This window comes from Panthera pardus, unplaced genomic scaffold, assembly GCF_024362965.1.
Source record: "Panthera pardus isolate Hobbes unplaced genomic scaffold, ASM2436296v1 HiC_scaffold_24, whole genome shotgun sequence".
NCBI lineage: Eukaryota > Metazoa > Chordata > Mammalia > Carnivora > Felidae > Panthera > Panthera pardus.
Window position 1 is genome coordinate 18,886,245 of NW_026526810.1, and position 1,153,433 is coordinate 20,039,677.

Consider the following 1,153,433-nt stretch of genomic DNA (forward strand, 5'->3'; position numbering starts at 1 on the left):
GAGGGAGAAGCACTGATTGACAGGAGCCACATATCTTGATGTGATTGCCCCTTCCAGAGGACTGACATAAGTGATTATGGTTACTGCATTGGGAGAAGTCTGCCTCAAGGAGAAAGCAAAACTATGATGTGACATCAAGTCTTCAATCAACATTAGCTTCCATTGTAAGAACTAGCTTCAAATCAAAAAAGTATTTTTGAAAATTGGAAATGCCATAGTTCTCTAGTGAAAACAGTGTTTTAAATATTTAAAAATTAGTCTTAATGTCTTTTTTACAACACTACACATCTGGGGCAATCAATGCCATGAGTAGACATGGCTATGAATTTGAATATGAATAACTCTGATCATTCCAATTTACTTGCCAGATTTTCAGGTAATGCCTTTAAAGTGTGCAAAAGGTTCATTTCATCAAAGATTTGCATGATTATCTGTTTGGCACTGTCATTTTCAATACTCTCTCAATCCTAAACTTGGATTCCCTGTATCTTATCTTGAAATGAGCATGGGTTCTTTATGGAAAACTGTGATTCAAAAATATTTACTGCTTAAAATGTTCCTAGTATAAAAGTCTGAAGAAATAAATTTCCTTAGCTTTTCTGAGTTCAAACTGAAAGACAAAATCAAAGATCAGATACTATATTTTATACTGTATAATTTTAGAAAGCAAATTTTGAAATGGGCTGTAATTGACACAACACTAATTTAAGTCCAATTTATTCTACAGTCTTCATGTTGCCACCACTGTCTCTCTAGCACCTTGCACTATTCCAGGGCAGCAACTGCTCAGTGAATGTTGGAGGGAATGAATATTGGATAGTGGATGGACTGGATGTCATGAAACCTCTTTTTGGGTAGGGGTGGTTATATCCCAACCAAACAAAATATGTTAAGAATGCATAAGATAAAAATTTCAAGATTTTTACGAACTTATCAGTATTTCACATAACAATACTGGGAACAGATTCCCACATTGTGACCACAGGCTTGGTCTGACAGGTTGACCCTTGCAGTAAAGCGATCAAAAAATGTATTAGCCAGAGGTGAGACTTCCAGATGGTGGAGTTAGTACCTCAGAAAATTCTCTCCCCTCAGAAAATGACAGCACTGGCAAAATTATCAAAATCAACCATTTCAGAACTCTGGAAATTTAACCAAAGACATACCACACATTAAAAGTACTTATTAAAGAAAAACTCCTAAGCCTAAGTTAGAACAGTGAAGTCTATGACACTTGAAAAATTTTTTTTAATGTTTCTATTTATTTTTGAGAGAGAGAGAAATGGGGGGAGGGGAGAGACTGAGCATGAGCAGGGGAGGGGCAGAGAGAGAGGGAGACACAGAATCTGAAGCAGGCTCCAGGCTCTGAGCTGTCAGCACAGAACCTGATGCAGGGCTTGAACTCATAAACCACAAGATCATGACCTGAGCCAAAGTTGGATGCTTAACCGACTGAGCCACCCAGGTGCCCCAAGTCTATGATATTTTAATTTAGGAATACTCCCATCTCCCTACCGACTCTTTAGAATGATAACCTGAAGACCAGCAGTCTTGCTGCTACCAGAGGGGGCTGAGGTGACTTGGAACTCTGCAAAAAACCCTGCCCCTAGAGCTTTGCTACTATTTAACTTGACTTAGAGCTTCATAGAAAAGCTTTATTCCCAGGGCATAGCTGATAACAGTAGAGACCAATAGCAGTCAAGGAAGGTAAATATCATGACTTCCTAAGGCTATGATATCAGCTGGGCAAGAAGGAGCCCAGCCAAAAATTTAAAAGGAAGATCTAGGCAATTACACGTCCACAGTGGGCCAGGAACACCTCTGACATATTCCTGAGGATCTGGAATGCTGTTCACATGGTCAGAGTTATGTGAACAACAAATAAAGAGCATAAAGAGCCATGCAGATGCAGGAGTGATACCTAGGAGGCCAGGACTAAAAATTAAACAAGAATTAAAACAAAGATACTTCACACTACACAGGATACAGACACTACAGAACTGGTCCTAGGAAGTCACTAAACAAAACTAATCCCCAACAACAAAAATAGTGCAACAACAAACAGTGGAAAGGTGGGAAGGATGATCTGATTTCAACATTACTAAAATATACATCTAGTATTTCCAGTTGTCAACAACTATTAGGAGATATGCAAAGAAACACTGAAGTACCGTCTGTATACAGGAAACAAAACAATCCAAATAAACTAACCCTGAGGGTGCCTAGATGTTTTACTTAGTAGGTAGACTTTAAATAAGCTTTTATAAATATGTTCAGAGAACTAAAGGAAACCATGTTTAAAGAATTAAATTTGCTTTACCAAATAGATAATAGTTATACAGAGATAAATCATTTTTATAAAGAAGCAAATAGAAATTTTGTAGTTAAAGAGTACAATAAATGAAATGAAAAAAGTCACTAGAGGGTGTCAATATCAGATTTGAGCAGACAGAAGAAAATAACTAGCAAACTTGAAGGTATGTTAATAGACATTTTTGTCCAAAAAGAAAGAAAAAAGAATGAAGAAAATAAACAGAGCCTACGGAACATACCTATGGAACACCATCAAATGACTGACGTGTGCATAACGGGAATTTCAGAAGAGTAGAAAGATAAAGAAAAAGAAATATTTGAAGAAATAATGGTCAAAACTTCCTAGAATTGATTACAAACATTAACCTACACATCAAAGAAACTCAGCCAACTCCAAGTATACTAACCGTAAAGAGATCTACTCCTGGACACATTATATTCAAGCTGTTGAAAGCCAAAGACATAGAAATAATCTTGAAAGCAACAAGAAAAGATATTTCTCATGTACAAGGGATCCTCCATAAACTTAGCTGACAACTCATCAGAAACCATGGAGGCCATAACAGTGTTGAAAGGAAAGAGGGGGAAAAAAAAACACACTCTGTCAACCAAAAGTTTTACATCAAGGAAACTTATCTTTCAAAAAGGCAACTGAAATAAACAGAATCACAGGTAAATAAAAATAGAGAAAATTAATTTATAGCAGACCTACCCTAAAAGAAATATCAGATGAAGTATTTCAGGTTGAAAACACATGACGTTACATGGTAACTGGAATCCACACAAAGGAAGAAGATCAGTAGAGGAAATTACATACGTAAATATAATAGAAAATATAAATGTATTTTTTACTCTTTTTTTCTCCTGATTTTAAAAGGTAATTATAAAAAATCATTATAAAACTATATTGTTGAGTTTACAAGCAGTAATTTGTTGGATAATAATATCACAATGCGGGGAGGACAGAGCACTATACTAGAAAAAAATTTCTATATACTGTTGAAACTAAATTAGTAGTAATACAGTAAAACGTTGGATTGCGAGTAACTTTTTCTGTGAGTCTTCCACAAGACAAGCAAACATTTCTAATAAAATTTAACTTGATAAACGAACAATGTTTTGCAATATGAAGAGTACATGTTGCCAAATGTCACATGATCACAACTGAGCCAATGGTTCTTGAAATTCACTTTGATATACAAGTGCTTTGGATTACAAGCATGTTTCTGGAATAAATTATGCTTGCAAACCAAGGTTTTACTGTAATTTCAACTATATTGTTTCAAGTTGAAACACATATTTAATCCCCAGAACAACCAGGAAGAAAATAAATAAAAGGAAAAATAGTAAATGATCCAACAAAGGAATTAAAATGGTGCACTAGAAAATAAGGCAAAAACAAATAACACAGGGACAAAGGATATATGAAAACAAATAGCAAAATAGAATATGTAAATCTAATCATATCAATATTACATTAAATGAAATGTATTTAGGGCTTCAATCAAAAGGCAGAGATTATTCAGACTGGATTTTTTTTTTTAAGATCCAGCTATATGCTGTCAATAAGAGACAGGTTTTAGGAGCTCCTGGGTGGTGACTCTTGATTTCCACTCAGGTCATAATCTCACAGTTTGTGGTATCAAGCCCCAGTGGAGCCTTCTTGGAATTCTCTCTCCCTTTCTCTGTCCTTCCTCCCTCAGTAAATAAATTTTAAAAAAAGAGGGGCAAATTTTAGATTAAAAAACACAAACACATTGAAAGTAAAGGGATGAAAAATATATACCACACTTGCATACAGTACCCAAAAGACCACTGGAATGGTTAAACCAATAGCAGAAAAATAACTTTAATGAAAAAAATATTAGTACAGTCAAGGTGGGAAATTTATAATGATAAAACAGCTAATTCCTCAGGAATATGTAACAATTAAAAACAGATACATACCTAACGCCAGAGGTCCCAAATATATGAAGCAAAAACTGTCAGAATTTAAAGGAGAAATAGTTCGGTGATAATAGTTGAAAATGTCAATACTCTACTCTCAGTAACTTATAGAACAACAGACAGAACATCAACAAGGATGCCAAAGAAAAAGTAGCACTATCAACCAACTTGACTTGACTGACGTCTATAGAACACTTCACCCAACAAGAGAAGATACACATATTCTTCAAATGCACATGCACCATTCTCCAAGAGAGTGCATTTTCTGTGCCATGAAAGAAGTTTAACAATTTTAAAGAGACTGAAACTGTATAAAGTACGTTTTCAAAACACACTGGAATTAAATTAAATATTTATTGCTCAAATCAGCAATAAATATTTTTTTAATTTTTTTAAGTTTATTTGTTTATTTTTGAGAGAGAGACAGAGAGAGTGAGCCGGGGAGGGTCAGAGAGAGAGGGAGAGAGAGAATCCCAAGCAGGCTCTGCACTATCATCATAGAGCCCCCCCCCCCACAACTTGAACTCACAAATTGTGAGATTTGAACTCACAAATTGTTTGTGGGGCTTGAACTCACAAATTGTGAGATCATGACCTGACCCCAAACCAAGGGTCTTTGAGCCAACCAGGTGCCCCCAAACCAGGATACTTTTAAGAGGGGTTCAATACTGATAATTTCACCAGGCCAACAGACATAAATGAAAACTAACTTGAGAAAATCAAGGTATGTGTTCATCCTGCCTTTAGTAGTGAACCCACTATACACTTTCCCATAGTCCCTCTACTCTGCTTCAGTTATGTCCATGGTGAAGCCTACCTCACCCTGTAGACTTTCAAGTTTGCAACACATCTTCTAGAACAATTTGAGTTGGGTTATTTCACTTTATTTTCAAATGAATTAATCTTAAATTCATTATGCCCTGTCCTTATTTAAAACAATATTTAAACACACAGTTAGAATTTTTTTTTGACTTTTGTATTAAATCCATATGACAAAAGGTGGGCTATGCAACCCTTAAAGAAAAGTTTGACTTTTTCCCTTTGTTACATTTGGCTACTGACTTTGTCTTGGCCTTGGGGATGCTTGGCATTTTAAAATGGTTAATTTCTAGTTATAGTGTCTACCTGGAAATTCTAGAAATATATACCATTCCAAATTTCAAACATCCTAAAACCTTGATATGGTAAATAAGAGATGGAATGAGATATATTCCACTTTTCTCACCTAACAAAGCCTGATTGTATGGAGGGGATATTTTTTAAGTTTATTTATTTATTTTGAGAGGGAGAACATATTCATGCACAGGGAAGAGGCAGAGAGAGAGGGAGAGAGAGAATCCTGAGAAGGTTCCACGCTGAGAGTGGCAGAGCCTAATGTGGGTCTCTATCCTACGAACTATGAGATCCTGACCCGAAATCAAGAGTCAGAAGTTTAACCGAATTAGCCACCCAGGCACCCCTGGAGGGGATTTTGTTAGCAAAAGTATTCCTGAGCATAAGAGGGACAGAGGAAATGTAAATGTGTGACCATATCCACTCTTCTTCTGAACTCCTGACCATTGTTTGTGAAAGGAAGTGGTCTGAATATTTTTGTGATCCATTTAATGTGCTACTAGAACTAACAGTATACCTCCAAATGATTTTAATGATTTTGTATTCGTCAGCAGTAAACCAGAGAACTAAATCAGCAGGATATATAGATAGATAAGATAGATAAGATAGATAGATAGATATAATTACTTGCGCAGTGTGGGAGCTGGCTAAGAAAATTCAAAGTCTATAGGGCAGGCCACCAGGAAGGGACAGTCAGAAGCAGGCTGAAACTCCATGGGCACAGGCCAAAACTGTTGGGAATCCTCTCTCTTTCTCTTTTTCTCTTTCTGTGTCTCTAAAAAGTCTCAATCTTTTTTTCAAGGCTTTCCATCTGATTAGGTCAAGTCCAGTGAGGATAATCTCTCTAACTTAAACTCAACTGATTGTGGATTTTACATCTTCATAACAGCACCTAGATTAGTGCTTGATTAAATAATCAAGCAAGTTCACACATCAAAATGCCACCAGTCTACCCTTTGTCAACTTAGCACCCATACATATCTCCTTTAACTATATTTAATCTCCAAATAATAGCAAAGTCATATTTCTGTATAACATGATACAACTAACCTACCTACAACCAAAACACATCAACACTTTCCCCAGATGACTACACGAAGTCCTTGGGTGCTATTCATTCATCTTGATATCTTATAACTTAATTAGATATAAAATTAAGTACTATCAACATATTTTTTATTAAATGAGGGGATAATAAGGAGAAAAAACCAAAAATATTTGTATACACATACAAAAATATTCACACTAAAATAAAGAAGAAATATTCTTAACTATTAGTCCTCAATTCTGAAATTGGCCTCATGGTTGGCGCTGGTATTTACAAGTATCTTCTTCCATGAATCTATCATATTTGCTTTACTATCTGTAAGCATTTCAGTTGATGAAGTGAACCAGATGCTTTCCTGATAGGTATCTGTAATTAGCACTCCTGCTGAATTGGGTTGTTGAAGTTTTCTGTTGGCTTTAATCATGGAACGTGAGAGTACTAAAAGATGCCTTAAGAGATCTCCAGTATTCCAGATATACTTTTTCTTATCTCCATTGTGAAATAATAGTCCCATTTCCTTGGTAATCAGGATTAGTCAACCCAGCCAGCACAGTGACTCTTTCTTGGCCTATTGATTCAGAAGCATGAGGTGCCCAAAATGACTGGCTGCCAGTCTCATCTTTTAGTTTTCAATGAAATCATTGTCCCTTGGTGGAAGCATTCCTTTCTTTGGAACTTGTACCTCTAGACCAACAGAGTCTAAGGTCAAAGGATGGAAACCAAAATTTTGCTAGGTATTATCAATTAACTGGTGTCATAGTTGAGTCTTTACAGAGTATTTGTCTTAGCTGGTTCTGGTTGCTATAAAAAATTATCAGAGACTAGGGGGCGGAAACAAAAACACCAATTTCTCGTAGTTCTGGTTGATGGGGAACTCCAAAGTCAAGGTTCTGGCAGTGTCTGCTAAGAGCTCACTTACTGGTTTTCTTTTTTTTTTTTTTTTCCTTTTTTTTTATTTTTTTATTTTTTAATATATGAAATTTACTGTCAAATTGGTTTCCATACAACACCCAGTGCTCATCCCAAAAGGTGCCCTCCTCAATACCCATCACCCACCTGCCCTCCCTCCCACCCCCCATCAACCCTCAGTTTGTTCTCAGTTTTTAACAGTCTCTTATGCTTTGGCTCTCTCCCACTCTAACCTCTTTTTTTTTTTTTTTTTTTTCCCTTCCCCTCCCCCATGGGTTTCTGTTATGTTTCTCAGGATCCACATAAGAGTGAAACCATATGGTATCTGTCTTTCTCTGTATGGCTTATTTCACTTACTGGTTTTCAAATGGATGTCTTCTCATTGTATCCTCATTATAGAGGATAGAGGAAAGAAAGAAAGAAAGAAAGAAAGAAAGAAAGAAAGAAAGAAAGAAAGAAAGAAAGAAAGAAAGAAGAAAGAAAGAAGAAAGAAAGAAGAAAGAAAGAAGAAAGGAAAGAATGAACAAAAGAAGGAAAGAAAGAAAGAAAGAAAGAAAGAAAGAAAGAAAAGAAGAAAGAAAGAAATTATCTTCTCTTCTAAGGACACTAATTCCATCATGAAGGCTCCACTCTTATGACCTAATAACTTCCTGAAGTCCCTCCTAATACTATCACAGTGGGGGTAGTATTTCAACATATGAATTTTAGGTGAATACAAACATTGTCTATACTAGTACTACTACTCTACCATTCTATTAAGAAAGCTGCTATAGGATAGCAAGGAACATAGTAAGACCAATTAATTCCATGAGTGTGGGCCCATTGTCATACTTTGTTGTGAAGTGAAATTCTTGATCAGAAGCAATGCTGTCTGGAATACCATGGTAGTGGATAAAGAATTCTGTAAGTCTACAGAAAGTAGTTTTGGCAGAAGTATTATTGGCAGGGAGGGCAGCTTTATATCCAGAGTGTCTATTCTAATAATTCTGTCCTTTTATAAAGGAAGCAGTCCAATGTAATCAACACTTCACCAGGTAGCTGGCTGATCACCATGAGAACCGGTGCCATATTGAGGACTCAGTGTAGCTCTCTGCCACTGGAATATTGGGTTCTCACAGTTGTGTAGCCAAATTGGCCTATTTGAGTGAAATTCCATGTTGCTGAGTCTGTGTACAACCTCTTTTCTTCCCATCATGGCCTATTGGTCAATGGCAAAAAGTGCGTGAAGAAAGAGGCTGTCTAGTATCCCAAGCATGGGTCTTATTATGTACTTACTAAAATTCATCTGTGCTGAGGTCATTTGCTGGTGAGCATTCACACGGGACATATATGTCTTCCTTATGTACACATATGGAAAATTATTTCCACATACACCTTCTTTAGATCACCTTGTTGCCAATATTCCAACTGTATTTTTCCTCCAAGTCTCAGATCATCCAGCCATACCACTAGCCACAGTCCATGAAGTAGAACAGACTTAAATGTCTGGACATCTTTCTTTCCATGTAAAATGGCCATGGGCATTCAAATATCTTCCCTTTTTTGGATGGAAAAGGTGATCAATACTTCTGTGGGAATAAATATGACATAAGGCTAATGACTTGATATACAAGGCTGGAAGTGGGAGTGAGTGGGTGTAGCTATAAAAAGACAACATGAGATATCCTAGTGGTAAGGAAGCTATTCTATATCTTGATTGTATTACTATCAATACCTTAGCTATATATTGTTCCATTGTTTTGTAAGTTGTTACCTGTGAAAGAAATTTTTTAAATGATCCATGAAATTTATTTCTCTGTATTATTTTTTACAAGTTCATATGAATCTACAATTATACAAAAATAAAAATGCTTAATTAAAATACCATACTTTTCCAATTTAAAAAAAATACATAGAAAAAAAGCCTAAATGAATGTTAAATTGATTTCAAATTAAATTCCATACCCAGGACAACTATATATTTAAAGAAGAAAATATAGTGAAGACATATTTATGTTAATAAAATCTGAGATCTAATGTCAAATGCTTTTCACTAAAGGAAATTCTAGGACATGGAAAAATATCCTAGAAGGAAGTTCTGATATGAAGAAAGAAATGTGAGCAAAAAGGCATATAGAAAACAATTTAAACATTGCTTACGTGTGGGAAGAACATAAAAGATAAAAATAAAGTCCTGGACAACTATAGCATACGATGTAGCAGGAAGAGTGTGCCTAATTTGAGTTAGAAAATCCTATGTACTCATGTTATCTTTGATAGAGTAAAGATTTTATTACTTTTAAACCTGACAAGACTCAGGAAACTTCATTAAAATAACTGATGGTGAGTATTCAATACATTTAAATTTGGATCTAAAATTAAAAGGGTGGGAATGAAGGTAGGAGAATAGTGTACAAATCATAAATACTGTGACAAAGGAGAAAGAATAAAATGAGAAAATGAGAAGAGGAAAGAGAGAGAAAGGAAAAAATAGAACTACTTCACTGACTGTTATAGAGGTAATAGGCAAAAGAGAAGGGAATTCAAAACATCCAAACCAGACAGAAAAATGTTTTCTAAAATCAAATCCAAAAATAACAAAGAAGACATACCAGACAGAGAAAGTTGGGACCTGGTACCAAAATGAGTCTTGTCATAAAGGTAAAGGAAAATATTTTTAAATAGGTTCATAAAGCAGAACCCAACTTTATGTTCTATTGAAGAAACTCCCATAAAACCCAGTGATCCAAAAAGGCCAAATATAAAAGTAACAACAAAGATATAGAAGGTAAATGAAAATTGGAAGAAAGCAGGGTTTGAAATTCTGGCATTGGACAAGGTAGCAATCAGGCATCAAGTAAACTAACATGACAAGCCACAACCACAAAAAAGATATAACAGTTAGAATATCTAGAAATACTCTAAAGAGTACAACCATCAGCTACACAAAGCAGAAACTGCAGGAGATGAAGGAAGACAGAGATATAAATACATACATATGAGAAACTTTAACAAACCAATATTAGGGCAAAATAATCAAGAGAACAAAAAATAAGTAAAGGTAAAAAAAAAAACACTAAACAGTAGAATGAGGTAGGACTTATGGATCTACATTGCATATTAGTTTCTCATAATTAAGAATATACTTTCTAGGGGTGCCTGGGTGGCTCAGTCAGTTAAGCGTCTGACTCTTAGTTTCAACTCAGGTCATGATCTCAGGATTAGTGGGTTTGGACGGCGCATCAGGCAATGCACTGAGAGTATGGAATCTGCTTGGGATTCTCTCCCTCTCCCTGTCTCTCTTCTGCTCCCCCACTTGTGCTCATGCTCTCTCTCAATAAATAAATAAATAAATAAATAAATAAATAAATAAATAAACAAACTTTCTTCTCAAATAGACATGGAATGGCAAAATTAACTATTTATTAGTTTACCCATTTATATTAAAAATATCGGCAAATTTTTAGAGTAGAAATTTCATGGATAGTATTTTACTCATAAGTAATAAAACCAGAAATTAAAACAAAATTCAAAGGGCGCCTGGGTGGCTTAGTTGGTTAAGCATCCAACTTGGGCTCAGGTCATGATCTCACTGTTTGTGAATTCAAGTCCTGCATCAGGCTCTGTGCTGACAGCTCAGAGCCCGGAGCCTCTTCGGATTCTGTGTCTCCCTCTCTGTTTGCCCCTCTCCTGCTCGAGCTCAGTCTCTCTGTCCTCTGTCTCTCTGTCTCTTTCTCTCAAATAAATAAAAGAAAAGAATTTCAAAAACATTTCAAAAAAGTCTCTTCCAACTGGAAATTTAAAAATTCTTCTATTAACTGATACTGGAATGAAAAGGAGACATAACAATTGCCAAAATTAAAAAAAATCAAATGTAATTAAAAATTACATTTAAGGGTGTACAGGATACACTTAAAGCATATCAGAGAAAAATTCATATTCTTAAACACTTATATTAATAAAAATTTAAAAATGTGGAAGAATTAAATTCTCACTCAAAAAGCTAGAAGTAGAACAATGAAATAGACCAAAAGAAAGCACAAGGTAAGTATAATAAAGATAAAAGCAGAAATTAATTATGTAGAGCATTTAGAAACTGTAGATCTAACTAATGAACCCAAACTCTGGTGATAAATAAACTGAAATATACAATCCATTTAAGGGAAAAAAAAGGGAACACACACAAAATAAGAAATGATACTATATATACAGAGGCAAAAAAAAAAAAAAGAAGTCAAAACAAAAAGAGAGTACTTTAGTACACCTTTATTCAAAAACATGGAAACAAGGGTGCTGGAGTGACTCAGTCAGTTGAGCGTCTGACTCTTGATTTCAGCTCAGGTCATGATCCCACGGTCCTGGGATTAAGCCCCACATCAGGCTCTGCATTTAGTATAGAGCCTACTTAGGATTCTCTCTTCCTCTTCTCTCCACCCCTTCCCAACTTGTGGATGCTCTCTCTCTCTCTCTCTCTCTCTCCCTCTCTTTCTCTCAAAATAAATGAACAAACATTTAAAAAACACACAGATATAATAGACGATTTCTTGGAGGAAATACAGTTTACTGCAATTAACCTCATTAAAGATAGCTTTAACTTAAAGATGCCATTTTCCATAGGGGGAAAAAAAATAACTTTATCAAAATACTTCTACACACACACACACACACACACACACAGAGAGAGAGAGAGAGAGAGAGAGAGAGAGAGAGAGAGAGAGAGGAGCCAGGTGTCTTCACAGGAGAATTCTACTAAACTTTCAAAGACATATAATTCCAATGCAAAAAAAACTTGTTCCAAAACATAGAAAATAAAGAAAAACTTCAAACTTTATTTTCAAGTGTGTAAGAATGGTTTAGTAATAGGAAATTCAGTATTATTATTCACTGTATCAATAATCTATGAAGAATAATTTGATTGTCTCCACTCATGCTACAAAAGCCTGAAAAATTTCAACATCCTTTCCTGATTTAAAGCAAAAACAACAGTTCAAAAAATAGTTAGCTGTGGGTCTTTCCTTATTCTCCTTCTATCTGTCTCCCATGAAGATATCCTACAGGCTTTCCATTATTATTTGGGATAAGAAATTTCCTCCACTATTTCCTTTACTCTTTATCATTATACAGAAGATATTAGCCACTGCAAATAGACAAACAAAAGCTATTGGAGGTATAAAAACTGGGAATGGGAATATATATATATATATGTATGTGTATATATATATATATATATATATATATATATATATATATATATATATATATTTTAGCTCAGTCCTCTAGAAAGCCTCAAAGCAATGGCACTTCAGAACAATTAGATCTTGTTTTCTAAATATCATACCCAATTAAAAGGAACCAGGAATAAATTGTGGCTTCAAGGGTTGGAAAATAAAATTATGGAAAGATCTGGAAAATCTTGTACTACAAAGTAAGAAGGTGCTCAAAACTATATTGGGGATATAGAGGACATAGTAAAAGGAGTCAGGAGTCAGCTTAAAGAGACTCTACTCTAAATCTTGGATAATATGAGAATAACAAATAATTACAGTAATGAATTAAATGCATTGAATAAGACAAGAAACCATGAGTCTATGCTATAAATAATAAGAGGAAGAGGGAAAGTGCTTTCTTATAGCATACCAACTCATAAATGTAGAAAGAACAACAAAATTACCTTTTACAACTAGCAGGCAAGAACCATCAATATAAGCTAAACTAAAATAGTTAAATGTTTTCAAAGAATTTGTCCCAAAGAATAGTCAACCATTCAAAAAGAAAAGCAAAAAAACAACAACAACAACAACAAAGTAACTTCAATGGAGAAACAGACAGATAACAATTTAACTACATGATCAGCATGATCCATAATAGGACAAACCAACAGTATGTGCTTCTTATGTGATGCACTGAGAAAAGTAACATTATTTATGTCAGATTTCTGCCAAAAAATGCATCACTTGATTCTGAACATGAGAAAACAGAACAGAGATCCAAATCAAGGTGCATTCTACAAAATCACTTTCTCTACTGAAACTATCAATGTTACGAAAGACTAAGAAAGGACAAGAAATGTTCTAGATTAAAAATAGACTAAAGGGACACAATAAGTGATAAACACTGTCACCCTGAATGCGATCTTAGGGTATACAAGGGTAAATGCTATTGAAGATGTAATTGGAACATTAGTAAATTTCAACTATGGACTGTAAATTCTATCATATTGAATTTTTGTATTATTTTTATCAGTTTCTTTTTTAAGCTTGTGAAAAATTTGGAGTAGTTTAAAATTTTTGGGTAAGCTTAGTTCTATGGAAATGCAAACAGCCTAGAGCAACCAAAGAAATAAATTCAAAGTACTAAAAATAATACTAATATTAAGAACCATTTTAAAGCTTTAGTAATTTTAAAAAGTGTGGTAATGGTGCAAGGATAGACAAAGAGATTGAGAATAGAGCCCAGAAAAAAAAGATGCATTCATATATGTTCATCTGATTTATGCAAATTTAGTGGGAAAAAGATGGTGTTTTAAATAAATCATTCTAGGTCAGTTAGTTGTCAGCACAAAAGTAAACAATTATTCATAAATAAAATCATCCACTAACATTAGAAATGAAATCTAGACCTAAAACACGAGTTTTTTTCTAACACTTTTAGAAGAAAACATGGTAGACTATATTTACAATGTCTGAGTAGGCAATGGTTTATTGTATAGTACACAAAGCATTAATGTCCATAAAACACTATTCAGAGAAAACTGAGGGTTGATGGGGGATGGGAGGGAGAGGAAAGTGGGTGATGGGCATTGAGGAGGTCACCTGTTGGGATGAGCACTGGGTGTTGTATGGAAACCAATTTGACAATAAATTTCATATAAAAAATAAAATAAATAAAATAAATTGTTGAACATAAAAAAAAAACTATTCAGAGAATAGTAAAGGCAAACTACTGACTGAGAGAAGATATTCATCAAATGCACTTTAAAGGACTCATATAAAAATACATAATGAGCTTCTATAAACAAAAAAGAAGATGAACAGGCTAGTTTTAAAATGGCCAAAAGACCTGAATGACAGTTCATAAAATATGATGGCTAGTAAGAATTTGAAGGAGCGCAGTGAAATTAAAATTGGAATAAAATATCAGGATGGTTATAATTAAAAAGAGTGATACGGCTACATTTCACTGAAGTTATGTATGGACCTCACTCATAGCTAATGGTGGTAAAATGATACAACTACATTGAAAATCTATTAGTAATATTTATTATCACTAAACATATACCTTCTAAAATTCCATTTTTAGTCAGATAACTAAGAGAAATAAGCACATATGTCCACCAAAAAACATGTACCAATATATTCATGTCAGCTAAATAATATGTAGTATATTGAACACCACAGTGGAAAACCCTGTGCAGCAATAAAACATAAGGAGTGACTGCTACATGCAGCAACATGGATACATCTTGCAGACACTATACTGGGTGAGATAAACCACATGTTAAATAGAACATACTACATGATTCTATGTGAGCTTCAAGAGCAGGCACAGTCTACTGTGACAGAAGACAGAATAATGTTTACCTAGGGGTAGTATTGACTGGGAAGATGACCCAGCCACTGGGAGGGAGCATCTGGAAAATATTCTATATCTTTATCTGGATGATATACACATGCTAGTCTTATACATATGGAATATACATGTGTAAAAAATTCATTGAGCCCCAATTTTAAGATGTGTGCGTTTTGTTGCATGTGTTCCTTTGATAATATTTTAAGTGTGGTGGAAAAGTTTTTTTTAACAGCTATGAAACATCATAATACAATTCAGAAGTATAATTTTGAGAGCAGGAGAGTTTTTATTTAAACGCAACGTCCAGAAGCAATAAAGAATAAGATGTAGAACTGATGCAGTGGACCAGTTATATTCAGCACAGTGACTCGCTCTGCTCCTTTGCGCCTGTAGGAGGTGAAGCGAGGCCATGAAAAAAATCCTTAGACGTATTTCTGAGAAGCCGCAAGAGGATTCCTAACCAAGGCAGCCAATCTGGCCACCTCCTCGGGTTCCTTCCCGCCTCCTGCAGAGATGCTGCTCAACCCACACTCCGCACGGGGCAGCCCGGGTCTTTCCCCGGAAACCTTGAGTCTGGATCTGATGCAAACGCTGGAAACAAACAGCATGCATTGCTAGATGTTCGATATTTACAGAAGTGTACGTGCTATGGGTCTCCAACCCTTACTCCTTTTGTTACGTTTTATTTTCCTTTCTTTTCCTGTGATTTGGGATTGAATGCAAGTCCCGCGCGCCTAAGTGGAACTGTCAGTTTCTCTGGTGCTGAAGATGGAGAGAGCTGAGGCAAAACAGTGAATACCGCGCATGCTCTGTAAAGAATCTCTCTCTCTCTCTCTCTCTCTCTCTCTCTCTCTCTCTCTCTCTCTCTCTCTCCCTCCCTCCCGCCCTCACCTCCTCCCTCCCCCTCCTCCCCACCCTTCATATCAAACTGGATAAAGGAAAATCAAAGCCTGAAAGTTTGTTCTTTGAAGATTCTAGATTTTGGAACTTGCATTTGGCTTTTACACTTATGCCCAGAAGGCTTGCCTCGGATTTTCTTTCTTCTCAATTCAGGTTATTTATGAGAAAAAAGGAAAATAAAAGGAGAAAAGAAAGAGAGAGGGGGGAGAGAGAGAGAGAGAGAGAGAGAGAGAGAGAGAAAGAAAGAAAGGAAGAAAGAAAGAAAGAGATTGTTTTGTTTCAGACCACAACATGAGAAGGGGGGTTTTGAAGGTAAAATGTTCATGTCTACCAAGCTGACCCACTAAGTCTAATAAGTGGAACAAAGCATTCCAAATATCAGAAGATCTCAAATTGCATTCATTCATAATAATAATACATTGAATATATTCAAGAAAGAAATAGGATAAACAACACAGGGATGTAAAATGATGTTATTTTTTTTTGAGACAGAGAGAGACAGAGCGTGAACAGGGGAGGGGTAGAGAGAGAGGGAGACACAGAATCTGAAACAGGCTCCAGGCCCTGAGCTGTCAGCACAGAGCCCGACACGGGGCTCGAACTCACAGACCATGAGATCATGACCTGAGCCGAAGTTGGACGCTTAACTGACTGAGCCACCCAGGCGCCCCTGGTCTGTTTTTATTATAAACAATTTGTAAGCATTTTACTTAATCTCAAGTAATAAAGAATAGAGGGGCGCCTGGGTGGCTCAGTCGGCTGAGCGTCCGACTTAGGCTCAGGTCATGATCTCACAGCTTGTGGGTTTGAGCCCCGCGTCGGGCTCTGTGCTGACTGCTCAGAGCCTGGAGCCTGTTTCAGATTCTGTGTCTCCCTCTCTCTCTGACCCTCCCCCGTTCATGCTCTGTCTCTCTCTGTCTCAAAAATAAATAAACGTTAAAAAAAAATTTTTTTTAAAAATAAAGAATAGAGCAAGGACTCTAAAACTTAGTTCAAAGAAGCAAACAACAATTGTGTGCTGAGCTCCTACTCGTCTGAGAGGCAGCATGACATAGTGATTAAGACTGGGACATTGGAGGGGCACCTGGGTGGCTCAGTTGATTGAGCATCTGACTTTTGATTTTGGCCCAGGCCATTATCCCAGGGTCATGGGATCAAGGCCTGTGTCAGTCTGTGTGCTGAGCATGCAGCCTGCTTGAGAGTCTCTCTCTCTCTCTCTCTCTCTCTCTCTCTCTCTCTCTCTCTGCCCCTCTCCCCTGCTCACGCTCTTCCTCTTTCTAAACACACACACACACACACACACACACACAAAACAAACCTTAAAACAGATTCTCTTTCTCTCTCCCTCTGCCCCTCTCCCTATCTTGCATTCTCTTTTTAATCAGTCAATCAATTGATCAGTCAATCAATAAATGACTGAGACATTGGAGCTGACTCTCTGGGATTTAACCTCCAGTTCTCAATCTGTGTGATCTTAAGGAAGTGACTTAACTTCTCTGTACTTTTCCCTCCATCTTTGAAATAGGAATAATGCAGTGAGAGTTAAAAATGAGTTCATCTACATAAAGTCTTCACATCAGCCCTGGGCCCCTATTATGTTATTAAGGTCTGTTGATTACTTTGACTTGTGTTTCTTATTGCTGTGTTAAAAATTGAGGGCCAGAATTGTTTCTTTACTTGCAGTTTTTCTCACAGCACACAAACTATGTGAACATTTGACATATTTCTATAAGCAATTAACAAATGGTAAGTGGTTATCTAACTGATTTTTAAAGTGTTCAGATGTGTGATAGAGAAAATTAGAGATTAGGGCAGGGTATGATAAAGGCTCACAATCCCCCGAAGCTGAAAGATGTTCTGGAGGTGGAGGGATACAGGAATATTGGGTGTCTTCTTAGAAAATAAGACCTGAATAGGGTCTGTGCATTTAAGTAGGAGAGATGTGGCAGGCAGAGGAAGATGTCAGAAGGAGCCCTGAGAAGGAGTGAGCTGGAGTGAGCTCAAGGCCACACAGAGACAGGGAGATGGCAATGCCAAGGCAGCTACAGCTCCATTGTTAAAATCACCAATGCTGCCATCACCAACAACTGCACTCCATGCCATTGTATGACCACGTTCATATTGATGAACTGAAAATAGCAGAGAAAACACCAACGTTCAATTATTCTTCTATATATTTTATGAACAAAAGTATTTGACAATATTAATGAAACAGTTATCATACTCTTTCATAATTCTATAAGTAGTAATTCAAATATGAAATACTTTGTAAGAGCTATTTTTGGCAGTACAAAAGCAAACTTCTTAGTGGATTTATTCTAGGCTACGGTAACATTGTAAAGATTGTAATACATGGTGAAAGACTAGCTTTTGGCGTGATTATTACAAATGAGAACATAAATGCAATTTTCTGTCTTTGGGTGGTGAAAATACACTGAATGAAGTGCTCTTCATGGTTCAATAAAACAGGACGACTTTTACTTTTTGACTTAGGGTGAGTCTTTCTCCTACATTTAATTGTGTGTGTGTGTGTGTGTGTGTGTGTGTGTGTGTTCCCCCACCTGTTTATTGTATGTGTTAGGATGGTCCGTATTGGGAATGCTTTTTTCTAAATATCCCTAAGAAGCCACTTTTTTCACACAGATCTTAGTAGTGCATAGGAGCTCAGTAGACCTAGCAGGGCATGTGCATGGAAAGGGCGCCTTCAGCAAACCGTTTGCTATGGCTACCTAGCTGAAGACACGCGGGGAAGAACAGACAACAGTCGGTCAGGGAGCGCGGGAGAACCACCGCGTTTGCTGAGAAGACAGAAGGAACGTACTGCGTCGGACTCGGGGGCAAACTCTTAACCTTGAGATGCCAATCCCTGGGATTCTTCTAAAGGCTTCCTATGGGATCCCCAAGCCTCCCCTCCCCCGCTGAGCCCCGCCCCCTCCCCGGCCTCAAACTCTGAGTCCATTCAAACCTTGCTTTCTTCGCCGCACGCGTTGCCAGGCGTGTAATAGGGGAAACTCCTCCCCGCCGGGGCCGCCTCGCAGGCGCTGCCAGAGGAGCGGCCGCCTTGCTGCCCCCACCTCCGAACGTGCGGCGGCCGCACACCGAGCACAGAGCCCACCGCCTGTGCACCCGCGCGCAGCTCGTGGCAGAGGGGGCAGCGCCGCGCGGGGCTGCGGGGAGGCGGGATTAGGGACTGCTCGAGCCCACCCGCTCCCGCCACCAGGCTGTGCTGACCCGGCGCCCAGGCGGCTGGAGGCGGCAGGCGCGCGGCGGGCAGCGGGCGGGGGCGGCGCGCCGCGGTGGCAGGGTGCCCCGCGTGCACCCCGCATAGCTGGGCGCAGACCCGCGGGCCGTCGGGGGCGCGGCGGCCCGCCCGAGCCCACACCTGTCCGGCCGTGGTGGCCGAGAGCCCGAGTGGCGCCGCAGTCAGTGGCATCAGAGGCAGCGAGGGAGGGAAGAGCCCGCGGAGGCGAGGCCCGCGCTCCGGAGGAAGCCGCGCCTGGCTGGAGGCCCCAGACCCTGCTCCCCGAGCTCCACCGCACCATGGCCCCGAAGCTGCTCCTCCTCCTCTGCCTGTTCTCGGGTTTGCACGCCCGGTAAGTGGCGCCCGGGCCCTGCAGCCCTGGAGGCTCCGAGCGGGACGGGGAAGGCGGCGGGGGGCGCTGTCTGCCGGCCAGGAGTCCCGGTGCGTCCCGCCGTCGGCTGGGCTGCGGCATAGCCCCGCTGGGGCCGGCCCGGGGGAGACGGAGTCCGCCTGCATCTCACCTGTCCCAGTCTCCCCTTTGACAGGGCTATCTGCCTCTCCAGGCTGGGCGGCTGCAGCCTTCTCTGCAACCAGGAATGTGGGGACTCTGAGATTAATGGGGCTCTTCTCTTGAAGCTTTTCGCATATGGTGGTTTTAAGGGGTTTTGAAAATCACTATCATAAATGACCGGCGGTGTGTACCTCCCATTTACCCCTCTGTACAAGTGTTCCAGGGGTTCATACAAACACATTGACTGACGTTCTGTATAATTTCCATCACTCTGAAATTTCCCAGGACTAAGAAGTCATGATTTCCTAGCTGCCTAGTTTAGATCACACTGGCAAAGAGCATCCAGGCTGGAGGCAGGCAGAAGAGGATTGGAGCAAGGGAAAGAACCCTTCTCAGAAATTATTCTCCTCTCCAGGTTCTGCAAACACACACTATACACATGCACCCCTTCTAGATGAGCCAGTTTTCACATACACAGACATACACACTTACTCCCATAAAGCATGTTGATAATTGATAATAAGGCTTTTCCTGGCAACTGTAAGACATTATCTTACCATAAATACCCATAACCTGCATCCTAGAATAGCAACCAAATAATGGGAGCTTAGAGACCTCCAGGAAAGGATGAAGATGGCTCATGAGGGTGGAAGGATGATGGGACCAGAGGGGTTAAACCCTGTTGCTGTAAATATAACAGGATATTCTGGGTTTGGTTTCTTTAGTTCTGTCTCCTAGACTAGATCTCTGGCCCAGACTTTGGAAATCAGAGCAGCTCCATGCCTCTCCCCCTATCCCCATCCCAAGAATCTTGGGACACCCACTTCCCCTAAACACTCTTGTTTTGACACCTCTTTATTTTCTGTATCTGGAAGCTAGAGAACTAGAGAGCCTTCCTATGGGCAGTAAGCGCTGCAAGTGTCAGTAGACAATGACAGGCTTACATTTTCATTCATGTGAGGAAGGAAGGAAGGAGGTACATTAACAAATCTTAAAAGACGTAGTAGGAGCCCCAGTCTCACTCCCCACCTTTGGCAGGGGTGTTTGGCTCTGAAGAAGAAAGCCCTGGCCATCCCCTCCATACCATTATCCCCACTAAGAGGTGAAAGTGTGAAAGGCAGATAGTGTGCCAGAGACTGTCAACTGGTGGCTCACAGGCAGCTCTCTCCACCAGACATAGTACTCATTGGGCCTTTCAACTCCAGTTTCTTCCCGTCTAAGGAGAGAACTGGGGAAGGAAATGGAAGCCCACTTTCTGAAATTGATTCTGCCTGGATGTATCTCTGTCTAGAGCCAGAGAGACCAGCAGCAGATAGCACCAGGCATAATGTAGAATTCCGAAGTATATAATCCAGATTTGAAGTCATATCCACATGATCTTTTCTGTTGCCACAAACTGGATGAAGTGACCTATATTTCAGAGTTATATCATTAATTACAGATACTTTAGATTTATAGATACTTAATATGCTAAAAGGAAAACTGCTCATTGTCCTCATTAGTTTATGTGCTTAGGAAGTAGGAAGATGTCTTAGTATCTAACATGAAGCAGTCAGGTTTCTAGGGAATTCCCAAATACGTGTCCAATTTCTTGGGATTCTTCATACTTAAATTTCACCAAGGCACATGTAATGATTTTAATATGTTCTCTATCTTGGTTCATTCCCTGGACTTCAAAATAGAAGTTGTATATCAGTTGCAAGAAAATCCAAATTTTAAACTAATTATATTGCTATACGCCTCTCCTTTGAAAGTGTCTTCATTCTTTGAATGGGTTTTACAGACATGTAAAATAATCTGATGACCAGTGTCATCTTTCATAACTGTTATTAATGCTGAGAGGGTTCTTGTTTGCAGTCTGGAATGCCCTTCTGGTGTTCAAAATCCCTGGAAAATGTTCTAACAGTGTGCTCTGTGGTGATGGCTTGGCAACTCCATGGATAGAAAAGCACCCTGTTCAGACCCCCCATGGATGTGCTTATTATGCATTAGAACGCACTAAGTCATGCCTGGAGCTTGGTGATACCTTGCAGACACTTAACTGATTTCTGAGGTTTAGGAGCTCCTTTTAATATTTAAAAACACTTCAGACTTTGTCCTTCTAGTCAAAGAGAAGGTGTAAGATGTGAAAATAACATCTAAAAATGACGATACATTGCTGGTTTGTTTTTAAGAAAAAGCTAATTGCAGTTATAGTATTTAGGATCCAAAATCCTGATAACAGAACACTCGTAAAGATTATATATAACCCACTTAGAAAAGCAGATCATTCGTGTTTTATTTACATTCTAGTGGGTCCTCTGAGATGAGATTTGGTTTTCATCAAAGGGAAGATTTTCCTGTGGGGCTGGTGGTCTGACATCAGCACTGTGAGGCTTTTATTTCATTCTCTGAAGTCCTGCAGCAAACTGACGGAAGATCAGAATTGGGAAAAGCTCAGTGTCAGTCTCTAAGGAGACAAGGGGATCTCTGCCCACTCTTTGCAACTGTGTACCCCAGCCCAGCCATCAAGCTGTAGGTCCTGGTTGACCTCCTAAAGGGGTGGGAGAGGATGCTGCTGCTTTTCCTTCCTCCTCTCTCCCACTCTCACCTGCCTTGGCCTCTAAGGAAGACGCTTATGCAATTTCAGGAAAACCCTCTCCTCACCACTAGAGGGAGAATTAGGCTCATTATAATACCTGCATTTGAAGTAGTTAAAAGAATTTTTCCGAAACGAAGGCTGTGTATATATAGAGAACTGATGAAGAGTTAATGTTCTCAATCTATGTACATATGACCATTGGGGCAATAAAAAGTAGCAGAGCACAAAAAGCATAGTCTGGTCTGTGGAGTGAGCTGTCTTTGGGGGTGGGGGAGGGGACTTAGGGAGATGGGTAAGAGAGAAAGGGATGGGAGGCAAAGAGAAGAGAGAAGAGAGAGAAAGAGGCAGAGAGACAACAGAGGGATAGAGGAAAGGACTGTGGCTGAGTTGGAACATGTCTTGAGAATGTTATATGTGATTCTGCCAAGGTGATCTGTCCCTCTGTCCCCAGTCTCCCAAATGGTTTTGCTGTGGAATGAATTGCCAGGTCCTGTGGGCAATGATTGCTTCTAGCTAACCAAGTCCTACAGAGCCTGCTTCAGCCTCTCTTTTTTTTTCCCAACATGATATTCCTGACAATATTTCTGATAAAATATTCTACAGTGACATTTTAAATTCTATATTGTTATTTGTAAAAGTTCAGTTTTACAAATAATGAAATGCAACATGTCACTTCTTGAATGTGTCCCAAATTTTTTAAGTTCTTATTGATGGTGAATGTTAAGTGCAAATAAAAACTCACAGCAATTTATAGTTTCTATGGATGATTTATTTTAACCTTCTAGCCGATACATATTCAAGAAATATAATTACAGTTTAAGATAAGCCTAGGAAAAACTTCAGTGAAATCAATCTGCCAGACATATACCATGTACTCATTTTCAAAATCTTATATAAATGTGTATAGTCATCTGAGACTAGACTATGTGACACTGCCCTAATCTAGGTTAAGGCTAGTTAACACTCATAAAAAGACTATAATGTATATAATATATGACATATATGTATGATTACATATTGCATAAAATTATATAAACTATTATACTATAGATATAATTATGTGGTTATAATATAACATTATATATATGATTATGAGGATTTAAACAAAGTAGAGATCATAAATTTTTGAAAATTTACTCTCTTCATTTCTTTCATGTTCATTGTAGATAATTTAGACAATTCCAAAATTTAACTTAAACTTGTGTCCCAGAGCACAGTTGCCCTGGGATAATGATAACATTTTGACTTCTCTCTGGGAAGCTAAACAGAAATGAGCTGATACCAAGTCAGGACAAATAAACCTCAATACAATTTTCTATTCCATATTTTGTTCTCTTTGGTGAAAAGTCACTAAGGCATTTATGTTGACAGAGTATAAGCAAAATTGTTTGTTGTTTTACAGGCTTTTTTTTGCCCTAGTAAGTGCAGTCCACCTGGAAATGCTGCTTTGATGCAGAAGGAGACTCTCCTCTTTTCAAGCCCAAAAGGCTGTGCTGTTGAGGTGGCCTCACTCAGCTAAGAAAACTAACTTGTCATTTTGATGCCTCTCCATTCAAGTACTCCTGTCAGTGTGTATCACCCAGGAGAGGTAGCTGTCATGTTGCACAAGACAAGCTCAAAGGTGCTCAAACATTCATTTTGATCCATTTATTGAGGGGCCAAATGATTAAGACATATTAGAAATATTTTAATTTTTAATGTCTGTATTAGCCTGCTCTGTAAGAAATGAATCAGTTTGTGTTGGAGGAGGCATGTCAAATTGCCAGAAGTTATTCACCAAACACCATCTCTGTTCCCTGTCACCACACATTAGTGCTGGCCAAACAGACCACCTGATAATGTGCCCATGTCTACTTTGACTGAAGGTTCCAGTCTCCTTAAGAAGAACAGAATTCAGACTCAACTATTTTTCAGTGAGTGTGATTCTGCAAAACCTATTCTCACCTTCAACTAAAATGAGGTCTTGGCAGTAGGGGGTGGAAACAGCATGATAAAGTCACCATCTGACAAACATCTGGAAGGTTTGTGTTTTGACCTTCAGAGGTTTTCAAGGTGGATCCAAGCAAGGGTGATTGCTGCTTGGCTGACCTTCTGGCATTGATTTACTTATCAGTCTATAGTTTAATGTACACAAGGAATAATTTTGTGACATTTAATGAAAACATCATGACATGTTAAGAGCAGTGGCATTCCTCCAATTGGATTCTTTCTAAAATGCGTTTTGTTTTGTTTTCATTTTAGATGTAACCCATTGATTGGGCTGTGAGTATTGGGGACTTTCTACTTATATCAATGGTGCTTGAGTGGGCCAAGCTTAAGACACTTCCTGGAGCTATTGCTACAACTTATACTTCACACTTTGTGCCATAATTACAGGTCCAGGAAGGTGGAAGAGGATGAATATGAAGATTCATCATCAAACCAAAAGTGGGTCTTGGCTCCAAAGTCCCAAGACACTGATGTGACTCTTATCCTCAACAAGTTGCTAAGAGAATATGATAAAAAGCTGAGGCCAGATATTGGAAGTGAGTGTTGATGTTTGTTATTCCAATAGAAAATATACCGTGATGATATATTCTTTAAGTTTTTACTTTAAATAATGATAAATTCAAAGGAAATTGCAAAGATAGTGCAGAGTCGCATAATTTATGACTGTAGTATCATGTCAATATGAAGAGATTGACACTGTTACAATGTGTGTGCATGGTTTCATGTTGTCTTATCATATGTAGATTTGTGGAAGGACCACTGCAATCAACATACTGAACTGTTTTGTCATCATAAAGATCCCACTCCTGCTGCTCCTGTAGTCATACCTACCTCTCTCCTCCAAAATTCCTAACCCCCGTCAGCCACTATTTGTTATTTCTGTATTTTTGTCATTTTTAGAATGTCACATTCATGCAGTCATTCAGTATGTGACCTTCTGAGATTGGCTTTTTTTCCCTCAGCAAAGTGATTTGGAGATCCATTCAAGTTGTTGTGTGTATTCATAGTAGTGTGTTCTTTCTTATTACTACATAAGTATCCATGGCAGCAATGTACCACAGTTTGTTTATCCACTCACCTCTTGAGGAACATTTTTGTTGTTTCCAGTTTTTGTCCATTACAAATAAAATGACTGTGTGTATTTGTTTACAGGTTTCTGTGTAGAAATAAGATTTTATTCTATGGGGTGAATGCCCAGGAGTATGATTGCTAAGCCATACGATAAATGTCTGTTTAGTTTTTTTTTTTAAGAAACTGTCAAACTTTTTTTCCAAAGTGTCTGTACCATTTTCTGTTCCCACCAGCAATGTATGAGAGATTTAGTTTCTCTGTCTTCACCAACAATGTCACTATTTTTATTTTAGCTGCTCTAATAGGTATAAATCTACTAGATTGATGCCTAATTGTGTTTTGATTAGTATTTTCCTGATAGTTAGTGATATTGAGTTCCCTTTATGTGTATATTTGCCAGCATTATGTCCTCTTCATTGAAATGTCTCTTCATATTGGTTGCCCTTTAAAAATTATTTTATTTTATTTTATTTTATTTTATTTTATTTTATTTTATTTTATTTATCTTATTTTATCTTATTTTATTTTTTCTGTTCCATTATTGAGTTCTTCATATAATCTAGGTGTGATTCCTTTGCGAGATATAGTTTGCAGATGTTTTTCTCAATATGTAGCTTGTCTTTTCATCTTCTTAATAAGATCTCTCACAGAGGAAAATTTTTTAATATTGATGAAGTTCAGTTTATTGATTTTTAATCTTTTATGGAACATGCTTTTGAAGTAATGTCTAAGAACTCTTCATGAAGCCCCTGTTACTCAAGATTTTCTCCTTTGTTTTTTTCTAAAAGTTTTATAAATTTATGTTTTACATTTAATTCATTATCTGTCTTTATATAAAATCAGGGTGTGAGGTTTAGAGCTAAGTTCCCTTCACCATTTTTTTTTTTTTTTTTGGTATGGATATCTAGTTCCTCTATCACCATTTGTTAAAAAGACTGTCTTTTCTCTGTTGAATTGCATTTACACATTTGCCAAAATCAACTAGTGTAGGCTATTTCTGGGTTCTCTATTTTGTTATTTTCATCTTTGTGTCTATCACTGTGTCAATACCCACAGTCCTGATTACTATAGTTATATAGTAAGTCTTAAAATTGGGCAGATTAGTTCAGCCTCTTTATTCCTCTTTTTAAAAATTATGTTGACTCTTATAAGCCATTTGTTTCCCATATGAATTTTAGAATTATCTTGTCTATATCTAGAAAAACCTTTAAGTCTCTGTATTAGTTTTGGAAAAATGCTGTCATTACTATGTTGAGTATTCAGACCCACAAATGTGATATGTTTTTCCATTTTAGATCTTCCTAACTTTTTTACATCTAGTGTTTTACAGTTTTTAGTATACAAGTCCTGAATATATTTTGTTATATTTTCCCCTTAAATATTTCATGTTTTTGGAGTGATTACAAATGGTACTGTTTTTACAATTTTCTTTTTCCCTGTGTCATTGCTAGATATACAGAAATATAGTTATTATTTATATGTTGATTTTGTGTTCTCTGACTTGCTGAAACTCACTTACTAGTTTTAGGAAGTTTTGTGTGTTCATTTTTTGATAGGTTCCTTGGGATTTTCTCTGTACACCATCATGTCATCTGAAAGCTTTATGTCTTGCTTTCCAATCTGTATGTCTTTTATTTTATTTTATAGCCTTATTTCACTGGCTAGAACTTCCAACACTCTGTTGAAGAGCAATAGTGTGAGGGGACACCTTGCTTTGTTCCAGATCTTAGAGGAAAGGCATTCAGTCTTTTATTATTAAATGTAATGTTACCTAGAGTTATTTCGTATATGTTCTTTATCAAACTGAGAGAGTTCCCTCTATTTCTAGTTTTCTGAAAGTTTTTTTTTTCTTTTTATCATGAATAATGTTGAATTTTGCCAAATTATATTTATATATATGAGACAGTTAATATGGTGGATTAGGTTGAGTGATTTTCAAATATTGAATCAGTCTTGCAACCCTAGAATAAGCCCCACATGGTAATGTGTTTGATAACACTCTTTTTAAAAACATCTGTTTATATATTGCTAAATTCTATTTGCCAATATTTTGTTAAGAATGTTTGCATCTCTATTCATGAGGAACATTGGTCTGTAGTTCTTTTTCCTTTTTTTTTTTCTTGACAGTCTTTGGTTTTGGTGTCAGGTAGCACTAGCTTCATCTGTTTTCTGGAAAAGATTGTGTAAAAATTTGTGGTAACTACTCATTTAAATATTTGGTAGAATTCTCCAGTGATACTCTCTGGGTCAGGAGATTACTTTTCTGGGATTTTTGTCATTACAAATTAATTTCCTTAATAGTTATAAGTCTCTTCAACTTATATTAGGTAAGTTATGATGGTTTGTGCTTTTCAAGGAATTGGTCCATTTCCTTTAAGATGCTAATTTATGTGTGTAGAATAGTTTCTGATATTCCTTTATAAACCTTTTAATATCTTTAGGGACTATAATATATCCTTTGCTTCATTTCTGATAACAGTAATTTGTGTCATCTTTATTTCTTCTTTGTCATCTTGCTAGAGATATGATTGACCTTTTCTTATTTATTTATTTATTTATTTATTTATTTATTTTAAATGTAATTTATTAGAATCTCCTTTTTGTTTCATTGTTTTTCTCTATTGTTTTTCTGTTTTCAATTTCATTAAGCTTTGCTTTTATTTTTATTATTTGTTTTTTCTGCTTTCTTTGAGTTTAGTTTGCTCTTCTTCTGTTTTGATGTAGCACTTAGTTTCTTGACATGAGACTCTTCTTTTCTAATCTAAGCAAGGGTACTTTAAATTACCCTCACTGCACTAGTTTAGCTATATCTCACAGATTTTGGTATGTTAGACTTTCATTGTTTATTAAGTTCAATGTGTTTCTTTCTCTTGAGTTTATTTCCCCCCTTAACTCATAGACTATTTGGAAGTGTGTTTTTAGTTTCCAAGTGTTTGGAAGTTTTCCTGTTACCTCTTACTTATTTCTAGTTTGATTCCATTGTGACCAGAGAATATACTCTATATGAGTTAAATTATTTTGATTTTGTTAATGTTTGATGTATGGACCAGAATATGGTCTATTTTGGTGAATGTTCCATAGGCACTTGAAAAGAATGTGCATTTTGCTGTTGCTGAATGGATTGGATCCTGTTGTTTGGTGGTATTGTTGAGTTCTGCTATATCTTTGCTGATTTTCTGTCCAGGTTTTCTATCAATTGTTTTGATAGATTAATGATAGGTTGATTTTAAAAGTGGATTCTGATCCAAGACCAAGACAAAAGTGGTGTGTTTGGCCAGGAGAAGAATGCATACAGTTGTTGGTACAGGCCTGTACCATATTCTTGGTGATGATCAGAGAACATGGGGATTGTGGCAGGCACATTTTTCATAGGATGAACCAAAACTGTAGCTTATTTATTCTTCTCTGTGGGGCTGAGTTTCATTTAGAGTCCAGCAGCTTGCTAGCTTCCATACTACCCCAGCTGCTTTGTTCCTCTGGTTTTCCAAGTTTGAGGCTCAGGTGTCCAATTTATCAGTAGCAGGACATAGAATTACACTGGTTTCAGTAGGCATAGAACATCAAAACCTTTGTGATGTAGTGTGCAGAGAGTTTGGAGATACATACCCAGTGCATTATTGGAGCATTCATGTCACCCTGCGTGTTTCTGTTGCCTCTTCTATACAATGAAAGAAGGGCACCAAATTACTCATAAACTTCCTTGCAGCTTTAAGACATTTATTCAGTGAGCAGTACATCTAAATTACCATTGCACAAGGTTCATAAATTCAATTGTCACCACATTTTCCCCTTAAATGAAGGGTCTATGCAATGTGAAGAGTGCAGTAATTCTGCATTAATATGGAAAGAGAAGATTGAGATAATGGTGCTAATTTCCTCATTAGTTGTCAGACACTGTGGTTGGCCCTAGAGCAAAGATAAATAAGACTTGTTCCTTGCTGTTCTGGGTAAGTATAATCCTTTGCTTATCTTGTGTTACAGTATAGCACTACACCTTCAATCTATGGTATTATTCAACACCACATTTGTCTTCTGAAGTGGAAAATTGGACATGGGTAGAAAGTGGGTGAGTTCAGCTTCCAACCCAGATCTCTGACTATAGCTAGATCACCTAGCCACATTACTAGTTGTAGAAAATGCCAGGCAATCCTATTAAAAAACAGAGAATCCCTTCTATACACACACACACACAAACACACACACACACACACACACACACACACACACACACCCCAAAACACTCAGAAGGGGATATATTAAGGCAAAAGGCAAGCACTATTCACAATTCTGGAGATTTTATTTTTCCATTATGTACATAAGGAATTTTGAATTTTCCAAGTGAAACAGCATAATGCACATAAAGGAAGAATACTTTTTAGATGGCAACTCTTCTAAAGCCTCATGTCATCAGAAGGGCTCTGTGGTTTTTGAGTGAAAGATTTTGAACTGTAAGCCAGGATACACATATTTTGGTCTATGACTTTAAAGTTCCACCATGCACATTGTCATGATCCTTGGGGCAGCAGAATGACCTAATGAAAGTCTGAAGGATCACTGGTGCATTATAGGATCTTCTTCCTGCTGCATTTAAACAATATCTGAATGGCTAATTCCTGTAACTCACTGATGCTCAATCAGAATAACTGCCCAAGATCAGCTCTCCTGGTCAAAGATACTGAATTATACATGATTTTCTTTCAGGATTTAGAAGGGCTTTGTTTTAAAGGACAATTTCCCATGAAAATCTGAATTTATTTTCTTTTCTCACTACTTTTTTCACATGTAGCCCATTTTATGTGCTATAACCCTGATGCCTCTTCATCAGGATACAGTCAACTTGTATTTCATAACATAGTGCTATACATGGATTTATTATTAGTTTACTGTAATTACCAATTTATCTGCTCACCTCTCTATCACTCTCCCTCCCTCTCCCAGTCAGTCCCTATTTACTGTGCTTTCACTCTGCACCAAGCCCTGGACCATGGACAGGTGGGGAGCAACATAGATGCTTGTTTTTTTCTAAAGAGGATGGAAGGGGGTAGGGTCCCCAAAGAAAAGCACTTTAGGAGTTGATATTGCGAATCCCACTTTGGAGTAAGGCAAGCCTGTTTAAGGCACTCTTTAGCTTAAATTCATTCAAACTCCACTTGATTCTAGGATAAAATCAAGCCCCTAGAATGAAATTAAGAGGTAAGCCACTATCTGGCCCTTACCTACTTCCATTTTCACTTCCTCAAACTCCACATCTCACATGTTATACCTTTTGGGGACATCAACCCTCCTGCTTTCCTTATCTGGATACTTGATTTTTCTATTCTTTCATTCCAGGTGTGATTATATTAACACCCTTCTCCCACTTACACACTAAGCTTTTTGCTAACTTTCTTCAAGCCTAGATATTACCTCCTACAAGAACCCCTTTTCATGGTCTGCCCCCTCTTACCTCCCAGCCAGAGTGGAACAAGTGTCTTCCTTGAATTTAAGTATCAGTTCCTCATCTGTACAATAGAAATAGCACATATTGAAGGACTGTCTTGAGGATGATGTCATGTGTTGCAGCCATGAAACTGCTTCTGCAACACTTTTGTGTACTTTCCATAGTTCTGCAGCTGAGAATTGATCTTCTTTCCCCCCACCCCAGGACACAGTTCGCAGTTCCTAACTATAGATGCAGTAGTTTATGTTGGCATCTCCCAATATACATAGTCTAACTGCGTCCTCAGGAAATAAATAAAATGGCTCATCACTGTTATTGTCAACAATAAATAGATGGAATCGAACAGACTCATTTATGTTGCATAGAAGTAACATATCCACATGGAATCTTCTACTTAGTTTTCATAATACAAATTGTGATCATTATGTTTTAAAAATACTCACTATTTTTCCAGCTATTCTCTCTCCTCAACTAACTTCTAAATTATGAATGTATCTGTTTTAGTTCTCCATCTTTAACTATCCATCATTCTAAGTAATACTTCTGCTGTGTCCTTTACTAGTTCAGGGTTATTTAGGGTATCATTTATCTCAGGAACAGATCTTGTCATGTGAGCTCGAAAAGGCTGGAGGAGGATAAACCTTCTAATAAGAGAATGGTGAAAAGGAAAGGAAATGAACCTGAGTGAATTTCTCTCCCTTCAGGATTTCAAGAAATTTGAACCACTCTCCTGAAAATAGAGTATTACAGAATACAAATTCCCTGTCCATATTCTGGACTGTCTATACCAAGTAAAATCAGTATTGGGAAAAATAAAAGGTTATTTGTTGGCTTTTAAAGGTGAATGAACACCGAATACATGCACAATGCATAGAAATGACTCATGGACTCATTTAATCTAAGCAGAACATCTGAATAATCTTTTCTTGGCTATGTCCATGATAAGAAGGATTAATTTTCTATCCCTCTTCTTCAGGTATTTACATATCTGGACTTCTTGTCCAGGCTTTTCCAAAGTTCATTTTCCCAGTTTAGTTCAAACTGCTTCTAAATGAGGAATGATGAGCATCCGGTATGAGAAGAAGCTGGTTGCATGAGTGAGAAGGTGATCTCTGCCACTGCTGTAACTTGGTGGCAGAAGACAAAGGAATCCTAACCTCCTCCTCAGTGGGGAATGCTCCACTGGCTAAAATGTCCTGAGCTTCTTTTCTTCACACCTCCCAGAACTGGACATGGTAGCTCCACACTGATTCAGGATTACTGAAGTGACCTAGAGAATACCCTGCTGAGTGCTATAGGAGGAGCTCCTACCCATTCCAGGGTCATGTTGCTGGATGACGAAAGGGAAAGAGACAATACTAACAAAAGGGAAAGAGACAATACTAAGTATGGGAATATGACCCCAGATAAGTTAGGAGTTAGTTTTGTTGTGGATAATGCATGTTAAGCAACTAAGAGACATAATAAGTGGGCTTTGAAGTATAATTTTTAAAGCATGTCTTATTGTGTTGCTCTTTGATAGCTTTCAGTGAAAAATTATGGGCATGATTGAGTAACCAAAGAACTATAAAAAGAATGCTTAAAGACTTTTGGTCACAGATGTGATGTATCGGAGAGAAGCCTGGAATAGCCACTGGAAAGGCAGAGAAAACCCTCATGTCTTTCTGAGCTGTTTCCTGATGTGTGTAAATGTGACAACTCCTACCATGTCCTTCCATAGGGTTTTGAGAGTTCAAGTTAGATCACAGAATTTGAGAGAATTTTGAAATGTGTGAAGGGCTGTACAAAGAATCAAATGTATTATTAAAATATGATTTATAATGGATATATACAATTGTCCCTCATCCTGATGGTTTTTATATTTTAAGAAAGAATAAGAGACAGAAGGTTTTAATCCAAAGAAATGAAGTTCAAGTGTTGAAGTGTCGATGCTTGTATGTTAGAGGAAAAGAGTTGAAGGTAAGGTGTGCTATATTTGGGGTCTCTAATGCATAGCTGACTAACTGCCTCAGCTGGGCACTGATTTTCAGATGACCTTTCTAACAATCTTTTCCTTTCTTAATGAACATCGGAGGGCTGTTTCAAGTGTATATTTAGGTCAGCTTAGTTAGTCTTCACCTAAAAACCACAGCCTACTACACAGATGGGTAAGTTGTCATTTTTCAACAATTACTGTATATCCAGAAAACAATTCAAGTGTATTCACTCCATTCTCAGAACAGATGTAGGAGGAGAGGAAACAGACATTCTTAATTGCTGTCCTTGAAGTAAAAGCTATTACTGTAGACTTAGTTAACTGATTCTCTCATAAAGCTAATTCAAATGCATAGGGGGGTGGAGAACAAATTTTGTGGAGAAATTATACCTGTCATCTCTTTGGGAGACTAAGTAGGCATCCAGCAGACACTGGGTTAAGACCCATCACCTCAGCTCAACACATGGTGGTAGGTGACCCTTCCTCACATAATCCCCACATAATGCCCACATTTTGGGCAGTGATCCTTTGCACACACATACCTTAGACTTAGGATTTTATCATGGCATTGTTTTACCTAAGGCAGAATTCTTTGTAAGGCAAGCCTGTATTAGAGCATATGCATGCAGTTCAGTTCATTAAAAAGACTTTTTTTTTTCCACCAGGCTCTATTTTTGCTTGTAGGAAACATATAATGAGATTTCAGTGTATAAGTATTTTTTTATATGTAATTTGGTAAATAACTGAGATCACATGTCCCTAGGAATAATCTAATGACTGGACTTGATTTGAATATGCAATTCCATTTATAGAATAACAAATGATCTGTTTCTTATGTTTATTCATTACTACTGCAGGAATTGAGCAAAATAGCTTCATGTGGCTTAGAGAGGGTTTGAGTAAGAAAAGAGCTGGACTCAAATAATGGGTTCTTCCACCAGTTGCCAGCAGATTCACTGAGAGAAAGAAACAACTTCACCACTTATAGATTTCCATCTCTAAATGGGATAATTAAAACTAAATCTAAGTCCTGTTGTAAGAATTATAGATTATAACACCTGGCTCATAGAGAGAGAATGGAAAGTGTCACATGCCTTCTGTCTGCTGTGTTCCCAGACCCACACACCATCTTGGCTGCTATTCAGCCTGGTTTATGAGTAGTGGAATAGAACTCTCAGCTCCAGTGGCATAAAAGCTCTGTCTTAGACTGAGATTTTTTTTTAGCTGTCAGCATTTCATCAGTATGTAATTAACATCCTGATCCAAAATATCTTACAGATCCTTTTATAAAGTATTACTGTGCCCATACTGATTAGGTTGTTATCCTACTAATTCACATTTGAGGGACAAATGCAGATGTCAAAATTATAGTTTCATAGAATATCATGGCTTGAAGGGATTCTAGAAGAAATCTGTATAACAGTTCACAAGTCTGGCTTTATATCAGAATTATCTGAGAATTATCAGAATTATCAGAATTTATATTCAGAATTATCAGAATAATTCTGATATAAAGCTCTTTAAATCAGAAGAGCTGGGAAGCTCTTTAAAATACAGAGATCAGGGCCCAACCCCAAGACCTACTAAATTGGAATATTATTTTTCTGTTTTTTAGTTCACTGATTTCCACTCGGATCTGTATTGTTATCATTCTTCTACTTGCTTTAAATTTAATTTGCTTTTTTTTTTAGTTTCTTAAAGTGGAAGATGAAGTCACTGATTTGACATCTCATCTAATTTTAGTGTTTAGTGCTATAAATTTCCTCCCAAGTAATACTATAGTGGCATCCCACAAATTTCAATGTTTTGATTTCATTTACATTCAGTAAATTTATATATACGCATATATAAATGTAAATGGCCTAAAGAATCCCATTAGAATGTAGAGATCATTAGATTGAATTTTAGAAAAGCAAAACACACCTATATGGTGCCTACTGACAAATATAGGTTACATGTAAAAGAATGGATAGACCTATTCCATACTAACACTATGCAAAAGAATGCTGCAGTATCTATTTTAACATCAAAGTAGATTCCACAAAAAGAATGCTGCCAGGAACAATTTTTTTTTTCTAGTGATGATCTGGTCAATTAATCAAAAGGACATAAAAATCCTAAATGGTTTTACCCCTAATATCACTGTTCCAACATCCATAATTTAAACACTGATAGAACTGTAAAGAGAAATGGGCAGATATACAGTTATTATCAGAGATTTCAATACCCCATGCTCAATATTTAGTAAAACTAGGCTTAAAAAATCAGTAAGTAATAAATAAGTTATGAGGCTGAAAAGTACAACACAGGGAATATAGTCAATAACATAGTCAATATATATATATAATTTCCTTTTTGATTTCTTCTTTCACCCATGCATGGTGTTCATTTCAATGTGTGGTATTCATTTTCCAAATATTTAAGATTTTTCCAGTTACCTTTCTGTTACTGATTTCTAATTAAAATCCACTGTGGTCAATGAACATACTTGTATGACCTGAATCCTTTTAAATTTACTGAGACTTGTTTCATGACCCAGAATGTGATCTATGTTGGTGTGCACTTGGAAAAGAATGTGTATTCTGCTATTATGAGGTGGAGTCTTCTGTAAATTCATTTAGGTGAAGTTGGTGCTTATTTTTATAAAGATCTACTTGCTGATGTACTTATTTTTTGTTATTGATGCATAGTTTTTTTTAAGTTTATTTATTTATTGTGAGAGAGAGAGAGAGAGCAAGAGAGAGAGAGAGAGCATGGGCGTGCATGAGTGGGGCAGGGGCAGAGAAGAATCCCAAGCAGGCTCCATTCTGTCAGTGTGGAGCCCAATGTAGGGCTTGAACCCAGGAACGTGAGATCATGACCTGAGCTGAAACCAAGAGTCGGATGCTTAACCAACTGAGCCACCCAGGCACCCCTGATATTGAAGTATAGTTAACATACAATGTTATATTAGTTTCATGTGTGATTCAACTATTCTATACATTATGCAGTGCTCACCACAATAAGTGTAGTTACCATCTGTCACCATACAACATTACAGTATTATTGACTATATTCCCTGTGCTATGCTTTTCATCCTCACTACTTATTTATTGCTTACTGATTTTTAAACCTATTTTATTAAATATTGAGGGTGGGGTATTGAAATTTTTGGTAATAACTGTGTATCTGCCCATTTATCTTTATAGTTCTATCAATGCTTAAATTATGGATGTTGGAACAGTGATATTAGGGGTAAAACCATTTAGGATTTTTATGTCCTTTTGATTAATTGACCACATCATCACTAGAAAAAGAATATTTTTGTACCTGGAAGTAGTCTTTTTGTGAAATCTACTTTGTCTGATGTTAAAATAGATACTGCAGCTTTCTTTTGCGTAGTATTAGTATGGTATAGGTCTATCCATTCTTTTACTTGTAACCTATATTTGTCATTAGGTTTGAAGTATACTTCTTGTAGGCACCATATAGGTTTGTTTTGCTTTTCTAAAATTCAATATAATAATTTCTACATCCTAATTAGAGTCTTTAAACCATTTACATTTAATGCAATTATTGTGTTTAGATTTAAATCTGTCATATTTTTATTGATTTTCTTTAGATTCTCTTTGCTGTTTCTTTTCCCCTCTTTTTATGATTCTATTTTATTTCCTTTGTTTTCTTATTATCTATAACCCTTTATTTTGCTATTTTAGTGGTTTTATGAAAGGTTTGTAGTATAATCTTTAACTTATCACAGTGTACCGCCAGGCGATTTTATACCAGTTTACACATAGTATAAAAACATTGCAATAGTATATTTCTATCCATTTCCTCCCAGACTTTATGGTTGTGTGGTTATTCATTTACTTAAACACATACATGTTTATAAACCTTATAGTGCATTGTTATTGTTTGTTCAAATAGATGATTATCTCTAAAAGACATTAAATTATAAGATTTTTTAAATATATATATTCACTCATGTCATTCCCATTCTGGTGCTTTTTCTTCCTCTGTATAGGTAAATATTTCTGTCTTTTATAATTTTCCTTCTACTTAATGGACTTCCCCTAACTTTTCTCTGAGTATGAGTCTGTTTATTATGAGTTCTTTCAGCATTTGTAAGCCTGAAGAAGTTTTAGTTTACTTTGTTTTAAAATATCTTTATTTAGGGGCACCTGGGTGGCTCAGTCGGTTAAGCGTCCGACTTCGGCTCAGGTCATGATCTCGCGGTCCGTGAGTTCGAGCCCCGCGTGGGGCTCTGTGCTGACAGCTCAGAGCCTGGAGCCTGTTTCAGATTCTGTATCTCCCTCTCTCTCTGACCCTCCCCCGTTCATTCTCTGTCTCTCTCTGTCTCAAAAATAAACGTTAAAAAAATGTTTAAAAAATCCTTATTAAGATATAATTCATATACTATACAATTTATCCAAAGTATACAATTCCATGCTTTTTAGATGTTCACAAAGCTTTGCAGCCATAAGTTAGTTTGAGAACATATTCATTATCCCTCCCAAAAGACACGTATCCACTAGCAGTCACTGTTCATTATTACCTTCCCACTTTAAACTGTAGGCAACTACTAATCTCATTGACAACTCTTTAGATTTGCCAATTCTAGAGGTTGCATATAAATGGAATCATAGAAATATGTGCACCTTTGTGATTGGCTTCTATTACTTAGCCCAATTTTTAAAGTTCATTTATATGATAGCAGGGATCAATATTTAATTTTTTTGATGAATAAGATTCTATTGTATGGCTATAATGTGTTCATCCCTTCATCCATTAATAATAACAAAATTCAATAAAGCATTAAGATTGTTTTCACTTTGGGTTAGTTTGAATAATGTTGCTATGCATATGTGTGTATTTTGTGCAGATAGGTATTTTCATTTCTTTTCTTTATATTTTTTAAAGTTTATTAATTTTGAGAGAGAGAGAGAGAGAGCACAAACCGGTAGGGTCAGAGAGAAGGAAAACAGAATCCCAAGCAGGCTCTGCATCATCAGTGCATAACCCAATGTGGGGTTTGAATTCACAAACCACAAAATCATGACCTGAGATCAAGAGTCGGTCACCCAGGCACCTCTATTTTCAACCGACTGTGCCACCCAGGCACCCCTATTTTCATTTCTTATAGGTATACATGTAGAAGTGGAATTTCTGGGTGATTTCTTTTTTTACCCATTGTTTGTTTAGAAATGTATTACTTATTTTCCACATATTTGTGAATTTTCCAAATTTGTTATTTATTTCTAATATAATTCCATTACAGTTGAAGAGCACATTTTTTATGATTTCAATCCTTTTACATCTGTCAAGGCTTGTTTTACAGCCTACCATATGCTTTGTCCTATATAATGTTCTATCTGCAATAGAAAAATACAAATTCTGCTGTTGTTTAATAGAGTGTTCTATGTAGAAGTCTATTAAGTCTTGTGATTTTGTAGTGTTGGTCAAATTCTTTATTTCCCTGTCAACTGCTTTCTACTTGTTCTATCCATTATTGTAAGTAGAAAATAGAAGTAAAGTGTGATATGTGGAATTAACTGTTACTTCTTTTAATTATGTTATTTTTGTTCTTTATGTAATTGGGCTGCATTAATACTTCCAGTATTTACCAAAATAATGACTCTTTATAACTATGAAATATTTCTCTTTATTTCTAGTAGGATTTTTTTGAGACAGAGAGAGACAGAGAGAGGTGGGGCAGGAGGGAGAGGGAGAGGCAGGGCAGAAGGGAGAGGGAGAGGGAGAATCTTAAGCAGTGTCCATGCCTGGTTCAGAGCCTGATGCAGGGCTCGATCCTATGACCCTGAGATCATGGCCTAAGCTGAAATCAAGAGGAAGATACTTAACTGACTGAGCTACCCAGAGGCCCCTGTTGTAGCCTTTTTAAATTTAAAGTGTATTTTATCTAATATTACTATAGCTATTTCATTTTCTTACAGTTGTTGTTTGCATCATACATCCTTTTCCATCATGTTGATTTCAAACTATTTGTATCTTTGACTCTAGAATATGTCTCCTGAACAGAACCCAGTATTACATCTTGTTTTTATATTCTTTTGGACTGTATTGTTTACTCATTTTACTTTTTTAAAAATTTTTTTTAACGTTTATTTATTTTTGAGACAGAGAGAGACAGAGCATGAATGGGGGAGGGTCAGAGAGAGAGGGAGACACAGAATCTGAAACAGGCTCCAGGCTCTGAGTGGTCAGCACAGAGCCCGACACGGGGCTCTAACTCATGGACCGCAAGATCATGACCTGAGCCGAAGTCAGCTGCTTAACTGACTGAGCCACCCAGGCGCCCTGTACTCATTTTACTTTTAAGGATATTATTGATATGATTAGATTTATATCTGACATTTTGCTTTTTGTTTTCTATGTCTCAAGTTTGTTTGTTGTTTATTTTCTCTGGCTTTCTTTACTAATTTCTTTTATATTAAATGGATATTTCCTGGTATAACAGTTTAGTTTCTTTAATGACTTAAACAGTTTTTAAGAGCACTTTCAGGTTTACAACAAAGTTGAGAGGAAAGTACAGAGATTTTCCTTATACCCCTTATTCCCATACTTGCATAACTTCACTCATTATCAGCATCACCACAAGAATTATATACTTTTCGAACTATAAGCCTAGATACATCATGGTCACACAGAGTCATAGTTTATCTTAGGGTTCACTCAGTGTTATACACATTCTGTCAGTTTGGACAAATGTATATTGACATGAATCCATTAGTATAATGTCATACAGCCTATTTTCATGGCCTTAAAAAATCCTCTGTGCTCTATCTATTCCTCTTCCTCACCAACCCTGACAACCACTGATCTTTTTACTATGTCCATAGTTTTACCTTTCCAGAATGTCATATACTTGGAATTATACAGTATGTAACTTTTTCAAATTGGTTTCTTTTACTGGTAATAAGGATTTAAGGTTTCTTCATGTCTGTTTATAGCTTGATAGCTTATTTCTATTTTTATAATGAATAATATTTATCTGGATGTACCACAGTTTATCCATTAACCTACTGGTGGACATCTTAGTTGCTTTGAAGATTTGGAAATTATTAATAAACCTGCTATAAATCTCCCTGTGCAGGTTTTTATATGGACTAATGATTTTTAATTATATATATGTAGCTATTTTATTAGTATTTGCAAGCCTATTACAACATACATCTTATCAAAATCTTTTCTACTCCAAACAATATCTACCTTAGATCATACTAATTAACACAAATTAACTATAGAAATTTACTCTAATATCTTCATTCACTCACTCATTGTTGTGTTATTATATATATTAGTGTTATATGTATTATAAACCCAATAATTTATTCTTAAAATTGTTATTTTATATAATCTTATGTCTTTTAAATTATATTACTATTTATTTTTTTATTTTTAATTATTTTTTTTATTTTTTAATATTTATTTGAGAGAGAGAGAGAGAGAGAGAGAGCAGTATGAATGGGGACAGTCAGAGAGATGGGGAGATACAGTATCTGAAGCAGGCTCCAGGCTCTGAGCTGTCAGCACAGAGCCCAATGGTGGGCTCAAACCCTTGAACAGTAGATCATGACCTGAGCCAAAGTCTGACACTTAACCTACTGAGCCACCCAGGTGCCCCTATTTACTATTTAAATGCTACTTATCATTTCTGATTCTTGTCATTTTTTCCTGTTAGGTTAGAGTTATCATCTGGGATTATTGCCTATTCTGAAACAGCTATATTCCCACCATCCTCCTTGTACTCTTATTATTAAAATGTCACTTGTCTTTTTGTTATTGTTAAATGTATTTCATCAAATATATTTGTTACATATTTTTGTTAATTTAAAATGTATTTCTTGTTATAGGCCTAACAATATAATTATTATATGTACTGTATATGTACTTTTTTTGCAATTACTTTCTAAATTAGCTAAGAAGAAAACAGAGAAGATATATGCAATTATATGGTTTTTCATAATTGCCTACATAATTATCTTTATTAGTTTTTTTGTTTGAATTATTGTTGGGGTCATTTGCTTTCCATCTGAAGGACTTTCTTAGTGTTTCTGATAAGGCAGTTCTGCTAGCAAGAAGTTCTTTTAGTTTTCATCTTGGAATATATTTGCTTTGCCTTTATTTTGAAAGTTTTTTTTTTTATATTTAGGAATATGAATATGTCATCCCGCTGCTTTCTGCCTTTCATTATTTCTGATGAGAATTCAGCTTTTAGTTTAATTGAACTTACCTTGTATATGATGTTTATTTTTCTCTTTCTGCTTTCAGCATTTTCTCTTTATCTTTGAGTTTCAACATTTTGACTATTACTTTTGTGGATGTGAATTTCTTTGTGTTTATCGTACTTAGAGTTAAGTTTCTTGAATGTGTAGATTAATGTTTCTCATCTAATTTAGGAAGATTTTAAATCTTATTTCTTTGAATATATTTCTTGCCACTTTATCTTCTTCCTTCTGATATTCCCATTAGGCATATATTAGTGTGTTCAGTGGTATCCTGCATTTCTCTGGATCTCTGATAATTTTTTTTTCTTTATGTCCTTCTACTGACTTAACCTGAAATTTGGTGATTCTTTTATCCGCTCAGATCTATTGTTGAGTCCAGTGACTTTTTTAATTTTGGTTATTGTACTTTTCCATTTTGGAATTTCCATTTGGTTCTTTGTTACCTTTTCTCCCTTTATTGATATTCTCTATTCCATGAGACTTTGTTATCATATTCCTTTAATTCTTCAGATATGGTTTTCTTGAATTCTTTGAACATATTTAGTTTATAATAGCTCTTTTTTAAATTTATTTTTATTTAATTTTTTTAATTTTTAAATTTGTGTGTGTGTGTGTGTGTGTGTGTGTGTGTGTGTGATAGAGAGCGCACACACGCAAGCTGGGGAGGGGAAGAGGGAGAGGGAAAGAGAGAATTCCTAAGCAGGCTCTGCACTGACAGTGCAGGCTCTATCCCCTGATCAACCATGAGATCAGGATTCGAACTGAAATCAGGAATTGGACGCTTAACCAACTGAGCCACACAGGAACCCCTATAACAACTCAAATAGCTGTTTTGAGCTATTATAGGGGTCTGTGTCTGTTAAGTCCAGTATCTGGAACTCTTGAAGCGTGTCTACTTTTTTTTTTCTCCTTGCTTGGGTCACACTTTTTTGTTTGTCCATATTTTTTTTTTTGAAAACTTGACACTTTAGATAATATATTGTAAAACTTGACAATTGACACTTTAACTTGACACTTTATATAATATATTGTAGCAACTCTGGATACTAATCCTCCATCATTTAGGCATTGATATTGTTTTTATTTGCTTGGTCCTCCTTTATTTATTGGTTTCGTGACTTACCTGTATTAGCTCTGAGAAATTTCGCCCCCACTCTCCAGAACAGTCAACCTCTGATGTCTCTGCTCAGATTTTTTTCCTCATTATTTTCACCTTTTAGCCTTGTTACCTAGTGGTTGTGTCTTGCCTGTGGCAGCAGATCTACTTATTGGACAATGGTTCTCCTTAAGTTCCTTTATCCAATTAGATGTTTTTTTGTTTTTTGTTTTTTTTTTTTTTATGAGGGTATGTCTTTGTAATTTGGAGACTACTTTCACAGTTTTGAAATTTTACATTTTACCCCATGTTCAACTAGAGGCTCCTAGTTTGGATATCCCTGTCTCCCCCACCCTCCCACACACACTCAAGTCCTGAGATGTTGGGTCTTTGTCATGCGCAGTCTTCCAGACTTCCAAGTATGCAAATGATTTTATTTAAAGTCTGATTTCCTTAGGAATTGCTTCTGGGTCAGAGTAGTTTATTCTTCAGCCAGTGTTTGGTCAGTGGTTGTGTTTAAGCTAATAAGGTTTCCAACCTTTATTGATGTATCTGTTTTTATGGGTTGGGGAATGTTGTCAGTGTACTCATATTTTGCTCTGATTGCTCCTTAGTAAATATAGTTTAACACATATGCACAGAATTTCTGATGCCCAAGGTTGACCGTGATTCCAGGAGCATTCTTTGTAGGTATTTCTTTCTCTGATTCTCTTTGGTAAATTTTGGTTGCTCTGTTGTTTTGTTTTGTTTTGTTTTGTTTTGTTTTGTTATCAGTATCATAAAGCTAAGATCTTAATTGCTGTTTTCTAAGATCTCCATTGTTTGCAGCAACATGCTTAGACATGATATTATCCACACTCTGTGCCAAATAATATCATCCTTCTTATGCAGATAGCACTTCATACTTATGGCCTTCCTCTTCTGCAAAGAATCTCTATAGCACTGGATAGTCCTGGGGATTGGGACTGCAGCCCGCTACTCTCAGAGTGACATCTCTGGTGCAGGCACTGTGGGGGAGGGGGGTTGGTGACATTGGCCTATTTGGCTTGCTCTATCCAATGTGCAACCTTCGCCGTACAAGTGTACAAAGTACCTGGAATAAGCTTCTCCCCTAAGCAGAAGGCCTCAGTGGATCAGTCCTACCTGCCTACCTGAAACAGAACTACTGAAAAATAAAGCTAGGGAGAGTGAGAAATACTGGTGACCTGCCCCTCCCAGAGTGAAACCATAACCCTAATCTCACAGCCTGGAGGAGTGGAAACCTCTGCTGTCTTGGGAAACCCACCCAACATAGATTGCCAGAATAGAGTTTTTAAAATGAATCTGGGGGTGAAGTGCAGGGAGCATTTTGTGGCTAAAATGCCATAGATTCTTATCTTATCACTGATATTTAGTAGATTTTTTTAAATGAATGTATCTCTATTTGCTTAGGATACAGGGACTTTAAATTATTCTCCCCTCCCCAGCTTTGTTGAGGCATGATTAACAAATAAAATTTTAAGATATTTAAACTATACATGATGATAATTTGATGTGCATATATATTATGAAAGGATTCCTCTCTTCTAGTTACTTAATGCATCCATTATCTCATATACATATATATATATATATATATATATATATATATATGATATGTAAATTCCTGTCTTAAACAATTTCAGTTAAAAAAATACAGTGCCATCCAAAAAAAATGGAAAAAGATTCCATGCTCCTGGATAGGAAGAACAAATATTGTTAAAATATCGATACTACCCAAAGCAATCTACATATTCAATGCAATCCTTATCAAAATAACACCAGCATTCTTCACAGAGCTAGAAGAAACAATCCTAAAATTTGTATGGAACCAGAAAAGACTTCGAATTAACCAAAGCCATCTTGAAAAAAAACCAAAGCAAGAGGCATCACAACCCCAGACTTCAAACTATACTACAAAGCTGTAATCATTAAGACAGTATGGTACTGGCACAAGAACAGACACTAAAATCAGTGGAACACAATAGAAAACCGAGAAATGGACCCACAAACATATGGGCAACTAATCTTTGACAAAGCAGGAAAGAATATCCAATGGAATCAAACAGTCTCTTCAGCAAGTGGTGCTGGGAAAACTGGACAGTGACATGCAGAAGAATGAACGTGGGCCACTTTCTTACACCATACACAAAAATAAATTCAAAATGGATGAAAGCCCTAAATGTGACACAGAAGCAATCAAAATCCTTGAGAAGAAAGCAGGCAAAAACCTCTTTGATCTTGGCCACAGCAGCTTCTTACTCAACAAGTCTCTGGAGGCAAAGGAAACAAAAGTAAAAATGAACTACTGGGACTCATCAAAATAAAAAACTTCTGCACAGCAAAGGAAACAATCAGCAAAACTAAAGGCAACCGACAGAATGGGAGAAGATATTTGCAAAAGACATATCAGATAAAGGGTTAGTATCCAAAATCTACAAAGAACTTATAAAACTCAACACCCCCCCAAAAAAACAAATAAACCAGTGAAGAAATGGGCAAAAGACATGAATAGACACTTTTCCAAAGAAGACATCCAGATGGCCAACCGACACATGAAAAAATGCTCAACATCATTCATCATCAGGGAAATGCAAATCAAAACCACAATGAGATACCAGCTCACACCTGTCAGAATGGCTAACATTAACAACTCAGGCAACAACAGATGTTGGTGAGGACTCAGAGAAAGAGGATCTCTTTTGCATTGCTGGTGGGAATGCAAGCTGGTGCAGTCACTCTGGAAAACAGTATGAAGTTTCCTCAAAAAATTAAAAATAGAACTACCCTACAACCCAGCAATTGCACTACTAGGTATTTATCCAAGGGACACAGGTATGCTGTTTGGAAGGGACATATGCACCCCAGTGTTTAGAGGAGCACTATCAACAATAGCCAAAGTATGGAAAGAGCCCAAATGTCCATCGATGGATGAATGGATAAAGAAAATGTGTGTGTGTGTATATATATATGTGTGTGTGTGTGTGTGTGTGTGTGTGTGTGTGTGTATACACATACAATGGAGTATTACTTGGAAATTAAAAAGAATGAAATCTTGCCATTTGCTACTACATGAATGGAACTGGAGGGTATTATGCTAAGTGAAATTAGTCAGAAAAAGACAAATATCATATGACTTCACTCATATGAGGACTTTAAGACACAGAACAGATGAACAAGGGAAGCAAAAATAATATAAAAACAGGGAGGGGGACAAAACAGAAGAGACTCTTAAATGTGGAGAACAAGCAGAGGGTTACTGGAGGGGTTGTGGGAGGGGGGATGGGCTAAATGGGTAGGGAGAATTAAGGAATCTACTCCTGAAATCATGGTTACACTATATGCTAATTTGGATGTAAATTACAAAAATAAAATTAAAAATAAAAAAAAAAACAGTGCCATCAACCATAGTCACAATGTTATACATTAAGTCCTAATAATTTTTGCCAGTTAAATGGCTATTTTATTTTGTAGTGGGTCTACTGAACTCCTCATCCTGCCACTCTGGAAATCCCATCACTTGCCTTCATTTTTGATATAGGATTCAGGGTTAGTAACCATATTTTGTTTTGTTTTGTTTTGTTTTTGTTTGTTTGTTTATTCCTTTTCAGTACTTAAAAGACATTGTTCCACTGTATTCTAACTTGCCTTTTTGTGATAAGGAATATGCTGTTGTACTTGTCTTTGTTCCTTTGTGATACCTATGGTTTTCCCCCTGAAAATTCTTTTAAGATTTTCTTTTTATTACTAGATCTGAAGAATTTGATTATGATTTACCTGGTGGCATTTTCCTTATAATTGAGTCTCCTCGGGCTTCTTGGATTTGTAGGTATATACTTTTCATTCAGTTTTGAAGATTTCAGCTATTATTTCTTCAAGGATGTATTTACTCTGATTCCCACATCACTTTCCTCGTCAGGGACTCTAAATGCACATATTTTAGGCTGTTTGCTGTTGTTATATGGGTTACTCATGCTCTTTCTACCAAAAAATATTTGTTTTTCTAAGTTTCATTTTAGATAGTTTCTTTACTGTATCTTCAAGTTCACCATTCCTTTCTACTTCAGTGTCTGATCTTCTGTTACTCTTTTTTGTGTAGCTTTCATTGCAAATATCATAGTCTTTGTGTCTAGAAGTTTGATTTAAGCCTCATTTATCTCTTCCTTTTCTATATTTAAATTTTTGAACATCCCTGTTTTTTTATGTATGAAACATAGTTAATAACTGTTTTATTTTTATATATTTTTAAATTTTTTAATGTTTATTTCTGAGAGAGACAGACGGAGTGTGAGTGGGGTAGGGGCATAGAAAGAGGGAGACACAGAATCTGAAGCAGGTTCCAGGCTCTGAGCTGTCAGCACAGAGCCGACGCGGGGCTCGAACTCACGGACCGCAAGATCATGACGTGAGCCGAAGTCGGCCGCTTAACCAACTGAGCCACCCAGGCGCCCCTTGACGTTTTTGGTTTTTTTTTTTTTTTTTTTTTGAGTACCAAAAACCCCATGGATTTTTATTTTTTCCACTCTGGCTTTTGAGGACAGGCACTGTTCCCAGTGACATGGGAACACAGGAAACCATTCTCTAATCTTTATGGATGGTTCTTACACTGGTTTCAGGTAGTTTTTCTTACTCATATGCACTGAAAAGTGCTCTGCCAGATACCAGAGAGGGGCTTCTGCAGATCTCCAAAATTCTCTTGCACGGCTCTTCCCTCTTCTGAATTGTGTTCTGTGAACTCTAATTGCCTTGGTCTCGTAAACTCTCAGCTTCATATCTTTAACTCAGGAAATCCACTGAGCTCTGACTGAGTGCTGTATCATGAGTCACAGCCTGAAAACTCTTTTAAGGAAGTGAGATGAAGCAGTTGTTAGGCTAATCTTACACATTTCTGGTCTCAAAGACCGCTGTTTTTCATTGCCACATATCCAGTGTCTTGAAAACCATTGTTTTATCCATTTTTTTCTGATTCTTTGCTGTTTCAAGTGACAGAGTAAGTCCAGTTCCTATTATACCATCTTGGATAGAAACAGGAGTGTTCATTGTCCCAGCTGAGTTTAATATTGCAGCCTGTTACTTTTCTATAACATTTTTAGACCTTGAATTTCTTCTAGCTATTTGATTTGAGGAGCTATTGTTTAAATTGGGGGGCTACTGATTCTTTTTAACCATTTTCTTAGCAGGATACTCCTTAAGTTACATTTGTCACAAGGTAGGGGTGTGCAGTAGTTAGTATGTACAGTGGTTTTATATCCACAACATTCTATTACTTGTTTCTAGTAGATTGCAAGAAGAATGGAAAAGATGAGTTGATATGTCCATACTCTAGTGGTCTGTTTTCTCTGAGGCAGTCTCTGAATCTGGTTGAATCAATTGACCACTTTCTGCCTTAGGAACAAATGGAAGAAGAGGATATCTCTTTTAGAGCTGCCCATATCTAGCTTTAAAGACTCTGGTCAAGGCAAACTGGACTCTTTAGGGATAGTTTGGGTATTATCACCTATGGCAAATATTGTATGATAACTATCATGTGTGTGAAGTGATTATATATGTTTTTACAGTTGTTACATAGGAAACTACTTATTTTCAAACCACTTGTTTTAAAATATTCCTACCAGTAAACCAAATCCTCCTACAACAAAGTTTTTAAAATAGTATTTTACTCAAACATTGAAAACCTTCCCGTCATTACATGTACCTTGAGCCATAACTATAATGCAAAGTTGTTGAAAGCTACTGCCTGAATTCATACCCTGATGACATGCTACCATATTTTCTGTTAGGTCTCATTGGCCCACAGGGAGATTTTCCAGTGTCATCCCAGGGCAGAATCTGTTCAGTGTCTAAATCCATCTACTAATTCTCTCTGGCAGCAGGCCAGTCTTCAATGATAACACTTTTTCTCTAAACAGATCATTCTGATTTTATAAACTTCTTTAGAAATTTTCACAAGGTTTGGAAGTTTTGTTTAAACTGTATAACATTTTTCCCTCCACATTTAATTGTTAGTTATCTTAGTGAAGTAATCTGCTTTGGATGCAACATTTCATTTTTCCCTTTGGTTATTTTTATTTTTAATGTATATACAATACATTGTATTGTAGAAATGTGGGAAGTGTGAAATAGTATGAAAAATTAAAAATAAAAACAACACCTACCCAGAAGTTACCATATAGGAATATTTTGGCATATGTCTTTCAAGCTTCTATTAAAAATTAAAAATAGTGAAATTACAGGATTTAGTAGCCTCACTTTTTCCCAAAAAACATAATAAATTTGATATTCAAGTGTCATGAAATATTTTAAAACTGTAATTTGATTATTTTACATCTCTCCATTATTGGACATTTATTCATTTTGTACTTTCTCATTACTATAAACACCACCAGTGAATCAATTTTTACCCACATTTGACATTGCTGTAAAATAACCAACTCCAAGTTTTAGTGGCTTAAAGCTAATTATTGTGTGATTTCACATTATGAGTAAGAATCAACAGAGGTGGGCTCAGCTGGAGGATTGGCTAGGGGCTGGCTGGTGCCTATTGGCCTCATTAACCTGCCGAGGCTTTAGGTGCCATGATTAGAATGACCAGAATACCTGAGCCTCTCTCTCCATGCTGTCAGCCTCTCCACATTGTCTCTCTTCCTCACAATGTCTAGTCTGGGCTTATTTACAAAATAGCATTTGAAATTCATAAGGGTCCAGAATCTGGTCATGTGCAGAAGTCACACAACTTTTCTTTTTTTAATGTTTAGTTATGTATTTTTGAGAGTGGAGATGGAAGCATGAGTCGGGGAGGGGCAGTGAGAGGGGACAGAAGATCTGAAGTGAACTCTATGCTGACAATAGAGAGTCTAATATGGAGCTCGAACTCATCAACTGAAACATCTTGACCTGAGCAGAAGTTGGTCACTTAACTGACTGAACCACCCAGATTCTCCCTCACAACATTACTTCTGTGATGTTCTATTGGTCAAAATCAGTCACAAGTCTTACTTAGATCAAGTAGACTATATACCCTTGTTAGTAGTTTTGACCATTTTCAACCTACCCTGACAGCTTTTCCCTAACATGAATGTATAGAAGCAGAACTATTTGGCAAAAGGATACAAACTTTCTGGAAAAGTTGCACTGATATTTACTTCTACCAGAAGGGCACAAGAGTAATATCTTTAAAAACTTACCAGTATTTTTCCAGTTCTAGATCAAAACTTTGAACATCATTAGCACAAGAAATGGTGAAAAGGGATAACTTTATTTGGTCTCCTAAATGGTTTTTGACCTTTATCTGGACCAGTGCTTTGGGCTTTATCTAGACATATATTTTCTAAAAACAAAATCTTGGAAAAAGTTATCTCAATAAATCTTATCCATTGTCCATCTTTCTAGAGAGTAATACAAACATATCAGAAACACTGTTACATATGACACTGGTAGTGAATTTAAATTAGCTTAAGTGTTTCCATTGTGTGGGTCATTTTAAAGTAATTCAGCTAAATAATTATTTTAGATTCACTGCTTTTATTTATTTTTTTAATGTTTATTTATTTATTTTGAAAGAGAGAGAGAGACTGAATCCCAAGCGGGCTCTGTCAGCACAGAGCCTGGTATGGGGCTGGAACCCACAAATCTAAGGTCTAAGCTGAAATCAAGAGTGGGACATTTAACCAACTGAGCCACCCAGGTGCCCCTAGATGCAGAGCTTTTACATGTTACAAAAAAATTCATATCCGGGATCTGTTGAAAATACATATGTTGGGGTGCCTGGGTGGCTCAGTCAGTTAAGCACCGGACTTTAGCTCAGGTCATGATCTCACTGTTAGGTTTGAGCCCTTCATCGGGTTCTGTTCTGACAGCTCAGGGCCTGGAGCCTGCTTTGGATTCTATGTTACCCTCTCCCTCTGCCTGTCTCTCCCTCCCCCCTTTTCAAAAATAAGTAAACATAAAAAAATTAAGAAAATACATATGTATTCACCTACTTAAATATGTTAGAGTACAGTCACTGAATACTTAGCGTTAGTGTATACTGTTATAGAATCATAGGATCACAGCTGGCTTTTGACTATTAGTGGAATTATGGAGCATTTGTCCTTTTGTGACTGCCTTATTTCACTTAATATAATGTTATCAAGATTTATCCATGCTATATATAGCATATGATAGAATTTCCTTCTTTTCTAAGGATGAGTGATACTTCATTGTATGTATATACCACATTTTCTTTACGTATTCATATATTAATTGACATTTAGGTTATGTCCACCTCCTGGCTGTTGCGTTTTGCACATTTGATGTAGCCCCGCTTATCTGTCTTTGCCTTTGTTGCCTGGGCTTTTGATGTCATATCCAAGAAATAATTGCCAAATGCAGTGTCATGAATATTTTCCCATGTAGTTTTAGGAGTTTTCTAGGAGTCTCATAGTTTTAGGTATTATATTAAGTTCTTTGATACATTTTGAGTTAATTTCTCTATATGGGGTAGGATAAAAATATACCCTCTTTCTTTTTCATGTAGATATACAGTTTTTCCAACATCATTTATTGAAGAGACTGTCCTTTCCCCATAATGTAGTTTTGACACTCTTGTCAAAAATCATTTAGCCAGGTACACAAGGGTTTATTTCTGTGTTTTTTTTAAATTCTGTTTCATTAGGTTGTATTTCTGTCTTTATGCCATCACCACACTGACTTGTTTACTATTGCTTTGTAGTTTGTCTAAAAATTGGGAAATGTGAAACTGCTGTTTGTCTTTTTCTTTTTAAGATTATCGTGCTCCTTAAGGTAACTTGAGATTCCATACGGACTTTACAATAGGATTTTATATTTCTGCCAAAAATGTCATTGGTATTTTGGGTAGTATTGATATCTTAAAAATATTAAATCTTCCAGTCCATGAGCACAAAATGTCTTTCCATTTACTAGTGTCTTCTTTAATATCTATCACCAATGTTGTGTAGTTTGCCATGTACAAGTCCTTTGCTTCTTTGGTTTAATTTATTCCTAAATATTTCATTCTTTTTTAATTTTTTTAATGTTTATTTATTTCTGAGACAGAGAGAGACAGAACATGAGTGGGGGAGGGGCAGAGAGAGAGGGAGACACAGAATCAGAAGCAGGCTCCAGGCTCTGAGCTGTCAGCACAGAGCCCGACAAGGGGCTCGAACTCACAAACCATGATATTATGACCTGAGCTGAAATTGGTTGCTCAACTGACTGAGCCACCCAGGTGCCCTTTATATTTTATTATTTTTGATGCTATTATAACTGGAACTGTTTTCTTAATTTCTTTTTCATGTTGTGCATTGTTAGTGTATAGAAATCCAGATGATTTTTGTTGATTTTATATTCTGCAACTTTATGAATTTGTGTGTGTGTGTGTGTGTGTGTAGAATGTTTAGAGTTTTCAATTTATAAGATAACGTTTCTGTATAGACATAATTTTCCTTCTTCCTTTACGTTTTGGATGCCTTTTATTTCTTTGCCTTATAAGCTATGGGCTTTTCATGTATATCCTTTATTATGTTGAGGTAATTCCTCTGCTCCTAGTGTGTTGATTTTTTTTTAATCATGAAAGGTTATTAAATTTTGTTAAATGTTTTTGTGAATCAATTGAGATTATCATGGGTTTTTTTCTTAAATTGTTAATGGTATATATGTTATATTAATTGATTTTCATATGTTGAACCACCTTGCAATCCACAAGTAAATCCCACTTGTTCATGGTGTATATTCCTTTTAATTTGCTGTTGATTTTGGATTGCTAGTTTTTTGTTGAGAATTTTTTATCAGACTTCATCAGAGATATTGGTCTGTACTTTTCTTGTAGTGTATTTATCTAGCTTTAGTATTAGAATAATGATACCAGCCTCACAGAATGAGCTTGGAAACATTTCCTCCTGTTTAATTTCTTGGAAGAGTTTGGGGAGGATTGTTAATTCTTTAAATGTTTGTTAGAAATAACCAGTGAAACCATCTGGTTCTGGGCTTTTCTGTGCTAAGAGGTTTTGAATACATTTTCAATCTCCTTTCAAGTTACTGGTTTGTTAAGATTTTTTAATTTTTTTATGATTCAGTCTTGTTAGGTTGTATGTTTCTATTAATTTATCCATTTATTCCATGTTATCCAATTTGTTGGTGTATAATTGTTATTGTTAGATTATTATAAACCCTTTATTTCTATGACATCAGATGTAGTGTCTCCTCTCTCATTTATGATTTTAGTTGAGCCTTCTTTCTTTTACTCCTAGTGTAGTTAAAAGTTTGTGAACTCTCTTGATTATTTTGAAGAATCAACACCTGGTTTTGTTAATTTTAGTTTTGTGTTTTTCTATTCTTTATTATGTTTATCTCTGCTACAGTAATTATTATGTCCTCCCATCTGCTAACTTTTGGCTTAGTTTTTCTTTTTTAAATTTTATTTATTTATGTACTTATGTATTTATGTATTTATTTATTTAAATTAAGTTATTTAAATTCAAGTTAGTTAACATATAATGTAGTATTGGTTTCAGGACTAGAACCCAGTGATTTATCACTTACATATAACAGTCCTCATTTCAGCAAGTGTCCTCCTTAATGCCCACATCCCTTTTGCCCATCCCCCCACCCACCTCCCATCCAGCAACCCTTAGTTTGTTCTCTGTATTTAAGAGTCTCATATGGTTAGCCTGCCTCTCTGTTTTTGTCTTATTTTTCATTCTCTTCCCCTATGTTCATCTGTTTTGTTTCTTAAATTCCACATATGAGTGAAATCATATATTTGTCTTTCTCTGACAGACTTATTTTGCTTAGCACAATACGCTCTAGTTCCATCCACTGCAAATGGCGAAATTTCATTCTTTTTGATTGCCGAGTAATATTCCATTGTGTGTATGTGTGTGTGTGTGTGTGTGTGTGTGTGTGTATACATATAACACATCTTCTTTATCCACATCTTCTTATCTTCTTTGTACTAGTCGGTGGACATTGGGCCCTTTCCGTAACTTAGCTATTGGTGATTGTGCTGCTATAAACATTGGATTGCATGTGACCCTTCGAATCAGTATTTTGTATCCTTTGGATAAATACCTAGTGGTGCAATTGCTGGGTCATAAGGTAGTTCTATTTTTAATTTTTTGAGGAACCTCCATTCTGTTTTCCAGAGGGCCTGCACCAGTTTGTATTCCAGCCAATAGTGAAAAAGCGTTCCCCTTTCTCCAGATCCTCACCAACATTTGTTGTTTCCTCAGTGGTTAATTTTAATCATTTTGACAGGTGTGAAGTTTTTGGTTTTGATTTGTATTTCTCTGATGATGTATGAGGTTGAGCATCTTTTCATATGTCTGTTAGCCACCTTGATTGCTTCTTTGGAAAAGTGTTTATTCATTTCTTCTGCCCAGTTCTTCACTGGATTTATTTTTTGGGTATTGAGTTTGACAAGTTCATTATAGATTTTGGATACTAACCTTTTATCTGATAAGCTATTTGCAAATATCTTCTCCTATTCCGTCGGATGCTTATTGGTTTTCTTGATTGTTTCCTTCACTGTACATAAGATTTCTATCTTGATGAGGTCCCAATAATTCATTTTTGCTTTTGTTTCCCTTGCCTCCAGAGAAATTTCTAGTAAGAATTTGCTGCAGCCAAGGTCAAAGAATTTGCTGCCTGTTTTCTCCTCTAGGATTTTTATGGTTTCCTATCTCACATTTATGTCTTTCATCCATTACAGCTTTGTAATACAGCTAGAAGTCCAGAATTGTAATGCCTCCAGCCTTGGTTTTCTTTTTCAGGATTGCTTTGGTTATACAGGGTCTTTTCTGGTTCCATAAAAATTTTAGGATTGTTTGTTCCAGCTCTGAAGAAGTCTGGTGTTAATTTGACAGAGATTACATTGAATATGTAGATTTTATTTGGGAAGTATCAACATTTTAACAACATTTGTTCTTCCAATCCATGAGCATGGAATGTTTTTTCATTTCTGTTTTCCTTCTTCAATTTCTTTCATAGCTTTCTATAATTTTCAGTGTATAGATATTTTACCTCTTTGGTTAGATTTATTCCTAGGTATCTTATGGTTTTTGGTGCAGTTGTAAATGAGATTTAGTCCTTGATTTCTCTTTCTGCCCCTTCCTTATTGGTGTCCAGAAATGCAACCAATATCTGTATGTTTATTTTATACCCTGCAACTTTGCTGAATTCATGTGTCAGTTCTAGTTTTCTATTTAGAGTATCACGTCATCTATGAAGAGTGAAGATTTGACTTCTTCCTTGCCAACTTGGATGCCTTTTCTTTCTTTTTGTTGTCTGATGTGCTGAGGTTAGGACTTCCAGTACTATGTTGAACAACAATGTTGAAACTGGACATCCTTGTCGAGTTCTTGACCTCAGCGAGAAAGCTCTCAGTTTTTCCCGGTTGAGGATGATATTAGTTGTGGGTCTTTTATATATGGCCTTTATGATGTTGAGGTATGTTCCTTTTATCCCTACTTTCTAAAGGATTTTTATGAAGAAAGGATGTTGTATTTTGTCAAATGCTTTTTCTGCATCTATTGACAGGATCATATGTTTCTTATAATTTCTTTTATGAATGTGGTGTATCACATTGATTGATTTGTGAATATTGATCCAGCCCTGCAGCCCAGGAATAAACCCCAGTTGACTGTGGTAATTGTTTTAAAGTATTGTTGAATTTGATTTGGTAGTATCTTATTGAGAATTTTTGCATCCAGGTTCATCAGGAATACTGGTCTGTAATTCTCTTTTACAGTGAGGTCTTTGGTTTTAGAATCAAGGCAATGTTGGCTTCATAAAATGAGTTTGGAAACTTTCCTTCCACTTCTTTCTTTCTTTTTTTTTTCTTTAAGTTTATTTATTTATTTTAAGAGACAGTGGGAAAGCATGTGAGTGAGAATGGGGGAGGGACAGAAAGTGAGGGAGAGAGAAAATCCTAAACAGGCTCTGTGATGTCAACACAGAGCCTGATGCAGAGCTGGATCCCACAAACCATATCACCCTGACCTGCGCCGAAAACAAGAGTCAGATGTTTAACCAACTGAGCTACCCCAGTGCCTCTCCCTCCATTTCCATTTTTTTGAACAGTTTAAGAATAGGTATTAAGTTTTCTTTAAATGTCTGGTAGAATTCCCTTAGGAAGCCATCTGGCCCAGGACTCTCTTGTTGGGAGATTTTTGATGGTTGATTCAATTTCTTTGCTAGTTATGGGTCTGTTCAAATTTTCTGTGAGTTTCTAAGACTTCGTCTATTTCTTCCAGAATCCCCAGTTTGTTGGCATATAATCTTTCATAGTGTTCTCTTATAATTGTTTGTGTCTTTGTGATGTTGGTTTTGATCTCATTCATTCATTATTTTATCTATTTGGGTCCTCTCTCTGTTCTTTTTGGTAAGTCTGACTAGGGGTTTATCAATTTTGGTTACTCTTTCAAAGAACCAGGATTTAGTTTTATTGGTCTATTTTACTGTTGTTTTTTGTTTGTTTTTATGTCATTTATTTCTGCCCTAATCTTTATGATTTCCCTTCTACCGGGCTTAATCTTTATTTGCTACTCCTTTTCTAACTCCTTTAGGTGTAAGGTTAGGTTGTGTATTTGGGACCATTCTTGCTTCTTGGGACAGGCCTTAATTTCTTTTTTTTTCCAATATATGAAATTTATTGTCAAATTGGTTTCCATACAACACCCAGTGCTCATCCCAAAAGGTGCCCTCCTCAATACCCATCACCCACCCTCCCCTCCCTCCCACCTCCCATCAACCCTCAGTTTGTTCTCAGTTTTTAAGAGTCTCTTATGTTTTGGCTCTCTCCCACTCTAACCTCTTTTTTTTTTTTTCTTCCCCTCCCCCATGGGTTTCTGTTAAGTTTCTCAGGATCCACATAAGAGTGAAAACATATGGTATCTGTCTTTCTCTGTATGGCTTATTTCACTTAGCATTACATCTCCAGTTCCACGTTGCTACAAAGGACCATATTTCGTTCTTTCTCATTGCCATGTAGTACTATAATTGTGTATATAAACCACAATTTCATTATCCATTCATCAGTTGAAGGACATTTGGGCTCTTTCCATAATTTGGCTATTGTTGAGAGTGCTGCTATAAACATCAGGGTACAAGTGATCCTATGCATCAGTACTCCTGTATCGCTTGGGTAAATTCCTAGCAGTGCTATTGCTGGGTCATAGGGTAGGTCTATTTTTAATTTTCTGAGGAACCTCCACACTGTTTTCCAGAGTGGCTGCACCAATTTGCATTCCCACCAACAGTGCAAGAGGGTTCCCGTTTCTCCACATCATCTCCAGCATCTATAGTCTCCTGATTTGTTCATTTTGGCCACTCTGACTGGCGTGAGGTGATATCTGAGTGTGGTTTTGATTTGTATTTCCCTGATGAGGAGCGACGTTGAGCATCTTTTCATGTGCCTGTTGGCCATCCAGATGTCTTCTTTAGAGAAGTGTTTATTCATGTTTTCTGCCCATTTTTTCACTGTGTTATTTGTTTTTCTGGGGTGGAGTTTGGTGAGCTCTTTATAGATTTTGGATACTAGCCCTTTGTCCGATATGTCATTTGCAAATATCTTTTCGCATTCCGTTGGTTGCCTTTTAGTTTTGTTGGTTGTTTCCTTTGCTGTGCAGAAGCTTTTTATCTTCATAAGGTCCAGATAATTCATTTTTGCATTTAATTCCCTTGCCTTTGGGGATGTTTCAAGTAAGAGATTGCTACGGCTGAGGTCAGAGGGGTCTTTTCCTGCTTTCTCCTCTAAGGTTTTGATGGTTTCCTGTCTCACATTCAGGTCCTTTATCCATTTTGAGTTTGTTTTTGTGAATGGTGCAAGAAAGTGGTCTAGTTTCAACCTTCTGCATGTTGCTGTCCAGTTCTCCCAGCACCATTTGTTAAAGAGACTGTCTTTTTTCCATTGGATGTTCTTTCCTGCTTTGTCAAAGATGAGTTGGCCATACTTTTGTGGGTCTAGTTCTGGGGTTTCTATTCTATTCCATTGGTCTATGTGTCTGTTTTTGTGCCAATACCATGCTGTCTTGATGATTACAGCTTTGTAGTAGAGGCTAAAGTCTGGGATTGTGATGCCTCCTGCTTTGGTCTTCTTCTTCTTCTTCAAAATTTCTTTGGCTATTCGGGGACTTTTGTGGTTCCATATGAATTTTAGGATTGCTTGTTCTAGTTTCGAGAAGAATGCTGGTGCAATTTTGATTGGGATTGCATTGAATGTGTAGATAGCTTTGGGTAGTATTGACATTTTGACAATATTTATTCTTCCAATCCATGAGCAGGGAATGTCTTTCCATTTCTTTATATCTTCTTCAATTACCTTCATAAGCTTTATATAGTTTTCAGCATACAGATCTTTTACATCTTTGGTTAGATTTATCCCTAGGTATTTTATGCTTCTTGGTGCAATTGTGAATGGGATCAGTTTCTTTATTTGTCTTTCTGTTGCTTTATTGTTAGTGTATAAGAATGCAACTGATCTGTACATTGATTTTGTATCCTGCAACTTTGCTGAATTCATGTATCAGTTCTAGTAGACTTTTGGTGGAGTCTATCGGATTTTCCATGTATAATATCATGTCATCTGCAGAAAACGAAAGCTTGACTTCATCTTTGCCAATTTGGATGCCTTTGATTTCCTTTTGTTGTCTGATTGCTGATGCTAGAACTTCCAACACTATGTTAAACAACAGCGGTGAGAGTGGGCATCCCTGTCGTGTTCCTGATCTCAGAGAGAAAGCTCTCAGTTTTTCCCCATTGAGGATGATGTTAGCTGTGGGCTTTTCATAAATGGCTTTTATGATGTTTAAGTATGTTCCTTTTATCCAGACTTTCTCAAGGGTTTTTATTAAGAAAGGGTACTGAATTTTGTCAAAGGCCTTTTCTGCATCGATTGACAGGATCATATGGTTCTTATCTTTTCTTTTATTAATGTGATGTATCACGTTAATTGATTTGCGAATGTTGAGCCAGCCCTGCATCCCAGGAATGAATCCCACTTGATCATGGTGAATAATTCTTTTTATATGCTGTTGAATTCGATTTGCTAGTATCTTATTGAGAATTTTTGCATCCATACTCATCAGGGATATTGGCCTGTAGTTCTCTTTTTTTACTGGGTCTCTGGTTTACGAATCAAAGTAATACTGGCTTCTTAGAATGAGTCTGGAAGTTTTCCTTCCCTTTCTATTTCTTGGAAAAACTTGAGAAGGATAGGTATTATCTCTGCTTTAAACGTCTGGTACAACTCCCCTGGGAAGCCATCTGGTCCTGGTCTCTTATTTGTTGGGAGATTTTTGATAACCGATTCAATTTCTTCGCTGGTTATGGATCTGTTCAAGCTTTCTATTTCCTCCTGATTGAGTTTTGGAAGAGTGTGGGTGTTTAGGAATTTGTCCATTTCTTCCAGGTTGTCCAGTTTGTTGGCATATAATTTTTCATAGTATTTCCTGATAATTGCTTGTATCTCTGAAGGACTGGTTGTAATAATTCCATTTTCATTCATGATTGTATCTATTTGCGTCATCTCCCTTTTCTTTTTGAGATGCCTGGCTAGAGGTTTGTCAATTTTGTTTATTTTTTCAAAAAAACAACTCTTGGTTTCGTTGATCTGCCCTACAGTTTTTTTAGATTCTATATTGTTTATTTCTGCTCTGATCTTTATTATTTCTCTTCTTCTGCTGGGTTTAGGCTGCCTTTGCTGTTCTGCTTCTATTTCCTTTAGGTGTGCTGTTAAATTTTGTATGTGGAATTTTTCTTGTTTCTTGAGATAGGCCTGGATTGCAATGTATTTTCCTCTCAGGACTGCCTTCGCTGCATCCCAAAGTGTTTGGAGTGTTGTATTTTCATTTTCGTTTTTTTCCATATATTTTTTATTTTCTTCTCTAATTGTCTGGTTGAGCCATTCATTCTTTAGTAGGGTGTTCTTTAACCTCCATGCTTTTGGAGGTTTTCCAGACTTTTTCCTGTGGTTGATTTCAAGCTTCATAGCATTGTGGTCTGAAAGTGTGCATGGTATGATCTCAATTCTCGTATACTTATGAAGGGCTGTTTTGTAACCCAGTATGTGACCTATTTTGGAAAGTGTTCCATGTGCACTCGAGAAGAAAGTATATTCTTTTGCTTTGGGGTGTAGAATTCTAAATATATCTGTCAAGTCCATCTGATCCAATGTATCATTCAGGGCCCTTGTTTCTTTATTGACCGTGTGTCTAGATGATCTATCCATTTCTGTAAGTGGACTGTTAAAGTCCCCTGCAATTACCACATTCTTATCAATAAGGTTGCTTATGTTTGTCAGTAATTGTTTTATATATTTGTGGGATCCTGTATTCAGCGCATAGACATTTATAATTGTTAGCTCTTCCTGATGGATAGACCCTGTAATTATTATATAATGCCCTTCTTCATTTCTTGTTACAGCCTTTAATTTAAAGACTAGTTTGTCTGATATAAGTATGGCTACTCAAGCTTTCTTTTGGCTTCCAGTAGCATGATAAATAGTTCTCCGTCCCCTCACTTTCAATATGAAGGTGTCCTCAGGTCTAAAATGAGTCTCTTGTAGACAGCAAATAGGTGTGTCTTGGTTTTTTTATCCATTCTGATAACCTATGTCTTTTGGTTGGTGCATTTAGTCCATTTACGTTCAGTGTTATTATGGAAAGATATCGGTTTAGAGTCATTGTGATGTCTGTAGGTTTCATGCTTGTAGCGATGTCTCTGGTACTTTGTCTCACAGGATCCCCCTTAGGACCTCTTGTAGGGCTGGTTTAGTGGTGATGAATTCCTTCAGTTTTTGTTTGGGAAGATCTTTATCTCTCCTTCTAGTCTAAAGAGAGACTTGCAGGATAAAGGATTCTTGGCTGCATATTTTTTTCTGTTCATCACATGGAAGATTTCCTGCCATTCCTTTCTGGCCTGCCAAGTTTCAGTAGAGAGATCGGTCACGAGTCTTATAGGTCTCCCTTTATATGTTAGAGCTTGTTTATCCCTTGCTGCTTTCAGAATTTTCTCTTTATCCTTGTATTTTGCCAGTTTCACTATGATATGTCGTGCAGAAGATCGATTCAAGTTATAACTAAAGGGAGTTCTCTGTGCCTCTTGGATTTCAATGCCTTTTTCCTTCCCCAGATCAGGAAAGTTCTCAGCTATGATTTCTTCAAGTACCCCTTCAGCACCTTTCCCTCCCTCTTCCTCCTCTGGGATACCAATTATGCGTATATTATTTATTTTTAGTGTATCACTTAGTTCTCTAATTTTCCCCTCATACTCCTGGATTTTTTTATCTCTCTTTTTCTCAGCTTTCTCTTTTTCCTTAATTTTATCTTCTATTTCACCTATTCTCTCCTCTGCCTCTTCAATCTGAGCCATGGTCGTTTCCATTTTATTTTGCAGCTCGTTTACAGCATTTTTTAACTCCTCCTGACTGTTCCTAAGTCCCTTGATCTCTGTAGCAATAGATTCTCTGCTGTCCTCTATACTGTTTTCAAGCCCAGCGATTAATTTTATGACTATTATTCTACATTCACTTTCTGTTATATTGTTTAAATCCTTTTTGATCCGTTTGTTAGCTGTTGTTATTTCCTGGAGATTCTTTTGAGGGGAATTCTTCCTTTTCATCATTTAGGATAGTCCCTGGAGTGGTGGGGAACTGCAGGTCACTTCCCCTGTGCTGTCTTGAATAACTTGCGTTGGTGGGCGAGGCCGCAGTCAGACCTGATGTCTGCCCCCAGCCCACCGCTGGGGCCACAGTCAGACTCGTGTGTACCTTCTCTTACCCTCTCCAAGGGGCGGGATTCACTGTGGGGTGGCGTGGCCTGTCTGGGCTACTTGCACACTGCCAGGCTTGTGGTGCTGGGGATCTGGCTATTAGCTGGGGTGGATCGGCAAGGGGAACTGGGGCGGGAAGAGCAAGCCAGCTCACTCACCTTTCTGTGATCTGCTTTGGGAGGGGCCCTGCGGCAGCGGGAGGGAGTCAGACCTGCTGCCGGAGGGATGGATCCGCAGAAGCACAACGCTGGGTGTTTGCGAGTTGCAAGCAAGTTCCCTGGCAGGAACTGGTTCCCTTTGGTGTTTTGTCTGGGGCATGGGCAAGGGAGATGGCGCTGGTGAGCGCCTTTGTTCCCTGCCAAACTGATCTCTGTCATCCAGGGCTCAACAACTCTCCCTCCGTTGTCCTCCAGCCTTCCTGCTCTCTGAGCAGAGCTGTTAACTTATAACCTTCCAGATATTAAGTCCTGCTTGCTGTCAGAACTCACTCAGTCTGGCCCCTCCGCTTTTGCAAGCCAGACTCTGGGTCTCTGCTTGGCCGGCAGGCTGCCCCTCCACCCCGTCTTCCTCCCGCCAGTCTGTGTAGCGCCCACCGCCTCTCCGCCTTTCCTACCCTCTTCCATGGGCCTCTCGTCTGCACTTGGCTCCAGAGAATCCTTTCTGCTAGTCTTCTGGTGGTTTTCTGGGTTATTAAGGCAGGTGTAGGTGGAATCTAAGTGATCAGCAGGACACGGTGAGCCCAGCGTCCTCCTACGCCGCCATCTTCCTTTATCGACCTGTCTTTGCATGTTTTGTGTAGCTTATTATGTTTCCTGCACTTGAGAGTACTGCTATATTAAAAAGGTGTCTGGGGCGCCTGGGTGGCTCAGTCAGTTGAGCCTCTGACTTCGGCTCAGGTCATGATCTTGCACTCTGTGAGTTTTAGCCCCACGTCAAGGTCTGTGCTGACAGCTCAGAGCCTGGAGCCTGCTTCGGATTCTGTGTCTCCTTCTCTCTCTGCCCCTCCGCGTCTCATGCTCTCTCTCGCTCGCTCTCTCTCTCTCTCTCTCTCAAAAATAAATAAATATTAAAACATTAAAAGAAAAAAAAAAGGAGTCTTACACTGTTCAGGGCCTGACACTTCAGGAAGTGTTTTTGGTGTATGCTGTGTGCAATCAGCTGTTGTGTTTTGGCTGCTGTCAGTCCTCTGCAGAGCTCCTCCTTGTCTAAGTGGGGTCCTTGAAATAGGTGTGCTTTGATTTGCTTGTTGAAGTAAGTCTGGGAAAAAAAAAGGGGAAAAGCCAGATCCCTCCCCGTGCCCAAAAAAAAAAAAAAAAAAAAAGAATAAAGGAAAGGGAAAAAAAAACCCAGAGAAACAAAAACTATCAGGTTGATTCCTAAGGAAAAAAAAAAAGGAAAAAGAAAATGAAGAAAAGGAAAAAATACGTAAAAACAAAGAATAAAACAGCCAGATCTAAAGAAAAGATAAAACGAAATAAATAAAACAAACAACAAACTATGAGTCTGGTTCCATAAGAAACACAGAAAGAAAAAAAAAAAAAAACAAATAAAGTAAGCCTGGTCCTATTTCCACCAGAACTACAAGTGACTCTTTAAAGCGCTGGAGTTTCAGAACACTTGGTGCAAGCACAGGGCTGCCTATGCTGGTCTTCCTGAGGAGCAGCCTGCTTCCCTTGCTCAGTTAGTCTTGCTTCAGTAAATAAATAGTTTGGGGGAAGGGGGCAGGGGGAAGGTTTGGTGCAAGCACCTCCACTGGTGGCTGCTGTGCTGCTCTCTGAAGTCCATGGCATTTGTGTCAAGGCATAAATAGCATCATCCCAATCTCTTGTCCCCAGAGGGGGATCTCACACTCCCCACTGTTCAAGCAGCCTTCACAGAATAGCAAGGGCAGTTAGCTTACTCTGTGCCACAACTTTCCTGTGTTTTTTCTTTGGTGCATGGCTGGAATTAAAAATAAGATGTCTTAAAGGACCAGGCACTATGTGTATCTTTACCCCTCCTCCTCTAGGTTAAAGCCTCTCCATGCCATGTCTGAAGTCCTTTGTTCCTGAAAAACAGTAGCCATGCCTGCAAAGTGCACAGAATCTATGGTGTAGCACTGCTAAAAGCAGCAAATGTTATATTTGCTCTGGGTGCCCCTCCGCCCCCTTCTAATGAAAGGCCTTTTGCTGACCCCTTCAGGGTCTTTTGCCTTTGGGGAGGCAATATGCCCTCTTTCAAAAGTAGTACAGGAAGGGCAATGTTCTTTCTGAGTGTGCCCCAGAGATCCCTACACCATGCTATGTACTCCAGGTCCAGCTCTTTCCTCCCTAGGAGTGCATGCCACAGCTCTGCTCTAGAGAAAATTGCATACTTCCAAAACCTCAGAGTTTGAGCTCCAACTGCTGTTTGAAAAAAAAAAATCTGCTGCACTCAGAACTTCTAGGTCCCCAATGTGTGGTCCAGAGAAGTTTTCCTCTTATGTGAACCTATGATGTACTTTCTCAACCCTTCTCTTTTTCTCTCCCTCCTGTCTCTGCACAAAAAGGGCTCCTTCCCCTCTGGGGCACCACCATTTTGCTCTCCCCCAGTTCACTTCCACACACCTCACACCTGCCACCCCTCCCTAGTTTTTCTTTTTCTAGTTCCTTGAGATGCATAATTAGGTTATTCATTTAAAATCTTCCTTTTTTTTTAAACATAAGTATTTACCAGTATAAAGTCTCTCCTCAGTACTACTTCCACTGTATCCCATAAGCTTTGGTATGTTGTATTCTTGTTTCCATTTGTTTCCAGATATTTTTAAATTCCCTGTGATTTCTTCTTTGACCCATTGATTGTTTAAGAGTGAGATGTTTAATTTCCACATATGTGCGTATTCTTCTATTTTCCTTCTTATAGTGAATCCTAGTTTCATTCCATTGTAGTCAGAGAAGATAGTGTGTATGTATGATTTCAATCTTCTTAAAATTAAGACTTGTTTTGTGGCCTGCCATGTAGTCTGTCTTGAAGAATATTCTGTAACATCTGAGAGTAATGTGTATTCTGCTGTTGTCGTATGGAGGGTTTTGTATGTAACTGTTAGGTGCAAGTGGTCTATAGTTTTTTCAAATCTGGTTCCTTACTGATCTTCTGCCTGGTTGTTTCTCTATAAATGAAAGTAGGGTGCTGAATCTTCTACTCATGTGTGGCTATTTTTTCCTTCAGTTCTGCCAATATTTGTTTTATGTACTTGGGAGTTCTAATAATTAGGTGCATATATTTTTATATCTTCCTGGTGAATTGGCCCTTTTGTCATTATGTACTGATGTTCTTTGTTTCTTGTGACACGTTTGGTCTTAAAGTTTCTTTCATCTGATATAAACATGGAATACATTTTTTCATCCTTCACTTTTAGCCTATGTGTGTTCTTAGATCTAGTGTGAGTCTCTTGTAGACAGCAAGTTGGGTATTGTTTTTTTAATCATTGAGCCAATCTGTGTTGGTGTCTTTTAATTGAGGCATTTAATCCATTTACTCTTAAAGTAATTGTCAGTATGGAGGGACTTCTATTGCCATTTTAGTGTTTTCTGTATGTCTTGCACCTTTTTGTCCCTCTTTTCCTCCTGCTATATTCTTTCATTATCATTTATTTAGTTTTTGTAGTGACATATTTTGATTCCCTTCTCACTTTCTTTTGTTTATATTCTATAAGATATTTTCTTTGTGGGTACTATTATATTAAACATCGTAAAGTTATAATAATCTATGTTAAATTGATAACAGCTTCAATTGCATATAAAAATTCAACTTCTTTACATCTCTATACCCCCTGAAAACTTTATGCTTTTTTAAAAAATGTTTATTCATTTATTTTTGAGAGAGAGAGAGAGACAGAGCACGAGCAGGGGAGGAGCAGAGAGAGAGAAGGAGACATAGAACCTGAAACAGGCTCCAGGCTCTGAGCTGTCAGCACAGAGCCCGATGGAGAGCCCCAAGTGACAAACAGTGAGATCATGACCTAAGCCGAACCCAGACGCTCAACCGACTGAGCCACCCAGGAGCCCCAAACTTTGTGCTTTTGATGACATAAATTACTTCTTTTTATATTGTGTATTCATTAACATAGATTTATAGTGAATTTTTACTTTTTTAAAAAATTCTCTATCATATTTAAAACCGATTTTTATACCTATATTAGAGTACCACAGGTTTCTGTGGCATATCTATATCTATATCCTATCTATCTATATCTATATATATCTATATATACATATATACATATGTGTGTATATATATATGTATATATATATATATATATATATATATATATATATATATATATATCTGTATGGTTTTGTGTTGCTATTTATTACCTTTTTGCTTTAACCTGAAGGACTGCCTTCAGCATTTTTCTAGGGCAGATCTAGTGATAACAAACTTCTTTAGCTTTTGTTTACCTGGGAGTCTTAATTTCTCCTTCATTTTCGAAGGACAGTTTTGCCAGACATAGTATTCTTTTTTTTTATTATATGAAATTTATTGTCAAATTGGCTTCCATACAACACCCAGTGCTCATCCCAAAAGATGCCCTCTTCAATACCCATCACCCACCCTCCCCTCCATCCCACCCCCTATCAACCCTCAGTTTGTTCTCAGTTTTTAAGAGTCTCTTATGCTTTGGCTCTCTCCCACTCTGACCTCGTTTTTTTTTTTTTTTTTTTTCTTCCCCTCCCCATGGGTTTTGTTAAGTTTCTCAGGTTCCACATAAGAATGAAAACATGGTATCTGTCTTTCTCTGTATGGTTTATTTCGCTTAGCATCACACTCTCCAGTTCCATCCACGTTGCTACAAAGGGCCATATTTCATTCTTTCTCATTGCCACGTAGTACTCCATTGTATATATAAACCACAATTAAGACATAATATTCTTGACTGACAGTTTTATCTTTCAGCTCTTTGAATATATCATCCTTTACCACCTAGCCATCAAAGTTCCTGCTGAGAAGTCCAATAATGAGCTAATGGGGGCTTCCTTATATGTGATGAGTCACTTTTCTCTTTCTGTTTACAGGATTCTCTCTCTGTGATTTTTGAGTTTGGTAATGATGTGTATCTGTGTAGATCTCTTAAGATTATCCTACTTGGAGTTCCTTAAGCTTCTTGAATTTGTATGTCCATATATCTCCTCCAAATTGGGACATTTTTGGCCATAATTTCTTCAAATAGGCTCTGCACTTTTCTTTGTTTCTTCTCCTTCTGGAACTTCCATATGCATATGTTGTTCTGCTTGATGCTTTCTCATAAAGTCCTTAGGCTATCTTCATTTATTTTCTTTCTTATTTTTTTTCTTTTTGTCTTCCAGCTTGGTAATTTTACATGTCCTATCTTTGAGAATACTGAGTCTTTCTTCTGGTTGGTCAGGTCTGCTCCTGCATCCCTCAAGTGAAGTTTTTCAATTCAGTTACTATAATTTTCATCCCCAGAATTTTGGTTTGGTTTTTCTTCATAACTTCTGTATCTTTTTGATATTCTTATTTTGCTCACATACCATTTTTTAAATTTTATTTAGTTGTCTATCCGTGCTCTCTTCTTTCATTGAACATCCTTATGATGTTTTTTTGAATCCTTTGTTTGATTCCTGTTTGTTCCTTTGTTTATATTCCTGTTTCATTTCCTGGAGATTTAATATTTTTCTTTGAACGCTGTTTCTCTTGTTATCAATCACTTCTCTCAGTCTTTGTGGTCGGTTTCATACAAGGAAGACTTTCATCAGTCTTTCTGCCTAGAGATTCTGGAAACTTCTCAAGCCTAGTCTGGAGATACACCCTCCCTGAGCTTTTTCTTGTAATATAATTGAAGAGGTTTGCCAGTACCACCCATGAGCCCCCCACCCTCATGCCTCTGTGTCAGACTGTGGTACTAAAGCCTCTCCAGTACTGTAGCAAGCTAAGATACTGGAGCTCTACCTTAATGTCTTTGTGCGGTACTACAGATTTTGCTGATGGACCAAACCATATTGATGGCTCTTGTTCTTAGTAGTCCCCAGCCTGGTGTCCACTTCTTGTCAGTGCTTAAATTCAGGCAAGACATAAAACGGGCCCTGGGAAGTTCCCCCAAAAGTCAAAATGTTGAATGTATGTTCCACCCTTCTTTTTCTCTCCCCAGTGAGAAATTGGGACCTGGGAGGTTTGTCTTATTATTTACTCTCAATGTTAGGGGGAGAGTCTCTAGTGATTGTGTGCCATGAATTTTCCTACTGGACTTCCATGTGGCTGATTTCAAGTTCACCTGTGGTGCAAGGACCTCTTAACTGGCTTCTGGATTTCTCACAAACATAGTTGTTAAGTTGGGTTCTTTGTGGGGGTAGGAGGATCTGGGGCTTCCTTATTGTCAGTCTTGCTGTTATCACTTTGTTATGCATTTTTAGGTACAATAAGATCTGTCACATACCATGCCTCCCAATCATTCTCAATCTTCTGACTGTTTAAAGATGCAATACATTGATTTTTCATATCTGTTATGGGCTAAAATTTCTGTTGGTTAATACAGTTTGATATTCCCAGTCAGGTAATAGAAAGGACAAGGTGCTATCATGAAGAAAGTTGTTAAAATGTATCTTTCCTGTTATAACCAATTGAGTTCATGCTTGGAAGGAAAACTTGCTTCAAGTACTCAGTTACAGATGTAGAAAATGAGCCCCAGAAAATTTAAATTATTTTTACAAGGTCATGTGGCTACTTCTGAGTCAAATTTATAAATTATTAGACTTTGCAGGTGACTTCCTAAGTTCCGTTATTTTTTATTTTAGTTTTGCAAAAGAGAGAGAGAGAGAGAGAGAGCAGAGCAAAAGGGGGACAGAGAATCCCAAGCGGGATCCATTATATCAGTGCAGAGCCTGACACAGGGTTCGATCTCATGAACCTTTGGGATCATGATCTGAACCAAGATCAAGAGTCAGATGCTTAACCAACTGAGCCACCCAGGCACCTCCCTAAATTCCTTTATATTCTTACCACCAGACTCTTTCAAGACATGAAAATGTAGATGCCAGTTTTGATTATCTACCCATTGTTGCTCTGAAGTTGTGGTTCTGAATTTTAATACCAGTACTCTTCATTCTTTTAAGAATATGAATTCCCTGTCTACTTTAGTAATGCATTTTTATATGAGTGTATACAAAAGCAGAATCTCACTGTTTGCCTTCTTCCATATTACTTCTCAGGTATGACCCAGGTCTGAGGTGATAACTATTTGGTCTTGATCATTTAACTCTTATTGGCCCACTTGAGATCATATACTTAAAGAGTGATAAAGAGGGGCGCCTGGGTGGCTCAGTCGGTTAAGCCGCTGACTTCGGCTCAGGTCATGATCTCGCAGTCCGTGAGTTCAAGCCCCACGTCGGGCTCTGTGCTGACTGCTCAGAGCCTGGAGCCTGTTTTGGATTCTGTGTCTCCCTCTCTCTCTGACCCTCCCCCGTTCATGCTCTGTCTCTCTCTGTCTCAAAAATAAATAAACATTAAAAAAAATTATTTAAATAAAAAAAAAAGAGTGATAAAGAAGTAAACCTTTGGGATTGGCATCCAAAGTTCTGGGATTAGTGGAGATGGTATTAGCTCTAAACCTTATAATGAAAAGTCAGAACCAAGTTAACTGGCCAAGTAGGAACGCTGACAGAGCTGAAATGGGACCCACAATAGTGCTCTCAATTCTCCAATACTAACCTATGCCAAACATTTTTGAGTAGTCTTGACAAAACTGTAACAGTAATTAAATTTGCCCATTCTTTGCATCTGCTCTCCAAATCTCTTCACCATCTCTTCATAACCTAGTATTCTCCCAGCTAGAGAAAAGCATTTGAAAACACATCCCTACTGAGATGGTATAAATCGACATAATATATGCCTCAGAGGCGGTATTTGCATTTTAGGAAGAGCCTGGAAAGGTTATTTGTGATGATGATGATGATGATGATGATGATGATAAATGACTGAAGTCATTGTTACCCAGAATTCCTTTAAGCCTCATTACTAAAGTTAAGCCTCTGGGAAGTTGAGGGTGGAACCCTGAGATTTTGTTCCAGTGAGGCTGCAGAATCCTGGATGTCACCTCCTCAGTCATGTTTTAGCTGCCCATCTGTCAGATGGGAATAAGAATATTACATACTGATTAAATGCAAATGCTTATAACAATGTCACTTAATAAACATTAATGCTTTTGTCTGTGGGCATCAGCAGGAAGGGAGGCAGTACTTAAAGGGAAGTCAATGATGGTAGTGGGGGGTTCAGTCGACCTAATACATTGTTTTGCCTAGTGGTACTCTTGGTTCAGGTAAAAGAAGGAGGCAATAAATTAGAGGGGCTGACAGCAGATGAGTCCCCACTTTTTCCCCAAAGGCAGTGAAGATTGTAAGGAAGGTTCTCAGCTACTGGAAGAACTCTTCTATTTAAACATGAGCATGAGTTGGTATTACTTACTTCTCTCTCTTTTTTAACTTATTTGCTGATATTTAAATATTTCTGTCAGCATATTTAAGCTTTTCATGAAAAAGTAGAATTTAAGTGAAAAGTGTGACTTTTAGACATAAATATTAGTTGAAAGGCAACAAATGCCAGATTTTAGCATTCTTTTCTGTGTCTAACTCCAAGCACCCCAGAAGCAATAGCAAACATATACTGAGCTCCTACTTTTACTTCACAACAGACTAACCACCTCCACCACGAATTAGGTTCTATCATCAGTTCATCTTGACACATAGTGGGACTGAGGCAGAGAGATGTTAAGATACTTTTCAACATTAAAGAACTGGTAAATGGCAGAGCCACTTTGTACAGCCAGGAAGCATGCTCTACTGGCTGTGTTGCTTTACATAGCACGTTTGCTCAGTGTCCTTTGGGGTCTCCATTCCTCCTCCCTCTTGCTGCCAGTCTGGGGCCAGCTCATGAAGGATTGCCTTCTGTGGAGAGCTATAATCACCTGGAGCCTCCCCCCACTCTGCAGTTTCTGTCCCTGTCAACACTTATTGGCCCTATATCCTGTCTCTTCTAATCTGTGTTTCTGTCATTGTCTATTTTCTTTCTTGTTTATGAATGAATGTAAATGGTTTCATTTGTTTTCCCAGTGCCATTCTCAGCTTTTTCCTCTACCGGGGAGCTAATATAATTTCTGTTGTGACAGATGCCTATTTCCAGGATATCCTTGTCTTGGACAATCTTTTATAAGCTCTTGACTACTTGGTCTGGACTGTTGACTAATTGCATCAACCTGTGGTTGTCATCAGGTTCATAATTTAAAAATTACTCTTCCTGTTTCAGTTTTCAATCTGATGTGAACATTTAACACATAAAATCCATTTAAAATAATAACTTAAAACCACAGTTTCAGGTACCATAGTTATCCAGTATTCAATGAGTACCTACTGTGTGCCAGGAACTACAGCAGAAGCTGTGGGAAGGGGTGAAGCTGAGTCATGTGTAAATCCTTCTCTCCAAAGGCCAGTCCCCAGTGGGCATATTAAGGATGCTTATGACCTAAAAGTAGCAAGTGATCTAACAATATGGAGATTCAGAGAAAGGCTATACATCTTTTCCTCTCAGTTACTACATGAAAAAAATAATTTTTCCTAAAAGACCCCATGCACTGATTCATAATTTGTATGGAACTATCTTTTATAAGAGATATTAATCAAATGACTCAAGCAAAACCAAATTATTATTATTACTGGTCCTTAGCTTCATTCCTTCTGGGGCTGATTCTCTGTCTTTAACCTTCCCCAGAAGAATTGACAACTGACTCACTGAAGGCCCATGAATTCACATTGCACCAAGCATACCTCCTTTGTTTTCACTATAATTTTTTTTTTTACTTTCTTCCCTATTTTTTTCTAAAGTAAAATAAGCTATCATAATTCTATAGTTTTATAGAGAAACTTTTGGGGGGTTTGAGGAGCCAGCTTGATACACCTTTCCATTTCCTCTTAGGAAAGTTAGGAGAAGAGGTGGAATCAGATCAGCCAGTCTGCCCTTACTTTGTAAGAGAAGCTCAGAGCTGACCTTATTTTGAGGGATGTTGCATACCTGATTTATTGAATGACATCAGTGCTCACCTCTGGGGGCCCAGGGCCAGAACAGTAACCACCAAATATGGCAAGCAGAAAGATGAAAGATATTTGTTAAGATTTATACATAACTGGGGAGCAGTAAACTGGTGGCAGATTACACAGAAATGTTTTTGTTACCTGTTTTTCAGGTTTGACATTTTAAACACCTGCTAGGAAGTACCCATTTATGATATAAATGAGGCCCCTTAACGGATAATTTTTTTTGGAATTTTGGAAGTAAAATTTGATATATTTCTCTTTTCACAAGAGGGCTGATTTTGTTTAATAGGAATCTTGTACTATATTAGATGTGGTTTTGGATATCAAGGGTCAAAAAAATGGACTGTCTTGCACTGAAGCATAATGTATTTATGCTTCAGAGTTCCGTTTCTGTCCGCAATAAACAAGACAAAGAATCTGTTAACCTCCAGGCTGTAAGTAGCATTCTGAAGAGCAGAAGTCAGCCATGTGCCTCTAAGTCCATCAATGGACAGACCCACCCTGGCCCTACACTCTTCTTTTCACGAGGTCACTTTGACATGTGCCATTTATTGCCTGTGCATCTGGGTCATTTCTTCAGCTCCTAAGTGATAATTCTAGGATGCTTGTTTTAGCATGCAGAAGCCCCTGGTAGAGTGGAGAAAAATAAATGAACAAGTACGTTCATTGGTTTTGTGACAGAGGCATGTAAAAGTACAGTCTACATTATTGCCCTTTGGGCCATGTAAATCTTTCAAGGTAATAAATGTGGCCGATGCTTGTCAAGGCTTACTCAGTACATCTTTGCCATGTTCATTTATGCTGCACAATTTATGAGTTTGTGATTTGTCTCAAACATACTAATTCCAAATTTTTAGGAAATAATAATATCCAAATTCGTAAGGTGGAATTCAGATGAAGAATTGGAAAGTGAATCCATTTTTGGACAAACTGTATGAGACCCAGTAGCATCAGCCCTATTTTATACTCTTTTTCAATAGAATCTGCCCCTTTTCACTCAGAGAATCACCATCGCCTCTCCCCTTTCTCCCCATTTCTGGCTTCTTTACCTCTGTGTAACTGTTCATCCTTCTACCAACTTAGAATTGTTACCAACCATACCAGAGCTTAATCTTTTATTTTTTTTTTAATTGTGGTAAAATGAAGATAACATAAAATTTACTATTTTGACCACTTTTAAGTGTATGTTTAGTGGTCTTGTATACATTCACATTGTTTTGCAGCCATCACCAACGTCTATCTCCAGAATACTTTTCATCTTGCAGGACTGAAACTCTGCTCCCATTAAACACTAACTCCCCATTCCTCCTTCCCCCAGCCCTTAGCAACCACCATTCTGCTTTCTGTCTCTCTGAATTTTATTACTCCAAGTGCCTCATATAATTTGACTTATAAAGTGTCTGTATTTTTTTAAAAAATTAATGTTTATTTATTTTTGAGAAAGAGAGAGAGAGAGAGCAAGCGAATGGGGGAGGGGCAGACAAAGGGAGACACAGAATCCAAAGCAGGGTCCAGGCTCCGAGCTGCCATCACAGAGCCCAATGAGGGGCTCGAACCCATGAACTGTGAGATCATGACCTGAGTGAAGTTGGGCGCTTAAACAACTGAGCCACCCAGGTGCCCCTAGTCTGTCTTTTTCGACTGGCATATTTCACTTAGCAAAACATCCTCAATGTTCATCCACATGTCATTGTATTGTATATACATATACACATATATATATACATATTTTAACTTTCTGAATATTATGATATTTTGATATCTTAAAAAACCTTTTTTGATTGAAGAGAGACTGCTCTTTTGGGACTAGCCAATTCTTAGAGATAACAAAGGGCCTAGCCAGGAGCATATCTTTGATATGCAAGCTAACCAATCCAGAGCCATATTTCCTCTCTCTGATCCTTACACTGCAGGAAACACTGTTCTTCTGCCTTAATCATCCCAGGACCATTACAGACCACAGGAAGTATTCAAACTAGTCAGTCCTACCTGTTTATCCTGCTCTCTGTGTCTTTCCCTTGAAAACCCTGTTTATGATCATGGCATAAGTGTCTTCTCCCTCTTCCTTGCCCTATCTTCTGTATCCTGACCACCGTGGTGTCTTTCCCATGTGGTCCTGAAAGGCATATCTCCTGTCTCTAAGACTTGTGAGTATAATAAACTTTGTTATTTGGAACCTCTTCTTTTGTGGCCACACATGGCTGACCATCACATAAAATAATACAAAACAGTCAGAATTTCCTTCCTTTTTAAGGCTGAATAATTTTCCATATGAATATACTACATTTGGTTTATCTATTTATCCCTTCCCAGGTACTTGGGTTGCTTTCACCTGTTGGCTTTTTGTGAATAATGGTGCTATGAACATGGGTGTACAAATATATATTTGATGTTAAATCTTTGGAGAAGTAGAATTGCTGGGTAATGTAATTCTATGTTTATTTATTTATTTTTTAAGAACTGCCATGCTGTTTTCTACAGTGGCCGTTATCATTTTACATCCCCTCAATGCACAAGAGTATCTTTTTCTGCATGTGCTTGCCACCACTTATTATATTCTTTTTTCAATGTTATCATCATAACGGATGTGAAGTGGTATCTCGTGGTTTTGATTTGCATTTCCCTAAGAACTAATGATGTTGAGCATCTTTCATGTGGTTAATGGCCATTTGTATATCTTTAGAGAAATGTCTAAGTCCTTTGACCATTTTTAAATTAGGTTTTTTGCTTATTTGTTGTTGAGTCATAGGATTTCTTTCTATGTTGTGGACATTAACCAATTATCAGGTATATGATTTGTAAATGTTCTCTCTAATTCTCTGGATTGCTTTTACACTTTGTTGACTGTGTCTGATACACAGAAGTTTAATTTTGATGTAGTTTTATTTATTTATTTATTTATTTATTTATTTATTTATTTATTGTTGCCTGTGCTTTTGGTGTCATACCCAAGAAATCATTGTCTATGAGTAATTGTTTTATATATCTGGGGGCTCGGGTATTTGGCGCATAGACATTTATAATAGTTAGCTCTTCCTGGTGGATAGACCCTGTGATTATTATATAATGCCCTTCTTCATCTCTTGTTACAGCCCTTAATTTAAAGTCTAGTTTGTCTGATATAAGTATGGCTACTCCAGCTTTCTTTTGGCTTCCAGGAGCATGATAAATAGTTCTCCATCCCCTCACTCTCAATCTAAAGGTGTCCTCAGATCTAAAATGAGTCTCTTGTAGACAGCAAATAGATGGGTCTTGCTTTTTTATCCATTCTGATACCCTATGTCTTTTAGTTGGCGCATTTAATCCATTTACATTCAGTGTTATTATAGAAAGATATGGGTTTAGAGTCATTGTGATGTCTGTATGTTTTATGCTTGTAGTGATGTCTCTGGTACTTTGTCTTACAGGATCCCCCTTAGGATCTCTTGTAGGGCTGGTTTCGTGGTGACAAATTCCTTCAGTTTTTGTTTGTTTGGGAAGACCTTTATCTCTCCTTCTATTCTAAATGACAGACTTGCTGGATAAAGGATTCTCGGCTGCATATTTTTTCTGTTTAGCACACTGTAGATATCGTGCCAAGCCTTTCTGGCCTGCCAAGTTTCAAAGGAGAGATCAGTCACGAGTCTTATAGGTCTCCCTTTATATGTGAGGGCACGTTTATCCCTTGCTGCTTTCAGAATTTTCTCTTTATCCTTGTATTTTGCCAGTTTCACTATGATATGTCGTGCAGAAGATCGATTCAAGTTACGTCTGAAGGGAGTTCTCTGTGCCTCTTGGATTTCAATGCCTTTTTCCTTCCCCAGTTCAGGGAAGTTCTCAGCTATAATTTGTTCAAGTACCCCTTCAGCACCTTTCCCTCTCTCTTCCTCCTCTGGGATACCAATTATGCGTATATTTTTTTTTTTTTTTAGTGTATCACTTAGTTCTCTAATTTTCCCCTCATACTCCTGGATTTTTTTATCTCTCTTTCTTTCAGCTTCCTCTTTCTCCATAACTTTATCTTCTAGTTCACCTATTCTCTCCTCTGCCTCTTCAAGCCGAGCCATCGTGGATTCCATTTTGTTTTGCATTTCGTTTAAAGCGTTTTTCAACTCCTCGTGACTGTTCCTTAGTCCCTCGATCTTTGTGGCAAGAGATTCTCTGCTGTCCTGTATACTGTTTTCAAGCCCAGCGATTAATTTTATGACTATTATTCTAAATTCACTTTCTGTTATATTATTTAAATCCTTTTTGATCAGTTCATTAGCTGTTGTTATTTCCTGGAGATTCTTCTGAGGGGAATTCTTCCGTTTGGTCATTTTGGAGAGTCCCTTGCGTGGTGAGGACCTGCAGTGCACTTCCCCTGTGCTGTGGTGTATAACTGGAGTTAGTGGGCGGGGCCGCAGTCCGACCGGATGTCTGCCCCCAGCCCACCGCTGGGGCCACAGTCAGACTGGTGTGTGCCTTCTCTTCCCCTCTCCTAGGGGCGGGATTCACTGTGGGGTGGCGTGTCCCGTCTGGGCTACTTGCACACTGCCAGGCTTGTGTTGCTGGGGATCTGGCGTATTAGCTGGGGTGGGTAGGCAAGGTGCACGGGGGGTGGAGGGGCAGGCTTAGCTCGCTTCTCCTTAGGTGATCCACTTCAGGAGGAGCCCTGTGGCAGCGGGAGGGAGTCAGATCCGCTGAGGGAGATTTGGCTCCGCAGAAGCACAGAGTTGGGTGTTTGCGCGGAGCGAGCAAGTTCCCTGGCAGGAACTGGTTCCCTTTGGGATTTTGGCTGGGGGATGGGCGGGGGAGATGGCGCTGGCGCCTTTGTTCCCCGCCAAGCTGAGCTCTGCCGTCCGGGGGCTCAGCAGCTCTCCCTCCCTTTGTCCTCCAGCCTTCCTGCTTTCCGAGCAGAGCTGTTACCTTATGACCTCCCAGACGCTAAGTCGCGCTTGCTGTCGGAACACAGTCTGTCCGCCCCCTCCGCTTTTGCCAGCCAGACTCGGGGGCTCTGCTTGGCCGGCGAGCCGCCCCTCCGCCCCGGCTCCCTCCCGCCAGTCCGTGGAGCGCGCACCGCCTCGCCGCCGTTCCTACCCTCTTCCGTGGGCCTCTAGTCTGCGCTTGACTCCGGAGACTCCCTTCTGCTAATCCTCTGGCGGTTTTCTGGGTTCTTTAGGCAGGTGTAGGTGGAATCTAAGTGATCGGCAGGACGCGCTGTGAGCCCCGCGTCCTCCTAAGCTGCCATCTTCCGGAACCTCTCCCAAGAAATCATTGTCAACTGCAATGTCATGATCCTTTACCCTTATGTTTTCTTCTAAGAGTTTCATAGTTTTCAGTTTTCCCTTTAGGTTTTCGATCCATTTTAAGTTAATTTTTGTACATAGTGTAAGGTCTAACATCATTCTCTTTCATGCGGATATCCATTCTACCCAATAACATTTGTTGAAGAGACTGTCTTTTTCCCATTTAAATGATCTTGGTGCCCTTGTCAAAGTTAATTTGTCAGGGCCTAATCTTGAGCCTTTGAATTATAAACCTTGAGCCCACCTGTGATCTTTCCCAAGTGCCACTGTCAGAGCCATTTTCTTAAAAAGCTCCTTTTACTTTAGCATGGTGCTGCTTTATAAGATCATTTGCTTCAAACAATTTCCCTGTTTTGTGTGCACATGTATGCGACCGTCCGTCCGTGTGTGTGTGTGTGTGTGTGTGTGTGTGTTTATTCCAAACTGTTATTCCTTGAAACCTTCATTGCACACTTAATACTCATTTGGCACTTCCCACTTCAAGTTGTTAAGGCTTTATGTCTGTAGGTCCTTTTTCATTTAATGAGATTAAGAGCTCTGGAAGCCTAAGCTCTAATACCATAAAACAACCAGAAAACTCTCTTGCAAAAAAGTAGGTTCTCAATGGACTGACTTAACACAGGCTTTTGTATGACATCACCAAAGGTTATGCAGTGTCTGGTGGAGACAGAAAACTTGCTGAATCCAATGAAGTTGAAAAAAGATGCTACTATTTGTAGTAGTTAACAAATCTCAGTCTAAAATGAAGAACAGTCATTTTATGAAATATAAACACTACATACATAATATATAGAATGGTGTTGGGTATTTTCCAAAATGCCAACAGCTTTTTGAAGCTAATATGACTTGCTTGTCCTGACAGATGTTAAGAGTGGTTGATGCAAACTCATAATCATTGTTTTCATTTTCATGGAGGCCCAGAAAACATGGCTTGGACTACAGACTGCTGGATATGCAATTTAATGAGACTATGAGCTCAGAAGTGCCACTTACAGTTTGAAAAGTAGAGTGAAGAAGTTCATTTGTGAATTATTAGTTATTTAGCAAAACTAAAGGAAGTTTATTGAAATGATTGCAGATACAAACAATCTTGTTTCCATTGAAGCAATTTGCTTCCTGTGCAAAGGTTTAGAGTCTTGTTCATGTTCCTCTGGGGCAGAAATATTCTGAAATCGGGGCTGTCATTCCTTTTATCAGTTGCTAAATACTGAGGAAAGAGAACCTCCTTATTTTCAGAAGTCATGAGCTCCTGACTCTTGCAATATCATTACTGGTCCCTACCAAGGAAAGAGAAATTGTTTTCTTTCAGGAGAAATGAAGCATTTTTACCTCTGATGCACAATGTTGGGTTACAGTCTCTCATCATATCCATTTTATGCCCTCGTAGTTGAAACTGTAATTCCTTGACTTACTAAAGTGTTGTTTTTAAGTTATAAGATTATAAATCTGTGATATGTGTACATGTCTTTAAGTTCTAACAATAACAATTATCAGTATTCATTATTCTTCCCTGATGCATGTACTCTCCAGATCTTTGCTTTGAGTCACTTTGTTTTAGATCATTAGCTAGGCAGTCAGGTGATGGATAAGGAACTGGAGCCATCCCAGATATTACTCATCACTGAGGTTTTGCTTTATAGGAAACTGACATTAAATTACGTAGGTAGTGTCTTTTGTTTTTATCATTTTATAGTTTTTTTTTTCCGTATAATCAGCTTAACAAATATTGCAGAATATCTTTATAATCATCTATTCCTGGCAAATTTCAGTGTATTAAATGTCCTTTTTTCCCAAGAATTTATTAAATACAAGTAAGAATCTCTCATCCTTTGAGAATTTTAAAAAGGAAGACAGGGTTTGAATTGCAACTATAAGACAAATCCAAAAGAAAATCCATCCTTTTCCAACATACCCATGAGGTGTTAGCGCATGAGTCAAAGGAAGTTGAATACTGCTTTCCTCAGTCTCTCTGGCTCAAGGTGTTAACACACATGTATTTTTCTCCACAGTAAAACCGACCGTAATTGACGTTGACATCTATGTTAACAGCATCGGTCCTGTGTCATCAATAAACATGGTAAGAAGCTCTTTTCTGATCTGAGCACCTCCTCATCAGTTCTTGTTTACATTCTCATTGTGAGTTTCTGCTCGAGATTTATCATGCAGGTTTAAGCTCACAATTGAATTCTTAAGTCTATAGCACTAATTGATAGTTTAAAAACTGAAAATAATTTTAAAAAGTCAGAGTGGAGTTTATGACCCTAGTAGTGAGACATGGTGTTTAAAAGTACCTCATTTCCTACCTTGTCCACACATGTATTTATTGCACATAGATTTTCAGATGAGATTATTTGCAGTTATGCAGTCATTGATTATATCTTATTTCATTTATATTAGGGATGAATATAAATGGCAGCTTTTGACTTTTGGTCAGTTTTTCAGGACTTTTAGTGTTTTAGTGTTTTAGAACTTTAGTGTTTTGCTTTAGGAAAGCATCTGAGATTATCCAGTGCATACTTTTCTCTTCAGTTTGAACTATGTGGGTAAATAAATTATCTTTTTTTTTTTTTTTGAACAGGAGAAAGTATGAGATCAAGTATGTGATTTCCTTGAGAGGGTATTTTCACAGACTTAGAGGCAAAATGAGCTCCAGAAGTAACTACAATGTGAAAGAAGGCTTTCCCTGTAAAAAAGTGCTTAGCTATGACAAAGTGTTGGGATGCTGAAATACATTAGTGTAAAAGTGTCCTGCAAGATGCTACAGGCCGTGGTGTGGCTCCCTAAGTGGTGTGCAGGGTTCTAAGACCACACATTTGCATTTGCGGACCCAGTGATTGCAGGAAATCTTGTATACTGGGGACCTTCTTTGTACTTCAGTGCTGCACACTGGCTCCTGGATTTGGGGGGTGAGGCTTCAGGGTGGGGGGATTGCCAAAATGCTGACTTAGATGCTGTCTTTTCATTGCAATGTTCTGTGGATGGAAATAATCCCTCCAGAATTAGTAGCAAAATCAGTTCTTTTCATTGCCAGATATTAAAAGTGTTCATTTTTTCTCTGATGATATAAAGTTTTCCATGTAGGGGTAAAATTATATTTATGGGTGACTCATTTACAAAATGTGTCATCCATAAATTGGAGATGGGACACTGGCAAAGAGGTGAAGTGAATAAAAGATAATTCATTTTACACAGTCTATAGGCTACAGATTGTAAAATGTAAATCGTAAATGTAATATTTCCTTTCTTTGATAAATAATTATTTAGTTGACTGCATAAAAAGTATAATAACTTCTTAGTTCATTTGTTTCTTATTCTGGAGTTTTATTTTCTTACATTAGTTCCACATTATTTATCACCCTTATGTCCAACCCTAATTTATGTCTAATACTAAGAAAGAAGTGCCTCCATAGAGATAGAGTTACAAAATTATTTTAGAAGCAACTGCTTGCATTTGTATATCTTATGGATTTTCATGAACTCCTATAACTTTGAGATCTACTTTGTGCTCAGGATTAAGCTTTACTTTTGGAATTGATAGAAATTTCTGCCTGGAAGTCATAGGCTTCACAGGAGGAGGCTAAGTGACAATCACCTGCAGAATGCTATAAGGACTCTGCTAACTATAGGCAACCTCTTGGGAAAGCTGGCAGCCTTTGGAATAGATTTCTCTGATGAGGTCTCAATCTGAAACTTGATCGATAGACAGAGATTTGCCAAGTGGAATAGCATGGGGAGGTCCTCAGTAAAAGTCAGGAAGACGGGTGTGTGACCCGATTGGGGAATGAGGGGCTGGCATGTTATTTGAATGCCAAGGGAGCAGGGTGTGGGTAGGCAGCACCTTGGACCTACCTGGGACTGAGGCCCTGAAGCCTTTCTGAAGAGCTGGGCTTCATCCTTAGGTTTTCCTCAAATGGACCTTGGCATTTGGGAAGTGTGCAGACCCGCTTTCATCTAAGTTATGTATGGGTCATAATTCATGAGATTAGTTCATATCCAGCAATATGTCTAGTCAGACCCCTTTCTCCCTTTTAAAGAGAGACAGAGAGGAGTGCTTGGGTGGCTCAGTCAGTTAAGTGTCTGACTCTTGATTTCAGCTCAGGTCATGACCTTATGGTTGTGAGATTCTCTCTTCTTTCTCTCTCTCCCTCTGCCCCTTTCTCTCTCTCTCTCTCTGTCTTTGTCAAATAAATTAATTAATTAAATTAAAAATAAAAAAATTATCTTTAAAAATGAGAGAGAGAGAGAGAGAGAAAGTACATGGCATAGAAATGACAATGATTTAAAATCATTATTTAAAATAATTTACTCTGACCCCTTCATCAAGGTGGGGGGAATGATATTAAAATGGTATGAGGTGTTGTAAGACCTCCATCATCTGAGAAAAATAATGAGCATTAAAATAATATACATCCTGTGGCAGACAAACCAAAATACTGGTGTTAGATTTTTTTAACATTTACTTTTGAGAGACAGAGAGAGGCAGGGCATGAAGAGGGGAGGGAGAGAGAGAGAGGGAGACACAGAATCTGAAGCAGGCTCCAGGCTTTGAGCTGTTTGTTAGCACAGAGCCCGATGTGGGGCTCAAACCCACAAACTGCGAAACCATGACCTCAGCTGAAGGTGGACACTCAACTGACTGAGCCACACAGGCACCCCACCAGTGAGGAGATTGAGTAAAAAACTTTTCCAGTTAACACCCCCCCACCTTAAAAGATGCCCTGAATATCTTGAAAATTCATTGGTCCATTTGTTTTTTCTTTCCAGGAGGTGTGTCTACTGCAGTGAAAGGCTAGACCAATAAATGTCGGTTGCCTTTTATTTGTGAAAGTGAAGCAAGTGTCTAGGCAACAGTGGGCAAGATGAATGACAGGAAATGCATTGCTCTGGAAATAGGGACATGTTTATTATGGTCAGTTCTCAGAAGAGCTAGAGTTGTCTAGACTGACCCCCTGTCTGCTACCAAGAGGAATATTATTGTACTACTAACTTATGTCAGCTAAGCAAAGTGTAAGGCGTAGGCAAAGGTTTGTTACATAGATAGATAGATAGATAGATAGATAGATAGATATAGATAGATGATAGATTGATCTAGATACACAAAGGTACATTTAAATATTCAAGTCCTATATTCTCTGGGGTGAACTTCTCTATCTCCATCTTTGTTCATTCAGTAAATGTTTGCCATATGACTGTTGTGTGTCATGCATGGTGCTGGGTGCAGGTTAAGACAAAGATGAATGGAAGGAGTAAGGTCCAGATTCATGAACAAAGCATTATGGTACACAGGGGGACAAAACAAAGATAAATTCAACACTAAGTGTCCCAGAGGGGAGAGTATCCAGTAGCGCTGAGGAATGTTTCAAGAGGCTCATTAGTCAGGAGCTTCAGAATGTTTTTTTCACCACTGAGTAGTATTCCACCGTATGTATATACCACATCTTCTTTATCCATTCATCAGTTGATGGACGTTTGGGCTCTTTAACGTGGATGGAACTGGAGGGTATTATGCTAAGTGAAACAAGTCAGTCAGAGAAAGACAGATATCATATGTCTTCACTCATATGTGAAATTTGAGAAACTTAACAGAAGACCATGGGGGAAGGGAAAGAAGAAAAATAGTTACAAGCAACGAGGGAAGCAAACCGTAAGACACTCTTAAATATAGAGAACAAACTGAGGGTTGATAGGGGGTGGGGGGTCAGGGGAGGCAGGGAAAATGAGAGAAGGGCATTGAGGAGGGCACTTGAGATGAGAACTGGGTGTTGTATATAAGTGGTGAATCACAGGAATCTCCCCCCCAAAACCAAGAGCACACTATGTATACTGTATGTTAGCTAACTTGACAATAATCATATTTAAAAATTAATAAAATAAAATAAGCAGGTGGCAGAAAAAAGAATTGCTTTTATAAACGTAAATGTTTATTTTTTAAAAGACTTTTTTTTAGAGCAGTTTTAGATTCACAGCAAAATTGAGAGGAAAGTAAGAGATTTTCCACATACTCTTGCCTTCACATATTCACAGCCTTCCCCTTGTGACCACCTAGTGACTTATCATCACTCAAACATTTGCTTTAGGGTTCACTTCTTGGTGATGTACATCTGTGGATTTGGACAAATGTGTGAAGACATATCCACCATTATAGGATCATACAGAATAGTTTCACTACCCTAAAAATCCTCTTTATGCATTTGCTTCTTGAAGGATGACTATTTCTAACCTTTATGGTCCAAACTTGGAAACCACCAAACTTCCAAACTTTGCTTGGAAGTCACATGATAAAGGATTTCTTCTCGCATCACTGAATATATCACATACGTCCACTCTATCTATGACACCAAACAATGCAGTTTCAAAAGAATGTAAGGTTCTTCATAGTGGACCTCATGAAAAATAAAAGCAATTTAAGAGTAGGGGACTGATGGTGTAAGTGGGTATTGGGAATTGAGTCAGGAATAATAAAAAAGAAGAATATGGGGGAGAACAAGAATATCAAATTAAAGAATATATTATGGGGGGAAAAGGACAATTTAGAGATGTGTATGGGACTTAAGGATGTAAATTTCTATTGGGGTTTTGACTGTAATGCTTTAGGATTACAGGCTTTAGCCTGATAAATTTATTCCTTTCCTCCTACCAAACATTCATTTGAGTAGAGAGAGAGAAAACAATAATTTCTAGTTCTTTTTCCTGTCTTCCCTCCCACTTTTCTCCTTCTTAAATTGATATTATTAATACTTAAGATTCAGTTTCATACATTCTTCTTGCTAAATAAAAATGAAGCTGCATTTCAGTCTATTGTTTAACAGACTGATTTCATTGTCTTGTTTATCTGAGAATTGCTTATGGTTTTTCTAGTTATTGAATAAATCAGAAATGCTTACATGGGTTGAAGAGAATCTTATTTTTTGTCATCTTTAGTCACATTCTCTTTGTCACTACAATATATCTAAATGTGCACAGTTCTTTTTTAAAAATGTTTATTTATTTATTTTGAGAGAGGAAGAGCAAGCAGGAGAGGCAGAGAGAGAGAGAGAAAGAGATTCCCAAGAAGGCTTCATACTATCAGCACAGAGCCTGATATGCGGTTCAATCTCACGAACTGTGAGATCATGAACTAAGCTGAAATCAAGACTAAAACGCTTAACCCACTTAGACACCCAGGCGCCCCTAAATGTGCACAGATCTTAACAGACATTGTGCATGGTTTGTTTCAAGACTGGGAGTCTGCAGATCAGGAGATCTGGCACATTTATTTTTGAGACTGTTCACCATAAGCAACCTTTTAGGAAAGTAACAAAGAAAAGTAATTCTTTGATATCTACTCAGTGTTATCGACCTCATATCCTTTGATCTTCACAAGGTCATGTTAGAGAAGACACTGCTCTTTCCCACTTACTGTGTTTGTAGTGAGTATGTGCAGCTCACAAAGATGGAGATCCCAGAGCAGTGCTTCCAACAAGGACCTACTGAACTTCTGCAGTCAATATCAAAATAAGGCAACAGCACGTACTGAGCCTCAGTTTTAACTTGGAAGTTGAGATGATACTGGCTCAGAGTGATTATAATGTTAGAATCATTTTTCTTTTTTTAAAAAAAAGAATAGACTTTATTTTTTTATTATTTTTGAGAGAGAGAGAGAGAGAGAGAGAGAGAGAGTGAATGAGTGGGGCAGAGAGAGAGGGAGACACAGAATCTGAAGCAGGATCCAGGCATGAGGCTAAACTCATGAGCCATGAGATCATGACCTGAGCTGAAGTCAGACACTTAACTGACTGAACCATCTAGGTGCCTTTTAATAGACTTTATTTTTTAGAGCAGCTTTAAAATGTTTTCCCAGCTTTGTTGAGATAGAATTGATATATAACACTGTATAAATGTACAGTTTACAATTTGACGATTGGATATACATATATTGCAAAATCATTACTACAATAAGGTTAGTTAACACCTCCATTACCCCCCTTTTTTTGTGACAAGAACTCTTAAGATCTACTCTCTTAATAACTTTTAACTGTATATTACAATATTATTCACTATAATCACCATGCTTTATATTAGATTTCTCGGAACTTATTCATCTTGATGCTGCAGGTTTCTGATGTTTGACCAACATCTCTCCATTTTCTGCACTCCCAGCCCCTGACAGCCACCATTGTGAGATTTCAGTTTCTTTAGATTCCATGTATAAATAATATCATACAGGGGTACCTGCGTGGCTCAGTTCGTTGAGCATCTGACTTCAGTTCAGCTCATGATCTCACAGTCCGTGAGTTTGAGCCCCATGTTGGGCTCTGTGCTCACAGCTCAAAGCCTGGAGCTTGCTTCAGATTCTTTGTCTCCCACTGTCTCTGCCCCTCCCCTGCTTGTTCTCTCTCTCCTCTCTCTATCTCTGTCTCTCAAAAGTAAACATTAAAAAATTAAAATAAGATCATACAGCATTTGTTATTCTCTATCTGACTCACATCATGTAGCATTTTTAAATGTACATAAAAATTGGCCAAAAATCACAGAGTTCCCGTATGCTTCTACACACACACACACACACACACACACACACACACACACCCTTGCTCCCATCATTAAAGTATGGCATTAGTATGGAACATTTATTACAATTGATAAAAGAATATACATTATTATTAACCAAAATCTATAGGAAAGTTCACTTTTGGTGTTGTCCATTCTTTGGGTTTTCACAAATGTATACTGACATGTATCCACCATTGTGGTATTGTATAAAATATTTTCACTTCCTTAAAAATCCTCTGTGCTGTACCTGCTCATCCCTGTGTTCTAACCTCAGCAACCAGTGATCTTTTTACTGTCTCCATAGTTTGCCTTTTCAGAGAGTCGTATAGTTGGAATCCCACAGTATGTAGCCCTCTCAAACTGGCTTCTTTGCCTTTGTTTTTAAGAGAACTGGCGCTAAGTCATCTGAGGAAATCCAAGATGTGTACTGATTAAATCAACATGATGTGACTGTAATAGCTGGTTGTGATTGTGTGTTACCCAGAGATTAAGGGGGCAGCTGTACATGTCATGAGGGCAGGTTAAACATCACCAGAATATGCTCCATGGCCTAAGATACAAAACTTGTAGGAGGACATGCAGCCACGAGGGGAAGGGAAGAATTGTGGGCCCTTGAAGCTTGCTCTGACGTCTGTGAACCTCATCCCATCTCCTGTCACTTTTGGCTGCAGTTTTAAGAGGGGAAGTCAGTGAACCATGTGGAATCATAGAAGCCCAGGAGGGAGGAAGTTACATTCCATTACAGAAAGATCTATTATTACTACAGGATGCCAAATGCTTCAAAAATTTTTCTGAAAGCATCTAAGTCCAGAAAATCTAAAAGAAGGAAGGTTGCAGTGCCACGGTGCCACCCTTGTTTTGGTATTCTTTGCATTTATTCTGCTTAAGGTTCATAGCAGGTTTGCATCTGTACTTTGATACCTTCCATCAGTTTTTAAAAATATTTGGCCATTATTTTGTAAAATCTTGCTTCTACGCCATTCTTTGCCCCTTTTCACTCTCTAATACTCCAGTCACATAAATGTTAAACAATTCCCTCACATTCCATTTGTCCCGTAGGCTTGTGGACTTTTTGACATTCCTTTACTTCATGCTTCAGCCAGTGGAAAAACTTCCAAGCTACCTTTCAACATGACCATTGCCCGTCATCTGTGTCCAGTTATCTGTGAAAGCCAACTGTTGAATTTTTAATTTCAGCTACTGTATTTTTCATTTCTAAAATATCAACTTGATTGTTTATAAGTTAGTTCTCTGGTAAAATTCTCCATTTTGCAATGTATTTCCTTGAATATATTAATCATTAAATGTGGCTGATAGCTGAAGTATCTGGCCATCTGTGGCACCATTTTTATTGTCTGTTTCTTTTGTTTTGTTTTGTTTTGTTTTGTTTTGTTTTTCTTTTCTTTTCTTTTGTTTTCTTTTGTTTGACCCTATTTTCTGGTAAGTTAAAACCTGATAAGTTTGATTATATACAGAAACTTGCAGAGACTTCAGGTGATGTTTCCTCTCATGTCTGGAGGTCAGAGCTGGTTTGGGTTGGTCTTCAGTTTTCAGGAGGCTCAGTTGTGCTCTGTTTTCCTCCTACTAGAGGGCATAGCTCCCCAGGGGTCCCAAATGAAGTCCTTGGATGCTTCCCAGTGCCACTCCAAAAAGATCCTAAACTCTAATTTTTATGCTTCTGGCACTAGAAATTGACTGAAAATTCTGCTCTTCTTTTTAAGCCATTTTTTTTACGACTGATGTTTAACCAATTTTTTATGCAGCTTGATCAGTAAATGTGTTGAGGGAAAACTAGTATGGCTCACTTCCTTATCATTTGTTTTCTCTGAAATCTCAGCCTCTCCAATTAGGACTCCTTGGCTGCCCCAAACTCCAGTTTTGCCTCAAGCTCTATTGAGGTCTATATTCTTAGCAGCCGTTCTCCACTCAGCTCCTCCACATCATGCACCAGACTACCAAGAAATACACTCTGGGGAGAAGGCAGTGTGTGGGAAATGTGGTCTACTATGGCCAGCCTGCCTTCCCATCTGCTCAATTTGATTTTTTAAATGTGTATTTTATCTAGCTTTCCTGTATGTTCTTAGTGAGAGTGTTGGTCAATGACAAGTTATCCCATCATAGCCATACACCTTTAGTTTGAACTTTTAAATTTAGATGGAATAAATTTTGATTTATAATAATCAGCAAAGAAGTGATTTGGGGCTCAGAGTAAAGCCCTAGTGAAACATTACTGTTGGATTTTTTTTCTTGCTTTAGTAATCTCCCTGAATGCCTTCAGATTAGTGAAGAAAATGGAATTTTCTAGAGACCAGGGTGTCCAGGTTTTCCCTATATAATGACTCTCCAAGAGAAACTAGAGAAAGTTAATGTTGTATTTCTTCTGGCGATATTAGTTTTAGAGGATCAGAGCACTTATCTGTTATAGATTGTTTAAGAGGATGGTCTTATATATGTAGTTTTAATATTCTTCTAAGAAATGAATAATAATACTTTCGCACATAAAGCTTATGTGTTTGAAATTTGGTTCTTCACAGGACAGAGAGCCATCTCCAACCAAGCTAACCACAGTCGAAATAATAATATGTAGAATAAACACATTGCTAAATAAATAGAACACACTGGAAGGGGTGGGCATCTGGCTGGCTCAGTCAGAAGAGCATGTGACTCCTGATCTCAGGGTTGTGAGTTTGATCCTGTGGGCTTTGGAGATCATTTAAATAAATAAAACTTAAAAAGAATAGGATACATTGGAGGAGCCACACAGTATAAATGACAATGACTTCTGTAATTTAGGAGGAATCCCCAAAATTGAGAAAGAAGATGATATTTAAAGGCTTTTTTCAAGTCTCATTCTGTAGCAAATGCCCACCTGACTGTGAGCCCTTGAGCCAACACCCATATATCTTTTTTTTTAATTTTTTTAAATGTTTATTTATTTTTGAGAAGGAGAGACAGTGTATGAGTGGGAAAGGGGCAGAGAAAGAGACTGGGATACACAGAATCAGAATCAGGATCCAGGCTCTGAGCTGTCAGCACAGAGCCCAATGCAGGACTCAAACCCACGAACCATGAGATCATGACCTGAGCTGAAGTCAGACACTTATCTAACTGAGCCACCCAGGAGCCCCCATATCTCTTTTTGATTCCCCTAGAATTCAGTCCAGATGCCCTGATAAGTATGTGTTACATGTGTCTGCTTCTCCACCTACATACCCATTAGTGTATCTTTATGTGTGAAGATACACACATCCTGCACACCATACACTTTGCCATGTCATTAGGTTACAATTTTATTAGTTAATAAATTAACTTCTCTTTCTCTATTAATATTAGCTAACACTTTTCCAGTGCTTTCACTGTTGCAAGAAATCAATCTTGACAAACCTATAGAGGCCATTGATATCATCACCCAAGCTTCTGGCTAATAAAGCTAAAGTTTACAATCCTCATGTCATATCTCAAAAGCTGTCTGGAAGATAGTAGAGCCACCACTCACACTTTAAAGTAAAAAGGAAATCAGTGGGAGTTATTCTAACAAGCATATCTTAAATGTAAAATCAATGCATTTTAAACTTGCACTATATGTCCTGTTTTCTTTGTCCTCTTGTGTGTTGGAATTTTTCACGATTTTATGCAAAATATCACTAGAGATACTACCTGGTAGGATGGAACATTAATGTCCATTGTGTGAATGGATGCGAACTTTTCAGTGATTTAAGAACAGAGAGATAGCTGTAATGATAATAAAGCATCTGTCTGTTTTTTGTTAGTGAGATATTGCACACAAACTCCTTCAAATGTATGAATAGATTTTTTTTCATCTTGAGGTTTTCCATTTCTGTTGTGTATTTCACAATTGATATCCTTCATTATTCACAAATGGGCTATGTGATGTACCTCTGAGAAGAGCACCTTATTTGTGTTGTATATAAAAACTATTTTCTGAAAAGGTGGGCCATTGAATTGGGACTCAATATTAAGGGATCTGAGAAAGCTGTCACATCTCAACTTGACAGGGTGCCCACAAGCTTTCACACAGGTCCAGATTGCCTAGAAGCAGGAAACAACACTCAGTTTACTGTGGCCTTAGTATGCACCTGTGGTGGGTTTGGAAGGACCGGAGTGCCATGCCAAGGTGTTGCTGCAGGTGGCAAGGTACAATTACAGGCTCCTAAGGGTGGTTGGTCACATGTATCTTTCAGAGAAGTCCCTCCTGTACCATTGTGGGGGATGAAAGTAGGGGCTGGCAATACTGAGCGGGAGATGTGTAAGGATTGCCATGCAAATCCAGTATAAGAAATGTGAGTCCTGAACCTAAATAGTGGTGGTGGCATATAGAGGTGAGTATGGACTTGAGAAATGTAAATTTCCTAGACATGACAATTAACTGCACTTAGGCATTAGAGAATTGGAGAAGTCAAGGATGACTCACAGGTTAGCAGAGTTTGTTAATCCAGTAAGTGTTACTGAACACCTGCTATGTGCCAGATGCAGAGGCAGATCATGGGATTTGTGTAATAAACCACAAAAGGCCACAATGTTTATCCAACTTCAATTCTTATGGCATGAAACAATGAACAAACACAAACACTATTACTTCAATTTATGAGCAGATCCACAAAGAAATTAAACACTTGGATGTGACCACACACTCAAGGTTTCCTTGTATGAAAGTGGAGACAGCTAGATATGATTGCTTATTAATGCCAGATAACATAGTAAGGTGTTTGGATTTTATTCTAGGTTCAGGAGGAAACCTATGGAAATTACTAAATAGGTAGATTATGTAGTTTATCTTTCAAAAATAATGCTGTACCCTGACTATGCAAATGTTGGAAGGTCAGCTTTACCCCTGTCCTCCAGTTCCCTGGAGGCAGCAGATATTATCTACAAATCTTATTAATGAGGCCTATGATGGGACTAATCGCATCCCCCCATCAGGACCCCCTGAACTGAAATTTGTTTATTGAAGTCTTTTTTCCCAGCTTCATTAGAATTTGACCTTATTTGGAAATAGAGTCATTGTCAGTGTAATTAGTTAAGATGTGGCCATAGTGGAGAAATGTGGGCCCTATTACAACAAGATTAGTGTTCTTATAAAAAGAAAATTTGGGGGTGCCCAGGTGACTCAGTCAGTTAAGTGTCCGACCTTTGATTTTGGATCAGATTGGGTCCTGATCTCACAGTTCCTGAGTTGGAGCATTGCATCGGGCTCTGCACTAACAGTGTGGAGCCTGCTTGGGATTCTTTTTCTCTCCCTTTCTCTCTGCCCCTCTCCAACTCTTTCTCTCTCTCTCTCTCTCTCTGTCTCTCTCTCTCCCTCTCTCTCTTAAAATAAATGAATAAGCCTTAAGCCTTAATAAGAATATTTGGACACAAGCATGCACATAAGGAGGATACCATGTGAAGATGAGGGCAGAGGTCTACAAACCAAGGAATGCCAAAGATGGCCAGCAAACCACCAGCATCTAGGAAAGAGACCAAGACTATGTTCTCCCTCACAGGCCTCAGAAGGAATCAGCCCTGCCACCACCTTGATCTTGGGCTTTCAGCCTCCAGAACTGTGACACAACACATTTCTATTGTTTGAGCTACCCAGTTTGTGGTTGTTCATTATGGCAGTCCTAGCAAACTAAGACAGGGCCCGTCCCATATTATGCAGGTTCTGGTCATTTATAAGAGGTTGTCACTTTTCATGTGACATTGGCTTGTGGCTTCAAGGAAGCTGTAGTTCACCCACTGCCCTTACCCCTTTCACAGGACTCAGCATCACAGAAGGGATGATTGACAGGTCAGTGGAAGCAAGTGTGGCTTCCCTCTTTGTGTAGCTGCTTCCCTACTTGGATTGTGTTTCATACTACATTAGTAGTCTAGGACAGTCCTGTGAGTTAGGGATTATCATTCCACTTACTAATGAAGAACATGAGAGACATCTGGGTGTCTCAATTGGTTAGGCGTCTGACTCCTGATTTTGGCTCAGGTCATGATCTTATGGTTTGTGGGATCGATCCCCAAGTCAGGCTTTGTTATGACAGCGTGGAGCCTGCTTGGGACTCTCTCTCTCTCTCTCTCTCTCTCTCTCTCTCTCTTTCTCTCAAAATAAACTTAAAAAAAGAGAGAATATTGAACAACATGAGACCCAGCATAGAGAGTAAGTGGAAATAGGACTTGAATCCAAAGCTGGTTCTAGAGGTATGACTGTGCTTCATGAACTTCCCACTGTGAGAAACCAAGCTATTCACTGGTTCAGCAAGAGCCATAGCTGGGGCTTGTGATCAGGCTGGCAGCTGTTCTCAGCTCACGGGCAATGAGGCTCCCTAGGTGGGCAAGGAAGGTGTCCATATACAGGTGTCCACTGTATATGACCCTTGGCTGAGATGGGCTTATGCAGAAGGGGGAATGGCAGTCCCCCCTCCTCCTGCCTGGGTGGCAGCCACTGGTGTCAGCTCATCCTGGCCACTATGCCCCATTTCATGCTTGGAGTGAGATCTGCAGGGGTTGTAAATGCAAAGCTCAAGGTGAACATCCTGTGTTTGGCACCCTTATAATTGCTCTGGCCAGAACACCTCCGTAAAAGGGATAACCACTTGTTTTCACATCCAATGAGACTCAGAAGTCCTCCAGGGCATGGATTTGTGTGTCTGTCATCCCCTGATTAGGACAGATGTATGATTCAGAGTAGACTTGAAGTTGGTGGGTGGGGTGATGTGGATGAAAGATAGAATGGATGAAGCACTCTGCGAACAGAATAGCAGGGATAATATTTAAGGATGTAAGTTCTGGAAGGCAGGATCCTTAGCATCGTTTTCACTAACAAACCCTAGTGCCTACACAATACCAGGCATGGGTCACTAAATACTGGTGTTGACTGGAAGTGCACACCTTTTTCCATTGAATCTAGGTTTTAGAGGCCCAGAGTTATAGGCTGCTTTCTCATTCTTGTGCCTCTTACAGTACCTGCTATGATGCTGGGCATGTGTCTATGTTAGATTATCTTAACCAGATAAGTATGTGTGTGCCTAGCCTCACTGAATCAGTTGGAAGGGGAGAATCAACAACACCCATAATAGAGAAGAAAATGAGGAGAAATGTGTTCACCTGTGGTTCTTTCCAGGTACAGTTCAGTCATTTTAATTACTAGAATGATTTAGATTCTTGAAAGAGATGCTGCAGTTCAAAATCATGTTTACAGTTAAACATCATTTTCCTGAAAACCACAATGCTATGACTAGGGATTATTTCCCTACTAAAGAATCTGACATTCTGATACTTTTTCTTTCCTAGAAATAACCACAAACATCATTTCAAATCGGCTATAATGGAAGCAACTTACATTGTGCGGTCAGGAATTTCCTGAAGTATACAGAAACCACCTGGAATAATATGAATAAAATATGAACACTGTGTTCAGGGCTCCACTTAGTCATGACATTCTATACCAAGGTCTTACCACTCCCCAGACCCAGACATTTCCTTTGCAGTGAAAGAGTACCATGAATACTGGTTATTGTCACTGAAGAAAGTGTCCTCCTTCTCAATGGCCTTGTTCCATTGCAGATGTGCCTGCTACCATTGGGTCATGGTGCTTTGTCACTGTTCTCCCCCTTTTCTTGAAAAAGCAGTCTGCTTTTGACACTACCAACCTCACCTGGTGGCCAGGGTTGGACCAGAAGAATGGCTTTGACAGTAGAAGCCTCAGGAAACCAGTTGATAACTTTCCCACTTTGGAGTGACCACCACATTCGCCCTAGTATCAGGATGTGGGGGATGTGAACAATGCAGTGTGGACATTCAGGAGTGCTTGGAGTTTGGTGCTTGCAAGGGCAGAACACAGGTGCAGAAGTGGCAGGAAATGTCCAGAGAAAGAGAGAAAGGTGTGCATATTTTATCTTCCTCATTTGTGAGGAATATGGAGATGACTGAGTGAGGCCAACCTTTAGAGAAAGATGGCACACTTTCCCCCTGTGCTTCCAGGACTGCAGGTGGCAACAAAGAACACCTTGTTTTATTGGAGGCTGTCAGTCGTTCCTACTCCTTGATGCATCCTAGGCTCCAGCAACTGTTGTCTGGCCTCTCTTCTCCCTGCCCATCATCTTCTCATCCAGGCGAGCCCTGGGAGGGGCTCTTCATGGGCTCCCTCAGTCACATCCTGCCCTTCTCCTTCCTACATTCACAGCTCTCCTTCTGCTCCCTGGAACTTTGCTGCAGGAACTATTTTCATTTGTATCTTTAATTTTTTTCTGCTCTGTCTTCAGGCTCTCAACCTGTTTTACTGGGCTACTTCAGCTTCCTGATTGGCTTTCCTGTATACAGTATTCTTTCTTTCCCACATTGCCTTCACACAGATGCCTCACTTGTCTACCTAGACATGGGTCTCAGTTCACTGCTCTTCTGTTGGAATGCCTTGTGTGGATCCCAGATGCCTGTGGAATAAAGGCTTGTCAGCCAGCACTGTGGCTCTTGTACAGTTTGCCTCCAGCCTGTTTCAGACTCACTACCCACTGCACTCCCAGAAACATGATGCTCCAGGCATGCTGAACTAACACCCCCAATTTCCCTTTCCTAGCTCATGTCTCTGCTCATCCTGTTCTTCTCCTGGAATGACTATCCAATTTTTCTTTCTGTAAAGATTGCATTCACTCATCAAGGCTCCCACAATCCAGAAGACACTTCACCACTACCATTTAGTTGATTCTTTCTGCAGCTACTGTTGCAGTAAAACAAACAAACAAAAAACAAACAAAACAAATAAACAAAAACAAACACAAATGAGAACTCTCAAATGTGTCACTCAGGTCATGCTTCTTCATATACCTATTGGCTGAATGTATGTATGACCCCTAACATTTTTAACTGCTTCTTCAGCTCAATCGTTGGGAACTGTTCTTTTTTTGTCTCAAGCTTTGATTTTCCAGGGTTCTGTGCACATAGAAGAGGATTAATAAATGTGTACAGGCTTGTGAAAGTCAGTTGTAAGAAAATAATCTTCAAAGTGGAAATGATGTTATGAATATTAAGAATTAATTCAACTCTGAAATTAAAGAGAAGTTATTTTTAAATATAGGTGTCTTAACGCTAGACCAGTCTTGAAAAATTCCCATCATGGAGTTCCCTTAGACTTTTTTAGCCGCTTACTTAAGAGAGTCTGCTTCTTGTTTTATCTTTCCAGAAAGTTCTTCCTTATTTAGACACTTTCCTCCTCCTTTGTGCTTCTGCCATCCTTTCTTTGTTCATCTTAGTTCTTCTTTCCTTGCTGTCTCTGCCAAGTTTTTGCTTTGGTGGTACAGCTGTTCCACTACCCATGTCCCTGCACTTGGTGCTGCCCCTGCAGCTCATGGCAGTAGAGCAGAACTGGGCCAGTTAGAATGAAGTGCGTATCCAGGCAGAATGGACATCCAGCTTATCCAGCACCATTTGCTGAGTTCACTGCCTTCAGGCTGCCAGGCAGCCACCCAGGACTGGGAGGATCCTGAAACACATTCTAATCTACAAGAACCACACTGTCCACTCTTTCTTTGTCCACCCAAGAGCACCTGAAGTTCTGTGATAGTACAGAACTGGAATGGAAAGAATGGCTGGGCCTTGGAGGCAGGCCTGTTGCACCTTCTCTCCCAAAGGGCAGAGGTGACTGCTCCCAGGTCACTGAAGTGCCCCATGAAAGCCATGGTTCTGGGGGTATTGTTGGGGAGAATAAACATACATGTGGGGTCCTCTCTGGTCTCTTCTAAAGTAAATGTCATATGATTTCATGAGCCAATGACACAAAGGGGAAATTACAAGAGATTTCGAGAAAGACATTTGAATGAGGAAAGCAATTAAGGTTTAAGCTTTTAAAAGGAATATACATGAGATAAAAAAGTGACCCTGTGAATTCAATTTCCCTTTCTCCTTCTGGAATTGTCTAGTCTTCTCTGAATAACTACGTTTTGATGAAATTGACCAGCAAGACCCCTTATCTGTAAGGAGCTGACCTCTCTGTCAGGTGCACTGGTGGGTGAAACTCTTCCAGTATCCAGTATTTAAGGAACATCTGTAGACTATATTTGTTGAAAATCCCTCTCTGTCAAGCAGTGCTGGGCAGACTAACAACTACTGGAGAGAACGTTAGATGCTATATGCGCTAATACACTATATACACACAGTGGTCCTTAATTTAACAATTCTGATTTGAGCATTTTATGAGGTTTTTATAGCCTAAGCTGTAGGAATGATTTCTGACTTATTCCTAGATCTTGGTGGCTCTCTAGTAACTACTTTTCATTCAGAGATTCTTAACTAAACATCCTAACTTGTCAACCCAAACTTCTGCTTCTTGGTTTCCATATTGTTAGCAGCATATTCATTCACAAAATCAGCCAGTCAAAACAAATAGGCAGAGTCAGAATCATCTTTGATCTTGTGTCTTTTACTTTTCAAATATGTATTATCATTAGGATTGCTAGACAGGTGATACTATTAGCATGGAGTCAGAGCTCTAAACTTATCTCTGCATCCACAGGAAGACATAGTGAGAGGAAAAGTGCTCAGTCCAAGGACTTAGGTCACTGCAGTTCCTGTTTGGTAGAGCTGATCTGGCCTTTAATGTGGTACAGGAAGTCCTCTGATAGGTCTTCATATCCATGAAGGAAGAATAACATCATTTAAAACAGGCCTCTACTACATGCAAAGCAGGTCTCCTGTTTTGGGTCTTATTTTGTGGTGTTTGATTTCTTTAGAGGAAACTGAGGCAGAAAGCCAAAGCTGACCTCAGTGAATGAGGTTCTCAGAGAACACATCTGTCTGTGAGGATGCAGCACCCAGGTGGCCTAGGTTGATGCAAAGGACTACCCTGGTGGGTACCCTCTGCATCCCCACTCTCACTGCTATTAGAAGAAATAATTCTTCATTGATTTTCCCTTGAACTAGAGAATTTCAATAGAATAGCTGCACAACCTCCCCACCACTACTTCTTAAATTCTTACACAGAATCGAAATATATAAAATGGTTGGATGTTGGAGCTTCTCTGAGTCAAGTAGGAGGATGAAACTGGAGCCGTGCCACTTGGACCCTCCCACAACTTCAGGGAGCCACCTGCCTCCTGGGCTCCATAGAACCCAGTCTGAAAATCCTTTACCTAGAATTCTGCAGCTCCCTCCTTCTGCTCCTGACTTTAGCTGCTTCCTCTTCTATATTTCCTGTACATGGCTGCCAAGGAACCCTCCAAAATGCACAAAGTGAGCTGGCCAGGCCTCTACTGAAAAATGTTTTAGGAAGCCCCATTGCCCTTTCATGTGGCTGTGTGATTTTAGCTGGCTAACCTTCCCAGGCTACCATCACCAGGCGCCTGCTTTCCCTTTCACCTGCTGGCACATTACCAGCCAGCTCTGGCATGACACTGCAGAAGGCTCCCTGGCCTGGGGCATCCCAGCTACTCCTCATGACTACCTACTCACATTCTTTCAATGTGAGCAATGCTTCCAGGCTCAGCTCCAAACTCCTTGCCACGGATGTCAGATTCTTTACAAGGTTTGTGGGACTTTGTACCTTTGCTGGTGTCATTGTTTCCACAGAGAATGCTCTCAGCCCCTCTATTTGCCTATATAACTCTTACTGTTCTCCTCCCGAGCAGTCTTCTGCCATCACTCAAGGCTGGGCAGGAGACTCTCTGGTGTGATCATAAAGCCTGGTCCACATGTCTGTTAGATACTTACCAAATATCACTGTTGACTTTCTCTCTGTAGGTTTGTGTGTTGTACTCAGCCATAAGCCTGCAAATGCAGGACCTAGTAACTGACCCCAAACTATCTTTTGCTTCACCTGAATCTGACTAGCTTATATATGTTTCTTCCACAGTCTGAGTGCTTCTCACTGCCCAGAAAAATGATTTCCATGTTTTCAGCTCAACTCCAACATCTATTACTTCTTTAATAATGCTTTCTTCAACAAATCTCAGGAAGAATTGTTGATTGCATTGAATTTGGTGGCCTATTGCACTTTTCTACAGTTCAGAAAAACACCACATTTTTCCCCTTGCTGTTTGGATGTAAATATGTATTTCTCCATCAGGTCAGGAGTATACAGTTGAGTATGGTGGCTCCCTATTGCTTTGTAATATGTTATCTTAACAGTGAATTAAATTGGCACATTCCTTGTCTCATAATTTTTATGGTCAGAAATCTGGACACGATTGGCTGGCATCTCAGCTCTAAGAGCTCTCACAGACTGCAAATGAGGCCAGACTTGCAGTCATCTCAAAGTTTGACTTGGGGGAAATCCATTTCCAGCATCACTAATGTGGCTGTTGGCAGGGCTTGGTTCTTCACTGGTTGTTGGACTTGGGCCTTTGCCAGAGCCTCCAGCATTTCTTGCCACACAAGCCTCTCCACAGGGCAGCTGGTTTTATTAGAGAGAAGCCATAGACAGAGTGAGGAAGGAAGGAGAGAAGGAAGGAAGGAAAGAAGGAAGGAAGGAAAAAAACAAGGGAGGGAGGAAGGAAGAAAAGAAGGAAGAAAGGGAGGTAGGAAGGAAGGGAGGAAGGAAAGAAGGAAGGAAGGAAAGAAGGAAGGAAGGAAGGAAGGAAGGAAGGAAGGAATGAAGGAAAAGAGGAAGGAAAGGAGGAAGAGAGAAGGAAGATTGGGGAAGAGAGATTAGGTATGTAAGAGGCAAGTTTTTATAATCTAATCTGGAAGTCATACCCCATCACTTCTGATATATTCTGTTCAGCAGGAGCATACCATTAGGTCCAACCCACAGGAAAGGTGAGGATATCTTCAAGGGCTATAATGGCAGGAAGAGGAGATTTTGGGAGCTCTTTTAGAAGCTAATGACCACACACCTGCTTTGAGTCAGTCACTGTGCTAGGAGCAAAACTAGATGCAGCCTCTGAAATCAAGGTGACAAGTCCTGTAAAGTATAGCAGTCATGAATTCACATAACCACTGAAACAGATTATTGCACAAGTTGAGGTGAGCAACTTTGAAGTGATGTTTTAACAGAGCTGACCTGGATCAGAGACATCAGAGGATTTCTTGAGGAACTTGTGAAAATTTAAGAGATAAGTTGAGAAACGCCAGGGGAGCAGGTAGTGGGAGGCTTAGGGTTGGCATCAGGCATCCTGAACAGGAAGAACAGCAGGCATAAAGGGCTCGTGCTTAGTGCTGCTTGGAAAATTCAAGAAGGGCAAAACATCTCACCAACTCTGATCAACATAACGGACTTGAGAAAGTTACTACCCTATGCACCATCCTTATTGGTTTGCACTCAGCCTAATAGTTCCTTTATCCATTTCCTCTTTCTGGAGTGCACCTAGTGTCTACTGCAAGATAAACTATTTGGAATGAATGAGGTGATATATGCTTTGGCAACAATCAATTTAAACAGCTTTTGGCTAGAACACAAAACCATAAATCTGCTGAAATTGCTGGGTATCAGGGCATGTCAGCTGTCACACTACTTTGCTTTATCAAAAGCAGATGTACGTTCAATGAAAGAAAAAAGAGAGGGGAACTAGCATCTACTGAGTTCCCAACATCCACCAAATGATTTACCCAAATTATCTCATTTAATCCTCACAGAGCCCTATGAGGTCAATATTACCAGCATGTTTTCAGAGACAGGGAACCAAGTGCAGTTAGACACTGGCCTGAGACCCATGGCCAGGTCTGTCCACTCCAGATGCAGTGTGCACTCTGCAAAGTGGCTTTCCCTTCACTTTACAGCAAACCTCCATCTTCACCAATGGGCCAATTAATTCTAATTTCTTGAGAAACCTTGGCTAACTTTGGAGCAGAGTTTTGATGCCTTTGTAAACAAATGGTGATGCTAATTATGTTTGCTGTGTCAATGCAGTGAAGAGGGGCTGTGAATGTTAGCTTGACTCAAGAACTATAGAAAGTTCAGAGTGTAGAATGATGACAGGGAGCTGGGAGGCATGCCCTGAGTCCTTTTATTTTTAATAAATTATTTCTTCTTCCTCAGTGTCTCTGTGGCCTCTTCCTGTATTCTCCAGCAGTGGGAAGACAGCCGCAAAACTTCCTTTGCTGTGTTTCTAACTGCTATGCACTCTGAACTGCAAACCAAAGACCGACAAGGAAACAGGGTGTATATAAAGGTGAGGGAGATAGGTCACATGTCTTTATAATACATGCTGTTTCCTCATGAGTCTTTGGTTTGCAGTTCTGTGTTATAGGAGAAAACTGATACTTCATACTTAATTTTGCTCTCTAACATATTGACAGGATATTCTTTGAACTCCAAAATCAAAGCCATCTCATGTTCATGTTTTATTGTTCTTTGGTATGGGAGGAATGTTTTTTGGAGGTTAGAAAGTAGGCACATGGTTTTATAATATTGTTCTGATCCAGGAATGGAAGAGAACATTCATTATACCTTTGTCTTGCAGCCTTCTTGTGGTGGTAGAATATCATCAGGCACATCTGCAGCTCACAAATACTTAGAATAATATGATGTCTTCATGAAGAATTATACACAAACTCAACTGTTAATCATGGCTATACTTATATGTCTTTCTTGTCTTGTATATTTTGTTTGAAATCTTTCTTCAGTGACTTCTCTTTAAAACCCTGAGACAGTGAAAGACAACATAGGGTAATGTCTTCAGTGGGACCATATGGTATCAGTTGCTTACTCAGCTAGTTGCATAACTGTTCATGCTCGCTTGCTTTCCAGAGACAAACCACCACACGTTCATTTAAAATCCATGATTGGGCATTGTTAGGTGGTTTTTCTCTGAAGGAATATTGTGGTCAAGTGTCTATGTACTCAGTGAGACTTTCCAGTCTTGTGTTTCTTACATCACCAAACTTATTGATGAATAAAAAGTCCAGAGGTACACACTTATGTAAAGGATACATAGCATCCTCACAGGTCATCATGATTATCTGCAGACTCACTGAAGAAGAATGAGGCCCAGCACTTCCATTACTGTAGTTCTCAGGCACTGACTATCATTTGGATGACCAAAGATGTGTCAACATCCTGGCTTAGAGGGAGCCCCAAGGTCATAGCATAATTAATTATACAAATCAGATATGTGTTAATGATTCTTGGTTCTCATATGTCTGTTGCACTTGAAAACATTCAGCTGAAGGACAAAGGTGGTTCCATATATACTGACATTCCAATTATTGAATATGGAAAAGGGAATTTTCAATACTTGAAATACATTTGGCAATACAGAGTTTTAAGTTTTTCAAATTTATACTTCACAAACATAAAACACATTTTTAGATTTTTAGGGTCATGATCAGGCTCTGTTTTAAAAGAAACAAGCTAGAAATATTATTGAATATGCTGTTGGGCTGCTACTGACTTTGCTGATCTGAGAGAAGCACTATAAATCTATTTATGGGCTAAAAGTGGAGTCAAGATGGATCACCTCAGCCTAGGAGACAACACTTAATTGTACTTTATCTTTATTTGGATCTATTAGGTTTTAATTAGAGGTCATTTTGCTAAATGCTTTGAACCTGAATAAGAATTTAATTTGTGAAACAACTGAATTACAGAAAATTAGAGAAACCAGTGAATGGGGGGGTCCAAGCAAATGAATCAAGCACAGCTCATTTATATTTAGTAAAGTGATAACACAAACAGAGTTATTACTTTGTATGGGAGGGCTGAGTTGATACCCCAGCAGGGGCAAAGTGGGGCCCCACCTGGGGGATGCGTATTCTGCTTTAGCCTAGGAGGAGGCTGTGGCAAAAGGCCTGCAGATGACTGCCCAAGGGCTGCATACTCACTGCCCCTGGGAGTAAAGTTTATGCCTCTCAGGTTCTCATTACTCAGCTGAGGGCCTAGAAACCAAGCCTCTCTCTCTTCCTGAGAGTGGGCACTGGCATGGTTTCAGAGCCATCCCACCCTCTGATGCAGAGCCTTTGGACTTGGTGATCCAAGTGGACCAATCACGGACATCAGAATCTCTGGGAAAACCTCATAAACTCCAAGTGCTATGCCCTTGTGCCAGACCTTGTGAGCAGAAGCCTAAACAGACATATGTTTAGAAAGGCCACAAGGAGTTAATCTAGCCCTGGCAGTGGAGTATTCTGGGAATGTGCCCTGGAGAGCAGAGGAGACTGCAAGCTCAAGAGAGTCCGAGTGTGGCCCTTCCATGAGGACTGCAGGTACAGCCACCAGAATCCCAGTTCTTTCTGTTCCCCCACCCAGTCCCATGGTAGTAAACATGAGGATTTTAGCTTTCTGAGAAAAAGATGCAGGTTTCAGTCTCCTGAGACTGCCATTCATGTTAATATAAAATAATGAAATCATAACATCAGTTGGCTCCCTGAGAGCTGGCATTGCGATTCTCCTTTAAAAAGAAAGATATCTTCCTCTTAAATTATCACCTGTCACCTTGAATTTAAATATACCCCCAGAGACGTGGGGTGTTAATCACTGTCACCATGATATAACTTGTGTGCTTGCTAGGTAGTGGCACCCCTGGGCTCAGAATCCTCCAACCAGGTGAAGCTCAAGCCCTGGGATTAGCCAAGAGCATTGGGCTCTGTCTCTCCAACACCTGCCTCCTCTGGTTGTATCTCCCCTGCCCCTCTGCTGTCCCCAGCCTCAAGACTTGGTCCTTCTAACTCTCTGTCCTAAATCTGTACAAAGTGTATATCTCACCTCCTGAACATCTTGATGAGATGGTCCATTTCCCCCATCTGTCTCCTCTACTTTATTTTATGACCCTTGGGATTCTTCTAGTATAGTCAGTTCCCTGACTTTCCTCCATGAGCCTCAAGGCCCCTGCACCCAGTGGTCATCATAGCCCAGGTTCTGTATATCTTTGTGGGGCATATAACCTGTTGGAGGAAGTCTGCACTCAGACACTAGAGAAAGAACACAGAAGTCAGAGACTGGGAAGTCAGAGACTGATGAGAAGCATCAAGCTGCCTTTGCAGGGCAGCTACATGGGTGAGCACCTATGCAGGCACATGGTGCCCTGCATGGGTTTAACACTCTTGTGTCACGATCTTCACATTCTTATTAATTTTTGACCAGGAGGCCCTGCATTTTCATTGTGCACTGGGGCCCACAAATTGTGGAAGCAGCCCATCTTCCAGTGAATCTGTACCTTCAAGTAGTGGGTTTGTTTCACTTGACATGGTTACACAGCCTGTAATCCCACAAATTAGAGCATCACCTGTGCAAAATATCATGCAGTTATACAATTTCAAAATCTTCTAGAAAGACCTACCAGCTTTCTAGAATAGCTAGTGGCTATTCACACTGTTTGTATCAGTGTCTTCCAATTTCTTTTTTTTTGTTTGTTTAATGTTTATTTTTGAGAGACAGAGAAAGCACGAGCAGGGGAGGGGCAGAGAGGGAGAGAGACACAGAATCTAAAGCAGGCTCCAGGCTCTGAGGTTTAAGCATAGAGCCCTACGCAGGGCTTGAAACCATGAACAGTGAGATCATGACCTGAGCCAAAGTCAGATGCTTAACCAACTGAGCCACCCAGGTGCCCCTCCAATTTCTAATCTTATAGTTTCTAATTTGCAGCTCATTTCCTTCCCAGGAAGCTTGCCAATCACTCACCTGAATTGGGACCAACTATAATAGTTTAAAGCCACACATGTGGTTGGTTGAGATACCTGCACAGTGCACTACAAAGACACTGAGATGACAACAATTGTCAGCCATGGAGTAAGACAAATCAGGGCTCACATTCTAACTCTCAGTGATTGAATATCATGCTTCTTATTTCCATATTTGAAAAATGGACACCAAAACATCTATCATATACATTTATAAGTATACCAGATATTGCATGTAAATTAACTAGTAGTTACTCCTTCAAAGAAAAGTGAAAAGGGTGAGTGAAATGTGCAAATTGCTAGCACTCAGGAGAGCTGGGTGTGTAGGAGTTTTAGTTGGGAGGATGAGGGGAAAGGGGTCTGGAAGGCAAGGAGTCCAGGAGTGACTGTATCCAGGACTCTTGTGTGCCCTCCCTAAGTCTCTGTTTTGTATTTTTTAAATGCTGTTATGGACGGGTTGATTGTGAGTTAATGAGATAATCACTCCAAGTACTTGTAATGCTCTCTGTATGTTGAATAAGACCTGTAATAAGTGAGTTCTTCTCTCTTGTTCTGAGATGGGTCTTTTTAAAAGCAGAGATGAATCAAGAGTATTTTGGAAGAGTAAGATGGTTCAAATGTAATTGGTGGTGCACTTGTTAATTCTAATACCTGTGTATATTCCAGATTAAGTGAAATTTAGTCTCTGTAAGGGGCATGAACTCAATTAGCATCCATTTGTGCTTGGATAACACAGAAAGAGATTAGCTTTAAAAAAAAAAAAACTTCACTGTTTTATTTCTGTATGAAAGAATGAATTTGCATTTTCCTTCTCCTTATGTTCTTATATGGGACGTATAAGAAACATACTGTTGCCTTCTCCTTATGTTCTTATATGGGAAGCTCTATCTCTTAGGCACTTAGATCAGCAGTGTTGACTTCACATGACACTCCATTCCATCCCCTGGAGCAGGGGCAGGCTCAGCCATAACATAAGACTTAAGAGCTCCAGCCAGCCTGAGCAGGCTTCTCCATCTGGACTATGATGGCACACTGTTTTCCTCCACCCATCTCCTTAGAGGGGATGCATCATTCCATCCTCCTTCTGCTGTATTTAAGATAAAGCACTGTCTTACAATGGATCTTAAGAGAATGTATGAATTTTACTAACAGTAAAACTGTTCTTGGATAAGGAAAGCAAGATTTCCTCAGATAAGTAAACAAAGTAATGTAGATCTGCTGAGTTAAAACTCTAAGATTCAGACTTCCTAGTGTTGGTTATTTTCATACTTAATGTGTTTTTATTTCCAAATTGATGACAATACATCATTTTTACAAGGTGTTTCTATTTAATTGTAATATTTTATCAATTAGGTGTTTATTTTAAAAACTGTAAAATAATAATTTATAATTATAATGAAATTGTAGTGTGCCATAGTAATAAAATATTACTACTGGTTGATAAGTTATGTATGATAATATCACTGATAGTGTACGTAATTTTCTTACAACATAATGTTTAATACAGTGATTCTACTCTTCCAAATTTGATAGTTTTTTAATTCATATGAGGAAGTTAAGACATCCATCCACTATGTAGGATGAAAGAAAAATTATTCAAATATTGTTAAATGTCTATTTTTAGCTGTTGATAATTTCTAGCAAATAAATGCTGCACGAAGTCTAGGTGCAACCAGATGCGTTTAGGTAGCAGGATGCAAGTCACAAATTATATACACTTATTATGTGCATTTTTCTTCCTACTTGTCCCCTAAACTCGAAGGGCTTCGAAAGCTATGAAATCTAGACAACTACAATTCTTGAGTCTACTGTCTTTAATCATTCTAGGTAAGGATTAGACCTGCATCCTCCATTCTTAGTTTTACTTGTGGTTTTGGAACTTCAGAAGAAATCTGTTCCTTTTAGTCAGGGTTCTTCAGAGAAACAACCAATAGGAGAAAGAGAAAGAGAGAGAAAGAGACTGAGAGAGAGACAAGTGTGTACCAATCCTTCATATTGGTTCACATGATTATGGAGGCTGAGAAGTCCCATACAGTCCCATCTGTAAAATATAGATCCAGGAAAGCTGGTGATATAGTTCCAGTCTAAATTTGAGAACCCAGAGCACCAATGTCATAGGGCAGAAGACAGATGTCCCAGTTTAAAAAGAGAGTAAATTCACTCTTCTAATTCATTTTTGTTCTGTTGAGATCCTCGATGAATTGGATTGTGCTCACCTGCATTGATGAGGGTGGATCTTCTTTACTCAGCCTACAATTCATAAGATAATCTTTTCTGGAAACACCCTCACAGACATACCCAGAAATAGTGTTTTAACAGGTATCTGGCATCCCTTAGCCCAGGCAAGTTGATACGTGAAATTAAGCAACAAAAAGTTTTATTGAATTTTTTATTGAGTTCATATCCTCCAAAAGTACATCCAAAGTACAAACCATAGTGAATTGGCACTATTTTTTTTATATATAATGAATTAAAAAATGCTGTTCTCTTGAATAATATCTGTCACTTAGTCTTATTTCCTTTGCTGACAGAAGGGAAGGGCACGAAAATGTCATGTCTGGTAGGAACAAAGGTTTATTGCCTTGTTTCACCCTAAGGAGATTCCTGAAATGGACTAACCTTGCTCTTCGTCTCCTGGGGCAGTGGGTTACTTTGATCATGACACTTCTGGCTGTCTTGAGAGGAAATTTCTCACTTCCTTGCCTAGCATGGAGACCAGGTCATGAGGAAGGACTCGGCCCTCAGGCTTTGAGGCCTTAGAATGTGGAACTTGAGGGAGGGAGGAAAAACTCAGCATTCTGTGGTCCACCTGTGGAGGATAAAAGCCTGGTTAATCATAGAAAATACCAAGTGTGTGACACATAATTTCTCTTGTAACTTCTTTTTTAAACAATTTTTAATATTTATTTATTTTTGAGAGAGTGGGAGAGACAGAGAGAGAGAGAGAGATAAAGACAGAGACAGAGTATGAGCAGGGGAGGAGCAGAGAGAGAGAGAGAGAGGGAGACAAAGAATCCAAAGCAGGCTCCAGGCTCCTAGCTGTCAGCACAGAACCCAAAGTGGGGCTCGAATTCACAAACCACGAGAACATGACCTGAGCTGAACTTGGATGCCTAACCAACTGAGCCACCCAGGTGCTCCTCTCTTGTACCTTCTTAATAAATCATACCAGTGCTGCTAAAATCTCCATATAGCAGACCACTTTGTTCTTACTCTTTCCACCACACAAGAAATCTAATATCAATAAAATAATGGTTGAAAAGATTTAGCAAACAGATTAACCAATAATTAAAAAAATGTAATATATTTTTTGTTAATATTTTTAAAAATCTAAATAAAATGGACAATTTGTGGGAAAAATAAATTGTAAAGCTTAGATGCAAGGTAAACAAGTAACATTAAGAGAAATTATAAAAATTGTCAAAGAATTTCCTCCAAATAAGATGTCAGGGTCAAATTCATGTTTTTCAGATTTTCTCAGCAAAATTATACTCTCAAAATTATAAAACTTGGCTGGTGTGTGGAAACACACCCTCCTTGTAATACTATTTTATTTTGTGGTGACTCTACTGTGACTACTGTAATCTTAGTTCAGAAAGCTAGTGAGGACAAGAAAGTACTGCACATCAGTAGTATATAACAAATATAGATCAATCTCAACACAAAAGGCAATGGTTGCAAAGAAAACTCTGTATACATTGAGAGGACCATCTGCAGATTCCAGGACTTCTTGGCAGGTTGAAAGGTGGTTCTGGATCAAAGGAGATGCAGCAGTGCAAACGTCTCAGCTGACAAAGAAGGAAACACTTGTAATCATTGAGATTGACTACAAAAAACAGAATGATAAATATTGTTCCCTTTCTATGGTGACCTTGAGCTTTCTCATCCTGCCCCCTGTGGGATGATTGTCAGCCTTAAAGCTAGGGTGTCAGACCTATGCATGAAGCTGGGCAAGGTTTGTTAAATTATAGACCATGGGCCAGATGGAGCCAAGATATAACGTGTGTGTGTGTGTGTGTGTGTGTGTGTGTGTGTGTTTCTCTCTCCTCTTTCTTCTCCTCTTTCTCCTCCTCCTTCTCCCTTCTTCCTTATTTCTTCTTTCTCTTCTAAGCTAAGTCTTTACATTTTTTTTTAATTTTTTTTTAACGTTTATTTATTTTTGAGACAGAGAGAGACAGAGCATGAACAGGGGAGGGGCAGAGAGAGAGGGAGACACAGAATCAGAAGCAGGCTCCAGGCTCTGAGCCATCAGCCCAGAGCCCGACGCGGGGCTCGAACTCACGGACCGTGAGATCGTGACCTGAGCTGAAGTCGGACGCTCAACCGACTGAGCCACCCAGGCACCCCAGTCTTTACATTTTTAAAGGATTGTAAAAAAGAAAAAGAAGAGCAGTAGCAACAACACCAACAAAGCTTCTCAAACAAAAGAGGAATGTGTGATAGATTCTGTGTCCTGCAAGCCTGAAATTTTTGATCTCTACACCTTTACAGATCAGAGTTTTATGACACCTGCTCTATAGGCATCCTTAACTTTCTGCCTTTATTTTTTTTTTTTAGTATATATTTATTTTGAGAGAGAGAGGGAGAGAGAGAATCCCAAGTAGGCTTCATGCTATCATCAAAGAACCCTATGCAGGGCTCGATCTCATGAACCTTGAGATCATGACCTGAGCCAAAATCAAGAGTTGGATACTTAAGCAACTCAGCTACCCAGGTTCCCCTTGGCTTTATAATATAACATTTTTTAGATATTACGATCGATCAATAAAAAAAGTCACATGAACTATTAAAAGAAAAATTTGGGGCAATTAATTCTAAAATTATTACTTGCTAATGAAATGATTATATATTTAGGAAACCAAAAGGAGACAATGGAAAAGTTAGATGGTAGAGATTATTAAAGGTTTGAGAATGAAGACAAAAGCATTCTCAAAAGTCAGTAAGGAAAAATAAACCTTCATCACACCAGAAATACTGGCAAAATATTTCTTTAAGTTTATTTATTTTGAGAGAAAGACAGAAAGCATGAACAGGGGAGGGGCAGAGAGAGAAAGTGAGAGAGAGAGAATCCCAAGCAGGCTTCACACTGTTAGCTCAGAGCCCAATGCTGGGCTTGAACTCACTATGAGATAATGACCTGAGCGGAAGTTGGACGCTTAACTAACTAGCCACCCAGGCACCCTTGGGAAACATATTTGTAAAATGTATACAAGAAAAGAATCACAAATAGATAATACAGATACAAAACAAGTATTAAGTCAGTAAACAAAGGAAGTGACTCATTTAACAAATACATACTGACTGCCTTCTCTGGGTCAGGCATTGTTTTAGGTGCTGAAATAAAAATTCACCAAAATTCACCCTGGGAATTAGCAAAGATGTTCTCAAAGGTGATAATACAGTGCGTGGAAAGAGGTGAGATGTGTCATCCAGTGTTGGTGGTAGAATAATGCTCGGGTTTATGGGGTGCAATTCTGAGATGCCCTCACTTGGAAGTACATGTCACATCTGCTGGCACATTATGCATGGACTGAATGGGAACCCCAAAGCCCCACCACAGAGGCATCCACTGCAAACAGGAAAAAAATAGATATGCAGGTGGGAGAGATGAGTGAATGAGTTGTTTTTATTATGTTATATTTATTCTGCAATAATTGAAATTATGTGGATTTTCAAGAATGGTTCTAGCATGTTATTCTGGATTCCTTTACTGACTCCTCCTAAGTCCCAAAACTTTGATCAGGAAAAAGCAACAGTGGATCATTCAGTTCCTGTGTATACAACAAGTGCTTGAACCTTCCTCAAAGAAACATGCCATAAGAATGTAGGCCATTTTTCCCACTTTCCAGACTCTGTACTTTTCCTTGCTTATTTTAAAGTATTGAGGATCTAAATAAAGAGTCTAGAGTAGACAGTGCTCTTCTGTATTCATTGTCCAAATGGAAAAATAAAACCATCCAGCAAGAAAAACCCTGGATGTCTTGAAGTATTCAGTACTTGGTTCCTTTTCATTTTTTCTTATTTTTTTAAATTTTATTTTTATTTTTATTTTTTGCTAGTGTTCTTTGCAAGGGCAGTCCTTCCCTCAGACCTGGTAGCAAATGGACGTGAGCTGATCTGTGAGAAACCCTTCAGCTTTCTGTAATCTGCAGTCACTGAAAACTTCAATGAAGATGTTTTCTACTGGGTCTTTTGTCTTTTACGTAAATCCAGTTAGGATGAGTAATTGGACAAATATTTTATGGGATTAAACAACTATTCTTATAGTTCCAGTAAAGAATGCTTTTTGAATCTAATTAACAAGAAGGCTTCAACACCTATGGTCATTTATGCTTTTGGTTTTTAGGAGAAAATGGCAAATAAATAACTAGAATGTCACAGATTTATTAAAACAAAAGGATTTCAGAGGGTGTGTCATGGAATCATGTGAGGCTTGCTCATCTGTCTGTGCCTTGTGCATCTACCGGGCTGCACAATCCTAAAGGATGTTTCAAAAGATCAGGCAGCAGAGAACACTGATGCTGGAGAAAGTGAATCTTGCTCTCCAGATTATCTTTAATGCTCCCTTTGGGCATGCCCTTCATGCCATCCTTATGTAAAAATGTGGCATTGTTTTAAAGGAATTTTACCACATACTAATTCTTTGGAAATTTATAATACTGGTTGGCAAAAATAAGAAAATAGACTTGAAGATATTTTCCGTTTAATCCAAACACAGAAAATCCAAGTTTACTTGCCTAAAAGAAGTCCTAGAGACAAAAAATAAATAAGAAGTTTCCACATATGTCCAGAATGAAAATCATTACATCCAGCTTCCATTGCAGTGCCAGGAGGCCTTTGCTCTAGGCTCCCTGTGCAGTCAGATATGTTGCATGGCATGAGAGCTCATGACATCAACTGGGAACCTTTTTACTCACATTCATGGTGAATTTTAGGGATATTTCCCAAAGCCAAAGAGGCATGCAGATTCTTACAAACAGTTGGACAGGAAGGCCATGGACTTTTATTGAAGAGTGTGTTAATCTGCTCCATCTCCAAAGACAGCATTTGAACTTAGTTTTATCTTATTCAACTTCCATGATGACGCAAAATGATAAGACATCAGATCACATAGATCTTCAGTATGCCATAATAGAACAACAGAGATGTTGATTTCTGCTAGGAAGTCTGGTATCCAGGTTTACCCTGCATCTGAGAATAAAACAGAGGGTGGTAAAAGTTTATACCCAGATAGAGCTGTCCTCAGTTCAGTGGAATTACAGATGCAGAATCTGACTGAATAACTATGGGTAAGGTGAAGAAGACTTTTGTGTATGCTTTTTCTTTTAAGCTTTAGATGCACGCTTTAGGGTGGAAAAACTCAGCATAAGTCTGAATCATTTGATTCCTCAATTTGACTAAGTTCTGAGAAATCTATTGAACAGGAAATGAGCTATACTATGCTCTCCCAGAAGTTACAGTGTGTCTGCATTTGGGAAATTTATTTATGAATCCCAAAGTTTCTGGCTACAAGTCCATTTATGGTCAATTGTTTTGATCTGTTGCTGTCAAAGTATTTAAAAAAATTAAATTATTGTCGTGGAAACTGAGAGCCACTATCTCATATCTAATCAGAATAACTGGAGGGGTGTGCTGTCTGATTGTATCCTTGTAGGTATGAAGGCTAATTTAGTCTGATTCCAGTATGTTCATTGACCTGTTCTCAAGTGATAAGTAATTAGCACTGTCTGTAACTATCCATTTTGTAGAAAATAAAATTGCTTTTAAACTGCTTTTGTATTGCTACTGTATTTATTCCCCACCGCCCCCCCCCCGCTTTATTGAGATATAATTGACACATAACACCTGTAAGTTTAAGGTGTACAATGGTTTTATTTGATACATTTATAAATTGCAAAATGATTACCACCACCATGGTATTAGCTACCAACTCCATCCTATCACATGGTTACCATTTCATGTATTTTCGAAAAGCTCTTAGGCTAAATGCAACCATTGTCACCAATAAAACTATTTGTGAAGCCTACACATAAATTTGTGATCCCATGGCAACTATAAAAATAAATTTAGACTTTGGTTTGTTGGTTAGGGAGCACTAAGCTGCTGTAACAGGAAACTCCAAGTAATTCAGTCATCTGAGGAGAATAGAATAGAAGTTTCTCATGTGGGAATTCTGAAGTGAACATTTCAGGCTAGTTGGCTGCTCTGGTCCTTCAGTCATACCAGGAAGCAGACTGATAGTGCATGCTCCTTGTCATTTCCAGCGTGTGACTGCAGAGCTTGGGGGGACACTCTCCACTTCTGTTTGTCCAAATTTCTTTCAGGGAGAGAAAAGTCTCAGGGCTACAACCAGCTGGAAAGGAGTCTATGAAACAAGTTCCTATTTATCAGACACCTCCCACCTGCAACACTACTATATAGAACATTGAGAGAATGGATTTTGGTGGGCAAATAGTCTCCACCACTACATTAGTCTCCACAAGTTACATTAATAGTATATTGGACTATAATTTCTAAATTGCTATTGATAACTGGGATAACTTCAACCTTTATTCCAATTTGAAAATATAGTTCAATAAATATGGAATGAGGATGTATTCACAAATCAAGTCTTTATCACTATTTTATAAAATTTCTAAAGCCAGATTCCCAGTAGTGTTTCTTTTGCTGTCCTCACTCATGGTGGCTTTGTCCCCAATGTGTAGTGACATGCACAGGGGTGACTCACCTGGTAGGACTGAGTCCCTTTCATTTCCTCCTTGGCAACGTGCACCACAGTTGTCAGAGATACAAAGCTGTGTTGATACAAATATGTCTGGTTATTTTCAGACCATCTGGATCTAGTCTAAAAACTGATATTAACAGGGCATATGGCAAATAAACTCCACATCCTCTTTGGCTCTGCTGAAGAGGTAGCTATGTGTTTATTCTCATGACCAGTCCCAAAAAGAAGGCTAAAATTCTGTCTAGAATCAACCAATACCAAGTACATGTTTCTCACCATGTCAAGAAGTCTGAAGAAGTTAGCAAATATCCTTTTTCATTTCTAACTTAGATAGTCAAGAGAGAAGACATGTGTTCCAAGACTGTAGTCTTGAAACAGTGTTAAGTAATTATGCAAAGTAAAAGGATTTGCAACCATATGCAAAGCTTTTGCCTACCTGGCGATAAAATGCCCTTAGTCTCTGTAAAGAGACACAGTTAGGTTATCAAACCACCAGATGGCACCACAGAGAGTGTAGGTTTCTGCATCAACCACCAGGGTGTGCAAGGTTTGCTCTTTGCTTAAGTATCATTTCTTTCTTCTTCTTTCTTTTTAATGTTTATTTATTTATTTTGAGAGAGATAGAGAGTGAGCAAAGGAGGGTCAGAGAGAGAGGGAGACAGAATCCCAAGCAGGCTCTGCACTGGCACTGCAGAGCCCGACAAACTCACAGACCTTGAGATGGTGAACTGAGGGGAAACCAAAAGTTGGACACTTAACCAACTGAGCCACTCAGGCACCCCAAGTATCTGTTATTTCTAGCATCAAAAACTTTGTATTGCTCTGTGCAGTCAAAGCTTATTGGAGAAAGAACAATCTTCCCCCTTCCAATTCATTCCCCTAAAGTATGTATGAACAGACAGTGTCATATTAATGACAATATTTTATCAATGTTCTAAATTTAAATGGTACAATATAGATAATACATTCACAATTCATTGCAGTTATAAACCAAGAGATGAAGAACCGAGGAAACTACATAGTTTTTAAATGTGTACATTAGGGATGCCTGGGTAGCTTAATCGGTTAAGCATCCAACTTTGGCTCAGGTCATGATCTGCAGTCCTTAAGTTTGAACCCCATGTCAGGCTCTGTACTGACAGCTCAGAGCTGGAGCCTGCTTCAGATTCTGTGTGTGTGTGTGTGGGTGTCTCTCTCTCTGCCCTTCCTCCATCCCCCCTTCTCTCTTTCAAAAATAAATAAAACATTAAAAGTTTTTAAAAATTATATATAAAAAGATAAATGTGTACTTTAATTTGCATGCATGAAGGAGAATTTAAAATCCAGTTGGTTTTTTATTAATTTCCAGTATTGAATCACTTCTGGTCAGGAACTATCAGGAGAGGAGAACTTATGACTATTTGAATCTTTCAAACATAAATCCTTTACTGTTTGTCTCCAGAAGGGGCAGGCAGGGTGGTTACCTATTTTAACGTATCCCATGGCCTGTCAGCGTACCTCCTCACTGGCTGACCAGGCCCCTGGGCAGGGCTAAAATTCCACATTGCAGGTTCTACAAGTCATGGCATATTGCTCTGGGAACTGTCTCTTTGGCAAACAGCTGGTAGCCCCACGGGCACTTAGAACTAACACGCTGTGTCATTGCCACATGTTGTAAAGTGGTCCCTGCCCAGAAGGACCCAATTCGGCTTCAGAAGGTCCCTGAGATTTCTAGAATGTCAATAGTTCCATGTGTTAACATGCAAAACAATTCAATGATCCCTGTGGAATTACTGTGTTAAGTGATAGGTGGAGGGAGGATGACACAGAGATCATTCCTGATGAGTGCCTGCCCAAAAGGAGCAACAAGTGATAGGAAACAGGAGCCCATGCTAAGTAGAATCCATGTACCAGCTGTGGGGTTGTAAGGAAGTAGTAACTTTTTTCTTCTGCCACCCCACTCTGCCAGTCTCATTGATTACTATGTGTGCTTGAAAATAGATGAATCTCATAGCCCCAAAGCTCTCTCCTCTCAGTAAAGGGACAAATACCTTAGGTCTGTTTTTTATATTTCTCTCTTCTGCTCTTCTGCTTTCTGGCAGTCCTAGCTATAGTCCCATTGTTCTTCGTGTGGGGTACTAATAGGGCTTTGAATTTCTAGGGAAGCCACCAAAAGACATTAAATATTCTGGAGTTTACCTGATGAGGCAAAGGACAATGCCTCAATACAATTCAGATGAGTGAAGCCATAAATAAAACATTTCAAGTTTAATAGATGAGAAGGTTATGATACAAAATTGGAATCTATTAGGGATGAGGGTACTTGCTATTGCTCTCTTGTGTTTAATATTTTCTTCTCTCAATAAAGGCAAATAATACATGGGCAAGTGTGTCTTCACTGACAGAAAATGGAAGACTACTTTATGGGGATGTTATTTTGTACTTTTAATGATGATGGGAGTTTTCACCAAACATACGTTCTTATATTGCTAGTGCAGTGAACTCCGTAGTTTCATAGGTCCCTCAGGGAAGTACTGAGTGGATCATCACACAAAACACCACATGGTTTGGTCTCATACGGTGTACTGGGCTGGCTGGATTCTTAATTCTGACCATTTAACCAATTGGGGTTTTTTTATAAGTCTATGATAACAAAACAATGTTCCATTGAAATAAGTTTTTTTGTTATTAAAATTAAACATCAGATTATATCATTTAATTCAAAAACAAACCATTAAGCTGCATAAAACCTGTTTAGATTACAATCACAACTCTCCTAGATTTAGTCATGTGCTTATGAGTCATGTTTTTACACACCTGTCAGATGCAGCCAGGAATTTATGATAAATATCAGTTTCAAAAAAATGCTCAGGTTGATTTATGGAACCAGTCTCCCTATCTTTTATCTTCCTGCCTCTTCCCTCTCAACAACAACAAAAAAGAAAAAAAGAAAGACTGAAAGAAAAGAAAAAGAAGAGAAAAAAGAAAAAAAAAAGGAAAGGAAGAAAGGAAAAAGAAAAAAACAGTGTTTCCCTTGATGCTGAAACTTCAGCTCTGACCCCATCTTAGTCCATAACTTGGAGTAAATTGCTTCCCAGCAGCAAGCCTATTTTTAAAAGGTAGCTTGGACCTGGTGGAAGCCTTGGCATCAGTGCCCCTTCCCTGGGTAGAAAATATCCCTGACAGGATCACCTGCCTTCTGCTTTAGCATTTTCTGTAGGAGAAACTTATTTTTTTGAACAATTTGAATTAATAAAGAATTTTCATGATGCTAAAATCTGCTTCTGTTTTACTTCTATCTATTGGTCCTATATTTTGCTGCCTGGAGTCTTACAGAATAATCCTTACCCATAATCCACAAACTTCCTTTTAAACATTTGAAGGCAATTTCCACATTTTCAGCGTTTCTGTGCCATATGCATATCCTCAGCTTCCCCAGATACTGGTATAACGCTGGTATGGTGGAATTTCTGACGTGACCACCCAACTGTCTTGTCTGGATGTGCATGAGTTTGCCTCAGAGCTCATACTCTTAGGTTAAGCTTTATTCTGTGGATAGATCTGACTAACACACACTTACTAGAGAAGAAAAGCAGTTCTGGGCACTGACGATTTTGTGTGCATATTTATGTGGGTGCCTATGATAGAACGTGGCCACTTTTGAAAGACAGGGAATATTTCAGTCTGTTGTTTGAGAGGAAGAATAGATATTTTGACTAAACTTGGTAAACATTTCAGTCAGATATTTTGTACTCTTTGTAGTCCCTGTGAAGACCAGATGTGTTCAATTAATATTTACTGGCTAATGCTCAATTAATGATTATTGAACTGAGAAGGATTTTTTAATTAAAAGTAAACCCTAAAAGAGAAATTAAAAAAATTAATTTCTTCGGAGATTATTTTCTTTGCAAAATAAGTGGATTTAGCTGAAATACATCTGACACCCTTTCACTTCTTGTATTTGCTGGTGATTCGCAAATAAAAGGAATTCATATATTTTAGTTCGGTCTCCTGAGAAGTCATATTTTGCACTGCAAAAATTTAAATGGCGGGTGACTCATTACTCTTTTTTCCCTCAATGAGGGATAAGCTCAAAGGATGAAATATATATATTTTACTTACTTGTCTAAGCCTGGCTAAATTACTGCAAGGCAAAGGCAAATTTGGAACCATGGCAAAGTGGAAACTTAAAATAAATTGTATTTAAATGTTGTCAATGTTATGTCACAGCAATGACAACATATTAATGTCAAAGTATATTTTTTTCAGATGGGAAATACAGATATTCAGGTGGCGTTGGGAGGCCTTGTTCAGTGCCCTAGAAATCAATCAGTGGGGTTGCCTTGCAGCACAGCAGGATAGCTTTCTTTTTAAAGAGCATGGAATAGATCAATGGACCATCTCCCATGCCTGACCTCATGAAATTCAGACTCATTTGGAAGGTGAGGAAATGTGCTGGCCTGGACAGGCTGCCCTGCCTGTTCACCTACTCTGCATCCTTTCTCATTTGCATCCTTTTCCTCCTAAGGACATAATTTCAGGGTTGATGTGGAAACAACAAATTCTAGCCCTCACTGCTGTCTAAGGACAAAAAGCCATTTTGACAGATAAGAGCACCTGTTTATCCCTAATCAGAGAAATGACCAACCAAGTTACTGTCTCTGGAAAAGCACTAAATCATTTTAGTATATTTACTTCAAGATGCAAGTGTTGATTTTGGATCCAGGAGAGAAAAATAGAAAGGATCAGGCCCATGGAGTGTGGTGGAGAGTGGTGGTATAGAGGAGCCAAATGGTTTCTTATTTATGTATGTATGTATGTATGTATGTATGTATGTATGTATTAATGCAAATGGCTTCTAAACAGGTGGGCAAATGTGATCAAAACACCTAGTGTTCACTAGGGTGAGTTGCAGGAAGAAGGTGGCCATTATAACTATAATTATTAAAGTGAAAGTTTTTTAAATATTTATTTTTGAGAGAGAGAGAGAGAGAGACAGAGCGTGAGACTTGGAGAGGCAGAGAGAGAGGGAGACACAGAATCCGAAGCAAGCTTCAGGCTCTGAGCATCAGCACAGAGCCCAACTCAGGGCTGGAATCCACAAACTCCAAGATTATGACCTGAGCCAAAGTCGGATGCTTAACCGACTGAGCCACCCACGCACCACTAAAGTGAAAGTTTTTACAGATGAAGTAGTTCTTGACCATTAAGTTTAAGGGGCACAGCGAGGCAAGGCACAGTGGTTACACATACTAGATTCTCTGGACTCTTTATCTAAAGCTGGTAAATTGACACAGCTTTTCTTATCCTTCTTCTTAATCCATGAATCCTACTGTTCACAGGAACCCCAGTCCCACTGCTTCTTGAAGGAAAGGAACATTTCATCTTCTAGCTTTTGCCTGCCTTGGTGGGACAGTCAAGGTGACTAGCTTGCCCCAGTGTCCTTTGACCCACACATTTCAGAAAGCATGCTGAATAATAAAGAACATTGCTTCCTAGTTCTTTTGATTATCCTCATTTACTCCTCTTCACCTTGCTAGGTTTTCAACGTACGTAAAGATGAGTGGAGCATGTGGCTAACAGGGGGGGGCTTCATTTTGGCCCTTCTCATGATGGCAGAATGTTCAAGGGCAATTCCAGACATCATCACCTCTGCATACCATTTTGGTACATGTGCAATATTGTACAATTTTCTGGTTAGACTGGTGACCTAGTTATTCATGATACATCAATAGTCCTCATCCCACCTTCTCTTTATTTTGTTCATAAAAGTTTATCAAATAATATTCCTTTTCTAAAGCCAATGTAACTCTGTTTACCCATTAGATTTGATTCCTCAAAGGGTCACTAATAACTGAGGCTGACATTGTCATCTGTCCCCAGAAGGCTTACATGCCACATCATATAAGGTAGGTTTCCCCATGGTTTCTTTTGGCACCCTGTTGTTTTCTTTGTAGTTCACAACAACTGGTAACTGTGTTTTATAGCACCTACCCACTCTACTGGTAATGCTCTCAAGGAAAAGTTCATTTAGCTATTTACCTTGCACGTAGCAAAATGGTAATGAAAGGATTAATGAACGAATCATTGCAATTCATTGAACAAATGAATGCATGGATTTGATTCTTCTTTATTATTTGTACAACAAAATTCTTAAGTAGGTCTTTGCTATTGTCTCTGGACTGGGGCTTTCAGCTAACATAAAGTAGGAATTGGATTCATCAAAAATCTCCTAGACATATATCTGTATTTCTGAAAATTTGAAATGATAGGAAGTTGTTTCACTATGATAGCAAGAGTTGGAGGCAAAGTTTCAGGAATGTGTGAGTTTTCCTCTGGTTGGTTAGTGGTGTTTATTAGTGGTAAGGGCACAGGGAGTCAATTTCTCTCTTTTCTGTACATCCCCTGAAAGCTGTTCAGTAGAATAGATGAGTCTCTGTTCCACCCATTTGTGACATCACATAGGTTTAGGCCAGCAGTTTGACAAGGAATTTGAGGGTCAACCCAAATTACCTTTATGTGCTTTTTGTTGTTTTGGTAAAAGAAGTGTGGTTATAGGACTTTTGTTTCTGGACAACTAACAAGAAAAGAGAAGAGGACAAAACAGAAATTTGCTGTCTGCTGAGCAGCAACCAGGTAGTCGTGGAGGCCAAAATACAGCCTGATAGATGATAGCACTTTACATGCTTCTTTTTGAGAAACAACAGAAAAACAACCCAAGCATACTTTCAGCTTTTATCTCCACTGGAATTCTCTGTAGGGAATTGAACTAGACAGCTACAACATTATGTGGACTTCTTTTTTCATATAGACAAAATGCTGGCCAATTTAGACATGTCAACTTGGATTTATACTTTTAAAGGGAAGAGCATTCTCTGTGGGAAGGTGGCATTTACCTCCTATGTACCATTCCCAGAAAATGACTAATTTTGCATGATCATACTTCTATAATACTGCTAAGTGATCGTCGAAATAAGTGAACTAAAGTGACATTGGCTGTTTGCAAGGATTAAAAACTAGGTTTCTGGAAAAATCCTTTGGTCATTATATTTATCATAGTTCGGACTTCCTTGAAATCCCTCCCTCATATTTTTCCTAAGCCTTGCTAGAACTAGCAATTCTTACTGTGATATACAGATGTTCACACAAATCTTGCTTATTACTAACTATATCTTTTGATCGTTAAAGATATCATCATTTTAATTTATTCTGTCTTTTTCTATATATCCTTGAACTCATGGTGGTCTTTATTCTGTATCTATGGATTTTAAAGATACAGTGTTGTTTAAACATTGCAGCTAAGTGGGCTCAAACCTTAGACAAGAAAAAGCACCTCACTAACATTTGGAACAATTGGGACTGCTTTTGATGAGACGTTAATACTTTCCTTTTCTTTTTTTATGCTACAATTCAAATATTCCTGTAAGAAAAAGAAAGAAAGACACCGTCAAAATGGAAGCACTTAAAAGTAGATACCAGTCCACTTGAGGGACTTTCAGAAAAGACTAGTGTTGTCCATACTTGGATGGAACCACTTCAAGCTTTTGGCAAATGTTAAAATAGCTTTTAATGTGAACCCCACTCAACATCAAGCACTTAAATAACCTTTTTCTTTCTTTCTTTTTTTTTTTTTTTTGAGAGAGAGGGCACAAGTGAGCAAGGGGCAGAAAGAAAGAAGGAGTGAGAAAGAGAGAATCCCATGAGAGGCAGAGAGAGAGAGAGAGAGAGAGAGAGAGAAATAGGCCTCACCTGAAGTGGGGCTTGTGTTCACCTGAAACAGGCCTCATGCTCACCTGATAAGGAGCTAGTGCCCACCTGAAGCAGGGCTTGTGCTTACCCAATGCAGGACTAGAACTCATGAATTAAGTCAGATGCTTAACTGACTGAGCCACCCAGGCTCCCCTAAATAACTTATAAATAACTTTTCTTAAATAACTGTATTATTTCCCCAATGCACTATAAAAAAAACAACAACACTATAATTTGCTATCGGTTGAAAAGATGTCTTTTTTTCTTTCTGCTAGTCTGTTTTTATCAATACAGAGTTTTTTTTTTAAGTTTATTATTTTGAGAGAGAGAGGCAGAGCACAAGTGGGGGAAGGACAGAGAGAGAGGGAAAGAGAGAGAATCCCAAGTAGGCTCTGCACTGTCAGTGCAGAGTCCAGTGCCCGCTCTAATTCATGAACCACGAAATCATGACCTGAACCAAAGTTGATGCTTAAGTGACTGAGCCATCCAGTCACCCCACTCTTAGTCTTTTTTTAAGACCAAAATTCACTAATCATGAATATTTGCAAAATTGATTTTAAATGCAAAATACATAACTCATTTTAAGTTTGTTACTGATTCACTTATAAATTGTCTTTGCAATGAATTTTTTCATCAAAATAATAAACCTTATTATCTGTGGAAAATTCAATGGAACAAATTCTTAACAAAAATTGGAAAGACCTTTTAACCTCAAAGCAGTTTTACAGAAGAGGCAGGGTAGTTATCACAGACAGGAGAAAGAGGCTGCAATGGTGGGGAGATGCCTGGACCTTATCAGGATTCAGGAAGCTCTTCCTGGATCATGTTTCCTGGATTTCCACTCCAGTTCATCTTGGAAAGCAACATCATTTTCATTTGCATACTTCCAGAACAATCTGTCTTGATTTTATCCTGTTGAATTCTTCATTCCAAGTCCTAGGGATTAAGAAATTCATAGTATTTATTTAAAATATTACATACCTAAACTTATGCTATGTGCCAAAATGTTGCAGAATAGCTTGTCAAGAGTGAAGGGGACAAAGTAAAAAATAAACAATGAATAAACACGCAAACAACCTCTGTGTGAACATGAATTTGAAGAATGTGGAGCACTAATTCAACTACAAGCTTCTCTCAAGAAAAATGAAAGCATTGATGTATACATAAAAGAAATATTCCTAGTTTTTTTTTAATTCCATGAACACATCAAAACATGTTACAAACTGAACTATCTTCCTCCCTACCGCTCCCCTTTCCAACCAAAGAAGCATTTTGTAGTGTGTTATGCTGGGATCTGGCCAGTTGAGAGGATCTAAGGCTTAGTGAAGACATGACATTTTTGGAACTGGATGGACCTGGATTCATCTAGATAAAAGCAACAACAAAGTCTTATGAGGCATTTTAGCTATTTGCATGTTCCTGACATCTCCTTCCTGTGTTTCACTTTAAAGCTGGCTGATACAGGGCTGTAAATTGTATGAGGTTTGCCTGTGTCTTGATTCTCATGTTCCAGTCTATGTTCATTTGAGGTTCTTTCTCTCCTTTCTTCTTTTATGATAGATACGTTATGGAGAAAGCTACTGTTGTGTTGCTGGCTGAGGGCTCATGGCTACGCCTTTCCAGGGAACACCCCTTACTGAATGGAACCACCCTACTTATGAATTTTTATATCACTCTCCCAGTACATCCAGTGACTGACAACTGGTACAAAATGCTGGCCCCTCTGCCACAGGTGGAACATTCTGTAATGTGGCCCATGCTCCAGAACACCCACATGGGGCCAGTCTGCTTCCAGCTAAAACCTCTTCCTTGCTTAGCTTTTTCCCCCTGCCCTATTCTGCTTCCCTTACTCTCCTGCTCCTGAGAGCACTGCCCCAATATATCACCTGCTCAAGTCCCCCATTTCAGGCTACAATTTTAGGGATCCTGACCCAAGTCAGGGCTTCCCAACAACTTTGGCACGTAGAACCCTAGATCTGTTGAAGTTGCTCTCCTTTCCAAGTCTAGCCTCCAGTCTTCCCCTTCATTCTGTGAACTGCTCAATAGCCTTCACTAATCTTTTTCTGTTTTTAGTTAAATAGATCCTGTTTGCAACCACAGAGCTCTAACAGCTTGATACCTGTATCTATCAGGGTCAGGTGAGGACACACAGGCTGTATAGTACTTTGAACAAGGATAGTTTAATATAAAGAATTACTAACTCTAACAGGATTGGAGTAAAGAGGGATTGGCTAGTAATAAGTAGAGAATACTGAAAAGTACAAGAATAGTAGATAAAAGATAGGTAGCCAAGGAAGTGGTCCCAGGGATAAGATGCATAATTGTTGAAGAGGCTGTGACTATGGATCCCTGGGTGACAGAGAAGTCCGTGTGGTCCTGCACCAGTAGAACTGGTCAGAAATCCCCTCCAAGTTGCTGGGGAAATCTATTTACTGGGAGGTGTCCAACTAGGGAGTCACTGCACTATAAAATCACCCAAGGTGGGTGCTGAAGAAGCTGCTGGCTCTGGGTGGTATTGATTGCTGTGCAGTGAGGAGCCAGGTTGGGGAGGAGCTGCCCACACTGCAGGAGCTGGACACTGGGGAAATTGTGTATTGCAGGAGCCTGCAACTGGAAGAGCTGCGCATGTTTGAGAACCAGGCCTTGGAGACGCTGCCATGCTGAAAGAGGTGGATGGATGCTGGAGAAGCAGCATACGCTGCAGAAACTTGCTCAGACAGAAAGTTCCAGAACCAAGAAACAAACCCTTTGCAGTGTCTCTACAGCATCCATTGCTGACAAAACTTACTACCAGTTGGCTGAGAAACATTTATATAGGGTCCAAATCCATTTCCATGAATTGGCTATGAAGGACAAACTCAGCGCTGAGAGGCAATTAGTTGATAACTGGCACAGTGTCCTATTTCCTAATGTGATGAACTGGCAGGAACTCTTTCCTAGTTGGGTATGATAAGGAGTGCGTGATAAATACGAGGTGGAACTGACAAAGGCCGTGGCATTGAAGGGGATGAATTGTAATACTTCCAAAAAGAAAAGGGAAAAACATTTACCTTGGAACTGTAGTAAGAGTATTTTATTTAATCAGAGCTCCCTAATCTCTCACTCTCTAGGCTCTCTGTCTTCTGAGACAAATGACACCCATGGCTCTGAATGCCACATTCCATTGTTTTCCAGCAAGCACACAGCTAAAGCATTGTTGTCAAAACTCCTCACTTGCCCACCCCCCACCCCACTGCTCCAATCCTCTAAGCAAATGAGACTGCAAATCCTAAGGCAAATAAATGACTGAAAGAAGGCATGCACACTGTTGATCAAATAATTTTGCTTCTGTTCCTGTTCTTGCAAACTTGCAGTCCTGTCCCTTAGATGTCGCAAAAATAGCTAAATGGATGCAGTATACCCTTGAGCCATGGATCTTCTCTTAGAACTCTTAAGCAAGTTGATGCTTTTTTCACAATGTATAATACTTTTGAACTTTTGTATTTGTGATTTTTCCAAGGTCTAGTGTCAATTTGGGATGAAACACTTGTCCTAGACATTCATGGCATAATGGAAAGATCACTGTACTGAGAGGCAGGCTACCTCCCTCCAAACCTAGTTGGTTCACTGTGAAAAGCTGCTGTAGGTCTCGTGTCTCAGTTTCTCCATCCATAAAATGAATGCATTGCATTTAAAGACTGTAAAATATTGTGTACTTTTATAGTGCTGCTGGGTATCAAAGAATTGAATTCTGTTAGAAAGCCTAATGTAGACATCCCAACTGTATGCACACAGCCACCTCTTCCCTTTCTCTCCTCTCCATGCAAATGTGTGTGCCTGAGTGGGTTTATATGTATGAATATGAGGAGAAGACCAGCAGGGTCTAGACTAAAATGTTAAGTATAGTTATTCCAGGAGGTAGGATTATGGATGACTTAAATTTCCTTCTTTATACTTTGCTAAGTCTTCCAAATGTTACACAATCTGAATGCATCCCAGTTGTAATCAGGAAAAGTAGATCTTATTTAGCAGTAATATTCGCTTCAACATCTTATAGAAGATATGCACCAATGTTACACACGTGCAAAAGTGAAATGCCCCAGTAATCCACTCACTGAAGGAATGAGGTCGGAATGTTTACAAACCATGCCTGAAGATTTGTGCTTTCTTCAAATGCTTGTGGGTCTGCTGAACAGAAGCCTGTTTTCAAACATCCTCAACAGTTTCTGATCATACTAGTAGTTCCGTCTTTTGAAGATGATCCAACCTGTGCTTCCCAGAAGAAGCAGAAAGAAAAGCAAGTTAGAGAGAGGAGTAAGAGTTTTGCAAACATTGGGGAAACAAGGAAACAAAGAGGTAGAAGTTAGGTATGCAGACTCCCTGGAGGGAAATCATCCTCCACTTGAGGAGAAGAGGAAGTGTCCAGTTTCCAGTTATACCACCTTCTCTGCAAAACAAAACATTTTCTTGGCATCTTGAATGTAGTTCAAATTTTGTGCCTTCAGTGTCGATATAAAAGAGACAAAAAATCATTTGGGTGTTTTGCTTCTTGTTGGTGAGATATCACTGCATTTGATGTATCACAGGGGCTGTTCTGGAACAGTTTCAAGTAGTTATGGCTGTGTTTAAAATTGTATCTGTCTTTCATCACTGCGAGTGACTGCGGTGAAGGGGAGGAAAAATTCCTCTGTACCCTCAAGGTCTTCCAGCTGGACTAAGATTGAATTTACGTGAGATGGATTAACAGGAAATAAAAACCAAAAATTTATTACATGCACACAGTGGTTCAATAATGAAATAAAGACCTAAAGAAATGACCAAGGCAGGCAGTTTTTATACTTTTTAGATAAAGAGCCAATGAATTCATGAGCAATTGACAGGACAAAACAAAAAACTTAACTTTGAGAGCTTCAATTAGCAAGGAATTCTAAACAGAATTTGGGCAATGGTAGTAAATTGAGTAAAAAGTAACAAGAGTTGTTTATGTAGCCGTCATGGCACTTAATTTCCTATCTTTGGCGATAAGGATGTCTCTTTTTCCTGGAACAGGGAGGGTAATTTCACATGGGAGATTTGTTTCCTTCTTTCAGGGGGACAGAAGGTCTGAGTGTCCTTGCATGGGTTCTCTGTTAAGTAACTTTATTTAAAATAATTAGTATGTCAAAATGGTACATTTTGGGGTTACCTTCCTTGGCCCCTAGAGTGGCCACACATGACCTCTATACTTCCCTCTTCTGTTCAATCAGACTGCATCCTTTGGCATGAGTGAAACACATTTTTTTTAAAGTCTTATAAATATGTAAGTTTCACATCAGCAAAATTTCTTCTCCTGTATCTTTGGAAATGGAATTATGCTTGTTACCAACAGTTACCAATTCATATCCTTGTCCTGTTTGTCTTAGTATTTGCCAAAGTATTGAATTTGGCGAGAATTTTAAGGCTCACAATAATTGGTATAAGTGAAGAAGCTAGAACCTGTTTCTAGTCAGCCCTGAGCAAGCTTTGACCCTAGATACATCCCAGGAAGCCAGAAATGGAATGAACTGGTAGGATGTGTTTATTTACTAAACTAGGGCCTTTGAAATAAGGGACTGAAGTAAATGTCTCAATGATAAATGGCCACATTTTATTCTGAGTTTAGAAAAGAGAAGTATCCAATTAATGCTCTTGGTGTTCAAACATAGTAGCTTAGAGTCTCCCACTGCCTGCTAAAACTGGTTTCACTTTGCAAATGAAGATGAAACTGCAAGGCCCTCTCCCACCTAAGGACCTCCCTAAGCACTGGGAAAATGGGCTTGACTGCTGCATTCTAATTTCTCTTCCATCTGACTAACTTGAAAAATGTCTGATCTTGCATTCACTGTCTGTGTTGTTTTTCAAAATCTGGGCTCCCTTGTATCCTAGGCAACCATTTGAAGCAGAGATAATCCAAAATGGGAGGCTTCCTGTGTGTTTGTCACAACCCCTAGTCCCAACTAATAGCAACATTCTTGGTACTGTCATTTTGACCCTTTAGGGTCAAAGCCGACAGTAGCCAGAGGCATTTGGTGGCACTGCATCAGGCTTGGCAGCCAAGGAGGGAATACTTCTATCCTTTTACCACTTCTACCCGCTCTCCCTCTTTTCTTAGTCCAGTCTACTTAGAACTGTAGAGAGGTGAGGAAGGAGATACTATGCTAATTACACAGTTACTAACATACTACCCAGTCTCTGATTTCTTTATCTTTGCTGGAAAATGCACCAGTGGTGTTGCAAACTTGAGTGCGCTTAATTAAGGAAGTCTGTTTATCAGTCTTGATTTGGTGCTATAGCTTGATAAATCCCTGACTTTTGTGCCTGGTCAAAAATTTTGATTGTTCCTCACTAACTAGGCAGTCTGCAAAGCATTGCTAGCACCTCTCTCTTCTGGATTCAGTACGGGAGAGTGGGTTTTTCCTCTCTCAGTAATAAAGCAATAACCACTCTAAATATGCTGAAGACCTTTTTCTAGAGATGCCAAAATTGTCTTGTTTGCAGTCAGTTATGGATATTTACTCTGAACTTTGGTTGTTAAGATGTTACCTTCTTAAAGTGGATCTTAGAGCTTGAACATTTTATTCAGGAGTTCTAGGACAAATTTTCTGGTGAATAGCAATTACTTTCCTCTTTCACAGTTGTGGGAATCGAAAAATAATTTTGACACCTCCTCTCAGGCTGTACCAATTCATGCAAATGAAACCTCACAGAGTTTTTTCTGCCCATTAGTCAGCCTCAGGGCGTGGACAAGAAATCTGGGTCATGTGTAATAAATCAGGACAATATTGAAGCCATATGAAAAAGTGGACCTCAGTTCATGCAGCCTTGCTTTTCTCATTCTACCTTTAGAAATGAGAACGTATTACCACACTCATCCCCAGTCATACTTTTTGTGATGACAGTTCCCTCCCTCTCTTGTCTGGGGCCTGAAAGGCTGGATGATATTCTTGTGAGCTGCCTCATGATCTGAAGACTTTTACTTGCAAAAAAAGACATTATTTGTCTTTCAATAAAAGGCCTTTCCATGACCCCAGTCCATTTTCTAATATTGTGAAATAAATAAACTTTGTCTTTGGCATATCATCACCTTTTCTTTGAAGCATTCTTCTGATTCTTAGAAATTCATTCATAAACACTCAGGTATGCATCTTATTCGAGGATTCTATGAGGTTACTCAAAGCAGCTCATAATACCACTTCTCTCATGGGACATGCTCATCAATTCCCAGCAATAGTTTTATACTACAAAGTGGAAAATGTAGGCTTCTGGTGGGCACTTAGCCATCTGTACAAAAGTGCAACCCCATGGCTACCAAATATTCAGGCTCACTTTATTTTTGAAATATAGACCAAATGCATTTACCACTGTCCTCATCAAACAGCCACATTCTTTTCCAGGGCTGTGTCCAGCTCAATGTGCAAAATGCTTAGGTCAGTCTTTCCAGTCTGGTGTGACTCATGTATCTAGGGATTTATAAACCATGAGATATCTGGTTTCTTGAACCCCTATCCACTTTTTTGATAGGGAAGTAGAGACAGAATTTTATCATAAAAAATCTCTTCTGGAGAAGAGAAGACAAGGTTGTACACAACCTTCAGGAATCCAACCTCATGAAGTACCACATGGCAGACATTGAGCAGTGTTTCTGCCATGGCAGAGGAGGAAGCTCCTGGGAATGGCACTGCCTTCTGGAAGTTCTTTCTTGTCTATGATGCTTTATGTCCTCCAGTGTGGTAGGCATTGGCAGGGTACCTTCTTTGAGGGTGGCATAGTGTGTGCAGGTTGCTTCTGCTTAGTCGTGGCCACATTGAAGCCATATGAAACAAAAGGCTTTGTTTAAAGACAACGATATCACCTGATGGTTTATTATGTGTGGAGTCACCAGGTTTGAGTGAGAATTCTCAATGGGGTTTTGTTGCTCAACATCTTTTATGATTCTACTTCTATCATTGACTTTAGAAGCAGTTTCACTATCCCTAAAGGCCCCACATTTCTAGATTCTTTTTCTACTTTTACACAAACCAGTATTTCACTGAGCTTACCTCCTTCTTGTAATACCTTGTCAACTAGTTAGCTATTGTTATGTAATCATATTACCACAACCTCATTGACTTAGAACAGTACTTATTTATTATTTCACATAATCTGAGGAATATAAGTCCAGGCACAGCTTGGTTAGGCCTCCTACAGAGCTGAGATCAAGGTATCAGCCAAGATTGGGTTCTCATCTGATGGCTTGACTAAGGACAGCTCCACTTCTGAACTCATGGGGTTATTGTTCACATACAATTTATTTCAGACTGTTGAATGGAGGGCCTCAATTTCTTACTAACTATGACAACAGGGTGCCTTTTGCCCCTGGCACATGGGCCCATCTAGCATGGCTGCTTGCTTCATCAGAGGCAGCCACAGAGAATGTCCTGGTGAAGTTGACATTATTATCATAGTAATGGGAGTGATATCTGGTCACTGTATGCAATTGGTTAAAAGCAAATTATAGATTATATCCACACTCAGGAACAAGGGATTGCACAAGGGCTTGAGGACTAAGAAGTGGGTATTATTTCAGGTTATTCTAGAGCCTTTATTGAAAATCTGTTTGTAAATATATACTACAGCATTTACTTTTTACAACAAAATTTGAGGTAGTTATTGTTGGTATCACACATATAAGAACATTGAATCTCAAATGAATTACTAACCTGACAGTAAGTGGTGTTGCAAAGGTTCAAATTTAGTATTTAGGGTGGCACATTTAGGAGTGTATGTTTGTGTGTTAGTGCACACATGTGCAAGTATGTGTGTAATGAATAAATGAAAGGTAAGGCTAGAAACTGAGAAGGAAGTGAAGCTGAAAAGATAGATAAGGGTTGGTTTGTAAAGTGCTTTAATGTCACGCGGAGGTTATAATCTGAAGTTCCAGGAAGAGCCACTGTGTTTGAAGGTCTGAGAATATGTGCACCTTCAACTATTTTTAAGTAATAATCAGTCTTACCTAACAGTACATGTTCAAAGTTGATGGTAGAAGAATGTAATTCTTACTGATACCAATGTATGGATCAAGTTAAATATGATCATGATTCCTAAAGACATCAAGTTAAATATGATCATGATTCCTAAAACAATTTTTTAAAACTAATTGGCTATTTTGGCTACTATTTATTCTCATTTGTTTGGAGTAATATCATTGACTATTAGTAGTACTTGGGGTTATATAAAAGGAAGACTTCCCTTTCTTATTGAGCAAAGCATCACAAAGTATTTAGTGGGGTAGGTTTATGTTGATTTTTAAGGCATATTAAAAAATTGAAAACAAATACAGTTTTCATGCAAATGTTTAAGTATGCAGGCTCTACCTTGATTGAACTACACTGTAGATTCTTCAGGAAACAAACTAAACTTTGTTTATTTTGACAACACAGCAACAATGACAGTGCCCACCACATAGCAGGAGTTTAATGCTGGTATGTATAAAAAATGAGTTATATAATTCATCCTTAACCTAGTGCAATAGTGAAGGTATCCCAGGAGATGACAGGTCTGGGCAGCCAGCAGAAAACTTTTTCTATGGTATTTGTATAAGAAATCTGTTCTGTCCTCTGAGTAATTCATTGAACCTGAAAGAGTCAACAATTCAAAACACAGTAGGCAGGCTAGAAGTGATGTTCAAAGAGATATAATTTAGAATATTTTAAGAGTCAAACAATTTAAAACACAGAAGGCAAGCCTAGAAATGCTGTTCTAAGTGATATAATTAGAATAACTTTTAAATTCACATGATAGGGAAATGTGATCTTTGCTATTAAAAGGATTTACATGTCACTTTGTTAAGAAAGAACTTAATTTTCTATGAGAACCAGGTTGGCTTGTTGGTTGAGGTGATATTTGTACTGGACAGATAAGTCCCTTGTCTGTCAGACAACAAGAGGTTTAAGGGACTCCAGTCTAGGGAAACCACAGTGTGAAGGTTCTGATGCAGAGAACTGCAACCAAGATGTGTGTGTGTCTGGTCTACCATCTACTGGTCCCTGCCAAGAATGCAATGCAACTCATAGAATGAAAATGTTCTTCGCATTTATTTAGCATGTGGCGTTTCTATACTGAATGTCATAATTATTTTTATTTTGAAGGGCTTCTTCAGAGTCATAAGTTTATGAGTGTTTAACTCATGGATGCCCTTCTTATAGACCTAGCATGCATTTCCATATGTCTTGGTTTCAAAGGAATGCTGACTCAATAACATGTTGCTTTCATTGATTTAGAATGTCAGGATTGGATGGGTCTTATAGACTACCTTATACAACCTTTCTGTGGGAAGCTGAAAAACAGCTCCATAAAAGATATCACATCAAGTCCTTGGGACCTGTGAATGTTGTCTTATTTGGTAAAAGGGCCTTTGCTGTTGGGATTAAGTTTACAACTGTGAGATAAGATCATCCCGGGTGATGGGTGTGTGTGTGTGTGTGTGTGTGTGTCTTAAATACAATGAAAACTGTCCTTATAAAAGGGAGGCAAAGAGAAATTTGAGTCAGACAAAAGGGAGAAGACACAAGCAGAAGAGGGAATATGGTGTGAAGATGGAGGCAGAGATTGGAGCGATGTGGCCACAGGCTGCAGAATGCAGCAGCCACTAGAAGCTGGAGGAAGCAAGGAAAGATTCTCCCATGGAGACTTGGAGAGAGTGGGACCCTGTCAACACCTGGATTTCAGACTTCTGACCTCCTGAACTATGAAAGAAAAAATCCTGTTGCTTTAAATCACCAAGTTTGTGGTATTCTGTTATAGTAGCACAGGAAGCTTTCTTATTGGCAAATGGAAAAATTGATTTCAGAGTTCGATGACCTGCCCTGACCCAAGGCCTCCCTCTTATTAACCCATGCATAACCCTTGAGTTTAGATTCTGCAGTTCTGCTAGGTAACATCTGTTATATTTGGCTTCCTCTTCCATTTTACAGAACAGACCATCCAATCCAGCTGAACAGAGTGCAATCTCAGAAAGGCAGTGACTGGATGTTAGTTTCTCAAAAACACTCTGCATTTCAAGCCATGCTGGGCAGTCACCATGTTGCAGCCGTGTTTGTGGTATACATTTCATGAGCTGTATAGTTCCCACCATTCTAGCATCTCTATTTTATAAAAGCTTTATTCTAATGAAAATTAAGACTACAAGCCCCACATGCACCCCAGGGCCCATGTAACCACACATTGGTTTGTTAGATTCATTCCAGTTCAGCTACATTTTCCAGAGCAGCTGGACTCTCATTCTCTCATTATTATTTTTTTTTCTATTCTGTTCTATTCTGGGGTGCATTAATTTTAGAAATGCCAAGACAAATGGAGACTAATTTTCAAATGCCCCTTATGGCTTAATTGATTGTTTCCTGTGCTGACCTTTGTGGGAAAGTGGCAGCCAGCAGGAAGATGAACATCCTCCTTGTGTTCTCAACAAGGATTCTTCCCTGTTGCCCTGTCAGTTTTCAGAATACTTTGAGGAAATTGAGTGAAGATGAAAGAAACCATTTCCTGAAATGGCCAGTGGCTTTTTGGGCTTTGTAATGATCAGCCAAACTCTCCTCTTAGTTAGCTGAAGATTGCTCTGGAAATCAAAGGAAGGGCTTTTCTTCTTTTGCCCTAACCATTGTTTAAGGCTATGATCTGTGAGAATCAGAGAGAAAGAGAAGGCTAAGAGTGGATCATTCTGGAAGGCAATTTTGAGTATTAAAATAGCCCAACAAACACTTGTGCAGTGACTGTGGTGGCACAGGCTATGTCTCAGCCCCCATGGGCTGGCCAAAGCTTCTTTGGTTAAGTTTTCAGGTCAGGTCACATGAGATACTTAAACATTTGCTATTTTAATATTTCTGCAGTGTCTCAAGTATGATAAACATGCAGAATGTGGGTTTTTCTTGTTTGAAGGTTAATTTTGCATGTCAACTTAAGTGAGCCACGTGGTGCCCAGATATTTGGTCAAATATATATAATTTTTCATTAATTAATTAATTTATTTTGAGAGAGAGAGAGAGAGAGAGAGAGAGAGAGAGAATTCCAAGCAGGCTCCACCCTGTCATCACAGAGCCTGACACAGGCCTCAAACTCACAAACCCTGAGATCATGACCTGAGCCAAAACCAAGAGTCAGATGCTTAACCAAACAAGCCTCCCAGGCACCCCTGTTTGGTCAGACATTATTCTAGATGTGTGTGAGGTTTTTTTTTTCTGGATGAAGTTAACATTTGAATCACTGGATTGAGTAAAGCAGATTGCCATCCCTAATGTGGGTTTGGCCTCATCCAATCAGTTGAAGACCTGAAGAGAGCACAAGGCTGGCCTTCCTGTGACTGAGTAAGAGAGAATTTGTCCTGCCTGCAGGACTTCAAATTGAAAAATCAACTTTATTCATAATGAAATATTGAGTCTTGATGCCTTGAGTCTGACAGTTTCAGATGATAACTACACAGTTGTTTCTCCTGATTCTCAAGTCTTTGGACTAAGACTGGAACTATACCATGGACTGTCTTGGGTTTCTACCTTGCTGACCACCTGCAGACTTTGGGACCTTCCAGCCTCCATAATCCCATGGACCAATCTCTTGTAATAAACCTCACTGTTAATACATTCTATTGGTTCTGTTCTCCTGGAGAACGCTGACTAATGCACCTTGTTTTTTCTTATCATTTTGGGCTCTGATCATTTTCTCACACTTCTCACAATATTCCTAACTTTGGAAAACCAAGTTATTAGCTCTTCTCCAATGAAAGAAACCCCATATTTATGGAAGGGAAAATATGCCTTAAACATAAACACATTATAGAAATCATAACACATTAAGAAATTTGTAGAAGTAAAATAAAACTATAGTAGAGAAACTGGAACATAATCCATGCACAGAATACTGAAGTTACAAAAGGAAAAGCACCTATTCTAGAGGATGTAATGTTAGATATACCTGAGCCATTGCCCAGGATCTCCTCATCTGTAAAATGGAAACAATCATAGACTGTCTCTGAGACCATTGTTGTCATGATGAAAGGAGACATTGAAATGTCTTTTGCATGATGACCTTATTAGAACTTTGATAAAAATCACTTTGTCAAATAAAGAGGCCTATAATGGGTTGCATAGTGTCTTCCCAAAGTTCTTGTCTTTCTTGTAACCTCAGGATGTGGCCTTATTTGGAAATACAGCTTTTTCAGATGTAGTTAGTTAAGGTGAGGTCATACTAGAGTAGAAGGGTAAGCCCTTAATTAAATATGAGAAGAGGAGAGACACAGAGACAGAGACACACAGATTGAATGCCATGTGATGGTAGTGATAGAGATTGTAGTGATGTGTCTATAAACCAAGGAATGCCAAGGATTGCTGCAATAGCAGAAGCTGAAAAGACATGGACCACTTCTCTGCTAGAACCTTCAAAGAGAGCATGGCCTAGCCAACTCCTTGATTTCAGACTATCAACAAGATCAAGTGTGAGCACAGCCATAGCACTTTGCGAGATAAGCATGGTGAACAATGAGGGTTTTCACTAATAACCTTAACCAAAAACAGGTATCTGCTAGAAGCAAAGGCAAAAACAAATAGTAGAGAGGCAATAAGAAGTCACTGAGAAAAGACACCAAAAACCCTGTTCTTCTACAAAATTTAACAACTGTTGAAAGTTAGAATCATAGTTTTAAAAATTAAGGGCTATTTAAAATAAAAAATGGAAGCAGGAAAGCATTGGTGTTTGGAGAAGCAATGGGTCTTCCTTATAATTTGAGGACAAAAGCTGTAAATGGAGAAAATTTAGAAGATGTTTCATAGGATGTGTGTGTGTTGTAAGTGTGTGAGATTTCACTGGAATATGGATATAAATCTTGGCAAGTGCTAACAGCAATCAATCAAGTGTCTGGGATAAAAGGGGACAAAATGGCAGTACAGCAGTTTCATCAAGAGGCCCACTAGGAGTCTGGCAGTAAAGTCAGCTTGCTTAGCAAGTGGCGTCAGACCCAGGTCTTGCTATTAATTAACATTATTAAAAACAACTAACATGTTCATCACCTTTCTGGAAAGCAAGGTAAATTGAACATACAGCCTCTAACACAGTCCCAAAGCAGCCCTGAGAACTGGTTCATGCCAGCCTCAGACATAGCACCAGCAGGACTTTTAATGGCAAAAGATGGGTTGGTGGAAAATGAAATAATAATTAGGTCTCACCTTCTAAGTTTGCTCTTCTGTTGATCATATCCCTGGAAGAAAAGTATTTTCCCAAAATAATTCCCAGTTCACTCTCTGCACGCAGAGGTTGATTTTTTGAGGGGCTGGCTTTTAGCTAAAGATAATCTCTAGGATCAGGTGAAATATGAGGCAATACATCAACATTTCAAAGGAGTCAAGTCTATTTAAAAGAAACTAATCTCACAGGGCACCTGGGTGGCTCAGTAGGTTGAGCATCTGACTTTGGCTCAAGTCATTATCTCATGGTCCATGAGTTTGAGCCCCTCATTGGGCTGTGTGCTGACAGCTCAGATCCTAGAGCCTGTTTAAGATTCTGGGTCTCCCTCTCTCTCTACACCTCCCCAACTAGCACTTTGTCTGTCTCTCTCAAAAATTAATAAATATTTAAAAAAATTTAAAGAATGTAATCTCTGTAAGAAAGATGCATCCTCTGGAGTCATCCCAAGGCCTAAAAGCCACAGGAAAGTCCTTTGGGGAACACATGATAAATGACAGGATTTTAAAATTTGGAAGATAGCTTGAATGATTATAAGAAATGGGTATATTTATGTTCCTCTCTGTGTCCACATCACACTGCAGTATGACTTTTCAATTCCTACAATCAGAGTTAAAATCTCTCTCTAAATTCTTTGCCTTTCACCTGGCCTTGGGACTTGCTTTTTTCTTGGGATTTAAGTGGAAGTTACCTTTCAGTTCCAAGTCTGGGAGGCAAGAGGCCTTGTGGTTTCCCCTAGCTTGCTTGGGACTTTTCCCAGCCACCATAGAAACCAGGCATGCTAGCCCACTGAAGGAGGAGAGACCACAGAGCAGAGATGGGCCATCCCAGCTGAAGTCATCGTAGGTGAGGCAGCCCCTAATTTGGGGCTGATAGCACCCATATGAGTGTGCTTAACCAAAGTTAGCTAAGGCTGGCCCACCTCAGCAAGACCACTCCATTGACCTATAGACTCATAAGCAATAATAAATGGTTGTTGGTTTAAGCCCCTAAGTAAGTTTTGGTTATAAGAGATATAAGTGCCACCACTAACAGATCGCAAATTAGACAACTGAGGCCCAGAAAAATGCTAGGTGCATGGTAATAGAACCAGGGTCTGTTTATTCTGATGTTTGGTTAAAGATTTTTCCTGCTTAATTTGTTGGGAAACTGATGACAAGCATTCTGGAAAAGTTGGTGGTTTCTTTAAGCATTGCACTTTTATTAAAAAAAAATTAATTCATTGAATATTCATTTATTGATTCTAAATATATATATATATATATATATATATATATATATATATATTCACTGATCAAGAAATGCATTTACTAGCATTCTTTGTCTTCAAGCTATGCAAACCTTCAGAGCATGTGTGGACCAGAGGGGGCTGGTACCCAAATGGATATCAGAATACATTATGTGAAATGTTCTTGGGGCTTTGTGAACTGGAATGGAAGGAAAGGGTTGTAAATGAACAATGGGCAGGACTGAGGTCCCTCCCATCCAATTATGCTACGAACAGCACGTGCTTCTCAGACTCAGTGTCTAATAGCCTGTATCTGAACACATCTGCTTATGGCTGACCCTGCTAACTGGGAGAGACATACTTTGAATGTTTGTGGTTTGATCACATGAGTATCAAATATATTTTTAATGTATTTAAAAATATATGGAGCTATCTATGCTAATGTAGCACATCCCTCTAGTGGCTATTAACTGGGCACAGTTCATTGAATTGAGTTTTAATCCTCAGTGAGAGTTCTCTCGGGAACCCAAAATGTGCTTAAATTATAGCCTTTGTCTGAACACATCCTGGTAAATCTTTAGTTGTGAGGCAGGGCACACAGTCACAACATTACAAATAACAGATCTAGCTGTCATCGTGAGCTCTGTTTTTCTCTCTGATTATGAAGATTACCTGTGTCCAACTATGGCTGAGGTGTGTCCAGATATACCCTTATACCTGTTGCCATGTTCTCCCTGTGATGACAGGAGCAGCCCTGTCTGCTCCATCGCAATGGCAGATAGTATCAGACATGAAATGACTTCTGAATAATAAGCCACAGGGCATTTGGCTTATGATCCATCAATCTGTACAATCCTCAAGTGAAGTGGAAGCCACTACTCTGCTTTTAGTCAAAGGAAATGAAAATGCAGGTATAATAATAGGCAAGAAAGAATCCAGGAACCTTGAATAGAAAATGTTTCATTTATCTGGGAGAACACATGACTTTGTGTGTCATTCATTAGTATTCTTAAACAAATTTTCAAAATAATAAAATAACTACTGTAAACAAGGTTTCAGATCAGAAATGTTGTTTTAAGAGGATTCAAGATAAATGGGTGCACTGAGATAAATGGAACCTGATTCAAAATCACTAATTCAAGGGCTTGGCCTAATTCTGATCCATACAACTGAAGAAAGATGTCACAGACGATTTAAGATCAAGGGAAGACCACAATGTCAGTAAGTAGTTGGCAGAAAATGTGACTTATGTGAAAAGGATAAAGTGACCTTATTTAGCTTACCAACAGATGAGAAATAATTCTCAGAAACCACCAGATGGCTTTTAAAATACCCTGCAATAAAAGCCCCTTGGCTTGGTGAATAAAGACCAGCTAGAACAGCAGTAGGAATTTGGGTGAGCTTGGTAGAGCTCCAGTGCCCTGCAGCATCTGCTCCAACTACTCTGTTCCTTGAACCTCATCTACCAGAGTCCTGCTGAGCTCACTGGATCTCTGTGCCCCCCCCCACAGTTTTCAGTGCTACAAGTTTTCTCCATTTGCCATTTTCTATGCTCAAAGAAGCATATATGTATATGTGTAGTGTATTTTTAGTTTTATCATTATTCTCTATAAGGAAACAATCAAACCAATCTAAACTATTAAAATGTAAATTTTCATGTTTTTAATGGTAACTTACAAGCTGGGCTTGTTAGCACAACATGAATGAGGCAAGGAAAAATAAGACAGTTTTTGTTATTAAAATAGCACTTGCCAGCAAGCAAGCTAACTCTCATTAACAAAGGCTAAGATCATTTTTCCTGACTTTTATTCACAAAGGAAGCTACGTAAGTGCATAAAATTTTTAGTCATGTGAAATGACTGATGGCAAAATTTGAATTACTGGAAGAAAAAGAGCCATTGACTATTTTTTTCCAGAAAGTGTCATCACTTCTAAATACATATAGTTAAATGCAAAAGCCAAATAAAGATCATTTCACTCTAGGTGAGTCTTTCTCCCAGCACATCAGAGTCTACATATGGATTTTTTGCCAATGGTGTCACAAAGCCCCAGACCCTGTGTTCAGTGTCATTTTGCCATATATGTGGAGCATGGGTGCTTTAACAGTCCATGGATAGAGTTTAAGTAAATGTATTCTTTCTAGACTTCTTTTTTTATTATTTTAATGCAACAAGGTTCATTTGTTTTACACGGTGTGAGGATGAACTGCTCACCTTTCTCTGTCTATCCCATCACAAATCCATTTACTAATAATTTGTGTGTTAAACCATTCACAGTAAAGAGGGTGTGGAGGGCAGCCTCATTGGCTGGTGAGACAGTGTAGACAGTTTCTTTCCCACCTCCACCTCAGGACCAGTAAGAACACATGTTTTTGTTTGTTTGTTTGTTTGTTTGCCTGTCTGTTTGTGAGTGTGTGTGTGTGTGTGTGTGTGTGTTGTGTGTGTAACCCAGCCTCTGTCTTACCTCAGCCATTGTTCTTATGCTTCCCCCTCCAACTGAAAACTTGTCTGGATAAACCAGTCTCACTGAAAATGCTCATTCTTTCAGTTCAAATTCAAATACCGCCTTGTCTTTGAGCCTTTCTGGATTATCCCAGCTGTTTCTGAATTCCTGAAGTCCTTTGTATTTGTCTTAGATCTTCTGTTGCAACTTTTTCCTCCTTGTTTTTTCCATATATGTATCTCATTCTCTGGATAGGATGAAATTAAAGGAAGTACCCTAAATGTCTGTGTTTCCACTGCATCTAGCAGGATGCCTTTCACAGTCCTTCCAGAATGGGAAAGCATATGTTCTGCCCTGGCCCTGGGCTAGGACACTGGCATATAATAGAGATTCAGTCTTTAACCAAAGGAGATTTTGTAGTGAGAAAAATAAGGAGGCCCTTAGAAGACAAGGCCATTATACCACTACACTTTAGGTTACCTTTGGGCTGGTGGTGCCATAGTTATTTAGGTAGGCTTCCAGAAAGTTCAAAGTATAGGCAATAAGTACTCATCAGTCAATCAATTAATTGTGTCTATCTTAGATTATGGAAACTAAAAGAATTAGTTAACAAATTTGGATACAACATGGGCAAAAAATCCTGTTTTATGAAGCAGACACCAAGCTAGTTTCAACTAGATTCTGCCAACAGCCATATCTATCACCACTAGAACTCCAAGGAGAGTGCCACGATCTCTGAAGAGCTTTTTCCTTTGCTTCTTGAGCAAATAGGATTAACATAAAAAGTGATTCTTGTTTTGATGCCAGTGTTTTCTAATTGTTTGACTACTCAGCACTTGGAACATCTTTCATAGGATCTGGGACTTTTACAATAATTGAAGTGTCTCTAATCTCAGCAATTCATAGAAGTGGTTTTGTCAAAATGTGTTGAGAGCTACTTTAAACTTATTGTTATACTCAATGGGTTCATTTCTGAGTGAGCCCAGGCCATGCCTCACAAGAGGGCATATAAAGACTGATTTGAGTGATGAGTATCACATGATCCTGAGGACCCTGAAGGAAGAGCTAGAGATGAGCAGAGTTCATTCCCATGGGATGCCACATCTCTAAGCTGTAACTTTATTTTGTGTAACAACCTTTTATATAGCTTTTATATAACATTGATAGATTTGCCCCATTCTATTTAATTGATTCAAAGAATCCTATAGTATAGATGCATGGTCTGGTTTTTAACTAGTATGCTCTTGATGGCATCCCCAATTTTCCCTTTAAACAGATCAGTTGGAAATAATGAAGTTGCTGTTTTCAAGGTCTACGCACTTAAATTTGCATAGTTATTGCCAAATTTTATTGGAAATAAATTAATATATTGTTTCAAATCACTACCAGCAATAGTGTAAAGGTTGCTTTTCTTTTTTATTTTCTTTTCTTTCACAAGCAATGGATATTACCCATTTTAACTTAGAAATTACAAATCTAATGATTAGTAACAATTTGTTTTTAATGATTTATGATAGACACTGAATGAGGTATATTTATGTGTGTATTAAGGGGGGTAGCAGCAAGTTCCAGTTAATTTTAAAATATTATAATGGTCTCTTAAAATATAATAAAAATTATTTGGCTTATTTTATGCCTGGTATATTATTTTAATATGTAGAAAGAACTTCTTATGATGTTTAAACTTTACAGTTTACTTTCCACTACTAATTTCAAAATTAAAATTGATATTATTTGAATATATCATGCTTTTTAGATGGAAGATAGTGATTCATGTACTTTAATTTTTTTTAATTTGTATTTATTTTTGAGAGAGAGAGAGAGAGAGAGAGAGACAGACATTGCATGAGCGGGGGAGGGGCAGAGAGAGAGCGAGAGAGAGAAAGAGAGAGAGAGATTGAGAGAGAGGGGAAGGGAGTCACAGAATCTGAAGCAGACTCCAGGCTCCGAGCCATTAGCACAGAACCCAACGTGGGGCTCATCTCACAAACCGCGAGATGATGACCTGAGCTGAAGTCAGACACTTAACTGACTGAACCACCCAGGCACCCCCTCATGTACTTTACATTAGCCATCAATGTAAACATTTCATTGAAGAACTTAAAACTAACTCCAAATACACATCAAAAGTGGTCAAATGCTAGCTACCAACTTGTTCTTCTTCTAATTTATTCATCCTACTTTTATTTTTAATTTAATTTTGTTTAGTAATAATACTTAGGATGAGATCTACCCTCTTTTTTATTTGCTTTTTGTTATTTATTTATTTATTTATTTATTTATTTAAATTATTTTTATTGAAGTATAATTACCATATGCTGTATTAGTTTCAAGTGTATGACATATTGATTCAACAATTTTATATATTATTCAGTGTTTACCATGATAAGTATAGTCACCATCTTTCACCATATAATATTATAGACTATATTCCCTATGCTGTACTTTTCATCTCTGTGACTCATTTATTTTATAACTAGAAATTTATGCCTCTTAATTCCCTTTATCAATTTCATCCATCTCACCACCTCTGTCCCCTCAAGCAACCAGCAGTTTGTTCTCTGTATTTAATAGTCTGTTTTTCTGTTGGTTGTATTTTTTTTTCTTTGTCTTTTAGATTCCACATATAAGTTAAATCATATGGTATTTGTCTTTGTTGGGCTTATTTCACTTAGCATAATGCCTTCTAGGTCTATCCATGTCGTCAAGAGTGGCAAGATCTCATTCTTTTATGTGGCTGAGTAATATTCTATAATGTGTGTGTATGGATGCATATATATAGACACATGTATATACATATGCACAAACACATGTATACACATATATACCTGCACACACATACAACTCAACACCAAAAAAACCTAAATAATCCAATTAAAAAATTGGCAGAGGACCTGAAGAGGCATTTCTCCAAAGAAGACATACAGGTGGCCAACAAACACATGAAAAGTGCTCAACATCACTCAGCATCAGGGAAATGCAAACCAGAACTATTAATGAGATATCACCTCATACCCGATAGATTGGCTAATATCAAAAATACAAGAAATAACAAGTGCTGGTGAGGATGTGGAGAAAAAGTCCCTTGTGCACTATTGGTAGGAATGCAAATTGGGGTAACCGTTGTGAAAAACAGTATGGAGTTTCTTCAAAACATTAGAAATAGAAATATCATGTGAGCTAGTAATTCTTCCTTGGGGAATTTACCAAAAGAAAATGAAAGCACTAATCAGAAAATATATGTGCACCCTATGTTTATTGCAGCATTATTTACAATAGCCAAGCTATGGAAGCAGCCCAAGTGTCTATTGAGAGATCTACCCATTAAACAAAATTTTAAATATTCAATACAGTATTGGTGAGATTAAACATTACATGTAATTTTGAAAAACTGAACATTTTGGAATTTTGACAATTGCTTTTCTTCCATAAAGAACATGGGGGTCACCTGGGTGGCTCAGTCAGCTAAGCATCAAACTCAGATCATGAGCTGATGGTGGTAAGATTAAGCCCTGTGTTGAACTCCAGGCTGAGTGTGGAGTCTGCTTGGGATTCTCTCTCTTTTTCTCTGCCTCTTCCCCACTCTCCCTCTCTAAAACTAAATAAATAAACATCAAAAAAAAAAAAAAAAGAAAGAAACATGGGGGTGGAGAATGAGATAAATGAATGATTGTGGACCTGTACATATCTGTCACCACTCCAAGAGACACTTTATGAAATTTTCCCTTGGGTAAGGAGGCAGAGAAGGCAGCCACCTGTAGGAAGTAGAAGGACTCACCTCCCGAAAGTAACCTGCTCCTATTAGAGGAGGCATGTAGGCTGAATTGACACTGAGGCAGTGTAGGTGATGGAGTGGCGGACTAAGGACTAGAAGTCATACATCACTGAAACTTACTAAGTTTAAGGCCCAGCTTGTTCCTCTGAAAATGAAGGCGGTAATTACTACCCTGCCTACCTTACCAGGATTTACTGAAAATTCAAAGAATAATATTCATGAAAGCATGTGGCAAATTGGAAAGTCTTATACAATGGAAGGGTGTTAAAACTGTAATGAAGTTTAACTTTGAAACATAATTTAACAAAAACTATTGTAGTTTAAGTGCCTAAAATTAAGCTTTTGATTGCCAAAGCATCAATTTCAATGACATCCATCTCAAATAAACATCTTGCCAGCTGTGTGACACAGTTACCAGCTATACAAATACATAAGGAGCCAAGTTGGTCCACACATGAAGTTCCCCTTTTAGAAAATGCTGGGTAACCTAGACAACTGACTAAGTGACCCTGCTTTTCCCTTCCTACAACCAAATTCTCTTTAAATTCACCAATAAAGAATGAACCCAGGAAACCTTGAGCACCACACCCTCAACTCTAATAAAAGCAGAAGCCCAGGTGTTATCTCCTCTCTCTCCCTTCCTCTCTCCCTCCTTCCTTTCCTCTCCTCTCCTCTTTATCTCCCTGAGACCATACTACATGGCTCCAGGTGTGCCGCGGAGTCCCCAGAACTTGTGAGCATTAAACACTGTTTTTCAAAGTTCCCTCATGGTTTTTGCTGAGTTGCATCTTGCAATCATAATGAAAAACACAAGGGCTGGTCCAGCCACAACATTGACTCCACTCTGAGAAATGTCTGTGGGGCTGCCTCCAATATATGCTCCCAGGTAGGTGTCCCAGGTATTTGTAGATGATAGCGTCACTATCAGAGGCTGACACCCACATAAAATAACTATGCTACTTTATTAACAACTTTATAATACATATGTTTAGGTTTATTAGAAAAATTTTTTCAAATGTTTATTTATCTTAGAGAGAGAGTGGGAGAGAGGGAGAGAGAGAGAGAGAGAGAGAGAGAGAGAGAGAGAACCCCAAGCAGGCTACACACTGTCAGTGCAGAGCCAGAGACAAGGCTCTATCCCATGAACCCACAAACCATGGGATCATGACCTGAACCAAAATCAAGAGTCAGACGCTTAACTGACTGAGCTTAACTTAACTGACTGAACTATAGGACCTTAATGCATCACCCATGCACCCCCAAATATTTTTTCCAATGGACAGTTTATTTAAATTGCTAATTCCTAAGTAAAGCATGGAAAAAAATATTCAGATTTGTCTAAATTTGCTTATTTTTGACATATTTGAAATGTAATCTTGGTACCAATCTCCAGTTTGCAGTGTTGGAATGCTTGACCTGCTCTGGGATGTCTGTGCTGGTTCCTCAAAACCCTGCTAGGTAATGGTCTTGTCTCCATATACCGTCTGTATGATATCCAGGTATTCAGGACAAGTGGAGGCAGGAACATTCCACCCCTATAGAAAGCCACGATATCTGTACCCAGAAAGGTCCCACCAGCAAAAGAAAACTAGCTGGTACTTAAAATATGCTCATGAGCACTTGAAAAACAGCAGTACATCCTCTGGTCCACTAGTAGCACATCATGCTGCAGCCAAGACTTGTTCTTTGAGGGTTGTTTTGACTACAGTCAGACAACATTTTGATGACCTCAGAATCCTCTCCTGCCCTGAGTCTTCATGGTGATACAGTCTGAGCTGGTCACACATATCCTTGACCTCACTGCAGTTCTGTGGTGCAGAACAGACACTTCTGTGTAAGTCTGGGTACGGAAATCTTGCTGAGATGAGAGGTGGGTGGGTTTAGTGAGGTCCAAGAGGGCTGCTGACAGATACCTGAGTGAAATTCAAGTCCGTATACTTCCTGACCTGTCAGTCCAGAATTCTTGAATTTGAGGATCACATTTTCCATTTTGGCAAAAAAGACCCTTGGGATTTTGTCAGGAATCGCATTGGATCTGTAGATTGGGGCTAGTATTGCTGTCCTTATTTCTTGCCTTTTCAATATTAGCCATTCTGACAGGTGTGAGGTGAAATCTCATTTGTAGTTTTGATTTGCATTTCCCTGATGCTGAGTGATGCTGAGCACTTTTCATGTGCCTGTTGGCCACGTGTATGTCTTCTTTGGAGAAATGCCTCTTCAGGGCCTCTGCTCATTTCTTAATTGGATTATTTGTTTGGTGTTGAGTTGCAAAAGTTCTTATATATTTTGTATATTAACCTCTTGTCAGGTATATTATTTGGAAATATCTTCTTCCACTAGGTAGGTTGCCTGTTCACTTTGTTGATAGTTTTCTTCACTGTCTAAAAACTTTTTAATTTGATGTATCCCCAGTTGTTTATTTTTTGTTGTTGTTGTTGACCTTGCCTGATGATACAGATCCAAAAAAATATTACTAAGACCTATATTACTGAATCCAAGGATTTACTGCCTGTTTTGGGGGAGAGCGATTTTTTTGTACAGATTAAGGAATAGAGTTCACAAAAGCCCTGCAGGTATAACATTCCAGCACAACTGCTGCATCACACAGTTGCTAGTGTCTTCATCTAGATCGTACTTCTTAGTGAGTTTTCACCAAGCCTTATCTGGTAGCTGAATTTTTCAGATTCCTATGTGGTGTAGTTTAAAGGGAACTGCGAAGGTACCTCTTTCCTCATATGTTTTTCCTTGCATCTTTCCCCAGTCTTTGAAATCCTACCACTATTTATTTCTCTAGACCTGTACTGGTTGATATGAATGAAGATATCTCCTCAGGAGGGATGGCTAACCCAGAACATCAGTTTCTGAGGTGAAGGCTCTGGCACCTGGAGCATGAAGCAGGAGAAGAAAGGACTATAAAAGTGAAAAGGAACAAACCAAAGGCCTGTGTGACTAGGTTGTTAATTCAGAAGTAGAAGAGCAGTGATAAGGTGGGATGGGCTGAACCAGGCTGACTCGGGCCAAATGGGGGGCTCTGCCATTTACTACTGAGTGACTTAGAGCAGACCAGTTACATGCTCTGCATCTCAGTTTCTCCATCTGTACAAGGGGAATAATAATAATAATTAATAATAATAATAGAAAGAATAATGAAAAAATGTATGAAGTATTAAGAACGTACATAAAGTACTCTATGAGCATTAGCAGTTATTACTTCATTGTAATCGTTTGTAAACACATGTTAAGCACAGTGGACTCAGGCATTCTTCTTTTCCAGTATGCAAAAGGTACAGTTCTGTATGTTTTCTCTTCATCTTTACTGTTGGCTCTTCTATTGGATGTACAAAATAATTAAATGTACTGATACCCAGGATATTTTTTGTGAAAAGAAAGGCTTTTAGAATTTTATTATTATTTTTTAAATTTCATAAAGATACCAGACTAGACAATTTTGGCAACAATGCTTGAGTGCTCAAAATAAAAACCTAATTTTCCATATTACAGTCAGAGAATGACCTGAGGAGCCCTTAAGAAGCTCCATATGTTATTGACACTATAGCACATTTTAAATGTTGAGGTCACTTCCGTGTGTTAGTTCATGCATTAATAATGTCTTAATGTCTTCATATAGAGGGTAGTAGAACAAAGTGGCTCCAAGTTTGGTCAGATAACCTAGTTCCCAGGCCAATTCCATGGGGTCATGAGCAAGTGTATAACTTTGTCAACTCCATGCCTCCGCATTTAAAAAAATGAATATGATAATAATACATTTCTCCTACAGTGTTCTACAAGTAAAATTGGTTTTATGCATGTAGATCACATAACAAAGTGCTTGGCACATAGTACACATTCATAATTAGCATTAGTTGTGGCAAATATTTACTCAATATGAGAAACTCAATATAAGAAACCCAATTTACTGAACTGGATGCTTCCATATGCTCAGCCCTGCGCTCTGAGCCAATAACTTAGGCACTTCCCATTTCATAGTTAGGACTCTAATATTGATTCTTCAGAGGCTGCAAAGGTTACCATATTTCCTTGCTATTTGGATACCAGGGCTCCGAGAGCCTGAGAGCATTGTCCTAGGAATTTAGGGGGAGACATAGGATTCCAAATAACGACTGTCAGACTCTAAAGCTTTTCACAGTACTAGACTACCTTTTTGAAAAATTGCCTGCCCTGATATTTATAACTTGCTTGGTCCAGAAAGTAGTGTCTTCCAATCTCAACCAAGGAAAACAGATGAATAAATTGTGGCCGTAAGAACTTGCCCTTCCTGGGTTCTAGGAAAAACTTCTGGCCCTAGGGATAGGATGCCTAGATTCTAGGGATTCAGAACATAAAAGTAGATGACAATACTGCAGTGAACAGAGTCAGGTACCTTCTTATCTGGATAGAATAAAGCCCAACAACATTTCTGTTCCCTGAGTCTACACTCAAAAGGTGACTTTTAAAAATCTATCATGAAGATTTTTTTTCCTGGTCACAAAATTAATAGATGTTTACTGTTGTAATTTGAAAATATATTTAAAAAAACAGAGAAGGAAAAAATCTTAAATATTACCATTTACATTTTAGTATATAGTTTTCCAAATACATACATTATGACAACACACACACGCCCATATGCTTTTTAGACAGAATACAATATATGTACCTGGATAACTAACTTCTTCTATACCATAGTTTTTTTATGGTCATGAGTCAAAGCCTTTGTCTCTGTATAGGACCTTAATGCATTCTCCACTCTGAGAGGCAGGGATTTCTACAAAAAAACAATACAATACTGGGTTGTCTGCTACACTGATGTCTCTCATTGTCACACACACACACACACACACACACACACCCAAAACAACCTGAAATGTCAGTTAAAAAATTCCACAAGGAGCAGGACTTAGCCTGTTATGTCACCTTCATATCAACAGTGTCTAACTCAGGCCTCTGTAGCTGGCTGTCAGCAACTGTGTCTAATGAAGGCATTAATAGGTTTGTTTTAGCTAATGTGGATGGATTTTATAGAACTTAACAAGGCTATAAGAATTGGTGTTTTATATGTGTGTGTGTGTGAGATGTATATAATATATATAAGGTACATATATGTATATACATGTATGTTTATGTATGTATAACCTTATGTGTGACAAAGGAGAGTTCTAGGGATCAAGATCCACCCCCAAATCACATCTGGAAGCTCAGCCTCAGTAGTCATTCAGCTACTCTCCCATCTGCACACCTTTCTGCAACAGATGTGAGAAAGATAAGTTATCTCATTTAAAATGATTTCCTCTGGTCAGGTCTCTCTTACATTAGATATTTAGTAATGTGCTAGAGTGTGGTGGTGTTTGACAGTGAAATACTTCCAGAATCACCTGTAGTTGTCTTTCATTACATTTTGTGAAACCTCCCCAGACTTTTCATAACGAATTTGTTTATTTATTTATTTTTAAATGTTTACTTATTTATTTTTAAGGGGGGGAAGGTCAGAGAGCGAGGGAAAGAGAGACTCCCAAGCAGGCTCCTGGGCTGTCAGCACAGAGCTTGAAGTGGGGAGTGACACTGACACTCAGACACTTAACTGACTTAGCTACCCAGGCATCCTTTCATAAGCAAGTTTATACTAATCACTTGCTCACAGAGAATGATGCTATATCATGGGGAGGAGAGGCAAGTGTCATCTGTTCCCCATTCTCTCATTGAGTTTAGGTTTTTCCCTCTGGATGCTGTGTTCTATGGAGCAAGTGTTTGAGATTTAAGCCTCCTAGAGAAATACCTCCAGGACTAGCCCTGAGGACAGATCCTGCTGGATACCTTCATCTGCTCACATCTCTGCTTTTTAGCACAAAAACTGCACTCCCTTAACCATAGCAAGAAAGGACATGTTTTCCCTGGCTCTGTCTGCTCTTCTGCCTTCCTCTTCACACCAACCTGGTGTTCAGACATGGATGCCCATGTCTTTTTTGCATTCTGAGACTGAGTTCCCCTGGCTGCAGAATTTACTGAGGCCCATCTTCCCTTCCTATGTGCAATGACAGCTCTTCAATTTCCAGCAGTTCAGCTTGACCTGGATTATCACATTTGATAAACAGCCACCATATGGTCAGCCTGGCAGGCTGTGTATTCTTGCATTCAGGAATGCTCCAATTCATCACATACAGTTCCCAGCAAAATGTATTCAATCAGCTCATACTAAATCATGACAAATTGTTCTTTCACAGATTCACACTGGATGCCATCACACAAAGCAGATTTCTAGTTTCCATGTTTTGTTTTGTTTTTATAATCTCATGTCTGTCATTCAATTTAACAAATATTTACTGAGCACAATTGTATAGAGGCCCTGGGCTTTGTGTTGCCACAGATCCTAAAGTTGGTAAGAGAAAGTCTCTGCCCTTCTGGAATACCTAATCTGGCACTAACTAAATTAGTGGCTAAAAGGTGCACACAAACATCTGGCAAACCAGATGTGCCTCTGTTATGTTTTGGGCAACAGGAAAAATTGGATCTTTCAGCAGAGATGATGGATTGATTACTCACCTTTTTTCATGCTCATGGTTCTTGTATCTTTGGACTTTTAAGGTAGAGCTGCAGGACTGAAAGTTTAACTGTGTTAAGACAACAGTGTTTAGTCAAGAATAGACAACTCTAGACAAAGCATAAAATTAGAACCAGAATTTACCTTCAAATTTTCAAGAGCTCTGTTCATACATTTTCTTTGTATGTTTTCTGAGAAGGACAAAATAACTGTGAGATACTAATTTCTCCTTCTAAGTTTATTTTTCAAATCTAGAACCACTTTCCAAATAAACAATAAATTTGAACTGGGTCAGATAAAGGTCAAGGACTAGGTCCTGTCCACCTCCATTTTGGGCTTGTTTTTGTTTTTTTATCATTGTACTAAGTCCATCACTATATTAAAACATTTGTGAATTACATACTGATATGTGTTACTTACATCAGTTCCTTCTACTAAGTTGTGAGTCTGGTGGGAAGGTATTTGGAAACTCTGGACCCCTCTCTGGCACATAAACTGTGAATGATGGGAGAAGCTGCATAAGGAGGCTTGGGGTGAGTGAGATAAAATGGTTTGAGACAAGGGGTGTGGGCTAGTGGGAGCCTTGGGTACATGAGGGTTTGGAAGAGGGACCTTTTTACCTAAGGCGTAGTCCCAAGTGTAGGAATGGCTAGGAAGCAAAGACATCTTACCCACAGACACAGCTTACCTTATTCATAAGCTTTCTTGAGGCATAGGAAAGTTTATCTAGGTATTTTTACCTTCCTTTCCCTCTGTGTCTCTTTCTCTCCCTTCCTCCATTCTTCCCCACCCAAACCTTTCTTTCCTTCGGTGCTCTAGCTTTAATTATGATATTCTTTAAGTTGTCTGATCACTCTAGGGCAGTGATACATGACCAGGGAAAGTTTGCTACCCCCTCCACCACACCACACACACCAGAGCACGGTTGACAAGGTCTGAAACCATTTTTTGTTGGTGCGTTGTGTACAGGTTGTGCTACTGACACTGAGTGGGTGGAGGCTGACATGCTGTTAAATATTCCACAATGCACAGGAAGGTGTTCCCCCACTCCCAACATATAGAATTATCTGGCCCAAATGTCAATAATGTCAAGATTTTGAGAAACTTTGCCCTAGAAAATAAGAATATCCAGGATAAAAGACACAATGATTATATTCCAAGCCTGTTATTATTATTAGCTAAAAATTCATTACTTATCAACTGTATTTTTCTTTTTATGAAAGATGTTACAAAAGAAGATAGTGGGTAGAATTAAAACAAAACCTAAACTATATGATCCCATTTATGTGGAGAGTCGAAAAGAATACAAGGGGCCCATGGTGGCTCAGTCGGCTAAGTATCCGACTTCAGCTCAGGCCATCATCTCACAGTTCATGGGTTTGAGCCCCGCATTGGGCTCTGTACTGACAGCTCAGAGCCTGGAGCCTGCTTCAGATTCTGTGTCTCTCTTTCTCCCTCTGCCCCTTCCCTGCTCGCACTCTGTGTCTCTATCAAAAATAAATAAACATTAAAAAAATTAAAACAAAACAAAACAAAATAAAACCAACTTATAGATTCAGAGAACAGATTGGTAGTTGTCAGACGTGGGACAGGGTGGGGGCTGGGGGGTGGTGGGTGATGAAATGGATGAAGGGGATCAAAAGGTACAAACTTATGATTATAAGATGAATAAGTCTTGGGGTTGTAATGTACAGCATAGTGACTACAGTAAACAACACTACATTATATGTTTGAAAATTGCTAAGAAAATAGATCTTAAAATTTTTATGGCAAGAAAAAAGATGTTTGTAACTATGTGAACTGATGGATGTTGACTAATCATGTTGTGGTAATCTTTTCACAATACATACATATATCAGACCATTAAATCTCAATTAATTTTTTAATAAAAAAAAAAAGAGGGGCGCCTGGGTGGCTCAGTCGGTTAAGCGTCTGACTTCGGTTCAGGTCATGATCTTGCGGTCCGTGAGTTCAAGCCCCGCATGGAGCTCTGCACTGACAGCTCAGAGCCTGGAGCCTGTTTCAGATTCTGTGTCTCCCTCTCTCTCTGTCCCTCCCCCATTCATGCTCTGTCTCTTTCTGTCTCAAAAATAAACATTAAAAAAATTAAAAAAAAAGAGAGAGAGAGAGAGAGAGAGCAACAGAGGGGGAAGTCCCTCTTCTAGAGCACAATCCCCAAGCTGCACCGTGGCCCAGGTATGCATCTCTATAGTATATCAGGAGATTGTGAGGATCCTGTTTGAGGTCTTTCTCCCCACAAAGCCCAGCCTCTACCAGCAATGCTCACTGGCATTCACCTATACCATTTGCGCTATACCCACTAACATAATAGGCCTTCCAGAACTTTTCTATGATTATTTTTTCAGTGAATACATTATGAGTATTTTGCCATGTATGTACACATAGGTAAACATTGTCTTTTTTAAAGATGGCATGGTATTTTACTGCATAGGTACACCAGCATGTCATTGGCCAATCTATCTCTGTTGTTTCCAATTTAAGTTCTTCCAATCACAATTAAATGTAATACAGCAATGGACAACTGTGCAAACACCTTTGTGTAGTTGTCTAATCATTTCTTTAGGATAAATTCTTAGAAGTGCAGTAGCTATAACAATAAGTTATCTTAAAAAAGAGGTAAACAAAACAATCCCACTTACCATTGCATCAAAAGAAACAGTAACAATGAAGTCCTGGGTAACACACAGATAGAGTTAAGCCTGAATATTTGGAGTGTTTTGAATTTTATTATTTTGAATTTTTGTAAATATGCTATGAGAACACAAGAAGGGAAAATTCCATTTTTTAAAAAAATACTGAATGTTAATATCACAAGGACTAACTCAAAAATATGCTCATCTGTCCCCCCGCCCCTTTTTGTTAACCAACCTGACTTGGACATCAGGAAAAGGAAGTACCTTATTAGCTTTTAAATGAGAAATTTTACATAGTTATAATTAAAATTGTTTTTTAAGTGATTTGAGCCTTTCCCAAGCATGTTTTCAAGATTTAGGCCTGAAAGCTTTCCAAGTCTGATAGGAAAAGCAGAGTCTCAACTCATTAAAGAAAAAAGAAATTTTTTTTTATTTTATTTTTTTAACATTTACTTATTTTTGAGACAGAGAGCATGAACGGGGGAGGGTCAGAGAGAGAGGGAGACACAGAATCTGAAACAGGCTCCAGGCTCTGAGCTGTCAGCACAGAGCCCGATGCGGGGCTCGAACTCACGGACTGTGAGATCATGACCTGAGCCGAAGTCGGACGCTCAACCGACTGAGCCACCCAGGCGCCCCGAAAAAAGAAATTTTTATAAAGATCACATATGGCAAATTTCCACAAGGAAAATGACAAAAAGATAGGACCAAAAAATACAGAAACACTCAGTGTACCAGACAAAAGGTTTAAAAATATCAGAGAGATTTCTAGTTCCACTCAAGATGGAGTGGCCCCATTGCTCTCAGGACCTTCGTTTTAGGACAGAAAATCCCTGGGTTAATATAATTAAGTGTAGAAAGACTGAAACATGGAAATAAAGAAACAAATCATTTGGGGACTTTTGGACTTAAGGAATGACACAGTGGTGAGTTATCCCCAGTGCCATAATATGATATCTGGGATGACATGTACACAATCAAAAATCACTCGTTATACAGTGACACAGGAAAATTACAACCTCAATGAGAAGAGAAAATGAACTGTTGCCAATATCAAGATAAATAAGATGTTGTAATTGTTTAACAAAATGTGTAGTATGCAGAGAAAATACTGAGACAATTAAATTTTAGAAAGTGGGGAAGATAAAGGGACCAAAATGAAATAAGTTTCCTCTACTTCACTCAAAGGGATAACATGTCAACACCAGTAGACTATAGACTGTGATACATTACTGCATTGATTGACTAGGGCTGCCATAAATAAGAAAGTAACACAGACTAGGAGGCTTAAATAACAGAAATTTATTTTCTAAAAGTGTAAAAGCAAAGTGTATACAGGGTTGGTTTCCCTCAAAGACTCTCCTTGGCTTGTAGATGGCTGTCTTCTTGTATCTTCGTACTGTCTTCTCTCTATGTATGTTTTTTTCCCCCTGATATCCTCCTTTTTAAAAATTTACTGTCAAGTTAGTTAACATACAGTGTATAAAGTGTGCTCTTGGCTTTGGAGGTAGTTTCCCATGATTCATTGCTTACATACAACAACATACATTGCTCATCCGAACAAGTGCCCTCCTCAATGCCCATCATCCATTTTCCCCTCTCCCCTGCACACCCATCAACCTTCAGTTTGTCCTCTGTATTTAAAAGTCTCTCATGGTTTGCCTCCCTTTCTGTTTGAAACTATTTTTCCCCTTCCCTTCTCACATTGTCTTCTGTTAAGTTTCTCAAGTTCCACATATGAGTGAAAACATATGAAATCTGTCTTTCCCTGACTGAATTATTTCACTTAGCATAATACCCTCCAGTTCCATCCATGTTGTTGCAAATGGCAGGATTTCATTCTTTCTCATTGCCAATAGTATTCTATTGTATATATAAACCACATCTTCTCTATCCATTGATGGACCCTTGGGCTCATTCAATGATTTGGCTATTGTTGAAAGCACTGCTATAAACATTGGGTTACAAGTGCCCTATGAATCAGCACCCCTATATCCTTTGGATAAACTAGTAGGGCTGTTGCTGGGTCATAGGGTAGTTCTATTTATAACTTTTTGAGGAACCTCCACAGTGTTTTCCAGAGCAGCGCCACCAGTTTGCATTCCCACCAACAGTGCAAGAGGGTCTCCCTTTCTTCATATCCTCACCAGCATCTATTGTTTCCTGAGTCGTTAATTTCACCCACTCTGAAAGTTGTGAGGTGGTATCTCACGTGGTTTTGATTTGTATTTCCCTGATGATGAGTGATGTTGAACATCTTTTCATGTGTCTGTTGGCCATCTAGATGTCTTCTTTGGGAAAGTGTCTATTCATGTCTTCTGCCCATTTCTTCACTGGATTATTTGTTTTTCAAGTCTTGAGTTTGGTAAATTCTATAGATTTTGCATACTAACCCTTTATTTGATAGGTCATTTGCAAATATCTTCTCCCATTCTGTCAGTTGCCTTTTAGTTTTGCTGATTGTTTCCTTTGGAGTGCAGAAACTTTTTATCTTGATGAGGTCCCAATAGTGCATTTTTTTATTTTATTTCCCTTGCATTTGGAGACGTGTTGAGCAGGAAATTGCTACAGCTGAGGTCAAAGAGGCTGTTGCCTGTTTTTTTCCTCTAGGGCTTTGATGGTTTCATGTCTCACATTTAAATATCTCATCCAGAGGCGCCTGGGTGGCTCAGTCGGTTAAGCGGCCGACTTCGGCTCAGGTCATGATCTCGCGGTCCGTGAGTTCAAGCCCCACGTCGGGCTCTGTGCTCACAGCTCAGAGCCTGGAGCCTGTTTCAGATTCTGTGTCTCTCTCTCTCTGACCCTCCCCCGTTCATGCTCTGTCTCTCTGTCTCAAAAATAAATAAACATTAAAAAAAATTAAATATCTCATCCATTTTGAGTTTCTTTTTTTGTATGCTGTAAGAAAGTGGTCCAGTTACATTCTTCCACATGTTGCTGTCCATTTCTCCCAGCGTCATTAGCTAAAGTAAAGAGACTGTTTTTTTTTTTTTTCCATTTGATACTTTTCTGCTTTGTCAAAGATTAGTTGGCCATACATTTGTGTGTATAATTTGGGTTCTTTTTTCTATTCCATTGGTTTATGTGTCTGTTTTTGTGCCAATACCATATTGTTTTGATTTGTGGTACAGGCTAAAGTCTGGATTTGTAATGCCTCCCACTTTGGTTTTCTTTTTCAAATTTACTTTGGCTAATTGAGGTCTTTTGTGGTTCCATACAAATTTTAGGATTGTTCTAACTTTGGGAAGAATGCTCATGCAATTTTGATAGGGATTGCATTGAATTTGTAGAGTGCTTTGGGTAGTACTAACATTTTAACAATATTTGTTCTTCCATTCGCATGGGGTATTTTTCCATTTCTTTGTGTCTTCTTCAATTTCTTTCAGAAGTTTTCTAGAGCATGCAGTATTTTACATCTCTGGTTAATTTTATTCTTAGGTATTTTATAGTTCTTGGTGAAATTGTAAATGGGATCAATTTTTTAATTATTTTCTGTTACTTCATTATTGGTGTACAGAAATGCAACCAATTTCTGTACATTCATTTTGTTTGTACCCTGTGACTTTGCTGAATTGATTTATCTGTTCTAGCATCTTTTTGGTGAAGTCTTTTGAGTTTTCCCTGTAGAGTATTATGTCATCTGTGAAAAGTGACTTCTTCACCAATGTAGATGAATTTTAATTCATTTTGTTGTCTGCTTACGCTAGGGGTTCAACATTATGTTAAACAACAGTGATGAAAGTGGACATCCCTGTCATATTCCTGATCTCAGGGAGAAAGCTCTCAGTTTGCCCCCATTGAGGATGATATTAGCTGTGGGCTTTTCATATATGGCTCTTATGAGGTTAAGGTATGTTCCTTCTATCCCGACTTTCTTGAGGGTTTTTATTAAGAAAGGATGCTGGCTGTATTTTGTTAAATGCTTTTCCTGTATCTATTGACAGGATCATATGGTTCTTTTCCCTTCTTCTATTAATCTGATGTATCACACTGATTTATTTGTGAATATTGAACCAGCCCTGCAGCCCAGGAATGAATCACACTTGGTCATGGTGAATAATTCTTTTAATATACTGTTGAATTTGATTTACTAATATCTTGTTGAGAATTTTTGCATCCATATTTATCAGGGATATGACCTGTAATTCTCCTTTTTAGTGGGGTCTGTGTCTGGTTTGGGAATCAAGGTAATGCTGGCTATAGAAAGAGTTTGGAAGTTTTCCTTCCATTTCTATTTCTTTGGAACAGCTTGAGAAGGATAGGTATTAACTCTGCTTTAAATGTCTGGTAGAATTCCCCTGGGAAGCCATCTGGCCTAGGGATCTTATTTGTAGAGAGATTTTTGATAACTGATTCAATTTCTTTGCTGGTTATAGGTTTAACTTTTCTATTTCTTCTCGTTTGAGTTTTGGTAGTGAGTGGGTGTCTAGGAATTTGTCCATCTCTTCCAGGTTGTCCAGTTTGTTGGACATATACTTTTTCATAGTATCCTCTAATAATTTGTATTTCTGTGGTGTTGGTTGTGATCTGTCCTTTTCCATTTGGGATTTTATCTATTTGGGTCCTCTTGTCTTTTTGAGAAGCCTGGCTAGGGTTGTATTAACTTTGTGTATGCTTTCAAAAAACCAGCTCTTAGATTCTTGATCTGTTCTACTGTGTTTTTGTTGTTGTTTGTTTGTTTGTTTGTTTTTTGGATTCAATATTGTTTATTTCTGGTCTAATCTTTATTATTTATCTTCTTCTGCTGGCTTTGGGGTTTCTTTGCTGTTCTTCTTCTAGTTCCTTTAGTTGTGCATTTGGGATTTGTATTTGGGATTTTTCTTGTTTCTTGAGATATGCCTTGATTTCAGTGTATTTTCCTCTTAGGACTGCCTTTGCTTCATCCCAAAGTGTTTGGACTGTCATGTTTTCATTTTCATTTGCTTATTTTTTTAATTTCTTCTTTATTTGCATGGTTAACCTATTCATTCTTTAGTAGGATGTTCTTTAACCTCCATGCATTTGGAGGTTTCCCAAACTTTTTCTTGTAGTTGATTTCAAGTTTCATAGCATTATGATCTGAAAATATGCATGGTATGATCTAAATTTTTTTATATTTATTGAGGGCTGTTTTGTGACCCAGTATGTGATCTATCTTGGAGAATGTTCCACGTGTACTCAAGAATAATGTGTATTTTGCTGCTTTGGGATGAAAAGTTCTGAATACATCTGTCAGGTCCATCTGGTCCAGTGTATCATTCAGAGCCGTTGTTTCTTTATGGATTTTCTGCCTAAATGATCTGTCCATTGTTGTAAGTGGAGTATTAAAGCCCCCTGCAATTACCGTATTCTTAGGAATAAGATTGCTTATGTTTGTGAATAATTGTTTTATATATTTAGGGGTCTCACGTTAGGGGCATAAACATTTACAACTGTCAGCCCTTCTTGATGGATAGACCCCATAATTATGATATAATGCCCTTCTTCATCTCTTGTTACAGACTTTAGACTAAAATCTAGTTTGTCTGATATGAGTATGGCTACTTCAGGTTTCTTTTGACTTCTAGTAGCATGATAGATGGTTTCCATCCCCTCACTTTCAGCCTGAAGGTGTCCTCAGGTCTAAAATGAGTGTTTTGTAGACATAATATAGGTGGATTTTTTTAATCCATTCTGAAACCCTGTGTCTTTTGTTTGGAGCATTTAGTCCATTTACATTCAGAGTTATTGTTGAAATATACGGATTCAGTGTCATTATGTTCTCTGTAGATTTCATGCTTGTGGTGGTGTCTCTGGTTCTTTGTAGTCTTTGCATCATTCCACTCACAGAGTCTCCCTTAGGATCTCTAGCAGGGCTTGTTTAGAGATCATGAACTCTTTCAGTTTTTGTTTGTCTGGGAAAGCCTTTATCTCTCCTATTCTGAATGACAGACGACTTTGCTGGATAAAGGATTCTTCACTGCATAATTTTTCTATTCAGCACATTCAATATTTTCTGCCACTCCCTTCTGTCCTGCCAAGTTTCAGTGGACCAGCCTGCTACTACCATTATGTGTCTACTCTTGTAGATTAAGGCCCGTTTGTCTTTAGCTGCTTTCAGAATTCTCTTTATCTTTGTATTTATGCTGTGGAGAAGACCTATTCTTTTTAAATCTGAAGGGCTTTCTCTGTACTTGCTGGATTTGGATGTCTGCTTCCTTTCTCAATTAGGGAAGATCTCAGCTATAATTTGTTCAAGTAAGCCTTCTGCCTCTTTCTGTCTCTCTTCTTCTTCTGGAAATCCTATGATACAGATATTACATTTCATTGAATCACTTAGTTCTCTAGTTCTCCCCTTGTGGTCTAGTACTGTCTTTTCTGTCTTTTTCTTGGTTTCATCATTCATAAATTTTCCATAATTCATCTTCTATTTCACTTATTCTCCTCTCTGCTTCTCCAACCTTGCTGTCACTGCACTAGTTTGTTTTACACCTCATTTACAACATTTCTTAGTTCATTGTGACTATTTTTTAGTTCCTTGATCTCTGTAGCAATAGATTTTCTGCTGTCTTCTATGTTTATTTCAAGTCCAGCAATTATTAACCTTACGACTATTATTCTAAAATCTTATTAACTATATTGTTTCTATCTGTTTTGAGAACTTTTTTTAGCTGTCATTTCTTCTTGGAATTTCTCTTGAGGAGGATTCTTCTGTTATATCATTTTGGCTAGTTTTCTGTCCCTTATGTGTTTTAATAGTTTATTATGTGTCCTGCATCTGTGAGAACTACTATATAAAAAGGGGTCACACACTGTCCAGGGCCTGGCCCTTCAGGAGGTGTTTTTGGAGTGTGTTGCATTGTTGTGACTCTGGTTGCTTTATCTCCCTACTCATAGTGGTGGTTTGGGCATTCCACCAGGTGTGCATTGATTTGTTCATTGAAGTAACCCTGGAAAAAATTTAAAAAGGGGGTGGTTGTGGAAGAAGCCTTATCACATACAAAGAGAGAAATGACAGGGATGTCACCAGGCAGATAATCAGAGAAACTATACAGCTCAATTGAGAGAGAGAGAGAGAAGAATAAGAAGGAGATACAGGGGCACCTGGGTGGCTGAGTCGGTTGAGCATCTGACTTCGGCTTAGGTCATGACCTTGCAGTTCATGAGTTTGAGACCTGTGTCAGGCTCTGGGCTGACAGCTCAGAGCCTTGAGCCTGCTTTGGATTCTGTGTCTCCCTCTCTCTACCCCTTCTCCACTCATACTCTGTCTCTCTCTCTGTCTCTCAAAGACGAATAAACGTTAAAAAATTTAAAACAAGAAGGAGATACAGAAGAGGAGTAAAAAACATAGATTAAAAATGTCTGTTTAAACAAACCAACAGTCAGAAGAGTGAGGGGAGAGAAGATGGCTGTGTAGGAGGATGCGGGGCTCCCCTTGTCGGCTGATCACTTATATTCCACCCATATCTCCCTAAATAACCCAGAAAACTTCCAGAAGATTAACAGAACAGACTCTCCAAAGCCAAGCATAGACAAGAGGCACACGGAAGAGGGTAGGAAGGGCGGAGAGGCGGTGTGCACTACACGGACTGGCAGAACGGAACTGGTGCAGTGGAGAGGCACACCACCCAGCAAGGAAGAGCCCCGGAGTCTGGCTTTCAAAAGTGGAGGGGCAAGATTCCATGAGTTCTGACAGACAGTGGGACTTAACATCTGGAACATTAAAAGTCAACATCTCTGCTCTTGCAGAGTGGAGAGAGCAAAAGGACACCAGTAGGGAGAGTTGTTGAGCTGTGGAAGACAGAGCTCAGCTTGGTGGAGAACAAAGGCTCTGGCCAGCTCCATCTCTCTCTCCCATCTCCCAGCCAAAATCTGAAAGGGAACCAGTTCCTGTCACCGAACTTGCTTGCACCATGCAAACACCCAAAGCTGTGCTTCTGTGGATCCATCCCTCCGACAGATCTGCCTCCTACCTGGTGCTGCAGTGCCCTTCCTGCAGGGGACCACCTACAGCAAAGTGAACTAAGCCTGCACCTCCTGCCTCTGTGACCTTGAGGATCCACCCTAGCAATTACACCAGACCCAATCAAACCAGCACCACAAGCCTGACAGTGTGCAAGTACCCAGACAGTGGCCACACCACTCCACAGTGAGTCCTGTCCCTGGGAGAGGGGAAGATAAGGTACACACCAGTCTGACTGTGGCCCCAACGGTGGGCTGGGGACAGACACCAGGTCTGACTGCAGCCCTGCACACCAACACAAGTTACTCCAGACAGCACAGGGGAAGTGCCCTGCAGTTTGGAGCTACTGCAACAACTAGCCAAAATGATGAAACAGAAGAATTCTCCTCAAAGGAAACTCCAGGAATTAGCAACAGCTAACGAATTGATCAAAAACTACTTAAGCAATAAAACAGAAGAATTTAGAATAATAGTAATAAAATTAATCACTGGGCTTGAAAAAGTATAGAGGGCAGCAGAGAATCTATTGCTACAGGGATCAAGAGACTAAGAAATAGTCAGGAGGAGCTAAAAATGATATAGATGAGGTGCAAAATAAATAGGAGGTGACCACAGCTCGGACTGAAGAGTCAGAGGAGAGAATAGGTGAATCAGAAGGTCAAATTATAGAAAAAGAGGAAGCTGAGAAAAAGAGAGATAAAAAAAATCCAGGAGTATCAGGGGAGAATTAGACAACTAAGTGATGCAAACACAGCAATATCCGAATAGGAATTCCAGAAGAGGAAGAGAGAGAGAAAGGGGCTGCAGGTGTACTTCAACAAATCATAGCTGAGAACTTCCCTGATCTGGGGAATGAAAAAGGCATTGAAATCCAAGAGGCACAGAAAACTCACTTCAGATGTAACTTGAGTCGATCTTCTGCACAACATATCATAGTGAAACTGGCAAAATACAAGGATAAGAAGAAAATGCTGAAAGCAGCTAGGGATAAACATGCTCTAACTTATAAAGGGAGACTGATAAGACTAGTGACGGATCTATCTGCTAAAACTTGGCAGGCCAGAAAGGAATGGCAGGAAATCCTCAACGTGATGAACAGAAAAAAAATATGCAGCCGAGAATCCTTTATCCAGCAAGTCTGTCATTCAGAATAGAAGGAGAAATAAAGGTCTTCCCAAACAAACAAAATCTGAAGGAATTCATCACCAATAAACCAGCCCTACAAGAGATCCTAAGGGGGATTCTGTCAGTGAAATGTTGTATAGACTACAAAGTACCAGAGACATCACTACAAGCATGAAACCTACAGACATCACAATGACTGTAAACCCATATCTTTCTACAATAACACTGAATGTAAATGGACTAAATGCACCAACCAAAAGACATAGGGTATCAGAATGATAAAAAAACAAGACCCTTTGATTTTCTGTCTACAAGAGACTCATTGTAGACCTGAGGACACCTTCAGATTGAGAATGAGGGGATGGAGAACTATCTATCATGCTAGTGGAACTCAAAAGTAAGCTGGAGTAGCCATACTTATATCAGACAAACTAGACTTTAAATTAAAGGCTGTAATAAGAGATTAAACAGGGCATTGCATAATAATTACAGGGTCTATCCATCAGGAAGAGTTAACAATTATAAATGTCTATGCGCCAAATACAGGAACCCCCAAATATATAAAACAATTACAAACATAAGTAACCTTATTGATAAGAATGTGGTAGTTGCAGGGGACTTTAATACTCCACTTACAACAATGGATAGATTATCTAGACACAGGATCAATAAGGAAACAAGGGCCCTGAATGATACATTGGATCAGATGGACTTGACAGGTATATTTAGAACTCTGCATCCCAAAGCAACAGAATATACTTTCTTCTCGAGTGCACATGGAATATTCTCCAAGATCACATACTGGGTCATGAAACAGCCTTTAATAACTATAACAGAATTGAGATCATACCAATCACACTTTCAGACCACAATGCTATGAAGCTTGAAATCAACCACAGGAAAAAAATCTGGAAAACCTCCAAAAGCATGGAGGTTAAAGAACACCCTACTAAAGAATGAATGGCTCAACCAGGCAATTAGAGAAGAAATTTAAAAATATATGGAAACAAATGAAAATGAAAATACCACAATCCAAATGCTTTGGGATGCAGCGAAGGCAGTCCTGAGAGGAAAATACCTTGCAATCCAGGCCTATCTCAAGAAACAAGAAAAATCCCACATACAAAAGGTAACAGCACACCTAAGGAAATAGAAGCAGAAGAGCAAAGACTTCCCAACCCCAGAAGAAGAAAAGAAATAATAAAGATCACAGCAGAAATAAACAATATAGAATCTAAAAACACTGTAGAGCAGATCAATGAAACCAACAGTTGGTTTTAAAAAAAAATAAACAAAATTGATAAACCTCTAGCCAGGCTTCTCAAAAAGAAAAGGGAGAAGACCCAAATACATAAAATCATGAATGAAAATGGAATTATTATAACCAATACCTCAGAGATACAAGCAATTATCAGGGAATACTATAAAATTATATGCCAACAAACTGGACAACCTGGAAGAAATGGACAAATTCCTAAACATCCACACACTTCCAAAACTCCAACAGGAAGAAGGAGAAAACTTGAACAGACTCATAACCAGCAAAGGAATTGAATCAGTTATCAAAAATTTCCCAAGAAATAAAAGTCCAGGACCAGATGGCTTCCCAGGGGAATTCTACTAGAGATTTAAAGCCGATATAATACCTATCCTTCTCAAGCTTTTCCAAAAAATAGAAAAGAAAGGAAAACTTCTAGACTCAGTCTATGAAGCCAGTATTACTTTGATTCCTAAACTAGACAGAAACCCAGGAAAAAAAGAGAACCACAGGCTAATATCCCTGATGAAAATGGTTGCAAAAATTCTCAATAATACTAGCAAGTCGAATTCAACAGCATATAAACAGAATTATTCACCATGATCAAGTGAATAATTCCTGGGCTGAATAAAACCAAGGACTGGTTCAACATTCGCAAATCAATCAATGTGATACATCACATTAATAGAAGAAAAGATAAGAACCATACGACCTTGTCAATCGATGCAGAAAAAGCATTTGACAAAATTCAGCATCCTTTCTTTTTTTTTTTTTTTTTTTTTTTCAACGTTTTTTTATTTATTTTTGGGACAGAGAGAGACAGAGCATGAACCGGGGAGGGGCAGAGAGAGAGGGAGACACAGAATCGGAAACAGGCTCCAGACTCCGAGCCATCAGCCCAGAGCCTGACGCGGGGCTCGAACTCACGGACCGCGAGATCGTGACCTGGCTGAAGTCGGACGCTTAACCGACTGCGCCACCCAGGCGCCCCCAGCATCCTTTCTTAATAAAAACCCTCAAGAAAGTCGGGATAGAAGGAATACACTTAAACATCATAAAAGTCATTTATGAAAAGCCCACAGCTAATATCATCCTCAATGGAGAAAAACTGAGAGCTTTCCCCCTGAGATCAGGAACACGACAGGGATGCCCACTCCCACCACTGTTGTTTAACATACACACAGTTGGAAGTTCTAGCATCAGCAATCAGACAACAAAAGGAAATCAAAGGCATCCAAATTGGCAAAGATGAAGTCAAGCTTTCGGTTTTTGCAGATGACATGATATTATACATGGAAAATCCGATAGACTCCACCAAAAGTCTGCTAGAACTGATACATGAATTCAGCAAAGTTGCAGGATACAAAATCAATGTACAGAAATCAGTTGCATTCTTATACACTAGCAATGAAGCAACAGAAAGACAAATAAAGAAACTGATCCCATTCACAATTGCACCAAGAAGCATAAAATACCTAGGAATAAATCTAACCAAAGATGTAAAAGATCTGTATGGTGAAAACTATAGAAAGCTTATGGAGGACACTGAAGAAGATACAAACAAATGGGAAAATATTCCATGCTCATGGATTGGAAGAATGAATATTGTTAAAATGTCAATACTACCCAAAGCTATCTACATATTCAATGCAATCCCAATCAAAATTACACCAGCATTCTTCTCGAAGCTAGAACAAGCAATCCTAAAATTTGTATGGAACCACAAAAGACCCCGAATAGCCAAAGTAATTTTGAAGAAGACCAAAGCAGGAGGCGTCACAATCCCAGACTTTAGCCTCTACTACAAAGTTGTAATCATCAAGACAGCATGGTATTGGCACAAAAACCAACACATAGACCAATGGAATAGAATAGAAACCCCAGAATTAGACCCACAAAAGCATGTCCAACTAATCTTTGACAAAGCAGGAAAGAATATCCAATGGAAAAAAGGCTGTTTCTTTAACAAATGGTGCTGGGATAACTGGACAGCAACATGCAGAAGAATGAAACTAGACCACTTTCTTATACCATTCACAAAAACAAACTCAAAATGGATAAAGGACCTGAATATGAGACAGGAAACCATCAAAACCCTAGAGGATAAAGCAGGAAAAAACCTCTTTGACCTCAGCTGCAGCAATTTCTTACTTGAAACATACCCAAAAGCAAGGGAATGCAAAGAAAAATGAACTATTGGGACCTCATGAAGATGAAAAGCTTCTGCACAGCAAAGGAAACAATCAACAAAACTAAAAAGCAACCAACGGAATGGGAAAAGATATTTGCAAATGACATATCATACAAAGGGCTAGTATCCAAAATCTATAAAGAACTCACCAAACTCCAAACCTGAAAACCAAATAATCCAGTGAAGAAATGGGCAGAAAACATGAATAGACACTTCTCTAAAGAAGACATCTGGATGGCCAACAGGCACATGAAAAGATGTTCCACGTCGCTCCTTATCAGGGAAATACAAATCAAAACCACACTCAGATATCACCTCACGCCAGTCCGAGTGGCCAAAATGAACAAATCAGGAGACTATAGATGCTGGAGAGGATGTGGAGAAACGGGAACCCTCTTGCACTGTTGGTGGGAATGCCAATGGGTGTAGCCACTCTGGAAAACAGTGTGGATGTTCCTCAAAAAATTAAAAATATATCTACCCTATGACCCAGCAATAGCCCTGCTAGGAATTTAACCAAGGGATACAGGAGTACTGATGCATAGGGACACTTGTACCCCAATGTTTATAGCAGCACTTTCAACAATAGCCAAATTATGGAAACAGCCTAAATGTCCATCAACTGATGACTGGATAAAGAAGTTGTAGTTTATATACACAATGGAATACTACTTGGCAATGAGAAAGAATGAAATCTGGCCTTTTATAGCAATGTGGAATGAACTGGCGGGTATTATGTTAAGTGAAATAAGTCAGTCAGAGAAAACAAATACCATATATTTTCACTCTTATGTGGATCCTGAGAAACTGAACAGAAGACCATGGGGGAGGGGAAGGGGAAACAAAAAGTTACAGACAGCAAAGGAGCCAAACCAGAAGAGACTCTTAAAAACTGAGAATAAACTGAGGGTTGATGGAGGGGGGTGGTGTGAGGGAGGGGAAAGTGGGTGATGGGCACCTGTTGGGATGAACACTGAGTGTTGTATGGAGATCAATTTGACAATAAATTTCATATTAAAAAAACAATAACAATGCTAAGAAGTAACACTTTTTAAGGGCCCGTTCTCCTCAAAAAATTAGTTTTGATTTAAAAAATACAGCATGAAAGTAGCTGAGTAAATGTGAATCAACATTCTGCCACTAGTTTCCAGGATAATTTTAGTTGATGAACGAAGATAGTGTTTTAAAAGTGAAAGTAGGAGATAAAGTTTATTGACTAGATAATATAAGGTACAGATTTGTTGAGGAAATAAGGGATTATTTACCCAAAAGGATTATTCTCTTTGCCCATGGAAATGTATCAGTACAGTGAACTCATAGGTATAATTATCATCTGCAGCCTTTATTGCAAAGAAATTTATTATAATCATAACATGGAGAAGTCTCTAACTAGATGTCATTTGTCTTTTAAATTCTGAAAATATTTTTAGGTAAATATTCACAACTTTTTAATGTTAAAATTTTCCTTTAGTTTGCTTTCATAATATCATATACAGGACATGAAATAACATGAAATAAATAGAAATAGTGAGCTACTTCTCTATGTTTTTTTTTTTTTTTGTAAGTTGGCTATACTTTTTTAATAATGGTAGAGGTTATATAGGGCTTAATTTTTAAGAAGCTTCAGATGTCCCAAAATGAACATGCCTACAAAACTATAGTTGACTGCAGAAAATGGATTCAGTATAACATTAAAAAATGGATATATTATTGATATCAGGATATATACCTAATAGTCAAAGACACCCTGACAGGTCCAGAAAGGACAGGTGCCACATGTGAACACTCATTCTTTCAGATTAGGAAGCACTGACATATGCACAGAACATCTTGGATTCAGATGCCCAAAACTGAGACTTGACCAGGATATTTTATATTCTGCTGGTCCTGTGGCATACCTGCCACACAACCAACCCCGACAGCAGATACTTCTGGATTGTCACCTTTACCCTGTGCAATTTATCAGTCTCACTGTTATTGTCACTAAATGGAAAGGGCTTGTGTCTTGAAGTATGTCAGTCAATAGAAGAGCTCAAGTCCTTTCTGTTTGAGCAAATAGTTTTTATTACTTGCAGCAAGTAAGGAGACAGGGAGATAGCTCTCAAAGCACTGTCTCCCCATGGCATTAGTACAAGAAGCTTTTATTCAGCGAATTAGGGGGCAAGGGAGGGAGTTTGCATATACATTAAGGAATTTATGCATATTCTACTACTTAGGCACTTTGGTTCAAATGCACATTCCTAGCATGACAACATGATAGTGCATACATCACACATTCAAAAAATGGTGAAAACCCCATCCATAGAAGGAAATATTAGTATTATAATGAGGTAAAGGTAACTTTACAACATCTCAGGGTGGCTTCTTCACAGGTCTTCAACTTCAATCTGGCTCAAAGTGGCTCCTGGAAGGAGCTATCAGATGAAACACCTCGCAAGGGGCTATCAGGTGAAACACCTAGTTGGGTGTCCCCTTGGAAGGAACTGCTGGTTCTTCAAAACAAAACACATTTATAAGCAATATTGTCAGTTATTATGTGTCATGCCTTGACTAGGTCTCAGTCCCATGCAAGTACATTTCTTATTTCAATATAACAGTTCTGGTTAGTTCCAGGCCTGGACCTGGAACTTTGAATTTAATATCATCCCAATACTTATGTTAATAAATATTTGTTTTTTAATTGGTATTTACAAAATTCTTTCATGAATTTATTTTATTATATTTTATTTAAAAAATTTTATTTTTGAGATAGGAAGAGAATATGCATGTGAGGGAGAGGGGCAAAAGGGAGAGAGAGAGAGAGAGAGAGAGAGAATATCTTAACAAAGCTTCATGCTCAGCCCGGAGCCCAATGTGGGGCTTGATCCCCTGACCCTGGGATTACAACTTGAACTGAAACAAGAATCAGACACTCAACCTACTAAGCCACCCAGGCACCCCCTTTTATGAATTTATAAGCAGTAAAATTTTCAAAGTTCCCAATTTCCAAATCTATGCAGTTACATACAAATCTTGAAAATAGGATTTGATATTGATTTGTCCTTCACTTTCTTTTATAGAAAACAATAATAGCTTTGACAAATGATAAACTAAAATGATTTAATAAGAAATTTGATGTCCTTTTCTTAAGGGAAGACAACCCATGGGCTGGGGTAGTACAGTGGTATAAGCAGAATAGAGGTACGAGTCCCTGGAAAAAAGAAAGATGAGACAGCTTTTTGACATAAGAAAAGTCATTTTAGGCCCACGGCCATATTGTGATCCATGCATAACCAGCAACTTGCCCAAAGCACATTTCTTGCAAAATTTCCTGCAATATGTTGACATTGCCGAAGAATACACCCAAATAGATAATGACTTTCTTTAATTTTTTTTTAAATGATTATTTATTTTTAGAAAGAGAGAGAGCATGAGCAGGGAAGGGGCAGAGACAGAGAAGGAGACACAGAATCTGAAACATACTCCAGGCTCTGAGCTGTCAGCACAGAGCCCGATGCAGACTCAGGAATGGTGAGATCATGACCTGAGTCAAAGTCAGATGCTTAACCGACTGAGCCACCCAGGCATCTCCCAAAAGATAATGATTTTAAGGGAACCAAAGAATGTAAAAACAAACAGCTACTATCAGGCTAGGGCATAGCACAATCATATGAGGGACAATAAATCAATTGTAAAGCTCCCAGGTCTGCTTCAAAAGTAAAGACTGATTTGATATACATTCTTGAGTTATTTTTATAGGATCTAACCCTCTTTGAGCACTCAGATACTTTACCAACTAAAGCCAGAGAATTGATGATATTGACCCTTGTGGCACTTGTGATTTAGACGTGGACTCTGCCATCTTAAGATGACTTTTGTTCCAATTCCATGCTAAATTTCCTATTGCACAAGCACCTTCATGAATATATATGCACCCTTAGCTTTAAACTTCTCCAGTTTTGTTGTTCAAGGAGACATCGCTTTGGGAAATATCCCTGGTGTTCTCCTTTACTTGTTGCAAGCAAAACCCTTCCTTTTCCTATTTGGTTTAGTTGTGTCTTTTGGCTTGACATCCACCAAGAGGTGACTCAGTTTGGCTCAAAGTGCCTTACAAGCAAAGGAGCACTCTTCCCGAAGAACTTTGAGCAAGAGTGAGTTTTATAGATTGTTAGGATAGTCAATGCAAAAATGGCATTGCTAGTTAGGCAGCTGGGGATTTCCTTTTAAGGCTAGCAGGTCCTTTTGTGTAGGGTAAGATAAGCCAGCTAAAGCTAAGTTGGTGTTAGGTTTCCTTGACACTGAGGCAATTCTTGTAAGTGTAGAGTGACAGGCTTAGATCCATTTTGTGGTCCTAATATAGAAATTAACTTTATCAGCCTTTACAATTTGTCTGTTCATGACTATTTGTTTTCCACATATATGCCTGGAATATGTAATACTCTTGTTACTCTATCTTGAGTTCCTTATTAGGAAAAAAAAAAACCTAGAAATATTTGTTGTCTAATTACTTTATTCAAGACACAATACTGTAATTAAAGAAATATTCTAGTAAAATAATATTAGTACTACCATTTTTACTACTTCTACTTCTACTACTACTGCTAGGAAAAAAATGAAGAGGAGGAAGAGGAGAATTATAACTATCATTTATATGTAAAGCTTTTCTAAATACTTTACACATAGTAACACATTTAATGTTTGCATAAACTCTGAGATAGGTAGTGCTACTCTCTTAATTTTTTAGATATAAGCAATCCAAAGTGATAGCTCAAGGTTACAAAGCTAATGAAGAATGGAGACAGAATTCAAACCAAGAGTTTGACTTTAGAGTACAATCTTTGTTTCATACCTTAAACTCCCTTGTTTTGTTTTGTTTTGTTTTTAAATCTCATTTCACTGAAGTATTTCTGAAACTTTATTCTCCCTAAAAGTCTTACATATGTAAATTTCTTCCTCATTCTTCTAAAATCAGGCCTGGATTTCAGTTTAGAGTCTTCTCTGAATCAAATAAATACTCAAGATTTCTTAGATGCAGACAATAACAGACCACAGAGAAGTGCTTTCTCTGTCCTTATTCTGCATGACATGCCTTTACCTTCTCCCAAGTGCTCACAAAATGGTCCTTCTGTACCATTTTGGAGTGCGGTTGGGTCAAGGGATCCAATAAGATAAATATTTGAATTGTTGAGTGATTAAAACAAATTAAAGATATTTTCACATGAACTCTCCTAAAAACATCATAGATAACTATTTGCAAATTTCCAGGGGTGAGGGATCCTTTGCCTCAACAATGTTATTTCCATTTCAGGGCCACTCAGATAATTAGAAAGTTTTTCTTTATATAGAACAGGTCTCTATCTCCATGACTTCTATCCATCAGCCTATGTCTGACCTCAAAATAAGCCCATTTCGAACTAGATTTTTAGTTAATAGAAAAATGATAATGATATTAATACTAATCACTCATGCTTACTAAGTACTACCATATGCCATACTTCTTTCTAAACTGTGTAAATGTGTTAACACATTATCTCTTCATGACACTTTCTTGATATGGGTGTTGATATTCTGATCTTCATTTTTCAAATAAGAACACTTAAATATAAAGGGAGTAAATATAAAATGCAAGTATAGGAGCTGATTTGAATCCAAATAGTCTAGCTACATTGTCTGTGTACTTTACAAGTGTAGAGCAGGAGAAAAAAGTTTTCCTTGACTCTGTTAGGGTCTGTGTCTGATATGGAAATTAAACTGTCAAAGACAGATTAACAGGAAAAAGGCACATAAATTTATTTAATATTAATTTTTCATGACACAGAGCCTTCATAAGGAAATGAAGACCTGAAGAAATTGTTAAAATGGAATGCTTTTATGATAAGATTGATGAATAATGGAAAGCTGTGGAAAGACATGGTAGGACAAAAGGGTGTGACCAAAGGGTACTAAATTGAGGAAAACTTATCAAGGCCCATTCCTTCACATCCACTGCATCCCTTTGTCTTTCGATTTACAAAGAAAGGACATGCAGCCCAAGATATAAGCTCTTTTTTATTTTTGCTACCATATATACCCCATTTCATCTGTGTGTAGTTTGTACTTTTCAACCTAAACTGATAGTTTTCACTTTAACCCTAAAAAAATTGTATATCATTAGAGTTGGTGCATCATTCTGACCCTTTGAATTTATTTTGTTCTATTTTTCAATTCATTTTCTTTTCCCCCCAAAAAAATGCCATTTATAAATTTTGCATCCTGATACCCTGCTTTGTTTTGAGTTACTAATTCTAATATAGTAGAAGAATAGCACAAGGGCAGGCACCTGAGGTATGCCAAGGTGGCACCTGTCCATTAAATGTGATTCATGCATTAATTTAGCATATAATTACTGTACATCTAGCTCTGTTTTAAATGTTGTTTGGTGAGTCACCCAATCTCTAAAAATTCTACCTTTGAAGAACTGGGTTATTAGCTAGACCACACTCATCTAGTTTTTTTGCAAAAATGAGCACATAAATCTTTACCAAATATGATAGTAAAATCAAGGGGTTATGTCTCAATCATATTCCTGATTCACTAATGAGGAAATGAATTAAAAAAAAAAACTTATCCTGCATGTACTCTAATGACTCCCAGGGCTTATCTGTTTCCTATAAATGCTTTGAACTCTAAGCCTACAGAGCATTATAATTTTGGCAAATACTGATGTCAAGTTTAACAGAATACAGCAGATATTATAAGTTAGTTATCCATGGCAAAATATGTCTTTTAGATGTGATTTGTTTATTTTGCATAGTGTGTTAGTTGCATACTACTGTGCAACAAATGAGCACAAAACTCGTGGCTTAAAACAGCACACATTTTTAATCTCACAGTTTCTCTAGGTCAGCAGTCAGGACGTGGCTTAACTGGGTCTTCTGCTTAAGGTCTAAGGAGGCTCCAATCAGAGTACCATTTGGCTGTGTTCTCTTCTGGAGTCTCAACTGTGAAAGAATCTGCTTCTAAGATCACTCTGTTTATAGAATTCATGTCCTGGTGTTGGACAGAAGATTTTGGGTCTTGCTAATTTCAACTGTAGACTGATGATAGCTCCTAGGTCCCAGAGCACATCCTCAGTCCCTGGAGAACACCCTGGACCTATTTACTCTGATTCCTAGAGACCACCTGCAGCTCCTTGGCATATGGGATTTCCCTTCTTGGTATCTCATTTCATCCATCAGAGTGAGTCTACCAGCAAAGCACAGTCTTAGAAAATGTCTTGGGATCATGGCAGTGACACTCCATCACTTTGCAATATTCCCTTGGTTAGAAGTAAGTTGCAAGACCTGTTTATACATAAGAAGAGGAGATTGACAAAGATGTGAACATGGAGAGGTGGAGCATCATGGAGGGCTATGTGTCTGCCTGTGACACGTTTAAATGATTAAATTCATTGCTACTACTTAAATGTTAGGAAATCATATATTAAAAACCAAGTGTTTCCAGATTTAAGAAGGCTGATACTAGGTATGCTTTTATATGGCAAGAATTGGTGTGGGCTGAAAAATAGTTCCTTTGAACAGGTCAGTTGTTCCTCTTTGGCTCAAAGTCCCTTTTCTTACTTTATGTTGTTATTTTATCATGCTTGCATAGTTGTTTTTCTCACATCTATGCAAATGAAATTATTTTTTATTACTTGTCTGGCTCTGTTAACATTTGAGATTTTATAACTCCTTATCTAAATGTGTGATGTTACTTCATTCCTTCCTTCAGGGATACATGCTGTCTTGGACTGCTCTCACCCCTTGTGAAATTCTGACCATTGTTTTGTGTCAGAGGTTGTAAAGAATCATGATAGTCTATCTTTGGCCACTGAAAAGCAATTTGCAATCATCCATGGGTTTTGTGCTTATCAATTGGTGTTCCTTGACCAGGATCCCAGTGTCAAAGCTTCTGGTTGTCCCTGCCAAATAAAACTCCTTTGACAGAGGCCAAGTTCTGAAGCCACATATTACTGTTATCAGAATGTTGACTTGTAGTGAATCTCTTTAAATCTCTAGCTTCCTTGAATGCGTTTCACATAGTTTATAGATACTCACCTTAGTCAAAGGTAGCCTGAGGTTATAGATTCACTGATATAAAAATTGTTAGTTATCCTCTCTCGTTATCAATATCTCAATACTTTCATGAGGATGTGCTATTCCTGACTGATCACTCAGTTGGCCTAAAAAAGGTAAATAATCTGAGGTAAAAAAAAATGTAAATAATAGCTTCTAATTCAGAGAATGCGCTGCCTTAGTGAAGGATGGTTATTCATTTTTGGACTACATTTCACTTTATTTATTATCTCTATGTGACACAATTCTTATAGGTAACAAGAAGGTAGCATTCCTACAGATTATTTTACGGTTCTGGTATACTGCAAACATTAGCCCCATCATGGCAGCTATGTAAGAAATTAATTACCTGCCTATTCTGGAATCTGGTTACCTTTCTCTCCAGCAAAGGGGAGCTTGCATTTTGGCTCATTCTTTGAAACTAACTGAGATATTCTTGATTGCTTTAAAGCAGATGTTCATAGACTACAGATGCATTTGCCCTTGGAGAGTACTCAGATTTGTACCTCACAGCTTCAAGGAGTCAGAATCTTAAAGAGTAGCTCAGCTTTCCTTTGGTGATACCCATCCTGGTTTCATCATCTCTAATTTCTCTTTGAGCAGTTGGTAACTGTTATTCAATCAACAGCTATATGCATAACTACTGAGTGATTCTAGGGTCATGTAGCTAATGTGACTAAAAGAGACTATTGTAGAAGCTCCCACATGGGGATGAACAGCCAGCCACCCCCACAATAATACTGGGAACTGTGGTAAATACTGTGCCATCTACTCTTCTAAGCACTTCACATGCTTAGAAACATTATATAATTTGCCCAAGGTCATAAAGCTAACACATAACTGAACTGGGGTATGAACTCAGGCAGTTTGTTCCATTACAGTGTTATATAATCCTAAAATGCATAGTATATAAGACATGCTTTGGCTAAATAATAGTAATACAAATATTTATGTGCCACACACTGTACTATATGCTTCGTATATAATATTTCATATAATTATCAGAACAAATAAGTGAGATATTATAATCTTATTTCAGAGATTAAGAAACACACTGAAAGGTGATGTAACTTGCTATAGGTCTCACAGCTAGAAGGGGGTTTATATCCAACATTTGCAATGTTAACCAATATACTAGAAATTATGAATTATGTAGAATTTATTTACTCACATGATCCTGCTCTGCATTTAGTTAAAAAGAAAGGCAAAAAAAGAGAGAAATCCAGAGTAGCATCATTTCAGACAAAGCCCTCTCTTACAGTATAAAGGCACAGTCTTTGCTCTTCACATAAAGACTGGTCTGGCTCTGTGCCCCCATACCAATTGTGTCACTATGCCTTGGTAGTAAAAGTTGGCTGTTTAGCAACTGATCACAGTCAAAGTAGATAATAGGCTTATGATTATGCTTGAAGTTCAGAAAGCAGTATACCTTCTGCACCTAACTAGTTTTCTTGACGACTCCTTTTAGTTCACTTTGATATTTGGAAAATAGGACATGTTTACCATTGAAAGCAAGCTGGGTAATTGTTTCAAGAATGTCAAAGTGGGGGTGCCTGGGTGGTTCAGTCAGTTAAACGGCCAACTTCGGCTCAGGTCATGACCTCACAGTTTGTGAGTTCTAGATCAGGCTCTGTGCTGACAGGTCAGAGCCTAGAGCCTGCTTTGGATTCTGTGTCTCCCCCTCTCTCTGCCCCTTCCCTGCTCATGCTCAGTGTCTCTCTGTCTCTCAATAATAAATAAATGTTAGAAAAAAAAAAGAAAAAAAGAATGTCAAAGTGATCCCAAATGCTAATCTAGCCCACTTTTAGTAAGATGTTGGGCATGAGTAGGCCTGTGTCATAAGGATGACTTGGAGCATGGAGTGGTTCCCTTTTTGTTTCACTTTCAACCTTCTTCTAACTATCTTAACGTTACAGTTGATCTTGCCTAATAGTGTGTCTGAAATCTCCCCTTATCTTTATTTGTCAGTGAAGCCTTGTTGAGGATTGGAATATGCTAATGGATAAAATAGGTGTGCTAATGACTACATGAAAAAATGTAGATGAATTCTCATACTCTTAGGTATGAGATATCTTTGTGATGGTTGGAAATCTTGTCACATTTTCTTTGTCATTTCCTACACTGAGACAACAGACATTTATTAAGCATCATCCTTGTAGAGTCTTGAATGATTAATATGCTGGGAGAAATAAAGGTAATTTAAATCCAATCTCTATAGCTTAGTGTGTAGTTGGGGAGAAATACAACCATGAAAATTAAAATTTAGAGTTTGAAGCTGCATAGAACAGGACCCAAAAGAGTGAGCATAGGCTAAGCAGAAGCTGAGGTCAATGGGGGTTAACTGATTTTATTGAGTTAGTGAAGGTGGCCTCTGACCCACTTCTGGAAGGAGCCATCCATCCATCCATCCATAGATCCATCTGTCCATCTATCCATTAATCCATTCACCAGGAATTTGCTGAACATCCACTTGGCTGATTCCTTTCTTGCTAACATAGACCTACCTGTGAAGCTTTCAGTTTAGGAGAGGAATTAAAATCCATATTGAAAAAGGTGGAGTGCCTGAGGTATTGAAATGCCTCTAAAGGGCAACAGTGAGGGGACAAACCCTAGAGCAGTTTTACTCACATAATATCTAGTAGAACGGCCCATATTTATATTTTTATAGGACCTTGGAATAAATTGTCAAATTGATGATTTGTACTGAGGTATTATAGATACTTTCAGATATTGTAAAACCCTGGTTTCCCTATTAAACACAGCTTGTAGAATGAAATATATGAAGCATCTGTGGTCATAAATCGTATTTAACTCCTTGTGTCTAGTTTGCCAGTGTTTTATCTCCTGGGATCCTCATAGTAACCCTGTGAGGTCTTATTACTCCCAGTTTACAGGTGAGAAAATTGAGGTCGGAGGGTCAATTAAAGTGAACCAAAAAGCCCAGTGTAACTGTTTTCTGATTCTGGCTATTGTTGAAAGCACTTCTATAAACACTGGGGTGCATGTGCCCCTATGAATCAACACTCCTGTATCTTTTGGATAAATTCCTAGTAGGGCTGTTGCTGGGTTGTATGGTAGTTCTATTTTTAATTTTTTGAGGAACCTCCACACTGTTTTCCAGAGTGATGCCCCCTGTTTGCATTCCCACCAATAGTGCAAGAGGGTTCCCATTTCTCCACATCCTTGCTAGCATCTGTTGTTTCCTGAGTTGTTAATTTCACCCATTCTGAAAGTTGTGAGGTGTTATCTCAGTGTAGTTTTGATTTGTATTTCTATGATGATGAGTGATGTTGAGCATCTTTTCATGTGTCTGTTGGCCATCTGGATGTCTTCTTTGGAAAAGTGCCTATTCATGTTTTCTGCCTTTATTCATTGGATTATTTGTTTTTCAGGTGTTGAGTTTGGTATGTTCTTTATAGATATTGGATACTAATCCTTTATCCAATACATCACTTACAAACATCTTCTCCCATTCTGTCAGTTGCCTTTTAATTTTGTTGTTTCCTTTGAAGTGCAAAAAGCTTTTTATCTTGATGAGGTCCCAATAGTGCATTTTTGCTTTTATTTCCCTTGCCTTCAGACACGTGTTGAGCAAGAAATTGCCATAGCTGACGTCAAAGAGGTAGTTCCTATTTTCTCTTCTAGGATTTTGATGGTTTCCTTTCTCACCTTTAAGTTTTTCATCCATTTTGAGTTTATTTTTGTGTATGGTGCTGGAAAGTGGTCCATTTTCATTTTTCTGCATATTGCTGTCATGTTGTTCCAGCACCATTTGCTAAAGAGACTTTTTTTCCCCATTGGATACTCTTTCCTACTTTGTCAAAGATTAGTTGGCCATACATTTGTGGGTTCAATTATGAGTTCTCTATTCTATTCCATTTGTCTATGTGTCTGTTTTTTGTGCCAATACCATACTGTATTGATGATTACAGCTTTGTAGTAGAGGCTAAAGTCTGGGATTGTGATGCCTCCCTCCCACTTTGGTTTTTTCCTTCAATATTACTTTGGCTATTTGGAGTCTTTTGTAGTTCCATAAAAATTTTAGGATTATTTGTTCTAGCTTTGAGAATAATGCTTATGAAATTTCATTGGGATTGCATTGGATGTGTAGATTGTAGTATTGACATTTTAACAGTATTTGTTCTTCTAATCCATGAGCATGAGATGTTTTTCCATTTCTTTGTGTCTTCTTCAATTTCTGTCAGAATTTTCTATAGTTTTCAGCATACAGATATTTTACATCTTAGGTTAGGTTTATTCTTAGGTATTTTATGGTTCTTCGTGCAACTGTAAATGGGATCTATTTCTTGATTCTATTCTTGTTGCTTCATTATTGATATATGGAAATGCAACCAATGTCTGTACATTGATTTTGCATCCTGCTACTTTGTTGAATTCTTGTATCAGTTAGAGCAGCTTTTTTGGTGGAATCTTTCAGGTTTCCCATGTAGAGTATCATGCCATCTGTGAAAAGTGAAAGTTTGACTTCTTCGTTGCCAATTTGGATGCCGTCTATTTCATTTTGTTGTGTGATTCGTGAAGCTAGGACTTCCAACACTATGTTAAAAATAGTGGTGAGAGTGGACATCCTTGAGAGTGGATGTCAGGGGGAAAGCTCTCAGTTTTTCCCCATTGAGGATGATATTACATCCATGTTCATGAGGGATATCGGTCTGTAATTCTCTTTTTAGTGGGGTCTGTGTCTGGTTTGGGAATCAAGGTAATGCTGGCTTCATGGAATGATTCTGGAAGCTTTCCTTCCATTTCTACTTTTTGGAACAACTTGAGAATATAGGTATTATCTCTGCTTTAAATGTCTGGTAGAATTCCCCTGAGAAGCCATCTGGCCCAAAGGTCTTATTTGTAGAGATATTTTTGATAACTGATCCAATTTCTTTGCTGGTTATGGGTCTGTTCAACTTTTCTATTTCTTCTCATTTGAGTTTTGGTAGTGAGTGGGTGTCTAGGAATTTGTCCATTTCCTCAAGGTTGTCCAGTTTTATGGCATATAATTTTTTATACTATTCTCTAATAATTTGTATCTCTGTGGTGTTGGTTGTGAACTGTCCTTTTCCATTTGTGATTTTATCTATTTGGGCCCTCTTGTCTTTTTGAGCAGTCTGGATAAGGGTTTATCAATTTTGTTCATGATTTCAAAAAACTAGCTCTTAGATTAATGTATCTGTTCTCCTGTTTTTTTTTTCCATTCTATATTATTTATTTCTGGTCTAATATTTATTATTTCTCTTTTTCTGCTCGCCGTAGGGTTTCTTTGCTGTTCTGTTTCTAGTTCCTTTAGGTGTGTGTCTAGGATTTGTATTTGGGATTTTTCTTGTTTCTTGAGATAGGCTTGGATTTCAATGTATTTTCCTCTTAGGACTGCCTTTTCTGCATCCAAAAAGGTTTGTACCATCATGTTTTCATTTTCACTTCCTCCCGTATATTTTTTAAATTTCTTCTTTATTTTCCTGGTTAACCCATCCATCCATTTTTTTTAACATTTATTTATTTTCAAGACAGAGAAAGAGACAGAGTATGATTGGGGAAGAGGCAGAGAGAGAGGGAGACACAGAATCTGAAGCAGGCTCCAGGCTCTGAGCTGTCAGTGCAGAGCCTGATGCGGGGCTCAGACCCACTAACCATGAGATCATGGCCTAAGCTGAAGTCTGATGCTTAACTGACTGAACCACCCAGATGCCCCAACCCATCCTTTCTTTAGTAAGATGTTCTTTAACCTCCATGCATTTGGAGGTTTCTGAAACATTTCTTGTGGTTTATTTCAAGTTTCATGGCATTGTGATCTCAAAATATGCTTGGTGTGATATCAATTTTTTTATATTTACTGAGGGCTGTTTTGTGACCCAGTATGTGACCTATCTTGGAGAATGTTCCCTGTGCACTCAAGAATAATGTGTATTCTGCTGCTTTTGGATTAAAAGTTCTGAATACATATGACAGGCCCATCTGGTCCAGTGTATCATTCAGGGCCATTGTTTCTTTATTGATTTTTTCTGCCTAGATGATCTGCCCATTGCTGTAAGTAGAGTATTAAAGTCCCCTGAAATTACCATATTCTTCTCAACAAGATTGCTTATGTTTGTGATTATTTTTTAATATATTTGGGTGCTTACCAAATTGGGAACATAATCCTGTATATCATTAGCTCTTCCTAATGGATAGACCCCATAATTATGATATGATGCCCTTCTTCATCTCTTGTTATAGGCTTTAGTTTAAAATCTAGTTTGTCTGATGTAAGTATGACTACTCCAGCTTTCTTTTGACTTCCAGTAGCCTGATAGATGATTCTCCATCCTCTCAGTTTCAATCTGAAGGTGTCCTCAGGTCTAACATGAGTCTCTTATAGACAGCATATAGATGGGTCTTGTTTTGGGTTTTTTTTGTTGTTGTTGTTTTTAATACATTCTGATAGCCTATGTGTTTTGATTTGAGCATTTAGTCCATTTACATTTAGAGTTATTGTTGAAATATATGGATTTAGTGTCATTGTGTTATCAGTAGGTTTCATGCTTGTGGTGGTGTCTCTGGTTCTTTGTAGCCTTTGCAGCATTCCACTCACAGAATCTCCCTTAGTATCTGTTGCAGGGCTTGGTTTAGTGGTCATGAACTATTTCAGTTTTTGTTTGTCTGGTAAAGCCTTTATCTATCCTTCTATTCTGAATGACAGGCAACTTTGCTGGATAAAGGATTCAAATCCTGATTTCTTAAAGGATCCTGCTCCGCACACCCTTTCCCAGGGAAGTGCTACTCTACACAGCCAACAAAGAACCTCTGGCTCCTCACAGTGACACACAGGTGTGAGTAAGTTGGTTTGTCTCACTCCACAATATCCTGCACCTCTCAGGATGGGTGCAAGCAAGGTCTTTTGTCCTTGGAATGGCTCTTTGCCTTCCCACAGCACTCAAGGGACGCAATTGCTTTCTCAAACTGTGGATTGCACCTCTGAGCTAGTTACTGAGACTATGGCTGGCTCTCTTCCTCCCCAGGCCCATGAACAGGGCAGCCAGCCCCAATCCCAGGAAAGACCCACAGTTAGAAATTTAATCTTTCTCTGTTTTTATTCCAATCCCTGGTCCATGGTTTTTCTATTGTCCAAATACAATCCTACACTTCCACAGCCTCTTTTTCTCTTCCTTTTGTCTCTCTGCAGAAGGGAATCCCTCTCCTCTATGCCTATGCTGCATGTTTTATCTCTCCCAGTCCGCAATCATGCACCTATGGCCTGCTAAGTTGTCCCATGGGCCCCTGGAGACGTCTCTGTCATTCTTCAGCCCAGATTGTTGAAATCCTGAATCTTCAACACTGCTGTGTTTGATGTACTAGGGAATTTTGGGTCCCCCTAATTGTCCATCATGTTGATCTGATCTACCTTACTTTGAATAGCGGGTCTAGTAAGGGAGCAGAAGAGTGAAGAGAGGCACAGAAAACTCTCTTGTGGGAAAAACTGTGGGTGCACTTAGTGAACGTCTTGCCTCATACCTGTCCTGCTGGAGGCTCTCTCCACACTTAGAAAATCCTGGAGAACTTGAAAGAATATATTTTGAAATCTTGCCCTATCTTTTCTTTTTTCTCTTTCAACAGTGTTTATGAGATTACCTGTTGGTGCTTTATAATTACATTTTCACTTTAATTATAGCTGCTTCTTTATAAAAAAAACTCAGTTTCTTCCAATATGATTCTAAATGCTTGCTTTCTAGTCAATATGGGCTTGTTTTTCCCCAAATGTTCATCAGGCATTGGGTTTTAATGATAGAAGCCAGTTGCATTTCCAAAACATCATTATTTAATTATATTACCTTTTTTGATCTTAAAGAGATTCAGTCTGAAGCTATGCCAAAAGGCTTTTGAAAAGAAATTGAGGGAAAAAAAAAGAGCTCTAATCTATCACTGATAGCTTCAGCAGCCACTGTTGTACAGTGAAAGGTAATTCAAACATAGGTAAAGAAATAGCCTTGTTAGCTGGAGTACTGTATTCCTGAGAGGAAGATTGTCTCTCAACATAAAACATTGTGACAGGCAGCTGTCCACCACGTTGCTGGACCATGTGGGTTATGTGAAGGTGTTCTGGAGCCTGCTCAGGACCATTGTAAACACCAAATGCAAGACTGGATTTAACTTTGTAGTTCAATGTCCCTTAACAAAATTGAAGGGAGATAATAAGATGTTCCAGTAACCAGGCTGTTCCAGTAACCTTGGGTAGCCAGAAAACACCAGCAGGAGACACCTGGAATGTTCAAGGCCACTGAGGTGTGGACCTTAGCCAGCCCCTGGAAAGTGATCCTGAACCAAGGCTAGTCCCTGAATAGAGATTCTTACTGGAGGTTGTGTCTCCTTTTTTTGCAGAAATCACAGCTTCTTCTATGAAATCTAATCCCTATATTTTAAGGTGGAGTGAGAATTCAAAGACACTGATAAACAGAGTGCCACATCCCCAGTGCTTTTTCATTGTGTGGTGAACATGAACCTAGTTTTCAAAGAAACAATATTTCTTTCTTTTTTTGTGTGTACTTTATATAAAAGTACATGTGATCACAATAAAAATTGCTTTTGGCCTTAGCAGATTTGGATAGCACATAACTCTCAGTAAGAATAGAAACCCTCACCTGGTTTCTAGGTGTGTGAAGGATGATGGTGAAGATGGAGGGGGCATACTCTGTCCTGTGAGCAGGTCAGGGAGAGGCCAGTTCAAAATCACGTTTGTGGATACGAGATTATGAAATGAGGAGCAACAGATGTGACTTGGACATCACAGTCAATACCACTAACACACATCTAATGATGTATGGAGGGAAAGTCCTCTTTCCTTCTTTAAAATCTGATTTGTTGTGATTAATGGCAGGTATTATCCATGTCCAATGGAGGAAAGTAAAGCAGTTATAATTAACTGTCTACAAAACACTACCATGTGTCTAGTTATTTTAACAAGGTCTATTTGATATTTTAATTAATTTTGAGTTATGTACTTTGCTTATAAAATTGTATTTACAGTTGTGTGAGAATGAGAAGATATGGAATTTATATCTACTTTTAAGTTCTGACATGTTTAAGTAAAATTAAACTTTTTAAAAAAATTTTATTTGTTTTGAGGGGCACCTGGGTGGTTCAGTCGGTTAAGCATCCAAATTCAGCTCAGGTCATGATCTTGCAGTTTGTGGGTTTAAGCCCCATGTTGAGCTCTGTGCTGACAGCTCGGAGACTGGAGCCTGCTTTGGATTCTGTGTCTCCCTCTCTCCCTGGTCACACTCTGTCTCTCTCTCCTTCAAAAATTAACATTAATTTTTTTAAAGTATTTGTTTTGAGAGAGACAGAGAGAGATAAAGAGAGAGAGAGAGAGAGAGAGAGAGATCAGGAGAGGGGCAGAGAGAGAGGGAGAGAGAGAGAATCCCAAGCAGGTTTCATGCTGTCAGAGCAGAGCCTGATATTTTTGTAGGGACTATTTTACTTGTGTTAAAACATGTATAACAAAATTTATCACATAAACTATTTTAAGAGTACCATTCAGTGTGGTTAAGTAAATTCAGCTTGTGCTACCATCACTACCATCTATCCAAAGAATTTTCTTCATCTTCCAGAACTGAAAGTCTGCCCTCATTAAACAATGACTCTGATTCCCCATGCCTTCCAAATGCTGGCAACCATAGTTCTATTTTCTTGTCTCTATGAATTTGACTATTCTAGGTGTCTCATGCAAGTGGAATCATACAATCTGTATCATTTTGTCACTGGCTTAATTCACTTATCATAATGTCTTCTCTTTAGGTAGTGTTGACATCTTAATGTTGCCCTTCAATCCATGGACACAGAATTCCATTTATTAGTGCCTTCTTTAATTTCTTTTAACAACTTTTTGTAGTTTTTATTTTTTTTAATTTTTTAGTGTTTATTTATTTTTAAGAGAGAGAGAGAAGAGAGAGAGAGAGAGAGAGAGAGAGAGAATGAGTGGGGGAGGGCAGAGAGAGAGGGAGACACAGAATCTGAAGTAGGCTCCAGGCTCTGAACTATCCACATAGAGCCTCATGTGGGTCTCAAACTCATGAATCATGAGATCATAACCTGAGCCAAAGTTGGACACTTAACCAAATGAGCCACCGAGGCATCTCTTGTAGCTTTTAGTGTACATTTTTATTGTTGTTGTTGCCTGTTTGATTAAAATAAGTCCTAAGTATTTTATTATTTTTATGCTATTATAAATGGAATTATTTCTTAATTTCCTTTTGGGATCATTCAATGCTAGTATATAGAAACACAACTGATTTTCTGGTGTGGATTTTACATCCTGTAGCTTTGCTGAATTCATTTATAGTTCTAATCGTGTATGTGTTGTGTGTAATCTTAGGGTTTCTGCATGTAAGATCATGTGTTTTTTTCCTTTCCTGAAGAGATAATTTTACTTCTTCCTTTCAAACTTGGTTATCTTTTAATTTCTTTTTCTTTCATAATTGCTGTGGCTAGGACTTCCAGTAGTACAATAAATGGAAGTGGTAAGATATGCATCCTTGGCTTGTTCATGATCTTAAAGGATAAGTTTTTAGTCATTTATTAATGAGTATGATTTTAGCTGTAGACTTTTTATATGTCTTCTATATTATGTTGAGCTTGTTTCCTTCTGTTCCTTGTCTGTTTAGTGTTTTTGTCAATAAAGGGTAATGGATTTCGTCAGATGCTTTTCCTGCATCTGTTGAGAAGATTGTGTGTGTGTGTGTGTGTGTGTGTGTGTGTGTGTGTTTTCTCCTTCATTCTGTTAATGAAGCACATTACATTGATTTTTATATGTTGAACCATCTTTGTTGTCCAGGAATATATCCCACTAGGTCATGATCTGTAATCCTTTTAATGTGCTATGGAATAATATTTAGTAATACTAATTAATATTAAATTATTAATAATTCATAATTCATAATATTTAAATAATATTATTTAATAATATTTCATTGAGGATTTTTGTATAAATATTTGTAAGGGATATTAGTCTGTAGTTTTCTTTTCTTAGAGTGTTTTTGTCTGGTTTTGGTGTCAAACCTCCTAGAATGTGTTTGGAAGTGTTCCCGTCTATTCACTTTTTTTTGGAAAAGAATGAAGAGGATTGGTGTTAATTCTTCATTAAATGTTTTGTAGAATTCACCAATTCAGCCATGTAGTTTCTCAGATTTTCTTTATTAGGAGGTTTTAGACTATTGATTCAATCCCTTTGGTAGTTATAGATTTGTTCAGATTTTCTATTTCTTCATTACTCAGTCTTGATAAGTTGTATTACCAGGAAATTTTCGTTCATTTAGATTATACAATCTTTTGGTATTTGGTTTTTCATAGTACTTTTTTATAATCCTTTTTTTTATTTCAGTAAAATAGGTGATAATGTCCCCTTTCATTTATTATTTTACTTATTTGAGTTTTCTTTATTTTTTTCTTAGGTTGTCAATTTTGTTGATATTTTCAAAGAACCAATTCCTGGCTTTGTTGATTTTCTTTATTGTTTTTCTATTGTCTGCTCAATTTATCTTTGCTTTAATTTTCATTTCCTTCTCTCAGCTAGCTTTGGGTTTAGTTTGTTCTTATTTTACCTTACTTTAAATCTATTTGCAATATTTCTTCTTTTTTACTGTAAGCATTTACAGCTCTAAATGTCCAGCTTGTGCTATATTCTGCAAGTTTTTACATGTGATATTTTTATTTTCATTAGTCTCAAAATACTTTCAAATTTTCCTTGTGATTTCTTCTTTGACCCACTGGTTGTTTAAGAATGTGTTGTTTAATTTCTACATGTTTGTGAATTTCCCAGTTTTCCTTCTGCTTCTGACTTCTAGTTTCACTCCAGTTTTTGAGGTTTCTTCTGCCCGAGAAGAGAGAACAGAAAAGTGAATATGGTCATGCTTTAATTGCCCTTTTTGCATGCCTGTTGAGAAATTAAGATGTTTTTAAATAGGTTCATTACTTCTTTAGAAAGTGTTTTGAATTAAATGCCTACAAATTTCCAGGTTCTCCATGGCCAAACTTCTCTCCTCATTGACTGTTTATTACTTATAGAAATTCCCACCTTTGGGAGGGTGTTGTACCCCCCGTTGCAGAGTCATGGGGTGACTTCCTGTAGCTACCACACAAGGGGCTCATGAGACAGCCTGTGGATTGCCTGTGTTTCAATCCAGAGCTGTGAATTGTCCTCCCCTTCTCTAAACTTTCCCACCTTGGAATGGACCCCTAATAAAATGCTTTCATAGCAACAAAGGATAGTTGCTCTGCTTCCAAGTATATAATTTGCTTTCTAATATCCATATATAAACTTCTATGGGAGAGCATTTTATTAATTCTTATGACAATGGAATTTTTCTCCATTAGGTAATTTGTGTGAGTTATCTGAACTTGTCACTTGCAAAGTTGGATAGCAAATTGTTATAAGCAGCAAATGCAATCGGATTGTTAGCGAGAATGATAAATGATTTTTATTAATGTAAATACCTAGGTTCATCTTATGGTATGAATTTATCATATTTCATGTTTCAGCAAGATCCATATACCTGCACAGCTTAAAAATTTCTCACAGAATACCAAACATTTGGACCTCTTTGAACTACTTGCTTTTTAAACATTTAATTCCAGAAAATCAACATTTGGTTACTCATGAACCAAAGAAAATTATTATTTGGTACTTAAGGCCTTCCTGTAATTAAATAGTTTGTCTTTTACCTCCTGATACTTAAATAAAAGATAATTTTGCATCTCTGAGCTTGTCCATAGGCATCGGAAAAACATTTCTTATACCTCATTTATTTCATCCCTTAGGGAATTCTGAATGTAAGAAATAACCTTGGCTATAACCATGATGATTGGCCAGAGACCAGAAATAAAAATGTATGTTATCAAATTAAACATGCACAAATTAGAGAGCAAGTACCAGGTGCAAAGCAGAGATTTGTCCAAGATACAGCAACAGCCTATTCTTGAAGTGTATCAGTTTGCTGCTACTCCCTCTTCTCATAGTATTGAAAAGACATCTCCCTTTTCAGTTCTTTGTCAGGGGAACCACTAAAGCAACCATTGTGAGCACTATCTGTCTGCTCAATTCTACCACCACCTCCATTCAAGGTTAGCTTCCTCTGCTTGGCTTCTGAGGGCTTTACAGTGTGATATGCCACTTTTCTATCTAGATGCCTTCTCTTCATCCTATCTGCTGAAGCCTGTATAGTCACCACACTAATTTGTGGCTTATTCCCACCCATGTTTGGCGTGTCCTTTCACCTCAGCCCAACTGTGCACTGTCTTCCTCAGAATGACCACGGCACAAATTGTCCTGGTTTCAGATCCCTCTCAAACCCCTTCTTCAAGAAGCCTTCCTGAAATTCTGTAGCTCATGTTGGTCTCACTCTCCACAGAGATCATCTTGCACTCATAGTTGGAATTTTGCCATTTAACATTTCTTCCAAAGCATATGACAAAAATAAAGCTATTTCCTCTTTAAGATCATCAAAGCTTCCTTGGAAACAGTGATCATTGCTGAAGCTTTTGTGTTTCACTTCCAAATCTCAAAGAGCTGGTCCTTTATTGATTAAAAGAAAAGAAAAAAAAAAGATACAAATGTCTAAGGATTCATTAATGGTGTTTCCCACATTAGAGTCAATTTTCCAAAGTGTGGTGAGACTAATTATGACCAACCATGATAATATGGGAGTTTCAGACTTCGTAGAAAACAAGGTCAGTAATTTCCTCTAAAAATTTGTACTCAAAATATACTTGTATTGATAAGTAAACGTGTGCCTTCAGCTATGGTGAAGAGAAATAGTCAGTGGCAATGTAGGCAGAGATGCTTCTTTTTTATCATGCTAAATTTCACAAGTTTAGGTAACCATGATTAAGATATGGTGTGTTTATGCGTGGGTGTGTATTTCTATGTAAATAAACACTGAATCATCAACCAATCTTAATTAGGGAACGCATTAAATAACTTTGAGAGTAACCAAATATGTGGCTAGGTAGAGCTTCTTTAAATGGATGGATAATGGCAATTTTCCTAAGTAGATGTTCTTATGTACTTGAACACAGTCTGTTCTCATAAGCAGCAAGGGGAATTCTGCATACGATCTTAATTTGTTTTCCATTTCCTTCTCTGTAGCTTCTGCTGTCCAAGACTTGGTCTAGACATTTAAGGATGATGATTTTGATGTATCAGGTAAACCATGTCTCAAGCACGCTAATTGTGTGAGTCAGAGCAAATAATGTCAAATTTTCCAGCATTGACTTTAGGTTTCCTATTAGAGCTAAGGGAGATGGAAAGTCCAGTGTTGTGCCTTGAGGAGAGGCCCTCAGTTATTTTCTTCACTCTAAATGGGAATCATGAAGATCTGGAAGCACATGGTACAGTATGAGAGTGGCATCCACAGCCACATGATATCTTGAAGCAAAAGAAATGCCAGGTTCCATCTTTTTAGTCCAGCCATGCCATGAAGGTGAGAAGGATGCTTTGATCATTAATGAACTATCATGAGATAATTGTGATGAAGGAAAGAAATTGATGAAAATGTCTCCAGAAAATGCCAAGATCAAAATGTTTAAATGAATTCAGGAGAAAGAAGCATATGGAGTAAAATAGTATGAAAAGAAAAGGAGACATCACTGCAGTGAAGGAAAGAGGAAAGCCAAGGGCTCTGTTCTGAAAAGATTTCCCTTCCTAGGGTGAAATATCCCAGTGAGCACATATTTTGGAATATTAAAGCTAAGTGTCACTCAAGGACCTCCCAACCAAATTCCCAATGGTCTAAGGGGAAATAAAGACCAAAGTAGAAAATGATAATCCACTACTACATTGTTGCTTTATTGTTTTTTATTGTGGCTCCTCTGTCCCAAAAAAGATCTTGCTGAAGAATCATATTATGCTGTTGTAATTGTTGAAACTTTCACTTTATATAAGCAAAATCATGTAATTTTTTATGTAATAACTATATCAATGTCCATTTAATATTAGGTATTCTAAACACCCTTGTGCATCCTTTCTGGACAATCAAGACTAATGCATAATATACTGGGGCAAAGACAGTTGGGATGTCCTGTGACTAACAATTTGTAATACAGACTACCTACTTTTTCTCTTTTTTTCAAACAGTTTACAGGAGTTGCTCATATATATTTGGAGGACTTTGTGACTGCTACTTGAGTACATTTGTTTTTCTCTTTTATAAAGTCAGTATTCTGTGACAATTCAGCCTGTGCTCAGGTTACTTTTCATGTTTTCGTAGTCTTCCTTTGGTGGTGGTGGGTCAAGAAAGTTACTTTGTTTCTGTTTAAGGTTTTTGTTTTTGTTTTTGTTTTTATTTTTGTTTTCTTTCTGCTTGTTGATCTGCAATATTAAGGTATGTGACAAAGTCCTTTATTAAGGATTCGACATAGCAGCTTATGCCCCTGTAAAAGGAGTTATACAATAGCACTTTTGAAATGTCTTTACTTTTCTAAATTTTATTTTGGGTTCATTTAACTTGTTATTCCTAGTCTTACTTATGTTATTTGTAAATACTTTAAAATGTAACAAAAAATTATTCTTCCCTTCCTAATCCTATTTTCTACAGGCAACCTCTTTCAACATTTCTAGCTGTTTTTTTTTCTTATTTTTTTTTTTTCAACGTTTTTTTTTTATTTTATGTTTGGGACAGAGAGAGACAGAGCATGAACGGGGGAGGGGCAGAGAGAGAGGGAGACACAGAATCGGAAACAGGCTCCAGGCTCCGAGCCATCAGCCCAGAGCCTGACGCGGGGCTCGAACTCACGGACCGCGAGATCGTGACCTGGCTGAAGTCGGACGCTTAACCGACTGCGCCACCCAGGCGCCCCTAGCTGTTTTTTTTTCTAATATTTATCTCTGCAGTTCAGGCTAATGTGCATATTCTATCTCTTTAACTCAATTTTAGACACAGACTATTGACTTCCTATAATGGTTGCTGAGAATTGTGGGTAACTCACAGCTTGTCTCCATAATCTCTACCCTCCCTGTGTAACTGCATCTTAATTGGATAAACGCATAATAGGAGTTTTCATTCTTTTGACCATGTAAATTCTGTTTGCTCATGGATTAGTGTACTGTAATTATATGTCCATTCTCATCAAACTCTTTGTTTTTCCTTGGAATAAAAAATTGACCTTTTTTTTCCTACTATAGGCTCAATTTTCTTGGAAAGCATCACAAAATCTTCCCATATCCTCAAACAGTTTGTAAAATACCTCTCAGAACAGTCTTCCAGACACTCAGTTCTGTCTGATGATTTGTCCATCCCCCACCTCTTAGAGTCCTGGTCTTGCAGTGCTTCATGTAGATTTGGTATGGGTGGGAGTGCGGTAACCCTGATGGATACTTGTTCCACTAGGATCTTCCTTGAGCATCACTTCCCTCTGGTCTTGGACATCTTTATCTATGATTTCAGGCCTTCCTCATCTTTGGTTAAGCTCCAATGAGGAGTTGAAAATCATTATTCCTCAGGATTCTGAAGACATTGTTCCATTGTCTTTCAGTTTGGTTGGTTAGGGAGTTCTAGATCATTCTAATTAATTATGCTTTTGTGATTTTTTTTCTTCTCTCTGGCAGCTTTGGGAAATACCTTTTATTCTTGGTGTTCTGAAATTCTACCATGAGATGACTGAAATTGATCTTTTTACGTTCACTATCTTATGAATTTCGGGGACCTTTTCAATCTTGGATATTTCTGTTTCTGTTCTGAAATTTCTTCTTGCAGTATTTAGTTGATAATTTTATTACCACTTTTTTTTTTTTTTTTGCTTCCCTTTCTGGAATTGATATTAACTGGGCATTAGACTAATCATCTAATATTCTTTTCATTACTCCTTTATCTTTGTAAATTTTTTCCCTTCTTGGAAATTACCCCAATTTCAGTTTTCTGTTGAATTTTCAGAAATTATCACAATATTTTTTTAAGATTTTACTTTGTTGTTTTCTTATTGTTCCTTTATAATAGCACCATGATTTTTTTTAAGTTTATTTATTTATTTTGAGAAAGAGCATGAGTGGGAGAGAGGCAGAGAAATAGAGAGAGAGAAAAAATCCCAAACAGGCTCCACACTGTCAGTGAGGGGCTCAAACCCACGAACCATGAGATCATGATCTAAACTGAAATCAGGAGTCAGATGCTTAACTGACTGAGCCATCCAGGTGCCCCAATAGCATCTTGTTTTTATTTTATGGATACATTGACTTTTTTTAAAAGTACCTGAGGGTGTTATAGTTACTTTGATATTTTCTTCTACATTTCATAGTATTTATTTGTCTTTTTATCTTATTGTCTGCTTCATGGTTCTGGTTCCCTGGCATTTTACTACCATTTATATTTGAGAATGAGTTACTAAAAAGTTGATGAGAATTTCTAAGTGGGTGGAGGTGGAAAAGAGTGCTTCACTACAGGGTTATTAGGTCTCTCATATTTTTCCTTTGGGATTCACATTCATCAGCCTTTGCTGCATTTTCCCCCCTTTTTGTTATTGTTTCTTTGTAATTGCCTATCCATAAAAGTGGGCTCATGTGTCCTGTTTTGGAGGTGGTGTTGTAAGGTAGAACAGTAGTAGATAAAAGCTTATTTTCTGACATCTGACATAGTTAACCTTTGGGATTATGGAAAAATAAGATGTTCCTGTAATTCTTATTGTTTCTATAAAAAGCCCTAGTCCTCTAAATGCCAGATCTCACACACCTTTACAATTAGATCATTAGCCATTTGTTTAGTTAATTGGCTCTTATCTGAAATGACAATAACACATCTTTTATCTCCACAAAGAAGGCCAAATAGTTATAGCTCAGACCAGATCCTAGGTTAAACTCTAGGGTTCTGGGAAGACTAAGATGGCTATCTCCCTAGGTATTTACATTTTAAAAATGAATAAACCTTGGAGACATCTCTAAGGTGATCAAGTTACCAAATGGCTGGAATTAGGTCTCAGACCTATTACATTCCCAAGGAAATCCTGTCAGGAGGGTCACGGGACAGCTGCTTCTTCCTCTTTAATAATAAGCAAAGAGAAATCAGGTTTCCTTATCCTTCACCTATGAGGTGCCCATCTACCCACATAGGACGATTGACTTCGGTGTTATGTCATTCTAGGGATAAAGACTAGGGCAAAATGAAGGGAGGAGGCACAGCCTTATTTACTGTCAAATATTTAATAAGAAATATACCTCTGATCCTGAGAATAACACATGTGCACATTAAGGGTACAATTATAAAGATAAGCTTAGGAGTGCCTGGGTGGCTCAGTCAGTTAAGTGTCCCGCTTCTGCTCAAGTCATGATCTCACAGTTTGTGAATTCGAGTCCCACATCAGGCTCTGTGCTGACAGAGAGGAGCCTGCTTGGAACCTCTTGTCTCCCTCTCTTTGCCTATCCCCTGCTCATGCATGAGCTCTCTCTATCTCTCGTTCTTTCTCTCAAAAATAAATAAACATTTAAAAAAGTTTATAGGAGTCTCCTATGTTTTGGCTCCCTCCCTCTCTAACCATTTTTTTTTCTTCCCCTCCTCCATGGTCTTCTGTTAAGTTTCTTGGGATCCACATAGGAGTGAAAACATATGGAATCTGTCCTTCTCTGTATGACTTATTTCACTTAGCATCACACTCTCCAGTTCCATCCACATTGTTACAAAAGGCCAGATTTCATTCTTACTCATTGCCAAGTAGTATTCCATTGTGTATATAAACTACAACTTTTTTATCCATTCATCAGTTGATGAACATTTAGGCTCTTTCCATAATTTGGCTATTGTTGAAAGTACTGCTATAAACATTGGGGTACAAGTGATCCTATCCATCAGCACTCCTGTATCCCTTGGGTAAATTTCTAGCAGTGCTATTTCTGGATCATAGGGTAGATCTATTTTTTTTTTATTTTTTTGAGGAACCTCCACACTGTTTTCCAGAGTGGCTGCACCAATTTGCATTCCCACCAACAGTGCAAGAGGGTTCCCATTTCTCCACATCTTCGCCAGCATCTATAGTCTCCTGATTTGTTCACTTTAGCCACTCTGGCTGGCGTGAGGTGATATCTCAATGTGGTTTTGGTTTGTATTTCCCTGATGAGGAGCGACGTTGAGCATCTTTTCATGTGCCTGTTGGCCATCTAGATGTCTTCTTTAGAGAAGTGTTTACTCATGTTTTCTGCCCATTTCTTCATTGGATTATTTGCTTTTCAGGTGTGGAGTTTGGTGAGTTCTTTATAGATTTTGGATACTAGCCCTTTGTCTGATATGTCATTTACAAATATCTTTTCCCATTCCATTGGTTGCCTTTTAGTTTTGTTGATTGTTTCCTTTGCAATGCAGAAGCTTTTTATCTTCATGAGGTCCCAATAGTTCATTGTTGCTTTTAATTCCTTTGCCTTTGGAGATATGACAAGTAAGAAATTGCTGCAGCTGAGGTCATGGAGGTTTTTTCCTGCTTTTTTCTCTAGGGTTTTGATGGTTTCCTGTCTCACATTCAGGTCCTTTATCCATTTTGAGTTTGTTTTTGTAAATGGTGTAAGAAAGTGGTCTAGTTTCATTCTTCTGTATGTTGTATTTTCTCTCTCCCTCTGTCTCTGCCCCTCCCCAGTGTGCACACTCTCCCTCTCCTTCTCTATCCTTAAAAAAAAAAAGACAAACTTAAGAAGGTTGATCTCATGCTAAGTGTTCTTACCACACACTCATACACATACAGGTGACACAAGAGATATTTTGGAGTGATAGATATGTTTATTAATTTGTTTGTGGTAATGGTATCACAGATATATGCACATGTCTAAATACATCATTATGTATAAATATGTGAAAATTTTTTGTATATTAAGTATATCTCAGTAACATTTTTCTAAAAGGAAGTAAATATGAATAGTCCTATCACATACAGAAGTTTAGTTAGTAATTAAAAGCCTTCTCATAAAAAAAAAAACAAACTGTAGACCTGCATAGCTTCAGTAGTGAATTCTACCTAAACTTTGAAGAGGAATTAACACAATTCTTTCACAAAGTCTTTTAAAAAATTGAAGAGAAGGGAATATTTTCAAACTCATTCTATGAGGACAATATTATTTTGATATAAAAACCAGATAGACATCACAAGATGATGAAAACTACAGATCAATATACCTTATGAACATATATGCCAAGATCCCCAACAAAATAGTAAAAAACTGAATCCCATAACATATAAATTTGATTATACACCAATGACCAAGTAGGATTTATCTTAGGAATACAAGAATAGTTCAATATACAAAAGTTAGTATAAAATTTAATGTTCAGAGAATAGGCCAAAAGTCACATGTTCATCTCAGTAGATGCAGAAAAGAAATTTGACAAAATCAAGCATAATATATTATGGAGACATCCAACAAACTAGGAAAAGAAGGTATCTTCTTCAACCTGATAAAGGGAAATTTATAAAAAACCCTCAGCTAACATTGTAGTTAATGATTAAAATAATGAAAACATCCACCCTAAGAGCAAGAGTAAGATGTCCACCATCACCATTTCTATTCAACATTGTATTAGAGGTTCTACCCAGGACAATTAGGCATCTATCAATAACAAAAGTAATAAAACACATCTTATTGAAAAAAAAGAAGCAAAAAGATCTCTATTTTCAGATGATATGTCCTTACATTTAGAAAATAAAAGGAATCAAAAAAAAAAACTAAGCTATTACAACTAATAAACAAGTTCAGCGAAGTCATAGAATACAAAATCAAAAGAAAGAAAGAAGAAAGAGAGAAAGAAAGAAAGAAAGAAAGAAGAAAGAAAGAAAGAAAAAGAATGAACCTACTACATTGATCCTAGCCAAAATTCAAAATAAATGATATCACTAATGAACCCTGCTGTTTTTACATATAACTCCTATTTACTCAATAGGAATAAATTTTGTGAATCATCTGCTCACAACTTGTTACTGCAGACTGCAGACAAGGGACCTAGATTCCCTCAAGCTGACTGCTTAATTTTTTTCCAATACAGACCACTCCTCTGATTCCCTAAATGAAATTTTTAGTAGCACCTTGATGAAGTGGATGCCTGGAAAGGAACAAGCACTTTAGAATAGACAGTATATTTCTAAGTTGCTGAATAGACCATGAGCTCTCAGAAAGAGCAATTCAGGGGTGGTTTTTCTGGGTGCTTAGGTAATGATTAAGATGGACTGTGGAGCATCTCATTTCCTAATTTATTGATTTTCATAACATGTCTGAGATAAACATTTTTATGTTAAACTTATTATTTTGTAACAATTATAGATTCATATGCAATAATAAGAAATAATTTTAAAGAGGTCCCCTGTATCCCTACTCATTTTCTCCAAATGAAAACATTGTGTAAAACTGTAGTATGATATTACATTCAGAATGTTGACAGTGGTACCGTCAAAATATACAACATTCCCACCACCACAATGGTGTTTCATCCTGCCATTTTATAGCTACACACATTTTCTTCTCATTCCCTATTCAATCCCTGACAACCACTAATGGGTCACCCATTTTTATAATTTTGTTAATTCAAGATCATTGTAGAAAAATAATCGTATAGAATACTATCTTTGGGATTGGCTTTTTCTACTCAGCATACTTCTCTGAGGATTGATCCAGGTTATTGTATTGATGGTTCCTTTTACTACTGAATCATTTCATAATATGTTGGGCAGAATAATAGCCTACTTAACATGTTTTAAATGCCAGATCCTCTGACTATCTTATCTCAACTGGAAAAATGACTTTGAAGGTATGATTAAGGTAAGAATCTTGATATGAGGAGATTATCCTGGATTATCTAGGTTGACCCGTTTAAACACAGGATTATTATAAGAGAGAGTGACAGGAAAGTCAGAGAAAGAGATGTGAAGAATGAAGAAGATGTAAGTGATTTGCGGTGAGAATGACTGAACCCACCATTGCTGTCTTTGAAGATGGAAGAAAGATAATACTCAAGGAATACAAGAGCCCTCTAGAAGCTAGAAAAGGCAAAGAAACATATTTTCACCTGGGGCATCCAAAATAAACACTCCTACCAGCATATAATTTTAGCCTAATGAAACTCACTTTGGCTTTTTGTTGAGTTCTAAAAGTTCTTTATATATTCTCTATACTAGTTTTTAGTAAATTATGTTCTTGCAAATATTTTATCCCAGCTTATCTTTACAGCCTCTTAAAAAGGTTTTTCACCAAACATGGTTTTTAGTTTTGATGAAGTCAAGTTATCAATTTATATTTTTATGGCTCATGCTTTTGAAAACAGTACAAGACCTTTTCCATAGGCCTAGATCTTGAAGATTTTCTCCTATGGTTTTTCTTTAAGCTGCTGCTTCATTTTGTATTACATTTTTGTATATGGTATGAAGTTATTTTTTTTATTTTTTAATGTTTTATTTTATTTTTTGAGAGAAGGAGAGAGAGCATGCGCAGGGGAGGGGCAGAGAGAGAGAGACACAGAATCCAAAGCAGGCTCAGGCTCTGAGATGTCAGCACAGAGCCTGATGTGGGACTCAAACCCATGAACGTGAGATCATGACCTGAGACGAATTTGGACGCTCAACCCAGCCACCAGACATCCCAATATGAGGTTTGATTTTTTTTTTTTAAATCGATGTCTAATTTTTACAACACCATTTAATGGAACAGGAATCTTCCTCCCTCCACTGAATTCTCTTCAAACTTTCTTCAAATACGAGTGGAGCATATTTGCGTTTGTGTGGGTCTGTTTCAGGGTTCTATCTGCTATTGTATTTATCCATGTATGTTATGCCACAAATAGCACACAGTATTGTTTAACATAGTTACAAAATCAATTATTTCCTCCAAATTCTACTTTTTCAAAACTTATTTATTTAATTTATTTTTAATGTTTATTTTTGAGAGAGAGAGAGAGACAGAAAGACATACAGACAGAGTGCAAGTGGGGGAGGGGCAGAGACAGAGGGAGACACAGAATCCAAAGCAGGCTCCAGGCTCCAAGCTGTCAGCATAGAGCCTGACATGGGGTTTGAACTCATGAACCGACAGATCATGACCTGAGCTGAAGACTTAGCTAACTGAGCCACCCAGTCACCCCTTCAAAACTGGTTTAGCTATTCTAGTTCCTTTCTATCTCAATATAAACTTTATAATAATCTCTACCTCAACAATAACAACAAAAGAAACCTGACTTTTTTTTTAAATTTTAATTCCACTGTAGTTAACATAATCTTATGTTAGTTTCAGGTGTACAGTATAGAGTCCACAATTCCATACATCACCTAGGGCTCATCACAAGTGCACTTCTTAATCCACATCACCTATTTCACCCATCCTCTTACCCACCTCCTTTCTGGTAACTATCAGTTTGTTCTGTATAGTTAAGGGTCTGTTTCATGATTTGTTTCCCTTCTCTTTTCTTTGTTCATTTGTTTTGTTTCTTAAATTCCCCATATAAGTGAAATCATGTATTTGTCTTTTTCTGACTCATTTCACTTACCATTATACTGTCTATCTCCATCCATGTCATTGCAAATGACAAGATTTCATTCTTTTTAGTGGCCAAATAATATTCCCTTATACATGAATACAATATTTTTTTTCAATTTTTTGAAAACATTTATTTATTTTTGAGACAGAGAGAGACAGAGCATGAATGGGGGAGGGTCAGAGAGAGAAGGAGACACAGAATCTGAAACAGGCTCCAGGCTCTGAGCTATCAGCACAGAGCCCATTGCGGGGCTCGAACCCACAAATCGCGAGATCATGACCTGAGCCAGTCAGATGCTTAACAGACTGAGCCACCCAGGCGCTCCAGACACCCATCTTCTTTATCCATTCATCTATTGATGGACCCTTGCGCTGCTTTCATAATTTGCTTATTGTAAATAATGTTGATATGAAAATAGGGGTGCATGTATACATCTTATTTAGTGTCTTTGTATTTTTTTTTTTTGGTAAATATCCAGTAGTGCAATTACTGGATCATAGGGCAGTTATATTTTTAATGCTTTGAAGAACATCCATACCATTTTCCACAGTGTCTACACCAGTTTGCCTTCCCACCAACATTAGAAGAGGGTTCTTTCTTCTCTAAATCTTTGCTGACACTTGTTTATTCCTGTGTTTTTCATTTTAGTCATTCTGACAGGCGTGAAGTAATACCTAATTGTAGTTGTGATTTTCATTTCCCTGATGATGAGTACTGTTGAGAATCTTTTCATGTGCCTGTTGGCCATCTGGATGTCTTCCTGGAGAAATGTCTATTCATGTCTTCTGCTAATATTTTAATTGGATTGTTTGTTTTTTAAGTGTTGAGTTTTATAATTTCTTTATATGTTTTGAATACTAACCCTTTATTAGTTATGTCATTTGCAAATGTCTTCTCCCATTCCATAGGTCGCCATTCAGTTTTGTTGATTGTTTCCTTCGTTGTGCAAAAGCTTATTTCAATGTAGTCCCAATAATTTATTTTTTGTTTTTATTCCTTTCCCTCAGGAGACATATCTAAAAAGATGTTCATTATGGTTGACGTCAGAGAAATCACTGCCTTTGTGGTCTTCTAGGATCTTTTATTATTTCAAGTCTCACATTTAGGTCTTTAATCATAATTTTTAGTTTATTTTGAGTTTATTTTTTTCTATATGGTGTAAGAAAGTGGTCCAATGTCATTCTTTGGTGTGTAGCAGTGCAGTTTTCCCAACACCATTTATTAAAAAGACTGTCTTTTTCCCATTGGATATTCTTTCCTGCTTTGTCAAAGATTAATTGACCATATCATTGTGGATTCATTTTAGGGTTTTCTATTCTGTCCCACTGATTTATATGTCTATTTGTGTGTGTGCTCCACAAAGTGCACATGGTTGGCAAGGACATGATCCCATAATTTGTGCAAAGCAGGCCCTCTTCCATAAGGATGTACAGCCACTGCAGAGACCAGGGCCAGCTAGGGCATTCCATACTACATGTCTTGGCCAGAGGGATTCAGTTTTGACAAAGTGTGCATCCTCCATGTGGGTCAGGCGGGTCTTCTGTAGGAGAGGATCTTTGGTGCTAGGACTGAGGTAGGTCTGCCTGGAGGGTTGGGGTGTGGTGTAAGCAAGTTAGACAGTGAGTGCCAGCACTGCACTGGTTTCTTCAGGTGGCTGTGTGTTTATGATGAAGGGTGGGGAGGTAAATGGTGCCTGCCAGCTCATTTGTTCCTGGAGAAGTCCCACAGGGACCTCTGAGATTAGTAACTAACACTTCCTCCCATAAGCCCTAGGTACCTTTCAAACTGTTGCTTCCAAGCTGTCTGTCTTTAGGCTGTTTGCCGTGCCATCTCTTCAAGGACAGAGGCTCAGCTTTCTATGACCCTCGTGGGTTTCTCAGAGCTGAGCCTGCTGATTTTAAAGTCCCCATGTTTTAAGTCCTATTGGTTGTAAGCACTCACACAATTTTGCCTCTCTGATTTTCAAAACCAAATGGATGTTATGGGAGGATTTCTATTCCCTTTGTAGTCTCCAAGGTGTATTAGTCTGTTTCTTGCCCCTCTCTGCAACCAAAGCTCCCTCCTTCCAGTGACCCATAGGGTTTAGGTTCCCACCAACTCCTTGCCCTCCCTGCCCTCTTCAATGTAGCCTCTTCTCTGCATTACTTGTGGAATTTGTTCAGCCAGTCTTTGGTTCCTTTTCTGTGCTGTTTGCCATGATTTGTGAAGCTTCTTGCATACCTTCTGATAGGAATTATATTAAACTGTACATCAATTTGAGGAGAATCACTTCTATATTATGTTGAGTCATTCAATTAATGAAAACGGTCTGACTTTTCATTTTTTAGATCTCTGATTTTTTTCATCAGTGTTAAATATCTCTTCATGCCTTTTGCCCATTTTTTAATTTAATTTTTTAAAACTTTGAGTTATAAAAGTTCTTTGTATATTCAACATATAATTTTGTTGTCAATGCTTTCTAATGACAATTCTCTGATGCAGACTAAGTGTCCTACAATTTATTTTTCCTTTTATAATTCAACATTAAATATATGATATTTTTTACTTAATTTTGTATAAGGTTTGGGGTTTAAATCAAGGTTTACATTTTTTCTATGAGATCCAGTTATTTCTATACTTTTTTCATGGAGTTGCATTTGTATCATCGTCAAAAATAAGTTGGCTATACCTGGGTGGGCTAGTTCTAAGTTCCCTATTCTGTTCCTTTGTTCTGTCTATCCTTTTGCCAATATCACGCAGTCTTGGTCAAAGTAACTACAAAGTGGACCATAATACCAGGTAGAGTGATTCCTTTCACTTTATTTTTTTAAGAATTGTTTTAAATAAAGCAAATAATATTTTACATAAAAAAGTTTTAGAATACTTATATCTATGTATACAAAATATGGAGAATTTTATAAAAACTGGTTAAATCTATATACCAATTTGGAAAGAAGACATTTTTAGTATATTGAATCTTCTAATCTATGAACACAGAATACCTTTCTACTTATTTATATATTTGATTTCTTTCATCAACACTTCATTGTTTTCAACATAAAATTTCTATATATGTTTGATTGGATTTACACCTAAATATTTATTTATTTAATTATTTATTTATTTATTTATTATTTTACTGTCTGATTTTGGAATCAAGGTAATATTGGCCCTTCACAAAATGAATTTAAAAATATTCCCTCTTTGGGACATCTTGGGGGCTCAGTCATTTAAGCATCTGATGCCAGCTCAGTTCATGATCCCACAGTTCATGGGTTCAAGCCCCATATCAGGCTCTGTGCTGACAGCTCAGAGCTTGGAGCCTTCTTTGGATTCTGTGTCTCCCTGTCTCTCTTCCCCTCCCCTGTTTATGCTCTATCTCTCTCTGTCTCAAAAACAAATAAAAAATTTAAAAATTAAAAAAATTTCCCTTTTCTATTTTCTGGAAAACACTGAGTATAACTGGTATTATTTTTTAAATATTTCATAGAATACTCCTGAAGAACCGTCTGGCCCTAGAGTTTTCTTTCTCGGAAAATTTATAATTATGTATCAAATATGCCTAGAAATTATAGAGGTATTCAATTTTTCAATTTCATATTGGGTGAGTTGTAGTAGTTTGTGTGTTTTGGACAAGTCATCCATTTATCTAAATTGTTATTTATGTGAAGAGTTGTTCATGATACTGCCTTAATAAATTTTTGATGTCTTCAGAGTCTGTAGTGATTGTCTCTACCTTTGTAATTTATATTTTATCTTAATTTCTTTATCAGTCTTACCAGAGGTTGTCAAATTTGTTATCGTTTCAAAGATTTTATTTTATCTGTAGTTGTGTGTGTGTGTGTGTGTGTATGTTCTATTTCATTGATTTCTACTCTTCTAATTTCTTTTTTCTGTTTGTTTTGTGTTTACTTTTTCCCCTTTTTTCAAGGTTCTTACTATGAGAGAGTAGATATTGACTTTATCACCCTTTCCTCTTTTCTAATGTGTGCACTTAATTCTACAAATTTCCACTCATACCTACTTTAACTTCCTTCCACAAATTGTGATATGTTGCATTTTTAATTTTATTTAATTCTTTGTATATTTTTATTTCACTTTAGACTTCTTTGACACCTGGATTACTTAGATGTACATTGTTTAGTTTCCAAGTGTTTGGAAATTCTCCTGTCATCTTTCTGTTATTGCTTTCTAGTCTGATTCTATTGTGGTTAGAGAACATACTCTGTATGATTCCAGTTATTTTACCTTTGGTGAGTGTTTGTTTTTGTTTTTGTTTTTGTTTTGTTTTGTTTTGTTTTATCACATAGGATATGGTCTGTCTTGCTGTATATTCTGTGAGCACTTAAAAGGAATGAATATTTTTACCTTCCTTATTTTCTGCCTGATTGTTCTATCAATTGTTGACAGAGGGATGCTGAAGCCATGCACTATAATATTGGATTTATTTATGTCTCCTTTCAGTTTCATCAGCTTTTACTTGATATATGTTTTATAACTCTGTAGTTTGGTGCATTCACATTTAAAATTTCTGTAGATTGAAGCTCATTTATCATTATATATTGTCCCACCCTGTCTCTGATAATTTTCTTTGCACTGAAGTTCACTCTAGCTAATGTTAATGTAGCCATTCTTCCTTTCTTTTGATTACCTTTTGCATGATTTATCTTCCCCATCCTTTTTCTACTTATCTGTGTGGTTGAATTAAGTAACATATAATTGGTTAATGTTTTTTTAATTCACTTTGCCCATCTTTATCTTTTAATTGATTTCTTTAAAGCATGTACATTTCATGTACTTATTAACATGCTAAGGCTTAAGTCCTTTTATGCTTTGTTTTCCATTTTTGGTTTGTTTATTTCATTTGTTTATTTTCTGTTTTATGCCTTTCCATAGATTAGTTTAACATTTTTAGAATTCGATTTTGACTTATCCATAGTGTTCATGTGTATTGCTTTTATTATGTATTCAGTGGTTGCTCTAGGACATACATTATATATATGCATAAGTTATCACACGTAACTATTGTCGTAATTTTACCAGTGTAAGTGAAGTAATAGACACCATACCTCCTTTACATCCCTTTACCCTCCCCAGTTTGTAATAAAATTGTCTTAGTATTTCCTCTATATACATTTGGAATCACATAATATAGTATTTTTTTGCACCCACCATCAAATATAATTTCAAAAGAATAAAGAAGAGAGGGAAAATATATATCGTATTTTCTCATATTTTTGTTAACTGTGTACTTCCTTTCTCCTGTGGTCCTGTAATTTCTGTTTTTATTCTCTTTGTTTAGAGGTGTTCCTTTACCCATTGTTTTAGAGTAGATCTACTGGTAAAAATTTTTCTTAGCTTTCTTTCATCTGAAAATGTCTTGGATACCTCTGAATTTTTGAAGGTTATTTTTGCCAAATACAGGGCTATATAGTTCTTTCTTTAAGCACTTGAAATATGTGTGCCACTTATGTCTGGCCTTCATGGTTTCTGATAAATAATCCACTATCACTCAAGTTTTCTTTTTTTAAATAGAGTATCATTTTTTTCACTAATTTCAAGATATTTTTAATCTTCAGTTTTCAGAAATTTTACTATGATGTGTCTGTTTCAATTTCTTTGCATGCATTCTGCTTTTGGTTTTCTAAGCTTCTTAATGTGTAGATATATGTCGTTAGCCTAATTGAGAAGTTTTTAACAAATTTATTTTGAGTATTTTTCATACCACTTTTCTTCTCTTTTGCTTCCTGGTCTCCAGTGATATGAATATTAGATATTTTGTAATAGCCCCACAAGGTCTCTGAAAATCTGATTTATCTTCCAGTCTTTTTTCTTTCTGTTTTTTCATATTGTATAATTTTTATTGTTCTATGTTAAATTCCATGATTCTTTCCTCTGTCCCTTCATTCTGTTGTTGAACCCATCAGTAAGATTTTTGTTTAAATTTTAGTCATTCTATTTTTCATTTTAATTGCTTATTGCTGTCCAATGGAAATAAAGTCCCATCTCAACATTCTCTAACACCATTCTGGCTAAAGGTGGGAGAATCTTATTATAACCTGGTAGGGGTGAAAGTCAAGGCTCCCCACTCATCTTCGTTGGCATGACTGGGGCTGGGTCCACAACTTAATCTGTCATGTTTAGTGAAAATAGGAGTGATTATTGTTAAAAAGTATTCTGTTTTTCTAGGCTGACCTCTTATTGGTCTTTTAGCAAGCTTTGTGGAATTTTCAATATTTTTGAGTTGCTGGCTTCTTCAGCTGCATGTCTGGGCTGTATGAGGTGAAAAGACACCACTAGGAACTCACCCCCAAACCACTCCTTGGTTCCTGATGCCCTAAGAGTTTCCCTTCTTCTCTCTTCTTTTCATGGTCTTCTTATGTTGTTTTATTTTAATATCCAAGGATTTTCATTTACCTAACAATAGAAATATGGGTGTGTCTCTTGCATCTTCCCAGAAATTGTATCTCTGAGATATATTTTTTTTTCTCATCCCAGTCTGTTCTCATGCAGAGAGGTTTGGATTTTAGAATAAAATGGGTTTGTTTTCCTTCTTGCATTCTAGTGACCAGAGTCTGATTTTTGTGTAAGGGTAGGACTATATACATTTGTAACTATGGGTCACAGATAAAATTAAAAGGTGTGGCATGATTCCCTTTCTATGGCAGGTTTAAGTAGTTTGTCCATTAAAGAAGGCCACAATTAAGAAGTAATTTTATCCCACCATGTTCCTACCTGCCTCTTATCCATGTGTAGAATGGCATTCTTTTCCAAATACAGAACCTATAGATGACAAAGTCTATCTTCCTGGACAAGTAGAGAAAAAATCATATTTCTGAAGTGGAAGAGAAGCATATATTATTGGAAAACTTATTTGCATTCATGGTTAGGGAACACTGCACTATAAAAAATAAAAATAATTTTGCCAGTACTTCTGTTCCACTTCAGAAATATGATAACTGTAATTCAATTGCTGCATGCATGAAGTAGAAGATGGAAATTTTTATATTTTGGAGAAGAAAAACATTGAAAATACTTTTTGAGAATTATGATAGCAAAACTATGTGATTTATCCAAGGTTAAGAAAAACTCACCCAAATGGCACTATTTTTTTTTTATTCTAGTGTGATAGTTTACCCCATAAGAATCATGAACATATAAAATGCATAAAATGCAACTTTTTTGGAATTCGAACACAGGGGCAATAAAATGAAGAAAAGCTAATAATAGTTTTTCATTTGATAACACATTGGGTTAAAAATAATGTATTAAAATTCCTTTAGACTCATCCTGAATTTTCTGGTGCATCACAGCTCCTGTGCAACACCACCCCCTCCCCCCCCCCCCCCCGCCACTGTCAATTCCTCTGGGTTTCACATATTTTTATTATCAACTTAAACTCTGAAAGTACTTGACATATTAACTCCCATGTTCAGATAAATCCTGAGCTTGGAAGGTAGGCAGACAGACCTGGGCTAAAATGCTAGGTTGGCCATTACTGCCTTTATGACACTTGGGTAAGTTATTAGTGTTACATTTCTATTTCCTTACCTATAAACTAGAGATAATAATATTATCTGCTTATAATAGAAATAATTCTTATAGAAGCATATTCTAATATCAGGTGCATATGTGCTCATTATTATAATTTTTACTATAATTTTTACTATCTAAATTTTACTATCTAACTATAGTTAGATATATACTATATATAGTATATATATATATACTATCTAAATTTTACTATCTAACTATAGTTAGATATCACAAAGTACAAGTCAGAATATATTAGACTATGTGTGCAGTGTCAGAATTTTTCATGTTTTATCATATTTCTTTTGATCATAGCTCCTAAAATTTCTTGTGCATAGAGCTCTGTTATTGAATACAAGTTACTACCTGCATCCTCCATCTACATTCACCCAAATGCACAGAAGCCCTACTACGTACCTGAATGAAGTATGTAGAGTTCTTAAGTTGTCAGTTCATTAGTACTTACTGAGCATCTCCTTTGTTCAAACATGTGCTGGCCCTAGTTATACAGCGGTAAACCAGACCCATGAGCAGGCTCCCCAGGTCTTTCTCCTGCTCTGTTGGGTCAGATGAAGTTTCCAAGTGGGCAGGAGCTTCTGCAATGTAGGTTGGGTGGGAAATATAGTTATTAGGAAAAAGAACTGAGTTATAGAAGCCCATATGTAAAATGGTGCGGTTAGTTTTGGGGTTAATTACACAAGAACAGAGAAATAGGAAGAAGAGAAAATACATTTAAAACCATGGGTTAAACACTGAAGGCAACTGCATAGCACGGGAAAACAGCTCTTACCATAACAGAGATTTTGCATGATTTGGTGCTGAGCACATATTAATCTGAACCTAATAGATTCTATGTCCGGGAGTCCATGAAGAATTAATTTTATTAAAGGCTTTTTATTTCCCCATATTCCATGCCCTGTTTAATATGATTTTTTTAAAATTTACTTTCAAATTATACCTACAAATACTGTTTAAATTTGCTTTATATTAAACATTTTGTTTAATTATGGCAGTAATAAAAAGGAATTACACTATTCATACCTATTTCCACAAGGATTCTCAGTGTAATATATTATTTTATCCTAACCATGGACCTGTATTGTGTTTCCTTTTAAATAATGTTCCAGAGGTTAGAATAAATCACTATTTATCTATTAAAAATTTAATAACAAGTAAATGGCATTATTGTCAGGTATGGGGGGGGAAGGAAAATAAAATCTCTATTATTCTCTGTAAGACATGTCACTTGGAGAATGCCTCCTTCCTTAGATGAAAATACTTTACTACTAATTTTATATGTAGAAATCCCATGTGAATATTACTGTATTTTGATATTGGTATTTTATTTCTCTATGGTTTAAAGACATTGTTCTTATAATTTGTACCTCCCTTCTCTATACACACTACCCACCTTTCCCACCAAAATTACTTCATTATACATGTCAATTTACTATTGAAGTCACATGAAGTTTTCTCTTTAACCTTCTCAAATTGCTTATACATCTACCAAGGATTAATTTTTTTTTTCTCTTCTGCTCTCTATCCCTACCTTCTCTTTTCTCCTACCCCATCTTTCCCCCAGCTTCCCTCTTCTTCTGCTTCTCTCTAAAATTAATGTTCATTAATGGATTTTAATTTTTATTACTTGGGGCCAACATGGCAGAGAAGTAGGGGTATCTGTACTTCCCATGTCTCCCAAAGAAGGTCTGAAGCCAAAAGACTTTGAACCCCAAGAGTCTGGGAGAAAAGAGACTGAGTCTACCAGGGAGAAACTAGAACAACCTGAGAGACCATAGGCGGGTGAATGTGAAACTGGGGGAGATAAAACAGGTTACACAGGCATGGAGTAGAGAGATCCCCTTCTGCCGAGAGACTAAAAGAAGAGAAAAAATGGCTGGGGAGGCTTAGGACTGTATCTGGACAAGAGAAAAAACCTCGAACCTGGACGGAGAGGGATCCCATCCTAACTGCAGGTTAGAGGATCTCTAACTGCAGATCCCATCTTGCACACCTGGGGAGGAGGGAGGCCACCTGTGGATTCAGTGGTAGATCAAGGGTGCAGTCCACAGCAGGAGAAACTGGTCCCCTCCCCTGAAGGGCTGCTGCACAGGAAAAAAAAACAAAAAAACAAAAAAACATCTGGGACCTCATATCGGGAGGTGCTTCCCAGTACCAGGGCACATGGAGCAGGAGTTTAATTCCCAGCCAAGTGCTGGGGCAAAGGAGTCTGTGGAGCAAGACAGACAGCCTGGTCTGCACCCGTGGCGCAGTGAGGAAGGCTCCAAAGGAGTGATTTGGAACACCAGGTTGTGGGGAAGAGACTGGGGTTTCACCATTTTTCTCCCCACCACCACCAAGGCAGGGCCTCAGGGATCAGTCCATGGGGACCACAGTGGAGGTGGGACCAGCTACACCAAGCCATGCCCCTCGGTGCCAGGTAACTGTATATCTACTAGAACAGGATAACACTGTGGAACCAGACAGACCTCCTCCTCCTGACCAGCATTGTTGCATTTTCTGGATTAATTCTAGGACAATAGGACAATTCTTGATATATAGATATATCCCTCCCAATTTCTCCTTCTTATCTCTTCCATCCTCAAGGCTGGTTACTCTGGTTTTTGATTTGTTTAAACAGACATATTTAGTCCATTCTCTTGATACATGTTCTACACCTCCTTCTTTACACTGCTTTCTCTCTCTCTGGAATAATCAAGCCTGATAGTTTCTCTGGCTAACTTTATCTTTCTTTCTGTGTCCTTGCCTCCTTCCTTATTTTCCTTTCTCTTTCTCTGGATTAAGCCTTTTAGTCTCTCTGGCTGGTCAATGTTTTGTTTTTTTTTTCTTTTTCCCCACCTCTGTCATTTCTCTCTTTGTATGTCCTCTTCAGTTAGCACCACCTCCATGCTGTTCTTTACATGTAGCTGGTGTTTCTAGTTTTTTACTTTTGGATTGTTTTTAGTTTTTTTTTTTTTTTTTTTTTTTAATTTTGTGTTTATGTTTGTTTGTTTTATTTGTGTTCCTTGTTTGTCTGTTTCTTTACCGTTCCAGGACAACTTCAAGGAACAAATCAAAGCACACCTGGTGGAGGGTCTAAAACATCACTATGAGTAGGGAAATAAAATAACCAAAGTCACAACAAAAGAGAGAAAGTAACACTCCAAAAAACACCACCTGAAGGGCCAGGCATTGGACAGTGTATAACCCCACTTTAATATAGCAGTGCTAACAGGTGCAGAGCACATAACAAGCTTTTAAAACTCATAAGGGACAGAAAACTAGCCAAAATGATAAAATGGAAGAATTCTCCTCAAAAGAAACTCCAGGAAGAAGTGACAGCTAAAGAATTGATCAAAACAGATTTAAGCAACATAACTGAACAAGAATTTAGAATAATAGTCAGGAAATTAATCTCTGGGCTTGAAAGAAGCATAGAAGACAGCAGAGAATCTATTGCTACAGAGATCAAGGGACTAAAAAATAGTCATGATGAATTTAAAAATGCTATCAATTAGGTGCAAAAAAATGGAGGTGGCCACAGCACAGGTTGAAGAGGCAGAGGAGAGAATAGGTGAATTAGAAGATAAAATAATGAAAAAGAGGAAGCTGAGAAACAGAGAGATAAAAATTCCAGGATCACAGAGGTAAAATTAGAGAACTAAGTGATTCAATGAAATGGAACAGTATGTGTATCATAGGTATTCCAGAAGAAGAAGAAGAGAGAGAAAGGGGCTGAAGGTATACTTGAACATATCATAGCTGAGAACTTCCCCGATCTGGGGAAGGAAACAGGCATTGAAATCCAAGTGGCACAGAGAACCCCCTTCAGATGTAACTTGAATCAATCTTCTGCACAACATATCATAGTGAAACTGGCAAAATACAAGGATAAAGAGAGAATTCTGAAGACAGCTAGGGATAAACGGGTCTTAACATAGAAAGGTAGACACATATGTGTAGTAGCAGACCTATCTACTGAAACTTAGCAGAACGTAAAGGAATTGCCAGAAATCTTCAATGTGATGGACAGGAAAAATATGCAGCCAAGAATTCTTTATCCAGCAAGCTTGTCATTCAGAATAGAAGGAGAGATAAAGGTTTTCCCAAACAAACAAAAACTGAAGGAATTCATCACCACTAAACCAGCCCTACAAGAGATCCTAAGGGGGACTCTGTGAGTGAAATGTTGCAAAGACCACAAAGTACCACAGGCATCACTACAAGCATGAAACCTATAGATAACATAGTGACTCTAACCCATAGCTTTCAATAATAACACTGAATGTAAATGGACTAAAGGATCCAATCAAAAGACATAGGGTATCAGAATGGATAAAAAAGATCCATCTATCTGCTGTCTACAAGAGACTCATTTTAGACCTGAGAACACCTTCAGATCGAAAGTGAGGGGATGGAGAACTATCTATCATGCTACTGGAAGTCAAAAGAAAGCTGGAGTAGCCATAGTTACATCAGACAAACTAGACTTTAAATTAAAGGCTGTAACAAGAGATGAAGAAGGATATTATATAATAATTACAGGGTCTATCCATCAGGAAGAGCTAACAATTATAAATGTCTATGCACAGAATTTGGAAGCACCCAAATATATGAAACAGGGGCGCCTGGGTGGCTCAGGTCATGATCTCGCGGTCTGTGAGTTCAAGCCCCGCTTGGGCATTGTGCTGACAGCTCAGAGCCTGGAGCCTGTTTCAGATTCTGTGTCTCCCTCTTGCTGACCCTCCCCTGTTAATGCTCTGTCTCTCTCTGTCTCAAAAATAAATAATAAAAAAAAAAAGTTAAAAAAATTAAAAAAAAAACAAATATATGAAACAATTAATCACAAACATAAGCAACCTTATTGATAATGTGATAACTGCAAGGGACTTTAATACTCCAATTACAACAATGGACAGATCATCTAGACAGAGAATCAATAATGAAACAATGGCCTTGAAGGATACATTGGATCAAATGGGCTTGACAGATATATTTAGAACGCTATATCCCAAAGTAGCAGAATACACTTTCTCAAGTGTACATGAAATATTCTCCAAATAGGTCACAAAACAGCCCACAATAAACATAAAAGAATTGAGATTATACCATGTACACATTTAGAACACAATGTTATGAAACGTGAAATCAACCACAGGAAAAAATTAGGAAAACCTACAAAAGCATGGAGGTTAAAGAACATCCTACTAGGGGCGCCTGGGTGGCTCAGTCAGTTAAGCATCCAACTTCGGCTCAGGTCATGATCTCGCGGTCCGTGAGTTCAAGCCCCGCATCAGGCTCTGTGCTGACAGTTCAGAGCCTGGAGCCTGTTTCAGATTCTGTGTCTCCCTCTCTCTCTGACCCTCCCCCATTCATGCTGTCTCTCTCTGTCTCAAAAATAAATAAACGTTAAAAAAAATTTAAAAAAGAACATCCTACTAAAGAACGAATGGGTCAACCAGACAATTAGAGAAGAAATTAAAAAAATATATATGGAAACAAATGAAAATGAAAATACAACAGTCCAAATGCTTTGGGATGCAGCAAAGGCAGTCCTGAAAAGAAGATACATTGCAATCCAGACCTATCGCAAGAAACAAGAAAAATCCCAAATACAAAATCTAACAGCACACCTAAAGGAAATAGAAGCAGAACAAAGACACCACAAAGCCAGCAGAAGAAGAGAAATAATAAAGATTAGAGCAGAAATGAATAATATAGAATTAAAAAAAAAAACAGTAGAACAGATCAATGAACCAAGAGTTGGTTTTTTTTTTTTGAAAAAATAAATAAAATTGATAAACCTCTAGCCAGGCTTCTCACAAAGAAAAGAGGACCCAAATAGATAAAATCACAAATTAGTTTATTACAACCAATCCCTTAGAAATAAAAGCAATTATCAAGGAATACTATGAAAAGTTATATGCCAACGAACTGGACAACCTGGAAGAAATGGACAAATTCCTAAACACCTACACACTACCAAAACTCAAACAGGAAAAAATAGAAAATTTGAACAGACCCACAATTAGTGAAGAAATGATTCCATTATCAAAAATCTCCCAACAAATAAGAGTCCTGGGCCAGATGGATTCCCTGGGGAATTTTAACAGACATTTAAGGAAGAGTTACTACCTACACTTCTCAAGCCGTTCCAAAAAATAGAAAGGGAAATAAAACCTCCTGATTTATTCTATGAAGCCAGCATTACTTTGATTCCCAAACCAGATGGAAACCCCACAACAAAAGAGAACTACAGGCCAATATCCCTGATGAATATGGATGCAAAAATTCTTAACAGGACATTAGCAAATCGAATTCAACAGCATATAAAAAAATATATATTCACCATGATCAAGTGGATTCACAAATCAATCAATGTGATACATCATATTAATAAAAGAAAAGACAAGAACCATATAATCCTGTCAATAGATGGAGAAAAATGCATTTGGCAAAATATAGCATCCTTTCTTTATAAAAACCCTTGAGAAAGTCAGGACAGAAGGAATATACTTAAACATCATAAAAGCCATTTTTGAAAGTCCCACAGCTAATATCATTCTCAATGGGGAAACCTGAGAGTTTTCCCCCTGAGATCAGGAACATGACAAGGATGTCCACTCTCACTGCTGTTGTTTAACATAGTGTTGGAAGTTCTAGCATCAGCTCTCAGACAACAAAATAAAATAAAAGACATCAAAATTGGTAAAGATGAAGTCAAATTTTCACTTTTCCCAGACGACATAAAATCTAGATATTCTACATGGAAAACCCAACAGACTCCATCAAAAGTCTGCTAGAACTGATACATGAATTCAGCAAAGTTTCAGGGTACAAAATCAATGTACAGAAGTTCCTTGCATTTTTATACACCAATAATGAAGTAACAGAAAGAGAAATAAAGAAACTGATCCCATTCACAAATGTACCAAGAGCCATAAAAGATCTAGGAATAAACTAACCAAAGATGTAAAAGTTCTGTATGCTGAAAACTATATAAAGTTTATGAAGGAAATTGAAGAAGATACAAAGAAATGGGAAAACATTCCATGCTCATGGATTGGAAGAATAAATATTGTTAAAATGTCAATACTACCCAAAGCAATCTAGACATTCAATGCAGTTCCAATCAAAATTTCATAGGCATTCTTCTCAAAGGTAGAACAAACAATCCTAAAATTTGAGAGGGACCACAAAAGAACCCCACTAGCCAAAGTAATATTGAAGAAGAAAACACCAAAGCGGGAGGCATCACGATCCCAGACTTTAGCCTCTACTAAAAAGCTGTAATCATCAAGACAGTATGGTATTGGCACAAAAACAGACACATAGATCAATGGAATGAAATAGAGACTGCAGAATTGGGCCCATAAATGTACTGCCAACTAATCTTTGACAAAGCAGGAAAGAATATCCAATGGAAAAAAAGACAGTCTCTTTAACAAATGGTGCTGGGAGAACTGGACAGCAACATGCATAAGAATGAAACTAGACCACTTTCTTACACCATACACAAAAATAAACTCAAAGTGGATGAAGGACTTGAATGTGAGACAGGAAACCATCAAAACAATAGAGAATAAATCAGGAAAAAAACCTCTTTGACCTCAGACTCTGCAATTTCTTACTTGACACATCTCCAAAGGCAAGGGAATTAAAAGCAAAAATGAGCTGCTGGGACCTCATCAAGATAAAAAGCTTCTGCACTGCAAAGGAAACAATCAACAAAAGTATCAGGCAACCGATGGAATGGGAAAAGATATTTTCAAATGACATATTGGATAAAGGGCTAGTATCCAAAACCTATAAAGAACTCACCAAACTCCACACCTGAAAAGCAAATGATTCAGTGAAGAAATGGGCAGAAGACATGAACAGACATTTTTCCAAAGAAGATATACTGATGGCCAAAAGACACATGAAAAGATGGTCAATGTCACTCCTCATCAGGGAAATACAAGTCAAAACCACACGGAGATACCACGTCATGCCAGTCAGAGTGGCTGAAATGAACAAATCAGGAGACTATAGATGCTGGAGAGGATGTAGAGAAATGGGAACCCTCTTGCACTGTAGGTGGGTTTGCAAATTGGTGCAACTACTCTGGAAAACAGTGTGGCAGTTCCTAAAAAAATTAAAAATGGAACTACCCTATGACCCAGCAATAGCACTGCTAGGAATCTACCCAAAGGATACAGGACTGCTGATGTATAGGGGCACTTGTACCCCAATGTTTATAGCAGCACTTTTTTTTTTTCAACGTTTTTTATTTATTTTTGGGACAGAGAGAGACAGAGCACGAACGGGGGAGGGACAGAGAGAGAGGGAGACACAGAATCGGAAACAGGCTCCAGGCTCCGAGCCATCAGCCCAGATCCTGACGCGGGGCTCGAACTCACGGACCGCGAGATCGTGACCTGGCTGAAGTCGGAAGGTTAACCGACTGCGCCACCCAGGCGCCCCTATAGCAGCACTTTTAACAACAGCCAAATTATGGAAAGAGCCCAAATGTTCATGAACCGACGAATGGATAAAAAAGATGTGGTTTATGTATACAATGGAATACTACTTGGCAATGAGAAAGAATGGAATCCTGCCATTTGCAGCAATGTGGATGGAACTGGAGAATATTATGTTAAGTGAAATAAGTCAGTCAGAGAAAGACAGATACCATATATTTTCACTCATATGTGGATCTTGAGAAACTTAACAGAAGACCATGGGGGAGGGGAATGGGAAAAAAAAAAGTTGCAGAGAGGGAGGGAGGCAAACCATAAGAGACTCTTGGATACTGAGAACAAACTGAGGGTTGATGGGAAGTGGGGGAGAGGGAAAAGTGGATGATGGGTATTGAGGAGGACACCTGTTGGGATGAGTACTGGGTGTTGCATAGAAGCCAATTTGACAGTAAATTATATTATGAAAATAAACAATATATAAAAATAAAAATAAAAATAAAAAAATGTTTAAACGAAAACAAAATTTTCATAACTTAAAGAAAAAATAATACTAAAAGATAAATAAATTAAACCTGCATTACGCTTCACCCTGCCTGACTTGAGTTCCACTTTCCATTCTCCACCTTCTATTATTTATCTTCACATGTCTAACAATATGCTTATATTAGTCATTGTAAGACAATACATATTAGTGCCTATGGAAGATGACCTGATTTTAGTTTACTGCTACCTGTCCTCCCCTATGTTTTCTCCACCCCCCATTCTCCCAAAGCAATTATAAAACAAAACATAATTAAATATACATTATTTGCTTTCAGTGTTATAATCATGTGATTACTGAACTTTGCAGAATGTCCTAGTGTGATTTGCTTAATTTGGAGGGAGGGGAATAGAAATTTGTTGAGGAGTCAACTGCTTCCTTTAAAAAAATAGTGTCATATCCTAGCACTGTAGTGTTTTATCGGTAATTCTTGTTGAATCATAAAATCCTCTCTAGGTAGAATGCTTCAACAGTCCCCTTTAGCCATCTTCCCCAGATTGCTCTCCTATCTTCTCATGGGACTGCCCACTGGCTGTGGACCTGGAGTTTCCTTGCACTATTCTAGGAAGCTCTTTCCTTTCTTGTGTTAACTTCCTCATCTTTAGATCAGGTCTTCCCAGTCTTAGTCATTCTCTTCCCTTATTTTGGTGGAACACATTCTCCAAGGACTGCCTGAGGAATGTTTCATGGAAGGTAACTTTTTGGGAAACCTTGAATATTTGAAACTGTCTTTACCTTCACCTTCTTAGGTTGGAAATAATTTCCCCTCAAAGTTGTGAGAGCATTGATCCATTGTTGGCTAGATTCTGTTATTGCATGCAAATGGGTTCTATCTCATCTTTACATATGCTCATTTGATTGTGACTTCGTGCTTCAACCCCTTTACTACTAACCACAACCAGAAATTTTACTTTCTCCTTCAAATTTTGGAATTTTATGATGATGTGTTTTAGATACAGATAATGTCTTCTTTCTTGTCTTTCATTATGCCAGTAATTAGGCAAATTTTAGCAACCTGGAAAGTCAAGACTTTAATGATAAAAATGTCTTGTATTATTCCTTTTCCTTATATACACTGTAGTTTTAATGTGTTAAGCATAATACTGGTCTAACATGCTACTAAACATACATTAACAAACTCTTGTATCATAATGAAAGAAGATATTATTTGAAAGACAGTTTATACACAGTTTAGTGTCAATGAATTAAGCATACGGCTGTTCTTACATGCTTCTGCACATATGTTTGTAAAGACTTTTATCTTAATGAAAGAATATGTTACTTGAAAAACATATTATATACCAGTATGGTTTCATTGAGTCGATAACAAGTCTATTCCAATGTGCTTCTACACATACCTTTACAAATACCTATACAATAATGAATAAAGATTTTACAAGAAGGATGCTACATATACAGTCCATTACAATGAGTTGAGTCTCTGGTTATTCCTGTATACTACTACATATATGTTTAAATTTTAATGAAAGAAGATGTTACTTGAAAGAAGGTTTATATACAGTTTCAATGAGTTAAGCATGTGATTATTTCCATATGGTTTTACATATGTATTTGCAAACATTTATAATAAAGAATAAAGATATTATTTAAACAATGCATTATACACATAGTATCAATGAGTTAAGCATAATGCTAGTCCTACATGCTTTACAAATCCTTATATCTTAATGATTGAAAATATCACCTAAAAGACGTATTATACAAAGTGTAGTTTCAATGAAGTAAGTATACAACGATTCCTATATGCTTCTACACAGAAGTTTATGTACACTTATATCTTAATGAAGAAGATGTTATTTGAGGAATGCGATGTACACATTGTAGTTCTAATGAATTAAGTCTATGTCTATATTCATTTGCTTCTACACAGAACTTTACAAACACTTATATCTTTTGTTTGTTTTTTTTTTAGTTTTTGTTTAAATTCCGGGTAGTTAACATACAGTGTACTATTAGTTTCAGGTGTACAATATAGTAATTCAACACTTACATACAACACCCAGTGCTCATCATAAATGCACTCCTTAATCCCGGTCACATATGTAGCCCATCCCCCTACCCAACTCCCCTCTGATAACCATCAGTTTGTTCTTTATACTTAAAAGCCTGTTTCTTGGTTTTCTTGTCTCTTTCTTTCCCCTATGATTCTTTGTTTCTTGAATTCTATATATGAGTGAAATCATATGGTATTTATCTTTGACTGACTTATTTCACTTAGCATAATGCTCTCTAGCTCCATTCATGTCATTACAAATGGCAAGACTTTGTCCTTTTTTATGGTAAAAATATTCAATTCTAATGGAATATTACCTAATGTATAATGTGTATATATATACACCATTTTTTTTATCCTTTCATCAGTCTATGTACACTTGGGCTGTTTCCATAATTTGGCTATTGTTGATCATGCTGCTATAGACATCAGGGTGCATGTATCACTTTGAATTTGTATGTACTCAAATACCTAGTAGTGAAATTTTTGGGTCATAGGGCAGTTCTACATGTAACTTTTTGTGGAACCTCCATACTGTTCTCCAGAGTGGCTGACCACGTTTAATTCCCACCAATATAGCAAGATAATTTCCCTTTTTCCACATCATCACCCATACCTGTTTTTTCTTATGTTGCTGATTTCAGTCATTCTGACAGGTGTGAGGTAATATCTCAGGTAGTTTTGATTTGCACTTCCCAGATGATCAGTGACATTGAACATCTTTTGTGTGTCGGTGATTTGCAAATCTTCTTTGGAGAAATGACCGTTCATATCTTCTCCCTGTTTTTTAATTGAATTATTTGTTTCGGGGGTATTGTGTTGTATCAGTTTATATATTCTGGATAGTAACCCTTTATCACATATGTCATTTCCAAATATCTTCCCCCATTCAATATTTTGTCTTTTAATTTGTTAATTGCTACTTTCACTGTGCAGAAGCTTTTTATTTTGATGAAGTCCCAGTAGTTTGTTTTTGTTTTTTTTTTTTTTTTTTTGCTTTTGTTCCCCTTACCTCGGGAGACATATTTACTGACAAGTTGCTATGGCCAATGTGAAAGAAATGATTGCCTGTGTTATCTTCTAGGATTTTCATGGTTTCAAGTTTCACATTTAGGTCTTTCATCCATTTGGAATTTATTTTTGTGTATGTTGTAAGAAAATTGTCCAGGTTAATTCTTTTGCATGTTGCTGTCCAGTTTTCTCAAAGCCATTTATTTTATGGGACTATATTTTTCCCATTGGATATTCTTTCCTGCTTTTTCAAAGATTAATTGACACTATAATTGTGGATTCATTTCTGGGTTTTCTATTCTGTTCAGTTAATCTTCCTGTCTCTGTTCTGGTGCCAGTACCATACTATATACTACATGCCACAGCTTTGTAACATAACTTGAAGTCTGAAATTGTGATGCCTCCAACTTTGCTTTTCCTTTTCAAGGCTGTTTTGGCTATCAGGGGTCTTTTGTGGTTCCATACACATTTTTGGATTGCTTGTTCTAGCTCTGTGAAAACCGCTGTTGATATTTTGATAGGGATTGCATTAAATGTGTAGGTTGCTTTGGGTAGTATAGACATTTTAACAATATTTATTCTTTCAATCCATGAGCATGTAATGTTCTTCCATTTCTTTGTGTCCTCTTCAATTACTTTCATCTATGTTTTTTTTTAATATTCGGAGTACAGGTCTTTCATCTCCTTATTAGATTTATTCCTAGTTATATTATTGGTTTTGGTATAATTGTAAATGTGATTGATTCCTCAATTTTTCTTTCTACCATTTTATTATTGGTATATGGAAACTCAACAGATTTATGTACATTGCTTTTGTATTCTTTGATTTTATTGAATATGTTTATTAGTCCCTAACAGTTTTTTAGTGAGGTCTTTTGGATTTTCTATACATAGTATCATATTATCTGCAAAATTTAGAATTTTTTGTTCTAGCTCTGTGAGGAATGTTGGTGTTATTTTGATAGGGATAGCATTGAATGTGTAGATTTCTTTGGGTAGTTTAGACATTTTAATATTTGTTCTTCCAATCCATGAGCATGGAATGTTTTTCCATTTCTTTGTGTCCTCTTCAGTTTCTTTCATAAGTGTTCTATAGTTTCAGCATACAGATCTTTTAAGTCTTTGGTTAGGTTTATTCCTAGGTGTATTATGATTTTTGGTGCAATTGTAAACGAGATTAACACCCTTTTTCTTTCTGCTGCTTTATTTTATGTATATAGAAGTGCAACAGATTTCTTTTCATTGATTTCATATCTTACAACTTGCTAAATTCATATATCAGTTCTAGAAATTTTTTGGTGGAGTCTTTCAGGTTTTCCACATAGAGTATCATGTCATCTGTGAAGAGTGAAAGTTTGACTTGTTCCTTGCCAATTTGTATGCTTTTTTATTTATTTTTGTTGTCTGATTGCTGAAGCTAGGACTTCCAGTACTATGTTGTACAACAATGGAGAGAGTGGGCAACCCTATTGTGTTCCTGACCTTAGGGGGAAAGCTCTCAGTTTTTCCCCATTGAGGATGATATTTGTTGTGGGTCTTTCATTTATGGCCTTTATGATGTTGAAGTATGTTCCTTCTATCCCCACTTTCTTGAATATTTTGATCAATAAAGGATGCTATATTTTGTCAAATGCTTTTTATGCATCTATGTGGTTCTTATCCTTTCTTTTATTAATGTGGTGTATTAAGTTGATTGAATTGTGGATATTGAACCATCCCTGCAGTGCAGAAGTAAATCCCACTTGATTGTGGTGAATAATTCTTTTAATGTATTATTGGATTCAATTTGTAGTGTCTTTTGAGAATTGGTATGAATTCTTTCTAAATGTTAAGTAAAATTTGTCTGTGAAGGTAACTGGCCCTGTACTTTTATTTGTTGTGAGCTTTTCAATTATTGATTCTATTTCTTTGCTAGTTATCCATCTGTTAAAGTTTTCTATTTTACCTGTTTAAGTTTTGCCAATTTATATATTTCCAGGAATTTATCCATTTCATCCAGGTTGCCCAATGTGTTGGCATACAGTTTTTCATAATACTTTCTTAGAACTGTTTTTATTTCTGTGGAGTTGGTTATTGTTTCTCCTCTCTCATTTGTGATTTTATTTATTTTGACTTTTTCTCTTTTCTGTTTGGTAACTCAGGCTAGAAGTTTGTCAACTTTATTAAGTTTTTCAAAGAGTAGCTTCTGGTTTCATTGATGTGTTCTATTGTGTTTTTGTTTTTTGATGGTTTTTGTTTGTTTTTTGTTTCTATATTTTTTTAATTTCTGCTCTAATCATTATAATTTCTTTCCTTCTGTCAGCTTTACCCTTCATTTGTTGTTCTTCTTCCAACTTCTTTAGGTGTAAAGTTGTTTATTTGAGATTTTTCTTGCTTCTTGAGGTAGACCTGTATTTCTATAAACTTCCCTCTTTGGACCATTTTTGCTGCATCCCAAAGGTCTTGGACCATTGTGTTTTCATTTTCATTTATTTCCATGTACTTTAAAATAAATTCTTCTTTGATTTCCTGTTTGGCCCATTCATTGTTTAATAGTGTGTTGTTTAACCTTGATGTGTTTGTGCTCTCTTCAGATTTTTTCCTGTAGCTGACTTCTAGCTTCAATATCATGGTTAGAAAGGTTCATAGTATGACACTGATCATTTTTTTGGTCTGTGGATGTATGTTTGTGACATAATATATGTTCTATTCTGGAGAATGTTCCATGTGCACTTGAAAATAATGTGTATTATGCTTTTTAGAGTGTAATGTTTTAAGTGTATTTTTTTAAGTTTATTTATTTATTTGGAGAGAGAGAGGGGGAGGGAGAGGGATAATGGGAGTGTGTACCTGAGACAAGGAGGGGCAGAAAGAGAAGACAGAGTATCCTGAGTAGGCTCTTCACTGCCAGCACAGAACCTGATATGGGCTCAAACTCATGAACCATGAGATCATGACATGAGCCAAGATCAAGAGTCAGATGCTTAACCGACTGAGCCACACAGGCGCCCCTAGAATAGAATGTTTTGAATATATTTAGTAAGTCCATCTGTTCTGGTGTGTCACTCAAAGCCATTGTTGCCTTGTTGATTATCTGTTTAGATGATCTGTCCATTGATGTAAATGGGGTGTTAAAGTCCCATGATATTATTGTATTATTATCAGTGATTTTCCTTTATGTTTGTTATTAACTGGTTTATATATTTGGGTGCTTTCCATCCTGGGTGCATACTTATTTACAATTGTTACATCTTCTTGTTGGATTGTCTCCTTTGTGATTATGTAGTGCCCTTCTTTTTCTCTTATTACAGTCTTTTTTTTAAGTCTATTTTTTCTGATATAAATACCACTATTCCACCTTTCTTTTGATTCCCATTTGGATGAAAAATGTTTCCCCATGCCCTCACTTGCAATCTCCATGTGTCTTTAGGTCTCAAATGAGTTTCTCATAGGCAGCATATAAATGGATCTTATTTTCTAAACCCATTCTGATACCCTATATCTTTTGATTGAAGCATTTAGTCCATTTACATTGAAATTAATTATTGGTATATATGTGTTATTGCCATTTTATTACTTGTTTTGTCATACTCAGAGATTTTCTCTGATGCTTTCTTATTGTTTTTTTTTTTTTCCTCTTTTGGTCTCTCCTTTGCACTCAAAGTTACCTATAATAATTCTTGAAGAGCTGGTTAAGTAGTCATATACTCCTTTAGTTTTTGTTTCTCTGGGAAACTTTTTATCTATCCTATTCTGAATAATAGACTTGCTGGGCAAGTACTCTTAGGTGCACATTTTCCCCATTCAGCATTTTGAATATGTCATGCCAATCCCTCCTACATTGCCAAGTTTCCATTGAGAAGTGTCCAGCTATCCTTATGGGTTTTCCCTTATAAGTTAAGGACTCCTCATGTCTTGCTGTTTTTAAGATTTTTTTCTTTATCCCTATATTTTGCAAATTTAATGGCAATATATCTTGGTGTTGGCCTGCTTTGTTGATTTTGATGGGGGTTCTCTGTGCCTCCTGGATTTTGATGTCTATTTCCTTCCCCAGATTAGGGGAAATTATGTGCTATTATTTCTTCAAATAAATTTTCTGCCCCCTTTCCTGTCTCCTCTTCTGGGACTACTATAATACGAGTGTTATTACATTTGATGGAGTCACCGAGTTTACCAAGTATATTCTTGTGTTGCATAATTTTTTCTCTTTTTTTTCAGATTCATTACTTTCTATTAGTCTTCTAGATCACTATTTCATTACTCTGCTTCTCCTATCTTGCTGTTCTTTGCATCAAGTGCATTTCTTTTTTTAAAAATTTTTTTTTCAACGTTTTTAATTTATTTTTGGGACAGAGAGAGACAGAGCATGAACGGGGGAGGGGCAGAGAGAGAGGGAGACACAGAATCAGAAATAGGCTCCAGGCTCCGAGCCATCAGCCCAGAGCCTGACGCGGGGCTCGAACTCACGGACCGCGAGATCGTGACCTGGTTGAAGTCAGACGCTTAACTGACTGCGCCACCCAGGCGCCCCACATCAAGTGCATTTCTAATCTCGTTTATTGCACACTTCATCTCTTATTGATTCTTTTTAAAGTCTTTTATCTCTGTGTAAGGGTCTCACTGATATCTTCTGTTCTTTTCTCAAGCCCAGTATACTTATAACTGTTATTTTAAAATTGCCATCAGGCATGTTGCTTATATCCATTTTGCTTAGATCTCTGGCCATACCCTTATTTTGTTCTTCATTTGGGATAAATTCCTCCATATCAGCATTTTGGCTAAGTCTCTGCCTTCTTATGTGTGTCAGTTATGTCTCTTATTCTTGAAAGTAATGACCTTATGGAAAAGAGGTCCTGTAGTGCCCTGGGCCTGGTGCTTCAAGCAGTGTCTCTGACATGCATTACATGTACTCTGCCACTGTGTTTTATCTGCTCTATCCTTCAGATCAGTTGTCTGCTGAGGCTCTCCTTGCATGCTATAGGCAGTGTTTGGTCCCCGGACTGAATGTGGCAAGTTTTACTTAGGTGCGCTGTGGTCTGCTTGTGAAATGAGACCTGTTACCACCTCCACCATAACGGATGTCCTGCAGAACTCTGGTTGGGAGAAGTGGTGCCTACAGAGGTTTGATCTGGTCTTCTGTGGGAGGGGACTGCCTCATACTGAGGCAAGTGTGACTGAGAAGGGCAATTCCACCAGAGCACAGGGGATGGGGCTTAGTGTGTGCAAGTTAATCAGCTAGTGTCTGGGCTGTGCTGCTTCCCACAGGTGGTTCTGTGTTTATGCTGAGGGGCAGGGGAGGGAAATGGTGCTGGCCAGCATATTTGTTCCCTGAGAAGTGTATCCATGAAAGCTGCTTCTCAGAGATGCACTCTGAGAAGAGCAAATAATCTCCACACTGTGTGCCCCAGGTTCTCTTCAGATTGATGCTTCCAGGCTATGTGCCTGTGGTTTGTTTGCCTGCCTTCTTTCCCAGAGTAAGGCAATGCCCTCCAAGCTCTATCCCAGCTAAGTCTCTGACCTTTAAAACTCCAGACTTTAAGCTTTGCTGATTGCATGAACTCACAAAACTCAACCCCTTTCATTTTCCAAGCCAAAGGCTTTGGGGAAATATTCTCTTTGTGAATTTCCCTGTGTGCCTCACTGTTTCTCTCCCTTCATGACCATGGTTCCTCCACCTCTACAGCACCAGCAATATGTTTCTCCCTGGAACCACATATCTGCACTTCCTCCTGCCTTCTTTGAGGTGGCCTTTTATCTCTCCCTTTAGTTGTGGAGTTTGTTCTGTCAGTCTTCAGGTCTATTTCTGGGGTATTTAAGATGATTTTATAGTTATCTAGTTGTGTTTGTGGAAAGAGGTGAGCCTATGGTCCTCCTATTCACCACTATCTTCCTCTGAAGCTTCTGTTATATTATTTCATTAATAAATTCTTTTTCCCATGGTATTATTTTTCTCTCTTATAATTATATTATGATTATTTTATATCATTTTATATTGTGTATCTTTTTCTGTTTGCATTAGTTTTCAGGAAATTTCTCCCAATTTACTTTCCAACTACCTACTAATTGAGGGAAAAAAAAAACAAAACTCCAAAGGGTCTTTCTGATCCTTGTATTATTCTTCTTTTACAGCATCTTGTTATTTTGTTGGCTCAATAACCTCCTCTCTCTGAAGACATTATAATTACTTTGAAATTTTCTTCTGGTCCCACATTGCTTCTGTTACTTCTAATATAATTTCTCTAAGGTGCAGAGTATTCTTTTTACAATAAAACATTTACTCACTGACATTTTAATATTTAGAAATGAAGTATTCATGGATAATTGGAAGCTCTCTGCAGGCCTCACATTGGGACAAAGACTGGGAATTTAGGGGAATTGCTGTTTGTTACTATTTCCAGGTCTTTTTATTTTGGCTTAGTAATTTCACAAGGATTTTTTTTTATCCATTGTTTGGGGAGTTCAAAACCTGTGGACAAAATTCTGGGAGCTAATTAGGGAAATGATTTGGTGTGCTCACCTTTTATTTCTGTGTCACTGAATCTTGGGTCTTTGATTTAACTTCTAAAAATCAGGAACTGCATGTTCTGTTGGAATGAGGAAAGCCAATCACTAATTCTGTTTGGTTTGTGAATTTTTAACTCTCTCTTGTATTTTGGACCCAATGCAAGTTCCTATCCTGAGAAACACAGAACGTGTAACTCTTGAGATGCTTCAGGTTATCCCTATAGAGAACTGTGACAGTCTGAGATATTACATTACTTGTGAATTAACAAGTTGGCCCACTACAGTTTCATAGATTATGGCAGAAGAGGGGAGGTATTTGGTTCAGAAACAAATGACTTTATTATTCAAAGCATAGGAGGAATCATGAGCTCCATGTTTGCATATATTCCCTTTCCTCCCCCTCACCAAGTTCCATGGGGTAAATGTGAAGCAGTTTGTGTCACAGCTGAGGATCCCTGAAGTTAGAAAACTCCTACCTTTTTAATGTACTCACACCTCTTAATGGTGTTTTTAATGAAGAAGCTTCTTGATTTTAAAGAAATTCAATTTATCAATTAATTCCTTTATGCTTAGTGTTTTCATGTCCTATTTAAGAGATATTTGCTTACCTTAAAGTCATGAACATAATTTAAAAATTTATCTTCTTCTGGGGCTCCTGGGTGGCTCAGTTGGTTAAGCATGCAACTCTTGATTTCAGCCCAGGCCTTGATCTCACAGCACATGAGTTGGAGCCCTGCATCAGGTTCTCTGCTGTCAGCTCAGAGCACACTTTGGACCTTCTGTCTCTCTCTCTCTGCCCGTCCCCCACTCAAACTCTCTTCCTCTCTCAAAAGTGAACAATTAAAAATTTTGTTTTCTTTTTAACATTTGAATATTCTAGCATTCACATTTATGTCTATAATCCACCTCAACTTAAATTTTGTTTATAATGTGAGGCAGAAATCAAGGTTAATTTCCCCCCTATAATGGTATCCAGTTGCTGTGAGACCACATATTGGAAAAAAACTATTTTAAATAATGCATAGAATCCTAAAGACTGGGAACATGTTTTGGTATTTAATATGTTGCTACTTTTATAAACTATAGAATGTGAAACCAAATACAGCTGTCATTATTGTGTATTTACCCAATGGTGATTAGGCTATTCAGAGGCAACAAAGAAATAAAAGAACTGTCTTTAAGGAGGTTATAAACAAATGGATATAAATAAGCTTTATACATATACTGTAATTTATTAAAATGAAGGGAAAATTTATGCAATAAAATGGATAAAATGTTTCTGTAAGGCCTCTTACAGCTCTCTGACTGTATAATTGTTACTGCAATTCTACAGTTGTCACATTTGTTCCAAAATATCTGCCCATGCCCAAGGAAAACTAGGGAGCCTGGAAAAATTGTATTTTATGGTATATTAAGAAATTTCCTGGAAGAGAACTCAATCCAAGAAAAGGAGCACCAGGAAAGGAAAATTGGATTTATTAACAAATCATTCTGAGTATGGTATCTGGCACTCCCTTTCTTCCAGGGTACCTGAGGAGATGTGGGAAGTTAAAGCTGTTTCACTGAAACTGTAATAGGATATTGAGGCCCTTGCAACCCTAATTTAAGATTTCTTAGACCAAGGTCTACATAAAAGCATGAAGTTAATTCTTCTTCACTTTGCTACTGAACACTGTGCACCTTTGGTCCTCTGAGCACTACAGGGCCAGTGAGCTAAGTGGAAATTGTAATGGCATCTTTTGGACATGTCAGGTGCCAAGTCAGATGGCAGTACCCAGCAACAATGGAAATTATATACAATAGATAAAGTACACCAAATGTAAAAGAGTGTACCTAGCATTTTCTAGAATAGGATTAGAGGAGAGAAAATGGGCATTGCATTTTGATTGTTCAGAGAGCAGACTGGGCTTGTTCTTTAGATGTATAAAGCATCTTTTTGAAGCTCCTACATATAGATTATAAGCAAGAGAATCGTTGGCAGAAAGAAGCATAAAGGTCCATTTAACACTGTGGTAGAGGACAGGCAGAAAACTACTTTGAAAATGTTAACATAAGGCAATGTTTTTTGTTGGATTTTAAAACATTTAAGTTATCTTACCTGTTCGGTTCTCTTAACAACCCAAGAGATTGCAGCCAGTTTGTCTAAGATGAAAAGGAAGGAATCACATGGAGAGTAAAAGATTTACCTACTATTTTAATAGCCAATCCAGGTCTACTAGTGACTGGGTCTATGGACATCTTTCTCTAATTCTTGCCTTTTGTCCTCTGTAGCCTCACTGTCCCCACAGGGCTTCTCACACCTTCCAACGTTCTCTACAATCCTGACCCATCTGCCCACCAAGACTACTCTCAGGCAAATTCTTCTGAAACACCACACTTAATATGTTTCTACTCTATTCAGTTGCCCCAAAGACTCCCCACTGGCTCCTAGATTACACATGAATACCGCAGCCTGGCAGCCACATGCCCTTCTTCTCTTTCACTTCTCTTTTATTCTCTAGTTAAACCAATTTTCTAAACATCTTGAGTTTTCCTAAAGTTTTTGTAAATTCCCATTACTATCTCTCCTACTGTAAGCATTGCTTTCTACAATATACTATATAGGTTTGCGTGTCTTAGTCCCTCCATGAAGTGAACATTCTGTGATAGGAGGGGTTTACAGAGCCTCTTGGTGACTCCCCTGCAGGGGCTATGGGAGTTCTCTGTGTAGAGAACCAACTCCACCATTGATGGGCCCAGCCTCACTGTCACTCAAAAGCGTCTTCTTAGTAATGGACTCTGATTCAATTTAGTTAGTGGAGAAACTGGAAAAAGAAAATGTCAGAGGGAACTATATCCATGTCCCCAAGTAAGTTTTATTGCCACTGCACATAGAAGAAATTAGAATGTTTGACATAAGTATTCCAAAAATAATTTTCCAATTTTATTTTGAAAATTTTCAAATGTAAAGAAAAGCTGAGGGAATAGTACAGTAGATGCTCATTTACCCTTGACTTAGATTAATTTCTTGAAAGTTAAAATTTTTTTATTTATAATGAAAATGATTCCATGCTAATTTGAACAGCTACATTGTACAAAAAATGACTTGAAAATTCCCTTTTGATATCCTTAAAGAGCTGGATGCCAGTATATATGCTTTTCTCTCTCTTCGGACCTCGTAATGTCAAACTGGAGTTGAGCAGAAATATAACCTAGGTTCCCTCAAATCGTTCTTGGGCTCCAGACAAGGAACTGGACCTCTAAACAAATAAAAGGGTTACTAATAACTATAACCAGAGAAAGACAAAGCTATGAGTGATGAAATTCCCTTCCACATGGCAGCCATCCACTCCTGTAATCTTCAGTTTCACATGCTTTCATTTTGTAAGTCATAGTGAGCTAGTTTTATTTATCATAGAATGACCTAGATCAACTGTTAACTTTCTCATATTTACTTTCTCTCTCTAAACACACACGTGCACGCATGCACACACACACACACACACACACACACTTTTCACTAATATGTTGAAAACAAGTTGCAGACATCACAGCATGTCACCCCTAAATGTTTCAGATGTACTAAGAAAGAAAGCATTCTACTCCTCATGCACAATACTGCTAAATCATTTAATAAACTTGAATAAATCAAAGTTATCATTTAGTGTCTAATCCAGAATCAAAAGTTTTCCAGTTGCATTTGCAATGTCTTCCATAGCTGTATTACTTTGATCCCAGAATCAAGGTACACCCTTGACATTTACTAATTATGTCTCTTCAGTAACCTTTGATCTAGATTGGCACCCTCCTTTTTGATTTGTGTCTTTCTCATGGCATTTACTTTTGTGAGGATTCCAGACCAGTTATCTGCTAAAATGGCATAATGTCCCACATTGTGGAACACCTGATTGTTGCATCATGATTAAATGTATGTTGAGCATTATTTTGGCAGCAATGTCTCATTATCAAAATGATTTTAATTAAACATTAAAAATTATTGTGTTTTCTGCTGTTGTGAAAAGGATTCAGCTTCATAATGCGCATGAATTCCTTAGATCCCAACAAAGTTAACAAATGATATTAACACATGTGAGTCTCCTATTCCAAATGGAAAGTGATGTCTCTCACATCAGATACATCTTGCTTTTGAAGTGTTTAGAAATTCAGCTCCACAAGCACATTAGTAATCAGTCGTGGATCTGAATTTTCTTCAAATGGTTCTTATAAATCTTCTCTAAAAGATACAAGATGGCAAATGTGCCTCTAAATATTTTTACTGGCAATATTTGAAAAAAATAGAATCAAAGCTTTGACATACCAGAAATAAATGGTAGTTGAGATAGGTTGTTAGGAGCTATTTAATTTCTTGTCCTAGATCATTTTATTTCCTTTTTGTCTGTTATGGGACAGATGGAGTGGGGTTTCTTATTAGAATACCATATGAGTGATTATGCATTTATCTGCAACGAGACTCAATGTTTGGAGGCACCCTGAAGATAATGTAATACAGTGTTCTGACTCACTGCATCAACTCCCTGTAGAGAACTGGTCCCCACCAACCATATTGATATCCATTACCAGAGACATCCATTGAAATACTGGAAAATTTTTGAATTAAATATTCCCTCTATTTTGATATATCAGTACAGGTTATAGTTCTTGTAAGCCTTTATCCACCTTAAATCTCTTCAAATATTTATAGATAGCTCTATGGTCTCAGAAGGATTTTCTTCTGCTTTAAAAATCCTACGCTGTCCTCTGCCCCTTGGGTATTTCCTGTAAGTGTGTACTTCCTGCCTGCTTTATTTTTAAAAAGTGTGTTCCAGTCCTCCCTCCCTCCTTCCATCTCTCATTTCCTTCCTCAGACAATAATTTGGGTCCACTGAGTACAAACCAGGCATGGGAACACCAAGGTGAATACTTGTCATCAGGGAGCTCACAAATCACAAAAGTGCAAGGAGAGGGTCAGAGAAGCAGACAGTGCTCATAACAGTGAGTTAGCACCACCACTGGGATTAGGGCTCCTGTCACACCCATCACAAAGGAGGCGGTGGTCACTGGCAAAAGAGGAAAGTGAAGATCAGTTTTGTATGAGTGGTAGTTTTCTAGAGAGGTGTGGGTATGGTCAAACTTCTAGATGGGGAAGTGCAAAAGGAAGACATGCAAAGCTACAAAGTAGGGAAGTATAAGATGGCAGGAGTGGGGAATGGAGAAGAATGCAGAGAGCCAGGCATAGAGAGTCTTCAGAACCTTTCTTACTGGCTTGAATTTTGTCTTTGGGCAGGGGAAAGCTTCCAGAATGAGTTTCACATTACAGAGTAGTAACAGGACAGACACATCTTTCAGAAGGGTGTCTGATGAAAAGTGCATTCACATATCTATACATGACATAGAATACTTTCTCAACTAATAGATATATCATGAAGGAAAGAGATGCAGAAAGAACTACATTTTCCTTTCCTCTTAACACCTTAGTTTTTTGTATAACACTTCAGCTGATTGTAAACAATATCACCATTGATTTTATTTTATTATTGTTTTTGCTTTTAAAAAAATGTTTAAGTAGTGCCCTAACATGAACAACACCTTCTTTTTTGGGTAGAGCCATTTTTAAAAAAATGTTTTGAGTGGAAAGTAAAGGCATTTATGTTTCTTCCTTCACAGCATTAGGACTCTTTGGAGAACTGTCTGGCGTAGAACAGATATTGCAAGGAGACCTGCGCCTGTTCTCTTGGCTTGGCCTTCATGTAGAAAAAACTGTGTAGACATGGTAGCCCTCGGCTTTCATGTACTTCAGCCAACACACACATCATTATGGTCACATCCATTAGGTTACAGCACCCAGTGAGGCACTGACATTGAACTGGCAAAGCAAACAACTTCTACTATTTCCTGGAAAATAAACATATTCAATATATCATTACAACTAATATTACATATCATTTTATTTAAATAAAATGACAAGAAAGGAGAAGTCCATCATCCTGCAGGATGAATATCTCAAACTGTATGCAGACCATGCTGGTTCAGCAAAGACAATGCCCCATCTTTCTTAGCATATTTCTTCACAGAGAAATAGGATGACTCTTGCAACCTGAAACCTTCTCCTGTGTTACCTCAGGGGACTTTAAGCTGAAGCCAGACTCTTTTTACCAAAAATCCAAGTGATACAGAGTCTTATTCTCCCTAAGTTAACTCTCCAGCCAGTGTAATTTTGACTAATTTTGTTCTGTTCCTCTGAATATATACTTCTCTAAAATATGACTCCTTCTCTGTGGGTTTCTGGACTATGACCTCATGAAGGGAAGAGGATTCTCTTCATCTTTGTGTCTCCTGCTCCTGCATAGTGCAAGGCCCAGGTTTTGTGCTTTAGGGTTGTTGGTTTTGAGTGAGTGGTGAAGGGATAACTGCAGGGATCACATCCTCAAAGCCACTGTCCTCCCACCATCATGGTACTGCATGCTGCTTTTCCTCCTTATTCTTCCTTTTGTTCTATTTGGGCCCTTGAATGGATTGGATGGTACCTACCTATACTGGTGAGGTTATCTTAATTCAGTTCACCAATTCAGATGTTAATGTCTTCCAGACACATCCTCACAGATACAACCTGAAATAACATTTTACCGACCAGTTCTCTGGACTTCTCTTAGCCTAGTCTAGTTGATGCATAAAATTAACCATCACAACTCCCCCACAGGTGGCCACACCACTTATGTCTGAAAACATACAATAATTAAGCAGTTCCCCCTGTGAAAGGCAGAACATGTAGTTGTTTGGTTAAGAAGTCCCTCCTTCTGTTTTTCTGCACGATTCCTGTAGTCAAGGTTCATGCAAAGTAATTAAACCTAGGGCTGAAAGGAGAACCATGCAGGTATGACCTTATGTATATGGAGGGTCCAAGTCCTTTTTTTTCTTATTAACATGTTTATTGGGATAGATAATTTGTGCAGTAATAGATATGTGTCAAGTCCTGTGCTGAGGGGTGGGGATGCAATGGTAAGCAAAATAGGCATGGGGAACCTTGTCCTCGTGGAGCAAAGGAAGAAGAGTTAGGGAGAAACCATTAATTTCATACTCTTAGAAAACATATTTACAAATGTTGGTAAGGGCTGTATACAGGTGTTGTGAAATGTATAATGGGAGAATTTATCTGATTAGAAAAGTCAGAGAAGACTTTACTGGACAACTGCTGGATGTGAAAAGAAATGAAAAAGCATGTCATGCAGAGGGAATTGTATGACAAAATCATGAAGGCTGTAGGGAGTGTTGGCCATTGGAGCAGCTGATCAAAAGCCAGTGAGTCTAAGGAGGAGAAGAAAGAGGAGCATGTTGGTGGAAGGTACTGGAGAAGTGGGCTCGGGATAGCTTATCTAAGGCTTCTAAGTGCTAATAGCTATGGAAAGCCATTGGAAATGGAGGATGTAGTGATAGGAATGTGATAAAGATTGTGTGCCAAATCCCTTCCCTTTGAGGGTTACTGCACAAGAGGTGCTAATACTGATGGTCAACAAGAGTATGTGTTCCTTCCCCAGTGAGAAAGTTCAGTGTCCTTTGATAACACCTCCTTCTTTCTGCCTGGCTTCGCTTGGGCTGTCATGACAAAATACAGCAAACTGGATTATTTAAACAGCAGATATTTATTTTATCACTATTCTGGAGGCTGGGAAGTCTATGATCAAGGTCCTGGCCAATGCAGTTGCCAGATGAGGACTCCCTTCCTGGATTGCAGATGGCTGCCTTCTTGCTGTGTCATCACATGGTGCTGAGATGAAATTCTGTTCTCTCATCCTCTTTTTGTAAGAACACTAATCCCATCATGGGGCTACACTCTCATGATCTCTTCTAACCCTAATTTCCTCCCAGAATCCCCATATCCAAATTCCATCACATTGGTAGTTTAGGGCTTCATCATGTGAATTTTGGGAAAACACTGACATTTAGTTCCTAACACAACCCTTACAAGACCATCAAGAAAAAGGCCAACAATAATGGCAATAGCAATAATAGACACCCCTTATGTACCACTATTGTAAGTGCTTGGGATGTTTCTATGTGTTTTATGTATATTTATTTATCCTCCCAGCAACACCTTAAAAAAAAAAAAAGTAAAAGTCCAACCACTTTCTGTTAAAAGGACTTAACAGCAAAATTATTTTGCTTCAATTTACCTAAGTGGGATACTGGTTAACCAAACTCCCAGCCTCTCTGCCTCTGCCCCTACCTGGCTTTTTCTCTTCCTTGGTTATGAGCTAAGACTTGACTCAGCAGTTCAGACTCTTAGCTAACACTTTCTTCCCAGAGCTCACCCCCATGGGAAAGTCTTAGGTCCCCACTACGATTAACTCCATACTTATGGGTCTGTGGCAGTCTTTCTTCTTTAACAGTGCATCTGTAACCCCAAACCCAGTGTGTGGGTCATGGTAAAGCTTAAAAAAATATTTGTGGAATAAATACATGTTATTTTGGCCTTGACATTGCCAGTAAGTCCAAGACTGAGTATATTTTTGCCAAAAGAGTCTTGAAGTCATACTTGTTAAACATCTCCCACATAAGCATATTCCTAGTTACTCCTTAACATCTGTCAAACCAGCATTCCTCATTCTACTCCCGGAATTATCCTTCACTTATTAAAGTCCTTTAGATATTTGAAAATATATCCCATTACCAATATGTCTTCCATTTTTAAGGTTAAAAATCTTTTGTTGTCTTTTCCCAGTGGGATTCCCTTTATTAGCCTGGTTGGGCCTAAGTGCTTTTATCTGTCTCATTTCTCAGATTATTTAACCTTGCTAATAATTACTGGAAATCTTCATGTTCAGTGATGCAGTTATAAAAATAAGTTTCCCTGGGGTGCCTGGGTGGCTCAGTTAGTTAAACAACCTGGAGCCTATTTTGGGTTCTGTCTTCCTCTCTCTCTGCTCCCTCCCTGCTCATGCTCTGTCTCTATCTTTCAAAAATAAAAACACATTAAATTTTTTTAAATAAAAATAAGTTTCCCAGGTTGCCTGGGTGGCTCAGTCAGTTGAGTATACAATTCTTGATATTGGCCCAGGTCGTGATCTCAAAGTTCATGAGATCAAGCCCCACGTCAAGCTCCACACTAAGTGTAGAACCTGCTTGGGATTCTCTCTCTCTCCCCCCTTCCCTGCCGTTCCCCTGCTCACATTCTCTCTCTCTAAAAATAAACTTAAAAAGTAAAAATAAAAATAAGTTTTTCAACCATGAAGTGACTGCAGATGTAGTCTGTTCAGTGTCCAATGTTGGGCCACATTTGCTGCCCTTAATAGGAATAAAAGACTTCCATAAGACTTCTATAAGGTAGCAGTAGCAATTTTTTTAATTTAATTTTATTTATTTATTTATTTATTTATTTATTTATTTATTTATTTATTGTTGGTTTAAAACTCTGAGCCCTTTTTCTCAAATGATTTCCTGCTATATGATCTCTTCTTACTCAGTTCTTATGTACCTAATTTTACATTTTATCCCTTTAAAAGTTCTTCTTAGTTTAAATTTATCATAATAATCTGGGAAGAACATTTTGGACATTAACATCATCCAAGATATTCCCCTCATTCCACAGAATTCTCAACCCAGTAGCTCATAATGTTATGATGTTTCCTATATCTTCACTATATCCTCACATATGAAAAATCCTTATGATGCTGGGAAGTATGTTCTTGGCTGATATTAACTTCTATTCTCTGATCATGACTCTGCAATCCTCCTTAAACCTCTGAACTGCTCAGCATGTAGTCACCACATTTCTGTGTTGACCCTAGAATTCAGTGTGCTGAAAATCAAGGCATATGGGGTCCCTTTGGCATTCCTCTGACCTGCAATTCTGGTAGCTCTGTCTTGAAAATATGTGGTATTGTCTGCCATAACTTGTTTTGTTGTTGTTGTTTCCACTGATTCCATCTTGTTCCTAGTGATTACAGTATCCTTTTCTAAAGACTTAACAACTACCCAATAATTATTTATTCTCACCTTTGAGGAGAGATTGTTAGATTTACCAGTCTATCCCAAACCTACAATTTCCTTGTTATGAAAACCATAACAGCATGTGCCTGTTTCTGCTATTCTATAACCACTACCTTCTCTGCACTTTCAGAGGTTTGCAGTTAACATCTTTATGGGGAGGTAATTATCTTGAACCTGAAACTTTAAACCTAATTGTAACAACTAAATGTCACCTTCTACAACTGAAACCTCCTGAAGTCCATTTTATCCTTAAATTTGCCTAATATTAGTATCCCCTGGATGTCTCATTATTTCTAAAGCTCACTAGAGAGTACCATCTCTGGTTCTAAAATTCTTCAGCCTCCCATTGACCATTTCTGGGCTTTGCTTAGCATTAACATTTGTTGCTATCTTTAACTTCTATTTTTATATTCAACCGAGCTCTAAGACTTGGTAATCCTACCTATCTGGCAGCTGTACCTTCATTTTAAATCCCAAGGTCTAATTCATGTTCTTATATCCTCTTGCCTGTGTCATTCCCAATGTCTCCAGACCCTAACGCTTACTTTTCTTCCCATATGTTGCTGCAGATCCAGTTTTATGAAGCACAAATTTTATCTGCTATTTTCCTTTTCAAAAGCTTTCAAATATTCTTCATTTCCTGTTGAATCAAGCCTTACTTTTTTGTCCCTTCTTGGCCAAAGTGTGTTAAATCCACATGGAAATCTTCATTCTTTCATCCACTTTGCATTCCTTCAGTGTCAGACTGAAGTTTATGACTTGATTCATTCTACCGGTCAACTTTGTTTGTTGCCTCCATGCCTCCATGCCTCCATGCCTCCATGCCTCCATGCCTCCATCCAGAAGGCCAAACTGTGCTGGAAAAGCCTAACAGGGAGGCAGCAGAGCTTGGGTTCAGACTCTCAGGCCAGACATCTCCTTGAAATTAATTTTCCTTATTAACAGAATGGAAATATTTATTATAAAATAACAGTAGGATTGTAAAGTGTGGTTGTGAGTCCCAACAACAGAGCCCAAAATACGATAAATGCTTGCTATATAAATGCATGTGGTTGCCTGTTTTAGGAGATTGATGTGTTCATTAATTCACATACTATAACTTAACTCCAGTGAGCCTCAGTTATCTCATTAAGAAGAAGAGATGATTGGTTGTGAGGATAAAGAACAAGGTTTAGAAGTCAGACAGACCTGTGTTTGGGACTCAGCTCAGCCATCTACTGGCTCTATGACCCAAGGAAAGTTACTTACAGTTAGCTACAGGAGACCAATTACCACATCCTGTTAACACAGTGTCTTATAAACAGTTAAAAAGGAATGATTGAATAAATGGAATCCTGACAATGGTCTACAAAAGTTGAATTGGAACACAGCACTATCACTTTCTATTACATGAATGAGCAAGGCACTTGACTCCTCTCCATATTTCTCATATGAAAGTGTAAAGATCAATGAAATAATACACATAACTAAAGCAGCATGCTCAAACTCATTTGGCTCTCAATAAACGTTAATTGTTAATATTTTACAATAAATAATAATCAAACAAGACATGATTCATAATGTCCCTGGCAGAGTTGGAGTGCAATAAATACTCAATAAATTATATTCTTACTGTCATCGTTATCGTCATCATTGTGTTTCTTATCATTTTCCCCTTTCCAATTCCAAAATTATTTATTTTGATAGAAAAGGTATAGATAGTATTTGAAATAGCATTGAACTCAGGAAAGTGGAAATCCAATGACTGGTTAGAGGCAGGTAATTCTTTCAGCTATTTCCATGGCTTGAACTTAATCAGGGATGCTGATATTCTGGATTTTGACTTTATTTCCTTTTGTGTGTGCAAGATTGCTTGGTTTACTATTGGAGATTAGAGAACATGTTTTTACCTCGTGATCACTCTCCTACTAGATGGATCCTCTGTTATCTCTCAGAGAATACGTAAAAAGCATGTGAAATGGTGAGACAGCTTAGTGGGAATTTCAGAGAGCAATAAGGCAAGTTGAAAACTTTGTCCTGAGGAAGACCCATGTGAAAATGGCACTTCAAGATTTTAGAATTTTCTCAGGGTCTAATAATTCCTCTTTATTTCTACTATTTTACTGTGAGGATATACCTCATCTCTCCCATTCTCTTTCTTTTCTTACACAGATGTTTCCAGTGTAATTTTTAAATTTTCTTTTGGAAACTCTTTTCATTTCTGAGGGCATCTTTAGCTCTTCTTTCCCTACCTATTTTTTTTACCTCCCCTCCACTCGTGTTCTTAATTCTGAATATATAAATTTGAATATAATTTAAATGTTTTATACATTAAAGAGGATTTTCATGTCTCTTTAAAAAAATTAATTCATAATCTTTTCTTACTCTTCTCTGTGATCCTTGAGTTGTTTTATTACTCTCTCTGATTAGTAATTTTCATTTTTGGAAGAATAGAAAAAAATATATATTTTACCCTGAAAACAATGTTTTTGGTTAAACAGGTGACTTCATGTAAATCTGTGTATGATTAAAAAATAAGTATTACACATCCATACCTATGGTAGATCTACTTTATGAATATATAGTTACAACATGTGTGCCCTACTGGATGTCAGAAACTCTCATACATTCTGTATTTATCATCTCCAAGTCTGACAATGACCCTTTAAATACAATTTTTGCCCATATTTTTCAGATGAGGAAACGGAGGTTTAGGAAGATTATTTGGGAATGCAAGCTGGTGCAGCCACTCTGGAAAACAGTATGGAGGTTCATCAAAAACTAAATATAGAACTACCCTACAACCCAGCAATTGTACTACTAGGCATTTAATCACGGGATACAGGTCTGCTGTTTCAAAGGGACACATGTACCCCCCTGTTTATAGCAGCACCATCAACAATAGCCAAAGTATGGAAAGAGCCCAAATGTCCATCGATGGATGAATGGATAAAGAAAATGTGGATACACACACACACACACACACACACACACACACACACAATGGAGTATTACTTGGCAATCAAAAAGGATGAAATCTTGCCATTTGCAACTACGTGGATGGAACTGGAGGGTGTTATACTAAGTGAAATTAGTCGGAGAAAGACAAAAATCACACGACTTCACTCATATGAGGACTTTAAGAGACAAAACAAATGAACATAAGGGAAGGGAAAAATAATATAAAAACAGGGAGGGGGACAAAACAGAAGAGTCTCATAAATATGGAGAACAAAGTGAGGGTTACTGGAGGGGTTGTGGGAGGAGGGATGGGCTAAATGTGTAAGGGTACTAAGGAATCTACTCCTGAAATCATGGTTGCACTATATGCTAACTAATTTGGATGTAAATTTTAAAAAATTAAAAATAAAATTAAAAGAAAAGAGAAAGATTATTATTTGGGGAGCACAAGACTGAGAGGTGGCAGAGACCAGACTCAGGTGGCTGAGGCTAAACCTCCTCAGACTGCAGGATACTGAAGTGTGGCTGGAAGGGCATAAAACCCCAGGGTTGGCATAGGGCTTCCATGTACTTCTAATGTAAGTTCTCTAAATCATCAGTTTATATTAAAGCAAACATTATGTGTTATACAATAGACTGCTGATTTTTCATGAATTTTAAAACTATAATAGGTAACTTCAAAATCATTGGTGCAGCAACAATTTTGTGGGGTTTTTCATGAATTTTTAAACTTTTCGTTTTGAAATAATTTTAAAATATATTCAAGTAAATGGTTATTTAAAATAAATCTAAATTTTTTATATATATTTTGGCTCAGTTGAGCATCCTACTGTTGGTTTTGGCTTTTAAGTTATGATCTCATCGCCATGAAATAGAGCTCAGCATGGAGTCTTCTTAACATTCTCTCTCTCTGCCTCTCTCCTCTGCTCATGCTCTCTCTCTCTAAAGAAAAAAAAAAGATGCATCGGAAACAAATAAAAACAAAATACAAAGAGATATGTCTTAAAAACAGATAAAGAAGATACAGTGGAGTAATAAAAAATACCTAGTTGATCCAAAAGAAGACAGAAAAGAATTATGGGGGACAAAGGACAGATGGAACACATAAAGAACAGATAATAGGATGGAACACAAACAGAAACATACCAATAATCATATAAAATGTATATGGATCAAATACTCCAATTAATAACCCAATATATCCATTTTTTTCAATGGTAGTATTAGTTCTCTTGATTATTTTGAAATCATGACAGTAGAATCATGTAAAGAATATGACAAATAAGATGTGTGCAAGAAATAAGGTCTCATTTTATTTTGTTAGCATTTTTTTTGCCAGTTGTTTTAAATGAGTGTTTAAAATGGAAAAGCTGATGTAAAATATGTGCCAATTATCAGTATATTATTTATGCATTCCTCAAATAGATTTTGAATCTCTCATCTCAAGCAGTTTTCAAATTGAAAATATATAATTACTACTTTCAAGTCTGTCCCTTCCAGATTGGGCTTTTTAGCTCTTGCTCTGTAGCTGACTCAGACTTCACCAGGGCAGGTGACAGAAAAGCAAGAGCTGGGCATGGTCTGGTGCTGGAGTGACAAAGGAGGGATAGGAAGAGAGACCCAGTGTCTCAGAGCATAGAATAATGGATTACACTGCTAAACAGTGGGCTGAGTGGGTTCTATGTTAGATCCATCTCATTAAACATTTCTCCTAAAATTATAGTCCATACTTTGGTAGGACAGATAAAACACCAGTATTTTAGAATCCATGCTCCCAAATTGAGATTCTACATCAATCTTAAATCATGAAACCCCTTCACTTTAATTAATAATGTATTTTAATATTAAATAAACACTTTTTTTCCTTTCACTTGGCCTCCCAATATAACAGCTAGAAATACAGGAATAGTGTTGCGTATAAATGTTCCTATTGAATCATAATTCCTGGTAAAAGTGCCTCCAAAGTACCTGCCATGCCATTGCTTTTCTCCCCAAATTATGTGTGTGTGTGTGTGTGTGTGTGTGTGTGTGTGTGTGTGTAGCATATGGAGAGCAAGAGAAAGGGAGAGAGAGGACAAAGAGAGGAAGAGGGAGAGGACAAAGGAGGGAGAATGTTTCCCTCTCTTGCCACCTGGCATATTTCTTGTCTGTTTCTGTCTAGTGTTGGTGCTGACAAGTGAAGCTTCCCCCCAGTTCATGAAGTTGTCCCTGTGAAATCCTAGAAGATCTTTCATTCTTAGGATGATGGCTTTCCTGGCTGTGGAGTTTCTCTGGGGATTGTCGGTGCTTGGTTCCACACTGACCTTCACCCCCCTTTCTTTCTTGGAAACCCATTGGCTCAGAGCCACGACATGTATGACTTAGACAAGTCACTATCCTGAACTTTTGCATTTGACCTTCTCTCTAACACTTTTATTACCGCTTCCACGGGATCTTCCATGTCTTCTCTAGCTCTGCGGTTTGGCAAGACAGACATACCTGGATCGAACTTCTGCAATGCCACCTCATTTAGTTAATGCATGCAGCAAGTGTACACCTGCAGCTCCAAGCTTCTGTGAGCCAGAAATGTCCCTTGAACTCTTTTTAGTCAAATTGAATGTGACTGCAAGCCCCATAACCCAGTTTAACCCCAGTCATTACTGGGCATGCACATTTCTCTCCAGGGAACCAGGGATTTCCATTGTATTCAGACCTTCAGAGAAGGGCCTCTAGTCCACAGACAGCCTCATAGTCCAGATCTTTGTACCTGGAAATTATGGTCTCATTGCTCTTGGGCAAACTGTGGTCTCAAAATCACCTGGTGGTCTGGGAATACTGGACAAGATTTCCAGCTACTCTGTTGGAAGGGGGCTGTCAGATTGCCAGCAATAATTTGCACACCATCATCATCTAGGTGGCCTGAATTTCACTCAGCCATGTGTGAATGCACCTAGAGATATACTCTTTGTGCTTGTAAGCCTCACTCTTGTATTAGGAGAGCAACACCCCATCAAACAGTTAGATTCATCTCTTGTGACAGAGGCATACAATGTGCCATTCTAAAAGTCTACAATCATTTACTAGTTCTAAAGTCGATATGTCAGGGCTTTCTTCTTGTTACATTTTAACTACCTACTTCATTTCTAAATGTTCTGGATGTGATTCTCTTTATTGATGTAGGGAAATGTTGTATGCAGTTAGAGTCCCATTAGCAATCCAGCAGGGAATTGTCTGAGTTCTAACAGTGCTGAGAAGATAACCCAAACACAAATGCCCATTATGTCTGCTCCTTTGACTAGCAATTCCAAGCCATCTAGATACGGTTGGTGTGGTTTTATGAGAAGGGGGATGGTAGGGGAGCAGGGGGTGGTGTGAAGAGCCTAGTGTGGAAATTCTGAATAGCTTGCTCCAAAGACTATAAGACTTTATATTTTATTTGTAGTTATAAAAATGTCTATTTGAGGGCATTTTCCCTTGCAATAATATTTGTAAGTAAATTTTATTTTGAAATGTTTAAATGCATGCAAAACCAGAGAAAATAGTATAACAAAACTCTGTCTATCACTCGATTCAATAATTGTGAATATTTCCCCACATTTTTTGGTATTTTTACAGTGAAATGTTTTAATTTCAAACCTAGGCTTCTCATCATTTTGTTCTTACATACTTGAGAATCCATTGCTTAAAAAATATAAACTTTTAAAACCTAATAACAATGCTATTATACTACCAACAAAATTCCCAGTACTTCTCTGGCATCCTGTAAGTAATGCCCAGTCCACGTTCAAACGTATTTGTATGGCTGTTTTGTTTAAAGCAGTATCAGGGGGCGCCTGGGTGGCTCAGTCGGTTAAGCATCCGACTTCAGCTCAGGTCACGATCTCGCGGTCCGTGAGTTCAAGCCCCGCGTCAGGCTCTGGGCTGATGGCTCAGAGCCTGGAGTCTGCTTCTGATTCTGTCTCCCTCTCTCTCTGCCCCTCCCCGTTCATGTTCTGTCTCTCTCTGTCCCCAAAATAAATAAACGTTAAAAAAAATTAAAAAAAAAAGATATATTAAAGCAGTATCAGTCTGTCCCCTGACAACACTTGAAAGTATCATGTCTGTTGAGTGTCCTTGATTCTCCAGCAGAACCTCTCGCTGCTTGTTTTCTATAGCATTTGATGCCAGCAGGCCAGGTCAGATGGCCCAGAGTGGGGGGTTCCACAGGACCAGCCAAGAGGTTCCTGGTTGTGCACAGAATAAAAATCAAACTCGAACCAGCAGGAGGTGAAAGCAGAGTTTATTGAAGGTATAGAGGGAGTGCAGATACAGAAGGAATGTCCAGGGGACTCAGAAAAGAAAGGAGGGCGTTTTGTCTTTATTTGGGGTCTGTTTTTTTTTTTTTTTTTACTTAGGACAGTGGTCTGGTGTCCATGTCCTCTTAGGCATCCAGGAACTGGTTAGAACAAAGATGAGAGCTATTTGCATTACAAGGCATGTGTCAAGTGGGGTGGAGGTGCAGGTCCTAGAAAGAATAGAAGCAGGAAAAGGAGCAAAAAGCAGATTTTTATTGAGTCCTTCACTTTTCCTAGCTCACATTGATTTGCTGAAGAGATTTGGCTGTTTTCTTTCTCATGGCACTATTTAATTTACCTTATTACCCATCTTCTCTGCATCACATATATTGTATCACATCAGGTGCCCTCTCTTTCATTTTTAATAGCTAGAGTTTCTTAGTACAAAACTACTTTCCCTCATCTATTAGAGCTATTTGGTTATTCAGAAAGACTACTGTACAGGAAAAGGAAGATAAATGTGGAGATCTTTCCCTTCAATTGTCAGTTTGCAGAGTGGGTGGCACTCCAGTTATCTCCAGTGTTACCCACTGTCTGTTCTCTGTCGCCCTCTCCAGCTCCTCCTGCTCCCTCTCTCTCCCTCCTTTCCTTTTCAGTCTTTCTTTCTCTTTTTTTCTTTCTTCTCTCCAACCCCCCCCCTTACTCCTCTCTCCCTTCTCTCCCCAACCTTGCACCCTGTTAAAAATCATTATGAACTCACACATCCTTATATACTCAGCACATTTCAATCAATTACAATGATTACTTTTTGATCCTCACATATACCTATCTTTGGTGAATGGAAGGCTCTACAAGTTGGCTTCTGTGGCTTTTGACTTGACTTTCCTCAGGATGTCCCAGAATCTCTTTTTACATTTTTCCCCCAAACCTGGAATCAGTTATCCCTCTCTGGAGCTCTGCCCCCATTCAGTGGGAAATGGCATTTAGAAAACACCATCAGGCACCTATAGGTTGTCACAGTTTCTGGAAACTTGTATTACTCAGAGCTAAGAAGTACCTAGCGTTCGGGGCTCCTGGGTGGCGCAGTCGGTTGGGCATCCAACTTCAGCCAGGTCACGATCTCGCGGTCCGTGAGTTCGAGCCCCGCGTCAGGCTCTGGGCTGATGGCTCAGAGCCTGGAGCCTGTTTCCGATTCTGTGTCTCCCTCTCTCTCTGCCCCTCCCCCGTTCATGCTCTGTCTCTCTCTGTCCCAAAAATAAATAAATAAATGTTGAAAAAAAAAAAAAAAAAGTACCTAGCGTTTAAATAAAGTGATCAAGACCAAGGGTTAGTCTCACATTCGCTGGACTTCCACCAGGCCTTTCCCTGGGGATGGTGGATTTTGCTGTTCATCCATCTTTCTGGGTTCTACTTCTCCTGTACCTCTCCCACTCCAGGGGAACTGTGCTTCCTGGCTCAGGGCTTGTGCCCTCAAGGCACATCCTGCTTTTGTAGCTTTCCCAGTGTTTGTGCCCATGACAGAGCTTCCTGATGCTGTGTGATCCATCAGTCCTTCTGCTAGCTACACTTTCTGCACTTACCTCAGCTTGGGGCCTACAATGACTTCTGGTTTTACCATCATTTGCTGACTCATTAACCTGGTTTCTACCAGGGGCCAAATCCTTCTTTTGGAGGGATGGGAGCTTCCAGGCAGCCTGTGGGACTTCAGGTACCCTCTTGCATCATCCATGACCTCAACACCCTCATGCTAACCCTACTTAGCAGTGTGGCCTCCACCAGTATTTTAGGGCTCAAGAAATTCCCTGACACTTGTTTGGTTTTTGTTTCAAAGATATTATCCATGTGTTTTTCATATGCTAATTCCATTGATCTGTTTGGCTTGCATTGGGAATTGGGGAAATCCAGAAACCATGTAGACAATCTGATTCCATGGCCCAGTAAAATTTAAATTAAGATCAGTATATAATTAGACATAACCTAGATATATGCCTCTCATGGAGACATTGCAGACATGTTCCCAGTGGAGAACATAAAACAAAGCAAATGCCAGAACTCAGGGCAAATGGGCCCTTGGTGAGTCAGACATCCCTCAGGATTGTCCTGAAGAAGGGATGTCTTTATTCTCTTTCCCTCACAATGCATCCTGACCTTTGTGCTAAGAATAGTTCAGTTGTTGCTTTAAACATTTCTAGTTCACCTGTGACTCTGGTTACAATGAAAGAAAAGAACAATTGTCCTTTCTTCTTAAGCATACCTGCTGAGCTGTCCATAAGAATCGCCTGGAGCATTGGGCCTGGGGCAAATCATACACCACAAAAAAAAAAAAAAAAAAAAAAAAAAAAAAAAAAAGGCTTAGAGAGTAGCTCTTAGCAACCCTGCATTAAAAGGGCTTAGAGCTTTACCAAAATAGTCCTGGAGCACAAAACTCATATTAGGGAAACTTATTTTGGCCTGTGTAAATAGAAATGCTGAAAAATAATAATAAACAAGCAAAAAATACATTCTGTAGCTTGAATTTATCTCCTAGGTAAAATTAAGCCTATTTCTTTAAAAACAATTTTTATTGAAGTACATTGACACACAATGAATGGTATGTTAGTTTCAGGTGTACAAGATAGTGAAAATTTGTTCTTTTTTTTAGGAGATCAAAGCAGTGTTCAGTATGCTAATGTAATACACATACACATAATAGCAATGCATATAATAATGAATTTGTTGAAGAAAGGCTAGCAGTCTGCATTCCTTAAGTTAACTTGACCACCCAGCCTTTTTATATCTATATTTTAACCGTTCAAATCCCAAGGAACACAGCTAATGAGTGCAATTATTAGCACCCAAAAGCTACTGTGAACGTAAGAAAGTTTGGGGTGCCTGGGTGGCTCAGTCGGTTGAGCATCCGACTTCGGCTCAGGTCATGATCTCACGGTTTGTGAGTTCGAGCCCCGAGTGGAGCTCTGTGCTGACAGCTCAGAGCCTGGAGCCTGCTTCGGATTCTGTGTCTCCCTCTCTCTTTGCCCCTCCCCAGCTCATGCTCTGTCTCTCTCTCTGTCAAAAATAAACATTAAAAAATAGAAAGTTAATAATATTCATTCTTTAACCACTTAGTTATGAACCACTGTTTACTGAATAGCCTGGTGTTGTCCAAGGTCATGCTAGTTATGCCAAAGACCTTACACATAACGTTTCTGCTTTCAAGGAGACATCAGTGTTAGTAAATCATCTTAACAGAACATAATGAGTAGTAATAAAGTTATGAGGAACTATGGCTAAAAGAGCAAGTGATCTTTATACTAAGAACAGTTTCATTGTTACTTTAAATACCTGTAGTTCATTTCTAGCATTAAAAGTTAAAATGAGGCATGTTAAAATTTTCAAGTTTATTTGAGCAAACATCAATTTGAGTGAGGCAACCACTCAAACCCAGAAGTGGTTAGGAGTGCCCCACTGACAGGAGCTGGGGGCAAAGGTTTTAAGGAACAGACATGGAAGCAAAGAAATTATTTTATTAGCTACAGCTTAAGCAGTTTCCTTACTTGGGAAAGCTTAGTTGGCTGTTTATGGTTGCTTGTTCTTAAATTTCATTTTCTGGAATACCAATGCATTTATAAGAATTGACTCTGGCTTAGGTTTCATTTGCTTACGAAGGCTACCAAGGCATTAGAGCCACCAGTCTAATGGCCCCTTTGTTAAATTGTCTTAACACTAGTGATTACTTCTGCCTTAGAAAGTCAGAAAGGTTTCCCATAAGTGGTGCCTAGAGAATCCAAGTTTGAGAACTTGCATGGCAGAGAGCTGAAGGAATTTAGAATGTCCATCCCTGGTTATGTGGAGTTACATTGTGTACTTTTCCACTGGAGGGAGAACTTGGAAAATTCTGGAAATGAGATGCTGAACTCAATGTCTGATTTTAAGTAAAGCGACAAAGAGCATCAGTGGCAATGATGAAATTATGACTCTTGGATTAATGGAGCATTGTATGGAAGAGTTGTTGGTTTGGCTTGTGTGTGTCACACCTACCTGCGTGTGTCTCATTTCTGTGGTTCATTAGCAGTTGGACATTCCTTAACTGCTTCAATATGCATTTCAATCTCTTTTTAAAAGTTTTACAGGGCTGCCAAGTGGACTAGCTTAAATAAACCATGGAAAATTACATGGGGCATCTCATAGATTCTCAAACAGTGATGATGAATATTATTGACTCAGTTAATATCTGCTCTTGGCTAAAAACCACAATTCATACAAGCCTAAAAGTCAGAAATTGTGAAATTCCTCTTTAGAAATTCAAATCAATGCCAGAATCAGAAATACTACTTATGTTTTAGATGAAAATAATATCATCAATAAAGTTCTACAATTTGCCATTTTGAAACATGTCCAATTTAGCAATCAAGGAAAACAATATTGTCAATCTTCCCTCCAAGAGCAGGTTGCAACAGTTTCCCATGCATTGTCCCATGCCCCGTGCAATGCAGTGTCACTATGCATTCATTATATGTGTCCGAGATAAAAATCATTAGCCACATTCAAAATAAGGTGCATTGTGCTTATCTTGATTTTTGTTGATAATGGTGCCTCCAGTTTTGTAATCACTTATTTTTGGTCTACTAACTTCTTTGCATAACAAGTTCCTCTGATTTTTGTGATGAAATCCTGATGGCTTTATGCTTAGTCTGACTCCAAGAAATTTATCATTTTCTCCTCTGCTATAGTATGAAAACTTTAATCAAGAACTACCCAAGTGAGCAGTTTCTAGTTTGAAAATGTTTAGAATTCACTTCTTCCCGGAATACAAAGAAATGCAATACCCTAGGGTTCTATTGCCTGGTCAGGAACCCATTTATCTCCTGTCTTCAAAAGTTGAGTTTGATTCCCTGTTTGTTTGTTCCTTATTTTTTCATGGGATGAATTTCAAAGACCACAGTATGTGGGGGCCAGAAGAAGCACAAAGTGCTTGGAAAAAGAAACAATCTAATGATGTAAGGTGAGAGAACGGAGTAGCTTGATATGCCTCAAAACAGCTCCTCTTTTTTTTAATTTCTGTTGCCAAATTGTTCTCTGAGGTCACAGTAAGTTCATCGCCATTTAGATATAACTGGAGGTAGCGCTGAGGTGTCAGTATGATTCTGTCTCACAATGCATTTTTCACACAGGTAGACTGCCTGCTGGAAAATTCCTGGGTTCTTCACTCTCCCCAGGAAACATTGGGCTCAGTGTAGTTCATCTACATGTCATAGAGTTCATGAAGATGTTAGTTGGCACCTAGGGGCTATAGAGACAAATTGAAAATAACCACCATGCTCTTTCTTTCAACTTAGTACTATCTAAGTAAAGGTGTGGAAACTGTTAGTTTAGAAGACTGAGAACATTTACACTTTTCAACAACAATTGTTCTAATTGGCCTGAGTGGACAAACAAAAAAACAAAAAAATTAAAAAGGCACTGAATGAAACAGCAACTGTAAAATTCTTCCAGATCACTTAGTGACAGTTATTCAGGTGGCCCATTGCTCCCCTGGTAATGTACTAAACTCTTCTGTACAGTAACTTGCATTCACCTTCTCCTGATCCACTGATCACCCCACTTCCCTTAGCCAACTGCGACTTCTTTCATACCTTCAAATCAATGCAGGACTCCAACCACATCATCATTTACCCCATTACCTTCACTCCAACTTGGATCCCATTTCTAAGGTGAACCTATACTGTGTGTGTGTGTGTGTGTGTGTGTGTGTGTGTGTGTGTGCATACTTGCATGTGTGTGTTCAAGCAGGGTCAGTTCTAAAGATGATTGAAAAAAACTACCACCACCAGCTCTATTTTCTTTCATTGTTCTTTTATTTCCTCCTTCATCCTCCCTGGCCCCAAGCCGACCTACTAATACTCTTATCACCCACATTTTGTCACTGTTACCATATATACTTCTTATGGCCTCCAGAAATTCTCTAATATCTAGTTAGGGCTTGAGATTTGGACTGACCAATCTAATACACAAAATTGTTTTGGTTTAGTATTTTAGGGTTTGTTTCAGTCTTCTCAGGCTACACTAACAAAATACCATACACTGGGTTAAACAACATAAATTTATTTTCTCACAGTTCTGGAGGCTGGAAAGCTCAAGATCAAGGTGCCAGCTCATTTGATCTCTGGTAGGACCTCCCTTCCTGCCCTGCAGATGGCAGCTTTCTCTATGTGTCCTCACATGGCACTAATCCTATCTCATTGGGGTCCCACACTTATGACCTCACTTTAGATTTAATTACTTCCATAAAGACCTTACTTCTAAATAGTCACTTGGGACATTAGAGCTTCAACGTATGAATTTGGGGGAACACATGCTGTCCATAGCAGGGTTGGAAATTCCTCTCTCATATCAGGTGTTACTTTTAGCTACTAGATTGCAATGACTCTGCTTACAAGAGCCCCATTTTCAACCTTCATGACATGGAACAGGGAAGTAAGGGCCTAAAGAGTTGAAGGGCCAGAATTCAATAAATTCCTACATATCTCATCATCAAATCTATTTATCTCCTACATTTCAGTATGGAGACATTGCAAGCAGGCACCTGGAAGGAGGAATCGTTTGTTAAAAGCTGTTTTTTAAGCTCTAGTCATGTGCCGTTGACAGCCACTGAGAGCTGCTCATATCATGCAGGCAATTTAGGGAAAGTTGTTGGTGGGAGTCTAAGATCAACATACTCATGCTGCCCCATGCCAAATCCTCAGAGTCCTTCATTCTAGACTTTATTCATCAGGGAAGGAAAAACTGATAACAATCTTCTTGCCAGTATACACCCTGTTTGTTAAGAAGTCTTATCTAGACTCACACTTGGGACTGAATTTGTGTGACAGATATATCCTAATACAAATAGCTGGGCATACAACAAATAAGGAAGGCTATATTACAGATGTGTGTTAGGGCCAGAAACACAGACTCCATAATTTCCATCTGAATGAATTGCTAATTCTATTTGTCCTGTGATAATGCACTTTCATATGTACACAAAGCCATCTCAGCACACATATGCATCCTAGCCACATCTTTCTGGAGGCGATTGTTCCTTTCTCTGTTATGTAATATATCAATGATAAATGATTATTCATTCACTTACGTGTATTTATTGAGTTGTTGTTATGTGTAAGCACTCCCCAAAATGCTGGCTAAGCAACAACAAACCAAAGACTCCAGCACTCAAAATGACAAATTTTGGTCATACTCAGATTATAAGGTCCTACTTAAATATTTCTGGACTTTTTATGCCATATATGCCATATAAATAACAATCTTTTCCATCTATTTCTGCACACAAGAAAATACAATGAATTCCTGAAATGACCAAATGCATAGGATTTCCACTATAGTATACAGCTTAACATCACTGAAAAATATATGTAATTCCTAATGAGAGTTAGTAGTAAACAGAAAGCAACACAATTGAATGTTGACACAGATATTAGAATACCATGGAGAAGCTAGTAAAAACTGCAGACTCTGAGGCATCCTTGCAAATCAACCCTGGGGATGGTCCCTGGCTACAAGTACTTTCTATAGTTTCTCTGGCTGATTTTTACACTGCAAGCTTTGTATTGGAATGCAGACTGGTATCTGGACCTAAGTAATTTGCTCCTACAAACTAGTCTTGTCAGATTTATTATTAAAATGTATATTTATTCAAAATTACAGATAGTAAAATGTCATGGACTTGAGAAATTATTCTCAAATACTCAAGACTTTGGGTAGTCAAATCCATAAATCATACAGTTTTACTGGCTTTTATTGTTTTTCATAAATGGTGTTTAAGAGGATGAACTCAGGAAACACAGACCATGCTCTGAATCTGTGTGTCCTGATGCCTGGACACCTCTGGGCTTCCACTACTGCTTTATACAGTGTAGGTAAGTAACGATTCCTGCTTCCCACTATGGTGCTCAGATTTGAATGAGATGGCCTAAGGAGGATGCTTAGCTGAGAGGCCAGTATAGAGAGGAAAGAGCTATCCACACAGCCATCAATGAAAGAGATTTGTGCTGAAGTCCAGTGACCCCACTGGACACCCAGCTGTGCACAGCTAGATTTGCAACTGCTGCAAATCAAGAGTGGTCCTGCTGTGGGGCAGGCATTGTGTGGGCTCAGTGGTCCAACTAGCAGGGTTTCCACTTGACAGAAATGAGCTGCTGCTGGTTCAGGCCCCTAATGGGCAGCTAATGTTTACAGGAAACCCACAAAAAAATCCTTTGGTACATGAGAACATAGTCTTAGGGTGGCACCAAGCTAAATAGAGCAAAAAACAACAAGAAAATAAAACTTCAGCTTTTATGATTTATTTTTAGTTTTTAATGAAGAATGATCAGTTCACATTAGAGAGAAGAGCCTTAGGTGGTAGATTTCTTTAAATCCTTGATTTCTACTTATGAAATATTATATTACAGATGAGAAGTTTGTTTGCTTTCAATTTTTTCCTCCTGACAAGCAGTGAAAAGATCAGCTGGATTTTAAATGGATTACAAACATGCTTCATTTCTTTCTAATAGGTATGTTATCATGTTGCTGAATTTCTCAATGAATAAGAATATAAAAAAGTTGTCTTTACCACCCACCCCCCACCACCACATAGCCACAGAAAGACTGGAAAGATAAAACAAAGCAAAACAATTGGGTTTAGCTTTCAGCTGGCATTTCATTCCTCATCAAGATGAAGAGAGTGAGAACTGACTGATGGAATAATAGTGTGCTCGAGGTTGCACAACTAAGCAGAGGGAGCTGCACTGAGAGCAGGTAGTTTTGATCCCCACTCCCTGATTTTATCCAGTACTGTGCATTTAATTAACAAAAGGACTGTTTTGAAGGTGGATTGAAATGGTTTTGGGCCTTCAAAACTTTCAGAGTATATTTTCCCCCTGTTTTATTGATATGTAATTGATATATAACATTGTATTAGTTTGAGGTGTACACAACATGATGATTTATGTATGTATATATTGCAAAATGGTCACCTCGTATGGTTACAATTCTTTTCTTGTGATGAGAACTTGTAAGATCTATTCTCTTAGCCACTTTCAAACACACAATATACTATTAACAATAGTTAATGTTACGGTTATTCTTGACTATAGTCACCATGTTTATACATTACATCTTCAGAACTTATTAATGTTATAACTGGAAGTTTGTACCTTTTAGTACAAACTTCACTCATTTCCCAACCCCTTCTCCCCATGGCAACCTGCCCCTGGCAGCCATCAACCTGTTCTCTGTATCTATGAGTTCAGTGTTTTGTTTTTTCTGATTCCATGTATAAATGAGATCATATGGTATTTTTCTTTCTCTGGCTGACTTCTTTCACTTGGCCCTGGAGGAGTAGTCCCCAGGTGAAGATTCCATCTCAGCCCTACTCCCAGGGTCTTTGACCATGTGGATCATAGTTCTGCATCCAGGAAATATGGGCAGTACTCTCAGGTTGTGAAGTTTAAAGGAGGCAGTGCATGACAGCTTCAAGTTTGAGGTATTGAGCCTACTAAGCACTCAATGACTTCTGCAGCTCTGGTTGTTGCTGGACTTAATATTACTGTTGTGTCATAAAGTGAGGCTTGGTGAGGTGAAATGAGCCCAAGAACACACAGCTAATAAGTGGTAAAAGACAGATGTCTCTCCAACACTGGAAACACGGAGTGGGAGGAGGAGTAGATGGAATGACCCTTTTGGTTTCTTCCAAGTTTCTTCTATAGGAAACTCTAGAAAGAACAAAAATTCCATTCCATTTAAAAGTTTACATATTAGTAACTGTTTCTATCCTGAACAGCTCTCAGAATGGGATTTGCCTCTTCATTTTGTGAACAGGAAGTTGGTGTTAATAGGAGGGCTGGTTGAGGAGGTACCAGTGGAACTCTCCACAGTAAAATAAGAATTCACCTATTTCTTTAATTACTGACTTCTTTAAGTGAGTCTTTACTTGATCTTCAAAGTAATGTGGATGAAGTGGCGGCTGCTTATGCCCTAGTGAGAGAGACCCTCACAGGTGATGCCCTTAGGAAACACAGCAGTGGAGCTCACACTTGCATTTGGGGTTGGTGTCCAATGGAGCACATACAAGCAAACATCAAAAATGCATTTTATGGACACTGTATCACAAAAAAGGATTAAGGATAGATGGAGCCAAAGCTTATTGGAACTGCATGCTGACTGAGCGCTTTTTTATTTTGATATTGTGGTTAGAATGACAACAATTGTATTAATCTGGTTCTGGAGGTAATGAACTTTTGTTTTGAAGGAAATTTGTTTCTTATTGCAACAAAGCAAGATTTCCCAGAATATATCTCAATGCTAGTATTAACTGGGTTCCCATTTGATGGTACCTGGATGAAAGAAAATGTGTCCCCTACTGGGAGGGTAAGCACTGCAGCCTCAAGTGAAATACCCACTGCATAAACTTCTGTGATTCTTTTGTCTTATTTTTGTCCTTTATTCTTCCTTCCCCTTTCCCTCCCTCCTTCCTCTCTCCCTACCCTTCCTTTCCCTTTCCTTCCCTTCCCTTCCCTTTCTCCCTCCCTCCCTCCCTCCCTTCTTTCCTTCCTTCCCTCTCTCTTTTTCTTCTTTTCTTGTTTTTTACTTTCTTTCTTTCTTCTCTCTTTCTTCTTTCTTTCTTTCTTCCTTTTTTCCTTGTCCTATGATATTGCCTCCATCTCCTCCAAACAAACAAACAAACAAAAAAAAAAAAAAGAAGAAAAAGTAGGATGAATATTTACCAGCTTCTCTGAGACCCTACAACAAAGAAGTTGCAGCAAATACAGTTCAGGAAGTTTTATTTCCTGGCACTGTATGTGTGCAGCTATGGCATGTTACATTTAAACTTAATTTATATGGGTAGGTGTGGCTTTCCCTCTCAGTATAAATCATCTAGCTATACTATGAGGTTGAATTCTATGATCCATACTAGAAAAACGGTCTCATCCCTCTTCATTCCTAAAATATATTCTCCATTTTGGGAATTTTACATGAAATAAAATGAGGAAATCACACATTTTTTTCCAGAGAGTGGCATGTTAATTGTTTAGGATTTCTCCAAATGTCAGGTACTTCATAAATGGCTTGAGAAATATCCCTAAAACACAGCAGAAACAGACCCTTCCTTCAAGGAACTTACATTCTGGCATGAGAAAGAAGAGTAGCCCCTTTGACCTTTTAGAGGAGGGGCTCAGAAGAGTTTTTCTCTAAGAGTCCAGATGGTAAATGCTTTAGACTTTGTGGACCATTAGGTCTCTGTCACCACGGCTCATCTGTGCCCTTGCTGTTGGGAGTATGGCCAGAGTCACAAAAGATGAGTCTGCAAGCAAAGTGCACTTAAGTGAAGGTCATCATATTTGAGTCAGAATGAGGTCCCAATTCCAGAATGAAGCTTCTTGTTATTAGGATAATTGCTAAAGACTTTGTGAATAAAGTCAGCTAAGCAAGTGTGTTAATTTAATGGTTTAGCTTTTAAAGGTTGAATTTCGAGTTAATCGTTTCTATATCATTAGGAAAGGTCAGGTGTGAAGGAGAATCCAGCCCTGGACAATGTTAATGGCTCTAGGTGTTCCTTAGGAGCCACAGCCGCATTCAGCTGTGTAAACATGTCTTAAGGCCTTGCACCTTCTCCAGCCCTTCCCTTTTGAAGTCTTTTCCTTTGATGCTTCTCTCCTGCATCTCCCACATCTCCCCCTTTTTCTTTCATTTGGCAAAGCTGGAGGGCAAAGACAGAGACTCAGGCATATTCTCGGCTTCCTTGCTGTCCTCTTCTCCAGACTAGGTATATGCAAAGTAATAAACAAAGATTAATATAAAAATACCAATTGCAGAAAAGCTTAAGCATTTTATATAATTCATTGGATTCAATTCCGGGATTCGATTATTTATCTCAGATAGAGAAGGAGCACCAGAAATCATCTCAATTTTATTTTGAATGTTTCATAGATGTCCTTTTGCAATTGAGCTGTATCAGCAGAGATGTTACCTTGATTAAGAAGGTGTCCAAGCACCAGGTCCCATGATATCTTAGATTGATTATATACCTGGTGGGTGACACAAAAGGTGGTTATGTTCCAATCACATTGAAGCTTTATCTGTTGTAAACTAATCAATTGATCTCCTAGAAAAAGAACAGCTTGTTGCAAGTCAGATAATTGGCTCTCTATTCGGCTATCAATCGACCATTGGCTGTTCCACAGCCTTTCTGAATCTTGATGCCAGTTTTGTACAAAGTGAGTGGTTTGTGCAGTCTGATGCAGTGCTAAACTGGCAGATGTTATAGCTGTAACAGTTATAATCCCAAGTACAGCAGTTACCAGTAAAACTACAGACTGTTGGGTGTGGTGTAAGACACTGTTTCAATATTTCATCTATGAGAAACATTTCAGGGGAGTGTTGCCAAGACCAGTCCATGATTACAGTCATCCAAACCCCATTACGTGCCTTAAGGATATATAAGGGTTTTTTTTTTCCTGGTTAAAAGAAATAGTAGAATTAAGACAAGTACAAAAAGGACAATTATGGCAAGTAAGAAGACCGTTATCAGGGTTCCAATGAGGCATGCCTAACATAAACAGAAAAGGAAGTTTGACACATGCTTGAATTTTATGAACCTCATTTAATCTAAAAGAGATGGAGAATTTATTTGAAACATTCATTAAATAGCTTTTCCAAGCAGCCATACCTAATAATCCAGTACCAATTTTCCAAAGTTCTGAATGAACTGACCCATCAGGTAAACGTGGGCTGTGGGGAGTCATCCTTCCTTCACGACGTACAATGGGTTCAGATGTTATATCCAAAATGATGTAGTCTTGATATTGATGCCATCGGAGCTCTTTTTTGGAGTATTTGTTTCAAGCAGATCCTACAGAGGCCCAATTAATGATGTTTCCTTTGGAAGTATCAAGAAGAACTCTACCAACCTCTCCTCTACAGAGCTCCCAATTAACCCATTCCTCAGGATTTATAATCTTTCTTAATTGATATTGAGGCAATTTATGAAGGTGATCATATGTAATTATGTGACTTCTCATGGAGACTCCCTGTAGTAAGTACAATATACAGACATTAGTCCCATTGGGTATTTTTGCTCTCCATGCCTGTGAATGAAATGTAACACAGTGTTTGCCTATTCCAAAGCATATAGGTGGCTCATCTGCACCTACAGAATATTTAGGGATTACTTTTCCTTCTTCTGGTTTAAATGGGCTCTATTATCATAAGGTCCAGGCCACCAGATTGAATCATTTACATAAACTGGGAAAGAGGGATCATCCCATGTAATCAATCTATTAAGAGGTGGATTTGGAATATAAGCCCAATATGTGTGATTCTCCTTAGTGCTCACAGTTAAAGTAAGAACTGGCATCATGGCAATAAATAGAGTAGTAGAAGTCTTGGGTGTTCCTGTTTTTTGGAGGATCTGTTCTGCTTCTAGAGTCTTCATCTATCCCCATGTCGGAGGTTTGGCTTTTGTTGTTTTTTTTTTTTTTTTTTTTTTTTGTTCTTTTTATCTCTTGCTTCAGGTCAGGCTTAATTTTTCCATATCTTTCTCCAGTGGTCGAAAATTGCCAATCCTTTTTCTTTTCACCCATCTGTTCATATTGTGGTCTTAATTGCGGGGCTGGGAGCCAGATATCCGTGTTATCTGTGGATACAAGAGCAAATTCTTGACCCCACAATTTAACATACCCAGGGCACCATTGGTTATTATCATTTTTCCAAAATATTGGTTGTGAAAAGGGTCTGGTATTAGATACTGTGTGATGTTTTTCTGCTACGGTGAGCTCTTGTTCACCTCTTAAATCCAAAAATTAAGTGTAAATAATGCTTTCATTAATTGATTCTTTGGATTCAGGCCACATCCCCTTGTTTTTGTTTTTGTAACATGGTTTTTAATGTACGATTAGCACAATCAATAATAGCTTGACTTTGTAGATTATAAGGAATGCCTGTAGTATGATGAATGCCCCATTTTGGTGAAATATAAGAAAAGTGTGAGAAGTATAACCCAGGCCATTGTCAGTTTTAAGATTCTGGGGGAGTCCCATTGTGGCAAATGCTTCTAAAAGGTGATGAATAACATGGGCTGGACTTTCTCCTGACAAAGGTGTAGCCCATATAAAACCAGAATATGTATCTACAGATATAGGTACATATGCAAAGCAACTGAATTGTGGAACATGAGTGACATCCATTTGCCATAAATCATTAGGTTGTTGACCTCTGGGATTCCCCTTGAGAGTATGGAGGAATGACAATAGGCCCATAAGTGGGGCGTGTGTGATAATTTCTCTAGCTTCTTTAAGGGAAATAGAAAAGTATTTACTTGAGCCTTTACCATTAAGATGAATCAGACTATGAAAATCTTGTGCTGTAATAACAGGAGCTTCCAATAAGGAATCCACTGTTTCCTTCCTTCTAAGATCATATGTGAGTGATGTATATAGGATGGGATCAGTGTTGGAGACAATGTTGGACATGAAAAAATAAGTCAGACAATTCTGAGCCATCTGAATAAATATTAATGGTTTCCAAATTCTCAATCACTTGTTTAGAATAGGCTGAATCCATTAAGATATTGATGGATTGCTATTAGGCAAAAGAAATATGGCAGAGTCCAGATTTTTGTACTGAGGCATATGGGGATTTTATATATTTAGAAGTAGGACCATAATATGCATAATAACTGGATTTGTTGGCATCTGTGAAATAATTAGGTCCACTTACAGGTACTGATTGTACAATTTGAGGCATGATAAAGGAGATGGTTTTGATAAATTCAATTAATTTGGATTTAGGATAATGGTTATCTATGTGACGTATATAATCCACAGCTCCATATTGCTGTGAAATGCATTGCTGATATGCCGTGGATATTTGTGCATGAGACAGAGGTACTATAATTGTCTCAGGGTCTTGGGTTGTTATTTCCTTAAGTTTCTCCTGACCCTTAAAAATTAACATTCTTATTTTGTCTAAATATGTAGATAATTTTGTAAAGGCTTTGTTGGATAGAAATATCCATTCTATGATTCTATTAGCCTGACAAAGTACTCCTGTGGGAGAATGAGGTGATGGTAAAATTAACAAGGAAACAGGTAGTGAGGGGTTAATTCGAGTAAGCTGACTGGAAACAATTTTTTGTTCAATTCATTGTAATTCTTGGGATGCTTCCGGAGTCAATTTTCTAGGGCTATTTAAATTGGAATCCCCTTTAAGTATATAAAAAAAAATGAGTCTTGGGGCGCCTGGGTGGCTCAGTCGGTTAAGCGTCCGACTTCGGCTCAGGTCACCATCTCACGTTCCGTGAGTTCGAGCCCCGCGTCAGGCTCTGGGCTGATGGCTCAGAGCCTGGAGCCTGCTTCTGATTCTGTGTTTCCCTCTCTCTCTGCCCCTCCCCCGTTCATGCTGTGTCTCTCTCTGTCTCAAGAATAAATAAACGTTAAAAAAAATTTTTAAAAAAATAAAAAAGATGAGTCAGTTGATAAGTAGGTATACCTACAGCAGGACGTTTTCAGGTAATGTCTCCTAATAACTTCTAGAAATCATTTAAAGGATGCAAGGTATCTCTACGAATTTGAACATTTTGAGGCATTATTGAATTTTGTACTAATTTTTGACCTAAATAGAATAAGGGACCTTCAAATTGAATTTTGTCTTCTGCAATAATGAGGCCATATTCTGAGAGGGTTGCCTGAGCTGTTAAAAAGAGTGCACGTAAATCATGTCAATCGGGTAAAGCTAATAGGATGTCATGCATGCAATGGATGATCTTAGCATAAGGAAACTGAGATTGTAAATATCAGAGAGGTTCTGCAACAAAAAGCTGACAAAGAGTGGGACTATTTAACATTCCTTGAGGTAAAACTTTCCATTGAAATCTTCTTATGGGCTCCTCATGATTAATTACAGGAACAGAGAATGCAAATTTCTCCAAATCTTTAGGGTTTAAGGGAATGGAGAAAAAACAATCATTAAGATCAATTATAATTTTCCAATCTCGGGGGATAGCAGCATACATTGGAAGTCCAGGCTGTAGAGCCCCCATAGGTTGTATGATTTTATTTATGGCTCGGAGATCAGTCAGAATTCTCCATTTTCCAGATTTCTTTTTTATGACAAAAATCGGAGAATTCCAGGGGCTAGTTGAAGGTTCAATATGTCCTGCTTCTAACTGTTCAGAAACTAAAGATTTTAAAGCTGCCAGTTTTTCTTGAGAAAGCCACCACTGCTCTATTGACATGGGCTCATCAATAAGCCATTTTAAAGGCAGCGTATATTTTTGTTCTCTGGCAGTGGCTGCTAGGATAAATTTGGATATCCTAGTCTTGTGGTTTTATGTTTGGGGAAAATATTGAGGGGTGTTTAATGCCTTGTTGATTTTTATCTAATCCATTCAGTGGGTCATATCCCATGGCACACATTATATTTTTACTTGGAGTAGATATAGATGGGATATTAATATATGCACCCCATTGTTGAAGTAAGTCTCTACCCCACAGATTAATGGCAATGTTAGCCACATAAGGTTTAAGAGTTGCTATCTGGGGGTGCCTGGGTGACTGAGTCGATTGAGCATCTGACTTTGGCTCAGGTCATGATCTCAAGGTTTGTGAGCCCAAGCCCAGTGTCAGGCTCTGTGCTGACAGCTCAGAGCCAGGAGCCTGCTTCAGATTCTGTGCCCCACCCCTCTGTCCACCCCACCCCTGATTGTGCTGTCTCTCTCTGTCTTTCAAAACTGAATAAACATAAAAAAAATTAAAAAAAAGAGTTGATATCTGATCCTTGCGTCCTTCACATCTCATAATCTGTTGACTTCTTTTTATTCCCCTTAAGGAGCCAAGTCCTATAAAAATTACAGGTACGTTTTCAACAGGCCAAGATGAAGGCCAAAACTTTTCAGATATGATGGTAATGTCAACTTCAGTGTCTAAAAATCCTATAAAAGATTTATTATTAATTTTAAGATGTATTTGGGGGCGAGGATCTTTCAAAAAAATTTGCCAATATAATTGTTTTCCAGTACTGCCAAAACCTCCAGTTCTGATAACAGGTTTGCTTTGGCCCTCTATTTAAGGAAGAATAAGTAATTGAGCAATTTTATCTCCTGGTTGAATAGTATAAGGGTTATTGGCCAATATCATAACTTGAATTTCATTTTCACAATCTCCGTCAATAACACCAGGATGCCCATAAATACCTTTAAGTGTAAGACTAGTCTGTCCAAAAATAAGGCCTATTGTGCCTTTTTCAAAAGACCCATAAATTCCTGTTCTAACTTTAATGACACCTAAAGAAGGCTGTAAAACAACTGGGTCTATAGCAGGGAGATCTAAGGCTGCATTCCCAGTTGTTGCATGACGGAGGTCTGTGACCCGTCGATGTTGTGGTGTTGAGACCCATTGCTGACTGGATAAAGGTTCATTTTGTTTGTTGGGCCCTGAGCTAGGCCCCATGAGAAGTTTCTCTGATTTTGATCAATATTAGAAGATGGAAGAGGATGCCCATCTTTGTGATATTTGGAATGGCACTGATTGGCCCAATGGTATCCTTTTTTACAACGAGGGCATAAAGCAGTTGGATATACTAATTTAGATAGATTATTAGTATTGGTATTATTATCATTATGCCTGTATTTTTTTAATTTGTCCTTTATTTTTCCAGTCTTTTTTCATATGGCCAATTTTTCCATAACCAAAGCATTTGGTGTTAGATTTAAAAGGGCCTGTCCCTCTTATAGAGGCCGCAAGGAGGTTCATATGGTAACGTGGGGTACCAATATCAGCACATGCTTTCACATAGTAAGCCATGGACCCAGCAGCCACTCTTACAGAACAAAGAGCTCCCTGGCATTCTGAATTAGCATTATCATAAGCCACAATAGGAAGCAACAAATCCCTTAGGCCTGCTTGAGGAATTGTTTTAGCCAAAACATCTCTTAATCTTGCTACAAAGTCAACATAAGGTTCAGTATTTCCCTGTTTAACATTTACAAATGAGGGGGTAACCTCCCCTGGAGTAGCTGTGCCTTACCAAGCCATCTTATAGCAATTTTGTACTTGTCGAATTGCTTGATCATTCATACCACATTGATCTCTTAGTTGAGAATATTCTCCTTGTCCAAAAAATTGTTCTTTGTCAATAGGAATATTGTCGTGAATATTTCTTTCCCCTTGAATCTTTGTCTGATCTTCCCACCAAGTTATAAATTGTAAATATTAAGCATAGAATAAAACAGTTCTAGCCAACATTTCCCAATCTTTGGGAATCAAGAATTCAGTGTCAGCAAACGCTGAAAGTAAGCCTTGCTTAGAAGAAGAGTTAGTGCCGTACTGGGCACTAGCCATTTTAAGATCTTTCAAACATTTTACAGGGATCTAAGAGTATTCAGCATTACAGCCTCCATTAGAATATTGTGCATTTGGTGGAAAAGCATTCAGAGTAACTGGAAATATTTCTGATACCGTTTGTATCAATTCTAAATCTCCTTCCTCTTTACCCCTTATCAACCCTCACTTCAGAGGTGTAATGATAGGGCCCTCATGTTCCTTGGAAGGAACTATTATGTGAGGATGGTCATTAGAAAAAGGATTGGAAGTGACTGGATAGGGAGTCTTTCATTTAACACGAGTAGGAATTTGTGTATTTTCAGGTAAAGGAACGGGGTGGGGGGGAGGAGTATACTTTATTATAAGAGGGGGCAGTAGTATCCAACTTATCATTTGTGGGTGGTGGTAGAGGCCATTCTGGTAAAGTATCCTCAGGTGCTATAGCCTTGATTTCTTCAGAGGAAGATTCATCCTCAAAACTATCAAATGTAAAATCCAAATCATCTCCTTCTTGATGAGTTTTTAATTTAGGTGAACTTATATTTTGCTCTGAATCAGACTGTAAAGGCTGTAAAGCCATCTCAATTAAAGAGCATAAAGACCAAACTTTTAAAGAAATGATATCTCCATTTTGATGAGTGTGTCTAAGTGTTTTCATAATTAGTCTCCATTGTTTAAGGTTTAAAAGATTTTTTCCAGAAGGGTTAAACTAATAGCAATGTTTTTTAACCAAGTACCAGAGCTCATCAAAATTCACCTTTTCACTTTTACTCCTGAACTTTGCAATAAAGTACGAAGTAATTTAGAGTAAGCTGCATGATCATGAGACTGGTTTCCCATACTTCACTATCCCAAAACTGGGACTTACCTGTCCTATGGTTTTGCTTTGGTCCTCTGAGACTGTAAACCGAAGTAGTCTCAAAGACTGTTTGCCATGCCGTATCCTGCCAACTCATGCCAAATTTTGCAGGGAGTATGGCCGGAGTTGCAAAAGATAAGTCCACAAAATGCAGTTAAGTGAAGGTCGTCATACTCAAGGCAGAATGAGGCCTCAACTCCAGAATGAAACTTCTTTTTATTAGGATAATTGCTATAGACTACGTGCATAAAGTCAGCTAAGCAAGTGTGCTAATCTAATGGTTTAGCTTCTCAAGGTTGAATTTTGAGTTAATTGGTTTCTTTATCACTAGGAAGGGTCAGGTGTGAAGCAGGATCTGGCCCTGGACATTTTTAATGGCTCTAGGCGTTCCTTAGGAGCCACAGCCACATTCAGCTGTGTAAACATGTCCTAAGGCCTTGCACCTTCTCCAGCCCTTCCCTTTTGAAGTCTTTTCCTTTGATGCCTCTCTCCTGCATCTCCCACATGTCCTCATAGTGAAAACAGCCATGAACCATATATGAATGGTGGGCATGGCTGTGTCCAAGGAAACTTTATTTACAAAATATCCTTCAGGTGGACTTGACCTGAGAGCCCTAGTGTGCTACCCCTAGGTTATATTCATCATTCCCCACAAAAATCTTTACTTAGGGATTTGAGATTTACTTCATTTTAAATTTTTTATTGATGTTGTCTATATTCGCTACTCCTTTTAGCTATTTCTAGCTTTTTAGCTCATCCATACTTTATGAAACACAGAGAACAGCATCTCCCGCATACTGTATAGATACCCAGCCATCTCTACACATCTCCTTGAGAATAATCCCCACTAATCTAAACAAATATAAAGCAGAGAGAAGAAATAGAGCAGAATGTTTGCCTTTAGCTTCTGTCAGCTGCTTGACTAACTACATCTGCTTTGATTTCTAAAGAAGAGATTTAAAAAATTGTTCTGTGTTGAATATTTGTTAGGTCTCTGGCAGTACGCTGTTTTTTGGACATGCAGCTTCAGAGCATGGCTACTATTGCTTAAATGTGGACAGGTCAGGAAGAGAGTTAGAAAAGCAAATACTCCGGGGTGCCTGGGTGGCTCAGTCGGTTGAGTGTCTGATCTCTGTTCAGGTCATGATCTCACAGTTTTTGAGTTCAAGACCAGCGTCAGGCTCTGTGTTGACAGCTCAGAACCTGGAGCCTGCTTCAGATTCTGTGTCTCCCTTTCTCTCTACCTGTCCCCTGCTGGTTTTCTCTCTCTCTCTCTCTCTCTCTGTCACAAAATAAATAAACCCTTTTTAAAAAATTAAAAACAGCAAATACCCAGCAGGATAAAGCATCATAAAGTCAGCCAACAGAACTTAACATAGGATGTCACTGGAGTACATGGAATGAGCATCTAATCAGCTGGGGTGTGCGTGTGTGTGTGTGTGCACGTGTGAAGTAAGGAAGAAGGAATACAGAAGGAAATAAAAAGAATAATCAAGCTGAGCAACAGATGGTCATCTGCCCAAGGACAGTGGACCATAGTCCATAGTATTTATGAACACTGAGAACTTCTTCTTCTTAAGAGTTTTGGTCTATATAAATAACTTAGAATCTTTGAGGCTTGGAAACTTGGTTTAGGGCTAATTCTTAGGATGGCAAAAAGATCCTACAAACATCCATGGGCTTCACCATATGCCAGGTTCTTTTCTAGGGGCTGGACAACATGCCCACATTACCAGGGACTGTCCACCTCTGTACAAGACCTCTGAGGACCACAGAAGTAAGGCCACAGGAGCCTTAGGAAGGGGTTAGAGTTGAGGTGAATGTTGACTGGTAGCTAAAGCAGAACAAAGGCTCCCTTTTTCTCCTCAACCTCCAGAAACACCTATAACTCTTTTGAATTTTCCTCTCCTTGATTGCAGACCACAGAGCTCGTGTCTATTTTTCCAATGCTAAAAAAATGAGTTTAGTAACAAGAGTACTCATGAACACATTTCCCCGACATGGGAGGCTTTTAACTTTCTGGTTCCCATAGTGTTCGATGATGCATTGCCCTTTCTGTCTTCTCCCAGCCAAGGATTCCTCCCAGCTTTGGGTTGTTTGTAGTTATTTGAATTAATTCTCTATCACATTCACACACCTGTACACACAAATGCAGACACTAGTGCATGCTCAGTTTCAAACTCACAATCTAAACTGATGTGGAATTGTGCTAGCAGTGAATTGCCAACTATGAGGAATGCCACTCTTATATTTCTCTTTATAACAGTAAGTACAATAGAGAATATTACTGACAGTGCTCTTTCTTAGAACATACAATGACAGTAGATCATGATCAGTTTGAACATTTAAATATTGAGATTTTAGAAGTCAAGTGCCAGCAGAGTAGGAGGAGTAGCATTCTCACAGTTCAGAAAGAAATATTCCCTATAGACTATGCAGATGCCCCCCAGGACAAAGGGAGGAGGTATGGGGACAGTCCTGGGGTAAGTATCTTGCTTGACAATGTGGTTTGTCAAAGCACATCAGAAGGCCAGGTTCCTAGGAATGTATTCCTTGTTTTCTCTCACCCCAGTCTCTCCAGAGTCCTTAGAAGATCTACTATTGAAGTGTCTCCTTAAGGACCATGTTCCTGTCAATCAGAAAGTAGACATAAAAGAAAGGTTGATGAAATACCACAGGCCAGCTCTGAGCCTGTTGGGAATATATTTTTGGTATTGTGGAAGCCCGAGATAGAAAGAGACCTGGAAGAAAGTGAGCCAGTGAGGGAACTCCAGGCCCAAACTTGCCTGTATCTGGACTCTAGTCATGTGGGTCTCCTTGTGTCCACTGAGAGGGCCAGATGTCATCTCTACTAACAGAAGCTGGCCATGTGAGATAGTGTTTTGTACATGCCATCATGCCTTGTCTTCCTTCAGTCATCTCTTCACCAGGTCTGTGCCACAAAGAGCCTACTGCAGAACCCAAGAAAACACTCCATATGCCCAGAATCACAGAGAGCCCTGAGCGAACATAAATATGTATTATCCTCAAACCACAGAGATAGATTTAACTGTACCCTTTTGGAAGCCCTCTTTCTAAAATGTAATTTGCCATTTGGTGTTCTTAAAGACAGTTCATCAAATATAAGTTGCTGTGTGGTCCTTAAACAGAGGGCTGGTTGGGATACCCAAGAGGTCCTCTGGCATGGCTGCAGTGCTGGCTACAATGCCAAGGGCTCCTGAAGGTGGACCTCTCTGATGTCTGATATCTTATGTCTGCTTGTTATCATTTCATTCTCTCTCCTCCCTGATCTTATGCTCTCCTAACATTTTGATGCCATCAGTGGTATTGTCTATTGTAGTTCCCTCTGTTTCTAATTAACGTTTCTAAGCTTCCAGCAGCTTGGAACGCAGAAAACAAATCTTACAGTAAATCAGAACTTGAGGAGCTTGGGAAGATGAAAGAGCTCTTTTTCCTGTCCTTCATTTATCAACTAGATGTCATACACACCCAAGTCAATAAACTGGAGAGTGATTCAAATACTGGAAGAAAAATTCCATAAGATGTATATAGAAGAAGCTACATCTGAAAGGTTAGGAAGGTCAGAAAGGCAGAGGAAAGCTGCCCACAGGAGGAAGGGAGCAGAGAAGCAGAGGAGAAGGAAGAGAAATGGACCCTCACACCAGGGAGCTCACATGGGGAAAACTAATCCCCATAATGTTTGGCTTTAAAAACCAGAGGGGCTGAATTTCATGTGTTTGTAAAACAAGTGGGACTTGGAACTTGAAACATTGGAGGTCAGTTGACTCAGCACTAAAGGAGCCAGGATGGTGAGAAGTAGCTGGTTGCCACCTTTAAAGAGACAGCAGCCTGCATGGGAGAGGCAACAGGCAAACAGAACACAGATCTGCTCATATTGATTTCTGAGCATGTTGGGGGATTTCTCTGTGAACAAGGGAGCTGCAGGCACCATTTTTCTCCCCCAGCCTGCAGGATAAGCACAGAGACACCTGTTGGAGGTAGGGATGCACAGACACTTACTACCTAATTTGCTAGCGGTATGCCAAGCCTATAAGTTCTCCTCAGGACTTGCCTACTCCAAGCCCTATGGTCTCAGTCCTGGGCTCAGGGAAAATTTTGTTAAAACTCCATGGGCACCCTCACCTCAGTTGCCAGGTGCACAGCTGCCACCAAGAGCCATGTAACTCTGCCACACTTAGCTGTGCTCCCCTAGCCACTCTTAGCTTGCACCCCCAGCTACAAATGCATGCCTTGTGGAGCCATGTTATCATGCCCCTGCACAGCTTGGTGACCACAGGCACCATCTCTCACCCTGTCTAACCATTCAACCCTGGCTGCTATCATGGACCATGCCCACCTGTCATGTGCACAGCCTAGGCTGAGCAGGTACCCTGCCACTGCAATGGACTAAAAAACCACACTGTACCCAGCTGCATGCACCAACCACCATCTGACTCTGTGCTCAGCCTTGTGCTCCTGGCTGCCCTGGCACACAGCCCCTAGCCACCATAGCATTAAAGATGATCCAGCATAGAAATAGTGGCCCAGTGCACATTTTGCTAACACTACTGCCCTGCTCCCAAGTTCTCTGATGTTCACGCACCCCCAGATCTGACCTACTAGTTCTCACTAACACCACAGAGAGTGAGCACTGCCCACAATAGGCAGAGTCAGTGCAGACGATGGCACGGAGGGGAAAAGTGACTCAGACACAATAGCAGGATGCAAGAATACACATAGGATACTCTTCTGAAATGCCAGGTTCTGGTGCCCAGGGAACATTGCACTGTAGGCCACTCCAGAACCTCTTCTTCATAAAATCATTATTTTTAAGAGGAGAAGACACAGCTGAAATTCTTAACACAGAGAAATAGACACAGAGAGGCAGACAAAATGAGGAAACAGAGAAATTTATCCCAAATGAAAAAAAAAAAAAAACAACAAGTCCATAACCAGAGATCTAAGCAAAATGCATATTAGTAACATCCCTGATAAAAAATTTAAAGCAACGGAAATAACAAGACTCAGTAGACTTTGGAAAAGAGTGGAAAGCATGAGTGATATCCTTCCACAGAGATAAGAAAAAACATTTTAGAAATAAAGGGTACAATTAATTTAAAAAGAAACAGGTTTGATGGAATGAACAGCAGGCTTGAAAAAAACAGAGGAATGAATTCATGACCTAGAAGACAAAGTAATAGAAAGTAATCAAGCTGAACAAAAGAGAGAGAAAAGAATTATGCAAAAGGACAATATATTTAGGGAACTAAGTGACTCCAGTGAACATACTAACGTTTGTATTGTACAAGTCTCAGAAGAAGAAGAGAGAGAAAAGGGGTCAGAAAAGTTATTTGAAGAAATAATAGGTGAAAACTTCCCAAATCTGGGGAAGGAAACAGATATCTAGATCCAGGAGGCACAGAAAAACCTCAACAAAATCAACAAAAGCAGATCAACACCAAAATATATTGTAAATAAATTTGCAAAATATAGTGATAAAGAAAAATAAATCTTAAAAAAGCAGGGCAAAGAAAGACATTAACTTGCTTGCAATGAAAAACCCATAAGGCTAGCATGAGATTTCTCAACGGAAAGTTGACAATCCAGAAAGAGGTAGCATGATATATTCAAAGTGCTGAATGGGAAAAATCTGCATCCAAAAATTCTCTATCCAGCAAGGCTATCATTCAGAATAGAAGGACAGATAAAGAGTTTTGTAGACAAAAACTAAAGGAGTTCATGACTACTAAACAAGCACTGCAAAAAATAGTAAAAGAGAGTCTGAGTGGAAAGGAGAACCAAAAGTGACAATACAGAGATAGGAAACACAAAAGTAGTAAAAATGAATATTTCTTCAAAAAATCAGTCAAGGAAATCACAAAAAAGGATATAAAATATAGTAACATAGACCTAAAATGTGGGGAGGAAAGGATAAAAGAATGGGTTCAAATTTAAATGATCATCAACTTAATATAGACTGCTATATGCAGAAGATGTTATGTACAAACCTAATGGTAACCATATATCAAAAACTACTAATAAACATGTAAAAAATAAGGAGAAAGAAATCCAAGTATACCACTAAAGAAAATCAGCAAAGCATGAAAGAGAGAGGGATCAAAGAAAAGATCAGAGAAAGTCTTAAGAAACAAACACAAAACAAGTAAAAAAAAAGTTGCAGTAAATACATATCTATCAATAATTACCTTGAATGTAAATAGAATAAATGCCCCAACAAATGACACAGGGTGGCAGAATGGATTTTAAAAAATGAGATCCATCTATATGCTGCCTATAAGAGACATATTTTAGACCTAACGACACCTGCAGATTGAAAGTGAGAGGATAGAGCAATATGTATCATCCTAATGATATCAAAAGAAAGCCAAAGCAGCAATACTTATAGTGGACAAAATAGAGTTTAAAATAAAGACTACAACAAGAGACAGAGAGGCACACTATAAAATAAAGGGGATAACCCAGCAAGATGACATAACAATTGTAAATATTTATGCACTCAACATGAAGCACCTAAATGCATAAAAGAGTTAATAATAAACATGAAGGAACTAATTGATAATAATGCAATAATAGTATGGGACTTTAACACCCCAATTATATCAATGGACAGATCATTTAAAGAGAACATCAATAAGGAAACAATGGCTTTGAATGACACATTAACAGATATATTAAGAACACCCCATCCTAAAACAACAGAATATGCATTCTTTTCAAGTGAACATGGAACATTCTTCAGAATAGATCACATCATAGCCCATAAAACAAACTTCAACAATGTCAAGAAGACTGAATGATACCATGCATATTCTCTGAACACAATGCTATGAAACTAGAAATGAACCATAAGAAAAAATCTGGAAAGACCACAAATACTTGGAGGTTAAATAGCATGCTACTAAACAATGAATGTGTTAACCAGGAAATCAAAGAAGATATTAAAAAGTACATGGAAACAAATGAAAATGAAAGCATCATGGTCCAAAACTTCTGGGTTGCAGAAAAAGTGGGTCTAAAAAGGAACTTTATACCATTACATATTTAGCTCAAGAAAAATCTCAAATAAATAACTAACCTTGCACCTAAAGGAGCTAGAAAAAGAACACCAAAAAAAAAACCCCTAAAAACCAGAAGAAGGAAAGAAATGATAAAGATTAGAGCAGAGTTTTGAAGGGACACATGCACCCCAATATTTACAGCAGCACTATCGACAATATCCAAAGAACCCAAATGTCCGCTGATAGATGAATGGATAAACAAGATAGAGTTTTACTCAACAATCAAAAGGAATGAAATCTTGCCATTTGCAACTATGTGGATGGAAGTAGAGGATATTGTGCTAAGTGAAATTAGTCAGAGAAAGACAAATATCGTATGACTTCACTCATATGAGGAATTTAAGACACAAAACAGATGAACATAAGGGAAGGGAAGTAAAAATAATATAAAATCAAGGAGGGGGACAAAACTTGAGACTCTTAAATTCAGAGAACAAACTGAAGGTTGCTGGAGGAGTTGTGGGTAAGGGAATGGGCTAAATGGGTAAGAGATTGGGATGAGCACTGGGTGTTATACATAGGAGATGGATGAATCAGTGGAATCTACTCAAACCATTATTGCACTATATGCTAACTAACTTGGATGTAAATTTAAAAATAAATTAAATAAACAAATAAATAAGTAAATAAATAAATAGATAAATAAATAAATGAAAAAAAAAAGGTTAGAGCAGAAATAAATTACATAGAAACTAAAAAGACAATAGAAGAGATCAATGGAACTGGAAACTGGTTTCTTGAAAAAATCAATAAAGTTGTGAAACCTCTAGCCAGACTTATGAAGAAAAAAAAGAGAGAGAAAGGACTCAAATACTAAAATCATAAATGAGAGAGGGGAATTAACAACCAATACCACAGAAATATAATTGTAAGATAATATTATGAAAAACTATATGCCAACAAAGTTGGCACCTACAAGAAATGGATAAATTCCTTAAAAAATATATAAATACACAAAACTGAAGCAGAAAGAAGTAGAAGATTTGACCAGACTGATAACTAGCAAAGAAATTGAATCAGTAATAAAAAAAAAAACTCCCAGGAAACAAAAGTCCAGGACCAGGTGGCTTCACAGGCAAATTCTACCAAACATTTAAATGAAAGTTAATACCTATCCTTCTTAAAATATTCCAAAAAAATAGAAAAGGAAAGAAAACTTCTAAATTCTTTCTATCTATGAGGCCAGAATTACCCTCATACCAAAATCAAATAAACACACACACACACACACACACACACACACACAGAAAACTAACTACAGGCCAATATCCCTCATAAACATAGATGCAGAAATTCTCAGTAAAACCCTAGGAAACCAAATTCAATAATATGTTTAAAAAATCATTCACTGTGATTAAGTGGGGTTTATTCCAGGTTTCAAACTTGGTTTAATACTCACAAATCAATCAATATGATACATCACATCAATAGGAGAAAGAATAATAACCATATGATTATTTCAATACATGTAGAAAAAGCATTTGATGCAGTACAACATCCACTTAGGATAAAAACCCAATGGAGCACCTGAGTGGCTCAGTCCGTTAAGCATCCAACTTTGGCTCAGGTCATGATCTCATGGTTTGTGAGTTTGAGTCCCATGTCAGGCTCTGTGCTGTGCTGTGCTGACAGCTCAGAGACTGGAGACTGCTTCAGATTCTGTGTCTCCCTCTCTGTCTCCCCCTCCCTCATTTGTGCTTTCTCTCTCTTTCTCTCTCTCTCAAAAGTAAATAAAATTTTTAAAAAATCACAACAAAATAGGTTTAGAAGGAACATACCTCAATAGAATAAAGATACTCTATGAAAAACCCATAGCTAACATCATCCTTAATGAGAAAAAACTGACAACTTTTCCCCTAAGGTTGGGAAGAAGACAAGGATGTCCACTCTCACCATTGTTATTGAACACAGTCTGGAAGTCCTAGCCACAGCAATCAGACACCAAAAAGAAATAAAAGGCATCTAGATGGATAAGAGAAAAGTAACACTTTCACTATTTGCAGATGACATGATACTACATATAGAAAATCCAAAAGACTACACCAAAAAAAAAAAAACTGCTAGAACTTATAAATTCAATAAGTTACAGGATACAAAATCAATGTACAGAAATTGATCGTATTTTTATACACTAATAATGAAGCAATGGAAAGAAATTAAGAAAACAATCCCATTTACAATTGTACCTAAAATAATAAGATACCTAGGAATGAACTGTCCAAAAATGTGAAAGACCTGTACTCTGAAAACTATAAAAAAACTGATGAAAGATATTCAAGACAACACAAAGAAATGGAAAGATATTCCATTCTCATGGATTGGAAAAACATTGTTAAAGTATCTACATTACCCAGAACAATCTACACATTTAATGTAATCCCTACCAAAATACCAAAAGCATTTTTCACAGAGATAGAGCAATAATCCTAAAATTTGTATTGAACTACAAAACCCAAAATAGCCAAAGCAATCTTGAAAAAGAAAAGCAAAGTTGGAGATATCACAATTCCAGTCTTCAAGTTATATTACAAAGTTGTAGTAATCAACACAGTATGGTACTGGCACAAAAATAGGCACATAGATTAATGGAACAGAATAGAAATACCAGAAATAAACCCACAATTATATAGTCAATTAGCCTTTGACAAAGCAGGAAAGAATAGGAAAAAAAGTCTCTCCAAGAAATGTTGTTCCTAACAGTGTTGGGAAAACTGGATAGCAACATGCAAAAGAAAAATATCAAACCAATTTCTTACATAATACCCAAAAATAAACTCAAAATGGATTAAAGACCTAAATGTGAGACCTGAAACCATAAAAATCCTAGAAGAGAAAACAGGCAGTAACATCTTGGATATTGGCATAGCAATATGCCAATTTTTCTACATATGTCTCTCAGGCTTGGTATACGAAAGCAAATATAAACTATTGGGGCTATATCAAAATAAAAAGTTTCTAAACAGTGAAGGAAACAATTAACAAAACTAAAAGGCAACCTGCAGAATGGGAAAATATATTTTCTAATGATATGCCCATTAAAGGGCTAGTATTAAAAATATATAAAGAACCGATATAACTTAACACCCCAAAAAAACCAATAATCCAATTAAAAAATCAACAGAAGACATGAACAGGCATGTCTTCAAAGAAGACATCCAGATGGCCAATAGACCCATGAAAAGATGGTCATTATCACTTATAATTAGGGAAATGTAAATCAAAACTACAATAAAATATCACCTCACACCTGTCAGAATGGCTAAAATCAGTAACACAGGAAACAACAGGTGTTGGTGAGGATGTGAAGAAAACTAAACACTCATACACCGTTAGTGGGAATGTAAACTGCTGCAGCCACTGTGGAAAACAGTGTGGAAGTTCCTCAAAATTTAAAAAGAGAACTACTTATGATCCAGCAATTGCACTTCTGGATATTTACCCAAAGAATACAAAAACACTAATTTAAAGGGATACATGCATCCTTGTTTTTAGCGGCACTATCTACAATAGCCAAACTATGGAAGCAGCCCAAATGTTTACTGATTGAAGAATGAAATCTTGTCATTTGCGACGACATGGATGGAGCTAGAGAGTACTATGCTAAACCAAATAAGTCAGACAGAGAAAGATAAATACCATATGATTTAATTGATATGTGAATTTAAGAAACAAAACAAATAAGCAAAGAAAAAATGAAAGAGAGAGAGAGAGAGAGAGAGAGGAACCAAGATAACAGACTAAACTATAGGGAACAAACAAACTGAGGGTTACAGAGAGGAGGTGATTGGTGAAATGGGTGAAATAGGTGACACGGATTAAAGACTTCACTTGTCATGATGAGCACAGAGTGATGTATGGAAGTGTTGAATTATCATATCATACACCTGAAACTAACATAACTAACTGAAATTAAATTATGTTAACTAACTTTAATTAAATTATAAACTTAACTGTAAATCATAACCTGAGAAATTTAAGTTCATGGAAGGTCCAGCTTATATCTTGTTCCTGGTGTGGAGTCTGCTTGGGATTCTCTCTCTTTCCTTCTCTCTCTGCCTCTCTCTTAACAAATTAACAAAAATAATTCCTGGAACAAATAAGTGATTATAGCAAGGTTGTGGGATACAAGGTTAATGTAAAAAAAAAAATTAGTCCCTTCCCTATACACCAACAATGAACGAGTGGAATTTACAATACAATTTACATGAACACTCAAAAATAATGAAAAACAGGTATACATCTTTGTTTTAAATGTTTATTTATTTACTTAGAAAGAGAGAGAGAGCAGGAGAGGGGCAGAGAAAGAGGGAGAGAGAGAATCCCAAGCAGGCTTCGTCCTCTCAGTGCACAGCCCAATGCAGGGCTTGAGCCCATGAACCATGAGGTTACAACCTGAGCTGAAATCAAGAGTTGGACACTTAACTGACGGAGCCACCCAGGTGCCCCAAGACTTAGGTATTAACTTAACAAAAAATGTAAAAGACTTATATAAGGAAAACTATAAAACTGTGGTAAACAAAATAAATAGATATGCCTTGTTCATACAAAAAAAGGACTCAATGCTATCAAGATGTCAGTTCTTCCCAACTTAATCTATTGATTTAATGCAATCCCATTCAGAATTCCAGAAAGTTATTCTGTAGTTATTGACAAAATTATTCTGAAGTTTATATGGAGAAGCAAAATACTCCAAACAGCCAACAAAATATTGAAGGAGAACAAAGTTGGAGGACTGATGCTACTCAAATTCAAGACTTTTCTTTAAAGCTACAGTAATCAAGACAGTGTGGTATTGGTGAAAAATAATCAAGTAGATCAATGGAGACTAGCTCCATTTTCTCAGAAATACATACATCCGAGGAATACACATGTATATTCAATTGATCTTTGACAAAGTTAACGAAAGCAATACCATGGAACAAAGATAGTCTTCAACAAATGTGTGGGAACAACTAGATTTCCACAGACATAAAATGAGTCTAGACACAGACTTCACACCCCTCACAAAAATTAACTAAAAATAGATCATAGCCCTAAATGTAAAATGTAAAGCTATAAAACTCCTGAGATAACATAGGAGAAAATGTAGATGACCTTGGATATAGTAATGCCTTTTTAGATACAATGCCAAAGGCATGATCTGTAATATAGATAATTGATAAGCTGAACTTCTGCCTTATGAAAGACAACGCCAAGAGAATGAAAAGAACAACAGACTGGAAGAAATATTTGCAAAAAAAAAAAAAAATCTGATAAATGAATGGTATCCAAAATACACAAAAACTCCTAAAACTCAACAGTAAGAAAACAAACAGCTTGGTGGAAAAATGGACAAAAACTTTAACAGACACTTCACCATAGAAAATATACAGATAAATGTATGAAAAGATGTTTCATATCATATGCCATTAGGGAAGTGCAAATTAAAATAATTATGAGATACTACTATATATCTATTCTGGCCAAAATCCAGACCACAGGCAACACCAAATGCTGACAAAGATGTGGAGCAACAGGAACTCTCATTCACTGATTGTAGGAATGCAAAATGGTATAGACACTTTGGAAGATAGTTGGGTGCTTTCTTATAAAAAGAAACATATTCTTCCCATACTGTCCAGCAATTGTGCTCCTTGGTATTTATCCAAAGGATTTGAAACCTGGTGTTCAGACAAAAACCTGTTCATAGACATTTATAACCATTTTATCCATAATTGCCAAAGTCTGTAAGCAACAGATGTTCTTCAGTAGGTGAATGGATAAACAGACTGTGGTGCATCCACATGGATGGAATGGTATATGATTCAGTGCTAAAAAGAAATGATCTCTCAAGCCATTAAAAAAAATAGAAAATGTTTAAATGTATATTACTACGTGAAACAAGCCATTCTGAAAAGTCTATATACATTGTATGATACCAGTCACAAGCCAAGACCAGGGTATTCTGAGTCACATGTATCACATTCTGCGAAGGACAAAACTATAGAGACAGTTAAAGATATCAGTGGTTTTCAGGGGTTAGGTGAGAGGGAAGTATAAATAGCCAGAGCACAAAGGATTTTTAGGGTACTGAAACTATTCTGTATGATACTATAATGATAGATACATGTCATTATGCATTTAGACAAACCCACAGAATATATAGCATCAAGAGTGAATCCTCATATAAACTACATACTTTGCGTTATTATGATGCATTAATGTAGGTTCATCATTTGTGACAAATATGCCACAGTGGTACAGGATGTTAATAATAAGGGAGGCTATGCATTTGTAGGATAAAGGGTATATGGGAAATCTCTATACTTTCCTCTCAATTTTGCTACAAAACTTTAACAAGTCTTAAAAAATAAAATCTTGGGGCACCTGGGTGGCTCAGTCAGTTGAGCGTCTGATTTTGGCTCATGTCATGATCTTGAGGTTTGTGAGTTCAAGTCCCACATAAGGCCTGCTGCTGTCAGCTGTCAGCACAGAGCCTACTTCAGATCCTCTGTCCCCCTCTCTATGCCCTCTTCTGTTTGTGCTCTCCCTCAAAATAAATAAATATTTTTTAAAAATCTTTAAAAAAATCCAGTCTGTATACTTTCCAAGAAAATTAATTAGAAGATTAAACATATGTTGTTTAGCCATTAAACCAGCTTAATTTCAAATTTCCCCAAATATATTTAACCTTGAATCCAATTGAAACACTCATATTTCTTGATGGGACATGCCTCCCTTGTTTTACCAAATAGCCTTTGAAACCCCCAGTCACTGATATTGAGACCCTATCAGGGGTGCATGAAGGGCTTTGCAGACCCTGATAGCAAAGCAAGATCTTCTCACCTTCCTTCTGAGGAAGGGAGGGTTGGTCAGCAAGAGAGCTTCAAAGGGAGTGGAGTATCCTCTCTGCCTGCCACCTTTTCTAAAAAAAAACAAAACAAAACAAAACAAAGCGATCAAATGTTGTGTTCAGATATTAGAATCAGTTGTATGTAAAGGTAGCTATATTAATTATAGCATTGATAACACTTGGAAATAAATGTATATTGGTGGGATGGCAGGTCTCAGATTTGTGTTTTGCATTTTTCCCATTTACTTCATTTTTTTATTGTTGCAGATAAGTCTGTAAGTCTTCTAGCTAATGTTTACTCTATGTCAAATTTACCTTAGGCCAATATTTCTCTAAAGAGAAGCAGCCAGCATTTTTGGATATCTCCTTGCAGGAAAAGATTGGGAATCTTGAAAGAGGAAGAGCGGTCAGCAAGCCTGCATGTTCCCAGTGACTTCTGAGGTCTCTGGCTTCTCTTTCTTTCTCTAGCTCATTATTGGACATACTCCCTGACTTTTCTGTTCTTGCAAACATGCTGCAGTTCCCTAGGCAACCTTGACAAGGCCGGACACAGCTCAACACTCCACATGTTAAGTATGTGAGATGCACCCTACCTGGTGTACACTCCAGAAAGCACTTGTAGGGAGGGGTTGCACATGGACTGAGGGCAGAAGAGTGAAGGATTTGCTTTGTCCCACTCTTGCCCTAGCCTCATAAAAGTGAGACCCTCTCATGTACTTCTGTACTGTTTCCTAATGGCTAGGGTTAAAAGGGGGCAAGGAGCTCTCTCTCCCAGAGGTACCTCCTTCTTGCCTCTTTTTCTGTGCATTCTGCAACCATTGACCCCATCAAGATCCTAAGTATAATCTTAATAGATGCTTCTAAACTTCTCCCACACATTGCAAGGATTTTAGAACCATTTCTTATGATTAACTGGCAAAGGCTCAGTTTGACTCTACTTATCTGATGCTGTGTTATTAAACACATTTGCAAAACTTGTGTGGGAGAATTGGTGTCCACTCCTTGGGCATGAATCACAAGCCAAGACCAGGATATTTTGAGTCACTTGGGTCTGAAAAGTGGACCTGCAATGACTGGCCTGTGACAGATGAATGTTGGCAGTGACTCTCTGTGAGGACATGTGGGTTATGTTTTTTCTAGTCCTAGGGAAGGATTCTGCTAGGTCATGCCCTCTCTCTCCTGGGAGCTGGTGAATATCTGCATATTGTTACCTGGGACTAGTGGATCAAATTAAAAATAATTTATATGCATATGCTATATTTTAGCTGAGTTTACTGGCTGTAGCAGAGATGGAAATGTGTTCTCAGTTGCATTTACACACAGCTTAATGAACTGAGGGAATTGGCTAGGATTAACATACACTGTATCAAGATTATCCAAAGTCCTCTGCTTTACTGATGTTCTCGGGTGGTGTTTGCTCATTTGTGGCACTTTACAAGTAAGACTGGCACCGGCTGGCCATCCTGTAGGTGGCAAAAACTAGGGGAAGTGGATACTGGGCCAAACATGAGTGAAAAACAAAAACGTAAACAAAAAATCATGAGTGCAGACCTCTGCATGCTTGAGTAAGAGACACATTAGACCATAGAACTGGTGATAATTAGATGCACAAAGGTGAAATTTACAGAGATTTGAAAGGAAAAAAGGGAGGGTCTGCAACAAGCAGAGGCCTTTGGAGACAGTGAAAACTAGACAGGCTTTCAGCTCAGTGTTGCTACCTGGGAACACAGGGGTCCCTCTCCAAAGCCTAAGGAGGTGGGTGTTCAACATTCACATCAATAGCCATTTCTCTGGGTGCAGTCCCAGAGGCAGAAGCTACTTTATTACTGAGGATCACCTATTCTGACACTTACCTCCATCAGTGGGTTTTCAAGAAGAATCCACCACACATTTCCCAAACTAACTCTTGGGGATTAATTGTCAGACACCAATGCTCAGCGAACTTGGAGCTGAGCTCATGCTGTGACTGATAAATTTCCTGTTTTAGCAGGTGTGATCTCCCAAGATTTAACTTGCCATTATATGTGACCAGTTCATTTCAGTGTAAGGATGGCTGAACATCTGCTATGGTTATTACTAATAGCAGTGGACAAAAATTATAGCCTTAGCTGCCACAGCTGTATACATGTGATATTTGGGGAAAGGGATCTTAGCTTCTTTTTCTCTTCCACCAGCATATCATGGTTCTGAGATGCTACTGTACAGCTGCAAAATACCCACCGCCTTGTGGAATTGTGGAGTCCCATGCCCTGGCATCACAGCCTTACCCAGAACCCCCTGTAATGCCCTGCCTGGCTCTACCTGAGGCTTCAGAAATGAAAGACTCCATGCAGGCCACCAGGAGCCTCTAGGACCCTGATGAAGTATGTGGCCACATTGTTGTTAAAAATGTTGCATTCACTCCTGAATACCTCACATGGTAGCTGTGTATATAGAAGTGTTCTATAAATAGTAATGATTGGTGATCACACTCTCACTCCAATTTGACAACCACTGTGTCATGCGACACATGACATTCCAAAGTCCACATCCTCCACTAATTCACCTTAGAAAATTAGAAATCAGCTTTTGGATTTTTTGCCAAAAGTTCCAGCATTAAATCCTAGTGAAGAGGTGGTTCTGACAGAGATCATATCACTGATAATTATGACTAACAATTATTTGGGATGAATTATCTCTCACATGATGTTTGATCAAACATCCCTGCAGGTAGAGTCTTCTATTGATCCCATTTACATGTAGGGGCACTCTGCCTGAGATGACATTGTTGGTAAACAACAGAATCAAAATCAAGCCTATGCATCTGGCTCAGACATACTGACTCTCAGTAGGGGATTGGCTCCACCCAGGGTAGTGTTCAAAAAGTATAAAGCAGTTCAGGAAAGTCTTTTGTTGGAAAGTGTGCTGGAATCTTAGGAATGGTTTCTCCAGAAAAGTTTCCCAGGAAAAGAATAAGAGGAAAGAGAGAGAAGGGTTGAGACCAGAATGATAGAGAAATTTGCATTTGAAAGGCAGAAGAATATATTAAAAAGAGTTTAAAAAAAGAATATATAGCCAGCGAAGGAAAACCAAAAGCACCTGCTATCCTCAAACTAAATGGATTTCAATCATGTAACCCATTTGGGGGCAATCATAAAAATGCCTAGTGCATGGCTTTACTTGAAAAAGAAGATATAAAACAGAATCTTCATCATCTTTATTTGCCATCTGGACAGGCAAGGTCAGTTTTCTGACCTCAGATTTTGAGTACTTGAGAAGTAGAGGGAAGCAACATTTTATGAAGCTAAAACAGGATACATTTATCCAGGCACACTCAGGAGAAATTATGAAGAGCCATTTTAGACAGTCTAGAAAATGGGTATTTGGTTGTAATAAGGCAAAATATTACAAGATCAAAGGTGTGAAGGATGAGCTAGTGGGAGCCACAAAAATCTGGGAACCTATGGGTGAGACTCTCTATGTCCCTCAAGGCCTTCTGAGAATCAAAAAAAAACAGAATCTCTTACCAGACTCTTCTTCTGAATACTTTAAAACTAAAATTTAGTATCCACTCAGTCACTCTGACTTCATCTTGCCAAAACAAACAGACAAAAAGATTATTGCTTTTTGTTTTTTTTTCTTTGTTTTATAACTTTCTCTACTATTTTTCCAATCATGTAGTCATTGATTTTATGATTTAAAGATATAAAATTCAGTAACATAAACCAATATTGCACCAGGAATTAACTGGTTTTCAACCTCTTCTCAAAGCAAATAGGAAGAGAAGGAGGCTTCCCTCTACAGAGTATATTGGGAGCATAGCAAGTGTCTAAAAATAAAAGTCATGAAAAAAGGAAAATAATTACATTTCTGCATCTTTTAGGACACAAATATTCCTCAAATATTTTATATGATATTAATCATCTATTTAATAAAAAAAAACTTCATCTATTCAGAACATATTCTGATTCCCCTTAATTAATCCTGAAAGCCTGAGCAACTTTCTTCCCTTAATGTAGCCTAGTATGTGTACCTCAATATTTGTTGAGTAAAGGATAGAGGAAAAAAAAAAGAAAGAAAAGAAGAAATAAACAATTCCAGGTTCAATCAACTGAAAGGTTAAATAATGTCCTGCATATAAAGTACTGTCAATTTAAAAGTTTGAACAAAATTCCTGATCTGTGCATTTTAATTGTGGATGAACGATGACAACAAGCATCCCCTCTCCCTACTACATAGTAAATGACCACAATTTCTCAACTGTTGATAAACATATAGCTGGGAATAGTTCTTAGGAGAAGCTTGTACAAGTCATGGCAAACAGACTTGGATCCAGTGATTTATTTCTGAAAATCTGTTTTAAGTAAATCATATTAATTGTAGGGAGATGTTTTTAAACAATGCAAGGAGGAAACAGGCATTAAATTTCTATGATGGTGTATCCTCAGTGTTCTAGTCTGTGGTAGCACTGTTAGTTGTTAGCCAAAGCCAGCGCTGGCCAGCCTGGGAGATACAGTCTACAGGGTGATCACAGAGTTGGCTGCTGGGCAGAGGCCAGGGAGATGGAGACTGGGAGTGGACAACTGTGAGATTCCACATTAGGTCTCCAGGGTCCTGGGATCCACAGCCATGATCTCATCTGTCATCCTGCTCCCTCCTTGCTCTTTCCCAGCTGTGGAAGCTAGATGTGGGGTGAAAACGGGTGGAGCCACTGGAGACCATTTCATCTCCACAATTCAGAGGGCAGAAATGGGACAGAGCTTCTCTAGCCCAAACCTCGTATGACTAACACTGGGGAAGAGGTTTTGCCCAAATTGGACTCTTTTTCTGGCAAAAAATCCAAAAGCTGATTCCTAATTTTTTAAGGTGAATTAGTGGAGGATGTGGACTTTGGAATGCAGGGGGTACTTGAGTACAATGTGGGTGCATATTGCAAGAACATAGAGTCAGTGCAAATAAAAATCTAAGAATTGGAAGGGTCAAATGACCTAATTTATTATTTCCAAAGATAGGAGGTCCCCAATCCTGAATGTGTTCAAGATATTAAGGATCTTGAGAGAGGTATTTGGAGTGAATTCTTACCTTCAATTAGATGACCTCTCTTACAAATCGGAGACTGATTCCAGCCATTGCTGCAGTGATGCTCCTGGGGAGCCATGGGCTGAAGCCAGGCTCCTGTTAGTGGCTACACGGTCTGTGAATACTTCTAGCCCAAAAGCACACAGAGAGAGCCTCACATAAATTCTCCATAGTCTCACTTTAGATTCCTTGCCATGCTTGGCTGCCCAGAGCCAAGAGCCCAGAGCAGAATTTAAAAAAAATCTGCTGCTGAGCTTAAGAGATCCTTCCACTTTTCTTCATTTGTTTGCCACTTTTGCTTGATTCTTATTTACTTTCTTGAGGGTAGATTTGAAGTAATTTAAATTCATGATTCATTCTTTTTGAAAGCACAAAAAGAAGTGCTCTGAATAATTTCAAGTTGTAACATCCATTTGTATCTTTGCAGCATTTCTTTTCAATCCAACACCAATATGGGGGGCCCTAAGGAAATTTTCTTATAAACAATATATATATATATATATATATATATATATATATATATATATATACAGAAATTTGAGAGCAGTTTATAATTAAATGATTTTCTTACTAAAGTAATAGAAATCCATTCCAAAACATTGGAAAAAAGAAGAAAATAATTTTTTAAAGATTCACAATGCTACTTCCCTAACACGGCTACTTTTAGCATTTTTGTAGGGCTATTTTTCTGATATTTAAAATACTAGAAGGATTACATAAATAAAAATAGATTACATATATTTATTCATATTCTATACATGCATACATATCCTATATTGCTAGATAGCTACACAGGTATAAAAGTATATTTAGATAAATATCCACAGCCTGACACTGCACACAGAGGAAGTGTGAGTCTCCTCCAGCGTAATGTTCAACTAAGTCTAGTGAGTGGCTGCCCCCAAATTCATTTGGTCCATTTCCTCAATAGATTACATGTTGTTTTTTTCACGTTGCAGAACACTCCTATACACAAATTTTCCTATATTTAGAACCATTATCTTTAGGTAAATTCCCAAAATCTATTTAGACGTAAGATTAGATAGTTCTTAAAACTTTTAATCTGCTTTAAACCCCACTGTCCCACTTCTGGTCCCCAATTTCCCAGGGAATGATTAACAGTTAATATGCTTTTCAGTGAGAGAAGAGATTCAGTAGTATCTCATGTTTGTGTCTCCACTTTGCCAGCATATAAAGATGTAAAACACAGAAAAATCATGTTTCAGCCAAGCTGTTAAAGTCAAAGCTGGATTTTAGTTTCTCTATGTGCAGAATCATTTTCTTAGAAACCCTGAAATACTGAATCATGTTACCCAGCTTTCATGGCTATGTAGGAAGTAGCTCTTAGAGAACCTAAATAGTGCACAGTTTCACCTGATCCAAGGTAGTGGAAACTCACCTGGGCCTGACTTTTCTCCAATCCAGACTTGTGACATTGGCTGATGGGACAACATGGAGTTAGTTGTTGGTCTAAGGCCCAGGGTGACACCATGCAAGGATGCTGGTTCCCCTCTATGTTTCAGTTTCCTCACCTGAATGGGAGATGACTAGACATCAATGGTCGTTACTGTAGTGCCTTTTTCTGCCCTTGCAAAAAATACCATAAAATGATTTGATGATAATGTATTTTTTTTGTTTTATAGTTTTATTGAGATATAACTGACATATGACATTGTGTAGGTTTAAGGCATACAATGTGTTAATTTGATACATTTATATATTGCAAAACGATTGCCTCTGTAGCATTAACTAACTCTTCCACCACATCACATATTACCACTGCTATCTTTGTGTAGAGAATATTTAAGATCTACTCTCTTAGCAACATTCAAGTATATAATACAGTATAATTAACTGTACCCACCACGCTATATATCAGATCCCCAGAACTTGTTAATCTTATAACTGGAAGTTTGGACCCTTGACCAACATTTCCACCACCCCAAACCCCTGCCTACCAGCACTCTACTCTCTATTATGGCAGTGTATACTATCTCCAAGGCATTTCATATGGAAAGAAAAGCTTAAGTAGTAATAGTCTAGATTATTTCTAATACCCTACAAGTGCAAGACTCACTCATGCTATGCATTTAGGAATGACTTTTGTGGATTCTGTACATCATTTAGCAGTGCTATTTGTGAACTTAATGAAGTTCCTTTTCTTTCACAAAGGAAACCACTCCACAGCCATGGCTGTAGGAAGCATTATTCAACACGACATAAATTTCCTTCCTATGGAAGAGTTAAACATTATCTTTTAGTAACGGGGAAAGCCAGCAGCTCATGGTGTGAACTCTCTGCATGGGAACAAGGGGGGAGGTTTCCCCACTCCTTAGTCCCCACCCCACTCCTCTGTTTTGACAAAGACTAAAAATTTTCCTTTCATCTTCCAAGATGTGGTCACAACACATTTATCTAATCATTCATAACCAAATATTTTATTCTTCTTAATTCTATCATTTTAATTTTATTGTCTTAAAATAATCACAGGCTTTTATACTTTTAATTAGAAACAAAAACAATATCTGAAAGCTCCTCCTGTTGTCCTTCCCATGACAGTCCCCAAAACTTGAAACAAGGGAGCTTTGGCTCCCATAACACTGCCCTGCAAGTCATAGAATCACAACTGCCACTTGGAAAGGATGCACAGAGAGTGTTGAAAGTGGACTTCAAGCAGGGGCCTGTGGGGGTACAACCTTTCCCACCACCAAATTCTTTAGTCTAAGACTTTGCTTCTAGACTCTGAATATGTTTACTTGTAGATGAAGATTTGTTGTAAAATTTGTTTTTCTTTCCTGTTAGAGGAAGAATAATCTAAATCAAAATGTTAGGCTTGCAGGTGGTTAAGATTACTTTCACCCTTGCAAACTGTGTTCCATCCAAAAGGATGAACACTGAAGTATAGAAATACTCCTTTATTCAACTAATGCCACTTTATCAAGGACTGCCATGTTCCAGTCCTACTAACCTAAAACAGTATGATGGATTTTGCAGCCTGTCTGGTAAAATGCATCTGGAATTACCAACTGCACTCTAACAGGTAAGCTTTCCCTACCCTGGGGATCAGAGAAGTCCTCTGTCACAACGCAGTGTTGAAAGCAACCTGGGACTTGCAGGATATGGGTATGGGGTGCTGAGGATGGAAAGGGAGGTCCAGAAGAGAGAGGACTCCTTGTGGCCAGAGCTTCAAGAGCCAAGGAAGAGCCCAGAGGAGAGGGACAGAAGTCCAGAGTTTATAACTAAGGTGACTGGCCTATTTAGTGCTCCATTTGGAAATATGACCACTTTGGTGAGTTAATTTTCTTTAGAAGTGGCCAGCAGGTAGGCACAGGCACAGAAAGGGCAATGTGGATGAATTTGGTGCTGAGAATGTGCTGATGGATGTGAGTCTGGGAAAATCAAGTAGGGAAGTTGAAAGCCTGAGCACAGAGGGATAAAATTAACTGTGGGGGGGCCTCAGCTGGAAGAGGGTGAAGACTGAGTACTCAGGGAGAAGTGCAGAGTGCACTCCAAGGTATGGAAAATCATGTCATGGGAATGTCACCAAAAGGTTGGGAGTAGCTCTTTTGGACATCTAGAGATTAGAGGAACAAGGTCTCAGGAACCATGGGCCTAGGTAGATGCACTGTCAGCCCAGGGAGCATGGGGTAAACCTTGTTCTCATAGTAAGCTTCGTCATGGCTGCAGCAAGCCCCAGCTGCACTGGGTGGCACAGGAGGGGCAGTACTACACCTCATTGGTCAGTGCCCACCTTCTGGCTGACAGGTCCCACACAGACAGAGATGTTGGGTAGGGGAATTTGCTTCCGTTTTTAGTTAATGTAATCAACCAGTGAAAAGTCCCAAGTTTATGGAACAACAACACCACCATATCTTTCCTAACTAGTTATCTTTCTTTCCACTCCTGGAGACATGAGGACAAATGAATGCTCACCTGATTCATGGAGTGGCACCTTGACCATTTGGTCATAGACAGCATCTCCTCCTTATAATATTGTTTTATGAATGAAGCCCTAAGTCTTCCCCTTATAGTTTTGTTTTATGAATGGAACCCTAAAGGAGTTAGCCTGGGGTATGTCATCCCTCACTGTTGCAAAAGAAATTAAACCCCAGGTCTCTGCCTCCCCAAGGAACATTTTATCCCCCTTTAATAAAGCATCCACTCCCCTAAAACAAAGAAAAACAAAACAAAAAGGAAAAAAGAAAAGGAAAAAGGGAAGGGAAAGGAAGGGAAGGGAAGGGAAGGGAAGGGAAGGGAAGGGAAGGGAAGGGAAGGGAAGGGAAGGGAAGGGAAGCAACAACATTCTTCATAAGTTGCAAAAATGCCAAAGGCTCTAGGGCAAAGACTATAAAGCTCTCTAGGTGTTAACTTATATAAAAGTTGTTGGCTTAACATTAAGGTGTCAAGTTTATTAACAGAAACTAGAAAATATGGTAATCTCATAATTAATGAAAAGACAAAAGCAGCCATGTAAGTAATCTGTTTTATAGAAAAAATCAGTTACTAGATTTCAGTCATGAAATAAAGAAATGTTATCAAGTATTTGGTAGAGAAGCCTTGTACTCTGTCTGATCTTGACAAATAATATAAAGGCTGATACAATTATTTAATAATTCCATCCTACCATGCATGTTTTTCCTCACAGTCTTAAATCATATAAAGCTGCAGGTTTTCTTTTTGCTTTTAACAAGAAATAAAAACTTTTAACAGTATATATTTTAACAATTTTAAATGTTCACATAGATTAACTGAAGGATAAGGTTTACTATGTTTTCACAGTTAAGTACCCATGTTAACAACAGTAAACAACCATTGTAATACAGAGCTCTGAACTTGTATACTAAATTGACTCTATAGCATGGAGCTGAGATGCATTTACTATGGAAACTACATGAAATTGAATTATAGATCAAACCTAACTAGTTTTCATACTATTCAGTATAAAACACTTGATTCCCAACACTTGATCAGCTTCTACCTGTCAGAATCATGCCATACCCTAGAAAAGGGTACATGCTCAGCATCTGGAATGAGTGGTCATTCACATTCATTCTCCTTATCTTCTACCTTGGATGTTACTCTCAGTGTTACTTTTTAATTGTAGTTTTTTTTTTCCTAGAAATACTTGTTCTACAAGTGTAGACTTTTATAATTTGCATATGATTTCTTCTAAATTATTTGCTATTGATTATTGGTGAATAGGTTTCCTCTGCCTCGGTTTACCATTTAATAGTGAAGCAAAAAATTACTCCAGTACTCTTTGCAGTTGCTGCCATTTGAAATTGGGAAGCACTGCTATTGTGGTTTTCTTATTCATTTATTTATTTATTTATTTATTTATTTATTTATTTATTTATTTTAACTTTTGATATTAAGCCATTAAACGACTTAACACTGGAAATTGTTTAAAGTGGCCTAAAAATAATTTTTACAAATTATAGACCTGAACCTACCATGCTTTTGTAGCCTGTCATTAACAGCTGAATGTAAAGTGCTTTGCAGAAGGCAGTAGAGCAGCTGAAATGTGGGTCTTTGTTTTGGTCCTTTGAACAGTGAGTATACTTTTAAAACTGTATTTTAAGTGATTGGACCAAATTTAAAACATTAAAACTTTGCGTTTGTGTGTGCACATGCACATACGTGGGCTTTCTTCTTAATATTAAATGGAACTCAAGAAAATAAAGAAACCTTCAATGTACTACACTTTCTACATAAAATGTCAAATACGTAGGTCTCAAACTCATGTTTCTATGTACATACACAGTAGTGCTACATGTATTTGTATGAATGAACTAAGAACTTTTTTTATTTAAAAATTAATGTTTATTTATTTTTGAGGAGGGAGAGCATGAACAGGAGAGGGACAGACAAGAGGGAGACAGAGAATCTGAAGTGGGCTCCAGGCTTTGGGGTGTCAGTACAGAGCCTGACATGGGGCTTGAACTCACAAACCGTGAGATCATGACCTGAGCTGAAGTTGGATGCTTAACCGACTGAGCCACCCAGTCACCCTAGAACTTTTAATGTTACCTTTATTTTTAAATATTTTCCCAAACATCTATTTTTTTTAAAAATCCTATATGAAAAAAAATCTATATTTTTAATACTAGATGCCCAACACAGTAATATAATTATACTTAAACTAATAACACGAAAGAAAGAAAGAAAGAAAGAAAGAAAGAAAGAAAGAAAGAAAAAGAGAAGAAAGAAAGAAAGAAGAAAGAAAGAAAGAAAGAAAGAAAGAAAGAAAGAAAGAGAAAGAAAGAAAGATGAAAGAGTCACATCATCAAGCCTGAAGGCAGAACCTTCTCTTGAGAAGTTTGGATACCTTTTTAGCAGCAATTTGTGTTTGATTTCAGAACAATCCTTGACGTTCACTTGCTACAGATGTTGTGAAATGGGAAGGGAGAAGGAGTTCAGCAGCAGAAGAGCAGGGCTTGGTCTTCTTCCAAGGAGACTTTAATTTGGAATGAAATAAGCTGTCAATTTCTAAATGTCGCTGTATTATCTGCTATCATTCACTGAATGTGGAGTTGAAATGAATGTGGCGTTGCAAACTTGAATTCAATGACTTTCTTTTTTTGAAAATATCTTTTGGAAAAGAAAAGCAGAGGGTGCCAGTCAAGGTTGGCATCCTAGAACCCCCGCTAGTAACCTAGCTGTGGAAGTGAAAATAGAGACTTCAGCTTACTGTCATTAATTCATTTTCTCATTATGGTAAATTTTATATTTTGCTTGGTAGACAGAGGATATCTCGAAATGTGTTGACTCTTCCATAGTTATATGAGGGAAAGAATGATCCAATTATCAAAACATATTAAAATATATGTTTTTAACATAACAAAGATCCTTTCTACTTTATCAAATGGTCTAAATAATAGATGGGAAACTGTAATGCCACTCTTGTTTACCGTGGTGCATAAGGGTTTCTCATATAAAAGTAATTTTTATGCCGGTAAATAATAAAGCTGACTGCACAACAAATTGTATTAGGCCTCTCATAATTCAGGTAAAAAATAAAATTTTAATATGTGAAAATGATATAAAAAGTAAGACAATTTTAGATTAATTTTATTAAGGAAAATGGAAACATCAGACGCTTTATGATTCTGGTGTTGTGTTAAATGGAGTAAAATCCAATTTCATTGCTGGAACTTCTATAATGTCATAATTCAGTCTAACTTTGAGGTCTTGAAAATAGTGTTTAACCACCCTTGAATATGAATTGAGGGCAGATTCTTCAAACTTAAAATAACTCACTAAAATAACAGAGAGCAAATCTGGTTTCTATTAAATTCAGTAGGTACTTAAAATGATCCATTTTATTCATGCCTCAGGCAAGAAATTCAGTGGAAGTAAGTGTGGTCCAAACGGCTGTCATTTCATCTGGGTGCACCTGGAGCTTCCTTCCTGCCTCATTCAAGATCCAAGGTTTTCTTGTACAGAGTTAGCATATGGTCACTTGGCAGATGAGATCATGGATCTTAACGGCCTGTGGTGGGGAAAGGACAGCTTGGCAGTGTGCTGGACAGAGGAGGAAATCCAGAGTACACCAGTGGTGACTCCCTACCTTAGGTGTAAATTGAGGCAGCTTTTCTTCCACCAGGTCACATTCTAAGTGCAGAGACTCTAGAGGATATTCCTGAAAATTCTGTTAATGATCAGTCAACCTTGACTTATGGGCAGGAGGCAAGGTAACATAGATGAAAAAGGAAAGGCCATTATTCTCTTTTGTTGGATGATGTGAAGAGTCAAAATTATTTTCTACTAACAAACATTTTTAGTGGAAAAATGATACAATGTATTAAATGTTTCTTCCCAAATAAGATAGAATGCTTAGGTCCACTGTGGTTGAAATAACTCTCTTGTACCTATATCTCTAAATGAGTTGATGAGAAACTTGCTTCCTTACTTCTGACGCAGCAGCCTCAAGGGATCCTATGTCAATCAAGAGGGGCCATGCTCTCCTGGGCATGGGTGCAGAGAAAGCACAGGTGGAAGCAGACATTCCTCTGTCAGCATCTGTCCATTTGAATGATGCCCTCACTCTGCAGCAGCTCCTCTTGTCCCTGGAATGGGAGAGGTGGGGGCCTAGGTTGAGGAGAAGCAATCAGATATGTGGTTGTGTGGCAAGTTGTACGTATCCCACTGGGTGGCATACCTGGAAATGTGACAGCCTTTTATCTCAGGCTGGGGAGAAGAGATGGGACTGCTGGGTGATGAGTTGTGTTTATCTTTTGTCTTATACACACATCTGTCTGTTAGGCTTCCCTTTTCTTCAAATTCCTGACTGTTCTATTTAGCATGATTTAGCTAAACCTTAAAATCATGCATAGAGAAGTGGAAGAAGGTATATGCCTCAGTCAGCTTGGGTTGCTAGATATCAACATTCATTTCATAACATTCATATAGTTCTGGAGGCTGGAAGTCTGAGATCAGGGTGCAAAAATGGTTGGGTTCAGATGAGAACTCTCTTCTTGGTTTACAGACCACCTCCTTCTTACTCGGTTCCCCATAGCAGAGAGACCTCTTGTCTCTTGTTCTTTTTATAAGGGCACTAATCCCATCCTGGAGGCTCCACACACATGACCTCACCTAACCCTAATTTTATCTCAAAGACCCACTTACAAACACCATCACATTGGGGATTACAATTTCAACACATGAATTTTAGGGGGAAACAATCATTCAGTCCATAGTAGTTTATATAAATAAGTAAACCCATTTCATTAACATTTTTCTACAAAATACACTAGACACCTATATAAACCACTAGGGAGCTTGACTGTGATGGAAAAATGACATTAAATTTTGCCCCCATTCATGGTTTTTATGTTTCCTATAAGTTGTAAAACTTTTAGATATCATATGAAATTAATATTCTATGTAAATTATTTCATATCTAATTAAGTTAGGTTAAGTTATTTTAAGTTTCTATATGGCATTTTCTCCTTCTTTACATATTATGAACAAACATTTGTACTTCAGAGAAACTCCTCAAGACCACAGAATTTTTGAGAAAAATATTACTGTTTCTTTTTTTTTTTTCTAAAGTTTTTCATTAGTCTGAGAAGATTTAAAAAATAAGGAATAAAATTCTACAAATATATTACCAAAATTATTTAGAATCATTTAGTTCAATTCTATTCCTTTCTATTCTGTTTGGTTTTGTGACATTTGGCTGGTAGAATAATGAACTAAGAAAGCTTATTATTGTGTAAAAAACAAAAACAAATACAAAACCTCCTGAAGCTCACATTCTCTTCAAAGAAGCTCCCTGTCCTCCCAACCATAGCAAATGGGCAAGGGTGGGCTTTGTGCCATATATCCCTGGGCTGCAATGCCAGTCCTGTTATATTCTTGCTGTGTGACCTTTTCACATGTATTTAGCTTCTCTGGGCCTCAGTCTTCTCATTTATAAAATAGAAATACCTTCTTTCTAAGGTTGCTGTGAGATTAGCTGTATTAGTACCCTTAAGGCTTAGCTCCCTACCTGCTCCATAATAAGCAGGTTACTGTGAGATTGTGTCTTTATTCTCTACTTCCTCCAGCAATAATGCTGGGAAGAAGGGGATACATCCTTTGTTCTGGAGCCCACTGCTTTCTGAGTCATAGAGCCACTGGGCTGTGGTCCTGTGATAATATGCTTTGGAGTAGTCATCTTCTAGTTACTAAGTTGGTGTCTCATTTAGAGGGTATTTGGTCAATTGTGAAGTCTTTATTTTGAAGTTTTCCACTTATTGATGAATAAGTATTCTGATCCATGTACAGAGGACCCCCTTTGTGACTGATATAACAAGTAAGAAGCAAAGTGACCCAGTCCAAAGAATGCTTGCATCGTTAATGCCTGCATCTAAGACCTTGAGATAGGTTACCTGAACTCCAGCCACTGGAATGTGTAGGTCCTCTTTGAGAACAGCTATAAACTCAGCCTTCAGCCATAATCCCAACAAGAATCTCACCAATAGGCGACCAGATTGGTCAGCATGAGAGAAAAAGGGACATTGTTGGGTCATCAGGCAGATGATAAAAAAAAGTCCTGTGGTGATCTGACAAACACCCACATTTTTAGGTTATATGCTTGGTGGGGTACATGTTCTGGTACCTTCTTTCTTCATACAGTGGCAGAACAAGTGGCCTTCATACTCCTGGGGAGTGTGGTGGTTACTCTAAGAGGCCTCCACTGGAAGCTCCAGATGTTCTTGATGTTTTTTTTGTTTGTTTGTTTGTTTTATCTTAGACACTTAAACAGATTTCACATTATAATTTAAATTATATTCACATATGTTCAAAGAAATAAAATATAATGTCCCCAGATCTTTCCAAAATGATGCTATAAAAACAGGTATAGTTATTGTTCGTGCTCATGCACAGGAGATGGAGCTTGGCTTTGAGAGACATGAATTAAGAACCTTTCATGCCCCACCCCCTCCACCCATGGCCCATCAAATCTATAGGTTCTCTTAACTGTCTAGGGCTGATTACTGCCTTATCTGACACTCTGAGATTTAACTCCATATATTTGTGAAATTATGTACTTATCCTCATAAATCATGGTTCAGTTTAGATTTACTTCTTCAAACTGGCATGTGGAAAGCTGAGGTGTGTGTAGAAATTTTGTCTTCCTGGGGTTTGCTTTAGAAAAAACCACCAATTTGTCTTTCTTATATGAACATAGTAAATGAATTGTATGTGGCAAAAGCATATGATAGAGAGGAGATGTTTATCAGTTCTATGTTAATTCAGATTAAGATATTAAAGTCAAGATGAGACAGGAAGCTACTATGGGGATAGTACTTAATATTTTGATACTTGATTTCTTTGTAAAGCAATTTCTGCAAGTAATTTCCTCACTTCACATCCTCTAACGTCACTGTATTTCCACTGAGGTAAGACGTCTCACTGAGATTATACAGAAAATGTTCTGGCAGTTGTAGCCACCCTGATGACCCTGCTGTGCATCATTCTGTGACTTTTTCCATGTGTCTCCCATTCCAGGTTCACATTTGTTGTGAATCAGTTTTCTGCTTTGATTGGCCCATAAAGACATATCCTAGATTTGAGGTAGGATCCAGGTTATGCCAGGCATGCAACTTACAAAATTTTCCCCCATCTAAAGAAAACTGACAACTTGCATAAAACATGTGCCTGTGTGGACACACTGCTGCAGTCATACAGGCTGTCAGAAGTGGTTGGTAGGAGTGAAGGATGGAAGGTTACACCTCACTGGTCTTGTGGAAAATCCTGACCTGCTCCACAGTATGTGACCCTAGGCTTCCTGTCCTCTGCTCTCTAGCATGGTGGAATGTCCCTTGCCTGGGGAAGTGAGGTGAAAAAACCATGCATGACACAGTCATATTTAACCATCAGGTGCTGCTGCGGGGGCATTTTTCTCTGTGAAAACTCTATAAATATGAGTCTTGAAGGTATTTGTAATTATATTTTCCTTAGCTTCTCTTCTCTATCAACCACAATTCATGTTGGCATGGCACTCTATATACCATCTTTAAATTCTCACTTTTCTCCAAGGTTGATTCTGTAGATTCTAAGTCAAACATTCTAATTCTAACTCTAACTCTGACTCTAACTCTAACTCTAACTAACTCTAACTCTAACTCTAACTCTAACTCTAATTCTAATAATTCTAATTCTAATTCTAAAATTCTAATTCTAATTCTAATAATTCTAATTCTAATTCTAATTCTAATTCTAATTCTAATTCTAATTCTAATTCTAATTCTAATTCTAATTCTAATTCTTAAAGAGAAGCTCTAAAACAGAACGTTCCTTGATCAAATCACTCTGGAAGTCCGCAGCAATCTGTTGCAAATCCAGAACATCTGTTTACCAGTGCAGGTGACTCTGATTTTATTTCTGCAGGAATGCCAGAACTCTGTTGTTAGTTTCAAATGAAAATGGTTTAAAATATCCACTCTGTCATACAGAGTGCACACTGGGTGTGCTTGATTGTTATGTTAATAACTGTCAAGAGTCCAGCTGTATATATCCAAGGTCTTGTATAGTTTCTTCTACACTGATTCTGGACTGGATCCTATGGTCACTGGCCACTGGGTCCTAAGTAACCCTGACAAGACAGGGCCTTTATATGTGCTGTATGTGGGAGCCTGCCTTCTTAGAATGCTGCTACCATGCCAAGAATCTGGTCTAAGCTTCTTGAAAACTAAGACCACACAGAGAGAAATGTCCAGCTCCTTCAGGTACATCAGCCTGAAACAAAATTCAGGTGTTATATTGAGTTCATTAGCAGACCTTCAAAGCCAATCCACAGAGTCAGGAGAAATAGTACTTGGTTCTTGCTTTAAGCTTACACTTTTAACTGTTTGGTTATACAGTATATTTTTGGCATACATTTAGATGATCCATTCCATTTTCCATTCAATAATGTGACAACATTAATACTTAACAGAAAATATTTTATATCCATCAGTGATTCTGCTATTTAATGAAATTATTTACTACATTCATTAGTGTTACTCTAATGAAAAGAAAATATTTTCTTTTTTATAAACTATGAATTACATTTAATATATTTTAATAACCACAATGAAGGTTACATGCAAATAATCTATAGACTATTTTGAGTTTTTAATATACAAAATTTCATCATCTGAAAATGGTTAGTGTCTTCTACTCCAATTTTCTTTCTTGCATAAATGCTCTGACTTGGGTGTCTAATAACAATACTGAGGATTACTGTTAGCAGACATCCTTGTCTTGTCTCATTTCAAGGATAAAGCTTTTAGAGTTTTTTACCATACATTATGATTTTTTGCTATAGTTTTTTTCAATTACTTTAGTTTAAAAAGATTACTTTCTTTTAACCTGCTAATTAATGTACCATAGATTGAACCATATAGATCAAGCTTCATAGATATGAACAATGGTAATGGAAATCTAATTTATTTTTATTTACCAGTAAGAAACATCAAATGAAATTTTATACAGGACACATTTTAAGTTGGATCAAGAATAGATTTATTTTAAATTTATTTGGGAATAAATCTAAAGAAGATGTGACAGATTCTAACAGAGAATAATACAACTAATTTGAGACTTAAATAAGGCTTATACCTAAGTAAGTGAGGAAATGAGGCATTTCACGGATAGTTAGACTTAATATTGTATGGATGACAACGACCAACATAAATACATTGCAGTCATGAGGAAATATCAACAGGCAAGTTTTAAAAATGTTTTAAATGTTTATTCTAATTTTGAGAGAGAGAGAGAGAGAGAAATAACACAAGCAGAGAAGGGCAGAGAGAGATGGAGACAGGATCTGAAGCAGGCTCCAAGCTCCAAGCTGTCAGCACAGAGCCCAAGGTGGGGCTCCAGCTGACAAACCATGAGATCATGACCTGAGCCAAAGCAAAGTCAGATGCTTAACTGACTGAGGCACTCAAGCACTCCTCAGCAGGCTTTTAAATAGACATTGACACTAAACCTTGCATGTAATTTCACAGAGCCTAGAAAATAGTCAAAACTCTGCTGGATAGGGAAAAATCATTGAGTGGCTTTTGCCCTGACATTTATTAAGACTTGTTACCAAAATTTAGTAATTATGGTGTATAGAATTGGTGTAGAAATACATAAGTAGACCAAAGAGGCAGAGATAGACTCATGTATAGATCTCTGAATAGGTGGGTCCTAGAAACACACCAAAGGTGGAATTTCATATTATGGAGAATGAATGGACTTATAACAAATATTACTGGATAACTGGTTTGTGTATATATAAATATATGTAGATAAATATATAAAACAAGTAAAAGTAATTGGTATATATATTTCAAGTCCATCTATGCATATGTACATATACATTTTACCATATATCTATATATCTATATCTATCTACTTACCAATTATTTACTAAAATTTATATGTGAATATACATACATATATGTACACTAATTTATATAAATTGAATTGAATCCCTACTTTACACCATATAAAAAAGACCTTATGCTAAAAGATGTAAACATGAAAGACAAAATGGAAACCTTTCAGAATAAAATAAAAGAGAGTATCTCAATGACTTATGGAATTCTTGGGCAGATTTCTCAGATAAGACACAGAAAGCACTAGCCATAAAATACTTGATTGTCAAAATTAGATGTATTAGAATGAAGGATTTCTATTTTATTAAACAGTAATCCAAAAGTACTAATATCAAGATATATAAAAACTCACCAATGACAAAAAAATTTAGGACCAGATGGCTTCAATGGTGAATTCCACCAAACATTTAATGAAGAGTTAATACCAATCCTCATCAAACTCTTTCAAAAATTAGAAGAATAGGGAAAACTTCCAAACTTATTTTATAAGGCCAGCATTGCCCTAATACCAAAACCAGGTAAGGACACCACAAGAAAATTACAGGCCAATAGTCTTAATGAACATAGATGAAAAAAAAAATCCTCACTGAAATATTAGCAAACCAAATTCAATAATACATTAAAAAGATCACATCCATGGTTAAGTGGGATGTATTCCAGTGATGCAAGTATTTTTCATATCCACAAGTCAATCAATGTGATGAACCACATTAATAAAATGACAGATAAAAATCATAGGATCATCGTAATGTATGCCCCCCCCCCCAAATTGACAACATTTGACATCCACTAATGGTAAAAACTCTCATATAGGTATGAGAGTATAGGAGTATAGGAGGAATATATGTCAACCTAATACAGTCCATATATGAAAAACCCACAGTTAATGCCATACTCAATGGTGAAAAGCTAAAATGGTGAAACGTTTCCTCTAAGATCAGGAATAAGACAAGGTTGTCCACTCTCGACATTTTCATTCAGCATAATATTGGAAGTCCTAGCCAGAGGAATGAGCCAGAAAAAATGAAATAAGAGGCATTAAGTCAGAAAGGAAGAAGTAAAACAGTCATGCATCTGGCATGATATTATATATAGAAAACCCTAAAGACTTCACTGAAAAACTATCAGAACTAATAAAAAAATTTAGTACATTTTCAGGATACAAAGTCAATATACAAAAATCTGTTGCTTTTTTATACACTAATAACAAATTATCAGAAAAAAAAATTAAGAAAACAATCCCATTTACAATTACATCAAAAAGAATAAAATACCTAGGAATAAATATAACCAAAGGTGTACTCCTGTACACTAAAAACTGTAAGATATTGATGAAAGAAAATTTAGAGGACACAAATAAATTGAAAGATATTTTGTGCTCATAGATTAGAAGTAGTTAATTCCTTTTTAAACTGAATAATAGGGGCGCCTGGGTGGCTCAGTCGGTTAAGCGGCCGACTTCGGCTCAGGTCATGATCTCGCGGTCCGTGAGTTCGAGCCCCGCGTCGGGCTCTGTGCTGACCGCTCAGAGCCTGGAGCCTGTTTCAGATTCTGTGTCTCCCTCTCTCTGACCCTCCCCCGTTCATGCTCTGTCTCTCTCTGTCTCAAAAATAAATAAACGTTAAAAAAAAAATTAAAAAAAAAATAATAAAAAAATTAAAAAAAAAATAAACTGAATAATATTCCAATGTATGAAAATGCCACATGTGTATCCATTCATCCATTGCTGGGCATTAGGATTGTTTTTACTTCTTGACAATCATAAAGTGTACTACTCTGAATATTTGTGAACAAATACTTTGTTGAGTATCTGTTTTCAGTTCTTTTGGGTGTATATCTTGAAGAGGAATTGCTTTGCAATATGGCAACTCTGTTTAACCTATTAAGGAACTGCCAAACTGTTTTCTACAAGGCTCCACTGTTTTACATTCCTCTTAGCCAATGTGTAAAGATTCCAACTTCTCTACATCATGATCAACACTTATCATTTTCCACTTTATAAAAAAAAAAAATTATAGCCATTCCAGTGGGTGTGAATTGGTATCTCATTGTGGTTTTGATTGTGGAATGGATAAAGAAAATTTATATAGATAGGTGGTAGATGGATGGATAGATAGATGTATAGAGATATAGATAGATATAGACAATAAAATTTGTCATATATATATATGTATATATATATATAATGAAATGTTATTCATTATAACAAAAGAAGAAAATCTCATCATTTGTGAAAACATGTATGGGACTTGAGGGCATTATGCAGTGAAATAGGTCATACAGAAAAAAATACTATATGATCTCACTTATATGTTTAAGCTACAAAAACTCACAAAAATTCAAAGATGAAAAGTACAGACTGGTAGTTGCTAGAAGTAGGGGTTGGTAGATGAAATGGCCAAATTGTACCAACTTAAACAAACAAACAAAATAATAATGTATATTGGATTCCTGTAGAACAGAAAAAGGGGAAAGAACCCATGAGAAATGTGGTCAAAGCACTTTCACAGGTATTTCACAGAAAAGAAAATGTAAATAGTCAATAAAAATCTGAAAGATGTTCAACCTCACAAGTGGCTGATTGCTAAGTAAAACATACAACACTAAATTTTGTTATTTAGAACTGCATAGACAGGCAGTAAGCCCACAGTGAAATGTAACAGAACTATTTGCACAAATTTAAAGTAAAGAATGCCTTCAGAGGAGAAGGCTGGACACACAAGGGCTTGGTGTCCCTACAATATTCTTTTTTTTTCTTAAGTTTATTTATTTTGAGACAGAGAATGCATGGAAGGGGCAGAGAGAGAAGGAGAGAATCCCAAGTAGGCTCTGCACTGTTAGTGAGAGCCAGATGCAGGACTCAAATTCACAAACTGTGAGATAATGACCTAAGCCAAAAATGAAAAGTCAGACACTTAACCAACTGAGCCACCCAGACACCCTGGCCCTATAGCATTTTACTTTTTAACTTGGGAAGTAGTTACGAGGGTTTGCATGAAAGGTAATGCTTTTGAGGGCATAGTGTATTCATAATTTAAAATTGAAAAAAAATTGAATTCTAGAGTCATGAATATAATATGAGGCCATTCAAAACCCTGGCAAAATTTACTTGATAACATAGGAGGCAGATTAAGAAACCCATGACAAAGGACACCACAGGCTAGTACACTTGAGAGACTTGAAGAGTTGGGTATGGAGATCCAGGGAGAAGAATGAATGTTTTGCTTTGTATTTGCACTATTTTATTTCTATCATATACATATATTACCCTTAATTAATTTTAACAATGGAAAAAATTAACGGCATAAATTTATACTCCAGAAGTTTCTCATAATTCGCCAGTAGGTATAGAAATCACTTAACTCATGCAGCAATTTTCAGTATTTTTTTCTTAAATAACATCTACAGCAGAAAATCATAATATAAGATAAAAGAGAGCAGCGATGAAGGGACCCAGAGCCTTCTTCAAATACTCTCATTCTACCCTATCCCCAGTTGGCCCAAGTCCCCAAACCCTGAGAAGTGGGTAACCTAAGTTGGAAACCATTACAGTGCAACAATTTCATGGTGTAAAAGACCAATTTGTGATGTGTTAAAGGAGAAATTATTCACCAGGCACTTGTTAAAAATAGCAAGACTATTGCAATGGGAGAGAGAGACTGATCTCAAATCCAAATCAGGGACAAGTGGAGATTTATAGTCAATGTGCAGAATGAGGAGTTCAGTGGAGAAAAAATTACTAAGAGGAACTTGGTGAGTATCAAGGATAGAGGGATTCTCAAGAGACTGACCTAACAGGATTCTTGCTGATGGCAAGTGAGGATTTCTACATTACGGGTAGGGATAAGGAACTTGATCAGGTATCAAAGGTGATCAGATAGGAAAAATGGGGGGACTCCAGCTAAAATGACTTGGTAGAGTTATTGCTAAAACTATGTTTGGCAGGCCCAGCAAGGATAGGACAGGTACAGAAGGCCAAGGTTCAGTGGAGAAGAGAGCTCAGAGGAATGTGGATAAAATTTGGTCAAGGAGAGAGTCTTTGTCACTTGTACTAACCTAAGGTGTCTTATGTTTGTATTAGTCCTACAAGAGAGTCCATAAACTCCTTGAAGTATACTAGAGGTTTAGAAAGGAGGAAGGTGGAGGAGAATCATGTAAGAAATGGAGTTGATGTTCTCTCAATGTGAATTACATGCAAATAGGAACACGGGATTTGAGGAGACTGGAGGTATAGTAAGAAAGTGCAGAGTAGAGTCCTGCTTATCCAATTTTGAGAATTATTCTTGTCATGGATACACTTGGAACACAGATTTCCATGCTCTAGGGGAAATTCAGGTATGAGTTGGTGATCCTTACCACCCTGCAGAGCAATAAGAGAGTGCAAGTAAGGAAGAGGACCCATGTGAATGGATTTCACTTTATTTTATTTTAAAATTCTATTTTACTTCTTATTTTTTTTAAAGGATTAGTTACCTTGGGCAGAAGTTTGATTAATCGTATTTAAGATTCTTACTGAAAAAAAAATCAATATCCAGTGCTAACAAACTCATATTCAAAGAAAACCTTTCATATAACGGAAGGTTAATCCCTTCCTCAGCCCTCCTTCCCCAACTACTGTGTATTTGACTTCTGAAATTATCTCCACCTCACCGGAAATTTGGAAGGTGGTCCTATTTTGGATGTATTTCAGGGTGCTCATTTAGACATGCAGGGAGAGTTCCTATTTTGGACATGTCCTCTCCCAATCTCTCTTTTGATAGCATTGGGAATTCTCATGTTTGACAATAACACAGTTAGCCACCTCTTCTCTTGATGTGAAAAGATAAACAGAATGTTTAGCAGCAAACAATTAGGATTAGTTGAAAAGCAATTAATCTGCCTTCTTCTCTTTTTGTGCTCTTCCTTAATGCTTTGAAGCTGTACTTTCTTTTCAAAGGGGAATACAGAGGTCATGAATTAGGGCTCTATCTTTTGGCAAATTACTTCTATTAACAGGAAAATGGTTGATAAGAGACAAGGGATGTAAAAGGTCATTGTGAGGAGGGGAAATTTAAGAGAAGACTGAGCTCAGAGGCTGATATTTTGCATTACAAAAGGTGGGAAATCCCCCTGGTCCTAGCTCAATCTTAACACAGAATTGCAAGGATTTAATGTTTTAGATTGTTGGAATTTCCAAAGTTTTTATTTTATTTTATTTTTTTACTAAAACAACTCAAGAAACTGATATCCTTTATAGCCTGTTACCACATCACACTAGTGTCCAGGCAGTCCTCTAGGATTTACCATTGTTCTATTGCTCATACATGCTGTGCATTTGGCACAGTAATTACCTACCTTCCTGTCTCCCTGGGAGCTGGTCAGTGATTTGCTAGTCACACCAAGTTGAATGTAAACTACCTTAAACTTTTATAAAATCATTGAATGAATCCCAGTGACTGTGCCCACTTATTTCTTTGGTGAAAACCAACCAATTCACTTGATGTATTCAAACTGAAATATTCATTGAGAGATGTATACAATACTATCACCCATTTCATCAAATAATTATCATATTCAAGGGTGCCTCAATGGCTCAGTTGGTTAAATATCCAACTCTTGATTTCAGCTCAGGTCGTGATTTCACAGTTCATGAGTTTGAGCCATGCATTGGGCTCTGTGCTGTCAGCATGAAGACTGCTTGGGATACTCTCTCTCACTCTCTCTCAAAAGAAACAAACTTTAAAAAATACCACATTCATAAAATAAGGTAGACAAATGGTTTTAAATCAAATGATTATTTCAGAACTTCCTAAGACATTAATGGCTACAGTCCATGATTCCCTAACTCATGGTTTCTGGGATCTGCTGGGACCCGCAGGGGCTGGCAATTAATTCCTACCCTCTTTTGCCCCCAAAGGGGTGCACTGTGTCTCTCCTACTCCTCTCCCCTTATTAGTAATCGCTACCAATGGGAGAATGAAAGAACCTTCCCTTTGCAAAGGGTATTTTTTCTTTCTGGGTTTTCTATCACGTCTTCCCACTAAAATTATAAATCCAGTAAAAGCTGACAGTGGATCAAGTACCTTTGTTATTTATCTAACAGGTTTAACACAACTAACATGTCAAAGCTACTCAGCAAATATTAGATTGGATGATTGCTGAATTGAATGATCTTTCTAGGTTATTAGAAAGATATATAAACTGACATAATTCCTGAATATTAATGATACAGTCAGATGAAATTGAATCTGTAAAAATAAATGGGAAGTAAATGGTGGCAATGCTGATAGTAACAATGACAACTTCTTAATTGCAGGACTGAACATAAAGCAGCTACACTCAGACGAACAAACACAACCTCTTCTCAGCTCTTAGCCATTGTTATTTGGTCACTTGAAGAATGGCATTGCAGCACATTTTTAAAGAACCATGGCAGAGACTCAGGAAACCCTGCTGGGAGTCTTGTATGTAGGACATATCCAGAATGCATGCAAACATCTCAGAAAAAAAAAAAAAAAAATTCCAGTGAGGTCTCCAATGTAATCAGAGCTCCATGAATGAGGTCAGTCCATCTGAGGACTATTTGATGTCTAGGTGATGTTTTCATGTTACCAGAGGAGGTGTGCTGTGGACTAAATTGTGTCCCTTCCAAATTCCTGTGTTGAAGCTCTAACCTACCATTGACTATATTTGGAGATAGGGCCATTAAGAGTAGTTAGGTTAAATAAGGTGATAAAATGGGATGTTGTAATCTGATAGGACTGGTGACCTTACAGGAGATAGGTAACTCCCTCTTTCCACATACACATGCTGATAGAAAGCTATGTGAGGATACAATGAGAAGGCGGCTGTCTGCAAACCAGGGAGAGGGCTGTCACCAGAACCCAACCAGGCTGGTGCTCTGATCTGAGACTTACAGGCTCCAGAACTGAAAGAAATAAATTTCTGTTGTTCATAGGCCATTCTGTCCATGGTATTTTATTACAACAGCCTGAACAGACTAAGACAGATGTCATTGTCCAGTCAACTGATTTTTCAGTACAACAGGTAGACTCTTCCTCTGTAAAGGGAGACTAACAATGCATCTAATAAAAAGGACCTCTGTGAGGAGTAGGTGAATTATGTGGGTCTGTGTATATTTAGTTTTTATTTATACCTGTTGTTCATAGACTGTTCATGGTCCTAGTGAACAGTGGAACATTATTATTATATCTGAGGGAAGGAAGAAAGGGTGGAAATGATAGGAGAAGAGTTAACTCAGATCCTGTATCATCAATTCTGCACTTAGGAGGTGAAGCACCTCGTCCTCTGTCTTACACATAATATGATAGATCATCCTAGGGTTCCATGCCTAATAGACAGCATGCATGGTGGATTTGCCACTTTTTTTCTTTGTTTTTGTTCCTTATTATATATGTGATAAATGAGACCTTAGAAATGGAAAAATTTATGCTTCATGAATAAGCAGTGACAAAAATTACATTTGTTTAATGTGTTTAAATTAATAAAGCTGGAAAAGACAGTGTTCTTTAACATGGATCCTCAAAACACCCATTGGCAAAAGGAGCAAAGCAGCTTCCACCCACTCCTTCCTGCTCAGAATTGTCTGAGAAAGATGTTAGAGAATAGTATCCATCTACATTTATTTCACATTAGAGCAACAACATGGAAAGACATGAAATGATATCTGTAAAGTAACAGAGATCTGGATGAGAATTATTTTACCATTTCTTTACTTCCTCCCTAATCTGCAATATGAGGAGAAAAAGGGGAAAATAAACATAGATTAAAGCCCCAACCTTTGTGTATGACACATAATAGAACTAAATAATATTTCTTTGTGCTATGTATGTTTCCCTTCTCTTCCTCATTTGTAAAAGAGTTGGGAATTTTTGAATTTTTTCATCACTTCAAGAGTTGTTCCCTATAAGAGAACCAAGTAAAATTCTCTATATTTAGAAAGTGATCAACAAATATGGGTTAATTCATCTGAAGTTTCAAAGAATAGTCAGCATCACTACTGTGCTAAACTAACTTGGATGGGTTAAGATTGTTTCAAATGCTTCTGAATTTATCATGATTGTTAATATCCTAATAGTCAAATTAACAAACTAATAAAAATTAAAATTCAGAATTTAGGAGGATATTTGTAAAATATTGTTTCTTTCAAAAAGAGTGCAAGCTTTTTAGAAATAAAACTAGTATACAGTTTAAGATGACCTTTATTTTTTCTAGCCTTGTACAGCTAAATATTTTCACCTTTTAAATAAAAAGATGTACATGAATTTGATAGGCTAATTTTACATATTTCTTTTTCTAATACAGAATTCATGGGATTTGTTTAAGTAATAAATACCTATAAAATTTCATGAAGTGAAATTTTTCAGAAATCTTTTCTTATTTATTTTATTTTTTAAGTATTTTTAATATATATTTATTTTTGAGAAAGAAAGAGAGACAGAGTATGAGTGAGGGAGGGGCAGAGAGAGGGGGTGACACAGAATCCGAAGCAGGCTCCAGGCTCTGAGCTGTCTGCACAGAGCCCGACGTGGGGCTTGAACTCACGAACCGGAGATCATGACTTGAGCTGAGGTCAGTCGCTTAACTGACTGAGCCACCCAGAGGCCCCAAATCATATCTTTTATTAATAAATTTTTTGCCTAAGTTTAACATTTTCCCCATCTGTGTAAATATATTTGTTTCTACAGATTATCTAAAAACATTTCCTCATATATCTTTGTAACAAAATGGTAATCTTTAGTTATTCATAAATTGCTCTTATATTAAGTTAAATCTCCCCAAGCTTTGACAGCAATTATTTAAGATCTCTTAACATTACAAAGTAATATTAATTTATATGCTTAGACTTTCAGCTAATTGTATTATCATAAATTACTATATCCTTATTATAATACTAACAATGATTAGTTACACCCTTGATGTTAAATTCAATCATTTTGTATTGATGTTTTGAAACTTCTATGAGAACGCCTAATGAATTAGTGCTATCAATTACTTAATATTTTTTTCTGGAATTTAAAACTTAGAATGGAAACCTCATACAAATTCACTGAGGTTTCCCACTTGCTCTACCATTTTTGTCATCCTTGACTTTCTTTCTGAGCCCCCTACATTTTGTTATGTGTAAAATCATTTTATACTTTTAGAAAACGAAATAGACACAACTAATTATCTTGCTAGCAAGGTGGTAAAAGCAGCCAGCAAGGCTATTAGAGCAAAGAACAAGGCAGCACACACACAGATGCGGAGAAATCCTTGGTCAGAGACCTGGGAAGTTATAGATGTTAGGAACTTGTTTCCTGATGAGGTAGGACATTGAGTTCTGCAGGTGATGATTTCCATACATGACGATTTGCATGACTTGTGGAAATTACTTCATAATTAGTTAATACATTAAAAATCTTACACCCTCCCAGGGGCACCTGGGAGGCTCAGTCGGCAGAATGGCCAACTCTTGATTTTGGCTTAGGTCATGATCTCACTGTTGTGGGATCAAGCCCCGCAGTGGGCTCCACACTGACAGAGTGGAAACTGCTTGGAATTATCTCTCCCTCTCTTCCTGCCCCTTTCTCACTCTCCCACTCTCTCTCTCTCTCAAAGTAAATAAATAAACTTAAAAACTAAAAAAATAAATAAGAATATACCATTTGAAAAACTGTACACAAGAATAATTAAATATTTTTGCTTCCTTCTGGATTATCTAAATAGACAATTTCTTTAAAATTTGTTTAAATTTTTATTCATTTTTGAGAGAGAGAAAGACAGAACATCAGTGGGGGAGGGGTAGAGGGAGAGGGAGACACAGAATCTGAAGCAGGCTTCAGGCTCTGAGCTGTCAGTACAAAGCCCAATGTAGGGCTCAAACCCACAAGCTGCGAGATCATGACCTAAGCCAAAGTCGGATGCTCACCTGACTGAGCCTCCCAGGCACTCCTAAATAAAAAAAAAATTTAACATACCTGACAATGTTCTTAATATTTTAAAAAGTAGGTGGGAATTATGACTAAGTTGTACTAAAAAAGAACAACAAAATGCCTATTTAAAGGCATTAAGGTAACAGATAATTTCAAGTTGAATCTTGAGTTAATTATTCTTTTATTATTCTTTTATTCTTTTATTATTCTGAACATGGTTAGGTGACTTTTTATATCACTTTAAATGTTCAGGTTAGTGGTGTTTGTTTCTTTTTTTTTTTTCACTTATTTTAGGTGTTGAAGCTTTTCATCAAATACAATTTTATATGGAATCCTGATAAAAGGAAGAGATGCTCTTACTAAAGTTGGGGCAAAAGTAAATCCTTCCACGTCCATCAACCTCTGCCTCCCTTCCCGCAACCCCAGGTAACTCCCGATATCCCCAGTATCAATAGGGAACAGCGTGAGGATAACAGTTTTAATACACACAAAAATATTGGTTTCATCTTCCTAGAGAAGCAAATATGAATTGTGCTTTTTAATGTCTTTTCAAGATCAAAGACTTTGTGTGTATTTTAAGATACCTGAAGTCACAACAAGCCATTTCTTTTTTTTAAATTTTTTTCTAATGTTTATTTATTTATTTATTTATTTTTTTGAGAAAGAGACAGAGAATTAGCAGAGGAGGGGCAAAGAGAGAGGAAGACACAGAATCTGAAGCAGGCTCTAAGCTCTGAGCTGTCAGCACAGAGCCTGATGCGGAGATTGAACTCACGAGCTGTGAGATCATGACCTGAGCCGAAGTCCGACGCTCAACTGACTGAGCCACCCAGGCACTCCTACAAGTTATTTCTTCAGAGGCTTTTGTGTCAGCAAATAGAATGTCGTGAATGGAAAATCCTATTCTACTGCATAGAATGAAAGTTTGTGACAGCATTATGTCCTTTGTTTCTTCTTATATACTTACCACCTTCCTTGGTCAAATTAAGACATTTAGCAACAGTTGGGTAAAAGAATGGGCTGACTTGTTTAGGAAGTATACTATTTCTGTGTCTGAATGCCATACCTCCTAGAGTAGCATGTGGGACTTTATGGTTTCCAGCACACTCTCCCATTTAACATGCATACTGGGTATTTGGTGGCAGTTAGGACTGTGTTGTAATTGAGAATGTTTGGATGCCGCATCTAAAATCTCACTTTTAAAATTTCCATTTGAATGTTCTTGTTCATGCACTATTTGATTCTAGTCACATTGACTACTGTCCCGGTACACAGCTAGCAGTCCATGAGCATTCTAAATTCAGTTGAACATCTGTCTTTCCAAGGTGACCAGTCAAGGCACACCACATTTTGTCTATTGATATGTCCCTTCTCTAAAGTGAATGGCATAACAGATTTTGAATTGTTTTGTTTTAGTTTTTCCTCATAAAAGGTCCACTTTCCACAAGAACTAAAAGTAGATTTAATATTACATCTGCAGCCTCGTATATCACTTAGAAATTGAGCTTGACAAATAGCAATGCAAACTCCGCAGAAATGGCTCAGCCATATAAGATATTATTCTCCCAGAAGGTGCCTGCAGGTAGACAGTTAAGAACTAATACAGTGGCTTCATAAAGTCATCAGAAACTCAGGCTCCTCCTTCTTGGCTTTGCTCTGTCCTGGATTGGTTTCCTCTTTTAGGCACATGATGGATGGCTTGCCTGGACAAACTGCTACTCTAGCATTTCAGCCAGCAAAAATGAATAAACGTGTGAGAAGCACTTACAGAAGTTATACACAACACACGGTCGTTTTAGCTAAATCTAAAATTTGTGGCTGTACCAACCTGTAAGAGAGGCTGGGTAATTCTGCTCTTTAAGCTGGTCTAGGGTTTTCTTGTAAGGACAGGAGGGGACAGGGGTCAACAGGAGACAATTACATATCTCTATGAAGCTGCAACATTCATTTAATTTTGGGGCTTAGAATAGTCATTTTTTAAGTTTTTGAGTATTTGTGACTAAGACAGGTTGTTAATTAACTAGGTAAAATTCAGTTAGGTATTTCCTGAGTAGACCCTAATTTACACAGAAACTAAAATTTACTCACATTAATTTGGTTAAAAAAATGAGCTCTACATTTCATTCCCTTTGAAAATCCTTGTGATTAATAATTCTCAATCAGGACAATAATTCTTCAAGAAGTCAATGTATTTATCAAACCAATGCCCAAATTACTTTCTATTCAGTTGAAACTGAAAGTTAGTATGTCAGGTCTTCATTAGAACAGGATTGGGGCACCTGGGTAGCACAGTCAGTCAAGTGTCCAACTCTCGGTTTTGGCTCAGGTCATGACCTCATGGCTTTGTGGGTTTGAGCCCTGCGTCTGACTCTATGCTGATGGTGTGGAGCCTATTTGGGATTCTTGCTCCCCCTCACTCTCAGCCTCTCCCCCACTTGGGTTGTCTCTGTCTCTCTCAAAATAAATAAATAAACTTACAAAAAAGAATATGGTGTGCCTGGGTGGCTGAGTCAGTTAAGCATCCAACTTTGGCTCAGGTCATAATCTTGATGTCTGTGACTTTGTTCCCATGTCGGGCTCTGTGCTGACAGCTCAGAGTCTGGAGCCTGCTTCAGATTCTCTGTCTCCCTCTCTGTCTGCCCTTCCCCACTGGCACTCTGTCTCTCTCTCTCTCTCTCAAAAGTAAATAAACATTTTTTTTAATTAAAAAAGAAAAATAACAGGAAAAATAGCAACTGCACTTTGAGCCAGTATTTGCTAAGGACTATAGAAAAAGCCATAACAGCATGAATGCTGAGAATTTAATTTGGGGTAATTTGATATTTGATAACTATCATATTATTCTCAATAATTAAAAATAAGCAATTTTATTTTACATGTTTCTCATGTAGCTTGCCACATAAGTACTAGATTATAAATATTAATTGAGAAAATAAATGAATTAATTCGGGCACTTGATTGATTTTAATTTATTTATAGCTATATTACTATTTCTTCTCAACATCCATGAAGATACCAAAGACATTGAAGCTGCATGAATGATGAGACAGATGAGAGGGATAGTGGGAACCAACATAAATTATTGTGGGCCATAGTATTTTGAATTCTGCTAGGATTACAGACTTCAGTATCCAAGTATCCAGTTGTGTCAATTTCAAAGAAGTTTAGGATCCTTACCAGATAAGCTTCCACTCATGTTAGGGAATACTCCTAACACAATTATTTTCTTATAATCACTAGATGAATAAACATTTGATAAGAAGAATAAATACTTAAAAAGGGTACATGCTTTTCATTTATACTGTGGAAATAAATGAGACTACCCAAAATATAATAAGTGAAGGCTATTTTTTAGTTGGAACTTCCTATAGCAAAAGGGAGTCAGCCACCCTCACTATCATGTAGCAGAGACTCAAAAGCCAGTAGTAAAGTGGGAGAGCTTTATGTGAAAACAAGGAATTGTTTCACGGGTGCCCTGAAGGCTGTTGGCATGTGGAGGCTGGAGGTGGGCTAACTACAATCTGGGTATCCTGGGTGATTGGTTAGGGGTTCATATATGGATTCCTTTAGTTGTTCTTAAGTTGCAAGTGGGGCAAAAATTAGGGAAGTTGGCAGTTATTGACCAAGTTGAGAACATTTTGAGCAAACTGCTGCAGAGCTATGGTTTGGCTTCCTGGGCTGATTGCTGCAAAGGTCATGGCTTCTGTTTTATATATGGTCTGGCCATTGTCTGTTTGCATATTTAGTCTATCAGACCACTTCAACATCAGTTAATACTAATAAGGCTTAATGGTAATCCTTTTAAATGTTATGACAGAATATTTTCAGGAAAAGAAGACTCCAAATCATGATTTTACCAGTAAATGGAAGTTTTCAGAATCTTGTATGCATATCCCTAGGGTCTGTATTCTAGAAGCTGTCAAGTAGATCTCAGTAAATACACACTAGAGCTTATTAGTACATTGACGTTTAGGGCTGTAGGAACGCATGAATAAAGACAACCCTATTATACTGGGATTTCCTGGGAAAAAAGGTTACAATACTCAGTGTTTATTTGTTGTTTCTTTTTGTCTGTTTATTTTGGCTTTGTTGAATTCTGAAAATAATAGACAGGATGCTAAGGAAATTGAAAAGAAAAGCATTTAAAATATTGAGTATGGAATGTGTAAGTGCTGGTTTCTGGCCACTGTAGATAAATACAGAGGAAATAGAAGACATCATCTCTATATCTGCTTGGAGATTAATAGCATGTGGATGTAGATATGTTGAAAAAATAACATCCCTTATCTTTAACGAGATTTTTGTGTAGGAAGAAGCTAGTCTGTGTCCCAGGGTTTGGGAAAATGAAAATGAAAGAGAGATGGTCTCTAAGCTATGGGAGCTCATGATTTTTATGTGGTACAAATATGTTAACATATTTATTACAAACTAAAGTTTGCACCTTAACAAGGTGTGGGCACAGGTGATGGGAGGATGACTATAAAAAAGACATTCAGAAGACCACAGGAGCCTTCTTGGGTTAGCGACTTAGAAGCAATTCTTGCAGAAGCTCCTGAGATCCAAGGAATTTACAGCTGAGCCCCCAACAGAACATCTTAACTACTGATATGTATTAGACTCTATCTTGCCACATACCTTCAGCCTAGATGGATCTGTCATTTTTACTTCATTTTATGCTTAATGTAAAACATATATATTAAATATCTGTGATACTTTTTAAAATATACTATCATTTGAATAGAATTTTTATCAGTCTTCAAATATTTAAATTTTTTAAATGTCTTATTTATTATTTTTGAGAGAGAGAGACAGAGTGCAAGTGGGGGAGATGCAGAGAGAGAGGGAGACACAGAATCTGAAGCAGGCTCCAGGCTCTGAGCTGTCAGCAGAAAGCCCAACACAGGGCTTGAACTCACTAACTGTAAGATCATGACGTGAGCCAAAGTCAGACACTTAACTGACTGAGCCACCCAGGAGCCCCTCAGTCATGAAATATGTAAAGAAAATAATTTTTCTTTCCAAAGAAGTTTACATTTCAACAGTGTGTGTGTGTGTGTGTGTGTGTGTGTGTGTGTGTGCTCTTAAAACCTCCATGGTATTCTTCCTCCTAGGGAGAAGTAATTTAAAGTTATGAATGCAGTTCCCTTCCTTCCATATGCATCCCACTCGTCATGTGTGTGGGATGAGATATATGTAAAGCAGGCCCTCTTCAGCCCTGTGAAGGTGCATAGAGAGAGACACCTGAACACTCTGACGGAGCAGAGCTCCACAAAGGAGGGCTGTCATTCTGTGTTGTGATGTGGGAGCTGAGGAAAAGCTACAAGGGGGAGATGAGGCCTTACCTGAACCTTTAAATATGATTTGGACCAGGTAGTAGGTGTGAGGCAGAAAAAGCACATGAAATAGCCCTACCATTTGGAAATGACATCTTTTTTAGGGCATCTGTTTTCTCACTTGTGGAAGACTTCATGAAACAGTATGGATTCAATGAAGTAACACTGACAATATTGAAACCAATTGTCCAGCACTTAACTCTTGAGGAATGATATTGTTTATATGTGAACAAATGTATAAATGAGTTGTTGAAATTATTGAGAATCATTTAGTAAACATTGGATTCTCTTTAACACTATCTTCAGAAGGTTACCAAAATATGCTTTGGGTATCTTTAAACCTGATCCAGCAAGGATGAAATCTCTATTTTTTGTCTCTGTTTTTCTCTGTTTTTATTTAAAATAAAGTAATTTCAACATATTTAGGAAAGTTTAGTTCCAAGATGATATGGCATATTCCTTACATGGGGAAAATGAATGTGAAAATGGATGAAGGTAGCCAAGTCATGTAATCATTTTATGAACAATTACTTTCAACAAATATACATGTTCCATCTATAGATAGAGATTGATGTGCAAAGATAAACAGATACATCTAAGATAAGGCAGTTGTTATTCTCTGAAGGTTGGGTATCAGTTGGTTACAAATGTGTAGTCCATTAATATAAAATATTATCTATCTAAATTCTCTTTTTTTAATTTTTTTTAACGTTTATTTATTTTTGAGACAGAGAGAGACAGAGCATGAACGGGGGAGGGTCAGAGAGAGGGAGACACAGAATCTGAAACAGGCTCCAGGCTCTGAGCTGTCAGCACAGAGCCCGACGCGGGGCTCGAACCCATGGACAGTGAGATCGTGACCTGAGCCGAAGTCGGACGCTTAGCCGACTGAGCCACCCAGGTGCCCCTCTAAATTCTCTTTTAAGGAAACTACCTATCAGATCTTTCTTAGCTTTTTTAATTTTAAAATTGGCTTTAAATAATATTAAATTTGGACAACTGTTCTAATTAAGACATAACTCTGGCTCAAAGCACTAGGATTCCAATTCTAGCATCATTAGTTGCCTTGAATTAAAATCATAACAGACCTAATTAGATAAATATTGTGGTAATCACGATCTGATCATAAGCAGTAATTTGGAAAGAACAGCCAGGAAAGAATATTTTTTTCTGGTTTTATAAATATTGAAAGGCAGCACTGTAACAAAAGCAGTGTGACCTGAATATAAGGTGGTGTTAAGTAGCATCGTAATTTACAAATGCTTATTTTGCTTGTGATTGCATTTTGTGCATGTGTACTCATATGCACACAAATGATCACTAACAGATGATTACTAACAGAGTCTGAAACACAGAGAGAAGACAAAGGCAGAAGTGATCCCACCACCATCTATATGCATTTCCACTTATTCTTTTCTCCCATGAACCATGCAGAAAAGTTTTTCATATATTTGGAAAAGTTTCTGCCTCATTTTCTAATTCTTGGTCATTGCCATTCAAGTTTTCCAGGTGGTGTCCTGTCTCACCTATAGTTTCCTTCATCAGGCAAGACTGCTTCTCCAAATTCTCTTTGAATCTCACTTTTTTATAAAAAACATCCTATTATCCTAGGATAGGTGCCACAACCTGTTTTAGTAGGTTCCTGTTGTTATTCTGTATTGGGTCACCACCAAATCTAATGCAGTCTTCAGGTAGATGCACCAGTCTGCCTTCTATTTCCCACCCAGCACTGTCTGTCACATGGTCAGAGCTAAACCAGCATTGTGCAAAGGCTGGGTTATTGTTCATCTCACTAATATCAGATGGCAAGGCAAAGAACTGAAGTATAATTCCAGAAAATAGCACATATATCCAAGGAAGAAAACATGAGTATTTTCCAACTGTCAATATTGGTACAAGTTAAATCCTGTCTTAATTTCTGTACCCGAGCTGTTTGGCCACATAAAGCTCTGGCATATGGTTCCAGTCACATCATTGACACTAAGAAAGAGTTAAATATTCAAATGAGTGACCTGTAGAGTATTTGATTATCCCAGTAATGACACCTAAAAGTGGAAACATTTTAAGTGAGAAGGAAGTAAAAAAGAATAATACCTTCTTTAGATCTTGGAGAAAGGAAGAACCATCAGAGGGCCTCAGGGGCCTGTGTTTCAGTCATTACGGAAAACACCAGTGAAACAATGAACCATTGAAACTTTGAGAACAGATCAACAAGTCTATTTTCTGAGTGGTAGGGTGGTATGTAGAGTGAGGGACACATAGCTGGAATAACCAGAGACAATACTTAAGGAAGAGTATTTGGGACATAGACAGATGTGAGGTGGGTTGTAAAAGTGACATTGACTTTCAATTTTTCAAGTAGACATATTTGGGGAGAAGGTCAGGAGAAATGCTTGAACCTGAATGCCCTGGACTGCAGATGACACCCATCATCATCAGAGTTTCTCAGAGTCATGTGCCATATTCCTGAGAGATTTCTTTCTGACATGGTCAAAAACAGTCCCAAGGACCAGAACCAAAGAGCCTACATCCATAAGGAGGGCCAAGGAACTTGAGGTCAGTCAGTTGTTATTCATCAGGAAAGAAGCTCCAAGATTTCTATTTCTAAGCTTGCCATGTGTATCTGCTGAGGACTTTACTGAACCTATTCCAAGACCATCCTGTGGAGCATACCCTACTCCAAGGCCACAGCATTACAAGGTGTTCAGATGTCTGCACCCATGCATCTCACACTAACTCAGCCTAGCTGTGCAATCTCTATTACTGTCAGAAGTTTCCTACCAGGAAGCAAAGCATATCCTTTGAGTGCCTATTAGTGTCAATTAGATATAGAGCCAGGCTTGACATGCTGAGGAAATGTTCTCAGCAAGTCATGATGAAGCTGCAATATCTGACTGTGGTGCACATATTTTTCTCCAGGTGGTACAATAACCAGTTTTTGTCTCATTCTATGTGGTCAGAGGAAAGTAAAATTTGGTATGTTGTTACACCACAGAATCTCAAATAAGAGCATCTCTGCCACATTGATGAAAGATAAAGCACCTTCTGAGACTTTTGAAGAGCACAAATGTCCCATTAAATGGATAGCTATGCCCTTCTGGCAGGTGTGTTCCATAGTGTTCAACATACATACACACTGGTAAATATGATGATGGGACATCTGTGTCTCAGGGGCACTTAGCAATGAATAGAATAGCACAAGGAAGGCAGTGGGGTAGAAAATGCCTAGGGCCTTATGTATGGATACAATGGTACGGCACTTATGTGAGCTTTATTGAAACCTTAAGGACTAGTCAAGTTTCACTACCAAATACACAGAGCATGAGGGTCAACTTTGGCTTTGATACCAAAGTTTGCATTAGGGGTACCTAACCCCACATTTGGGAGCATCAGACTGTCTGGGAACAGGGTACATATCTGGACAATTGTAGACTAGTGGGGTTGTTGCAAGATATCTCCTTGCTAAAAGGTGTTCACTGATACTGAAACCCACTTTATTAATGGGTCCTGCATGTCACCATGATTATATAATTTGAATGCATGGATTTGCACATGCATGTCTGATCTATTCCACCTCAGCCCCATTGGCTTAAGCCTGCCTCAGGGCTATATCTTCACTGTTTATCCTGCCTGGAACCATTTTCTGCCAGATCTTCTTGGATCCTTTCTCCCTTCCTCAGAGACCCCTTCCCTGATCATCCCTCCTCCCTGAGGCTTGATTCCCTGCTTGCCTTCACCATGGTCATAGTGTCACCACTGGACACACTACAGGGTTCCTTGTTTTCTTTCTCCAAGTAGGATTAACTGCTAACTGCTGCATCCCAATCACCTTCAACTGTGTGACAGTGTGAGCTCAATGACACATGTTGAATGAACAAATACACATATTAATTTAATAACGTGGCTTTAAAGGAGATTACCTGATTGATCACTCAAACCCTTTCAACTCAAGCTGCAAAGCTTTTTACCAGACACCAAGGTGGGAGGGTAGGGGGAGACAGCACAAAGAAAGAAGTGATGCTTCATTTGGCAAGCCATCCAGAAAGAAGTTTCTGCATAATTCTATTTGGTGCATAAGGATAATGACATTTTTGTGATTTGTGAAGCTGAGCAGGTTACCTGTCAAGGGATAGAGAGGAGCTGGGAGTCTAGATATGACCCTCATTTCAGGGCAGCAAAGATGCTGAAATCCATGGTGTAGAGGCAGGTGATAGCCTGGCACAAGCTGCCCTGAACAGGAGGGCATCACCGTGTGCACACTCAATTTCCTCACATTTCTGCCCTTCTCTCCTTCTTCTCCTCGGCTTCTTCCCCTCCTTTCTATATTCCTTTCCACACTCATTCACCTCCCTACCCCCATCACCATACTTACCTCACCTCCATTGGCCTGGTTGGCCACATCTGACTTTAAAAACAGGGATGCCTTTTTGTTGGACACAAGGGGTCTTTGTACACCCAGCCACACTCCCCCATCTTTACCATACAGGAGAGCATCTGTATGCTTTTTCCCTGAAAGCTGATCTCTGTTCCTCACCTTGCAGTGTAAGCTTTGCTTTCCTTCAGACCTATGCTGCTTTCCTTCAGACCATAACCACTGGTTACAACAGGCTATTGACAGTTACATTAGTGAAAAGTAAATAAAGTTAAAATTTTGCTTCCTCTGTGGCACCAGCCACATTTGAAGGGCTAAAATGTCACACATTTTATATGAACACTTTCTAGAATTACAGAAAGTTCTGCTCTAGATAGTACCTGTGAGCAGAGCTAAATATTTCATCACATTTTCCTAGACTGTCAAGTTATACAGTAGGAAGAGTGCAAATGCAGAGGCAGCTCAGAGTGCAGAGGAAGTGAAGGGCCAGTGCAGATCTCAGCCAGCCTCAGGCACTGCTCTTGTTAGCCACCCCCAGTGCCAAGCCCACTGCTTTCACAGATTCTTTTTGCATCCAGTCCTTGCTTCCCTGTCTTGCCTTCAGAAGGCCCCAGGGGGGTACTGAGCCTTCAGATACATTTCACAAACCAGAGACCACCTGCTAGATGCTCTGGCTGTTCTCTCCTCTCCAGTTCCACTGTGTGGTTTTCTCTTGCAGGGGGAGAGAATTCTAAAATGAATTGACAAGCCATGTCTGTTTTCTGGCAATTCTAACACTTGTGTGGTAGTTAATGGAAAGGTAAACTCTCTCATGATTCTTCTTTTGCTGTTCTCAAGTGCTAAATCCTTTTGCATTTTATATGAACATTTCTAGCATTACAGAAGATTCTTCTCCAGACAGTTTTGCATTCCTGACTTCCAAGGTGATGACCAGTAAGGGTTTCTTTAGATTACGAGAAGGAGAGTGTGCCTTTGGAGACACTGACATACCCTTATGTTTCATTCTTCTCAGAGCAAAAGGATAAGGGACACATAAAACATAGAATACCTGGAGAGTGAAATCTTTTTATGTGTTTGTTTGCATTTTTGTTTCTTTCACTGGTTGTTTGATTTTAAAAGTGCTATTCTTAATGAATATAAATAGTAACTTTCTGACTTGAACCAAAATGTTGCAGATAAACTAAGGTGCTTTTAAGGAAATCCTAATAAAATATTCAGTATGCTATGGTAAGTTGTAACATCATTTGAATAGGCTTTTCTTTTTTCAAATTCAAGCATTTGTGTGAGGTTTTGATTTATTTTAAGTGTATATTCTTTTCTCTAGTTCACAGAGGTGATTCTATAGATGGGAGTCTAGTCCAGGATAACCTGAGAAGACAGGGTTCAGATGAAAAGCAAAATGGGAACAGAATTGACTGCAGGCTTTTTTTTCCCTGTGTCCTAGCCAGGCATCCCCTTCCTATGCCATTGCTGCCCCTGTCTGCCTAGGCCAGATCCTTGGGATCTTTGCTGCTGACAGATGTGGCTTTCCCAGCAGGGCTGCTCAGCATAACTCTGTGAGAGCTTGGGTGGATATATCCTGCCAAGGCTTTGAGGGCTGATGCCTGCAAATCTGGAATAGATGAACCTTCTTGAAAAAGATGCATACTGAGGAAATTAATAACTGCTAAAGTGAGACTTGCAGTCCCCTTCTCCTTCTCTAGTGCCCTGTCACAGATGATAACACTGACTGTTCAGTCAGTGGGTATGAGAGATGATTAGTAAGAGAACAGAGTGGCTGCTGTGACAGAGCTAATCTCTGCTCTCTCCTTCATCAGGCCAGGTTCCCACTGACCTGGCCTGATGGCTTCTGGGTCCCTTGGAATCGGGTGCCACAATCCATCATCAAGGACCAGCCTAGGCCTGGCCCCTCTGGTCCTCCTCACCAAGCCTCAAACCTTGGGCTGGTTGGTTACTCTGACAACACTACTTCCCTATCTCCCAAGGGACCATCCTCTCCTATGCACAGACCCTGGATGACAAGCATGCATCCTATAGGTATTGCATGCTCAACATAGATGAGATTGCCCCAGGTCAGGGAGAACTTGACTGCCTCTATACCTCCCTTTGCCAGGGAAAACTCATGCCATCTGCTTTGTGGGCAAACCCACTGGACCTCTGAGGATTTGTACAACTTTCTTAAATCCCCAGGAACTCTGAAACAGTGGCAATTAAATGCAGTTACAGGATCAAATGGGGCATATTCTTTTGGATGTGACCCTTCCCATCTACAGGCCTGACTCTAGACAGGACAAAAAGAATACTAAATCTGGAAGAGATTTCTGAGATAATCCAACCCATCATCTTATGGTCAAAGAAATTCAGGATCTGAAAAGTTTATGTCCAAAGGATTTTATTATAAATAATAGTACAGCACATTGACTAAGAGTTTATGATTTTAATGCATAATCATTTGTATGTCTCCAACACATGTTTTGTGCTAATCTGGCTGTGTGTCTTCAAGGACTGTGGCATTTGCTTTTGCATTGAGGTCATTTGCTTTCACTGATCAGAGCTTGAGCCCCAACACTGGTTTTGTTGCTCAGATAGCTTTGAGGTCATGTTGCTGAGCTACTTCCCATGTAGACACACCCACACCGAATGCTGGTTACGCCCCTTTCACTGAACTAACATGAAACAGTTTTGGGGTATCGTTGATCTAATTGTAGGGCACTTGGGCCCACTGATGGAGTAAATCTGTTAGTCAAGGAAGGACCCCCTGGGAAGGAAGCGTTGCAAAGACAGCAAATATAAAAATGTAGACTACTGTATTTTCTAAATGGATGGGTTTGGGTATTTAGGGAAATGACTGATTTTTATCAAGAATGCCCAGAGCATTCTGGTTGCTACATGAAGCACAGCAAGGTGAATTGCACTATAGCCCTCTGCCACTTTCTTGGACTGACCTCTCCTGCCACTTTAGGGATGGCTCATGCCTCTCTTTCCCTAGGTGCTATCCACCCAGATGGCTGATTTGCCACAAACCAAGCTTTGAGAAATCCCCATGGAGTAAAACTCACCCAAGGGTTTCCTGGTCCTATGTGCACTGATTTCTTTTGCTGTTGGTTAGAAAATGAGGGTTTTTGTTTGTTTGTTTGTTTGTTTTTGTTTTTGTTTTGTTTTTAAGCAAGGGCCTCAATCTGGAGTAGACTTCTTCTGGAAAGACCCTGAAGGACCTGGTTCCTGGCATTAGTGGTATTAGCCACAAGTTCTGGGCACAATGTGGGAGAGTGACCCATGCATCCCAGGCACTGTTCAATACTGTAGGTGCTCACCCCTGGTGGGAAAAGCAGAAACTCTCTTCTGATCTCACTGATAAACTTGGGCTTATGACCCAATCTTCTGCTGTGCTTTAGGTGTTGTCTTTTATGATATAATAGAATGTGAAGGAATAATTCACATTCTGCCATTAGTGAAGTTTTAATTTTAATTCCAGCTTCTTGGAATAGCTCAATTTCATTTTGGGGAGAGGAATAAATTACTGGTTGGTGATCTTTTAAATTTCTTGCTTTAAAGAGTCATCCTCAAAGGTTGTGTCATTCTCCAATTGATGTTTTTGCCTTATAATTTGAAATATAACCTAATATAGTGCTTGAAATTAATTTTCCAAATTACTGACTATAATCACCTTGCTTTGAAGAATCTTAGGGCATCCATGAAGAATCTTATCTTGCTCCAATTCTAGAATTTTTCTTATAATTGCAGAAATGTTGCTTCAGAACTCAGAGGTGCTTCAGATAGTCAGAACTTCAGACAATGCAATTCCCTGGCCCTCACCTGCCTAACACACTAACAGATACCCATGGACATAGTGTCAGGTAGAGATAAAAGCTGGGAAAAGAAGGACCTGGACAAGAGGACTCAAGAGCGAGGGAGGCAGGGTAGCGTCAGGAAGAGTCTCTGCAAGAGGCCACATTCAAGTAGAGACCAGATGAAGGAAGAAGTTTGCATGGAGAGCTCACAGGAGCAATAAAGGCAAGAGGCCTGAAGCAGGAAGGAGCTCAATGTGTCACAGACCTGAGTGAAGGCAAGGTGACCTGAGCACAGTGGAGGCACACTGTAAGATGGAGCACATCACATGGGAGGATTCTTGAATGTTTCTCTAAGTTTCCATGTCATTTTAATCAAGGAAATTGCACTGTCTGGTTTTGATTTAAGGACCTTTTCCATAGTGCTCCACTCCATGGGATTCAGTTGCAGTAGCACAGGAGCAGAACCCAGATTACAGGGAGAAGTAACCCAGCACCCTTGGAGAGAGAGGGATGGAAAACAGAGAGGTGGAATGAGAAGTGAGCTGACTGGCTGCTCTGACACAGGCAGGGAGGCACAGACAGAGCTACCCTGGTCCCACCTGGGCCAGACACCACCCACTACCACCTGAGTTTCTTTTGGGAGCTCCTCTGGGTTCCCAGCTGCATGGGGACCATCTCTGTGTGGGCTCCCCAGGGCTCCACTTCAGGGCCTGTGTCCTTCCTGGTTTGGCCTCTGATGTTGAGTGAAGAATAAGTTGCATTCCACCCCCACAGGCTAGTCCCCAAGGCAAACCTTTGATCAACAGAAGCAGGATCCTGCGATCCATCCCTCCACCTCTTCCCCATGGGCAGAGCTTCCTCCTGGGAAAAAGCTTTAAAAATAATGAGCCAGGAGCTCCAGACACCAGCATGTATGTGGCTGACAGTCTGTGTTGGCATCCTTTGTCTGTCTCCTCCCTTTCCCCCACTCTAATAGACCAGTAGCTCCTGGAACCTTTTGCTGTTTGAAGCTTTGGGGAAGCCAGACCACAGCAGTGATCAACTCAGAGATGCGAAGCTACTTATACCTTGCTTGGCTTATCAAAAATCCAGGTAGCAAAATTAAAATCACCATGTAAATAAAAGAGTAACTACTAAGAGTATATTGTGCACATAAGAACTGTTCATGAATGGGAGCTTTCAAATCCTAAACTGGTGAGCATCTCAGGGGCATGACTTTCTAGGATGGCTTATGAAGTAAAAAGGAAGAAGTTGTTTAACCTTTACAATGACTAGATATTGTAGCGGGATACTAGATGCCAAACGATTGGTTAAAAGTGATTATCGTATACCATTTTTAGGAAGATGAGTTAAGTTTCTGTTATGATCATCAGAGGCATTTACAAGAAATAGCCTAAGTTAAGTTTTGCCAACATTCATAAAATATTAAATTTAGTTTTACTTGCCTGGTGTAAATGTTTTTGTCTGCTCAGAGAATTTTTAGTTTTGGTCTTTATTTTGCAATTTCCTTTAAAAAGCTGTCAGCTCATTTAGGTATAAAACTGAATGAAATGAGTGCTGACATGCCTCCTGCTCTCACACATTTCATTTCAGACTATATCTTTTAGTGATAGGGAGGACATAAGATCTTTTCAAATTGAACCTTCTATTCTGTTTTCATATTTTTTGGATATATTTAGTGATCTATTATACCTCATTCATTAGAATTCTGCTGTAAGTAGTATTATTATGATAAATTAGGCTCCCCCAAGAACCTCACATGGTCATTGTCAAATCCTTCCAGACCTTGAGAGGCATTTAGTAACTGAGCCAGTAAGCACTAAGAAGCAGAGCCATGCTGGGATTAAGGTCTGGCACCTTCAAGGCAGCAGGTTCTGGGGCTACACAGCACCTCTTTTAGATTGGCTTTAAAGATGCCAAACTTCACCTGAAACTGAAATGTACTTTGGTTACTTTTTGTGGGTTATTAGTAAGTGTGGAAGGTAGAATAATGCCCCCCTACCTCCTGCCATCAAATATGTTCATATCCTGGAAACTGTGAATATGTTATATTAAGAAGCAAAAAGGACTTTGCAGATATGATAAAGTTAATGGCCTTGAGATAGGAAGATGATCTTGTATTATCTGGGTGGGTCTTATGTAATCATAAAGGTCCTTATAAGAGGGAGGCAGGATGGTGTGGAACAAAGGAGGTGTGAGGGCCCTGGGCCAAGGAATGTAGATGGCCTCTAGAGGCTAGAAAAGGCAAGGAATAGATTCTTTCCTGAAGCCTCCATAAAAAATGCAACTCTGCAGACCCATTTTAAACTTCTGATCTTCAGAACAAGATAATAAATTTGTTATTTTAAGCTAAATCTGTGGTAATTTGTTGAAGCAGTGATAAAAATTAATACAATAATATAATACATTGTAACTAATGCAATACAGTGTTTTTATTAGAGTGATTCTTTTTACAAAAATCATAATTTCAATTTGTCACATTGTGTTGTGTTCAAGGATTCCTCATCCCTGCCAAAGAGTATTGAGAATAGTATGTGAAACACTATGGTATCTATTTACATATATCTCTAAAATTTTTTAATGATTATTTATTTTTGAGAGAGACAGAGCATGAGCAGGGGAGGGGCAGAGAGGGGGAGACACAGAATCTGAAGCAGGTTCCAGGCTCTGACCTGTCAGCACAGAGTCTGATGTGGCACTCAAACTCATGGGCTGTGAGATTATGACCTGTGCTGAAGTTGGACACTTAACCGACTGAGCCACCCAGGCGTCCCTTACCTGTATCTCTACATGCAGTTTTGCTGAAAACATTAATCAGTTTTCTTCGGAGGGATTTCTTAATTAATAAAGTATTAAACTTTTATAATTCAAAAAGAAAATGTTATTTATATATTTTTTAAAAAAAATTCTTATTGTCAACCTTTTAAATAACAGATTTACACTGTGTATCCCATACAGGCTGTTTTCAAATGTGTTAGTTGTCTTTGCTTCAGTAGTAACATGGGGCTGGCGTGGCCAGTCCCTTAGGAGTATGAAGGGAAATAATTGATTTTTGAGGGCATCCTGAGTGTGGGAGGAAAATCTGAAGGACACATTTTGAGACTAGGTATAAATATATAAAGATAAGCCTTACTTCAATGATATGATAATTGTAAGACCCAATATAAATCTCTTTTTAAAAATGTTTATTTATTTCTGAGACATAGAGAGACAGAGCATGAATGAGGGAGGGGCAGTGAGAGAGAGGGACACACAGAATCTGAAGCAGGCTCCAGGCTCTGAGCTGTCAGCACAGAGCCCAACACAGGTCTGGAACTCACAAACCATGAGATCATGACCTGAGCCAAAGTCGGTCGTTCAACCAACTGAGTCACTCAGGCACCCCTAGGCCCAGCATAAATCTTAGTAAGGAAAGTATAAGCTTTTTTAAATTGAGACGTAATTGACATACAGCATTGTATGAGTTTAAGGTGAAGCCTATGTTGATTTGATACACTTATATATTGCAATATGATTATCCCCAATAACATTAGTTAAAACCTATTATGTCATATAATTAACATTTTTTTTGTGGTGAGGACAGTTAAGATCTAGTCTCTTAGCAACTTTGAAGTTTATAATACAGTATTCACTATGCTGTGCATTAGGTGTCCAAGACTTATTTGTATACTAGTTGTAAGTTTGCACCCTTAAACAATATCTCCTAATTCTCCAATCCCCCAGCCCCTGATAACCATCCTTCTACTCTCTGTTTCTATGAGTTTGGCTTTTTTAGATTTCACATGTAAGTGAGATAATAAAATATTGGTCTTTCTCTGTCTGACTTACTTAGCATAATGCCCTCAAGGTCCACCCAAGTTGTTGTGAATGGCAGGATTTCCTTCTTTATCATGGCTGAATAACATTCCATTGTATATAAACACCACATCTATTTTAACCATTGATCCACTGACCCAAAGGAAATGAAAACAGGATATTAGAAAGGTATCTGCTCTCCTGTGTTTATCGCAGCATTATTGAGAATAGCCAATATATGGAACAACTAAAGTGTCTGTCAAAGTATGACCTTTTAAAAAGTGGTTGCAAAATCCACCACTCTCTACAATCTTCAGAATCACTATCTCCACAGCCTGAGAAAGATTCCTTTTTAACTTCAAGCTTTGAATGACCCCTAGCCTCAGCACTAGAGACAATTTCCTAGAGACTCTTCACCCTGGGAAAGGCCATGTGCCCCCTGCTGGCCATCGCAGTGACGCCATCCCTGGGTCGAGCACCTCTCCCAGAGGATACCCATATCTTTTCTTACTTTTTTTTTTCTTTTAATTGCAGTATAGTTGACCTACTATATTATATTAGTTTCAGGTATACAACATAGTGATTCGATAATAATATACGTTACAAAATACTCACCATGATGTGTAGTTACCATCTGTCATCATACAATGTTATCACAGCATTATCGACTATATTCCTTATGCCTGTTTCTTTTCCTTGGTATTCCTGGACATTTCAGGCCCTTAGGTTCTGACTTTCTGCAGCTCCCATTTCCCTACCAACATTGTGTTGCAGCTGTGATGCTCCTTCATTCTCTTCTCTATTTTTATTTTTCTCTCTCTCTTTCTCTGTCTCTTTCTTGGCTCTTTCCTTTTATTTATTTATTTTTTGAAGGTTTAATAGGATTTTATTTTTTTTTAACCATGAAGTTCATTGTCAAGTTGGTTTCCATACCGCACCCAGTGCTCATCCCAAAAGGTGCCATCCTCAATACCCATCATCCACCATTCCCTCCCTCCCACCTCCCATCAACCTTCAGTTTGTTCTCAGTTTTTAAGAATCTCTGATGCTTTGGCTCCCTCCCTCTCTAACATCTTTTATTTTTCTTCCCCTCCCCCATGGACTTCTGTTAAGTTTCTCAGGATCCACATAAGAGTGAAAACATATGGTATCTGTCTTTCTCTGTATGACTGATTTCACTCAGCATAACACTCTCCAGTTCCATCCACGTTGCTACAAAAGGCCCTATTTCATTCTTTCTCATTACCAAGTAGTATTCCATTGTGCATATAAACCACAATTTCTTTTTTTTTTTAACGTTTATTTATTTTTGAGACAGAGAGAGACAGAGCATAAACCGGGGAGAGGCAGAGAGAGAGAGAGACACACAGAATCGGAAGCAGTCTCCAGGCTCTGAGCCATCAGCCCAGACCCGACGCGGGGCTCGAACTCACGGACCGCGAGATCGTGACCTGAGCTGAAGTCGGATGCTTAACCAACTGAGCCACCCAGGCACCCCATAAACCACAATTTCTTTATCCATTCATCAGTTGATGCACATTGAGGCTATTTCCATAATTTGGCTACTGTTGAAAGTGCTGCTATAAACATTGGGGTACAAGTGCCCCTATGTCTCAGCACTTCTGTATCCCTTGGATAAATTCCTAGCAGTGCTATTGCTGACTCATAGGGTAGATCTATTTTTAATTTTTTGAGGAACCTCCACACTTTTCCAGAGCGGCTGCACAAGTTTGCATTCCCACCTACAGTGCAAGAGGGTTCCCATTTCTCCACACCCTTGCCAGCATCTATAGTCTCCTGATTTGTTCATTTTAGCTACTCTGACTGGCATGAGGTGATAGCTGAGTGTCGTTTTGATTTGTATTTCCCTGATGAGGAGCGATATTGAGCATCTTTTCATGTGCTTGTTGGCCATCTGGATGTCTTCTTTAGAGAAATGTCTATTCATGTTTTCTGCCCATTTCCTCACTGGATTATTGTTTTTCAGGTGTGGAGTTTGGTGAACTCTACATAGAGTTTGGATACTAGCCCTTTGTCTGATATGTCATTTGCAAATATCTTTTCCCATTCCATTGGTTGTCTTTTAATTTTGTTGATTGTTTCCTTTGTAGTGCAGAAGGTTTTTATCTTCATGAGGTCCAAATAGTTCATTTTTGCTTTTAATTCCCTTACCATTGGGGATGTGTCAAGTAAGAAATTGCTGCAGCTGAGGTCAGAGAGGTCTTTTCCTGCTTTCTCCTCTAGGGTTTTGATGGTTTCCTGTCTCACATTCAGGTCCTTTACCCATTTCGAGTTTGTTTTTGTGAATCATGTAAGAAAGTGGTCTAGTTTCATCTTTCTGCATGTTGCTGTCCAGTTCTCCCACCACCATTTGTTGAAGAGACTGTCTTTTTTTCTATTGGATGTTCTTTCCTGCTTTGTCAAAGATTAGCTAGCCATTCTTTTGTGAGTCTAGTTCTGGGGTTTCCATTCTACTCCTTTGGTCTATGTGTCTGTTTTTGTACCAAAACCATGCTGTATTGGTGGTTACAGCTTTGCAGTAGAGGCTAAAGTCTGCGAATGTGATGCCTCCTGCTTTGGTCTTCTTCTTCAAAATTACTTTGGCTATTCAGAGTCTTTTGTGGTTCCATACAAATTTTACGATTGCTTGTTTTAGCTTCGAGAAGAATGCTGGTGCAATTTTGATTGGGATTGCATTGGATGTGTAGATAGTTTGGGTAGTATTGACATTTTAAAAATATTTATTCTTCCCACCCAGAGCACGGAATATTTTTCCCTTTCTTTATGTCTTCTTCAATTTCCTCTATAAGCTTTCTGTAGTTTTCACCATACAGATCTTTTACATCTTTGGTTAGGTTTATTCCCAGCTATTTTATGTTTCTTGGTGAAATTGTGAATGGGATCGGTTTAGTTGTCTTTCTGTTGCTTCATTATTAGTGTATAAGAATGCAACTGATTTCTATACATTGACTTTGTATCCTGCGACTTTGCTGAATTCATGCATCAGTTCTAGCAGACTTTTGGTGGAGTCTATCGGATTTTCCATGTATAATATCATGTCATCTGCAAAAAGTGAAAGCTTAACTTCATCTTTGCCAATTTTGATGCCTTTGATTTCCTTTTGTTGTCTGATTGCTGATGCTAGAACTTCCAACACTATGTTAAACAACAGCGGTGAGAGTGGAAATCCTTGTCGTGGTCCTGATCTCAGGGAGAAAATCTCAGTTCTTCCCCATTAAGGATGGTATTAGCTGTGGGCTTTTCATAAATGGCTTTTATGATGTTGAAGTATGTTCTTTCTATCCCGACTTTCTTGAGGGTTTTTATTAAGAAAGATGCTAAATTTTGTCAAATGCTTTTTCTGCATTGAATGACAGGATTATATGGTTCTTTTCTTTTATTAAAGTGATGTATCACATTGATTGATTTGCGAATGTTGAACCAGCCCTGCAGCCGAAGAATGACTCCCACTTGATCATGGTGTATAATTCTTTTTATATGCTCTTGAGTTCAATTTGCTAGTATCTTCTTGAGAATTTTTGCATCCATATTCATCAGGGATATTGGCTTGTAGTTCTTTTTTTTTTTTTTTCTGGGGTCTCTGTCTGGTTTAGGAATCAAAGTAATGCTGGATTCATAGAATGAGTCTGCAAGTTTTCCTTCCCTTTCTATTTTTTGGAAAAGCTGGAGAAAGCTAGGTATTATCTCAGCTTTAAATGTCTGGTAGAATTCCCCTGGGAAGCCATCTGGTCCTGGATTCCTATTTGTTGGGAGATTTTTGATAAATGATTCAATTTCCTCACTGGTTATGGGTCTGTTCAAGTTTTCTCTTTCTTCCTGTTGGAGTTTTGGAAGTGTGTGGGTGTTTAGGAATTTGTCCATTTCTTCCAGGTTGTCCAGTTTGTTGGCATATAATTTTTCATAGTATTCCCTGATAATTGCTTGTATCTCTGAGGGATTGGTTGTAATAATTCCATTTTCATTCATGATTTTATCTATTTGGGTCATCTCCCATTTCTTTTTGAGAAACCTGGCTAGAGGGTTATCAATTTTGTTTATTTTTTCAAAAAACCAACTCTTGGTTTCATTGATGTGCTCTACAGATTTTTTAGATTGTATATTGTTTATTTATGCTCTGGTCTTTATTATTTCTCTTCTTCTGATGGGTTTGGGGTGTCTTTGCTGTTCTGCTTCTATTTCCTTTAGGTGTGCTGTTAGATTTGTATTTGGGATTTTTCATGTTTCTTGAGATAGGCCTGGATTGCAATGTATTTCCTCTCAGGACTGCCTTCTCTGCATCCCAAAGCATTTGGATTGTTTTATTTTCATTTTAATTTGTTTCCATATATTTTTTAATTTCTTCTCTAATTGCCTGGTTGAGCCATTCATTCTTTACTAGGGTGTCCTTTAACCTCCATGCTTTTGGAGGTTTTCCAGACTTTTTCCTGTGGCTGATTTCAAGCTTCATAGCATTGTGGTCTGAAAGTGTGCATGGTATAATCTCAATTTTGTATACTTATGAAGGGTGTTTTGTGCCCAGTATGTGATCTATCTTGGAAAATGTTCCATGTGCACTCGAGAAGAAAGTACATTCTGTTGCTTTGGAATGCAGAGTTCTAAATATATCTGTCAAGTCCATCTGATCCAATGTATCATTCAGGGCTCTTGTTTCTTTATTGATCCTGTGTCTAGATGATCTATCCATTTCTGTAAATGGAGTGTTAAAATCCCCTGCAATTACCACATTCTTGTCAATAAGGTTGCTTATGTTTGTGAGTAATTGTTTTATATATTTTGGGGCTTCTGTATTTGGCACATAGACATTTATAATTGTTAGCTCTTCTTGATGGATGGACCCTGTAATTATTATATAATTCCCTTCTTCATCTCTTGTTACAGCCTTTAATTTAAAGTCTAGTTTGTCTGATATAAGTATGGCTACTCCAGCTTTCTTTTGGCTTCCAGTAGCATGATAGATAGTTCTCCATCCCCTCACTTTCAATCTGAAGGTGTCCTCAGGTCTAAAATGAACTCTTGTAGACAGCAAATGTATGGGTCTTGTCTTTTTTATCCATTCTGATACCCTATGTCTTTTGGTTGGCGCATTTAGTCCATTTAAATTCAGTGTTGTTATAGAAAGATATGGGTTTAGAGTCATTGTGATGTCTGTAGGTTTCATGCTTGTAGTGATGTCTCTGGTGCTTTGTGGTCTTTGCAATATTTCACTCAAAGTATCCCCTTTAGGATCTCTTGTAGGGCTGGCTTAGTGGTGATGAATTCCTTCAGTTTTGTTTGTTTGGGAAGACCTTTATCTCTCCTTCTATTCTAAATGACAGACTTGCTGGATAAAGGATTCTCAGCTGCATATTTTTTTTTCTGTTCATCACATTGAAGATTTCCTGCCATTCCTTTCTGGCTTGCCAAGTTTCAGTAGATGGATCCATCAGTAGTGTTATCGGTCTCCCTGTATCTGTTAGAGCGTGTTTATCCCTAGCTGCTTTCAGAATTTTCTCTTTATACTTGTATTTTGCCAGTTTCACTATGATATGTTGTGCAGAAGATCAATTCAAGTTACGTCTGAAGGGAGTTCTCTGTGTCTCTTGGATTGGATTTCAATGCCTTTTTCCTTCCCCAGATCAGGGAAATTCTCAGCTATGATTTGTTCAAGTACACCTTCAGCCCCTTTCTGTCTCTTTTCCTCCTCTGGAATCCCTATTATACATAAGTTATTGCATTTCATCGCATCACTTAATTCTCTAATTCTCCCCTCATACTCCTGGATTTTTTTTATCTCTCTTTTTCTCAGCTTCCTCTTTTTCCTTAATTTTATCTTCTAATTCACCTATTCTTTCCTCTTCCTCTTCAATCCAAGCTGTGGTCACCTCCATTTTATTTTGCACCTCATTTATAGCATTTTTTAGCTTTTCCTGACTGTTTCTTTGTCCCTTGATCTCTGTAGCAATAGATTCTCTACTGTCCTCTATACTGTTTTCAAGCCCAGCGATTAATTTTATAACTATTACTTTAAATTTTTTTCCGTTATATTGTTTAAATAGTTTTTGATCAGTTCGTTAGCTGTCGCTACTTCCTGGAGTTTCTTTTGAGAGGGATTCCGTTTCGTCATTTTGGATAGTCCCTGGAGTGGTGTGGAACTGCAGGGCTGTTCCATTGTTCTGTCTGGAGTTACTTGTGCTGGTCGGTGGGGCAGCAGTCAGACCTGATGTCAGCCCTTAGCCCACCACTGGGACCACAGTCAGACTGGTGTGTACCTTATCTTCCCCTCTCCCTGGGGCAGGACTCACTGTGGAGTGGTGTGGCCCCTGTCTAGGCTACTTGCACACTGCCAGGCTTGTGGTGCTGCTTCTATGAGATCTGGTATATTTCCTGGGATGGATCCACAAGGTGCACAGGGGTGGGAGGGGCAAGCTCATTTCACTTTGCCTTTGGTGGCCTGCTGTGTGAGGGGGCCTGCAACAATGGGAGGAAGGCAGATCCGTCAGAGGGATGGATCCACAGAAGCACAGCGTTGGGTGTTTGGGCGGTGCAAGCAAGTTCCCTGTCATGAACTGGTTCCCTTTGGGATTTTGGCTGGGGGATGGGCGAGGGAAATGGTGCTCACCAGCACTTTTGTTCCCCCCTGAGCTGAGCTCTGTCTTCCAGGGCTCAACAACTCTCACTCCCATTGTTCTCTAGCCTTCCCTCTCTCTGAACAGAGCTATTGACTTATACCATTCCAGATGTTAAGTCCCGCTGGCTGTCAGAACTCACTCCATCTGGCCCCTCTCTTTTGCAAGCCATACTCAGGGACTCTGCCTTGCTGGGTGGGCTGCTGCTCCACCGCCCTGGGTCCCTCCTGCCAGTCCGGTAGCGTGCACCACCTCTCTGACCTTCCTACCCTCTTCTGTGGGCCTCTTGTCTATGCTTGGCTCTGGAGAGTCTGTTCTGCTAGTCTTCTGGCTATTTTCTGGGTTATTTAGGCAGATGTGAGTGGAATCTAAGTGATCAGCAGGACACGGTGAGCCTAGCGTCCTCCTACTTTCCTTTTCTTTTAAAGATGACCTTAGATAGTGCAAATACAGCAGAGGGATTTCTGCAGAACGTTGTTTTTCTTTTTCTTTTGTTATAGGCAATCATTAACTTCCAGACTCTTCTATTGCCCAACACCTTGGGAATACACCTGCCTATGATATGATTCTTTTCTTTACTTTCCCAAATTCTAAGACAGTATGGTCCCACCACTTCAAGTTCCAGCCCTTCAAATCTTACCATTGAAAGTAAGAGGTAAGCTCAAAGACTCTCCTCTACCTTTTGGGGGTTAAATTGCCAGCAAGTATTTCCCTGGGACTGATTGGGAACTACCCCATCATCTGCCTTATTCCCATTTTCATGAGACTGACGAACAAAATGGCACATTTTACAATGAAGACATGAGAGGAGGGTCTTCATTATGAGTGATGGGAAATACCTTGGAACCTTGGAACAGGTGGACGAGTGGGAATCTGTATGGAGAAACTGCAGCTCAAAGTCCACTGAGAGGCTGTAGAAGAGAGCCATGCTGGTCCTACAGGACTGGAAGATACCCAGCCCTTAGATATATGAGGCAGGAAGCAGCCACCACTGAGCTGCACAGAGAATCACATTCCCTGTCCCTAGGAGCACCCCAATGGAAGTCAGGTGTGTGCTACAAGAGAACACCCAAAAGCTCTTCTTCAAGAAAGTTGAACAGGGAGGCAATGAGAGGCAGGGTCCCTGAGTACAGCCCTGCGCATTTTTCTATTTGGACATCTGTCTGCTTACACTAATGTTTATCCCTCCTTCTTCTAAGTCTTGCTAGCCGTAAGGCAAAGGATCTTCTATTGCCTTCCATGTAAATTTAAATGGATAACCATGTCTGCTAGATTTACCATAACAAAATAGCACAGACTGCATGGCTTAAACAACAGAAATGTATTTACTCAAAGTTCTGGAGGCCGGGATTTCAAGAATGATTTTTCCTGAGACTTCTCTCATTAAATTGAAGATGGCCACCTTCTTGCTATGGTCTCACATGCCCTTTTCTCTGAGTGTACATTCCTAACATCTCTTCCTCCTTTTCTTTTTCTTTTTTTTCAATATATGAAATTTATTGTCAGATTGGTTTCCATACAACACCCAGTGCTCATCCCAAAAGGTGCCCTCCTCAATATGGGTATCACCCACCCTCCCCTCCCTCCCACCCCCAATCAACCCTCAGTTTGTTCTCAGTTTTTAAGAGTCTCTTATGCTTTGGCTCTCTCCCACTCTAACCTCTTTTTTTTTCCTTCCCCTCCCCCATGGGTTTCTGTTAAGTTTCTCAGGATCCACATAAGAGTGAAACCATATGGTATCTGTCTTTCTCTGTATGGCTTATTTCACTTAGCATCACACTTTCCAGTTCCATCCACATTGCTACAAAGGGCCATGTTGCGTTCTTTCTTATTGCCATGTGTATATATCTTTCTTATTGATATTGTGTATATAAACCACAATTTCTTTATCCATTCATCAGTTGATGGACATTTAGGCTCTTTCCATAATTTGGCTATTGTTGAGAGTGCTGCTATAAACATTGGGGTACAAGTGATCCTATGCATCAGTACTCCTGTATCCCTTGGGTAAATTCCTAGCAGTGCTACTGCTGGGTCATAGAGTAGGTATATTTTTAATTTTCTGAGGAACCTCCACACTGCTTTCCAGAGCGGCTGCACCAATTTGCATTCCCACCAACAGTGCAAGAGGGTTCCCGTTTCTCCACATCCTCTCCAGCATCTATAGTCTCCTGATTTGTTCATTTTGGCCACTCTGACTGGCGTGAGGTGATATCTGAGTGTGGTTTTGATTTGTATTTCCCTGATAAGGAGCGACGTTGAGCATCTTTTCATGTGCCTGTTGGCCATCCGGATGTCTTCTTTAGAGAAGTGTCTATTCATGTTTTCTGCTCATTTCTTCACTGGGTTATTTGTTTTTCGGGTGTGGAGTTTGGTGATCTCTTTATAGATTTTGGATACTAGCCCTTTGTCTGATATGTCATTTGCAAATATCTTTTCCCATTCCGTTGGTTGCCTTTTAGTTTTGTTGGTTGTTTCCTTTGCTGTGCAGAAGCTTTTTATCTTCATAAGGTGTAGGTAATTCGTTTTTGCATTTAATTCCCTTGCCTTTGGGGATGTGTCGAGTAAGAGATTGCTACGGCTGAGGTCAGGGGTCTTTTCCTGCTTTCTCCTCTAAGGTTTTGATGGTTTCCTGTCTCACATTCAGGTCCTTTATCCATTTTGAGTTTATTTTTGTGAATGGTGTGAGACAGTGGTCTAGTTTCAACCTTCTGCATGTTGCTGTCCAGTTCTCCCAGCACCATTTGTTAAACAGAATGTCTTTTTTCCATTGGATGTTCTTTCCTGTTTTGTCAAAGATGAGTTGGCCATACGTTTGTGGGTCTAGTTCTGGGGTTTCTATTCTATTCCATTGGTCTATGTGTCTGTTTTTGTGCCAGTACCATGCTGTCCTGATGATGACAGCTTTGTAGTAGAGGCTAAAGTCTGGGATTGTGATGCCTCCTGCTTTGGTCTTCTTTTTCAAAATTACTTTGGCTATCCGGGGCCTTTTGTGGTTCCATATGAATTTTAGGATTGCTTGTTCTAGTTTCGAGAAGAATGCTGGTGCAATTTTGATTGGGATTGCATTGAATGTGTAGATAGCTTTGGGTAGTATTGACATTTTGACAATATTTATTCTTCCAATCCATGAGCAGGGAATGTCTTTCCATTTCTTTATATCTTCTTCAATTACCTTCATAAGCTTTCTATAGTTTTCAGCATACAGATCTTTTACATCTTTGGTTAGGTTTATTCCTAGGTATTTTATGCTTCTTGGTGCAATTGTGAATGGGATCAGTTTCTTTATTTGTCTTTCTGTTGCTTCATTATTAGTGTATAAGAATGCAACTGATTTCTGTACATTGATTTTGTATCCTACCACTTTGCTGAATTCATGTATCAGTTCTAGCAGACTTTTGGTGGAGTCTATCGGATTTTCCATGTATAGTATCATGTCATCTGCAAAAAGGGAAAGATTGACTTCATCTTTGCTAATTTTGATGCCTTTCATTTCCTTTTGTTGTTTGATTGCTGATGCTAGAACTTCCAACACTATATTAAACAACAGCGGTGAGAGTGGGCATCCCTGTCGTGTTCCTGATCTCAGGGAAAAAGCTCTCAGTTTTTCCCCATTGAGGATGATGTTAGCTGTGGTCTTTTCATAAATGGCTTTTATGATCTTTAATAATGTTCCTTCTATCCCGACTTTCTCAAGGGTTTTTATTAAGAAAGGGTGCTGAATTTTGTCAAAGGCCTTTTCTGCATCGATTGACAGGATCATATGGTTCTTATCTTTTCTTTTATTAATGTGATGTATCACGTTGATTGATTTGCAAATGTTGAACCAGCCCTGCATCCCAGGAATGAATCCCACTTAATCATGGTGAATAATTCTTTTTATATGCTGTTGAATTCTATTTGCTAGTATCTTATTGAGAATTTTTGCATCCATATTCGTCAGGGATATTGGCTTGTAGTTCTCTTTTTTTTACTGGGTCTCTGTCTGGTTTAGGAATCAAAGTAAAACTGGCTTCATAGAATGAGTCTGGAAGTTTTCCTTCCCTTTCTATTTCTTGGAATAGCTTGAGAAAGATAGGTTTTATCTCTGCTTTAAACGTCTGGTAGAACTCCCCTGGGAAGCCATCTGGTCCTGGACTCTTATTTGTTGGGAGATTTTTGATAACTGATTCAATTTCCTTGCTGGTTATGGGTCTGTTCAAGCTTTCTATTTCCTCCTGATTGAGTCTTGGAAGAGTGTGGGTGTTTAGGAATTTTTCCATTTCTTCCATGTTGTCCAATTTGTTGGCATATAATTTTTCATAGTATTCCCTGATAATTGTTTGTATCTCTGAGGGATTGGTTGTAATAATTCCATGTTCATTCATGATTTTATCTATTTGGGTCATCTCCCTTTTCTTTTTGAGAAGCCTGGCTAGAGGGTTATCAATTTTGTTTATTTTTTTCAAAAAACCAACTCTTGGTTTCGTTGATCTGCTCTACAGTCTTTCAGATTCTATATTGTTTATTTCTGTTCTGATATTTATTACTTCTCTTCTTCTGCTGGGTTTAGGCTGCCTTTGCTGTTCTGCTTCTATTTCCTTTAGTTGTGCTGTTAGATTTTTATTTGGGATTTTTCTTGTTTCTTGAGACAGGCCTGGATAGCAATGTGTTTTCCTCTCAGGACTGCCTTCGCTGCATCCCAAAGCGTTTGGATTGTTGTATTTTCATTTTCGTTTGTTTCCATATATTTTTTAATTTCTTCTCTAATTGCCTGGTTGACCCATTCATTCTTTAGTAGGGTGTTCTTTAACCTCCATGCTTTTGGAGGTTTTCCAGACTTTTTCCTGTGGTTGATTTCAAGCTTCCTAGCATTGTGGTCTGAAAGTGTGCATGGTATGATCTCAATTCTTGTATACTTATGAAGGGCTGTTTTGTGACACAGTATGTGATCTATCTTGGAAAATGTTCCATGTGCAATCGAGAAGAAAGTACATTCTGTTGCTTTGGGATGCAGAGTTCTAAATATATCTGTCAAGTCCATCTGATCCAATGTATCATCAGGGCCCTTGTTTCTTTATTGACCGTGTGTCTAGATGATCTATCCATTTCTGTAAATGGAGTGTTAAAATCCCCTGCAATTACCACATTCTTATCAATAAGGTTGCTTATGTTTATGAGTAATTGTTTTATATATTTGGGGGCTCTGGTATTCGGCGCATACACATTTATAATTGTTAGGTCTTCCTGATGGAGAGACCCTGTAATTATTATATAATGCCCTTCTTCATCTCTTGTTACAGCCTTTAATTGAAAGTCTAGTTTGTCTGATATAAGTATGGCTACTCCAGCTTTCTTTTGGCTTCTAGTAGCATTATAAATAGTTCTCCATCCCTTCACTCTCAATCTAAAGGTGTCCTCAGGTCTCAAATGAGTCTCTTGGGGCGCCTGGGTGGCTCAGTCGGTGAAGCGTCCAACTTCGGCTCAGGTCATGATCTCGAGGTCCGTGAGTTCAAGCCCCGCGTCGGGCTCTGTGCTGACAGTTCAGAGCCTGGAGCCTGTTTCAGATTCTGTGTCTCCCTCTCTCTGACCCGCCCCTGTTCATGCTCTGTCTCTCCCTGTCTCAAAAATAAAATAAAAACGTTAAAAAATTATAAAAAAATAAAATAAAATAAAATGAGTCTCTTGTAGACAGCAAATAGATGGGTCTTGTTTTTTTATCCATTCTGATACCCTATGTCTTTTGGTTGGTGCATTTAATCCATTTACATTCAATGTTATTATAGAAAGATATGGGTTTTGAGTCATTGTGATGTCTGTATGTTTTATGCTTGTAGCGATGTCTCTGGTACTTTGTCTCACAGGATTCCCCTTAGGATCTCTTGTAGGGCTGGTTTAGTGGTGACAAATTCCTTCAGTTTTTGTTTGTTTTGGGAAGACCTTTATCTCTCCTTCTATTCTAAATGACAGACTTGCTGGATAAAGGATTCTCAGCTGCATATTTTTTCTGTTCAACACATTGAAGATCTCCTGCCAATCCTTTCTGGCCTCCTAAGTTTCAAAAGAGAGATCAGTCATGAGTCTTATAGGTCTCCCTTTATATGTGAGGGCACGTTTATCCCTTGCTGTTTTCAGAATTTTCTCTTTATCCTTGTATTTTGCCAGTTTCACTATAATATGTCGTGCATAAGATCGATTCAAGTTACATCTGAAGGGAGTTCTCTGTGACTCTTGGATTTCAATGCCTTTTTCCTTCCCCAGTTCAGGGAAGTTCTCAGCTATTATTTCCTCCAGTACCCCTTTAGCAGCTTTCCCTCTCTCTTCCTCCTCTGGGATACAAATTATGCGTAGAAGATTTCTTTTTAGTGTATCACTTAGTTCTCTAATTTTCCCCTCATACTCCTGGATTTTTTTATCTCTCTTTTTCTCAGCTTCCTCTTTTTCCATAATTTTATCTTCTAGTCCACCTATTCTTTCCTCTGCTTCTTCAATCTGAGCCGTCGTCATTTCCATTTTATTTTGCATCTCGTTTAAAGCGTTTTTCAGCTCTCGTGACTGTTCCTTAGTCCCTTGATCTCTGTAGCAATAGATTTTCTGCTGTCCTCTATACTGTTTTCAAGCCCAGCGATTAATTTTATGACTATTATTCTAAATTCACTTTCTGTTTTATTATTTAAATCCTTTTGATCAGTTCATTAGCTGTTGTTATTTCCTGGAGATTCTTTTGAGGGGTATTCTTCCGTTTGGTCATTTTGGATAGTTTCTGGAGTGGTGCGGACCTGCAGGGCACTTCCCCTGTGCTGTGGTGTATAACTGGAGTTGGTGGGTGCGGCTGCAGTCAGACCTGACTTCTTCCCCCAGCCCACCACTGGGGCCACAGTCAGACTGGTGTGTGCCTTCTCTTCCCCTCTCCTAGGGGTGGGATTCACTGTGGGATGGCGTGGCCTGTCTGGGCTACTTGCACACTGTCAGGCTTGTAGTGCTGGGCATCTGGCATATTAGCTGGAGTGGTTAGGCAAGGTGCACGGGGGTAGGAGGGGCAGGCTTAGCTCGCTTCTCCTTAGGTGATCCACTTCAGGAGAGGCCCTGTGGCAGTGGGAAGGAGTCATACCTGCTGCCAGAGGGGTGGCTCCACAGAAGCACAGCATTGGGTGTTTGCGTGGCGCAAGCAAATTCCCTGGCAGGAACCGGTTCCCTTTGGGATTTTGGCTGGGGGATGGCGAGGGAGATGGCTCTGGCTAGCGCCTTTGTTCCTCACCAAACTGAGCTCTGTCTTCCTGGGGCTCAGCAACTCTCCCTCCCTTTGTCCTCCAGCCTTCCTGCTTTCTGAGCAGAGCTGTTCACTTATGACCTCCCAGATGCTAAGTCACGCTTGCTGTCGGAACACACTCCGTCCGGCCCCTCCGCTTTTGCCAGCCAGACTCAGGGGCTCTGCTTGGCTGGCGGGCCACCCCTCCACCCCGGCTCCCTCCCACCAGTCCGTGGAGCACGCACCGCCTCTCCGCCCTTCCTACCCTCTTCTGTGGGCCTCTCGTCTGGGCTTGGCTCAGGAGACTCCATTCTGCTAGCCTTCTGGTGGTTTTCTGGGTTATTTAGGCAGGTGTAGGTTGAATCTAAGTGATCAGCAGGACGCACGGTGAGCCCAGCGTCCTCCTATGCTGCCATCTTCTCTCGCAATCTCTTCCTCCTTTTGTTATAAGGTCACTATCCTATTGGATTAGGGCCCCATCCTATGATCTCATTTAACCTTAATAATCTCTTCACTACCTGTCTCCAAATATTGTCACTTTGGAGGTTAAAGCTTCAACATATGAGTTTTTGAGGAACACAATTTAATCCATACATGTGTGATGGTAAAATAAAGATATTTGTACATGTGAAGGAGTCAGAGAGTTTTCCTCCTTCCAGAAAACAGGTAAACCCAATTTCAATAAAGATACTGTATCCAGGAAATAAGGACCCCAAAGTGGGAGATGGGGGAAGAGGGTTCAAAGACAATGCTGTGGTGATACTCTGTAGAAAGCATCAGTTCAAATGGACTGAGGTGGTGGGAGATCAGGAACAAGGGCACTGGACAAAGCATAATATGGGCCAAGAGAACAAGGTAGAAGAAAACTAATTATGAAAAAAGCCACAAGATGTGCATAAATCAGAGGACATAATAATACCCAACCTATCTCTGTGGTAAAAATACTAGTGCAAATTATGTACTGATTTTCAACTATTGATTTTTAACTTTTAAAATTGGCATGCATACTTTGTGTTTATAGATGACAGAAATTAGGAGCTGAGAGATGAGAGGGAAGGATGGGAGAATAAGTTATTTAATAACGTTGTGAATCAAGATCTCCTATCTGTAGAAGGAAACATATAGGAGTAGATCATTTAAAGTTACAAATGTAACCATTGTAGGAAGTAGTAACAATCTTAGAGGCATATTAGGAGAGTTACTTTTCATATACTGGAGTCTAGAATTGGTAAATCAATACGTGTTTCAGTGGTAAAGCATTATCTAGAGATCTGGAATTAACCACTTGGATAAGAAAAAGTCGAAAAAATTAACACTCCTTCACTTACCTCCCCACTTGCTTCTGCTCAAGGTAGAGGGTATTTGGGTTGGGGAGATGGGCAGGGAACTATTGGTCCCCATCAAATACCCTTCTGATATTTTTCTGTTTATTCATATATGTGAGTTTAATTAAATAAGTATACAGGGCACCTAGGTGGCACAGTCAGTTAAGTATTTGACTCTTGATTTCAGCTCAGGTCATGGTCTCACAGTTGTGAGATCCAGCCACGTGTTGGGCTCTGCACTAAGCATGGAGCCTGCTTGAGATTATCTCTCTCCCAACCTCTCTGCCTCTTCCCTGGTTGTGCTGTCTCTCTCTTTAAGTAGGTAAGTAAGTAAATAAATAAATAAATAAATAGAAAAATAGATAATAACTAAATAAGTGTATCAAATGCATATAACTGAATATATTTTACACTTATAACATTGACATTTTAGTTTATAGAGACTTACTTATAAGTAAAAACTACCTCTCTCTTTCATTTACTCTTTATATAAAACTATTCCTGGTGTATTTAATCTGCTGGAACACCTTCTTAACTTGCAAAATTATTGAAAAAATTATTTGACTTCACAAAAAAGCATGCTATGAGATTGTCACATTTCCATTTAAGTAAAAACCCTCCATTATATGAGTGACTACATTTAGGGTCTATATTTTTTAATTCTCTAAATTTATGTATTGTGAATTGAAACCAATAATACAATTTTCCCTATATTTCCCATGGATCACTTGGGTTTGCAAACCTGTGTCTTATATTCAAATTCGCTTTAGAAAATGTCTGGGTTTTTTTTAATTATTGCTTCTCTCTTTTTCCCAAGAGATCCATGAGAATCTTGCCTTTTTCATGATTATATAGCAAACCAGAACTCATTTTTGAGACCACCTTACAGACATTAATTCTTCCCTTTCCAAACTTCCTATGTTAGAGAAGAATGAAATGATAAAAACCCCATATTTGTGCATCCTATGAACACAGTGACCAGAGACCAGTGTGTCTTTCAAGGGAGGGAAAATATAATGTCTGTCAGGCAAGAGGAAGGAGCATCTCAGAATTTAAAGGGACTCTTCCATTAGTTATCTGTTTTCTCTTTTGTGATCAAAGCTGCAGGTAGTCAGTAGAATCTTCTACCCCATGATGCTGGGTGCCTTTACCCAGAACTATTTCCATAATACTAAATTGTAAGAATGCTATTTTCAAAGTAAGGTTTCAGTAGGCTCTGTTGATCCATAATGGGTCTTAATGACTCTCCACAGTCTCTATAACATGAGCGATTTCCTTTTGGGATCTAGTTCTCTCTGGTTAGGGAGGTGACAACTAGTTAACTCCTTTTCCTCCCTGCCCCATTATCTATAGTAGACTCCCACTGGAGTCTTGAGGATATTTACAAATTGTACTCACATGTTTGACATTCTTAATTTGAGATGGGACAAATGTCCTTTCCTGATTTAAGTATTACCTTCAACAATTTGGGAACTTTCTAGGGATTCACATGAAGAACAAAAAGAACCAAAAGAACTAAAAGTGACTTACTAAGAAATCAATTTAATAAACATTCTTTTTAAAATATGCCAATAATTTTGAGAAAATAGAGTCCACTAAATTATATGTCTTCTCTCTATCCCTTCATTCTGCCTTGTGCCATTTTCTACACAAAAGAAACATGTATTTCCTCTTTTTAAAATTAGAAAATAATTTTGAGAAAATATAGAGTCCACTAAATTATATGTCTTTTCTCTCCTCATTATGCCCAGTGCTATTTTCTACACAAAGAAACACACATTTCCTCAATTGATTATTACATCAATTTGGCACAGGTGAGAGCTACTAATTTTGAATCAACTGGGCTCTCATTCTCATTATAGTCAAGGATATATATTAAGTGAATTCTTCTTTGAAAATGAAATTGTCAGAGCCCACTTACATCAAAGCCAGGAGATGTCATAGAGAGCACAGTGTGCCAGGGTTGTGTCAATAGTAATGACAGATGGACAGTGACCATAAACTTCCCCAAAGGAACACTGATGAGAAATGGAGGTGATTTGAATTCAGCACTGAAATGGGGGTGTCATAGCTAGATTCTTGTTTTCCTGAGTTTAGTGACATATTGATCTCAACCCAAATGGTCAGTCATCTTTAAGCTGTAGTGAGTCCCAAGAAATTAATCTGATATGTATGATGTTGTTTTGCTCAAGTCACCAAGTCTTAATTTCTAGGAACTATTGAGTCTGTGACAGAAATTATGCCAGGACTGATACTTGGATATTTCCCCACATTAAGAGATTTGAACTTGTTAAACACTTTCAAACAAGCAAATGAAGCCTGTTGTTAGCCATTTTAGGAGCAGATGAGAACATCAAACGCACAGATGGAAACCAAAATATTTAGAACATCCATTTTCTTTCTATCTCTCTGTGAGAATCATTTTTTTTGCTTTAAACTTATAAACCCAAAATTCTATGCCTAACATTCATTTCTACCAAGTCAGTGGTGTTCAGTTATGATTCCTTAAACAAATATTTATGAATTATATATATATATATGTATATATATATTTAATTTTTAATGCATGTTTATATGAGAGAGAGACAGAGAGACAAACAGAAATAAGGAGACACAGAATCTGAAGCAGATTCTAAGCCCTGAGCTGTCAGAACAGAGCCTGATGTGGGGTCACACTTACAAGCTGTGGGATAATGACCTGAGCTGAAACCAGAAGCTTAACTGACTGAGCCACCCAAGTGTCCTGAATTATTTTTATATATTGATTGATGCTACTTGCTGAGATAGTAAGCATAGTCCCCATGTTGAGTAGACAAACACTGATCAGATTCCTGTTTAATAAGTTACAGTGGTAACGAGTGCTGGGAAAGAGATGCACAGGATTCTGTGAGAACCCATGTCCCAGTCAAGTGGAGGGTCAAAAAGTGTCTCTTGGGGGAACAAGGTTTGAGCTGACAGCTGAGAAGTAAACAAAACTTTTTTGGGGTCAAGAAGAGGTGGCAGTATTCTATTTGGAGGTAACAGCAGAGGAAGGATATAGAGGTGTGGAGAAATGTAGACACAGGGGCTTCTGAAAACACCAAGAAAGGCCAGCAAGCCTCATGGTTAGAGAGTAAAGAATGAGCATGTGAGACAGGTTGATGATCATCAAAGTATCCAGGGTTCCAGAACCATTCAAGAGTTTGGGCTTCATGTCCAGAGCAAAAGGAAGCAGTGGAGGCTTTGGGCATGGGTGTTACATGAATGTATATGTATTTTAAGGGACCTTTCTGGCCCTGATTAGGAGTAGGTATTTCAAGGAGCAAAAGTGAATACTTTTGTTTTGCCACACGTTCTTTCTCAGATATGTCTGTTGCAGATGTTTTCTCCCAGTCTGTGCCTGTCCTTCCTTTTCTTAACACTGTCTTTGAAAAGCAGATGTTTTTAGTTTTGCTGAAACCCAGTTTATCCACTTGTTTTTTTCTTTCATGGACCATGCTTTTGGAGCTTTACCTAAAAACTCTTCAGCAAATCCAAGGTCTATGTTTTTTTCTTGAAGGTTAGAGTTTTAGGTTTTACATTTATGTGAACGATCCATTTTGAGATAATATTTATATGTGGTGCGAAGTATGGCTCAGAATTCTTTTCTTTTTTTTTCTTTTTGCATTTGGATATCCAATCTTTCTACACTATTTATTGAAAAGATTATGGTCTTGTATTGTCTTCTTATCTTCTTATCTGTCAAAAGTCAGTTATTCATGTGTGTGGGTCTATATATAGACTCTGTCTTCTTCCGTTGATCAATTTATTTGTCTTTATTGCACTATCTGGATTACTACAGCTTTAAATAAACTTTGAAATCAGATCTATAGCCCTGTACTTTGGTTCTTCTATTTTTCTCTCTCAAAGTTATATTGGCTATTATAGGCGCTTTGCATTTCCATATGAATTTTAGAAAATAGTTTGCCAATTTCTAAAATATATATTGTACTGGATTTTTATTAGGAATGCATCAAACAATTTGCATCAAAAAGATCAATTGGAAGAACTGACGTCTTAATATTGACATATTTTTATGGTGTACTCTCCTGAAGTATAAATGTGGTATATTTTTTTATTCAAGATTTCTTGAATTTCTCCCAACAATGCCTTGTAGTTTTCAGTTTACATGTGTTTCACATCTACTGTCAGATTTATACCCATTTATTTCCTATTTTTGGTAGTGTAAATAGCATTGTTTTTAATTTGAATTTCCAATTGTTAGTATATAAAAATATAATTTATTTTTTTATATTGGTCTTGTATCCTGCAGCCTTGATCATATGCTTTTTAGATAACTCCCATATATAATTATGTCATCTACAAATTACACTTTTACTCTTTCCAGCTCAATCTATGTCTCCTATTTCTTTACTTCATGCATGTTATTGCACTGGCTAGAATCCCCAGTACAAAGTTCAGTAAAAATGGTGATAGCAGATATCCTTAAACTGTTCATGATCTTAGGGGGAAAGTTTCCAATCTTTGATAATTCTGATGTTACCTTAAAGATTTTTCAAAATGCCATTTATCAGATTAAGGAAGTTGTCTTTCATTTCTAGTTTACTGAGATTTTTTTTTGTTTTTTTCTTTTTAATCAGGAGTAGGTGTACTTTGATACATTCTTTATTTGTATCTATTGATATGATTACATTCCTTTTTTATGTTGTTAAATGTTTTGGTTAATATTAACTAAATGTCAATATGGTGAATCACACTAATTACATTCCAGGTGTTAACCTTACATTCTTGGATTAAACACCAATTGGTAATGCTGCCTTTTGCTTTTAATGTATTGTTGGATTTTATATACTAAACATGTGTTTGAAGTTTGTGCATGTATTTCCATGAGGAATATTGCTGTGTAATTTTCTTGCAACATCTTTTTCTGGTTTTGATATTAGAGTAATCCTGGTCTCATATAATGAATTAGGAAGTATTCCCTTCTTTGCAACTTTCTAGGAGATGTTTATATAATTGGTGTAAAACTAATTCTATAGATTTGGTTTTATTTTTTCACTTATGTATTGATTAAATTCACCAGCAAAGATATCTAGGCATGGGGTATTTTTTTTATGTAAAGGATTTTATCGAAAATCAATTTCAAAATAGATACAGATATATTCAGATTAACTATATCTTGGCTTAAATTTGGTCATTTGTGTCTTTTAAGGAATTTCCCCACTTCAACTTAGATGTCAATTTATTGGCATAAAGTTGTTAGTTATCTTACCTTATTTTCCTCTTAACAAAATTTGTGGTGATGTCACCTCTCTCATTTTTGATACAACTAATTGTGTCTTCTCTCTTTTCTGATTAATCTGGCTACAGGTTTGTCACTTTTATTAATCTCCAAGATCCACCTTTTGGTTTAATCGATTTTTTTCTGTTGTTTCCCTGTTTTTTATTTATTTTATTAATTTTCATTGTTTTCCATCTTAATTTGCTCTTTTTTTACAAATTTCTTAAGGTGGAAGCTAAGGTTATTGATTTGAGATCTCCTAATATCATCTACAGTGCAATAAACAGTGCAATAACAAATTCATTGAGCACAATAATAATAAAAGCAATTCTGCTTTAGAAACATCCTGCATGTTTGCTATGTCATGTTTTCATTTTTATTCATTTCAAATATTTTCTCCCAGTATAGTTCTCTCTTCTAGTGCTCTATTTTGCAAAGTCTATCCAATTAGTTTTTCTAGGTTCTCAGTTTCATCTCTTCAATGCAGTTTAAAAAAATAATGAAAATTAAAAAAACACTTTTAGAAAAATGAGTCAGTTTCTCTCTGCTAATATTATGAATGATCTGTATTTGGGCTTAAGATCTAGAAACATCTCTTTAACAAGAGGGAAATACCACAAAAAAAGATGTATTCATATGCCTACTAATTGAATTTTTCTTTGACCTTTAGATCAAATGATGGTGTGGACATGGGGCTTAGCCATCCCAATTTTTTTCACATTGCATGTTGACACCTGGTCATGTTGCCTTGTTCATTCAACACAGAAATTTTAGCCAGGAAAAATGCCATTTATAGATGATGTACCTTGAATCCACTACCCAATACCAAAACATATAAGGAGAATAGACTAACACAGCTATTCTTCTGGGAGGCAGGTCACTATGGGTCATCCCAAGAGAAAGTGGCAGAGGAAATTCAAGGTCATGGTGGTGACTGTTTTTATTTGTTCTTTTATTGTCATTTTATGTATTATGATTACTGAAGTAGAGCCTGAGCAGAGAGGGGAAACAGTAATCTTAGGGAGTTGAGCTCCCAGACCCTCCCTTCCTGTTTGGTGAGGTCCTCTAGTCACCAGGGGCTGAATGAGAGGACAGGGAGGAAGGCTCTTCCACACAGTCAGCAGTCTCCTGGATGGTCCTGCCCACTGAAATTTCTGGTCCTGACATCTGGACTCAGTTCTGCAGCCCTGCAGGGCCAGAATTTGAGTTGTGTTTGGCTCTCCTGCCTGAAATATTTCTCTGTGTGTACCTCTCAGGCAGTCACTTGGGCTCCCACTTGCTTGCTACTTGTGTGTGTCATTTGTTAGGAACTGTGTTGTGATATGTGCCAGGTGCTGGAGGTGGAGGTAAATCAGGCCCAGGTCTCACCCTTGGGGAGGCAGCAACCAAGAAGGTTGGGTGGAAGGTAAGATGGCAACATCTCAGCCACCAACACAGTGATAATTGAGCCTGGAAAGGTTTATGTTTCAGTCTCATACAGGAGAAAGGACACTTCATAAGAAGACTGCATTTCTCCCTTAGGAAAGTAACAGTAGGTATGCAACCAAGCATCAGTCACAAACATGGCATGAAAATAAGAAACCCTCTGTAATCCTCTGCTAGTAACTGCGTATCAGAGCAGGCATGTGTAGGTGGCAGAGGGACCTTCCTGGGTGATGCACTTTTCAGGGTGTGATGCAGCCACCTGCTGCATCTTAGGAGATCAAGTGCAAAGAGAAAGAGGACAGGGAACATATACAGGCTCTAGAGAAGTCTAAAGGAATAATACCCATGTAAGGTTTGCCAGTAAAGCCTCCCTTTTTAATCACATTAACTAGCTTTGAAATTTCCACCTACCTTTAATGGGTATGGTTCAATTTACATAAGATCCCTGGTGTATATTATTAAAGACCTCTGCAAAGAGATATTTCTATGATTGTACCTACTCTAAGCTCTTCAAAAGCCTTTTTTTATGAATGTCTGGTTGCTGAATAAGGGCTGAATCATTCTCCTTAAGACAGGGAAGGATACCAGTTAGAGCATCTGGGACCCATGGAGCAACATCTCGGCCACCATTGTGATGACAGCTGAGCACGGAATGGGGGTGCATGCTTCAGTGTCAATCAGGAGAAAGGGTGCTTCATAAGAAGACTACATGTTTTCTTTTTCTCCTTTAGGAAAGTAACAGAAGAAACTGACTGGCTATCCAAAATAGAATCAGGGCAAGTAATTTTTAGACATTGCAGTTTTTAATAATGAGTCAATAAAGGGTTTTAACAATGTATGTATGTATGTATTTTTGAGTTTATTTATTTTGAGAGAGACAGAGACAGCATGAGCAGAGAAGGCAGGGAGAGAGAGTGAGAAAAAGAGTCCCAAGCAGGCTGTGTGCTGCCAGCACACAGCAAGATGTGGGGCTCGAATTCATGAAAACTGTGAGATCATGACCTGAACCGAAACCAAAAGTTGGACACATGAACCGACTGAGCAATGTAGGTGGCCTTTGACAAAGTATTTAAATGAAACATATACTCTACAACAAGGGTTGAGACTTTTTGTGTAAAGCAGCAGATAGTAAACATTTTAGGTCAATTCTTGCAATTACTCACCTCTACAGTTGTGCAAAAGCAGCCAGCCACAGACCACATGTCACTAATGCATCATGGCAGTGTTCTGATACAACTTGATTTACAAAAATAGATGGTGGGCTAAATTTTAGCCCACAGGCTGTTGTTTAGTGACTCTTGACTGTTGTTCTATGATGATAAAAAATAGACAAAGGGCAAGCTAGAGAGAGTGACAGAAAGAAGTGTGTCCCCTAAATCAAAAATAATATTATCTTTGGATGCTGTTTGATTTTTGGAAGATATTCTTTGGAGTAACTGTATACAGCTTAGTTCAACTATGTGTTTAATATACTATAGTTTGTGATGATAAATTGTATCAATAAGGTCCAGGCTATCTTGCTGCAATAAAGAAACCAAATAACAGAGAGCTTAAAACACATAAAGGCTTATTTTATTTATCTTTCAGGTCTGTGGGGTGACTCTGCTCCATGCAATTACTCAAGGGCCAAGGTTTCTTGCATGTTTTGATTCATCATATGCAAGGACATTATGATATTCTGCATAGGTAAAGCTAGGTAGGTCACTGTCTGTCTGTGTTTCCACTGGCATCAAGAAAAAGGGAAACATAGAGGAAGGAGCTTATGGTCCAAGACACAGAAGCTGCATGAGCTGCTTCCATTCCATTGGTGATAAATTGGTAGCCCCTCCACACCATGCTGCACAAGAGATAGGAAGTGGGGTCAGCCTGGGACCAGATACAAATGGAATCACTGTAGATATGAGAGATTCTGGAGGATAACTGGAGTTATCTACCAAGTAAATGGACACTTGAATGCAAGGTAGAGAGAGGGATTGACTGCTTAGTTCACTGCTATATCTCAGTACATGGCTCATGGTATCAACGTAATCTACACTTGATTGCATGAATGAGCATGTCCTCCTGGTACAAACCTACATATCATATTCCTCAGCCTTTCTTAATTATCTAGTGTATTAGTTACCTATTGCAGCATAACAAATTTCCCCAAAACTTAATAGCTTCTTAAAACAACATTTGGTATCTCACAGTTTCTGAGGATCAGGAAACCATGAGGGACTTAGCTTGGTGAGTCTGGCTCTAACTCCATTAAAGTTTGCAGCCAAGCAGTTCACTGAAAGTTCAACCAAGGGAGGATCATCTTCCAAGTTCACACACATGGCTGTTGGCATGAGGCCTCCATTCCTCACCAAGTGGATATCTCCATAGGCTACCTGAGCTTCCTCACTACATGGCAGCCAGCTTACCCCAGAGCAAGAGACCCAAGAAGGGACAAGTCCAAGATGACAACCACAGTCACTTATAAATACAACACTTCAGCATATTCTCTTGGTCACAGAGACCAGCCCTGGTAGAATGTGGGAGGGGGGTACACGAGGCAGTGAACAATAAAAGACAAGGATCTTTAGGGTCCATTTTGGTGCCTGCTTTCTGCTTCTAGTCCTATGTAAAAAAGCACCACATGTCACATATTGGCATCAGTCTAGAACACCTTCTGAGACATGCTAGGGCTGTGCAATAAGTTAAACCGGTAGTCAATGAAAAAAAATTCACATGTGGAAATATCTGTGAAACACTGAGTTTAGCAAAGTAAAACTCTGTTAGTTTTGTAATTTCAGGATTTCTTGAAGACTTTAATATATTAAAATCTCTTATTAATCTTGGCAGGGTTGGAACATATGGTGGGCATTGTACCCCAAAGTTATTAGATGATGGACAACTTTTTCATGGAATATCTATTAACATTTCATAGTAATTATTTGACAGTGAAAGATTCAGAGAAATGTTGCTTGGAAAAAGAGACATAAACACGCCAAGAGGACACAGCCTCAGCCTTGTGTCAAAGATAGAGTAATTACCTGAAGTGACAATTCATGTGCATTACATGGTTCATTTATTTGTCCTGCTTATCAGCTACTGAAAGAATGGCACTGGCCCCCAAAGACTCATCTGCTCCTCCAGGCATCCTCACTTATTTACCATTCTTCCACCTTCATCTTTCTTCTCATCTTCCTTCTTTCTTCTTGCCATCCTTCCTTCTATAACACAAATCTTACATACATAATACTTTGCTTACAAAGGATCCTTCTTAAAACAACACTGCAGTTAATCACAAGTACTATGTTCATTAAAGAATAAATTAGTCATTAAGGCCCTTGTCCTTTTATCAAAGTATTGTACATTTCTTGAATTACTAAAATGTTTATGGTGGATGTGAAGGCAAAAACCATAGAAATGCCAAGTGTTATGAACTGAAGTCTAACAAAACAAGTGAGCTACAATAAGCTCACTGTTTCCTGTACTTGGGTCACAGTGTGCTGCACCAGCACAGTGACTCTGTTTATCTGTGACCTCTGGGATATGGCAGTGGAAAAACAAGGATTCCACCTTCAGGGCAAGTATTGGTAAACCCAACCATGAATGTTACAATCACAGATGTTAGGTAGATTTGCAATCTATGCATTTTTAGAACCCCTGGGTTATCTGCAAATAATCCTGAGTTTTTTATTTATACTTCGGTGTTTTTGTTCAAAATCTCCTTTTTCTTCCTGAATCTACCTATTATCCTTTTAAGCTATACATTCAGTTTCCCCTGTCTAGGTGTAGGACTAGCTTTGCATATAACAAATATTTTTAAAATATTGTTTAAAAATTGTTTAAAATATTTTTAAAATATTACAATAAAGAGAGTTTAGTATTAAGCAATTTGCTTTATAACTGGTCTTATTGAGTCAGTGAATTTTTATGAACTGCATAGAGAAAATGGTATTCTATGAGCAAAGTCCAGGAAATTCCATCCCTACATTGGAATTCCTGCCTCAAACTATACCAACCAGTCCTTCCAGGTCTGTTCCCACAAGTACTGGGTTGAGTTTCTGACAGTTCTTAATGATCTTCATTGAGATCCTGTCTGTTGAGACATAAGAGAAAATGTATCTTACAAATGCCACCAGGTAAATGATCAATTGTCCTCAGAGTGTGTTCAGGTTTTAGTATCTCTTGAGAAGATCTGGACTAAGCTATCCCCAACCCCATCCCTATTTGTAACTGCTGGAAACCACTAATCTATTTTTCAAGACTGTTTTATAAATGGATTTCAAGAATGTAACCTTTTGGGATTGTTTTTTTCTTTTTTTAACTCAGCATAATTCTCTTAAGACTAGTGTTTCTTGGTATGAATGCACCATAAATTGTTTAATCATTCATTCATTGAAGGACTTTTGGATTATTTACAACTTTTAACTATTAGAGAGAATGCCACTATGAACATTCTTTATTTTATTTTTTTATTTTTAACGTCTATTTATTTTTGAGACAGAGAGAGACAGAGCATGAACAGGGGAGGGTCAGAGAGAGAGGGAGACACAAAATCCGAAACAGGCTCCAGGCTCTGAGCTGTCAGCACAGAGCCCCACACGGGGCTTGAACTCACAGACCATGAGATCATGACCTGAGCCGAAGTCAGATGCTTAACCGACTGAGCCACCCAGGCCCCCCTTAACATTCTTATACAGGTTTTTATGTGAGCCTAAGTTTTTGTTCCTCTGAAATAAAAAAATCTCATGAGTTTGATTTCTGGATATTATGGTAATGATATGTTTATTCTATTTACATCATTTTATTTTTATTTTATAAAACTTTTATATTTTAGAAGCTATCAAACTATTTCCCAGAGTGACTATACCATTTTACATTCCCACCAGAAATATATGAGAGATCTAGTTTCTCTACATCCTGTCATTTACTACTGTTATTATGTTTCTATTAATATTTTAGCTATTTTAATAGGTGAGTTGATATCTCATCATGCCTGTAATTCTTCTTTCCCTAGTGGTTAATGATGTTGAACATTTTTTTCAAATGCTTATTTGCCATCTATTTCTCCCTTTAGTGAAATGTCTATTAGTGGTTTTTAAAAAAAAAAAATTTAATGTTTATTTTTTTTTGAAAGAGACAGAGTGCAAGTGGGGGAGGGGCAGAGAGAGAGGGAGACACAGAGTCAAAGCAGGCTCCAGGTTCCACACTCTCAGCAAAGAGCCCAACCCACGGCTTGAACCCATTAACTGCAAGATCATGACCTAATCTGAAGTCGGACACTTAACTGACAGCCACACAGGCACCCCTGTCTGTTAGAGTTTGCCAATTTTCTAACTGGATCATTTTTGTACTATTATGTTTTGAGAGTCATATATTCTGGATAAGTGTCCTTTGTCAAATATATGGATTGCAGATATTTTCTCTAAGTCTGTAGATAGTCTTTCTATTCTCTTAATAGTGTTGTGCAACAAAAGATTTTAATTTTGGTGAAGTCCAATATTGATTGGTGTTGTTTTTGTCCTATTACAGATCAAACTACAGATCAAATTTTTGGTATCATGTATAAGAGCCTTCACCTTGATAAAGGTCTTGAAGATTTTTTTCTTATGTTTTATTTTAATAGATTTGTAGTCTTACATTTTGCTTTTAAATCTATCATCATTTTTAAATTAATTTTTGTATAAAGTGTGAAACTTTGCTTTAAGTTAATTTTTATTTTTCCTGTGCATATCCAACTGCTCCAGCATCATACATTAAAAAGAATAATCTGTCCTTGAATGAATTGCGTTTGCACTTCTATACAACACATTGGTTGTTAATACATTTTGGGATTTATTTGTGAGTTCTCTCTTCTGTTCCCTTGATCTGTGTTTCTATTTTTCTGCCAGAACTACACTCTCTTGAGTACTGTAGGTAGTAAGTCTTAACATTAGATAAAATGATTCCTCCCACCAGTCTTCATTTAAAAAAAAAATGTTTTAACTATTCTCTCTTATTTGCCTTTCCACATCAACTTAGAATAAACTTTTCTATATTTATAGTATTTTGATAGAAATTATATTAAACTTCAGATCAATTTTGGAGACAGTTGGCATCTGAAAATTGTTATGCCCAGAATTCGTGATCCCCAAATACCGCCAGGGAGCCGAGTCCGATGTAAAACAAGAGCCTTTATTCGAGCTAGCTCGAGCTCAATCCCCTACCTGCACCGACGCAGCGGTGAGATACCAGAGAGAGAGCGAGTTTCAAAAGGACAAAGGTTTTATTGGGGCCTAGGGGCAGTTGGTGAGGTAATGGCTATGGCCTCAGCTGATTGGCTGGGGAAGGGTCCTGGGGAAGGGTCCGAGTCCTGTTAGGCAGGTGAGGGGGGGTTACTCAAGGGGAGGAGGTATGGTCAAGGTGAAGGACACAGAACAAGATGGAGTCGGCCGGCGTAGGCCTTCCCTTTCAAAAATATCAAAGCTTCTAATCCATGGATCCAGTATGTCTCCCATTTACTCAATACTTTGATTTCTTTCATCAGTGTTTTGTAGTTTTCATCATACAAGTGCTGTATAGTTATTATTAGATTTATACCTAGTATTTCATTTCTACTTATTGTAAATTTTAATGTGTTTTTAATTTATACTACATTCCTGAAATAAAATTATCTTGGTCAAAGTGTATAATTCTTTTCATATATTGCTGGATTTGATTTGCTAATATTTTGTTCAAGATTATTGCATTTATAATCATGAAGGATATTGGTATTCTTCCTTTTTGAATTCTTTGTCTGGTTTTGGTATTGGATGATACATGATTTGGGAAATGTTCCATACTCTTCCATTATCTAGAAGAGATTGGGTAGAATTGATCTTAATTCTTTGAATGTTTGGTATACAATTTCCCACTGAAATCATTTAGACCTAAAGATATTTTCTTATAAAAAATAGTAAATGTAATTTATTTAATAATTACAAGGCTATTTACATGATCTATTTACTGTTAGTTGATTTTTCTTATTTTGTGTATTTTGAGGAAATGATTTATTTTATCTAGGTTGTTGAATTTATGTGTGTTGATTTGCTTATAATAGCCCCTTATTATCCCCTTAATATCTGCAGGGTGTTATGATATTCATTTTTTCATTCCTGATACCTGTAATTTGTGACTTCCTTCTTATCTTTGTCATTCTTACTAAACTTTGGGAACTTTGCTGATGTCAAAGAACTAGTTTCTGGCCCCTGCCCCATCAGTTTTCTCTTTTAATTTCATTGATTTCTTCCATTATCTTTGTTTTTCTTTCCTTCTGCTATCTTGGGATTATTTTGCCATCATTTTTTAAATTTCTAATGATCAGAACTTTGATTATTATTTGAGAATTTTCTCTTTTTAATGTAAAAATTTTGTGCTGTGAATTTCCTTCTCAGTAGTGCTTTAGTTGCATCTTACAAATTTAACATGTTTTATTTTTATTTTCATTCAGCTGAATGTATATTTGATTTCTTTTGTGGCTTAATCTGTGACCTATGGGTTTTTTTAAAGTGTGTTGTATAATTTCCAAATGTTTGGAAATTTTCCCATTATCTTTCTGTTACTGCATTTTAGTTTGAATTCATTGTAGTCAGAAAACAAACTCTATATGCCTTCAATTCTTTTACAGTGCTGAGGTTTGTTTTTGTGGTTCATGTGATGTATGAAGATGAATGTTTAATAGCTGCTTTAAAATTGTATTTTGTTAATGGTGGTGGAGATTTCTGCAGATGCCAATTCAATCTTGTTGGCTGATTGTGTTGTTTAGTCCTTTTATATCCATGCTCATTTTTGACTAGTTGTTCTATCAATGTTGAAAAGGGGTGTTGATGTTTCCAATCATAGCAATGGATATATCTATTTCTTTTTCCTGTTTTATAAATTTTGTTTCATGTACTTTGAATCTATGTTGTTTGTGCATACACATTTGGATTTCTGTCTCTTAGTAGGTCGACCATTTCATCATTAGGTAATGTCTCTCTCTATCCCTGGTAATTTTCTTTGTTCTGAAGTCTACTTTATCTTATTCTTTCTTTTGATTAATGTTTTCATAATATATTTTTTCAATATATGTGCATTTTCCTTATTCATGTTTCTGGTGAGAAATCTGTTGTCATTCAGATAATTGTTCTCCATATATATTGCTTGTTTCCCTCTAGCTTCTTTCAATGTTCTTTGTCCTTGATTTTCAGAAGTCTGGTCATAATGTGTTTTGGCATGGATTACTTTGGATTTACCTTGTTTAGAGTTTACTCATCTTCTTTAATATGTAGGTAATGACTTTTGCCCAATATAGGAAGTTTTGTTTAGTATTTAAGTACTTTTCCTGCCCTGTTCTCTTCTCTTTTCCTGACTCTAGTGACATGAATGTCACATCTTTTTTATATATAGTATCAGTGTTTGTTTGTTGGTTGGTTCTTTGGTTGGCTTTTTCAGTGCATTCTCTCTGTTGCTCAGATTGGGTTATTTCTGTTTATGTATTTTTAAGTCTATTGATACTTTACTCTGCCATCTCCCTTCTTCTATTAAGCCCATCCAACGAGAATTTTATGTTATTTATTGTATTTTAACTTAAAATTTCCATTTAGTTCTACTTTATCATCTATTTCCTGTTTTGTTATTTTCAATCTTTTCACTTGTATCAACTATGTTGTCAATTGCTCATTAAAGCATTTTTATGATAGCTACATCAAAATTATTTTCAGATAATTCCAATATCTTGTCATCTGATGGTTGATGTCCGTTGATTTTCTTATCCTCTTCAAGTTGAAATTTTCCTAGTTCTTGTTATTATGAGTGATTTTCAATTTTATTCTGTTATTAATTATGTTAAAAACTGCTGGATATTTTCTTTCATCAATTGTCCTCTGAAACCATGCTGTCAGGCAAAGAGGGGAACCAAGTCCTTACTGCTGGGTAGAGATGGAGGTCCAAGCTGTACAGTCATCTTCAGACACCCTGATGGGAGGGGTACTTGGTTACCAGTGAGTGAGTGTGAAATTCCAGGCTGCCTGTTTGGCTCCTTCCTATACCCCACTCAGGGAGATGGAGTGGTACTTTTATGGCTGAACTTCAGTGGAAGCCCAGGCTGCCCTTTCAGTCCTAACCAACATCATCCTGTTGGGGAGACAAGAAGCTCTTCCTCCCGCTGGGTGGAATGGATAACCAAGATTCCCACTTAGCCTCTGCAGGTACTTTGGAAGGGTTGGTGCACTTTGTTGTTACCAGACATTTGTTCATAAGGTTACAGACAAGGCATACATTTTCCCCTGGTGTTCTGATTGGGTAGAATGTGTGTTATCAAAAAGATATCTATTAGACTTTCCCTTTCCTGTTTTTTGGCAAACAGAAATAAGCTTTCTTTGAGGGTATTTTTGTCTGTGCCTATTGGCATTTTCAGGTCACAGGCTTTTCCAGATCTTGTTTGGGATTTTTAAAAAAAGAAAAAAAAAAGGAAACTCAGAGAATTCACCACCCTATTGGTTTTTGAGTCCTGGGATCTCAAGCTGATCTGACATCTTCTCCTTACCTTTCAGTGTCATGTATGATTATTAGAGTTTTTAGCTGTACTCAGTAATAGAGATTTAAAAAAAAAAATTCACGTAAATGTATAAGTCCATTTCATCTTGTCCAGAACTAGAACTACGCAGTCAAGTCATTTTTGTGTCAAAGTCAGAAGACAAACTAAGCAGTATACAAGAATAGACACACAAGTATTCTCTTCCTTCCTATTAAAAATTGCAGTTTATAATAAAGGGTCAGTCATCTTACTCAAGGTCATAAACTGCAAAAACATAGATTTAGAAGCAAATTTAACACCTGCTTCTATGGGAATTAAACTTATTCACAAAAAATCTAAGACTTCATAAAAATACTTCACCAATATTTGCCAACTGACTCTTGAGATCCAAGTCATGATAAAATAGAATTGTGGTCAATTTTGCTTATATACAGAACGTGATAGATAAGAAAAATAAATAAAGGTACTATCTATGTATTTAAGAACAGAGCAGGAGGGGCAACTGGGTGGCTCAGTCGATTAAGTGCCAGACTTCAGCTCTGGTCATGATCTCCCGGTTTGCGAGTTTGAGCCCCACTCTGGGCTCTGTGCTGGCAGCTGGAGCCTGGATCCTGCTTCAGATTCTGTGTCTCCCTTTCTTTCTTCCCCTCCTGTGCTCATGCTCTGTCTCTCTCCATCTCTCAATAATAAATAAATGTTAAAAAAAATAAAATAAAAAGAACAGACCAGGACACTCGCTGTGACATCTTTCTTTTCCTTTGTCTGTTTCTCTCCCTGTCTCTGTCTCTCCCTCTCTCACATGCAGGCACACACACACACACACACACAGTCCAGGGAAAGTGGCATGTGAACCTTTTTTTTGTTTTTGTTTTTTTTTCCTCATTGGGAGAGCCTGGTTGGAACCCAGCAGTGCAGCAAGAGGAAACACTGTGAACACTTAGAAAAGTCTGAAAAATCCTCTCACACTTCGGATAATCAAGATTTGACTGGAGTTTCCATGGAGATAGAAAGAATATAAATCATTATTGGCCTACAAACTCCAGATAATTTAACTAGTGATCTACAGAAGTGACTCCTGCTTCCTTCCTCTTCTTTGCTACAGTCCATAATGATGGAAACAAAATACAAGAAAAAAACCTTGTATTTTCACTTCTAATAGCTTTTGAGAAGAAAGACTGTTCAGGAAGGAAATCATTTTATTACAGAAATCATATATGCATGTTTTTCCTTTTTATTTGGTGACTTTTCAAACTGTTGAAAGCCGATATTGCATTTGGCTAATGAAGAATCACAGGCCTTTGTTCTAACTTCTGCCTTAAATTCTTAAATTTTCCCTGATGACTTATTTTTCCTTGTGTAAAATAAAGAATATTTCCATTAATCCATAAAGAACTATGAATTATAGTTGCCTGGGAGATTTTGTTATGGGTAAACTTCAGATCAGAGCAAACTGTTCCTCCCTACTTGGCTCTATACATGTATATTCAAGAATTTTAGAGACTAAAGTTTTCCTATAGAGTGTGTTTTCTGTGATGTGGTAGCTACAGATTGCTGAGCTTTCAGGTGTGTGTTTGTGTCTGTGTGTGTGTGTGTGTGTGTGTGTGTATTACCTGTAATATAGTGTGCAAGGGAAAGCAGAAGACAGGCTCTGTAACCAATGACTGAGGCAGAGGAAAACTAATTTAACTTCCCTGAACCTCACTGTTTCTTCAGAAAAAAAAATGTGCTAATTTTTCTTGACAAAAATTTTGTCAAGTTTATTGAATTTTTTTGAAGTATATGAAATTCTACATCATGATTTGAATTTTAAGTCATTCAATAAAAATTTAGAATAGAAAAATAAGTGTATTTGCTTTTCTAAGTGAGAAGTAAGACATTTAGTGACAGCTAGTATAGCTATGTAGTTTATTAATTTGTGTAAGCTCTTAATATTATGATGACAGAGTATTATAGAGCCAGAGAATGAGCAGATATTTAAGCTGCTTTTTCTTTCTCCTCCTATTTGTAGCTACAGAATCTTTATCTCCTTCATAGACTGAAGGAGTTTGAGAGGAAAATTGATTTCATCCTGTCTGCCATCAAGGCAGATTGGCTTATATTGGACAAGAGGTCACTTGTTACATCTATTGACATCCTGCCTTATTTCTTCTCAAGTGACAGTTTCTATTTCTCTTTATTTCTGCATTTATATATAATCTTAATTATGCTTGATGGTCTGCTTCTGGCCTAGACTGAAGTTCCCAGACATCTGAGAGGGCATCTTACTCACCTTGTGTCAATTACACATTGCTTGGCACATGGTAGGATCTTGAAAAATATCTTATAAATTAAGAAATTCACTTGGGAACTTTCTTTGCTTAAAAATAACCCATTTTAAGTATAGGCAATTATAGGAGATCACAGAACACAAAACTAATCTTATATTTTACATACCAGATAAATGTGCCAGCAAAATGAGCTTTACATTCAACTTTTATTCACTCATCAGGCATTTCCTAAAATCTTCATTTGAATTGACCTGATATGTATGTATATACCTCTTAAATACAAGGCACTGTTATACTTACTTTAGGATATACAGAGTTCAGTAACTAGTCACTCCTCCCAAGCCCGAAACTGGTGATGGTTCAACCTGACTGAATCTCCTGACATATGGACCATTTTCTTTCTTTGGGGTTGACTGGTTTGTCTGTTCTCATCTTATCTGGAAAGCTTCAAATAACTTCATATTCTTCCCACAAGGGTTGATATAGGTACACGACCTTTAAAGCTGTGTTCTGAGGGAGGGATGAACACAAAAGGAACTCTGCCACATATGAAGAGAAAGCAGTGATAGGAAAGAAGCCAACTGTGTGGCCATGGAAAGGAGAGTAGCATTAGAATCAAATTTTCCAAATTACCAGAAGAATCTGGTAGAAATGACTTTATATAGAAATGGTGCATTTGGTGCTTTTGGTGTTTGGAAAAAAATGGAGAAGTATTAATAATTCACAAAGTGCACAGAGCTTGAGTGCTTTCTGGAAAAAAGTTCCCAAATTCAGAAATATAAAATCTCACATCAAACAATAGAAATATTATAAGGAGTTCCTTGGTAAAGAACAGAAATGCCAGGATGTATTTTAATCAGTGGATCAAGTATTCATATAAGGGAGAGTGCTTCCGTTTGAGGCTCACCCTCACTGCCACTGTCTTAATTCCATCTTTCCTCATCTTTTTCCTACATTGGTAGTTCCTAGCCTAAGAGCTACTATGCTCTTTGCCATCAGATCATTCCTCAATGTAGTCCTAGAACTCAGCATGTAATATGCAGCTAAAATGGCCATTGGATCCATGATCTAGAACTCTGTAGCGTTATATTCTGTTCTTGTTGGGTTGAGTGTCCTATAGATAGCACTGAAATCTTGTTAGTTGATGGTATTGTTCAGTTATTCTATATCTTCCTCATTTTGTGCCTGGTAGTTCTGTCAGTTTTTGAGAGTGTGGTGTTGAAGCCCCCAACTGTATTTGTGGATTTGTCTTTTTTTTTTTAATTTTTTGATGTTTTATTTGTTTTTGAGAGAGACAGAGAGACCAGGGGAGGGACAGAGAGAGAGGGGGAATCCAAAGACAGGCTTCAGGCTCTGAGTTAGCTATCAGCACAGAGCCCAAAGCGGGGCTCGAACCCACAAAGCGTGAGATCATGACCTGAGCCAAAGTCAGACGCTTAATCCACTGAACCACCCAGGCACCCCTGTGGATTTGTCTTTTTATATTTTTAGTCTTTTTGTTGCAAATATCTTACAGTTCTGTTGGTTTTTGCATGCTTATTTAGTTAGAATCACTGTCTTCTTGGTGAATTGATCTTTTGATCTGATAATTATCTTTCTTCTGGAACCTATTTATCCTTCGTTAAGGAATGATTCTTTATAAATTTCCCTGATTCACTGGGATAAGTAGTTCTATTTCTTACCCCTTTAGGAAGGTGTTATGGCTCTGTCCTGCTCTTGGTGACCTCCTGGGCCACATCATGTTGAAGTTTCGGTTGCCACAATTGGTGTGATGACCTGATGCCAAGAGAGACAAGGAAGAGAAAAACTGTTATCACTAGATAACTGAACAGTACCTATAAGTATTCTCACCCAAGAAAGAGATGGTACAGAAGTGATCTTGCAGAGTGATAAAAATTTTGCGAGAGTGGACAAAAAAGAAATTTAAGTGACATTTTTCTTAGTGACTACTGTTTAAATCTTGGTCTGGTGTGGCCTGAGGAAATATGGGCTGAGTGAGCAAATAAAGTAATTCACAGGTTGGCTTTTTCTTTTTTAGCTTCATACACAGTCATTCTCCTTCGGGACTCCATGACATCTCTGATGGTTATGTTTTCCAAATATCTAAAAGCTTTGAGGTAAAACTATGAATAAAATTGATGAATACACAAACAAACATATCTCTCATAATACAAATCGGGAACTTAAGCTTGACCTTTAGATATGAATGTTTAATTTAATAAAATTCATATTTTTTCAATTTAGTAATTGTATGGTTTTTTTTGCATCAGTGGTTAAAGAAAAATTAATACACTATTTAATGGATTAAAGGTTAATGAACTTTGTGTTCCTTTGTGTTTATGATGATAATCTCATCATAAGCTATATTCTATATTGCATATTATCAATAGTCACACTGAAAGTAATGAGTGACTGTCACATCATAGCTAATTATCTTAGGGCTAATCAATTAGAGAATTAGAGAATTGTTGGCCTGGAAGGAATCTTTGAGACTGTTTTTTTCAGCTTCTAATTGTGTAAAAGTGGAGCTGATACCCAGTGAGGGGAACTGGCTGAGAATGCTACCTAAGGGTGGATGGTTCAAGGTACCTTACCCTGCAAGATGTCTCCTATAAAAAAATACAAAGAAAAACTTAAATTATCTTGTATTTTATTTATTTTTATTTTATTGATGTTATCTCTTAAAGTAATGTAATTAATAAGGTGATGGAGTTTACCATTTTATGGATTGAGGAGTTGTGATAAATGTATTAATAAGAAAGACTAGAAAAACTTGAAATACGAAAGAATATTTTATAAAGTTATTAGAAGGATAAAGCGTTAAGATTTTTTCCATGCAAAATTAAAAAGAAATAATAATAAAATGTGAACCAGTAAAGTCAATTTTTTATAGCACTTAGAAGTATATTGTGATGAGTTTAAATTTTATTCCTGAAGTTTCAAAAAAAATGTTTTGAGGATAATGGATTAGATTGCATACAATCTATCAATAAACAGCTTTGAGTTGCTCTATCTTAATGGAACACAGAGGCAGTTCCTGCAAGGACATTTATACTATTCAATGAGCAGATCTCTTGAACTTGAAAATTCAAGTACTTCTTTCTGCAAGTAACAGGAAATATTTTAATTCTGCCTCTGGGATATACTGATCATTACAAGTCACCTTTGTTGGGAGATGTATATTAAGAATGAAATGAAAATCTTTTGTTAGGTAATATGTATGAGAAATGTTTTCAAAAATGTATTTAATATTTTTTGAGTAAAAATAGAATTATTGAGTCAACACAGTTAGGCAAAATGTCATAGTTAGCAAGATCATGTCTCAGTTAAAGATACGTTTGAATATGTAAGCATTTAAGTATAGTTTTGGGGTTATGTTAATCACAAAAGAAGGGAGAAAGATAATGAATCTGGTACAGGTGACAATTACCAAGATTGTAAGACTGAGAGTAAGAAGTTTACCTTATCTTATAATAGTTTGAGTCTAGAATACATATTGTGCAAGTCTGGATCACATGAGATACCAAGATAAGTATCTCAGTTTTCAGCCCTGAGGATTTACATTAGCAGATGAGCTGCTGATTGAAATTTTTAGATATCTTATCCCATATTGAATGTGAAGTTCCAATTAAATGTGAACAAATATGAGCTTTCAGGTGCATTTGAGTAATATTAATTATTATTTACTTTCTTCTATGAAATTATTTTTCTAACTTTTGGAACAATCTACCATCTTAAGTATTTGGGTTTGATAAACAGACTTCACAACTTTTTTATTTACTTCCTTCTGAAATTCAACATCAGTGACCTTAGTAAAATTCCCAAATCAGATCATTGTGTTATTAGGTTTTTATTATTGTGAGGAACAGCTGTTCAATGTTAACACCTTCTCTGTCATTTAACAAGTGTTACATTGCAGGTGCCTGGGTGTCTCAGTTGGTTGAGCATCCAACTTTGACTTTGGCTGAGGTCATGATCCCACCCCTCGTGGGTTCAAACCCTGCATCGGGCTCTGTACTGACAGCTCAGAGCCTGGAGCCTGCTTTTGGATTCTGTGTCTCCCTCTCTCTCTACCCCTCCCTGCTCGTGCTTTGTCTCTGTCTCTCAAAAATAAACATTAATTTTTTTTAAAGTGTTACATTTCACCAACAGACTTTGGCCATCACCCCATATTTATTCATTGTCTTTTGCAAGTGAATTAATACAAAAAGATTATTTTTAAAAAATTGCCAACCCTCTCTCAGCCATATTAAGAACATTTTTAAAAGCTTAAAGTTAAACAATATTTGTTTTTGATAAAGAATAGCGTTTTATAATATAAAGAAGGAAAGGTGAGTTGACTTTGGTATGAGTCTCACTTCTTTATATGTTTTCATTTTCTTGTACCCTTTCCATAGAAATTCAACCTCTTTCTAGTTTTTCAGAAATAAAAGAAAGGTTAATCTATGACAGTAGAAAAATAAAATATTAATGCAGTAGGCTACTGAAAGAATACCCTTTTCTCTTACATCTTTGTGGGCTTTGTCATGACTGATGACTGTTTGCACGTGCGTGTGATCGTTATAACATTTTCTGTTATATGGAGCTGAAATGTTGCTAATAAGAAATAGATATCTTAGACATCCTTGAAAATAGCTATTTTATATGTTTATTTTCACAAATACCCTGGGTTAAAGGTGATATTTAGATTTTCCATATGGTTAATTATGAAAATTTTATTCTCTTTTTGGAAAGATCTTTATAAACTTTAAGTTGATCATTTCAAGCAATTTTAAGTTGTTGATAGTGCTGTTAATGAAGTGAGAGGGTATTTATTTTTAATGCTTAATTAATTAATTAATTAATTAAAATTTTAATTTTTAAAATAATTATTTAATTAAAATTAAATTAATTTTCTTTGAACATCAAGAAATAGAATACTTGAGATAAAATTAAAATAGCTATTGTTTGTGTCATAATACCTATCTACACTACTGTATCCAGAATCAACCACACCAATGAATTTGGTGTGTATTCATCCAATCACCGTTTTTACTTCCAATAAGTAGCTCTATGATCTATAAAATATGTAGTATGGTTTGGTGTGTCTTGAATTCCACACAAATAATATGATAGCCCATGAGGTCTTTTAACTTGCAACTTTATGTTTCTATGGTTTGGAAACTAGCTATGTTTCTATGTATAGGTATCCCGTATTCATATTCATTTAATGCTATGTAGTATTCTGTTGTTTGCCTGAATCACAGTTGAGTTAGATAATTTTGAACTTTCCATTTTCAGAATTAAAATAATGGAGCAGAAAGCAACTCCATCTATGTTTACCATTCTCATATATAACTGCATTTCTAAAATTCACATACAACTCACATAATGAAGGTTACTATTCAGAAAACATAAAGAACTCCTGTACATCAACTAGAGAAATAAAACGACAACACAATAGAAAAATAGGCCAAGGTTATGGACAGAGGATTTGGAAGAGAGATAACTTGAATAAGCAATTAACTATTTATTGAAGAAAGAAAGTGAAGAAAAAGGAAGAGGAGGAGGAGAAGGAGAGGGAGAAGAATCTGTCAGTAAACAGTAATATTTAAAGGTAAACAGTGAAATTATATTTACATTCATTATATTGCAAATTTTTAAAAAGTCTGATAATACCAAATATTGGTGAGGATGTGGAAAAGTAGGAACTTCTGCCTGTATCTTCCTGAATGAACTTAAATTTGGTAAATTATGCTGGAGAATAATTTGGTTGTCATTAATCATTTTGAAATAGACTAAGTATACTTTCACACATTTACACATACCTCTAAATTGTTAAAATATTTTATTATGAATAAATATTTATTATGATTGAAGGAAGATTTTTGTCAACTTTTGAGGTAATCATACAGTGTTTTCTACTTTATGTATGTATGTATGTATGTATTTACTTATTTACTTATTTACGATGCAAAAAAGTGATTTTATTAAAGAGCGGGACAGGACCCGTGGGCAGAAAGAGCTGCCCCAGGACCATGAGGACAAACTGGTTATATACTATGAGGTTGGGGAGGTGAAAACCAGGGGAAGTTTCTAGGAGATCTTCATATGCTAAATACTCACAGGATACTGGAAGCCAGCAACTGTCAAGCTAAGGTTGTTTTTTCCTCTAGGAAATCATTAGCATTAAGATAGTAGGGAGCTCCTGGAGAAAGGTTTTACTCTGTCAGTGTGCTGCAAGTTATAAGAAAATTTAATTTTATCTACCATTTCCTTCTGTCTGTTTCCCACATCATTATGGAGGGGTGATGTTTGGGCTTCAGGAAACTGAATCCATAGGTTTCTGGAAATTAGGCTATTGACAAGATTGTATTTTTATTATAATTTACTAAGATATTTGTAAATAGATGGCGACTCGGGTCCTGCAGGACTGTGATCTCTATCAGCTAACCATTTGTTTTTCTCCTTTCCTTTGTTCTTGGGCAGCCAGGAGTGCCAAAGAATACATACATCCCACCTGGGGTGGCGGGCAGTGTGTGCTAGCTTATATTTTTTCCTCACCCTGCCTCAAGCTCCCTCATCATATCTCCCCTGAACAATTTTGACCCTTAAATCTTTAAGGTTGCTGAAGGTGGAAGGTCTTATCTTCTGTAGCTTCTTCCTGCTGAATAAGGGTGTACAGATGTCCCTACCTATGGGTCAATATTGGTCAGTTGGGGAACATATAGGGGAGTTACAAAAGGTGGAGGCAGCTGAATCCAATGCGGACAATAAGGTGGTATCTCTGTGGATAAGGATCATCTTTCAACAAGTCATTGTAATGATGGAGTCTTGGCACCAGGCAGAGATATATGGGAGAAAACAGCAAAACATAATTAAAATAACAAGAAAGAAATACAAATAAAACTCCTTTTGGGAGTTGACAAAAATCCTCTAGTCCAGGAATTTAGCCAATCATTAAAGGAAAGAGAGGGATTGTTTAAAGTGCCAATTTGAGTATTCATGTTCATTAGAAATTCAGAAATATTTGTGGTAATCTGGAATATACACAAAGTATTGTTTTTATGAGAGCACAAGTTTTACCTTGTACAGCAGTTTAAAACATCTAATGACATTCTATTTTGTAGAACTGTTTTGCATTTATTTCAGTATTTAATATAATGTTACTTTGAGAGTCATTTAAGGCCTTAACTTTGTAACAGGTGGCGTTTAGCCATCATATAGACTCTGTTTTGTTTACTAAACAATCAGGTACTTAATAAAAAACATCTTTATAGAAACAAGAAAAAATATAGGTTAATGGTTATAGCAAATTACAAACATCGGGTCTACCAGTGCTGTCAGTGGGAATTTTTAGATGTCAGGCTTGAAGCATCCTCAGATGGAGTGGGAATAGGCAGGAAGAATCAGAAGGGTTTTTCTGGTTTGTAATCCAAATGTCTGTAATGATTCTTTTGAAAGACCCATTTTAAGAAGGAATTATTAGTATAAATTGGGGAAAGGAGAATGTAAAAGAAAGGTAGAACCATCATAAGAGAAGTTTGGGGTCTTTCACAGGTTCGCAAGAATAAGAAGGCACATTAGTTTGCTCATTGATTTTCTTTCTAAAGGGAGTACAGGTTTTATTTTAGTTATAGGAGTCCATGAAGAATGCCCCTATAATGTTACTGCACTGGGTGTATATAATATGACCCAGTACGGAGCCCTTTCATTTTGGAGCTAAATCCGCTGTTGTATTCGACTTTCAATCCTTTAAATAAACCAGGTCTTCTGGGTTTATACAGGCTGGGTTTCTCCTGTCAGATCATATTTAGGGAGGATATGGTATGCATATTCACTTAGATTTACAAAGTAACCCGGCCTCAAGTGGATCATTTAATAAGGCACAATATTTAATAAGGCAAAATATTGTCTTTATTTATTGATAGGTCTATAGTGAAAAAAACTTTTCATGCACAATTGTTGGGGGGATTCCATCTCATTTTCTAGTTGTTTAAATAATATGTCATGAGGTTATTATTCCCACAGAATACCAAAAAGTATGTCCATACCTGTGCTATTGTGACAGTATCATTTAAGTTTACCTCAAGTTGTCTAGTTTAGGCAAACAAACATTTAAAGACAATCGGAAGTATAACTTAATATCCATAAATGTGCATTATTGAAACACAGTTTTTCTCTCTAAAACCCTCATTTCTAGAGACATTCAAATGAAAACTAATTTGCTTGTAAAACAAGTCCAGTTTTAACACACTTGGCCTAATTATTTACGTAAGTTCAGCAAGAACAGTGATTGGTCATATAGATCTTTTAAAATTTGCTTGCTGGAACTTCTTAGAAGGACTCTAGATTGAACTTTTAGTAACCTTTCCAGGCAGAAGCCAAACCAAGTACTTGCCATCAAACATGCCTGCAATACCTGTAGAATTGGACAAATTCCTCTTCAGGAAGTCCTCAAGATATCCTGAGTTTCCTGCATCTACCAGTAAGTGACATTCTTTACTCACCTGGTAAGGCTGCTGGGAACTCTGTAAGCAAGGTATCTGGCCAACATTTCCAAGAGGCTTAGTTCCTTAAAGCTATATGGCCATATCTGAAACTATGCATGTCACTCTCAAATATGACATTCCTGTCAAAGCCTTGGTAATATAACCAGTATTTCCAATGGTATCCAAAGGAGAAGAGATTCTTACTGAACTTATGCAAATAACTGTAATTGCCATGAAAAAGAACACTCACTGATAATCTTTGAATTTCAGAGAGTTTAGGAAGAGAGAAAAGTTAAATGCCTCAGTTTGTTTACAAAGGAATACTTTATCATATTTCTGTATATCATGGATCTTAAGGGAAAGTTTCCTCAACCTGGAAGAACATTAGAGAACCAGTAATACTATAAAACAAGAGTTGCAAAACTATAACTATCTTCTTTATTTCATTTAGTCCCATGTTAGTAATTGTTGTTGAGTTCAAGTGCAGTTTTTTTAGTTCTGGAAATTCTTACACATTTTAATATTAACCTTAATGATGTCAGATACCTGTATTTGTCCTAAAAGTCCTTTTTATGGATCTCCTTGAAGATGAAATACATTTTATAAGAGAATAAGTACAATAACTATAAATGACAAAAGACTAAATAATGGACAAGATTAACAATATAATGAGAGTGCATTATGATGCAACTGACAAGGAAATTCAGTTATTTTTGTGGCACTCCACACTTTATTTTTTTATTTAAACTATTTATTTTTTTGAGAGACAGAATGTGAACAGGGGAGGGGCAGAGAGAGAGGAAGACACAGAATCTGAAGCAGGCTCCAGGCTCTGAGCTGTCAGCACAGAGCCCGACGCGGGGCTCAAAATCACCAACCACTATATCATGACCTGAGAAGAGGTCAGATACTCACCCAACTGAGCCACCCAGGCACTCCATCGAGAATTAACACACACACACACACACACACACACACACACACACACACAGGCAAGTAGGTGGCTCAGTCAATTGGTCCTCTGACTCTTGACTTCAGCTCAGGTCATGATCCCAAGGGTCATGAGATGAAGCTTCACATTGGGCTCTGCGCTGTACATGGAGCCTGCTTGGAAAAGTCTCTCTCCTTCTGGCCCTCTCCCGCACCTGTGTGTTCTCTCTCTCTCTCTTTGCTTTTATTTTTTTTTTTAATTTACATCTAAATTAGTTAGCATATATTGCAACAATGATTTCAGGAGTAGATTCCTTAATGCTTTTTACCCATTTAGTCCATCCCCCCTCTCACAACTCCTCCAGTAACCTTCTGTTTGTTCTCCATATTTAAGAGTCTCTTATGTTTTGACTCCTCCCAGTTTTTATATTATTTTTGTTTCCCTTCCCTTATGTTCATCTGTTTTATCTCTCAAAGTCCTCACATGAGTGAAGTCATATGATTTTTGTCTTTCTGTGACTAATTTCTCTTAGCATAATACCCTCCAGTTCCATCCATGTAGTTGCAAATGGCAAGATTTCATTCCTTTTGATTCCCAAGTAATACTCAATGGTATGTATATATACACCACATCTTCTTTATCTATTCATCATTCGATGAACATTTGGGCTTTTTCCATAATTTGGCTATTGTTGATAGTGCTGCTATAAACATTGGGGTGCTTATGTCCCTTCAAAACAGCACACCTGTATCCCTTGGATAAATACCTAGTGGTGCAATTGCTGTGTCATAGGGTAGTTCTATTTTTAATTTTTTGAGAAACCTCCATACTGTTTTCCAGAGTGGCTGCACCAACTTGCATTCCCACTAACAATGCAAAAGAGATCCTCTTTCTCTGCATCCTCGCCAACATCTGTTGTTGCCTGAGTTGTTAAAATTAGCCATTCTGACAGGTGTAAGGTCGTATCTCATTGTGGTTTTGATTTGTATTTCCCTGACGAGGAGTGATGTTTTTCATGTGTTGGCCATCTGCATGTCTCCTTTGGAGAAGTGTCTATTCATGTCTTTTGCCCATTTCTTCACTGGATTATTTGTTTTTTGGGTGTTGAATTTGGTAAGTTCTTTATAGATTTTGGATACTAACCCTTTATCTGATATGTCATTTGCCAATATCTTCTCCCATTCTGTTGGTTGCCTTTTAGTTTTGTTGATTGTTTCCTTCTATTTTGATGAGGTCCCAGTAGTTCATTTTTGCTTTTGTTTCCCTTGCCTCCAGAGACGTGTTGAGTAAGAAGTTGCTGCGGCCAAGATTAAAGAGGTTTTTGGCTCCTTTCTCCTCAAGGATTTTTTGATGGTTCCCTCTCTTACATTTCAGTCTTTCATTCATCTTGAGTTTATTTTTGTGTCTGGTGTAAGAAAGTGGTCCAGGTTCATTCTTCTGCATGTCACTGTCCAGTTTTCCCAGCACCACATGCTGAAGAGACTGTCTTCATACCATTGCATATTCTTTCCTTCTTTGCCAAATATTAGTTGGCCATACGTTAATGTGTCCATTTCTGGGTTCTCTATTCTGTTCCATTGATCTAAGTGTCTGTTCTTGTGCCAGTACCATACTGTCTTGATGATTACAGCTTTGTAGTATAGCTTGAAGTCCAGGATTGTATTGCCTCCTGCTTTGGTTTTCTTTTTTCAAGATTGCTTTTGCTATTTGGGGTCTTTCTGGTTCCATACAAATTTTAGGATTATTTGTTCTAGCTCTGTGAGGAATGCTGGTGTTATGTTGATAGGAATTGCTTTGAATATATACATTGCTTTGGATAGTATCGACATTTTAACAATATTTGTTCTTCCTATCCAGGAGCATGGAATCTTTTTCCATTTCTTTTTGTCTTCTTCAATTTCTTTCATAAGCTTTGTATAGTTTTCAGTGTATAGATCTTTCACCTCTTTGGTTAGATTTATTCCTAGATATTTTATGCTTTTTGGTGCAATTGTAAATGGGATCTATTCCTTGATTTCTCTTTCTGTTGCTTCATCATTAGTGTATAGGAATGCAAGCAGTTTCTGTGCAACGATTTTATATCCTGCAGCTTTGCTGAAATCATGAATCAGTTCTAGCAGTGTTTTGGTGGAATATCTTGGGTTTTCCATATAGAATACCATGTCATCTGCATAGAGTGGAAGTTTGACCTCCTCCTGGCTGATTTGGATATCTTTTATTTCTATTTCTATGTGTTGTCTGATTGCAGAGTCTAGGACTTCCAATACTATGTTGAATAACAGTGGCGAGAGTGGACATTCCTGTCTTGTTCCTGGCCTTAAGGGGAAAGTTCTCAGTTTTTCCCCATTGAGGATGATATTAGCATTGGGTCATTCCTATATGGCTTTTATGATCCTGAAGTATGATCCTTCCATCCCTACTTTCTTGAGAGTTTTGATAAAGAAAGGATGCTGTATTTTGTCAAATGCTTTCTCTGTATCTATTGTGAGGATCATATGGTTCCTGTCCTTTCTTTTATTGATGTGATGAATGACGTTAACTGTTTTGTGGATATTGAACCAGCCCTGCATCCCAGGTATAAATCCCACTTGGTCGTGGTGATTAATTTTTTTAATGTATTGTTGGAGTCGGTTGACTAATGTCTTGAAGATTTTTGCATCCATGTTCATCAGGGAAATTGGTCTATAGTTATCCTTTGTAGTGGGGTCTTTGTCTGGTTTTGAGATAAAGGTAACGCTGACCTCATAAAATGAGTTTGAAAGTTTTCCTTCCATTTCTATTTTTTGGAATAGCTTCAAGAGAATAGGTGTTATCTCTTCCTTAAATGTTTGGTAGAATTCCCCTGGAAAGCCATCTGGCCCTGGACTCGTTTCTTGGGAGAGTTTTGATTACTAATTTGAGTTCTTTACTGGTTACGAGTCTGCTCAAATTTTCTATTTCTTCCTGTTTCAGTTTTGGTAGTGTATATGATTCTAGGAATTTGTCCATTTCTCCCAGATTGCCCATTTTATTGGTGTATAATTGCTCATAATATTCTCTTATTATTGTTTTTATTTCTGCTGTGCTGCTTGTGATCTCTCCCTTTCATTATTGATTTTATACATTTGGGTCCTTTTCTTTTTCCTTTTGATAAAGTTGGCTAGTGGTTTATCAATTTTGTTAATTCTTTCAAAGAACCAGCTACTGGTTTTATTGCTCTTGGTTCTACTGTTTTTTGTTTGTTTGTTTTTGGTTTTTATAGCATCAATTTCTGCTCTGATCTTTACTATTTCCTGTCTTCTGCTGCTTTGGGGTTTTATTTGCTGTTTAAGGCATAAGGTTAGGTTGTGTACCTGAGATTTTTTTTCTTTCTTTAGGAAGGCCTCGATTGCTATATACTTTCCTCTTATGACCACCTTTGCTGCATCCCAGAGGTTTTGGGTTTTGCTGTTATCATTTTCTTTGGCTCCCATATACTTTTTAATTTCCTCTTTAACTTCTTGGTTGTCCCATTCATTCTTTAGTAGGATGTTCTTCAGTCTCCAAATATTTGATACTTCTCCAAATTTTTTCTTATGGTTGATTTTGAGTTTCATAGTATTGTGGTCTGAAAATATGCACGGTATGATCTTGATCTTTTTTGTACTTGCTGAGGGCTGATTTGTGGCCCAGAATGTGGTCTATTCTGGAGAACTTTCCATGTGCATTGGAGAAGAATATATATTCCACTGAAGAATATATATATATACACACACACACACACACACACACACACACATATATATACACACACACACATATATATACACATATATATACATATATATATATATATATATATATATATATATATGTTCTGAATATATCTGTTATGTCCATCTAGTCCAGTGTGTCATTCAAAGCTATTGTTTCCTTGTTGATTCTCTCATTAGATGATCTGTCCATTGTAAGTGGGGTGTTGAAGTCCTCCACGATTTTGGAATTATTATCAATGAGTTTCTTTATGTTTGTGATTAATTGATTTATATATTTGGGTGCTTTCACATTTGGTGCATAAATGTTTACAATTGTGAGGTCTTCTTGGTGGATAGACCACTTAATTATGATAAAATGCCCTTCTTCACCTCTTGATACAGTCTTTATTTTAAAGTCTAGATAGTCTGATATAAATATGGCTACTCCAGCTTTCTTTTGTTGGCCATTAGCATGATAGATGGTTCTCCAACCCCTTACTTTCAATCTGAAGGTGTCTGTAGGTCTAAAGTGTGTCTCTTGTAAACAGTATATAGATGGATCTTGTTTTCTTATCCATTCTGTTACCCTATGTCTTTTTGACTGGAGCATTTAGTCCATTGATGCTTAGAGTGAGTACTGAAAGATATGAATTTATTGCCATTATGTTGCTTGTAGAGTTGGAGTTTCTGGTGGTGCTCTCTGGTCATTTCTAATCTTTGTTGATTTTGGTATTTATTTATTTATTTATTTATTATTTATTCATGTTTTCTCCCCTCAGAGAATCCCCCTTAAAATGTATTGCAGGGTTAGTTTAGTGGTCACAAACTCCTTTAATTTTTGTTTGTCTGGGAAATTTTTTTATGTCTCCTATTTTGAATGAGAGCCTTGCTGGATAAAGAATTCTTTCCTGCATATTTTTCTGATTCATCACATTGAATATATCCTGCCACTCCTTTCTGGCCTGCAAAGTTTCTGTGGATAGGTCTGCTGCAAACCTGATCTATCTTTCCTTGTCAGTTAAGGACTATTTTTCCCTTGCTGCTTTCATAATTCTCTCCTGCCTGAGGATTTTGTGAATTTGACTATGATATGCCTTGTTGATGGTCAGTTTTTGTTGAATCTAATGGGGGTCCTCTGTGCTTCCTGAATTTTGATGTCTGTGTCTTTCCCCAGGTTAGGAAAGTTTTCTGCTATGATTTGCTCACATAATCCATCTACCCCTATTTCTCTCTCTTCCTCTTCTGGGACCCTCTGATTCTGATGTTGCTCGTTTTTAGTGAGTCACTGATTTCTCTAATTCTTAAATCGTGCTCTTTGCCTTAATCTCTTTTTTTCTGCTTCATTATTCTTCATATATTTGTCCTCTATATGGCTGATTCTCTGTTCTACCTCATCCATCCTTGCTGCCTCACATCCATTTGAGATTGCAGCTCAGTTATAGCATTTTTTGTTTCATCCTGACTAGATTTTACTTCTAGTATCTCCGCATAAAAGGATTCTAATCTATTTTCGACTCCAACTAGTATTCTTATTATTGTGATTCTAAATTCTGGTTCAGACATATTGCTTGTGTCTGTGTTGATAAAGTCCCTGGCTGTCATTTCTTCCTGCTCTTTCTTTTGTTGAAAATTCCTTCATTTCATGTTTTGAAGGGAGAAAAGGAATTAATGAGGTTGAAAAATTAAAATAAAAAATTAAAATAAAAAATATTAAAATTAAAAAATTAAAAATAAACACAACACACAAAACCAAATAAATTATGCTAGACCCTAAATGTGTTTTGGTCTAAGTTTTGAAAGTGGCTTGATAGATTAGAGAAAAAAGGAGGAAAAAAAGTAAAAAAAAAAAAGGAAATTGTTTGAAAATTTGAAAACATGAATACACTGAAGTAGACTAAAATGAAATGATGGAAGTAAGATAGAATTTGAAAAAAATTACACAAAAGTAAGAAATATAGTAGAAAAAATTAAAGAAAATATTTTTAATAAAATTTGAAAAATGAAATGAATTTTTTGTCTTTCTGTATTCAAGAAAAAGAAAAGAAACAAAAAAGAGAAGAAAGAAAGAAAGAAAGAAAGAAAAAATTGAATAGATGGAAAAGCTAAAGACTGAAATACGACTGAAATTACTTCGTTTTCCCCTAGAAGTCAAACTAGGAAGCACTTTATAGTCCATAAACTAAGCAGGTGGTGAGACTTCTGTTCTTGAAGAGTGAGGTTGGCCCAGTTGTTAAGGGCTTATTGTAAAGTCTCCATTCTCTACTAGATAGCGCTGCTAGTCTACTGGGCTGGATTGTTGTGGCACTTGTAAGTGCATATGGGCATGCACAAGAGTGGTGAAAATGGCATCACCCAGCTACCTAGTCTCTAGTATTGAAACTCTGTTCTCCCCGCTCAGCAATTGCACACCCATCCTTTGTCTTCGGCTTCTGTCCACTACCTGTTTCCACACTGTCCGTGACCAAGCCCCAGGCAGCACCTGCCTCCTGAGTTTTGTCTTAGATGTGGCTGCCTTCCCCAGCGCCCCACTTCTGAGGGACTGCAGCTTTGACTTGTTCTCCCCCTTTGCAGAGGGTCTCATCTAGCAATGGACAGGTGCCAGCTGCACCCAGGAACACTTGTGGGACTATGCGGCTGCCAATGCCCAGAGACTGTGGCCAGGTGTCAACCTGCCCCAGAAAAAGTTCGAGAGACAGTGTAGCAGCAGCACCTCAGGGATTATGGAAAATCACAACACACATGTAGCACCAGTCTTCACCCCCAAGGACCTTGTGCCAACACCAGCAAATGTGGCCATTCTCTGGGGTCTGCTAGGCCTAGGTGGCCTCACAGCCTCTACCAAATGTCCTTCTTGCAGTGGAACTGCCTCTCCCTGTGTGGGCCAAGAACCTCCTGAACCCCACTCTGCTCCTGGGGATTCGCCTTTCCCACCAGAGCACCGCCAGATATTGAGCTGCGGGGTTTCAGACTCTGTGTTCTCCCTGTTTACAGTCTTAATGGAATTTAAACCCTCTCCTTTCTTTCTCCCTTATTAGTTCAGTCCCTGTGGCTGTTTCCAATTTTCCACTTTCTCTCCAGCTGCTTTCAAGGAGGGGTGCTTTTCCAATATTCTCCTTCCCACCCCTTCTCCATCCTCCCTCCACATGCAAAAGCAGCTCCCTGCCTTCCGTAGCTTCTCTCTCCCCAAGTTCACCTCTCCACGCTGCATACCTGCTGAATTCTGTACTTCAGGTTGTGCAGATTGTTGTGTTAATCCTCAGATCAGTTTTCTAGGTGTGCAGGGTGGTTTAGTGTTGGTCTGGCTGTATTTCATGGATTCAAGACACACACAAAACCTCCATGCTCTTCCGCCATCTTGGCTCCTCCCCCATGCAACACTATAATTAGAATGTTAAATGAGGGCCTTATACCAGAACATATTAAAACTTTAGGAATTGCATATAATCTCTAGAATAGTTATAGTATTCACTCAAGCAATACAACCTAAGGTTTACCATTATTTGCTTGATAGTGCTTCCAGAGTAACTGAACACATGAAATAAACGTAATTGGTCAAAAATATTTCAATTACAATTTAAATCTTGGAAAAGTTTGTTAAAACCTTAGTTATAAAGCACATCCTAAATAGGATTACAGATTATTTCAAATTTTAAAACTTTATTGATTTAACCAAGGTGGCAGTAAGACATTGCAAAGGCAAATATGTAGCATTATATAGTTGTTATAAAAACCTAGCTCCTTTAACATTGAGAAGTTTTAACTTAAGTAATCAAAGACCTGATAAAGACATAAACAAGCTTTGGTTTTCCCTGCAGACAAGGGAAAAAACCTTTGCATATTATTTTTTTTTATTAACAGCAGATCAACAATTCAAAGAAACCCTTTTTTTTTTGACATAGAGAAAAGCAGAATTTTAATCTTATGCCAGTGTACTTTTAAAATCCATTTATTTCAGCTTTAGTCCATTCTGACCACACATAAAATTCTTTTCCAAAGATTTCCCTTCAAAAACATTCTACAACTTTTCTTTCCTTCAAATTTTGTCCCAAGACATGTCTCTCCAAAGAAAGAATCTCATTTAGGACAAAATTACTTTCTTTTACCTTCAACAAAAATGTATTTCATTTCCTTTTGTTTTTCTTACACATCTCCTACTTTTTACATACAGAGTTCTTTCCTTTATTTTCATCAGTCTTAATTACACTTAGCAGAATTTTTAACTCTTAGACACCTTGGTCTCCAGTGAAAAGTAGTAACCAATTATGAACTGTCACCATAATTCTTTAGATAGCAAACTCATGAATCACTTAAGCACAAAGCATGTTTACCAACTGACCCAAATATCCTTAGTGTCTCTGCAATAAGAAGTCAGAAGCACAAACCTAGGTACAGTAATTAATGTTTTAGCCTTCCATTCTATTTGGAAAAGACCTAGATATCCAATGAATTCAATCCCATTTATCCATGCAAATGAAACTTTAAAGTTTTAGGTTCCAAATACTATGAAAGCTATCTTAACAACTATCCATGAAAACTTTGAGACAGACAAAATTAACCATCATTTTAAGTCATCTTTTTGCTAAAAAATTGCAGCAGAGATAAAATGAAGTTATTTGACCTTCAGGAAACCTAGATAGACTAAAACTCTTCATTTTTAATGGTCATGGACTGGTCTGTGTCAAACCACCAAATTTAAATTAGCTTAAATACAAATATTTTTTATTTGGGTCTACTTAAGACAAATTTTTCCCTGTTGTCAATTTTTTTTTAACCTGGAACACTGGTGGGGAATTTGAAGTGGATGGTCCAAGGGGGTGCTCTTTGCTCCTTGACTTTGAGGGAGAGAAGAGGAGACAATGGTTCCTGAGGCTGGGAGGATGTTATAGGAACCAGTTATGCAGGCCACACCACATGTGATGCAGAAACAGGAAGAGAGAGAGAGGAAGACAGAAGAGGTGAGGTGCTAGCAGATGGCAGAGAAAGAAGATTCCCAATTTTAAATTTTGTCAGCCCGAATAGAAGAGCAGACACCAGGTTTTTGTTTTGTTTTGTTTTCCACCAACTAGTGGAATTAGGCAGTCCATATCAGCTAGAGAAGACAGGGGATTTTCCTGAAACAAAGGGAGTTTTGGAAGCTGCTTGGGAATATTCCTTAATGTCCCCATCCTGGGGTAGACTAACCAGCTAGCTCCAATTAGAGCCATTATCTGGGAAATGAATGAGGGAGAAGCCCCCATATCTATTAGGAGGAGGAAGAGAGAGAGAAAGAGAGAGAGTCATTGTCCCCTTCATTAAAGATGGCTTGTTTTTCCTCCAGCAACTGAGTTTTATCAGGAGGAGGCCTGTTTAGATATCCAATATGTCAGGAGGGAGTTTAGTAACCAAACATATTTCAGCACATTCTGTAAGAGGTCTTTTGGTCTGGGTCCTGCTTCAGATCCTTGAGGGCCTTGACCTAGGTTACCTCCATCCATTTGCCCTGTTTCCTTCAGAAAAGATCTAACTGCTAGATTCTACTAAGGCCATGCAGTGTTACAACAGGTCATTTTTTCCCTAAATTTTGCAATTAGAATGGTTTGCAGTGGGTTAAAAAGGCATCCCAAGGGAGAGTCCTTGGGGACAGAAGAGGAGCTCTCATGTTCCTCCTAGAGAGAAGATCCATTACCATGAAAATCGTCCCCCACCCAACTTCTGGGTGGCATCCCATGCCCAAGATATGTCAGAGGTTCCTGAGGTGTCAAACTGACCTGAGGTGTCCATGGAACAAAATTGCTATGATCACAACCAGTAGCTAAGGGCTTCTGAATGAGGAAGGTCGACCCTCCCTCAGCTTTCCCATTGCATTCTATACTACAGATGTGTGCTGGCATATGGACTGAGGGTCTGACTTGCTGAGAAGGACATGTGCCATTCCTGGGGCAGTTGGGGGGGGGGGCTTGGTGCAATGCACTGTGGCTTGCCTCATGGAAAAGGCCATGCTGTGCCTTGGTGGTCATGTTGTGCTGCACTGTGCTTGCCTTAAAGAGAAGGCCATGAAAAACACGCCATTTTTAAACCATAGGAGACACTGGAAAAGTTTTCCAAATAACCCAATTTTGTAGTTTCAGTTAGTAGAGGACATTGACTGGAAACTGTAAAGACAGAAATCCATCATGATCTAAGCAACATTCCAACACATGTAGTCCTTATAAACGACTTCCTAGGAAATGGCCCCTTGTTGGGTTTTAGTTCAATCAAGTACTGGTTTCAGCTGGCTCCCAGTGGAGGTCTCAAGGCCAGAAGTGAGTAGACCAGAGATGTGAAGGGGATCACATTAGACTAATGAAGAAGAAATCTCACATAGGAGTATTAAGATTGGCAGCCATGCTAGTCACTTAGGTGGATGTCCCATGCCCAAGATAGATGATTTTGCATTAGGACAGAAATAAAGTGAAGGCATCAAGTTTCTTGGTCCTATTACCATTCAGGCTAGGGTACTAACTTCCACCCAAAAGGCAGGCTTTCTCCTCCCTGTAGAGTAGCCACAGGTGAGTGGATTGTAGCCTGAGAAATTGATATGAAAGTGCTTCAATAAGACCATACTCCTTGAAAATTCCATGAGAGTAAAGGAGGAAAAGAGTACTCACCAAGTGTGCACTGGTTCAGGGTCCAGATGAAGAGACTCGTAAACCCACATTATGGTGCCAAATGATGAGGTTTTGGGGTGATGGGGGTTCATGGAGTCCAGAACCAATGACCAAAAAAGAATTTTTGAAGATGTCTTTGGTGCAAAAATATGATTTTATTAAAGCAAGGGGGCAGGACCCGTGGGCAGAAAGAGCTTCCCCTACATTTTTTTTTTTAATTTAAAATGAAATTTCTAATATTGAATCAACCTTGTGTTCCTGGCATAACTTTTATTTGTTCAGGATGATTTATTGTTTTTATACACATTTAGTTTTGATATATTTTTTTAATTTAGGATTTTTGTATCTTTTAAAAATTGTTTATTTATTTATTTTTGGGAGAGTGGGCAAAGAGAGAATGAGGCAGTGAATCCCAAGCAGGCTCTGCACTGCCATCTCAGAACCCAACACAGGACTTGAAATCACAAACTGTGAGATTAAGATTATGACCTGATTGGAAATCAAGAGTTGGATGCTTACCCGACTGAACCACCCACCCAGGTCCCCCTAGCATTTTTGTATCTTTGAGGTTGGCAGAATAATGCCCCCCCAGAGATGTCTACCAGAATCCCCAGAATCTGTGAGTTTTACCTTATATAACAAAAAGGACTTTGCAGATGCGATTATTTTAAGGATTTTGAGATGGGGATTTTGATAAGATTTTGAGTTTATCCTAGTATCTGGTATGCTAATCTAATCAGACGGGTTCTTATAAGAGAAAGGCATAACACCAGAGTCACAGAAGCAGACTTGTCAAGGAAACACCAAAGTGATGTCAGACAAGAGCCAAGAAATGCCACAGCCTCTGGTAACTGGAAAACCAAAGAAATGATTCTACCCTTGAGCTTCTACACAGGAAAGCAGCCCTGCTAACCTAATTTAAACTTCTAACCACCAGAACTGCAAGAGCTGCAGTTTGTGCTACTACATTTGTGGCAATTTGCTGCAACAACAGTAAAAAAGGAATACAATATCTTTAATTGAATTTGGTATTTTTGCTTTGTTTTGTTTGTTGTCAAGGTTATTTTCACTTCATAATACAAGTTAAGTAGCTTCCTGATTTTCTTTTTAATTCTCTGAATCAGTTTTACAAAAGATAGAAATCATCCACTCATTCCCTCATTCAAGATTTGATAAAGAAACTACCCAGAATATGTATGTTTTTTTTGTTTGGTTGAGGATTAGGGGAAGATATTGGTAAAATGTTTTACAATTTCAGTTCTCTTAATTGCGCATGATAGCTTCATGTTTGCAATTTATTCTTAGGTTCATTTTGATAAATAAAAATTTAGTAGAGAATTTTCTATTGTTTTTAAATATTTAAATTTATTCATACTACATTTGTTATTCTTAAAACTTATACTACATTTGTTGCTGTACTCTTTAATTCCTAATATTTTGTATTCATGCTTTCTTTTTCTTTTTCTTTTTCTTTTTAAATCAGACCTCTCGAAGTTATTTTAGTTTTGTTCTGGCTCTATTTACTATTTTTCTATATTTTTCCTTCAGCTTTATTCATGTATAATTTACACATAATAAAACTTGCTAATTCTAAGTATTCAGTTGTATAGAGTAATGTAACTTCCACTACAAGCAAAATATCGAACATTTCCATCACCCCATTATTTTTGTGCCCCTCTGAAATCAATCTCCTCCATTGATCCCTAGCCCCAAGAAGCCACTAATGTGCTTCTTGCTACTATGGTTTTGCTTGACTCAAAATTTTATATAAATGGGAAGATGTAATATGTAGTCATTTGTATTTCAAACCTTTTACATCATGTCATGTTTTTATTAAGATTCATCTATGTTGTGTATACCAATAGTTCATTTCCTTTATCCAATTAATATTTTATAGCATAGACATACTACAGTTTGCTTATTCATTAACCACTTGGAGTAGATTTGAATTGTTCCCAGTGTTTGCTATTGTAAATAATACCACTCTGGACATTTGCATATAAATCTTTAGGTGGACATATGTTATTTCTTCTGGGTAAATTCCTAGGAATTGGCCTGCTGGGTTTGGATGATATGTGTGTGACTAAATTTATAAGATACTGACAAATTATTTTCTGAAGTGGCTATAACATTTTGTATTCCTACTAGCAATATGGAAGATTTCAGGATTCTCCACATCTTCAATAACACTGAATAATGACTTCGAACATCTTTGATAGGATTGGGTTTTGGTCTGCAATTTTATGAATTTTTCCCCATTATGCCTAATTTTTGTTCCTCTATTCCTCCTTCCCTACCTTTTTGGGTTTTGGGGAAAATTATTTTAATATTATTAGAATACAAGTGTATTTTTAGGTTGTTTCACATATAATATTTTTCACTATATTTGAGTGCTTGCTTTAGGAATTATAATAGACTTCCCTAAAATTGACAATCTATTTAGAATTGATGTTGTACTACTGCACATAAAATGCAGAAATTCCAAAACTGCATAAATCCATTTACCTCTTTCCCCTGTATTTTATGCTGTAGTTGTTAAATGTATTGTGTCTGCACATATTATACATGAGAAAGTATAATTTTTGCTCAAAACTGTCGTATATATTATAAAGAGGAAAATTGTAAAAAGTTAGTGATTTTTATTTATAAAGATATGTAACATTCATGAAGCTCTTCCAAGTTTTCATATAACTTTTTTCTTGAGCCTGAAAAACTTTCATTGCCATCTACACACACACACACACACACACACACACACACACACACACTTTTTCCCAGTGTGGCTCTTTAAATGTTATTTCTTCATTTTTTCTGTCCATTTTATCTCTTATTTCTTTTTGAGTGAGACTAATTCCTCAAATGTTGGTATCTAAGAAGTCACTAAGATTTTGCACATTTTATTTTATGTTATTTTATTTATTCTTCAATCTGGACAATCTGTTTTTGAATCCATTGGCACTATCCTTTGTCATCTATATTTTTCTGTTCATCGTGGATGAACTTAACTCCTTGTATTTAATGTAGAATATGAAAAAAACATTCTAATCATATCACACACTTATGAAACAAAAAGGGCGGGATAAAACCTACTGACCTAACATTGTAAATGAGTAGAGTCTATAAGACTAAAGACCAAAAAACTGTACAAAAGCACTGTACTCTAGGAAGATGGCAACATAGGAGGACACTGGGCTCACCACGTCCTGCTAATCACTTAGATTCCACCCACATCTGCCTAAACAACCCAGAAAACTGCCAGAATACTAGCAGAACAGACTATCCAGAGCCAAGCATAGAAAAGAGGTCCACAGAAGAGGGTAGGAAGGGCGGAGAGGTTGTGTGCACTACACAGACTGGCGGGAGGGAGTCGGGGTAGTGGGGAGGTAGCCCTCCCGCAAGGCAGATCCCCTTGAAAAAGTGGAGGGACCGGACTCCCTGAATTCTGACAGCCAGTGGGACTTAACATCTGGAATGTATAACATCGACAGCTCTGCTCTCAGAGAGTGGGGAGGGCAAGAGGACACCGGGAGGGAGAGGTGTTGAGCCTCAGAAGACAGAGCTCAGCTCAGAGGGGAACAAAAGCGCTAGCCAGCAGCATCTCCCTCGCCCATCCCCCAGCCAAAATCCCAAAGTAAACCAGTTCCCCGCATGGAACTTGCTTACACCGTGCATACACCCAATGCTGTGCTTCAGTGGATCCATCCCTCCTATGGGTCTGCATCCCTCCCAGTGCTGCAGGGCCCCTCGTGCAGCAGACCACTGAAGGTAAAGTGAGCTGAGCCTGCCCCTCCCGCCACTGTGCACCTTGCGGATCCACACCGCAAATACACCAGATCCCATAGAAGCAGCACCACAAGCATGGCAGTGTGCAAGTAGCCCAGACAGGGGCCATACCACTCCACAGTGAGTCCTGCCCCTGGGAGAGGGGAAGATAAGGTCACACCAGCCTGACTGTGGCCCCAACAGTGGTCTGGGGACAGACATCAGTTCTGACTACAGCCCCACCCACCAACACAAGTTACTCCAGACAGCACAGAAGTGCCCTGCAGTTTGGAGCCACCACAGGGACTACCCAAAATGATGAAAAGGAAAAATTCTCCTGAAAAGAAACTCCAGGAAGTAGCCACAGCTAACGAATTGATCAGAAACGATTTAAGCAATATAATGGAACATGAATTTAAAATAATAGCCATTAAATTAATCGCTGGGCTTGAAAAAAAGCATAGAGGACAGCAGAGAATCTATTGCTACAGAGATGAAGGGACTAAGAAACAGTCAGGAGGAGCTAAAAAATGCTATAAATGAGGTGCAAAATAAAATGGAGGCGACCACAGCTCGGATTGAAGAGGCAGAGGAGAGAATAGGTGAATTAGAAAACAAAATTATTGAAAAAGAGGAAGCAGAGAAAAAGAGAGATACAAAAATACAGGAGTATTAGGGGAGAATTAGAGAATTAAGTGATGCGATGAAACACAATAACATACGTATAACTGGGATTCCAGAGGAGGAAGAGAGAGAGAAAGGGGCTGAAGGTATACTTGAACAAATCATAGCTGAGAACTTCCCTGATCTGGGGAACGGAAAAGGCGTTGAAATCCAAGAGGCACAGAGAACTCCCTTTAGACGTAACTTAGGCGTAACTTCTGCACAACATATCATAGTGAAACTGGCAAAATACAAGGATAAAAAGAAAATTCTGAAAGCAGCCAGGGATAAACAAGCTCTAACATATAAAGGGAGACCTATAAGACTCATGACCGATCTCTCTACTGAAACTTGGCAGGCCAGAAAGGAATGATAGGAAATCTTCAATGTGATGAACAGAAAAAAAAAAAATATGCAGTCGAGAATCCTTTATCCACCAAGTCTGTCATTTAGAATAGGAGAGAAAAGATCTTCCCAAACAAACAAAAACTGAAGGAATTCATTACCAATAAACCAGCCCTACTAGAGATCCTAAGGGGGATCCTGTGAGACAAAGTACCAGAGACATCACTACAAGCATGAAACCTACAGACATCATGACTCTAAACCCCTATCTTTCCATAATAACACTGAATGTAAATGGACTAAATGCGCCAACCAAAAGACATAGGGTATCAGAATGGATAAAAAAGACAAGACCCATACATTTGCTGTCTACAACAGACTCATTTTAGACCTGAGGACACCTTCAGACTGAAAGTGAGGGGATGGAGAACTATCTATCATGCTCCTGGAAGTCAAAAGAAAGCTGGAGTAGCCATACTTATATCAGACAAACTAGACTTTAAATTAAAGACTGTAACAAGAGATGAAGAAGGGCATTATATAGTAATTACAGGGTCTATCCATCAGGAAGAGCTAACAATTATAAATGTCTAAGCGCCAAATACAGCAGCCCCAAATATATAAAATAATTACTCACAAACACAAGTAACCTTATTGATAAGAATGTGGTAATTGCAGGGGACTTTAATACTCCAATTACAACAATGGATAGATCATCTAGACACAGAACCATAAAGAAACAAGGGCCCTGAATGACACATCGAATCAGATGGGCTTGACAGATATATTTAGAACTCTGCATCACAAAGCAACAGAATATACTTTCTTCTCGAGTGCACATGGAACATTCTCCAAGATAGATCACATACCGGGTCACAAAACAGCCCGTCATAAGTATACAAGAATTGAGATCATACCATGCATACTTTCAGACCACAATGCTAGGAAGCTTGAAATCAACCACAGGAAAAAGTCTGGAAAACCTCCAAAAGCATGGAGGTTAAAGAACACCCTACTAAAGACTGAATGGGTCAACCAGGCAATCAGAGAAGAAATTAAAAGATATATGGAAACAAATGAAAATGAAAATATGACAATCCAAATACTTTGGGATGCAGCGAAGGCAGTCCTGAGAGGAAAATACATTGCAATCCAGGCCTATCTAAAGAAACATGAAAAATTCCAAATACAAAATCTAACAGCACACCTAAAGGAAATAGAAGCAGAACAGCAAACACACCCCAAACCCATCAGAAGAAGAGAAATAATAAAGACCAGAGCATAAATAAACAATATAGAATCTGAAAAACTGTAGAGCAGATCAACAAAACCAAGAGTTGTTTTTTTGAAAAAATAAACAAAATTGATAACCCTCTAGCCAGGCTTCTCAAAAAGAAAAGGGAGATGACCCAAATAGATAAAATCATGAATGAAAATGGAATTATTACAACCAATCCCTCAGAGATACAAGCAATTATCAGGGAATACTATGAAAAATTATATGCCAACAAACTGGACAACCTGGAAGAAATGGACAAATTCCTAAACACCCACACGCTTCCAAAACTACAACAGGAAGAAAGAGAAAACTTGAACAGACCCATAACCAGTGAGGAAATTGAATCATTTATCAAAAATCTCCCAACAAATAGGAATCCAGGACCAGATGGCTTCCCAGGGGAATTCTACCAGACATTTAAAGCTGAGATAATACCTAGCTTTCTCCAGCTTTTCCAAAAAATAGAAAGGGAAGGAAAACTTGCAGACTCATTCTATGAATCCAGCATTACTTTGATTCCTAAACCAGACAGAGACCCAGAAAAAAAAAAAAAAAGAACTACAAGCCAATATCCCTGATGAATATGGATGCAAAAATTCTCAAGAAGATACTAGCAAATTGAACTCAAGAGCATATAAAAAGAATTATACACCATGATCAAGTGGGAATCATTCTTCGGCTGCAGGGCTGGTTCAACATTCACAAATCAATCAATGTGATACATCACTTTAGTAAAAGAAAAGAACCATATAATCCTGTCAATCAATGCAGAAAAAGCATTTGACAAAATGTAGCATCTTTCTTAATAAAAACCCTCAAGAAAGACGGGATAGAAGGAACATACTTCAATATCATAAAAGCCATTTATGAAAAGCCCACAGCTAATATCATCCTTAATGGGGAAGAACTGAGATTTTCTCCCTGAGATCAGGACCACGACAGGGATGTCCACTCTCACCGCTGTTGTTTAACATGGTGTTGGAAGTGTTAGCATCAGCAATCAGACAACAAAAGTAAATCCCAGGCATCAAAATTGGCAAAGATGAAGTTAAGCTTTCACTTTTTGCAGATGACATGATATTATACATGGAAAATCCGATAGACTCCACCAAAAGTCAGCTAGAACTGATGCATGAATTCAGCAAAGTCGCAGGATACAAAGTCAATGTACAGAAATCCGTTGCATTCTTATACACTAATAATGAAGCAACAGAAGGACAAATAAAGAAACTGATTCCATTCACAATTGCACCAAGAAGCATAAAATACCTAGGAATAAATCTAACCAAAGATGTAAAAGATCTGTATGCTGAAAACCATAGAAAGCTTATGAAGGTAATTGAAGAAGATATAAAGAAATGGAAAGACATTCCCTGCTCATGGATTGGAAGAATAAATATTGTCAAAATGTCAATACTACGCAAAGCTATCTACACATTCAATGCAATCCCAATCAAAATTGCACCAACATTCTTCTCGAAACTAGAACAAGCCATCCTAAAATTCATATGGAACCACAAAAGGCCCCGAATAGCCAAAGTAATTTTGAAGAAAAAAACCAAAGCAGGAGGCATCACAATCCCAGACTTTAGCCTCTACTGCAAAGCTGTAACCACCAATACAGCATGGTATTGGCACAAAAACAGACACATAGACCAAAGGAGTAGAATGGAAACCCCAGAACCAGACTCACAAAAGAATGGCCAGCTAATCTTTGACAAAGTAGGAAAGAATATCCAATAGAAAAAAGACAGTCTCTTTAACAAATGGTGGTGGGAGAACTGGACAGCAACATGCAGAAGGTTGAAACTAGACCACTTTCTCACACCATTCACAAAAACAAACTCAAAATGGATAAAGGACCTGAATGTGAGACAGGAAACCATCAAAACCCTAGAGGAGAAAGCAGGAAAAGACCTCTTTGACCTCAGCTGCAGCAATTTCTTACTTGACACATCCCCAATGGTAAGGGAATTAAAAGCAAAAATGAACTATTTGGACCTCATAAAGATAAAAACCTTCTGCACTACAAAAGAAACAATCAACAAAATTAAAAGACAACCAATGGAATGGGAAAAGATATTTGCAAATGACATATCAGACAAAGGGCTAGTATCCAAACTCTATGAAGAGCTCACCAAACTCCACACCCAAAAAACAAATAATCCAGTGAAGAAATGGGCAGAAAACATGAATAGACATTTCTCTAAAGAAGACATCCAGATGGCCAACAGACACATGAAAAGATGTTCAACGTCGCTCCTCATCAGGGAAATACAAATCAAAACCACACTGAGATATCACCTCATGCCAGTCAGAGTAGCTAAAATGAACAAATCAGGAGACTATAGATGCTGGCGAGGGTGTGGAGAAATGGGAACCCTCTTGCACTGTCGGTGGGAATGCAAACTTGTGCAGCCACTCTGGAAAAGTGTGGAGGTTCCTCAAAAAATTAAAAATAGATCTACCCTATGAGTCAGCAATAGCACTGCTAGGAATTTACCCACGGGATACAGGAGTACTGATGCATAGGGGCACTTGTACCCCAATGCTTATAGCAGCACTTTCAACAATAGCCAAATTATGGAAAGAGCCTAAATGTGCATCAACTGATGAATAGATAAAGAAATTGTGGTTTATATACACAATGGAATACTGCGTGGCAATGAGAAGGAATGAAATACGGCCTTTTGTAGCAACGTGGATGGAACTGGAGAGTGTGATGCTAAGTGAAATAAGCCATACAGAGAAAGACATATACCATATATTTTCACTCTTATGTGGATCTCGACAAACTTAACAGAAGTCCATGGGGGAAGGGAAGAAAAAAAAAAGACGTTAGAGAGGGAGGGAGCCAAAGTATAAGAGGCTCTTAAAAACTGAGAATAATCTGAGGGTTGATGGGGGGTTGGAGGGAGGGGAGGGTGGATGATGGGTATTGATGAGGGCACATTTTGGGACGAGCACTGGGTGTTATATGGAAACCTATTTCACAATAAATTTCATATGTAAAAAAAAAGCCACAGAAAAAAAAAAAAACCAAAAGCACTGTACGCTAGATTATAAATTTTTGTCCTAGGGGCTATGGTTTAATATTCTGATACTGCTATATAGTATATTAAAATTGCACAATTAAATAAATGGATGTCCAATGTTAGAGTCAGGTTTCTCATGGTTACAGTGAGAATTTTTACATAAGCAGTTGAGGAAGCTGGAATGATCTATGTGGTAATGATTTAGAGCTGACAATGATTTAGCATAATGTGAATTCATATTTAGTTTAATATATTACAGTTAGTTACATATAGAAATATTTAGAAATAACTGTATACATACACTAGTATACACATATATATTTCCTTGCTCTTTAACCTAAGAGTGTCAAAAATAATGACATTCCACCGGCAACAATCCTAACTAGTACCCAGATAGTGGTTTCTAATCCCAGTCTCTAATAAAATATATCTAAACCAGGGATTCTTGGAAAATGGCTGATTTTAAGACTGGGTAAGGACATGTATGAGTCTAAAGTATCTTATAGTGCCTGAAAAGAAGACAGTTCTAACACACACACACACACACACACACACACACACACACACTCCTTGGTGGAGGTATGTCAAAAATGCACATAAACCAACTAAAAGATCTCCCAATGGCCACAGCTGAAAGAATCTGAGCCAAAAATACACGAAGTAGAATTGGATTATAAATGAAAGTATAAAATAAATATTCATGAGACCATACTGATAAAGATGAAAGATAAATAAATAAAAAAATAAATAGGGAGAAGAGGCAAATCTTCCCTAAAAGAAGTCCAAATAATTTATGTAGGTACTCCCTTCTAGGAGGTGGAACTCAATCCTCCTTCCCCAACTTGAACATAAAATGGACTTCATAGTTTTTGTCTAAAAAATAAAACATGGAAAGAGGGCAAAAAAGTAACTTTACAGAGGAGAAATTTGACAAACATTGCGTCATCCAGGTGATCAAGGTCAACATCAGAAGTGGTAAGCCAGTATGTGCCCTTGATAAAATGTATTGAGCATGTCACTATACTATACCTCTGTGGTCTCCCTCCCAAAAACCATAACCCAAATCTAATCATGAGAAAAACATCAGACAAATCATAAGTGAAACTACACAATTCCTAACTAGTACTCCTCAAAATTGCCAAGGTAATCAAAAACAAAGGAAGTCTGAAAACTGTCAAATCACGAAGAATATAAGGAGAAACAGCAACTAAAAGTGATGTGGTAACCTGGATGTGATTATTATAGAAACACCCAAGTTTGGCTGCTCATTTTTCAAAAAGCCAACACTCAAGAGACACATTTTGATTGGAAAGGAATATGAGCTTTATTCAGGAGGCCAGCCACCTTGGAGAAGGCAGACTTTTGTCCCAAAGTCAACTTCAATGTTTCTACCTGGCCCAAATATTTTTAAAGGAATTTTAGGGTAGTTTATCAGTAAATGGAGAACACAGTGTTTATAACATTTCTTGATTGTGTGCAGACTCAATGGTGTCAGATACAGACCTTTTTGAATGCTTGGAGGCTGTGTATTGGTGTCTGGGGTGGGGAGGTTATGCAAAAGGGTTGGGTTCCAAGTCTTTCTAGGAAGCAACGTGTGATCTATAGATATACAAAGAAAAGTTTAATCAATCACATGGGCTAAAGGTGCTTGCTAAAATTTAAGACTACTAAGTTGGCCAGAGGGGCAGAGGCAGAGACTTTAGGATTGTGGAATAAAAAAAAAAAATAGGTAAAAACTAAGGAAATATGAATAAAATATGGACCTTAGTTAACAATGGTGCATCAATATCGGTCCATTAATTGTTATGTATATGCCATACTAATCTAATGTTAATAAGAAGAAAAACTGGGTAAAGAGTATATGAGAATTTTGTAATACATTAGCAGTTTTTCTGTAAATTCAGAACTGTCCTTAATTTAAAAATTATTAAGAAAATAAATGACAAAACATGAAAAAACACATTTACAGTTTTTTGAAAAATACAATGAATTTTAAGTGCCCCAACAACAACAAAGATCTCCTATTTTCTTATAAAACTTTTCTCAGTAATTATAGAAAGAATAATATTCACATACAATTTTACTCAGAAACACACACACACTGTATTCACTGCCAAACTGTTTACAATAAAATTTCCAAGGTAATTTGGATATTTGGCTGAAGTGATGGGGTCAGAACCAAATGGCCAAGAAAAAATTCTTGAGACATTTTTTGTGCAAAAAGGTATTTTTATTAAAGCACAAGGACAGGATCCATGGATTTGTGAGGAATGACTATGCACTATTTATTTATTTATTTATTATTTACTTAATATTTAAGTACAAATTAGTTAACATATAGTGTAGTATTGGTTTCATGAGTAGAATTTAGTGATTCATCACTTACATGTAACACCCAGTGCTCATCCCAGCAAATACCCTCCTTAATGCTCAGCATCCATTTAGCCCATTACCCCACCCACCTTCCCCTCCAGCAACCTTCAGTTTGTTCTCTGTGTTTAAGAGTCTCTTACGGTTTGCCTCCCTCTCTGTTTTTATTTTATTTTTCCTTCCCTTCTCCTATGTTCATGTTTTGTTTCTTAAATTATACATATGAGTGAAATCATATGCTATTTGTCTTTCTCTGACTGACTCATTTCACTTGGCATAATACACTCTAATTCCATCAATGTTGTCGCAAATGGCAAGATTTCATTCTTTTTCATTGCCAAGTAGTATTCCATTGTGTTTTCCAGATATGATATATATATCACATCTTCGTTATCCATTCTTCAGTCACTGGACATTTGGGCTCTTTCCATAATTTGGCTGTTGTTGATAGTGCTGCTATAAACTGGGATGGATGTACCCCTTTGAATCAGCATTTCTGTATCCTTTTGGTAAATACCTAGTAGTTCAATTTCCGGGTCATAGGGTAGTACTATTTTTAATTTTTTGCAGAGTCTCCATACTGTTTCCCGGGGTGGCTGCACCAGTTTGCACATCCACCAACAGTGGAAAAGGGTTTCTCTTCTCCTCATCCTCGCCAACACCTGTTGTTTCCTAAGTTGTTAATTTTGGACACTCTGACCAGTGTGAGGTGGTATCTCATTGTTGCTTTGTCTTGTATTTCCCTGATTATGAACTATGCTGAGCATCTTTTCATTTGTCTATTAGCCATTTGTATGCTTTTAATTTGGGGGAAGGGGGATAGAGATAAAGGAATTTTTTAAAGGGATTCTCATATATTAAAGAAGACTTATAGGATCCTGGAGGTCTGGCTATTGTCAAAGTAAGGTTGCTTTTTGCCTCTAGCCAAACATCAACACTAAGACAGTTGTGAGTTCCTTGAGTAATGTCATATTCTGCCTGTCTTTGTATTTGTCAATGGTCTCAAATTGTAATGAAAATTAATTTTATCTACATTTATTTTGCCTTTGTTCTCATCATGGTAACACTCCATAACTGACTGTTCTTATTATTATAAAGTTAGACATAACCCATGCTTATCAAAGTAGATCCATGATTAATGGCTTTGGATCTTAGGATAAATATGGTTTTCCATGTAATTTTGGATATACTTGTATTTTTAAGATATCTTAACCTTACTGTAGGTTGTTATGAATGATAGTGCTTTGTATGTTAATATCTGTGCTATTCCTGGATGACATATTAGCTTAATCTTGGTTTTAGGTCTCAACATTGATGATTAAAATCATTCTCTTCTATGATCTGTAACCCTATATTTGATTTCCACTGAAATCCATCAACATGGCAGCAGATAGGCTTATTTTAAAATGCCAATTTCCATTTAACTACAAAAAGTAAAATTGAATTATGCAGTCCATTCCAGAAGTTTCTTATTTAATGAAGGCATTCTACAGAAAATGAGTATCTTGTCCTTATAGTATTCCAAATCTTTTCAAAATCAATGAATTCCTTTAAGGTGAATGGAATAATAAACAAATGTGTTTAGAGCAGGGATGAAATTGTGACATCGGTTCATTCTGCTATAGGCTTATGGATTTGAGCACTGCTGGGGCAGCTTTCAGATGTGAAAAGTTTTGGGTTTCAAAGCTGATGGCCAAGGAAGAATTCTTGAGACACCTTCAGTGCAAAAAGGTGGTTTTATTAAAGTATGGGGACACAGTCTAGACGATTCTAGCCTGAGCAATGAACATGAAAGTGTTCCAATAAGTCCATGCTCCTTGAAAAGCCCCTGGAATGAAAGTTAAAAGAAGAGAAGAGAAAGTACTCACCAAGTTTGCACTGAGGCAACCCCACTTTAGGGTGACAAATGATGTGGGAACTGTTGGGGTTTGGAGCCGATGACCAAGAAAGAACTATTGAGATGTGTTTGGTGCAGAAAGGTAGTTTATTAAAGCATGGAGACAGGATGGATGGGCAGAAAGAGCTGTGCTGGGGTCGTGAGAGGTAACTAATTATGTACTCTCAAGCTGGGAGGGGGTTAGGGACAGCACAAGTTTCCAAACAGAGTTTCCGGAATCCTGAGTGGGCTGGCTATTACTAAGAAAAGTTGTTTAATTACTATTTAGTAAAAACTCAGTCATGAGACCCTTCAGATGTATGTCCGTGGGCCATAAGCTTGGAGTATGATTGCCAACATATATATTGGAGTGGTAAAAATAAAGGAAGCTTCCAAAGTAATTTTTAATGTTAAACTGGATTTACAGGATCCTGGGGGTGGGAGTAAGTTTGCCTTTTGCCCTTAGCAAAGTTTCATCATCAAGGCAACTTTGTTCCTAATGTCACTCTGCCTGTCTCAAGGACTTGTCAGTGGCTGTAAGTTGTAAGAAAATTTAACTTTCATTTGCCTTTGCTTCTCACATCAACTTGATTAAAAAGAAGAATCTATGCTCTTCCTTTTGTGCTGTCCTCCTTGTATGCCTAATAAATTTGGCTATTGATTAGATGTATGTGAGAAAGAGAAAGGGGGGTGGCATTTGAGTGTCTCCCCATGTAACTGACACTTCAAATGTCTTTGAGGCATTTGAACATTAATGTCAGAATAGGTTATCTGACCCTGTTCCCTAGATAATAATCCATATCACTAGCTGAAGTAAGGATTGTGTTCTGGTGTGCAGAGATGGGAGAGAAGCAGTGATGTGAAAAGCAACTTTTTATAAGCTGTTACTATTGCTACCAGGATGCACACTATTTCTATAATAGCAGTAAACATAAGTGCTTTCAGACAAGGGACAAAAGGAATAGAAATCAGGGCTATTTCCATAGCAACATAGACCTACTGATGTTGGTAGATTATACTTTTCTTTACCTAATAATATTGATATTAGTCATTAATAATTTTAAAGGAGTACAAATATAGAAAACACTGAGCCTGAACTAATGGCTTAAAATGTAAGACACAGAAACATGCCTGGGTGGTTCAGTCGCTTAAGCACCCAACTCTTGATTTCAGCTGAGGTCATGATCTCACAGTTCATGAATTCAAGCCCCACAAAGGGCTTTGTGCTGATGGTGCAGAGCCTGCTTGTGATTCTCTCTCTTCCTCTGTCTCTTCCCCTCCTCTGCTTACTTTCTGTCTCTAAATAAATAAACAAACTAACTAACTAACTAACTAACTAAAAAAAAAAACCCATAAAACATACATATTGCATTCATTGAAAATGTTAGTAAGGTCCAGAGGTGATGCTGTGAATTTGGATTACTGACACTTATGGAAATGAAGGGATCATTGACTGCTACTAATGTTGCCTTTTTTTCTTTGCAAAATTCAGAGAAAATTTTCATTAATCTATTTGTACCAAAGACTGTGTCATGGGGACAAGTGCAAGACATAGAAGAAGTAGACAATAGAGAAGTGATATAGATGGAATTAAGTTTAGAATGTGTGGAGAGATGGGGAGCCTGGATGGCTCAGTTGGTTGAGCATTGACCTCAGCTCAGGTCATGATCTCGCGGTCTGTGAGTTCGAGCCCGGCGTTGGGCTCTGTGCTGACAGCTCAGAGCCTGGAGCCTGCTTCAGATTCTGTGTCTCCCTCTCTCTCTGCCCCTCCCCCACTCATGCAGTGTGTGCGTGTGTGTGTGTGTGTGTCTGCCAAAAATAAATAAACATTTAAAAAATTAGAATGTGTGAAGAGAACCTGAGTAGATTGCAGCATTACATAACAAAGATCTGATAAAAAAGAGAAAAATGAATTGATGTAGTCATGTGAGTGTGTTCATTGCAAGTAAATTCTTAAAGAAAAGGAGAAAGAAAAGCAGAAGGTAAAATTGGAGAGCTGGAAATGCATTTTAGAGCTATGCATGCTCAATTTGCACATGAAGTATTAAAAGGCATTCATTCATGCACATATTTATTGAGCTTCTATTATATGCCAGATACTATTCTGAGTATCTGGAGTAAATAAGTGATTTAAACAGATGAGAATCTCTGTCTTTGTGGAACTACATTCTCGAGGGTAAACACAGACAGTAAAAAGTAAATGTAATAAATAAGAAAATTGTGCATGTGTGAATGTGTGTATGACAGTGCTATAAAAGAAAGCAAAATCATCAGGATATCAGGTGTGAGGGTGGAGCTGTAATTTATTTTTTTAATGTTTACTTTTGAGACAGAGACAGACAGAACATGAACAGGGGAGGGGCAGAGAGGGAGACACAGAATCCAAAATCTAAAGCAAGGTCTAAGCTGTCAGCACAGAGCCTGATGCAGGCCTGAACCCACAAACCACGAGATCAAGACATGAGCCAAAGTTGGATGCTTAACCAACTGAGCCACCCAGGCACTCCTGGAGCTGAAATTTAAGATGGAGTATCAGGGTTCACCTCACTGAGTAAGCAACATTTGATGGAATTAGCCATGATAAATAGTTTAAGGAAGAGCATCCCAGTAAGAAAGAAGCAGATTGTCTTGACAATATCACATGCCCAGATAATGACAGACCAGTGCCTGTTTTCTGTATCCCATTGTCTTCTCTATCCCTCCATTTTAAACAATTTACCACCAATACAATTTCCTGTTCAGTTGGTCTAGTTCAGAGGTTTGCAAGGGCTGTCTTTCTTTTTAAATTTATTTATTTTGAGAGAAATAAAGGAGGGCAGAGACAGGGAGAGAGAGAGAGAGAGAGAGAGAGAGAGAGAGAGAGAGAGAAAGAGAGAGGGAATCCCAAGCAGAGAATCCCAACCCCAAGGTGGGGTTCTAACTCACCAATGGTGAGATCATGACCTGATCCAAAACCAAGAGTTGGAGGTATAACTGACTGAGCCACCCAGGCATCCCTCAAGGACTATCTTTGGACCAGCAGCCTCAAGCAGCCTCAACATTACCTGGGAGCTGGTTAGAAATATAAATTATTAGGTCCCACTCACAGACTTACTGAATTTAACAGTCTGTATGTGAGGATCTGTATTTTAACAAGCTCCTCAGGTAATTCTGATAGTTACTTCTTTAAATACACTATACATACTCTTCAGTGACCTCCCTCACTTTTGATTCTGGAATCTATAAAACCTTTCATAAATGAGTCCTAATTTATTAACCACTATATTAGTCCCCCAGTCCCTCAGTTTTTTTTAAAGAATATAGCCAACAGTAGTTGTTTCATAATGAAAAAAAAAAAAAACATACCTTCAAAGTACTGTAATCAGATCCAAATGAGGGTGAATGAATGCCCAAAGATGAATGTCTGGCCTGGTGCTATCCTAACAAAGAACACATGTAGGAACCGCCAAGTTCTGGGACACCAATTCACTCAACTTGAGGAAATTCTGGAATAAAGGAATCTAATCCATGGAGAAAGAAAAAGGATTTTTTAGAACCAATCTGAACGCAAAAGGTCTGGAGAGACCCATCACAATTTACTACTGAGTCAATTTTCACCTAAATGTGGGCAGTGTTGGTTTTGAATTAAATTTTGTTGTGTTTTCTTCTTTTTCATTACTTAATATTAAAATGACACTCCAACTGGAGGTAGAGAAGTACAAAGATTTCTTATATCTCTCTACTCCTTTCACTTTGGTCTAAAATCTTAACTAGTAGTCATTAGGTTTTGAACTATGTTGCACTTCTACTTCTGATAATAGTGAATAAGGGAGATCAGAACAACTAACTTACTAAAGATAACCATGAAAGCTGAACAAAATACAAAACTTCAGCTTGAAAATATGGGAAATCAAGCATCATGGCTGTGAAAAGTTTTGGAAGAAAGAGTCAAGTGATAAAGAAAATTCACAGTGGGTAGCCAGGCAGTTAGGACTGTTACCTTAAGGAGCATCTGCATTTTGGAAGAGGCTGTTGACAGGCTGAGACTCTGAGCAGAAATTCTAGCCAACCCTACAGGGATTGGAGACAAAAATTAGAGTACAGAGCCCTCCAAGAGGATGTCTGGTAAAACCTACAAACTTTGGATTTCAACTCCTAAAGTCTACAGACTAGGAGTAAAAGTAGATGGAAATAGATCCACACTGAATCCAGTTCTTAAAATGTAGGTGTTGTAATGGAGCAAATATAGCTGTCATTATTTGCAGATAATTAGGAATGCAGATGGGTGTTTTGGAGTGGTATAATGAAGAGCTCAGCAGATCCTTTTCTTGGCAAAACAACCATTTAACTGGAGGAAATTATAACACACACACACACACACACACACACACACACACACACAAGCATTTAAAGTCTCTGGAACTCATCCTGAGTGCATAAAGGAAAAATAAGCATTCGTTCAAGAAATCTACTAAATCTCAGTAAGAACAGCAAGATCCTGTCGGCATTCAAGCCACATCTGGTCCCCACCCATTCCACCTTTATCTTATGGATGTTTAAATGCAGGCACTTACTCTGGACAGGTGCATCCAATAAGACTGGAACTCTCTTTCCCCCAAGATCCCAATCTAGGGCTATAGTTTCATTGGAATGGGCAAGCCGCTGCCATTTGAAATAAAATCAGTCCCTTCAGGCAGAGCTGTGGAGATATTTAATCCTGTGACCTACCTCTACCCTGGACAGAAACAGAAACTGGGGTGGGGACAGTGGAATTCTACTTATTCCAGGGTGAATCTGCTCTATGAACTGACAATGGGATAGTAGTTCCTGGTACTATAGGCTTGCCCTTCCTAGTATGGGAAAGACAAAGACAAACTGGACAGTGCTCCCAGTGTTTATGGCCTGCTGTGCTTAGAGTAGAGATCTTACATATGAGTAGGGACTGCATGAAGAAGGAGCCTCTGTCCTCTTAGCTGCACCTACCTTGAATAAAGCTTATGCAACATGGGAGTGAGAGTGTCAGTGATGAGGCCTGTTTGTAAGAAATGCTAAAAGACACTTTTCTGGTTGTAAGCAAGTGATCCTAGACAATAATTCCACATGAAAAAACAAAGGCACCAGTAAAGGTAATTATGTAATTCTAAAATACAGTATAACTGTATATTTTTCTCTTAATTGATTTTTAAAAATTGCATAAAATTATATATATATATATATATATATATAATTACATAATAAAAGCACAGAGGAATCGAGAATAAAACTATATTGGATGAAAATTATTGATATCAGATGCTAACTTGAATCCGTTGGAAAAATGAAAAGAATCAGAAGTGATAAATAAGATGGTTAATATAACAAACTCTGTAAATATAAATATACACTTGCTCTCTTTTCTTTCTGCTTTCTTAAAAGCAGATTATATAAAATAATAATTAATCAATGTTTTGGATTTTTAACATGTATAAATGTCATACATATAACAATAACACAAAAATCGGGAAATGGATCTGTGTAGTAGTAAAGTTTCCTGTATTTTCCAGGAATAAGATTATGCAACTCTGAAATATATTTTAATAAGCTAAGATATATATTGTAAGCTTGAGATTAACAACTAAAAATATAACTTTTAAAAATAAAATTTAAAAATTACTGTAGAAACTCACATTTTATATTAGAAAACATCCACTTAATGTAAAATAAATAAGTAAACAATGAACAAAAGAATGAAAAAGTATGAATGGCATAAAAAAAAGAAAATGGTGGATGTAAATCCAATCATATCAATGACATTAAATGTAAATGAATTAAATAATTTAATTAAAGGCAGGGATTATCAGATTAGAAAAAAAAGAAAAGACCCTATCTACTATATGCTGTCCACAAAGGTACACTTTAAATTCAGGGATGCAAATAGGTTGAAAGTAAAAGTATTGAAAGAGATTATCATGAAAACAGTCAACATTAGTGTGTTAATGTGACTATACTGCCATCAGGCAAGATTGACTTTAAGAAAAACAAATGTTCCCAGAGATAAATAGTATTACACAATGATAAAGGATCAATGTATCAGGAAGAAGTTAACATACATGAACCTAAAAACAGACCTCCAAGTAAAGTACAGCATATAGAATATAGTTAATGGTATTATAATAATGTTGTATGCTGACAGATTATAGATATACTTGCAGTGAGCATAGCATAATGTATAGAATTGTCAAATCACTATGTTGTACCCTTGAAACTATTGTAACATTATGGGTCAACTATACTTCAATTTTTAAAAAAAGGAGCTCCAAAATATATAAAGCAAAAACAAACTTGAAGAAGAAACACACAATTCAACAGTAATATTTGGAGTCTCCAATACCTGCTTTCAATAATAGATAGAACAAATAGAAATCAACAAAGAAATAGAAAACTTGAACAAAATTATAAAGCAATTAAACCTAAAAATTCTCTCTAGAAAACTCATCTAAAAACAGCAAAATGCACATTCTTTTCATGTGCACTGGAACATTCTCCAGGAAAAACCACAACTTAGTCCATAGTACAAGACTCAATACATTTAAAAGGATTGAAATTATGCAATGTATAATTTTCAACAACAATAGGATTAAATTAGAAATGAATAAGTATATACATAGAAAATCCAATAAAATTTATTTTTTAAATGCAATGTGCGATTTCTGCATGGTTCCTGGCCATAAGGTCAATATTTCATAATTAACTGTTTTATATACCAACAGAAAATCAAAACTAAAATTGTATCTTTAAAGATACAATTTATAGAGGCACCTGGGTGCTCAGTTTTTTAAGCACTGGCTTCAGCTCAGGTCATGATATTGTGGTTCGTGAGTTCAAGCCCCACATTGGGCTCCATGTTGACAGTGTGGAACCTGCTTGGGATCTCTCTACCTCTCTCTCTCTGCTCCTCCCCCACTGTGCTCTCTTTCTCTCTCTCTCTCTCAAAAATAAATAAACTTTAAAAAAATATACAATTTATAATTTCCTGTTCTAGGTTAGATAGGATAAACATTCTTTACTCTTTCTTTCCCATTTCATTACAACAATAAAAAAAAAAAAGATGGATATAGTGCTTGCAACAGCTGTCTGAAACACTGAAAATTAAATAGTAGCAAATGGTTTGGGAAAGAACACCAAAATTCAAAGTACCACAAATGATCAAGGAATTTACCATTGTTTTTCTTCCAGGATCTCCTGACCTGAATTCAACACAAGTTGAAATCTGGAAGTCAGGAGTGTTTTGCAGACAATGAAAATTTCTAAAATACTCTAGTATGGCTTGAGGAGTTGGAAAAGAATTCTTAATTCATAGAGAGGACAAAAATCTCCCATTTGCTCCCCCATTTCTTTCATTCTCTCACATCTGAGTCCCTATATGAATCAGGTGTATTTTGTATAGTATAGTATACATTGGAAAAGAGAAAGGTTTGAAAACATCATTAAAAATAAGTCCAAAATTGAGGAGTTCCTGGGTGGCTCAGTTGGTTAAGCATCTGACTTTTGACTTCAGGTCAAGTCACCATATGATTTGTGGGTTTGAGTCCCACATCAGGCTGTGCACTGACAGCATGGGATTCTCTCTCTCCCTAACTCTCTGGTCCTTCTCTGCTCATACCCTCACCCTCTCTCTGAAGATAAATAAACATTTGAAAAAATAAATAAATAAAAATAAGTTCAAAATTGAAATATTCAGATATAAAAGTAACAAAATATGTAAAGTGCCAGTTTATAGAAAGCTAAAAATCCGAGGGGTGCCTGGGTGGCTCAGACGGTTGAGCGTCCGACTTTGGCTCAGATCATGATCTCATGGTCTGTGAGTTCGAGCCCCGCATTGGCTCTGTGCTGACAGCTTGGAGCCTGGAGACTGTTTCAGATTCTGTGTCTCCTTCTCTCTCTGACCCTCCCCCATTCATGCTCTGTCTCTCTCTATCTCAAAAAAATAAATAAACATTAAAAAAAAATTACAAAATCAGAATAAAAGAAATCAAAGAGGATATAAAGAAATGAAGAGTCACATTGTGTTTATTCATATATTAAACATATAAATTATCCACAAATTGATACACAGTTTTAATGCAAAGCCAATCCAAATCCCAGAAGGAGTTTTGTAGATATGGACAAGTGATTCTACAATTTGGAAAGGCAGAGGACTTATACTATCCAAAACAACTCTGAAAAAGTGTGATAAAGCTTTAGCAGAAGATAATTTTGGAGAATGATAGAACTGTTCTGTACCCTTATTATGTTGATAGTTACACAAATATCTACATCTATTTAAAATTTATGGAACTGTATAGCCACTGAAAGAGTTGCTGTATGATAATATAGAAATAAAGCATAATAACAAGTACCTAAGGAAATCCTAACAAAAGACACATATTACCCTGTAGCTAACTATAAACCATTATTGAGAGGTTAACAGACCTAAGTAATGGTTAGTGATTTCCATGTCCATGTATTTGGAAGACTCTATATTGGAAATAGGGAAATTATCCATTAATCCATAGAGCCAATGTAATCCCTATTAAAATTCCTGTGGTTTTTGCTTTTGTGAATATTTACAAGCTGATTAGGGTCAGTGGAAGTGGAACAGATTCAAGAGTCTGGAAAAAAGGTCTGGGCATATACAGACACTAGGTTTATGACAAGATTGGTATTGCCAAGCAGTGAGAAAAACACAGCCCTTTCAATCAGTAGTGTTGGGATAATTGTATGGCCATATGAGAAGAAAAGAAAACTTAACATTTATCTCACACAAAAGCCAATTCTGATGGATGACAGATTAAAATACAAGAGACAAGACAATAAAATTTGTGGACATAAATAAATGAAGATATTCCTCTTTGTGTTAGAGTCCCAGGTAATTGGCAAATTGGAACCTGAATGCTAAACATTCTCACCAAAAGCATTCTTTCTCTTCTTATAGTGACAGATATGAGTCATATTACATATATGCACAGAAATCCTTTTATCTTATGAAATTATGTGTTTTAAAATATTTTTGACCATTTTTATAAAACACATTTATTATAAAAATGTTGACACATTTCATATAATGAAAACGGTCTTAGATCTACACAATGATTTTTTGATGAATCTATATGTAGACTATATAAGTGTATATTTCATTTGATTTCTGGAGTTTTTCAATATCCACTTCTTTTTTAGTTCAAACTTCTTCACTTATCTTTTTTTTTAATATGAAATTTATTGTCAAATTGGTTCCATACAACACCCAGTGCTCATCCCAACAGGTGCCCTCCTCAATACCCATCACCCCTCCCTCCCACCCCTCCCTCCCACCCCCATCAACCCTCAGTTTATTCTCAGTTTTTAAGAGTCTCTTATGTTTTGGCTCCCTCCCTCTCTAACCTTTAAAAATCATCCAAATTCTGATTTCTTTTAGTTGTAGCATTCTACATTTTCAAACATTACCCATAAATGAGTTCTTTTTGCAAATGTTTCTTTAATGCACTTTGATAACTTTGAACGATAGTTTCCTTATAGTTTATTTTGTAAATTACATTCATTTACTACTTTCTAATTCATTAGATTTTTTAGAAAAAATGTGAAAATTGTTCAGTTGCCTTCTAGTTGAAAACAAAGTATATCTTTGGATAGAAAATTGAGAAAGTAATGAAATCTACCTCACAAGTAGTTGGGCATTCTTAAAAAAAATCTATATTTGTCACATAATTACAATGCTTGGCATATAGTGAATGCACAAAAAATATGAAGTACTCATTGGTGTTTTAAAATGTTTAAGATTATAATCCAGTATTTTATTCTATGTCCTTAATGTGTGTATATTTTTCATGTGAGAAATTCCTCCAATTGATGATGAATTTAGTTTGTTTTAGGGAGCAGAGTTTTCAGCATGACCTCTGATTTCCATCTGGGCTATAGCTGTTAAACAAGACATGCTATTTTATGAACCAATGCTTTTCATCTACTAGTTTATATGAGAAAATGGTGATCTTCAACATACTCTTTTTTATATCTTAATTTCTAAATTAAAATCACTTCTTAAATATTTGTGAGGAATCTAAAATTTTTAACCAGAGGAAGATTAACAATATCTCAATCGTTTCACCACCTTTTGACTAAGATCAAGTATAGTAACAATATCTCAGAAATTTCTTCTTGTGATGTCACAAAGTACTATCCAGCTAGACACAAACCTCTCTTCTGCAAACCCTAATCCCTGAGCTGATAAAGTTTTTGCTCTGTTTACTTATTTTAATTTTTCTAAGTCAGAGGTTCTAAATTCTGATGTGTTTTGGAGCTCCTTTCCATTTTTATAATTGTTTCTTAGGTCTTTCCTCGTATGCTGCATCACCTCTTCCTTTTACTACGTGCCAGCTCTTGTTCTTGGCATGCATCTGTCCTCTCAGCCTTGCACTGATACCTTGACCTTTTCTCCCTCTTCACTGTGGCATCCATCCTAAGTGTGTGGTGTCTTCTAGAATGATTGCAAAGTTTCTATATGGCCTTCCAATCCCACTGTGGGGACTACTTTCCAATCTGAAAAAGAGGTCAACAGTTTCTCTACTGGATGACTAGTTCAGGCTAACATTTTGTATTTGCCAATTTGAATCGTGGCCTCATAGGAACGAAGCCTGGGAGTCAGCTGTTGTCATTTCCTGTGTCAGCAGCCATTTATCTCAGATTCTCATCCAGACATTCTTCAAAGGTGCTCTGTGTTCATTGAGAATCTCCACTAGTGCAAAGTTATTTAGAGGTATGGTATGACTAAAGGACTGCTATCTCCTGTGTAAATATTAAAAAAAATACTTCAGTCTGAAGATAAATGTGTTTTGGAAGGGACACCTGGGTGGCTCAGTCAGATAAGTGTCCAACTTCAGCTCAGGTCATGATATCATGGTTCATTGGTTTGAACCCTGCTTCAGGCTCTGTGCTGACAGCTCAGACCCTGGAGCCTTCTTCAGATTCTCTCTCTCTCTCTCTCTCTCTCTCTCTTTCTCTCTCTCTCCCTCTCTTACCCTTCCCTATTTGTGCTTTGCCTCTCTCTGTCTCTCAAAAATAAATAAATGTTAATTTTTTTTAAATGTGATTTGGCAGTAAACTTTAACCAGGAATGGTTACCAACTGTGCCCAACTTCCTACTGGGATCAGCTGTACAGCAAAGCATTTTCTCATGGAATGATCAAACATTTTGAGTTAAAAAAAAGAGGTTGAGAAGTCCTCTTGTTAAATTACAGATAGAGAATCTTTTATCCTGATTTAGAGACTGTGGACAAGAAAGGAATTTAATGGTCTTACCATACACACACAAAAAAGTAATTATGTGGTGGAATGGAGGTGCTGGCTAAAGCTATGGTGATGATCACTTGCAATATAAAAGTGTATTAATACATTGTACTTCTCAAAACTTACACAATGAATATGTCAATTGTATCTCAATAAAGTTGAAAGAAAAGTCTTCCCCACATCCTTCGCTCAAGCAGTTTAAATACAGCCTTGTTAACATATCTTGTAATACATTTTAACACCCACTGTGTTAAAAAAAAAAAAGCACTATTAAATCTGGAATACTGATTTTTATGGTTGTTAAGAGAAAGAGCCCAAGTCAATTCTCCAAGGGTAAAAGCAAATAACACAAAGTAAAAAACCTTGCTTATGTAAGCACCTGATACAGATTCCTTTACAAAGTTTTACAAATCATTTTACCTCCTAAAATTCTCATAATTTTGGGTGGTGGTACTTCTGAGCAGTGCTTAAAGGCAAAGTACTTCATCATTTTGAGAAAACTCAAAGCAGGGATCTACTAGAGATCTGTCTCTGTAATATTAAAAATGTAACCAGTACAGAATTACAGCAGTTTTCTTTATGCACAGAAAAGCCACATTTTTTTTTCACCTTCCACTGTTACCTTCATAGGGCCTCATATAAAGCAATGTGACAAAGGGGAGATTTATATATTTAAAATCATCTTTAATGCTAAAGGTCCCCTGAGATAATACTGGCACTCTGCTGGGAAGGAGAAGAATACTGAGTTCTACTTCCTTCATCCTTCCTCTACCTTGGGACATTATGTTCACTAAATCACTCATGAGGTCTCAGGAGGTAAAAAGACTTAATTTCATATAGATTAAAAATTGTTTGTTATTTATACTAGTGATGCTCCAGGAATAATGCAGATGGTCAAGACAGATTGTGACTAAATTTGTTTCATTACTTTACCTGGAGGGAGTTTAAATCTCTGTAGTGCATCCTCTTTATAATGTATTTGGCTTTATACATATGGATGCAACTTCCTGGAATGGGGGCTAGCACCAAAAGGCACACTTTCCATCTCTTGGGTCCTGTCTGTCGGTCTGGTGGTCTGAGGTAAGCCTCTCACTATTGCTGAACACAGTCAAGAGATAACACTTGAAACCAACTTGGCTCCAGCAAAGCTGGGTCATTGATTAGGTGGTTGAGTTACCCACTCCTTAATTCCTGTCTGCAAAACAAGGATGTTCACACTATTGTGAACACTCAGCAAAGCGAGGGCATGTGGATGGATTATTTAGAACATGGGCTGAGTCTACCAACTTGTACAAGTATCAGTGCATTAGTAAGATGGACCCTACATTCTTCAAACAAGGTGAGTTGGTTACGACACTTGTGATCACTTATATCATATAAGGGGTCTGGAGGTTACTTTATCAGTAAGAATAGCAGACACATATGGGGTGGTGGTGTGACCACATGGCTCCAAGAAGTCAGGCCTCTCTCATCTCTTGTTCACAATTTTATATTATGCTGAGGCTACTGATGGGGCCCCACTGTGCATTTAAAAATCAATTTACAAGAGACCCACTTTAGACCCAAAGACACCTTCATTGAAAATAAGGAGATGGAGAACCATCTATCATGCTAATGGTCAACAAAAGAAAGCTGGAGTAGCCATACTTATATCAGACAATCTAGACTTTAAAATAAAGAGTGTATCAAGAGATGCAGAAGGGCATTATATCATAATCAAGGGGTCTATCCACCAAGAAGACCTAACAATTATAAACATTTATGCACCAAATGTGAAAGCGCCCAAATATATAAATCAATTAATCACAAACATAAAGAAACTCATCAATAGTAATACCATAATAGTAGGAGATTTCAACACCCCACTCACAGCAATGGACAGATCATCTAATCAAAAAATCAACAAGGAAACAATGGCTTTGAATGGCACACCGGACCAGATGAACTTAACAGATATATTCAGAACATTTCATCCTAAAGCAGCAGAATATACATTCTTCTCAGGTGCACATGGAACATTCTCCAGAATAGACCATATACTGGGACACAAATCATTCTAAGTAAGTACAAAAAGATCGAGATCATGCCGTGCATATTTTCAGACCACAATGCTATGAAACTCAAAATCAACCATAAGAAAATATTCAGAAAGGTAACAAATACTTGGAGACTGAAAAACATCCTTCTAAAGAATGAATGGGTCAACCAAGAAGTTAAAGAGGAAATTAAAAACTATATGGAAGCCAATGCAAATGATAACATCACAACCCAAAACCTCTGGGATGCAGCAAAGGCAGTCAGTAATAAGAGGAAAGTATATAGCAATCCAGGCCTTCCTAAAGAAGGAAGAAAGATCACACAGATACACAACCTAACATTAAGCATAAGAGGCTGAAAAAAGAACAGCAAATAAAACCCAGAACCAGCAGAAGACAGGAAATAATAAAGATTAGAGCAGAAATTAATGTTATAGAAAAAAAATTTAAAAAAATTAAAAAAAGAAAAAACAACAGTAGAACAAACCAATGAAACCAGAACCTGGTTCTTTGAAAGAATTAACAAAATTGATAAACCACTAGCCAGTTTGATCAAAAAGAAAAAGCAAAGGACTCAAATAAATAAAATCCAGAATGAAAGAGGAAAGATCACAACCAACATAGCAGAAATAAAAACAATAATAAGAGAATATTATATGCCAATAAAATGGGCAATCTGGAAGAAAAAGACAAATTCCTAGAATCATATACGTTACTAAAACTGAAACAGGAAGAAATAGAAAATTTGAACAGACCCAAAATCAGGAAGGAAATCAAATTGGTAATCAAAAATCTCCCAAAAAACAGGAGTCCAGGGCCAGATGGCTTTCCAGGGGAATTCTACCAAACATTTAAGGAACAGTTAACACCTATTCTCCTGAAGCTGTTCCAAAAAATAGAAATGGAAGGAAAACTTCCAAAATCTTTCTGTGAGGCCAGCATTACCTTGATTCCAAAATGAGAGAGAGATCCCACTGAAAAGGAGAACTGTAGACAAATTTCCCTGATGAATATGGATGCAAAAATCCATGGGGCGCCTGGGTGGCGCAGTCGGTTAAGCGTCCGACTTCAGCCAGGTCACGATCTCGCGGTCCGTGAGTTCGAGCCCCGAGTCAGGCTCTGGGATGATGGCTCGGAGCCTGGAGCCTGTTTCCGATTCTGTGTCTCCCTCTCTCTCTGACCCTCCCCCGTTCATGCTCTGTCTCTCTCTGTCCCAAAAATAAAAAAAAAAAAAAAAAAATCCTCTACGAGATATTAGCCAACTGGATCCAACAATACATTAAAAAAATTATTCACCACGACCAAGAAGGATTTATACCAGGGATGCAGGGCTGGTTCAATATCTGCAAAACAGTTAACGTGATTCATCACATCAATAAAAGAAAGGACAGGAACCATATGATCCTCTCAATAGATGCAGAGAAAGCATTAGACAAAATACAGAATCCTTTCTTGATAAAAACACTCAAGAAAGTGAGGGATAGAAGGAGCATACCTCAAGGTCATAAAAAGCCATATATGAATGATCCAAAGTTGATATCATCCTCAATGGGGCAAAAATGGCAACTTTATCCATAAGGTCAGGAACAAGACAGGGATGTCCACTCTTGCCACTGTTATTCAACATAGTATTGGAAGTCTTAGCCTCTGCAATCAGACAACACAAACAAATAAAAGGCATCCAAATCAGCCAGGAGGAGGTGAAACTTTCACTCTTTTCAGATGACATGATACTCTATATGGAAAACCCAAAATATCCCACCAAAGAACTGCTAGAATTGATTCATGAATTCAGCAAAGTTTCAGGATATAAAATGAATGCACAGAAATTGGTTGCATTCCTATACACTAACGATGAAGCAACAGAAAGAGAAATCAAGGAATATATCCCATTTACAATTGCACCAAAAAGCATAAAATATCTAGGAATAAATCTAACCAAAGAGGTGAAAGATCTATACACTGAAAACTATACAAAGCTTATGAAAGAAATTGAAGAAGACAAAAAGAAATGGAAAAAAGATTCCATGCTCCTGGATAGGAAGAACAAATATTGTTAAAATGTCGATACTATCCAAAGCAATGTATATATTCAAAGCAATTCCTATCAACATAACACCAGCATTCCTCACAGAGCTAGAACAAATAATCCTAAAATTTGTATGGAACCAGAAAGACCCCGAATAGCAAAAGCAATTTTGAAAAAAGAAAACCAAAGCAGGAGGCAGTACAATCCTGGACTTCAAGCTATACTACAAAGCTGTAATCATCAAGACAGTATGGTACTGGCACAAGAACAGACACTCAGATCAATGGAACAGAATAGAGAACCCAGAAATAGACCCACAAACATATGTCTAACTAATCTTTGACAAAGCAGACAAGAATATCCAATGGAATAAAGTCTCTTCAGCAAGTGGTGCTGGGAAAACTGACAGCGACCTGCAGAAGAATGAACCTGGACCACTTTCTTACAAAATTTTCTTACAAAAATAAACTTACAAAAATAAACTCAAAATGAATTAAAGACTGAAATGTAAGATAGGTATCCATCAAAATCCTTGAGGAGAAATCAGGCAAAAACCTCTTTAATCTTGGCTGCAGCAACTTCTTACTCAACACGTCTCCGGAGGGAAGGGAAACAAAAGCAAAAATGAACTACTGGGACCTCATCAAAATAGAAGGAAACAATCAGCAAAACTAAAAGGCAACCAACAGAATGGGAGAAGATATTGGTAAATACATATCAGATAAAGGGTTAGTATCCAAAATCTATAAAGAACTTACCAAACTCAACACCCAAAAAACAAATAATCCAGTGAAGAAATGGGCAAAAGACATGAATAGACACTTCTCCAAAGAAGACATCCAGATGGGCAACCGACACATGAAAAAATGCTCAACATCACTCTTCATCAGGGAAATACAAACCAAAATCGCAATGAGATACCACCTCACACCTGTCAGAATGGCTAACATTAACAACTCAGGCAACAACAGATGTTGGCGAGGATACGGAGAAAGAGGATCTGTTTTGCATTGTTGGTGGCAATGCAAGCCACTCTGGAAAACAGTATGGAGTTCCTCAAAAAACTAAATATAGAACTACCCTATCACCCAGCAATTGCACTACTAGGCATTTATCCACAGGATACAGGTGTGCTGTTTCAAAGGGACACGTGCACCCCCATGTGTATAGCAGCACTGTCAATAATAGCCAAAGTATGGAAAGAGCCCAAATGTGCATCGATGGATGAATGGATAAAGAAGATGTGGTATATGCATACAATGGAATATTACTTGGCAATCAAAAAAATGAAATCATGCCATTTGCAACTACGTGGATGAAACTGGAGGGTATTATACTAAGTGAAATTAGTCAGAGAAAGACAAAAATCATATGACTTCACTCATATGAGGACTTTGAGAGACAAAACAGATGAACATAAGGGAAGGGAAACAAAAATAATGGGAAAACAGGGAGGGGGACAAAACAGAAGAGACTCATAAATATGGAGTACAAACTGAGGGTTACTGGAGGGATTGTGGGAGGGGTGAGGTGCTAAATGGCTAAGGGACACTAAGGAATCTACTCCTGAAATCCTGGTTGCACTATATGCTAACTAATTTGGATGTAAATTAAAAAATAAATAAATAAATAAAACAAGCTAATTAAAAAAAAGAAATAGAAAAAAATCAATTACAGGTCTAATTATTTTTGGAATGTGGTGGTCCTGTGTCCCTATCTTGGTTATAGAGCACCCTCTCTCACTCCCTTGCATGTGTTAGCACTATCCTAATGTCAGTGGATGTTAACTTCACTTCCTACTCTTAGAAGTTATCCTTTCTGGAAGAGAGAGCACTTGCAAGATTCACTTCCAGAGGAGTGTTCATGAATATTTGGGCAATGAGTGGTGTCCAGTACTTTGGAAAGAAGAAAGTGCATTTATCATTTGGTACTGATATTTAACTTCCTAAAACTCGTATTTCATACAAATAATAACACAGGAAAGGATTTTATCTAGAAAGAAAATATACTAGCAAAGTGGAAGACAATTTTTATAGAAAAAAATCATGTACTCTTAAAAAAGTTATCTTTTTAATTTAATTTAATTTTTAATTTAATTTTTAATTCCAGTATAATTAACATACAATGTTATACAAGTTTCAGGTGTATGATATAATGACTCAACAATTCTATACATTAGTCAGTGCTCATAATGACAGGTGTACAATGACAATTTCTTTCACCTATTTCACCCTATCCTTCACTCCTATCCTTCACCCACCTATTTCACCCCTATCCTTCACCCACCACCCCTCTGGTAAACCATTAATTTGTTCCCTATAGTTAAGAGTCAGCTTTTTGGTTTATCTCTCTCTTTCTTTTGTTACTTAAATTTCACATATGAGTGAAATATATATATATATATATATATATATATATATATATGTGAAAATGTGAGATATATATATTCATCAGTTGACGGAAACTTGTCCTTGCAATCTTGGCTATTGTAAATAATGTTACTATAAACATAGGGGTACATATATCTTTTTGAATTAGTATTTTTATTTTTATTTGAGTAAATACTCAGTAGTGGAATTACTAAATCATATGGTAGTTCACTCTTAAATTTTTTGAGGAGCCTCCATACTGTTTTCTACAGTGGCTGCACCAGTTTGCATTCCTACCAACAGTGCACAAGGGATATTTTTCTCCACATCCTAACCAACAGTTTTTATCTATTATCTTTTTGATAATATAAATATTCTGACAGATGTGAGGTGACATCTCATTGTGTGTTTGATTTGCATTTCTCTGATAAGGAAATTGAGCATCTTTTTGTGTGTCTGTTGACTATCTGTATGTCTTCTTTGGATGAATGTCTGTCCAGTTCTTCTGCCCATTTTTAATTGGATGATTTTTTTTGGTGTTGAGTTGTATAAGTTCTTTATATACGTTAGATATTAATCTCTTATCAGATATATAATTTGTAAATATCTTCTCCCATTCTGTAGGTTGCATTTTTATTTTGTTGATTGTTTCCTTTTGCTGTACAGAAACGTTTCATCTTGATGTAGTTCCAATAGTATTTACTTTTGCTTTTGTTTCCCTTGTCTCAGGGGACATATCTAGAAAGATGTTGCTATGGTCAATGTCAGAAAAATTACTGGCTATGCTATCCTCTAGGATTTTTATGGTTTCAGGTCTCACATTTAGATCCTTAATGAATTTTGACTTTAGTTTTGTGTATGGTGTAAGAAAGTGGCACAGTTTAATTCTTTGAATTTAGCCGTCCAGGTTTCCCAAAACTATTTATTGAAGAGACTATTTTTTTTTCATTGAATATTCTTTCATCCTTCATCATAGATTAATTGACCACATAATGGTGGGTTTATTTCTGGGTTCTCTATTATGTTCCATTGTTCTATATGTCTATTTTGTTCCAGTACCATACTATTTTCATTACTACAGCTTTGTAGTATCTCTTGAAATCTGGGATTGTGATACCTCTAGTTTTGTTATTTTTTAAGATTGTGTTGGTCATTCAGGGTCTTTTGTGGTTCCACACAAATATCAAATTTCTAAAAGATTCACATCTTCAATTTCGGGGTTTCATACATTCTATGTGAAGGTTCTACATATAACATCCTTTTTTCTTAACATAAGATGACGTCCTAGAAAATTGAAGGTGCAAATCTTTCCAAAATTTAATGTTTAAAAAATAGGGAAAAAAACAATTTTGGGTCTTGCCTGACTCTTTTGTAATGGTTAAGGTCCAAGGGGCTGCAAATTTGTCTCTGAAAAGGTCCTACCTCCAGTGCCAGGGGCACTAATGGGGAGAGGCAAACACCACTTTTGGCTGCGTGTGTTTGTAGCCAGAAAAATTAGGGGCTTAGGGGGCTGCCTTAGAATTTAGGCAAGCATCTAGGCACCTACACCCACCCTGGTTTTCTTTACATATCTCCATGCAAAGGTGTACCTTATAGTGGGAAAGCACATCATTTGCATTACTTTTCAAAATTGATTTTAAAGTTTGCTTTGCTTAATTGCAAAGCACTAATCAACTAGAAATTAACTTGTAAGTATTGTAACTACCTTCCTTCAAACTTTTCTATATATGCAAGAATTTTGAAGTCTCTGCCAATGTGCAGTGATATGAAAAGAGAGCAACACTACCATGACTATTTGTAAAAGATGATATGCTTCATATTCTCACTTCTACCATGGCCTGGCATACTTTTTTCATGAATGAGTGTATCTATTGAATTATTTTATATATTTATTAGTTACTTATATTTAATATACATTTGCATAATATAGATATATATACACATACTTAGAATAAACTTCCAAATAGTTTTTAAAATTAGGACTACATGAAGATGACTAAAAAAATTTCTTGAAAACAAATGACCTTAATGTGTTAAGTTCAAGCTATTTATTTCCATTATGGAATTAAAAATTATATTTGGATGGTTATTTTTCCAATTTCCATGGAGAACCTTTGTCATGAAGAGGTTTTGAAGCATGGCCAAGTTTTCACTGCCCTAAGTAGTGAGGTGGGATTTGTTCCAAGGCAGCCTGGCTCCAGGCTGTGCTTTCATCAGGACACACTGAAGAGGAATAAGAAGGTGTAACAGGACCAGTTAGTGCTGCAGTTTTTCCCTTAGGAACAACATGAGAAGATGAGGCTAATAAATCTGAGTGGACACGCAGACCTGGGTGTTCCCAGTCCCTTGTGTTCACACTCATGAAGTTACCTGTGATGTCACCAGTTTTTTAGAAACCTGGGAAGAAGAAAGCAGCTTTGAAAGGTACTTCCTGAATAGAGAAAGGTGGGGCCAAGATGGTGGAGCAGCATGGAAGTTCTCAGCTTCTCTTGTCCATGAAATGCAGCTAGATCAACACCAAACAATTTCGTACACCTAGGAAATTGATCTAAGGATTAACACAACAATCTGCATAACTTGAGCTACAGAACTTGTCAGGTATGTGGTGCAGAGAGGTAAAGTTGGGGAAAGGGAAGCCACGGAGGGTAAGGACATGCTCTTGTGGAGAGAGGACACAGAAAGTGGGGAAGAGTGTGGCAGATCAGGAGAGTACAGGAAAAGCATTCCCCCCAAAAGTAGCTGGAGAGAAAGAGAAAGAGTGAAAACACCCACAAGTTACTGAACAACAAATCTGTTCCACAAAACCACTGATGGGGAGAAAGGAGAGGGTTTCAATACCATTAGGACTCTATAAATGGGAGCACAGAGTCAGAAATTCTGGAGCTTAATACCTGGAGGTGCTCTGGTGGGGAAGAAGGTGAATCCCTAGCATCAAGCAGCGAGGTCTGAGGGGTCCATGGGCCACACAAGGAGAAATGGTTCCCCTGCTTTGAAGCGTTTGATAGAGGCCATATGGCCTTCCCACAGACAAAGGTCCCAGCGGACTCCAGAGAACAGCCATGTTTTCTGGTATTGGAACAAAGATGCTGGTATTGGAACAAAGATGCTAAAGTGCAGTGAAACCTGGCCCTGGCTATGTGTTTTGATTTGCCAAAATCTCTGAACCTTAGCTGCTTAACATGCATATTATCTGGGGCAAGCCAGCACTCAGTCATTGCTCAGTGACACTCTCCCAAAGTGTCTGAGCAGGTGAAAGTCACAGGGCCCTCAGAAGTGAGGGGTTTGGAAATACAGCTCCATCTGAGATAAAATTCAGAAGGCAGGTGCTGCCTGACAGGCTGATGGCTTGAACATGGACAGTGTAGAAGCAAGGAGTGGACAGAAGCCTGAGACAAAGGATGGGTGTTTGATTGCAGGTCAGTGAGAGGTAGAATTCCTGTTCTAGAAACTAGGAAGCTGGGTGACATTATTTTCACCTCCCCCGCACATGTGCATACATGCACATGTGCATACACACACCAATCCACCCAACTAAGCTCAGCAGCGCCACCTGGAGGAGAACAGAGCTGTTAAACCAAGTCCCGTCCAACTGCACTCTCCAAGTGCATGCTCTAGAGGACTACTACAAGTCCCTACACCTGCTTAGTGTAGGGACTATAAGTGCTTCATAGTTTGAGTTCCAGAGGAAACGAGATGTAACATCATTTGGGTTTCATTCTGTTTGCTGTTTCATCAAAGGGCCATTTTTTCCCCTCCTTTTCTCCTTTCTTTAATTTTTTTTTCGATACAGAAAGAGAAAATTTTATTTTTATTTTACTTTAATATTTTTAAAATTCCTCTTACTATTTTTTTTTTCATTTTTTATATTTTTTAATTCTATTTCACTTTCATTTTATTCTATTTTATTGTATACATTTTTTAAAATTTAACTTTTTATCACTTTTTTTCTTTCTTTCTTTTCTTTCCCCTATTTCTCTATTCTATCAAACTTCTTTAAACAACCAGGCCAAAATGCACCTAGGATCTAGCTTCCGTTGTTTGATTTTTGGTGCTGTTTTTCATTTTTAAAATTAAAAATTTTATTTTATTAATTCTTTTTTTCCTCCACAATGACAAAACAAAGGAATTCATCCTCCCACCAAAAAAAAAAAAAAAAAAAAAAAAAAAAAAAAGGACAGGAAGAAGTAACAGCCAGGGGCTTAATCAACATAGACATAAGCAAGATATCTGAACTACAATTCAGAATCATGATAATAAGAATACTAGCTGGAGTTGAAAAAAGCATAGAATCCCTTTCTGTGGAGATAAAAGAAATAAAATTTAATCAGGGTGAAATTAAAAATGTTAAAACCGAGGGACACCTGGTGGCTCAGTCAGTTGAACATTCAACTTTAGGTCAGGTTATGATCTCATGGCTCGTGAGTTCAAGCCCCACGTTGGGCTCTGTGCTGACAGCCCAGAGCCTGGAGTATGTTTCAGATTCTGTGTCTCCCTCTGTCTCTGCCCCTCCCCTGCTCTCTCTCTCTCCCTCTCTCTCTCAAAATAAATAAACATTAAAAATATGCTATAACTAAGATGCAATCTCAAGTGGTTGCAATAGTGACAAGGATGGACGAAGCAGAGCAACGTATCAGTGACATAGAAGATGAAGTTATGGAGAATAATTAAGCAGAAAAACAGAGGGAAACAAAGGCAAAAGAGCACAATACAAGAATTAGAGAACTCAGTGACTTATTAAAAAGGAATAGCATCCAAATAATGGAAGTCCCAGAAGATGAAGAAAGAGAAAAAGAGGTAGAAGGTTTAGGAGAATAAATTATAGTAGAAAACATTCCTAACCTGGGTAAAGACGCAGACTTCAAAATTCAAGAAGCACAGAGAACTCTCATTAGATTTAAAAAATTCGGCCATCAACAAGGCATATCACAGTCAAATTCACAAAATACACAGACAAAGAAAGAATTATGAAAGCAGCCAGAGGAAAAAAGCCCTTAACCTATAAGGGAAGACAGATCAGGTTAGGCAGCAGATCTATCCACAGAAACATGGCAAGCCAGAAAGGAGTGGCAGGATATATTCAATGTGCTGAATTGGAAAAATATGTAGCCAAGAATTCTTTACCCAGCAACATTGTCATTCAAAATACAAAGAGAGATAAAGAGTTTCCCAGAAAAACAAAAAATTAAAGGAGTTCATAACCACTAAACCAGCTGTACAAGAAATTTTAAGGGGGACTCTCTGAGGGGAGAAAAGATGAAATGGAACAAAAAAAGGCCAGAAGCAACAAAAACTAGAAAGGACCAAAGAACACCACCAGAAACTCCAGCTCTACAGACAACACAATGGCAATAAATTCATGCCTTTCAGTACTCACTTTAAATGTCAATGGACTCGGGGCACCTGGGTGATTCAGTTGGTTAAGCACCTGACTTTGGCTCAGTTTATGATCCCACAGTTCATGAGTTTGAGCCCTGTGTTGGGCTTTGTGCTGACAGCTCAGAGCCTGGAACCTGCTTCAGATTCTGTGTCTCCCTCTGTTTGCCCCTCCCCCGCTCATGCTTTCTCTCTCAAAAATTAATAAACATTAAACATAAATAAATAAATAAATAAATAAATAAATAGATAAATATCGGTGGACTAAATGCTCCAATCAAAAGACATAGGGTAACAGAATGGATGAGAGAACAATATCAATCTATATACTGTTTACAAGAGATCCTTTTTATTTTATTTTATTTTATTTTATTTTATTTTATTTTATTTCAGATTAAATATAATTTATTGTCAAATTAGTTTCCATACAACACCCAGTGCTCGTCCCAACAGGTGGCCTCCTCAATGCCCATCACCCACTTTCCCCTCTCCCCCAACCCCCTTAAACCCTCAGTGTGTTTTCAGTATCCAGGAGTCTCTTATGGTTTGCCTCCTTCCGCTCTGTAACTTTTTTCCCCTTCCCCTCACCCATGGTCTTCTGTTGTTTCTCAGGATCCACATATGAGTGAAAACATATGGTATCTGTCTTTATCTTCCTGACTTATTTCACTTAACATAATACCCTCTAGTTCCATCCATGTTGCTACAAATGGCCAGATTTCATTTTTTCTCATTGCCAAGTAGTATCCCATTGTATATAGAAACCACATCTTCTTTATCCATTCATCAGTTGATAGACATTTAGGCTCTTTCCATAATTTGGCTATTGTTGAAAGAGTTGCTATAAAAATTGGGGTGCAAGTGCCCCTATGCATCAGCACTCCTGTATCCCTTGGGTAAATTCCTAGCAGTGCTATTGTTGGGTCATAGGATAGACTTATTTTAATTTTTTGAGGAACCTCCACACTCTTTTCCAGAGCTGCTGCACCAATTTGCATTCCCACCAACAGTGCAAGAGGGTTCCTGTTTCTCCACATACTTTCTAGCATCTATAATACAAGAGACCCATTTTAGACAGAAAGACACCTTCAGATTGAAAGTAAGGGCATAGAGAAACATGTATCATGCTAATGGTCACCAAAAAGAAAGCTGGAGTAGCCATACTTATATCAGACAAACTAGATTTAAAATAAAGATGATAACAAGAGATGAATAAGGGCATTATATCATAATTAAGGGGTCTATCCACCAATAAGGTATAACAATTGTAAACATTTATGCCCCCAACGTTGAAGGAAGCATATGTATAAGTCAGTTAATCACAAACATACAGAAACTCATTGATAATAATACCATAATTGTAGGGGACTTCAACACCCCACTCACAACAATGGACAGATCATCTAAACAGAAAATCAACAAAGTAACAATGGCTTTGAATGGCACACTGAACCAGATGGACTTAACAGATATATTCAGAACAGTTCTTCTTAAAGCAGCAAAATACACATTCTTCTCGAGTGCACATGGAAGATTCTCCACAATAGATCACATGCTGAGACACAAATCAGAATTCAACAAATACAAAAAGATTGAAATCATACTGTGTATATTTACAGATCACAATGCTATGAAACTTGAAATCAATCACAAGAAAAATTTTGGAAAGATTATGAATACATGGATATTAAAGTACATCCTATGAAAGAATAAATGGGTTAACCAAGAAACTAAAGAGGAAATTAAAACGAATATTGAAGCCAATGAAAATGAAAACACAACAGCCCAAAACCTTTGGGATGTAGCAAAGGTGGTCATAAGAGGGAATTATATAGCAATCCAGGCCTTCCTAAGGAAGAAAGAAAGGCCTCAGATACACAACCTAATCTTTCACCTTAAAGAGCTGGAAAAAGAACAGCAAATAAAACCCAAAACCAGCAGAAGACAGGAAATAATGATATTGAAATAAAAAAAAAAAGACAACAGTAAAACAGATCAATTAAACCAGTAGCTGATTCTTTGACAGAATTAACAAAAATGACAAACTCCAAGCATGCTTCTTAAAAAGAAAAAGGAAAGGACCCAAAAAAATAAAATCACGAATAAAAGAATAAAGATCACAACCAACACTGCAGAAATACAAACAATAAGAGATTAATGGCAATTATATGCCAATACATTGGGCAATCCTGAAGAAATGCACAAATTCCTAGAAACATATAAACTACTAAAACTAAAAGAAGAAGAAATAGAAAATTTGAACAGACCCATAACCAGTAAAGGAATGAATTAGTAATCAAAAATCTCCCCCCAAAATAAGAGTCCAAAGCAAGATGGCTTTCCAGGGGAATTATACCAAACATTTAAAGAAGTGTTAACAGCTATCTTTGAAAGCTGTTCCAAAAAATAGAAACTGAAGGAAAACTTCCAAACTCATTTTATGAGGTCAGTGTTACCCTTATTTCAAAGCCAGACAAAGACCCCACTGCAAAGGAGAACTACAGACCAATTTCCCTGATGAACGTGGATGCAAAAATTCTTAACAAGATACTACTTAACTGGATCCAACAATATTTATCCAATAATAAAGTATTATTGATCATGATCAAGTGGAGTTTATTCCTGGGATGCAGGGCTGCTTCAATATCCACAAATCAATTAATGTGATGCATCATATTGAGAGAAAGAACCACATGATGTTCTCAGTAGATGCAGAGAAAGCATTTGACAATATATAGCCTTTTTTCTTGACAAAAACCTTCAAGGAAGTAAGGGTAGAAGGATCATACCTCAATATCATAAAAGCCATCTATGAAAGACCCACTGCTAATATCATCCTCAATGGGGAAAAACTGAGAGCTTTCCCCCTAAGGTTAGGAACATGACAAGGATGTTCATTCTCACCACTGTTATTCAACATAGTGTTGGAAGTCCTAGCCTCAGGAATCAGACAACACAAAGAAATAAAAGGAATCCAAATCATCAAGGAGGAAGCCAAACTTTCACTCTTCGCAAATGACATGATGCTTTATGTGGAAAACCCAAAAGATTCCACCAAAAAACTGCTAGAACTTATCCATGAATTCAGCAAAGTCACAGGATATAAAATCAATACACAGAAATCAGTTGCATTTCTATACACAAAATAGAAGCAGCAGAAAGAGAAACCAAGGGATTGATCTCATTTACAATTGCACCAAAAAAAAAAAAAAACATAAAATACCTAGGAATAAACCTAAACAAAAAGGTGAAAAATCTATACATTTAAAACTATAGAAAGCTTATGAAATAAATTGAAGAAGGCACAGAAAATGGAAAATTATTCCATGCTCATGGATTGGAAGAAGAAATATTGTTAAAATATCAATACTACTGAAAGAAATCCAAATATTCAGTGCAATCCACTATCAAAATAACACCATCATTCTTCATAGAGCTAGAACAAACAATCCTAAAATTTGTATGGAACCAGAAAAGACCCTGAATAGCTTAAATCCTAAAAAAGTAATCCTAAAAAAGAAAAACAAAGCTGGGGGAGTCACAAGTCCAGACTACAAGATGTATTACAAAGTTGTAATCATCAAGCCAATATTGTGCTGGCACCAAAATAGACACATAGATCAATGGAACAGAATAGAGAACACAGAAATGGACCCACAAACATACGGCCCACTAATCTTCAACAAAGCAGGAAATAATATCGAATGGAATAAAGATAGTCTCTTCAGCAAATGGTGTTCCTAGAGGAGAAATCAGGAAAAAAAAAAAAAAAAAAACTCTTTGACCACTGCCACAACAACTTCTTACTCAACATGTCTACAGAGGCAAGGGAAACAAAAGCAAAAATGAACTATTGGAACTTCATCAAAATAAAAACCTTTGACACTATGAAGGAAACAGTCAGCAAAACTGAAAGGTAACCAACAGAATGGGAGAAGATATTAGCAGATGACATATCAGATAAAGGGTTAGTATCCAAAATCTATAAAGAACTTATCAAACTCAACTCCCAAAAAATGAATAATCCAGTGAAGAAATAGGCAAAAGACATGAATAGACAGTTCTCCAAAGAAGACATCTAGATGGCTAACAGACACATGAAAAAGTGCTCAACATCACTCATCATCAGGGAAATACAAATCAAAACCACAATGAGATCCCACCTTACACCTGTCAGAATGGCTAACATTAACAACTCAGGCAACAACAGATAGATATTGTCAAGGATGCAGAGAAAGAGGAACACTTTTGCACTGATGGTGGGAATGCAAACTGATGGGGGTGCAGTCAGTATGGAAAACTGTATGGAGTTTCCTCCAAAAATTAAAAAATGGAACTACTATATGACCCAGCAATTGCACTACTTGGTATTTATCCAAGGGATACAAGTGTGCTGTTTCGAAAGGACACATCCACCCCAAAGTTTATAGTAGTGCTATCAACAGTAGCCAAAGTATGGAAAGAGTCCAGATGCCCATTGACTGATGAATGGATAAAGAAAATGGGGTATGTATATACAATGAAATATTACTTGGCAATCAGAAAGAAAGAAATCTTGCCATTTGCAACAATATGGCTGGAACTAGAGTGTATCATACTAAGAGAAATTAGTCAGTCAGAGAAAGACAAAAATCATAGGACTTCACTCATATGAGGAATTTAAGATACAAAACAGATGAACATAAGGGAAGGGAAGCAAAAATAGAATAAAAACAGGGAGGGGGACAAAACAAAAGAGTCTTAAATACAGAGAACAAACAGGGTTGCTGGAGGGGATTGGGGTGGGGGGATGGGGTAAATTGGCAAGGGGATTTAGGGAGGATACTTGTTGGGATGAGTACTATGTGTTATATAGAGACAATGAATCACTGGGTTCTACTCCTGAAATCATTATTGCACTATATGCTAACTAACTTGGATGTAAATATATAAATAAATAAATAATAAATAAATGAATAAATAATAATAAATAAATAAATAAATAATAAAATTGGAAAGAGAGAAAGAAAGAAAGAAAGAAAGAAAGAAAGAAAGAAAGAATCAAAGATTACCTCCTGTGCCTTCACCTTGTGCTGTATCTCCAGTCCTGCGGGTTCCCAGAAACATTCCCAGTTATGGCATCTAGAACGTATTTAATACCCCTTTTGAGGACTAGAGTCACACAACTATGAGAATATTAATGTACATTTCCTGTATTATTTGTAAAGGAACAAAATAATATTTTTAAATCATTTTTGAATTTTCAGAGACAAGAAAACATTCCTGATAAGTATCTATCTTATCTTGATGATAAGTATCATCAAGGAGTGAGAAATGGAAACTATTTCTATGACATTCTTTATGTTGGATGTGCAAATGCAATTTATATCCTCTGTAGTGAAATATCCTCTCTAGTGGTTTTCTCTGATCTGCTTTCCCTGTAATACCAACTTCTTCAACCATGGATTTTACTACAGTAATTACAAATCATCATGTGATTCCAATCCCTTTGTGAAAACATAATAAATAATGATTTTTATTTTATTTTATTTATTTATTTTTTTTTAGACTATGAGGGCACATAGTTTTTTTTTAATTTTTTTTATTTTTTAATATATGAAATTTACTGTCAAATTGGTTTCCATACAACACTCAGTGCTCATCCCAAAAGGTGCCCTCCTCAATACCCATCACCCACCCTCCCCTCCCTCCCACCCCCCATCAACCCTCAGTTTGTTCTCAGTTTTTAACAGTCTCTTATGCTTTGGCTCTCTCCCACTCTAACCTCTTTTTTTTTTTTTCCTTCCCCTCCCCCATGGGTTTCTGTTATGTTTCTCAGGATCCACATAAGAGTGAAACCATACGGTATCTGTCTTTCTCTGTATGGCTTATTTCACTTAGCATCACACTCTCTGGTTCCATCCACGTTGCTACAAAAGGCCATATTTCATTCTTTCTCATTGCCACGTAGTATTCCATTGTGTATATAAACCACAATTTCTTTATCCATTCATCAGTTGATGGACATTTAGGCTCTTTCCATAATTTGGCTATTGTTGAGAGTGCTGCTGTAAACATTGGGGTACAAGTGCCCCTATGCATCAGTACTCCTGTATCCCTTGGATAAATTCCTAGCAGTGCTATTGCTGGGTCATAGGGTAGGTCTATTTTCAATTTTCTGAGGAACCTCCACACTGCTTTCCAGAGCGGCTGCACCAATTTGCATTCCCACCAACAGTGCAAGAGGGTTCCCGTTTCTCCACATCCTCTCCAGCATCTATAGTCTCCTGATTTGTTCATTTTGGCCACTCTGACTGGCGTGAGGTGATATCTGAGTGTGGTTTTGATTTGTATTTCCCTGATAAGGAGCGACGTTGAACATCTTTTCATGTGCCTGTTGGCCATCCGGATGTCTTCTTTAGAGAAGTGTCTATTCATGTTTTCTGCCCATTTCTTCACTGGGTTCTTTGTTTTTCGGGTGTGGAGTTTGATGAGCTCTTTATAGATTTTGGATACTAGCCCTTTGTCCGATATGTCATTTGCAAATATCTTTTCCCATTCCGTTGGTTGCCTTTTAGTTTTGTTGGTTGTTTCCTTTGCTGTGCAGAAGCTTTTTATCTTCATAAGGTGTAGGTAATTCGTTTTTGCTTTTAATTCCCTTGCCTTTGGGGATGTGTCGAGTAAGAGATTGCTACGGCTGAGGTCAGAGAGGTCTTTTCCTGCTTTCTCCTCTAAGGTTTTGATGGTTTCCTGTCTCACATTCAGGTCCTTTACCATTTTGAGTTTATTTTTGTGAATGGTGTGAGACAGTGGTCTAGTTTCAACCTTCTGCATGTTGCTGTCCAGTTCTCCCAGCACCATTTGTTAAAGAGACTGTCTTTTTTCCATTGGATGTTCTTTCCTGCTTTGTCAAAGATGAGTTGGCCATACGTTTGTGGGTCTAGTTCTGGGGTTTCTATTCTATTCCATTGGTCTATGTGTCTGTTTTTGTGCCAGTACCATGCTGTCCTGATGATTACAGCTTTGTAGTAGAGGCTAAAGTCTGGGATTGTGATGCCTCCTGCTTTGGTCTTCTTCTTCAAAATTACTTTGGCTATCCGGGGCCTTTTGTGGTTCCATATGAATTTTAGGATGGCTTGTTCTAGTTTTGAGAAGAATGCTGGTGCAATTTTGATTGGGATTGCATTGAATGTGTAGATAGCTTTGCGTAGTATTGACATTTTGACAATATTTATTCTTCCAATCCATGAGCAGGGAATGTGTTTCCATTTCTTTATATCTTCTTCAATTACCTGCATAAGCTTTCTATAGTTTTCAGCATACAGATCTTTTACATCTTTGGTTAGATTTATTCCTAGGTATTTTATGCTTCTTGGTGCAATTGTGAATGGGATCAGTTTCTTTATTTGTCTTTCTGTTGCTTCATTGTTAGTATATAAGAATGCAACTGATCTGTACATTGATTTTGTATCCTACCACTTTGCTGAATTCATGTATCAGTTCTAGCAGACTTTTGGAGGAGTCTATCGGATTTTCCATATATAATATCATGTCATCTGCAAAAAGCGAAAGCTTGACTTCATCTTTGCCAATTTGGATGCCTTTGATTTCCTTTTGTTGTCTGATTGCTGATGCTAGAACTTCCAGTACTATGTTAAACAACAGCGGTGAGAGTGGGCATCCCTGTTGTGTTCATGATCTCAGGGAAAAAGCTGTCAGTTTTTCCCCGTTGAGGATGATGTTAGCTGTGGGCTTTTCATAAATGGCTTTTATGATCTTTAAGTATGTTCCTTCTATCCCAACTTTCTCAAGGGTTTTTATTAAGAAAGGGTGCTGGATTTTGTCAAAGGCCTTTTCTGCATCGATTGACAGGATCATATGGTTCTTCTCTTTTTTTTTTTGTTAATGTGATGTAGCACGTTGATCGATTTGCGAATGTTGAACCAGCCCTGCATCCCAGGAATGAATCCCACTTGATCATGGTGAATAATTCTTTTTATATGCTGTTGAATTCGATTTGCTAGTATCTTATTGAGAATTTTTGCATCCATATTCATCAGGGATATTGGTCTGTAGTTCTCTTTTTTTACTGGGTCTCTGTCGGGTTTAGGAATCAAAGTAATACTGGCTTCATAGAATGAGTCTGGAAGTTTTCCTTCCCTTCCTATTTCTTGGAATAGCTTGAGAAAGATAGGTATTATCTCTGCTTTAAACGTCTGGTAGAACTCCCCTGGGAAGCCATCTGGTCCTGGACTCTTATTTGTTGGGAGATTTTTGATAACCGATTCAATTTCTTCGCTGGTTATGGGTCTGTTCAAGCTTTCTATTTCCTCCTGATTGAGTTTTGGAAGAGTGTGGGTGTTTAGGAATTTGTCCATTTCTTCCAGGTGGTCCAATTTGTTGGCATATAATTTTTCATAGTATTCCCTGATAATTGTTTGTATCTCTGAGGGATTGGTTGTAATAATTCCATTTTCATTCATGATTTTATCTATTTGGGTCATCTCCCTTTTCTTTGTGAGAAGCCTGGCTAGAGGTTTGTCAGTTTTGTTTATTTTTTCAAAAAACCAACTCTTGGTTTCGTTGATCTGCCCTACAGTTTTTTTAGATTCTATATTGTTTATTTCTGCTCTGATCTTTATTATTTCTCTTCTTCTGCTGGGTTTAGGCTGCCTTTGCTGTTCTGCTTCTATTTCCTTTAGGTGTGCTGTTAGATTTTGTATTTGGGATTTTTCTTGTTTCTTGAGATAGGCCTGGATTGCAATGTATTTTCGTCTCAGGATTGCCATCGCTGCGTCCCAAAGCGTTTGGATTGTTGTATTTTCATTTTCGTTTGTTTCCATATATTTTTTAATTTCTTCTCTAATTGCCTGGTTGACCCACTCATTCGTTAGTAGGGCGTTCTTTAACCTCCATGCTTTTAGAGGTTTTCCAGACTTTTTCCTGTGGTTGATTTCAAGCTTCATAGCATTGTGGTCTGAAAGTATGCATGGTATAATTTCAATTCTTGTAAACTTATGAAGGGCTCTTTTGTGACCCAGTATATGATCTATCTTGGAGAATGTTCCATGTGCACTCGAGAAGAAAGTATATTCTGTTGCTTTGGGATGCAGAGTTCTAAATATATCTGTCAAGTCCATCTGATCCATTGTAGCATTCAGGGCCCTTGTTTCTTTATTGACTGTGTGTCTAGATGATCTATCCATTTCTGTAAGTGGGGTGTTAAAGTCCCCTGCAATTACCACATTCTTATCAATAAGGTTGCTTATGTTTATGAGTAATTGTTTTATATATCTGGGGGTTCCGGTATTTGGCGCATAGACATTTATAATTGTTAGCTCTTCCTGATGGATAGACCCTGTAATTATTATATAATGCCCTTCTTCATCTCTTGTTACAGCCTTTAATTGAAAGTCTAGTTTGTCTGATATAAGTATGGCTACTCCAGCTTTCTTTTGGCTTCCAGTAGCATGATAAATAGTTCTCCATCCCCTCCCTCTCAATCTAAAGGTGTCCTCAGATCTAAAATGAGTCTCTTGTAGACAGCAAATAGATGGGTCTTGTTTTTTTTATCCATTCTGATACCCTATGTCTTTTGGTTGGCGCATTTAATCCATTTACATTCAGTGTTATTATAGAAAGATATGGGTTTAGAGTCATTGTGATGTCTGTATGTTTTATGCTTGTAGTGATGTCTCTGGTACTTTGTCTCACAGGATCCCCCTTAGGATCTCTTGTAGGGCTGGTTTAGTGGTGACAAATTCCTTCAGTTTTTGTTTGTTTGGGAAGACCTTTATCTCTCCTTCTATTTAAATGACAGACTTGCTGGATAAAGGATTCTCGGCTGCATATTTTTTCTGTTTAGCACACTGAAGATATCGTGCCAGTCCTTTCTGGCCAGGCAACTTTCAAAAGAGAGATCAGACACTCAAAAGAGAGTCTTATAGGTCTCCCTTTATATTTGAGGGCACGTTTATCCCTTGCTGCTTTCAGAATTTTCTCTTTATCCTTGTATTTTGCCAGTTTCACTATGATATGTCGTGCAGAAGATCGATCCAAGTTACGTCTGAAGGGAGTTCTCTGTGCCTCTTGGATTTCAATGCCTTTTTCCTTCCCCAGTTCAGGGAAGTTCTCAGCTATAATTTCTTCAAGTACCCCTTCAGCACCTTTCCCTCTCTCTTCCTCCCCTGGGATACCAATTATGCGTCGATTATTTCTTTTTAGTGTATCACTTAGTTCTCTAATTTTCCCCTCATACTCCTGGATTTTTTTTATCTCTCTTTCTCTCAGCTTCCTCTTTCTCCATAACTTTATCTTCTAGTTCACCTATTCTCTCCTCTGCCTCTTCAATCCGAGCCGTCGTGGTTTCCATTTTGTTTTGCATTTCGTTTAAAGCGTTTTTCAGCTCCTCGTGACTGTTCCTTAGTCCCTTGATCTCTGTGGCAAGAGATTCTCTGCTGTCCTCTATACTGTTTTCAAGCCCAGCGATTAATTTTATGACTATTATTCTAAATTCAGTTTCTGTTATATTATTTAAATCCTTTTTGATCAGTTCATTGGCTGTTGTTCTTTCCTGGAGATTCTTCTGAGGGGAATTCTTCCGTTTGGTCATTTTGGATAGTCCCTGGAGTGGTGAGGACCTGCAGGGCACTTCCCCTGTGCTGTGATGTATAACTGGAGTTGGTGGGCGGGGCCGCAGTCCGACCTGATGTCTGCCCCCAGCCCACTGCTGGGGCCACAGTCAGACTGGTGTGTGCCTTCTCTTCCCCTCTCCTAGGGGTGGTATTCACTGTGGGGTGGCATGGCCCGTCTGGGCTACTTGCACACTGCCAGGCTTGTGGTGCTGGGGATCTGGCATATTAGCTGGGTTGGGTAGGCAAGGTGCACGGGGGCAGGAGGGGCAGGCTTAGCTCGCTTCTCCTTAGGTGATCCACTTCAAGAGGGGCCCTGTGGCAGCGGGAGGGAGTCAGATCCGCTGCCGGAGGTTTGGATCCGCAGAAGCACAGAGTTGGGTGTTTGCGCGGAGCAAGCAAGTTCTCTGGCAGGAACATGTTCTCTTTGGGATTTTGGCTGGGGGATGGGCGGGGGAGATGGCGCTGGCGAGCGCCTTTGTTCCCCGCCAAGCTGAGCTCTGCCGTCCGGGGGCTCAGCAGCTCTCACTCCCTTTGTCCTCCAGCCTTCCCGCTTTCTGAGCAGAGCTGTTAACTTATGACCTCCTAGATGCTAAGTCGCGCTTGCTGTCGGAACACAGTCCCTCAGGCCCCTCCGCTTTTGCCAGCCAGACTCGGGGGCTCTGCTTGGCCGGCAAGCCGCCCCTCCGCCCCGGCTCCCTCCCGCCAGTCCGTGGAGCGTGCACCGCCTAGCCGCCCTTCCTACCCTCTTCCGTGGTCCTCTCGTCTGCGCTTGGCTCTGGAGACTCCGTTCTGCTAATCCTCTGGCGGTTTTCTGGGTTCTTTAGGCAGGTGTAGGTGGAATCTAAGTGATCAGCAGGATGCGCGGTGAGCCCAGAGTCCTCCTACGCCGCCATCTTCCCTCCAAATAATGATTTTTAGATAGTGGAACACTATATTCCATTCTCAAATGAAAATAATAATGAGGTATTTGCAGTTCATACAGAAATTCCAAAAAAATACCCTAAATACAAATGAACTCTTAAACACCTGTATAACAACTCCAAAATTATATCTGAGAATTGTACTGGTTATAAATTATAATGTTATTCCACACTGCAAACAACACACGCTATGATGATAGAGAGATAATAGTTAAAGGATAAGAAAGATACTACTTAAATTGGGCCCAGCTTTGCTATAGGTTTAGTAGGTTTGACTATGTGAAGGTCACATACCATGAAGGGCTAAACTTTCCAGGAAAGGGAGTGGAATTGAAAATCATAATGCTAAAATTGCAACAACTGATGATTGAGCCTATCAGTTAGCTTTCTGTGTAACAAACTATCCTAAAATCTAGTTTTTTATTATTTTGCATTATTCTTGGATTGGATTGGCAAGTCGTCTGATCTTGGATGGCTAGTCAAGGATGGCTTTACTCACCTCTCTGGGTGTTGGCTTGACTTGAGCTGATACCATGGAAACATATGGGCATTTCTCATTTCTGGCAGATTGGCCTATCTCATTCATTTGGTGGTGGTTTCAGGGTTCCCAAGAGCAGCAAGATAGGCTACCCCAGCACTCAAGACTTTCCAAGTTTCTTCTGCTGTTACATTTTCTATTAAGCCACATGGCCAAGACCATGAACAAAGTAAAAGGAATTCTTATGGCTGTTTTTGCAAATAACTTACCATAGTACAGTACACACTTTCATCCAGAACCACCTACCTCTTAAAATTTTTGCTGATGTGCACATAAAGATTCAATATAACAGATTTTCCACTTGATTGTAAATTAGGATAAAAATGTGAACTTTTATAGAGAATATTGAGACAATGAGAGTTTGGATAGAAAGGGTAGGTGCATTTTCAAATGGAAAACCTGAAAGTGGAAGAAACTGTGTTTAAGCACAAATGTTATGAACAGCTTTGGATAACATTGTGTTTTATTTCTGACACTTTCAACTAACATTTTGCCCATAATTGAGATATTTGAGCAGCCTTTAATTGGCATGCGTCTGTATTACAATTTTATAAAGAAAACTTCCCATGACTTCCTTTACTAATATATTTACCCATCAGTACCAGGTGATGTGCTGATGTGCTGGGGATCTAAGGAAGATAGCCTCTGTCCCTGGGATGTATGTCTCTTGCAAACCCAGTATCCGAGTCCCTGTTGTTTATTAATCAATCAATTTCACCCTCTTCTATAACAAAGGAAAGTAAAGGAGTGTTGGGAAGTAATTTTCTAATTTTTAGAAGTCACAGATTGATATCATTAAGAAGCATAAATTTTCTTCCGTTTTGTCAAAATGCTCCACATGCTGCAACAATTCATGGCCTATTTAGGAATCTTTAAGTTCTCCAATTATTAAAACAAATTATGAACATAAGGTCTCCACAAGCATGATGATTTAAATTGGGGGATTCTGCACATTTATCACATGTTACATTTACTACTATTTTAAACACATTAATTTCACAGCTATTTATGAATTATATAAAATGTTTATTTGTAAGAATGATTTTTTTTTCTTCTTCAGAAAGGAAAATTGATTAGTGACATTGTAAATAAGTTTATTAAAAACATAAAAATATTTCTCTGTGGGTGGGAAGTGTTTTTTCAACATTTAGTAAAATGTAGACACAATAAAACATCCATCCCATGCACTACACACACTATCCACATTATACCCTCTTGAGTTGGAGTTTGTGGCAAGGCTTTAGAATAAAGGAAGTATCCTCCCAAATCCCTCTGCCTCCAACCCCAGAGCATCATGGTGTGTTCCTTTCCCTTACAAGAAAGTAATATTGGAAGTGGAGACAGGAGTCCATGACTCACTCTGTAAGCTGAAGCCTCACAGATGGTTTCTGAAAACAATGGTTCCCTCTTTATCTCTGGTTTTGCTTTCTGTGGTTTCACTAGCCCTCAGTCAACCTCAGTTCTGAAACTGATGCCCCTCCTTCTGATCTATTGTTAGGACAGTAGTCGCCTAACATTATATCACAATGCCTATGTCATTCATCTCACCTCATCTCATCACGTAAGCATTTTATCATCTCACATCATCACAAGAAGGATGACTACAGTACAATAAGATACAGAGAGAGAGAGAGAGAGAGAGAGAGAGAGAAAGCACATTTGCATAACTTTTTTTGCAATATATTTGTTATAATTGTTCTGTTTTGTATCAGTTATAATTAACCTCTTACTATGCCTAATTTGTAAATTAAACTTTATCATATGTATGTACATATAGGGAAAAAAAGAGTGTATTATATGGTCCAGTACTATCTGTGGTGTCAGGCATTCAGTGGGGTTCTTGGAACATATTCCCCAAGGATGAGGGGGATAACTGTACTTCATGTAGAATTCAAACATACAAAATTTCCTTTTAGTGGCAGGGCGTAGAACTTGTGTAGAAGCCATTCTATCTCATCTTTTTTGCAAAAGTTAAGACAGAAATGAGTGAAATGGAAAATTACTTTCAACAGTAGAAGGCTAATGTAGGCATGAATATGGAAATATAATATGTTGCAATTGGAAGGGCCCTACGTTTAATCTACACCAACCACCCCATTGTGTAGATGAGGAAACTGAAGCTGAGGAAGGTAAACAATCTCATGTGGTTTGTAAACAGGGTAAATACGGAGGGAACTTCTGCACTGGGCTTCTTCCTTTTACATGTCCTGGTGGTTTCTTCATCTAACCAGATTTCAGCCACCTCTAGGCAAACAGATTTTAACTGTGTAGTTCAGAGCAATTAGTGCTTAGCAGTTGTGGGACTTGATGAAAATTACTTAATCTCTTAAACCTCAGTTTAACCACTGGGAGGAAGGGTTATTATAGTCTCTGTATCAATAATCAGAGACTGGAAGGTAAAGAAATATTTGCACCTCATATCTTGCTGTATGATTTACTGATTTCAAGTCAGCATTTTTAAAATGTTTTATTGTGAAGGTGTATAACCTGTGCATTAGTGGGAATAGAAAGTAAAGGTGATAGACGAGAGGAAGAACCTTTGTAGGACACTCTTTGTTTTGCCATTTTTACACAATAAAAACAAGCACTTAGAATTTTGGAGCCCAAAATTCAAACAAATTTTGACATATTGAGTAACCTTGGTAAAATTCCTCAAGTTTTCTGAGTTTTAATATCCTTGATATAATATAGATTTTAAAAAATCTGTATGATTTTAGGTTTTTTGTAAAATATAGTTGGGACTTTTATAGAGAGTATTCTTTTTTTAATTTAAATTTTAGTTAATATACAATGCAATATTGGTTTCAGAAGTAAAATTCAATGATTCATCACTTACATACAACACCCAGTGCTCATCACAAGTGCCCTCCTTAATACCTATCACACATCTATCCCACCTCCCTTCCACATCTCTCCCATAAACCTTAAGTTTGTTCTCTATCATTGAGTCTCTTGTGGTTTGTTTCACTTTCTTCTCTTTCCCGCCTTCCCCTGCGTCCATCTGTTTTTTGTTTCTTTGTTTGTTTCTTAAATTCCAAAAATGAGTGAACTTATCTGATCTTTATCTTTCTCTGACTGACTTATTTCACTTAGCATAATGCATTCTAGCTCCATCCATGGCATTGTAAATGGCAAGATTTTCATTCTTTTTGATTGTCAAGTAATATTCAGTTGTATACATATACCACATCTTTTTTTTAGTTTATTTATTTTGAGAGAGAGAGAAAGAGCACTAGTGGAGGAGAGGCAGAGAGAGAGGGGGAGACAGAATCCTAAGTAGGCTCCGTGCTGTCAGTACAGAGCCCTACATGGGGCTTGATCCCATGAACTGTGAGATCATCAGCTGAGCCAAAATCAAGAGCTGGACAAGAGTCCATTAGGACTGAGCTAGACAGGCACCTCAGTATACCACATCTTCTTTATCCATTCATCAGTTAATGAATATTTGGGCTCTTTCCATAGTTTGGCTATTGTTATTAATGCTGTTATAAACATTGGGGTATATGTACCCCTTCATATCTGTATTTTTTATCATTTTGGTAAATAACTATTAGTGCGATTGCTGGGTTGTAGGATAGTTCTATTTTTAACATTTTGAGGAACCTCCATATTGTTTTCCGGAGTGGCTGCACCAGTTTGTGGTCCCACCAAGAGTGCAGGAGGGTTCTCTTTCTCCACATTCTCACTGACACCTGTTGTTTCTTGTGATGTTAATTTTAGCCATTCTGACAGGCGTGAGGTGATATCTCATCATGGTTTTGATTTGAATTTCTCTGATGAGGTGTGATGTTGAGCATCTTTTCACGTGTCTGTTGGTCATCTGTATGTCTTCTTTGGAAAAGTGTCTGTCTATTCATGTCTTCTGACTATTTGTTTGTTTTTTGGATGTTGAGTTTGATAAGGTCTTTATAGATTTTAGATATTGCCCTAACCCTTTGTCAGATATGTCATTTGCAAACACTTTCTCCAATTATTTGTTATCATTGATCACATAGGTAGGCCTTGGCCCTGCTTGGAAGAACATTTTTCATCCTTTTCTACTCATTCTCTTATCTGATAAACCAGTATTAAAGAAAAGAAGGAAGTAACATGGATGAATATCTGTATGAGTCACACTTTCATTGTCATATGCTGAATTTTATTTAAAGTACTGACTGTGTTCCCTGTGCAAATATAGCCTGTTACATAGTCAGCAATCATCATTGTTAGGCTAAAATCCTGCCATCAAGTAGTTGAGGTGCCTACTCACCTCATCCAGTCTATTCTGTCTGGCAGAATTGTTACTGTCTCATCAGGTATGCTTTTGAACTTGCTCCAGGTCTTTTGTTCCATCTATTGTGCGGCTCACTCCTGCACCTCTCTGAGGTTTTGGTTCTAAGTCAACTTCTCAATAAGGAAAGCAGTACTTTCTCCCTCATTCCACTCCCCATTCCACATTTTCCAAGGTACCAGTTGGTATAGGCTGTGGATTGCTCCTCTTACAAACTGCTCTGGGGAATTTTGCACCCATGATATGTGTCCAGCATGAATCAGCAGGAGCTGTGCTCCACAGTCTCTCACACACTGAAAAGGAGGTGTGCTCTTCAAACATCATCTCAGAAATGACACACTTCACTCTGCTCACATTACACTTTATCATAAATAAGGTGGCAGACACAGCCCCAACAGGGGGAGGGGGAAGTGCAATTCTACTCTGTGCCCATAAGGAGGGCTGCTGCAGTACTTGGTGAAGAGCACCAGTGACCACGATGATCTGTATCTAGCTGCCAAATATTGTCTATCTCTCCCACGTCAGGGAAGATACATCCCACCCTTCTTCAAATGAGGTAACCAAAAAGGTCCACCCAGGCCCAGTTTCAACGTCAAGGTTATGTGTATTTGTGCTGACATCCACATCAATTCTGTACATGGTTTTTCTTGGTCTATCAACTTCTAAACTAAAGAGAAAAGCTATTTGACCTACTCCAGCATACCTGGTATGTCTACAACAATGGAGAAGAGCCAGGATCATCACAATCAACCCACTGGTTTCACAGCAATTTTGAGACTCTAATTGGCAGATCCTGAGTGGGCTCTGCTCCCTGGAAGGAAGGCATCTTCTTTGATTAAGCTTTAATTCTTCTCCTAACGTAGGGTTCCAAAGGACTCTTCTCCCTGGCTCTTGACTCAATTGTCTGAGAGTTTATTCTTTTTCCACTAGCTACTTTAGCCATGAGAAAAAAATGAACATTGGAAAATAAGCTCTGATCAGTTTTCCAAGCCATAATCAGCCCATTATAGATAGTAATGCAAAAATACATCTCAGTTTCAAAGAGTCACAGACGTCTCTTCCTGACTTGATGGTCCTTTGGCAGTAGAACTCTCTTAAAACCGAGTCAGCTTCTTACCTACTAGGAGAGTTTCACATGTGCATAGCCACATTCACAGACCTTTTGTGAACACTATTCTAGGATTCACCATGTGCCTTTGCTTTTGCATACCACTGCCTCTCCCATCCTTTTGCTTTCAAATGGACTCTTACTCTTTCTCTTAAATTAAGTATAGTTACCTTGGCCATATCAGCCTTCAATGGAAGAGTCTCATATCCTGAAGCCATGTTTGTATGATTAAAGATCTTACAGGGTGACAACTTAATCCATTTAGGGATTTTTATCAGTGAATCTGATTATTTTGCAAAGCTGAGTTTCAATGAACTTTTATTCTCAAAGCATTTCTTGATATTCTGATTTACTGATGGGAATGAGAAGTATTTGCTTCTTCTAACCCTGCAAGAAATTGTGTTTGCTTTATCTTTCTTTTCTCTTTCATAACTGCTTTCAGACTGGCCAATTATCTTCTGAGATAATTTCTTTCTTATGTTAACTTACCAAAAACAGTCAATAGCAGCCAACACATTCTTATTAATGTTCCTTTTCCAACCTCTGCCCAAAGAGCTACGCATTCATTAGATGTGCTCTGCCTTATTACAGGTGTCAACTTTGCCAAGCATTTCACCCATGCATGACATGAGCCACTTTATCTCCAGTCCTAAGCCTGTTATAGTTTTGTTTCAGCATTCTTCTTTGTTAATAAACTGATTTTCTTTCTTTTATTTTTTATTGAGATATAATTGACATTTAATGTAATATTAGTTTCAGGTATACAAATGTTTTGACATATGTATATGCTACAAAATGATTACCATAATAAGTCTAGTTAACATCCATCATCCACATAATTAGAAATATTTTTTTCTATGATGAGAACTTTTAAGATCTACACTTAGTGACTTCTATTATGCAGTACAGTATTGTTAACTATAGTCACCATGCTGTACATTACACCCCCAGAACTTATTCATCCTATGATGGGAAATTTGTACCTTTTGATTCCTTTCATCTCTTCCCCCACCTCCAACTCCCCACACCTGGAATTCACCAATCTGTTCTCTGCATCCATGACTTCAGTTGTTTGTTTTGTTTTGTTTTAGTTTCCACATAGAAGTGAGATCATATGGTATTTATCTGGTTTGGTCTGACTTATTTTACTTATGGCAGCACTGGTTGAAACCCATTTTTAAAATAGTATATGACAGGAAATAACACACATGCATGTGTGTAGACACACACACACACACACACACACAAACTTCCTCTTAGTCTCTCTCTGTCTCTGTCTCTCTCTGTCTCTGTCTCTCTCAGTCTCTGTGCAGTTCTGGGTTTAGAGTCTGTCAATGAGAAACATGTGCAAAATTCTGGACGGTGATGAAGAGGCAGAGGCCATTATTCTCCAGAGGCTTGTTTAAGCAGACACATGAAAAGAGGGAAGGACTTGAATGGGACCCTCTGGATGCTGAGATTTCACTCAGCTCTGGACGCTTCCACAGCAACCTGCCTTCAGCTGCTCCTTCCCTGGAGTTTTCTCTCTCAGCTCGTCAAACACTTAAGCAAGATGCAGATTCTCTGTACATAATTCTTTCCATATTGAACCCTTGGATAAATTTTGTATTTTCTAGCTGAAATATTAACTAATACACTGACCTCATTTTTTATGATTGATATATTTGACCATCAAGTATGCTGGGTTTTTTCACCTTAACTGTATGTTTAATTTCCTGACTAGAATACAATCTCCATGAGGACAAGGAGTTTTCTTGGCACAGGGCTGGGTCTTCAGTGGTTTGCAGGGCTTGGCATACTCAGTGCAGCAAACATATGATAAATGAACATATTAATTAATAAAAACTAGGATTGGTCAGTTCAACTACCTATCTCAGAAAGATTCTTTAACTGGAAACTCGGTGTAAGGAATAAATGTGGGATTTGTTGAGGATTACTGAACCCACACTCTGTAAGAGCAATTCATTTATAATATCTAATATGTAAAGGAAACTAAAAGATATAAAAATCTCCAATAGTCTGCATCTAGATCCTCCTTACTATGGGCTTGATTGCTAATAATACTTTAAACTGTGATTAGGGGAAATGCCTCTGAGGTAGTCTCGTCTCTGGACATTTCTTTAGGTCTCATGGTAAAATTAGTACCATCCCACACCTGATGGTCACAGCAAAGTCTTATTCTGTACGGAGAATATCAAATGGTTTCCAATTACAGAGGTCACCTGAGCCTCACCAGCATTCTCTTGAATCAGAGTTTGGCTTGAGTTCTATCACCTTTATAGTTCTTTGTTGTTACTTGTTTCTTACTTTTCTTTCTGATTTGAGTTGTGTTGTTTCAGAAGGCCTTTAAGTGAAGATAATAATTATTATATAAGCTAATACTTATGGATCAATGCCAGACACTAAGGTTTTTCCTTTATTTTTATACCTCATTTAGGAAGTAGGCATTCCACCTATTTTACAGATTATAATGAGGCTTAAATAGGTTGTGTTACCTGTCAAAGCTTGGACTTGAGAATGCAGGGGGATCTGCATCTATGCTCTGATTTATAGTCTACTACCTCTTGGCCCCTTATCACAGTTTATGTGTTTATTATAATTTAAGATTTACAGAATCTTTTTTACATATGTTATCACATTATTGACTAATAATACTGGTTATCATTTGTGAAAATGTGTGCTATGTTGATCCAGGCACTATACCAAGCACTGAAAGAAAGGTACATGGGGGATAAGGGTGTATACATGAAGGAAAACCAAACCCTTGACAAAGGAAATGAAGCATACAGAAAATTTACTAATAGAACGATGTTGCCTCTCATTTTTCTCTGTTTCAGGAATACCAAATTGATATATTTTTTGCTCAGACCTGGACAGACAGTCGCCTTCGATTCAACAGTACAATGAAAATACTCACTCTGAACAGCAACATGGTGGGATTAATATGGATTCCAGATACAATCTTCCGCAATTCTAAAACTGCAGAGGCTCACTGGATCACCACCCCCAATCAGCTCCTCAGAATTTGGAATGATGGGAAAATCCTTTACACTTTAAGGTGAGATGTTGGTGGATTTTTTAAAAAAAATTTTATGATAAAATTTATTATCAAAGTGGTTTCCATACAACACCCAGTGCTCATCCCAACAAGTGTCCTCCTCAATGCCCATCACCCACTTTCCCCTTTCCCCCACCCCTCATCAATCCTCAGTTTGTTTTCAGTATCCAAGAGTCTCTTATGATTTGCCTCCCTCCCTCTCTGTAACTTTTATTTCCCTTATCTTCCCCCATGTTCTTCTGTTAAGTTTCTCAAGATCCACATATGAGTGAAAACATATGGTATCTGTCTTTCTCTGACTTGCTTATTTCACTTAGCATAATACCCTCCAGTTCCATCCATGTTGTTGCAAATGGCTAGATTTCATTCTTTCTCTTTGCCAAGTAGTATCCCATTGTATATATAAATCACATCTTCTTTATCCATTCATCAGTTGATGGACATAGAGGCTCTTTCCATAATTTGGCTATTGTTGAAAGTGCTGTTATAAACATTGGGGTACAAGTGTCCCTATGCATCAGCACTCCTGTATCCCTTGGGTAAATTCCCAGCAGTGTTATTGCTGGGTCATAGGATAGATCTATTTTTAATTTTTCGAGGAACCTATACACTGTTTTCCAGAGCTGCTGCACCAGTTTGCATTCCCACCAACAGTGCAAGAGGGTTTCCATTTCTCCACATCCTCTCCAGCATCTATAGTTTCTTGGTTTGTTCATTTTAGCCACTCTGACCAGCATGAGGTGGTATCTCAGTGTGGCTTAGATTTGTATTTCCCTGATGAGGAGTGACATTGAGCATCTTTTCATGTGTCTGTTGGCCATCTTAAAGTCTTCTTTGGAAAAGTGTCTATTCCTGTCTTCTGCCCATTTCTTCACTGGATTATTTGTTTTTCAAATATTGAGTTTGGTAAGTTCTTTATAGATTTTGGATGCTAACCCTCTATCTGACAGGTCATTTGCAAATATCTTCTCCCATTATGTCATTTGCCTTTTAGTTTTGTTGATTATTTCCTTTGGAGTGCAGAAATTCCTTACCTTGATGAGGTCCAATAGTTCATTTTTGCTTTTATTTCCCTTGCATTTGGAGACATGTTGAGGAAGAAATTACTACAGCTGAGGTAAAAGAGGTTGTTGCCTGTTTTCTCCTCTAGGGCTTTTATGGTTTCATGTCTCACGTTTAAGTCTTTCATCTATTTTGAGTTTATTTTTGTGTAGGGTGTAAGAAAATGGTTTAGTTTCATTCTTCTGCATGTTGTTGCCCAGTTCTTCCAGCACCATTTGTTAAAGAGACTTTTTTCCATTGGATACTCTTTTCTCCTTTATCAAAGATTAGTTAGCCATACATTTATGGGTCCAATTCTGGAGTCTCTATTCTATTCCATTGGTCTATGTGTCTGGTTTTTTTTTGTTTTGTTTTGTATTTTATTTATTTATTTATTTATTTATTTATTTATTTACTTATTTTTGCCAATACCATACTTTCTTCATGATTACAGCCTTGTAGTAGAGGCTAGAGTATGGGATTGTGATACCTCCCACCTTGGTTTTCTTCTTCAATATCACTTTGGCTATTCAAAGTCTTTTGTGGTTCCATACAAATTTTAGAATTGTTTGTTCTGGCTTTGAGAAGAATGCTGGTGCAGTTTTGATTGGGATTGCCTTGAATGTGTAGATTACTTTGGATAGTACTGACATTTTAACAATATTTATTCTTCCAATCCATGAGCATGTAATGTTTTTCCATTTCTTTGTGCCTTCTTCAATTTCCTTCATAAACTTTCTATAGTTGTCAGCATAGAGATCTTTTATATCTTTGGTTAAGTTTATTCCTAGGTATTTTATGTTTCTTGGTGCAATTGTGAATGGGATCAGTTTCTTTATTTGTCTTTCTGTTGCTTCATTATTGGTTTATAAAAATGCAACCAATTTCTGTACATGGATTCTGTACACTGTGACTTTGCTGAATTCATGTATCAGTTCTAGCCAACTTTTGGTGGAGTCTTTCGGGTCTTCCATGTACAGTATCATGTCATTTGCAAAAAGTGAAAGCTTGGCTTCATCTTTACCAATTTTGATGCATTTTATTTCAATTTGATGTCTGATCGTTGAGGCTAGGACTTCCAACTCTATGTTAAACAACAGTGGTGAGAATGGACATCCCTGTCGTGTTCCTGATCTCAGGGGGAAAGCTCTCAGTTTTTCCCCATTGAGGATGGTAATAGCTGTGGACTTTTCATAAATGGCTTTTATGATGTTGAAGTATATTCATTCTATCCCGGCTTTCTTGAAGGTTTTTGTTAAGAAACGATGCTGAATTTTGCCAAATGCTTTTTTTGCATTGATTGACAGGATCATATAGTTCTTATCTTTTATTTTATTAATGTGATGCATCACATTAATTGATTTGCAAGTATTGAACCAGCCCTGCAGCCCATGAATGAATCCCACTTGAACATGGTGAATAATTCTTTTTATATGCTGTTGAATTTGATTTGCTAATGTCTTGTTGAGAATTTTTGCATCCATATTCATCAGGGATATTGACCTGTAGTTCTCTTTTTTCACTCGGTCTCAGTCTGGTTTGCGAATCAAAGTAATGCTGGCTTCATAGAATGAGTCTGGAAGTTTTCCTTCCCTTTCTAATTTTTGGAACTTGAGAAGGATAGATATTAACTCTGCTTTAAATGTCCGGTAGAGGGGCGCCTGGGTGGCTTGGTCGGTTAAGCGTCCGACTTCGGCTCAGGTCATGATCTCACGGTCTGTGAGTTCGAGCCCCGCGTCGGGCTCTGTGCTGACAGCTCAGAGCCTGGAGCCTGCTTCCGATTCTGTGTCTCCCTCTCTCTCTGACCCTCCCCCGATCATGCTCTGTCTCTCTCTGTCTCAAAAATAAATAAACGTTAAAAAATTTTTTTTTAAATGTCTGGTAGAATTCCCCAGGGAAGCCATCTGCTCCTGGACTGCTATTTGTTGGGAGATTTTTGATAACTGATTCAATTTATTCACTAGTTATGGGTCTGTTCAAATTTTCTATTTTTTCCTGTTTGAGTTTTGGTAGTGTGTGGGAGTTTAGGAATTTGTCCATTTCCTCCAGGTTGTCCAGTTTGCTGGCATATAATTTTTCATAGTATTCCCTGATAATTGTATTTCTAAGGAATTGGTTGTAATAAATTTTCCTTCGTGATTTTATATATTTGGGTCCTCTCCCTTTTCTTATTGAGAAGCCTGGCTAGAGGGTTATCAATTTTGTTTATTTTTTCAAAAAACCAACTCTTGGTTTCATTGATGTGCTCTACATATTTTTTTAGATTCTATATTGTTTATTTCTGCTCTGATCTTTATATTTCTCTTCTGCTGGGTTTGAGATGTCTGCTGTTCTGCTTCTATTTCCTTTAGGTATGCTGTTACATTTTGTTTTTGAGATTTTTCTTGTTTCTTGAGACAGGCCTGGATTGCAATGTATTTTCCTCTCAGGACTGCCTTCGCAGCATCCCAAAGCATTTGGATTGTCGTATTTTCATTTTCATTTGTTTCCATATATATATATATTTTTTTTTTAATTTTTTCTCTAATTGCCTGGTTGACCCATTCATTCTTAGGTAACATGTTTTTTAATCTCCATGTTTTTGGAGGTTTTCCAGACTTTTTCCTGTGGTTGATTTCAAGTTTCAAAGCATTGTGGTCTGAAAGTGTGCATGGTATGATCTCAATTCTGTTATACTTATTAAGGGCTGTTTTGTGACCCAGTATGTGATCTAATTTGGAGACTATTCCATGTACACTCAAGAAGAAAGTATATTCTACTGCTTTGGGATATAACGTCTAAATATATATGTCAAGTCTACCTGGTCCAATGTATCCTTCAGGGCCCTTGTTTCTTTATTGATTCTCTGTCTAGATGATCTGTCCATTGTTGTAAGTGGAGTTTAAAGTCCTCTGCAATTACCACATTCTTACCAAAAAGATTGCTTATGTTTGCGATTAATTGCTTTATATATCTGGGGGCTTCCAAATTCTGTGCATAAACATTTATAATTGTTAGCTCTTCCTGTTGTATAGACCCTGTAATTATTATATAATGCCCTTCTTCTAGTTTGTCTGATGTAAGTATGGCTACTCCAGGTTTCTTTTGAATTCCAGTAGGATGATAGATAGTTTTCCATCCACTCACTTTCAATCTGAAGGTGTCCTCAGGTCTAAAATGAGTCTCTTGTAGACAGTAAATAGATGAGTGTTGTTTTTTTATCCATTCTGATACCCTATGTCTTTTGGTTGGAGCATTTAGTCCATTTACATTCAGTGTTATTATTGAAAGATATGGGTTTAGAGTCACTGTGTTATTTGTAGGTTTTTATGCTTGTAGTGATATCTCTGGTACTTTGTGGCCCTTGCAGCATTTCACTCAGAGTCCCCCTTAAGATCTCTTGTAGGGCTGGGTTAGTGGTGATGAATTTCTTCAGTTTTTCTTTGTTTGGGAAAACTTTTATCTCTCCTTCTATTCTGAATGACAAGCCTGCTGGATAAAGGATTCTTCACTGCGTATTTTTCCCGTTCGAAACATTGAAGATTTCCTGCAATTCCTTTCTGGCCTGCAAAGTTTCAGTAGATAGGTCTGCTACTACCCCTATGTGTCTACCTTTGTATGTTAAGGCCTGTTTATCCCTAGCTGCTTTCAGAATTCTCTCTTAATCCTTGTATTTTTCCAGTTTCACTATGATATGTTGTGCAGAAGATCGATTCAAGTTACATTTGAAGGGAGTTATCTGTGCCTTTTGGATTTCAATGCCTGTTTCTGTCCCCAGATTGGATAAGTTCTCAACTATGATTTGTTCAAGTACACCTTCAGCCCCTTTCTCTCCTTCTGGAATTCCTATGATATGGATATTGAGTCACTTAGTTCTCTAATTCTCCCCTTGTGATCCTGGATTTTCTTTTAATCTCTGTTTTTCTCAGCTTCCTCTTTTTCCATAATTTTATCTTCTAATTCACCTATTCTCCCCTCTGCCTCTTCAATCCGTGTTGTGGCTACCTCCATTTTATTTTGCACCTTATTGATAGCATTTTTAATTTATCATGACTATTTTTGAGTCCCTCGGTCTCTGTAGCAATAGATTCTCTGATGTCTTCTATTCTTTTTTCAAGCCCAGTGATTAATTTTATGACTATTATTCTAAATTCTTGTTCAGTTATGCTGCTTAAATCTGTTTTGATCAATTCTTTAGCTGTCACTTCTTCCTGTAATTTCTTTTGAGGAGAATTCTTCTGTTTCATCATGTTGGCTAGTTTTTTGCCCTTTATGAGTTTAAAAGCTTGTTATGTGCTCTACACCTGCAAGCACTGTTATATTAATGGTTGGTTATACACTGTCCTTGCCTGGCACTTCAGGAGGTGTTTTTTGGAGAGTGTTACTTTCTCTCTGTTGTTGTGACTTTGGTTATTTTATTTCCCTACTTGTAGTGATGTTTGGATCTGCCACCAAAGCACCATCTGTGCTTTGATATGTTCCTTGAAGTAGCCCTGTGTTCTCTCACATTGTCCTGTTTCTCCCTGGTAGACTCAGTCTCTTTTTCTCCCAGACTCTTGGACTTTAAAGTCCTTTGGCTTCAACCCTTCTTTGGGAGACATAGGAAGTATGGATCCCCCTACTTCTCTGCCATGTTGGCCCTTCTCTCAGATGTTGGTGGATTTTGGATCACCGATGGGCTGATACTGGAGTCTCTAATTTAGATTACTATACACATGGGACCCTCTTTTCATATTGGTGAGTTCTATCAATTCTCATGTTTGACATGTTATCTCATTCTAAAAAAGTTCATCCTAATGATACTATATGTGAAAATAAAGACCTACAAATTAGCTGCAATGAATATAAAGTCATTCCTTCATCAGAATCCATTTCTGTTGAAAATAGGCTGTGGAAATTATGTTTAATGTATTTAACCCAATGGGTCAACTCAGCTAGGAAAATAAAGATGTCTTAGAGTGCTAATTAACAAATGTAATCATAACCAAATTCAGGACCAGAGGGAAAAAAGAGCACAGAGGTCATTCCCCAGTGCATCCCTAATGGAACTGGCAGCTAGTGTAATGAGTCTTCCTAAGGGGTAGGCAGTCCTCACAAACCTGTAAATGTAAGAAAAACTGCACTTCAGAGAAGTGAACTGACTTACCTGTCAAAATTCACCACTGGCAACTAGTGTTATCAGAGTCTCTGTCTCTCAGGAGTCTTTCCATTAGCATAGTCCAAGTCTAACTGATCATCTAGCTGTAACATACCACAGAAATGCCATAAACCTGGGCTAACCTTTCTGTTCGTCTAGTATTAGGATCAGGACAGCAACTTCCAGAAACTGTTGTCCCCACTGCCTGTCACCTTTCAGGTGACACTGGGCATGGTCATGCTTTTCTAACAGACTTTCTCTCACTGCCTTGCAGCACCATGACTCCTCCCTGTGTCTCCTGCTCCTGCTCTTATGCTGTCCCTCCTAACACTGCTTCTTCTGTCTCAGGACTTCCTCATCACTTCAATCATTTTCCTCTCTCCTGTTGGCTTAGCTCATTCCTTCCCATATCTATGCTGAGGTTTCCTGCATGCCTACTTCCAACCCAGAACTTCCTTTATGGACTCCAGATGCTTGAAACTACCTGTCCATGTAGTGTCTCCTCCTGAAGGTCTAAAAAAAAGCATTTCAAACTCAGCATGCCTCACGATAATGTGAATTCTCTAATTCTTCTCACCCATGTGTCTTCTTGGCTCAGTGAAGTCCACCACCAGCTGCTGGGTACTTCTCCTTTCTCACCCCCACATTCAGTGTATGAGCTCCTAATTGCAGGTAAGTTGTGGCCATGAGGTGTTACAGGTACTTCCTCATCAATCTTAAAGAAATGTGATTAAGAATCTGAAATGAAGGTGAGCCTCAGCAAACCAGAATAGGGACATGGCCCTTCCAGGGATTCTTTATAGAAACTCTGATCTCAGGGCTGTCTTCTCTGGAAGGATGCAGTGCTACCACCTGTTTGGTCAAATGAGGGAGTTGTCCAAATCTGAAATTGCTTCTGCAAGTGGATTAATTTGTCATTATACCTATTTAGACAAATATGTCAGTCTCAAAATGGAAGAAGTGTTTAATTCAGTCAAACAGATTGAAGGCAAAAATATATAAAATAACAGTTGTTTTTATTTCTCTCCTCTCTGACTTAGTTTGTGTTTCTAGGTGCAGTTTCGAATTTTAGTAACTGAAATTCTCTCTGTTACCAATAGTTAAAAATAAAACAAAATAACACAAAAGCCACTAAATGGTATCCCTGAATGGATGGCACCACTGCCAAGAATTAAATGCACTGCTCCCACTCCCCACTTGTGATAAAATGGCAGCTCCCTAGTCTTAACCTGGGACTTTTCTGGGCTGCTTCTGGCTGACTTCAAGAGTGATTCTTGGCTCTCCCACAGGCTCACCATAAATGCAGAGTGCCAGCTACAGCTGCACAACTTTCCCATGGATGAACATTCCTGTCCACTGATTTTTTCCAGCTGTGAGTACTAACTTGGGGTATAAATGCTTTGTAAAGGAACGTGTAGCTTCTATTGATTTTAGGCAGATAGACATGTGATTAGCATCATAGCATCACTGTGCAACCAGAAAGAGTTGATAATGGTTTTGATATTAGACACATGGGCATTTTGTCTCCAGACATTATTACATAGGATGCATGTTACTGAATAGGTATCTTTAAAAAAAACTGTGATCAGCTTGACCATTCCTTGTAATATTGGAAGAGTCAGAAATCGGTGAACAGTCGACTTACCAAAGACCCTTATGCTAATGGATTGTGCATGTTATTTGGAAGTATGTAAAATTCATTTGCAATATTTTGGGGTTTAGTATCATCCTCAAGCAAGCTGTTTTATATTCTGAATAGAAAGATTAACAAATTCATTTAAATATATTTATATTTGTCTCATTGCACTCTTGTAGGATGTAATTTTTTTGGTACTGTATCTTCTAATAATTACTAACAAGTAATCTTTCACAGATTCTTAAAGACAAAATCTAATACATACAAAGATACATATAAAAGGAAATATCAAATTTATGTGTTTATATATAAAAATAACTTTTTAAGTAATAGCCAATATAGATCTGTAGAATTTAGTATACTTCAATTTAAATGTGTTAATCACAAGTAGTTAAGTATTACTCATAAGAATTTAGTTAAATTTATTGACCTTTTATAAAATTGCATACAGTGCTTGACAAACAAATGTGATGAAATCTCAAGAAGAAGGTTTTGTGGGTTTCTTCACTGGAAGTGAAAGATGAAAATGAAATAAGAGATGAACACACTTTATAGTTCATTTTGGATCCAGAAAAAGACAAATAGAAAGCAAAATTTCACTAATCTCCTAGGTTGGGCATATATATATATATATGTATGTATTTTAATGTTTATTTATTTTTGAGAGAGAGAGAAACAGAATGCAAGAAGGGGGAGGCAGAGAGAGAGGGAGATACAGAATTTGAAGCAGGCTCCAGGCTCTGAGCTGTCAGCACAGAACCTCATTTGGGGGCCTGAATTCATGAACCGTGAGATCATGAACTGAGCTGAAGTCAGAGTTTAACCGACTGAGCCACCCAGGAACCCAAAAAAAATTTTTGTAGAGATTAATTTAATTGGTTGATTCCCAATTTAAAGCAATACATTCCCTGAACCATTATACTGTTGGTAACACAAATTGTCAATGCTTATTAAGTAAATGTCTAAAGTATATGAATGTCTGATAAAGTTGTCTGTAGATTACTTTAGGCCTGCTATTCTCTATTTAATTACTTTACCAGTTATGGAACCATTCAGAGGCACTTAGGTGACTCAGTTGAGCGTCCAACCCTTGATTTTGGCTCAGGTCATGCATGATCTCACTGTTCGTGAGATCAAGTCCTGCATTAGGCTCTGTGCTGACAGTGGGAAGCCTGCTTGGGATTTTTTTTCTCTCATCTCTCTCTGCCTCTCCCCTGCCCGTGCTCCCTCTCTCTCTCAAAATAAATAAATAAACTTAAAAAAAAATGGAACCATTCAAATAGTTTAGTTCTTTGTGAGTCACTTTCGTATATATGCATATAATTTTCTTAGTGACTTGTCCACTTCATTGTTTATTAGTGTCTTCAATCAATTCAATTTAGCTATGTAGATCCTTCCAACGCCCTGGTATGCTATTAATTCATCTATTGACTTTATAATTTCAATAATTGTTTCTCATTATTAGACATTCTAATTTTTTTCTTTTTTCTAATTTTTTATGCAATTTGACAGCACCTTATTTCTTCACTAAATGTTTAATGTCACCTTCCATTTATTCAAATTTTCAAAATGTTCTGGTGTCTTTGTTGGAGCAATTTGCAGAATTTGTTGTTTTGTTTTACTCCATTACATGGAATTAATTTGCTTTTCTGATGAATTAGTAATTATTTCATTTGAACTCATGTTTCTTGGAATTTTTTCTGTGGTATTTCTTTGAGGCTTACATTTAAAACAGTTTGTTTTTTTTTTTTCTAACGATGTTTTGCTCTGGCTTTGCCTGGTTGTCTCTATTACTTTAAAGATTAAGCTTGGATTCCTGGGCCACATAGAATATGTGAATTCTAGCTACGTGTCTGATTTCAGGCTGTGTTTTTACATTCTTGGGAAGGACTTTTTTGCTTTTTTGTTGTTCTCAAAGCCAAATATGGACAAGGAATCTCCTTTTAGGGAAAATTTCTCCTGAGTCTACAAGCTGAGGTTTTTCCCTTCCCTGTGGAAGCAGCTCAAATGTCCATTGACAGATGCATAGATAAGTAAAAAAAAAAAATGGTCCATACATACAATGGGATATTATTCATACTTAAAAAAGATGGGATTTCTGTCACATGCTACAGCAAGGATGAAATTTGAGAGCATGATGCCAAATGAAATAACACAATCACAAAAAGACAAATACTGTATTGTTTCACTTATTTGAGGTATCAGAGCACAGTCACAATCAAAGGACAGAATGTCAAAAGTTGGTCACCAGGACCTGGAGGTAGAGGGAATGAGGAGTTACAGTTGAATGGTATATAGTTTTATTTTTGTAAAATAAAAAGAACTCTGGAAATGGATAGTGGTGATAGCTACACAACGTTAATATACTTAATATCGCTGAAGTGTACACTTACCATTTGACATTATGTACATTTTACCACAACAAAAACATTGAACGAAAAGTGTAATAACTAGAATAAAACATTCATTCGAGGGTTCAGCAGCAGATTTGAGCATAAAGAAGGAAGAATCAGCATACTTAAATATAGATTTATTATCTTTTTTAATGTTTATTTATTTATTTTGAGAGACTGAGTGTGTGTGTGTGTGTGTGTGTGTGTGCAAATAAGGGAGAGGCAGAGAGAGGAAGGGAGATTTTCCCAAGCAGGCTTCATGCTGTCAATGCAAAGCCCAACATAGGCCTCAATCTCAGGAACCATGAGATCATGACCTGAGCCAAAACCAAGAGCCAGATACTCGACTAACTGAGTCAAGTTAGTATCTAACTAACTAACTGAGCCACCCAGAAGTTCTAAATTCATTTTCATCATAGGGTCCAAAGAACATAAATACAAAAGAATTAAGAAAAATGAACAGAGACTCAGAGATTTATGGAATAAAATTAAGCTTAGCAATACGTGCATAAGGAGAATCCAAGAAAAAGAGGAGAGAAGAAGAAATCAGAAAGAATATTTGAAGAAATAATAACCAATAACTTCCCAAATTTGATGAAATATGTGGATTTACACATCCAAGAGCTCAATGAATTTCAAATAGCATAAACGTAAAAATATCTATACTTAGGCATATTATAATCAAACTGTCAAAAGGCAAAGACAAAGAGAAAGCAATAAGAGAGAAGCAACTCATAACCAATAATTAGTCCTTAATAAGATTAGCAGCTGATTTTTTATCAGAAACCATGGAGGCCAGAAGGCAGGAGATGACATTATTTAAAGGCTGGAAGAAAGACTATCATCCAAAATTTCTATATACAGTAAACCTACCCTTTAAAACTGAAGAAAGACATTTCCAAATGAATTAGAATGGAGAATTTATTGCTAGCAGACAAACCTATCCTACAAGAAGTACTAAAGGCAGTCCTTCAAGCTGAAATGAAAGAACATAAGGGGGTAGAAATGAAGCTATATGAGCAAAAAAAAAATTACATTCTATTAAAATTAATTTGATACTAATCCATAGTAGATTGTTTTAAGAAATTAATTGTAATAGGATAATCACAAAAAAATAGCTAAAAGTAAAATTAAATGAAATGGCACAGAACTTAAATTTTTGCACTAAAAGATATCTATTTAACACACAAAAAAGACAGTAGTGAAGAAATAGGAACAAAAATGACATGACATAGATAACAAATAGTAAAATGACAGACATAAATTCTATCGTATCAGTAACTACACTGACCGTAAAAGGATTAAACACTGCAAACAAGAGTCTGCGGTTGGAAGAAAGGGTTAAAGATTATGATCCTACTATGTACTGTCCATATGATACACAAGTTAGATTCAAACACAAATCATTTGAAAGTGGAAAGGTGAAATAAGATATATTATGTAAATAATGACCAGAAGAAAATTGGATTGGTTGTATTAACATAAGAAAAAAAAACATTAAGGAAAATTGCTATTAGAGACAAAGGACATTTTATAATGATAAAATGTGTCAGCACATCAAGAAATTCAAAACAATAATAAATATACATACATCTACTAACAAAACATTAAAATACGTAAAGAAAAAGTTGACAGATTTGAAGGGAAAAACAGACAAAGAGCAATAATAGTTAGATACTTTAATACTACACTTTCAAAAATGGATAGAAAAACTATAAAGAAAAGTTCTAACAGGAAAACAGAAGACTTGAAAAACAGTTCAAAGTAGCTAGATCCAGTAGATATCTATAGAACACTCCACTGAACAAGAACAGAATATACATTCTTCTTAAGTGCACATGACACATTATGCAAGACAAGCCATATGTTAAGTAATGAAACAAGTCAATAAATTTAAAAGGATTGAATTATGATTGTGGGATACAAGATCAGTATATAAACAACATTTGTATTTCTATAAACTAGAAATGAAAAACCTGACAATCAAAGTAAGAAAACAATTACATTTACAAAAGTATTGAAAAGAATACAATACTTAAGAATGAATTTAACAAAATAAGTGCATGATTGTACATTAAAAAGTGCAAAAATATTGTTGAAATGAACAAAAATCTAAACAAATGGAAAGGCATTCTATGTTTATGAACTGAGACTTAATATTGGTAAGGTGGTAATGCTTTCCAAAATAATCTATAGATTCAGTGCAATACTTATCACAACCTCAGCCGCTCTTTTTCCCTGACATTGACAAACTGATTCTAAAGTTTATAGGGAAATGCAAGAAATACAGAATAGCCAAAACAATCTTCAAATAAGAACAGATTTAGAGAGCTCACATATCTAATTTTAAAGCTTACTACTAAGTTACAATACCAAGACAGTGTGGTGTGGTGCTGCTATAAAGATTGATATACAGATATATTCAAATGTCCATCAACTGATGAACAGATAAACAAAATTTGATATACTCATACCACAGAGTATCATTGCACCTTAAGTAGATTGGGACAAGAGGCAAATCTCACATGCAGAAGAATTCCAAATAATTTATGTAGACATTCCACTCTCATGAAGATGAAAGGATGTAAAGGATGAGCATAGTGACTTCCTTCCAAAGAGTTTATTATGGAAAGGGATAAAAAGAATTATTTTATAGTGGGGAAAACTGACAACAACTACTTCAGCCAGATGATTAAGGTCAACATCAACAGTTATAAGTCATATCGATAATATTTATCCTTGATATGTGATGATAATGGCATTTGACCCATGTGGTCTCCCTCCTAAAAACTCATAACCCACCTATAATCATAATAAAAATATCAGACAAAATCATAATTGAGGTACATTCTACAAAAACCTGACCAGTACTCCTCTGTCAATGTCATTGAAAGCAAGGAATATCTGTGAAACCATCATAGCTAATGCGGTGTCTTGGATGGCATCCCAGAATAGAACAAAAGCATGAGAGTAAAACTGATGAAATCTGAAAAAAAGAAGTGTGGACATCAGTTAACAATAATGTATCAATATTGGCTCATTAATTGTGACAAATGTACATGTTAATGTAAGATAATAATAATAGGAGAAACTGGGTGTAGTGTATTGGGAACTCCCTGTAGTATCTTTGTAATTTTTCTATAAAATTAAATCTATTGTAAATTAAAAACGCTATCTTAAAGAATAGAGATATGAATAATAATATTGAGCTGCATTATATATATATATACATATATAATATATGTACGTATATATATATATATATATATACGTATATATATATATATAATATATATACATATATAATATATGTACGTATATATATATATACGTATATATATATATATAATATATATATACATATATAATGCAGCTCAATATTATTATTGAGCATATATATATATAGCATATATATATAGCATATAGCATATATATATATGTTATATATATATATCAATCCTGTACTTCAAAAGTTCTTTCCCCTGGTGATTATCATCAAGCTTGAAATCTTTACCATACATAGCCTAAAAGACCCCTTCCTCCCTCTCCAACTTCATTTCTTTCCACTCTTTCTTGAAATTCCATGCTTCACTATTTTTTATGGATGTTTTCCTCTTTTTCACTCAACATATAGCTCTAAACAACAGTAAACTATATCTTCTATATTTTCATTTTACCAAATTAGAAACTAAAGTCATCCTAAATAGCTGTGTATAGATCAATACAAAGATCTAGTATCTATAGATTTTACTCATAGATTTTTAAAAAAATTATTTATTTAAATTCAAATTAGTTAACAGTGTAGTATTGGTTTCAGGAGTAGAATCCAGTGATTCATCACTTACACATAACACCCAGTGTTCATCCCAACAAGTGCCCTCCTTAATGCCCATCACCCATTTAGTCTATTCCCCCACTCACCTTCCCTCTGGGAACCCTCAGTTTGTTCTCTGTATTTAAGAGTCCTATGGTTTGCCTCCCTCTCTGTTTTTATCTTATTTTTCCTTCCCTTCCTCTATGTTCATCTGTTTTCTTTCTTAAATTCTTAATGCGTGAAATCATAAAGTGTTTGTTTTTCTCTGACGGACTTATTTTGCTTAGCATAATACATTCTACTTATATCCACATTGTTGCAAATGGCAATATTTCATTCTTTTTGATTACTGAATAATATTCCATTGTGTGTATATATGTGTGTGTATATATACACCACATCTTCTGTATTCAACAAAACCAAAAGGTAACTGATGGGGTAGAAGCAGATATTTGCAAATGGCATGTTGGATAAAGGGTTAGTATCCAAAATCTGTAAAGAACTTATCAAACTCAATACCCCCAAAACAAGTAATCCAGTGAAGAAATGGGCAGAAGACATGAATAAACAATTTTCCAAAGCAGACATCAAGATGGCTAACAGACACATGAAAAGATGCTCAGCATCACTCATCATCAGAGAAATACAAATCAAAACCACAATGAGATACCACCTCACACCTGTCAGGATGGCTAAAGTGAAAAATTCAGGAAACAATAGATATTGGTGATGATGCAGATAAAGGGGAACTCTTTTGCACTATTGGTGTGAATGCAAACTGGTGCAGCCATTCTGGAAAGCAGTATGGAAGTTCCTCAAAGAATTAAAAATAGAACTTCCCCATGACTAAGCAATTACACTACTAGGTATTTATCCAAAGGATACAAAAATGTTGACTGATAGAGTTTTAATTGCATGTTCCAAACCAAAAATTGTTTACACTATAGTTTTTAGTTATATGGTTTAATGATAGTTCACCAGAAGAGCAACACGTATGAAAAGAGTAAAATATAGTCAATGTGAGTAGACTAGAGGCCTCTAAAGAGGATCATAATCATCATGACAATGGGATAATCCTCCATATTCCTCTAAGGTTACTTGATGAGAAGAGATGTTTGCAGAACTCTCTGAGAATCTGATTCAGGAGAGTAGCTATGTGCTTGGTGAGAAATGACATCTGCCAATTTTGCTTCACTTTATTCAATTTCATGAGAAGTTTCTGTGAAGGAAGGAAAATACACTAAACTGTTGTTTCACCAGGAATTTGATTGTCTACTCAATAACAGTAACTCACATGTACCAAATGAACTTCAAGCCCACCCCTCCATTTTTCATGAGCTTCTGATTACAGATATGCTCTACTTCCTTCTGATACCTCTTCCCATATATCTCTTAACATCTAAAATGATTATTCTATCATATTAAGAGGGATATTACTTTCTATTCTTGATCTGTGAATTATCTGTAAATTGTTCTTATGAAGATAAATTGAAAATATGTATTAGGAGCCACAGAAATAGTTATCTTTGATCATCCTTCAAAATTATTTTCCCCATTGTAGTCTGTCAGAAATATGTTTCTATTTTTCTTTATCTAGTGCTCTCACTAACTCCAAGAAACTTGTATTCTGTACAAATGCTAAGGTTTACCCTTAGCCCTTATTAGCTCTGCACTACCCTTTCCTATGCCATGTGTAGGGGTTGCAAATGCAGTGAAAAAAAGCCACATTGAGAATTTCAATGAATGACTCTGGCTACCATATGTATTTTTTCCCTTCATAAGTATACAACAAGAAGCATGACTTCATGTTTGACTAGCTAACATTTAATTTTAGTCTCTAGCATACAAGTCCTAGTAGAGATTGTGGCAAACTACATAAAATATTTGTGAGACACCCACTTTTCAATGTTGACCAGATCTTAGATGGAACACAGAAAAGATTTTGCCAGATACTTTTTTTTTCAAGCAGGAGATCTGAATTTTTATATGAAAGTTTCCAGTATTGTTTAAAACTCGACAACAAATTCATTTAAAATTAAATGTATAATTAAAACATTTTGAAGGTTAAAACTCTACTGGCCAAAATATCCATGAGCTGGATTCAATCCATAGGCAACAGCACAATATCTGTATTAGTTTTTCCTCTGTTTGACATTCATTTTAAATTGTGTAAATATTTGTCTGAGTAGCATTGTGGTCTCTCCATTTCCAAAGTCTTTATTTTCGATTAACACCCCTTGATCTTTTTTCATCATACAGTGATCAGTGCTGTCTACTGGAAATGCAATGCAAACCAAGGGTATAATTTAAAATTTTCTAGGAGCCATGTTTTAAAACGTTAAAAGAAACATGAAATTAACTTTAATATTATTTTTATTTAATACAATTTATCCAAAATATCATTTGAACATGTAATCAATATGAAAAAATAATAATGAGATATTTTTATAAATTAGTTTGGGATAGTTTCATACTGAGTCTTCAATATCCAATGTGTATTTTATGCTAACTTCACATTTTAGTTTGGAGTAGTCACATTTCAAGTGCTCAGTAGTTTACTTATATCTCATGGCTAACTTTTATTGGAAAGCACAGTCTTAGACAATCCCTCAGGTTTCCAAACCAGCTACTCATTTCCTTTAAACTGTGTGTTTTCTTTAATATCAATAATGTTCTTGATTCTTCTTTCCTCAAATTTTGCTCCCTGTTTAGATAGCTTACGGAAATACCTAGGTATAAAGTTAACCAAAAAAGTGAAAGGACTGTATTTTGAAAACTATCAGACATTAATGAAATAATTTGAATAAGACAAATAAATGGAAACATATTTCATGCTCATGGATTGAAAGAATCACTATTGTTCACATGTCTGTACCACCCAAAGCAATCTAAAGATCCAATGCAATCTCTATCAATATTCCAATGTCTTTTGCAAAAAACAGACATAGATCAATGGAACAGAATAGAGAGTCCATAAAGCCCATGCATATATGCTCAATTAATTAATGCCAAAGAGCCAAGAATATGCAGTGGGGGAAAGGATAGACTGTTCAAGAAATGGTGTTGGGAAACTGGACATCCATATGCAAAAAGAAAGAAGAAAGAAAGAAAGAGAGAGAGAGAGAGAGAGAGAGAGAGAAAGTTGACCAGTAACTTACACCATACACAAAAATTAACTCAAATGTATGAAATACTTAAATGAAAGACCTGAAACCATAAAACTCCTAAAGGAAACACAGGCTGTAAGTTCCTTACCATAGGCCTTGGTGATGATATTTTGAATCTGACACCAAAACCAAAACCAGCAAAAACCAAAAATAAACAACTGGGAATGCAGCATACTAAAGGCATTTGCACAGCAAAGGAAACAACTGAATGAAAAGGCAACATATTGAGGAGGATAAAATTTTGCAAATCGTTTATATGATGAAGGACTGATATCCAATATATAAAAAGCACTCATACTATTCAATAGGAAAAAAAAAGACTATTTGATCAAAATTTTCTTTTAGTAATGTCCCCAGGCATCCCTTTTTATCTTCCTTTTAAAGCACATCTGCCATGATGAGATAGAAAAAAAAAGCAATGGAGACCAGTTTCAGTTGATCAAATTCCCCAGTTCTGTGGCTCTGAAATTAAATTCATTTCTACTTAGTTTGATTCAGACACTGGTTCACTGTCTTCACATCCCTTTATGGCCGCAGGATCTCTGAGGAATGTTGACTTGGAAAAAGATTCTAAAGGCATGCCAGGAGACTCATGCTCCAAGTTAAATCTCAAAGCCTAGAGGGAGGGCATCAGCTGCATCTCATGGTCAGTTGAGTTGTATCCCTTCAGGGCAGAAGGGCAGGCTGAGCAAGACTGGAAGGCTTCACTTAACTTCATCATCAGGCTTCGGCAACATTTGTTTGGCTGTGGAGAGATACAAACCAGAAAGATTTATTTTTAAGGGTCACTAATACTTCCTTTATTCCTATGTGTGCAGCAGATAGAGTAGAGCCAAATGTATTTTATTCTAAACCCAGTTTATTCAACCCTGTTGAATAAAATATCAACCCTGTTGATGTGACCTGGAGAGGGAACTAAGTACTCTTGGCTCATCAAAATGCTTTTATAACTGGTGTGTATCTTAAAATAAGATGAAACAAAATTGCTTGTTTCCTGAATGCTGCCCAAGTGCCTTAATGAGGTGGGCCTTCTGCCAGGTAGAGCATCCTGGCAGGTGGGACTCTCTCCCATCCCTTTTGCTTTGGCAAGAAAGGAACCACACAGCTCCTTGCAAGTTCTTTCTCTCTGTTGGAAGAGTTAATCACCAAATAGCAGATGGTGTTAAATGCCAGCAGTTGTCCTGTGTCCTCTGAAGCAAATGCTCAGGTGTGAGACTTCCAAAAAAATAAGAAGAAATAAAGAAAAAAACCCCACATCATCCAAGGGGACAGCGGTGGTTAATTTTATGTGTCAATTTGACTACTCTATGGGATGTTTGGGTAACTGGTAAAACATTTCTGGGTTTGTCTGTGAGGGTGTCTCCAGAAGAGAGTTTAATATTTAACTGGTAGACTAAAGCAGATCACCCTCACCAACACTGGTGGACATTATCCAATCCATTGAAGACCCAAATAGAATACAAAGGCAGAGGAATATGGAATTTGCTCTCTTTACTTGGGCTGGAACATCCATCTTCTTCTGCCCTTAGGTGTTGCTGCTCCTGGTTCTCAGGCCTTCAGACTCAGACTGGGACTTACAGACTTACATGATTAGCTCCCAATTGTTGGGCCCATGGACTCAGACTTACACAGGCATACCCCATTTTATTGCACTTCACTTTATTGTGCTCCACAGATACGGTGTTTTTCTAGAAATTGCAGGTCTGTGGCAACTCTGCATTGAGCAAGTCTACTCATGCCATTTTTTTTTTTCTTTTCAAAAGAATTTGGTCTCTTCATATCTCTGTGTCACATTTTGGAAATTCTCACAATATTTCAAACTTTTTCATTATATTATATTTCTTATGGTGCTCTGTGTCAGTGATTATGACTCATTGAAAGGTCAGATGATGGTAGCATTTTTTTAGCAATAAAGTGTTTTATTTTTTAATGCTTATTTATTTATTTATTTATTTTGGGGGAAAGACTGTGAGGGGGGAGGAGCAGAGAGAGAGGGAGGGAGAACTGCAAACAGACTTTGCACCTGACACAAGGCTTGATTTCACTAACCATGAGATCATGACCTGAGCCAAAATCAAGAGTCAGACGCTTAACCGACTGAGCCACCCAGTACCCCTAAAAAGTATTTTAAATTAAAGTACATGCATTGTTTGTTTGTTTGTTTTTTGGATATAACACTACTGCACACTTCATAGAGTGCAGCATATTGTAAATACTAGGAAACCAACAAACTCATTTGTCTAGCTTTATTGTGATATTCCCTTCATTGTGGTGATCTGGAACTGAACCTGCATTTTCTCTAAGGTATCCCTACACCACAAAATTTTCTGGGTTTTCAGCTTACAGATGACAGATAATGGGACTTCTTAGCCTCCATAACTTCATGAACCTATTCCTGTAATAGGTCTTCTCTTATGCCTGTGCCGATGCCTATCTATATCTGTCTATCCTATTGGTTCTCTCTCTCTAGAGAACCCTGACTGATACCAAGAGGAAGTTCCCACCCTTCCAGCCTACCAAATATGTGGGTTTCAAGGTCTCAAATGCTCCAGTATCTGCTTGAATCTACCTAATTTGGTTGTAGCTAGAGGGAGCTCTGTGGCATGTTTGGGAGACACAATTGAGTCCAGTAGCCTACCCCTTTCAGTGAGAATCAAGACAACACCCTGAAAACCATGTTTCCCATGAAGAACCACACCAGGCAGACTTGTGCACCAGGTGAGGTGGACTTTTCCACCTTCTCTTTTCTTGCCCATACTCCTTAAGGTGTTTACTCTACACTTGACAGACAGCTCAATTACCCATATGTTCCTGGATCTCTGGCCTCTCCAGTTTTGCCTGCCCCTGCCTTCCCATTGCTGTAGACTTGCACACCTTGGAGGATGGGAGGGTGTCCACTAGCTGGTAATAACTGTGCATGCCTTGTACAATGAAAGTGATGGCATCTGCAACAGAAATTACAGGGCTTTGGGATTCCCTCCATGTTACTGTGACCCTCAATATGGTGAAAACTCATTAAAGTGGCAAACCACTGCTACACATGATTGCTATGGCTCCACTGTCCAGTGTTGAAGGTGGGTTATTTTTATTCTGGCTTTAGGTGAAGTAAGTGGTTCATAGAGGCTAAGGACCTGATCATGACAGAACAAAGAATGCCCCACTGCAAGAGAGGAGTTGTGACTCTGAAGACTGTGCTCTTCTCTTTTTTTCTTTTTTCCTTTGATAATGATATTCAGCCACTTTTATTTTATTTTTCAAAGTCACTTTATTGAGGTATTATTGACATATAAAAAGCTGTACACATTTAATGTGTACAACTCAGTAAATTTGGGGGTAAGTATTCACCCATGAAACCATCACCACCATCAAGCCTATATATATATATATATATATATATATATATACATATATATATATATATATCACATCCCATATTTTCCTGAAGATCCCTTTATTATTTTTTTCATTTTGTGATAACCACACTTAACATAATATCTAATCTCTATTAAATTTTATGTTAATAGTACAGTATTGTTAGCTATAGTCACCATGCTGTAGAGAGGATCTCCAGAATTTATCTTGTGTAACTGCAACTTTGTGCCCTTCAAACCTTATTTCCCCCTATCCTTCTAGTCCCTACCAGCCATTTTTCAACTCTCAGCTACATGTTTAACTGTTTTAGACTCCACATATGAGATCGTGTACTATTTATCTTTCTGTGTCTGGCTTATTTCATTTAGCATAGTGCCCTCAAAGTTTATCCATATTATTGGGAATGGCAAGATTTCCTTCTTTCTCAAGGATGAATGATATTCTATTGTATGTGTGTATATGTGTGTGTGTGTATATATATATATATATATATATATATATATATATATATAATGTATATATTAGAAACTTCTTCATCCATCAATGGTCACTTAAGTTGTTTCCATGTCTTAGCTGTTATAAATAATGTTGCAATGAACGTGGGTGTGCAGACCTCTTTGATTTCATTTTCTTTGAGTACATTCACAAAAGTGGAATTACTAGATTGTATGGCAGTTTTATTTTTAATTTTTTGAGAAACCTCCATACTGTTTTCCATAATAGGAGAACCAATTTACATTCCCACCAATAGGGCACAAGGGTTCCCTTTTCTCTATATCATAGCCAACAGTGTTATCTATTGTCTTTTTTATAATAACCATTCTGACAGGTGTAAGGTAACATCTCATTGCCATTTTGATTTGCACTTCCTGATGATTAGTGATATTGAGCCCTTTTTTGTGTACCTGTTGGCCATCTGTATGTCTTATTTCAAAAAAATGTCTATTCAGGTCCTTTCACCATTTTTTAGTCAGATTATTTTTCCCTACTGAGTTGTGTGAACTCTTTATATATTTTGGATATTAACCTCTTATCGAATTTATGGTTTGCAAATATTTCCTCCCATTTTGTATATTGCTTTCCATTTTGTTGTTTCATTTGCTTTGCAGAAGCTTTTTGTTTGATGTACTCCCACTGTAGCCAGCTGGCCCTAAATGCCCTGTATCAGTGGGTCCCTGGAGACTTCCTGCCTCTTTCTCAAATGAGGGAGGGTGGATGGTACAGTGGCAGGAATGTCAGGGAGGTCCCAGAGAAGGTGATCTTTCAGCATCCTGCAGATCCTATTATATAGCAGCAAGACCACTCCTTTTGCCATCTAAAGGTTATGCAGCAAATGGTCTTGTACATGTGCCTATAGTCAAGGCTGGATCACATGGAGAAGAGTGTGATTTGTGACTCATGCACTGGAATGTACACAGGTGCTGTCTGCACATTCCAAACACTGAATGCCTGAAAACAAAGTGGAAGTCAGAAGGTCTTAGAGTGAAATCTTCCCACTGCCACCACTTCTCACCGTATAGGTATTTGCATATTGTTTAACCTCTCTGAACATTATTTTCTCATCTATGAAATAAGAATCATAACACCTACCTCATCTGTCACTGTGAAGATTAAGTGACAGAGTGTACATATTATGGGAGCCACCCACCCAGGAGTCCCCAAGAGATCAGGAGGGAGTCATTTGATTGTCATTACTGTGTATAAACCTGTAACTGAAGAGAGTATTGGGAGTGAGAAGTCTGCAAGGGAGAGGCCAAGGACATGGAACAAGGTTTTCTGGGCTGGAATCCAGCTGCCTCCTCACTCACTATAGAACATCAGGGAACTTCCTTTACCTCTCTAAACCTATTTATTTATTTATTTATTTATTTATTTATTAAGCTTTTGTTTTAATATAGTGTTATATTAGTTTCAGGTATGCAATATACTGATTCAATAATTCCATACAATACCCAATGTTCATCACAAATGCATTCCTTAATTTCCATCACCTATTTCACCCATACTCTCACCCAGCTCCCCTCTGGTAACCATTAATTTGTTCTCTATAGTTAAGAGTCCATTTCTTGGTTTCTCTTTCTCACTCTCTTTCATTTTTTCCCTTTTCTTTTTTGTTTTGTTTCTTAAATTCCATGTATGAGAGAAATCATACGGTGTTTGTCTTTCTCTGACTGGCTTATTTCACTTAATAGCTCCATCAGTTCCATTGCAAATGGCAAGATTTTATATACTAGCCAAAGCAATCTACAGATTTAATGAAATGCCTATCAAAATTCCAACAGCATTTTTCACAGAACTTCGACAAACAATCCTAAAATTTGTATGGAACCACAAAAGACCATGAATAGCCAAAGCAATCTTGAAAAAGAAAAAGAAAATAGGAGGTATCATAAACCCAGATATCAAGATACACTACAAAGCTATGATAATCAAAACAGTGTGGTAATGGCACAAAAATAGACACATATATTAATAGAACAGAATTGAAAAACCCAGAAATAAACCCACAATTTTATAGTCAATTAATCTTCAACAGAGGAGGAAGCAATATACAATGGGAAAAAGACAGTCTCTTCAACAAAAATGTTGGGAAAATTGGGCAGCTACATGCAAAAGAATGAAACTGGATAACTTTCTTACGCCATAAACAAAAATAAATTAAAAATGGATTAAAGACCTAAATTTGAGACCTGAAACCATAAAAAATCCTAGAAGGGAACTCAAGCAATAATTTCTCTGATCAGCAGTAGTAACATTTCTCTAAATGTTTTGAAACCTCCCTCCTCCCATCTGCAAGATGAGAATAGCAGCAAGTTACAAAATGATGGAAAAGGACTAGAGTCACTCCCTTTAGAGATTCCTAGTTGGATTAGCCAACCATGTCAACATCGATGAGATTGGGATGACAGGAACTAGTGTTAGAGATGTTTGCACATTTTCTTTCAGCCTGTAGGTTTCCCAAGGATGAACAACTATAGTAAACACACACTGCACAGGGAAGCCTTTATAAGGAAAATAAAAAAGCCAAATTCTCACTAACCATTAGCCTTTTATACTGTGCTTACCTTTGCCTATTCAGAAGAATCCAGCCAATAAGGCACACATTTTTGTATAGGGATGCCTACAGACACCAGGCTCTGTGACTGTGTTAAAAATAAGGCCAGGGGTATGATGGCCAATTTCTTTCCCTAGACCATATCAATGGCATGCTCACTGAACTGGGTCTTGTGAGTGAGGTGTAATTTAAGGCTTAATAAAATTAAGATTTCATCCTGAGAATACGAAATAGTATATTTTTGACAGCTGATGAGAAATCTTGTTGGTGTCAATATTAGTCCAGCTCTCCATGTTCTGGTAAGGGTCAAAAGTACCCACAGTACTTTTGAGGAAAACATCAGTAGGCTGATTGTGCTGCCAATGAAGACCTCCACCTCTGCCTCACTCTTGGCTATTTCCCCCCCATAGACAGCTGATGTGAGCACCATGGCACCAAAAGCATGCAGCTGATCCTCCACAAGTCCACAGCCATAGCAGACTGATTTGAAGGAACTACTGAAAGTTCTTAGTGTTGCCAAGATGCTTGATCCATCAAAATCAAATTTTGCAAAAATTACAAGGTCAGAAAATCTTCATGTTTCTTACATCTTGCAAAAAGCAAAACTTGAAGTCAACAAAGATGGAATCAAAACTTCAGCAGCAACAACTGGAAATCTAATCACAAGGTCATCACTTTATTGTAGACAGATATTTTCTACCTTTCATCAGACATAATCCCACAAATGCTGTCTTACTCATGAGGCAGACAAACTCTGAAGAGTACACAAAAGAAACCAGGCAAAGCAAAGGCTGCTTGGCTGTGGAGAAAAGACTCCTTACCCACATTTTTCATAGTTCTGTTACATATTTTTGTATAGTATTTTCTTTTTGAAAATTAGTTCTTAGGAACATAAACATAAAGATACAAACATTTCTGCTTAGAATGTGTTCTGGAGGGAAAACAGGACAGAATCGTTGGAACACTGTAACAGAGACATGAAGAGGAAGACTTAAAAATGCCTAAGTGATTCCTTAATCTACTGAATGTTTACCTAGGTCAAAAATACATTTGAGTATTTACTGTCCAGTTCAGGATTCATTTAACAGCTGTTTCCAGTTTTTATGGAAAAAAATTGTTTGGCTTTAAACATTTTCCATCATCAAAATTTAATTTTCTTAATGTTTATTTTTATTTTTGAGAGAGAGAGAACACAAGTGGGGTAGGGACAGAGGGAGAGAGAGGGAAGCACAGAATTTGAAACAGACCCCAGGCTCTGAGCTGTCAGCACAGAGCCCTACATGGGGTTCAAATCAACAAACTGCAAGATTATGACCTGAGTGGAAGTTGGATGCTTAACCCACTGAGCTACCCAGGTGCCCCCAAAAGTCATAATACTAAGCATTATGTAAGCGACTAGAAATGATGAAATCTCTACCCTTTTTGTGTGGTTTGTGCTATTTTATATATTGCATGTATTCTTTAAAATATAATTTTAAAAACGTTTTTTAAACTTTAAAAATAAAGTTTTGGGGCACCCAGGTGGCACAGTCATTTAAGTGTCCAACTCTTGATCTTGGCTCAGGTCATGATCTCATGGTTCATGGGTTTGAGCCCTTCATTAGGCTCTGCACTGATGGTACAGAGCCTGCTTGGGATTTTGTTTCTCCTTCTCTCTGCCCCTCCCCCATTTGTGTGTGTGCGCATACTCTCTCTCTTTTTCTCTCTCTCTCTCTCAAAATAAATAAATAAGCAAACTTTAAAAAACTTATAAATAAAGTTTTTATTTTTAAATTCTGAGTATCTGGGATGCTTTGGCCTCTTCTCTGCTAAGACATAGTCACAGGTTTGAGTGGAAGTGTTGGGGCTTAATGTTAAGCACAGAGTTCAGTGCTGTAACTTGGAAATCCTCAGTTTACCACTAACATTTATGTAGGGGCCAGGCATTGTTCTGAGTGCCAAACATTGTTCTGAGTACTTATGATCATCATTTCATTTGATCTGTACAATGGTCCTGGGAGGCCCTGTGTTTTCCAATGCCTTTCACAGCTGAGGAAATCCAGCAAGAGCGGTAAGGTCATCTGCCATATCACTGGGGGTTTGAACCAAGCCCAATGTCTATTGAGTCTTTGCTCTTAATTATTATTATTATTACTGTTATTTTTATTCTTATTGGTAGAGGACAGGTAGAGCAAAACAGATACCCAGATCACACTATATGAGATGTATTTTGCTACAGTATGGCTTTATCCCAGTAAACAATTTAAGGCAATTTTTTTTTCAAAAAAAACATGGTACTTTTTATCTTTGACACTTGTGTCAACTTATAACTGTATCAGAGCTAGAAAAATTATTAGGGAAATGTCACTGATGCTACAGTGATGTATAAAATATCTGAGAATTTTGGCTGATTTTCAGTTTTAAGAGGAAATACTCCATTCTCCCAAGCTAATTAATTTGGAAGAGGAGTAAATGCCAGTTAGTAAATCTTAATGTCAGTGCGTCTGGGTCCTGCCACTGCTGAGTTACAGTGAAGGGTACATCCAGTTCTCCCTCTGGGCTGACACCACACCCAGTACTATGCAGTGGCCAGAGAGCAGCGACAAATCATCTTCTTTGCATGTGCTTCTTGTCAGTTTGCAGGGAAGCATATTCTGAACCCCATTCTCATCTGCCAACCCTCTTTTACAGATGAGAAATCTGAGTCTTACAGAAATAATAAAAATGCAGATTCAGTGTCACACAGCTAGTGCATCATAGACAGGTAAACTCAACTCTTGCTTCCCCAAATCCAAGGTTTTCTCTACCAGACCAGTCCTTAATTGGGAAGTTATTAACTAAGTAGAGCCAATGTCAAGGCAAATGACCCCTTGTGGGGCATTCTAGAAATGTATTCTCTATCACTTCCATCCATAATCTGACCACTGCCTCCTGAATGGATGATTACAAGGCATGAACTGGCATGAAGGACATGACACAGCTACTGCTTCCATTTCTGCAAACATTCCAGACAGAAAAGAAACTTGGAAATGTGAATCTCAGGTATATACCTGTTTAATCAGTATAAGAGGTCATGGAATGCATAAGGCCCTGTGGTCTTCAGTGATGAACTGAAAGAATGTCTGGGAAAGTGCCTTGTTGTCACTTTAACAGCATGAAAAGATGAAAATTAGAAATCTGTAAACCAAGCAATTTCCCCTGCTGGGCCAATGAAGCCAGAATGTAATTGAGAGGAAAATCTATCAATGCATTTTGGTTATAAACTGCTCTTTCTGTGCACTTAGTCAATATTTAATAAAAATGGCCTTGCCGAGTTTTAGAGACTAGGGATCATGTTTTCTGTGGGCTGCTAAATACCTGTTTCCAGTAGGTGCTTGATAGATATTTATTCTGTGTAGGTCAGGTTATTCTGCCGAAGGTCAACTATCTGTATTAACAACTCAAGATGATACAACCCATGTAATGCCTCATTTTGAGGAATACCATTTGACTAAGTAGGTGGTGAGCTCATTAATGAGAACACATGCTATTCCTATTAAAGAACATTGTCAATCAGAAAATTCTAAAATCACATATGAAAGAAGAGGAGACATGGGAAATCTCTGTAATTTCAGCTCAGTTTTACTGTAAAGCTAAAACTGTTCCAAAAAATAAAACATATTAAAACAAACAAACAGGGATGTCTGAGTGGCTCACTTGGTTAAGCATCTGAATTCAGCTCAGGTTATGATCTCATGGTTTGTGGGTTCGAGCCCCGCGTTGGGCTCTGTGCTGACAGTGCAGAGCCTGGGCCCTCCTTTGGATTCTGTATCTCCCCCTCTCTCTGCCCCTCTCCCACTTGTGCTGTCTCTATCTCTCATAAATAAATACACTTAAAAATATTTAAAACAAACAAACAAACAAACAAACAAACAAACAACCTTGGGTTGAGGGAGAGTATCCAGAGAAACAAATTGGAAGCAGAACTTCTTCCCAGGATTTACACTGGGACTTTTTTGGACCAGGTGTGGTGGCAGCTACCCAGATGGTGGGAAAATTCTCTGAGTTGTCCAGGGCCAGAGCTGGTTTATAGTTGGCATGCAAGCAGGGAGCACCTAGCCAGAATCCAAATGGGAAAAACAAAAACAAAAACAAAAACAAAAACAAAACAAACAAAAACTTGGCTGGGATTTTCAGGCAGGAAACAGCCCTCTGGGTATAGGTGACCAAGCCTTATTGGTAGGCCCAAAGAGAGAGGGCTGCAGGAGCTGCTAAATGTCTGTGTGCTATCAGGCCTGAGGTATGTGGTGTCTGTGTCTGATGTTTCTTAACACACTCATGTGGTGCAGGTAGACGAAGGCACATTAATGGATGCATGGAGGGAGACAAGGCATCAGGAGCTCATCACTGAATGGTTATCATGAGAGCTGGAATATACAGTGTCTTTCCTGGTAGGATTGCATTGTGGTGGTAAGTAGGCCAGAACTGGGGCTGCAAACTCACAAAAGACCGTATGCTCTGAGTGCATACTGTATGGCAAAACGAAGAAAAAGCTAACAGAAACACATTCATACTAGGAAATGAAATCCCATCCTTAGTTTCCTTCCTATGCCTCCTACTGACATTTAACACTGTGGCAGCTGTAAATAATTGTTGACAGGGTCTGTGTCTATTCTCACAGAGTAGGTTAGTAAAGGGTGAATGTACAGCTGAAAGTCAATACACTTATAAGTGCAAATAACTATCAAATAATATTATTTTAATTATGTCTTGAATTTGTGTATTAATTTCCTTTCCTCTATATTGTTATTCTTTAAAATTTCACTAATACCCAGATTTAAAATCTGTTCTCTACTGATTCAACTAAATGATCTACCTAAACAGGGATTCTGAATCATTCTTCTCCTTAATTTTTTTTTTAAATTACCTGTTCATAAGTAAACTTTGAATTTAGTTATCTAGAAAAGAGAAAGAAAGGAAGCAAGGTGGGGAAGGGGGAGAGAGAGAGAGAGTTGAAAGTCAAAGAGTAATTTTGATCAATTTTCATTATTTGGGGATAGAGTCAAAAAATCCCGTTATTCCTTATGTGAACATGAACAGAGGACTTGGGTAATGTTTAAGTACCGGGTGAACTACATTTCATACTTTTAGACAACTTTCCTTTCCTTGGATGACCAAGAACTGAAGAACATCAGATAATTCTATACATTTTCAAGTTTTATTGAAGCCATTGCAGCCATTGCGACCATTGCAGCCAGGCAGAGGTTGTAGAATTGAAAATGATGCACATATTTTTAGCTTGAATAAAAGGTAAATAGTTACAGTGGAAAAGAATACATAGTTTCAGGATTCTATAAATGTGTTTGACAAATAGCTTATATTGAGTGGTGTATTTCCTGAGAACTTAGAAGATACTAGGATCTTAGGCCATCATCTTATGAATTATGCAATCTGTTCTGAGAAGACCAGGAGTGAGGAGCATCATGTCTGTTCTCAACTTGTTAGGCTTGTTCTTTTTTTAAAGATTTTATTTAAATTACCATTAGTTAACATACAGTGTAGTATTAGTTTCAGGTGTACAATATTGTGATTCAATACTACCATACATCACCTGGTGCTCATCACAGCAAGTGCACTACTTAATCCTCACTGCTAATTTAACCCAACCTCCACCCTCCTCCCCTCTTGTAACCTTCAGTTTGTTCTCTCTTGTTGAGTCTGTTTCTTGGTTTGTCTCTTTCTTTTCTTTCACAATTTTCCATTTTTTTCACTTGCCATAATGCTCTCTAGCTCCATCCATGGTTTTGCAAATGGCAAGATTTGATTCTGTTTTATGGTTGAGTAACATTCCATTGTTTACACACACACACACACACACACCACATTCTTTATCTATTCATCAGTTGCTGGACACTTGGGCTGTTTTCATAGTTTGGCTATTGTAGTTAATGCTGTTATAAACATTAAGGTACATGTATCCCTTTGATTGCATTTTTGTATTCTTTGGGTAAATACCTAGCAGCTCAATTGCTGTGTCATAGGATAGTTCTATTTTTAACTTTTTGAGGAATCTCCAAACTGTTTTCCAGAGTGGCTGCATCAGTTTGCATTCCAATCAATAGTGCAAGAGAGTTCTTTCTCCACCACATTCTCCTCAACACCTGTTATTTTCTCTGCTGTTGATTATAGCCATCCTGACAGGTGTGAAGTGATATCTCATTGTACTTTTGATTTGCATTTCCCTAATGATGAGTGATATTGAGCATCTTTTCATGTGTCTATTGGCAATCTGTGTGTCTTTTTTTTTTTTTTTGAAAACTGTCTATTCATGTCTTCTGCCCATTTTTTAATCAGATTATTTGTTTTTTTGGATGGTGAGTTGTATAAGTTCTTAATATATTTTGGATACTCACCATTTATTGAATATGTCATTTGCAAACATCTTCTCCCGTTCTGTAGTTGCCTTTTAGTTTTGTTGGTTGTTTCCTCTTCTGTGCAAACCCTTTTTATTTTGATGAAGTCTCAATAGTGCCTTTTTGCTTTTGGTTCCCTTTCCTCAGGACAAACATCTAGAAATTGGTAAGGCTCATGTCAAATAGGTTACTTCCAATGTTCTCCTCTAGGATTTTTATGGTTTTAGGCCTCACATTTGGGTTTCTAATCCATTTTGAATTTATTTTTGTGTATGGTGAAAGAAAGTGGTCCAGTTTCATTCTTTTACATGTATCTGTCCAGTTTTCCCAACACTATTTGTTACAGACAAAATAAGACAAAGAGTCTTTTTCTCATTCGCTATTCTTGCCTGTTTTGTGGAAGATTACTTGCCCATATAATTGTGGGTTCATTTCTGGATTTTCTATTCTGTTCTATTGATCTATATGTATTTTTGTGCTGCTACCATACTGTTTTGATCACTACAATTTCATAATGTAACTTGAAGTCCCTCCCACTTTGCTTTTCTATTTCAAGATTGCTTTGATTATTAGAGGTTTTTCATGGTTCCATAGAAATTTTAGGATTCTTTGTTCTAGCTCTGTGAAAAGTGTTGTCAGTATTTTGCATTATATTCATTGGATTGCATTATATCCATAGAGTGCTTTGCATAATATAGACATTTTGACAACATTTGTTCTTTAAATCCATGAGTATGGAATGTCTTTCTATTTCTTTTTGTCATCTTCAGTTTCTTTCACAGTGTTTATAGTTCCCAGAGTACAGATCTTTCACCTCTTTGGTTAAGTTTATTCCTAGGTACCTTATTGTTTTTGGTGCAATTGAGGGATTTGGTGCAATTGGATTGAGGGATTGAGGGATTAAGGGATTGATTCCTTAATTTCTCTTTCTGCTGCTTCATTACTGGTGTATAGAAATGCAACAGATTTCTGTACATTGATTTTGTATCCTGTGACTTTACTGAATTCATGTATCAGTTCTAGCAGTTTTTTGGTTGAGTCTTTTGGGTTTTCTGTACATAGTGTATGCCATTTGCAAATAGTGAAAGTTTTACTTCTTCCTTACCTATTCGTAGGCATTTTGATGCCTGATTGCTGTGGCTAGGACTTCCATTATTATGTTAAATAACAGTGGTGAAACTGGATATTCAAGTCTTTTTTCTGACCATAGAGGAAAAGCTCTCAGTTTTGTTTTTTTTTTTTCCATTGGGGATGATATTAGCTGTGGGATTTTCTTTTTTTTTTTAATATGAAATTTATTGTCAAATCAGTTTCCATACAACCCCCAATGCTCATCCCAACTGGTGCCCTCCTCAATGCCCATCACCCACTTTCCCCTCCCTCTCACCCCCATCAACCCTCAGTTTATTCTCAGTTTTTAAGAGTCTCTTATGGTTTGGCTCCCTCCCTCTCTAACTTTTTTTTCCTTCCCCTCCCCCATGGTCTTCTGTTAAGTTTCTCAGGATCCATAAAAGAGTGAAAACATACGGTATTTTCATATATAGCCTTTATTATGTCAAGGTATGTTTCCTCTAAACCAACTTTGTTGACGATTTTGATCATGAATGAATACTATACTTTGTCAAAAGTTTTCTTTTTCCTGTATCCTGTATCATTTTCCTGAAATGGTCATATGGTCCTTATCATTTATTTTATTGATGTGATGTATCACATTGATTAATTTGCAGATATCGAACCACACTTGCAACCCAGGAATAAATCCCATTTAATCATGGTGAATGATTTTTATAATGTATTGTTGGATTTGGTTTGCTAGCATTTTGTTGAGGATTTTTGCATCTATGTTAATAGAGATATTGGCCGTAATTCTCTTTTTTATGATGTCTTTATCTGGTTTTGGTATTAGGGTAATGATAGTCTCATAGAATGAATTTGGAAGTTTTCTTTCATTTTCTATTACTTGTAGTACTTTGAGAAGAATAGGTATTAACTCTTCTTTCAATGTTTGGTAGAATTTGCCTGTGAAGCCATCTGGTCCTGGACTTCTGTTTTTGGGGAATTTTTGATTATTGATACGATTTCTTTGCTAGTTATTGATCTGTTCAAGTTTTCCTTTTCTTCCTCTTTTAGTTTTGGTAATTTATGTGTTTCTATGAATTTATCCATTTCTTCCAGGTTGCCTAATTTATTGCCATATAGTTTTTTATAATATTCTCTTATGACTGTATTTCTGTGGTGTTGTTCTCCTCTGTCATTTTTAAATTTTAATTATTCGGGTCCTTTATTTATTTTTTTTTATTTTTTATAATCTGGCTACAATTTTATCAATTTTATTAATTTTTTTCCAAAAAATCAACTTCTAGTTGATTTTCCAAAAAATCAACTTTTTGAATTGGGTTTTTGTTTGTTTCTATAGTATTTATTTCTTCTCTCATCTTTATGATTTCCTTCCTTCTGGTAGCTTTAAGCTTCATTTATTATTTTTCTTTTAGTTCTTTTAGGTATAAAGTTGGGTTGTTGATTTAAGATTTTCTTTCTTCCTGAGGTAGGCCTGTGTTGCTATATATGTCCTTCTTAGGACCACTTTTGCTGCATCCCAAATGTTTTGGAAATTTTTCATTTTTATTTATTTGCATGTATTTTTTTTTAATTTCTTCTTTGACTTCCTGGTTGACCCTCATTGTTTAGTAGCATGCTATTTAACCTTCATGTATGTGTTGTCTTTCCAGATGTTTCTTATGGTTGACTTCAAGTTTCATAGCACTGTGATCAGAAACTATGCATGGATGGTATAACTTCAATCTTCTTGTATTTGTTAAGACCGATTTTGTGGCCTAATATATGCTCTATTCTGGAGAATGTTCCATGTGCTCTTGAAAAGAATGTGTTTTTCTGCTGTTTTAGGATGGAATGTTCTGAATATATCTGTTAAGTCTATCTGAAGCAGTGTGCCATTCAAAGCCATTGTGTCATTGTTGATTTTCTGTTTAGATTATCTGTCCATTGGTGTAAGAAGGGTGTTGAAGTCTCCTACTATTATTGTATTATTATTGATTATTTTCTGTTTGGTTGTTATTAGTTGTTTTATATATTTGGGTGCTCTCATGTTGAGTGCATGTTTACATTTTTTATATATTTTTGTTGGATTGTCCTTTTATTATTATATAGTGCCCTCTTTTGCTATTGTTACAGTCTTTGCTTTAAAGTCTAGTTTGTCTGATATATGTTTTGCTACTCCAGCTTTCTTTTGATGTCCATTTGCATGATAGTATTCTTCCATCTCCTCACCTTCAATCTGCAGGTATCTTTAGTTCTAAAATGAGTCTCTTGTAGTCAGTATATAGATGGGTCTTTTTTTATATCAATTCTGATACCCTCTATATTTTGATTGGAGGGTTTAGTCCATTAACAGTCATAGTAATAATTATTAGTTATGTATTTATTGCCATTTTATTACTTGTTTTGTGATTGTTCTTGGAGATTTTCTCTGATATTTTTTTGTCTTCCTCTAACTCATATTGTGCTGATTTTCTTTAGTGATATATTTGGATTTCTTTCTCTTTATTTTTTACATGTTTATTAGTGGTTTTTGACATATGTTTATCATTAGGTTTGTATACCCTCTTCTGCAAATACCAGTCTATATTAAGCTGATGGTTGTTTAAGTATGAACCTATTCTTTTCTCTTCTCCTTCCGATGTTTTGGATATATGTTATTATATTTTATTTCCTTTTTTATGAGTTCCTTGGCTGATTTTTACAGAAATATTTATTTACTGCTTTTGTGTTTTGCCTTTATATGGTTACCTTTTTAAAGTTTATTTATTTATTTTGAGAGAGAGAGAGAGAGAGAGAGAGAGCACAAGTGGAGAAGAGAGAAAGAGAAAGAGAGAGAACTCCCACACAGGCTCTGCAGTGCCAGTGTGGAACTTGATGGACCAAGATCATGACTTGAGCTGAAGTTGGACACTTAACTAACAGAGCCACCCAGGCACCCCTACTGTCCTTTTTGAACTTTCCTTCGACTCAGAGTCCCCTTTAATATTTCTTGCAGGGCTAGTTTAGTGGTCACAAATTCCTTTAGTTTTTGTTTGTCTGGAAAACTCTTTATGTCTCCATTTATTCTGAATACTATCCTTGATTAATAGAGTATTCTTGGCTGCAGATATTCTTTCAGCACTTTGAATATATCATGTCACTCCTTTCTGGCTTGCCAAGTTTCTGTTGAAAAATATCCTGGTAGCATTACAGGTTTTCCCTTGTAAGTTACTGACATCTTTTGTTGCTTTTAATATTTTTTCTTTATCATTATATTTTTTTTAATTTAATTACATTATGTCTTGGTGTGGGCCTACTTTTGTTAATTTTGATGGTGTTCTCCGTGCTTCCTGGATCTGGATATCTGTTTCTTTCTCCTGATTTGGGATGTTTTCAGCTAGTATTTCTTCAATAAATTTTGTGCCCTCTTTTCTCTATCTTCTTTTTCTGAGATTCCTGTAATACAAATGTTATTACTTTTGATGGAGTCACTGAGTGTCCTAAGTCTATTTTTGTGTTGCATAATTCTTCTTTCTCTCTTTTGTTCAGTTTCATTACTTTCCATTACTTTGTCTTCTAGATCATTCATTTGTTATTTTGCTTCTTCAAGCCTACTTTTATTGCATTAAGAATGTTTCAATTTCATTTATTGCACTCTTCTTTTTTGACTGATTCTTTTTTTTTAACTTTTTATCTCTATAGTAAGGGTCTCACTGAATTCTTCCATTCTTTTCTCAAGTCTGGTGCATATCCATATGATCATTGTTTTAAGTTCTTTAGAAGGCATGTTACTTATATCTGTTCGGCTTAGCTATCCGGTCATGGTCTTATCTTGTTCTTTCGTTTGGGATAAATTCCTCTGTCTTCTCATTTTGTCTAAATCTCAGCCTTCTTCTCCGTGTTAGAAAAGTCAGTTATATTTCCTGCTCCTGAAAGTAATGATCTTCTGAAGAAGAGATCTTGTACTGCCCAGGGCCTGGTGCTTCAGGGAGTATCTCCAGTGTGTATTGCATGCACTCTGCTGTTGTGTTCTGGCTAGTCTGTCCTCATTCCAGTCATCTGCAGAGACTCCCCTTGCCTCCTGTGGGGAGTGACTGGTCCCTGGCCTGAATGTGGTGAGTTTTAACTAGGTGTGCTCTGGTTTGCTTGTTAAATAAGCCCTGTCCCCACGTCCACTGATATTGATCCCTGTAAAGTCTGTGGTCTGGAGACATGATGTGGGCAGGGGTTTATGCTGGTCTTTTGGGTGAGGATGCATACCAGACTGGGACTGAGGCAAGTGTGACTGAGAAGGGCAGTGCCACCAGACTGCAGAGGGATAGGACTTCGTGTAAACAAGTTAGGCAGCCAGTGTCCAGGCCATGCCGTTTCCCACAGGTGGCTCTGCATTTATTCTGAGGAACAGGGAGGGAAATGGCACCAGCCAGCTCATTTGTTCCCTGAGAGATGTTTCCAGGAACGCTGCCTTTCAGGGACATTTGAGAAAAGCAAATAATTTTCCCACTGTGCCCCCTGGATGCTCTTCATATCAGTGTATGTCCCACTCTGTATGTCCCTGGGTTGTTTGCCTGCCTTCTTTCCAAGAGCAGTGCAGTGTCCTCCAGGCTGTATCTCAGCCAAGCCAGCTGACCTTTAAAACTCAGGTTTAAAGTTGCAAAAACTCATAAAATTCAGCCCTTTTCATTTCCAAAGCCAATGGCTAAGGGAAAATATTCTCCTTGTGTGTTTCTCTGTGTGCTCCTCTATTTCTGGCCCTTGTCTGCAACCATGGCTCCCTGCCCTCCAAGGAACCAGGATCCTTTCTCCCTGAAACCAAGTCTCTGGACTTGCTACCTTCTTCAATGTGGCCTCTTCTTTCCCTCTAGTTATGGAGTTTTTTCCATCAGTCTCCAGGTCATTTCTGGGATATTTATGATGATTTGATAGTTATCTAATTTTACTCATGGGATAAGACAAGCCTAGGGTTCTCCTACTCTGCCTTCATTTTCCTCTCAACTTGTTAGGCTTATTCTGACATAACATACGTTCTTGTGCTTACATGCTTGAAATAACAGAAACATTGGGTCAGACTCTGTTTTAGATGAGGGGTTTCCTTATTAGTCTTAATAACTTAGCAATGTGAAGTGTTGAATGCTATTTTTTTTATTATAGATCTGATTCAGACTATGAATGCCAATGAAATTATGCTTCGCTATTTAATACGTATCTTTCTTCTTGTTCCATTACGAGTCTTTGTAAAGAATTTTTATTAAACAAATCCCATAGTGAAGTTAATATTGTACAGAAGTGAATATTGGAAACGTTCTGAAATAAATACTCTTAACTTTTGAAAGTCAACGTAATTTTATCATGAAATTATTATGATCATTATATCAAATACTACAAACATTTAAGACATTTTAAGCCATAGACTAATGCTTTCTTTGATCATAAGTTTTTGAAATAATTGGAAAATTACCAATTGATAAAACATTATTTTGATTTAGATTTGAGTCTTTTCTGCCATCCAATTTCTGCATAAGTTTCTGCTATTTATTTAGACAAGAATGCTAAAGTGTCTCAACAGATATATGTATTTCTCCTTTCAGTTCTTTCAGTTTTACCTCATGTATTTTGATGCTGTCTTAAGTACAGACGCATTTAGGATTGTTTTGTCTTCTTGTAGAATTAACACCTCTATTATATAATGCCACTTTTTATCTCTGATTAACTCTCTTATTCTGAAGTCAACTTTGCCTGAAATTAAAATAGTTATTCTTTCTTTTGATTAATGTCAGTGTATCTTTCTCCATCCTTTTTATATTAAGCTGAGTCTTTATGCTTAAAATGGGTTTCTTACAGAGAACATGTAGGTCTCTCTTTTTTTTTAATCCACTCTGAAAATATCTGTCTTTTACTTGAGGTATTTAGAGCATTTTGATTTAAAGTGGTCATTGATATAGCTGAGTTAATGTCCATATTTATACCTGTTTCCTTTTCATTAAATTTGTTCTTTGATTCTCCTCTCCCTTTTTATGCCTTCTCTAGTTTTAACTGAGCATTTCATGTGATTTTATGTGATTCCATTTACTTTTTAGCATATCAATTATATTATTTTTAAAAAATGATAGTTTCCTTAAAGTTTGCAATTTACATTCTGAACAAATATAAACCTAATTTCAAATAATGAGGTATTGCTTCATGTGTGGTGCAGATTCCTGAATAGAGAATTTGCTTTTTTTTTTTTTTGCCCCTGTCCTTTATAACATTGTTATCTTTTATTTCACTTGTCCATAAGCTATAATTATATTATTACTATTTTAAACAGTTACATTTTGTATCAATCAGTACAGGATTTATTTTTCTCTAAAACTCCCTTATTTATATAGACCTGAATTTCTGACGTCATTTTTCTTCTGTTTGATTAACAGATTTTAACATTTCTTGAAGAGCAAGTTGACAAATTTCCTTAGTTTGTGTTTGTATGAGAAAACATTTTTCTTTCACTTTGGAAGGATAATTTATGTGAATATTGGATTCTAGGTTAGTGTTTTATTCTTTCTTTCAACATTATAACCATTTCACCCCAGTATCTTGCCAGCATTTTTTTAAAAAGACTATTTATTGTTAGATTTCCAACAAAATTAATAGGAAGTTACAAAGATGTTCCTTATACCCTTGTCCCTACACAAGCATAGCATTCCCATTATCAATGTCCCCCGACCAGAGTGGTATGTTTATTGTAATTGATGTGTTCCCATTTGACATATCATTTGCACCCAAAGTCCATAGTTTATATTTGGGTTCACTCTTGGTGTTGAACATTCTATGAGTTTAGAAAAATATATAATCATATTTACTCACATTATAATCTCACACAAAACACTTTCACTGCCCTAAAAATCCCATGTGCTCTGCCAATTTATCCCCGCACCCTGCCTCCATCCCATGGCAACTGCTGCTTTTTTTATTGTCTTCCTTCTTTTCCAGAAGGTCATATAGTTGGAATCATACAGTATATGGCCTTTTCAGATTGGGTATTTCACTTAATAATGTGTATATAATGCTCTTCTGTGTCTATTTATGGCTTGATAACTCATTACTTTTTAGTCCTGATTAATATTTCATTGTTTGAGTGTACCATAGCTTATCCATTAACCCACTGAAAAACATTTTGGTTACTTCCCAACATCAGTGTGCAGGTTTTACTGTAAACATAACTTTTTTTCCTTATTTCTCTAATGTTAGGACTTACAATCCCTCTTACCATCTGCTATAATACTCCTCATTTTTTTCCAAAGTTTACTGTTTGGTTTTCTGCAGTTTGAATATGATATGTGTAGGTGATGGAGTTTTTTGTCTGTTTATTTTTTTATTTTTTTATTTTTATTTTTTTTCAATTCTGCCTCATGTTCTCTGAGCTTCTTGGATGTGTGATTTGCTGTCTGTCAATATGGGAAAGACCTTAGCTCTTATTGTATTAGTTCATATAGTTCTTTTCATTTCTTTCTCCTTCTTGTGGTATTTCAATTTTGTATATATTAAATATTTTTTAATTGCCCTACAGTTCTTGGTTGTTATGGTCTCTTTTGCTTTCCTTTCTTTTAATTTGTTGTGGAAGTTTTCATTGACCTGTCTTCATTATTTCCTTCATTGTGTTCAGTCTATTGATGAACCCATGAAGATAGTCTTTATTTCTGTTACATTTTTTGTTGTTTTATAACATTTCCTTTTAAATTTTTCTTAGTGTTTTGTTTTCAGCTTTCTGCAGGACTCAACTGTTCTGCATTTTTTTCCATTAGAATCCTTAAAATATTAATCATTAATCATTAATTTAAATTTCTTATCTGATTATTCCAACATCTGTGGCATCTGTGAGTATAGTTCTGTTGATGGCTTTGTCTCTCCACATTGTTTTTGTTTTTCTGTTGCCTTTTGGTCTGACTTTATTTATTTATTTATTTATTTGAAAGCCAGGCAAGTTGTGTTGGTAAGTAAATACAAATAAATAGGCCTTTAATGTGAGGAATTGGGCTGTGTGTCATGTTTGCCGGAGCTGTAGGTGCCTCCTCCAGAGTCCTTGTTGAGTGATTAGGCTAGCCAGGTTCACCTACTCAGAGAGAGTTTGCATCTTACAGCTCTCTCATCTCTAATCTATTGTTCTTAGACTGGAGACCTGTTAGTTCATGGTGAGGTATTAGGTAGGGGGAACTTTCTCTAATTTTACAATTGCTTCTCTGTCTTTAAGTAAGCCTGGGTTTATGGCTAAGACTTTCACAAATGTTCCTCCAGTGGTATAAGATGTTTTCTTCCTTACCCATACTCCCCTCCCTGGCTACAATGTCCTTATCTGACTTCCTTGAAGCCCTAGTCCCTGTTGACTGTTTCTCACCCCTTTCGGTGACACAGGAATGCCAGAGAGTCCTGAAGTGCCAAGAATGCCCTTGTCTCTCTCTCTTTTTCTTTTTATGTATAATTTATTGTCAACTTGGTTTCCATACAACACCTAGTGCTCATCCGAACAGGTGCCCTCCTCAATGCCCATCACACACTTTCCCCTCTCTCCCACGTGCCCCACCAATCCTCAGTTTGTTCTCAGTATTTAAGAGTCTCTTATGATTTCTCTCATTAAGATAAGGTTCTGGTAAAGACATTTCCCTTCTAGAGTAGGTCTTTGTTATATAGCGAATGCTGAATGTATATTTTATAATGCTTAATCTTCTCCTGCCAGAGGAAAGATCTTTCTTGGATCTTCACTTTGAGAACCTTATAGGGTTCCTTGAGGTTAAACCTGTAAATGAGGTCTCTGCCTCAAGATGTCTTTTAGTCTCATTCTTGTTCACACTGAGCCTCCAACAATAATTAAAATTATTATGTGAGTGTCCCTACCAGTTTATGGCTTCAGTGACTTCTCCTCAAGATGAATAGACCTCTGCTTTGACTCTCTGTGTTCATGTGTCTTTCCATATTTCTGAGTGGTGATTTGCTTTGTGACCTCAGTTCTTGGATAAGCCTAAAAAAAAGTCATTGACTTTCAGTTATTCCAGGCTTTTCTCATTGTAAGGACAGTTGTGACAACTTGCAAGCTCTTTTCAGCGTGGAGCTGAATCCAGAAGTATCTTCATATGCTATTTCAGTTACAGCTAATGGTTAAGAGTTAGGCATTTTCAAAGAAAATGTCCTTGAAAATGGAAACAAAAGATTGCAGAGTTAAATAAATATCAGACACTCCCTTCTTCAGTGGAACCAGTAAGAATTTATTGAGCAGTTACTACTATGTATGAGATACTGTTTTGACTGCTGTATTTATGTAATGATTAATTAATTAACAAACCCTTAAAAAAACCAGTGTGATACATACCTTTCTTGTTTTCACTTTTTGGATGAGGACACTGAGGCCCAAGGTCATTAAGTAACTTGCTCAGGTCCCAAGTGTCAAGATTCTAAAACAAGCTCACAGATACTATACTCTTTAACCACTGTAGTTTGCCTCTCTGCAACTATTGTGTGTGGATAATATACTAATGCTAACACTAACACATAATAATGAAAATAGTAGTAAAGAAAGTAAAATTTCCTCTGACATTTTAGGAGGCAGGAAATTACTCCTGTCATAGGAAATCAGGGAAGAGTTGGCATTTTCAGTTATTAAAGTTAGGATTTAACAAGCAGTTATGGTGACAGGAGTTTTGAGAGGAAAGAAAATGGTGAACAGACCCAGAAATTCATAAATAATGTGCAGTGAAAAAGAGAGAGAGAAGCTTAGAACAGAACGTCAGCCTGGGAGATCTCAACTGTTTTCTGACAACAACAAGAAGGAAAGCTTTTGAATTAAGAAATGACAGGATCACTTACAAGTTTGGAAAAGAGCAATGTGTAGCAGAATTCATGGAGAGCTGGATATAAATAAGGAACAGAGACAGTCCAGTTAGACAGACGTTAGATAGTTTTGTAGTGAGAATAGTAAGGGGGAGAGAGGACAAGAGGGGTCAAGGACTCACTAGTGAGTCAAGGATGAAAAGGGAATCAGAAATGACTTCAGTGTTTGAAGTTTCTGTGATGGAGAATGATGAAATATTTTGCTAAAGAGCAAATAATATATATACAAAATAACATTTAAAATAAAATTGGAGCTCTTTCTTAGAGGAGAACTCCTCAAATACTCCTCTAGCCTTCTGGGTTGTTATAATTAGTTGAGCTGGAACCTAAAATGAAGGATGATCTTCTCAATAGCTAGAGACCAAAGTGAAATGAGGTTTGCAGTAACTTTCTCTCAGGAGAAGGATTATGTTGTTTTTTCAGAGGAAACACACTTCTACTTAGTTTTATTTTTATTTAACTCATGTATAGGGTACAATAGAAATGACAATGGATGGTGTTCTCAGATTCCACTCTCACCAGGACATCACCAACGCTGTTGAAGGCAAATGCCTCTTTGCAATTTTCCAGCATTAAGAACATGCTGACCAGACATTGAGTCTGCCTTTCTGTCGTTGCAAACCCACCTAAGGGTATTTCTTTATTGTTTGGCTGGAATAACAGAAACTTGCCTGCTTCATGAACTTTGTGAAAAGTTTTCCACAATTCACAGTTTATCAGAAAATTGAGGGATCTTTTAGAACTTTCCCTTTGGGGGAAACATGCATTTTAGAGGAATGCTTGAGTTGCAATCTTTCTCCCAGAAACATGTGTTTTTTGGATTCCCCATTGAGTTGCAAACCATGTTTGTCCTTTTGCTCATACCTGACTGCATCCTTTGCTGCCCTTATTTTTTTTCCCTTTAGTGACAAAAACACTTCTTATCAGTACTTATTTTTGGCAACTTAAACAATAGTCAAAATGTTACTGTGTTGGGTTGTGATTTTCCCCTTTGTACACACAATAAACTTTAGTTAGAGAAAACACCACTCCTGTCACACGTTTCTTCCTTCCTAATTGCTTTCCCAGTTATCCTTTTAACGTGCATATCCATCAACTTCTGTGTACCTCAGAGACATTTAAACGTTTCAAGCTTGAAGCTGGCAATCTCATCTAAGACTTTCATTCCATTCATGAGGAACCAGGGCCAGAGAGGTTACTTGTGCTTCTCACAGGCACACAGCTAGTCCTGGTAGATCTATGATGGGAAACCACATCTCCTGATTTCTGGTTCAGTGCTATTTTTTTTATTATTATTAATGTCTATTTTTGAGAGAGAGAGAGCACGAGCAGGGGTGAGGCAGAAAGAGAGGGAGACACAAATCTGAAGCAGGCTCCAGGCTCTGAGCTGTCAGCACAGAGCCTGACACAGGGCTCAAATCCATGAAACGTGAGATGCTTAACTGACTGAGCTACCCAGGCACCCCCTCCAGTGCTCTTTTTACTACTAAATTTTGGGAGGAATTAGTGCAGGAAAAATCCAATATCAATTCAATAAACTGCAGTTGTCTTTTTCTGAAAATGGATAAGCTATCAATACATAAAAATAGAAATATTGAATACAGATTGATTTTCCTGATATGCAAGGGATGATTGAAGGGCTTGCAATGTAGTTGTAGGTAGCACAGACATGATCAACATAAGAGAAGTTGCTAATTGTTTGCCAAATGAATTGTAGAAATCCAATTGCTTCATATGTTTGGGGAGTCAGGATGGAGCTGGATGAGAAATGGGGGACCAACTGGAATGACAGGTCTGCATAAGGAGGTGAGCCCAGCAAGGCAGGTTCTGGAAACCTTTGTGGAAGAAGAAAGGCTCCCCAGACCTGGCAGACAAATGAGATTGGCCTGAGTGTTGAGACAGAAGACATGGGCTGTGTGGCTTTTGGAGGTCACAAGTTTTCCACAAGAAACTGTCCACTGGACATTCCTTTGCAGGTAAAATACACAGGTCTAGACAGGCCAGGTATTCTTCTTTGTGAGTTTTTTTTTTCTTTTTTGTCATCTTACATTCTTTTAAGATTTCATGTCACATAGGGACTCTGACAAACTGTTCAGCCATTTAATCTCTATCTCCCTGTCACTCTTCACCTCATAAATCAGGGAAGATAGAAAAAGAGGACCAAGGGAGACTGTGTGTTCAGCCCTCTATACTTCAAAGGGTTGTGAGTGGGTAAAAGATTTGTCAGCTTCTCTTTTTCATTTCCTGAAGCTAGAAAAAGTGACCCAGGAAATCCCACAAGACATAAATCCAAGGTGAACTGAGCAAGTTGACAGCCTTCAAATTAAAAGTATTAAAGTATGCAATTATAAGAATGAAAAAAGTGAGAGACAGTGAGCACATTTTGGGTCAGGGACTGTCTGAGGTTATTCTTCATTGGCTTATAAGTCAGGCTCTCACATCATCCCATGCTGGTGATGGGGAAGGAAGCTGCAGGAGCAACTTCCTTGAAGCCACTGGCCATATATCAGGGTCAGACTCAGCCCTTAATCACTATAGTTGAACTTGAGAGTCAATGATGAGCAATGTTCTTACTGTCTTCCCCATGTCCCACACTTAACACAGAAGCAGGGATGACATAGTGAAAGTCATAAGTCCTGATAGTGAGTATGGGGATAGTAACAGTTAACTCACAATATCGGAAGGATAAAATAAAGGAAACTACGTCTGTGACCTGTCCAAGATGGGCAGATGCTCACTTGATAAAAAACTGATACCTCATTTTATCTATATTATCCATATTATCTCATTTAATTTTGCTATTGTTGACAAAGAGGCATTGAAAAGAGATGGGTATTCTGGTAGTTGGGTGTCCATCAAATATTTCAAGTGTAACAGCTACAAACCACCCCAAACATGTCCTTTTCTGTTCTTTTCTCTGCTCATTAAATGAAACTTCTGTTTTTGCAGACTTCAGAGTTGTTCTGGACATCTCTTTCTCCCTCACATGTAGTCACTGAATTTTCTGAGGGCCTATGTCCACTCTCAGTGCCTGCACAACTTCTATGTGGCCCAGTGGCAGTCTCTTCATGTGGAGGCTAGCAGATACCTCTTGCCACCACATGGGCATTTACGCTCCATCTTATTAGAGCAGCCATACTGCTCAGATGTATTCTTGCAGTTGCTTTCTACTTCACTTAGAATAAAGACCAACTCCTTACTATGTTCTCAAAGCTTCTCCACACTGACACACTGCTAGCTCCGCCAAGGGCTCAGCCACACTGGACACCTGTGTCCTGCACATGCTAGGTATGTCTGCGTGAGAATACTGCATCAACTTTTCTCTCAGACCAGAAGCTTCTTTTCATACACTTATGCATGGTTTTCTTGACACTTTCTCCAGGTCTTGGTGTAAAGTTCATCATGTTCAAGAAGCATTCCCAGATTTGTTTGTGTTTAACAGTACCACACCTCCACCTTTGGATTCTGCTTTATTTTCTTTCAGACATCATGCATGCTCTTGTTCCTGTGTTCACTGCTTCTCCCACCTCAGTGAGCACCAGGAGCAATAGCAGTTTTCTCTGTTCTCTCTGGCATCCTAAACCCTGAAGGCATTTTCTGGCACTGCAAGGGCTCATGGGACTTCTGAAAGAAAGGAGGAAGAAAGGGATAATTCCAAAGTCAGATTGCTTTGGCTCAAATCCAAGTTTGCTCTAATAAACTGGATGATCTTGGATAATTACTGTATCTTTCTAAGACTTAGTTTCATTGTCTGAAAAATTACAGTAATAATAGGAGGATGAAGTTAGATAATGCTTGTAGAGTGGCAAACCTCACTCTTGGTGACAAGAAAACTGACAGCAGGTGCAAGTTATCATTTATGCATTTATTCACCATGGGAATCATGCATGTCCCTGTCCACTCCTTCTCAGGAGAATAAGATGGAATTCAGTGCAGTGTCATCATCACCATAACCTCAAATATTCTCAAATTAACAAAAATATATCCTTCTCCAGTTATTTTAACTACAATGAATGAATATGTCTTGGGCCATACCTCACTTTGGAGTGGAAGCACAATGACACTTCCCAACCCAACAGGAGCTGTCTAAGGATGGGTGGTCCTGAGTGTGTGTGAATGAAAGCCTTGAAGTCTCAGCATTCATCAGGGGCCTGAGAAAGGACAGGAGCATGTAGCTGCACAGAGAATCATCAACAGGAGACTTTAAGAAATGCTAATATACTTTATTATATTTTGTGGGTTACAGTAGCTGTATGCCCCAACCAGAGAAGCTACTGTAAGAATTTAGTGTTTGTTAAAGTTCACTGCAGGGTTCTGTTACATGGGTTACTATATCACATGCATTTAAAGCATGATTCAATTCCCACAATCTTAATTTCTACCACAATTTTATGGAAGACTCATTAACTAGATGAAAACTCCCAGAGGTCAGTGGCTACACCTGCTATATGCAGCATCACATGTCTTGCACACAGCCTAGTTGATGCACAACTTACATTATTGAGGTTTTGAATAGACTTTAGCTGTTCATCAGTGTTCATACATAGGACTTGTATATCATGTGATTTCTTGTTCCAATTGAAACACTTTTAAGACGAAAAGAGTACTGTCGATAATTCTAAGATAACAACAGGACCAAATTTTGTTGTTCCAGAAAAGCCCAAGGTGTGCAGGGTTTCATCTTCAACAGGAAAACTTTTGTCTCCACTGGCTTCCATAATTAGCTATGGCATGTTTATCTCCTACTCTTTTTGTGTGTCAAAATCTTCCACTGGATGGGAGCTGCTTAGTGATACCAAACCTTTAATCTGGTGGGGAGTCTGTCTCCTGTGTGTAAACAAACAGACCATGAGAATAGAGAAAATAAGAGCATGTGCTTATACAACTCAACAATACAAAGACAAATAGGCCAATTAAAGATAGGAAAGGGATTTGAATAGGCATTTCTCCAAAGAAGATATACAAATGGCCAATCAGTACATGAAAAGATGCTCAATATCCTGAATCATGAAGAAAATGCAATTCAAAACCACAATGAAGTGCCACCTCACAACCACTAAGATGGTTGTAACACAAAGATATCATAACAAGTCTTTGTGATGATATGGAGAAATTAGAACCCTTGCACATTGCTGGTGGAAATGTAAAATGATGCATCTGCTTTGGAAAACAGTTTGGCAATTCCTCAAACAGTTAAACATAAATTTACCATATTATTCATAGTTTCCATTCCTAGGTATATAGCCAAAAGAAATGACAATATATATTCACACTAAAACTTTCACATGAATGTTCGTAGCAACACTATCCAGGATAAATAAACAATGGAAAAATACAAATGTCCACCAACTGATGAATGGATAAAAAAGATGTTATATATCCACACAATGGAATATTATCAGCAATTAGAAGAAATGAAGTCTTGAGGTATGCTATATAATGGATGAACATTGAAAACATTTTATTAAATGAAAAAAAAACAGACATAAAAGAACCAATATTTGTGTGATACCACTTATATAAAATATCTAGAATAGACAAATTTATAAAGACAGAAAGTATATCAGTGGATGCCAGCAGCTGAGAGTAGGAGGAATGAGGAATAGGAGCTAAAAGTCATAGGTAGGTTTTCTTTTTGGAGTGATGATATGTTCTGAAATCAGGTAGTGGTAATCAATTGATTGGAAACCAACTTCTGAATATACTAAAAACAACTGAATTGTCCACTTTTAAAGGGTGAACATTATGATGTGTAATTTATAGCTAGATAAAGCTGTTATTAAAAAGAATATAGTTGATTTATGAAGTGTATTTACCATAATGAAATTTATAGTTATATAATAAATTGTATCTTACCTCTGTGACAATTAATTTGAGTAAAATTTTCCTATCTAGGGAGTGGGGAAGATTTGGTGGAAGATGGGATGGAGGCAGGAGGTCTGACCTCACACAACTTTGTCATTCTCACTCTTACAATGAGAGACTCCAGACATAAATCTTCTAGCACTATGATTCATGATTAAGTCATTTATTCCTTTGATATTTATTGAGGACCCACTATAAGGCAGGATGTCTGAAAGGAGCTACAATGTCCCCTCAATTCCTCTTGTCTTCAAACTAAACTTTATCTTTTCTTTGATGTCTACATGTGGACTCATTTTGCACAGGAAAATCATGTTGACAAAACTTGCCAAAATACCCACAAGAAACCTTGGAAAAGTTCATTCACTGAAGGATCCAAATTCTTAGAGTTGAAATTAGGGAAATAATGGATCGTTGTTGGGGAAAAAAAATGTGTCCATCTCAGTATTTCTCAAATCAGTAAAGAGTTTAAACAATCTGAGATAAGTTGGCCTGAGATAAGAATGGCCTGCACACTTTGAAGGTGGTGATAAGGATTGGTATTCATAAAATGAAAGGAACTTCCTAAGATAATGCTGACTGGTAAATGCAGTTAGATCACAGCAGGAATCCTATAACCCCATGGGTTAATTTGATCTATACAGATAAATGTAAAAACAAGTATTGTACATTGTTAACTGAAGAATCTGCATGGATGTATGTGTGTTCGTTACAAAAACCTTTCAGTGTTTTTGTACATTTGACATTTATATGACATTATAAAGATAAATTATCCTCAAGAGTGGGGCATTTATCAGGTTTGTTTGTTTGTTTGTTTGTTGTTACTTCAGAGGGATTCCAAAGAGAGGTACTCCAATGTAGAAATTACCCTTTCAGTCAAGAGGTCCTTTATTGTATTTAACTCCTATAATGTCATTCTATTTGCCTTAATGCTGAGTAGAGTCTAGCCCTTTATGTTCACTTTCCATTCTGCCTTTGAAACCATTTCTAGCAACTTGAATCTCTTAAGATACATCAAGTCTCAGTGAAATTTACATTAGCAGCCATGAAATTCAAATGTGTGAATTGACTTAGCATAAGATACAAAACCCCCAGTCCATGTGCCCACTAGTACAACAAAAGTTCTCTCAGTATTATGTAAAACCCTTAAAAATTATAGAAGACTCCAAAAACTTTTATTGATGTGCATTACCTCCAGCAATATTTACTATATTAAAATTAAGCTGAATCATTTTAATATATGCATTTATTAATTCATCTGAAAATAACAAAAAAAGCCTGAATAAGTAATGTACTTCTATAAAAAACAATTATATTATCCAAAAAAAATAATAAATTAGCAAGAGTTTAGTGATCTATTTTACATTTTTCCAAATCTCTGTAATATCTGGCTTAATGAAAGCCAGATGATTTTCATATCTGCTCCTGTACTGAATAATTTGTGATATATAATTTTGATTGAAGAAAATCCAGCCTGAGACAGATTTGTAGTTAAAAAATGGATGAGTATTTTATTAGACATTTCAGGTAATCATGGATATTCTTTTTTTCATATCATAAAATTCAACAAGGAGTAATTTCTTAGAATTTAATTGCAATATGAAACCATACAAATTTTCCAAAATTTTAATATCCATTTGAAATCCCAAATTTTAGTATTGGTAACAAATACTTTCAATTGTTTTCCTAGAAGTGACAGACTCCCTTCTTTCATTTTCAAGAAAATATCTACCAAACACCCAAATCTGAAAGTAACTATGTGCCTGCTTATTGTTCTTACAGATAAATTTCTACTCCATGAGAAAAACTTTGTCCTTTATCACCTTGGATGTAAGGTTGGTTGTAAGTGAATGTTGTAGATTCATTCTAAATCCTCTCTGGGAGCTGCTCTATTGAAGAAGGTATCTTCCCCAGCTTTAAGAAATTTTATTCCGATGCAAGTCATACTACGTAGAGATGGTAAAGAAGTGTAGAGAGAAGGGATGGTGGTTGGTAGCAAAGCAATGGTAAATCCAGAGGTGAGATAAGAAGTGACACACCCTCAATGTACCTCTCCAGTGGGAAGCTATGCCCTGAGCTAACAGATCTGCCTGAGGACCTTTATTCTGTTATCCCTGCAGGGTTCCACTGAGATCCACAAGGAAAAACTGTCAGAACACAGGACATGTAATAAATGAGACACTGGATGAACCTTTAAAAAATGCCAAAAGAAATCACCACATAAAAAAATGTATTCCCTATTCAAATACATATATGAAAAGCCTGCTATGGGAGAAATCTTGTAGTAAAGAAACAAGGGTTTTTTTTGGTTTTTATTTTTCTCTTGAAGCATACAGAAACATAGGAAACTCTGGCTGCTGTGTGAGCTGGAAATTAATTGGTTTACATGTCTCAAAGTTCCATGAAGGGTCAGCTCTCAGCTGCAGTTCACAGAGTTAAGTTAAGCAGTGCAGAGTGCCACTTTTTGGGGTGTCTCGTCCAGGGGGTCTGACTCTTGCACAGGGCTGTGCTCTGGAAGGGCAGACAGGTTCTGAGATCAAGAGCCGCGGTGACACCCTCTGGTGGCTGTGAGGCACTACAAGCTTCTCTGATAGACACAAGTTTGGAGGGAAAGCCGTGAGAAGCATCACTGGGCAGGTGTCTTTGGCCTCCGTCCTCCCATCCGGGATGTCCCAGAGGCCTTTTTGCCCCAGGCCGATCCCATTTCAAGATGGTGCCTCAAACAGCATGAGCTGGACTCATTTGCTCAGCGGAAACAACCATCAGTTGTCTCCGTGGTCCTTCAGCTCCCTCATAGTCAGAAGCTATTTAAAATGTTATACAGTTAAAATAAAATATATTGGTTTTTATGTTATACCTCCTTCTTGACCTTTTTTTTTTTTCAGTATATTCAGTTTTAATCAGGTCTTAATATTTTCCACAGTGGCCTATAATTAAAACTTAATTTAATGAGAGGAGATATGTTCCTTTAGTTCTTTTGTTTTTGCAAATAATCAAATTCAATACAAAACAAAAGCTAGAATAAACAATGCAATTATAGATCGGCTGAGATATTATAAACTCTGGTTTGAAGCTGAGGAAACAAACTGTGATCTATCTCCATGGTTAAACATATAATAAAATATGGGGCGCCTGGGTGGCTCAGTCAGTTGAGTGTCTGACTTCCTCTCAGGTCATAATCTCATGGCTCGGTGAGTTCGAGTTCTGCGTGGGGTTTTGTGCTGACAGCTCAGAGCCTGGAACCTACTTCAGTTGCTGTGTCTCCCTCTCTCTCTGCCCTTCCCCGCTTGTGTTCTGTCTCTGTCTCTCTCTCACTCTCTCTCAGAAATAAACATTATTTTTTTTTAAATAATAAAATATAAAATGAAAGGGAAAGCATTTATATGACTGGTTATATACTCTGTATCAGCATTTCTATGTAATTGTTTTGTGTGACCCTTTCTATGAAGTCATCATAAACAAATGACATGTTACATTTTTTGAGTATTTAAAAGATAATTTCTGGAGGTGCCTGGATGGCTCAGTTGGCTAAGCATATGACTCTTGATTTTGGCTCAGGTCATGATCTTTCAGCTTCATGGGTTCGAGCCTCACATCAGGCTCTGTACTGGCAACCTGGAGCCTGCTTGGGATACTCTCTCTCTCCCTCTCTCTCTGCCCCTCCCCCCACTCATGCTGTCTCTCTTTCAAAATAAATAAACTTAAAAAAAAGAGATCATTTCTGTTATTTCTATGCATGTTTATCTTAAACTGCTATCCATATTTTCCCTTTCTTTAAGATAGATTTGAAGCAGAGGCTTATGTAAGCCAGGGAAGCCATGCCAAGATTATCTGAACATCTTTATAAAACCTTCAAGTTCTTTGATGTAGGTCTTATATAAATATTTTTATATGTCTTCCTCCTCTTCCTCCTCCTCCTCTTCTTCCTCCTCTTCATCCTCCCACTCCTCTTCCTCTTCCTTCTTCATAAGCTTATCTACTTTTTTCTTCAATTGTCTATGCATTTTTTTTCAGTATGGACCACACATACAATTCTCTACTAGGGTCTGGGGACAGGGAAAACATGCCTTACTCCCTGTAGGAGTCAGGATCCAGAGCATTTCCAGACCACAGTGCAGTGTCAAAAGTGCTATGCAAGAGGAGCAAATACTTATGGGCTCACCAGAAGCCCCCTTTCTTAGAGAGAGAGAAAGAGAGAGAGCATGCAAGTGAGACAGAAGGGCAGAGGGAGAAAGAGAAAATCTTAAGCAGGCTTCATGCTTAAAGCCCAGAGCCCAATGCGGGTCCCAATCTCACGACCAGGAGATCATGACTTGATCCCAAATCAAAAGTCCAAAACCATAAGAGACTCTTAAAAACTGAGAACAAACTGAGAGTTGATGGGGGGTGGGAGGGAGAGGAGGGTAGGTGATGGGCATTGAGGAGGGCACCTGTTTGGATGAGCACTGGGTGTTGTATGGAAACCAATTTGACAATAAATTTCATATTAAAAAAAAAAGTCCAATGCTTAACTGCTTCACTGAGCCACCCAGATGCCCCTCACCAGACATTTTTAACCTACCAAGATGAGGTGATGTCTGGTGTGAAGGCAGAGGCTGCTGTGGCAGGACAGACACAATTCTTCCATGACTAGGAAGGTGGGGGGATGTGCATGAAAAAGACTTAGATCCAAATCTGCTCTTCCTCCTGCCTGCTCTTCCTCAGGCAGACTCACTGGTAATCCTGTCCTGCCTGGAGGGTGTGGTTCAAAGAATGAACAGAAGGAAGGGCTTGAGGAACAGTTAATGGGACATGACCCTGGCTTGTATCAGAAAGCACAAGGGAAAAAGAATTAACAGTCTCTTGTATTGATGTTTAACTGCTCCAGACCCAGAGCCCTGTAATTCATTTGCAAGATATTTTACCTAGAAAATATTTTCCTCAGAATGTGTGCTTGTTTTGATGAGAATGTACCAAAAGGAGATTTTATTAACATGAAACACCAGTGGTGAATAATTCCTAATAAACAAGCCATCACAGTCTAGACATATGACCTGGATAAGGACCTTCAGTCTGCTTGTGGGTGTGTCTGGTGGTTGGATATACTCCTCTTCCATGTCCACTGCTCCCCTACAGTTACTACATAAGCCCTGCAAGTCCCTTTCTGTCAAACCAGATTCCTCTGCTGCAAAGATGACCCCTGAGACATTCAAAGGTTGCTAAACTCCCATCTGCTTCTGCGATGAGGAGCCCAAGTTTCTTTGGCTCCCAGAGGAATGTGTGGGATGCTCCCTCATCTGTGTGAAATGGCACACTTGATGGCTCCAGATGGTGCTGTGTGGCCATGAGTCAGGCAACTCTGGAGTTGAGCTCATGCATTTAAGGCTGAGGCCCACCTCTCCTCAGTAGTATGACCTTGGGCAATTCATTCTGAGACTGACTTGAGGTCTCTGTCTCCCCAGCTGGGAAAGGGAGACCATCAATAGCTTATGTCAACAGTACCTTGCCAGGGTGAAATCATCACCCATTTAAATGCCTAAGCATCGTGCCTGGCAACCAGCAAGCCTTCAGTACCTGCGGTCCATTGTGACTGCAGTCTCTCTCAGGCTGGATGGGAACACAGGAGAGCAGATCCAGCAGGCCCAGGGCTCTGAAGGAGTATGTTTATGTGACATGTTTAGCTGGTAGGTTCAGCAAAACACCTGGACTTGTGGTGTGATCTAGCATGGCACTTGAGGATACTTTCCACAGTACGCGTCACTTTCTCCTGGGTCAACCCATTTCTGGATCCTGAGTGCTGAAGTCTGTTTATCTAAATGGTACCCCAAACACGGGAAAAGGTTAATGCTATGTCTTAAGTAAGATTATGAATTAGTTTGTTCCCAGAATGATGTGAATGCACCAAGACTAGGGACTGGATCAGTGCTTTCCCTGAACATCATTCTGTTCTGGAGGTAAGGGTGGAGGGGATATTATTTTCCTGGGTATTTATTATTTTCCCGGGTAAACTTACACGAAATTAAATGGAAGCTGGTTTCACCCTCATAAACATCCCTAACAGTAAAAGACAGGAGATCTTTCATCTCACTGGAGTCCCCAGAGGGAATTCTTCCAAGATAGGGCCTAAGCACACCAGCCTTTAATGAGGGTGAACGGTCAACAGACTGTGAAGACAAGAGGGCATGTGGTTCTTCTGGGCTTTTGTGTTCTTATATAAATGTCACTCACTTTCTGTTATAGTCTTGAATCTATCCTTCAGTTGGAGACAGGATACCAGAAAAGTACGTATCAAGGAAGCCAAATTTTAATATTTCCCATTCAATCTGTAATTTCAACATTTCTGAAATGATTATTATCCCGTTTCTTTAAATATTAGGACTTATTTAACTGATTGATATTCACTATCTCCCTTGAGGATAATTCAATAACCCCCATTTTATTTGCTTTGAGAAAAGTCCATGTTAAAAAATTAATATGCACATTTGTATTTTATACACACACATAGACACTGACACATCATTTTTCTGTCTCTGGTCTCATTGTTTTTAATTATGATGACTACAAGGGTTAATTACACAAAATGATTTTCTATTTGCTCACATGTACTTAGCATTAGTTTGGATGTTTCCCAAACTATTGAATGTCTTTCAAGAGCTCAAATAGGCTTAATTACATATACACACAGAATATTATAAGCACACATGCAAGGGTAACAAAATGACATCTTCTACTATTATATTTATGCTTTTTTTTTTTTTTAATCAGGAGGAACTTGTTTTCACTTCAATGACAGAGATTAGGTTAAAGCGTATAATCTAGATTAGTAGATTCTACCAAAAGGAAATTTTTGCACATGGCAAATGCCCCAGCAGGATTCATCTGTGAGGTTCAGACATGGAATTAAAGATGGTGTTGAAGTTTGAGTCATTGTGTGAAGACGTTCTTTGGAAGAAGTCAAGAATGAAAATTAAAATATTGTGACCATATAATGCAAAAGTAGAGGTTTTCAAGGGACTGGTTTTTGGTGAAAAAAGTAGTAAGAATTGGTTAATGCCTACTTAAATTGTTAACATTTTTCATGTTTTTAATTTTTTTTCAGTATACATTAAAACGTTTTGAGGTAGCATTTATATTCAGTAAAAATGAAAAATAGACACATAGTGAAATTGTCTCCCATTTTTGTGATTTTTGCCATGTATCAGGAAATGGAAGTTTCACTAAAAGGACATTGCTCTGTATATCTTGACATTCAGTTGGATACCTTTTACTTAATGCCAAAATCTAACTCTAGTTAGAGTCACTGCTTCCAACTGGTTAGGGCTTACCAATCCATCTCAGATGTTAGAGCCAGGCATCAGGTTTCAAATGATCATCTCTCCACACAGTGGTTCATTTGAAGCTGTTAAACTGCCCAAAGTAACACTTTGTTCTTCAGTATTTCAAGGGACTAGAAAGTACATAATAGTAAAACCAGAAATTCTATTGATAAGCAAGAATGTATGAAAGTAATGATATTTTTATATTGCTACAATATATAGAAAGATTTATACTAAATCCAGTGTTAAGAGCTTATAAACTGGTACATAGTTCATTAGCAATTTTCATTCTCCTAAGTTTTTTTTAATCTTTCTTGCCACCACCAAAACTTGTCTTCGAGGAAAGAAGAACCTACATCTCCATATTTCAAGCTTCCTCCCAGACATTGCCCAGGCACATTTCTGTCTAGCAAAAAGGAACATCCCTTCCTTCTTCCAAGAAGAAACCAGCAGGAATGCCCTGAATTTCTCATGATATAACTTTGTTATGATTTCTATATATTAAGGAGTGAAAATATGGAGGAAGGTTGGTCCCATTCACCAGTAAGTTCTACTCAATAAGATTCCAGGTCCAGCTGAGCACAAGACTTCACTCAAATCTTTAAACTAGAGGACATAGAAAACAAATTCCTAGTGTTTGCCCCTGGGAGTTCTGGAACTATGAAAGCCCTTCAGAAGGGTCCTTACTTGAAGAGGGGATCTGGAATAGAGGGACAGGTTATCTACTATGGAAGCTGAGTGAGAGGATGTGAAAGACATGAGTGGATTTTCTCAATCAGCACATATTTATTAAGTGCTGATCACACACCCATGAAGGTTCTTCGCATGGAGGAAACAGGTAAGCATGGCTGACTCAGTGTCTTACCTCAGGATCATAGCATTCCAGGGAAGAGAAGCAGACCACCAGAAATCAGGCAAGCACATAAAAAAAATAGTTTTTATTAAGATTTAAGAAAGAGATAAGTGCTATGAAGTAAATTAAGTAATGACTGGTGTGGGAGTATGTGAGGCTTGGTGACCATGGGAATCTTCTTTGAAGTGGCAACAAATTAGTTGACCTGAAAGTATAAAAGAAGTTCCTCTGTGAGTATGAGTATGTGAGTATGAACAGTCCAGATATAGGACTAGACAAGATAGAGCAAATCATCAGGTCATTGAATCCATACTCTATGGCAAGATGGTTGGATAACTTTAAAGGAGCTAGTTATGTCCAAGGCAGGAAAAAAACCTACCAACCAAGTTAAACTGATGAATTTAGATTCTTACTAAGTGTTAGTAAGTCTCTGAATGCCACCACATAGTTTCTTTTACTTTAGACAAGTCTGTGAGAGAAGGATGGCCACTCTTAGGTCTTGTTCATCCTCTGTTTCCAAGGCCTGTGCTTGCTAGTCCACAAGGCAATGGCTGGTATGAGAGGGCCATGCTTCCTTATGGGTGCTGATGATGAAGCATATGGTATGACCAAGGAGCCAGCCAGGACAGACAAAGATGGCCCAAGACAGACAGCATTGTTACAGAGAGTCCCCACAGGAGGAGCCTTCTTCTGGATGCTTTAGGAAGTCTTTAAGAAAGATTGAACTTAGGATGCCCGTGATGATGGTACTTTGAAGAAGCTTTAGGATAAAAGCAAAGACACCCAAATGAGGAGGGAAGTAGGTTAAAGGACTTACTCCAGAGATGTAGGGACACAAAAGCATACTGAGTTTGCAAACCTTAGGTCGGTCATCACTAAAGCAATTATATAACAAGATGGGCCATATTCTCTTTCTGGAGTTTGTTTACGGCTGAGAGTAATGGAGAAGGATTGGAAATTTGGCATAGTGCTATTGGGCATTTGGTTGTCTGATGATAGCTTCTGCACTGATGCTATGAGCAAGATGGAGTGTTGAGTGAGAAAAGAGGGAGGTGGTAGGTGAGCCAAAATGACATGTCATGAAAAGGGAGAGGAGGAGGGTCCTAGAGGCATGAATGCACATTAGAAGCTTAGTAAGATATATTTTCACTTAAATATTCATTTACCCTCCAGGACTTAGTCCTGATTCCAAGTAGGTATGAAGACTTGAGTCAGTTCTGGCAAAGGTCTTCAACCAGTGGTCATTCATTCATTGGGATACAATTGCCTCCTCTAGGCCAGACACTGCTGAGGGTGCTGTGAATGCAAACATTGAAAAGGCACACACCTGCCTCAGCACTGAAGCGAGAATGCCTCTCATTCCTTGGCCACACTGAGTGGATACACAGTAGGGACTGTGTCTTTCAAAGACAAACACATTGTCAGTGTCAACCACCCTCTCTGTCTGACTTAACCCCAGGACAGATAATTGAGCAATTGCACTTTCTTTTTCTCCACCAACTTCCCACCTTGCAGGCATTTCCTCTTCCCCTGTCTGTCATTTATGCACCTACCCAGCTCTCAGTTCTCAGCTCAGCACAACATGTGAGTTGTTAATTCTTCTAAGCAAATCAGCTTTTAAGACCTGGACTTACATGGAAGTTGAACTGAAATTTCAGAAATGAGCAAAGGGATAAGAGAATGGAGAGGACCAGCAAGTCTGCTATGATGCTTGAACATTTCACTGGAACGATGATCACAAGGCCCATCCTGATGCACAGCTTGACTTCTGGAGCCCTTCCTTTTGGACACAGTCATGTGGCATCTGATGGGTACATGTATTGGGTCTAAATGACCAGAATGGGTGTTCTTTTAGAATATCAGAGAACTAATGTTTGTACCAGAAGAGGAGAAGGATAGTGACAGAGACTAGCCACCAGTTTAGTACAAGATACCATGGTTTCAACACATAATTGTGCATGAAAATCATGTTAACAGTGACCTCAGTAAACATTTTAAGAACTGGATTTCTGTTGTTATAACTTTGTAGTATAAAAAGCTCTTTCTGGTTTTATATATTTCAAGGGAAACACTCAATAGAATAATTGCTTCCAATTAAAGGGATCTGTTTTTGTGTTTAGAATTTAATTTGCATGGCAACCACATGGCTAAATTACACTTTGGGATGAGATAGATGTGTCCCTTTGGGCATTAGTATGATCTCACGGGCAAGTTGTGCTTCTGCATGTCCTGAGGTGGCCACAGTGAGTCTGGGAAATGATGGAACTGTGTTCTTGCCTAGACAACAAGCACTTCAATTACATGAATGAAAGGTATTCTTGGAGGACCCAGAGCATGTGGCACATTTTAATATGACTGTAAAATATCAAGTTTAGGTAAAGAACCCAAAGACACTCATAGAGAGACTAGAATTAGGCAAAAATTATTTTTACAGCTTAAACAGAAGACATACAATCCTTTAAAATTGGAAAATTTCAGAGGAGGAAGAGCCATGGACCTTATGGAGTAGAGAAGAGAAAATGAGTGTGGGCCTTGGGTATGTTATAGGCCACAGTTGTGCAGCCAGCCAGGCTGAAATTGTACCTAGAGTCTGTGATTTCAAGAGTCCAACTCCATGATTTTTCCCCCCTACATCATATGTGGAAAAATTTTTGGAGCAGGATAAAAATGTATTCCATATATTTCCTAAAATTCTAGAGAAAGAACAAAAAAGGGGAAAAATCCCACTATCCTTGTTTTGCATGACACTGATCTAAAATTCATCATATAGATCTACTCTATGACCCAGCAATAGCACTGCTAGGAATTTACCCAAGGGATACAGGAGTGCTGATGCATAGGGGCACTTGTACCCACATGTTTATAGCAGCACTTTCAACAATAACCAAATTATGGAAAGAGCCTAAACGTCCATCAACTGATGAATGGATAAAGAAATTGTAGTTTATATACACAATGGAATACTACTTGACAATGAGAAAGAATGAAATCTGGCCTTTTGTAGCAACGTGGATGGAACTGAAGAGTGTTATGCTAAGTAAAGTAAGTCATACAGAGAAAGACAGATACCATATGTTTTCTCTCTTATGTGGATCCTGAGAAACTTACCAGAAGACCATGGGGGAGGGGAAGGAAAAAAAAAGGTTAAAGAGGGAAGGAGCCAAAACATAAGAGACTGTTAAAAACTGAGAACAAACTGAGGGTTGATGGGGGGTGGGAGGTAGGAGAGGGTGGGTGATGGGCATTGAGGAGGGCACCTGTTGGGATGAGCAATTGTTGCTCATGGAAACCAACTGACAATATGGATGGAAACCATGTGTTGTATGGAAACCAATTTGACAATAAATTTCATATTAAAATAAATAAATAAAAATAAAAAATAAAATAAAATTCATCATATAGCATCATTCTCATTGATTCTTGTGTTTTGGGGACAGGCCATGGACTTGCCAACTAAAAGTATGCCATCTGTAGTATAAAGGTGTCTTGTTCTGTCTTAGCTCTCTGCCTTGGGCTAAATTCCCAGTTATTTAAGATTCTTCTCCCGACCCTGCTCTCCTGGCTAAGATGTATCTGTGCACATGCCAAGTCAAGGAATCAGTCCTCTGGAGGACTGTGTTCTCCCAGTGATGAAGGAATCCCTGGTCCTCACATACATCCTGGTATACAACATCTTTGCTCACCTCTGCAGCAATGGTCCTTTCCCACCTCATAAGGCTCCTCCTGCATTCACTCCAGAAGGCTCCTCCTGCATCTGCTCCAGATGTGCACAATTTGTAGAACCTGTATTCTCCTCTGTCAGAATAGAACCTGGCACCCTTACCCCCACTAACTTGACCCTCACTGTTTCTGTGTCTCTGCAAACCCACACTTGCAACAGAGGCAGACACTCCTCAGATTGAACCATGTGATTTATCTATCTCCTGTTGCAAGAACATCATGAGAGGCCCTCTGGTTGGCCACTGGCCACTAACTTCTGTGTGCCTCCACTAACCTCTGGTGACTTAGGTAGCAGGACTCCTAAGGGAACTGAGGGACACCCCAGTGTATTTCTCCAGTCTACATGAGTTAAGCCTCCTCATGCCCATGGATTTGCTCCTGCTTCCCTCACATGCTGGAGCCTGCTGCTTCAGATTCCTCTACCTTTGTGAGGTCTTTTCCCTCACCTGGGGTTTCATGCCAGCTCCCTCCTCCACAAGACTTCATATCTTCTTCCAGTTTAGTAGGAATATCTGTGACATCTTTTTCATTCCTCACCCTTAAAACCTATGATGTCCTAGATATTTGTTAAGTCATCTAGGAGGAAGACACTGGTCTTCTTCCCCTTTGTCTGAAACACTATGACTCTTAGCCCATCTTCATGGACAAAAGGGATATAAAAAGAAGCCAGCTGCCAATAAAAGTATGTGGTGTCTAAAGGTCCAAGAGTAGCTTCATTATTCTAAAAAATTTTATAAATCTTGGTAAGGGTGGGAGCAAGGATACTATTGTTTTGTCGCTAAAAGGTGTTTTATATTGTTTTGAGGAGTCAATAAATTTGCAGTCCTCTTTTTACACAGTGCCTTTTCCAATGCATGGTGAGAGAGAGAAGGAAGGAGAGGGAAAGGAAGGGACGGAGAGAGAATGAGAGAGACATGCAGAGAGAGGAAGGAGATAAAGTGAGAGAGAGAGGAAGGGAAAGAATTGGGAAGAAAATAAACTTTCAAACAACATTTGAAATGCTTCAAATATAGTGGGAGTATCTGTAAATATTAGGGCAAAACTGAATCACTTTGTACACAACATATGTGGCAACTTCTCTAAATTATATGTGGCTTGTTGATTATTTAAATTTTAGTCAACTAATCATACATTAATTGTAAACCTACTTGATATCCTGTGGCCTTCACTGGCTAGCCATCATGGGTTGCACAGTTTTCCTTCTGTTTACCAGGCAAAGAAGTCTAAATGTGAGACAAGGAAAGTCAGACTACTGTAATGAGGAATGCTTTTATAGGGAGAAAAGTAGAAAGAGATCAGGGTAAATATCCTAGCTTTCCCTGTCTCTCTCTTTCTTCTGAGCTCACTGTCCTTTCTCACTGCTGTCCATCTCACTGGGGTATTTCCAGGTTCAGGACCCTCACCACCTCCTGAGGACCCAGTATGGCCAGGAATGGGATAGAAAAATGACTGATGTGATGGGCCACTCAGCTTAGGTCTTGGAAAGAAGGACTCATTCTTTTATTTGTTTAATTTCTTCCACAGTGAAGTAAAGTCAGAGCTTAATGACTCAGATTACAGTGTGAATTTCAGGGAATGGAGATAAGACGGATACTTTGGCCACTTCTTATCCAGGTTTTAAACTCATTCCTAAAGCTTACCATCAGGAAACCTGATAGAGGTGTGTGGGCCAAAGTACATGGACACACACACACACACACAGTATGCTAGGGTTGTTGGTCAAAAATGTTGCCATATAGTAGATCTAAGTATGAGGAATTATGAAAAGGACATGGAGCTGTCCTCACAGTACCTACTGTCCCTCTCAGAAAAAAATAATATTTCAATCAATTTACTGCATAATACAAATAATCATAATGATACTAGCAGAAATGGTAATACTATTTACATTATCCTAGTGCTGTCTTATTTAACCCTCACAACACAATTGTTGTCAGAATGCTCCAATTTTACAAGATGTTGAAGCACAGGGATGTAGGATGTGATTCATTCTAGGTCACAGAGTGTTTAACCCATTTTCTCTGAAAATGAGAAGTAAAAAACTGTAGAAGGAACAAATGCATTTGCTTAGGAGTCTGGGAAGTTTCACGGTAGAGACAATGAATCAAGGATTTTACAGATATGTAGGAATTTTCTGGATGGAAAGGCAATCAGGGAAGCGAAGGGAAGGAAGGGGAGCTGATGGGATAGGAAGGGGATGAGAGACATTGACAAAGGCCAGCATGACTGAAAGGGTTCATATTTGGTGCACTAAGCCCTCTGCTGATGAAGTTCAAAGTTGAAGGAACCCAACAACTTGAAATGATCTTGGATATGTAGGCAAGGGTCAGATAACAAATCATCTACATTTTCCAAGACTTGATTTTAATTCACCTTTTTTCTTTATTTTTTTTTTTAAGTTTTTTTTTTTTTTTTTTTTTGAGAGAAGGACAGAGACAGAGAGAGCACACAGAGGAGGGGTAGAGGGCAAGGGAGAGAGAATCTCAAGTAAGCTTCACACTCAGGATGGAGCCCAACTTGGGGTCCAATCTCTCAGCCATGAGATCTTGACTTGTGCTGAAATCAAGAGTCAGACACCCAACTGACTGAGCCACCCAGGTGTCCCATTTTAAAAGATTTTTATGTTTTGCATCCTACCTAGTATTTTTGTTTTTTAATTGTATTTTACCTTTCTTATGCATAACATTAAAAATGTACTGAAAAATTTAATCATATGTCTATGATTCAAAGGATCCTTAAATTTTTAAAGCCTCAGAGGTCATTTTATCTTACATCAGGTAGCATTACACTATAGATGTGTAGAGCACCAGTTAGCAGAAAGTTCTAGGTAACCAAGTGTGTTCAGCAAGATTACTTAATGGTGAGTGAACACAAACACAAGGAGATACCTCAGACTAGATGTCATTTATAATACCTTTCAATTAATGTGCATAAGAGGCATAACTAGGAAAACTGCCCAACCCAAAGCTCTGTTGGGAATGTAGGCAATGCTAGTATAGATAGTGCTCCCTTAACATGAAATGATGCAATTATTCTGTCTAAAATTTGAATGAGATTCTAGAAATTCTTTTGTTGTATGAAGATAAGGTATACCAGAGAAAACTTTCACATGTGGGTATTGACAAAATCTCCTTCTTTTTTCATCGTGTGGAGACCAAGAGTGGGATGTTCCCTTTGCCCCCTTAGTTTTCAGATAGGCATGCGAGGCCCTCAGTTCCAACATGGAAGTGTAATAGCTTGGATGCTAATTGCATAATCCTTCAGTACATCCTAATCAAGTGAACTTTCAGTTCTTGAAGAACAAAGTCATTCTTTAAAATATTCCCTTGGAGGGGCGCCTGAGTGGCTCAGTCGGTTAAGCCTCCAACTTCAGCTCAGGTCATGAACTGAGTTCATGCCCCGGTCTGTGAGTTCAAGCCCCTCATCGGACTCTGTGCTGACAGCTCAGAGCCTGGACCCTGCTTTGGATTCTGTGTCTCCTTCTCTCTCTCTTCCCCTCCCTTTCTCATGCTCTGTCTCTGTATCTCAAAAATAAATAAATGCTAAACAATTTTTTAAGTATGCCCTTAAGAAAATTCACCAGGGAATGCATTGCAAAAACAACATGCATAAGTGGAATGAAATATTGCAGTAGTCACTTTTCAACTGACGTCCTTAGTTTTCATATCTGTTAAATGAACTAATTTTCCTGGGTGAATTTTAATATCTTTCAACTTTGACAATGTGAAAGAATTTCAATCTAAAATGAAACGAATGGGGGAGGGTCAGAGAGAGAGGGAGACACAGAATCGGAAACAGGCTCCAGGCTGTGAGCGGTCAGCACAGAACCCGACGCGGGGCTCGAACTCACGGACCGCGAGATCATGACCTGAGCTGAAGTCAGACACTTAACCGACTGAGCCACCCAGGCGCCCCTAAGAAACCAATTTTCTATAAATGACTGATATACAGAAAACTGATAATATTGGAATGTTCTTAAATTATAAGGAGTTGGTCACGGATTGCCTCATCCCAACCTTGGAAAGTATTGATTATGTTCCAGAGGAATGAACAAAAAGTAAACCAGGTCAGGTTTGTCTCACAAAATAAGATGAGGTGAACTTTTTTTGGTATGACTGGACTGAGTCTGCCTGCTAACAAAATTTTTGAAGCTAGTTTGTTTGTTTTTTTTTTATATTAATAGACTCTAACTGACCTCTCCTCTCTTTACATTCCCTCCCCATAAATACAGTCTTCCCCCAAACCCTCAACGGACTGCTACAGTTTGCATGTCCCAAATTGCAATTCATTTGTTATTTCCTCATCTTCTAGACAATTTTGGCTTTGCCTCAGTTTACCTCTTTATTTAGTTTGACAGCAACCATGAAGATTGCATTAGCAGAGCCTTGAGGGAATCTAAGGAGAACAATGCAATGTACAAATCGCTAGTAAAGAATTGCCAACAAGATGGCCACTTAGCAACTTACCTGCTCAAACAATAGCCTGGAGTAAATATTTTGTAGTTTTGCTGTCAACATCAGACAATCTAAAGTTGCCAGTCTCCTACCTGTTTGGATAATCTCCAGGTTGCTTAGCAAAGTGTTTCTGTCACTCCACTTGGGATCTGAGCAGCAGAATCTGGGGCCACCTGTTTTGTTTGGTCCAGCAGACTCAGTCACTGTGACATGGACCTGTTTTTGCCCAAGAATCTCAGGAGTCCACTTCAGAAGAGGAGCCAGGAGGTGCCTCCCACTTCATTAGCTGCTTGTTTAAAATAACTGCACTACTTTTTCCTCATCAGTTATATTTCAGTGAGGCAAGCCCACAGTAAATTTTAGTTATGTGAAAAATAACTAGGAATGGTAAAATGAAATTGACAGTCTGGCACATTATTTCCCTGCTATATCTAACGTAGTAAACATCTGTGTTTCTCATGCATGGAGATGCTACCAGTAGCTACTAGAAAGATATTAGTTGTTATTCTAGCAGTGGCCAAAAATGGGTGCAGATCCATGTGCCCATTATTAACACTGACAAACGTGTTGGTTCTGTGCTGCACAGCTGTGATGTTCACTGCTCTCCTGCATTCTTTCTCAATCACAAGGTCAAGATAATGGGGGAAAAAACAAACATACAAGCAGTTGTGTCTGATGTTGAGGTTTGAAGTAACACAGGTGCCTTCATTTATCTAGGCAATTATATGGTCACCCCATATTAACCAGTTTTTATGCCCAGTGTACTAAGTTCCATGATCTGAATCTCGTAATAGAATTAGAAACAGAATATTTTGTGAGAAAAGATAATATATTAGACCATAAACTCTGAATGTGTTTGCCTAAAGGCTAGATTAATTATTAAATGTTGATAGAATACATCAACATTTTTCTGACCCTCTTTCCCTTCAATAACATTTTTGGAATGTTTTACAAATATATCTGCAATTCCCAGTTGTGAATTAAACATTCATCTCTTTGGGGCACTTGGGTGGCTCAGTTGGTTAAGCAGCAAACTCTTGACTTTGGGCTCAGGTCATGATCTCAAGGTTTGTCAGCTCAAACTCCACGTTGGGCTCCAGATTAATAGCACGGAGCCTGCTTGGGATTTTCTCTCTCCCTCTCTCTCTGCCCCTCTTTTGCTCATGCATGCAAAGCATGCATGCACTCTCTCTCTCTCAAAATAAATAAATAAACCTTAAAAAATAATCTCTTTTAGCCTAGCTAGAAAGATGCAAATAAATTTATTGAAGAAATTGTGTAGTTTTCTACAAAATAAAGATAATTTAGAAAAAGCAATCTACTCTGTTAGAAGGAAAATCTGATCCTTTTATTAATATATAATATAACATAATATAGCTTAATATAACATAATATATTTTCTTATAGTTTGTGGTAATTATGTTGGTGATAGTTAATAATACAAATCACAATACAAGAGCACCATGTATAGTTAATGTTAAATGTTTTCCAAAGCATTTAATGCCAAAGGAAAGTGGAAATGCAATTTGTTTCTATTGATTTTGACTCTTCTGTTTATATCCAACAAACCTGTACATGTGTGAGGAAAAATAAAAAGAATTACAAAAAGATGCCCTGTTTCCCTAAATCTCAATTGTAATAAAGCTCATTGCAATGAATTTGTCATCAGCAAATATAAATATTTTACTTCAGTATATTTTGTAAAAAGCAAATAATGCTGAACGTACCAAAGTTTTATATCAATATCTTAAAATAAGAAAGCATAAAAGTTATGGGAACATTCAGTTTAATATTGTTAATTCATTTTGGTTGTTTAAGAGCAAAGAACACTGTGAATCTTTTTTTTTTAACAGCAAAAAAGAGTAAATAGTATTGCAATGGATTTTAAGCACACACTGTTCAGTTTTAATTGACTTAGGATATAGTTATATTTTGTTGCTAATAAAAACCTAAAATATTGCACAAAATTATAATCAAATATTAAATCATCTTCAAGATTTTACCTTCCCATCTTCTATAGAATATATGGCATTGTTGTTAGTCTTGATTCTCATTTCAGGATTCTCTTTAGGTAAAACAATATCAGAATCCTAAGGTCTGATTTTCTGATGATATTTTATGTGTTTATATCATCAGTTTTATTATGAAAATCTAATTTTATTGACAACCACAATTTATTATTCTTAATAACAAGTTCCTTACAGCACTAGTCTACTTCTTAGAACTTAAGTCTACCACTAAATATAAAAGGTTACAATTTCTGGGCCTGTTTAAATGGTCCAGCTCAACAGCAACATCTCCTCTGAGTCCTTCACTGTGTCTCCATACCTGAATGCCCCCCTTCCAGCCCCAGCAGCATTTACTGTACCCAGATGTCTCTCCAGGTTCCAGGCCATTGTACCTTGAATAGTCCTTAACTGTACCTGACAGTTCCTTGTGGGTATCGCCATACTGTGGTAATCTGATAACTAGGTTTGTGGCTTCAAGCAAGACATTATCCATCTATGTTCAATTTTCTCCATCTACAAAATGCTAGTATATAGCCATGCCTAACAGTACCTGTAAATGTGAAAGGACATACAGATATCAGGTAAAATACAATAGGAGAAAGGTGAGCCATTCTAGTAAGGGCCCAATCTGGTATTTAGAATACTTGGGTCCAAATTCCAAATTCTTGATCAGAAAAATAATCTTTCTAAGTATCTTTGCCTATGAAATTAAGAATGCAAACTATATGCTGCTGAAGTATAATTTCAAAGAGTTAGTAAGATGACTCAAAAATATACACTAAACACGTGTCAAACATTTTAATAAACTCATTAATAAATGAGGAAATCAATAAGATGCCAAACCAGTTAAAGGAACATTTGAATAACTAAGCATTTATGGGAGATTTTATTTTAAAAAATGGTAGAAAAGATTTTTGTGTTAGATATAAAACCAGTAAATTCCTTCAGGGAAATAACCCATAATGTTTAGAGTTATCTTTTCTACCAAACATAATTTGCATCTCCACTGGGCAGAAGTCTACAAGTTAACAGGTGGCTTCATTATGACTGGTGCTTTTAATCAGTAGTCTTAACAGTGTTCGTTAAAAGGGCTCTCACAACTCTAAAATGCTATGAATCCACATTAATAATATTTAACTATATCAACAGCAATTCATAGTAAAATTTATTTGAGAAATATGAACTTTTTCAGCTGCTGACATTTACTTTGGTGTTTATTTTTGTTAACCCTCAGTGTTACAGAAAAATAATTTTCCTGTCCTACAAATTTATGATTAAAACTTGGATAATTTTATTTATAAATACTCAAAAGATAATTAATACATCAGTAATAGAAAATCTTCATTAGCTCCCTCTTCTGGTCATTAACTGATTTATTTTAGTTTTCTCTGAAACACTATCATGTACTGGCCACAATCCCATTGTAATATTAATGTGCTACTAATATTTTCATATTTTCTTATTTTGTTATTTATTTTCTCATCTCAGAGGGGATGTTTAAGGCTTCTTTAGATTTCATAGATGGCATTTAAATTATTTTTGTTAAAAAGAGTTCCAACTGATGTATCCTAGAATGTTTTATTAATATGATTGCGTTTTTAAATTTAAAAATCAATCTAATATTTTGTCTGTTTTCAAGTTTGTTCTTGTTATTCACAAATACTTTATCCTACAACCCAGTTGTATTGTTTATGTATTTCTATTGTCTCAGGGTGGGTTTTCCCAGAGACAGAACCTATAGCAAGCACTGAGTGCAAGCAGTATATTTGGGAAGAAACCCCATGAAACACAGGTAGCTAATCAAAGGTATGCATAGAGTGGGCTGTGGGCTCTTGGGATAGAGCACACCTCAGAGTTTTCTCAACTAGGGGTGAGGAAGTAGGGAGCTTATCCTCCAACTGCATTTATCATTGGCTAAGTTCTGGACATTTGCAGTGGAAGGAAGCCTTCAAACTGAGTTGCAGGTGCTGCTATAGGCCACTCATTGGAGCTATGATTGCCAAAGGGGCCAGCACCATCCATGTGGGTATATCATTAAAAGTACTTTAGGTAAACATGGCTCTTTGTAAAGTTTATCTGTGAAGTCTTTGAAATAGTACCCGGTATTGATTTTTCATGTAATTGTCCCATGGTTCTTTGATATTCTCTTCTACCTTTTTAATTTTTTTTTCTTTTTTCTTTGGATTTCTGTTTTGGAAGTTTGTATTGATATGTCTTAAAGAGCACTAATTGTTTTCTGGGTTGTGTCCAGTCTATTTATGTGCCTATTAAAGACATTCTTCATTTCTATTAGGTTTTTGTTGTTGTTGTTGTTGTTGTTAATGTTTCCTTTTGATCTTAGGATTTTCAGCTTTCTGTTTACATGGCCCATCTATTCTTGCATGTTGTCCACTTTTTCCATTTAATCCTTCAGCATATTAATCACAATTGTTTCAAATCCCTTATCTGATAGTTTCTAAATTTCTGCCATACTTGAGTCTGGTTTGGAAACCTGTTCTTTGTCTTTAAACTGTATTTCTGTGTATAGTGTAATAAAGTGGTCCAGTTTCATTCTTTTACATGTTGCTGTCCAGTTTTCCCAATACCATTTGTTAAAGAGACTGTCTTTATTCCATTGTATATTCTTTCTTGTTTTGTTGAATATTAGCTGACCATATAATTGTGAATCTATTTCTGGGTTTTCTATTCTGTGTCATTGATCTATGTGTCAGATTTTGTGCCAGTACCATACTGTCTTGATGACTATAGCTTTGTAATATAGCTTAAAGTCCAGAATCATGATGTCTCCAGCTTTGTTTTTATTTTTCAGGATTGCTTTGACTATACAGGGTCTTTTGTGGTTCCACGCAAATTTTAGGATTGTTTTCTCTAGCTCTGTGAGAAATGCTGGTGGTATTTTGATAGAGAAAGACCTAAAAGTGAGACAGGAAACCATCAGAATCCTAGAGAAGAACACAGGCAGGCAGTGTTGACCTTGACCTTGGCCATAGCATCTTCTTACTAGACATATTGCCGGAAGTAAGAGAAACGAAAGCAAAAATGAAATATTGGGACTTCAAGACAAAAATCTTCTGCACAGTTAAAAAAAACAATCAATAAAATTAAAAGGCAGACTACAGAATGGGAGAAGATATTTGCAAATGACAAATGTCTTAAAGGGTTAATATCAAAAATCTATAAAGAACTTGTCAAACTCAACACCCAAAAAACAAATAATCCAATTAAGAAATGGGCAGAATACATGAATAGACACTTTTCCAAAGAAGACATCCAGGTGGCTGGCTGACACAAAAAGATGCTCAACATCACTCATCATCAGGGAAATACAAATCAAAACTATGATGAGATATCACTTCACACCTGTCAGAGTGGCTAAAATTAACAACACGAGAAACAACAGGTCTTGGTGAGTATGTGGAGAGAGAGGAGCCTTCTTGCACTCTTGGTGGTCATGCAAACTGGTGCAGCAAGTCTGGCAAACACTATGAAGATTCCTCAAAAAGTTAAAAATAGAACTACCCTATGGTCCAGCAATTGCACTACTAGATATTTACCCAAAGAATACAAAAATACAAATTTGAAGGGGTACAAGTACCCCATTGTTTATAGCAGCATTATCAACAGTAGCCAAACTATGGAAAGAGCCCAAATGTCCACGACTGATGAATGGATAAAGAATATAAATGGGTATATATTGATGTAAAGCAAATTGTGTTCACTAATGGTTAATGTGTCTTTAACGTTCTTTCTTAACCATGGCATAGTTATCTTCATCTGAGTACTGTTACTTTAATTGAGGATTTTCACTCTTACTTACCCATCATGAAGATACAAAATATGTTTTGTCCATGAATAGACACTTCTCTAAAGAAGACATCCGGATGGCCAACAGGCACATGAAAAGATGTTCAACGTCGCTCCTTATCAGGGAAATACAAATCAAAACCACACTCAGATACCACCTCACGCCAGTCAGAGTGGCCAAAATGAAGAAATCAGGAGACTATAGATGCTGGAGAGGATGTGGAGAAACGGGAACCCTCTTGCACTGTTGGTGGGAATGCAAATTGGTGCAGCCGCTCTGGAAAGCAGTGTGGAGGTTCCTCAGAAAATTAAAAATAGACCTACCCTATGACCCAGCAATAGCACTGCTAGGAATTTATCCAAGGGATACAGGAGTACTGATGCATAGGGGCACCTGTACCCCAATGTTTATAGCGGCACTCTCAACAATAGCCAAATTATGGAAAGAGCCTAAATGTCCATCAACTGATGAATGGATAAAGAAATTGTGGTTTATATACACAATGGAATACTACGTGGCAATGAGAAAAAATGAAATATGGCCTTTTGTAGCAACATGGATGGAACTGGAGAGCGTGATGCTAAGTGAAATAAGCCATACAGAGAAAGACAGATACCATATGGTTTCACTCTTATGTGGATCCTGAGAAACATAACAGAAACCCATGGGGGAGGGGAAGGAAAAAAAAAAAAAAAAAAAAAAAGAGGTTAGAGTGGGAGAGAGCCAAAGCATTAGAGACTGTTAAAAACTGAGAACAAACTGAGGGTTGATGGCGGGTGGGAGGGAGGGCAGGGTGGGAGGGAGGGCAGGGTGGGTGATGGGTATTGAGGAGGGCACCTTTTGGGATGAGCACTGGGTGTTGTATGGAAACCAATTTGACAGTAAATTTCATATATTAAAAAAAAAAATTAAAAAAAAATTAAAAAATAAATAAATAAATAAATAAAATGGTAAACAAGGAAAAAAAAAACAAAAAAACAAAATATGTTTTGTCTTTCTATGCCATTATCCAAGACCACACTTCCACTTTTTTAATCAAGTTTATCAATTAGGCTATGTGTGCTTAGATCCCTGTCTTACGCTCCTGTGATATCTCCCATTGAAACTGGGAGACTACAATTCTAGGCTGTACCTGTAGGCAAGTCATTTATCCCTCAGTTACCCTATCTTAAGTGATCATTCATTTAGCTGCTCAAAGCAACTTTGGTTTCTTATTTCCAAGATTTCTGTCCAGTTTAGCATTTGTCCTGCTTGTTTCATTTGTTTAATGAAATATAACGTTATACAAAATATTTTCAGCCACTCTGCCAACTATATTAAGCAAAACAGGACATAGGGTTATCCAAGTACCTGTAAGAGGAAGACACAGCATCTAAGGAAAAATGATTCTCACCTTATAAGTCTCAATGAATTTGGAACATTGGTCAAATGCATATATAATTATCTTCAATATTTATTTTGCTTAAAAACCTGATTAATTGTAATGCACCTGGGTTGCTCAGTTGTTTAAGTGTCCTACTCTTTTTTTTTTAATTATTTTTCTTTATTTTTTAAGTTTATTTATTTATTTTGAAAGAGACAGACACAGTGCAAGTGAGGGAGGGGCAGAGAGAGGGAGAGAGAGAGAATCCCAAGCTGACTTTGTGCTGCCAGCACAGAGACTGATGTGGGATTTGAAATCACCAAACTATGAGATCATGACCTGAGCCAAAACCAAGAGTCAGATGCTTAACCAACTGAGTCACCCAGGTGCCCTTATTTTTTTTAATGTTTATTTATTTTGGGGAGAGAGAGAGACAGACCACAAACAGGGGATGGGCAGAGAGAGAGGGAGATATAAAATCTGAAGCAGGTCCCAGGCTCTGAGCTGTCAGCATAGAGCCAGACGCTGGGCTCAAACCCATAAACCACGAGATCATAACTTGAGCCAAAGTCAGACGCTTAACTGGCTGAGCCACTCAGGCTCCCGTAAATGTCCAACTATTGATTTTGTCTCAGGTCATGATCTCATATTTCATGAGATCAAGCCCTACATGAAGCTCTGTGCTAACAGAACGGAGACTACTAGGGATTCTCTCCCTCCCCCTCTCTCTGCCCCTCCCCTGCTCACTCTTTCTCTTTCTCTTTCTCAAAATAAATAAATAAATAAACATTAAATTAAACCCAGATTCGTTGAAATTTAAAAAGTGTTATTTTTTTCATGAGTGATTACAGGCTTGAAAGTAATTTTGTAAAATAGAGTATATGATAATTACAGTTTTCCACTTTTTTTTTTTGTACAATGTCACCAAGCACAGAGGTAAATTCATGATTAGAAAATTGACTGAGGCCAAATGATTGATTTTTTAACTGATTATTCTGCAAATCTCCTTTAAGAATGAGCAATATTTAAGGGTCACATAATAGACTATATAGTAGATTTTTCTGCTATTTTTTTATCTTAATTAATTCAACAAATCTGTTTGACAAATGAACCAGGTTTAGGTTTGCTCAGCAGAAATGCAAACATATAAATTCAATGCTGTATTTATATTATATTTAATGGTTATTGTATGTCTAAAGTGAAAAACCTGAGGTCAAGTAATTTCAGCAACAGAAAACATCCAGGACATAGTGAATCATTGCAAACAGCCCAGAAGATGGCTCAGGCTTCCAGAATCTGTAGCTTCTCTTGATTAAATGTAAACCAACTGTCACTGAGAATGATTCGCAGAAGAACCTTGAAATTTAGCATAAGCCTAGGAAATGAGAATTGAGTATTGCATTAAATAAGATGATTCCAGTCATGATATCACAAAACTCACCTGCTGGCTGAAAAAGTAAGAGGACATTTTAATAAAAGGATTTTTGGAAATAACTAAGAACAAACACAAGGGAAAAGTGAAATATACACACAAATGTGGAAAGGAGGTGTGTGAATAAATTTAACTGACAGAATAATTTAATTCTTGTTTTAGATTAATTATGAATGCTAGAGAATAGAGACTCATAAAAAATGCCCTGATGTTTAGTCCTGATTTAGTAATGATTTAATAATGTTCTGTGCCTTAGATTATCAACATAATCCCTTTTTTAAGTTTTAATTTAAATTCCAATTAGTTAACATACAGTGTAATTTTAGTTTCAGTTGTAGAATTTAGTGATTCAACACTTACATACAACACCCAATGCTCATCACAACAAGTGCAACTCCTAAATCCAATCACACATTTAACCCATCTCTCCTTCCACCTCCCCTCTGGTAACCATCAGTTTGTTCTCAAAAGTTAGGAAAGACAAATGCCAAATGATTTCACTCATATGTGGAATTTAAGAAACAAAACAAATGAGCATAGGAGAAAAAAAGAGAAGAAAACCAATTAACAGATACTTATCAACAGCACAATTCTGAGTTACACATTAATGTTAAATGTGCAAAAGTGGTGGACAATAGAGAAGTCTTGTATTCCAAATAATTCCAAGTAGTACTTGTATTACCATACAATAATAAAAATGCCTTTATTTTTTAAAAACCCTAGTACATACCAAATTCCTCTCTAGAAACTTTCTGCACATGGTATCTCACCTTCATATTAACTTTCCAGTATAGACTTTATTTTGTTAATTTTAATATTACTATATCAGACTGATTTTCTTAATTTTCAAATTTTTATTTGTGTTTACATTTTGCTTGAAGTATAGTTGGCATACAATAAAATGCACAGATCTTAGATGTTAAGTTTAATGTATTTTGACACTTGTCTGCATCTGTGTAAACACTATCCAAAAAGATACGGAAAATTGCTGTTATCCCCAGAATATTCATCCTGCCTCTTTATGTATTAAGCATATCTTTTTTTATTCTGATGTTTGACATTTTGGGACCTTGCTGACATTATAAGGGGTTGCTTCTTCCAGGGTTAACTAATTCTTAGGGATAGCAAACAACTTTCCCAGGGGAAAACAAACAAACAAACAAACAAACAACCAATTTAAAGCCCATACTCCCAAAAACCTCCTGCAGGGTCTCTTATGCTTGGGATCCCTCTCTGCATGCCCCAATCACCCCAGAGTCAAGTATAACTAAGGACAGTTTCTATGCTCTAGAGACTGATGAAATTATTCAAATTAGCCATTCCTAAACTGCTTACTCTGCCTTGTCTACTCCCTCTTGTAAAAACTGCAATAAAGATTCTTTCTCACAGATTCCCCCTTTTCCTTCCATTCCCTCAACAACCCTGGTGCTTCCCTGTGTCCCCACCCCCCCCACTCACCCATGACATAGCATACAGTTTCCTATTGGGAACAATCTTTTCAACGACAAATGTGTCCTGGTCTGTTGGCCTCACCATATTTGAATAATAAAAATTGCATTTAAAACACTACACGTTCTTTAAGCCCTAAAGCAACAGCATTATGATTTCTGTCACTATAAATTACTTTTGTTTTTGACGTTTAACAATTTGACTACCATGTATCTGAGTGTGCATCTCTTTGTGTTTATCCTACTTGAAGCTTGTTGAGCTTACTAGACATGCATATTCATGTTTTCACCAAAGTTAAAAGTTTTCAACCATTTTTTTTTTTCAAACATATTTCCTATTCCTTTATCTCTCTCCTCTCTTGACATTACCATTACATACGTTTGGAGTGCTGAATGATGCCCCACAGGTCCCTGAGTCTTTTATTTTTCTTCATACTTTTTCTTTTTCTTTCAGGTGTTTTTAGGGCAATCTTTATAGAACTATCTTTAAGGTCATTATTTCTTCTACCAGTTCAAATCTGATGTTGAGTCTTTCTAGTGAGTTTTTTTTTTTTTTTTAAGTTCAGATGTACCTTGCACAAACACATATTTGATTTCTAATTTTTTTATGTCTTTATTTGATTTTCAGAGAGATATAGAGTGTGAGTGGGGCAAGGGGCAGAGGAGGGTGGGGACACAGAATCCAAAGCAGGCTCCAGTCTCTGAGCTGTCAGCACAGAGCCTGACACGGGGCTTGAACTCACAGACTGTGAGATCATGACCTGAGCTGAAGTTGGTCGCTTAACCCACTGAGCTGCCCAGGCGCCCTGATTTTTTTTTTTTTTTTTTAATTTATTGCCTTTTCAAATCCAGAATTTCCTTTGGTTTATTTCTATAATTTCATTACATATTGATGATCTGTATTTTGTGAATAATCATCATCATACTTTCCTTTAATTCTGGAAAATTAGTTTCCTTTAGTTTTTTGAACATATTAATATATTTTTTATAGCTCTCATCAGCTTGTCCAACATCTGGACCCTCTGAAGGAGTTTCTATTGAGTTTTTCCTATACATGAGTCACACTCTCCTGTTTCTTTTTATATCGCATATTTACTTATTAAAAAATGGACATTTTAGATAATACATTGTAGAAACTCTGTATTCTGATATTCCCAAGCTTTGTTATTGTTGCAGTTTTTGTTTGTTTACTAAATTGCCTAGATTAATTCTGTGGCATCTGTTACCCTCACAGGAAGCACTTCTGATATTTTTTTTCTTTTTCTGAGTTTTTTCTTTATTTTTCTTTTTAAATTTGATTTTGTAATTGGAGCAGCACAACTTAACAGTGACAGCTGATTAGTCAGAGGTTATGTTTAAGCCCCTTGAGTGAATTAGGTTGCCATTGAATTTTTTAAGTTAAAGGGCCTACCAAGTCTCTTCTGCGTTCCTCTAGGGGTTTGCAGTTCCAAAGGCCCCCTCCAGTCTTCTGAATGGGTTCAAGATAAGAGAAATATTAGCAGTGTCCTCTTTGGCTATGTCTTTCCCTGGATCTATGTGTCAAATCTCTGGCTGGTCTGCATTTTTTTTTCTTCAACTAATATCACAACCAGGCTAACAGCCTTCATAATGGTATACCACTGAAATGTCTATTGTTTTGACATGCTGCTCAGATTTTTCCAACATGATTTGGGGATTTTTAAATAGGATTTTGCCATGTTCTGCTCCAAATAAAATCAGCCCCATCTGGCAGTGCAGTGGAGTTGACAATACTGATGGAATGCCCCAAACTTTAGGAATGAACTTACATATCATAAAGCTGGGAGTGGATGAAAGCAATCCATGGCTAAAGTGACATATATTTTCACAGTTTATATCCAGTTCAATAGCTTTCTTTAATGAATTATTTTTGACATAGTGTGTTTCCTTCACCAATACCTAGAAACATTAAATCATAATTTTTGAAAACCTTGCCAACTTTATCATTGTTTTTTTGGAAAAGGATTAACCAAGCTCCTTTCACAGACATTCTTCTACCATGGATTACTTTTGTTTTTTTTCTTGGATTTCAGAAAAATGGGATTGTATAGTGTGTACTTGTCTGTGCACATTTGTGTGTATGATTTACTTTGACAGTTTTAAAAATTCCCCCATATTATTGTTTATATCAATAGTTTCTCTACTTTTTAATTTTTTCTAATTTGTAAATAATTTTGCTTTCACATAGAAACCTCAGAAATAGTATAGAGAATACCAGTGTATCCCTTACTCAGCATCTTTCAATATTGCACATATGATAAGAGCAAGAAAATTGACACTGATAAAATATATTAATAAAACAACAAACTTATTTGGATTTTACCAGTTTGTAAATTCACTTTCTGTGTGTGTCAATGAAATTTTATCATGTGAATAAATTCATTTAGCCTCTACTATAATCAGATCATAGAACTATTTTATTGCTTAAACGAAATACTCTTTCTTTTATATTCATATCCTCTACCCAAATCTAACTAGTTATAAACATCAATCTGTTCTCCATAATTGATTTTATAATTCCAGAGATCTTATAGAAGTAGAACAATAGAGGATGCAAACTTTTTGAGGATGTACTTTTTTCACTCAGTATGCTATCCAAATTGCTGCATGTATCAATAGTTTCTTCCTTTTATTGCTGTATAGCAGTCTATTGTATGAATTTAGTATAGTTTGCATATTCATTCAGCCATTGATATTTGCATTGTTTTCAGTTTTCAGTAATTACAAAGAAAGCCACTATGAAATCTTGTACAGAAATTTTATATGAACATAAGTTTTCATTTTTGTATGATAAGTAACCAGTTGTAAGAAGGCTAAGTCATATGGAAAGTGAATGTTTAATTTTATAAGAAATTGTCAAAATGTATTTTAGAGTCACTATATTATTCCACATTCTCACCAGCAATGTAAGAGGTATCTAGATGTTCTGTGCACATCCCATTATTAGTTTTGCCAGCAATTTTTCATTTCAGTCACTCTTCTTTAACTTGAATTTACCTAATGGCTAATAATGTCAAATATATATGCAATGCTTATGTGCCATCTACACGTTTTTTTTTATTTATGTGTTTGCCCATTTTCTAATTACACTGTTTGTTTTCTTACAATTAAGTTTAGAAAGTTCTTTATATATTTTTGATCAAAACCATTATTTACATATGTGTTTTGCAAATATTTTCTCCCAATCTTAGCATACATTTTTCTTCTATTAACAGTGTCTTTCACAGAGATGAAAATTTTGATGTTAATTAAATTTAATCTACAAATTTTTAATGAATTTTTATTTTGTTTTGCATCTGAGAACACTTCAGTTAATTTTAGATCATGAAATTGTTTTCATATTTTTTAGTAAAAATATACTTTTGTTTTACATTTACATCTATAACCCATTTAGTGTTAATATTTGAATTCTATAAGCTATAAGGTTTAAATTAAGTTTCACTTTGGCATACTGTTGTTTTAACACCGTGTGCTGAAAAGACTGTCAAATATCTATTAAATTAATTTTGCATCTTTGTACAAAAAACTTTTAGCTACACTTGTGTGAGTCTGTGTCTGGGCTGTCTTTTGTTTCATTGATCTATGAGCTTCTTCTTATGCTAATTCCATGCTATATTTATATAGTTAAGTCTTTAAATCAGGTAATGTTATTTCTACAACTTTATCCTTTTACAAAATTGTTTTACCTACTCTAGTTCCTTTTCCTGTACATATAAGATTTTGAAATAGCTTTTCTGTAGCTACAAAATATATCCTCAGGATTTTGATAGGAATTGTATGGCAGTAGGGGCTGCTCAAAGAATTACAATATACATACTTAATTTATCATGGTCTACCAATGTCAACATTTTATCACTTCAGGTGGACTGTAGAATCTCACAAGCACTTACATTTCTTTACCTACTGCTCTGCCCTTTATGATATAAGTGTTATATATAGTGCTACTATAAACCTTGAAAACTCCATTAGGCAGTGTTCTTATTTTTATTCAACCATCAGGCATATTAAAAAAAAGCTCTAGAGAAGAATAATGTATTATAATAACTCAGATATTTACCATTTCTATCACCTTCTCTTAATTTTTATGTTCCATGTTTCCTTCTGCGATCATTCTTTCTGTCTGAATAACCTCCTTTGCCAATTTTTTAGAGTGGGTCTAATAGCAACAAGTTCTCTTACATTTTTTTCCCTAAGAATATTTTTTTCACCTTTATTCTTAAAGGCTATTTCCCTAGAGACAAAATTCTAGATTGACAGTTTTCTTTCAGCATCTGGCAAATTTTATGCCATTTCCTTTTGACCTTCATGATTTCTGATGAAATATTATCATCTGAATAGTTGTTCCCCTATAAGTATATAAGTAAATGTTTTATGTCTTTCTGAATACTTTCAAGGTTTTTTTTTTTTTTCTTTAAAAAATTCAAGAAATTTGATTACGATGTGTCTGGCTGTGGATTTATTTAAGTTTATACTTTTTGGAGTTCCTCAGATTCTTGAATCTGTAGGTTTATGTATTTCATGTATTTTATGTATTTCATGTATGTATTGGGAAATATTCTCCCATTATTTTTTAAAACACTTTCTTTTCCTCACTACATCTTCCTTCTCTCCTTCTGGGACTTCCATAATGCAAATATCAGTTTTCTTGTATGTCTCACAGATCCCCGAGGCTCTGTTCCAATTTATGCAGTTGATTTTCTATTTGTCCTTTAGATTGGAAAGTTTCTAATCTTATTCTTCTATTTTCAAATCTATTGAGTCTTTCCTCTGTCATCTCCATTCTGCTTTTTTCTTTTAATTTATTTTAAAATATTTTTAATACTTATTTATTTTTGAGAGAGAGACAGGCTGAAAGCAAGGGAAGGGGCAGAGAAAGACAAAATTGGAAGCAGACTCCAGGCTCTGAGCTTCCAGCACAGAGTCCAACATGGGGCTAGAACTCATGAGCTACGAAATCATGAGCTTAGTCAAAGTCAGTCACTCAACCTACTGAGCCACCAGGCACCCCTAAAATAGTTTTAATGTTTATTTATTTTTGAGAGAGAGAGAGAGAGAGAGAGAGAGAGACATCCTGAGTGGGGAAGGGCAGAGAGAGAGGGAGACAAAATCTAAAGCAGACTCCAGACTCTGAGCTGTCAGCACAGAGGCCAAAGTGGGGCTGGAACCCATGAACCATGAGATCATGACCTGAGCTGAAGTGGAGCACGTAACTGACTGAACTACACAGACACCTCTCCATTTTGCTTTTGAGCCCATCCACTGAATGTTCTTTTTTAGTTACTTCATTTTTCAGTTCTAACATTTTCATTTAGTTCTTTTGTATATCATCTGTTTATTTGCTGAGATTTTCTATTTCCACATATGCTTAAAGAGTGTTTTGAATTATTTGTTTGAGAACTTATCCTTGTCAGATAAGTACACTACATGTGTTTTCTTGGTGTTGATGATCTTTTGTCATTTCAAATGGGATTTCACCTTTTTTTGATATGATGAATAATTCTGGATTGTATCCTAGACATTTTGAGGATGAAACTATGAGACTTCTGTACCTATTTAAGTCTATTATTTTAGACAAATAAATCAGTTGGTTTCCAAATACAAATTTTAGCTCACATTTGTGAGCTGTCATTTGCATGTTAATTTTAGTTTCAAAGTCTGTGCAGCACTATTCTGGCCCACCCTTCTTAGTACTACCCAGAGGCCATTTGCAATCACATATTCCATATTCTAGTTCATTTATTACAGCTTTTCTCTGTCAATTCTGGTTAATTTTATTCATGCACCATTTGGTTGTGTGCCCAGGACTTAATGCACAGCTATAAAATATGTTTTTTTTTTTTCTAGCTTTATCCTCTTTAAGTAGAAGAGGTGAGAAGCCAACTCAACTGTTGTTTGTTTAGTACACAGTGGAGATGGCTGGCAGGTCTCTTTCCCCCAGTATCCAGAGACCCAGTGGAGAGTGGGATGAGCAATACCTCTGCTCATAATACTGCAGAATTGCTGGACTTTAAAGTGGTCAATCCCACAATCTCTAGAACACATGCTGAACAAGGCAATAAACATTGCTGCTTTTGTGGTGTTCACATGGAGTAGGGCAGATATAGCTCAAAAATTTTGATCTTGCAGATACACCCTCTTCCTTATTTCTTGAGTAGGAACAATGGATTGTGTGTGTGTGTGTGTGTGTGTGTGTGTGTGTGTGTGTGAGTGCGTATGTGCACACATGCATGGAGACATGTGTGAGTGCACATGTGTGTATCTGTGTCACTGGCATGTTCAAGTTGCAGGCTCCTCAATCTCCCAGGCCAGTATATAAAGGAGATATAAATACAAAATCCCAGGAAACTCACCACTCTTCTGTTGAGTCTCAAAGTCCCTAGCTATTCTAGATTCTTTCTCCCCTTTCAAATTATCCTGATAGTTGCTTGACACATACCGTCCAGGGTTTTGAGTAGTGGTCAGCAGAAGAGAAAGAGTGAAGCATATTGGTTTCATCTTGTCTGGACTTGTTTTTAATGAGTTTTATTCTGTTGTATGATTACAACAAACATTTGTTTTCGCTTCGTTTGTAAATAGATATTTGGGTTGATTTCAGTATTTTTTTCAGCTATTAAAAGGCTGTTATAAAAATTCTTGTTTAACTTTCAATCATATATTTTCATTTCCCTAAGATAAATGGAAGTAATAGGTCATAAGACATATTTTTACTTGGGTGAGAACAAAGAATGTTGGATAATAAAGTTTTTTTTGTCTTTGAGATTTTTTATTTTCATGCCTAAGTTAGAGAAAGTAACAGTACTTTTAATAAAATAATGCAGGACCACCTGTTTCAGTTGGTGGAGTGTGCAAATCTTGATCTCAGGGTTGTGAGTTAGAGGCCCACAGTGGGTGTAGAGATTATTTAAAAATAAACTCTTAAAAAAAACAGTGCTACTTTTAGCACACAATGGCTGGCTGAACATAATATTAACTTCTGTTCATCCATAATCCTGCTAAAATTACAGAAAACATATAAAAATAAAATAATTTAATAGCATCACAAAAAGTCCAAGGATTTCATTATTGGAACAGACTATTAAAAAACATATTAAAAATAAAAGTCAGTGAAATAGTACACAGTAGTAAAGATAAATAAACTATGATGAGATCCAATAAGGATAACTAGAGAAATATTAAATTTAATGGAAAAAATAAGTCTCAGAAGGTTATTTACATCATAAATTGTTTACTTAATGGTGAACTTTATAGAAAGGGAAAAAAACAAATACACATAACATAAACATGCATCTCTTTGCATAAACATACATAGAGATGGACTACAACTATATAAAAGGAAATCTAAAGAACAATAAACACCAAGATAATTATTCCACTGTGGGTATGCAAGTGGGTGGATTTGAGGGAGATTGCCTAGTTAGATGCAGGTTGTTATCGAAGTCCTCATTTGTACTTTAGGTCATAGTTTTTTTCAAGAGCTTGTTATTCCGTTAGAATTATCCAGTTGAATAAATTAATAAAAGGAGATTTTGAAAGTACCAATGACAAGTGTATTTCATGAAACAAGAATTATGACTGATCCAATTATGTGCACCCAAGAGAAAGAAAGAAAGAAAGAAAGAAAGAAAGAAAGAAGAAAGAAAGGATAGAGGAAAGAAGGGGATGGAGGGAAGGAAGGGAGAAAGGTAGGGAAGGAAGGAGTAAGCATAGATGGGATTGTGTTAACTGTAATTCAAACATTGTTGACATGTATAGCACAGACAAGGAGAAGAATATTAATTTCCAATAAAGTGTCAAAAAAGCCTCAGCATTTTTGAAGTGTATTTATTTATTTTGAGAGAGTGAGGAGAAAGGGGAGTGGCAGAGAGAGAAGGAGAGAGAGAATCCCAAGCAGGCCCCATTCTGGCAGTGAAGAGCCTGACATGGAACTCCATCCCACAAACCAGAAGAGATCATGACCTGAGCCAAAATCAAGAGTCAGACACTTGAGGCACCCAGGTGCCCCAAGCCTCAACATTCTTCATAGCTCTGTGAAAGAACGGACTAGTCTTTGGTGATATTTAGGAGAAATGACTCAAAGGGATTTTAACTGCTACAATAATACTGAACTCTGAGATGATTGGCTGTCATGTCATATTCCACTTAACACTATTATTTTCAAGTAAAATATGTGCAGTGGAAATGTGCCTAGTATGTGTGGAGTCCTGACAGAATCCATGAAGAGCAAACCAACTGGATATCATAAACTTTAAGGAAACAGAATTAAGGCACAAAACAGAAAACCTTAGAATAATTAATAATTATAATTATTAATTATCCAAGTGATGAGAATCTGTTACATCCCTAAGGCAATACTATGTACAATACACAAAAGAAGAAAACCAATTTCTAGAAAATTAAATATATGAATTCTAAACTTTCAAGAATTAAGATTCATTAAAAGGACATAATAGTAATTAGAGAACACATTCTGGCAAATGAAGTGACAGAATTATTATGGAATATGGAGGAAAAATCAATGAAAGAGAGAATTAGTTGCAGAAAATAAGAACTAAATTACAGAGAGGGACTGATAGAGAAGGGGAGAGTATAGGAGAGGGAGGGATACAGGAGAAGGAAAGAAACATAGAATTTAGTAGAAAAATAATAATTTAAAATCTAATACTAGAACTTGTCATTAAGGGATGACCTTCATAAATGTCTAAAGAGTGCCTTTAGGGATATTCACTTGTCCCCCACCCCTGCTGCCCCCACCCTATAGACAGTAGGCAATAATGACATTTGTAAAATCCAAAATGAAACAAATTTTTACACATTTCACAGGGAAATAAATTAACAAGGATTGTTCATACTGGCATAAATCCTAGTCATCTAAATAATAAAAATACTACTTCCATAAGTTTACTGCAGAGAAATCCACCAATAGTCTTATTAGGGAGCCTTTGTATGTGATGAGTTGCTTTTCTTTTGTTGCTTTCAAGGTTTTCTCTTTATATTTGGCTTTTAATAGTTTTATTATGTATCTCTGTGTAAGTTTTCATGATTTATTCTACTTGGGATTTCACTGATTGTCTTGTATTTGTATATTCATGTCTTTCCTCAAAATTGTGTAGTTTTTAGTTATTATTTCTTCAAATAACCACTCTGAACCTTTTATTTCTCCCTCTTCTCCTTCTGAGACTCCTAATCTATATATTATCCAACTTATTGATGTCTGATAAGTCCCTTTAATTCTTTCCATTTTCATCTTCTTTTAAAATATCTATATATCTATTATCTATCTATCTCTATCTATTTTCTATTTATTTAATTTACCTCAAACCCAATAATTTCAAATGATATGTATGTATATTCCCTGATTCTGTCTTCTTCCTGTTAGAGTCTGTTGATAACCTCTCTCAGTGAATTTTTCAATCCAGTTATCATAATTTTCAGCTTTAGAATTTCTATTTGGTTCTATTTTATAATTTCTATTTGTTTATATTTTTATTTTATTCATATAGTATTTTCATGATTTCTTTTAGGGTTTTTTTAGCACATATAAAACAGTTGCTTTAGTCTTTAAATAGTAAGCCCAATGTGTGTATTCCCTCAGAGACTATTTTTGGAGATTCATTTTGTTTCTTTAAATGTGCTGTGTTTTTTGTTTTATTTGTATGTCTTGTGATCTTTTGTTGAAAGTTGGAAATTTGTGGAAAAAAGCAATATCCCCCATCTTTGCAGACTTGTGTGGAAGACCTTTACTAATTAGCAAGCTTCTAAACTTTGAAATCCATCCAGGTTGAATGTTATTTGGGCCTCGTGTGTGTGTGTGTGTGTGTGTGTGTGTGTGTTTTCCCAGTTTTCTGTGACTGTTTTAAAATGCCTTAATTAAAAAAAATCTGATCCCAGTTTCTTCTATGGAATTTAGGTATTCTATTGGATTCTTCTTCATATAATCTCTTACACCATCCACAAGTCTACAGTCCCCCTGAAGTTTTCACATACTGCTATGCTTGCCACTTCTGACTTTAGCATACGATTCAAAATATGATACCATAATTTGTTTCTGTCTGAGCTTGAATCCAGGTAAAATAGATACCAGTTACTTGGGTAGTCCACAGACAGGTTAAAACACTGCAAACCATTTCCACTCTTCTGTTTCTGGTCCAAGTGATGGAAATAGGAATTTGACTTCTTCTTCTCAACCACACCACATCAAACCACACCAGTGAAAAGTAGGACAAGGCTGAGAAAAGTGTCATTAAATTGATTCCTGATGTCTATACACTTTTTGAGTTACCGAGTTCATCCTTTTCTTAAGTCATACCTGACTTTAATTTTGTCAGTTACACAAGCCAGTTAATTATGTTTTAAGTTACTCTGAATTTGATTTTATGACTTACAACTGAAAGAATCTTGAGTTACATAATTCCTCTTTTAAACAAAGCAATACTAAAAATCAATATCAGAAATATAAATAAAGCTCACATTGCAGTAGGAAAGTCTGCATATAATACGAAAAGGAGATTCATAGAGAAAAAAAAACACAAATAGTAATTTAACAAATGTGTTTCACATTAATAAAATAGAAAATATAAATAAAAACAACAGTAAGTTTTCATTCTTAACTATGAAAGAAGCAAAAATTTAACTGCCTAAAAGTGTCCAGTGTTGAGTATATGTGAAATGGAAAAGTTTTTAAATAACATAAATCAATATAATCACCTTGGAAGTAATTTGGTATTAGATGCAAGTTTTATTTAAACCTACAGTCTTATTTCTACGTGGTAAAATACTACCTGTACCACAGAACACAATGTAAGTTAAAAATTTATCCAGCCAAATTTTGTACCAGTGCAACCAGTGTTCTCTGAGGTCAAATGAATTCAAGATACATGGATTATTTTGATAAATAATATGTAACATTTGTGTATACCTTCAGAAAAATGCTGTTTACATTTAATTAGTCAAAATATATTCCTAAACTTCTAAAGTGATGTCTTCTTGCTTCTAGTCCATCCCACAATCTAATTCTGATTGGTAAAATATATACATATGATAGCACTAGACAGTCACACCTATTGATAGCAAGCTATTTAAATGATCCCTCAAGTTAAAAAAAAATAAAATTTAATTTTGTAAAATTCTCAAAAACAACTAAATATTTGTTTTCCATCTTTTCCTTTAACAAAAATAGAATAAGTAAAATAATTGAAAAGAGCATGTTGTGGTATATCCTCCTTTATAGTTAAATTTAAAAGTGATACAAAATATGCAAGCATAAAACTGCCTTCAGGGTATAAAAAATGTCAGGAAGCTAGGAAAATATGGAAATAATTATTCAAGAACAAAGAATGTAATCTATCTCACCTCTTGTGCTAACTTTTTGTGTGCTAGGAATCTATTAAAGAATGTATAAAAATATAAATGTCAATGCTAAAAGTATAAATGTCTCATGATGCTCCAAGTGAGGTGTTTGCTGTTCTTATTGCCTTAACTTTTTAAAAATCAAATATCCATAGTGGTAAAGTCAGATAGGAGAAATATTGAACAGTAAATACTTTAATGAGTAATGTTTCACAAATAATAATACCTCAGGTCAATTTGCTACATTGATATGTGATCTCATTAGACAACGGAGAAACAAATAACTATTGTTAACATTAGTTACTCTGTAGAAATTATATTTGACTTCACCAGGAATAGATTATAAACTGTGAAAAGCTTGTAATTTCTAAAATATAAGTTAAGAATGAACAAACCAAAAAATAAAGTTTAATATTTTTTCTTCTTTGAAGCACTCGACTTCAAACTGCTGACCTGATTTTATTTGTTTTACCATGATAAACATGAATTTATTGGATTAGTATTTAGCAGCATAGTACACCAGTATCAGTAAATCCACAGTGCTCAAAATACAAATACAGTTCATGAACTGAATGAAGGGGAGCTGTCTCCCTCCTCATGGCCCCCATACTGTCATCTCATCTGGTGACGCTGGGGCACAAGTTGTCTTCACTTTTATCCCTGTTCATTTCTATTGGTATTCCACAGTGAGTCAGATAAAAACTAGTGTTCCATTATTTCTTGTGCCATATAGCTAAATCAAGAAGGAAGGCTAAAGAAATCCTTTGTTAAACCTTTAGGGTCTGTCTGGGGAGTTTGTCACCACTTCTAGAAAGTCTTATATTCTGATTAAAGGATGCAATCAGACATCCCTCAGCTAGCAAACAGCCTCTAATACAGGGTGGGGACCAAATGTTCACATAACGTCTTGGAAAGCTTTCTAAAAAAATTAAAAAATAGCAATTGAGGCGTGGGATATGGTGGAGCCCTATGGAGCACAGACTCGAATTGCAGCTCTGGCAACCACCATTCTACAATTTGTCACTAAGCATTGACTACTCTAGATATCTATGATTCTACCAACATCCCCCATTGCATTGCATTTGTTTTCACTTCCCCTTAGTCTCCTCCAATCTGTGACAATTCTTCAGTGTGTCCTTGTCTATCAAGACTTTAGCTCTTGAGCTCCTGTACAATAATAAAAAACATAAATAAAAGAGTCTACAAGTAAGGCATATGTCTTTAAAAATGCCAAGGAAAATTAAAACATTCCAGATAGGACAACTGTCACATTGGTCTTGAAGAGTAGGCTTCACATCCAACACAGAGCCCAATGCAGGGCTTGAACTTAAGACCCTGAGATCAAGACCTGAGCTGAAATTAAGAGTCAGACACATAATTTTGGAAGTTCCACCAAGATGCCCAGGGGATTCACCTTACAGAGCCAACCCAACGTGGGGCTTGAACTCACGACCCTGAGATCGAGACCTAAGCTGAGATCAAGACCTAAGCTGAGATTAAGACCTGATTTGAGATCAAGAGTCAGATGCTTAACCAACTGAACCACCCAGGTACACATTGAGAAGTTTTTAAAAGTTAAATTTGAGATTTTGGGGGAAAACTTTCAACAAAGCAAGTTTAGGAAGGCCTAAGTGGTGATAGCCAGAAAGATGGCAGTATAAGAGGATGCTGGGCTCACCTCGTCCTGCTGTTCGCTTAGATTCCACCTATATCAGTATAAATAACTGAGAAAAACAACATAAGACAAGCAGAAAGGACTGTCCAGAGACAAACATAGACAAGAGGCCACGGAAGAGGGTAGGAAGGGCAGAGAGGTGGGGCACGCTACACAGACTGGCCAGAGGGAGCCAGGGTGGTGTAGGGGAAGCCTGCAGGGCAAGGCAGAGCTCCTGAAGTCTGGCTTTCAAAAGTGGAGGGGACAGACTCCATGAGTTCTAACAGCCAGTGGACTTAAAATCTGGAATGTTAAAAGTCAACAGCTCTGCTCTCAGAAAATGGAGAGGGTGAGAGGACGCCAGGAGGGAGAGTTGGTGAGCCCCAGAAGACAGAACTCAGCCCATTGGGGAACAAAGGCACTGGCAAGCACCATTTCCCTTTCCCATCTTCCAGCCGTAATTCCAAAGGGAACCAGCTCCCTTCACCAAACTTGCTTGCACCATGCAAACGCCCAATGCTGTGCTTCTGTGGATCCATCCCTCCAAAGGGCCTGCCTCCCTCCTGGTGCTGCAGGGTCCCTACTTCAGGGGACCACCTACAGCAAAGCTAACCAAGCCAGCCTCTCCCATCTCTGTGCACCTTGTGGATCCACCCCATCTAATACACCCTTGGCCAGATCCAATCAAAGCAGCACCACAAGCCTGGCAGTGTGCAAGCAGCTCAGACAGGGGCCACACCACTCCACAGTGAGTCCTGCTCCTGGGAGAGGGGAAGATAAGGTACACCAGTCTGACTGTGGACCCAGTGGTGGGCTGGGGGAAGACATCGGGTCTAACTGCAGCACCACCCACCAACACAAGTTTCTTTGGACAGCACAAGGGAAGTGCCCTACAGTTTGGAGCTACCACAGGGATCAAGGGACTAAAAAATAGTCATGAGGAATTAAAAAATGTTATAAATGAGGTGCAAAATAAAATGGGGGTAGCCATAGCACGGATTGAAAGGCAGAGGAGAGAATAGGTGCATTAGAAGATAAAATTATGGAAACAGAGGAAGCTGAGAAAAAGAGAGATAAAAAAATCCAAGAGTATGAGGGGAGAATTAGAGAACTAATTGATACAATCAAATGGAATAATATCCGTATCATAGGAATTCCAGAAGAAGAAGAGAGAGAAAGGGGCTAAAGGTGTAGTTGAACAAATCATAGCTGAGAACTTCCTGATCTGGGGAAGGAAACAATCATTGAAATCCAAAAGGTATAGAGAACTCCTTTAGATGTAACTTGAATCAATCTGTATGACATATCATAGTGAAACTGGCAAAATACAAGGATAAAGAATTCTGGAGCAGCTAGGGATAAACAAGCCCTAAAATACAAAGGTAGACACATAAGGGTTGTAGCAGACCTATCTATTGAAACTTGGCAGGCCAGAAAAGAATGGCAGGAAATCTTCAACGTAATGAACAGAAAAAAATATGCAGCCAAGAATCCTTTATTCAGCAAATCTGCTGTTCAGAATGGAAGGAAAGATAAAGGTTTCCCCAAACAAACAAAAACTGAAGGAATTCATCACCACTAAACCAGCCCTACCAGTGGCCCTAAGGGGCACTCTGTGAGTGAAATGTTGCAAGGACCACAATGTACCAGAGACACCACTACAAGCATGAAACCTACAGATATCACAATGACTCTAAACCCATATCTCTCAGTAATAACACTGAATGTAAATGAACTAAATGCTCCAACCAAAAGACATAGGGTAACAGAATGGATAAAAAACAAGACCCATCTATTTCTTGTCTACATGAGACTCATTTTAGACCCGAGGACACCTTCAGATTGAAAGGGAGGGGGTGGAGAACTATCATCCTACCAGAAGTCAAAAGAAAGCTGGAGTAGCCATACTTATAACAGACAAAATAGATTTTAAATTAAAGGCTGTAACAAGAGATTATGAAGAGCATTATATAATAATTACGGGGTCTATTCCTCAGGAAGCCCTAACAATTATAAATGTCTATATGCCAAATACAGGAGACCCTAAATATATAAACCAATTGATCACAAACATAAGCAACCTTATTGATAAGAATGTGGTAATGGCAAGGAACTTTAATACTCCACTTACAACAATGGATAGATCACCTAGAAACAGGATCAATAAAGAAACAAGGGCCCTGAATGATACATTGGATCAGATGGACTTGACAGATATATTTAGAACTCTGCATCCCAAAGCAACAGAATATGCTCTCTTCTCGAGCGAACATGGAACATTCTCCATGATAGATCACATACTGACTGGGTGACAAAACAGCCCTTAATAAGTATAACAGAATTGAAATCATACCATGCATACTTTCAGTGCTATGAAACTTGAAATCAACCACAGGAAAAAGTCTGGAAAACCTCCAAAAGCATGGAGGTTAAAGAACACCCTACTAAAGAATGAATGGGTCAACCAGGCAATTAGAGAAAAAATTACAAAATATAAGGAAACAAAGGAAAATGAAAATACAAAAATCCAAACGCTTTGGATGCAGCAAAGGCAGTGCTAAGAGGAAGATACATTGCAATCCAGGCCTATCTCAAGAAACAAGAAAAATCCCAAATACAAAATCTAACAGCACACCTAAAGGAAATAGAAGCAGAACAACAAAGACACCCCAAACCCAGCAGAAGAGAAATAATAAATATCATAGAAGAAATAAACAATATAGAATCTAAAAAAGAATAAAATAAATAAAATAAAATAAAAACAGTATAGCAAATCAATGAAATCAACAGTTGGTTTTTTTGAAAAAATAAACAAAATTGATAAACCTCTAGCCAAGCTTCTCAAAAAGAAAGGGGAGATGACCCAAATAGATAAAATCATGAATGAAAATGGAATTATTACAACCAATCTCTCAGAAATACAAGCAATTATCAGGGAATACTATGGAAAATTATATGCCAACAAACTGGACAGCTTGGAAGAAATAGACAAATTCCTAAGCACCCACACACTTCAAAAACTCAAACGGGAAGAAATGGAAAATTTGAACAGACCCATAACCAGGAAAGAAATTGAATCAGTTATCAAAAATCTCCCAATAAATAAGAGTCCAGGAGCAGATGGCTTCCCTGCGGAATTCTAGCAGACATTTAAAGCAGAGATAATACCTATATTTCTCAAGCTGTTCCAAAAAATAGAAAGGGAAGGAAAACTTCCAGACTCATTCTATGAAGCCAGCATTACATTGATTCCAAAACCAGACAGAGACCCAGCGAAAAAAGAGAATTTCAGGCCAATATCCCTGATGAATATTGATGTAAAAATTCTCAAGAAGATACTAACAAATCAAATCAACAGCATATAAAAACAATTATTCACCATGATCAAGTGGGATTCATTCCTGGGCTGCAGGGCTGGTTCAATATTCGCAAATCAATCAATGTGATACATCACATTAATAAAATAAAAGATAAGAACTATATGATCCTGTCAATAGATGCAAAAAAAGCATTTGGCAAAACCCAGCATCCTTTCTTAATAAAAACCTTCAAGAAAGCCAGGATAGAAGGAACATACTTCAACATCATAAAAGTCATTTATGAAAAGCCCACAGCTAATACATCCTCAATGGGGAAAAACTGAGAGCTTTTTCCCTGAGATCAGGAGCACAACAGGGATGTCCACTCTTACCTCTGTTGTTTAACATAGTGTTGGACATTCTAGCATCAGCAATCAGACAACAAAATGACATAAAAGGTATCAAAATTTGCAAAGATGAAGTTAAGCTTTCACTTTTTGCAGATGACATCATACTATACATGGAAAACCTGACAGACTCCACCAAAAGTCTCCTAGAACTGACACGTGAATTCAGTTAAGTGGCATTATACAAAATTAATGTACAGAAATCAGTTGCATTCTTATACACTAATAATGAAGCAACAGAAGGACAAATAAAGAAACTGATCCCATTCACAATTTCAACAAGAATCAGAAAATACCTAGAGTAAACCTAAAAGAGTAAAAGATCTGTATATTGAAAACTATAGAAACCTTATGAAGGAAACTGAAGAAGATACAAAGAAATGGAAAAACGTTCCATGCTCATGGATTGGAAGAAGAAATATTGTTATAATGTCAATACTAACCAAAGCTATCTACACATTCAATGCAATCCCAATCAAAATTGCACCAGCATTCTTCTTGAAGCTAGAACAAGTAATCCTAAAATGTGTATGGAACCACAAAAGACTCTGAATAGCCAAAGTAATGTTGAAGAAGAAGACCAAAGTGGGAGGCATCACATCCCAGACTTTAGCCTCTACTACAAAACTGCAATCAAGACAGCATGATGTTGGCACAAAAACCAACACATAGACCAATGGAATAGAATAGAGACTCCAGAATTGGACCCACAAAAGTAGGGCCAACTAATCTTTGACAATGCAGGAAAGAATATCCAATGGAACAAAGACAATCTCATTAACAAATGGTGCTGGGAGAACTGGACAGTAACATGCAGAAGAATGAAACTAGACCACTTGCTTACAGCATTCACAAAAATAGACTCAAAATGGATGAAGGGCCTGAATATGAGACAGAAAACAATTAAACCCTAGAGGAGAAAGCAGGAAAAAACTTCTCTGACGTCAGCCGCAGCAATTTCTTACTTGACACATCTCCAAAGGCAAGTGAATTCAAAGCAAAAATGAACTATTCGGGACTTCATGAAGAGAAAAACTTCTGCACTGCAAAGGAAACAATCAACAAACTAAAAGGCAACTGACAGAATGGGAAAAGATATTTGCAAATGACTTATTGCACAAAGGGCTAGTATCCAAAATCTATAAAGAACTCACCAAACTCCACACCCAAAAAACAAATAATCCTGTGGAGAAATGGGCAGAAGACATGAATAGACACTTCTCTAAAGAAGACATCCAGATGGCCAACAGGCACATGAAAAGATGCTCAACATCACTCCTCATCAGGGAAACACAAATCAAAATCACACTAAAATATTACCTCACACCAGTCAGAATGGCTGAAATGAACAAATCAGGAGACTATAGATGCTGGCAAGGATGTGGAGAAATGGGAACCCTCTTGCACTCTTGGTGGGAATGAAAACTGGTGCAGTTGCTCTGGAAAACAGAGTGGAGGTTCCTCAAAAAATTAAAAATAGACCTACCCTATGACCCAGCAATAGCACTGCTAGGAATTTTCCCAAGAGATACAGGCGTGCTGATGCATAGGGGCACTTGTTCCCCAATGTTTATAGCGGCACTTTCAACAATAACCAAATTATGGAAAGAGCCTAAATGTCCATCAACTGGTGAGTGGATAAAGAAATTGTGGTTTATATATATGATGGAATACTACTTGGCAGTGAGAAAGAATGAAATCTGGCCTTTTGTAGCACCATGGATGGAACTGGGGAGTGTTATGCTAAGTGAAATAACTCATCCAGAGAAAGACAGATACCGTATGCTTTCACTCTTATGTGGATCCTGAGAAACTTACCAGAGGACCATGGGGTAGGGGAAGGGAAAAAAAAGTTACAGACAGCGAAGGAGCCAAATCATAAGAGACTCTTAAAAACTGAGAATAAACTGAAGGTTGATGGAGGGGGCATGGGTGGGAGGGAGGGGAAATTGGGTGATGGGCATTGAGGAGGGCAACCGTTGGGATGAGCACTGGGGGTTGTATGGAAACCAATTTGACAATAAATTTTGTATAAAAAAATAAAATAAAACAAAATAGTCACTATTTTCATGACCACAGGAATTGTTTTAAAATATTTGTTTAAAAACATGCTCACACAAATCAGCCCATACATTTGGCAATATTGTTCATTAACCATGTTACACCAGAATGACTCCAGAGAAGTAACAAAAAGGGCAAGACATAATCCAGTGTTTTTTGTTTTTTTTTTGTTTTTTTTTTGCTTCACATAACAGCATAAGCTTGGATGAAAATAACTTGCTGAAATCTTCTTTAACAGTTAATTACCAGTCCTAATACATACACTGTGACATACACCATTATTTTTTTTATTTCTTTAAAATAAAATTTTTTAGTGTAGGATAGTTTTAGATTTACAGATGAATTATGAAGATAGAATAGAAAATCTCTGCACACTCAATCCCTAGTATCCATATTATTACCATCATATATTTATGAAAGTTAGCAAACTACTATTGATATCTTATAGTTAACTATTGTCCACACTTAAGATTTTCCTTTTACCTACCTACTGTCCTTTCTTTGTTCTAGGTACCAATCTAGAATAACATATTACATTTAGCTGTTATGTCTCCTTAGGCTCCTTTTGGCTGCAACAATTTTCTCAGACTTTCATTATTGTTAATAACCTTGAAATGTTGGAGGAGTATTGGTCAAGTATTTTTTAGACTGTCCTTCAATTGGGAAGAATTGTATAATATTTTTCTCGTGACTAGTTGGGTACATACTTTTGAAAGGAACACAACAGAGGTAAAGTGCAATTCTTATCACATCGTACTGTCAACATAACTTTTCACTGTTGCCATTAACCTTGATCACTTGTAGTGTCTTCCACTGTAAGTATGTTTCTCCACTATAAAGTTACTTCCCTTATTTTTCATGAGTACTCTGTCTTCTTTGGAAGGAAGTCAGCATGTGCAGCTAATACATGAGGAGTGTGGAATTAGGCTATACCTACTTGAGGGGAGAGCATCTACATAAACTGTTTGGAATTCTTCTACAAAAACATTTTGTCTATTATCCTTCATTTATTTATTGATTTAATTATTCATTTATATTAATTTGTAATTTGGGTTATAAGTCAATAACCCAGCTATTCTAGCCTTAGCCACTGGGAGCTCTTTCAGTTGGCATGTTTATCTCTTTGACATACCTAACATAATAGTTTTGAAAGCACTTTCTTACTCTCTGCTACCACAAGATGCTCCAGACTCATATTGTGTGTTTTTTTGTCCCAAAGAACTATCTGTTTCTTAAAAATCCCTGGTTCCTTTTATTACAGAGTAATATCCAGTGTGAGGTGTGCTCATTTCTACTGGGATGTTGTTGCTTTTCAGTTCTCTCACCTGAAAAAAAAAAAAAAAAAAAACACATATATAATATATATACATCCAAATATATATAGAGAGTAAATATATAGTATATATATTCAAATATACTATATTCAAATATATATATGTATATATATTTGTATATAGAGAGAATATATAGTAACCAGATTTGAATAGTCTTAAATGCATATTGCTAAGCAGCTCATCTAAAAAGGACTATTGTGTGTCTCCATTTACATGACATTCTGGAAATATACATATACACTTATTTATAAATATTTCTCTATATAACCATATATTAATTAAACTCGTGTTTAGCTAAAAATGAGTTTATATTAAAGTCTCCAGTTGTAATCAATTACAACATGGAGCATTCTACACTTCTCCATTTGCTTTATCTGTAAACTCTCATTTTAACAATTAGAATACTGACTTCCCATTCATCATCCCATTTGCTTAACTGTTCAATTCTAGTATATGTGTAGTGGTTTCAAAGTTGATAACCCATATCCACATGGAAACAACTTTATTAACTAGTGTATAGTACTTAAGTACAGTCCCTTTTTTCTTTAGACTTATAGAGACTCTACACATATTCAGTTACTTAAGTCAATACATTTCTCTACCATTCTCTCTGCAGTGAGATTGTTTCATACATTTGTAAGACAGAGTTTTTTTTGGTAACTAAACTCCTCAATGTTTTTCTTTTTTAAACGTGCAAGCATTAAAGTTCTATACTATACTATAAAGGTCAATGGATTTTCACAAACACCTAATGTCATGTATCTATAATATTGTATCATACAGAATAGTATCATCATGCTAAAGAATCACCCATGAGTCTCTTATGCTTTGGCTCTCTCCCACTCTAACCTCTTTTTTTTTTTCCTTCCTCTCCCCCATGGGTTCCTGTTAAGTTTCTCAGGATCCACATAAGAGTGAATAAACTGAGGGTTGATGGGGTGAGAGGGAGGGGAGGGAAAGTGATGGGCATTGAAGAGGGCATTTTTTGGGATGAGCACTGGGTGTTGTATGGAAACCAATTTGACAATAAATTTCATATATTAAAAAAATAAATAAATAAAGCACACAAAAAAAGAATCACCCATGATTCACTAATTCATTTCCATTCATCCCTGCACACCCAGCAATCACTGACCTTTTTACATCTCTATAGTTGAGTCTTTTCCCAGAATGTCATATAAATGAAATCATGAAGCATGCAACCTTTTAAGATGAACTTTTTAAAAATTTCTTTGAATTAGCATTATAAGATTCATATAAAATTCATCTGTGCCTTTGTGAAGCTTGATAACTCATTCTTTCTTATCACCAAAAAAAACAGTCTGCTGTATGGAGATGTCCTTGTTTTTTGATTTATTTGTTGAAGCATATCTTTGCTGCTTCCAATTTTGAACAATTATCATCAAGCTGCTATTAACGTTGGAGTGCTGATTGCCTGCCTGATTTATCAATTACTAACAAAGGGGTATTAAAGTTTCCAATTATAGTAAAAGATTTTCCTATTTCTTCTTTCAGTTCTATCAGTTTTGCCTCCTGTGTTTTGATGTTCTCCTTTAAGTTGCATGTATGTTTATGATTCTTGTATCTTCTCAGAGAATTCATCTCTATCATTATGAAATGTTCCTTTTTATCTCTGATGAACTTTCATCTTCTGACATCTGATTCTTCTAAAATTAATAAAGGAATCCAGCTCTTCTTTTTGGTTACTGTTAATATGTTATATATATTTTTTCATTCTTTGCTTTTAACCTGCATCTTTATAGTTAAAGTGAGTTTCTTATTCTTTGACAGTATCTATTTTATATTTGATGCATTTAGATCATTTATTATTTAAGTGATTAGCAATATAGTTGGATTAGTTGCTAGCATGATGTAACATCTCTTTTCAATGCATTTATTTTTTTGTTCGTCTCCTATCCTGATTTTCTATCTCTTCTGGTTTTAATTTAGTGATGTATATGATTCCATAATATCTGCTGTCTTTGTGTGCCATTATATGTCTTTGAAATTTTTATGTGATAGTTTTAATGTAGTTTTTAAGTAAGCTAAGTACAACTTCAAATAAAAATACACCATTTCAGGTGAGTTTTATGCTTTTATCCCTTTGGAACTCTCATACTTTCACTTATGTATATGTTATAATCACTCAGTGAATAATTACTATTATTACTTTATTTCTTAAATTTTTAATGTTTATTTATCTTTGAGAGAGAGACAGAGACAGAGAGACAGAGAGACAGAGAGAGACAGAGCATGATTGGGCGAGGGACAGAGAGAGACCGAAACACAGAATCCAAAGCAGGCTCCAAACTGTGAGCACAGAACCTGAAGCGGGACCAAACCCAGGAACCCTGAGATTATGACCTGAGCCGAACCCCAAATGACTGAGCCACCCAGGCGCCCCTACTATTATTACTTTAAACAAAAATTTATTTTATGTTGTTAAGAATTAGAAAAATGAAAGATTGCATTTTACTTTCACTTATCCCTACTCAGATGCTCTTTTCATTTTCATTTTGTAGATCCAAATTTTTGACATCTATCATTTTTCTTCTCCTTGAAGAACTTTTTAACACTTCTTGCAAAGCAGTTGTCTTGGTGTCAAAATCCCATAGTTTTTTTTTCATCTCAGGAAATCTTTATTTACTCTTTACTTTTGAAGGAGAGTTTCTCTGTACATAGAATTCTAGGTCAGTAGATTTTCTTTTTTTTCTTCAAATACTTTAACTATTTCACTCTTTCAAGATTTTCTCTTACTTTGACTATCTGCAGTTTGTATATGATATGCTTAGGTGAGGCATTCTTTTTGTTTTATTTTTTATTTTGTTTGTATCTTTCCCGCACAGTATTCTCTAAGTTTCCTGGATCTATTGTTTGGTGTCTGTCAATAATTAAAAGTTCTTAGCCATTATCATTTCAAATATTTCTTCTGGTTTGTTCTTTATCTCATTTGCTTCTTGTAGTTCTGTTACATTCATGTTACACTTTTTGAAAATTTTTCATAATTCTCTCAAGTTTTCTGTCATTTTCATTTTTAAATTATCTTTTATCATTGCATTTGAGTTTGGGAAGTGTCTATTGATTTATTTTCATGTGCACTGATTCTTTCCTTGGCCATTTCCAGTCTACCATTAAGCAACTGAAGAAATTCTTCATTTATATTACAATGGCTTTGATTTCTATAATTTTTTCTTGATATTTTTGAATTTTCATCTTTTTGCTTACATTATCCATTTGACATGTTTTCTACCTTTCGAAAAATGTTTTAGGTTTCTACATGTTTTCCCATGTTTTCTATTTTTAATAGATCCTTAAGTACATTAATTATAGTTACTTTAATTTTCATTCTGATAATTCCAACATCTGTCCATATCTGAGTCTGTTTCTTGTGATTGCTTTCTTTCTTCAGATTGTGGGCCTTTTTTCTTACCTTTTGACATGACTTATAACATTTTTGGGCAAGTTTAATGTGTTGTGTTGCATGAGATCATTGAAACTGAATTAACTAAGCTTTTGTATAAACATTTACGTTAATCTGGCTAGAGTCCAGCTATGTTTCATATCCCTTGTACCTACTGGGGCCAGAGGCTTCAAATTCCTGAAATGACATTTGTTTGTCTCCCGTCTTGACTCTGAGCTTCCCTAATTACTATTCCTGGAAGACCATCTGTTTGTTACAGAAAATTCAGTGGAATCTCCTGTTATTATACTAGAGTCATATTTTTGAGGTGATAAAATGTGGGTGAAGAAGGTCTTTCTATAATCTTCTGATTACATCTCAACATTTCAGTAGGACTGGTCTTTAGACTGTGACATTCATAAGCATTGGTGCAGCTTTTTTGTCCCATACCTCTACTCCCTGCCTAGCTTCAGTGTTCTATCCTATGTAATTTCTTAAAGCCCTGACTCTATTGGCTATCTTCCCATGCCCTCTTAGGTGAGAAAATAAGGGTAGAAGTAAGCTGTAGCAGGAGGAATTCCTTCTCCCTACTTGGATAATGTTCTTGCAATCCCTTTGTCTCTGTAGAACTGGTATTTTTTATTAAGAAGGACCTGTGCATATTTCATAGTGATTACTACACCCTACTTCATCCCACCTCCCCTTCTCCTACTCTTTGCCCCAAAGCTGAAAGGGTAGCTTTCTTAGTCTTCATTGTTAGAACTGTATGGGGTCCTTGACGTAAATTCCCAATGTGTTGGAGCTTCTGCCCTCCCATCACTTGGCTCCATGTATTTCTCTTATTCTAGCCCAAACTCTGCCTCAAGTATTTCATCAACATCACCATTTAATTGTTTCTACCATCTTATGGTTCAGCAGTTTCTGTTCCAGGTAAACTAATCTCAGGTGTTTCTCCTTGGATGCAGCTATCTTTCTAAATTTCAAGGTGGCAGTTTGCCCATCAACTTTAAGTCTCTGATGGGTCCAAAAAGATCATTGATTTTCATTTTGCCCTGCTTTTTCCTATGAAATGGACTGGAGTGACAAATTCCAAGTTCTTTACATATTGTAATTCAACACTTAATATTTTAAAGTTAAGTAATTTCATTACATTATAGCCCTTTTTTTGAAATGAAAATTTTATTTATATGGCTCTAGAGTCTTTACTCTTAATCCCTGTGCAAACTGTCTGTAACCTACATACAGTCCTCTATTGCTGAATGAGAATAAGCCATGATAGCAATTGTCACCAATAAATAGAGAAGAGATAGTACTGCTATATTTATTTTCTGATTAAATCATGTACACAAATCAAAGGCTACATATAAAAGAGGATATGCATGAGTGAACATGTTCTTTCCACTAGCCTGGACAATGAGGAAGGCCCTAACTTGTATCATTTTAGATGTCTGAGAATAAGCAAAGAGGTAGTGTTTAGAAAAGTTATGTATTTTAAAAAATAATTTGGTGCATTTCTTCTGAGTTGTTTGTTTAAAACCAGAGGCATCATGTTTAAAGCAAAGATGACTATAATAAATTTTCATGTTAGTATATTAGTACATTTGCCAGAATGTATTCATAGCCTCAGAATACATTTCAAGTCTCCACAAGAATCTAAGAAGGCAGGCAATGTGAAAACCAATAATCATGAGTATTTCCTGTGCTAACCCTGGGTAAGAACATAGACACCAGATATTATCAGAAGATCACTGTGGTGGGTAATGGTAGAGGCAGTGCCTTTCTTTAGAAGGGACATTAAGAAGTTGAGTATGCCAACTGATCCACTAGAAAAATGGGAGTCTGGCAGGGAATGAGATTTTAGTGGCCATATGCTGCTTTCCAAGCATGCAAACCTTTTATCCATATCATAATTACCCCTTTGCAAACACTTCACCAAATACTTTTATACAAGAAAAAACTTACTCAGAGCAAGAGCAAAGGAAAAGACTCAATTGTGATGAAATCTTCTTACAGAAAGACATCCTTAATTTTTATTTCTCATGTTTCTACATTTTGGGAAAAAAGAATGAAAAGCATTTTAAAAATATTTAGTCTGAAAAATGATTTCACATGACAATACATGTCCTGAATAATGTTTCAAATGTGGTGAAAATGTGGATTCCTTCTATTTTTTTATGTTTTTATAACTGTATTTAGGAGTACTTGTTTTATTGCCTTTATTTTTTAAGTTTATTTATTTATTTTTGGAGAGTGTGTGTATGTGAGCAGGGGCAGAGAGTGGGAGAGAAAAAGAATCCCAGGCAGGATTTGCACTGGCAGTGCAGAGCCTGATGTGGGGCTCCAACTCATAAACCATAAGATCATGACCTGAGCTAAAACCAAGAGTTGGATGCTTAACTGACTGAGTCATCCAGGTGTCCCTATTTCTTTTTATTTTTAAGGACAAAACTATTTGATAAATTCATGGATAGTTTTGTCTATGCAGAATACATCATAGTGTCAAGTAAAGTAATGGGTGTTCTGAATTTTTTTACTTTCTTCAGGTAGGATGTTATCCACATCCTTAGATTTGATCATTATAAGAATGACCCAGTGAAATGGATGTAGTCAGGGAATAAAATAAAGTTATGTTACTTGAGTTTCATGTTCAGTACATTTGGGAAATGCTTTTCTTGGTTTTGTTTCTTTGGCTTTATCTCCATTAAAAAACAGAACCATGGATAATGTAGTCACAAATCTTTTAGACAAGGAAGATTCCAACAGAGAAACACCATGGCTTCTTGCAATGTAAATCAATTATGAACATGAACAATTTGGAGCCACCAAACATTACCTGTTCATGTTGCCTTTTGTCAATGACCTGATTTATGTCTTTCACATACAAATTAATGAGAAGTTGAGAAAAAATTTCATTTAATCAGAGAAAGATAACTATATTAATATAATATTAAACAATTTCAATGTTTTTCCCAAAAATTTTCTTTGAAACTTGAGTTTTTCTTGAAAGCTTCTATAGTTCTTTTAGATATATGAAACACTTTCTATCAGGAATAATATTGTAATAATATTGTTTACTTTCTTTTAGTGTACTTAGTAGAATATATTCAGTCTATGGAACATAGAAATCCTGTGTGAAGCCTCACATTTTTATTTAGAGAGTAATATATAAAATAGAGAAAGAGAAAGTCAGGAAATCAAGAACTACAAAGAAAATGAAAGGATGGTGAATGTTTTTCCTCTGCCTCTGTTCCCAATCATAGTGGATGTAATAACAAACTCAGAGAAAACCAACAACATCAGCAAAATGATGATTGATTAAGCTATTTTTTATGTAGTGAGGGTTATATGTGCTTATCCTCCACATTCAAAATTAAAACTATCTCTTTTAATTTCGAATTAAAAATATATTCTAATTTAACTTATTCCTTTATATTTATTTCATACATTTAGTAAACATGAGTATTCCAGAGGAAGTGGATAAAAGGGTTATCTTAGTGATACTACTGATTAAGGAAATCTTGAGTAATATCTCCAATTTGAATGGAGTATGAACATAGATCAAGTATGTATGTGTAATTCATATATCTCCATCCATATATCTTTATTTTTGGTGGCTGGGCTTCAAAAGTCACAATATAATTCACATTTTCCATCAAATATTTGCCACATGCTTGGTACTAAAAACAGAATACATTGTCCTCCAGAAATTTACATTTTAGTCAGACAGTACAAAGATCATGAGGAAAAAAAAAAAAAATAACAAGAGTATCCATGCCCTCAACCTCCATTAGATTTTTACGTGGATATGTCAGCACAACTGCATTCTAAGTTTGGTTAAAAGAAACTGGCCAAAATTTTCTTCTGGTGGTCCAAAAGTCTTTTATTAATGTATCCCCAGTTGTCATCAGTTTTCTCAATGTGTATGGTTACCAAGAAAGCATCTCTGATATCCTACCAAAGACCCAAAGTAATTTTTATTTTTCCTCCAGCAAGTTTTCTGATTTTTTTAAAAATATAAGATGATCACCTTTAATTTCCTAGTTTGATTGCAGATTTTATTTTCTTCTAGTGAATTCTTTGCTTTGTAGGCTGTGAGTTTTATGTACTCTAGACTCAGAAGCTCTCCACTGTTTCAATCAGTCCTGAGCAACAAGTATATAATTGACCCATTAACTGTTTTTGACTCTAAGGACCATGTTTAATACAACAGAGGGAGTATGCACATGAATTGTTCCTCTGTAGTTTAAAATAGTTGATAATTTTTTCCCCTTAATTCAACAACAGAACTTTCCCAAGTTTCTAGGAAATGGAGCCAAATACAGGTATTCTTGAGAATATCACCCAAATTCAGGTGCTAAGCATATACACAGTGTTCATGAGAAATACTAAAAGGCAAGGATGCTGGCTTCTATCTTAGAAATATCAGTGGTTTGAGAAATGGGCAGGTTTTTAAAGGAATGATGTCTGGGAAACTGAACTGGCATGGAGAGTCTTGTCCACAGTAACCATATCATGTGAGGGGGACATAAGCAAAAGCTGTGAAGCCAGGAAGCAGCCTCTCCTGGGCAGATGACACTACTGAGAATCTTTTCTCCTGAATTTCTGGGATCTGTGGAATTTGGGGAGGGACTGAGAAGGACTAAAGAACTATTCACCCAAGAGATTAAACACTTATTTTAATGTTTAAATACATATTTTGAAGTTTAAATACAGTGTAGGTTTGCAACTATCTGTGGGTAAGTTTTGCCAATGAAAAAAAAGGTAGTGGGATTCCACACATAAAATGTCCAAAATCAAAATTGTAAGATGACTTGTCTGCTGAAAGCACAATAGTTGCTTTGCAGGACTGTTGGACAATGCCTATTTGGCCCTGGAGAAATTGCATTACTGTGTAGTAAACAACGACAATAAAACAAAGACTAATATATCATCAAACTGAAGAATTAATGTAAATTGATGTGTGAAAGCATTATTTTCTGAACATATGATTATCATTCTAAAAATTTAGAGATACAAATATAGATTTATTGAGATATAAAATAAACAAAGAGACAGAGAAGCTCATAACTGGGCTTTAGAATATAATATCGTGCTAGACTGAAATTTTACTGACTCATGTTCATTAACCGTATTTCCTGAGCTTACCAAATCAGGACCTTTATTGAAAGCATTTAAGTTTCCTTTGTTTGAACTAACATTCATTTGAACAATCCAAATTTCAGGTTCCTCTCATTGGCTCTAATTTTATCAAATGAAGCAGAAAAGCAGGGATCAAAAGGGGATAACTAGTTCGTCAGTATTGATATTTAATTATGCAATACTTTGTGGGGCACCTGGGCGGCTCGGTTGGTTAAGTATCTGACTTTAGCTCAAGTCATGATCTCACAGTTCATGAGTTCAAGCCCCGCATCAGGTGCTGCACTGACAGCTCAGAACCTGGAGCCTGCTTCAGAGTCTGTGTCTCCCTCCATCTCTGCCCCTCCCCCACATATGCTCTGTCTCTCTCTGTCTCTCAAAAATAAATAAATGTAAAATAAATTTTAAAATTAATTTAAATTAAAAAAATTATGCATGTTTCCAATACAAAAGAAATAAAAACAATAATAAGAGAATATTATGAGAAATTATATGCCACTAAAATGGGTAATCTGGAAGAAATGGAGAAATTCTTAGAAACATATACACTTATCAAAACTCAAACAGGAAGAAATAGAAAATTTGAACAGACCCATAACCAGGAAAGAAATCGAATTAGTAATCAAAAATCTCCAAAAAGTCAAGAGTCCAGGGCCAGATGGCTTTCCAGGGGAATTCTACCAAACATTTAAGGAAGAGTTAACACCTATTCTCCTGAAACTGTTTCAAAAAATAGAAATGGAAGGAAAACTTCCAAACTCCTTCTATGAAGCCAGTATTACCTTGATTCCAAAACCAGACAGAGACCCCGCTAAAAAGGAGAGCTGTAGACCAATTTCCCTGATGAACATGGATGCAAAAATCCTCCACAAGATATTAATTAGACAACCTGATTCAACAATATATTAAAAAATACATCCCAAGTGGGATTTATACCTGGGATGCAGGGCTGATTTAATTTTAATAGTTTGTAGAAATTTTGCTTTAAAGTTTTTTTGTAATATATGTCTTCTTCCCCTTCTCCTCATTATTATCATTATCTTGTAAATTACATTTTTATACATCATAAGCCCATGAACTCATTTAATAACTCTTGATTTATGTGGTTGTATTTCAAATCACATGGGAGTAGAAAACTTTTATAAAAATACATTGATGCTTTTTATACATTATGCTATGCTCACCACAAGTATAGCTACCATCTGTCACCACATAATGCTATTATAATATCATTGATTATATTCCTTGGGCTGTGCCTTTTATTCCCATGACTTATTCATTCCATAACTGGAAACCTATATATTTAAAGTAAATAATTTAATAAATAAATAAAATTACAATGAAAATTTGAAAAAACAAGTACTATTTTTTACATTTACCTACATGGTTACATTCACCTTGACTCTTTGTCCCTGTGGCTTATCTCTCTTGTCTCCTCATTTCAACCTGAAGGACCTTTAGAATATCTTGTAGGGGTGGTGCTAAAAACTGATTCTGTCAATTTTTAAAATCTTGGAATGTCTTAGTTTCTTCTTAATTTTTAAAGGATAGTTTTGCTGAATGCTGAATTATTGGTTGACAACCTATTTCATGCGGCAATGTTGAATATGTTATTTCACTGCTTTCTGACCTCCATTAATTTTCCTGAAAAGCCATCTTTTAATCTTCTTCATGATCCCTTGTACATGATGAGATGCTTTTTGCATGTTGTTTTCAAGATTATCTTTTTTTACTGTCTTTTTTCAGTTTGACTATGATGTTGCTTAAGTGTGGAAATGTTGGAGTTTTTTCCACTTGGAATTTATTGACATTCTTGGAAATGTAGATTAAAGTTTGACATTGTATTGGGGAAGTATGAGGAAATTATTTTTTTTAATTAGCTTTTTGTTTCTTTCTTTCTGTCCCTTTCTCTCTGGAGATTTCATTATGCATATGTTGTTATACTTGATAGCATGTGATGTACAGCTCTGTTCATTTTCCTTCATTCTCTCTCTGTCTTTTTTTTTCTTCTTTAGTTTCTCAGACTGGGTAATCTATTTTTAAGTTTCATTTTCTGGTTCTTTGTTTTGCCAATTCATATCTGATATTGAGCCCCTTTTGTGTATTTTTTTTGTTTCACTTATTACACTTTTCAATCCTATGATGTCTATTTGTATACAATTTCTGCCTCTTTACTGTTATTATATATATGGTGAAACCTAAGGACTTATAGATATTAATAAGCTAATTCTAAAATTTAGATGGAAAAGGAAAAGAACAATAATATTTAAAGAATTTTGGAAAGAAAGAATGAAGCTTGAAGACGTGATTAATTTATTTCATATACTACTATAAAACTAAATCAATCAACACAGTGTTATTGTGAAAAGTATAGACACATTGATCTATGGAACATCATTGAGAGTCTATATATAAGTCCACGCTACCATAGTCACCTGAATTTTGACAAAATTGAAAGAGAAAAGATTGTATTTTCAACAAATAATGCTGGAAAATTTGGACATCCTTAATCAAATAATAAACCCAGACACATACCTAACACCTTACATAAAAAGTAACAAAAATGAATCATTGACATAAATGTGAAATTTAAACTTGACTATTTCTATACAAAAACATGAAATTTTGCCTCATTTGGGGTTAGCTAAAAGTATTTCTTAGATACGAATTCAAAAGCATAACTTACAAAAGAAGAAAAAAATGGACAAATTAAACTTATTAAATTAAAAATATTTTGCTATGCAATTAGATACAATTAAAAGAATGAAAACATGAGTTGCAAACTGGGAGAAAATATTTGCAAATCATATTTGAACAAAGGGCTGTACCCAGAATATGTAAATAATACTCAACAATAAGAACACAATTTTTACCTATAAAAATAGGTAAAAAATTTAAACAAGCACTTCGCCAAAACAATGTGTATAAGGTTAAATATGCATATGAAAAGATGGTCAATATCATTAATCATTAAAGAATTATAAATTAAAACTACACTGAGAGATAAATACATACTTGTTAGAATGACATTTGGTGACTACACTTACTGTGGTGAGTGTTGAATAATGTATGGAATTGTCAAATCAGTATGATGTACACCTGAAAGTCATAGACACTGTATGTTAATTATATTTTAATAAAAGAAGAATAATAAAAAAACAACACATTAAAAAATGGAATACCGAGTGCTGGTGAGGGTATGGAACAACCAAATATCTTATACATTTCCATATGTATATCATACATATAGCAAGTAAAATGGTACAGCTACTCTAGAATACAGTTTATTGGTTTACAAAAAGTTCAGCATACACTTGCTATATAATTATCAGCATTCCCACTTATAAGAAATGGAAAAAATATGTACACACACAAGCACACATACAATCTGTATGTGAAAATTTATAAACTTATAAAATTCATAATTGTCATAATTGGGACATAACTCAAATTTCCTTGAACTGATTAATTTATAAACAAGCTATTATACATTCATATAATGATATACTATTCACAATTTTTTAAAAAAGATAATTATACATGCAACAAGATGAACAAATCTCAAAGTGAAAGAAGTCAGAATAAATGATTACATATTGTATTATATCATTTATATTACTTTTGGAAAGGCAAAATTATAGGAGGGAAAAGAGTATTTGGTTTTTGTCTTGGATTAGGAAATGGAGGAAGGCACTGGGAAATTGGGGGAGTGCTAGAATAATGGGGGTAGGCACATGGCCATGTGTTTGTAAAATTCAAAAGAATTGCACTCCAACAAAAGTAAATCTGCTCTATGAAAGTTTATACAAATCATCAGGATATGAAAGGAAAGATGACATTTATTCTCTGACAAATGAATCTGATTACATTACAAAGACAACATATGACCACAGTGAGAAGGGTGGAGGAGAAAAAGAATTATCCCAAGTAACAATGTTCGATGTGATTCTCTAAGGCTAAATATAAAAATAAATGCAATTTTAATTTTGACTCTCATGTTTATTTTTAATGTTTATAATTCCAATCCTGTTACATAAGGAAATTATCACCATCAATAAATGCTATAACAATTTGTTATTATCTGTTATTATTATGTACTTTCCATATTTTCTGATTTGTCATGCCCAAAGTTTTCCACTTGGCTTCTGGGCAATATTCATCCTCATGAGAACCCATCCTATGTAGTTCATCTTAGACTCTCTTGTAACCTGCCTCTCTCATTCCATTCATAGTGGCCCCTTCACAGACCACAACCCATTTCCCCTGCCACATAGGGGACATACCTCTGATTTTTCATTGCTTCTTGCTTTTAGTTTTTTTTTCCTCTGTCTCTGCTTATGTATGTTCTTTCCCAACCCATTCCTTTATTTTCCTCCAAGCTCCTGATTAAGTTGACAGTGATTCACATATAACCTATACAAATAGAGGATATTTTATATACAGGTGTTTGTTTTTGGCATTCACAGTAGTACACTATTCTTCATCTCAGCATGAGTTACTTTTTTTCTGAAATTTTACTTACTCTCTATGTCATTTATAAATGCAAATCAGCATCTTATATCCATATCATATATAAATCTAAGTCAAAATCATTTATAGAAAAGCCTGAGACTGACATTTGCTCAATAAAAAAGTTTCTGGATGGCAAGATCTTACATAGTATATGTTATTTAAAATTACATATATGTGTGTAAATACAATACAATATTATTGTATAATATAAAAATAATTTAATAAATATATATACTTAATTTAAGGTGATATGTTTATGGGTTTATGGACTTCTACTACTGTAAGTTTTTGGAAGGTGGAGATAAAGAAATACACAAAAATTATTACCATTCTCAAAACCATAGTCATTAAATTGAGTCATTTTCTCTCTCATATGATGTATCACGTCTTTAGGTTTATAAATATATAAATATTATTATTAATATTAATAATCTGCTTGTGTGTACATGTGTGCAAATTATGGTTAATATTTGCAAAAGAAATATTTATTTACACTTATCTTATTTCCAGAATTTTATCTGGAAATCACAAATACTAATTTCCTACTGGTATGGTGTAGTAGAAATGTATAAGACAGGAAACAATAATTCAAAAAGTTTTGCCATCCATTTGGGAAGATCACACACACACACAAACACACACACACCAATCACAGCACAATGGAAGGCACTGTAAATTAAATAATATTTGAATTCAGTGAAGGGCTTGATAAGAGGCCAATGTGGTCCGAATTATTTGCTGAATTTTTCAGAAGATAGAACATAGTAGTCCCTGAAATACAGATAAAATCTTCATCATCAGAAGTGCACAAGAAAGGCAGTTTGAGCAGAAAGAGAATAAGTAAAGCATGGAGGTGGGGTTAGAACACAAACGTGGGGCACATTGGGACACCTGGCAACCGAACAGAAGTTTGTTTTCTGCATACAAACAGAACCTTCCCATCATCAGAGCAGTAGTTTGTGAGTTGTCATCTTAATGTTAAATAGGTAGCATGGTAGGCTTTTCTTCTCATTTAAAAATCTATATTATAATAGAAGAATTGGTTTAAAAACTCAAAGAATTGTATAGTTTCTGGGTAGCTAAAATTTGTTAATACCTAAAATTTCAGAAAGTTAGTTTAGTAATGATAAGCTTTTTACCTGAAGACTTCCTCAGAGTCCATTTATAAATTGTTTGAGGGGGTGCCTGGATGGCTCAAGTGGTTAAACATTGGACTCTTGAATTTGTCTCGGGCCATGATCTCAGAATTTGTAGGATCAAGCCCTGGTAGGGCTTTGCACTGACGGTGCAGAGCATGCTTGGGATTCTCTCACTATCTCTCTCTCTGCTCCTCCCTGGCTCATGCTCTCTCTTTCTCTTTCTCTCTCTCTCAAAATAAATAAACATTAAAAAAAAAAACTGTTTCAAAAGACCCTACAAAAAAGATGGAGTGATTAAACCAAAAAATGGACAATAAAACAGATGTCAATTCTGTCCATTGAAAAGGAGAGATGCTACATAAATGGACAAATACTCTCTCTGCCAGACTCAAACCTGTGCTTAAGATGCTTAATAATCATTTCCAATCCTGCACTTAATCAATATTCAAGTCCCTTTATTACATAGCAATGGCTTCTTTGTAATCCCTTTGCTTTCCCTAGAAATAGCTAGTAACCTTTGTTCAAACCATAGTGCATTTTCAACTAGTACATCAAAAGGCACTAGCTTAAGCTTTGACATGTTTAGAAACCTTTGACTTGGAAGTATGTTTTCTAAGGAGACAGTTCTGTGGTTGACCTCGGGACCCTTAGTGGAAGAAGGAGAGTATTTTATTTTAGATTTATATTAAAGCATTATCTGTACTTGTTGTTTGAATGACCAACTCTAAGTGCTTGGTCTATTTTATTAAAATGTCTTCAATTTTCTGCCTCAAGACTATTAAAGTTATTTCCTCTGAGTGATGACAGTAGACCCAGATCTTCCCAAGAAGACAGAAAAGATCAAAGCTGAGTCAGAAGTTAAATATCCCCATTTTACTAACACAGTGTTTGGGGTACTCAGACAAAGCACAGAGGCATTTGGACTTGCTTCCAGGTGAAATATAAGCAGTTATATATTTATATACAATAATCTATATGGATAATTAAAGTTTGTATCTATTGTATGCTGTTTTTATTTTTTCCCACATTTTCAAGGTTACAAATAAAATTTAAATATTTTACCACTTTGTTTCGAAATAAGTTTTGGAAGTAAATATATATTTCTCAGATGATGTTTCCCCTTCTCTACTAAAGCCATATAGTAGCTAGCTTAACATATAATACTTAACATATAGTAGCCTTTATTTAGAACACTAAAATGAATAGTCATCATCACATTTTAAAAATATCTTTTCAAGTCCTTCTTCCTTAAACTATATTATGAAAATAAATAAGCTTATTTTGGATTTTTCTGATCTAAGAATTTAACATATCTCACATTTGTATTTATTATTCTACGATTTTGCAAAGTAGTTTGCAATTATTTAGAAATTTTCAAATCAGTTTCTCTACTTTAAAATACTATCTTAAAGTAACTAAAATTCTGCCTGTACCCATTGCTGAGATAATTATTTTTTTTATTTTTGCATAATAATAATTGATTAGTTCTTTTCACTTTATTCCCCTTCCATTCACGTTTGTTTACTTGTCTTATGTGGTAACTAGGAAAGCACTTGATTTTCCTAGAACTAACCATGTTGGGCAAGCAAACCCAGAATTTTTAAAAAAATGTATAAGTTTATAAATCCATAATTCCTCATCATTATATAAGAATGTGCTTTTTCAAAATAATTATATGTGAAGTGTTCTAAGTTTAAGATGAGCTTATCAGACAAGAAGATGTCAACTGCCTCAAAAAAAAAAAACTTATTTTCCTAAATTTCTTTGATATTGTCATTTTGCTTCAGTCTATGGTTGGTTTGATGTGCATTTGGTGCAGAAAAGTGTGTCTTGTAAACAATAAGCAGAGAAGGTGAATTTAATCTCAGTCCTGGTTAACTCAACTGCAGAATTGATAATTGAAGGTAATATGGTCCTTTTACCTTCCATCTTTCTCATTAGAGGTACATCCCTGAGAAAAGTACAATGTCCAAAGGGAAATTAAAGATTTTTTTTTTAATTCTCCAGGTTTCCAAACCTTTCCAAACATAGAGGTGTGATCATTACAGAAAATATTTGGTGATTTTGTTATTGTGATGAAACCTGGAAGTCCAAACCTATCAGATTTACATATTTCCTATCAACCCTGAAACTCAAATGCTGTGTTCCTTTCTCAAAAGCTACACTCTGCTATGCCCATGTGAGATACCCAGCAAGGGGCTGTTGAAAGAAAGTTACATAAAGGGAATTGTTGACTGCAGAAGCTGACACATTGTTGGGTGGGAAAAAAAAATTAAATGAATGATGTGAAGACTGGTCAGCTACCTAATAACACCCAAAATTTTGGTCCATGTGGCTATTTGAACTAAACCATTTACCTCTCCCTGTTCAGGAAAGCAGGAGCATGGAAGATACCATCTTTTCCCTGGGAAGCAATTGTACAAGAGATACTAGATAGAGCCTTTGACCATCAGAAACTCTGAGTTGTGACTGTGAGGAAAGTTTCCATAATCATCAGTTGCTACCTGTTGTCCATTAGCATGCACTAACCATTTCTTCTTGTGAAGACATATCTATTTATCTTCTGCAGATTAAAACTGTCAAAATAAAATGTTGAAAAACTAAAGGTTAGATAATACATAAGCAAAAGTAGATACTAGGTGAAGCAGGAAAAAAAAAAAAGCCAGATATATGTATAAGTGGAATCCTAACAAAAGAAGAGATAAAAAATGAGACAGCAGCAATATTTGAAGTAATAAGAGCTAAGAGATTTTCAAAGCTGATGAAAGGTATCAAATAAAAAATAAAAAAAAATATGAATTCCAATCAGGATGAATAAGAAAGTAATTAAAAAATACTTAAGTACACTGAGGTAATCAGCTGAAAATCAGACCAAATAAAAAACTCTTAAAAATACCTAAAGCAAAAGCAATCATTTCCTTCAAAGCTGCAATCATTACATTGAGAGTTATGTTCTCAACTGAGAAGATGGAATTCAGAAGACAATGAAGTGAACTGTTCAAAATACTTTAAAAAAATAACTGACTTCAGGCAGGGTCTTATGCTTCAGGGGACCCCATACTTTGGAGTGCATTCCTTTTTTAATTCTTCTCTGTTTCTTGGGATGACTGGTGCATCTAGGCAGGGCACCTTCAGCACAGACTAGGTCTTCTATGGATCCCAGTTGCCAAAGATGTCTACTTTAAAATTATCCAAGTCCCTTTCTGGTGTCTGTGACAAGTGGGGTTGACCAGGTGATTTGACAACCTGAGCCCAGGTTGCACACATCTGGCTTTTATCTCTGTTTATTTCCTTTGGAGTGCTTTCTGACCCTCTTTCCTATACATGAGGTCAACCAAATGCCCCACATACTCTGCAGCTTATGCCTATGGGTCATCTTGGGGTCCAGTAGCAAGGCCTGGTGATGGGAAGGAAACCTGGTCAATGTACTGCTTCTGCTCACTTATCTGAGCTTTGGGCCACAAGAATGGTCATGATGTACTTGTGTTTGATCACTCTTACTCATACTGGACACAAGAAGAATTCAGAGATCTGCCTTATTGACAGATATGGACTTGAGCACTACCTGCGTTCTGACCACAGTTTTGCCACTAGTCTATACAACCAAGGCATTCTCCACTTTGTGCACCGATGCCATTGGCCATCTGAGTGATCACTTCAGGCTATACCACATGACAGTCACAAGGCCACAACTACTTTTACTAAGGGCTTTCAAGATCATTGATCAACAAAGGCAACCAATTCTCCCCATCAATGTCCTCCCTTGATTGTGATTGATAAGGTGTCACTGTGCTCTTGGTTCTGTCTCAGCCATGTTGGATGAGGGATGCTCATGTTGTTAGTATAAATGCCATGGCTTTTATTTCTAAACTTGCCCATTCTACCTGCTGGAAGTGTTGTTGGAAGTCAGGGATGTGGCCCACATCAAAACAGATCACATTCTAGGAATGCAGTTATTATGAACTAAAAAGTTCAAGAGAAGATATGGTTGGAGAATGTATTATTTTATGCTTGTGCTATAAAACTCCAAATAGTAAAATTTAATATGATCTGAATATGAATTATCATTTTCCTGCATATTCTTATTTAGATTTGTACTTGTGATTATCATATATGAAACAAAATAAACACTTCTGAAAGAGTTATTAAAAACTAGTATGCACAAGTAGCCCAATGGATGAAGCAGAATGATAATGATGTAACCAACAACTAATCAATAGTATTAGGGAACTACAAGAGGCATGTACTGTTTTTATACAAACAGGTTTCAAAGAGCCATGGTATTGTGAGTAATTACAGTGTTCCTTCATTTTTTTTTCCTGAGAGGAGATATTAAATTAGTTAGGAGTGGCAAATTTTAACAAGAACACCAACTGAGTTTGATATTACTAAAATATATGAGTAAGAATATAGTTGAAAACAACCCTACCAAAAAATTAATGAATAGGCAGTGGTCACACAGCTATTTGATTACTGAGCTACTATTAGAAATCAAATCTCCAAATCTCTTAGAACTACAAATGGTTGCTTCACAATTCTGAAATGATTTATAAGTTTTAAAGGCTTATCAGTGTTCAACTTAAGATTGGTAGAAAACAATCTGGTGCCAAGGTGAATGGGAAGGTGAAAAATGAAGCAGTAACAGCTGGGAGAGCTGCAGTGCTTGCCACATTTTGAATAGTACCAGAGAATTCTAGTGTGGTGTCATTCTACTTCAGGATGACTTCAGAAGACATTCCTCGTCATCATGGCACCTGCTGGGCCCTAATTGCTTTCTGACTTCCAGATGTCATGAAGTCTATTACCTCTATTACCTATTGAATATAAGGTAAATATTCAAATCAGACAGAAAGCAGGAATCATTGCTTTCTTTTCAGTTTCTCTTGGTAACACACTTTGAGATCTTGAGTCACACAGTAATTTTTTCTCCATGGTCAAGCATTAAGTTATTTTAAGGTACAATAAGTCATCTTGCCCAGTGTATGTTATATGTCTGTCCAGAAATGACTCTTCAAATATTAAGACAGTTAAATGACTTTCTGTACAACAGAAACGTTTCTGGATGTGCCTCCCAGTAGATTCTTTCTGTCTGCAACGTCAGACACAGTTTACTCTCCCCTTCTTCCAATTTCTTTCTTTCTTGGATTTTAGATCAACTCTCTGATTTGTCTGCCACCTTTGTATCTATAGCTTTAGTGTCTCATTCTCAGTGCTTTCTGCAGCCCCTTTCCTATTTCTCTTCCGGAGTGGTTGGTGTCCCAGGTCAGGGATTTTCTCTTCTTAGTGTGAACATGATTGCAGAGCCACCATCATTTCAGTAACTGTCTTTATTTTAATGAGTTACATACACTTACCTCCTACCCAGGTTTCTACCTCAACTACAGATCCATTCATCCCAGTACCACTGGATGCCCCATCATTGCTTCAAAATCAACATGCAGTAAACCTCATGAATTATTACCCATCAGCCCCTCATCTCCCATTCCCACACTGTTATTTCTATTTCTCATCTAAGTGAGGAAACTATCTGGACCTTTGTTCAGATGATTATCAAAGCCTGTGGATTTTACCTGGCAGTCTCTTTTTTCTGCTACAACATTGGAAAAGTTTGAACCAAGAGTATTTGTGTACAGAAATCTTCTAAACTTAAAGTGACAGCAAAGACATGGAAAACCTCAGAAGATGAAACCTTTTGTCTTACAGACTTTATCTGGGGACAGTTTAACATAAAACATTTGGGATTAATTTGTTTGCTATTTAATTTCATATGACACTGCTAAATGACATTTATTCACCTAATTATTCACTTATTTTACAAGAAAATCATTTAGTAAAAATATTAAAAGTTTCAGGCACCATATTAGGCAATGAAGTTAAAAATGCTTGTTCCCTTCTCTCAAAGAGACAATCTAACCATCAGAAAGTGAAACATGGAGGTGCTCCCTGCCCCAGGGCTTGTGGATGGTAAAAGGAGTATATACCTTACATTTCTGGCTATACTGCACTTGATCATTGACTCATATCACTGCTTAAACTAGAAAATAACCTTGGGCAATGTTTTATAATTTTTAAAAGATTCTTTTAATGGTGGGACACTCAGATTACACTCAGATAGATGAAAGGTAGAACGTTTTTATAACTTGCAGTTCCAGTCAAGAAAAGGCTGCCAGGTAGAGTCAAATGGGAGGTTGACCCCTGGGACAGAGTAACAGTAAGCTGCATCTTTCAAGCAGGCAACTTGTACATAGCATGTGGGGTGGAGGTGGCCAGGTTTTATGGAATCCCTGTGGATTGGCTAATTTGAGTAATTTCTTAGACTCAGGGGCATAGAGGTTGTCCTTTTGGTGTCTGTCATCTGGCCTTGCATGATTAGGGCTGGTGCATAGTAGCTTTGTATATGAGATCCTGATAAGGGAAGTGGTTGAGTATGGATTTATTCAGCTGGTCTAGAAAGGGAATTGATCAGCTTCTATACCAAAATTGAGTCAAGATGGCATTAAAACAACCAAAAAATCCCTATCACAAAACAAGTGAAAAAATCACAAGTATGCAATTTGTTAACCTAATTTTTTCCTTCCTTATTTTAGATTATGATATTTACAAACTTTACAATTCTGTAATGTTTTTTTCCAACTCTTCCAACTGTGCCCTTTGCTTTAGCTACCTTGATAATGTGACAAGTACATTCCCTTTTATGGGAAATTGTCATGGATGGATTGAAGGCTGTCAACCATTGTCTTTTGGTGTCATGACCCTTTCTCTCCAGATTTTGTCAGTGTAGTTTTATCTTCTTTCTTAATGTTGAAATACAATGACTTCAGGGATGGCAGCCATGACTGCTTGTTGATGGTACGATCTTTGCTAAGCAGTGATGTTCAATGTTCTGTCAACAAGTCTGTTAACACAACATCTGTATGTCAAGGTTCTAGTCTGTTTGGTGTCTTCCAATTTCCATTCTAAGTGTGAACATGCCACCCTGATTGCTATGCAGCCTTCAGCCAGCTTCTGTAAATAGTGAACAAAGATAAGAGCTGGAGAAAAATTTACTATTAGTCTCTATCCAGAAATAGCCCAATTAAACAAAGTGAAATTTGGTTATTTCTGGATATAGCCACTGCTCTTAATCAAGTTCTGCCTTAAAATGCAGTATCTTTGTCTGTAATAAATTAATAATTTAGAGAAGACTGTGTCCTGGACCCTACACCAGGTGAAGCAAGAAACTCTCTGTATAAAGACTTGAGAATATCAGTAGTTGTCCCTGTCTGACCGCAAATCCCTCTTATTAGCTTTTATGTTATTGTACTACATTTTCAACCAGTAGAGAATAGGTTGTTTAATTTTGAACTTAATAAAAAAGGAGTCACTGCTTTCAACAAATCCTAAAAGACAGTATGTATTTTACTAATGGGAAAAAGCACTGAGTTTGTTCTCTATCATTGTCATATTAGCAGAGTGCCCGCCTTTTTCTTCAGATGAGTCAGATAATTTTAGTCACATCAGATACGTCTTAGGCTCAAAGAAGCCATGAAACCAAATCAGAGGGTGTGCAATAGAAGTATTAGAAGCACTTAACACCCAGTTGAGTGATCTCCAGAGTAAAGTACCTCATCACACCAGCCCAAATTAATTTATCAAATTAGATAAATTAGATAAATTATAGAATTAGAAAACACAAAAACCAGAATTCTAAAAGCATGGGGCACAGAAAGAGTGTTTCATTTCATGAAGTAGAGAGGAGTGGAGAATTGGCAACAATCTGCTAATCCACCAGAAGGAAACAGAGAGCAACAAAATGCAGAGGGTTGGGCATGCAAGGTGGCACATGGAGTGGGACTGGAGAGGAAGTGTCACAGATAGTAGGCATTAAATTGATAGCAACAATGAAAAGTAGGGAATGCTCCCCATCCTTTGTTTAAAACTTTGAATTTTTAAATGATTATAGATTTCAAAAATTCCACATAGATTCCCATGTAGTCTTCCCCATATTTGCTGCAATGGTGACATCATACTGAAGTAAAATAACAAAAACAGAAAATTGATACTGGAACAATATTAGTAAAGAGATCACAGACCTTATTCAGTGCTCACCTTTTTAAAAATTGACTCATACATGTGTGTTAGTATATTTCTATGCAGTTTAATCACACACACAGATATGTGTAACCTCATATACAAATCTGTTCAAGATACAAAACTGTTCTATTACTTCAAAGAAATTTCTTCCTGCTACTTTATATTTGCACCATGCATCACAACCCCCCACCTTCCAGCCCTGCCCTATAGAGACCGCTAACCTGTTCTTGCTCCTGGTTTATACTTTTGTGGTTTTAAAAGAGCCATATAAATATTATCATATAAGTATATAACCTATAGATTAATTGGGAGAATATATATCTCATATTGAATCTTCTAATCAACGTATATGTCTCTTTATTTAGATTTTCTTTGATTTCTTCCATCAGATTCACTTTTCACTAAGCATAGGTTGTTGTGTAAATCAATACTTTGTTTATTTTTATTATTGAGAAGTATTCCATTGTGTGGATATACCAGATTTCATTTGGCCACTCACTACTTGAATGGCATCTTAGCTGTTTCCAGTGATTTTACTACTACAAATAAAGCTCTTATGAACAATTATTATGAACATTTGTACACAGATTTTTATGTAAGTATAGTTTTTACTTCTCTGCTACAAATTCCTAAAAATGTGATTGCTGTGTCATGTTGTAAATTCTGTTTACCTTTAAAAAAAAACAAATTTATTGAAATACCATTCACATACCACACTCATTTAAAATGTACAATAGTTTTTAGTATAATCACAGATATATGCAATGATCGCCACACTCAGTTTTCATCACCTAACCAAAAACCCATACATGTTTACTGTCGCTGCTCATCTCCATCTCCTCTCCACTCTTCAGCAGCCACTAATCTACTTTATGCTTCTCTAAATGGGTTTATTCTGGACTTTAATGTGAATGGAATCATATAATATCTTGACCTTTGTGCCTAACTTCTTTCAGGTAGCATAATGTTTTTGAGTTTCATCCAAGTTGTAACATGCATCAGTACTATTTTTCTTTTTATAATTGAGTAATACTTCATTGGCTATACCACATTTTGTTTATCTATTTATCTGTTGGTGGATATGTAGGTTGTGTTCACTTTCAGCTATTATGAATAATGCCAGCATAAATATTTGTGTACATGTTTTTGTGTGAGCATGTTTTCATTCTTCTTGGGTATATACTTAGAAGTGAAATGCTGAAGTCATATGGTAACTCCATGTTTGATCATTTGGGGAGCTATCAAATTGTTTTCCAAATCAGATGCATTATTTCACATCCCTGCCAGAAGTTTATGAGACTTTTGATATCTCCACATCCTTACCATCACTTTTCATTATCTACTAGTGGGTATGAAATAGTATTTCATGTGGTTTTGGTTTGCATTTCTGATGATCAATGATATCTATGTTCTTTCATGTGCTTTTTGGCCTTTTGTATATTTTCCTCAGAGAAATACCTCTCCAGATTCTTTGTCCATTTTTAACTGGATTATTTGTATTTTTATTATTGAGTTGTTAGAGTTCTTTATATATTCTAGACACAAGCCACTTACCATGCATATGATTTGTAAATATTTTCTTCTATTCTATGGGTTGTATTTGCACTATCTTACAGTGTCCTTTGAAATCACAAACATTTAAAAAATTATTTTGATGAAGCCTATTTTATTTGTGTTTTCTTTTCTTAACCAACAAAACGGTTGGTGTCATATTCAAGAATTCTTGCCAAATCTAAGGTCATGAAGTTTTCTCCTATGATTTATTTTAAGTTTCATAATTTTAATTCTTTAATCCATCCTGAGTTAATTTCTGTATATAGTAAAGAAAGCATTCAACTTCATAGTTTTTTTTAAATATCCTATTGTCCAGGCACCATTTGTTGAAAAGTACATTTTTAATTTTATAAAAAAAAAACAAAAACTTCCAAACTATTTTCCAGAGGATTTATATAATTTTGGATTTCTGCCAGCAATGTATGAGATCCAGGTGCTCTGCCATCTGGCCAGTATTTGGTAATATTACTATTCCTATAGGTAAACTTGCATTTCCATAATGTCAAATGATGTTGAATATGTTTTTATATGTTTATTTGCCAAGCATATCTTCCCTCTAGTGAAATATCTCTGCATTGCTTTGGACCATCCTCTAAATACTTATTTGTTTGTTTGTTCTCTGTTGAGTTTTGAGTGACAATAGGTATTCTAGATATAAGACTTTTCTCTTATATATGTGGAAGTATTGCATAAACTTTCTCCTGGTCCTGGGGCGCCTGGGTGGCTCAGTCGGTTGAGCATCCGACTTCGGCTCAGGTCACGATCTCATGGTCCGTGAGTTCGAGCCCCGCGTCGGGTTCTGGGCTGATGGCTCAGAGCCTGGAGCCTGCTTCTGATTCTGTGTCTCCCTCTCTCTCTCTGCCCCTCCCCTGTTCATGCTCTGTCTCTCTCTGTCTCAAAAATAAATAAACGTTAAAAAAAAAAAATTTTAAACTTTCTCCTGGCCCATAGCTTTTTTATTCATCTTATTTATACAGTATTTTTTTTTACTTTTATCAACTAATCTTTATTTTTTTTTCTTTAAGGAGTTCACTATTTTTTTTTCAATATATGAAATTTATTGTCAAATTGGTTTCCATACAACACCCAGTGCTCATCCCAAAAGGTGCCCTCCTCAATACCCATCACCCACCCTCCCCTCCCTCCCACCCCCCATCAACCCTCAGTTTGTTCTCAGTTTTTAACAGTCCCTTATGCTTTGGCTCTCTCCCACTCTAACCTCTTTTTTTTTTTTTTCCTTCCCCTCCCGCATGGGTTTCTGTTGAGTTTCTCAGGATCCACATAAGTGTGAAACCATATGGTATCTGTCTTTCTCTGTATGGCTTATTTCACTTAGCATCACACTCTCCAGTTCCATCCACGTTGCTACAAAAGGCCATATTTCATTCTTTCTCATTGCCACGTAGTATTCCATTGTGTATATAAACCACAATTTCATTATCCATTCATCAGTTGATGGACATTTAGGCTCTTTCCATAATTTGGCTATTGTTGAGAGTGCTGCTATAAACATTGGGATACAAGTGCCCCTCTGCATCAGTGCTCCTGTATCCCTTGGGTAAATTCCTAGCAGTGCTATTGCTGGCTCATAAGGTAGGTCTATTTTTAATTTCTGAGGAACCTCCACACTGCTTTCCAGAGCGGCTGCACCAATTTACATTCCCACCAACAGTGCAAGAGGGTTCCCGTTTCTCCACATCATCTCCAGCATCTATAGTCTCCTGATTTGTTCATTTTGGCCACTCGGACTGGCGTGAGGTGATATCTGAGTGTGGTTTTGATTTGTATTTCCCTGATGAGGAACGACGTTGAACATCTTTTCATGTGCCTGTTGGCCATCTGGATGTCTTCTTTAGAGAAGTGTCTATTCATGTTTTCTGCCCATTTCTTCATTGGGTTATTTGTTTTTCGGGTGTGGAGTTTGGTGAGCTCTTTATAGATTTGGGATACTAGCCCTTTGTCCGATATGTCATTTGCAAATATCTTTTCCCATTCCGTTGGTTACCTTTTCGTTTTGTTGCTTGTTTTCTTTGCTGCGCAGAGGCTTTTTATCTTCATAAGGTCCCAGTAATTCATTTTTGCTTTTAATTTCCTTGCCTTTGGGGATGTGTCGAGTAAGAGATTGCTATGGCTGAGGTCAGAGAGGTCTTTTCCTGCTTTCTCCTCTAGGGTTTGGATGGTTTCCTGTCTCACATTCAGGTCCTTTACCCATTTTGAGTTTATTTTTGTGAATGGTGTGAGAAAGTGGTCTAGTTTCAACCTTCTGCATGTTGCTGTCCAGTTCTCCCAGCACCATTTGTTAAAGAGACTGTCTTTTTTCCATTGGATGTTCTTTCCTGCTTTGTCAAAAATGAGTTGGCCATACGTTTGTGGGTCTAGTTCTGGGGTTTCTATTCTATTCCATTGGTCTATGTGTCTGTTTTTGTGCCAATACCATGCTGTCTTGATGATTATAGCTTTGTAGTAGAGGCTAAAGTCTGGGATTGTGATGCCTCCTGCTTTGGTCTTCTTCTTCAAAATTACTTTGGCTATTCGGGGCCTTTTGTGGTTCCATATGAATTTTAGGATGGCTTGTTCTAGTTTCGAAAAGAATGCTGGTGCAATTTTGATTGGGATTGCATTGAATGTGTAGATAGCTTTGGGTAGTATTGACATTTTGACAATATTTATTCTTCCAATCCATGAGCAGGGAATGTCTTTCCATTTCTTTATATCTTCTTCAATTACCTTCATAAGCTTTCTATACTTTTCAGCATACAGATCTTTTACATCTTTGGTTAGATTTATTCCTAGGTATTTTATGCTTCTTGGTGCAATTGTGAATGGGATCAATTTCTTTATTTGTCTTTCTGTTGCTTCATTGTGAGTGTATAAGAATGCAACTGATTTCTGTACATTGATTTTTATCCTGCAACTTTGCTGAATTCATGTGTCAGTTCTAGCAGACTTTTGGTGGAGTCTATCGGATTTTCCATGTATAATATCATGTCATCTGCAAAAAGCAAAAGCTTGACTTCATCTTTGCCAATTTTGATGCCTTTGATTTCCTTTTGTTGTCTGATTGCTGATGCTAGAACTTCCAACACTATATTAAACAACAGCGGTGAGAGTGGGCATCCCTGTCGTGTTCCTGATCTCAGGGAAAAAGCTCTCAGTTTTTCCCCATTGAGGATGATGTTAGCTGTGGGCTTCTCATAAATGGCTTTTATGATCTTTAAGTATGTTCCTTCTATCCCGACTTTCTCAAGGGTTTTTATTAAGAAACGGTACTGGATTTTGTCAAAGGCCTTTTCTGCATCGATTGACAGGATCATATGGTTCTTCTCTTTTTTTTTTATTAATGTGATGTATCACGTTGATTGATTTGCGAATGTTGAACCAGCCCTGCATCCCAGGAATGAGTCCCACTTGAGCATGGTGAATAATTCATTTTATATGCTGTTGAATTTGATTTGCTAGTATCTTATTGAGAATATTTGCATCCATATTCATCAGGGATATTGGCCTGTAGTTCTCTTTTTTTACTGGGTCTCTGTCTGGTTTAGGAATCAAAGTAATACTGGCTTCATAGAATGAGTCTGGAAGTTTTCCTTCCCTTTCCATTTCTTGGAATAGCTTGAGAAGGATAGGTATTATCCCTGCTTTAAACGTCTGGTAGAACTCCCCTGGGAAGCCATCTGGTCCTGGACTCTTATTTGTTGGGAGATTTTTGATAACCGATTCAATTTCTTCGCTGGTTATGGGTCTGTTCAAGCTTTCTATTTCCTCCTGATTGAGTTTTGGAAGAGTGTGGCTGTTTAGGAATTTGTCCATTTCTTCCAGGTGGTCCAATTTGTTGGCATATAATTTTTCATAGTATTCCCTGATAATTGCTTGTATCTCTGAGGGACTGGTTTTAATAATTGATTTTCATTCATGATTTTATCTATTTGGGTCATCTCCCTTTTCTTTTTGAGAAGCCTGGCTAGAGGGTTGTCAATTTTGTTTATTTTTTCAAAAAACCAACTCTTGGTTTCGTTGATCTGCTCTACAGTTTTTTTAGATTCTATATTGTTTATTTCTGCTCTGATCTTTATTATTTCTCTTCTTCTGCTGGGTTTAGGCTGCCTTTGCTGTTCTGCTTCTATTTCCTTTAGGTGTGCTGTTAGATTTTGTATTTGGGGTTTTTCTTGTTTCTTGAGATAGGCCTGGAAGGCGATGTATTTTCCTCTCAGGACTGCCTTCGCTGCATCCCAGAGCGTTTGGATTGTTGTATTTTCATTTTCGTTTGTTTCCATATATTTTTTAATTTCTTCTCTAATTGCCTGGTTGACCCACTCATTCTTTAGTAGGGTGTTCTTTAACCTCCATGCTTTTGGAGGTTTTCCAGACTTTTTCCTGTGGTTGATTTCAAGCTTCCTAGCATTGTGGTCTGAAAGTGTGCATGGTATGATCTCAATTCTTGTATACTTATGAAGGGCTGTTTTGTGACACAGTATGTGATCTATCTTGGAGAATGTTCCATGTGCACTCGAGAAGAAAGTATATTCTGTTGCTTTGGGATGCAGAGTTCTAAAGATATCTGTCAAGTCCATCTGATCCAATGTAGCATTCAGGGCCCTTGTTTCTTTATTGACCGTGTGTGTAGATGATCTATCCATTTCTGTAAGTGGGGTGTTAAAGTCCCCTGCAATTACCACATTCTTATCAATAAGGTTGCTTATGTTCATGAGTAATTGTGTTATATATTTGGGGGCTCCAGTATTCGGCGCATAGACATTTATAATTGTTAGCTCTTCCTGATGGATAGACCCTGTAATTATTATATAATGCCCTTCTTCATCTCTTGTTGCAGCCTTTAATTTAAAGTCTAGTTTGTCTGATATAAGTATGGCTACTCCAGCTTTCTTTTGGCTTCCAGTAGCATGATAAATAGTTCTCCATCCCCTCACTCTCAATCTAAAGGTGTCCTCAGATCTAAAATGAGTCTCTTGTAGACAGCAAATAGATGGGTCTTGTTTTTTTATCCATTCTGATACCCTATGTCTTTTGGTTGGCGCATTTAATCCATTTACATTCAGTGTTATTATAGAAAAATTCGGGTTTAGAGTCATTGTGATGTCTGTATGTTTTATGCTTGTAGTGATGTCTCTGGTACTTTGTCTCACAGGATCCCCTTTAGGATCTCTTGTAGGGCTGGTTTAGTGGTGACAAATTCCTTCAGTTTTTGTTTGTTTGGGAAGACCTTTATCTCTCCTTGTATTCTAATTGACAGACTTGCTGGATAAAGGATTCTCGGCTGCATATTTTTTCTGTTTAGCACACTGAAGATCTCCTGCCAATCCTTTCTGGCCTGCCAAGTTTCAAAAGAGAGATCAGTCACGAGTCTTATAGATCTCCCTTTATATGTGAGGGCACGTTTATCCCTTGCTGCTTTCAGAATTTTCTCTTTATCCTTGTATTTTGCCAGTTTCACTATGATATGTCGTGCAGAAGATTGATTCATGTTACGTCTGAAGGGAGTTGTCTGTGCCTCTTGGATTTCAATGCCTTTTTCCTTCCCCAGTTCAGGGAAGTTCTCAGCTATAATTTCTTCAAGTACCCCTTCAGCACCTTTCCCTCTCTCTTCCTCCTCTGGGATACCAATTATGCGTCGATTATTTCTTTTTAGTGTATCACTTAGTTCTCTAATTTTCCCCTCATAATCCTGGATTTTTTTATCTCTCTTTTTCTCAGCTTCCTCTTTTTCCATAACTTTATCTTCTAGTTCACCTATTCTCTCCTCTGCCTCTTCAATCCGAGCCTTCATGGTTTCCATTTTGTTTTGCATTTCGTTTAAAGCGTTTTTCAGCTCCTCGTGACTGTTCCTTAGTCCCTTGATCTCTGTAGCAAGAGATTCTCTGCTGTCGTCTATACTGTTTTCAAGCCCAGCGATTAATTTTATGACTATTATTCTAAATTCAGTTTCTGTTATATTATTTAAATCCTTTTTGATCAGTTCATTGGCTGTTGTTCTTTCCTGGAGATTCTTCTGAGGGGAATTCTTCCGTTTGGTCATTTTGGATAGTCCCTGGAGTGGTGAGGACCTGCAGGGCACTTCCCCTGTGCTGTGATGTATAACTGGAGTTGGTGGGCGGGGCCGCAGTCCGACCTGATGTCTGCCCCCAGCCCACTGCTGGGGCCACAGTCAGACTGGTGTGTGCCTTCTCTTCCCCTCTCCTAGGGGCAGATTCACTGTGGGGTGGCGTGGCCCGTGTGGGCTACTTGCACACTGCCAGGCTTGTGGTGCTGGGATCTGGCATATTAGCTGGGGTGGGTAGGCAAGGTGCACGGGGGCAGGAGGGGCAGGCTTAGCTCGCTTCTCCTTAGGTGATCCACTTCAGGAGGGGCCCTGTGGCAGCAGGAGGGAGTCAGATCCGCTGCCGGAGGTTTGGCTCCGCAGAAGCACAGAGTTGGGTGTTTGTGCGGAACGAGCAAGTTCCCTGGCAGGAACTGTTTCCCTTTGGGATTTTGGCTGGGGAATGGGCGAGGGAGATGGCGCTGGCGAGCGCCTTGTTCCCCACCAAACTGAGCTCTGTCGTCTGGGGGCTCAGCAGCTCTCCCTCCCTTTGTCCTCCAGCCTTCCCGCTTTCTGAGCAGAGCTGTTAACTTATGACCTCCCAGACGCTAAGTCGCCTTTGCTGTGGGAACACACTCCGTCTGGCCCCTCTGCTTTTGCCAGCCAGACTCGGGGCTTCGGCTTGGCTGGTAGGCTGCCCCTCCGCCCTGGCTCCCTCCCGCCAGTCCGTGGAGCGCTCACCACCTCGCCGCCCTTCCTACCCTCTTCCGTGGGCCTCTCGTCTGCGCTTGGCTCCGGAGACTCTGTTCTGCTCATTCTCTGGCGGTTTTCTGGGTTATTTAGGCAGGTGTAGGTGGAATCTAAGTGATCAGGAGGACTTGCTGTTAGCCCAGCTTCCTCCTATGCCACCATCTTCCCTGATCTAGAGTATTTTCATAAAGCACAAATTTAATTTTCTTGAAATCCAATTATCATTTTTTTGTTATATGGTACTTCTTTTTAGCATTACATCTAATAATAATCTAATAATGTTTTGCCTTAGATATCAAAGATTTCCCCCTATTTCTCCTAAAATTTTTAGTTTTTCACTTAAATCCATTTAAAATTAATTTTTATCCATGGCATAAAGTTTAGGTTACAGTTTATTTCTTTTGCTGGTGTCCAATATTTCTTAGGTTGTATTGAAATGTTTGTAATTCCTCCATGGACTTGCTTTTGCCAGTTTGTCAAAAATCACTAAGACATATCTGAGTTTATTTCTGGGGACTTTAGTGTGCTTTATTGATTTACATTTCTACCCTCTGCTAATATCCCACTGTCCTGATTACTATAGCTATAAAGTATATCTCAACATTGGAAAAAGTGCTTCCTCCCACTTTATTCTTTTACATTTTGTTTTTCCCTCGAGTGACTGGGTATCTCAGTCAGTTGAATATCTGACTCTTGGCTTTGGCTCAGGTCATGATCTCACAATTCGTGAGACTGAGCTCCATGTCAGGTCTGTGCTAATAGTGCAGAGCTTGGCTTGGGATTCCCTCTCTCTCTCTCTCTCTGTCTCTGTCTCTCTGCCTCTTTCCCACTTGCATCCTCTCTCTCTCTCTCTTTCTCAAAATAAATAAATAAACTTTAAAAATATTTTCCAGTTATTCAAGTTCCTTTGCCTTTCCACATAAATTTTAGAATAAGCTTGTCTATATCTACAAAAGAATCTTTCTGGGATTTTGACAGAAACTAGGAACAACTGATGGTGTCTTTACTCTTATTGAATCTTCTAATTCATGAATTCATTGCATCTCTCCACTTATTTAGATGTTCTTTGAATTCTTTAATTAGTTTGTAATTTTAAGCATGAAAATTCTGTACATGCTGTATTAGACTTATGCCTAGACACTTCTTTTTTTTCTTTATCTTTTTTTTTGGTTGATTATAAACAGCATTGTTACGAATTTTGTTTCCATATGCTCACTGCTAGTAGGTAGAAATGAGATAGATTTTACGTGATCTTATATCTTATGTCCTTTATGTCCTTGTTAAACTTATTTATCAGTTCTAGTAAAGTTTTTTTCTACATTCTTTAGGATTTTGTATATAGGCAAGTAAACAGTTATCTTTTTTTCTTTCCAATCTGCATGACTTTATATATTTTTTTCCTTACTGATTTCACTGGTTCAAACTTTCAGTACTTGAGAACTATTTATCATGCTACTGGAAGTCAAAAGAAAGCTGGAGTAGCCGTACTTATATCAGACAAACTAGACTTTAAATTAAAGGCTGTAACAAGAGATGAAGAAGGGCATTATATAATAATTACAAGGTCTATCCATCAGAAAGAGTTAACAATTATAAATGTCTACGCGCCGAATACGGGAGCACCCAAATATACAAACTTTCAGTACTGTGTTGAATTAGAGTGGTACCTGGTTCTTGATATCAGGAAAAGAACGTTTAGTCTTTTACTGTAAAATATGATATCAGATGCAGGGTTTCATAGATGCTCTTTATCAAGTTGAGGATGTTTTTCTCTCTTCCTAATTTACTAAAATTTTCTATCACAAATGAGTGTTTTGTTTAAAAATTTGTTAAAAAAATTATAAAGACTTTGTTTCAAAGGTTTTCTGCATTAATTGCTATGATCATGTGATTTGTCTTCTTCTGTCTGTTGATATGCTGGATTACATTGATTGATTTCTAAATGGTGAAATATTACTAGAATGAACCCCTTTCATAGTGTTTTATAGCCACTTTTATAAATTACTGAGCCCAATTTTCTATGTTTGAAAATTATGGCAAAAATACACATAACACAAAATTTACCATTCGGTGTGGTAGAGTTCAGTGGCATAAAATGCATTCACACTGTTCAGCAATCTCTGTAACTATTTTCATCTTGAGAAACTAAAACTCTATACCCATTAAACAAAAAATCTCCATTTCCCTCCCTCCATCCCCAGTCCATGGCAACCACCATTCTATGTTCCATCTTTATGAGTATTTTATACACTTTCTATAAGTAGAATCAGGCAGTATTTATTGTTTTGTTACTGCTTTATCTTACTTAGTATAATGCCTCAAGATTCAAACATAAGGTCAACTAATCATTGGTGGAGATCTTCTTAATGCCTTGAACCAATAAGAATCCCAGCATTTGTTGAAGCTCTGTAAGTCTGTGTGTGTATGTGCATTTGTGTGTGCATGTGTGTGCACTGTGGAATGTCTTCAATGCTTTCCCAGACAGTTTACAACCCTTTCTCAACCATCAGTGTTCACTTCCTGCTTGCACAGAGGTGAGACATTAAGATCTTAGATCTATCATGGCCATGCCCGTAGTCCTTCATATATGCATGTTCTTTAGGTCCCCAGAAAAATGTGTCAGAACTTTTCAAAGCACTGTATGAATATCTCCTTCCTCTATTTTTCTCTTAAGGATTTTTTTTTTTTTTTGGCCAGCCTTTTGTTTGCTTCAACTGGTATCACTGCCATAGGCAGCTTGGATATTAAACAATTGTGAATAATAGTTTCAGACAAACACTCTATGTATAGGGCTTCTTTGATGGAGCTTCACAGTCAGGTCAAAGAAACACAAGTCCTGTGAATGGAGTTTTCCACAGAACTGTCAAACAGGTTAAATTAGACCAGGCTATTCCCTGGAAACTTCTAACCTATTCTGCCCCCTCTACTTGTTAGGTGCTCTTTTTTTACAGTTAAATGCCTGTAATTTAATGTAATTTAATTTAATGTAATGTAATGTAAATTTCATTTTACATGAAAATGTCACATGGTTTGTCTGCATTACCAAGATTCAGCCACTTTTCTTGAATAAATACTGTTTAGATTATTGCAAACCTTTGATTTTCAGACTTCTGAAATGTTTTTATTTTTTTAAATTATTTTCCAGTGTCCTTTTTTTAAATTTATTTATTTATTTATTTATTTATTTATTTATTCATTTATTCATTTATTCATTTATTTATTTATTTAATTTTGACAGAGCGAGCATGAGTATCGGTGGGGCAGAGAGAGAGAATCCAAACTCTGGGCTGACAGCATAGACTTGGGCTTGAACTTGTGAGATCAGGACCTGAGCAGAAATCAAGAGTTGGCACATAACCAACTGAGCCACACAGGTGCCCCTTTTTACAATAAGATTGCTTTTATGAATCAGCAAATTTTGGACTTCCTTATTCAGCCTTTGCAAAAGTGCTTCCCCATCCCTTTATTATTAACCTATTTGAGACTTTATATTTACAGTAGATTCCCTATGGATAACACTTTATTAGGTCTTACACGTGTGTGTGTGTGTGTGTGTGTGTGTGTGTGTGTGTGCAATCCAATCACTCTGTCCCTGAACTGACGTATTTACAGTGTGTATATTTAAAGTGATTATTTTTATAGATGATTAATATCTATCATTTTAAAATAGTTTTTGATTCATTTTATTTGTTATTTGCTTCATTTTTACCTCTTTTTTGACCTCCATGATCTTAATTGATAATTTTATATGATTCTATTTTCTATTTTATTAGCATATCATTTGTACTTGTTTTTTTTTTTTTTCATTTTAAAGTGGTTGCTATGGAGTTTATAAAATACAAATCAATAACTTAAGTTTACCTTCAGATAGCACTCTACTATTTGACATGCAGCACAGGCATCTGACTAGCATTCCTGATTCTTCCCTTTGGTTCCTTGTGTCATCGATGTCTAATCATCTAATACTTTGTTACTGTTATTGTCTTAAACAGTTATCTTTTAGATCAATTAAGAATTAGAAAAGAATAAGAAAAATAAAAATTTTTGTTTTACCTTAATTTGTTCTTTTGTAGATCTTTTCTTTATGTAGATTTAATTCTTCCACATTTCATTTCTCATCTCCTTGAAAAACTGCTTTTAACATTTCTTGCTGGGCAGTTCTTCTGACATTATATCCCCTAATTTTTTGTCAGCAAATCTTGATTTCTCCTTCATTTTTTCTATCATACAGATTTTTTTTAGCTAAACATTTTTATTTTGAGATAATTGTAGATTCACACACAGTTGTAAGAAGTAATTTGGTGTCCCCATATGCCCTTTACCGATTTCTCTCAGTAGTAGCATCTCACAAAAGCATAGCACAAGAAAATCAGGACATTGACATTGATACAGTCAAGATACAGAGCATCCTCACAAATATCCTTTGTACTACTCTTGTCCTTTTATAGCTGCATTCACTTCCATCCTGTCCTTAACCCCTGGCAACCACTAATTTGTTCTCTATTTTTGTAATTTTGTCATTTCAAGGTTATATAAAAGGAATCACACTGTATGTAAGTTTTTTAGATAGGCCTTTTTTTTGTCAGAATAATTCTTTGAGATTCATTTAGGTTGTTGCATGATTTGTTTTTTTAATAAATAAGGCATGTTTAATTATTTTTTAATGTTTATTTTTGAAAGAGAGAGAGACAGAACGTGAGCAGGGGAGGGTCAGAGAGAGAGGGAGACGGAATCCAAAGCCGGCTTCAGGCTCTGAGCTGTCAGCACCAAGCCCAACGCGGGGCTCAAACTCACAAACCGTAAGATCCATGACCTGAGCTGAAGTCAGAGGCTCAACCAACTGAGCCACCCAGGCACCCAAGTAAGGCATGTTTATATTGTATTATCCATTCATATAACATAAATCAATGAACTAAACTCATGAATTTGAGGTGGGTGAGAAAAAAATGAGAAGGGGCAATTGGGCATTCTTTGAACTTCTCACATTTGCACATGGAAGAGAAAAGGAGTGTCTTCTGGGGCCATTTGTTGAGGATTCTAATGCAGAGAGAGTTTACAGTGCTGTATAGCTGTCAGCTTTCATCTTTCCCCAAGCCCTAGCTCAGTTAAGGACTAGATTTTGTGTCGTAAGTCATTTCTTTGAAAGAAAAGGCAAATATTATGACTTCACTTAGGAAGTAAAATAAAAGTCACCCCCCTGCCCCAGTATTTATTACTCTAAATTCAATCTTGTATGTCCAGTTACAAATGATATATTTGCTTTTTGGGAAAATATCACAGTAGGATAATCACTCTGTTTTCCTGTTTATTATAAGTCATTGTGAAAATGAATATAATTAATTGCAAAGTTATTTTTACTGTTTTTTCTAAATTTGTTTTGCATTATTCTTTTCAAGTCAAAGCAGCCAAAGTGAAAAGATGTGTAAATCCCTTGAGAACAAACAGCAAATGAGGCAATAAATAGATTATAAATCATAGCTTATCCATTTAGCAATGTTTAGAAAAACATTTTTGCAGATAATAATGCACACTTACAGGAGATTTGTGTTTACAATAATTCATGTTCAAAGTATTGTCCAAGATAAGTCTGCCATATCAACTTATATTAATATTACACACCTAAAAGTTGTTATTAACTAAGGCAAAACAATATAGAAGAAGATCTTGACCTAAGTTAAAGTCAGTTGGAGGACAGTCATTTTTATTACAGTTTAGAGATATTACATAGAAATTTATAATTAACATGATAAATGCATATTTTATGGTAAACAGATTATATTTAAAAAGAAAAAGCAATTAACATATGTGTGCTAACATTAGAAATGAGTTCTCACCTGTGCTTAGTGTAGCACAAGAAAATCCTTATCTTTAAGTTGTGGTTAAGGTTTAAATTACATTTGAGTACCTAATTTAAATGTTCACTTTCATATTTAATTGGGTCCTTACCTTAAAAAATGCATTCACATCAGTGTATATAACTTGTGGTTGATTTTAAGATGTAGAATTACACAAGGAGGCAAGAATATGAATCCCAGCTGATGAAGCTTGCTGACAGAATAAAATTATTTCTTCATCCAATGCTATAATTTTGCACTTATGCCTAACTAAAGATGTCCCCTTTTTATCTTTCCTACAACTACTTTTTAGGGGTGGAAAGAAAGAATGAAATGACAATTTTTCCATATTCCTATTTTTCTCCTGAATATTTTCAGTTAATTAATGTTCATGTTCAGAAGGACTAATTTGAATAAAGTCTCTACAAGGCATCTTTTGGGTGTCTGATATATTCTGGGAAATTAAATTTACAAAGATAAAATGTACAAGGTAGATTCCTTTAGAAATATTAATGCTCAGATTCTTTCTTATTAATGCTTATAAAAGAGTGATAGCTATTTCAGCACTTAGTGAAATTCAATGACAAATACTGTGTAGCTTATACTGAACCAAATTTTTATCCACAAGCACCTTAAAGTTTATGGAATAACTATATGTCATAACTTTTCTTCTTCGAGAGAGAGAGAGAGAGAGAGAGAGAGAGAGAGAGAGGAAGAGAGCAAGGGAGAATCAAAGGGAGAGGAAGAGAGAGAATCTTAAGCACATTCTAGGCCCAAGGTAGAGACTAATGCAGGGCTTGATCTCATGACTGTGAGATCATGACCTGAGCCCAAATCAAGAGTCAAATGCTTATCTGACTGAGCCACCCACATGCCCCAATATATATCATATTTTTTTTAAAGCAAATTATCTAAATGTTTCATTTCTGACTCTTCTCTCCGGAATAAGTTCATGTCATCTTTCTTATTTATGAGTTTCCCTAATTCTCACAATTTCTTCATTCTTCCATTCAATTCATCATCTCACACTTCCTCTCATACTTTAGTGCCTTCTCAGCCATCTCTTGACACCCCACCATTTAGCCTAATGAACAACCAAAAGGAGGATCATCTGAAGAAGGCCTCCTTCCAAGCCTAAAAGGTGCCAAGACTCCATTACTGTGATGTTTTGAGGGGCAGGATCTTATCATTTATTTTATTTATTTTAAACAAACAAAATAAACATTTAGATTTGGGGAGTTCAAAGGTATCTAGGGACTACATCAGAATTGTTACTAAGGAAATAAGTATTTATTTGATCTAATTAATACCTTGAATCTGTGGATTCTCCATAGCATCTCTTGCCTGCGGGGCTATGGCTCAGTTGTCAGCATCACAGAAACACTCTTGTGAGTAGTCATGTCTCACCTCAGAGACTTTGAGCACTTGCTGTCCACTGCAGTTTCAACTTGTGTTTTTGCCTTGTATTTTTCAGGCTCTTAGGCATCCTCTTCAACTGAACTCCTCTCTCCTTGCTCTTTGGAAGTATGTATCAAAATATTTAAAATAACAGTAATTATATTTCTAAGAACTTATCTAAATAATAAGAGTTGGGGGTCCCTGGGTGGCTTAATCGGTTAAACATCTCACTTGGGCTCAGGTCATGATCTCGCAGTTTGTGAGTTTGAGTCCCCCGTCGTGCTCTGTGCTGACAACTCAGAGCCTGGAGCCTGCTTCGGATTTTGTGTCTCCCATCTCTCAGCCCCTCCCCTTCTCATGCTCATGCTCTGTCTCTCTCTGACTCTCAATAATAAATAAATGTTAATTTTTTTTTAAATAATAAGAGTTATATATAACCAAACCTGCTCAAAGGAGAGAAATAATTGGAAATTACTTGAGTGTGCTGTAGCATGTGACTGTTTAGTAAAATAATATCTCAGCCATTCAGTGAGATTCTCTACAGAGTTCTCAGCTGGAGGTGATATTGCTCCCCCAAAGGATATTGAGAATGTCTGCAGACATTTTTCTTTAATTTTTACTACTGGAAGTGGTGTGCTAATCATGTCAAATGGGTAGGAGCAAGAGATGAGAAAAATTTTCCCTAGCTGACATTCTCCTCCTTGAGAAGACATCCAGTCCTCTGGAAATAGTGCCTCTCCCATATATTCTCAATGATCTTTAGTTGACTACTTGTTCCCAAATCTATTCCTCTTGTTCCTGCTTATGTTTCTCTCTGACTCCAACAGTTGGGTATTAAGTGGGTAGTGTTTCCGTCTCTAAAAGTCACTTCTTAGACCCCTCACCTTAAGTCTCCCATCACACAAGGCTTAGCCCTTCAATTCCCAAAGCTTATTGACCTTCATAGGGTTTCTCCATTCTCTTCTGTGTTCATCTATTCACATTATAGTTATCATAAATGTCAAATCTCATTCTTAGGCCATCTTTTCCTTGTTTTTCCTTCCTTGAGCACTCATTCATTTTTGTAACTTCCGTGAGCACTCATTCATTATTGTTACTCTCACTATCTCATATGGACCCTCTACCTCTGTCCTCTATCTAACAAGAGAGTCTTGCTCTGAGTGTTTTTATTTTTTTTCTTCTTCTCAGCGTCCTATAACTGGGCAGAGGTTCCCTCTCCTGTTAGTCCAACTGATACTTTTCACTGAAACAAGATGGCTGGTGGGTCTGCTAGGAGCATGAGAAGCAGCGGACATGCATTAGGGTCTATGTCCCCATTTACTGGTGTCTGTTCTTGGGCTAACTCTGTAGATCCCTGGAACCTCAGTTCTTGCCTAAAGACAGATCATTCAATTTCCTGTGGACTTTTGGAAAGGATTAGATGATAAAGCAAGTGTGAAAGATGTTCACACCCAGGCACTCAGGAGAGGAGCTGATCACCTCCCTCCTGCTCAGTCTGCTACCTCCCTCCTCACTGCTCCTCACACAGTCTGATGAGTCTAGGCAGGGTATTTCTTTGACTCTGTTCACTTTTCTTTCCAGAAGCAATGTACTTTCTCCCTTTCTGTGCTAACAGACAACAAATCAGGGCTACCCTTCCAATCTCACAACCCTCTCCTTGGCATGCTCTGTTGGGATGGTAATACTCCTCCTAAGAAAGGAATAACCAAGGTCACTAGCTACAAGTGATATATACTCTTGGAGGGAAAGGCCCTGAAGAGTTGGGGATGAAAGGGGTTGTGGTGGCACCAACTCCATAATTGTTCGGAAAATCCTTCTGTACTTTGTCACGCTGCCCACAGCTCCCTCCCATTAGGTGTTATGCCCTCCCTTCCCCAGATATACAGGTCCTTCTCCTTCTGACAAAAGCATTGGCATACCACAACCTGCACATGTTGGTCACAGGGATGCAGAGGGCAACAGTGACTGTGACACTTGGCCAATGTGAGTTCAAATCCTGTCTCTTCCCTTTCCTCTCTGAGTCTCTTTTCCTCATATGCAAAATAGGATAATAAAGAGCATACCTCACCAGGGAAATACCAGAGTTAAGCAAGCACCTGGCTGCTGGACATCTGCATCCCAACCTCTGCCAAAAGTCAAATTGCACAGTAACAATACCTTGTCAAGGTTGACAGGCCCTTTGTACCAGGGAGAAGGCTCAGCCATGAAGCAACCTCTAAATATATCTGAGATGGTGTGATTTGGTCCCACCTGAAGACTCTGATTGTAATAAAAGTGACTTCCTTTGCTACAAAGTATTACAAACTAATAGCACAAGTGGAGGAAGTAAGGCAGTTCCCTCTTGGATTGATGTGCAGGGAAGATGCCTGAAGGTCAAGGAACTTTTAAGTCTACCACTGGTTCCAATGTGAAGCATATCCAGGCCACAGCAGAGGGAAAAATAGTAATGAAAAATGTGATCTCCTGGAAACCAGTTTCATTTGCATTGAGAAACAGAGTATAAGAGAAAAATCACACAGCCTCAGGAAGCATGCGGACAAGAGGGCTTTCCTTTGACACTTTGTACTGAAACTCCTCCACCTATAGTGAGAGAAATGGACTATCTAGAAACAAAAAAGGCAGTAACAAAGACACTCCCTGTAGAAGCAAGCACCCAACTTTGGGATGTGGTGGATACAACCAGCTTTCATTCCAGCCATGCTTCTGGGTGACAGAGACCCCTCAACCACAAGGTGCACTCTGATGATCTCCATTGGTAGGCCTTTAGCCTCACATTAGAGAATGCCCCCAGTTAGTTTTTAGAGAAGGAATACATTAAGGAATAAATGAATAAACACAAAAATGATAATTTTTTTAAAACGTGGTTTTTAACTAAAATAATTTTCCTTTTTCAACCTAGAGGGAAAATTATGGCACAAATTGCAGCAATCTTTAAACTAAGTTTTATTGCACAATTTATGTTAAAAAAAAAAATCAAACCATTTAAGTCAGAGCCAGCAGGCGGCAGGCATGGATGTCAGTGTTCAGGGAAGCAGTTGCCATGACAACTCAGGACTTTTCCAAAAGCCAAGATCCAGCTCAGACTCAGTGGGATGTTGCACAAGATGCCTCTATGAACACAAATGTTACACACACAGTTTAGATTCTGAATGCACAGATATTGTACTTCTCATAACACACATAGCTCTCATTATGTTGTCATTAGTTTTCTCTACTACATCAACATGGTGAGTGTTACTCCTTGGAAATGAACAATGGCTCAATTAATCACAGACTGATTTGCCCTCTGTCTAAATGTGAGGTACCTTTGCAATATCTTCATTGTCCAGTACTAACAGTGCCCCATGTGCTTTCTTTGCTTCTAGTGTCCTGATGCTTGACCAACCCGCCCCCCCCCCACCCGCCACCTTTCAGAACCTCACACCACAGCAGTCACTGAGCTTTCACATACATTTGGCCTCAAGTCTGTCAACCTTTGACATTTACTTCCTTTACCTGATTTCTATGTCTGTACCTTATTCCCCTCAGGCTTTCTCAGTTGTCTAGTGTATTATTTTTCTCTTAAGCTGATTACACTAAGGAATAAAATAAATAGTTCCGTGTAGTCTCTGCATCTTACCCTTCACTCTCAACTGCCTGTCCCAGAGTTATTTCTATTGTAAAAGGGCATAACATCATTGCCACCAAGAGATGCAAACTCCAGGTATGTTTTTGTAAGTAAGGTCACAAAACAAATAGAAGAGCTATTTGGACTTTTCCATAAATCTTCTGTAGTCAAATTACGAATAATACATAGGTAACTGTCTAGTCCACTTACACATAAGGCTGGTCCCATTATTATTTGCACTGAAGGGGAAAATACAGCTTTCAGATAAAAAGATACAGTTGGCAGATAGTAAGATTTTTGTTCTCCTATCACACCTGCATGACAAAAGATGGGCTTTGATTACTAGTGTTTAGAATTGCAACATGTCAAGTTGCTTTTCTGACAAATAGGTTGGAAAATCGCTAACAAAAATTTATAGGATAGACTTGAAGAACAAAGAGTTTTGATGTATTTAAAACACTCCAGGAGTCATACATATTAAGTGTTTGATTTTTAAAAAATCCTTGAAGATATAATCTATTTTCCAGTTAAGTTAAACATTGCAACGTTATTATTCTGGATATAATAGCAGAGGCTCTCAAGAATATCAAGTGAGGTTTTCTGCCCTTGAAAACTTTCATTTTCAGGAAAGAAATGATATTATACTACTTCAACTCAGTACTTTTATAGACAATAGACACTTCCGTGTAAATCCTTTTGCTGTTAGAATATTCTTTCTTTCACATCATTTCTCAGTATTTTTCAGAATAGTCTTTCAGGTCGACTACTAAGGTAAAAATGAAAAGAAAGGATTTATTTTAACATAATAAAAGATAGGAAAACAAAGAACACACACTATTAACAGTAATGTCAGGCAAATACATAGAAGAAGGAACAATTATTCTCAATAAGTGAATGAATGGAAGATCTTGTGGTTGATGTCTGATCCCCTTCTTATGCTTTTTGTTCATTCAGACAAGTTAAAGAGTCTTCTTCTTTCTTTTTTTTTTTCTTTTTTTCTTTTTCACTCCTGGACCCTGCCCTGGACCCTGCCCTTTTTGCAGCTTTATTTGGCTACTTTCCTTCTGCATCTATCTTTTTGCTGTAATAAACTGTAACTGCGAGTGGAATGATTTGGCTGAGTTCTGTGAGCCCTAACACATTTATAATCCTGAGGATGATCTTGCGGATTCCCAAATTTGCAGTTGCTGTTTAGAATGAGTGTACTCTTGGACACCTGGAGGTCTTTGTGGCTTTATAAAACCCAGAATCTACTTATCAATGTCTGAGCAACTTTAAGTTTGTCCCTAAGTCAGTGCAAAGTGAAATTTTTGAGAGGATCTTCTCATATTATCTCCCCTTGGAGAATGTAATTGTGGTTGTATGATTTTATGAAAATTTAGGCCTGGAATGTGCTATTTTTAGTAAAATAGATATAACTGTGTTCTCAATTTTCTTCTTTCCTATAATGTTTGAAATTTTGATTTGCCTAAAAATAAGAAAGAGGCTTACTTCTTCATGTGAACTTGGCTTAACAGTGAAGTAGCTCATAGATCTGTGATAAATAAAGCTTCATTCTGGCAACAGCAATAGTGGAGGATATAAAACAATCATCCTTTACCACAGACTGAGTATGTAGACATTTGAATAATTAATCCAAATACTCCAAAGACTCTTCAACTAGAGTAAAAATTTTAGAATCTCTGCAAAGAATGAGGGACATCTGAATTATATTCCAAGATGGAGAACCCATCACCAAATACATGCTCCCCAGAGAAAGGAAGTAGCTGACTGCTGAAAATGTGGGCTGGGAAAAAAGAAAGACGAACCATCTCTTTTGACTCTACACATATAATAAACGTGATTGGCCTGGTTTGCTTGTAAAAATTGGCATGAGGAGGAAAAATAAATATTTCAACACTTGAAAGAATTAGCCCTTCAAGAGCTTGTCTTCAAAACAAGGTCTTATGCTGGGGGAGTCCTAATGGAAAATTCGATTACAGGCTTTTAACCAAAACCATGAGCTGAAAAACACAAATGTGAAATATTTCAATACTAAAAATGCAGCAAAAGAAAGTATCCTTGAGAATTTCCCTGCTGCTCCTCTGGGTGTGGCTTCCAGTACTCATGCTTTTGGTCTCAGAGATTTTCTGGGGACATTTGGAATCAGGCCTTCCATATTAGCATTAAAGCATCATCTTCTCTGAGAAACCCTGAATGACAACCAACCATCTGATGTTTGGCTCCACCAGCAGAAGAAATAAAATTTATTATTTCAACACTCTCTCTTCTGGGAAATGATCCAAATATGTGATACTAAATATGTTCTCCTATGTAAGATTTATGATAGTGTTATACAACAATATCATTTTATAATTGTGCTTCATGGTGACTGAGTTTTATCTTTTAATATTTAATGAGCTATAATTTTAAATGCTTATCTTAATTCATCCACATTTAAATACTCCTTTTATGTACAACCTTACCTGATCTTTACTTACATAATTTGAGGCATGTATTTTCCAATCCATTTTGCAGATAAGGCACCTAAAGTTTAATGAGATTAACAATAGGCAGTATGGTTGCCAAGAGTGCTATCAGACCGTCTGTGTTCAAGTCCTACCTTTCCTGTTTGGGCCAAATACTTCTAAGTCTCTTTCCTCATTCATAAAATGAGGATAATTGCACTACCTTCTTCATAGGGCTATGATATAGTTTATTATATAATTTAAACAAAATACAGCATACAGTGAGCTTCATGTAGGCCTGACACAGGGAGTGCATAATAATGTTTATAATATTTTTATTGCTATTATAACTAGGCATATGGTAAGTGACTGGACCTGGATCAATACCTAACAAATGTCATTTATGAGATTTGGATTTAAAACCTTAGCTCCATGTCCATTGTCTCATTTCATTGTTTGTTTTAAAAAATCTGAAAAAACTAAGTGCAGTGACTCAGTAGTTGATGAAATTTCATTAAACAATTCATATGAGTATAGTTGACACACAATTTTATATTAATTTCAGGTATATAACTTAGTGATTTGGCAATTTTATACATTATGCTATGCTCACAAGTATAGCTACCATCTGTCCCATTGCATTGCTATTATAATATCATTGACTACATTCCTTATGTTTTGCTTTTTATTCCCATTAGTTGCTCATTCCATAAATAGTGTCTGTATCCCCCACTCTCCTTCATCTATTTTTCACAACCATGCACCTTCTTCCCTCTGGCAACCATCAGTTTGTTCTTTATATTTATAAGTCTGATTCTGTTTTTTGTTTATTCATTTTATTAAGATTCCATTTCTGAGTGGAATCATATGACATTTTTCTTTCTGGTTCTGATTTATTTAATTTAACATAATACTCTCTGAGTCCATCCATGCTGTCTCAAATGACATTATCTCTTCTTTTTTATGGCTTCATAATATTCTGTTAAATATATATACCACATTTCCTCATCTGGTATCTATTGATAAACACTTAGGATGCTTCCATGGCTTGGCTATTGTAAATGATGCTATAATAAACATAAGGTGCATATATTTTCTTGAGTTAGTGTTTTCATATTCACTGGGTAAATACCCACTAGAGGAATTATTGGATCATATGATATTTCTATTTTTAATATTTTGGGAAACCTCCTTATTGTTTTCTACAACCAATTTTCATTCCCACTAAAAGTGAATGAAGGTTCCTTTTTCTCCACTTCCTCACCAAAACTTATTATTTCTTATATTCTTGATTTTAACCATTCTGACAGGTATGAGGTCTCATCGTCGTTTTCATTTGCATTTTCCTGATGATGAGTGATGTTGAGCATCTTTTCACGTGTATGTTGGCCATCTGTATGTCTTCCTTGGAAAAGTATCTATTCAGGTCCTCAGCTTATTTTTAATTGAATTGTTTGGGACTTTTTTTGGTGTTGAGTTCTATAAGTTCTTTATATATTTTTGGATATTAACCATTTATCAGATACACCATTTGCAAATATCTTCTCCCGTTAGTAGATTGTCATTTTGTTTTATTTATGGTTTTCGTTTGCTGTGCAAAAGCTTTTGATTCTGATGTAGTCACAATAGTTTATCTTTACTTTGTTTCTCTTGCCTTAGGAGACATATCTAGAAAAATGTGACAATGGCTGATGTTATAGAAATTACTGCCTGTGCTCTTTTCTAGGATTTTTATGATTTCAGGTCTCATATTTAGGTCTTTAATTCATTTTGAGTTTATTTTTATGTATGGTGTTAGAAACTGACCCAGTTTCTTTTTTTTTTTTTTTTTTTTTTTTTTTTGCATGTAGCTATCCAGTATTCCTGGCACCATTTATTGAAAATACTGTATTTTCCTCATTTTATATTCTTGCCTCCTTTGTCATAGATAAATTAACCATATAAATGTAGGTTTATCTCTTGGGTCTCTATTCTGTTTTATTGATCTATGTGTCTGTTTTTGTGCCAGTACCATACTGTTTTTATTGCTACAGCTCTGTAGCATATCTTGAAATCCAGAATTGTGCTATCTCCAGCTTTGTTCTTTCTCAGAATTGCTTTGGCTATTCAGGGTTTTCTGTGGTTCCATACACATTTTAGGATTATTTGTTCTAGTTTTGTGAAAAAAAATGCTGCTGGCATTTTGATAGGGATTGCATTAAATGTGTATACTGCTTTGGGAAATAGGGACATTTTGACAATATTAATCTTCCAATCCATGGATGAGAATGGAATATCTTTCCATTTGTTTATGTCATCTCCAATTTCTCTCTCTCTCTCTCTCTGTCTCTCTCTCTCTGTCTCTCTCAATCGGTTTTCAGAATACAAACTTTTCACCTGTTTGGTTAAGTTAATTCTTAGGTATTTTACTCTTTCTGGTGGAAGTGTAAATAGTTTTATTTTTAAATTTATCTTTCTGTGACTTTGTTGTTGGTGAATAGAAATACTACTGATTTCTGGGTATTAATTTTGTATACTACCACCTTCCTGAATTTGTTTATTACTTCTAATAGTTTTTGGTGGAGTCTTCAGGATTTTCTATGTATAGTACCATATCATCTGCAAATAATTACAGTTTAACTTCTTCACCAACATGGATGCTTATTTACTTTTCTTGTCTAATTGCTGTGGTTAGGACTTTCAGTACTATGTTAAATAAAAGTGATCAAATCTGTGTTTTATTCCTGACATGAGAGGGAAAGTTCTAGTTTTTCACCATTGAGAATGTTTTAGCTGTGGGTTTTTCATGCAAAGCTTTTATTATGTTGAGATATGTTTCCTCTAACCCCATTTTGTTGAGAGTTTTTATCATGAATGGATGTTGAATCTTGTCTACAGCTATTGAAGTGATTATATGATTTTTATCTTTAATTTGGTTGATGTGGTATATTCCATTTATTGATTTGTGAATATTGAACCATCTTTGCATCCCAGGAATAAATCCTACTTGACTGTGGTGAATAATCTTTTAATGTATTGGTGTAAGTGGTTTGCTAATATTTTGTTGAGGATTGTTGCGTATATGTTCACCAGGAATATAGGTCAGCATTTTTTTTTTAATGGTGTAATGCTGACCTCATAAAATGTATTTAGAAGCTTTCCTTTTTTATTTTTTGGAATAGTTTGAGGAGAATATGTATTAACTCTTCTTTAAATGTTAGGTAGAATTTATTTGTGAATTCATCTGATCCTGGAGTTTTATTTTTTGGTAGTTTTTTAAATTATTATTACCAACTCAATTTCTTTACTTGTAATCAGTGTGTTCAGATTTTCTATTTCTTCCTGGTTCTGTTTTGGAAGATTATATGTTTTTAGGAATTTATCCATTTTTTTTCTAGGCTGTCTAGTTTGTTGGCATAACATTTTTCTTAAAATTATCTTATAATCCTTTGTATTTCTTTTGTGTCAGTTGTTGCTCCTTCTATATAATTTCTGATTTTACTTATTTGGGTCATTTATCTTTTTTTCTCTTGATGAATCTGGCTAAGGGTTTGTCAATTTTATTTATCTTTTAAAGAACCAGTCCTTGGTTTCATTGATTTTTTAAATTGCTTTTTAATCTCTAAATCATTTATTTCTGCTCTGATTTTTATTATTTCTTTTCTTCTACTCACCTTGAGTTTTATTTGTCTTCTTTAAATTTCATTTTTGTCCCGAATATATGGAAGAGAAATATGATTCTACTCATTTGCTCTTGATTCTCTCCTTTTCTAATCTTTATATACAAATATATGCTTGAACATTTTCATAAATCAAAATATATCTAGCCCATCCCCTGGAGTGGCTTGCTATATTTAACTTCTCTGAAATTTAAAAGACTTATGCAAATAAATCTATAAAATGTGAGTTTTAGGATGGGGAGTCTCAGAGCTTCCATTTGAGAATTACTACCATGGAATGTGAAAAACTACTAACATCTCTTATGCTGTTCTGACTAAGTATGAAAATATAGCTGAGATATATGACTAAGGGTATTGCTCTGTCTTTCATAGAAAAGATATATTGCTAAGGGTTATTTTCATCCTGGATATATTATTTTCTGGTTTAAGATGATTTGGCAAAATATAAACTGAAGCTTAGCTCTATCTGTTTCCACAAGAATGATTGACTATGGGGACAAAGGGAGAGAACTTAAAGTGACACCATGCATGATCTTCTCCAACTTTTTTGACTCCCTTGTTATTTGAGAGATTTGTAAAATTTTCAAAAATAAAATATGTAGGTATCTGAACCCTCATTGTTCATTTTTCCATGGGTTGTACCTACTTGTTTAGTCTACTGTTTCCTAATTGGCCCACCAGCCATGAATGAAACAATCACAGACAAACTTAATGGAAGACAGTGTTCACCACATTCCTGATACTTCTGGTTAACCACAAGAAGTGACAACATATGATTTTAGGTGTTTCTGACTGAACAAGCAAATAAGCAAACAAGCAAAGAATTTGAAATTAAATTAAAAATAAGATTCATTTAAATGTGTCAGTTTACAAATGGATTTCTTAAAACTAAAATGGCTACATGTCAATGTACTGTCTAAACGTCTCAATGTTTATGACAGTTCAGGGAGGAAAGTTGAATGTGAATCTATGAAACTAAAGCATTCTACAAAGTTCAGAAAACATCTTCATGGACAGAAAAAAAAGTAGAGTCCCACTCTTTTAGATAAGATTCAACAAAATTTTTGCAAAATAGAATTACAAATCACAGTGAGTCTCCTAATGTGATTACTTTGGTCATTTAGAAACTGAAATCAAGAAGTGAGAAATATTTGATCATATTAACATTTCAAAAACAAAACTGAACAGGATTTGGAGCTAAGTCATTCATATAAACATATTATTAAGAAATGGAAGGAATAGAGATTACCTGTTCTAATGTTTTAATTTTCCAGATAAAGATGATTTATCCATTTTTGACTTTAGGTTACTGACATGGTAGTGAGTTCTACAGTTAAAGCAGAGTTTATCTTGGAGTCAAGTCTCTTATAACCTAATGTTTTGGTGGCTAATTTTTAAATAACAACTTTAATGAGATATAAGGCATGTACTATAAATTTCCTTCTTTTAAAGTATAAATGTAATAGTTTTCTTAGTATAATCACAGATTTATACAACTGTCACTGTTATTTAGAGTATTTTTATCGCCTCCAAAATAAACCCCATACACATTAGCTGTCACTTCCCATTTTCTCTTTCCCTCACCTCTTGGAGACCACTTTCTATACATGGATTTGCTTCCTCTGGATATTTCATATAAATTCATAACATAATATGTAGGTTTTTGTTACTGACTTTTTTCACTGAGAATACTGTTTTATGGTTTGTCCATATTAGCATTGTATTCCTTTTGTCTGAAAAGTAATATTCCATTATATGAGTATACTAGTTTGAGGGTCTATTCTTCAATTGGTAGACATTTTTTTTTTAATTTTGTTAGAATAATTCTGCTGTGAAAAAAAACATGTACAAGTTTTTACTTTTGTTTGCAATACTCTTGGGCATATACTTAAGGGTGGAGTTGCTAGGTTATACAGTAACTCTGTTTCTATTTTGAGGAACTTCCAATTTTCTACAGTGACTTCACCATTTTATGATACCACTGGTAGTGTGAGAGTATTCCAATTTCTCCACATTCTCATCAACACTTTGATACTATCCTTTGATATTATCTTTTTATTTTACCTATCCTTGTGAGTGTGAAGTGATATTTCATGGTGATTTTATTTCTATTTTCTCTAATAACTAATGATGTTCATTCTCATCAACACTTTGATACTATCCTTTGATATTATCTTTTTATTTTACCTATCCTTGTGAGTGTGAAGTGATATTTCATGGTGATTTTATTTCTATTTTCTCTAATAACTAATGATGTTGAAAATATGTTCAGGTGCTTACTGGTCCTTTATATATATTATTTGAAGATATGTCTACTCAGCTCTTCTGTCCATTTTTCAATTGTTTTATTTATCTATTATTGAGTTACAAGTTGTCTCAAAATATCTGGGTACAAGTCATGCAAATATTTTCTTGCATTCTGGGTTGTATTTCCACTTATTTAATGGTATTGTTTGAAATACAGAATATAAATTTGAATAGATTTATTTTATTCTTTTTTTTCTTTTGTTCCTTGTCTTTTTGGTATAATATTTAAGAAACCATTGCCTAATGAAGGCTATGAAGTTCTATTTCTAAGTTTTCTTCTAAGTTTTGTAATATTATCTCTGATATCTTGGTCTATGATCCATTTTTAATTATTTTTTGCATATGGTGAGAGGAAGGAATCTAAACTTATTCTTTTCCTTGTGTATATCCAATTGTCCCAGCACCATTAGTTAAAAAGACTGTTCTTTTACCTAGTGAATTATTTTGGCACCCTTGCCAAAAATTAATTGACCATATATATGAGGGATTATTTGTGGAGTGTCCATTTTATTTCACTGTCTATATGCCTGTCCTTATGACAGTATCACCCTCTTAGTTACTGAAATTTTGAAGGAAGTTTTGAAATAGGGATCTGTGAGTCCTCCAACTTTGTTCTTTTTCAAGATTGTTTTGTCTATTCTAGTTCTTTTGAATTTCCATATGAGTTTTGGGATCAGATTGTCAATTTCTGGAAAATACCATCTGCAAGTTTTTAAAATGGAATTGTTTTGTAATTTTCCTTTCTGAATGTTCACTGCTACTGTATAGAAACACAACTTATTTTTGCATATTGATTGATCTTGAAAACTTCAAATTTACTGAATTTATTTATTGCATAACATAGTTTTTTTGTGGATTACTTGGGATTTTTCTATATTTTATATCATGTTATCTATAAAGATAGTTTTATTTCTTCCCTTTAATTTTAATGCTTTTTTTCATTTTCTTGCTCAATTCCTTGTATAGAAGCTCATGTTCAATTCTCAATAGAAATGGTAAGAACAAATATTTTTGTGTTGTTCCTAGGGTGAAAGCAATTCTCAACAATTGTCACACTATAAACTGTTACATTTTTTGTAGATACACATTATCAAGTTGAAGAAGGTACCTATTGACCACTCCCTGTTGGCTATCTGCTCTTATTATAAAAGTGTTTGACTAAAAAGTGTTTCTCTGAATATTGAGACTATCATGTTATTTTGTTCTTTATTATATTAATAATGTGTATTATATTTATTGATTTTCATATATTAAACCAATCTTGTATTTCTGCACTCATCTAACAGTGTTTTCTTGTTTCCCTTGTGATTTCTTCTTTTATCTTTTCATTACTTGGGAGTGTGTTATTTAACTTATAAACATTTGTGAATTTCCCAAATTTACTCCTGTTATTTATTCATAATTTCATTCCATTGTGTTTGGAGAACATACTTTGGATAGTCTCAACAATTTTAAATTTAATAAGGTTTGTTTTATGGTCTAGTCTATGGCTCATCCTGGAAAATATTCTATGTGTACTTGAGGAGAACATGCATTGTTATTGTTTCATACATTTCTATAGATGTCTGTTAGTGTAATTAAAATCTTAATTTAAAACAAAATAGTTCAGATTTATATTGACTTAATTTCAATATTATATAATAGCTTTTTCCAGTTTAGCTCCTTTCCCTCACCCCAGCTTTGTGCTATTAATTATATACAAGTTGCTTATCTATATATTCTTAGCCCATTAGCACGTTCATATAATTATGCTCTTATGTATTTGTCATTTAAATTAGACAAGAGATGGGGCACCTGGATGGCTCAGTCAGTTAAGTGGTAGACTCTTAATCTATGCTCAGGTCATGATCTCATGGTTCATGGGTTTGAGCCCCATGTGGGACTCTGCACTAACAGCACAGAGTCTCCTTGGAATTCTCTCTCCCTCTCTCTCTCTGTCCTTACCCACTCATGCTCTCTCTCTCTCTCACGAAATAAATAAATAAATAAACTTTAAAAACATTTTAAAATATATATATTGGGGGAATAAAAGTGTTACAAATAAATTACATTTGTGCTGTCTTTTATACTTACAGATATAGTTAATTTCTTTGGTGTTCTTTATTTCTTTGTGTTGATTCAAGTCATTGTCTAGCGTTGTTTCATTTACTGAGATTGGTGAGCAGATCCAAGAGTCACATGCTTAAAATCTTCAAAGAGCTTTCTGTATGATTGAATATTCTACATTTTGATCCTTAGAAAGAAGAAAAGAAAGTCTAGCCACACTCGGCTTTTTCTTCAAAACACACTTTCTTCACAGTGAATGTCCTAAATTTAACAACTTTTGCAATTTGGATAGACTGATAATTTTTCATACCATGATATGCTGGCTCTTTTATTTTTTATTTTTTTTCAATATATGAAATTTATTGTCAAATTGGTTTCCATACAACACCCAGTGCTCATCCCAAAAGGTGCCCTCCTCAATACCCATCACCCACCCTCCCCTCCCTCCCACCCCCCATCATCCCTCAGTTTGTTCTCAGTTTTTAACAGTCTCTTATGCTTTGGATCTCTCCCACTCTAACCTCTTTTTTTTTTCCTTCCCCTCCCCCATGGGTTTCTGTTGAGTTTCTCAGGATCCACATAAGTGTGAAACCATATGGTATCTGTCTTTCTCTGTATGGCTTATTTCACTTAGCATCACACTCTCCAGTTCCATCCACGTTGCTACAAAAGGCCACATTTCATTCTTTCTCATTGCCACGTAGTATTCCATTGTGTATATAAACCACAATTTCTTTATCCATTCATCAGTTGATGGACATTTAGGCTCTTTCCATAATTTGGCTATTGTTGAGAGTGCTGCTATAAACATTGGGGTACAAGTGCCCCTCTACATCAGTACTCCTGTATCCCTTGGGTAAATTCCTAGCAGTGCTATTGCTGGCTCATAGGGTAGGTCTATTTTTAATATTCTGAAGAACATCCACACTGCTTTCCAGAGCGGCTGCACCAATTTGCATTCCCATCAAAAGTGCAAGAGGGTTCCCGTTTCTCCACATCCTCTCCAGCATCTATAGTCTCCTGATTTGTTCATTTTGGCCACTTGGACTGGCGTGAGGTGATATCTGAGTGTGGTTTTGATTTGTATTTCCCTGATAAGGAGCGACGTGGAACATCTTTTCATGTGCCTGTTGGCCATCCGGATGTCTTCTTTAGAGAAGTGTCTATTCATGTTTTCTGCCCATTTCTTCACTGGGTTATTTGTTTTTCGGGTGTGGAGTTTGGTGAGCTCTTTATAGATTTTGGATACTAGCCCTTTGTCCGATATGTCATTTGCAAATATCTTTTCCCATTCCGTTGGTTACCTTTTCGTTTTGTTGCTTGTTTCCTTTGCTGCGCAGAAGCTTTTTATCTGCATAAGGTCCCAGTAATTCATTTTTGCTTTTAATTTCCTTGCCTTTGGGGATGTGTCGAGTAAGAGATTGCTATGGCTGAGGTCAGAGAGGTCTTTTCCTGCTTTCTCCTCTAGGGTTTGGATGGTTTCCTGTCTCACATTCAGGTCCTTTACCCATTTTGAGTTTATTTTTGTGAATGGTGTGAGAAAGTGGTCTAGTTTCAACCTTCTGCATGTTGCTGTCCAGTTCTCCCAGCACCATTTGTTAAAGAGACTGTCTTTTTTCCATTGGATGTTCTTTCTTGCTTTGTCAAAGACGAGTTGGCCATACATTTGTGGGTCTAGTTCTCGGTTTCTATTCTATTCCATTGGTCTATGTGTCTGTTTTTATGCCAATACTATGCTGTCTTGATGATTATAGCTTTGTAGTAGAGGCTAAAGTCTGGGATTGTGATGCCTCCTGCTTTGGTCTTCTTCTTCAAAATTACTTTGGCTATTCGGGGCCTTTTGTGGTTCCATATGAATTTTAGGATTGCTTGTTCTTGTTTCGAGAAGAATGCTGGTGCAATTTTGATTGGGATTGCATTGAATGTGTAGATAGCTTTGGGTAGTATTGACATTTTGACAATATTTATTCTTCCAATCCATGAGCAGGGAATGTCTTTGCATTTCTTTATATCTTCTTCAATTACCTTCATAAGCTTTCTATAGTTTTCAGCATACAGATCTTTTACATCTTTGGTTAGATTTATTCCTAGGTATTTTATGCTTCTTGGTGCAATTGTGAATGGGATCAATTTCTTTATTTGTCTTTCTGTTGCTTCATTGTGAGTGTATAAGAATGCAACTGATTTCTGTACATTGATTTTGTATCCTGCAACTTTGCTGAATTCATGTGTCAGTTCCAGCAGACTTTTGGTGGAGTCTATTGGATTTTCCATGAATAATATCATGTCATCTGCAAAAAGCGAAAGCTTGACTTCATCTTTGCCAATTTTGATGCCTTTGATTTCCTTTTGTTGTCTGATTGCTGATGCTAGAACTTCCAACACTATGTTAAACAACAGCGGTGAGAGTGGGCATCCCTGTCGTGTTCCTGATCTCAGGGAAAAAGCTCTCAGTTTTTCCCCATTGAGGATGATGTTAGCTGTGGGCTTTTCATAAATGGCCTTTATGATCTTTAAGTATGTTCCTTCTATCCCGACTTTCTCAAGGGTTTTTATTAAGAAAGGGTGTAAAGGCCTTTTCTGCATCGATTGACAGGATCATATGGTTCTTCTCTTTTTTTTTTGTTAATGTGATGTATCACGTTGATTGATTTGCGAATGTTGGTCCAGCCCTGCATCCCAGGAATGAGTCCCACTTGATCATGGTGAATAATTCTTTTTATATGCTGTTGAATTTGATTTGCTAGTATCTTATTGAGAATATTTGCATCCATATTCATCAGGGATATTGGCCTGTAGTTCTCTTTTTTTACTGGGTGTCTGGTTTAGGAATCAAAGTAATACTGGCTTCCTAGAATGAGTCTGGAAGTTTTCCTTCCCTTTCCATTTCTTGGAATAGCTTGAGAAGGATAGGTATTATCTCTGCTTTAAACGTCTGGTAGAACTCCCCTGGGAAGCCATCTGGTCCTGGACTCTTATTTGTTGGGAAATTTTTGATAACCAATTCAATTTCTTTGCTGGTTATGGGTCTGTTCAAGCTTTCTATTTCCTCCTGATTGAGTTTTGGAAGAGTGTGGCTGTTTAGGAATTTGTCCATTTCTTCCAGGTGGTCCAATTTGTTGGCATATAATTTTTCATAGTATTCCCTGATAATTGCTTGTATCTCTGAGGGACTGGTTTTAATAATTGATTTTCATTCATGATTTTATCTATTTGGGTCATCTCCCTTTTCTTTTTGAGAAGCCTGGCTAGAGGGTTGTCAATTTTGTTTATTTTTTCAAAAAACCAACTCTTGGTTTCGTTGATCTGCTCTACAGTTTTTTTAGATTCTGTATTGTTTATTTCTGCTGTGATCTTTATTATTTCTCTTCTTCTGCTGGGTTTAGGCTGCTTTTGCTGTTCTGCTTCTCTTTACTTTAGGTGTGCTGTTCGATTTTGTACTTGGGATTTTTCTTGTTTCTTGAGATAGGCCTGGATTGCGATGCATTTTCCTCTCAGGACTGCCTTCGCTGCATCCCAAAGTGTCTGGATTGTTGTATTTTCATTTTCGTTTGTTTCCATATATTTTTTAATTTCTTCTCTAATTGCCTGGTTGACCCACTCATTCTTTAGTAAGGTGTTCTTTAACCTCCATGCTTTTGGAGGTTTTCCAGACTTTTTCCTGTGGTTGATTTCAAGCTTCATAGCATTGTGGTCTGAAAGTATGCATGGTATAATTTCAATTCTTGTGAACTTATGAAGGGCTGTTTTGTGACCCAGTATGTGATCTATCTTGGAGAATGTTCCATGTGCACTCGAGAAGAAAGTATATTCTGTTGCTTTGGGATGCAGAGTTCTAAATATATCTGTCAAGTCCACCTGATCCAATGTTGCATTCAGGGCCCTTGTTTCTTTATTGACCGTGTGTCTAGATGATCTATCCATTTCTGTAAGTGGAGTGTTAAAGTCCCCTGCAATTACCACATTCTTATCAATAAGGTTGCTTATGTTTGTGAGTAATTGTTTTATATATTTGGGGGCTCTGGTATTCGGCGCATACACATTTATAATTGTTAGCTCTTCCTGATGGATAGACCCTGTAATTATTATATAATGCCCTTCTTCATCTCTTGTTACAGCCTTTAATTTAAAGTCTAGTTTGTCTGATATAAGTATGGCTACTACACCTTTCTCTTGGCTTCCAATAGTGTGATAAATAGTTCTCCGTCCCCTCACTCTCAATATAAAGGTGTCCTCAGATCTAAAATGAGTCTCTTGTAGACAGCAAATAGATGGGTCTTGTTTTTTTATCCATTCTGATACCCTGTGTCTTTTGGTTGGCGCATTTAATCCATTTACATTCAGTGTTATTATAGAAAGGTTCGGGTTTAGAGTCATTGTGATGTCTGTATGTTTTATGCTTGTAGCGATGTCTCTGGTACTTTGTCTCACAGGATTCCCCTTAGGATCTCTTGTAGGGCTGGTTTAGTGGTGACAAATTCCTTCAGTTTTTGTTTGTTTGGGAAGACCGTTATCTCTCCTTCTATTCTAAATGACAGACTTGCTGGATAAAGGATTCTCAGCTGCATATTTTTTCTGTTTAGCACACTGAAGATATCGTGCCAATCCTTTCTGGCCTGCCAAGTTTCAAAAGAGAGATCAGTCACGAGTCTTATAGGTCTCCCTTTATATGTGAGGGCACGTTTATCCCTTGCTGCTTTCAGAATTTTCTCTTTATCCTTGTATTTTGCCAGTTTCACTATGATATGTCGTGCAGAAGATCGATTCAAGTTACGTCTGAAGGGAGTTGTCTGTGCCTCTTGGATTTCAATGCCTTTTTCCTTCCCCAGTTCAGGGAAGTTCTCAGCTATAATTTGTTCAAGTGCCCCTTCAGCACCTTTCCCTCTCTCTTCCTCCTCTGGGATACGAATTATGCATCGATTATTTCTTTTTAGTGTATCACTTAGTTCTCTAATTTTCCCCTCATATTCCTGGATTTTTTTATCTCTCTTTCTCTCAGCTTCCTCTTTTTCCATAACTTTATCTTCTAGTTCACCTATTCTCTCCTCTGCCTCTTCAATCCAAGCCGTCGTGGTTTCCATTTTGTTTTGCATTTCGTTTAAAGCGTTTTTCAGCTCCTCGTGACTGTTCCTTAGTCCCTTGATCTCTGTAGCAAGAGATTCTCTGCTGTCGTCTATACTGTTTTCAAGCCCAGCGATTAATTTTATGACTATTATTCTAAATTCAGTTTCTGTTATATTATTTAAATCCTTTTTGATCAGTTCATTGGCTGTTGTTCTTTCCTGGAGATTCTTCTGAGGGGAATTCTTCCGTTTGGTCATTTTGGATAGTCCCTGGAGTGGTGAGGACCTGCAGGGCACTTCCCCTGTGCTGTGGTGTATAACTGGAGTTGGTGGGCGGGGCCGCAGTCCGACCTGATGTCTGCCCCCAGCCCACCGCTGGGGCCACAGTCAGACTGGTGTGTGCCTTCTCTTCCCCTCTCCTAGGGGCAGATTCACTGTGGGGTGGCGTGGCTGTCTGGGCTACTTGCACACTGCCAGGCTTGTGGTGCTGGGATCTGGCATATTAGCTGGGGTGGGTAGGCAAGGTGCATGGGGGGGGGAGGGGCAGGCTTAGCTCGCTTCTCCTTAGGTGATCCACTTCAGGAGGGGCCCTGTGGCAGCGGGAGGGAGTCAGATCCGCTGCTGGAGGTTTGGCTCCGCAGAAGCACAGAGTTGGGTGTTTGCGCTGCGCGAGCAAGTTCCCTGGCAGGAACTGTTTCCCTTTGGGATTTTGGCTGGGGAATGGGCGAGGGAGATGGCGCTGGCGAGTGCCTTTGTTCCCCACCAAACTGAGCTCTGTCATCTGGGGGCTCAGCAGCTCTCCCTCCCTTTGTCCTCCAGCCTTCCCGCTTTCTGAGCAGAGCTGTTAACTTATGACCTCCCAGATGCTAAGTTGCACTTGCTGTGGGAACACACTCTGTCCGGCCCCTCTGCTTTTGCCAGCCATACTCGGGGCCTCGGCTTGGCTGGCAAGCTGCCCCTCTGCCCCGGCTCACTCCCGCCAGTCTGTGGAGCGCGCACCGCCTTGCTGTCCTTCCTACCCTCTTCCGTGGGCCTCTTGTCTGCGCTTGGCTCCAGAGACTCCATTCTGCTAATCCTCTGGCGGTTTTCTGGGTTATTTAGGCAGGTGTAGGTGGAATCTAAGTGATCAGCAGGACGCGCGGTGAGCCCAGTGTCCTCCTATGCTGCCATCTTCCTATCATATCTCCTGGTTCTTTTAAACGTAACAGTTTATCTCCTCATTTTATCTCTTTCTAATCACCTTTTACTATAGGCATCAAGAAAAAACTTTGCTCAGAAACTTCCTTAGCTCAACTTAAAACTTAACTGTTCACATGTTCTACATTCCACATAACTGTAGAACATGATTCTGCAAAACTTTCTTCTACTATATAACAATAAGTCATTTTCCTCCAGGTTTCAATGAAACATTCCTCATTTCCTTCTGAGCCTTCATCTTTAGCGGCTTTAATATTAATGTTTCTGTCAACAGTGTTTTTTATGATGATTTAAAACAGTGTTTTTATGCATATTATCTTTAAGATAACATAGGTTTTCTCTACCATAATCCTCACTTTGAATTTTCACTAGCAGAGTTTCTAGTATCTACATTTATGCTGTCTTTCAAGGAAATCTAGACTTGTTTTTTTTCCTGTTGTCCTCTTAATGATTCTAGCCTCTGACTGCTGCCCAAAGCCAGAACCCCACTTCCAGGTATCAAAATCTGTCTTAGTTTCCTATTGCTGCTGTAACAATTACCAAAAACTTAATTGCTTAAAAGAACACAGATTTGTTAACCTCTAGGTCTGGTGGTCAGAAGTCTAAAATAGGTCTTAGCCAAAATCAAGGTGCCAGTAAGCTTAGTTTTCTGTCACAAGCTAGAGATTCCATTTCTTGTCTTTCCCAGCTTCTTGAGGCTGTTTACATTCCTTTGTTCATGACTACATCAATCTAACCTCTGCTTCTATCATCACATCCTTCTCTGACTCTGACCCTTTGCCTCCTTCTTGTAAGGATCATTGTTTACATTAAGTCCCCACTGAACCTTGAACAATTCAAGATACTTTTCCCCTCCAAGACCCTAAATCTCATCTGTAAAGCCCTTTTGCCATGTAAAGTAAGATATACACAGGTTCTGGAAATTAGGTTGTGGGTATCTTTAAGGGTCATTATTTACTCACTGACACTGCCAAACAGAATAAATAGTGAAAATTTTATGGTCTAAGACTTATTGGGGAATTCTCAATACATTTTGACTCTCCTGTGCCTTCTAAGCTATTGGCTTTCATAACTGGTGTCCTCAGAAAGGCTTTTGTTTTCAGAGCCACCACAGATGTGGAATGAGGGAGGTAGAAATAGACAAGTCACAACACTACAAAGGTTTCTCTTACTGAGCTATCAGCATGTGTCTGTGTAAATTCTCCTCAGATTGTTGTAAAGCTACAGTTAATTTCCAGAGTTATGAAAAGATTAATAATTTTGCCAATGTTCTCCTTGTTATTATGGAGTAGTGTCTTTGCAGAGATCCTTACTCTGTCATTCTAGAAGTGTTGCCACTCTGGTGGGTATTTTAAAATCCAATTAATCAATTAGTTTATCAAAATGATCTCATTAGTTATTTTAGTAGTCCCAATTCAACAGATGTTGTTGAAGCCTTCCTTGACTTTAGGGGTACCATTGCATGTGGTTGGATTTAGTTCATATGGCAAAAATGTGTTCTATCACTCTGTTTCGGTAGATGCTGGTTCAGAACCTTCTGAGGAACAATGATCATAGATCAGTCACCACATTTTCAAGTATCCCAAAAAAGGTAAATTTCAAGATGAACTATGCCTTCTGTGTAAACACAAAAAACCTGAGATTAATAAATTTCTTTATTTTAAATTATTTTATTTTATTTGTTAAGATTAATAATTTTCTAACAAATGTTTATCTTCCCCAAGATGTTTAGACAACACAATTCTTAGAGAAATTTACATGAGCCTTTTTATTTATAATATTTTCTTCACCAGTTATCCATGTCAATGCAGCTATGTAAAGCCTTCAATCTGACCCAGGAAATATATTTGCATAACAATCGTAGGCAGTTGATTTTTGGCTCGACTAAATCTTTTTGATAAACATGAAAATTGCTAGTGTGCCACTATAGTTCACACACATTATAAGCAGTCCAGAATAATGCATGACATATTTATGCAGATGTTAACGGCAGATTCAATTACAATAGCTTAAATTTGTATTTATGGCTAGAAAAAGATGGAGACAATGAGCAGTTATGGATAATCATTTTGTCAAAAAAGACTATGAGAAATAACTTCTTTGAATAACAGTAGAATTCAAGCACAGTGCAAAGGAAGTATTTGTTATACACAGCAATTTGCACTGTGGCATAAAGACAGATAGATGATAGATAGACCAATAGATAGATAATAGATAGATAGATAGATAGATAGATAAAAGAAAGGAGGGATGGAGGAAGAAAGGAAGGAAGGAAGGAAGGACAATAGAGAGAGAAAGAAAGAAGACAAAGAATACAGTATAGGTAGTATCTCTTGACATGGGTCTCATTTTTTCATCCTTTTTGCCTTTATAAAACATAATAGTGATAGATTTTAATAAAATTAAAATACATTATAGCATATACTATAGCCTAACACAATCAAACTGTAAGTCTGTAGATATAACAGTCTACTTATGTGCCATTAGAGCCAGTGTCACTTGTCACTGAGAACAGCAGGCAAAGGCCAAAGCAGTGGGACAGCCTCCAGGGGAGACCAGGAAGGGACAGGCTCTACTCTCTGGGGGCTTTGGTTTGTAAGGTCTCTCTTTGATGTCTAACAGGTGAAGGGAAATTTTCCTGCCTCCTGCCTTACAAGATCCTTCTTCAGCTGGAGTTCAGTTTAGGTTAGTTGCAATCCATTTATGCATTTATCTGAATTTTCTTCCTGCTCTCATCTCTTCTACTCCTCTCCAGTCACCCAGCCCAGGAACCCTGACACCCTTATTGTTCTTTTAACATGCCAGACTTTCTTGTATTAGGAAGTAACTTCCTACTGTGCTCGGAGTTTCTTCTCCTACATGTGCAGCGTCTGTGCCCTCACTTTTTTAGGACCTACTGAAAGTTTTCTTTATCCTAAGCACTTTCCAAATTACCCTAGATATCCTGCCATGATCTTCATCCTACAGTCTCTTCTCCCCTTATACTGCTCTATTTCTTTGTCTAGCAGAGTTTAGCAAATTTCTGTAAATGTCAAAACAGTCAGTAGTTTAGGCTTCGGGGGCTATATGGGTTTCTCTTGCAACTACTCAATTCTGTCACTATGGCGCATAGAAAATATGCATAAAAATGTGTGTTGTTGTGATTCATTAAAACTTTATTTACAAAAATAGGTGGAGGCCAGATTTTGCTTGCAGTTATTGTATGCTGTCCCCTGCTCTAGAACTGACAATTTGCACTACTGGAAAAATATTGTTTATTATCTTTCGCCAGAATATGGGTGCTCAATAAATATGCTGAATGTAAGAGGCATGAATAAAGAGTGCTGTTTAAACATCGAATGATGTTAATATCATCTTATCTCTGTCAAATAATTTAAGTTTATGGTATTAAAATCACCACCAAAGCCTACCAAAGTAAAATGTCTAAATCTGGAGATAGGCCAAAGTCCAGAACCCATAGACTTCATGCCTCTCAGCTAGTGGTCTGTTAGCTATTCTTTTAATCATTTAGCAAACATTCCATAGTTTATTGATGCTTCCTCTATATCAGGTATGAATTAGGGAGAGAAGAATTGAGCTTGCTTTCCAGCTGCTCAGTTTCTATGAGCTCTAGGAATGTGTGTAGGGCCAAGAGAGGCCATTGCAGTAGTTTCCATACCAGATGAGGGTGCTTTGACTACACGGTGCAGTGAAGATAAAGGGAAGTGTTCAGATTCAAGATATATGTTGGGGTTCATAATGATGGCAGTTGTGAACAGAATATTAGGGTTACCAAGGGGATAAATAAAACACTTTAGCTTAATTTTTGGCTTGAACACTGGGTATGTGGGGTTACATTCATTGAGATGTGGGAAAAGGCTTAGAGACAATCTGAAGCATTTTGGATGTGGAAATATGAAATTGTGATTCCTGTTATATCTACAAGTGGAGATTCTGAGTTACTCACTTGAAAGATGAGTCTGGAAGGTGGGGGAGTGTAAGTGAAAGAGAGAAATGTGATCATTGTCCACACATCTTTGTATTTAAAGCCACAACACTGAATGTGAACTCTTAGAGAAAATGCAGATCACAGAGTCCATTACTGGAGGCTGGGTTCCCCAACATGGACTGGCCAGAAAGTGGGGAAAGAACACACAAAGAACATGGATAGCATACAGGAGGTCAGGAGGAATAATCAAACAGGGGCCAGTCCACAGTCTCATCATCTCATCAGCAATGATATATATATTCCTTTTCATGTTCTATTTACTTAACTTTGATATTGTTGATTATCATCAAGCATCTTTTAATTTGTCACATACATGCCAGACTGTTCTAAAATTGCAGCTGCTTAGGAAGAGTGAAAAAATTGTTAAAACTTTTCAGGCGAATCTGCTGACATGATGCAATCTATTCAGCCTATAAGTCAGAGAGGTTGTAAATTTTAGAGTTACTGAACATAGCAACTCTAATTGTGTCTCTGCTTAATAAGTAGAGTATAATTAAATTTTATTTCATACTGAATTTTTGGTGGAAACAGAAATTTTCTTTTTTATCTGGAACACAGATTACTTGGCTTTTTAACAAATCTTTTTCATACTTTCAACTCTCTTCTACTCCTCACTCCACTTCTCACTCTAATGAAGTCATTTTCTTCCACCCATTCCCTCATTTTGCAAATATTTGTAGAATACCTGCTATGTCCAGTCCCTGAACAAATACTTGGCATGAAATGGAGAAAAAGCAGACCTGGCTGCCTCCCAGAGAAGCATTATATTCTGGGTGAAATGCAGGAATGAGTAAGGTATCCATGTCTAACAGAGCAGAGTTGACCTTCCACAAATGAGGGAGGCTGTGCCTTAGGAAGCAGACCTGGGAAGATCCCTGGAAATGATGCTTCAGCTGAAAGCAGAGCAGTAGAGAAGTCTGGGTGCTGGTGTGTCCCGTATGAGCATTCACATTTTGGCAGAGAAGCAAGGAAAAGAAAGGATGTCTGTGGATCCAAAGTGGATCCTTAAAGAAGGTGTTTCTCCTGCGTGAATGGGACATTATCCAGTTCCATTCATTAAGTCAAAATTCCTCCAAATTAGATTACCTGAAATTAAAAAAATGGTGTGATTGTTTAAGTGACATTTGAATTCCTTACTTCTAATAAATGTATCAATCACCAGAGACCTGTTCAGTGTTTTCTCAATGGCTTAGCTGAATGTAAAGCTGTTTTCTAATAATTTTATTTGTACCACACATTTTTATGAAGGCTTTTTATTAAAAAAATAATAATTCTGTGAAGTCTTGGGCTTGTATTCTAAAGACAATACATAAGGCCAGCATTACCTATGAAGTCACATTTCAGTGAAATGTATCCAGCTTTGGAACTGTCACTCAAGCCTGTGGTGGAATGCCTGTAAATACCACCAACTGCCCAGCACCCAACCTTGTGGAAATATGTCTTTCAAGACACCCTCAGAGAGTCACCTTCAGAACAGAAGACTACCCAAAAAGCCCAACTCTGAGTGTCCTTATGCCTTGGAAATACTTTTATTGCTGATTATCAACTTCCACAAGATGAATTACCATAGAAAGCAGAACCCTACATTTATCTTGAAGACATTTATTATGGGACCTTAGAAGTTACCATTGGCACATTGTAGTTTTCTGTAACTAGAGTAGGTATAGATTATACTAGTTTAACCCCCTACAGAATAATCTTATTTCCAACTTGTTAGCATTTAAGATTGACACCAGGGACTTTATTGCACTTTTCATGTTTCTACATTTCCCACTACGTGCAGTGATACCATACACGTGAGATCTTAGTGAACTTTGTGCCAAAACTATCTCCCCCACAACCTGACTTCATTCAGGATCCCTGCACCATCCCAAGATTCTGTACTGGGGTGCTTCAAGCTGCAGATATTTTCAGACATCTGCCTTTGCCACCCTTCCCCCATTCCTGATAATCTCTCAAGAATTTCTTTGGGTTTTCCCTAGCAGAGTGGTGCCCTGTCTCATCTGAAAAAGTAACCATGAAAGACTTTTCAACATTGTAAATGGAAACAAATAAATAATGTAAGATCTTCTGAGCCATTTTGATCCTTTATTTTTAAGAATCTATACCTGTCTAGATGACATTTTTATGGAGTCTGAGATTCACATGTGTGTTTGAGGTTTTTGTGATAGTGCATTTTTTTTTCTCCAACAAGCTAGAAATGTTGGTGAACAGTTTTTGCTTTCTCGCTCCAAAATCATTCCTGTTCAGTAATGCTTATTATTAGCTATGCTATCTGCATTGCAATGTACTTCCTCCCATTAGGAGTATCAAAATCCATCTGTTGGTGTCACTCCTCTTTGCTGGGTATTAACAGCAAATATTAATCTCTGTTAATATAACAATGTTGATCAGGGTTTTTTCTTGTGTTAGACAATATAAAGCATGCTTAACCTATCAGACCCATCAAGTAGGCATTTTAATTATTTAGTCCCCATTTTAGTTAAGGAAGAAGATACGAGAGATTCATTATTTAGTCCAGAGCAAGGGGTGGACCTAGTGCAACTCTTTAAAGGAAACATACATGTGACATAATTAAGAATAGATTGTAATGGGGGCACCTGCGTGGCTCAGTCTGTTAACCCTTGATTTAGGCTCAGGTCATCATCTCATGGCTTGTGAGGTGAAGTCCTGATTCAGGCTCTGTGCTGACAATGCTTGGGATTCTCTCTCTCCCTCTCTCTCTGCCCCTCCCCCACTTGTGAGCACTCCCTCTCTCTCAAAATGAATAAACATTTTTTTAAAAAAATATCATAATAATTTATTTTATCTAATTATTCAATTACTTAATTTATTCATTATAAATTGGAAGATAAATGACAATGTAAATATTATAACAATGGTGTAAATCACAAATTTTACCATGGTGAAAGCCTGAGATTAGGTTTTCCTATCCTTATGTAAAGGAGTTTTTTATTCTTTATTTTAAAAAAAATTATTTATTTACTAATTTATTCATTTATATTTTAGAAAGAGAGCATGTGCAAGCAGGGTAGAGGGGCAGAGGGAAAGAGAGAGAGAATCTTAAGCAGGCTCCATGCTCAGCACAGAGCCTAACTTGGGGCTCAATCCCATGACCCTGGTCATGACCTGAGCCAACTGAACCATCCAGGCGCCCCTGTTTTGCTTTTTTGAAGAAAGATTGGAGGTAAGCAGAGAGGCATACCTCTTGGGCCTGTAAAATCATATGGTGTGATTTATGGATTCTGTCAGTGAGCGAGAACAGCCCTGCTGGGGGCAGAAGAGTGCAGCTCTCCACATACTACCAGCTGTTCCAAATCACCAAGTACTTACCTCTACATGAAAAGCCTTGACGGCTGGGTGTCATTTGTGAGGTGCCCCTCTATGTAAGTAAAGTTCTTTATCATACATTTGAGTACATTTGGGTACATAATCAAGAGGAACAATGCTGTGTGTGTTGAGGAGTATTTAAAGGTACCCTGGAGCAAGGCTTTCAAACTTTATTACTTGTTTCCAGTTTTACTGAGAATTTGCTAAATTTACTGAGAATATGCTAAAAAAATTATATTTAGCATATAATATTATGTAAACCTAAGGTATACAAACAAAGATAAAACAAAATGTTTTATCTTTTCTTTTTTTTAAATGTTTATATATTGGGCGGTGGGGATTAGAGGGACAGAGGGGAAAAGAGAAAATCCCAAGCAGGCTCTGCACTGACAGCGCAGGTCTCCATTTTCCAAACTGTGAGATCATGACCTGAGCCAATATCAAGAGTTGGACACTTAACTGACTGAGCCAGGCAGATGCCCCCAAAATGTTTATCTTAATAAGATTAGATATCACATTCTTCACCTCACATAATTACCATTTTTTCTTGTTGTAGTTATAGTGGGAACAGCTAAGATCTACCCTCATACAACTGTCAAGTATATAATATAGTATTGTCAACTATAATCACTATGTTGTATATTAGATGCCTATAACTTATTCATCTTATAACATAAAGCTTGTAGCTTTTGATCAACATCTCCCCATATTCCTAGGTCCTGGTAAACATTAGTCTACCATTTGTTTCTGTGAATTTGACATTTTGGGGTTCTACATATAAGTAAGATCATACAGTATTTGTTTTTCTCTTCTGACTTATTTCACTTTGCATAATTACCTCTAGATCCATTTATGTTGTTGCAAATAGCAGGATTTCCTCTTCACTTTTTTGGAATAGTTTGTGAAGGATTGGTATTATTATTATTATTATTATTATATTTTGACATACAAGGCCCAGTGCTCATCACAAGTGCCCTCCTTTAATATCGATCACCATTTAACCTATACCCTCATTCACCTTGCCTTCCAGCAACCATCAGTTTGTTTTTTAAGTTAAGAGTATGTTTTTTAGTTTGTCTCTTTTTACCCCACAATGTTCATCTGTTTCATTTCTTAAATTCCACATATGAGTGAAATCATATGGTATTTTTCTTTAACTGTGTTATTTCACGTAGCATAATACACTCTAGCTCCATCCACATTGTAACAAATGGCAAGATTTCATATTTATATATGTTTTCATTGTTTTATATAATATATACATATATATTATACACACATATACATTACATACACATATATATGCCAATGTTTATAGCAGCTTTATCAAACAATAGCCAAATTATGGAAAAAGCTGAAATATCTATAAGATAATGAATGGATCCATTCAGCTCTTCTCATAATTTGGCTATTGTTGATCATGCTGCTATAAACATTGGGGTGCACGTGTCCCTTCAAATCAGTATTTTTGTATCTTTTGGGTAAAATACCTAGTAGTCCAGTTGCTAGACCTTAAGGTAGTTCTAAGTTTTTTCTTTTTTTTCCAATATATAAAATTTATTGTCAAATTGGTTTCTTTTTTTTTTTTTGGGATATATGAAATTTATTGTCAAATTTGTTTCCATACAACACCCAGTGCTCATCCCAAAAGGTGCCCTTCTCAATACCCATCACCCACCCTCCCTTCCCTCCCAACCCCACCAACCCTCAGTTTGTTCTCAGTTTTTAACAGTCTCTTTTGCTTTGGCTCTCTCCCACTCTAACCTCTTTTTTTTTTCCGTTCCTTCCCCCATGGGTTTCTGTTAAGTTTCTCAGGATCCACATAAGAGTGAAACCATACAGTATCTGTCTTTCTCTGTATGGCTTATTTCACTTAGCATCACACTCTCCAGTTCCATCCACGTTGCTACAAAAGGCCACATTTCATTCTTTCTCATTGCCACGTAGTATTCCATTGTGTATATAAACCACAATTTCTTTATCCATTCATCAGTTGATGGACATTTAGGCTCTTTCCATAATTTGGCTATTGTTGAGAGTGCTGCTATAAACACTGGGGTACAAGTGCCCCTCTGCATCAGTACTCCTGTATCCCTTGGGTAAATTCCTAGCAGTGCTATTGCTGGGTCATAGGGTAGGTCTCTTTTTAATTTTCTGAGGAACCTCCACACTGCTTTCCAGAGCGGCTGCACCAATTTGCATTCCCACCAACAGTGCAAGAGGGTTCCCGTTTCTCCACATCCTCTCCAGCATCTATAGTCTCCTGATTTGTTCATTTTGGCCACTCGGACTGGCGTGAGGTGATATCTGAGTGTGGTTTTGATTTGTATTTCCCTGATAAGGAGCGACGTGGAACATCTTTTCATGTGCCTGTTGGCCATCCGGATGTCTTCTTTAGAGAAGTGTCTATTCATGTTTTCTGCCCATTTCTTCACTGGGTTATTTGTTTTTCGGGTGTGGAGTTTGGTGAGCTCTTTATAGATTTTGGATACTAGCCCTTTGTCCGATATGTCATTTGCAAATATCTTTTCCCATTCCGTTGATTGCCTTTTAGTTTTGTTGGTTGTTTCCTTTGCTGTGCAGAAGCTTTTTATCTGCATAAGGTCCCAGTAATTCACTTTTGCTTTTAATTCCCTTGCCTTTGGGGATGTGCCGAGTAAGAGATTGCTATGGCTGAGGTCAGAGAGGTCTTTTCCTGCTTTCTCCTCTAGGGTTTTGATGGTTTCCTGTCTCACATTCAGGTCCTTTACCCATTTTGAGTTTATTTTTGTGAATGGTGTGAGAAAGTGGTCTAGTTTCAACCTTCTGCATGTTGCTGTCCAGTTCTCCCAGCACCATTTGTTAAAGAGACTGTCTTTTTTCCATTGGATGTTCTTTCTTGCTTTGTCAAAGATGAGTTGGCCATACGTTTGTGGGTCTAGTTCTGGGGTTTCTATTCTATTCCATTAGTCTATGTGTCTGTTTTTATGCCAATACTATGCTGTCTTGATGATTACAGCTTTATAGTAGAGGCTAAAGTCTGGGATTGTGATGCCTCCTGCTTTGGTCTTCTTCAAAATTACTTTGGCTATTCGGGGCCTTTTGTGGTTCCATATGAATTTTAGGATTGCTTGTTCTAGTTTCGAGAAGAATGCTGGTGCAATTTTGATTGGGATTGCATTGAATGTGTAGATAGCTTTGGGTAGTATTGACATTTTGACAATATTTATTCTTCCAATCCATGAGCAGGGAATGTCTTTCCATTTCTTTATATCTTCTTCAATTACCTTCATAAGCTTTCTATAGTTTTCAGCATACAGATCTTTTACATCTTTGGTTAGATTTATTCCTAGGTATTTTATGCTTCTTGGTGCAATTGTGAATGGGATCAGTTTCTTTATTTGTCTTTCTGTTGCTTCATTGTGAGTGTATAAGAATGCAACTGATTTCTATACATTGATTTTGTATCCTGCAACTTTGCTGAATTCATGTGTCAGTTCCAGCAGACTTTTGGTGGAGTCTATTGGATTTTCCATGTATAATATAATGTCATCTGCAAAAAGCGAAAGCTTGACTTCATCTTTGCCAATTTTGATGCCTTTGATTTCCTTTGTTGTCTGATTGCTGATGCTAGAACTTCCAACACTATGTTAAACAACAGCGGTGAGAGTGGGCATCCCTGTCGTGTTCCTGATATCAGGGAAAAAGCTCTCAGTTTTTCCCCATTGAGGATGATGTTAGCTGTGGGCTTTTCATAAATGGCTTTTATGATCTTTAAGTATGTTCCTTCTATCCCAACTTTCTCAAGGGTTTTTCTTAAGAAAGGGTGCTGGATTTTGTCAAAGGCCTTTTCTGCATCGATTGACAGGATCATATGGTTCTTCTCTTTTTTTTTTTTTTATTAATGTGATGTATCACGTTGATTGATTTGCAAATGTTGAACCAGCCCTGCATTCCAGGAATGAGTCCCACTTGATCATGGTGAATAATTCTTTTTATATGCTGTTGAATTTGATTTGCTAGTATCTTATTGAGAATTTTTGCATCCATATTCATCAGGGATATTGGCCTGTAGTTCTCTTTTTTTACTGGGTGTCTGGTTTAGGAATCAAAGTAATACTGGCTTCATAGAATGAGTCTGGAAGTTTTCCTTCCCTTTCCATTTCTTGGAATAGCTTGAGAAGGATAGGTATTATCTCTGCTTTAAACGTCTGGTAGAACTCCCCTGGGAAGCCATCTGGTCCTGGACTCTTATTTGTTGGGAGATTTTTGATAACCGATTCAATTTCTTCGCTAGTTATGGGTCTGCTCAAGCTTTCTATTTCCTCCTGATTGAGTTTTGGAAGAGTGTGGCTGTTTAGGAATTTGTCCATTTCTTCCAGGTGGTCCAATTTGTTGGCATATAATTTTTCATAGTATTCCCTGATAATTGTTTGTATCTCTGAGGGACTGGTTTTAATAATTGATTTTCATTCATGATTTTATCTATTTGGGTCATCTCCCTTTTCTTTTGAGAAGCCTGGCTAGAGGTTTGTCAATTTTGTTTATTTTTGCAAAAAACCAACTCTTGGTTTCGTTGATCTGCTCTACAGTTTTTTTAGATTCTATATTGTTTATTTCTGCTCTGATCTTTATTATTTCTCTTCTTCTGCTGGGTTTAGGCTGCCTTTGCTGTTCTGCTTCTATTTCCTTTAGGTGTGCTGTTAGATTTTGTATATGGGATTTTTCTTGTTTCTTGAGATAGGCCTGGATTGCAATGTATTTTCCTTTTTTTTTTTAATATATGAAATTTATTGTCAAATTGGTTTCCATACAACACCCAGTGCTCATCCCAAAAGGTGCCCTCCTCAATACCCATCACCCACCCTCCCCTCCCTCCCACCCCCCATCAACCCTCAGTTTGTTCTCAGTTTTTAACAGTCTCTTATGCTTTGGCTCTCTCCCACTCTAACCTCTTTTTTTTTTTCCTTCCACTCCCCCATGGGTTTCTATTAAGTTTTTCAGGATCCACATAAGAGTGACCATATGGTATCTGTCTTTCTGTGTATGGCTTATTTCACTTAGCATCACACTCTCCAGTTCCATCCATGTTACTACAAAAGGCCATATTTCATTCTTTCTCACTGCCACATAGTATTCCATTGTGTATATAAACCACAATTTCTTTATCCATTCATCAGTTGATGGACATTTAGGCTCTTTCCATAATTTGGCTATTGTTGAGAGTGCTGCTATAAACATTGGGGTACAAGTGATCCTATGCATCAGTGCTCCTGTATCCCTTGGGTAAATTCCTAGCAGTGCTATTGCTGGGCCATAGGGTAGGTCTATTTTTAATTTTCTGAGGAACCTCCACACTGCTTTCCAGAGCAGCTGCACAAATTTGCATTCCCACCAACAGTGCAAGAGGGTTCCCATTTCTCCACATCCTCGCCAGCATCTATAGTCTCCTGATTTGTTCATTTTGGCCACTCTGACTGGTGTGAGATGATATCTGAGTGTGGTTTTGATTTGTATTTCCCTGATAAGGAGCGACGTGGAACATCTTTTCATGTGCCTGTTGGCCATCCACATGTCTTCTTTAGAGAAGTGTCTATCTATGTTTTCTGCCCTGCAATGTATTTTCCTCTCAGGACTGCCTTCGCTGCATCCCAAAGTGTCTGGATTGTTGTATTTTCACTTTCGTTTGTTTCCATATATTTCTTAATTTCTTCTCTAATGCCTGGTTGACCCACCCATTCATTACTAGCGTGTTCTTTAACCTCCATGCTTTTGGAGGTTTTCCAGACTTTTTCCTGTGGTTGATTTCAAGCTTCATAGCATTGTGGTCTGAAAGTATGCATGGTATAATTTCAATTCTTGTGAACTTATGAAGGGCTGTTTTGTGACCCAGTATATGATCTATCTTGGAGAATGTTCCGTGTGCACTCAAGAAGAAAGTATATTCTCTTGCTTTGAGATGCAGAGTTCTAAAGATATCTGTCAAGTCCATCTGATCCAATGTAGCATTCAGGGCCCTTGTTTCTTTATTGACCGTGTGTCTAGATGATCTATCAATTGTTGTAAGTGGAGTATTAAAGTCCTCTGCAATGACCACATTCTTATCAATAAGGTTGCTTATGTTTGTGAGTAATTGTTTTATATATTTGGGGGCTCCGGTATTTCGTGCATAGACATTTATAATTGTTAGCTCTTCCTGATGGATAGACCCTGTAATTATTATATAATGCCCTTCTTCATATCTTGTTACAGCCTTTAATTTAAAGTCTAGTTTGTCTGATATAAGTATGGCTACTCCAGCTTTCTTTTGGCTTCCAGTAGCATGATAAATAGTTCTCCGTCCCCTCACTCTCAATCTAAAGGTGTCCTCAGATCTAAAATGAGTCTCTTGTAGACAGCAAATAGATGGGTCTTGTTTTTTTATCCATTCTGATACCCTATGTCTTTTGGTTGGCGCATTTAATCCATTTACATTCAGTGTTATTATAGAAAGATACGGCTTTAGAGTCATTGTGATGTCTGTATGTTTTATGCTTGTAGCGATGTCTCTGGTACTTTGTCTCACAGGATCCCCCTTAGGATCTCTTGTAGGGATGGTTTAGTGGTGACAAATTCCTTCAGTTTTTGTTTGTTTGGGAAGACCGTTATCTCTCCTTCTATTCTCAATGACAGACTTGCTGGATAAAGTATTCTCGGCTGCATATTTTTTCTGTTCAGCACACTGAAGATCTCGTGCCAATCCTTTCTGGCCTGCCAAGTTTCAAAAGAGAGATCAGTCACGAGTCTTATAGGTCTCCCTTTATATGTGAGGGCACGTTTATCCCTTGCTGCTTTCAGAATTTTCTCTTTATCCTTGTATTTTGCCAGTTTCACTATGATATGTCGTGCAGAAGATCAATTCAAGTTACGTCTGAAGGGAGTTCTCTGTGCCTCTTGGATTTCAATGCCTTTTTCCTTCCCCAGTTCAGGGAAGTTCTCAGCTATTATGTCTTCAAGTACCCCTTCAGCACCTTTCCCTCTCTCTTCCTCCTCTGGGATACCAATTATGCGTCGATTATTTCTTTTTAGTGTATCACTTAGTTCTCTAATTTTCCCCTCATAATCCTGGATTTTTTTATCTCTCTTTTTCTCAGCTTCCTCTTTTTCCATAACTTTATCTTCTAGTTCACCTATTCTCTCCTCTGCCTCTTCAATCCGAGCCATCGTGGTTTCCATTTTGTTTTGCATCTCTTTTAAAGTGCTTTTCAGCTCCTCGTGACTGTTCCTTAGTCCCTTGATCTCTGTAGCAAGAGATTCTCTGCTGTCGTCTATACTGTTTTCAAGCCCAGCGATTAATTTTATGACTATTATTCTAAATTCAGTTTCTGTTATATTATTTAAATCCTTTTTGATCAGTTCATTGGCTGTTGTTCTTTCCTGGAGATTCTTCTGAGGGGAATTCTTCCGTTTGGTCATTTTGGATAGTCCCTGGAGTGGTGAGGACCTGCAGGGCACTTCCCCTGTGCTGTGGTGTATAACTGGAGTTGGTGGACGGGGCCACAGTCCGACCTGATGTCTGCCCCCAGCCCACCGCTGGGGCCACAGTCAGACTGGTGTGTGCCTTCTCTTCCCCTCTCCTAGGGGCAGATTCACTGTGGGGTGGCGTGGCTGTCTGGGCTACTTGCACACTGCCAGGCTTGTGGTGCTGGGATCTGGCATATTAGCTGGGGTGGGTAGGCAAGGTGCATGGGGGCGGGAGGGGCAGGCTTAGCTCGCTTCTCCTTAGGTGATCCACTTCAGGAGGGGCCCTGTGGCAGCGGGAGGGAGTCAGATCCGCTGCTGGAGTTTTGGCTCCACAGAAGCACAGAGTTGGGTGTTGTGCGGAGCGAGCAAGTTCCCTGGCAGGAACTGGTTCCCTTTGGGATTTTGGCTGGGGGATGGGCGGGGGAGATGGCGCTGGCGAGCGCCTTTGTTCCCCACCAAACTGAGCTTTGTCGTCCTGGGGCTCACCAACTCTCCCTCCCTTTGTCCTCCAGCCTTTCCGCTTTCGGAGCAGAGCTGTTAACTTATGACCTCCCAGATGCTAAGTCTCGCTTGCTGTCGGAACACACTCCGTCCGGCTCCTCCGCTTTTGCCAGCCAGACTAGGGGGGCTCTGCTTGGCCAGGAGGCTGCCCCTCCGCCCCGGCTCCCTCCCGCCAGTCCGTGGAGCACGCACCGCCTCGCCGCCCTTCCTACCCTCTTCTGTGGGCCTCTCGTCTGTGCTTGGCTCTGGAGACTCCGTTCTGCTAATCCTCTGGCGGTTTTCTGGGTTATTTAGGCACGTGTAGGTGGAATCTAAGTGATCAGCAGGACGCGCGGTGAGCCCAGCGTCCTCCTAGGCCACCATCTTCCAACCTCCTCCTCAAATTCAGGTAGTTCTATTTTTAACTTTTTGAGGAACCTCCGTACTGTTGTCCAGAGTGGCTGCACCAGTTTGCATGTCCACCAACAGTGTAAGAGGGTTCCCCTTTCTCCACATCCTCACCAACATCTGTTGTTTCCTGTGTTATTAATTTTAGACATTCTGACAGGTGTGAGGTGGTATTTTATTGTAGTTTTGATTTGTATTTCCCTGATGATGAGTGATGGTGAGCATCTTTTCATGTGTCTGTTAGTCATCTCTATGTCTTCTTTGCAAAAAAGCCATTCATGTTTTCTGCCCATTTTTTAAGTGCATTATACATTTTTTGGGTGTTGAATTTGATGAGTTAAAGATCTGATTAGCAACACTTTATCTGATATGTCATTTGCAAATATCCTCTCCCATTCCAAAGGTTGCCTTTTAGTTTTGTTGATTGTTTCCTTTTCTGTGCAGAAGTTTTTTTTTGTTTTTTTTGTTTTTTTTGTTTTTATCTTGATGAAGTCTGAATAGTTCACATTTGCTTTCATTTCCCTTGCCTCAGGAGATGTATGTAATAAGAAGTTGCTACAGTTGATGTCAAAGAGACTGCTGCCTATGTTCTCCTCTAAGAGTTTGATGGCTTCTTGTCTCACATTTAGGTCTTTAATCCATTTTGAATTTATTTTTGTGTATGGCATAAGAAAGTGGTCAAAGCTCATTCTTTTGGATGTTGCAAAACACCAATTGTTGAAGGGACTGTCTTTTTTCCATTGGATATTCTTCCTGCTTTGTCAAAGATTAGTTGACCATACAGTTGTGGGTTCATTTGTGGATTTTCTATTATGTTCCATTGATCTAGGTGTCTGTTTTGTGCCAGTATCATAATGTCTTGATCACTGGTGTTAATTCTTATTCAAATATTTGATAGAATTAACCCATGAATCCATAAGGTCCTGAATTTTTTTTTTAATTGAAGTACAGTTGACATACAATCATACATTATTTTAATGTGCACAGCATAGTGATGACAGTTCCATACATTAAGCTATGCTCACATGAAAAGTGCACTCCCCAGCCATCTCCATAAAATGCCATTATATTGACTGTATTCCTCATGCTGTACCTTTCATTCTTCTGACTTATCCATTTTATAACTGCAAGTTTGCACCTTTTAATGTCCTTTATTTATCTTATCTGTCCCTCAATCTCAGTCCCCTCTTTTCTGGAAACCACCTTCCCCCTGTTCTCTGTATTTATGATTCTGTTTCTGTTTTTACTTTTTTATTTGTTTGTTGGCTTGTTCTTTTTTTTTTTTTATAATCCACACATAAGTGAAATCATATGGCATTGGTCTTTCTCTGCCTGACTTATTTCACTTAGTATAATACCCTCTTGGTCTATTCATGTGGTTGCAAATGCCAAGATCTCATTCTTTTTGTAGCTGAGTAATATCCCATTTTGTGTGTACACAATGTGTTCAGCTACATGTTATATATCTCACATCTCTACATATCTCATCTTCTTTATCCATTCATCTATTGATGGGCACTTAGGTCATTTCCATATATTGGAGAAGTAAAAACCAACACCACAGAAATATAAAAGATTATAATAGACTACTGTGAAAAATTATATGCCAACTAATTGGACAACCTAGAAGAAATGGATAATTTCTGGAAATATACAATCTTCCAAAACTGAATCAAGGAGAAATAGGAAATCTGCAGAACAATTACTAGTAACAAAATTGAATTTGTATGTAAAAAAAAAACTTTCAACAAATAAAAGTCTAGCATCAAATGGACTCAAAGGTGAATTCTACTATTTAAGGAGGAGTTAACACCTATGTTCCTCAGTATATTCCAAAACATAGAAAAGAAAGAAAACCTTCCCAATTCATTCTATGAGGCCAATATTACCCCAATAACCTGGGAGGTTTTTGATTATCAGTTCAATATCTTTATTGATTACTAGTCTATTCAGATCTTCTATTTTTTCATAATCAGTCTTGGTAGGTTTTATGTTTCTAAAAATTTACCCATTAACTCCTAGGTTATCTAATTTGTTGGCATATAAATGTTCCAGTAGCCTCTTATGAATCTTAAACAGCAGTGATATCAGTTTTAATTTTTCATCTTTCACTTAAAATTTTATTTATTTGAATCCTTTCTATTTTTTTCTTGGTAAGTATAGCTAAAGGTTTGTCAAATTCGTTTATCTTTTGAAAATATCAACTCTTATTTTTATTTATCTTTTCTAGTCTTTCTCGTCTTGATTTAATTTACTTCTGCTCTGATCTTTGTTTTCTCCTTTCTTCTGATAATTTTTGGCTTTTCTCTTTTCCTAATTTCTTGAGATGTAAAGTTATGTTGCCTATTTGAGATATTTTTTTTTAATGTAGGCATTTAATACTATAAACTTCCCTCTTAGCTCTGCTTTTGCATTATCCCATAGATTTTGGTGTGTTGTGTTTCCATTTATGTTTGTTTCAAGATTTTTTTATTTCATTTTTGATTTCTTCTTTGATCCATTGGAGTGTGTTGTTTAATTGCTACATATTTGTGATTTTTTTTTTTTTTTTAGTTTTCCTCCTGTTATTGATTTCTATTCTTATACATTGTGGTTGAAAAAGACACTTGGTATGATTTCATTTGTCTTACATTTGCTAAGGCTTATTTTGTGACTGAGCATATGATTTATCCTGGACAATGCTCCACATGCACTTGAGAAAAATGTGTATTCTGCCCTTGTAGATGGAATGTTCTGTATCTGTGTGTTAGGTCCATTTGGTCTAATACATAGTTCAAGTGCAAGGTTTCTTTATTGATTCTCTGTCTGGATAATCTGTCCATTGCTGAAAGTAAGATATTAAAGTCTTTTGTTATTATTATATTGACATTTACTACTCTTTTTAGATTTGTTAGCATGTGTTTAAAATATTTAGGTATCCAACGTTGGCTGTGTATATATTTATAATTTTTACATCTTCTTGATAAATTGACCCCTTTATCATTATATAATGACCTTTATTGTGTCTTGCTGCTTTTTGACTTCAAGTCTATTTTATATGAGTATAGCTAGCTTTGTCTCTTTTGGTTTCCATTTGCTTTAAATATCTTTTATTACTATACCTTCACTTTGGTCTTATATGTGTTCTTGAAACTAAAATCAGTCTCTTACAGGCAGAATAGAATTGGGTCTTTCCATCCAATCACTCTATGCCATTTTTTAAAAATGTTTTTTTAATGTTTTATTTTATTTTTTGAGAGACAGAGAAAGAGTACAAGTGGGGGAGAGTCAGAGAGAGAGGGACACACAGTATCACCAGGCTTCAGGCTCTGGGGTGTCAGCATGGAGCTTGATGGGAGACTTCAACACACAAAAGCAAGATCATGACCTCAGCCGAAGTCGGACTCTCAACAAACTGAGCCACCCAGGCGCCCAAATCGCTCTTGCTTTTTGATTGGATAATTTAATCTATTTACTTTTAAAGTAATTATTAATTGGTAGGGAGGGACTCTGAAGGCTGGTATCTGTGAACATAAAAATCTAAGGTGCAAAAACAGGTGAAATGTATGGGAGTCTATGGTGTCCGTTCTGGCTGTTACTCTCTTCAGTGGCAAAAGGTGCTGGGGTTAAAGAACCACTTTAGGTTGCTAGTATCATCAGAAGCTGCATTCCCATGTCCTGTTTTTACTTCAAAATCTGGATCCCCTTTGTTACCCTAAGTGAGAAAATAAAGACCAGGAGTTTTTCTTTTTTTTTTAATTAAAAAAAATCATAAATATGAAGAACAGTAAAGATATAGCATATACTTCTAATGTGTTTTGAGCATGTATTTCAATGATCTATTTCACATGACTTATGATATATATTGGTTCAGTTTTCTCTTTCAAAGGAATAGACTATGTTGGAGCATTTGTACAATGTCAATTTTCTATATCCACTGTAGACTTAAATCTCTTTCAGGGAATACATTGTGTCATCCCAAGTTTATCATGTTAAGTTATTGTTCTGTGTAAGCCATATGACAGGTATCTCACTGTTTTGCTCTAGAATTAGCAAGTAGAGTGCAGAGTATCATATGAAGTGGTTGTTTATTCATGCTTGACATGGAAAATAGTCCTGGAAAGATGTTTAACTATGTTGTGTCCTTGAACTCCTGGCTACAAAGCAGTTAGGAATTCCCAAGACAGACTCCAGGATGAGGGCAGTGAAAAATCATTTTCCTTCTTCTTGATATTACAGAACCATTTTCCCCAAAAAAACTTATATTCATCTTCATTTGCTCTGCTTAGAACAAAAACCTCATCTTTAAAATCTTGGGAGGCTGTCAAACTATCCTGAGAACATGTCCAAATCAAGGAAGACCCAGGCCAGCCAGGAACTGTCATTGATCCCTCATCTCTTGAATCTCCTTCTTTGTGCCTATGACTTCCTGGGAAGAAACAGCCAAACCCTCACATTCTGATGCAATGGCTCCCATTGGATATTCAGAGTGTTAAAGCTATTTTTTATAAGTTTGTGATAAAGTTTGGAAACCACTGAATTAAACACATTTCAATTAAGTTTACTGCTTAGAGGTTACTCACACCAATTGAGAATTTCAAAGTGAGAACATGGTATACAGCATTTTCCAAATTATTTTGCCACAGACTCATATTTTGACAAATGGATAAAGAAGATGTGGTTTATATATACAATGGAATACTACTTGGCAATGAGAAATAATGAATTCTGACCATTTGTAGCAATGTGGATGGAACTGGAGTGTATTATGTTAAGTAAAATAAGCCAGGCAGAGAAAGACAGATATCACATGTTTTCACTCATATGTGGATCTTGAGAAACTTAACAGAGACCATGGGGGAGGGGAAGGGGGAAAAAAAGTTACAGAGAGGGAGGGAGGCAAACCATAAGAGACTCTTAAGGACTGAGAACAAACTAAGGGTACATGGGGGGTGGGGGAGAGGGGAAAGTAGGTGATGGACAGGGAGGAGGGCACTTGTTGGGATGAGCACTGGGTGTTGTATGGAAGCCAATTTGACAACAGATTATATTTTAGAAAATGAAAATAGAAAGAAAGAAAGAAAGAAAGAAAGAAAGAAAGAAAGACAGAAAGAAAGAATCAGTTGGGTTTACACTAAGGGAAATCTTGGACCAAAGAGTGAGACCTGTTCAAAGCCAGGCCCAGAGAAACCCACTGCCCATTGATTGCCCATCTACAGAGCTTCTAGGAAGGAGGGTTGACTCCTCCCCTAGTCTTGGATGAGTTCACAGCTGATACAGTAGGCAAGGCTCTCAGTCTTAACCTCCTCCTCCGATCCTTTGCTCCCTAAAGCATGGATTCCTCCAGGTGCCCTTTCTGGTACTCCCAGAGTTTTCTTTCTTTTTATAGTGGTTTATGATGATCACTTTGAGTGCACCAGAGCAGTAATGTTCTCTACAGCCACAGCCCCAGAATGGTGAACAGTGCATGAGAATGTAGATGGTGGTTGAATGAGCACTGGAACAAAATCATGGGCACAAGTCCACTTTGTACCATGCACAAAAGAACATGTCACAGCTAAGCTTCTCCTGGTAACAAATTACTAGCAAAAAGAATCCACTAAGAGAAAAACAGCATGCATGTATTTTACTCAAGATGTCTAATCAAGCCACCTTGGGCATTCTCACTCTACAAGCTAAACCATAGAGGTAAATGCACTTTACACAAAATGAACTTTGGAATCCAATAAGTTATCTCTTCTACATATTCAGCTTTGGGTTCTAGTTTTCATCTTCTAAAAGGACCTCCAGAATCATTTTTAACCTATTTTTCCACAACATGGCCAGTTTATATGAGAAATTTGAACAAGTGAGGCTACCTTATAACATTTTTATATCTCAGAAACAGAGAAAAATGCAATTGTTTTCTTCTAAGCAGTAGACTGCATGAAGTCAGAAGGGTTAGCCCATCCAAGAAAATAGGAGCTGTCAAATATAAAAAGCAAGAAGAATGTTTCTCTTCAGTAAGGGTGCTCTGTATGCTACCAAAGTGGACAGTGCTCTATGAACTGGCCAGAGTCTGGCCCTCCCTGTATGAAGTTTGTTACAGGCTGAATGGTGTCTCCTAAACATACATATGTTGGAGTACTAATATCTGATACTTCAGAATGTGGCTGAATTTAAAGATAAGGTCTTTGAAGGGGTGATTAAGGTTGAATGAGTTCATATCTGCGGGCCCTAATTCAATCTGACTGGTTCTTTATAAAAAGAGATTAGGACACTGACACACACAAAGGGATTACCACGTGAGGGTACAAGGAGAAGATGACCATTTGTAAGCTGAAGAGTGAGACATCAGAAGAAACAACCTTGCTCACACTGATCTCAGACATTCAGCTTCCAGAACTGTGAGACAATATGTTAATTTCTGTTGTTGAAACTACCCATTCTGTGGTACTTTGTTGTGCACAAATGAGAGAGCCAAGCAAGCCCATCTAAAGTCCTCTCTTCAGAGCATCCAGTGTAGTGACTCTGTCACACAAACATCTTAGATCCCCTCAGTTGATAGTTTTTATTCTTTGCTATCTTTGGTAACTTTTATATATTTGGTAGGGTTGCTCATGCTTTTATTTCACTTTCAGTGGACATGCCTCAGAAAATTTAGACTACAAAGAAAGCATTTTGCACTGACATATTTTCACTTATTTGCTTTCCAAAGAACTATGAAGTAAGAACAAAAAAAGTTTTAGTCATAACCATAGCACTCATAGTTATGAAATTAGAAAACTTTTCAACTAAGCTAGCCATAATTTGTGTAAAAATTTAAGATCAGGTTTTTGTTTTTGTTTTGTTTTTGTTTCTTGTTTTGGATTTTTTTCTGGTTTTTAATAAAGCTAAGCATTTTTGTTGGGGGGTGAGTGCCCAGTTGTTCTTCCCAGTCAACTAATAAAAGTGACATTTTGGACTACAGTGAAATGTGACTGCTGTAACCCTCTTTTCTCAAACCTTGCCCACTGAACTCACAATCAGTCAATAGATCAAAATTCTGCCATTAAACACTAGTATTCCCAGAGAAGAATGTATCCTCATAGCTCAGTGAGAAATCTAATTACTCTACAAATAAACTTCAAGAGGGGTATCCTTGTGGCTCGGTTGGTTACGCATCCAACTTTTGATTTTGGCTCAGGTCATGATTTCATGGTTCATGAGATTGAGCCCTACATTGTGCTTTAAGCTGACAGTGTGGAGCCTGCTTGGGACTCTCTCTCTCCCTTTCTCTCTCCACCTCTCCCCAGCTCACATGTATGCTTTCTTTCAAAATAAATAAATAAACTTAAAAAAGGACAAATAAGCTTCAAGAAATATATATCAATTACCTGCATGTTTGGAGGGCTCTGATAGGTGCTTAAGTATTACTTCATTTAGCCAGCTTCTGATGATATTATTATTCTTTTACCTGAAAGCAAATTAAGGCTAATTTTGGTCATTAATGCAGCCATAGTTTAGAACTAAACATACAACAAGTTGCAACCTCAGTCAAATGGCTGGACACAGAGCAACACTAAGGCCTCTAATAAATCAGAATACTTGTGGCTTGATGCATCCTCTGATGTGCTAGGCAGGGATACCTCTGGAAAGCCCCTTGGTTCATCAACAGATGTTTATGGCAGCAGTTTTAACAGATACATTTGTAAATATGTCTTCCATAGGACGTTCCTTCTGATAGCTGTGCACTTTGTGGTGATGCCTTGGCAAAAGTTCTGCCAGATGAGGGTTTCTGTTTGAGCCACTGGAGCTTCAGTCAGTGGCAGCTCCCAGAGGAAATGATTTTGTCTCCTCTAAATGTCCCTCTGAATGAAGAGTACCCTTGGATTCTGCTGGCATTCCATCTTCCCCATGCTTTCTCTCTGATGGTAAGCATATTTAATGGGAGACTACCAGAGCCCATGCTGCTGGTACACATGGAGGTCCAGAGTGATGGAAGTATATGTCTTCTTAGTCATGCCTTTTCCACAGGCTAATGCAGAAGCATAACTACACCAACTCCTACCTCTTGCCCAATGGGGTAACTCTGAATGTGGTCCATATCAATTCTTAACCCCTTTCCTTACCTGCACTCCCTTATGCACACCTTACTGGTTTTTCAGCAACACGTCCTAGTAAATTACTTTTGCTTTAGTATTTTAACACGGTCAGATTGCTATTGCAGAGCCTAAGACAAGGTATCTTACACTATGAGTCACTTTGTCAGTTTATTCACACACATGTCCAAACACATAATTTGTATTTTATTGGAAATGAGATTGAATTTGTAATTATATTTGGTGTGAATTGATTACTTTGTTTAGGTTTACCCAGCAACAAACCCTAAGAGAAGTACAAATTGTAATTTGGGAGGTGAAAGAAGCACTAGTACAGGAACACTATCAGAAAGGGGTGGACACAGCCACACTTTACAATAAAGTGTATAATTATGCAGTTCACCAATACTTCAGGGAGTCTCAAAACCAGCACAGTTCAAAAGCCTTAGAACTGTCCCACTGGAGCATTCATACAGCAATTCAACAGTTCCTGGTTGAGACCTCACCCTAGGTGACAATTATTCTCCAAGCTTCTAGCAACCACATAAATAGGCAAAGGAGACCCTGGTGGACAATAAAATGAACAGGCAATAGGAGGTTAGGCTGACATGTCCTGAAGTCATGAGAGTGTTGGGGAATGAGAGTGACATCAACAGATAACAACAATTGATATCTGCACAAAAGTGACTTCCCATACATGGATACAGAATATGGAATGCAGAATGACTAGATTCTCTTTTTTTCCCTTCTCCATAAGTTTCTGTGTATGTTTTAATATCCTCTGATTTACCTAGTAGTAAAAAAATTAACACTTTATATTGCAAATGCTACTTTTTAAGTTTTCTTCTAATTATTGATTATTAGTACATGAAAAGATAATAGATTTTTCTATGAGAAACTTTCAATTAACTTATTAAAACTATTAGTTTATAACCAACTATATTTACTTCTTTCTCTACAGATTAATTCTGCCTGTTCTAGAATTTATGTAAATGGAATCCTAAGTGCAGATTATTTTTACTTGGCTATTTTCATTCAGTTTAATATTTTTTTATTTATTAAATTAATGCATTCCTTTTTATTAGTGGAAAATATTCTCTAGTGTAGACAGATCACAATTTGTTTATCCATTCTTTGGTTGATGGAAAATTGGGTTATTTCCAGTTTTGAGCTACTACGAGCATTCATGTGCAAATCTTTGCATGGACATGACTTCACAGTTCTTTTTGGTAAATAACTGGGGTGAAGTATTTGGTCAAATATAAAGGTTTGCTTCACTTAATAAGAAACTGTCATATAGTTTTGTAATGTGACTGTACCATTTTACATTTGCACCAGGAATATTATGAATGTCCTAGTCACCCCACTTGTTATCATTCATCTTTTAAATTAGAGCCTTTCAAGTAGATGTGTAGTGGCTTTCCTTCTCAGTTTTGTTGTTTGTTTTGTTTTGTTTTTTACTGGTGTCTTTCAAAGAGCAAAAGTCATTGATTTGGGAAAGTCCAATTTGTGACATTTTTCTTTGATATGATTTTTGTGTTTTGTGATAAGTAATCTTGACTTACTTCAAGGAGGTGAAATTTTTTTTCCTATATTTTCTTTTGGAGATTTGTATCTTTAGTCTTTACATTAAAACCTACATTAAATTACATTAAGCATTTCTAGTTAGATTTTGTAAATGGTGAGAGGTAAGGACTGAACTTCACTTTTATTTAAAAGACTATCCATTCCCTATTGACTTATCTTTATTCCTTTTGTTAAAAATCAATTGACCAGATATGTGTGAATCTACTTCTCGATTCTGCTCTGTTTTATTCTAGTAACACAATGTCTTGATTACTGTAGCTATATGGTAAATCTTGAAATACAACTTTGATATTTTATTTTATTTCATTTCATTTTGCTTTATTTTATTTATTTTATTTTATTTTATTTTATTTTAATGTTCATTTATTTATTTGAGAGAGAGAGAGAGAGAGAGAGAGAAGGGGAAGGGTGGTGTGAGGGGAGAGAATTCCAAGTAGGCTCCATGCTGTCAGCAGAGAGCCTAACTGTGGGGCTCAATCTCATGAACCATGAGATCATGACCTGAGTGGAAATCAAGAATGGGATGCTTAGTTGACTGAGCCACCCAAGGGCCCCTCAATTTTGATCTTTTAAAAAATTGAGTGGGGCGCCTGGGTGGCTCAGTCGGTTAAGCGTCCGACTTCAACTCAGGTCATGATCTTGCGGTTCGTGAGTTCAAGCCCTGCGTCGGGCTCTGTGCTGACAGCTCAGAGCCTGGAGCCTGTTTCAGATTCTCTGTCTCCCTCTCTCTCTCTGACCCTTCCTCGTTCACGTTCTGTCTCTCTCTGTCTCAAAAATAAATAAACGTTAAAAAAAATGAGCTATTCTAAATTCCACAACATTTTTGTATAATTTTGTAATTATCTCGTCAACTTCAACAAAAATGCCTAGCGGGATTTTAATTGGGATAGAATTAAATGTATAGATCAATTTGCAGACAATTAATTTCTTAAGAGTAGAGAGTCTCTCAATCCATTAAGTTACATATATCTCTTAACTTAGGTATTCTTTACATTTTCTGAGTAGTGCTTGTACCACATATTGCACCACATGTTTTATTTAAATTATCACTAAGAATCTCATATTTTAATTCAATTATAAGTGGTATTATACTTTCAATTTCATTTTTGATTGATTGCTAATGTAGAAGTATAATTTATTTTTTTATTGATCTAGTACCTGAGACCTTGTTAAATTAACATGTAAGTTTAAAAGGGTTTTGTAGATTCATTAGTATTTTCTACATACACAATCATGTTTTCTTTTTTTCTGTTTTAATTTGCATGCTTTTTATTTCTTCTACTTGTCTGATTGGTCCTGCTAGAATGTCCAGGACCACACTAAATAAGACTGAAAGAAAAGACATTTTTCCCTTGTTCCAGATCTTAGAAGGAAAGTTGTTAGCCTTTCACCATTAAACATGATATTAGCTAAAGGATTTTTTTTATTTAATATATGAAATTTATTGTCAAATTGGTTTCCATACAACACCCAGTGCTCATCCCAAAAGGTGCCCTCCTCAGTACCCATCACCCACCCTCCCTTCCCTCCCACCCCCCATCATCCCTCAGTTTGTTCTCAGTTTTTAACAGTCTCTTATGCTTTGGCTCTCTCCCACTCTAACCTCTTTTTTTTTTTTCCTTCCCCTCCCCCATGGGTTTCTGTTAAGTTTCTCAGGATCCACATAAGAGTGAAACCATATGGTATCTGTCTTTCTCTGTATGGCTTATTTCACTTAGTATCACACTCTCCAGTTCCATCCATGTTGCTACAAAAGGCCACATTTCATTCTTTCTCATTGCCACGTAGTATTCCATTGTGTATATAAACCACAATTTCTTTATCCATTCATCAGTTGATGGACATTTAGGCTCTTTCCATAATTTGGCTATTTTTGAGAGTGCTGCTATAAACACTGGGGTACAAGTGCCCCTCTGCATCAGTACTCCTGTATCCCTTGGGTAAATTCCTAGCAGTGCTATTGCTGGGTCATAGGGTAGGTCTCTTTTTAATTTTCTGAGGAACCTCCACACTGCTTTCCAGAGCGGCTGCACCAATTTGCATTCCCACCAAGAGTGCAAGAGGGTTCCCGTTTCTCCACATCCTCTCCAGCATCTATAGTCTCCTGATTTGTTCATTTTGGCCACTCGGACTGGCGTGAGGTGATATCTGAGTGTGGTTTTGATTTGTATTTCCCTGATAAGGAGCGACGTGGAACATCTTTTCATGTGCCTGTTGGCCATCCGGATGTCTTCTTTAGAGAAGTGTCTATTCATGTTTTCTGCCCATTTCTTCACTGGGTTATTTGTTTTTCGGGTGTGGAGTTTGGTGAGCTCTTTATAGATTTTGGATACTAGCCCTTTGTCCGATATGTCATTTGCAAATATCTTTTCCCATTCCATTGGTTGCCTTTTAGTTTTGTTTATTGTTTCCTTTAGCATGCTTTACTACTGCATTCCATTCCATTGACAAGTTACATTACACTGTACACATATGACACATTTTGATTATCCATTAATTACTTGATGTGCATTTCCCAGCCCAGTTTCTCTCCTAGTATGAATAATGCTGCTATTAACTTTCATATACAAATTTTGCATAGACATATGTTTTCATTTCACTTTTTTTATATATGAAATTTATTGTCAAATTGGTTTCCATACAACACCCAGTGCTCATCCCAAAAGATGCCCTCTTCATTTCACTTTGATGTATAGCTAGGAGTGAATTGGCTGGGTCATATGGTGTCACTTTGTTTAGCCTGTTGAAAAACTGTAAGATGATTTTCAAAGTAGTCGTGCCATTTTACATGCTTACCAGAAATTTTCCTACATCCTAACTAATGCTTTTTGTTACCTGATTATTATTATTATTATTATTATTATTATTTTAGCCATCCCACTAAGTGTGAAGTGAAGTTTTGACTCAAATATCTTTATATCCATTAATGTTGAGTGTCTTTTCATGTTTATATGTATCTTATTTGGAGAAAGAAGCCACTGGTGCTGAGTATTTTTTCATATTTCTATGTATCTTCTTTGGAGAAGGAAGTCTATTCAAATCGTTGCCATTATTAAATTATTGTATTTGTTATTTTTATTTTTGAGTTGTACCTTTTTAAAAGTATCCTGGGTATAAGTGCCTTATCAGGTTATAAGATTAGCAAACATTTGCTCCCTTTCTATGCATTGTAATTTTACTTACATAATGGTAAGCTTTGAGTGCAAAGTTTTTAATTTGATAAAGTCTATTTTTTCTTTCAGTTTATACTTCGGTGTTATATCAAAGAAGTCTTTTCCTAACCCAAGATTTATTCCTAGTTTTTTTCTTTTTCTTTTTTAATGTTTATTTACTTTTGAGAGAGAGAAAGAGAAACAGAGAGTTAGGTGGGGAGGCACATTGAGAGGGGGAGACACAGAATCCAAAGCAGGTTCCAGGCTCTGAGCTGTCAGCACAGAGCCCAATGTCGGGCTTGAACTCATGAACTATGAAATCATGACCTGAACCAAAGTCGGACATTGAACTGAGCCACCCAAGCACCCCACTCCTACTTTTTTTCTTATAAGGATTTCATAGCTTTAACTGTGTTCCACATTGAGTTAATTTTTGGGTACTGTGAGAAAGTAGTGCAGCTTCTTTCTTTGGCATGCAAATCCAGTTGTGCCAGCACTACATTACACTACCATGTAATTATTCAATATTTATATAAATTGTGAAATGATCACCACAGTTATATCCAGTTAACATTCAGTTAACATCCCGTTATAACATATTAATAATTTTTTCTTGCGATGAGAACTTTTAAGATCCACTCTTAGAGCTACTTTAAAATATGCAATACAGTATCATTAACTAGTCACCATGCTGTACATTACATCCTTATGGATTATTCATTTCATAACTGAAAATTTGTACCTTTTGACCCACTTCACCCATTTCATCCCCACCTGTCTTCTGCCTTAGGCAACCACCAATCTGTCCTCTATATCCATGAACTCCATTTTTTCTGTTTTTGTTTTGTTTTGTTTTAGGTTCCACATAAAAGTGAGGTCATGTGGTATTTATCTTTTTCTTTCTGACTTATTTTACTTAGCATTTGTTGGTGCAAATAGCAAGCTTTAATTCTTCTTCATGGTTGACTACTCAGATATTATAAATATAGACATTTAAGATATAAAAATATATGTGTGTGTATATATATATGTTTATATATATAATGTGCATATATATATAATGTAAACATATATATGTTTATATATAATGTGTATATATATTACATTTTATATATGTATATATGTATGTATATATATATTACATTATATATATTATACATTATATATATATATTTATACACACATTTTCTGTATTCATTCATCCATTAATAGACACTTAGGTTGTTTCTATATCTTAACTATTTTAAAGAATGCTACAATGAACATAAGAGTGAATATACCTTTTAAAGCTACAGATAAATACCTGGAAGTAGAATTGCTGGATCATATGGTAATTCTATTTTTAATTTTTCAGAAATCTTCATACTGTTTTTTATGGTGGCTGTACAAATTTATATTCCAACCAAGTGTATACAAGTGTTCCCTTTTTGTCACATTCTTGCCAAATATTGATTCTTGCCTTTTTCATAATAGCCATTCTACCATGTTTGAGGTTACCGCTCATTGTGGTTTTGGTTTGCATTGTTGTTGTTGTCTTTTATGATTAGTGATGTTGAGAATGTTTTCTTGTATCTTTCAGCCACGCGTGTAATTTTTTTTTTTTGAAAAATATCTATTGAGATCATCTGCCCATTTTAAATTGGATTGTTCAAATTTTTGCTATCAGGCTTTATGAGGAAGTTCCTCTCTTTTCCTCAGTTTTTAAGTGCTTTTTTTTCCACACAGGGGTATGGATTTTCATGAAATTCTATTTCTGCATCTCTTGAGAGACTCGTGTTTCATGTCTTTTATGATATTAGTATGGTGTATTACACTAATTAATTTTTGGATATTAAATTTTCCTTGTGTACCTGAGATAAATACCACTTAATAATATTATATAATCCATTTTATATGTTGCTGGATTTGGTTTGCAATATTTTGTTGATATTTTTATCTATTTCTTAGAGGATATTGTTCTGAAGGTTTTTTCTTTTTTTTTTTATCTTATGATGTGCTGTCTGGGTTTAGTATCTAGATAATGCTAGCTTCACAATGAGTTAGAAATCATTTGTGCATTCTCTATTTTGTGGAAGAGTTTCTAAAATATTGATATGAAGTTGCTTTCAAATGTTTCATAGGAGGTGCTGTGAATAGATCTGAGCTTAGAATTTTCTTTGTGGGAAGTTTTAAAATACAAATTCAATCTCTTAGCTTGTTATAGATATACATGGATTCTTTTATGTGCCAATTTGGGCAGTGTGTATCTTTCTAGTAATTTCTTTATTTAATCTAAGTAATTTAATTTGTAGACATACATATTATTCCCTTATAGTCATTTTTATTTCTAGTTAGATTCAGCAACAATATCCTTTCTTCCATACCTAATTTTAGTAATTTGAGTCCTCAGTTTTTTTCTTGGAAAGTCTAAGTGAAGTTTGTCAATTTTGTTAACCTTTTCAAAAGGCCAACTTTTGATTGTTTTATTTTCTTCAATATTCTATGTTTATTTCATTAATTTATGCCTTAATCTTTAATTTTTTTACTTCTTCTTATTTTGGGTTTAATTCATTCTTATTTTTCCAGTGTCTTATGGTAGAATGTTAGATTATTCCTTTTATATTTCTTCTCTAATAATATGAATATATACCACTATAAATTTCTCTCTAAGTACTGATTTAGTTGCATCCCATAAGTTTTGTTATGTTTTCCTTTATTTTTTATTCATCTCTCGGCTAATTACAGTGTAGTATAGAAATATTACTTTGGGGCCCTTGGGTGTCTCAGTCAGTTAAGCGTCCAACTCTTGGTTTTGTCTCAGGTCATGATCTCACAATTTTGTGGGTTTGAGCCCTGCATTGAGATTCATTCTACCTCTCTCTCTCTGTCTCTCTCTGTCTCTCTCCCTCCCTCCCCCCACTCATGCTGTCTCTATCTCTTTCAAAAATAAATAAATAAAACCTTAAAATTTTTGAAAAAAGTATTACTTCTATATAACTCTGTTTTTTTCTCCTCTTGTTTTAAATGCAATTATTATAGCACATAATGTCTGATAGTTTTTAAGTACTAGATACTGCATATAAAAATATACTGAGATAATATTAGTCCACGATACATTTCATTCTTAAACGTGAGTTAAACTTGCTTCTGGCAGATATCTAAGGGTATGAGATGATTTGCAAGTGGTCTTCAGTTCCTACAAGGGCTTCTCTCATTTAACCACACTTATTTATTCAGGATTGAATTAGAGTCAGAATCTCTAAATGTTTTTGCCTTATATTCATGCTTCCTTTGTCTCCGTTTCTATCTAATCCTTTTTCCTACTTCCTAGGTGTTTTTCCCAAGAATACTTTTTCCTGGGTCCCTTGTTTCCTTGTGTTTTGTGTGTTATTTGATTGAGAACTAGCATTTACTTCATCTTTCCTGTGCATTTTTGAGAGTCCAGAGGCTTTATCACAGGAGATTTTTTTTTTTTTTTTTACAGTGAGGATTCACCATGATTTAATTATCATAACCATCCTTCTTCTATAAGGAATGAGATTTGTCAATGTCTTATAATTATAAACAATATAATTAAAATACTAAATACATATTTGTGCACAGGTGAAAACACTTTAGTAGATTAAATACTTAGGAATAGAATTACTGAATTAAAGGGCATGCCCTTAAAATTTTAATTTTGATAGTGTCAGAATGCCCTCCAGGAAAAGGATATCAACATTTAAACTCCTACCACCTGGGTATGCAATTGTCCATTTTGTTAAGTTTTATATTAATACACAATATTATTTATTCTTGTTCATTTCAGCCAGTATGATGGATGAAATTTTTTTCTCATAGTTTCATTTTTTCATTCTTTGATTAAAGGAAATTAACCATATTTAAAAATTTCTTTTGGCCATTTATGTTCCTCTGAATGGCCTGTTTTCAGCCATTGCTCATTTTACTATAACAAAGTTTGAAGATGGGTATTTTGCTCATTTTACACAGCATTTTGTAGTTCTTGTTAAATTAGTTGCCAACATTTAGAAAAGGGAATATTTAACAGTTTTTAAATCCATATTTCTAGCTTTTCCTGAATATCTGAAGGCTGTACAACACTGGGCTCTCATTGGTAATAAATGCCTGGAATAGAAGAAAGGTTTCTTCCTCTAGTGGAGCAGGTGCTGGCCTGGATCTCATATCTTTTTCCCAGAAAGAATTTTTGTTTTAGTTCTTGTAGCATCCATTGAGCAAAATGAAGTTGGAAATACTTTAGCCTGGTTCAGTAGTTCTAGCCTAATGTAGAAATCTCAAATTCTTATCTGCCACTTTGTGACAGGCTGAATAAATGAATTAATGTAGGTAAACCATTTATGGAAGCACTTTGCATATTTAAGGAGTCCTTGAATAGTATTGTCATCATTATTATCATTATTATCATTAACATTATTATTCTCAACCTCTGTGTCAAGCTGTCAGCACCACTAAAAGAGAACAAAGACTCATAGGAGGGACTCTGCTGAGACTTCTTACATTATTTTTCTTTCAGTGAATAATAAATTATCACACACTTAGTGGATAATTACACCTATTTATTAGTTTAGAATTCTGTAGGTCAGACATCTGGCATAGCATGATTGGGTTATGTGCTCAGGTTGAAATCAAGGAATTGGCCATGCTTATCTGGAGAGTCCTCCTGGGGACCTCTTACAAGTTGGTTCCTGGTGTTGACAGAATTCAATTTCTTGTGCTTGTAAGAATGAAGTCTTATTTTCTTGCTAGATGTCAGCTAGGGACATCTCTGAGCTTATATATGCTGCTCACGAGTTCTTATTCTATGTCCTCCTTCGTATTAAGGCCAGGAACAGAGAGTTTTCCTCATGTTCAAACCCTCTCACTTTTGTAATATTTTGACTATATCTGTAATCTTTTACAAAGCTCTATACTTTTTAAGGGCTCATGTGATTAGGCTAAGCCCACCCTATAATCAACTGATTATTGATTTTTTAAGGTCAACTGATTAGTATCTTAATCATATTTGAAAACTCTTTTCTCCATGTGAAGTATCATCATCATGCGAGTTAACATTAGACACCAAGATAGTGAGGCCCATCTTAGAATTTAATACCTCTCTTGGCAGGTCTTAAGAAACAGTAAAATAGAACCTATTTACAATCACATCAGTTAATAAAAGTATGGAAATAAGCCCACTTTGTCCCATTTATATCTCATTTCTAGCTTTCTCTGTACATAACTGAGCTCCAGTGTAAGTCCACTGATTTCCTGGAACAGGGGGGTTTTCATCTCCCCAAAAGGATGGTCTTACCAGTGCCTGAAGTCACCTATCCAACTGCATCAGCACATAGGATCACCTAGGAGCTATACAAATAAGATTCTAAAGAATTTTGATAAGATTGGATTAATTCTAAGTGAGGTTTCTGGTTCAGGTAACTAATTCATAAATAATGCAAAATAGATCCACTTATGTTCTATTTCTTTTATTCTTTCTTTCTTCCCTCTACAACTGCTCTGAATGTGGAACTTTATAAAGGTTTCACACCTGTCTCAAAGCCAAAAATGTGTTTTCTAATGGCTTGAATTCAAATTTGTCTATTTCATCTCTTTTTTCCCCTCTACATTGCCAGGGGATTGGCCTGGCATGAGTCAGCCATGTAGTTATCTCTTGGTACAAAGACCAGGTAGATTTGATGTCACTGAACTCCACACCACTGGTGTACCTACCCTCTGTCATCTGTATGGTCATACTGGATGCCCCATGTCCCTGCCACATCTCCTAAACTACTAAAGTCACCTAAAGTCACAACAAAAAAGACCACTGGAGGAATCTCTTTTACTAAAGAGTGGAGCATTTATGTCTACCTCTGACCAAGTTGACAACCAAGCTGCAACCATCTGAGGAGGAAACCCATTCATCAGTGAACTTTTCCCTTCAAAATAAAAATGCACTGCACGAATGTGGGCATAAGGTGGTGTTCACAAGGCTTGACAATTGGTATATCACACACACCAATAATAAGCTCTCCAGCTTTTAACATGCCAGGGCAGGCTTCATTGTTGTTGAATCATTATGAAGCCAACAGTCTTCTTGGAAGGTAAGTAAAACACTCAGGATGACAAAAGGGCACAGGGACTTGATGGGTTGATTATTCCTGAAACAATAACTAACTGATGTGGAAATTTTCAACAGTTTAGAAATTCATTGAGCCATGCCAGTGCATACTTGTCTTAAAAGGAGAAACAAGATGGGCTTCATGGGAGGCTCAGTCGGATAAGCATCCGACTTTGGCTTACCTCAATCTCATCGTTCGCGGGTTTGGACCCCACATCAGGCTGTCTGCTGTCAGTACAGAGCCCACTTCAGATCCCCTGTCACCCACTGTCTCTGCCCCTCCCCCACTCTCTCCCTCTCATAAAGAAATTTAAAACATTTAAAAAAAGAAAGAAAATACTGTATTTTGTCAAATGCCTTTTCTGCATCTACTGACAAACATCTTATCCTTTCTTCTATTAATTATGATGTCTCACATTGACTGACTTACAAATATTGAACCAGCCCTCCAGCCCAGGAATGAATCCCACTTTGATCATAGTGAATAATTCTTTTAATTACTGTTGAATTCAATTTGCTAGTATCATGTTGAGGATTTTTGCATCCAGGTTCATCAGGGATACTGGCATTTAATTATCCTTTTTTATTGGAGTCTTTGTCTGGCTTTGGAATCAAGGTAATGCTGGCTTCACAAAATGGGTCTGGAAACTTTCTTTTAATTTCTATTTTCTTGAATACTTTGAGCAGAATAGGTATTAACTGTGTTTTAAATGTCTGGTAAATTCCCCTGGGATGCCACATGGCCCAGGACTCTTATTTGTTGGGATATTTTTGACAGAAGATTCAATTTTTTCACTGGTTATGGATCTGTTCAAATTTTCTATTTCTTCCCATTTGAGTTTTGGTAGTGTGTAAATTCCTAGGAATTTGTCAACTTCTTCCAGATTGTCCAGTTTGTTAGCATATAATTTTTCAAAGTATTCTTTAATAATTTTTTATATTTCTGTGGTGTTTGTTGTAATCTCTCCTCTTTAATTCATGATTTTATCTATTTGGGTTTTCTCTATTCTCTTTTTGAGAAATCTCCTAGGGGGTTATCAATTTTGCTTATTCTTTCAAAAAACCAGCTCCTGGATTCATTGATCTATTCTAATGTTTTGTTTTTGTTTTTGTTTTGGAATCTATATCATTTATTTCTGCTTTAATATTTATTATTTTCCCAATTCTTCTGGATTTGGGCTTTATTTGCTACTGTTTTCCTAGTCCATTTAGGTGTAAAAGGTTAGGTTGCGTATTTGGGACCTTTCTTGCTTCTTGAAATAGGCCTGAATTGCAATGTATTTTCTTCTTAGGACTGTCTTTGCTGCATCCAAAAGGGTTTGGACTGTCCTGTTTTCATTTTCATTTGCTTCCATGTATTTCTTAATTTCTTCTTTAATTTCCTGGTTAACCCACTCATTTTTTACTAGGCTGTTCTTTAACCTACACGTACTTGGTAGCTTTCCAAATTTTTCCTTGTGTTTAATTTCAAGTTTCATAGCACTATGATCTAAAAATATGCATTGTATGATCTCAATATTTTTGTACTTGTTCACGACTGTTTTGTGACCCAGAAAATATAGCATTCTTTCTTAAAAAAAACCCTCAAGAGTGTCAGGCTAGAAGAAACATACCTAAACATAAAAGCCATATATGAAAAGCCCACAGCTAACATAATCCTCAATAGGGAAAAACTGAGAGTTTTCCCCCTGAGATCAGGAACACGACAGGGATGTCCACTCTCACCACTATTGTTTAAGTCTGTGTTGGAAGTCCTAGCCTGAGAATTCAGACAACAAAATGAAATAAAAGGCATCGGAATTGCCAAAGAAGAAGTCAAACTTTCACTCTTCATAGATGACATGATCCTCTACATGGAAAACCCCAAAGATTGCACCAAAAAAACTGTTAGAACTGATACATTAATTTAGCAAAGTTGCAGGATATAAAATCAATATACAGAAATCAGTAGATTTTCTATACCCAATAATGAAACAACAGAACAAGATATGAAGGAATCGATCCCATTTACAATTGCACTAAAAACAATAAAATAACCAAAGAGGTATAAACATAACCAAGTGGTAAAAGATCTGTACATTGAAAACTATAGAATGTTTATGAAAGAAATTGAAGAAGACATAAGGAAATGGAAAAACCTTCCATGCTCATGGATCAGAAGAACCAATATTGTTAAAATGTCAATACTACCCAAAGCAATATACACATTCAATGCAATCACTATCAGAATAGCACCACTATTGTTCACAGAGCTAAAACAAACGACCTTAAAATTTGTATGGAACCACAAAAGACCCCAAATAGCCAAAGTAATGTTGAAAAAGAAAAACAAAGTGAGAGGCATCACAATACCAGACTTCAAGCTGTATTACAAAGCTGTAATCATCAAGACAGTATGGTGTTGGCACAAGAACAGACACATAGATCAATGGAATAGAACAAAAAACCCATAAATGGACCTACAGATATATGGTCAACTAATCTTTGACAAACCAGGAAAGAGTACCCAATGGAAAAAATACAGTCTCTAGCAAGTGGTGCTGGGAGAACTAGACAGCAGCATGCAAAAGAATGAAACTGTACCACTTTCTTACACCCTACACAAAATAAGTTCAAAATGGATGAAAGGCCTGAATGTGAGAAAGGAAACCATCAAAATCGTACAGGATAAAACAGACAGCAACCTTTTTGGCCTCAGCCACAGCAACTTCTTACTTGACATGTCTCCATAAGCAAGGGAAATAAAAGCAAAAATGAACTACTGGGACCTCATCAAGATAAAAAGCTTCTGTACTGCAAAGGAAACAATCAACACAACTAAAAGGCAACCAAAGGAATGGGAGAAGATATTTGCAAATGATTAGGGTTAGGATCAAAAATCTATTGAAAACTTACCAAACTCAACACCTGAAAACCAAATAATCTTGTGACTAAATGGGCAGAAGACATGAATAGACACTTTTCCAAAGACATCCAGGAGGCAAACAGACATGAAAGATGCTCAACATTGCTCATCATCAGGGAAATACAAGTCAAACCACCTTGAGATACCACTTCACACCTGTCAGAATGCCTAAAATTAATAACTCATGAAACAACACATGTTGGTGAGGGTGTGGACAAATGGAAAGCCTATTGCACTGTTGGTGGGAATGCAAACTGGTTCAGCCACTCTAGACAACAGTATGGAGTTTACTCAGAAAGTTAAAAATAGAGCTACTCTATGACCCAGCTATTGCATTACTAGGAATTTATCCAAAAGACATAAAAATGCTGATTGGAAGAGGCACATGCATCATAATATTTATAGCAGTAGTAATAGCCAAATTATGGGAAGAGCCCAAATTTCAATCAACAGATTAATGGATTAAGATGTGATATATATATATATATATATATATATATATATATATATATCCATATATCTTAATATATATATACCACATCTTCTTAATATATATTATACATGGCACAAAAACACACATAGACCAATGGAATAGAATAGAAACCCCAGAACTAGACCCACAAACGTATGGTCAACTCATCTTTGACAAAGCAGGAAAGAACATCCAATGGAAAAAAGACAGTCTCTTTAACAAATGGTGCTGGGAGAACTGGACAGCAACATGCAGAAGGCTGAAACTAGACCACTTTCTCACACCATTCACAAAAATAAACTCAAAATGGATAAAGGACCTGAATGAGACAGGAAACCATCAAAACCTTAGAGGAGAAAGCAGGAAAAGACCTCTCTGACCTCAGCCGTACCAATCTCTTACTCGACACATCCCCAAAGGCAAGGGAATTAAAAGCAAAAGTGAATTACTGGGACCTTATGAAGATAAAATCTTCTGCACAGCAAAGGAAACAACCAACAAAACTAAAAGGCAACCAATGGAATGGGAAAAGATATTTGCAAATGACATATCAGACAAAGGGCTAGTATCCAAAATCTATAAAGAGCTCACCAAACTCCACACCCGAAAAACAACCCAGTGAAGAAATGGGCAGAAAACATGAATAGACACTTCTCTAAAGAAGACATCCAGATGGCCAACAGGCACATGAAAAGATGCTCAACGTCGCTCCTTATCAGGGAAATACAAATCAAAACCACACTCAGATATCACCTCAAGCCAGTCAGAGTGGCCAAAATGAACAAATCAGGAGACAATAGACGCTGGCGAGGATGTGGAGAAACGGGAATCCTCTTGCACTGTTGGTGGGAATGCAAACTGGTGCAGCCACTCTGGAAAGCAGTGTGGAGGTTTCTCAGAAAATTAAAAATAGACCTACCTTATGACCCAGCAATAGCACTGCTAGGAATTTACCCAAGGGATACAGGAGTACTGATGCATAGGGGCACTTGTACCCCAATGTTTATAGCAGCACTCTCAACAATAGCCAAATTATGGAAAGAGCCTAAATGTCCATCAACTGATGAATGGATAAAGAAATTGTGGTTTATATACACAATGGAATACTACGTGGCAATGGGAAAGAATGAAATATGGCCCTTTGTAGCAACGTGGATGGAACTGGAGAGTGTGATGCTAAGTGAAATAAGCCATACAGAGAAAGATACCATACGGTTTCACTCTTATGTGGATCCTGAGAAACTTAACAGAAACCCATGGGGGAGGGGAAGGGAAAAAAAAAAAGAGGTTAGAGTGGGAGAGAGCCAAAGCATAAGAGACTGTTAAAAACTGAGAACAAACTGAGGGTTGATGGGCGGTGGGAGGGAGGGGAGGGTGGGTGATGGTTATTGAGGAGGGCACCTTTTGGGATGAGCTCTGGGTGTTGTATGGAAACCAATTTGACAATAAATTTCATATATTGGAAAAATATATATATATATTATACATATTAATATATATTTATATATAATGGAATACTACTCAGCGATGAATAAGAATGAAATTTTCCCATTTACAACAAAGTGGATAGAATTGGAGGGTATTTTGCTAAGCAAAATAAATCAGTCAGAGAAAGACAGATGTCACATAATTTCACTCATATGTGGAATTTGAAAAACTTAACAGACGAACATAGTGGAAAGGAAGGAAAAATAAGACAAGAGAGAGGGAGGCAAAACATAAGAGACTCTTAAATATAGAGAACAAGCTGAGGGTTTACGGGGGTGGGGCGTGGAAGGGTGGGTTATATGGGTGATGAGCATTAAGAAGGGCACTCTTCGGGATAAGCACTGGGTGTCAAGTGTAAGAGATGAACCACTGAATTCTACTCCTGAAGCTAAGAGTACACTGTATGTTAAGTAACCTGAGAATTAAGAAAGAAAAAGAAGGAAGAAAGAAAGAAAGAAAGAAAGAGGAAAGAAAAAGGAGAAAGATAATAGGACCTATTCTTGCCATGTTTGTTGCCTTTTATTTCACCTTTCATTTCCATGCCTAGTTGGATATGTCTTTCTTTGTGTCATCTTGAAGAATGCTATTTTTCAGTACAACATTTTTATGTAATAAACACTTATGAGATATTAATTGGTACTCAGCTATAAGCTGTCAGGAAAAAATACAATGATTGCTAGGGAAGATGAAGTGCTCTAGATAAGAAAGAAATGCTGGGAATAGAATTTGGAGGCCACACAAGAGAACACCGACCTCCACAATATCACAAAAGTCATTGATGGTCATTGTAAGTGAATGTTGCTAAATTCTGGCTCACACTTACTATGGATGTCTCACTTTATCCTGCACCCAAGACCCTCAACACCCTTTTAATTCTCCTCTTGCTTGTCATTGGTCTTCTGGACTGAACAGATGTAGTTTGGGCAGATGTAAAGATGGGGAAAATGTAATGCAGTGAGCCTGGACCCTTAAAACACGTTGTGTGTGCAATACTGTAATGTGTGACTTTAAGTTCAGAGAACTGTTCCTTGTTGATTTTCAGGGAGGAATGTGGAAAGCTTATAAATAACAACCACAAAGCAGTCAAAATCTAGTGCAAAAATGAATGACAAATTTCTCCTGTTCTCATCGCATATCCTTTTGACAGCTCAGAATTAACTAGGCAATGTAAAGTTTTGAAATTTGGGCAAATGGTATGGGTGTGCGTGTGTGTGTGTGTGTGTGTAAGTCTTACACTCAGGTGTCTGTTTTCAACAAAAATCTAACAGTACTTGGTTGATTTTTTTTTCATTTGATGCAAATGAGACCTGGGCATATTTCAAACATCATAGAATATTTAACATTGTTACAACAAGGTGTATATTTAGTCCAGGATTTGAAATATAGCTTAAGAAACAGTGGTCCACTGGATTGTCCTTTGACTCTCTGGTGTTGTTAGAGAAGAGCTCTCTCCACATTCCAATACTTCCATGATATGAGAGACAGAGTTGTCCTTGAGGGTTAGATAGCATGGCAAAAGGGGGTTACACCATCTTTTTTTCCAGTATGGGAAGAAATTCCCTGATCCAGTGAAATGTTTCCAGTTATAGATTGGTGTGTTTGTCTGCTCAGGCTCCTGTAACAAAATACCTTGGACTAGATGGCTAAAACAACAGAAATTTATTTTCTCATAGTTCTGGAGGCTAGAAAGTCCAAGATCATGGTGCTGGCCAAATAAGTTTCCAGTGAGGGCACTTATCTTGGCTTTCAGATGACCACCTGTTTCCTCACGTGGCAAAGAGAGAGAGAGCAGCCTCTCTGGTGTCTATTATTATTAGGGCATTAATCCAATTCGAGGACCCTATCCTCATGACCTCATCTAAACCTAACTATTCCCCAAAATCCCATCTCTAAATACAATCACATTGGGGTTTAAGATTTCAACATATAAATTTGAGAGGGACACAATTCAGTCCATAGCAGTTAGTGCAGATCCATGATTTGCAATCCCATTGTATTATCTTAAAATTCCCATTGTATTTTCAAAAGCTACACTATGGTCTGAATATATGTGTTTTCCCAGATTCATAGGTTGAAATCCTAACCCCTAATATTGATGGTATTAGTAGACAGAATCTTTGAAAGTACTTAAGTCATGAAGGTGAAACCCTTGTGAATGAGATTAGTTCTTTTATAAAAAGAGGTTCTAGAGATATCTTTAGCCTACAACGTGGGTACACAATAAGAAGACACTATGATCTAGAGAGGGGGGTTTCACCATGAAGGTGACTGTGCTGGCATCATGGTATTGGATTTTCCAACCTCCAGAACTCTGAGCAATATACTTTTGTTTTTTTTAAAAGCTATCCAGTCTGTGGTGTTTATTTTAGCAACCCAAGCTGACTAAGATAGGCTACCATAAGAATGTTCCATAAAATAGGTGGCCCAAACCACAAAAATGTATTGTTTCACAGTTTTGAAAGCTGTAAGTCCGAAATCAAGGTATTGGCAAGATTGGGTCCTCCTCAGGGATATGGAGGAGGAATCTATTCTAGGCCTCTCTGCTTAGCTTGCTAATGGCCATTTTCCCTGTATCTCTTCATATTGGCTTTCTTCTGTGTATGTCTCTGTGTCCACATTTCCCCTTTTATGAGGACACCTGTCATTGGATTCGGGTCTACCTAATATCTTATTTTAACTTTATTACCTTTGTAAAGATTTTATTTCCAAATGAAGTCACGTTCAGAGGCACTGGAGATTAGGACTTCAACATATGAAATTTGGAAAAACAATTGAACTCATAACACCCATAACACCCATGCTTCCTTTTTACAACAAATACTCAATGTCTCTTACTTTCCTGAAATAAAATCTGTAAATAATATACTTATTTACATAGAAAAAATTTCCAAAAAAACCCTAGCATAATGCTCTGTCACATCAAGGAAAAAGAAATATGAAAGTAATTTAAAATAGAATAATAAATATTTCACTTCCACCTTGTGCTTTTTTAAAAATATTTTTTAACATATTCGTTCTTGAGACACAGAGAGATGGAGCATGAGCTGGCGAGGGACAGAGACAGAGGGAGACACAGAATCTGAAGTAGACTCCAGGCTCTGAGCTATCAGCACAGAGCCTGATGCAGAGCTCCAACTCACAAACCGTGAAATAATGACTTGAGATGAAATCGGATGCTTAACTGACTGAGCCACCCAAGAACCCTACTTCTACCTTGTGCTTTAATTATTCCTAGGAACTACTGAGCTATCTTGGAGCTTCCAGAATGGCATATGTGGGTGAGTGTGTGTTTGTGTGTGTGTAAAAGAGAGAGAGAGAAAGTAAAAATGAAAGTGGTATGTGGTTATATGAGTGTGTATATGTATGTGAACAAGTGTGCACAAATGTACATGTATGTGTGAGTGTGGTATGTGTGTGTACATGAGTGAGCACATATATGAATGTGTGTATGCATTTGTGACTGTTGTGTTTGTATGTATATGAACGTGTATTTGTGAATGTGGTGGTATGTGTGTTTGTGTGTATGTGTGTGTGGGGAAAAAACAGAGATACCCTGTTCACTGAGACTGTGATGGTTGTACTTTTTTATTATCTTCACGTCCTTGTCACACTCATGTCAAGAAAGCATGTTAAAAATACCTCCTCATCTAGGACTCATTAGATAGGGATGATAAACACTCTGCTCACAGACAGTACTCATGGTTATTAATCATTCTGGGGCCAGTGAGCTCTTGTACCTCCAACTAGGCAGAGGAGATCCCTTTTGCCTTCAAAAAACATAGATGCTGTTCCTCCTCTGCACCAGAGGTGGTTCCATGCATTGAAGTGATATAAATAAATCAGGCACACACTCCTGTCCTCATAAAAATCCAAAGCCTATGAAAGAAGGCACACATGTAAAATACTACAATGCATTTGTCAGGAGTCATAACTCAGATGTGTACAAAATGCAACAGCAATAGAGAGGACAGAACAAAACCTATGCGGAGGAGTAAGGGAAGGCCTTGGGAAGAAGATTCAAATTCTAAGCAGACAATCATGGCAAAACAAGAATCATGCCAGGAGCACTGAACATTTCTGTTTACTCCAGTGAGGGGAGGAGAGCTTGTTCAAGCCTGGAAGTGTAGGTGGGAGAAGCTGCACTAGACCTAGGGTGGTCTTGCTTACCAGGAGACATTTTTGCCATGGGAAATGAGGAATCATTAAGGTTTTTTTAAATATTTTATTTATTTTTTAGAGAGACAGCATGAGTTGGGGAGGGGCAGTGAGGGAGGGAGACAGAGGATCTGAAGCGAGCTCCATGCTGACAGCAGTGAGCCCAAGGTGGGGCTCGAGCTCACAAACCATGAGATCATGACCTGAGCCGATGTTAATGAAAGAAATGACAAAAAATTTTTTAGGGAGAAAAATAATTCTTGAAACTGTGTTTGTACTATACAAGCAGGAAGGTTTGAATAATTATAAAGAGAAATTAGGAGGCTACCTCAGAGTCTAGAGGAGACCTGGGAGGGTCTGAGCTAAGACAAGAATGATAGGGTTGAGCAGATGGGGACAGATAAAGACTACATATACTGATGATTAAATAAAGGACAAATGGGATATGAGATGACTCTGATATGTTTTGCCTACATGTATAAAGAAATTAAAATATTTTTACCCAAAGGAAGGGATAGTGAGAAGAGATAATGATTTATTATAAAAAAAATAATGAATTTTGTTTCATTCATTGAAATAGGAATGGAAATACAGAGCACAAATCAGACCTGGAATTCAGATAAATGGGGCTAGAATATAAATCTGGAAGGCATAAACTCATGAGAAACAGAAGATTCTATCAGGGAAGAGCATATAGGATATCACTTGTAAATACATCTCATTTTCATTTGAATACCAGCTATGACATAATTATTCACATAATTATGCCTGAAAAATATAGTTTGAGCACACATCCATAGCACTAGGATTTGATATTATTTTGTATGCTTCATAGAACACTGATTAAAATCAGTTTGGCAAATTTTGATTAGTTCACATTCCATAATCCCTGTCGGAAGAGAAAGAAGGAATCTCTGTTCAATGATGTGTCCCATATGCATAGATCTCATATGGTAGATATTCAGGAAACACTGGTTGGTTGAAATGATTACCTTCAGAAAGCCTGTAGAACTTGAGAAACTCCATGACTTTACACACACATGTTGTGCCTGCACACAAACACAAACATACAGGCACACATGCATGCACACACACTTGCAAAGTTATTAAATTAAAATCCTCTAAAAGGAGCCCCTATAATGTATAGTCTGGACCAAATGTTTTCCAAACTGTTTCTTTTGTAGTTATTTTGGATAGATTCAGAAAATTCCCTGGTAACAAAATTCAGTACATTTATTTAATACTAATTTTTAAGAGTCTCTAATGCATCGATCATCTCCAAGAGGGAAGAAAAATGTGCGTGGTGTCCAAAATGTACCTGTGATAAACACACAATCTGTCTTCTTTCCTTTTCATGCTAATCCCTTATTCTTTCCCTGATTCCCTCCTCCAAAGGGATCTCCTATACCAGTCGGTGAAGGAAAGAAACATTCTGGGAGCTGTAGTCTTCCAGGCATAGCTGGAGCATACCTGTGTTGGAATACTACAGTTCCCTGGAGGTCCTCAAGCTCAGTTTGGGCCACTTCCTCCCTCATTGGGATGCCTCCTCAGTAGTATTCATTATCGGTGACAACTCAGAAGGAATAGGGGAGCCTACAGAATTCAATCAGCAAAAGCCCAGCTTTGCAAAAGACTGTTTTTTTTCCTTATCACCTTACCCAGTTTGAGACCAGCCATCCCATAAGTCTTCAGTAATGAAATCTAATATTTTTTAAAAATTCTATTTTGAAAAGTTAAGATGGTATATCCCATGAAAATAGAAAAATACACAATGTGTACTTTTCTTGCTGTTTTATAAGGAAGGAAAAATTTTGTTATTGAGATTTCTACATTTTGTCCAGGGTGGTACAGGGAGGGGGGTATTAGATAAACTGGTTTAAAATAATGAAAAAAATGAGGAATATGGAATGGCTATGTGGGCTCCAGCTCTAGGAAAATTAACCCATTTATGTGAGTCATATATAAAAGGTACCTACATTGTGCTGGTGTGTTATATGGGTTATGACAATGAGGACTCTAAGATTTCTAAACACATACACATACATAGTGAGCCGTGTTGTGTTGTAATCAACTCAATATAAAGTTTGTGTGAAGTTCAATTAAAATAATTGAATGTTTTCAAATTCTTGCCAGATTCTCTCAGTAGAAAGTGAAGTATTCCCCTGGAGTATATGAAGGTGCTAGTGACTTTGATTTTGTACCTTTTCTATAGCTGCACATGTATCTGTCTTTTAAAATACTCAATACATTTGAGGGGCATCTCTGTGGCTCAGTTGGTTAAGCATCCAACTTTGGCTCAGGTCATGATCTCACAGCTTGTGGGTTCAAGCCCCATGTCAGACTTTGTGCTGACAACTCAGAGCCTGGAGCCTGCTTTCAATTCTGTGTCTCCCTCTCTCACCCCACCCCTGCTCATGCTCACTCACTTTCTCTCTCTTTCTCTCTCAAAAATAAGTAAACATTAAAATTTTTTTAAAATATTCAATACATTTGAAACGTGATTTTGCAAATTCAACCTGCTATCAGGCATTTTGCACTGGAAATAGGCTGAACGGATGTTTGGTTCATAAACAGAGATTCTGGAAAAATTCTGCCTCCTCCATGAGAAGAACATAGCTATTTTCTGGCAGACATAGGCATTTGGGGGTGGATGTTCATAAGTTTGACAAAAACATATCTTTTGCAACTTCCTTCCCTGCTGTCATTCTTTTCATTTTTAATCCACTGCATATGCTTCCTTAAAATATGAAAATACATAAGTTATTCATATACCCAAGAGTAGAACATAGCCATTTAATCACATCAGTACCTTTGAAATCACAAAATCCCTCAAACTATTTTAAGTTCATGATGGCAACAATATTATTCTTCTTTTCCCCTATAATTTTGTAGCTTTTGGCCAACATTTCCTCTTGTCCTTCATCCTCCCCAGCCCCTGGTAACTACCATTCTATTCACTGATTCTATGAGTTTGACTGTTTTTTAAATAAATCACCTATAAGTAACATCATACAGTATTTGTCTCACTCTGTCTAGTTTATTTTACCTAGGATAATGCTCTCCAGACCCATTCATGTTGTCACAAATGGCAATATTTCTTTCTTTCTCATTGTTGAATAATATTCCAGTGTGTGTGTGTGTGTGTGTGTGTGTGTGTGTGTGTGTGTCACACTTTACCCATTCATCCATTGATGGACATTTAAGGTATTTCCATATCTTGCCTGCTGTGAATAATGCTACAATAAACATGGTGTGCAGATATCTCTTTGAGATCCTGATTTCATTTCTTCTGAAAACTTGCCCCAAAGTAGGATTACTGGATCATATGGTAGTTTTATTTTTAATTTTTTCAGGAACCTCCATACTGTTTTCAACAGTGGCTACACCAATTTACATTCTCACTGATAGTGCACAAGAGTTCCTTCTTTTTCTCCACACACTTACCAACACATACTATGTCTTGTTTTACTGGTGACATCCTTTTTTTTTTTTTTTTTTTTTTTTTTGCCTACTGTCCAATTTTCTTTGTTTTAATTCCAGTGTAGTTAACATACAGTTTTACATTGGATTCAGTGGTACAATATTCAACACTTCCATATATTACTAAGTGCTCATCAAGATAAGTGTACTCTTAATCCCCTTCACCTCTTTCACCAATTCCTCCACCCACTACCCCTCTGATAACCATCAGTTTGTTTTCTATAGTTGAGAGTTTGTTCTTTGGTTTGTCTTTATTTTTACTTCCTTTGTTAATTTGTTTTGTTTCTTAAATTCCACATATGAGTGAAATCATATGGTATTTGTCTTTCTCCGACTGGCTCATACTGCTTCATATTGCTTCATATAATACTCCTGAGATCCTTCCTCCCATGTTTTTGTTGCAAATAGCATGAATTCATTCTTTATGGCTGAATTATATATACATAATGTGATGTGTATCACATGTTCTACATTCATCCATCTATTAATGGGCATTTAGGCTGCTTCCATAATTTGGCCATTATAAATAATACTACAATAAACATAGGGTGCAGCCCTTCAAAATAGTAATTTTGTACTGGTGTTTTTGTAATTAGTGTTTCACTGGGTAAATACCCAGTAGTGCCATTACTAGATCATAGGGTAGTTCTACTTTTAACTTTTTGAGGAAACTTCATGCCGTCTTCCACAGTGGCTGCAACAGTTTACATGCCCACCAAAAATACACAAGAGTTCCTTTTTCTCCACATTCTCACCAACACATGTTGTTTCTTGAGTTTTTTATTTTAGCCATTCTGACAGGTGTGAGGTAATATCTCATCAATCTTTAGATGAGTGATGCCTAGCATCTTTTCATATGTTAGTGGCTATCTGTATGTCTTCTTTGGAGAAATGTCTGATCATGTCTTCTGCCCATTTTAAAAATTGGATTATGTGATTTTTTGATGTTGAATTATATAAGGTCTTTATATATTTTGATACCAACCCTTTATCAGTTATGTAATTTGCAAAGATTTTCTCCCATTCAGTAGACTGTCCTTTAGTTTTGTTGGTTGCTTTCTTTGCTGTGCAGAAGATTTTTATTTTGATGAAGTCCTAATAGTTCATTTTTGCTTCTGTTTCCCTTGCCTCAGGAGACATATCTAGAAAAATGTCATCCAGTGTCAGATAATGTACTGTTTGTGCTCTTTTCTAGGATTTTTATGGTTTTAGTTCTCACATTTAGGACCTTAACTCATTTTGAGTGTATGGTGTAAGAATACATATTCTTGGCTTTGTTTCTGGGATTTATATTCTGTTCTATTCAACTATGTGTCTGTTTTTGTGCCAGTATGATACCGTTTTTTGTCTTTGTTTGTTTTCTTTTTTCTTTTTTTCTTTTTTTTTTTTTTTTTACTTTTATTTTAAGTAGGTTTACACCCAACTTGGGGCTTGAACTCATAATCCTGAGATTAAGAGTCACATGCTCTACTGACTGTGCAAGCTGGGCATTCCAATACCATACTGTTTTGTAATATAACTTGTAGTCTGGAATTGTGGGGACACCTGAGTGTCTCAGTTAAGCATCTGACTCTTGATTTTGGTTCAGGTCATGATCTTAGAGTTTGTGAGATTGAGTCCCCAGTCAGGATCCACACTCTCAGCTTGGGATTCTCTCACTCTTTCTCTACTTCTCCCCTACTCGTGCATTCTCCTTCTCTCTCTCTCTCTCTAAAACAAAATAATCTTTAAAAAAAAGAAAAAAGCTGTTGGTATTTTGATATGGATTGCATTAAATCTGTAGATCACTTTGGGTAGTACAGACAATTAGTGATATTTTTCTTCCCGATCCATGTGCATGGAATGTCTATTTGTTGATGTTGTTTTTAATTTCTTTCATTAATTTTTTTATAGTTTTCAGAGAACAGATCTTTCACCTCATAGTTTAAATTTACTCCTAGATATCTTATTATTTTTGGTGTAATTGTAAATGGGATTGTTTTCCTAATCTCTCTTTCTGCTGATCCATTATTAGTGTATACAAATGCAATGGAATTATGCATGTTGATTTTGTATCCTGACTTAACTGAATTAATTTATCACTTCTAGTAGTGTTTGGTAGAATCTTTAGGGTTTTCTATATAGATTATCATGTCATCTGCAAATAGTGAAACTTTTACTTCTTTCCTGATTTCAATGACTTTTCTTTTTGTTGCCTGACAGCTAAGGCTAGGACTTCCAGTACTATTTTGAATAAAAGTAGTAAGAGTGGACATCCTTGTCTTGTTCCTGACCTTAGAAGAAAAGCTCTCAGTTTTCCCCCATTGAGTATGATGTTGGCTGCAGGTTTTTCATGTATGACTTTTATTATGTTGAGGTATGTTTCCTATAAACCTACTTTGTTGAACGTTTTTATCATGAATGGATGTTATACTTTGTCGAATGCTTTTTCTGTGTCAATTGAGATGATTATATGGTTTTTACCCTTTCTCTTATTGATGTGATGTATCATGTTGATTAATTTATGAGTATCAAAACCCCTCTTAAATCCTGGGAATAAATTCCACTTAGTCGTGGTGAATGATTTTTATAATGTATTGCTGGATTTGGTTTGCTAGTATTTTGTTGAGGATATTTGCATCTATGTTTTATCAAAGATATTGCTCTGTAGTTCTCTTGTTTTGTGGTGTGTTTATCTGGTTTGGGTATCAGAGTGATACTGGCTTCATAGAATGAATTTGGAATTTTTCCTTCCATTTCTGTTTTTGGAATAGTTTGAGTAAGACAGGTATTAACTCTTCTTTAAATATTTGGAAGAATTTGCCTGTGAATCCATCTGGTCCTGAACTTTTGTTTGTTGGGAGTTTTTTGATTACTGATTTAATCTTTTTGATGGTAATCAATCTGTTCTAATTTTGTCCTTCTTCCTGTTTAAGATTTGGTAGTTAATATGTTTCTAGAAATGTGCCCATTTATTCTAGGTTATCTAATTTGTTGGCATATACTTTTTCATAATCTCTTACATTTGTTTGTATTTCTGTGGTGTTGGTTGTTGTTTCTCCTCTTTCATTCACAGTTTTGTTTATTTGAATTTTCTCTCTTTTTTTGAAAAGCTTATTTTTGTTTCTTTCAAGTTTTTATTTAAATTCTATTTAGTTAACATATAGGGTAATACTGGTTGCAGGAGTAGAATTTAGTGATTCATCACTTACATATAACACCCAGTGCTCATCACAAGTGCCCTCCTTAAAACTTTTCACCTATTTAGCTCATCTCCCACCCACTTCCCCCCATCAACTGTCAGTTTGTTCTCCACAGTTAAGAGTCTCTTATGATTTGTTCCTCTCAATCTCTCTCTCTCTCTCTCACTCTCTCTCTCTCTCTCTCTCTCTATCTTTCTACCTCTCTCTCTCTCTCTTTCTTTCTTTCTCTCTGCTGAGTCTGGATAGAGTTTTACCAATTTTTTGATCTTGTCAAAGAACCATCTCCTGTTTTCATTGATATATCATCTATCTATATACCTATATCTATATCGTCTATCATCTATATCTATATGTCCATATCTATATATCTATATCTATATCTATATCATCTATATCTATATATCTATGTATTTAGTTCTATATCAACTATTTCTGCTTTAATCTTTATAATTTCCTTCTTCCTGCTGGTTTTGGGTTTTATTTGTTCTTCCTTTTCTAGCTCCTTTAGGGATAAGGTTAGATTATTTATTTGAGATTTTTCTTGCTTCTTAAGGTAGGTCTCTAATGCTATAAACTTTCTTCTTAGAACCACTTTTGCTGCATCCCAAAGATTTTTGGCCATTGTGTTTTCATTTACATTTGTTTCCGTATAATTTTTTATTGCTTCTTTAATTTCTTGGTTGACCCATTCGTTAGTAACATGGTATTTAACCTCCATATATTTATGCTCTTTCCAGATTTTTTCTTATAGTTGATTTCTAGTTTCATAGTGTTGTGGTCAAAAAAGTTGCATGGCATAATTTTACTCTTTTTGAATTTGTTGAGAGTTATTTGTGGCCTAATACGTGATCTGTTTTGGAGAATGTTCCACGCGCACTTAAAAAGAAATGTGTATTCGGCTGCTTTTGGGTGGAATGTTTGAATATATCTATTAAATCTATCTGGTCCAGAGTGTCATTCAAAGCCACTGTTTACTTGTTGATTTTCTGTTTAAATGATCTGTCCACTCATGTAAATGGGGTGTTAAACTCCCCTACCATTATTGTTTTATTATTTATTAGTCTCTTTATGTTTGTTATTAACTGTTTTATATATTTGGATGCTTTCTTGTTGGGTGCATAAATATTTAAAATTGTTATGTCTTCTTGCTGCATTGTTCCATGAATAATTACACAGTGCCCTTCTTTGTCTCTTATTACAGTTTTTGTTTTAAAATCTATATTGTACAATATGAGTTTTGCTACCCTCTTTCACACCTATTAGTGTAATAAATGTTTCTTCATCCCCTCACTTTCAATCTTCATGTGTCTTTTGGTCTGAAATGAGATTCTTGTTGGAAGCATATATATGGGGCTTCTTATTTTATCTGTTCTGTCACCCTGTGTCTTTTGATTGGAGCATTTAGTCCATTTGCACTTAATGTAATTATCTATAGGTATGTATTTATTGCTATTTTGTTATTGGTTTTGCCACTATTTTTGTAGATCTTCTCTGTTCCTTTTTTCCCTTACTCTCTTCTGTCACCATAAGTTGGCTTTCTTTAATGGTATACTATGGTTTATTTCTCCTTTTTATTTGCATATCTATTACTGGTTTTTGATTTGTGGTTACCACTAGGTTTGTATATAATGTCTTCTGCATATAATGGTCTATATTAAGTTTATGGCTGCTTAAGTTTGAACCCATTCTTTTTTTAAATGTTCATTTGTTTTTGAGAGAGAGAGAGAGAGGGAGAGAGCGAGCACATAATGGGGGAGGGGCAGGGAGAGAAGGGAACAGAGGATCCAAAGGGGGCTCTGTGCTAACAGCAGAGAGCCCAATGTGGAGCTTAAACTCGGGAACCACAAGAACATGACCAGAGCTGAAGTCAGATGCTTAACTGACTGAGCCACCCATACCCCAAGTTTGAGCCCATTCTTTACTTCTCTCCCCCCACATTTTAGGTATAAGGTGTCTTACTTTACATTCTTTATTTTGTGAATCTTGACAGATTTTTATACATATACTTAATTTACCACCTGTATGTGTCCTACTTTTTTTTTTTTTACTCTTCCTTATGTCTTTCCTTTCCACTCAAAAAGCCCTCTTTAATATTCCTTGCAGTGCCGGTTTAGTGGCCATAAATTTCTTTAACTTTCATTTTTCTGGGACACTCTTTATATGTCTTTCTATACTGAAGTTATAGCCTTGTTGGATAGATTATTCTTGGCTACAGGTATTTCCTTCTAGCCTTTTAAATACATCGTGCCCCTTCCTTTCTGGTCTACAAAGTTTCAGTTGAAAAATCAGCTGATGGCCTTATGGAGTTTCCTTCCTATGTAACTGTCTTCTTTTCTCTTGTTGTTTTTAAAATTCTTTCTTTACCACTTGTTTTTGCCATTTTAATTATTATACTATTTGCGTGACCTCTTGGAGTCACAGGGGAACCTCTGTGTCTCCTGGAACTGAATTACTTCTGCAAGTTTGGGGAGTTTTCAGCTATTATTTCTTCAAATAAAATTTCTGCTCCCTTTTCTCTCTTCTTCCCTTGTGATCCCTATAATGCAAATGTTATGATACTTAATGGAGTCATTGAGTTCCCTAAGTCTATCTCATTTTATATAACATTTTTCCCCCCTCTCACCTGCTAAGCTTCATTTTTTATATTACTCTGGCTTCCAGGTCACTGATTCTTTCTTCTGCTTCCTTTAGCCTGCTATTTATTCTATCTAATGTATGTTTATTTCATTTATTGTTTTCTTCATCTCTGGTTCTTTTTTATCTCTTTGTGAAGAGTCTCACTGATGTTCTACACTATTTTCTCAAATCCAGTGAGTATCTTTATGATCATTACCTTAAATTTTCTATATGGCATATTACTTATCTCCATTTTGCTTAGGTCTCTTGCTCTAATTTTGTCCTGTTCTTTCATTTGTGACATATTGCTCCATCTCCTCATTTTGTCTAACTCTTTTTTTGTTGTTGTTTCTCTGCATTGAGAAAGTCAGCTATGTCTCTTCTTTTGAAAGTAGTGGGTGAGGCATGCACTTTCACAAGGTGGTGCTGGTCCTTTGCCAGAGGGCACATGTCTTGCCAGCAAGACCAGGCCAACCAGGGCCAATCCACAAAGCCTATTTGGATGGGGCATGCAGTACTCACAGGTTTTGTTCTCTGGTCCTGTTCCAGTGGAGATGCACAGTCACTGCTGATACCAAGGCAGCTGGAGCTGCTCCACAAATTATGCATAGGCGCAGCATGCAGTGCCAACAAGTTATTCACACCAGTTCTCGTCCACAAGGTATGTAACACCCTGGTCTTGGCAGGAAGTTCAGTGAACACAGTTTTGCCCACCAGTCCTCTTTCACAAGGATGTACTGCCACTGCCAAGACTAGGGTTCTGCTAACCACATGGATTGGGAGACATGGTATTGGCAAGGTTTATATTGGTCTTCCGATGATGGGACCCAAAGTGTGGAGATTGAGGTAGGCTTGGCTGCAGAGAGTAAGAAATAGTATAATCAAGGTAGGTAGTAAATATTTTCACTGCACTGGTTCTCACAGGTGGCCAGTATGTTTATGATAAGAAGCACAGGAGGGAAATAGTACCTGTAAACTCCTTTGTTCCTGGAAGAATTTCCCAGTGATCTCTGTTCATTTGGGATACATTGCTTATTTAGTAAATAACTCTACATCCCAAATGCCCCAGGTGTTTTTCAAACTGCTGCTTGTGTTCTATATCTCCATAGGCTGTTTTTGTGTTGTTTCTTTAAAGGCAAGGACTTGGTTTCCTATTGCCCTTCCGGATCTCCTGTAACTAAGGCTGCTGATTTTTAAAGTCCCATGCTTTAAGCCCCACTAGTTGTAAGAAATCATGGCATTCAGTTTTCAAAGCCAAACACTATGGGGATTCATCTTCCCTGTGTGGGCTCCCTGATGTGATAGTCTGTTTCTCACCCTTCTTCACACCCATGGCTCCCTCTTTCCTGCAGATGGCCCAAGAGTTCCTTTAGCTCCCCACCATGGCTCTGCCCTTTCTACCCACTTCAGTATAACTTCTTGTCTACCTTTGGTTGTGGAGCTTGTTCTGCCAGTCTTTGGGTCACTTTCTGGGTTATTTATGCTGATAAGAGTGTTATCCAGGTGCATCCACGGATTAATTGAGCTTAGGGTCCTCCTACTCTGCCCTCTTTCCCAGAAGTCCAATGTTATCCATTCTAACAGGTGTGAGGTGACATCTCCTTGTGGGTTTGATTTACATTTCTCTGATAATTAGTGATATTGAAAAACTTTTCATGTACCTGTTGGCCATATGGATGTCTTATTTTGAGAAACACTGATCTTAATCTTAGGCCTTCCCCCACTCTTCTTGTTCTGCATCCCCATTTTTTTACTTTTCCTTTTTCTATGTTATTCCCTATGTTTATGTCTGTGTACTTCTTCTTATGGCTCTGTCATAAGTCTCAGGAGTTCTGTAGCCTATTCAAAGTCTATACAGAAAGTGATAGGTCCATAGAGATGACTGACATGCTGGCGGGTCATGCAGAAGGTACAGGTAAAACTCCTTCACAAGGTCAGTTTGGGGATGCACCTTTATGTAGCTCCAGTGTGTCCATCTTTAGGTAAGCTTTTCATTATTCCCATAATGTTTTCATAAGAGTAATATAGCATTTCATTGAGCATTTTTGGAAAAACTAAACATATGTGATATGACAAGCACGTAAACATGTGATCTGTCCCTGGCCCTTCACAAAAATGAGTGAAAAGCTATGGTGATCATAACAACATGCTTTATCTAGATATTTGCTATGTTCCCTGGGAATTTTTCTAGTAGGCATGTAAATACAGAGAAGTTGACTAGTGTATTTCTAATAACTTTTCTTCAGAATTGAAAAACTTTGTGAAAGTGTAATTGATAACACTGGTGATATTGGTGTTAATATTTCTCAAGCAGAGGGAATGACATGGTCCAATGGCTCAAGGCTCAATGTGGCCCAGTAATGCTGCCACCATGAAAACACCTAGTGGTGCTGATGTAATTATGTTTCTTTCACACTGTCAGAACACAGAAAAGTGAAACCCACACACCAGATTCTGTTATTTAGCTACTAGAGTATTCAGGCCATAGTGGCAAAGTGGTTGTTCTATTAAGATCTATATTACAATTCCTCCATTCCTGTGTTTTAGTCCTTAGCAAATCATCCTTGCCTACTTTTGGGAAAATGCTCATTTTTGCTTCTTGAAAATCAGTTTCCCATCAATGTATATGTATGTTGACAAAGTGAAAAATTGCAAATAGTAACACCTGCAAGAAACAATAATGAGTTCATTCAATTCTATACTAAATCTGTAAAACTGTAAACCTGGAATGTTTTGTGGTTATTATTAATCTTTTCTTTCTCCCTTCAGATAGTTCTCTAAGAGCATTCTCTTTAACATCAATAAACATAGACACCATTCCCATTTACTACAGCATCTAATGGTAGTTCAGCATCTAATGGTAGTTCATTTTCCATAATCATTTTATAGGTTTTTTAAAAAATATTTATTTATTTATTAAAGGCAGAGACACAGAGTGAAAGCAGGGGAGGGGGCAGAGAGAGAGGGAGACACAGAATCTGAAGCAGGCTCCAGGCTCTGAGCTGTCAACACAGAGCCCGATGTGAGGCCCAAGCTCGTAGTGAGATCATGACCTGAGCTGAAGTCGGACACTTAACCGACTGAGCCACCCAAACACCCTTATTTTCCATAATAATTTTGATAATTCTGTGCCTGAGGCCTGAAACTGAATAAAAAGAATTTGCTTTTCATTGGAGCCTTTCTCTTTTATTGGAATCTTAAATTTTTAAGGTCTTATAAATTAAAAAAACTGCTAATATTCTGGTTATCACCATTATCCATGCTGGCAGAAGGTTGAATTATAAACAGCCCAAGAAAATGAATCAGTGTAAACAGCTACAGAACATTCTGTGTGTTCAAACCTCTCTTCCTTTAATCTTCCACTATTTGTGTATGTTGTGTGTATATGTGGTGAGTATGTGTGTATGCATGTGTCTATGTGTAATGTATTAAGAGTGTGTTCACATGGTGTGTGTGTGGTATGTATGTGTATGCGTGTCACATGTGATTGTGTGTGTGTGTGTGTAGGGTATGTATGCATGTGTGCACCTGGTATGTAAGTGTGTGCGCGCGTGTGTCTGAACCTAATCTGAAGATGCTACATCTCCTAATTCCAGACCATTAAACAAAGCTCCCAGGCTCAGGGCTGTGGGACTTTCTCATGGGATATTACCGGGTGCAGCCTGGCAAAGGAGGCAGAAGCTAGACCAGTGACAAGATTCTTTTTCCTCTTTATTGTGAACTTTCAAGAAAGTGCAGAAACTATGTGCAGAACTCCATTCCATGGTCCTCCTCCTCTTGATACTCCACTGCATCTTAGTCTCCATCTATATCAAGCAGGACTTTCCATAGAAACAGGACCAATATGTTATAAAGGAAATTTATTGTAGGAAATGGTTCATGTGATTATGAAGTCTACTAAATCCCACAATCTGCCATCTGCAAGCTGAAGAGCTAGGAAAGCTGGTCGTAAAATTCAATATGTCTGAGGCTGATGATGCAAATCCCAGTCCAAGGGCAGGAGAAAATAAAAAGATATGCCCCACCTTAAAAGTTAGGCAAGAAAAAGGGGGCAGATTCACCCTTCGTTTGTCTTTATTTTATTCAGGCTCTCAACTGGTTGAATTGCCTATGCTTATCGGGGACAGTCATCTGCTTTACTGATTCCACCAATTCAAATGCTAATCTGACCTGGAAACCCCCTCACAAACACACCCAGAGATAATGTTTAACCAACTATCTGGGCTTTCCTTAACCCAGTCAAGCTGACACATAAAATTCACCATCATAAGTCCACCCCTTGTCAACATGGCACCCATACACATATCCATAAACTATACTTAATCTCCAAAGACAATGACAAATCATAATTCCAGCTAACATGATACAACTACCCTGTGTACAATCCAAAACACACTAACTTCTTCCACATAAGAGAAAGTAAGTCCCTAGTATTCTCCTTGATATTCTGAAACTTAAATACTATAATGTAAAGTTAACAATACTTAAATAGTGTGATATAAAGTCAATACATTTTATGTTACATAAGGGAATAAGAGAAGGAAGAAAATAAAATATTTTCTATATACACATGTATTCATAATAAAATAAAGAAGACAATTATTTATGACAGTTACAACACTGTTTTGTGTAACTGGTCATGTATTAATAGCTGATATTTATACCTACCTTCTTATATGTACCCCATATTCCCTTTGCCTTCAACAACACCTCAGTTGGTCTTGATTCTTTAACTAATGGGATGACCAAACTTTCATTACTAGAGTCTGGACATTTGCTAGTCATGCTTGGATTGCGTGGTTGTAGTTTTTTTATTTATGTTAGTCACAGGGCATGGTCATACTAAGAGATATCCTGAGGAATCACTTGTATTCCAGACATACTCTTCCTTAACTCTACTGTGGAGTGGTATTATCCAATCTCCTTTTGGTATCCCGACCAACAGTGACTGCCTTCTTTACCTATTGATTCAAAAGCATGAAGAATCCAGAATGAATGGGTAGCAGTCTTCTCTACCAGCTCAATAGGATCATTGTTGTGTCTCCTGGTAGAAACACTCCTTCTTTTGAAACTAAAACCTCTGGTCCAGAGATCAGGAAGGAAACATTTTGCAGTGGGCCACTAGATAATTAATGATGCCATTCTCATTTCCATCCCTTGATTCCTGAAGTTGTAAATCCTGACTATCAGAGAAATAGCACTATTTTATTAAATACTGATTCAGAGCATATACAACATCTTAGATTGCCGTAGACTAAAATCTAAGGTCTAAAGTTCTTTCTTGTCCAGAAAGAGAGTGGGATGCAGGATTAAAATGTGAGAGAGGCTAATGTCTGGGAGGAGACAAGAGCCCTGAGTAAGGATTCTTGCTCCATTTTTATTAGGATCAGAAGGCTTACAAGCATGATGGGCATGCACAAAGAGACCATGAAACTGTGAATATTCACTCATGGGTGTGGGAAAAGCGGTTTTGAAGATATGTGTTTTTAGGGGTTTGGGTAAATACAAAACAAAATTCTGGTGATACACCAAAGGTTTTTTACAGCAGACATGATGTGCTACTTCTTTTTACCTAAACTGGCCTAGGGGACAAGAAAGACAGAACATGCACCTCAGAGTCAACAAGGCACCTTTCTTTTGTTAATTAGCCCCACTGTGGGCAACTTTACCCTGCTGCAGCCTAAAGTTCTGTTTACCTATTTACATATTTACATATTTTGTCCTTCTTTCCTGTGAAAGCAGCTTTCTGCTGTTGTACTAAGTTGAGGAGTATTTCCACCCTGAACACCTAATCTTGTTTACCCCATTTTTGATGCTTGCATCCTGAGGCTTTTCTATTCCTATATTTTTGACCTATACCAGGGGCCTTTGCCCGTTTACCTAACCTTGTTTACCTAATCTTGCTTGCCCAATCTTGGTTGTGTTCATCCTATGACTTTCTAATTCTTTATGCCTTGTTAACCCATCAATGCAAGCTCAGGGAATTCCTAAGCTTATTCCTAGACAATTTTGACTTAGCCCTGCAAGATATAGCCACCTAGCTGATGTTGCATCTGAGTTTTCAAGAGGCCATTCCACCATTCTATGAAGCAAGCTAGTTTAGGATTGTGGAGGATGTAGTAAAACTAGTGAATTCCATAAATATGGGTGCATTGTCAGACTTCTTTTGCTGGCACATGCTGGACACTGGCCAGTGCACTCTGCTTGAAGCATAACCATGTAGCATCTTCAGGACAAGCAAATGCACATCATGACAAGCCCACTGGGATGTGCTTGATAGGGGAAATTTCTCTCTGATTCTTTCAATGCTATTGACTTATCACAATGTTCCATCCTAGTGAATCACATTGACAATCATGCAACTTATCTTCATTACACACCACAGAACCATTTAATAATAGTACTTTTTGACTGGTGACATGTATTTGTGTAGCCAACTCTCACCCTGATTGAAACAGTTGAAATTGTTTGATTTAATATGGCCTTGGTTACTGGGAACACAATCCTCTTTCCCTGAAATTGTATCCCCATGCTCATTCATATGCTCATCAAGTCTTGAAAGGTGTTCCATAGCTGTCTCATCATTTGAGGAAATGCAAGTTCAATTTCATTATCTGGCTGAGAAGCAATCAATTCCTTCTGGCTTTTTTGGATCAGAGATGGGGGGCAATTAAATGTGCCTCTCAGGGGAGTCTCTTAACTCAGCAGGGCTCACTTTGTCCTTATACTTCTGACAAAAATTAACCAAAAAGAATATAATCCAGGCTTATTTTCCAAAGATTATTTTTATGTGAGGTAAATGGATGCAACTTGCTGCTCATAGCCTATAACAGAGGATGCAATGATGAAAGTCTAGGCTGTCCAGTCTCTTAGAAGAACTCTTGGTTTCTGTGGCATTCAGACATGGAAAGGTAGTTCTCCACAAGGATGCTGTGGGTGTCACATCCCCAGGAACTTGTTGTCTCTGACTGCCCTGTCTCCACCATGTTTATGGCCCTCCTTTCTGGTTCCAGTGTTTCATGCCCATTATCTTAATGCTTTCATAGTTCGATTCCACTAACATCCTCTCTTATAAGACTTTTCTCCCTTCTCTGCTTTCCCCAAACATACATACCTCCCCAGCACACATTCATGAATATCAAAAGCTGATTGTTGGGGCGCCTGGGTGGCTCAGTTGGTTAAGCATCTGACTTCGGCTCAGGTCATGATCCTAGGGTCCATGAGTTGGAGCCCCACGTTGGGCTCTGTGCTGACAGCTCAGAACCTGGAGCCTGCTTCAGATTCTGTGTCTCCCTCACTCTCTGCCCCTCCTCCCTCATGCTCTGTCTCTCTCTCTGTCAAAAATAAAAAAAACATTAATTTTTTTTTAAAAAAGCTCGTTGTTCTCTGCCCTCTGTCTCAAAAATTTTTATTTATTTATTTCTAATTTTTTAATGTTTATTTATTTTTGAGAGAGAGGTGGGGACAGAGAAAAGGGGAGACACAGAATCCAAAACAGGCTTCAGGCTCTGAGCTATCAGCACAGAGCCTGATGTTGGGTTTGAACTCACGAACTGTGAGATCATGACCCGAGCCGAACTCAGATGCTTAACCAACTGAGCCACCCAGGCACACCTGTCTCAACAATTTTTAGATGGAATATATGATAGCTATTGAAAATGTGTCAGTGTAGGGGCGCCTGGGTGGCTCAGTCGGTTAAGCGGCTGACTTCGGCTCAGGTCATGATCTCACGGTCAGTAAGTTCCAGCCCCGCGTGGGGCTCTGTGCTGACAGCTCAGAGCCTGGAGCCTGTTTCAGATTCTGTGTCTCCCTCTCTCTGACCCTCCCCCATTCATGCTTTGTCTCTCTCTGTCTCAAAAATAAATAAACGTTAAAAAAAATTAAAAAAAAAAAAGAAAATGTGTCAGTGTAAAAATATGAGAGGGCTATTCTCTTTCTGTTCTAATGGTCAATTCCCAAATGGTGGTGGTTTGCTCTCCTTTTGCCTCAGTCTCACATCTTCTTACCTGCGGTGAGTGCCCAGAACTTCAACATGCATCCTATGGGCCACAGGCAGCCCATGTACTTCATGTGACACAGGTTACAATGTGGGAGTTTTGCAAAAGGAAGGAAAAACCGCTTCCAAGGGTGTTATCATCCAAAACATGTCACTTTCCACAAAAAGAAATTGGAAAACAAATTACAATTAGCATAATTATATTTATCAGAGTGATGATTTGAACATGGATCTCTGGACAGTCCTTTGCAGTTTCACAAATTCAAGCTTCCTTCAAACTATAAGTAAATTCCTTAGACTAATATACAGTTTCTTTTGTCCAATATTCAGAGTTTTCCTTTCTTATTTCTCACCATCAAGTGTAATTTTTCATTATCAAACAGTGAAACTTGCATGCTTCTGCATTTATCTCATATTGGTTGTTTCTGTTTTAAGGGAAGTGAGGGAAAGGTGACTATGGCTAGATGAACTATGGGGAGCCTAAAATTCTGAGGGTCCATTCTATAGAATTAGTTTGTGTCACTGTTTTTGTAATTAGAGGCCATACTTTTGTAGTTGTGGCTGTATCCAAAAAGATTTGAATTTAGTAACCAAACATTGACTTTGGGTAAATTCAGGTATTATATATTTACATAATACATATTATAATACCTAAATACTCAAATTTAGGTATTATGTATTATATATTATACTCTAATGCCTAAATCTATCCAAAGGTCAAAATATATAATATATAATATATATTAAGATATATGTAATATATATATCTTATTACATTTATGGTATTATAATGAGAAAAACATTAAATAATTATTTTTGCTAACATTTTTGCCCACCAATTCCTCAAATAGGACATTTTATATACTTTTAGTTTCTAGTTCTTCATTTATTTTTGACAGACAGAGCAAAAAAACCCACTTATTTCAAGGCAGACTATTTTTGTGTGATAAGTTGCAAGAAGCAACAATTCAAACAATGTCTAAATTAAAGTAAAAGGCATTCCACCTCTCTTCATAGCACCCATATCTCTGTTTGACACTGAACTACAGTTAGCACATGTGCTCATCCTATATGCTTAGGTTTGCGCATGCGAACATATATAATAATATGTACATTAATACACACATGCACATACACATCTCTATTTTTTTAAGATAAACTTATACTTGACATAACTTTCTGGATCTTGTGTTTTATAAAGTGCTGTGGGCATACTTCCAATTCAGTGCATATTTTACTACCTCCTTCTTTTCAATGGCCACATTGTAATCAAGAATATGGATGGAGTATCATTTCTTCCACCATTCAAGGTGCTGAAAAATAGCATATCACAATAAACATTTGTAGTGTGTCTGTTTTGTTTGAATTTTTATTACTATTATTATTTGTTTTCTGGAACTGAATTTCTGTCACATAAATTCACAAGTCAAAATTTATGACATTTACTACTTTAAAAAATAGTACCACATTTCATTCCATGATTTTGTATTAGTTAATAATGTGTAAGTGACTTTTTTTTACCATCTTTGTCAGCATTGCCTATTTTAGTAAGTTGTTTTTTTTTAAATATATATTGCCTATCTCATGAAAAAAGTGAATCTTAATTGTTGCTTTTTTTTTCTGACTCTTAATGAATCAGGTCATTTTCTTCCATGTTTACTGGCCACTTGCTGCTCCCGCAGCCATCTCGCCCTCATTCTGTCCCCTCACTGGTTTATCCTTGTCAAACACTTCCCTGGTTTTTCTGAACCATATCATGCTTGCCCTTTCTTGCTCATAACCTTAATGCTGGTTGCACCCTCAAGGTTTCTCCAGCATCTTCCTCACCTCCTTTCTGATTATCTCACATCCCAAGCTTCCTTGTCACTCTCAGTCTCTCTCCACACCTACCTCTATCTGCTTATTGTCTTATACCTGAGAGAACAGAAGCCTAAGAAAGCAGGTAGGTTGACACACTCCTTACTGTTTCTGAAGCACTGAGAGTAGTGTCAGGTACCCAGTAAAATGGAAACAAAGAGTAGAACCAACCAATCAGCCAAAGCTCTGAGTTTGGAAGAAAACTAAATAAAAGGGACACAACACAACAAAATCAATATAGAACAATGAAACAAAGATATCTAAAATTATGAAAGAATACAGAAATGATAATTAATGATACTTAATATTAAATGATACTCAGTGGTAATATATTGTGGATTCTACTGTAAATAATGCACTTAATAATCATGAATAAAACTTAATACATCAAAAAAAAAGAAAGAAAGAAAACACTAAAGGACCAACAACTGAAGAAAAATAAATGATTCATAAAAAGCTACTATTTTTTAAAGTATGAAAAAGAAACCAGACACAAAGGTGAACATACTAATTCTTTTTATCTTAAGAACAAAAGCAGAGGAAATTAATCAGTGGTATCAGAGGCAAGATGTTGGTTACAATTCCAATAGAGAAGCAATTAATAAAGGTGATAGGGGCACCTGGGTGGCTCAGTCAGATGAGTATCTGACTCTTGATTTTGGCTCAGGTCATGATCTCATGGTCATAGGATTGAGTCTCACATTGGGCTCCATGCTCAGCGTTGAGAGATTCTCTCTATATATATCCCTCTGACTCTCTCTCTCTCACACTCTCTCAAATTAAAAAGAAAAAAAAAAGAGGTAATATAGGGAAGCCCTGGGGACCTGCTATGTTCTATATCATAAAAGCATAGTCAATCAGGTTACAAGGCAGAGTATGGGTTATTGCTGGAATAGGACTATGAGGTAGCTAATGTGGTGGGAATAAAGATTTTAGTTCCTTGGGATGAAGTAGTCTTGGGGGCTGCCAGAAATTTTGGGTATCTGCAATATTCTGTCTCCTGACTAGAACACTGGATAGACGGGCACATTAAGTTTTGTAAATCCATCAAGATGGGTACTTTTGACATGTGTTTTTTTTTCTGTAGTTTATTTCAAGGAAAAGTTATTTTAAGACCTTATTTGTATATATGGTATTAGAGATGAAGTCTAGCAAACTTTTAAAAAATGCTTATTATTCTAATTAAAATTGCAACATTGGAATCATATGTTTTATTCCAATGTTACTTCTGCCATCACACAATGTAGAGGGTTTTCAAGTAACCTTTGTGTTAAAATGTAAAACCCATGATGCATCACAATCTAACATTCCACTAAAGATAAAAAGATTCAAAATAATATAATGGCAGGCCTAATTTAGCAATTTATTTTAAAATTGAGCAATACAACTGATTAGAACTTATTTCAGAAATGTGATGGTGCTACATTGGAATATCTGTGACAAGAATTTATTAACTGAATATATTAAAACCTTAAAAGACTGATTCAGTAGCATATTTCAATAAAAATACTAAGCATGCATTAGAGGGAGAAATAGTAGGTGACAAACATAAGGCAAGCATCAGGGATATTATCATTGTTTCAGTGAATTATACAAAGGAAATAAAAATAAGCATCATGAATACTAGAAAAGTCAATATCATTATTTCCAGGTGAAATGATCATATAACTTGAAAAAATAATGCATGCAACTGAAATGATTACAATTAATATAAGTACTGATATGAGCTCAATCCAAAATAAATACATAATGTTTAACAGCTCTTATTCACATTATCAACATCTATGTAAAAGTAGAAATGATAAATACCTTTACATTAGACAAAAAATTAGAAAGCAAAAGCAAACATATATCATAGGAACATTTTTTAACATTAATGGCACAAGACATATATGAAAAAAGTAATCAAAATTCTATTGAAGAACCTAAAATCAGTCCTTCAAGAGAGGCATATGTTCCCGAAAAGAAAGATTTCCTATTCAAAGATGACTTCCATGATTAATTTGATAATTAAGATATTTCAAACAGAATTCAAATGATGTGGATTTTTCTGTATAATTGTCGTGTTAATTGCTGTTACAACTGGAGAGAGGATCTTAACTTTAACAGCAGTCCAGGGGAAGATTACTGTGAAAATGATAAGCTTCAACTGCCTGACCCCTCATTTGCACATGCTCTTTCCAAATCTCCAGGAGGGCTTCTAGGAAGATATGTAAAAATAAAGATATTTGAGCCATACTATGTGATCATGCTTGCCTCTTTCCACATTGTCTCCCAAGCAGTTTGGAGGAGGCAGTGGGCAGAGTGGTGGCACACTGAGGATGTAGCAGGGAAGGTTGATTGGGGTCATAAGTGTCTGCACTTCACACCTGTGCACAGGGCTTGAGCCATGTTCCTGAGTACTTCTCTCTGGGATTGTGAGGGATGGCTTTGCACTTTAGAAACTCTTCAGGAAAATGAGGTAAAAAAGAGTAATAGGTCCTCTGCTGCTCATGAAAAGCTAGGTGTTTACTACATCACTCAACAAATTTCCGTATTCTGCCCTCCTCCTAGGGAGTGGGCTCAATTTTGACATCACCAAATCCACAAGCCCCTTCTCATAACTACAACTTGAAATTTGTTGCATCTTTATTAAAAATTTTTTTAACTTTTTTTTTATTTTAGAGAGGAGGCAGAGGCAGAGAGAAGGAAAGAGAGAGAGAGAGAGAGGGAGAGAGAGAGAAAGAGAGAGAGAAAGAATCTTAAACACAGTCCACGCTCAGCATGGAGCCTGACGTGGGACTCCATCCCACAACTGTGAAATCATGGCCTGAGCCGAACTCAAGAGTTGGACATTCAACCAACTGAGACACCCAGGCACCCCATGTTGCATCTTTATTCAAATCACTCACATGCAGCCTGCTGTCAGTGTAAAAGGGACTAATTTCACTCATGCATTGGTGCTCCCAAACAGCTGTTGTAGGTATGAGCACTCAGTATTTATGGTACTCCCAAGATTTTTTTTAAATAACACCTTTATTGAGTTATATTTCATATACTACAAAATTCACCAATGTAAAGTATACATTTCAACAGTGCTTGGTGTATTCGTAGAACTGCACAACTGTCATCACCACCTAACTTAAAATATTTTCCTCACCCCAAATGAAACTCTGCACCAATTAGGCAGTCACTCCATTCTCCTCATGCCAGCCCTAAGCAACCATTAATGTATTTTCTGCCTTTCTAGTTTGCCCATTGTGGCCATTTCACATAAATACAATCATACAATATGTGGTTTTGTTTTTATATTAATCAGTTGGTACATATTGGGTTGTTTCCACTTTGTGGTTATTATGACTATTGCTGCTATGAACACTAGCATCCAGGTTTTGGTGTGAACATACCAACCTTGAAGCATATACCTTGGGCATATACCTTGAAGTGGCATATATGGTTGACATTTTGAAGAAATGCTAAACTGTTTTCCATAGAAATTGCACTATTTTACATTCCTACCAACAGTGTTTGAGGGTCCCAATTTTTCTGCATCCTCTTAAACGCTTGCTTTTTTCTCTTTTTTAATTGTATCCACCATTGTGCATGTGAAGCAGTATCTCATGTTAGTTTTGATTTTCATTTCCCTAATGACTAATGATATTGCACATCTTTTCATGTGCTTTTTGGTCACACTCATATCTTCCTTGAAAGAAAATCTATTCAAAACCATTGCCTGTTTTTTTAAATTAGACTATTTGTCTTTTTAATGTTGAGATGTAAAAGTTCTTATATATTTTGGACACAAGTCCCTCATCAGATGCATTATTTGCAAATATTTTCTCCCATTCTGTGCTAGTAGGCTTTTAAATTTTTATTTTTATTAAAAAAAATTTTAAGATATTAAAATTATACAACACAGCTAATAATTTAAAATTTATGAATGAGTAATTCTTTGTAAGTAGCTACATTTTTATAACTAGTGAGTAGGTGAAACTTTGGAAGACTTTGGAATCTACATACACGCATACTCCCAGACATACAGTACATGGGTGCCTCCCAGACTGCACCAAGCAAGGGTGATAAGAAGATGTGGTCCCATTCACTTAGTGGGTGGGATGCCAACCTCATATGGCCACACTAGCTCCTACACACCTCAACTGGACCCATTTTTCTTCCATTTGGTGGGAGTAAGGATCAATGACACTCTTCTGAGAATCACTAAAGAGAATAAGATATTACATCCAGGCCAGTGTTTTCACCTTTTTTAAAAGCTATGAAACCCTCAAAGTAATACAAAATATAAACATAGGCCCAAGGGTCTCTGGTTGACTATTAACTCCTCATAGACTGCTGTCTACCAAGGGAAACACAATTTGAAAACATTTACCTTGTACCAACTGATGCCCTAAAGCGCAACATGCATCCCATGGACAAACTGTGTTTATTTTTTTAAAAAAAGAAGAAAAAAAGAGTTAGTTGTAAACATTTAGAAGCCAGTAGATTTTCTTTTTCAAAAGTAAATATTTCTGCTTTTTTTTTTTTTTTAACGGCCAAAATATTTTGTGACTCTGGGCAGTTTCACAAAGTAGGCACTGCTCTGGATAGGGCTGTGCTGCAGGTTTCTGTACCCCCTCATCCCAGTTCACCTCATGGCCTCCCTCATTTATCCTTCCTGCTCCTGAAAGCACTGAACTTGCAAATTCACCTCTAGATGGATCTTTCCAACCTTTCACAGCAAGCCCCCCTGTAAAATACATTTTCCATTCCAGATTCAGGACACATACACATATTGAAAATAACACAAAATAATATTTCTGGGGACTATATAAGATGCCATATGATATGCTTCTTTCTATTCTACTATATTTCATTAAAAAATCCTGGATATTATTTTGAAATCCAAAAACACTGTCTTAGATTACTGCATCATATTAAAAGAGATAAGGCCACCAAGAGATTGAGTGGCTTGTCTGCTGTCTATAAACAAGGTAAACAATGTGTTTAGACCAAGTAATAACTTACAAGCTTCAATTCAAGGACACTTATTTAATAATTAATAGTCACTGGATGCTGCTGGACTACACTGAGTTGAGAAATCTCTGAATGAAGAATTTTGAGGAAGAATCTGTCATTATGTTTAAACATAGAGTTTTGTGATCTGGCAGCAAACCATAGTAATGCTACAATATCCAGCAGCCCCTACAATATCCAGTAACCACTAATATATCCAATAGCTCTTATAATATTGCTTAATCTTTGTGGCCTCCTACCCTGACAGTAATAAATTTGTCATTGCCTGAAGTTCTGCAGCATTTTGTGGCATTTTCATTGAGAAAATAATATTTTTCCTAGCATCAGGAAAATTATAGTTATACTTGGGCACATCAACAACCATAGACAAAAAATTTATCACAATTGCCAAAATGGAATTTATGTTTTCTTTCATAGAAACAAAAATAAATTTAAAAGCAGCTTCTTACTGCATATTTTAAATCAGTCCTCTTTTCCCTCTAAACCTTTCTCAAAGTAGATCAAATGCAACAGACATGGAGCTACCACTTAACTCTCTTCGTTCAAAGCAAATACAACTTTTCCTTAGACAAAAGGCTGTGCAGACTGTAATTCTTATATAAGGCTTTGCCTCTTGACCCATTTTAACCTAAGCTGAAGCACAGGAAGAAGAGGGACCCAGAGGGGTGTGCAAGAGAGGATCCTCCAAGATCAAACATGTTGACAGTTGTCATAGCTACTAATCATTGAACCCTCCCCCCAACCCTCCCTCCTTTAGCCACCTAAGACTGGAACACATAAGGGAGAGCCTTTGCACAGCCCAGAGAGGGAAAAACTTTTCAATGTAGTATTTTGAATGAGTTTTATTTTTGGCACTACAATAAAAACTAAAATCGACATTAATTTTGTAATTACCATGGCCTGGAACACTGCTAAGCACTTTATGTTATCTCTTAGGGCTGCTATTATAAAATTCTGTAAAATGGATGGCTTCAACAGCGAACATGTATTTCTCACAGTTCTGGAGGCTAGAAGTCCAAGATCAAAATGCTGTGAAATTCAGTGTCTACTGAGGGCCCTCTTCCTGATCTGCAGATCTGTCTACTGTGTCCCTATGTGTGGAAAAGAGAGATGTCTTTCTTGTGCCTCTTCTTATAAAGACACTAATCCCATGAAGAGAGCTTAAGCTTCATAACCTAGTTACCTTCCAAAGGTCTCACCTCCAGATCCCAACACATTGGGGATTAGAGCTTCAACATATAAATTTGGTGGGGTGCAAGAGACACATTCACTCCTTAACATGGAATTATGTGCAGTTTTCAGTACTACTACACTATTAAAGGTAGGCATCCTATCCACATTCTTCACATTTCACAAATTAGGAGCCTAAAACCTGGGAAGTGTCTCACTTAATGGGATCAAAGTCTTAAAGCACATATATGGCAGACTCTGAATCCAGTGTGTAGGATCGCTGGTACTGTTTTTGGACTGCTCATATATTTTTATTTTGATAACCCTCTTAGACTTCTAATAGCTATTTTATTGTCTAAAGATAAGCTTTAGTTTGCAACTTGCATGAACATTTTCTCGGCCTTTCTATTTTTTAATAGAGAAAAAGAGTACAGTGAAACCCCATGTGCTAGTTACCCAACATCAACATTTTGCTCTTTTGGTTTAGGGTATCTGTCTCATATTTTTTAAAGAATACCTTAAGTAAATGTTAGCCAACATACGGATTCTCCAATAAACACTTCCTCTAACAGATATGCACCTCTGCTAATCCAGTGTCATTATCACAAAGTTAATAGTGATTCTTTAATATCATATAACACTCAATCAATCCATGGCCAGTTTCTCCAGGTGTCTTTTTTACAGTCATTTCAAATCAGTATCAGTTAAGGTCTACACATTGCATTTGATTGATATTTCTCTCAAGTTTATTTTAGTCAGTACAAGCTTCCTTTATTTATTTGGGCAGAAATGAGGCCATCTTGCCTGCCAACTTCCACACATCCTAGATTTAGTTGGCTATATTTTCATGGTGTCATGTATTCCCCACATTTCTTACAACTAGTAGTTAGCTCTAGACCTTTAGTGAGCTTTTAGGTTCAACTCTTTTGAAGAGTACTTCATAGGCCGTCCTGTGTAATTCTGATTACATCATGGCAGAAGTAACATGTCTGCTTGACCTTCTTTAGTGATGCTGAGACAGACTCCCAGATCCATCAGAGGCTACAGAGGAGTATATTTTAATTATGCCATTTTTTTCCTGCATTTGTTAGCTGTGGTTTGTCTGTAAAAATGAACTTTACCTAATTGGTATTTATTTAGCTAAAATTCAGTCCTTTGAAAGCACCTGGAAAAATTCATATTGCCATTTATTTATCAATTTTCAGTACAATTTGTTGGTGCCCAACAGCTTCTAGTCCTTTCTCTTATTTGGAGTGAAGTTTGGCATTTTTATCAACTTATGGTCCATTTTTAATGTTAACTAGTTATTCATAGATTTTACTATTGGATTTTTGGCCTAATTTTTTCTCATTTTTATATGTCATTCTTTATTAGTATAATAAATCCTTTTTATGTGATATATTAACCATATTTTCTCAAGTTGTTATTTGTCATGTTTACTTTCCTTAAAGCATAGTTTTTGTTATGTTAAATCATTTTTTTCATGTTGCCAATTTTATAAATACATTTTTAATTGCTCTTGGATTTTGAGTCATTGTTAGGAAATTTTTTATTAACCCAAAGTTGTAAAGGAATTCATTCATATCTCTATTCTAGTATTTTTGTGGGTTTTTTAGATCTCTGATCCTCTTGGAATTTATTATGGAGGATGGTATAAAATGCATCTAAATTTATACTTTTCTCATATGGCTTCCACAGATCATAAACTCCTACTTCCTCCTATTAATTTAATTTGTTGTCTTTATCATATACTAATTCCAGGAGAATCTCAACTATCTTGTTCCCTTGGTCTGTTATATGCTAAAGAAAAATTGAGTTTGGTGTAGTCTTTGTAACATTTTATAAACATAAATTTTTATTATTTAATAATATTTAATAATCTAAGAAAAACTGGTTCCCTTCATTGCATTTCTCCTGGTATTTTTTTTAATTTTTTAAAGTTTATTTTATTATTTTTGAGACAGGGAGACACAGAGCGTGACCAGGGGAGGGGCAGAGAGTGAGAAGGAAACACAGAATCTGAAACAGGCTCCAGGCTCTGATTTTCAGCACAGAGCCCAATGCGGGACTCAAACCCACAAACTGTGAGATCATGACCTGAGCCAAAGTCGGACACTTAACCGACTGAGCTACCCAGGCACCCATGGGTAAGGTAATTCCTAATTATTATTCTAAGTAATATTGATAGATAACCAACTTGTCTGGAAACAGAAAAGAAAGAAAAAAAGCTAATGACTTTCTTGAGATTACTTCAAATGAACATATTTAACTTGGGTAAATCAACACCTTTATGTTTTTGAGTCCCCCTAGTCAGGAATATGGCGTGTCTTTTATTTATTCAGTTTACTTTTGGCTCAGTAGTAACTTATGGACTGCTTCTTATAGAATTTGTGAGTTTTTGTTAAGTTATACTTAGCTATTTATGATATTTAAAAAATTATTTATGGTAGTTTATCCATTGATTCTTCTGTGTCTTCTAGATGCAAAACCATATTTTTCTTTCTAATTTGTATGCTTCTTATTTTATTTATTTATTTTTCTAGAATTATTTTGGTTAATGTATCCAAAATAATGGCAAGTGATAGTGAAGATAATGGACACTTACTTGTTTTAAAAAGAAAAGGAAAGTCTCTAGTGTTTTCTTTGTAATTAAGTTATTGGTTTCTAGTAACACACACACAGTATACATATATATATATATATATATATATATATATATATCTGTATATACTAATGTATATATACTTATACAGGTATATATGAAATATCATTTAAGCTCTCCTTTATTGAATATTTTTAACACAAATGTATGCTACGTTTTATCAAATGTCTTTGCCTTCTATGAAGATGAACATCAGATGGATTATGCTCACGAATTTCCACTCTTTCCTTCCTATTAATCTCATTAGGTCATAATGTGTTTAATATGCTGATTGAGACTGTTTACTAACAATTCATTTGAGGTTTTGCATCAATATTTGTAAGTGAGATTTGCTTTTCTTGTGCATCCATTATCAGGCTGCATATCATTGTTATACTTACTATATAAAAATAATTAGGATGTTTTCCTTCATTTTCTACTCTCTGGACTGGTTTGAGTAGCACCGACAGTATCTGATTGTTAAAGGTGTCATAGGACTCCCTGTATGTCCACCTGTCTGATGCTTTCTCACACAAGCACTCTTTCTACAATCTTCCATTTTTCTCCTATGGTAACTAAATTGTTTTGGAGGAAATTTTGACACTACTGAAAAGGAGAAAAATACTCATATTTTTGAAAATTATAACTTGTAGGGTGAAACTTTTACAGAGAAAAATGCTATCAAATTGTGAAATATTGTTGTTTGTTAAGTTTGTGCTAGAAGGAACTATAACCTTCATGACAAACTTGACCATCCACTGAAGTTATAAATGTCTGGTCCATGAATCATTGATATTTTTTTTTCATATGTGAAGTATTCAATATAATAAGGTGATTAAAAAGATTTTTAAAATCAAAAGCCTACTTTTATATACTTCAATATAAAGTAAGATAAAATAAATAATTTTATGTTTTCACCATGAACAGATAAAGCAAGTCAAGTGAGAAACAAATGAGATTGTTCACATTTGGTTTCCTGAGGAATATATGGTTATGGTTAGAATTTTTATTTCTGTAAGATATTATAGTAACTATGATACTCAAACTTATAATGTAAGTATTAGGCTAGATCTCATGATGTATGTGAAAGAACTGATGGTTAAAAACAAAATATCTTTGTTTTAATGAAACAACAAAGCAACAATTAACAGAAAAAGCATGTCAAGATTAAAATCTGTCTTCTTTGTCTTACTTAGCTTTTTCTTAATATTGTTTTCTAGCTTCAAAAATTAGAAAATACTTTGTTTTATGGGATCCAAACAGAGGGTCTCCTTCCTGGGAGCCAGGGACTGAGACTGAAGAGCAGGCATATTCACTATGGTCATGGCTTTTAATGTAAGATTCAGTAGTATCACTACAACATGGGGCCAGCTGGACAGATTGGCAGGATTAGTAATTAACTTTGTTGGTATGAAAATTTTATTTTCGTAACCATAAGGCATGTTTCTCTTTTAAACATTTCTATCAAATAGTATTAGTTAATATATATGTACAGAAGTAAGACACACACACACAAACATGTACATATACACGTACACACACACAGAACTGACATTCAAGTAGAAGGATCCTGCTCAAAATAATTTCAGAATAATTAATAAAAATGTAATAATAAAACTACAAAATAATTATAATTAAATTTGGAAACAGTTATCTGAACATTTTTTTAAGGAAGGACTACTTAAGCCTCAATAAAAAGGTAAATATAGAAATGATGGATGAGGGGTGCCTGGGTGGCTCAGTCAGTTAACCATCTGACTCTTGAATTCTGCTCAGGTCATGATCTCACAGTTTGTGGTTTTGAACCCTGTGTCTGGCTCTGTGCTGATGGCATAGAGCCTGCTTGGAAGTCTCTCTCTCTCCATCTCTCTCTCTCTCTCTCTCTGCCTCTTTCTTTCTCTCTCAAAATTAATTTTTAAAAAAGAAATGATTGATGAATTTGCTAATATGAAGTTGTTGAGGTTCAGTATGTCACACATAACAAAAATACCAAGAAGGAGGAAACAAATGGGAATGGAAGGACTTCTCTAAATGATTCAAAATTATCCAAAAACAAAAGTTTCTATGTCCCTCTCAGGACTTTGGACCCCTACAAGTAAGGTCCCATGGCTCTTAGAACATTGACTGGCACATAATTACAGTTATATGTGACAGCAATATTATGATGATTATGATGCTGATGATGGTCATGGTGGTGGTGGTGGCAGTATTGGCAAAGGTGATGATCACTGTGGTGAAGATAATGATGACCATGACCATGATTGTGATGATATTGATGATGATGATGTGTAGGAAAACGAGGCATAGAAAAGAATTCAGTGGCTAAGTAAGACACTAGAATTTTTCTTCCACTTTACCTTCTCTATAAAATCCCAACTACCATTGTTATTTCAAGTGATTGCATACATCTTCAGAAGACTATGGTTAATTTAAATGTAAATATGTTTTACAGAAAATGTTACATATAAATTTATCAACACATTAGTATTGATTATTTGTCAAAGGGAGGATACAACAGGAGACCTTCTGAATTAGAAATAAGAATGAAAGTTGTAAAAGAAGTCAGGTAGAATGGAGTTGAAAGAAGTCTATACAAGAAGTTGTATAGACCTAGGTTTGTTTTGCAGCTCATCAAAGGTGATCTGTGTGGCACTGGGTAAGTTATTTAATATTTACAATGTTCAGATAAGTCCAGAAGAGGATTAAGATTAAATGGAAAATATAGGTAAAAATCCTATTGAGCCTATTGGTGTACAATGAATAAAATCCATCATTTGTTGCTTTATTATTGTTATAATTATGGCATGGAAGATAAACTTTGGAATGGTGGAGTAAGCATCTCAGTGACCACTTCCCCATAAAAATCAGTGAAAATACTAGCAAAGCAACTAAAATTTCAAAACAGTATAAATAACTAAAGTCACAAATTGTCTATCCAAGAGAAACTTTTGAATCTCAGAAATAATAGAGCCTATGCATGTAAGCTTTGGGTTATCCCCTTTCTCTCTGCCTTCTTGAAGACTCATTGGCATGGTAGTTATGAAAGATGTGCAGGCTCACAATGAATGGACAAGATGGACCTCTTTGGGTACTCAGTTAAGAATTTTATCCCAAAAGCAAAGTCAATATTTTGTCAAAACTAGCAGTATTCTAGCAAAATGAAAAATTTCATTCCCTAGGTATTGTGGCCATTTGACTCAGAGCTCAGCTCAGCTTTAAAAAAAAGACAATTTAAGATTCAGTATCACTAAAGCATCATAGAAAAAAAATTGGAAATCTTCTGACAATGTTATATCTGCCTAAGTTTGTGATATTAATTAGTGCAAACAAAAGACCAGGCCAAAAAAAAATTAAAGCAAGACCTGTACTACAAGGAACTTTGAAGAGCTCCAGCAAATTCCTGAAGATCTATAAGAATGTTGTGTATCTGTGCAGGGCTGTGTGCATGCCCAGGAAACACCTAGGAATAGAGAAGGCCCTGTCACTAACCTCTGGCTTTGAGGAACTGTGTAAGCAGAAAATTAAAGCTAAGGCTGTCCTGTAAACTGTTTAAAGTTTAAAGTTATGCCTTCACACACAGATCTCCTTAGCAGAATTAGGAAGAAATACAGGCAAGACATTTAAGGAAACTTTCTCACTGATCACTGGCTGACCACTAAATTATAATAAACCAAAAGTGAAGTTTAGGAGAGACCAGGCTTAAAAACAAAAACAAGAGCATAAAATCAACAACAAAAATTTAAAGAACTCAGTGGCTACACAGTGTGGAGAATACAGATTTACAAATTAGTTTAGAAGAGTCACTAAGGAAATTAACAAGAAGAAAAACAAGCATGAAACCAAAAAACCCAGGAACGGCAACCACCCCTTAAGTGAAAAGAGGATTCTGATACTGGAATTGTTATAATACATTATTTAAAATGTCCAGTTTCCAATGAAAAATTACAAAACCTGCAAAGAAATAGGAAAGCATACCAATACACAGGAATAAAAGCTGTCAATAGAAATAATCTTTGAAGAATCCCAGATGTTGGATGTAATAGACACGAACTTTAAGTCAGCTTTTCTACATGCATTCAAGGAACTAAAGTAAACTATGTCCGATGAATTAAGGGCAAGGAGAGTATGATAATTAAGTCTCACTAAATGAAGAATATCTGTAAAATGGTAGAAACTATTAAAAATAAATCAATTCCAATTCTGGAGTTGAATAGTACAATGACTGAAAGAAAAAATTCACTAGCCAGCTACAAATTACAGATTTGAGCAGTCAGAAGAAAATAGCAGCAGACTTGAAGATAGGCCAGTAAAGATTATCTAGTAAGAGGAACAAAATGAAGACCGAGTTGAGAAAAGTGTATAGAAACTCATACATCCATTGGCACATCATGATAATTACCAATAAACATTTAATGAAAGTCTCAAAGGAGAAGAGCAGAGAAATAGGGCCAAAATTATTTGAAAAGCTAGCAACCTAAAGAAGCTCAACAAATTATAAGCAACTCAAAGAGATACGTACCTTTCCACATCAGAGTCAAACTGACAATTTCTCAATAGAAACCAAGGAGGCCAGAAGATGATTAGAAAATTTCCTTCAAAATGTTGAAGGTAAAAGACTGTCAACCAATAATTCTAGAACTAGCAAAACTCTTCTTCAAAAATGCAGGAGAATCAAAAGATAATCCACAGCATACTAGAAAATATTTGTAAAACATATGCCTAATAAAAGATTTGACCCAAATTATATAGATAATTCTTAAGACTCAACAATATGAAAACAAATAACCCAATTTAAAAATGAGCCAAAAATCTAAATACCTCACCAAAGAAGACATATATATGGCCAATAAAATCATGAAAAGATGTTCAATATCATCAGTCATTAGGGAAGTGAAAATTAAACAGCCATGTACACTTCACACCCACTGTGATTATTATAATTAGAAAGACAGATATTGGCAAATTTTGGAAAGACTATGGAGAAGTTGGAGCCCTCATATATTGCTGGTAGGATTTTAAGGTATTGCCTTGAAAAACAGTTTGGCAGTTTCCCCAAAACATTAAATATAGGGGCACTTGGGTGTGTTGGTTAGTTAAGCATTTAACTCTTGATTTCAGCTCAGGTCATGATCTCATGATTCATGAGATGGAGCCCAACTTTAGGCTCTGTGCTAACATTGGGAGCCTACTTGGGATTCTTTCTCTCTCTCTCTCTCTCTCTCTCTCTCTGTTCCTCCCCTGTTCTCTGTTCATGTTCATGGTATCTCTCTCTCTCTCTCTCTCTCTCTCTCTCTCGAAATAAATAAATAAACTTAAAACAATTTAGTGTTTATTCATTTTCGAAAGAGAGAGAGAGACAGAGAGATTGCAAGCAAGGGAGGAACAGAGAGGGGGACACAGAATCTGAAGCAGGCTTCAGCCTCTGAGCTGTCAGCACAGAGGCTGAACTGTTAGCACAGAGCCCAATGTGGGGCCCAAGGTGGTCTCAAGCTCACAAACTGTGAGAACATGACCTGAACCAAAGTCGGACACTTAACTGAGCCACCCAGGCACCCCAATAAATAAACTTAAAAAAATGTTAAATATAGTTACTCTATCACTCAACAATTCCACTCCTATTCATAAACCCAAAATAAATTGAAAACAAGCAGCACAAAATCTCATACATAGGTGTTTATAACTCTTGAATAATTAGGTGGGTAATACTGCCATTTGCTTAGGTAGAAAAATGGAAAAGAAGCAAGTTTAGGTTAAGGGAAGGGAAACTTGTCTTTGGAAGAAGTTAAACATGTAGTGCTTTTAGATATCTTATGAGAAGCAGGGAGCTGGATATCTGATTCTTGAGACGTAGAAAAATGTCAAGACTAAGGCATTGACATAGGAGTCATCAGCCTAAATATGGTACTTAACATAATGGAGCAGAAAAATATTACCTAGAGAGAATACGTTCTCCAAAAGTAAAAAAAAAAAAAAAAAAAAAAGGAAGAAGTCCAGGCCAAACCCTGAGGCACGCCAACTTTCAGACATCAGAGAGGAGAAACCAGCAAAGGAGTCAGAAAAGGAACATCCAGTGAAGTGGATGAAACAACATAAGGCAAGGGAATATAGTTTCAAGAAGAAGGAGTTAATTCTATTGAACGTTGCTGAGATCAAGTAAGTTACAGAAGGAGAACCTGGACACTGGATTTGGCAATATGTTGACCAGTCACAGGAGAGTATCAGATGTGGAGTAATGGAATGTATTGAAGAGTGAACAGGTGATTTATCAGAGACAATGATGATAAGCAAATCTTTCAAGAAGGTTTGCCTTGAAGACAAGCAGAGAAATAGGACAATAGCAGCAAAATTTTTATTTTGGTTACTGTACACCATGCTGAGGCTTCCTAGTGACCAAAATGCTTTAAGTACCCCTCACCTTGACTAAACTTCACGCAGCCCTTTTCCTGATAGGCTCCTAGCCTCCCTTCTTTGACAGCATTTACTTTAAAAGAAAAAAATTGTGGGGCACCTGGGTGGCTCAGTTGGTTGGGCGTCTGACTTAGGCTCAGGTCATGATTTCACGGTCTGTGAGTTCCAGCCCTGCGTCGGGCTTTGTGCTGACAGCTCAGAGCCTGGAGCCTGTTTCTGATTCTGTGTCTCCCTCTCTCTCTGCCCCTCCCCCACTCATGCTGTGTGTGTGTCTCTCTCTGTCAAAAATAAATAAACATTTAAAAATATTTTTAATAAAAAAAGAAAAAAATTGTAGTTATAAGTTCTTTCTCTGACCCTTTAAGATGTAAGTCTTTTTAAAGGGATCTTGTTAGTTTCATAATAGAAATTGTCTTTCTCAAGGATCTGGGAACCATCTCTTTAAAATATATTCAAGAAAGATAGTATCCCAATCTCCTAGTTTCTGTAGGAAGGTAATAGCCTAACTTCGGCAGGGCTTTCCTCCAAGTTGCATAACTACCTCTCATCATAAAGATATGTGAAGTTTATTAGCACACACTGGTGGTCTATGACCTCTTCCTAACATTCTCTAATTGCTTTTCACTTGCTCACCTTAGCTTTAAAAAACCCTATTGTTCTTTATTTTGATGGAGCTTCATTTTCGTATTACAATAGTCTTGAATAAATTATTTAAAAAATGTCAAATGTTCATCACAGCATTATTCATAAGATTGTAGAAGTGGATTCAAGCAAACTACCTATCGATTGACAAATGGATAAGCAAAATATGGTATATTCATGTGGTAGGATATTATTGGGTGATAAATAAGGGTGAAAACCTCACAGGGACTACAATATGAGTGAACCTTGAACACATTACACTAACTGAAGGAGGTCAGTTTAAAAGATAACATGTTGTATGATTTCATTTATATGAAATGTCCAAAACAGGCAAATCTATAGACAGAAAATACATTAGTGGATGCCAAGGACTGGATGAGACAAGTGATGTTAGTGATGTGTGCAAGGGGAATGGGAAGTGACTGCTAGTGGATCTGAGGTTTCATTTTGTGGTGATGAAAATATTCTAAAATTACATTATGAAAATAGTTCCACCACTCTGAGAATATACTAAAAACCACTGAACTGTACATGTTTTATGTATGCAAATTGCACCTCAATAAAGCTGTTTAATAAAACAAGTTAAAAAGAAATAATTGTAGCATAAAGTCCTTTATGACAGTCTGATAGGAAGATAAAGCAAGCAGGACAGTGGCTAATGGCCAAGTAAAATGTTTGTTTACTTCATAGAAATGTCTGGAGCTGAGTCTCAGTGCCTTGATATCAACATTGTCAAGTTAAAGGAGAGCAATTATCCCAGAATTGGTGACAATAATTTCACAGAACAATACACAATCAGAAAGAAGGGGGCATACCTGTGATCTATTTTAGTCTTTTAATGAGGGACCCAAGTTAACAATGATGGGCAGAAGGGAAAATACCAAGAATGCATACTGTCTTTAAGGGTTTTGCAAACTGATCTTTGCAATATTTAATTAGAAATTTTCAATCACTTTATTAATATGCTTGTATTAGTATGTGTGCACCAGTATGGTGCTTTTTATATTCAGGATGCTAGTGCATACATTTCCTACTACCACAGACAGTCATGCCAGCAGTGTCTATGTGAATCAGTGAAGGGCTAATAATACCAATGCTGTCATGTGTTGGGCAACAACATAGGATATAGGCCTGCTCTTAGGTGAGGCATGCCCTATGGGGAAACCTTGTTATATAGCCTGGAGACAGGACAGTACTCCAAAAACTAAGTGTTTTCCAAGTGCTGTTCAGAAGTGGGGATCGAGGAGTTGAGAAGCAATAATTGGGGCAAACTCTTGCTTGGACCAGGGACCCCACAGGACCCTGGTAACAGCACCTGTCCATGACACCTGGCTCTGAGCAGGTTGCCACACTAGGTTTAAGGCAGCAGAAACACACTAGCATCTTGTTTCCTGGAGAATTTAATAAGGTGAGCATTGGTCTCTAATAAAAGTCAAAGCAGGACTGAGAGTCAGTTAACCTCTGGAATCCTGGCATGATTGCCTTATTAAATTTGTTTTTCCTGAGATCTGAATGGACTGAGTTTTGGGGAGAGAGAAGGTGATGTAGGTCAGATAGTTAGATCTCAGAGTCTGGAAACTAGTGACACTCTGACTAGCATCTTCCCTCTTTGAAAGCTGACCACAGCTTATGGTGACTAAAAGGGGTTCTCCAAGCTTAAAGAAACAAAGACAGCCCCGTTATATGCTGGGTCCACACAGATGATGACCAGGCTTCTGGCTGTGAACATCTTGCTGATCATGAAGATCTGCAGCAGGAACTCTCTGAGTTTAATGGCCTTTACCCATTAATTTTTGAGTTTTAGTGCCTTTGAGTAAATTTTTGAGAGCAAATATGACCTAAAATTTTAACTTCTGTCAAATGATCAGAATTATAATTTTGACTATAATGTTTTATAAACCTATATCTTCAAGGGTAAACATTTGTTCTATATTTTCAGATGGCTACCCCAAAGAAGAAATGATTTACAGATGGAGAAAAAATTCAGTTGAGGCAGCTGATCAGAAATCCTGGCGGCTTTATCAGTTTGACTTTATGGGCCTCAGAAACACTACAGAAATTGTAACAACATCTGCAGGTAGGACTTAATTTAAGGAAGTATAACTTTCAAAAAAAAGACTGACTTTTCTTCCCTCATTCCTAAGGCTACATATAATCAGACTCTTAATGTAGAATTCCATCATGCATATGCTTTAACTACTTATATTAGGGCAATCATATACCTCAAGTGATATTTGAGGAAAAATAACCAATTCAAAAGTGAAAATATTTTTTAAAGTTTTAATTGGTATGGGAAAAGGATGATTAGAATGGTCTTTTTTAATCAAAAATTTTTAATTAAGGCTGTATTTGCATCATGTCCATAAGCTTAACTAGGATTCCAACTATTGACAATATTTATATAAACTGATTTTAGTAATGATGGGAGTACAACTTTCCACATACATAATAAAATATTATTGATAATCTCAACATGAAAGAAGCCCTTTGCATTTTAATTTCTGTTTTTTTGGTATCCTTTACTCTAAACTTTATTTTAAGCTTTGTATTTCTTTTCCAATATATTGAACAGAATAATAATCCACCAATTTGATTTCATTAAGTGACTCATATGCATATTAAGATGAAAAGAAGTGATTCATCTATTAATGTATTTGGATGTTTGGGGATTTTTGTTTTATGGGGGGTTTTGTTTGTTTGTTTTCAGTATTTACTTATGCCTATGGCCTACTATTTTGCAATTGATTTACTTTTTCCAGGGTGTGGGGTGCATATGGCTTTAAAGCCAGCTTTTCTACTGATCTTATTGTTAATGTGAATAGTTTATTGGCACTTAAAACTCCATAACAATTTTTTTACTGATGATTAAGATTAAGATATAAACTTTGATAATTAGAGGTAAATACCTTTAAAGGAGAGTCTGAATTCTTGATAGAATAGTAAAATATAGAACATTTCCACATTAAGAAAAGTCTGAAAATCCCTGATTAACAGAGAAAATCAAAACTTCCCTACAGGTGTCATGGTGGTAAAGGTGAGAAATGGTGTCTGTGTTTAAATATTAGACAATGATAAAGTTAAAAGAATAAAAGATCATAATTTATTTAAATAAGCTGTGGAAGCAGCAAGAAGGGAAATGTGTTGGAGAGACTTTTTCCCAATTATGAGTCACCTACATTAAGAATGTAATTCTGCTCCTTGAAAAGTTGAAATGTACTAGCAGACCTTTTGGGTATAAAGCGGCCCAAAGGAGGGTAACTAAATGAGAGAGTTGTCCTAGCATTTAAGTGCCAAATATCAATGCTGTTTTTCTTCTCTTGTTGTTCTCTGAAAGATGATGTTAAAGGATAGGAAATCCAAAGGCAACTAAAACACAACTGGCCCAGGAGTTTTGAAATCCACTGTTAAGACAATATCAGCACAGGGAAGTAGCAAATAGAGGGGGCTGGGGAGTCAAGGTAATAGTCTGAGCAATTATGTGCTAGGTGTTACTGTTACCAGAGAATTGGTTCCAAACTTAGGTTCAGCTACTTAATGCTCAAAAATCAATACTCAAGAGACAAGTGATTGTGGGAGAGGAAATGCTGCTTTATTCAGGAAGCTTGTAACCTGGAAAAATGGTTGACAAACATCTCAACGACCATCTTCCCCATCCAGGTGAAGCCAGAGGGTTTTAAAGGGGAAGGCACGGGAAAAGGGAGGGGTCTGTGTGTGGGAAAGCAGGTGCCCTGGCGGCTAGTCCTGTGTCCCCTGTGTCGACGTGACCCTGAACAGACTTGTTGGTATCAGTGGCAGCTGTTTTCAAATGTAGTGAGGACTTAAATTCTGGGAAAGTTTCATCCTTCACTCTTTAAGGTCAGGGGTCTGCAAATCTCAGGGGAAGTAAATTCTACTACATATTAAAGGGCTTAGGTCTGCAAAGAGTGCCTAACTTTGAAGTAAGTTAACCCTTAAGACCGGTTGGAGTGCTATCACATTACTGTGGGTTTAAACAAATATGGAAAACATTCACTGGCAGCAAGAAGATTTCAGTCTCACTAGAAAAACATGGTAGACATTAAAGGCTTATGAACAAACCAAGAATCTATACACCAGCATAACAAATAGACATTATATTAAGCTAAATTCTACGCAATGTTTAGGGCTGTCATTTATAAGAAATGACAGTTCCCCAGGAATTTTTTTTACTTGTTCCAGGAAGTCAATGAATGTATTGACATTGATAGATGGATGTTCTCTACCTGCTCTTCTCTGACTTCTGTTTTTATTTGAACTTCATATTATGTTGAATCTTATAAATCACCCCTTCCTTTAGAAAATAAGAACAAAATGTATTCTAAATAAATTAATCTATATTAAAAAAATTAAACTCACTTGCCTCTAATAAATCAGATGCTGTGTAATATGGGAGTGAGATGTAAATGATGAATTTTCATTCTTCATTTCTAAACGTCTCGTGGGCCCAAGGTGGTTGCCACACTCCAATGCTTATTGTAGCAGACCAGAATGCTCTATATCCTATTTCCCCAGTGGAAAATCCTGGAAAAGTTACTATGATCACTTTTACACACTCTCTCAGCTCCCTTTTCCCCCTTTTCTTGCATACAATCCAACCCTAGTGAAACCCAGCCCTCTACCCACTCCAAACCACACCCATGCAGCATTATGGAGGAAAAATAATAAATAAAAGCATGCTATTTTTCATCATTACTGTCTTTTGAAGTTGTTGGCCATGAATTTCAAGAGGGTTTTAAGGTTATCATATTACATTGTTCTTGGCGTTTCTCAATCTTTTATTCATTATCACTTCTCCTAAGGAGTCTTTTTATATATATTTTAACTACCTCCCTTAGAAATACTGATACTAATGATATGCTTGTATATATTTTCATGTATTATGGCCTTTTGGAGGACTACACATAGCAATATCAAAGACTGTCACCTGTCCCTCCAAAAAGAATTTCACTCCCACAGGAGTAATATCACCTCCATTAAAATTTACGCTGGAGTCTATTTATTCTTCCACTTTCTTGAATGGCCAGTTCCTATTTTGCTCTTTGTCCCAACCTCATTCTTTACTTTCCACTAATGATCTTGCTTTTCACTGTTCCTAGAATATTGAGGAATTCAGAGGATGTCCAACACCTTTGCCTACCTCTTGCAACCGCTCCCTCATAGTGCTGCAGATGAACTCCCATTGCTTACCTACATATGTACCAGGTCATCTTTCTTTTCCCCTATACAAGAGATTGCTCCAACACATCTCCTTCTCTCACACACTTTTTTTTTAGTTTCTGCTGGATCATTACTACCATCTACTTAAAAACAAGCTTTTATTTAAGTAACCTTTTTTAAAAAAATGGTTTACAGTGTGCAAAAAAAAATGACTGGTTTCCAGTCAGGTCTCCAGTGTGCAAAAAAATGACACACACAAACTGGGTAATTAAGAAGAAGATAATGAAGGGTAGAAACTATATACAATCTTGCTGGCAGGACTTATGACATATTTAAATAAGGCATTGTTGTAGGCAGAATAATGGCTCCCAAAGATGTCCATTTTCTAATCCCCAGAACCTGTGAATACATCATGTTACTTGACAAAGGAGACTTAAGGTGGCAGATGGAATTAAGGTTGGTGGTCCCCTGAACTTCAGACCGAGAGCTTATCCTGGATTATCTAGATGTGTTCATTATGAAAGAAGGAGGGATAAGAAGAGAGTCAGAAGACAATGTGACTGTGGAAGAAACTCAGAGAGGTACAATTTTGCTGGATTTGAAAATGGAGGAAGGGGCCATGAGCCAAGACAAGTGAGAGTTTCTAGAACCTGGAAAGAGCAAGGAAATGAATTCTAGAACCTCTAGAAGGGAACATGGCCCTACTGACATCTTAATTTTAGCCAAGAAAGACATATATCAGACTTCTGACCTGAAGAACTATAACATAAAAATGTTTTGTTGTTTCAAGCCACTAAGTTTGTGGTCATTGGTTACAACAGCAATAGGAAACTAATATAGACATATTGCAGTAATCTCTAGTTAGTGATATTGGGAAGCTATTACCACTTAGCTGAAGACGCAAGAAAGGGGAGTGGTTACTAGAATCTTGAGAAATAGTTGCAGTGAAAGGGCTGTATGGCAGCTAGTATCACTTTCAGCAGATAATCCAGCTGAACTGCAGCACTGAGGCAGGAAAGGATCCTAGGAATATTTGTCTTAACCTCCTTTACCTCATATTTTCTGTCCCTTCTCCCCAAGGGCTAGAAGCCAAAACTCACGGAAATTATATGGTGTGGTCCAGGTAGAAGCTTCCTGGGCATAAAGCAGGTGGAATAGAGTATAAGGTAGATATGAAGGGGAATATCTAGAATATGATTCCTCCACAAGCTACTGTCCTATTTGTGCCTGTTGCAGCAAACTCTTCTAAAGAGTCCTCTAGTCTCACCGACCCAGTACCTTCATGCCTGTCTCTGGAGCCCACCCCAGCCAGACTTTCCTCTTCACTCTTCCACCAACACTATTCTCAGCAAGGTCACCAGGGACCTCTAAAATGCTAAGCCTCCTTCTCTCTCTATGACTCCTCTTACCTCTTCCCTTAGTTTCCAGGACACACCTCTCTTAATTATCCTCCCCTTGATGTCTCTTCCTCCACATTTTGTGTTGGACCTCCATCTTCTCCACATTCTGTTTTTCTGGGAATGCCCAGGACTCCATTTTCTATCTATACTCACTCTTCTGAGTCTCATCCAGGTTTCTGTGGTGTGAACTCCAAAATTTACATCTCCAGCTCCAGATCAAATATCTCATAAATTCCAGCCTCCTGGACCCAACTACATGTTTAAGATCTCCCCTGGGATGTCTCAGAGACCAGTCCCACTTAGCATGTCCCAAACTGATGCACACACAGGCAATTCTAGCTATAGTTTTTCCCTACCAAGTGGTGACCTTTCATTTTCTCAGGCCTGAACTCCATCCTTTCATTTTCTCAGGCCTAAACTCCAGGATCATCCTCTCTCCCTTTCTTTTATATATCAAATCCAAAATATCAGCATATGCTGTTGACTATATTTTCAAAATATTCTAAATATGATGGTTCCTACCAATTGCATTGCTACTATCCTGATCTGAGTCACCATCAACTATTTCCTGAATTAGAGCATTACCCCCCTTATTTATCCTCTTGATTATAGACTTGCCCACCTATGGTCCACAAGAAAGTGATATATCATTACTGAAATCAACATTCCTCCACTAAAAACTGTTTCATGACTCCCCTTCTTTCTTAGAGCAAATGCCAGTCTTTATGATCGCCTACAAAGCCCTGTAAGATCTACCCCCTGATGTTCTGCCCCCAACGTCTCACCCAAGCACTCTCTCTGACTCCACTTCCATCATATCAAGCATGTTCTCACTATATGACTTTTGACAGACTGTTCTATGCCTAGATGCCTTTCATCAGGATTTCTTCATGACTAACTCCCCTATGTTCTATAAGTTTGTGCTCAAAAATCATCTTCTCATTGAATTCTACCCTATGAGCAATCTCTGCCTTCACTAGTTGATATAATCTATCATATAATTTATGTATTTATTAAGTTTATCTTTTTTGTTGTATTACATTAAGGGGTTATTGTCTATGTTGTTAGCTAATTATATGAAACATGTAGACTGTTCTTGGCTCCTAGTGATGTTCTCCTAAACGAAATAGAGAGGAAAATATTTGAGTCAAGGATATCAGTTAGGAGGTGGGTATGAGTCTAGGAAAGGTCATGAGTGTTATCAGAAAGAAGAGAAAATAAAGAAAAGGAAGTATTATATTTAAAAGACTTTCTGTCAGTCAAATGGACAAGTCGAGTAAGTGATGTGTATATGGGATACGACGAATACCAAAAGCAAAGAAGAATGAAGTAAAACATATTGGAGCAATATGTGATCACATCACTACAATAGGATTGGACATGTGTTGAAGGGAATAATGAAACCAGCTCAGATATTCTAGATGAAAATTCTCATTAAGTTTCCTCAATGGCAGATATGACTCCAAATCTAGTAGGCTTATCTCTTACCTATGAAATGGGGGCTGAACAAGTTGATGCCCATTTTTCTGCAGTAGAATCATGCTTGAAGGGTGTCTATAACTAGTCACACCCAAAAGGTGATACCCATAAGAACAGATCTAGATCTGGGCACCTAGCCGGCTCAGTTGGTTAAGCATCTGTCTCTTGATATCAGCTCAGGTCATGGTCTTATTGGTGTGAGATGGAGCCCATGTTGGGTTCCACACTGACAGCACGGAGCCTGTTTAGGTTTCTCTCTCTCTCTCTCTCTCTCTCTCTCTCTTTCTTTCTTTCTCTTTCTGCCCTTTCCCCACTTGCACATGTGTGCATGTTCTCTCTCAAAATAAATGAATAAACTTGAAAAAAAAACAGGTCTAGATCAAATAGTTTTTGGAATAATGCCTGCCTGAGGTTGGATCCCTCCCTGATTGTCCTATCCCATGGAGTTCTTTGCCAGAAGGGAATACAGCTGTTAGATTTCACTTGCACTTCCAGGGAGATTCCTGGGATCTGACTTTGTGCAGTATCCATTCTGGCATCTGGCTATAAGGCTTTGAGTAAAACATTTCCCCAAAGACCTATAGAGCAGTTTGGTAATTAGGCAATCTCAAATACAGCACAATGAGCTGGATGACTTTGACTATAATCATGCCAGCTAATATGGGGCATCTCGGTGTCTCAGTGGGTTAGGTGTCTGACTTTGGCTCAGGTCATGTTCTCACAGTTCAAGAGTTCAAGCCCCATGACAGTCTCTGTGCTGACAGTGCAGAACCTGGATCCTGCTTTGAATTCTGTGTGTGTGTGTCTGTACCCCATCCCCCATCTTGTTCTCTCTCTCAAAAATAAATAAATAAACTTAAAAAAATAATGCCAGCTCATGTGTAATATTCCAGTTATTATTTTAAATGTTTTACATGCACTAACTCATCTAGATTTCACAATTCCCACACACTATTACTCTTGCCATAGAAGAGTGGGCTTCAAAGCATTCCAGTTCCACCAATAACTTGCTGTGGGCACACTACTTTATCTTGAAAAGCTTTGGGTTCTCTAGAACCCCAAACAACCCTTATAGACATAGGATGATTATGTTCCGAAGAAGTGTTAAATGCAGACAAAGTAACCTTTCTGTTAAAATATCAAGACAGATAACTCTAATATATTTAGGAAGCTGTGAAAGAGCTCATAATAGGCTGATTTCCTCTTTAATATTTTTATGCAAACTTTGTTATCGTCTTAAAAGTACTTTTAACTACTATTCATAGATTCAATAATCTAATAACAATCTAATATCTCTTTTAATTGCAAAACAATTCCTGGAAGAGCTAAAATGTTCTGGACACTTCTTCATCTTAGTGAGTCCCCAGGCTTGCAAGGACAAGGATTTAGAATTTAGTGAGAGATGTTTCAATATAAATGTGTCCCATCAACTGCTGCAGGAACACAGAGGTAAAGGAAGAGCTTATTTCTGGCACTTCACATGTGATCAGGTGTTTCAGCATCTCCTCACCATTTTATTTGTTTAATTTTTTAATGTTTATTTATTTTTGATAAATAAATAAAGAGAAAGAGAGAGAGAGAGAGAGAGAGAGCACGAGTGGGGGAGGGGCAGAAAGAAAGAGGGAGATACAGAATCTAAAGCAGCCTTCAGGCTCTGGCTGTCAGCACAGAGCCCGACACAAAGCTCCAACTCATGAACCATGAGATCATGACCTGAGATGAAGTCGGACACTTAACCAACTGAGCCACCCAGGTGCCCCTCCCCACCATTTTCTATAGGTCACCAGTATATTACAAGATACCAACATCAGTGTTAGCAGAAGTGTTTCCTAACCGCAGCAATAAATTAGGAAACACTGCATACTGCATTCTCCTCCTGGAGACGCCCAGTGTGTCTAAACAAGGTAGAATTGTGTTAAATAAATCAGTCTGTGTTTAATTCTGCACTTTTCAGATGATTATACCAGAAAATACTTTTTTCATGGAATAACCAACAACTTCCTGGGCAGCATTATTAGTCTGAAAAAACATCATTTTGGGCATTTCATTTGGGTATAATAATAATGTTGTTTTTTGGGGATTTGAAGATTTATTGAATACTAAATGTCATCATTGAGGGAAAAAAAAAAAAAAAAAAAAAAGAATAGCCCCATAAAAGCAACATACTAGCCAATAACTGAGCTTTTTACTTGGAAAATATGGAATATTTAGATGTGTCTCTCACATGTACTCTGAGAGAGGAAAGGAAGAATTGCATTCTGCCACAGGAAGCTTGCAGATTTATTTGACATTTAAATTTTTATCATGAGGAATACTAATTTCCTTCAAGTGAGATTATTTTTACCAATACTGTGGCCATAAGAAAATTAGATTAAATCTGAGCTTATACTTTAAAAAATTTTTTTAACGTTTATTTATTTTTGAGACAGAGAGAAAGACAGTATGAACGGGGGAGGGGCAGAGAGAGAGGGAGACACAGAATCAGAAGCAGGCTCCAGGCTCTGGGCCATCAGCCCAGAGCCCGACACGGGGCTCGAACTCACGGACCATGAGATCGTGACCTGAGCTGAAGTCGGACGCTTAACCAACTGAGCCACCCAGGCGCCCCTGAGCTTATACTTTTAAAAAGTTTTAGAACCATAGTCAATCTTGCGTATAATATACTTGTAATGAAAACATTTTTTACATGTAAAAAATATTCCAATACATATGTTTATTAATTAATAATCGTTATGTGCACTGTTAGCCATTGATGGGCATTAATTATAGCCTGAAAACAATTATCATAGATTGTTGTTGATTATTGGCAGAATCCAGATTATGTGAACCAGGAAATTGATTCCTTAGTAGAATGAGTGTTTACAAAATAAAGTAAAAATTACGAATAGTTTTTTTTTAAGAATTTCTTTATTTGGCAATCTCATTCTTATGTTGCAATGTTTCCAGTTACAAAAACCAAAGCAAAAAAAAAAAACCCAAAACAAAACAAAGCAAAAAAACTCTGTTCCTGCAGGAGTTTATTTACTGATCAAAAATATTGGGTTTTTATACTCTTCAGGGTATGTTGATAATTCAGGTGAGTTTCATATTATACAGTGTCTCCCCACACCATTCTTAGCTTCACATCATCTTTCTAGGATCCCCAGTGTGGCCTCACAAATACCATTGCAGTTTGGGGAGATCTGACCTGATCCCCCACTTTTTAATGAGGGAATTCCTGGGTAGCATATTCCTCTTTGTGTATAAATTCAAACTTAATGGAATTCATATCCAATGTAATGGATTTGAAAAAGAGGTACTATGAGCCCCTTAAAACCCAAAGCAGCATCATGACAAATGTCTGGCTTTGCCTTGTTGATCCTCTTCTTTAAAATCCTTTTAAAGTAAATAAAACAAAATTATTACAACAATTCATTTATTCATTTATCTAATTCACAATATGCAGAGATAAAACTTAAACCTCTGGTTACTATTAAGGCTTGCAAGAAAGTACAGCTGGAATAAGTGGGAACATTTCTCATATATAACTGTGCATAAGGTCTATGCACTCAAGATAACATGAGATGGCAGTGTGGTAGCTGAAGCCCACAAGGATGAGAAAGCATGCTGTGCCTGCACACCACAGTGTCCTGTTCCATACATGTTTTTCTGGCCATATCCAGCATGAATTCAGGTGTCAACATTTAAGACAGTTTAATGAATATTCATGAAACACCGTTGTGTGGCTAAGTGTGTCTGGCATTTTGCAATATGGAACGGTCACCCACAGTGCTTTGATGGCATTTTAGAGGACCCCTGTTAGATAAATGTCTTTTTATAGACCAATGTCATCACTTGTTTTCAATCTCTTAACTCAAAAAGATGATGGCAATAATATAGAATTACACATCTCTTGTTTCCAAGAAGATTAAAGCCTTTGGAGCATTATCTATCTAAATGGTTCTCAGAAATCATTGTGAAGTTTGAAGAAGATGGATATTATTATTCCGTGTTTTCTAATATCTATAATTAATTTTACTATGGAACTTATCTGTGAAATGGAAGATCAAAGAAATAAACCTCACAATCATGAGGCCAGGTGTCCAGTATCTAGGTATGTTGCCAACACCAAATACTTTGAGATGAACTGACTTCATTATTGCCTCACATTATCATGGAATCTGTGTGAGCACTATCTTCATTAACCCCAACATCCTTTGGGTGTGACCCTGGACAGCCACTTTTATCTGACTGGTCCTCCTTTTCTCTGTTAAGATAACAGGAATATAAAAATATTATTTTTATGACTGTATAATAAATATGCTTACTTAAATAATAATAAATAAATAACAAATAAATAATAAATAAATAAATAAATAGGCTTACTTAAAATTTGCAAACACCATTTAAGAGCATGAGTGACCATATGTGTTCCCTGGGGTGGTTGTAGGAGTAGCACAAAATGATTGTCTCATAATTCTGGATGTGGGAAATCCAAATTCAAGGTGTCACCAGGGTTGGTTCCTTCTGAGGACTGCACAGGAGGATCTGCTCCCACTCCATGGCTTGTAGGTGGCATTGTCTCTGTGCCTTCACGTCACCTTCCTTCTGTGCATGTCTGTCCCTATGTTTGAATTTCCCCTTTTGTATAAGAATACTAGTTATATTGGATATAGACCCCTTGGTCCACGCTACTCCAGTTAAACTTCATCTTAACTAATTACATCTACAATGACTGTATTTACAAATAAAGTAACATTTTTAGGTACTTGGTGTGAGGAGTATAATACTTTTTGGGGAACACAGTTCAACCCATAATAGTAACCAAGAAAGTATCACACACCATGATAATTAGCATTTCGATTGCATTTGGAAATGAGACTTTCTTTGTCCCAAACACATTCTTTATACTTGAATTCCCTTAAGGATTAGTGTCCCCTCCCAAGTGGACTGTTTTCATTGACTGTGAAGAAAATAGGCCATGGGCTAGCACAGCTAGCATGTGTGACCTGCTGATGGGCAGCCTTTGCATCATCTAGTAAGTAGTAGGAAATTGAGATTCCTAGGCCTCACCTTGAACCTTTTAGGTCAGAATCTCTTGGAGGAGGAGTCCAGGACTCTGAATTTCATACCCCTATATGATTCTGATGATACTGAAAGTTGGCATGTACTGGGTGGACCAGACCAGACTATAGTAGATGGATGGTGTAAAAATCTCATTACTGTGAGATCAAAGCCAGTAAAGAATAATCTCCTATGATGATTTCTGACTGAGTCAACAGTGTGCTGTATTTTGTATGTTACTGATGTTTCTGAACGTTCTTTAGATAGTCTAGATAGTTGCCTTCTTCAACTGTTTCCCCAAGGATGGTTACAGCAAATCTTTTCCTTTGTTTTAGCCCAATGCCATTTTGGAAAATGAAAGCCAGAAATTTTATATCTAAATACATAGATTCTACCAATTATAATAGGAAATAAATCTATAAGAATACCTCATATATATTGCTGGTTTGGTTCCAGACTACCAAAATAAAGCCAATATCATAAAAAAGCAAGTCAAACAATTTATTTGGTTTCTTAGTGCATATATAACATACATTTACATTGTACTATATAGTCTATTGAGTTTGCAATAGCATTTTGTCTTTAAAAATAAAGTAATACCTTAATTTAAAAAATAATGTTATTGCCAAAAAATGCTGTTATCTGAGCTTTCAGCAAGTCATAATTTTTTTGCTGGTGGAAGGTCAGTGTTGTTGGCTGCTGACTGGTCATGATGACAGTTGCTGAAGGTTTGGTGTGGGTGTGGCAATTTCCTAAAGCAAGAAAACAATGAAATTTGTCACATCAATTGACTCTTCCTTTCACAAACAATTTATCTGCAGCATGTGATGTTGTTTGATAGAATTTTACCTACAATAGAACTTCTTTAAAAATTGAAGTCAATCCTCTGAAGACTCTGCCACTGTTTTGTCAACTAAGTTTATGTAATATCCTAAATCCTTTGTTGTAATTTTAAGAATCATCACAGCACCTTTACCAGAAGTAGATTCCACTCAACTGTAAGAAGCAACTCCCCATCCATTAAAGTTGTATGCTTAGACTGTAGCAATCCAGTCACATCTTTGGGCTCTAATTCTAATTCTGGTTCTCTTGCTATTTCTCCTACATGTGTAGTTATTTCCTCCACTGAAGTCTTGAACCTCTTAAAGCCATCCATGAGGATTGGAACTAAGTTCTTCCAATCTCCTGTTCATGTTGATATTTTGACTTCTTCCCATGAATCACTCATGTTCTTAATGACATCTCGAATGGTGAATATTTTCCAGAAGATTTTCAATTGACTGTCCAGAACTATCAAGGAAATCATTATCTATGGTAGCTATACCCTTATGTAATTTATTTCTTAAGTAATAAGACTTGAGAGTTGAAATGACTCCTTGATCCATGGGCTGCAGAATGGATCCTGTTAGCAGGCATGTAAACAATATTAATTTCATATATCTCTATCAGATCTCTTGGGTAACCAGGTACATTGTCAATGAGCAGTAATATTTTGGGGGAAAAATCTTTTCTCAGCAGTAGGTATCAACAGTGGGCTTAAAATCTTCATTAATCATATTGTAAACAGATGTGCTGTCATTCAGACTTTGTTGTTCCATTTATAGAGCACATGCATAGTAGATCTAGCATAATTGTTAATGGTCTTAGGATTTGGGAATAGCAAATGGACATTGGCTTCAACTTAAAGTCATGAGCTGCATTAGCCCCTAGCAACAGGGGCTGATCTACATCAACACTTACCTCTTTACCTTGTACTTTTATATTATGGAGACAGCTTCTTTCCTTAAACCTCATTAACCAATCTCTGCTAGCTTCAGACTTTTCTTCTGCAGCTTTCTCACCCCTCTCAGCCTTCACAAAATTGAAAAAAAAGGTTTTTTTCTCTGGAATATGTTTTGACTTAAGGGAATGTTGTAGCCGATTTGATCCTCTATGCAGACCACTAAAACTTTCTCCATATCAGCATTAAGGCTGTTTCACTTTCTTGTCATTTGTCTGTTCACTGGAGTAGTACTTTTAATTTCTTTCAAAAACTTTGCCTTTGCATTCACAACTTGGATAACTGGTGCAAGAGGCCTCGCTTTTGGCCTGTCTCAGCTTTCAACATGTCTTCCTTGCTAAGGTTAATCATTTCTAGCTTTTGATTTCGAGTAAGAGATGTATGACTCTTCTTTTTACCTTAACAGTTGGAAACCACTGAAGGGTTATTAACTGGCCTAATTTCAATATTGTGTCTCAAGGAATAGGGAGGCTTGAGGAAAGGGAGCGAGATGGGGAAAGAGTTGGTGAAGCAGTCAGAACACACACACTTTTCAATCAAATTTGTTATCTTATATGGGTGCTGTTCTTGGCACCTCAAAACAATTAGAATAGTCACATCAAAGATCACTGATCACAGATCACCATAATAAAAATAATAATAAAAAAGTTTGAAATATTGGGAGAATTACCAAAATGTGACACAAAGACAAAAAGTGAGCAAATGCTATTGGGAAAATGGTGCCAGTACACTTTTTGGATGCAGGGTTGCCACAGACTTTCAATTTATTTAAAAAAATGTAGTATCTGTGGAGTGCAATAAAGCAAAGCCCAATAACACAAGGTATGCCTGCATTAGATTATTTTTCTGACAACTTATATACAATTTCTTCACTGAGAAAAACTTGCATAAAATTTAAGTATATGTATATATGTGTGTGTGTATGTGTGTGTGTGTGTGTGTGTGTGTGTGTGTATGAATTATTTTAAATAAGTCAATGACAACACATGTGACCTGGGTTTTCAAAAATTTTATTAATTTAAAAGAATTAAAAATTTATAGATATGTGTACATGCACATGTTAGTATATAAACATACATTGTCTTTCTCTGTCAGCTGAGAGGTTCTAGAGCAGTGATACCCTAGTACCAGTGAGACAAAATCTTTGTTTCTAATGCCAATCTCCAGTAAAAGGAAACGAAGTTCCTTGGAGGAATGGTTGATTGTATGGCTTGGGCCATACATACATATTGTACTTACATACAATATGTAAGTAAGACTAGATCATCTTGCAGTGCCAGGAAGAAAGAAAATGTTAAGACATTCACACACACACATAATGACAAGGATATGTCAAAAAGAAATAAGAGCCAACTAAGATGTTGCGATTGTTAAAGCCGACTACTATGAGCAATAAAATAAATAAAGTAGTATTGGGCTATAACTAAGTGTAAAATAATTATACATGAAAATGATCTGGAGTCCCTACTGATATAAATAAATGATTGAATAAATAAATAGGAGAAAATGGACAAATACCCTGTGCATATTAATATGTAGATGTAATTTATGTAGATATCACACTGTCAGGGAAATATAGACTGACTCCTATTCAAGTGTGAGCTGCACATAATGATTTCCTTTTAAAGAGTACAGTATGGAAAGAGATGGGCGAAACAGTTGGTAAAGCAGTCAGAACATGCACAATATATGTTGTATGGAAACAGTATGGAAAAATATTACAGAGCAGACATTTGACAAACACCAGGTCAGCCAGTGGATCAAGGTGAGCATCAAGAGTCATATAATGGTAGTGGTATGTACCATTGATATGATGTGATGGAAATGGTACTTTACCTCTGGTCACTTACTCCAAAAGACATAGAAGCCCAGTCTAATAATGAGGAAAACATGAGACAAATTACAATCAAAGCATATCCTATAAAATACTTTACCCATACTTCTCAAAACTGCCAAGGTCATCACTAACAAGGGAAGCCTGAAAAACTGTTACAACCACTTAAAGTCAATATGGTATCCAGTGGAGGATGGAAGATGGTGGAACAGCATGGAAATTTTTTGTGTCTTGCATCCATGAAATACAGCCAGATCAAAACTAAACCTTCCTTCACACCTAGAAAACTGATTTGAGGATTAACAACAATCTGTACAACCTGAACCACAGAACTCAGCAAGTATGTGGTACAGAGAGGTGAACTTGAGGGAGAGAAAAGCTGCAGAGGGCAGGGAGCTGTTTTTCCTTGTAGAGAGAGGACAGAAACCGGGGGTGGGGGGGGGGAGGCAGAGAATACAGGCAAAGCATCTTCCCAACAGCAGCTGGAGAGAAAGTGAAAAGTGGAAACAGCCACAGGGACTGAACTAAAAAGGGAAAAAAGAGAAAGGAAAGGGTTTAAATTCCATTAAGACTCTATAAACAGGGGGAACACAGACTCTGAAACTCTGCATCTCAATACCTGGCGGTGGTCTGGTGAGAAGGGCAAATCCCCAGGAGCAGAATGAAGTCCAGGGCTGTTCAGGCCACATGGAGAGAGGTGGTTCCCCTGCTGGAAGGACATCTGGTAGAGGCTGTGTGGATCCCTCACAGGCAAAGGCCCCAATGGACCTGGGAGAACAATGACATTCACTGGTGCTGGAACAAGGTCATTGGGGGTGAAGCCTGGTGCTAGATGTGTGTTGTGATTTTCCATAATCCCTGAAACACAGCTGCTACACAACTATATGAACTTTTTCTGGGGCGGGCTGGCACCCAGCTGCAGTCTCTGGGCATCGGCAGCAGCATGGTCCTGCGAGTGTTCCTGGCTACAGCTGGTACCTGGCCATTTCTTGGTGAGACCCTCCCACAGAGGGGTATAATGGGTCAAAGCCACAGTCCCTAAGAAATAAGGAATTGGGAAAAACAGCCGCATTTGAGATAAAACTCAGAAGGGAGGTGCTGCCTGGGGGTTGGCCATGGACAGTGTAAAAGTGATGAGTGGACGGAACTAAAGACAAAAGATGGGTGTGTGATTGCTGATCAGGGAGAACAGAGTTCTAATACTAGAGACTGCCATTTTCACCACTCCTGCGCATGTGCATAAACACCTACAAGGGCCACAACAATCCAGCCCAGTAAGCTAACCAGCACCATCTACTGGAGAAGGAGCTGTTACACTAAGCCCTGCCCAACTGGGCCAACCTCGCTGTTCAGGAAAACAAATCTCTCCATTAGCTTAGTTTACAGACTATAAAGCGTTTCATATTTTGACTTCTAGGAGAAAACGAAGTAATTTCAATCATATTTCAGTCTGTTTGCTGGTTCATGTATTCAATTTTCTTTTCCTTTTCCTTCTTTGTCATTTCTTTTCTTTTTCATAAATACAGAAAGACAAAAATTTTATTTTTATTTTCAATTTTTATTAAAAATATTTTCTTTAATTTTTTCTACTTCATATTTTACTTTTGTGTAAATTTTTCAAATTCTATTTTACTTCCACCATTTCATTTTATTGTTTTGCAGTGTATTCATTTTTTTCAAATTTTCAAACGATTTCCTATTTCTTTCTTTCCCCTTTTTTTTCCTCTAAGCTATCAAGCCCCTTTCAACCCCAGACCAAAACACAACCTAGGATCTAGCATCATTTATTTGATTTGGGCATGCATGCACATGTGTGTGTTTAACTTTTTAATTTTAATTTTCTTTTAATTTTAACTTTTTCTTACTCATCAATTCCTTTTCTCCCTTCAAAATGACAGAATGAAGGAATTCACCCAAAAGAGAGATCAGGAAGAAATAACAGCCAGAGATTTAACCAACACAAATACAAGAAAGATTTCTGAACCAGAATTTATAATCATGATACTGAGAATACTAGCTGGGGTCAAAAATAAGTTAGGATCCCTTTCTGCAGAAAAAAAAAAAAAAAAAAAAAAGCAAAAGATAGGACGAATAAAAAATGCTATAACTGAGCTGCAATTTGGAATGGATGCCATAGCAGCAAGGATGGATGACTCAAAGCAGAGAATCAGCGATATAGAAGGCAAACTTATGGAGAATAATGAAGCAGAAAACAGAAGGAGACTAAGGCAAAAGAGCACGATTTAAGAATTAGAGAAATCAGTGATTCATTAGAAAGGAACATCAGAATCATAGGGGTACCAGAAGATGAAGAGAGAGAAAAATGGTAGAAGGGTTATGTGAGCGAATCATAACAGAAAACTTTCCTAATCTGGGGAAAGACACAGAAATCAAAATCCAGGAAATACAGAGGACTCCCATGAGATTCAACAAAAACTGACCATCACCAAGGAATACCATAGTCCAAATCACAAAATACTCAGGTAAGGAAAGAATCATGAAAGCAGCAAGGGAAAAAAAAAATTCCTTAAACTACAAGGGAAGACAGATCAGGTTTGCAGCAAACCTATCCACAGACACTTGGCAGGCCAGAAAGGACTGGCAGGACATATTCAATGTGCTGAATCAGAAAAATATGCAGCCAAAAATTCTTTATCCAGCAAGGCTGTCATTCAAAATAGGAGGGATTAAAATGTTCCCAGATAAACAAAAATTAAAGGAGTTTGTGACTACTAAACCAGCCCTGGAAGAAATTTTAAGAGGGACTCTCTGATGGGAAAAAGGACAAAAATAAATAAATAAATACATACATACATACATACCAAAAACAACGAAGATTAGAAATTACCAGAGAACACTCCAGAAACTCCAACTCTACAAAAAACATAATGGCAATAAATTCTTATCTTTCAGTACTCTATCTAAACATCAATGGACTAAATGTTCCAACCAAAAGACATGAAGTAACAGAATGGGTAAGGAAACAAGTTCCATCTATATGCTGTTTACAAGAAACTCACTTTAGACCTATAAACACCTTCAAATTAAAAGTAAGAGGATGGAGAAATGCGTATCATGCCAATTGTCAACAAAAGAAAGCCTGAGTAGCCATACTTATATCGGACAATCTAGACTTTAAAATAAAGACTGTAACAAGAGATGAAGAAGGGCATTATATCATAATTAAGGGTTCTATCCACCAAGAAGATCTTACAATTGTAAACATTTATGCTCAAATTGTGCAAGAACCCAAATATATAAATCAATTAATGACAAACATAAAGAAACTCATTGATAATAATAACATAATAGCAGGGGACTTCAGCACCCACTCAGAGCAATAGACAGACCATCTAATCAGAAACAAGGAAACAATCATTTTGAAAGACACACTGGACCAGATGGACTTAACAGATATATTCAGAACATTTCATCCTAAGCAGAGGAATATACATTCTTCTCCAGTGCACGTGGAATATTCTCCAGAATGGACCACATACTGGACACAAATCAGCCCTTAACAAGTACGAAATGAGTGAGATCATACCGTGCATATTTTCAGACCGCAATGCTATGAAACTCAAAATCAACCACAAGAAAATTTTGGAAAGGTAACAAATACTTGAAGACTAAAGAACTTCATACTAAAGAATGAATGGGCTAACAAAGAAGTTAATGAGGAAATTAAAAAGTACATAGGAGCCAATGAAAATGAAAACACCACAGCCCAAAAGCTCTGGGACACAGCAAAGGTGGTCATAAAAGGAAAGTATATAGCAATCCAGACCCTCCTAAAGAAGGAAGAAAGGTCTCAGGAATGCAACCTAACCTTACACCTTAAAGAGCTGGGGGAAAAAAAAAAACAGCAAATGAAACCCAAAACCAGCAGAGAACAGGAAATAATAAAGATTAGAGCAGAAATTAATGCTATCAAAACCAAACAAACAGTAGAACAGATCAATGAAACCAGAAGCTGGTTCTTTGAAAGAATTAACAAAATTGATAAACCACTAGTCAGTTTGATCAAAAAGAAAAAGGAAAGGACCTAAATAAATAAAATCAAGAATGAAAGAGGAGAGATCACAACCAACACAGCAGAAATAAAAACAATAATAAGAGAATATTATGAGCAATTATACACCAATAAAATGGGCAATCTGGAAGAAATGGACAAATTCCTAGAAACAGATACACTACCAAAACTGAAACAGGAAGAAATAGAAAATTTGAACAGATCTGTAACCAGGAAGGAAATCGAATTAGTAATCAAAAATCTCCTAAAAAACAAGAGTCCAGGGCCAGATGGCTTTCCAGGGGAATTCTACCAAACATTTAAGGAAGAGTTAACACCTATACTCTTGAATCTGTACCAAAAAATAGAAATGGAAGGAAAACTTCCAAACTCTTTCTATGAGTCCAGTATTCCCTTGATTCCAAAACCAGACAAACACCCCACTAAAAAGGAGAACTATAGACCAATTTTCCTGGTCAACATGAATGCAAAAATCCTCCACAAGATATTAGCCAACCGGATCCAACAATACATTAAAAAAATTATTCACTATGACCAAGTGGGATTTACATATGGGATGCAGGGATGGTTCAACGTCCACAAAACAATCAATGTGCTTCATCATTTCAATAGAAGAAAGGACAAGAACCACATGATCCTCTCAACAGAGGTAGAGAAAGCATTTGACAAAATACAGCATCCATTCTTGATAAAAACCCTCAAGAAAGTAGGGATAGAAGGATCATACCACGAGATCACAAAAGCCATATATGAAGGACCCAATGTTAATATCATTGTCAATGTAGAAAAACTGAAAGCTTTCCTCCCAAGGTCAGAAACAAGATAGGGATGTCCACTCTCACCGTGGTTATTCAACATAGTATTGGAAGTCTTAACCTCAGCAATCAGACAACCCAAAGAAATAAAAAGCATCCAAAGCAGCCAGGAGGAGGTCAAACTTTCACTCCTCGCAGATGACATGATACTCTATATGGAGAACCCAAAAGATTCCACCAAAAAAACTGCTGGAACTGATTCATGAATTCAGCAAAGTTACAGGATATAAAGTCAATGCACAGTAATCGGTCGCATTCCTATACACCAACAATGAAGCAACAGAAAGAAAATCAAGGAATCGATCCCATTTACAATTGCAATAAAAACCATAAAATACCTATAATAAATTTAACCAAAGAGGTGAAAAATCTATACATTGAAAAGTATAGAAAGATTATGAAAGAAATTGGAAAAGACATAAAAAAATGGGAATATATTCCATGCTTTGGGTAAGAAGAACAAATATTGTTAAAATGTCAATACTACCCAAAGCAATCTACATATTCAATGCAGTCCCTATCAAAATAACGCCAGCATTCTTCACAAAGCTAGAACAAATAATCCTAAAATTTGTATGGAACCAGAAAAATCCTGAATAGCCAAAGCAATCTTGAAAAAGAAAACCAAAGCTGGAGGCATCACAATCCCAGACTTCAAGCTGTATTACAAAGCTGTAATCAAGACAGCACGGTACTGGCCCAAAAACAGGCACTCAGATCAATGGAACAGAATAGAGAACCCAGAAATGGACCCACAAATGTATGGCCAACTAATCTTTGACAAAGCAGGAAAGACTATCAAATGGAATAAAGACAGTCTCTTCAGCAAATGGTGCTGGGAAAGCTTGAGAGCGACATGCAGAAGAATGAACCTGGACCACTTTCTTACACCAGACACAAAAATAAACTCAAAATGGATGAAAGACCTAAATGTAAGACAGGAAGCCATCGAAATCCTTGAGGAGAAAGCAGGCAAAAACCTCTTTGATCTTGGCCACAGCAACTTCTTACTCAACACATCTCCTGAGGCAAGGGAAACAAAAGCAAAAATGAACTACTGTGACCTCATCAAAATAAAAATCTTCTGCACAGTGAAGGAAACAATCAGAAAAACTAAAAGGCAACTGACAGAATGAGAAACGATTTTTGTAAATGATATATCAGATAAAGTATTAGTCTCTAAAATCTATAAAGAACTTATCAAACTCAACTCCCAAAAAACAAATAATCCAGTGAAGAAATGGGCAAAAGACATGAATAGACACTTTTCTAAAGAAGACATCTAGATGGCCAACTGACACATGAAAAAATGCTCCATATCACTCATCATCAGGGGAATACATATCAAAACCACAATGAGATATCACCTGACACCTGTCAGAATGGCTAACATTAACAACTCAGAAAACAACAGATGTTGGCAAGGATGTGGAAAAAAAGGATCTCTTTTGCACTGCTAGTGGGAATTCAAACTGGTGCAGCCACTCTGGAAAATAGTATGGGGATTCCTCAAAAAATTAAAAAAACTACCCTACAACCCAGAAATTTCACTACTAGGGATCTATCCAAGGGATACAGGTATGCTATTTTGAAGGGGCACATGCACCGCAATGTTTATAACAGCAGTATCAACAATAGCCAAAGTATGGAAAGAGCTCAAATGTCCATCTTGGATGAATGGATAATGAAAATGTGATATATATATATATATATATATATATATATATATATATATATACACACACACACATACACACACACACACACACACACACAATGGAGTATTACTTGGCAATCAAAAAGAATGAAATCTTGCCATTTGCAACTATGTGGATGGAACTAGAGAGTATTATGCAAAGCAAAATTAGTCAGTGAGAGAAAGGCAAATATCATATGATTTCACTCATATGAGGACTTTAAGACACAGAAAGATGAACACAAGGGAAGGGAAGCAAAAAATACATAAAAACAGGGAGGGGGACAAAACATAAGAGACTCTTAAATATGGAGAAAAGTACTAAAGGGTTTGTGGGAGGAGGGATGGGCTAAATGGGTAAGGAGACATTAAGAAATCTACTCCTGAAATCATTGTTGCACTATGCTAACTAACTTGGATGTAAATTGAAAGAAGAAGAAAGAAAGAAAGAAAGAAAGAAAGAAAGAAAGAAAGAAAGAAAGAGAAAGAAAGAAAGAAAAGCAAAGAAAAGAAAGGCATCCAGATTAGGATCTTGAAACAGAAAAAGGACATTAGGAAATAACTTTGAAAATCTGAATAAAGTATGGACTTTAGTTACTAATAAGGTATTAATATTGTCTCACTAAATGTAACAAATAGGTTATACTAATGTAATCATTAATAATAGGGAAAACTGAGTGTAGGAACCATCTATTATCTTCACAATGTTTCTGTAAATCTAAAAGTATTCTAAAATAAAAAGTTAAAAGAAAAGGAAAGTGAATCATAATGATGAAGTTTTACTTCCAATTATTTTTTGAGTGGCTTGAAATATGCCAGCTCTTTCATTGAGATAGACTGAAAAATAAATGGATAGGATAACATTATATTCTCTTTGAAGACTGATCAGGTAGGTGCTGAAGCAACCATGACTTGAGCATACAAAATCCTGGAGAAGTAGACACCACACAGAGAGGTAAACCCACATTGTGTTGTGGCTTTATCTCTGTGGTCACTTGCTGAGCATCTGGAAATAGAAAGTGAATCCAAAAATATAGGTAAAGACTCTGAAAACAAAATGTCTCTGAAAGATCTATCTCAAGTTGGAGCATCAACAAAATGCAATAATAAGAAGCTCTTTAGGCCAGAATCCCAGGGGGAAAGGAAGATAAAGAAATGAACACTATTCTGCAAACACTTTCTAAAGTCTGAGACTGTGAAGAGAAGGAAGTTAAAGCAAGCAAAAAGCCTCTGAGAAGGATAGTCTAACAGCCCATCAGTGTCAGGAAGATAAGAATTATCATTGAGGATGCTCCACAAATAAGGGCCATGGTGAACACACCAAGAACTCAGTTACAATACCTGAAGGGTTATAGCCTAGAGCAAATGTGAAAGAGACCACCACCACCACCAACAACAATAAAAAACAAAAAAACAAACAAACAAACAAAAAAAACAAAACTTGTCCAACTACAACTAACTGAGCCTTGAGTTACCCCAGCCTCTCATTGTATTAGAATGACTAGTCCCAAACTTATTGACCAAAAAAGAAAGTGATGAACTGTCTTTGAAGGATAATAAAAAATTTTCATACAAATTTTACACAAGGTATATGCTGTTGCCAAATTAACAAATCCAAAGGAAAACTAAGAGAGTATAAGCACAGATCCACAGGGGATTAGATTTTGGAAATAGCCAGCAAAGTCTTTACTATGGAAATAACTAATATTTTTAAGAGAACAGGGGAAAAGAGAAAATTATGACTGAAAATATTGATACTTTCACCAGAGAACGCGAATATGTTTAAAAGAAAAACATTCAAATGGAGTTTTTTTTTAATTCAAGGATTTTAATTATAAACACAAAAGATAAACTTAAATTATTATATAAAAAAGTTAAAGGGAAAATATGACCAGCTAACTATAAAACAGGTCAATAGAAAATACCAAAATAAAGAAAAAATAGAAAGGAATAAATAATTTAAAAAGTTAAGAATGAAATAAAATATGTGGGGTGTGATATAAAGTTGTCATATAAATGAATTGGTAAAAAATAAAATAAAACTAAGTGCAATTAGAATTCCTGAAATGTAGGGGCGCCTGGGTGGCTCCGTCGGTTAAGCGTCCGAATTTGGCTCAGGTCATGATCTCAACATCCATGAGTTGGAGCCCTGTATCAGGCTCTGTGCTGACAGCTCAGAGCCTGGAGCCTGCTTCAGATTCTGTGTCTCCCTCTCTCTCTGACCCTCCCCCATTCATGCTCTGTCTCTCTCTGTCTCAAAAATAAATAAATGTTAAAAAAAAATTTTAGAATTCCAGAAATGTAGGCCATAGAAAATGAGATGCGCTATCTGAAGACATAAAGACTTAAAATTACCCTTGATAAATGAAGACATTAACTCACACACTCAGCAACACTTGTGAAGTCCAAAGGATGAATAATACAAAGGGAAACACTGAACTGCCAAAGACCAAAGGCAAAAAGTATGTCTTTAAGTATTAAGAGGAAAAAAAAAAAAAAAGACACATTACCCTCAAAGGAGCAAAATTAACACAGACATCTGTCTTTGAACTAGAAATCAAGGCTGCGAAATGACAATGGAATTCCAAGTATGAAAAGAAGCAGAGTATTTATTATTTTTTTTCACTCAAATATCCAATTTAAGAAACAAAGCAAATGAATAAACAAACAAAAAAGAAGAGAGAGACAAAAAAAAAAAAAAACAAACAAAAAACCAGACTCTTAAACATAGAAAACAAATTGGTGTTTGCCAGAGGGGAGGTAGTTGGAGGGATGGGTGAAATAGATAAAGGGGGTTAACAGTACACTTATTTTTTTGAGCTCTGAAAAATGATTACACTTATTGAATCATTATATTGTATATCTGAAACTAATATAATACTATATGTTAATTATAGTTTGATTAAAAACAAATAAAAAGAAGCAGAATTTGATATCCAACAAAATAGGCAATAAAAATAAAAGTGAAATGATGATGTTTTCAGGCAAAGGAAACATAGAGAGAGAGTGAAAGAGATTGACTTTGTGATTATTATAGGAAGCTGCTTTTGTCTATTTGGGTTAAACCTTTAAGTGAAAGAGCAGACCTACGCTGGCCGACTCCATCTTGTTCTGTGTCCTCCACCTTGAGTGACTATGTCCCCGACATGGACCCTTTCTGAGAAAATCGCAGAAACCTCAGACCACGCCTCCTCCCTTTGAGTAACCTCCCCCTCACCCGTTCAAACTTCCCGATCAAAACACACCTGGAGACATGCGTAACGGGACTCCAATCCTTCCCCAGACAATTGGCTGAGGCCACGACCCTTCCCCAGCCAATCGGCTGAGGCCACAGCCATTACCTCACCAACTGCCCCTAGACCCCTATAAAACCTTTGTGCTTTTGAAACTCACTCTCTCTGGCATCTCACCGCTGCGTCCATGCAGATAGGGGATTGAGCTCGAGCTAGCTTGAATAAAGGCTCTTTGCTTTTACATGGGACTTGGCTCCCTGGTGGTCTTTGGGGATCGCGAATTCTGGGCATAACATAAGATATTTGCATACTAATGCATTTCTTTGATGTATCAAGACTACCTATAATGTCCATTTGAACCTGAGTCCAATTGTCTAAAATCACTTGGGCAAGTCACCCAGCATTTTTTTATCCTGAGGATCAGAACATCTACAGCAAGTTTTGTGACATGGAACCAAAACTGTGAAACACATTCTGTGGTGGGCATATTTATGGCAAGCTTAGAGCATGCTTAGAGCATGCTTAGAAGTGGCTTTCTAGCAAAGGCAGTCCTAACAAAGGCATCAAAGGAGGAGACCCCCAAATTTAACTGCCCTAGTGGCTTTCCCCCTGGTGCCTGTTTTATTACAAAGCCCCAAATAGACCCCCTAAGAGATAAAAGTTTTTACAGTCAAAGTAACCATGAGAAAGAGCTGTTCTTCCATGACTACGGCAAAAGCCACACTATTTGATGTGATTGCCTGATATTTTTGAAGTTTATTTAAGCTTTAAGTTAACAGCTTCTGTAAGTAATTCTCCAAACTCCCCCCAAATTATTCTGTACATTAAATTTTGCATATTCAACAGGTAGGTCATGCTCCAGTTGAATTAAAACAAAAACAAAAACAAAAAAACAACAACAAAAAAAACTTTCTCTGATAGTGCCCACCGTAAAGAGTAAGCACAGAGGGTGGGAGAATGGAGTCAGACTTCCCAGCTTTGATTTCAGCAATACCATTTATCTGCTAATGTAAGGGTTAAATTGTAGTGTAGGGCTAACGTGTAGATTGAAAAACAACAGCTTTGTTCTGACACTGAAGGTCAAGAGATAACAGCCTTGCTTTACTCTTTTAAAGTACACTTCATACTCTTGTAAATCAGGCTTCACCAACTAAGGAAACAAATGCTCAAAGAAAAGAGCATCAGAAGCAAGGTCAAGGAGATCCACTGGTTGCAACTTAGCAGCAGAAAGTCTAAAATAATCACCTCATCCGGCAACTGTTCTAACTCATCTGGGAACTGTTTCTAACTCGTCTGGGAACTGTTTCTCTGTTCTGTTCCCAGGTGATGATACAACAATGTGATCGGCCATAAAAACTCTGTACCCCAGCTGTTCGGGGCTGCACTCTTATCAAGAGTGTTGGTCCCAATCTGTCGGCTTTGTCTCTCATTGCAATAAACTTTGTTGTGACTGTCACTGGTGCCCCCAGCATTCTGTTTCAGGAGTCGTGTGGATGCAATACTATCTTACCTTGAGCAACTTCTGTGATCCATCCATGTACACCTCTCATAAATGAGAAGGAAATTGCCTTCTCCTTTATTTTTTAAGTTTATTTATTTATTTTGAGAGAGAAAGAGAGTGCATAAGTGGGGGAGGCTCTGAAAGAAGAGACAGAATCCCAAGAAGTCTCCATACCATCAGCAGAGCCCAATGTGGGGCTCCTACTACAAACTGTGAGATCATGACCTGAGCCAAGATCTAGAGTCTTGAAGCTTAACCAGAAACTTCTAGATCTAGAAGCTTAACCAGCTGAGCCACCCAGGTGCCCCTGCCTTCTCCTTTATATGGATATTGTGAATTTAAGTAAACCACCATATGTGAAGTGCATAATTGCCATCACTATATACAAATATTATCTTTTATTATTTGCTTTAATACAGTTCCTGTGAGGGAGGATTATGATATTCCCCACATTACTTCATTTAGTAAACAGTCCATTAAATCAGCTGTTAGCATTTTATTCAATGAAACATGCTTTAACATGGCAGTAGAATGAGATTTGTATCTTGAATGCAAATAGGAATGTATGTTTAAAATAGCTTCAGTAGAAGAAACTCTAAAACTGGTTTCTTCTTGGCTTTTTGTCATATTTGTCTGAGTACAATCTGAGTAATAAATCAGTCTGGGTTTTATAGTCAGAATTTTAAAAATAGCAACAGTGTCTTTGTTCACAAGATTTAGTGAAAAATCTTTCAAACCTACTGTGAATCATCTTCCTCCTCTAATTCAGAGAGGAAATGTGGAAAAAACACTGCTTGGTTGAATGAACTGCTCATCCACTAAGAAAATTGAAATTCTATGATACAGATCACATCTGACTATGTCTATTCTTTTAAAATTAGACTTAATTAACTACTCCTTAAAAGAAAAATTATCTTTCCATGGGACCTGAACAAATTATAATATTTAGAATATGGTGACAGTGAAATTTATACATATACCATTTTACAGTTTTCATTTGCCTCTCAACTTGCACTTTGAGAAAGGTAGAATATGTGCCCATATCTTTATTAATAGGTAAGGGACTAAATCTCAGGAAGATCGCAGGCATGGCCCACAGCAACACCCAATATATGCTGCAACTGATGTTAGAGACTTTTACTCTGAGGCCAGTGGCTTTTCCATGACATCACTGGAACAAAGGGTTAACAGTACTTCCTGTGGCTAGCGCTCAATTTTCAGAATATTTTATTTTATCTAGTTCTATGTTGGGTTAAACTTCATTGGTATATTTCCTAGAATGGTTTATATTGTATATCTTTTTTTTTTTTTTTCCATTATGGAGTTACATTCCTGCTTCCAATCATTTGATCGGAGGAAATGTCTTAAATTTGTACAGTCACATAAGGAAAGATGATAATTTAAAATTATTTGTAAAAAGAATTATATTATTGTTGAAATTTAGATCTCTGGCAAGGAATGATCTAGTATATCCCCATTTTTAAAATGCTAGTTAACAGATGGCAAACCTGAGTCTTTAAACTTGTTTATATAAACTAGTGTCAAGGCTTAAGACAACTATTGAGTGTTCTTATTGAGTACATCATTCTAGAAAGTGCCAGGGGGGTCCTGGTTACATACAATCAAACAACTCTCCCAACCCTATGCTAAGGTACTGGTACCTGTCTGCATCTTAGCAAGTATGTCACACCATGCTTCTCCCCATTCCCTTCCACACCACTCTGATTAACTTTAATCATCCCTACATGGATATGTTCAGCCAGGAAGCCATTTTTGAGACATCTCTTAGGGGTGCCTGGGTGGCTCAGTCAGTTAAGCATCCGACTTCAGCTCGGGTCATGATCTCATGGTTTGTAAGTTCAAGCCCAGCGTCAGGCTCTGTGCTGACAGCTCAGAGTTTGGAGCCTGTTTGGGATTCTGTGTCTCCCTCTCTCTGCCTCTCTCTCTCTCTCAAATAAATAAATAAATATATATATATATATATATATATATATATATATATATATATATAAATCTCTTAAAGACTAGGTGAAGTAGGACAGCCATTTACTTCCACAATGCCCTGATTTTGCCCCCAGGGTAGCATTTATCACATTGTGATGTATTCTAATTGTAATCAAAGAGGAAATGTAAAACACAGATAAGAACAAGAACTCTGGAGCCATCATGCCTGGGTTTAAATTCCGGGCTTAAACATACAAATTGTGTCATCTTGGACAGTTATCTTCCCTCTCTGAGCCTCAGTTTTCTCATCTGTAAAATGGGGAAGACAGTACTAGCGCCTGCTTCAGAGACAAAGCTCTTGTGAGGATTAAATGAGCTTGAAAATAGTAATAATTGCATAGCATATATTGTGTGTATGTTTCCAATAAATTGACCTATTTGTATCCCAGGGATCTAGCAAAGTACATAATTCTCTCAAAAAGAAAGTACTTGGGGGGCACCTGGGTGGCTCAGTTGGTTGAGTGCCCGACTGCGACTCAGGTCATGATCTTGCAGTCCGTGGGTTCAAGCCCTGCATCAGGCTCTGTGCTGACAGCTCAGAGCCTGGAGCCTGCTTCAGATTCTGTGTCTCCCTCTCTCTTTCCCTCCCCAACTCATGCTCTGTCTCTCTCTCTCTCTGTCAAAAATAAATAAACATTAAAAAATTGAATAAAAAAAGAAAGTACTTGGTAGATATATGAATGTGTGGAAGAAAAAAGAACGGTTTGTTTACCAAACAAGTCAAAAAGAAAAATATTTCACTTTACCAACATTTAATTGTCATCTTAGAAATATTAATATGAGACCATTAAGGTGATACAGTAATAAAGGGAATGCATTTTGAATTTTAGTAGTGTGTTTTACTGCTTGTTTATAATTTTATTACTTAAAATTTAATTGATAAAGGATACTTTTATCTACTTTGTACTTTACAGGTAACACTTATTTTGGTGTGTGAATACAAATGTCTGAATTGATATTTGTGATTTCAAGCAGATTAATTTATTAAGTTCTTTGATATACATGTTAATTGGACAGCACAAGCACATGGTTTACCACAATTTCATTTTCTAAGAAAACCCTATACACTTTTGACAGGAGTCAGTTTTAAGAAACTTACACTGTTATAGCCTGGAATCTCTTTGGAGGCTGTCCCTACTAGGCTGTCTGCCTAGGTAGGGAATTCAGTCCTAAGGAATTCATAGAATTCCTTAGAGGGTCAGGAGTTTAAACTATTAATGTTCATCCAGAAGGTAACTCATCTGAAGATTTTGGTCTGACTTCCATTTTTCTTTTTAATCAACATAGAATCTGGGGGAAATACAGACCTATTTCCCAAGATTACTAAATGTTTGCCCACCAGAGACAAGCTTCCTTTACCATGGTAACATTTGCACAGTAAGCCATCAATTACAGAAGCCGGGGGATGTTTCCTTTGTCCAATGACACTTTTCCTATTGGTTCTGTTTCTATATGGCTGTAACTAAATGGATATTTCAATACAAGAAGTAGTCCTTACAGATCCCAATGCTCCCTGGACAATAACCCTGTTCTTTGGACCTTACTCCCTTTTCCACTCTGCTCTCCACACTCACTGAGACAGAAGAATGAAAATACTTTCAGAGACCACTTCCAGCTCTTACCCTATCACCCTTCCTGCCATTTCTTCATTATTGTCCTTGTTTCATTACTATACCTATCTCTGTGGTCATGAAGGAGGTCTGAGGTCAGAGTCATGCTGCTTTGGATTTAGTAGTCCACATTCTCCTTCTGATTGGCTCTAAAACAAAAGGAGACTTATTCAATTTATCAGAATACCATACATTTACAGCAGGAATGCAATGGTTTTCTAACTGCTTGACCCTTGGCAATGCCCTTCTCTCACCCTGTTTGCTGTGTGCTCTGCTTACAAGAAGTACCCATTGGTCTAGATTCATAATCCATATGAGCCTAGCCTCACTCTGCTGTGGGTGACACATCAGCTCCTCACTGCAGCCAATGTCACCAATTCATGATCATCAATGACCTGGAATCACTCTTCTGAGGGTGCATACAAACTGTTATTTAGTCAACCTGCTTACTCCTCCTAGAGAAGTAAAGAACATAATTAAAGAAATCACACAGTCTGAGGAAAAGCTTACACTGAAGTAATAATGATAAGAACATTTAGAAATTACTCTGTTACTCCCTGTATTCTTATTTCAAATGCATGAGCAATGTTGGCAACTTGCATACCTCTAAATTTTCTTCTCCATTACCCTTACATACTAAAGCTACCATTATTTCCTTCTTTATATATGTGTATGTGTATATATATATATATGTGTGTGTGTGTGTGTGTGTATACACACATATATATTAATTTTTGAGTAAATATATATACATATATTTAATGTGTACATATTAATTAATATATACATATATATTTAAGTATATATATATTTTATATTCTAAGTAAATATATATATTTTAAGTAAATAAATAAATATATATATATATATATGTTTAAGTAAATATGACTTGTGTAATTTGTTTATCAAAACCTTGCTATTAAGCCATGCTAGGGTCATTCCTTGATTCTTTACACCAAAAGACTTTGTTTTATCAATAAATAAAGCTCTAGAGGTTTGGACTTTACCCAGAATTGCAGTGTCATGACTTGCCCATTTGTCAGGACTAATTATGCTGAACTTAGAACAGTCTCTTTAAAAAGAAAAAAAAAATATCTAGCAAGCCCACAGATTTAATGAGAACTTGGAGTGCAGACTTGGCTAAAAATTCATCACAGCTTTTCCAAATATGTCTTAAGTAAAAAGATAGGATGCATTCTAAAACTTGTAATCAAACTCTTCTGCAATAAAGTCATAGATAAAGGAATAAAAACTCATGTTTTGGTCTTGGTTTAAGTCTCACTTCAAAAAGATCTAAAAGACGTTGTGAAGTTAATGCTACTGGTTCCTAGAACTTCATAAGGTAATTAAACCTATGGCCCAAGGTGAATCTCTGCACCAACTAAGCATTTGGGCTAGTTAATGGGGTGACAAGTGTAGTAAATAGATCTGCTGTATTCAGATGTCTCATCTCAGGTCCTTCTCTCATAGGGTTCCTCTTTCTTTTCTTTTTTTTTTTTTAACGTTTATTTATTTTTGGGACAGAGAGAAACAGAGCATGAACGGGGGAGGGGCAGAGAGAGGGGGAGACACAGAATCGGAAGCAGGCTCCAGGCTCCGAGCCATCAGCCCAGAGCCTGACGCGGGGCTCGAACTCACGGACTGTGAGATCGTGACCTGAGCTGAAGTCGGATGTTTAACCGACTGAGCCACCCAGGCGCCCCGGTTCCTCTTTCTTTATGCCATTATTATTACACAAAGGCCAGCATGCTTTCTTGAAAATGAGTCTTCAAAGTACCACTTGGATTGGATTGAATGACACTGTTTTATAAAGAAATTTGTTTTGCTGAAATAGAACAGCTATTTTTTTAAGACCGATATTTATATTGTTCTTTGTGTGATGAAAGAACCACCGGTAAAAATACATCTGTGCATTTACTTTTTGAATATAAAGGCAGGCCTTTAGCATCACACCTGCTATTTGAAGTGTCTGTCATCAGTGAGATTCTGTGTCTTCAATTCACAAACTGTTCATGGCCCCAAAGGAAAGGATGATATATTGAATAAAAAGACTTTGAAAGAATTATTTATTTTGAATGAGGAAAAAATGCTTATAGTAAAATGTTAGAGAAAAATGATTGTATAAAATCCTTTATGACCTAGTTTGTGTTTATTGGGGTGTGGATGTATACTGAAACTAAATAAAACAAAACCATAATGGTGGTTTTATTGCCATCTCTGGGAAATATTTTCCATTCCTCTTCAATTATGTGTGCACTTTGCACATATTTTAATATATTGTTATTCTTAAAAACTTAAAAATCACAGGAAAATATGTAAAAGAGGAATCAGTTTCCATCCTCCACCAGTCATTAATAACTTGGTATATATGTCTCCAGAGTTTTTCTGGGTTTTTTAACATAAGACACGCTACTACTTTTCATACAATAGATTTGTTGCCATATGTATATTTTTTAAAAATACCTTCAAAAGTGGAGAAAAGTACAAAGATGAGGTTTTTTTTTAACTATCTCATAGTAAAGTCCACATAAATATTAGGTAGATGTCTTCTAAAACAATATGCAAGCGAATCCACACCAATTAGTAGACCCATCTGCAAACACAGAAATGTGCATATGCTTTTTGACAACTTAGAAGAAACGGATGAATTCTTAAAAACATATAACCTTCCAAAATTAAAGCAGGAAGACAGAAAATTTGAACAGACTGATTACCAGCAATGAAACTGAATCAATAATCAAAAAACTCCCAACAAACAAAACTCCAGGACCAGAGGGTTTCATAGGTGAATTCTGACAAACATTTAAAGAGTTGGTACCTATTCTTCTCAAACTATTCCAAAAACATAGAAGAGGAAGAAAATCCACCAAATTCATTCTATGAGGCTAATATCACCCCGATACCAAAACCAGGTAAAGACACCACCAAAGAAGGAACTATGAGCCAATATCTCTGTAAATATAGATGCAAAATTCTCAACAAAATATTAGCAAACCTAATCCAACAATCCATTTAAAAAATCATTCACCACGATCAAGTGGGATTTAATGCAAGGTGGTTAAATATTTGCAAATATTTGCAATTTCTTAATGCAAGGTGGTTAAATATTTGCAAAACAATCAGTGAGATACACCACATTAATAAGAAAAACGATAAAATCATATATTGATTTCAATAGATGCAGAAAAAGCATTTGACAAAGTATGAGATCCATTCATGATTTAAAAAAACCCTCTGCAAAGTAGGTCTAGAGAGAAAATACCTCAAAATAATAAAAGCCTTATATGAAAAACCCACAACTAACACCATACCCAATAGGAAAAAAATCCAGCTTTTCCACTAAGGTCAAGAACAAGTCATAGATGTCCAATCTCACGACTTTAATTCATCATAGTACTGGAAGTCCTAGCCACGATAATTAGACAAAAAAAGAAATAAAAGCATCCTAATTGAAAAGAAAGAAGTAAAACACTTACTATTTGCAAATGACATGGTATTATATATAGAAGATCCAAAAGACTCCACCAAAAGCCTACTAGAACTGATAAATGAAGTCAGTAAAGTTGCAGCATAGAAAATATGAGTGAAACCATATTATATCTGTCTCTCTCTGACTGACTTATTTTGTTTAGCATAATACATTCTAGCTCTATCCATGTCATTGCAAACGGCAATATTTCATTCTTTTTGATAACTAATATTCTATTGTGTGTGTGTGTGGATGGATGGATAGATAGATATCACATATTTTTTACCCATTCATCAGTCAATGGACATTTGGGCTCTCCATATTTTGGCTATTGTTGATAGTGCTAAATACTGGGGTGCATATATCCCTTCAAATCTGTATTTTTGTTCCCTTTAGGTAAATACATAATAGTGCAACTGCTGAATTATAGGGTCTCTTGAAGAGCCTCCATACTGTTCTCCAAAGTGGCTGCACCAGCTTGCATTCCTACCAACAGTGCAAGAGGGCTCCCCTTTCTCTGTGTCCTCACCAACACCTGTTGTTTATTGTGTTGTTTATTTTAGCCATTCTTACTGGTGTGAGGTGGTATTTCATCATGGTTTTGACTTGTATTTCCCTGATGATGAGTGATTTTGAACATCTTTTCATGTGTCTGTTAGCCATCTGGTTGTCTTCTTTGGAAAAGTGTCTGTTCATGGCCTTTGCCAATTTCTTAACTGGATTATTTGTTTTTTGGGTATTGAGTTAGATAAGTTCTTTATAGATTTTGTATATTAATCCTTTATCAGGTTTGTCATTTGCAAATATCTTCTCCCATTCTGTAAGCTGCCTTTTTATTTTGTTGATGGTTTCCTTTGCTGTGCAGAAGATTTTTATCTTGCAGTCCCAAAAGTTTATGTTTGCTTTTGTTTCCCTTGCCTGTGGTGATATGTCTAGTAAGAAGTTGTACCAGCCGAGGTCAAAGATGTTGCTGCTTCTGTTCTTCTCTAGGAGTTTGATTGTTTCTTGTCTCACATTTATGTCTTTCATCCATTTTGAATTTACTTTTGTGTATGGTATAATACAGTGGTCCAGTTTCATTTTTCTGCATGTTGCCATCCAGTTTTCTCAACACCATTTGTTAAAGAGACTGTCTTTTTCCACCGGATGTTCTCTTCTGCTTTGTCAAAGATTAGTTGACCATATAGTTGTGGCTCTATTTCTGGGTTTTCTCCTCTGTTCCATTGATCTATGTGTCTGTTTTTGTGCCAGTGCCATACTGTCTTGATGACTATAGCTTTGTAATATAGCTTGAAATCCAGAATTGTGATGCCTCCAGTTTTGTTTTTCTTTTTCAGAATTGTTTTGATTCTTCAGGGTCTTTTGTGGCTCCATACAAGTTTTAGGACTGTTTGTTCTAGCTCTGCAAAAAATTTCTGGTGGTATTTTGATAGAGATTGCATTAAATGTAGATTGCTTTGGGAAGTATAGATATTTAACAATATTCTTCCAATCCATGAGCATGGAATGCTTTTTCATTTCTATGTTACCTCTTCAATTTCTTTCATAAGTGTTCTGTAGTTTTCAGAGTATAGATTTTTTACCTCTTTAGTTAGGTTTAGTCTTAGGTGTCATTGGTATTAGTGTAAATACAAATGGGATGAATTTCTTGATTCTTTTTCTGCTGCTTCTTTATTGGTGTATAGAAATTTCTTCATATTGCTTTTATTACAATTTTGCAGAATTCATGTATTCTAACAATTTTTTGGTGGAGTCTTTCAGGCTTTCAACATAGAGTATCATGTTGTCTGCAAATAGTGAAAGTTTGACATCTTCCTTGCTGATTTGGACACCTTTTATTTCTTTTTTGTTGTCTGATTGTTGAGGCTAAGACTTCCAGTACTATGTTAAATAGTCATCTTGAGAGTAAACATCCTTATCTTATTCCTGACTATCAGGAAAAGGCTCTCAGTTTTTCCCCATTAAGGATATTAGCTGTGGGTCTTTTGAATGTTGAGGTATGTTCTATTTATCCCTACTTTGTTGAGGGTTTTTATCAAGAATGGATGCTGTATTTTGTATGCTTTTTCTGCATCTGTTGAGAGGATCATATAGTTTTTATACTTTCTTTTATTAATAAATATGGTATATCAAATTGATTGATTTGTGAATATTGAACCAGCCCTGTAGCCCAAGAATGAATCCTACTCAACCATGCTGAATAATTCTTTCAACATGTTGAATTTGATTTGTTGAGAATTTTTGTATTCATGGTCATCAAGGATATTGGCCTATAATTTTCCTTTTTTATTGGTGTCTTAAAACCTTTAGAAAAATAGCAAGAATAGGGGCGCCTGGGTGGCTCAGTCGGTTAAGTGGCTGACTTCGGCTCAGGTCATGATCTAGCGGTCCGTGAGTTCGAGCCCTGCGTCGGGCTCTGTGCTGACAGCTCAGAGCCTGGAGCCTGTTTCAGATTCTGTGTCTCCCTCTCTCTGACCCTCCCCTGTTCATGCTCTGTCTCTTCCTGTCTCAAAAATAAATAAAACGTTAAAAAAATTAAAAAAAAGAAAAATAGCAAGAATAATTCAATGAACACCTGTATGCTCTGCACCTAGATTGACCAATTGTTAACATTTTGTTGCATTTGCTTACCTGAGGGGTGGCCAAACTAACAATGTTTATTGCATATGTAAGAAACTTTTATGTGCAGGATAGCTTGACCATATATATTGGGCTGTGGGATGGATCTAAAGGTAGGGAGAGAAGGAAGAAACTTCAGGCTTGGGACCAGTAACCACAACTTACTTTCCTTACAGTTCCATGTTCCAGGATGGAATTCCAAGGATCCAGGAATTTCATATTTGAACCTAGACTACTAGGTCATAATAAAGTCTAATTATCAACTTAGGAGGATAGAGAGGCTAAAAACATACTTTATTACTTTACTAAGTTGGTTTATGCTTTTTTAAAACTCTAGATGTATATAATAAAGGTCTCTACTTGTAATCTTACCTGGGCCCTGAAAATGTTAGGAGGACACCTAACACCTATTTGGAAGGGAAAGGGAGATATTGTTTTTCCACTGATTTCAATTATACATAGTAAGGGTTTCAGAAGGAGTGGCACCAAGATGTGCTGCTTTGGCATGAAGGCCGAAAACTGTTGAGGCCCAAAAGACTCAAAAAGGAAGTTGGCCTTTTCCCTGAATTCTTAATTTGAGCCAATACTTAATGGGGTGGATTTTATTTTTAAGTTATTTTTTTTCATTAAAGACCCATGATTGCTGTATCCTCTGACTTATTTTATGTTTAAGAATGTTTGCTCTTGCCTATATTAATTGTGTCTTAGCTAAGTCAGTTTCTTTCCCTGAGATCTTTGTAAACATTGTTCTATTGTCTTCTGTCCATGACAGTTGTTTGGGAGAAATCTGAGGGCATTGCAATGCTTTTCTCTTGGAAGCATAAACCATATCAGAAAGATAGCAGCTTTATGTTAATTATTATAAAAAACTCACTCATGGTAATCACTGTGAATTATAACTAGTCCATCTACATGGCATGTCTACTCACTCATATGAGAATTATTACCTTTTGGAGTTATAATTGGGCTTATTCTAGCTCTTGATAATAATTTAGGAAAAGTATATCTGCCCATTAGGAATTTCTTATCAAACAAACCTGGTCAATTATAGTAGTACTAAGCACAATGCCTTCACCATCCCAAAATAACTAACTTTATATGGTTAAGATATACTTTTTTCATATTTATATTTGCACATTATTACACGTCTTACGATTTTTACGATTTGATTTGATTAGAATTAAGACTAATTCTAGAATATTGGAAACACAGATTTGAGAACTGGCTGCATTCTAAGCACTAATTGGTCTCAGTCAAAACATTCCCCAGAAAAAGTCTCAGGAGATAAGATACAGTACACAAGGGAGAGTGACTTTCTAATGCATGTTTTTCCACTCACACCTTCCGGTATTGAAACAGTAGCAATAAATCTAGAGCCATATTCCTGACTATAAAAAACCCAATCATTGATGAGAGGCACGAGTCATTAAAAAAAAAAAGTTCAACGCCAATCTGAGGATTAGTCTTACATTTGTTTTCAAAAACCAACTCCTTTTTGATAAAAAGCCTTGTTTTAATGGAAATGCTTATTTCCATGTAAGAAACAGGCTTCTAATAATATTGATAAGCAGTGAGCATTAGCAGCAATTAAGCCTGTAATCCTTTTTGAAGTAATTAGATACAAATATGAATTTTACTTGGTCCCTATTCTGAAAAACATCAAAGGTGACAACACCAGCATAGTTTAAAAACACAGTTGACGGGGCGCCTGGGTGGCGCAGTCGGTTAAGCGTCCGACTTCAGCCAGGTCACGATCTCGCGGTCCGTGGGTTCGAGCCCCGCGTCAGGCTCTGGGCTGATGGCTCGGAGCCTGGAGCCTGTTTCCGATTCTGTGTCTCCCTCTCTCTCTGCCCCTCCCCCGTTCATGCTCTGTCTCTCTCTGCCCAAAAATAAATAAAAAACGTTGAAAAAAAATTTAAAAAAAACAAACAAACAAAAAAAACACAGTTGACATGTGCTCACAGCTTCCTTCTGCTGGGCCCTGTTTTAAGGGCTTTATGTTTATTAACTTATTTAATGTTCCCAATGACCATAGGAGATATAGATACCATTATTATTACCAGTTTGCATGTGAGAAAAATGGAGACACAAAGAGATGGAACACCTAGTCAAAATCCAGGTAATAAAATTGTTATGGCTGTTCTCTTAAATATGCTACTCTGCTTATTTAAAAAATAAGACTTCTGATGATGAATAAGAAAATATACCAGCAATTCTGATAAGCACAGAGAACGAACTATTGCATTTGAGTCTACAAAGCACATCAGAAAATAGGTAGGCACTGAGAATATTACCAAAAGAGTGAGGAGGACAAGGGAGGACCAGAGTCCACAGCTATTCATATGAGGGCAATATCTTTCTTAACCTACTCATCCATTTGGCTATAGTCTAACATGGTAATTGGATTTCCATTTATTTATTGACTGATGTGATTAGTAATCATCTCTTCTGAGTAATGCCTCTTGCTAGGCATTAGAATAAAATTGTGAGTGAAGGAAACAAAGGCCCAGTTCTTATTGAGTTAATAGTCAGTAGGGAAGATAGAAATTAATCAATAATGTCACCGAAAGTATGAAATCACGACTGTCATAAGTTAAGGAGAATACATGGGCAAAATTCTCTATAAGATGCTAACTGGGGAGCCTGACTTCACTTCAGTGGTCAGGAAGGTGATCTTCAAACTGAGGTGAAAGAACAAGCAGGTACTCACCAAGCAAGGGCTGCCTTTAACATGGTGGAAAGGGTGATTCTGGGTAGCCAGGCTGTTAGAAGGAGCACAGTGCCACTAAAAGAGGGGCTGGTATGTGGAGGAAGAACAAAAACAGATGAACTTGGAGAAGAAATATATGTCTCTCTCTATGGAAAATATACTTTATATATCAACTGACAAAAGCTTGTCAGAGAGTGACTAGGAGACAGCTGAGGGAATTGAATGCAGGGAATTGGTTAGACAAGTGGTTGAAAGGCAGATAAGGCAACCAGGGGATATGAGACAACCCAGAGATTAGCAAAAATGGAATACTCTACTCTCTCAAGTTAGTGGGACAAAGGAAGGAGTGTTCAGAATAGCCTCATAGAAGCCCAGTTAAGAGTGGCCTCATAGAACCTTATAGGTTCCATGTCCTCGAGAAATGGCCTAAGACAACCAGGGAGAGGGAAAAATACCCTGGTTTCTCCCATTCTCCATTCTGCCAGGTACATTTCCCATTAGTACCCATTTACCCAGAAGCTGGGGAAATAGCTACAGTTGCCAGTCTCCATGAGATACAGAATGGGACAGAGGAGAGACAATGGATAGCTCTGTAGACAGAGGCCCAAGGCCAGTACAGATATAGCATAACTATGTCTTGTTAATTAAAGGAATTCCTTAAATTCCCACTCCCTAAAATCTGCCTGTTCTGGAGGCATTTTCTATGCTAAGTCCAATATGTCAATTCAAAATCCTAAAAATATGCCCAGCCTACTCTCTGATCTCATTTATTTTTATTTTGGTATATGTTCACTTGTTATGTAAAGTTAACATAGTGGAGTACAAAACCTACAGAGTTTGGTGCCACAGTATGATTAACTATATTAATAATATAACCAAGTGTCTATTATTTTTGGTAATTTTCAGGCATCATCTGTATTTACTATAAAAAAATGAACCCAAGCACCTTATATAAGGGAGAATTAAAAGATAAAAATGACCTTAGATTTAGCCTTGAGTAACTGTATCATCAGAATAAGAATCAACACCTGTTTCCAAATGTTGACAGAGGTGGTAAAAACAGACCAGCATGTTTGTCCCTAAAGAATGCAGACTTCAACCACAATGATGTGCCAGGGACAGAGATTTTCTTTTCCAAAGCAAGCTTCACAAATCTCCTGAAATATTCCCTGAAGACAGTTATGGACTGATCATGAGGCAGTCCTTGAGGTTTCTTTTTAGAGTCCCCAAATCAATCACCTCACAACCATTTTAAACCCTCATCACAGATGTAAATGAATTATATCCCTAAAGAGGCTCATTCTTCTGCAGTCTATTTAAATCAGGCTTCCTCACTGACAACTCATCCTTGACACTAAATTTGAAGTAATTCCATCAACTGTGAAAAATTCCAAAGATATAAAACACAAGATTTGAACAGACTTTATACAAAGTAAAATATGTTTCTGAAACATCCCAGGTGAACTCTCCTCATCTGACTTCTTCAGGCACTTGAGGCTGTGCCCATATTTCTGTCTTGATTGGTAGTGTGAAAGCACCTTTGAACACCTGGGGATGAGAAAGTAGGAGTTTTTAGTTTTAGCTCTGATTTTCTATAATGGAATTGTCTACAAGTAAGAGAATAAATTGTCATAGTGTATTGAGAAAATGCCAACCTTAGAAGACGACACTTGTTTTATTACCCATAAATCTTGCATTCTCATGTTGAAACATTCTAAGGGATTGATGTGAGAGGACCTTGATCTTAGGTGTCCAGTAACAAGAGCCTAGCACAGACCTGGTGACACAATCACCAGTAGCAGAGTACTCTAAAAATAAGGATGAAGCTCAAGGTAAGGAGGGCATATGACTTATATTTAATAAAAATAAGATAACTTAGGTAATTGAAACTAATCAAATTTGGCATAGAGTCTGAATCAGAATCATTGATGATTTTCACAAAGTTCATTTTCATTCAACATTTACACTCAATATAATTTTCATTCAGTTGAAAATACTTTTTTTAAAAAATTTTTTAACGTTTATTTATTTTTGAGACAGAGAGACAGAGCATGTCTCCCTCAGAGATAGAGGGAGACACAGAATCTGAAACATGCTCCAGGTTCTGAGCTGTCAGCACAGAACCCAATGTGGGGCTCAAACTCATGAACCATGAGATCATGTCCTAAGCCAAAGTCGGACTCTGAACTGACTGAGCCACCCAGGCGCCCCTAAAAATACTTTCTAATTCACATTTTGATTTATTATTTGATCAATAGGGTGTTTTTACATTACCCTTTTTTAAGATAATTATTGATTAAAATAGAATTATAATAAATAATACAGAGATCTCATGTACTCTACTGGATTACACCAATAGTACTGTTTTTTGGGGGAAAAAGGTGTATCACAGATTAGTGATACAGTCAAGATATGAAACATTTCCATCCCCACAAGGACCTCTCATGTTGTCCTTTAAGAGCCATGCTCGTTTCTCTCCCTCCTTTCCCCCCTTAATCCCTGGCAACCATTAATACGCTCTCCATTTCCATCTTGCCATTTCAGGAATGCTATCTATATAAATGAAATCATACAAAATGGAACTTCTAACGTGGCCCTTTATCTATGTGGTTACCATTCACGGGGCTGGTTATTCATTTGTGTAGATCCATGTTTCCATTCTGTTGTTGTTGTTGGTGGTGGCGGTGGTGGTTTATGTGTGAATGATTTCCTTTAACATTTCTTGTAGTGTGGAAGTGCTAGTGATGAATTGTTTCCACTTTTATATGTCTAGAAAAAAAAAGTGTTTATTGTTCCCTTATTCTTGGAAGATACTTTTGCTGATAATAGTCTTATAAGTTGACAGGGTTGTTTTTTATTTCTCTTTTTAAAAAGTTTTAGAGTTACAAAAGAAGTAGAAAAGATAATACAGAAACTTCTCATTTACCTTTTGCTCACTTTCTCGTAATTTCACGTTTTATATAGCCATGGAAAAGTTAGAAAAACTAGGGCACCTGGGTGGTTCAGTCAGTTAAGTGTCCAGCTTCAGCTCAGGTCATGATCTCATGGTTTGTGAGTTCAAGCCCTGTGTGGGGCTCTGTGCTGACAGCTCAGAGCCTGTAGCCTGCTTTGGATTCTGTGTCTCCCTCTCTCTCTTCCCCTCCCCTGCTCACACTCTCTCTCTGTCTCTCCAAAATTAATAAACATTAAAAAAATTAAAGAAAAGTTAGGAAAATGAAGAAATTTACATAGCCCCAAAACTATTAGCTTTGTTACAGCCTTTATTGGCACTTCATGAATGTTTTAATTAATGTCCTTTTCCTGTTCTAGGATCCAATCCAAGATATCATGCTGCGTTTAGCTTTAACATCTCCTTAGGCTCCTCCAATCTGTGACAATTTGTTTTATGAAAAGCAGCTAACCTTGACACTTTTTTTTACACTGATGAAATATTTTTTAGAATATCCCCAACTTAGGCTTTTCTGATGTTTTCTCATATTAGACACTTTCATCATATAATGTGAGGGATTACATGATATCAACATTACTTATTACAGGTGGTATTAATCTTTATCACTTTGTTAAGATACCAGATTATTCCACTGTAAAGTTGCAATTTTATCCCTTTCATTTTTCTACTAATTAGAAGTGAGTTACTAAGCCTATCCCATATCCAATAGGAGAGAATGATGTTAATAGCAATGTTTTTGTTTTTGTTTTTGTTTTTTGTAGATACTCTTTCTAGATTAATGAATTTCCCTTGTAGTTTTAGTGTTCTGGGAGTTTTCTCGTAAATGGATGTTTCCTTTCATCAAATTATTTTTCTACATTTCCTGAATAACCAAATAATTTTTCCTGTTTAGTTTTACATTGACTGATTTTTTAATATGAACCAGCCTTTCATTCCTGGAATTAATCTTACATACCACAACATGTATTTTATATGTGTATTTTGCTAGATTCAATTTGCTTTTATTTTGTTGATGGTTTTGTGTCTACATTAATAAGGTACATTTGTCTTCATTAGTTTTATCTTTTCTTGTAATATTTATGTCTGGTTTTGCTGTTGGTAACTCATCATAGAATGAGTTTGGAAATGCTCCTTTTTGTTTTATATTCTGGAAAAGTTTGTGTACTTGGTACTATAGTTGCTTGATAAGATTTGATGCTTGATAAAATTTGATAGTAAAGTTATCTGATCACAGTTGTGTATTTAGGGACCCCTGGGTGATTCAGTCAATTAAGTGTCTGACTCGATTTCAGCTCAAGTCATGATCTCATGGTTCTTGAGTTCAAGCTCCATGTCAGATTCTACACTGACATTGCAGAGCCTGTTTAGGATTGTCTCTCTCCCTTGTCTCTCTGCTCCTCCTCCACTCACTCCTACATATGTGCACACACACTTTCTTTTTCTTTCTCAAAATAAATAAATAAAATTAAAAAAAAGAGTTGTGTATTTAGAGTTTAATAGATATAGGTTTATAAAGATTATTTCTTTTTGAATGAGTTTTGGTAGTTTATGTCTTTCAAGGAATATTTTTTTAAATTTTTTTTAACGTTTATTTATTTTTGAGACAGAGAGAGACAAAGCATGAACGGGGGAGGGTCAGGGAGAGGGAGACACAGAATCTGAAACAGGCTCCAGGCTCTGAGCTGTCAGCACAGAGCCCGACGCGGGGCTCGAACTCACGGACTGCGAGATCATGACCTGAGCCGAAGTTGGCTGCTTAACTGACTGAGCCACCCAGGCGCCCCTCAAGGAATATTTTAATTTAACCTAGGTTGTAGAATTATTGATATAGCGTTGTTCACTTAATTCATTTATCATAAAATAATATTAACCCCTCTTTCATTCATGATATTATTTGTTTCTTATATTTTTTCCTAGACAAACAGGATTAGATTTTTTTCACTTGTATAGGGAGAATTATAAGATGATTTCCAAAGTTTTCTACCCTCTGTATATTCTTCCACAGAGTGTGATGTATTTTGCTCCCATGATTAGGTTATGTTATTTATATGGTACAGTTGAACTTGAGATATGGAAATTATCTGGATGGGCCTTGCTTAGTCACATGAGCCTGTTAAAAACAAGAGTTTTTTTTCTAGCTAGTTACAAAAAGGGAATTTAGAGTAAAGCACTAGAAGATTCCATGTGTTTTTGCTGGCTTGAATATAGAGTCAGCAAATGGCAAATGTTAGTGTGTTATTGTCCCACAGCTCTTGGTTTCTTTGTTCTGATTTTTAACGTATTTTTTTCTTTGTGTTTCAGATTGGATAATTTCTGTTCAACTGTTGTCAAGCTCACTGGTTCTTTCCTTTGGCTGTGATAAGTCTATTGATCATCAAAAGCATGCTTAAACTCCCCTACTAAGTTTTGTTTTGTTTTGTTTTTCTGAATTTCCATTAGATCCCTTCCTAATAGTTTCCACTAATCCATTGAAATCACCTATCAGCCTTGCTTGTTGTCTACCTTCTTCATTAAAGCCTTTAACATATTCAATGGTTATTTTAAACACCTCTTTTATGTCTGGTTCTCTTTCTAATGATTGCTTTGTCTATTCAGACTGCTACTCTTAGTTTATTGCATGCCTTGAAATTATTTGAAAGCTGAATATGTTGTATAGAATAGTAGACACTGACGTAAATGTTTTGTATGCTTAGAGATGAGCGTGACTTTCATTCTCCTAGGCCTTTAGTGTGAGGGTGAGGGTTTTTGCTTATCTGGTAGGAAGTTGAACTGTGTTTAAAGTTTTCTCCCTGTTTAACTTTGTGACTTGTGACTTGGATTCAGGTCTTTCCTTTCAATCTGCCAAGAGATAATCTGTCTGTTACAGTTTTTCCACATGGATTACACTATTGTTTTTATTCAATGCTTGTTAGTGTGTTGGTGGTTGCAACAGAGGATGGTGGGTGTTATCTGGTATTTTGACTAAGATCCAATCTTAGGCAGAATTTGTGAATCTAGTCCTTCGGGTGTGAACTTCATAAGTGTTTCTGTGCCCCTCCAGATGTAATGCTGAGCCTAGCAAGTAAAGAGCTATTTTCCATTTCCCTTCTCACAGATGTAATAGGTTTCCAACAGTTCCCTAATGCAATAGTACTTGCTGCTCTCTTCCTGCATAATAAAGTATTTATTTCACAGGGAACACAACAATATGTGTGGGTAGAGTTTGGGCAATGGGGACTGTTGTCCTCCCACAAGTTGCACCACTGGAGAGACTTTCTCAGGATTCGCCTTGATCTTCCTTTTGGAACCCTGGTGACGTTCTTGGATAAAAACCTGCAAGAAGATGAAAAACCCTTATCTCTATGGTCCTCACAGGTTTTACATTTTCATGCTGCCCCATTTAGTACTTAGTATTTAGTAATTTGGTAAACACTTCTGGCTTGATAGTCTTAAATGATTGTATAGTGTTTGGTGTATTTAGCTCAAGTAAGAAATACTTAAATAAGCAAATGCCTACTAATGCCTCTCTTTCCAAAGATTTCAGATTAGTCATTTGCCCTGAAACCTTACATCTTTGATAGCTTCAATAAAAGGTATTAGTTTGCAATCACAACAAACAAAGGAATAAATTGCCCCAATTGGTCAGGAGTAGATTACATAATTATTACTAAGGAGGGCCAGAGACAATGATTGACATCCTTATCTGGACTAAGTGAAATGGAGAGGGCAGGTTTCCATAGGAAATAATGAGTAGACAAACTATATACCTCCACTACACTAAGTCTGCTTTTCGTGACTGGATAAATTATAAAAATGTTTATCTCAATCCAGTTAACATATACTTGATTGCTTATCTCTAATTTACGCTATCTTAATAATTTAAATAAACTTTTTTAAAACTAATTTTAAATTTACATAAAATTTCCAAGGACAATGTAAAGAGTCCCTGTACCCTCCATACCCTCTGTTAATATAGCTTTCATTTCTGTAGTACATAAGTAAAAAAAAAGCAATATTGATATATTATTATTATTATTAAATAAACTCAAAGTAATAAGATTTCATATTTTTTTTCATATCTTTTCTCTTCAAGGATCTCATCCAGGATACTTTGTTAAATTTAATCATCACAACTCCTTAGCCTTTCTGGGCTGTGAAATTTTCCCAGACATCCTTTGTTTTTAGTAAACTTGACAGTTTTGAGAGTACTAGTCAGGCGTTTTGTAAAATGTCTCTCAATTTACCTTTCTTAGGTGTTTTTTGTTTTTTGTTTTTTATTGTTTTTTCTTTTTCATGATTATATTAGAGTTAAGTGTTTGGGAAGAAAGACCATAGAGATAAGATACCATTCTTAGCACATCACATTAAGGTAAGTGCTATGAACATTACTTATCACTGGTGATAAGACAGAATGTGCCAGATATCCTCATTGTAGTTACTTCCAGTTCACACTTTTTCACAGACCTTTAAAAAACAAGTTATTAAGCACAGCACCTACTTATCAGGCAGGAAGTTATGCTTTACTTCCTTGAAGTGACAGTATGTACAAAAATAATTTTAATAATTTTCATGGCAGATTTGCCCCTTCTTCAGCACTTATTTACTTGTTCATTTATTTATATAGGTATGGACTCATGGATATTTTTTTTTACATTGGGTTATAATCAAATACAGTTCTATTTATTTTTCTTCTCAAAGTGTTCCAGCCTCCAGCATTAAAAAGCCCTTTGACATACCCCCTATCATTTAGTTTTCTTCATCACATCTTTACTTTGAGCACTGCAGATGCTCCAAGCTCACCTTGTTTATTTTCTGCCCTCACTAAAAAATCAGAGATTTCTCCAAGTAATCTTGATTTTCTTTATTGGAGAATAGTATTATAAATCAAGAAATAGGTCCTGGGTTAGCCAATTGCTGGACAGGGAAGTATCATCACTTCTAAACCCTCTACACAGTTAGAGCAAGGAAATATATGTATGTATCTTAACCTGTGAATGAGAGGCAGTGACACAGAAGAAGATATCATAGAGACAGGCCCTGTTCCATGGACACTTGATATATCAGTAAAGAGAAAGAGATAAAGAGACAGAGAGAGAGGGAGAGAGAGATTGATCATACCACTACTAAACATGGAAAAGGAAACACTAAAGGAAACACTAAATCACTGTACCTAGCCCTATGTCTTGCAAAGACCCTTTAAGATTCCCCATTGATATCCTTTTCAATGCAAAATCAGTGGAAGCACAATGCTGAAAAGATTAATTGACTATTCAGCAAACAGGAATTAAGAAAGTGAAGAAATGGACAAAGTGCCCTCATGGAACATGCATTCTAGGGGGCAGGGAGATTAGAGGGTAAACAAACAAACATACAGATATTTTATATTTGATGGTGATAAATGCTATAGAAAGAAATAAAACAAGGAGGAGAAAATGGATTTCCACTGTTTGTGGCAAAACATTCTTATTTTATATAAGGTATTCAAGATTCTAATGGGACCTTATTTGGGGAAACCTGAAGGCAGTGAGGAGATGAGAAATGCAAAGATCTGTTGGGTGAGTGGTTTGGGAATTAGAAATGCAAGACCAGAGGGGAAAATTTGGGACATTTGAGGGATAGCATGAGAGCCAGTGTAGCATTAATTGGGGTCAGTAATGGAGAGGAAGCTCAAACATGGAGGACTTTGTAGTCCAACTTAAGATCTTGGGGGTTTATCTGAATGAAACGGGAAGTTGCTGGATGAGCTTGGCCAAGGCTTGATCTTCCCTCTATTTTAAAAGAATTATATTGGCTGCTGAATAGAGAACAGTCTACAGATAGGCAATTTAGGCAACCATTATAATAATCAGGTGGACATGACTATACATTGGAGATGGTAATAATGTGGTTGGAATCTGAGTGTATTTGTGTGTGTGTGTGTGTGTGTGTGTGTTTTAATGGGCTGACCATATAGTGTGATAGGAAGAGATGAATCAAAAATGGCTGTGCAGTTTCAGGTCTGATCAACTAGAAGGGCAAAGTTCATATTTGCTGAGATGGTTATACTGAAGATAGAACTGCTTAGTCCAGAGCAGGAAACAAGAGAAGCAGGAGTCATGGGAACATTGAGTTTGAAATTCTTTTTAGACATTTGTGTGGACATATTGAGATGATGTTAGAATATATGTGACTATACTTCCAGAAAATGGCCAATATTGTGTGATATATTTGTACTATTTAAACTCCTTAAATTAGACGATATCCTATAGAAAATAAAAAAAAATAGAAGGAATATCTCAGGGCTGAGCCATTGACATGCTCATAAAAGGAAGTTGCAGAGAGGAAGAGACACTCACAAACAAGATTGATAAGATACTGCTCAAAGACAAAGCTGAGGAGGAAAGTAGGAAATTGAAAACTTTAGAAATATCTTTAGACAATCACTTGGGCTTAGTTGACTTCAGCTGGCATTGTTCTTCTAGTAGGGCTGAACCTCAAAAAAATATCTCCAATCAACATCAGGTTAGGCGTATAAATAAGACCTGTGCAAAGATACAAGAGAACAAAACAAAACATAAAAAAGTACAAATTCAAGTGATGCATAGCTATCCTAAGAATCCAAATAAATGCTAATCAAATAAACAAATACTAAATATTTCTCTAAGATCTTAGAGTAATTGGGGGGTGAGGGGTGTTGAACTCAAAATTGAAACAGCCAAAAGGAAATAAAAGAAAGATAGAAAAATATAATAAAACCAGAGAGAAAATATAAAGGGTGGGAGAGGTAGGGAGAATAAAACAGAAGAAGAAATAAGATGATAAAAGGTAAAACCCACATTAAAAGTAGAAATAATAAAAGCCAATCTGCCAAAAATATTGTCAGGAACATGAACAACAGGTTTAGAAATACTGAGGTGTACACCCAAGAGGGAATAGTTAGTAAGAAGAACATAATAAGTATGTAAATCAAACAGTGTTCACAAACACATAATTAATGTTCCTGAGAAATGGAAAAGAACAAAGCAAATAAAGTAAAATATTTAAAGATATTATTAGAGAAAAATCCTGACATCAAGGAATACATAAATCTGAACACTAGGTCCCAGGAAAACAAGACATGAGATAATATTAATAAAGTTATAAAGAAACAGAGGAGAGGCTGGGAAGATGGTAGAGTAAGAGGACCCTAAACTCACCTAATCCCATTGATACAATTAGATAACATTCGCATAAACATAAATAACCCAGAAAATGACCTGAAGACTGGCAGAACAAACTCCACAGCTAAAGGTAGAGAAGAGCCCATGTCAAAGAGGATAGGAAGGGTGGAAACAATGTGAAGAGTTTAATGAACCATGGCTGTCCATGGGGAAGAGGGAGCCTCAGGCATGGAGAGGGAAAAGAAATATACTATCACACCAGGATCCCCCATAGGGAAGATGAATTCCATAACATTTGGCTTTGGAAGCAAGAGGGGCTGAATTTCATGAGGTCTTACAACTAGTGGGAATTAAAACTGGAATTTTAAAAATCAGCATGTTTAGTTCTGGACAAGCTGAGGTGGGGGTATTGACAGGAAGCTGAGTCTCTACCCTTAAAGTAACAGCATGACAAACAACTTGTGGAGATACAGTGTAGAAGCAACAATTTGAAAAAAAAAAAAAACACCTGAGACATATAAGAGGAAGTGTTATTTACTAATCTCAAAGAATGACCCCGAGGGACAGGGTTCACTAAGGGACTTCTCTAGGGAGAAAAAGGAGCTGGAAGGTACCATCTCTCTCCCCGACCCCACAGCATAAACACATAGCCACCCAAGGAAAAGAGCAGGGCACCAATATTCACTACCTAACTTGTTTATACCAAGCTTTGCCCCACACCACCCCAGTGTTTTAGCATATCTGCCCTCAGCAGTCACTTTTGCCCTTGTCCTGGCACCTCAAGTCCCCTCTCCTAGAAGATTAGCACAAACCTTGCCAACACCTCTTCCCCAATGCACGTTTTGCAGGGTCTCAGTCCCAGTGGTGCTGATAGATGCCCAAAAGCACATCGTTAAAATTGCACGCCCAGCCCATGTGCATTTTGTGGCTTCCCAGGTTGGTCCTGTCTTGGAAGCAGTAGAAGAAGGAGGCCTCATTGCCTAAGCAGACCAGTGCTCACACTTAAAACTACATGCTGCTCCAGGCTTGGGACAAAACACTGCCTACAACATGCAAAGAGAGCCTCTGCAGATACTTTACTGAAGGAAACAGTGTCCAGGACACAATAGCAGGGCACACACAACACATATAGAAGACACCCCCTAAAGCACTAGGTTCTGGTGAACAGGGAACACTGAACTGCAGGGCACTACAGGACCTCTTCATCATAAGACCATTACTTTCAAGAGCAGAAAATGTAGCTGACTCTCCTAACACAAAGAAACAGACACAGAGGTAGACAAAATGAGGAGACAGAAGACTGTGCCCCCAAAGAAAAAAATAAGACAAAATTATAGCAAGAGACATAATATGAAGAGAAGTAATATTCTGGATAGAAAATTTAAAGTAACGATCACAAAGATATTCACTGGACTTGAGAAAAGAATGGAGGAGAAAAGAGTAGAGAACATCTTAACAAAAAGATAAAAAAGAACCAATCAGAGATGAAGACAACAATAAATAAAATAAAAAATCCAGTAGATGGAATAGATAGCAGGCTAGAGGAAACAGAGAAATTATCAACCTGGAAGACAGAGTAATGGAAAGGAATGAAGCTGAGCAGGTCAGAGAAAAATAAGTATGCAAAATGAAATAGGCTTAAAGAACTATGCAAAATGAGATAGATTTAAGGAACTCAATGACTCCATCAAGTGCAATAATATTTTCATTATAGGTATCCCAGAAGAAGATAGAGAAAAGAGAGCAGAAAATTTATTTGAAGTAATAATAGCTGAAAACTTTCCTGATCTGCAGAAGGAAACAGATATTCCTCCAATCCAGGTGGCAGAAATCCCTCAACAAAATCAACCAAAGGAGATCCACACTAAGATACATAGTAATCAAAATGGAAGAAAGTAGTGATAAGACAGAATTTTTAAAGCAGCAAGAAAAAAAAATACAGTTACATAAAAGAGAGACCCCATAAGCCTATTGGCAGATTTTTCAGCAGAATCTTTGCAGGCCAGAAGAGAATGGCATGATATATTCAAAATGCTGAATGGGAAAACTCTGTAGTCAAAAATACTCTATCCAGGAAGGCTATCATTTAGAATAGGAGAAATATTGTCTCAGACAAACAAAAGCTAAAGGAGTTCATGACCACTAAACCATCCTTACAAGAAATGTTAAAGGGAACTCTTTGAGTGGAAAGACCCATATAGTAAGTCTTCATAAAGTAAGAAAACTAGAAAACACCAAAGCAGTAAAAGTAAGTATATCTGTAAAAATCAGTCCAGAAATTTACAAGATAAAACTATGATAAATATGATACCATATAACTAAAATGTGAGGAAGAGTAGTGAAGAATGTGTTCAAATTTAAGTGATCACAAACTTAATATAGACTGCTATATGCAGACTATAGCATATACAAACCTAATGGTAACCACAAATCAAAAACCAGTACTAAATATGGAATAAATAAAGAGAAAGGAATCCAAGTATATCACTAAAGAAAGCCAGCAAAAGGTGAAAAAGATCAAGAGAAGAAAGGACCAGAAAAGAACTACAAAAACAACTACAAAACACTTAACAAAAGGAAATAAATTCACACATATAAAATTAATTTGAATGCAAATGCTCCAATGCTCCCATCAAAAGACATAGAGTGACAGGGGCACATGGGTGGCTCAGTGGGTTGAGTGTCCAACGTTGGCTCAGTTCATGATCTCACAGCTCGTGAGTTCAAGATCTGCATTAGGCTCGGTGCTGACAGCTCAGAGCCTGGAACCATTTGTGGATTCTATGTCTCCCTCTCTCTCTTTCCCTAACCCACTTGAATTCTGTCTCAATAAATACATACATACATACATACATAAATTTTTAAAAATTAAAAAAAAAAGAAATAGGGTGACAAAATAGATTTTAAAAAAATCAAAATCAGAATTCCAGCTTGGATCTCAGGGAAGATGGCAGTGTATGAAGACGCTGGGCTCACCACATCCTGCTGATCACTTAGATTCCACCCACATCTGCCTAAATAACCCAGAAAATTGCCAGAAGTCTAGAAGAATGGACTCTCTGGAGCCAAGCGTAGACAAGAGTCACACAGAAGAGGACAGGTCTGCCTCCTTCCTGTGCCACAGGGGCCCTCCCGCAGTGGACCACTGAAGGCAAAGAGAGCTGAGCCTGCCCCTCCTGCCCCCGTGGACCTTGTGGATCCACTCCGGCTACTACGCCAGATCCCGAAGAAGCAGCACTACAAGCCTGGCACTGTGCAAGTAGCCCAGATAGGGGCCACACCACTTCACAGTGAGTCCTGCCCCTGGGAGAGGGGAAGATAAGATACACACCAGTCTGACTGTGGTCACAGCGGTGGGCTGGGGGCAGACATCAGGTCTGACTGCGGTCTCACCCACCAGCACAAGTAACTCCAGACAGCACAGGGGAAGAGCAATGCAGTTCCATGCCACTCCAGGGACTATACAAAATGACAAAACGGAATAATTCTCAAAAGGAACACCAGGAAGTAGCGACAGCTAACGAACTGATCAAAAACGATTTAAGCAATATAACGGAACAAGAGTTTAGAATAATAGTCATAAAATTAATCACTGGGCTTGAAAAAAGTATACAGGACAGCAGAGAATCTATTGCTACAGAGATCAAGGGGCTCAGAAACAGTCAGGAGGAGCTAAAATATGCTATGAATGAGATGCAAAATAAAATAGAGATGACCACAGCTTGGATTGAAGAGGCAGATGAGAGAATAGGTGAATTAGAAGATAAAATTATAGAAAAAGAGGAAGCTAAAAAAAAAGATTAAAAAAATCCAGGAGTATGAGGGGAGAATTAGAGAACTAAATGATGCGATGAAACACAATAATATATATAGGGATAATATATATAGCATATATATATATAATATATATAGTATAATAGGGATTCCAGGGGAGGAAGAGAGAGAGACAGATGCTGAAGGTGTACTTGAAGAAATCATAGCTGAGAACTTCCCTGATCTGGGGAAGGAAGAAGGCACTGAAATCCAAGAGGCACAGAGAACTCCCTTCAGACATAACTTGAATCAATCTTCTACACGGCATATCATAGAGAAACTGGCAAAATACAAGGATAAAGAGAAAATTGTAAAAGCAGCTAGGGATAAACATGATCTAACATATAAAGGGAGACCGATAAGACTAGTTATGGATCTTTCTACTTAAACTTGGCAGGCAAGAAAGGAATGGCAGGAAATCATCAATATGATGAACAGAAAAAATATGCAGCCAAGAATCCTTTATCCAGCAAGTCTATCATTTAGAATAGAAGGAGAGATAATGGTCTTCCCAAACAAACAAAAACTGAAGGAATTCATCACCACTAAACCAGCCCTACAAGAGATCCTAAGGGGGATCCTGTGAGACAAAGTACCAGAGACATCGCTACAAGCATGAAACCTAAAGACATCACAATGACTCTAAACCCATATCTTTCTATAATAACACTGAATGTAAATGGACTAAATGCGCCAACCAAAGGACATAGGGTATAAGAATGGATTAAAAAAACAAGATCTATCTATTTGCTGTGTACAAGAGACTCATTTTAGACCTGAGGACACCTTCAGATTGAAAGTGAGGGGATGGAGGACTATTTATCATGTTACTGGAAGTCAAAAGAAAGCTGGAATAGCCATACTTATATCAGAAAAACTAGACTGTAAATTAAAGGCTGTAACAAGAGATGAAGAGCAATATATCATAATTACAGGGTCTATCCATCAGGAAGAGCTAGCAATTATAAATGTCTATGTGCAAAATACTAGAGCCCCCAAATATATAAAACAATTACTCACAAACATAAGCAACCTTATTGATAAGAATGTGGTAATTGCAGGGGACTTTAAAACTCTACTTAAAGCAATGGATAGATCATCTAGACCCAGGATCAATAAGGAAACAAAGGCCCTGAATGATACATTGGATCAGATGGACTTGAGAGATATATTTAGAACTCTGCATCCCAAAGCAACAGAATATACTTTCTTCTCGAGTGCACATGGAACATTCTCTAAGATAGATCACATGCTGACTGGGTCTCAAAACAGCCCTTAATAAGTATAAGAGAATTGAGATCATATCATGCACACTTTCAGAACACAATGCTATGAAGCTTGAAATCAACGACAAGAAAAAGTCTGGAAAACCTCCAAAAGCATGGAGGTTAAAGAACACCCTACTAAAGAATGAATGGCTCAATCAGGCAATTAGAGAAGAAATTAAGAAAATATGGAAACAAATGAAAATGAAAATACAACAATCCAAATGCTTTGGGATGCAGCGAAGGCAGTCCTGAGAGGAAAATACATTGCAATCCAGGCCTATCTCAAGAAACAAGAAAAATCCCAAATACAAAATGTAACAGCACACCTAAAGGAAATAGAAGTAGAACAGCAAAGACACCCCAAACCCAGCAGAAGAGAAATAATAAAGATCAGAGCAGAAATAAACAATATAGAATCTAAAAAATCTGTAGAGCACATCAATGAAACCAAGAGTTGTTTTTATGAAAAAATAAACAAAATTGATAAACCTCTAGCCAGACTTCTCACAAAGAAAAGGAAGAGGACCCAAATAGATAAAATCATGAATGAAAATGGAATTTTTACAACCAATCCCTCAGAAATGCAAGCGATTATCAGGGAATACTATGAAAAGTTATATGCCAACAAACTGGACAACTGGAAGAAATGGACAAATTCCTAAGCACTCACACACTCCCAAAACTCAATCAGGAGGAAATAGAAAGCTTGAACAGACCCATAACCAGGGAAGAAATTGAATCAGTTATCAAAAATCTCCCAACAAATAAGAGTCCAGGACCAGATGGCCTCCCAGGGGAATTCTACCAGACATTTAAAGCACACATAATACCTATCCTTCTCAAGCTATTACAAAAAAAAGAAAGGGAAGGAAAACTTCCAGACTCATTCTGTGAAGCCAGTATTACTTTGATTCCTAAACCAGACAGAGACCCAGTAAAAAAAGAAAACTACAGGCCAATATCCCTGATGAATATGGATGCAAAAATTATCACTACAATACTAGCAAATCGAATTCAACAGCATATGAAAAGAATTATTCACCATGATCAAGTGGGACTCATTCCTGGGCTGCAGGGCTGGTTCAACAAATCAATCAATGTGATACATCACATTAATAGAAGAAAAGATAAGAACCGTATGATCCTGTCAATTGATGCAGAAAAAGCATTTGACAAAATTCAGCATCCTTTCTTAATAAAAACCCTCGAGAAACTCGGGATAGAAGGAACATACTTAAACATCATAAAAGCCATTATTCAAAGCCCACATCTAATATCATCCTCAATGGGGAAAAACTGAGAGCTTTCCCCCTGAGATCAGGAACATGACAGGGATGTCCACTCTCACCCCTGTTGTTTAACATAGTGTTGGAAGTTCTAGCATCAGCAATTAGACAACAAAAGGGAATCAAAGGCATCAAAATTGTCAAAGATGAAGTTAAGCTTTCACTTTTTGCAGATGACATGATATTATACATAGAAAATCCCATAGACTCCACCAAAAGTCTGCTAGAACTGATACATGAATTCAGCAAAGTCACAGGATACAAAATCAAAGTACAGAAATCAGTTGCATTCTTATACACTAATAATGAAGCAACAGAAAGACAAATAAAGGAACTGATCCCATTCACAACTGCACCAAGAAGCATAAAATACCTGGGAATAAATCTAACCAAATATGTGAAAGATCTATATGGTGAAAAGTATAGAGTGTTTACGAAGGAAATTGAAGAAAATATAAACAAATGGAAAAACATTCTGTGCTCATGGATTGGAAGAATAAATATTGTTAAAATATCATTATTACCCAAAGCTATCTACACATTCAATGCAATCCCAATCAGAATTACACCAGCATTCTTCTCGAAGCTAGAACAAGCAATCCTGAAATTTCTATGGAACCACAAGAGGTCCCGAATACCCAAAGAAATTTTGAAGAAGAAGACCAAAGCAGGAGGCATCACAATCCCAGACTTTAGCCTCTATTACAAGGCTGTAATCATCAAGACAGTATGGTATTGGCACAAAAAAAAAGACAAATAAACCAATGGAATAGAATAGAAACCCCAGAGCTATACCCACAAAATTATGGCCAACTAACCTTTGACAAAGCAGGAAAGAATATCCAATGGAAAAAGACAGTCTCTTTAACAAATGGTGCTGGGAGAACTGGACAGCAACATATAGAAGGATGAAACGAAACAATGGTTTAAATAGTTCTTAAACCATTCACAAAAACAAACTCAAAATGGATAAAGGACCTGAATGTGAGACAGGAAACCATCAAAACCCTAGAGGAGAAAGCAGGAAAAAACCTCTCTGACCTCACCCACAGCAATTTCTTACTTGACACAGCTCCAAAGGCAAGGGAATTAAAAGCAAAAATGAACTATTGGGACCTCATGAAGATAAAAAGCTTCTGCACAGCAAAGGAAATAATCAACAAAACTAAAAGGCAACCAAATGACATATCGGACAAAGGGCTAGTATCCAAAATCTATAAAGAGCTCACCGAACTCCACACCAGAAAAACAAATAACCCAGTGAAGAAATGGGCAGAAAACATGAATAGACACTTCTCTAAAGAAGACATCCGGATGGCCAACAGGCACATGAAAAGATGCTCAACGTCGCTCCTTATCAGGGAAATACAAATCAAAACCACACTCAGATATCACCTTACGCCAGTCAGAGTGGCCAAAATGAACAAATCAGGAGACTATAGATGCTGGAGAGGATGTGGAGAAACGGGAACCCTCTTGCACTGTTGGTGGGAATGCAAATTGGTGCAGCCGCTCTGGAAAGCAGTGTGGAGGTTCCTCAGAAAATTAAAAATATACCTACCCTATGACCCAGCAGTAGCACTGCTAGGAATTTACCCAAGGGATACAGGAGTACTGATGCATAGGATCACTTGTACCCCAATGTTTATAGCAGCACTCTCAACAATAGCCAAATTATGGAAAGAGCCTAAATGTCCATCAACTGATGAATGGATAAAGAAATTGTGGTTTATATACACAATATCAATAAGAAAGATATATACACATGGCAATAAGAAAGAACGCAACATGGCCCTTTGTAGCAATGTGGATGGAACTGGAAAGTGTGATGCTAAGTGAAATAAGCCATACAGAGAAAGACAGATACCATATGGTTTCACTCTTATGTGGATCCTGAGAAACTTAACAGAAACCCATGGGGGAGGGGAAGGAAAAAAAAAAAGAGGTTAGAGTGGGAGAGAGCCAAAGCATAAGAGACTCTTAAAAACTGAGAACAAACTGAGGGTTGATGGGGGGTGGGAGGGAACGGAGGGTGGGTGATGAATATTGAGGAGGGCATCCTTTGGGATGAGCACTGTGTGTTGTATGGAAATCATGTTGACAATAAATTTCATATTAAAACAAAATCAAAATCAATCTGTATGCTGCCTACAAGAGACACACTTCAGACCTAAAGACAGTTGCAGATTGAAAGTGGAGAATACTTTGTCATGCAAATGGATGTCAAAAAAAGGCAGGGTAGCAAGACTAAAAAAAAAAAAAAAAAAGCCAGTAATGAGAGACAAAGAAGGACACTATATAATAATAAATAGAACAACCCAATAAGAAGATATGGCCATTATAAATATTTATGCACCCAACAAGGAAAAACCTAAATACATAAAACACTTAATAGCAAACATAAAGGAACTAAGCAATAGTAACACAATAATAGTTGGATACTTTAAAACTCCACTTACGTCAGTGGACAGATCATCCAAACATAAAACCAGCAACGGAACAAATGCTTTGAATGACACCCTGGTCCAGATAAATTTAATAGATCTATTCCGAACACTTCATCCTAAAACACGCACATTCCTTTCAATGTACATGGAACATTTTCCATAATGCATCACATATCAGACTACAAAACAAGTCTCGACAAATTCAAAAATATCGAATTTATACCCTGCATCTTTTCTGACCACAATGCTTGAAACTAGAAGTCAACCACAAAAAAATCTGGAAAAACACAAATACATGGAGGTTAAATAACATGTTACTAAATAATGAATGGGTCAACCAAGAAGTCAAAAAAATAAATTAAAATTACCTGGAGAGAAATGGAAATGAGAACACAATGGTCCCAAATCTTTGGAATGCACCAAAAGCAGTTCTAAGAGGAAATTTTATAGAAACATAGGGCTACATGAAGAAGCAAGAAAAATCTCAAATAAACAACCTAACCTTACCCCTAAAGGATCTACAAAAGAAGAAAAACACAAAAGGTTAGAGCAGAAATAAATGCAATAGAAACTAAATAAAAAACAAAAACCAATAAAACAGATCAATGAAACCATTAACTTTTTCCTTGAAAAAATCAATACAATTGAAAAACCTTTAGCCAGGCTCATAAAAAAAAAAAGAGAGAAAGAGAGAGGCCTCAAAGAAACAAAATCACAGGAAAGAGGAGAAATAATAACTGATACCATAGAAATACAAATGATGGGCAGAAAATATTATGAAAAATTATATGACAACAAGCTGGACAACCTAGGGAAAAAAATGAATATGTTTTTAGAAACATATTGAACCAGGAAGAAATAGAAAATATGAACAGACCAATTACCAGCAATGAAATTGAATCAGTAATTTAAAAACTCCTAATAAACAAAAGACTGGGATCAGATATATTCATAGGCAAATTCGACCGAACATTTAAAGAAAAGTTAATACCTATTCTTCTCAAACTTCTTCAAAAAACAGAAAAAGAAGGAAAACTTAAATTCATTCTTAGGCCAGTATTACCTAATGCCAAAACCAGATAAAGACACTACCAAAAGAACTGCAGGCCAAAATTTCTGATGAACAACTTAAAGGCAAAATCCTCAACAAATTATTAGGAAACCCAATCCATTTAAAAAAAAAATTCACCACAATAAAGTGGGATTTATTTCTGGGATGCAGGGTGGTATGGAGTTTCAATATTCACAAATCAATCAACATGACACATCACTTCAATAAGAGAAAGGATAAATACCATATGATCACTTCAATAGATGCAGAAAAAGCATTTGACAAAGTACATTTATTCATGATAAAAAAAACCCAAGAAAGTATGTTTAGAGGGAACAAACCTCAACCCAATAAAGACCTTATATGAAAACCCCACAGCCACATCATACTCAATTGGGAAAAGCTGAGGGCTTTTCCTCTGATGTCAGGAAGAATACAAGAATGTCATTCTCACTGTTTTGATTCTACATAGTACTGGAAGTCCTAGCCACAGAAATCAGACAAGAGAAAGGAATAAAAGCAGCAAAATTGGTGAGAAAGAAGTCAAACTTTCCCTATTTTGTAAATGACATGATTCTATATATAGAAAGCCTCCACCAAGTCTATATATAAAAGACTCCACCAAGAATCTACTAGAACTCATAAATGAGTTTGGTTAAGGTCACAGGATACAAAAGCAATGACAGAAATCCACTGCATTTTTATAAACCAAGAATGGAGTACCAGAAAGAGGAATTAAGAAAAAAATCCCATTTCCAGGCACCAAAGTTATTAAAATATGTAAGAATATACTTAACCAAAGAAATAAAAACGTACTCTAAAAACTGTAAAACATTGATGGAAGAAATTGAAGGCAACAGAAAGAAATGGAAAGACATTCATGTTCATGGATTGGAAGAACAAATATTGTTAAAATATCCACACTACCCAAAGCTCTCTACAGATTTAATGAAAACCCATCCCTGTCAAAATACCAACAACATATTTCATAGAACTAGAACAAAGAATACTGAAATGTGTATGGAACCACAAAGGACACTGAATAGCCAAAGCAATCTTGTGGGGAAAAAAAAAAATTAAAAAAGCAAAGCTGGAGGAATCACAATTTCAGACTTCTTCAAGTTATATTACAAAGCTGTAGTAATCAAAACAGTATGGTACTGCCACAAAAATAGACACATGGATCAAGGGAACAGAACAAAAGTCCAGAGAAAAAACGCTATATTAAATGGTTATTTAATCTTTGACAAAGAAGACAAGAATATGCAACGGAAGAAAGACAGTCTCTTCAACAAATTTTGTTGGGAAAACTGGACAGCTTACATGCAAAACAATGAAACTGGACCACTTTCTTATACCATACACAAAATATAAACTCAAAATTGATTAAGAACCTACATGTGAGACCTGAAACCAGAATAAAACTTGAAGAGAGCTTAGACAGTAATTTTTCTGACATAGGATGTAATAACTTTTTTCTAGATATGTCTCCTAAGGCAAGAGAAACAAAAGGAAAAATTAACTACTTGGCACTACACTAACAGAAAAAGCTTCTGCATAGCAAAGGGAACAACCTACAAAACTAAAAAGACAACCTACTTAATTGGAGAAGATATTTGCAAATTATATATCTGATAAAGGGTTAGTATCCAAAATATATCAAGAACTTACATAAAACTCAACACCAAAAACCCCACAAATAATCCAATTAAATGGGAATTTTATACAAACAGAGATTTCTCCAAATAAAACACTCAGATGGGCAACAGACACATGAAAAGATGCTCAACATCACTCACCATCAGGGAAACAGAAATAAAAGTCACAATAATATATCACCTCACACCTGTGGAAATGGTTAAAGTAAAATCTCAAGAAACAAGTGTTGGGAGACTGTGGAGAAAAAGGAATGCGCTTGCACTATTGCTGGGAATGTAAACTGGTGCAGGCACTGTGGAAGACAGTATGGAGGTTCTTCAAAAAATTTAAAAAATGGAACTGCCCCTCAATCCAGTAATCACACTACTGGGTATTTACCCCCAAAATACAAAAACACTAACTTGAAGGGGTATATGCACTCCTATGTTTGTTGCATTATTTATAATAGTCAAACTATGAAATATCTCAATTTTCCATTGATAGGTGAATATATAAAGAACATGTGGTATATGTGGTGTTTGTATGTATATATGCCACATATATAATATATATAATATTAATATATATGTGGCATATATAATATAATGTGATATATATGATATATAATATATAACGTGGTATATATATATACACCATATATATATATATATATATATATATATACATAATATATATATATATATATATATATATATATATATATATACTTTTAAAAGTATTAAATCTTACCACTTGCAACAACATAGATGCATCTAAAGGTATAATGCTAAGCAAAATAATCCCATCAGAGAAAGACTAATAGCCTATGATTTCACTCATATGTGTATGTGGAATTTAAGAAACAAATCAAAGAACAAAGGAGAAAAAAATAACACAGACACACCAAGAAACAGACTCTTAACTGTAGAGAATAAACTGATGGTTACTAGAGGGGAAATGGGGAGGGGATGGGTGAAAGAAGTGAAAAAGTTAAGAGTACACTTATCTTGATGAGCGCTGAATAATATATGGAATTGTTGAATCACTATATTGTACAACTGGAAATAATATAACACTGTATGCTAACTGCACTGGAAATATTTTTTTACGTTATAATGAAAGAGAAAGAAAGGCTAAATTAAAACAAAACTATGCTCAAGATGGCTCCTTCTGTTCATTCAATGTATTAGTAGAGGTACTTGAAAGCATAAAGTTAAATTATTCTACATAGAAAACCCAAAAGACAGAATCCATAGAAATTATTATTCAAATTAATAAGATTTTAAAGGTAGTTGGATATAAGATCCTTGTGAAAAATTTCATTTCTGAATGCCAGCAAAATAGAGTTATAAAATATAATTTAAGTACAAATATAATTTATATTTAAGTATGTCATTGTTCATAACAACAGAAATATATATCAACAATTAAACACTAGGCATGCCAAGGCTTTATGGAAGAAATTCAATATCTTATTGCAGGATATTCAATTTGGAATAAGTAATACTTTATGAATGATAGACCTTTATTTTGCTAAGAGCTCTACTTCCTGGTAGCCACACTGAACTAAATAAGTGAATATACATTGATTTATTGGTTTATTCCAATCAAAACACCAAAAGTGTTTCTTGAGGAAGTTTTTTAACTGGTTGTACAATTTATACAGAAACACAAAGACCCAAGACTAGCCTTGCTATGTTTGAAGAATACTAAAATTGAATATTTTTCTTCTAGTAATCAATGCTATTGCATTATTTTTCTCTTTTTCCCAGTTTTATTGAAATATTATTGACATATAACATTGTTGTACATTTAATTTTTTAACGTTTATTTCTTCTGAGGGTGGAGGGGCAGAGAGAGAGAAAGACACAGAATCTGAAGCAGGTTCCAGACTCTGAACTGTCAGGACAGAGCCTGACGCAGGGCTGCAACTCATGAGCCGTGAGATCATGACCTGAGCCAAAGTCAGACCCTTAACCGACTGAGCCACCCAGCACGCCAACATTGTTGTATATTTTAAGTGTACAACATGTTGATTTGATACATACACACACACACACACACACATATATATATTACAAAATGACTACCACAATAGGATTAGTTAACACCTCTGTCATCTTACATAATTTCCTTTTTTGCCATAAGAACATTAAAGATTTACTCTCTTATCAACTTTCAAGTGTACAATACAGTAGGGTAACCATAGTCACTATGTTGTATATTAGATCCCTAGAATATATTATTCCTATAACTGTAAGTTTGTAACTTTTGATCAACATCCCCCCATTTCTCCCATCCTCCCCACCCCTGCCACTGGCAACCACAATTCTACTCTCTGTTTCTATGAGTTTGACATTTTTATATTCCACTTATAAATGAGATCATAAAGTATTTTTCTTCGATGTCTTACTTATTTCATCCAGCATAATGCCTTCAAAGTCCATCATGTGTTTCATTGCAAATGACAGAATTTCCTTCTTTCTCATGGTTGGAAAATATCCAACTTTGCATATATATACCACTTCTTCTTTTATCCATTATCTGTAGATAAATACTTAGGTTGTTTCCATACCTTCTCTGTCATAAATAATGTTGTAGTGAACATGGGATTACAGATATCTCTTTGAGATACCTTTGAATATATACCCAGAAGTGGGATTGCTAAATTAAGTAGCATTTCTCTTTTTAATTTTTTGAGGATCCTCTATACTATTTTCCAAGTGGCTTCACCAACCTATATTCCTACCAACAGTGCACAAGAGTTCTCTATCTTCCACATCTTCTTCAGTACTTATTTCTTGACATCTTGATATTAGCTATTCTAAAAGTATAGGGTGATATCTTATTATGGTTTTGATTTGCATTTCCCTAACATTAGGGATATTGAACATCTTTTCATGTATCTGTATGCCATTTGTATACCTTCTTTGGAAAATTATCTATTTTGGTTCTCAGCCCATTTTTAATCAAATTTTTCTGTTGCATTGCGTGGGTTCCTTGTATATTTTGGATATTAACCTGTTATCATATGTAGGGTTTGCAAATATTTTCTTCCATTCCATTGGTTGTCTTTTCATTTTGTTGATTATTTCTTTTGCTATGCAAAAGATTTTTAGTTTGATATAGTCCATCTGTTTAATTTTGCTTTCGTTGCTTGTGCTTTGGTATTATATCTAAAATAATTTTTGCCAAGACTAATGTTAAGGAATTTTTCCACTATATTTTCTTCTAAGAGTTTTACATTCTAAGACACTGACAATGAAGTTTTGAACCACTTTGAGTTAACTTTTGTGAATGGTATAAGATAGGGGATCAATTTTAGTATTTTGCATGTGATTATCCTGTTTTCTCATTTATTGAAGAGATAATTTCTCCTACTGAATATTTTTGACTTTGTCAAGTATTAGCTGACCATATATGTAGACATTTATTTCTGGGTTCTCAATTCCATTCCATTTATCTATGTATATATTTTTATGCCAGTACTCTACTGTTTTGATTACTATAGCTTTGTACTATAGTTTAAAATCAGGAAGTGTGATGCCTCCACCTTTGTTCTTCCTCAGGATTGATTTGGCTGTTGAGGGTCTTTTGTGGCTCTCTGTGAATGTTAGGATTTTCCTTTATTTCTGTGAAAAATGCCATTGACATTTTGATAGGAATGGCATTGAAGCTATAGATGGCTTTGGATATACTAATTTCTCCAATCCATGAACACCTAATATATTTATTTACATATATATATTTGTGTCTTCAATTTCTTCCATCATTATCTCATCGTTTTTAGTGTACTCCTTGGCTTAAATTTATTTATAAGTATTTTATTGTCTTTGATGCCATTATAACTGAGATTGTTTTCTTTATTTCTTCTTTGAATATTTTATTGTTAGTATATATAAATGTAACTCATTCTTGAGTGTTGATTTTATATGCTGCAACTTAACTGAATTAATTTATTAGCTTTGATAGTTTTTTTTTTTTTTGGTGGATTCTTTAGGATTTCCTATATCTAAGATTATATTACATTTCAAGCAAACAATATTACTTCTTTCTTTACAATTTGGAAGCTTTTTATTTCTTTTTCTTGCCTAACTGCCCTGGCTAAGACTTCCCACTATATTGGATAGAAATGGTGGGAGTGGACACATATGTTTTGTTTCTAATCTTAGAGGAAAGCTTTCAACCTTTTACTATTGGGTGTAATGTTAACTTTTCCTTGGTATGTGTGGCCTTTTTTATGTTGAGCTCCATTCCTTTGATAACTAAATTTTTGAGAATTTTTATTATGAAAGGATGTTGCATTTTGTCAAATGCTCTTTCTGCATCTATTCAGATGATTGTGATTTTTATCTTTTATTCTAGTAATGTGGTGTATCACATTTATTGATTTGCATGTGTTGAAACATCCTTCCATCTCAGGAATGAATCCTACTTGATCATGGTATATTATTATTTCAATGTGTGTTGAATTTGGTGCTATTATTTTGTTGATAATATTTGCATCTATACACATTGGGAATAGAAGCCTGTAGGTTTCTTGTAGTGTCCTTATCCAGCTTTGGAATCATAGTAATGCTGGTTTCCTAAAATTAGTTTAGGAGTATTCCTTTCTCTTCATTTTTGTGGAAGGGTTTGACAAGAATTAGTGTTAATTCATTTGTAAATGTTTGATCGAATTCACCATGGAAACCATTCAATAATTTTCTTTGTTGAGAGATTTTTTCATTGCTGATCCATTCTCCTTACTCATTATTGGTCTTTTCAGATTTTTTCTTTCCTCATGGTTCAATCTTGGAAGGTATGTTTCTAGAAATTTATCAATTTCTTCTAGCTTATCCAGTTTGTTGGAATATAATTGTTCATATTAGTCTCTTAATGCTTTGTATTAATGTAGTATCAGTTGCAATCTCAGGTGTTTCATTTCTGATTTTATTTATCTGGGGCATCTCTTTTTTTTTTTCTTTTTCTTTTCTTAGTCTAGCTAAAGATTTGTCAATTTGCTTTATTTTTACACAAATAGCTTAGTTTCACAGATTTTTTATTGTCTTTCTGGTCTTTATTTCATTTAACATGAACTGATTTTTGTTATTTTCTTCCTCCTGATAACTCTGGGCTGTTTGATCTTCTTTTCTCAGTTCTTTGAGATCTAAAAGTTAATTTGGTTATTTGAGATCTTTCTTTTTTCTTAACATAGACATTTGTCACTATAAAGTTCCATCTTAGAACTGGCTTCGCTACGTCCTATGGGTTTTGGTATGTTATGTTTTCATTTTTATTTGTTTCAAAAATTGTTTTTATTTCTGTTTGATTTCTTCTTTGACTCACTGGTTGTTCAGAAACATGGTGTTTAATTCTCACATGTTTGCAAATTGTCCCGTTTTTTTTTTTCCTATTGCTGACTTGTAGTTTCATACTATTGTAAAAAAAAAAAAAAAAAAAAAAAAAAAAAAAAAAAAAGAGTTGGTATGATTTTGATCTTTTTAAATTTGTTAAGACTTGTTTTGTGACCAAATATATGATCTGTCTTGGAAAATGTTCTCTGTGCACTTCAAAAGAATGTGTATCCCTGCTGCTGTTGGATGGAATGTTCTGAATATGTCTGTTAGGTCCATTACATCTTAGATATAGTTGAAATCCAACATTTCCTTATTGAGTCTCCATCTGAATTATCTCCTCATTGTTGCAAGTGGAGTATTGAAGCCCCCTACTATGTACTGTTGTCTGTTTCTGTCTTATTTGGTTAGTAATTGCTTATTATATTTAGGTGCTTCAATGTTGGGTGTTTTTATATTTACAATTATGACATCCTCTTGATGAACTGACTCCTTTGACGTTACATAATGACCTTCTTTGACTCTTGTTATGAGAAAGACAGATACCATATGTTTTCACTCTTATGTGGATCCTGAGAAACTTAACAGAAACCCATGGGGGAGGGGAAGGAAAAAAAAAAGAGTGTAGAGTGGGAGAGAGCCAAAGCATAAGAGACTCTTAAAAACTGAGAACAAACTTAGGGTTGATGGGGGGTGGGGGAGAGGGGAGGGTGGGTGATGGGTATTTTGGAGGGCACCTTTGGGGATGAGCACTCGGTGTTGTATGGAAACCAATTTTACAATAAATTTCATATATTGAAAAAAATAGAATTTTATTTAACAAAAAAAAAAGACTCTTGTTACAACTTTTGACTTAAAGTCTATTGTGTCTGACATAAGTACATCTAATCTTGCAATTTTTTAGTTTCCACTTGCATGGAATATCTTTTTCTATCCCTTCACTTTGAGCCTATGTGTGTCTTTAAAGCTGAAGTCTTCTATAGGCAGCATACAGTTGGATCTTCTTTTTAATCTATTCAGCCACTCTACGTCTTTTAATTGGAGAATTTATTCTTACATTTAAGATAATTATTGATAAGTATGGACTTACTTATGCCATCTTATTAATTGTTTCTGACTGTTTTATAATTCCCTTATTCCTTTCTCTCTCTTGCTGTCTTCCTTTTTGAATTGATGACTTCCCATTGTGGTATGCTTTCATTCCCTTCTCTTTATTTTTTGTATATCTACTGTAGCTTTTTTCCTTATGGTTACCATGAGGCTTAAATAAAATATCATATAATCATAACAATCTATTTTACACTAACTTCTATTGCATTTTTAAAATGCTAATAGTTTCCCTCCTTTTATATTTTTGTGTCAGAATTTGCCTCTTATTTCTTGTACCCATTAAGAAATTATTATAACTATAATTATTTTTTAACACTTGTTTTTACCTTAACCTTTATACTGAAGTGGTTAACACCTTACCATATTACAGTATTAGAGTATTCTGAATTTGACTATGTACTTACCTTTACCAATGTGTTGTATATTTTTATGTTTTTTATGTTACTAATTAGCTTCCTTTTTTTCAACTTGAAATCCTTTCAGCATTTCTTTTAAGGTGATGAACTCCTTCAGCTTTTGTTTTTCTGTAAAAGTCTTTATCTTGCCTTAATTTCTGTAGGACAACTTGCAAGATAAAGTATTCTTGATTGCCAGGTTTTTGTTTTTTTTTTCCTTAAGTACTTTGGATATATCATTCCACTCTCTCTCTGGCCTCCAAGGTTTCTAAGAAATATGCTGATAGCCTCATGGTGGTTCCCTTGTATTAGATTTTTTTCTTTTAATGTTCTGTATTTGTCTTTTATTTTAATCAGTTTTATTAAAATGTATTTTGAAGAAGATTGTTTTAGATTGAAATGTTGGGGTTACCTATTAGCTTCATGATCTTGAATGTCCAAATCTTCCCCAGATTTGGAAAGTTCTCAGTCATTATCTATTTGATTTAGTTTGTTATCTCCATTTGCCTCTGTTTTCCTTTTGGGACTCTGATAACTGGCAAATTGTTTCTATTAGTAATATTCTCTACACCACATAGATTTCTTCAGTCTTTTTTATTCTTCTTTTATTCTTTTTTAACTGAATAATTTCAAAATCCTGTTCTATTTTACAGATTCCTTCTTTTTCTTTTTCAAGTCTGCTGTTGATGATTTCTATTGCCTCTTTTCTTTTTCTTTTCTTTTTTTTTTTTAACTTCTTTCATTTTATCCTTCAGCTCCAGAATTTCTGTTTGGTTCTTTTCTGTAATTTCTATCTCTTTGTTAAAATTCTAAATTTGTGTGCATGTGTCTTGTTTTCTTGATTTCATTAAATTGTTGTTCTGGTTGTTTTGTAGTTCAATGAGCTTCCTTAAAATAGCTCTTTTGAATTCTTTCTTTGGTAAATCATAGATCTTGGTGTTTGGGGTTGGTTTTTGCAAAATTATTGTGTTCTTTATCGGGATCATGTTTCCTTAATTTTTTTTATATTCCTTGAAGTCTTGCACTGTTGTCTTTGCATTTGAAGTAGCACTCACTTCCTCCAGTCTTTATGTGCTGACTTTGGGAGAGAAATAGCTTCCATCAGCCTGAGGGATTCTGAGTCTTTCTCAGACTTTTTCCATGGGTATGTCTGCTCCCTCTTGTAGCATAATATTTAAATTTATATGCTTTCTCACAATCCTGAAAAGCCATAGTGGGTGCTCACAGCCTCTCTTTTTCATTACCTAGAGCTGTGCTGAGTCCTCAAGTGTGTAGTTTCTCCCAGGCCCACAGATTTGAGCCAGCTTTCTGTGTGTGCTCACTAGCCATTTGCTAAAGATTGCCATTACCACAACTGAGAATGCACATAGGGAACCAGCCACTGTTGGGGAAAGGAGTGGCATACAGAGCACTAGAGGTACCTGTTGGCCAGTTAGGGAGGTCCAGAGATGAGGTTTCCTGGCCACTTGCAGGCATACCTCCTGATGGAGTCCATGAGATTGTTAGTATAATCTGTGTCCCTTTATTATATCCCATTCCAATCCCTGGCTGCTATTCTCTCAGTGCTTACCACCCTCCAGGCATGCAGCGCAGGACTAAGCACTCTGTGTGAGAGGAGAGAGAAATGGACCTCATAAGCACCATCCCACACAGCTGGAGAAGTCAGGTACTCACACTTTCTCACTTTCCCTGTGGGAGAAATCACAGACCAAGATTTCTCTTGGAACTGAGCTGTGCTACTTTGGGGGTGGGTGATATGACTAAAGTCAAACTGTTTCTCTTTCCCTCTTCAATGTGTCCAGTCTTGGATTTTTTTTTTTTTCTCTAGCAGTGTGCTTCAACATCTCCGTTTGACTCCTGGACTTCCACAAAGGCCTCTCATCTGTGGGTAAATGTCTAAATCAGTGTTCTTCAGAGACTCCCAGATAGTGACCAACAGGGGCTGGAGATAGTTCATAAGCCATTTCTTGGTCCACAGCTGGATCGAGTTCTGTATGCCTATTACCTAATGCATAGTAGGTGTTAACTTTTCATGAGTCCCTTGGCAGATGGTGATAGCAACAGAACAAAAGACAAGTGTGGCTATGGATGAGTTCTGAATCAAACAGAGCTGTTTTTAGGTTCGATGAGTCAGTTGCCTTGGTAAAAGTCTGTTTTTTTTCAAAATGGCTGTCTTCATTCTTGAATAGCACCAGGATTTCACAGTCTCCTACCTGGATCCCACAGCTCCCACAAAGACACAAAGGTGGCTGGATGCCAAATGAGTGTTGTTGAGAGCGAATATGTTTGAGGAACATCTTATTTGGCCATCTTGTTGATGTCACTCCCCCTTAATTTTTCATTTCTGTCTAACAGATTACCACAAATTTAGTGACTTAAAATGTTCATTTATAATTCAACAGTTTATGTGAGTAAAAAGCATGGATTTGCCTTAGCTGTGTCCTCTATTTAAGCTGTCATAGCTTACAATTGGGTTATTCTCATCTCGAGGCTTGACTAAGGAAGAATCTACTTCTAAACTTATTAAGTTGTTGGCAGCATTTATCATTTGTAGCCATAGAGCTACAAGACTAAAAGAAGAATCTCTCTTCAGGAAAGTCCCAGTCCTTCAAAGGGTTTTCACCTGATTGAGTTAGGCCCATCCACAGTCTCTCTTTGGATTTGCTTGAAATCAACAGATCTCAATATCCATTCACCTGTACTATATAAAGTAATCTGATCAAGGAAGTTACATTCTATTGGCTAAAACAAAATCACAGGTTCTTCCCACACTCAAACTGAGAGAACTGTACAAATGTGTGATTAATTTGAGGTCATTTTAGGGTGGGTCTTCCAGTTTTAATGATTAAGATAGTATGGTAATTGTGCAGGAATTGACATGCAGGAACAGATCCATACATATCTGGATGCATGAATAAAACAGATCCATACTTATAAGGATATGTGAGGTGGCACTGAAGATGAATGAGGGTAGCAACAAATGATATTATGACAACTGATCATGGAATTTAAAATTTTCAATTTGAAGAACGATCAACTACATATAAAAATAAAAATAAAACTTGTAGACAAAAACAGTACAATATTTTTATGATCTTAGGTTAGGAAACAGATTCTCAAGGATAAGACAACAGCACTAACAATAAAATAAAAGGTTGATAAATTTAATTCCTTAAAATCAAGAATTTATTTTCATGTACAAATGTCAAAAGCAAAAGAATAAGGTAAGTTTTCCCAGGGCAAACTTGAAGATTAAAATGGAGAAGATTAGGCTTCTTTTATACATAACATTGCTTGCTGATTACCATACCTTAGCTGACTTTTAAGAGGTATTAACTTAGGATATTTTGAAAGGAGACCAAGAGAAAATACCACTGTAAGGCAGAGAGAAGGCAAGGCCATCAGAAGGAGAGTAAGTCTGGAGAAATAACAATGATATTTAAAAGAGATTCAAAGGAAGTTTTGTTGCCTAAGGAGTAATAAATAAATAAGGTTATCTATGACATGGAATAAGTACTGATTTATAATAGTTCTCTCTGGGAACAATGCTGGGGTAAATTATGGAAGATGTGCCTAGTCTTCAGCCTTGAAGGAACTTTCTGCATGTTATTAATCTTTGTACTTCCAAATTCATAAAACATAGTATTAGTTTAATAAATGTTTATTTCTTAAATGTGTATTGACTGCCTACTCTGTGCCATTGTGCTAAAAAGTAGTACTACACATGCTGTCTCAAAAAGTAATCAATGATTTCATATATTTTTCCTTACATTGGCTCAGGGAAAGAAAATCACAAAAATGAACTATTGGCAAAAAGAGCCATTTTTTTTTTCTTTTAAATCCACTGGGCCCAAGATGACTTTTTACCTTGATGGATCAGAGAAGTTTCTCATTCTCTCCCCAACTATTTCTATGCCATTTTTCCCCCAGAAAGTGGGCACCAGGCACATTCCAGGGTAGACTATGGAGATCTCTGTGGTTGCTAGATCCTTATTATTGCCATAAGAGTCAACCAAGGCTCCAGGTACCTTTGTTTGAAAAGAATTGATCACATAAAATCAAAACCATTCTGGTCCAGTTTGTAAACTGCATTAGGAAAGCTGCACATTGATCATGGTGCATGATTAAACATCACAGAGAGGGAAAGAAAGCTTCCAAGGAGCATGAAGTAGGACCTGAGACTTCACACCCAAGTTGGAGTAGACCGGGTCCATGGGTGTGTGTGAGTGTCTATGCATGTGGATGTATATGTGTGGATATATGTACACTTGCAGAAAGGGAGCAGATAGAAGGAACATCATTCTTCAATTAAGAACCCTAAAACTAATGACAAATATAATTTACTCATGTACTTGACCTGTCTGAGAAACCTTTCAGCCACTTATTTACAGATATAGGGAAGGGCTTTCACCTCCTCTGAGGACATATTATACCTCAGGCCTACATAAACAAATTAAGTGTATACAGAAATATGTGATGTAACTAGAAATTAGGATCCCATGGCTTTTTCCTTCCAGTTTAGGATGAGTGGTATAATGGCTATGTGTTGGTCTTCTTGTGAGGGGCAGTGGGCCTAGAACCCACAATTCCTCCTGTTTCTCTTCCCCAGCCATTTGTATCCTATGGAAGCTGGAAATTTGGAACCATGAAGTTCCCTGGAACTGCATTTTGGAGTGTGTCCCAAAACCTCACCAAGAGCCAATTAACTTATAGACTCAGGCTCCAGAATGAGTCCCTGACATTCCATCTCACTTTCATACCTGATGATGGGACATTCAGCAGATCTCTGAGTTAGTCAAAGGTATATGTTGAGCATAGGTGTATACAGTCCATTTACCTTAGGTTGGGGGAAAGCAGAGATATTTGCTAAAATGAATTGTGTATCTGCTCTGGAATTGTCCCTCTTTATCTTTCTCAGGAACCTACAATGGTGGCTGAAGAAACTATTCAACTGTTTGGATATTCCGTTGGGGTTATGTTCATAACTACTAGAGTGATTTATTATGTTTGTTTTTTCTGTCTACTGTTTGTTTTCTCTTTGGTTTTTAACTGAAATTTTATGTAAAGGTTAAAAGTTATTTAAATATTGCACATAATTCAATGATATTTCCCCAGGAAATTATGTAATTGGGCATTCATATTAGAAATATATCTTTGTGTCCTTTGAGTGCTCCAGGTTAATCATTCTGATTCCTTCACATTGAAATGCTAATTTGCTTAAAATTTTAAATGTTTCTCAGAAAATGATCTCAACATTGATGTTTCTATCAACCATCCCGAATATTGCTACAACAGAACACTACAAAAAGAATTCTAATTATTGAAAGGCAGTTTTTATATGGGCTCAATATAGTCTCCTTGTCAATCTTTTAAACTAAAAATGGAAATTTCATTATGATCTTTTCAATAAATAAACACTAATCAATTGTTTATCATTAAGTAACGCTGATTAAAAAAATTATATATTCTATAACCCAACCAGTTTTTTAGTCTGGAAAAATATACTAGTAATTATAGAAATGAATGAATAACAGTTGTCAGGAGAGGCTCAGTGAGGACTTCGTGATGAACTAAATGATTTCTAAGCTGAGATTTGAAGGTGAGTGGAACTACTGGGATGCAGGGGAAAAGAAAAGAAGAGCATCCTAGGTAGATGAGAAGAAACTTAGTGACCCATGGAGAAAAATCTTGGTATGTCTGAGCACCTGGGGAGAATCTGATTTCCAGAGTGCAGAGACTATAGGGAAATGAGTATTACATGCAGAATAGTAGAGACCATACTAAAGTCATGACAATAATAAAAAGGTAGCAAGATGATGGTGAAGGATTATAAGGAAGGGGATATAATGATATTTGTGTTTTATAATGATCCTTTTGATGGTAGGACATAGAATGGTCTGGAGTGTAAAAGGACTGGTTGTTAGGCGATAGGCCAGGGACTATGAGAGAATCTGGTACTCGCGGGGAAAAGAATTGAGAACAATGCAGGAATTGAATAAGGGAAAAGAAGTGACAGGTGGTTTCTGGATTTGTGCCTTGAATAGAGAGAAGGACCTGGCTTAGATGAGAGAACAGCCTGGTGTGGGGGATATGATAGTTCAGGTCTGGACACTGAATTTCAGGTGCTGAAAGACAATCCAGTATGTTGAAGAGTGAAAGTCAAATGGGAAGAGGGGGATAGACATCCTCTCAGCAGGAGGTTATGCAGAAAAGATACAAAATAGAGATGATTTTGGAATAAAATGTCTCATGTATTAAGCATGCAACTTCTCCTTATCCACCAGGAATCTTATGGAATCTCTAGTAACAACTATTTTCCTCCCAACTCTTTTATGGTGTAGCTTTGCTGTAGTAGGAGGAAGCAAAGTCATAAAATGATTTCTTCTTTTTGTTTTCTGGGCTGGCACAGCCTAACTGCTGGAGTCATGAAAGGATAACATCAACCTAAAAATATCGAGTAAAACATAAAGTACAAGATTGATAAGCTAAAATTATGCTATAAAAATAGAAATATAAAATTGTTACACAAATTTATGTATGAAAACTTATGTATAGCTCTGTTACTATTGAAAAAAACAAAACGACTATGGATCTACTGGAGGATGGATTTTGTTATGTTACTGTTGCAGGATTTTTTTTTTAACCACAATACCCGGATTTGTTTTCTCGCTGCTTTGAAGAATTAAGACGTGGACACAAAATGAGCAGCAGGCAAAAGTTTATTAGAATATAAGATTAGAAAGTAAGAATAGTAGGAAAGCTCTCTTTACAGGAAGGGGACATTCAAAAGTGAATGCCTGCGACACTAGGCAAGTGTCCTTGCTTTAAAAGGTTTTGGTTAGCCCTCCCCTCCCCTTCCCTTTCCCCTTGTTCCTTCTCAGGTTCTGCCCTTACCATCTGGATGACTCTGGGTGCTGGGTTGTCCATTCTGTATTGGCTCATTTCCATTAAAAGCAGTGGGGGGGGGGGGGTGTCTATGGCCACACCTAGGTCTTTCCTTAAATTCCTGAGGGAAACCTGAGAGGAAGTAGGTGGGGTCTGTTACATTCTTAAGAGGAGCTTTATGCCTGAGGGCTTTTCCTGTGGTCAGACACTCCCAGAATTTTTCCAAATACATGTTTTTCCCTAACTGGGGGCCTCAGGTCCTCATCTTTCCCTCTCTGCCTACTGAATCCTATCTTCTTCTATCATATTACCCCTGATTTTAAACACACAACACACAGATGGACTCAATCAATAATAGCTCGTTATGTAATAATATGTCAAAGAATAGATGCGCATGTCTGTCTCCTCTATCAATTAATATGTTTGTTTGTGTGTCTTTTCCCAGTAAAATGCCTTGAAAGCCATAGATAAAATAAAGTTTATAAAGATTAAGTTTAAGAACACCAGCATTTTGACCTTTTTTCACAACTTATTACTGTAGTTGTATATTTTTATCCAAGTCATATATTTAACAAAATTATTGCCCCTGAATTATTTTTTAACCAAAGAAAGTTGTTTTACTTTTTGACAATACTTTATTACAGGTGATTATGTTGTCATGACTATATATTTTGAATTGAGTAGAAGAATGGGATACTTCACTATTCAAACATACATTCCCTGTATACTGACTGTGGTTTTATCCTGGGTGTCATTTTGGATCAAAAAAGATGCTACACCAGCAAGAACAGCATTAGGTGAGTTAAAAAACAAACAAATAAAAAACAAAAAACTCTTCCACCATTTTGTATAATATTATCACAGAAGTATTCATAAAAATACTTCCAGTGAAAAAGACTTTAGTCAAATGTACTTGGATTGCTTTAAGTAGTCAAATTAGACTCTTCTTTCTGACAATAGAATTCTATGTGTGCCACTTAAAATCAGTTGGGGTTAGGGATTCAGAACAAATCAATTGCATCATTGATACTCTAAGGATGGTGTCATCATAAAAATGTAGTCATGTCCTGTGAATCTGTCATCCTGAAAATCTCATTACATCAGTGTAAGGACACACAACTTTTCATGCACTTTTGAAGACTGAAGACACGATATCATTAGTCTCTCAATAACAGAAGAGATTGTCTATAGCAACTTTACCATCAAACAAGAAAGTGATCATTCTTTTCAGCTATAATCTACACACTAAATCTCAAAGTCTTCATGAATTTTCCTCTGACCCCCCCAAAAAAGTCCTCTTAATAAAACATTAAATTTCAGTGGTTTTAGAATTGTGTAACATTTTATATCAATTTTTCTTTATGACAGGAATATTACCTAACTTTCAATATTTTGACCTGTGAAAACAGGTAATATATATTAAATATATAGTTGTTTTCCCAGAAAAATGTCTTTCAGAAAAAAGAGGGAGCTGCCCCAATTTTAAAATCCTTGCAAAATCTCTCACTTTACATGTTGCTTTTTCTGTATTCATTTTATTCTGTTTGTTCAACAACAAAGTACTGGTTGAGGAAAAAAAAAAAAAACTAACCTGTAATATCTGTTGCCAGTGTTAGTTTTGCATACTTCTAGAAAATACATAATAAAATTGGTAAATCACCCAGCAAAGTTACAACACAAATTTAGTAATTGTTCTTGGGGTTATGACCTCACAATTACAAGTGCCAGGTAAGCATGACTTTAAAAATCAGCTTCAAGGTGCGCCTGGGTGGCTCAGTCGGTTAAGCGGCCGACTTCAGCCCAGGTCATGATCTCACGGTCCATGAGTTCCAGCCCCGTGTCGGACTCTGTGCTGACAGCTCAGAGCCTAGAGCCTGTTTCAGATTCTGTGTCTCCCTCTCTCTGACCCTCCCCCGTTCATGCTTTGTCTCTGTCTCAAAAATAAATAAAAGCTAAAAAAAAAAATTAAAAAAAAAATCAGCTTCAAAACAATATAATATGTAGTATTGGTTGCACAATTTGAGACTATGAAAGTCCTGTCAAAGAGTTACCACTATGGCATTAAGGGGCTAGAGATACTAGAAATACATAATGCTGGAAGATAATATATTTACACTCCAGAAGAGTGAAGAAATGTCATTAACACCAGAACATTTAGTTCAGACACCAGAAAGACTGTGCTTAAAACTAAAGGGGCACTTGTAGGACTGCTTTGAACAAATTTTAAATCAAGCCATGAGAAGATCAAGGAGAACAATTAGTAAATTTACTATCTGTCAAAAGAAAGCATTTAATATGCTTTTAAAAAGGATAGCATACTTCATAATCTTTGTAAGGTATCATCCACAAGATTGAGTATATAATAAAAAATTACTAGACATTCTTAGAAGCAAGAAAATGTGACTCATGATCAAGAAAAAAAAAGTCAATATAAAAAGACATCTCTGATTTTGAGTCAGCAGACATGGGCTTTAAAGCAGCTATTTTAACAATGTTAAAGGACTTAGAGGAAAATGTAATGTTAGTGAATGAACAGATGGATAATCTCAGCAAGTAAAGTATATTAAAAAGTAAATTCTAGAATGAAATGTATAATAGTTGAATTGAAAAATTCACTAAATGGGCTTAAGAGCAGATTCAAGAGAGCAGAAAAAAAAGGTCAGGCATAATTGAAGACCATCATACAAAATTTAGCTAATCTGAAGAAGACAGGGATAAAAGCTTTTAAAACATAAATCCCAGTGGTCTGTTGGACAATATGAAGATGTATAACATAGCTGTAACTGATGTTACAAAATGAGATAAAATAAGATAAAAATTTTTGAAGAAATGAAGTTAAAAATCCCCAAATTTAATGAAAAAATTACTATCTAGATATTCTGTAGGCATGACATGGTCACCATATTTTTTTTTAAAGTTAAATTGGGGTAGAATGCTGGGAAGATGGCGGCGTAGGAGGACGCTGGGCTCACCGCGCATCCTGCTGATCACTTAGATTCCACCTACACCTGCCTAAATAACCCAGAAAACCTCCAGAGGATTAGCAGAATGGAGTCTCCGGAGCCAAGCGCAGGCGGGAGGCCCACGGAAGAGGGTAGGAAGGGCGGGGAGGAGGTGCACGCTCCACGGACTGGCAGGAGGGAGCCGGGGCAGAGGGGCAGCCTGACGGCCAAGCAGAGCCCCCAAGTCTGGCTGGCAAAAGCGGAGGGGCCTGACGGACTGTGTTCCGACAGCAAGCACGACTTAGCATCTGGGAGGTCATAAGTTAACAGCTCTGCTCGAAAGCGGGAAGGCTGGTGGATAAAGGGAGGGAGAGTTGCTGAGCCCCCTGAAGATAGAGCTCAGGTTGGCAGGGAACAAAGGCACTCACCAGCGCCATCTCCCTCGCCCATCCCCCAGCCAATATCCCAAAGGGAACCAGTTCCTGCCAGGGAACTTGCTCGCTCCACGCAAACACCCAACTCTGTGCTTCTGCGGAGCCAAACCTCCGGCAGAAGCAGCGGATCTGACTCCCTCCCGCTGCCACAGGGCCCCTCCTGAAGTGGATCACCTAAGGAGAAGTTAGCTAAGCCTGCCCCTCCTGCCCCCATGCACCTTGCCTACCCACCCCAGCTAATACGCCAGATCCCCAGCAACACAAGCCTGGCAGTGTGCAAGTAGCCCAGACGGGCCATGCCACCCCACAGTGAATCCCGCCCCTAGGAGAGGGGAATAGAAGGCACACACCAGTCTGACTGTGGCCCCAGCGGTGGGCTGGGGGCAGACATCAGGTCTGAATGTGGCCCTGCCCACCAACTCCATTTATACACCACAGCACAGGGGAAGTGCCCTGCAAGTCCTCACCACTCCAGGGACTATCCCAAATGACCAAACAGAAGAATTCCCCTCAGAAGAATCTCCAGGAAATAATAGCCAATGAAGTGATCAAAAAGGATTTAAGTAATATAACAGAAAGTGAATTTAGAATAATAGTCATAAAATTAATCTCTGGGCTTGAAAACAGTATACAGGACAGCAGAGAATCTCTTGCTACAGAGATCAAGGGACTAAGGAACAGTCACGAGGAGCTGAAAAATGCTTTAAACGAAATGCAAAACAAAATGGAAACCACGACAGCTCGGATTGAAGAGGCAGAGGAGAGAATAGGTGAACTAGAAGATAAAGTTATGGAAAAAGAGGAAGCTGAGAGAAAGAGAGATAAAAAAAATCCAGGAGTATGAGGGGAAAATTAGAGAACGAAGTGATACACTAAAAAGAAATAATATACGCATAATTGGTATCCCAGAGGAGGAAGAGAGAGGGAAAGGTGCTGAAGGGGTACTTGAAGAAATTATAGCTGAGAACTTCCCTGAACTGGGGAAGGAAAAAGGCATTGAAATCCAAGAGGCACAGAGAACTCCCTTCAGACGTAACTTGAATCGATCTTCTGCACGACATATCATAGTGAAACTGGCAAAATACAAGGATAAAGAGAAAATTCTGAAAGCAGCAAGGGATAAACGTGCCCTCACATATAAAGGGAGACCTATAAGACTCGTGACTGATCTCTCTTTTGAAACTTGGCAGGCCAGAAACGATTGGCACGAGATCTTCAGTGTGCTAAACAGAAAAAATATGAAGCCGAGAATCCTTTATCCAGCAAGTCTGTCATTTAGAATAGAAGGAGAGATAAAGGTCTTCCCAAACAAACAAAAACTGAAGGAATTTGTCACCACGAAACCAGCCCTACAAGAGATCCTAAGGGGGATCCTGTGAGACAAAGTACCAGAGACATCACTACAAGCATAAAACATACAGACATCACAATGACTCTAAACCCGTACCTTTCTATAATAACACTGAATGTAAATGGATTAAATGCGCCAACCAAAAGACATAGGGTATCAGAATGGATAAAAACACAAGACCCATCTATTTGCTGTCTACAAGAGACTCATTTTAGATCTGAGGACACATTTAGATTGAGAGTGAGGGGATGGAGAACTATTTATCATGCTACTGGAAGCCAAAAGAAAGCTGGAGTAGCCATACTTATATCAGACAAACTAGCCTTTAAATTAAAGGCTGTAACAAGAGATGAAGAAGGGCATTATATAATAATTACAGGGTCTATCCATCAGGAAGAGCTAACAAATACAAATGTCTATACGCCGAATACCGGAGCCCCAAAAAATATATAAAACAACTACTCATAAACATAAGCAACCTTATTGATAAGAATGTGGTCATTGCAGGGGACTTTAACACTCCACTTACAGAAATGGATAGATCATCTAGACACACGGTCAATAAAGAAACAAGGGCCCTGAATGCTACATTGGATCAGATGGACTTGACAGATATATTTAGAACTCTGCATCCCAAAGCAACAGAATATACTTTCTTCTCGAGTGCACATGGAACATTCTCCAAGATAGATCATATACTGGGTCACAAAACAGCCCTTCATAAGTTTACAAGAATTGAAATTATACCATGCATACTTTCAGACCACAATGCTATGAAGCTTGAAATCAACCACAGGAAAAAGTCTGGAAAACCTCCAAAAGCATGGAGGTTAAAGAACACCCTACTAAAGAATGAGTGGGTCAACCAGGCAATTAGAGAAGAAATTAAAAAATATATGGAAACAAACAAAAATGAAAATACAACAATCCAAACCCTTTGGGACGCAGCGAAGGCAGTCCTGAGACGAAAATACATTGCAATCCAGGCCTATCTCAAGAAACAAGAAAAATCCCAAATACAAAATCGAACAGCATACCTAAAGGAAATAGAAACAGAACAGCAAAGACAGCCTAAACCCAGCAGAAGAAAGAAATAATAAAGATCAGAGCAGAAATAAACAATATAGAATCTAAAAAAACTGTAGAGCAGATCAACGAAACCAAGAGTTGGTTTTTTGAAAAAATAAACAAAGTTCACAAACCTCTAGCCAGGCTTCTCAAAAAGAAAAGGGAGATGACCCAAATAGATAATATCATGAATGAAAATGGGATTATTACAACCAATCCCTCAGAGATACTAACAATTATCAGGGAATACTATGAAAAATTATATGCCAACAAATTGGACAACCTGGAAGAAATGGACAAATTCCTAAACACCCACACTCTTCCAAAACTCAACCAGGAGGAAATAGAAAGCTTGAACAGACCCATAACCAGCAAAGAAATTGAATTGGTTATCAAAAATCTCCCAACAAATAAGAGTCCAGGACCAGATGGCTTCCCAGGGGAGTTCTACCAGACATTTAAAGCAGAGATAATACCTATCCTTCTCAAGCTATTCCAAGAAATAGAAAGGGAAGGAAAACTTCCAGACTCATTCTACGAAGCCAGTATTACTTTGATTCCTAAACCAGACAGAGACCCAGTAAAAAAAAAAAGAGAACTACAGGCCAATATCCCTGATGAATATGGATGCAAAAATTCTCAATAAGATACTAGCAAATCAAATTCAACAGCATATAAAAAGAATTATTCACCATGATCAAGTGGGATTCATTCCTGGGATGCAGGGCTGGTTCAACATTCGCAAATCAATCAACGTGATACTCACATTAATAAAAGAAAAGATAAGAACCATATGATCCTGTCAATCGATGCAGAAAAGGCCTTTGACAAAATCCAGCACGCTTTCTTAATAAAAACCCTTGAGAAAGTCGGGATAGAAGGAACATACTTAAAGATCATAAAAGCCATTTATGAAAAGCCCACAGCTAACATCATCCTCAATGGGGAAAAACTGAGAGCTTTTTCCCTGAGATCAGGAACACGACAGGGATGCCCACTCTCACCGCTGTTGTTTAATATAGTGTTGGAAGTTCTAGCATCAGCAATCAGACAACAAAAGGAAATCAAAGGCATCAAAATTGGCAAAGATGAAGTCAAGCTTTCGCTTTTTGCAGATGACATGATATTATACATGGAGAATCCGACAGACTCCACCAAAAGTCTACTAGAACTGATACATGAATTCAGCAAAGTTGCAGGATACAAAATCAATGTACAGAAATCAGTTGCATTCTTATACATTAACAATGAAGCAACAGAAAGACAAATAAAGAAACTGATCCCATTCACAATTGCACCAAGAAGTATAAAATACCTAGGAATAAATCTAACCAAAGATGTAAAAGATCTGTATGCTAAAAACTATAGAAAGATTATGAAGGAAATTGAAGAAGACATAAAGAAATGGAAAAACATTCCGTGCTCATGGATTGGAAGAATAAATATTGTCAAAATGTCAATACTACCCAAAGCTATCTACACATTCAATGCAATCCCAATCAAAATTGCACCAGCATTCTTCTCGAAACTAGAACAAGCCATCCTAAAATTCATATGGAACCACAAAAGGCCCCGAGTAGCCAAAGTAATTGTGAAGAAGAAGACCAAAGCAGGAGGCATCACAATCCCAGACTTTAGCCTCTACTACAAAGCTGTCATCATTAAGACAGCATGGTATTGCCACAAAAACAGACACATAGACCAATGGAATAGAATAGAAACCCCAGAACTAGACCCACAAATGTATAGCCAACTCATCTTTGACAAAGCAGGAAAGAACATCCAATGGAAAAAAGACAGTCTCTTTAACAAATGGTGCTGGGAGAACTGGACAGCAACATGCAGAAGGTTGAAACTAGACCACTTTCTCACACCATTCACAAAAACAAACTCAAAATGGATAAAGGACCTGAATGTGAGACAGGAAACCATCCAAACCCTAGAGGAGAAAGCAGGAAAAGACCTCTCTGACCTCAGCCATAGCAATCTGTTACTCGACACATCCCCAAAGGCAAGGGAATTAAAAGCAAAAGTGAATTACTGGGACCTTATGAAGATAAAAAGCTTCTGCACAGCAAAGGAAACAACCAACAAAACGAAAAGGCAACCAACGGAATGGGAAAAGATATTTGCAAAAGACATATCGGACAAAGGGCTAGTATCCAAAATCTATAAAGAGCTCACCAAATTCCACACCCGAAAAACAAATAACCCAGTGAAGAAATGGGCAGAAAACATGAATAGACACTTCTCTAAAGAAGACATCTGGATGGCCAACAGGCACAGGAAAAGATGTTCCACGTCGCTCCTTATCAGGGAAATTCAAATCAAAACCACACTCAGATATCACCTCACGCCAGTCGGAGTGGCCAAAATGAACAAATCAGGAGACTATAGATGCTGGAGAGGATGTGGAGAAACGGGAACCCTCTTGCACTCTTGGTGGGAACCCAAATTGGTGCAGCCACTCTGGAAAGCAGTGTGGAGGTTTCTCAGAAAATTAAAAATAGACCTACCCTATGACCCAGCAATAGCACTGCTAGGAATTTACCCAATCGATACAGGAGTACTGATGCAGAGGGGCACTTGTACCCCAATGTTTATAGCAGCACTCTCAACAATAGCCAAATTATGGAAAGAGCCTAAATGTCCATCAACTGATGAATGGATAAAGAAATTGTGGTTTATATACACAATGGAATACTACGTGGCAATGAGAAAGAATGAAATATGGCCTTTTGTAGCAACGTGGATGGAACTGGAGAGTGTGATGCTAAGTGAAATAAGCCATACAGAGAAAGACAGATACCATATGGTTTCACTCTTATGTGGATCCTGAGAAACTTAACAGAAACCCATGGGGGAGGGGAAGGAAAAAAAAAAAAAGAGGTTAGAGTGGGAGAGAGCCAAAGCATAGGAGACTGTTAAAAACTGAGAACAAACTGAGGGTTAATGGGGGGTGGGAGGGAGGGGAGGGGTGGGTGATGGGTATTGAGCAGGGCACCTTTTGGGATGAGCACTGGGTGTTGTATGGAAACCAATTTGACAATAAATTTTATATATTGAAAAAAAAATAAAGTTAAATTGGATATTCATTACAAAATCTTTTTTTTTGTATAAAAATATACCTGCCATCAGTGTAGACTTTTCAAGTTTACATAGCATTTTTAAAAATATTTATTTATTTTTGAGAGAGAGGGATAGCACAAGTAGGGGAGAGCAGAGAAGATCGGGGGACAGAGGATCCGAGGCACACTCTGTGCTGACAGCAGAGAGCCAGATGTAGGGCTCAAACTCATGAACCATGAGATCATGACCTGAGCCAAAGTCAGATGCTTAACCAATCTGACTGAGCCCCCCAGGTGCCCCAAGTTTACACACCATTTTTACATGAAGCATGGCTACTTTCCCACCTACAGTAAGGAGGCATTCCATTTTCACCGTACTGATTAAAGAAACAGATTCAAAGAAAGTAAGTGACTTTACATGACCAAATGCTGAGAAGGCTTAGAGCAAGGCAGGGGGATTTGACTTCCAGGTCAATATCTTTTACACATGGTTAACTTGTCCACCCTGTGCTGTTAGCCTCATCCTCCAAATGGCCCTGGCTACCCTCCCTGAGGAAGTAAGGGAGGCATTCACTACACAGGAGCTATGATGCTACAGTTAAGGTGGGAACTAATGTGCATTTATCTATCATGTCTACCTAATCACTGAGTATTACTTCCTGGCAGATATTTTATAGTACTCTCATTCAGCCACACAGGTAGTGAGTGTTAATGTCCATATTCCTGTGATTCCAGGATCCATGTCACTAACCTGCGTGTCCAACAGCTCTAGCCGGTTCTGATTTCTCAGGAGCTCATCTAGGGTGGAATTAGCCTTAACTTGTTTTGCATAATGATCATCCAGTCATTTCATTCTTTTTCATGTTTCATAGCCTTCATCCTCTTTTCATTTCTTTTTCCTTTTATACCATCCATCACATGGGTGTCTCTTTTCTAAATCTTTTCCACAGTCTCTGAATCTTTAGAATTGACTCACTAAGTATTGAAATAATCAAAGTCAGACCAACACTAAGTATTATGAATTAACTAATTGATCAATGAATCAACGCATTCCATTCGAATGCCTAAAATGTGTTAGGCACAATTCTTGCTAACAGGTAAACAAAGATGAGCAAGATACAGTTTTGCTTGTAATGATCACACAATTTATTCAGGGAGACAGACATGCAAAAACCATAAAGACATATGCAATTATCTATGCTAATGTAGAAATGAGGTACATAGAAGGCACAAGGTAGTGCAGATTCACATTATCAACTCTGAAGTACATGCAATAGGACCTCAGAAAGAGTGGTACTTCATCTTGGTCTTCAAGAAGGGTGGGAGTTCACAAATTGCATAAAGAAAAAGCAAGAAAGGAAATGGTTTATTTGGCTGAGATGTGGAACAGAGAAAATGGGGGACTGCAAACTGTATCACTTAAAAAATATTTAAAAGAGAAAATATGAGACAATTTGAAAATTTCTGAATAAATTGAAAGGTGTTGACTTAATTCAGGTAGTTTAATGTTTTTGTGAAGACTATGATAAAAGCTCTATGGAAATGTTGCTTGCAAAATTGCATAAACATTAAAAATAAAGTATTATTACATTTATCCAATGTCAACAAGGATTTACCTAAAAATAAAACACTGTTGGAGTGGAAGAATTTTGTGTGATTCCTTTTACAACTTGATAACTATCCCCTGTACAGGCATCACCACAGTGCTGACCATGACCACGCTTAGCACCATTGCCAGGAATTCCTTGCCCCGTGTGTCCTATGTGACAGCCATGGACCTCTTTGTGACTGTTTGCTTCTTATTTGTCTTTGCTGCTCTGATGGAGTATGCCACCCTCAACTACTATTCAAGTTGTAGAAAACCAACTACCACTAAGAAGAAAACATCGGTAAGTTCCAGTAGCAAAGATTTTCTGGAAAGGTAGGGGAAGGATAGTTTGCAATAAATGATTCTCTTCTACACTGTTATATAAATAGCTAATTCAACAAGACATTAAAAAAAGACAAATATTCTGAAGATATGAATATAACCATAAAGTACCTCTTCAACTTTACCTACCAGTGACATGGATTGATGTAATCACACATGAATGATTTCTCTTAACTAAGGTGATCTGTAATGCAGATTTCCACAGTTTTCTAATTGTTTTTTTTTCTGGTTTTCTTGTAGTTATTGCATCCAGATTCCTCAAGATGGATTCATGAGCGAATAAGCCTACAAGCCCCCTCCGTATGTATAGCATTGAAGGTGCAAATATTCCTGAGAACTCTTACTAAATTAAGATTAAATGATATGTTATTGTTTATGTATGCATATATTGAAGAACAATGAGTGTTGCACATACTCCTTTCAAAAGTGTGTATACTTTTTTTTAAATATCCAACTTAGAAAATTTGGAAAATGAACAAAATAATCATAATCCTTCTACCCAGGGATCAGCATATACATACATATTTCTGTTTTGTAACTCAAAAATACGTTATGAATAAGTTTCTGCGTTATAATATTATTTTATAGGATCATTTTAATGATTGAATTATATGCAATGATTGACGCACAGATAGTTGTGGCTGGAAATGGGGCTAATACACACCGTTTCACTTTTATATATATTCTTATCATTGCAGTTTTGTATATACCTGTGACAATATAATTTCCTAGAAGCAAAATGGCTGGGTCAGAAGAGTTGCTTGGCTCCATTAGCAGTGTGGGACACCCACCTCCCAGAACTCTCCTTGCATTAGGTTTGATAGACAAACAGAAAAATGGCTCCTGCAAAATGTTCCTTTATCATTTCTTTGATTACTGACAAAGTTGAATATATTTCACTTGTTTATTTTTTACTCGCATTTCTATTACTGTGAATTGCTTTTTATGTCTTCTTTTATGTAAGTTTTTTATATAACATTTATAACTTATTTATGTCTTAACTTTTTTAAAGTTAAAAGTAACTATCTGCCAGTTACTTATATCATATATTATGTATATTATATTTTATATAACAAAATTTATATACTTGCATACAGAATAATTAAGCATATTAATATGTTTTTTAAGTAGTTTTATTCCAGTTTTATGGCCATGCTGTCACTGTTGTTTCTTGTGCTTTTCTCCACATGTATTAAGTCTCCTGTTGCCAAATCTATCAGTCTTTCCTTTTGTGGTCTCTGCCTCTTGTGTCCTTTTTGGGAAGGTCCTCCCTACCCTCAGAATGATCTAACTCCCGTCACTTTCTTTTGAGCACTTACTCTGTTTGACCCTATGTTGTAAGTGCTTTCATGTGTGAGTTCATTTAACCTCACCCATTCTACTAACAAGGAAGCTGAAATACGGAGAAATTAAGCCCTATAAATATTGATGAAGGTTCAACAATTTATAATATTATTAAATTTAATTAGTAATGCATCTGAATTTTTAGTATATGGCTTGAAGTAAGAATCTAACTTTTGAAAAATAGAGAAATGTCTTAAAATTACTGATGTGAGCTACCCTTTTATCATATAACAAAATTTATATATAACTACTTGTATTCCTTTATACATATCAATTCACTAATTACACTGAATGCTTTATGCCCACCTATATACCATACATGGTTTTCTAACTGCTGATCAGTAATTTATGTTTAGTGCCTTTCAACATGTTTTTTAAAAGTGACTGCTTGGTTATCTATACTCTGAAAGTGTATCATTTTAGTTCTGACAGAGGTGAGTGCTGAAGCCACTTTTATAGCTGTGGGAAGCCACAGAGAACTACAGATTTGCCAGCAAATGCTTCCAAATAGCAACAGACTGAAAAGTAATGGAAAGAGTTGGGAATGGGGATGCTGTAAACAAAGACAAGTCAGAACACATATCGTGAGGCCTAGAAACCACATTATCACACACAGCCAGGGGGCTGGGAGTGGAAGAAGAAATATTGACACCTTTCGTATACAAAAGATATTGCCAAAAAAAGAATATTTTACATAGCAAATAATAATAATAATAATAATAATAATAATAATAATAAATTTTCACAAAATCAGAATTGTTTTCTTTCGTTTTTAAGAGGAAAAGTGTAATGACCTTGAAGAAAGTATGTAGAAAAACAACTCAGAGAGAAAGGGCTCCAGGCCAGGTGAGAAGACACAGAGAGATCTTAAACAAAAGTTCATAAAATAGCCAAAGAAAAAGGGAATTTTCCAGGGTGCCTGGGTGGTCCAGCCCATTAAGCCTCTGCCTTTGGCTCAGGTCACGGTCTCATGGTTCCTGAGCTCAAATCCTGTGTCAGGCTGTGTGTGAACAGTGCAGAGCCTGCTTGGGATTGTTTCACTCTCTCTCCCTCTACCCTGCTTGTGCTCTCTCTCTCTCTCTCTCTCCTTCAAAATAAATAAACTTAATTTTTTTTTAAAAAAAGGGAATTTTCAAACTTTTCATGAAAATTGTCAATGTATTCAATTCTATGTTGAAAGATCCACAGGGTTAGGCTAGTTAAGGGACCCTCTATCACCAACATCTGCAGAGATGATCAGTCTCTGAGCAATGAGGCAGGCCCCACTAACAATCATGCATGCACTTTGGGGCAAGCTGTTCGAACATCTCTGTGCCTCAGTTTCCTAACCTGTAAAATGCAAAGCTAACCACTTCATATGTGCAGTAGAACCTGCCACCCAGGAAGCACAGGTTTCCAGGGAAGTCAAGGGACTGCATCATACATACAGGCAAAGCAGGAGTGAGTCAGGCTGTAGGTGACCTTGGAGATGCATTAATTAAAATCTCCATTTTGAGCCCAGTTTGAAATTTTTATGATAGGTGAGAGATATACATTTTAAAAAGTATGTAAGCAGTTTAACATATGGCTGTTAATAATATCTTCAATAATAGAATAATAATATCTTCAATATTATAAGATGCAATTGATTTTATTCCATATTTATTTATTTATTTATTAAAAGCCTTCAATTATTAGATCAGGTTTATTTATGTTTCAGTAATCATGAGTTTTTAGTTTGTTAAATGTAGACGTGAATAGGGTTTTCTTGCCTCCAGAAACCCGGCTGCTTATTTGCCTGTAGCTCCTTGATCACCCTTTAGATCTCTAAGGGGCTGTCCCCATCCTTTCAGAGCCTTCTGATGCCCATTCTGAGTCAACATCTTCCTTTGGGCCTGTCCTGCCAGTAATGGCCATCCTTCTCATCTGTATGTCACTACACAGGGACAAAGTGTTGATGAAATGAAAGGATGAATATCTGGCTGAACACTGTCAAAACACATATGCAATTACTTTAAAAAGGCAGATTTTTCCAAATGAATCTTGCCAAAAAGATACAGATTCCTCAAATGCACTGAAGTACAGAAGGAATCAACTTTTTGTTTTTCTGCAACCACCCCCCCCCCCCGCCCCCACGGATTTTTATACCCACTCAGGTTTAAGAACTATTAACCTTGAGGAGATGTGTCCACAGTAGAGCCTATGGAACAACAAGGCTTTCATTTCTATCATTGCCCAAAGGTGTGGAAAAAGGTAGAAGGTTCTCCATGATGCTCCTGACTGGTCATTGGTATGTGTGGAGTAGGCAATGCTTAGTGAACATGTGGTCTGGGATGTCTCACTTTGGGTTGGACCTCACACACAAATACTTCTGAATTAAAAAGATGCCCCAAAGCTTACCAATAGGGACACTGAGTGCTATACGCTTTTACCTGCTTTTCTCTGGTTTTCGGCTCCACATAGCTATGAGCATATTCAATCAAACTAAAATCCAGAAGTAGAAGAAAAGATGTACACTGTTTCCTTGAAACAATAGTTTTCGGTAAAAATCAGTTGACCCTTAAAAAATATAGTTGAACCTAGAATAATGCAGGGATTAAGGATGCTGCCCTTTCTTCCCCCCCCCACACACAGTCAAAAATGTGTATATAACTTTTGACTCTCCAACAACTCAACTACTAATAGCCTATCATTGAGTGGAAGCCTTACCGATAATATAAATAGTTGATTAACATATATTTTGTATGTTATATGTACTATATACTATATGCTTACCTTGATGTAAACTAGAGAAAAAAAAGATTAAGAAAATCATAAGGAAAAGAAAATACATTAACAGTACTGGACTTGTATTCATTGAAAATAATTTGCATATTAGTGGACTTGCACAATTGAAATCCATGTTGTTAAAGGATCAGCTGCATAAGAGGTATTCACGATGCTTTCTAATGAATTTTGGAAGGTCTCTCTCCTCAAGCAAGGAACAACAGATCTAGCCAGTCAGCTGAGGACTGGGTTTGTGTGTTCACCTATCCCTTGATTTCAGCTTTCACTACTTCCATTGGCACACTTCAGTCCCTCAGTTCAACCAGCACAAATGAAACTAAAACAGAAAGGCAACTATAATCCTTAATACTCTCACATTATTCAGTCAAATTTAGAAATATAACCTCTTAACAGACTTCAATTTAATACGTAATTCATAGTTATCTGGAAGAGCTCAAACAAGTGCCTGAGGAATTGACAAGTCTATATGAAGACACTTCTCAAGGTTAAGAGTGATTCATCTCATTTATGAGTGAACGTTAAGTCACCCCCTCTCCTATACAGGCCCTACACTGACTTTTCCACGTCAGGAAGAGAGCTTGGGAAATAGAAAATAAAACATTCCAATTGTACACATTTTTGGCTATTTCTCTATATGCGACAAATGGTATCTGGCCACCACACACTGAAAGCTCATTTTTTACCTTAATTACATTGAACAAGAAGATTCTGTCATCAGTCTTATAATACCATATTTTTACCGGTTACTAATTAGGGAAAAACAAATTTATCTCTCCACATTTCAATATATGTAGTGCTTAATATTTGGGGATTATATACAATATGTACACATTTACTCCAAATCAACAGAAAAGTAGGCAGAACAGAGACTTGAAATGGTTAATACATATCTGAAAATGTGCTCATCTTCCCACACCAATAATTTGAGATATGCAACTTTTGAAAGCTGCATTGTACTTTTTTTTGCATTAGATTTTCAAATATTTAATTGGCAGACTGAACTCTAAAAGACTGAAATGTCCAGTTCAGGGATGGGGGATGTGTGGGAATAGGCATGGCATTATCCTCCTTATTTGGTGGACAGATATAACATGCACCTATTGCTCGATTTATCTCAGGCTGTTCTTATTGCATTCATGATGATTCTTGTGTTGTTCTTATTGCCTACAGAACTATTCTCTCCTTGACGTGAGGCCACCACCACCTGCAATGATCACTTTAAACAATTCTGTGTACTGGCAGGAATTTGAAGATACCTGCGTCTATGAGTGTCTGGATGGCAAAGACTGTCAGAGCTTCTTCTGCTGCTATGAAGAATGCAAATCCGGATCTTGGAGAAAAGGGCGTATTCACATAGACATCTTGGAGCTGGACTCATATTCTCGGGTCTTTTTCCCTACATCATTCCTGCTCTTCAACTTGGTTTATTGGGTTGGATACCTGTATCTCTAAATATTTCTGTGGTGATGAGTAAAGAGCACTAGATTTCACTCTTTACTTTCACTGTCCCCAGACCAGTAGTGACCAATTGGAGTAGGAAGGAAAAACACTGCTCAGTTTATCTGAAGTTATACATTACCTTTGAGCAGCACCGGAGTACCTGGCAACCATTTCTATTATGCATTTCACACTCACTCACATGCGTGCGCACACACACATTAATTGAGTTTTAAAGTGATATTCTTGCTAATCCCTTATTGAATCTGTAGGTTGGTGATGTTTATGAATGGTTTTTGGATATTGGAAACAGTTGCCAATTGCCGTTGCAAGGAAATCTGTAAAACATGTAAGCAAATATCCGGAAGCTCTCTTATGCCAAGACCCCTTCTATATCTTTCCTTAGCAACTCTTAGGAGCACCAGTGCCCACATGTGTGGAGACACTGCTTGCTGGGACACACTCATGTTGACCTCATCCCCATGTTCCTGGACAGTCTGAGTTCAAGTATGAACTGCAGTGAGTTTTGACCTGGTTTCCTCTCTTTGTGACCTCTTTTACTCTGAAACTATCATGGTTACCTAGAATTTCTTTATTTAATAATCTCACCCTAGGTTTAGGAAGGGTGTATATGCATTATCCACAAGTTTCCAGTTGAGAAAAAAATATGATTTGAAAAATTCTCATGTTGCTGAATTCAATGATGTTGATTATCTCTGAACATCAGAAGGTTATTACTCTATTCCAAACTACTAAAAGTAAGCAGTATTTTAACTTTGGGTTCTTGGATTAGTTCAGTTGGAGTTCAACATTTTACCTTAAGGGTTGTGTTTTGGTCTAACAAAACACAACCCCAGAGTATGTGTCTTTTGTATGTTATGCTATTACAGGTTCGATGATTATCTTCATCTTGCAAAGACAAGTATACAGCACTCATAAGCCCTTGTCATGAAAATGTTTTCCAAAGTGTGAAAGAAATATAGATGGAATTTAAAATTTTCGTAGTTATAATTAACTTTCAAGTCAAATCAACTTTAGATGCAAAAAAAGGGCAATGGCTATCATCAATGATATATTTTGATGAACAAAATTATTTTATACTTTGAGATATGAATATGTAGCAAAATCCCAAAGAAAAAATCCCCTGAAATTAATACTCTTTTGATATTTTTATAACACAAAACTAACTTGGTTCTTGATGTTAGTTCTTTGTTATAACTGGATACCAGTATGTAACTTCACAAGACTCTTCAGAAGCCTCCCACCATTGATAGGAAAAACAGTCCCACCAGTTCATTAATAATGCTTTGGCATTATTAAAATTTTGGTACTAAAATTTTTCTACCAGTATCTCTGTACTTCTCATCTTTCTCACCCATAAAATTGAACTAATTTTATTGGAAACTATAAAATTTTATTTTAATTGTCTATTGTAAGTACAATTATTACTCAGAAAAAAGGTAAAATAATACACAGAGAGAATATATAAAAGTGCTAATTTCACATAATTTACTGGATTAAGACCAGACATAAGGGGATGGGAGTGGAAGAGGCTAGAAAAGTAAAATATAAATCTGTTTATATTTATGAAACATCATTCATATCAAGTGAATGCAAATACATTGGTATGATCACCCAGCTTTCAAGGACTGAATCTATATAGTGTGAGACACCCAAGTCCTCGGCTTTTCTTCCTGTCATCTCCCTGACTTTTGATTTAATAGTGGCTACATAGGCCACAAGCCAATTGGGTTCTATTTAGCAAATTCAATTTAAAACATAAAATAATATTTGTGGAAAAATAAGTTGAACCTATTGGCTTATATGAAATTTCTACTCTATTGAAGAATTTCACATACTAGCATCCTTGTTCTGTCTCTCATGCATAAACTACTCCCCCACACTTGGCAGTGGTGTCCTGGAGGCACCCTGACCAAAGGAATCCACCATATCCCACCAAAGCACTGAGTACCCATGGAAGGTGGTCCAAAGTCAGTCCTTTTCAAGCATAATTTTCATCTTTATGAATTTATAATATCTAACAATATGAAGAATTTCAACCTGTTATGTCTTAAAAGTAGTTATGGAGGGAGATGAATTTTCTAGTGAAATTCCTCTTGGAAGAGACATAACCTAAGAACACTTTTATAAGATAAATTTGCTCCACTTTTACCTTAAAAATTATATTGATGCTCCTTATTTCAAAGCTCCTCAATATTTGGGTGTTGTTGGCAACTCATAAAATTATATGTGTAGGATATACTTACCAATAACCTATTTGCTGAATCCAACCATTCTCTTCCCCCTGATCTCAGCCATCCTGCTGATGAACACTAGTTCATGGTTCATTTCTCCATAAAGGAAAACTTTTATCTCAAGAGAGTCTCATAGATGTTCACTCACAAAGTATAAAATAGACTCCTGCCCATACAGCAATCTACCCACAATGGGTTCTAACTAAAAAGAACTCAAACATCCCCTCAGAACACACCAATGTCAGTTTCTCTGCAGGCTTGTCTGTTCAAGTTCTCTTATAAGTCTCAACTTCTGAGATAAGCCTTCAGTCCACAATACAAGAGATGGTATGCACCTCATGCAGGTACAGAGCTCAGGGGCTTGCTTATTAACTATGTAAGAGTTTACCTTTTGGAGGAGGGAAGAGGAGAGGCACAGGAAGAATGTGAAGGAAATGTATCTCTCTTAAATTGAGGGACTCTCCTTCACCAGTATGCTTGGTTAGTAGTGTATGTGTGAGGTGCATGGGTGTAAGGCTGTTCCACCCAGACCCAGCACCTGTATAGCTCTGCCCAGCTTGCTTTGCATTTAGACTTGAGAAATATGTTTTGTGTTTTCATGGCAGCTGGTGGGGAAACTGTGTAAGTGGCTGGTATTCTAAAGGTGCTACTGTATTCCTCACTTTCAGAAATACTGTAAATTGCAGAGATGAGAGTTACGTATTTTGAAAAGGATTTCTAATTTCTTACCACTGTGGATCATACTTACAACTGTGACTGTCTCTCCTTTAAGCTTCATCCAGGCTGAGAGGGAGACAAAAGAAAAGGCATTCCACATCAATGAAATTAGAGAAAAATTCCTCTTCAGAGCCTAGAAAGTTTCTGTTTCTACAAAGTCTCAACACCAGTGACCAGAGGAGAGATTCTCAGGTACTGGGCAGAGAAGGAAAATGTTACTATAAGTTACTTTTGACCCAGCCAATACTGCCCCCTTTTTACCCAACATATGCCTTAAAATAACACATAAAGCTTATATCATACATATCTCATAGATTTTCCATTTTCTGTAATCACATATATTCATGACAGGTTTTATTTATTGTTTATGGATGGATGGAGACAGGATTTTCTTTTGTGTGTGTGTGTGTGTGTGTGTGTGTGTGTGTGTGTGTGCCAAGCAGTCTTTTCCTTAATTGTATAACAAATCAGGTAAGAAAATAGTTTTTGTTGATTCAGTTGAAAAAATGCTTGTCCTTCATGGCAAAGCATTTTCAGGCTACATGAGGGAAATTGGGGCCAATCTAAATTAGTGTTTCTGATGGGATATGAGTGTCCACCCTTCACACTGAGTCTTTTTATCTGGCCATATCTTGCTACAGTAAAAGTGTCTAGACATATTTTTTGCTTCTCTGCAAAATAGCATACTCTGCAAGCAAAGGTGGGTATTTCATAACCCCATTTTGCATTAACGTATACTTGCCACAACTAGGAAGCAATGGGCACTCTATCTAAAGGGCTAGAAAAAAGACAAACAAAACCTCTTCTTCCTTGATTATTTTATCTCAGCTGCCAATAACTGAGAACTTTCTGTGATTTATTTTGCAAACTTGAAGAATTATAACTAGTTTCCAAGCATATACTTGTCACTATATCAGATCAATGTTCTCAAGACACAAAGCACTTTGAATTCTCTCCATGATCTTACAAATATCTGCTTTTTCTGAGCATTTATAAACTATATAAATATGAAGTTTCAGACCCAATTTCTGTAAAAAAGAAAAGTTAATGAACGACTTTGGATAAACATAATAATATATAAATACACACTGGAATGTTCAGAACACTATTGTTTTTAAAATATTCAGAAAGATGTCTGGAAATAAGGGGGGGACAAACAGATTGTAAATACACTGTAAATGTTAAATTCATGACTTTCTGTTGAGTTTTCTTCAAATTGCCCAAAATTGAGGAAGTATGCAATCTGTGCCTATTTCTTCCTCTCAAACTTGCTTGTAGGAAACATTCAGGTTGACAAGGTTTAGAAGTATTTCTGCATTGTATAATCATATCCAAAGACCAAAATAAATAAATAAATAAATAAATAAATAAATAAATAACAGTTCAGGCTAAATGACAAATCCCTTCTTGTATTCCTTGTTTACTTAACCTTTTACTTTAGAAACAATTTTCTATAATTAATAGGAGAAAGCATGTACATGTTGAGATAACAGGATAATAATTCAGTCATTCATGTCTCTGGGAGAATAAAAACTTGCCTTCTTTAATGTTTGATAGTTTTGAAGACTAGAAACTAGACCATTTCCATTCCTCTTTTCAACTTTATTCTAATTACAAGTCAGCAATTCCAGGCTATAACCTGGTTTAGTTCTATTAAAATTAAAGAGAGGCTATTCCCTACTATTTTTCTTCAAAATGTCCTTTAGTTAAATGATGCTTTGCTTTTTAATGTTGTCAGTAAAATACCTTAATCCTCTTATTACTCTGCTCACATAAAAACCAAATTTTAGACTAGTTTAAATCAGTGCTAAAAAATTAGTTGAACAGCCACTAACAAGTGTTCAACGTTTTGAGCTAACCAAGTAGGTTTTTCAGATTGTGTAATATAGGAACATGAGCTAGAAAATTTGGAAGACAAAACACACAAACATGAACACACATACACACTTGTGTACACACATGCATACACATGCATGTACACACACATGCACACATGCAAAACAAACTCTGTTTGAATGCAACATTCAGGTAATTAAAGGAAATTTAAATTGTTCTGCTTGCATTATTCAGATAATGGCTTACTTTCACCACTTCGTTTTTCAAATTTGTAACCACAACACAGTTTTCCCAGCCAAGTGGACTTGCTCCACAAAGTGAGGGTGATAGTGGTTCCTGCAGGGAAGGAAGGCTCTCCATGTCTGTTGAACAGTTTAAACTGAACAGATTGGAAACAATAGTGAAGACTGATTTCCAATAATGAAATCTCACAGATTGTCAAGGTAGCTGCCATAGTTTCTTCTTTTCTGGTTATTTGGAATTTCTTCTTCATTTCTCCCACTAATCAGTTATTCACAAACGGATTAAAATTCCTAATTTCCAAAAACAAAAAAAAGTAGAAGTCCTAACTCTCAGTCAGACTGATTTTTAGGAATAAATAATGATTGTTTTTATTTGTTTAGAATTTACTAAAATATATTTTTATCCTGTACTGTTCACATTTATGAGGAGGAATTTCAGTTTTGACAACTGAGTGAAGGCACCCCAATACAGAGAACAATAGTTTAATCACTTTGATGGAGAGATCAGACCACCCCATCCTCTATCTAGCCCAGTCAACCCATCCACCATTCAGTTAAGCTGCCCCATTCATTTAGTCCATGCACAGGTTAGTGCAGGGTAGGTCTAGAATCTATAGAAAGAAGAGTAATAATAGAAATTTCACATAATTTGCTGATTAAAATTTCAAATTGTGAGCCACATAGGGTAAGATATTAGAAGATAAACTATGCTGCATCATCATAACCATCATCATCATCACCATCATCAACATCATAACTATCACCATCATCACCATCATCGTCATCATGACCATTATTATCATCTATATCCTTTTACATGTTCCATACTAGTCCTTAGCTATTGATCCAAAACAAAGGTCTAATGTTTTTTTTTTTTTCCAAATCATAACAAAATTAGAACTTAAATTAAGAAGAAAATGGAAAATTTTAATTTTAGCTTAAATATTAGATATGCAGATTATAGTTTAAAAACTTGTTTTTCTAAAACATTTCCATAACTTCTCTGTGTCCCTTCAGTCTTTGTCTACCCTGCTTCAATCAAATTTGAAATTATTCCTTAAGAGAACACTCCACCTACTTTTTCTTTATTGGTTGCTTCTGGGTTTTTTGTTTTTGTTTTGTTTTATCTCACGTGGCTTTGTTATTCTTTTTCATGAAGATAACATATGTATTGGCTATGAACTCTTTTCCCTAAAATGGATGCATCTTCAGACACCACAGATTTTCTTAGCCCAAAAGGACAATCAATATGCTTCTTAGTATACAATTTGGGTCTAGGCTTTTATTCCCCTAATTTATCTTGAGATTTTTACTTTTAGATAGAAGTAGACGCAGGCAAAATATATTGATTACATTTACAGTGTTTACTATTATATTATCTGTTTAGAATAACTGTATTAAGATATTGTAAAAAATACTTTCAATTATTCTTGACCTTCAAAATGACTAATTTTGTGCTAGTGAACAATGTTTACATGCATATATTTATAAAACTACATGATATGTTTTTCTTTACAAGCAGCTCCTGGACTGAGTGAAAGGGTCATTCCTCATGAGTGCATTTTCTATGGAAGATTGTAGAAGAGTAATAATTTTCAGGGATTGGGCCTGGGTTGTCTTGTAAGCAGCAAAGGGCCATCTTGTGTTTACATGCAGTGATGTGTGTATTTGTGTATGTATGTACAGTGGTAAAACTGGAACAACTTATTAACATGTGTATTACTCTACCCACCACCCCAAATGTAGTTGAAAAAAGTAGAAAGGAGCACAGTTTTACTAGTGATAGTATATTAGCTTACTAAGTGTTTAGTTAAGGAATAAAGGAGTGAGGGAGAGAGTGAGGGAGGGAGAAAGAGAGAGAAATGGACAGTCTCTATATTTTCTGGAAATTTGGGACCACATTCTTTCTTAAAAAAAAAAAATCAAGTTTAAATACCTGATCAGAGTTGGTTCTGAGTTCAAACAATCCTGCCTCCTACTGAGAACACGATCATATTTTCACTTGGGTGCACATCTAGTGATTCTATGATCATTTGTGCAGGTGGTCAGTATTATCTGATAAGCTAGAAGTAGTTCTCAAGATGGAGGTGACAAATAGCCATCCTCACACTTATTTAGGACGCATTTTTCATGTCCAACGTGCGAAAGCATCGATCAGGTCTAGTGTGAACCATGCGACATTGGAATTAGCCACAGTGCATGGACTGTCCTCTCTTTTTGAAACTTGTGTGGAAAGTAAACCATCAGGAGCCCTGGGAAATGCCCCAGGCAGAAAGGGAGGGAAAAAGTACTGATCTGTTCTCTGCCTCAATGCAATTCTTCCTACTTGTGAAGCCATCTCGTTCAGGTGGGAGGAAGGTAGAGGAATTCCAGAGTCTGAGAGCATCTTGGAATTGACTGTGAGCACATAGGGTAGATGAGTTCGGTCCTGAGAAGGTGTCCACCCTGCTCAAGTGTGTGTGTCCACCCCTCTCTAGAAAGGTGGACCAAGGACCAGGCCAGGGTACTCACCAAGTGGCCTCCAACAGTCCCTGCTCTCGTCATCCCACATGGACTTGGAAGCCCTGACTCCCAGTCTTCGGGCCATCTCGGGGCCCTCCCCACTGTCCCGAGATGGTTCTGAGATCCCGCTGTCCTCCTCCCCTCTCTCAAGGATGTAACTTCCTGCTAGCCGTGCAGCTCAGCTCGTGGTGTCCTAGTGAAACGAGGGCGCACTTGCGCCCCACGTGCCTTGGCGACACGGGCGGCACCACGCCCCGCTTCGCCCCGTCCGGTCCCGCCGCACCCTCTAGGCCGTGCCTTGCCCTGGGCCAGCTGGGCCTGGTGGCTGGGTCGCACTCTGTATTTGTATTTGGATTCCTACGTTTGTACTACTAATACAAATAAATGCACATGTTGTCAAAAATACTTGACCCAGGAATGGGCATCTTTCCGGTTTTGGGTGGGTGACCAAGAGGCTGGTGAAAGGCACACTGGGGCCAAAGTCAAGGGTACCCCTATGCATGTGGTCCCTGCCCACCAGGGGGACATGGCACCCAGTGCCCCTCTTGGAGGCTCAGTTCCCTGCCCAGCACCACACAGACATTTCTGCAGTGCTGAAGGGGAGAGGGTTAAATGTCTTATCTGGCAGAAAGGTTATAAGTGGCTAGCGTCCAAAGGAAGTGTCTTCCTCTTCCACTCCTGCCAAAGCCCATGAACAGAGATTTCTAACCCATCCCTGGAGAGCAGGAGGCCCCACTCCAGCCAAGTCAAGGCAACTGATGCCAGCCTCTGGGGCCTTGCCCACAGTTGAGGAGAGGACTACAGTGTGGCCAGTGACCCTATACTGTCTATGCATCTGGAAAGGACTGGCCACCCCCAAAGTCCAAACAGTTGCTTGGTGGGAAGGCGCTGCAGCCCCACACTAAATAAAGGCAAACCTTCACAAAGGAAAACTATAAACCAATCGCAACTCCCACCACTGTGGGTAGACAGAAAATTTTATACTCTAGTTTATTTGAATTGAGCACATATTACTAAAAGTGAACAACCCAGGTCCCCTACCTAGTTCACCTAGTATGACTTCCACAAAATAGTCCCACCTCTTCCCAGATGGCCCTGTGCTGGTGGAAGGTGGGGTGGGGGCTACCAGACATTTTCTACCACCTCTGCCTGTTTCTACCTCTGCTTTCAGTTCTAACAGAGGACATAAAATATGACATTGGATTTTCAGAAGCTGATTAGACCTCTCCAAAGTACCTATCTTGGTGTTTTCAGCAATTACTTCTAGAATTACTTCAATCTGTGTTTAAACACTGACGAACATTCTGTGTTCATTCCTCGCTTTCTCTTACTAGAATTGTCAAGTTTTCCCTGTTTTGTGGCCAAAGTTGCAGGCCCTTTCAGAAATTATAACAGCTGTCACATGTATTAAGAAATTTTCACACATTGAATTTATTCCATCCTTCCAGCACACTGTGATGGAGGTACTGTATTTGTCACTATTTTACTGATAAGACAATTGACACATGGGTTAAAATAACTTGTCCGATATTGTAAGCTTACAAAAAGGATTTAAATGCTAGAAATATGACTTCAGGTAACTTCAAAACTCCTGTGCTTAGTGGCTACACTCTGCCAGTCAGGGTCTTGAAAACCTTGATATGGAATGAACTTCTGAGGCCATTCATTTACTGTGGTAGAAGTTCACTTTTTAATTAATATAAACACACTTTTCTTTGGAAAGTAACATCTCTTCCAGGGGGGCAACTAAATAATGTGCCCAAATGGCACACTGAGGTCAGCTGTCTTTAGTAGGGACTGTCTTTAGTGTTGCTGGAAATCAACAAAAACTACTCTCAACTAAAAAGTAATACATACAACGTTCACTTACTTGATTGCTTGACCTGTAAAGTAAGAAGAGAGTTCATGCTAGGCCCTGAAGGTACTGGTTTCAGAACTGGAATTCTAAGTAAAGGAGAGACTTCATAAAGTCTCAAGATTTGGGACCCTGAGACCTGGAGGGGCATATTTAAGCCTCCCACTTCACCCCAAATTAGCTTTTCTTTTCTGAAAACCTTTCAGTGACTTTACCTGGGCCAATAGCCTCATTGGTCCAGGCCCAAAGGAAAGTTACATCCAAACATAGCCCAGAAGGAATGCTTCTGGTCTGTTCCCTAGGGGAGATGGCAGAGATTCTTGGGATCCTGCAGCATCTTAAATATTTGTAGTGAAAGGAAACTGGGAAGACTGCCTGGAAGTTATTTTAAGGGCTTAAGAACTAGAAAGGACTGACTATAAGACTGGGCTGGATACATTTATATATGAAGGAACCAAATAGCACCAACAATTTGCTTTTAAGGTCAATGAGGAACTACTCAAATAAAATGGCTATTTAAACCTGAATTTACAGTGGTATTCAGCCAAAGAAATTGAAATTTCAGTACTTCCTTGATACATTGTAGAGGAAAAGCCCAAGTCTTTGGGAGGTGAGAATGTTGGAATGTGTCCATTACATGCAACTAATCCATCCACCATCTAAACACAAACAGGGACATTCAGGGATACCCCCCCTCACCTAAAGACTAAGAAAGACATCAGTGATGAAGCCCCAGCATCCATGGAAGTTCAGAGGAGGCTGCAGATGTTGGGGATATGCTACCATGGACCCCCGGATCCCTGGTTTCAGTGGGAATTATTAAATTTTGTAGTAGTAGGGCCAAGTGGTGTGACTTAATCTTCATAAGCAGTGGATTCAATGACAATAATAAGCCCTAGGAATGGAGGAAAAAATCAGAGCATGTCAATCCACAAACATCTGAGGCAGTCAAAGTCTGTAGGAATGGTATAGATGCAAAGGCTACAGAGGCTTTGTTTGATGTATATAATCAGGGAAGTGCTAGAGCAAGCAGGCAGAATCTCATGTTGACATAATTAAAATTCATGGATCCTTACTGTGACCCTGGTTTAATACAATTCACAGATTCAGAGTCCCTCTGTGGAACAGGATCCAGGTCCCTTTAAAGGAATTCTGTATCATGGCCAAGAGTATATACTGAGATTCTTCCTCCAAGCATTTCCTAGAGATAAGGAGCTGTTTACCAGAATAACTGTGTCAGAAGGAAAGGAAAATAATCAGAATTTCTAGAGTTATTTGGTACTGAGTTATGAATTTTAAAAATTCCCTGGGAACACAAAATACACTAGGGTCCAAAGTCAGAGGAAACAATGGAACTCAGAGCATAAACAGTTTTTCTGCTTTCTCTTTGCCTATGCCAATCCTCCAGGAGCCCAGAGGAGTAAGACTCCCAATGTATACGAGAAGTATAAATACTGTAAATCTGATGGAATCTTCACACATTTGCTCTATGAAGACTGAGAGACAAAGACTTTAAGAAAATGTGTTCTACTTGCAAAAGTGTTACCAATGACATCCCAGCTAAAGTTTGCCAAATGGAAAATACGATGGGATTTAAAGAAAATAAAACCAGATTACTAAAATAACCAAGAAATATCTGTTCATGTGACAAAAATAGTCATTTTCTGTCATGGTTAACACAATATCCACAAATGGTATCACATATCTTTAAACATCGGAATGCAAAAGTCAGGGATAAACATGTTCTTATTAAACCAATAACAGAAAAGCTCATGGTTTTATTTGTTCACAGAACTTGAGGTAGGAGACAAACTGCCTTTTTTTTTTCTGACTGTGGTGCATACATTGTTCCCCACAATGGATAACAGGCTGCCAGTTTGCTTCCACATTTGCTGACTCATGGAGTGAGGGCTACTACAGTATGAGAGTCAAGTGGAAGCTGGCTTAACTGCCCCAGTTTGCCAAAATAGCAAGTTCAAAATATTGTCGTATCTCTGGGGGAGTGTCAGTCTCCTTATACCTAAAATGTAAAAGATGCAGGGGAGATGACCCTTCTGTAGCTTGCACATGTATGTGTCTGGTACAAAAGTCAGTTAGAGAATGACCTTTTGTAAAGAATGTGATTATTATAAAATGAATCAAGTTATGATGCCATTCACAGAGAATATTCCAGATGTGATATACTTTTTAGAGAAAATGAACAAAGTCCCTGGCAGTTAATGTGCTGCTATTGACCCAGCAAATGCTTTGATTTTAGTCCCAGTTAATAAACACAATAAAAAATGATTGGCTTTTACCTGCAATGGCCAGTAATACACTTTGACTCTTACATCAGAACAGTGTAAACTTATGTGCTTTCTGTCATATCAAGCCCAGACAGACCTTAGTTGTCTTGATATATCCACAGAGCATTATGTTAGTTCATTTCAATGACTCAAAATTATTTAGATCTTTCAAGTGGCAGAATTAAGAATCTTAGAGCCTTCAGTAAGACAGACTCATTACAGAGTCTGCTAAATTCTGGGGAAGCCCAGAATCATACTATATTAGTGACTTGACTGGGAGACAAGTGATCCTGAGCATACCTAGTTTCTTTATATGTAAAGACAAATTGTTCCATCTTCAGTCACCCAGCATAAATAATGGGATACAATGTTTGATACACCTCTTTAGAATTTGGAAGCAATATATAAAACATGTAGTTATAATTTTTTGACATATTTATTGTATAGCCCATAAGGTTGAAAATTTGGGGTAGGACTCACAGAAAAAGAATTATTTGAAGCAGGCCCTGCGTAAGTACAGGATGAAGTGCAAAGTAGTCTTTGTGACCTAGCAGAGCAAATGGCATTTATAGTATCTGTGGCCAATAGAGATGTTGTATGGACTCTCTGACATGAGTAATAGGATAATCACCATTCTAATGCCTTGAATTTGGGAGCAAAGATTTATGCCCTTCTATTGACAACCATTCTCCATTCTAGTAGCATTTCCTGGTTTGCTAATACATTTATAGAAATTTAATTCATGATTATGAGTTGCCAAAAAAGATATATACCCATCATAAATGGAGATTCCATATATGACACTAAGCCTGAATAGAGGTAGAAAGCATAAGCAATTTGCATGAGCAACAGATACAGATTCTCATGGTACCAAGACCATATATAAAACAACCATATGGTTGGAGCACATGTGGCTCAACAAAATGGACTTTGCCTCACCAAAAATGGTCTGCCACCAATTAGTGCCCATCTATCACCAGAAAAGGCCAACTCAATGCCTCTGATATGACACTATTCCTTAGAGACACTAAACATCTACTTGGCAGATTTATGACATAGAACTCATCCTTGAGCTAGTAGTGAGTGATTCCTCTTCTTTGGAGTAGATGAATATTTCTGATATGAATTTTCCTTCCCTGCCAATAAGACCATTCACATATTTGCATTCCTTATTCATTGCCATGGCAACCCATACAATGACACCTCTGCCTTTCAGGCCAATTCAACCTGCTCTAGACCATTTATTAATGGTCTAAAAACAAATGCTTTTATTGGTGGTGAATGCTTAAATAGTAATGGCATATTTAATAATCAATGGCAGACAAACACAGCTACAGCTCTCCAGTCAAATAAGCCACATTGTCTAATAATACTATCCATAATTCATTGAGGACCAATGGAATAGAAATAAAAGGCAGAAGAAATGAGTGTCAGAGCAATTCATGTGTTAACAGACTCATGAAAAAATGGCTGCCAGATTTCTAGACACTCACCTTTAATCTGATCTGTCCCTCTCACCTTCTTCAGCCATGCCATGCAAGGTTTGAATACAGCATATATCTCTTCATATGGACTCAATATGGAACATGAAACCACTGAACTGAGTAAAGTAGCTAACATGGGACCAGCAGACAAGTGCATATATCCAACCCAGAGAGAAGCAGCGTCTGGCATTTTAAAAGCAAGATGCAAAAAAGTACAGAGTACCTGGTGACAGAAAGTTAAATTTTAAGAATTTAACTCTTATGCATTTTCCGCCGGGGCAGAGGGGAATAATTGAATAAACCAAACAAGTAAGAAAAATGCAAAGTTGAGAATAATCTTCCATAAAAGGAAAGCCTTTTTAAAAATGGAAAGTTAAAAAAACCAGTCATCTCCAATCCAGTTTCTTCTTCCAGCCACAAAGTCTATTTTGCCTAATTCCTCTTTTTCATAACTTAGCTGCTGATAAGCATGACACCTGGGGCTCTTGCGTTCCTAAGTGCCTCCTCCAGAGGTTTTCATGTATCAGGTCTGGAGCAGGACCCAGTATTCACAACACGCATTTGTAAAACATGTGTCTAACTAAATTGGGAGGAGGGAATGTAGAGGTGGAAACCAGAGGGAAATGTGATATCTGAGCAAACCTCTTTAGTTGTCCCCTTAGAATGGAAGGGGGATGCAAATCATAAATTAAATAGGTATATCTCTGAGGCTAAAAAGTATTTTTGAAATGAGATTAAAGTAGCAAGTCTTCTCTACAGAATTAAGCAGTATGGCTCAGTCACTGTATTCACCAAGGGAGGCTAGTACAACAAACTCTGAAATCTCATCTGCCTCACATAATCAGAGCTTTCTCACATTTAAGCCTGGACAGGCTATCAAGGTATTGAATTCCATTCAACATGTTGAGATTAATGTGGCTTCTCCTATGTTGCTTTACTCTTCTTTTCCATTTATCTGTTGGGTGGGGGAAAAAGAGTGAGTCTCACAGGTGGAAGTTGTTTACGGGCTGGGCTGGCAAGTGGCACACATTCCATGAGGCACGGCCAAAGAGCACAGTTACTCCTAATTGACTGCACAGAAGGCTGGGAAGTGTCCAGCTTCTCGCCCAGGAAAAAGAGGGTGAGCTAGGATTTTGGCAAGTGAGAGTCTCTGCCACACAGGTGAACAGAAGTAAAAGTGGGGTATGGGAGCCCCTGCAGTTCAAATGCCAGCAAGCAACATTGGAAAACCCTGCAGCTGACCAATAAGTACAGCACGTGGTTTGCCATGGGATAGTAACAGTCACAGCACCTGGATGCTTGTTAGAAATGCAGACTTCAGCCCATCCCAGACTTACTGAACTAAATCTGCATTTGTGGGCACCTTAAAATTTGAGAGGCACTGACTGCTCTTGCCAAGTCAGAATTGTCTTCAAATAGTTTAATCTTATGGTAACTTCAAAGGTCAGTGAAGGAAATGAAAGGACTCTGATTCAATTAAAATTCACCAGACATCCCACACATATTACGTTAAATTTAATATCAATTAAAATAATTATTTCACATGTGACAGGATGACACATTTCAAATCCAGATATATTCATCCCTATGTAATTCTAAAGTTCTGAGCCCCAAGGATTATCTTTAAAATCATGTAGGAGCACAAAGAATACATAAACATCAAAATTCATAAAAGATGAATCTATTTATAGATATTTGAGACTGTGTCAGATTAAATTCAGATCAAATATCAGCACTTCAATCACTGTGCCAATAAAGCTGAGAATCCTGAGTGACAATTATTACATTGATGGCCAATTGGGCAAAAACTCAGGGTTACTAAAAGGTTTGAGTGCCTGAGATTATGGATGCGGTCTACTTTTCACTTGTATACCAAGTTCTGCTTGGTGGCCACTGGCAGGCTGAAGATCTGCCTTATTTATTTATGAGAAAAAGCTTCCCTCTGTCAAACGACAAGCTCACTGACAAACTTGCTGCCACCAATACAGGGCAGAGAATGGAGTCTCCACACAGAGGAAGGTGGGGGGGGGGGGGGATCGTCACAGAAAATAACAGAAAACTATTCTAGTATTTCAAATACCTTCCCCAAAGCAGTCTGTTTGGTCTGATTTTTAAAGGACACACCAAACATGTTCTCTAGAAAAAAACAAAAAACAAAAAAACAAAAACAGAAACAAAATATCACTATCTTGGATATTGTAATTCTCCCTTAAAAAACAAATATTGTAGAAAGGAGTCCCACATGGGCAATCCACATGTAGGTACAACAGGTAATAAGCATTTTCAGGCTTATTACCTATTTTAGTAGAATCATTTTTATGATTCCCAATGCTTCTTTTCCTATTTATTTCATTTGTGAACCACCAGGAAAAAGCACGCATAAGGAGGAAAAAAATAGAAATCCACATTAGAAATGAAGCCAGCTAAGGCTAATAAACACACATCATGATCTAGTACCAAGGTGGTCCTCAGTAAATTAAAGTCTTAGATTCAGAGATCTCAAATATTCCTCCAAGCTCTCTAAAAATGTGGGAAAAAAAAACCTATTGTACTTAGAATATACCTGAGTTGCCATATTATAATCCCAAACTTGTCACCAGTTCATGGGTACTACATTGTTAATGAGAAAAAGATTCACTGATTTCAGTTGAGACCTTACAGAAGCCACAGTGCAAAGAGGAACCCCTTTGGTCATTTTACCATAAATCATGGTTCAGTTTTATCTGGGGGTGGGGAGTCAGGGAGGGATTTGCAGCAGAATGATTTTATAATGGATATTACACATTGGTGAAATTGTAGCTCTACCCTAAAAACAAGACGTTAGGATTTTTCTAATAAACTGGAAGTTTTTTAGAAACTATAAAAAATGGAAAATGTATAATATTTAAAAACAGAAAATGATGCCAAGAGTTAAGATTTTTCCATACTGTGCTCTGTCAAGTCCTTGGAGTGTGGGAGAGCATCAGCAAATCCTAATAGCCAGTCACCTTAGCCAGAGAGATTCTGGGAGAGTTTTACACAGCATACAGCAGGCTTCTTTTAAGATTGGAAAACTGAAAAGAAAGAAAAAAAAAGCTTAAAGTTTGAAAACTTTTCATACTGTTTGAGTCTGTCTCTCTCTCCATTTACCAATGTGATGAATGAAGATACCCAGATGAAATGAGGTAACATGTGTCAGATCTGTAGAACTGGGCTCTGCATGCAAAGAATGTGCAGTGTATGTCTGATGTCCTGGCTATTGCTATTGTCATCATCACTGTTGACATGTCACAGCATTGTGCAGCAGTCCAGAAGAAAGACACTCTCCCCAGGACTATGGCTATAAGAGCCACAGGCCCGAGGCTTTTGGTACCATAGCCTGTTCTAAAATTTTCATTTCATTTTTTTAACCCAACTTTAAAAATTGAGGCAAACTAAGACACTAGGTAAAAATACTAGATGAAGAATTTGGAAATACCGAATTTGTTTACTCACTGAGAGATTCTATACAGTTGTTCTGTAAAAGAAACACATATGAGCATGCACATATGTACTCATGCACATACAACACAAACACACACACACACAGATGTCCACCCTTTAGGCTTAAGACAAAATGTTTTCTTTCTCTTTGCTTTCAGCTCAATTCAGTGATAGAATTCAAACACCAGTGAAACCTGAGAGCTCCTGTGAAATGATTTGACGAGACTCTATCATGGTTTCTGGCAGCTAAGGCCATGTCACTCAGATGACCCTCCTTAAAAATGCCTGCATGAGAAGGCTCAGTGCTTCCAGGATTTATTTGTTTAAGTCAAATTTATTTATTTGTACCAGCTAAAACCTGGTGTCAGCCAAATAGGCCCCTGTACCTGCTCTTAGAATATTTACTTTAGAAAACTTAAGTTGTAAATCCTTTCTCTGTCCTTTGAGATATAACTCTTTCACCACCAGAACTGTGTCCTGAAGGACCTAAGAGCTGAATTGTTGAAATGCAAACACTCAATGAGATGTCTCTCTTCTTGCTCCAAGCTCCTGTGAGAGGGTACGGACCTAACTTAGCATCTTGCCTCAACCCACACCACTGCCTCCTGCCATAAAGGTATGAGAAGTATGTTTCTCCTCCAGATAAACACCAGTTAATAAGTCCTGATGGTGTAGTCACATGGACTAAAACCAACCTCCACACTTCTCATTGTCTACCCACTAGCACACCCGAGCCTTTAGAATATCTTCTGCCTTTTGTTTCAGCAAAGTTGAGTTTACTTCATTCTGGATGCTCTTCCTATTGCAACAGTTATTGTTGGATAAAATCCATCCTTACCAGTTTAAACAGCATCCAGCATTGTTTATCTTTCATAAACCTAATTTGTAAGAGTATCACAAATGTGGCATATTTCAACTTTTTGCTATAAACAATCTTCACATTTAGAGAAATCTGTCATTAAGTACTGTAATGGAAATAAAACTATAAAAATTAAGTAAAGTCAATCATTGTAAAAGAATGTGTAGTTTACTTAACAAGAAAAAAGAAAAATGTCACTTTTGATCCTAGGGTGCCTAGCATGAATTATTCTATTGCATGTGATACAGTTCCAGGAGTTTTCCAGTGGCCAGAAAAATATTAATGTAGAATTTTTATGATAGTACAAATCAAAATTTAAGCAGATATGTTCTTTAAAAAAAAGTGATAAGCAACCCTTTTTAAAAAGCAGTGTAAAATCTTTAAGATCTGGAGACTATTTGTCCCCAGGCTCTCAGGGATCTCTTTCTTTTGGAATTACAAGGTGAAGATTCAGGATTGAAAGACCCTGAGAGGAGGGCTCTGCTGTGGTGGAAAAGACTCACCACAAAACCCAAACATTCTGTATAATCTCAGAGTATTGCTGGGGGCCCAGAGAATGCAGATGATGATGCTCTAAAGAGGTCAGAAAAGGCTGGCAACACCCATCATTTATGTGAAATGCTTACAATGGTGAATTTTATGTTATATGTATTTTACCACTATATTTTAAAAGACTCTTCAAAAACTGCTTTCCTGTATTGTACCATGCACAAACTTGAAAGAATTAGAAAGTCTGGACTAAAGACCTCTCTCAGGCTTATGAAGCTCTCCCAAAAGCATGTTTCTCCCCCTGGCAGCTCAGCTCTGCTTCCCACCCCTGCACTGGAGGGCAGATTCTTTGTTGGCATTGCTGGGCAGGACCAGAACATGAGGGCAGACAGCAGCACACATTTCCTCAGTCCTGGCCCTCTTACCTCTGATTTCTATGTGGCCAAATGGCAAAATCTCTTCTCAGTCAGTTCCCAATGGGGTTGCTGCACACCAATGAAAGAGCTGGGGCTGCACTCTGTTGCCAGGGTGATCTTGGATGTCTTGCCTAGGTCTACTCAACTAGCAAGAGGATCAGGGCTCAAACCTACTCTTTTTGCTTCCAAATAATAAAATAGATAAATCAAGAAGGAAAAACTTAGGTTTGTATAGATGGACATTATGACATTTCAAACACTTGTCCAAGGTTCCTCTAGAAAGTAAGTTCTACTCAGTAGTGCATTTAAAACACCATTACATTTAGGAGAAATAAAAATGAACATTGATATTCATACATAATTTTTGAGGTATGTTTTTATGCAAATCTGGTACATCTGTGTTACTTATATCATTCTTTAGCACCTTTCAGTTCTAATGCTGGGAGATCAAAGCTGCCATGCTGGACAGTAATGAAAACGACCATTGGTTACTTGTCTCCTACAGTCACCCTTTGGGACTCAAATTTGAGGGCCACAGGTGGCTGTGTGGCAGTTGCCCAGGCACTGCAGCCACTCCATATTGGAGAGTTTTCCTTTCACCTATGACTCCATTCACAGAGATGAACTAGAAAACAGAATACCCACAGGAACCCGTAGAAGATAGATGCAGTGCCTTGCCAATAAGCATAGAGGTTCTGTACTCCATGTCTGGGCAGACTGCCCTCAACCTAAATGTGCTCAGGTTGGGGCTTCTGGATGAGGACAGATAATCAACTATCCCAGAAGCATTGTGAGAACATGTCCCCCCCTTATGATGGGATCTCAAGAACAGGGCCTGGTACATTGTGGGTACTCAGCCCTCATTGAATAGATGAGTGCCCACTGAGGCTGGAATATCCGATCTGGGCATTCTGCTTCTTCCCATGTTACTCCATGTATGTACTTTTAGAAGCAAGACTCAAGGCTGAAGAATGCTGTTGTCTTTGGAAATGGAGAGTATTCTTTTCCGAAGCTGTCAACTAGGTCCTCCATCAATACATACATAGTAGTTGTATACAAATATGCTATTTTTTAAAAACATGAAATCCTTAGGAAGAAGGCTTAGGAAAAAGTAAAACTGGACATAAAATTCTCATTTTCTGTGTTCTATTCACAGATTCACTTTTTCCCTTTTCCTCTTCTTTTCCCTCTCCCTCTCTCTCCCCCTTGTCTCTCTCCCCCCTCTTTCCCTCTTTCTTTTCTCCCCATCTCCCTCCTTCCCACATACTCCTCCTTCTTTTTCCCTCCCCGCCCCTGCACTGAGCATCATTCACCCTTGACCCACATAATGACAAATAACTTGGTCCAGGTGAAGCAGTAGGTGGTGGCAACTTTGGTGGTTGATTAGGAAATATGCCCTCAAAGATTTATACCCTCAGAAATAGTCAAGGCAGAGGAAGCAAGAGGCTGTGGGATGTGAAATAATGTCACTGTATTTTGAGCAGGGTTTCAATTGCCAAATCCCTCAGACATCCTTGAGCTTGGGAAAAGGAAGTATTTTTATGTTTAAGATCCTTCATCTAAGCAAGTTAGTAACCATTTGATAAGTTTGTCTCAGGTTTCAGGCATTCTTTACAAAATTCCAGGCCTACAGTATGATTAGGATAATTATACTCTGATCCATTCTGTTTTCTTCAGTTCACTCATCAGCCAACAAAGATGGTCTGCTCTGTGAGCCTGGATCCTTCCTATCCACATGACTAACCAATGGGGTTGCATTTCTACTCTGTTCCTGTCTCCTCCACAGAACATGTGACAATCACACAAAAGGGGCTGGCATTAAGTGCTGTGACAGTCAAGGTTTTAAAAGAAGCAACAGAATGTCTCTATTATGAAGATGAAGCAGAGCTTCATTTACACATAAATCCCTTCAAGAAAAATTTACAACTTTATAAAGAATATAGGTTTTGTTATTACTGCTTTCTTGAGGCAAATTTAATACACCTGGAAAATACTGGAGACAATGAGGGGTGTTAGCTATATGTAGAGATCATCACATAAATCTTAGAAGAGATTTATAAATTTATAAAATAATTATTTTTACTACTCCATTTCAATAAAGTCCACATCCTTGGGGAGAAGATAGTAAAACCTAATAAGGACAAAATAGAGTGAACTACTGCATAATAAATATTTTCACTATGTTGTTTCTAAGGACATATTGCCTTAGATCATTAGCAGATAAAATGTTTTTACTGAACATTCAAAGCCAATTCCTTCACCCAACACTTGCACCTGTGGCTCTAACTTCAATGACCCTCAAAGATTTGTCACCCATATACTATAATGTGGAGAAAAGAGGCAATCTTGTAAGTTGTTTATAGTTACTGAAGACATCATATTGACTTATTAGCCCAAATATTTGGAATTTTAAGCTAGTGTTTTCTTTTGTTTGGTTTTGTTTTAATTTGTTTAGTGCTGAGCATCTAGAAAATGTCTTTCACTCAATTTGCATATCACAACCATACAGTTCAGGTCAGTCAAACTAAATAGTCATTTTGTGCCAAGTATATGAATACAAAGATCAAGACAAGAGAAACAACTGCCAGTTTAGGCCCCTCTGTTCCCTGTCATCTAATTGATATTGGTCCAGCTGTTGTCCTTGATTCTGGGGAAAGTTGACTAGAATCTGCACAGCATCTGCAAATTCCCCTGGGAACTCACAATTCCTGGCCACCTCCAGTGCTGAGATAACTTTGCCTAAACACCATATTCTAATCACAATTTATCTCCCAGGAATGCTCTTTTCCTTTTGGAATGAAACCTTTTCTCTGAATTCCTAAAAACAAAAACAAAAACAAAACAAAAAAACATGCAGGCAAGGCTCCTCAGTATATAATTGATTTTACTGAAGATTTGGACCAAGAAAGGAGTTTACATCAGAGTAACTCAACTACTTGACATTAAATATTAGCCCTGCTTAGTCTTAAACTCCTTTTATCACCTTAGCACAGGGAATTTCTCACATTTTTGCACAGGCACAGCAAAGGCCTTGCTGCTTAGTCCCTTTTCTTTCCCGTACCCAATGTCTGCCGGTTTTAGTCAAACAGATTTGCCCTTGGTTCACCTTTTGGTCTCTATGTAAACTACTCCTCATCACCTCTTCCTGTATTATTTTTACCCCACTATAGAAGTCCCTATATAGACCATCCCCTAAATGGAAAAATTAATTAAATTAATGCTGAATTGATTCTAATGCAATGCTCATCCATAGTAACAGAGAATTCATGGGGCAGAGGAGAAACTATAGTGATGTATTCAAGGCTGTGGATATAACAGGAGAGTCCATGAGGGTTTGATGGAGGATGCTGAGAGATAAAGAGGGGTTGAAGGGATGTGCAGATGTCCCAAATTTCAGTGAGGAAAAGTGCTTAATAGCAGAGAACAAGCATCCAAAGGCCATGGGCATGAGGTCGTCAGACATGATCAGAAAGCCACTGCCAGGATGTTATTGTTTTTAGCCAGAAGGGTAATGTTGGGAGAGAAAGCTGGGTCCAGATGAAGAAAGACTTTTCATGTCATCCATCCCTAAGAAAATAAGACTTTATGAGTGAAGAGATTTGAATTTTAGAAAAATCACTTTGATGATAGTATAAAGAAGTTACTGGTGGAATGTGGGAGGCATATCAGTTATAGAATTGGTCAGATAAGTGATTTGGGCTTTCATTAATAAGACTGTGGCAAGGGATGAGGAGAAGAGAACTATTGAGGGAGTCATTGGGGGGAGAGGGTTAAACCAGTCAGATGATGCAGTATGTTACTTTAAGTGATGGTGTAAAGGAGAAACAGACTTTGATAGCTTAAGTATTTTCAGAGTTCCCGAACAGACCCACTTTCCTGATATTGGGGTAAGGAAGGTTTTGACAGCTCTTCCCATGTTTTCTTGCCACCATGATTGCTTTCTAGCCACTGATCAAAGTGTGGGATTAAGAAGCAGAGCCAGGTTTCCATGGACAATTTGCAACCAAAGGTCTTCCAGTTAGGATGACTAATAGAGCAACAATTTATGGTGAGCATTTTCTGACTGATTTTTCCCTAAAAAGTTTGCTTAGATTATAGAGAACATGGAAATTTAACTTAAGCCTCAAAGCAAAAAAAAAAAAAAAAAAAAATTTGAGAATGATCCAGAAAGAGCCACGCTTGTGATGCAGACATCCAGGGGTATCTCCCCCTTTTTGTTTTTTTAACCTGCTTTTGAGTATATTCTGTACTCATTTTACAATTGCTTGCCCTCGTGGATTATAAAGAATGGGTACTTCCAACTAAGGCTTAAGTAAAACAACTCAAAAAGGGCATGCTGTCCTGTTGTTTTACTCTTTTTGTTAAAATTATATTTATTTACTTACTTATTTATTTATTACCTTTAACAAAAACATATTTTCATTTTTTATATCTCTCTTACATGTCTCTTACTTTTTATATACGAAGTTACTTATTTCCATTAGCCTTAATTACATTTAGCAGAATTTTAACTCTGAGAAACCTTAGTCTCTAGTGAAAACTAAGTAGTAACCAATTGTGAATTGTCTGTTACCTCAGAAAATTTTTTAGGTGGTAGACTTATGAATCCATTAAACATAAAGCATGGATTTAAATATCCTTAGTTTTGTTTGTTTGTCTGCTTGTTTTTTGCCATGAGAAGTCAGAAGCATAAACCTATGTTTAGTAAGCAATGCTTCAGTATTCCATTTGATTTTGAAGAGGCCTAAATGTCCGAAGAACTTAATTCAATGTGTCATTTAAGCAAAACGTTGAAGTTTTAGGTTACCAAAGACCCTGAAAGCTATCTTAACAATTACCCATGAAAACTATGAGTCAGACAAAGTTAACCATTACTTTAAGTCATCTTTTTGCTAACAAACTGGGACAGAGATAACATGAGCTTATTTGACCTTCAGTAAACCTTAGTAGAATAAAGTTCTATAATTTAAAAGACATGCCTATCTTAGTAGTATTTCATCTGTGTCCTCTTAAAAGTTTACCATTGTTAATTTTTTCCCATGGAACCAGTGAATAAATCTGAAGTCTAAGGGGGTGATCTTTGCTTTTTGACAGTGTGGGGAGGAGAAGCTGATGCTGTCTGAGGCATTGAAGAGCTGGATATGCAAGCTGCACCCTAGGTGGTGCAGAAACTGGAGGAGGTGGAAGGGAAGTCAGAAAAAGTGAGGTGCTGCCAAAAGGCCTGAAGGCAGATAAAGGTGCAAAGGGCAGAGAAAGACTTCACTTCGTCCTAAAGCCTGTCAGCTCAGATAGATGAGCAGATGCTGATTTTTGTTTTGTTTTGTTTTGTTTTGTTTCCCATTAGTGGAATTAGGCAGTCCATATCAGTCCAGAGAAGAGAGGGAAGTTCCCCAAAACAAAAGGAGTTTGGGCAGCTGCTTGGGAATATTCCTTAAAATATCCATCCCAAGGTAGACTAGCCAGAGACAATTCACTCTAATAATCATAGTTATTAATCTAGGAAATGAATGAGGGAGAAACCCCCACATATAGTTAGAGTAATCAGAGTGTATTGGGGGAAACAGTGAGAGAGATAGAGTCCCTTATATTAGGGATGGCCTATGTAAAAAACATTGCACTATTTTAGTGCATTGCTTTATTGACAATGATTGGAAGCTGTACTTGCTGCCTTGGTTGGGAATATTATCCTGTGCCAGGCAGTTGTTCGAAAGACACCAGAATAGCAGTGTCAAAGTTTTGCACAGCACAAGTTGCATAAGCATTGTGAAACTCTTGGGCACAGACAGCATACTGGGCTGGGGTCAGAATGATGTTCATAAGAGAGCCCCAGTCCTAGGCACACATGGAATAAGTACCATAAATATTTTCTAAAATGCTGATTGTAAAAGGGCTGTGGTGGACATACAGTTGAAATTATTTTTGCAATTCTTTTACTTTTGGAAAGAGCAAGACTTCATGGATGTATTGTCCATTCTGCTTGACAACAGGAAACAGGTGGAATTCACCAGCCTTATGGGCTTCTTTAATGCACACTTGCATTGGGGTAAGGACCTTATCAGAGCTGGTTGATGAGGTCTCTAGAGGCTTGACATTGCCCCCCTTTTGGGGGAGTGGGAGTATCTTTTGGCTGTAGAGGCACCAGAGGTACAGTCCAACTATAGAGGGACCGAGGTTTCTCCTCTTTTTTAGATAACACTATGTCTTCATATACACCGTCCGAGCTTAAGAAGAGAAGGGCAGTGCAGACAATGGGCCAGGCAAGGATTACCTCAAGGGGGACATTAGCCCCTTCAGAAGTCCTGACCTTTAATGTTTTCCCTACTCGTTCCCACACATCAAGATCATAAGTTCCTTGTTCTTGGAACCAAGGGCAATTTTGTTGGACTGCCAACAATAATTTAAGGAGAGTCTTAAAATTTACAGTAGTCCCTGCTGTCTCCCCTAATGACTGAAGAACTTGAATATAGTGCTTTTTTTCAGGGGCCAGGGAGTTTCCCATGAGAGATCTCTCAAAAATTCCATGACAGATAGTTTTGCTTTATCCCTTACCTCCTTAGGAAGAGACTGTAACCAGTCGGGTTTTTTTTTTCTATAATCATTCCACAGTGTCCTGCAGTCCTTGTGTTGCACCATCTCCTGGCCACATTGGCTCCTTCTCGATGTCAGCCTGTAGCCTGTTGTCTCCTTCCCTTCTGTAACATCAGGGTCACCATCTGTTGCAGGCTCTGGGTCTAGAGTTTTCTCTTGTCCAGCAAGAAAGAGGTATGCAGGATTAAAAATGGGAGAGATGGCTAATATCTGGAAGAAGACAAGAGCCCTGATTAAGGGTCCTTGCTCCATTTTTATTAGGATCAGAAGGCTTACAAACATGGTGATGGATGTACACAAAGAGACAATGAACCTGTGAACACTAACTCATGGGCATGAGGGAAAGGGAGCTTTGAAGATATGCAGGGTTAGGGGTTTGGGTTAATACAAAAGAAAATCCTGGCACTGATGGAAGGTTGTTTACAGCAGACTCGAGGCACCACCTCTGTTTACCTAAACTAGTCTAGGAGACAAGAAAGACAGAGCATGCTACCTCAGGGTCAACAAGACACCTTTCTTTTACTAATTAGCTCTTCTCTGGGCAACCTCACAGGCAGCAGTCTATAGCCCTATTTACCTGTTTACCTAATTTGGTCCTTCCTTCCTGTGAAAGCAGCTTTCTGCTATTGCACTAAGTTGGGGGTGTTTCTGCCCTGAATATCTAATCTTGTTTACCTCATATACCTTTGTTCCATACTGGGGCCTTTTCCCTGCCCTACCTATACTAGGGCCTTTGTGCCACCTTACCTATTCTTATTTACCTAATCTTGTTTACCCAAACTTGGGTGTGAGTATCCTATGGCTTTCTAATTCTTTATGCCTTGTTAACCCATCCATGCAGGCTCAGGGAATTCCTAAACTTTTTCCTCACAATGGTCTAGCTAATACCTGTGACTAACCATCAATACTCACCCTGAAGATATTTTAATAGACCACTGTTAGTCCCAGATGTGTCTCCTCAAGGGAACTGCCCTGGATGACCCTCCAAGACTAGTTACACATGTCACTCACCTCCTGATCTGAGTTTCAGCCTTTCTCAGAAAGTTTAGGTAAGTGAAGAGGTTCACTAAATGACAGAGGATGAAAAATAGCTCATTTCTATTTCTGAAAATAGAAAATGTCACATCCAACATTGTGAAGCCATTTCCATCATACACACCGTGTCTATTGTCCTACTACAAAATACATTGCATTCATACACACAGCAAATACACTATTTTAAGTGCACCATATATATAACTACTATTACTTATAATAATAACAAATCAACCATTTGCATGAGTTTAATTTGTACCTAGATGTACTCATTTATTCACTCCTCTAATCAGTATGATGCATAATTAAAGAGTACTTACTAGGTACTAATCCGCATGATGCTATATTTTTAGAAAGTACTTACTATGTATTAAATAATAGTGAACAAAACAAAAATTTCTGCCTTTATATATCTTATAGAAGCAGATGGAAGATGTCAGTGTTCTATTAACTTTTCTGACATTAATGTAGTTAATCCTTAATTCAGCCCTATGAGGTAATGTCTATTGTGATCCCCGATGTAAGGTGGAGAAACTGAGCCACAAAACAGTGAAATTTGCCCAAGACTACACGAATAGTAAAGATAGTCAAGGAGTTATTTCTAACCATAAAACTGTTTTATTAGCATGTGATTGATGCTGTCAGCCATTTGTGCTATCAACAAATCATCACTTAGTAAATAACTATAATAAATCCAATGTTTAAAATTAAATTTCACCTCATTAAAAATGTGCCAAAGACATTAACAGACACCTCACCAAAGAAGGTATGCTAGAAGATGGAAAAGATGCTCCACATCAGATGTCATCAGGGAAATGCAAATTAAAATAATGGGCTACCACTACACACTTATTGGAATGGCTAAAATCCAAAACACTGTCCAACACCAAATGCTGGTGAGGATGTGGAGCAGCAGAAATTCTCATTATTGCTGGTGGGAATACAAAGCAGTACAGACACTTTGGAAAACAGTTTGGTGATTTCTTACAAAACTGAACTTATTGTGATCATATTTTCCAGTAAATCATACCCTTTGGCATTTACCCAAAGGAATTGAAAACTTATGTCCACACAAAACCTGCACACAAATGTTTATGGCAGCTTTATTCATATTTGCCAAAACTTTGAAGCAACCCAGATGTTCTTCAGTAGGTGAAGTGATAAATAAGTGCATTCAGACGATTGAATATTGTTCAGCACTAAAAAGAAATGAGCTATCAAGCCATGAAAGGACATGGAAGAAATTTAAATGGATATACCAAGTGAAAGAGGCTAACCTAAAAAGGCAAATGATGTATGATTCTGTGTGACATTCTAGAGAAAGCAAACTATGGAGAGAGTAAAAAGATCAGTGATTCCCAGGGGGTTGTGTGGGGGAAATGAATAGGCAGAGGACAGTAGACTTTTAAGGCAGTGAAAATACTCTGCATGATATAACAATGGTAGGTACATGTCATTATATCTTTGTCCAAACCCATAGAACGTACAACAGCAAGAATGAATCCTAAAGTAAATTATGGACTTTGGGTGATTGTGATTTGTCAATGTCGGTTCATCCTTGGTAAACAAAAAGTACCATTCTGGTGAGTGATGCGGATAATGGGAGATGCTGTATGTGTGGGGGCAGGGGTAAATCTCTGCTCCTTCCTTTAATTTTGCCGTAAACTTAAAACTGCTTTGTAAAAAGAAGCCTTAAAAATAGTAGATGTTCAGTGAACTCAATTTAAATAACATAAAAATTAAACTTTATTTCTGTTAGGAATTTTCTTTAGCTGTAAGTAATAGAAAACTAAATACAGTGGATGAAGCAAATAGCTGTCTTATTTTTCACACATGACAAGATTTCTGGAGGTTGGGACTCCAGGGTTGCTATAGAAGCTTCAAAATAATTTTGGGGACCAACCTTCTATTCCTGTTCCACTCAATCATTCTCCAAGGGCAGCTTTTATCCACTTTTGCTTTCCCATATTTTTAGTCACTTTACCTTCACATTTCAGGCAAAAATGAAAAAACAACAAAAAAACAATATCCTGTCAACTGAGTCTGCCACCTTGAAAAGAATTTTCCTGGAAGTCTAACTAACAACATATGTTTATATATATCTCATTGGTCATAACTATACCTCATAGTCACCCCTAGCTGGGGACATCGGTACCTGAAATAAAATTGGAATTTTGTCAGTGAAACAAGAAAAGTGGGTATGTAGTAACAAGCTCTCTTAACTTACTTTTTAGAATCATCTTGGATACTCTTGGGTTTTTTTGGTTTTTTTTTTTTTTGCTTTTTTAAGTAAAATACAGCCAATTTCCACAAAAGAAAAATTCTTGGATCTTTTAAATAATGACTGCATTTATTCTATAGATCTCAAGGATGATTGATATGTTTATATTACTAAAATGATAGTAAAAAATATAATTTGTTGCTATACTTAAGTATTTAATATCACCCAATAGTCTTTTGTAGGTTTTGTGTAGGTATCATATTTTATTAGATATATTCCTACCTAATTAATATTTTAAGTCTTATGGTGCATAGGTTAAGTATTTGTAAGTTCTGTTGCCAGTATATGAAAATAAAGTTGACTTTTTCATTGATTTAAGTCCAGTGACATGCTAAGTCAATTTTGTTCTGCTAAAATGTGAATGTTATTTTTTAAAGTTTGTATTTGAATTCCAGTTAGTTAACATACAGTCAAATATTAGTTTTAGATGTACAATAGAGTGATTCAACACTTACTTACATACCCAGCGCTCATTATAGAAAGTGCCCTCCTTAATCCCCCTCACCTATTTAACTCATCCCTCCGCCCAGCTGCCCTCTGGTAACTGTCACTTCGTCCTCTAAGAGTCTGTTTCTTGGTTTGCCTCTCTATTTCCCCTTTGATCAGCTGTTTGTTTTTTTTTTTTAAATTCCACATATGAGTGAAATCATATGGTATTGTCTTTCTCTGACTTAATTTACTTAGCATAATACTCTCTAGCTCTATCTATGACATTGCAAATGGCAAGATTTCATTCTTTTTTATGGCTAGCTAATATTCCAATGTGTATATATATATATATATATATATATATATACACACACACACACACACCACATCTTCTTTATCCATTCATCAGTTGATGAACACTTGGCCTGTTTTCATAATTTGGTTATTGTTGGCAATGCTGCTATAAACAGTGGAGTGCATGTATCCTTTTGAACTAGTATTTTTTGTATTCTTTATGTAAATACCAATGATGCAATTGATGGATTGTAAAGTAGTTCTACTTTTAACTTTTTGTGGAACCTCCATCCTGTTTTCCAGAGTGGCTGCACCAGTGTGTATTCTTACTAACAGTTCACAAGGGTTCCCCTTTCTCCACATCCTTGCCAATACCTGTTGTTTCTTGTATTGTTGATTTTTTCTATTCTGACATGTGTGAAGTGATATCTCATTGTAGTTTTGATTCATAGCTCCCTGATTATTAGTGATGTTGAGCATCTTGTCATGTGTCTATTGGCCATATATATGTCTTCTTTGGAAAAATCTCTACTTGTATCTTCAGCCAAATGTGGATTTTAGATTCTTAGCTTTCTATAAAAACCAAGATGTCTTTGGTGAATAATGACAGCTTTATTTCTTCCTCAATTTTTTTTTCTTATTCGATTGCAATTTCCTTTCTTACAGTTTTTGGCAGATTATGATGACCTCATCAAATAACTTGGGAAATATTCCTATTTTTCTACTATCTAGAGGAGTTTGAGAATTAGAATTATTTATAGCTTGGTAGAAGAGGCCAAGTTGTCAGAGCAGCATAGAATTTCTCTGCTTCTCTCATCCCTGAAATGCAGCTAGATCAGCACCAAACCATTTTGCACACCTAGAAAATTGATCTGAGGATTAACACAACCATCTGCATAACTTTATCACAGAACTCAGCAAGTACGCAGGGTGGAGAGGTGAACTGGGAGAGACAGAAGACACATAGCATAGGGAACTGAATTTGAGTAGACAGAACAGAGAAAGGGGGAAAGATACAGGAAAAGCACTCTCCCCAAAAGTAGCTGGACAAAAAGAGAAAGAGTGAACAAGAAATGGAAAAAGGAGAAAGGAGAGGGTTTCAATACCATTAAGACTCTTATAAACAGGGGAGACCAGCATTGGAAATTCTGGAACCCAACACCTGGCAGTGCTCTGGTGGGAAAGATGAATCCCCAGTAGCAGGCAGCAAGGCCCAAGGGGTCTGCAGGCCACACAGGGATAAATGGTTTTCCTGCTAGGAGGGCACTTGGCTCCCTATAGGCAAAAGCCCCATCAGACCCTGGAGAACACAATTGCTAGCATTGGAACAAAGATGCCAGGGTTCAGTGAAACCTGGAACTTGTTGTGTGTTGTGATTTACCATAATCTCTGAACTGCTGCTGGTACTTGATCGCACAAACTCACTCTGGAGCAAGTCATAATGTGGCCACTGTTTCTGAGCTTCTAGAGCAGCATGACTGTAGGAATGTTCCCGGGGACAAGCCAGTACCTGACCATTGCTCAGGGAGACCCTCCCCCAGAGGGTCAGGGCAGGTCCAAGCTGCAGAGCCCTCAGAAGTGAGGGATTTGGAAACACAGCCCCATCTGACATAAAATTTGAGAGGGAAAATTCACCTGGCAGGCAGACACCTTGAACATGGACAGTGTAGAAGCAGGTAGTGGACAGAAACCAGAGAAAGGAGGGGTGCTTCAATACCAGTCAGTGAGAGCACAGAGTTCTGGTGCTAGAGACTGGGAAGCTGGGGGATTCCATTTTCATCTCTCTTACTCATGCACATATACAGTACAAGTGCACCACACTGATTAGTCCCCATTGTGGAGACTAATTGGTTTCTAAGTCCAGTGGAGAAAGTCATTACACCAACCCCATCCAACTGAGCCAACCAAGCCCTAGAGGTGCTCTCTCTCTCTCTCTCTCTCTATATATATATATATATATATATATAATTTGTTTACTATGTTTTTATTTTTTGTAAATTTATTGTTTGTTCTATTTTATTTCCTTCATTTCATTTTATTGTCTATATGTTTTTTTAAATTTTGAAACGTTTTCTTACTTTTTTTCTTTTCTTTTTTTCCCTTTTTTATCTATTCTATCAAGCTTCTTTAAACAACCACACCAAAACATACCTTGGGTATAGTTTACTTTATTTTTTTGTGTTGTTTTAATTTTTTAATTTTTATTTTATTAGTTTCTTTCTTTCTCCAAAATGACAAAATGAAGGTATTCACCCCAAAAGAAAGAACAGGAAGAACACAGCCAAGGACTTAATGAAAACATATATAAGTAAGATGTCGGAACTAGAATTTAGAATCACAATACTAAGAATACTAGCTGGGGTTGAAAAAAAGCATAGAATCCTTTTCTTCAGAGATAAAAAAAATAAAATCTGTTCAGGATGAAATTAAAAATGTTATAACTGAGATGCAATCTCGAATGGATGCCACAGTGGCAAGGATAGATGAAGCAGTGCAGTGAATCGGCGATATAGAAGACAAAATTATGGAGAATAATGAAGCAGAAAAAAGAGGGAAACTAAGGCAAAAAGCATAATATAAGAATTAGAGAACTCAGTGACTCACTAAAAAGGAATAACATCCAAATCATATGATCCCAGAAGATGAAGAAAGAGAAAGGGGGGTAGAAGGTTTTTGTAAGCAAATCATAGTGGAAAATTTCCTAACCTGGGAAAAGACACAGGCATCAAAATGCAAGAAGCACAGAGAACTCCCATTAGATTCAACAAAAACTGACCATCAACAAGGTATATCATAGTCAAATTCACAAAATACACAGACAAGGAAAGAATCATGAAAGCAACAATGGGAAAAAAAAAAAAGTCCTTAGCCTATAAGGAAAGACAGATCAGGTTTGCAGCATACCTATTCACAGAAACTTGGCAGACCAGAAAGTAGTGATAAGATATATTCAAAGTGGTGAATCAGAAAAATATGCATCCAGGAATTCTTAAAAAAAAATTTTAACATTTATTTATTGTTGAGAGACAGAGATAGAGCATGAGCATGGGAGGGGCAGAGAGAGGAGGAGACACAGAATCCAAAGCAGGCTGCAGGCTCTGAGCTGTAAGCACAGAGCCCAATGCAGGGCTCAAACTCACAAACTGCAAGATCATGACCCAAGCCAAAGTCAGACACTCAACCAACTGAGCCACTCAGGTGCCCTGCAGCCAAGCCAGCAAGGCTGTCATTCAAAGTAGAAGTAGAGATAAAGAGTTTCCCAGACAAACTAAAACTAAAGGAGTTTGTAACCACTAAACCAGCCCTGCAAGACATTTTAAGGGGGGAATCTCTGAGGGGAAGAAAGATAAAAACAAAAACAAAAACAAAAAGGACCAAAAGCAAAAAAGACTAGAAAGAACCAGAGAACACCACCAGAAACTGCAACTCTACAGGCAACACAATGACAATAAATTCATATCTTTCAGTACCCATTAAATGTTAGTGGACTAAATGCTCCAAACAAAAGACATAGGGTAACAGAATGGATAAGAAAACAAGATCCATCTATATACTGTACACAAGAGACCCATTTTATACCTAAAGACACTTCAGATTGAAAGTAAGGAGATGGGGAACCATATATTGTGCTAGTGGTCACCAAAAGAAAGCCAAAGTAGCCATACTTATATCAGACAATCTAGAATTTAAAATAGAGACTGTAATAAGAGATGAAGAAGGGCATTATATCATAATTAAGGGGTCTATCCCCCAAGAAGATCTAATAATTATAAATATTTATGCCCTCAAGTGGGATAACAAAAATATATAAATCAGTTAACCACAATCATACAGAAACTCATTGATAATAATACCATAATAGTAAGGGACTTCAAACCGCCCCCTTACAACAATGGACAGATCATCTAAACAGAAAAAATCAAAAAGGAAACAATGCCCCAGAATGACACATTGGACTGGATGGATTTAACATATATATTCAAAACTTTTCAGCCTAAAGCAGTGGAATACACATTCTTCTCAAGTGCACATGGAACATTCTCTAGAATAGATCACATACTAGGACACAAATCAGCCCTCAATAAGTTAAAAAAGATCAAAGTCATACCATGCATATTCACAGACCACAATACTATGAAACCCGACATCAACCGCAAAAAAAAAAAAAAAAAAAAAAGGAAAGATGATGAGTACTTGGAGATTAAGGAATATCCCACTAAATAATGAATGGGTTAACCAAGAAATTAAAGAGGAAATTAAAAAGTACATGAAAGCCAATGAAAATGGTAATACCAGAGCCCCAAACCTCTGGGACCCAGCAAAGGCAGTCATAAGAGGGAAGTATATAGCAATCCAGGCCTTTCTAAAGAATGAAGAAAAATATCAGATACACAACCAAACCTTACACCTAAAGAGCTGAAAAAAGAACAGGAAATAAAACCCAAAACTAGCAAGACACAGGAAATAATAAAGATTAGAGCAGAAACCAATGCTATAGAAAATAAAAAAACAAAATCCTACACACACATATAAACTACCAAAACTGAAACAAGAGGAAATATAAAATATGAACAGACCCATAACTAATAAAGAAATCGATTCAGTAATCAAAAATCTCCCCCAAAACAAGAGTTTAGGGCTGGATGGCTTTCCTTGGGAATTCTACCAAACATTAAAGAAGTTTAATGCCTATTATTTTCAAGCTATTCCAAAAAACTAGAAATGGAAGGAAAACTTCCAAACTCACTAGATGAAGCCAGTATTACCTTTCTTCCAAAACCAGACAAAAACCCCACTAAAAAGGAACTATAGACAAATTTCCCTGATGAACATGGAAGCAAAAATCCTTAACAAGATACTAGCCAACCAGATCCAACAATACATTAAAATTATTATTCACCATGACCAAGTGGGATTTATACCTGGGATGCAGGGCTGGTTCAAAATCCACAAAACAATTAATGTGATACATCACATCATTAAAAGAAAGGACAAGAACCACATGATCCTCTCAATAGATGCAGAGAAAGCATCTGACAAAATACAGTATCCTTTCATGATAAAAACCTCAAGAAAGTAGGGATAGAAGGAGCATACCTCAAGATCATAAAAGCCACATAAGAAAGACCCAAGCCTAGTATCATCCTCAATGGGGAAAAACTACGAGCTTTTGGAACACAACAGGGTTGTCTACTCTCACTACTTTTATTCAAGATAGTATTGGAAGTCCTACCTTCTGCAATCAGACAGCACAAAGAAATCAAAGGCATCCAAATCAGCAAGGAGGAAGTCAAACTTTCACTCTTCACATAAGATAGATAGTCTATATAGAAAACCCACAATATTCCACCAAAAAAACCTGCTAAAACTGATCCATGAATTCAGCAAAGTCACAGGATGTAAAATCAGTGTGCAGAAATCGGTTGCATTCCTATACATCAGTAATGAAGCAACAGAAGGATAAATCAACGGATCAATCCCATTTACAATTGCACCAAAAAACATAAAATACCTAGGGATGAACCTAACCAAAGAGGTAAAAAATCTGTACAGTGAAAACTATAGAAAGCTATTAAAGAAATCGAAGAAGACACAAAAAATTGAAAAATATTCTATGCCAATGGATTGGTAGAACAAATATCTTTAAAATGTCAATACTACCCAAAGCAATCTACATATTCAATGCAATACCTATCAAAACAACACCAGCATTCTTCACAGAGCTAGAACAAACAATCTAAAATTTATATGGAACCAGAAAAGATCCCAAATAGCCAAAGTAATCCTGAAAAAGAAAACCAAAGCTGGAGGCATCACAATTCTGGATTTCAAGATGTATTACAAAGCTACAATCATCAAGACAATAAGGTACTGGCATAAAAACAGACACTTAGATCAATGGAACAGAAAGGAGAACCCAGAAATGGACCCATAAATGTATGACCAACTAATCTTTGACAAATCAAGAAAGAATATCCAATGGAATAAAGACAGTCTCTTCAGCAAATGGTGTTGGGAAAAGTGGACAGCAACATGCAGAAGAATGAACATGGACCACTTTCTTACACCATATACAAAAATAAACTCAAAATGGATGAAAGACCTAAATGTAAGACAGCAAGCCATCAAAACCCCAGAGGAGAAATCAGGAAAAAACCTCGTTGACCTCAGCTGCAGCAAATTCTTACTCAACATGTCTCTGGAAGCAAGGGAAACAAAAGCAAAAATGAACTATTGTGACCTCATCAAGATAAAAGTTTTCTGCATGGTGAAGGAAACAATCAGCAAAACTAACAGTCAACTGACAGAATGAAAGAAGATATTTGCAAATGACATATGAGATAAAGGGCTAGTATCTGAAATCTATAAAGAACTTATCAAACTCAACACCCAAAAACCAAATATTTCAGTGAAGAAATGGGCAAAAGACATGAATAGACACTTTTCCAAAGAAGACATCCAGATGACTGACAGACACAAGAAAAGATGCTCAACATCACTTATCATCAGGGAAATACAAATTAAAACCACAATGACATACCACCACACACCAGTCAGAATGGCTAAAATTAACAACTCAGGCAAGAACAGCTGTTGGTGAGGACACAGAGAAAGAGGATCTCTTTTGCACTGCTGGTGGGAATGCAAACTGGGGCAGCCACTCTGAAAACAGTATGGAGGTACCTCAAAAATTAAAAATAGAACTACCCTACAATGCAGCAATTGCACTACTAGATATTTATCCAAGAGATACTGGTGTGCTCTTTCAAAAAGGCACATATCCTCTAATGTTTATAGCAGTGCTACAGACAATAGCCAAAGTATGGAAAGAGCACAAATGTGAATCGATGGATGAATGGATAGAGATGTGGTATATATGGAGTATAATGGAGTATTACCCAACAATCCAAAAGAATGAAATATTGCCATTTGCAAAAACGTGGATGAGACTAAAGTATATTGTGCTAAGCGAAACTAGTCTGTCAGAGAAAGACATAACATATGAATTCACTCATATGAGGACTTTAAGATATAAACATATGAACATAAGGGAAGGAAAGCAAAAATAATATAAAACAGGGAGGGAGACAAAAATAAGAGACTCTTAGGGGCGCCTGGGTGGCGCAGTCGGTTAAGCGTCCGACTTCAGCCAGGTCACGATCTCGCGGTCCGTGAGTTCGAGCCCCGCGTCAGGCTCTGGGCTGATGGCTCGGAGCCTGGAGCCTGTTTCCGATTCTGTGTCTCCCTCTCTCTCTGCCGCTCCTCCGTTCATGCTCTGTCTCTCTCTCTGTCCCAAAAATAAATAAAAAAACGTTGAAAAAAAAAAATTAAAAATAAGAGACTCTTAAATATAGAGAACAAACTGTGGGTTCCTGGAGGGGTTTTTGGTAGGGATATGGGCTAACTGAGCAAAGAACATTAAGGAAGACACTTGCTGGGATGAGCTCATACATATATATTCATATCTGTAGGGGATGAATCAGTGGACTCTAATCCTGATATCATTATTGCACTATATGCTAACTAACTTGAATGTAAGTTAAAAAATAATAAATAAATAAAGATTATTTATATCTTAAATACTTGTAAGGATCTCATTGGGGAATTCTTCTGGGCCTGGAGTTCACTTTGTGAGGATGTTTGTTATGAGTGCAGTGGCCATTAATGTTTAATGGAATAGAACTCTTTAGGCTTTCTATTTTACCTCTTGTCAGTTTTGGTAAGTTGTATTTTTCATGGACTTTTATGACATATTTTCATTTCTTTATTAGAAAAAAGCCTCCGCACTGTAGCCACTTCTCTCCTTTACACATATTTCTTTTTATTTTTTCTCCCTTAGAATATTGTATAGCTGACACAAAAACTCCCAATTCAGTAAAATACAAAATGCCATATTTAATCAAAACAAAATCATATGAATCATGGATTTTTTAATGTAAGTTATCATATATATTGACAAAAAGTGTATATCTCTTCTAGTTCCTTTGCCCTCAATAGAAATTTTAGAATTGGATTCTCTATAAGTACAAAAAAAATGCACCCCGCATCATGGGATTTGGTTGGGATTGCTTTGAACCTATAGAATGAATTAGGCAAAGAAATTATGCAACCATGAGCACAATATATCTCTTCATTCATTTAGATATTCTTTATTTCTTTCATCAGTGTTTTATAGTTTGCAGTATATAGATTCTGTGTATATTTTTTGAGATTTATACCTAAATATTTTATTTTTGGTGATATTTTAAATAGCATTATATTTAAAAACTTAAATTTCCTATATAATAGTCCTGGTATGTGCACTTTTAGTTCTAGATGATTCTTCATCAGTTCTTTGGCATTTTCTATATAGACAAATATTACACCTGTGAATAGAGACAGTTTGATTTCTTCTATTTCAATTTGTGTTCTTTTTGTTTCTTTTGCCTGGCTTATTGACTGGCTAGAACTTCCATAAGGATGTTGACTAGAAGTTATAAGAAAGGACAATTTGCTTTATTCTAAAACCTAAAGGGAAAGCATCCAGTCTCTCATTGTTTATTTGTTTTGTTAGTTGCAGGATTATTGTTGTTTTGGTAAATATTGTTTTTATTAGATTCAGGAATTCCCTTTCTAACTTAGTTTGTTGAGAGTGTTTTATCATTAAATTTTCTTATATGCTTCTTCTGCATTTTTGAAGTGATCATGTGTTTTTATTCTTTTTCAGTCTGTTGATATGATTTTATTAAAGTTAGAATGTTTAACAAATTTTATATTCCTGGAATGAGCCCCACTTGGTCATGCTCTACTATTTTTAATCTGGATATGATTTTCTAGTATTTTGTTCAGGCTTGTATCTATACTGCATCTTCTATAATGATGACTTTGTTCAGTTATGATATATAGGTAATGCTAACCTGAGTAATTAACTCCTCTCTCTGTTCTGAGGTCTGCTTTGCTTAAATTAGTATTGCTACTCGAGCTTTCTTTACACTCATGTTTGAATTCTATAGTTTTTCTCTCCTATTATTTTGAAACAATATATGCCTTTACGTTTAAAGTGAGTTTTTTGTAAAAAGTGTATCATTGAGTCTGGCTTTTATATCCAATTTCAAAATCAATTTTTAACCAGTGTGTTTAAAACATTCATATTAACGTGATTATTAAGATTATTAGATTAAAAACTACCATCTTGATAACAATTTTATATTAGTTCCATATTTTCTTTATTTAAAAATATTTCTGGGGCACCTGGGTGGCTCAGGCAATGGGGAACCCAACTGTTGATTTTGGCTCAGGTCATGAATGATATCACAGCCATGAAATTGAGCCCCACATCAAGCTCCATGCTGGTTATGGATCCTGCTTAAGATTCTCTCTTTTTCCCCATCTGTCCCTCCCCCAACTGCATGCTCACTCTCTCTCAATAAAACAAAACCAAAACCAAATAAAACAAAAACACATTTTCTTTCTGCCTTGCGGTATTTAATACCAAGTTTTATTATTCCATTCTGTATTCTAAGATGATTTTAACATTTTTGCTTTTAGTGCTCATCTTTAGGCTTACAGTGTACATCTTTTCACCAGAATCTAACTTGGAATAATATTATACCAATTCCCATGTCATTTTAACAATATATTCTAAATTTCTCTTTAATCCTTTGTTTTATTTTTTCATACATACTGCTTTTACACATGCTATAAACTACATTATGTGTTGTTATTTTTTTTAGAAAGTTAGTTGTTTTTTAGACAGTTAAAAAAATTAATTATTCCATTTCCAGTGTTCTTCATTTATTTTCATTTATTTATGCAGATCTAAATTTTAGTCAGGTATCATATTCTTTCTGCATGAGAAATTTCCTTTAATTTCTTAGAGAGTAGGTCTGCTAGCAATGCATTCTCTCAATTTTTGTTTGTATGAGGAACTCTTTTTTTATAATTTTTTAAATGTTTGTTTATTTTTGACAGAGAGAGAGAGGCAGAGCATGAGTCTGGTAGGGGCAGAGAGAGAAGGAGACACAGAATCTGAAGCAGGCTCCAGGCTCTGAGCTGTCAGCACAGAGTCCTACGCAGGGCTCGAACTCAGACCACGAGATCATGACCTGAGCTGAAGTCGGAAGTTCAACCGACGGAGCCTTCATTTTGGAAAGATATTATTGTGACTTATAGAATTCTAAATTGACAATTTCTACCTTCAAAACTTTAAATTTGTCACTCCATTGTCTTCTGGTCTGCATAAGTATTAATCAGAAGTCTCCCAAATTATTTCCCTTATTCCTCTGTAGGTAATATGTTCTATCAGTTCTCCATTCCTATAGTTTCGTCTTTTCATGGATGTCATATAAATGGAATCATTATGTAATCTTCTCAATCTTATGTCTTTAATACAACATAATGCCAAAGCTTCATCTCAGTTGCTGCATGTATTAATAGTCTATTCCTTTTTATTATGAGTAGTTATTCCTTTCTACAGACATATCCCAGTCTGTTTACTCATCTAGCCATTTAAAGACATTTGGACTGTTTCCAGTTTTCAACTATTACAAATAAAGCTGCTATGAATATTCATATGCAGGCTTTGTGTGAACATAAGTTTTCTTTTTCTACCCAAGGATAGAATTACTTGACAATGTAATGAGTGTGTATTTCAATTTATAAGAAACAAACTATTTTCAAGAGTGACTGTACCAGTTTGCATTCCCACCAGCAACTTATCAAAGTTCCACACATTGCATCCTAGCTAGCACTTGGTATGCTCAGTCTTTTTCATTGTAGTCATTCTAATTGATGTGTATTGGTTTCTCATTAAAGGCTTAATTTGCATTTCTATAATGGCCAGTATTATCTGACAGCTGATTATGTGTTTATTTGCTGTAATTATATCCTCTTTGGTGAAATGTCTATTCACGTCTTTTGCCTGTTTTTATTTTTTTTTTTTGTTTTTTTGTTTTTCTCTTTTTTTTTAGTTTATTTATTTCAAGAGGGGAATAGGGGCAGAGACAGAGAAAAAGAGAGAGAATCTTAAGCAGGTTCCACACTGTTCAGCCAGGAGCCCGATGCAGGGCTCAAACTCATGAACCTTGAGATCATGACTCAAGCCAAAGTGCAATGCTTAACTGACTGAGACACCCAGGTGCCCTGAAGTCTTTTGCCTATTTTTTAAAAATTGGGTTGTCTGTTTTTATACGGTTGAAATTTGAGAGTTCTTTATTTTACACACAAATGCTTTGTAAGATATATGATAAGTAAATATTTCTTCCCAGTTTGTGGCTCAAATTTTCATTCTTATAAAAATGTTTTGTAGAGGGTAGAAGTTTCTAATTTTGGTACAGTCTAATTTATCTTTTTTTTCCTCACTCTTATGGATCATGCTTTTGGTGTTGCAGCTAAGAAATCTTTGCATAAGTGAAATTTCTTATATTTTCTTTAGAAGTTGTATAGTTTTGGGTTCTACCTCTCTATATCTTTGATCCATTTTTAATTTTTTAAATGGTGCAAGGTTATTACTATTATCTTTTTTTTAAATTTCTTTAAGGTTTATTCATTTTTCAGAGACAGAGAGACAGAACGTGAATGGGGAAGGAGCAGAGAGAGAGGGAGACACAGAATCCGAAACTGGCTCCAGGCTCTGAGCCATCAGCACAGAGCCAGACACGGGGCCTAAACCCATGGACGGTGAGATCATGACCTGAGTGGAAGTCGGACGCTTAACCAATTGAACCACCCAGGCACCCCTTACTATTATCTTTTTGCATGTGATATCTAATTGTTTCAATGCCATATGTTGAATCCATTGTACTATGTTGTCTATTGTTTTTTGAGATGTCTGAGGTCAACCTTACTGTTACCCCTTTGAAGATACATGTTTCTGTGTGCTGGTTTTGTGTTTGTTTTTCAGATGTTTTAGTTTTGATCTCCTTTATTTAATTTTCACTAGTCTAGTCTAACTCAGATATGCTTTGGTGTGGCTTTCTTTGTGCAGTTGACCCCTGAACAATATAAGGGTTACTGGTTCTGACCCCCCATGCAGTCAAAAATCTGCTGATAACTTTTGACTCCCTCCAAACTTAATTACTAAATATTACTGTTGACCAGAATCCTGACTGATGACAATTGATTGACTTATATTTTTATGTTTTATGAATTATATACTGTATTCTTACAATAAAGTAAGCTAGAGAAAAGAAAGTAAGAAAATTATAAGGAAGAGGAAATATATTTCTGGTACTGTACTGTATCAAAAAAATTATAATCCATGTGTAAGTAGACCCATGCAGTTCAAATGTATGTTGTTTGAGGGTCAACTGTATTTGTTTTGACTGTTTTTTTGAAAAATTACTGAATCTAGGGATGGATGTCATTCAACGGTTTTGAAAACCTCAGGCAGTATTTCTTAAATTATTTTTTTCTACATTATTTTTGCTACTCTACTGACGGACCTTTAATTACATATAATTTACTTTATAATTTGCTTTAATTACATATAATTTAGACCCTTTGCCTTGTGTTCACCATGCTTATACTTTTTTCTCCATATCTTATGGTTGAAAATTTTCTTCTTTGTGCTTCAGTGTGACCGTTTTCTCTTGACCTATCTTCCATTTCTCTAATTATTTCTTCTGATATTTCTAATCTTCTGCTAAAAATGCATGTTCTTAATTTCAAATCTAGAAATTCCATTTTATTCTTCTTGACAGATTATACTTTTCTGCTAAAATTTCTTTCTCATCACCTATATTCCTAGTGTTAATAGCTAAAATTACTCTAGAGATCATGCCTAATAACTGATAACTGTATCACCTATGGATCTATTCTATTATCTGTTTTGTCATCTTATACCGCTTCTTAGCATGCCTGTTAAATGCCATATTCAATGGCAGAAATTCAGCATGAAAGAATATAGAGGCTTTGGATAATATTATCTTCCCAGAAAGGTTTCACCTTATTATATGGGAAGTTGCTTCAGTAGGACAAGTATCTTCAGCTTAATCAGGCATGACTCACCTTATTTATGACTCATGCCATGTTTCAGACTTTTTAATGCTCAGTAAACATTTATTTTATTCTCACTTCTAACGTGTAGCTTTAAGAGATTCTGTACCAAAGCTTTAGGTCTTCAACATGGACTCTTCTACTTGGAGGCTCCTAAAGTCCATTCATTTTCTCTCCCCACCACCCTGAGACTGCTGAAAGGTCCACTCAGCTTTTAATTGGATTTCTTTTTATTTTGGCCTCTCACCCTGTGAAGTTTAATAATCAGCAAATGCCTGAAATAATACCTAGAGCAAAATGTGGTGCTTATTTCTTTGAAGTGCCCTTCTCTGCATGACCTTATTTACTCATGTCCAGGCTGCTTTGACAAACCCAAACTATAAGTTTATGTCTCCAGAGCCCCCATACAATTGCCATTAGGTATCTTTGCTTCTTTCTTCCTGTAAGCTATCTTTTAACCTCTTTTTTTATATTCTTGCATTGTGCACATGTCCCAAGAGAAGTGGTATGTATAATGTTTTCATTTCAATTAAGCCTTTCTTTTCTCCAGAATCATAAGACCTCCATTCTGACTGCCTCAGTATCTCTCTGATATTTTCAAATGAATGGTTTAGGATTTCTTTCTTTTTCTTTTCATTGTTAAATTAATTTAGTCATATTTTGTTGAGGATTTTTTTCGTGCTCATAAGAGATATTAGTCTTTTATTATAGTGTCTTTATCTTGTTTCGGTACATTCATCAGTCCTGGATTGCTAGAATGAAGGGTGACTTGATATTAATTTTCATAGAAGTAAGTTAAAGTTAGAGTCCTATTCAGAAGACAGTGCTCAGGGAAGAGCTGGATCTGAAAAATGTATATCAAGCCATCCAACTTCACAAAGAGGAAGCAAGGTATCAGGCTAGAATAAATGCTAAATCTGTTCCACTCTAAGATAAAATGTTTTGCTGAAACTTATCGGTGGTTTTTGTTTGTTCTGCTGTGAACACTATATAGTTGTACAGTTGAATTAATTCAATAGTTACTAATTGAATCTTCATTGATGATTCCCTACTGAAGTCTACCACTTTAAAAATTAACTTCCGAAAATATACTTCTGCTATCGCCACTGCTCTGTTTTTATTGATTCTCCTTCTCTAAAGGATAGCATCTATTTTCTTAGTCTGACAGTTAAGCTTTCCCATCATCTGACACCAAAACATTTTAATCCTCATGTTATCACTTTTTATGTGGACTAAGTTCCAATCAAACTAAACATCCACCATTTTTTAAATTTCTTTTCATTTCTTCACTTTTATTTCTTCACTTATATTATTTCCCCAGCCTTGAAAGCTTTTCCTTACCCTCAGTCTGGATGTGTTTAATTTACCCATACTTCAGGGCTCTACTTAAAGGTCATAACCAATGTGGAATTTTCCCAGCATGAATAATCTCCCTCAACTGAACTAGAATAATTTATCAGTACATGTCCTATGGAAATTAATGCTTTCTGCTTTACATTATATTTACCTAACCATGTCCTAATAGGACATCTCCTAAATTTGGAGGACAGACCACCCTAGTAGTCTAGTAGCTCAGGATCTTCCCACCACAAGCTTTTTCAAAGTGTCATTATGACCAGTGTCATTATTGCTACAAACTAGATATTTTGGAAACAAATTAAAGATAGTACCTGGTTTGACTTTTGAAGGCAGAGACATGTTCTAGACAGAGTCTCAAAGTCCAACCTGAGATTATCCAACAGGCTCCAGTCTATCGGGGATTCAACCTTCTGTCCCTCCCTCCAGCTAGATATGGGTTAAGCCAGTGGTCTGTTACACAGGAGCCATAAATGATGCCATTATATTGAGCCCTTCCTTCTCTACTGGAAAATGTGAGGAAATGTTGAACTAAAGATCCAGGCCATGCAGAAATTGGGATTTCCATACATGGGCCTTTCTCTGTGATGGGAAGTTGAGCACAACAGGATTCAAGGATGTCATGTACGGGTTTGGCCATTCTAGGAATAAAGAGCCTATGTTTGATTTATCTTTGTATATCCAAAATCATCTGGTCTAATTCTAAGTAGATGTTCAATAAATATGCAAAAAAAATGAACCTGTGTTCATTCATGATACAAGGAAATATTTAAAATATCAATCCCTACTAAAATGTGCTTGAAAGTCATGTTATTTTAAACCATATGCAAAACAAAGTGTGTGCTGCTTAGTATGTTTGCAGTAAATTATAAATTCTAATTCTTCTTTCTCTCAGAACTGTATATATTTTCCCTGGCTTGGGGGCAGCTCTCCACTACAAATCAACAACTTTATTCATTACAAAGACATTAACCTTCGAAAGTCTAGTTATCATCCATCACCATATATTTGACCCCCTTTGTCAATGTTTACAGCTTTTCTGTTATGTTAGCTTGTTGTTAAGGTGATGTTCTTGAGCTATAATTGCATTGGCATAGGTAGAGAGAATCATCCCTTAGCTCATTCTAGCAGCTACAGAATTCTGGACTACAAAGTGCTATTTAGTACCACTATTACTCCTTTTCCACTCCATCCTTTCCCATCATTCACATTTGGAAAGCATGAGAGGGAAAAATGAAAACACTTCCCCCCTTGAAAAGGAGACTGTGTCTGAAAATCATAATAAAGAATAATTTTATGCCACAGCTTTTACATTGTTTGTAGAAATATCTTTTTATCTTTTGCACAGTCTTCTTATTTTCTATTAATTTCTTATGGGGAGACCAAACTGAAAATTCAGGGTTACAGATAAAATTGACAATTCCTGCAGAAAGTTTCTCAGAGCTCATGAAACTGATTTTACCTGTATCTAAAAATACACTGGAGAGGACTAAAATTGACTTACTCTGAGTGCATCCAGGAAACCTGTGTCAAAGAACCCCACATTAGGGACAGATGAGCAGGAAGGGACTGTAGGGTTTGGGCCCAACTATTGTTTGCTAGATGGATAATCTCAGATTCTTACTTAACCCTTCTGACTTCTGTTTCCTCATAGGTAAAACAGAGATATAATACAGATGGTTTTCAGGATGTTATGATTGTACCTGGAAAAGCATAAAGTGCTGCTGCTCATGACATATTAAGTCATTGGCATTGCCTTGAACTCTTCTGTCTCTCATCAGGCATGGGCTCCTATCCCTATGGTTCAGACATACCCCACCCAGCACCCCAAGAATGGAATGAGTGGAATCAGGAACACAGGTGGGGGAAGGGTCTTCTGTACTAACTCTGAGGGTCCTGCTGTGGTCCAATCTAGCCACTGCTCCAGGTCAAGCTGCCCTCCCAGAGGGTGTGGGCACTGTGGTACTGGGGTGCACTCCATAGTTACGTACACATAGAGAAACGCAGTTAATGTACATGAACAGTTCTTGTGTGCTGATGTGTCCAAATGGAGTTTTTAAGGTGAAAAACACAGAACTGATCCAAAACACCCCAGAATTGAGACCATTCTCTTGTTAGCATGGTGTGAACCACTCCTTTCTCCCACAAATTCCCAGCAGTTTTCAATAGTCAGAAAGGAGAAAATGGGGAGAAGGAGTTCTAGTGTGGCTCTTTTCAGTTCACTAGGCCTTACGACAAGCAGGGTTTTCAGAATTCAACACTAAGGTACCAAATTGAACAGCACACATGTATCATTTTTATAAAGAAAACTAAATTTTACGAAGAAAAATTCAAGTTGAGGGGCACCTAGGAGTCTTGGTTAAACATCTCACTTTGGCTTAGGCCATGATCTCATGTTTCATGATTCAGGCCCCATGTCCGGCTAGATGCTAACAGTTCAGAGCATGGAACCTGCTTCAGATTCTATGTCTCCTCTCTCTGCCTCTTCCCTGCTGTGCTCTCTGTCTCTCAAAAATAAATAAACAGAATTTTTTTTAAAAAAGAAAAATTCAAGTTGACCCACAGTGACTGTGTATATTAGTAATTCAATAAATAATCCATTAAACAAATAACACCTACTATGTGCCAAGAATCAGAAATAAAAAGACCTATAATATAGTGGAGAAAACCCATCCATATATGAAGAAATGTTGAATAGAACTATTCCCTGGACCCACAACATCTCAACATCAAAAATATTGACATTTTTCTTGTGAGAGCTATCCTGTGCATTATAGGACATTTAACATCCTTCATTTCTACCCATTAGATATTAGTAGTACCATCTCCCAGTAGTAACAGCAAAAAAAAAAAAATGTTTCTAGTCATTGCCAAATGTCCCTTGGAAAGGGAGAGTGGGAAAATCCTCATCCCCACCATTGAGAACCTACCCTAGTTCCAAGTTTGGAGACTCGGAAGTAAAACAGAACAAATAGGGCTCATGTCTTCCACACCCTGAATTCAGACACACCCCATTGTTATCAATAGTTTACTGAGCTAGTCCTACCACGCTGGTCATTATCCTTATCCCTGCCCATTCTTTCTGTGTGTCTATCTATTCATCTCTCTCTCTATTATCTATCTATCATCTATTATCTGTTTATTATTGAGGTAAAATTGGTATATAACATTACATAATTTTCAGGTGTACAACATTATAATTCAACATCTATATTCATTACAAAGATATTAGCCTCCAAAAGTCTAGTTACCATCCATCACCATATATTTGACCCCGTTGTTTATTTTACCCACTTCTCAACTGGTTTCCCTTCTGATAACCACTAACATGTTCTTTGTGTCTATAAGTTTATTTTTATCTTGTTTTGTTTCTTTGCCTCTTCTGTTTTGTTTTGTTAGATTCCACATATGAATGAAATATTTTTGTCTTTTCCTTTTTGTATTATTTCACTTAATATACCCTCAAGGTCCATCCATGTTGTCACAAATGGCAAGATTTCATTATATGACTGAAGAATATTCTATTATGTATACACACTTTCTCCATTCATCCTCTGATGGACATTTAGGTTGTTTCTATATCTGGCCTATTGTAAATAGTGCTACTATGAACATCAAAGTGCATATATCTATTTGAATTAGTGTTTTCATATTATTTGGATGACTTCCCAGATGTGGAATAGCTGGATCATATGGCAGTTCTACTGTTAAATTTTTGAGGAATATCACTAATGTTTTCCATAGTGTTTGCACCAATTTGCATTCCCACCAACAGCACTTGAGTGTTCCCTTTTTCCACATCCTCTCCAATCCTTGTTACTTCTTGTCTTTTTGATGATAGCCATTCTAAAAGGTGTGAAGTTATATCTTCTTGGGGTTTTGATTTGCATTTCCCTCATAATTAGTGATGTTGAACATCTTTTCATTTGCCTGTTAGCATCTATATATGTCTTTGGAGAAAAATGTCTATTTAGACTCTGATTATTTATTAATTAGGTTGGTTTTTGTTGTTGTTTATTTGTAGGAATTCTTTATGTAATCTGGGTATTTACCCCTAGTTGGATATGTGATTTGCAAATATCTTCTCTCAGCAGGTTGCTTTTTCATTTTGATGATGGGTCTCCTTTACTGTTTAGAATCATTGTAGTTTGAGATACTCCCACTTGTTAATTTTTGTTTTTGTTTCCCTTGACTTTGAAGTCAGATCCACAAAAACATCACTAAGACCAATGACAAGGCACTTACCACCTATGCTTTCTTCTATGAATTTTATAGTTTCAGGTATTACATTCAACTCTAATCTATTTTAGGCAAATTTTTGTGTATGGCATAAGATGATGGTCCAGTTTCATTATTTTACATTATTTTACATGTTTCCAATTTTCCCAGTACCATTCTTTGAAGAGATGTCCTTTCTTCATTGTATTTCTTAGCTCCTATGTTGTAAATTAATTGTCCATACATGAGTAGATTTATTTCTAGGCTTTCAATCAGTGGAACAGATCTGTATGCCTATTTTTTATGCCAATGCCATACTGGTTTGAATGCTATAGCTTTGTAAGATGGCAGCATAGGAGGATGCTGGGCTCACCGCGTCCTGCAGATCACTTAGATTCCACCCATACCTGCCTAAATAACCCAGAAAATCACCAGAAGACTAGCAGAATGGATTCTCTGGAGCCAAGCACAGATGAGAGGCCCACGGAAGAGGGTAGGAAGGGCGGAGAGGCGGTGTGTGCTACACGGACTGGCGGGAGGGAGCCGGGGCAGAGGGGCAGCCGGCCAGCCAAGCAGAGACCCCGAGTCTGGCTTGCAAAAGCGGAGGGGCTGGACTGAGTGTGTTCTGACAACAAGTGGGACTTAACATCTGGAAGGTTATAAGTTAACAGCTAGGCTCAGAGAGCGGGAAGGCTGGAGAACAACGGAGGGAAAGTTGTTGAGCCCTGGACAACAGAGCTCAGTTTGGTGGGGAACAAAGGCACTCGCCAGCGCCATCTCCCTCGCCAATCCCCCAGCAAATCCCAAAGGGACCAGTTCCTGCCAGGGAACTTGCTTGTAACTTGCAAACACCTAGCTCTGTGCTTCTGTGGATCCATCCCTCCGGCAGCAGGTCTGGCTCCCTCCTGCTGCTGCAGGGCCCTTCCCGAAGTGGATCTCCAAAGGAAAAGCAAGCTGAGCCTGCCCCTCCCACCCCTGTGCACCTTGCCGATCTACCCCAGCTAATACACCAGATCCCCAGCACAAGCCTGGCGGTGTGCAAGTAGCCCAGATGGGCCATGCCAACCCACAGTGAATCCCACCCTTAGAAGAGAAGGTGCACACCAGTCTGAGTATAGACCCAGCAGTGGCCTGGGGGCAGACATCAGGTCTCACTGCAGCCCTGCCCACCAACGCAAGTTATTCAAGACAGCACAGGGGGAGTGCCCTGCAGTTCCGCACCACTCCAGGGACTATCCAAAATGACAAAACGGAAGAATTCCCCTCAAAAAAACCTCCAGGAAATAACAACAGCTAACGAACTGATCAAAAACGATTTAAACAAAAACAGAAAGTGAATTTAGAATAATAGTCATAAAATTAATTACTGGGCTTGAAAACAGAATAAAGGACAATAGAGAATCTATTGCTACAGAGATCAAGGCCTAAGGAACAGCCAGGAGGAGCTAAAAATACGCTACCAGTGAGCTGGAAAATAAAATGGAGACAACCACAGCTCGGATTGAAGAGGCAGAGAAGCGAATAGGTGAAATAGAAGATAAAATTATGGAAAAAGAAGAAGCTGAGAAAAAGAGAGATAAAAAAATCCAAGAGTTTGAGGGGAAAATTAGAGAACTAAGTGATGCACTAAAGAGAAATAATTTATGCATAATTGGTATTCCAGAGGAGGAAGAGAGAGGGAAAGGTGCTGAAGGTATACTTGAAGAAATAATAACTGAGAACTTCCCTGATCTGGGGAAGGAAAGAGGCATTGAAATCCAAGAGGCACAAAGAACTCCCTTCAGATGTAACTTGAATCGATCTTCTGCACGACATATCATAGTGAAACTGGCAAAATACAAGGAAAAAGAGAAAATTCTGAAAGCATCTAAGGATAAAAGTGCTCTAACATAAAACGGGAGACCGATGAGATTCGTGACGGATCTCTCTACTGAAATTTGGCAGGCCAGAAAAGGAATGGCAGGAAATCTTCAATGTGATGAACAGAAAAAAATATGCAGCCAAAAATCCTTTATCCAGCAAATCTGTCATTTAGAATAGAAGGAGAGATAAAGGTCTTCCCAAACAAACAAAAAAAAAAAACTGAATGAATTCGTCACCACTAAACCAGCCCTACAAGAGATCCTAAGGGGGATCCTGTGAGACAAAGTACCAGAGACATCGCTACAAGCATGAAACCTATGGACATCACAATGACTCTAAACCCGTATCTTTCTATAATAACACTGAATGTAAATGGATTAAATGCGCCAACCAAAAGACATAGGGTATCAGAATGGATAAAAAAACAAGACCCATCTGTTTGCTGTCTACAAGAGACTCAATTTAAAACTGAAGACAATTTCAGATTGAAAGTGAGGGGATGGAGAACTATTTATCATGCTACTGGAAGTCAAAAGAAAGCTGGAGTAGCCATACTTACAGCAGACAAACAAGACTTTAAATTAAAGGCTGTAATAAGAGATGAAGAAGGGCATTATATAATAAATACAGGGTCTATCCATCAACAAGAGCTAACAATTATAAATGTCTATGTGCCGAATACGGGAGCCCCCAAATATATAAAACAATTAATCACAAACATAAGCAACCTTATTGATAAGAATGTGGTAATTGCAGGGGACTTTAATACCCCACTTAACACAATGGATAGATCATCTAGACACATGGTCAATAAAGAAACAAGGGCCCTGAATGATACATTGGATCAGATGGACTTGACAGATATATTTAGAACTCTGCATCACAAAGCAACAGAATATACTTTCTTCTCGAGTGCACATGGAACATTCTCTAAGATAGATCACATACTGGGTCACAAAACAGCCCTTCGTAAGTATACAAGATTTGAGATCATACCATGCATACTATCAGACCACATTGTGATGAAGCTTGAAATCAACCACAGGAAAGTCTGGAAAATCTCCAAAGCATGGAGGTTAAAGAACACCCTACTAAAGAATGAATGGTCAACCAGGCAATTAGAGAAGAAATTAAAAAATGTATGGAAACAAACGAAAATGAAAATACAACATCCAAACGCTTTGGGATGCAGCAAAGGCAGTCCTGAGAGGAAAATACATTGCAATCCAGACTTATCTCAAGAAACAAGAAAAATCCCAAATACAAAATCTAACAGCACACCTAAAGGAAATAGAAGCAGAGCAGCAAAGACAGCCTAAACCCAGCAGAAGAAGAGAAATAATAAAGATCAGAGCAGAAATAAACAATATAGAATCTAAAAAAACGGTAGAGCAGATCAACGAAACCAAGAGTTGGTTTTTTGAAAAAATAATCAAAATTGACAAACCTCTAGCCAGGCTTCTCAAAAAGAAAAGGGAGATGACCCAAATAGATAAAATTATGAATGCAAATGGAATGATTACAACCAATCCCTCAGAAATACAAGCAATTATCAGAGAATACTATGAAAAGCTATATGCCAGCAAACTGAGCAAATTTCTAAACACCCACACACTTCCAAAACTCAAACAGGAGGAAATAGAAAGCTTGAACAGACCCATAACCAGCGAAGAAATTGAATCGTTTTCAAAAATCTCCCAACAAATAAGAGTCCAGGACCAGATGGCTTCCATGGGGAATTCTACCAGACATTTAAAGCAGAGATAATACCTATCTTTCTCAAGCTATTCCAAAAAATAGAAAGGGAAGCAAAACTTCCAGACTCATTCTATGAAGCCAGTATTACTTTGATTCCTAAACCAGACAGATACCCAGAAAAAAAAGAGGACTACAGGCCAATATCCCTGATGAATATGGATGCAAAAATTCTCATTAAGATACTAGCAAATAGAATTCAACAGCTTATAAAAAGAAATATTCACCATGATCAAGTGGGATTCATTCCTGGGATGCAGGGCTGGTTCAACATTCCCAAATCAATCAACGTGATACATCACATTAATAAAAGAAAAGATAAGCACCATATGATCCTGTCAATCGATGCAGAAAAAGCATTTGACAAAATTCAGCATCCTTTCTTAATAAAAACCCTCGAGAAAGTCGGGATAGATGGAACATACTTAAACATCATAAAAGCCATTTATGAAAAGCCCACATCTAATATTATCCTCAATGGGGAAAATCTGAGAACTTTCCCCCTGAGATCAGGAACACGACAGGGATTTCCATTCTCACCGCTGTTGTTTAACATAGTGTTGGAAGTTCTAGCATCAGCAATCAGACAACAAAAGGAAATCAAAGGCATCCAAATTGGCAAAGATGAAGTCAAGCTTTTGGTTTTTGCAGATGACATGATAATATATATGGAGAACCTGATAGACTCCACCAAAAGTATGCTAGAACTGATACATGAATTCAGCAAAGTGATAGGATACAAAATCAATGTACAGAAATCAGTTGCATTCTTATACACTAATAATGAAGCAATAGAAAGACAAATAAAGAAACTGATCCCATTCACAACTTCACCAAGAAGCATAAAATTCCTAGGAATAAATCTAACCAAAGATATAAAAGATCTCTATGCTGTAAACTATAGAAAGCTTATGAAGGCAATTGAAGAAGATATAAAGAAATGGAAAAATATTCCGTGCTCATGGGTTGGAAGAATAAATATTGTCAAAATGTCAATACTACCCAAAGCTATCTACATATTCAATGCAATCCCAATCAAAATTGCACCAGCATTCTTCTCGAAGCTAGAACAAGCAATCCTAAAATTCATATGGAACCACAAAAGGCCCCAAATAGCCAAAGTAATATTGAAGAAGAAGACCAAAGCAGGAGGCATCACAATCCCAGACTTTAGCCTACTACAAAGCTGTAATCATCAAGACAGCATGGTATTGGCACAGAAACAAACACATAGACCAATGGAATAGAATAGAAACCCCAGAACTAGACCCACAAACGTATGGCCAACTCATCTCTGACAAAGTAGGAAAGAATATCCAATGGAAAAAAGACAGTCTCTTTAACAAATGGTGCTGGGAGAACTGGACAGCAACATGCAGAAGAATGAAACTAGACCACTTTCTTACACCATTCACAAAAATAAACTCAAAATGGGTAAAGGACCTGAATGTGAGACAGGAAACCATCAAAACCCTAGAGGAGAAAGCAGGAAAAGACCTCTCTGACCTCAGCCGTAGCAATCTCTTACTCGACACATCCCCAAAGGCAAGGGAATTAAAAGCAAAAATGAACTATTGGGACCTCATGAAGATAAAAAGCTTCTGCACAGCAAAGGAAACAATCAACAAAACTAAAAGGCAACCAACGGAATGGGAAAAGATATTTGCACATGATATATCAGACAAAGGGCTAGTATCCAAAATCTATAAAGAGCTCACCAAACTCCACACCCAAAAACAAATAATCCAGTGAAGAAATGGGCAGAAAACATGAATAGACACTTCTCTAAAGAAGACATCCAGATGGCCAACAGGCACATGAAAAGATGCTCAACATCGCTCTTCATCAGGGAAATACAAATCAAAACCACACTCAGATATCACCTCACGCCAGAGTGGCCAAAATGAACAAATCAGGAGATTATAGATGCTGGCGAGGATGTGGAGTAACGGGAACCCTCTTGCACTCTTGGTGGGAATGCAAACTGGTGGAGCCACTCTGGAAAACAGTGTGGAGGTTCTTCAAAAAATTAAAAATAGACCTACCCTATGACCCAGCAATAGCACTGCTAGGAATTTACTCAAGGGATCCAGGAGTACTGACGCATAGGGACACTTATACCCCAATGTTTATAGCAGCACTCTCAACAATAGCCAAATTGTGGAAAAAAGCCTAAATGTCCATCAACTGATGAATGGATAAAGAAATTGTGGTTTATATATACAACGGAGTACTACATGGCAATGAGAAAGAACGAATTATGGCCCTTTGTAGCAACGTGGATGGAACTGGAGAGTGTGATGCTAAGTGAAATAAGCCATACAGAGAAAGACAGATACCATATGTGTTCACCCTTAGGTGGATCCTGAGAAACTTAACAGAAACCCATGGGGGAGGAGAAGGAAAAAAAAATGAGGTTAGAGTGGGAGAGTGCCAAAGCATAAGAGACTCTTAAAAACTGAGAACAAACTGAGGGTTGATGGGGGAGTGGGAGGGAGGGAAGGGTAGGTGATGGGCATTGAAGAGGGCACCTTTTGGGATGAGCACTAGGTGTTGTATGGAAACCAATTTGACAATAAATTTCATATATTTTAAAAAAAGAATGCTATAGCTTTGTAAAATAGTTTGAATTCTGGAAGCATGATACACCCACCTTTTTAATTATTTGCTCTAGTTTTATGAAAAAAATGACATTGGAATTTTGACAGAGTTTGCATTGAATCTGTAAATTGTTTTGGGTAATTTGAACATTTTAATAATATTGATTCTTCCAATCCATGAGAACAGAATACTTCCCATTTATTTATATCTTCCTCAGTGTCTAATAGTTTTTCTTCATCAGTGTCTTATAGTTTTTAGTGTACAGATTTTTCACCTCCTGATTAAATTTATTCTTAGGTATTTTATTCTTTTTAATGCAATTGTCAATAGGTTTGTTTTCTAATTTCTCTTTCTGATAGCTTGCTATTAGTGTATAATAGGGCCACTTTGTGATTTTTTATCCTGCAACTCTACTAAATTCACTTATTAGCTTTAACAATTTCTTGGTCGTGTCTTTAGGATTTTTTACATTTATTTTTATTAAAAAATTTTTAATGTTTAATTTTGAAAGAGAGAGAGACAGAACACGAGTAGGGGAGGGGCAGAAGAGAGAGGAAGACATGGAATTTGAAGCAGGCTCCAGACTCAGGACTGTCAGCACAGAGCCTGACGCAGGGCTCACACTCACAAACTGCAAGAACATGACCTGAGCTGAAGTCAGATGCTTAACCACCTGAGCCACCCAGCCCCCCCAGGTTTTTTTATTTATATAAAGTATTATGCCATCTGAAAATAATGAGAGTCTTACTTTTTCCTTTCTAATTTGGTTGCCTTTTATTTCTTTTTCTTATCTAATTGCCTTGGCCAGGACCTCCAATATCACGTGGAAAAAAAATTGACAAGAGAGTATCCTTGTCTTGTTCTTGATATTAGAGGAGAAGCCTTCAGGTTTTCACTTTTGAGATGTTAACTTTAGGTTTGTCATATATAGCCTTCATTATGTTGAGGTGTGTCCTCTCTATTTCCCCTTTGTTGAATTTTCATCCTAAAATTGATGTTGAATTTTATCAAACGCTTTTTCTGCATCTGTTTAGATGATCATATGATTTTTATCCTTCATTCTGCTAATGTGGTATATTACAATGATTAGTTTGCAGATATTGAATCATCTTTGAATCTCTGGAATAAATCCCACTTGATCATGGTATATCATCCTTTTAATGTATTGTTGAATTCATTTTGCTAATATTTTATTGAGTATTTTTGTGTCTGTATTCATTAAGAATTTAGCCTATTATTTTCCTTTTTGTGTTGTCCTTGTATGGTTTTGATATTCGGATAATTCTTTCCTCATAAAATAAGTTTGGAAGCATTCCCTTCTTTTCAATTTTTTTTTTGGGAGTTTTTGAGAGGATGAGCATAAAATCTTTGAATGTTTAGTAGAATTTTCCAGTGAATCCATGTGGTCCTGGACCATTGTTTGTTGGGAGGTTTTTGATTACTGATTTGATCTCCTTATTAGTAACTGCTCTGCTCGTATTTTCTATTTTTTCCTGATTCAGTCCTAGAAAATGATGTTTCTATGGGAGCCTGGGTGGCTCAATCAGTTGGGCATCCGACTTCAGCTCAGCTCATGATCTCATGGTTCATGGGTTTGAGTCTGCATTGGGTTCTGTGCTGAAAGCTCAGAGCCTGGAGCCTGCATTGGGTTCTGTGTCTCCCTCTTTCTGCCCCTCCCCTGCTTGCGCGCTCTCTCTCTCTCTCTCTCTCTCTCTCAAAAATAAATAAAACATTTAACAAAGAAAAGAAAAGAGAAAATGATGTTTTTGGGAGTTTGTCCATTTCTTCTAGGTTGTCCAATTTGTGAGCATATAGTTGTTCATAGTAGTCTCTTATGATCCTTTGTATTTCTGTGGTATCAGTTATAACTTCTTATTTCCAATTTTGTTTATTTGAGCCCTCTCTTTCTTCCTTAGTTATCAAAGAACTAGCTCTTAGTTTCATTTGTCTTTTCTTCCATTATTTTTGTCTCTATTTAATTTATTTCTTCTCTTATCTTTATTATTTCCTTCCTTCAACTAACTTTGGGCTTTGTTCTTATTATTTTTTTAGTTCCTTTAGGTATAACATTGGATTATCCATTTGAGATTTCTCTTTATTCTCGAGGTAGATCTGTACTGCTATAAACTTCTCTCTTCAAAGAACTTTTGCTGCACCCCATAGATTTTGGAATGTCATATTTATGTTTTCCTTTGTCTCAATATTTTTAATTATTTTTCCTCTGATTTTCTTGATGGCCCTTTGGTTGTTCACTATCATGTGGCATAATCACGACATTTTTGTGCTTTTTTCAGTTTTCTTTTTGTAATTCATTTCTAGTTTCAAACCATTGTGGTCAGAGAAGTGATTTCAATCTTCTTGAATTTACTGAGGCTTGTTTTTTGGCCTACTATGTAATCTATCCTGAAGAATGTTCCATGTGCACATGAGAAGAATTTTTTTCTACTTTTGGATACAATGTTCTGCATACATCTATTAAGCCCATCTGTTCCAATGTCACATTATCATTAAAGTCAATGTTTCCTTATTGATTTTCTGTCTACTTGATCTACTCATTGATGTGAAGTGTGAAAGCCCCCTACTATTATCATATTGCTGTTAATTTCTCCCTTTAGGTGGATTAATATTTCCTTTATATATTTAGTTGCTCCTATATTCAGTGCATATATATTTATAAATGTTATGTCTTCTTGCTAAATATTGACCCCTTTATCTTTAGGTAATGATTTTATCTTTTGGTGCAATCTTTTTTTTAAAGTTTAGGTTGTCTGAAATGACTACAGCTTTATCAGCTTTCTTTTCATTTCCATTTGCATGGAATACCTTTTCCAACCCTCCACTTTAAGTCTGTGTGTATCTTTACTTCTGAAGTGAGTTTCCTTGCAGTAGAGGTCAAAATATGGGATTGTGATGTCTCCCGCTTTTGTCTTCTTCTTCAATATTACTTTGGCTATTCAGGGTGTTTTGTGGTTCCATACAAATTTTACCATTGCTTGTTCTAGCTATGAGAAGAATGCTGGTGCAATTTTGATTGGGATTACATTGAATGTGTAGATTGCTTTGGGTAGTATTGACATTTTAACAATATTTATCCTTCCAATCCATGAGCACGGAATATTTTTCCATTTCTTTGTATCTTCTTCAATTTCCTTCATAAGCTTTCTATAGTTTACAGCATAGAGATCTTTTATATCTTTGGTTAGATTTATTCCTAGGAATTTTATGCTTCTTGGTGCAGTTGTGAATGGGATCAGTTTCTTTATTTGTCTTTCTGTTGCTTCATTATTAGTGTATAAGAATGCAACTGATTTCTGTACATTGATTTTGTATCCTACCACTTTGCTGAATTCATGTATCAGTTCTAGCACACTTTTGGTGGAGTCTATCAGGTTTTCCATGTATATTATCATGTCATCTGCAAAAAGTGAAAGTCTGACTTCATCTTTGCCAATTTTTAGCATTTTTAAATTCCTCGTGACTATTTCTTAGTCACTTAATCTCTGTAGCAATAGATTCTCTGATGTCCTCTATGCTTTTTTCAAGCCCAGTGATTAATTTTATGACTGTTATTTCTTTGAGGATAATTCTTTCGTTTTGTTATTTTGGCTATTTTTCTATCCCTTATGCGGTTTTTTTTTTAATATGAAATTCATTGTTTGTAAAACTGGTTTCCATACAATACACAGTGCTCATCCCAACAGGAGCCCTCCTTAATGCCCATAACCCATATTCCCCTCCCTTCCATACCCATCAACCCTTAGTTTATTCTGTTTTTAAGAGTCTCTTATGGTTTGTCTCCCTCCCTCTCTAACTTTTTATTTCCTTCTCCTCCCCCATGGTCTTCTGTTAAGTTTCTCAGGATCCACATAAGAGTGAAAACATATGGTATCTACCTTTCTCTGTATGACTTATTTCACTTAGCATAACACTCTCCAGTTCCATCCACGTTGCTACAAAAGGCCATATTTCATTCTTTCTCATTGCCAACTAGTACTCCATTGTGTATATAAACCACAATTTCTTTATCCATTCGTTAGTGGATGGCCATTTGGTCTCTATGAGTTTTGAAAGCTTTTGTGTTCGGCACCTGCGAGCTCTGCTATATTAAAGGAGGGTCATACACTGCCCAGGGCCTGGCCCTTCAGGAGGTGTTTTTTCAGGGATTGTTATTTGCTCTCTGTTGTGACTTCGGTTATTTTATTACCCTACTCATTAGTAATATTTTGTACCCTGCACCAGGTATGCCTTGATTTGTTCCTTGGAGTAGTCCTATCTTTTTTCCAGACTTCCCATTTTCCTCCTAGTATATTCAGTCTCTTTTCCTCCCAGGCTCTGGTGTTCAAAGTCCTTTGGCTTCTACACTTCTTTGTTTGAGAGACACAAGACATATGGATACCCCTGTATCTCTGCCATGTTGGCCTCCTTAAACCATTTTTAATGACTTTTACATATTTTTTTTCTGTTTCAAGTTCACATACTTTCGTTTTATATCTATTATTCTTTTCTTTTCCTTGCTTTGGGTTTGCTTTGTTCTTTTTCTAATTTCCTAATCTGAAAACTTCATTTGTTTAAGACTTTCTCCTTTCACTGTAAGAATTGAATGCTGTAAACTCCCCTCTAAACACTGTGTTAGCTGCATTACACAAATGTTGATATGTTATATTTTTACTTTCATTTAGTTCCTGTGAAGCTTCTATTATGACTCATGAGTTTTTAAAGGTATGTTATTTAATTTTAGAGTATTGTAGAATTTCTCAGATTCCTTTCTGTTATCCATACCAATTTAATTTCACTACGATCAGATACTTTGTAGGTTTTCAATTATCTTAAATTTAAATTTGTTTTATGACCCAGAATATGTTCTATATTGAAATGTATTCTATGAGCTCTTGAAAGGAATATGCATTCTTCTCTTGTTGGGCAGAATTTTCTATAACTGTTGAATCAAATTGTTTGATGGTATTTTTCTGTTTTTCTATAAACTTATTAATTTTTTAATTCCTCTTTTGATTATTGAATGAGGAGTATTGAGATCTCCAGTTATAACTATGGATTTGACTATTTATACTTTCAACTCTGCTTCATTATTTGATCATATGTGTTAGGTGCATACATATTTAGATTGTTATCTTTTTGGTTAATTTACCTTTTTACCATTATGCAATGATTGCTTTTATCCCTGGTAATTTTACTTGCTCTGAAATTTGTTTTATCTGATATTATTATTGGCATTATTACAGGGATAAAAATATCACTTATTCTATATTCCACTCTCCAAATAGGGTTTGCTTTGGTTTTATACTTTTTTTTTAGTGATCCACATATCAATATGCTAAAAGAACATCAAGACCTACCTGAAGCAAATATGCAACATTGAAATTAATATTTATAGAACTCTGTCACTTCTGTTAAAAAGCCAATGGACATTCACTTGCTTTGAGAAATCTTACCCCTTGGTGGTTTGATATTCTGCATATATAGTTTAGTGTGTAATGACACAGATTTAAATTCCTAAAGAAGTCATATAGAAATGAATCAAAATGCTAGAGTCCACAGAAGAAACCCTACTCTTCAGTTGTCATTTTAGACCTTAGTCTCCTAAACCTGCACTTGTTATCACTGCTTAGTAAAAACTAAGAAATTATTTAATGTGTATTGTTATTTTAATGTGAGCTAAATTTTGGTTCTTTTGAGCCTGCATGTTCAAGTCAGACTTTTTCTCCTGCAAATGGTAGCCTACAGTGTGTATATGTGGGGACAGAAAGTGAGAGGGCCTCATACCTTTCCTCAAACAATCTGCAGGTTGAGCACTTTTATTGCACAACCATTCTGCTTTGCACAAGAGACCTCTGCCCCAGGGTCCTTGCCCTGTTCTCAGTCTCTGTGGCTCTTCCACCAGACACAGTATGTCTTCATGCTTGCCTTATTTGCCTCTGCACTAAAGCCCTGGGAGCTGTTAGTGCTAAAACTATATGCTCTTCTGCTGCTAAGTGGGGTAAATGGTTCTCCCTATCAACAAAAATAATATCTAACTATCATTGAGCTCTTACCATATATGCCAAATTGTTCTAAGCATTTTTCATATATTATCTCATTGAATCCTTATATTAACTTCTTGAGCTAAGGTTTATTTTAAGCCTCTTTTACAGATAAGGAAACTGATGCATAGAGAAGTTAAACAGCCTACTCTAAGAACTAGACACTGATTAAGATAATGCACAGAACAACTGGCCTGAGCAGGAAGCAGGGTCTTCAAAAGTGAGTGTTGAGACTACCAGACAGTTGATACAAATTCATCTGTATGGGCATTTTCTTTTTGACAAAGCTCTGTTACTAAGCTTCTTTCTCTGGCTTTCCTTCCTCTTAGTATTAATTCTTATTTGATAAAACCCTTCATTAAGGAGAGCACTTGTTGGGATGAGCATTGGGTGTTATATGTAAGTGACGAATCACTAAATTCTACTCATGAAACTATTACTACACTGTATGTTAACTAACTTGGATTTAAATTTTAAAAAATAGTTAAAAAGAAAAGAAAAGGAAAGGAAAGGAAAGAAAAGAAAAAAAAAGAAAAGTCCTTGTTGCCTTGTCCTGCCCTGTAAATAGGCTTTTGTCAGTTCATCCTGGAAATTTTGTAATTGTAAGTGAGATGCCATTCTCTTCACAAAGACCCCCAGGAGTTTCTATCTCACAGTACCAGCATATTCTTCACAGTGGGCCCCCAGCTCTTTGAGACAGGCACTCCACTTTCACATTACTGCTCTGATCTAACTTCCCTCCTGTCTCCACATCACTCACTCCCTGCTGCTTCCTGGCTGGCTGCAAAACACTGCACCCATCCTTCTGATCTTTTCTCAGATGTCCCCCACTTTCTCTGAGGTCTTCCCAAATCAGTCCATTTTCAATTAGAAGCACTAACCCCTTTTGTGCTTATTATCTCTATTACACTATTATTGTTCTTAATGCATAAAGGATGTCAGACTAGGAGTGGCCACTCAGTCATTATATATTACACTAGGATAAAAATGCTGAACATGCAGTTAACTTCTTCCCAGATGTGCCTGGGCCATGGAACTGGGCATGACCAGGCCTGATCTCAACCACATCACATTCACAGGGGCTAACTGCAGTGGATCACTGCAGCCTTCTTTTTTCCAAATCAAACAGTTCATTCAGGATTCAGAAACTGGGTCTGTTGCTGGCACCTGCGAATCTCTTCCTCCTAGTACATTCAGTTAATCTGGTTGCAAATTCTAATGATTTTCTAGACCTTAGATTATTATTTCAGTAATTCCACACATTGGGTTATTTGCTATAAATCATATCCCAAATATCTAGAATGTGTATGAAGAAAGTTTTTGCACTGGTCCCATGATTGAAAACAAAATGAAGGTTGTTTTTATTTCTTTGAGTGTATCAAGTTATGCAGAACTGCATCTTTTAAAGATTCATTGATCACTTTTAGAGATTATAAGAATACATTTGAAATTGGAAGGAATGGCATATTTAGGAAGGAAGGTGAATGAACTAACAGACTACTGTTTTCTAGGTAGCTTTCCCACACCCCATCTATTATAGTTTGTAGAATAATTGGTCCTTGTTGATAGGAGCAATGTTTACAGAAGAGAGTTGAAAGAATGGTCTGGATAATAAAAGTAAAACAACCTGTATCTTATGACAAAGAAAGTAGCTTGGGGCACTTAACCTCATTCAGTATCTGTTTGTCAACCCCTTGGTATCCCAGAGCTTATGGAGTCCAGGAAAACTTTCACTAGTTATCAGCTTCCTAAAAGTTCAAAAAACAAATACCAGATCTTTTTTTTTTTTCCCCAAGGTCATTGTTACCTTAGTGATCAGAATGCCTCTGTTCACCATCAGGGCACCTCCCTCTTGCATTGCTATATTTACAAGGCCAATCTAGCAAACAATGGATCAGATAAAAGGAGGGGAACTTTTGAGGATCCTTCTGTCCATCCATGACCAACTGGAAGTAGCTGCCCCAGTGCTGTCCCAAGAAGGTTTTGGCGGTAGCTGTGTCCAAGATGTGTGAGGAAGAGGACTCTGGAAGATGAGAGGCTTTCCTGAGCACAGACCATCATTATGTATTTGCCAGGCCTGATCAGAGTTTCCTACTTTCTTATACCCACAAAACATTTCTCAAGGTGGCCTAATACAGCTATTTAGCCCTGTATTTCCAAATTGACTTCATATTCCAGTATCAACACTGACATTAAATACCTGTCACCTTGACTGGAGTTTGGGGTACTTAAAGTTTCACTCACACTATCTACATGGAGAGGATGGACAAGATGTAGACTGGATGGAAGGTTGTGGGGAGGACCTTCAGAGTGAGGCCAAGTCCATGTCATGGGAGACTTCAGAAGTGGCTGGAAGACCAACAAAGTCACTTCAGGGTTATTGTTTTATTTGCTTGTTATTTTTCAAGCATTTCACAATCAAGTATATGACTTCCAAAGGTAATGTTAATTCCCTGACCAATTTGTCAGCAAGTGAATATGATGTACTCTTAGGACACATCTTCTCAGACCGATGTGTTATTTATGTAATATTTTCATTTGGGCCCACTGACATATTGACACACTGCTGGCAACCTAACAAAATGGAACAGTGCTGCGGTGCTTATTTTCCTCCAAGTCAAACAGTAATTTTACATATATTTTTCACATGCTTAGGAGCTCTTAACAAGAGACATTGAATAAGACATTAGACAGATGAGCGATTTAATAAACAATTTGTTGATCAAAACTAGTGTATGGGTGGGGCGCCTGGGTGGCGCAGTCGGTTAAGCCTCCGACTTCAGCCAGGTCACCATCTCGCGGTACGTGAGTTCGAGCCCCGCGTCAGGCTCTGGGCTGATGGCTCAGAGCCTGGAGCCTGTTTCCGATTCTGTGTCTCCCTCTCTCTCTGTCCTTCCCCCGTTCATGCTCTGTCTCTCTCTGTCCCAAAAATAAATAAACGTTGAAAAAAAAATTAAAAAAAAAAAAAAAAACTAGTGTATGGGTTACAAACCTTAGCATAAAAATACATGTGTGTGTTTATTCGTGTATGGGCATGTATCACATGTTTATGTTGTAATATCCATATGTCTGTCTTAAGTTGATAAGTCACATCATGGCTGTCACTCATTATGAACTTGCAGGATTTAGTTGCAGTTGGATTTTGATTCTGAATCTAATATTTAGTGCAGATATTCATTGATTTTCAAAGGAAGGAAAACCAATGGGCAAAACCATACTTTGTTATCCTGTGCTTGATATTACTGTTGTGAATTTTAGTTATACAGTTTTTAAGAATCCACGACTTATGTTTTTATTATTTAATGGTCATGTAAGGTAAAGGAAAATTTTGCCTGAACATGATTTTTACTTTACAGGATTCATTAAAGCATAAATCTTCTGTAAGATATTACCCATTGTAATTAAGTTCACCTGTATGCGCTATAATAAATCTATCACTCTAATATTAAGCATCTTAAAAAAAAGTGAAGAGTATTTTTTTTATTTCCCAAAAACATAACACTGTGATAGAATGATTAATATGTGATCCTTCCAGACACGCCACTTGGGTTGTCTAATGTCCATGGGTTCTCAGAGCTACTGGCCCTCCTCCTGAGCCATAGGAAAGTCTCCTTGCCTAGGATCCTCAAACTGTCACTTCTTGTCCATGACTCCATGATGCAGAGCAGGGGCCACCTCTGCCCTCAGATGTCAAGACTTTCAATGAGGTTTATCAGAGACTGGGCCAGTGTTCCTAAATCCCTTTCCTCATTATCCTGGGTACCCAGCTTACAGGGCTTGCATACTTAAAGCCAGTGAAAAATGAATGGAAGTGATGCCCATCTCTGGCCCATAAATACCTCCCATATGCCATCCTTCATTTTCTTTCCCCATGCAGAGGACACTGGCCCTAGGAGAAGATAGGGCTCCCAGTCAAGAAGGATGAATGCCAACATCCCCTGTGATAAGCTACTCACTGACTTCTCACACAGCGTATGTACCATTTAAGCCTCTATCACATTAGGCCACTGAGGCTTAGGGATTTAGAGCAGTTAGCATTACCTACGTGACACCAATATTCCACTCTGCACTGGGATATGGTTTTCAGGGAAACCAACCTCTGATATCTCTCCACCTCTACCTTTTCCTCCCAGCTTGGGGAAACCTGATTAATCTGGGATGGAGAGGATAGAAGTTTGGGAAGGGAGAACAGGGCTGCTTTTCCCAGAATTCATCTATTTTCAAAATCTTTTCTTGATCCCAGAAGCATACATAATGTGATGTCTTTGTTGTTTTCCCCAATGGGACAATTATTCTTAGGGACAAATGGCAGCTCCAAATCTCAGAACTTGAATCAGGCACCATCATGGGGGAGAAAGACTACCTTGCCCATAAAACAGGGCAGCCACACAGAGATAATTCAGCACAAGTATTCTTAGAAGTGCTGAAGGCACAGCACACAACTGTTAAAACCCCTGGTCATAGAAGCAGGGGTACAAAAGTATAATTTCACTTTCCCAAAATTGTAATGACTGCATGATTCCAATCCTCCAAACTGCCTAAGCAGGGGCATAATCTTTATTTCCAGTTATGTTCAATGACAATGTAATGATGTATTTGTTCATTCAGATTTGAACAAGAGCATAACTCTTGAAGTTATACCAGATATGTATCTGGTCTGGTCCTGAGGATAGGTGGTATGGACTGTCTCCATGACTGAAGCAAGACAGTGCACAGATTTCCACACTCATCCCCAGCCCTGGGAGCCAGGGACATAGAGCTAATCCTCACCTACCCAGTGAAGGACTGACTATCCACCCACATCCTCCTACCAGCTGCCCTTCTCAGGTCCTCTCTGACACCTGCTCTCTCTTTCTGTCTCACCAAATTCCAGACATTATTTGGGTCTTTCTGGACTATAGAAATTAAAGGGAAGCTGTGATCTTGACTTATCATGTTCCCATCTGTATGGATTCTAGGCCATGTGATAATAGGGACATCTGGGGCTGCTAATAACTTCTGAAATTAAAGGTGAAAAAGGCAGAAATCCAACCTTCTCTTAGGTCTCAGAGTTCCCTCCCCCAGGACTCTTTCTTCTTTTTAAAAATTTCTCCTCCTTTTCTTAAAGATGGGCTGTTTTTTCTAGTTGAGATGGAGACAGGTTATACTAGATTGAAACTGTTCCAAAAAATACCTGTGTGTTTATATAAATACACAGCTTTTTAACGAATTAACCTTTTTTTTTGCTTTAACTCAAATAATGTGTTTTTAAGCCTAAAATCTAAGAGGTAGTTGTGTGTTTCTCCTGCCCTGATGTCCTTTGGTTGAGAGCAACTCTGTGACACTAGGCTTTGATGAGGGCTAGTTGTTGGTTAAAGGAAAAAAAAATAATGTTTCAAATGCTGTGGCTCCATATATGTAATAGAGATAATAAATATATTTTACTATCCTTTCTAATTGAGAGTTTAAATTATTTGTGCAACTTGCTTTCACTGACTATATGGAAAATTTGACTTTTCAGGATTATTTTCATCTAGAGAAGGGATAATCACTTCCCATTTTCTAATTCCTAATTTTCTTACCTTCATTGATAAACACACACATGCCACACACCCACACACACAATTCTGACTCAGGATTCTAGAGGTTCACTAAGGAAAAAACAATAATATTGCTTTGTGCATTGGGAGAAAGAAATATCAGGAATAAGTATACAAAGTATTTTTTATATAGAGAAAGGAAGGCACATTGGTTACATTGCCTTAGATATAAAGAGGCAAGGATCACACCCATGCTGGCCCTAATGCTTATGGCTGGGAAGACCCAGCCATTATGGGTTGTATAGTTCTGAAGGAAAAATAATGACAGAGACTAGGGCCTATAGTTGGGCACCAGCAGCTGGTGGGGGCTGGTAGGAAAGATACACATGGGGACAACAGTTCTTTACCACAGTGATGGTGTCTCCCTAGTGTATCCTGGTATTTTATCCATTATAGGATTGAAGTGAATCCAAGAAATAAAAGGATTAAAAAAACACTTAGCATTAAAGAGAAAAGTATACTTGGATCTTCAAAGAAGCTCTTAAGAACAACCAGTAAGTCAGCTGCGTCATTATGAATGGTCTGAAAGGCCTCAAAACTAAGGATGTCACTTCCCACTGACATACTCATAATTTGCAACACAATGAAACAGACACATATATGAACATACAGAAGCACACAGTAAAGGAAGAGTAAAGCCTAAAATGACCCTTTTGTGAAAAATAAATGTAAAAGTATCAGTAGAGCATGAGGCATGCTCAGTCACTCACCATCTGATTTCCCTTCCTCCCCCTTCTTCCCGTCTTTGTCAATGACTCCTGTCTGAATCTTAAATCATTGAAACTGTCACCTCTATTCTTCAGCAAAAGTGGCACTGAAACCCACAATGGTGAGATTAATTCTTAATTTTCACTGATTTACGGCAGTTCATCCTTATTTGAGTTATTCTGGATGCTTTGCTCACCTGTTAGAGAAAATTTACACTTCCCTATTTCAGAAGGAGATAGCAAGAAGCATGTAACAAATTATAAAACAAAATTGGTAACATCAAAATAAGCAAATCTTTAAAAGGAAGACTTACAAATATTATTTAATGTAAGCCCTGAATGCCTTTAAATCCCATCAAGGTACACAATTGACTAATTTCTCATATTTAAGTGAGAGTTTGGATGTTAATACCTCTTCTGTGTTTGATGGTTCCCTCTATAAAATGTCGGAGGTGATTCTTTAGCTCACCAGTGTGTTACTCACCCCACTCCCTTTGCAGAACATCTCTCCCATTCTGTTCACTAAAGTTACATCTCATCTTATTTGGAATCAGTCATAAATATGGTGTTGAAATTAGCTGAGTTTATTTAGGAATGCATTAATTTTCATTCATTCAATCAAAAAAAAGATGTTTTCAAAAAGCTAGTATATATATAGCATTGTCAGCTATAATGACAAAACATTTACAATAAGTTCCAGTGGCTTTTGAAGACAAAAATATTTTAATATTGATGAAATCTAATTTATCATTTACGTTTTCATTTATGTTTTGTGCTTCTACATTTCATATTTAAATTTTTTTTGCCTATTCCAAGTTTGCAAACATTTTCTCCCCTGATTTCGCCTAGAAGTTTTCTAATTTTAGCTCTTATATTGAAGTATATGTGATATTCAAAAGTTATACCTGTGTATAGTGTGAAGTATATGTCAGAGTTTCTCCCCTCCCTCCCATAGCACTATCCAATTACCCCAGGAAAACTTGTTGAAGGAGTTCATGACCACTACACCAGCCTCATAGGAGATCCTAAGGGGGACTCTGTGAGTGGAAACCAGCAAAGACTACAAAGGACCAGAGACAACACAAACACTAAACCTACAGGTAACAAATTGGCACTAAATCCATATCTTTCAATAACCACTCTGAATGTAAATGGACTAAATGCCCCAATCAAAAGACATAGAGTATCAGAATGGATAAAAAACAAGATCCATCTATATGCTTCCTACAAGAAACTCATTTTAGACTTGAGAACACTTGCAGATTGAAAGTGAGGGGATGGAGAACCATCTATCATGCTACTGAATATCAAAAAAAGCCAGAGTAGCCATACTTATATCAGACATAAAACACAGACTGTAACACGAGATGAAGAAGGGCATTATATCATAATTAAGGGGTCTATTTAAGAAAGGGTAGCAATTGTCAACGTTAATGCCCCCAACTCAGAATAACTCAAATATATAAATCAATTAATTACAAACTAAACTAATGTATAGATAATAATACCATAATTAAGGGGACTTTAATATTCCACTTATAGCAATGGACAGATCATCTAGGCAGCAAATCAGTAATGAAACAACATCTCTGAATGACACATTGGGTCAGATGGACTTAACAGATATATTCAGAACTTTTCATTGTAAAGCAACAGAATACACCTTCTTCCCAAGTTCACATGGAACATTCTCAAAAATAGATCACATTCTGGGTCACAGAACAGCCCTAAACAATTAGAAAAAGATTGAGATTATACAATGCATATTTTCAGATCACAATATTATGAAGTTTGAAATCAACCAAAAGACTTGGAAAGTCTCCAAATACATGGAAGTTATAGAACATCTTACTAAAGAATGAATGGATCAATGAGGAAATTAAAGAAGAAATTAAAATATATATGGAAGCAAACACAAATGAAAACATGACAGTTCAAACCCTTTGAGATGCAGCAAAGACAGTCCTAAGAGGAAAATACATTGAAATTCAGGCCAATATCAAGAAGCAAGAAAGGTTCCAAATATACAACCTAACCTCACACCTAAAGGAGCTAGAAGGAAGCAGCAAAGAAAGCCAAAAGCCAGCAAAGAGAGATCATAAAGATTACAGCAGAAATAAACAGGGGCGCCTGGGTGGCTCAGTCGGTTAAGTGTCCGACTTCAGCTCAGGTCACGATCTCGTGGTCTGTGAGTTCAAGCCCCACCTTGGGCTCTGGGCTGATGGCGTAGAGCCTGGAGCCTGCTTCCGATTCTGTGTCTCCCTCTCTCTCTACCCCTCCCCCCGTTCATGCTCTGTCTCTCTCTGTCTCAAAAATAAATAAACATTAAAAAATTAAAAATAAATAAATAAATAAAGCAGAAATAAACAATATAGAGTTCAATACATCACAGAATCCTGTTTTATTTTTTTGAAAAATAAACAAAAATTGATAAACCTCTAACCAGACTTCTCAAAGAGAAGAGAGAGTGGGCCCAAATAGATAAAATCACAAATGAAAGAGGAGAAATGACAATCAACACCACAGAAATATAAATATTTATTAGAGAATACTATGAAAAATTATAGACAAAAAAAAACGGACAATCTGGAAGAAATGGACAAATTCCTAGATATACACATTACCAAAACTCAAATAGGAAGAAATACAAAATTTGAACAGACCCTTAACCAGCAAAGAAATTGAATCAGTTACCAAAAATCACCCAATAAATAAGAGTCCTGGGACAGATGGCTTCCCAGGGAAATTCTACCAGACATTTAAAGCAGAGTTAGTACCTATTCTTCTCCAACTGTTCCAAAATAGAAACAGAAACAAAGCTTCCAGACTCATTCTATAAAGTCAACACTATCTTGATACCAAAACCAAAGACTCCACTAAGAAGGAGAATTAACAGGCTAATATTCCTGATGAACATGGATGCAAAAATTCTCAACAAGATACAAGCAAGTTGAATTCAACAATACATTAAATGAATTATTCACCATGATCAAGTGGGATTCATTCCTAAGATGCAGGATTGATTCAATATTTGTAAATCAATTAACGTGATACATCACATTAATAGAAGAAAGGATAAGAACCGTATAATACTTTTAATAGATGCATAAAAAGCATTTGACAAAATATAGCATCCTTTCTTAATAAAAACCCTCAAGAAAGTCGGGATAGAGGGAACATACCTAAACATCATAAAAGCCATATATGAAAGGACCACAGCTAATATCATCCTCAATGGGGAAAAACAGAGCTTTCTCCCTGAGAACAGGAACACAACAGGGATGTCCACTCTCACCACTGTTATTTACCTGGTGTTGGAAGTCCCAGCCTCAGAAATCAGACAAGAAAATGAAATAAAAGGCATCCAAACTGGCAATGAAGAAGTCAAACTGTCACTCTTTGCAGATGACATGATACTGTTCATGGAAAACCTGAAAGACTCCACCAAAAAACTTCTAGAGCTGATACATGAATTCAGCAAAATCGCAGGATATAAAATCTATGTACAGAAATTGGTTGCATTTCTATACACCAATAATGAAGCAACATAAAGAGATATCAGGGAATAGCTCCCATTTACAATTGCATAAAAAAAAAACCATGAAATACCTAGGAATAAACCTAAACAAGGAGGTAAAAGATCTGTACACTGAAAACTATAGAAAGCTTATGAAAAAAAATATTAAGAAGACACAAAGAAATGGAAAACATTCCATGCTCATGGATTGGAGGAACAAATATTGTTAAAATGTCTATACTACCCAAAGCAATATACACATTCAAAGCAATCCCAATCAAAATAACACTAACATTATTCACAGAGCTAGAACAAACAATCATAAAATTTGTATGGAATCTCAAAAGACTCCAAATAGCCAAAATAATGTTGAAAAAGAAAACCAAAGCTGGAGTCATCACAATCCCAGACTTTAACCTATATTACAAAGATGTAATCATCAAGATAGTATGGTATTGACACAAAAACAGACATTTGGATTGATGGAATAGAATACAGAACTCAGAAATTAGAATAGAATACAGAACTATTGGGACATCTTCGAAAAGCTTCTGCACAGCAAAGGAAACAATCAACAAAACTGAAAGGTAACCAACAGAATAGGAGAAGATATTTGCAAATGGCCAAATCACATAAAGGATTAGGATCAAAACTCTATGAAGAACTTACCAAACTGAACACCTGCAAAACAAATAATCCAGTGAAGAAATGGGCAGAAGACATGAATAGACACTTTTCCAAAGAAGACATCCAGATGGCTAACAGACACATGAAAAGATGTTCAACATTACTCATCATCAGGGAAATACAAATCAAAACCACTTTGAGATACCACCTTACGTGGGTCAGAATTACTAAAATTAACAACTCAGGAAATAGCAGATGTTGGCTAGGATGTGGAGAAAGGGGAAGCCTCTTGCACTGTTGGTGGGCATGCAAACTGGTGCAGCCACTCTGGAAAACAGTGTGGAGGTTTATCAAAAAGTTAAAAATAGAATTACCCTATGACCGAGCAATTGCACTGCTAGGAATATATCCAAAGGATACAGGAGTGCTGATTCCAAGAGGCACATGCATTCTAATATTTATAGCAGTATATCAAAAATAGCCAAATTATGGAGCGTTCAAATATCCATCAACTGATAAGTGAATTAAGAAAATGTGGTATGTATGTGCATACACACACACACACACACACACATACACACACACAATGGAATACTACTCAGCAATGAAAAGTAATAAAATCTTACCATTTGCAAAAATATGGATGAAACTGGAGAGTATTATGCTAAGCGAAATAAGTCAATCAGAGAAAGCAGATATCATATGATTTCACTCAAATGTGGAATTTGTGAAACTTAACAGATGGTCACAGGGGAAGGGAAATAAAAATAAGATAAAAACAGAGAGGAAGGCAAACCATAAGAGACTCAAATAGAACAAGCTGAGGGTTGATGGGGGTGGGAATAATGGGTGATGGGTATTAAGGAGGGCACTTGTTGGGATGAGCACTGGTTGTTATATGTTAGTGATGAATCACTGAAATCTACTCCTGAAGCCAAGACTACATTGTATGTTAGCTAACTGGAGAATAAATTTTTAAAAATTTAAAAAATAAATAGTAAATAAATCAAACTAACATTGAGTAGAATACATATAAGAAAATATTCATGGAATTGCATTTGTAATGATTTCTTTAATATTACACCAAAAGCACAGACCACAGAAGAAGGAATAGATTAAACTTCATTAAAATTAAAAACTTTATGCATTCAAAGCACACTATCAAGAGAGTGAAAAGACAACCCACAGAATGGAAGAAAATATTTGCAAATCATAAATCATATATACATATATATGTATATATCTATATGACTTATATATATGATTTGTATATATAATTTATATCTATATGTCATATATCTATAAATCACATTTATATGATTACAAATATGTATTAATGTTTAAAATATATAAAGAACTCCTATAACTGACAAATGAAAATAATCAACCCAATGTAAAAATGGACAAAGGAATTGAACAGACATTTATCTGAAAAAGATACACATTTGGCCAATGAACGCATGAAAAGTTGTTCAACATAATTAGGGACATGCAAATCAAAACCATGATGAGATAACAGTCACTAGGATGGCTATTATAAAAAAAATTAACAAAAATTAACATAAAATGAAAAACATCAAGTGTTAATAAAGATGTGGAGAAATTGGAACCCCTGTGCATTGCTGGTGGGAATGTAAAATGGTACAGCCACTATGGAATATAATTTGATGGTTCCTCTAAAAGTTAAGATAGCATTACCAAAAGACTCAGAAATTCCACATAGGCATACATGCAAAAAAATTCAAAACAAGGATTCAAACAGATATTTGTGTGTCAGTGTTCATTGCAGTACTATTCTCAATAATCAAGATATAGTAGCAATCTAAGAGCCCATCAGTAAATGAATGGATAAACAAAATGTGGTATATCCATACAATGGAATATGATTCAGCAATGAAAACAATGAAGTTCTGATGCATGCTACAGCATGGATGAAACTTGAGAACACTATTCTAAGTGAAATAAGTCTGACATAAAGGGAGAAACGTATCATTTATATAAGATATCTAGAATAAGTGAATTCATAAGAGACATAATGAAAAATATAGGTTATTGGGGGCTGGGTGGTGGGAACTATGGGGAGTTATTGCTTAAAGTTTCCATTTTCTGTTCCTGGTGATGAAAAATTTGGAAAATAGATTGTGATGATGGTCACACAACACTGTAAATGTACTTAATGGCACCAAATTGCACACTTAACCATGATTAAAATGTTAACATTCATGTTATCTATACTCTATTGAATAAATAAATAATCATCTGTTTATAAAAAAGAGACAAGACAGTTTTACTTCTTCCTGTTCAAATTTAATTCTTTTTATTGCTTGCTCTATTTCAAAGACAAGTACTACAGCACAGTATTTAACAGAAGTGGTGATACTAGGAATCTTTTCTTCAACTCCATTCCTAACATGGGAAAGTATTTCATCTTTAAACATAAGCATGATCAGCTGTAGGGATTTTTTTTATATATTCTATATCCTATTTGTGAAGTTTCCATCTATTCCTGGTTGCTTACGTTTTTGTCATTGATGGGTGTTGACCTCTTTTCAAATGTTTTTACCAATCATTGTAGTCCGTCATATGGTTCTTTCCATTACTCACTAATGTGGTGAGAATATTTATGGAAATTTTAGTATTAAACACATCGTTTATTCCTGGGAATCACCCTACTCATGATGCATTTTCCATTTTACATTTTACTGGATTCAATATACTATTATATGGTTAAGTAATTTTGTGTCTATGTTTATGAGAGATTTTTTCTGATATTTTACCTTTCATAATGTCAATTCTCAACCTCTGGTGATGAAGTTACTCTGGCCTCACAAAATAAGTTTATTTTTTCTTTATTTTTATTTTTATTTCTTTTTTAAAAGTTTTATTTCTTTATTTTAATTTAAATACAAGTTAGTTAACATACAGTTTAATAATGATTTCAGGAGTAGAATTTAGTGATCCATCACTTATATACAACACTCAGTGCTCATCCCAACAAGTGCCCTCCCTAATGCCCATCAACCATTTAGCCCATTCCCCCTCCCAACATCCCTCCAACAACCCTCAGTTTGTTCTCTATATTTAAGAGTATCTTATGGTTTGTCTCCCTGTTTTCTCATTAAAAAAGTTTTAAAATGTTCCCCTATCCATATTTTTCTGGAAACATTTATTTACAATTGTATTATTTCTTGTTTTAATGTTTGATTAATTCACCAGTGAAACTCTCTGAGCCTGGAGTGTGCTTGGTGGGAATTTATTTGATAATGATTTCAAATTCTTCAATAGAGGGGGTTCCGGAAGATGGCGGCGTAGGAGGACGCGGGGCTCACAGCGCGTCCTGCCGATCACTTAGATTCCACCTACACCTGCCTAAAGAACCCAGAAACCCGCCAGAGGATTAGCAGAAGGGAGTCTCCGGAGGCAAGCGCAGACTAGAGGCCCACGGAAGAGGGTAGGAAGGGCAGCGAGGCGGTGCGCGCTCCACGGACTGGCGGGAGGGAGCCGGGGCGGAGGGGCGGCTCGCCGGCCAAGCAGAGCCCCCGAGTCTGGCTGGCAAAAGCGGAGGGGCCTGACGGACTGTGTTCCGACAGCAAGCGCGACTTAACGTCTGGGAGGTCATAAGTTAACAGCTCTGCTCGGAAAGCGGGAAGGCTGGAGGACAAAGGGAGGGAGAGCTGCTGAGCCCCCGGACGGCAGAGCTCAGCTTGGCGGGGAACAAAGGCGCCAGCGCCATCTCCCCCGCCCATCCCGCAGCCAAAATCCCAAAGGGAACCAGTTCCTGCCAGAGAACTTGCTCGCTCCGCACAAACACCCAACTTTGTGCTCCTGCGGAGCCAAACCTCCGGCAGCGGATCTGACTCCCTCCCGCTGCCACAGGGCTCCTCCTGAAGTGGATCACCTAAGGAGAAGCGAGCTAAGCCTGCCCCTCCAGCCCCCGTGCACCTTGCCTACCCACCCCAGCTAATACGCCAGATCCCCAGCAACACAAGCCTGGCAGTGTGCAAGTAGCCCAGACGGGACACGCCACCCCACAGTGAATCCCGCCCCTAGGAGAGGGGAAGAGAAGGCACACACCAGTCTGACTGTGGCCCCAGCAGTGGGCTGGGGGCAGACATCGGGTCGGACTGCGGCCCCGCCCACTAACTCCAGTTATACACCACAGCACAGGGGAAGTGCACTGCAGGTCCTCACCACGCCAGGGACTCTCCAAAATGACCAAACGGAAGAATTCCCCTCAGAAGAATCTCCAGGAAAGAACAACAGCTAATGAACTGATCAAAAAGGATTTAAATAATATAACAGAAAGTGAATTTAGAATAATAGTCATAAAATTAATCGCTGGGCTTGAAAACAGTATACAGGACAGCAGAGAATCTCTTGCCACAAAGATCAAGGGACTAAGGAACAGTCACGAGGAGTTGAAAAACGCTTTAAACGAATTGCAAAACAAAATGGAATCCACGATGGCTCGGCTTGAAGAGGCAGAGGAGAGAATAGGTGAACTAGAAGATAAAGTTATGGAGAAAGAGGAAGCTGAAAGAAAGAGAGATAAAAAAATCCAGGAGTATGAGGGGAAAATTAGAGAACTAAGTGATACACTAAAAAAAAATAATATACGCATAATTGGTATCCCAGAGGAGGAAGAGAGAGGGAAGGGTGCTGAAGGGGTACTTGAACAAATTATAGCTGAGAGCTTCCCTGAACTGGGGAAGGAAAAAGGCATTGAAATCCAAGAGGCACAGAGAACTCCCTTCAGACGTAACTTGAATCGATCTTCTGCATGACATATCATAGTGAAACTGGCAAAATACAAGGATAAAGAGAAAATTCTGAAAGCAGCAAGGGATAAACGTGCCCTCACATATAAAGGGAGACCTATAAGACTCGTGACTGATCTCTCCTTTGAAACTTGGCAGGCCAGAAAGGCTTGGCACGATATCTACAGTGTGCTAAACAGAAAAAATATGCAGCCGAGAATCCTTTATCCAGCAAGTCTGTCATTTAGAATAGAAGGAGAGATAAAGGTCTTCCCAAACAAACAAAAACTGAAGGAATTTGTCACCACGAAACCAGCCCTACAAGAGATCCTAAGGGGGATCCTGTGAGACAAAGTACCAGAGACATCACTACAAGCATAAAACATACAGACATCACAATGACTCTAAACCCATATCTTTCTATAATAACACTGAATGTAAATGGATTAAATGCGCCAACTAAAAGACATAGGGTATCAGAATGGATAAAAAAGCAAGACCCATCTATTTGCTGTCTACAAGAGACTCATTTTAGATCTGAGGACACCTTTAGATTGAGAGTGAGGGGATGGAGAACTATTTATCATGCTCCTGGAAGCCAAAAGAAAGCTGGAGTAGCCATACTTATATCAGACAAACTAGACTTTAAATTAAAGGCTGTAACAAGAGATGAAGAAGGGCATTATATAATAATCACAGGGTCTATCCACCAGGAAGAGCTAACTATTATAAATGTCTATGCGCCAAATACCCGAGCCCCCAGATATATAAAACAATTACTCATAAACATAAGCAACCTTATTGATAAGAATGTGGTCATTGCAGGGGACTTTAACACCCCACTTACAGAAATGGATAGATCATCTAGACACACAGTCAATAAAGAAACAAGGGCCCTGAATGCTACATTGGATCAGATGGACTTGACAGATATATTTAGAACTCTGCATCCCAAAGCAACAGAATATACTTTCTTCTCGAGTGCACATGTAACATTCTCCAAGATAGATCATATACTGGGTCACAAAACAGCCCTTCATAAGTTTACAAGAATTGAAATTATACCATGCATACTTTCAGACCACAATGCTATGAAGCTTGAAATCAACCACAGGAAAAAGTCTGGAAAACCTCCAAAAGCATGGAGGTTAAAGAACACCCTACTAACGAATGAGTGGGTCAACCAGGCAATTAGAGAAGAAATTAAAACATATATGGAAACAAACGAAAATGAAAATACAACAATCCAAACGCTCTGGGATGCAGCGAAGGCAGTCCTGAGAGGAAAATACATTGCAATCCAGGCCTATCTCAAGAAACAAGAAAAATCCCAAATACAAAATCTAACAGCACACCTAAAGGAAATAGAAGCAGAACAGCAAAGGCAGCCTAAACCCAGCAGAAGAAGAGAAATAATAAAGATCAGAGCAGAAATAAACAATATAGAATCTAAAAAAACTGTAGAGCAGATCAACGAAACCAAGAGTTGGTTTTTTGCAAAAATAAACAAAATTGACAAACCTCTAGCCAGGCTTCTCAAAAAGAAAAGGGAGATGACCCAAATAGATAAAATCATGAATGAAAATGGAATGATTACAACCAATCCCTCAGAGATACAAACAATTATCAGGGAATACTATGAAAAATTATATGCCAGCAAATTGGACAACCTGGAAGAAATGGACAAATTTCTAAACACCCACACTCTTCCAAAACTCAATCAGGAGGAAATAGAAAGCTTGAACAGACCCATAACCAGCAAAGAAATTGAATCGGTTATCAAAAATCTCCCAACAAATAAGAGTCCAGGACCAGATGGCTTCCCAGGGGAGTTCTACCAGACATTTAAAGCAGAGATAATACCTATCCTTCTCAAGCTATTCCAAGAAATAGAAAGGGAAGGAAAACTTCCAGACTCATTCTAGGAAGCCAGTATTACTTTGATTCCTAAACCAGACAGAGACCCAGTAAAAAAAGAGAACTACAGGCCAATATCCCTGATGAATATGGATGCAAAAATTCTTAATAAGATACTAGCAAATCGAATTCAACAGCATATAAAAAGAATTATTCACCATGATCAAGTGGGATTCATGCCTGGGATGCAGGGCTGGTTCAACATTCGCAAATCGATCAACGTGATACATCACATTAACAAAAAAAAAGAGAAGAACCATATGATCCTGTCAATCGATGCAGAAAAGGCCTTTGACAAAATCCAGCACCCTTTCTTAATAAAAACCCTTGAGAAAGTCGGGATAGAAGGAACATACTTAAAGATCATAAAGGCCATTTATGAAAAGCCCACAGCTAACATCATCCTCAATGGGGAAAAACTGAGAGCTTTTTCCCTGAGATCAGGAACACGACAGGGATGCCCACTGTCACCGCTGCTGTTTAATATAGTGCTGGAAGTTCTAGCATCAGCAATCAGACAACAAAAGGAAATCAAAGGCATCCAAATTGGCAAAGATGAAGTCAAGCTTTCGCTTTTTGCAGATGACATGATATTATACATGGAAAATCCGATAGACTCCACCAAAAGTCTGCTAGAACTGATACATGAATTCAGCAAAGTTGCAGGATACAAAATCAATGTGCAGAAATCAGTTGCATTCTTATACACTAACAATGAAGCAACAGAAAGACAAATGAAGAAACTGATCCCATTCACAATTGCACCAAGAAGCATAAAATACCTAGGAATAAATCTAACCAAAGATGTAAAAGATCTGTATGCTGAAAACTATAGAAAGCTTATGCAGGTAATTGAAGAAGATATAAAGAAATGGAAAGACATTCCCTGCTCATGGATTGGAAGAATAAATATTGTCAAAATGTCAATACTACCCAAAGCTATCTACACATTCAATGCAATACCAATCAAAATTGCACCAGCATTCTTCTCGAAACTAGAACAAGCAATCCTAAAATTCATATGGAACCACAAAAGGCCCCGAATAGCCAAAGTAATTTTGAAGAAGAAGACCAAAGCAGGAGGCATCACAATCCCAGACTTTAGCCTCTACTACAAAGCTGTCATCATCAAGACAGCATGGTATTGGCATAAAAACAGACACATAGACCAATGGAATGGAATAGAAACCCCAGAACTAGACCCACAAACGTATGGCCAACTCATCTCTGACAAAGTAGGAAAGAATATCCAATGGAAAAAAGACAGTCTCTTTAACAAATGGTGCTGGGAGAACTGGACAGCAACATGCAGAAGGTTGAAACTAGACCACTTTCTCACACCATTCACAAAAATAAACTCAAAATGGATAAAGGACCTGAATGTGAGACAGGAAACCATCAAAACCTTAGAGGAGAAAGCAGGAAAAGACCTCTCTGACCTCAGCCGTAGCAATCTCTTACTCGGCACATCCCCAAAGGCAAGGGAATTAAAAGCAAAAGTGAATTACTGGGACCTTATGAAGATAAAAAGCTTCTGCACAGCAAAGGAAACAACCAACAAAACTAAAAGGCAACCAACGGAATGGGAAAAGATATTTGCAAATGACACATCGGACAAAGGGCTAGTATCCAAAATCTATAAAGAGCTCATCAAACTCCACACCCGAAAAACAAATAACCCAGTGAAGAAATGGGCAGAAAACATGAATAGACACTTCTCTAAAGAAGATATCCGGATGGCCAACAGGCACATGAAAAGATGTTCAACGTCGCTCCTTATCAGGGAAATACAAATCAAAACCACACTCAGATACCACCTCACGCCAGTCAGAGTGGCCAAAATGAAGAAATCAGGAGACTATAGATGCTGGAGAGGATGTGGAGAAACAGGAACCCTCTTGCACTGTTGGTGGGAATGCAAATTGGTGCAGCCGCTCTGGAAAGCAGTGTGGAGGTTCCTCAGAAAATTAAAAATAGACCTACCCTATGACCCAGCAATAGCACTGCTAGGAATTTATCCAAGGGATACAGGAGTACTGATGCATAGGGGCACCTGTACCCCAATGTTTATAGCGGCACTCTCAACAATAGCCAAATTATGGAAAGAGCCTAAATGTCCATCAACTGATGAATGGATAAAGAAATTGTGGTTTATATACACAATGGAATACTACGTGGCAATGAGAAAAAATGAAATATGGCCTTTTGTAGCAACATGGATGGAACTGGAGAGTGTGATGCTAAGTGAAATAAGCCATACAGAGAAAGACAGATACCATATGGTTTCACTCTTATGTGGATCCTGAGAAACATAACAGAAACCCATGGGGGAGGGGAAGGAAAAAAAAAAAAAAAGAGGTTAGAGTGGGAGAGAGCCAAAGCATTAGAGACTTTTAAAAACTGAGAACAAACTGAGGGTTGATGGGGGGTGGGAGGGAGGGCAGGGTGGGTGATGGGTATTGAGGAGGGCACCTTTTGGGATGAGCACTGGGTGTTGTATGGAAACCAATTTGACAGTAAATTTCATATATTAAAAAATAAAAAAAACAAAAACAAAAAAAAAACAAAAAAAAACACAAATTCTTCAATAGATACAGAGCTACTCATATTTTTTCTGACATCCTGTATTCAATTTGTTAAGTTGCATTTACAAAGTAAGTTGCGTATTTCATCTAAGACTTCAAATATGTTGCCATAAAGTAGTTTGTAATGTTTTGTTTGTTATATTTTTATGTCTTTATGATTTATTTTCTTCCTAATATCAGTGATTTGTGTTTCTGGTTTTCCTTTTCAGACTACTAAAGGTCATTCAATTTGTTTTTTATTTTAAATAAACCAGGTTTGGCTTTATTTTCTTCACTGTTTATCAGTCTTGTAATTTATAGATTTATATTTCTTGCTTCTTTTGCTACCTGTTTGTGTTTATTGTACTCTGTTTTGTCTAGCTTCTTGAGGTGGAACATTAGGTCATTGTTTTTACACTTTTTTCTTTCCAATAAAATAATTTAAAGCTGTGAATTTTCCTGTGAACTCTGTTTTAGCATACCAAAAGAGTATAATATGTTGTATTTTCACTATTACTTAGTTTAAAATATATTCTAATTTATTTTGCAATTTATTTGGAGTTTATCCTTTATATCTTACTGTTACCAATTTCTTTTTTTTTTATAATTTTGTTTTTTTAATTTCTTTTCAAATTACTTAGCATATAGTGAAACAATGATTTCAGGAGTAGATTCCTTAATGCCCCTTACCCATCCTCCCTCCCCAAACCTCTCCAGTAACCTTCTGTTTGTTCTCCATATTTAAGAGCCTCTTAAGTTTTGTCCCCTTCCGTGTTTATATATATATATATATATATATATATATATATATATATACACACACACACATATATAGTTTATATATATAAATATATAAATTTATATATATATATATATAATATATTTTGTTTCCCTTGCCTTATGTGCATCTGTCTGTGTCTTAATATACTCATAGGAGTGAAGTCATATGATATTTGTCTTACTCTAACTGACTAATTTCGCTTAGCATAATACCCTCCAGTTCCATCCACGTGGATGCAAATGGCAAGATTTCATTCTTTTTGATTGCCAAGAAATACTCCATTGTGTATATATATATACCACATCTTCTTTATCCATTCATCCGTCGATGGACATTTGGGCTCTTTCCATACTTCGGCTATTGTTCATAGTGTTGCTATAAACATGGGGGTGCATATGTCCCTTCAAAACAGCACACCTATATCCCTTGGATAAATACCTAGTAGTGCAATTGCTGGGTCATAGGGAAGTTTTATTTTTAATTTTTTGAGGAACCTCCATACTGTTTTCCAGAGTGGCTTCTCCAGCTTGCATTCCCACCAACAATGTAAAAGAGTTCCTCTTTCTTGGCATCCTCGCCAACATCTGTTGCTGCCTGAGTAGTTAATGTTAGCCATTCTAACAAGTCTAAGGTGGTATCTCATTTTGGTTTTGATTTGTATTTCCTTGATGAGGAGTGATGTTGAGCATTTTATCATGTGGTGGTTGGCCATCTGGGTGTCTTCTTTGGATAAGTGTCTACTCATGTCTTTTGCCCATTTCTTCACTGGATTCTTTGTTTTTTGGGTGTTGAGTTTGATAAGTTCTTTATAGATTTTGGATACTAACCCTTTATCTGAAATGTCATTTGCAAATATCTTCTCACATTCTGTCAGTTGCCTTTTAGTTTTGTTGATTGTTTCCTTCGCCGTGCAGATTTTTATATTGATGAGGTTCCAGTAGTTCATTTTTGCTTTTGTTTCCCTCACCTCTGGAGACGTGTTGAGTAAGAAGTTGCTGTGGACAAGATCAGAGAGGTTTTTGCCTGCTTTCTTCCCGAGCATTTTGATGGTTTCCTGTTTTACATTCAGGTCTTTCATCCATTTTGAGTTTGTTTTTGTGTCTGGTGTAAGAAAGTGGTCCAGGTTGATTCTTCTGCATGTCGCTGTCCAGTTTTCCCAGAACCACTTGTTGAAGAGACTGTCTTGATTCCATTGGATATTCTTTCCTGCTTTGTCAAAGATTAGTTGGCCATACATTTGTGGGTACATTTCTGGGTTCTCTATTCTGTTCATTGATCTCAGTGTCTGTTCTTGTGCCAGTATCATACTGTCTTGATGATTACAGCTTTGTAGTATAGCTTGAAATCCGGGATTGTGATGCCTCCAGCTTTGGTTTTCTTTTTCAAGATTGCTTGGGCTACTAGGGGTCTTTTCTGGTTCCATACAAATTTTAGGATTATTTGTTCTAGCTCTGTGAAGAATGCTGGTGTTATTTTGATAGGGACTGCATTGAAATTGTAGATTGCTTTAGGCAGTATTGACATTTTAACAACATTTGTTCTTTCTATCCAGAAGCATGGAATCTTCTTCCATTTTCTTTGTGTCTTCCTCAATTTCTTTCATACGCTTTTATACTTTTCAGTGTATAGATTTTTCACCTCTTTGATTAGATTTATTCCTGGGTATTTTATGTGTTTTGGTGCAATTGTAAATGGGATTGATTCCTTGATTTCTTTCTGTTGGTTCATTATTGGTGAATAGGAATGCAACTGATTTCTGTGAATTGATTTTATATCCTGCAACTTTGCTGAATTCATGGATCAGTTCTAGCAGTTTTTTTGGTGGAATCTTTAGGACTTTCCATATAGAGTATCATGTCATCTGCGAAGAGTGAAAGTTTGACTTCCTCCTGGATGATTTGGATGACTTTTATTTTTTTGCATGGTCTGAATGCAGACGCTAAGACTTCCAATACTGTGCTGAATAACAGACATCCTGTCTTGTTCCTGACCTTAGGGGGAAAGCTCTCAGTTTTTCTCCATTGAGGATATTAGCTTTGGGTCCTTCATATATGGTTTTTATGATCTCGAGGTATGATCCTTCTATCACTACATTCTTGACAGTTTTTATCAAGAAAGGATGCTGTAGTTTGTCAAATGCTTTTTCCACATCTATTGAGAGGATCATATTGAGAGGATTATTGATGTGATGAATATTGTTAATTGTTTTGTGGATATTGAACCAGCCCTGAATCCCAGGTATAAATCTCACTTGGTCGTGGTAAATAATTTTTTTAATGTATTGTTGGATCCGGTTGGCTAATATCTTGTTGAGGATTTTTGCATCCATGTTCATTAGGGAAATTGGTCTATAGTTTTCCTTTTAGTGGGGTCTCTATCTGGGTTTGGAATCAAGGTAATGCTGGACTCAAGAAAGATTTTGGCAGTTTTCCTTCCATTTCTATTTTTTGGTACAGCTTCAAAAGAATAGGTGTTAACTCTTTCTTAAATGTTTGGTAGAATTCTCCTGGAAAACTATCTGGCCATGAACTCTTATTTTTTGGGAGATTTTTATTAGTAATTCGATTTCCTTAGTGGTTATGGGTCTGCTCAAATTTTCTATTTCTCCCTGTTTCAGTTTTGGTAGTATACATGTTTCTAGGAATTTGTCCATTTTTTCCAGATTGACCATTTTATTGTCATATAATTGCTTATAATGTTCTCTTATTGTTGTTTTAATTTCTGCTGTGTTGGTTGTGATCTCTCCTCTTTCATTCTTGATTTTATTTATTTGGGTTCTTTCTGTTTTCTTTTTGATAAAACTGGCTAGTGGTTTATCAATTTTGTTAATTTGTTCAAAGAACCAGCTTCTGGTTTCATTGATCTGTTCTACTGGTTTTGTTTTTTTGTTTTTTGGGTTTTTTTGTTTTGTTTTGTTTTGGTTTGGTTTTGATAGCATTAATTTCTGCTCTAATCTTTATTATTTCCTGTCTACTCCTGGCTTGGGGTTTTATTTGCTGTTCTTTTTCCAGCTCTTTAAAGTGTAAGGTTAGGTTGTTTATCTGAGATCTTTCTTCCTTCTTTAGGAAGGCCTGTATTGCTATATACATTCCTCTTATGACTGCCTTTGCTGTGTCCCAGAGGTTTAGGGTTGTGGTGTTATCATTTTCTTTAAAATTTTTTTTATACTTATTTATTTATTTTTGAGACAGAGAGTGACAGCACAAGCAGGGGAAGGGCAGAGAGAGGAGACACAGAACCTTATACAGGCTCCAGGCTCTGAGCTGTCAGCACAGAGCCTGACACGGGGCTCAAACTCACAAACTGCGAGATCATGACCTGAGCCAAAGTTGGATGCTCAACCGACTGAGCCACCCAGGCACCCCTGATGTTATCATTTTCATTGGCTCCCATATACTTTTTAATTTCCTCTTTAACTTCTTGGTTGTCCCATTCATTCTTTAGTAGGATGTTCTTCAGTCTCCAAGTATTTGTTACCTTTCCAAATTTTTTCTTGTGGTTGATTTTGAGTTTCATAGTGTTGTGGTCTGAAAATATGTATGGTATGATCTCGATATTTTTGTACTTGATGAGGGCTGATTTGTGTCCCAGTATCTGGTCTATTCTGGAGAACGTTCCATGTGCACTGGAGAAGAATGTATTCCTCTGCTTTACAATGAAAGGCTCTGAATATATCTGTTAATTCCATCTGGTCCACTGTGTCATTCAAAGCCATTGTTTCCTTGTTGATTTTCTCATTGGATGATTGGCCCATTGCTGTGAGTGGGGTGTTGAAGTCCCCTACTATTATGGTATTACTATCAATGAATTTCTTTATGTTTGTGATTAATTGATTTATATATTTGGGTGCTTTCACATTTGGTGCATAAATGTTTACAATTGTTAGGTCTTCTTTTTGGATAGACCCTTTAATTATGATAAAATTCCCTTCTTCATCTTTTGATACAGCCTTATTTTAATGTCTGGATTGTCTGATATAAGTATGGCTACTCCAGCTTTATTTTTTTGACCATTTGCATGAAAGATGGTTCTCCAACCCCTTACTTTCAACCTGAAGGTGTTTTTAGGTCTAAAGTGGGTCTCTTGTAAACAGCATATAGATGGATCTTGTTTTTTATCCATTCTGTTACCCTATGTATTTTGATTGGAGCATTGAGTCCATTGACTTAGAGTGAGTACTGAAGATATGAATTTATTGCCATTATGAGGCCTGTAGAGTTGGAGTTTCTGGATATGTTCTCTGGTCCTTTCTAATCTTTGTTGCTTTGGGTATTTATTTATTTATTCATCTTTTCTCCCCTCAGAGAGTCCCCCTTAAAATTTCTTTCAGGGCTGGTTTAGTGGTCACAAACTCCTTTAATTTTTGTTTGTCCAGGAAACTTTTTATTTCTCCTTCTATTTTGAATGACAGCCTTTCTGGATAAGGAATTCTTGCCTACATATTTTTCTGGTTTCACACACTGAATATATTCTTCCACTCCTTTCTGGCCTGCCAAGTTTCTGTGGATAGGTCTTTTGCAAACTTGATCTGTCTTCCCTTATACGTTAAGGACTATTTTTCCCTTGCTGCTTTCATGATTCTCTCCTTGCCTGAGTATTTTGTGAATTTGATTGATATGCCTTGTTGATGGTCAGTTTTTGTTGAATCTAGTGGGAGTCCTCTGTGCTTCCTGGATTTGGTGTCTGTATCTTTCCCCAGGTTAGGAAAGTTTTCCACTATGATTTGCTCACATAATCCTTCTACCCCTCTTTCTCTCTCTTCCTCTTCTGGGAGCCCTATGATTCTGATGTTGTTCCTTTTTAGTGAGTCACTGATTTCTCTAATTCTTAAATTGTGCTCTTTTGCCTTAATCTCCCTCTTTTATTCTGCTTTATTATTCTCCATAAGTTTGTCCTCTATATCACTGCTTCTCTGTTCTACCTCATCCATCCTTGTCATTGCGGCATCCATTCAAGGTTGCAGCTCAGTTATAACATTTTTTTAAAATTTTTTTACATTTATTTATTTTTGATAGAGAAAGACAGAGCACAAGTAGGGGAGGGGCAGAGAAAGAAAGAGACACATAATCCGAAGCAGGTTCCAGACTCCAAGCTGTCAGTACAGAGCCTGATGCAGTGCTTGAACTCACAAACTGCCAAATCATGATGAGCCGAAGTCTGACACTTAACTGACTGAGGCACCCAAGCTCCCCAGTTATAGCATTTTTTATTTCATCCTGACTAGCTTTTGCTTCTTTTATGTCCACAGAAAGGGATTCTAATATATTCTTGGCTCCAGCTAGTATTCTTATTATTGTGATTCTAAATTCTGGTTCAGACATCTTGCTTGTATCTGTGTTGGTTATGTCCTTTGTTGTCGTTTCTTCCTGCTCTTTCTTTTGCGGTGAATTCCTTCATTTCATCATTTTGAAGGGAGAAAAGGAATTAATGAGGTAGAAAATATTAAAATTAAAAAATTAAAAACTAACCCCCCCCCCCACACACACACACAAAATTGAATAAATGATGCTAGATCCTAGGTGGGTTTTGGTCTGGGTGTTGAAAGTGGCTTGATGAGAGAAAAAAGGGGGGGGGGGGGAAGGAAATCATTTGAAAATTTGAAAAAAATGAAGACACTGAAATAGACTAAAATGAGATGATGGATGTAAAATAGAATTTGAAAAAAATTTACACAAAAATAAAAAATATAGTAGAAAAAATTAAAGAAAAATATTTTTAATAAAAATTGAAAATAAAAATGAATTTTTTCTCTTTCTATATCCAAGAAAAAGAAAAGAAATTAAAAAAAGAAAAAGAAAATAAAGGAAGTAAATTGAATAGATGGACAGGCTAACAGACTGAAATATGACTGAAATTACTTTGTTTTCCCCTAGAAATCAAACTATGAAGCACTTTATAGTTCATAAACTAAGCAAGTGGTGAGACTTGTGCTCTTGAAGAGCCAGGTTGGCCCTGTTAGGTGGGGCTTAGTGTAACAGCTCCGTTCTCCACTAAACGGCGCTGCTAGCCTACTGGGGTGGATTGTTCCAGTGCTTGTAGGTGCATATGTGCATGTATGGGAGCAGTGAAAATGTCATCACCCAGCTACCCAGTCTCTAGTATAGGAACTCTGTTCTCCCTGATCAGCAATCGTGCACCTGTCCTTCATCTTTGGCTTCTGTCCTCTCTGCACTTCCACACTGTCTGTGACCAAGCCCCAGGCAGCACCTCTCTCCTGTGTTTTGTCTCAGATGCAGCTGCCTTCCCTGGCCCCCCATTTCTGAGGGACTGTGGCTTTGACCTGCTCCGCCTCTCTGTAGAGGGTCTCAATGAGCAATGGCCAGGTGCCGGCCACACGCAGGAACGCTTGCGGTACCATGCTTGTGCAGATGCCCAGAGACTGTGGCCAGGTGCCAGCCCTCCCCAGAAAAATTTCGCAAGACAGTGTAGCAGCAGTGCCTCAGGGATTATGGAAAATCACAACACACATCTGACACCAGGATTCACCCCCAATGACCTTTCCAGCACCAGTCAATGTGGCCTTTCTCTAGGGTCAGCTGTGCCCAGGTGGCTTCAGAACCTCTACCAAATGTCCTTCCATCAGTGGAACGGCTCCTCCCAATGTGGGCCAAGAACCTCCCGGACCCCACTCTGCTCCTTGGGATTCACCCTTCCCACCAGAGCACCAGCACTACCAGGTATCGAGCTGAAGAGTTTCAGACTCTGCACTCTCCCTGTTTACAGTCTTAATGGAATTTAAACCCTCTCCCTTCTCCTTTCTTCCTTTTTAGTTCAGTCCCTGTAGCTGTTTCCAATTTTCCACTTTCTCTCCAGCTGCTTCTGGGGAGGGGTGCTTTTCCCATATTCTCCCCTCTTCCTCCTGCCCCCCATCTCCTTCCTCTCTCTGCAGGCAAAAGTGGCTCCCTGCCTTCCACAGATTCTCTCCCCAAGTTCACCTCTCCATGCTGCTGAATTCTGTGGATCAGGTTGTGCAGATTGTTGTGTTAATCCTCAGATCCGTTTTCTTTTTTTTCCAACGTTTGTTTTTTTTTTTTGGACAGAGAGAGACAGAGCATGAACGGGGGAGGGGCAGAGAGAAAGGGAGACACAGAATCGGAAATAGGCTCCAGGCTCCGAGCCATCAGCCCAGAGCCTGACGCGGGGCTCGAACTCACGGACCACGAGATCGTGACCTGGCTGAAGTCGGACGCTTAACCGACTGCGCCACCCAGGCGCCCCTCCTCAGATCAGTTTTCTAGTGGTGTGCAGGATGGTTTAGTGTTGGTCTGGCTGTATTTCATGGCCACGAGACACACAAAAACTTCCATGCTGTTCTGCCATCTTGGCTCCCCTCTTACTGTTACCAATTTCTGATTTAATTTCGCTGTAGGCAGATAAGATGCTTTGCATTATTTCAACCCTTTAACTTTATTGAATCTATTTGGTGAATGTACCAGATGCACTTGGAAGAAAACATATTCTGTAGGATAGAGGTTTTTATAAATATCAATTCAGTCATTGAAGTTGATTGTAGTGTTCATAACCATGTTTTTATTGTTCTATTCATTCTATAGCGGTTGAGAGTACATGTTAAAATCTCTACTATAGATTTGGGTTTGTGAATTTGTCCCTTATTTTCCATCAGCTCTTCTTTATGGATTTTGAAATTCTGTGAATAGGTGTGTGCATATTTATATTTGTTGTATTTTACTAATAAATTGATCCTTTTATCACTATGAAATTTCTGTATTAATCTTCAGTAATACTTCTTGTCTTGGGGTCTAGTTTATCTGATTTTAACATAGCCATGCTTAATTTCTTTTGCTGTTTTCATTCCTTGATATAGCTTTTGTCCAACTACTTAAATATACAATAATAGATGGGTTGGAAGAAAATAGAATTATGACAGAAATACTTGGGAATAAATGATAGTGAGCCAGAAAATAAAATTCACAAAGGATAAATGAGAGCTGTTATTGCAGAAATAGTGCAGAGCAGGAGATGCAAAGCTTGAGCCTCCTAGGGTGGAGGGAAGATATTGGCCCAGAGCAGGCAATGAAGGTCGAGCAGCAAAGACATGTATGACCTTACCACCTTAGGGGTCATACACATGTGAGAGAAAAATGAATGACCATTTGATTAGTGCTTGTCCCTGTGTGACCAAGACCAACAAGAATAAACTGCATAATAGAACTGGTCCTTCCCTGCTGCTAGAACAGGCAGGAATGTTGTGATCATGCAGATTTGGGGGATCTTCTTGGCTTCTGCTGAGAAAGGCCTGGGGGCTGGGAGAGGTGGAGACCCTACTCTGATATATTTCAACATTTTGTTCTGCCTATAATGCTCATTTTTTAGGGTTATTTGGTAAATTTCTATATTTTTCATTAGCTTGACTGTTCCTATTTCTATGTTTGCTCATGACTGTATTCCAATGTGTCTAACACAAAGAAAATTCTCAGATATTGGTTGGAAGTATATTAAAATTAATGCTGGAATATATTTGAAAGTGTTTTGACAATTTGTATCCACTATATTTAAAATATTGATATAAGACTTAATTTTACTTCTGAGAACCTACCCTAAAAATACTGAATGCTTTAATATTATTAAAACATTGTTATTTGAAAATACATATAGCCATTTAAAATCCTCCCAAAAGGGAAATAATTTAATAAGTTATGATATAGCCAGAGAATGGAAATTTTGTTGGAAAAATTTGTTTAAAATTCATAGTCAGGGGTGCTTGGGTGGCTCTGTCAGTAAAGCATCTGACTTCATCTCAGGTCATGATCTCATGGTCCATAGCTTTGAGCCCCATGTCAGGCTCTGTGCTGATAGCTCAGAGCCTGGAGCCTGCTTTGGACTCTGTGACTCCCTCTCTCTCTCTGCCCCTCCCCCACTTTCGCTTTGTCTCTGTATCTCTCAAAAATAAGATTAAAAAATTTTTAAATTCATAGTCATGTATAATATCTTTCTCTTATAATGTTCAGTAAAAGAAATAAGAAAAAAATGTTCAGTAAAAAATGTATAATGCTAAATTAAAAATGGATATAAAATAACAAAGAGAATATAGAATATACCTGCAAAAATAATAGAAGATATTGACAGGATATGTGTGAGTGAAGAGAAGTATTAAAATTTTCATTTTCTTCATTAAACTCTGTACATTTCATATTTTTTAATCCCCTATTTTATTTTATAATCAGAAAGGATAATCTTAGATGGAGGAAGGATGTGGAGAATAGCTATCCAGGGAAATAGAAATTGAACTCATATCTTCTTATATTTACAAAATTCCCTTTTAGCCAGCAAGTGTAAACATCAACATTTTTCCCCTGATCATTGTATTTTTTAAAAGTAGCTATTATAGTGGCACATGGGTGGCTCAGTCGGTTAAATGGCCAACTCTTGATTTCAGCTACGATCATGATCTCAGTCATGCGATCGAGCCTGGCCTCAAGCTGAGCATGCAGCCTGTGGAGGATTCTCTCTCTCTTTCTCTACCCCTCCCACCACCCCTCTCAAATAAATTCATGAACTTTTTTTTTAAGTAGCTATTATAGCATATGTAGGTGTGGGGTATCAGAAAAAGCACTTTATTGAATGTTTGGAAAGCTAAAATCTGGCCTTGTTCATCTTTGTTTTTCTTTCTTTCTTCATCTTTTCCTTTGGTCTTTCAATTACTTGTGTTTCATTGACCTCTTGGGTACCCAGTTATCACTCTACCCCCTACCAAAGTCAAGACTCCATGGTTAGGTGGTAGGGGCCAGAGCCCAAGCGTGTGCCACACTAGGCCAACGATGAGGGACGCCAGATAGAATTCTCATGGTTCTCAAGCATTGGAAGGCTTCTAGATGGAGGAGGGAAGGAATTTCAGACTGTGGCTTGTTTTGTGCCCCTGTACTTTTCACAAAGCATCAGTTTGAGCTGGCTCAGCCCATCTCTGAGGTGTTGTCTATATGGAGCACAGCTGCAGAAACTCAACAGCAGAAAAGGGACAAATGTTTTCTTTTTATTTTCAAAATAACCTTAATCACTTGTTATGATTATATTACAATTTCATGCAGCAAATTGATGCTACTATAAGAAATTGGATAAATTTACCCTCAAAACCCACTACTTAAACATAACTACATTTTCTGTTTCATTGGGTATTCTTGCATATCTGTGGACACACACACACACACACACACACATTCAAACATTGCTTATACAGTAAAACCTTGGATTGTGAATAACTTGTTCTGCACGTATTCCACAAGATAGGCAAACATTTCTAATAAATTTTAACTTGATAAATGAGTGAGGTCTTGCAAGATGAGTAGTAGGTGACACCGAATGTCACGTGATCACAACTGAGCAAATGTTTCTCTCTCTTTAAGATTGTGGCTGATTGTCTCCCATGCTCAGATGCTCTGTCTCAGGCCATGGTGTTTGGCAGAAATCAGAGGTTTTTCAGAATGTTGGAAGATGCCCACAACTGGCAGTAGTGTATTTTTTGTCACTTCAAATCACCTTTTGACAGTCTTTTGCTTTTCCATATAAGAGTAAGCTTAAGAATGTTTTGCTTCATTCTAACTCAGGCTGCAGATATAGACCCTTTCCTCTGCTGTCCTATTGCCATTTACATTAAATATAATATATGACATGAGTTTATTAATATTGTACTGTAGTCAACATCCATTAGTGATAGCAAAAGTCATCCTACACAATAATCCTCCTCTCTCTTGTCTCCCTCACACTGCCACACAGGGTTTCACAGGTTAATTTGTTTATTTTTATTTATATTTTATATTATTTTTATTATTTTGTATTATATTATAGTATTGTAATCATTTTTATATGAATATTTTGGGGTTGTGGAATGAATCATCTGAGTTTCCATTATTTCTTTTGTTTTAATTTATTAATGTTTATTTTTATTTTTGAGAGAGAGACAGCAGACAGAATACAAGCAGGGAAAGGGAAAAGAGGGAGGGAGACACAGAATCCAAAGCAGGCTCCAGGGTCCAACACAGGGCTTGAACTCACAAACCACGAGATCAGGACCTGAGCTGAAGTGGGGCGCTTAACATACTGAGCCACTCAGGTGCCCCTCCATTTTTTCTTATGGGAGAATTCACTGTGATATACAAGTGCTTTGGATTACAATCATGTTTCCAGAATTAATTTTGCTCACAAACCAAGGTTTTACTGTATTCTTCATGTGACATCATATTATCACAGCTCAGCAGTTTTCCATGTCAGTAAACGTAGATGGATGTCGTTGAATATTGTTTTGCTTTCAATATGAAGCAGAGCTTTGCATTGGAGTGAGTTGAATGTCAAGAGGAAAAACTGATTTTCTATGCCACGGTGAAAATGGGTGCTACCTGAGCAAATTCTAGAGCGTAGACAAATCACATCCAGCTTTGGCAGTCAGAAAGAGTTTCCTCACCACTGGCACGGTTAAACTCATTCCCTCAGTAAGCCTGAAACTGAGTCTTAAGTCTTCCATTGTTACCATAGCACCTCCTCTATCATTACCACATACCCTTTGATGGCAGAGATAATGCCTTCCACCCTGCATAGCAAATGTGTTCTACAGAGAACACATGTTATATGTGTTACATCACATGTAGCATCAGGTAAGTTAAATGATTTTGAGGACATTGCATGATTCTATAGATATTGTCTTTCAGATAAATAATAATCACTGTTGATAGTTCCAAAATTCCAATGCCAGAACTGGTGGTTCTGATACAGAGGTATCTATAGTTCCTTAGTTTCATCTTCTCCACTGTCAAATGGTTCAGATTAATAGCATATCATTTACAAATCTACTCCTGATGTCCCCTTTCCTCTTTGTTCTAGACAGTCATTATCATGCTCTCATATTCATGTCTACATCTTTGGTACATCACACACTCCCCTTGTTTTCAGTGAGAAACAGTGTGACATAGGAAGCTGGCTTCCCTGGGTTGAGCAGAAAGGTCACTTCTTCCAAAAAGGACATTTTGGGGATATTCAGAAGTTCAAAGTTTCTGTCTCTTTGTCCACATGCCTGTATGCTCAACCCAAAAGACTATTCCTTCCTAAGTATTGCTTTTACATTAACAAAGAGACTGGACTGACCACTTTCCTTGGGCCTGAGCCTCTACCAGACCTGCTCCAGGTACATGTGATATGATATTTTTTATTGCCTCCATAATGGTTCTCACAACTCTGTTGGTATCTTTAATTGAGTGGTCAATCCTAAGCTTCAACTTTATTTTATAAAGGCTCTCTGGGACTGTAAGCAGGAGGTTTCCCATGACTCTATACCTTATGTCACTGAGCTACTGCATGCCCGAGATACTTTACCTTCCCCAGCCTGGGCTTTCTGCAGCACTTTAATTCATACATGAATCACCAGAATTGCCTTTCCTCCACCAGAGAGGTCCTGTAATCACTCATCAAATATATAAACAACTCAATTTTGTAATTACTTTTTAGGGTCTACTTCTGGAGCTATTCATGGTTCTAATCACTGTATAAATAGAATCCTGACAAGAAACAGATGGCACTCTCCAAGTGGCCAAATGCAGATAATTGAATGAAGGTGCAATTCATAGAGATACAGGCAGCGTCAATGAGACAGGAAATGGTAAGGTTGGGCGGATACCAGGGATAGAAATAGTCAGAAACAATGACCATGTTAGTGTAGAGGGACAAGAGGAGACAGGATTGTTGCCAGATGCTTGTTTGAGCTGGAACCATGAAGAAGAGCTATCTGATAGGAGCTTTGGCCATAGAGGAATACAGCCATTACCAGACCACATCAGACAGGATCAGGTTAGCCTGACATCCTGACATCTCCCTCCACCAATCCTCAGTTTCCTGCCAGTGCCCCAGTTGGCTGAACACAACATGAAGCCAGGATGCAAAAATTTTCCAATGATGCGGTCTAAATGTCAGATTCTTAGGACACACAGTGGGTACAGAAGGGTGGATAATGGATCTAAAGGGGGAAAATAAAGAATAATCTGCGTCTGTGTTAAGAGAAAGAGTGAACAATAGCAGGTGATTCTCATGGACCATGCCTTAAATCAATGCAAATTCCTTTGGCCTGCATTCCATGGATCAAAACTTAGTCACATTTCTCCTCAAGGGAAGCTCTGACTTCCTGTCTCATGTCCCTGACTGCAGAGACTACAGGGAACAAGTAACTGCCTTTACCACAGACATTTTATATCTCTTCTCTAGAGCTCAATTGAAAAAGAAAATGGAGAAGAGTTGAGTGCAAAAAGAGAATTCTACTGGGGTAGTCATTCAGGTTTTTGCACTTTTTAAGGTAGGTAAAAGGCAGGTGGACTCTCATTTCATCCTTACTGGTGTGATGAAAACATACCTGTCTGAACAATCACTGCAACCTGCAATTAAGCCTCTCAAGGGGTCTTTGAGTATCGACAATGAAAAACACCCCACAGAAGGTCAAATGTGTTTTCAGTGAGAGAACTCTTAATTTCAGAAGAAAGGATAAAGCCAAATTTCCAGAGTATATTCAGGAAAGCAAGCAAAAATCCTGAAGAGTCTTGAGAAAAGGTTTTTGCTGAGGTTGAATTCAAGAATAAGACCTCATGTCCCCTGGTACTGGCTTCACAATGACCCCATGGAAGAGCTGAAGACAAAGGTGAAAGTATCAACCTTGATCAGGGTTCTACTTTACACAGCACCCAGCTTTTCTGTAGGCTCAGGCCAATTTATGGTGCTTATTTTATATTACAATCTAGAAAGAACTCTCTCTGTGAAATCTGATGTCAGAATTAGAATGTCACTTGCATGTCAGAATGTAAGTGATTAAATGCCAGATTTTGGAATGTCAAGCATAGTCACAGTAAATGCCCAGAGAAGTTTCCCAAAGGAAATGGAAACATTAGTAACAATAGTGACTAAGGGCAGAAACTCTAATCAACAAAGTCATCCTGAGATTAAGAAAGTTGAAACTTCATCAAGGTTGCTTGGTTCTGTAAAAAGAAACTCTGAATACCTACAACACACTGTGAGATGGCCACAGTCCCAGGGCAGCTGATGGGATGATGCTTTGTTTTTTTCTAAAATTTTCCTCAGCTCACAGTAGCAGGAGGGGCACTTCTGAAAACAATACACTCATCCCTTGTGAGCATCAGTGGGGGCTTAACATGGTGTCCAAAGGACTGCCGTTGATGTTGAAAACATGGGACATTGCTCAGCAGGATAAGGGGAGGACAAGAAGCACTGTATAATACAAGACCAAACGCCAAGGATGGATAATTTTTTAGGGAAAAATCACACCTTGTGATGGTCCCCCACTGGGTTTCCTGACTATGTGGGGAGATAATGCTTTGCCTTGAGTAGGCAAACATTGAATAGAAATAGATGTACTGAAAAGATGCCCAAAGACTTCTAGGGTTCATGCCTAGTTCCACAGAAAGGAAGTGGCAAGAGTTAAGGGTTACCAGAGGCAGTAAACAGGAAACAGCAGGAAACAGGATGAGGGTGAAGGGAGAGGTGGACAGAGGAGTGAATGAGGAAGTCTGTTAGAGAATCCAAAGGCAAGCACATGGAGAAGAGCAATCTTTCCAAACAAGGGCAAGAAAAGGCCCATGTATCTGGGGTATGTAGTGACTTCTGGCTGCTGGGGCTAAGAGGACCACTGACACCTATGCATGCATGAGTAGTCAAAATGCATATTTTCATCAGATATTATGGTTGCAGTTCATCGTATGTTCATAGTAGAGAAAAAATGTCTATGCTTGGGGTTAGAAAACAAGGTGTTTAGAATGCTTGGAGACAGGAAATACAGATTTTAAGAGCTTATCCTGTTTCAATACTAAACATCTGAGCAATGCATCTGGTATAGAGTAAAACAAAATGTGTGCAAATTGGAAGTTTCCAACTTTTCCTTTCTTTTTATAACCTAGATAGGTGCACATGTGACTGGTTAACTTCACCCACAAGTTCATGAATCAAGCACCTAGACCTGCATCTGTTTCCTGTAGAGGTCCAAGGAGTAGTACTATCTGTCTCCCTTTAGAAAATTCAGTTTAAGGAGTACATATCTAAGTCCTTGACAACACCCTAGAAACTCTCAACAAGGTGCACTAAATCCTTCTCCCAGGACTCACTGGATTTGCTAAATCTAATTCAAGATTGTAGCCAGTGTCTTTTCTCTTGAGTGTTGTTATGGAAGATTCGAACAAGTTTTTTAGACTCAGCATAGTTTAAAACAAAAATTTTCCCCCTGAGGCTCAAGGAGGTTTAACTGGATTCCCTCAAGCACCTCAAAATAACCACTGCTGTGAATTGCATGTGCTAACATGCTTTCAGTGGCTGCCACTGAATTAACAAGTGACTCCCTGTGGAGGGTATGACTAGTTGGTCACATCCAAGTTGAGTCAGAGGAGCTCACATGGACTGTAAAAGACAAGCAAACTTTAAATAAAAAAAAAAAAAACTAAACAAACCACACAATCAACATTCATGTCCAGAATTTGAAGCTTGAATTCTTTAACAATGTCCCAGGAAAGTAATTTTCAGATGGAGAAAATTTACGTTGGATATAATAACACCATATCTTTTGAAAGTAATAAAAACATGTGAACTATTGCCTATTACATATGACTTTGTTGTTGGCTACATTAGCAAAGCAGCTGAGGAATTCAAAGGCATAAGATGATTTCAAACTGGTGAAACATTAGGGGTTTATATAATATCCAAATCTTGGAGACTGTTATGAAATGACCCACATTTTGAGATTCCCACTACACATATTCAATTGGTATTCAGAAAAAGTCCGTTAAAGCAATCTTATTGTGTAAATGACAAATAACTTTCTGTTTCCCTGTTCTCCACTCTGTCTCACTTACTGACCTGTTGGACCCTCTATTCAGGTCAGAGACTAGTCCTTGTTAGTTCTCTAACACAGAACTTACTACAGCACCTCAAATTACAGGATATTCTGCATTTCACAATTTACTGTCTTTAATTCTGTTAGCACATTCACTTAGGATTAAGCCTCTTAAAATAGAACTCTGTGAGGGGTGTTATGAACAGAGTGCTGTAGAATACTATTTTTTCAGTGTTATTTGTTTCTTGGCCTTGAACATCCACTTACTTTCTAGCAATCATATTCCTATTTTCCTCTAAGAAAAGAAATGCTCCCTCACTCTCAGCCCATGTATACCCAACATGGAAATAAAACTGGCTCAAGGTAGTCATGTGACCCATCAGAATGAGCAATGCAAAGTCAAGGATTCAGGAAAAGTGGTGACTTGCTCCTTCCTGCTAAAAGCAAAGAGGGAATTATGCACTATACATCTATCAGAATTGCAAACATGCAAGAGTGACAACACCAAATGCTGATGAGAAGGAACAAGCTCATTCATACATTACTGCTGGAAGTGTGAACTGGTACAGGCTCTCTGGAAAACAGAGTAAGTACATATTTACTTTAACAAGTAAAACCATGTAGGTTTGCCAGTTGGTGCATTTCAGCAAATACTAAAGTTAATTCAGAACCTGTGTCATAAAAACACAAAAAACCCTTGTATACTTTTGTTGTATAAGTTCTTTCAGTAAACTTTGAAGTTCCAGTCAGGTCAAATTGTGGACTTTTCCTTGAATTTCTTTGTTTTGTTGTTGTTGTTGTTGTTTGTTGTTGTTCTTGTTGCTGTTGTTATTGTTGCTGCTCCTATTTCTTCCAGAGACCCTCAACTCAATATTGTCAGGGTTAGAGGCCTCATTCATGGCAAAGATTATCTTAAGGGTTTAAGGATGCTGAGCTTACATTGGTCTTGAATTATCTCCTTTACTGTGCCCTTGGCTGTCCTGAGTGTTTTGTCTACAACCCTGAGGATCAGGATCTTTATTGTGACAGAGGCATGGGCAGTGGAGTGGCGTAGTGACAAAGCACTAGACCCACAGTCCAAAGGTGGCTGCATTGAAACCACCTTCTGCAGCCTCACCTTTTCATCCTGTGTGGATTTCCTCCTCTATTTCTTCCCAAACTCCCCAAGTATTTTGTATTTCTAGTTGCATAACATGAGAGCTTTTGGTTTCTGTCTCTTTCAATCACCAATAGTGAAAGATTACCTGGATGGTTACAGGAAAATTTGGGATCTTGGTGGCCCACCTCTTTTTCCAGGAAATTTCAGTCAATTTCACCAGGGTCAGTGTCCACATACAGTAGTCATTTCATCTATGACATGGGCAGGAGTAGTCCAGCACTGTAATCATTGGGCTGTAATCATTGCTTAGAAATACTAAGCAAATTGCAGGCACATTGGCTAGGGATTTTACATTGGGAGAAGAGTTGGGTACCAAATGCTTTTCTTCCCGCCCCTTTTTTATCATCAGTCTCTGGGCCATGCGTTGCCTTGGATATGTACCTGGACATACCTGGGGGTCAGGAGAGCCTATAACAGTAGCATTAAGGGAGCAAGAGCATAGGAAAATAGCTCAATTTTTGCCTGAACAATAACTATTGCGCCACTGTGGTGTCATGTTTAATTCCCCTAGGGTTGTCATCTCTTTCTTCCAGCAAATTTCAAAAAACGCCATCTTTTGGCCTGTCCTAGGATGCATAATCACAAACTGCATCTGTATGGCTGCCTCAAGCAGTCATGGTCACCAGGATATATTAGTTAACCATAGTGACCTTGGTAATTGGGGCTCAAGTGCTGAATAGTTAGGGTGCTAGGTTGATGCTATCTTCACAAGTGGGGGATTCAGAGACCATGCCATAAAGGCCAAACTTGAAGAAAAGTCATTCTATGGTAGAATTAACAGTTTTTGTCTTGCATTTTGGGGTGGGAAGAAATGACAACACGTAACAGAGAGATAACATAGTGCCACGCAAGCCAAACTGCAAGCCCAATAGCAGTTGGTAGATCCATCCCAGGTGGCCATTGCTGTATCACAAAACCAGTTACATAGCCAAGGATAACTTACTCAAAGTTCATTGAGTGCCCTTAGTGGTAGTTTGGCCATTCCCCACTGGCATTCCCCATTGGCATATGGGGATGACCAAACACATGACACCCAATACTGGATAGATGAGATTATCAGCAGTTTTTAAGCCACATATGCCTCAACCTGGAGAGGAGAACACACAATACAATGCAGCTATACACAGGAGCTGCGCTAAGGAACAGAGTGAACAACCAACGCCTGTGGGAGGCTGGCTTTGCAGTAGAAAGAGGCCGAGGTGACCTTAGTTCCCACTGGAGGATGAGACTTGTTTTTGTTGTTGTTGTTGTTGTTGTTTGTTTGTTTTTTATAATTCCACAGGCTAGCATGGAACAGAAGCCCAATAGTCAAGGATAAACAGACCTGTACCTAGTCCATTTGATACAAAGAGTTGTTTGACTAGGCAACCTTATTCATGGGAGCAGAGTGGGTAGAACTTGTTGTTAGGATATTCAAGGCCTTCCCAATTTTACCAGATGTCAAGGCAGCATATACAGCTAATTTTAGGCCTTACACCACACTTGTGGCTTCCAGGTATAATTATAAATTTAGCTGCACACATAAAGGAGTGCATTTTAAATAGCTTTTACCAAATTCTATTTGAAGAACTATAGAATTGGAAGGAAAGCCAATATCTTTCAAACTGTTGCTACAATGCATATAACTAATATCCTTGCACAATGTCCGTAATTCATCAGTATTTTGTACAACAGGGAGATAATTAGCCTCTAATTCACCTTAAGGCTAAAACACTACTTCATTGCCCTCACTTGGACAAGGGCAGGGCCAAAACAATCAGGCATATCTGACTGGTGTGGGCCTTAGCAAAATAATGTTCTCATTAAGCACTGAATTTTTAATAGTCAAAAACAAGCTTCTTTCCTTTAGAACCAGCACCAGGCATTTTGTGCATGCTTCATGCCCGTTTCTCCATTCTAAAGATGGGTAGACCTACTCAGTAATACATAGCTTTCTCCTCTCCACTCCAGAGAGCACCAAGCCTTCACCCTGTAATGTTCTTAGCCTTTATTCACACCCTTTTCATTTTACCGTGCAAAGGCAGAGCATTAATTAGTCAAGTACAAGAGAATCCTGCTATTGCTTTTAATGTCAATTTCCTTTCAAGCAGAAAGGTGGGCCATTGTGGAATGACAATTGAAGATGATAGGAATGAAAATCTAATTCCCAGAAGCCAACACTCTGCCTTCAGCAAATGATCAAAAGAAGGAAATTCAATATTTCTTTCCCATTGGCAGCGAAGAAAGAGTGTACAAAAAGAACTTGGAAAGGATAATGTCATACAGGTGGAGTAGCTATGAGACTTCCCATGAGAAACGAGAGAAAGCTAGTGGGATAAAAATTGGAAAAAGCAGTTTGGCTGAGGCATGTGCCCTAGTGGGTCACAAGGAGCCTCCTGGAGGCTCCTGGTTTTAAGAAGGAAAAGGAAGGTATCAGGGCCAATGCTTATGAGCATCCTCAGAGGAAAGATTTAACTTGAGTGGGATGCTTTTCTTTTGGCTTATGTTTGCAAAACTCTTTTAGAGTGTGTAAGGTAATATACACATACATTTCTATACTAAAAGAAGCAAAACACCAGCTTGGATGTATGTTATATAATCTTCCCACCTCCAGTAAAATAGTTCTTAATTTGCACATTTCCGTTCTGTCACTTTTATCATTTATGGCCTTTGTACCACAAAGGCTGCCTAGGGCACCATCTGATTAGGTATCTGGACCAGGACCTAGCTATCTGGACCAGGACAAGATGCTACTAGCTGTTTGCCCACCTCAAGCAGCCTCCTGAAAATTCCCTTTTTTAGGACTCCATTTTTTTTCTGTCACAAGGATTAATCAAGCACTTACTACATTCCCAAGGGCTACTGTCACAAGTAGGAGCTCAATTCCTGCTCACAGGCCAATTACAAGGTTGTGCATGTGCTTAAGGGGAACCACATGCAGTGACTGGGCTATCCAAGGGGTAGCTGGATGTGTCTCCCAGGAGTCTTGAGATGTCCTAACCTCATCCAAAGTGACCTCAGCAGAGACTCCAATGCACTTCCAGATAGGAATTAAAAAAAAAAAAAAGTCCTCCTTGATGGGAAACCCGCCATGTGACTTCTTCACAGGAACATGCACATAAGGACTTATGATAATCTAAGAGGTTTGATCTGCAATGGAGCATGCTAGGCACTGGAGCTACTATGGTGATTGGTTCAGTCCTCTTCCTGCCCTCAGATTACCCACCATTTTTAAAGGAAATTGACTAAATAAAATAATCACAAAAATACAGATCTAATAGCAACTGTGAGAATTCACATTGAAAGATATATGAGACGCTAGAATCTTATATTCTAGGGGTTGACCTTGTCTTGGAGGTCGGCAAGGTGTCACTAAAGCAAGCTGAGACCCCCAGAATGAGAGGTCAGGTAGGGGAGGCATGAGCTTGAGCAAATGCAAAGGCCTTGTGGTGGGAGGGGTATGGCAAAACAAAACAAGGTTTTAAACAACTCTGATTCTGCAGCACAGAAGATTCTGTTCTCGACCATGAGTAAAAAGGGTTAGACAGGGTGGACTGTACAGTCTCCTGTGATACATCTTCATAGGTGGAACACCAGGAGGACAAGGAAAAGTCATAACAAGAAGAAATAGGTCAGTCACCTGGGTGGCTCAGTTGGTTGAGCAGCCGGCTTCAGCTCAGGTCATGATCTCAGGGCTCAGGAGTTTCAGCCCCTCTTCAAGCTCTGTGCTTGCTGACAACTCAGAACCTGGAGCCTACTTCAGATTCTGTCTCTCTCTCTTTCTCTCTCTGCCCCTCCCCTACTCACATACTCTCCCTCCCTCCTCAAATATAAATAAACATAAAAATTTAAAAAAGAAGAAGAAATGAGCAAAGGGGGTATATGAGATTCAAAATACCTGACAGCTGTGTGATTAGCAGATTAAAAATCTGGGTGAGAGTATACCAAGGGGGGCCAGCCAAAAATGTATTGGAGGAGTGCATTCAGGAATTCCATCTCTATGTATCTACCATGAGGAAATCCTGCCAAGCAGTGGAGATGGTGCAGACCAGGTGTGAGGGGGAGTTGCTTGGTTACTGGCTGTACTGAGCAGAGCACAGAGAACAGGGAGGAAGAAGGGGAAGAAGGAGAGGGTAGGGGGGTAAGGAGAGGAAATGGTGGAAGGGAAGGGGAAAAGAGGGGTCTTGAATTGGAGGGGTATATTGAATTTCCTTTTGATCATTTCCTGAAGGCAGCGTGTTGGCTTCTGGGAGTTAGGGGTGTTTGTTGATGATGGGGTGTTTGTACCCATCATCTTCAATTGTCATTCCACAATGGCCCACTTTTCTGCTTTAAGGGAAATTGACACTAAAAGCAGTGTCTTTGTACTTGACCCTCTTGTACTTTACCAATAATGCTCTGCCTTTGCACAGCAAAATGAAAAGGATGTGAATAAAAGCTAAAGGGGGTTTGGTTATCTCCAGAGTAGAGAGGAGAGGAGAAAGCTATGTATGACTGAGTAGGTCAACCAGGCTTTAGAATGGAGAAACATATATGAAGCATGCACAAAATGCCTGGTGCTCATTCTAAGGAGAAGAAGCTTGTCTTTGACTATTAAAACTTCAGTGCTTGATGAGAACATCAAGGAGGGGAAGAAGACAGGGAAAGAGAATGGTGAGGTGAGGAGTTGTGTGTGGGGAAGACTACAGTCTCTGTGCTAGAAGTTTGCATTTCTACACACAGAGATAAAGGGTGAACGTAGTACTCTCTGGAGGGAGGCTGAAAATGAAGAGGAGCAGAGAGGACTTACCTGGAAGACCACACCACTTCAAGGAAAGAGATAGGAAGTGCCAACAAGAAACTGAGGGAAGTCTGAGAGAATATAGTGTTATGGAAGTTGAGGAAAGAAAATATTTCATAAAGAAAGAAGACAGCAGCCAACCATGCAGAGTGGCTGTGATTGGCCAAATAAGACAAAGCTTTAAAAATGTCTTTAGTGCATATCACTTCACAGCAGCATGAGTCACAACAGACAAAGGGAAGGAATAACCTAAGTAACCTTCAAAGGATGACTAGTAACACTCTGATGTGTGTATACACACACACACACACACACACACATACACGCACAATGAAATATTATTTAGCCTTGGAAGGAAAGGAAATTCTGACATGTGCTACAACTTGGATGATCCTTGAGGACATTATGCTAAGTGAAATAAACCATCACAAAAAGACAAATACCATATGATTCCACTTATATGAGGTTCCTAGGGCAGTCAAATTCAGAGACAGAAAGTAGAGTGGAGTTTGTCAATGGCTAGAGGAAGGGGAAATGGAGAGTTAGTGTCTAATGGGATAAAGTTTCAATTAGGAAGATGAAAAAGTTCTGGAGATGGATGGTGGTAATGGTTTCACAACATTGTAAATGTACTTAATGCCACTGAACTGTACATTTTAAAGTAGTTAAAATGACCAATTTCATGTTTTTTAAAACCACAATAGAAAACTAAAAGTGAAATATCCTTTGGACTTACAAATAAGGAGGACATTGGTGACCATAGCAACAGCTAATTTGACAAGGGGATATTTCAAAACCTGCCTGAAAGAGACCACTTGGGAAATGTTGTCAGTGAGTATGGCAATTCTATGGAGACTTTCTCTGTAAGGAGAAGGACAGTTGGCCAGGGTTGATGCCAAGTATGAGTGGGGGGTTGTTTCATAGAAGCTTGAATATACAGGTAGTATCCAGGACAGGGAGTGTGGGTAGTGCAAGACCCCTGAGGAGGCTGGTAGTCAGGACAAAAGTGAGCAATGAGCCAGCAGGACAGGTGTAGATGGGCAAATTGAGGGCTGTTTGTAGAATAAAGAGGAGGAAGTTCTGATCCCATGACCCTTATTTCAAAGTGTATCACTCAGCAGCAGCTGCACAAAAACACTTTTCCCTTTGCAGAATTCCCATTTTACATGCATGTTCTTCAGGTAGAGGCCATACACCATGGCAGAAAAATGGTCCAAGATGAGAGCTTTAGCGTAAAAGAAAGAGGATGGGTGGTGTGTTGGATTCCACATAGTGCTCAGTTTCCCATTCTTTCCCCCTCACCTCTTATGCATGGGAAGATGAGTACTTTTGGAGGAGGCTGGAGAATGGTACTTCACCCATGCAGTGCTGATTTGGGTAGTTGCTGACCCGGAGGAAGTTGGCCAGAGCATGGGTGCTACCATATTGGATTCTCTCTTCCATGCAGAGATGTAGGTATCGGGAGGACCCAACTCCAGTACAAGGCCCTCTTCACTTCCTACTGAAGGAGTCATGTGGCTGGCCCATCATTTCCCAAGCAGCCCAGGCATCTCCTTCTCTTGGATGATGTCTCGTGGGTGGCTGGTGGAGGTCACTTGTGTACCCTCCATCCCTATAGAATTCTTTTCTGGGGCTTTCTTTACACCAGAGGATTTAGAACTGAAACTTCCATCTGGGCTTAGGTTTGAACTTTCCAGGTACAGAGCTGACACATTCTACCCACCTATGCTCAGGCCTGGGCCTTGCATCTGCCCATTCTCTCTGCCTTTGTCCTCACTAGGTACCTCCTGAGAAGGGGTGGAAGAAAGAAGAATTCTGTCATTATTTGACCCTGACCAAATGCCTTAAAAGCCTGACATTTTATTGTTTCTTACAGAGATAATAAAAGGGATTTATCCAAATTCCTTCAAAGAAGAATGTATGAACAAGCTACCATGGGTTTAGTTGTTAAAAATTGCCTAACACATTTTTCATCCTTTGGTAAGTACAAAGACAGATAAACCTCCCAAAACATATCACAGAATTGCCAGGGTTTTAGACATGGGCTGTTTCAAACCTAGGTCTTCATTCAGTTTGTGGTTGACCATGGCAGAGGTAGTACTGGGCTGAGATCTCTGACTCCTCATCCTATGTTGGTAAGAATAACATCACCTGTGCTGTCTTGTCCCCAGTGCTAATGCATCATTTGGTAAATGAGCCATCCCCACCCTCTTTCGTGTTGCAAGGCAAAGGGTGAGAATATCCAAAGGAGTTGGTAAGAAGGTAAAAGTCAGATTATTTCTAAAACTAACCAAGTATGTTAACAGCACTGAGTCCACATCACCCTATGCCAACCATATACAAAGCCATCTCGGGCCACCTGGATGGCTCAGTCAGTTAAGCATCCAACTCTTGGTTTCAGCTCAGGTTATGATCTCGTTGTTGAGTTAGAGACCCGTGTCAGGCTCTTTGCTAAGTCTGCTTGGGATTCTCTCTCCCTTGTTCTCTGACTCTCCCTTTCTTGCACACGTACACACCCTCTCTCTCTCTCAGAAACAAATAAACAGTTTTTAAAGTCATCTCCATGCAGACAAATATCTCCAAATTTGCTGGGTTCAAGGAACCTGTGAGTGCATATAATGCTGAAGGTTTCTTGGGTCATCTCAACCGCCCTCATTCTTCATACTCAAAGAATGAACCACTTGTTTGGCACTTGGTGCATATACTGATCTCTATTATTGGTCAGTTGTCCACCTATATGTCATGTCCATCCTGGAAATTGAAACCTGAGTGGCTAAAGTGAGTGGGTAAGATGGGTTTCTAAAGCCAAATTTTCTAAGTTAAAACTCTAGTTCCATCATTACTAGTTGAGTGACTTTGGAAAACTCATGTCAATTCTCTTGTCCCAGCTCTCTTATTGGTCGCTTGAGAATATAATGATATCCACCATGCAGGTCTCTTGGGATGGATAAATGCTAAAACACTTGACATAGGACCAGGCAAACTCAATAAATGTCAGCTGTTTCTCACATGATTGTGATGTTGTGTATTGTCCATGTTGCCTGGAACAATGGGTGTTTACTAGCTGTTCATGACATTGGTTACGCCATTCTCTGACTTAGGTGGAAAAGAGATATTTATTCATCTTTCTCAAATGACTGTGCTCCCTGAGCCATGGAATGAATCTGCTACATTCAGTGTAACTGGAGTGAAAATGACTGGCAAGCTCCCCAAAGCCATAAGGACCCACATTCTGTGGGTCTGCCCTGTGCCTGCTCTGAGCCCTGTGCCTGTGGGACTGTGCCTGCCCTGAGCCTGGCACAGCAGTATGTGCCCAGCTGGGGTCTCCTGAAATAGGTAGAAGATTCATCAATACTAAGGATGTGCATAGCTTTGTGTTTTAAGAAGCCCTAAGTCTACAGAGTACCTGGGTGACTCAGTCGGTTAAGCATGGGACTCTTCACATCAGCTCAGGCCCTGATCTCAGTGTTGTGAGTTTAAGTCTCATGTTGGTCTCTGTACTGGGTGTGAAGCTTACTTAAAAAAAAATGAAGCTAAGTCTTTATTGAAAGAACTGAACTATAGGCTTTCTAATGTAAACCTGCACATTTAGGGAAAGTGTTTTCTGTTTTCATAAGACTCATCATACTCATTGATTGTCCCCAGGTTCATCAGGCATAATGATGAACCTGGGGACAATCAAGTCCTCAGATTTACTGAATGGTATAAAAATGTTATTTCTCCCTCAACTTATTCTATAAATTTAATGTAATACTAACAAAAATTCTGATTGGATTTTTTGAGAAACTGAAAACACACTAAAATTATATAGAAGAATAAACAAACATTAAAAAGCTGAGTAAACTTGGAAAATACAGTCACAAAGAGTGTATGTAAAATATTATGATGTTAATTTTTTAATATAAAACTACCATTTCTGTTTTGAATTCCAGGTATCTCTGCCTTTTAAAAAATGTTTTATATTAGGTTCAGAAAGAAATATTTTGCATAATAGTAGCACATATTAATGCCAGGAAGTATTTCAAATCCTCCTAAGAAGCAGGTTTCTCTGGTTCAGAAAAGGAGTTTTTAGCTTTGAGCCCAGACAACAAGTGGAATAAAAAGAAAATATTATAATTTTAAATGTGAACTGACAGGCATCAACTCCTCCCCCCCCCCCACCGCTGCTTTGTGTTCAACTTTGAAAAACCACAATTAACCCTCATAGCATGTTTCATTACACCTGTTTATAATGACACAGAAGTAGGAGGTTTAGGTAAGGATTTCACAAGAGGGCTGGAAACTATTTTTCAGAGCCAGAGCTCTGAAATTAGAGTCTGGACAAAAGTTTTGTGATCTATGACCATACGTCTCTCCTCCAAGAATCAGAATGGAAACAACAAAAAGACCCCACAGTTTTTTCCCTTTGCACAACAATTTTTTAATGCATGTACAGAATGGATGCTACTAATGTGTGCATATAAATGAACGGTGATCATTCTTCTTGTTGTTCATCTGCCCTTCATCCTACCCACCACATGCCAACTGGAATCAGCAAAGGTGACAGCAGAGAGATCCAAAAAGAGTACAAGGACTTATCCAGGATCAACTCAACCCCTTCTAAGGGATACAAATAATGTCAAATTTCATTCCCATTCTAGAGAGGATGTTATAAATAAAATGGTCATTTGCAACACCTGGCAGACACTATATTCCATACCTTATTGACACAGATATGGAAAGGTCCTAAGAGCATCATGGTCATGGTACCAAATCTGACTGAGCATCAGTATCCCAGAGATACTTTTTAAAAATACTGATTTCCAAGACCCATCCTAGAGGTACTGAATCAGAGTATGTGGGACGGGAGTCCATAGTCTCATAGCATAATAAAAAGATGTCTAGCTTTCAATAAAAAATCAGTCATCATACCAACAACCAGGAAAATCTCACATTTAGTGACAAAAATAGTCCATAGATGCCAACACTGAAATGACAGATATATTAGAATTATCTGACAAATAAAAAAGACAGAAACATAAAAATTTTTAATGACCAATTATAAATATGCTTAAAACAAATGAAAAAAAATTGAAAGTGTAAGCAAGAAATAAAAGTTATGAAGAGGAACTAAATGGAAATTTTAGAACTGAAAAACACAATAACCAAAATAAGAAGCTTGATGAATGACTTCAAGAGCAGAATGGAGGAGACAGAGAAAAGAATCAATGGATTTGAAGATAAAACAATAGAACTGCCCAATGTGAACATAACATGAATAGAAGAAAAATTAACAGAGCCTCAGGGAATTTTGGGAGGGCGTTTTGAAAGGGACATAATAAAAGATGTAACACTTATGTCATTGGAATCCTTCCCTACTGCCTGCCAGGGTGGAAATTGTGACTCCCACATGATCGTCGCTTGTGCTGTATGTGTGGGATGGAGGGATCATTTCCAGCTGCCAGAGGAGGAATGCCCGGTCTTCTCACATAGGGTGCCCTAACACAGCCTCTGAAGGTGAAAATGCAAGGTAGCCATAAGGCCTTTGCTGACAGTGTTGGGGTAGGGCCATAGTTGATCTGTGGTGTTTGGCAGAGTCTAATATTTATTGTCTAAATATTTTCGGTCTTACTAGGTTGCCCTTGCCATGGTCCTTGAGTCCGGAGACTTTTTTAGTCTGTGCTTATTGGTAATTTTGTGTTTCTGGCTTCTCCAGGACACAGTCTGGGATATATGAGGTAAAAGGAAAACCGAGAGAACTCACCACCATGTTCCTTAAGTTCTGAGATCTCTGGCAGGTCTGTTTTCTTCTCTTTATATTTCAGAGTCTTTTTAGCATTTGTTGTACTTAGCAGTAGGAATAGAGAAAAGAATATGTACTCCATTTTCTTGGAGGTGTAATTTAAAATACTTTTCAAAATTCAGATTCCCTATTATGAACATTAAAAATTATATGCTTCTGTAAGGTTTCTGATAGAGTTTCTACTGGGTCATTTTCTCTTCTTCTTTCTATTCCCATTGACAGTCTGCTCACTTTATGGTTTCACTTTATGTCAGAAAAACAATAGGTCATTTTACTTAATTCTGAACATAAATATATTTTATTTCAATGATGAAAGCAATTTTTCAACTATGCACACATTCCTCAAAATACTCTTCTTGGGGGAAGCTGGAGGACCTACCTCTTTTCTTTTTCTTTTTTTTGAAATTATTTTTTTTCAATATATGAAATTTATTGTCAAATTGGTTTCCATACAACACCCAGTGCTCATCCCAAAAGGTGCCCTCCTCAATACCCATCACCCACCCTGCCCTCCCTCCCACCCCCCATCAACCCTCAGTTTGTTCTCAGTTTTTAACAGTCTCCTATGCTTTGGCTCTCTCCCACTCTAACCTCTTTTTTTTTTCCCTTCCCCTCCCCCATGGGTTTCTGTTAAGTTTCTCAGGATCCACATAAGAGTGAAAACATATGGTATCTGTCTTTTTCTGTATGGCTTATTTCACTTAGCATCACACTCTCCAGTTCCATCCACTTTGCTACAAAGGGCCATATTTCATTCTTTCTCATTGCCATGTAGTACTCCATTGTGTATATAAACCACAATTTCTTTATCCATTCATCAGTTGATGGACATTTAGGCTCTTTCTATAATTTGGCTATTGTTGAGAATGCTGCTATAAACATTGGGGTACAAGTGCCCCTATGCATCAGTACTCCTGTATCGATTGGGTAAATTCCTAGCAGTGCTATTGCTGGCTCATAGGGGAGATCTATTTTTAATTTTTTGAGGAAGCTCCACACTGTTTTCCAGAGCGGCTGCACCAGTTTGCATTCCCACCAACAGTGCAAGAGGGTTCCCGTTTCTCCACATCATCGCCAGCATCTATAGTCTCCTGATTTGTTCATTTTGGCCACTCTGACTGGCGTGAGGTGATATCTGAGTGTGGTTTTGATTTTTATTTCCCTGATTAGGAGCGATGTTGAGCATCTTTTCATGTGCCTGTTGGCCATCCGGATGTCTTCTTTAGAGAAGTGTCTATTCATGTTTTCTGCCCATTTCTTCACTGGGTTATTTGTTTTTCGGGTGTGGAGTTTGGTGAGCTCTTTATAGATTTTGGATACTAGCCCTTTGTCTGATATGTCATTTGCAAATATCTTTTCCCATTCCATTGGTTGCCTTTTAGTTTTGTTGGTTGTTTCCTTTGTTGTGCAGAAGCTTTTTATCTTCATAAGGTCCCAGTAGTTCATTTTTGCTTTTAATTCCCTTGCTTTTGGGGATGTGTCAAATAAGAAATTGCTATGACTGAGGTGAGAGAGGTCTTTTCCTGCTTTCTCCTCTAGGGTTTGGATGGTTTCCTGTCTCACATTCAGGTCGTTTATCCATTTTGAGTTTGTTTTTGTGAATGGTGTAAGAAAGTGGTCTAGTTTCATCCTTCTGCATGTTGCTGTCCAGTCCTCCCAGCACCATTTGTTAAAGAGACTGTCTTTTTTCCATTGGATGTTCTTTCCTGCTAGCACTCTTTCTGCAGGGCCTTTGTGGTATGACAGTGATCAATAGCAATTTCATTTGAGAGATGCCTCCTGTCACTTTGACACCAGGAACCTCTTACATATCCTATGTGGGATGCCACCTGGGAGTCAAGGGGGATTTTTGGTAATGGACCTTCTCTAGCATGGGATCTTCTTTTTCAGTCCCCAAGGATTCTCCCTTGGGATGCCTTTTAACCCACTGGAAACTATTCAGATTGCAAAATTTAAGAAATGACTGATGTTCTGTAACATTGCATGGCTTCAATACTCCTTAGGAGATGAGGGAAAATGGCCTATTAGTGAGACATTAACTTCAACAGGATCTGTCAGTTAGATCTGTTCTTCAGGAAACAGAGCAAATAGAGATATCCTATGTCCCATCCTGCCTGACCCTAAATCAGCACCCCAACTTAAGGCCTCTTGCAGAATGTGTTTGGCTAGTAAACTCCCTCCTGATATATAGGATAATAATTGTCTAAACAGGCCTCCTCTGAATAAACCAGGTTGCTGGAGGAAGCACAGGCCATCCCTAATGAAGGGGATACTGACTCTCTCACTATTCCTTCAAATAGACTCAGGTTACTCTAGTGGTATTGGAGGGAAGGGCTTCTCCCTCATTCATTTCCTGAGCTAATGGCTATGATATTTGGAGCCAGTTGCCTTCTTTGGTAAGTCTACCTCAAGATGGGTGCTTTAAGGAATATTCCCAAGCAGCTGCTGAAACTCCTTTTGTTGTAGAGAAGTTCCCTATGTTCTCTCCAGCCTGACATGGACAGCCTATTTCCACTTTAGTGAAAAGAAAACGTGTCTGTTCATCTGTCCAAGGGGACGAGGTTTAGGACCAAGTGACCTCTTTCTCTACCTTCTTGACTTTTATCCACCTCCAGCTTTCCTGAGGGCACCTTGCTTCTTCTGCCTTCCCCTCTCCGTCCTCTTTCTGCACCACCTTGGTTGTGGCCCGCATAGCTGGTTCCTATATCATCCTTGGTGCTTCCAGCACCATTGGCTCCTCCTTCTACCCTTGCTGTCCAGCAGCAAAGAGCACCACATTGGACTTACAAAATTCAGATTTTGCCACCAGTATCCCAAGTAAAAATTGACAATGGGGAAAAAATTGATTAACTTTTAAGTGTAAACGTATAGAGCATATTTAGTGGTTAAACTAACTTAAGTTTGTTGGTTTAATTAAGATAGACATGTGTTTAGAGTTTTCAGGATTAAATATGAAGCTTTCATTCTACCTAGGTTTGTTGAGGGTCAAATGAGCTCTGTTATCTCTCAGAAAAAAAAAGATGATTTAAAATTATGGTTAATTTTGTCTCAAAGTTTTCATGGGTAATTGTTAAGATAGCTTTCAAAGTCTTTGGCAGCCTGGAACTTTAAAGTTTTGCCTTGATAATAAACTGGATTGAATTCATCTGGCCTTTTCCAACTAGGATGGAGGGCTGATGCCTTTGACTTTTTATTGCAGAAAACTAAGGATATTTAAATCTGTTGAAAAACATGCTTGTGCCTTATTAAAAGATTGTACTATGAAAAAATATGTCTTTAAAACATATTGTGAAGTGTATTTATAAATTTCAGATCTAAAGAATTCTGGTCTAACAGTTCATAATTGGTTACTACTTTGTTTTCATTGGAGACTAAGGTTTCTAAGCATTAAAACTCTACTGCTAAATGTAATTAAGACTGATGGAAAGGGCGTCTGGGTGGCTCAGTCAGTTAAGCGTCTGGCTTCCTCTCAGGTCATGATCTCACAGTTGGTGAGTTCGAGCCCTGTGTAAGGCTCTGTGTTAACAGGTCAGAGCCTGGAGCCTACTTCAGATTCTGTGGCTCCTGCTCTCTGTGTCCCTCCCACGCTCATGTTCTGTCTCTCTCTGTCTGTCAGTAATAAATAAATGTTAAAAAATTTTTAAAGCTGATAGAAATAAGGGAAGCAACTCTGAATTTAAAAGTTGTTGTAAGGGTGCATGAGTGGCTCAGTCGGTTAAGCATTTGACTTGGGAATCAGGTCATGATCACGTGGTTTGTGGCTTCAGCCCCACATCAGGCTCTGTGCTGACAGCTCAGAGCCTAGAGCCTGCTTTGGATTCTGTCTCTCTCTCTCTCTCTACACTGCCTCATTCATGTTCTGTCTCTCTCTCTGTCTCAAAAATAAATAAATATTTTAAAAAAACTTTTTTAATTAAAAATGTTGTAGAAGGTTTATTAAGGAAAATCTTTGGAAAGGAATTTTTTTATGTGGTCAGTACTAAAGTTGAAATGAATGGATTTTAAAAGTATACTAGCATAAGATTGAAATTATGCTTTTCTTTCTATTAAAAAATGTTTTCTTGGATTGTCGGTCTGTTCTTTATAAAAAAAAATGTAAACAATTTTTTTTTTCTGTTTGGTGTGCCAAAAGAAACATCTTCTGTGTTTTGCTTTTATCAGGTCTTTGATTACTTAGTTAAAACTTCTCAATATTAAAGATCTAAGTTTTGCTAACAATCATATAACCCTATATATTTGCATTTGGAATTTCTTTTTTTTTTTTTATTTTTTTAATGTTTATTTTTGAGAGAGACAGAGACAGAATGTGAGTGGGTTGGGGCAGAGAGACAGGGAAGCACAGAATCTGAAGCAGGCTCCAGGCTCCAAGCTGTCAGCACAGAGTCCAACGTGGGGCTCGAACTCACAAGCTGTGAGATCATGACCTGAGCTGAAGTCAGATGCTCAACTGACTGAGCCACCCAGGCGCCCCTTGCATTTAGAATTTCTTACTGTCAACTTGGTTAAATAAATAAGTTTTAAGTTTTGTAATGACCTGTAATCCTATTCTGGCATGTGCTTTTAAAATTTTCTAAGCTTTAAAAAAAATTTTTTTTTAATTTCCCTTGGATTCAAATTGTAAATAAGGTCTTTTTGACTAATTAGGCCTTTTAATTTGGCATGTTAAATTACTCTGGAGGCACTATGAAATAAATAATAAATGTTGGCTTATGTTTGGGTAAGTGCTATAATTATTCTAGAGTTTATATGCAATCCCTAAAGTTTTAATATGTTTTATATAAGGATATCACTTAACATTCTGATTATTGAAGTGTTATGTGTCACAGAAATAATGAATTGCTTTGTTAAATGTAGTATAGTCTTTTGTCATTTGCAAAATGAGTTTCATCTTCAAGGAGATTCATAAAAATGACTTTTTTTTAACAATTACAGCTTTTTGATATCTTTAAATTCATAAAACTGAAATTGGTAAGAATTTCCAGAACTAACTAAAAAGCTGCATTCAGATGGAACAAGAATTAGTATCATGGGACTAACATGAGACATTTCTGTTTGTCCCAATTGGGTAAAGGTCAGGGATGCTATTAAACATCTCACAACACACATGACAGCCCCCACCACAAAGAAATACCAGATCCAAAATAGTGGCAGTGTTAAGACTGAAAAACTCAGATATACATAAATCTTTAAGAACCTGCTTATAAGGATTGTTCCATAATACATGCTACACATAGCTTAACAATGTTTCACGACTTGATTTTTTTTTCAGAACATTGTTTTCAACAGCCTCCTAAAAAGAGAAGAAAGCATAGTCCAACAAGTTTGGGAAACCCTCCAAAGTATGCCCCCCCTCTTGGAGATTTGCAATGCTAATGAGCATTTACAAGCATGTACAAGTTATCTGAAACAGGAAATATTTGTATTTGGTTAATACACCATTTTCCTAAGTAATGTGTCCATTGAACTCCTTTTGTTCTGTGAAACACAAATTAGCGTACAATGATCCAACCTGAGATTTCTAGTTTTTATTTTTATTTATTTTTCTTAACTAGGGTTCACACACAGCATGGAACCCAACGTGGGCCTTGAACTCACAACCCTGGGATCAAGACCTGAGCTGAGATCAAGAGTCAGATGTTTAACCAACTAAGCCACCCACGTGCCCTTCAACATAAGATTTCTAAAATGAATGGTTGTCATCATTATTTCGCTATCTTAAGAAAATTTTCCTTTTAACATTTTTAAGAACAAACATGTACTTCAAAAAATGATAAAATAATCAAATATAGAAAGTCTATTAACCTTAACTTCAAACTTATATTAAAATTCTATTGTAAAGAGTAAGGGGTATCTTTACATCTCTGATGATATCTTCTGTCTTTAAAAAATGTATATTGAGACCACAGTACCATCCTAAATAAGATAATATTTGAGCATGTTCTTCTTGATTCTACCATATTCCACATGCCTCCTCATAAAACCAACTGTATTAAAATCTCTAAGTAAAGACCTATTTATGTATCTATTTAAAAGTGATTTTATAAGAATATGCTCTATTCCTTGAGAGAATATCTTCATGTCAACACATATGGTGTTGAAACAGTTTTACATTAATAACATCTTATTATGTCTGCTGTTGTAAGACCTACCCTTTTAAGCTAAACAACATGTTACTAACATCTTTTTGGAGTCAACTAATTGTTGTAAGTCCTAACAATGTTTTTAATGTCTACATAGTATTCCAATGTAGGTACAACCTGAAAGAAACCTCTTAATGCTGAATATTATTGTTTCACACTAGTCACTATTACAATGCCTCGGTTAACATCTTGCTTAATTATTTTTCACAATTTTTTCCATAAGATATTTGCTGACTGACACAATATATTAAACTTTTATATTTTGAAACATATTTTACATAAATATTAGACAAATTCACAATCTATCAATAAGTATTAAAATTTCTTCACACCATTGTCAATACTGGATTATGCCAATGATATTTAATCTTTGTCATTGTGGTGAATAAAAACTAATACCAGTTTTATTTGGTGATGCCTGATTGTAAATAACCATGAATATTTTCTTTTTTTATTTTTCTTTTTATTCTTTTTGTTGTTTTAATATGAAATTCATTGTCAAATTGGTTTCCTTACAACACCCAGTGCTCATCCCAACAAGTTCCCTACTCAGTACCCATCACCCACCCTCCCCTCCCTCCCACCCCACATCAACCCTCAGATTGTTCTCAGTTTATAAGAGTCACTTATGGTTTGGCTCCCTCCCTCTCTAACTTTTTTTTTCCCTTCCACTCCCTCATGGTCTTCTGTTAAGTTTCTCAGGATCCACATAAGAGTGAAAACATATGGTATTTATCCTTCTCTGTATGACTTATTTCACTTAGCATAACACTCTTCAGTTCCATCCGTGTTGCTACAAAAGGTCATATTTCATTCTTTCTCACTACCACGTAGTATTCCATTGTGTATATACACCACAATTTCTTTATCCATTCATCAGTTGATGGACATTTAAGCTCTTTCCATAATTTGGCTAATGTTGAAAGTGCTGCTATAGACATTGGGGTACAAGTGCCCCTAAACATCAGCACACCTGTATCCCTTGGGTAAATTCCTAGAAGTGCTATTGCTGGGTCATAGGGAAGATCTATTTTTAATTTTTTGAGGAACCTCCACAGTTTTCCAGAGTGGCTGCACCAGTTTGCATTCCCACCAACAGCGTAAGAGGTTTCCCCTTTCTCCACATCCTCTCCAGCATCTATAGTCTCCTGATTTATTTTCATCCACTCTAACTGGCATGAGATGGTATCAGAGTATGGTTTTGATTTGTATTTCGCTGATGAGGAACAACATTGAGCATCTTTTCATGTGCCTGTTGACCATCTGGATGTCTTCTTTTGAGAAGGGTCTATTCATATCTTCTGCCCATTTCTTCACTGGGTTATTTGTTTTTTGGGTGTGGAGTTTGGTGAGCTCTTTATAGATTTTGGATACTAGCCCTTTGTCCAATATGTCCTTTGCAAATATCTTTTCCTATTCCGTTGGTTGCCTTTTCGTTTTGTTGGTTGTTTCCTTTGCTGTGCAGAAGCTTTTTATCTTCATAAGGTCCCAGTAATTCACTTTTGCTTTTAATTCCCTTGCCTTTGGGGATGTGTCGAGTAAGAGATTGCTACGGCTGAGGTCAGAGAGGTCTTTTCCTGCTTTCTCCTCTAGGGTTTGGATGGTTTCCTGTCTCACATTCAGGTCCTTTATCCATTTTGAGTTTATTTTTGTGAATGGTGTGAGAAAGTGGTCTAGTTTCAACCTTCTGCATGTTGCTGTCCAGTTCTCCCAACACCATTTGTTAAGAGACTGTCTTTTTTCCATTGGATATTCTTTCCTGCTTTGTCAAAAATTAGTTGGCCATACTTTGTGGGTCCAATTCTGGAGTCTCTATTCTATTCCATTGGCCTTTGTGTCTGTTTTTGTGTCAATACCATGCTGTCTTGATTATTACAGCTTTGCAGTAGAGGCTAAAGTCTGGGATTGTGATGCCTCCTACTTTGGTCTTCTTCAAAATTACTTTGGCTATTCGGGGTCTTTTGTGGTTCCATAGAAATTTTAGGATCGCTTGTTCTAGCTTCGAGAAGAATGCTGGTGCAATTTTGATTGGGATTGCATTGAATGTGTAGGTTGCTTTGGGTAGTATGGACATTCTAACAATATTTATTTTTCCAATCCATGAGCACACAATGTTTTTCCATTTGTTTATATCTTGTTGAATTTCCTTCATAAGCTCTCTATAGTTTTCAGCATACAGATTTTTACATCTTTGGTTAGGTTTATTCCTAGGAATTTATGATTCTTGGTGCAATTGTGAATGGGATCAGTTTCTTTTTTTGTCATTTTTGATTCATTATTGGTGTATAAAAATACAATGATTTCTGTACATTAATTTTGTATCCTGTGACTTTGCTGAATTCATGTATCAGTTCTAGTAGACTTTTGGTGGAGTCTACGAGGGATTCCATGTAATACGATGTCATCTGCAAAAAGTGAAAGCTTAACTTCATCTTTGCCAATTTTGATGCAATTGATTTCCTTTTGTTGTCTTATTGCTGACACTAGAACTTCCAACACAATGTTAAACAACAGCGGTGAGAGTGGACATCCTTGTCGTGTTCCTGATCTCAGGTGGAAAGCTCTAAGTTTTCGCCTGTTGAGGATCATATTAGCTGTGGGATTTTCATAAATGGCTTTCATGACGTTTAAGTATGTTCTTTCTATCTCGACTTTCTCGAGGGTTTTTATTAAGAAAGGATGCTGAATTTTATCAAATGCTTTTCTGCATCGTTGACAGGATCATATGGTTCTTTTCTTTTCTTTAATTAATGTGATGTATCACATTGATTGATTTGCTAATATTTAACCAGCCCTGCAGCCCAGGGATGAATCGCATTTGATCATGGTGAATAATTATTTTTATATGCTGTTGAATTCGATTTGCTAGTATCTTACTGAGAACTTTTGCATCCATATTCATCAGGGATATTGGACTGTAGTCTCTTTTATTGCTGGGTCTCTGTCTGGTTTAGGAATCAAAGTAATGCTGACTTCATAGAATGAGTCTGGAAGTTTTCCTTCCCTTTCTATTTTTTGGAACAGCTTGAGAAGGATGAGTATTATCTCTGCTTTAAATGTCTGGTAGAATTTCCCCAGGAAAGCCATCTGGTCATGGACTCTTATTTTTTGGAAGATTTTTGATAACTGATTCAATTTCTTCACTGGTTATGGGTCTGTTCAAGTTTTTTATTTCTTCCTGTTTGAGTTTTGGAAGTGGGTGGGTGCTTAGGAATTTGTCCATTTCTTCCAGGTTGTTGGCATGTAATTTTTCATAGTATTCCTTGACAATTTCTTTTATTTCTGAGGGATTGGTTGTAATAATTCCATTTTCATTAATGATTTTATCTATTTGGGTCATCTCCCTTTTCCTTTTGAGAAGCCTGGCTAGAGGTTTATCAATTTTGTTTATTTTTTCAAAAAACCAACTCTTGGTTTCACTGATCTGCTCTACTGTTTTTTTAAGATTCTATATTGTTATTTCTGTTCTGATCCTTATTATTTTTCTTCTGCTGTGGGATTGGGGTGTCTTTGCTGTTCTGCTTCTATTTCCTTTAGATGTGCTGTTAGATTTTGTATTTGGGATTTTTCTTGTTTCTTGAGATAGGCCTGGATTGTAATGTATGATTCCTCTCAGTACTGCCTTTGCTGCATCTCAAAGCATTTGGATTGTTGTATTTTCATTTTCATTTGTTTCCAAATATTTTTAAATTTCTTCTTTAATTGTCTGGTTGACCCATTCATCTTTAGGAGGATGTTCTTTAACCTCCATGCTTTTGGAGGTTTTCCAGACTTTTTCCTGTGGTTGATTTCAAGTTTCATAGCATTGTGGTCTGAAAGTGTCCATGGTATGATCTCAATTCTTTTATACTTATTAAGGGGTGTTTTGTGACCCAGTCAGCATGTGATCTATCTTGGAGAATATTCCATGTGCACTCGAGAAGAAAGTATATTCTGTTGCTTTGGGATGCAGAGTTCTAAATATATCTGTCAAGTCCATCTGATCCAATGTATCATTCAGGGCCCCTGTTTCCTTATTGGTCCTGTGTCTAGATGATCTATCCATTGTTGTAAGTAGAGTACTAAAGTCCCCTGCAATTACCACATTCTTATCAATAAGGTTGCTTATGTTTGTGAGTAATTGTTTTACATATTTAGGGGCTCTCAATTTGGTGCATAGACATTTATAATTGTTAGCTCTTCCTGATGGATAAGCCCTGTGATTATTATATAATTCCCTTCTTCATCTCTTGTTACAACCTTCAATTTAAAGTCTAGGTTGTCTGCTATAAGTATGGCTACTCCAGCTTTCTTTTCACTTCCAGTAGCATGATAGATAGTTCTCCATCCCCTCACTTTCAATCTGAAGGTGTCTTCAGGTCTAAAATGAGTCTCTTGTACACAGCAAATAGATGGGTCTTAGTTTTTTATCAATTCTGATACCCTATGTCTTTTGATTGGAGCATTTAGTTTATTTACATTCAGTGTTATTATTGATATATATGAGTTTAGAATCATTGTGATGTGAGTAGGTTTCATGGTTGTAGTGATGTCTCTGGTACTTTGTGATCCTTGCAACTTTCACTCACAGAATCATAATTAGCATCTCTTGTAGGGCTGGTTTGGTGCTGATGGATTCCTTAAGTTTTTCTTTGTTTGGGAAGACCTTTATCTCTCCTTCTATTCTAAAAGACAGACTTGCTGGATAAAGGAGTCTCGGCTGCATATTTTTTTTCTGTTCATCAAATTGAGGAGTTCCTGCCATTCCTTTCTGGACTGCCAAGTTTCAGTAAATAGGTCTGCCACTATGCTTATGGGTCTCTCTTTGTAGGTTAGAGCCTGTTTATCCCTAGCTGCTTTCAGAATTTTCTCTTTATCCTTGTGTTTTGCCAATTTCACTATGATATGCCATGCAGAAGATCAATTCAACTTATGTCTGAAGGGAGTTCTCTGTGCCTCTTGGAATTCAATGCCTTTTTCTTTCCCCAGATCAGGGAAGTTCTCAGCTATGATTTGTTCAAGTACACCTTCAGCACCTTTCTCTCTCTCATCCTCTTCTGGAATTTCTATTATAAGGATATTGTTCTGTTTGATTGCATCACTTAGTTCTCTATTTCTCCCCTCATACTCCTGGATTTTTTTATCTCTCTTTTTCTCAGCTTCCTCTTTTTCCATCATTTTATCTTCTAAGTCACCTATTCTCTCCTCTGCCTCTTCAATCCATGCTGTGGTAGCCTCCATATTATTTTGCACCTCATTTATAGCATTTTTTAGCTCCTCCAGACTGTTTCTTAGTCCCTTGATCTCTGTAGCAATAGATTCTCTGCTGTCCTCTATAGTTTTTTCAAGGCCAGCGATTAATTTTATGACTATTACTCTAAACTATTTTTCCGTTATGTTACTTAAATAGTTTTTGATCACTTAGTTAGCTGTCGCCACTTCCTAGAATTTCTATTGAGGAGACTTTCCATTTCATCATTTGCGCATTCCCTGGGTTGCTCCCAACTGCAGGGCACTTCCCCTGTACTGTCTGTAGTGACTTGTGTTGGTGGTCGGGGCCACAGTCAGACCAGATGTCTGCCCCCAACCCACCAGTGGGGCAACAGACTGGTGTGTACCTTATCTTCCCCTATCTCCGGGGCAAGAGTCACTGTGGAGTTGTGTGTCCCCTGTCTGGGCTATTTGCACACTGGCAGACTTGTGGTGGTGCTTCAATGGGATCTGGTGTATTAGCCAGGATAGATCCGCAAGGTGCACAGGGGCAGGAGGGGCAAGCTTAGCTCACTTTGCAGTCGGTGGTCCCCTGTGAGAGGGGCCCTGCAGCACCAGGAGAGAGGCAAACCCATTGGAGGGATAGATACACAGAAGCACAGCATTGGGTATTTGCAAGGTGCAAGCAAATTTGGTGACGGGAACTGGTTCCCTTTGGAATTTTGGCTGGGGGATGGGAGAGGGAGATGGTGGTTGCCAGAGCCTTTGTTCCCCTCTGAGCTGAGCTCTGTCTCCCTTGGATCAACAACTCTCCCTTCCAGTGTCCTCTCACCCTCCCCACTCTCTGAGAGCAGAGTTGTTGACTTTTAACATTCCAGATGTTAAGTCCCACTGGCTGTCAGAACTCACAGAGTCCAGCCCCTCCATTTTTGCAAGCCAGACTCAGGGGCTCTGCCTTGATGGGTGGGCTGCCCCTCCACCACCCCAACTCCCTCCCACCAGTCTGTGTAGCATGCACCACCTCTCTGCCCTTCCTACCCTTCCATGGACCTCTTGTCTATGCTTTGCTCCAGAGAGTCCATTCTGCTAGTCTTGTGGTTTTCTGGGTTTAGTCAGATGTGTGTGGAATCTAAGTGATCAGCAGGATGCAGTGAGCCCAGCATCCTCCTATGCTGCCATCTTAAGCATGAATATTTTCATAGAAAGTAATTTTTTAAAGTATCTGCTGCTACCTGAAATAGACTCTAGAAAAGACAGAAGTAAATATATACCCAGTACTTATTATTAACTAACTGATTCTAATTTTGCCTTTGAGAGGCCTGTTGACTCATTAAAGCTACTTACTGAGTCAGTGACACACCTGGCACTGTCCTGTCCTAGAGAGGCCTTCAGGGTGAAGAGGCTCATGTCTAAACAGGAAGATCCTATTCTTACTTCCAAAGACTGACCACATCTACTGACAACCCATTGTGTTCCTTAGATGTCACAAGCTTCAGAGAACCATTTAGCAATGTTCTAAAACATTTTTAGCCTATTGTGAATGGCAAATATTAAAAATCAAATGTTTATAGACAAAGGCAAAGTCAACTATCACCTTTGTGAAACTGATTTGGGGAGATACAAATAAATATATCAAAAATTAATTATAATTGTAATATTATTGTTATAAATTTTGGTATTTAAACTTTAAAAGTTTGTAATATACTATAGGAATATTATTGTTCATCTCCTTGATCACTATACTAAGTACGTGTAATACCAAATGGACATTCACTTTAAACTCACTCAAAAAAAAAAGTCACAAATTTTTTATCTACAGCAGAATATAATTCACAAAAAAAATTAGTAACATTTTTCCAAAAGGGATGATCTATTAAATATTATTACCTTAAACATATTTAAAGATAAATGTTTCATCAATTTTTATAAAAGCAAATATTTTGACATGCTTCACCTACATAAACTTATAAGAAACTACCTTTTAAAGATAGTATTTAAAATATGTTATTTAAATGTTGTATCTTTAAAGTATCATTGAAGGTACCATTGAAAATAAAATACATTTTGAGTAACAATTTTTCTTCATTATGTTTGGATCAAAAATGAGTTATCATAGACGTTGTGTACATGACTTTGATGTTTGTTTTCTTTGTGAAATCCAAGGTAACAAAATTGATGTTCTGCCTTTAATTCATTCTAAGAATGTGAGAATAATTACCAAATGGATTTCTGTAGTACTCATGGTCTAAATTTATTTAAGTAACTAAAACTAAATCAATGTTTTCCATGTTACGAGTGCTAGAAAACTTAACAATTAATTTAAAAATAAAATTATAAAAAAAATATAATCCCCGTTTTCTGCCTTTATTTATTATTATTTTTTAATTTATAAAATGGATATCATTAGAAACTTATCAGTGCCCAAAGTAATTTTGGCTACCCAAAGCAAAAGTTCTCCACACATCCTCCAAAAACTACACAGATCACAAGTAATATGATTGAAAGCTCACATCTTCAGCATGAATTGAAGAGAACATGTGACAGATTTTAGATTTCATACAAAAATATCAAGATCCAAAAGTGCTATCTGGTACTATTCCTACATCTTTTCTATATGCTTGAAATTATATTGGAACAATAAACAAACAAACATAAATAAAATAATTGGCAAGCATATTTCAAGCTAATGGAATGAAAGACATTGTAGAGGTTCTGTATATGAAACCTGAAAAAATAGAACACAAGATGAAAAAGTTGGCTACAGAAAGAAAATGACACCTGTTAGTGTTAAAGGCCATAATTCATAATGACAATATAATAATTATGAATTTGTAGGCACCAAGTAACACAGCTACCAGCATTAAACAGAAACTGTAAGAGATGCAAAGAGACATAGACAGAAACAAAATAACAGTAGACTTTACCATAACATGCTCAGAAAATATGAGATATAAAAACATAATTTTATATCAAATCTTACATTCTCATTCTGAAAAATAGATCTTATTCTATTTATTATTCTACTCTATTATCTAATATAGATAATATTCCTTGAAACCAGGACAACTTGACCGGCCATAGGTGAGCAATTGCAAAATAGGCCATGCAGGCATGGAGGAGAGGGATCCCCTTCTGTGGAGAGACAATGGGAAGAGAAAGAGTGGTTAGGGAAGTGTAGGACTGTATTTGGACAAGGGAAAAAACTTCAGTCTGGGATGAGAGGGATCCCATCGCTAACTGCACGCTTTCTTCAGCCTGGGGTGGGCTGCCCTGTTTGCACACCTGGGGCAGAGGGGAGCCAGCTCCAGGTTCAGTGGTAGGTCAAGGGCACAATCCGCAGCAGGAGAAACTGGTCCCCTCCCCTGAAGTGCTGCAGTACAGGACAAAAACAGCCAGGACCACATATTGGGAGAACTTCTTCAGTACCAGGGGTGCATGGAGCAGGAGTTTAAATCCCAGCCAAGCACTAGGGCATAGGAGTCAGCAGAGCGAAACACACAGCCTTGTCTGTGCCCAAGGCACAGTGAGGACTGCTCCAAAGGAATAATTTGGGACACTGGGTCATGAAGAAGAAACTGGGTTTTTTCCATCTTTCTCCCCATCACCACCAAGGTGGGGCCTCAGGGAATGATCTGAGGAGCCCACAGTGGAGGCAGAACCAGACTACACCAAACCAGGTCCTTCTGTGCAGTAACAGCGTGTCTACTGCAGTGGGATAGACGCTGTGGAATCAGAAGGCTCCATCCTCCAGACCAGCACTGCTGCATTGCCTGGATTAATTCTAGGACAATTCTTGTTATATATATATATATATATATATATAACAAGAATTGTCCTAGAATATATATATATATATATATATATATATATATCCTTCTTATCTCTTCCCTCCTCTAGGCTGGTAACTCTGGTTATTGGTTTGTTTAAACAGACATATTTAATCCATTATCTTGATACATGTTCTACACATCCTTCTTTACATTCCTTTCTCTCTCTGGAATAATCAAGCCATATATTTTCTCTGGGTAACTTTATCTTCCTTTCTTTTTCCCCGCCTCCTTCCTTATTTCCCTTCCCTCTATCTGGATTAAGCCTTTTAGTCTCTCTGCCTGGTCAATGTTTATTTTTTTTCTTTTCCCCCTCCCTTGTTATTTCTCACTGTGTATGTGCTCTTCCATCAGGACCACATCCACACTGTTCTTTACTTGTAGCTGGTGTTTCTGGTTTTTTGCTTTTGGATTGTTTTCAGTTTTTTGCATTTTGTTTTTATTTATTTGTTTTATTTGTTTGTGTGTTTGCATGTTTTTGTTTCCTGTTTGTCTGTTTTTCTTTTCCAGAGTTACTTCAAGGAACAAATCAAAGCACACCTTGTGGAGGGTCAAAATCATCACGACGAGTAGGGAAATAAAATAACCAAAGTCACTACAACAGAGAGAAAGTAACACTCTCCAAAGACACTTCCTGAGGGGCCAGTCCCTGAACAGTGTATGACTCCCCTTTGATATAGCAGTGCTGTCAGGTGCAGAGCACATAACAAGCTTTTAAAACTCGTATGGGAAAGAAACCTAGCCAAAATGATGAAATGGAAGAATTATCCTAAAAAGAAATTTCAGGAAGAAATGACAGCTAAAGAATTGATCAAAACAGATGTAAGCAATATGATAACTGAACAAGAATTTAGAATAATAGCCATAAAATTAATCACTGGGCTTGAAAAAAGCATAGAAGACAGCAGAGAATCTATTGCTGTGGAGATCAAGGGACTAAAACATAGTCACGATGAATTAAAAAATGTTATAAATGAGGTGCAAAATAAAATGGGGATGGCACAGCATGGATTGAAGAGGCAGAGGGGAGAATACGTGAAATAGAAGATAAAATTATGGAAACAGAAGAAGCTGAGAAAAAGTGAGATACAAAAAATCCAGGATCATGAGGGGGAGAATGAGAGAACTAAGCGATTCAATCATACACAACAATATCTGTATTATAGGAATTCCAGAAGAAGAGAGAGAAAAAGGGGTTGAGGTATACTTGAACAAAGCATAGCTGAGACAATTCCCCAATCTGGGGAAGGAAACAGGCATTGAAATCCAGGAGGCACAGAGAACTCCCTTCAGACATAATTTGAATCAATTTTCTTCATGACATATCATAGTGAAACTGGCAAAATACAAGGATAAAGAGAGAATTCTGAAAGCAGCTAGGGATAAATGAGCATTAACATACAAAGGTAGACATATAAGGATAGTAGCAGACCTATCTACTGAAATTTGGCAGACCAGAAAGGAATGATAAGAAATCTTCAATGTGATGAACAGGAAAAATATGCAGCCAAGAATCCTTTATCCAGAAAGCTCGTCATTCAGATTAGAAGAAGAGATAAAGGGGGCACCTGGGTGGCACAGTTAGTTGGGCATCCTAATTAGGCTTAGGTCATGATCTCGTGGTACACGAGTCTGAGCCCAGCATTGGGCTCTGTGCTGGCAGCTCAGAGCTTGAAGCCTGTTTCATATTCTGTGTCTCCCTCTCTCTCTCTGTCCCTCCCCTGTTCATGTTCTGTCTGTCTCTCTCTCTATCTCTCTCTGTCTCTCAAAAATAAATAAAAACATTAAAAAAAGAGAGAGATAAAGCTTTTCCCAGACAAAAACTGAGGAATTTATCACCAACAAACTAGCCATACAAGAGATACTAAGGGGGGTTCTGTGAATGAAATGTTGCAAGGTCCACAAAATACCAGAGACATCACAACAAGCATGAAACCTACAGGTAACACAATGACTCTAAACCAGTATCTTTCAATAATAACACTGATGTAAATGGACTAAATGCTCCAAACAAAAGACATAGTGTATCAGAATGGATTAAAAAAAAAAAACAAGACTCATCTATTTTCTGTCTATAAGAGACTCATTTTAGACCCGAGGACACCTTCAGGTTGAAAAGGAGGGGATGGAGAACCATCCATCATGTTACTGGAAGTCAAAAGAAAACTTGAGTAGCCATACTTATATCAGACAAACTAGACTTTAAATTAAAGGTTGTAACAAGAGTGAATAAGGGAATTATATAATAATTACAGGGACTATCCATCAGGAAGAACTAACAATTATAAATGTCTATGCACCGAGTTTGATAGCACAAAAATATATAAAACACTTAATCACAAACATAAGCAAACTTATTGATAAGAATGTGGTAATTGCAGGGGACTTTAATACTCCACTTAAAACAATGGACAGATAATCTAGATAGAGAATCAGTAAAGAAACAATGGCCCTGAATAATATATTGGACCAGATGGATTTGACAGATATATTTAGAACTCTACACCCCAATGCAGGAGAATATACTTTCATCTTGAGTGCAAATGGAACATTCTCCAAGAAAGATCACATACTGGGTCACAAAACAGCCCTAAGTAAAAATAAAAGAAATGAAACCATACCCTGAAAACTTTCAGATTACAATGCTATGAAACTTGAAATCAACCACAGGAAAAAGTCTGGAAAACCTCCAAAAGCAGGAGGTTAAAGAACACCTTACTAAAGAATGAATGGGTCAACCAGGCCATTAGAGAAGAAATTTAAAAATATATGGAAACAAATTAAAATGAAAATACAACAACCCAAACCATTTTAGATGCAGCAAAGGCACTCCTAAGAGGAAAATACATTGCAGTCCTGGCCTATATCAGGAAGCTAGAAAAATCCCAAATATAAAGTTTAACAACACATCTAAAGCAACTAGAAGCACAACAGCATAGACATCACAAACCCAGCAGAAGAAGAGAAATAAGATCAGAGCAGAAATAAACAATATAGAATCCAAAATAAAAATGGTAGAACAGATCAATTAAACCAAGAGTTGGTTTTTTGAAAAGCTAAACAAAATTGATAAACCTCTAGCAAGACTTCTCACAAAGAAAAGAGAGAGGACCCAAATAGATAAAAATCACGAATGAAAATGGATTTATTACAACCAATCCTGCCGAAATACAAGCAATTGTTAGGGATACTATAAAAAATTATATGCCAACAAACTGGACAACCTGGAAGAAATGGACAAATTGCTAAGCACTCAGACACTACTGAAACTCAAATGGAAAGAAATAGAAAATTTGAACAGACCCATAATTAGTGAAGAAATTGAATCAGTTATCAAAAATATCCCAACAAATAAGAGTCCAGGACTAGATGGCTTCCCTGGGGAATTCTACCAGACATTTAAAGCAGAGATAATACTCATCCTTCTCAAGCATTTCCAAAAAATAGAAATGGAAGGAAAAATTCTTGATTCATTCTATGAAGCCAGCATTACTTTGATTTCCAAACCAGAGACTCATCAAAAAAAGAGATCTACAGGCCAATATCTCTGATGAATATGGATGCAAAAATTCTCCTCAAGATACTATCAAATCGAATTCAACAGCATATAAAAAGAAGTATTCACCATGATCAAGTGGGATTCATTCCTGAGATGCAGGGCTTGTTCAATATTAGCAAATCAATCAATGTGATACATCACATTAATAAAAAAAAGAAATAAATAAAAAAAAGAAATTAAAAAAGAAATAAAAGAAACCATATGATCTTGTCAATAAATGCAGAAAAAACATTTGACCAAATAAAGCATACTTTCTTAATAAAAACACTCAAGAAATTTGGGATAAAAGGATTATACTTAAACATCATAAAAGCCACTTATGAAAAGCCCACAGCTAATATCATCCTCAATGGGGAAAAACTGAGAGCTCTCCCACTGAGATTAGGAACACCAGAGGGATGTTCACTCTCACCACTGTTGTTTAACATAGTGTTGGAAGTTCTAGCATCAGCAATCAGACAAGAAAATGAAATCAAATGCATCAAAATTAGCAAAGATGAAGTCAAACTTCACTTTTACAGATGGTATCATACTCTACATGGAAAACGCAACAGACTCCACCAAAAGTCGTCTAGAACTGATACACGAATTCAGCAAAGCCACAAGGCATAAAATCAATGTACTGAAATCAGTTGCATTTTTATACACCAATAATGAAACAACAGAAAGAGAAATGAAGAAACTGATCCCATTCACGATTGCACCAAGAATTGTAAAATACCTAGGAATAAACCTAACCAAAGATGTAAAAGATTTTTATGCTGAAAATTAGTGAAAGCTTATGTAAGAAATTGAAGAAGACACAAATAAATGGAAAAATATTCCATGCTCATGCTTCAAAGGATAAATATTATTAAAATGTCAATACTACCCAAAGCAACCTACACATTCAATGCAATCCCAATCAAAATTGCAGCATTCTTCTTAATGCTAGAAGAAGCAATCCTAAAATTTGCATGGAACCACAAAAGACCCCTAATAGCAAAAGTAATATTGAAGAAGAAAACAAAAGCAGGCGGCATCACAATCCCAGACTTTAGCCTCTACCACAAAGCTGTAGTCATGAAGACAGCATGTTATTGGCACAAAAACAGACACATAGACCAATGGAATAGAAGAGAGAATTGAAAATTGGACAAACAAAAGTATGGCCAACTAATCTTTGACAAAGCAGAAAAGAATATCCAATGGAAAAAAGACAGTCTCTTTAACAAATGGTGCTGGGAGAACTGGACAGCAACATGCAGAAGAATGAAATTAGACAAATTTCTCATACCATTCACAAAAATAAACTCGAAATGGATGAAGGACCTGAATGTGAGACAGGAAACCATCAAACCCTACAGGAGAAAGCGGGAAAAAACCTCATTGACCTAAGCTGCAGCAATATGTGACTCGACACATCTCCAAAGGCAGTGGAATTGAAAGCAAAAATGAACTATTGGGACCTCATCAAGATAAAAAGCTTCTGCAGTGCAAAGGAAGCAATCAACAAAACTAAATGGCAACCGATGCAATGGGAAAAGATATTTGAAATACATATCAGGTAAAAGGCTACTATCCAAAATCTATAAAGAACTCACCAAACTCCACACCTGAAAAACAAATAATCCAGTTAAGAAATGGGCAGAAGACATGAATAGACAGTTCTCTAAAGAAGACATCCAGATGTTCAACAGGCAAATGAAAAGATGCTCAACATCACTCCTCATCAGGGAAATACAATTCACAACCACAGAGAGATACCACCTCACCCTGGTCAGAATGGCTAAAATGAACAACTTAGGAGACTGTAGATGCTGGTGAGGATGTGGAGAAACAGGAACCCTCTTGCACTGTTTGTGTGAATGCAAACTGGTGTAACCACTCTGGAAAACAGTGGGGAGGTTCCTCAAAAAATTAAAAATAGATCTACCCTATGACCTAGCAATAGCACTGCTAAGAATTTACCCCAGGGATATAGGAGTGCTGATGCATAGGGGCACATGTACCTCAATGCTTATAGCAACACTTTCAACGATATCCAAATTATGGAAAGAGCCTAAATGTCCATCAACTGACAAATGGATAAAGAAGATGTGGTTCATATATACAACGGAATACTACTTGGCAATGAGAAAGAATGAAATCTGGCCATTTGCAGCAACGTGGATGGAACTGGAGGGTATTATGCTAAGTTAAATAAGTCAGAGAAATACAGATACCATATGTTTTCATTCATATGTGGATCTTGAGAAAATTAGCAGAAGACTGTGGGGGAGAGGAAGGTACAACAAAAGTTACAAAGAGGGAGGGAGGCAAACCATAAAAGATCGCTGGATACTGCGAACAAATTGAGGGTTGTTGGGGGGTGGAGGAGAAGAGAAAATGGGTGATGGGCATCGAGGAGGGCACCTGTTGGGATAAGCACTGGGTGTGAAATGGAAATCAATTTGACAATAAATTATATAAAAAATAGATAATATTCCTCAAAATTGATTACATATAATAAGAATCAACAAATTTTTTCTATGAAGGACCTACGTAGTGAATATTTTAGGCTATGCAAGCCACACAAAAGCACCCATAGATAATACAGAAATAAATATGACTGCATTCCAATGAACACTGAAATATGAATTTCACATAATTTAAATAAGTCATGCGATAGTAATTTTTAAAATAATTTTTCCAATAGTTTATTTTTTTTCAATGATTTCACATAGGTAGTGGACTGGATTTGGCCTGAGGGTGATAATATTGTAGACCCTTGGCATATTAAGAAAAAAGAAAGAATCAGCAAGTTCTATAAAGTAGAAACTTTACAAATACAACTACTCTCTGACTACAATGCAAAAAATGACTAGAAATTAGCAACAAAATTTAATCAGGTCATCTACATGGAATATTGGAATAGAAGGTTTAATTAACCTTTTGGGAAATGCAGGAATACAAACCAAAATTACAAAGTTTAAGAAAAGATAATGATAATAGACACACTGATATTAAGCCTTATGGGATAAATTTAAAGCATTGATCAGAGGAAACTCCATTGCCTTAAATACTTATATTGATAAAAAATAAAAGTTAATAAAGAATTCTCGCACTGAACTAGAAAAAAAAAAAACAGCAAAATAGTGCAAAAGAAAAACACAAGGAAGAATATAATAAAAATAAAAACTAAAACTAATGAGCTAGGGAATATAAAAAAAGTTTTAATATTAAATTAAATAATCTTTTTAAAAAATGTTTTCATATTTATTTTTGAGAGAGAGGCAGATTGTGAGTGGGGAGAGGAAGAGAGAGATGGAGACACAGAATCTGAAGCAGGCTTCAGGCTTTGAGCTATGAGTACAGAGCCTGATGCAGGGCTCATACTCATGAACCATGAGATTAGACCTGAGCTGAATAAGATGCTTAACCGACTGAGTCACTTAGGTGTCCCCAAATCATCTTTTATTTAAAAAAATTAATAAAGTAATGGGCAAAATCACTTAGTAGCTTAAGAAAAACCTAACAAGAAGAACCACAACATAATGTAAGAAACAAAAGCGTGGAAACAGCCGTTGACAAAGGAAAAACAATTTAATAATAAGAAATTACTTTGTGGCTCTTTGCAAATAAATTTAGAACCTAAATGAAATTAATGTTAAGTGAAAAAAATTAACTTACTAAAATTGACCCCATTAGCAGTAGAAAACAAATGCACCAATTATTGTAGAAGAAAAGGGAAAGTTATCATAGAGTTACTCCCTAAATGCACCAGGCTCATATCATTTCAAAAGGAAATTACACACTTTCAAAGAACCAATAGTCCCAATGTTACATTAGATTTTCCAAATAATAACTAATGAAAAAAAAAAAGTCCAGTGGAAGCAAGTATAACATTGATCATTAGCATGTTAAAAAGTTAGAAAGCAGTATCATTGACTATCAACAACAAAAAATATTAAATAAACTACCACTCAAAAAAAATACAAAACCATATTAAGAAAATAACACCAAATAGATTTGAACACACAATAAAGATTGTTTCAAAAATTGAAATTCATTAATACAGTAGACAGCATTAATAAATCTAAAGAGGAAATCATATGATTATCACTATTTTGCTGAAAAAGTCACTGAAAAACCTTAACACCCATTAGTGATAAAAAATACTCAAAAAATAGTAATATATGAATACTTTGTGAAACCAGTATCTTATTTGTCAAATATAAGGGGATTTTCAATAAGTCAGATAAATGATAAGGATGCCCAGTATATGTATTACTATTAAACACTGTACTAGATGTGTTAATCAATGCAATTAGAGAAGGAAAATCAATTAGAGGTATGAAAATTGAAAAAGAAGTAAAACTATTCACAGAAAATTTGATAGTATACCTGTAAACTCTAGAAAATCGATGATAAAATTAACTCAAACAATAACTTAGCAAGGAAAAATATATAAAATTAAAAAAAACCAATAGCTCTGATATATACTAAAAATCATCAATCAGAATATACAAGGTACCCTACGAAATTCCATAATAAAAAAATATGGAAGATAAAATACTTAGAAATAAACTTAAGAAATAGGCATAATCTATAAAATTAAAATACAGAAGTACTCTTAAAGGACATAATAGCAGACTTGCACAAATAAGAATGTATCCCCTCTCCTTGTGTAGGATGACTTAACCTCATCAATTCTCCCTAACTTAATTCATGAGTATGAGGCAATCTCAATGAATATATATGTTGTAGACCCTAAGTCTAAAGTTCTCTTTTGGCCAGCAAGAGAGCAGAGGCAGGATTAAACCAAGAGATGGCTAGTGTCTTGGAAAAGACAAGTGTCCCAAATAAGGGTCCTGGCCCCTTTTTTTATTAGGATCAGAAGGCTTACAAACATCGTGATGGATGTGCACAAAGAGACAATAAATCTGTGATCATTAACTCATGGACATGAGGGAAAGGGAGTCTTGAAGATATTCGGGGTTAGGGGTTTGGGTTAATACAAAACAACACCCTGCACCAGGCAGCTGGGTGAAGGTTGTTTACAGTGGACATGAGGCACCACTTCTGTTTATCTTTAGTCTATGGGATGAGACAGAGCAAAAACCTCAGGGTTAACAAGGCACCGTTTCTTTTGCTAATCAGCTCCACACTGGGCAGTTTCACCTGAGGTGCAGTTGTCTATAGCCCTATTTACCTGTTTGAATAATTTGGTCCTTCCTTCCTGTGAAAGCAGCTTTCTGCTATAGTACTAAATTGGGGGGCACTTTTGCCCTGAATACTTAATCTTGTTTATGTCATATACCTGTGTTGGGGCCTTTGCCTCACCTTCTCTATACTTATTTACCTAATCTTGTTTACCCAAACTTTGGTGTGAGCATCCTATGGCTTTGTACTTCTTTATGCCTTGTTAACCCATTGGTGTAAGCCCAGGAAATTTCTAAGCTTATTCCCCACATATATGAATAACTTTTTGTATTCAGTAAAATTTGTAATTTTGTATTGATACTAAATGCCATATGGAAAAATAAACATAGAGCTGGGGACAAAACTGAAAAAGCAAAGCTCTAAGGAAAGGCAACTAGCTCTACCAGCCATTACAAGATCTGGTATTTCAAAATTGTCTAAACATCTTACTTTCTAAAATTAGAACAGTCTGATATCAGAATACAAATAGAGACAAGCAAATTAAATTAGAAAGTGCAGAAGTAGACCCAAATAATTTAGCATATGATAAAGTTCCCAGATGAAAACACAGAAGACAAAGATAAAATTTTAAATAAATGATATTGGGGAAGGGAGGGGCCAAGATGGCAGAGCAGCATGAAGGTTGTTTTTTTTTTTTTTTGCCTGTATCATCTCTGAAATGCAGCTAGATCAATACCAAGCCATCTTGCACACTTAGAAAATTGATCTGAGGATTAACACAACAATCTGCACCACTTGATCCAAAGAACTCAGCAGGTACACGGCATGGCATGGAGAGGTGAACTGGGGGAGAGAGAAGCCACAGATGGTAGGGAGCTATTTTGCTTGCAGAGAGAGGACAGAGACAGAGAGGACAGAGTACAGTAAAAGCACTCCCCACTCCAAAAACAGCTGGTGAGAAAGAGAAAGAGTAGAAACGCCCATAAGGGATTTAACAAGAAAGGGAGAAAGGAGAAGGTTGAAAACCCATTAAAACTCTATAATAAGGGAGCACAGAGTTTGAAACTCCACAGCTTTATACTTGGAGGAGCTCTGGTGGAAAGGGTAAATCCCCATGAACAGACAGCAAGGACTGATGGGTCCTTGGGCCACATGGGGAGAGGTGGTTTCCCTGCTGAGAGGCCATTTGGTAGAGGCTGTGTGGCCTGCCTCCCCACAGGCAAAGGCCCCAAGTGGACCCTGAGGATCAGCCACATTTGCTGGTGTTGGAACAAGGATGTTAAAGGTGAAGCCTGGTGCCAGATATGTGTTGTGATTTACCATAATCCCTGAAACTCTGCTGTTACACGATTGTGCACACTTTTTCTGGGTCTGGCTGGCACCTGGCCAAAGTCTCTGGGCATCTAAAGCAGCGTGGTTGCATGAACATTCCTGGGGACAGGCCAGCACCTGGCCATTGTTTGGCTCCCCAGAGGGTCTGAGCAGGTCAAAGCCACAGGGCCCTCAGAAGTGAGGGGTTTCAAAACATAGCCACATCTGAGATAAAATTGAGGAGGGTGATGCTGCCTGGTAGCCTGATGGCTTCAATGTGGACAGTGTAGAAGTGGGGAGTGGACAGAGGCTGGAGACACAGGAGGGGTACTTGATTGCCAGATGGTAAAAGCATAGAGTTCTGATACTAGACACTGGGTAGTTGGGTGATGTCATTTTCACCCCTCCTGCATATGTCCATACACACCTACACGCTCCACAACGATCCACCCCAGTAAGGTAAGCAGTGCCATCTAATGGAGAATGGAGCCATTACACCAAGCCCAGTCCCACTGTACCAAACAAACTCTACAGGAACACCACAAGTCTCTCCTCCTGCTTAATTTATGGACTATTGAGTGCTTCATAATTGGACTCGTAGGGGAAACCTGATGTAATTTTAATCATATTTCATTCGGTTCTCTGGTCCATCTATTCAATATTTTTCTTTCTCTTTTTCTTTTCTTTTTCTTGATTACAGAAAAAGAAACTATTTTTCCCCTTTTTATAAAAAAAGATTTTTTTTTAATTTTCTCTACTATATTTTTTATATTTTTATAAATGTTTTAATTCTATTTTACTTTCATCATTCCATTTTATTCTAATATTCTTTTTTTTTTTAATTTTCAAACATTTTCCCCTTTTTTTCCTTTTCTTTTCTTTCCCATTTTTCTCTTTTCTATCAAGCTTCTTTTAACAACTGGACCAAAATACACCTAGGATATAGCATCCTTTATTTGATTTTTGTGTTGTTTTTAATTTTTAAAGTTTTCTTTATTTTTACTTTATTAATTCTTTTTCTTCTTCCAAAATGAAGAAATTTACCCCAAAAGAAAGAACAGAAGGAAATGACAGCCAGGGACTTAATCAACACAGATACAAGCAAGACGTCTGAAACAAAATTTAGAATCACGATAAAAAGAATACTAGCTGGGGTTGAAAAAAAGCATAGAATCCCTTTTTTGGAGATAAAAGAAGTAAAATCTAGTCAGGACAAACTGAAAGATGCTATAACTGAAATGCAATCTTCACTGGATGCCAAGGTGGCAAGGGTGGATGAAGCAGAGCAGCGAATCAGAGATATAGAGCACAAACTTATGAGGAATAATGAAATGGAAAAAAAAGAGGACAACTAAGGCAAAAGAGCATGATATAAAAATTAAAGAACTCAGTGATTCATTAAAAAAGGAAAACATCCAAATCATAGCGGTCCCAGAAGATGAAGAGAGAGAAAAAGGGGTAGAAGGTTTTTGTGAGCAAATCATAGAAGAAATTTCCTAACCTGGGGAAAGACACAGACATCAAATCAGGAAGCACAGAGAACTCCCATTAAATTTAACAAAAAACAACTATAAATAAGGCATATCATAGCCAAATTCACAGAATCATCAGGCAAGGAAAGAATCATGAAAATGGCAAGGGAAAAAAGCCCTTAACCTGCAAGGGAAGACAGATCAGGTTTGCAGGAGACTTATCCACAGAAACTTGGCAGGCCAGAAAGGAGTGGCAGAATATATTCAATGTGCTGAATCAGAAAAATATGCAGCCAAGAATTCTTTATCCAGCAAGGCTGTCATTCAAAATAAAAGGAGAGATAAAAAGTTTCCCAGACAAACAAAAACTGGTTCATGCCCACTAAATCAATCCTGCGTGAAAGTTAAAGGGGGACTCTCTGAGGGATAAAATACAAAAAAAAAAAAAAAAACCCTCAAAAAATTAAAAAAAAAAAAAAAGACCACAGCACCAAAGACTAGAAAGGACAAGAGAACACCACCAGAAACTGCAACTCTACAGACAACATAATGGCAATAAATCCATATCTTTCAGTACTCACTCTGAATGTCAATGGAATAAAACCCCAATCAAAAGACACAGGGTAACAGAATGGGTAAGAAAACAAGATCCATCTATATGCTTTTTACAAGAGACCCATTTTAGACCTAAAGACACCTTCCGATTGAAAGTTAGGGGATGGAGAGCCATTTATCATGTTAATGATCACCAAAAGAAAGCCAAAGTAGCCATATTTATGTCAAACATTCTAGATTTTAAAATAAAGACTGCAACCAGAGATGAAGAAGGACATTATATCATAATCAAGGAGTCTATCCACCAAGAAGATCTAACAATTATAAACATTTATGCCCCAAATGTGAGACACCAAAATATATAAATCAATTATTCACTAACAAAGAAAATCATTGATAATAATACCATAATAGTAGGGGACTTCAAATCCCACTTACAGCAATAGACAGATCGTCTAAACAGAAAATCAACAAAGATACAATGGCTTTGAATGACACACTTGACTGGAAGGATTTAATAGATATTTTCATAACATTTCATTGTAAATCAGCGGAATACACATTCTTCTCGAGTGCAGATGGAACTTTCTCCAGAATAGATTATGTACTGGGCCGCATATCAGCCCTCAACAAGTACAAAAAGATCAAGATCATACCATGCATGTTTTCAGACCACAATGCTATGAAACTGGAAATCATTCACAAGAAAAAAATTGGAAACCTAACAAATATTGGAGACTAAACAACATCTTACTAAAGAATGAATGGTCTAAACAAGAAGTTAAAGAGGAAATTAAAAAGTACATAGAAGCCAATGGAAATAACACCACGGCCCAAAACCTCTGGGACACAGCAAAGGCAGTCATAAGAGGGAGATATATAACAATACAGGCCTTCCTAAAGAAGGAAGAAAGGTTCAGATACAACCTAATGTTACATCTAGTTAGCTGGAAGATGAACACAAGTAAATCCCAAAACCAAAGAAGACAGGAAATAATGGTTAAAGCGAAAATCAATGCTATAGAAACATACAAACAAAAAGAAGCAAAGAAAAACAAAAAACTCTCACACACACACAAAAAGTAGGATGTATTAATGAAACCAGGAGCTGGTTCTTTAAAAGAATTAAGAAAATTGATAAATCCCTAGCCAGTATGATAAAAATGAAAAAGGAAAGGACCCAAATAAATAAAACCAATAATGAAGAGGAGAGCTCACAACTAATACTGCAGAAATACAAGCAATAATAAGAGAATATTATGGCCAATTAAATGCCAATAAATTGCACAATATGGAAGAAATGGACAAATTCCTACACACAACTACCAAACTACCAAAACTGAAACAAGAATAGAAAATATGAACAGACCCATAACCAGTAAATAAGTTGAATTAGTAATAAAAAAAAAAAAAAAACCTCCCCAAAAAACAAGAATCCAAGGCCAGATGGATTTCCAGGGGAATTCTATGAAACATTTAAAAAATAATTAGGACCTATTCTTTTGAAGTTGTTCCAAAAAATATAAATGGAAGGAAAGCTTCCAAACTCATTCTATGAAGCCAGCATTACATGATTCCAAAACCAAAGACCCCACTAAAAAGGAAAACTACAGACCGATTTCCCTGATGAACATGGATGCAAGATGTTAGCCAACTGGATCTAACAATACATTAAAAGCATTACTCACCATGACTAAGTGGGATTTATACCTGGGATGCAGGGTTGTTTCAAAATCCACAAAACAATCAGTGTGATACATCACATCAATAAAATAAAGAGCAAGAACCACATGATACTCTCAATAGATTCAGAGAGATCATTTGACAAAATACAGCATCCTTTGTTGATAAAAACCCTCAAGAAAGTAGGGATAGAAGGATCATACCTCAAGATTATAAAATCCATATATGAAAGACCTACCACTCTTGCCACTGTTATTCAACATAGTATTGGAAGCCTTAGCCTCAGCAATCAGACAACACAAAGAAATAAAAGGCATCCAAATCGGCCAGGAGGTCAAGCTTTCACTCTTCACAGATGACATGATACTGTATATGGAAAACCCAAAAGGTCCCACCAAAAAACTGCTAGAACTGATCCATGGATTCACCAAAGTTGCAGGATATAAAATCAGTGCACAGAAATTGGTTGCATTGCTATACACCAATAATGAAGAAAGAGAAAGAGAAATCAAGGAATCAATCCCATTTACAATTGCACCAAAATCCATAAAATACCTAGGAATAAATCTAACCAAAGAGGTGAAAAATCTATACACTGAAAAGTATAGAAATCTTATGAAAGGTATTGAACACACACAAATGCACACACACACACAAACACACACACACACACACACACACACAAAAGGAAAAAATATTCCTTGTTCCTGTATTAGAAGAAGAAATATTGTTAAAATGTCAATACTCCCCAAAGCAATCTAGATATTCAATGTAATCCCTATCAAAATGACACCAGCACTCTTCACAGAGCTAGAATAAACAATCCTAAAATTTGTATGGAACCAGAAAAGAACCCAAATAGCTAAAACAATCTTGAATAAAAACTCCCAATGTTCCAAAGCATCACAATCACAAAGTTCAAGATGTATTAAAAAGTTGTAATCATCAAAATAGTGTGGTACTGGTCCAAAAGCAGACACTTTGATCATTGGAACAGAATAGACTATCCAGAAATGGACCCACAAGCATATGGCCAACTAATTTTTGACAATGCAGGAAAGAATATCTAATGGAATAAAGACAGTCTCTTCAGCAAACTGGACAGTGACATGCAGAGGAATGAAACTTCTTTCTTCTTTTTGCATGACCACTTTCTTACACCATACACAAAAATAAACTCAAAATGGATGAAAGACCTAAGTGTAAGATAGGAAGCCATCAAAATCCTAGAGGAGAAACCTCAGTTGCAGCAACTTCTTACTCAACACATCTCTGGAGGCAAGGGCAGCACAAGGAAAAAAGGAACTATTGGGACTTTGTCAAGATAAAAAGCTTCTGCACAGTGAGGGAAGCAATCAGCAAAACTAAAAGGCAATCAATGGAATGGGAGAAGATATTTGCAAATGACATCAGATAAAGGGTTAGTATCCAAAATCTATAAAGAACTTATCAAAGTAAACACCCAAAAAACAAATAATCCAGTGAAGAAATGGGCAAAAGACATGAATAGACACTTCTCCAAAGAAGACATCCAGATAGCTAACAGACATATGAAAGAATGTTCAACATCACTCATCATCAGGGAAATACAAATAAAACCACAATGAGAAACCACCTCACACTAGTCAGAATGGCTAAAATTAAGAATCAGGCAACAACAGATGTTGGAGAAAGGGGATCCCTTTTGCATTGCTGGTGGGAATGCAAACTGGTGCAGCCACTCTGGAAAAGTATATGGAGGTTCCTCAAAAAATTAAAAATAGAACTATCCTACAACCCAGAAATTGCACTACTAGGCATTTATTCAAGGGATCCAGTGTGCTGTTTCAAAGGGGGCACATATACCCCAATGTTTATACAGTGCTATTGACAGCAGCCAAAGTATGGAAAGAGCCCACATATCCATTGACAGATGAATGGATAGAGAAGATGTGGTTTATATATACAATAGAGTATTACTCAGGAATCTAAAAGAATGAAATCTTGCCATTTGCAACAACATGGATGGAACTAGAGGTATTTTGTGAAGTGAGATTAGTCAGAGAAAGACTTAATATCATACAACTTCACTAATATGGAAGTTAAGATACAAAACAGATGCACATAAGGGAAGAGAAGCAAAAATAATATAAAAACAGGGAGGGGGATAAAACAGAAGAGACTCTTAAATACAGAGAACAAACTGAGAGTTGATGGTGGGTTTTGGGTGGCGTGCTAGGCTAAATGGCCAAAGAGCATTAAGGAAGACATTTGTTGGGATGAACACTGGGTGTTATATATAGGGGATGAATCATTGGAGTCTACTCCTGAAGTCATTGTTGCACTGTATGCTAACTAACTGGATGTAAATTAAACAATAAATAAATTAATTAATTATATTTAAAAAAAGAAAAAAGAAAAAGAAAAACATAAATAAATGGTACTGAGGCAAATCATTTGTCGTTTGGAAAAAGCTAAAATTGAAACCATATTTCCCAGGAAATAAAAGAATTAATTCCAAATGGATTAGACATCTATATAAAAAGTTAAAACCACACAAGAACAGAAGAAAGCATGGGTACGTGTCTGTATGTGGTTGTGTATTCATGTGTTTCCTGGTGCTGACTGTAAACCACATTTATCACTTGCCAATTAATAAGTAGGAAATACATGTTTAGTAACTTTATAACAGAAAAGTCATCATCTTAACCAAGTGATAAAATTAACATTTCTGGTCATGGGACTAATCTACATTAGGTACATTCTGTTATGATGCATTATTTTTACAAAAGCATCGGCCAAAGACGTGAAGGAAAAGGAAAAACTGAGGAACTGTTGCAGACGGAAGGAGTCTACAGAAGCATGACAACTGTGTTAAAGACATGATCTCAAACTGGACTCAATAATGAACAGCAAAATTTGCATAAGAAGTGTGCATTAGGTGGTAGTGTTATATCAAAATGGATTTGCTTATGTTTGATAGTCTTATTGTGGTCTTTTTGTGGAAAGGTGTCCTTTATTTAAGGACATGCATACTGAAGTATTTAGAACTAAAGTTATGTATGCTAATAGGGCAAACAGTTTACAAAAAAAAAAGTCTCAATGTACAGAGAAAGAATGATAAGGCAAGTGGTAGCAATTGGGAAATCTGAGTAAGAACTATACTAGTTTTTCAAAATAAAAAATATTTTTAAAAAGAAAAAAGAATAATGCATGAAACATATAAGCAGACAAATATTCTTGTCTATTTTTCAAAAGAAAATGATGAAGAAAATTTTAAATGGGCAAAAACAGACAATTCAGAAAAAATGTATGTAAGTATCCTTTAAATGTATGAAAATAAGTTCAAGCTTACGATAAAAGAAATGCAAAGTAAAATTACTCTAATATAATTTCTCACCTATCAGATGAACAATATTGAAAAAAAAACACAGTTATATAATACATTGCTGAAAAATGTAAATTTCCTTTTAGATAGGAATTTGGCAAAATCTAACATATGCTTCCCCTTCCCTCACACCAGGTCTCCACTACAGTAATAGTTGATTAGAGATGAAAAAGCAATAAGACATAGACTCTGAAGAGCAGCACAAAAAGAAGTCCCAAAGCCAAGAGGGGATAAAAAAAAGGCAGCTAAAGTAATATGAAGCCTCTGGTGCCTATAGACTCCTAGTCTGATTGACATAAATCTTCACACTAAAAGCCTATTTACCTTAGTACCTATTACCCATCACAATATGTCCCACTATCAACAACAACAAAACAAACACATACAAAATAAAAACTACACTAAAGATTTGCTACAAGCCTGGGGTGGGATGACACAGTCTGTAGAGGTAAAGCTATCATGATCATCAGAACTGGACTCAAATCACATAGATGTTAGAATTATCAGATTTAAAAAAAACAAAATAATTGATAATATGTTAAAAGTTCTTATGATAAAAGTAGATAGCATGCAAATTCAGAAGAGTGGTGTCAGCAAAGAGATTAAAACTTTAAGAGAAAATCAAAATGAAAAGCTAGAAGTCAAAAACATTAAAAGAAAAGAAATTATTTGACAAGCTCATTAGCAGATTTGGAAAGGAAGACAGTTAAGGAAAGGATCAGTAAGCTTGAAGAAAGTTCAATAGGAACTTTCCCAAATAAAATACAATGAGAAAAGTAAAAGAAAGAATGAAAAACAGAACAGAATATCCAACAACAGCAGGGCAAGTTCAAAATGTATAATAAATGAATAATTGGATTACTAGAAAAGAGAAAATAGATCAGAATAAATATCTCTGGCAATGCTGATAATGCATCAAAATTGTTAATAGAGAACACCATGCAAGATAAAAAAAAAAAAAAAACCCGTATCTAGTCATATATTCAAACTGCAGAAAATCAAAGACAAAGTCTGAAGGAAACAGAGGAAGGGATAACACCTTACTGATATAAAAAATGAATAAGACATAGCAAATTTATCATTAGCCATGAAAGCAAGACAAGAATAAAGTAAATTTTTTACAGTATTTAAAAAAATACAAACTTGCCAGTATAGTTAAAAATTGAATTAAATTATCATTCAAAAATAAAGGAGAATAAAGACATCTCAGAAATTTGAATCTTCATAAAGAATGAGTGTTGAGAATAGCATAAAGAAGATAAAATCTATCACTTATCTGAATCTTAATAGAGCTAAAGGATAAGAGTTTGTTTAAATCAATAATGGTAGTAATAAATACATGATTATAGCATATGAGTAAAGGAAATGAATGACAGCAATGTAACAAGAAACAAGAGAATGGTATTGTGTACTTGTACTACACATGTTGTGTTATTTGAAATGAGATTTACATTATTTTAAAATGTATACTGTAAACCTTAGGGCAATCACTTAAAATATTTTTTAAAAACAAATATATCATGTACCATGAGAAGTGATTTCAAAAGAATCATGATCAGTTAAATATAAAGAAGGCAGAAAAAGAGGAGAAATAAACAAATGCAATGAATCAAAGTAGTTATATTTTAATGGTATTTTAATACAACTATAATAGTAAATAGTTTCAATATAATGATTTAAGACATCAGATATCTAAACATCAGTTAAAAACAAAAGTGGGAAGATTGAAGAATTTTAAAAAGATCCAATTATATACAGCCTACAAGAAACATAAGTTAAAAGTTAAGAGAAAGAGAAATATACACCATGTTGGCACTAATCAAAAGAAACATGGAGTAAACATATTAATTTTGGAGAAAGTAGACTTAAGGACAGGGAAGAATATGAGAGATAAAAAGCAACATCACACAATCAATTTTCCAAGAAGACAACAATCCTAAATGTTCTAGCACTAAAAACAAGGTACTAAATACACAAGGCAAAAAAATGATAGAACTGAAAGGAAAAATAAAATCTATTTTATATTTGGGAATTTCAACATCCCTCTGTCCATAATTAACAGATAGGATAGGCAGAAAATCTGTAAGGATATACATGACTTGAACAACATTATCAATAAACCTGATCTAATTCACATTTATAATGCATTCCATCTGACAACAGCAAGATACACATTCTTCTCAAGCAGACATAAAATGTTCTCCATAATAGATTACATCTGGGCCACAAAATATACCTTTACAAATTTAAAAGAATAGAAATCATAAAAAATACATTCTCAGACCATGCAGAATTAAACCACAAGTCAATAACAGAAAAATATCTTGACAATCTTCAAATATTTAGAAATTAAGCAACAAACTTCTAAGTAACCGATAAGCCAAAAAAAGAAGTATAAAGAGAAAACTTTAAATATGTTTATCAAAATAAAAAATAAATTCATCAAGCTTGAGCAGATGGCAGAGTAGGAGGATCCTAAGCTCACCTCATCTCACGTTTGCAACTAGAAATTATTCACACCTTTGTAAATAAACCAGTGATTGGAAGACTAGCAGAACAAACCCACAACTAAAAGTAAAGACGCTGCATCTGAGGAGGTTAGGAAGAATGGAAATACGATCTAGAGCTGTCTGCAGGAGGAAGGGAGCTGCGGATGCATAAAGGGGAGAGAAATGGCCCCTTGTACCAGGGACCCCACATAGGAAACACGAATCCCTATAGCAGCCACAGGGGCTGAATTCCCTGAATTTGTATAACCATCAGGACTTGGAGCCTGAAGCTTTAAAAGTCAGCTGACTCAGCTGACTGTGTGAGTCAAAAGAGAGGAAGATCTGTTTATACTGATTTTGGAGCATGCTGGGAGCCTTCTCTGGGAACAAAAGACCTGGTAGATACCATTTTCCTCCACAACCCCCAGCATAAATACAAGGAGGCCATGCTGCACAGACATTTCCTAACTAACTTGCTAACAGTGTGTCCTGCCTATGCATTCTCCTGAGGACTTAGCAAGTCCAAATTTGATCACCTCAGCCCTGGACTCAGGACAAATTTTGCCAATGCTGCATGCTCACACTCAGTCTAGCCACCATGTGCCCCTTTCCCCCACAACACTCATCGCCATGCCACTCTGCTTTGCACTCCAGGCTGCCACTCCAGATACTGTGCTTTGGCAGATCCAGCCTAGTACTTGCTGCTCAGTGCAATTGTTGCTGATATCACTGCCCTGCCTTCCAGCCCTCCTGTGGCCGTACCCTCTTAAAATCAGCCTGCGTGGGTCTCATTAACACCACAGAGAACAAGCACAGCCCACAATAGGCAGAAAGTCAGTGCAGATGCCTCAACTGAAATAAAAAGTAACTCAAAAACAATAGCAGGATATAAGCAACACACAGAAGACTCTTTCCGGTGCCAGTTTCTGCTGAACAGGGGACACTTCACTGTAGGGCACTACAGGAACTCTTCTTCATAAAGCCACTACTTTCAAGGGCAGTAGACATAGCTGACTTTCCTAGCATGGAAACAGACACAGAGAGGTAGACAAAATGAAGAGACAAAGGAATATAAGCCAAATGAAAGAATAGGACAAAATCACAGCAGGAGATCTAGGCAAAACAGAAATAAGTAGTATGCCTGATAGAGAATTTAAAGTAATGATTATAAAGATACTCACTGGACTTCAGAAAAGAGTAGGGGACATCAGTGAGACCCTTGACAAAGGGATAAAGATAACGTAAGAGAGATGAAGAACTCAATAAATTAAATTAACATACAATAGATGGAATAAACAGTAGGCTACAGGATGCAGAAAAATGTATAAGTGACCTGGAGGATAGAGTAATGGAAAGCAATTAAGCTGAAGACATGAGAGACAAATACTGAATAATGAGAACAGACTTAGAAAACTCAACAGCACCATCAAAGCATAACATTCATATCAGAGGAGACCCAGGAGAAGAGAGAGAAGAAAGAGAAATATTGTATTTGAAGAAATAATAGCTGAAAGCCTCCCAAAACTGGGGAAGCACATAGATCAATAGACTAGAATAGAAAGCCCAGAAGTAAACCCATGTGTATATGCTTAATTAGTCTTTGACAAAGCAGTAAAGAATATCCAATGGGAAAGACAGCCTCTTCAACAAATGGTGTTGGGAAAACTTGATGGTAACATGCAAAAGAATGAAATCAGACCACTTTCTCACACTATAAACAAAAATAAATTCAAAATGGATGAAAGACCTAATGTGAGACCTAAAACTATAAAAACCCTAGAAGAGAGAACAGGCAGTCATTTCTTTGACATTGGACATAGAAATTTTGTCTACATATGTCTTATGAGACAAGGGAACCAAAAGGAAAACTAAACTATGGGGACTACATCAAAATAAAAATCTTCTGCACAATTAAGGAAAAAACAAAGCTGAAAGGTGGTGTATTGATTAGGAGAAGATATTTGCAAATGACATATCTAATAAAGGGTTAGCATCCAAAACATATCAAGAACTTATACAACTCAACACACCAAAAACAAATAATTCAATTAAAAATGGGCAGAAGACATGAACATACATTTCTCCAAAGATACCCAGATGGTCGGCAGACACATGAAAAGATCCTCAACATCACTCATAATCCAGGAAATACAAATGAAAACCACAATGGGATATCACCTCACATCTGTGGAAATGGCTAAAATCAAAAACTCAAGAAACAACAAGTGCTGTCAAGTATGTGGAAAGAAAAGAAAGCTCTCTCACTGTTTGTGGGGATTCAAACTGGTGCAGCCACTGTGGAAGATAGTATTGAGGTTCTTCAAAAATTTAAAAAAGAAGTACCCTACAATCAAGTAATCACACTACTGGGTAATTACTCCCCACCCCACTCCCCAAAAAAAACCTAATTCAAAGGGACACATGTTTATTATAGCATTATTTACCATAGCCAAATAATGGAAACAGCCCAAGTGTCCACTGATAGATGAATGGATAAAGAAGATGTGGTATAAACACACACAATGGAATATTACTCAGTTGTAAAAAGGAATGAAATCTTGTCATTTGCAACAACATAGATGAACCTAGAGAGTATAATGCTAAGTAAAATAAGCCAGTCAGAGAAAGACAAATACCATATAATTTCACTCATATGTGGAATTTAAGAAACAACACAAACAAGTGAAAGAAAAAAAGAGGGAGAGAAAGACAAAACAAGAAACACTCTTAACTACAGAAAACAAACTGGTGGTTACCAGAGCAAGGGAGGGGTAGGTGAAATAGGTGATGGGGATTAAGAATACATTTATCATGATGATCAGTGAGTAATGTATAGAATTTTTGAATCACTAGGGGCGCCTGGGTGACTCAGTCGGTTAAACATCCCACTCTTGATTTGGCTCAGGTCATGATATCATGGTTCAAGAGTTCAAGCCCCACATCAGGCTCCATGCTAGCAGTGAGGGGCCTGCTTGGGATTCTCTCTCTATCCTTCTCTCTCTGTCCCTGCCTGGCTTGTGCTCTCATGTGCTCTCTCTCTCTCTCTCTCTCTCTCTCTCTCACACACACACTAAATAAATAAACTTTTAAGAAAAGAATTTTTGAATTACTATATTATACATCTGAAACTAATATAACACCATATTTTAACTAGACTGTGACTTTTAAATAAATTAATTAAAAAACTAAAATACAAGAGAAAATAGGATTTAAGACTACTAGAATAAAATGAAATAAAATAAACTCATCAAAATTAATGCCATAGTAAATCAATGTTTAGAGGGAAAAGAAGAAAACTTCTAAAAACATTCAATCTAAGAGTGAATACCAAGAAACTGAAGACATATGAACAAGTTAAGCCAAAAGCAAATAGAAGAAAAGTAAATAGTTAAAATTAGAACATATGTCAATAAAATAAAAATATGAAAACCGATGGGTGCCTTGGTGGCTCAATTGGCTAAGTGTTTGACTTTGGCTCAAATTAAATCTCATGGTTTGTGAGTTCAAGTCCCTCATTGGGCTCTCTGCTATCAGTGAAGAGCCCCCTTCAGACCCTCTGCCCCCCAAACTCTCTGCTCCTCCCCAACTCGCACCTCTGTCTCAAAAATAAATAAATGTTTTGAAAAATACATGAAAACAGAAAATGAAACCAAAGGTTATTTTTTAATTTTTTTAATGTGTATTTATTTTTTGAGAGTGGGGGTAGGGGCAGAGACAGAGGGAGACACAGAATGAAGCAGGCTCCAGGCTCTGAGCTGTCAGCACGGCACTCGAACTCACAGACCGTGAGATCATGACCTGAGCCAAAGTCAGATGCTCAACTGACTGAGCCACCCAGGTGCCCCAGGTTGTTCTTTAAAATATTAATAAAATTTGGGTGCCTGGGTGGCTCATTTGGTTGGAGGTCCGACTTCGGCTCGGGTCATGACGTCATGGTTTGTAGGTTCAGGCCCCATGTTGGACTCTGTACTGATGGCCTAAAGCCTGGAAACTTTGGATTCTGTGTCTTCCTCTCTCTGCCCCTCCCCTGCTCATTCTCTCTCTCTCTCTCTCTCTCTCTCTCTCTCTCTCTCTCTCAAAATTAAGTAAACACTAAAAAAACTTTAGAAAATAACAAAATATTAATAAAATTAACAAACTTCTAGCTGGGTTAACCAGGAGAAAGAGATGATATAAATTACTAATGCCAAGAATGAAAGAGAAGTTATCACTATTGAGTCATTAAAATTATAAAAAGAGAATTGTATTATTAACTCTATGTCTATAGATTTGCTAAAGCAGATGAAATTGACCAGTTCTTGGCAATACAAGTTAACAAAACTCACTCAAGCAGAAATAAATAACATGAAAAATTATATAACTATTACAGACATTTTTTAGTAGTTAAAAATTTCCCAGAAAGAAATCATTAGGTTCAGATGTCATTAGGAAAATCCTAATGACAAAAACCAATGGAAATATTATAAAAATATAGAGAGAAAAAACTAAAGTCCAGTCTCTAATGAACAGAGACAGAAAAATCTTAACAAAATATTAACAAAACCAAACAGGAAATATGTAAAAAGGATAGCACACACAACCAAAGTTCATTCCAGGCACACTAGGTGAGTCAATCAATGTTACTCATTATATTATCAGACTACATTAAAAAATCATATGGTCATAATAATAAATCCATGAAAAGCATTGAACAATGTAACCCCCTTTATGATAAAAACTATCAATAAACTATAAATAAAAACTGTCAATAACCTATGAATAGAAGAGAATTTTCTCTTTTTTTATTTTTATTACTGTTTATTTGTTTTTAATTTAGAGGGAGAGAGCACGAGCAGGGAAGAAGGACAGGGGAGAGAGAAAGAATCCCAAGCAGGCTCCATGGTCAGTGCAGAGCCCAACATGGGGCTCAATTCATGACCCTGGGATCATGACCTGAGCTGAAATCAAGAAGCAGATGCTCAAACTACTGAGCCACCCAACACCACTAGAAGAGAATTTTCTTAACCTAATGAAAACTATTTACAAAAATTCTGTAACTAATACTCTCATTGGTAAGAAACTGAATGCTTTTAGAATTTGGAACTGAAAATATTATAATAACACACAAATAAGAAATACTTAGATATACATCTAACAAATTATGTAAAAGAACCATATACAGAAAACTGTAAATGTCTGGTAAAGTTATCCAAAAAGATCCAAAAAATGAAGGTGTTTAAAAGACTTAATACATTAAGATGTCAATTCTCCCGTTTGATCTACTGATTCAACAAAATTCCAACCTAAATCCAAGATTGATTTCTGTTTTATGAGTGTCAGCAAATAATTTTAAACTATACGGAAAGATGAGGAACTGAGAAAAGAACAAATTTGAAGGATTGACACTGCTTGACCAAGACTTACAAAAAGCTACAGTAACTAAGATTGTATGGTATTCGGGATAGGATGGTATAATCTGGGAACAGAATAAACATATAGATCAGTGGGACAGTATAGAGATACACAAATATAGTCACCTAATTTTTAACAGAGATGCACAGATACTCAGCAGGGAAAGGGTAGTCTTTTCAACAAACACTGCAAACTCATTTTTATTTTTGAAAAAAAAATAAGCATAAACACTGACCCACAAAAATTTACTCAAAATGGATCATAGACCTAAATGGAAAATGGAAAAATATAAAAAGTCAAGAAGCAAACAGGGAAAAATACATATGACTTTATAGGTTTTGTGATGAAATCATAGAATACCAAAAAATCATGATGAAGGAAAAATTCATGAATTGAACTTTAATATAATTAAAAACTTTTGTTCTTTGAAAGGTTCTATTAAGAGAATGAAAAGACAAGCTAAAGACTGGGAGATAATATTTATTTATTTATTTATTTATTTATTTATTTATTTATTTACATATTTATAGTGGAGGAGGGGAGAGGCAAAAAGAGAGAGAGGGAGAGAGAAAATCCCAAGCAGACTCCATGCTCGCAGCACAGAGCCAGACATGGGGCTCAAAATCACAAACCGTGAGATATTGACCTGAGCTGAAATCAAGAGTCATTGGGTGCTTAACGGATGGAACCACCCAGGTGCCCATGGGAGATAATATTTTCAAACCACATATCTGACTTGTAACCATAATATATAAAGAATTTTTAAAACTTAACTGATCTTTAAAGCTTAACTCAATGAAAATCTGGAAAAGAGATCTAAAATCTCTCAAGCAAGAAAATGTACAGATGGCAAACAAGCAGTTGAAAAACAGTTCAACATCATTTCTCATCTGTAAAACAGCAGTGGACTATTCCTACACATTTATTATAATAGTTACACTTAAAAACAACTCATATGGTTTTTGTCTTCTCTGATTGGCTTAGTTTGCATAGTATAATACTCTCTAGCTCCATCCACATCATTGCAAATGGCAAGATTTCATTTTTTTGTGGCTGACTCATATTCCATTATCAGTCAATGGGCATTTGGGCTCTTTCCATAATTTGGCTGTTGTTGATAATGCTGCTATAATCATTAGAGTGCACATGACCATTTCGAATAAGTATTTTTGTATTCCTTGAGTAAATACCTAGTAGTGCAATTGCTGGGTCATAGGGTAGTTCTATTTTTAACTTTCTGGGGAACCTCCATACTCTCTTTGAGAGTGGTTGCTCCAGTTTGCATTCCAACTAACAGTGTAAGAAGGTCCCCCTTTCTCTGCTTACTCACCAACATTTGTTTCCTGTGCTGTTAATTTTAGCCATTCTGATAGGTATGAGGTTTTCTCTCATTGTAGTGTTGATTTGTATTTCCCTGATGATGAGTGATGTTAAGCATCTTTTCATGTGTCTGTTAGCCATCTGGATGTCTTCTTTGGAAAAATATCTATTCATGTATTCTTCCCATTTTTAAACTGGATTATTTGTTTTTTGAGTGTTGAGTTTAATAAGTTCTTTATATATTCTGGATACTAACCTTTTATCATTTGCAAATATGTGTCATTTGCAAATATCTTCTCCCACTCTGAAGGTTACCTTTTAGTTTTGTTGATTGTTTCCTTCACCGTGCATAAGATTTTTATTTTGATTATGTCTCAATAGTTTATTTTTCTTTTGTTTCCCTTGCCTCCAGAGATGTATCTAGTGATAAGTTGCTATAGCCAATGTCAAATAGGTTACTATCTGTGCTCTCCTCTAGGATTTTGATGGTTTTCTATCTCACATTTAGGTCTTTCATCCATTTTGAATGTATTTTTGTGTATATGTGGAATTTAAGAAACAAAACAAATGATCATGGGGGTAAAAAGAGAAAGGAAAGCCAAGAAAAAGACTCTTAACTATAGAAAACAAACTGATGGTTACTAGAGGGGAGGTGGGGTTAAAGTGAGTACTCCCTTCCAAGTGCACCTGGTACATTCACCAAATAAATTCAATAAAGTTAAATGGTTGAAATAATGCAAAGTATCTTATGTGCCTACAGTGAAATTAAATCAGAAATTGGTAACAGTAAGAGGGGAGCCAAGATGGCAGAACAGCATGGAAGTTTTTGTGTGTCTCATGGCCATGAAATACAGCCAGACCAACACTAAACCATCCTTCACACCTAGAAAACTGATCTGAGGATTAACACAACAATCTGCACAACCTGAACCACAGAATTCAGCAGGTACACAGCATAGAGAGCTGAACTTAGGGAGCAAGAAGTCGCAAAAAGTAGGGAACCGCTTTTGAGGGCAGAGAGAGGACAGAGACTGGGGCGGGGGGAGAATATGTGAAAAGCACCCCGCCCCAGAAGCAGCTGGAGAGAAAGTGGAAAATTGGAAACAGATGCAGGGACTAAACTAAAAAGGGAGAAAGGATAAAGAAGAGGGTTTAAATTCCATTAAGACTGTAAACAAGGGGAGTGCAAAGGCTGTAACTCCTCAGCTCGATACCTGGTGGTGCTCTGGTGGGAAGGGTGAATCCTAGGAACAGAGTGGGGTCCCAGAGATTCTCAGGCCACATGGGGAAAAGTGGTTCCACTGCTGGAAAGACATTTGGTAGAGACTGTTGAAGCCACCTTGTCCCAGCAGACCCCAGAAGGCAGCCACATTCTCTGGTGCTGGGGCAGGGTCGTTAAGGGTGAAGCCTGGTGCCAGATGTGTGTTGAGATTTTCCATAATCCCTGAGACCCTGCTGCTACACTGTCTCACAAACATTTTCTGGGATGGGCTGGCACCTGGCCGCAGTCTCAGGGCACCAGCAACAACAGGCACTGGCAACCCAGTGGGTGTACCTGGGTGCAGCCAATATTCAGCCATTGCTCATTCAGCCATTGCTCGGTGAGACCCTCCTGCAGAGGGGCAGAATAGGTCAAAGCCACAGTCCTTCAGAAGTAAGGGGCCAGGGAAAACAGCCCCACCTTAGACAAAACTTAGGAGAGAGGTGCTGCCTAGGGCCTGGTCACGGAGAGTGAAGAAGTGGGGAGTGGACCAGAGCTGAAGACGGAGGATGGGTGCATGATTGCTGATCTGGGAGAATAGACCGGGTAGCTGGGTGGCACCATTTGAACCGCTCCTGTGCATGGGCATACGCACCTACAAGCCCCACAACAATCCACCTCAGTAGACTAGCAGCACCATCTAGTGGAGAGTGGAGCTGTTACACTGAGGCCTGCCCAACTGGGCCAACTTCGCTCTTCAAGAACACAAGTCTCACTGCTGTCTAAATTTATGGACTATAAAGAGCTACATAGACTGACTGTTAGGGGAAAATGAAGCAATTTGAGTCCTACTTCAATCTGTTAGCAGGTTCATCTATTCAGTTTTCTTTCTTTTTCCTTTTCCTCTTTCACAATTCTTTTCTTTTTCTTGAATACAGAAAGAGAAAAAATTTATTTTTATTTTCAATTTTTATTAAAACTATCTTTAATTTTTATTACTATATTTTTTACTTTTGTATAAATTTTTTCAAATTATACTTTACTTCCATCATTGTATTTTAGTCTACTTCAGTGTACTCACCTTTTCAAATTTAGAAACAATTTCTTTTTTTCTTTATTTTTTATTTCTTTTCGTTTTCTTGAATGCAGAAAAACTTCATTTTTACTTTCAATTTCTATTAAAAGTATTTTTATTTAATCTTTATTGCTATATTTTTGCTGTTATGTAATTTTTTTCAAATTCTATTCTACTTCCATCATTTTATTTTAGTCTACTACACTGTATTCACTTTTTCAAATTTTCAAACGATTTTCTTTCTTTTTTTCTCTTTTTCATTTCTTTTCTTTTTTCTTAAACACAGAAAATGAAAAAAATCATGTTTATTTTCAATTTTTATTAAAAATATTTTTCTTTATTTTTTTTCTACTATATCTTCACTTTTGGGTATATTTTTTCAAATTCTATTTTACCCCCATCATCTCATTTTAGTCTGCTGCAGTGTATTTATTCTTTCAAATTTCAAACGATTTCCTTTTTTTAGTCCCCAACCCCATTTTTTTTACTCTAATCTGTCAAACCACTTTCAAAACCCAGACCAAAACACACCTAGGATCTAGCATCATCTATTCAATTTTTGTGTCTGTGTGTTTTTAATTTTTAATTTTAATATTTTTTAAATTTTAATATATTTTAATTTCAAGTTTTCTACCTCATTAATTCCTTTTCTCCCTTCAAAATGACAAAACGAAGGAATTCACCCCAAAAGAAAGAGCACAAAGAAACAATAGCCAGGGATATAACCAATACAGATACAAGCAAGATGTCTGAACCAGAATTTAGAATCACAATAATACGAATACTAGCTGGAGTTGAAAATATATTAGAATCCCTTTCTGAAGAGATAAAAGAAGTAAAAAAAAAATAGCCATAATGAAATTAAAAAAGGTATAACTGAGCTGCAATCACGGATGGATGCAGCAGTGGCAAGGATGGAGGAGGCAGAACAGAGAATCAGCAATATAGAGGGCAAACTTATAGAAAATAACGAAGCAGGAAAAAAGAGGGAGATTAAGGCAAAAGAGCACGATTTAAGAAATAGAGAAATCAGTGACTCATTAAAAAGACACAACATCAGAATCATAGGGGTTCCAGAAGAGAAAGAGAGAGAAACAGGGTTAGAAGGGTTATGTGAGCAAATCATAGCAGAAAAATTTCCTAACCTGGGGAAAGACACAGAAATCAAAATACAGGAAGCACAGAGGACCCCCAATAGATTCAACAAAAACCGGCCATCAGCAAGGCATATCATAGTCAAATTCACAAAATCCTCAGATATGGAGAGAATCATGAAAACAGCAAGGGAAAAAAGTCCCTAACCTACAAAGGAAGACAGATCTGGTTTGCAGCAGATTTACCACAGAAATTTGACAGGCCAGAAAGGAGTGACAGGATATATTCAATGTGCTGAATCAGAAAAATATGCAGCCAACAATCCAGCAAGATTATCATTCAAAATAGAAGGAGAGGAAAAAAGTTTCCCAGACAAACAAAAATTAAAACAGTTTGTGACCACTAAACCAGCCCTGCAAGAAATTTTAAGGGGGACTCCCTGAGGGGAGAACAGATGAAAATATAAATACACACACACACACACACACACACACACAAATAAATAAATAAATAAATAAATACAAAAAGCAAGAAAAATTAGAAAGGACCAGAGAACACTGCCAGAAACTCCAACTCTACAAGCAACATAATGGCAATAAATTCGTATCTTTCAGTACTCACTCTAAACATCATGGACTCAATCCTCTAATCAAAAGACATAGGGTAACAGAATGGATAAGAAAACAATATCCATCTATATGCTGTTTACAGGAGACCCACTTTAGACCTAGAGACACCTTCAGATTGAAAGTACAGGGATGTTGAACCATTTATCATGTTAATGGTCAACAAAAGAAAGCCGGAGTAGCCATACTTATATCAGAAAGTCTAGACTTTAAAATAAAGACTGTATCAAGAGATGCAGAAGGGCATTATATCATAATCAAGAGGTCTTTCCACCAAGAAGACCTAACAATTGTAAACATTTATGCACTAAATGTGGGAGTACCCAAATATATAAATCAGTTAATCACAAACATAAAGAAACTCATTAACAGTAATACCATAATAGTAGGAGACTTCAGAACCCCACTCACAGCAATGGACAGATCATCTAGTCAAAAAATCAACAAGGAAACAATGGCTTTGAATGACACACTGGACCAGATGGACTTAACAGATATATTCAGAACATTTCATCCTATAGCAGCAGAATATACATACTTCTCCAGTGCACATGAAATGTTCTCCAGAACAGACCATATACTGGGACACAAATCAGCCCTAAGCAAGTACAAAAATATCGAGATCATACCATGCATATTTTCAGATCACAACATTATGAAACTTGAAATCAACCACAAGAAAAAATTTGGAAAGGTAACAAATACTTGGAGACTGAAGAACATCCTACTAAACAATGAATGGGCTAACCAAACAGTTAAAGAGGAAATTAAAAGTATATGGAATTCAATGAAAATGAAAACACAAAAACGGAAAACCTCTGGGACGCAGCAAAGGCAGTCATAAGAAGAAAGTATATAGAAATCCAGGCCTTCTTAAAGAAGGAGGAAATATCTCAGATATACAACCTAACCTTATGCCTTAAAGAGCTGGAAAAATAACAGCAAATAAAACCCCAAACCAGCAGAAGACAGGAAATAATAAAAATTAGTGCAGAAATTAATGCTATCGAAACCAAAAAAAAAAAAAACAAAAAAAAAACAAAAACAAAAAACCAACAACAACAGTAGAACAGATCAATGACCAGAAGCTGGTTCTTTGAAAGAATAACAAAATTGATAAACCACTAGACAGTTTGATCAAAAAGAAAAAGACAAGGACCCAATAAATAATATCAAAAATGAAAGAGGAGAGATCACAAACACTACAGAAAAAAAACAAGAGTAAAAGAATATTATGAGCAATTATGCACCAATTAAATGGGCAATCCAGAAGAAATGCACAAATTCCTAAAACATATACACTACCAAAACTGAAACAGGAAGAAATAGAAAATATGAACAGAACCATAACCAGTAAGGAAATCAAAGTAGTAATAAAAACTCTCCCAAAAAACAAGAGTCCAGAGCCAGATGGCTTTCCAGGGGAATTCTACCAAACATTTAAGGAAGAGTTAGTTCTTATTCTCTTAAAGCTGTTCCAAAAAATAGAAATGGAAGGAAAACTTCCAAACTCTTTCTATGAAGCCAGCATTACCTTGATTCCAAATCCAGAGACCCCACTAAAAAGGAGAACTATAGACCAATTTCCCTGATGAACGTGGCTGCAAAAATCCTCAACAAGATATTAGCCAACCAGATCCAACAATACATTAAAAGAATTATTCACCACGACCAAGTGGGATTTATAGCTGGGATGCAGGGCTGGTTCAATATCCACAAAACAATTAATGTGGTTCATCACATCAATAAAAGAAAGGGCAAGAACTATATGATCCTCTCAATAGATGCAGAGAAAGCTTTTGGAAAATACAGCATCCTTTATTGATAAAAACCCTCAAGAAAGTAGGGATAGAAGGATCATAATTCAAGATCATAAAAGCCATATATGAATAACCCAAGGCTAATATCATCCTCAATGGGGAAAAACTGAGAGTTTTCCCCCTAAGGTCAGGAACAAGACAGGGATGTCCACCCTCGCCAATGTTATTCAACATAGTATTGGAAGTCTTAGCCTCTGCAATCAGACAACACTAAGAAATAAAAGGCATCCAAATTGGCCAGGAAGAGGTCAAACTTTCACTCTTCGCAGATGACACGATATCTTATATGGAAAACTCAAAAGATTCCACCAAAAGTCTTCTATAATTGTTTAATAAATTCAAGAAAGTTGCAGGATATAAAATCAATGCACAGAAATCGGTTGCATTCCTATACACCAACAATGAAACGACAGAAAGAGAAATCAAGTAATAGATCCCATTTACAGTTCACAAAAAAACATAAAATACCTAGGAATAAATCTAACCAAAGAGGTGAAAAATCTATACACTGAAAAGTATAGAAAGCTTATGAAAGAAATTGAAGAAGACACAAAGAAATGGAAAAAGATTCCATGCTCCTGGATAGGAAGAATAAATATTGTTAAAATGTCGATACTACCTAAAGCAATGTAAATATTCAATGCAATACCTATCAAAATAACACCAGCGTTCTTCACATAGCTAGAACAAACAAACCTAAAATTTGTATGGAACCAGAAAAGACCCCGAATAGCCAAAGCAATCTTGAAAAAGAAAACCAAAGCAGGAGGCATCACAATCCTGGACTACAAGCTATACTACAAAGCTGTAATCATCAAGACAATATGGTACTGGCACAAGAACAGACCCTCAGATCAATGGAACAGAATAGAGAACCCAGAAATGGACCTACCAATGTATGGCCAACTAACATTTGACAAAGAAGGAAAGAATATCCAATGGAATAAAGACAGTCTCTTCAGCAAGCGGTGCTGGGAAAACTGGACAGAGACATGCAGAAGAATCAACCTGGACCACTTTCTTACACCAGACACAAAAATAAACTCAAAATGGATGAAAGACCTCAATATAAGACAAGAAGCCATCAAAATCCTTGAGGAGAAAGCAGGCAAAAACCTCTCTGATCTTGCCTGCAGCAACTTCTTACTCAACAAGTCTCCGGAGACAAGGGAAACAAAAGCAAAAATGAACTACTGGGACCTCATCAAAATAAAATCTTCTGCACAGTGAAGGAAACAATCATCAAAACTAAAAGACAACTGACAGAATGGGAAAAGATATTTGCAAACGACATATCAGATAAAGGGTTAGTATCCAAAATCTATAAAGAACTTGTCAAACTCAACACCCTAAATCAAATAATCCAATGAAGAAATAGGCGAAAGACATAAACACTTCTCTAAGGAAGACATCCAGATGGCCAACTGACACAAGAATAAATGCTCAACATCACTCATCATCAGACAAATACAAATCAAAACCACAATGAGATACCACCTGACACCTGTCAGAATGGCTAACATTAACAACTCAGGCAACAACAGATGTTGGCAAGGATGCAGAGAAAGAGGATCTCTTTTGCACTGCTGGTGGGAATGCAAAGTGGTGCAGTCACTCTGGAAAACAGTATGGAGGTTCCTCAAAAAACTAAGAATAGAACTATCCCATGACACAGCAATTGCACTGTGAGGTATTTATCTAAGTGATATAGGTATGCTGTTTAAAAGGGGCACATGCACCCCAATGTTTATAGCAGCACTATTGACAATAGCTAAATTATGGAAGGAGCCCAAATGTTCATCAACAGATGAATGGATAAAGAAAATGTGGTATATATATGCAATGGAGTATTACTTGGAAATCAAAAAGAATGAAATCTTGCCATTCGCAACTATGTGGATGGACCTAGAGAGTATTATGCTAAGTGAAATTAGTCACTCAGAGAAAAACAAATATCATATGACTTCACTCATATGAGGACTTAAGATACAAAACAGATAAACATAAGGAAGGGAAACAAAAAATAATAAAAATAAGGAGGGAGGGCTGCTGGGTGTCTCAGTCGGTTGAGCATCCAACTTCAGCTCATGTCATGGTCTCGTGGTTTGTGGGTTTGAGCCCTGTGTCAGATTCTGTGCTGACAGCTAGCTCGGAGCCTGGAGGCTGCTTTGTATTCTGTGTCTCCCTCTCTCTGTCCCTCCCTTACTCGTGCTGTTTCTGTCTCTGTCTCTGTCTCTCTCTCAAAAATAAATAAAACATAAAAAGAAATTTAAAAAAAAATGGGGAGGGAGACAAAACATAAGAGACTCTTAAATGTAGAGAACAAACAGAGGGTTGCTGGAGGGGTTGTGGGGGGGGGGGCTAAATGGGTAAGGGGAAGTAAGGAATCTACTCCTGAAATCATTGTTGCACCATACGCTAAGTAACTTGGATGTAAATTAAAAAATAAATAAATTATTAATAAAAAATGAACAAACATTAAAAATATATATTTAAAAAAAGATAGAACACCAAAGCCAACCCAAATGACCTCTCAATGGAGACTAAACCAAGAACAATTACAGCAACCAAAAAATAATGTGATGTTAGATCACCAATTAAAGTACAGTAAGGTATTCATTAATACTGATATAAACTAATTATTTTTTTTTAGTTTATTTATTTATTGTGAGAAAGAGAGAGGAGCTGGAAAGGGGCAGAGAGAGGGAGAGAGAGAGGGAATCCCAAGCAGGCTCTGCACTGTCAGTGCAGGCTCAAAATCACGAACCATGAGATCATAACCTGAGCCTAAATCAAGAGTCAGACATTTAACTAACTGAGCCACCCAGGCACCCCTAATACAAATTAGTTATTAAATAAATAAGTCACTGAGGGAGAACAGACAAATCTCTTGTGCAGAAGAATTCCAAATAATTTATAAAGATACTCTGTCCTCAAGGAGACAGACCATGGGGTGCGAGGGAATAACTTCACAATGGAGAAACTTGACCAACACTCTCTCAGCCAGGTAATCAAAGTCAACATCATCAGTGGTAAATCATGTTGATAGCGTGTTATCACTATTTTGATATGATGTTATGAGAATGGCATTTTACCTTTGTGTCTTCCTCCCGAAAACCCATAACCCCATTTTAATCCTGAAAAAGAAATCAGGCAAAACTAAATTGAGAAATATTATATAAAATCTTTGACTAATACTCCTCAAAACTGTCAAAATCTTCAAAATAAGGAAGGTCTAGGAAACCTTCACAGTCTAGCAGAGCCCAAAAAGACATGGTCAATAAACGTAATGTGTTATCCTGGATGAAATCTTAGGAAAGGAAAAGAACACTAGATAAAAACTAACAGGAGCCATATAAAGTATGGACTTTAATAAATAATAAAATATCAATATTGGTTCATTATTTGTGACAAATATATTAAACTAATGTAAGATGTAATAAAAGTAACTAGGTGTAGGGTATGAGAGAACTACTATATGGATTAACATTGCAATTTTTCTGTAAAACTCTTCTGAAACAAAAAACTGTATTTAAAAATAATTATTAGACAGTGTAGTAAACACAGCAATAGACATATATGGTTTTATGGAAGTCCAGAGGAGGGGCACCTATCCCAGACCATTTTCACATCTTAAAAAATTTTGGAAATAAAATTTCAAACATTTATTCCCAATTTTAAAAGATATATTTTATATTTCCATAACAACTATTTAATTGTTGATTATCAGAAATCTTCACCTTTTCTTTAAAGATATAAAGGGCATCTGCAAGGAACTCTGTAATATCACAGATCCATGTTATACAAGGAGACTAAAATGACATAATTCTTCATTTTTTTAATTAATGGTTTTATTGTGAAATGGAAAAGTAACCTCATGACATCCCTAGCTCCACTCTGAAATGCCCCTCCAGGACAACCATGGAGGACACCATGCATGCACAGCTGTGGCTCTGGGAACTGAGACATCTGCAGGGTTTCTCAGGGCCCATGCCACCTAGCCTCCAGGACAGAGCACCCCTCTGCTTTTCATTTTTTGTTTCATGTTTTATTTCATATTTCATGTTTTGTTTCATGTTTCATTCACCTTCTGGTGAATTTGAGCAAACATTTTGATATCAACTCCCAATTCCAACCTCCCAAAGAGGTGCAATGGTGATTTGTTGAGTACCCCAACAGGGAGAAGCAAGGGAGAGAAGATGGCCATCTGTGTCCTGGTTACCATATTCTAAGGATTTTATTGGAATTTTTCTTTTTATACCTTAAAGGTTGGAAGCATACATTTTCTTTTATAAAGTGTTTTATAGTTGTGAGCAAGTAGGTACTATATCAGTGAAATTAATTTAGAGAGACTGACAACTAATATAGTTGGTCACTTCTTTTCTTTGAGGGACAATAGCCTTGCTGCCCATACTTAGTTTAAATATCACTCAATAAACAAACCAGAGCATGAGTTTCCTCTCAGAATTCCCAGTTATCTCCCTCAGAGTAACATGAACTCATTCTGATATTGCAGAACTGATATTCAGCACACTTAACTACTGAACTTCAGCTTCAGACATGGTGTCTCTGTCATTGGCGAAATCCTCTGAACTCAGCAAATTCATGGAAGCTTCTACCTATTAATGTTATCTCTTAACTAAGGTATTGCTGGAACAGGAAAAGAAAGCTTTTGAGTACAACCTCCAGGATGAATCATAAAGTGCATAATAGTTAACTCAGTTTTATTATAATGTTAAAATACCTACCCTGGGCATGAAATAACCTTCGTTAGTATAACATACAATATTTGTTTATAAGCATGTTTTCTCAGTGCACATGTGCAATTTTATGCCTGCCTCTTACATGATATGATGAGGCCTTGCCTTAGAATATTCATGCCAAACCTTAATAAAAGGAGCCTGCTTACCCCTGTTCAGGGAGCCATGGCTCTGGAAATTATTTCTTATGATCTAATTATTTGCTGCAAATAAAGATGACTTTGTGAGGCAACTCCTTCTGGTGTAGTCTATTTATGTTTGTAACTCACCAAGAAGCAGACCCACATAGGTTTGACAACATCTCTTTCTAAACCCCTGGTGCAACCCCAGTGGCAATCAAACTGTGCTTCGTTTTATAGATTTTTTTTAATCCAAAGCCTTTTTCTTAAAATAGTGAGTAAAAGAAGAAACAAACAGCAACGCACATAATATCAGTACTGAAAATCTAAGCATTCTTTACTATAGTGTAAAGAACCAGAGACACGTTAAATTTTCTCCTTTGCACTGTTGCAAAAATCACTAGGAGACAATCACTAGGAAAGATTTGCCATCATGTTTTGCAAGAGAGATGATTGTTTTTTCATTTACATGCAACATTTTGACATTCACTCATTTGTTATTTTGTTAAATTTTTTTGAAAATGTACTTTGTTTTATAATAATTATTAAGTAGATGAAGAGATAACAAGTAACTTCTGACAAAGTTTCTTCTCTCAAATAACAACTCTGTAGGAAAACAGATACCTAAGGATCTAGTGAAACACAGTACAACCAGCGCAATAATAGAGGCAGCATACCTCTAGTTTCTTTGGGAAACTCTAATTAAAGATTTATGCCTTCTAACAAAAATGCTAAGCCTCTTAAAACTTCCCAAATGATTCAAGGCAAGAATAAAATTCCAGGCCTTCAGAAAATATACCTTGATTGAATAACATTTCTGTCTCTAAAGCAAACTGCCTAGGGAAATAACCTGATTAAGCAAAACAAAAAATCTGGTAACCAAGGACACATGATAATCATCAAAGAAAATGATTCTGTTTCAAAGTGGTTCATTTCAAGATTTTTCCATTAACAAAAATCTCTGGGTTTTGTTGTGCTGTGTCTCTCCTTTCATCTAGGTTGCTTTGGTAGCCATTTTAAATAAGTCCGTGGAGATTACTTAAAATCATTTAAAATACATATTCAAGATTCCCATCCCCTGGTTTATACCTTCAATCAAGTTTCACGTTATCCAGCTGTTTTTAAGAGGAAAGGAGTAGTGACACACAGAATGTGATTATTTTCCTCTATGCATAAAAAAATAATAATAACCCACTGTTAAGGCCTTACATGTCTCCATCTTTTTGCTCCAGAAATTTCATCAAGTGTTTTCAAGCACCAGAATGGGAATGTTATTGGATGACACAATTAGGCCGTGTCTGCTGCCACTTATTACCCAGATCAAAGAGAAAAGAGACAGTGAAGATCATAGGAAACAGGTAAACCCACACCCCATGTCCCCCAAATTCTCTGTGAAAATGTGTAAGCAGTGACACAGTAAATAAAGTACTTTTTTACTACTCTTTCTGATGCAAAAATATAGAAAAATACTCTTTATGCTAGTAGAAGTGAGGCAAGAGAAAAAGAGATATAGTAGATGTGTAAGTGTATTTACCAGCTCTTTGTCCCTCAAAATTACCTACTTTTGAGTATTAACAGCTACTGAATTACTTAAAAGGCTCTAATGTAAACATAGAGGCAATTATCTACATAGCACCATTGGAGAAATTTCTCCATAGCACAATTCACTAGTGAATTTTTAAAGTGTTATAAAAGATATGCAGAAGTCATCACTAAACTAACAAAAAATGGACCTTGGCTTAATAGAACAATTATTTTAATGCTGTAAGTCACTTAGTCATTATCTGAGGTCCATAAATATTTTAACCTATATTGATGTGTTCCTGTGCCTTTGTTTCTTCCCTGTCCATAAAGAAAGTTCTAATTTTTTCCAGGTTGTATGCATAAACTGCAATAAAGATGCAGTGGAGGGAAAGGATATTTCCACCATGATAGCCATGTGATTATGTATGAATTGGTGTTCACACAATTCTAAATCAACTGAAACACAATTGGTCTAGTTTCTGACTAACTCGCATATACCTATAAAATGTTTTAAGACACCATAATTACAAAAAGTAGCTCCTTAGTAAAGACTAAGTAGTCTTTACTTTGACTAGTGTAGATTTATTTGTCATTTTTCTTCCTTAGCAGTGGCAAAATTAAACCTGCAATATATTTTATCATGACCAATTAGCAATAAGAGTTCTGGGGAGCTGAGTCTGGAATGATAGTCCAGTAGACACAAATAATGATCATATTATTACCCAAGGGAGGTGGAAGAGAAAGAATAACCAGAAAGAAAATTTAATTGTAGATTTTTTTAAAAATATTGTAGTTCTGTATGAGAAACAACTTTCCCATTCTCCTACTTTCCATAGTAGTGCAAGCCAAATAGCCCCAAATCAGACATTTTATACCCAGAAACCTCAAAGGAAGTTAGAAATTCTATCTGCTAATGGAATAAAACACCAAAGGAAGTACTCCATCTTCCAATGGCCTGGGGGGAAATTATCAGCAAAAAATTTAATGCTAAACCTACAAGGCATATTCAGCCCAGATTTATAGTATTCATGTAGCACAGGAATTACAAAGTGAGAAATTGGCATAAAACTGTGATGTAACCAGTTAGTCCTCTAGAGTTCTGGAAATATCAATCAAAACTATAATAAAATTTGCACAAACTCAAGACAAACAGCTGTTGACCCACCCAAAATGGGTTAGCCACAGATCCCTCAAGAAAATGAACCATGAAAGAGGTAGAATAGAGGTTATTAGGAGGAGAATTCATAATCTTAGGAATCAGAAAGATAGAACCACCTGCAGAAAATAATAAAATGAATTAGGGTAGATGTTTAAGGGGTGTTCCAGATTGAAGATGGCAGCATAAAGAAGTTTTTCTTTATTTTTCTGGGGAAATTCCTCAAAAGCAATAAAGAGAACAAGAAACAGAATGACAAAATATAACTTCAATGAAGGGACTGCAAACCACAAAATGTGACAGAAGGCCACCAGAAGCAAAGGCAGTCAGACATAAGCATGTGTGGAGGGAAGCAGTGGGGGGAATGTTTACTCGGTGTTTGCCTCAATAATGAGGGTCAAACAATCAAGTCCATGTGTGCCCAGCTGGGATGGGAGCAGAGGCTGCCAGAAAAAAACCTCTATTGGTCCTAGTTTGATTCCAAAAAGCAGAAGAGAAGTTAAATAATGAAACACAGAGAAAGCCTTGTGTATAGTATGGCTTTCCAGTAGAAGTGAAGAAAAGAGACTCTATTCTGATCAGTATTATAGCTGCCAATTTCTATATAGCTTGGAGGAAATAAAGATTATACAAACTCACAGAAAGAAAGAAGAAAGAAAGAAAGAAAGAAAGAAAGAAAGAAAGAAAGAAAGACTGTAAATTGCTAGACTGGAACATGATCTTGTTTCTTCCCCTACATGTTGTACCTTAGAAATAGCCTAGAAGCATGTACCTTCATCAAATTTAGCCAAGAAAAGAAGACCCAGAAAAAAAATCTATACACAGAGAATCTATAAGAAAAATAAAGGGAAGAAAAGAATGGCAGCTGACAAACCTTGCCAGGAAATGTTTTCAATAAAGTTGATAAAATTATTTTAAATGACCTCTAAATTTCGGGTGCTGGGTGGTTCTGTTGGCTAAGTGTCCAACTCTTGATTTCAGCTCAGGTCATGATGCCACGGTTTGTGGGATTGAGCCCTGAGTCCAGCTCCTTGCTGTCGGCATGGAGCCTGCTTGGAATTCTCTCCCTCTCTACCCCTTCCCCACTTGGACATGTGTTCTCTCTCTCTCTCTCTTTCTCTCTCTCTCTCTCTCTCTCTCTCACTTTATCTCTCTCTCTTGTTCCCTCTCTCTCTAAATGGATAAATAAACTTAAAAACAAGACCTCTAAATTTTAAAAATTTCCCTTTCGGGGAATGGCAGGAAAAAAATAGGAGCATATGAAATATAACTTGGTAGAGCTCATTAAAGAAGTTTAAGAAAGAAACCAAACTTACCCTATGAAGGAAAATGAAACTGGCAATTGCAAAAAGAGAGAGAGAGAGAGAGAGAGAGAGAGAGAGAGACTGCTGAAAACAGAGCATGGCCAGCATGTATGGACCACAGGAAATGAATGGTTTTAAATAGTTGATAAAAACAAAACAAAAGTAAAACAGAATTTGTGACAGAGACCAAATGTGCCTACAAAGTCTAAAATACTGATTATCTGGGAGCAGCTCTGTGGCTCAGTCAGTTGAGCATTGGACTTCAGCTCGCGTCCTGATCTCATGGTTCATGAGTTCAAGCCTCACATCAGGGTCAGCGTGGAGCTCACTTAAGGTCCTGTCCCCCATTCCTTCTTCCCCTCCTCCCACAAAATAAAATAAACATTTAAAAATAATAATAAAAAATATTGATTATCTGGCCCTTTAAAGAAAGTGTAAGACAGGCACCTGGTGGCTTAGTCGGTTGGGCATTGGACTTTGGCTCAGGTTATAATACCATGGTTCAGGGATTCATGGGTTAGACCCCATGTTGGGGTCTGTACTGACAAGTCAGAGCCTGGAGCCTCCTTTGGATTCTGTGTCTCCCTCTCTCTCTCCCCCTCCCCCACTCATGCTCTGTCTCTCTCTCAAAAATAAACATTAAAACAAATTTAAAGAAAGAGTAAGAGATTAAAAGTGAAAAAAGCAAGTTAATGAAGTGTAAATGAATAAAGATTTTAAAAGATTCAAAATATGATAGATTTAATATTAAATATTCATAATTGGTGTCACCCTAGGTGAAAATTAAATATTAAGCAGAACAAATACTTAATGGCATAATTCAAGAGAAATAAAACACTCATCTACCAATTAAAGGGGGTACCTTGTCCAGGAAAAATAATAACCTAGAACAGTCAGTGGTAAGACAGAGATTATTAAAGATATTGGACTTCAAAAACAATCCTCTGAAGAGAGAAGTGAACGGAAAAGGAGATTCTTAAGGAGAAAAGACTTGTTTAGCAGCCCTCCTGTGCTAGGCACACAGAGTTGGATTTCAGAGCTTATTGGGAAAGAGGAAACCTTGTTGACTCTCCAAAGGTTATATCTTAGATTTGAGGAAACTAAAACAATGAATGAAAAATAACCAGGCACAGAAATAAATAAGGCCAAGAGGAAAATAGACAAAGTAAACAAGTCTACATGCAATCCAGATATTAAAGTTTTTGTATTAAAACAGATTTTAAAACAGCCCTAGTAAATATATTTTATAAAAAAGAGAACAAAATTGAGACTTTTAAAAACCAGAATAGAAATTAGTGAAAAATAATGAAATGGGTATTCCAGAACTGGAAAAATAACATAATTAAGAATTTTATCAAGACTTAACAGTAAACCAGACAAAACTGAAGAGATAGTTGGTGAACCAAAAGAGAACACAGCATGTATCATCTAGGTTGAAATAAAAAAGGAGACAAAGAAGAGGAAATAAATATGAGAAAAAAGTCATGGTGTAAATTTCTAACATATATGTACTTTCTAGTCTACAAAGAGATGAAAGAGAGCATGGAGCAAAAAGGTAATATTTCTAGGGATAATGACCAAGGTTTCCACTCCATACATAATGGAGTAACTTGTAGTAGATTTGTTCTACTGAAAACAACCATAAAACTAGAAAAAAAAATATGTGAAAGTGCACTGTAGATGTGAGCCCATGATTGCCATGCTTCTCTGCCTGCAGCTTCCTGAACCTCATTCAAAAACTGAAATCTGGTTATAGCATGATTGTAATATTGAGTGAAGGATGTGCAGATCAGAATTCAGGGCAAATGCCAAGCACAGCAGTGAGCAATTACTCTATGTGTGTGGTGAGGAGAACCTGTGTGGGGATCCACCATGTCTTTGACTGAGAGCTGGGCCACACAAAATATCCTAAAACTTCCAGAGATCAGTTACTCTGGTATTGAAAGGAAGGAGTAATACCATAAATTTACTAGTGTAGGAAGATATTGGAGCCACAAAATCACATGTAGAACACAGTAGTGACAAGACCCACAAGGGAGACAATTTGGAGGATGAGCCCACCAAGAAAGGAGGATTTGGAAATATCTTGGTCTTTCCATAGGTTTGCCCTAACACAGCATAAAGCAAAGCCAACAAAATTTCAAAGGAAACACCCAATAATTAACTGCCTTCTAAATGAACAATTAAGTGGAGGAGTGCCGGAAGATGGCAGCATAGGAGGACGCGGGGCTCACAGCGCGTCCTGCCGATCACTTAGATTCCACCTACACCTGCCTAAAGAACCCAGAAAACCGCCAGAGGATTAGCAGAAGGGAGTCTATGGAGTCAAGCGCAGACTAGAGGCCCACGGAAGAGAGTAGGAAGGGCGGCGAGGCGGTGCGCGCTCCACGGACTGGCGGGAGGGAGCCGGGGCAGAGGGGCGGCTCGCCGGCCAAGCAGAGCCCCCGAGTCTGGCTGGCAAAAGCGGAGGGGCCGGACAGACTGTGTTCCGACAGCAAGCGCGACTTAGCGTCTGGGAGGTCATAAGTTAACAGCTCTGCTCGGAAAGCGGGAAGGCTGGAGGACAAAGGGAGGGAGAGCTGCTGAGCCCCCGGACGGCAGAGCTCAGCTTGGCGGGGAACAAAGGCGCCAGCGCCATCTCCCCCGCCTATCCCCCAGCCAAAATCCCAAAGGGAACCAGTTCCTGCCAGGGAACTTGCTCGCTCCGCGCAAACACCCAACTCTGTGCTCCTGCGGAGCCAAACCTCCGGCAGCGGATCTGACTCCCTCCCGCTGCCACAGGGCTCCTCCTGAAGTGGATCACCTAAGGAGAAGCGAGCTAAGCCTGCCCCTCCAGCCCCCGTGCACCTTGCCTACCCACCCCAGCTAATACGCCAAATCCCCAGCAACACAAGCCTGGCAGTGTGCAAGTAGCCCAGACGGGACACGCCACCCCACAGTGAATCCCGCCCCTAGGAGAGGGGAAGAGAAGGCACACACCAGTCTGACTGTGGCCCCAGCAGTGGGCTGGGGGCAGACATCGGGTCGGACTGCGGCCCCGCCCACTAACTCCAGTTATACACCACAGCACAGGGGAAGTGCCCTGCAGGTCCTCACCACGCCAGGGACTCTCCAAAATGACCAAACGGAAGAATTCCCCTCAGAAGAATCTCCAGGAAATAACAACAGCTAATGAACTGATCAAAAAGGATTTAAATAATATAACAGAAAGTGAATTTAGAATAATAGTCATAAAATTAATCGCTGGGCTTGAAAACAGTATACAGGACAGCAGAGAATCTCTTGCCACAAAGATCGAGGGACTAAGGAACAGTCACGAGGAGTTGAAAAACGCTTTAAACGAATTGCAAAACAAAATGGAATCCACGATGGCTCGGCTTGAAGAGGCAGAGGAGAGAATAGGTGAACTAGAAGATAAAGTTATGGAGAAAGAGGAAGCTGAAAGAAAGAGAGATAAAAAAATCCAGGAGTATGAGGGGAAAATTAGAGAACTAAGTGATACACTAAAAAAAAATAATATACGCATAATTGGTATCCCAGAGGAGGAAGAGAGAGGGAAGGGTGCTGAAGGGGTACTTGAACAAATTATAGCTGAGAACTTCCCTGAACTGGGGAAGGAAAAAGGCATTGAAATGCAAGAGGCACAGAGAACTCCCTTCAGACGTAACTTGAATCGATCTTCTGCACGACATATCATAGTGAAACTGGCAAAATACAAGGATAAAGAGAAAATTCTGAAAGCAGCAAGGGATAAACGTGCCCTCACATATAAAGGGAGACCTATAAGACTCGTGACTGATCTCTCCTTTGAAACTTGGCAGGCCAGAAAGGCTTGGCACGATATCTACAGTGTGCTAAACAGAAAAAATATGCAGCCGAGAATCCTTTATCCAGCAAGTCTGTCATTTAGAATAGAAGGAGAGATAAAGGTCTTCCCAAACAAACAAAAACTGAAGGAATTTGTCACCACGAAACCAGCCCTGCAAGAGATCCTAAGGGGGATCCTGTGAGACAAAGTACCAGAGACATCACTACAAGCATAAAACATACAGACATCACAATGACTCTAAACCCATATCTTTCTATAATAACACTGAATGTAAATGGATTAAATGCGCCAACCAAAAGACATAGGGTATCAGAATGGATAAAAAAACAAGACCCATCTATTTGCTGTCTACAAGAGACTCATTTTAGATCTGAGGACACCTTTAGATTGAGAGTGAGGGGATGGAGAACTATTTATCATGCTCCTGGAAGCCAAAAGAAAGCTGGAGTAGCCATACTTATATCAGACAAACTAGACTTTAAATTAAAGGCTGTAACAAGAGATGAAGAAGGGCATTATATAATAATCACAGGGTCTATCCACCAGGAAGAGCTAACTATTATAAATGTCTATGCGCCAAATACCCGAGCCCCCAGATATATAAAACAATTACTCATAAACATAAGCAACCTTATTGATAAGAATGTGGTCATTGCAGGGGACTTTAACACCCCACTTACAGAAATGGATAGATCATCTAGACACACAGTCAATAAAGAAACAAGGGCCCTGAATGCTACATTGGATCAGATGGACTTGACAGATATATTTAGAACTCTGCATCCCAAAGCAACAGAATATACTTTCTTCTCGAGTGCACATGGAACATTCTCCAAGATAGATCATATACTGGGTCACAAAACAGCCCTTCATAAGTTTACAAGAATTGAAATTATACCATGCATACTTTCAGACCACAATGCTATGAAGCTTGAAATCAACCACAGGAAAAAGTCTGGAAAACCTCCAAAAGCATGGAGGTTAAAGAACACCCTACTAACGAATGAGTGGGTCAACCAGGCAATTAGAGAAGAAATTAAAACATATATGGAAACAAACGAAAATGAAAATACAACAATCCAAACGCTCTGGGATGCAGCGAAGGCAGTCCTGAGAGGAAAATACATTGCAATCCAGGCCTATCTCAAGAAACAAGAAAAATCCCAAATACAAAATCTAACAGCACACCTAAAGGAAATAGAAGCAGAACAGCAAAGGCAGCCTAAACCCAGCAGAAGAAGAGAAATAATAAAGATCAGAGCAGAAATAAACAATATAGAATCTAAAAAAACTGTAGAGCAGATCAACGAAACCAAGAGTTGGTTTTTTGCAAAAATAAACAAAATTGACAAACCTCTAGCCAGGCTTCTCAAAAAGAAAAGGGAGATGACCCAAATAGATAAAATCATGAATGAAAATGGAATGATTACAACCAATCCCTCAGAGATACAAACAATTATCAGGGAATACTATGAAAAATTATATGCCAGCAAATTGGACAACCTGGAAGAAATGGACAAATTTCTAAACACCCACACTCTTCCAAAACTCAATCAGGAGGAAATAGAAAGCTTGAACAGACCCATAACCAGCAAAGAAATTGAATCGGTTATCAAAAATCTCCCAACAAATAAGAGTCCAGGACCAGATGGCTTCCCAGGGGAGTTCTACCAGACATTTAAAGCAGAGATAATACCTATCCTTCTCAAGCTATTCCAAGAAATAGAAAGGGAAGGAAAACTTCCAGACTCATTCTAGGAAGCCAGTATTACTTTGATTCCTAAACCAGACAGAGACCCAGTAAAAAAAGAGAACTACAGGCCAATATCCCTGATGAATATGGATGCAAAAATTCTCAATAAGATACTAGCAAATCGAATTCAACAGCATATAAAAAGAATTATTCACCATGATCAAGTGGGATTCATGCCTGGGATGCAGGGCTGGTTCAACATTCGCAAATCGATCAACGTGATACATCACATTAACAAAAAAAAAGAGAAGAACCATATGATCCTGTCAATTGATGCAGAAAAGGCCTTTGACAAAATCCAGCACCCTTTCTTAATAAAAACCCTTGAGAAAGTCGGGATAGAAGGAACATACTTAAAGATCATAAAGGCCATTTATGAAAAGCCCACAGCTAACATCATCCTCAACGGGGAAAAACTGAGAGCTTTTTCCCTGAGATCAGGAACACGACAGGGATGCCCACTGTCACCGCTGCTGTTTAATATAGTGCTGGAAGTTCTAGCATCAGCAATCAGACAACAAAAGGAAATCAAAGGCATCCAAATTGGCAAAGATGAAGTCAAGCTTTCGCTTTTTGCAGATGACATGATATTATACATGGAAAATCCGATAGACTCCACCAAAAGTCTGCTGGAACTGACACATGAATTCAGCAAAGTTGCAGGATACAAAATCAATGTGCAGAAATCAGTTGCATTCTTATACACTAACAATGAAGCAACAGAAAGACAAATGAAGAAACTGATCCCATTCACAATTGCACCAAGAAGCATAAAATACCTAGGAATAAATCTAACCAAAGATGTAAAAGATCTGTATGCTGAAAACTATAGAAAGCTTATGCAGGTAATTGAAGAAGATATAAAGAAATGGAAAGACATTCCCTGCTCATGGATTGGAAGAATAAATATTGTCAAAATGTCAATACTACCCAAAGCTATCTACACATTCAATGCAATACCAATCAAAATTGCACCAGCATTCTTCTCGAAACTAGAACAAGCAATCCTAAAATTCATATGGAACCACAAAAGGCCCCGAATAGCCAAAGTAATTTTGAAGAAGAAGACCAAAGCAGGAGGCATCACAATCCCAGACTTTAGCCTCTACTACAAAGCTGTCATCATCAAGACAGCATGGTATTGGCATAAAAACAGACACATAGACCAATGGAATGGAATAGAAACCCCAGAACTAGACCCACAAACGTATGGCCAACTCATCTTTGACAAAGCAGGAAAGAACATCCAATGGAAAAAAGACAGTCTCTTTAACAAATGGTGCTGGGAGAACTGGACAGCAACATGCAGAAGGTTGAAACTAGACCACTTTCTCACACCATTCACAAAAATAAACTCAAAATGGATAAAGGACCTGAATGTGAGACAGGAAACCATCAAAACCTTAGAGGAGAAAGCAGGAAAAGAGCTCTCTGACCTCAGCCGTAGCAATCTCTTACTCGGCACATCCCCAAAGGCAAGGGAATTAAAAGCAAAAGTGAATTACTGGGACCTTATGAAGATAAAAAGCTTCTGCACAGCAAAGGAAACAACCAACAAAACTAAAAGGCAACCAACGGAATGGGAAAAGATATTTGCAAATGACACATCGGACAAAGGGCTAGTATCCAAAATCTATAAAGAGCTCATCAAACTCCACACCTGAAAAACAAATAACCCAGTGAAGAAATGGGCAGAAAACATGAATAGACACTTCTGTAAAGAAGACATCCGGATGGCCAACAGGCACATGAAAAGATGTTCAACGTCGCTCCTTATCAGGGAAATACAAATCAAAACCACACTCAGATACCACCTCACGCCAGTCAGAGTGGCCAAAATGAAGAAATCAGGAGACTATAGATGCTGGAGAGGATGTGGAGAAACAGGAACCCTCTTGCACTGTTGGGGAACCCAGCACCATTTGTTAAAGAGACTGTCTTTTTTCCATTGGATGTTCTTTCCTGCTTTGTCAAGGATTAGTTGGCCATACTTTTGTGGGTCTAGTTCTGGGGTTTCTATTCTATTTCATTGGTCTATGTGTCTGTTTTTGTGCCAATACCATGCTGTCTTGATGATGACAGCTTTGTAGTAGAGGCAAAAGTCGGGGATTGTGATGCCTCCTGCTTTGGTCTTCTTCTTCAAAATTACTTTGGCTATTCGGGGCCTTTTCTGGTTCCATATGAATTTTAGGATTGCTTCTTCTAGTTTCGAGAAGAATGCTGGTGCAATTTAGATTGGATTGCATTGAATGTGTAGATAGCTTTGGGTAGTATTGACATTTTGACAATATTTATTCTTCCAATCCATGAGCAGGGAATGTCTTTCCATTTCTTTATATCTTCTTCAATTACCTGCATAAGCTTTCTATAGTTTTCAGCATACAGATCTTTTACATCTTTGGTTAGATTTATTCCTAGGTATTTTATGCTTCTTGGTGCAATTGTGAATGGGATCAATTTCTTTATTTGTCTTTCTGTTGCTTCATTGTTAGTGTATAAGAATGCAACTGATTTCTGTACATTGATTTTGTATCCTGCAACTTTGCTGAATTCATGTATCAGTTCTAGCAGTCTTTTGGTGGAGTCTAACGGATTTTCCATGTATAATATCATGTCATCTGCAAAAACCGAAAGCTTGATTTCATCTTTGCCAATTTGGATGCCTTTGATTTCCTTTTGTTGTCTGATTGCTGATGCTAGCACTTCCAACACTATGTTAAACAACAGCGGTAAGAGTGGGCATCCCTGTCATGTTCCTGATCTCAGGGAAAAAGCTCTCAGTTTTTCCCCATTGAGGATGATGTTAGCTGTGGGCTTTTCATAAATGGTTTTTATGATATTGAAGTATGTTCCTTCTATCCCGACTTGCTCAAGGGTTTTTATTAAGAAAAGGTGCTGGATTTTGTCAAAGGCCTTTTCTGCATCGATTGACAGGATCATATGGTTCTTATCTTTTCTTTTATTAATGTGATGTACCACGTTGATTGATTTGCGAATGTTGAACCAGCCCTGCATCCCAGGAATGATTCCCACTTGATCATGGTGAATAATTCTTTTTATATGCCGTTGAGTTCGATTTGCTAGTATCTTATTGAGAATTTTTGCATCCATATCCATCAGGGATATTGGTCTGTAGTTCTCTTTTTTTACTGGGTCTCTCTCTGGTTTAGGAATCAAAGTAACACTGGCTTCCTAGAATGAGTCTGGAAGTTTTCCTTCCCTTTCTATTTCTTGGAATAGCTTGAGAAGGATAGGTATTATCTCTGCTTTAAACGTCTGAGAAGCCATCTGGTCCTGGACTCTTATTTGTTGGGAGATTTTTGATAACCGATTCAATTTCTTTGCTGGTTATGGGTCTGTTCAAGCTTACTATTTCCTCCTGATTGAGTTTTGGAAGCGTGTGGGTGTTTAGGAATTTGTCCATTTCTTCCAGGTGGTCCAATTTGTTGGCATATAATATTTCATAGTATTCCCTGATAATTGTTTGCATCTCTGAGGGATTGGTTGTAATAATTCCATTTTCATTCATGATTTTATCTATTTGGGTCATCTCCCTTTTCTTTGTGATAAGCCTGGCTAGAGGTTTGTCAATTTTGTTTATTTTTTCAAAAAACCAACTCTTGGTTTCATTGATCTGCTCTACAGTTTTTTAGATTCTATATTGTTTATTTCTGCTCTGATCTTATGATTTCTCTTCTTCTGCTGGGTTTAGGCTGCCTTTGCTGTTCTGCTTCTATTTCCTTTAGGTGTGCTGTTCGATTTTGTATTTGGGATTTTCCTTGTTTCTTGAGATAGGCCTGGATTGCGATATATTTTCCTCTCAGGACTGCCTTTACTGCATGCCAAAGCTTTTGGATTGTTGTATTTTCATTTTCGTTTGTTTCCATATATTTTTTAATTTCTTCTCTAATTACCTGGTTAACCCACTCATTCTTTAGTAGGGTGTTCTTTAACCTCCATGCTTTTGGAGGTTTTCCAGACTTTTTCCTGTGGTTGATTTCAAGCTTCATAGCATTGTGGTCTGAAAGTATGCATGGTATAATTTCAATTCTTGTAAACTTATGAAGGGCTGTTTTGTGACCCAGTATATGATCTATCTTGGAGAATGTTCCATGTGCACTCGAGAAGAAAGTATATTCTTTTGCTTTGGGATGCAGAGTTCTAAATATATCTGTCAAGTCCATCTGATCCAATGTAGCATTCAGGGCCCTTGTTTCTTTATTGACCATGTGTCTAGATGATCTATCCATTTCTGTTAGTGGAGTGTTAAAGTCCCCTGCAATTACCATATTCTTATCAATAAGGTTGCTTATGTTTATGAGTAATTGTTTTATATATTTGGGGGCTCCGGTATTCGGCGCATAGACATTTATAATTGTTAGCTCTTCCTGATGGATAGACCCTGTAATTATTATATAATGCCCTTCTTCATCTCTTGTTACAGCCTTTAATTTAAAGTCTAGTTTGTCTGATATAAGTATGGCTACTCCAGCTTTCTTTTGGCTTCCAGTGGCATGATAAATAGTTCTCCATCCCCTCCCTCTCAATCTAAAGGTGTCCTTAGGTCTAAAATGAGTCTCTTGTAGACAGCAAATAGATGGGTCTTGTTTTTTTATCCATTCTGATGCCCTATGTCTTTTAGTTGGCGCATTTAATCCATTTACATTCAGTGTTATTATAGAAAGATACGGGTTTAGAGTCATTGTGATGTCTGTATGTTTTATGCTTGTAGTGATGTCTCTGGTGCTTTGTCTCACAGGATCCCCCTTAGGATCTCTTGTAGGGCTGGTTTAGTGGTGACAAATTCCTTCAGTTTTTGTTTGTTTGGGAAGACCTTTATCTCTCCTTCTATTCTAAATGACAGACTTGCTGGATAAAGGATTCTCGGCTGCATATTTTTTCTGTTTAGCACACTGAAGATCTCGTGCCAATCGTTTCTGGCCTGCCAAGTTTCAAAAGAGAGATCAGTCACGAGTCTTATAGGTCTCCCTTTATATGTGAGGGCACGTTTATCCCTTGCTGCTTTCAGAATTTTCTCTTTATCCTTGTATTTTGCCAGTTTCACTATATGTTGTGCAGAAGATCGATTCAAGTTACGTCTGAAGGGAGTTCTCTGTGCCTCTTGCATTTCAATGCCTTTTTCCTTCCCCAGTTCAGGGAAGTTCTCAGCTATAATTTCTTCAAGTACCCCTTCAGCACCTTTCCCTCTCTCTTCCTCCTTTGGGATACCAATTATGCATAGATTATTTCTTTTTAGTGTTTCACTTAGTTCTCTAATTTTCCCCTCATACTCCTGGATTTTTTTATCTCTTTCTCAGCTTCTTCTTTTTTCCATAACTTTATCTTCTAGTTCACCTATTCTCTCCTCTGCCTCTTATATCTGAGCCATCGTCGTTTCCATTTTGTTTTGCATTTTGTTTAAAGCATTTTTCAGGTCCTTGTGACTGTTCCTTAGTCCCTTGATCTCTGTAGCAAGAGATTCTCTGCTGTCCTGTATACTGTTTTCAAGCCCAGCGATTAATTTTATGACTATTATTCTAAATTCACTTTCTGTTTTATTATTTAAGTCCTTTTTGATCAGTTCATTAGCTGTTGTTATTTCCTGGAGGTTCTTTTGAGAGGACTTCTTCTGTTGGGTCATTTTGGATAGTCCCTGGAGTGGGGCGGACCTGCAGGGCACTTCCCCTGTGCTGTGGTGTATAACTGGAGTTGGTGGGCGGGGTCGTAGTCAGACCTGATGTCTGCCCCCAGCCCACCGCTGGGGCCACAGTCAGACTGGTGTGTGCCTTCTCTTCCCCTCTCCTAGGGGCGGGATTCACTGTGGGGTGGCGTGTCCTGTCTGGGCTACTTGCACACTGCCAGGCTTGTGGTGCTGGGGATCTGGCATATTAGCTGGGGTGGGTAGGCAAGGTGCATGGGGGCAGAAGGGGCAGGCTTAGCTCGCTTCTCCTTAGGTGATCCACTTCAGGAGGGGCCCTGTGGCAGCGGGAGGGAGTCAGACCTGCTGCCACCAGAGGTTTGGCTCCGCAGAAGCACAGCTTTGGGTGTTTGCGCAGAGCGAGCAAGTTCCCTGGCAGGAACTGGTTCCCTTTGGGATTTGGGCTGGGGGATGGGCGAGGGAGATGGTGCTGGCGAGCGCCTTTGTTCCCCACCAAACTGAGCTCTGTCGGCAGGGGGCTCAGCAACTCTCCCTCCCTTTTTCCTCCAGCCTTCCCGCTTTCTGAGCAGAGCTGTTCACTTATGACCTCCCAGACGCTAAGTCACGCTTGCAGTCAGAACACAGTCCGTCAGGCCTCTCTGCTTTTGCCAGCCAGACTCGGGGGGCTCTGCTTGGCTGGCAGGCTGCCCCTCTGCCTCGGCTCCCTCCCTCCAGTCCGTGCAGCGTGCACCGCCTCGCCGCTCTTCCTACCCTCTTCCGTGGGCCTCTCGTCTGCGCTTGGCTCCGGAGACTCTGTTCTGCTAGTCTTCTAGTGGTTTTCTGGGTTATTTAGGCAGGTGTAGGTGGAATCTAAGTGATCAGCAGGACACGTGGTGAGCCCAGAGTCCTCCTACGCCGCCATCTTCCCTCCCCCTCTCGAAAAAAGCTGTTTTAAGAAAAAAAATCATCCTCTTTTTTTTTCTTGTTCTATTGTTGTTTTTTTTGTTTTTTTTTTTAATATATGAAGTTTATTGTCAAATTGGTTTCCACACAACACCCAGTGCTCATCCCAAAAGGTGCCCTCCTCAATACCCATCACACACCCTCCCCTCCCTCCCACCCCCCATCAACCCTCAGTTTGTTCTCAGTTTTTAAGAGTCTCTTATGCTTTGGCTCTCTTCCGCTCTAACCTCTTTTTTTTTGTTCCTTCCCCTCCCCCATGGGTTTCTGTTAAGTCTCTCAGGATCCACATAAGAGTGAAACCATATGGTATCTGTCTTTCTCTGTGTGGCTTATTTCACTTAGCATCACACTCTCCAGTTCCATCCATGTTGCTACAAAGGGCCATATTTCATTCTTTCTCATTGCCACGTAGTACTCCATTGTGTATAAACCACAATTGCTTTATCCATTCATCATCCTCTTTTTTAAGTTAAAAAATAAATGATACAGTTCTTGCTTTTATACAGTAGCTTGCTGTTACCTTTGGAATGAAGAGATTTCATTTGCATAGCTTAAACACCTTCTCCTTGACTTTGATATAGACAATACTGATGCAGATATTTGCACATTGTTCTTAAGCGTTAACAATTCATCTTGGAAGTCTCCATTGGAGCAACATGTGGGGGAAAACCAAAGGACACACTGAGCCAACTTCTGTGAGGACCAGTTCAAACTACAAGGGAGAATACCACCCTAGGAAAAAAGTCACATTTCAAATTTTCAATATTTTCTTGGTTATAAGAAAGAAAACAAGGATGAATTCAAATTGAAAATATATTTGTTCTCTCACTCAAAATGTGTAAAAAAACATTTGGAAATGCCCATCCTTTGTAATTAGTACCTTGTTAGGGTGTGTTCCTCTTTGTTCATGATCATACAACTCTCCAGCACCAACACAGGACACTCTGTCTAAATCAATATCAAAAATTAATTGATCACAATAAACACATTACAATGAACATAAGTAAACAGAATTACCTAGCTTTGGCTCTTCAATTAATCAACATAGACACAACTATAATTCAGGCACAAATAACATTTTTAAAAAATCAGTGAACAAGCTTTTCTGACTTACTCAGTCCTACCGCTGAATGTAGACATTGATGAAGACACACTCTCAGTTATTTATTCTGGAAGATGCTTTCCATCATTCAATTCTTGGAAATTTTTATTATAGCTGTGTAGACACATATTAACACATTTATTTAATGCTCTGACATAAAGTTTCTTTAAGAGTGATCAGTTTGTCAATGAGGACTGAATCTGTTAATTAAGTTAATTGTATAAGAGAAAACGGGGGTTCTAAGGTTTAGGCAAGAGTATTATGAAGTACCTAAGATAAAAATTACTCCATACATATTCCTATACACACACATACACAGTGAGAGTGAAAGGGAGAATAATGAAAAATGGGACAAAGTGGCAAGTCTGTGTGGTGTATATATAGAAGTTTTTCTACTTTAATTGCAATATTTGTGTCTAAAATTGCAACCAGATGAAAAGTTACAAGCAAAGAAACAATAAATAAATATAATTAGGCATATAAAAAATATGTCAACAATTCTGAAAGTCAACAAGAAAGCAGAATATCTCAGGGATTCAGAGAATGGAATTACCATACCTGGGCTTTAAAATGACCATGATTACAATATTGAAATAACTTAAAATTATTCAGATTTGAGCATGGAACTTCCAGCTCTAAAAAGAATGAAATGTCAGAATTTTTAAAGTGAACAATAGTGACAAAAATTAAGTGAACAGAGTAGAAGAGAATGCCAGGAGGGCCATGGAAAAAAATCATCAGGGTGCAGGCCATCCAGGCTGAGGGGCAGGTGCACAGAGGTCCAGGCCTGGGGAATCTGCTTCCTGCAGGCAGAGTGGCACCTTAGTAGGGCTGCAGTGACATGATCACTGGCTGGAGCCCTGGCTGTGACTGGCTGAAGGATATTCTGGGCACAGAAGGCGGGAGCACGGTGCCCCTTACAAAGGTGAAGCAGGAGCAAAAAGCAACAGCACACTGGAACCAAGTCAGAAGCCCTTTCCTCCTGCCAGGTACTCTAGTGCCTTCTTCCCCAAGCTTGACCCCAGTGAGCTCACTACAGAGGACAAATGCTTAAAATATGCAACCCACATGGCAGGAAGGAGAGGGAACATAAAGCAGAGGGGCGATAATCTGAAAGCTGGCACAAGCCTCTCTGCCCTCTCATCTGTGAGGAAAATAGGACTTTACTTCTGCTGAGACTGGCCTCTGTTCCCTTAGGAGTTACTTCCTGTGCTTGCTTTGCTAGGGGACCCTCTCTCATGGCATGCTTTTCTCACATTGTTGAGGTGATGCATTCTTTTACATTTTTTTGTCTTATTTTGAACTTTCATAATGATTTGTGAAGGATCTGTCTCTCAATACCAAGCAGGTAGTGGGGGCATGGAGGTCCTCCTACTAGGTGTGATGCACTAGCAGTCATCCTCTTTGAGTGGGCATCCTTCTCCCTGGGGTGAGGCCACTTCTCAAGATTCTACCCTCCCTCTCCTGATGCACAGCACCTGCCATGGGCAAGCAATAGCTTTGCTCCTCCTTCGTGGAACCCCAAACTCTGTTAGTCTGAGGTAACTTTGTGCTCTGCTCCTCCTTCACTGTCTTTGAACTTGGAGTAACCCCAGTGCTATACCCCCAACTCTTTCTGGCTGGCATTTTGGCCTTTTAAAAATATTTTTCTCTTTTTTTGTCATATCCTGCAAAGGAAAACCTAAATCTTCATTTTGATCCAACTTGTGTTTTCAACATCAAATCCACTTCAATGACTCACTTGAGCTCTTAATAACCTTGGCTATAAGCCTCTCAAGTTCACATTGCACCATGAGGAAGCTAAACAGTATTTGCAGAACTTTTCAACATTTTCTTCATAATTTTAAAGGAGAACAGGTTTTAGGCAACTGCTGACTTTTAGAGAAATGAGAAAATGTGGAATCAAAGATGCATGAGTGTTGAGGTTCAGGTGTTGGTGAGACAATGATGGTGTGTCACTAATGGAGAAAGGGGGGATCAAGAGGAAAGGCAGCTCTGTGCTGGGACCATTATAGATACTCTCAGTTTGAGGCTCATAATTGTAATTTGTCCCAAATGTGAATGGGACTTTTAATGTCATTTTTAATATTTCTTGAAATCTGGAAAGTTTTGTTCTTAAAGACAGAGACAGAAATGGGGATTTCATTTACCCTTTGCACATATATAAATTCAATTGGCTTTACCTTCTTACTAAGACTTTTGCTTTAATTAGGGACCTTCCCTTCTTTTTAAATCAAGGCCAAAGCCACAATATGAATTTGCATAATGAATACAAGCAATCTGAATTTGATCTCTGAAGATGGGTGGTTTCTGTGCACAGAAGCCAGTTGAGCTCCCAGCTGGAGCTGGCAGGATTAATTTTCTGTGTTCAAGATGTATTATGACCTGCAAGTATCTCCCTGCAGGAGTTATTTTTATACCTTCACTGATTTCAAAAGCTTTTCTTTTCTTTTCCTTTTAACCTCTAGATCAGTAGTTGGTTGCACAAAAATGTAATTCCGCTGGGGGGGCGGGTACTGAAAAGAGAGAAGTGGCTTCCAACTTTAAGGATTAAAGTGGGACAATGACCCAACTATGGGGTGTTCTGGGCCATGCTGAGTACTGTACGATGCTGAAAGCAGGAATCAGGCTCTTGTGATACACTTGGATGCTTAGCAGAAACAAGACTGGAATTGTCTCTCTAGCCATTTCTGTCTTATCTCCTTAAAAGTTCCAAATACATTTAAACATGATTACAAGGGTTGAGAACAAAACTCAGAAAAAATTCAATCACAAATTGATCAAATGTGTTTATGGAATATGGGTCAACAATGTATTATTTGCTTACAAATATTTCTAAACATTCTTGGCACCTCAAGGAATATGCTGGTGTATGAGGCTGCTTTCACAACACAGTATATTGAATTTTTCCTTCTTCTTGTTAGTGTTTTGCATCCCCCTTATTTTGTTTGTACCTGAAAGGTTCCCCCATTGTGAGAGTTCTTGTGGCCCATTCACCTAGACTCCTTTGAAACATTGTATTGCTTGGTGTGTATTTTCCCCAAGCAATCCCATTAAGAGAATATGAGACTTTTCTAATTTAGAACTCCGTCCTTTATGTACAAATAAAATGGAAAAAAAAAAAAACAAATACCTATTTTAAGGTTGTACTGTGAGGCAAATCACAGACGTTGCAGATATGCTTTTCATAAAACAGTTATCACTGTTTGCTCAGCAACATGGACCTGGCTCCCCCTGATGATTCATTGAAAACAGAAGATCTTAACAAAATAGCTCCTTCTTTGTGGCTTTTCCCTCTCCTTTGCCATGGGCAAAGCTCTTGCTTCTCTGCCTGCATGGCTGATATGTAACTTCCCTCACAGAATGAGGACAACCTGCACAGCAAACTTTCCTCTTTACAGTACATTTTCCCAGCAGGAGGCATGGAGATGACTTATGGCCTTAATAATTTCTTATATTTATCTATAACACTTTACACTTCAAAGTGCTGCACTGTTCATCTTTTTGAAGAAGCAAAACCACTCTCCGAGGCCACATCTTCTTGCTTCAATTACAGACACAAGCTCAGGAAAGCTTCTTGACTTATTTACAACCACGAACATATATGTGGGAGACCTGCAGCCAGAATCCAGAACTTCTTACCTTTAATATTGGTTCACTAAAATATGCATATATTTATTCTAACCTATTTATTCAGATTAGCAGTCTTTAAAAAGTTGTCCTTAATAGAAACAGTAGAACACAACTGGATGAATTTCTTGGGTATTAGAAATAGGTCTTTGAGACAAAAAAAAGGAGCACTTTGTCATATTGATTTCCTCTTCTCCTTTAACTCTTACAAAGCTACACACATATATGAATCCAATGAAAAAGTACGTACCATTCCCTCAGTGTCCAGCTTTGTGTAAGGTGCCTTAGAACATAGTTGCCACCTTTCCTGAGGAAACATCTGGGGAGAGAAGTGACAGATAGTGTCCCAGGAAGATTCAGCACTCATTGTGACTGAGAAAGAGACACAAGTGCACAGTGGGTGGAGGGTTCCAAGCCATTGCTGAAATTTAGAGTCATATACATGAGTCGGGGCATGTGCACTGTTCTTGGGGGACCACCATGCGATGATAATCAAGAAGCATCTGCATACAAAAGGAGGTCTCAGGAAAAGAGGGGTCCAGGATGGCTGGGCACAATGAAGGGAGAGAAAAGGAAGATACCTGGAAGGCAAAAAATCCCTGGGGTAAGACTCCTGCCTCAAGACATCTTTTTTCAGTGAATATGGAGGGAAACTGCTGAGCCCCCAATGGGGGAAAGTCTCTACTAATTTAATGTATCCTCACTAATCCCCCTTTCAATGCTGTTAATGTTCCAGTTTTACTGATGGTGAAGTGAATGTGAATTTCTGGTATTTCAGACTACAGTAAAATTCAAATCTTAGTCCTGGATTTCTATTACAGTGTGGCTTGGCTTTTATCAGGATGCCCAAAGATTGTGGTGACTCTGAAAGCCAGAGAAGTTCACACCCGATTTTCATTTCTTTGAGGAAAATAACATTTTATTTATTGGTCTTATTATTTCTTCCACTTTCTAAAATAAAGAGAATAAACAAGCTCTAGTATCACCTTGATAATATACATTGCTTTATAATATTGAATACTCATACTATTATGAAAACTAGATATTTTTACAGAAAAAGTAGCTATAATAAATACCAAGGGGTCTTAATCTGTAGCTCCCCACCCGGCCTACTGAGCAGGCATTACTGTTTGGGAGGGTGGGATAACTCAGGACTCATCCTGAAGGGAGAGTGACAGCTGAGAAGTCGATAAGAACCTGTAGACTCAGAACAGATATTGTCTTCCCAGTAATCAACATGACATTTTTGACTGATATTTTGAGAAAACAGAATGTGTCAGCCACAGCATCTCTCTGTTTGTTTTTGGTGCTTTTATTTTTTGAGATCATGAACCAAAAACAGCACACAGAATAAGAGATAAATACTACTGGTTGGTTTTCCCTTTCAAATATTCTGCCTTTTTTTGTTGTTAATTTCCTGAATATGGACATGATAATCCATAGAGCTCAAGTAATTATTGGCAAACTAGTCAGTAATTCAAGACAGTCTCTATAAAAACCTGAGTTTGAAAAATAGACAATAAAGCAATTTTACTAAATCTTGAACTTAGGAATCTTCAGAATTACATATGCCACATTTTGAGCAGATGTCATTTTTACTAATCTGGTTACTATAACATGAACACCCTGAATTCAGGATTAGGAAGCACCTCTTTTTGAAACATTCTAGTTAACTGAAAATTTATGGATGTACAAGCTCATTTGGTTGAATTTTTAGATTAATTATATTATAGTCTTTTCCAAGATTGCAGTGAAAGATCAGTATGTCACTGGGTTTTAATGTTAAAAACAAAAAAAGAACAAGGTGGATCTTGCACTTATGTGACCTTTTTTGAAGTGGACTTTTCATTAACCCTATCCTTACCCTGAAGCCCACTGCTATCTGAGTTCCCTAGGCCAAGGACACTGGACATAACTCCTGGAGTTTTAATAATAATTTAATTAACAATAGGAATTAAGTCCTGACTCAAAAAAATAATTTAAGCTATTTATTGAGAAAGTAGCTTATGATGCAATGACTTATCAAATTGTCTTCTTTAGTATTTCTAAGAGTATTTGGTGTCTAAGATGTAAAACAATGCATTTTATAAAACTACAAAGAACTACTACTTTACAGTCATTAGGGTGACTATTATAAAAAAAAAAAACAGAAAATTACAAGTGCTGATAGCGGTGCGGAGAAGTTGGGATATGTGCATGTTTCTTGTGGGAATGTAAAATGGAGCAACCACTATAGAAAACATTATAGTGACTTCTAACAAAATTAAATAGTGAGTGAGCATATAATCCAGCAATTTCACTTCTAGGTATAAACCCAAAAGAATTGAAAGCACAGACATGAAGAGTTCATAGTATGCCCGTGTTCACAGCAGCATTATTCACAATAGCAATAATGTGGAAACAACCCAAGTGTCCATCAATGGATGAATAGATTTTTTTATATAATGAAATAGTAGTCAGTCTTAAAAAGGAAGGAAATTCTGAGACATGCTACAACATGAATGAAACTTGAGGACATTATTTTAAGTGAATAAGTCAGTCAGAAAAAGATAAATACTGTAGAATTCCACTTACATAATATACCTGGAGACAGAAAGTAGAATGGTGATTGCTAAGAGCTCAGAAGAAGGAAGAATGAGAAGTTGTTTGATGGGTATGGATTTTCAGTTCTGCAAGGGTAAAAGCTTTGTAGATGTGGCTGCACAACATTGTGAATATACTTACTGCCACAGTACTGTAGACTTTAAAATGGTTGAAATGGTAAATTTTATGTTATATGTATTTCACCATAATTAAGAATTAATAATATATCTCATAATATAAAAATAGAGACAGTTAATTGATAATATTTAAAATAAAGGTAAATGATACATATTAGTAATAGCTAAAATGTAATATTTTCACAAATATCAGATTGTATGATGAACTATGTACATATATTTAGGTACCCCAAACCATTGAACTTCAGAGCTATATAATGTACCAATTATGTCAATCATCATCTTAATAGATTAAAAAAACTGATATATAAAGAATATTCTTTCAAAATCTAAATAGTAAATATGTTAATGTGAGAAAAAATTGCAAAAAAATATTTAATTGGCTTTCTGGAATTTTTAGTTTTTATAATTTCTAAATATGTTCAATTTCCTTTGCTGTGCTGAAAATCCCTTTCTTTCTTTTTAATTTTTTTTAACATTTATTTATTATTAGAGACAGAGACAGAGCATGAGCATGGGATGGGCAGAGAGAGAGGGAGACACAGAATCTGAAGCATGCTCCAGGCTCTGAGCAGTTAGCACAGAGCCCAACATGGGGCTCAAACTCACAAACCGCGAGATCATGACCTAAGCTGAAGTCGGACGCTTTACCGACTGAGCCACCTAGGCGCTCCTGAAAATCTTCAAAGCATGCCTTCCTTAATCTTCATATAATGACAATTTTGGCCATTTCCCTTAATTAACTCCTAATTTCAACACTTTTAACATAAAGGGAAAGAGTTTTCCAAAAGTCTGTAATTTTTCATTAGGTATTTTGGTTACACTTTTTTTTACACTTGCATTTATCTCATTCCTTCCTTTTCCACCACTTTTATTGAGACATAATTGGCATTACATCTTACATGCTGTAAGGTATACAGCATAATGGTTAGACTTACACATATTGTGAAATGATTACCACTATAAGTTTAGTTCGCATCCATCATCTCATATAGATGGAATTAAAACATAAAAAATACTTTGGGGCGCCTGGGTGGCTCAGTCGGTTAAGTGTCCGACTTCAGCTCAGGTCATGATCTCACAGTCCTTGAGTCTGTGCTGACAGCTCAGAGCCTGGAGCCTGCTTCAGATTCTGTGTCTACCTCTGTCTCTGCCCCTCCACTGTTCATGCTGTCTCTCTCTGTCTCAAAAATAAATAAAAAAACATAAAAAAATAATAAAAAATAATTTTCCCACAACTTTCCTGTATATCATATAGCAGTTATATATGACATATCACAGTCATCATGTTGTAAATTACATCCTAGTATTTATTTATAATGTAACTAGAACTCTGTACCTTGACTACCTTCTTCCCATTCTCCTTCCTCTCACTCCCCCTCTGGTAACCATAAATCTGATCCCTTTTTATATGAGTTTGGTGTTTGCTTGTTTTTTAAGATTCCATATGTAAGTGAGATCATACTGTATTTGTCTTTTTTCTCTGACTTATATCACTCAGCATAATTCCCACAAGGCTCATCCATGTTGTTGCAAATGGCAGGATTTCCTTTTGTAAATTATGCTGTAATGAGTATAGGGGTGCATTTATCTTTTCAAGTTAGTGTTTTCATTAACTTTAATATATTTTCAGAAGTATAATTGTTGCTAGTATGGTAGTTGTATTTTTAATGTTTTGAAGGACCCCATACTGTTTTCCATAGTGACTGCACCAGTTGACAATCCCACCAACAGTGCCTAAAGTTTTCCTTTGCTCCACATCCTCACCAAAACTTGCTCTTGTCTTTTTGATTATGATCATTCTAACAGGTGTGAGGTGATAATTCATTGTGGTTTTGATTTTCATGTCGCTGATGATCACTGATGTTGAAAATTTTCCCATGTGTCTGTTAATCTTCTATATACCTTCTTTGGAGAAATGTCTATTCAAGCTTTTTGCTCATTTTAATTGAATCAGTATTATTATTATTGCTATTGAGTTGTATGAGTTATCTATATACTTTGGATATTAACCCCTTATCAGATATACAGTTATAATTTTTTTTCCCATTTTGTAGGCTGTCTTTTCACTTTGTTGATCTATTTTTCTGTGTAAAAGTTTTTAGTTTCATGTAGTCCCACTTGTATATTCGTTATTTTGTTGCTTGTGCTTTAGGTGTCATATCCGAAAATCATTGCCAAGACTCATATCAAGGAGATTTTTCTATGTTTTCTTCTGGAATTTCATGTTTTCAGGTCTTTCATTTAAGTCTTTAATCCACTATGAGTTAATTTTTATGATGGCATAAATAAGGGTCTAGTTTGACTTTTTTACATGTGAATATCCGCTTGTTTCAGCACCATTTATTCAGGAGACTCTCTTTTCTCCATCGAGTATTATTGGCTCTCTTTTCAAATATTAATTTGACAAGATTTCTGACCTTATTTCTGACCTGCTGATTTTGTTCTAGACCCATTTGTCTAGTTTTCTTTTTCTTTTTTGCCAGTATCATACTGTATAGATTGAAATCAGGAAGTGTGATACCTCCCGCTTCGCTCCTAAGATTATTTTGGCTACTGGCACATTTTATGGTTCTATATAAATTTTAGTTGTTTTTTTTTAATTTTTGTAAAAAAAATGCCATTGAAATCTTGATAGGATTTTGGAAGTAGGGGCATTTGAACACTATTAATTCTTATGATCCATGAACATAGGATTGCTTCTGATTTATTTGCATCTTCTATTACTTTCATTAATATCGTGTAGTTTTCAAGGTAGAGATCTTTCACTTCCTTGAAGATCTTTCACTTAAGAATACTTTATTCTTAAGTATTTTATTGTTTTTGATGTTATTATAAATGGGATTGTTTCCTTTATTTTTTTCCAGATAATTCATTATTAGTGTATAAAAATGTTACTGATTTTGGTATGTTCATTTTTTTCCTGCAGCTTACTGAATTTATTGATTAGATTTCACAGTTTTTTTATAGTCTTTAGTGTTTTCTATATAAAAAAAAATCATATCATCTGCAAATAGAGACAATTTTGCTTCTTCCTCTCATTTTGATGCCTTTTGTTTATTTTTCTTTTCTGTTTGATCTCGCAAGGGCTTCTAGTACTTTGATAAATAGGAGTGGTTACAGTGAGCACCGTTGTCTTGTTCCTGATATTAAAGGAAAGCTTTCAACATTGAGTATCATATATGGTCTTTATTATGTTAGGGTACATTCCTTATACATATAACTTGTTAAAATTTTTTATCATGAACAGATGTTGAATTTTGTCAAATGATTTTTGATATTATTACATAATTTTTTCTTTCATTCTGTTAATGTCGTGTATCACATTGATTGATTTGTGTATGTTGAAACATCCTTGCATCCTAGGCATAAATCTCATTTGTTCATGGTGAATGATGCTTTTAATGTGCTGATGAATTAAGCTTGCTGGTATTTTAATGAGAAATTTTTTGTCTACATTCATCAGGGACATTGGTCAGTAGTTTTCTTTTCTGGTAGCATCCTCTTTTTTTTTGATTTGGTATCAGGATGATGTTAGAATCATAAAATGAATTTGGAAGTGTTCCCTCCCCTTTATTTTTTGGAAGAATTGGAGAAGAATTGGCATTAATTCATCTTATTACATTATAATATAATATATTATAATATAATATATTAATATTAATATATATAACATATTATATATATTATTAGGAGGGCACTTGTGAGATATATATTATATATATGCTACATCTTCTTTATCCATTCATCAGTCAACGGAACAATGGAATTGGGTCTCTTTCCATAATTTGGCTATTGTTGATAGTGCTGCTATAAACATTGGGTGCATGTATCCTTTTGAATCAGTATTTTTGTATCCTTTGGGTAAATATCTATTAGTGCACTTGCTGGGTCATAGGGTAGTTCTATTTTTAACTTTTTGATGAACATCCATTCTGTTTTCCAGAGTGGCTGCACCAGTTTACGTTCCCACCAACAGTGGAATAGGGTTCCCATTTCTTCACATCCTCACCAACATCTGTAGTTTTCCTGTGTTAATTTTAGTCATTCTGACATGTAGTCTTTATTTGCATTTTCCTGTTAATGAATGATGTTGATCATCTTGTCACGTGTTTGTTAGATGGATGTCTTCTTGGGAAAAATGTCTATCCGTGTCTTCTGCTCATTTTGTAATAATTATTTGTTTTGGGGGTGTTGATTACAATAAGTTCTTTATAGATTTTGGATACTAACCCTTTATCAGATATGTCATTAGCAAATGTCCTCTACCATCTGTAGTTGCCTTTTATTTTTGTTGATTATTTCCTTCACTATGCAGAAGCTCCATAGTTCTTTTTGCTTTTCTTTCCCTTAGCTCTGGAGATGTGTCTAGTAAGAAGTTGCTATGGCTGAGGTCAGAGAGGTTGGTGTTTGTATTTTTCTCTTGGATTTTAATGGTTTCCTTTCTCACATTTAGTCTTTCATCCATTTTAAGTTTATTTTTGTGCATGGTGTAAGAAGGTGGTCCAGTTTCATTCTTCTGCATGTTGCTGTCCAGTTTTCCCAACACCATTTGTTGAAGAGACTGTCTTTTCTTCATTGCATATTCTTTTATTATTTTATGAAATATTAGTTGGCCATATAGCTGTGGGTTCATTTCTGAGTTTTCTATTCTGTTCCATTGATCTATGTGTCTGCTTTTGTGTCAGTACCATACTGTCTTGATAACCACAGCTTTGTAATACGCCTTGAAATCCAAAACTGTGATGCCTCCAGATTTTCTTTCCTTTTTCAGGATTTCTTTGTCTATTCAAGGTCTTTTGTGGTTCCATACAAATATTAGGATTGTTTTCTCTAGCTCGGTGAAAAATGCTTGTGGTATATTGATAGGGATTTTATTCAATGTGTAGATAGCTTTGGGTAGTATATACATAGTTCAGTTTTGGTAGTATGTGAGTTTCTAGGAATTTTTCCATTTCATCCAGATTGTCTAGTTTGTTGGCATCTAAATTTTCATAGTATTCTCTGATAATTGTATTTCTGTGGTGTTGGTTGTGATCTCTTCTCTTCACTCATGATTTTATCTATTTAAATCCTCTCTATTATTTTATATATGTCTGGCTAGGGGGTTATCAATTTTGTTTATTCTTTCAAAAAAACAGCTTTTAGTTTTATTAATCTATTCTACCGGGTTTTTTGTTTGTTTGTAATTTCTATATTGTTCATTTCTGCTCTAATCTTTATTATTTACCTTCTTCTGGCTTTGGGTTTTATTTGCTGCTTATTTTCTAGCCCATTCAGGTGCAAGATCAGGTGTATTTCTAGGACTTTCTTGTTTCTTTAGATAGGTCTGAATTGCAATGTACTTTGCTCTTTGGCGTGCCTTTGCTGCATCCCAAAGGGTTTGGACTTCTGTATTTTCATTTTCATTGGCTTTCATGTATTTGTTATTTCCTCTTTAATTTCCTGGTTGACCCATTCATTCTTTAGTGGGATGTTTTTTAACCTCCATGTACTTGAGAACTTCCCAAATTTTTTTCTTGTGGTTGATTCCAAGTTTCATGCATTGTAATCCAAAAATATGCATGGAATTATCTCAGTCTGTACCTGTTGACAGTTGGTTTGTGACCCAATATGTGATCTAGTCTGGAGAATGTTCCACGTGCACTGGAGAAGAATGTGTAAGGACAGAATGTTTTGAGTATATCTGTTAAGTCCATTTGGTCCAGTATGTCAGTCAAAGCCATTGTTTCCTTATTGATTTCCTGCTTAGGTGATCTGTCTATTTCTGTAAGTGGGGTATTAAAGTCACCTACTATTATGGTATTATTATCAATTAGTTTCTTTATGTTTTGATTAATTGATTAATATATTTTTGTGTTCTCACATTGGGGGCATAAATATTTACAATTGTTAGGTCTGCTTTATGGATAGACCCCTTGATTATGATATAATGCCCTTCTTTGTATTTTATTACAGTCTTTCTTTTAAAATCTAGTTTGTCTTGGGGCACCTGGGTGGCTAAGTTGGTTAAGCATCTGAATCTTGATTTTGGCTCAGATCATGATCTTGCAGTTCATGAGATCGAACCCGACATCAGGCCCTGTGCTTACAGTGCAGAGTCTGCTTGGGATTCTCTGTCTCCCTCTCTATGTCTCTCTCTTGCTCTCTCTCTTTCTCAAAATAAATAAATATACTCAAAAAATAAAAATTAAAATCTAGTTTGTCTGATATAAGCATGGCTACTCCAGCTTAATTTTGACATCCATTAGCATGATAGATTGTTCTCCATCCCCTCACTTTCAATCTGCAGGAGTCCTAAGGTCTAAAATGAGTCTCTTGTAGGCAGCATATAGATGCATCTTGTTTTTTATCAATTTTGATACCCCATGTCTTTTGAGTGGAGCATTTAGTCCACCTACATTCAGAGTGATTGTTGAAAGATATGAATTTAGTGCCATTGTGTTATCTGTAGATTTGGTGTTTCTGGTCATGTTCTCTGGTCCTTTGTGATCTTTGCTGCTGTTTTTTTTTTTCCCCTTCACTTAGTCCCACTTAGAGTTTCTTGCAGGGCTGTGTTTAGGGGTCACAAACTCCTTAATTTTTGTTTGTCTTGGAAAGACTTTATCTCTCTATTCTGAATGATAGTCTTGCTGTGTAAAGGATTCTTAGCTGCAAATTTTTCCTATTCAGCATATTGAATACTTCCTGCCACTCCATTCTGGTCTGCTAAATTTCAATGGATAGCTCTGCCACTAATCTTATGTGTCTATCTTCTTAGGTTAAGGACCTTTTGTCCCTATCTGCTTTCAGAATTCTCTCATTATACTTGTATTTTGCAGGTTTCACTATGATATGTTGTGGTGTTGACCTGTTTTTTGTTTATTTATTTATTTATTTATTTATTTTGAAAGGAGTTCTCTGTGCCTTTTTGACTTGGATGCCTGTTTCCTTTCCCAGATTGGGAACATTTTCAGCTATAATTTGGTCAAAAAAACCTTCTGGCCCTTTTTATTGCTCTACTTCTTCTAGGACTCCTACAATATAGATATTGTTTCATTTCAGGGAATCGTGTATTTCTCTAAGTCCCCCCTAATGATCTGGTAACTTCCTTTTCCTCTTTTTTACAGCTTCATTATTTTCCATAAATTTATCTTCTATTCCACTTATTTTCTCCTCTGCTTCTTCAATCCTCACTGTCATTGTATGTAGTTTGTATTACATCTCAGCTATAGCATTTTTAATCATCCTGACTAGTTCTTAGGTCTTTGATCTCTGCAGCTAGGGTTTCTCTGGTGTCTTCTATGCTTTTTCAAGCCCAGCTAGTAGTTTTATGACTGTTGTTCTCAATTATTATTCAGATATGCTGTTTATATCTGTTTCGAGCAAGTCCTTGGCTGTGATTTCTTTTTGACATTTCTTTTGGATAGAATTCTTCTATCTTATCATTTGGCTGAGTTTCTGTCTTTTTCATGTTTTAAAAACTTGTGTTTTCTGCACCTGAGAGTACTGCTATATTAAAAATTAAATTATATTACACTGTCCAGGGCCTGGCACTCCAGGAAATGTTTCTGGTGTATGCTGTGTACATTCTGTTGTGTCTTTGCTGCTCTTTCCCACTGGTCAGTCCCCTGCATAGCTCCTCCTTGCTTGCATTGGTGAAGTGTTTGAACCTTTAACTAGGTGTGCTTTGATTTGTTTGTTGAAGTAACCCTGGAAAACATGAGGGGAAGCCTGATCCCCTAAGAAGAGAAAGAGAAACAGGGACAGGAAACAAAAATCAAACAGAGAATCAAAAAACTATAAGGTTGACTCCAAGGTAAAAGGGGGAAAAAAGAAAGAAAAAAGAAGAAGAAAAATAAAAGAAGGAAAGAGAAAAGAATAAAAAAGTCTGATAAAAACAAAAAAGGAAGATAAAAGGAAAAGATAAAAAACAAATCAGTAACTATGCGCCTGATTCCGAAAGAAAAAATGAAGGAGGTAAAAAGGTAGGAAAATCAGAGTTTTCTGTTGGTGCCTGGGAAGTGGTGGCTGTGCTGGTCTGGAGGATACACTGGCTGCATTGGCTCAGTGTCAGTCTTGCCCCAGTAAATAAGGATTTCCTGGCACAGAGGGGCAGGGTTTGGTGTATGTGGGTCTTACTCCACTGGGGCCACTGTGTTGCTCTTTGAAGTCCCACTAGTTGGTGTTCATGGGGGGGGGGGGGGGAATGGTGCCATCCCAATCTTTCATCCTTGCCCCAGGGATCTCAACCCCTGCTGTTCAGGAATCCTTCATGAATTAGCGAGGGAAGCCAGCTCACCCTGTGCCAAAACTCTCTTGTGTTTTTTCTTTGACACACAGCTGGGATTCAAAGTCTTAAAGGATTGACATGGTGCAGATACTCCCTTACTTCAGAGTAGAGCCTTCACCCTGCTGATGAAAGGCCTTTGGCTGGTCTTGGAGAGGCAATAAACCTTCCTCCAAAAGTACTCCAGTTAGGGCACTGTTCTCTCCAGTGCACCCCAGAGATTACCACACCACACGGTGCACTCCAGGACTAGCTCCCTCCTCCCCAGGAGCGTGCACCCTGGCTCCATTCCATAGAAAGCCATGAACTTCCAAAACCTCTGGATTTGAGCTCCAAAAGTTGTTTGTAAAGAAGACCTGGGATACTATTTCTCACTCCGCAGTCTGTGGTCTCGGGAGGTTTTCCTCTGGTGCTAACTTGAGGCCACACTTTCAACCCCTCACTCTTTCTCTCCCTTTGTTTCTCCACACAAAGGGTTCCCTTGCCTTCACAGCTCCAGGATGTTCTCTCTCCCAATTCATATCCACTCACCTCACATCTGCCAAGCTATTTCCCTCCAACTGTAGAGATCCTTCTGCCACTTTGCAGACTGATTTCTTGGGTGTTCCAAGTGATCTGACCTCAACAGAGCTGTGTTTGAGGGATGAGGAAGACCCAGGGTCCCCCTACTTCTCTGCCATCTGAACTCCTCCCAACCCATTTATTCTTTAATAGGATGTTCTTTAATCTCCATGCATCTGTGGTCTTCCCAAAATTTTTGAGTTTCATAGCGTTGCAGTCTGAAAATATTCATGATATGATCTCAATATTCTTGCATTTGTTGAGGCCTGCTTTGTGACACAGTATGTGATTTATTTTGGAGAATGTCCCATTTGCACTTGAAAAGAATGTATATTATGCCACTTTAGGATGAAATGTTCTGAATATATGTTAAGTCCATTTGGTCCAGTGTGTCATTCAAAATCATTGTTTTCTTGTTGCTTTTCTGCTTAGATGATCTTTTCATTGTTGTAAATGGGATGTTATGTTCCTCTACTATTGTATTATTATCAATGAGTTTCATTATGTTTGTTATTATTGATTTATATATTTGAGTGTCTTCAAGTTGGGGAATAAATATTTATAATTGTTAGATCTTGTTGTATAATCCCCTTTATTATGACATAGTGCCCTTCTTCATCTTTTGTTACAGTGTTTTTTTAATACACTGGATGTTTTAAACATAAGTATATTTAAAGAAAAGTATGGCTATTTTCGCTTTCTTTTGATGTCTATTAGTGGGATAGATGGTTCTCCATCCCCTCACTTTCAATCTACAGGTATCATCATGTCTAAAATGAGTCTTATAGGTAGCACATAGAAGGATCTTGGGGTTTTTAATACATTCTGATGTTCTATGTCTTTTGATTGTCATTTAGTCCATGTATATTCAGAGTGATTATTGACAGATATGAATATAGCACCATTGTATTACCTATTAAGTCATTGTTTCTGAAGATTTTCCTTGTTCCTTTCTAGTCTTTGTTCTTTCCCACTCAAAGATTTCCCTTTAATAATTCTTGCAGGGCTGATTCGTTTAGTTTTTGTTTGCCTGGGAAACTTTTTATCTCTCCTTCTATTTTGAATGACCATTTGCTAAATATAATATTCTTGGCTACATATTTTCCCCAGTCAACACATTGAATACATCCTCCCAACTGGCCTGCCAAATTTCTGTGGACTGGTCTGCTGCTAATCCTATGAAAGGGATTTCTTTTCCCTTGCTGCTTTTAGGATTTTTGTTCTTACCTTGGTATTTTGCAAATTTTACTATGATATGTCTTGGTGTTGGCCTGCTTTTGTTTATCTTAACGGAGGTTCTCTGTTCCTCCTGGGCTTGGATTTCTCTTTCCTTCCCCAGATTAGGGAAGTTTTTAGGTATAGTATAAATATGTATATATAAATAGGTACATATGTTAGATATAATTTTCAGCTATAATTTGCTCAAATAAATCTTGTGCCTTTTTTCCCTTCTCTTCTTCTTCTGGGACTCCTATGATACAAATGTTATTATGCTTTATGGAGTTACTGAGTTCCCTAAGTCTACATTCATGATCCAATATTTTTCTTTCCCTCTGCTTTTCAGCTTAAATATTTTCCACAATTTTATCTTCTATATCACTGATTCATTCATCTGCTTCTTCCATCCTTGTAGTCATTACAACCGATTGGTTTCTAATATCAGTTACAACATTTTTTACTCAGCCTGACTAGTTTTCAGGTCTTTTATCTCTGTGGTAAGGGAATCCTTGGTGTCTTCTATGCTTTTCTCAAGCCCAGCCAGTATCCTTATGATTGTTGTTTTAAATTATGGATCAGGCATAGTACTTTTATCTCTTTTCATTAGATCTCTAGCCATGACCTCTTCTTGTTCTTTCTTTTGGAATGAACTCATTCATTTTGGCTTTTTTTTTCTAAGTCTCTGTCTTCTGTGTGTTAGGAAATCCTTTTGTTTCTTGTTCCTGAGAGCAATAGCTTTATTAATGTAAGGTCATATATTGTCCAAGGCTTGGTGCTTCAGGAAGTTATCTGGTGTATGCTGTGTGCACTCTGCTGCTGTGTTTTGGCTGCTCTTTCCCTCAGTCAGTCCTCTGAAGTTTCTCCTTGCTTGCATTGGGGAGTGTTTGGACCTTTCCCAGAATGTGGCAGGTTTTAACTAGGTGTGCTCTGTTCTACTGTTAAATGAGTCCTGATTCAATTTCTACCAGAGCTGAATCTTTGCACCACTCTATAGTCAGTGTGTGTGGGTGGAGTGGGGTGGGTAGTTGTTCTGGTCTTCTGGGGAAGAGGCCAGCTGCTCTGGCTCTTAGGAACACTTGTCCTAGTAAAGAAACACCTGCAGAGCTCAGTGGGGCAAGGCTGGGTGTAAGTGGCTAGGCCTCCACTGTTGGCACTGTGTTGCTCCCTGAAGTCAGTGTGTGCTGATGGGCAGAGGAGAAAAATGGCCTTAGCCTTCTCCTTCATCCTTAGAGAGGGGAATTTGAGCCCACTATTGTCCAAGAAGCCCTCACAGAAAAGTGAACAATCACCTCTCATGTGTCCCAGGCATCCCTCAGATCCCTGCCTTCACCCTGTTTATGTCCAGGTCTTCTGCTCATCCAGCAGCTCAGTGCACCATTGTTTTATCTCAGGCACACTGGCTGAGTTTCAAATCTCCAAACTTTAGGTAGCCAGTGTAGCATAAATCCACACTGATCCTTTGGGGAGGATCTAGCCACACTGGGGAAGGCACTGGTTTGTCTCAGAGGGCAGTCACAACAACACACAAGAGCTTGGAATTTATAGTAAAGCCCAATAAAAAGCCCAAGTCCAGGTTACCCATTCTCAGAAGGTGTCTCTGCCCCTATGGTTAAAATGTGGGTGAGTGCAATGGCACCCATCAGCTCTTTTGGCCCCTGACTGGCAATGCCACCTCTTCCAGCTGCATGCCAAGAAGGGGGAAACATCTCTCCCAGTGCATCCCAGGAGATTCTCAGATTACTCTGTCCACTCCTGGACCTTTACTCTCCTTCTCCACAGGAGCACTGCATGCCCACCAGGCCAACTCCAGCCACAACATGGACTTCTAAAACTTTAGTCCTTGAGTTCTGCTAGTTATAAAAACTCATGACCAAGAAGCTGTCCTCAAATGTTGATCACATCATGTATCTTTTCCTTCCATTTTGCTCTTAGGATAAATCTAATATCTTTAACATGGCTCCACACAAAGGCCATGGCTTTATCTCTCCCACTCTTTCCTTTGCTCTATGTTTAGGACATTCTATATGCCTATTATCCCCTCTCCACTGCTGAGCTTCAGCACAAAGATTTATTCTAAGACCATACGTTTTCCCAAATCTTCAGCTAGTTACCTTTTACTCATTGTTCAAGTGTTTTCTCAAGGCTTTCATTCTCTGAGATGCTTCATGTACTCTTTTTTCTAGTGATGTCTACTATCAGTTTATTCTGACAGGAAATCACACTTCATTTATGACACTTAACTCATTTGTCATTTTTCTTTTCTTTTTTAAAATAATTTATTTTTTAATTTACATCCAAGTTACTTAGCATATAATACAACAATGATTTCAGGAGTAGATTCCATAATGCCCCTTACCCATTTAGCCCATCCCCCCTCCCACAACCTCCTCCAGCAACCTTCTGTTTGTTCTCTATTATTAAGAGTTTCTTATGTTTTGTCCCCCTCCCTATTTTTATATTATTTGCTTCTTTTCCCTTATGTTCATCTGTTTTATACCTTAAGGTCCTCATATGAGTGAAGTCATGATATTTGTCTTTCTCTGACTGACTAATTTCGCTTACCATGATACCCTCTAGTTCCATCCATGTAGTTGCAAATGGCAAGATTTCATTCTTTTTGATTGCTGAGTAATACTCCATTGTATATGTATGCCACATCTTTATTCATTCATCCATCAATAGACATTTGGGCTCTTTCCATACTTCGGCTATTGTTGATAGTGCTCCTATAAAAAACATTGGGGTGCATGTGCCCCTTCGAAATAGCACACCTGTATCACTTGGATAAATACCTAATAGTGCAATTGCTGGGTCATAGGGAAGTTCTATTTTTAATTTTTTGAGGAACCACCATACTATTTTCCAGAGTGGCTGCACCAGCTTGCATTCCCAACAATGCAAAAGAGATACTCTTTCTTTGCATCCTCGCCAACATCTGTTGTTGCCTGAGTTGTTAATGTTAGCCATTCTGAACGGTGTAAGGTGGTATCTCATTGTGGTTTTGATTTTTATTTCCCTGATGATGAATGATGTTGAGCATTTTTTCATGTGTCTGTTGGCCATCTGGATGTCTTCTTTTGAGAAGTGTCTATTCATGTCTTTTGCCCATTTCTTCACTGGATTGCTGGTTATCTTCTGCAATGGTGGAAACATGGTTGTTTCTTTATGAACTGTGACAACAGCAGTAGGCACAGCATCTAATACACTGTAGATACTCAATAAACATGCATTCAAAGAAATTAAGTTACTGAGTAATTGAATTAAATGTGAACATTTATTTCTGTAAATCAGATTTGCACATTCAGAATAAGTCAAAGAAAAGATAATCAGTAGCAGGCTAAAGCTAATGAAGAATAAAAGTAAATAATATAGGACAATTTGTATAACTGTGAGATCCGAGTCACATTTTTTTGTCCCAGTATTGTATACATGAGAAACAATTGATAAGATATTATGAATTTTTCTATCTGAAAAATAAGACAAATAGATGTTGATTAAAATGAGGATAGCAAGCACATATTTATTAGATTAGATCATTTGGATTAGAATTTTACCTGACTTGAACTTTTATACTAGCATCTTTTCCCTGAATAGTATGGTAACTTAAGCATCAGTTAAATCTTAACATATAATTGTCAGTATTCATTGAAATTTCATGTTTGCTTGCACACACACATAACATGCAACAAGGAATAAATAAGATACATTGAAATAAAGACAATATAGCCCAAAGTTATTACTACAGCTATGTATTTACTCCAGTTCAGCAGCACCAAGGAAGACCCATATTATAGCCACTTTGACTTTCTAATCATAGTTATTTATTTTTTATCTATGACAATATTTCTTTTGATATAAATAAATAATAAGAATTAAACACAATTTGCATTTGGGCTATAGAATTTGGTTGTGTCCCTCTGGGGACATGTGTCCCTTTCTGGACTATAAAGTCAGGGATGCTGGGTATTTCCTTCATCAGAGTCCTAGCATAGTTTCTAGCACACCACAAGTACAATAAATTGTTAGACACATGAATAAGGATGGTTAGATTTTATAAAATACATGTATACATGCATGTTTGTGTGTATATATAGTAATATACACATATAAATATGAAATAGATAAATATATGTAAAAATGATTAAACAATATCTCATTAAAGTCCTATAAGCTTATGACCTAATTGATGAGGCCAAGATTAGCAAAGCTAATGGGAATAGTTTGTAGAGAATTTGCAGCCAGTGATTCTCATAAAGCAGATTTCCTTAAAAAACAATAGACCCCAAACTTATCTGAATACAATGTCTCTTGTCTCTCCTTGTTTCTATTGAGCTTCTTAGCTGTGTTTTTTTTTTTTTTCTATAGGCAGTGTGGTCTCCAATTTAAGATGATATAAAGGACAAAGCCCCTTTTCTCAATTTCCAATTTGAAAACCTTAAGACTCTGCTCACCTGAACCAATCTTATGGTGAGAGGAATGGGGCACTCTGGATTGACCTGGGTGAAAGCATGGCTCTGCAAGGGGCAGCCCCAGCATAATCAAAGAAAATGGAATTTCACCAAAAGAGGGAGGTGCATGACTGACTCCCCAAAAACAGTTTCTACTACATCCCACTCTGCAGCACCTGAGACAGGGTAAGACCTAGTACATTGAAGTGCAAAATTCAAAAGGTGGGGGGGTGCGGATAAATGTTCACAAAGTAAGGTAAATGTTCACAGAGTAAGCCACAGAAAACATGTAACTCATCTACAATGAACACTGGACTTAGGGACTTGCACCATGACCATTCACAGACCTCACCTCAATCTTTCATCAAGTAAACTAAGGAAATTAACTATTATCTTTATCAGGGTTTTCAGTCCAACCAACCACATATCTGGGTGGGAGGCTCATGTAAGACATGCGGTGGACACTCAGCCTCCGTGTGTGTATTGTGCAGACATGAAAAAACAAACCCATCAACTGTGCATGTGTAAATACCCTGACCATGAGGGCATTTTCAAACAATGATCATATTCAATGCAACTTTGCACAGAAGACCTAGGGTATGATCTGTATGGTCTGTAAAATGACTATGATGAATTCAGATGTATACCTGTGTAAATACATTTATTAACTGAAATGTGCTTTAAGATAAGATAAAATCTGTAAATAAATTGATATAAAAGTTTTAAGAAATATGCTGAAGCCCTCACCAATTTTCATTTTACTCAGGTGGGATGTGGTTTCCTTGAAGCTGCTCTTTTGACAATGAGAAAATCTTGATCTGCAAAGATGAGAGTTATACAAGCAGTTCTACACTGTCCTCTAATTAAGGCACAGAGACACATGCAGACTTGAACACACAGGTATGAAATAGTATAAGAAGGTCTTACTCTTGATTGACAGCCTCCAGAATGAGAATTTCCACCAAGATACTATCTTATCATGAAATGAATTTTCACAGGCTTATAGTTTTTAAAATTCCATTTTACCAACTGTAAATTACAGACATACCTCAGAGGTACTGCAGATTCGATTCCAAACCACTGCAATAAAGTAGATATTGTGGGGTGCCTGGGTGGCTCAGTTAAGCATCTAACTTTGGCTCAGGTCATGAGTCCATGAGTTTGAACCCCGTGTTGGGCTCTGTGCCAAGAGCTTGGAACCTGGAAACTGCTTCAGATTCTGTGTCTCCCTCTCTCTCTGCCCCTACCCTACTCTCTCTCTCTCTCTCTCTCTCTCTCTCTCAAAAAGTAAACATTAAAAAATAAAAATAAAAAAATGAAGTGGATATTGCAATAAACTGAGTTAAATGAATGTTTTGGTTTCCCATTGCATATAAAAGTTATGTTTATACTATACTGTAGTCTATTAAGCATGCAATAACATTATGTCTAAAAAATGTACATACCTTAATTTTAAAATATGTTATTACTGAAAAAATGTAAACTATCATCTGAGTTCTCAACAAGTTGTAATCACTGATCACTAATCACAATAACAAATGTAATGATCATGGAAAAATTTGAAATATTGGGAGAATTACCAAAATATGACAGAGACACAAAGTGAGCAAATGCTTTTGGGAAAATGGTGCCAATAGACTTGCTCAACGCAAGGTTGCCACAAATCTTCACTTTGTGAAAAACACAGTATCTGCAAAGTGCAATAAAAGGAAGAGCAATAAAATGAAGTATCCCTGTAATGAAAAAATGCTTGTAACAAAAGTGGAAATATGGACAGGACATTGTGTCAAAGGGAAGAAAGACATATCAGTGACAATTCTCTGTATACAGCCAATTAAACATGTATTCAGGGCTCGGGACACTCACAAACCCTGTCATTTGAGCAAATGATTCTCATTTCTGTCTTCTTAGTTTTGAATGGCTCCTTTATGTTTCAGAACACTACTTCATTAGCTATTATGTCCCACCAAATCAATGATTTATGCTGGCCATATAGGCTGACATCTCTAGAGAGCAGAATCACCACTTGATAAAAACTTTCAGGAAAAACGAAGTGGCTGCTGAGAAAACCCCTGAGTTCTATAGATTTTCATCAAATTCTCATCATCTGGATTTCATTTTTAATCCAGAGATAGATGGCTGATTCCAACCACTTCTCTAATTTTCTGCCATGTCTTCATATTTGTCAGGCTGCCAAAGTTTGGGACACAGGAAAGAACAGAACATAGAGGCACATGATTGTGGTGAAACAAGGGATAGACTTTTTTCCTGAAACAGAAGCCTCTTAGCTCTGGCAAGCCCCTCTTCCAGCCACATCCCCTGAAAGTTGGTGAGCAACTTGTGTTATTCACAGACTGCTTGACATCATGCTCTGAGTGAGTTGTGGCTAGGGAATGAGGAAACCTGCTGTTGGCACTTACATCCTAGTCTTAGGTGTCTTCAGTCTGCTCTTTGCAGACTAACAGGAAAACTCTTACAGAATCTGAGTTGTAATTCAGTATTCATCTGGTCAGGGTTTTGTGAACTAGTCTAATTCAACAATATTTTCCTCAATATGCATGATTTTAATATAAAATCATGTTAGGCAGTAAGAAAAATATCCTATGTGAAAGCATACATTAAGTGAATACTTATACTTATAGCATTAAATGATATAATAATATTTATCCTATTTAATTTTGTTTTAAGAGTTTGGTCAATATTCTAAGCCTCTAAGCCTAGGAAAGGCAGGTGGTTCACTGGAAATATAATATAAGCCTCTTTATCCATAATAAAGGATAATAGAAAACTAAAGAGGACTGAGAATTATTTTAAGTTGTTCTCTTTTGGGAAGGAGACAGTTGAGTTTATCCAGGAACATCTAAGAGAAAATATGGTTTTAGAAAAATAAATTGTGACTTCTAGCAATTAGCAGGTCTATTCAGAAAAGCAAGAAATAATTAAAGAACTTGAATGTCAAATGTTGTGATTTTGTCATTTATTTAAAAGCATATATGTTTAAACTATATAGTAAAAGTGGTCCTCATTTAATAGATGTTGTTCCATTTGTAAATTTGGGTATCTAATATTTAGAATTTACAAGAAACAGTGTTTATTACAATTGGAAAAACATAATGTACCTGCCACAAGATGGCAATGTTCATCATGTGTAATAGTGCCTCAATAGATGAAGGCAGGCAATAGGTAACTCAATCAAATGGCTGTAATAATGTAATAATGGTTGTAACCCAATCAAGCATTGAACAAATGCTTGTGATTTTTCTTTCTCCTGTGAGCAGCAGTAAGGTGCATTCTACAGAGGGTCTTGGGTAGTATCAGCCAAGCTGGTGTCATGAGATCAGATTTGATTGAAGGGTAGGCTACAAGAGAGGTCTACATCTGACAGTTGCCTTTGGATAATGATCCAAGGGAAGAATAGAAGTACAAAATCAAAATGATGAGGTCAGACTTGATGAGAATTATCAACGGGAGTGCTGAGGCTCCTGTGCATGACATCACTGAAGGAGTTAGATAGACATGATTGAGAGTGGATAGAGGGTTATGGAATGCTGAAGACATTCTGAAATGTCATTATGGATTGGCAAGAAATATAATAAAATTTGGTGACGAATGATGAGAGGGATAACCAAAAAAGTCAAAATAAAGGAGTTTATTGGAAGGAAATAGAGGGCTAATGATCTGGAAGCAGGTGGAAATGGGTATACCAGCCTGCTTCTTGTATTTGAGCTGAGGGTGATGAGGGAAAAGTAACAATTTTAGGAAAAAGTATCTTTAAAAAATGGCACTGTCAAGGGTGTCAAGGGAATCTTCATCCAGATTCCTTCGACTGAGAAGAAGAAGGAATGTAACAAAAAAAAATATATTCTAATAAATTAGAACTGTTTTCTCCTCAAACTGACCTATGAGATATTGAAGAAGTATTCCATGAAAAAGAGATTCAATGTTTAGACTTACTGTATAGTGAATCACCCAACCAAGACACTTTTGAGAGTAAAAAGAGATGCTAATAACTATGCCCAGGCAACAGGACTCATCTGGGGAAATAGATTTAGGATCATTGTTCTTGGAGTCCAAAAGTTTGGGAACACTAGCCACTAACTATATCGATGGTTTGGAGATTCCTAATGCCCATGAGCATATTGAAGAATCTCATGCATTTCACAGCAAAAAAAAAAAAAAAAATGTGTTTAATATTGATAAGTCTAACATTGCAGATTTGTTTGATGATGGAAATTTCATTTCCATTTAGCAGATATTCACATCTCTAAGATATGGAACCCATCAGACAGTTTCAGAAACATGGCATGGTGCTGCCTCCAGGAGAGTCAGACAAAAACAAATGGAGACAAGAGTATAGAAAAGAGCAGTACTTACCTTGAAATGAATCACAGACCTAAATGTAAAATGTTGAAACTATAACTTCTGGGGAAAAAAAAACAGCAGAAAGTCTAGGAAATCTTGGGCTTGGTCAAGGGGTGTTAAATACAACACAAAGGGGAGCCTTGGTGGTGCAGTCAGTTAAGCATCTGACTTTGGCTCAGGTCATGATCTTGAAGTTTTAGGTTCGAGCACCACATCGGGGTCTATACTAACAGCTCAGAGCCTGTAGCCTGCTTCAGATTCTGTGTCTCCCTCTCTCTCTGCCCCTCCCCCACTCATGCTCGCTCTCTCTCTCTCTCTCTCTCTCTCTCAAAAATAAATAAACATTAAAAAAGTTTTTAAATACAATGTGGAAAGCATGATCAATGAAAGAAAAATTATAAGTTGGACTTAATTAAAATTAAATCTTTTATTATTCAAAAGACTTTTTTTAAAAAATGAAAGAACAAGCCACAGATAGGTAGAAAATACTTGCAAAAAAAAATCTGGTTTATTTCCAAAATATACAAAAAACTCTTTGAAGTCAGTAACAAGAAAACAACCCACTTAAAAAATAGACAAAAGATCTGAAAAACCACTTCATTGAAGAAGATATACAAATGGCAAATAACCTTATGAAATATGCTCAACACTGACATTAGAGGATTTCAAGTTAAAACAATGAGAAACCACTGCATCCTATTAGGATGACCAAAATCCACAAAACTGGCAATACCAATTGCTGAAGAGGATGCAAAATAGAACAGCCACACAATTATGCAGTTTCATTCAAAGCTACACATAGATTTACCATAAAATTCATCAATCTCTCTCCTAAGTATTTATCCAACTGACCTGAAAACTTATGCCCACATAAAACATTCACATGAATGTTTATAGCAGCTTTATAGAGACTATAAAAAGGTCAGACTTTGTCAGGAGTTTGAGGTGGGAAATTGAATAGGTGAAGCAGGTGGGATTTTTAGGGCAGTAAAACTATTCTGTATGATACTGTTATGGTGGATACATGATACAATGCATTTGTCAAAATGCTACAAGCTTTAAATCACAAAGAATGAATGTTAATTGTACAAATGTAAAAAGAAAATAATTTAGGAGGTTTTGGAATCCCAGGATGAAATGTATGATTTGCAAAACAGTCGAACTGTGTTACAAATGTATGAAACAATCTCCCTGAAAGGATGAGAGAAAGGTGCTGACCTAAATAACTCTGGAAATGTGTAACATCTTTTAGACTAAAGGCAAAAGGAACTGCATATAAGTGCTGTTGTATTCCAGGACAGTACAATTAACAGTTCTGATTCTACAACACATGTATACCAGAGTTGAATGATGAATAGATGGCAGACAGTGGGAGCTAGGAGTCTCACTGTTGGGATGGCAATTTGCCAATAAGCAAGGGAAGGAGGGCTACAATGATCCATGTATTCGTGGACTGGAGTTGTAGACATCAGTATAAACTTGTGTTTAGCTTAATGTAGATATGATTGATAGGACTATAGAATTATTTATAAATATGTGTGTATATACAGGCTATTATACATACATATATTTCCTTGTTCTGTCAGCTGATATGGCCTAGAATCAACCACATTCCAGTAGTAATGAGCATACCTAGCACCCAGATCTCGATTACTAATGTCATTCTACAATAAAAGGAACAAGGACTCTGTGGAGAAATGGCTGGTTCTAGCATGAGGAATATCTAGTAGTGCCAGAAAGTAAGAAAGTGTTAAAAAAAATAACAAAAACAAAAACATGATGGTGTATGCTAAAAGGACACATAACACAGCAGCCAATTGAAAGAGCTCCCAATGGGCAAAGCTGGAACCATGTGAGCAAGAAAATAGTGTTGGATTATAACCCAGATTTAAATAAACACTCATGAGCCATAATGATATAAAGGATTAAGTAAATAAATAAATGTAAGGGAGAAAAGACAAATCTCCTTTGCAGAAAAATTTCTAATAATTTATGTAGACACTCCACCTTCAAGCATGTGGAACATAACTTCCCACCCCTTCAGTCTGGGCTACACGGAGTACTTCCTTTGCAAAGTAGGCAGAACAGAAATGAAGTAGGGAAGATTAACTTTGCTGTGGTGAACCAGCACTTCAGCCAAACAGTCAATATCCATATCAGTATTGAGGGTCACTTGAAAGGCTCAAATTGCAGACTGTGTTGGGGGCTTGTTCCAAACCAGCAAGTGTCCCCAACAAAACAATTGGGAGCTATGGGGCTGTAGGAAGTTCTAATTAGTTTTCTTCCATTAACCTTCCAAGAATGTTCATTACCCATATACACAAATTATTAGGGACGCAGAAGATGCAAAGATCTCTAGTGTCTTCCAGACTAAGAAAGTCTTAGAAAGGCTCTCATGGACATAGATAAGTGACCCCACTAAATGCCAGAAATAAAGGCTCTCATGGACATAGATAAATGACCCCACTAAATGCCAACACTTTGCAGACAGCCATCTCATACTCCTTGCCCTCTAAGATACATCTACACCTTAGAATCCAGGGGCAGAGGGATCTTGGAGGACCTGCTCAAGTCCCAGCCTTATATCATTACCCCTATAATCCCCAAACATTCCAAAGGCTAATAATTACTGTGAAATATGTGTGGAGTATTTTCAGTTTTCAGCAAATTATAAAACATCTTGATGTTATTCGTTCTGAGACCATTTTTAAAAATCCCCAAATTACAACTTACAGAAAATAAAAACAAAAAGACAAAGATCATCATTTCATAGTAACATGGGCAAATCACCCATGCAGACATCACTTGTTCTCATTAATTACTTGCTTACAATATAGCAGTGATAATAATAGGAGCAGCATGTAATATTTCATATTGATATGTCCATTGTGTGTTTTTCTAACACCACCAATCAATTAACTCAGGTGTCCAAGACACTGGCAAGGTGTCCCACAGATTCAAGTCAATTCTGACACCATCTACCTAAAGACAGTATCAGATCCTACAGGTTAAGAACTCAGTCACCAAGACTGTCCCCACTTCAGGCACCAATCACAAATCCAGGTTATCACCTGTTCTTCTAACTGGCTATAAATCAGAAGTTCCCACATCCCCTTCCTTGGGGTTGATTAATTTGCTAGAGCATCTCACAGAACTCAGAGAAACATTTTACTCAGTAGGATCACCCATTTACTATGAAGGATATTAAAGGATACAAATGAATAGTCATGCTATACATAAGGTGAAGTCTGTATGTAGGGTGAGCATAGGAGCTTCTATTTCCATGAATTTGGGGCTGAGCACATGGAAGAGTTCTGGTTCACAATGTGGCGTTTTTCCAAACCCCATCCTTATTGGGATTTATGAAGGCTTCATTACACAGACATTAAATCATTCATTGGTGGATGACTCAACTGCCAGCCCCCCTCTCCTCCACCTAGAGGAGGGTTGAGATGAAAATTCCACCACTTTAATCACATGGTTCATTTCCCCAGCAGCCAGCCCCAATTCTGTGGTTATCTAGGGGCTTTCCAAAAATCACTTCATTAACATAAAGTCGGGTGAGGTTGAAAAGGGTTTGTTATGAATATCAAGACACATTTATCATGCTCATCACTTAGGAATTCCAACAGTTTTAGGACATCTGGACTAGAAATGAGGACAAAGACCAAATATGTATTTCTTATTATAAATCACAATATCACAACATGGGTTAGGTGTTTTTTAATGCATTATCAACTGTATTTTAAGTTAATTTTCACAAAGACCACATAAGGTAGGCACACTTGATAAGCCCACTTATAGATCAGGACACAGGATCACACATCCAGTGAGCTTTGAGGCCAGGACTCTGGTCCAAGTATGTCTCCTTCTGCAGCCAAGTAGAATCTCAGCCACTTCTCTCTACTGCTACCCAACTGTACCAGGCAGTCATCAGTGTTGGCAATAGGGTATTTCATTTTCTCATTGTTGAACACATCATTGTACATATTTGGCTAATGATAATCAGAAACAAAAACAATAAAGTTCTAATGAATGGATAAAAAAATAAAGATGGAGATCAAAAACTTGCTCTATGTTGCACCACAATTATAAAAAGTTGTATAACCAGTGGATGGAACTACTTTATTTTAAATTTTATTTATTTATTTTGAGAGAGAGAGCATGAGGAGGGGAGGGGCAGGAGAGAGGGAGAAAGAGAATCACAAGCAGGCTCCATGCCATCAGTGCAGAGCCCAATGCAGGGCTCAAACTCAGGAACCATGAGTCAAAATCAAGAGTTCACTGCTTAACCAACTGAACTACCCAGGAACCCTGGAACTATTTATTTATTAAACAAACCATTTTCTACAATTTTTGGTAGCCAAATCCCCTGACACCAATTTTCCAAAAAAAGAAAAACTGCTTTTTTCAAAAGCATGAGAGAGCAGTAAAAAGGGAAAGTAATAGTTCCTTTTCAACCCCTCAACTCCTGTGTATTCCTCTAGTGGCAAGACTAGGAGTCAGAGATTCTCTATGTGGCAATAAACAAAGGCAACCCAAATGAGAACAAGCAGAGGCTATTTATTCAGTGCTTGCTAGAGCAAGGAAGTGAGCCACTGCCATTTGCTCTTGGCTGAGACTCAAAGGCAGACAGAGGAGAGAAAAGGCCTATAGTAAAAAAAAAAGGGGTGGGGGAGGAGGGGTGTCCTGATGGGAGGCTGTTGGCATAGGAGCCTTGAGGTTGGCTAGCTGGAATTGGGACATCCTATGTGACTGGTTCGGCTTTTCCCAGCTGGTCCTGATTTGCAACCAGGAGGCAAAACTCAGGGAAGCTGGTCAAGTCCTGACCACTCTTGGCTGATTCTCACAGAGGAATCAGAACTTTGGCTTTCTGGGCAGATTGCTGTGGAGGTTATACAGAGTTCTATTGGCATACATGGCCTGGCCATTGTCCAAATGTATATTCAGTTTCTCATCCAGGTAACATTAATTACAGATAAGTATCTTTCACCTTGAGAAGGAAAGTTGGATGTGGGGTGCATAAAACAGAAGTAGAAGGCTCATCTTAGAAGCTATGGAACACAACACAACACAAATACAGAAAAGAATAGAAACATGTTCATGTGCACAGGTGCACACACATACACACACACACACACACACACACACACACAGCCAGACTGGCAGTCCTGCACTACGTCAGGGACAGCTGTCCTGACATCACCAGAAGTCTCCTCAGACCATGTCTTAGAAGAGACTTGCTTCCTACACGATGGCACACATAATGGTAAGCTTTCTCTCCGGAAGCCACGGACACAGCTCAAAATTAGCCTTCCCCCCACCATTATTAAACTTTGCCTGACTGTGTGGCAGGCATAGTAGCTCATGTGATTTTCCCAGAAGTATACCCATTTGCAAAAATGGGACTTGAACCACATCCCTATAATTAAAGCTAGCTTCCATATCAATCTGATAGTCCATCTTATTGCAAATAATAATGATAAGGATCAGCCACCCCCAAGGCTAGATAGAAGCTTGGTAAATTTGCAGTCTTCAATTTAGTAAAATTCCAGATATTTCACCTTTCCCTCCTTCTGGGTATTGGGAGGCCTCGGCCTCAATGGGAAGGGCCATCCACCTCCCTACCATGAGCTTCCTTCTCTTAGTGATGTATGGCTGTCTGTAGAGACCTGTGTCCATTTCCACTGTTGAACTTTCTGCATGAATGCTGCTTCTAGACCCTAAACACAAGTAAGCACATGCAACTCCATCTCCAGGGGCAGCAGAAGAACTCTACTGCACAAGAGTCTGAATTCTTTGCCCTTTCCCTGCTTGAGAGATCATATCTAGCTGCCCTCACTTGAAGTGGCAATTTTGCCAACTAGCACACTTTCCAAATCTATAGACCTAAACAGAGATCAGCAAAATATGGCTCACAGGCTGACACCTTGTTTTGTAAATGGAGCTTTATTGGCACACAGCTCCCATTTGTGTATGTATTATCTATGCTGCTTCCCGGGAACAACTGCAGAGTAAGTACTGGCAGTAGAGTCTTAATGGATAAAATATTTGCTATCTGGCCCCTTAAGAAAATATTGCCAACTTGTAGTCTAAATATACATTTAAGCTTTGCAGTTTTAACTGCAGAGTCACACTGATCCCTTTTCCCTTCACAGAGAGGAGACTGGCAGCAACACTTCGGGAAGCCTCAAAGCTCTGGTGGATGAGTGCAATCCTGGGCACAGCCAAGCATGCTCACAGGTGAGGCAAGCTCCCTTCTCTCCCTGACAGTGTGTGAACTGCTCACTCCACATGCCCTAAGTCAGCCTCAATTTGAGAATGGTTTGCTGCCCAGATGGACTGTGGTCCCCTCTTCATGCCTTTCCTTGACTTGTCCTTCTTGGGCAGGTAGCATAGCCCTGCCTGGGCCATGGCTGAGCCATGGGACTCACTGTTGTCCTGAGATTTTGCAGGTGGGATGCTGTAGAGGCTTGAACATGGGTATGTCATGGCAAGTTCACAGTGCTTTTGTGCCACTGGGGCCTATAGAGCCCACACCTCCTTCCTTCCACGTGACATTTTTTCTTCTCACACTGCTTGTGATGCCCTGAGGATTGTCCTATGCAGGTTTCACCAAAGAGCCAGTCCCCACTGAGATCCTTGGCACACCCATAGGAACATGATGTGGATACAAAGGATTCTAAAACCCAGAAATTTAAGAAGGGTTATGTTATAGAACAGGTCAAATATGAAAAGTAATTGTCTGGACAAATGAATAGAAATCTGTTTCCACAAATTGGCCTTTTGGAAAACAGAGACAAAGCATGAATTGGCTTTAGATAGGTCTGTGCTCCAAGTTTAATCACCAAGAGATCCAGAAATGATCAGAATGGCAAAGCTCTTAGGATGAAGAAGATGAACTTTATTATCATTGGATAAAGTAGAGGATGATGCACAGTTACTGCTTCACTCCTAGGAAAGCAAGGTTGTTTGCAGTTTCTGAATCTCTGACAAAGGGTCCCCCGAGTGTGTTACTTAATGGCATTTACAAATGCCAAGTGTTTGCACAGCTCATGGGATCCCCAGAGCACTGCCTTCAAAAACCTTTGCTGGATATGAGTGGGAAGGAAAGACAAGAAAAGGGAAACCTGGCCAACTCTTCTGCATGCCTACTGTTGCACTCATCCAGGAGCAAGACCTACCTCTGCAAGGACAATTTCTAATTTCCCCTGGGGCTATGCTCCAGAATTTCCTTAGGACCTGAGTGCTAACACTGGATCCTATGTGTAGGTGCAAACATGTACCCACACATATACACTTACACATGTACACCATGCATGTGCTCAGACACATATACACACCCATGCCCACCTACATACACACATGCATGCATACACGCACACTCACATGCTCATACCTTGTTGACAATGTGGCCTTTTCCATTGTTTTGGAGGATGTTCACACTTAATTCTCTATTCCTATTCTGTCCCTTAGAAATAACTGACACATATGCTTTAGCAGCTCCGAAGTGCATACAGTCGGCCACATCCCAGGAGCTTCAGAAATCATCTCAGATAGAAATGCTGTTTTAAATACATATTTAATTGCTCACTGCACAAGCTAAAGGGATGTGAAGAAGAGTCATACAGAACCACAGGGAAACACAGAGATCCCTGAAGTGTTAGCAAGACCAGCCTGTGTGGGCTGGGACATTCCAAGGCACTTTCTCTGAATTTTTGTTTCCATTTGTCCCAGTATGTCTTTGGCAATCATTTTATTTTTTATTATCTATCTATCTATCCATCCACCTATTTTTGAGAGAGAGAGAGAGAGAGAGAGAGAGAGAGAGAGAGAATGCATGAGTGGGAGAGTGCCAGAGGGAGAGAGAGAATCTTAGGTAGGGTTTGATCCCACAACCCCAGGATCGTGACATGAGCTGAGATCAAGAGTCAGACAATCGACTGAGCCACCAAGGCTCCCCGGAAATCCTTTTATTTTTAAACTTTCAATCTATCTGTCTCATATAAACACTTAGATTTGAATTTTACTTCATTAGCCAAACTGGAAATCTTATTTTTTTTTTGGTAAAAACTTAGTTAAGTCCATTTACATTTGCTGAGATGAAATGACCAATGTATTTGATGTTAGTTCTGTCATATTGCTTATTATACTTCATGGCATATTCACTATGTAGGTATCTGTGATACAATGGGATAAAAATCAGGAAAATTCTACTCACCTTTTGGTTTTGTGTAAGGATAAGATATAATAAATGCAATGTTCCTGTACTGGTTCTTGGCAATAATATATACTCAGAAGTAATTGTTATTTTAGCAGTTATTTGCTAAAGTATAATATTTATCTCTATATTATATACCCCTTCTCTGCATACATTATAAAGATGCAATAGAATATCAAGTCTCAAAACATTTAGAGAAGCTGCTCACATTTAGAAAGGTAACACACTATTCCTCTGGTCCTTACTCAGACCTTATCTCTGCTACACTCTTGTGGACACGACTACTAACTAGAATGAAGCTGTGTGGTTCTGAACAGGTAGGCTTGCAGCAAACACACAGAGCAGTTACCCAACAGCTAAGGAGGTAACTACCCACTCCAGCCTCAACCACAGAATGACAAGGATGGAATTCTGTTTGCTGAGGAGCTTCCAGAACAGACATTCTGTGATTCTGCATACTCATAAACTGTTAAGTGAAGGAGTAGCTCTCACAGAGATCACTCATTATGTTCCCAGCAGAAGTGAGCATGAAGAATCAGTCTATGTTCTCAGTAGTCAGGACACAGGAAGGCACCGCCGCATGCCAACACAGCCACCTCCATTGTCCTTCTTCCAGGGTTCCGAGATCTAGCAAGACATGGAGGCTGAGGATGGAATCCCAGCTGTTCCAGGGCCTTCATTACCAAGGCTAGGCATGCTCCCTGGGAACAGGAAAGCTGGACAGGATTATTCCTATCATCTAATGTCCCCACACAATAAAGGAGTAGTTCTCTATTCTTCTCAAATTCAAGGCATATATCAAGTACACTTATTGGCTCTGTGTGGCTTGAGCTGTCTTTCTCACGGTTTCCTGAAATTCCTGAGCTGCCTCTTCTCACCACTGTGGCTCTTCTCATCATTTCAGGCACTTTTAACCCTATGAGACCTGGAACTCTCACAAGTCCTTTGTGTTTAAGGGGTGGCCCAAAGAACAGGTATGAAAACACCTATTAAGGTAATCACACCTGGGCTCTGAGAACTGCTCATGACTCAAGGGCATTCTGCTCTCCCCCACCCCCTGCCATGACTCCCACCTCCCCTGCTCTAATGCAGTTCATCTTGCACCTAGATGGAGAAGGTCTGAGATGAATCTCTGCAGCTCAGCATTGTCTAACCACATGCCTGGTGATCTTATCACCCTGCTTTGGCTTTATGGGCTCTGCGAACTGGGAAACCAGAAAGTTAAGCAGCTTGCATCCCACCACTACAACCCACTTAAATAGCCCTGGAAGTGTGATGGGCATTGCAAGATTTCTCTGGAGTCCTCTTGCTTTTCTTCCTTCATTTTCCTTTAGCCTGATTTGTTCACTTCCTTTTTAGTATTCCCCTATGTTCTATGCACTGATGAGAGCTCTTCCAAATGTGATCTTTGAATAAGGTCCTAAACCAGCAAGTGGATATCTCATCATTGGGCAATCAATCAAATTGCTCCAGGCCTCAGAGGTTTCTACTCTTCCATCCAACTTCTTTGAAAACACCTGCTCAAAGCAGTTTGATCTACCTGACTTCTATTGCTTAAAGGCCCAGCATGGGCCTTATCTCCCTGCAAAGAGTAACCTACCTTGGGCTGAGAACAGAGTTTGGAAGCCCCACTTGTTTCCCTTTGGCTAAGACACATTCATAGCATGCTAGTAGCAGGCACTGGGTATACCATGTGCTCCTGACATTGCCTGCATGAGGGAGGGACAGCACCCTACCATAAGAAGGAGAGTAGCAACCTTCAAGGTAGAAGACTTGGTCAAAGGCTCGGGTTCCAAAACCCAGGCCTTTCTCAGGAGCTGCCTGCCACTAACTAGAATGGAGGCAGCCCCTGTGAAACTAAGATCTTCCTCACTGGGGAGACCCAAGTCTAGGGGCATCTTGGCCAGGAAACAGAGAAGACTGGGCCTTGCAAGCTTCATCACCATCCAGCCTGGCCTGGCTGGCGGTCCTGGGAAACCATCCCCCTGCTTCCCTGTGGTCTGCCAAGAAAAGAAGACTCATTAAAACTCAGCCAAAACATTTTTCCTCAATCTTATAAAAATTAATATATGTTTCAGAACTGAATGCTAGTCCAGTCAAACAGAGTCTAGTATTTGTGAACCTGGATTTATTTTAGCAGTTTGAGTAATGGCTATTTTCTCAAGTCCTCACCCCTTCTTCCTCCTCTCTGTGCATTTAGATGTGTACCCAGAATATGACAGTTGCTGAGATACTGGATGTTAAAGCACTAATGACTCAGAATCAGTATAGAGTTGACAAATAATGGGATTTTAATCCTGAATTATTTATTAATCACTAAAAGGAGAGATTCAAACAGATATGTTCCAGCAAGTATACAAGAAGTGCTAACACCCTGAGCTGGGCCACTAGGGCATTGTTTAAAAATGATTTTCACACTAAGACCAAAATCATGATTCTCATACATTTATAAAATAAATACATTAAAGACTTTATTTAACTCATTATTAATGAGGGAACTAGTAAGATGTAACAGCCAGTTACAACAAAGGAGAGCCAAGAACAGATACATTTAAGGATCGGAATATTGACAGGATTGTATAATTGGAGGTAAAGTGGCCTCTTCTACCATGAGGAGGAAGTCAGTTGGACCTTCACAGCATTGCAGAGTTTACATGGCTACAGACAGGAAATAATTTTCATTGCAGTTCAGGGCAGCTTCCCCCAAAGCACATCTTTTTATATGGCATGGACAGGCACCAACCACATAGTTCCAGCACTAAGATCAATTGCTGGGGCCCCAGGTCTGCCTCTGCCTGTGGCGGGGGCTGTGACCAGAGATCTGTGTCTTTCTGTTTCTAAAAACAACCTCCCAGGGGCGCCTGGGTGGCTCAGTCAGTTGAGCGTCCGACTTCGGCTCAGGTCATGATCTCGCGGTCCCTGAGTTCGAGCCCCGCGTCGGGCTCTGGGCTGATGGCTCAGAGCCTGGAGCCTGCTTCGGATTCTGTGTCTCCCTCTCTCTCTGCCCCTCCCCCGTTCATGCTCTGTCTCTCTCTGTCTCAAAAATAAATAAACATTTAAAAAAAATTTAAAAACAACCTCCCAGATCATTTGGATACACATTTAATTTGAATAAAAAATCGACCTGCAAGTTATATTCTCCACAATCTGTCTTTTGATTTCCCTCTCTCTGAGACCACACCCAGGGCTCCCCAAAGCCACATGGAGTATTGACAGGAGGGACATTTGGGATAATGACCAACTGCTCTAAATCAAATTTGATCTAAGGCACCATCATGCCTGCAGTTCCAACAGACTTTAACCAGCCATGTCTGCATAGTGGTCTATTTTTATAATTAAATATCCCAGGGATGTATTAATTTATTTGATAATGCTGATAATAATTTGAGCAATTAATATTTTTAAAAAATTTTTTTAATGTTTATTTATTTTTTGAGACAGAGGGAGACAGAGCATGAGTGGGGGAGGGGCATAGAGAGAGGGAGACACAGAATCTGAAATAGGCTCCAGGCTCTGAGCTGTCAGCACAGAGACCGATGCGGGGCTCGAACCCACAAACAGTGAGATCATGACCTGAGCCGAAGTCGGATGCTTAACTGACTGAGCCACACAGGCACCCAAGAGCAATTAATATTTAATGACCACTTACTATATGCTAAAATTTAATGACCACATAATATATGCTAAGCCCTTTCAGGCATTATCTGATTAACTAATTACAACAACTTTAATGGAGGATTATTAATATTATTCCCATTGTACAGATGATAAGCCTGAGATCTTGAGGCGTAAGACACACAGAAGAAGTAATGCTGTGACTTCTGCAGCACTGGCACCTGTAGAGTGCTCTGGGTTTTCCTATTTAGATTGTGTTTCTCCTGGGTAGGCAGGGCCTCCAGAAGGTGCACTTGTGCTGAGAGAAGAAAAGGAAAGAGTGAGAAGTAGAAGCCGAAGGAAAGACACAGAAAGAAAGCCAGGATCCCCAAAGACAAGTCTTCTGTCCTACTACCTGGAATATAATTAACCTTTTGACTGAGAAAGTCTTTCTTCTCTTACTCTCTAATTGTTTATAAAAGGAAACTAACAGAGGAAGCTGGCCTTTAAACCAACAGAACTGCAACTGAGCTAGTCCATCCATGTGTAATCAGAGAAAGAGCAGCAGCTCCAGCTGCAGATCAAAGGCCCAAACAGCAAGTTGCTGAAACTCCACCTGCCTTTCAGGTCATTTGATCACCAAAATCCAAAGGACTCATAGAACCTGCAGGGTTATAGCCATATCTATTTTCTGAGACAAATGTTATTAAAAGTGTATCTTGTCTGTCTCAGTGATTCAGAAGAGAAGGCAGACTGCCACACACACACACACACACACACACACACACTCACACACTGATTTATGCAAGCTAAGAGTAGTCTTCTGAGAGAACAAGGAACATGGTTGGCAGATGGTATTATGTGAGGCCCAGAAGCCTCAGTTCTCTAAGGAGCCACCAGGCCTCTCACACAATGAAGCTGTCAAATGTGGACTACTCAGTGCCAAACACAGAACCAGATGGAAAAACGCAGGTAAGAAGCTTTGGTCACAAAACAGGCATTCAACAAATATCTGTTGAAGTGGTAGGAATTAATGATAATTGGGCCTACAAGCTAATCCTTACCCTACAGGAATAGAACAGATTACACTAATACTTTTGTAAAAATGAATGGATAAAAGGCCTTTTCTTTTTTAATTCAAAATTCAAGTTTTCTAAGTACAAGTCTAAGAACTCAGCCTAGTATAAGTCAAATAGAATCAGATCTCCTCTGCACACAGCATTTTCATGGTCTGTTCTTGGAGAATGATGTTAAATTCTAGGCATTCAGGCCATTATCTCTCAAAATGAAATGCTTTTAGAAGAAAGCAATTTCTCCTTCAATTTCAGCCAAAGATATTTTTTAATGGACATGATGAATCCTTTAAATGAACTTTAATAATAAAAATTATTTGCAATTATCAGCACTAAACTGCTACCTGTTACCTGTTTCCTGCACACAAGGCCGCCCACCAGAGCAGGGTTCATGAAAAAGGATGAGGACATAGTAGCCAGCAAATTGCAATGAATTTGGTAATATTCTCATAGCAGTGCTTGTCCAGCAGAGTCCATTCAGAAAGTTTCTTTTTCAGACTATTGCTAATGAGTTTTTATGATATCCCAGCACTTCCCCAGAGGTCCCAGAAGTCCATTCAGGAATCAGTACCTCCATGTTATGGCTGAGGAAGCTGAGGCTCAGGGAAGGCTTACTCTGCATTAAGTAGCAGACTTTTCAGACTCCAAAGCCCACATGTTTCAAGCACCATTTGTGCTGTTGGCCACACTGAGGATTCCTTTCTGCCTCCCACTAACCCTGCAAGGTAAGTAAGGCAGTGCTTGACATTTGAGATGCCTGCAGATCTCATAGCCAAAGCATTCCTCCTATTGTAATCACTCCTTCCCCTAAATTAAGGATAAAATCTCTCTTTACCTAAGTCCAGACTCACTGTTATTCTAGCAGTACTATTATTTTCCATTCACAAGTGAATAAGCTGAGGCACAGGGAAGATGAAGAGCTCACTGAGGTATACGACTTAGCAGTACTGGCAGCCAGTGCCAGAGCCCTGTGCTCAAGAGCTACGCTTTCTCCTGGTGTGTGTTTCATACAGCTTTTCCATCTGTTTAATCAACAAGTTTCAAAGTGAAAATAAAAGTTTCACAGGATGAAAATTAATAAAAGGAAATTTCAGGAGCACCTGGGTGGCTCAGTTGGTTAAGCATCAGTCTTCAGCTCAAGTCATGATCTCATGGTTTGTGGGTTCCAGGCCTGCATGGGGCTCTGGACTGACAGCTCAGAGCCTGGAGCCTGCTTTAGATTCTGTGTCTCCTTCTCTCTTTGCCCCTCCCCCCACTTGTTCTCTGTCTGTCAAAGGTGAATAAACATTAAAATAAATAAATAAATAAATAGATAGATAGATAGATAGATAGATAAATGGAAATCTCAGTAAGATGGAACTGGGAAGCAAGAGAGGGGAACTTAACAGTCTATGTCAATTACAGACCGTACTGAAAGAACTCCCCACAGGAAAGAATCATCAGTTTACAGGCTCCAACTGGGAAAGCTACACATTGCCTTTCCCACAAGAAATCCACCACCCCAGCAACTCAGCCAATGAGAAACTGTCATCCACCCGAACCCTTGCTTTTCTCCAATGGTCTTTCCTTCAAAACAATCCTTTCTAACTTCCTTCTTCTCCTTAAAATATTATTCCCTTGTTTGTAGGCCTTGCTTATAATTTTGTTGTCTGAAATTGCAATTCTATGTTAGTCTTGAATAAACCCATTTTTGCTGGTAAAGTAACTAACTGTTTTATTTTTAAGGTTAACACTAATCTGTCTTTCCTTAACCTCAAAGGAATTTCAGGACTGAAACATCAGATATTATGAGAATTAAAATAAAACTATTCAATTTATGGGGATTCCAATGGAATTTGGTTATGTGAAAAAAAGATGAAAATAGCCCCTCCTTCCACCCTACTCCCATTCATAGCAAAATATGGCTCCAAGTTAAATATGTCACTTAGAGAATTTACTTTCTTAGAACTCTTTAGGGCCATCAGTTGTAAGTAATTAACATAATACAGTCGATCCTTATTATTTGTAGATTTCTTACTTGTAAATTCACCTGCTTACTAATATTTATTTGTAACCCAAAATCAATACTCCCTACCCTTTCCAGTTATTCAGACTATGGCAAAGGATTTGAATCCTAATGCATGCATTCCTAACTGGGGTAAAACACACTCTGCCTTTTAGCTTCAGCTTTCATGCTATAAACAAGTGTTCTTTTTATGATCTATTTAGTATCCTGTTTCTTGACTATTTGTACTTTTTGTTAGCAATTTTGTTAGTTAGAATGACCCTCGAGCATTGTGTTGAAGTGTGGTCTGGTATTCCTATTACCAGATGGAAAAGGAAAGAAGCCTCAGTTCTCTTGGCTGCCACAGTAAAGAATTACAGGACAGCAATATGAAAGTAAAGCAGAGCAAAGTTTTATTAAAATACACTCCACAGCAGGAATGGGACAGTCAAGAGCGACAAAAGCCTGAAAACTCTGGGGTGTGGGCTGAAAATCAACTTTTTTTTGTTTTTTGGTTTGTCCTAGGCTCACAACATTTGAGTGACAGGCCTGAATTATATAATAATTGGCCAACCACCATGTCGTTTCCCAAAATGTATTCAAGATACCTGCACAGGGTAGGAATCAGCAACATTATTTCTATTCTGGAGACATAGTCAAATAAGGACAAGCAGCTTGCTCTGGACAAGTGCCACAAGCACAACACACTTAACTCTTCCTCTGCCTGGACATTGGAACCAAAGACACCCTGCTAGAGGGGTGGAATGGGGTGGTCCCTGGGTGGTCTCGGATGCGGCTCTCCATGAGGATGCCTAAGGTCCATCCTCCTGTTGCTCATGCCTAGCTTCCTGCCATCCTGAAAGCCAGTGGCTGTGAAGAGCCTTATGGAGAAAATACATGTGTCAGATAAGTATCATATTCAGGCAAGAGTTACAGTGCTGTTAGCCAAGGGTTTAACGTAAATGAATTAAATAAGGTGTCTTTAAACAGGAATTCACATCAAATAAGTTTCTATATTAGTTGACAAACAAGTGACCAGAGGCTCACTGTATCTCTCCTAGAAGCAATGGTTCAGCATTCACTAATACATTGTTACAGGTGACTTCACACAACATAAATACTGGAAGAATAGGAAGAATCAAGATAGACCGCATGCTGTGTGGCCTTTCTTTTGTAAACTGACTTCTCTGCTTTGCAAATTTCAAGGTAGCAGGAGTTTACTTACATACCAGCTTGTTTGTGTGGGTGAGAGGGAGGCTTTAGAAAGAAGGGACAGACACAGAAACTAGGCAGATTAGAAATGTGCAAACCACCCCCAAATAATGCAATATTGTTCATTTTGATGCCTTAACATCTGTTCTGAGAAACAACAGGAGGTAGACCCATAGAAAAAGAGAAGAAATTCTCAGTGCTGGACCTTTCTGGGAACATTCTTTTGTATACTCAGTTTTTACTCTAAATGTAATGTAATATAATGTAATGTAATATGTAATGTAATGTAATAATGTAATGTAAATGCTGAATATGCACAGAAGCCAAGTTTCTTAAAGAAAATCTGGCTCAGAATAAAAGCTGTGTTTCCCACCTGCCTGCTGTAATGCTATAGCATAGGCACCAGCCCTGTAAGAAGCTCCCAGCACCACCCCTGGCTTAAAATGCATTTGTAAAGTCCTCACTTGCACCTTCTGCCAGCCTATCTTTTTATTAGTGCCCACTTGTCTCCAATTCTTCCCCTTTTCACACTGTTCCAGAAATGTAGTTTTGCTCTTGGCAGCAGCTCTAAAACCAACACTACTACCTACTCCCATCCCCACTTTGTGACCTGCTGGTGTCCACATCCTGGCCAGGCCACAGGCCTCATACACACTAGATTTTGTTGCATGTGATGTAATAAACAATGGCACACTGCAGTAACAGTTATACACTGAATCTCTTTCCGTCTCTCTCTCTCTCTCTCTCTCTCTCTCACTAAATCCCATCTGTGAGGTTTGATCCTGTTATCAACAGACAAAATTTGGTCCATGCACATCAACTCCTCCTAGACTTTTGACAGCACACTTCTACCAAATATGTTTTTAATTATTTTGCACTTATGTCTGATCCTGAAACTAGAGCCACTCAGGTTTTAAAAACTGCACATTCATTTGAAAGGGAAAAAATAATATTCTGTAGACTGGAAAGAGAAACAAGAACTACAGATATTTATGTTTGCAGAGAGAGCAAAGGGAAAGAGCAACATTTATAGAGTGTAATTAGAATGTTGAATAGACACAAATCTTACCTGTTTCCTGGGCTCCTGTTGGTGTTGACACTGCAGAAGTTTCCAAGTGGAGTAATTCACACCAGAGGTTTATTTCTCAGACTGCATTAACCATATCCTTATCTTTCACTGTATTTTCAGATAATCTGTCATTAGTGGCATTCAGTTTTAGCTGAATACGAGAATCAGAAAGTAAAGTTGATGTTGTTCTTTTCCCCTAGGCTGAGAAGCGGACTCTATAAATGTCTAAGAATAGCAATGGGAATTTCAATGGAAAGATAAGTGAAGACCAAATCTGAAATTGCAATTTGAAATGACCTAGCCAGCAAACTAGACAGACATTACCTACCAGCTTTCTATGAAAAAAAAAAAATCTTCAGCCGAGTGAAGGGTGGGAAAATGGAATGAGGCCATAGGACTCTTAATTTCTTGTGCTTTACTGAAGGGACCCCCTCCCCCAGCCTGACACACAGCAGTGACTCTACTCTCTGAGGCTTATGGGGGATCCCCTATGCAATTCCAAAGTACTTTTAGAAGCCAGCCTTAACTTAGATGGTTACAAAGTGTGAGGTGCAAAGTAGTTACTTAGAAGCAGAGTCAGGATATCTTCTGTGAAATTTAATAAAGGGAAACCTCACTGAAGTGGACCCTAGATGTTAGAAGTCGTAAGCTGGAAGTAGGAAGTTATACCACTGAACCTCAATTACAATAAGAATTATCTATTGCACCGGTTTGCATTCCCACCAACAGTGCAAGAGGGTTCCCATTTCTCCACATCCTATCCAGCATCTATAGTGTCCAGATTTGTTCATTTTAGCCACCCTGACTGGCGTGAGGTGGTATCTGAGTGTGGTTTTGATTTGTATTTCCCTGATGAGGAGCGATGTTGAGCATCTTTTCATGTGCCTGTTGGACATCTGGATGTCTTCTTTTGAGAAGGGTCTATTCATGTTTTCTGCCCATTTCTTCACTGGGATTATTTGTTTTTCGGGTGTGGAGTTTGATGAGTTCTTTTTAGATTTTGGGTACTAGCCCTTTGTCTAATATGTCATTTGCAAATATCTTTTCCCATTCCATTGGTTGTCTTTTAGTTTTATTGATTGTTTCCTTTGCAGTGCAGAAGCTTTTTATCTTCATGAGGTCCCAATAGTTCATTTTTGCTTTTAATTCCCTTGCCTCTGGAGATGTGTCAAGTAAGAAATTGCTGCGGCTGAGGTCAGAGAGGGTTTTTCCCTGCTTTCTCCTTTAGGGTTTTGATGGTTTCCTGTCTCACATTCAGGTCCTTTATCCATTTTGAGTTTATTTTTGTCAATGGTGTAGGAAAGTGGTCTAGTGAAGCCACTCTGGAAAACAGTGTGGAGGTTCCTCAAAAAATTAAAAATAGATCTACCTATGACCCAGAAATAGCACTGCTAGGAATTTACCCAAGTGATACAAGAGTGCTGATGCATAGGGGCATTTTTACGCCAATGTTTATAGCAGCACTTTCAACAATAGCCTAATTATGGAAAGAGCCTAAATGTCCATCAAGTGATGAATGGATAAAGAAATAGTGGTTTATATATACAATGGAATACTACTTGGCAATGAGAAAGAATGAAATATGGCCTTTTGCAGCAACGTGGATGGAACTGGGGAGGGTTGTGCTAAATGAAATAAGTCATACAGAGAAAGACACATACCAAATGTTTTCACTCTTATGTGGATCCTGAGAAACTTAACAGAAGACCACCGGAGGGGAAGGAAAAAAAAAGTTAGAGACGGAGGGAGACAAACCCTAAGATACTCTTATAAGCTGAGAACAATCTGAGGGTTGATGGGGGGGGAGGGTGGGAGGGAGGGGAAAGTGGGTGATGGGTATTGAGGAGGGCACCTGTTGGGATGAGCACTGGGTGTTGTATAGAAACCAATTTGACAATAAATTTCATATTTAAAAAAAAAGAATTATCTATTACAGATCCCCATAGGAAGAGAGGTCATAAATTACAGGTGCCACAGGGCAAGATATACATTGTATCTCCTATAAGAAACTGACAACTCCTGTAACTCAGCCAATAAGAAACGCTCATAACTGTGAACCCTTGCTTTTCTCCATTAATTTTTGTTCAGAACAACCCCTTTTGACTTCCTTCTTCTCCATAAAATAACTCCTCTCCTCATTTTGTAGGACTTGCCTATGGTTTTGCCATAGCTTGCTTGTCTTGAATTGTAATTCCATTATTCATGAATAAGCCCATCTTCGCTGGTAATAAATAAATAAATAAATAAATAAATAAATAAATAAAAACCTATTTTATTCTTAAGGTTAATACTTCCAAGATGGATTTCCAGGACATAGGGTGGTAACAAGTTCTGCCCCTAAATGGATGGCACCTGCCCAGGGATATCCAGGCCTGCCATCTGAGTCCTGGTCTCCCTGAACAAGCACCAGAGCTAGCCTTAGGCTTGTGTCAGACTCTCCCACCCATGGCTGGATGATCACGCCAAAGACTTGGAGCTCAGAATTAGTAAAACCAGACTGATAAATATATATACCTTCCCCACACAGCTGACAAGATTCAATAAAATATCTCCAAGTATTCTGCTTGCAAATGCTTCCAAAAGCTTGGAGAGGCTGGTGGCAACCCCAGGGCAGCCGCAAGGGCTAGAGTAATAGGTTCTGCACAGGGATTAGCCATAGAGCTCTCAAATAAAAGCAGGTTGCCCAAGCCTGACATGCCAAACAAAAGCATGTTGCTTCAGTGGAAAGAAAGTGAGGAACCACCAGTAGCCTGTCTTGGTTACTTGCCCACCCCCCCCTACAATATTCCCATCAGGCTTGGAGAGTGGTCCTCAGCCTTGCCTACATATCCACATTCTGCTCAGTGGCCATTAATGACCATTTGTCTCCATCCTTCCTTTCCTAGTTGGCCCAGGAATTGTAGAGATGCATTCCAACTGCTTCCTCTTCAGGACATGCCATGCAGACCTCTCTCCTCTCATCTATTCTGATAACATTGCATTGGGCAGCACACCATTAGGGCAGCATTCTCCAAAGTGGGCTGTGTGGATCCCATCCACCCAGCAGGAACTAGGAAGAAAGCACTGGGACTTCCATGCTCATGTGTTTGAGCTCACCAACACAGTAGCACATGTTGATAATTCATAGATCTTATATATGTAGTAAGGATTCATGTTTAAGAACAGTTTACTGTTAGATATCCTTGACCAAAAATATTAGAATCCACTGAGTTAAACATAATTGTCTGGTTTTATATGCTAACTTCCTTTAGAGTTTGAGTCTCTTCCCTACAGGCAAGTGGTTTGTTGAAATATAGTATATATGCCTCCCCCACTTCTGAGAATGCATCCCTCCTGTTCTACAACCCAGAAATCCAGGCAATCCTTGGCACTTCCCTCTCCCTAGCCACCTTGTCCCCTCCATTCTCATGTACCCTGTGGACCCCACAGTCTGTCACCTTGCCCATGCCTTTATTCTCTTCTCCCTTGACCTCTGAGCATTCCACAGTATTTCTATTACCCTACAGACACTGTTCAGAGCCATTTGTGTGCCAGCCATTCCTGTAGCATGAAACAAAACAGCCCCCCTCTCAAGGCTGCCCTCAGACCTTTCTGTATCCTATCCTTAGAGTAGATTCCACACAATGCTTCCAGAGGGACTTCTCAAAATGAAAAAAATAATCAAAACACCTTTCACACACCTCCATCCCCTTCTTAAAATATTATTAGCTCACATAACTCTTGAAATAGAAACTAAAATCCTAAGAGCCTGGGAGGAAAGGTGAGCAGTTGGTCCTGCTTACACTCAGCCTTGCCTTTGGCATTCCAGCCACTCTTGAACACTCCTGGAAGCTACTGTGTTTCTCTGTCCTCTCCAGACACAGGGCCTGTCACATGTGATTCTTTCCCTTCACATATTCACGCCTTTATGCAGCATATTTCCCTGCCACCTGACCCTTTTATCTCTTTTCTATGGTGATGAATCACCCCCTTCCATATTTCTTGGAGCTTCAAAGTTAGCAACTGTAGACTGTGCCCACTGCAGCTCTCTGTGGCCACATTGGCCATTGTCCCCAGCCTGTGGCCTCTCAGCCTGGTTCTCCTAACATCCTTTAACATGTTTATTTTCTTCTTAATCTATCCAGAGGGGTCTCTACTATCTCAGCAAGGAGGTCTCACAGATATGCCATGTTTCTATGACATTCATTATGGTCATAATTTCTCATCTATCTCCTCCTCCAGGCTGTGAATTCCATGAGGCAGGGTCACTAATTGTGCTTACAACCCTGAGCCCTTCACCAGGGTCTGACACATAGTGGCATTAATATTAACACTTAAGACATAAGCAAATTCATTCCCATGTGAAAAACTTTACATGTTTATATTTGCCATAACCAATTACTGGTGTGGCAAGTGAGATTCAAAGTTTCCACATTAGAAAAACCCAACCCAACTGTTTGCTAAGTGGTATTAAGTTAACTGATTCATACTTATGTCCACAAAAGAATGTGAAGTAGACTAGGCAGACATGGGTGCCCTTAAATTCCAGGCATCCTTTTAGGTAATAATGACAAAAGCTTATCCTCCAGGAGCCTACAATCTAAGATTCAAAAAGTATCCTAATAATCTTCCACCTTTGTTCTTATACTATTTTATTTATTTCCCAACTAGAAAAACAACTCATTTTTCAATATTAAGGTCTCTTTCAGAATTTTCTTCTGGTTTCGCATAGAAAATATTTGCAAATCATGTATCTGATAAAGGGTTAATATCCAGAACTACTAATATATACAAAACTAATATGCAGAGAATCCTTACAACTAAACAAGAAAACAACCAACCTGATTCAAAAATGGGTAAAGGATTGAATTTCTACAGAGAAGATCTGCCAGTGAACAAATATATGGAAAGATGCTCAACACCACTAGTCATTGGGAAATGCAAAGCAAAACCACAGTAAGATATTACCTCACACCCATTAAGGTGGTTACTATAAAACCAAAACCAAACCAAAACAAAACAAATAGAAATTAACAAGGGTTAGCAAGGATGTGGAGAATTTAGAACTTTTATTCAGTGTTGCTGGGAATGTAAAGTGGTGCAGTCACTGTGGAAAATAGAATGGGAGTTCCCCCCAAAATTAAATACAGAATTAACACATGATCCAGCAATTCTACTTCTGGGTTTATACCGCCAAGTAATTGAAAGCAAGAACTCAAAGAGATATTTGCACACCTGTGTTCTTCGAAGCACTGTTCACAATAACCAAAAGGTAGAAGTAACCCAAATGTCCAGCAAAGGATGAATGGACAAACAAAATCTGTTATACACACACAATGAAGTATTATTCAGCATTAAAAAGGAAGTAAATTCTGACACATGGTACAACTTTGAACGATCTTGAGGACACTATGCTAAGCCAGTAACAAAAGGACAAATACTGTGTGTTTCATGTCACTGAGGTGCCCTGAGTCCATATGTTCATAAAGATAGAAAGTAAAATGGAGGTTGCCTGGAACTGGGGAGAGGTGAATGAGGAGTTAGCGTTTAATGGGCACGGATTCCAGTTTAGGAAGATGAGAAAGTTCTGGAGATGGGTGGTGGTAATGGTTGCACAACAATGTAAAAGTACTTACCACTGAACTATACACTTAAAACTTGTTAGGATGGTAAATTTTATGTTATATTTATTTCACTGATATAAAAAAGGGAGACATGAGATGATTCATCTTCCTATAACCTGCCAGAAAGAGTTAACTGCAACTGCCTACCCTCACTTTAAGCTGTCCAAAGAAGATACATATTTTTTCAAAAGTGTATGTTTACACGTTACTATTTTACAATACTTGAAAACATTTTTAATCTGAAGGAATTGAGTCAGAGACGGGAATGGAGAGGGACCGGCCACCATGGAGCATCACTTTATGTACCTGCCTCTGTGTTGAGGTCTAGACTTTCCTGCTGTCTTCTATTCTAGTCATCTGCCCCCAAGGAGAGCCCAGTGATACTGACAGCTCTGTGCTTGCAGAGTGCTCTCAACTCTACAATACTTTTCCTCAGTTATCTTGTTGTGACAAATGTTCTTCCTTACTGTTCCTTTTTTTTTTTCTTCCTCACTGTTAAGTTCCTTATTGTTTTTAAGGATCCTTCCTTAGACTGTCCATTAGTGCTAAGTTACTTTCCCAGTCAGCCAGAAATTTGTTCTGCTTGCCCTTGGATTTATTTGCTCTGTCCTATCCGTGGATTTTGAATAGCAGATGCCTTTTTCATCCATGTTATGCACCTTCAAATCATTGAAAATGGTTTTTCATATGCGACCCTGTATCTCTTTCTCTGGCCAAGCTGAATTCTCCTTATCCAGGAGATTCCATAAAACCTAGCTGACCTCAAAAGCTGAATATTAAAGTAACAGCTACAAGAATTTTTACAGCACTGGGGGAGGCTGGCCCCATCCCAGGCTGCTGGCTCCATGCCCATCCCCAGTATCCTACAGAAACAGCTGTGCCTCCACTAGTCCTGGGTTTACTGTGGCCCAGCTGCCAAATGGCAGCATGGAGAATGGGTCCTGACAAGAAGGAGGTAGGGGAGACAAGAAGCAGCAGTGCCCAGTCCAGAGACCAGCCAACAGCAACTCTGCTTGCTTTTGGGTGGGCGGTTTTAGACATCCCAGCCTCATTCACCACAGGGAAGGACAGAACGATGTTTCCCATGTGATGGTGCCAGAGATCTCGTGACAGAAGAGCTCTGGAAGTATACCCTGGAAAATGTCTTAGTAATTTCAGGATGGGAGAGAGGTGGTGGACTTCCTGCTCCACTCCTGCTGCCTTGGTCCATCTGTGCCCCCTACACATCTAGGGATGAGTCCCAGCTCTTCTATGGTCCTCTGCAAACACTTAAGACTCTGCACCTCTTTGTTCTCTTGCATTAAATGCCACATGCACACCCAGCTTTCAGGCTTCCTCTGCCTCCTCCTGCTGGATTAGCCACAGTAGAGTGTCTTCTTTTCAGTGTCATCCAGATGTGGAACATTGTTCTTGTCTTTGATTTGGATTGACTTCACTTTCCTTCTCTATTGTAAAGGAAAATAAAGCCCCCAAAGCCTTCATGTTTGTAGCAGATTTCTGCACTTTATAAAAGATCTGGGGAGATGTAGAAAAATTAACAGTAACCTACCTAAAATTACATACTGGGTATACTGACTCTCATACATGAATTGCCATTTTAACTATTTTTCTCCCTCTTCTTTCTCTTCCTCCCTCCCTTCCACTGTCTCCAACGTCTGGTTTATTTTAGAGTAAATCAATTTTTTATTTTTCAATATATGAAATTTATTGTCAGATTGGTTTCCATACAACACCCAGTGCTCCTCCCAAAAGGTGCCCTCCTCAATACCCATCACCCACCCACCCCTCCCTCCCACCCCCCATCAACCCTCAGTTTGTTCTTAGTTTTTAAGAGTCTCTTATGCTTTGGATCTCTCCCACTCTAACCTCTTAGAGTAAATCAATTTTTTAAAATCCTTCCTTTTTTTTTGCCTTCCTCTGTCACTACCATGCTTATGTATCTTACCTGCATCTCAGGCATTACTATGGTATTTTCCTAAGCCAAAACTATTCCCTCCCTAGGAGGAATTGAGCTATATATAAAGAAAATCCTTGATAACTATTGGGAATACAACAACTCATAAACAGTAGCCAGACTAAGAAATGAACATGGAGTTATAAAATAAAACAAATGCCTACAATTGACCTTGGCCACACCCTGTCACAAGGGATCATCTGGTGAAAGAGTTTTGAAAGGCATGGAGCTGAGTGCTATTCCAGCACATCTCATAGACAGAATCACACCCACATGGAAGGATGGGGTGTCACGGCATTGGGGAACATGCCACATATGAGACACAAGACACATCTGCCATGGGTTTGGTTATCTCCAATGGCCCTGGAAACAGGTTTGAATTATTTCATTCTTTTGCCAAATAGCCACTGTGAATCCACACTCTCATGATTAGATAAGATAGATAAGACAGGATAAGAATGTACCGTTTCTTGATTACACAAGTGGAGATGGTCTATAATTAGCACCTGGTTTTTATTTGCTGTCAGCCAGTTGGTAGAGGAGCACTGAACCAGGTTTAATAGCTCATAAAGCATACCTGTCCATAAGCCAAAGCTTAGTTTTGTAAGGGAGGCTATCACAAAGTGTCCCTTAATTAGCCTGGCCACTGGCTCTAACTTGAAGGTCAGACAACTTCTGTTAAAATAAAAATGTTACCTGGGAAGATGGCGGCATAGGAGGACACTGGGCTCACCGCTCATCCTGCTGATCACTTAGATTCCACCTACACCTGCCTAAAGAACCCAGAAAACCGCCAGAGGATTAGCAGAACGGAGTCTCTGGAGCCAAGCGCAGACGAGAGGCCCACGGAAGAGGGTAGGAAGGGCAGCGAGGCGGTGCGTGCTCCACGGACTGGCGGGAGGGAGCTGGGGCCGAGGGGCGGCTCACCGGCCAAGCAGAGCCCCCGAGTCTGGCTGGCAAAAGCGGAGGGGCCTGACGGACTGTGTTCCGACAGCAAGTGCGACTTAGCGTCTGGGAGGTCATAAGTGAACAGCTCTGCTCAGAAAGCGGGAAGGCTAGAGGACAAAGGGAGGGAGAGGTGCTGAGCCCCCTGAGACAGAGCTCAGCTTGGCGGGGAACAAAGGTGCTCACCAGCGCCATCTCCCCCGCCCATCCCCCAGCCAAAATCCCAAAGGGAACCAGTTCCTGCCAGGGAACTTGCTCACTCGGCGCAAACACCCAACTCTGTGCTTCTGCAGAGCCAAACCTCCAGCAGCAGCAGCGGATCTGACTCCCTCCCGCTGCCACAGGGCCCCTCCTGAAGTGGATCACGGAAGGAGAAGCGAGCTAAGCCTGCCCCTCCTGCCCCCGTGCACCTTCCTACCCACCCCAGCTACTACGCCAGATCCCCAGCACCACAAGCCTCGCAGTGTGCAAGTAGCCCAGACAGCCACGCCACCCCACAGTGAATCCCACCCCTAGGAGAGGGGAAGAGAAGGCACACACCAGTCTGACTGTGGCCCCAGCGGTGGGCTGGGGGCAGACATCAGGTCAGGATGCGGCCCCGCCCACCAACTCCAGTTATACACCACAGCACAGGGGAAGTGCCCTGCAGGTCCTCACCACTCCAGAGACTATCCAAAATGACCAAACGGAAGAATTCCCCTCAGAAGAATCTCCTGGAAAGAACAACAGCCAATGAACTGATCAAAAAGGATTTAAATAATATAACAGAAAGTGAATTTAGAATAATAGTCATAAAATTAATCGCTGGGCTTGAAAACAGTATAGAGGACAGCAGAGAATCTCTTGCTACAGAGATCAAGGGACTAAGGAACAGTCACGAGGAGCTGAAAAGCACTTTAAACGAAATGCAAAACAAAATGGAAACCATGACGGCTCGGATTGAAGAGGCAGGGGAGAGAATAGGTGAACTAGAAGATAAAGTTATGGAAAAAGAGGAAGCTGAGAGAAAGAGAGATAAAAAAATCCAGGAGTATGAGGGGAAAATTAGAGAACGAAGTGATACACTAAAAAGAAATAATCGACGCATAATTGGTATCCCAGAGGAGGAAGAGAGAGGGAAAGGTGCTGAAGGGGTACTTGAAGAAATTATAGCTGAGAACTTCCCTGAACTGGGGAAGGAAAAAGGCATTGAAATCCAAGAGGCACAGAGAACTCCCTTCAGACGTAACTTGAATCGATCTTCTGCACGACATATCATAGTGAAACTGGCAAAATACAAGGATAAAGAGAAAATTCTGAAAGCAGCAAGGGATAAACGTGCCCTCACATATAAAGGGAGGCCTATAAGACTCGTGACTGATCTCTCTTTTGAATCTTGGCAGACCAGAAAGGATTGGCACGAGATCTTCAATGTGCTGAACAGAAAAATATGCAGCCGAGAATCCTTTATCCAGCAAGTCTGTCATTTAGAATAGAAGGAAAGATAACGGTCTTCCCAAACAAACAAAAACTGAAGGAATTTGTCACCACGAAACCAGCCCTACAAGAGATCCTAAGGGGGATCCTGTGGGACAAAGCACCAGAGACATCACTACAAGCATAAAACATACAGACATCACAATGACTCTAAACCCGTATCTTTCTATAATAACACTGAATGTAAATGGATTAAATGCGTCAACCAAAAGACATAGGGTATCAGAATGGATAAAGAAACAAGACCCATCTATTTGTTATCTACAAGAGACTCATTTTAGATCTGAGGACACCTTTAGATTGAGAGTGAGGGGATGGAGAACTATTTATCATGCTCCTGGAAGCCAAAAGAAAGCTGGAGTAGCCATACTTATATCAGACAAACTAGACTTTAAATTAAAGGCTGTAACAAGAGATGAAGAAGGGCATTATATAATAATTACAGGGTCTATCCATCAGGAAGAGCTAACAATTATAAATGTCTATGTTCCGAATACCGGAGCCTTCAAATATATAAAACAATTACTCATAAACATAAGCAACCTTATTGATAAGAATGTGGTAATTGCAGGGGACTTTAACACCCCACTTACAGAAATGGATAGATCATCTAGACACACGGTCAATAAAGAAACAAGGGCCCTGAATGCTACATTGGATCAGATGGACTTGACAGATATGTTTACAACTCTGCATCCCAAACCAACAAAATATACTTTCTTCTCAGTGCACATGGAACATTCTCCAAGATAGATCATATACTGGGTCACAAAAGAGCCCTTCATAAGTTTACAAGAATTGAAATTATACCATACATACTTTCAGACCACAATGCTATGAAGCTTGAAATCAACCACAGGAAAAAGTCTGGAAAACCTCCAAAAGCATGGAGGTTAAAGAACACCCTACTAAAGAATGAGTGGGTCAACCAGGCAATTAGAGAAGAAATTAAAAAATATATGGAAACAAACGAAAATGAAAATACAACAATCCAAACCCTTTGGGACGCAGCAAAGGCAGTCCTGAGACGAAAATACATTGCAATCCAGGCCTATCTCAAGAAACAAGAAAAATCCCAAATACAAAATCTAACAGCACACCTAAAGGAAATAGAAGCAGAACAGCAAAGGCAGCCTAAACCCAGCAGAAGAAGAGAAATAATAAAGATCAGAGCAGAAATAAACAATATAGAATCTAAAAAAACGGTAGAGCAGATCAACAAAACCAAGAGTTGGTTTTTTGCAAAAATAAACAAAATTGACAAACCTCTAGCCAGGCTTCTCAAAAAGAAAAGGGAGATGACCCAAATAGATAAAATCATGAATGAAAATGGAATTATTACAACCAATCCCTCAGAGATACAAACAATTATCAGGGAATACTATGAAAAATTATATGCCAACAAATTGGACCACCTGGAAGAAATGGACAAATTCCTAAACACCCACACTCTTCCAAAACTCAATCAGGAGGAAATAGAAAGCTTGAACAGACCCATAACCAGCAAAGAAATTGAATCGGTTATCAAAAATCTCCCAACAAATAAGAGTCCAGGACCAGATGGCTTCCCAGCGGAGTTCTACAAGACGTTTAAAGCAGAGATAATACCTATCCTTCTCAAGCTATTTCAAGAAATAGAAAGGGAAGGAAAACTTCCAGACTCATTCTATGAAGCCAGTATTACTTTGATTCCTAAACCGGACAGAGACCCAGTAAAAAAAGAGGACTACAGGCCAATATCCCTGATGAATATGGATCCAAAAATTCTCAGTAAGATACTAGCAAATCGAATTCAACAGCATATAAAAAGAATTATTCACCATGATCAAGTGGGATTCATTCCTGGGATGCAGGGCTGGTTCAACATTCGCAAATCGATCAACGTGATACATCACATTAACAAAAAAAAAGAGAAGAACCATATGATCCTGTCAATCGATGCAGAAAAGGACTTTGACAAAATCCAGCACCCTTTCTTAATAAAAACCCTTGAGAAAGTCGGGATAGAAAGAACATACTTAAAGATCATAAAAGCCATTTATGAAAAGCCCACAGCTAACATCATCCTCAATGGGGAAAAACTGAGAGCTTTTTCCCTGAGATCAGGAACACGACAGGGATGTCCACTCTCACCGCTGTTGTTTAACATAGTGCTGGAAGTTCTAGCATCAGCAATCAGACAACAAAAGGAAATCAAAGGCATCCAAATTGGCAAAGATGAAGTCAAGCTTTCGCTTTTTGCAGATGACATGATATTATACATGGGAAATCCGATAGACTCCACCAAAAGTCTGCTAGAACTGATACATGAATTCAGCAAAGTTGCAGGATACAAAATCAATGTACAGAAATCAGTTGCATTCTTATACACTAAAAAAGAAGCAACAGAAAGACAAATAAAGAAACTGATCCCATTCACAATTGCACCAAGAAGCATAAAATACCTAGGAATAAATCTAACCAAAGATGTAAAAGATCTGTATGCTGACAACTATAGAAAGCTTATGAAGGAAATTGAAGAAGATATAAAGAAATGGAAAGACATTCCCTGCTCATGGATTGGAAGAATAAATATTGTCAAAATGTCAATACTACCCAAAGCTATCTATACATTCAATGCAATCCCAATCAAAATTGCACCAGCATTCTTCTCGAAACTAGAACAAGAAATCCTAAAATTCATATGGAACCACAAAAGGCCCCGAATAGCCAAAGTAATTTTGAAGAAGAAGACCAAAGCAGGAGGCATCGCAATCCCAGACTTTAGCCTCTACTACAAAGCTGTCATCATCAAGACAGCATGGTATTGGCACAAAAACAGACACATAGACCAATGGAATGGAATAGAAACCCCAGAACTAGACCCACAAATGTATGGCCAACTCATCTTTGACAAAGCAGGAAAGAACATCCAATGGAAAAAAGACAGTCTCTTTAACAAATGTGTTGGGAGAACTGGACAGCAACATGCAGAAGGTTGAAACTAGACCACTTTCTGACACCATTCACAAAAATAAACTCAAAATGGATAAAGGACCTGAATGTGAGACAGGAAACCATCAAAACCTTAGAGGAGAAAGCAGGAAAAGACCTCTCTGACCTCAGCCGTAGCCATCTCTTACTCGACACATCCCCAAAGGCATGGGAATTAAAAGCAACAGTGAATTACTGGGACCTTATGAAGATAAAAAGCTTCTGCACAGCAAAGGAAACAACCAACAAAATGAAAAGGCAACCAACGGAATGGGAAAAAATATTTGCAAATGACATATCGGACAAAGGGCTAGTATCCAAAATCTATAAAGAGCTCACCAAACTCCACACCCGAAAAACAAATAACCCAGTGAAGAAATGGGCAGAAAACATGAATAGACACTTCTCTAAAGAATACATCCGGATGGCCAACAGGCACATGAAAAGATGTTCAACGTCGCTCCTCATCAGGGAAATACAAATCAAAACCACACTCAGATATCACCTCACGCCAGTCAGAGTGGCCAAAATGAACAAATCAGGAGACTATAGATGCTGGAGAGGATGTGGAGAAACGGGAACCCTCTTGCACCGTTGGTGGGAATGCAAATTGGTGCAGCCACTCTGGAAAGCAGTGTGGAGGTTCCTCAGAAAATTAAAAATAGACCTACCCTATGACCCAGCAATAGCACTGCTAGGAATTTATCCAAGAGATACAGGAGTACTGATGCAGAGGGACACTTGTACCCCAATGTTTATAGCAGCACTCTCAACAATAGCCAAATTATGGAAAGAGCCTAAATGTCCACCAACTGATGAATGGATAAAGAAATTGTGGCAGTCGACAGCAATGAGAAAGAATGAAATATGGCCCTTTGTAGCAACGTGGATGGAACTGGAGAGTGTTATGCCAAGTGAAATAAGCCATACAGAGAAAGACAAGATACCATATGTTTTCACTCTTATGTGGATCCTGAGAAACTTAACAGAAACCCATGGGGGAGGGGAAGAAAAAAAAAAAAAAAGAGGTTAGAGTGGGAGAGAGCCAAAGCATAAGAGACTGTTAAAAACTGAGAACAAACTGAGGGTTGATGGGGGGTGGGAGGGAGGGGAGGGTGGGTGATGGGTATTGAGGAGGGCACCTTTTGGGATGAGCATTGGATGTTGTATGGAAACCAATTTGACAATAAATTTCATATATTAAAAAAAAATGTTACCTGGACAGGTGTAACTTGGGTTCTACAGCTGACTCAGGTAGGAGAAATTGTCACTAAATGAGATGTCTATCTAGTATACAGTAATGCCACCTATCAGTCTGCAAGCCAGACAATATGCTTTCAGGCAAAGGTCTGGATAAAATAAGAAAAAGAGAAGGCAATTTGACCGCAGTAAATCACTCCTGCCTGGGAAAGACAAAACCAGGAGAAGCATAGGGTTATACACACTTTGATTCACTGAACACCGACTGAGACCTACTATAAGCCTGAAACTAGAAAGAAAGTGTCCAATGCAGGTAGGATCCAGGACTACATGGAGAACAGGGCTTGTGGACATGGCAGTCCCAGCATCTGTGTCCTGTGCCAGCAAACTGCTGCCCAGAGCCAAATCTAACCCGCTGTCTGTTAGCATGCCCCTCAAACAAAGGATGATTTTCACACTTTCCAGTGGTTGAATAAATATCAAAAGAGAAATAGTATTTCATGATACATGAAATTCAAATTCCAGTGTCAAGCAAAGTTTTTTTTGCAACACAGCCACAAACATACATTTACATCCATGATGCTTCCACAAAGCAGAATTGGGTAGGCATGATGGAGACACTAACAACCTTCAGAGCCTAAAATATTTACTTTCCATCCCTTCATATGAAGTGTGCTGATCCCTGCCCTAAGCTGCCTTCTGTAAAACAAGTGTTTACTTTTGTCCACAGCTGGTAAATACTCCAAGCTCTAAAAGAGCAGTACTGCCTGTGGGCCAGCAACCCATGTAAGCAGCTTCACCGTGACTCTGCAGCAGCATCTGTGTGTTTGCATGTTTGCATGCACTTTTCCTTATTAGTTAATTCAAATGACAGGGAAAAAAGAAAAAGGAAAGGGCTGATACTGAAACAGAGTACTCAAACAAAATTAAATGATTAAAAAGATTGAAAGCTTTCAGCAGAATCCACCTGCATAGATCCACTGGACAGCTAATGCAGCTGAGGCCAGCCCAGTGTCACAGATGGCCCAGAGCTGAAAGTGAGTGGGGAGGTTCAAGAGCAGCCAGCAGAAATGAGGAGAATTACAGGCTTCTCTGAACTCAGAAAACAAGGATATACTTGCTGAGTCTATGGGAGAAATGCCATTTATTTTAATGGAAACCTGAGATTATTCTTTGTTAAACAGTAAAGATTTCAATTACTATAATTTCTTATTATTTGCTTTGCTATTTTGATTAATTCCAACCTTTATCAGCCGTTTCAAACCTCACATTTATTTTTCTTCACCTTCTCTTGCTTTGAAGCTGCCTACATATTTGGTTGGCTTTGAAATAGCTATTGTTGAAGAATATGCCGTCTTCTAATCCTGTAAAGAAAAAGAAAGTAAAATAATAGACATTAACTTAAAATATTACAAGGATTTGATAGGAGAGCAAAATGAAATGTTTCAAAACCAATCTGTTCAAATGGAATTCTTTCTGCCCAACAACTGCCTTCAGAGTACAGTTTTTCTTTTTTTAATCTCTCTAAATGTTGAAAGAGACCTAGTAAGTCACTGCTGCCATTTGAAAATGTCAAAATGTCTCTCACTTGGTTTCCCTGATCCCTGTAACTTGAAACACCACACCATACCACAAACCACAAATACACATATACCTCCCACATATACACTACATGCACACACCCTGGGCAGGTGCAAACTCAGGGTGGCACACCTCCATGTTCTATAAAATAAGAACAATCTTCTCTGAGGGTACTTCCCCATGCAGACACAGAAGAAGACACAAGATGCCTTACCCAACATGACACACAAAAGGATTTTCACAGTCTGTAAGAATTAGGCTTTTTGTTTGCCATTAAGATTGCTGAGGGTATATGTCTAAATCCTTTTCTAAAGACCCTTATTTTCTCACAGTATTAAATGCATTTTTTGGTAGGCTTTTGCAAAAAGAACGCTGCCCATAAATGTTACAAAGAGAGGAGAAATAGCAGTCTTAAGAAGGGAGAGAGGAAAGCCAGAGCCACGTCTTTGGACGCCAGCCTCCAGAGAAGAGAGGGTACTTTTGAAGGCTGCCCTAATCCTTTTACCCACCCTTGTTCATCCAACTACAGACTCACTGGGCTCTAAAAAGAGATGAGGTATCTTGTCAGATATCAAGCCTGGGTAGGAACACCTGGTCTGTGAGCCCATGCCTTTCCCATTCAGTGGTAGTGGGTGTTGCCTCTGTGACCAGTAAAAGTCAATTCATGCATCTTCCCAACTGCTCTAAGGGGCCTCTCACTTACCTTCAAGTCCATCTGAGCAAAGACTGAGCCTACCATTCTTTTGAAATGCTGTGACAGTCCTGCCTTCAACCCAAGCAACCAATGTGGGTTGTTGACCAGGGCCAGGCGCTCAAGTTCAGCAGCTCCAGGGATGAGCAGGGTGTGGGGTCACAGGGGCACAAGGCAAGGAGTTATGAGCAGTTCCAGGTGTTAGAAGGGCCACAGGTGCCACAGGGGCATGAACATTTAATGCAATGCAGGCATGCAGTGCTTGGCCTTGAGGAGGGGTGATGCCTGCACCTAGAAGAGCAACTTCCATATCAGAAAAATAAAGAATGCAGTACTAGGAAGCACTGCAAAGTAAGTGAGAGTTCTTTGAAAACCATAAATCACATGGAAATGTAGACTTGTCAAGCCCTTCCCCTTGCTGTTTTCTCCCATAACAAGAGTCCTTCATAATCTCTTTTATTAAAGGCCTCCTCCTGAAGTGGAATACAAGTCCCATGAAGACAGCATTTCCTCTTGTTCATAGCTGTGTACCAGTAACTTATAACTATGCTTGGTACTTGGTAGGGGCTTAAAAAGCGTCTGTTGAGGGGCGCCTGGGTGGCTCAGTCGGTTAAGTGTACGACTTCAGCTCAGGTCACGATCTCGCGTTCCGTGAGTTCGAGCCCCGCATCAGGCTCTGGGCTGATGGCTCAGAGCCTGGAGCCTGCTTCCAATTCTGTGTCTCCCCTCTCTCTGACCCTCCCCCGTTCATGCTCTGTCTCTGTCTCAAAAGTAAACATTTAAAAAAAAAATTAAAAAAAAAAAGCGTCTGTTGAGAGAAAGAAAAAAGGGAATTATAATAAGAGAAAATGCCTCAGACGAAAAGAACAGGCTCTGGGGAAGCTAAGCTTCTAGGCCCTAGAGCAAGCTCATGGTGCCCTCAGAGGAACACATCTGACAGATACTGGAGGACCTGGGGATGCATTGGTTGCCAAGGTGATGCCTTGGCATCAGGCCACCAGGTATTTTGGGCAGATGACATCTCCTGGGGGCAGAACATCTGCACCATTTGCAAGAAAATCCTCTCAAAATTCCCCTTGCAAAAGAAACAGAGAAAACTGTTTTGATTTTTTGGCCCCTTTGATATTGCAATGACTGCATGATTTTTCCTGGTGTTTTCAAGACCTGTACTATGTAGGCTGAGAACACAGCTGCATTTGCTAGACTGTTAAAAAGCCTCACATTTGGCCATTTGTATGACACCCCAATCTCCATTAGAATCAAGCCCTCCTTTCCATAAACTGCAATTCAGAAGGTGGTGCACATAGCCCGGCCCCTGTGTTTGGACGGTTCTGAAAAGCCATGCGTGGCAAGCAGGACTCTGTTCTGCCTGGATGGCCCTGGAGAAAATTAACATTTGATGTCACATGAGAAATACAGGCTTTCTCTGTAAGATGAAAGCAGGCAGGTCAATCACAGAGGGAAGTACGGACAGGGCACATACGCACACTCTATCCCAAGGATGATTTCTTTCTATTCTGTTCTGTAAGGGCCAGAAAGTGAACCAGGTATATATCTGGGGAGGTCTTCATGAAGAGAGGGGTAGATGCAGAATCAGGAGCCATCTTTTGCTCCCTTGGCTTTTTTTTCCAGACTGTTTAATGACACATTTTGTTTCATTTTTCTTTCTCACTGTTTACTCAGTATTGGTCAAGTAACTACTCAGAGTCAGGTGCTGCTCTGGGAGCTTGAACTCAAAAAGGAGTCACTGGTTCTCTGTGCATTCCATTTGGCAAATGGGAACAGCAGATGGGTCACCGCCAAGGATATCACTGTGCTTGGTCACTGAGATCTGAGCAAGGGGCCCCTTGAAGGCTTGAATCTGGTCTTGAGAAGAGGAGGGGACCTCGTTGACCAACCCCAGCAGTAATATTTCAGAGATTTGCAGCATAAGTCAAGGTACAGCCAAAATTTCATCTTGCAGGCTAGGTTCCGAGGGCAGTCACATCCACCCGATGGCAACTGCAATGTGTGTCCCCAGAGCTGAAAGTGCTCTGTGGGCAAGGCCGGTTGGACAAGGCAGAATCAAACAGAATTCAGTAGGTTTCTTTCAGATGGGACTTCCTGGCACTGTCAGCATTCTCAAGTTGCCATGAGCTCTCAGAGAGGGCTATTATCTCCCATAGGACCTACACATGGTTGACAGGGCCTCTCTGTTCATTCTAGAACAGCTATTGAAATATGTCCTTTACTAAGGTCCTCACAAGACTGGATCCAGTGTGACACTAGTGAATGAAACCACATTACAGTGGATCAGAGTCACCAGATGTAGACAGTTGAGTTTTTAATGTTATTGCTGGTGGAAGGACAGAAACGTTGCTAGAGCTGGGTGGGGTGACTGTTATGTACAGAGAATAAGGATTTAGGAGAAACAAGACATGACAAAAGATGAGAGATACAAGAGAGTGGAGGGATGGTAGGGACCATGGCACAAAACCACTGTGTGTGCACAGACCATGGCCTGTGTGTGCACAGGCTTTGGAACCAGGGGAAATAGGATGTGACTATGGGCCCTCCCTGAAACAGGGGATGTCCTGGCTGAGATTGCCATGGCTTGATGATCACTGATGTCAACATGGCTGCACAGACATGTCTCAAGAATAAAACTCAGCAGCAGCATTAGATGTTGAGCACAGACAGGAGGGGTAGAAGCTGGGAAGCTGTGAGAGCTCCCTGCCCCAGCTGCCTGGAGCTTGGTGGAAAGCCAAGCCCTAGAGGGGAGCAACACCAAGGAAATAAATGGAAGGACAGGCTCTGAACACTAGGACACTGGTAGAAGGTGTCACCTATGGGGAGCAGGATGCTGAGGACAGTTGCTGCTTGTGACAATGTGCACTGCTGTCATTGGAAGAGATCCAAAAAGGATCAAAAAGATGCTTAGAAATGGTTGTCTGTCTAGAATAGCAGAGAGAGAATTCCTATGCCTGGTGAGATGTCTACTGTGATAACTTAATATTTATTTTAATAAACATTAATGAGACATTTCTGCATGTGTTTCTACCCAAATTAAAATATGGGTTCATTGCAAAAAAAAAAAAAAAAAAAGAAAGAAAGATCTGTAGGATCACATATTCCAATGACTAGAGAAGTAACTTAATATTCTGGGTGTATCCCTCCATAATTTGTGTTAAAATATTAAATTATACTCTATATTATTTGAACTCCTTTTTTACAATTCTGTTAAGAATTTTTCTTTTCAATAACCACTCATCTTAAGAGTTGCCTACTCGTTTATTGCATATATGCCATTCCATTTCTGTTAGATGTGTGAGTTATTTCCAGATTTTCCCTACTGTCAACAAAGTGGGCATCTTTGCTAAAATTCCTTGATTTCTGTTTAATTGTTTCCTGGAAAAAATTCTCAGAAGTGGTTTGCTGGATCAAAAGATATGCATATTTTAATGCACTCAATATATTTTGCCAAGTTGTCCAAAAAAAAAACATGCAATTATCTGCTGTCCCAACAATGGAGAATATTATAATTCTTTGTAATCTCTGCCAATTTCATAAGATTTTTCAAAAGGCATTTCAGACTTGTTCTGTGAGACATACAGGGAAGATATCATTATCCTTGTCAAAGGACAAAAATAAAAAGCCCACAGAGGTTGAGTGACTTAATTAACATCACATAGCTCTAGACCCTAAACTCGTCCAAGCCTTATTCTTTCCACTTGAACTTGGGACAATCCCAAGATTGGCTTTCTCACATTTGGATTTTGGCTTTTTTAACATTGACACATACCCCAAACCTTTCCTTGACTCTAAAGGGGAATTCTTTTCTTTCTTCTTTTTTCACTCATCTGTTGTTTCTTTGGTCCTTCCTTACTTCCCTACATATCCCCCTCACCTAAAGTATTCCAGCATGTTTCATTTGGGAGAAATAATAAATGGGGCTGACATTTATTGAGTATTTACTGTGTGTCAGGCACTACACCATGCTGATAAGAGAAACACTTTCCTCTTTCCTATTTGGAGTGGATTTAAATATTTCTTCATCTAATTATTATTTATATTTTTCTACTAAGACTTTTGCAAAAGACTTTTGCATCTTGCCCATTTGATCTTTACCATAACTCTCTAGAGAAGGTGCTCTCACTACCCCCTGTGCTGAGGCTCGTGTGGGTCTCTGTGCTCCATCTGGCAGCTGTTTTGGGCCCAGGACAGGGGAGGAAACTCCACACTGCCCTTGTCTGCTTCTGGTAGTGGCCACAGGCATTTATGCTACATTCTAAGGTCAAGTGGAAAATGGATTGTTTCTGCTCAAGGCCTGTCTGTGTCAATGGTACCCACTCAGACTTGGGTATGCAAAATAAACATAAGATGTGACCCCTTCTCTTAAGGATTTTCAGTCTTTTCCTGGAAGCAAGACTTCATTCCACCTAACCCTGGAGTAAAGGCATTACCTCATTAAGAGCCCAGATGCAAGCATGTATAATGATGTCCTAGTTGGACCAGAGAGTGGGAGGTGATAAGGCTGACCTCTGTCAGAGAACATTCTGGTGGAAGCTCTCCCAGGGAGAGCAGGGAGCCTGGCTAGTGTGGAGGAGTGGATCCAGCCAGGGTGCAGGGAGTCGGGAGGGTGCAACAGCCTAAAACATGCAACAGGGATATTTCTTATTTAATTAGACTGGAAGGCCACGAAGAGAATGTGAGATGCTGAAGGCAAATTCAGAGCAGGAGTGTGAGATTAAAATGCTGGTTTTGCTGCCTGCTGATTCTGGTTTCTCTGAGCCTCCATTTCCTCCTTTGTAGAATGATACCAACTATGTCCATAGAGGGTACCATGAGGCAACAGGCTTGAGCAATGGAATGTAGAGCAAGGCAAAAGGGCCTGCAGACAGGCTGAATACAGACAGGTCCATATGTCCCCCCACTTCAAAATATTCATAGGCCTCAGCTAACCAATTGTTAGCTACTTAGAACCAATGGTTAACTACTTACAACCAGGCACAGTTACAAATAAAAGGGGAAATTCCATATGTCCCCATACCTCTTCACCATCTGCTTTTAAATAGAGCCCTACCCACTACCTAGTAGCAGATAGCCTCTCTTCTGCTGTACTGCCCACAGCTCCCTTGAGGTGCATTCAATAAACTTCCATCTCCTTTGTTCTGCTTCAGGTGAATTCTTTCACCACCCAAAGCACCAGCTTCCACCACTCAAGTCACCCCACATTTGGGCGCCTCCAGATGATCAGGGAGACACTACTGTGTCCACTTCAGAGTGTTTGGGAAACACTTAAAGAAGGAAGACATGGGCAGAAAGTATGCATACAGCTGAGGGGTAGGAAATGTGCTCAGTCTATGATTGTTTCATTACAACCCGTTAGCCACACAGAGTCAAGCATATGAAATCTCTCAGGCCTAAAGCAAATGTTTCAGAAACACATGCTTCCTCCCACTTCCAACAGGCCCAGGAAGTCCTGATGCATCTCTGTGTCTCTGTCACCTTTTTGCTTCCTTCTGGGGTGGCTCTTTCACCATCTAGTTCTAGGTAGGCCTAGGAGGCCTCTGGTGGATGGTCCAGCATCTTACTAGGCAGGGGAAATACACCAACCTCTGGGAATTCCCAAGTCCTGGCCATTCATAAGGCTTAACCAGGAAGCTCCACCCTGTCTGACATGAGATCTCACACATTCCTTCAGAGAATCATTAAGGTTAGAAGATGCTAACTCTAACCACTTTCTCTGTGATCGATGTCTTCCTTGCCAAATGCTCTATGAGAAACCCTCACTCCTTACAGCTGGTACAGGGAGGACAGAAATGTTGGCTGCCAGCAACAAAGAAAGCTGCCTTCTGCTTTATTATTCTGGAATAGGGAGGGGTTCCACAGAGGAGCATGTGGCTGTTGGTGTTGGCTGCTTCCATGGCAACACAGCCTTCAGCTGGCCAGCCTGAATGGTTTAGCTCTGTTCATTGTTGAAGAATTGAGAAACCTCCCAGCCAGCACTGGCAATTCTGAAAGAGCAGAGTTGTTTTAAATACAGAGTGACAACTAATTTGTGAAGACTGCCCACCGCATGTCCCCCTAGCCACCTGCTGAAGTACATGAGGGACCTGTGATGGTTTTCATGAGAATCATGTAATGAATACTCTTATTCTTTTTCTAAATTATTTTTCTTGGATAAAATTTTAAAATTAAAATTATGTCTAATGTTAGTGCAGTTTGTGGTAGTTTTTTTTTTCTTCCTGAAAACTCCCCTGCACCAGTTTAAGTGGAAGTACAAGTGACTATCTGGAAACTTTGATCAATGTGTCAACTTTGATAATTCAACTCAGAATATGTTTTAACTTAAAACACACATATGGGCTATTTGTTAATTGAAAAGATTTGCTTCAACTGTTCAAAACAATCTTGGAGTTTACTCTACCTATGTGAATACTTATGTAACTATTCATGGTACCTGAGCAAAAGAATGAACAAACCAAGGAATGAATGCTTTCTACTGAACTGCATAGAGTCTTATCTTTAAGTATCTTCTGCTTTATTGCTCAGATCATTAGGGGGATATTGCTTGTAAATAACAAAGCACAGCTCTAGAAAGTGCATTTCTTCATAATTTCAGTTGTAGAGATGGATGGATTGTTGTGTGATAATATGAATGTACTTCAGGCCATAGAAACTGTATACCTAAAAATGGTTAAGATGCCATATCTTCCAGTGTTCTCCAGAGAGACAAGACCAATAGGATGACTATAGAGATAGAAAAAGATTTATTAAGAATTGGTCAGTGTGACTATGGAGGGTGACAATGTCCAAGATCTGCAAGGCTGAGCCAGCAAGCTGGAGACCCAGGAGAACTTATAGCATAAGCTTTAGCCTGAAAGATGGCAGGCTCAAGGCAAAAAAAACCAATGGCCCCGCTCAAGTCCAAAGGCAGGAAAAGAACAATGTCTTAGCTCATCATAGTCAGACAGGACTTTTCTCTTAGTCTTTTTGTTCTTTCCAGACCATCAACTGATTGGATAGGCCCACCTACACTGGGAAGTGCTGTCTGCTTTACTCAGCCCACTAGTTCAAATGTTATTCTCATCCAGAGACACCTGCACAGACACACCCAGAATAATGTTTGACCAAATATCAGGAAACCCCCTGGCCGAGTCAAGTTAAAATGATGTATATTTTGTTATGTATATCAAAAAAAATTTTTATGGTATGTATATTATGGTATGCATAATTTAGCACAATAAAAAATATGAAGAAGAAAAATGTATTTCTTTTCAGAGTTCAACACACTGAAGCCTGGAAATTTTTCATTTACTCCTAAATTTGGAAAGCAAGATTTCTCAGTCTGCTCTAAACTTGGCAGAAATTTTTTTGTCCCTGATTACCCTCAGTTGGACCCAATACGGGTTGTTGCTCTTCCACATGTAACAGTTTCATTTGTGCAACATTAAACTTGGAAAAAACAGCCAAAACTCCCACCCTGTAGTGTCGCCCCCGTGTGGCATTTCTTGTGTCATATTTGCTTTTTCCTGTCAAATCTAAGGTAAGTATCCTGCATTTCAGTGTGGCCAAGAGAGAGGAGCCTGAGATCACATGGTAACTGATGCTGTCAGGCACTCACAAACCACAGGGACTATGATCCTAACTTCTCAAAGACACCCAGCTCCCCTCTGCTTTCACCTCTCCACAAACTCATGCTGCAGGGCCAGATGGCTGTATATAGCTTCGCTGTTAAGCAGAACACACTTATAGAAAGTGCAAGGTCAACACTGACAGCTCCATGCAGGCTCACAGGTGCTGTCTGTCACTGTCCCGACTTGAATGGCCTCGGCCACTTTGCCTGTTTTTTATACTTTACATAAATGGAATCAAGCAGAGGGTGCTCTCTGAGGATTTACTCATGTTGACATAGTCTTTAGAGGAGAACATACACATGAATGCCATTTGTAATATTGATAAACCTCACTTATTTATTATTATTATTATTATTATTATTAAATAAGCTCAGTGTCATCTTTATTTGAATTACTTTCCTTTCACTTGTGCTCTAGATAGCTGTGACCTGATTTTATCTTTCTTCATTCCCTGAACTATTAAAAAATACTGACGTGCATTGAAACAACATTTTACAAAGTATATTTCTGGCAGTTCAATAGTATATCTAAATATACATTTTTGAAACATGGAACTGAATTACTAATTGAACAAATCCTAACAAACCGTGTTCCCAGAGCATCTTGATCATGAACCTGTTGCCAGATACTTCATGAGGTCATCCAGAGATGCTGTCCTCCAAGTGGTGAGTTAGTTGCAATGGTCTCTGTTCATCCTGCTGACCACCTCTGATTAGCTGGTTTCAGTAGATGGCCAGAGAGATGCTAAGAGCTGCTGGGAACGTATCTAAATGGGTGTGAGTGATTGTCTAGTTACCTGGCTTGCTGCCAGGGAGGGAGGGTTAAGGCTGAGGGAAATGCGACCATGCTTTGTCTTCCTCCTTGAGCCTCATTTATCCTACACGGCAATGTAAGATTATGTGTCTGAGATTTTAATGTTTCTTGGCAGGGCACAGACATTCTCCCTGAGGTTCCAAAGAGCAGAGAAACCTCTTCTGCTGCCTGATGCCCAGGTCAGGGCTTGAGCATTCTATTCCAGCTTATCCTTAGGTAAAAGGAGGCTCTGGGTAGGCCCTGGGATACAGGGATGTAAGGTTCCTAGGAGTATCAGAGGGGCAGCACAAAACTAAAGGGTGCCCAGCTGCCTTCTTTCCTGGGCTCTGCTTCTACACCAGCTAGCTCTGGCTCCTCAGCATAACGACACGCCTGGTGAGATACACTTTCCCCCTTCACAGCCCTCCAGAGCCCCTCCTCAAACTCAGCCAGCCTGACCCTGTGGGCAGATTGGACCAGCTACTACTACTCTCTCTGTTACAAAATGTATTATAGGCTGACCAATACAGCCCTCAATGTGCTCAACACTGCATTGGTCATGATCCCCATAACATCTTCTAGCACTATCCACTCACCCCAGCACTGCAAACTCCACCCCCACTTTTTTTCAGCAAACTTGAGTTCAGTTTCTCTTCTCAGGCAAGAGCAGGGATAAAATCTTATTATACTGTTCAACTTTGGTGCAGTTTTTGCTTTGGTGGCATCATAAGCTGCATCTCTTAAAGGAGATCACCAAACACCTCTCTCTCCTATCATTTCATCAAAATGTCACCCCTATGGATCTGGAAGCTTCACAGTTTTGTACTGAATTTTATTAAATATAGACATTTGGCATCTATTGACCCATATTTAACAGATACAAAACAAAACATTCAGGAATAGTGCTAGATAGAAGACAAGGATGGAGGATGGGAAGAAAGTCCCTTGAGGGACAAGCCTAGCTGCTGTGTAGCAGCAGGTGAGCCTGGCATGCTCTGTGTACTCAGGCATATGGATCAGAGATAGGCCCCCCAACTGCCAAGTCCCATGTTCCTGGGAAGGTCATTAGCATCTCTGGGCCCTGGTAACTTCGTCTGCAAATGCAGGCAGTGACTTAGTGCAGATATTTGCTGAAAGAAAATCAATTATGAAATCATCAAGAGGTGGGCCTATTCAGACACACACACACACACACATACACACACACACACACGTCTGTTCTCAATCGTTTTTGCATGCTGCCTGTTCAGAAAATGGTGACCAATGTCACCCACTGTGAGGGAGACAAGAAGTTTGGTTCTAATACATGGCCACTGCATTAGGGAAGAAAGACAGGTCTCTTCTTTGAGGAAGAATGCCTCTCACTTCTGGGGAGCATTTTGGCTCCCCACCACCTATCTTCATCTAAGCCCCAGCAGACATGCAGGCTTCCCATATCATGACAAACATTCTTGATACTCTGTTGGACTCACAGTCACCCCCTGACACTCCACATCCCATAGTTCCTGATTTGGTGAATGGCACCACCATCCACCCAAAGGCTAAGTAAGGCATTTCTCAGTGCTCCTCAACACTTCTCTGCCCACTTCCATACTCTTATCTGGTCCTGTCAGTTCTGTTTTACAATCTACCTCTGGTCCAACTTCCTCCTCACTATCTCACTCCTTCCCACAGGAACGATGTTATTCGGATTTATGAAGCAGGCATGTCTTCCCTTCCTGGCCCTCTGGCATCAGTTCTTGCCTATTGGAAGTATCTGGATGTTGTTCCCCCAGGCCGGACAGCTGACCCCATGTCTTCTTGTGGATGCTCTCTTTCACTTCCTCATACACCGTCTGGGCTGAAACGCCCTCTGTCACTTCCTTCCCCTTGTAAGCTCTACTCCTCAGCATGCCTGTCCTGATGACAGCACATGCCCAGCACATATGCATGTCATTTCCCAGGTTTACTTCCCAGTGATGCAAAACTCAATGAAACCAGGACCACTGACTATATGCTCCTCACAAGAGCCTCAGAATTTAGGATCATATCTGGCATGGATAATCTCTGAATACATTATTTTTCTGAATGATTTAATGGATCCCCATTTTGTTAATAAGGACACAAAGGCTTAAGGAGATGTTAATATACACTCCATGGTGGAAAGAAATAAAGCTAGTCAACTCTGAGACACTCCTTTACCCCCATCCTAGATCAGACCTACTTAGGATTCTTTTTCTTTTGGATCCCTTAGCACAACTCCCCCCTTCAAAAGGACTTACAAAGTACCTCTGTGGATCAGGAGATTCTCCACACCCTGTAGACACAAAATGAACAAGAAAAAATGCTCCTGGCCTCATGAATCTCACATCATCCCTGGAGAAGAGGCTTGCACAAGCCAACACAACCACACATAAAATGATGCTATGAAGGGGAAAACAGAGCCTAAAGGCTGGGTTAACTGAGAAGGATGCTCAATATGTAGAATGGGATTTTAAGAGTGGAAAGGAGGAGAAGGGAAGACCAGTGAGCAGCAATACCAGAGTTCAGGTGAGGGTGACTGGGTTTGGGGCTGCCTTGGGAGCAAGGGAACATGGACTTCCAAGCATTAGATTTTACTACACATGTGCAGGTAACTGTGAGGTGTGTAGATATCCAGATTTTCCAGCACCATTTTTCAATGGTCTTCATACTTGTTAAAAATCAATAACTATAGATATTGATTTATTTTTTATTCTTAGTTCTATTCCATTGGTCTATATTATCTATCCTACGAACTTAACACAGACTTTGGATAACTGTGGATTTGTAATAAATACTGAATTCAGAAAAATTGAGTCCTCCTACTATGTTCTACTTTTTCTTTTTTTTAATATGAAATTTATTGTCAGATTGGTTTCCATATAACACCCAGTGCTCATCCTAACAGATGTCCTCCTCAATGCCCATCACCCACTTTCCCCTCCATCCCACCCCACATCAACCCTCAGTTTATTCTGTTTTTAAGAGTCTCTCATGGTTTGCCTCCCTCTCTCTCTGTAACTCTTTTCTTCCCTTCCACTCCCCAATGGTCTTCTGTTAACTTTCTCAGGATCCACATAAGAGTGAAAACATATGGTATTTTTCTTTCTCTGTATGACTTATTTCACTTAGCATAACACTCTTCAGTTCCATCCACGTTGCTACAAAAGGCCATGTTTCATTCTTTCTTGTTGCCAACTAGTATTCCATTGTGTATATAAACCACAATTTCTTTATCCATTCATCAGTTGATGGACATTTAGGCTCTTTCTATAATTTGGCTATTGTTGAAAGTGCTGCTACAGACATTGGGGTAAAAGTGCCCCTATGCATCAACACTCCTGTATACCTTACGTAAATTCCTAGCAGCGCTATTTCTGGGTCATAGGGGAGATCTATTTTTAATTTTTTGAGGAACCTCCACACTGTTTTCCAGAGTGGCTGCACCAGTCTGCATCCCCACCAACAGTGCAAGAAGGTTCGTTTCTCCACATCTTCCCCAGCATCTATAGTCTCTTGATTTGTTCATTTATCCACTCTGACCAGCGTGAGGGGATATCTCAGTGTGTTTTGATTTGTATTTCCCTGATGAGGAGTGACGTTGAGCATCTTTTCATGTGCCTGTTGGACATCTAGATGTCTTCTTTAGAGAAGTGTCTATTTATGTTTTCTGCCCATTTCTTCACTGCATTATTTGTTTTTTGGGTATGGAGTTTGGTGAGATCTTTATAGATTTTGGATACTAGCCCTTTATTTGATATGTCATTTGCAAATATCTTTTCCCATTCCATTGGTAGCCTTTTAGTTTTGTTGATTGCTTCCTTTGCAGTGCAGAAGCATTTTATCTTCATGAGGTCCCAAGAGTTCATTTTTGCTTTTAATTCCCTTGCCTTTGGATATGTGCCAAGTAAGAAATTACTGCAGCTGAGGTCAGAGAGTTTTTTTTACTGCTTTCTCCTCTAGGGTTTGATAGTTTACTGTCTCACATTCAGGTCCTTTATCCATTTTGAGTTTATTTTTGTGAATGGTGTAAGAAAGTGGTCTAGTTTCATCCTTCTGCATTTGCTGTCCATTTCTCCCAGCACCATTTGTTAAAGAGACTGTCTTTTTTCCATTGGATATTCATTCCTCCTTTGTCAAAGATTAGTTGGCCATACTTTTGTGGGTCCAACTCTGGAGTCTCTATTCTATTCCATTGGTCTACGTGTCTGTTTTTGTGTCAATACCATGCTGTCTTGATAATTACAGCTTTGTAATTAGAAGCTTTGTAAGTAGAGGCTAAAGTCTGGGATTGTGATGCCTCCTGCTTTGGTCTTCTTCAATATTACTTTGGCTATTCGGGGTCTTTTGTGGTTCCATACAAATTTTAGGATCGCTTGTTCTAGCTTCGAGAAGAATGCTGGTGCAATTTTGATTGGGATTGCATTGAATGTGTAGATTGCTTTGGGTAGTATGGACATTTTAACAATATTTATTCTTCCAATCCATGAACATGGAATGTTTTTCCATTTCTTTGTATTTTCTTCAATTTCCTTCATAAGCTGTCTATAGTTTTCAGCATACAGATCTTTTACTCTTTGGTTAGGTTTATTTCTAGGAATGTTATGATTCTTGGTGCAATTGTGAATGGGATCAGTTTCTTTATTTATCTTTCTGTTGCTTCATTATTAGTGTATAACAATGCAACTGATTTCTGTACATTGATTTTGTATCCTGCGACTTTGGTGAATTCATGTATCAGTTCTAGCACACTTTTGGTGGAGTCTATTGGGTTTTCCATGCATAACATCATGTCATCTGCAAAAATTGAAAGCATAACTTCATCTTTGCCAATTTTGATACCTTTCATTTCCTTTTGTTGTTTGATTGCTGATGCTAGAACTTCTGACACTATGCTAAACAACAGCAGTGAGAGTGGACATCCCTGTCGTGCTCCTGATCTCCAGGAAAAAGCTCTCAGTTTTTCCCCATTGAGGATGATATTAGCTGTGGACTTTTCATGAATGGCTCTTATGAGGTTTAAGTATGTCCCTTCTATCCGGACATTCTTGAGGGTTTTTATTAAGAAACGATGTTGAATTTTATCAAATGCTTTTTCTGCATCGATTGACAGGATCATATGGTTCTTATCTTTTCTTTTATTACTCTGATGTATCACATTGATTAATTTGCAAATGTTGAACCAGCCCTGCAGCCCAGGAATGAATCCCACTAGATCATGGTGAATAATTATTTTTATATGCTGTTGAATTTGATTTGCTAGTATCTTGTTGAGAATTTTTGCATCCATATTCATCAGAGATATTGGCCTGTAGTTCTCTTTTTTTGCTGGGTCTCTGTCTGGTTTGGGAGTCAAAGTAATGCTGGCTTCATAGAATGAGTCTGGAAGTTTTCCTTCCCTTTCTATTTTTTTTGGAACAGCTTGAGAAGAATAGGTATTAACTCTGCTTTAAATGTCTGGTAGAACTCCCCTGGGAAGCCATCTGGTCCTGGACTCTTATTTGTTGGAGATTTTTGATAACTGATTCAATTTCCTCACTGGTTATGGGTCTGTTCAAGTTTTCTATTTCTTCCTGTTTGAGTTTGGAAGTGTGTGGTTGCGTAGGAATTTGTCCATTTCTCTCAGGTGGTCCAGTTTGTTGGCATATAACTTTTCATAGTATTCCCTGATAATTGCTTGTATTTCTGAGGGGTTACTTGTAATAATTCCATTTACATTCATGATTTTATCTATTTGGGTCATCTCCCTTTTCTTTTTGAGAAGTCTGGCTAGAAGTTTATCAATTTTGTTTATTTTTTTAAAAAACCAACTCTTGGTTTCATTGATCTGCTCTACCAGTTTTTTAGATTCTATATTGTTTATTTCTGCTCTGATCTTTTTTATTTCTCTTCTTCTACTGGGTTTGGGATGTCTTTGCTGTTCTGATTTTATTTCTTTTAGGTGTGCTGTTACATTTTGTATTTGGGATTTTTCTTGTTTCTTGAGATAGGCCTGGATTGCAATGTATTTTCCTCTCAGGATTGCCTTCCCTGCATCCCAAACCATTTGGATTGTTGTATTTTCATTTTCGTTTGTTTCCATATATTTGTTAATTTCTTCTCTAATTGCCTGGTTGACCCACTCATTCTTTAGTAGGGTGTTCTTTAACTTCCATGCTTTTGGAGGTTTTCCAGACTTTTTCCTGTGGTTGATTTCAAGTTTCATAGCACTGTGGTCTGAAAGTGTGCATGGTATGATTTCAATTCTGTTATACTTTAAGGGCTGTTTTGTGACCCAGTCAGTATGTGATCTATCATGGACAATGTTCCATGTATGCTCGAGAAGAAAGTATATTCTGTTCCTTCGGGATGCAGAGTTCTAAATATATCTGTCAAGTCCATCTGATCCAATGTATCATTCAGGGCCTTTGTTTCTTTATAGATTCTGTGTCTAGATGATCTATCCATTGTTGTGAGTGGAGTATTAAAGTCCCCTGCAATTACAACATTCTTATCAATAAGGTTGCTTATGTTTGTGATCAATTGTTTTATATGTTTAGGGGCTCCTGTATTTGGCGCATAGACATTTATAACTGTTAGCTCTTCCTGATGAATATACCCTGTAATTATTTTATAATGCCCTTCTTAATCTCTTGTTACAGCTTTTAATTTAAAATCCACTTTGTCTGATATAAGTATGACTTCTCCAGCTTTCTTTGACTTTCAGTAGCATGATAGATAGTTCTCCATCTCCTCACTTTCAATTTGAATGTGTGTTCAGGTCTAAAATGAGTCTCTTGTAGACAGAAAATAGATGAGTCTTGTTTTTTTATCCATTCTGATACTCTATGTCTTTGGTTGGATCATTTAGTCCATTTACATTCAGTGTTATTACTGAGAGATATGGGTTTAGAGTCATTGTGATATCTGTAGGTTTCATGCTTGTAGTAGTGTCTCTGGTACTTTGTGGTCTTTGCAACATTTCACTCACAGAGTCCCCCTTAGGGCCTCTTGTAGGGCTGGTTTAGTGGTGATGAATTCCTTCAGTTTTTGTTTGTTTGGGAAAACCTTTCTCTCTCTTTTCTCAATGACAGACTTGTTTGGTAAAGGATTCCTGGCTGCATATTTTTTTTTCTGTTCATTACATTGAAGATTTCCTGCCATTCCTTTCTGGCCTGCCAAGTTTCAGTAGAGAGGTCTGCTACTACCCTTGTCTACCTTTGTATGTTAAGGCCCATTTATCCCTAGCTGATTTCAGAATTCTCTCTTTATCCTTGTATTTTGCCAGTTTCACTATATGTTGTGCAGAAGATTGATTCAAGTTACATCTATAGGGAGTTCTCTGACTCTTGGATTTCAATGCCTGTTTCCTTCCCCAGATCAGGGAAGTTCTCAGCTATGATTTGTTCAAGTACACCTTCAGCCCCTTTCTCTCTCTCTTCTTATTCTAGAATTCCTATGATATGGATATTGTTCTGTTTGACTGCATCACTTTGTCCTCTAATTCTCCCCTCATACTCCTGGATTTTTTTTTTTATGTCTGTTTTTCTCAGCTTCCTTTTTTTCCATAACTTTATCTTCTAATTCAGTTAGCCTCTCCTCTGCCTCTTCATTACATGCTATGACCACCTCCATTTTATTTTACACCTTATTTATAGCATTTTTTAATTCCTCATGACTGTGTTTTAGTCCCTTGATCTCTGTAGCAATAGATTCTCTGCTGTCCTCTATGCTTTTTTCAAGCCCAGTGATTAATTTTATGACTATTATTCTAAATTCTTGTTCCTTTTTATTGCTTAAATCAGTTTTGATCAATTCGTTAGCTGTCGTTACTTCCCGGAGTTTCCTTTGAGGAGAATTCTTCCATTTCATCATTTTGGCTAATCCCTGTAGCTCCAAATTGCATGGCACTTCCCCTGTGTTGTCTGGAGAAACTTTCTGTGGTGGGCGGGGCTGCAGTCAGACCCAATGTCTGCTCCCAGCCCATTACTGGGGCCAAAATCAGACTGGTGTGTACCTTATCTTTCCCTCTCCTAGGGGCAGGACTCACTGTGGAGTGGTGTGGCCCCTGTCTGGTCTGCTTTCAAACTGCCAGGCTTGTGGTGCTGCTTTGATGGTATCTGGTCAAGGGTGTTTTAGAGGGGTGGATCCACAAGGTGCACAGGGGCGGGAGAGGCAGGCTTAATTAGCTTTGTCTTTGGTGGTCTCCTGCAGGAGGGGCCCTGCAGCACCAGGAGGGAGGCAGGCCCATGGAGGGATGGATTCAAAGAAGCACATAGTTGGGCATTTGCAGGGTGTAAGCAAGATTGGTGATGGGAACTGGTTCCCTTTCGAACTTCGCCTGAGGGATGGGAGAGGGAAATGGTGCTTGCCAGTGCCCTTGTTCCCCCGCCAAACTCTGCCTTTCTGGGGCTCAACAACTCTCCCTCCTGGTGTCCTCTTGCCCTCCCCGTTCTCTGAGAGCAGAGCTGTTGATTTTTAACATACCAGATGTTAAGTCCTGCTGGCTGTCAGAACTCATGGAGTCCAGCCCCTCATTTTTGCAAGCCAGACTTTGGGGATTCTGCCATGCTGGGTGGGCTGCCCCTCCACCGCCCAGCTCCCTCCTGCCAGTCGTGTAGCACGCACTGCCTCTCTGCCCTTCACCCTCTTCCGTGGGCCTCTTGTCTAGGCTTGGCTCTGGAGAATCAGTTCTGCTAGTCTTCTGGTGGTTTTCTGGGTTATTTAGGCCTATATGGGTGGAATCTAAGAGATCAGCAGGACGAGGTGAGCCCAGCATCCTCCTACACTGTCATCTTTCCTTCTACCTCCTGTTCTACTTTTTCAAGATTGTTTTGGTTATTCTGAGTGTCTTGAAATTTCATATGAATTGAAGATTAGACTTACCATTTCTGAAAAAAAAAGATCTATTGAAATTTTAATCACTATCTTAAAAATATTAGGTCTTCCAATACTTAAACACCATGTCTTTCCATTTATTTAAGTCTTCTTTCTTTCAGCAATATTTGGCACTTTCAGTATACAACATTTTCATCTTTCTGATCAAATTTATTCCTAGATATTGTATTCTTTTGGATACTATTGTAAATGAAGTTGTTTTCTTAATTTCTTTTTCAGATTGTTCATTTCTAGCATGTAAATATACACCTAGTTGTGTTCTACACTTTTGCCAAATTTATTAGATATAACGTATTAGATGTAACAGTTTTGTGGATCTGTTAGTATGTTCTCTATGTAAGATTATCTCAGCTGCAAAGAGATAGTTTTACTTATTCCTTTCCATTATGGATGCTCTGTCTAGCACTTCCAACACAGTGTGGAATATAAGTGGCAAAAGCAGGCATCCTTATCATGTTATTGATTTTAGTGGCAAAGCTTTCAGTCTTTGAGTAATGAACATGATGTTAGCTGTGGGTTTTCATGAGGATATTTATCAGGTTGAACAAGCTGTCTTCTATTTTTTTTTTTTTGAAGTATAGTTGACACACAATGTTACATTAGTTTCAAGTGTAAAACATAGTATTATTGACAAGTCTATAAGTTATGCCGTGACCACCAGTATAGCTACTGTCTGTCACCACACTATTAGAATACCCTTGACTATATTCCTTATACTGCACCTTTCAATCCTACGACTTACTCATTCCATAACTGGAAGCCTGTACCTCCCATTCTTTTTCACCCATTTTTCCCACTCCCCATCCTATTCCCCTCTGGCAACCATCAGTTTGTTTTCTGTGTTTATGGGTCTGTTTCTGATTTTTGTTTGTTTATGTGTTTTGTTTTCTGGGGTTCTGTGTGTAAGTGAAATCATATGGTATTTGTCTTTCTCCCTCTGACTTATTTCACTTAGCATAATACTGTCAAGGTCCATCCATGTGTTGCAAATGGTAAAATCTCATCTTTTTTAATGACTCAGTAATATTTAATGGTATATACATATACCACATCTTCTTTATCCACTAATCTTTTGATGGACACTTGGGCTGCTTACATATGTTGGTTATTATAAATAATGTTGTAATAAACATAGGGGTGGCTCCCTTCTGTTCCCAGTTTATTCTTAATTATTCAAATGGTGTTGGCTTTATCAAACACATTGCTCAATTGAAATAATTTTATAATTTTCTCCCTTCATTCTATTAAAGTGGTATATTATATTGTTTAAATGTTCCTCACATTCCTAGGATAAACTCCACTTGATCATGGTGTATAATCCTTTTAATTTCCAGCTGGATTTGGTTTGCCAGTATTTTGTTAAGGACTTTTGCATCTGTATTTATAAATTATATTGGACTGCAGTTTCTTTTCTTGTGATGTTCTTTTTTGGCTTTCATATTGGGGTGATGTTGGCCTCATACAAGCTGTTAGAACGTGCTCACTCCTCTTGTAATTTTTTTGAGAATTTGAGAAGGATCAGTATTAATTCATCTTTAAAAGCAATTGGAAGAATTAATGAGTTAAGCCCTCTGGTCCTGTCCTAGAATTTTCTTACTTACAGGTATTTTCATTACTAATTCAATCACATTACTTGTTGTAGATCTGTTCATATTTTCTATTCTTGAGTCAATTTTGATAGCTTGTATGTTTCTAAGAATTTATTCATTTACCTATTTATCTAATATGTTGGTGCACAATTGTTCACACTAGATATTATAAGACTTTTTATTTCTGTAAGTCAATCAGTTATTTGCATCTTCTCTCTTTCCCTTTTTCCATCAAGCTAAAATATCTCAATTTTGTTGATCTTTGCAAAGAAAAAACTTTTGATCTTATGGTTATTCTATTCTCTATTTAGGTTAACTCCACTAATATTTATTATTACTTCCTTCTGCTAGTGTGGGGTTTAGTTTTCTCTTCCTTTTCTAGTTCCTTGAAATGCAAAGGTACATTACTGATTTGAGAGCTTTCTTTTTCATGCACACAATTGCTGCTATAAATTTCTTCTCTTGTTGCATCCAGTGCAGTTTAGTATGTTGTATTTTAATTTTCACTCTCTTCAGGCACACCTGGGTGGCTCAGTCAGTTGAGCATTACACTCCTGATTTCAGCTCAGGTCATGATCTCATGGTTCATGGGATCAAACCTCACATCAGGCTCCATGCTAACATTGTGGAGCCTGCTTGAGATTCTCTCTCTTCTCTCCTTCTGTCCCTCCCCCAGCTCATGCCTTCTCTCTCTCTCTCTCTCTCTCTCTAAATATATAAAAAAAATTTAATTAATTTTCACACATTGCAAAAAATTTTATAATTTTCCTGTGATTTCTTCTTTTACCAAGTGGGTTTTTTGAAAGTTTGTTGTTTAATTTCCACATATTTGTGAATTTTCCTGTTTTCTTAATGTCATTGACCATGCATGCCATGGTGTTTTGAGAAGCTACTCTGCATGACACTAATTCTTTTAAATTCATCAAGGCATGCTTTATGGTTTAACATATGGTCTACTCTGGAGAACGTTCTCTCTGTGCTTGAAAAGAATGTATATTCTTCTGTGACTGGATGGAATGTTCTACATAAGTCTATTAGGTCTAGTTAGTTCACAGCACTCTTCAAGTCCTCTCTTATTGACCATTTATTTAGAGGGTATCCACTATTGACAGTAGAGAAGTCAATAGTGGGGAAGTAGAATTGCCTATTTCTCCCTTCAGTATGTCTGTGTTATCCTTCATATATTTTGAGGCTCTGTCTTTTTGTTCAAATATTGGTTTAAATTTGTTATATATCTTTTATGAATTGATCCTTTTGTCAGTTTATAATTATCTTCTTTGGGGGGCAGAATTAGAGTGGAGAAGTAGGGGAACCCTGGCTTTCTTCTTTTCTCAAAGATGGCTGTATTGAGATCAGATTACTGGATCACCAAGGAAATCAATCTGTGGACTGGCAGAAGCATCTTCACGGTAGGAGGGAGACAGTGTGACAGGTTATAGACTTATTTTACAAACAAATAAAAGCACACCTAGTTAAAGATCCAAATACTCCACCATTACAAGCAAGGAGAAGCTCTGAATAATATTGACCCGTGGGAAAGAGCAGCCAAAACACAATTGCAGAGTACACACAGTGTACACCAGAAACACTTCCTGAAGTGACAGCCCTGGAAAGTGTGTGACCCCTTTTTAATATAGCAATAGTCTGAGGTGCAGGAAACATAGTAAGCTTTAAAAACATGCAAAAGACATAAACTTAGCCTAAATGACAAGACAGAGGAATTCTCCCCAAAAGAAAGGTCAAGAAGAAATCACAGCCAAAGACTTGCTCAAAACAGATAACCAATACCTGAATAAGAACTTAGAACAAAGTCATAAGACTATTATCTGAGCTTGAAAAAAGCATAAGAGACACAAGAGAGACCCCTGCTGCAAGATCAAAGACCTAAGAACTAGTCAGGATCAAATAAAAAATTCTATAACTGCAATGCAAAACTGATGGCATATAGTCAAAATGAGGATTGGAAAAGCAGAGGAGATAATAGGTGATATAGAAGATAAAGTTATGGAAAATAATGAAGAGGCAAAGGAAACTATTAGATAGCAAAGGGAGACTTAAAAGACTCAGCTATTCCATCAAATGAAACAATATCTGTATCATTGGATCCCAGAAGAAGAGTGGGGGAAAAGGGACAGAAGGTTTATTTGAACAAGTTGTAGCTGAAAATGTCCCTAATCTGGGGAGGGAAACAGGCATTCAAGTCCAAGAAGCACAGAGAACACCCCTCAAACAAAAAAAAAAAAAAAAAAAAAAAAAAAAAACAGGTCAACACCATGACATATCATAGTGAAACTTGCAAAATACAAAGATAAAGAGAGCATTCTGAAAGCAGCTAGAAACAAAATGTCCTTAACTTACAAGGGTAGACACATTAAGTTTGCAGCAGACCTGTTTGCCAAAACTTGTCAGGCTAAAAAGGAGTGACAGGAAATATTCAATGTGCTGAAAGGGAAAAATACTCAGCTAATAACTCTTTATCCAGTAAGGCTGTCATCCAGAGTAGAAGGAGAGATAAGGAATTTCCCAGGCAAATGAAAACTAAAGGAGTTCATGACCACTAAACCAGTCTTTCAAGAAATTTTAAGGGGGACTTTTTGAGTGGAGGGAAAAAAAACCCAAAGCAACAAAGACTAAAAAGGACCAGAGAACATCATGAGAAATACCAACTCTACTGGTAACACAGTGGCACTAAATTCATATCTTTCAGTAATCACTCAAATGTAAATGGACTAAATGGCCCAAAAAAAGACCTAAGTATCAGAAGGGATAAAAAACAAGATCCATCTATATAATGCCTACAGGAGACTCACTTTAGACATAATGACACAGATTGAAAGTGAGGGGATGGAGAACCGTGTATGATGCTAATCTACAACAAAAGAAAGTCAGAGTAGCTATACATATATCAGACAAACTAGACTTTAAAACAAAGTTTGTACCAAGAGATGAAGAAGGGTATTACATCATAATTAAGGGGTCTATACATCAAGAAGATCTAACAGTTGTAAATATTTTGTGCCCAACGTGGTAGCATCCAAATATATAAATCAATTAATCACAAACATAAAGAAACTCATTGATAATAAACCATAATAGTAGGGGACTTTAACACCCCACTTACAACAATGGACAGATGTCTAAGCAGAAAATCAACAAGGAAACAATGACTTTGAATTAATCACTTGACCGAATGTACTTAACAAATATATTCAGAATATTTCATCCTAAAGCAGCAGAATACATGTTCTTCTTGAGTGCACATGGAACATTCTCCAGAATAGATCACATACTGAGTCACAAATCAGCCCTCAACAAGTACAAAAAGATTGAGATCGTACCATGCATATTTCATATCATGATGTTATAAAACTTGAAGTCAATAACAAGAAAAAATATGGAAAGCACTCAAATATTTGGAAGTTACAGAACATCCTACTAAAGAATGAATGGGTTAACCAGGAAATTAAAGAAAAAAATTTAAAAATACATTGAAGCAAATGTAAATTAAAACACAATAGTTCAAACCATTTGGGATACAGCAAAGGCAGTCCTAAAAGGAAACTTGATTGCAATTCAGGCCCATCTCAAGAAACAAGAAAGATCTCAAATATACAACCTAACGTTAAATTTAAAAGAGCTAGAAAAAGAACAGCAAATAAAGCTTAAAGGCAGCAGAAGAAGGGAAATATTAGAGCAAAAATTAAAAATACAGAAACAACAACAACAAGATTAGAAATAGATCAACAAAATTAAGAGCTGGTTCTTTTTAAGAATAAACAAAATTGACATCCCCCAGCCAGACTTAGCAAAAAGAAAATAGAAAATATCCAAATAGATAAAATTACAAATGAAAGAGGAGAGATCACAACCAACACCACAGAAATACAACTATAAAAGAATACTATGAAAATGTATATGCCAACAAACTGGGAAGTCTGGAAGAAATGGACAAATTTCTCCAAACTCACAAACTACCAAAACTGAAACAGGAAGAAATATAAAATTTGAACAGATCCATAACCAATATAGAAATTGAATCAGTCATCAAAATCTCCCAACAAACAAGAGTCTTGCACCAATGGCTTCCCAGGGTAATTCTACCAGACATTTAAAGCAGAGTTAATACCTATTCTTCTCAAACTGTTCCACACAATATAAAGAAAGCTTCCAAAGTCATCATATGAAACCAGCATTACCTTGATTACAACACCAAAGACCCCACTATAAAGAACTACAGGCCAATATCCCTGATAAACATGGATGCAAAAATTCTCAGCAAGATATTAGCAAATAGAATTCAACAGTACATTAAATGAATTATTCACCATGATCAAGTGGAATTTATTCCTGGGCTGCAAGGCTGGTTCATTATCCACACATCAATCAACATGATACATTAATAAAAGAAAGGATATGAATCATATGATCTTATCAATAGATGCAAAAAAAAAGCCTTTGACAAAATACAGCATCTATTCTTGATTAAAAAAAAAACTCAAAAACATAGGGATAGATGAAACATACCTCAACATCATAAATGCCATATATGAAATACTCACAGCTAATATCATCTGAAACTGAAAACCTTTCCCATACAATCAGGAACAAGACAAGGACGTCCACTCTCACCATTAGTATTTAACATAGCACTGGAAGTCTTAGTCTCAACAATTAGAAAACAAAAAGAAATAAAAGGCATATAAATTGGCAAGGAAAAAGTCAAACTATCACTGTTTGCAGATGACATGATACTCTATGTAGAAAATACAAAAACTTCAACAAAAAATTCTAGAACAAATACATGGATTCAGTAAAGTTTCAGGATATAAAATCAACAAGGAGAAATATGTTACATTTCTATACACCAATAATGAAGCAGCAGAAGAAGAAATCAAGGGACTGACCCTATTTGCAATTGCACCAAAACAATAAGATACCTAGGAATAAACCTAACCAAAAAGATAGAAGGTCTGTATTCTAATAACTATAGAACACTTATGAAGGAAACTGAAGAGGACACAAAGAAATTAAACAGTATTCCATGCTAATTTATTGGAAGAAAAATGCTGTTAAAATGTCTATTCTACTCAATGCAATGTACCCATTTAATGAAATCCCTACCAAAACACCATCAGCATTCTCGAATACCTAGAACAAAAATCCTAAAATTTGTATGGAATCAGAAAAGACCCTGAATAGCCAAAGCAATCATAAAAAAGAAAAACAAAGCTGGAGACATCAAGATTACAGATTTCAAATCTGTAGTCATCAAGACAGTATGGTATTGGCACAAAAACAGACATATAGATCTATAGAAAAGAATAGAGAAACCAGAAATTGACCCACAATTGTATGTTCAATTCATCTTTGAGAAAGCAAGAAAGAATATCAAATGGAAAAAAGACAGTATCTTCAACAAATAGTGCTGGGAAAATTGGATGGCAACATGCAGAAGAGTGAAACTGGAGCATTTTCTTACACCATACACAAAAATAAGTTCAAAACAGAGAAAGATATAAATGTGACACAGGAAACAATCAAAATCCTAGAGGAGAACACAGACAGCAGCCTCTTTGACCTTGGCCACAGTAACTTTTTATGAGACATGTCACCAAAGGCAAGAGGAACGAAAGCAGAAATGAACTATTGGGACTTCATCAAGATAAAAATCTTCTGCACAGCAAAGGAAAAAATCAACAAAGCTAAAAGGCAGCCTATGGAATGGGAGAAGATATTTCCAAACAAAATATATAATAATGGGTTAGTATCCAAAATCCATAAAGAACTTATCCAACTGAACACCCAAAAAACAAACAACCCACTTAAGAAATGGGCAGAAGACATGAATAGACACTTTTCCAAAGAAGACATCCAAATGGCTAACAGACATATGAAAAGATGCTCAACATCACTCATCATTAGGGAAATACAAATCAAAACCACAATGAGGTACCACTGCACACCTGTCAGAATGGCTAAAATGAAGAACACAAAAAACAACAGGTGTTAGTGAGGATGCAGAGAAAGGGGAACCGTTTTTGCAATGCTGGTGAAGCCACTCTGGTGAACTGTATGGACATTCTTCAAAAAATTAAAAAAAGAACTACCCTATGATCCAGCAATTGCACTATTAGGTATTTACCCAAAGAATACAAAAATACAGATTCAAAGGGGGTACTGCTCATAGCAGCATTATCAACAATAACCAAACTATGGAGATAGCCCAAATGTCCATGGACTGATGAATAGATAAAGAAGAGGTGGTATATTTTTACAGTGGAATATTACTCACCCATCAAAAAGAATGAAACCTTGCCATGTGCCATGATGTGGATGGGGCTATAATGTATTATGCTAAGCAAATAAGTCAATCAGAGAAAGACAAATCCCTATTATTTCACTCATATATAGAATTTAAGAAACAAAACAGAACAACATGGGGAAGAGGGGGAAGAGAAGAAAGGGAAAGAAACCACAAGTAACTCTTAATGATAGTGAACAAACTGAGGATTGCTGGAGGAAGGTGGGTGGGAGATGGGCTACATGAGTGTTGGGTATTAGGGAAGGGACTTGTTATGAGCACTGGGTGCTGTATGTAAGTGATGAGTTCTCCTGAAACCAATATTACACTGTATATTAACTGAAACTTAAATATTTATAATTATATATAAAATTTAAATTGTATGTGTATAGATTATGTATATATGTATACTATTTATATATGTATATTATATATTATGTATATGTGTGTATATATATATATGTGTGTGTGTATATATATATATATATATATACATATAATGACCTCCTTTGTCTCTTGTAACAATTTCTTACAATTTCTTACATAAAGACTTTTTTGTCTGATGTTATTATACTACCTTCCCACTTATTTGGTTACTATTTTCATGGTATCATCTTTCTACTTTCAACCTAATTTTTGTCTTTGGGTCTAAAGTGAATTACTAATAGACAACATATAGTTGGATCATGTTTTTTTCTGTTGCATTCTTTTTGTCTCTTTTAATTGGTGAGTTTATTTCATTTGCATTTAAAGTAATTACTGATAAGAAAAGACTTCTGCCATTTCTTATTAGTCTTCTGTCTTATCTTTGTACTCAGCTCCTGCAATACTGCCTTCTTTTGAATTGATTTTTTTTTTCTGGTGTCACTCTTTTATTCCTTCCTCATTTTATTTCCTGTATATTTTTTACCTATTTTCCTAGTAGTTACCATGGGAATAAATATCCCAAATTTTTTACAATCTACTTTTAATTTTCATAAATTCTTAAATAGCATACAAAAACTCTGCTTCTATACAGACCCTCTGTCCCAAATTGTACCTTCCTGTTGCACTGCCACAGATTATACCTTTACACATTGTGTGCCCACTAAAATAGGTTTATATTGACTACTTTATGAATTTGTCTTTTAAGTCACATAGGAAACCAAAAGAGGAGTTACAAAACAGAAATACAATAACATTGGCTTTTACATTTACCTATGTAGTTACTTTGACCATAACTCTTAATTTCTTCTTATGGCTGTGAGTTACTATCTATTGTCCTTTCATTTCAGACTGAAAGACTCCTTTTGGACTTTCTTATAGGTCTACTAGTGACAAACTCCTTCACTTTCTGTTTACCTGAGCATGTCTTAATTTCTTCCTTCATTTTGGAAGTACACTTATGCCAGATATAGTATTCACCTGACAATTTTCTTCTCTCAGCACTTTAAATATGTTATCCTTCTGTCTTCTGGCCTCCATGTTTTCTACTGTGAAATCAGATCTTAATCATATTGAAGATCCCTTGTATGTGATGAGTCACTTCTCTCTTGCCACTTTCAAGCTTCTCTTTTTGTCCTTGGCTTGTGACAGTTTGATTACAATATGTCCTATTGTGGATCTCTTTGTGTTTATTACTCTTAAAGTTCATTGAACTTTCTGAATGTGCAAACACATGTCTTTTATCAAACTTGGAAAGTTTGAGCCATTATTTCTTCAAATATTTTTTCTGTCCCTTTCTCTTTCTTTCTGGGACTCATTATGTATATATAGGAAATTTTCATTTAGTTCCAGAATTTCCTTTAGAGCTGGAAGTTTCCCTTCTACCTCTTTATCTTTTTGCTGATATTCTCTACTCGATGAGATGTTGCCCTCCTTATTTCCTTTAAAGATGCCCATGCACCAATACCAGGAATCTGTGAATATGTTACCTTATATGGCAAAAAGGATTTGCAGATCTGATTAAGATTACAAATCTTGATATGGGGAGATTTTTATGGATTCTCTTGTTGGACCCAATCTAACCACATGTAGTCTCTAGAAGCTGGGAATGGCTTTCAGCTCACAGCCAGCAAGAAATAGATATCTCAGTCCTATAAATGCAGGTAACTAAATTTTGTAAAGAAACTAAATAAGCAAGGGGACACAACTTCCTTTGGAGTCTCCAGAGAGGAATGTGAACTTGCCATATCTTAATTTTAACCTGGTATAATTGATGTTCGACTTTTGACCTACAGAAAGTGAAAGATAATTCACTTGTGTTGTTTAAAGCCATTATGTTCGTGGTAATTTTTTAGGGCAGCGATAGAAAATTAATATATACATTTTCAGCATTACAAGAAAACATTTTGGCAATTACTTGTACTTTGTGCATAAAAGCTGGCCCCACCCAATAAAATAAAAGCTTAAGCATAATGTTTTCCTTTCTTACACTAAATTGGTTATAATTCATTGCTGTACACATCTGATTGTCTATCTGGTAGAGACCCAAGATATACTTTTCTCTTGTCATATTTCATCCACTCATCTAACAAATTACTGGGTGCCTGGTGCAGGCCAGGTGGTGTGCTGAGTGCCACAGAGAGTGCAATCAACCATATGGGTGTGGTTTTGCCAACTTTGGATGTCAGACATGAAAGGGAACAGACAACACAATTAAGCAATGGCAATTTTTGCAATCATTCACAACCAGTGTCTTCAAATATCTTGACTTTATTACCTTCAGAATCGCTTTTAATTTGTGCATTTTTAAGGAATCACACTACATAATCTCTATATTCCTGAATCTACATTTTCTTAATATTTCCCTTCATGACTCCTTTGCGATTCTAGTGGATCTCAAATTTTAGCATACGTTAGAATTAGTGGATTTCAAAATTTAGCATACATTAGAATCCCCTGAGGGTTTAGAGAAACTCTGGTCCTCTCCCCAGTTTCTGACTCAGCAGGTCTGGGTCAGGATTGTAACAATGTGTATTTCTAACAATTTCCAGGTGCTGCTAAAAGTCTGGGAACCACATTCAGAGGACCTCTGTTCTAATCACATGCAACTGAACCAGACAGGCCACACTCTTACATATCTAATTCAACTTGGTAGACACATCCTGATGGCAGCTTTCTCATTACTAAACACAGGATTAATCTAGAAAAATGACACCTGTGAGCACTGTGTATCCCATTTGCTGGGTGACAGAGACTGCCAGTTGGCCTCACTTGGCTTCTTCATTCATAGCAATAGGATTCCTTATTTTTATGTGTTCACTCCACCCCACTTGCCCCCCATTCACCACAATGACTCCATTTCCTAATTCCTTGTGGCTTGGTGCGTCCATATGACTACATTCTGACCCATGGAAAGAGTCATATCCTTTGGGGAGAAAAGACTGGCATATACTGGCCTTTCCTTCTCCCTGCTCAGTGAAATATGGGCATTGTAGAAAGCCACTTTAAGGATGGCATGGACAGAAGCTAGATGGAGCTAGATCAGCTCCAGACCAGGCCATTGCACATGCCCAGGATGGCCTCACTGTGCACCAGTGCATGAAAGATAAACCAACTTCTAATTTAACATCTGAAATTTTGGGGCTTTTGTTATAGACAGTTTAATCCAGTTTAGTCTGTCTATAGTATAGAAACTAGTAAGTAAAAGAAGCTTCATAATGCACAAGGCCAAATTTGAACTTTTTTTCTTGTTTTTTTTTTTTTTTTAAACATGAATATTCAGGAAAAGCAAACAATCTTTACTCTGGCATTTAATGAAAAAGCACATGATAAAGAATTACTGAAGTTCACATTTCGGTAGTATCCACTGGGTCTCTGAGATTAATTTTTGTCTAGGGTGTGATATAAGTAACCTTGTAACATGAATTGGGAAGTATCCTGTCATCTACTGTTTTTTTGAAGAGATTGTGTAAAATTGGTGTTAATGGCTCAATAACTATTTGAAAGAATTCTCCAATGAATTCTTCACGATTTCTTTTTCAAGAGCTTTTTAATTAATTTTTTTTTTCTATTTTAGGGCTACTCAGTTTATGTATTTAATGTTGGTTGAGTTTAGACAGTTTTTGCTTTTCAAGGCACTTGTTTACTTCTTCACAGTTGTCAGAGTTATGAGTGCAAAGTTGTTCATAGTATTCCCTTATCCTTTGAATGGCTGTAGGATCTGTATGATAGGCTGTATGTAGGCTGTATGTATGTAGGCTGTATGATAACTCTGCTTTCATTCCTGATAATTGTGATTTGTGACTTCTTGTATTCTTTCTATCTTTTTTTTATTTTCCTAGAAGTTCATAAGTTTTATTGAACTTTTTTGAAGACCAACTTTTTGTTTCATTGATTTCCTCTTTTTTTTTACTGTTTTCAACTTCATTGATTTTTGCTCTGATCTTTATTCTTTCCTTCTGCTCATTTTTAATTTAGTTTACTCTTTTCTAGCTTCTTGAAATTGGAATTTAGATTAATGATTTAAGACCTTTTCTCTTGTCTTTTATTTTTAAATGTTTATCTATTTTGAGAGAGAGAGAGAGAGAGAGCACATGTGAATGCAAGCAAGAAGGGAGGGGCAGAGAGAGAGAATACCAAGTGCTGACAGTGTGGAGGTTGATGCAGGGCTTGATCTCACAAACTCTGAGATCATTACCTAAGCCAAAATCAAGAGTCAGTTGCTTAACCAACTGAGCCACCCAGGTGCTCCAAGACCTTTTCTCTTTTCTAATGTAAACATTTAGCGGTATAAATTTCTGCCCAGGTAATGTGATAGCTACATTCTACATATTTTGATATGTTGTATTTTCTCTCTAATTCAATTGAAATATCATCTTTAAGACAAACATATAGTGTTAGCATATCAGTTCTGGGCATTTCAAAAGCTTTCTATTTTTGGATATGTGGTCTGACCTGATGGGGCTTGTTTCCTCATTTGTTTACTCTGACTTTCTGATGGTTCAGTAGGCTATCATGATCACAATTAATTTCCAGACTGCTGGTCCTCACATCCTAGAAGCAGGATGCCACTAAAATAAAGGGCTGGCCCTACATCATAGTCAGTAACTGCGATGGATGACCTTCATTATAGATTATGGGGTTAGAGGAGATCTTGTATTGTTCCATTCAACCTGGAAGGTAAGAACTTTGTATTTTCTTGGACTCAGCACAATGGCTAGCAGCGACATTATAAATGCTTAGTGAAATGTTGAGTGAACAAGTACTGAGTTATCCCATGGAACAGTTAATCCCTTGTTAGCTGAGCCTGTGAACCTGGCAGAAATAAGATGGAAACAATTGAGAAAAGCTGAGTGTTATGGGATGATCTTGTGAGCATGGCATGGGAATACCAAGAGTTAGTGCTCTGTCACAGACACAGGCTAAATCCTGCAACAGGAGTTATGGGATGTCAGGACCTCCAGGTCCTCAGAGAAACCACTGCTCTTCTTTGTGTCAGCATTACCCTGGGCACTTCTGCAGCCCCTGTCTTCCAGCTTCATCAGGACGACGTCCCTTTGGCCAACACTGGTGTGAATGTTCTGGGTCCACAGTATGAAATAACAACTGAGGAGCAAAAGGTGCATGTTTATTTTGTGGGAAAAGAGTTAAAACTATCAATTACCACTGGCTTATTACCTTGTGAACCAAATAGAACAATGTATTCTTTAAGCAAGGTGGAATATTAGGCTTCTTACAAAAGCTGACACTCTTCCTTGCTTCCTTCCTCCTTTTCCTGGAGGAAATTCATTCCAGCCACAGACTTACCACCTTCACCCCATGTCCCTGCCCCTAGACTTCAGTCATGGTCAGGTTCATACCAGGTACAAGTGGCAGTGAAGAGCACAGTCTCATACAGGATCTGGACATTATGATGCAAATGTCTAATATAAGTCATTAAAGGAAGTCATTATGAGAAATGATATAATCAAAGAGAATAGATTCTTCACCTTTCAACTATACTGTAAATGCATGTGTATTGGTTTATCCCCCTTGTTAAAAAAAATGCAGGTCATTAACATTTTATTGTATCTTTGGTGCCTAGCCCCAATATCTGACACAAAGCAGGGGCTCAAGGCATGTCTGGCATTAATTAAAGGTCTGCTCCCTATACACATAGCATTCTAATGTTAATGTAAAAGGTGAAAGATTTATACGATCTGAAGAGAAACCTGAGTATCTAATGTTAATGTAATATAATGTATAGGGATATTCAGCATCCTTATACTTTGAGCTTTCTGTTTAAGCAGAAGTGCAAAAGATAGTGTGCACATCTCAGAGAAATTCCAGAGGATCAAAGAAGCCAAGATTAATTACCCAGCTTCTACTGTGCATATGAATACATACATGTATGCATCCATACATGCACACACAACTAGCCATATATGCATGTGTACATACATATGCTGCTGGGTATAGACACTGGTCTAACCACCTTGAAAAACATTCATAATGTAAGCCAGTCGTTCTAATCCTAGGTACTTTCCCAAGAGAAATGGAAAGATATGTCCACACATATGAATTTCATAGAATCTTTCTTTATAATAGCCCAAAGCTATAAAAGAATATCAATTGTACATCAGTGGGTGAATGAATAAACAAATTGTGATATATACATCCAATGGAGTAGTACTTAGTAAAAAGAGAGAGAACAAGAACAAGCTCTTAAAATATGTAGCACCTTAGATGAGTCTTGAAATCTCTGGGCTGAGCTTTTTAAAAAAGAACATGGTTTATGATTTTACTTATATAAGATTCTAGTGACCAAAATTAGATCGGTAATTGCCCTCAGAAAGAGGCAAAGGGAAGCTCAGATTCTAAAGGGGCAGAAAGGTAGCATTGGGGGTTGACAGACATATTTGTTATCTTGATAGTGGTGACATTTCACAGGTGTGTGGACATGCCAAGATTGATCAGATTGTATACTTTACATATATGCAGTTCAATTTGTACCATACAAATACCTCAATAAGTTTGTAAAAACAAAATGTGCACCCTGTTAATCACAGCATCTCTGAGGGGGAAATTGCCACATGATGTATTTACTTCCCAAAGAGAGCCATCATCTGAATCCTGAAGCTGAATCTCTAAGCATGGAGAAGCTCCTGGATGAGGAGTTAGGTGCAGCAATGAGAAGGGAGGAATGACAGTTCAGTTTCATGTTATCCTCAGCAAATGGAACTACTCAATGCACAGTTGTAACATCACAGTTAACTTCCCGGTTCTTGTTTGGTTTTAAGTCTTTTTTAATGTTTATTTATTTTTGAGAGAGAGAGAGAGAGAGGGAGAGAGAGAGAGCACGAGCGGGGCAGGGGCAAAGAAGGAGACACAAAATCCGAGGCAGGCTCCAGGCTCTGAGCTGTCAGCACAGAGCCCAATGCAGAGCTCAAACCCACAAACTGTGAGATCACGACCTGAATAGAAGTTGGACACCCAACTGATTAAGTCATCCAGCCCCCCTGGTTTGGTTTAATATCTTTTTTTCTCAGCTTTATTGAGATATAATTGACATATAACATTGTGTCACTTTAAGGTGTATCCATCTGTTGATTTGATACACATAGCTAATGCTTCCATCCTGTCACATAATTTAATTATCACTTCTTTTTTGTGGTGAAACATTTACTACTCTTTTAGCAACTTTCAAGTATACAATACACTTTTGTTAACTATACTGGCAATGTTGTACATTAGACACCCAGAACTTATTTATCTTCTAACTGGAAATTTGTACTCTTTGAGTAGCATGTATTTGTCTATATTTTCTTTTTTTTTATTTAAACAAATTTTTAAGGGGCACCTGGGTGGCTTGGTCGGTTGGGCATCTGACTTTGGCTCAGGTCATGATCTCACAGTCCATGAGTTTGAGCCCTGCATTGGGCTCTGTGCTGACAGCTCAGAGCCTGGAGTCTGCTTCGGATTCTGTGTCTCCCTCTCTCTGCCCCTCCCTTGCTCATGTTCTGTCTCTCTCTGTCTCAAAAATAAATAATAAAAAAAAACATTAAAAAATTTTTAATATTTATTTACTTTTGAGAGAGAAAGAGTGCGATCGGGGAAAGGGCAGAGAGAGAGAGGGAGACAATGAATCCGAAGCAGGATCCTGGCTCCGACATGTTCGTGGGCTTGAACCCACGAACCCATGAGGTCATGACCTGAGCCGAAGTTGGACGTTTAACCTACTGAGCCAGCCAGGCACCTCTGTCTAAATTTTCTGTTAGTTGATTCTGGGAACTTTGAACTCCATTTTCAAATCCATTTATTAAAGAATATATGATGTGCAATTTCAGTCTGACACATTACATGGGACACTATTGGAAAATTCCAGACAAAAAAAATGAACCATATTTTGTTAATGAGTAACACTAAAATTGAGTTATTTCATTAGGAGAAATATATTTTTATAAGCAATGGCTCCACTTAATTTTAATGAAAGTGAAATATTATTTCTGTACTACCTTCAAATAATCCAATTCTCTGTGAAAACCTGGCAGAAATTAAAATTTAATCAGTATTCCCAAAGGACATTTATCACCTTCACTAACTATCAATTCAAATTGCATTAAATCAAACAAAAATGACTCAAGTCCAATGTGATGCTCTTTTGTCTTCTACACAAATCTGTAATTGGAAGTGACAATTTTATTTGTAAAATGTGTGTCTCTATGGGTAATATGCTCAGCACATTAGTTTTTTGTCATGTTTAAACCCATAGAATATTTTTTTCTGATCAAAAAATAATGTGTGTTCTTTACAGAAATTTTGGGAAATAAAATTGTAGAGACAAGAAAGAATATCTATCATTTAAACATCTATTTTAAAATTCCAAGGTATGACATTTGTTAGCAAGCTTGTGTCAGTGCAACTAGTACTTTTCCTAATATTAATTTAGATACACGCCATTTGTATATATTAAAATATCTGTGCTAAAATAATTTCACCAGCTTTTTCAAGTTAATACTGTATGGAGTTTTCAAGTTAATAACATGAGTTATTAAATATACTCGTCAGCACGAATGTACAATGTTTAATTCTGTAAGTGTAATAGTTTCTGAAGTGCAGCAGGGAACCAAAAATGTGTGTTGTCTAGAGGATGTTGTTGTTCTGTACCTGCTGCACCAATGTCTATAGTTGAGCTCTGGAGTCATGTATCTATTTTTCAATGGTAGGTAATGTGAATGTGAAAACCCTAGCACACCAATCTTTCCAAATGTTTGTGGGCATTTGTTCAGAATAAATTCCTCAAATTGGATTGCTCAGGCTGAGATGGAACATTTTCAGGGCTGTGAGTACAGATTCCCACAAGCCCTTTCCCATTTGCACAGCTGGCAGCATGTGTCTGTTTGTCTTTCCTGAATGCAAGGCAGCTGTGGACACTCTCATTAAGTGTTCTGGCTGCAGTCTAATGGCTGCTCAGATTTATCTTAATATTCATGAGAAATCCACAGAACCCTAAGGGCTACTTTCCCACCCTTCCACCATTCTCTCTTGCTTCCTTAACCTATTTTGTCTTTCTTCTTACCTCTTTTCAGCATCTAAAATTTTATACCTATATCTGCTTTTCTAATTATCTATCCACCACCCCCATGATTAAAAAAAAAAAAAAAAGATCAGGGATTTTGTTTTCCACCTGGTTTTCTCCATGTTCCCTTGTTTAGAATAATATCTGGCTCATAGTAGGAGTGAAATATTTTTTAATGAATGGCTAATAAGTGAATGAATGTGCATCCAAATATGCCTGTTAAATACAGCTGTGTGAGTCCATGGTTTCCCTTTCTAGAAATCATAATAAACATCCAATAAGCCATATTCTCATAAACTCTAAATATGCCCAAAGTGCAAGGGAGGCCACCCCCCAGGACACATCTGACCCAGAGACAGAGGGAGCCCACAGAGAGTATATATAGGGATGAGAAATCAGTGTGAAAAACAGAACTGGAACAGGTCAAATGTAGGGCCTTGAGGAAGACCAGGGGGAGCCAGCTGACCTCCTGGATGGTTTTGAAGGTTCATTCACATTTTCCTGCCCACCTTAGCCATCCTTGCATATCATATTCCCATCCACCAAACTCATCAACCCAAACCCATCAGACTTCCCTGCCCTTGTCACATTTACCAAATCCTTGTTCCAAGCTTCTCAACATTTAAGATGTAGAGGACTCTCCAGAGGTGCCTGCTAAAAATCAGAATGTGAGTCACTTGGTCTGCAAGGGACATTTCAGAGGTGTATTATGGCAAATCATACATTTAGAAGTATATGTGGCACACAGCTTCAAACTGTCCACAGAATTCTCCTGTCTGTCCGTATGGTTTCCTGGAGCTGCAGTAACAAAGTACTATAAACTAGGTGGCTCAAAAAGCTCTGGGGGAATCTCTCAGGTGAAACCCACAGGAAGAGATATCTGAAGGCATTCTCGGAGCTATTCTCAGCCTCTAAAGGATAATGTTTTAAATGTACATGCATTTGTCTCTAGTGATGCTGTAACAAAGTACCACAGAATGGATGCCTTAAACAACAGAAGTTTATTGCCTCAGTTCTGGAGGCTAAAAGTCCAAAGTTAAGCTGTTGCCAGGGTTGGTTTCTTCTAGGGTCTGTGAGAGAAGGGTCTGTTACAGGCCTCTTCCCTGGCTTCTGGTGTCCCCAGACATTCTTAGCTAAAGATGGCATTGTCTCTGTATCTTTATGTTGTCTCCCCTCATTGTGTGGCTGTCTCTATGTCCAAATTTTCCCTTTTTATAAAGCCACATTGGATTAAGGCCCACCCTAATGACCTCATTTTAACTTGGTCACCTCTGTAAAGACCTTGTTTCCAAAAGATTACATTCTGAGGTATTAGATGTTAAAAAATACAACATATCTTTTTTGAGGAGATGCAGTTCATCCCATAATAGGCTTGTAGAGGACATTAATGGTACTGTGCATATTTCTATAATCCATTGTCTCTTGCTGGCTATCCTGAGCTCCAGGACATCTGAGTCAGCCACTGGGATCCTGACTTCTTTAATGCTTAGTCTTACTAATGACTAAGAAGAAGGGGAAATTCTTTACTGTTTCTGTTTTGTTTTAGAGATATTATACACTTGATCCCCAAAGCTCTGTGAAAAAGGCATTTTATCCCCAGTATACATATGAGAAAACTGAACTCAAGTCAATCAGCAACTCAGTATTATACTCAATCTCATACTCAATAATGATCTCAATATTACTCAGGAATTACTAGTGAAAGAAATATTGCTCAAATCCAAATATTTGTCTGTTGTGTTTTATATATATGTGTGTGTGTGTACACACACACATATTAGCATGTTCCTTTGAGACAAGTAGGTATGATTGTTACTCTTGCTTTAAGCAAATATAGAGTTGAGAGTGAACCCATAACATCAAGGATTGATAAAAGGAGAATAGTTCAAATGCTAAGAACTAAAACTAATTGTTCAGCAAACAACTGGAAATAAAGATAAAGAAGTGCCATACACATGTAAGAATAAAGAAGGTGAACCTTCTGCCAGTGGCTGTCCACTATGTATTTGATGACACACTGAATACCAGTCCATGTCATCACCACAGGACATAGCCAGGATCACACCACATGTCACCTGGAGCATATACATTACCCCTTACCAGTGAGACCAAGACCTGGGTTATTCAAAAGGAAGTAAGAGAATAAAGTCAAGTAAAGTAAGGCAGTTCAGGAAGATTTTTGGTGCCTCTTTAAAAGGCCCTTTATTTGCACCTAGGAAGAGAGAGCTGCCTCTCCCTCCTGGATACTTGGAGTTTTTGTCCCCAGGGTCTTCTTTTAGGTGTTGGGAGGTAGGAGAGGATGGGCACGGTTTGCATTTGGATGGGAGAATATCAGCGTTTCACCCTATTTCACTGGAAAGAGAAGGTCAGAAAAGAAAATCAGTGAGACTTTCTACTGAATGCATTCACAGGGACATGCATCCCCATGATCCACTCCCTTCTTCTTTTTTAATTTTTTTAATGTTTTGTTTAGTTTTGAGACAGAGAGAGACACAGCATGAGTGGGGGATGGGAAGAGAGAGAGGGAGACACAGAATCCCAAGCAGGCCCCCGGCTCTGAGCTGTTAGCACAGAGCCCCACGTGGGGCTCGAACTTGTCAATTGTAAGATCATGACCTGAGACGAAGTCAGACACTCAACCAGCTGAGCCACCCAGGCACCCTTACTCCCCTCTTCTTATAGAACTGGTTTCAGCACGTTTTTTATATAAAGGGCCAGGTAGGAAGTGTTTTAGGTTTTGTGGGCAATATGCTGACTTTGTCACATGTTCTACTTTATTTTTTTAACAATTGTTTAAAAATGTAAAAACTAACTCATGCCCAATACCAAAAAAAAAAAAAAAAAAAAAAGGAGGCACCAGGACAGATTAGGCCATGTTTGAAGAATTGTTCCAGAGTAACAGAACTACACTGTTTAGCTAAGCTTTGAACACTCAGAATGAAAAGAATAAAGAAGAAACAAACCAAGAAACAGACTCCTAACCATTGAGAACAAACTGATGGTTACAAGAGTGGAAGTAGGTGGGGGGATGGGTGAAATAGGTAAAAAATATTAAAGAGTACACTTATGATAAGCACTGAGTAATGTATAGAATTGTTGAATCACTATATTGTACACCTGAAACTAATATAGCACTGAATGTTAACTGTACTTGAATTAAAATTTAAAATTTTAATTAAAAAAAAAGAATAAGAGAACATTCTCCAGCTTCTCCACTTCACAGTGGCCAGATGTGGACATGTGATTTGTTCAGACAATGGGATGGGAGGAGGAGCGACAGGTGCTGCTTCTATCCCCCTAGGGAGAGAGCATACATATTCTTCCCTGTGCACCTTCATCCTGGATGATGCAGATGGGAGCAAAAACTGAGGAGGAGTGACAGTTTGCTAGAAGGAGTCTGGAACCCAGCCTAGGTCATCTGCTTCTAGAAAGTTACATGACAAAGGAAAACATACAACAGAAGCAAATCTATGTGGCATTGGCTCAACAATCTAGAGGCAGGTGACAAAGACACAGATATTTGTAAGCTGGAAAGCATGTGATGCCTGTTAGGTTGTTTCCAATCATCAGGAAAAAATGCACAGGAATATGTTTGAAGCTCCACCATGTGCAACCAAGCTTCTCATTCTAGGGGAAGTAGATGGGAAATGTGGCATGTTGCTGTGTCTCAGCTGCACCTCTCTGGTTAGCAAAGTCTTAGAGACCAGGACGCAGATTGGAACAGAGATGGAGTGATACAGGGGAGAAGTCAGTGTGGCCTTCTAGTAGGAGCGGAACCCAGATCACATCAATGAGACATCACAGGAAGATAGAGAGGCACCTCTTTAAGTGTGAAAGGTATCAAGTCTTAGACCTGCTTGATCAACTGATTTCTCAGGTGTCATATAGGAGGGTCTTGAGGGGTTCAGAGGTGGCAGTCCTGGAAAGAAAACACTTGTTGGGGAAGGAGAGGCACCATGGAAGAGAGATGAGTCTTTTGGAGGTCTGCTAATAAGGGAAAGAAGAAAATAAGTAGCTAGAGTTAAGGGTCAGTGGATACTAGATTGCATCAAAGACTCAAATGAAGACAGACATCCTTAAGGATGGGGTTTACTTGAATAATCCAGGATAATACCCTCAACTCAAGATCCTTAGCTTAATCACATCTGTAATGTCCTTTTTGCTGTATGACATATTCACAGGTTCCAGAGATTAGGATATGGACCTCTCTGAGAGGGGGCATTATTCTGCCTGCATCAGTCTGCCCTCTGGCCCCTCAAAATTTATGTTCATCACACATGCAAAATACATTCACTCCATCCCACAATCCCCAAAAGTTTCAACCCATAATAGCATCAACTCAAAGTTTATAATACAAATCTTATCAACTTCAAAGTTCAAAATATTACCACCTAAATCATGTATTAGAGAGGCTCTGAGTGCAATCTGTCCTGGAGCAAAATTCCCCTCCATCTGTGGAGCTTTGAAAACAAAGGAACAAGTTTTCTGTTCCCAAAATACACTGGGGCAACAGGCATCAGGTAATAATTACAGACATTCTCTTTCAGGGATAAAAGGAGTCACTGGTCCCAAGCAATTTGAAATCAAGACAGGTAAACTCCATTAGGTCTGAAGGTCAAAACATGGTACTAGGTTGCTCTCAGCTATGTGACTCTCTGAATTATCCTACCTTTTTCATGAAATACAGCAAATGTGTATAGCTAGTAGTTATCAGCCTTTTGCCTTCCAGTAGAATTTTAAGAGTCCAACAATCTTCTTTTTAAAAATTCTTTCTATACTTTTTAGTACAAGCTAGTACTGTTTCTGCTGATACAAAATTCTCAAGAATCTTGTGGGTCACACATGTATGTCATATGGATTCACCCCACTAAATTAGAGGCTTGATCACATATCCCTCCTAGATAATTCCATCTCCACTTTTCCTTTGCTAAGATGGTTGAGAGACAATGTCTTTAAGCTTTTTAGATGCTTTCTGGTTTGATTGAGGGCATCTGTGAATCACAGTCTCTTCAAAGAGCCTTCTGTATGACTGAATACTCTGAAATTTTGATCTTCCTAAGATATTCACCAAAGTTTGTAGAGCTTTCCATTCAGCCTTTTCTCTAGAGTATGTTTTTTGTTTGTTTGTTTGTTTGTTTGTTTGTTTGTTTGTTTTGGCAGTAAATCTCTTAATTTTAGTGTCTTTTGAAACCTGGATAGATTGAGGATTTCTCAAACCATCAAGTCCTGGTTCCCTTTTGTTTGAAATTTTTCCTTTAGTTTATCTATTTTCTTTTGCTTTCTGCTATAAACAACAAAAAACTGGACTGTAGTCACTTACAAGTTCTCTTTTTCACACAACCACAAGACATGCTAAGTTTTCTACCACTATATCTCTTTTTGTCCAGTATCCAATAACACATTTCTGTTCTTCTAAATCTTCATCATCAGTGTCTATAATGCTCATATTTCTACCAACATTCTCTTCACAAACTTAGATATTCTCTAAGCTGCATACAGGTTGCTCTACCATATACTTTACTTCCTCCTGATTTCTCAGTGACAATGTCATTAACATCCATTTTTCTCTACTAATAGTCTGTTCAAGGTAATCAAAGCTTTATCATCTCAAAATTCTTTCAGTCTCTACCTACTTTCCAATTTCAAAGCCCCTTCCACATTTTTAGCCATTTGTTATAGCACCCCCTGGGTCTAAAAATATGTATTAGTTTTCTGTTGCCACCATAATGTACTATCACACAATTACTGGCTTAAAACAATACAAATTCCTTATCTTTTTGCTCTTCAGATCAGAAGTCTCATACTAGTCTCGCCAAACTAAAATCAAGGTGTTAGAGGGCCTTATTTCTTTGCAGAGACCCTGAAGGAGGATGTGTTTTTTTGTTTTTTGTTTTTTGTTTGTTTTTTTGTGCACTTGAACTCCTGGAACAATTTAGTTCCTTACACACAGAGCTTTCCATCTCAGAGCCAGTACTTGGAGTATCAACTCCTCCTCACTGCCATCTGCATCTCTGCCTACAGCCAAGGAAGGTTATCCAGGGCTTCTGCTTTTAAAGACTTACATTATTGGCATTAGGGTATAGACATCTTGGTAGGGGGAAGTATTATTGTGCCTACCACATCAGCAAATGTAAAAATTCACCAAGCTACAAACTTACGAGTGTGGTGCTTTAGTGTTTTGTGATTTATATTCAATGAAAGTACATTTCTAAAATTAGGTGGCATCGGGGCTTTGGGAACAGAACTGATGGACAAGAAAACACCCCAAGCCCACCAAACACACAGCAGAAAACAGAGGCATGGAATGGAGAATTGAGTGGGTCTCAGGATGTTTTTGGGTCAACTGACTCCAAAGCCCACTTTTTATCAGCATTTTCCCTAATATGAGTTAATAAATTTCCTTATTTTTTAATTAATTTGATTTAAATTTTCTACTACTTCCAGGCAAAGTCATTCTAAGTATATTTACTTAGTAAGTATAAGGGCACTCCTAGCTCCTATAACTTGACACTGCCACAAGACTGTTATTACACTGGCTCTCAGGTAGTTTCACACACTTTACATGTGCATATAGCACTTCCAATAGATTTTGCATTCGATTATAAAATCTACCTTAAAACTCAAAAAGCACTGATGGCTTTGTATGCAATGTCTTCAAAACTAGTCTTATAAACCTCATATACTTTGTCATAAAAATATAGTGGGTCTCTGAATTTATAGTATCTATTAGTTCTTACTGGGGAGAAAATTGTGTGTTATATATTATTATGCAAGAATAGCTATTTTAGCTGTGATATGTATATAACTTTCAAATTACATGTCTCTTTTTGAGAAGAAAATGTAGATGGTATTTTATTCGTGGCAGATGTAGAGATTCCTCATATGTGGGATTTGGCCTCAGCCTGCATGTAAAAAAAGAAAAAAGAACTCAAAGGAAATGAATACATTGTAATGTTAATGTTAAGCTATTCATAGATATAAACGCTAAACAACATCTTTCTTTGATTTAATGAAGCATGAAGAAGTTGAATAAACATTATACTTGTAATCCTCACCCCTTCGTAGATTCTCAGAGTCTCTGATGCCATGGTCAGTCTGGGTAACAGGGCAGGAGGAAGGTAGTAGGTGCTATGTGCTTAGGGGAGAGAAAGTTCTCCTTTAAAAAGATTTCTGAGAGCAGATTCAAAAATCGCACATATGTTAACACTGTTTAACATTACAGGATTCCCAGTGTGGTTTCTCATTTTCTGTCATCTGTTTATTACACCTGTGAAATTGTGTAATCCATTTCAGTGCTGCCAAGAGGTTTAATCACTTTTGGCTCAACTTTGAGACAGGAACCCTGGGCTATCACATGCACAGTTTGGTGTCTGACAAGATATCGTTGTGACAGTTGTCCTGTAAATACAGTGAGAGGGACAAGCCAATAAGAACAGGCTTACTGACCAGAGATGGTCTTATTTTAAATACCAATCCATTGTATGAAATATTCATTTCTGAATTAGCTTCCTCCAAAATGTAGACTTGAAAACAACCACATAAACTGGAAGCTGAGGAGAGTGAATTCCATTGTGCATGAAGAGGATCTGTCTCTTCATAAATGGGAAAGAACAAACAGAAACACTGTATTCATGCATGGATGGTTGGGTGTCTGGGCTACAGACCCTCCTCCCTCACACGACAAGAACAGGGATTTCTCCCTTTTCTAACTATGTCCTCTTTCAGATGTTTCAGTAAACTAGAAGCTCATTCATAACTTGTGGAGATAACAGTTTGCAAAATTATGATATGAGAAAATTGTCATTTATTGCTTTGGTTTTACCCAACAGGAAGAAACAAATTTAATTGCCATTTATATATGTTTTCAAATTGACCACATACAGTCTTCTTTGCCCATTACAGAAAACTGGGGCAAAGGATAATTACAACTAAGTACAAAAAAACAACACATGGAGAAAAAAAAAAAACAAAACATTCTCAGCATTAGGAACACTCATGACCCTAGGATCCATTAGTACTCATCTCTGATGAATGACTGCATTCTTTTGAACCAATTTGATTTGGTTAAAACATAAACAGAATACCTGAAAAGTTTTTGATTGATCTAGACATTCAAAAGATAGAGAATATAGTCTAATATAGAGGTTTGGTGTTTTTTTTTTTAATTCTTCATATTTTCTTTCAGATGAAATATTTTTTTCTTTGAAAATGTAAGATCCCATTATTCCTTCAATAGTGCAGTAGCTCTACATGTCACTGGTCCCCATGGTCCACATTTCTGTCCACCTCTGACCTATGTCTTTCCTGCTCCAACCTGAGCCCTTCTAAAAATCAGACCTTCAGACTGGCAGCCCACTAACCTGTCCCCTCAGTCAGCCTGGCTCAAATCCTCTTTCCAATGTTGCCTTCCTTCCTAATGGTCCTGACCAGTCCACATGGTTTAGTATTTCAGTAGAATCTACACATCTGGGCACTCCCAAGTCCTCCCTAGCCCTTCCTATAAGCTGACATAGTATGTTAATTGCTTGTGTCTGCTTCTGATGGAATATAAGCCCCTCTAGGGCAGAAATCTTTGTTCTGATGTCTCACCAAGCACCAAAAAGTGTCTATCACATAGTAGGTATTCAGCAAAGTTTAGTGAATGATTTTTAATTAATTAATAATGAGAGCTATCCAGGGACACCTGGGTGGTTCAGTTGGTTGAACATCACACGCTGGCTCAGGTCATGATCCCAAGGTTTGTGGGTTTGAGCCCCATGTTGGGCTCTGTGTTGACAGCTTGGAGCCTGGAGCCTGCTTTGGATTCTATGTCACCCTCTCTCTCTGCCCCTCCCCCACTCATGCTCTGTCTCTGTCTCTCTCTCAAGAATAAATAAAACACTAAAAAAAAAATTAAAAAAAAATAATGAGAGCTATCCATAAAACTAAATATCTCCATTTTAAATCATCACATTTTTTTTTACATTTTTAAACTTAAAACAATATAGTATATAATATTGTTCAAATCTTACATCAAGGTATACTACTAAAATGATAAATTTTCACGTTATAATATGTATAAAACATTAAAATTACTATTTTGAAATTATGTATAACATATGCTAAAATTTGCATTTCCAGAACTTCTGCTTATGGCAGTTATCAGATTCAGTTGTTTCTGATGAATTCTCTCCTGCAAAATAATCTAATAGTTGTTCTACAGAACCAGGCTAGAATACTGGCAGAAAAACCAAGCAGCACTCAGAGATCTTGGTGGATTGGAGATTTACTTAACACCAGCAGGCTCAGAGGAGACTGTTTCTCCAAAGATCTGAGCCCCGAATGAAGGGGGAAGGGTAATTTATAGTTGTCAGCTTCCATATCTGTGGCGGGTTTTCGCGTGTGTGGCAAACAGAGCAAGAAGAACCTGGAAGAAGGGTCTCAGCTCGAGACCAAAGCCTCTTTTAGTCCCGTCGGCCATCTTATGGTGTAAAACTTTATTCATTTTCCCAACATTCCCCCCTTTGATGCCTTTTAAAAAAATCTTTTCTTAGGCATCCCTTTTTGTTCTAGGGTTTGGTAACCTCAGAGGGCTAAGATACGTGCTGCAGTTTGCTGAGCAACAGGGTTTTCAGTAAAATGTACCAGGGTATTTAGTAAACAAGGGTTGATGGTCACAAGTAAAATTATGGAAAGGAGGGGTCCTGCCAGGGCAGGGAGCCAGGATGCCCAGTCTGTGAGATCCCATCCTCTCCATTGATATTTTTCTGTTGTCCACGTTGAATTATTTCCTTGAGTTCCTTAACGTTAGTCCTGACTATTCCTGGTTGGTTCACAAAATAGCAACATTCCTCCCCCAGAAAGATCCAAGTCCCTCCTTTTTCTGAAGTGAAGAGGTTGAGGGCTTACCTATTTTGGAGGGACACTGCTGCCAGGGAGTTTATTTGGTAAGGTTACCAGGGAGTCTGCCATCTGTTCCATGTCCAGTTTGTTGGTGCAGTCTCTATTAGCCCAACAGCAAGAAACAAGATGAGGGCTATGATACCAGTAAGGGGCAAGGGCTGGCAGAGTTGCATCCGAACCCCTGGGCTCGGTCCACACATTGATTCCTCAAGCTTCTGCCGCACACAGGCCAGCCAGCTTCCAGGGTGTGGCTGGAGCAGGGCTGAAGATCTCAAGGGTCAGTGTCTCTTTGAGGTTCAATTTAAGTGGGTTGACTGGATCTGGATCACTTCACCAGGTTGAGGGTTCCTCTGAGTTGGCTTTCTGAATTCTGCAGTGATGGACCCAGTGATACCTGAAACCAAATCCTCTATTTGGTTGTATATCTGTAAAGTCCACCTCCAAGTCTTCGAAAGGGGCAGGTTTCTGGTAATTGTCCAATCAGGTTTAGGGAAGATATGGTTTGCATATTTAGATATCCATCCTGTTTTCCAGTTGTTTAAATAATCATATGCCCATGGGGTCTTATTATTATCCCCACAGAATAACAAGCACAGAAGATTGTCTATACATGAAATACTGTGACAATTTTTCTGAAGTTTACCTCAAGTTGTCTAGTTTAGGCAAACAACAAACATTTAAAGACAATCATAACTAGAATTTCACATCCATAACAGTGCATTGTTGAAACATATTTTTTCTCTCTAAAACCCCCCCTTTCCAGAGATAGCCAAATTGAGACCAATGCATTTGTAGAACAAGTCCAGTCTTAACAAACGTGCCCTAATTATTTACATAAGCTCAGCAAGAACAGTGATTGATCATGAGGCTCTTTTAAAGTTTGCTTTGCTGGAACCTTTTATAAGGAATCCCCAGATTGAACTTTTAGTCGCCTCTCCAGGCCAGAAGCTAAGCCAAATCCTTGCCATCAGACAGGCCTGCAATACCTGTAGAATTGGGTGAATTCCTCTTCATGAGGTCCCCAAGATATCCTGAGGTTCCTGCACCTGCCAGAACATGACCTTCTTTACTCACTTGGTGAGGCTGCTGGGAACTCTGTAAGCAAGGTATCAGGCCAACATTTCCAAGGGGCTTTATGGCTCCATGTTTCATAAAGCCAACCTCAGTTCCTTAAAGCTGTCTGGTCATATCTGAGTCTATGCCTGTCACTCTCAAATATGACATTCCAAAGCCTTGGTAAAATAACCAGTATTTCCAATGGTGACCTGTTACAAGATGAACAGATTCTTATTGAACTTGTGCAAACAATTGTAATTGCCATTAAAGAAATAATACTCACTGAGAATTTTTGAATTTCAGGGGAGTTATGTAGAGAGAAAAGATAAATGCTTCAGTTTACAAATGAATACTTTATGACATTTCTGTAGATCATAGATATCTTAAGAGAAATTTCCTTAATCTGGAAGAGAAAACATTAGAGAACCAGCAATATTTTCAACAGGAATCACAGAACTATAATCTTCCTCAGTTCATTTAATCCCATGTTAATTCTTGTTCCATTTGAATGCAGCTTTTTAGTTCTGGAAATTCTTACCCATTTTAGTATTAATCTTAAAGATGCTGTAGGGGCGCCTGGGTGGTTCAGTCAGTTGAGCATCTGACTTCAGCACAGATCATGGTCTCGAAGTTCATGAGTTCGAGCCCTGCATCGGGCTCTGTGCTAACAAACAGCTCAGAGTCTGGGGCCTGCTTCAGATTCTGTGTCTCCCTCTCTCTCTCTCTCTCTCTTCCCCTCCCTTGCTCATGCTCTGTCTCTCTCTGTCTCTCAAAAATAAATAAATGTTAAAAAAAGAATTAAAAAAAAGATGTCGCATACTTGTATTTGTCCCCAAAGTCCTTTTTATAAATCTCCTTGAAGAAACACGTTTTGTGAGAGAATAAGAACTATTATAAATGACAAAATCTCAGAAATAGACATCGTTAAAGATCTGATGGAGTTCATTATGATGCAGTTGACAAAGAATTCGGTTATTTTTTGTGACACATAACACTTCAAGTAATTAGAATATTAAGTGATGACCTTATACCCAAACATTAAAACTTTGGGAATTTCATACGTATTTGGGCGATTACAGCATTTACCTGTGTAATACAGCCTAAGGTTTGCCATTATACGACAGTGCTTTTCCGAGTAACTTAGCATCCCAAATAAAAGGGCCTAATTAGTCAAAAAGATTTACCATTTAAATCCTGTGAAGTTTGTTACAACCTTAGGAAGTTATAAGTACATTCTAAATAAGATTACAGATCATTACAAATCTTAAAACTTTATTTATTCAATCAAGGTGGCAATAAAAGATCCTAAAGGTGAATGTATAGCATTATATAGTTGTTACCAAAACCTAGCTCCTTTAACATTCAGAAGTTTTAACTAAGTAATCAAAGACCTGATAAAGATTGGTTTTCCTGGAAGACAAACCTTTGGTTGCATTGTCTTATCAAGAGCAGATCAACAGTCCAAGAAAATTTTGTCATTTGAGCAGAGAGAAAAGCAGAATTTCAACCTTATACCAGTGTACTTTTAAAATTCCATTCATCTCAACCTTAGTCCATTTTGAGCACACATAAAATTCCTTTCCAAAGATTTCCCTTATGAACCTTCTACAACTTTCCTTTGCTTTCAAGCTTTGTCCCAAAGCCATTTCTCTCCAAATAGTACAGTCTCATTTAGGACAAAATTTCTCCTACCCTCAACAAAAATGTATTTCCATTCCTTATACCTTTCTTACATACCTTCTACTTTCCTACATACAGGGTTTCTTTCCTCATTTCCATCAGTCTTAAGTATACTTAGCAGAATTTTAACTCTTAGGAAACCTTAGTCTCCAAGTAAGGACTTAGTAACCAATTGAGAGGTGATTACACCAGAATTTTTTTTTTAGATGGTAAATTCATGAACCAATTACGTACAAAGGATGTTTTTTTTTTCACTTTTTATTTATTTATTTTTTTATTTATTTACTTTTTAATGTATGAAATTTATTGTCAAATTGGTTTCCATACAACACCCAGTGCTCATCCCAAAAGGTGCCCTCCTCAATACCCATCACCCACCCTACCCTCCCTCCCACCCCCCATCAACCCTCAGTTTGTTCTCAGTTTTTAAAAGTCTCTTATGCTTTGGCTCTCTCCCACTCTAACCTCTTTTTCTTTTTTTCCTTCCCCTCCCCCATGGGTTTCTGTTAAGTCTCTCAGGATCCACGTAACAGTGAAACCATATGGTATCTGTCTTTCTCTGTATGGCTTATTTCACTTAGCATCACACTCTCCAGTTCCATCCACGTTGCTACAAAAGGACATATTTCATTCTTTCCCACTGCCACGTAGTATTCCATTGTGTATATAAACCACAATTTCTTTATCCATTCATCAGTTGATGGACATTTAGGCTCTTTCCATAATTTGGCTATTGTTGAGAGTGCTGCTATAAACATTGGGGTACAAGTGCCCCGAGGCATCAGTACTCCTGTATCCCTTGGGTAAATTCCTAGCAGTGCTATTGCTGGGTCATAGGGTAGGTCTATTTTTAATCTTCTGAGGAACCTCCACACTGCTTTCCAGAACGGCTGCACCAATTTGCATTCCCACCAACAGTGCAAGAGGGTTCCCGTTTCTCCACATCCTCTCCAGCATCTATAGTCTCCTGATTTGTTCATTTTGGCCACTCTGACTGGCGTGAGGTGATATCTGAGTGTGGTTTTGATTTGTATTTCCCTGATAAGGAACGACGTTGAACATCTTTTCATGTGCCTATTGGCCATCTGGATGTCTTCTTTTGAGAAGAGTCTATTCATGATTTCTGCCCATTTCTTCACTGGGTTATTTGTTTTTCGGGTGTGGAGTTTGGTGAGCTCTTTTTAAATTTTGGATACTAGCCCTTTGTCCGATATGTCATTTGCAAATATCTTTTCCCATTCCGTTGGTTGCCTTTTCATTTTGTTGGTTGTTTCCTTTGCTGTGAAGAAGCTTTTTATCTTCATAAGGTCCCAGTAATTAATTTTTGCTTTTAATTCCCTTGCCTTTGGGGATGTGTCGAGTAAGAGATTGCTACGGCTGAGGTCAGAAAGGCCTTTTCCTGCTTTCTCCTCTAGGGTTTTGATGGTTTCCTGTCTCACATTCAGGTCCTTTATCCATTTTGAGTTTATTTTTGTGAATGGTGTGAGAAAGTGGTCTAGTTTCAACCTTCTGCATGTTGCTGTCCAGTTCGCCCAGCACCATTTGTTAAAGAGACTGTCTTTTTTCCATTGGATGTTCTTTCCTGCTTTGTCAAAGATGAGTTAGCCATACGTTTGTGGGTCTAGCTCTGGGGTTTCTATTCTATTCCATTGGTCTATGTGTCTGTTTTTGTGCCAATACCATGCTCTCTTGATGATGACAGCTTTGTAGTAGAGGCTAAAGATGGGATTGTGATGCCTCCTGCTTTGGTCTTCTACTTCAAAATTACTTTGGCTATTCGGGGCCTTTTGTGGTTCCATACAAATTTTAGGATTGCATGTTCTAGCTTTGAGAAGAATGCTGGTGCAATTTTGATTGGGATTGCATTGAATGTGTAGATAGCTTTGGGTAGTATTGACATTTTGACAATATTTATTCTTCCAATCCATGAGCAGGGAATGTCTTTCCATTTCTTTATATCTCTTCAATTTCCTTCATAAGCTTTCTATAGTTTTCAGCATACAGATCTTTTACATCTTTGGTTAGATTTATTCCTAGGTATTTTATGCTTCTTGGTGCAATTGTGAATGGGATCAGTTTCTCTATTTATCTTTCTGTTGCTTCATTGTGAGTGTATAACAATGCAACTGATTTCTGTACATTGATATTGTATCCTGCAACTTTGCTGAATTCATGTATCAGTTCTAGCAGACTTTTGGTGGAGTCTGTCGGATTTCCCATGTATAATATCATGTCATCTGCAAAAAGCGAAAGCTTGACTTCATCTTTGCCAATTTGGATGCCTTTGATTTCCTTTTGTTGTCTGATTGCTGATGCTAGAACTTCCAACACTATGTTAAACAACAGCGGTGAGAGTGGGCATCCCTGTCGTGTTCCTGATCTCAGGGAAAAAGCTCTCAGTTTTTCCCCATTGAGGATGATGTTAGCTGTGGGCTTTTCATAAATGGCTTTTAGGATGTTGAAGTATGTTCCTTCTATCCCGACTTTCTCAAGGGTTTTTATTAAGAAAGGGTGCTGGATTTTGTCAAAGGCCTTTTCTGCATCGATTGACAGGATCATATGGTTCTTCTCTTTTTTTTTGTTAATGTGATGTATCACGTTGATTGAATTGCGAATGTTGAACCAGCCCTGCATCCCAGGAATGAATCCCACTTGATCATGGTGAATAATTCTTTTTATATGCTGTTGAATTCGATTTGCTAGTATCTTATTGAGAATTTTTGCATCCATATTCAATAGGGGTATTGGCCTGTAGTTCTCTTTTTTTACTGGGTCTCTGTCTGGTTTAGGAATCAAAGTAATACTGGCTTCATAGAATGAGTCTGGAAGTTTTCCTTCCCTTTCCACTTCTTGGAATAGCTTGAGAAGGATAGGTATTATCTCTGCTTTAAACGTCTGGTAGAACTCCCCTGGGAAGCCATCTGGTCCTGGACTCTTATTTGTTGGGAGATTTTTGATAACCAGTTCAATTTCTTCGCTGGTTATGGGTCTGTTCAAGCTTTCTATATCCTCCTGATTGAGTTTTGGAAGAGTGTGGGTGTTCAGGAATGTGTCCATTTCTTCCAGGTTGTCCAATTTGTTGGCACATAATTTTTCATAGTATTCCCTGATAATTGATTGTATCTCTGAGGGATTGGTTTTAATAATTCCATTTTCATTCATGATTTTATCTATTTGGGTCATCTCCCTTTTCTTTTTGAGAAGCCTGGCTAGAGGTTTGTCAATTTTGTTTATTTTTTCAAAAAACCAACTCTTGGTTTCGTTGATCTGCTCTACCGTTTTTTTTAGATTCTATATTGTTTATTTCTGCTCTGTTCTTTGTAATTTCTCTTCTTCTGCTGGGTTTAGGCTGCCTTTGCTGTTCTGCTTCTATTTCCTTTAGGTGTGCTGTTAGATTTTGTATTTGGGATTTTTCTTGTTTCTTGAGATAGGCCTGGGTTGCGATGTATTTTCCTCTCAGGACTGCCTTCACTGCATCCCAAAGCGTTTGGATTGTTGTATCTTCATTTTCGTTTGTTTCCATATATTTTTTAATTTCTTCTCTAATTGCCTGGTTGACCCACTCATTCGTTAGTAGGGTGTTCTTTAACCTCCATGCTTTTGGAGGTTTTCCAGACTTTTTCCTGTGGTTGATTTCAAGCTTCATAGCATTGTGGTCTGAAAGTACGCATGGTATGATCTCAATTCTTGTAAACTTATGAAGGGCTGTTTTGTGACCCAGTATATGATCTATCTTGGAGAATGTTCCATGTGCACTCGAGAAGAAAGTATATTCTGTTGCTTTGGGATGCAGAGTTCTAAATATATCTGTCAAGTGCATCTGATCCAATGTAGCATTCAGGGCCCTTGTTTCTTTATTGACCATGTGTCTAGATGATCTATCCATTTCTGTAAGTGGGATGTTAAAGTCCCTTGCAATTACCACATTCTTATCAATAAGGTTGCTTATGTTTATGAGTAGTTGTTTTATCTATTTGGGGGCTCCGGTATTTGGCGCATAGACATTTATAATTGTTAGCTCTTCCTGATGGATAGACCCTATAATTATTATATAATGCCCTTCTTCATCTCTTGTTACAGCCTTTAATTTAAAGTCTAGTTTGTCTGATATAAGTATGGCTACTCCAGCTTTCTTTTGGCTTCCAGTAGCATGATAAATAGTTCTCCATCCCCTCACTCTCAATCTAAAGGTGTCCTCAGATCTAAAATGAGTCTCTTGTAGACAGCAAATAGATGGGTCTTGTTTTTTTATCCATTCTGATACCCTATGTCTTTTGGTTGGCGCATTTAATCCATTTACATTCAGGGTTATTATAGAAAGGTACGGGTTTAGAGTCATTGTGATGTCTGTATATTTTATGCTTGTAGCGATGTCTCTGGTACTTTGTCTCACAGGATCCCCCTTAGGATCTCTTGTAGGGCTGGTTTAGTGGTGACAAATTCCTTCAGTTTTTGTTTGTTTGGGAAGACCTTTATCTCTCCTTCTATTCTAAATGACAGACTTGCTGGATAAAGGATTCTCGGCTGCATATATTTTCTGTTTAGCACACTGAAGATATCGTGCCAACCCTTTCTGGCCTGCCAAGTTTGAAAAGAGAGATCAGTCACGAGTCTTATAGGTCTCCCTTTATATGTGAGGGCACGTTTATCCCTTGCTGCTTTCAGAATTTTCTCTTTATCCTTGTATTTTGCCAGTTTCACTATGATATGTCGTGCAGAAGATCGATTCAAGTTACGTCTGAAGGGAGTTCTCTGTGCCTCTTGGATTTCAATGCCTTTTTCCTTCCCCAGTTCAGGGAAGTTCTCAGCTATTATTTCTTCAAGTACCCCTTCAGCACCTTTCCCTCTCTCTTCCTCCTCTGGGATACCAATTATGCATAGATTATTTCTTTTTAGTGTATCACTTAGTTCTCTAATTTTCCCCTCATACTCCTGGATTTTTTATCTCTCTTTTTCTCAGCTTCCTCTTTTTCCATAACTTTATCTTCTAGTTCACCTATTCTCTCCTCTGCCTCTTCAATCCGAGCCGTCGTCGTTTCCATTTTGTTTTGCATTTCGTTTAAAGCGCTTTTCAGCTCCTCGTGACTGTTCCTTAGTCCCTTGATCTCTGTAGCAAGAGATTCTCTGCTGTCCTGTATACTGTTTTCAAGCCCAGCAATTAATTTTATGACTATTATTGTAAATTCACTTTCTGTTATATTATTTAAATCCTTTTTGTTCAGTTCATTGGCTGTTGTTATTTCCTGGAGATTCTTCTGAGGGGAATTCTTCCGTTTGGTCATTTTGGATAGTCCCTGGAGTGGTGCAGACCTGCAGGGCACTTCCCCTGTGCTGTGGTGTATAACTGGAGTTGGTGGGCGGGGCCGCAGTCCGACCTGATGTCTGCCCCCAGCCCACCGCTGGGGCCACAGTCAGACTGGTGTGTGCCTTCTCTTCCCCTCTCCTAGGGGTGGGATTCACTGTGGGGTGGTGTGGCCCATCTGGGCTACTTGCACACTGCCAGGCTTGTGGTGCTGGGGATCTGGCGTAGTAGCTGGGGTGGGTAGGCAAGGTGCATGGGGGCAAGAGGGGCAGGCTTAGCTTGCTTCTCCTTAGGTGATCAGCTTCAGGAGGGGCCCTGTGGCAGCTGGAGGGAGTCAGATCCGCTGCCGGAGGTTTGGCTCTGCAGAAGCACAGAGTTGGGTGTTTGCGCGGAGTGAGCAAGTTCCCTGGCAGGAACTGGTTCCCTTTGGGATTTTGGCTGGGGGATGGGCGGGGGAGATGGCGCTGGCGAGCGCCTTTGTTCCCCACCAAACTGAGCTCTGTTGTCCGGGGGCTCAGCAACTCTCCCTCCCTTTGTCCTCCAGCCTTCCCGCTTTCTAAGCAGAGTTGTTAATTTTTGACCCTCCAGATGCTAAGTCGCGCTTGCTGTCAGAACACAGTCTGTCCGACTCCTCCGCTTTTGCCAGCCAGACTCGGGGGCTCTGCTTGGCTGGCGAGCCGCCCCTCCACCCCGGCTCCCTCCCGCCATTCTGTGGAGCGCGCACCGCCTCGCTGCCCTTCCTACCCTCTTCCGTGGGCCTCTCGTCTGCGCTTGGCTCCGGAGACTCCGTTCTGCTAATCCTCTGGTAGTTTTCTGGGTTATTTAGGCAGGTGTAGGTGGAATTTAAGTGATCAGCAGGCCGCGCTGTGAGCCCAGCGTCCTCCTACGCCGCCATCTTCCCTCTCTCCACAAAGCATGTTTTCCAATAGGTCCAAATAGCCTTAATTTCTCTGCAATAAGAAGTTAAAAACAAACCTGTGTTCAGTAATCAAAGCTTTAGTAATTCATTCTATTTGGAAAAGACCTAGATATCCAAGCGGGTGCACTTTACTGTTTGAATTGATGGGAGGGGGAGCCAATAGTGCCTGAGGCACTGAGGAGTGTATTGGAACAAGTTATGTAGACCACACCCAAGTTGGTGCAGAAACAGCAGGGGGAGGGGAAGGCAGAAGAGGCAAGGTGCCAGTAGAAGGCAGAGAAGGAAAACCTAATTCAAAACCTTAACTCAGAGAAGACACCATGTTTTTTCCATCAAAGTGGAAATATGGAGTCCACATCAGGCCAGAGAAGACTGGGAATTTCCCCAAAACAAATGAAGTTTCAGCAACTGCTTGGGAACACTCCTTAAAGTCCCCATATTGAGGTAGACTAACAACAGTTGGTTCCAATTATAGCTGTTAACCTGGGAAATGAGGGAGAATCCCTCACATCTATTAGGCAGAGGAACAGGGACAGAGTCAGTGTCCCCTTCAGTCTGATTTTATCTCTGCCAGAGCAATAAGGTCCCCATCTCAAGGTTCCTTCTGATATCAGCTGGGTTTCTGGGACTTTCCCTGGTTGGGACATTTATGATTTTAATGTCCTTTCTCCTTGCAGTAGGCTCATTGACCCCTTGCTAAGGAGGTTCTGGGCCTCCCCCTTTTTGGCAACAAGACCTTCCCCATCCTTTTGCCATGGCTCTCTTGTGCCTCTGGAGCAAACAGGGTGTAAGCCTCGCATAGCCTCTCATAACAATCCTTGGAGGAATTCCCTTGCTGCTGGGCATATTCATGGACTTTTCAACCCCTGCTCTGATCCCCTGGAGAAGAGCCTCTTGGTACCAGCGGATGTGGGCCAACGTCTGGAGAGTGCCTGTGCCTGGCTGAGGGCGCAATCTGGCTGCTGGTCCTTGTGGGGGAGGGTTCTCTGGGTCTGGGAGGGGAGGAGAGTTGGGGCAGCACTTCCAGGGCAGAGGAGAGACAGACAGGGAGGAGTTTCAAGCTCAGGGGCAGGGGGGAGGGAGACTGGTGAGTCATAAGGTGGCAGAAAGATGGAATCTTCTTACGGGTCTCCTGCAAACACTAGGGAAACAGTGGGCTGCTTCTTTGGTTCCCTGGGTGAGTCTCCAGATAAGGTAGCTAAAATCTTTGCCTGACTCTGCTTGCTGTAGATGAATTGCACCCACGGTGGAGGATTTTGGGCAATTTCAAGACAGGAGTCGATGAATGGAAATTGATCAGGGTGACCTGGGTCTCTGGAGACAACATGCCAGATGCAGTGGACCATTGGGACATCCAAGGTTCTCTCAGAGGGCCTCCTACACCAAAAGTGGGCCATTCTAACTCACATAGGGTTCTTAAAATGCCAGAGGTTATCTTAATTCAATAATCTCCCAAAAACTCCTTCTTTGCTCTGTCCCGACCCCATAATGTTCCAGTGAGGTGGAGTCGCAAAAACAGACAGAGGGATAGGGGTGCCCCCTCTAATGAGGAGACCAGTCAAATGCCCATCTGGCCGTGTCCTGAAGGAACTTAGGTGATGCTTAGCCATAGCAGTCTCAGCTTTGTGACTTACAATTGGAAAGTATTCCGATGCCGCCATAGACTGTATGTCATTCACCATGGAATCGCAGATGGGCCCACTCAGACTTTTGGGGACCTTACGGGTACCCGCCCATGGAGTCACAGAATCGAACTTGGCAGGCAAGCAAGACAAAGTCACACATTCACATTCACGTACACACCAGAGGTTATTACATTCCCTCTCACAGAGTTCCTACCTGTGAGACCTCTGAGGTTTCTGGAGAGTGATCAGGTCCCCCTTCCACTCTTGTGAGTGGGCCTGACTAGATTGGGCCCCAGCCTTACCGGTTCTGACATCGGGTCCAGGTCCTCACCTGCCAAGTCTCCTCAAGTCTGGTGGGAACAGTGGAGCAGGACTGGCCTGAGGTGACCCAGTGGGAGACTGCTGAAATTCAGGCAGGGGGTGCCTTCTTCCTTGAGATTCCTCATTCCATCACCACCTCACCATTCTTCCAAACTGGTGGTGACAATGAGCCAGTGCAGTTGGGTTGAAACAGGGTGATATCGAAAAAACCACCAGACGCTGAATAGAAGCGAGGCAAGATTTTATTCACGGCCGGGCCAAACCTGATCTCCTGATCTTAAGGAGAAAAGTACAGAGAATGGCCCCGAACAAAGGCAGCAGTGGGCTTATATGGATTTTAGCAAGTCAGAATACATCATTATTTGGTTAAGAAATTACAATCTGCAACATTTCATGGTAGACAATTATAGCCAAAGATAGCCAGACGTTAGTTTTGGTGGGAAGCTATTAATTTTAAAGGTCTTTGTCCTAAGAGGGTTTAAAATGACCAATCATAGACACCTGAGATGCTATAGGGCAGTGAGTACGTGACTTTTTACATGTTGGTCTTGCCTAGGCCAGATCTTAGTAGAGGGGGTGGGGGAGCATTTTGCATCCTAAGTTATCTATTTAGTAGGCAGATGAGGTCACAGAAGTGAGATAGGGCAGTTAGCAATTACTGATAACCCTAATAGAGAACTACATAAGCCTTTTATCTCAACTATTCATGAAAGATGAGTTTAAGCTGAACTTATATACAATATGCTTTCTGGTATCTTATAAGTTGACCTATTACAGGGTTTCCCAGTCAGGGAACCAAATATGTTTCGGAACCAGGCTGGAATGCTGGCGGAAAAACCAAGCAGCACTCGGAGATCTTGGTGGATCGGAGATTTCTTTAACACTGGCAGGCTCAGAGGAGACCATTTCCCCAAAGATCTGAGCCCTGAATGAAGGGGGTGTGGGACCCAAGGAATTTAACAAAAATCCCCTACCCCTGGACAAGCAGAGCAAGACTAACTCCATTTTGTGCTACACCCACCATCTCACGTATAACCCCCAAATGACCTACTTATTGCTTAAGACACTCCCCCACCCTAGTCAAGCTGCTGAGCACACCCTTACTGGAAACCGGCTCATATAGGAATGCGGAACCCCTAACCACCAAAGAATGTAAACACCGCCTTTTGCCCACCAAACTTGCATGCCAATTCTTAAACCCCGCCTTTTGCCCACCAAACTTGCATGCCAATTCTTAAACCCCGCCTTTTGCCCACCAAACTTGCGTGCCAATTCTGACCAGAGTGATAGGCTAGTTCAAACAGTTACTATAGGGTAAATTGTAATTCAATTGGCCACCTGCGTGTGGACTGACATGACTATGCAACTTTCTGTGTGTGTTACAATCTCATTGGCCACTGGTCCCTATAAAACTGCTACACCTCTTAACCTAGGGGTCCAAGTCCCTGCTCCACTGTTTCGGGTATACTTGGGCCCAAGCTCGAGCTTGCAAATAAACCCTTGTGCTTTTGCATCAGTATTGGCTCCATGGTGGTCTCTCAGATTCAAAATCGGGGCATTACAGGGGGAAGGGTAATTTATAGTTGTCAGCTTCCATATCTGTGGTGGGCTTTCGCGCGTGCATGGCAAACAAGGCAAGAAGAACCCAGAAAAGAGGTCTCTAAGCTAGAGACCAGCACTTGTTTTAGTTCCATTGGCCATCTTATGGTGTAAAACTTTATTCATTTTCCCAACAGTTGGACAAAATGTTTTTGTTGAGAACCAGCAAGAAATCAGGCTGCCTACATTCCAAGAGAAGGGGGAGGTGTAGAGAGGTAAGCCCCGGATTTCCTGGCATGTTTTTCAAGTTATTTGTAGATTCTACAGAGACACTTGAAAGGCTGCCATAGAGCAGAGGGAGTTGCTGAGAGGCCAAGAAACCAGGAAGAGTTCAGGGTCTTGTAGAGGTATGAAGATAACATTTGCAGCTGAGGGTCTGCCAAGGCCCATTCTAGCCTGCTGAAAGCATTCTTGGGTAGGAACCTCTTAACATCCCCTAAAACCCCCTGATTATCTTACAATTAGCAAATCCCATTGTTATATTTATAAGGAAGTTTGGTAGGAATAAAGGAATAATGATCCAAGTGTCCCCACAGAAAACAAGCAATGAATGAGTTCCCACCTGCTTTAAAATCCTTCCCAGAGGGAATTTCCTTATCTGATAAAGATAGAAAAATTCACAGGCAACTTTATATGTAACAGTGAAATACTGAAAGCTTTTTCTCTGAATTTGAGAATAAGATAAGGATGCCTGCTCCTAACCAGTGCAACAAATAGTGCCTGACCAGGCAAGAAATAGAATAAAACAATGATTGGAAAGAAAGAAAATATAGGACTTTATTCAGAAACATCATTGGAATTATTAATTGACTTAAGCAAGGTTGCTAGGTAGAGGGACAACATACAGAAAGCAATTACTTCTCTTTATGCCAGCAATAGTTTAATAGAAAACAAAATTTTAAACAGATGTCATTGACAGTAACCTCAAAGGATTTTTTAGGAAAAAATGTAGTGAAAGACAGAGAAGATCTTTCCACAAAAATACTTCAAAATCATGCCTCAGAGAAACTTTAAAAAACCTAAATATATAATGCTCATGAGTTTGATTCTTCTCAAATTTATCTGAGTACTTAATACAATCCCAATCAAAATCACAGCAGGTATTTTTGTGGAAATTAATGAGCAATGTATAAAATTTACATGAAAATGAAGAAGGAAAATAGCCAAGATAATCTTGAGAAAGGGACAAAGTTAGAATACTTATACTTTAGCGCAAGAATATTTTACTTTGACACATCAAAACTTGTTACAGAGAACATTAGTTCAAGGATAGCAAAATATATTGGGGTGCTTGGTTGGCTCAGTCGGTTGAACATCTGACTCTGAATTTCAGCTCAGGTCATGATCCCAGGGTCATGGGATCAGGCCGTGTGTTGCTCTCTGAGAGGAGCACAGACTGCTTGGGATTCTCTCTCTTTCTCTCTCTTTCCCTCCCTCTGGCCCTCTCCCCCAAATCACGGTCTTTCTTTCTCCTTCTAATAATTTTTTTTTTGTTAAAGTGTAGCAAAATATATGAATGGTACAGAACAGTCCAGAAAAATGAAGACTTTTGCAATTAAGAGTGCTTTGTCAACTGAATACCCAGGCAGAAGTCCTATTCAGGCCGTAGATAAAAAATCATTCCTAGATGACTTGTAGAACAAAACTGGAAAGGTAAAATAATAAAATTTCTAGCAGATACTATGAGAAAATATGATGGTTTGAAGGTTGGCAAAAATTACTTGTTTTGTAAAAGACAAAAGACACTGCTGACCATAAAGAAAATGAGTTGTCAAATGGACTACATAGAAACATGTGTTATGTTTCTATACCATTAAATATACCACTAAATATACCATTAATAAAAGTAATAAGGCAGTCACAGAGGGGACAAGATAGTTTCAATCCATATATCCAACACAGTACTGCAATCCAGAATATATAAGGAACTCCCATACAAAAAGACAGAAAGCAGGGGCACCTGGGGGGGTTGGCTAAGCATCTGACTCTTGGTTTCAGCTCAGATCATGATCTCATGGTTCATTAGATTGAGCCCCTCATTGGGCTCTGCACTGACAGCATGGAGCCTGCTCCGGATTCTGTCCCTCTCTCTCTGCCCCTACCCCATTCACACACATGCATATGCGCTCTCTCTCTCTCTCAAAATAAATAAGCTCAAAAACTTAAAATATTAAAAAGAGACAGAAAGCATAAGAAAGGGGACAAAAGGAGAATGTGTTCAACATCATTACTCATCAGAAAAATGCAAATTACAACCACAGAAAAGTACCAATATACACCCATCAGAATGTCTAGTAACAAAACCCTAATAATATCACATACTGCTAAGGATAGGAGCAAGGGGAATTTGATCTTCCACTGATGGGAGTGTAAAGGAACATAATCACTTAGGAAAACTATCTAATAATGTTGATTATAGGCTCACCCCTAGGACTGAGAAATTTCATCACTAGGTATGTATCAGTTAAACATATGTGTATATGTACACCAAAATAAAAAAAATATGCAAAAATGTTCTAGCATAATTATTACTAACATCTAGAAATGGGAAACAGTCCAAATGCCCTTCCATCAACAATAGAATGTATATATAAACTGTGGTATGTTCACACAATGCAATACTCACAGGAACAAAATGAGCAAATTCTGCTACTTACAATACCATAGGTGGATCACACAAATGTAATGTTAAGTGAAATAAGATAGAAAGACTCACAAAAATTACACAATTTGCTTCCACTTAAGAAAAGTTTAAAAGCAGCAAAACTAATCTATGGTGTTGAAAGTCAGTGGCTTCCTGAGGGCATGGAGGGGACTGGGCTTCTGGGTATGAGATTTTTGTGAAAATTCTTTAAGCTGTGTATTATGATTTATGATATAAGTGCATTACATGTCCATACAAATGCTTATTTTAAAATACAAAGTAGCCAAGGTTACACATGTGATACTTAGGATCTGGAAGAAAAGTTAGGAAGCATCTTTTTCAGTAGCTCTGTTCTATGGGTCAAACACTGAGACACAGTGACTAAAGGGCATGTCTGTGGTTGAATCAGTGGAGGAAATGGAGTAGAATGGGATCCCTGGTGTTTTCCAGGAGCCCCTTCCAGCTTTCCCTGTCAACATAAACTACCAGTATTCTCTTCAGTTTTAGATGCCATGGCCATAAAAGATGAGACATAGGAAGTCCCAGAAATAGATGTAGGAAGGTAATTCCTTAAAGAAACGTGCCCACCTGCACTGCTACTTATGGGAAAGACTAAAATAGAACTCTCTCATTATCGATTCAACTCTCAACACTCTGCAGTATTACCCTTTAATACAAATTCATCCTGCCTATATAGGAGATGGGTAGGGTGGACATACTATTTCCAGGTTCAATTTGTTCCTTGGAGAAGCAGTGATGGGATGACTGCATACTAATCATTATATTCAATAATAACATTAATGTTTTCTAAACACATACAGCTCACATCTCTCAATTGGAAACTTCCTCGTGTGTATATCCCACACCTTTCCATCACTCTCTATGCAGTGAGGATGTTATTTTACTCAACTAAGGAAGGTGCCTCTCCCAGAGAGTTGGCAACTGCCCAGAAATCATTATCTGTGAAGGACATGATTCAGGAAAGCTAAATTACAGGGGGGATTTGCATTTCATGTAGTATTCCTTAGAATGCTAATTTTTAAGCTATATGCTTAATTGTATGCTCATTATTTTTGTGGCTGAGTAATAACAGCGAATTGGATACCATTTTCTACTTGCTTATCTCAAGAACTGTTCTGTTCATAGCATTTCTATTCAGACCTGCTTTTGTGAACATGATTCACACCACCCAGTTTGCTGTGCACACAACATTTTTTCAGCGTGTTATTTAGAGTAAAAAAACAGTAAGGGTGGAGTTTACTGAACTCTGTGCCCTGCCCTGTGTTTGAGTGTGATTCATGCCTATTTCCAGCAGGGTTAACTGGGAGTGTTTTGGAGTACAAGACAGGAAAGAATAAGGAGTTCCAGCTCCACCTCCCCACCAGATTCCAGTCCCCATGCCCACTCTTCCAGCCTACAAAGAGCAGTCACCTTCCTCATCATCGCCACTAGCAGGAAGATAAAGAATATCCAAGTACCCCTGGACCCACTTCTCCACCTCTCCTCTCGCATGACATTAGCCACACTGCCATCTTGCTACCTTCTCCACCAGGAGAGAGGAAGGAGAGGTGGAGGGTAATTTAATATAACTGAGTCAACAAAAACATATTTAACAACAACTATGGACTAGGTCTTTCACTGCGGGCAGGAGGTGCAAAATTGAGCCACACATGGTCCTTGTTTTCTAATCCCACAGCCTATGGAGAGAACAAACAGGGTAACAGGTACTTACCAAACATTTAATCAAGATGAGTGGAATCAACAGATTAATTCAGATCCTACCTGAAGAAACTCAAGCCTTCCTCCTGAGTATGGCCAAACTTGGCAGAGTAGATGTTGGTGCAAGACCTCAGTTATCTATCTTCCTTCCAGGCCAAGTGCACCTTTTGCTCTCTGACCTCAACATTGTGCTTTGACACCAGACTGAAGAAGCCTCTGCAGTCAGCACATCAGAAGCAAGCTCTTGCCTCCATTCCATGGGTCTCCAGCCTCCTGAAAATGGTTGTTTCTCTTCATTCTGTCCCACTAGGAATCTCAGGGCAGAGAACCTATGGGGATCTCCTGTAGTTCACAAAGTCACATGACTTCAGTAATGGAGGAAACAGGCCACTGAAGACCAAAGGGCATTCCCAGGACAGGCTGGGGTGGGAAGTGAAAGTTTCCAGCCCTGCATTATTTACAGCACAGCCTTTATCCATACCTTATTTATTTCTAAGGCCTCTCACTCTCACCAAGACAAAAATTCTCCATTTTGGATTATAGGCAATATGATTGCTCATCAGTTGTCCCTTTGAAATGGAGAATCTTACACACAACATATATGATTTCTATTGTCCCATAAAAAAGCAAACCCACAACTAGGTAAGAAGAGACTTTAAAGGATTGTTGCAATCAGGGTGAAATGACCTTGCTATAGAAAGAAGAAGCTAGTGCAATAACAGGAACACTGTGACTGTCAGATCTGCAAGTCTCTCAAAGGTCAGGCAGAAAGAGACTTTCTGTTATAGAGACAGGTGAACAAGGCTACAAAAACAGAGAGGGCAGGGAGAGAGTGCATTATCCTACAGTTTAGCAGGAAATGTTCCCAAGCAAGTATTAAGGAGGGTTGTTCTATGTTGCAATCCTCATGGGAAGGCCCAATTTGAGGGGTCTGGGGAAAAGGGATTTTGTCCAGATTGGTGAGTGGGGACAACGAGTTCAGCTAAGCATTTATGAAGCAAGGAAGAATTTGGAGTATCTGGCTTTATTCTAGATAACCAAAGGAAAGCATCTGTGTTTTACCTAAGTCACAGGGAGCAGAGGTTTTGCTGTTGTTTTTATTTTGTTTTGTTTTTGCAGTAAGTCACTTCTGGTAACACAAAGGGAATGGGGTTTCTTAACTTGTGCTTCTAAGAGCACAGACTCGGGAGAAGTTTAACATCATCACTATGAATTATGACAAATTACTTTTACTCAAACGTCTTATATGAATTTTTCTGAATAGCATATTTTTCATTATTGTTACATGATAAACACTTATCATCATATGGAACAGCTCAGAGCCACAGCACCAGTTTCTAAACCAAACCGACTTTTCCAAGGGACAGAACATTTCAGCAATGATTTAAGCTTCCTCTTGATGATTTCTTTTGCCAAAAAAAATGATGCTTTCAATACAATTGAAGATTTATCTGGGCTGTTGAAGCTATGCCTTTGCTTGCAGGTGGGTGATGTTTCATTTGACCAGCACGTACCCTCACTAGATGAAAAGCACTGTGCTAGGTTTGGGAGAAGATGCACAAATAGAATCCATTTCCTGTCTTCTAGTATAGCTCAAGATAGTAGAGGACAGGTGTGAGCAGGGCTTAGCAAAAACAGATGAAAATGGAAGGTGCCCACCTTTCTGGCTGCAGATTGCTACATAAATGGCATTTGTAACTGTTCTACAGCACAATGTTAAAAAATGTGCAAAGCAGCCAGGAAGATGTGAAGCAAAGAACATGCCTGGGGAATGGTCAGTTTCCAAAACTTTTGTCCCAAACTCAGACTAGACCAGCCCTGTGGTAGGTGGAGGGATGGGGGGTGGGATTAGGGGGTATGTGGGATGGAAACAAGAGCTGGTTCTCTCCCACTCCAAGAGTTCTGGACCCTGAGAGAAGGAAGGAAGTGCAGTTGAGATGGCTGAGACCAATAAGATTTACATGGGTGATGCAGAACTGGGCCACATTAGCTTTAAGGTTTCCTGCCTCTGCAAAAGAAAGCTGAGCAAAAATGGGGAGAGGACCGACTTCGGAATTCAGAGCAGAGATCACAGCTGGAAGCTGGTTTGTCACTGAAAGAATTCTTTCAGACATCTAAGACTCTCCTTCTACATATAATAGGCTCTATAGTGATGGATTAATAAATCCACATTTTTATTGAGGTCTGGCCACAAAGCCTTCTGAAGAGTCTGTTGAGATTATAGAGCCTGTGAGCACATGGTGGTGGCCTCAGGGAGAGGCTGAGTTGGGAAGATAACAATGAAATATGTAATGTTTCATGAGAGTTCCTGGAGGCAGGGACTGGTTGCCCTCTCTTTTGTATTAGATTAGACACTTAATTGAAAAGCTTGTTCACTCACAGTGTAACATGTCATCAAGGAAGACATTCTAAAAAAGTCATTTTACTCCCTCAGCTCAGTTTCTTTCTGCTGCATGCCTGTGAAGGGAGTGTCTTGGCACTACTCATGGCTAACAAGAGGCAATCGAAAGGACACAGGTGCCCAGTTTGGGAGGGCTTGAGACAAGGGAAGGAGCTGCTCCTTGCTGCAGAGACTAAGCAGAGGAACTGGCATTCTGTTGTGCTCCCAAGAAAAGGGAAGGGACAGGCTCTATTCCAGTTGACTTCATGCTGCCCTGAGGGACATCAGCTATACCCAAAGAAATAGCATGCTTATCAATTGTCCTTACTCCATGTTTCTGAGCCCCAGGGCAGAGAGACTCCTGACAACCCAGATAGGAGTTTCAGCATTTGCTCTCTTTTGTCTTTTCATGAAACTTATTCCAGAGCAGCAACAATGGGTCCAGACACCCCGGATACAAGTCTGAGCATGTCACAGATGTCTGCTTATGTCAGGTCTACAAGCACTATAGGGGTCCAGTGAGCTATGAGTTGGTAAGTTGAGCAACTAAAAGTTTGCTGTCTGCAGGGTGAAGGCCAGAAGTCCCATCACCATAAGCAAGTAGATTCCAATCAAAAAAACCCTTTGGGGCACCTGGGTGTTTCAGTTAGTTAAGCATCCAACTCAGTTTCAGCTTACGTCATAAACTCATGATTCCTGAGACTGGGCCCTATGAAGGGCTCTGTGCTGAAAATGAAGAGCCTGCTTGGGATTCTTTCTCTCCCTCTCTGCCCTCCCCTGCCTGCTCTCTCTCTCTCTCCCTCTCTCTCTCAAAAATAAACAAACAAACAAATAAATAAAACATCAAAAACACTTGTTTTTCAGGCATGGATTATGTCCTGATGGCGCCTGGTAAATTAATCCACTGACCAAAGCAGGGAAAGGAGGCTGACTTCCCTTTGCTCTCAGGACTCAGTACCCACACCAGCAGCCCCTGCTCCACTTCTAGACCTTTCAGCTTTTTTCTTCATCTAGCCTTCTGAGTGTACTGTCTTACCACCTTCACACTAGTGGTGTCTCTGCTTTTGATCTTTTACCAGCTGCTTCCTTTTTCACAAATGCTTCCTTTAAAATCCATTTTGCCCATGAAAGTTTTCATTGATTTCCTACCACATTTCCATCCATTAAAGAGTGTGAGAAAGAGATTGAAGGTCAGTGAAAGGACAGTCTCCCCGAAGCTGGCCAAGCCTGTTCACCTAGCAACATCTCTGCCTTATTTTAGTCTCCCTTAGTGCTGGAAAAAGGCAGATGTAAGCAGTGAGATGCAAAAATTACTAAAGACAGTGATTAGATCTAGTCTTGTCTCCACCCACCCTGTTTGCATTGCTGAGAGAGGAACCACCAGGGAAGGAGAAAGTGGTCTTTTAACAAATTGATAAATCACATAAAATAAGGTGTGAAAAAGAACTGCAGAATTTAAAGGCAGCAAAGCAAGATTATGGGTATTTTACACCGAAAATGAAGACTGGCAGGGGGCAGAAGATGAATCCAGAAAGACTGAAAGTGAATGGGAAGGAATTTGGTAGGTGTAGAGGAAGACAGCCCAAGAGCCAGACCAGTGCCAGTGACAGAGAGAGGGACAGACAAAAAGGATTTACTTCTCATAAGTTCTGTGAGTTTGCACACTCTTTTTAGTCTTTTAAGATGCCTGTTGGGGAAGCAGTGTCCCTTCCCCTGGAGGAGAGACATTGCTTCCCTCTGTTTTTGGGGCCCAGAATATTTCCCTCCTATGGAGGCCAGGTGCCAAGTTGTTGCTAACCCCAGATTCTCTTTCCTTAATTAGGAAGAATCTTCCCTGTTCTAAAATGAATGCTGATCTTGCCAAGTCTGTTTTCCTTCTGTAAGACATTATTCCAACCAGCTCTGTGTGTGCTGAGTTCTCCTTAATGACTCCAGCCCTATAGCAGTATGGGTGAAGTTCTTAATGGACTTCCTTGTTTTGCTTAAGTGTATATATCATATGGCACCTGGTCAGCCCACTGGTATATCTACCCCCTTCAGGAAGGGAATGAGGTCTTTGCAGCAGGAGAGGGGAGCTTGCAACCCATCACTCTGCATCAGTTACCTGGAGAGACCCACTGGCATGGGAGACCAGCTCACACTGCAGACACTGATCTTGCCAAATCTATTCTCCCTCTGAGTGAGGCATCATTGGAATCAGCAGCACCTTGTGTGTTGAGATCTCCCTGGTGACTCCACCCCATAGATGATGCAGTGAGCTGAGGCTTGTGGTGGCCCCACCATTGCTAGTGGTGAGCAGTGTTATGCTCTTCACTGTCCTTCATGGAGTGGAGACCCTTACCGGGGCTTGTTATCTGGGGCTTCCTGTTACACAATGCAGGGAAAGATTTATATTTTGTATTCAGTTAGTCTCAGTTACTTGAATGTTGCTATACTGAAATATGATGAGGGGCCCAGCAGTTATGTAATTGCAGCTGCCAAGGCCAAACACTAATCCTCCAACTTCCTGTTCTTCATTTCATGATTGATTAGCAAAGACTTAAACTGTTTCTTGTGAATGATTGGCTGAGAACTGTTTGTTCTCTGAAAGTAGTTAATGTTAAAAAACAAACATAAACCAGAGAAGACAAAATTCCTGAGAAGACAAAACCAATTCAATCATACAAATAAAGCTTAATTTAGCTTTTTTTTTTTTTGTAAGACTAACTTGATCTGAGTTATTTCTTACGTGTGTCTCTGGAAATCATAAGCAAAACTTAAACAGCTTCCCAATATTGGTTTGAGTTAACCAGTAATCAAATCTCTATCATTTAACAAAACTTTAGTATAATAACCAAGCATTGTGAAGAATAGACGGTCACAGCCTGCTCACTATACAAGCAGTTCTCTAACAGTATATACCTCTGAGCCTCCGTTCATGTTTTAGTTTGTTTCATGTTTGAAAACTGTCTTTTTGATGTGTGCACAGTAACATTTTACTAATTACTACTTTTGACACTGACTACAAAGAAAAGCAACCCCAACTGCAAATCACCACATCTGCAGCTTATTGACTCTCCAGTAAAAACAGCAAACTATCCTTTTAAGACACTGATTTTTGGATTTGGGTCATTCTCTCCATTGCAATAATCTAAATAAAATCAATCTCTTTATTGTCCTGGCTCTTGTCTTTGGTGCACAAATGGAGACAGCAGCATGTTTCTAGGGCAGCTAAGATGTGACCCCCTCCTTAAAACATTCCCCATTTATCCATCTACCTTTTTTTTTATAATGAACAAATATCTAAAGTCTTCCCCTTGGCTCACTGTTCTGCAAGGACAGAGCCTTGGTTCCTCATCCCTTAGCTCCCTCTGCTGTTACAATAACACCCAGCATGTTCCTGCCTTGGGGGTCTCACATCCTGAGCACTTTACTGTGCTCCCTCTTTCCCAGACCCTTCTATAGCTGGTCTCACTTTATGCTCTGCTCAGATGCCCCATCCCCAACAGTCTATCAAAAATTGCTAGCTGCATTTTTCTTCCCAGAACTTGTCACTGCCTGACACATTTATTTAATCTACTCCGTACACCAGCTCAACTAAGGCACAGTGGTGACAATGACATGTGACTCAGGACCCCTTCTGGGGAGTAATGATAGGAGAGAATTTGATTATATGAGGTTTCAGAAGAGCATCAAATCTATGTTTGTCTTACCTCTAGTGAAAGGGGAAAGAGAGTGTTATTGGGAGAGGGACAGAGAGCAGTCTTGGGTGATATCTGGTATTTTTTTTCAAGTCAGTTGGTTAGTGCATACACAGATATTCATTATATTTTTTGTGTGCTTGAGTTACTTTATAGTAAAAAGAGAGTAAACTGGAGAAAAGAAAGTATAAATGGTATGGTCAAAAATTGTTTCAAAAAGTTTTAGAAATGGGGTGGTAGTTGGAGGAAGATGATTTTTTTTTATTTTTAAATGTTTTACTTATTTTTGAGACAGAAAGAGACAGAGTATGAGCAGGGGAGGGGCACAGAGAGAGACACAGAATCTGAGGCAGGCATCAGGCTCTGAGCTGTCCATACAGAGCCTGACTCAGGGCTTGAATTCATGGAGTGTGAGATCATGACCCAAGCTGAAGTTGGACACTTAACCAACTGAGATGCTCAGGGGCCCTAAGATGATTTTTAAAATGGGATTAGACACAAATTCCATGAGGTTGGTTATATTTATTTATTTATTTGTTTGCTCTTTCATCTCTAGCATCTGGAGAAGTTGTCCAAAGCATAAAAAACATTAAGTAAATACAAGTTTTGCTTACCATCCAAAAGCAGAATGTTCCTATGAAACCTTTCACAAGCCAAAATGTCATAAAGTGAGGAAGCAATTTACCTTTGATTTATATGGAAAATGATTTTTTTAAGTTTATTTTACTTTTTGAGTGAAAGATACGGGGAGTCGGAGGGGCAGAGTGCAGAGCTTGACGTGGGAGTTAATCTCATGAACCAGTAGGATCATGACCTGAGCCGAAATCAAGATTCAGATGCTTAACCAACTGAGCCATTCAGATGTCCCAAAAATGTTTTGAGCAGACCCAAAAATAACCTCTCTCATGGTTTTCTGTACCTTAGGACACATCTTGCCAATGGTTGCACAAAATAAATTGAGATAAAGCATAGATGCTAACACTTCAAAGCTATGGTGGCTTGATTCTGAGTATAGTTCTTGGGGAAGGAGCTTGCCAGGGCCACCCTCGTTGCTCAGGCCTTGTGCTGCCTCTCTAATGCTCCCTGCAAAACCAACGCTGAATGTTATTCTTGCTTTTCACCTTTTTGTAAAAGCAAAAATCCTCTTCAGATTTCCTTTAAGTACTGAACACAGATGTTAATGTAGGTCTTTTGTAAACGTGAAGTGCCTAATGAGAACTTTCAAAAAGCAGGGTATTCCTGTACTTGAAATGAATGAATGAATGAGTAAATGAATGGGTGAGCAAATGAATAAAGTCCACAAAATCATGTGTTTTTTAAATTTATTTTGAGAGGAGACAGAGAGAGAGAGTGGGGGACGAGCAGAGAGAGGGAAAGAGAGAACTCCAAGCAGGCCTGGCACTGTCAGCACGGGGCCTGAAATAGGGCTCAAACACATGAACTGTGAGATCATGATCTGAGCTGAAATCAAGAATTGGATACTTGACCCTCTGAGCCACTGAGGCACCCCCACAAAATCATGTTTGTATCTGGGTGGGAATGATTTGGTAGATGATGCAGAGAAGAGTTTCTCATTGGAAAGAGTGAAGTTCCTGTGAACAATGAGGGCCACGAGATTCAGAGCAAACAAGGAGGGATTGGCTTTTCACAAGGTCAGAGGCGCTATTCTTATGTTATAAGACAACATTTGAGTCCAGATGCAGACAATTTTCTTCTCTGGGGGCTTCTATATTCCCAACGAAGTAAAATTGAGGATGGGGGTGTGAAGTGTGAGGGCTTAGATGAGAAGAAGCATGAGATCATCCCACAGCAGGTGAATGTCTTCCTGAGCTGCATCTCCACCCTCTTACCCATAGGTGTAGCCCTCCTTTTGCCACCCTGTCCCATCCTGGAGGTTGGCCCACATGGGGGTGAATGGTTTTCCACACCCTGCAATTCTCACTGGGTTCGGACAATGGGAATCACTGGCAGGATCTGGAAGATGGGGAGATTGAGATCACTATTTCTTTTCCTGACTCCCTCCTGCAGGCACTGGTGGGAAGGCTGCAGCTCTTGGCCAAAGGTTATAAGTCCTCTTGGAAAGTTATCTTCACATAGCTTTAGGGGTGATAATGCTGTGTCTTTGTCACCAACCCCAGGCACATCATTCACCTTTGTTGTTTCTTAATAATGCACCATACTTTGTAAATAGTCCCTTTATCAAATTATTCTCATATTTTGCTATATAATTGTGCCCTCTGCTACCTAATTCATAATCTGAGTGGCCCCAGGAAATACCCTCCCAAAATAAGAATTGGAATTATTTTTCTCATATCTCTGAGGAAGGCAGGAATAACTCTTATTCCAGGGAAGAATTTAACCAAGGCTATTCATGGCTGCAACAGAATCACTATCACTGAAGTTTACAGGGAAGATAAGACATTGGACCCCCAAGTGGCTGTGGTGCTTAATCACCAAGGTGTGTGGGTCCTCTGGCTTTTTCTGACAGTCCTGGAGACCACAAACAGAAGATAGGGACAGGAATTGAAAGGTGTATTTATCCAGATGAGAACATGAGTACATAAGAAAGCTGTGAAGGCAGCTGGAAGTAGTCCAGCAGATCTGGCTGAGGCCTTGGCCCTTGCCCTGATTATAAGGATTGTTAAGGAGAAAGAACAGGATCCTGAAAGCACAGGCTGTGGGCCTGTGATCAGACTAAGATGTGACTGAGAACTTTGAACCCCCAAGCCCCTCCTGAGCTCCCCCTCAGTAATAAACAGGGGAGCAGTCTTTCCTAACAACCATTTCACCTGGGTCAGTTGCCTCCCAAGCTGATGTGAATTTGTCTCAAGACGCATCCCCAATAGCCTCCATTTTGGAGAAGTAGAAAGTCCACTTCAACACAAACTATCTTGTCAATTGAAAATGTGAAATAGAACTCCACCACTCTGTTTAGGGAGCATGTAAGGGATATAAGTCTACTGATATCACACCAGGGAGGATAAAATATAAGGCTTGAACAGGCCAAATTCTTTAGTCAGTGCACTCACCTGAAATTTGAGATTTCTTTTTTTTTTTTCAATATATGAAGTTTATTGTCAAATTGGTTTCCACACAACACCCAGTGCTCATCCCACAAGGTGCCCTCCTCAATACCCATCACCCACCCTACCCTCCCTCCCACCCCCCATCAACCCTCAGTTTGTTCTCAGTTTTTAACAGTCTTTTATGCTTTGGCTCTCTCCCACTCTAACCTCCTTTTTTTTTTTTCCTTCCCCTCCCCCATGGGTTTCTGTTAAGTCTCTCAGGATCCACGTAACAGTGAAACCATATGGTATCTGTCTTTCTCTGTATGGCTTATTTCACTTAGCATCACACTCTCCAGTTCCATCCACGTTGCTAAAAAAGGCCATATTTCATTCTTTCCCATTGCCACGTAGTATTCCATTGTGTATATAAACCACAGTTTCTTTATCCATTCATCAGTTGATGGACATTTAGCCTCTTTCCATAATTTGGCTATTGTTGAGAGTGCTGCTATAAACATTGGGGTACAAGTGCCCCGAGGCATCAGTACTCCTGTATCCCTTGGGTAAATTCCTAGCAGTGCTATTGCTGGGTCATAGGGTAGGTCTATTTTTAATTTTTTGAGGAACCTCCACACTGCTTTCCAGAGTGGCTGCACCAATTTGCATTCCCACCAACAGTGCAAGAGGGTTCCCGTTTCTCCACATCCTCTCCAGCATCTATAGTCTCCTGATTTGTTCATTTTGGCCACTCTGACTGGCGTGAGGTGATATGTGAGTGTGGTTTTGATTTGTATTTCCCTGATAAGGAGTGACGTTGAACATCTTTTCATGTGTCTGTTGGCCATCCGGATGTCTTTTTTAGAGTAGTGTTTATTCATGTTTTCTGCCCATTTCTTCACTGGGTTATTTGTTTTTCGGGTGTGGAGTTTGGTGAGCTCTTTTTAAATTTTGGATACTAGCCCTTTGTCCGATATGTCATTTGCAAATATCTTTTCCCATTCCGTTGGTTGCCTTTTAGTTTTGTTGGTTGTTTCTTTGCTGTGCAGAAGCTTTTTATCTTCATAAGGTCCCAGTAATTCATTTTTGCTTTTAATTCCCTTGTCTTTGGGGATGTGTCGAGTAAGAGATTGCTATGGCTGAGGTCAGAAAGGCCTTTTCCTGCTTTCTCCTCTAGGGTTTTGATGGTTTCCTGTCTCACATTCAGGTCCTTTATCCATTTTGAGTTTATTTTTGTGAATGGTGTGAGAAAGTGGTCTAGTTTCAACCTTCTGCATGTTGCTGTCCAGTTCTCCCAGCACCATTTGTTGAAGAGACTGTCTTTTTTCCATTGGATGTTCTTTCCTGCTTTGTCAAAGATTAGTTGGCCATACGTTTGTGGGTCTATTTCTGGGGTTTCTATTCTATTCCATTGGTCTATGTGTCTGTTTTTGTGCCAACACCATTCTGTGTTGATGATTACTGCTTTGTAGTAGAGGCAACATTCTGGGATTGTGATGCCTCCTGCTTTGGTCTTCTTCTTCAAAATTACTTTGGCTATTCGGGGCCTTTTGTGGTTCCATATGAATTTTAGGATTTCTTGTTCTAGTTTTAAGAAGAATGCTGGTGCAATTTTGATTGGGATTGCATTGAATGTGTAGATAGCTTTGGGTAGTATTGACATTTTGACAATATTTATTCTTCCAATCCATGAGCAGGGAATGTCTTTCCATATCTTTATATCTTCTTCAATTACCTTCATAAGCTTTCTATAGTTTTCAGCATACAGATCTTTTACATCTTTGGTTAGATTTATTCCTAGGTATTTTATGCTTCTTGGTGCAATTGTGAATGGGATCAGTTTCTCTATTTGTCTTTCTGTTGCTTCATTGTGAGTGTATAAGAATGCAACTGATTTCTGTACATTGATTTTGTATCCTGCAACTTTGCTGAATTCATGTATCAGTTCTAGCAGACTTTTGGTGGAGTCTGTCGGATTTTCCATGTATAATATCATGTCATCTGCAAAAAGCGAAAGCTTGACTTCATCTTTGCCAATTTGGATGCCTTTGATTTCCTTTTGTTGTCTGATTGCTGATGCTAGAACTTCCAACACTATGTTAAACAACAGCGGTGAGAGTGGGCATCCCTGTCGTGTTCCTGATCTCAGGGAAAAAGCTCTCAGTTTTTCCCCATTGAGGATGATGTTAGCTGTGGGCTTTTCATAAATGGCTTTTAGGATGTTGAAGTATGTTCCTTCTATCCTGACTTTCTCAAGGGTTTTTATTAAGAAAGGGTGCTGCATTTTGTCAAAGGCCTTTTCTGCGATTGACAAGATCATATGGTTTTTCTCTTTTTTTTTTTTATTAATGTGATGTATCACGTTGATTGATTTGGGAATGTTGAACCAGCCTTACATCCCAGGAATGATTCCCACTTGATCATGGTGAATAATTCTTTTTATATGCCGTTGAATTCGATTTGCTAGTATCTTATTGAGAATTTTTGCATCCATATTCATCAGGGATATTGGCCTGTAGTTCTCTTTTTTTACTGGGTCTTTGGTTTAGGAATCAAAGTAATACTGGCTTCATAGAATGAGTCTGGAAGTTTTCCTTCCCTTTCCATTTCTTGGAATAGCTTGAGAAGGATAGGTATTATCTCTGCTTTAAACGTCTGGTAGAACTCCCCTGGGAAGCCATCTGGTCCTGGACTCTTATTTGTTGGGAGATTTTTGATAACCAATTCAATTTCTTCGCTGGTTATGTGTATGTTCAAGCTTTCTATTTCCTCCTGATTGAGTTTTGGAAGAGTGTGGGTGTTTAGGAATTTGTCCATTTCTTCCAGGTTGTCCAATTTGTTGGCATATAATATTTCATAGTATTCCCTGATAATTGTTTGTATCTCTGAGGGATTGGTTGTAATAATTCCATTTTCATTCATGATTTTATCTGTTTGGGTCATCTCCCTTTTCTTTTTGAGAAGCCTGGCTAGAGGTTTGTCAATTGTGTTTATTTTTTCAAAAAACCAACTCTTGGTTTCGTTGATCTGCTCTACCGTTTTTTTAGATTCTATATTGTTCATTTCTGCTCTGATCTTTGGGTTTAGGCTGCCTTTGCTGTTCTGCTTCTATTTCCTTTAGGTGTGCTGTTAGATTTTGTATTTGGGATTTTTCTTGTTTCTTGAGATAGGCCTGGGTTGCGATGTATTTTCCTCTCAGGACTGCCTTTGCTGCATCCCAAAGCGTCTGGATTGTTGTATTTTCATTTTCGTTTGTTTCCATATATTTTTTAATTTCTTCTCTAATTGCCTGGTTGACCCACTCATTCTTTAGTAGGGTGTTCTTTAACCTCCATGCTTTTGGAGGTTTTCCAGACTTTTTCCTGTGGTTGATTTCAAGCTTCCTAGCATTGTGGTCTGAAAGTATGCATGGTATGATCTCAATTCTTGTAAACTTATGAAGGGCTGTTTTGTGACCCAGTATATGATCTATCTTGGAGAATGTTCCATGTGCACTCGAGAAGAAAGTATATTCTGTTGCTTTGGGATGCAGAGTTCTAAATATATCTGTCAAGTGCATCTGATCCAATGTAGCATTCAGGGCCCTTGTTTCTTTATTGACCGTGTGTCTAGATGATCTATCCATTTCTGTAAGTGGAGTGTTAAAGTCCCCTGCAATTACCACATTCTTATCAATAAGGTTGCTTATGTTTATGAGTAGTTGTTTTATCTATTTGGGGGCTCCGGTATTTGGCGCATAGACATTTATAATTGTTAGCTCTTCCTGATGGATAGACCCTGTAATTATTATATAATGCCCTTCTTCATCTCTTGTTACAGCCTTTAAAGTCTAGTTTGTCTAAGTATGGCTACTCCAGCTTTCTTTTGGCTTCCAGTAGCATGATAAATAGTTCTCCATCCCCTCACTCTCAATCTAAAGGTGTCCTCAGATCTAAAATGAGTCTCTTGTAGACAGCAAATAGATGGGTCTTGTTTTTTTATCCATTCTGATACCCTATGTCTTTTGGTTGGCGCATTTAATCCATTTACATTCAGTGTTATTATAGAAAGATATGGCTTTAGAGTCATTGTGATGTCTGTATGTTTTATGCTTGTAGCGATGTCTCTGGTACTTTGTCTCACAGGATCCCCCTTAGGATCTCTTGTAGGACTCGTTTAGTGGTGACAAATTCCTTCAGTTTTTGTTTGGGAAGACCTTTATCTCTCCTTCTATTCTAAATTGCAGACTTGCTGGATAAAGGATTCTCGGCTGCATATTTTTTCTGTTTAGCACACTGAAGATTTCATGCCAATCCTTTCTGGCCTGCCAAGTTTGAAAAGAGAGATCAGTCACGAGTCTTATAGGTCTCCCTTTATATGTTAGGGCATGGTTATCCCTTGCTGCTTTCAGGATTTTCTCTTTATCCTTGTATTTTGCCAGTTTCACTATGATATGTCGTGCAGAAGATTGATTCAAGTTACGTCTGAAGGGAGTTCTCTGTGCCTCTTGGATTTCAATGCCTTTTTCCTTCCCCAGTTCAGGGAAGTTCTCAGCTATTATTTCTTCAAGTACCCCTTCAGCACCTTTCCCTCTCTCTTCCTCCTCTGGGATACCAATTATGCATAGATTATTTCTTTTTAGTGTATCACTTAGTTCTCTAATTTTCCCCTCATACTCCTGGATTTTTTATCTCTCTTTTTCTCAGCTTCCTCGTTTTCCATAACTGTATCTTCTAGTTCACCTATTCTCTCCTCTGCCTCTTCAATCCGAGCCGTCGTCGTTTCCATTTTGTTTTGCACTTCGTTTAAAGCGTTTTTCAGCTCTCGTCACTGTTCCTTATTCCCTTGATCTCTGTAGCAAGAGATTCTCTGCTGTCCTATATACTGTTTTCAAGCCCAGCAATTAATTTTATGACTATTATTGTAAATTCACTTTCTGTTATATTATTTAAATCCTTTTTGATCAGTTCATTCGCTGTTATTTCCTGGAGATTCTTCTGAGGGGAATTCTTCCGATTGGTCATTTTGGATAGTCCCTGGAGTGGTGCAGACCTGCAGGGCACTTCTCCTGTGCTGTGGTGTACAACTGGAGTTGTTGGGTGGGGCCGCAGTCCGACCTGATGTCTGCCCCCAGCCCACCGCTGGGGCCATAGACTGGTGTGTGCCTTCTCTTCCCCTCTCCTAGGGGCGGGATTCACTGTGGGGTGTCGTGGCCTGTCTGGGCTACTTGCACACTGCCAGGCTTGTGGTGCTGGGGATCTGGCGTAGTAGCTGGGGTGGGTAGGCAAGGTGCACAGGGGCAGGAGGGGCAGGCTTAGCTTGCTTCTCCTTAGGTGATCAGCTTCAGGAGGGGCCCTGTGGCAGCTGGAGGGAGTCAGATCCGCTGCTGGAGGTTTGGCTCCGCAGAAGCACAGAGTTGGGTGTTTGGGCGGAGGAGTGAGCAAGTTCCCTGGCAGGAACTGGTTCCCTTTGGGATTTTGGCTGGGGGATGGGCGAGGGAGATGGCGCTGGCGAGCGCCTTTGTTCCCCACCAAACTGAACTCTGTCATCCGGGGGCTCAGCAGCTCTCCCTCCCTTTGTCCTCCAGCCTTCCCGCTTCCCGAGCAGAGCCTTTAACTTATGACCTCCCAGATGCTAAGTCGCGCCTGCTGTTGGAACACACTCCGTCCGGCCCCTCCGCTTTTGCCAGCCAGACTCGGGGGCTCTGCTATGCCAGCAGGCTGCCCCTCCACCCCGGCTCCCTCCCGCCATTCCGTGGAGCACGCACCGCCTCGCCGCCCTTCCTACCCTCTTCTGTGTGGCAGTGCGGCGAGGCCTGGACCCAGACAACAGTTGCTGCCTGCTCCTGGGCTGAGGGCTGAGGGCTGAGGGTAGTGGGGCAATGCCCACGCTGGCTCCTGCGACGCAGTTCGTCCTGGGCACCTTCTGTGGTTTCTGTTGAGGTGCCGGTTGCCGTGATGACCGAGGCTAAACTCCTCTCTCCGCCTGGTTGTTCAGACGCCCGATCCTCCCGTGTTCTCGGTAGGTGTACTGACCCGCATCCTCCCATCCCACCAGACCCCTTGTGCCAATATTTCCTGTTTCAGGGTTCTTTCGCCTTGTCCAGAAAGTAAACAAACCACACTCACAGATATCCACCCCTCGAAAGAATAGAGAGACATCCAGCCAGCCACGAGCGAGGGGTTCGCCCTGTGCCTCAGTGTACTTTAGAGACTCGGTCTCTTAGAGACACCTGAAGCTCAACGATGAGCTGCAGTGTCCCTCCCTCTCTCTGGCCCAGTTCCACCCCAGGACGAGTCCCACAGTCTCTTTGCGCGACGACACCACCGCTCGCTCACGTGAGCCAGAGGCAACGTGCTAATGGGACCGGAAGGTGGCACTGTAGATTCAAAGTGACCTACGCACCAAAGCGTCTGTCAACGTGGTGTCCGGAAACCTTGGACATTGCCGTGCCCTGGATGAAATCATCGCTCTGGAGACTCGGGCACGTGTCGCCCGTCTTCTCTACGTTCTTCCTATCTGTAGTCTCCCTGTGTGTGTTTGCCCGACATCTTGCCTGATGGTTCACGGAGGAATGAGACACCCATCCGGCAAGAGCTGATGCTCCACTCACCACGGCACATGACTGACGGAAAAGATTACGCACGGGCCCGCACTCATCTTACCCTTCGTTCTCCACCATGTCAGAAAAACATGTGGCCTGCCTTCCTCCTGTCCAAAGCCAAACTGGAAAGGAAGACTTAGATGTAAAGGAAACATTAGAGAAGCTTTCAAAAAGTAGCAGCAAGCAAGCAAGCAAACCACCCACCCCTACCCTCCTGCCCAGCAGGTGCAAGAAGCATGCACGGAGCACTCTCCTCCTTTTCTCCCTGGAAGCGCCCCCCACCATGTCTTTCCTATGCCACCAGGGGAGTGACATTCTTATCCTCAAGGACAGGAGGAGAAGTGGAGAGAATTCTAGAGGAGAACAGATCTTGGTTGGTTGGTTTCATTGGTTTTAAAATCCTCATCCTTTAGCTTCCTCACGCAGTTCAGTTAGCCGTCCACTGTCGCTTCTCCTTGTTCAACCCAATATACAAGCGTTTAGGTTTGGCCACTTCTCAGGGTCTTGGTTTCCTCAGGAGGGGCTCTACCAAAAAAAAAAAAAAAAAATCGCCGCGCCTTACTACCTCTCATCTGCGCTTGGCTCTGGAGGCTCTGTTCTGCTAATCCTCTGGTGGTTTTCTGGGTTATTTAGGCAGGTGTAGGTGGGATCTAAGTGATCAGCAGGACGTGCGGTGAGCCCAGCGTCCTCCTATGCCGCCATCTTCAAAATTTGAGATTTCATGTGTTGGCTTGAGCACTTGGAAGAGGTGTTAATTCTATGCACAACTGGTTAATCCTTGGCATATAGAAAAATGAGTCCTAAGGCTCAGAGTGTTCGTGCATGACCTACCATGCCTACTGAAGCATAACAACAGCAGGTTGTGGAGGAGGGCATCAGTGTCCTTCAAAACCCCTGGGATAGCTGTCCTCTGAAAACTGTTGATGATAGTAGGGGTCACAATAATAGAATTTAGTCTTTTTTTCCCAGGGAGAATAATGGGATCCCAAGACAGGAGAAACCAGGGTAGTGCTTCATTGTTACAAAGGTAGGCACAGTTTACGGTAAGCTTCAGAGACCTATACTAAAAAGCAAATTGATCGTACATCAAATTACATGGTAATGAATTATATGAGCAGCTTCCCACATAAAAGTGGAAAAAATCCCTAACTCAAGGATCATTAAGAAGAATTAACAACCTCAACCACTTCCCAGGCCTGAGCGTGTTCCTTGAAGGGAGACTACGTCTCTTTAAGAAAGAACATTGCAATACAGGCAAGAATGTGTTTAGGGTCTCCCCTCACACTTACCTCAGAGGAATGCAGGGAAACAGCACAAACCATTTGTTGCCATTTATCAGGGGATTTGTGCATTGGTGAAAAGAAATAACTTATATCTCCATCTTTAGGTGTTAATTTTCTGCAATTGTCAGTCAAAATGCCATCTGATTCACCAAAGTAGAGGCCTATGGAAGTCCAGTGGTGGATGCATTCTTGAGCTAAGTCCATACAGTAGTTGAACCTGTGGTATAGTGGCTATTTTCCCAGCTCTAAAATGAGTCCTGCGATGGATGTGTCAAATAACTATCAGAATCTCCAAGTTTGTTCCTTATTATGTTTTAAAGTTTCCCCATTCCACACCAAGATAGCAAAATGAAAGAAACACAATATCCTGATAGAATTGGCAGAGATTAGCACCAACTTATCATTTAAAATTACCTTGCAAAGTGAGAGACAAATTGTTACATTAATCACATTCATACAAATTACAAAACACAATTCTTGGCCTTCTTTTGATGTTATAGGCAACATATAATAGATTGGAGGAGCTGCTCCAACCTTCATGAGGCTGCATGGTTTGAGGAGGACAAAATAAAGCAAAAGCCCCTCCATAAGGCCATGTTGTGCAAGTTTCCCTGCAACATGGGCCTTCAGCAATGCCACAGCACATGGAGGGGAGGTATTGGCAAACCTCAATGGGAGAATCACAGTGTAGACGCTAAGGATTTGGATAAAGTCCATGCCTTGCTTTTCTGACTACTCATCTACACCAAAGGCAACTTCTGGCTGCCACTGGGCCCTAGTAAAGATTGAGGACCTGATGGTGGGAAGCAGTGTGACCAGGCACGTTGAGCTGTGCATCATAAAGTGTCATCTGACCAACTGATCCACAAAGTTGGTCTTCCGTTATGTGGCAGTTAGGAAACTGGGCCCAAGCATGTCTGGAAGGCACACATAAACTGAAGAAAGTTGCTCAGATTCCTATGGTAGCTATGTCTGCTGCTTTGACACCACTTCCTCCACTCATGCTTGAATGTGGCCTTGGGAATATATCTGGGGTGAGGTATCTATCAAAGGTAATACACAGCTATTAATGCAAGTTCAGAATCCTCATATGTGACAGGAAGCAAAGAGATTTTCATCTTGATTTTCATGGTGAATTCAGACTCTAAAAGCATTTATTTCCTCATGGTCCTGGCGACACTGAAGGGTTCATGCAAGAGGTATCAGAACAACTTCTACAAGGATAACATCTGTGTGGTTCAACATTTATAGTGAAGATACAGTTTGTCTCTTCAATGTTGTCTTTTCCTATCATGGTGAAACAGAGTTTAATAAGCTTTGGATTATCCACCTATTAATTCTGGAGACAGCATCAGGACAGAGTATGGACAAACTTGCATTGTCTCCTGATGACAGGAGAGCTGATAGAACTTTCAATATCTCCTTCATTGCAGATGTGAACTTCTCATCTGCTAAAGAGCAAAAATGGTGAATGGAGTAGTGTACCTTCCATCTGCTCCCCCAAACATACTTTCCATGCTACTTGTCCTACTCTGTCCACAGGAGCTGACCTATGTAAACAACATCAACAGTTCCTCTCCTCCTCTGGCTTTTGCTGGCTTTACCCAATGGGAAGGACATTGGAAATTACAGAGAAGAATGGGAGTGAAATCAAGGTAATTCCCACAGCCTGCAAGTGACTCTTGTTGGCTGTAACCATCTACAGAAGATCACAGCTTCTGTTAGGGATCCCTTGCCATCCAGCTCCCTGCATTTCTGGGTTCTGCTATTTCCTTCCCTCACCTTCCCACTAGTCTGAAGGAACATACCATACTGGTTAAATTCCCTCTGAGTTACCCAATTTGAGCACCCAAGTGTTTCCAGCCAGGACTCTGCTGTACTAGGAAAATACAAGAAATGAACCAGGAGCATTGAGTGCCCATTTGATGCTTGTGATCTCTATTTTAGGTAAAACCTGTCATCTTAACTGATTAATTACCTCAGCACTATTAGACACAGGGCCAGAAAAGGCAGAGGAGTGGCAGTTTATTTAAGAGCAGTTTTTAATTTAAGAGCAGAAGTAGAAAACTGAGCTAGGAGGGAACTGATGTGGGAAGTTAGAAAGGGGGAGAGGCTGATGCACTGGAAGCATCAATGGGGGGATATGTTTGGGTGGTGATCTGCAGCAGGTGACAAGAAGTGTCATGGAGAGATATGTGAGATAAATATTTCAAGAGGCAGTTACCAGGGACCAACTTCAGATGTAATGAAGCTTGAATGCCAAATAAGGAATTCTGAGAAGGTGAGGGAGTAAGGTGAAGAGGAATAAATGAGTCAGGAGACAAAGGTATTTAAGAATGAGAAGGAGTGACTGAGGACTGAGGGTGGCATCAATGAGGAGAGGTGGGAGGTGAAGAGATGGATGCTGTGGCATCATGGGGGAGTAGATGCTGAAGGAGCAGAGAAGAGCCAGGAGTTAGAAGCAGCAGCTGGGCACAAGGAAGTCACCACCACCACCTCCAGGCATGGAAATATGCAGGAGAAGAGAAGACAGTGACTTTTGGTGAAAGAATTTGGGGACATCTAGGTGTCAGTAAGGCAATGCGGAAAGGGACCAAGAGCTAGTAGAGCTGTCAGGTCTCTTTCCCTGGAAAGTCAGGAGTGGAAGCTCCTCTGGAGCACTTAGGCAGGTGCCACACAGCATTTTATGTGACAAAGACCAGATTTTAAAACAAACTGGGGCTTCATGTCACCTTTGCTGTCAAAGAATTCAAAGATGGCTTATGAATCCAAAGGGCATATTCTGAGAAACTCTCTCATGGAGGACACAGGTTGCCATTTAAAAATTGTAGATTCCAAACTGTAGAAAGGGTACATTCATCCTGAGGATGCCAGGGACAGAAATGCAACTATAAAGGTCTCCTACTTTCCAGTACTTAGTGCCCTGGGGATCTTAAGACTTTTTAAATCAGACACTTCATACAACTAGCACTTCTGAGAAGAATCCCCAGTAAACATATTCATCTCAAGCAATCAGATGCAGTAGACAAAAACTGAAGGAGAGATCAGTTGTCTGGGGTTTAGCCATGGTATTGCCTAAGCAGAGCATATGAGACCTCAGCTGAAGCATGCTGCCCTATCTTGCTCTTTGTTCTCACTAGCCTTGTCTCACATGTAACACTCCACACACACACACACACACACACACACACACACAAGCATTCCAGCATTTAATAAACATTGACTGAACCACTGGAGTCCTGTGAAGTGTGCACAGCTGGGTGTATTAACCACACTTTTGTGATAATCAATGGAAATAGCTTGAACCACCTTCAAAACTCAAGTTTATTATTCTAGGCTGTTAAATTGTAAAATATTATTTTAAAAGCACTTATGACCATCTTACAAGTCAAATTTCTACACTTGTAATTGATGACTTAAAAACTCCAGAGAAAAACATAAATGGATAAAATATAATTTTATATTATGTAAACTACTAAAAAGCTAGGAGACTAATTAATTCTAAACCTTTTGTCAAGTTACAGTTTATTTTTTCAATACATAAAATGTTTCCTTACAAACTGTTTTCCTTTTCCCAGAAAGAGTACAGAGATGCAGACTATTTTAACATGGAAAATGATTACATAAAAAAACTCTTGATGACCTCAGGAAACTGAAAGTTAAACAGTACAAGCCACTTGGAGTCGAATATTGCATTTGTGTCTTTTCTTACAGAGCATAGCAAGACTTGTTTTGAAATATACATATTTTCTTGTAGTGGAATCTTTAGTAAGTTATCTTGTATTTCCCATGATTTTCTAGCATTCACCTGAATAAGTGTGGATGCCAAAGGTTTCCACTCCAGAGCACCCCCATGATGAGCACCTTTTCTTCTCCCAAGAGTGGTCTTGGGGCAGTTTTCTACTGATGTTGGTGATGGACAAAGTTTCCCTTAGTCTTCAAACGATGTATATCTGTTAATTCCATCCCATCACGACATGAGCAACAAGGAGGTAACACATCCCAACTGTGCAGGAGACAACCATCATTGGGAAGCCCAACCTGAAACATGAAGAGAAGTGGATTGTGGTGTCTGGTGTCTGGCAAGTAATGTGAGTTCTAAATTAATTATTACATATGTCATTACATCATTATATTTGCCATGACTTAGGAGGTTTGTGTATCCACAAAGTCAATTACTTCTTATTTCTAGAAATTGAAAAGTTGGTTTTAACCTAGATTATATGGATGCATGCCTACATTAGATATCTCCCAATGTATGACATTTTATTGAGAAATGCTTACAATTTTTATAAATTTTAATTGACATTTTATAGCCTCAACTTAATCATCTACAACATTAGAGTGTTGGTCTTGATAATGACATTTAACAACTGTCAGTGTCATATAACTGGACCATTTTTTAAGTCTCTGCATCATCTTCCAATTGTCCTTCTGAGAAAACTGATTTCTTAGAAAGGTCATATTCCTACAGACCCCTGAAGTTCCTAACACTTAATAGTGAAGAGAGCTTTAGAGGTAGGATTGGGAAATAATCTCTTGTCTCTAGGAAGGTAAGAGGAAAGAATGGAATTTCTTCTGTATTCAGTGAAGTGCAGGAAGTATAGGTATGCACAAATACAAAAGAAGTCATGAGAAGATGAAAGTTTCCCTCATTATATTCTTCCCACGATGTACTTGTGTTCCCACAAATTCCTATCCCAGCTAACAAATCACAATTGATTCCCATTTCACATTTGGAATTCATGCTTTGAAGCCATTACTTCGTGCTGCATTGCCATTGAGGGAAGTTACTGCAAAGACTAAAATTTTTGTCCCAAAAGGCTTAAAAATTCACTGGGAAGAGCCTAGTGTGTTATAATGATAATGATTATAACATTCTTCCTTACCCTGGCCGTGGGCATGGGGAGTGCCTACTCAGAAAGAGTCACAGTAAGGCTCTCTCTATGAAGCTGTAATTAAAACAGAAACTACAACCACAAGTGAAATAGCTCCTTAAATTCTAGACCAGAATTAGACATTTCAGTAAGGTGGTAGCTTCTATTCTAGGCACATTTCTTTTACAAAATGGAAAACTGAAACAACAGATTTCAGTAAAATAATCTAAATTTGAGATTAGTAAACTTTGTGTTTTTTTTTAATAGCTGAATATGTTAGCAATATGTCAGTCCTAATAATTGAATTCTGGAAAAATGCACCCCAGGAACAGTGTCTGTTCAACTCCAGGTGTCACAGACATCATCACAAGCGTTCACACAAATGTAAAACCTTTCCTTACACTGTGACAGATTGTATAGAATTGAGTCAGTGTCAAGTAAGATGCTGAATACTTCAACCTGAGTGATAGGACACCTGACTGTGTTTCAGAAGCAAGTATGCTTCGCCAAAGGATGGAGTCCACAAAAAGAAGACCTTACTCTTGGGGAGTCCAAGCCCAAAGGAATTTCCTTGTAGATGGTTCTGCTGTGCTCCCAACATCGTAGATGGTTACTGGTGTCTCAGAGATGGCAACAATCCTGAGGAGTATCATCTATGGACTGATGCAAGCATTCAGACTCCATCAAAAAAAAAATTGTTCATGTAGTGTCTAGACACTGTGGAAATCCTCATAAAGTTGACCTCATCAACTGCTCATATCACCTTTTGAGATTGATATCATCACATCCACTGTGCAGATGGGATTCGGAAAAGGAAGCAGACTTATCCAGGTTACTTGGCTAATCTCCTTTGGTGTGGACAGACATTCAAACCCCCTCAGTCTAACTCTAGAGTGCATGCTTTTAATCACTATACATTCTGCTTCCCTGTTGGTACAGGTAAACCATACAATGACAACATACAACTCAGAAATAAGTGACTTATTCACATCTACTATATGCTAAGGGCCTGATGTTGAGAATGCAGATGTTGAAATTTCCCAAACACAATAAGGCAGGTCATACATATTATCCCTATTTTATAGAAGAAACTGAAGCTTAAATATATTAAGGAATTTGAAAAAATATGCCACCACTAAGATGCAGATGATGTTTTGGCATATTTTTCTGGCTTCAAAATCCACATGCATTCCCACCACAACACATTAGTTAAGGGTACTGTTCTTGTCCAGCTGCATGATCCTGGGAAAGTATTAAACATCTCCATGACTGAATTTCTTCATCTTTAAAATGGAATAATACCTACTTACTAAGGTTGTTATGAGGATTATGCGTTCACCCCTATAAATCTCTTAGACAAGCATCTGGTCACATAATGAGCCACCAGAGCAAAGACTGACAAGAGACCCCTTAGTGTTCATTTAACATGACAGTGAATCTCAGACAAGATGTTCAGGACTACAAGGGAGACCTTTTAATATTCGCTGAGCCTCGGGAGAATGGATCAACCTAAGCCTATCCTAATACCACCTACAGTCTCCTAACACCACAACATACAAACTCCAGCCTAACCAGTGGGAAGAGAGAGACATAAACAAAAGCAGAAACAGACAGACAGAGATAGAGACAGAAAGAAAGGGTTAAAAAGGGAAAGGGGGAAGGGAGGGAGGTAAAGAGAGGAGGCAGGGAGGGAGAGACAAAAAAAAAGAGAAGGGAATTATATCAGATGTCAGTTCTAATATTTTAGATTCAAGCTTCATCATCTGATAGTTGGATTATAACATGCCAACAAAAAATAATACAAAGATATTTGCATGTACCATAAGATCCTTGAACCCATAAATGTGTATACAGTAAGGATTCTATGAATGAAAAATGTACTTTTACTGTCCAAAGAGAATTGGCCTAGGTAAATCAGTATTTTTTATAGATCAAGAAACAAGAAACTACAGCCCCCAGGCCAATACTGGCCCACTGACTGTTCTTGTAGATAAAGTTTTATTGTAACACATTCTCTCCCATTCATTTACTTATCAACAAATGGATGTTCTATCATCTAGGGTAGCTGTGGCTGCCACATCAAACTATTGTTGAGTAGTTGCAACAGAGACCATGTGGCCCATAAAGCCTGAAAGATTTATATCTGACCCCTTACAAAAAAAAAAATGTTTGTCACTCCTTATCATAGAAAAAGACATTAAGTCCTAGGAAGGAGAAGAAACTTGTCATCTTCTTGTCAGCTCACTCAAAATGCAAGATAATCCCAGACCATAAGCCAATAGAAATATACTGTGAGCCACCATGTAATTTCAAATTTCTAGTACCACGTATTTAAAAAAAAACTAAAAAAAAGTGAAATTAAATTTAATAATATAGTATTGAATCCAACATACCCAAAATATTATTTTAACATATATAATCAACATAAAATTGAATAGTTTACATTAATTTTTATACTAAATCTTTGAAATCCAGTGTGGGTTTTCCATTCACAGAACACCTTAATTTGACTTGCCACATTTCATGCCTCAATTGTGCCAAACTGACTAGGGGTTGTGTGGTCCAATGCAGCTCTAGGTGGCTCACAATATCTGGATGAAAACATTTGAAAAGGCAGGTTTATGACCTTGAGTTGATGCAGGGGATTCTGGCTCTACATGGAGCTTTCACAGAGAATATGCTAGAGTGAAGCATTTGCAGGAAAAAAAGAGGTTGAGACAGACTGGCAGGGTCGCTGCAACTACCTGTGTACATCTCCACCAGGCTAGCAACCTCATCAGGGTGGCCTTTTCTTGTACATTTTGGAAGTCACACATACAGACAAAGAATTCTTTAATGTTAGAGTCAAGACAAATGGTGAAGATATTCATTGGCATTTGATGGCACTGACAGCAGTAGCTACACACCTGAGTATCTGATGGGTAAAGACAAGGATGGGGCAGCTCTGTTGAAACTTCTAAAGTTGGCATCTTCCTTCTTGGGGTGAGCCCCTGCTGCTTTTTCCTGTGGGAGTACCATTAGTTTGGTTGGTGTTTTAATGCTTCACTCCCTGTCCAGGCAAGAGTCCACTTGAAAGGAGATTTATTTGAAGTGAGGGAAGTAATGACTTCCTATCACTGCCAGCCATTCTCTGAGTATACATATTTATGCTCCACATTTACCAAGAGCAGTTCCATTTCCCAGAAGATACATCTGTCTTCCTCCCCAAGCCTCTCAGAAAAGCAGTACCTTCACCAAAAGGCTTAGGAAAAGCATATTTGTTCAAAACATAGCATCACATTATGTTTTCATTTCCCTCTGAGATTATTTTCAATCCATTCTGGCTCCAAACATCACATTCTGTTACAGAAGACAAAAAAACTTGAATGTCAAAGAACAAATCGAGGGATTTCGGGAGAAGATGGCAGCGTAGGAGGACACTGGGCTCACCGCGCATCCTGCTGATCACTTAGATTCCACCTACACCTGCCTAAATAACCCAGAAAACCACCAGAAGACTAGCAGAATGGAGTCTTCAGAGCCAAGTGCAGATGAGAGGCCCACGGAAGAGGGTAGGAAGGGCGAGGAGGCGGTGTGCGCTGCATGGATGGGCAGGAGGGAGCCGGGGTGGAGGGGCAGCCTGTCGGCCAAGCAGAACCCCCGAGTCTGGCTTGCAAAAGCGGAGGGGCCGGACGGAGTGTGTTCCGACAGCAAGCATGACGTAGCATCTGGGAGGTCATAAGTTAAAAGTTCTGCTCGGAAAGCGGGAAGGCTGGAGGACAAAGGGAGGGAGAGCTGCTGAGCCCCGGGATGATAGAGCTCGGCTTAGTGGGGAACAAGGTGCTAGCCAGCGCCATCTCCCCCGCCCATCACCCAGCCAAAATCCCAAAGGGAACCAATTCTTTCCAGGGTACTTGCTTGCTACGCGCAAACACCCAACGCTGTGCTTCTGCAGAGCCACCTTTCCAGCAGAGGGTCTGACACCTTTGCACTGCCACAGGGCCCCTCCTGAAGTGGATCACGGAAGGAGAAGCGAGCTAAGCCTACCCCTCCTGCCCCCATGCACCTTGCCTACCCACCCCAGCTAATATGCCATATCCCTAGCACCACAAGCCTGGAAGTATGCAAGTAGCCCAGACAGGCCACAACACCCCACAGTGAATCCCGCCCCTAGGAGAGGGGAAGAGAAGGCACACACCTGTCTGACTGTGGCCCCAGCGGTGGGCTGGGGGCAGACATCAGGTCTGACTGCGGCCCTGCCCAACAACTCCAGTTGTACACCACAGCACAGGGAAAGTGCCCTGCAGGTCCGCACCACTCCAGGGACTATCCAAAATGACCAAACGGAAGAATTCCCCTCAAAAGAATCTCCAGGAAATAACAACAGCTAATGAACTGATCAAAAAGGATTTAAATAATATAACAGAAAGTGAATTTAGAATAATAGTCATAAAATTAATCGCTGGGCTTGAAAACAGTATCCAGGACAGCAGAGAATCTCTTGCTACAGAGATCAAGGGAATAAGGAACAGTCACAAGGAGCTTAAAAATGCTTTAAACGAGATGCAAAATAAAATGGAAATGACCATGGCTCGGATTGAAAAGGCAGAGGAGAGAATAGGTGAACTAGAAGATAAAATTATGGAAAAAGAGGAAGCTGAGAAAAAGAGAGATAAAAAAATCCAGGAGTATGAGGGGAAAATTAGAGAACTAAGTGATACACTAAAGAGAAATAATCTACGTATAATTGGTATCCCAGAGGAGGAAGAGAGAGGGAAAGGTGCTGAAGGGGTACTTGAAGAAATAATAGCTGAGAACTTCCCTGAACTGGGGAAGGAAAAAGGCATTGAAATCCAAGAGGCACAGAGAACTCCCTTCAGACGTAACTTGAATCGATCTTCTGCACGACATATCATAGTGAAACTGGCAAAATACAAGGATAAAGAGAAAATCCTGAAAGCAGCAAGGGATAAACATGCCCTAACATATAAAGGGAGACCTATAAGACTCGTGACCAATATCTCTTTTGAATCTTGCCAGGCCAGAAGGATTGGCAGGAGATCTTCAATGTGATGAACAGAAAAAAAATGCAGCTGAGAATCTTTCATCCACCAAGTCTGTCATTTAGAATAGAAGGAGACATAAAGGTCTTCCCAAACAAAAAAAAAAAAAAACTGAAGGAATTCGTCACCACTAAACCAGCCCTACAAGAGGTCCTAAGGGGGATCCTGTGAGAGAAAGTACCAGAGACATCGCTACAAGCATAAAACATACAGACATCACAATGACTCTAAACCCGTACCTTTCTATAATAACACTGAATGTAAATGGATTAAATGCGCCAACCAAAAGACATAGGGTGTCAGAATGGATAAAAAAACAAGACCCATCTATTTGCTGTCTACAAGAGACTCATTTTAGATCTGAGGACACCTTTAGATTGAGAGTGAGGGGATGGAGAACTATTTATCATGCTACTGGAAGCCAAAAGAAAGCTGGAGTAGCCATATTTATATCAGACAAACTGGACTTTAAATTAAAGGCTGTAACAAGAGATGAAGAAGGGCATTATATAATAATTACAGGGTCTATCCATCAGGAAGAGCTAACAATTATAAATGTCTATGCGCCAAATACCGGAGCCCCCAAATAGATAAAACAACTACTCATAAACATAAGCAACCTTATTGATAAGAATGTGGTAATTGCAGGGGACTTTAACACTCCACTTACAGAAATGGATAGATCATCTAGACACACGGTCAATAAAGAAACAAGGGCCCTGAATGCTACATTGGATCAGATGCACTTGACAGATATATTTAGAACTCTGCATCCCAAAGCAACAGAATATACTTTCTTCTCGAGTGCACATGGAACATTCTCCAAGATAGATCATATACTGGGTCACAAAACAGCCCTTCATAAGTTTACAAGAATTGAGATCATACCATGCATACTTTCAGACCACAATGCTAGGAAGCTTGAAATCAACCACAGGAAAAAGTCTGGAAAACCTCCAAAAGCATGGAGGTTAAAGAACACCCTACTAAAGAATGAGTGGGTCAACCAGGCAATTAGAGAAGAAATTAAAAATATATATGGAAACAAACGAAAATGAAGATACAACAATCCAAACGCTTTGGGACGCAGCGAAGGCAGTCCTGAGAGGAAAATACATCGCAACCCAGGCCTATCTCAAGAAACAAGAAAAATCCCAAATACAAAATCTAACAGCACACCTAAAGGAAATAGAAGCAGAATAGCAAAGGCAGCCTAAACCCAGCAGAAGAAGAGAAATTAGAAAGATCAGAGCAGAAATAAACAATATAGAATCTAAAAAAACGGTAGAGCAGATCAACGAAACCAAGAGTTGGTTTTTTGAAAAAATAAACAAAATTGACAAACCTCTAGCCAGGCTTCTCAAAAAGAAAAGGGAGATGACCCAAATAGACAAAATCATGAATGAAAATGGGATTATTACAACCAATCCCTCAGAGATACAATCAATTATCAGGGAATACTATGAAAAATTATATGCCAACAAACTGGACAACCTGGAAGAAATGGACACATTCCTGAACACCCACACTCTTCCAAAACTCAATCAGGAGGATATAGAAAGCTTGAACAGATCCATAACCAGTGAAGAAATTGAATCGGTTATCAAAAATCTCCCAACAAATAAGAGTCCAGGACCAGATGGCTTCCCAGGGGAGTTCTACCAGACCTTTAAAGCAGAGATAATACCCATCCTTCTCAAGCTATTCCAAGAAATAGAAAGGGAAGGAAAACTTCCAGACTCATTCTATGAAGCCAGTATTACTTTGATTCCTAAACCAGACAAAGACCCAGTAAAAAAAGAGAACTACAGGCCAATATCCCTGATGAATATGGATGCAAAAATTCTCAATATGATACTAGCAAATCGAACTCAACAGTATATAAAAAGAATTGTTCACCATGATCAAGTGGGATTCATTCCTGGGATGCAGGGCTGGTTCAACATTCCCAAATCAATCAAAGTGATACATCACATTAATAAAAGAAAAGATAAGAACCATATGATCCTGTCAATCGATGCAGAAAAAGCATTTGACAAAATTCAGCATCCTTGCTTAATAAAAACCCTTGAGAAAGTCGGGATAGAAGGAACATACTTCAAAATCCTAAAAGCCATTTATGAAAAGCCCACAACTAACGTCATCCTCAATGGGGAAAAACTGAGGGCTTTTTCCCAGAGATCAGGAACACGACAAGGATGTCCACTCTCACCGCTGTTGTTTAACATAGTGTTGGAAGTTCTAGCATCAGCAATCAGACAACAAAAGGAAATCAAAGGCATTCAAATTGGCAAAGATGAAGTCAAGCTTTCACTTTTAACAGGTGACATGATACTATACATGGAAAATCCGAGACTCCACCAAAAGTCTGCTAGAACTAATACATGAATTCAGCAAAGTTGCAGGATACAAAATCAATGTACAGAAATCAGTTACATTCTTATACACTAACAATGAAGCAACAGAAAGACAAATAAAGAAACTGATCCCATTCACAATTGCACCAAGAAGCATAAAATACCTAGGAATAAATCTAACCAAAGATGTAAAAGATCTGTATGCTGAAAACTATAGAAAGCTTATGAAGGTAATTGAAGAAGATATAAAGAAATGGAAAGACATTCCCTGCTCATGGATTGGAAGAATAAATATTGTCAAAATGTCAATACTACCCAAAGCTATCTACACATTCAATGCAATACCAATCAAAATTGCACCAGCATTCTTCTCGAAACTAGAACAAGAAATCCTAAAATTCATATGGAACCACAAAAGGCCCCGAATAGCCAAAGTAATTTTGAAGAAGAAGACCAAAGCAGGAGGCATCACAATCCCAGACTGTTGCCTCTACTACAAAGCTGTCATCATCAAGACAGCATGGTATTGGCACAAAAACAGACACATAGACCAATGGAATAGAATAGAAACCCCAGAACTAGACCCACAAACGTATGGCCAACTAATCTTTGACAAAGCAGGAAAGAACATCCAATGGAAAAAAGACAGTCTCTTTAACAAATGGTGCTGGGAGAACTGGACAGCAACATGCAGAAGGTTGAAACTAGACCACTTTCTCACACCATTCACAAAAATAAACTCAAAATGGATAAAGGACCTGAATGTGAGACAGGAAACCATCAAAACCTTAGAGGAGAAAGCAGGAAAAGACCTCTCTGACCTCAGCCGTAGCAATCTCTTACTCGACACACCCCCAAAGGCAAGGGAATTAAAAGCAAAAATGAACTATTGGGACCTCATGAAGATAAAAAGCTTCTGCACAGCAAAGGAAACAACCAACAAAATGAAAAGGCAACCAACGGAATGGGAGAAGATATTTGCAAATGACATATCGGACAAAGGGCTAGTATCCAAAATCTATAAAGAGCTCACCAAACTCCACACCCGAAAAACAAATAACCCAGTGAGGAAATGGGCAGAAAACATGAATAAACACTACTCTAAAGAAGACATCCGGATGGCCAACAGGCACATGACAAGATGCTCAACATCGCTCCTTATCAGGGAAATACAAATCAAAACCACACTCAGATATCACCTCAAGCCAGTCAGAGTGGCTAAAATGAACAAATCAGGAGACTATAGATGCTGGCGAGGTTGTGGAGAAATGGGAACCGTCTTGCACTGTTGGTGGGAATGCAAAGTGGTGCAGCCACTCTGGAAAGCAGTGTGGAGGTTCCTCAGAAAATTAAAAATAGACCTACCTTATGACCCAGCAGTAGCACTGCTAGGAATTTACCCAAGGGATACAGGAGTACTGATGCATAGGGGCACTTGTACCCCAATGTTTATAGCAGCACTCTCAACAATAGCCAAATTGTGGAAAGAGCCTAAATGTCCATCAACTGATGAATGGATAAAGAAATTGTGGTTTATATACACAATGGAGTACTACATGACAATGAGAAAGAACGAAATATGGCCCTTTGTAGCACCGTGGATGGAACTGGAGAGCGTGATGCTAAGTGAAATAAGCCATACAGAGAAAGACAGATACCATATGGTTTCACTCTTATGTGGATCCTGAGAAACTTAACAGAAACCCATGGGGGAGGGGAAGGAAAAAAAGAAAAAAAGGTTAGAGTGGGAGAGAGCCAAAGCATAAAAGACTGTTAAAAACTGAGAACAAACTGAGGGTTGATGGGGGGTGGGAGGGAGGGGAGGGTGGGTGATGGGTATTGAGGAGGGCACCTTTTGGGATCAGCACTGGGTGTTGTATGGAAACCAATTTGACAATAAATTTCATATATTAAAAAAAAAAAGCATTCCACTGTCCTCTGGAGTGCATAGTTTCTAATAAAAAAATAAAATAAAATAAAATAAAATAATTTGTTAAGTTGCAAAAAAAATAAAAGCACAAATCAAGATGCCAAATTTCAGATGGAGGCCCAGACAAACGCTGCATTTGATGTATTCAGTTTTAGGTAAAAACGCAACTGTGATGACACACCGTACTCCAAGGAACCAAAACTTCCAGATTTCTGGGAAACAAGCTGCCCCAGAAATACGCAATTTCCAATGGAGGTCAGGCATTGTACTGAGAGCAAAGCTCCACACACTGAAGAGAGATCTGGTTTTCAAAAGGACATGTTTGCTAATGAAGTCTCCTACTTGGGTTTTAGACTGAAACCATTCTTCCTTTTTATTTTTCCTTTCCAAAAGGCTTTATAACACACCATGACTATAGATCTTAATCAAAAGACATTTTTCTGTTGCCTTTCTACAAAAGTAATGATTGTTTCTCAGCAGAATGGCTTCTGCTTCTACAGAACCGTGGAAGCTTATCACGTGGGTACACAGCTGGCTCCACTTTCTGTAGACCATGGGTACCTTGAGAGCCATGCTCTTCAGCCCCTTAACCTGTCTTCAGCTCACTCAGGACCCGAGGACAGGAATTTCTTTCTCATCCTCAGCCCTCATTTTAAATTTGAACAGCTGCATGCCTCATCTCCTGGATCTCTCCAGGTGACAACTAGCTAATTCTCTTCATGAAGAAAGGCTGAAGGAGCTTCCAGCATCTTATAAATAAAGACCCATCATTGTATTTCCCAGAGAGAGAGGAGTTCATGGAGGGGTAGAAAGTGATGATCTGGAGGGAGAGCTACAGAAGAAAGAAGGCACATCCAAGGGAGGAGGGGGTCTCCTGGTGTCTTCAGAGTCCTCCCCATCACATTGCATTGGTGACTATCTGCCAGCAGTATAGTTCACATGGCTAAAGACTAGAAAGGATGACAGAGGAACATTATAGAAATAATGGCAAGGAACAAAGCATCAAAGTGAAGAGGCAAAGCTTGGGAAGGAAAAGGCATCCAAGGATGAAATTCTAATAATTTGCTTTTTTTCCCCATCAGAATAGATTTTAGTTTGGGTTGTTTCTTTTTCATGCGTTCAAGCTTATGACACGTATCTACCATCTTTATAGCAAGCAAAAGAGAAAGAATTTTAGAAAATTATGTCTTGGTCTTTCTCCTCCTGAGAAAAGGCATTTATGTTGCATACTTTGTGCCCACCTCTGCCATCTTCTTCTGTCTCTTGACCAGCATCAGTACTATTTGGCCATCTGTGGAGTTAGAACTCTCATCTCTACCACCATGAAATCTGCAGTCAGCCAGCCTCTCACTTCCATGTTGGGAAGTCGCTTTACCAGCTGAGAATCTCCACTGAACATAAATAGAAAGTCAGACAACCTCCCAGACACCTGGCACCATGTGAAGACACTCTATTATGCTCTGTCCAATACCTATGTTAAGTTTCCTGGCTCCTTGTCCCATATTTGGAATGTAACCTTCTTTCTGATTTTTATTAATTTCAGTATAGTTAACATATAGTGTTATATTAGTTTTAGGCATACAATATAGTGATTCAACAATCCCATATATTACTCAGTATTCTTTTTTTTTTAATATGAAATTTATTGTCAAATTGGTTTCCATACAACACCCAGTGTTCATCCCAACAGGTGCCCTCCTCAATGCACATCACCCACTTTCCCCCCCACCCCCATCAACCCTCAGTTTATTCTCAGTTTTTAAGAGTCTCTTATGATTTGGCTCCCTCCCTGTCTCTCTCTTTTTTCCTTACCCTCCTTCTGTTAAGTTTCTCAGGATCCACATAAGAGTGAAAACATATGGTATCTGTCTTTCTCTGTATGAATTATTTCACTTAGCATAACACTCTCCAGTTCCTCCACATTGCTACAAAAGGCCATATTTCATTCTTTCTCATTGTCACATAGTATTCCACTGTGTATATAAACCACAAATTCTTCATCCATTTATCAGTTGATGGACATTTAGGCTCTTCCCATAATTTGGCTATTGTTGAAAGTGCTGCTATAAACATTGGGGTACAAGTGCCCCTATGCAACAGCATGCCTGTATCCTTTGGGTAAATTCCTAGCAGTGTTATTTCTGGGTCATAGGGTAAATCTATTTTTAATTTTCTGAGGAACCTCCACACTATTTTCCAGAGACGCTGCACCGGTTTGCATTCCCACCAACAATGCAAGAGGGTTCCCATTTCTCCACAACCTCGCCAGCATCTATAGTCTCTTGATTTGTTCATTTTAGCCATTCTGACTGGTGTGAGGTGGTATCTGAGTGTGGTTTTGATTTCTATTTCCCTGATGAGGAGCGACATTGAGCATCTTTTCATGTGCCTGTTGGCCATCCGGATGTCTTCTTTAGAGAAGTGTCTATTCATGTTTTCTGCCCATTTATTCACTGGATTATTTGTTTTCCAGGTGTGGAGTTTGGTGAGCTCTTTATAGATTTTGGATACTAGCCCTTTGTCTGATATGTCATTTGAAAATATCTTTTCCCATTCCATCAGTTGCCTTTTAGTTTTGTTGATATTACTCAGTATTCTTCAAGATAAGTGTACTCTTAATCCCCTTCACCTATTTCATATATCTCCCCTGTGTGTAACCATCAGCTTATTCTCTACATGGTTAAGAGTCTGGTTTTTCGTTTGTATCTCTCTCTCTCTCTCTCTCTCTCTCTCTCTCATTTTTTCCCTTTGTTCATTTTTTCTGTTTCTCAAATTCCACATGAGTGAAATCATATGGTATTTGTCTTTCTCTGACTGGCTTATTTCACTTAGGATTATACTCTCTAGTCCATCCATATCATTGCAAAAGGCAAGATTTCATTCTTTTTTATGGCTAAATAATATTCTATTATGTAATTTATAATATATAATTATATAATTCTATAATATATAATATATATTTATTATATATATTATAATATATAAATTATAATATATAAATATATATTATAATATATAATATATAAATATATATTATATATATCTATAATTCTATATCTATATATAGATATAAATATATATCTATAATTCTATAATAATATATATATTATAGAATTCTAATATATAATTTATATATTATATCTTTATCCATTTATCTATTGATGGACACTTAGGCTGCTTCCATAATGTAGCAAATGTAAATGGTGTTACAATAAACAGGGGTTCATGCATCCCTTCTGACTTTTTAAAGAATATCACATTTATGTAGGTGAAATGGCAGCAACATTCCTCATCTCCACCCAGAAGCCTTTATCTTTCCCTTTCTTTTTTCCCTCTTTTGAGTGTTGGACTCAAACTCTGGACTACATCTCTCTGGCTCTCCTCTAAGAAGTTTCTCTACCAAGTGCCTTATTCTCCCATATCTTTAATGCCTCCTTTTTACTGGCATATTCTGGCCTATACACACCTGAAATTCTTCTTTTATTACAATTAATTGGTCCTCTCTTAAATTACTTAATATCATTTACATTGAACTCTTTGTTGTCTAATATGTGGGTGATATAAAGAGAAATAACAGGCACTCCTTGCCTACAAGTAGCCCACAGTGAAAGGGAAAAACAGAAGATCAAATTTGTAAAACAATATAGTTAGTACTATCTAGAGGCCCCTACTCAGGATTCTGAAGGAAAGCACCAAAAGCAAGCAGCTCTTTCATTGGTGGTGCCCAACTGGGGTGGGGGGGCGTGAGGGGCTGAGCAGAACAGAGGAGGTTTGTAAGAAAAATGACTTTTGAGTTTCGTGTTCAACAGAAAATAGGAATTTAACAGGCAAAGAAGAGGAGAATGGGCATGAAAATTTCAAAGAGAGCATCTATTTGGTTCCACTGATTCTTAAAATAACTTTGATTATTTATATTTTTCCAGAAAAACATTTATTTTAGAAAAATTCTTTTTATGTAATATTCTAATATAACTTTAGTATTTGCCTCTGTAGTTTTATTCCCTTTGTATTTATTTTTTTAATGTTTTTATTTATTTTTGAGAGAGAGAGGGTGGGCAGAGAGAGAGGGAGGCACAGAATCCAAAGCAGGCTCCAGGCTCCAAGCTGTCAGCACAGAGCCTGGCACAGGGCTCGAACTCACAAACTGTGAAATCATGACCTAAGCTGAAGGACACTCAACCAGCTGAGCCACCCAGGTGCCCTTTTTATTCCCTTTTTAACACACAATTTTTAATTTTATTCTTTTTCTTTGTTGATGACAAAGTTTTATCTATAATATGAAAAATGTTGGGGTGCCTGGGTGGCTTTGACAGTTAAGTGTCCAACTCTTGATTTTGGCTCAGGTCATGATCTCACAGTCATGAGATTGAGCGCCCCCCCCCCACCCCCATCAGAATTCACACTGTGGAGTGTTTACAAAAAAAATTTTTTTACAAAAAAATCACCTCTTGACTTACCAGTTCTACCATTTATAGTCTTGTTTGCATGTGTGTGTGTGTATTTGGTTTTGCTTGTTTCTATTTAAATTCCAGTTAGTTGATATACAGTGAAATATTAGTTCCAGGTATAGATTTTAGTGATTCAACTCTTACATAAAATAGCCGGTGCTCATCACAAATGTACTCCTTAATCCCCATCACCTATTTAACCCATCCCCCTACCCAAATCCACTCTGATAGCCATCAGTTTGTTCTCTATAGTTAAGAGTCTGTTTTTTGGTTTGCCTCTCTCTCTTTCTCTCCCCTATGATTGTTTTGTTTCTTAAATTCTGTATGTGGGTGAAATCATGGTATTTATCTTTCTCTAACTTATTTCACTTAGTATAATACTCTATAGCTTCATCCATGTCTTTGCATATGGCAAGTATTCTTTCTTTTTGATGGCTGAATAATATTCCATTGTGTATATGTACCACTTCTTCTTTACCCATTCATTAGTCAGTGGACATTTGGACTCTTTCCATAACTTGACTATTGTTGATAATGCTGCTATAAATATTGGGGTGCATGTGTTCTTTAAATCAGTTTTTTTTTATTCTTTGGGTAAGTACCTAGTAGTGCAATTGCTGGATGGTAGGATAGTTAAATTTTTAATTTTTTGAGGAAACTCTATATTGTTTTCTAGAGTGGCTACACCAGTTTGCATTCCCACCAACAGTGCACAAGTGTTCCCCTTTTTCCACATTCTCACCAATACCTGTTGTTTACAATATTATTAATTTTAGCCATTCTGACAAGTGTAAGGTGATATCTCATTGTAATTTTAATTTGTACTTCCCTGATTATGAGTGATGTTGAGCTTTTTTTCATGTGTCTTTTGTCCATCTGTATGTCTTATTTGGAAAAATGTCTGTTCATGTTTTCTGAACTTTTTTTTTAATAAAGAGAGTTTTTTTAATGTTTATTTATTTTTGAGAGAGAAAGAGAGAGAGAGAGAGATAATGAATGTGGAAGAAGCAGAGAGAGAGGGAGACACAGAATCTGAAGCAGGCTCCAGGTTCCAAGCTGCCAGTACAAATCTCGACATGGGGCTCAAACTCATGAACTGTGATATGACCTGAGCTGAAGTTGAAAGCTTAACTGACTGAGCCACCCAGGTTCCCCCCTTCTGCCCATTTTCAAACTGGATTATTTGTTTTTTTGGGGTTTTGAGTTTTATAAGTTCTTTATATATTTTGGTGACTAACCTTTTATCAGATATGTCACTTGCAATTATCTTCTCTTATTCCATTTTTAGTCTTCTAATTCAGTAAGTTTGGTTTCTGTTGCTTGGTTTTTTCCTCCTTCTTTCCTGTTTTATTTCATTTGTGTATTACTTTTCCTCAATTGAAATTAATTAAAATAACCAAGGTTAGATTTGACTCCCATGTACATCCCCAAGGCCTGCCTTGAACTTTACCATGTTACCTTCTTCTTTGGAGCCAAATCAGCTGCTGGTAAGTCATAGAAAGCAGGGCCCAAGCAAAATCTGGTACTGTGACTTGAATTTGCTGCATACCTCAACAAATACCCACCTCCCTTAGGCTAATCTTCCTATCAAATAATATTTTCTGCAAAGAAATTTAAAATATAGTAAATAAAGCAATGACCAAGGTATAGTACATTATGCTCTTGAAAATGCTCTTGAAATAATGTATATTAATTATCAATGTTTTGAGGTCTTCTTTGGGAAAATGGCAGCATAGGAGGACGCTGGGCTCACCGCGTCCTGCTGATCACTTAGATTCCACCCACACCTGCCTAAATAACCCCAAAAAACACCAAAAAACTAGCAGAACAGACTTTCTGGAGCCAAGCATAGATAAGAGGCCCAAAGAAGAGGGTAGGAAAGGCAGAGAGGCTGTGTGCACTACATGGACTGGCAGGAGGGAGCCGGCCCGGCAGAGGGGCAGCCTGCCCAGCAAGGCAGAGCCCCCAAAGTCTGGATTGCAAAACCAGAGGGGCCAGACTGCGTGAGTTCTGACAGCCAGTGGGACTTAACATCTGGAATGTTATAAGTCAACAGCTCTGCTTGGAGAGCGGGAGGGCAAGAGGACAACGGGAGGGAAAAGTGTTGAACCCTGGAAGACAAAGTTCAGCTCAGCGAGGAACAAAGGCGCTGGCCAGGGCCAACTCTCTCACCCATCACTCAGCCGAAATCCCAAAGGGAACCAGTTTCTGTCACCGAACTTGCTTGCACCACGCAAACACCCAATGCTGTTCTTCTGTGGATCCATCCCTCTGAAGGGTCTGCCTGCCTCGCTCCTGGTGCTGCAGGACCCCTCCCACAGGGGACCACTGACAATGGCAAAGCAAGCTAAGCCTGCCCCTCCTGCCCCTGTGCACCTTGCAGATAGACCCTGGCTAATATGCCAGATCCCAGAGAAGCAGCACCACAAGCATGGCAGTGTGCAAGTAGCCCAGACAGGGGCCATGCCACTCCACAGTGAGTCCTGACCCTGGGTGAGGGGAAGATAAGGTACACACCAGTCTGACTGTGGCCCCAGCAGTGGGCTGGGGGCAGACATCGAGTCTGACTGCCACCCCACCCACCAACACAAGTTATTCCAGACAGCACAGGGGGAAGTGTCCTGCAGTTCTGTGCCACTCCAGGGACTATCCAAAATGATGAAATGGAAGAATTCTACTCAAAAGAAACTCCAGGAAGTAGCAACAGCTAACAAATTGTTCAAAAATGACTTAAGCAATATAATAGAACATGAATTTAAAATAATAGTCATAAAATTAATCGCTGGGCTTGAAAAAAATATAGAAGCAGCAGAGAATCTATTGCTACAGAGATCAAGGGACTAAGAAACAGGAGGAGCTAAAAAATGCTATAAATGAGGTGCAAAATAAAATAGAGATAACCACAGCTCGGATTGAAAAGGCAGAGGAAAGAATAAGTGAATTAGAAGATAAAATTATGGAAAAACAGGAAGCTGAGAAGAAGAGAGATAAAAAAATCCAGGAGTATGAGGGGAGAATTAGAGAACTAAGTGATGAAATGAAATGGAACAATATCCATATAATAAGGATTCCAGAGGAGGAAGAGAGAGAGAAAGGGGCTGAAGGTGTGCTTGAACAAATCGTAGCTGAGAACTTCCCTGATCTGGGGAAGGAAAAACACATTGAAATCCAAGAGGCACAGAAAACTCCCTTCAGACGTAACTTCAAATGATCTTCTGCATGAAGTACCATAGTGAAACTGGCAAAATACAAGGATAAAGAGAAAATTCTGAAAGCAGCTAGGGATAAACGTGCTCTAATATATAAAGGGACGCCGATAAGGCTAGTGACAGATCTATCTACTGAAACTTGGCAGGCCAGAAAGGATTGGCAGGAAATATTCAATGTGATGAACAGGAAAAATATGCAGCCGAGAATCCTTTATCCAGCAAGTCTGTCATTTAGAATAGAAGGAGAGATAAAGGTCTTCCCTAACAAAAACAAAAACTGAAGGAATTCATCACCACTAAACCAGCCCTAAAAGACATCCTAAGGGGGATTCTGTCAGTGAAATGTTTCAAGGACCACAAAGTACCAGAGACATCACTATAAGCATGAAACCTACAGACATCACAATGACTCTAAACCCATATCCTTCAATAATAACACTGAATGTAAATGAACTAAATGCTCCAACCAAAAGACATAGAGTATCAGAATGGATAAAAAAACAAGATCCATCTATTTGCTGTCTACAAGAGACTCATTTTAGACCTAAAGACACCTTCAGATTGAAAGTGGAGAACTATCTATCATGCTACTGAAAGTCAAAAGAAAGCTGGAGTAGCCATACTTATATCAGACAAACTAGACTTTAAATTAAAGGCTGTACCAAGGGATGAAGAAGGGCATTATATATAATTACAGGGTCTATCCATCAGGAAGAGCTAACAATTATAAATGTCTATGCGCCGAATACAGGAGCTGCCAAATATAAAAAACAATTAATCACAAACATAAGCAACCTTATTTATAAGAATGTGGTAATTGCAGGAGACTTTAATACTCCACTTACAACAATGGATGGATCATCTAGACACAGTATCAATCAAGAAACAAGGGCCCTGAATGATACATTGGATCAGATGGACTTGACAGATATAGTTAGAACTCTGCATCCCAAAGCAATAGAATGTACCTTCTTCTCGAGTAAACATGGAACATTCTCCAAAGTAGATCACATATTGGGTCACAAAAAAACAGCCCTTCATAAGTATAAAAGAATAAAAAAGCATATTTTCAGACCACAATGCTATGAAGCTTGAAATCAACCACAGGAAAAAGTCTGGAAAACCTCCAAAAGCATGGAGGTTAAAGAACAGCCTACTAAAGAATGAATGGGTCAACCAGACAATTACGGAAGAAATTAAAAAATATATGCAAACAAATGAAAATGAAAATACAACAATCCAAACGGTTTGGGATGCAGGGAAGGCAGTCCTGAGAGGAAAATACATTGCAATCCAGGCCTATCTCAAGAAACAAGAAAAATCCCAAATACAAAATCTAACAGCACACCTTAAGGAAATAGAAGCAGAACAGCAAAGATACCCCAAACCCAGCAGAAGAAGAAAAATAATAAAGATCGGAGCAGAAATAAACAATATAGAATCTAACAAACTGTAGAGTAGATCAATGAAACCAATAGTATTTTTTTTGAAAAAAATAAACAAAATTGATAAACTTCTAGCTAGGCTTCTCAAAAAGAAAAGGGAGATGACCCAAATAGATAAAATCATGAATGAAAATGGAATTATTACAACCAATCCCTCAGAAATACAAGCAATTATCAGGGAATACTATGAAAAATTATATGCCAACAAACTGGACAACCTGGAAGAAATGGACACATTCCTAAGCACCCACACACTTCCAAAATACAAATAGGAAGAAATAGAAAACTTGAACAGACCCATAACCAGCGAATAAATTGAATCAGTTATCAAAATTCTCCAACAAATAAGAGTCCAGGACCAGACGGCTTCCCAGCGGAGTTCTACCAGACATTTAAAGCAGAGATAATACCTATCCTTCTCAACCTATTACAAAATATAGATAGGGAAGGAAATTTCCAGATTCATTCTATGAAGCCAGCATTACTTTGATTCCTAAACCAGACAGATATCCAGCAAAAAAAGAACTAGAGGCCAATATCCCTGATGAATATGGATGCAAAAATTCTCAACAAGATACTAGCAAATCGAATTCAACAGCATATAAAAAGAATTATACACCATGGTCAAGTGGGATTCATTCCTGGGATGCAGAGCTGGTTCAACATTCCCAAATCAATCGACGTGATACATCACATTGATAAAAGAAAAGAAAAGAACCATATAATCCTGTGATTCGATGCAGAAAAAGCATTTGACAAAATTCAGCATCCTTTCTTAATAAAAACCCTCAAGAAAGTTGGGATAGAAGGAATATACTTCAACATCATAAAAGCCATTTATGAAAAGCCCACAGCTAATATCATCCTCAATGAGGAAAAATTGAGGGCTTTTTCCCTGAGATCAGAAACACGACAGGGATGTCCACTCTCACCACTGTTGTTTAACATAGTGTTGGAAGTTCTAGCATCAGCAATCAGACAACAAAAGGAAATCAAAGGCATCAAAATTGGCAATGATGAAGTCACGCTTTCACTTTTTGCAGATGACATGACATATACATGGAAAACCTGATAGACTCCACCAAAAGTCTGCTAGAACTGATACATGAATTCAGCAAAGTCACAGTGTACAAAATCCATGTACAGAAATTGGTTGCATTTTTATAAACCAATAATGAAGCAACAGAAAGACAAATAAAGAAACTGATCCCATTCACAATTGCACCAAGAAGCATAAAATACCTCGGAATAAACCTAACCAAAGATGTAAAAGATCTGTATGCTGAAAACTATAGAAAGCTTATGAAGGAAATTGAAGAAGCTACAAAGAAATGGAAACACATTCTGTGCTCATGGATTGGAAAAATAAATATTGTCAAAATGTCAATACTACCCGAAGCTATCTACACATTCAATGCAATCCCAATCAAAATTGCACCAGCATTCTTCTCAAAGCTAGAACATGCAATCCTAAAATTTGTATGGAACCAGAAAAGACCCTGAATAGCCAAAGTAATTTTGAAGAAGAAGACCAAATTAGGAGACATCACAATCCCAGACTTTAGCCTCTACTACAAAGCTGTCATCATCAAGACAGCATGGTATTGGCACAAAAACAGACACATAGACCAATGGAATAGAATAGAAACCCCAGAATTAGACCCACAAAAGTATGGCCAACTAATCCTTGACAAAGCAGGATAGGACATCCAATGGAAAAAAGACAGTCTCTTTAACAAATGGTGCTGAGAGAACTGGACTGCAACATGCAGAAGGGTGAAACTAGACCACTTTCTCACACCATTCACAAAAATAAACTCAAAATGGATAAAGGACCTGAATATGAGACAGGAAACCATCAAAGCAGGAAACCTGCTTTCTAGAGAAGAAAGCAGGAAAAAACCTCTCTGACCTCAGCCGCAGCAACTTCTTACTTGACACATCCCCAAAGGCAAAGGAATTAAAAGCAAAAATGAACTATTGGGACCTCATGAAGATAAAAAGCTTCTGCACAGCAAAGGAAACAACCAACAAAACGAAAAGGCAACCAACAGAATGGGAAAAGATATTTGCAAATGACATATCAGACAAAGGGCTAGTATCCAAAATCTATAAAGAGCTCACCAAACTCCACACCCAAAAAACAAATAATCCAGTGAGGAAATGGGCAGAAAACATGAATAGACACTTCTCTAAAGAAGACATCCGGATGGCCAACAGGCACATGAGAAGATGCTCAATGTCGCTCCTCATCAGGGAAATACAAATCAAAACCACACTCAGATACCACCTCACGCCAGTCAGAATGGCTAAAATGAACAAATAAGGAGACTATAGATGCTGGCGAGGATGTGGAGAAATGGGAACCCTCTTGCATTGTTGGTGGGAATGCAAAGTGGTGCAGCCACTCTGGAAAACAGTGTGGAGGTTCCTCAGAAAATTAAAAATAGACCTACCCTATCACCCAGCAATAACACTGCTAGAATTTACCCAAGGGATACAGGCATGCTGTTGCATAGGGGCACTTGTACCCCGATGTTTATAGCAGCACTTTCAACAATAGCCAAATTATGGGAAGAGCCTAAATGTCCATCAACTGATGAATGGATAAAGAAATTGTGGTTTATATACACAATGGAATTCTAGTTGGCAATGAGAAAGAATGAAATATGGCCTTTTGTAGCAACGTGGATGGAACTGAAGAGTGTTATGCTAAGTGAAATAATTCATACAGAGAAAGACAGATACCATATGTTTTCACTCTTATATGGATCCTGAGAAACTTAACAGAAGACCATCGGGGAGGGGAAGAAAAATAAAAGATGTTAGAGAGGGAGGGAGCCAAAACGTAAGAGACTTTTAAAAAGAGAACAAACTGAGGGTTTATGAGGGGTGGGAGGGAGGGGAGGGTGGGTGATGGGTATTGAGGAGGGCACCTGTTGGGATAAATACTGGGTGTTATGGAAACCAATTTGACAATAAATTTCATATTTAAAAAAAATTATCAATGTTTTGTTACTACTACCAAAAATTCTATTAATACAATTACTCTTTATCAGTATTATTATTATTATTATTATTATTATTATTATATTACTTCTTTTAATTTATCTTTTGTAAAGTGGATCACCTTTTTCCTCTTATTTTTAATTTACAATGCAATGCAAATATTTCATTGTGGTCAGAGACTATGGTTTGTAAGCATTCAGTTATTAAATCTTTGAGGTTGTTTTCATGGCTTAAAATACAATGAATTTTTGTAGCTGTTTTATGGACACTTGAAAAGGAAGCCTATTTTCCGTAGAAAATAAAGAGAACCATATACCTAATATTTCATTTCTTAGGAATGGATAGTATCACCTGAAAGTCTTACATTACCAATGAATTTTATGTTAATTTCTTCTTTTATTTCTGACTGAAGTTATTTTGTACATTTTGATGCTATAATTTTTGGCAGGTAAAACCTATTATATGACTCTATCCCACTGAAATTTTAAACAAGACTTGTATATTTTACATTACACATGTTTCTATCTTTATTATCTTTTCAATTGTATTAGCCAGACTTCCTTTATTCAGTTTTATTTTTAACTTTTCTATATTACCCTGATCTCTGTTTTTAAAGCAGAAGCGAGCTACAATATGATTTTATTCTCTATTTTTGATTCTTCACTTTTTTTTTGAGAGACAGAGAGAGAGAATGCATGAGTGAGTGGGGGAGGGACAGAGGGAGACAGATAATCTTAAGTAGGCCCCATGCTCAGTGGAGAGCACATGGGGCTCAATATCACAACCATGAGATCATGACCTGATCAAGAGTCAGATCCTTAACAGATAGAGCCACCCAGGCACCCCTTGATTCTTCACTTTTAATGCTATATTTGGCTTTCTTTATATAATGTTGGTTTATGTTTCATATTTTTAAATTTGTGTTTCCTTTCTTTTTTTATTATACTTTTCTCTATATATATTTTGTTGATTTGCCTTTAGCAATATACTGATTTAAAAATTAAATTCCAGGGTGCCTGGGTGGCTCAGTCAGTTAGGCTGACTCTTGATTTCAGCTCAAGTCACATTTTGTGGTGAGATCAAGCTCTGCCTGGGGTTCCATGCTGTCTGGAGCCTGCTCAAGATTCTCTCTCTCTCCCTTTCTTTCTGCCCCTCCATCACTCATTCTCTCTCCCTCTCTGTCTCTCAAAATAAACTTAAAAAAAAATTAAAAATTAAATTCCACTCATAATTACTTTTAAGTGTTTAATAATATAAAGATAAGTCCATATACCTTAAATACAAAAGACAAATTAACCACTATCCTTTGACCCTCCTATGCAAGACAAAGAAAATAGAAAGTTTTAAAATCTTTCAATAACACCTCAACACATTCTGTTGTCTTCATTAATTCAATATGGATTGTATATTAAGGTTATATTTCTTACATTCTTCTACTTATAATGTATATTTTCTGTTTAGATACATTTTAGTTATGTAATTCAGTTTGATTTAATAGTCTATTTATAAACATTAATTATCTTATTTCTATAAGTGTGTGTTTAATTTATCTTAATATTTATTATTAATCACTTTCTTACCACAAATTGCATAACTTAAGTGCTTCTTTATGGAATACATATTTCAATAATCACTTTCAGGAAATGTTAGCAGTGGTGTTGTTCCTGAATTGTGACTCACCTAATACACTGATGATGATGAAAAGGAGGAGGACAATCTGACAATTATAACAGCAGATGATATCCATGAGTGATAACATATCACGCATCAAGATTTATATGCATTAGCTCAGCTAATTCTCACAAAATACTGAGGTAGTTAGTACTATTCTCTACTTGTAAAGATAACAAGACTAAGGCACAGAGAGGTTAAGTAACTACCCAAGATCACACAGACGGTTAGGAACAGAGAAACAGAAAGGTTTCTGTAACTTCAGTGGATAGATGGAACTTGATTGGACTTGAGATTAAAACCCTTGGATCATAGCCATTTCATATCCAAACTTTGTTATTGGGCATTTAGTAATAGGAGTCAGAGGTCTCTTAATTTTGTTTCTATTTTTGTGCATAAGTTTCTTGTGTTCTTGTAGAAATATTATCTTTCTTTTTTTTCTGAGAGAGAGAGAGAGAGAGAGAGAGAGAACGTGTGTGTGCGTGTTGGGGAAGGTCAGAGGGAGAGACAGAGAGAAAATTTTAAGCAGGCTCCATGCTGTGCACAAAGCCCTACACAGGGCTCAATCATAAGACCATGACCTGAGCCAAAATCAAGAGTCAGATGCTTAACTGATTGAGCCACGCAGGTGCTCCAAAGTGTTATCTTTCTTTATCCTGGTTATTAAAATTACTGACAGGCTGTGTCATAGTTAATTTTATCTGAGACATCGTGAGCATATTTTGATGTACATTCCAAAATCAGTTTCTGTGTGTGTGTGTGTGTGTGTGTGTGTGTGTGTGTGTGTGTTAATATCCAGGTATATTTTCTTCAATTATGTTTTGATTGTTGCTACTGTTTCCTTACTTTTTAATTGAATCACATTTATCTAAGCAAAGTCCCCCAAGAGGTTGTTTTCAATAAACATTGTAGGTTGTGATTTGATATTCATATACATTACACAATGGTCACCACAATAAGTCTAGTTACCATCTGTTCACTATACAAAGTTGCTATAATTCCCAATGCTATACATTATATTCTAGTGTCTTAATTTATTTTATAAGTAGGAGATTATACATCTTAATTCACTTCACCTAGTTTATTCATCCCCCCAATGCCCCTCCGCTCTGGCAACCATCCATTTGTTCTCTATATCCATGAGTCTGTTTATGCTTTGTTTTCTTTTTATATTCCACATATAAGTGAAATAATATAGTTTTTGTCTTTCTCTGACTTACTTCACTTAACATAATGACCTCTAGGTCCATCCATGTTGGTGCAAATGGCAATATTTCATTCTTTTTAATGGCTGAGTAATACTCCATGTTATATTTTATATATATAATATTTAATATAATATTGATATGATATATAATAATATATAAATAATATAATAATCATATCTCACATCTTCTTTATCCATTCATCTATCAACAGACATTTAGGCTGCTTCCATATCTTGACTATTTTATTAATTTTTTTTTTTTTAAATATTTTTTTCAACGTTTTTTATTTTATTTTTGGGACAGAGAGAGACAGAGCATGAACGGGGGAGGGGCAGAGAGAGAGGGAGACACAGAATCGGAAACAGGCTCCAGGCTCCGAGCCATCAGCCCAGAGCCCGACGCGGGGCTCGAACTCACGGACCGCGAGATCGTGACCTGGCTGAAGTCGGACGCTTAACCGACTGCGCCACCCAGGCGCCCCTTATCTTGACTATTTTAAATAATGCTGTGATGAATATAAGCATGCGTAGGTCTTTTTGAATTAATGTTTTCATTGAGTTCAGATAAATAGCCAGAAGTGGAATTGCTAGATTATATGGTAGTTCTATTCATAATTTTTGGAGGAAACTTCATACTTTTCCCCAGTGACTGAAACATACTTCATACTTTTCCACAGTAGCTGCAACAAATTACATTCCCACCAACAGTGCACATCCTCACTGACACTGTTTCTTGCTTTTTTGATACCATCCTGACAGATGTGAATTGATATCTCACTTTGGCTTTGATTTGCATTTCCCTGATAATTAGTGATGTTAAGCATCTTTTCATTTGTCTGTTAGCCATCTGTATGTCTTCACTGAAAAAATGTCTATTCAGGTCCTCAGCCATTTTTTTAATCAGATTGTTTTATGTTGAGTTGTATGAATTCTTTACATATTTTGGATGTTAACACCTTATTGGATAAATCATTTGTGAATATCTTCTCACATTCCCTAGATTGACTTTTCATTTTGTTGATGGTTTCCTTCACTGTGCAAAAGCTTTTAGTTTGGTGTAGTCATATTTATTTATTTATTTTTCCTTGGTTGAGAAGACAGATCCAAAAAATATTGCTGAGATTGATGTCCAAAATCTTACTATGCTTTCTTCTAGAAGTTTTGTGGCTTCTGGTCTTACATTTAAGTCTTTAATTAATTTTGAAGGTTTTTTTTTAGTAAATGGTATAAGAAAGGGTTTCATTATTTTGTATGTAGTTGTCCAGTTTTCCATGCACCATTTATTGAAAACACTGTCTTTCCCCCATTGTATATTTTTGCCTCCTTTGTTTTAGGTTAACTGACCATATAAATGTTGTTTTATTTCTGGGCTATCTATTCTGTTCCATATATCTATGTGTCTGTTTTTGTGCAGTACAACACCATTTTGAGTACTATAGCTTTGTAGTATAGTTTGAAATCCAGGAGTGTGATACCTTCAGCTTTGTTCTTTTTCAAAATTGCTTTGGATATTTGGGGTCTTTTGTGGTTCCATTCAAATTTTAGGGCTTTTTTTTCTTTTTTTTTCTTTCAGTAGAATTTAACTTTAATATAGAGTGAAAAATACCCCAAATCGTAATAGGTTAAAACAAGTCAAACAACCACTCTACACAGATAAAACCTTCACAAAGGTCAACTGAAGTAATCCAGAACTAAAACTGAATCATGCAGATTTTCAATGAAGTCATGTAGCACAAACGAAAGTCAATTATTTACATACTAGGCAAGCCTTCTAAGAAATGTACCCCAAGAAACATTAACATTTTTCTGTGTGCCAGCCTGACGAATTGCACATTTTTTCAGATAATTTAACATTTTTAATAGAATGTGATCTCTACCATGTGGTAATGCTTTGGTAGTATTCATTTAGGATTGCTCATCCTAAAACTTGAAATTTCCCCAAAGGAGCTTTGATTCTTCTTTAGAAGTTTCAATATGGGTTAAAATCTTTATCAAATATCAATATGGAGGGTGGTGACACAGGATGCAACATATATAGTAAAGTTACCTCTCTGTATATTTAGAAATTACTTCTTCGAGGTATTTGCACTGGAGAGCTTAGTCTGTTCTGCTTAATATTCAGTAGTACAGGTTTGAATCATCAGAACCTTGGTAAGACCTTGTTATTTCAAAATTATTAACAACTACCTCTAGGGGCAAGTCCATGTTACTGATTTATGACAAATTTGTCATGAAGGAAAACAAATATAGCCAGCCATCTTAAAATGCCCCAACCACTGCTTCTCAATATAGAAAAACTAAAACTACATACATTTATCATACAACAAATCCCATCTCTGTCCCTTGATATTCCCCTTGTTTCATTCATTACAAGGGGATTTTTTTAAAAAGACTTAAAAAGCACTTTACAGCAGCATTAATCTTTCCTATGAAATACTCGGCATCTTAAATATTACGTACAATTTTTTTTTCTTTTAGTAAGCTAGACACTGGCTTCAGATTTTGTGTAACTGGAGGACAAATAACCCATTCAAAACTGTTCTAGAAATTGTCTTTTGGCAGAATAGCAGTTATCCAAGTTAAAAATAAGAGGGTTTTGTTGCTTTCTTTTCTTTCCAAAATTTAAATCCTTTTTTGTTCCCCTTATACCTAAACCCCACTAACCACTCCTGAATGGAGATGGGCAAAGTCTCTGGCCCCTGCTCCTCCAGCTTCTCAGGAGCTGCTTTCTTATTGCTGCAGCAAGACTTGAATAGATGTGTGTCAATGAGGACTTGCCCAAAACGGCCTTTATGTTTAACCCCACAACATATTTTCTGTCTTTTCCAGTATGTGAGGTCTAAAAGCGAAAAAAAAAAAAAAACACCTGGCATCTGTTAAAGCCAGAGGACATCTCTGTATCTGAGCTATCACCTGACTGGTTACTATAACAAGGAGAGTGAGCTGGGAAGGCACTTGAGGTGGTACTGTGAGCATCAGAATTGTAACGTTTAAATTCCTTCTGTGGTTTACTGACCTGGGTGCTTTTTATCCTTTTCCAGATAGAGTTTTCACTTTCTTTGGTTTCAATGTGGTGTTTAGATTGGGTCCTGCCCTTGCATCTACTAGGATTCCAGGTTTGTTTGTTTGTTTGTTTGTTTTGATCCTGCTGGCAATTTCTTCCATCTTTTCACAAGCAAGACAAAGGCATTACAGATGTGTCCTGAAGGAGTCTCATGTAACCCAAAACAATGCTGGAAGTCCTTTTCATAGCATTTACTGTCAGTGAATGAAGAACTAGAGGACTTAGCTCTGCAAATACTGCAGCCCTGTCTCTACTTTGGTACATCGTTGGCTTGTGAAAGCCATACATCTTTTCTTCTGGGCAATAGTCTTTTTTAAAAAAGTATACAAGATACCGGAAGCATCCTAAATGTCCATGGATTCTTAGACTGGTTAAAGTATGATGTCTTCATACTACAGAATACTGTTTCAGCCCTTAAAAAGAATGCAGTTATATGTAAATGATGAATCGCTGGGTTTTACTCCTGAAACCAATACTACACGGTATGTTAACTAACTTGAATATAAATAAATAAATTTAAAAAAAAAAGAATGCTATAGATCTGTGACATGTGCAGCATGGGAAATATCCAAAATATCTTGTTCTTCCAAAAGCATCCATTCCACATGCAATAATATTCCCAAGGTGTGGAGTGCATGCCAAGCCAACTCCCCCACCTCCAATCGCTCCCTCCTCCACAATTACCTAGTCTAGGGGCTTATTTTATCTAATATTGTGAGAAAAGCCATTGGCATTTTGATAGATCTACTAAATCTATAGATCTCTTTGGGTAGGACGGACATTTTTAACAATATTAGTTCTTCTAATCCATGACCACAGTATATCTTTCCATTTATTTGTGTCATGTTCAATTTCTTTCATCAATGTCTTATACTTTTCAAAGTACAGGTCTCTTACCTACTTGGTTAATTTTATTCCAAGATATTTTATTTTTTGATGCAATTATTAATGGAGTTGGTCTCAATTTCTCTTTCTGACAGTTCATTATTAGTATATAGAAATACAACAGATTTCTGTGTATTGCTTTTGTATCCTACAAATTTATTGATTTATTTTCTAGTTCTAAAACTTCTTTGGTAGAAACTGTAGGATTTTTTACACATAACATCATGTTATCTTCAAATAGTAACAGTTTTACTTCTTCCTTGCCAATTTGTATGCCTTTATTTTCCTTGCCTAGTTACTGTGGCAAGAACTTCCAGTGTGATGTTGAATAAAGATGGTGAAGAGTGGGCATCCTTATCTTGTTTGTGATCTTAGAGGAAAAGTTTTAAGCCCTTCTCCATTCAACATTCAACATGTTAGCTGTCAGTTTGTCATATATGGCCTTTATTATGTTGAGATACATTCCCTATACAACCACTTGGTTGATAGTTTTTATTATAAAATTATATATTTATTATATATTTATTTATTTATACATTTATTTATTATAAATGTATGTTGAATTTGGTCACATGCTTTTTCTGCATCTATTGAGATGATTATATGATTTTTATCCTTCATTTTGTCATGTTGATTTGTGGATACTGAACCATCTTTGCATCCTTAGAATAAATTCCACTTGACCATTGTGAATGATTCTTTTAATCTGACATTTTCTTAAGGATTTCATCAGGGATATTGGTCAGTAATTTTCTTTTTTGGTAGCGTCTTTGTCTGGTTTAGGTATCAGGGTAATTTTTATCTCATAGAATGAGTCTAGAAGAATTCCTTCCCTTCCAATTTTTTGAAATCTTTGGAAAAGGATGTATGAACTCTTTAAATGTTTGGTATAATTTGCCTGTGAAGCCAACTGATCCTAGACTTTTGTTGAGAGTTTTATTATTGATTCAATTTCATTACAAGTAATCTTTTCAGATTTTCTATTTCTTTACGATACAAAGAAATCACAGGAAGGCTATATGTTTCTAGGAATCTGTCTATGTCTTCTAGGTTGTCCAATTTGTTGATGTATTCTATTTCATAGTAGTCTCTTATAATCTCTTGTATTTAGGTGGTAGAAATTGTAACTTCTCTTTTATTTCTGAATTTACCACTTTGATCTCTCTTTTCTTGATGAGTCCAGCTAAAGGTTTATCATTTTTGTTTATCTTTTCAAAGAACCAGCTCTTAGTTTCATTGATCTTTTCTACTGGTTTTTAATTCTCTATTTCATTTATTTCTGCTCTGATCTTTATTATTTCCTGTCTTCTAATTTGGGGCTTTATTTGTTCTTTTTCTAGCTCCTATAGGTGGAAAGTTAGATTATTTATTTGGTGTTTTTCGTATGTCTTGAGGTAGATTTATATCATTATAAATTTCCCTCATAGAACTGCTTTTACTGCATCCCTAAGACTTTGGAATACTGTGTTTTCATTTTCATTTGTCTCTAGGTATTATTTGAGTTCCACTTTTATTTCTTCATTGACCCATTGGTTCTTTAGTAGCATGTCGCTATAGTCTACCAGTGTTTGTGTTTTTTCCACTTTTCTTATTATAATTGATTTCTAGTTTCATAGAAAAGTTGCTTAATAATATTATTTTATTTTTTTTAAGTTTATCGATACTTGTGTTGTGGCCTAACACTTGATACATCCTGGAAAATGTTCCATGTGCACTTGCAAAGAACTTGTATTCTGCTATTTTTTGGATGGAATGTTCTCTATATATGTATTAACTCCATGGGACCCATCCAATATGTCATTCAAAGCAACTGATTTCTTATTAGCTTTCTGTTTTGATGATTTATCCATTTATGTAAATGGAGTACTAAAGGCCCCTATTAGTATTATATCCCTATCAAATTCTCCTTTTGTGTCATTAATATTTGCTTTATATTTTAAGTTTGATCCTATTTTGGGTGCATAATTATTTACAAGTGTTCTATCTTCTAGTTGGATTGAACCACTTATCATTATGTAATGCCCTTCTTTGTCTCCTGTTGCAGCCTTTGTTTTAAAGTCTATTTTGTCTGATATAAGTATTGCTACCTCAGCTTTCTTTTCATTTATACTTGCATGGAATATCTGTTTCTATCCCCTCACTTTCAGACTGTGTTTGTCTTATTTCTGAAGTGAGTCTTTTGTAGGTGGCATATATATGGGTCTTTTTTTAAAAAAAATCCATTCAGAAATCCTATGTATTTTGATTGGAGAATTTAGTCCACTTACATTTAAAATAATTATTGATAGTTATGCACTTTTTGCCATTTTGTTAATTGTTTTCTGGTGGCTTTTGTCGCTCTCTTCTATGCTCCATTCTTCTTTCTCTCTCTCTTCCCTATGATATGATGACTTTCTTTAGTGTTAAGTTTGTATTCTTTTCTGTTTATTTTTTGGGTATCTATTATAGGTGTTTGCTTTGTGGTTATCATGAGCTTCGTATATAATAACTTATGTATTTGGCAGTATATTTTTAGTTGGTGATTACTTAAGTCCAAATGAATTCTAAAAGTACCATAGTTTTACTTCCCCCCACATTTTGTTTTTATGTCATATTTTACATTTTTTTAAATTTGTGTATTCCTTAATCAACTATCATAGATGTAGTTGATTTTACTACTTTTGTCTTTTAACAAAATACTAGTTTTATAAGTGTTTTTAAAAGTGTATTTGTTTATTTTGAGAGAGAGAGAGAGAAAGTGGGGGAGAAGGAGGGAGAGGGAGAGAGAGAATCCCAAGCAGGTTCCACACTGTCAGTGCAGAGCCTGACATGAGGCTTGAACTCATGAACCATGAGATCATGACCCGAACTAAAACCAAGAGTCAGATATTTAGCCAACTGAGCCATCCAGATGCCCCTAGTTGTATAAGTGTTTAATTCACTACCTCTAGTATATGTTTGCCTTTACCAGTACAGCACAAAATCATACATTTTCTTATTTCTATTTATGCCCTTTCTTTTTCTGCTTAAAGAAATCCCCTCAATATTTCTTGTAAATCTAGGTTAGTGGTGGTGAACTCCTTTCATTTTTGATTATCTTGGAAACTCTTTATCTCCCCTACAACTCTGAATGGGTAGAGTATTCCTGCTTGTAAGTTTTTTTTTTCCTTTCAGCACTTAGAAAATATCATGTCATTCCCTTTTCACCTGTAAAGCTTTTACTGAAAAATTAGCTCACCGTCTTAAGGTGCTTCCTTTATATGTAACTAATTGTTTTTCTCTTGCTGCTTTTAACATTCTTTCTATATGTTTAATTTTTGCAATTTTAATTATAATGTGTTTGGATTTCTTTGGGTACATCTTGTTTGTGACTCTGTGCTTCCTTGATATGGCTGACTCTTTCCTTCCCCAGGTTAGGTAAGTTTTCAGCTATTATTTCTTCAAATAAGTTTTTCTGTCCCTTTCACTCTCTCTTCTCTATCTGGGATCCCTAAAATATGAATGATAGTCCATGACTGTTGCAGTTATACTAGTGGGCAGAGCTGGTCCCTGGCACAGTTGGTTGTAAGGCTCAGCAGCACCTGTAGTGGGCATGTTGGTGGGTGGATTTATCTTCCTGTAAGCTATGAGGCCCTACTGAGGTACAGTGTTGTGTGGGGCTCCCACGGGTTCTGTCTCTTGACATGAGCAGTCCAGAGGCATGACTCCAATATGTATCCCTCTAGTGCTGAGATCAGCATAGCAGAACACATTAGGAAAAAGTGTCTGCTGTCAGTGTCATAGTCCCTGGGGTGAGGCCAAGCTGCTTCCTGCCTCTCTGGCAGGTGCTCTAATAAGTAGGTCCCCTTCACCTATGGTCTATGCACATTTCCATCTGGTGTCTTTATGCTGGTTTCTGGGTCAAGTGTGTTTGCATGTGAGTCCTTTAAGGCTGGGTTTTCCTTTCCCCACAGCTCTGTAGTTTTTCTGGATGTACTCTCCGTTGGTTTTCAAAGACAGGTATTTTGGGGACTCATCTCTCCTATGCAGGATCTAAGGGATGGGGTGCCTGATGTGTAGCTCATATCTTGCTCCTTGGGAAAGAAATTCATACTTTTGAGATCTTTCCTGACCATGGAGTGCTCCTTAGTAAGACCAGATTTCTGCCTCTTCTACATGCTTCAGTGCTGTCCCTTGTTGTTTCTAGGTGCCCTTCAGAGGGAATTCTTCCAAATGTAGTTGGAGGTTTGTTGTGTCTATGGGAGAAAGTAAGTTCAGGATCTTTCTATGCCACTTCTATATGTTTGTTTTTCCTTTGCATTTATTAATAAGGAACTGAGCTTTATCATTAATAAGGTCAAGGTATTCTTAATGGTATCAATTTCTGTATCCAGGAATCGATATGGATTGACCTTATGCTAACATGGAAGCTGACCTGCACTTGCTCTTTGGTTCACCACAGGCAGGGTTAATTCCCTCCACATATGCAATATGTAAGCTTGAAAGTGGCCTGAAAGTCTCACAGTCAGGACCTTTTCTCTTCTTCACCTTCCACAGTTCCTTTGTTGAAGCTCTCCTTTTATTACATTCTATCCTTTCTTATAATTTCAGGGGCTCTGCTGTCCTAGTTGCCCCAGTTCTTGGATGACTTCTCTATGTCATTGATTTCTCCATTAAAATATATGTCATCATCTATTAAAATACTTAACTATATATAATATATTAATAATAAATTTAAATTTATTAAAATAGATTTTTTCAATAGTTATCTTTAAACTTTCTTTTTTTTCTGTTCTTCATCCCTTAGAAACCTATATTGTTTCTCATACGGTTTTAATCTACCTCCCGAAGGTGGATTCCATTATGGCCCACAGTGATAGGCTCCATCCACACACTGTCTGGCATCACCTCTGGATGGTCCTTTGAAGTCAGTATGTCTATATTAATTTGCTAGGGCTTCCAAAACATAGTACCAAACTGGATAGCATAAACACCAGAAAATTATTCTCTCACAGTTCTAGATGCTGGAAGTCAAGGTGTTAACAAAATTGGTTTCTTCTCCCTCCTTGCCTTCTTCTCCCTGTGTCCTCACATAGTTATCTCTGTGTATGTTCTGTATTCTAATCTCCTCTTTTTAGAAGCATGCAATTCATAGTAGATTATGGTCCATTTTAATGACCTCATGTTAACTTCATTGCCACTTTAAAAATCTTATATCCAAATATAGTCACATTCTAAGGTGAAAGCTTCAATATATGAGCCAGTGGCCAGTGGCAGAAAATAACAATGGGTGTTATGTCAGTCTGTAACAATGTCTAGCACCAAAGCCCTCAGGCCTATCTTGAACCAAGGATATCTCCTTGTTTTTCTGCTTGGGCATGACTCTTGTTCCAGTATTTAATTTTAACTTTTGAAGTTATATTTTCTCCCTAGCTTTTGTAATCTATTATGAAATCTTAATTTTTAAAAAATTGTTTACTGTTTATTTATATTTTGAGACAGAGAGAGACAGAACATGAGTGGGGGAGAGTCAGAGAGAGAGGGAGACACAGAATCTGAAGCAGATTCCAGGATCTGAGCTGCCAGCACAGAGCCCAAGACAGGGCTTGAACTCATCCACCATGAGATCATGACCTGAGCTGAAGTTGGGTGCTTAACCAACTGAGCCACCCAGGTGCCCCTGAAATCCTAAATTTCTATTTCTATAAATATTTTATATCATTTTCCATTAAAAAACTTTATCTTCTATAACTATGGTTTTGGCCCATATTTCTGCTTATTTAGGCAATCGCATTGAAGTTTTAATGGTGTTTTCATCATCTGCCTTTTTCTTGTAGCCCAATCTACACATTGCTCTTCCCTTCCCTCCCTTCTATCTTCTCACTCTCCTTTCTTCTCCCTCCATTACACCCTCCCTGTGATAGTTATTGAGACTTTTCTGCACTGTGCTAAATGACAATATTAATAAATTTTCCTCTTCTTCCTAACCCTCAAAGGCAACATAGGACTTATTGAATTAAGGAAACTATATAGCCTATGTCTTCTCCAATTATACATTCCAAAATAATCATCACTGTGCCTTTATATGACTAGTCCTTACCATCTTGTGTGGGCTACTCTCTCCCCAGAGCAGGGTGGGCCCAGGAGCAGGCTGATGGACATTTGTCACCTGAGAGACATGTGCAGGTTACATGAGAGCAACTGAGATTCTCACTCCTATAGTTCCTTGGGGAAGGAGATATTCCCCCAAGTTGACCTCCAAAGATGTCTTATCAAACCTGCACTGAGAGTAAGCTCTGCACCACCTCTATCTGCTAAAGGCAGAGTCCCCAGCACACAGCTCCAAGCTGAGGGCTACACTGGCACCCACTTGCTCTGAGACAATTGTTGCAAGCAAACTCAGGGATGCAGGCCACCTCAACTGTTTTAAAACCTGTTTATTTAATCCACTATCATGCTGCATAGCTCAGGAAGCATACTAGACTTTTCTAGACAAAACAAATGCCCCAGTCTCTGAGTTCCTCCAAATCTTGGAGGACACAGGTGAAGTTTTCTCAACAGATATCTCAATGGGGTCTATACTAGTAGCAGCAGGGAGCAGGTCCATATGCATGTGTGTCAGGGAGGAGGGTGTGCAAACCCCAGGAGAGTCCTTGTCCCTACCATGCCAGCCTTTCACCTCTCTTACAAGGGAGCCTCATTCATGGACTACCTATCATGGGTGTGTGCCCAGCCTTTCTTCCACATGCCTGACTGGCCAAGGTTGTTGCTGGCGTTGTCCTTGACATGGTAAGTCCTATGCAGATAACTATAGTACCCCCTTCAAAAAGTGGGGTCCTTGTTCCTGACTTAGCTAAGTTCTAGGATCAAGGGGGAATTTAGAGAAGTAAGAATAGTCCTACTTAACACCCTGAAAACACTTCATATATGATAAATGCACAGAAGAGCTGGAGCACCAGAATCAAAGTGTTAGCAGTGGTTATTCTTAAGCATGGAAAGAGGTAACCAGCACTAACTGGAAAACACACAGTGATCTTTGTTTCCCTTTCTCAGAGATGAAGAATCCAGAATAAGGAATGCAGAGAAGCTCTTTTTAACAAACCTATGATAAAACACATTCCATATGATTTTGAGGCTTATAAAAATTGACTTTTCAAACTTACTGAAATGGAGGTAAATTAACCTGATAAAAGTGTTCAAAATAATGAATCATAAAGATGCTGACTGAGCTTGAGAGAAGAATGGATGAACAAGATGAGAATTTCAATAAAGAGATAGAAAATATAAGAAAGTATTAAATAGAAGTAAAGCTGAAGAATAAACCAACTGCACTGAACAATAATGTAGAAGGTCCAACAGCAGACTAGATGGAGCAGAAGAAAGGATCAGTAAACCTTAAAACAGGGCAGTGGAACTCACCCAATCAGAATGGTAAGGAAAAAAGAATGAAAAAAAATCAAGATAGCTTAAGAAACTTATGAGAAAACATCATACAGACCACCATTAACATTATAAGGCACCCAGAAAGAGGAGAGAAGGCATAAAACTTATTTGAAGAAATAATGGCTGAAACTTCCTTGCATGGGGAAGGAAACATACATGAAGATCCAGAAAGCCCAGAAAGTACCAGATAAGATGAACCCAAAGAGAACCACACCAAGAAACATTATAAAGTGTCAAAAGTTAAAGACAAGGACACAATATTAAAAGCATCAAAGGAAAAACAACTTGTTCCATACAATAAAACCACCATAAGACTATAAGCATATTTTTCAGCAGAAACTTTGCAGGCCAGAAGGCAGTGTCACAAAAGCACTAAAAGAAAGAAACTTCCAATGAAGAATACTCAACCCAGCAAAGCTGCCTTTCATAATTGAAGGAGATAACATTTCCCAGGTAAACACAAGCTAAAGGAGTTCATCACTAGGCCAGCCATAAGGAAATGGGACTTCTTTATGCTGTAATGAAAGCTATAATGAAATGCTATTAATCTGTATCAGGAAAACATATAAAAGTACAAATCTCACTGGTAAAAGGTAAGTATATAGTAAAATTCAGAATAATATAAGGTAAAGGTGGTGGGGTAATCACTTATATAGCTAGTATGAAGGTTAAAAGACAAAGTAGTAAAAATAATTGTAGCTACAATAATCTCTTAATGGGTGTACACTTTAAAAAGATGTAAATTGTGGCATCCAAAACATAAAGCATGGCTGGGTGGACTAAAAGTGTAGAGCTTTAGAATGCATTTGAACTTAAGTTGTTATCAACTTAAAATAGACTGTTGCAAATATAGGTTGTTTTGTGTAAGCTTCATGGTGGCTACAAAGCAAAAAAAAAAAAAGCTATAGCAGATATACAAAAGATAAAGAGAAAGGAACCTAAACATATCACTAAGGAAAATAATCAAAGCACAAAATAAAACAGCAATAGAAAAAGAAAGGAAGAAAGGAATTACAAAACAATCAGAAATCAAGTAGAAATTGGCAATAAGTATATCCCTATCAATAATAATATTGATATATTATGAAATAATGTTAAAATAATAATTATTTTAAATGTAAATAAACTAGCAGTGCCTGGGTGACACAGTTGGTTAAGCATCTGATTCTTGATTTCAGCTCAGGTCATGATCTTGTAGTTCATGAGTTCAAGCCCCACGTCAGGCTCTGCACTAATAGTGCAGAACCTGCTTGAAATTTTCTGTCTCCCTCTTTCTCTCTCTCTGCCCCTCCCCTCCTCACTCTCTCTCTCTCTCTCTCTCAAAATAAATAAATAAACATTAAAATATGTAAATGAACTAAATGCTCCAATCAAAAGACAGAGTAGCTGAGTGGACCAAAAAAATAATACCTATATATATTCTGCCTATAAGAGACTCACCTCAGATGTAAGAACACACATAAAATGAAAGTGGAGAGATGGAAAAAGATGTTTGGTGCAAATGAAAACCACAAGAAAGCTGGGGTAGCTATGCTCATATCATAACAAAGTAGACTTTAAGACAAAGAATATAATAAGATACAAAGAAGGGAATTATATAATGATAAAGGTATCAATCTAACAAGAAGATGTGGTATATATATACAATGGAGTATTACTCAACAATCAAAAAAAGAATGAAATCTTGCCATTTGCAACTATGTGGATGGAACTAGAGAGTATTATGCTAAGCGAAATTAGTCAGTCAGAGGACCCAACATAGAAGCACCTAAGCATACAAAGCAAATATTAAATGACTTAAAGGGAGGAATAGACCATAATAAAATAACAGTAGGGGACTTGAATGTCCCACTTTCATCAATGGATAGATTACCGAGACAGAAAATTAACAAGGAAACACTGGCCTTAAAGGACATGTTACACCTTAAGATTGACTTAAGAGATATACAGAATATTCCATTCAAATGCAACAGAATATACATTCTTCTAAAGCACACATGGAACATTCTGTGGGATAGATCACATATTATTCCACAAAACAAATCTTAATGACTTTAAGAAGACTGAAACCACATCAAGCATCTCTTCTGACTACAATGATGTGAAACTAGAAATCAATTACAAAAATAAAGCTAGAAAAATCACAAATACGTGGAGATTAAACAACATCCTATGAAACAACCAATGGGTCAAAGAAGAAATCAAAAGAGAAATTTAAAAAACGTTTAAGACCAATGAAAATGTAAATAGAGTATACCAAAACTTATGGGATACAACAAAAGCAATTCTAAGAGGGAGTTTCATAGTAATAATTGCCATACATTAAGAAAAAGAAAGATTTCAAATAAACAACCTAACTTTACACCTCAAGATACTAGAAAAAGAAGGGGCATCTGGCTAACTCATTCCATAGAGCATACAACTTCTGATCTCAGGGTTGTGAGTTCAAGCTCCACACTGGGAGCAAGTCAAGCTTACAGAAGAAGAAGGAGAAGGACAAGAGGGAATAGAAGGAGAAGAAAGAGGAGGAGAAAGATGGAGAGGGAGGAGGAGAATAAGAAGGAGAGGGAGGAGGAGGAGAAGAAGGAGAGAAAGAAGGAGAGGGAGGAGGAGGAAGAGGAGAAGAAGAAGGAGAAGGATGAGAAGAATGAGGAGGAGAAGGAAGAGAGGGAGGGGGAGGAGGAGGATAGGGAAGAGGAGAAGGAGAAGAAGGAGAGGGAAGAGGAAGAGGAGAAAGAGGGGAAGAGGACAGGAGGGGAGGAGGAGAAGAAGGAGGAGGAGAAGGAGGATGGGAAGGATAGGGAGAAGGAGGAGAAGAAGGAGGGGGAGAAGGAGGAGGAAGAAAGGGAAGAGGAGAAGAAGAAGGAGAGCAGGGAGGGAGGGGAAGAGGGGGAGGAGAAGGAGGAGAAGAAGGAGGGGGAGGAGGAATAGGAGAAGGAGAAGGAGAAATTAAACTCAGAGTTAGCAGGAGGAAGGAAATAACAAATATCATAACAGCATTAATGAAATAGAGACCAGAAAAAAAAATAGAAAAAAAAACAATGAAACTAAAAGCTGGGTTTTTTTAAAGATAAAAGAAATCGACAAAGCTTTAGGTAGACTCACTGATAAAAAAGAGAGAAGACTCAAATAAATAAAACCAGAAATGAAAGAGGATACATAATAACTGATAATACAGAAATACAGAGGCTCATCAGAGACTAGGAAGAACAATTATATGTCAACAAACTAGACAACTTAGAAGAAATGGATAAATTCTCAGAAACATATAACCTAGGAAGACTCAATCATGAAGAAATATAAAATCAGAACAGACCAGTAATGAGTAAGAAGATTGAAACTGTAATCAAAAGCTCCCAAAAAAACAAAAGCCTAAGATCAGATGGCTTCACTGGAGAGTGCTACTATTTAAAGAAGAGTTACTACCAATCCTTCTCAAACTCGAGAAAGAAGAAAGAAAGAAAGAAAGAAAGAAAAGAAAAGAAAAGAAAAGAAGAGAAAAGAAAAAAAACACTTCTAACTCATTTTACAAGGCTAGCATTACCCTGATACCAAAGCCAGACAAGGACACCAAAGAAAAGAAAATTACAGGCTAAAATTTCTGATGAATATAGATGTAAAGTTCTTCAACAAAATATCAGCAAACTGAATTTAAAAATACATTAAAAGGATCATACACCATGATCAAGTGGGATTTAGTTCACAGATGCAAGAATGGCTCAACATCCATTAGCACATTAGTGCTATATCATATTAACAAGGATAAAAATCATATGATCATCTCAATAGATGGGGAAAAAGCATTTGATCAAATTTGACATACATTTATAATAAAAAAATTCTCAAGCAAGTGGGTATAGAGGGAACATACTTCAACATAATGAATGCCACATATGACAAACCCACAGATACCATACTCAGTGGTGAAAAACTGAAAACTCTTTCTCTAAGATCGGAAACAAGACAAAGATGTCCTTTCTCTCTTCTTTTATTCAATATGGTTCTGAAAGTCCTAGCCAGAGCCATTAAGCAAGTAGAAATAAAAGGCACCCAAATTGGGAAGGAAGAAGTAAAACTGTCACTATTTGTAGATTACATAATATTATATACATAAAACTCCAAAGATTCCACCAAAAATACAAGCAATCTGTTAGAATAAATTAATTCAGTAAATTTGCAGGATACAAAGTCAATAGATAAAAACCGATTGCATTTCTATTCACTAAAAACAAACAGAAAGAGAAATAAAAATGTCTAGAAAAATGACTAGAAGAAAATGACTCAATACATGCCTCATTCACATTTGCATCAAAGAAATAAATACCTAGGAGTAAATTTAACCAAGGAAAGGAATGACTTGTACACTGAAAACTATAAGACATTGATGAAAGAAACTGAAAAAGACACAAATAAAAGGGAAGATAGTCTGTGCTCATGGATTAGAAGAATTAGTATTATTAAAATACCATACTACGAAAGCAATCTACAGATTCAATGCAATCCCTATCAAAATTTCAATGGCATATTTCACAGAAATAGAACTAACAATCCTCAGATTTGTATGCAACCACAAAAGACCCCAAATATTCAAAAGCAATTTTGATAAAGAAGAATAAAACTGCATTGATCACACTTCCTGATCAAATTATATTACAAAGTGATAGTAATCAAAACAGTATTGGCATAAAAACAGACACAGAGAGCAGTGAAACAGAATAGAGAGCGCAGAAATAAACCCATGTATATATGACCAATTAGTTTACAACCAAGGAACCAAGAATATACAATGGGGAAAGGAAAGTCTCTTCAAAAAATGGTATTGGAAAACTGGACAGCCAAATGCAAAAGAACAAACCTGGATTACATTCTTACACCACGCACAAAAAATAACTATAAATGAATTAAAGACTTGAACATATGAACCACAAAACTTCTAGAAGAAAACAGACAATAATCTCCTTGGCAGTGGCCTTGGGTGTCTTTGTGAATTTGACAACAAAAGCAAAAATGAACGAGTGAGACTATATCAACCTAAGAAGCTTCTGCACAGCAAATGAAACATGAACAAAATGAAAAGGCAACCTACCAAATGTGAGAAAATATTTGCAAATAATATATATGATGAGATTAATATCAAAAATACATTAAAAACTTACACAACTCAAAGCAAATAAATCCATTTTAAAAGGCAGAGGATCTGAACAGATACTTTCTCAAAGAAGACATACAGATGGCCAACAGATACAGGAAAAGGTTGTGGGTGTTAACATCATTAATTATTGGGGAAATACAAATCAAAACCACAATAAGATATCACCTCATACCTATCAGAATGGCTATTATCAAAAAGACAAGAGATAACTAGTGTTGGAGAGGATGTGGAGAAAAGGGAACTCTTATACACTGTTGATGGGAATGTAAGTTGGTGCAGCCACTATGGAAAAGAGTATGGAGGTTCCTAAAAAAATTATAAATAGAACTACTATACAATTCAACAATTTCACTTTTGGGTGTTTATCCAAAGTAAATGAAGACATTTACTTGAGATTTATGTACCTCTATGTTCATTGCAGCTTTATTTCAATAGCCAAGATACAAAAAAACCAAGTGTCCATCCATGGATGAATGGATAAAGAAAGTGTGTGTGTGTGTGTGTGTGTGTGTGTGTGTGTGTGTGTGTGCGTGCCTTCACAACAGAATACTACTTAGCCATTAAAAAATAAAAATAATATCTTACCATTTGTGACAACATGAGTAGAACTTGAGAGCATTATGCTAAGTGAAATGTCAGACAAAAAGGTAAAAATGATCTTTGATCATATGATCAAACTATGGTCTCACTTACATGTGGAATCTTAAAAAAAAAAAAATTCACAGATACATAGAACAGATTGCTGTTTGCAAGAGCCAGGAGTGGGGGTGGGTAAAATGAGTTGAACAGGTCAAAAGATACAAACTTCCAGTTATAAAACAAATGAGTCATGAGATATAATGTAAAGTATGGTGGCTATAATTAAAATACTATGTTGTGTGTTTGAATGCTGTTAATATAATAATCTTAAAAGTTCTTATCACAAGAATTTGTAACCATGTGTGGTAACAGATGTTAAGTAGACTTATTGTGGTGACCATTTCACCACATATACAAGTCTCATATCATTATGTTGTAAAACTGAAACTAATATAATATGTCAATTATATCTCAATAAAACAAATGTTTTTTAAGTGGACTTTCAAAGTAGAATATCAGATAAGGAAAAACTTTAAGCATAATTAATCTTTATTAAGTTGACCCCATTTTAGGAATTCAGATTTCAGTTTTAAAAAAATTCAAGCACACCAAGATTATAGAGGCATTGGAGATACATACTGTCATCAGTTAATGTCAGTTTTTAACATCAACCTTTTGCTGAAACTGAAACCCCTAAAGTCAATTAGGCATTTTAAAATCCAAATGGCTTTTCTTTATAGCTTTACAACACTGTGTTCAGTAGAGATCTTGCCAGGTAGTACAAATTTTTCTGCATTCTGAACTAACACATATGCACCAGAAGAACGCAACCATAAAAAGAATTGGGGGAAAAAAGGAGGAAAGACCCATGTGAGAGGCTTTGTTTTTCAAGAGGCATCCTGTGAGGATTTAGGCTGATTTCATATTAAATCAGTCACCATGTGCACCTTTCTTACAGCACTCTGCACAAAAGGAGAGCCCTAGCATATCTATTTTCAGAATTACAATGTTCTGCTTATATCTTTTTAAAATTGTATATCATGTAGAAAAAAAGATCTCACATCAGAAGTCATGGTGTGACACAAAAGGAAAAAACCTGCTGGAAATTTCCCAGGGTTCTCACCAAGACACTCTCACACAGCAAGCAGCAAGTAAACACTGGGGAAGATGAAAGCTAGAGCAAGTCCAGAGGGAGAGCCTGTCCCCACCTGGGAAAGGCTGGTCACAGAAACTGAACTCAGAGTGCAGCAAAAGGGGATTCAAGAGTTTCTATGTTAATAGAAAGCTCTAAATTCAGCTCCTTGCAGGAAGAAAAAGGAAAGAAAACATGCAAAAATTTCACTTAAGTATTATATCCCAAGCAATGTTTTATGAGCTTTTTATGCTTCTTTAATTTTTATGAAAACCTGGATATTGTTGGATAGTATCATGCTTACTTGATAGACAAAAAAGAAAAAGACTGAGGCTCAAATAGATTACAGAGATAGAAAGAAAGCAGAGACAGAAATCAACCAGAACTAGGGTGCCTAGGTGGCTCAGTCGGTTAAGCATCCAACTTTGGCTCAGGTCATGTTCTCACTGTCCATAAGTTTGAACCCTGTGTCAGGCTCTGTGACAAAAGCTCAGGGCCTGGAGCCTGCTTTGGATTCTGTGTTTCCCTATCTTTCTGCCCCTTCCCCACTTGCACTCTGTCTCTCTCTCTCAAAAATAAAATAAAAACATAAAAACAATTTTTTTAATTAAAAAAATAAATCAACTAGAACTGTTATACCCTAAAGCTTTGGAAGTTTCCTTCAATACTTAAAGTGTCATAAGTGATTCAGAAAGCATTAAGGTAGAATTAGAGAGACCATGGCTGAAAGCAGAGTCCTTATCTTAAAAGGACTTAAAAATGTTTCTGACTGCATTCTCTACCCCAATTGCATTGAAGGAAGTCCTATATCACAATGGCCAGGCTCTCCATTCCCTGAAAAACAGGAGAAGGTGAACTGTGGCCTCTGCAATCCTTTCTTCCATCCCCCTCCCCACTTCCTGGTGCCCAAGCACAAACCAGTCTGTTCTGGATGGTGAGCTTCCCCCAGAGGCTGCCACTGTTATGCCCCTTGTCTCCAAGCCACAGTTAGCTGCCTAAGCATCCTGTTCTGGATAGTGGGCTCTGGTTTCCTGCAAGGGAACTCTGTTACACATCAGAATAGCACATGCTACCTATGCAGCCTGTAAAAGGTCCCTGTGCAGCAGCTCCAAGACCCTCAGAGAGAGGTACCATGCCTGACTACCCTGCTTCCAACATGGGTTCATTGGCATGTCTCCAAATGTTATTCAAAATCAAATTCCAGGGTCAAATACATTAGAGAAATTCTGGATAAAAAATAACATAGGTTACTGAAGTAATTAACTACAGGGTTCCTTGGAATCTGATATTCCAATGTGCACTCATTCTCCAAGGGTTTAATGTATTACGCAGTGTTTCCAAAATGATTTTACCTGGAAACCCTCTTTCTTGAGTTACTTCAAATGAGCAGTGTTCTGTGGGATATCCTTTAAAGAGAAATGGGGAGAAACAAAGTTGTAGTACTAAGAATTAGGTAACTATCAAGAACAAAAATCTATTTTAGCTACTTCAGGTACAAAACAATGAAAGACTAAGATGCCATGGTTCATATATATGTCTTCATACAAAAGTATGAGGAAAAGTACTTAGGCTCTAGTCTAATTTAGAATTATTCTGGGGGGAGGGACAACATGGCAGAGAAGTAGGGAGATCCATACTTCCTGTGTCTCTCAAAGAAGTGCTGAAGCCAAAGAACTTTGAACTCCAAGATTCTGGGAGGAAAAGAGACTGAATCTAACAGGAAGAAAATGGGACAAATTGAGAGATAATAGGTGGGTGATTGCGAACTGGGGGAAATAAAATGGGCCACATAGGCACATAGAGGAGGGACCCCCTTCTGCAGAGAGACAAAGGGAAGAGAAAGAGCTGCTGGGGAAGTCTAGGACTGTATCTGGACAAGAGAAAAACCTCAGACTGGGACTGAGAGGGATCCCATCTCTAACTGTAGGGCTTCCTTTGGACTGGGGCTGGCTCCCTATTTGAGCATCTGGGGAGGAGGGAAGCCAGCCTTGGGTTCGGTGGTGGATCAGGGGCACAGTCCACCGTAGGAGAAAGCAGTCCCCTCCCTGGAGTCCTGTGGGAAAGGACAAAGCCTGCCTGCGACCCTGACCGCCACCCCGAGGCTCCGCGGTGAGGTCAGAGGCACAGTCTGCAGCAGGAAAAGGCAGTCCTCCCTGAAGTACTGTGACACAGACAAACCCAGCCAGGACCATATATCCAGTCACACAGAGAGGTGCTTCCCTGGTGCCAGAGCACACAGAGTGGGACATTGAATCTTAGCCAAGTGCAGGGTCAGGGAAGTTGGTGAAGTGAGAAGGACCACCCCATCTGTACACGCGGCACAGTGAGGACAACTCAAACGGAGTCCACCAGGTTTGTGGAGAAGAGACTGGGGGGATCCCGATTTCCCCCACCCACCACTAAGGTGGGGCTTCAGGACTCTGTCCGAGGGGCCCAAAGTGGAGGCGGGACCAGCCTACACCAATCCATGCCCCTCCACACCAGATAACTGTGTATCTACTGGAGCTGGACAGACCCTGTGGAACCAGATAGACAGCTCCTACAGACAAGTACCACAGCATTGGTGCTTCTTTACATTCCTTTCTCTGTCTGGGTAACTTTATATTCGTTCCTTTTTTCCCACCCCTTTCCTTGTTTTCTTTTCTCTCTCTCTCTCTGGATTAACCCTTTTTGTCTCTCTGCCTAGTCAATGTTTCTTTTTTCTTTTTCCTTTCATCTGTTATTTCTCTCTGTATATGTGCTTTTCCATCAGCACCACCTCCACACTGTTCTTTACTTATACCCTGTGTTTCTGGTTTTTTGCTTTTGGATTCTTTTTAGATTTGTGTTTTTGTTTATTTGTTTGTTTGTTTTATTTGCTTGTGTGTTTTTCTCTCCTGTTTGTCTATCTGTTTATTTTCCTTTCGATGTCTAATTCAAGGAACAAATCAAGTCACACCTGGTGGAGCATCCAAAACATCACTATGGAAATAAAATTAATTAATTAAATAACAGGGAAATAAAATAATTAGGGAAATAAAATAGTAGGGAAACAAAATAATTAAAGTCACAACAACAGAAAACTGGTAACAATTTCAGCAAAAACACCTCCTGAAGGGCCAGGCCCTGGACAGTGTATGACGCCACTTTAATATAACAGTGCTCACAGGTGGAGAGCACACAACAAGCTTTTAAAATTCAGAAGGGACAGAACACTTACCAAAATTATGAAACTGAAGAATTCTCCACAAAAGAAATTCCAGGAAGAAGTGACAGCTAAATAATTCATCAAAACAGATTTAAGCAATATAACTAAACAAGAATTTAGAATAATAGTCATAAAATTAATTGCTGGGCTTGAAAAAAGCATAGAGGACAGCAGAGAATCCATTGCTACAGGGATCAAGGGACTAAAACAGTCATGATGAATTAAAGAATGCTATAAATGAGGTGTAAAATAAAGTGGAGGTGGCCACAGTGCAGACTGAAGAGGAAGAGGGGAGAATAGGTGAATTAGAAGGTAAAATTACGGAAAAAGAAGAAGCTGAGAAAAAGAGATTAAAAAAATCCAGGATCAGGAAGGGAGAATTAGAGAACTAAGTGATTCAATCAAATGGAACAATAACTGTATCATAGGAATTCCAGAAGAAGAAGAGAGAGAGAAAGGGGCTGAAGGTATACTTGAACAAATCATAGCTGAGAACTTCCCTGATCTGGGGAAGGAAACAAGCATTGAAATCCAGGAGACCCAGAGAACTCCCTTTAGACGTAACTTGAATCTATCTTCTGCACAACGTATCATAGTGAAACTGGCAAAATACAAGGATAAAGAGAGAATTCTGAAAGCAGCTAGGGATAAACGGGCCTTAACATACAAAGGTAGACAAATAAGGGCAGTAGTAGACCTCTCTACAGAAACTTGGCAGGCCAGAAAGGAATGGCAGGAAATTGTCAATGTGATGAACAGGAAAAATATGCAGCCAAGAATCCTTTATCCAGAAAGCCTGTCGTTCAAAATAGAGAGATACAGGTTTTCCCAAACAAACAAAAACTGAAGGAATTCATCACCACTAAACCAGCCCTACAAGACATCCTAAGGGGGACTCTGTGAATGAAATGTTGTAAGGTCCACAAAGTACCAGAGACATCACTACAAGCATGAAACCTACAGATATCACAATGACTCTAAACCCATATCTTTCAATAATAACACTAAATGTAAGTGGACTAAATGCTCCAATCAAAAGACATAGGGTATCAGAATGGATAAAAAAAAAATACCTATCTATTTGCTGTCTATAGGAGACTCATTTTAGATCTGAGGACACCTTCAAATTGAAAGTGAGGGGATGGAGAACTATCTATCATGCTACTGGAAGTGAAGGGAAAGCTGGAGTAGCCATACTTATGTCAGACAAACTAGATTTTAAATTAAAGGTTGTAACAAGAGATGAAGAAGGGCATTATATCATAATTACAGGGTCCATCCATCAGGAAGAGCTAACAATTATAAATGTCTACGCACAGAATTTGGAAGCACCCAAATATATAAAACAATTAATCACAAACATAAGCAACCTTATTGATAAGAATGTGGTAATTGCAGGGGACTTTAATACTCCAATTACAACAATGGATAGATCATCTAGACAGAGAATCAGTAAAGAAACAATGGCCCTGAAGGATACATTGGACCAGATGGACTTGACAGATATATTTAGAACTCTACATCCCAAAGCAACAGAATATACTTTCTTCTCAAGTGTACATGGAACTTTCTCCAAGATAGATCACATACTGGGTCACAAAACAGCCCTAAATAAATATAAAAGAATTGAGATCATACCATGCATATTTTCAGATCACAATGTTATGAACCTTGAGGTCAACCACAGGAAAGGTACTGGAAAACCTCCAAAAGCATGGAGGTTAAAGCACATCCTACTAAAGAATGAATGGGTCAACCAGTAATTAGGGGAGAAATTTAAAAATATACGGAAACAAATGAAAATGAAAATACAACAATCCAAACCCTTAGAGATGCAGCAAAGGCAGTCCTAAGAGGAAAATACATTGCAATTCAGGGCTATCTCAAGAAACAAGAAAAATTCCAAATATAAAATCTAACAGGACACCTGAACGAACTAGAAGCTTAACAAAAAAGACTCCCCAAAGCCAGCAGAAGAGAAATAATAAAGATCAGAGCAGAAATAAACAATATAGAATCAAAAAAAATAGTAGAACATATCAATAAAACCAAGAGTAGGTTTTTTGAAAAGATAAACAAAATTAACAAACCTGTAGCCAGGCTTCTCAAAAAGAAAAGTAGCAGGACCCAAATAGATAAAATCATGAATGAAAATGGGTTTATTACAACCGATCCCTTTAGAAATACAAGCAATTATCAGGGAATACTATGAAAAATTATATGCCAGCAAACTGGAAAACCTGGAAGAAATGGACAAATTCCTAAACACCCACACACTACTGAAACTCAAACAGGAAGAAATAGAAACTTTGAACAGACACATAACTAGTGAAGAAATTGAATCAGTTATCAAAAATCTCCCAAGAAATAAGAGTCCTGAACCATATGGCTTCCCTGGGGAAATCTACTAGCCATTTAAAGCAGAGTTAATTCCTATCCTGTTCAAGCTATTCCAAAAAAATAGAAAGGGAAGGAAAACTACTGGACTCATTCTATGAAGCCAGCATTACCTTGATTCCCAAACCGTAGAGACCTAGCAAAAAAAAAAGAGAACTACAAGCCAATGTTCCTGATGAATATGGATGCAAAAATTCTCAAGAAGATACCAGCAAATCGAATTCAATAGCATATAAAAAGAATTATTCACCATGATCAAGTGGGATTCATTTCTGGGATACAGGGCTGATTCAATATTCACATATCAATCAATGTGATACATCACATTAATAAAAAAAAGATAAGAACCATATGATCCTGTCAATCGATGCAGAAAAAGCATTTGACAAAATACAAGATTCTTTCTTAACAAAAACCCTCAGGAAAGTTGGGATATAAGGAACATACTTAAACATCATAAAAGCCATTTATGAAAAGCCCACAGATAATATCATCCTCAGTGGGGAAAAACTCAGAGCTTTCCCCCAGGAGATCAGGAACACCACAGGGATGTCCACTCTCACCACTTTTGTTTAACATAGAGTTGGAAGTCCTAGCATCATCAATAAGACAACAAAAGGAAATAAAAGGCATCAAAATTGGCAAAGATGAAGTCAAACTTTCATTTTTCACAGACTTCACAATACTCTACATGGAAAACCCAAAAGACTCCACAAAAAGTCTGCTAGACTGATACATGAATTCAGCTAAGTCGTAGGGTACAAAATTGATGTACAGAAATCAGTTGCAATAATTAAACAACATAAATAGAAATAAAGAAACTGATCCCATTCACAATTGCACCAAGAAGCATAAAATACCTAGGAATAAACCTAACCAAAGATGTAAAAGATCTGTATGCTGAAAACTATAGAAAGCTTATGAAGGAAACTGAAGAAGATACAAAGAAATGGAAAAACATTCCATGCTCATGGATTGGAAGAATAAATATTGTTAAAATGTCAATACTACCCAAAGCAACCTACACATTCAATGCAATCCCATTCAAAATTTCACCAGCATTCTTCTCAAAGCTAGAACAAGCAATCCTAAAATTTGTATGGAACCACAAAAGACCTCGAATAGCCAAAGTAATATTGAAGAAGAAGACTAAAGCGGGAGGCATCACAATTCCCAGTAGCCTCTACTACAAAGCTGTAATCATGAAGACAGTATGGTATTGACACAAAAACAGACACATAGACCAATGGAATAGAATAGAGACTCCAGAGTTGGACCCACAAAAGTATGGCCAACTAATCTTTGACAAAGCAGGAAAGAGCATCCAATTGAAAAAAATCTCTTTAGCAAATAGTGCTGGGAGAACTGAACAGCAACATGCAGAAGAATGAAACTAGACCACTTTCTTACACCATACACAAAAATAAACTCAAAATGGATAAAGGACCTGAATGTGAGACAGAAAACCATCAAAACCCTAAAGGAAACAGCAGGAAAAAACCACTTTGACCTCAGCTGCAGCAATTTCTTATGTGAAACATCTCCAAAGGCAAGGGAATTGAAATCAAAAAGAACTATTGGGACCTCATCAAGATAAAAATCTTCTGCACTGCAAAGGAAACAATAAACTAGAAGGCAACCGATGGAATGGGAGAAGATATTTGCAAATGACATCTCGGATAAAGGGCTAGTATCCAAAGTCTATAAAGAACTCACCAAACTCCACACCGGATAAAAACAAATAATCCAGTGAAGAAATGGGCAGAAGACATGAATAGACACTTCTCTAAAGAAGACATCCAGATGGCCAACAGACACATGAAAAGATGCTCAAAGTCACTCCTCATCAAGGAAACACAAATCAAAACCACACTAAGATAACACCTCACACCGGTCAGAGTGGCTAAAATGAACAACTTAAAAAACAACAGATGCTGGCGAGGATGTGGAGAAAAGGGAACACCCTTGCACTGTTGGTAGGAATGTAAACTGGTGCAGCCACTCTGGAAAATAAAGTGGAGGTTCCTCAAAAAGTTAAAAATATAAGTGCCCTATGACCCAGAAATAACACTGCTAGGAATTTACCCAAGGGATACAGGAGTGCTGATGCATAGGGGCACATGTACTCCAATGTTTATAGCAGCACTTTCAACAATAGCCAAATTATGGAAATAACTTAAATGTCCATCAACTGACGAATGGATAAAGATGTGGTTTATATATACAATGGAATACTACTTGGCAATGAGAAAGAATGAAATCTGGCCATTTGCAGCAACGTGGATGGAATTGGAGGGTATTATACTAAGTGAAATAAGTCAGGCATAGAAAGACAGATACCATATGTTTTCAGTCATATGTGGATCCTGAGAAACTTAACAGAAGACCATGAGGGAGGGGAAGGGGAAAAAAATTACAGAGAGGGAGGGGGGAAAACCATAAGAGTCTCTTAAATACTGAGAACAAACCGAGGGTTGATGGTGTTGGGGGAGAGGGAAAAGAGGGTGATGAGCATTGAGGAGGGCACCTGTTGGGATAAGCACTGGGTATTGTATGGAAACCAATTTTACAATAAATTATATTTAAAAAATAATAATAAATTTAAAAATAATAATTTAGAATTATTCTGACATAGTATCAAAGTACTTTCTCTACAGCATTTTAAGGTGAGTGTCTCCTCTCATAAATTTCACTCAAAAAATACCAGATTGTGGCCATCATACACATAACCATCATTTTGTCAATGCTCTAATCTCAAATTGAACATTTACAGGATTCTAGTGTTAGCTGCCTCATAAAGCATTCCATCCTGAGCTCTGATAAAATTCTTCCCTTTCATTGAGTCAAAAATCTCACTCGTACTCATAGGTCCCATTTCTATTCCTTGTAGCAATATGTAAATATTTCTCTCAGCATCTACCAAGCCCCTTTCATATTTTCTTTTCCAGCATTTAGCATTCAACTCATTCTCAGATGAAAATATTTTAAATCCTTGACCACTCTCATTCTGTGGATGAGGGCTAGTTTTCACTGTGCCTCCTACCTCAGATATTAAAAATTAACTGTTCCCAAACTACATGTGTAGAGCATCCACCCCAGAGAGTTTTCTTTACTACTATTTTGTCACTCTAAGTTTACAATATTTTTTAAGTAGGCCCAACACCCAACGTGGGACTCAAACTCACAACCCCAAGAAAAAGAGTCAGACGCTCTACCAACTGAGCCACCCAAGCACTCCTATAATACCTTTTTTCTTTCATTTTGCCATTACTTAATACTCGCTTCCTGAGATCTTCAAAACTCAAGAGATTTAAACAGTGATCCTTAAGTCCATTCATTTATTTTGTGTAGCCTATCATCTTTGATAACTGCTTCATACTTCTTATATATCATATCAGAGATTAAGACAATTTGTAAAACCTTAAAAATAACTTATTGATATCAAAATTATAATAAATTTCTAAAATTACTAAATTAAAAAATAACTTCGGAGGTAATTTTGTCTAAAACTTCATTTTACACATGAAAAAACCTACCAAAGCCTGAGTAGTAAAGGGATTTGCTGTAGTCTATTCTTATAATATATGTCTTTGAGCATTTACCTAATGTGCCAAACACTATTCTCTGTGCTAGAGATACACTACAGGAAAAAAAAGTCTCTGCTCTATTATGACTTACATTCTATTTTGACAAAGAATTGAGAATTGAACCCATTCTTTCTCTTGCTCAGTCTTTCTGTCTCTCTCCTCTCCTTTTTAATATCAAGATAGCTCTATAAAATTTTCATATATATATAATGTCCAAGACTAATGAAAGAAAATTTATATTTTAATTAAAGCTGAATTATTTCCAACAGCTCAAAAATATAAAGTTTACTATTCCTTTTTCCTCAGCCTTCCAAGTAACCCATTTTATGGTCACATAACCCTTGCCTTCAGGGTTTGTTAAGAATTATGATCTAATTAGGAAATGCCACTTCATCTGCAAGGATGAGCCACCTTCCACAGACTGCAGGCAAAAATACCACTCCCTGGCAGATAGCTGTGTTCAGGTACACATTCCTCACAGGAGGGTGAGTTAGGGCCACAATTGGAAAGTCTTTGCCTGGCACTGATGAGGCAATTACAATGAGATGAAATAGAAGAAAAAAAGATAGTTTGATCTTCCTTATTACATACTTTGTAACAAAATATAGTTGGCTAAAGAAGAAAAAAATGTGGGAAGTATCCAATAGAACATAACTATGGGTATTTTCTAATGCAAGTTGAAAAGCAATCTATCACAAATTTAGTTATCAGCGACACACTATAACTTTTGTGTTTTGTTAGCAAAATTGAAAACCACAAAAAATATACCCATACATAAAAGCTGACATTTCTAAGAGTAATAAATTATTTTTTAAATTTACATCCAAGTTAGCATATAGTGCAATAAAGATTTCAGGAGTAGATTCCAGTGATTCATCTCATATGTATAATACCCAGTGTTCATCCCAAGTGTCTTCCTTAATGCCCCTTACCCATTTAACACATCCCCCCTCCCACAACAACTCCAGTGACCCTGTTAGTTCTCTGTATTTAATAGTCTCTTATGTTTTGTCCACCTCCTTGTTTTTATATTTTTGTTTCCCTTTATGTTCCTTCGTTTTGTATCTTAAATTCCACATATGAGTGAAATCATATATTTGTCCTTCTCTGACTAATGTTGCTTATCATAATACCCTCTAGTTCTATCCATGTAGTTGCAAATGGCAAGGTTTCATTCTTTTTGATTGCCAAGTAATACTCCATTGTGTGTGTGTGTGTGTGTGTGTGTGTGTGTGTATACCACTTCTTTATTCATTCATCTGACAATGGACATTTGGGCTCTTTCCATATTTTGGTTATTGTCAGCATTGCTATAAACATGGGAGTGCATGTGTCCCTTCAAAACAGCATACCTGTATCCCTGGGATAAATGCCTAGTAGTGCAATTGCTGTGTCGTAGGGTAGCTCTATTTTTAATTTTTCAGGTACATCCATACTCTTTTCCAGAGTGGCTGCACCAGTTTGCATTCCCACCACCAGTGCAAAAGAGATCCCCAGGGCGCCTGGGTGGCTCAGTCGGTTAAGCAGCCGACTTCGGCTCAGGTCATGATCTCGCAGTCCGTGAGTTCGAGCCCCGCGTCGGGCTCTGTGCTGACAACTCAGAGCCTGGAGCCTGTTTCAGGTCTGTGTCTCCCTCTCTCTGACCCTCCCCTGTTCATGCTCTGTCTCTCCCTGTCTCAAAAATAAATAAAACGTTAAAAAAAAAAAAGAGATCTTCTTTCTCTGCCTCCTTGCCCATATCTGTTCTTGCCTGAGTTGTTAATTTTAGCCACTCTGACTGGTGTGAGGTGGTATCTCATTGTGGTTTTAATTTGTATTTCCCTGATAATGAGTGATGTTGACCATTTTTTCGTGTATCTGTTAGCCATCTGGATGTCTTCTTTGGAAAAGTGTCTCTTCATGTCTTTTGCCCATTTCTTCACTGGATTATTTGTTTTTTGGGTGTTGAGTTTGATAAGTTCTTTATAGATTTGGGATACTAACCCTTTATCGGATATGTCATTTGCAAATATCTTCTCCCATTCCATTGGTTGCCTTTTAGTTTTGCCGATTTTTTCCTTTGCAGAAGCTTTTTATTTTGATGAGGTCCCAATCGTTCATGTTTGCTTTTGTTTCCCTTGCCTCCAGAGATGTGTTGAGTAAGAACTTGCTGCGGCCAAGGTTAAAGAAGTTTTTACCTGCTTAGCTTGTAGAATTTTTATGGCTTCCTGTCCTACATTTAGGTCTTTCATCCATTTTGAATTTATTTTTGTGTATGGTGTAAGAAATGGTCCAGTTTCATTTTTCTGAGTGTCACTGTCCAGTGTTCCCAATACCATCTGCTGAAGAGATTGTCTTTATTCCATTAGATAGTCTTTCCTGCATTGTCAAAGAATAGTTGGCCATATGTTTTTGGGTCCATTTCTGGGTTGTCTATTCTGTTCCATTGATCTGAGTGTCTGTTTTTGTGCCAGTACCATACTGTCTTGATGATTACAGCTTTATAATCCTTCTTTAAGTCTCAGATTGTGATGTTTCCAGCTTTGTTTTTTGTTTTCAGGGTTGCTTTGCCTATTCAGAGTCTTTCTGGTTCCATACAAATTTTAGGATTGTTTTCTAGCTCTGTGAAGAATGCTGGTGTTATTTTGAGAGGGATTGCATTGAACATGTAGATAGCTTTGGGTAGTATCGATATTTTAACAATATTTGTTCTTCCAATCCAGGAGCATGGAAAAATTTTCCTTTTCTTGTCATTCTTCTTCAGTTTCTTTCATAAGCTTTCTATACTTTCAGTGTATAGATTTTCAACTCTTTGGTTAGGTTTATTCCTAGGTATTTTATGCTTTTTGGTGTAATTATAAATGGGATTGATTCCTTGATTTCTCTTTTTGTTGATTCACTATTGGTGTATAGGAATGCAACAGATCTTTGTGCATTGATATTATATCCTGCGATTTTGCTGAATTCATGAATCAGTTATAGCAGTTTTTTGGTAGAATCTTTTGGGTTTTCCATATATAGTGTTGTGTTATCTGCATAGAGTGAAAGTTTGACTTCCTCCTTGAGGACGTGGATGCCTTTTATTCCTTTGTGTTGTCTGCTGAGGTGATGACTTCCAATACTATGTTGAATAACAGTGGCGAGAAAGGACATCCCGTCTTGTTCCTGACCTTAGGGGTAAGCTCTCAGTTTTTCCCAACTGAGGATGATATTAGTAGTGGATCTTTCATATATGGCTTTTATGATCTTGAGGTATGATCCTTCTATCCCTACTTTCTTGAGGGTTTTTATCAAAAAAGAATGCTGTATTTTGTCAAATGCTTTCTCTGCATCTGTTGAGAGGATCATGTGGTTCTTGTCCTGTCTTTTATTGATGTGATGTATCACATTGATTTTTTTGCAGATATTGAAGCAGCCCTGCATCCCAAGCATAAATCCCACTTGATCATGGTGAATACTTCTTTTAAAGTATTGTTGAATCTGTTTGGCTAGTACATTGTTGAGGATTTTTGCATACATGTTCATCATGGAAATTGGTCTATAGTTCTCCTTTTTAGTGGAGTCTTTGTCTGGTTTTGGAATCAAGGTAATGCTGGCTTCATCTAACGAGTTTGGAAGATTTCATTCCATTTTTTTTCTCTTTTTTTGGAACAATTTCAAAGGAATAGGTGTTAATTCCTCTTTAGATGTTTGCTAGAATTCTGCTGGAAAGCCATCTGGCCCTAGTCTTTTTTGGGAGATTTTTGGGAGATTTTTTGATTACTACTTCTTTACTGATTGTGGGTCTGTTCAAATTTTCTATTTCTTCTTGTTTCAGTTTTGGTAGTTTGTATTTGTCTAGGAATTTGTCAATTTCTTCTGGATTGCCCAATTTATTGGCATTTAATTGGTCATAATATTCTCTTATTATTGTTTGTATTTCTGCTGTGTTGGTTGTGATCTTCCATCTTTTATTCTTGATTTATTTATTTGGGTCCTTTCCTTTCTCTCTTTCATCAAACTGGCTAGGGGTTTATCAATTTTGTTAAATCTTTCAAAGAACCAGCTCCTGGTTTCATTGATCTGTTCTACTGTTTTGGGTTTTTTTTGTTTATTTGTTTGTTTTGGTTTTGATAGTATTGATTTCTGCTCTAATCTTTATTATTACCCATATTCTGCTGGTTTAGGTTTTATTTGCTGTTTTTTTTCCAGCTCTTTAAGGTGTAAGTTTAGGTTGTGTATCTGAGACCTTTCTTCCTTCTTTAGGAAGGCCTGGATTGCTACATACTTCCCTCTTATGACCGCCTTTGCTGCACCCCAGAGGTTTTGGGCTGTGATGTTATCATTTTCTTTGGCTTCAATATAGTTTTTAATTTCCTCTTTAACTCCTTGGTTAGCCCATTAATTCTTTAGTAGGATGTTATTTAATCTCCAAGTATGTGTTGTCTTTCCAAATTTTTTGTTGTGGTTGATTTCAAGTTTCATAGCATTGTGGTCTGAAAATATGCATGGTATGATTTCATTCTTTTTATACTTGTTGAGGGCTGATTTGTGGCCCAGTAAGTGATCTATTCTGGAGAATGTTCCATGTGCACTTGAGAAGTATGTGTATTCTGCTGCTTTAGGATGAAATGTTCTGAATATATCTGTTAAGTCCATCTGCCCCAGTGTGTCATTCAGAGCCATTGTTTCCTTGTTGGTTTTCTGTTTCAATGATCTGTCTATTGCTGTAAGTGGGGTGTTGAAGTCCCCTACTATTATGGTAATATTATCAATGAGTTTCTGTATGTTTGTGATTAACTGATATATGTTTTGGTGCTATCATGCTTGGAGCATAAATGTTTACAATTGTTACATCTTCTTGGTGGATAGACCTCTTAATTATGGTATAATGCCCTTCTTCTTCTCTTATTACAGTCTTTGCTTTAAAGTCTAGATTCTCTGTTATAAGTATGCCTACTCCTGCTTTCCTTTGGCGACCATTAGCATGAAAGATTGTTCTCCATCTCATTACTTTCAATCTGAAGGTGTCTTTAGGTCTAAAATGAGTCTCTTCCTCAGCCGAAGCAATTTCTTACTTGACACATCTCCAAAGGCAAGGGAATTAAAAGCAAAAAATGAGCTATTGGGACCTCATGAAGATAAACTTCTGCACAGCAAAGTAAACAACCAACAAAACTAAAAGGCAACCAACAGAATGGGAAAAGATATTTACAAATGACATATCGCATTAAGGGCTAGTATCCAAAATCTATAAAGAACTCACCAAACTCCACATCCAAAAAACAAATAATCTAGTGAAGAAATTGGCAGAATACATGAATAGACACTTCTTTAAAGAAGACATCCAGATAGCCAACAGGCACATGAAAAGATGCTCAATGTAACTCCTCATCAGGGAAACACAAATCAAAACCAAACTGAGATATTACCTTACGCTAGTCAGAATGGCTGAAATGAACAAACCAGGAGACTATAGATGCTGGAGAGGATGTGGAGAAATGGGAACCCTCTTGCACCGTTGGTGGGAATGCAAACTGGTGCAGCCGCTCTGGAAAACAGTGTGGAGATTCCTCAAAAAGTTAAAAATAAATCTACCCTATCACCCAGCAATAGCATTGCTAGAAATTCACCCAAGGTATACAGGAGTGCTGATGGACAGGGGCACTTGTACCCCAATGTCTATAGCAGCACTTTCAACAATAGCCAAAGTATGGAAAGAGCCTAAATGTCCATCAACTGATGAATGGATCAAGAAATTGTGGTTTATATACACAATCGGCACAATTGGAATACTAGTTGGCAACCAGAAAGAATGAAATATGGCCTTTTGTAGCCACGTGGATGGAACTGGAGAGTGTTATGCTAAGTGAAATAAGTCATACAGAGAAAGACAGATACCATATGTTTCACTCTTATGTGGATCCTGAGAAAACAGAAGACCATGAGGGAGGGAAAGGAAAAAAAAAAGTTGGAGAGGGAGGGAGCCAAACCATAAGAGACTCTTAAAAACTGGAATTAGGGGCGCCTGGGTGGCTCAGTCGGTTAAGCGGCCGACTTCGGCTCAGGTCATGATCTCACAGTCCGTGAGTTCGAGCCCCGCGTCGGGCTCTGTGCTGACAGCTCAGAGACTGGAGCCTGCTTCAGATTCTGTGTCTCCCTCTCTCTCTGACCCTCCCTCATTCATGCTCTGTCTCTCTCTGTCTCAAAAATAAATAAACATTAAAATTTTTTTTTAAAAAAAAACTGAGAATAAACTGACGGTTGATGGGGGGGTTGGAGGGAGGGGTAGATGGGTGATGGTCATTGAAGAGAGCACCTGTTGGGCTGAGCACTAGGTGTTGTATGGAAACCAATTTGACAATAAATTTTATATTAATAAAATTTTTTAAATAAAAAAATAAAATGGGTCTCTTGTAAACAGCATATAAATGGATCTTGTTTTCATATCCATTCTGTTATTCTATGTCTTTTGATTGGAGTGTTTAGTCCATTGACATTTAGAGCTAGTACTGAAAGATATGAATTTATTGTCATGTTGTCTATAGAGTTGGCAGTTTCTGGTTGTGTTCTCTGGTGCTTTCTAGTCTTTGTTAATTTTGGTCTTTTTGTTTGCTTTTTTTCCTGTCTTTTCTCCCCTCAGGGAGTCCCCCTTAAAATTTCTTGCAGAGCCAGTTTAGTGGTCACAATCTCCTTTAATTTTTGTCTAGGAAAGTTTTTATCTCTCATTCTATTTTGAATGACAGCCTTGCTGCATAAAGAATTCTTGGCTGCATATTTTTTATGAGTCAGCACAGAGAATATATCCTGCCACTCCCTTATTGCCTGATGAGTTTCTGTGGATAGGACTGCTGTGAACCCGATCTGCCTTCCCTTGTAGGTTAAAGACTTTTTTCCCTTGCTGTTTTCATGATTCTTTCCTTGCCTATTTTGTGAATTTGACTATGATAATCCTTGTGATGGTTGGTTGTTGTTTAATCTAATGGGAATCCTCTGTGCTTCCTGGATTTTGATATCTGTGTCTTTCTCCAGGTTTGGAAAGTTTTCCATTACGACTTGCTCACATAAGCCTTCTACCCCTTTTTCTCTTCATCTTCTGGAACCCCAATGGTTTGGATGTTATTCCTTTTTAATGAGTCACTAAGTTCCTTAATTCTTATATTGTGCTCTTTGCCTTAGTTTCCCTATTTTTTTCTGCTTCATTGTTCTCCATACATTTGTCCTTTATGTCTCTGATTCACTTCTCTGCTTCATCCACCCTTGCCGCTGTGGCATCCATTTGAGATTGCATTTGAGTTACAACATCTTTCATTTTGTCCTGACTATATTTTGCTTCTTTTATCTCCAGATAAAGGGATTCTATGCTTTTTTCAACCCCAGCTAGTATTCTTACTATTTTGATTCTAAATTCTGTTTCAGTCATCTTGCTTTTATCTGTTCTGTGTCTGGCTGTCATTTCTTCTTGTTCTTTCTTTTTGGGTGAACTCCTTCATTTTGTCATTTTGAAGGAAGAAAACTAACAAAATTTTAAAAATTAAAATTAAAAATAACACAAAAAATCAAATAAAGGATGCTAGATCCTAGGTGTGTTTTGGTCTGGTTGTTGAAAGAAGCTTCATACAATAGAGAAAAAGGGAAAGAAAAGAAAAGAAAAAAAAGGAAAAAAATTTTTGAAATTTTAAAAAATGAATACAACAAAATAAAAATGAAATGATGAAAGTAAAATAGAATTTTTCAAATTTACAAAAGAGTTAAAAATATAGTAGAAAAACTTAAAGGAAAATAAAAATAATTTTTTTCTCTTTCTGTATTCAAGAATAAGAAAAGAAAAACAAGAATTTGATAGATGGACCAGTGAACAGAATGAAATATGATTGAAATTACATCCAGTTTCCTCTAGGAATCAAGCTATGAAGCATTTTGTAGTCCATAAACTAAGCAGGCAGAGAGTCATGTGGTGTTCCTCTAGAGTGTGGTTGGCCCAGTTGGGCAGAGCTTGGTGTAATGGCTCTGTTCTCCTCTAGATGGTGCTGCTTAGTTTACTGGGGTGGACCATTGTGGTGAGTGTAGGCAAGGATGTGTAAGCACAGGAGGGGTGAAAATGGTGTCACCAAGCTACCTGGTCTCTAGTATCAAAACCCTGTGCTCTTCCTGACCAGAATCAAGCACCCCTCCTAGTCTCCAGCTTCTGTCCACTCGTCGCTTCTACGCTGTCTGAGACCAAGCTGTCAGCCTGCCAGGTGGCACCTCCCTCCTGAGTTTCATCTCAGATGGGGTTGTTATTCCAAACCCCTCACTTCTGAGGTCCCTGTGGCTTTGACCTGCTCGGACTCTCTGGGGGAGTGTCTCCCCAAGCAATGGTCAGGTTCTTGGCTGCCCCCAGGAATGTTCACATGACCATACTGCTGCAGATGGCCAGAGACTGCAGCCAGGTGCCAGCCCACCCCAGAAAAAGTTTGCCAAATCATGCAGCAGCAGCAGCATTTCAGGGATTATGATATATCACACCACACATCTGGCCCCAGGCTTCACCCTTAAATTCCTTGTTCCAACACCAGCAAATGTGGCTGTTCTCTGGGATCCACTGGGACCTTTGCCTGTGGGGAGGCTTCACAGCCTCTATCAAATGTCCTCTTAGCAGAGGAACCACCTTACCTGATGTTGCCCAAGGATCCTGAGGCCTCTGCTGTCTGCTGTTGGGGATTCACCCTTCCCACCAGAGCTCCATTAGGTACTGAGCTGGGGAGTTTCAAACTCTGCATTCACCCTGATTGTAGAGTCTTAATAGAATTTAAACCCTCTCCTTTCTCCTTTCTCCCTTTTTTGTTCTGTCCCTTGTGTCTTTTTCCATCTCTAGCTGCTTTCAAGGGGCGGGTGCTTTTCCTGTACCCTCCAACCTATCTCCATCCTCTCTCTGCAAGCAAAAACAGCTCCCTACCCTCTGTGTCTTCTCTCGCCTCCAGTTCACCTTTCCATACCACATACCTATCAATTTCTATGGCTCAAGTTGTGCAGATTGTTGTGTTAATCCTCAAATCAGTTTTCTAGGTGTGAAAGATTTGGTGTTTGGTGTTGTTCTAACTGCATTTCAGGGATTAGAGAGGCAAAAAAATCTTCCATGCTGTTCTGCCATCTTGGCCCCTCCTCCAAGAATAACCAATTCTTTACACATATTTTGATTGTTGTATTGGTAGCCAGCCATTCCATACAATGTGTAAAGAAAATCTCTCACAAACTGATTTGCAGATGTTGTGCTAAAGCATCATGACTTAGAATGGGGACTCAAAAATGGTTGAGCCTGGTAGTATTCATGACACCTAACTGTGCATCTTTCTTCTCTCCTCACTTCATCATGCCCTTTTCTCCCTGTTTCCCCTGAGAGTGCCACTGAGTGCCCATCTTTGAAAGCTATTATTGTTTATTTAATAATATAAATCGAAAGCCTACTATCCCCATAGGGATTGTAAAGAAAATAAGACCAATTTTGTCTTCAGTATGTCATAAATTTGTAAAGAATACAGATCCATAGACAACTACTATAACATAAGTTAATGTGTGAAATTATTCTTTTTTTAAGTGTATTTATTTTGAGAGGTAAAGAGCATGTGCACATGTATGCAAGTGGGGGAGGGACAGAGAGAATTCCAAGCAGACTCTGCACTATCAGTGCAGAGCCTGACATGGGACTCAATCTTACAAACCACTAGATCATGGCCTCGAGCTGAAATCAAGAGTCAGACACTCAACTGACTGAGCCATCCAGGTACCCCCATATGTGAAATTATTCTTAACTGATTCTGACTAAGCCTCGTTCATTAAATAACTTTTCAGAGTTTTATTATGCTGGGCTCTGGACTAGATTTATAGGAATGCAGGAAAATGTACACAGTGTTCTAGGTAGTATGAGACACAGCTAATCACGTCTTAAATGGGACCAGTTAGATTACACACCCTGCTATGATGACCTATGAATATTTTATTAAGAAGGTGTTCAAACTGGACCTTAATGAACTGTTACTGGAACTCAGAGATGATCTGGGTGAGCATCCCAGGTGAGAAACACAGTGTGAACATGGGACCCAAAGCATAAAAGCCAAAGTCATTCTGGAAAATACATGTGAAGGTGAATTACTGGAATGTTATAAAGACAGGATTTGGTCAGTTTTTAATTTTTTTCCCCACACTTCATACTTTGATTTAATGAATATATCAAAGTGACTCCCATCCTGGTAAGTTAATTCCATGCAAGACTTCAATTAGAAAAAAGCAAAAAGAGCATCATTCCCAATCTTGTAGCAAAAAAGATCCAGACAAACTGAAAATCAAAATCTTCTTAAAACCACCATAGAGCTGAGATATTGGAGCAACTAACCTGAAATCTAAGGAAAGGCAGGTACCTGTAAGGAGAAATTGAGTGTGATTACTTGTAGACCCAGGCCAGCCACTATTACAAACAGCTTAACCAATATCTTTTTTAAAAAATGGCAAAATAAGAATGTGAAATAACAAGAGAATATAGAATTCTTAGGGACTTCAGATTAAAAAAAAAAGTCTCTATATTCATCTGAAGCTTCTTCACCATGGACCTCATTGAGTGCTCACAGAAAAGACTGGCCAGGTCCTGAGAAAGCATCCTTTGTGGTGCTGACCTGGTGGATGCGTCAGCACATGCTGCTGGAAGAAATGACACCAGGCTTGAATCTTTCTCCATGATCCCCTTATGTACCAAAGCCTAGAATTTCTGGGTGAAAGGCAACAAATACCATACCCCAGAGCACTGAGAAAAACCCATTTCAGCCAGGGGAAACAAACAAGACATAAAACCATAACCCCAGAAGGTTAGTCAAGAATAGTGAATAGACTGAAGCACAGCTTGGGAGGGGCATGAATCTAAAAGACCACACAGTCAAGACCTAGGGACACAGTGCCTACTTGAGAAAAAAAAATGCAAATAACAAAGAAAACACCCACCACACCTCTACCAGGTGAACAAGTGCTGAGCTACAAATAATAGTATTATATTTTAAGAGCCTGGAGAGACACTCTCTGTACTTCAACACAAAGGAAAGACTGAAAAATGAGGATGGAGAAGACATTGAGAAAAACCTTTTGACAAATATTTTTCCTCCTTAAACACAAGATAACACTAGAGGATTGAATATTATGTATGGGACACTGAAAGTGATCAACCAACAGCAAGACACACACCAAGTCAACTCCTGACTAGAGTGAATCAAATATCCACACGAAAGGCCTAACAGAAGGAAAGGTGCATTCATTTCCAGGCATAAATTAATATTTGCCTTATTTTCTATCATCCACCTTTCAACAAAAAATTTGAGACATATGAATAAGCTAGAATAAAGCCAATACACTCTCAAAAGGTAATACAATTAATGAAGCCAGACTCAGGCATGACAATTTCAGATTAGAAATTTTAAATAACTGACATTAATATGTTCAACAGCCTAATGGATAATGCGAATAACATACAAAATCAATGGGTAATTTTAGCAGAGAGATGGAAATTATGAGAAAGAATCCAATGCAAATGCTAGAAATGACAAAACATGTTAGCAAAAATGAAATGCTGCTTCACGAGCAGACTTGACAATTTGAGAAAGTAATTAGTGAATGTGAAGATAGATCAATAAAAATTATCCAAACTGAAACATGAAGAGAAAAAAAAAACAAGGCATCCAAGAATTGGCAATATCAATTCATCTAATGTGTATAACTAGAATCCTAGAAGTAGGAAAAGAAAAAAAATGGGCAGAAAAAATTAGTGTCCAAGGATATTCTCAAACTAATGATATCAAACATAAATCTAAAAGCAAAAAACAAACAAACAAACAAAACACCATGCTTTATAAATGCTAAAAAACAAACTAACCAAAATCAAACCTTAGATATATCATATTCAAATTACTGAAAACCAAAGAAGGAGAAATTGTTTAAGGTAGCCAGAGAAAACAACCATATTTTATACAGAAAGAGAAAACAAACAAACAAATTATGGCAGAAGTCTTGCCAGACTATGCAAGCTAGAAGATGATGGGGAGGCATCTTTAGAGTGCTGGAAAGAAAAACATGTCAACATAAAATTCTATACCCAGAAAAAAAAAAATACTTCAAAAATAAGGGAGACCCAGAAATTCTTCAACTAGGTTTATACACAAGAGAATTAAAAACAGGTATTCAAACAAATCCCATGTATGTTTAAACATGATCACAGCAGCACTATTCACAGTAGCAAAAAGTAGAAACAGCCCAATGTCCAACAATACATGAATGGTATACCTACATAACAGAATGCCATTCCACCATTAAAAAAAAGAGTGAAGCAGAACAAAATGGTGGACTAGGAAGCTCCTGGCCCTTGTTCCCCCTAAATATTTAGAAACACTAAATAAACTAGAAACTAATCAAAATAACTTATAGGAGTTTTGGAAATCAGTCAAAGATCTACAGCAATAAAGCAACCCACCAATCAAGAAAAAGCGACATTCAAAACAGTAATTTCAGAGCGTTTTTACTCACACTTGCCCCACACCCTCCCTGGTGTCATACACTTTGGGAGAAGCCATGGACTGATCCCCAGATCACTTCCATGAACCTGAGAGAGTAGAGAGGACCAAACTTGCAATGTTCTAACATTTCTGGCAGCTGCCTGTGGGATCAGTCTCTGTAACACCTGCCTTGAAATTCAAACAGTTAAGAATGGCACAGCTTGGGCCTCAGGCTTCTGAAAACTGCAGGAAATAGCAGCTTAGCTCCTGAAAGCCACAGGGGACTACAGAATCTAAAGACAGAGGTTAAGAGATCACTGATAGAGAAATACAATTGAACAGCTAAGGATGAAAGAAAAAACAAGAGTGAGACTCTTAGGGAATTAAAACATTTGTAAGTAGAATTTGGTGGGGGGTGGGGGTGGGGAATTTTCCAAAAGCGTCTGCAGACCCAGGGTAGATGCATGCCCAGCAAAGGCCTTAGAAGACAGTAAGCCTTCAAATCAGGCTGATTAGTAAAGGTCTTCCCCTACATGGAGCCAGTCAACAAAGACTGGAAGAGGTGGTTGTCTTTTCAATGCTCAATTTTCAATTTTCAGATCATAAGATATACAAAGAAACAGAATCCAGAAATAAACCCTCAAATATACAAATGATTTCAGTAAAAGTGCCAAGACCATTGAGTGAGAAAAGGAAAATCTTTTAATAACATGGTTTTGAGAAAACTGGATATTCACATGCAAAAGAATAAGGTTATACCTTTACACCATATGCTAAAATTAACTGAAAATGGATCAAAGACCTAAACATAAGAACTAAAAATATAAGCCTATTAGAAGAAAATATTGGGAATACATTGGACTTGGCAATAATTTCTTGGATATCATGCCAAAAGCACAGGCAAAATGATTAAAATAGAAATAGAAAATAGAAATATATATATATATATATATATATCAGACTTAATCAAAATATAAAATGTGCATCAAATGACATAATGAATAAAGTGAAAAGACAACGTGTGGAAATGGAAAAATATTTGTAAATCATATATCTGATAAGAGGTTAATAACCAAAATATATAAATATCCCTATAGCTCAACAAGAAAAAGATAAATACCCCTCCTAAAATATGGGCAAAGGACTTGAGTGAACACTTGGTCCAAGAAGATATACAAATGGCCAATGAGCACATGAAAAGAAATTACTCAACATCACTAATCATTAGGGAAGTGCAAATCAAAACGAGATACCACTTTACACTCATCATATACAATTGTCTTACATTTTAAAAAGGAAGAAGTATTGGAGAGGATGTAGAGAAACTGGAACACTTGTACACTACTAGAGGAAATGTAATAATGTACAGTCACTATAGAAAAAAATGGCAGTTCCTCAAAAACTAAATATAGGTCTACCAAAGGATCCAGCAATTCTACATCTGAATATGTACTCAAAGGACTTGAAAGCATGGACTTAAACAGGTATTTGTACACCAATACTTACAGCAGCAGTATTCATAATAGCAAAAAGATAGAAGCAACCCAAGTGCCCATACATAGATGAATAGATAAATAAATTGTATATATACATAAAATGGAATATCATTCTGCCATAAAAAAAGAAACGAAGTACTGATACATGCTACAATGTGGATGCACCTCAAACACATTATGCTAAGTGAAAGAAGCCAGACACAAAAGATCATATATTATATGACCCTGTTCATAGGAAATATCTAGAATAGGTAAGTCTATAAGATAGAATGCAAATTAGTGGTTGCCAGGGGTTTGGACAACCAGCAAATGGGGAGCAAATGCTTAATGGGAATGAATTTTTATTTGGGTATGATGGAAATATTTTGGAATTAGATAGAGGTGGTACTTGTGCAACATCATGAATATACTTAAAGTTACTGAATTATACACTTAAAATGGTGAACTTTTATTTCACTTTGACTTGAAAAATAATTTTATGCTTGAAAACTTGTTAAAACAGACAAATAAGAACATTATATAATGCTAAAAGATCAACTAACCAGAGATAGAACAATTATAAATAAATATGCACTTAACACCCTAATATATGAAGCAAACATTGACAGAATTAAAGGGAGAAATAAAAAGTAACATAATAATAGTAGGATATTTCAATATACCACTTTCAATAATAGATCAACCAGACAGAAGAGTAATAAAGAAACAGAAGACTTGAACAACACTACAGACGAATTGTACCAAACAGACATATAAACACTTTGCCCAACAATAGCAGAATACTCATTATTCTCAATTGCACATGGAACATTCTCCAGGGGAGATCACATGTTAAGGCACAACACAAGTCTTAAAAAATTTAAGACGACAGAGTATTATACCAAAGATTTTTTTGTGATTACAGTAGAATGAAATTAGACATCAACAGCAAAAACAAACTAGATAATTCACAAGTATGTGAAAATTAAACAGCATACTCTGAACAACCAACAGGTTAAAGAAGAAATCACAGGGAAAATAAGAAAATATGCTGAGACATTTTTAATCAAATTATTTGGGGGTTTTTTTTGATATTGAATTTAATAGTTCTTTATATATTTTTTATATTAACCCCTAATCAGATACATCATTCATTTGCAAATATCTCTCATTCAGTAAATTGTCTTTTTGTTTTGTTGATTACTTCCTTTACTATGCAGAAGCTTTTTATTTTGATGTAGTTTCTTCAACAAATGGTACTTGGAAAACTAGATATCTATATGCAAAAGAATGAATTTGGACCCTTCTTTCACACATATACAAAAACTAACTCAAATAACTTCTAGGAAAAGCAGGGCAAAATCTTCATGACATTGGGTTTTGCAATGACTTCTTGACACCAAAAGCACAAGCAACAAAAGCAAAACTGGACAAATGGACTACATCAAATTTAAAGAGCTCTGTATGGCAAAAAAATAAAATAAAAATAAAAACAAAAAACAAATAAACAAACAAGAAAACAATCCAGAGAGTGAAAAAGCAACCTACAGAATACAAAATATTTTCAATGGCCTAAAAGACAATTTTCCAAAGAAATATACAAATGGCCAACAAGCATATGAAAAGATGCCTAGCATCACTAATAATCACAGAAATGCAAATCAAACTCACAATGAGATAATCACCTCACACCAGTTAGGATGATGGCTATCAAAAAATAAATAACAGCAAAGTAATAAGTGTTGGCAAGGATGTGAGGAAATTAGAACCTTTGTGCACTGTAGGTGGGAATGTGAAATGAACAGTGCATCTACTATGTTAAACAGTATGAAGATTCCTGAAAATATACATAGGAGCTTATCAAAGCCTACTCTGGCTATCATATTCCCTGGATCACTTATTAAATGTATAGATAGTCTACCTTTTCATTTGATTTTTGACAAAAGTGCCAAAGCAGCTTACTCAGCAGTAAGTGCCAAAGAAGCAAAAAATAATGGTCTTTCCAATAAGTGATGCTGTATATGTTAACAAAAATGATTATTTAGTTATTCCTCATACCACACACAAAAAATAAACTCAAAATGGATCATAGACCTAAAGGTAAAATGTATAACTTATTGAAGGAAATCTAAGAGAAAAAACCTGTGACCTTGTGCTAAAACAGAGATTTCTTAGAACACAAAGAGCATGACCCACAAAGGAATAAATTCATCAGTTGGACTTTATCAGAATTTAAAACTTTTGTCTGAGAAGCATACTATTACAAAAATGGAAACACAAGAAAATTTTGCAAATCACATGTGTGACAAAGAACTTGAACCTTAAGAATATAAAAACCTCTCAAAACCTAACAAGAAGAAAATAATCCAATTTTTAAAAGGCAAAAATATCTTGATACTTCACCAAAGGACATAAACAGATAGAAACATATACAAAATCATTAGTCATTAGTGAAATGTAAATTAAAATCACCTACCACTACACACATGTTAGAATGGCTAAAAATAAAATTTAACTGCAACTCTCATACATTAATGGTGCAATTCAAAATGATACAGCAACTCCATAAACTTAAACATACACAAATCACATGGCCATGCAATTCTATTAAGTATTTTTCCAAGAGAAATAAAAACATATATCCACACAAAGACCCCTGGGCAAACTGTGATATATCCATATAATAGAATACTCCTCAGCAGTAAAAAGACATTAACTACTGATAAGTGCAAGAACATGATTGAATCTAAAAAGCATTATGTTAAGTGAAGGATCTACCTTCCATTTTTATGAGATTCTGAAAAAAGTAAAACTATAGGGGCAACATCTCACTAAAGAATATATATAGATAGCAAATAAGTATATACAAAGATGTTCCACATCATATGTCATCAGGCAAATGCAAATTAAAACAAAAATGACATACCTCTACACATCTGTTATACTAAAATCCAAAACACTGATGATACCAAATGCTGGTGAGGGTGTGGAGCAACAGAAACTCTCACTCATTGCTGGTGACAATGCAAAATGGTGCAGCTACATTGAAAGTTTAGCAATTCTTTTCTTTCTTTTAAAAAAATAATTTATTGTCAAGTTAGCTAATAGACAGTGTATGCAGTGTAGTCTTGGCTTTGGGAGTAGTTTCCCCTGATTTATCACTTACATACAAAACCTAGTGCTCATCCCAACAAGTGTCCTCCTCAATGCCGATCTCCCATTTCCCCCACCCTATCCCCTACTCCCATCAACCCTGTTTGTCTCTGTATTTAAGAGTATCTTATAGTTTGACCTCCTTCTCTGTTTGTAACTTATTTTTCCTTCCCTTCCCCTATGGTTTTTGTTAAGTTTCTCAAGTTCCACATATAAGTGAAAACATATGATATCTGTCTTTTTCTGACTGACTTATTTCACTTCTTAAAAAGCCAAACATACTGTTACCATATGATCTAGCCATTGTACTCCTTGGTATTTACCCAAAGCAACTGAAAACTTACATCCACAGAAAAATGTGCACATGAATGCTTATAGCAGCTTTATTCATACTTGCCAAAACTTGGAAGATGTCTCTCAGTAGGTGAATGGATAAACAAACTGTGGTACATCCAGACAATGGAATATTATTCAGTGTTAAAAAGAAACGAGCTATCAAGCCATGAAAAGACTCAGAGAAAGTCAAATGCATATTACTAAGTGAAAAAAAAGCCAAACTGAAAAGGCTACATACTGAGTGATTCCAACTACAGCACATTCTGGGAAAGGAAAAACCACAATGGCAGTAAAAAGATCAATAGTTGCCAGGGATTGGGATGGGACAAAGGTCAGAGGATATTTAGGGCAGTGAAGATACTATGTATGATACTATAATGATGGATATGTATCATAAAAATTTGTCTAAACTCACACAATGTACAATATCAAGAATGACCCTTAAGGTAGACTAGGGACTTTGGGTGACACATTAATCGATAATGATGTGTCAATGTAGGTTCATCTGTTATAACAAATATACCACTCTGATGGGGGATGTTGATAATGGAGGAGGTTACGCCTGAGTGGGGACAGGTAAGAAATCTCTATACCTTCCTCCCAGTTTTGTTGTGAACCTAAAACAGTCAAAAACAACAACAACAACAACAACAACAACAACAACAACCTGTTAGAACTGATACATGAATTCAACAAAGTCACAAGATATAAAATCAATGTACAGAAAGTGGTTGAATTTCCATACACCAATAATGAAACAACAGAAAGAGATATCAAGGAATTGATCCCATTTACAACTGCTGCAAAAACCATAAAATACCTAGGAATAAACCTAGCCAAAAAGGTAAATGATCTTTATGCTGAAAACTACAGAAAGCTTATGAAAGAAACTGAAGACACAAAGAAATGGAGAAACGTTCCATGGTCATGGATTGGAAGAACAAATATTGTTAAAATTTCTATACTACCCAAAGCAATCTACACATTCAACGCAGTCCCTATCAAAATAACTCCAGGGGCCTCTGGGTGGCTCAGTCAGTTGAGCATCCAACTTCAACTCACGTCATGATCTTGCAGTCTGTGAGTTCGAGCCCCATGTCGGGCTCTGTGCTGACAGCTCAGAGCCTGGAACCTGCTTTGGATTCTGTGTCTCCCTCTCTCTCTGCCCCTCTCCCGCTCATGCTCTGTTTCTCTCTGTCTGTCAAAAATAAATAACCATTAAAAAAATAATAACTCCACTATTCTTCACAGAGCTAGAACAAACAATCCTAAAACTTGTATGGAACCACGAACGACCCCAAATAACCAAAGCAATGAAAAAGAAAACCAAAGTGGGAGACATCACAATCCCAAACTTAATCTGTATTATAAAGTGGTAATCACCAAGATAGTATGTATTGGCACAAAAACAGACACATAGAGTAGTGGAATAGAGAACCCAGAAATAGATCCACAAACATATGACCAACTTATCTTCAACAAAGTGGAAAACAGTATTCAATGGAAAAAAGACAATTTCTTGAGCAAATGGTGTTGGGAGAATTGGACAGCAACATGCAGAAGAATGAATCTGGACCACTTTCTTACACTATACACAAAAACAAATTGAAAATGGATGAGAAACCTAAATATGAGACAGGAAACCATCATAATCCTACAGGAGAAAACAGGCAGCAACCTCTTTGACCTAGGCTGCAGCAACTTCTTACTTGACATGTCTTCAGAGGCAAGGGAAATAAAAGGAAAAAATAAATATTGGGACCTCATCAAGATAAAAAGCTCCTGCACAGGAAAGGAAACGATCAACAAAACTAAAAGGCAACTAATCGAATAAGAATATATTTGCAAATGACACCTCGGATAAAGAGTTAGTCTCCAAAATCTATAAAGAACTTATCAACCTCAACACCCAAAAAAACCATAATCCAGTGAAGAAATGGGCAGAAGAAATGAATAGATACTTTTCCAAAGAAGACATCCAGATGGCCAACAGACACATGAAAAGATGCTCAACATCACTCATAAGGGAAATACAAATCAAAATCACAATGAGATACCACCTCACCCATGTCAACTCAGGAAACAACAGATGTTGGCAAGGATGTGGAGTAAGGGGAAACCTTTTGCACTGTTGGGAATGCAAACTGGAGCAGCCACTCTGGAAAACAGTATGGAGTGTCTTCAAAAAATTAAAAATCGAATTATCCTACCATCCAGCAATTGCATTACTAGGAATTTATCCAAAGGATACAAAAATGTTGACTCAAAAGGGCACATGCATCCCAATGTTTATAGCAGCACTATAAACAATAGCCAAATTATGTAAACAGCCCAAATGTCCATCAACTGATGAATGGATTAAGAAGATGTGGTATGTATATGTATGTGTGTACACAGACACACACACACACACACACACACACACACACACACACATGAATACTACTTGGCAATGAAAAAGGAAATCTTGCCATTTTGCAACAATGTGGATGAAACTGGAGGGTATATGCTAAGCAAAATAAGTCAGTCAGAGAAAAACATGTATCATATGATTTCAATCATATGTGGAATTTGAGAAACTTAACAGAAGATCATAAGGGAAGGGAAGAAAAAATAAGATAAAAACAGAGAGGAAGGCAAACCATAAGAGACTCTTAAATACAGAGAACAAACTGAGGGTTGCTGGAGTGGGGGTGGGTAGGGGGATGGATTAAATAGGTGACGGGCATCAAGGAGGGAACTTTTCAGGATGAGTACTGGGTGTCATGTGTAAGGGATGAATCAATGGGTTCTACTTCTGAACCCAAAACTTCACTGTGTTAACTAACTTGAAAATAAATATAAAAAACAATTAATACACAAATAAAATATTTAAAATAAAAATTTTTAAAGCCTCTAAGCTAGAAAAACAGACAAAAAAACCCAAAGCCAAACAAACAAACAAAAAACCCCAAAACCCAAAAATAAACTAAAACACTACAGGGACAGAAATCAGATGAGTTCTTACCAGGAGTGAGGAGAAGGAATTAAACATAAAGCAGTACCCAGAAACTTCTGGGAGAAATATTCTGTCTCAGTTGAGATGGTGGTTACATGACTGTATATATTGTCCAAACCCATTGAAATACACACTCAAAAAGGGTGAAATTTACTGTATGAAATTATACCCTAATTACTCTCATTTTTTTAAATGAATTGAGATTCTTGAATTGAGTCAGTACAGTTTTTTTTAAATGAATTGAGATTCTTGAATTGAGTGAGTACAGTTTTATTCCTCTTCATCCAAAATTAAAAAAAGGAAAAATGACTTTCAAGTGGTGAATAAACAACCTGCTGATCACCCATCAATGGAATTATCCACAGAAATACAAAGGAACAAACTATTGATACATGCAACATAGATGAAACTCAAGTGCATTTTGGTAAATGAATGAAGCAAGTCAAAGGCTTAACAAGGTACAGAGATTTCCAAAATACCTCTTGCTCTCACTCATGCTTAGTCTTCCCCATTATTCTACTTATATGACATTCTGGTAAAGGCAAAACTTCAGGATGGAGACTAAATCAGAAGTTGTCAGGGGTTACTCGTGGGGGAAGGGGTTATTTATAAAGGATCAGCATAAAGGAATTTTTTTCCTGGTGATAGAATTGATCTGTTTCTTGATCGTGGTGCTAGATATCTGACAATATATTCCTAAAAATTCATGGAACTCTACACCACAAGACTGAATTTTACTACATGTATATTGAAATATAAATTAAAATTTTTAATCTCTATGTAAAATTTGTAGAAAATGGATTCCCTGTAATTTTCATCAATTTCTTAGAATATGTATTTTGTTAGGGTCTCTGAATGCTATATCTTTGACATTTGTTTTCATTTTTGTACGTTTTATTCTTATGAATTTCAATATTGAGTAAGATTCTCTAAGAAATATGAAAAATTTACATTCTAAAGTAAAGATTCTCCCATCCTTGGCAGAGCTCATTCAGGACCTAGAGGATGTGCTATTAGAGGTGGGTGGGAGTAGGGTTCTTATTTCGGCAGAACTTTGCAGCAACCCCAACCTCTTAAGGCAAAGCTTCAAGAAGGTAACTGTGGGGCCTCTGCTTCACCTATGTCTGCCTAGCCTGGGGGATAGATCAGGAGCATATTATCCGATATCCCTGGTAAAATGTAGAATAGTCACCAAGTTTGTATTACTGAATCTGCAATTCTCACTGTATTCTGTATCTATAGTTAAATGACAGTTTCATTATTCAATATTTTGGGATTGCTAAATACTTGGAACAGAGTTCAAATTACTTAATTTGTGATTTTTTCACTTAAATCTTTGACTCCTGAGAGAGCCTTCTTTTTAGGAATAATTTCATTTTAAAAGCCTTCAAAAACAATACTATAATTGTACTCTTGTGTTCTTCTTTTGGAGTGGTTCTACTACAACCTGCACAACACTTTGTGGTAAACAACATGTCCACCATGTTGCAGAAGAGAAAAGAGCGTGTGGTGACTGCTGAAGCTGGAGACTGAGCCCAGAGGCCCTGATATCAGGGTTCTCTTCATCTTGCCAAGATGACTTCAGTGCAAATATCTTCACATCTTAGAGAAAACTGGCCCACTATAAAGTTCTTCACTTCTCTATATAGGAAATGGGTCATTAACATGGAGACTGCCTGGGGATAAACTCTCTAAGTGTTGCTATCAGATGACCATGCTGATAAAACAGAAACCGAACATTTTCTGATGCTTGCTACATCTGCAAGTTAAAGTTTGCAAATAAATTTGAATACAAAGAAAAGAAGATATCTACACTGAAGGAAAGAAAAGATGTGAAAATCCAAGAGTAGGTAAATTCAACAGGGAAGATATAGACGGTCAATCAGGAGATGGCCTCAGAAAGGGACTGTGAGCAGGGTATGAGGAATAACACAGGTTTATTTTAGACAACACAGAAAGGAGAAAGGAGTACCTCTGTATCTCCATTTTTCCCCAAAGGAGCAAACACCTACAAATGTTCCACGATGATGTGGAGTAAACTTTCTAATCTGAAAGTTTCTTGAGACCACTATGTCCCCTTTCCCTGTTGCTGTGCTATAATTCCATGTGACAGGGAGAGAGGATGACCCACATAAGCCCTGGGGTTATACTGTGTCATCTTCTCATCTTCTCATTAGCTGAGGGTGAAAGTATACATGCTTAGTTCTTAATCTACTCACCATGCTCTCAATGTTCATTATAGAGGCACAGAGCCGGATGTTGATAAGTAAGCACAATATACAGCCACACCTTCTGAGGGGTTTTAGTATAGGACAGACTCACAGGAAATGTAAAGGAGGAATATATTTCAGTCAACTGTTTATCATGCACAGAAGTGGACCAGGCATTATGACATTTCAATGAACCACAGAAGAAGCCTCACTGCTGGTCTCCTTGTCCAATCTACCTTTCCTTTTCTGCTCCATCCTTTATGTAGCAGTGGATATCCAATTGAGATAAAACGTGTCAATGAAAAGCCTAGTTAGGGTCATGGTCCATGGCAGGGCTATGCTTCTGAACTCAGTGGATTGTATTATTAACATTATAGCCTCAGAAAAAGCAACAGAAAGACTTGGCTTAAACTCCCAGAAATACATATAATATTGTACAACACACATCTATCCCCAAATAATGAGTTTGTCCTCAAACACACATCTGTCCTAAATAGAAAGGAGGCAGGTGAAAGTATCACCCAGTGTGTGCTTAGTACTTGTAATGGAATTTGGTTTTCTAGCAGAGCTGACAAGGCCATGGGTGAGTGAGCTGAAGAGACACCCTCAGTCTGGGGCTCCTACACACCTTCTGTGTCCATTTGCTTTCACTGGTTTGGTGGGGTGGAGAGTTCCTGGTAAAAGAATTCAGAAGTGGCCATAAAGGCTGGAGGTTAGTCAGATACAAGCATATCAGGTGGATCTGGAGGATTTGTCAGGAGCCAAATAAAGGAAAGGTCAGGACTCTGGTCAGGACTGGGGGTCAGGACTCTGACAGTTTCCTAGAGAAATTCCTCCCCAGGGAAGAAAGATCCTTATTAGGTCAGATCTTCAAAGAACCTGAATCTAGGAAGACGAAAAATAGCTACATGTGCTTAAAGCTCAAAGAACTCATACACCCCTTTACACAGCAACCCTGCATTAAGACCCTTCTGAAAACCAGAGAGAAGCCAGTTGCCTGATCAGCTTTTGGAGGCATGGCCAGGTGCCATCCTGAGTCCCACAGTGGACCACAGGCATCATGGGTGGGCAGGAGCCACTGCTATGATGACAGCCTGCCTCAACATAGCTCCTGGGCAATTACCAAATCATAGGGCCCTAGAACAGAGGCTGAGGGTGCTGTGGGGGTGCCAGCTAATTCTCTCTGGGGCACATCCATCCTGCCCTACTCCTTCTTTACTACCTTAAATTCCTACAGAAGCTTAAACTTCTGTTACCTCCAATCTTTTTTTTTAATGTTTTTATTTATTTTTGAGAGAGACACAGAGTATGAGTGGGGGAGAGGCAGAGAGAGAGGGAGACACAGAATTTGAAGCAGGCTTCAGGCTCTGAGCTCTCAGCACAGAGACCTACAAAGGGCTCAAATCCACAAACTGTGAGATCATGACCTGAGCAGAAGTCGGACGCTTAACCAACTGAGCCACCCAGGCTCCAATCTTATGACATACAAACTGACTTATTTTATATTGGATATCATGGTCTCCAAACTACATTCTTCTTATGGAAAACCATCCACTTTGGAGAGCAGCTGGTTTAGAGACTATGTCTAGTGGTGTCTGGAAACCCCTTACTATGCTGACAACTAGATAGCTCGACCCAAAACACACACTGCCACTTTAGATTTGATGTTTGTGTACATCAACTTAACAGACAGGCTACATTTTTCTTTTAGTATTAATGAAAGTGGAGATAAATGGACAATACCTTCCATCACTGCATGCGAGTGTCAGCAGGTGCTGGCTGACACCTCCATCAGCTCCCAGGAAAACACTCTTGCTCACAAACCAGTCTCTGCTGGCCAGCATTGGCCCACACTCTGGATCCTCTAGGCCTGCTACATTGGGACATCTGAATCCCACACCGAATAGCCTAACAGCCACTCCCACATTACATAGGATCCACAGAAAGTACTGTATTTACACCCCACCCAGTCCCAAGTACCCATTTTGTGTTGAGAGGGAATCACATGTGGCTTTTTGTAGAGCAGTTTTACTCTAAACAGGCATTCTTCATGATCCAGGTGCATTGACAGCACCTTATCTTTTGTAGGTTAAGAAAACAATTTAGAATTCCATGCTGATTCAAGAATGAGGCTACTGCTGCCATGTTTAAATACCAAAAATATGGACAGAATATGGGCAGTTTTTTGTCTGAAGTATTGATTTAGTAGCTTTACCCACCCTGTCCTGGAGATGGTGGGTTCCATGCTGACTTCAATGCACACAAAAGTTTGTCAAGGTCAGCTTCCCCTCAACCCTCACTGTAAAAGGCTGCATCCTCTGTCCTGCTGCTCATTTCTAAGCTGTTTTCTAAAGTCTCTACTGCCCCCTGGAGGAGCACAGCACCGTGTGACTGCAACATCAAAGGAGGTGCAGCAAGAGTCATGAGGCCACCACGATTTCCAGACATTTAGCTTTGTTGCATCTTTATAAATTTTTAATGTTTTATTTATTTTTGAGAGAGAGAGCATAGCGAGGCAGGGGCAGAGCAAGAGGGGGACAGGATTTGAAGCAGGCTTTGTGCTGACAACAGCAAGCCCGATGTGGGGCTACAACTCAGAAGCCATGAAATCATAACTTGAGCCAAAGTGGGAGACTCAACCAACTGAGCCACCCAGGAACCCCAGCTTTTTTGCATCTTAACATACAGACTGGGGGGGGTGCATCTGGGTGGCTCAGTCAGTTAAGTGTCTGACTTCAGCTCAGGTCACAATCTAAGGGTTCAGTTTGTGAGTTCGAGCCCCATGTTGGGCTCTGTGCTGCCAGGTCAGAGCCTGGAGCCTGCTTTGGGTTCTGTGTCTCCCTCCCTCTCTGCCCATCCCCCATTCATGCCCTGTCTCTGTCTCTCTCAAAAATAAATAAACATTAAAAATTTTAACATACAGATTGTTAAGCCTGAAAGAATGAAAGTTCTAAAAAGTTTTACAGCAAGTAAATGTGTGGTAGGGAGCTTTACTATCTAAATGAAGGGATCCAGGTTTCCATTCCAACTTAGGTAAAAGATGAGATTGATGCATATCAGTACCTGATATGAAGCCTGGAGAAAAGTAGGCACTCAACAAATGGTAGATGTTTATAATATTAGAAATTATATTAGAAGTAAGATAGTACTGCATTCTAAAATGACAAAGCATGATTTTTAGTGCATAAGAATTTATACACCAAGATTTTCAAGGGAGAAAAATTTCTCCTTATATACTAAGTGTGCTGGTAAAAATAAATGGTGTTAATACTCCCACCATGACTAATTTCAAGCACAAAAATGTGACACCATTAAACATGGAGCCAGTGAGTGATCACTGCAGCACACTGTTATATAACATTTCTACCACACAGGTAAAACAAATGTAAATAGCCTCAAGGGCATACATAATGGAAAAATGTAGCAAACTAATTAGGAAGAGATGCATTTTGAATATTTATTACTTTTGTTTTAATATACTTAATTGTAAGTTTACATAACTTCATTTTTAATAACAACTACGTTTAACAACTGGGTGGCAAAAATCCTGCAAATTTAGCAATCAGCTCTTGCAAGCCAGCTCTTGCACACACATTAGGGCCAGGGTATCCAAGCTTCTGTGTTCCTCCAGAAAATTCCATAAACACGAGTTTAACAGATTTGGGTAGTTCTGTCTGCTGGTGTTTGCACATGTCAGACATGTAAGTGTCAGATTAGAACCCTCTGCTCCACCATGTGGAAGGCAACACAGTTCATTTGCCCAAGAGGTGTGTGAGGAAACCACACTCAGGTTGGAGGAAACTATATGTAAATATTGCAGGAACAGTGAGTTCTGGAGCTGAAAATTTAGAGGTGAACTTTTACACACATTCTGTTCAGACAACACCTTCAAATGAGTTGGAGATATATCAATAAACAGCAGTAGTATAGCGATGAACACCCTTGACATTAATACTCCTGTTAGTCTTAAACCTAAGGAACCATGACTTAAGAAATTTCCCATAAATAAATGTGTGCAACTGCTGAACAGTGCATCCATTACCATTATCACCCTGACTGTTACATAAAAGGAAGTGTGCTATAGAGCCAGGAACTTAAAAGGAAAGTATATGCAGGCACACATTTAAATATATATCCTCCAAGTGATGGTGTAGAAAATGCATTTATAAATAATATGCTCTTAAGACCATTCTTGTTGAAATGCCTACATCCTTCTTAAATGCCAATTTTACCTTGAAGTTCCATATAAAAGCCCATATTTTGGAAGATCAATGAAAACATACATGCATTTTTTGTCCTCAGCACAAAGATAATATCTACTTTAGTAGTTTTGTCCTTTTAATTGCTAGTTCTTTTCAGATTATATAGCTTGAAAACAACTTTTTCATGCAGTTCATATATCATATTGAGAAAGAGAGCAGACCAGACCAGACCATTTCTATGGCATTGGGAAGCAGATGGGAAATATTTCACAGGGAGTTGATTTCTAGCTTTTTAATCATTGAGGTACTTCATTTCATTTTATTCTGTGGGTGACTTCACTTTAACCTAATGCAAGATAATGTCACTGCCTATTGGATATCTGGTGCCTAGAAAAACCTTCATTTTGGTTAAAATTAGTTTAAATTAAGCACATTTCTATCACCTCAGACTGCTGTACTCCACATAGCACCAAGCCCTTATCTGACATGGTAATTTATGTAATTTACAGAGATGTTGGCATTGTTCAGAATGGACTGACTGGCCTTTAACAACACTGTTTTGGACAAATTCTTGTGTCTTTATTTTTGGCTGAATTTTTGAAGAATTTGAAGTCATCCATATAGCATTAGCGCTCTCCTGTCTCAATGAATGATATTGCTGCTGACCCAGTTTCTCAAGCCACACTCAGGAGTCTCCTTGAACACTCTCTTTTTCCCCCTTCTTTGCCCACATCATTAATTCTTCACAAGCTAGTTGGCTCCTTATCTCTCATTATTGCTGTATCTCAGCTAATGCTACACTCCAGACCAGTCCCATCTCTTCAACAACTATCTCTCTGCTTCCCTCATTGCCTTCAAGGAGATCTTTTAAAACTTTGAAACTGGTCATGTCTCCCAGATCTGAGAGCAGGTGGTCACTGGAGACAGAACTCCACCTGGAAGCACTATCTCACTGTTGGACTCTCCACAAGGCTCCAAAGCTGCATTCTCTCATAGCTGGTCTTGGCAGCAGCATCTCCATACACAACACTGTATTAGAAGAGGAACCTCACAAATGACAAGGTTATAGCCTTTGGAAATGTTTCACTTGTAAAACTTGTAACTGTAGAATGTACTTCCATTCACTTGAATTTTCCTATTTAAGAAAAAAAATCGATATTTGCCCTAAAGCAATGTTTTTTGTACCTTCTCCAGTATCTTGAGTTCTTTAGTCTTTACTGCTTGTACACTAATCTTAGCCTGATTATACACTGACAGATAGGACAAAGATGCTCTGTGCCATCAATAGTTCCACAGGATCATGAGCTCTTCTGATGCACACATCTGTTCTCTGGGTTGTGGAATGGGCAACATTTGTTGCCATACTTATTGGAACACCACCAAGTCCTGAACATCCATGCTGATTATTTTCCACTAAGACATGTGCTTCCAAAATGTCTATGGGAAGAGGCAGAGTATGGAAAAAAAGAGCTTGGACTTGGGGCAGAGAAATCTGTGAAGAACCCAGCCCTACCACTTGCCTCTGAAAGGCTTTGAGCAAGTTCCCATCCACTGTGAGCACCAGCACCCTCATAGGACAATGGGCCATCGTGATGCCTGGGAATTTATGGAAATAGCACATGCTGGGCACTTACCATAGTGCCAGGTGGAGCATGTCCTCATGAGTGTCAGTGTCCCCCAATATTTGTAAAAAGGCTCAAAGCATTCATGTGAAAAGCATCATCATCAAGAGCATTCTTTTCAATTATTGGAAACATTTCCTAGTCCCATTTTGGAAGCAACTAGTAGTATCAAACTGTATGAAAAATTCCTCAGGAATCAAAGGCCAGGCAAGGCAGGCCTGCATCCCCATGCTTCTCCTGTTTCTCAGTGAAGGTTTCCCATCTCTCTCTGTTTCTGCATGGCCTATATAATTTCAAGTCTTAGGGCTAGAGTGCTGGGCCCAGTGGCCCCACTGGTCAGAGCCCAAGGCCTGGACCACACAGCTTATCCTCTTGGGGTGTTTTCCTCCAGGGGATGGGAATGATTCTCCCACTTTAACAAGGAGGAGTAATGGAGAAAATCCATTTCACACTTAATAATTATTAGCTATATTATTATTATTTCTCTTAAATCATTCAACAAATATTTACTGAGACCCAGCTGTGTGCCAAACACCGTATGCCTCTTCTTTTTATCTCTTCACACTACCATGATGTAGAACAGCCTTGATATAAAGGGATGACTCTAAAGATGGAATTTCAGTCTTTAGTCAGTTCACATGGGTCAATAGCAATTCATAGCCATGGAATTTGGACATTAGAACCCTCAAGATTCCCCTGAAATCATCCTGTCTCCTAGCTGGGCACCTAGGTTCTATTCTAGTGCATGAGTGTTATGTGCATTAAGAAACTCAAACCAGGCAGAGAAACCATTCACATTTATTAAGAATATTCTCACCCTTTGGAAGGAGTATAATATAAATACTCTGAATGATTAAGCTTTGGCTTAAGTTTCTAAAAAAAATGAAATGGTATAAGCTTCATTTGTTATGTTTAATTTGTGAGTGGGTAATAATATTTAGAATAAGATTAATCTTCAGCGGAAAAAATGATTTTCAGAATAAGAGGTAACCAGCCTCACTACACAGAACTGGTAAAAAGCAGTTGAAGAATGCAATGGAAGGACAGCAGTGACAGACTGAGGAATGATTAGAAAACAAGGGCACTTCTAGGAGTGGCCCAGATGTCGACTCAGGGGCCCTCAGTGGACAGAGATGGTTCCCAAACTGGCTACCCAAAGTTTGACAGTACAAGAGGTGTTTTTGGTTTTGGTTTTGGTTTTCATTCTTAATTTTTATTATTTTTTTATTTTTTTATATAATTTATTGTCAAGTTAGCTAACATACAGTGTATACGGTGTGTTCTTGGCTTTGGTATTAGATTCCCATGATTCATCATTACATACAACACCCAGTGTTCATCCCAACAAGTGCCCTCTTTAATGCCCATCTTCCATTTTCCCCGCATTCCTGCCACCAACTCCCTTTCACGTTCAGTTTTCTCTCTGTATTTAAAAGTCTCTTATGGTTTCCCTCCCTCTCTGTAACTATAAATCTATATCTTTCTCTCCCTTTCCCTATGGTCTTCTGTTAAGTTTCTCAACTTCTACATATTTGGCATTGTTGGTAAGAATGCAAACTGGTGCAGCCACTCTGGAAAACAGTGTGGAGGTAGGTTCCTCAAAAAATTAAAGATTGAGTTACCCTATGACCCAGCAATAGCACTACTAGAAATTTATCCTAAGAATACAGGAATGCTGTTTTTGTTTTTTAATGTAATATGACTTTATTCTCAGTTTGGCTTTTATTTCAAAATTTTCTGTATAATGATAACTTACAAGAACCTTCACATTGCAGGAGGTTATGATTCTGAGAAGAAAATTCAGAAGTTTGAGATGTCCTCACTGTAATCTCTTTTCAAGTTATAGAAGTCCTTCTGACCCTGTCTTACTGATTCAAAGAAAAAAAATCTTTTGGCATCAAAATAAACACACAAAAAGCACCAGGCACATTTAAGATGATACTTCATTAATCACTACACAAATAGTACATTTGGGTCTGGATGTCAATTCCAACATTTAAAATAACATGATGGTTGCAGGATTTTGTACTCTTCTTTAAAATTTATAAACCTTTGGATTTACAAAGCATTTAACAAAGTTAGGCCAGTAAGTACTGAGTCACAGTGTAGCTGTGTAACAGCTTGATTTGAAAAAAAGGGGAGGGGGCTGCAACTTTAAAGAATTCCATTTAGAATATGGTTTTCTTGAGAAGAACCCAGATGGGCTTTTAGATAAAGAGAAAGACCAGCTGCACACATTGTCAAATCTGCATAACAATAGGATCTTAAGAAAACCAAACAATGTTTTTCATTGAACAAGAGAGTTCTTAGTAAGCAGCTTTAAAAAACATGACTATTTCTCATTATTCTACAAAGTGGAAGCCATTTTCTTTTCAGTTGTCAGAGAAACTATGGGTAAAGTAAAGGGGTGACAACAGCTTGTGCATTTACAGAGAAGGACCAGACTTAGCTAAAATCTGGAGCAGCTCTTGGGGCTTAGTGGACAGCATTCACTCATTTACTCAATACATATTAAACACCCACTGCAAACAAGTACTGTGCCAGCCCTGGGCACCTAACAGCAAGCACTTCAGGACCTTGTTCTCTGTGGCCTTTTACTCTGGTTGGGGGAGAGAGACAACAGACAAATACATATGCACTCCATGAGGTGTTAAGTGTTATGGATAAAAATAGGGCAGAGAAGGTGTGGGAGCTCCCATTGTGGTTTTGAGTGGTAAATGGCCTCTCTGCTAAGGTGACATTGAGCACAAAACTGAAAAAAACTGAGGAGGCAGTCATGTGCCTGAATGGTGGACAAAAATCCCAGAGAGAGGTAATGGTACAAAGATCTGGGGCAGCCATGGGCTTAGAATGTTAAAAACACAGTAAAAAGACTTGATTGAGAAAGGAGAGAATGTTACAATATATGGTCAGACAGGAGGGGCCAGAACACATGAAACCTCACAGATCCATATAAGGGGATACAAAGTATATTTATCTGACCACATGAAATTAAATTAGATATCAATGACAGAAAAATCCTTAGAAGATGACTAAATAGTTAATAACTAAATAATTTGTGTAGTAAAGAAGAAATAAAAAGAGAAATAGAAAATACTGTACTCTGAACTGAATGAAAACAAAAACACAATATATCAGAATGTGTAGGACATTAAAGCAGTCCTAAGGAAATTTATAGCACTAAAACACTTAAATTAGAAAAGTTTCAAATCAATGACTACAGCTTCTACATTAAGAAACTAGGAAGGGGCACCTGGCTCAGACAGTTTAGCATCCAACTCTTGGTTTCAGCTCAGGTCATGGGAACAAGCCCCACATGAGGCTCCACATTGAGCATGGAGTCTGCTTAAAATTCTCTCTCTCTCTTTCTCTCTCTCTCCCTCTGCACCTCTCCCCTGCTGCTGTGCTTTTTCTCTCTCTAAAAAAAAAAAAAAGGAAAGAAAGAAAAAGGAAGGAAGGAAGGAAGAAACAAAGAAACTAGAAAAATATGAAAAAAAAAGTAAGACAAACTTGGCAGAAGAAAAAGCAATAAAGATTAAGACACAAATTAGTGAACTAGAAGACGGAAAAAAACAGTAATCAGTAAAATCAAAAGCAATTTCTTTCAAACTATCAATAAAATTGTTAAACTCCTTGCCAAAACTAATCAGGAAGAAAAGAAAGAAGACAGAAATTATCAGTGTCTTGCAGGACAGAGTGACAACACTACAGATTCTACAGGTAATAAAAGGATAATAAGAAAATAATATAAACTATTTTATGTAAATCAATATGACAATAGACAAAATGAACAAATTCCTTGAAGATAAAAATTATGAAAATTCACTCAAGAAGAAAAAGGTAAAACAAATAGCTCTGGTTCTATTAAAGAAATTGAAATCACAGTAAAAATTATTCCCATAAGGAAAATCCCAGACCCAGATGGCTTTATTGGTAAGTTATATCAAACATATGAGAATGAAATTATAGTAATTTTACACAAACTGTTTAAAAAATTGAATAAAAGGCAATACTTCCCTACTTATACAATGAGACCAGAATTATCCAGATACAAAAACCAGACAAAAACATTAAAAGAAAGCCACAAACAATATACTTTATAAACAGAGATGTAAAATTTCTTAACAATTTTGAAAATCTAATATAAAAATATATTCAAAGGAAAATACATCATGACCAAGTGGAATTTATCCAGGAATGTAAGAATAGTTTAACATTTGAAAACCAACCAGTATAATTCACTATATTAACAAACTTAAAATATGTATTTAATCATCTTAATCGACACAGAAAAAGCATTTGAAAAATTCAATGTCCCTTCTTAATAAAACCTCTCAGCAAACCAAAGTAGAAGGTAAATTCCTCAAACTGACAAACAGCCTCTAAACACACACACACATACACACACACACACACACACACACACACACACACACAAAAACACACACAGCCAACATCATACTTGATGAAATTCTAAGTGATTCCCTGTTAATATCAGGAACAATACAAGATATCCTCTCCCACAACAGCTCTTCAGCATTTTACTGGAAATTATAGTCAATGTAATCAGCCAAGAAAAAAAAAGGGGGAGGGGGGGAAGGAGTACAGATTGGGGAATAAACGAACTAAAATTGTGTTTATTTGCAGACTACATGATTATCTACATAATAAATTTGATGGAATCTACAAAAAGGCTACTAGAACTGATAAATACATTTAGCAAGGCTGTAGGATCTGAGGCCAATATACTTAACTCTACTATATTTCTATATAATAGTAATAAACAGAAATTAAAATTTAAAGAAACATTTATAATAACATCAAAAACATGAAATACTTACAGGGCACCTGGGTGGCTCAGACTTCAGCTCAGGTCCTGATCTCATGGTTCATAAGTTCGAGCTCCACATTGGGCTCTGTGCTGACAGCTCAGAGCCTGGAGCCTGCTTCGGATTCTGTGTCTCCCTCTCTCTCTGACCCTCCCCCACAGTCTCTCTCTCTCTCTCTCTCTCTCAAAAATAAACATTAAAAAAATGAAATACTTAGCAATAAACCTGAAAAAAGATACAAAACACTTGTACACTGAAATCTATACAATATTTCTGAGAGCAATAAAAGGGACTAAATAAATGGAAAGATATACCTTGGCCAAGGTTGGAAGAACTAATAGTGTTAAGAAGTCAATTCTCTCAAAATCGTTCTATTGATTCAAAGCAATCACAATAAATGTCTCAGGTTTTTTGTAGAAGTTGACAAACTGATTCTAAAATTCATATGGAAATTCAAATAATGTAGAATAGCCAAAATAATGCTGAAAAATAACAACAAAGATGGAGATATAACACTACCTGATTTCAATACTCATGATGAATCTATAGTAATCAAGACAATAGGGCACTGGTGTAAAGACGGACAAATCAGAGTTCAGACATAAACTCTCAAATATATGCACAACTGAATTTTGAAAAAATCACAAAGGAAATGCAGTGGGAAAAGGATGCTTTTTCAACAAATGCTACTGGAATAATTGCATATCCATATGCAAAACAAACATAAATAAATAAACTTGGATCCATACCTCACAGCATACTCAAAAATTAACTCAAAATGGATCAAAGGCATAAATGTAAAACATAAAGCTGTTAAATGTATAAAAGAAAACACAGGAGACAATCTTTGTGACCCTAATTAAGTAAAGACTTCTTAGATACAATACCAAGAGCATAATCCATAATACATAGTTAATTAAAATTTAAAACCTCGAAATTTGAAACCTCTCCTCTTCAAAAGGCACTCTTAGAATGAACAGACAAGTCACAAGTGGGAGAAAATATTTGCAAAGTGTATATCTTATAAAGAACTTGTGTCTAGACTATATAAGAGCTCTGAAAATTCAGTAATAATAAGACAAAAAGCACACACAAAAATTTGCTAAATATTTGAACAGACACGTTTCAAAGAGGAAA

General features: G+C 37.6%; 2 protein-coding genes across 5 annotated transcripts in view; one reads left to right on the forward strand and one right to left on the reverse strand.

Moving 5' to 3' along the window:
- The first annotated feature begins 19,269 nt into the window (after positions 1-19,269).
- On the forward strand, positions 19,270-748,875 carry GABRG3 (gamma-aminobutyric acid type A receptor subunit gamma3). Of its 4 annotated transcripts, XM_019435788.2 has the most exons (11): positions 19,270-19,371; positions 24,488-24,636; positions 78,028-78,095; positions 425,884-426,104; positions 433,551-433,633; positions 658,003-658,140; positions 732,406-732,558; positions 742,317-742,513; positions 742,795-742,854; positions 744,676-744,744; positions 747,835-748,875. In XM_019435788.2, the coding sequence occupies exons 1-11, from the start codon at positions 19,319-19,321 to the stop codon at positions 748,114-748,116; spliced, it is 1,473 nt and encodes a 490-aa protein (XP_019291333.1). In that variant the 5' UTR covers positions 19,270-19,318; the 3' UTR covers positions 748,117-748,875. The 4 variants fall into 4 exon arrangements, with proteins under 4 accessions (XP_019291333.1, XP_019291334.1, XP_019291335.1 ...); XM_019435789.2 differs by lacking the exon at positions 744,676-744,744 and having other exon boundaries at positions 742,795-742,872; XM_019435790.2 differs by lacking the exon at positions 744,676-744,744.
- Positions 748,876-1,065,730: 316,855 nt separating this feature from the next.
- Positions 1,065,731-1,153,433, reverse strand: part of OCA2 (OCA2 melanosomal transmembrane protein) — a 516,689-nt gene continuing 428,986 nt past the window's right edge. Inside the window, exon 24 of the mRNA XM_053888812.1 lies at positions 1,065,731-1,066,466. Coding sequence (XP_053744787.1) covers positions 1,066,382-1,066,466 — 85 coding nt within the window. The 3' untranslated portion in view covers positions 1,065,731-1,066,381. The remainder of the gene's footprint in view (positions 1,066,467-1,153,433) is intronic.

Coding starts and splice junctions, on each gene's coding strand:
- GABRG3 (XM_019435788.2), top strand. CDS start 19,319: ATGGCCCCGAAGCTGCTCCTCCTCCTCTGCCTGTTCTCGGGTTTGCAC. Junction 78,096..425,883: donor CTGTGTCATCAATAAACATG/GTAAGAAGCTCT, acceptor TCTCTGTTTCAG/GAATACCAAATTGATATATT. Junction 742,855..744,675: donor TAAGCCTACAAGCCCCCTCC/GTATGTATAGCA, acceptor TTCGTTTTTAAG/AGGAAAAGTGTAATGACCTT.